At 43.9% G+C, this 1,153,433-nt stretch overlaps 1 protein-coding gene and 3 pseudogenes across 2 annotated transcripts; all 4 read left to right on the plus strand.

Moving 5' to 3' along the window:
* Positions 1-1,598: 1,598 nt before the first annotated feature.
* On the plus strand, positions 1,599-964,984 carry PCDH9 (protocadherin 9). 2 transcript variants are annotated; one of them, XM_066620738.1, is made up of 4 exons: positions 1,599-2,091; positions 3,479-6,641; positions 641,009-641,210; positions 964,611-964,984. In XM_066620738.1, the coding sequence occupies exons 2-4, from the start codon at positions 3,606-3,608 to the stop codon at positions 964,982-964,984; spliced, it is 3,612 nt and encodes a 1,203-aa protein (XP_066476835.1). In that variant the 5' UTR covers positions 1,599-2,091; positions 3,479-3,605. The 2 variants fall into 2 exon arrangements, with proteins under 2 accessions (XP_066476835.1, XP_066476836.1); XM_066620739.1 differs by lacking the exons at positions 641,009-641,210; positions 964,611-964,984 and adding an exon at positions 305,205-305,379.
* On the plus strand, positions 103,701-103,820 carry LOC136646219 (5S ribosomal RNA; annotated as a pseudogene).
* LOC136646828 (5S ribosomal RNA) lies at positions 126,733-126,852 on the plus strand (annotated as a pseudogene).
* Positions 964,985-1,028,462: 63,478 nt separating the features above from the next.
* LOC136646805 (5S ribosomal RNA) lies at positions 1,028,463-1,028,579 on the plus strand (annotated as a pseudogene).
* The last annotated feature ends 124,854 nt before the right edge of the window (positions 1,028,580-1,153,433 follow it).

The following is a 1,153,433-nucleotide window of genomic DNA, read 5'->3' on the forward strand; positions in this document are numbered from 1 at the left end:
AGGACCAAATATCCCTGCCACATGGGCCTGTAGTTCAGATTGGGAGCAGCAGATTCAAAGTCCTTGCTGCACTGCTCAGAAGGAGAGGGCAAATGTCTGAAGGCCAGACTGGTGAGCAGCGGAAACTGCTATAAGGAATAAGGTCTAATGCTCTGTGCCACTGAGGCACCAATGCTCTGTGCCACTATGAGTGTGTGTCACTCTGTGTGTCGCCGTGTGAGGCAGCAGCTGCTCACTTTCACCATCACTCATTCGCTCACTCCACAAGCCTACCCACTCTGTCTGGCAGTGCTGGACCCCGTTTCCATCGACACACAGGCAAATACAAGAGGAAGTGGCTGTGTGTTTGAGCTGCTTGTCTGCTGTGGGGAGGAGGTGTTGTTGCTACTACAACAACACAGAGAAGGGAGGCACACCCACTGAAGGGCTCCTCAGTCTTTTGGGGGGCCTTCATACAAGTAGCTATGGCTACTGTTCCTCAGTGGCAGGACTCAGCACTGCAGGATCTGGGGTGCCAACCTTTAATGCCAGGCTTGCATAGCTTACCTGAAGCCGACAGTTTACAGCCTCACCTGGAACATGGTGACATCAGTTGAAATCCCACCAAATTCAATGGGCTGCACATTCTGCTTGAGTTTAGGATGATACCTTAAGACCTCCCTTCTGGGTTGAGTCCTACTGGTTGGGTGGCACTCACGAATACGGTCAAAAATGCACAAGCGACCACCTAATTGCAAAGCAGCCATAGGTCATCATAACACTTGCCTGCAAGCACTCTCAGCTTGGTTTGTGTAATCAGAGGTTTGTCAGATCCAGGGATGTGTGGTGGGTGGGGAGGCAGGTGAGGCAGAGCCTCCCCACCGAAGTCCTTCAAAAAGCATTGCCACCATGTGAGGCACCCAAGTCCCACAACCTACATGCACGTGGCTTGTGGATGCTTGGGTGCCTCACACAGCAGTGGCAGTTTTCGAAGGACTCCCCTGGGGAGGCTCTGCCTCAACTGTCTCCCACCTTCTCAGAGTGGAGAAATACCTTCCCTTTTTGAAGGACACCGGTGGGGAGGCTCTGCCTCACCTGCCGCCCCACCGACCTCACGTCCCTGGTAAAATCAGTTCGGACTGCACTGGGGGAGGCAGAAACACAGCTGCTGGCACTCTGCACATGCTCAGAGGAACCGTTTCCACAGTTAAGAGTGAGTCTCAAGAACAAAACCTCAGCCGCAGCCCAACGTCTCCTCCTCCGCGGCCGCCTGCAGCCCTATTAACCATTCTGCACAGCAGCAGGCTGAGCGCTCCCGCGGCCCCGCCCCCGGGGCTGGAGCGACGCGACGGGCCGCCTATGGTGGCGCGGTGTGACTTTCGGCGCCCGCCTCCGTGGCTGGGGGCCAATGCGGTGCAGGCGGGGGTGTGGCCGGGCGTCGCCCCGCCCCCCCTCTGGGCTTATTGAGAGTTCTATCAAGAAATTGGGCTCAGAGAGAGAGAGGCGGGCGGGAGGAGGAGGAGAGGAGGGAGTCGCGGGGAGAGAGGCTCGCGCGGCTCCTCTCCAGAAGAGCAGGCAACCGGTTCGGATTTGTATGGTCTGCAGCCGTGGGGAGAGCAGAGACAGCGGCGTTGTCCGTTCCCAGCAGCCAGCCAGGTCCTTCCTCCAGAAGTTGCGGGGCTGCTCCGCTTGCAGACGCTGCTGGTGTTGAAGATGATGATGGTGACGATGATGGTGACGAAGATGATGAAGGAAGGAAGGGAACCCGCGCGCGGTGCAGAGCGTGGCGCGCCGCTGCTCTGAGCACGAAGTGCGCTGGGCTGGCTGGCTGGAGGCTTCCCTGGGTCTGTGCAGCCGGCGGTGCCTCCTGCGCCGCGCTCCAGGCGCCCGAGAGGGCTCGGCGGCACTTGGACACCTCCACACTTACTGGCACTCGCAGGGCAGCCACCGAGGGAGGGGGAGGAAGAGGATGCCCGGCCCGGACCGCGCCGGGCGGCTGTTCTCCGGAGTTGCGACCGAGCCGCCCCGAAGCAGCACCCCTCGGCTTCAGGAGGAGGCGCCCGCCCTGCCGCTCGCCGGCTGAGAGCCCAGCCTGTGCCCGCCTGCTCGGAAGTAAGTCCCACGCTCGTCGGCGGAGCCTGCCTGAGCTCCCGGGGAAGTGCGGGCAGGGGGGTCTGCCCCTTCCCGTCCCGAAGTGGGCGCCTGTGCCGGCGCCTCGGAAGACGGAGCCTGCCCTCCTCCCTCCGCAGCTGCTGCGGCTGGTAGAGCGGCGATGTAAGCGCGAAGTTGCCCACGCGGGCGGAGGGAGGGGGCAGTTGGGGGTTCTCCCCCGGGTTAATTGATTGCAGGACACCCCCGGAGGGAGGGAAGGACGGAAGGGAGATCTCGGCTGCTGCCTCGGGCTTGAGGCTGCTGTCTCTGCAGCCCTACCTGCCTGCATCAGTGTGATGGGAACGATCACAGGCATCGCCGCGCAGCTTTTAATGCAGATGTAAGATCAGTGCCTCCGACCCCCCCTCCCCGCCCCCCGATGGAGGAGGACGACGCCGGAGCCGTGTCTGCTCCCAGCTGAGCAGAAGTCTCTCTCGCCTTTTCTCGAGCAGCAGCACCGTTAGGCTGCAGTGTTTGTGCGTGGCAGCTGCTTGCTAATAACACATCCGGAGGGGCAGCTGAGTGTCGCTGACTGCATCCCCCCCCCCATCCCTTGTCAGGCACTGAAAAAACCTCCTGCATTTTCTTTGTAAACATCTGGCTGGCTGCTTCTGAGTTGCTTCTGGTGCCTCCTTCCAGACCCTTGTTTATTTGGAAGTTGAACATCGGCAGGCAGAAGCACGACCGACACACACTTGCATCTGGAGAAGGTGACATTTGGGGGGGCTCTGGGGAAGAAACTAGAAGTCCTGCTATGGTCTCTCTGTGCATCAAATGGGAAGTAGCCAGTGAGAGGCAAGCAGCAGCTTGCCTGGAGCCCTGGATGCATAGCTGAAACCATCTAGTCACACTGGCATGGGGTAAAACACACACACAGGAATCTGGCTAGTTAATTTAATTGAGAAAGGCCAGGATGCAGAACAGTTGAAATGGCCCTTATCGCACAGTCCAAGCAAAGGGATTTTTTTTCTTGAAGAAACCACACACCTTTCATTACATTGATGAGTGGAAGGAGCATTGTGTGATATGCCTGGTGCACTGAAGACCCATCTGGGTGAATGTGTATTTGGAAACTGCATCTTCCCCATAACTAGTTAATTTCATTCTCAATGTGTGCAAATGCTAGTAGCAGTCCACCACTGCATTCATGGAGATGAATTGCTTGCACACGCATGCCACATACTCACAAAACAAGCAAGAAAGAAAAGGAAGCAGGTGGTGGGTGTTGCTCATTTGCAAGCGTGTGTGTGTTGCAGAAATGTGGACCAAGACTTGCCAGTAACAGCTGATGTTGGTTGAAATGAGATAATAACATTTGTTTTTGTTGTTGTTGTGATTGTGTTGACAGTGGCTGTCTGGAAGTAAGAGCTCTGATGCAATGCATCCTGCAGTCCTTCTCTTGTGGGCCAGGCAGCACCCTTTCACGGAAACCTTGAAACTCTAAAATCCCAAGAAGGATCTATAAGCACATTATCATGGACCTGAGGGATTTTTACCTGTTGGCTGCCCTGATTGCCTGTTTAAGGCTGGATTCTACTGTAGCTCAAGAACTTATTTACACGATCCGAGAGGAGCTGCCAGAAAACGTCCCCATCGGGAACATACCAAAGGATTTGAACATTTCTCACATCAATGCTGCCACAGGAACCAGCGCAAGTCTTGTCTATAGACTGGTCTCCAAAGCAGGGGATGCCCCTTTGGTCAAAGTCTCCAGCACCACCGGGGAGATCTTTACCACTTCCAACCGAATTGACCGAGAGAGACTCTGTGCTGGAGCTGCCTACGCTGAAGAAAATGAGTGCTTCTTTGAACTGGAGGTAGTGATTCTCCCCAATGACTTTTTTCGGCTGATTAAGATCAAAATCATTGTGAAGGATACCAATGACAATGCTCCGATGTTTCCATCCCCTGTCATCAACATATCTATACCTGAAAATACTCTGATCAACAGCCGCTTTCCTATCCCATCAGCCACAGATCCGGACACTGGTTTCAACGGGGTGCAGCACTATGAACTTCTGAATGGGCAAAGCGTCTTTGGGCTGGATATTGTGGAAACTCCGGAAGGTGAGAAGTGGCCTCAGCTGATTGTGCAGCAGAACTTGGACAGGGAGCAGAAAGACACCTATGTGATGAAAATCAAAGTTGAGGATGGAGGAACCCCCCAGAAATCCAGCACAGCTATCCTCCAGGTCACAGTAAGTGATGTCAATGACAACAGACCAGTTTTCAAAGAGAGCCAGGTGGAGGTCCACATACCAGAGAATGCCCCTGTAGGTACCTCGGTCATTCAGCTTCATGCCACAGATGCAGATATAGGAAGCAATGCAGAAATCAGATATATTTTTGGTGCCCAGGTTCCTCCTGCAACTAAGAGACTATTTACTTTAAACAACGCAACTGGGCTAATTGCAGTTCAGAGGGCCTTAGACCGAGAGGAGACTGCTATTCACAAGGTGACAGTGCTGGCCAGTGATGGTAGCTCTACACCTGCCCGGGCAACTGTTACCATCAATGTGACTGATGTGAATGATAACCCTCCTAACATAGACCTCAGGTACATTATAAGTCCCATCAATGGCACAGTGTACTTATCTGAGAAAGACCCTGTCAATACCAAGATTGCCCTAATTACCGTCTCAGATAAGGACACTGACGTGAATGGCAAAGTGATCTGTTTCATTGAGAGAGAGGTGCCTTTTCATTTGAAGGCCGTTTACGACAACCAGTACTTGTTGGAGACCTCTTCCTTGCTGGACTATGAAGGCACCAAAGAATTCAGCTTTAAAATAGTCGCCTCCGATTCTGGCAAACCCAGTTTGAACCAGACTGCCCTGGTAAGAGTTAAACTGGAGGATGAAAATGACAACCCTCCCATTTTCAGCCAGCCTGTAATTGAGCTGTCTGTTTCCGAAAACAACCGCCGTGGTCTGTACTTAACAACTATTAGTGCCACGGACGAGGACAGTGGGAAAAATGCAGACATTGTTTATCAGCTTGGCCCCAATGCATCCTTTTTTGACCTGGATCGAAAAACAGGGGTTTTGTCAGCCTCCCGGGTCTTTGACAGAGAAGAGCAGGAGAAGTTCATTTTTACTGTCACGGCCCGAGACAATGGTACCCCACCACTGCAGAGTCAAGCTGCTGTCATTGTTACAGTCCTGGATGAGAACGACAACAGTCCCAAATTTACTCATAATCATTTTCAGTTTTTTGTGTCGGAGAACTTACCAAAGTATAGCACTGTTGGAGTAATCACAGTGACTGATGCAGATGCAGGTGAGAATAAAGCTGTGACCCTTTCCATCCTGAATGACAATGAAAACTTTGTTCTGGATCCTTACTCTGGAGTTATAAAGTCAAATGTTTCTTTTGATCGGGAGCAGCAGAGTTCCTACACCTTTGATGTCAAGGCCATTGATGGAGGGCAGCCACCCCGCTCTTCTACTGCAAAGGTTACTATTAATGTAATAGATGTTAATGACAATAGCCCTGTGGTCATCTACCCTCCTTCTAATACTTCTTTCAAACTGGTGCCTCTCTCAGCTATCCCTGGCTCCGTAGTCGCTGAAGTGTTTGCTGTTGACATTGATTCAGGAATGAATGCTGAACTTAAATATGCAATAGTCAGTGGAAACAACAAAGGTTTATTTCGTATTGATCCAGTGACGGGTAATATTACCCTGGAAGAGAAACCTACTCCTACTGATGTGGGGCTGCATCGGTTAGTGGTCAACATTAGTGACCTGGGCTTTCCTAAATCCCTGCATACCCTTGTCCTTGTGTTTTTGTATGTCAATGATACGGCTGGAAATGCATCTTATATTTATGACTTAATCCGTAGGACTATGGAAACACCTTTGGATAGGAACATTGGGGACAGCAGCCAGCCCTATCAAAATGAGGACTATCTTACAATCATGATTGCTATTGTGGCAGGCGCCATGGTTGTCATTGTGGTGATATTTGTCACTGTCCTGGTCCGCTGTCGCCACGCGTCCAGGTTCAAAGCTGCCCAGAGGAGCAAGCAAGGTGCTGAGTGGATGTCTCCCAATCAGGAGAACAAACAGAACAAGAAAAAGAAGCGGAAGAAAAGGAAGTCTCCTAAGAGTTCCCTGCTAAATTTTGTTACCATTGAGGAATCCAAACCTGAGGATGCAGTTCACGAACCTATCAACGGGACAATTAGCCTTCCAGCTGAGCTGGAGGAGCAAAGTATAGGAAGATTTGACTGGGGCACTGCACCACCAACCACCTTTAAGCCTAACAGCCCTGATCTTGCTAAGCATTACAAATCTGCCTCTCCACAGTCTGCTTTCCATCTTAAGCCTGACACTCCTGTCTCGGTGAAAAAACATCATGTGATTCAGGAACTCCCTTTGGACAACACCTTTGTTGGGGGTTGTGACACCCTTTCCAAACGCTCTTCCACTAGTTCAGATCACTTCAGTGCCTCAGAGTGCAGTTCCCAAGGAGGCTTCAAGACAAAGGGCCCCTTGCACACCAGACAGGTAAACGAGCACTTTTACTGGTCTATAAGTACTGCATACAAGTGCCCAATCAACCAGTATTAAAGTGCCAGGTTGTCTTTTCTTTCACTGTAATTTTAGCTTAGTTATAACATGAATAGAGATGGGAAAGATCCTTGTCCCCTTTACTGTCTTTCTGGGGCAGGACTGTGCATTTGTAGAATGAATATGATGGTCCAAAGCTGTACAAGTCACCAGTTTTTTTTAAAGTTTTATTTTAGGAAGGACGACATGCACATACTCATGCACAAATACACTGGCACACGTGCACACATTCACACAGCTACTTCCAGCTAAAAAGGGTTTGTGTAAAGTTTGTCAGGAACATCTCAGTAGAGACGTTTACTGAAGAAGACAAAATATTTCTCAGTCTGCCAAATTCAAGTCAAAAGAAAACAAATTATTGACTGTTCCATAAAAAATGTGTTATTTCTGATTTTTACAAAATGGATGTTTCAAATGAGGCTGGCTTAAATGCGCTTTTTGTTTTGTTTTGTCCGTTTGTTTTAAACTGATTTGGAACTTTTGTTAAGTAGTTGTTCAGAGGGTTCGTTTTTGTCCTCAGAAAGGCTTGAGGATTTCCAAGGCTTGTGTTGCACAGTGTTTGTTGGAAGGATATAACTAAGCGATCAGGAAGTCTTCCTCTGTTTTGAATTATGATGATTTTTGTTGTACTCTAGTAAAGTTGTGTGTCTATTAGAGAAGAGGGACTTTTTTCTTTGCGTGTCCTTTTAAAAAAAATGGCCAAAGTAGACTTTCAAAAGGATTGCATTTGCTTTGAATAAAAAATTAATTATGCAGAAAAAATTACCCCATTGTAAATATTTTTTCATATTAATAAGTGATCTGTCATAATTCATTTTAAAGCTGTGAAATATGCCATATGAAGAAGGATTAGGGAGTTGGAAAACTCATATTTCAACCAAATCCAGTATTAGTGTGGGTTTTTATTTTTTAGGTCAAATAATTCCTTGCTAATAAAGATTTAAATGTGGTGCTGTCTAATTCATTTCACTGGCGCTTGTCTTTTGCCACTAAATTAGAATGTCAGAATGAGCCTGTAGATGGCACTAAGGTACTGCGTGGCTTAGGCTGGCTGGCTGCCAATCCTGCAGTAGATAAGAAGTGGGGGAGGGAAGGTTCAAACTGGTACTACAGCCAAAGAAGCCTTTTATTTAATGACAGTCGCACTGAAGCGACCGGTAGTTAAGCTAGTGTGTTTTGCAGTAGCACCTTAGCACTGAGTTTTCATTGCATCAACTGTGTAAGACTTGAGCTGTTGGTTAACATATTACTGTTGGCATTCTGGAGTGATGGTTGTTTGGATTGATCATAAGGTCATAGCTAGGGAACAGGGCAAGACACGTTTTAATAGGCTTGTGTCACTAGAGATGGACGGTGACCATTCTCTACCTTGAGTCATCTCCCAAGCTGCATGTTATGTTTCAACAAATTGTATCTTGACTTCTGGACATACCTTTGATAACAAGTCTCTGTATTTAAAGACCACACTTAAGAGCTATCTTGTTGAAGTAACTATCCCCAGAACACTCAACAAACTTGTTAAAAGGCATTTGAAGGGAAACATCTTCATACACAGCTCTCCTTCATCAGTATTTTGAAGACGGTTAAGCTCTCAGAATAATAGTGATTCGTACACTTCTGACCAGACAATTAAAAAAAAAAAGGAAAACCTCAGTGACCACTACACCTCTGTTGAACCAACAGTGTGGTAGGTGAGATGATGTTCTTGCACTCTATCCCTTCTGTTTGTCTTACACAAATATCTAACATCCTTTTGATGTGCCGTGATTCTGTTCTCACGTTAGTTCTCAGTTCCTGGGCTCCGTTACAAGAATTAATCTTAACTTCTTTGAGGAGTCAAATGGGGATTAAAATCACAAATACAGAACAGTTTACCTGGCAGAGCATGAAAGCATCACTCAAGAGATTTGATGGTTGGAGGTGGGGAAAACATAAAGGCCACATTTTCCTTCTATCTTTTTCATTATTGTAAAAACAAACAAAAATTGATCTACTGCTTTTATAGCTTCACAATGTGTATGTTTTGTTTTTATGCATCATATTCAGAATATGTTGAAGCCAACTGAAGGATGGATAGGATAGGAGAGGCACAGAATTCTTGCCTCATTAATAAAGATGGTCCAAAATGAATATCATCTGAGCCATTGTGATCCTATATGGTTTTTGTAGATACCAAGAGGTTAGTTAACTTTATAACCAATGAAGAGAGTTTGGTTAGCACCTAATTTTAAATGCATTTAAAGAAACATGTATTCTATTGTCCATCAGCTACCAACAATTATTTAAGCAGAGATGCTGGTTTATATGACAAGGTTTAATTTTAAAAAAATTTCAGTTTTTTCTGCTTTTATTTTTTTTATACTTAAAATACTAAAGAAATGCAGATTAGATTTCTTTGTTTTATAAAGATTATGTTGTTTGTCAATATCACAGTTTCTGGTGTAATTAGTAGCAGGATGTGCGAGAAAGTGGTACACTTACATTATGTTCTTCCCTAAGAATTAAGGCAGGGTGATTAAAGCTGCAAACCTAAACATATTTACTTAGAAATACATTCTCTAGAAGGCAAAATTTGCAAGTAAAGTGTTTACGGTTAGAATCTAAAGATAATTGCATAGCTGGGTTAAAAAAATTACGGTGAGAACATCCATCCTCTAAAGGCTTAATTAAGATACAGAGAAAGAGCACAATCTACCAGGAAGTTCTCCTGCACAAGCTTCATTGAAATAGATCCAGATTCTCTTGCACAAATCTCATTTAGTTCAATTGCGCTTGTTCAGAAGAATTTGATGTGGAGCGTGCTCAGGGAAAAAAATAAGAAATGAACATCTCAGTATTTTGAGGAAGTTTCCTGATAATTAGTTTTAGATTCTATTTTGGCTAAATATCTCATAATCCTGTATTCATAAATATTCTTAATTATTACCCATCTTACTCTTGTGAAACATTCTTCCAGATAAGTCCTTTTGAAGTGAATGGAAGTTGCCCATTCATTTCACGGGGATGAATGCGGAAGAGCTTTCTATTGGATCGTACTCTACTTTTGCGTTCTGTTGGCTCTGCAACATATTTACAATCTATAAAATAGAACAGTGGCAAAATCAGATTTAAAAGTTAGTTCTTTAAGAATATATAGGAATCAACAACATGCTTTGGTTGGATAAGTTCAACAACACAGCCGTGAATATAATAACTAGAATCTGAGTACAGTGTTGTGACAATGCAATCTGTTTACTCCAAACACCTATTTTAACATGTTAAAATTTCAAGATTGTCTGTATTGTGTTTATGTCTGGTGAAGAGTGTGTTATATTTGACAGCAATGGGTATTATATTTAATATTCCTTTAAACCAGACTTGCCTTGCAGCAGCTGATGCTTAAGTTGTTCAGTGTTCCCCCCCCCCCCCAATGGCTTTTTTGGGTCCCTGGATTGTTGTTGTCAAGAAACAATAAACTTCTTAACAGACCTGCTCCACATGTCTTGCTAATATGAAATACTGTAATTCGGGCTAATGGATTTATCTGAAGATTTGCTAGGCAATACTAGCAATGCTTGGGATAAAGCATGACCCTTAGGATAAGGAATATTACTGCTGCAGTAATGCAACCTTACAAATTATTGTTTCATAACTGTTACTCTGAGGTTGCTAGCAAATCCACGAGCAAGTTTAGCACACTGATATACTTAAATGCAAATATTTATACTTAAAGGAGGTGTGTGGATTAGGATCTCAATGCCTGTAATATCTTAGATGCCAGACTTGCAAATCTTGGAAATGTCTAAGTGTACAAAATCCCATCAAATAGACCTGCATGGACATTGCCAACTATGCCTTTGTTGGGAAGCAGAAGATGGAACCTTTGATTAGAGCAAATACTGAAGGATAAAAATGACAAAGCTATACCAGCAGACACACTATTGCAGCATCAACGTTCTCAGGCGATAGGTGCCAAACCCTGCCCTCGCTCAGATAATAGGAGGGGATTCCTCCTCCTTCAGTGGTGAATTTTAATCTGATACTCAGGCTTAAGCAGTCTCCAGATGTCAGGCAGGTGATCGCAGATGTCGGAACGCAAAGAGACCTTCTAAAGTAGAACAAAGAGGGACAAGGAAGGAATGCTGTCCCTGAGCAGATCCACTGGACACCAGCAAATGCTCTCTTTTTGTTACTTATTTGTTGCAAAACAATGTTTAGAACTGAGGTTAAACATGGCTTCCAGCCATCTAGACTGGGAACTAGTCAGAGCTTGGGAGATCCTGCAACTACTTGGCAAGGAAAACTAGACCAATGGCCCAATCCCATCCAGCCTTCCAGTACTGATGCAGCCATGCCAACAGAGCATACACTTCAACCTGAGGTGGGAGGGGCAGATATAGAGATCTCCTTGTGGTAAGGGAACAAATGTTCCCATACCTGAGGGTGCATTGTGGTTGCATCAGTGTTGGAAAGATGGTTAGGATAAGGTCCTCTGTTTAGGTCTTGGGCTTCTTAAGAGTGGCCTGCTCTATAGATGAGAAAGGGAAATTCAAAGTTGCATCAAAGTCAAATTTTATTGAACCCAGTACATTTTGAGTTTGCAATTCTTCTGCAGGGACTCTCTAAAAATAAAATTGTATACAAACCATTGAATAAGTCAGTAAGGCTATATGCACTTACCTAGATATGGGTCTCATTGAGTTTAATGGGGCTTAGTTTTGAGTAGACGTGCATAGGATTGTGCTGAAGACTATTTTTAAAAAGTTTATTTAAAGATATAAATGTTTCATAAATAGCGTAACACTATATAGTAGGATAAACTAAACATGGAAATGGTTATATTTCTCCTAAAAGGATGTCAGCCTAATCATAGAACTAAAAGTTGTGACATATGCTCTGACATCACACAGCATAGTGTCACAACAATAGCTTACTATTGTCTCATTACTGCTGAAGTCTTAGCTGTACGAGACTTCAGGTGCAGTGAGCACCAGTGAGCTTTTGAGCAGCCTTGTGCACAAGGTGTTTACATATCAAGCTCTGTTGTGTGATGTCATATTTTGATACCATAGTTGGTGATAATGATTATATTGTGTTCTTTTAAGATAAATGATTGTAACCATTTTCAAGATCTGTTTTGTTCCATTATACAGGTTGTGTTCCAGTTTTGATGTTTTTGCATGATATTTTAGATACAATTTTTAAAATGATCTTACTGATTTATCAAATGGTTTGCCTACAGCACTATAGTGCCCCTTAAGAAGAGTCACTATTCAAACGTGCTGGGCTCAAAATGCCTCCCATGCTCCTTTGAAATGCCCTCTACCTGCATATAATGCCCTCCTTCCTTTATTTGCTCTGCTGGATAACACTTCTGCTTTAAACTTGAAGGACTCCTGTGGTAGTCCTGAGACAGCATCTAGGGTTTTGGGTGCGGAATTTTCCTTGCCTTTCTACGTGAGAAGTGTTGACTGAAAATGCAGGTGCTAGAACCCTACATCTGTTAGGTTGCAAGCTTTACTCCAGCACAGAGCTACAATTCCTGTGAACTGCATAATTTCCACATTCTTAATCACTGTTGCTGACACCTGGGCAACAGAACAGGCAAGGAGTGTAGCCTGCCATAAACTCTGATAGGGCACAATTTTAAATACACAGATAAGATAACTGTAAAATATAGAGTTAATCAGAACTCCTGTGAGTGGTGCAGAAAACCAGAAAGGTTTTCTGTTGCAAACAAATAAATTATAAAGCACTGTCCCATTGCAGGTGGCTTGTTGTCTGGGAATGTTTTCTTTATATTTACTATAAGAGGAGATAAAGAAAACACCACCAAAACATTTATGTAACAGTCTTATCTAGCTTAGTTTGTATGTAGAATCAACTGTTGTGGGGGATATGGCAAAATAGCACTGTATGAATGAATAAAACTACTTGAATTATACACTATATTGAGTAAAATGTTTTTGTTTTGTTATGATTTTGCCTGTCCATGAAAATCAGTGCTCAGTCGGGTTTTTAGTTATATATGTATATATGCATGATACAACAAGTAAAGGCTTAAAGTCTTAGAAATACTGTGAAAATACAGCACATTCCCTCACCCTTATGTATCTTTGGGGGGAGGGAGGGAGAGGTTAGCAAGTTTTGTTCAACTGTCTAAAGAAATTCATCTTTGCGCTGAGACCAAGCATGGAAAACTTCAGCTGAAAAGAAGATTGGGGGGGGGGGGGGAGAATCAAAAGCATGTGAAAACAGGGGCTTGTAATGGAAATTGGAATATATCCTCAAGCAATAATACAATTTTCTATAGCAGTAGTGGAAATGCTAGGGCGTATTTCTGTATACAGTACAGAGACATTCCATTAAAGCCCCAAGAATCTTCCCATTTCACATTTCTTTAATTCATGGGGGGGGCGGGTGCGCATTTGGGAGGTTTGTGTGTATGAATCATTAGGGTTTGTTTTCCCGCTTATGTGTGATGTATAACTTTCTTAAATCACACCACACAGGAGACAAAAAAGAAAATGCGAGGCATTTGGTGCTATCAGAGTTTTGTGATATCGTTCCTTTGTGTATAGGGACAAGGAAGGCTCTTCTAGTTACCATTTCAGATTTTCATTTTCAAAGGATGTATTTTTCTGGCACAGCAAAACCATATCAGCCACACTTTATTGACAGCAGTTTTATTGTAGCTAGCGGCTTTACAGTAAGCTGTTTATTGCTGTTCCCTAACTCAGTTGACAGCAATTGGGGAATTAATTTCCTTGCCCCCAGTGTGCTTTCTTGGGTATAAACAACAGATGTTTAAGATATGAAAACAGTGACCCATTTACATTTGACAACTTTTTAAGCACACAATACTGCTTCCCTTAAAATTAAGCTGAAATTTGGTTTGAGGCAGAAAAAGATGGACATACACAAGATCTCATGTGATGGACTGTCCTGCTGAATAGTACAATAGAATTCTAAGTTTTAATGTCTTTATGCAGAGTGATGTTTCTCTTTTTGGTGCTCAGATTTACTAGAAAAGAAAAATGGGCAGGTGCTACTTCTTTTCTCTCTCTGTTTTCCCTCCTGTCAATTTTAGATTATAAGCTCCTCAGTATCAGAGACTTGTCAATGTTTCCCTTACTCAGTAAGCAATTGGAAAGCACCATGTACACAGATGGTGCCATGTAATTAATAATTAATTATAATAATTAATAATAAGGCAGGGATGCCCTTACCCATCTTCCATTGTAGCAATGATGCCTAGATCACTGATAGCTATGTTTGTCAAATCTTAGCTTACATTCCTTCTGTATTAGTTACCATGCAGTCTGCACAAAGCAAACCCCCACAGGGTACATAGAGCTACCAGTCATCTGTATTTGATATAGCATCTATTATTCCCCAAGATCTTTCTGCACCTTAGTAGACATGACCTCAATCATCCTCCACAAGTGCGAAGATCCCTGTGCTCCTTTCTCCAGCATAGTTGTTGATTCAGTGAAGTCTCAAGGATAAAACTAAGGATCAGTTTATATGCGAGCATTTCCAACTTGGAAATACATCATGTAAGAGGAATCTGCATGTATAAAGCATGTTTATTTTTGTAATGCACAACACGTGGCGTCGGTTTTGTTCTTCCTGTTACAAATAAAAGGATCAGGCAGCTTAGAAGCACAATTACTCTTTGTGGTGTGTCAAATATATTGTATTGCCTTATACATTACCGTACTTGGCCCCAGTCCAGCTAGAGAAAGTCATGATTGTAATCCTAGGCACACTTACTTGGGAGTAACCTCCACTGAACTTAGTGGGACTTACTTCTAAGTAAATGTGAATAGAGTTGGGCTGCATGTCTCTTAACACCAGCAGGGCAAGTTAGTGGTAACTTAAGTACTAAGAGTCAAATTTCACGTTACATTGAATATGTTGCTTGGTCCTACATATTTTGTTTTTTTAATTTAAATAGCGGTCACAGGGCATCAGGGTTGGGATCATGACAACCCTTCCTCATTCACCAGAGTCTCAACAAATGTGAAATTCCTTTTCTGAGGAGATCTGACTGGCTCCAACAGGGTCTACTTTTAGGAGGGCAGTTAAAAACGTTTTTGTTTCAGTTAGCCTTCTGAACGCTTCTTAAGTTTGCTTGTTCCTTTGTGCATCATATGTTTTGTTGCTTGCTGTTCTGTTGTGATTATTTGGGTTGTTTTAAAATGGTTTATTGATATGTTGTAAGTTGCCTTGGTGTTCCCTTCAGAAAAAGTGGCCTGAAAATATTTTAAATAAATTAAAGTTAAACAAACAAAACTTGCATCCCCCAAAGCTGGTATTAGCCCTCGAAGGAAGCTTAATAGCAGGATGTAATTTTAATTGGAAATATGTGAGGGATTGAATCCCCTCCTCCCTGTACACCACAATCCCAGTCCTGATCACTAGAGGTTTTTGTTTTCAGTGAGTAAGATAGGATTACAGCCTGGGGGAATCAATCCTAACCAACATTCCAGTGCTGTTGCGACCCTGGGGTATGGCAATAAATATTCCCTTAGCTTAAGGAGGCCTCTGTGACTGCCTTTTCCATGTAGGAAAATGTCCCATTGGCATGGCTGCATCAGTGCTGGAAAGTCTTACTGAACAGAGTGGGCTTACTTTTGAGTAAAATAAGTAACACTCTTTTCAAACACCTCTACTGATCGCCCTTAATGGTGATATTTAGCTTGAAACAAAACAAAAAAAAAAACAAAGCATGTTGGGCCAAACTACAAGTTTCATACAATGTGCCGTTTGACCGTTGGTCATGACTAACTGTAGTTGGATTGGGGTTTTCAAGTGTTTTTGTAATCTGAGGGTAGCCTTAGCATAAGATAGGTCACAAATTGTGTAGGCTTATCATATCAAATGCATTCCAACAGGTATGTATGGTCATTTGCTGTATTTTCTCCCAAAGGCAGCAAAATGAATTAATTAACTGAGCCATCAGCAGGCCAGTACAGGTAGTGTTACACCTCTGACCTGGGCAGAGAGGCACTCTCTCAAGTGGGGTCCTCTTATATTTCATGGGGGGAGAGCAACTGTTCTCCCCCCCCCCCCCCGCATGGCGATTGCTCCTGGCTGTTTTGCTTTTTTTTTCTTTTTGAAGATTGTGAACCCTTGGGGCAGGGAACGATTTATTTTGCTGTGTTCATGTGTTGCTGGCATAGTGTCATGTTTCGTGATGTTGCAATGATGTCATGATCAGTATAGTCCACCCTGAACACAGTTTTACTTGTGAATAAGGCATCAGGGGGGGGGGGCTTAAAGCTGTTGTTTATAACCATCTGCACTCCTTAAACATAGAGTGCTTTATTTTTATAAGAAAAAGGATGCATTGAGTTGAAACAAAAAAGAAAAAACATCTCACACAATTGCTCCACTCTAGCAAGGAAGATGCATGCATGGAATCAGCATCCAGATGTACATCTACACTGCAATGCTCATTTAGATATGAGGCAGCAGATTGGCACATTTCATAGTGTGGACAGGAGCAAGCATTTTCATCTGTACTTACAATGTGGATTGGAATGTGTATCTTGCACATCTTCCAATGTGGATTGGAATGTGTTTGAGCTTGCACATCTTATTGTGCATGACGATATCTGAATCAGAGTTAACGTATGTCAGGAAAAATGGGGTCCATGGTTGTTTTCTTTCAATTGTAGTGATATACGAGCTTCTCGTATGTAGCTTCTCGTATATTGTAGAGCATCATCTTAAATTCAACCATCATGCCTCAGTTGATTGTTTTTAAGAATCAGGGTGTCTGAAAAGCTTGCTGTTCTTTTTATTGGAAATAGAATCTATGTTTTTAAAATGCATTCATATCATCTCCTTCAGTGTTACTCAACAGTAAAGTTTGCAGTAGCTTGAGTGTATCAGTGAATAAACTACCTTATCAAAACTGATTAATTAGCCAATCAAAAGAGATACTTTTCTTGATTAAATCATACCAACATATTATCATTTATTGTTTGGTCAGCCTCTTAGAGCTCTATCCTAACCTGCTTTCCGGCACCAACATAAGGGCAATGTAGCTCCTAGGTAAGGAAACAAACATTCCCTTACTTTGAGGAGGCCTCCATGAATGCCCCCCAACTGTAGGATGCAGCACACATCCCATTGGCACAGCTAGGCCAGTGCTGGAAAGTGGGTTAGGATTTTGGCCTTAGTCACTTTACCCACAAGGTTTTTCAGACTTGCCTTTTAGCACTCAGTATCTTGCAGACACTATGAAAGTGAAAGTTAATTAAGGGCTGATTTGGGCTGAACTCCGATTCCTCTTAAACACATGGGGGAGGCGTGTGGGCGCTTATGTCTGCCTCCCCAGTGCCCCATGCCAACATCCTCTAATTGCAGAGAGAGTCCAAACCACTCCTCAATGCACAATTTAAATACTAATTTAAAGTTGCATTTAAACTGCACATTGGGGAGTATTTAGGTGAACCTGTTACTGGGCATGCTTTTAAGACACGTATAACATGGGCACATGGGGGAAATCTGTTCTGTGTACAGAGACCACATGCAGTGGCCAATGGCACAACCCAGTGGAATGGCATAAAAGAGGAGGGAGACCAGGTTAAAGGTGCAACAATATGTAATTTTTATTGTGAGGATAATACAATAAGGGGAAAGGCAGGGAAGATCAATAATAAAGTGCAAGACAGTATATCCATTTATCCATCAACCGCTCATACAACTAAATCCAAAGAAGCTTCTAGATAGAAAACAGAAAGAAGAGGAAATCTTCACAAGGAGAAGTTGATTCATAACAGGCTGGCAAAAGAAAGGGGAAAGGAGGGGGAAGGAGGATGTAGGGAAATCAGCAGCGTTGACCAGGAGAATTGCAGCTGATGAACCAGGGATCTTGTGATAATGGACACAGAGAAAAGGGGTAAAGAAGCGGGGGAATTCTGAGATTCCAGTTGTAGTAAGAGACAATGACAAAGAGCTCAGTTCTATCCTCCCCCCACAGCCAATGCAGCCATGCCAAAAAAGTTCATGCTGGATCCAGTGTGTGTGTGTGTGGGGGGGGGGGGGTGGATCAGAAGGCTGAGAAGTGGATAGGGGAATTAATCCCCTTACCCCTCCATAAGCCTCCCGCTTACCTATGTGTCTTCTTGGACCTACACCATCTCATAGAGTGAGCCCCTTGGCAGGCTTTAGTAGGTTATGAAATCACTTTACTTGCCGTAGGAGGGCTGTCCAGTTCTTCTTAACCAGCACTACAGATACTCCGAGGGGCATTCTACTCCTATGTGGTTATGAAGACCAACTGAAATATTTTCCCAGCCCAACTCATCCTTGTGTGGTTAACTACCTTCCCATGTGACAGAGTACTGACTCTGGACATTTTTTTAAGATGCTTGGGGGTTGGGGTGGAATTTGATCAGATAAGTAACAGAGGATAGTTAATGCCATGTTTTCAATGTATGAGGGAAAAGGGGTAAAGAGGAGGGAGGAGGAGGGAGGAATACTTGGAGGAGGGAATTTGGAGCAGAGTAGTTGCAGGCACAGAAAGGGAAAAGCCTCCTTGCTGCTTCTTCACTCTAAATTCTATACAACAGTACAAACAAGGTGAACATCTGCCCTTTCTCCCTCCTCAGACATATGCCACCAGCATAGGCAGCTTGTAACTGAGGAGACCCATAGGCAGCTTACATACCACCCATTTGCCTTCTGGTTGTCGGTCTCCCCAACATAGGATGCAGCACACCCCTTTTTGGTGCACTGCATCAGTGCTGGTGGCGGGCGATAGAAAGGGGCCTTAAACTCTGAAGTGTGCCCTGCAATCATATTGTCTTTAAAGGAATTTATGCACACATTTTGCTGCACTGGGTCTTAGAGTTTCAAGGGACAGCCAGTGTCTATTTTAACACCCGACAACAGCAGCATTCTATAGCATCTTTACCTAGATAGAATCAGTCAATCAGTCAATGGTACTCTGAGCAAGGACTGCTCGTATTTTCAAGAGCAGTGTTCCAGCTATGGTCTTTTCTGTGCTTCAGCAGCAGCAACAAAAGGCAAAGTGTGTCATTGTTGATGAATCAGATCTGCAAGTGCTGCTGTGAAGTTTATCACATCTTTTTGGTTGTGCTTGAAATATCGTACAGTAGGTGTGGTCTTAGATTCAAAGATGAAGTACTGTACTGCTGTTTGTAATGTTGTTTCCATTGGCATGTGCCTGCAATATTTGCAGGGCAACTGAATAAATCTTGGTTAGGCTGCAGTGCATACAATAGTAATATAGAGGTTTTGAGGTCAGGACCTCAGCAGAGGAAAGAGCTGACCAGCTTTAGTTACCTCTCATGCAACTACTGTGGCCTATATTCTTCTCCCTGTGGTAAAACAATGCATTATTAAGGTGCACTGTTCAGATTTTCTGCCTGTCCAGCACTGAGTGAGGCTTTGCCTCACTGAAGTTAGTAGTGATGCAGAATGCAATCCTGCCAAACTGAAGCACTTGTAAGTCCCACTGATTTCAAAAGGTACCTTGACACATCTCCACAACTACAATCACTGAAATTTAGGCTACAGTCCTATACACACCTTCCTGGGAGTAAGTCCCACTGAATTCAATAGGACTTACTTCTAAATAGACCTAGGCCGCAATCTTTAACCCACTTTCCTGAGAGTAAGTGGCATTGAACAAGATAGGACTTAATTCTGAGTAGATCTGGTTAGGATTGTGCCCATGCCCTGTTATTTCTGTATTGCTCTGTTAATTCTTTTCTCCTGCTCTTTTGCCCCACATGAATCATTCCCCCCCCCCCACACACACACATACACTCTCAATTCACTGCTTCTTTTCCTCATCTTGTTTCCAACATACTGGTTTTTCCAATCCCACCTCCACATATTCATTGCTCTTCTTCCCTCTCAGAATTAATGACTCATTTCTCCAATTTTACCTTTTCCCCCCAAATTCACCTATTTTAATTGCATTTTCTGCAGATTCCTCCCCCCCCCCACAAATTAATCCCTAGTTCCTTCAATTGACTGATTTTCCCCCATTCCTCCATGCAATTAATTGCTCTTTTTTCCCTGGTTTGCTTTTCCCCAGGAGCTCATGGCTCTTTCTTCCTGCAGTCAATCTGCTCCAATATCGTTTTGCTTTAGAAAAACAGATTTTATTAATAAGATGTTGATTTTCTGCCTGTCCAGCACTGAGTGAGGCTTTGCCTCACTGAAGTTAGTAGTGATGCAGAATGCAATCCTGCCAAACTGAAGCACTTGTAAGTCCCACTGATTTCAAAAGGTACCTTGACACATCTCCACAACTACAATCACTGAAATTTAGGCTACAGTCCTATACACACCTTCCTGGGAGTAAGTCCCACTGAATTCAATAGGACTTACTTCTAAATAGACCTAGGCCGCAATCTTTAACCCACTTTCCTGAGAGTAAGTGGCATTGAACAAGATAGGACTTAATTCTGAGTAGATCTGGTTAGGATTGTGCCCATGCCCTGTTATTTCTGTATTGCTCTGTTAATTCTTTTCTCCTGCTCTTTTGCCCCACATGAATCATTCCCCCCCCCCCCCCACACACACACATACACTCTCAATTCACTGCTTCTTTTCCTCATCTTGTTTCCAACATACTGGTTTTTCCAATCCCACCTCCACATATTCATTGCTCTTCTTCCCTCTCAGAATTAATGACTCATTTCTCCAATTTTACCTTTTCCCCCCAAATTCACCTATTTTAATTGCATTTTCTGCAGATTCCTCCCCCCCCCACAAATTAATCCCTAGTTCCTTCAATTGACTGATTTTCCCCCATTCCTCCATGCAATTAATTGCTCTTTTTTCCCTGGTTTGCTTTTCCCCAGGAGCTCATGGCTCTTTCTTCCTGCAGTCAATCTGCTCCAATATCGTTTTGCTTTAGAAAAACAGATTTTATTAATAAGATGTTGATAAAAATCTGACAAACTCCTGACAATCAAAGCACAATTACATGACACGATCACAAGATTTTCTCCCTAGAACTGCTCGCCCATTGCCCTACTCCTGACTGGATCATTCAAAAGTGAGGCTATTCTTCTCTCAAAGACTAGGAATGCAGCACTGAAGAGGTTCCCAGAATGTCCCATCCCCACAACTGAGAGCTGCAATGTCTATTACAGACTTCAGTAATTTGTCAGCGTGCAGTGCTACTCATTTTTAAAATGATGGGCATTGTCAATTCCTGACAACTGCATGTTGGACATCTGGCTCAGCAAAAGGGAAAACAGTAAGAAATGAGCAAAAACACTCATGCACGGTCGAGCACATTTCCACTTATGCACAGTTGTGGCCAAATGCAAATAGCCGGCAGAAAGTGCACGGAAGGCTGGCTGGATCCGTATTATACATACAATAAATCGAACGGCTAGTACTTGCACTGAAGCTGCTATAACTATTTGTGTTGTTTTTTTTAAACCACAGTTTTAAAAGTTCTGTGAAAAACTGAGGAAGAAGCTGTGACAGATCAGTTCTTTTCCATAGTCCTGTGTCTGGAAGTATAATGTAAAGGGTGAATTGATATAACTAAGATGGGAAAATGCATGATTTCTCAGCAATTTTTCTTGCTTACTACAACCTGTACGCATAAACTGTCTCCTTTGCAAAATTCTGGTCTGGTTCAGAAACTTACAAAGCTTGGATGTAGAAGCATAGTGCAAACCCAGCACCCCTCCCCAGCACTATATATGTCAAGTAGCACAGAGAGACTTGCATTGTGCTATTCAGCTGCTTGGTTTGTGTTATCTTTTTTCAAAAGAGCAAGGAAAAAAGCTTTGCAAATCAGGCTTTTATGCACACAGACCTCTGACTGTGACATGCATTACATTAGGTATGGTGGAAAGTTAAAACTTGATTAAGCTCCTTTACCACACGCACAAAGACTGTTGCCACCAGTGGGCAGCCCAATCCAATGGAGGGCTTATGGTGATGGAACTTACAATCCACTGCCATAAGTCCTCTTACAGCATTGCAAAAGCCACTTACAGCATTGCAGTGTGCTACAGCGCCACAGGTACAAACGGCCAGAACACACGCTGGCAGCTTCCAGATGCCCCTGCTAGAGCAGGTAAAGGGATGGTTTGGAGGAAGATTGAGGCAGGGATCCAACTAAATTGGGAGAGGGAGCAGGTGGATTTCTATGGCAGCAGTGCATGCTGGGATGCTGTCCTCCTTTCCCTGCCCAGACCTGCCCCCAAAGCTTTTCAGACTTATGCCGGCTAAATAACTGGCATAGTTCTGAGGAGACCCATTGCCAATCAGGTTGCCTATGGTGGGGAGTATAAAATAGTTTTACTTGCCCCATGGTACATTTTTATAAATAATATTTTTATTTCAATATGTAATATATATTTTTACTTACCTCTCCCAGGCTCTCTGATTGCCCCCCCACCACCAAAGAATACAGTGAACGCATCAGCAGCACAGCTGCATCTCATAGGATAGTGGGAGATAGGATTAGGGCATAAGTTTCTGAACTGGGCCACATGAGTTCATGTGAGGTGATTATGGGTGGATTTCCAGACCTTACTTTGTTTTAAATGCTTCTGTTGGAGAAAGGCAAGTCAAGAAGCCAAGTGAAATGTGGGTGGAGAACTTTCCAGTAGCAGACTTTGAAGTTGCTTTTGGGTTGTGACAACTGTAGCCTGCAAACATGTCTCCTACTCACACCTTCAGCATCCAGAGCAGCAGGAGGGAGATGAGCTGTCAATAAAAAGCTGTAGCTGTAGTACCTCTGTGTGTGTGTCTATTGTTTTTTTAAGAAACACCAATGACAGAGAAATAAATAAATAAGTAAACCAGAATCTGCATCTGTCTAAGGATAGTAAACCTGGCATGTTGAAGTGTAATCTCTCTTGTACTGTGAAGATAGGCTTTTTTCTATTTGAGATTTCATCAGGATTTATTTCAAAAACTGTTAAGTCTGTCAAACATTTCAGTTTGAAAAGAACACTCCTTCCCCCCCCCCCTTGTCCTCTCACCATTTATATGCTGCAAAAGCAGCAGGCTGTCAGTCACCAGAAATGTAAATGAGGTGAGATGCATGATGCATTCAGGTATTTTCCTTATATGTTACAGCCGCCTCCCACCCCATTGTAGTAACTGGGATTAGTTTAAAACAATGTCATCTCTCCTTTCCGTCATCTGTATGAAGCTGTGGTGGTGGGGAGGAGAATGTGATTTCATGCACCTGAACATGACATGGTCATAGTAAGTTAGCAAAAGAACATTATGTATATAACCTTGTACATGTAGGGCTTTTGAGTGCAGTTGAAGATCCTGAACAAATAGAGGTTCGCAACATGCTTCTATACATAAGGGAGACTTTTTAAATCTTATTGTGCACATGGGATGGAATTTGGGTGTCCATGATCAGACTGTGTTCTAGACCTAGAGAACACTGTGTTTCCTTAGAAGCTTGTCAGGGTTGCTTCAGTCCAGTCATGGTGGATAAGGCAGTTTGCTTGCTACTGTCCATCTTCTTTTGCTCTGAACAGAACACTGTAAAAAAGGGTGACTTTACAGTTTATCTGGGGCAACGATGTTGCCCAATAGGCATAGCCACTGGTCTGCATGAATTGACTATGCACCCCAAAATATGCCTCAGGATTTTCTCCAACACACAAGTTCTGTGGCAGACTTGCAAGGCTAGCAAGTCATTATGAAATGATTGTATGGAGACAGAAAGTTTGAAAATCACCTTTCCTGTGCAATGGAAAGGAAAAGGTCTCCTATGCAAGCACTGAGTCATTACTGACCCTTGGTGCTGCCACTTCTGCAGCAGTTTCATAACAGACTATGAAGCGGAATGGTTTGCCATTGCCTTCCCTAGTCATGCTATTTTTCCCCCAGCAAGCTGGTTACTAATTTTACTGACCTTGGAAGGATGGAAGGCTGGGTTGACCTTGAACCGGCTACCTGAGATCCCAGCTTCCTCTGGGATCGAACTCATGTCATAGGGAGAGTTCTTGGCTGCAGTACTGCAACCACACAAGGCTCGGTTCCTGTACAATAGTTGTCTGCGAAGTTTGCAGTGGGTGCAAGATAGGTGTCAGAAATAATGTATTAAATAAATTGGTATAAAATCATGCAATATTTTAGGCCTGCTTCAAGCCTGTTTTTAAGCCTTTTTTAACAGTAGAGATCAAGAACATCAGTTTGCTCTGAGGCTTAGTAAGGGCAGCAGGCCAGACAGAGTGGCACTGTTGCAGTTTCTCATTGGCCATGTATTTGCAGCTTAACCTAATAAATCACATTAAGGCATTGGATACTGCTGGTGCTGGAGAAAATGGGAGACATATAACACTGGACAATAGTGGCCAGCCATTTTTTTCCACAGAAGCTGCTGAACAGATTTAGTTACCATAGAGAACTTCAGTGAGCATAGAGAACTTGGAATTTCAGCCACCAAAACTCTTAAAAGTCCACATCCATTGTTCCCTGTTAGCTGAGCATGACTGCTGCTGTGCAGCTGCATTAGAAGCCTTGTGCAGCAGAAAGAAGTTGCTGCACACACCATTCTCTGTGTTCTCTAATCTCCCTTATGCCTGTGGCACCTGCTGGAGAGAAGCCAGACAACACATGCAGATTGCTGATAGAAGTGATGCTTCGAAGCCAGATGCAAGTGCAGTTCACTGATAGAAGGATACTACAGGCTATGGTTCTTTTTCCAAAAAGAATATCAAAAAAGAATATCTTTTTTATCCAAAAAAGAATATCTCAAAAAGAATATCATGGGAGAAGATAAAAGGCACAAATAAGGACTATCAAAGTTATCAGGGTCTTTTTAATGGGGAAAGAAAGGGTGAGGAAGTTGGGGTGGGGAGGGGAAGAAGATAGAGGTTTATGAAATCAGACACGGTTTGGACAGGGAGGCAGGAACATCAAAAAGTGCCACCCAGAAAGAACATCTTAAGAAAGTTTAATAAGGATAAGGTCTCATTCCCATCTTCAGTCCCTGGCATGCCCAGGTAGGGTCCAGGTAGGGCAGAGTCTAGTAACAGACTCTGATTCAGAGTTTATGTTTTCAGTGGGTCTATTCCCATGTTAGCAGAATACCGAGCATTCAGTAGGTGGCGGATATTTTTAGTCGGTTTGTGTCATTCCTACATGTGCGGATTAAAAGAATGTAAGTAGTGGAGCCAAATGGTCATGAAATATTACATGTTAAATATATAAGATAAGCACGGAGCCAAGTCACAACAGCAATAGTTGCTAGTAACAAAAGCCTTCTAGAGTTACTAAAGTTGTTAATCCTGTAATGTTACAGGGTTAACGGTATAACACAAAAAGGATTTTCCTGTAAAAAAAAAAACCTATTACATGGCATGCTTGAAGTATGAGGTTTCTATCTGAATTCCTCCAAACATGAGTTCCTCAGTATATGGGCTATATACTATTTTTTCTGTTGCATAAGCACCTGCATATTGCAGGTATTACTAGAAATAATAATTGTTTCTAGTGAACATGTTCTTCATATATGGCTGAGGGCGCATATATGTCAGTGCTTTCCAGTACTGACATAAGGGCAATGCAGCTCTGAGGGAAGGGAACAAACATTCCCTTACTTCGAGGAGGCCTCCGTGAGTGACCCCCAACTGCAGGATGCAGCACATGTCCCATTGGCACCTCTATGCCAGTGCTGGAAAGCACTGTCATAAGGGGTTAGGATTGCACCCTATTTTTGGTATATATTGCAATGCCATGGGAGTAGGAAGTATTCATGGAGCTCTGATAAAGTTCAATTAAAAACCATACTGTGTACTGATTACATAGGGCCCAATCCCATCCAACTTTCCAGTGCCATGCTGCAGCAATGCAGCCCCCCCCCCAAAAGGGAATGAACACTCCCTTAACTTGAGGAGGCCTTTGTGATTGCCCCCCACCCCATTGTCGTGGCTGCACCAGTTGGATAGGATTTAGCCCTCAGTTCTTTACCATGCCTGATGGACATGCCGCCTACTCGTCCTAGTTGTGAGTTTTCAGCAGTGCCTCACTTACTGCCTAGTGGTCAGACTGGCCATTGCCCATGGTTACAGACTGCTCAGGTCATTGACTGTTCTGAACAGCAGGGGTGGGGGGTGGGAATTAGAGGGAACATTGTCCACAACCATTCTTAACCTAGGAGAGAAAGGGCATAGAACTGGGAGTCTGCTCTGAACACCGATATGAAAAATAGCAAAGGCATATGGAATGGCTTTGGAAAGGCTTCATAAATGCATTTCATAATAATATCCTTGATTCGTTGTACTCTGATCAGTCACAGGGAGAATGAAATGAAATAACTGTCCAGGTGTGTATAGACAGCCATATGTGAAATCCACTAGCAGATGCTAAAAACACAGTATTTTGTACCTGTGTTTCCCCAAAGATTTGGGCACAGAATTGCACAATTATACATTGCCTTGCTGTGGATGTTAACCATCAGTTTTCATTGATGAGATTGCAGGAAAAGCCAAGCCTCTACAAATTCCACTGTCACAAAGCTTTGCTAATATCTAGGATCTGGCCTTCCTTTCTGCTTTAGCAGTTGATTAAGATGCTTTAATCCCTTTCAGGGCTCTGAGAAACTAATGGCTTGTGGAGTATTCAGGTTTTTAAGCTTCCTCTGTGGATGGTATAAAAATGATGTCATTTGGCTGATGTTTAAATACATTTCTCCTTTAAATAGATGCTGCCACTTCCTCTACCCATCCCCCCACTTGCCTCTCTTGATAACCTCCCACTTCATTTCCTCCAGTGTATTTATTCTCAGTAAGAAGTGTGTGTGCCGCATATCGGAAATCTGGGATTTCCTCCCTAGTAAATATTATCACAGAGCAGAAAAGGACTGAGACGGCTTGTGTCGGATCTCGTATAGCACAGCTGAGCACTATAAACACACAGCATTGTCTGCAGCAGATCAGTATTAAAACAAGCCAAGTGATTTCTTTATATCTCAAACACTAGAGAGCAGTTGAACAAATGTTGCTGTACAAATTGTTGAGGAAAAAGGTTTTCTGTGGCCCACAATAACAAGCTCAAGTTACATTTTTAGGCACAGTAAATTCGGCTCAATAAAGATTATATCAAAGGCATGTGAAACAGGCATAAGGGCATGCAATACTTATTCTGACAAAACACACTTTGAATCAAAGGGGTTTGGGGGATGGGTCTAAGATAAGGGCTTTAGTTTAATAATGATCAAAACTGAAAAGACATATTTTGAAAATGGGGTACTGCTGGGCTCGCTTCGTATGTGGGAAGACAATGATTTTTAAGGTGTATGAATTTTCTTGTAATTGTGTCAGGAGATTTCCTCTATTTCTTTTCTCAACACTTAGCAGTTGATGGGTTCACACAATAAGAGTCAGGCATCATCACTGTCAGCTCTACTGCTGATTTAATTGGTAGAAATCCCCAAACAAGAAGCAAAAAAACAAAAACAAAAATCAGAACCCAAACCAGTTGAAATACTAACTGCTTTTGGCAGCAGTCCTAGTATACCTCAGAAGTTAAAATAATGAACTGTGAGCCAAAACAAAAAACAAAAAAACAACCCCCCCGCCTACTCTGGATCAAATCTTACATCAATGCTGAATTTACTACTTGTAAATGTGCAAACAGTTTTCCTCACGCTTATCCCCCGTCCTGTACTAAGGGGGTGTTCATAATATTGGCTAACCTTACATGGATGATTAAAAGATTATTGGGAAAACATATTGGTAGCTTTTTGAGTATTTAGGGCAAGTGCTATAAAATACAAGCAGCCCAATCCTAACCTGCCATGGAATAGGTAGGCCAAGTGGCCTGCGCCATATCCAGCGTAGGTTAGAAGGTGAAAGAACCACAACTTGGAGTTCTAGGAGTAAGAGGACTTATGCCTCCTTACCCGGAGTAATGCCCCAGTTACATCAAAGGGACAACTAAATCGCTGACACAGATCCAAGCAGCCCAGTGTAATGTCAGGCTGCTCAGGAGTTGCGGTGGGGCTTAGGATTTGGCCTAAGTACCCTCCAGAGTCCAATCTGCCCACCAGTTATCCAGCTTTCCAGTGCCAATGCAGACATGCCAGTGGAGCATGAGCTGCACCCTGCAGTGGGGGGCGGGAGGGCAGTCATGGAGACCTCCCCAAGGTAAGAAAAAGTTTGTTCCCTTACCTCAGGGCTGCATTATAGCTGCATTGGCATTCGAGAGTTGGATAGGAGTGGGCCCTCAGTGTGGTTGTCCAACTTGTATATTCTTCAGAGTGCGTGGCAGAGGAAAGTGATGACCATCTACTGCGCCGCTAGACAAAAGAGCACTGCCAGGGTCAATATATGAACTGGTTTTGTGTTCAGAACATGTAAACTTGATGAATTGTGCCTTTGCCAAGATGGCCGTTAGAATTAGGACTACTTACAGCACTTCTATAACGCTGCAAATAGGAGCCAAATCCTATCCTTCCCCCCACCACCACTGAGGCAGCCACTGCCAAAAAGGTGTGCACTGTATTCAGCAAGGGGGAAAGATTGGGAAACTTTGGAGGGGAAAGAGAAATAATTTCTCCTTATCCCTTTATATGCCTCCTGCTCCACAGTGGGTCCCCTCAGACCTGTGCCAACTCTGTAGCTGGTGCAGGTCTGAGGGAAAGAAAGGGGCAGGGAGTCTTGAAAAAGAAGACATTGCATTGGGGACACCACTGCCACCAGATCTGCCACCTCCCTACCCCCTTTCTACCCCCTCCTTGCCCAACCCCTGGTCCAGTGGGTGTGGCAGGGTCCAGTGTGTTTTGGAAGCACTCGCAAAATGGCTGCCATTTTACGACAGCAGAAGATTCTTCTGCTGTTGTAAAGCCCTGGATTGGATTGGGCTGTAAAGTTGCCAAGTGATCAGAAAGGAGAGGAAAAAGGTCTGGCCTATTCAACATCAGCTTGACCTGCCAAAACTATCAACAAGTGACATTTTCTCTAGAACTGAAATTAGTGTGTAGAGAATGGAGGAGTGGTTGGTAAAATAGTTAGCGAACAAGCCTGTAAATCACTGTAGAACGAGACTGCTTGGCAGACAAAGGAAAGAGCTCCTCACACAAGACATCTGATGCATGAACAGTACCACAAGGTGCTGTAGTACATACGTACAGATGGCCGCTAGCCTAGGTCCTAATTATACAAGATAATGGAGAGCCATCCTTTAAATTTTAGGATATCGTAACCATGGGGAGTACAGTCCTGATCAGATCATTAGGGTGTGGTTATCAATGCCCCCCCAGTGCCATTTCCCCAATGAGAATTGTATTCCCTCCGCAAGCTGCTATTAAAATAGAATAAAGCGAATTCATGGAGAACAGGTTTACACATGGCTATGAGCCATGGCAGCTAAATATCATGTTAATGCCTAGCTGCATTATACCTCAGAATATCAGGTGCCCAAAGGGATATGGCTGTTGTCCTCATGTCCTGCTTTTAAGCTTCCTAATGGCACCTGTCTTGTCACAGTGGAAACAGGATGCTGAACAAGATGGATCCTTGCAGATCTTATCTAGCAGGGTTCTTTCCATGTTCTCATATTTTTGCTAAGATCCATTTGTCATATTTATGAAAAGTCTACAAAAACATTACTGTGATGAGTTTTGAGAAATCATTCCTCATACCTTTCTGACAAAGGGCATAATCCATTGGCAATCCATAACAGGAGTGATGCCTTGCTGAGATTTATGATTGAGGATTGATTCCCTACAACCTGCAGACAAATCCCCACATAATGTCAAAGTAGAGCTTTTGAATTTACAGCTCGTTATACCATTGGCATTTTGCAAGGCAGATTAGGATAAAAAAGGGGGAAAAAACAAAAACAGGTCATCAGCTCAGCAGCACTGTAGTCACAATAAAGAAAAAAATGTCCAGGTCAGTGAACTTTCAGGGTATTGAAGGTGAACTCATCTGGTCTGTACATGCGATAAACTAGGAGGCAACTATTAATTTGTTGGAACAAGAGATCAGTCACAGCTCCTTCATCACTTTACTGACACATACGCTCACATCAGTTCACTGCCTAATGACAAGGGGCTGGTTGTTAGGTGCTACATGTGAACTATGACAGCAGATCTGTGATAACAAGTTTTCCAAAGTACACAGTTGTCTCATGGCTATAAAAAAGGGTTAAGCAGACTGGCAAAAGAGCACAGAGCTTCAACACAGTGGCAAACCACAAAGAAAAAGGCAGCACCCAAGTAGAAAACAGAGGTATAGCCAGTAAGTGCTGCATGTGAGCGTACACACTGTGGTTAGGCCAAAATCCAACTTACTGTAAAATAAGCTTCTTAAAAAGATAGTACTTCTGCACATTTAACTTTTTCTCTAATGTAGAGGGTTCTCCCTCAAAACATAGTGAACCCAACAATATTGTAAAGAACCTATTTCCAGTATATTTTACAGTAAATTGGATTTTAGAATTTGAAATACTGTGCACATTTCTTGTTATCCAGTATCAAAAAAGATGTCATAAAACTGGATAAAGTATAGAAATCAATAATGCAAATTACCAAATTAGAGAATTTTTGTATTTCATTCTTATTTTTTTACGATGTTTTAATGGTGCTCCGGGTAATAGACAGAAAATGGGATATAAATATCTTAAATAAATAAGTAAATTTTCCCTACAGGGAAAGGCTAAAGCATTTGGGGTCTTTTTGTGACAGTGTCTCAAATCTTAGCAGACCATTGTACATACAATCATTTCTGCAATTATTTACCATCTTATTAATATTTTTCAGTTGCAGAGGTAACTTTGTATTTCATTTGAAATGTTAATTGTTGCTCTGCTCAACCAAAGCATATGGAGCAAAGCATAATTACAATGCAATCCTATATATGTCTACTCAGATTGTGTTTGTTTTAATGGGACCTACTCCCAGGTAAGTGCTTATTGGATTGCAACTTTAGAGGCCAATCCTATAATCACCTTCCAACATTGGTTCTCCTATTCTCCACTGGTAAAGCAGTTGGTACCAGACATAAAAGGCATTCTAGCAGTGTACTCAACACATTGCCAGGAGTGCCGGCAGACAGAACCCTATGAAAGGGAGAGGGACAGAATACAGCCTCAAGCAAGTGCCACCAACCTTGCCTCTTCCCCAGTTCCATTTCCCTCTCTTCCCCCTTTCCTGTCCAGAAGCAGGCCATTCATACCTGCCCCTTTCACCTCCTGCCCTCACCACCAGCTTACTTTGTGCCAGACAGTGGTTTTGCCACCAGTCTGCTCGCACAGCTGTCAGCAATTATGCTAGTGGTCTCATTGCACTCACCAGCAGAGTCAGTGTGTTCAACAATGTTGCATAATCTGCACCTGATCCAGGCATTTCTACCTGGATCCTGATGCTCCAGCCAGTGTAACTCGTGTTCTGCCTCGTAATTCAGATCGGATCAGGTTATCATATCCATATTCCCTCTGAACTCTTGTTTAACTAATTGCAACTCAATCACAGAATTAACTTGCACTATATCAGATAATACAATTGATTACATTTTCTGTTTTAAGCTGCAACCTTTGTTAAGTACTACTGATACCCGCCTATAGTTGATCTCTCAGATAAGTCTAGGGCAGGTTTTTCAGTCCAAATCATGGAATTTTCTGTGACCCTCAGATAAGTTGTGGAGGGGGGAATTAAACTTAGGGGGGGGTGTCTGACTATAGTTTTGCCTGATTTTATCCAGGCCAGATCCTGGAAAATAACCTACCAGTAATTGTAACCTAAGAACTGCACAGTCTCGAATTTATTAAAAATATATTAAAAGATCATAAGATACATTTTTATTCTTTAACTTTTTAAATTCTGGTCTTCACATCCTTTTTGTAAACACTATCAGAGTAAGTGCACTGTAAACAACATACCAGTAGAACAGTGGTTCCCAACCTGGGGTACATGTACCCCCAGGAGCACTTGACAGGACCTTTAGGAGTGCTTGAAAAAGAATTGAATAATGGCAGAAAAAGGCAGGTAGTATTCCAGAATGCCTTGCAAGACCACAAGGCAGGTAGGGACATAGCTAGTTGGCTGTGAAAGCCCCACCAATAGCTATTTTTTGGTGATCAATTCATGTATGAATTGGTGATTGAAAACCAGCACAGTAGAAAAGCTGAAACATAATATGGAAAGTGATCAATCACCAATAATTTCTCAGGACACTTCTGGTGCAGAACAGTGAAAAGGCATAGTCTTATGTTCTTCAAACAGATAAAAAGAGAAAATACTGTGATAAATACATGAAGCATGGGTTTTCATATGGAGGAGTTGAGGGCTTATATTGTTCATATTAATTACAAGCATTTAGCTAATATGAGGAGTACAATTTATGGAATGGGCTGTGAAGGGGTATGCAAGTGAAAAAAGGTTGGGAACCACTGCAGGAGAACCAGTAATCAAATCCTTCTTTAAAGTACCTGGTGTGTTAAGCAGAGGCTCAACATATAACATACAACTTAGAACACATAATGAGGAGTGTGCAATTCAATTCACAGCAGAGAGACAAGCAACAAGGAATTACTGTAAGTGCAGCTGCACATAGTTGTAACCCTATTTACTCAGAAGCAGACCCATTGTTTTTCAGGGTGTTATTCTTAAGTAATGGTGCACTGAATTATAGCCTGGGTCTTTGATTCAAATGGAAAGGAGGATGACATCCTGGTGTTTAAAAAAAAAGACCTCTGCAAAATGCAGGCATTTGCAAAACTGAATGAGGCTCTGCTAAACTTGGAGAAGGAGTCTGGCTCCTGGAGTCTTGCTAAACTTGGAGGAGTCTGAAATCAATGGAATTCAATGGAAGTCTCAGCAGCAGTGAAAGGGTTAACTTTGGCTAGTGCTTTCCAGGGGTTGCCTTGGAATTGAATGACCCTCTAATGATCTCTGCATTGCTATGCCACCTGAAAAGCAACTTCTCTGGAGTTGAAAAGCTCTGTGCCCTGGGTGACCAAAGAGACAAGGTGAGGTGATTAGCTAAGCCTGATTTCTTGACAAAATTTTGTGCCCTGCAGGTGAGTATCTATAGGAGCTTGTTTCCACTACTTCTTAACAATCAATTTGATTTTAATAATAATAAATAATAATAATAAAACTTTATTTTTAACCCGCCCTTCTCCCCAAAGGGACCCAGGGCGGCTATGTCCATATGATTTTATATGTCCAATGTTAAAAAAGTCTTTCACTCATTATTCATATACCTTGGGGTAGGAACTCATGGAATTCCATTGATATTTTTCCCCACATTGTGACTGTAGCTATGCAACAAATGTATATTAGTTTTACACCAGTCTGAAGATCATGACTTCCTTCAAAGAATCCTGAAAACAATGGTTTGCTAATGCTGCTCAAAATTATCTATTAGATACACTGGGCCAGTGTTTCTCAACCAGTGTTACGGGCACTACCAGTGGTACTTGAAGTTGTGTTTGGTGGTACTTGTGGGACCCCTGGACAGCTGCTGCCTAGCAGTGAGACCAGGAACGCGACACAACAAACAAAGATAGGAGGCTTGCCTTGCCTTGGCAGGCAGAGCTCCAAAACATGCTTTTGTGCACTCAAGAAAAGTCCCTCCTATCCACCCTGAGCCTCTTATTGGTGCTTGTCACATCGCATCTGGCCTCCCATCCCAGAAGTAACTGGTGATGACATCATTGACAGTTACTTCCTGTGGTACTTTGAATAGGTGGACTGTGTGAAATGGTATGACGGGGGTCAAACATAGAGGAACACTGACCTAGGCAAAGTTCTCTAGAAAGAGGTGATGACTATTAAACAGTTTTAAATGTGGGTGAAGATAGGTTCATATGAACCTACCTTGTTTAGCAAAGTCATGTTCTCCGTTCCATTGAATGTAAGAGACTTACGTGGTCCTTGGACACAGAGCTAAGCTTCTTCAGAAGGTAGCCTTCTGCCTTAACAGTTCCAGCTTCAGTGTCAATATCAAAAAGACTCTTTGGCTTCACACTGTGAGCAAATAATAAGGCCATTTCCACAGTTATATGGTGAGAAAAGCAAGCAAGTTAGACACGTTAGTTGTTTTTCTACTTTGTGAAAAAGCTTTTTCTTTCATCTTCCTTTTTATCTCTTTGATAATTTCCTTTATAATACCCCCTCTTCACTTTTGATCTCTGTCACAGCCATTCTTAACACTGCTCTACTTTTCCAAATTAATTTGCCTGCCTCTTTATCTGCCACGGAAGCTCCATCCGGTTGAGGATCATCTCCTCTATAACATCTTCTTTTAAACAAAACTGCCTACAAGACAGCAAATCTGATTCGCAGTCAGTACTTACACAGCAGGAGTCATTTCCCTGTTATATTTGATGCTGTTGGGCTGCTGCTTCCAATTATGCCTTGTGCTGGAAGCACAAATGTTGAAGCAAAGGAGTCTTGTGACGAATCAGGCTAGTTGAGATGCTAACAGCATAGCTCAGTCTTGCTTCTTTCCTGACCAAACCGCAGTGGCTAAGTACAAGTCACCTTCCTGTTCACTGCCATGCCCCCAGAGGGCCCACGTCTATTTGCTTCCCTCAGCAATTGTATACTACATATATTTCTGTTTCTGAGGCCCTGGCCAAGCATGTAGCTATTCTGTGGGGAAAATACATCTGTGAGTCACACTGTGGGTTTCAACGCTCTTGTGGGATTTGCAACCATACATTCAGTGCAATCCAGTGCTTTCTTTGAGACACGCCAGTCCCTCCTCCCGCACCACCAACCATCCCTCAGCAGATTTCTGGGGTCTGAAATCCCAGCAGAACTTTCTCACTTAAAAGGGTTAGAGTTTCCTCCTGTAGCTTTTCCCATCTCAAGGCACGATACATCCTAGTTCAGGCATATAATGCACTGTTATTGCCCCTTCCCCCTACTTTCACAGGGGAATTTTTCTCCCCATGATTTCTGCAGTTCTGTTCTTCAAGCAAGGAAGTGGGTTTCAATCAAAGGGAAATTCCTTTTGGAAAAATGAGCTTCCCTCCCTGGTTCCAAGCAGGAAATTTCCACAGAATTAAATAAAATTCATTGGGGGGGGAGGGGACTAATTGGGCAGTTTCCTAAGGCAACATTCCCATTCAGAAAATGGAAAGAGACCTTTTGGGAATCCCCTGCAAGCTCAATCAGTGGTTTCCACCTAGCATAGAATGCTTCTGCCTCACTCCTTGTCACATCTCAGTGGGTGGCAGCCTCCTCCCAAGGGGGTAGGATGGCCTTGAACAGGTTAGGGTGGTGGTGATCTAGCAACCTTAACCCCCAGGATGAAGGATGATGCCCAGTGCCCAATCCTATCCAACTTTCCAGCACTGATGCAGCAGTGCCAATGGGGTGTGTGCCGCATCCCAGGGGAGCAGTCACAGAGGCCTCCTTGGGACTGCCTTGTATCTGCATCAATGCTGGAAAGTTTGATAGGATTGGGTTCAGTCTGCAATCCTATTCATACTTACCTGGGAGTAAGCCCTATTGAATACAGTGAAACTTACTTCTGAGTAAGCTTGCATAAATATTGTGCTGTCATGTGCTGCAGAGGAGGGGTTTATTTACAGACAGGTCTGGTCCAAAGGTTCATGAGCTAACAGTGAAACAGCTGTCAATCCCGAAAAGTTCATACAAAGGTCCAAGTGCAGTATTGTGGGGTATCGGACTGGGCTGGCACTATTTTGTCACAGTACCACAACCTCCTCTGGAAGTGGTCCAAGGCCAGCTGCTCTCATCAAAGGGGACTGTCAGAGGGAGTGCTTTCTGCCCCTTGGTGGGGTCAGGCCTTCTTTTTGATCAAAACCTCTTGACCATAATACCTTCTGAACAATTAGAAATTCCCAGCAGTTTGCTCTTAGCATACCTTGAGGTGTCAGTCAGGAATCTTTGTTTAGCAGGCTTCCCATTTTATGTGGGTTGGATGGCCAGCCTGTGTGCTCAGAGACCTCTCCCCTTCGTCTCTAGCATATAAGTGTTGTTGACTGACTTGTGGGGCCTTCCCTTGTCTTCCACCTTGCTCTCCTCCTTGCTCCCACTGTTGTCCCTTCTCCAGAATCCTGAAACTTCAACTATCTTGCCCTCTGGCATGCTGGAATACTCACCTAATCTGCCTATGCCTCTCTTACCCCCCTGTCTACTTTCCTTCCCAGGTGTGCCCCTTCCCTTTGTAAGGAGTTCTCTCCAGTCAGTCCAAACATTGACATAAATATAATCTCCAAAAATCTTTCCTTGGACATGTATTGATCAACCAGATGAGTGATATTCTCCCCAGTAATCAATGAGTCGTTGGTTGGAAAAGCTCTTCTTCTTTCCCTCCCTCTGCATTCCTCCAGCCAGGGCCCATGAGAGGGGAGTAAAGGGGCCAGGGACTGCATACATGACACTTTTAAACATAGTATCAAATCTGGGAGGAAACTGGCCTTCTAGAGTAGCTCTTTGGCTTGTGGATCTGGTTACCATGAAGGAGTAATTAGGAGCTCAGGGATATAGCTGCTGCAGGAAGTTTTAGTACGAGTACACACGGGACACTTTCCATTCTAGTGTGAGCCTGAATATGATGTTGCTAATTTTCAGAAATTATTTTCTATCTTTCAAACATTTTTAAAAATATGTTAAAATATCTTTATAATATTTAAAATATTATAAAAGATATAAAATATTTTAGAGAGGCTTCTGAGTATGGTTTTCTGTGTTACCATATCTAGCAGCCAATGCCGCATGGGTGGGTGGACCTGGGCTCTGCATCAAGAAGCCGGGTAGGTCAGGCTCCAAAGACTTTTGGCTGTTGCCACCCTCCCCCTGCCCTGTTTTGCTCTTTCCATACCTCTCTTCTGCCAATCTCTGTCACCACCCTCCTCCTGCTCTGTTTTGCCCCCCCCCTTGGGAGGTGGCCCAAAAGAAACTTTGTACCCCTGAATAAAATTCCTGTCAGAGACCCTGCCCCCAGCTTTTCAGTTCATGAACCCCCTTCCTCACTGCCTCCCATCCAAACTGTGCTGTCGAGGCAAAGTAAGCAAGAAGAATGCCAAAAGGCTCAGGTATACACCCTACAGCCACTTCAGGAGCTGAACTAGATAGTGACTCAGACAAAGACAAGGGTTTTGCTGGAACTTGCAAGGCTTTATCCTCACAAAACTGATACTGAAATACTGATGAGTAGTGGTTCACCACAGAATCCAAAGCATGCACTTCAGTGACATGCACTCCACATCAGTAACAGATATTATGTAAGAAGGACTGTAATGTGGCTAGTAGTCCCACAACCTCCTTGTGCTTCTCCCCACCTTGGGTTGGGGGAAATCCATCCTGGCAAGGAATCCTACCTCTGCAAGAAGGTGCTGAGTATTTGCTGCATGACATCCATAGTCCCAACCAGCCTCCCAAAGTTCTGCAACCTCCACCCTGGAGGATAGGTTTCTGAGGGCTCACTCCAGGCAGGCTGCTGCCCTCTCCAGTTGCACATCCTGGGACTCCGTGACACAGAGGTAGTTGAAGGAGGCTATGAATTTCTCACTCATCTCCCAGTTTGCCTGGAAAATTCTTGATCCCAGGAAAATTTCAAGCACTGCTGCACATTTCTGCCTGGACTACATCCTCCTGTCAAATGTCAGTAAAGGCTCTCTACCCCTATTCAGTTCACGAAGGGCTCTTTGGATGGCAAGGAAGTCTCTACTACTGAGATGAGTACATTGAGCAGCTTCTTGTTGGGCAAAATCTGTATTTTCAGATCCGTGGCTATGAGTGCTATCCTATCCAGCTGGGCCAACACAAGACTCCACCGGGAAGCTGCCATGGAGGCTGAATTCAGCCTCTGTGTGTTGGCGCACTGCTATGCACTGATGCAGCTTCCTCCCAAGGTGGCGCAAACGTGCCTTATGGCACATTTGCAGCACTCCTGGGCTGGTGCACGGGGCTTGCGCCGGCCAAAGTCCTTTCTAGGATTGCGCCCAAAAGCCAGTATTCTCAGATCTACAATTCAGATAGGTCCACTTTACAGCTTTCTCTCCTATTTGTCATGTGATGTAGAGGAGACACCTGGCTTTTAAAGCTGAGACCAATGAGAGTAAGAGATATACTGCGGAAGGGTTCTCCAGGAAGACAGTCTAAGATGCTCAGATAACGAACTCACAGATATCAAGAGCCTTGTGGGTTCTGCAACCATACATTGGAAAACTTACACGGAAGGCTGCAAAGAGTGGAAAAGGGATATCTTGTAGCAAGAAACCCATTGGATATGAAAACCCACATGAGAATTGCTTCCTAATATGTGCTTATTCCTTAGAAAATGCTCATAGCGCAGTCCATGTGCAACACACTACAAGTGTAACCTTATCTCACTCGTATAGGCTATGATTGTGTGTGCATATGGAGGTGGACCATCATTCCTTTCCTGGACCCCTCGCGGATACTGAATTCCATGTGAAACCAAGTCATGCAGATTTTGGGCACCACCAAGTTCCAATTGCTACCAGAGCCTTGCTCCGGTCACATCTAGAGCTGTTCTGAAGCCCGTGGAGGCCAAAAACTGGAAGTGCCCTTCTAGGATCTCCAGAGGCCTTTCTGAGGTCCGTGGAAGCTGCACGCTGCCTCCATGGGTCTCAGAAGAGCCTCCAAAGGTGAGCACAACTCCAGTTCCCTCCGGAGGCTTTAGGTTGAGCCAAATCTGTGGATAAGTAGGCTCAACCTGTATACCAACAGCAAGGTGTTCCTCCTTTACATCAGATTTGAAGCAGGTATGGTAGGTTGTAATGAGGGATCTAAGCTGAGAAACAAAGAAAGAAACCCTGCTGGAAGCATCTGGTTGGTCGCTGTTGGAGACAGAGCATTGGACTAGTTGAGCCTGTGGTCTAGTCCGGCAGGATGCTTCTTATACCCTGATGCCAGAAACTGGCTTCACTGGGATCACAGCATGCAGAGACATGGTAAGCTTAATCTTTTGAACTGTAGCACCAGACATTAAATAGTATCAGCAAAGAGACCTTTTATAATACCCCCCACCTTTTTGGATTAGGATAAGTTTTCTGAAACAGAGATACTATACCTTCAGATAAAGACAGAAGGGCACTCTTTCCTTGGGCAAATCTTTCCCTGATTTTAAAGAGAGATGCCAGAGGAAGAATAATAGTAATAGTTGATAATCTGTTAATTTTATGGGCAAGCGATTTTGAGTCTGACTCTGCTCCCATAAAGAACAGCAAGCTCCTTCAGCTGGAACATGAAATAAAAGCTGAGCTGGGAAAGGAAATACAGCATTTTTTCCAGGATATTTTGCTTGAGTCAGAAGATATTCTTTAAAGCTTAGGCTGTAGTAAGCATCATTCACAATACTGAGTTAAGAAAAAAGATCACACTGGGCACGAGATAAATGTGGTAAATAAGAATATGTACAGCTATATACCAAAATAAGAGTCTCTGCACTATGGACGTACACTATCCATGTCCCTGTCACATGAACTCAATCCTCTATAGAGTCAAGATTGGGGGAACTGGTTCTACCAGTTACAGCAAAAGATGGCTGTGGGGTGGGGGTAAGATTCTCAGCAAGATTTGGACATATTCAAGATTAAATTATATTTCTTGCACGTACTTTTTATATCTCCCAATAACTATGAAAGGATTATCAAATCCCTCCCCCCATTTTTTTGCATGCTGACTTGGGGACCAATCCTATCATGCCTCAGAGCCAGCACCAGTGCTGGGTGTTGCAGATGTGCTGTAAGGCACGTCCGTGACACCCAGAGAGCACCGGCACAGGCCCAGCGTCGATCATTGCTGGGTCCAGCACCAGACAGATGCCACCCAGAGCAACGGTAAGAGTGAGAGCCTTGGTGGGGGAGGCATTCCGAGATGGGGAGAGGGCGAGGCGGGATGGGAGAGGAACCGGAGGGGAGGGGGTAAGACCGGTAGAACCCTACTCCACTACATCCTATCTTCTGTGTCAGGCTGCAAAGCCCAAAATGGAGGCTCCCAAGAGTGTGCCGGCAAAATAGCCAGAGCAGACTTGAGAAGCCCCATTGTGGGGCTTGGGGCGTCCCCCAAGGAGAGTTCCAGTGGCCCTGGTGGTGCTGCTGGTAGCCGTTTTGGCACCACTGAACCCAGTGGTGCTGCCAGGGATAGGATTGGGCTGCCCAAATGGCTGTATAATTTCAAACCATAGCCACTTGTTCTGCAGAACCAGTGAGTTAGCTAGGAATTCAGTTGCTCTGAAGATGCTCCTACTTATTACCTAAAATTACCTCTCTGTGTGTATGTGTGGAGGGGGGGGGGGAGCTGTTGCAGTAGGTTCCTTGCACATACTCATGAAGTCTGTGATAAAACTTACGCCTGCTGTTTTCTGGTATGCCAAACCTTCAGTCTGATTTGTTTTTCGGATAAGGGTATAAAACCGAGAAAAATAATCTCAGGCTATATTGGAATCCTATTCACTGATGCTTGAAAGCAAATCCCTGTGAAATCTTTGGAACTTACTTCTGAGGAAACAAGCACAGGATCACACTTCAGGAGCTCTTGACATTTGTTTGATCTTGGACAGTTAACCACAAGGCCATTATCTAAGGTCTTTCCTCTTGGTTTGAAGAGAGCTGGAATTTTGGTGGCTTTTCCATCCATAATATGTGGCAGTGGTTGGCATGAGATTCTTCCACACTGCACAGCAAGTTTGTGTCAGCAGCTGGCCGCCAACATGGAAACTCTCCATGCCAGGTGGCAGGTGGTGGAGAAAGAAATCACGTGGAGGCCATTTACAGCTTTGTATGTGTGATAAAGCCTTGCCAAGCAACCTCTCTCATTGCTTTTAGACAGCTGGCTCAAACATTTTTATTTTGGACAGTGTTTGAAGCCCTGAGTAGTTTGTTAATCCTCCTACATTTTTAAGGACTTTTGTTTGATAGCTTCTATTGGTTATATTACAATTCATATAGGTGGTTTTTAATTTTATTATTATTTACATAATGTTTAAGCTGCCATGGTGTCAGCTATGGTGAGCCATAAAATGAAGGCAAACTGAAATGCTGCCCATTCGACCTGGCCCAGACATTTGACTGGCAGTGAAGAACAGCATCCCCGTGGCGAGTAGAATATACACTTAGAACATATAGCAATATATTCATGGTGTGAATCAGGACTGTCACTGACTCTGGCTGCAGTCCTAACCACACTTTCCTGAGAGTAAGCCCCATTGAACAGAATAGGACTTACTTCTGAATAAACCTGATTAGGCTTGTTCCCTCTGTCTGTACCTTCATTGATAGAGACTAGTGGAAGTGGGGAAATCTCTGGCAAAAGGAATATGCAGCCCAGGCTTAAGATAAGCAGAAATATGTGGCAAACACATTCATCAGTGCTGTTTATGTAATTTATCTTTGGACACAGATGTAGGGAGGGTGGAACTCCTGATGTGTGCCCACAACTTAATACAAATTGTGTAAGCACATGCATGATCCATCCAAAAATGTATGTAGTTTGTAAGGGTGTGTTGCTGCTGCTGCATTGCTCGTAGGTATTGTCCCCTACCTGCGGTACTGCAGCAAGAGGTCCATGCTACTGAGGGAGTGGATCTTCTTCAGACTGAGGGTGCAATCCTAGTCCCTTATGTCATTGCTTTCCAGCACTGGCATAGCGGTGCCAATGGGGCATGTGCTGCATCCTGCAGTTCAGTGTCGCTCACAGAGGCCTCCTCAAAGCAGGGGAATGTTTGTTCCCTTACCGCAGATGTAATTATGTGCATTCTCCCACTGTCCAAGCCATGATTTTGCCATTTGCTTTACTGCCTCATTGAGGGTGCTTTCACATACTTTGTAGCAAGAAACCTGTAATTGGGAGACAGGAGAAGGTTCATGGAAGCCACAGCAAATCCTGGTTCACTGATGAGTGTTCTTGCATGGGTTTGGGTTGTTTGTTCATGATATGTTTAAAAACAGTATACACAGTGCTTTTTTTGTAAATAAAAAGGTGCAGGAACTCACAACTTGTTAATCTTTTATTTATTTATTTATAAACCATTTTTTATTGGAGAAATAAAATATTTTTATGTGCTTCCCCCTAAAGATGAACTTACTTCTGAGTAGACATGCATAGGATTGGGCTGTCAATCTCCACATCCCCTTCCCCCTAGCTATTTTTTCTACACATGGGGAAAAATACTGTACAGGTGCACTTGTAGCGTGTAGTATGTAGTGTGGCACTACTTTGAGGAGAGGAAGCAGTGAATGGATTCCGAAAAATGGCTTACATGAGTTCCATGTAGTAAAATTACTCTAAGCAACTGTGGGAATAAGAACAAAAAAGGAATTCTTACACAAGAGTGGTCCTTAGGTGCACATAGAAACAGCTACGTTTGCAAACAAGTGATTAAATATGGTTTAATTCAGGTATCAGAATACTCTGTGTCTTTGGGAAGGCGCTTGGCATGCAATTGTATGTTCTCTGCTGCCCTGAGCAGCTGCTTTGCATTGCTGGAGAGGAGCTGCAAATGCTGGCTGGCAGAGGGCATGCTTGTGGGGGAAGGATGAGGAGGATCTCTGGCAAGTTGTACACACGTAGAATCCCTTTTCACCTGCCCTTAGCATGTGAAAACGGGTGCAGATATATATCTCTGCCAGGATTAAGAGCCCAATCCTAGGTATGTCTACTCTGAAGTAAATCTCTTTCTAGTCAATGGAGCTTACTCCCAAGAAAGTGCCTAGGATTGCAGCCTAAGAGCCCAATCCTATGCATGTCTACTCAGAAGTCCACTTTAGTGAATGGGGCTTACTGTGGATAGGATGGCAGCCTCAGGGTCCAATCCTGTGCCTGTCTACTCAGAAGTCAGTCCCATTAGAGGCAGTGGGGCTTCCTCCCAGGAAAGTGTGGAGAGGACTGCAGCCACAGAGCCACGCCTCTGCCTGGCTACTCAGGCTGCAAGGCTATGACACTTTCCCAGGAGTAAGCCCCATTGAACACAATGGAACTTACTTCTGAGTAGACATGCTTGGGCTCTCAGGCTGCAAGGCTATGCACCCTTTCCCAGGAGCAAGCCCCATTGAGCACAATGAGACATACTTCTGAGTAGACATGCCTAGGCTCGTGCTGCAGATTGGCACGGGACTGCACCAGCCAGCTTCCTTCTCCTCCACCAAGCCAGTACCTGGGCGTTCCGTGGGTGCTGCAGCCCATCTCCCTGGCTGGCTGTCCGTCCTCCTCCTCGGCATTGGCGCGTGTCCCCCACGCCCTCCACCGGCTTGGAAGCTGCGCTGGGAAGCAGAGCGCGGGGGGAGGGGAAGCGGGCTGGGCTCAGGCGAGAACTTGGAGATGCGGGCAGGAGGGGGTCGTTCTGTGGTTAGGCAGGGGCCAGGCGCCCGCCCACCCTGCACCCCCCAGCACCCACCCAGCGAATGCCTCTATTTTGCTCCCCCCCTCCTGGAATGCCTCCAAAGGGGAGGGGCCCCTGCAGAAAGGTGCCGGAACTCCGTCCCCCTGCGTTCCATTAGAAAAAAGCCCTGAGTATACATATACCTAAAACTGTAATGTGCAAGTGAAATGCGCAAGACTCCATAAAGGACACAGTGGTTACGATACTGTTTAAAAGCAAAAAGAATCAGTTCCCTTCCTGATTTCCATGAAAAACATGGTATGTGTTTTCCTCCTTGCACTGAGACTGATGATGAATCTCTTTACATTTGTGGCAATGCCAATTCTATGAATAAATGCTTCCAACTGTTCGGCAGTTCTTTAAGCAATTATCATGGAATACACATCATGGCTCAAAACACCATGAATATAAAGGAGCAGAGATAGCAAAATCTACTCAGACTGCAAACAAATAAGCAATGCAAAAGCTAATAGTACTCCTTAGTTAATGCATATTGATTGCAAACCACATTTCAGTAATCTGATACATGCTTTGGTTTTTATTCTGGTTAGGTAATAAATTATTACTGGTTGCATGAATGCAAAATGCTTGGAAACAGATCCAAATATGACTGAAAAATTATTTTTAAAGGTCTAACATACTGGTAATGTTTATAAAAATGGAATTGTTAATGTAATAGAGGAAGGCTATGGCTGATATCACACCAGAATTTTTGTATTTAGGTGGTTCCATGAATCATCAAATTAAAAAGATTATATAAAACAAGAAGAGGAAAACCATGTAATGCAATTTCATCTTTTTGTTATAGCAAAACTCATCACTGTTAAAACTGGCATTAGATATTTTGATAGAAAGTAGTTGTTTAACTTGAGCATTTATTATCTATATATCTAGTAGGCATCTATGGGCCCAGTCACATGTGACCATCAAGCATAATCTAGAACAGTGTTTCTCAGCGTTTGTCGTCCACCGTACCACTTTACATGGTCCACCTGTTTGAAGTATGATCAGATGTAACTGGTGATGACATCATTGTCCAGTTACTTCTGGGTTGGGAGGTCAGATGTGACATGACAAATGCCAGTAAGAGGCTCAGGAGCTTTTTTTGAGAATGGAAAAGCATACTTTGGAGCCTCCTACTGCTGTTTGCCATGTTCCTGGTCTCTGCCATGTTCCTGCTACTGGGTGGCAGGTATCCAGGGCTCCCACGAGAACCACCAGGCACCACCTCAAGTACCACTGGTGGTACCTGTACCACTGGTTGAGAAACACTGATCTAGGACAAAAAGACTATGTTGGGATATGCAGATAAGGAGAACCAGGATCCATGCTCGGTTACTCCAGTAGAATTGTATGGGGAAAAGTAAGTGGGCATCAATCTAGATCACAGATGAGAAACAAGCAAAGATGCCCTTCACCTTGTGACCACCAGGAGCATGGAAAATGTTTTGTCCCTATTTCAGTGGGGATGGGTGGGTTCAAAGTAGAGTACTTTACTTTTTTCCATAGATGGGAATGTTTCCCATTCTGTGTGGAAAAGTAAAGCACTGCACTTGGGAACACTATAATAGTGAGACCAAAATCTGCTTCTGTTCCTTACTCTGGGCACCTTCGTCTCCTGGGCATCTGACCTCCTGGGCACCCTGGGCATCTGACATAAGAATATATTTTGTGCTTGTGATACATAGGCTTTTCCTCCACATCTCCTCATTTACAATTTTAAGACTTCAGCCAAACAATTAGCTGACTAATTCAAATTAATGTGAAACACAGTTCTCCTTTCCCCTCATTGCTTTTTGATTCTTCTTATCCTTAAGAATCTTATCCTAATCAATGCTTCAGAAACTTGGTAAACGATACTACTGGCAGAATTCCCTTGTCAGGAAGTAGACTTGTACAGCTAGCACAGGTGGTGTCAGATTTGCCAGGCAGGGCCTGGGGTGGGGGGTAAAGCGGGTAATTTGTACCCGAGCCCAGGGTAAGAAAGGGGGCCCAGGAGCGAAAGGAGGGGACCCAGAAATTTCCCTAGATCTTCCATTTTCCAGTCTCGCCCAGTGTCACTACCCATGTGGTGGCAACTATTGCCACAAGCCATACACACCAGGCCCAGGAATGCATACATTTCTTAACAATGTCACATTTGGGAGGAAACGGGCCAGCTACAGTAGCTCTTTGGTGGGTGGATTCACTTCCCATGAAGCTCAGGGACATGGCTGTGGGACTACAGCTGCTGCTGTAGAAGTCGGTTTTAGTGTACACAGAACACTTTCCATTATAGTGTGAGCCTAAATATGATGATACTAATCTCTTGCAATGATTTCTATATTTGAAAGGTTTTAGGAGTGTGTTTGGTTTTCTGAATTACTGTATCTAGCTGTCAATGCCAAGCAGGCATGTAGCCCTGAACTCTGTATTGGGAAGACTGTTAGAACCAGGCTCCAAAGACTATTCTGGCTGTTGCCACTTTTCTCCTGCCTGTTTTTCCCCCATTCTGCAGACCCCCATTGCCATCTCCCACTCAGTTTCAACCCCTCCCTCTTTGGGAAAGGGCCCAAAAGAGACTTTGTACCCCCTGGTAAAATTCCTCTCAGTCGCCCTGTTGCCAGGTCATACTCTGGTCAACACTGATGCATTGATAAGGATAAGATCCTCATTCACCAACCTGGACAGGTTAACCACTGAACTTTCAATACTTGTAGCAGTATGTCACACCTAATTAGAAGGTGGACGGGATGCCATGGTGGGCAAAGCTTAGAGCTTTGCCTCAGGGCCTCCAGCAACCTGGTGCCTTCTACCATCAGCCACCTTGCCCATCCATTAACCATTTTCCCTTACACTCCTGTCACCTTCTCAAGCTTCATGGCATCAAGTCCCTTCTGACCTTAAATATAATTTCTTCAGAGTTCCTTCTCTAATTAGCCCTTTCTTGCCTTGGTTTCCTATCTCCTCTGGTCTCTCCTCAAACACCAACCAGGTGTTCATCAGCCATTTCCTACTCTTCACACTTCTTTCAATCTCTTTGCCTCAAGGCTTCCTGAGTAGGGTGTGGATACAATGGAGGACAGAGTGCCTACACTGTACCTTTAACTATTGTATAGAAGAGAGAATTTTGGTGGGTGCAGCTCAACATAGAGAGGTGCAGCTTCTGCTGTATCCCATGGGGTAATTTTGGGCACTCCTTGGAGTGCATTAGTTCCCTTGGCCCAGGATAACCACTAGCAGCTATCATGGATCAACTTGGACATGCACCAGCTCAGTTGCAGGCAGGCCCAGGAAGGGAGTCAGGATTTGGCGTGCACCATTACTGCTGAACCCCCCTCCTGGGCCTGATCTGCCCTCCTCCCCACCCCATCACAGCCTCATTCTTCCCACCCCTTCCCTGCCATTTTACACATCCCTTCATGGCCTTACCTGCTCTAGTGGATTTCCGGCCATCCGGTGGCAACATGGGAGGCTGCTTCAGCCTCCCCACCAGGAGCCCAACAGCACTTGCCATAGAGCAGTCTCTGACATCACAGTGTACAGAATGCTGGCACCCATCCAGCATAGGATTCGGCCATCAGTGTTAGAAGTTTCACTGACATAAGCATAATATAGATAGTACAGGGGATCCTCATTATCTGTGGGGGTTCCATTCCCTGATCCCCCATAGATATGGAATTCCATGACTATTCAAACTAGCAGTTCCCCCCCCCCCCAGTCAGGCCCAGAGGCTCCAGTCAGGCCCAGAGGCTTTTTGAGGCCCACAGAGGCTGCCACAACTGCCTGCAGCCATTGCAGGTCTCAGAGTGCCCGAAAATACAAAAAACCAGCTACTTCCAGTTTTACAATAAAACCGGAAGTGATGTTTTTAATGCCTTTTATCATAAAATTGGAAGTTGCAGTGTGCTGCTTTTTTTTTTTTTTTTAAATTTTTGAGCATTCCAAGGCCCACAGTGGCTGCATATGGCCTCTGTGGGCCTCAGAAAGCCTTCAGGCCCAACCAGAGCCACGCTTGATCAGGCTCAGAGGTTGGGAGGGGGGCATTCAGCAGCTGCAGATACTGGAGATCCACAGATACCAAACCTGTGGATGTTACGGGCCCCCCTATATTAGTATGGTCACAGATTACATCTGTTATCAAACAATAGAAGGCTTGCAATGACAGCTACTATTTGAGATATACATTAGTGGATATGCAGTCCATCAGTGAAAGGAAACGTAAAAGCAATGACCAAATCAAAACTGCTTTTTTCTGAATAAAGGCTGGGAGCTCTACATCTACATGTTGAATTATTTTGTGGTCTATCTTTATGTTATCCAGTCATTGCTATGCCATGTTTTTGTTTAACTGTACAGTATACAGATGACTTGGCAAAAGACAATATTGGAAATATATGTTATGAGTTTTTATGTGGTGAAGTGAGTAGGATCTGCATTTTTCATGTAGGAGATCCAGATTCAAACTTGCCAAGTGTAGGTGGTCTTGAAGAAAATTGGTGGGTAGGTTTAAGAGAAGAAAGTGTGGTAGAACACCTTTGAGGTGACAAATTGTGAGGTTCTTTCTATTCCAAAAGTGTGCTGTGCATTGACAGGAATGTCAATTTCCTTAAAAAGGAAAAGCTCTGTGACTGAGACATAGCCTCCTGAGTTTCCTGGGACAGAGTATGCTCAGGCCAGAGTGTGCTCCAGGCAGTGGAAGAAACAGAACCGTGCAACATAATATCTTGCATTTTGCAGGCATTATGAAGTTTCACCACATAGTTCAGGGGTGGCATATAATAATATAAGGAACCAGGCCTTCTTCATGTGCTTTGTCAACAAATCAGCATCTTCTGCCTGCTGTGCTTCAAGCTTCAGATTAGATCCCTGACGTGAGGGGACCATGAGCTGGAGAATACAGCATTCAGTTATAGATACAGATACAGTATCACATGGTGATATTGATAGTTACAGATACTGCACAACCCTGTGGGCTTATTCCTACACTACTTTCATGGCCAAATTTTGAGCATTAGCTGTAGTATGTTTTCGAATTATTTTTATTGAGCTCTAAAGGGTGTGTGTGTGTGTGAGTGAGAGAGAGAGAGAGAGAGAGAGAGAGAGAGAGAGAGAGAGACCCATCCAATGGGGGCTGGGTCCGCTTCTGAGAACTAGTGTTCTGCCAGCAGACAGCACTTTATGACATTATGACTGCAATTGCTGAAGCATGTGTACTTACTTGCTTCTGGGCCACCAGCAGAAATTGCCAACACACATTACAACTGACAGCAGCCGGGGGCGGGGGGGGGGAGGCATGATGGAGGTGGGAGGAGGTGACACTCAGTACAAGCGAATTGCACCAGATGCTGTTCCCTTCCCAACCTCCTGATGTGTCCCCCTTTGCAGTTCTGGCTGTAGGGCAACTGTGTTCATGCCAAGGTGCAGCAAAGAGAGTACTGTATCGGTCTTCCTGCCTGCCCTTGGTCCAAATGGCCTAAAATGGGCCTCCCAGAAGCAGTTGGGCTGCTTGGTGAGTGGGAGGCCTGCAAGGGTGGTGTTGCAAATGTTCTGCATTGGGCCCTACCACTCCCTATCCCTTTGTCTCCTTGGACTTGCTGCAGCTAAAGAGATGGCACAGGTCTGAGAAGAGCCATTGGAGAGTAGGAGGCTCATGGAGGGGTAAGGAAAAAGTATTTTCCCTTCCCACTCCCAATCTCCCCACCACCACCATCGCATACAGGACAGCCTATTTTGGTGTGGCTGCATGATGTGGCAGGGGAAGGGATAGGTTGGGCTTGGAGACACCCAATTTTAGAGGTTCTTAAACCAAAGCTATAAGCAATCACACAAGTAATTTTGGCACAAATTACCCAGAGCTTGTGTCAAATAAGCTTATTATCCTCCAGCTATCTTGACTCAATAAGGACAGCCACACTTCTTAAAACTAATTTCGTAAATACGGCTTTTTCTTTTTAGGCAGATGATGAGCAGTTTGGGGGAGGGCAGAAGGCAGACTGGGGAGGAAGGGTTGGTTCCCAGTGTGTGCAGGATTCTATTCCCATTCCCTCTCCCCTCCCTCCTCCCTTATTCTCCTCAGACTCTCCAGGGAAATTGCTGGCGCAGATCATAGGAGACCCATTGGGGAAGTGGACACTTACCTTGAGGAGACCTCCATAACTGCCCCCCCCACCATAGGATGCAGCACGTGCTCCATTGATGTGGCTGCATCAGCACAGTGGTTTAGTTAGGATTGGACCCTAAGTATTTTTTTTGTCCATTTTGCACAGAGTAACAAAGTGCATGAGTGTTTCACTGCACAGCCAACCCATTTTAGAGCCATGATCCCAATACAGATTTACATTAAAATACACACAGAGTTTGTGCATGGCATGCAGTATAGAATAATGGGTTGACTTGAATGTAAATTGATGTTTTCAGAGAGGTAAATTTAGCTAAGTAAGGCAGATGATCATGCTGATGTTGGCAGTTGCATCAGCAATGTTTGGATGGCATTGTCTGGGACTACCATTATGGAGAGAAATCAAAGCTGTTTGATTAATCAAATCAGTTCTGTATTGTAACAATGCAAGGCTGTTACCTCTGCTAGCAATCAGATTTGAAATCAAATGTTTATGGATTATTGAGTGCAAAATGATTGCTTCCAAAGCACTTTTCAAGCAGAATATTGGGTGGAGGGTATGTGTGTTTTGAAAATCTGGATTACTAGCTAGTTGTTTCTGGCAGTACAAATACTTCTATGATTTCAGATGGAATTCTTTATGACAATAATAATGTGAAACCCAACAAAAATGGTCTTGGGTGCATTCATTTTCAGTTTAAATCATAGTCCTGGAAATGCATGTAGTCAAAATTAAACCAGAAAATGAAATGGATCACATCCTGCATCAGTTTAAATCGGAGGAAATAGTGCCGTAATGCTGGATTATACCACTGCAGACATTAGTGGGAGCTGTATGTTTTAATGCACCCTTATTTTAAAAAAATGTACACATAGAAAATTGGTATAAAAGATATAGTTAAACATTTAGGTTTGCACCATTTTCTGTGCATAGAAAATAGTAATCTCCTATCTGTATCCCGGTACAATTCACTCAGAGCTTAGTAGTTCTGATAATGTAGCTCAGCTGAATCAAGATAGTCCATAATTATTATTTTGAAATCGCTACACTTAGGGCCCGATCCGATCCCCTGTAAGCCCATAGCATGCAGTACTGCGGATGGAGCACATGCTGAATGCTACTGGGAGGGGGGGGGACCAGATAGGAAATAAAACTTTTTCTTAATTACCTTTCTGTAGGTTGCCTTGCTTTCAGTGGGTGTCCTTGGACCTATGCCAGCTATTTTGCTGGTGCGAGACTCAGGGCGGTTCAGGGCAAGGAATGGAGGATAAGATCTCAGCATGTGCCACTGCCAGCGAGATCCTTCCTCACCCACTCCCTGCCAAGCCCAAACTGCCCATGATCACCCCCCAAAGTGCTCATGTCACCAACTGGTCTGCTATGGTGGGGCATCTGGTAGCTGCTGTTGCGCATACAGGACCTCTAGTCATTTGCACCAACAGTCCCAAAACACACTGTGAGCGCAATCTTAACTATGACTTGCGCCAGCCTAGGAAGGTCACAAACGTGCTGTAAAGCACACTTGCGCCTCCTTGGGAGCAAGCCGTGCCAGCACACAGAGGTGCACTGGCCCACAGAAGTTGCATCCAGCCTCCATCACAGCTTGCAGGGTGAGCCATGTGTCAGCCGAGCTCGTCCAATGCAAGGCTTTGGGGTGGGCAGGGAGGAGGTGGGAGGCAGGCATTCCAGGGTGGGGGAGGGCGGGTGGAGGGAGGTTCTGGGGATGGGTGGGCGGGCAGGCAGGGAATGGGAGGCAGGGTTGGTATCTGGCTGTAATGCCAGATCCCAACCCCTGTTCCTGAGCAGCGCAAGTCTGAGGAGGTGACGCAAGTCCTGAGGAGACGCTTGAGATGGCGCATTTCCAAGGAAAACCATAAGGGCTGTAGTGGCTTACGCAGGGATAAGGGGAAGAGTTTCTCCTTATCTCTGACTGAGTCACTTTGGTGCCCTATCTCACGCTGGTACAGCACAAGCCTCCTGGCTTGCCGTCCCAGTGCAAGATAGGATTGTGCTGCATGTTACTGCAGCTTTCATGCTGCTCGTCTGGGGCTTAGAGTGGCAGATCATAAGACCTGCCACCATAAACCTGGATAGGATCGGGCTGTTAGTTGTAATACATTGGAAAAAAAGATCAAACTTTATATTTTACATTTTGAGGTTAAGTGCTATGATACCTTTTAATGCACCAATCCATTTGCTTATTGAAAAATGAATCTCATAAACTACTGTAGCATAAAAGAGAGCTCATCTACTATTAGGGGAAGCTTCCTGGAATTAATTCAGGTACCATTCTGCATTCCCTTTGGTCCCTTTTCTTTCCTGAGAAGTCTGTTTGCTCTGGTTCAAAACTAAATTGGTGGTATATAAATGCCCCCTTTTGAGTTGAACAGTTAATTTTGCAGATTAGAAAGAAAAAAGAAAACCATGTTCGGATGTTTCATCTCATTCCCCATGGTGCTATAGACAAATAAGAAGCATATAGCTCTTACTGAATCAAGATTATAGTACAACTTCTCAGGAGAAAATTGGCTGGCTTTCACTCACTATATAAAAAATGGCCAATTAAACATGGAAGCAGCAAGAAGCCAAAGTCCTCCTGTTGTGAAATGTGAAAGTTAAATTGCTCTCTGCACTGGCTTGCCCCTTTTTCTGTCTAAGTTTAGCTCAATGCTATTTTCTAATGTTCATCTTAATGTGCTTAAGGCCAAATGATACCAAGACCTGATTTCGTAATTCTTATTCAGTCTGAATAACCTTGATTCATGGTATAGTCTCACTAGCTTCAATACAAATGGGATCTAATGTTCTTGGGGTCAGTTTATGCACTTACCAGAATCAAGTGGTAAAGCTTTCCCTAGACTGTACCACTTCAAGGCTTCAGGTGGAAGACTGTTCAAAGTGCAGATGTCACCGTTAGCAAGAGAGATAACATTCCTAACAAGATGCATGGTTCTGGAGCCCTCCAACTCCCTGAAGATCAAATTGTATAAGATATGGATATGTCTACAGATTCTATGCATTCTATATGTTTGCATAAACACTCTTATTTAAATACTAATACAACTAATACTAGTTGTTTCTATAAGAAGTACATGAAATTACTTGAAAAATGTATGTCTGTGTTTTTTGGTTTTGATGATGGGAGAAAAAATATGGGATTTTTTTGCGAAAGAGCAGAACAGATATCAAGCTATGCAAAGTTCAGATGAATCAGAAATAGAGAAATCTGTCCATTCCTAATTTGAATATCCCCCCCATGAAGAACAAAGCACATAAAAGAAAAAACAAAATCCAAGTTCCTGTGTATAAAAAAACTAGCCTGTGAGTGAATTTCGGATTCTCTCTGACAATGAGGAAGATTATGAGATGTGGTTTGACATTAACTTGCATTTTTGGTGTCTTCAAGTACACAAAGAAGACAAAGAAGTAGCTCAGAGTACTTATCTTAGAGCCCAATGCTATCAGGTCTACCTCTGGCACTCCAGCCCCACCACTGGCGCTAGATGTTGCAAAAGTGTCCTAAGGCATTTTCTGCCCAGCATTGGTGGAGGTTCTGTGCCAGACACAGAAGACACAGGACTGAAGCAATGGGCAGTGAGTATCCCCGCCAGTAAGTGGGGAGGCTTTTCAAGGCAGGGGAAGAGCTGGGAATGTGGGGAGTGGGTGAGACTGGGGGAGGGAGGGTGGTCTTGTGTGTGGGTCGGGCCTAGGAGGGGGTGGCAACGGTGGCAGAGGCTACTGCTGAATCCTGTGTCCCCTCCTGAGCTGAGCCGCCTGACACAAGCCTTCTTGGTTCTGCACCTGCTCAAGAACTGACTCATTGGGAACAAATATTCCCTTAACCTGAAGAGACTCTGGCAGCTGCTCTGGCCCCACAGAACACAGTGGCAGCCATTTCAGGAGTGTTGTACCACACAGCAGCAGTGGCACATAGGATTGGGCTGCCCGTGATGCTTGGAATCCAATTTCTAACAATAAAATAATTTCCTTATTCAGAAAACACTTTGGGAACTTTCACAGAAAATTTTAAGTTTACATGTTGGAAGTGGTGTACAGGTGGACCCTTGTTATACTCGGGATTCCATTCCTGGAACCCTCGTGGATACTGAATTCTGTGTGAAACCAAATCACGTGGGGTCCACTGAGCTCCGAATGTGACCGGAGCCTTGCTTCATGAGACTCATGGGGGCTGCATGCAGCTGCCACAGGCCACAGAGTGGCCTCCAGAGGTCCTAGATAGGTACTTCCAGAAAACCTAGTGCCTTACTAGGAGCTCTGGAGGCCTTTCTGAGGCCCATGTGTGCAGCCTTCATGGGCTCTACGCTGTGCGCTGCCTCCACAGGCCTCAGAAAGGTCCCTGAAAGCCTTGGAGGCTACTTCTCCAGAAGGGACTGGTGCTGTGGTCTAGTCACCTCCGGCGGCTTGAGGTTGGGCCGAATGTGGCTCAGTGGGGGGTTGGGAGGACCTCCCGTTGAGCCCATGGATAAATAGGCTCAACCTGTATTTACAGTCCAATTTCCTTGTCAGATTTCAAATAATGCCACTTTCAAGATGAATAACTTGACTTGTGATATCAACTACGACAGAATGCATGGCCCAGTCAAGAGACTAATCTCACCAGATTTGTGCTGCTGAAAATTATTCAGAATCTAACATCAGCCAGGGAGGGAAGTTGGAAGGATTCACAGGGAGGGGAAGGGGTGCTAAAAGAGGAAAGGAGGAAACAGTCTGTTTCTTTTCTGCTGTCGACCAAATTCTGGGCAGAGCGTGGCATGAACAGCGAAGGCACGTGGAAGCAAGCCCAGTAATTTGACCTCCATCTCCTACTGCCATGGCAGATCTCTTCAAATCTTTCGTCTAAGCCTGTTTCTCTTGGAAGCCATGCCTGCATTAATGTGGAAGCCCATTTTATCAGGATGTTATTTACACTAATTGCAAAACACAGTTTCTCTAAGGTAGCAAGTGTTCTGCCATGTTTGTAAATGTTGCAAACTGGCAGAATTCTTGTGTTGCACAGTATTGCCAATGACACCGCAGGGTTTACGGTTTTTTTCCCCTTGCAGTTGAAAATATTCTCTTCATGTTCTCACTAGATTTGGTGATCTATGCAGTGTTGAAACCGAGTTACTGCAAGCTGCTTAGAGTTTTGGCATAGCATTTAGCAGCAGCACAGAAATACTACCATGAAGTATTGTCTGTAAAAGTTGCAGTACATCCCATCTGTTGAGGTCCAAGCCTTCAGATCCCTCTTGCAGATATCTTTGTATCGCAGCTGTGGGCTACCTGTAGGGCGATTTCCCTGCACTAGTTCTCCATAGAGGAGATCCTTTGGGATCCAGCCATCTTCCATTCTGACGACATGACCAATTCAGATCTAGCCCTAAGCCTTGTACCTAAGAGGGCTTAAGATGGGCTTCAGTACCACACTTGTGTAACATCACAAAATACACTTATATGCAATTGTTGCAAGTAGGGATACAGCCGCATGACTGTTTTTGGGTGTATCTATGAAAAACAACTATTAGTTTAAAAATACATTAAAAATAATTCGTATAAAAGAACAAATAATGAAACAGTGTGACAGTTAGAGAGCTGACTGAGAAGAGTCAACCCAAATCACAAAGACAATTTTCAAACACCACCAAAGCCCATGTAAAGAGTGGACCAGTCTAATGTTGGAAGAGAGGGAATGCCACTTATGAGGTACCCCAATGGAGGAAGTCTTCCCCCATGTTGCCTTCAATTAAACATATGATAACAGCAGCACCTGGAGGAGGGCTCTCCAGCTGACCCTAGGGGAGACGCCACTTCATATGGGAAGAATATGACATGTACTCTGGCCCCTATGCCTTAAAGGACTTTAAAGGTCATCACTAGCACCTTGAATTGTGTCTGAAAATGAACTGGCAGCCAGAAAAACTAATACAACAATGACGTGTCTGAGATCTGCTAGCTACGAATGTAATTTGAACAATATAAACAAATACTTTCATTTATTTCTTCACCTCAGCAGTATCATAACCTACTGAACAAGAAAAATCCTCTTAAGTTAACCCCTCAGTGTAGAATGAATTGGATGGTGGTATGATTGTGGTGGAATCAAGCGGCTTGACCCATCTGTAGTCTCCATGCATTTATTAAAACCATTCCATGTGTGCATGTGTAGGTTCTATGTAGAACTTCTGAAGAATGCTTAGAGATTGGGAGTCTTGCCCATGGATGTGATCCTGACCTTCTCCTCTCTGTGTTCATTCTACACTGATATGTTGACTGAAATTGTTAAACTAAACAATCTTATCTGCTGCAATTTGTTGTTGCTCCCAAGGGATTTCTTTGCTACATTTTCCTTCCCATTCCTCAGTCTCATTTCATACCTATTTCCCGTACCTATTCCCCACTCTTAACCATGCTAGTCAACCATGTTCAGTATAGGCTGTGTACGTTTCAGTGTTGGACACATTAAAATTGCAATAAAGCATTTTAAAAAAATTGTTTTAACAATCACAGTTTCCCCAAAGAGCCGAGGTTGTTGATTCAAATATTCTCTTTTAGAGATCTCATGCTCTCCCCACATGACTTTAATTCTCATTGTTCCCTGAGAAGGACAGGGCACGACTGTCAAGCCAATTTATGCCGGTACTATAGACATGGTCTGATATTGAGGTGCAAGTATAGCAAAAAGCATGGAGGAAAATAGTTCTGTTGGTTTTACTTTTGGAGGGTTTTTGTTTTTTGTATACTAGTACATTTTCCCCTTGCATTTTCATTTATTTTGTTTGTTTTAGGACTGGAATTCCTACTGAGATCTGTGTCTAGGAAAAAAGCTTTTTTGCTTAATTGAAGAGCACTGTTGAGCACATCACTGACAGTAGACCTTAGTGTAGTTAATTAGCAAACAAGTGTTTTATTTTTAAAGAGTTCAGCAGATGATCAATCATAGATTTTAGATAGTTGCCTCAGCTGCAAATTCATCATACCACTGGAATAAAACTGGATTTGCAGGCTAAGTGCTAAGATTCCCCTACCCCCAGGGATGGAGAATAGGGATGACAGATGGGCTGTGTTTACAATTATTCAATTGCACATTATTCATATTAAGGATCAAAGAAGAATTTTTCACATGGCAGATAGTGTGGTTATCCTATGCAGATTTTTACCATTTTCTATCTTGTATGTGATTTGGTTTTATAAATTTGTTATTTGCCTACATAATCTGATGTGGTGTGCTTGATATCTCTTTTCAAGGCTTTACACTACGGTTCAGTGCTGGTAGCACATTGGTCTGGGAACAAAACCTGCACTGGGCACCCAGTGATGTGCACATTCTGCAAACATATTGGGTGCTACCACTGCCACAAGAGTTCAGAGGTTGGATGGTTGCATAGACCCTCTGATGGGTATAGGTCTTGGCCAGTACCCAGCCTGAATGACTTCTGACTCCCCTCCGATATGGTTAATAGTCTACATTTTGTCTTGTGGGATAATCTGTTAAAAATATTTGGATATGACATGTCTTATGCAAGTGTGATGTAGGGGATGAGCCAGGGGATGAATAGGGCACTGCCTTGAGGTCTCACGTCCATCAAAGGGCCCTGAATCTTCTGTAGTGGTGGCACCATCCAATGCACCACCAGGGTGACAGATCCATAGAGGTTCTAATGTAGAGCTTTGTCTGAGGACCCACAAAACCTTGTTCATCTTCACTGTGATGTTTAAAACAATTTATAATCATTTAGCATCACCCAAGACTGTTGAAAGTAAATTGCTTTAATGTAAAGTACCCAGAGTACAATGCAAACACTTGAAGTGCATGAAAGGAACCCTTCTGGAACCGCAGAAATACCAGCATCCTTGATGAGGATGAGATCTCAATGGGAGCCTTGCTTTGTGTCCAGGAAGTGCTGCCCCTTAAATCTAAATGCTTAGGAGAAGTCTGCGGTTGGGCTGCAATGAGGGAAAGGCACTCTGTTTATGGTTAGAGGCACTTTTAAGTCATGACACGATCCATGTCAGGCTTGTCAAATATTAACTAATATAACTCGTCAAATATGGAAGGTCTTTTCAAGTAGAAAAGAGCTACAGTTTAAGGCATGATAAAAATCCAGCATTAACACACCCTGTGATCCTAACTGCTAACACCGAATGTCACGGAAATAAACTAAGATTTACTAGTTTTATTTTGTCAAATTGTTCAAGTAGAAAATCCACATTCCGTGCTATGTTTGGTTTTGTTTTTGAGGGGAGGGGGCAATTGTGAAACAGAAAATGTGTTGGCTATAGAAGTACTGAGATGTAACAGAATGATATTGTTGTTTATTTAGTGTGACTGCATGTGTGTACGTGTTTTCCTGTGAGAGAGAGAAACTGAAAAAGATTTGGTACTTCACATGGGTTTAAAAATACTGACAACAGAAAATGAAGAATCCTTTTCTGAATGCTCTCATAGTCAGTCCTCAAAGGGAACAACCTAGTAATCCCCCTTGAACAGATTCAGGTGGAAGCATGCCAACAAGTTTAGTTGCTCAATAGGTTGCTATCATGTGATAGAGGTCCCCAGTGGGAGTTGAAAAACCGAAAACCTGACATGCATAAATGAATTAAGCCAGCCTTCACAATGTGTCGATTCAGTTTCCAAACATCCTTTTAAAAACACAGCTAGATTTCTGCCACCATCTGGGAATGAACCAACGAGGCTGTGGGAGGCACCAAATTAATTTTGCATTGGTGTTCTGGATGCTGGCGATAATTTGTTCTGACACTGTGGCTATGGGTTATGACTGCAACAGACAGGAATGAGCCGAGTGGACATTGTAGGAGCCAAATTTAATAGACTTACTATTGTAATTTTCCGCCTGGAGGACAATGGAGATTTTCCAATGTTCCCGCAGCACCACAGTCGGGGATTACTACGTAACAAGTCTGCAGGATTGGGGGAGGATTGAGAGGATTAATGGAGTATGACAAAATTGCACCTAAGGGGGAATTGTCTGTAGCAGTAGCTCTATGGTAATGTGGTAGAGCAGGCAAATTGGCAATTGATACTGATCTTTACACATGTGTGTCTTCAAATAAAGTGTCAAAGTTAAGTGGGATGCTACTGTGGAGCTGCCTGTCACAGCTGCTTATGTCATCAAATGCACAAATCACTTAATGCTATCATTTTAAGTATTTCACCAATCCTGTACATTAACCATCACTGGATTGTAGACACACAGGACTAAATAATCTTATGCTCTGTCTTGACCTCTTATTCAGGGGTGTCAAACATAAGGCCTGCAGAATGGATATGACCCTCGGAGGCTGTTTATCTGGCCCTTGTAATAATTGGGCTGTCCCAGCACCTCACCCCCGTTCAGCAGTGTTGCTTCTGCCGAAAATCTGGGAGAGAGAGATGGAAGGAGGCCTCAGAAGGCGCAGACCAAGAAGGGTGAGAGGGGGAGACACTGCTGAGGCCAATTATTACACAGACTACCCTTTTGGCAGTGCAGCTTCCGCCAGGGAGTCACTTCACAGTGTACCTCTCAGCTGCTGAGCTGTTAGGTGATGCTTTGGCAGAAGTGGCAACACATGTGGTGATTGGGTTCTCCCATATCTTGAAAATTATACTCCTATCATTTGACACTAATTCGTTCCTATGGGAGAACAAAGTGCTTATTTCTTGCAATCATCAACTTAATGATACCACTTCCAGGCAGCCCTCAGCAGGCACCATATGAAATTTGGCCCACTGTATGGAATGAGTTTGACACCCTTGCTCTAATGAGCCATGGAGCTGAGGGCTAGTTTTGTTCTCAGTCACTCCTAATGTGAGTTCTCTGGACAAAGGAAATAGTCCTCAGTCTGGGACACAGTAGAGATGGGGCAAACCCTGTCTGCATCAAGATGCTAGGATTACAGTCTACTTGACACCAGTGCTATCCAGGATTAGTCTGTCATGCATAGCCATTTATGACAGCAGAACAGAGTTGCAATGTAGTAAAATGGCCATTTTAGGAATATTGCTGCAAGAGCTGGGAAAGGGGCCCCCCATCATGTTATAGCATATAGCCATACCAACAGGTGCTGCATTGCATGCTATGTTGGGGGGGGGCAATTGGAGAGCCATCAGGAGGTAAGTAAAAATGTTTTTTTTATTTACCACCAGATAGGCTGTCCAACCCTCTGTGCAAGCCATTTTGGTGATTGTATGCCTAAGGTGAGATAAGGGACAGGGAAGTTTCAATAAGAGGAGATAAGATCCGATGGGTGCGACTGCCACTATATCCACTCCTCCCTCCCCCAACACCCCCTGGTTCCTCCTCCAAAACATCCTGTTACTGCTTCTCCCTGCTCACTTCCTGCCCCTGCTGCTAATTTCCTGGTGCTGGCAGAGCTTCCCAGGGCCATTGCCACATGCACTACAAACACCTATGTTTATGGCAGTGGCCTGGCAGCACACAATAGCAGCCCACCTTTTGTGCCTCCATAAAGGAGTTTGCGCTGACAGAATGTGAGCTCTGGCAGCACAAGGTCCCAATATGTTTGGGGCCTTAGGTGCCTTTGTAAGATGCTGGCATGCATGTACATCTCAGTGGGATCAGCCTTTGTGTGCTTTCTAAGAAAATGCTTGCAAATGGTCATGCTTCACAAAAGCTTAAGTGTTTTGTTAGTAATCCAGTTGCTCAAAAACGTCAAAGTGCAAAGCATCTGTTGTGGTAGTGCTGCACCTTCCAGTTCCCCTTTTTCCAAAGCAAAGTGCTTAATAATAATAATAATATACCGCTTAATTTACAAATCAGTTTACATAGTAAAATAAATCAATAAATGGTTTTCTGTCCTCAGAAGGCTCACTATCTAAAACTAAAACAAGCTAATGAAAAATAAAACCCCAAAATGAACACTTTTAAACATTAATTATGAAGCAGAGCCTATCCCTATCTACATTTAACTTCCTACTACTTTTATTGAGCAATAAAGTTGAAATCATCTTAAGTATTTTCTCTTAGTACAGCGCAGGACTTCTTTTAATCAAGACCTAATGTAAGACCCATCTTCCTTCTGCTCCACCTCCAAGCAAGGTAAGTATAGCCATGATAGCTTAAGTATATGGTAGTTTTTATTGGTAATTACATCTGCACTTCACAGCCTGTGGAGAGGATAGTTAATGGAATTAGTAAATTGCTTGCTGGCCAGCAAGGAAAAAGAAGCCTAAACAACAACATGACCTTCACTCAACACAGCACCAAAAACATTTCTCAAAGCGTAGTCTATAAAACTACAAACAGGGTGATCAATGTGCTTGTGATTGTTCTTTTCAGCTTTTTCTCCCTGGTGCTTGTTTTGATCTTAAAGAGTTTTTGCTCAAGCAAAATGCAATCCATTGATTTAGAAAGTAAAAGTGGTTGCATTATCTTTTAACTGAAGTACATCTGCCATCACCCCTAAATAGGCTTTGTGCATATGCCAGAACCACCTGGAGACAATGCAGGTGTGGAAAGGGTGGTTCATGGGAATTTCAGGGGAGGATTGGAGGGGAGTAGGCCAAACCAGGGAGATGGGAGGGGTGGATCATGGTGGTGGTCATGCACGCCAGATACTATTCTCACTTCCCAGCCCACACCCTGCCTTACACTAGCAAAATAACAGGCATATGTCTGAGGAGCCCCACTGGTGAATAAGTGGCCTACTGGGAGGTAAGTAAAAAATATTTTTACCTTCCTCTTGCTGGCCATCTGATTGCCCCCCCCCCCATTGCTTACAGCATGTGCTCTGTTAGTGCAGCTGCATTGGGGAAGATGGTGGAGGATAGGGATTGGGTTGTTAAGTCTTATGGGTAATTTGTCACCCATCCACCCACCCAGAAAACTGCAAAGAAAAAAATAAAACTTCTCAAACTGATTTAAGTTTTGCAAATGTAAGGACAAGCCTAGTACTCTAAAGCAGACTCAGTGGATACTTCACTTACTGTGTGAACTTGGTTTCACAATTTGTATTACAAACATATTTAGCAGAGAGTCAAATGCTGGATGCAGATTGCTTCCCAGCTTTTCCTCTCTGTCAAGCTGTTGATGTTTCCCTTCCCCTTGTGTATTAAGTGCACTGCAAGCTTTCTTTCTTTCTTAAATAGGTATGTATATTTTGGTACATTCATCCATACGCTTACAAGAAATACAAATATTCATAAAGGATTTTCGCTTAACGTCTTATCTTGTACTTGTGTTGGTCAGTCAACTCTTCTGAGGTAAATGGGTCCACTCTAGAATACTTAAATATTAACTGTGTCAGCTGCCATTGAAACTGCTGTGTTCACACTTCCGCTTAGACTCAAAGGCAGATCTTGTTACTCAGGTTGAAGTCACAAAGATGAATGACTGCACAAACCTTAGTCAAGAATAAAAGGAGGGACAGATTTACACATTCAGTAAAATCACTGAATCAGTGCTTCTTTGAAGTACTGATCAACAAGTTTTGTGACTGAATGTTACCCCATATAAATGCATTCCCCGCATGTTGAAATCTGTGACATCAGGGAGAGGCTAGAATCTTTGTTGATGAGCCAATTTTTCCATTCAGGGAGTTTTCTTTCCTATTATCTGCAAAGTGCAGAAAATTTTTAACGTGGGTGGTATTCTATTATGCAATTTCTCACTGAAGCATTTGGGTGCTTTCACAAGTGACTTCTCCTGGTCTGGAGTATTTAAATTCTAAATTTAAAGTAATTTTTAAACCAAATGTTCCTTCTGGTCAGTTTGCCCCTTTCATTCAGTATACAGATGTAAGAAAGTCTTACAATCTAGAAGCACTTGGGAACTCACACATAGACAGAGAATGGAGCCATGCTCTGAAACAAAGGGTGCATGTAAACAATTGGACTTGCCTTGTCCCAGAAGTGTGTTTCAAAATCTCAGATGAGAAGAAAAAGGCATATCAGAACAGAATCGTGTTACCCCAACTGGCATTCAGGCAGCACCACAAACAAACCTAATGACCCTGGTCCAGTTCTAGTCATATGTAACAGATTGTGGCAAAGGATAGGGATATGGACTCAAAAAGATACATCCAGCCAATTCTACAGAGCCCAGATCAGTATTGTGATTAGGATATGCAGATGAGGCATCATTCAACCTGTTTACCCAATCAAGAATTGAGACTGCAGAAATAGTTGGCAACCTTCAGTCTCGAAAGACTATGGTATAAGCCTACAGCACCTGGTATTCCGAAGCGGTCTCCCATCCAAGTACTAACCAGGTCTGACCCTGCTTAGCTTCTGAGATTGGGCGCGTGCAGGGTAACAGTAATGGTAGACTGCAGAAGGAACTTGTATCTCCTTTGATGGCTGCCCATGACTTGCATTTTTCATACCATGGTGTTATTTAGTGTTTAAAAAAAATCTCACAGTATTATCCACATGGTGTGAATGTTTCCAATACAATTATTACTCAGCAGTTAGTATTCCTCAGTAGTTAACAGGCACGGTAAAATTATATTATTCCTGTTATATGTGTATGAAGTTGACACTATGGATTAATAATATTGTTTCAAAATGTTACATAGATAGTAGCGAGCCGTGTGCGGAGATGTCCTCCTTGCGTGTAACAATATGGGTAGACAGTATTTTACTAAGCTATGTACATATTCATAGTTCTGGTTAAGGTATGCACTTTCTTGACATATCCTTATACAAGAAAAAGCTGCAAATTCAGGTATTTCAGTCCCTCTGCTAGGTATTCATCATCTAGTTTAGGTGCAAAGATTCTATGCATTTCTTGAGAGACATTTTCTGTGTTATATCAACTATGCTTTTGATTGGAAATTCACTAAATACATATATAGCAAAAAGCACATCAGTTGGACCAGTGCTGCTGATTGATGGAAACCAGACTGCAAAAACCCAGTTTCCTGGTAATATATGGCCATTGGGAAGAACAGTAGTACAAAAGTTGTTTGTTGTTGCCTTTTATGCCGCAAATGAGTATATGCTAACAGATGGGCGAGTGAAAAAACATCATGTGAACTAGTAATTTTTCTGGACTTATTTGCAAGGCTGGTGAAAGCTAAATTGATCTTTATATATGATAAGTACTGACTGCAAAAAAGAAAAGATATTAAAATGGCTGTATTTACAAACTGTGCAACATTCATTTTTTATTTTATTTTGTTAAACAGTTTAAATGTAAAGCAGAATGCCTTTCATGCCTGTCAAATCAAAACTCTTACTGTTTATTTACGAATATATATACCTAATGTAACTGCAAGTTTAATGCACTTATATAACTGTGTATATATTTATATTCTGTGACTTCAAAAGTCTGTACTGAAACTGAACTTTGCTTAAACAACTACTATGTGGACTTCTTTCAATTACGATTAAGTTTTTAATTGATGATTTTAAGAATATGGTCATTTACTATATGTACTTTGGTAAAAAAAATTCACAATAAAGTTTCAGAAGTTGTTTTGTACAATGTTGAGGCTTTGTCTTGAATTTTCTTGTGGAATTGAATTGAAGCAGTACACTGGAGAGATCTAGCAGCACTTCTTTTTTGAGCTGCTTGCATAAATAACCTCAATGTCAAAATGATATAAATCTGGTGTGTCGTATAATGAATGACTATTCAGTCAAGTGCTCTGTCTCAGTTTATGTATGGAAACCTGCCAGGCTGAACTAGACAACTCCTGACTCCTGTAGCACTTTAGAGAGTGGTAAAAGGTGGTAGCCTAGAATTTCTTGGAGTTCACTGTGCATAACTTGTGATACATGGAGTACTTAAAAGGATCGAAAAAGCTCTTCAATTAGTATAAGTCAGTTGTTGTCAATCATAAAGCATCTTCAGAATAAAGTCATGCTGGGCTTCTCATGTGGATCATAATGGGCACAACCCATGGAAATACACATTGAAAGGGTAGTTCACACACACCTCCATAGCACTTGATTTCCTAACACTTGAGAGCTGGTTCACATACTTTAAAATCCTCCATGTAAATTTAGATGCAGTCACATCCCAGTACAGTGTGCTTCTTATGATATGCCAGGGAGATTACCAAGCAACCAGGCACCTCTTCCCCACCTACATTTTCATGACACATAGAAGAAGGAGAGCATTCTTTTTACCTTTACAACAAACTATAGTTCTGAACTACATCTGAACCAGAAACTGTGATTTGCTATAACTCTAGAGTGTGTGTGTGTGTGTGTGTGTGTGTGTGTGTGTTTTAATGAACCAAGAGCAAACCAATTTATTGGAACTGAACAGAGGTTTATCACTAACATTCATGGTTCTTTATTGGGCTAGGAAAAGATGTGACCCACCAAGCAAATGTAACCTACTACATGTGAAGTGTTGCCTGCCAGGTACTTGACAATCCTCCTGTATTTGTAGTCCTAGTCAGGCAGCAAACCATGAAGCCATATGTAGCTTTGTGGATGACAGGTTGTGCAACCCTGCTAGTTATCAATCATACAAATGCACGGCAGGGATTTCAACGCAACTTACAGCCCAATTTGCTTCCATCAGCCCAAAGCTCAAGCCACGGACGTGGCAGCTACTGTAATGGTGTACAGGCCATGTCAATTGAGGACTGAACCCCCACTGGTGCAGAAGACGAGGTGCTCCAGGGAGAGGATTGGGGTAGGATCAGGACCACTAAGGTGGTCAGTGACATCAGTGGCACCAGTATCTATGCCCCCAGCCCGGGCTCAAAATGCCTTCTTGAAACCACTTGGATTTATGCTGGCCAAGTAGGCCCATTGAGGACAGGGCAGCAGCCTCTCTGTCACTGCTTGGTCCCCGGCTGGCCCATAGCATGCAGAGGAGGCTGCACCAGTACTGCTGCATACCCAGGCTGACCCAGGATAGGATTGGACTGTTAGAAATTGTATAACTGGAATGCTGATTGATTATGGACCATCTTTTCCAAGGGGTAATTTGCCATTGTGGGCATGGAATCATTTAGATTGGTAGACCTCTCATCTGAAACATCCTGCCAGATTGTGATGATAATTCTGTTGCTCTTCTCCTTCCTTAAATTTCGATCAGGTTCAGAACTGCGTTCAAGACTTTAGAAAGCATTCTGTGATGATGCCACACATAACACATGTCTGAAGTATGCATTGCGAGTATCCAAAAGGGACCAGAACAGAACTGAAAGGGAACATTTTGTTGTTCCCGCATAACTATAGAACAAATGAGGGTACCTTTTGTTTATAGAGCCAAATGTTGGACTTGGTTTTTCAGGTTATATAGAATTCATTCTGTAACTTAAGGATCGAAAGCAAATACAAAATGTAAAAATAAATGATAAAGGGTTCTAAGTTATTTGTGTCCTAGACAATTGTGTCGTAGTCAAATGCATCCTGGTCACTGGTGTCCCTGGACTTCATGTCTTTTGTATTTTTTTTTTTTTTTTGGTGTCCCGGCCATTTGCATCCCTCCTTAAATGGGCAACAAAAGAACTATAATACGGCAACAAACCCCATATATAAATATATGGGGATATGGTAGAAGACTTTATGTAGCGTTCAACTCTAACCCTACCTTTGAGTTTCTCAAATAAAAAGTGCATCTAAGTATACGTATATTGGGACACAAATGTCCAGGACACACAAAAAAAGGACGCAAATGTCCAACACTGGGATGCATTTGATTGGGACACAGTTGCCCAGGACACAATGGTCACTATAATAAAGTTGCATTTTTGAGTTGGCGTTAACCTAGTGAAGCAGAATGCCTCTCTAAACCAAAGAAACTGGATGAGATTTTAAACACTTAGAAAGCAAGAGGCAAAAATATCAAGAAAGGAGATTTCTGTCCTCAGGGATTCAATGTGATCTTCCTTGGAGTGTGAGATTATAGCTTAATGGCTGTGGGAATGTCAAGTTCATTCATGGGGGTAGCAGCTACCTGAATGGTAAGATAAATTTTACCAAAACTAAAGATTTTGGTATTAAAGCTGAACAAGAGTATATTCTCTCTCTCTCTCTCTCTCTCTCTCTCTCTCTCTCTCTCTCTCTCTCTCTCTCTGTGTGTGTGTTTGTGTGTGTGTGTGTGAGACAGAGACAGAGAGAGCAGTGGGGGTGGCATGTGTGTGTTAAAGATGCAGTGTCTTTGAGCACATTGAGAGTCAACTTATGATGCATGGGAAAGAGTAGATTGAGAAACTTCCAGAAACAAAGGCTGGTATGTACTGGGAGAACAATGTATTTCTTTGAGAAGGAAACTAAATGTCTGTGTATTGCTGACAATCATACATACTCAAAATTTCCAATAATTACTTTTCAAGGCTTTCAAACTCAAACCTATTGGAGTTATGGAGCTTATAATGGAAACATGCAGTGTATAATAGAAGAGCGTGGAATTATGGAAACTGTAAAGCTGTTTCCTGCGATTGTACTATTTCATCCACTCTTTTCATCTCTACTGAGCTTGGTATTGTCTTAACGCAGATTGGGCTTCATTTTTTGATTAAGTTGACAGAAGGAGTGAAAATCAGTATTGAAACATTACAGTCCTGTTCGTTCTCCTGTACAAACATGGAATTCATTCCACACACTTCCTCAATTTATGTGGCAAGAAAATGGCTAAGAAAGAGCAAGGAGAATAAAATCCAACCTTGTTAAGAGGAAGGCCCGTGAAATCAAGGGGGAAAAAATGATGTCTGTTTCCGGTTGGCACATGATCTTGAGTAACTGCATTTTACAGAAGCACAGAACTCTAAATCAAGCATTTCTCTGACCTTTTAAACAACAGCCATGTTGTTAAACTTGCAAGCTGTCGATGATGCACATTCTTCTGTGTTGGGAGACAGTTACCCATCCATCAAATGAGATGCCAACAAAATACTGAACTCTTCAGGCAGTTTTGTCTATATGCATGATTTGTATTATTTCTTTTAAAGGAAATAAAAGTCACACACATTCTTTTGCCCTTGAGAGTGCTTTTGCATCTGCACGCAGCAGCATGTGTGATAGAACACTCTGAAACTCAAGTGAACTTGCCAGTGATGGTTGCCTTGTCAGAAAGTGCTTCCTAAGAAGAGAAGTCAAAAGTTTTCATCTTTGAAAACAGCTTCTCTGAGAGTGAATACATGGAGAGGATTTGCAACAGGAAAATGATCCTCTTCGTTCTCGCTTGCTCACTTTGCATTTCATAGGAAAGAAAAGATTTTTTTTTTCTTGCATGCAACATGAAGCAGACTTTTGTCACAGTATGGCAGAAGGGAAAACAGAATGTGCCTTGGCAGCCCCTGACAAGATACATACATTAGAACTTTTAAATAGAAATTTACGTGGAAACTGGATGTCATATCATATTACAGAATTTCACAGCTATTCCTCTGTTCATTGCCACGGGTTCCCAGGAAACAGGTTTACCCTTGTATTCTCTCTTGTGCTTTGCGTATGTTCACCATTCTTATGTTTTGATTTAAAGATAAAAGGTTACGTCCGGCACTGAGTGGAATGGGTGCCACAGTTGTACATGGAAGCAAGAGCAAAGGCTCCTGTGGAATGAGTAGTTAATAAGAAAACTTGGTTCATGATGCCACGGCCTGCTTTTATCATTGTATGCATACACTTGGGTCTTGTGATAGATAGCTGGAACACAAAAACATGACAAAAGTCTATTTACTCCAGCATCAGCTAGTTGCTTCCAGAACACTGGCAGCCAAGTGGCTCCCACAGCAACTGTATCCAATTCCCAGTGACCCTTCCAAATTTTAAACAAGGTCTGACAGGATGAACATTTGCATATGGTTTGACTTGCAAGGAAAAGAAGCAATGCATGCATCACTTTCATAGTATTATCTCATAAATATTCTGGAAAGGCAAAGAACTACTGTCAATTTGCCTCTTGTAAGAAAACTTTCAGGAAGTACATTAATTTGTCAGCCCCTTGTTGTCATTCCCCCCCCCCCTCCGGATGATGAACTACAGTAGAGGTAGCCAACCCACATGCAGCCCTTTGACATAAATGTGTGGTGGTTGGCAACCTTCAGTCTCGAAAGACTATGGTATAAGCCTACAACACCTGGCATTCCCAAGCGGTCTCCCATCCAAGTACTAACCAGGCCTGACCCTGCTTAGCCATAAATGTGTAGTTCTCCAAAATGTGCTGGCTGAGCTCCTTTTTGCATCACAATTAACAGAAAAGGTAAATAAAATTTGTGAAGCTTATTGTTTACTAAGTATAAACTGATATTCCACTGGATTAAAACATAAGTTTAATGCTCAAGGTGAGTAGATATACAGGTAGATTAACCCTTATCCGGACTTCTGAAATCCAGACTATTCTGAAATCCAGACGTTTTTGTCCAAACTTCATTTCTGCAGTATGAACACCAGAAGGTCTTGAATTAATTCTCACTTATGGTGCAGATACAGACTGTAAATTCTATTCTGTGCTCAGTGGTCTGTACCTGTACAGATGTTGTTGAAAAATGTAAAAGAGGTCAGCAGACACCTGTATGGTAACAGTGAAAAGAGCAAGAGGCAGCATTTCTCATTATATTTATGCAGTTATTCTGAAATCCAGACAGATCTGAAATCCAGGCACCTATCTTTCCCAAGCAGTCCAGATAAGGAATACTCAACATGTATGCTTCTTAAATATTGTGGCTCTCAAACATCTGAAGTGTATTGTTCGTGGCTCTTATGTTAAATGAGTTTGGTCACTCCTGGATTATAGCATGGTCTTTGAGAAACAGGAAGTTGACAGTCTCTGCTTTAGAAGTACACAGGTAGGGTATGAAGGTACTGGCTATCACTCAGCATTTGTCCTGAGCATCTGGTCCTTAAAAATTTATAACTAAGGTTGCCAACCCTCAGGATTAGCCTGGAGTCTCCAGGAATCAGTCTCAGTCTCAGGTGACTACTGAAAGTCAACCAGGAGATATTGATAAAGGCCTCCTTCATGGTTTACTGTAATATATGTCACAGATTAATCAATCATAGATTAGTTTAGGGCAGGTTTTGAGCCAAAAATCATGGAATTTTCTATGACCTGACTATCTGGTATCTAATTTTCTAACTATCTAATTTTCTGGTATGTGACTATAATTTTGTCTGATTTTACCTGAGGCCAGATCCTGAAAAATAACCTACCTGTAATTTGACATAAATGTGACCAAAGAAATGTACAGTCTCTTATTTAAAATATAGTAAAAAGATCGTAAGATACATTTTTATTTTTAAATTCTGGTCTTTACAACCTTTTTGTAATCACCATCAGAGTAAGTGCACTGTAAACAACATACCAGTAAAACCATTAATCAAACCTTTCTTGGTGTGTTAAGCCAGAGGCTCTACATGTAACATACAATTTATAACACATAACTAGACATGTGCAATTCAATTAATAGCAGAGAGACAACCCACAAGGAATGAGCAAGCATAGCTACACATAGTTGCAACCTGATTTACTCTGAAGTACACCCATTGCTTCCATAGGTGTCATTCTTAAGTAATGTTGCACTGAATTGTAGGACTTCGTTTTGGATGGAAATGAGGATGACATCCTGGTGCCTGCCCAATGTTGCATATACGCAATAGGGCTCAAATGCGTACACCTGTGGGCAAAAATGGGTTAAAAAACCAGAGCTCTGCAAACATTTGCAAAATAGAACAAGGGTGCAGAAGAGTCAGGCACTTGTTTTAAATGGAAGCGTTGAACCCTTGCTTACTTTTTTCTCAAAAGGAGTGAAAATGTTAACTATGGCTGCATCTTGCCCTGGAGATTGTCCATCTTGCCCACTGATTGTCCTGGAGACTGACTGCTCTGTAGCCAGATTAAAAGGGGGGAAAGAATCTGAGCCTTGTCACTGATTTTGAAGAGATTAACAAAGTACTTATGCAGTACTGTGTGCCATTCCTCCCTTCTGTGCAATGGAATAGTCTGAAGGGAGGGAGGGGAGAACTTAGGGGTGGTCACATTCTCTCCATGTCCTCTTGCTCTCCTCTGGGCTTCTCCTGAGTGCTGCAACATGCTTGAACAGTCCTGACCCCTGAGTGACCCACAGATAAGGTGAGGAGATTATCTACACTGGATTTACTGGCAGAAATTTCTTGCCTTGCAGGTGAGTACATATGGTAATCACGTTAACGGCCCAATCTTATCCTCCGCCAGCCTTCAGGGCACATTGGCACTCATCCTGTGGGCCAGCCAGGGATCACAGCATGAGCAAGAGGTGGTTACACAATTCTTACATTCCTACTGTGCTGTGCCATGGTTCCCAATGGGTCTACTCAGATATGCATCAGCCCTTTGACTGGTGCAAGTGTGATTGGACCCAAGGGAGTGAGGCTAGCCAAGAGGCATAGGATATTGGCAAAGATATTGGCCACCAATAACTGTCGCTGCCCCCCCCTCGACATGCTGTCTGGCAGCCCAATCCTCTCTCCCCCCACCCACAGCCTTTCATTTCTACATTATGCACTGACTCGCCTCTTCTGGCAGTGGCTAGCTTCTCTGGTGTTGCGCACACAAAGTCACCAGGCTTCACTGCAGGCACTGCAGCTGTGGCACCAACGAAGTGGACCTCCCACTGACAGAATACTTGTTCCATCAGCAAAAGGAGCCCATAGGATTGGGCTGCTAGTCATACTGGGGGGAAAATCCCCAGGAACAGGCAGCAGATACAAACCCTAATACAGACACATATCTGTATTTATATACCGCCTCTCTCTGTTTTTTAGACAGCATTCAAGACAGTTTACATAGTCCCTCTAAACTTAGATATTCCATTCAGTAAGCAATGGTAAGAATCAATAATAGACCAATAATCCTTCCTGACTATGTTTAATGTAGAAATGTAGCAATCTTTTCCACAGTAGCAGTTTCCTATACAAGCCTAGTAGAAAATGTACAATTATCCTACTACTCCATCTCAAATACTGGCCTGGTGGAGATAGGTTCTGCACCCTCTCTGTAGGAATCCATGGATACACATGCCAGTTCTGATTTACAACTGTAACCTTGCTTTAGACATCCTCAGAAGGTTATTAGGTAGTTCACAAATTGGGAACCATTTATAGGAACCATTGTGACATGTCAATTGCATGTTTTGGTGTCTGTGTTATTTGTTCTTGTTTCAAGGAAACATTTTGAAAATACCAATCCATATCTATTAGATCAGAACCAGCCATTCAAACACAGTGGCTTTTTGTTTCCTTTTTGCAACATCCTTTGAGGAAGAAATATTTATGCTAATAAGCCACTTAAAGAAGTAACCAATGTCTAATATTTTCAGTGCTACATTTAAAATACAAGCATTTTCCATTATACTTTTTTACTACTAGATTTTTTTCCTCTTTTTTCCTAGATTTTTTTTCTTTTCTATAATTCACTGTCTTATCAAAAAGAGTAGGTGGATTAAAATTCAGTTGCCTGAGAAATGCTAAATGGAAACTTCTCTGTGCTGCTTTGACTGTGGCCAGAAATATGGTAATTAAAAATCGAGACGAACATAATCCTTTTTCTGAATCCAAATGGCTCTGCCAGCTTGTAGAATAAGTAAGTATGAGGTTGATTTTACTCAGTGACAAAGCAGTTTAGATGGATCAAAAAATATATTGGAGAAAGATTATGACAAATGTAGAATCCAATTCCAGACATGCCATATCATCCCTTCTGTAAAGTCAGACCAGTATTTTAATGATGTATTTCAATTCTTATGTTAGTTCTGAAACAAAATCCTTCATTCTGAATGTATGTTAATTGCAAATCAGTGTGAGAGTCCCTGCTGACTACAATCTCTAAAAATGCTGCAAATGCTGTAAATGTTAAATTGCCAAAAATGCTGTAGCAGAATTACCACTTTAGGGCACAATCCTAACCAACTTTCCATCACTAGCCTAACTGTGCAAGTGGGGCATGTGCTGCATCCTGAAATTTGTGGGGCAGTCACGGAGGCCTTCTCAAGGTAGGGCAATGTTTCTTCCCTTACCTCAGAGTTGCATTGCCCTTATGTCAGTGCTAGAAAATTGGTTAAGATTGCGGCCTTAAATATCCATATAGTGTGTTTGAATGTTCAAACATTTTACATACATGATCTCTGCAACCCCTACCACAATGTTGTAATGTATGTAAATTACTAGACCCACAAAACAATGGGTTGCTTAAGGCCATTTAGTGAATTTATAGCTGAAGGAAGATTTCCTTTGAGAAACTTTGGGTGCAATCCTGAGGTGCCCATGGGCCAGCTCAAGCTTGGCAACCTTCAGTCTCGAAAGACTATGGTATAAGCCTACAGCATCCGGTATTCCCAAGTGGTCTCCCATCCAAGTACTAACCAGGCCTGACCCTGCTTAGCTTCCGAGATCAGACGAGATCCTGACACAAGCCTCTGGGGTGGGCGGGAAGGAGGTGGGAGGGAGGCGTTCCTGGGCAGGGGGAGGGCAGGTGGTGGGAGGCCCCAAGGGCTGGCGGGGGGAGTGGGAGGCAGGGCTGGGATCCAGCACTTATGCTGGATCCCAATCCGGGGAGCTTGGAGCATGAAGCCATTCTGCTCTCCTCTGACTTGTGCCATCTCAGGAGGTGGTGCAAGTCCAAGGAAACCCATTGGCACCTTACCTGGAGGTAAGGGGAAAAGTTTCCCCTTGCTTCTGGCTGAGCTGCCTTGGGCCCCTATCCTGCTCTGGATACAACACAAGCCTCTTGGCTTGCCTGTTCCAGCGCAGGGTAGGATTGTGCCCTTCTTGGCTTACAGCCCACGCTGGGGCTGGGTCAGTTTGGATGACAATTCACCCCTGAACCAGCCCCATGCGACAACAGATGTGCACACTCGCAGTGCATACCTGTACTGCCCACTCCTGTTACTTCATGATTATTTTCCCTACTTGTGTGTAGGGGAGGTTGTTGGAACCTCCTGTCCTCCAAGATTAATAAAATTGAGCTGGAAGCCCGGGGAAGGGGCAGAATGTGTGCAGGGTATGAGCACAGCTTTCTGCTGCTGTGTGAGGCTGGTAATGTACTTAAAGTATAATCCAAACCTATTACTGGGCTGTACCACATTAAGCTACATGTGGAGACTGAAGATAGTTGAATAGGGAGAAGTAGAGCTGAGATGTTTCCGCAGGGTGCTTCAGAACTGCTTCCTCTACACCTCTACCTCTAATGCTGCCTGCATATCAAGGCATGACACAAAAAATAAAAAATTAAAATTAAAAAAGGTATGTCTTGGCTGCAGCAGCAACGGAGAATGAGATGGCAATAGACAAACTTCATCTGAACCAAAACCTGAAGCGAATTTAGAAGAATATGCACAAGCACACGTGTAGGGAAAGTTAGAAAGATTAACATTTCTAACAGCCCAATCCTAGGGCTGCCAGCAGTGGCGAAATGGTGACCACTGCTTCCATTGGGGCCAGGGAAGCAGCTGCAGGTCTGCTCGGGGAAAGGGAACAAATATACCCTTACCCTGTGTAGTGGCCAGGTGACCCCAATGGGTCTCCTAGAATCCGCTCCTGCTATTGAGCGGGTGCAGAATCAAGACCAGTGTTGGGTTTCTCAGGCCAGGAGAAGTGTCAGGATATGGCGGCAGAGCTGGTGCCTGCGCTGAACCAGCCGTGAGTGTCACGTGTGCGCCTTACGGCATGTTTGCGACACTCAGCGCCGACGGAGGGCCAGTGCTGACCTGATAGGCTAGGGCCCCAAGTGTGGCAAAGGGATTGAATCTCAAATCCTACAATGTTGCCTAAAGTGGCAACTGAGATAAACTTGTAGAGCATTTACCCAGATGAAACAGCTGTATTCAGCTTGGAAGAGGCAAAAAAAAAATGGACAAATCAGCAAGGTGGAAATATTATTGTCGATATATGTGCAGTGGAGCCGGTTCTTTGCATTGCTCTGTTCTCACAGAAATTCTTGATGGCTCTTGCAACTGAAAATCTTCCAACCTTGGTTCAAGTAGATCCCCCCCCCCCCGTCTGTTCCTTTATTCTTGTGTAAGTTTGCTCAGTTCTACATTCTACTGAATTCTGGTTAAATTAGGAGCAATTCTACAACAAATTGTGGAACGGGAGCATAGGAGGCTTGCCACAGCTTTCAGAGCTTTTAATTCCTTGGCATTGTTTTCTTTTTCTGTGTTATGTGTCAAAATGATAGGAGTGATAAAACACTCAGTATGTGTGTATGACCACATCCAGATTCTTTTTGAAGGGTGTAGTACTAGTTCACACACAGCATACAGAAAAAATACTCTTGCTGCAACAGTACATGCTATCACTTAAAGATTGCTTTTTGCAGTGTTGAATCAATGGACATGTATACATCAGTGAAGAAGAGTAGGATGAAAGACATGAATTAATTGAAAGAAATGAAAGCTCTGATAAACTATGCATATACAGCATTCTGTCCAAAACAGAAAATTGAATAATGAAGGATTCTTAATGCATTGGTTCCACTTTGAAAATAAGACTTGGTAATTCAGAACTCTGTAATTTGAGGAGAAATGCATTGCTGAGCAGGTGCATCCTGCCTTCCATACTCACGTAACCCCACTTTTCCCGTGACTCTGGGATAGCAAATTATCAGGTTCAACAGATGGGTAAATGTAGCACAAGCTCCTAGGTTAATGTACCATAGAATTGTTCCACCCCACCTTCTTCACAACTAGCTGAGTAACTTCTCCAACTTCTGCATTTAAATTGAAAGTTTGTCCTCAAGATGTTGTTTAGCATTTTGAAAACAATAATAGACATCATCCGCATCATCCATATTGCCAAATGGGTTTTGTAAGGCGTTAAATTATTCCTGTACCTGCAGGATCAATAGCGCACAGAGTACAAAACACATCCAAAGTGGGACTTGTAAGACTTTCCATAAGTTGTTTTATTATCTGTCTCAGAAACCTGCCACTTATGGTTCATTTAGGTACATGCTCCATCCAACCATGTGTGAACATTCTGCTCCCAAAGTCTTGTAATGGTGTTTCCAAAGATGTCCTGCAATTTGCAGTATAGGTAAACTTCCAAGTGGGGCAGCAGGACATTCCCCAATGCTTTTCTCAAAACACTGGCCCATTCCACAGACCCTGAAGGATTCTGAGAGGCTTCTGATGGAATATTTAACAACCCAGGCAGCTCTTCTGAGGATTTACAATAATTTACTAGGAAACGTTCCAATTTTTTATTTAAATATAACTCTATTGTTGACATTCATGCATGTACAAGTGCGCAAACACACCATATGAACTGAAAGGAGTATTCCAAAGACCCCACTATCTAGATGAGTCCCAATGTATCTAAATGAGACCCAACAAATGTTCCCCACTTGGGCTGTATCACTGGGAAAGCCCAATCCTATGCACGTCTAGAAGTAAATTCCATTATAGTCCAAGTGAGGCTAGGATTGCAGCCTGAGGGAGTTTGTATCAATATGTAACATTTCCCTTGCCTGCTGAAAGCCAGGACATATAAACTTCTACAGAGATGATCCTTCCAAGAGTTTACTAGGTAAAAGTAAAACTTGTTCAACTGCCATCTCCTCCTCCTATCTCACTTTCTCCCACTGGGGTCGGCCTGAGCTATAGGGGTCTGCAAAGGACATTAGCCTTTCCTTCTTGTATTAGTCACTAACTTGTCGCGGAATTGCTGTAGATTCTTTTACTCTTGCTTCCATAATGGTTTACAAGTGCTCAGGTGCAGCTTCATGATTTGGTGTCTCCCCTACCCTCAGCCCTTCTTGTTAATGCCTTTGCTTGTGTTCCTGCCTCACAAAGACTGTCTCTAACCTCTTCCCCTGCTTATTCCCACCTATCTTCCCATACCTCCTCCCATATTCACTGTCCTGCTTCCCAGTACCCCCTCTTGGCTCCAACTTGACTGGTTCTCCCATCTTGTTCCTGTAGCCTTTCTGGGCTTGGTCCACGCTCTCTGCTGCTTCTGTTTGCTGTTAGTTATCTCTTCACCTTTTTGATAAAATTGGTCCCAACCTCTCCATTCTCTCCCCCATCTCTTCCTTCTTTCTCTCTTCCTCACTCTGCCCTTCCTGACTGCCACCCAGAGCCTCTTATTATGCTGGCTATTCTTCCCAAGACCAGGGCCAATAGTGCAAATAGCTAGTGACCCTGCACTTGCACCAGTTGAGTGCCAAGCTCCCGCCAAAGTAGGTAGCTTAGTGGAGAGAGCATTTCTGGGGAGAATTGGGGCAGGGATCATGCTGGGCTGCAGGCATGTTGAGGGTGGGCTGGATAAGATATCAGTAGGGGTAGCAGTGCCTATATCCTATGCCCCTGGCCCGGGCTTAAAATGCCCCCTTGGACCCCTCAGATTTACCCCAGTCAAAGTGCTGGCACAGATCTGAATAGGACATTAGGGGCCAGGCAGTGGCAGAGGTTTTACTTACCTCTCCATTGCTGCCTGGTCCCTAACCAGCCCACAGCATGTATTAGAGGCTGTGCCAGGGCTGCTGTATGCTCTGGGCTAGCCCAGGATAGAATTGAGCTGTGAGTTTACAACATATTTAATCAAATGACTCACAGATTTCTTCCTGTATAAATATATAACATTCCCCCCCCCCCAAACAAATGTGATTTTTCAGCTGGGAATAACCAACCAACCAATTCAATTTTTAATGTAGCACTGAACTGAATTTTCGCAAGTTTTGATTTTGGAACCAAAATTTATATTGTCAGCATGAAGGATGTCACAGAGATATTCAAATCATGTGAAACTTCAGACTGTTTAGCTCCCCACCACCACCCAAGGCATGGGTTCAGTGCACCTCCTACAAGATGCTGTTCAAAAAGCATCCACTTAAAGAACCTATGCAAGCCCATGTGACTGTAGGTAGAGTGAGTTATCTGTAATCTGGGCTTGGGAGGGTTTACGCAGGGAGTTTCATGGAGTTTCCTTGTGGGTAAGCTCAGGCAGCCTTAAAACTTGGATGTAAAAGAGTCAAAAAATTGTGAAGGCCCTCAAAAACCCTATGAAAACAAAAAGTTTTTTTTTTTTTAAATAACGAAACTGAAACTGGATGACACTTTTGAGTCCACTATTTAAAAACTCTGTTCATGCAGGATCAGGAGATGCTGTGGGACCACAGGCATTCAGAGAATCCATCTCCACTTCCATTTATAGGCAATATCTGTTTCAAAGCATCATTTCTGCAGTGCTGTGTCCCATATTAGGGGAAGCCTCATGGCCTTATGAAGAATTAAGAGTGGCTCTGTGTGTTTGCATGACTCTTGGTAGATTCAGTGTTTTATTCATAATATTATTTCACCTCTTGCCTCTTTCTTATTTCGCTTATTTGTAAATTTGTAAACTGATGTGAGGTGGGCTCTGCAGAATCCCCAAGAAAGAGATTGTTGCATATTTTCTGTAATTAACATTCTCATATGGCCTCCCGAGACGTGCACTCTTTTTGCTTTTTTTTGTGGCATAACTGTCAGCTTCCCAGAAGGGAGAGAAAAAGTGACATCACCAAAAAGTGCAACTCTTAAGAAGATATATATTTTCATAATTCATACAGTAATGATCCAGAATGCTGGGTTGATTATGGCTTTTTGCAATGTGAAAGACAATTAAGTCAAGGATTGTGAAGGAGATGTGATGTGACAAGAAAGTGTATCTGGGATATATTAGGATGCATGGGGCTAGTGTTAATTTTCCCTTGGTTTGAGAAGCACAAGTTGGCAAGCAGCCAGAAAGTGGATGAAGGTGAGCCTTTATTGTTTAAAAGATTGGATGCAAGTAAAAGCCCTGTGTAGTCTGGTGAAATGCTAGAAGGCTCATAAAATGCAGAGTTTGTGTTTGTTTCTTTTGATATTTCTGATATGACAAATTGTCTCTAGTCCCTTCTCTGCCTGTGTTTTTAAAACACTAATCCCCTCTCCACTGCTGGGGGGGGGGGAAATAATGTACTAAAATGCACATGAAAATGAGCAGGTAGTTTTGGTTCAGTCCCAGTGGCGCAGCTAAGGGGGTGCAGGGGGTAGCAAAAGCACCCGGCTACAGGGTGGGGGGGGGGCTACAGCACGTGGGCTACAAATTGTAGTCCGCGCATTGTAGCCCCTCCCACCCTGTAGCCCAATGCCTGTGCGCGCCAGTCGGGCTGCTGCAGGCACACGGAGGAGCGAGGAGCTTCAGCAACAGTTGACTCCTGCACTCCTTGCTGCCACACCATACATTGGGCTGCAAGAGCACAGAGGAGTCGGCCTTGTAGTTGAGAGGGTGGTGACAGCAGCTGGGGATGGTGTGTGCTGCTGCTGCTTGCTCGCCGCGACCGCCCCAGCAGCGCTGCCAGCTGGGGGAGGAGGACAGAACAGTTCAGCCCATGCCACGCACACAGGAGACAGGCAAGACTAAAGTGTTGCCCCCACCCCCTCCCCCAGCTGGCAGCAGAAATGAAACTGCAGCACAGGCCTCCCCAGCTGTCGCCACTGCTGCCCCAGCGCCACCACCTCAGCTGCCTGCCCGAGGGCTGTGTGCTGCTGTGGTGGCTGCTGCTTGCCGCGGGTCCCAGCACTGTGTGCGTGCCTTGCTAGCACTGAGGCTGGGCTGCAGGCACCGCGGAGCGGAGGAGCAACAAGAAGCAGTCCCGTCGCCGTCCCATGCGCCCCCCCTCTCCTGCAGCCGAGCCGAAGTCTTTCCTCTCTGCTGTGTGCACGGCAAGGGGCTCACAGTTTGGCTGCCAGAGAGAGGGGCTTGCGGCAAAGGGACTGCTTCTTGTTGCTCCTCTGCTCTGCGGTGCCTGCAGCCCAGTCTCAGTTGCAGCCCCAGTGCTAGCAAAGTGGGCACACAATGCTGGGACTGCAACAAACAGCAGCAGCAGCACACAAACCTTCAGGGGGGGCAGTTTAGCCCCTCACTTGGCGCCTGCAACTCCCCGGAGCTGCAGTCCTAGCCACACTTTCCTGAGAGTAAGCCTATTGAATATAATGGGCTTTTAAACTCTCTCCCTCCCCTCTTCTCATACAGGCACCTAAGGCTGCAACCCTATACACCCTTTTCTGGGAGTAAGCCCCATTGACTATAATGGGACTTACTTCTGAGTAGATACATAGTGGGTTTGGTTGGTTGTGATGGGTTGCCTGCACAGGATCCTGAAGTAGGGAGCAGCAAGGCAAAGCAAGAGGTGCCTGGCTAGCAGGGAGCACCGAGTGGCACATGGCACCCAAAGCAGGCCTGACCTGGCCTGGCCGTTATCATCTCATCATTTCTTCAGAATTCATTGATCCCTGTTCTATTCCAGATCCTATAGGCAGTGGCGTAGCTAATGATCATGTATTCCGGTGCCAAGCTCAAAATGTTGCTCCGGAAGTGATGTCACAACTGGAAGTGACATCATACCTGGGCTTTTTTAAAAGTGAAAATTGGGAGGAACCCACCTCCTGCCCCCAGCAGCTTGCCACCTACTTGTTCTGCTGCCTCCCCCCAGTCAGTGGCATAGCTAAGGCATCTATCTGCTACCTGGAGTCAAAGAAGTTTTGTAGCCCCCCCCCCAGACAAAATCAAATTAATAAAGTAAATAAATAAAAAATGTGCCCTTGATAGGTTCGAGACACTGTGCTGGGGTGAAGAGGGATGGTTATTCTCCCCTTGCTAAATATAAGAGGGGCACCTCTTGAAAAAAATGCTTTTTACCCAGTTAGCAGGGGTAACTGTATTATGATACATAGAAATGAAAGCTGACTCATACCTTATTGGTTTCATGCTGTATCATGATAACATGTCATTGCAACATGTCAATTACATAATAATATGTCACTGGCTCTCAGAACAATCAGTCTCATAGGTCGGTTTTGAGTTAAGAAAATCCACTTTTTGTTCCATAAGGCAATTCTGTTTTCATTTTCTGGTTAATTGACCATAACTTTTGATAAAATACAAATATTCCAATGCAGTTTGTTTCATTGCATTCCGCATTAAATTACCTTTCCAATGATATATAACATGATGGTATTAATCACACATACCAAGATTTTTACAATTTTGGTCACTAGTGTCAAGCTTAGCTTGTTGCCCCCCTAAAGCTTGATGCCTGGTGCAACTGCTACCCCCTGCACCCCTTTAACTGTTCGACTGCCTATAGGTAAGCTGCTGGCTGGTATGATCATCTCAGCCCCCTGCACCTCTCAGCCTGGATATACACACTTTCTTGGAAATAAAGCCTCATTGAACACAGTGGGACTTACTTCTGAGAAGACAGGCATAGGAATGGGCTCTAAATTAGATATGCCTTTTAGATTTGTGGTCATTTACAGAAGTAAGTAAGGCTGAAATAATCTCCACATTTAGCTGAGAGTAGGTTCCATTGACTATAATGTGACTTACTTCTGAGTAGACATGCATAGGATTGGGCTCTGAGGGCCCAGCCTTGTCCAACTTTCCAGCTCCAATGTAGCCACAATGCAGCCCCGAGGCAATTTAATTAATTAAATTTGATGTCATTGCGGGGGAAGGGGGCTACTGAATCTTCTTCGTACCGGGTAGCAACTGGGCTAGCTATGCCACTGCTCAGTCTTAATCTGGAATAGTGTGTAGCCACCATGAAATCCACTCAGTAATATAAGCATGGGAATTTGCAGTGGTGAGTTTCTCAGAATTAGCATGAATGGTGTTCCCTGCACATGAATGTAGTTCTGAATGCTGGTAGAAGTTGCGAATTGGACAGAATGGTGGGTGATATTTTACATTTGTCTAGGAAGAAAACTCCACTGTGGGAATGATCTCCTGCAGTGTTCCAGGCAAGAATCCACTACTAAGGAATTCTGCTCCAGTTGGGGGGGGGGGGGGCTCATGAAAACAGAGAGAGAACATGAAAGACAGAGAACCAGGAGGAAAAAAAAAAATCTCAATTTTGATTTTGACTGAGGAGCCTGCACTTCCATTGCCACATGAGATGAACTGCCTTGTACGCCCTTTCCTTTTAAAAAGCTGTTCTATAGTTCTCCAACTATAGACGTACAAGGGAGTGACTTGGAAAGGAGAGGAGCAAAGAAATAAAAAATCAAAATCCAAAGACTCCCTTAGGAACCGATCAATGGGTAAAAAATTACATTCCTTCCACTGACAGCACGCACTAGGTGATCTCCTGGCACTCTTGCAGCATTGAAAAGATGTACAGAAATTTAATATACCCAGGAAGCCCCAGAGTTGCTTCACCATTTTCTCTTAGGCGAGTGGGCAGCTGTGCCATGAGGACCGTATGCTGAATTATAGCTTTGGTAGTATAATAAAGCCCGGAAGAAGAGAAACATATAAAACTACTTCCATTTCCATAGAATAGTAAAAGGTCATTTCCATGGAAACAAGAAGAAGTATCAAACTATAATTTTTGAAAAGAGCCTGCCTTTGAAAATGCCCTGCTCTTAAACAATGAAATTTGCTCTAAACTTGCAAATCAAATTGGTGTCCTTAAAGGAAAAACCAGAGAAAATGTGTTATTTTTAAACTAAAGATATCTTTTCCTGCAGGAAATGCGCAGTATATAATAATAAATCTGATATTTTGCTAAGTTTGCTGGTGATTAAGGTCTTTGGTATTTGCATGTTTCTGTTGCCCTCTCCATGTGCCATAGTCTTAATCCAGCTCATTAAAAAAAAGAAAAAGACGAAAAGAAAATGATATGTTTAGCATCGCATCACAATACAGTCTCAGAAGTATTTGAAGTGTAATAGGGTAGGGCGGATGCGGCTGGGATAGGTTAGGTGTGGGCGGGGAACGGTAAAACAGGAATTATAAAAGATATACAAAAAATATTGTCAAGATCAACTGTGACTTCTTTTTGTCCAAAGATGACTACATAACTCTTATTACATTTAAAAGAAAGAGGGTGAACCTCTCCATACTAGCATCAATAGATGTTTTATGCATTATTTTTGCACATTTTGTGCCACCTTTCCTTCAAGGAGCTCAGGGTAGTGTACATAGTTCCTTCCTTCCTTTTGTCCTCCCAGCAACCCTGTGAGGTAGGTGAGGCTGAGAGAAAGTGACTGGCCCAAGGTCACCCAGGAAGCTTCATGGCTGAGCAGAGATTTGAACCTGGATCTTCAAAAGCCAGTATGAACGTTATGACATTCCCCCCAAATCCAGGGAACTGAAATTATGTGAAGGTGTGAATTTCTTTTTATACATTCCCCCCCGCCCACAATTCTTCCCTGAAGATAAAGTAATTATTCCAGTTATATTAATTCATTAAGGCTGTAGATACAGAAAGAGAAAGGGAGAGAGAGCCCAAACATTGAGGTTGACATTTGGGCTGCAGTACCTTGCTTCCCAGAAGTCTCTGTTGCCCAGGTATACCCCCACAGAACACGTGACCACAGTTTAGAAGAAATTATGGGATATATTTTGAATGATTGTCTGACAGCAAGTGATACATACCATGAGTCCTGCCTACTCTGTGACCACCCTCAAGTGCAGGACCCAATTCAGGCAGGCAACTGCTCCAAGGACCCAGGTTCACCCCCTGTGAGAGGGGAGGATCAAGGAAGCTGAACTGGTCTGCTGGCCGTGAGCCAGACAGTCTCTAAAGCTGGCATTACAATTTGAGCCTGAGAGTTTTCCAGCCGGTATTCCCATGCCAGAAAGCTTCTGGAAACCAGTTGTGGTTGTTCCTTCACACCCCTTGCTTACCTAAGGGTAGTCACCATTTGCCTCATATTTTTTCTCCCAGGCCGCACTGATCTGCCACTGGCACTAGCCCACATTTCAGTCCATAGTAGGTGGAAAAAGCCCACTCTATGGGTCAATTAGGAATAAAGAATTCCCACCTACCCCCCACCCACCCACCCAACAGGCAACCAAAGTCTTATGACTTTGGACTGAGTACAATGAAAGGGTAGATTTGGTCTCCAAAACTCAGCGCCAAATGACTTTGAGGGGCAAGCAACTCTGATTAGACTCCTCTTGCTTCCCTCCCTAGTTGCTGTTCTGCATTCCATCCACGTGTTTGGGGGTGGAATCATGCAAGAGAAGCCCCTCCCCCATATGCATTGAGGAGGAGCTGCATTGTAGTTGTAGACAAAACAAAAAAAAAAGCATCAGTGGTGTTATGAGGTGTCCATTCCCTCCTGGCTATGCAGACCCCTGAAACCTCTGCCCTGCTGGTTGTGGTAGCACCCAATGCACCATCCAGGATAGGCAGAGGATGTAATGGAAGGCCAAGTGCACAGTTTCACCCCAAGGCTCCTAGCAACCTTAAAAGGCACCTAAGTGTACAAGTGAAGAAGAGGGTAGGCAACCAGCCCCTGAAAACTTAACACAGAAGCTTCAAAAAAGTCACTGAAACTGAATGAATGGGTCTATTTTGATCAAGGCTTTCTGGAATGACTTCTAAAGTAATAAGCCTACTCTCTGACAGTGTTTTGTGGCAAAATGGAAACTGCATGTGATGGCCAATTAGCAGGATGCACACAAATGTGTTTTTTTTTTTTTTTCCTTCTCTGACATCATCTTTGTGCCTCTCTTATAACCCTCATTTCCACTTCGGCATTTCAGAGCTTTGAGTCAAGCTGTTCTCTCTCCCCCCCCCCCCCGCCGAAAGAACAAAGCCAGGCTTCTATTCATGCTCCTTCTACCATATTCTGTCACAGAACAGATATGTTGTTGCTGAGCAACAGGAGCATCTAGAACTGTCCTCATGGATATATTCAGGTCACTAAAACTCTCCCTCCCTCTCTGAGAGAGAGAGAGAGAACTGACATACTCTATTACAGTATTTCTCTTTCAGTTTGAGTACTGTTAGTTTGGAAATATGACTTCATGAGTTAGGCAGAAGGGGTTTTACTCATTGCTCTTCAATGAGCACCTCTGACAGGATGAACCTTGGCCTTTTCCTGCTTTACCCCTTGTAGCATTCATAAATTGGGATCACGGTAGTTAAATTTATTCAAATTGCCTTCCCATCCCCTTCTTACATAGATGCTCAATGCTGCTAACCAGGCATATGTATATAACATAAAACCACTGAGACTACTAATAATAGTAGAAACTAGATTTTTAAAAAAAATCCACATCTGGTAAATCTCATTAGAACTGTGATTTGAGACCAGTAAAATTATTAGAACAGTATTCTGAATAAAGCTCATTGTCATTCTTTGGCATGAATACTCAGAGGAAGGAATGGACGAAGTGGCTTTTATAACTCATGTAAACCATGAGATTGTCTTTTTACTTTAAGTATGTTTGTTCCATCAGGCAGATTCTATAGCAATTAAATGGAAGGCTTTCACTTGTTATACATAAAAGCAGTGGATAGTACCATCCACTAGTACTACAGGTACTATTTATAAATAGTACCTGTAGTACCTATAAATGCGTCTTCTTCGCATTTATAAAGCCCATATTTAATAAGATGGGCTCTTTACAAATCACCCTGTTGCAAACTATATATAATCTATGTTCAGTTATCATGCAGGGTTATTGATTGTCTTACACTGCAATCCTATTCTTGCCTTGTGCCGACACAAGCCATTGTAAAAGCACCGTAAAGCACTAAACTACTTTTAATCTCTTTGGGGTGAAAAGCAGGATAAAAATACTGCAAATAAATAAATGACGACTTATGAGCAAACAACCTGCACCCACCCACCAGCTCTGCTTTCAGACCCTGGGCTGCTTGTGTAGACAGGTAAGGCGCTGAACTGCACAGGGCCTGGACGAAGGTGGCAAGAGGACATTCTGGGGTAGGGAGGGGTGTTTTGGAGTGGAGGGAACAGGGTGTGGAACAGGCCCAGGAGGAGATGAGAATGGTGGAGGCCTCCACCATATCCTGAATCTCCTGGCACGGCACCGGGCTTCCTGGATTTGTGCCAGCTATATTTCTGGTGCAGATCCAGGCAGCCCCACAGTGTAGGCTGGGGAATTACTTGGGTAAGGGGACATATATCACCCCGAGGAGACCTCCAACTGCCTCTTTACCTGCAAGTGGATACAGGTTTATTTATTTATTTATTTTTGCAACTTCTTTAAATTTAAATTATGGAGGTGTTTCATTGAAATGGATGCTAATTAAAAAAAAAACAAACACATGGGTAAATGTCATGACATCATAAATGCTACAATTCCCATGAGGATTGAGAAGATTAAACCAAAAAAACATTCTCAATTTTTCAAATTAGTCCAGATTTAACTCAGGTGATTGTTGGTAGGACAGATCATGGACAATGAAGCAGTTGTTTTGTTTTTAATTTTTTTTTCAAAGCAGGAAAGGAAAAAAAAAAAGGTTTATAAACAAAACCTTGGACACATTTTATGATTTCAATCTTGAATTCAGTGATGCCATTCTGTTGCTTTTAATGGTGTTAAAGACGCATAACTGATGAATCTATCCCTGGAAAGGCCAGATAAAAGGTTGTCTTTGATTGACATTTTTAGAAATGGATGTATGACAATAAAACATTTAGGGCATAGGAAAGCACCAAAAGAAAAATACTGTCATTTCACTTTGTGATGACAGGACTGAGTGTTAAAATGTCAATGGTACTGTAATCATGTCAATCATAACTTTATCAAGAAGGAATTATAAATGTATCCTGTACAGTTTATCACTTACTAGTAAAACCCCCATCATAATGACATGTAGGATGTGTGGAGAGGGGAGAAATTTTTGGTAGGGTTCCAGTCAGGGCAACCAGGATTGATGTATCCCAAACCCTGAGATTCTAAGGCAGGACCTCATGGTGTCACAAAGCTGGGTCTGGTGATGTTACAAGACTGCTAACTCTTGAAATCTGGGAGGAAAAAGATAGCTGGTAGGTATCTGGGAGGAAAAAGAAATCTGGGAGGAAAAAGATAGGGTGATAAAGAGGTGGAACCAGTGGCAGTCCAAAAATGAACTAAGATTAACCTTTTTAGTTGCCCACCTGAGAAAAAAGAAGGCAACCTGGAGAAACAGGGTCATGTTTTGCAAACTGGCAGCTGTAGTTCCAGGGTACCTCTGCACACAAAGACACATCAGCTCACCTAATATGGGTAGTGTAACAGGTTTGCTTCAATGAAGCGTTGGAGGTAGTGTTTTACCTTTTCCCATTGAATGGCAACAACTGTATTATTTAGGAAAACATAAAGGAGTACATTCCAAGACATCACTTGGATGAAGACATGCAACCCTATAATTTTTCTTGTAAGAGTTAGTGGCAATCCATTTAACTATATGAGGAAAAAGTAAAAAGATACACTTAGTGCAGTGGTAGTCAAAATTTTTAGCACCAGGACCCACTTTTTAGAATGACAATCTGTCCAGGACCCACTGGAAGTGATGTCATGACCTGAAGTGACATCATCAAACAGGAAAGTTTTTAACATCCCATATGACAAAATCGAATCAGTTCAAATAAGTAAATTAAAAGTTTACAATTTATTTAAAATAAAGAAGAACCTTCCTAACTCTCCCAAGCAGTTGCTGATCTGTTTTTTAAAAAAAATTTCCAAACATCCCTAAGACTACAATTCTATCCGCACTTACCCAGGAGGGAGCCACTATCACTGTTAAAAGCATATAATACATATACATAGTGGCTTGTTAAAACTACAGGTCTGTAACATTTCCCCAAATGCAGTCACATACCATGGTAGCATCAAGTCTAATATATTAAAAATAAAATGAACATTTGAAATGAATGGGGACCCACCTGAAATTGGCTCACAACCCACCTAGTGGGTCCAGACCCAGTTTGAGAAACACTGATTTAGTGACACCAGCACCTGCTCTGTGTCTCGAAGTAGGTTTAGCCTAATCTCAGCTTTATCCCAAATTGAAAATCCTATAGATGTCATCAGAGCCTGTCCTATAGATGTCATCAGAGCCTTTGAGAATGAACAGCCCTTAAGTCCCATCACCACACTGGCCATCTGCCAGAGCAAGCTAGAGAGGCATGAGGGGCTGGGCAGAACAAGGGCATGGAGGGGGCAAAGGAGAGGGCAGGGAGAGGGGAAGAATGGGGACAGGGAGGCTTCAGGAGTGGATGGTGCACATCAGAACGTACCTTCCTGACCTGTAGCCTCCCCACCCTTTTTTCTCCTCAGACTGCACCAGCGTCCCACTCCACCCCCCCCCCCATGGATATAGCACATGCCTTTTCGGCACAGCTGCACCGGGGAAGGGATTGGGCCAAAAGTCTGTTCCTGTTTGCATATCCCTGTCTCTTTAATTTGCATAGTGCCAGTCTTGGTTCCTGTTGGTGTGATGCTGGAGTGTAACATAAGGCAGGTTTAAACAAATATGGAGCTAAACTGACCCACAATATGCCTCAGGATTAGGCAGATTCCTGTATTCTGTTTTCACAGTTAATGGTTCAGTAATGTGACAAATGCAAGCATCAAATCGTATTAAAACATCCATCAAGAAGATGGAATGGGGAGCCAATAAATGGAATTAAGCTGCAATGGTGGTTTCTTCACCCTAATAGCCAACCACCAATATATAATCACTAATACTGTTTGTGTAAACTTAGAGATAAAGCTGTCATTTAATAGAACTCTGTGGTGCCACTTGAAGATTTAGCAGGACCCTGCACTTCACCTCACAACACCTAGTTCACTAGAAATTTACTTTGCATTCTCCCTCCATAGCCTGCTCAACTGCAGGCATCCTTACTTTCCATTAAACAATTCAAGGATAATACCTTGGTTTCAGGAATGGAGTGTCAGCCACTGAGAAAAAAAATTAACATGCACAGATAGGTCTCCAAGGCATTTGACAGCAAGTTTTAAACTAAAAGCCAGACAATTTATGTGTTATCATCTTCATGTTGCAAATGATTTAGTTGTTTTTTTTTTCTTTCCTCCTGCTGTTATCTGGAGGAAAGATTGGAGCATCTGGCTTCTGGAAGGAGGAGTCTCTGTCTTTGTTTAGACTAAAGTTACAATAGGAATTCTTAACAATGCAAATAAATGCAGGACTCAAATCAAACAAATCAAGGTAACTGGTTATATGAGGGAGTCCCCACAAGGGCTTTACAACTTTGTGGTTTTGCCTCCTGTCTCCCTGTCAAACACTTTATTCAACAGTCACTCACATATGTGTGACCTTAAGCCAAGTCTAAGTGGTTTCTAGGTAGAAGAAAGGAGGATGAATCCTTACAAGGAAAAAGGGACACATGAAAGCAGGGATGGGAACTCGACTCGTAAAGATGTGACTCAAGACATGAAAACACATTTGACACGACTCATATTAACTTGAGTCACAGTTGTCACTGACTCAGACCCACTCAAAACTCAGGGCCAGTGATTTGGAAAAGAGTCATGATTCGAATTGACTTAAGTCCCGACTTGCTTTTGTGTCTGCTTGCAACTCTGTTTTGCCTATATGCTTGCTTGCTTTCTGGGCTGTGTGTGTGCCTGACTCACGCCACAATTCATTTCTCTTAATGACTTGGACTTGGGTCAAAAATGGTTCTATAGTAAGCTCAGGATGCGTCACAACGGCTGCCCATTATTACTCATGAGTCGACTCAAGTCAGGGGGTGAGAGGCTCGTGACTTGACTTGCAACTTGGCAGAGGCGTAGCTAGGTCATTTGACACCCCGAGCCCATAAATTTTTGTCACCCCATATGACTTAATTAATTTATAATAATTATATTTATCTTTTAATTTATTATATTAATAAATTAAATAAATAATAAATTAATAAATAATAAATTAATAATTTATTAATTATTAATTTATTATTTATAAAATTATATAATAATAAATTAATAATTTATTAATAAACTAATAATTTATTAATAATTTATTAATGAATAAAATAAAATAATTATTATATAATTTATTTTATTAATTTATAATTATATTTATTATATATATAATTATAACAATAATTATATTGTTTAATTAATTAATTCACTTTTTATACCACCCTTCCTCTAAGCAGCTCAGGGTGGTGTACATGGTTCCTCCCTGTATTTTGTCCTCACAACAACCCTGTGAGGTAGGTGAGACAGAAATAGTAATAGTCATGACATGGAATGAATAATAATAATGTCCAGAAAAATAAATGCAGTGAATATTTCCCCACAAGCAATGGACATGATGGTATTATTCTTAAAAGCCACGACTTTATTCTTAAAAGCCACGATTTCCAGAGTTTTAGTCACTAGGATGTCATTCCCTCCCCCGATGTTTCATTGGCCTGTTTTGAGTTAAGGCAGTGGTTCTCAAACTTTTAACACTGGGACCCACTTTTTAGAATGGCAGTCTGTCCAGGACCCACCGGAAGTGATGTCATGGCTGGAAGTGACATCATCAAGCAAAATAAAATAATTATAAATAATTAAATCAAAGAAAAACAGATAAATAAGGGGAAGCCAGCCCTGTTTCACCAAGTGAATTTTCTCTGTAGCCTGCCTGCAATAACACCCCTCCCCACAAATCAATCAGTGAGATTTTCAGCCCTCCCCAGTGCCCACCTTACCAACTCAAGCCTCTGTTTTATTGGGGGGGGGGATTGCTGCCTGCAACAGCACCCCCCCCCAAATAATCAGTGAGGTTTTCAGCCTTCCCCAGTGCCCACCTTACCAACTCAAGCCTGTTTTATTCTTTGGGGTGGGTTGCTGCCTGCAATCACCCCCCTCCACAGATAAATCAGTGAGATTTTCAGCCCTTCCCAGTGCCCACCTTACCAGCTCAAGCCTCTGGTTTATTCTTGGGGGGGGGGGGCTGCCTTCTGGAGCATTTGTTGAGTTGCGCTTTCATTAGATGGGGACCATGAAGCTAGCCTTGCATTTCTCTTTGCCTGCCTTGACCAGGAGCCAAGGCACATTTGCTTACTCGTGAGTAAACGTGCCAATGTGGCTTACTTTCATTTTCCATAGGGTTCAATGCATTTGTCAGCTTGGAGGGAGGAACGTCCTTCTTGGTTGTTTTTGGGGGGCTGCTTTCATTGGATAGGAACCATTCTGGTGTCAATGGATTCCTCTCAGCCTGCCCTTTCCGACAAATTATGGTAAGTTTGCCTACTCATGAGTAAATGCGTGATATGGCTCAGTTTCATTTTCTATAGGTTTCCATGCATTTTTTGTTTCCTTTTTTTGGCCATAACGTTTGATGGAAAGGAGATATTTCAATCGTGTTTTTTGCATTGCGTTCCGCCAGAAATTCCACATCCAACGATATATAACATGATGGGATTACACATAACCTCCGCAATGTTAGCGATGTTGGGGCGTTTGTGGTGTTACACCTCCCCAAGGGTGGTACCCGGGGCGGACCACCCCCCATCTCCCGCTAGCTATGCCACTGCGACTTGGCACAGTGGCTCCAGCACAAACCTGCATGAAGGCACAAGTAAAAAGGGAAAAGACAAGGGGGCAGGGCATAGAGAAATCAGAAGAGTTCCATGAGAGAACTGAAGCTGAAAAACTAGGGGTTTTGTTGTAGTTGGAGGGCAGGGATAGAGGAGAGAAAGTGTGGGAGGAAAAGAGAAAGGAGCAGGGGAATACCAAGATTCCGACTACATCAGAAGACAGACCGAGGTAGAGTTCTCTGTAGCCTGAGTCAGGGCTACAGTCTAGGAGTAAGCCCATCAGTGGGCCATGAAATTTCACTCACACATCTAATTGCTTCTACCTGATGTCCCAAACTTTTGAGAGGAGGTCACTGAGGATCTTTCTTGTTCTGGAGTTGTTGATGGATTTGGCAGGAGAAATCTCAAGCTTTCCCCTAAAGCAGTTCAAAAATAGAGCAAGAGTCCTGGACTCACAAAACACTTGGCACTCACATTAAGAAGGAAAGGATAAAAACACTAAAAGCATGTCATCACCTTGACTGTACACAAGAGAAGGATATAGAATGGGGTCTATGGGTCAATTGCTAGTCTTCTCAAAGGTCAGGGTTACCTATTTGTATCTGCTAATTTGAGTTTGAGGCATTGCAGGAATTGCAGGGTTAGGTTGCCAGGTCTGAGCTAGTTCAAAACAAGACAAAAGGCTTGAAAAGCAAATGCAAGCCCTAGGCCAGACATTTTCAACCACTGTGCCACGGCCCACTGGTGTGCCACAAATGGTGTGCAAGTATGCTGCAGGAATTTGAGGGAGGGTAATTTATTAGTAGATCATTTGAGGACTGGAGCCCTTCACCAGCAGCGTGGTGTGCCTTGTCACTTGTCAAAACACTGATGGTGTGCCTTGTCAGTGTGCTGTGAGATGAAAAGGGCTGGAAGTCACTGCCCTAGGCAGTAGCTGTAGATAGTGCCAAAGAAAGGAGCAAAGCAAGGGAGTCAAGGCTGCTTTCTTGGGAGAAGGGGTGTACTGTGAGGCAGCTGATGAAACCATGGCTGCTCAGCAGCAGTTTCTTGGTTGCAGTCAGGGAAGGAAAGTGGGGAAGAAGGGGGAAAAGCTGGAAAGGAAGAGAGTGCTGTAATACCTGACCTGGCTGCTGACTGGCACAACAGTCCTTGGGTAGCAGAGGGAATGGAAGTGCTTAACACAGCACCAGTGCATCCATGAATGACAACAGCAGCAGCAGAAAGGCAGAAGGATAAGAACATAAGAACATAAGAACAGCCCCACTGGATCAGGCCATAGGCCCATCTAGTCCAGCTTCCTGTATCTCACAGCGGCCCACCAAATGCCCCAGGGAGCACACCAGATAACAAGAGACCTCATCCTGGTGCTCTCCCCTACATCTGGCATTCTGACTTAACCCATTCCTAAAATCAGGAGGTTGCGCATACACATCATGGCTTGTACCCCATAATGGATTTTTCCTCCAGAAACTCGTCCAATCCCCTTTTAAAGGCGTCTAGGCTAGACGCCAGCACCACATCCTGTGGCAAGGAGTTCCACAGACCGACCACGCGCTGAGTAAAGAAATATTTTCTTTTGTCTGTCCTAACCCGCCCAACACTCAATTTTAGTGGATGTCCCCTGGTTCTGGTATTATGTGAGAGTGTAAAGAGCATCTCCCTATCCACTCTGTCCATCCCCTGCATAATTTTGTATGTCTCAATCATGTCCCCCCTCAAGCGTCTCTTTTCTAGGCTGAAGAGGCCCAAACGCCGTAGCCTTTCCTCATAAGGAAGGTGCCCCAGCCCCGTAATCAGCTTAGTCGCTCTCTTTTGCACCTTTTCCATTTCCACTATGTCTTTTTTGAGATGCGGCGACCAGAACTGGACACAATACTCCAGGTGTGGCCTTACCATCGATTTGTACAACGGCATTATAATACTAACCGTTTTGTTCTCAATACCCTTCCTAATGATCCCAAGCATAGAATTGGCCTTCTTCACTGCCGCCGCACATTGGGTCGACACTTTCATCGACCTGTCCACCACCACCCCAAGATCTCTCTCCTGATCTGTCACAGACAGCTCAGAACCCATCAGCCTATATCTAAAGTTTTGATTTTTTGCCCCAATGTGCATGACTTTACACTTACCGACATTGAAGCGCATCTGCCATTTTGCTGCCCATTCTGCCAGTCTGGAGAGATCCTTCTGGAGCTCCTCACAATCACTTCTGGTCTTTACCACTCGGAAAAGTTTGGTGTCATCTGCAAACTTAGCCACTTCACTGCTCAACCCTGTCTCCAGGTCATTTATGAAGAGGTTGAAAAGCACCGGTCCCAGGACAGATCCTTGGGGCACACCGCTTTTCACCTCTCTCCATTGTGAAAATTGCCCATTGACACCCACTCTCTGCTTCCTGGCCTCCAACCAGTTCTCAATCCACGAGAGGACCTGTCCTCTAATTCCCTGACTGTGGAGTTTTTTCAGTAGCCTTTGGTGAGGGACCGTGTCAAACGCCTTCTGAAAGTCCAGATATATAATGTCCACGGGTTCTCCCGCATCCACATGCCTGTTGACCTTTTCAAAGAATTCTATAAGGTTTGTGAGGCAAGACTTACCCTTACAGAAGCCATGCTGACTCTCCCTCAGCAAGGCCTGTTCGTCTATGTGTTTTGAGATCCTATCTTTGATGAGGCATTCCACCATCTTACCCGGTATAGATGTTAGGCTGACCGGCCTATAGTTTCCCGGGTCCCCCCTCTTTCCCTTTTTAAAAATAGGCGTGACATTTGCTATCCTCCAATCTTCTGGTACCGTGGCCGTTTTGAGGGACAAGTTGCATACCTTAGTCAAGAGATCTGCAACTTCATTCTTCAATTCCTTAATAACCCTTGGGTGTATGCCATCAGGGCCCGGTGACTTATTGATCCTTAATTTATCAATGAGGTCTTAATTTATCAATGAGGTCTTAATTTATCAATGAAACATCTTCTCTTTTAACCTCTATCTGACTTAACTCCTCGGTTAGGAGCGGCCGTTCGGGCAGCGGTATCTGCCCAAGGTCTTCTGCCGTGAAGACAGATGCAAAGAACTCATTTAATTTCTCTGCCATCTCTAAGTCTCCTTTTATCTCCCCTTTCCCAGGATGAAAGAAGAACACAAGGGGTCTGTGATCTAATTTTTTTATACCTTCAATTCTCATAGGAATTGGGCTGCAATCCTATCCTCACTTTCCTGGGAGTAAGTTCCACTGAACACAATAGGATTTGCTTCTGAGTAGACCTTCTTAGGCTTGTGCCCTTAGATACATAGTACATGTCAAGGTAGGTCTAGAAGTAAATCCCACTTGGTAAGTAGGCATTCTCATAGGAATTGGGTTGCAATCCTACCTTCACTTTCTTGGGAGTAAGTATCAAAGACCTTCTATTTTCTTTTCCACTTAGTTGGTAGCTTTACTGCAAATGAGATTAAAAAAGTATTTTGCAATCTCTTACTGTATTTTGCTATAAAGATTAAACATTTCCTTTTTTGTCTTGAGTTGGGCTTTTTATCATATTCCTTAAGATCACAATTACACAATGGTTTCCATTGACATGGTGTATGCCTTTGCTGGTGGCTATATCTGTGCCTTACTAGAGATCTGGGTATAGGTTTTTGTTAAAGGATTTCTGGAACTCTTGCTTCTTGATACTTTTATCTGAATTATTTTTATCTATATTTATATCAATCACACTACTGTGGGTTTTGTATCCCATGACTCATTCTCATTTAAGGTACCTTGAGACCTGCTTTTGGAATGTATTATTCAAGTTGGATTTTGTGGTTGTTTGCTTCATAACAATAATGCTATTTGATTTTGTATTGTATTAAATGTATTGCTTTTGGATGAGAGGGAGGCATTTAGCACTGCCATAATTGAGACAGCATAGCTCTAATTAAAGTTGTTCATTATATTTTTATCACTGTTTATCCTGTAGGGTTTTTTTATTTAACTGTGGATTTTACAAGACATATGGTGATGCATGATGGTTTATCTTTGGAGTTGTACATATAATACCATATCATCTGTTTGAGGACACTTATTGAGGTGTTTTAGCATTTTGTATTCGTTTTAATGTCTATTTCCTATATGGGATTCAATTAGTATCCCTGAGGAGGATCCTTACTAAGGGCCCAATCCTATACAACTTTCCAATGCTAATGCAGCCATGCTACTGGGGCATGCCCTGCATTATGAGGTGGGGAGGCAGTCACAGAAGCTTTCTCAAGGTAAAGGAACATTTGTCCCCTTACTTCAGGACTACATTATGGTTACATCAGCACAGAAAAGTTGGATAGGATTGGGCTCCAAACTATACTGGGTAGCTTACATGTTACAGTAAATTATTACTTTTGAGCACCAGTTTTTGGTTCTTTTAAGCTTGTGCGTGTGTGTGTGTGTGTGTGTGTGTGTGTGTGTGTGTGTCAAATAATTGAGCCAATCAGTGGAGCCAGTGAGATTCAAGAGAACCCTGTTCACATGGTTTCAAATTCAGGAGGTAGTATTGAGATTAGGGGAAATGATACAAGAGACAGAGGAAGGTGAGGATAAAAGATGAATTAAAATGGGGAAAAGTCACCTATAGTTAACCTCCTGTTTGTCTGTATCCAGCATAAACTAGTGCATCTATCTTTATATTTTAGTAAAAATAGCAGCTGTAGAATGCCCAGGATTTGGACCTAAGTGAGCAGGGAGATATCTTGAGCTCCTTTCCTCCAGGTTGAGATTCCAAAGAAAATGATTCCCCATGAAGCTGCAATAAGTACTGGGAGAAAAGCTCCCTATGAAATTTTCCTTCTGAAGCTAGTAGCAGGTGGGGATGGTGGTACAGCAGTGCGGTTGAATGTGGTTAAGTCCTGCATGCTGTGGCCCCAATTGGGCCCCCTAGTGTGCATGTTTTCAAAAAGAGAGGAAAAAAAAAACAAACACTATTTACATCATGTGCAATTTGACCATAAATCACATTTACTTCTCAGTCTCAGGAAGTCACAAAGGTTGCACAAATTCCATGTTGTACTATCCAATGCAACTCATGAACAATTTTTTGCAAAATGTGATAGAACACCAACTTCTGAAACAATGTTGTAGTATATAATGATATAATAATATATGACTGATGTACAAGTCTACGAAAAGTCCTCAGATTTTCAAACTGTTTTCCAAAAAGTAGGTTCTGGAAACCATTTTCTTACATAGCTGGTCCAACCAAAATCACAGGTTGCATTGCAGTATTTGGGAGAGATGGAATGAGCCATGAAGATCTTAAAATATTTTAAGAGTTCAGTGGTTTCTACACCATTCCCAATTAGTCCAATAGGTCATAGCAGTGGTTCTCACACATTTAGCACCGGGACCCACTTTTTAGATTGAGAATCTGTCAGGACCCACTGGAAGTGATGTCATGACTGGAAGTGACATCATCAAGCAGGAACATTTTTAGCACTCCTAGGCTGCAATCCTACCCACACTTACCCAGGAGTAAATCCCATTTGCTATCATTGTTAAAAGAATATACATAGTAGCTTGTTAAAAGTTCAGGTCTGTAGCATTTCCCCAAATGCAGTCTCATACCATGGTAGCATCAAGTCTAATATATTGAAAATAAAATATCAATGGGGACCCACCTGAAATCAGCTCATGACCCACCAAGTGGGTCCTGACCCACAGTTTGAGAAACACTGCGTCATAGACTCATAGAATTGGAAGGGGCCTAGTAGGTCATCTAGTCCAGGGGTGTTCACATTTTTTAGCAGAAGGGCCAGATCATCTCTCTGACACTGAGTTAGGGGCCAGGAAAAAAAAAATTAATTTCCTTTTCAAATTTACATAAATTTACATAAATTTACATAAATGAATAAATCAGAGATCGAATGTATATGAATGAATGAAGGTCTTGCAATAGCTCAAGGCCTATAAAGGGCCTTGCACTTTGCTGCCGCTGCTGCATCACAGACATGAAACAGCAAGCAGCGGAGGGAACCATTATCCCACAGCTCACGTGAGCGGTTGAACAGTCGCCCTCATGCTGAGAGCAGTTGCGTGGGCCAGCATGGGCTCCAGCAAATTTGTGGTGGGCCAGAGTTTCATTGAAGACTGGGAGCTCCCCGCGGGCTGGATTAGGAGTCCTCAAGGGCCACAAGTGGCCCCCGGGCCGGGGTTTGGGCCCCCCTGATCTAGTCCAACACCCTGCCTTAGGCAGGAAATCCTCTGAGAGCAACTCCAACAGGTGCTTGTTGAGTTTCTGCTTGAATATCTCCGGTGAGGGAGAGTCCACCACCTCTCTTGACAATCTGCCTTTTTCCACTGCCGAATTGCTCTTATTGTTAGGAATTTTTCCATAGATAGATCCATAGATTTCATGTTTATGGCCGGAATGGATGGAATTTGTTGGAATTTTGTAGCTTATTATATCAATCCCCATTAAACCAATGGAAGTGTGTGTTCTCGCCCTTTTCCCAGCAAATCATTTATAGCCCACTACAGGTTCTGGAACCTGGAATTTTGTTTGGGGGGGGGGGTATGACTTGCTATATCAGTCCAAATTATTACAATGGGTCCTGTGATTTCTGTCGCCCTGCCTATGTTGGAAGTTAATGGTCCTGTCTCTTTTCCTGAAAACTGTTTATTTCCCAGATCACATACTCACTGTGGAATTTGGGGTTATTTGCAATCTCATTTTATCATTCCCATCTAATGTTGTATGTGAATCTTGCTTTGTTTTAAGTTGGGAAGGGGTTAATAAAAGCATGCCATTAGGATGTTTTCAGGTCTAAAATATGACTCTTGAGTGTCTCTAACACATCCTGATTTTTATTTTATGTTTTGCATTTATTTCATTTATCAATGGCTCATTCTGGCCCGTTTCATTCCGATTTTTACACTGACCCTCCTTCCAAAAGCGCATCTAGAGATGGCAGTTAGTTGTCCTTCCTAAATTGCCTATGATGCAATATATACAGTAGCAGTTAAAAAAGGAAATCCAGAGATCTCTGGATTCATGTTATTAAATGCATAAATTCAGATTACTATAAGAAGCTGAAGATTCATTCCTTTCCTCTTGCCATGTTCTTTTAAGTGAAGAGAGTGTACACGAATTCAAAAATAATATGTTCTGGTACACTTTCTGTAGGCATTTTGTAATCTTATTGCATCAGTAACTAAGGTTGTTACTATATTTTAGGTAATTTTGTGAACCACATATTTGACTCTCCCAACCCTCCTTCCCGCTCCACCTGCCTGTTTCGGTCAGCCTTTCTCTTTCCTGAATCATTAGATTTATTTTTATCAGTATATGCTGCCTTTATTATTCATGAGTACTAGAGTGAAACGAAACTACTGCACGAATGGAAAAAGCGTTAGCCCCTAACCAGCATTTCAGAGAAGAGTCTTTTGCTGTATGTCACAACCTACTAAATGCTTTGTTGGCTTGATAAGTAAGAGGCTTTCAGTATCGTTTTTATTTCAAGTATCAGCAACAGACATTTATTAAGAATACCACAGTAAAACCATTTCATCCAACACCTTAATTTATTTCTGTTACCTATTACGGAAAGTCTTACAGAATATAAATTTATTTCTCTTTTGTCCAAAGCGCTCATGCTGGTGAATATGCAGTAGTTGTATTTGATTTTATCATCACAACAACACTGTGAGGTAGGTTAGGCTGAGAGTTAATAGTAGGATCATAGTTACAAAGCTTCATGTCTGAGCAGCAATTCTGAAACTGCATCTTGCTGTCTTAACACACTATACTCTATGCTACCTCTAACACTGGACTAAGGGACCAATCCTAAAGAGGCCCTGAGCCAGCGCTAAGCCCTAGCGCTGGTGCAGGGTTCTGTAAATGTGCTGTAAAGTATGTTTATGGCACCTGGCGAATAAGGAGCACTGACATTGGGTCAACACCAGTCAGGTGATAGAACAGGCAAGCTAGGAGGCCTGCGCTGTATCCTGCACAAGATTGAGGGAAGATTGACTCTTCCCTTTACCCTGGGTAAGCCACCACAGTCCGGTGGGTCTCCTCAGACTTGCGCCACCTCAGGAGGTGACACAAGTCCAAGGAGAATGGAGTGGCATGGAGCTGCTCCAAGCTGCTCGGGGAACAGGGTTTAGATCCAGCATAACTGCCGGGTGCCAGCCCCACCTCCTGCTCCCTGCCCGCCCGCCCACTGGAACACCCTCTGCACACCCTCCCCCACCCCGGAATACTTCCCTTTCGCCTCCTCACCACCTCCTCCTTAGGCCCCTGCATCTGTTGGGCTCAGCCAACACAGCCTTACCTCTCTGCATCAGCATGGAGGCTGGATGTAACCTCCATGGGCCAGTGCGCATTCCTGTACTGGCCCAGCTGACACACGAGGAGGTGCAAACGTGCTTTACAGCACTTGCGCCAGCCTAACTATTAGTTAGGATTGCACCCTAAGGTAATGTTGCACCTCCTTTGGTCTGTGTTGAACCAATCTAATACAGACTCTGCTTTGGTGGTCTTTGTTTGATAGAATACTCAGACTTCCTGAGAATACTCTGTTTAGAAACTACTTTTTTGAGTAGGGATGAGTAGATCTCCGTTTCCATTTCACCCCAACCTCACACAATTTCCTTTACTTTCCATTTCGTTTTCTTCCACTATTTTTCCCCCAACTTTATTTTATTTTGTGCAAAAAACAAACATATGTAAATGTAATCATTATAAATAAACAAATAACGGTCTAAAATATTAAATAAGTGCATCTACATGCTTCATGCAGTTTTAAGTGCTTTGTCAAGGAATAGCCTCCAGGTAATTTCAAGTATGTCCATACAAAACTGATGTCTATAAGCCATTCACTCAATAACTGATAGGCACAGAAGATCATCCATCCATTGAACACAAGTTGGGGGGCTATGTTTCTTTCAATTAAGTACTATAAGGGTACAATCCAGAAAGCACCCTCTGCTGGTGCAAGTCCCTTGCGCCAGCCAATGACTTTTACAAAAGTGCCATAAAGCACTTTCGCACCAACTTAAGAGGAGGGAGGCTGGTGCGTGGATGTGCACCGGCCTCCAGACACTGACCCATGTCTGTTGGGCCGGTGTAACAATAAGCACATGCCAGCTAAGCTAGGCCAGCATGGGGATCTGCAGATATGCGGGGAGGGTGGCATTTTGGGGCGGGGGGCAGATGGCAGGTGAGTGGGAGTGGGGCCAGAACCCAGCACTGATGCTGGATCCTATTCCCGGTCCTGGGCAGCCTGGGTAGCTCCAGGCTTCTCAGATCTGTGCCAACTCTTTAGTTGGTGTATGAATAGCCCCGTTGGGGCTGCAACAGATTTACTCAGGGGAAGTGATTCCCCTTGCACCAGGCTGAGCCGCTTTTGGCCCCAGTCCTGCTCTGGATGTGTGGCAAGCCCACTGGCCTGCCTGATCCAGGACAGGTTAGGATTGGGCTGCCCAGCTGCTTTTGTTGACCCAATGTTAATCTCCAAATTGCAGGTAAATAGTTTAAAATTACATACATACCTGTAAATATCACTAGTTGCTGTAACACTGTTTGAATAATATTAAGAACCTCTCCAAAAGTTTACAGTAACTGAACATGACCATAACATATGTAAAAGAGAAGCATCCATACTCCTACACTGCCAACTTCTGGATTCATTGCTAAGTCCTTTTATATATTGTCTCTGGGATGTCCAATATACCCTAAAAATAATTTTTGTGCTGTATTAAACGTAATCAAAGATCCATAGATATTGCAGATACACTCTTGGGTACCACATCCCATTGATTAGGATAGGGCAATCCAGTTCCAAATTCTACTTATCTTGAAGCCCATGTATATCACACTTACTACATAATAAATATTTATAAATAAAAATTGCCATCTTTGTCCTTTCAGAAGACTGGATAAGTATATATTACTTATTACTGGATAAGTATATATTAGTACATATATATAAGTACTGGAGGCCAATAATGCAGAAGGAACAAAATCTGGAAACTAATAAGTGCTGCAATTGTATGTGTTGCCAGGATGTAGTCATTGGGAGATCATATAGCTCTCATAGTTTCTCAAAGGGAAAAAAACTCCTGATCCTGATCAATAAGTTGATCCAACATATAACTTGCTCTATCGTACCAGGTTCTCCATAGAAAAGGTTGCCTAGAGATATTTAATTTTGGATTAACCCATAGTGTAAGTCTAGAGTGTGACTAGGGATCAAAATCAAATTTTTGTGCCATCAGATTCCAAATATTCCTAACTAAGTTTCATGCCACTGGTAATTGCTGAGAATTGGCAAGTGTAAATCCCAGGGCGATCCATAAACAATGGGGCTAATAGGGACATTTCCAACCTAACCCAGGATGGCATTTTGATTTGCTGATTGTCCCATTTATTACTAGAAGTTAGCAAATATGCCCAATGATAAAGACTAAGATCAGGGAGTCCAAACCTTCCTCTTTATATGTCAGTTGCATCCTCTTCAAATATATCCTTGGCATATCAGAGCCCCATAAAAATTTCCTAAATAAGGTGTAAATTTTGTTGATATAACTTCGTGGCAAGGATGGAAACTCAGGTCAGGTGACTCAACTCAGAGTCATGAAAATCAGCATTTTTTAGTGCGCATGGGAGATTCAGTAAAACACTCAAGTCAAGGACCCCTGACTCAGCACTTGTCCCCAAGCGTGCAGACTCAAATCTGCCTGTATCTAGGTGTGCTTGCTCACTATTTTTGTGGCATGAAAAACCTTGTGAGGCCATCATTCAGATGGGCAAGCAGCAGGGAGGTTCCAGCTAGGAGGCAGGGAAGGGTTAATGTTTTCCTTTTGCATTGAGCGGGAGGAGGGGAGGCAGGAGTGAGCTCTTTTGCCCATCTCTGATAGGAAGGAACCAATGATCATTGGATGAAGGATGGGTGTTCTGATATTTTCTTTGGCTGAGATAGGGCAGAAGGAGGAGCCAAGGGGGTTCTTGCCTTACAATTGGCTGGAGAAGCCGAAGGAGGGGGAGGAGGTAGGGAAGGGGGGAGTCAGTTCATAGTGATCACGCTTTACGCCACATGGCTGCTCTGAGTTCCATTGTTACTTGGGGAGAGGAACCCTCATTGAATGACCAGCTACAATGGGACTAGTTCGGAATAGAGCTGCAAAGGATTGGGTCATCCTGGTAAGCCTTGCAGCTGCTGCATGTGACCCTCCTCCCTCTTGCTGTTTCTGTTCCACTCTCTTGCAGTCCATCCAACCCCCTCCTGCCCTGATTACAGATGGGATGGGAAAGTCAGGGGAGTATTAAAGGAGAACTCTGACACACATACATCCTAGTAGCAGCCCCATTTTTTTCCACGGCGGGCTTTTTACGAGGGTCAAGTCCTTTAGAGTCCTTTAGAGTCTACTCAAGTCCTTTAGAGTTGTGAAATGGCAACATGGCAACTTGGAAAGTGCCCCCATTATGACTTGTTTTCAAGTCGAGTCACAGGGGGCGGAGACTCGTGACTCGATTCAAGTCACACAGTACTGGGTTTTCCCATCCCTTCTTTGTGGCGTATATGAGAAAATAGCACACATTCATTTACTTCCACTATAATCCACAGATTTTTTTTTTCTGTCATCAGAAAAAAGATTTTTTCCCACGTGTTTATACGTAATTCCTAAATAAACAGTTTGTGTGATATATGCTCAAATGCATGGAATGCACAGTGTCCAAACATGTCTTTGCATGCTTAACATTCAGATCTGTGGAGGAGAAGGGAGTCCCAAAACCATACATTCCATTGCAAATTTTGTCAATAGAGGAATTTGGTAATAGCTCTGTCTTTCACTGCTTAAAGAGGAGACCGTATGGAACTACTGCCCTTGAAGATGTGTGGCTATGAGTGTTGGGAATTTTATTTATCTCAGTTAGTTCTTCATTTGGCACCAGATTGATTCACCTCCCTTTTTCTCCTTTCCTTTCTAGAACACTCAGCCGACCAGATTGCATCATCCAATCTCTTCTCATGTCAAAAGAGAGCAAAATGATTCTTGGAACACTCTAAATTTGAAGATGGGGGAAGCTTAGAGGATTAATTACAAAACCAAAATATGCTCAAATAATGCAGATTGATTCCAACAGCTTGGAAGTAAACTAGGTTACAGAATTTCACACATAGGTACCAGCACATTTTCTGCTTCAACAAGGAAATAATAGTGCTGATATTTCAACAGTAGTAGTCCTTTGAAATACAATAACCAGCAAAACCCTTTTCTCATGCAAATGCTTGCCAGGCATCACCTGGCCTCAGCAGAGCTTATAACACCTGGCAATATGTACATCAAATCTGTCCAATGACATCTTTGTGTGTGTGCCTGTTGAGTTCCACACTCTGCTGTTGCCCGACTCCCTGAGGGTTTCCGGAGAGACATAAAGAAAGCTGTTTGTTATTGGCTTCCTTCGCTGAAAAGAACAGCTTTTGTATTTAGTGGGAGGTTCACGGAGGCACAGTGAAACTCACACAGGTCCCCAAGCTCCTGTGTTTTAAATCTCTTCAGCTTGTTTGTTCTTTTGTTCGCCTGTCATTGTGCAGTGAACAGCATGGCCAGTGTCTGCCTTCGGCATCAGACAGAGATGCCAATTGGGGATAGGTGAAAACCAAAGGCCCAGGGCAGCCGTTGGGAGGAAACATGTTTACACTGATCAGCTGCGCTGCTGAATTCTGTGTGGAAAAGGCTGAGGCACTGTTGGGAGGACAGCAGTTCCATGTGGGTAGTTATGTCACCTCACAGTAGCTTTTGAAAGCTCCTGCTCAGTTCTATTTGATTCACAGAATGGTTAACTTTCAGGCTGACTGAGGCTCTTCCGGAATTTTCATTAGCTTCAGGGCAAGAAGATCAAGGTATCTGAAGCTGGTAAAGCCTTGAAATTAACCTGGACCAGTCACCAGTAGGCAGCATATATGTCTGAGGGCACAATCCTAACCAGGTCTGCTCAGAAGAAAGTCCTATTTTGTTCAATGGGGCTTACTCTCAGGAAAGTGCAGTTAGGATTGCAGCCACAGTTTTTGTGTGTGTGTGTGTGTGCACGTTTTTTTTTTTTTGTTGTTGTTGGTTCCTAATAGACAGCAGCAGCTCATCATCAGGCTGGTAAACATTTCTATTAACTAACATCACATCAGAATCTTTTTCATCAGAAGATTTGAAAATGTAATTTAAAAAAAATCAGTTAATTACTTTGATTCAGTATTTACAATGGAATGATTTTTTTTTTTCCTGGCCATACTGTATATAGGCATCTGGAGTCCACAAATTTTGACTGGCCTTGATAGTCAGAACGGTTTGTGGTTGCCACCAGTCCTGTATGTCATGTGACTAAATGTGGTTGGTTCATTGAGGTCTTGCTGGGATTGAGAGGCATTCAGACATCAGTCTAATATATTTACCTGTGAGTCAGTCCTGTAGCAACTGTTACCCTGCACATGCCCAATCTCATCTGATTTCGGAAGTTAAGCAGGGTCAGGCCTGGTTAGTACTTGGATGGGAGACCACCTTGGAATACTGGGTGCTGTAGGCTTATACCATAGTCTTTCGAGACTGAAGGTTGCCAACCAACCAACCTGTCCCGCTGCTGATTTTCTTCCAAGTAAAGGGCAGGGCAAGCTTTCCCATCTTTGGATAAGTAAGTGTGTGTGTGTGTGTGTGTGTGTGTGTGTGTGTGTGTGAGAGAGAGAGAGAGAGAGAGAGAGAAATATCTGGAAATCCATTATGAATTAAAGATGAATCCCTCTCCTTCTTCATTTTATGTGTATTAGATTGAAAGATCTGCTCATTGTGGATTACTGCACTTGTGGTTCCCTATCTAGTATAATAGCTAAAGGTGTGAACTTTGAACTGAGAGATCTCGGGGTGCCCAATCGTATCTGGGGCTTGTGGTGGCAGATCTTTGTCCTTGATTGACTGCTTTTGTGGCCAATGAGAGCAGCACATTCTGGTTCATCAGTGCCAGTTTTCTTCAATGACATCTATTATAGTGCTGTTTCAGAGTGCTCAGCATTCCTGGCATTATTGAAGATATTACTGTACTTGTACTGAAACTGCTTTTAGGGTCTCTTCTTAGATTTTGAGGCTGCAATCCTATGCACCCTTACCTGGGAGTAAGCCCCATTGAACAAAATGGGATGTACTTTTGAGTAGACATGCACAGGACTGGGCTGTGAGTGGCAGACCTCTTGCATGCCAGAAAATGACACTGATCACAAGCTCTGCCTGTTTTTGTCTTCTGTCTCAATTTGGTTGAAAATATTTTCCTTCCCTTCGGCAGCAAGGCAGTGAATATAGTAGGATCTTTCTTTACATGCTTGTATATTTCCTAAGCTAAGATTTGAATAATTGCTTATTTTTGTTTAAGGAATAATTTTTTCCTTTGTCTGTTTGCCTATCTTGGTGTGTGTGTGTGGGGGGGGGGGAATTCCCACACTTTCATCTCCATATGGCTTGGCTCAGTTACTTGAACCATCTGGATTGTTTTACTGAAACAATTTTTTTAAAAAGGCTATATATCACTAGCTAATAGATATCCTGCCTGTTCACTGTACATTCTGATGATGTTTATGCAAGAAAATTAATATGGGGAAAGAGTTGTTGCATGGTATTGATTTAGATCAATTTATGCAAGATCTTAAATTAAGCAGATAGTTGGATATTTTTATCTTCATATCACTTTCAGACCTTTGCTTAATTTTGATCTATTTCATTCTTTGATCTATTTTTACTGTGCAATTTTATGCATGTTTGCCTATTCTGAAGTTCTGCTTTATTCAACGGGGGCTTCATACCAAGCAAACTTACAGTTTGGTTGGTAGAGACTTACAGCTGTGTTATTTAAAATTACAATTTAATTAACTTGTCTATTAACTCGTATCAGCCACTTAAAGTTACAAAACTTTCATGGTTGGGATACAAAGGGCTATGTATGTCAGAACTTTCAGGACTTCAGATTCCCCACAGGTTAATCCTTTGTGCAACCCCAAATGCTGCTTTCCAAAGTTGGAGTGCCATCCAATATACTACAAAGGCTGCAATCCTAACCACACTTTCCTGAGAGTAAGCCCCATTGAACAAAATAGGACTTACTTCTGAGTAGACCTGGTTAGGATTGTGCCCAAAGAGTTACAGAACAGTGTTAGGATTGTTGGTCACCATATCAAAATTTAGACCAAGTGGAAAGAATGTTGTCTAGCTGAAGATCTCTGAACTCCAGCTGGAGGGCTATAGAAGCTGGAACATGAAATGCAGCATTCAGAAGTTATGATGATGATGATGATGATATACCGCTTTTCAGCAAAAGTTCACAAAGCGTTTTACAGAGAAAAATCAAATAACTGATGGCTCTCTGTCCCAAAAGGGCTCACAATCTAAAAAGATGCAAAGAACACCAGCAGACAGCCCCTAGAACAGACACTGCTGGGGTGAGGAGGGCCAGTTACTCTAACCCTGCTAAATAAAAGAAGAGCACCACTTAAAAAGTGCCTCTTACCCAGTTAGCAGGGGGAACTGGATGCAATACTCCACATGTGGCCTTACCATCAATTTGTACAATGGCATTATAATATTTGCTGTTTTATTTGGGCACTTGAATCCCAACCCATGGTAGAACAGGCAGGTCACATGGCCTGCCCCATATCCAGCACGGGGCTATGGCTGGCGGCAGCACAAGTTGGAGTAAGGGGAATGAACTCCCCATAACCCATGTGGCGCCACAGCCAGTCCTATGGGGCTACTAGGATTTGCACCAACAAAATCGCTGATGCAAATCCAAACAGCCTGAGTTGGGCTGGCCGGGCTGAGGACAGGGTTTCGGATCCAGCCTAAGTGCTGGAATTCGGTCCCACCCCCTCCCTGAGCCAGTCTGTGCCCCAGCCCTCCAGCCCTCTCTCACCCCGGAATGCCTTCATTCTAACCTTCTCCTGCCCTCCCCAACTCCCCTGCAATGGCCACCCTTGGCCAGCACATCCTGACCTTCTCTGGGTGGTGCAGAGGCTGAATCCAGCCTGTGCAGTCTGGTGTGCATCCTTGCGTCAGCCCAGCTGACGCCGGAGGAGTTGCAAGTGTGCCTTATTTCATGTTTGCAATAGTTCTGGGCTGGTGCAAAGGACTTGCACCAGCCCAAAGAGTGCTCAGGATTGTGCTCTCAATCCCTTTTTAAAATTATCCTAAGCATGGAATTGGCCTTTTTCACCACCAGTGCATACTGGGTAGATAATTTCATCAAGTCGCCCACCAGCACCCGAAGATTTCTTTCCTGAGCTGTCACAGACAACTGAGAACTCATTAGCCCCGTGGTTCTCACACATTTAGCATCAGGACCCACTTTTTAGAATGAGAATCTGTCAGGACCCACCGGAAGTGATGTCATGACCAGAAGTGACATCATCAAGCAGGAACATTTTTAACAATTCTAGGCTGCAATCCTACCCACACTTACCCAGGAGTAAGTCCCATTGACTATCATTGTTAAAAGAACATACATAGTAGCTTGTTGAAAGTACAGGTCTGTAACATTTCCCCAAATGCAGTCGCATACCATGGTCTACCATAGCATCAAGTCTAATCTATTAAAAATAAAATATTGAAAAGAATGGGACCCACCTAAAATTGACTCGTGGCCCATCTAGTGGGTCCCAACCCACGGTCTGAGAAACACTGCTTTAGCCTATATGTGAAATTATGTTTTTTTTGCCCCAATATTCATTATTTTACACTCACATTGAAATGCATCTGCCATTTTGCTGCCCATTCTCCCAGTTTGGAGAGATCCTTCTAGAGCTCTTCACAATCCCTTCTGGTCTTTTCCACTTTGAAAAGTTTAGTGTCATTCACAAATTTTGCCACATCGTCACTTTCCTCCAACTCTGGGTCATTTATGAACAAGTTGTAAAGCACCGGTCCCAGGACAGATCCCTGGTGCACACTGCTTTTCACTTCTCCCCACTGTGAAAATTGCCCATTGACACCCACTCGCTCAACCAGTTCCTAATCCATGAGAGGACCTACCCTCTTATTCCCTGACTGTGAAGTTTTCTCAGCAACCTTTGGTGAGGGACTGTGTCAAACGCCTTCTGAAAATTTAGATATATAATATTCACAGGTTCTCCTTCATCCACATGCCTGTTGATCTAGCCTCATGATAGGAGGTTCCTAGTTCGATTGGAGTCCCTGACAGTTGGAAGAGGGAAAAGTAGAAGCTGTAGTGTATGTGCAGAAGTTGCCTGAACCAGGGCCTAGAAGAGGGGGTAAAGGGGGTAATTTGTACCAGGGACCAAGGTCAAAAAGGGGGCCCATGAGCCAAAGGCGGGGGCCCAGAAATTTCCTGGGAACCTATCTAAGACTTGTTATTATTAACAGTATTATTATTAACAGTATTTATATACCGCTTTTCAACTAAAAGTTCACAAAGCAGTTTACAGGGAAAAATCAAATAACTAAATGGCTCCCTGTCCCAAAAGGGCTCACAATCTAAAAAAAACTTGTTGCCCACAAAGGATGCTGGAGAGTGTGACTGCAGCTACCGCAGCTGCTGGCAAGCCATATATGCTGGGTCAGGGAATGCATACATGACGCTCCTTAACACAGTGTCAAATCGGGGATGAAACTGGACTGTTACAGTAGGTCTTTGGCTTGTGGATCTGCCTACCATGAAAGAGTGTGTAGGAGCTCAGGGACACAGCTGCAGGACTACAGCTGCTGCAGAAGCAAGTTTTGGTATGCACAGGACACTTTCCATTCTAGTGTGAGCCTAAATATGATGGTGCTAATTTTCTGCATGATTTTCCATATTTAAAAGATTTTAGAGAGAGTTAGGAGTGTGTTTGGTTTTCTGAATTACTGTATCTACTGTATCTGCCAATGCCATATGGGTGGGTAGATATGGGCTCCAAAGACTTTTTCAGCTGTCTCCACCTAGGACCTCTGAGAGGAATTTTATCAGGGGGTACAAAGTTTCTTTGGGGACCCTTCCCAAAGGTGGGGAGGGCAAAACAGGAAGGAGGGTGGTGACTGCTAGAATAATCTTTGTAGCCCAGGTCTACTGGACTTCCTGATGCATAGCCCAGGTCTATTTGCCCACATGGCATCAGCAACTTGATACAGTAATATGGAAAACAAAACACACTCCTAAGTCGCTCTAAAAACTTTTAAATATATGAAATTGTTGCCAAAAAAATTTAGCATCATTGTATTTAGGCTCACACTAGAATGAAAAGTGTCCTGTGCATACCTAAATTTGCTTATGCAGTAGTTGTAGACCCACAGCTGTGACCCTGAGCTCCTATACACTCCTTCATAGTAAGCAGATCCACAAGCCAAAGAGTTACTGAGGCAGGCCAGTTTCCTCCCAGATTTGACACAGTGTTAAGGAGTGTCATGTATGCATTCCTTGGCCTAACATATATGGCTTGCCAACAGCTGCAGTAGCTGCAGTCGCAAGCTCGTGGTAGTGTCCCCAGCATCCTGTGCAGGCAACAAATCTGAGTAGATAGGAAAATGTAAGATCCCAGGAAATTTCTGGGCACCCTCCTTTGGTTCCTGGGGCCCCTTTTTGACCCTGGTCCTGGGTACAAATTACCCCCTTTACCCCCCTCTCCTAGGCCCTGTCTCCACCCTCCCCCATCCTGTTTTGCCCCTCCCTGCCCCCATTCTGCTTGCCCATCATCACCCTCCCCCACGCTGTTCACCCCTCACCCTTTGCAAAGGGGCCCAAAAGAAATTTTATACCCCCTGATAAAATTCCTCTTAGAGGCCCTGGCCTGAACAATCAGAGAGATGGTACCAACTCAAATATTCATTTTTGGAATATTTATGCTAAATACATTTGAGTCACTTAAGTGTAAAGCTCATAATTTGACCATATGCCTATAAAACGAGTAACCAGGATTCCTGTAATTTGTGAACAAGGAATGAAAGGCAAGACAATATTCCACTTATTTCAGGGCTCCTTTTTCATATGCCTTCAAGCAATGGCAAGATGATCATACGCTATATTTGTGGTAACCTAAAAAAAAACTATTGCAGAAGATTAAAGGCTTGTGTGAATAAACTGAAGCACTTCCATGGAACTGAGTCAAGCTATAACCATTAATGCCAAACAAGACAAGCAGTAGACACATTCACAATAATTTTGTGCTCAAGGCTAAGCATTATATTTTGGGTTTTTTGGGTTTTTTTTTAATCCAAGGAATACAAAAAGCATTTCTCCCAAGTGCAAATTCTCTGTGATTTCTCCTTGTGAGTGCTTAGTATTGCTCCGTGTTTATTTACTCTTCATACACCTCCAGTATCTTGGATTTGTGCTGGGCATCTGAGCCTCTTTTCTCTTTATATTGTCTTCCTCTTCTTTCCACCTAGTATCTGCTGCCTCTACTTGCTGCATGCTTTCTGGCAGATCTAAGCAGATATTTCTCAGCTGCAACTTGGAATGTGTAGGTTCTTTCCTGTTGTACTTTCCTTGACACCACTGGGCCTCAAATTACTTATTTGGGGAATTAATTAAAGGGTGCAGAGTTGGCTTCAAGAGGATTGGGGTAACTAAGCCTTTTCCTTCCCTGACAGAGCAGCCAATGAAACAAGGGCTCTTTCGGGCTAGGTGCAGTGTTAGTGTGAATCAATTCATGAGGCAGGCAAGGGAACATTTTCACAGCTGCAAGGTTTTTTATTAAAGGAGCATACTACTGCAAAGATACAGATCCCAAAAAAGTCTGGTATATTTGTGTGAAATATTTCTAGGTTGTGGTGTGAGCATTTCTCTTACAGTGTGTATGTGCTTGTAATTGATGCACAAGTAGAAAAGGAAAAAGAATATTTTCAGGTTAGGTTGTTTTAGGACAGGGGTTGGCAAACCCCAGCCTGGGGGCCATTTGCAGCCCTCAGGTTTCCCCAATCCAGCCCACAGGGAGCCCCCAATCTCCAATGAGCCTCTAGCAGTGGAGCCCGCGCTGGCCCATGACTGCCGGTCACTGCCAAATGCAAGCCGCAGGCTGAGTTAGAACAAGGCCTTTTATAGTCCCCGTGTGTTTTCTGCTTTTCCCTGGGCATTATTTTAACTCCCCCTCCCACTGCCTTTGAACAACTTATGTTTCCATGTGTTTCTGGCTTGGTCTGTGTGTTTTCACTGTACAAGAGGTGTGTGGCATACAGTTCGTGGTTCTCATGTGGTTCAAAATGCTTGTATTACAGTTCTCATGTGTATTATAAATAAGGTCGGTAAAATTCATTCATTCATATAAGTTGCGTCTCTAATGTATTCATTAGTGTAATGTAAATTTATTCAAATTTGATATGTAAATTCTTTTTTCCTCAGCCCTCAACACAGTGTCGGAGAGATGATGTGGCCCTCCTGCCAAAATGTTTGCCCACCCCTGCTTTAGGAGAACCCTACACTCTTGTTCCCATCCTTAAGCTTGAGGGGGAAAAAGGAGTAGTGAGGCAGAGGAAAGGGAAGTTATGAAGGATAAAGTTTCAAAGTGTGATTGTAGTGCAATTATAGGTACCTTCTTGAAGATGGCTTGCCAAGTATTGGTGCTAGGTTCTGTGCAACATTTTGGAGACCCAACAATGAGGCAAGATATGGGTCTTTGCCTCTCATTCATATCACAAAACCACTGGGTAGGCTGCCAATGTTTATGGAATTTTCAGGAAGTGTGAAAATGCTGGTCCAGGCATAGTCAATAGGAGTTTTACCTCACCAGATTATGTACTGTATTCCTACAACTGTGATCACTTGATTAGTTATCTAAAGATGTAGTCCTTTGTGTGGAGGATGTTTCTTCTCTGCTTGCTTTTCCAGACTCCCAAACTGATGAATATCCTTGATAAGGCCAGTCGGACAGACAGGATGACACCACAACAATTAAACTCTGACAGGAACAGCCTTGCACCAGCACATTGTTATTTATTTATTTACAGTATTTTTACCCTGTCTTTCTCCCCAGAGCCAGCCTTATCTCCAGAATATATGGCTTGCTTGAAAGCAGCAGAATACAGGAGTTCTGACCTGCGTGTTAGAAAGAGCATTCCATAGGTCATTTTATGGTCCACTGATACATAGAGGGACCTCAGGAAAATAGTCTAGAACAGCAGTTCTCAAACTGTGGGTCCGGAATCCACCATGACCAATTTTTGGTGGTTTGCGTAACTGACAGGGCAGATTAGGCTATGTACATCAAGGGTTAAACAAGATGCTACTGGGGGAGACACTGCTGCCCAATCACCATTATAGCCACACCCCTGATCAGGTAATCAGCCTCCAGGACTTTGAAAAAGTTTGCAAATCTCTGACCTAGAATGCAATGCAGGATAGGAATCAGCAGGTGGGTTTGGCTTGGGTAGTGCTGTGAGGCATGGAGGCCAGATGCAAGGGAGGTCACCAGGAAGCAGTTCTCCTGTTGTCTTGTGTGCTCCCTGAAGCATCTGGTGGGCCACCTTGAGATACAGGAAGCTGCACTAAGTATGCCTTTGGCCTAATCCAATGGGATTCTTCTTATGTTCTTAAGGCATATATAGTCCACGATTGCATATGTGCATATACTTCTAATGAAAATAAAATAATTCAAGAAAAATCAGCACAAGTAAGCACACATCTTTTTTGGTCTGAATCCCAAATATGTGTATTCTTAGAACACATGCAGTCTAGAAAATGGATAAAGATGCATACATCTGTACTATTCTGGTGGTCTGATAAGCTTTTGAAGATTGGTTCTCAGACTGGTTCTTGGCCCAGGAATATTAATAAATGATGGAACTGCCAGTATGCTGCACCCAGTGCATTGCAGGTTACGATGACATTGGCACTGCTTCTGTAAAGATATACGCATGTAGGTTGATTTGTATGAACATTCCCTACTATATGGAAGTGTTCATCTTGACTATTCTTCTATGATTGGCCTTCCCATGTGCCAGCATCTACTGAATCTCTGACTTGTTGATTGTCTGACATACAGCAGGGATGCATAAATAAAGAATAAAGTTGAGGAAGGATTGAGGGACTAGAGGTTTAAATCAAAGGTTCACTATCTGTATATTGTATTGGCAACCTTCAGTCCTGAAAGACTATGGTATCGCGCTCTGAAAGGTGGTTCTGGCACAGCGTCTAGTGTGGCTGAAAAGGCCAATCCGGGAGTGACAATCCCTTCCACACCAGGAGCAAGTGCAGTCTGTCCCTGGCCTGTCTCCCTGGCTATGGGCCTTCCTTCTTTGCCTCTTAGCCTCAGACTGTTGGCAAAGTGTCTCTTCAAACTGGGAAAGGCCATGCTGCACAGCCTGCCTCCAAGCAGGCCGCTCAGAGGCCAGGGTTTCCCACTTGTTGAGGTCCATCCCTAAGGCCTTCAGATCCCTCTTCCAGATGTCCTTGTATTGCAGCTGTGGTCTACCTGTAGGGCGCTTTCCTTGCACGAGTTCTTCATAGAGGAGATCCTTTGGGATCCGGCCATCATCCATTCTCACGACATGACCGAGCCAACGCAGGCGTCTCTGTTTCAGCAGTGAATACATGCTAGGGATTCCAGCACGTTCCAGGACTGTGTTGTTTGGAACTTTGTCCTGCCAGGTGATGCCGAGGATGCATAGGAGGCAGTGCATGTGGAAAGCGCTCAGTTTCCTCTCCTGTTGCGAGCGAAGAGTCCATGACCCGCTGCAGTACAGAAGTGTACTCAGGACGCAAGCTCTAGACCTGAATCTTGGTATGTTCCGTCAGCTTCTTGTTGGACCAGACTCTCTTTGTGAGTCTGGAAAACGTGGTAGCTGCTTTACCGATGTGCTTGTTTAGCTCAGTATCGAGAGAAAGAGTGTCGGAGATTGTTGAGCCAAGGTACACAAAGTCATGGACAACCTCCAGTTCACTATCTGACATCTCTGGATAAAGGATTTCAGGCTGTAGAGCTGGAAGAAGATCTCTGCCTTTGATCTGGAATAGCTGCTGTCATTTAACTGAAATAGTAGTGGGCCAGATGGACAATAGTCTGAGAGTGTAATCCTATCTGTGCCTTTGGCCAGCAGAGTGGCTGCTGTGCCAGCCAAAAGATGTTTCAAAAATGCCATAAAGCACTTTCACAATACTATGTGAGTAAGCAGTGCTGGCAGGGGGGCCTGCTCCACCCACACACTGTATTCAGAAGCCCTGCTGTTTGCAGAGGTAAGTACACCTCTGAGCAGTGCAAGGCCTGGGGCAGGATTCTGGGAGGGCATTTCTGACATGGTGGGGGCCCGTTTCAGGGTGAGGGAGGGTGGAACAGGGGGTAGATCAGACGTGGGAGAGGGTGGGATCGGCAAAGGCCTTTTCTGCCATATCCCAATCCCTTTCCCAGGCCAAGCAGCTACCCTTTCTCAGGCTTTCACTGAGCTACAGAGATGGCACAGATCCAAGTAGCCTCAAAGGGCTGGCAAGGCGCTACTCTGAATAAGGGGAAAAATATCCCCTTCCCCCAAGGAGACATCCAGCCGGCTCCCACCTAGTGCAGGCCATGAGGCCTGGTTGCACGAATGCTGGTTAGAATTGGGCTGCAACTCACAGCCCAACCTCATCTAGGACTGGGCTGCCAGGCAGAGCAAGTTGTGACAGCAGAAGAAACACTGCGAGCCATTGGCAATTATTCTCCACGAACTGCTGCAAGAGGCTGCAGCACTGCAGCTCCATTCATGTAACCAAAAGTGGTGGTGTAAGTCTGAGGAGACCACTGGCCAGTCCCAGGGCTTACTGGAGTAAGTATAAAACAATTTCCTTAACTTTCTGTTTTCCCTCAGGTTGCCCCCCCCCACCACCACCGGATGCTGCAAAGGCTTTTTTGTGTGCAGCTGTCAGGCCCTTAGTCTTTGTAATATGTTTCAACAATGAAATATATTTTACAAGTTGTTTAGCAGTGATGAATAAAACTTGTTTTTCCACATTAAAATAAATGCTCAGGATTTGAGCCTTTCATCTGGATTAGCTTTCAGAATGAGTCCTCAAGTTACCTTCTAGGTACAATGTATGGCTAGATTCAATAACGTTTGAAATAGGGAAACCACATGGATAATGTAGATGATGCGTTTTCTTTCCATACCAGCACCATCTCTCTTTGCAGGAAGGTGGTACTGGTGTTGAAGTAACTATTTTACCTGGCATTTATCCTTTGGGAACATCCCATTCCAAATATTACTTGTGTAACATGGGACCAAAGCAACAACCATATCAGAAAGGTGGTGTAGTATCCATCCCTTAGTTGCTCAGTGTGACCAAGCAATTGACCTTTTGTATTTTGAGTTTGACAGAAATTATGCTATCATTTACTTTATCACAAGGAAGCAATTTATTCTGATACATTTTCTAAGAGCAGCAAAATCATCAGGAACAGTGAGGTACCCCCCAAGCCCTCAATAAGTTGCCAGTGACTCCTCTCTGAGATAACAGAAGCTTAGAATAGTTATATCGGTAGAGGTGGCTTCAGTCTAGCTGCATTCCTGAAGAGATAAAAAGCAGTCCTTGAAATGATAGGTCATTAGCCCTGTTCAAAGAGAACAATATGCAATAAGCTGTAAAAGAATGGCAGTTGAGAAGCAGGAGTTCCTCTGGGTATTCTGTGGATTAGAAAGAAGTAGCTTTGCCCTTTTGCTTACAAACCAAAATGTGTTTAAACATTCTTTTACCAGCTTTTTGAATCAATGAACAGTTCTGAAGTTTTAGAGGCTTTGCCAAATGGCTGGAGTGGTTGAAGAAAAGAAATATTTTCATTCATATTCATATTTGGGACATTGTGACAACTCTCAGGTTCTGTACATGAATAAAATGTCAAGAGCACTTTGATCTTTTTGTGTATTTTGGCCCAATCCAGCACTCTGAGGCATTTATGACAGTAGAGCATCTGCATTGGTACAAGGGAAGTTAAGTTAGAGTTCCCCATTTCTTTCTTTCATATATACCCAACTGCTTTTCCTATGGCAGTTCTCAAGGAACCTTACAAGTACAGTAGAGACCCAATTATCTGACCTAAATGGGACCAAGAGGTGGGTGGATTACTGAAAATGTTGGACAATGTGAAAAGAGCTGGGGAGGGCATGAATTGCAAGTTAAGTGGAAGCGCAGCATAAGTATGAAATTAACATAATTGAGTATAGAACTTTTACTGTATTTGATGAAATAAATTGCAATTAAGTAAACTGAATAATGGATTTTAAATTAATTAAATGCAATAATTTGTATACAGTGTGGAAAAACCAGAAGTCATTGTTTAAAAAAAAATGAGTGATTGAAGTTTGTTTCCTAGCTTTGCTTCTCTTTCTTGCAGCAAAGCACACCAGCATCTCAATGACATGACATCAGTAGCAGTTGCATCCTTTTCTTGTTCAGTATAAACCAGTGCTGCCTTAGGAGCCTTGACCCCTTTTGCTATGACTCATTCTCTGTGTTCTGTTGGAGACAAAGCAGCAGTGGGAGTGGGCAAAATAATAAATAGCACATTGCATAGCTATGTCAAATAAAGAGAAATGTCGGATAACTGAAAGTTTGATAATGTTTTGTTTGAATCAATTACATGACTATCTGGGGAGATTTGACTTTTAGTGGAGCTATAGCATGGGAATTATCTAGATTAGTGATCTCCAAACCACAGTCCGCTGCATCATGAAAAAGCCATACAGGCATGGCACTTTCCATTCCATGCTACAGCCACTTTCCTTTGCGCCCAACTGTCCTGTAGGCTTGTGCTGGGCAGCCACTGCCATCAGGAAATCAGGGTGCAGAGGCATCTGGGGTGACAGGCGTAAGAATCATCTGTCCAGAATGAGGCTGTGGGATGATTTGGGTGTGAAGAAAGTGGCTGCAGCATGGAATGGAAAGTTCCACACAGCACCTGGAAGTCTTTTTCGTGGCACCAGATCCAGCACGCAGTCTGGTTTGGAGCCCCCTGACTAGATTCTTGGCAAAGGATGTGTGAAACACTTCCTGAAGAATTTAAGATAAGTCTTCTGGCTACACTCACAATTGCCCAGATGCTTTGTTCCAGGTGAAATGCGACAGCAACAGTAGCTCTCCTGGGACAATGTAGAAGATTTTACTAAAAAAAGGACTGGATCAGAGAATAAAAAGTAAATTTAAGGGGAAGCCATTTTTGAGAGGAATGAGGCTCCTGGAAAAAAAGAGAAACAAACTGAAATCACAATGGAAACTGAACATAAGGGTTCTTAGAAAGCAGTGGCGTCACTAGGATTCGTGTCACCCAGTGCGGGAGGCCAGCGTGTCACCCCCCTGCAGTGGGCGGGGCAACACTCCAAGTGGTGGGTGTGGTGATCTACCATTGCCCTGCCCCCACTGGTTTTTTGGCTGTACCTTTTGATAGAATAAAGATATGTCAATGCAGTTTGTTTCATTGCATTCTGCATGAAATTATACATTGATTGATATATAACATGATGGTATTAGTTTTGCAAACTGTGATTTTAGTGATTTTGGTCACTAGTGGTGTCACCTCCCCCCCGGGTGTCAACTTACTAACACCCTATTGGAGCAGTTCTCGAACTTTTAGCACTAGAACCCACTTTTTAGAATGACAATCTGTCCAGGACCCATTGTAAAGCAAGTTAAAATAAATAATTATAAATAAATTAAAGTAAAATAAATAAACAAGGGAAAGCCAGCCCTGTTCCACCAAGTGAATTTTCTCTGTAGCCTGCCTTCAATAACGCCCCCCGCCCAAAAAGCATCAGTAAGATTTTCACCCCTACCCAGTACCCAGTTCAATTTAAGTTCTTATATTTCAAGCATATCACTATCAGAACCCACCTGGCTTTACAAGTCTGAGAGCCCAATCCTACACCTGTCTACTCAGAAGTAAGTCCCATTATAGTCAGTGGGGCTTACACCCAGGAAAGTGTGGATAGGATTGCAGCCTAAAACAGAAAAAAAAAATTCACCGAACCCTGTCAAGCCTCTGTTTCATTCTTTTTATGGGGGGGGGGGGCTGCCTCCTGGAGCATTTGTTGAGCGCCAGTTGCATCAAATCAGGACCATTCTGGTGGCCTCACATTTCCCTTTGCCTGACCTGCCCAGGAACCAAGGCATGTTTGCTTACTCATGAGTAAACGCAACCATGTTGTTGCAGGTTCAGGCAAGGATGGAAGCGGACACCAGGAGGTTTCAAGGAAAACAAGCTTTTATTCTCAGCCGGCTACTGGTCACAGAGGAATAGCTTCCAAAGTCTGTGACACCGATTTTTTCGGGGTGTGAGTTGATATACAAACTTCCACTGTAAAGCATTGGCTGGACTTCTGATTGATAAAATGCAAATTGCAAAGCCTTGGATACATTTTTGATTGGCAAACAGCATATCACGTGAGGCTTTTGTCTCTGCCTACACATCTCACTACTCAAATTCCGCACTGCATGCTCTACTATATATGGCACTTAAAAAATATGTGAAATCTTTCTAGCTGCAAAAAAGTTCCATCTCTTTCGACCTCCTGCCCATTTGTGGTGAAGCTGGCTGTTTCCTGTTTTTGAGGTACTAGCTGCAACACAACTTGCAAAACAACTTTTTGCGGTCAAAGCTTGTGTCTGCAACACCACTTCCTCTTTAACACAGACACAAAGAGGCATTCAAGGGGCATCTTCCAAAATGTCCTGTTGACCCAAGCAGCTAAGTATAGGGCCTACTTTGGCCAAAGCACCCTGCTTATGCTCACAGCTAGGCCCAAACAGGGGCCTGAATGGGTTCAAACGCTCCAAATTCTGGGGGGTTTCCTCACAATGTGGCTTAGTTTCGCTTTCCATAGGGCTCAATACATTCGCCAGCTTGGAGGGATGGACCTTCTTCTCGGTTTTTTTGGGGGGCTACATTAATTGGATCAGGACCATTCTGGTGTTGTTGGATTCCTCTCAGCCTGCCCTTTCAGATGGATGAAGGCACGTTACCTACTCATGAGTAAACACGTGATATGGCTTCATTTCACTTTCCATTGGGCTCCATGCATTTTTTGTTTTCTGGTTTTTTGCCAATAACTTTTGATAGAAAGGTGATATTTCACTCCCATTTTTGCATTGCATTCAGCGCAAAATTTTGCTTCAAACGGTATATAACAGGATGGTATTACTCCTAACCACCGCGATTTTAGCGCGTCACCCCCCCTCTTGCGCGTCACCCAGTGTGGTCCACACCCCCCGCACCCCCTAGCGACGCCACTGTAAAACTTAACCTCCTCAAAGAGTGTAGAGACCCTGAAAACATGATGTAATTCAATCCCAAAGAACAAGACCAGAAGAGGAACCTTTGCACCAGTGGAGTAGTTCTGCAGGGCCTCATTTAAGCAAGCACCAAGGTTACTACTCAGCTGGACTTGCAAAAATCATTCTTCTTTTGACAGATACTAGCTGTGCTTGTGATATAGATGGTCTTCATTTCTTTGTTTTGAAGGATCTGGGATGAAATGAAAAAAAAAAAGAGGAAAAAAGGTAACATTTTTAATAGGGTCCATGCCAGGGGCAAAGACAGATCCCTCCAGTAATGAAATGATGATAAGAGAATCTGACAATTGCTATTTTACAGGAAAGCTGAGTACTAAGGTACAAAACTCCTAGGTGGATTCTAGCTATAGAATGCAAGGGTATTTCCAAAACATTTCTGTTTCTTAAGCGAGTTACATCTCAATTCTACTAGGCCTGTGCACCACCAGTACACATGTTCCAGCGATGCAGCACACTTTACAGCCATTGTAAACGGCAGCGTGCCATAGAGCACAGACTGGCCACTTCTGTAAAGAGGCAAGCATCTGTGCCTGTGCAGTGGTGGCTACCGTAGGAGCCCTGGCACCAGTTAAGTTGGAATAGTGGGTGGACTAAGGGTGTGATGAGCAGAAAAAGAAGGTGAGGGGGAAGAATGGTTAGGATACTGGGGTGGGGAGGGAGTTGTATTGTGGCTGGAGAGGAGGCGAAATTGTCAGCAGCACTGCCACTAATATCCTTTCGCCCTTCCCAGCCTCAGTCCTGGTAGGAACCCAGGTTCACTCAGACTTGCACCTGCAAGGTAGCTAGTTCTGGTTCAGGTAGACCAAGGGTGTGAAATACAAGGACCGAGAGCCAAATGCAGCCTCTGGAATTAATTTATCCACCCCGTTATAATTAGGCTGTCCCAGCTTGATAATTTGGCTCTCTCGTAACATTTTCTCTTCTGTTATTTGCAGCTGATGAGTTTCTGTGTGAGAACAAAGTGCTTATTTCTGCTCATCATCTGCCTACTGATCACTTTAAGTCACTTTCTACTTAATGATGTCACTTCTGGCCCTCAGTGGGAACCATGAAAGCTAACTTCCACCCTCTCTATGAAATGAGTTTGGAATCCCTGGAGTAGACCCATCAGTGCAATGGAGGTTTGTCCTGGGGCAAGGGAACAAATTATCCCTTTCCTTGCGAATGCCTCCAAGATCTAAGACTCCCACACAGGATGCCATGTGGGCCATGCTGGCACAACTACATCAGTTGGGCAAGAGTTACATTGGATCAGGCTGGCCACGTTGAGTTTCCATGTACAGCTGCTTTGATTGTTTTTATTGATAGGAGTGTTGTAGTTGTTGCTTGATCTTATTGAGCGATCTTATTAATTGATTTATATTTTTAATGTAAATGATTATTTTTAATATATTGTGATGAACCACCTTTGATGCCCTGATTTTTGAAGGAAAAGCAGTATAGAAATGTTCAAAAAAAATTTCTTTAAAAATGTTTTGAAAATAAACTCAATAGCAATTATATTTGCTGGTTGGCAACTAGTGTTACTAGAGGACCGCTTTGAGAAACCTCCAAATGGGCTGCTATCAACACCACTCATGAGAAATGCTGCAAATCCATCCCCTTAGCATCATGGAGGGTGGGGGGAACAGACAGATTGCCTTGTCCGAAGACTGGATATGGTACAGTGTCTGCCAATTGCGGAACCCTATCTTTATCACTTGAACTTACACATACACAAGTCATGCTATTGGGGCAGAATGAGAGCAGGAAGTGGTGCTGCTGGCAGCAAGGGCACTGCCAGTATTCTATCCTCCTTACTTGATCTGCCTTCCAGGTTCAATCAGTCATATGCCAGTGAAATCCCGGTGCAGATCTGAGTAGACCCATTGTGGTGCTGGAGGCTTACCCACAGATAAAGGAACAAATGTTCACTGAGCCCAGAGAAGACATCTGGGACTGCCTCCCCCCACCCCCCGCAGGGTGCAATGCGCACTCCTGTGGTGTGGCTGTATTGAAGAGGGAAAGAATATGACTGGGCCTTCGTATACATAAATTCTGATTTCTTCCTATTAAGGAAATTCTTATGGTTGTTCGGACAGCCTCATTGCTTCCTAAAATGTACTTAAATTCTTTCCATCTTAACCAGCATTCCCTCCAGCCTCTTTATGCATGTGTTTTCTTACCCTTACGTACTCTGCTTGGTCGTGGGCAGGGACGGCTGCTAGCCCTCTAGAATTGGCCTGAATCTCTAAGTTGCAGCTGAAAGCAATCCTGATTATTTTTGTACTGTCTCCAATAAATTTTAATATTACATCATGTTGGCAAATAAATCTCCAGGAATAGCTTCAGTCAGAGTTGGCAACCTCATGGGCAGGGCTTTTATCTGAAACTGACGGGAATCCTAGTCGTACTTACCTGGGAGATAGTCCCAATTTTCAAAGTGGGGTTCACTTCTGAGTAGGCTTGCTTAGGTTTGTTCTGTACTGTTAGGCATTGACACAATATAATTAGTTGTTGTGGAAGTAGTTGAGAAACCGAGCTATGAACCAGGAAATCCTGGTTGGCAACTCCTCCTTGAAAACTCTCATCAATAGTGGGTGGCCTTGGGGTCAGCCATGATCCCAGCGGCTGTTTCCTGCCCATAGCATAACAATACTGGCCAGATGCTATAACGTTGGTATTTGTTTCGTTGTTGAGAAAGCCTGTACGAGTTATTTTCAAATATTGGATATATGCTATAGTTCAGAAGTCCTAAGCATGTTTACTCAGAGGTAAGACTCATTTTGTTCAATGGGACTTGCTCCCAGGTAAATATGCATAGGATTACAGCATTAGTATGTCTACTGTATCTTGTTGACATTATTGTATAGCTAAATGGATCCCAACTTAGCAGACTGTGTGCTGGTCTCTTTGCTGCTCCTTGTGTAGTTCAAAAACACATCATTCTTGATTTTATACTGCATTACAGTCTTGTTCGTATAATTTTGTCATTGGATTATACACTTTATATTCCATTTGCAGCAGGAAACAATTTCCTGGAGAAAAATGCAAAACAAAATAGATACGTTCCAATGTTTAGAATTGCAATGGCATGTATTACTATTACATTTACTATGGTTTTACCTTTTGGATTTGCTCAACCCCAAATTGTTCATTAGATCTACTGGCTTTATTGATGCAACTTATTTATTTAAAAGTTTTTTATATTGCTTTTGTAAAAATTGAAAACAGTTTACAACAAAGCATAAATGCATCAAAGTGTCAGGATAAAGTACGTAAAAATCATTTACAACCATAAAACAATTTAAACAACAATAACATTAAAGGAGATAAAATAATAGTATAAAAGTTTAAGAGGTTAAGGGGTCCATAAGGAGTAGCTCCCTTCTCAAAGATCAGGCGAAACAGATGGGTCTTCAAACCCTGCTGGAAACCATGTACTGAGGAAGCTGCTCTCAGATCTTCTGCCAGCTGGTTCCAGAGGTGTGATGTTATAACTGAGAAGGCCCTACACCTTGCTGCCGACTGCCTGGCTTCAGATGGCAGAGGTATCTTTAGAAGGGCCCTCTTTGATGTCTGCAGGGGACGCGCAGGAATGAAGGGGGAAGGAAGTCCCTGAAGTATCCTGGTCCTATACCATATAGGACTTTAAAGGTTATCACCAACAGTTTGAATTGGGCTCAGAAAGGAATGGGCAGCCAGTGTAGCTGCCTGAGCAACAGCATAGCATTTTCTGCACACTGAGCCCCACTGATCAACCAAGCTGCTGCATTCTGAACTAACTGCAACTTCCAAACCGTTTTCAGGGGTAGCCCCATGTAGAGTGTGTTACAGTAGTCTAATCGAGATGTCACTAGGGCATGGACTAGTGTCACCAGATCCAGCTGACACAGGTATGGCTTCAGCCAGCACATCAGCCAAAGCTGGGCAAAAGGCCCTCCATGCCCACAGATGCTGCCTGAGCATCCAGGGACAGCTGTGGGTCCCGGACTCCCAGGCTGAAAATCTGCTCCTTCAAGGGGACTGCTACCTCATTCAGAGTAAGTTGTGGATCTAATACCTGCCTAGTCACCTTCCAGATGAGGAGGAACTCAGTCTTATCTGGATTTAATTTCAGTTTATTAGCCCTCATCCAGGCCTCAGCTGCTTCCAGACTGCATCCCAGAACTTCCACAGCCCCCTTTTAACATGGTGGAAAATATAGATAGAGCTGAGTGTCATCCACATATTGGTGGCACCCAACTCCAAGTTCCCGGATAACCTCTCCCAGTGGCTGCAGGTAGATGTTGAACGACATGGGAAACAAGATAGATCCCCGAGGCATCCCGCAAGTCAGTGACCAGGGAGCCAAACAGGTGTCCCCCAGTCTCACGATCTGGGTCCGATCTGTCAGGAAGGAGCAGAACCACTGCAAGACAGTGCCTCCAATCCCCAGCCCGGTCAGCAGGTCCAGAAGGACACCATGGTTGATCAGGTTGAAGGCTGCTGAGAAGTCCAGCAGGACCAACAAGAACACACTCCCCCTGTCCAGTCCCTGGTGCAGGTCATCAACCAAGGCAACCAAGGCTGTCTCCATCCCATAGCCTGGCTTGAAACCAGACTGAAAGGGGTCCAGATAATCAGTTTTTTGCCAGAATTCCCTGGAGCTGAGATGCCACCACCCTCTCAATCACCTGCCCAAAAATGGCCACCTGCCCAAAAATGGGAGGTTGGACACAGGTCAAAAACAGCCCCATTGGTCCATCTAGTCCAGCTTCCTGTATTTCACAGTGGCCCACCATTGTCCAGGACCATTGGGTCTAGGGAGGATTTCTTCAGAAGAGGGTGAACCATCACAGCCTTTAAGGGTTTTGGCAGCACCACCTCCTTGGGAGATAAATTTACTATCCTCTCCACCCAGTCCACCAAACCCCCTTGAGCAGAATATATTAATTATGCTGGGCAAGGGTCAAGAGGACAAACAGCAGGTCTCAGACTCCAGAGAATTCTGCCCACATCCTCAAGCTGTATAAACTGAAAAGAATCCCAAACTACTGAACAGACAGTTGCCCGAGGGACATCTACAGACTCTGTTGAAATTGAGTCCAAGTTGAGACGAATCTGAGCAACCTTATTCACAAAATGCTTTGTGAAGGCATCACAATGGGTCAGAGGAGAATCTCCCCAATTCTCCTGTGGTGTTATATACAACAAGCCCCAAACAATGCAGGACAGCTCCGCTGGACAACATACTGCTGCAGCAACAGTGGCAGAGAAGAAATCCTTCTTAGCAGCCATCACCTCCATAGAATAGGCATATATGTGTGGTCTATACAACTTGGGACCCACCAAGTTGAAGACAGCCCACCAGACTTGTATGGCATGCTGCCAGGTGCTTGACAACTCCATTTACCTTGGCAATCTCCAGTGGACAAGAGTGGAGAAAACGTGTGGTGGTCTACCTCCAGCTTCGTGGGTAACAGGTTGTGCAGGTCTGAGCAATATTGTACAACATAAATGTAAGGCTTCTAGCAGCACCTTCTTGCCATCAGAGAGAGAGAGAGAGAGAGAGAGAGAGAGAGAGAGAGAGAGAGAGAGATTCTTTGCTGAAGAATGAGAAATGCAGTTCAGTTCTTCCTTTCATCCTGATAGAAAAAGACTGCCTCTGGTTTTAGTTTTGTCTGGAACCCTGGGACTCCCAGGCAGTTTCCTCTCTAGATACTGATCAAGCTGACACCTGCTTAGCTTTAACAGTATTGTGTGCCCTTGAACTTTCCCCTTTGCTTTTGTACAGGCAAATCTGTATGCTGGAGATAGAGTTGCCCCTGAATTTTGCCTAATATGAACTTTGAAGTAGATTTGGAGGATCATACTGAGGAAAACAACCTAAGAGGTGTTTGGTCAAGTATTTTAATGACACTACTGACATTTTGGGAGGGGGGCATATCTGTGTATGAAAATTTCTCTCCCCAAACCACTAGCTTTGATCTTTATGGCTAGCACAGGATGATAATCATGCAACATGATGATCTTTGTTTCTCAGGTATCAAGTAACAATGGAAAGTGTACCTCCTCTAATTACCACCTGCACCTTGTTTGGGAGATCAGCTTCATCTTCAGACAATCTAATGAACAATTTAGCAATTATTTTATCATTTTGAATATATATTAAGAGTGGGGTTGGAGCGTTTTAATTGTGATCTATATTCTACAGAGTTTAATGCTGACTGCCTTCAGAACATGCTTGGAGTCAAAATGTATGTGTGTGTGCGCATGCGAACAATGACCTGTGTATGCCTTTCCCCCTTTTCTTTCCCCCACTTGCATGCCTAACTACAGATGGACCCCCATATCCGTAGTTTCACTTCCAAGGCCCACAACAGATGTGGACAGTCATGCACAGCCTCTGCAGGCCACAGAAAACGTCTGGGCCGAACCAGAGTCCAGCTTTGGAGGTGGGGGGGGGAGAACCACAAGTTTCAATAACTGCGGTTTTCCATATCTGTAGGGGTTCTGAGAATGGAACCCCCACAAGCTCTCTTTAGTTGCTTTATAAACTCTACCAAACTGTAAGTACAAACAGCATTTCTGAATTGTTCATTCCTTTGGGGCAGGGGTGCCCAAACCCCGGCCCTGGGGCCACTTGCGGCCCTCGAGGCCTCTTAATGCGGCCCTCAGGGAGCCCCCAGTCTCCAATGAGCCTCTGGCCCTCCAGAGATTTGTTGGAGCCCGCACTAGCCCGATGCAACTGCTGTCAGCGTGAGGGCAACTGTTTGACCTCTTGCATGAGCTGTGGGATGAGGGCTTCCTCCACTGCTTACTGTTTCACGTCTGTGATGCAGTAGCAGCAGCAAAGGAAAGGCCAGCCTTGCTTTGTGCAAGGCCTTTTATAGGCCTTGAGCTATTTCAAGACCTTCATTCATTCATATAAGTTCATCTTTAATATATTCATTTATGTAAACTTATGTAATTTATTCAAATTTTAAATGTAAATTAATTCTTTTTCCCCTGGCCGCCGACACAGTGTCAGAGAGATGATGTGGCCCTCCTGCCAAAAACTTTGGACACCCCTACTTTGGGGGAAGCCACATGAAACAGAACTGTATGAGACAATGCAATAGAAGAATAATGTATGTACAGGTGTGCCCCCTTATCTGTGAGGGGTTCTGTTCTGGAACCCCCCCCCCCCTTACAGATAGCTGACATCACAAATACAGGCGAATGTCAGAAAGGGGTTGCCTTCCAGAGGCATTTCCCCAGGCCTCCCAATGCCTTAGAATGCAAACATCACTTCTGGTTTCTCCGTGAAACTGGAAGTAGCCTGGCAGAGGCTACTCATGACCTCCTGAGAGTGTGTGTGCAGGGGTGCATGGACTTCGGAAGGCCTCGGACCCGATCCACAGATAAATGAATCCATGGATACGGGGGCTCCCCTGTATACAGGCATGCCCCGGTATCCGTGATTTCAGTTATCCTTCGTTCTGCAGATACCGAGGTCACCCTTTAAAAAGTTAAGGAAAGTGAAGAAAAAAAGACAGAAATCTCTTTTCCTATCACATATTGAAACCGATGCATTTTGAGAGCTGTAGGCAGTCTTCTGAGCTGCCTGCAGCCTCTTCCTAGTTGCGCAAAGTGGATTGTGATCCATTCTAGGTGAAAGGAGGAGCCTTCCATGACCAGGAAGAGGCTGCAGGCAGCTTGGAAGACTGCCTGCAGCCCTCAAAACACAGCAATTTTGCAGCATGCCTGTAGGAAAAGCTATTTCTGCCTTTTTCCCCCTTCATTTGCCCTACCTTTTGAAAGGGTACCCCTGGTATCAGCAGATTTATGGTATCTGTAAGGGGGTCCAGAATGGAATCCCCATGGATCTGGTGGTATGCCTGTGCAATCTTAGATCTATGTTATACCTTTTCATATAAAATACACATACATGTTCCTTTTAAGTGCAGAGTGCTTTGAGCTTCATTGAAAACTTAAATTGTGCTAAATTAAAATAAGAATCCAATTAGAAAAGCTTATAATACAGTAGAGTAAAAATTTCTTTTTCAATTCCTTTTTTGGGAACTTAGATTATATATAGAGAATGCTGTTAAATTACAGTAATTACTGCTAATTTCATGGATTTCTGAGGTCATTTTCCTCTTAAATGTTAACATTTTGCTTCACTTAATATTTATTACACAAATTAAATGTAATGTGTCTGCTTTATACATAGCACTATGCAAAAGTACTTGTAAAAGGCAGTGCATATTTAATGACAGGCTTGAACAGCAACTGTTACCCTGCACATGCCCAATCTCATCTGATCTTGGAAGCTAAGCAGGGTCAGGCCTGGTTAGTACTTGGATGGGAGACCGCCTGGGAATACCGGGTGCTGTAGGCTTATACCATAGTCTTTCGAGACTGAAGGTTGCCAACCATTTAATGACAACAGCAGCAACAAGAAATGTTGGTATATGATCCAGCCAAAGTTGAGTTGATCAAAATGATAATTCCACTGATGTCATTTGAACCCTCCCCCCTGCAGAGTCCCACCCTGAGGCTAGCTGAGGTGAGGAACAACTAGGGTGAGTACAAGGGATTTGCATCTGCTAACAGAGACAACAAGGGTGATCCCGTGAAGGGTTTAATGACCTGCATTGGTGACAGAGTACCATCTGAAAGAGAAACACACACGTAGCGTTGCCAACCATCTCCTCTCAGCAAGGCTGTTGTGCCATTGTTATCCAACAGACAGCCAAATAACAGATTCCAGTGAGATCTGGCTGCACCAGTAGATACACTGTCTGGCATGGAGTTTTCAAAACTGCAGGGACCTGACTGGAAGGTCAGCCATCTCACTAAACAGCAGCAGGGCTTTCACTAGTCACTTCAAGCAGGCTGTACACTTCTCTTGTGGGAAAACAAGGTAAATCGCACAGAGTAACAAGAACTTGCCAACCTGTTCTCTGGCTTGGGATAAAGACTCAGCTTTTGTGGGGCTGAGATTGTAATGACTGGGGATATCACCTTTCCTTCTCAGGTCAGCTGCTACAGTGGAACTCTGCAACTGTTCGACCCTGTGGCAGTGATGGATTCCTGAAAAAGAAAGGGGTTCCATGAGTGTTTCGTCTGCAGAAGCAATGATTGGAGTCCCTGTCATTTGCTAAAAGGGCCCAGACACTCCTTGCTCTTAGTTATTGCAAAAGGATGGTTCGGCAAAACAACTGATAGCAGAGACATGTGATACTCCTGAGGGGGCTTGAGATATGAAACAGAGATGCCGCATCAGTACATGGAATGCAACATGAAATTCCCTCCTCCCCTTTGCTTACCTCTGTGGGGTGCCTTGTGCTTTCTTCCCCTGTGCTTCTTCCTCTGGTGAGGTAGAGGCACTCAAGTGAAGTGTGTGTGGAGTCGTGCACAAAAAGTGCACTCGTTTGTGTGTGGAGTCCTCATGGGACAGAGTTCCTGCAATACGAATTCTGGGAAGTGTTAACCAAATGTTTTGCCATACTTGTTGTCAAGGAGAAGTGGTTGTTTGTACAAAGTGTTTCTTTGTGGATCAAGTGCCCTTTCACAGTGGTTCCCATCACCAAAGTTTCCCTTCGAGAGACCAGAGAGGTCTAATCCCATGCTGCATGTCTAATATTCTGAGTTGCATCTCCCTGGCAAGGGCATTAGTACTGGGGTAGGTGTGCTGTATTGACTGTCATATGTAGTTTGTAGCTCATGTTGCATGGTAGGAAAGTGGGCAGGCAGAGGGTAGCAGGAAGTGAGGTTTTCTGGTGTTTTTCTCCCTATGCAATGCGCACCAGCTCACCAATGGCATGCACCGTCGCAAATGTGCCATAAGGCACATTTGTGGCCCTCAGCACCGGTGGAGTGCCGCTGATATAGCGCCAGTGCAGCACCGGCAGTCGCGCAGACTGCTGGCAGCAGAGAGGTAGATGGGGACATGGGAGGAGGCAGGGAGGAGGTGTTATGGGACGGGGGAGGGAGGGAGAGGGCAGAGAGGCGGCGTGCCGGGGGAGGAAGGGAGCGGGATCAGTGGAAATTTGCTCTGTATCAGGCTGCCCACCCAACACAGAGGCTCTTAATTCTACGCTGACCTTTGGGTCACTGTAGAATCAAGGAACCCCATTGCAGGGCTACTTGCCTTACTTGGGGGAAGGGGACAAAAGTGAGCTGTGGGCTGTGAGTCATTTGATATAGATTTGACAAACTTTTCTCCTGTGCTGTCCATGTTACTTAATATCAGAATTTGTTTAGAGAAAGGACTACACCTTAATTTGCAAAGCTGTCGCAACTTGCTTGTGCTTGCAAAAGATTAGGAATTCTCATTTCCTTGCATTAATCTGTATTTAAGAAGCACATTTATACTTCAGGGATTTGATAATAAAAGGTACTTTCCTCAGCCAAAGTCATGAAACAACTGTCATAAAATTGTGGCACTTTTATTGATACTAAAAACCATATATAATTTGACTTTTACAGCAGGTAATAGATTCCTTCTGGTTTACTCTTTATGGTTTACAAGATCATCCCAAGGGACTCCTGCTGTGTCTCTTTAACAAAATAAGTTTGCTGCAATAATTATCCTTTGGGGGGAAGTTATGATAATGCTGCTTTTGTGAAATCTTCTTTCAACCAATATTAATTTCACAATTTCTAGGACCAAGTTTTTGCCATGAATGTGTCCTGAGTTCAGCCTTTCAGTCCAAGTAGGGTTAACTGAGTTGAAGAAGAATCAGGGTGGGAGCTTTAAGGTCAAAAGTAGAACCAAGCCAAAATCTGGTCTGCCAAGAGATAAATCCAATGGAGCCTTCAGGTTAACAGGTGGCATAATTTTATTGGCTTATTAGATCCCAGTGTTGGCTGATGTATTATGGTATTATTGGTTAGATCAACAAAATCCAACATAGGATTAGAGCCTAGTTTCATATCCTAAATTCTAAACCATAATAATTAAACCACATCTCCCAACTCACAGAGTTGTAAGTTAAATAAACGAGGATTTAATCACAGCTCCCCCTCAGAGCAGAGGGGTTTATTGGGTCATCTGAACAGATTCTGTTATCACAGTATTAAGGATGAATAGTCAATCTGAATTAAACTCGTTATAAACTTTTCAGTTTAATATCACTACTTTAATGTCACTACTTGAAAGCCCTACTATGCTGCTTTTTAGTTCGATGCCACTACTTAAGAATACAGTCATCACACACAGTCATAGTAACCGTGGACAAAATTTGCTATGTAATGTTATTTCAACATTAAGGCCCCAATCGTATCGTATCCTTTCCCTTACCTGCCAATGCATCCACACCACTGGAGTATGTGCTACATCCTGTAGGGTGGGTGCCCAGGAGGTTCCCTTACCCAGGGGTAAGCCTCTGGTACTGTAACACTGTAACTTGGACCTGTGCCAGCAAATTTGCTTGTGCAAGACTGAGTGAACCAGGAAGACAAATTGAGGCCTGGAAGGGGGAGTAGGATATTGGTGGTGCCACTGCTGCTAATATAGCCCCCTTCCAGACCTTGTTCTGCCCCGTTCACCCCATTTCCGTCCCATTCCTCCCCTGCCTCATTCTGCCCTGCCTCCTTCCCACCCTCAAACTGACTTGCTGGCACCAGGGATCCACTGATGGCCCAGCAGCTCCTGACAGTGTGTCAGCACCATGTAAAACACCACATAGGACTGCAGCAGCCATAAAGGACCTTAAGCTGCTGGAATGCTAGTTTCAGTGGCATAAGGCCCACATAGGATTCATGTTGGCAACCTTCAGTTTCAAAAGACTATGGTATCATGCTCTGAAAGGTGGTTCTGGAACAGCATCTAGTGTACGCGAAGCCTGGGTAAAGAAGGTATGGAGGATAGGCTGTTACCCATGCAGCAAATCCCCCCTCTCCACGTCGCTGGAATGGTCCAATGGAAAGGCAGAAGCCAATACGGTTGGTTCCAGCGGCGTCGCAGGAGTTGCCAGAGCGTGACTGTGCACAGCCACGAACTGCCTCAAGGACTTCGGCTCCGGATTTTGCCTCGAGGTTGACTCCTGAAGCCTTTTCCACAACTGGATGTAGCCACAAGGCAGTGGAGGTTTGGGATCAGAGTTTTCCTTCTCTTAGATGAGCTGCCTTCCCAGGCTGACGAGGCTCATCTATATAGGATTGGGCTGTAAATAATATAACCTAAAAATGCTGTCATGTCATGTTTCTTTCTCTAATCAGAATCAGTTTCTGAAAGATCAGTAGTTTCTGTGTCTGAACTTTAACCATGGTCTTGGGAAAGCTGAAGTTTTGGGTGGACTCCAACAAGCTTCTCTATTCTTTCATATACCAATTTGTTTCTTGGTATGTATATTTCCAAATATGGGCCTGTTTTGTTTTTTTTATGTGTTACAGAAGATAGCAGAATCTGAAGGAGGTGATATGAAAGTAGTACCTGTCTAAGTATACAGGTGTAATAATTTCCTAGGTAATTATCTACTTATCTAGAAAATTATCTAGACACTATTTTTAGGGAATTAAGGACAAGCTAAAACAATATTTTAAAACCTTGCCTTAATAATTCCTCTCATCATTCTAAAAGAGAAAATGTTTCATAAGAAGCCCTCCCAACTTTCAGGTTTTTCTGTTGGAGAATCTGGGGGGGGGGGGTGAGAGAGTTCACAATATGAAGCATGAAGGATGGTGCCTCTTCCCAATTCTTTAATTGGGAATTAATTCTTTAATTGCCCCTTCCCAATTCTTTAATTGGCTTTTGGCTTTAATTGGCTTTTGCATCTATAAATCCACAGAAGTGAGTGCAGCCCATCAACTATGTATTGTTACCTGGAAATATTTTATATCCTTCAGTTCTTACAGCTTCAGGCAAGTTGCAAGAACACAGTAGGTTTATCAAGTTTCTCCTAGGCCACCAGAAATAGCTGGTGAGTTGCACTCACTAGGTTGCTGACTGAGTAAAAGTTTTGCAGGTTTCTTTGAGCTTCTTTGCTGCTCAGTGCTTGTATTTTGTTCTGTGTAGGGTTGTGCTTATGTTGCTGTTGGTTTGAAGACAAGAAGGAATAAGGAATTGCAAGTTAGTATCTTGTCATTTGTTGAAGAAAGTTCTGTCTCTCTTTTGCAGTAGCAAAAAGTACTTGAGCATTTATTTGTGAACCACAGCATATCTGATGACAGGGTGTAAAGAAAAGAATCACAGCAGCCATAGACAAGGAAGAAACACACACAAGGCAAGCCTATGAAGGAAAGTCTGCCTTGGTTTGTCACAGAAGTGAAGAGGGACAAGCTGTATGTAGTACTGCTATTCTACAATTCTGTTCTATGCCAGTGGTTTTCACAGTTGGCGGTGTGTGCAGATCTTGCTGTTGAAACAATATAGGGGGAGAAATAGAGACAGTGCAATCCTGTCTCTGCTCCTTGGTGCTGCTGATAATGTCAGAAATAGCTTGCTTTTGCATTATGAGGAAGAAATGTATAATATGTGTAACATGCTTCCAGATGTGCAAGGGAAAAGAACGATTTACGAAGAGCCTAAGAAACCATCCATCAAAAAGAACCTGTTTCCTGAACTAGCACATTTTAAGAAAGAGGCATTACTTTCCCAGCAGGAGGAAAGGAGTTGCAGCCAGAACTCCCTGTGAGTGTCCCTGTCTTGTCCACAGGCTTTCACATGTATTTACTGTATTCACACTTTACATTTTTAGTTGTGATCTTAAAATGTCCTTAGTGTAGCCTACAAATACATGGTAGGCCCATGGTATCTGTGGAGGTTCCATTCCTGGTACCCCCTCAGATACAGACATCAGCAGATGTTCAAATCCACAGATTTGGGCACCTGAAATCCTCTGTGATCCTGTTGCCTCTGGAGGACCTTCTGAGGGCCAGGGATGCTTCCTCAGTCCTCAGAAGACCTTGTAAGGCCTCTGGAAGCCAAAAAAAGTTGTGACTTTGAAAATTGCGAAGGCCTTTGGAAGTCTGAAAACGCAGGCTGCCTGTATAATGCGTGAATGGGACTATTCTTCATTTCAGATTGAAGGTGGTAGTTCATATGATTGACTTCTCAATTTCTACATGGAAAATGAACACAGTTGATGACCTTTCACTTGAGAAGCTTGCTTGCTTGGAAGAAACATTCCATTATATGAGTCTGCACCATCAAGCAGTACAGACAAGATACAAGTTTACTAGTTCCGTAAGAACCAGATCTCTAACACGGGAGTCCAGGTGGGGCAGTGCCAAAACAATTTCCCTTCTCTAACAATACCATGCTTTTTGCATGATGCACTGGGGGTGGCATTTCAGTAAATTTCAAGGGGCTAACAAAAAGGGGTGAAGCCTGTTCCAAAAGGCAGTGCCCCAAAAGTTTCTGTGCTCAATAGAGCTACCATTTTTTGCCCCATCATGAAAAAGTTCTTTTAAAAAGCCAGAATTTGGGAGCTTGGGGTGGGAGGGAAGGAAGAACTCTCATCAGCTTTCATCCGATTCGCATGTGGTGGCTTGGAACATCGCAACACTGCATGAGGTGAGAGAGAAAGACCTGATTTCATGCTGCAAGCAGGCATGGTTGCAGGTTCTAACTCCAATTTCTCTGAACCTAAAACATGAGTTTGGTTATACGGCTAAGCCAAACATTATTTTAAAAGAGAGTTGGGACTGGTAGGAGGGAGTGTCAGTTTTTTTGAAACTTCCTCAGCTTCCCAGTTTGGTCTGGCTTTGTTGCCACCTTCTGCTTCAAAGTCTTGGAGAGTCATAGCTTCTGTTTTTGCTCCTGTCTTTCCCTAGAGTAGGGCAGAAATAATTCTGAGTGCAAGAAGTGCTTTTTGCCCTTACTCTAGGGAATGCCAGGAGAAAAATCCCAAGATGTGGTTTTGAATTCCTATCACGTCATGATGTCATCCGCATTTTCTGTGGTGCTATGATTGCAGTTGTATCTCACTTGTTATTTACACTTCTGCCTGTTCACTGCTTAGCTTTTGTGTCTGCTCTTTGTTTCGCCATAGATGAGATCAAGACTGTATCAGCTGTCTGAATCTCTGTTGTTGCACTTGAGCTGTGCCAGATACTGCTATCATTCAAAGGCTTAGCAAGGGGATTATGTATTGAAATGATTCCTAAGATACCTTAAAATAGAAGGAATCTGTAAGAATGAAGGATTTGCTCTGACTTGTCACAGATGGATTACTTTGTAGAATACCATAGGATGATAAAATGATATCCTGCAATGGTAATCCTCACATTGGTTTATCAGTTTGTATACTGTTAAGGCCCATCTAGTCCAGCTTCTTGTATCTCACAGTGGCCCACCCAATGCCCTAGGGCGCACACAAGGCAACAGACACATTATATGATTCATATAATCATAAGAAACTCCTAACCTTCCTGGTGATGAGCTCATTTTATAATAAATGATCCATAAACAGGCATCCATGATAACAGTCTTGTACAACATTTAGTCACCTGATAACTTCACTTTCACATGGGAACATGGAGATTTAGGGGAAAAAACCATAGACAGTGTAGCAGATCTTACCAAAATCCTCATTATTCCTACAGATGTTTGCTTGAGCAGGACTCCAAAATTGTTTCAAATTTTGCTTTGGGTGCATTTCAGTGGTAACTGTGTTAAGGTTAAACAAGTATATTAATTATGTGAATTCTCTTTTGGATGAGACCAGACCTGTATTGGTTTGTTGAAGATGGCAAATCAAGCCCAATGCCAAATTTCTTGACTTGTTTTCATGAAATATCAGATATCTAAGGAACAGCAGCTTCTTCATGTGTAGTTTTTGTTGTTGTTGTTGAATGCCCTAATGCTATCCCTGTGAATGGAGTATAAAGTGAAGGGGGGAGGGAAACCTTAACCAAAATGGATGAATGGCTATATTAGTCTTTGGTTTGTCATGTAAAGTGCACAAGTAAAACCCTTTGGTTTTTCTAACTCTCAAATGACTTGATGACAAGCATGCCAACTAAAGTCAAGAGGTGGGGGTGTTATTCTGTCACCTCAAATGATAGCTCACCACTTGAAGTGATAGTTGATGTGTTATTTGCTCACCATGTTATGCCAAAGTTGATTTTTGTGTACTGAGGAAGCTAAGTATAATGCAAATGCCTACTACATATTCATACATTTCTTCTTAGGCTAAAGTGCTTTGCTTGTAAAGTCATCTAGGCAGGAGATATTGTTGTGCTCACCCCAAAAGCAATTACTTCACTCCATCAGTTTGGACTAAAAAAGAATACCATTACACTCCAGGCTCAAAATTTATTGTTCTAACAGGGAACAAGAAGAACATTCTGTTGGGACACAAGTACAAGTATCCAAATCAGGAAGCTTTTATTCAATTATAATGCGACAATGTCAGACAGCTTTGTACAATCTGTAATTTGTTAAAATTTATGCACCTATCACATGCAATGTGCATATCTCTCTCCATTGATCACTTATAACTGGGTGTGGGGGGGAAGAGAAACATAGGAAAGATTGTTTTCCCCACTTAGTCTGATATGGCTCACGCATGCATATTTCAGTCATCAAATGATGAAAAAGAAGTGGTGACTTGCTTGGGTGAATGAGTCATCATAGATCTTAGAAAAGAGAGCTATGATTGCCAAGAACCAGCATGCTTTTCTTAAGAACAATTTTTGCTAGACAAACCATATTTCCCTCTATGATAGAGTGACTACTAGCTAGGTAGATAGGGGGATTCTGTGGACATAGTATATCTGAATTTTGTCAAACTTTTGACAAAGTTCCCCATGTTATCCTGGTGAACAATTTGGTGGGTGTGAGCTAGATGATGCTAGTAGAATCTGTGGCTGGCTAATAAACCAAACTCAAGTGTATTTGTCAACAGCTGGTTGAAGGGAAGTAACAGGTGCCTCAGGGCTCCTTCTTGGACCCTGTGTTGTTCTTTATACATGATCGTTATACATGATCTTTATACATGACTTGGATGAGGGAGTAGAAGGGATGCTTAGCAAATCTGCAGATAACGGAGAGGTATCCCTAGTACCCTATAGCTAATACCCTAGCTCTAGGGAGCTAATACCCTACAGGAACAGGATGGTTTTGACAGGATGGAAAACTGGGCAAGTGCAAACAAAATGCACTTCAACAGAAAAAAAAATGTACAGTTTTGCAATGGATAAGAAAAATTAGAAGCATACATTTAAGATTGGGGATACTTGCGTGAGCAGTTAGATGGCAACCTTCAGTCTCGAAAGACTATGGTATCATGCTCTGAATAGTGGTTCTGGAACAGCATCTAGTGTGGCTGAAAAGGCCGATTCGGGAGTGACAATCCCTTCCACACTGGGAGCAAGTGCAGTCTGTCCCTGGTCTGTCTCCCTGGCTGCGGGCCTTCCTTCTTTACCTCTTTGCCTCAGTCTGTTGGCCAAGTGTCTATTCAAACTGGAAGAGGCCATGCTGCACAGCCTGCCTCCAAGCGGGCCACTCAGAGGCCAGGGTTTCCCACCTGTTGAGGTCCACTCCTAAGGCCTTCAAATCCCTCTTGCAGATGTCCTTGTACTGCAGCTGTGGTCTACCTGTAGGGTGCTTTCCTGTGTGAAAAAGATCTGGGCATTTTAGTGGATGACAAGCTAAACGTGAGCCTGCAGTGTGATGTAGTGTGACATGGCAAGGAGAGCTAATGCAATTCTGGGCTGCGTCAACAAAAGTATAGTATAGAGATCAAGAGACGTAATGGTACCACTGTATTCTGCTTTAGTCAGACCCTATCTGGAAAAGTGTATTCCATGTTTTGGGCACCAAAGTTTAAGAGGAATATTGTCAAACTGGGTGGGCACAGGGAAGGGTGACTAGGATTGTGAGAGGGCTGGATATAATGTCTTATGAGCACAGATTGAAGGACATGGGCATGCTTGAAGAAAAGATGGTTAAGTTAGGACATGGTAACAATAGATAATGGATGGTCTGTCCTGCAGAAGATGGAGCAAATTTGGTTTCACCTGCTCCAGAAGGTCAGACCAGAACAAATGGGTTTAGATTATAGGAAGGTATATTTTGGTTAAATGTACTGTCAGGATCATCCTGATGGCAATACAAACTGTTCAGCATTGGAAGTGCCTCAAAAGGTGGTGGATGCTTCTTTGTTGGAGGTCTTTAAGCAGAGGCTGGATAGCCATCTATTGAGGATGTTGTAGCTGTGGACAGCCTGCACTAGTAGGGGGTTGGAATCAGTAGGTCCCTTCTAGCTGTATGATTTTTTTGATTCTACGATCCAACACCAGAATTTTCACTTTGCCTAATGCCACCTCAAACAGAATTTTTTTCAGTGAAGTCACTTTACTCATTCAGCTAAGTGACATGCTATGAGCTCTTGTGCCAGTGAGGCACAGCACAATGAAGCTTGCTGACCTTAAAGTGACCTGTGACATCACTGTCAAAACTTCCAGATCACAAACTTCCTTGTTTGTTTAAATCACATGACACAAATATGAAACAAACAAAAGCTTCTCTGTCGCCAAAGGGCTCTCAATATTGAAAATATGCAAAACAGAGTCCACTCACAGCAAAACATACCAAGATGAATATAAAGGAGATGGAAACACACCCCAGCAACAGCCACTGCAAAAGACATGAAGCTGGGGTGAAGAGGCTCTCCCCCCACTCAGTATAAGATGCTGGAACCACCTGAAGTCAATCTCTCTGTGCAAAATAACATCCCAAACCACAGATGTGCAAAGAGTCTCTCTGCCAGTCAACACACAATGCAGATCAGCACCTTTAAGTGCTCTCTCTCTCTCTCTCTCTCTCTCTGCCTGTACCCTGCACATGCTCAAATGTCCACACAGATCTTACTTCCCTTCTTGAAACACACACACACTCTCTCACACCCCCACCCTCCCTTTGGAGCCACCTCAGGTCAGACTCTTTCTGTGCCAAGCTACAATGCCCACAGCCGCAGATGTGCACAGATTCTCTCTGCCAGGCAGTACCTAGTGCCTTCACCTTCAAATGCTCTTTCTCATCTCCTCTTCCCTTGCACTCTGCACATGCTCAACGGATCTTACCTCCCTTCTTGAAACTCTCCCTCAATTTTCAGTGTTGCTCACCAACAAAAGCAGCCAGCAGCAGCATGTCAATGTTGTTGCCAAGAGATCAGCTGTCCAAATGCAGGCTCTGTGAGGCAACAGGTCAGGAAATAAATTCAAAACCTACCTTGCCTCTTTCAGCCAATCTGAGCTCTCTCCTGGGGTCACCCCTTCTCCGATCTGCCTTCCCTGCTGGTTGAATTCAGTGAACAGGAGCCATGTGTCTTATTACTTTCACAGGCCCAGTGAGGCTTTCTATAACAAACTAAGCAAGCACAGCAGCCATGAAACATGTTTTTCCTGTCCTCCTGAGCAGGATCCCTTCACACAGACATAGCAGCAATTGCTTTATTCTTCTACACACAAAGCTGAGGCACCTCTTCCTAATGCCTCCCCACTGATTGCTTATGTAGGTGCCCTACCTTTTTTTCATTGGATGCCATCCACCCTGTCTTTTTTTCCCCTGGAAACCAGCCATGATGCAGCCTAACCCACTGAAGCAACTTAGCTTACTGGCCTTTTGCTGCTGATGCAGACACCCTGCTTTTTTCCACTGGAAGCTGACTGCTCTGTTCTTCTTTGGAAGGCAGTCTTGATTGAAGCCTAACCCACTGAAGCAGCTTGGTAAGCTGCCTGCATGTATCATACTGGGTGGGTCGGTGGGTGCTGCTTAAGGGCCCAATCCTATCTAATTTTCAAGGGCTGGTGCAGCAGTGCCAACGGGTGTGCACTGCATCCTGTGGTAGGGAGGCAGTCACAGAGTCCTCCTCAAAGTATGGAAACATTTGTTCCCTTACTTCAGGACTGTATTGTGGCTGCACCAGTGCTGGAAAATTGGATAGGATTGGGGTCTCTGCAGGTGCTTGAAAGGCAGCATGGAAAGGCAAGGTGTTTTTGTTTTGTTTTTAAACTTGTTGGGTCCTTGTACTTTTTTTATTTTATTTGCTCGGTCAGGTGGGGCTCAATCTCACCTGCCTACCCTGACTGTATGTTACTGATTCAGCTGCCAGTCATAAGTGCTGGAAGACAAATAAACAAGGATGAGAAAACCCAGCAGGGGGTCACTGCCCCCCCAACTCAACTTGAAAAAGGGTCATAATGGGGATGCTTGCTGAGTCACCCTTTAGTGACTCTAAAAGACTAGTCAAGGCACCCCCCCCCTTAAAAGACCTGTCATGGGAAAAAAAATGGGACTGCTGCCAGTCTTTGTGTGTGGGAGTTCACTTTAAAGTCTCCCCTGCTGCCCCGTCCCATCTGTAAACAGGGGGTGGGAGGTTCTGCAAGAGAGCAGGGACAGAAAGAGCAAGAGGGAGGAGGGTCACATACAGCAGCTGTGAGGCTTACCAGGATGACTTGATCCTTTGCAGCTCTACTCAGAAGTAGTCCCACTTTAGCCAGTCATTCAATGAGGCTCCCTCCTCCCAAGTAACACAGAACTTACAGCAGCCACACCATGTGGTTGACAAGTGTGATTGCTACAAACTGCCCCTCCTGCCCCAAACTGTTCCTCCCCCTCCCTTGACTTCTGTAGCCAATCATAAGGCAAGAACCACCTTGAGCTCTTCCTCTTGCCCTTCCTCAGCCAAAAATCCAGTGATCATCAGTTCCTTCCTTCCTATCAGAGACCTGCTCCCACCTCTCCCCACCCTCTGCAAAAGCAAACATTAACCCTTCCCTACCTCGTGGCTGGAACTCCCTGCTGCTCACCCAGTCTGAATGCTGACCCCACAAGATTTTTCATGCTGTGAAAACTGTAAGCACAGCACACTCAAGTCTGCATGCGTGGGGATGAGTGCCAAGTCAGGGGGCCCCTGATTCAAGTGTTTTTTAGAATATTCCATGCTCACTACTCATGAGTCACCGAAAACACACATTTTCATGACTGGAGTCCAAGTCACTGACCCATGTTCCCACCCCTGCAAATTAACAATAATTAATAATGTGATGGAGATGTTGGCCAATATCAGTCAAGGTCATTGTTCTCAGCTTTCAATGAAATGTGGATCTTGGAAATGGAAGACCATTTGTTATATCAGGGCTTTTCAGACTGGGGCGTCGTGATGTCCCAGCCTGTGGGCCCCGGCCTGTTTCCCCTTAAGGGGCGGGGGCAGCCAGGAAGCAGCGGCAGGATCCTGGGGATCACGCTGGGGGGGGCTGCAGGGGCTTGAATACACTTATCAGACCCTCCTGCAGCCTCCCAGGGGTGTGGGGAGTCCTGTGCAGCTGTCCACAGGGCTCCCCAAAGATTCACAAGTGAAAGTGAAGTGATCATGCGCCGCTTCTGCTAAACTGGAAGTTCTGCTAAACTTTTGAAGTTTCGGGGCACCCTGTGGACAGCCGCGCAGGGCTCCCCGCACCCCCAGGAGGTTGTAGGAGGCTCTGATAAGTGTACCCAAGCCCCTGCAGCCCCCCTGAGTGGTGCCCTACTGCCTCCCCCCCCCGCCCCTGCAAGAACTTACTGCAGCAACAACACTAGCAGCAGCAGCAGCAGCAGCAATAACCAGCCCTACTACCCCAGCAGCCCAAAACCTGGGGCAGTGTGGGGTACATCTCCTAGGGCCACAGTAGCTGGGAGTTTGAAAACCACATTCTTATATTATACAAAGGCAAACTCAGTTTGCCACCAAGCAAACAGATAGCTATGGCCAGATGTGACTTCCTGTGTGGTGCATGTGTTTGTGGCACAGGGGGTTGCTTTGGGTGTATAAAGCATGTGTGCTTTGGACATACATATAAAATACCTTAGGCATACTTCAAAATATAATGTGTGGCCTCAAGTTCCACAGTGATGATGATGATGATGATGATAATAATAATAATAATAATAATAATAATAATAAACTTTATTTATACCCCACCCTATAAACGCAGTTGAACAAGTTAGGTGTAATTCTGTTAGACCCCTGATCAATAGGTATGCCTTTAGAAACCTTTAACCAGCTAGATAATACAATCCCAGAAATAATTTTGGACAATTCTGGACATCAGAATTATCTGGGCATTCCAGTAGCACTTTGAGGGGAAATAAGTGTGTTCACAATACCAACCATCTTCAGTCCTGTCCTCCTGTCCTACAAATACAGATCCCTCCTTTTCTGATTGGCTTCCTATGCTTGCCAGTTCTACATAATAGATAATGATGCATGGGATAATGAGAACCCATGCAGTCTGAACAGCTGAAGTTAGTCATCCTACAAGCTTAGTATTTGACTACTATTTTAACTGCTTGAGGTAAGTCTGAATGAAACTCACCTCTCTTTCACTGTCAATTCAAATGAATTTCAACGCCATAACATTTACCACTCTCAAGTGCCTGTTGGTAGAAGGATAAATTACCCAGTACTTGTAAGATGTTCTGTTGGCAGAATTACATGTTTGTTTTATTAAAACTTATCTGGAGGTTGAATGAGTATAGAAATAATTGATGGAATGATTCATACACTACAAGTGTTGAGTAATCATAGATAATAATTTTTAATAGACTTGAATTATAACCTGAGCATGGACAAGCAGATGTTTCTGTGATAGAGCAATTTGGGCTTCACGTTTTTCATGCATCTATATCTAGAAAATATTGTAATTTTTCATACAAGAATTTAAATCCACTTTGGTTATAAATTTTTGAAATAGTCAGGATTGGATTTATTTATTTATTTAGCGTATGGCATATAATACATGGACTTGTATATCAGTTAGGCTAGGTCAAATGTCAGTGTCCAGTTTGTCCAACCATTCAAGGACAGAGTTACCTACATTGAAAAAATCAGACCATGGGCTAGTGAACGCTCTCAGTTTGCAGCCAGACACAATGTGTTATATGATTTGGTGGGAGAACCCGCAGTCACACTGTGGGGTAGATACTAGCCCCATTGGATTACTTATGACTTGGTAATGACCTGCATGTTTACAGTATTATTCAATGACCTTTAAGGGAAATTGGCTTTTCAAGAGGATTGGGGAGTGTTGCCCAGGTACTTATCTGGACAGGCAAACAGCCCCGGGAGGAGAAGCAGCAAAGTGGACAGAGGAAGGAGCCCCACAGGCGGGGGGGGGGGGACCCAGGATGGCAGACTAGGCCAGGAGGCAGGATTTCTGACCCCGCGGGGCTCTGGAGTGGTGGCTGGATGCTGCCTTTTCCTCCATTGGGTGGGGTGCGGCTGCTGCTGTGTGCAACTGCGCTTGCATGTAGCAGTAATATCGGGAAGCCCAAGACCTCCCTGTGTGGGAGATCTTGGGCCCAACCTGAGACAGGAAGTGGTGGGGCCAGCCTGGGCTGCCAGACAGCCCATAAGGAGCCTGGCCACTGGCCAGGGAGGAGGCATCTCTCAGGGCTCCAGCTTAGGAAGGGCAGGAGCTAGTTTGCCAGGGTAGCCCTCCCTGGGCTGCCTTCCATGCTGCAGAGGCAGGGCAACAACCCCCCAAACAGCAGCGGCTGCAGCAACAACACTAGCAGCAGCAGCAGCAGCAGCAGCAGCAATAACCAGCCCTACTACCCCAGCAGCCCAAAACCTGGGGCAGTGTGGGGTACATCTCCTAGGGCCACAGTAGCTGGGTTAAACCCAGGGATGCCAGGGCATTCCCAGTGGTCATCTAGCCTGACCCCAAATCACTCGTTGGGAGCATCCTTGCCTGCAGATGGTCCTGACAACATTCTAGGCCCCGCAGCACCTGAATCCATCCTGCCTGCCTGTGCCCTGATCAGTGGAACCAACCCCAGACAACCCAGGGCCACTATCAGAGGTAACGAGGACTTCCCTCCTTATGACCCTGCTCCAAGACTGCAGCACAGTTCATGCCGGGAGACATTTCTGAGGGCTTCCTGTGGCACAACAGGACCCCTAATGAATGTAAAGGCAATCACTTGAATAAATTGCATCTGCAAGCCTGTCTTCACAGCTCCTCGTTGTTGTAAGCGCAGGGGTAAGTCCGCAGTTTTCTAACCCCTTGCTGGAAAAGTCCTACCCCTTGGCTCCACCCAAGGATGGAAGTCACAGGGAGATTAACTGATAAACTGTTCCATTTATAGTTGTTTTTTGGGGTGCTGGTGGTGGGGTGTGTGTGTGTTTTTACTGCTGTGTTAACTTCTGCTATCTTACATCTAACTGTTACATCCTGATAGTTATACTGTCTATTGTAGAAGTTTCATTCTTACAGTGGTGTCCCTGGGCAACACTGCGCCCAGGGCCATGACCACACAGTGCACCCCACAGGCTGGCACCCACCCACCCAAGACTGGCTCCTCCCTTTATCTGGGTGTTCTGGAGCCTCGCATGGCATCCCAGAGCGTTTGGAAAACCTTCTAAGCCTCCAAAAGGCCCTTAAATAGTACTTCTGGGAAACTGGAAGTACTGTTTAAAGGGCCCTCCAGAGGCTCAGAAGGTTTTCTGAGTGCTCTGGGACACTGTGCAAAGTCTCGCCTCCCAGTATGACATGACCCCCTGGCTCTAACACTAGGCATGCCACTGCATTTTTATGCCTTATTAGCATAAATAAGCATTTTCCTTTTCTTTTTTTGATGTAGTGATATGTGGATTTTACAGCCCATTCCTACATAATTCCCCACATGGTGAAGAAGTGGCACCAACATGGTTTCATCTGCACCCTGTGGGGGAGCTTTGGCCTCCAGAGGCCTCCTCAAGGCAAGGGAACATTTGCCTCAAAGTAGGTCCCTGCCAACCCAGTGGGTGTATTCAGACCTGTACCAGCTATGTAGCTGACTCACGTTTGAGTGGATCTGTGAAGGTGGATCAGGCCAAGGAAGGGGGTTAGGATACTGTGGATGTGGCTACCACCAAACGTGACCCCTTTCTGAGCCTGATCTGTCCTCCTCCCCATCACCCATTGCACATGCACCCCTGCCCTGCTTCACCACCTCCCTTCCGCCCCCTGCAGAATCCTACCCAAGACAGCGAGTATCTGGTGCCCATCATTGCACAGATCTGACTACTCAAAACGCTTCTGGTCAATCTGCATGCTCTGGTGTGTAGCCTTTCATGACAACCAAAAAGCATGTTATGCCACCAGAACACACCATCAGGATTGGGCTGTTAATTACTGATGGTAGTGGAATAACCCAGAGGTTCCCAAAGTGGGGTGTCACAATGCCCCAGCCAGGGAAGCTCTGTAGCTACCCTCTTAAGGGGTAGGGCCACAGCAATGGCAGCAATGCAATCAGGACTACTGTGCTGCTACCAGGGAGGGAAGGGTTTTGTTTCGCTTACCTGGGGGTCGCTAAGGTTCTCCAGAGGGTCTAAGGAGCCTGTGACCTCCCTCTGCAGCCCTCCCAGCAGCTTCAAACTCCTTTTAAAAGTGAAAAAACCCACTCCCTGTTTTTGTCACAAAACCGGAAGTGGTTCCCCCCCTTTTAAATGAGTTTAAAGCTGCCTTGAGTGCTGCAGAGGGGTCACAGGCTTCCCAGACCCGCCGGAGAGCCTTAGCAACCCCCAGATAAGCTAAACAAAACTATTTCCTCCCCAGCAGCAGCACAATCATCCTGATCATGTTGCTGCCCCTCTTACAGGTTCCCAAACTCTCTCTGGGAATCTCTAGAATAGCCCGTGTAAATTCACCTGAATGGTGGTTCCGATGCAATAAATACAGAGAGGAATGGATGACTCTGGGTTTCCATTCCATATGAGCTTCATGTTTCCTTTAATACCTATTCCATTCAAAATCCTTGTATTTTATTTTTCTGGGGAAAAAATTGCATTTAAATCTTTCTTTTTAGATATATATTTTTCCCCACATATGTTCACGTATTTCTTACACTATCAGCTGGTATGATTATATATTGCAAGGTATGCATTTATATATGTATTCTTTTCACAAATGTACAGATTACATAGAATCCATAAACATTTCACTGTCACATAAAATTTGATTTGCTGGAAAGCTGGAAGACTCCAGAACCATTGCAAATTTTGGCAGAATCTGATAACATCCTGGAACAGGACTCACCCAAAAATTGGAGATGAAAAGTTGAAGCATCAAGATAAAGTTTGTATAAAAATATTCTTGCATAGATTTTCTGGTTAATATTTCCAGACTTTGTTATTAAAATGTAATGGTACACTTAATGAAGATTTTCTTTCTCATTGGCCATAAATAGCAAAACTATTTTCTCTGCAAACAGGAGTCTTTTTTTATAATATGATATTTTCTCTTCCATCAAAAATATGTTATTATCAAAAAAACAGTATGACAAAGGAAACTGGGAAAAGTTTTCATTCCCGCTGTTCTGCAAAATACCTTAAGGTGTCAACAGCTCTATAGTATCTTCTTCATTCATTCTGGTGTGCAGTTTTTTAGTCAAGCACAATGCAGTAAGACAGATTTTTATGTTCTTATGTTGGCTCCTAAGGACTAGAATCTAGGTCAGGACCTTCCAACCTTATTCCCTGCATACACAGTAGCAATGATGACTGATTGCTGCAGTGTGTGCAGAAAATCTAGTATCTGTAGGAGACAAGAGGCTTAAGGTATTTGGCCACTGCAGTGAGAAGCACTGCTTTAAAATAAACTTTGATAAAGTTACATTTTCCAGAAACTGCAGTAGTAGAGGGGAGAGATTGGGAACTTAGGGCTCAATCCTATCCAATTTTCCAGTACCGGTGCAGCTGCAATGCAGCCCCAAGGTAAGGGAACAAATATTCCCATACCTTCAGGACTGCTGCCCACCACATGATGCAGCGCATGCCCCATTGGCACAGCTGCACTGGCACTGTACAACTGGATATGATTGGGCCCAAACCTTTTTTGGTTTATTCAGTCCAATTAATTTTTAAAAGAAACAGTCCAAAACTGACATGAGTAGCAAGACACATGAGGTGCTCTTCCGAACACAGATTTCCCACTTGTTCCAAAGCTAGGGACAGCTCTGCATGTGCAATAAGGACAGACGTATGTGTATGATACACGTATACATATCTATCTCTATACATAAAAATCAATGTCCTGACTGACTCATCAACACCTAGCCCAAACCCTGGACCTAGAAACATGAAATTAGGGAAGTATATTCCTTCCATGATGTAAGGACCTGCTGCGAAGGGGTTTTTAGCAATTCGACCTCTAAGGTGGTGAAAAGGAGTAAAATGTGTTTTCACGAATTCGTCAATATCTCTTAGGCCCAATGAGATATCGACTGGGTTTTTGCTTACAAAGATTACCTGTTCAAATGCTTAAAAATTCAGGATTTTGCCCTAAACAACCCCTAAAAGAGCAAATCTAAATTTGGGGACAAATTAGAGAACCCTTCCAATTACTTTGGCCTGGCTGGCTTTTGCCCATGTGCTACTCCCTGAGAGAGTCCTGTGGCCTACATGACAACTGAGGCCAGACCAGCCCTTTTAACTTAACCCTTTTTCAGTTAGTATGGCAAGGGATAGTAACAGAAAAATATTTTAGTGTTTACTCTGAACAGTAAAATGAAGTACATTTCTGGCTCAATGCATTCTGCTACCCCAAGATTTTGACAAGCCTTTCTCCTGAAAACTTGTGCTATCGCCAGCCCTTGCTCTGCTTATTCGTGTGTTCTAGTGAGAAGAGAGTTAGGAAGGGGCAGTGGCTCAAGAGTTGTGTGGCATAGGGCGCAATCCTAACCAACTTTCCAGTACTGGCATAGCTGTGCCAATGGGACATGTGCTGCATCCTGCAATAGGGGAGCAGTCACAGAGGCCTCCTCAATATTTGTTCCCTTACCTTGGATCTGCTTTGCCCTTACGTCAGTGCCGGAAAGTTGGTTAGGATTGCAGCCATATCTAGCTTCCTTCCATAGTCTAGCATTACTCTGCTTTTCCCTGTGTTTCAGTGAGAGTTAGGGGAGGCACTGGCTTGAGAGTTGTGAGGTGCAGTCTAGCTTCCCTTACAGGAGGCATTTTCTCTTGACTGTAGTTGCTGTAAATAACACCTGAGGGTTCCTCAATTTAAGTCAGTACTGCAATTGAGTATTTAGAGATGGTGCCTCACACTATTGTCCATTTCGCAGGAGATGGAGCCTGCTGATTCCAGTCCCTCTACTATCTCATGTATGACACTCAGCTAATGGCTAGGGAGGTGCATGAGCTCATTGGGAGGCATGTGGTGGACAACTGGGAGGAGTTCTCCATCATGTCCCATGACAGCGAGTGGAACAGCTCCACTGAGTACTTCGCTCACATGTCCCCACCTTTACTTATGCTGGTTTATGTGAGCTGGTGGCAGCTGGGCAACTGTTCGAGATCATCTTCGTGGTTTGCCACAATGGGGAGCTGTATGAGAGTCTTGGTGCTGAAGGTCTTCCCATGAGGTGACCTACGCAGGACCTTTCTAGGGGCAATTTTGATGCGTACCTGCCATGTGAACAGCGATGGACCTCCCCAGCCCCACACCAGGGGCAAAGGTCAGCAAGGCCGCCCCCCCATGGCTATCGCTCCCACAGTGCAAAAATCCGCCGTCCCCCCCCACTCACCTGAGGCTCTTGGAGCCTCACATGACCCAGAACTGGGTTGGGGAAGCCTCTCTAACTCTCCCTGATGCTATAAACTGTGCTTCTGGGAAACCCTAACCACAGTTTCCACTCCCGTCGGAGCTTCAGAGAGGCTTCTGCAAAGTCCCAGCGGCTCACGCCTACAGCGTTTGCCCCATTGGACCTAATGGTAGGTCTGCAACTGCATGTGAACCTGAAGAAGTTCATCACACATGCCCTCCTTCATCAGGTTCATCACACATGCCCTCCTTCAGCCCGACTGCGCCTCACACTTCTCACAGCCATCATCTCTTACTGTCCCCAAAAAGTCTCCTGGCAAACATCATGCCAGATACACCAACGTTGAAAGGAGGAACCAACATAAGGATATAGCAAGGAAATACATGCAGAATAATCCTGCAGTGCACTTTGCTGTGGTGGTCAAGTACCAACAAAATTACCCCGAGGTCCTCAGAGCAGCAGAGTCTTGATATGAGCACGGGAATTCTGGAATTCATGTAGAAAGGTGAGCACGTCTATGGAAGGCCTAGGCTCACTTAGGCATGGCTTGTGATCCTGATGTGTCTTATGAGGCAGACAGCATGGTAGCTCTGGGTACCGTGAGCCACAAGTACCAGTACTGCGTTGTCCTCAAGTGGAAGGAGGAAGCCCCCAGCATGTGCTGCAGCACTGGCAAGGTGCAGTTCCTGCCCTTTGAACCTCTGCCTGAGTCTCTCTACAGCCTGGTAATGGGCAGCCACCCTGAGCATGTCCACTTCATGGACCGTGCTTGGAAGTACAATGGCTGCTTCAACATATGACTTCATTCAAGGCCAGGCAGGTTCTACAAGACAGCTTCATACCAATCTGTCAGTACTGATGGGTTCAGGGGCAGGTGTTATCACTTGGTAGGACTTGAGGTGCAGCAGCTTTCCTGGTGTCAAAGAGGGATTGGTCAAACAACTGCAAAGGATGCTACACAATGTCAACAGTTACATAAAGGACCTGAAGACCGCCCTGTTCAAGGTACCTCCAACCTGCAAGAAATTCAAAGTCATCATCCATGTAGATAGAAAACCTGCTGATGAGTTAAATTTAAATTCGGTAGTGAAGCATGGGTATCACACTTCTGTAGATATATATGGTCAAGTGGGTTGAATGTCTAATGTAAATAAGCATTGGGTATTGAGCACATTCATCTCACCTCATGGAGAATGTGCATATCTGTCTATGTAAGCCTACTACATAGACCCCTAGACTTCAAGTCATTGTCGTGTATAACAGCTGCCTGTGCTTTTAGAGTGACTTTTCAGTTCCCCAGCAAAGGTATTCTTCTGGATCCTATTGCTGACATTTTCAGACAATTGGGTTGAGCTAGGATTGCCAACCTGATTAACCTGGAATATCCAGAAATCAGCATTGACCTCCAGGTGACTACTGGCAGTTGTTGTCCTTGGACTTTTTCTGCTCAGGGCCACAAGTGACTTTGCCAATCCCCCAACCTGTAAGTAACTGCAGTGACATCACCACTTCACTGCAGTTACTTCCATAACCGCGCCAGGAGTTGCAACCACTCCAGGCACAGTTCTGCGCTGCTCTGGGCTGTGTCTTCCCTCTCTCCAAAAGAGTGGAGCAAAATTGTGCCAGGAGTTGCTGCATTCCTGGCACAATGCCACTCTGGGCTGTGTCTTTCCTCTCTTCCCTGGAAAGGGGGTGACCCAGAGCAGTACCAAATCAAGCCCGGAGTGGCTGCAACTCACAACCACTCTTGACTTGATTCTGGGCTGCCCTGGGCAGCGGGGGGGGGGGGGGGGAGGGAGAGGCTGCCCTCACAGATGTGGTGCCCAGGGCATTTGTCCCCCTTGCCCCCAAGGTACACCACTGACTACTGGGAGAAAACCTGGAGATTTTAACAGAACCTCCTTGGTTTGATGGCATTGTGCCATGTTGGATCCAATTCAGTTGGAACTGGCAACTCTAAACTGAGCTAAACTGAGAGAGGATTTAGTGCCAGAGGTATTACATTTCATTTATTTGAGAGCCTATGAATGGAATGGAATGGAAATTCAATGTAAATGAATGGAATATAAATGTTAGCAGAGTTTATTAGCATTTGTTACATGTGTATCCCACCTTTTCCTTCAGAAAATTCAAGGTGTTACAAACCTTATAACTGGCAAATGGTTAAGGAATGTTTGGATTTTTTAAAAAATACTATTTTATGCGTTTTCAATGGATGAATTCTCAATAGTATATTATGGCGTGAGGGTTGGTGTATCTAGCTCTTATATCTGTGGTATTTCCAAATTATTCTCTAGACTGGTAAGGAATTGCTTGTTTGTATCTGCATATGAAGAGTTACAATTCTTCCGTGTACAGCTTGGACATTGCAACTTTAAGCAAAACATAATGAAACCAATTTTATCATAGGCTTATTGATGTGCAGAAGGCTGGGGAGCCCTGCGGACAGTTGTGCAGGGCTTCCCGCACCCCTGGGAGGCTGCATCAGGGACTGGTAAGTGCATGCCAGCCCCTGCAGCCCCCTTAGTGACGCGATCCTGGGAATCGCATCACTGCCTTCCCCCCCACCCACACTGCCCTCCTTCCACACAGGCACTTACCGCAGTCCTCAAACTCCCTGAGAGTTTGAGAACCACAGGCCTATACCTGTCCTCTCCTATAAGGATCCACAAGCTTCTGGATAACCATCAGTGTTGCTGCAGAGGTCCCCTGTGCAGCGGAAGGGCAAAGAGGGTCCGCTGACACCAGTAAGTCAGCAGAGTGGATGTAATGAGGATATCAGGGGCAAGGTAAACTGATGCATGCATGCACTTTCCAAAGCAGGGGAGGGGGAGTGTGCCATTTGGAGAGGTTTTGCTACAGGGTCCCCCAAATAATGGACCTTCCATCACATGTTGGCCCACTTGCACTAGGTCAGTTGTTTCAGCACAACTGTTCTTCCTCAGTTTCCTCCCATCACTGTTTTCTTTTTCTGCTTCTGATAAGAAAAGGGATCTTTCTCTTTCTGATCAGAAAACAAGGATGTGCTGTGAACTGCTGTAAAACTGGATGAATACACTTTGGCCCTGTTGATGTGGATGGCAAAGGCTGGGTGCAACACTGGATCCCTGCAAACCATGGTTTGCAAATTGGAAGGTGGGATCAGGAATGATGAGAGATCCTTGTCCACCAATCTCTCAAGGAGTTTCATTCATTGTTTGTGTTGTTGTTGTTGTTGTTATTTTTGATTTTAAATTTTAGTTGCTCTGGAAGGTTCCACCTGAAGAATGAAATAAAAATGCATGAATGAATGAATATTCTGAGAGAGGAGTTATCCTAGTACATGGTACCAAAAGGCAAATGTAGGGGGCAAGAACCAATCGCTAATCAGAAAGGCTATGATTATTGCCCCAGTCCAAAACATGCATATTTGAATGAAGTTTCCATGAAGTGTGATTTCAGTGGCTCTGAATTGTGTGTATGCCTCTCCTTCTCTCAAAATTATGTTCAGGAACATTGGCTGGTCATAAGCATCATTTTTTTCTTTAGTCTCTTATCTAGTTCATAGAAGGATTGATATGTCAGCTGGATATTTTACATCTGAATGCATCTGTTTTCGTTCTGATAGAATAGCACACCTTAATTGGTCTTGTCAGTATATTTATCAACTAAAGCTTTATTATTAAAGATTATCTTTTTCTTTTAGCAGTGATTGGTAGTGTTTTGTGTCTGAAATTTATAAATGATCTCTTACTTCTTTCGTCATTGTCAAAAGGGCATATGGAGGTTTTGGTGATATGTAAACGCATTTGCATTTCATCAGCTAGTTGGTTAAAAGGCAGATGATCAATCAACTAAGGGCCCAATCCTATCCAACTTTCCAGCACTGGTGCAGCTGCAGTGCAGCCTGTAGGTAAGGGAACAAATGTTCCCATACCTTGAGGAGACCTCTGTGATTGCCTCCCCATCCCAGGATGCAGTGCTCACCCCATTGGCATGACTGCACCGGCACTGGAACATTGGATAGGATTGGGCCCTAACAGTTTTATTAGGTGAATAGCTTTACTGCTGGAAGAGAAATGCAAAAGCATCCTTCAACTATTTTGTTTTATATAAGCCACAGCTCTGAAACTGTTCAGGGACTTGGAGTATTACTCTAAATCCCAAAGTGGCACATTAGTCACCAAAGGTCAACAGATGCAGCCAAAGATGCATGATAAATTAATTTTTCATGTGGCTTGGCAATTTGTCACATGCAAGTATTGTCCTTTTATACTGCTAAGCATACTTGGGGGGGGGCATTGGTTAAGTGTATTTCCAGTTGTCAAAAATTGGCTTCACGGATGTTAATTGGATTTTCAGACATATAGCAATGATTAACAAATCCACCTATCCCAGGCAATGCATAACTATCCTCATTAACTCTAATTGAGATTAATTCTAATTAACAGGGAGCCTTAAACGTACCCAATGGGGTTTTAAATCTAACCAGCCTTTTGGTGGCTAGTTTCCAGTGGGTATTCCCCTTTGCCTCTACACATACCTGCTAAAAACAATTGGGGAAGCCTTAATCCAACCAAATTCTTTGTGTTTGGGAAGCAAGAGCAGGGGCATTTATGGCCAGACTTTTGCTCTTGTTGTCCTGAAGCTTTGGATTCGATTCTCCAAAGAGTTGAATTTATGCATCTCCCTTCATGTTTTTGGACAAACGGTCCTAACACTGAAAATGTTGCTTTTTAAATGGGACAGTATGTGATTCATAGCTGTGACCATCCAATAAGTGCTTCTGACAATTGCATCAAAAATGGCAGCCTTTTACTTGCTTTCCTGGGCTAGGCTCAACATTCATGGGATAGTCTGAGTACCACAAAAAGAGTATCACTCGTCAGTGTTATGCTCATCAGTGTTATTGCATTTGCAACACCTGTTTGTGCCACTGGGACATAATGCTGTTTATACCACTGAGACCCTTTCTTTGGTGGTGTAAATGGCCCATAGGATTGGGCCATATAACTGCAGTTCTGTGCACATTTACCTGGGAGTGAGCCCCACAAACTATAATGCGACTTACTTCTGAATAGACTTGCCTAGGTGTGAGCTGTAATGCAGTAGTTGCTCAGCAAAATACAATTGCCTGATCTAATTGTGATGTTCCTCTTTTGATATATTTGATATTAGTGATGGAGTGAGCACCCTGTCATTCTTCCTTTCTCTGTGGAAGTTGTAACAATGTTAATAAAATCTATTGCTCATTATTCCTTTGCTATCTTGGTCAGAAAAGAGTAGTTTTATATTGCTATCTAACCTTGAAACAAACAACCCAAAGGTGAAAGTATTTAAAGAAGATTAATGCATATGTTTAAGGAATAATGTTTTCTCTTATTGTTTTTGTTTCCTTTCTTTTCTATTGTTCTTTCTTGGGTTAACACTACCTGCAAACTTCCTGCTTGTTCATTGCTTTCTCGTCTTCCCCATACAACAGGGACCATCAATCATTTTGAAGCTGGTGATATTTTTTCTGCAAGATGCTCAGGTCTTTTCATATTGAGGGAAGCTTGATTTAATCAGAGATTTGAAAAACACCCTTTTAGCTGAACCCAGAGGCCCTCTTTTTTTTTTTACTGATATTGTGTTGCCACTATAAAATTAAACCAGAAATATTGCAGATGTATGTTAGTGAAAAAAACACTCATGCTGATTGCTTTGTTTTATTGACAAAAGCAAATCTGAATTCTAGCAATGAAGTGTTTTTGCTGACCATGTGGCACAGGCTGACTTTGGATCATGGCAGTTTTTCCATCAGCAGTGGATTGCTAATTTTATAAATTTAAAGAGAATCAGATCAGACATGGAGCTCCGGAAGACACTAATTCATTAGTTCCCTGCTTGGCAGAGAGCTGTTTCCCATCAGGGGTGAGACAGACTGGCTTCCTGTGCAGGTGGAAGATTTCGCTGTTGGACTGTTTCTTATGTTTTCTTTATTGCTCATTACCATTAAAGTTAATAAAGTATGTTTATTCACCCTGCAGAATGACAAAATAAGAATCTGCTCTTAATTTTTATCTGCTATTGAGATTTTTTTGTAGTTAATTTTCTGTGGACAGATATATACGTTATCTCGATCATGAGTCAATATAATCTAAAGTTTCTCAGACCACGGTTCAAACACACAACGCTTTCTCTCCTGCTTGTTGCAAGCGAGGGGGAGGAGATGGCTGTGCTTTCAAGGTGAGATCAGCAAGAAGAGGAGCTGTGTTAATTTATTATTCTGTTGTGATATTATGTATTGGATTATTTTCCTAACTGCAGTGAGCTTTTTGAGAAAGTGCCATAATCATTAATTCATCAAATTAACTTGAAATTTTTGAGAGGGAGCATCCTGGAGAGAAAAATCTTGCAGCTCTATGACCCTGCTTAGGTTTTAAAGTTCAAAACTTCCCCCCCCCCTCTCAAATAGGGTCTGTTATGGAATTTTTACCTCTTCAGGGAATAAAATGCGTGCTTGCTCTTCCAAGGAAGGAATGTAGTGTTTCAGAAGTAGAGAATTCAAAGGTGTGACTGGACTCAGGTTGAGAATGGTAATCTTTACTTCCAGAGCTTGATGAGGTCTGACAAGGTCACACTTGTAGCATACAGTATATTGTTTCAGAGTCACAGTGGGAGGTAAGATTGCAACTTGTGGCTTCCACAAGAATGAATGCTCTCCCTATCAGTATGCTTGCTTGAGCTGAGGTAGAATGGAGATTGATTTAAGAAGGTCCTTTTCGATCACAAAGTTATAAAAGAAACCGTATTTGCAGGTCTGTTGACCTGTTAGCCTTTTACAATGAGAAAAATAAAAACTTTGGAAAAAAATCACTTTTGGTTAAAATGATGTAAACTGTAAACTTCACACAATAGGAAGATTTCCATTTGTTTACCTGGTGAGATTCAGTAATAGGTGTGATCCCAGGGTAATGTTGAGAAGGCTCAGACTCACCTCTGTGAATTTGTGCTTCTTCTTGCCCTCAGATCACTTTTAACCACATATACAGTACACTACTGTCATTCGTGTAACTGACAGATTCAAGCCACTGCCAGTAAGGCAGGGTCGGAGTCACTTTACCAGTTCTTCTCTTAACTGGGAGAGGGAAAATCTGTCAAAATGAAAGCCCTCACACTGAGTTACATGAGGAGGGAGGGTTTGAAAAGAAGCAAGCATCTGGGACTGACATCTCCTTGCTGCTTCTTTCTCTCCTACACACAGGTGCATGCACTCAATCTTTTTCTTTCATTGGGTAGCTCCGTGGCTTAGCAAGGTTGTACGAGGTAGGGAGACAAATTACTTTGAGGTAAAGAAGTTAACAAAAACAAATTAAAGTATTTATTGAGAATTAAAATGGGGCAAGGGAATGCTGCTTCTGCCCTCATTTGGTGGCAGGTCATTTGTGCCTGTCAGGTTTTTGGCAACCCAGGCTTGAGATTGTTATTAGCCTGGATGTGGCAGGAGGCCCTGATATCTGGGCCTGGTGTGCAACAAACTGTAAAGCAGCACAGCTGATGCAATCAACTGCACCTGTTGCAGGTGGGAATCATGTGACTTGGGGAAAAATGAGTGCTGAGTCATGTAGGCTATGGAGGAATGGTGCAATGCCCCACTGGATAGCCAATCAGAGTGGGTCACAAGACTGCCTTGTGACTATGAGGTCACCCTACTCTGATTGGCTGGCCCGGTATATATGGGGGCAAGCTCAGACTCCAGGTGTGGGTTGTTGTGTTGGAGTTTCTGTGTTTGTGTACTCATTTGGACTGCCTGCTCGTGATTGTGACCTGCTGTACCCCTGACTTCTGGAGCGTCTGACTGACTACTCTTCTGCCTGCTCCTTTTACCAATACATGCTTCTGCAACAAGCAAGCCTGTGTCTGCTTCTTTGGCTCTGTTTGGGATCGCCTGCTTCTTTTGCTATCTCCCTACGCTCCTGTGCCGCTCTGGTATTGGGAAAGCAAGGGCTATCCTCCCCTGCTGACCTGACATTGTTCATGACCTTCCCCATTGTTGCACAACACAAGGTGAGCCAGTCTCACACACTATTGGGTATGATGCATCAGCTCACCCTTTCCTTTCTTAAGTATGTCTCATGTTTTTGTCTCCACCCACCTCCCATTGGGCAGTCTGAGACTAGCTGGTTGTCTTTTGGAGCCAGGTAGGAATTTCTTGCTGTTCACCTGATTGGCCTTGGTGAGTGTGTTTTTTGATTGTTTTTTGTTTGCCTACTCCAAACTTTGATCTTTGGTTGTTTTCTTTAGCCAGTGTAGTCACATCTGGCAGGTATGGTGCTGGCCAAGGAGTAGGACTAGGTTTGGTGTTCACCCTGAGGTAAGCAGGATCAATTGCACCGGCTTGCCTTGTACTGATCCTCTCTGGCTCAGGGAAGCTGGTAATCCCTCAGTCTTTTATTAGGAAGTCTACCTCAAATGTGTTCTGAGTGGGGGGAAGCAGTGCGGTCTGGTTTCCCTGACCCCTCAGAGGTTGGCGTAGATAAGCTCAGGCTGTCAATGGACAGCCCACAGTTTGGAGTCAGGAAGGGAATGCTCCAAAAGGAAGAGGCACTGGTTTTAGATGCCCTCACTTAAGACGGGAGGAGTGTAAGACAGAACCTACTGCTGATTTGTTAAGATTTATGATTGGCTTTCTAAAATAAATGTGGCCAGATTTTATTCCAAATCACTTGATTTGGTATTTATTGAAGCATATAAGGGGAAAAACAGGTTCTCAAATTCTATACTTGAAATCAAGACACAAAGTTTGAAAGGAATTTAAATAAAACAGTTTTTAACTAAAATTTTCCCTGACTGAAATAAATCCACTTACAGTGGCAGCTTCCTCCTGCCACCAAAGAGAAAAAATATATTAGGATTTAACCCTACCCTGGATGGTCACCATTCCAGCTTCCATCATGGCTTGGCTGGCATCTCACAACCTAACACACCTGGTCAGCTCTGTTCGCGGATTTGAAATTAACAGACCTTCAGATTTCCCAGTGGACCAGTGGCCAAATGTGAGCCTAAACCTATCAGTGATCCAGGAAGTTTTCAGTGAAGACTATCATGTTCCTGACAATTCCAGACAGTCACAGAACTTCCATATGCATTTGAGGGGTGAATGCTATGTGCAATCTATGGCCTAAACTTCTGGACAGAATGGAGAGTGTGACAGGGTGATTCCTAGGGCAGCCTAAGTGTATACAAAGCACTGTCATTTGAGCAAAAGACGGATTCATTGGGGGTAGGGGTGCTTGTTCATTATAGGTGTCTAAGGGCTGCTTCCCAATTTATGCAGTAATGCAACCAAGTCTGACTCTGCAGTTACTGCATCTATATGATGTTCATGCTTTCAAATGCTTTCTTGTAACATTTGTACTTCAAGTGTATAGGTGAAACATTCTTTGAAGTGTACAGTATACTGGCAAAATATAATGTTTGAAGATCTGCCCAAAGGGGTGAATGAGAGAGAAGGGAAAGGACAAAAGATTGGAAAGGTTTCACAGGTTGGTATTTGAATTAATTAATATACATTGCTTGTGTATTTTGCTGAAATTTTTTAAAGAAAGGACAACTTTTATTTCACTGAGAAACATATAAAACAAAATATAAATTACGGGATTGCTTTTTAATACTACACAGATTCCTTGTACTGAGCTAGAATGGATACAAACAGTTTTGATTGCTGTGAGCCTACAATGAATGCATCCACAGCAGGGGCTTGTTATCTGGGACATTTCTGAGATAAGAGAGCACCTCAGCTGTAAAAATTCATAGGAGACAAGAAATTTCTCTAATTGGCCTTTAACTATCTGGGGAAAACAGATATATCACACATGGGAGATATTTTTGCTATTTGGCACCTCATGTAATTCACTATCCCCGTTTTCTGGTATTTGCCTCAGGTAACACAGTGTCCATATTTTATTTCTGTTTTGCTCTTTGTGGAGATGGTAGGAGATGCCTTTTAAAATTTGAGCTCAAGTGCACCCAGCACTCTTCCAGTCTCATCCCACTCTCCTGGCTCTTTAGGCATTAAATAACTTTGGCCGTATGCAACTGTGTACAGGCCTGTGCACCTTTACAACGTTCTGGCCAGTGATGGGTTTCATATACGATGGCCACCGCTGGTCACGTGGTCGGACCTGGGCACACCCCCAAAGCCTCCAAAAATGAGCGGAGCTCTGCTCCCCTTACCTCCGGAGGCTTTTCTGAGCCTCCTAGAAGCAGCACGCGTCTGTGTGCTGCTTCTGTGAGGCTCAGAATGCCCCAATGGTGTGAGAGGCAAAATTTCTGGTTTCCTCCAGGAAACTAGAACTTGTGCCTCTCGCTCAATTCCGGTGTTCTGAGCCTTGCAGAGGCTGCACATGGACTCATGCTGCCTCTAGGAAGCTCAGAAAAGCCTCTGGAGGTGAGGGGAACAGAGCAGCCCCTCGCCTCCGAAGGCTTCGCATTCCGTCAAACCCCACTTGACAACAGGGATGCTGGTCTGCATCCCTATTGTTTAGTAGCGCGCATCTGTGTATGGGCACAAAATGCCACAACAGTTCTTCCCTGCCATCTACATAAGAACACTGGATCAGGCCATAGGCCCATCTAGTCCAGCTTCCTGTATCTCACAGCGGCCCACCAAATGCCCCAGGGAGCACACCAGATAACAAGAGACCTCATCCTGGTGCCCTCCCTTGCATCTGGCATTCTGACATAACCCATTTCTAAAATCAGGAGGTTTTCATCTTCCACATAACTACCTATTGGAAAGTGAATGAAGGGTATATGTTCGTGTTTGTGTGTCTGAAGAGAAGAAAAGTGGAACTCCTTGGGTAGTGACTCATTATGTGAACTGATAGGCAGTATAAATTCATAGCTCTCTGTATTTTCTCATGTAAGAGCTGGGGAATAAGGTCGTTCCGATGAATGTGTTGGAGAGGAAAGTACTTCTGCTCCAAGGTGTTTAGCTGTGCAGTAAGGAATGGGCAGATGTTTAAGAAATTAGCTGTTAAAAATTAGTTTACAGTCCAATCCTGACCCATGCTGTCATGGGGAAGTTGGCTGGCCGGCCCCATATCCAACACAGGGTTGGGGCCAGAAGCAGAGCAGCCCAGGGCAAGGGGAATCATTTTCCTATAGCTGTAAAGCTACAGCAATCCCAATGAGGCTACTTGGATCTGCACCACCTAAAGAGGTGGTGCATATCTGAGCAGACTGGAGTTCCCTGGGCTGCCCGGGACAGGGGATAGGATCTGGCATAAGTGCTGGATCCTGGGCATGCCCTCTGCTCAGCTGCCACCTGCCCACAGGTCCACCCACCCTCCCTTATCCCAAAAACGCCTTCTCCCTGCTCTCCCATGCCCCCCCATGCCCCCACACCAGCCCGACTCAATGTGCGCAGGCTTACCTTTTCCACCAGCCCAATGGGGCTTGGGCTGGTTTCCGGAGGCTGGCCCACGTCTGTCTGCCAGCCTCCTTCCTCCTAGGTTGCCACAAAAGTGCTTTACATAACTTTCACGACTCTCATTGGCCGGCACAAAGGATTTGTGCTGGCTGAGGGCACTTTCTGGATTGCGCCCTTAATTATGTATTAAAAATAAAGGCAGGGATGTCATCAGATACTTGAAATGAAAAACTTGTAAGTTCTCATCATCCCTGTAAGCTTTGACTAACTGGTAGGTTTGCATGTGGGTGCTGATCTCAGCTTCTCACTGGGGACCACTAAAAAGTCTATCAGTAGAAAAAGCCACAGTGAGCAAAACCATGAAGTCATTATAGCTGTAAACTGAGTTTAGAAAAGTCATTTGTTTTAAGGTGATGCATGGCCTGAGAAGGAATGGGAAGAGTCGGACTTCTTCATAGTGGGGGTCAATGACGAAACCTGATTCAAAGGATGAATTGCACCAGGTTAAGGAATAAAAGCTTAGTTCTTCACAGCGCTCATGAAAGCAGCAAGTGCTCAGATGAGATTATTTTTCCCCTGATCTTCCTATATGCTGCGTTGAGGAGCAAGATTGTGCCTTCCACTAGGCATCCATGTATGGATGTAACATTTAGAGTGTAGACACATACAACCCAATGTGCATAAACCTACACAGGCCTAAGATTGGAAAATGTAAGATCCCAGGAAATTTTTGGGCCCCCTTCTTTGGCTCCTGGGCCCCCTCTTTGACCTGCCCTGCACCAACTTCTCATGGGCTCTGGTTCCCAACATGAGAACATGCATGCATACACCTACCATACTATTATACAAAAAACGTTTCTCATTCTACATAATGTCAGAGAGGTTTTTTATTGTAATTATGAAGCACAAAAATGGTTGTGCCTCAAAAGCAGAATAACGTCTGGCACCTATAAGTGAAATACAGAATATTCTGTTTATAGCTTGACTTCACTGCAGATCACTAGCATGTTAGCAAACACCTATTTAAGTAGTAGAATAGGTGATAATTTTGCTCTGTTGGCCTGTGTGACTTTCCCTTCTGGTTCTCCCCCCCTCCCCATTTTAAGTATTTAAAAACCTCACATAGTCAGCATGTTCTCAAGCTGAAATTAAATCTGGATAAAACAGAGGCTCTCCTGGTTCGGAAATCCTCGATGCAGGTGCTGGAATATCGGCTTGCCCTGAATGGGGTTGCACTCCCCCTGAAGGAGCAGGTCTGCAGCTTGGGGGTCCGCCTGGAATCGCAGCTGGACTTGCAGCTGCTCCTAGATTCCCAGGTGGCGGCTGTGGCTGGGGGGCCTTCGCTCAGCTTCGGCTGGTGCGCCAGCTGCGGCCGTACTTGGTCGTGCAGACCTGGCCACGGTGATCCATGCCATGGTGACATCGAGGATATATTATTGTAACGCGCTTTATGTGGGGCTGTCCCTGAAGACGGTTCGGAAACTGCAATTAGTGCAGAATGCGACAGCCCATGTGGTTACTGGAGGTAGGCGGTTTGACTCTGTCAGCCCGCTTCTCCAGGGGCTACATTGGCTGCCCATTTGTTTCCGGGCCCAATTCAAGGTGCTGGTTTTGACTTTTAAAGCTCTTTACTGCTCTGGGCCAGGGCATCTTAAGGACCGCCTACTTCCGTACAATCCGGCTCGTCCTCTTAGGTCATCAGAGAAGGCCTTTTTACAAGTGCCGCCGCCTAGGGAGGTACGTGGGGTGGCAGCAAGAAATAGGGCCTTCTCAGTAGTGGCACCAACTTTATGGAACTCCCTTCCCCTTGACTTAAGAATGGCTCCCTCTCTTGAGACTTTTTGGCGAGACCTGAAGACCCTTCTGTGTAAACAAGCCTTCTGAGTTCATGGCCTTTTAAACATCTTTTTAAACATCTTTTCTACATCTTTTAGTATTTTTTACAGGCCTGATTCCTATGATCTGCTGCTCAATGCTCCTTTTACCTGATTTTTTATCTGATTACTGTTTTTATGATATTTGTTAATATGTTAATGTTTTTATCTGTTTTTTAATATGTTTTAATTTGTTTTTAACCTGTTGTAAGCCGTCCTGGGTCCCTTTAGGAAGAAGGGCGGGGTATAAATAAAGTTTATTATTATTCTCAGCCTTGCTGGGTGGCATCAACTGGCATCAACAAATGCAATGGTAAGATATGATGTGAAAATGTGTAGCTACTATCTTCCTTTTATTTATTTTATTTATTTTAACTTCCAAAAACAAGTTCTTTTGGTGGTGGTGGTGGTTTAGGATACAGTGACGTTATACTTTCTTGAGGGTGTTTTGGTTTTGTCCTGTTTCTGATATTTTTATTGTTTATGCTGCTTATGCTTTGGCTATAATTTTTTTATTTTTCATTTTTTTGTGATTTTTATGTACTGTAAGCTGCCTTGAGCTCCTTCTGTGGGGGGCAGGATAAAAATATTACAGATAAATGTGAGGAGGCACATTCTCAAAGCGTATCACAAACTTCTTTTTCAAATTTCCCTCAGAGCCCAATCCTATCTATTTCCCCCCTCATCAGTGCACCAAAATGGCTCCTGTTGCATCTCAGAGCCCAATCCTATTTTCCCCCACCAATGTAGCAATGCCAAAACGGCTCCCGCTGCATCTCACAGGGGGTCAGTTGTGGAGGTCTCCTCTGGGAAAAGGAACATTTGTTCCCTTACCCAGGAGTAAGCCTCACTGCATGGAGGGGTCTATTCAGACCGGTGCTACCAAATTTGCTGGTACAGGTCTGTGTGGACCCACATCATAAGATTAGGTCTGGGAAGGGAACTTGAATTTGGCAGCCACTGCTGTTGCTGAACTCACCTCTTTCCTGGAGCTGATCCACAGGGCCTAGGAGAGGGGGGTAAAGGGGGTAATTTGTACCTGGGCCCAGGTTCAAAAAGGGGGTCCAGGAGGGAGCCCAGAAATTTCCTGGGATCTTACCTTTTCCTATCTATTCAAGTGTTGCCTGCATGGGATGCTGGGAACTGTACCACAAGTATGTAGCTGCAGCTACTGGCAAGCCATATATGCTTAGGAGTGTGTTTGATTTTCCATATTACTGTATCTGCCGATGCCACATGGGTGGGTAGACCAGGGCTCAAAAGACTTTTCTGGCTGTCTCCACCCTCCCCTCCCATCCTGTTTTGCCCCTTCCTGTCCCCGTTCTGCTTGCCCATCACTACCCTCCCCCTCTCTTTCACTCCTCCCCCTTTGCAAAGGGGCCCCAAATAAACTTTGTACCCCCTGATAAAATTCCTCTCAGAGGACCTGCTGATCCACGCTTTCCCCACCCCATCACCACCCCATTCTGCTGTCCCCCAGCCCCATTGCTGCTTCATTCTGACCTCCCTTGCCCCTGTTCCACCTCCCCACCCGCCTATAGTAAATATCCCCTCTTACTTGCCTCAGCGAGTGGCCAGTCATTCTCTGACATATGTGTGGGAAGCTTCTGGTCTTACTTCTGGTGCTCTTGTAGCACACTACTTTGCACACTGCCAGAAACACTTTTCATAAGGCAGGTAGCACAGGTGGAACATTTGTTCTGCCAGTGCTACAAGTCCACTGGGGAGAGATGTTCAACACAAGTCCAAATTTTCCTTTGGTGTACTGAACTAGTTGTGTGGCTGTTTGGATTTAGTCCGTTATCTTAAGATCTGCTACAGTAAACATTAAGTTGTGTGTGAAAAAAACGTAAAAAGCAAACTAGCTCTTTGACCAAACTCATGTTATATATTGACAGTTATATGTGGGTACAGATAAGTAAAGAAATGGGAAGAGTTTCTGTACCTTTGTTGTGTTCCAGTAATTAATCACAAAGCATATCCAAATGTCATCACTTGCTAATTAAGAGAAGAAATGTATGGAGAGAGAGAGAGACGACTTTTGTCTGAGTTTGAAATTACTTGTTACAGGAAATGTAGATTTTCACTAAAAGCAGCAGCCTTGTGTCTCATCATCCTCTTCTCTCCCTTGGTAACATCTTGAAGCAGTGATACAGCACTGCTCTGCATGTTTCCCACTCCCATAAGAACGGAAACTCCAATAAAGTGAAATGACATCCCACATCAAGTGTTTTGTATTAGTAGGTGTTACCAAAGAGAAACGGGAGAAGGAGACATGGGGCTACTGTTTTTGCAGAGTAGTGCTTAGTTCTGGCCTGATTGGCTATTTATATTCCACTTTTTATATTCCAGGTTTTAAAAAAAGATTTTATTTATTTGTTCACATTTTTATACCGCCCTTCTTCCAAAGAGCTCAGGGCGGTTTACACAGGCTGCTCCTCCCCTCTTTCTTGTCTTCACAGCAACCCTGTGAGGTAGGTGAGGCTGAGAGAAAGTGACTGGCCTAAGGTCACCCAGGAAGCTTTGTGGCTGAGGGGGGGGCTTGAACCTGGATCATCAAGTTCTAAGTCCACCTCCCAAACCACTACACCACCCTGGCTCTCTTTATAAAGATACTATATAGTACAGCAGTAGGTGTGTACGGGACAACCGTGAAAGGTCAATATACCTTGAAAGGAGAAAATACTCAAAATCTGTTTTTATAATGTGTTTATTGACAAACATATAGGTACAGCACATTATTTGCCTCCTATCCAGGTGGATGAGTGGCATGCTCAGAGGAAGCTGCCTTATACTCAGACCATTGGTCCATCCAGGTCAGTGTTGTCAACATGGAATAACTCTCCAAGGTTTCAAACAAAGATTATTTTCTCTGCCCTACTTGTAGAAATTGTACCTGGGGGCCTTCTTCGTGCAACACAGATGCTCTGCCACTGAGCTACTGCCCTTCCCAACTGGCCCCTTGTGATAACCTGTAAGGTACAGACCTGTAGTGATGTGATTTTATACGGAAAGGGCAATTCCCTGATAGGAGGAATGCCCCTTGGAATAATGGGGCTGGCCTCCTTAAAATACTCTACTTTTTAAAAGATTGAAGCAATAAAACTTCAAACCATTTGGGCCTTGAAAATAAGATGATACCTTCTAGCAGCCTAGATAATTAACTTTTCCCAGGAACTCCTTCCCAGTGGAGACAGACAGTCTCAAATGCATTGTTGAAATCTGAGTTAGGGGTTGGCATTTTTCTAAAACACATGCTTTAATCCAGCTGGGATGTGCTCCACTAAGGTTTCTGTTTACAGAAGCTCAACTATGCAAGCACAGAGATTTCTTCTGGTTATGTGATGTCCCAGGACTTGCACGCTTCTACATCAGAAGTTCTCAGGCAAACACCTTCTCTGCAGACCACCTTGGGAAGCAGCCATCAAAACACACACACCCTTGTGGAAATTTCCACAGATGAAGAGAAAGAAGGAGCCCTAAGGAACTGTGTTCCTTTCATCACCTGCTCCTGAGAATTGTGTAGCATCCTTGAATACTGAGAACTTCTATTCAGAAACTCACATGCAGTCCAATAAGATAATCACAACAGCAAACAGAGTTCTGCTGCCATAACTCTGGCCATATGGCAGTGTGTGTAGCTCGCCCCCTGCAGCAATTTTAGAACTGTTGCTACAAACAGTACTAGTCCACCTCTGCAGCCAATGACCTGCTCCGGATTTGGCATGGGGGCATATCATGGGTGGTGAGGAGGGAGAATTTGGCTTTCCAGGGGAGGGAGCGGAAGGAGGTAGGAGGGGTGAATCCAGGGGCAAAGTCCCATGCCAGATCTTATCCCTACTTTCAAAAACTTCCCTGCACCTTTTTCCTCCTCAGTTCACCAAAATAGGTGATGTATGTCTAAGGAGACCCATAGGCAGCCTCAGGGCTTGCACGGAGATAAGTAAACAAATTTTTTTACTTACCTCGCCTTTGCTTTTGGGTCATCCACCCACCATGGAATGCAGCATGCACCTTTTTGGCATGGCTGCATTGGAACTTGTGGTTGTGGTTAGGGCTTAGTTTTGGGGATCCTCCCTCTGTTACTACATTAGTTCAGGGGCAACAAAAGCCATACTAGCCTTGCTGGAGTACATGCCTCTCAAATAAGCATAACTAAGAGCTGATCTCCTCTATGGGGCAGGGCCTCAATAGGACAGCCTGTGAAGGAAGTAAAATTCCTTCCCTCTTACATTATTATCCCAGAATATGTGGAATGCACCATTCCATAAAGCCGGCTGTAGAAGCCCAGCTCAAATCACCATTTTCAGCTTGTTTATGTCCAGCTTAACATCTCTCCTTTGAGTGGGTTTTTCTGGCAGTCTGTTCAGGGTGGTCTGCCATGAGGCAAGGTAATAGGACTATTTTAACGAATGGGTAGCAAACCTGTGGGAGGTGCCCCATGCCTTTGCATCCCTGGCTGTGTCACCTGGCTGTCAACCTGAACCTCTTCTTACTAGCTCTCCTTTAAATGAAGGAGTGGAAAAAAGATCAGAGTGGCAGCAGCCTTCCTCTTCCTCTAGCCTTGCTGCTAAAATTTGCAACAGCAGTGCCGAAGGAGAAAAGGTAGGCGGATGCTGCAATCCTCCCTCAAATTGTTCTCCTTTAGGCTTTAGAAGAGCCTTTAGGAGAGCAATTGAAGAGTCATGGTCACACACCCCTTGCCACCACCTCTTTCACATCCTCTTCCTCCACCCACTTTATTCAAAATATACTGGGCAGGTGAAGGCTGGGAGTAGACATAATGTAATGGAAAAAAAACAGAACATTGTTTCCTTAGTTAGAAGTTTGGAATATCTGCATGACACCAACCTATGTATTTTGCTGTGTCCAACTCTGTCCTTTCACATACACAGTGATGCCTCTGCTCCTTGATTTTATGCAGCAAATAGGTATTTCATCCTGGGCAATGGTCGCCCCTAACTGAGATGTACTCGACAGATATCAACCCTATAAAGAATGTTCAAACCCCTTTCCAAACAGCCAATCCTATGATTTCCCTAACCATAACATGTAGCTGCGCCAAATGGGCTGTGCTGCATGCTATGGCAGGGATGGGTGGGGATATCGGAAGGTGAGAAAGGCGACAGTAAGTCATCTGCACTGGCTGCCACCCCTTGCTGCCACCGACATACCTCCTGTCCTCCCCCGTTCTGCCCCTGCCACCAACTCAGCAAAGTTGGCAGATACTCCTCTATCACCCATTAAACTATGTGTCTCTGTGGCCTATCCAGTGGAAGTCAAGAAGTGTGCAGCTATGCTAAAAAGCCATTGCTTTTTACGAGGGGTCGGAAAGTGCGTTCTGCCATCAGAGCACTAGTTTCGGCAGTGGAACCCATCAATTGGATTGAGCCATTAGAAATCTAAGCATTCCTCCAGGCAGCTTATTTTTGTATTTAATTAACCAGCAAGAGGATCCAGCTGAGGATATACAGATGATCCAGGTGAGGAATGTGTAGAAAACCCTGAACATTTGAACTAGATTTTGATAATTAATTCATTTATTTTAGGCTATTCATACCACCACTTTTCAAGCAAATCTTCCACAGTGGTTTACATGAAAAGAAGCATGTAATAAGCAATAAATCACGATTAAAAATCGAAACAATATTCTATAAACGAGCGGTTGTCAAACTTGTGACTGCTGCGCACCAAAAAAGCAGTCCCCGTTTGGACTGCAGTTTATCGTTTTGCCTCTGTGCTGCGTTCATGCCCAGTAGATCTGGGCAGCAGGACACTCTAGGCAGTTGCATCTGTTGTCCTGTGTCCCAGAAGGCTGTTGTCGTGTCCCAGAAGGATGTCTGGGCAGATGTGACTGCCCAGAGCGTTCTGGTGCCTAGATCTACTGGGCATGAATGTGGCACAGAGGCAGAACGGAAAGCTCCGATCATGGAGTGGAGGGCTTTCCCCAAACCCCAGATCAGACCACCAGGCCGGGGTTTGGAAAGTCCTGCTATAAATAAATTGCATTATTAAAAACCAGCAGAATAACAAAGCAGAATAAATCATACAATACTTTCCAGAATAAAAATGTCTTCAGACACTGTCTATAGAGAGGGTACTTGTCAAATCTCTCCAGGGAGCTAGTGGATATATCATGGGGTTACTGCTGAAAAAAGCCCTGTCCTTGGTAGCCACCCATCTGTCAAATCTGATTGTAATGGCAACTTTTCAATGGCTATTCAAATTAGCACAGAACTTGAAAGGTCCTCCTCAAGCAAAATATTGGTAAGGATTTTGCAAGGAGCATAGGGGAAAAATTACAATTAGTGTATATCTCAGGTTGGGGTTTTGCATTTTGCCAATCACAGACTTTCAAAGCAAATCAGATGTTTGTGGTTTCCCCTGTCTCCTTTTTAAATAATATTTGCCACAGATTCTCTTGTTTACGCCCATCCAGGAGGGAGGGGGCAGAGTGACAGAGCAATAAATATGTGCCCTGATCTACTGCATTGCTTTGAAATGTTGAAGGTGCGCATTTGCTGGGTGAGTAAGGTGCAAAATAATAGCACCATAGGCAAATTTGGGCACAATCCTAACTAGGTCTACTCAGAAGCAAGTTCTGTTTTGTTCAGTGGGGCTTACTCTCAGGAAAGTGTGGTTAGGTTTGCAGCCTTTGGCAATGAGTTCTGACTTTTCAGAGCACTGATAACCGAGGACTCTTACAGCTGTGATGAAACTGACGTAATGCTACGGCATTGTGCCATTGATTGTATTAGAGCCTCATGGTCAACACACTATGGATTTATGTCTCTACAATGTGCAGCAGAAATTTTTATTTGGGTTGTTAGAGAAGTCCAAGTCAAAGTCATTTGGAAGGTTGTTGGTGAGGCACCAGCTTCTATGCATCTGAGTCTCATTTGCATGAGAAAGTATGAGAGTCTGTTCTTATTAAGGATGACAGTTCATTGCTAGCTGTTAAGGTACTTAAAGTGTTTTGTCTTAATTAAAATTCTTCAGCTTTTACCACCTTAATTGATGAGTACTAAAATCCTTTATCATCCCCATCATGCTTGTGAACTCATAAAAGAACTCACAGCACTCCATCATTTTTTTTTTCTTTTTTGTTGTCATTAAAAAGAGGAAGGCAAGATAACATGAGGAATAACCTGTATTTATAACCTTCAGGAGCATCTGGTACAAAGTGGCTTCTGCACCTTATTTTTCATGCAAGGCATCCCAAGTACAATGGACAAAAAGAGAGAATTTATGCAATTTGTCTCCAAATAGTGGCTGGTACCTATCAGAGCATAGCGACCTGAGTAATTCATTTAGAGTGCAATCAAGTGTAAACTGCTTTGTGAACTTTTTGTTGAAAAGCGGTATATAAATACTGTTAATAATACTTTAGAGTGCAATCAAGAGCGCTCATTGTGTTGGTGCAGGCCCCCTGAGTTGGCTCAGGAGTGGTGTTGTGAACGTTCCATAAAGCATGCCACCTTGGTAGTCTGCCAGGTCAGCATGGAGGCCTGTGCCAGCTCCTGGAGGCCAGATCCAGCCTCCACTCCAGCTGAAGAGGGTGAGTTCTCACTGGCCCAGGCAGGCCAGCGCGAGGGGTAGGTGGGTGGTGGGAGAAAGGAATGGAGGTGGAGAGGAGGCATTTTGGGTAGGGTGGTCCAGGAAGCGGATGGTGCCTGGAAGGGGCTGGGATCAGCCGTGGCAGTGCAGGGCAACTCCTAACCTCCACTCACTGCCCAATCAGCCTTACATGGGCTGCTTCAAGTTGAAGAATCAAGTTGCTTGATTCTGCCAGCAAAATCATTGTCACAGATACATGTAGCCCCACAGAATTGCTCCATAGAAAAGCCGTGGCCTTTACTCGGGGTAAGAGGAAAAATATCTCCTTACCCTGAATTGCCCTCTGGCCACCTCTTAAGCTGCACAGGATATAGCACAGGCCAGTTGGCCTGCCTGTTCCAGGGCATGTTAGGATTGGGCTGACAGTGGCATGATCCAAATAAAAAATTACAGTGCAATCCTAGGCATGTCTACTTAGAAGTAAATCCCATTGCATCCAATGGGGCTTGCTCCCAGGGAAGTGTGTATAGGATTTGTAACCTCAGGGCCCAATCCTATCCAATTTTCCAGTGCTGGCGCAGCTGTGCCAATGGGTCATGCACTGCATCTTGTGGTGGGGGCACCAGTCACAGAGGCTTCCTTAAGGTATGGGAACATTTGTCCTTTCACCTTCGTGCTGCATTGCGACTGCACCGGTGCTGGAAAATTGGATAGGATTGGGCCCTTAAGCACTTTTGGATGGCAGAGTAAGTACAGAGGTTAGTACGTGTTTAAACTTCATCCCATTTAAATAAGTGAGGCTTCAAGGTACATGATGATGATGATATATATTAATTGCACATAGCCCACTCTTTCTCCAAGGAATTCAAGGCAGTATATTTTATACTCTCCTCATTTTTTTCTCACATCGATACTGCAATAGGTTAGGCTGAATCTGGTTCAGTGTCACCACAGTGAGCTTCTTGTCCAACACAGCTCATTGGTTTTGCATTGGAGCTGGAGTGGTTGTGCCTGCACAGTCAAGCATCCATGCAGAGGGAAACTTGAATCCTATGCCTTTGCTTTGTTCATTTTTTTTTTAAAGTATCTCCTGTCATAAAGATCTCCTCTCTTCAGGATTCTTCAGTGTGACTGAATGGCTCAGAACGGGCATTTTTATTTCCCAACTCTAGTTTCATCAGGTGTTGGTAGGCCAAGGCAAGGTCAGCGTGGCTCATATTCACGGCAGGCTGGAGGAAGATGGTGGCGGTGGCAACACAGACTCATCGCGTAGAGCACCACTGGCCTGAATCCACCACTCCAGCACATTCCGCTGCCACCCAGCCCACGTACGATTGGGCTGTAAAGCAATATAAGCAAGGGTGAGGCCTCCCTTGTTAGACAACAAGTTTCATTATAAAGAATTTAAGAAAGGAAAAAGTTCATCAAGTAAATTCATTGCTGAAGGATACAGAGATGGCTCCTGCTGTAAATTGCTTTTAAAAAAATTTAATTTTAATTATCCTTTTAAAAAACGTTACAAATTTAACTGTATTCTTTGTGTATATGATGTTTTAATAATAGGATCCATTTTTTAAAAAAGGATCTTGTTATTAAAGGTTCAAATATATAAAGAAAAAGGTTTGAGTCAAGTTGAGTCTCTTTTTGAGTCTCAAATGAATATATCTTAAATTGATTCAAGTTTTAGAGGAACCCATTTATTGCTATGTTTGGTAGGTGTTAGCTAGACTTATAGGGCGCAATCCTAACCCCTTATGTCAGTGCTTTCCAGCACTGGCATAGCGGTGCCAATGGGACATGTGCTGCATCCTGCCGTTGGGTGTCACTCACAGAGGCCTCCTCAAAGTAAGGGAATGTTTGTTCCCTTACCTCAGAGCTGCATTGCCCTTATGTCAGTGCTGGAAAGCACTGACATAAGGGGTTAGGATTGCGCCCTTAGGCATATAAATATGCCCGTGTGTGTGTGTGTGTATGTTACACAAAAAGTGTAGCACAGATGTATGGTGGGTAGTGGGATCACAGTTATTTGCCCAGCTCACAGACCACATCCAGGTGTGCTTCGCCTTCATAGGTTGACATACAAGCCCTGTTCATGTTTTATTGTCAGTGCATGTTTAAAGAGTGTATGGTATACGTATAATTGTCGTGTACTCAGAATTACTCACTTGATCCATGCAACAGTAAATATAATCTGTACTCTACATTTTTAGGGGTCTTGTCCATATCGTAACTTTTAGAGTGAACACATATAAAGTCATTCCCACTAAAACCTGAATGTGCATGCAATGTAACCTGTGAAGCCCTACTGGGTAAATGAGACATAACGGTGTGCTTTTTCTGGTTGAAGAAAAAAATAAAACACTTTATCCCTCAAAATTAAAGGGCATGTATATGCTCAAATTACATTAATGTGTTTAGTACTCACTCCTCAGCAATTAAATCCATATAGCACATCTGTGAGTGCACTTACCTGTGAGTGCAGGTAAGTGTAACTTACCTGGTAATACTAAATCTGTGTTTTGGCCTATTGCCGGGATAACTCAACTTTCATAAGTTTTCCCAAGTAGTAGACGTCTAGAAAGCTTTCATCTGTCAACCTTATTCAAGTCAACCTTGTTACTTTACAGAACAAAATCTATTGCATATTCCATTTATAGTAACTATTAGTAGTAGCAGGATTGTTCTCAGGGGGTACATGGGAAGGGAACTTACTTGCAGACTATGCTTAGAACTTTAGGGAAAATAGTACACAGTACAATTATTCCTTGATGACAATTTGCATTTGGTCTCTTCTCCCTAGATGTGCATTAGCTGCATTTTGGTTATTGTGTGTTTAAATTTAATGTACCTGCTAGACAGTTTGGAAAGAAAGAAATTAGAGTTCTCTGAAAATGCCTAGAGTATCGAAAGGGTGTATTCCATTCAAAAGCAAACATGCTACATGTATAGAACTCTTAATATACAATTAATTAATTGGGCAGAAGCCTCATTGATTATTCGTTTTACCAGATAAACTAGATGCTCATAAAATTTATCTTTAATTTATTTTTCACATTTTTATACTGCCCTTCCTCCAAGGAGCTCAGGGTGTTGTACATGGTTTCTCCTCTCATTTGACTTCACAGCAATCCTGTGAGGTAGGTGAAGCTGAGAGATAGAACCAGTTTGTATGTGTGATTTCCCCGTATTGCTAGGGGAAGGTGAATGGAAGTCCACTAGCAAAAGAACCTCTAGGTTGGAGCCCCTGAGTGAACTGGGACAAAAGGATTATTAAAGATATAGTTCCCTTATGTGTTTCATTGATATGGTAACTGCAGAAAGGAGTTCTTAAAATACAGTATTGGGAAGTCATTCCATCAAACACACAAAATCATAGATGTCACACACATGAAAAAAGGATATTCTATAGCAATATTGAAAGCATCAGGAAATTTCAAGTTTCTGAAACTAAATAAAAATGAGTAAGTATGTTATTCTTTGAAATGTTAATATACCCTTCTTAATACAGGTCCAGTCTTGTTATACACGGATTTTTTATACACAGATTTGACTCAACACAAATGGCCCCTGCAAATGAGAAGGAATGTGCTGATCCCTGGAGAAGGGGAAAAATGCACCCCTTTAAAATCACAGTTTAAAAAACTGCTTTTTACTGTTGCAGAGAGACAGTGATTACAGGTATAACCTAAGTATCCACAGATTTTTCTACCTCAAAGCTGATTAGAAGGGCTGTTTGAATTAAAGGAAAACAGTCATTTAATAATGCCAGAGAGGGCAGCCACCTGACAATCCATCAAACATTTTTCTGCAGGCTTCACTCATCCCTTCCCCCTGAGCAGGTGAAAGAAGGCTAAATGGCAGCGATTATCACCTTCTCCATTCTTTCCCCCTTGCCGGGGCTGCTGGTGAAGGGAAGGATTGTTGCCTCCTAGTGAAGCCTAAGCTCCTGGAGAAAGACTGATCCTCTCTGTGTGCATTACAAAGCTCAGCAAGGCTGTTTTTAAATCACCAGATCAAAGGGACTTTGTTCTTTAAATGGATTTGCTATAGAGCGTTTTTTGTCATTCGCGTGAGTTCTTGGAATGGAACCCTTGCAAATAATGAGAATCAACCTGTACTCATTCCACTGATAAAGAAGTTGTATCTAGTCTGTAACTAGTCTGGTTTTGTGTTTTGCTTCTTCTGAGTCTGCAAGAATGAATGCCAGTCTGTGGAGTGCGCCATGTGCTGTCAGCAACCATTTTGTGAGTGCTGCCTGTCCGTCATCAGACCATTCTGCAGCTGCCAAAGCAGGAAAGGGGACAGCAAGGTATAGCAGTTGGTGCAGGTTCTGCCAGCATAGGGTGCCCTTAGGATTGGGCCCTAAATCTTTCAATGCATTTTTTCCTTTCCTTTTTTTCTTGGAGGGGCCAAACCCATTTACCCCCTATGGATAAGCCCCCATTGGTCCCTTGTAACCTGGTGTTGTCTATTCTTGACAACAGCTCTAACAATTCTTGGATAACAATCCTTCCCAGCCCTACCATCTGAGTACTTAACTGCTGATACCACAAACTGAACTTGGAACTTTTTGTATAGAAAGCATGTACTCTGCCACAGAGGTGCAGCCCCTTATTGTAGTGCATGCAATCTCAGGTTCCTACAATGGACAACTTCAATTTTCCCTGGAACAGGGATTTTTTCTCCTTTAAAACAAATCTGTGTTCAAAATCTCTTGTGCAAAGGAAGTTTCTTTCTTTGGCTGTGCTGTATTGAAGTGACATGAGATTGATGGCTATGTAGATTGCGTTACTCATCAATAGAGGACTCAGAGCCCAATCCTGAGCTTGGCCTCCGGCTTTCCACCAGAGTGCACTGTTGCAAATGTGCTGTAAGGCACGACTGCAAGACTTACCGCCGGGCCAGCACCCATACTAGCCCAGTGCTGGCTGGTGCTGGGCTAGTGCTGGGTGGGCGCCCATCTTCCACTGGTCAGCGGTCTCATGGACCACCGAGCTGCGACATGGTAAGCGGGGGCGGGGAGGAGGTGTTCCGGTGAGGGATGAGGCAAATGGAGCGGGGAGAGAGGATTGGCGGGAGGCGTGCCGGGGGGAGGGAGGGAGGCGGATCCCGTGGAGCTCCACTCCACCGGATCCAAGGCGTTTGTATGGGGCTCGGCGCCCTACCTGAACACCTTTATCTTAGGTCAGCAGTAAAGTGAGCAGCCCCATTGAGGGGCTGCTTCTCTTACCTGGGAGAAGGGGATGAAAGTCCCCTTCTCCTGTGGTGCTGCTCACGGCAGGCTGAGGCGCGCAGGATGTGGCGGGAGCTGTTCTCAGCGCTGCTGCAGCCGTGCGCTCTGGGCAGCTCAGGATTTGGCTGTAAGGACGCAATCCTATCTTGCACTGGGACAGGCAAGCCAGGTGGCTTGCACTGTATTCAGCACAAGATAGGGCACCACAGTGGCTCAGCCACAGGTAAGGGGAAAGTCTTACCTTCGCCAGCCTACCTCATCCAGCAGTGCCACAGAAGTGACTTATGTCACTTTTGTGACAACTGGAGACTGGCGCAAAGGACCTGCACCAGCCTAGGATGTAGTTTGGATTGTGCTCTTACTTTCAGTACTGTTAGTAACTGCAAATGACATTGGAATGAACCTCTGCATGTAACAGCACAATCCTATATGTGTAGTCAGAAGTAAGCGCCATGGATTTTAATGGGGCTTACTCCCAGGTAAGTGCGACTAGTGACAGTTAGCAAAGAATATTTTGTTACAATTCTTTTACATGAATTATTTCTTGTTGAAAGTATTCTTCGATCAATGGCTTATCAGGCAAATAAAAAGGTACTGATGTATTTCTCATCCAATTTGGTCTTTTGGGGACAGTTATTAAGGCTTTAATTGAATACAGTTTAATTAAGATGCAGGGCTATCCATTTGAAGAATCTAGTAGGCTTCTCAGTACAGAAATAATCAATAATCACAGGAAACAATAAAATAAACCTCGATGCCTTTCTTATCTATTTCATTTTCATAATGTATATAAAAAACTTACTGCCAAATATATCCTTCTAAACTGTGGTATTCCAAAGAATTTAGATCAGCTGTAGTTTGTAATTGTGCTGTCTAATTAGACAAAAAATACAAAACTGAGATAGATGACCCAAAATTGGTTACACAAATGGAAGCAAATTCTTTTGCTTTTTACTTTAATAAGGACCAAGCTCAGCTTACTGACTTTTCTGGTGTCTAAATGATTGCTTAGTGTTCTGCTTTTCAGAGTGTATTATGTAAAAATTTGGAATTCCTTGGAAGTTGATCACATATTCTCAAAGAGAAGATCAGTATGGTGGACATACTTCTCTAAAAGCTTCCCCAACACATCTGATCTTCCCTACAGTTCACAACCATAGCAGAATAGCTGGCCATAGAGGGATAGAGGTGTGTTCTAGCTGGGGCACAGTCTTGGTTCAGGCAACACTAACCCAAAAAACCTGGTAAGCACTCTACAGGAACTGACCTGAGCATACACTCTAGAACTTTCAGCAATACACTGGGATTCTACAACAGACTTGTTTCCTAGACAGACAGTTCAATGTGGAAAAGATTCCTGGAAGGTAGAAGGTTTTGAAATTGATTGGCTCAGTGTAGAGACATAGCAGCACATCATTGCTACAGCTCTGGTTCATGTGTTTCTGTTGTTTTATTTATTTACTTACTGTATTTGAAAGCTGTAACTGAGCAAATTTAGCAGGAACACAAGGCACCCGACTCATATTCTTGCCTGTGGGAGGTGAAGAACGTCTAAATTTCCTTTCATGGGCAATAACGCCCAAGCCTTGCTAGGGTTTTCATTTTCTTTTTTATGGAAATTTTTGGTAATGATAATTTCCAAGCAAGGCAGCCCAATTTTCTAAATTGTATACATTTTCTTCAGTCTTGGAGAGTCTGTACAATAATGCAATTTTTGTTTTTTTTGTTAAATTCAGAATGATAATAGTGGTTTTAAACTGCATGTGTGTAATCCACCAGCTCCAATTACATATGCAGAGCTGTTTTCCCAACTCAGGGTTGGTATATGGTCTGAATCAGATGCTGTGCTGGGTTCCCAACATCTCAAGATGATTCTCTTTCTTATCCTGGGCATTTTGCCACCTGTATAATCTAGTATCTCTGAGATTCTGTGTTAATCTATACTTTCTTGGGTGGAGAAGTATATGTTTCACTGAATTCTTTCAAGTTCTCATGTTTTCACCTTAAAACTCACTTGTTTTCTTTATTTTAAATAGCCAATGTGACATTTTCCCAGCAGGCTGTTGGAAATGTTGTTTCCATGCTGAGCCTTCTTCACACTGCTCCCAACTCAGCCCCACTGCTGTATATCTATACAGCAGGCTTCAGTATATTTAACTCCCTTTTTCCTGGTCTGGCCTTAGGTCAATTTGACCAATTTGAGATTCCTTACAGTGACAGGTGCTATTCGTATGTGCTAGGTGGAGTCGCTTACCCACATGTTTCTGTATTGTCCATTTTATTCAGATGTCCGTATGAAGTTTTTATATCTGGTGTTATTGAAAAAGAACATACTTTTGGAGTGTGAGATATATTTTGTCAGTTGGTGACCCTGCATTCGTGGAAAAGGTAGCTGTATTTCTGAAACTAGTAGTGTAGAGTAGTAGATCAAGACATGGGGCGTTAGGGACTAGTTAAATGTTTCATTGTTGTAACTTGTATTTATTACTGTTTGTATATATAAGCCAATAAAGGTTCTGATGATAATTATGATGACGATGATGACAACCAGTTTGGTCAAATTGGGCCCTACACCTGGAGGGGCCCCACACAGGGGTGGTAAGCAGAGCACCGCAACTGGTACCTCTGTCTGTAGCTGACACTCATGGAATCTTCCATGCTGAGGTGTCGTGATAAGAGTGCAGTGAGCTGAGCACTGTAGCTGAACTGCCCTCCTTCACTCCATCCCAATTGGCTTGAAATGGACCCCCCAAAAAACAGTTCGCGTGACACCGTTGCTGGGTACTTTGTCATAGCCACTCATTCTGATGAGTAGGCGGTCCACAGGGGTGGTTGCCCCCCCCTGCAAAAATGTTTTGCATTGGGCCCCATAATTACTAATGTTGGCCCTGCTTTTCTCAAGTGAAGGCAAGAACTATAGAGTTTAAGCTATTTGTTATGTGAAGTTCTATTGTTAGGTTGTATATCACCACATTAGTAGTCCTGCTTGGTGCTGGATACAACAAAACTTAAGTTCTGATAATTTGATGAATTATTTCAGGTGGGAGAAAGATGAAATGAAAAAGATGGAATTATGTATTTATTTTCATATTTTATACTGCCCTTCCTCCAAAGAGCTCAGGGCAGTGTACACAGCTGCTCCCTTCCTTTTGTCCTCACAGCAACCCTGTTTTTCAAATTGATGAAAATTAATCAGCTGATATTGATTAAAAGTGGTCAACCTAAGATGGAGGCTTAAAGTGGGTCTTCTCTAGATTTGGGGTAACCTGGGAATAAATTCCCAGCCTGAAGTTATTTGAGTATGATGTATTCCGTTTTTGAATACTGAAATGTGCCTCTTGAGTTGGTACCTATATATGGTAAAGGAGCTAAAGTGGTCCAATCATCAGATTTCCTCCAGTCTTCAAAGTGAAAATGCCACATTCAGCAACTGTTTTGGATACTGTTCAACCTTGGTACCCACCGGGGTTCTGTTTCCAGGACCATTGCAAATGCCAACATTTGCAGTTAACGGGGGCTGGGTGGATATAGGACGGTCAGTTAAACTCCACAGTCAGTTAAATCTGCAGGTCTCCAATCTGCGGATAGGGAGGGTGGACCTGTACTCATCACTGTCTAAAGTAAAATTCATCAAAATATTTCTTTCTGTCTCCCCATATTGGTTCATATTGCATGTGACTTCATACCCTACCCAAACTACCTTTGAATGCAGTATAACTAGACTCAGAACATATTCTTTCCCTATTTACTTCTGCCTTTATAACTTCATTCCTTCTTCTTGTTATCTCACTTGTGTTAAACCATTTTTGCCCAACGTTGCATATATGCAACAGGAATCAAATGTGTACACCTGTGGACTGGGCAGAAATGGGTGATGTGTTGCTAGCATAAAGAACAATACTTTCTTTCATCAAAAGGTGTGTTGCCCTTTCTATTTAAGATAGGTTTCTATGGTCACAGTTCCTCAAGTATTTTCTTTTTCAGTTTTACTTGGTTTTCAGCAAATATTTGTCCCTTCCTTTAAAATACTTGGCAGTGTTATTCAGTCTTCAACACTGAAGTGCTGCTTCAATGAATTGTCAACAACAACAACAGTTCTGGCTTTGTTTTCTGAGTTCAGTTAATTTAATACACATGATTGTGTATGAGTGTTTCAAATTGTTCCAGCATACAATTATGCTGCACTTTTCCAAATTAAATTTCACCTGCATTTGCTCCTCTCGGTCACACAGATTATTTGTTCTGAGATTACTCTCTGCAGTCTTTCTGGTTTTGCATTTGAATCTTGCATGTGCTATAAAAACAAGACATATATTTATCTTTCCTTTTTTTTCCTTCCCTGATTTGGGCTTCCCTCAGTAGCACCAAACATCTTTGAAAATTATTTTATAACAGTGAAACTTTAGGTGGAAACTGAATAAAGGAAGCACACACCCCACTTCATAACAAGAGAATGTGAACTCAGAAACTTGGGGTTTTAATATTTAATTGTATGCATTATAAAATATACCCTTCTCTGCTTTTGCATAAATTCAGAAACTGACAGAATTTAACATAGTTCATCCATTAGGAAGGAAAAAAGGAAAGTAATTGCTGGTCATATGGGAGTTTATTGTACCTTAGCGGTATTCCTGTACAGATGACTCTTAGGGCATGATCCTAACCTGTTCCAGTACAGCCAGGCCAAAGTGGCCTGTGCTGAATCCAGTGCAGGTTACGAGGAGGTTGGAGGTCACCTTAAGATAGGGAGATATTTTTCCGTTTACCCCATGTCAAGGGGGCTGTTAATCCAGCCTGCCCTATGGGGCTACTCACATCTGCACTAGTTATTTAGGATACAGTGTGTGCTGCTGCTGCTGATTCCACCCCCTCCCGGGCCTGATTCTTCCCCCTGGTTCACCTTCCCCCTGACCCAAAATGCCCCCACTACACCCCTGGAATGCTCCGCTCTCTCCTATTTCCTGTGCCATATGATAAAAACAGACCTTCTGTGGCCAGTGCAAGGACTGGATTCAGTCAAATCCTCCATTCTAGGCCAATGCCGAGCCAGCCAAGCATACAGCCCAGCCAGCTCCTGAGCCAACTACTTATGGCGCATTTGCAACACTTGCTCTGGCTCAAGGCCCAGTTAGAATTGGAATGCCCATTAATGTTTCCGGAACAGGTACTAAAGGTCTGTCTGTCTGTCTGTCATCTACCCTGCCTTTCCTTGCCAAGGCAAATTCCCAAGGCAGCTTCAAGATCCTAAACATTTTCCAGTACTAGTTTGCCATATACTTGTATTCTTTTGGGTAGAAGACTTGTGGGTAGTGTTGGGTAACAAACATTCCCCTACCAGGCTTGGAACCTAACTTTAAAAAAAAACAAAAACACAACACTAAGGGCCCAATCCTAAACAGTGTGCGCTGGCTTACTACTGGTGTGCATTGTTGCAAACGTGCCGTAAAGCACGTTTGCAAGGCACTAGCCGGCTGGTGCTGGGCTAGTGCCAGTGGATCACCGTTGCTCTGCCACTTGGCGGTTGTGCAGACTGCTGGGCCACGGAGAGGTAAGTGGGGGCATGGGGGAAGTGGGGAGGGGATGTTCTGGGATGGGGGGAGGCTGGGGAGAAGGCAGGGAGGAGGCTTGCTGGGGGAGACAGCAGGATGGGAGGGAGCAGGACTGATGAAGCTCCACTGGATCCTGAGCCTCCATGTTGGGTCCGCCTCCCGACATGGAGGCTCTTGATTCTACACCAAGACCTAGGATACAATATGATTGAGTTGCCCCATTGTGGGGCTACTCGCCTTACCTGGGTGTAGAGTCCCCTTCTCTGGAGGTGCTGCTGGCACTGTCTGGTTAGTGCTCAGGATGCCGCAGCAGTCATTTTTGGCTCTGTGGCAGCATCTTGCTCCAGGCATCATAGGATTGGGCTGTAAGCTATTCACACAAACTAATAAAAAAGCTCAATTTTTTCTGAACCCAATTCCAAGTTTATTTTGAACACACTCATGCCACCAATGATGTAACTGGGACCACAACAGCCTCTGAATGTAAAATGACCAACCCCCATTGAATGCCCAGGCCCCTTTTGCCTGACCACCCGATTGTTTTTTCCCCTCAACACCATCACCCCACACTTTCCTCCACTGGCAGCAGGAGACAGGAGGGACAGGTCCCCTCCCCAAATATTTGACATGTGGTGTGGCTGCTTGTCAGCTGCAAGAATCATGGAAAATGTAATTGGGTCAGTATGGTTGACATGGGTCACTAGTGCTGGGAAAAATACCTTTCCCAGCACTTGCATTGGTATATTGTTGTAGCAGTACATCAGGCATCAGAGAGCGGAGTGAGAAGGCAACTGCCTTTTGTTCTTCTGCTGCCAGAGTTCCCAAGAACCTGGTCTTACTGGTCCAAGACCCACCATACTACATTGGCTCCATACTATGCTGTCTCTAGCGTACCTCCTTCAGCATGTGTGTGAGTGAGAGAGAACCGCACACATCATGTCCTCTATCTTTAGTGCTCACTTGCGGAACTATTTCTGGCAAATGTACACATTTTTCTCAAGCACTATTAGTGGTCATTTTGTATATACGTACATAAACTTGACCACCTTCTTTTTCTAAACTGTAGCTGAAGGACAACTTGACAACACACAATATGAGTGTGATGAGTGAATACCAGTGAAAGGAAGAAAAGAGCTCGTGGAGTGATGGGAATAAGAAAAATTCAATCTTAGGAAGATCTTAAACGCTCCCAACTGCAATAACTTTGATTAACCTTGCAGTTGCATGGGGTCACGCTATCCTGTTGACACCCGTCTTTTGAGATGTCAGTCACATTTCAATAACTTTTTGGCATGGGCTTGTAAGTCCTGTCTCTTCATTGACTTTGAATGAGGCAGTTGCTTATGAATGCAGCTTGAACTGTCACTCAAATATTCTTGTATTGTCTTCACTTTCAATGACATGTCTGGAGTTGGAGGGAGAATTTTCAGTGTATCCTACTGCCCCCTTTCTGATATTGAGGTTTCTTCCCTTATTGCTACCTTTTATCTTTGCAACTGTGCCTCCCCCATCCCTTTATGATGGTAATAATGTTCTGATACATCTTCATTTCGCTATTTAAAGAAGCAGCACTATAAAATCTTTCCATGGGCATAACATCTTTTGTTTCTTTGGAGCTGGGTAGGGAAGAGTTAAAACTTCTGCTAATAAATCCCATATATGTTACATGGTAAATGTGTACTGCGACCTAATTACTGAGAACAAAACTCCAATATTATCTGACTTCTCTGTTGCCAATATGTTGATTTAATATGGAATAGCTTGGCCCACAAGTACTAGATGAAGCTTTCAAAATAGCTCTGAATTACAAAACATGCTGAATCATGCAAGTATGACCATTTTGTGGATATTTTTAATGTGCAGCATTGCTGGATAACTTACTTGGAAAGGGAAGGTTTTGCTAATCTTTAGCTGTTTAGTAATCATAAAGGAGGTAGGTCATCTGGTTTCAAGGTCTTAAGACTTGTGAAAAGACTAACATTAGAAAAGAGGAAGTTCCGTTTCTCCTTTTAGAGGCTTTCGTTAGTTTTAGGAAGTGATACAAAAGTTATTAGCGGCTGGTTTTTGGAAAAAAAGTTCCATTATGTAATAAATATGATGCCCCAGAACAGTGATGCTTCTAAGTTGTATTACACAGTAAGCTGATTTCTAATGCAAGTGTTCCATATAAGAACATAAGAACAGCCCCACTGGATCAGGCCATAGGCCCATCCAGTCCAGCTTCCTGTATCTCACAGCGGCCCACCAAATGCCCCAGGGAGCACACCAGATAACAAGAGACCTGCATCCTGGTGCCCTCCCTTGCACTGGCATTCTGACATAGCCCATTTCTAAAATCAGGAGGTTGCACATACATATCACGGCTTGTAACCCGCAATGGATTTTTCCTCCAGAAACTTGTCCAATCCCCTTTTAAAGGCGTCCAGGCCAGACGCCATCACCACATCCTGTGGCAAGGAGTTCCACAGACCAACCACACGCTGAGTAAGTAAAAGGAATGTTGTAAAGAGGATATAAGTAAAAGGAATGTTGGCAAGAGGAGGGAGTCTCACTCCTCAGAGCCCACTTTCCCAGGATGGCGGCACAGAAATAAGACTGAGCTGAAAGGCAGAATTGCAAGGTAAACTGTTTATTCTTTGAAGTCAAAGAGGAGCCTTCAGTGACATTGGCTGTTACTGAGGAACCCTCCAGGGCATTACAAGCGGTTACAATTTATAGCATTTCAAAGGCATTCGAATATAAAAAGTCCCCTTCTTGTTTTGACATTTTGCGTATGTGGGTAACTTCCTCCGTAAGCAACTTTGAAGTTTGGCTGTTAGCTTGTTCTGTGATTTGACCTCTACTACCTTGCTCTGTGGTCAGACGGTTTAACTCCTACACCTGTTTTTGAGCAGTTTAGGAGACAATCTGAGCATGTACACATACAAAGGTCATCCTTTGGCTATCATGGAAGCTCTGAATCAAAATGGAGTAACTCTTGTCAATAGGAATACTGTCTCAGATAATTGAGCTTTATTGTTTCATTGTTCAGTAGTGTCCCAAATTTGCAGACAGGTTTCAGCAACACCAAATGTGACAGTAAATAAATTAAGAGTTGCATAGTGTACGAATACTTCCTACCATGCATAGGCGGTGGTGAAGAATAAATGAGAGCCATATGTATAGTCTATCTGAACTAAGCCCATTCAGATGGCAAATCACAGATATGGTAATAGTGACCTGACTCCATCACAGATACAGATAGATCTTTTGCTCACAAGAAAGTGGACTTTTTTAAGTTTTAAAAATGAAACTGCACGCAAACAGGGGCATGTATTGTTAAATATTGGTCTATGTATTGGTTTTCTGCTTTGTTATGCAAGGAGAAAGTGCAGTGGTAGGAGGAGCAGGTGGGACTGCCCGAGTGCCTATTTGTGCACTTACCCCCATTCGTCTCCTGCCAGCACAAGAGGCCAGCACCCACCCACACAAGCCTCAGCACTGAGGCCGAGCTTCAGTACTGCTGGGCCGTTGCGAAGTGCTTTATGGTACTGGCCATCTCCCAGGCAGTGAGCACAACACTGGGGCTACAGGAGTTCAGAATTGGGCCATAAGAAATTGTAAATATGTTTATGTTGGTTTCAGGCACTAAAGCTAAGATTTTGGTACTGCATCCATCTACGTGTACCTCATTCCTTTAGAAATAAACAAAAATTCAAGGGTAAGGATGGTTAGCTGGAAGCAAGCTGCACTCAGTTCAGTTCTTTTTAAGTGCACTTTGAAATACAGTGCGTAGAGAACACTGTGCATTGTACAATTTTACTGCATTATAAGGTACACTCCAAATCCACAAGCTGAAATTGCTATGGTAATTCAAGACTTCTTTTTTTTATCTTTCTTCTCTCCTGTCATATATTAGAACCATTTCACATGAGATGTGTCACCTTGAGGCCACTTGAAACAGCTGTGATGTAGTAGCTGGACTATGCGGTGGACTGTTTAATATGTTCCAGCTCAGCTTCCACACCACTAAACTTTTTTTCTTACTATGTCAGTTGTATTTTGCCTTCATAACACTCTTTTATAACACTTATAGTCCAGTTTGAGATTCACTTCATACTGAAATAGGTAGAAGGCTTCAGTCTTATGCATCCCCTCTACCACTAGTCTCAACACCAGTGAGTTTTATCTCACATGGTCAGAGGAATGTCACATTTATCATTCTCAAATTTTAACAGCAAAGGCACATATAGATGTATTCGTGTTGGGTTTCCCAAAACTGTGGAATTTCCTTTTCCTAAAAATTTGTCAGTCTGAGCATGACTATGACTTGCCATAAGAGCTTTAAACTTTCTCCTTTTTTGACTGGTATTTAAGGGCCAGGAATAAGAAGGGGTTGAATAGTTACACTTTAATTAGGTATTCAGGTTTCTTTTGTGTGTTTGTTCTTAACTGTTGCCCATTCCAAGCTATTGGAAAGGGGAAGAGAGAAACTGAAATATATAAACACTAGATTTTTCCAGTTCAGTAACTTGCTGATCCCGTGTTACAGAGATCAGCAGATGGGGGGGGGGGGTAGTTTCAGAAAACATATCAGCATATCAGTCTGAATACTCCCAATTTTATTGCAGGTAGAATATGAGGTGGGATGCCAGCCAGATCCTTAAAAGATAAAAAAGTTCAGTGAGCATTCTCAGCCACATGAAACAATCTCTCATAATATGTGTGCATAATTAGATCACATTAACAAATGTGTTCGCTTTCTCCAAATCATTGCCAGTGGTGGCCCATAGAATGGCTTGTTTATATTCCAATAAGATTTCCTGCTTGAAGTCCAGAGACTGAGATGCATTTATCAAGTGTAATTTTGTTGTATGCATGCTCAGACAACATTTTGTCTTGGTTTGCTTTCAACCCATTAAAATTATGCTTTCTTGTGCTGTTACTTTGCTGAATAACTTTAAATGTGTGTTCATTGATGCTTATTAAATTCAAAAGCTACTGCCAAAAAAGAGAGAGGAGAATTCAGACATGAGATTCCCCCTCCCTTCACCTCACTTTCACTTGGGTATGCAGCGTGATTTCACAATTAAGTTGGCAGAGAACCTGGAGGCGTAAAAGGGAAGCCTAGAGCAAGGACAATGGGGTCTTTTCTTTGGCAGTAGGAAAAGATGCAAGGAAACAAAATTAAGCTCCTTGTTTCATTGCTGAATGGTTTAATTCAACAAGGCTTGTTCACCGGTATTTCATTCCTATGCCTGTGATTGGCATGGAAAGGAATACAGGAAAATGAGCTCTTCTTTGCAAAGACAACTCACTTATCTATAACTTGTCAAATTTCCCACCAATTAGTGTCAGTATAATAAGCCTTCCACAAATGTTGTCCACTTGCTTTGCTCTTCAGATCTCTTCTGTTACCAGACTGCATTCTTTCTTAATGTGCCCTTGTGAGTGCATAATGTAAAGGAAGTCAGGTAATATGAGACTTGGGAACAACATTTTGGTCAAGCTTGTGTTGAGCTAGAATGTTGCTGAGAGGCAACATTAATAATGGGTTGGCATAACATGTTTGCTAGAGAGGGCATGATGCTTTGATTGCATTTCCTTGGTGCATTTGTTATTGCTTTGGGGGAAGTATGGATTATTGGGTTTAACAGACCATGGGATGTTGAATTAACCTCTTTTTCCCCATTATGAATGTAAGGGTTTTCATTATTGGCTATAGTTGTTGTTTTTTCCTCCATAGATGGGGAGAAAGAACTGGGTAACTAATTTCTCCAGAATATATGAAGCACCACAGTTCACTGCAGACCATGGTTTGCAAAACAGAAAGCAAACCAGAAGGTTTGCAAACTCCCCCGTCCTTTCTCTGGAGTGATCACCCCCTCAATTTGCTTCTTGCTGCTGGCTGTGCTTTCATGTAATACATGCACCAATGCAAACATGTTTTTGAGAGTCCCAAAAATCATGGTTTGCAAGCTCAGTTTTAACTATTGTAACAGTCTGTAATTTACATGGTTGGAATTAACCATAGTTTGCATTGGAGCATGTGTGATGTTAACATTATCCGTGGAGAGGAAGGGAGGAAGTCAGATAAGGAGGGAAGATGCAAATCCACGGCTCACTTCTAGTTTCTTAAACATAGTTAAGAAGTTGGCAATGTCTCATCCACACCAAGCCAAAGTTGTAAAGTTCCCACTTCATTATAATAATATATAGTCCTATAATCCACATGACCTTTCACACACCACAAGTGCAGAAACATTTTGAAGGACCATTTTTAGCAAGTAAACTGCTCTAGAAATGAACCTTTGAAAGTAGTAGTGAATGAGGTTGGGTGCAATATTTGTGGAGGAATCCCTCACAGCTATTTACTTATCCTGTCATAAATTTGCTGGGTATTCACTGCATGAGAATTGAATATACAAGACAGACAAAAAGAATGACATGATTTATTTTCCCCAAAGCATAGTAGGATACTAACACCAAAGCGGAGTAAGGAGAGGGACAGTTCGCATAGCAAAAGCAATGAAAAGATGTGCCCTGTCCGAAAAGGGCTCATAATCTAAAAAAGAGGCAAACAAGATCCCAGCAAAGAACAACTGGAAATGATGCCCAGCTGCAGTGAATTGGGTAAGTGCACCCAAGCCCCTCTGGGCGGTGCAATCCTGGGGATCGTGCCACTGCCTTCCCCCTGCCCCCGCTGCCTCCCCCACCACCACCACACAAGTACTTAGTGGTTCTCAAACTCTCCACTGCCCTATGGTGATAGCAAAGTACCTAAGTTAGGTGGTGGCATATTGTCTCTTCCAGTTTCATGGTTGGATGTGGCTGATCATGCCTTCGGAGTACCACCTGACCCACTCCAGAGTTTGAGAATAGTCCTGGGGACTGGCATCCTGCAATCCCTCTGGGCTCAGTTGTCTTGGCCCCTTTCCCTTCCAGGGCTCCTCTGAACCAGTCCAAGCCTTTCCCAAGGTCTGCCTCTATTCCTTGTCCTTTCAGCAATCTTTCCTCCTTTGGCTAACCTTTCATGGACTCTTCTAGCCTGGTTCTGTCCACCCCCTCCTTCCTGTTTTATGTTTCCTCCTCATTCTCCACACCCCTTTGATGCCCTTATAGCTTCTCTTGCTCCCTTCCCGCTTCTTTCACCTCCTCCTTTTCTCCTCCAGTTCCTCTGGAAAACACCAGCTGCTACAGACTGTCACAATATTCAAAATGAAAATTGTAAGCCATATATAGATGTATATCTCCAGGAAAGAGTCAAGGCTCAAACTGATATACCCAGTGGAACTCATAAACTTTAAAATTTTGGATTGTACAAACTCGATTACTGGATACAGGGTGGGTGCAGCACATATTAAAGGGTAAAAGTACAAATGTGCAAACTTGCATATTGCACATTAAATATGTTGTATGTGAGCTAATTGTCAAAGTGAAGGATTCCCCAACAGGTATATGTAGTATACAGCGACTGTTTCTTTAAGTGTGACACTGCTTGGGTTTGAAATGAGATGTTTGCTTATACAGGCGTGCACCACTTAACAATGGTTTGCTTAATGATGGGCCGCATATATGACAGTGGTCAAAGTACAATAAAGATGCTCTTAATGAGGCAATTGCGTCTCCCATAGCCTGCAGCAGAGGGTCTGTTTACACAACAGTGAGGCTCTTAATGCAAAGAAGAGGCAATCTCTCTCCAGTAGCCTGTGTAGCCAGCTGGTGTCTGGCAGGGAGTGTCTGTTTACACAACAAAGGCAATAGATTGGACTAAATATTCACTTAATGACCTAATCACATAACAGGAACTGGAGAACATTTCCCGTCATTAAGTGATGTGCACCTGTACTTAGCTCCCATACTGTGCATTATATTTCTCTACCCCCAGTATTTCTATACATGTAGCACAAAATCCTGTGTGTGATACTTGCAGCCTGATTAAAGGAACTTGCTAATCTAAATTTAGGTGGTTATGAGGCAATTTCAGCCATAAGATCATATCCTTAAGACATTTGATGGGAGCTGAACTTTTGATGGCCAGTTGAGAAAGAGAACTTCTATTTATAATTCAATGTTTTGTTTTTTTATGTTGACAAAGATAACAGGTTAGGTATCAGGAGATCAAACTATTTGGCTACGTGCAAACAAATACAAGGCACTTAGCTTGTCGCCATATGGAACAAAAAGTAATTACTGAGTCTGAAAGGCAAGGCAAGGCAATTAGAATGCTTGCTGTTTATCTGGAGTAACTTTCAATATTATAAAATGTTGCAGTTCAAGTTTCATGCTGACTGTTGTGGGAATATTGGAATCTGAAAGATCTATTATTTTTAATTTATTGTGGTGACAAATGCAATGGAAAACTGTTCATAGACTTGGTGCATACTCAATTGCTTCTTTTAGCGGAATCATTTTTCAGGTATCTGACTAGGGGGAACACAGCCCAGTGCTAGATTGATGTAAATCGGCTGCAAAACAGAATAAATTCATTTGCCAGCCTTGCACATGCAGGAAGTTCGACTGTCACTCTATTTCATGTAACGGGCATTAATTTGATGGGCTTTGGCACATGGGAGAACAGGTTTGGGTGACAAATGTGTTTTGTCATTATGCTCAAGCAATTTATAATGCTAAATGTAATGATAGTGTGATGCTGGAAGAGAGCAGCTAGTCTTAGTTTTGTGGGGTTTGCCTCATGGTTTGAGTTATCTTCCCAAGAGATTTCTCAAACCAGCAGAGCCTGTTTAGGATGAAAGCTATTGCACAAGATGTTTCTGCACTAGCTTCATTTAGCTATAGCTACTCTGAGAGCACCCTGGCTTCCCAGTGTAGGGATATATAACTAGTGCCCTCGGGATGTAATCTGTGCCTTCCCCTAAAAAGCACCTCTGCCATATTCTCCCATACAAATGGAGACCTGGACAGTTTGTTCCTGGAGACAAAGCCCCAGGTGACCCCTAAACTTAATGTCATGAGCACAAAGCAAAGCCATGGAGCTAGAGCTTAGCTATGGGATTCCGTGCGGGCAGGAGCTGTACCATCTCTGGCAGCAGGCCAAGGTGGGAAAAATGAATTAAGGGTCCCTATAAAAATAAGGAGTGGCTTGCTGCCTAGCCTGATAATAGGATCTAGAGGGTGGAAGCTGCGATGAGAAACTGGAGGCAGGAAGCTATCTGGATTGACAAGCCACTTGGGAAAATTTCAGAAAGGAGATAGCAAGACCTCCAAGAACATGCACAGAGACCAGTTGCTGAGACCTGAGGGTCTTGGGCCATTTGTGTGGGCAATCAAACTGCCTGCCCAGAAGAATCCTACTGCAAGTTCAGTGAGGTAAACTACAGTTCAGGAACATAGGCATTTCTAAGGGACCATGGGGGCAATCCTAACCAACTTTCCAGCACTGGCCTAGCTGTGCTATGTGCTGCATCCTGCAGTTTGGGGGCAGTCACAGAGGCCTTCTCAAGGTAAGGCAATGTTTGTTCCCTTACTTTGGAGTTGCATTGCGCTTATCTCGGTGCTGGAAAGTTGGTGAGGATTGTGCCCCATGTTACACTTTTCCCCAGTCATTTGCAGAGAACTCCCTGGTAGAAAGACAAATGTCCTTTTCTGCTGATATTGGAAACTTCTTGGGGGCAGGAATCTATGTTTGTTTGTTTTTGAGTTCTGTAAAATGTCATGTAGATTGATTGTGCTGTATAAATTAAGATATCAAAATGATAATGTAGCAGCCAAGTAGCTCACAAGGAGAGCTGAGGAATCTACAGAGTTTGCAATCTCTAGAGTGGGCCATTTCTCATAATAATTATTTATAATTAGTATTATCATCAAAACCATTTTTTATGAAAAACCTATAATTAGTTAGATGCTATACTAAAGAAATAAAATGCATTCTCTGCCCACAAGTGTATCATCTAAATGAGGCAAAACACACACACAGAGAGAGAGAGAGAGAGAGAGAGCGCTTCAGCAGCAGACACAAAAGAAGCTGTCTTGGTAGGAGGTGGAAGGTAGTGATAAGGGGTGGCAGAAAGAAAGGAATGCAGATCCCTGACAGAACTAGCAATGGTGGGTTTGGTGAGAAGCTTAATCCTGGAGATGTGAAAGAGTAGAAGGGAGGAGACTCATCAAAAGGAGTTCAGTAAGATGGTGCTAGTGGATAGGGCAAAAAAGAGGGAGGAAGCAATCAAAATGCTCACTGTGGAATACTAAATAGGAAACGGAGGCTGTGGAAGCAGAAGCCTGGCAAGGCCATTATTCAGAAGAGTGGTGTAGCAATTCCTTTTTGACAAATAGTGGGTGAATGAGCCATATTTTGTCCTGTGAGAGCATACCCGGTGTTTGTTGCCATCAAGGCGGCGGCGGTTTTACCTTACACTCTTTTCAGCGTAACGCAGTGAAAGAAAACTGCCATTCACTGTAGGGCTGCAGCAATCAATTAATTCATTAGATGAATCGATTCAAAAAATGTTTATCTGCTGAACAGGTGTCCCTGATTAATCAGTCAACATTTTTTTAAAATGCTAAAGCAACTCATATTAGTACTGACAAAAGCCACAGATGGCAGACACCATCACAGAGAAAGCATTTCTCCTTCAATCTCTCTAAGGGAGGGAATGTCTCTTCTACCACAGCACAGATACAGATAATCTAAAATGAAATATGCTATCACTTCCCCAAAGACTCTTCTTTTACCCATATACTAATTGACACCGTTTCAATCAATTAAGGGCCCAGTCCTATCCAATTTTCCAGCACTAATGCATCCATGCCAATGTGGTGTGCACTGCATCCTGACATGGGGGAGAGCAGTCATGGAGGCCTCCTCAAGGTAAGGGAACATTTGTTCCCTTACTTTGGGGCTGCATTGTGGCTGCATCAGTGCGGGAAGGTTGGATAGGATTGAACCCTAAAGCTCATACAATTATTCAACATGAGATTTTTTGATCCAGTAGAAGCCCTACTTCAGTGTAATCTGAAGTCTGATATGAAAGAACTGTCAAAGTCGTTACCTGTGGACTTGAAAAGCAATGGAGGCTTCTTCTGTCTTGTGCTATTCGCCAGAGGACTAAGGGCCTTTGGGAGTTACACCCCCTGCCTTCCCTGCCTCACACCATTGCAAGAGGAGGATCACTCTGAGTCCCACCATTGACCAGAAAGTGGAGCTGCTGCTGGGAGTTCTCCTCAATATGGTTGCTGGGCTGGTTCTCACACAGTGTGGAGCTTAGCTCATGGAGGCTCAGCATTCCGGAAGTTCAGGGGTAACATGATGATGATTGTCATGTCACTGCATCACCACCAACTGCTTCTGGAGTGACCCACTTTGGAGCCAAAAGGAGGCAAGGGTAGGCAGAAGAGCCCTTCCTCGTGCAGAAACAAGCAAGCATGGAGTTCTGTTCGCTACTCCAGACCTTGTTGCTGACAGTGTGGCGAAGGCCAAAGACTCAGGTGGTGATGTCTCTGCCCTTGGGCCATGATGGAGATATTTTTGATCAAAAGATAGGGTAGACATGTATAAATAAATAAAAACATTGTGAGCCACCTTGAATATCTCCCTTGCAGCAGGGGAAAGGTATTGTTTTAAATAAATAATTAAAAAAAACACACTTCACTATCAGACAAAGAATGTTTTGTGAAGCAGGGCACTGCTGTGGAACACCTACATCCCTGTTACCAAGTGGAAAGGAGAGACAGAGCAGGGTGCCAGCACCATAGTCTCTAAGATGAATGCTTCATATAGTTGTTCAATAGCAATTTTATGTTAAATGAAATTAAATTTTATGCTTGCGTGCAGCATAATCCTATGTGGGCTTGCTCAGAAGTTAATCCAACTGTGTCAGTTGTGCTTTTTCCAAAGTAAGTTTGCTGTAGGAATTACTGGCCCACTGAATAGTTTGGAGGGAGGAGCCTGGGTGTCTGGGGTTCCTACCTGGAGGGGTTGAGCCAGTTGGGGTGGGTCCCTGGTTCTTCCTGGCAGCTGCAAGCATCATGGTCGGGGGCAGTTTGGGGTGGGCCCCAGGTGGTGTGGAGCCTTGCAGAACCTTAGAAGGATGCATGGGGAGATGATTGCCACACTCATCTTCCTCCTCCACCTGTCTAAGGGTCTGTTCCAGAGTAAGGTGCAGGCAGACTTGGCCATTGGTCCGGCCAACCGTAGTAACCTCAGAAGCCTGGGCAGGTGCCTCCTCATCATGGACTTTTTGCCAGCTATAAACCCTTCCACCACCTCCTCCCCTTCCTGGGTCCCGTCACCTGAGCTGCCAAAACTTCTGCTCTGCCTGGCCATCCTCCTCTCCTTCAGCTGCCAACAGAGCCAGCTTCACCAGACCCTCTCCACGTTCCTCCTTGCCTCACTCGCTTGCCCTCGGGGTGGGTTCTCTTTGATTTGCATTGGTCTATGTCAGGGGTGTCAAACTCATTTCATGCAGAGGGCCAAAGTTAGCATTCAGGGCTCCAGCTGATGGCCGGAAGTGACGTCATTAAGCAGCTAATGGTCAGAAATCAGACCCTGTTCTCATATAAAAACTCATTGACTGCAAAAGACAGAAGCGAAAATACACAAATCTTGATCATATTTCAAGATTTGGGAAAGCCCCATTTTCATGTGGGCTGCCATTTCAGCTGTAACAGCAGCTGAGGGCCAGATAAAAAGCTTCCGGGGGCCGTATCCGGCCCCGGGCCTTATGTTTGACACCCCTGGTCTATGTGGTCTTGTTTTGGTGAGGTGCAAAGCTCTGGTGGGCAGCGACTCCATGTTGCTGCTCTGTGTTGGTGCCAAGGAGAACCTGCTCATCCAGCTTCTGGAGGTCAGAGGCAGGCAGGCCCCCCTGCTCTGCCATGGGTGGGGCTGCAGGAGGTAAGTACATTATCAGACATGCGCATAGGATTGCTGCCTCAATGCAAAAGGAAGGATTCAGTTTTCCATTTAACAGTGCCTATGGAGTAAAAAGTTACTGCCAGTAATTTTGAGTCACTTCTTAATTTTGATGTAATTCCATGAGAAGCACACAATTGCTTGGTCAGGTGCTGACAGAAGCCATCTTGCCAGAAGCAACAGAGTGAACTGAGTGCTCTTGCAACCCCAGGCAGCTGACAGTTGTTAGCTTCACATGGGTACATTTCATATGTATCTGATACTAATTCATCACAGCCCTGTATTTTGAAAGGCACTGTAACAAATCTCCCAAAGATTATGAGAGCAGTAGTGGACGAATGTGCAGCTACAATGGTTGTCTTTCAGATTTTGTCATATCTTCATCAAACAACATCAAATGGCTATATATTTATCTAATCAGTTCAGGAATTGAGTAATGGATTGAAGAAGCTAAAATATTGCCCAGATAACAGTCAGTACTCTGTAGGTATATGCAGTGCTTTTTTTGTGGAAAAAAAGGTGCAGGAACTCACAACTTGTTAATCTCTTATTTATTTATTTATTTATTTATTTATTTATTTATTTATTTATTTATTTATTTATTTTTAAACCATTTTTTATTGGAGAAATAAAATATTTTTTATGTGCTTCCCCCTAAAGATGAACTTACTTCTGAGTAGACATGCATAGGATTGGGCTGTCAGTCTCCACATCCCCTTCCCCCTAGCTTCTTTTTCTACACATGGGGGAAAATACTGTACAGGTGCACTTGTAGCGTGTAGTATGTAGTGTGGCACTACTTCGAGGAGAGGAAACTGAATGGATTCCGAAAAATGGCTTACATGAGTTCCATGTAGTAAAATTACTCTAAGTAACTGTGGGAGTAAGAACAAAAAGGAAATTCTTACACGAGAGGGGTCCTTAGGTGCACATAGAAATAGCTACTTTTGCAAACAAGCGATTAAATATGGTTTAATTCAGGTATCAGAATACTCTGTGTCTTTGGGAAGGTGCTTGGCATGCAATTGTATGTTCTCTGCTGCCCTGAGCAGCCGCTTTGCATTGCTGGAGAGGAGCTGCAAACGCTTGCTGGCGGAGGGCATGCTTGTGGGGGAAGGATGAGGAAGATCTCTGGCAAGGCTGGACAGCACATTGTACACACGTAGAATCCCTTTTCACCTGCCCTTAGCATGTGAAAACGGGTGCAGATATTTATCTCTGCCAGGATTAAGAGCCCAATCCTAGGTATGTCTACTCTGAAGTAAGTCTCGTTCTAGTGAATGGAGCTTACTCCCAGGAAAGTGCCTTGGATTGCAGCCTAAGATCCAATCCTATGCATGTCTACTCAGAAGTCCACTTTAGTGAATGGGGCTTACTGTGGATAGGATGGCAGCCTTAGAGTCCAATCCTGTGCCTGTCTACTCTGCCTCTGTTTTGCTCCCCCCTCCTGGAATGCCTCCAAAGGGGAGGGGCCCCTGCAAAAAGGTGCCGGAACTCCGTCCCCCCGCATTCCATTAGAAAAAAAGCCCTGGGTATATGCAAAATGTGCACAACACACATTAGTAGACTTACTAAGTGCCCAATCCTATCCGACTTTCCAGTGCTGGTGCAGCTGCAACGCATTCCCAAGGCATGGGAACAAATGTTCCCATACCTTGAGGAGGCCTCTGTGACTGCCTCCCCACCACAGGATAAAGGACCTAGGAGAGGGGAGTAAAGGGCGTAATTTGTACCTGGGCCCAGGGTCAAAAAGGGGGCCCAGGAGCCCAAGGAGAGGGCCCAGAAATTTCCTGGGATCTGACATTTTCCTATCTACTCAGACTTGTTGCCTGCATGGGATGCCGCAGACACTACCACAAGCATGCAACTGCAACTACAGGCAAGCCGTATGTACTTAGGAGCGTTTTTGGTTTTCCATATTGCTGTATTTAACTTCCAATGCCACATGGGTCGGTAGACCAGGGCTCAGAAGTCTTTTCCAGCTGTCTCCACCCTTCCCCCCTTCCTGTTTGGCCCCTCCCTGCCCCCATTCTGTTTGCCCATAATCACCCCCACTGTTTCACCCCTCCCCCTTTGCAAAGGGGCCCAAAAGAAACTTTGTACCCCCTGATAAAAATTCCTCTCAGAGGCTCTGACAGGATGCAGTGCATTTCCCATTGGCACAGCTGCACACTGGAAAACTGGATAGGATTGGGCCCTAAATCTTGTTTACTTTCTTGACATTTCTCAGAGGTTTTTCCAAAGCAGGACATTTCTTTAGATGAAATTTAGTGACAGATTTAGGGACATGTCAAACCTACCCGAGACCTTATCTTATTTAACTCCCTTCCGTGGTGTTTTGTCTGAAAGTTTCTCTTGAAGCAAAACGTAATGGCAACTCAACTCAGTGCTGGCTCACTCATGAGCTATGGTGAAGTTGCTGCTTTAGGCAGTGAACATAAGAATAGCCCCACTGCATCAGCCAAAGACCCACCTATTGCAGCTTCCTGTATCTCACAGTGGCCCACCAAATGCCCCAGGGAGCACACAAGACAACAAGAGACCTCCATCCTGGTGGCATCAGCCATCATTTGAGGGAAATTTGCCCGACGGAAGTCAAGGGTTTTTGTGTCAGATTTGCTTGGTACTCTTCTCCCGATGTGCATGTCGAAACAAATTGCAGCATGGTCACTGTTCCCCAATGGCTCAGTAACATTTACATCTCTACCCGAGTCCTGAGTACCACACAATATGTCCTCTGGTGGGCTCTATGACTAGCTGCTCTAAGGCACAGTCACTTAGCAAGTCAAGGAATTCGGTCTCTTTTTCATGACCAGAGCACAAACTGATGCAGTCAATATGGGGATAATTAAAGTCCCCCATGATTACAACCCTATCTCTCCTCAACACTTCCCTGATCTGTTTCCTTATTTCAATTCCCCTTCAAGTTTCTGGTCTGGAGGACAATAGCATGCCCCCAGTATTACATTGCTCCTCAAGCCTGGTAATTTAACCAACAGCTATTCTGTGGTGGAGTCAGACCAACCTTCAATCTCTACTTTGCTGGATCTACCCCTTCTTTAACACAGATGGCCACCCCACCTCCAACATGCCCCTCTCTGTCCCTCCTATAGAGTTTATAGCCTGGAATTACGGTCTCTCACTGATTCTCCGCATTCCACCAGGTTTCCGTTATGCCCGCTATATCAATGTTTTCCCTGGTCACCAAACATTCCAATTCTCCCATCTTTGCTTGGAGATGGGCATTTACATAAAAGCACGTACATGGAATCCCCCAAGATGGGCTGCTGATTAACTCCTTTATCCCTGCAATCTCGCATTGTACTGAACCGTCTATCGCATCCTACCACGCTTCCATCCCCAGTTCCTTCTCCCACTCTGTCATTACCTTGTTGTTCTCTAACCTCCCCATCCTCATGCCATAGGGATGAGGAGTTCTGAACCAGATGCCCCTCAGCTTCTGTGGACTTTCCCACAGGGGTCAGTTTTAAAGCTGCTCTGCCACCTTTTTAATATTTATCCCAGTGGATTATCCCAGGACAAGTGGCAAAAGCAACTGCTGCTGCCCCACCATACTTTTTTTTTGCTCCAGCCAGCTGGCAAAGCTCTGAGCACCTGGGCACCTTACTAGTGTTACCCCATGCAAATGAACTGAACTGAGCTTTAAGCACTTGTCAACATGTACATTGCCTGCAGGCAGACTGCACATGTGAAGGAAGTATGAGGCCTAATGAGAGTTCTCCTGGAAAGTCAGCCTATCTCACCAACAGTCTTTGCTTTGCTGCACTGAGCTCCATCCCTCATCTTGCCATGATTGCCACCTCCGACTCGTCCATCATGTGTCTATCCACTCTGTAGCACCCCTCTAGCACAAAGTAAATCCCACTGGGGTGGGGGCACCACTTTGTGTCAAATAGCAAAATGCCTTGGGCTCACCCTAGCTCAGCATTTTACTTTGGTTTTGCTAACAGCCTATTGAAAAAGTTACACTTTAGATTGTGAATGAGATTTTGGATAAATGATATATTTTACTACCTAGAATTTTACTGCCTTCCTTACAATCCTGCCCGTGCTCTTAGATCATCGGGGGGGGGGCCCTTTTGACTGTGCCACCACCAAGAGATGTGAGAGGGGCGGCGGCCAGGAAGAGGGCCTTCTCGGTGGTGGCCCCCGAACTTAGGAATACCCTCCCCTTAGAATTGAGAACTGCTCCTTTGTTAATATTTCGGCGTGGACTGAAGACCTTTTTATTTCAAAAAGCTTTTAATTGTTGACAGGCTGGCTGGCTTTCTTGCTTTTTTATATGAGAATCCACAGAGTTTGTTTTAGATATTTAATTATTTGTAAATTGTTTTAATTATTGTTTTTAATTGTTAATTTTTAATTTTGTATTTGTTGGAGCTAATTGTTGTAGGCCACATTGTGTGCCCATAGAGCAAAAAGGCGGGATATAAATAAACAGAATACGGTATTCATTTTGACTTTTTCCAAAAATATATATATATATATATATATGTATTTGCATGAAACAAGGAAAAAGATTGAATAAGGCTGCAATCCTATGCATACTTGCCAGGAAGTGAATTCTGTTGAACCCAGAGGAGTGGTGGACAGGACTTCTTTCCATACTTAGGATAATGATGTAAAATATCACCACTACTTTATGTATAGAATAGATTCACTATTGTTGGGTAGAAACTAATCCACAGTAACTGAATAGAACAAAGACAATTGAATAGTTAACTGCTTTCCTTCAGGAGCTGTGAAATTGAAGCCATTCATTTTGACTGAAACTGATTCAGTGTGCCAATTAAAACGTATGCCAAAGACTTTATCCTTCACCATTAAGTTCCATAGGCAGGTGGCCATTTATTAGAGTGGAAGCTGACCTTATAATGCACTTAATTGGTAATATCATCCCTCCCTGAGACACATTCACTGATTTTTTTTTTAATCATTAGAAAATGTATATTCAGAATCATGTGGAATCAGTGGAACAGAAATTGTGAGGCTGTATCCGAATGATGGGCAAGTAACAAAAAAACACTAAACAACTGCTGATACACAAGGATTTTTCTTTAATTTCAAGCTTTCACATCACAGTTTTGATAATATTAATCATCTGTAGTGTATGTCAATCACATACATCATAGTTCAATATTCAGTACATATCATTGAACGAGCAGAATGAAATGTTTAGTCACAGAGTTCTTGCTCTCATGACTGATTACAATCTTAAATCTTTCACTTAATACACATTTGAAAATTATCTAGTATTCTGCAATGTTCTTCATTTTATAGGACATCCTGCTCAAATCCAGCACAGGTTTTGGCACCACTGCAGCTGTGCTGGATAGGATTGGACTCTGAGTCTAATTCAACAGTTATTTTTTTCCTGATATCAGGCATACCTATCCCCCATCATATCATATTTGATTCTGGCAATCCTCATGGAGACCTACTTTGAATTATCTTTTCTGTTTAATTTTTGGAAACAGGAGACATTGTGTGAATAGAACCATTGTGCATAAGAGTACATCTGTGTCACAGTACAGGTGGACCCTCGTTATCCGCAAGGATTCTGTTCCTGGACCCCTTGTGGATTCCAAATTCTACTTGAAATCAAATCACGCAGATTTCGGGGTTCACTGATTGCCAAGGCGACCAGAGCCTTACTCTGGTTGCATCCAGAGTTGTTCTGAGGCCCATGGAACCTTGTGCAGCCTCCACAGGCCTCAGAAAGGCCCCCCCCCCCAAGTGTCGGAAGGTGAAAATGGAAGTTGCCTTCCGATGCTTTGCAGGGCCTTTCTGAGACACTGGAGGCTGTGCACAGCATCAGAAAGGTCCCCCCAAAGTGTTGAAGGCCCCCAAAAGAGTCAGAAGATGAAACTGGAAGTCACCTACCATTGCTTTGGGGGGGCCTTTCTGAGGCCCAAGGAGGCCACGTGCAGTCTCTACTGGCCTCAGAAGATCCTCAGGAGGCTTCAGGTTGTGTCAAATGTGATTCAATGGGGGTCTCCGTTGAGCCAAATATGTGGGTCAAAAATCTGAGAATAAGTGGATTCAACCTGTATGTGTACATCCTCCTCTGTAAATTGTTATGTGCATGGTGGAGGAAGTGTGTGCACAACATTATTTCTACCGCTGGAAAATTATTATTGGGTCAGATAAGCAAATGAACCAGCATAGGCATTCCAATCCTGAGCTGTCCAGAGTGCAGGGCTGCTGTGGCGCCAAAACGGCTACCATGGCATCCAACGTACAACTTGGCAGCCCGTGGCAGCTCCTCAGGGGAACGGGACATTTGTCCCCTTCCCCTGAGTAAAGGAAGTAGCCCCACAATGGGCTTCTTGATTCAGCAGCGGCTCTTGAGCTGGCGCAGAATCAACGAGTCCCATGTTGAACCGCACAGCCTGACATGGGGCTCAGGATCTGGTGAAGCTGAGCTCCACCAGTCCCGCCCTCATCTCCCCACACCCTGGAATGCCTCCTCCCTGCCTCCCCCCACACCCTCACTCACCTCCCCACCTCTTGGCGGTCCAGATGCCCGCAGGGCGGTGGAACACAGGTCTAGCACTGGAGCCAGCCCAACACAGGGTTTGCAAACATTTGCGACCTTATGGCACGCTTGTGGCAGTGTACGCTGGTGGTACGCCAGTGTGCATTGTTCAGGATGAGGCCCTTAATCTATTAAAACAAAATCAATGTGCCCTATAGCTCCTATTGGCTAATGATCCATAAAAAACCAACTGCTTCTTCAAAGACTTGCTGTAGTTTTGAGAAAATATATATTAGAAATCACACAACCAGTGCTTGGTCATCTTATGACTCCTTGGAACAAGAATGTGGTCAGTCCTTTATGCAATGTCAGTGGAATAATCTATGAATTAAGTTGAATAGTTGAAGTTCACTGAGTCCCTGCAGAGTGGAGGCTGGCCATGGATGACAGCGGATGGTCCCTCTTGCCTGCCCTTGTGTCCAAACAGCCACAAACAGTGCCCCCCAGAAGCAATTCATCAGTGTGTGATGACACACCAGCATCATCATGTCCCTGCCAAACCACTTCAAGGCGCTTGGCATGTGTACACTAGGTGCTAGCAGGCACGGACTGCCAGCAGTCAGCACAGTGAGTAAGGGGGTGTTGCACGGCAGGGGTGATATCTGCGCAGGGGGGCACAATATCTGCCTGGAATGGCCAAGCTCCCTGATCTGCCCCCCCATAGCATGCAGAAGAGCCCATTTTGGTGCAGCTGTATACTATGGCGGGTGATAGGATAGGGCTATTAATTAATGGGCACAACTTTAAAAAAAATTAAGTATCTCATAGGTTGCAGTGCCACTAACATAGCACATGTTGCATGCTATAGGGGGGACCACCAGATGGTCTAGGAGAAATAAATAAAATTCTTTTCTACTTACTTTCCCGTCAGCCACCTGGCCTCCAATGGAGTTGTTTTGCTGGCATAAGTCTGAGGAGACTTCTGGGAGTGGGTCCAGCTCAGGAAGGGGGGGGGGAGATAGGATCTTGGCATGCGCTACTGCCTCTGAGATCTCCCAAACCACATTTGGCCTAGTGTGCTCCCTGCTCTGAACCACTCATGATCCTCCACCAAACTGCCCCTGCCACCAACTTACCAGCACCAATGGAGGATGACAGAGGTTCAGCAGGTGTCTATCATCCATGATAAATGGTTGGCCTCTGGCTATTTGTGCTGGTGGCCCACCGAATAGTGGAGTGGTGCCACACCACCTGCCCAGTACATATGGTAACAGATCATGAGATCTGCCTCTGTAAACCCAGCATAGGATTGGACTCTGAGGTATACTGTACTTTAGAAGTTGCTACTTTCATCACTGAAGAGGAGTCACCTCAAGACTGGTGCCTTTCTCAATGCATGGTGGTCTGCTAAGAGCTAATATTTGCACACCTTGTAAATTAATGAATCAACCAGGAGTTACAAACATACTTTCTTGAGCAATATGTTAAATTATGCTTTCAACCAGGAGTGATTGCTAACTAGTGATTTATTAGGGTTGAGGTAAGGTGGGAGGTGGTGCTGATTACATGTTCTGATTTTCAGATGCTTGCTTTTTTCCCTATGTAATATTTATGTTTATGATTTATTTATTCAAATGCATACACTACCCAAAACCAAAGGCCCAAGATGGATAATAATGATAATATGCGTAAAGAAGTCAGCAAATTGCTATCTAGAATGTTCCTCATTTTAAAATTGAGCACAAAACGCATGAGGAAAACTACCCTGTATCTGTGCAAACAGATGTGTAAATCTGGGAGGATGGAACGAGGCAGCAGTGGAGTGGGGGAGGGCTGAATGGGGAGGTAATGGGGCAGAGGTGGTAGATCAAGTATGGGAAGGAGGGGTTGGCTTGGCAATAGTAGCCATCAAATCATAGTCCCCTTCCTGAATCTGATCCCTTAGCATGGGTCCATGTGGACTTCCAGCAGCAAATTTGCTTCTACAGCTCCTAGTAGACCCCTCTGCACTTCAGAAGATTACCCTGGGTAAGAGAAAGAATGCTCCCTTACCCCAGGGCTTTTCAAACGGGTGTCACGACACCCCAGTCTGTGGGCCCTGGCCTCTGTCTCCTTAAGGGGCAGGGGCAGAGAGGAGGCAGTGGCGTGATCCCCAGGATCTTGGGGTGCACTTTCCAGAGCCTCCTGCAGCCTCCCGGGGGTGCAGGGAGCCCTGCGCAAGTGTCTGCACTTCTCCCCAATGCTTTAGAAGTGAAAGTGAAGCGATCGAGCTCCACTTCTGCTAAACCAGAAGTGGAGCGTGATTGCTCCCCTTTCACTTTTGGAGCTTGGGGAGCCCTGCAGACAGTTGCACAGGGCTCCCCGCACCTTCCCCCCACCTCCACCGCCTCCCCCTGCCCCTGCAAGGACTTAACAGTGGTTTTCTGAGAGTTTGAAAACCACCGTCTTATCCAGATGTTCCCATGTCCGCAACTACCCCACCACAAGATACAGCGTTTTAGCATTGCTGCTTCGGTAGTAGGGGGAAAGAATATGATTCAGCTGTGAGATAAAATTATGCATGGTGTGGAGAGAGCAGAAAGAGAGTCGGGAGCATCCAGTGAAATTGATTGTCCAGAGCAACCACTTTCAACCACTATGCTGTGGCACACTGGTGTGCAGCGAGTGGTCCACAGGTGTGCACAGGAATTTGGGGAAGGTCATTTCTTAGTAGGGCTAATAGGGATGTGAGCCCCCCACTGGCAGCATGGTGTGCCTTGGCCATTGTAAAAAACTTGATGGTGTGTCTTGAAAGTTTTAGTACCTTGTAAGCGTGCCGTAAGATGAAAAAGGTTGAAAATCACTGGTCCAGAGTGTAAAATAGACAAAAAGATATGCTTCTTCACCTAAATAACACAGGCCAACACACATTTTGCTTCCTTAAATGTTACACCAATTCCTGGGTATATTTGGGGTGCTGATTCCAAAAATGGCATCCATTTTGCCCTATCATGTCTAGTTTTGGAGATACGGCATAGTTTCATTAGTGAATGGTTCAAGCAGCTTCCTCATGAGGAATCTGCTTGAACCATTCACTAATGAAACTATGCCGTATCTCTAAAACTAGACATGATAGGGTAAAACGGATGCCATTTTTGGAATCAGCGCCCCAAATTCATATCAAACCAGCATTAATTTTGGGAAAAACTTTTCTGACCTTTTTAGGCCTGTGTAATTTTGTAGGCCTGTGTAATTAGTCTGGAATTTGTAGCCACATGATGTGTTGATGACCGTTAGCTTAGATCAGTGGTCGCCAAACTTGCGACTGTTGTGTTGCAAAAAGGTCCATTTAGAGCAGCTCTTACCATTCTGTGGCGCTGCTCACAATCAGCCCACCCAGTCTCTACAGAGCAACGCTCTGGTCAGTCACATCTGTAGCCCACTGCCCCAGCAGGCTTAGCACCTGGATTTCTAGGCAGACCTGTTTGTGGAAAGGGTTGTGCTGTAGAGATCAGGTGTGCTGATTGAGAGCGGCACTGCAGAATGTAAGCACTGCTCTTGGTCGGGAGGGCTTCAGCATTGTGCTGGATCTGGCCTGCAGGCCGAAGTTTGGCAAACGCTAGCTTAGACAGTTTTTAAAAAGATATTGGACCAACAAATGGAGGACAGGTCTCTCAGTAGCTCTCAATGAGGTCTCTCATGATGGCTCTACACTACCTCCAGGGTCAGTGGCTGTGAGCTTCTGAAGACCAGTTCTGGGAAATTATGATGGAAGAGAAACAAGCCTTTCTCTGTTGCTTGAGGACTTTTCAGAGGTTACTGGTGGGGACTGTGGGAAACAGTATGCTAGAATAGATCCACCACAGTTTTCCTTATGTTCTTTTGTATACTCAAATCATTGCAATAAGGAAAGCCCTTTTTCCCCAAACTCTCTCAAGTGTTAGGATGTTTTGGGGCGGATATTCAGGGTCAGTATCACTAAGAGGGAAGAGTGATAGAGATTTGTGGCATTTGGGTAACATCAGTTTATTATCTGCTGGGAGTTGGTGGAAAGCCAGTAAGCACACAGACTGACAACTTCAGTCTCCTTAAATAATAGTAGACATGTACCCCAAGGTTGCTTCTTGTCAGCACACTGAACATTCAGTTGCTTTCTGTCTCTGCGCAAATTAAAAGCTTTGCAAACGGTTCCTTTCAGCTTTCACCCTTCAGGACACAAAAGCTTCAGGTAACCTTCTGTGTGTTTTGATAAAGATGAGAGCACTAGGAAGCATTTGAGGAGGCACTTATTGCTCTTCTTTAACAAGCAGTCTACCCAAGAATTCAGAAAGAGAGAGTTATCTCTTTGAGACATGAGGACTAAATCTGAGTCCTTTTTCCAGTTCGCAGATTCTGTGTCAGGATGAGTTTCTTATGGTCCAGTTCTATGGCAGCAGCTCTTACAATCTCCTGCAATAAGCCCTGTTCCAGCAGTGCAAAACCCGTGCTGCCATCATGTGCTTTGGAGCTCCTGGCACAAAGTCTGGAAGCTCTCTGTGTGCACCCAGTGGTTCCCAAATGCCTCACTGGAGAGAGTTATCTTTTTGAGACAAGAGAACTTAATCTGAACCTCTTTTTTTCCAGTTGGCAGATGCTGTATCCATGAGTTTCTTATGGCCCAATCCCCCTTTTCCTAGCCTGGCATGCCCCTTGAGTCCCCTCAGACAACACCAACTAAGTAAAAATGATTCATCCTCTCACCATTGCATGCAGCATGGTCTCCACTGGCGCTGAATTCCTGTTTTATGATTTCAGCCCTTAAAGGATGAGATTTATCTGATATTTTCCCAATGCTGTAGATAATTGGAGGTCTATGGGCTGGTTCATTGGACATGTTTGTTCTCTAACATTTCCTGGGGAACAATGCAAGGGACAAAAACTGGAACTAGGGAACTGGAAAGAAAAAAAAAAATGTGTTGGATTTATGTAGCCTTGCTGTACTGGCATGTAGTGGGTTTTTTCAGTCCAATAGGCATAGTTGGCATCCACAAATACCTTGGGATATAAAAAAGCATGGACTGAACTTTTTGGGCTATTTCAGGAGAACACTCAGTTTCTGAATGATGATTTTTCTTTCTCAACACTATTTTTGAATACAGCAGCATAATACTGTACATATGACCCCAAAAGATAAGACAACCTTTGACTGTTCTGCTTGTTAGCAATGTCCAGTGCACCCAAACATTTTTCCAGAGAAGTGCAGCTGTTGCCCAGCTAAACAGGTTTAGGGGAAGCTTAGAGCAATTTGTAGGCAACCAAGCAAAAAGAGAAATGCTCAAAGAAGCAGCTGATGTTAGCAACTTTTCAAAGGACAGCAAAAGAAGAATTGGGGGGGGGGAGGAGAAAGAGACAGACTGCAGAGAATATTAATAACAGTTTCTCCAAACCACAAAGAAATTGCTTATGTCATTTACATACAGTATACTTCATTCTGATTAGGATAACTTCTAGGCAGTATATATCACGTTAAAAGTTAGCAGGGGTTTTCTTCCCTATTTTATTTTTACCACATGTTTACAGCACACATATTTTAGTGCACATGTGAAAATGATCCATCTCCAAGGAATATGGGGTATAAAATGCCAGGTTAGCATTCTTGGTGTGTGTTTGTGTGTGCTCTGTCCAGGTCTTTAGCCTAAGTACAGATGATGGGTGTCAAAGGAGTACATACATCGGGCTATAGGAGGTGTCATGCTTGTCTTTTGCTGGCCTTTTTTTGTTTTGTTTTTAGCATTGTTTTTCGTTTTTAGAATTCATACTGTAAATGACATTGCTACAATGCCAATGGGTTTTGTAGTGCACTCTTTTTCCTGAGGCCTCATGAAGGAGCCAAATGTGAACAAATGGTGGAAAAAATTCTTAGCAGTAGTTATGTACTGCTTTTCAAGTAATTGAAGCATTTCACAAACATTATCTAGATAATCTATACAACAGCCCTGTAAGGCAGACATTAATTCCATATTGTAAATGTTGGGGTATGGCAGAGGCTGAGAGACGGTTGCCTGGCTGATCACAGCAATGTTGATGTGTGTTTATGGTGAGGGTGAGATTTGAATCAATGAAAATTTGGTAAAGGTAATGTAAGAATAACTTAATTTTTATTTATTTATTTTTGGGGAAATAGAGAAACGTGGTCTGCTTTCTATAAAGAATTGCTTTTGCTTTGATTGAGGTAAGTTAATATAAGAACAAGAAAAGCTCTGCTGGATCAGGCCAAAGGCCCCTCTAGTCTAGCAGCCTTTTTCTCATAGTGGCAAAACAGATGGCACCCTAGCAAGACTTTTGTTGATGATGCACTTTAAAATAAAGACAGAACCCATCCCCTTGCCAAATCTCTGAGCAATGCCAAATTTGGAAGTTCTGTGTGAGATGCTGACTCACACAGGAGTAGATTTCGATTAACAGTTTGATCCTGATGTTGCTGCTTTGGATCTCATATCTTCCATGAATTCATTAGGGTAGCTGTAGGCAAGCCATTGGCCATTCAGCCTCTGTCACCATCTATTGTATGAGGATAGTAATAATACTGATCTGTATTACAAGGTTCTTCTGAGAATTACTGAGATAATGTATGTGAAGTGCTCAGCATGCTCTAAAGTGCTAGCTAATGGTCAAGTATTATTGGTGGGACTTGTACCTGTTTGGCAAGGGAAAGGGTTTTGTCTGTTTGTTTTTTATTTTTATTTTTTTAAAAAGGTGCATTATCATCTGGGACTGCCACCTCTCAGGGGTGCTACAGCAGTTGCCTGCACTGAACAGGGACTTGGACTTGATGACCTCCAAGATATCTTCAAACACTAGCATTCTGCAATTCTATGACTAACAAATCTGTGATAATGACCAGTTTGGCTCTCTTGGCTTCATCACATTATAAGAATATTTTAATAGGAATGATAACAGATGATGTAGAAAGAACCAGAGAACAACATCATCTGAACAGTATCATACTCATTTTCTTCTACTATTTTTAGTCTTAAAAAGTTCTATCTATCTATCTAATTTGTAAGAAGTTATTGAAATGTATAAAATACAGAAGCTTACACAAAATCGGCCTTCATAAGTGTATTTCCTTATACTGCTTGAGGCTTGTCCCATTGTATTAAATATCTGTTCCTTTAAGAAGATTAGGATGTTTAAACCGTCAGCAGGTATTAATCTTTGGAAGATTCTCTGACACACAGCATAGATATAATGGATTCTAAACAGATTTATTTATATATCCCAGACATTACTCAGGTTTTTTAAATCATTTATCAGATAAACCTAGGGTAAAATCTGGGATACATGGTTTCAGCCTTAGACAAAGATACAATTGAAATATTTTGTGCCTGTTATATATGTATTTTGGATGTACCCAGGGACATGCAAGTAAAGACTTCAATCCTAATCATACTTCCCTGAACATAAATCTCATTGAAATGAATGAGACTTACTCCTGAGTAATAACAGAGTTCCTAGACTTTGATTACAAAATGATACACAAAACGCTCATTAAATGCCATAAGGCACGTTTGCCGGCCCTAACTCCGCCACTCAGCGGTCGCGTGGACTGCCAAGCAGCAGAGAGGTAGGTGGGTGCATGAGGGGCAGCATTCCGGGGTGGAAGGAGGCAGAGGCAGGGTGGAAAGAGGGTGGGGAGAAGGAAGCAGGTGGGAGGGAGGTGGGACCGGTGGAGCTTCACTGGCCACCCGACATGGAGACTCTTGATTCTACGCCGACCTTTGGGTTGCCATAGAATTGATTGTGGGGCTACTCAGTTTACCCAGGGGAAGGGGACGAAATCCCCTTCTCCCAAGGAGGAGGCAGTGGCTGTTGCCTGGAGTGTGTTGGATGCGGCGGCAGCCATTTTTGGCGCTGCTGCAGCTCAGGATTGCGCTGTTAATAATCATTTCTTCTGTTTCTGAGAGAAATCCCTGTTTTGGAGATGGGGTTGTGGCTCAGTGAGTAGAGCACATGCTTTGCACTGTGAAGGTCACAATGGGTTCAAAGCATCTACAGGTAGGGCTAGGAAAGACTGTTATCTGAAAACCTGGAAAGCCAGTTAGAGGATACCAATTTAGATGAACCAATGGCATGACTTAGCCTAAGACAGCTTCAGACATTTATGCATCGTCATATGATACCCTGGAAATTATAATACTCTGAGGAGTACAAGTCGTGCTATGATTCTTTGGCAGAAAGCTATACTAAATTATTTGATTATACAGGTTGAGCCTCATTATTCGCATGGGTTCCGTTCCAAGCACTCATGTGGATGGCAATAAATGCACTATAGCAAATCAATTTAAAAAATTTGCTCCAGTGATTTAAAAACAGCCTTGCTGACCTTTGTGATGTAAGATAAGAGTCATTAAGAAGACAATCCATCAGCCAGTCCTCCTCCAAGAGCTTAGAAAGCTTCACTCAGCCCCTCCCTTCACCAATGCAAAGCGATCACCTTTCTTTCACTGCAGGGGGGGAGGGAGGGGTCTGCTGGAGAGAGAAGGATTGATGGATTGTAACCAGCTACCCCCCCCTCTCTCTCTCTCTCATAAAGGAGGCTATTGTTAAAGGACTGTTCACTTTTTAAAAACTGACTTTAAAGGGGTGCATTTCCCCCTTCTCCAGAGATCAGCACATTCCTTCTCATTTGCAGGGGCCATTCCTGTTGAGTCAAATCCGTGTATAAAAAATCCATGTATAAATAGGCTGGACCTGTACTTGGATTATTTGGAAGAAATCATTGCAATATTCAGTTGTATAATATTATTATGTATTCATAAACCAAGAATCCAACAAGTGTTGCTGCAACTGGGCAAATTTCATAGGTTGCTTCTGTAGTCTGTAGTACTAATGTGGACTTCACTGAAAACTCTCCTCTATGCTAGCAAGACCAAGCTATGAGAAACATTGACACACACACACCATTTTTCCTGAATGATTTTCAGAGAAACCATATCAAGTGCAAACCAACCTCAAATGTTGATGAATCACATGATAAGGAAAAATGTTGTGAAGAGGCATGTGTGAACCACCCCTTGGTGCAGTAGGGCAGACTTTAGCCTATGGGTATCTAGGAAGACAGAAAGTTGCCTGTCCTACCTTATTTTGATGCAGGCCATTTGCCCATCCAGCTCAGTATATGTGTGCCCCGGTCTCCACAGGAGTTCTGTTCTGGACCCCTCATGGATATCAGGGGTTTGTGGATACCACAGATGCCTTCTCCGGTGGCTCCCCCCCCCATTACAGCATTTTAAATGCTTACTGGGGTGAAAATAGAGCTGATTTTCACCCCAGTCAAGTGTTTGAAATGATGTACTGGGTGCGAAGGGGAGCGCACAGGGGTGGAAGCAACCTCCCAGTCCCTGTGTAACCACCTGTGTGCCTATTAAACTATTTAAAAAACTTACTGGAGTGCTTTCTTGTTTAAACAGGCTGCCTTTGCAGCCTGGAAGGAACAGCAACGAGGTCTTCCTGTTGACCTCACTGGGGTTTTCTTTAACCATTTTGGCTGTTTAAGGAGAAGGAGGTGGTGTTCTCCTGAAGCAGCTGGAATGGTTAAAGAGACACCAGTGAGGTCAACAGAAGACCTCACTGCTGTTCCTTTCCGGCTGCAAAGGTAGCTTGTTTAAACAAGAAGCACCCTGCTAAGCTTTTAAAATAGTTTAATGGACTTGCGAGGGGGGGGGGACACGCACATAGGGAGTGGGGGGTTCCCCCCTGCACACCCATTAAATCATTTTTAAAAGTTACTGGGGTGAAAATTGGCTTGTTTAAGCAAGCCAATTTTTGCCCCGATAACGTTTTTTAATGATTTAATGGGTGCTTGGGGGGATGGGGTCCCCTCATTCGCGGATACCTGAAACTTTACCGCCTCCCAGAGCTCTTCACGTGTTCCGGGTGACGTCTGTCTAGCACTGGTCCTTGTGCCAACTGGGCTGGTGTTCCCTGCACAGAGGGTGCCGTAAACGTGATTTACAGTACATGCATACCACAGGGGCTGAAGAGCTCAGGATTGGCTCTGAGTCGCTTGTAAGTACACGCAAAAAGTATGCTTCTTCCGGATTTTCTCCCTGCCTCTTCAGCTGACCATTTTTCTTATAGCGTTGAATTTTTGGTTAATTCTGCAAGCATTTTAGGAGAAATGAACAAAGGTGCAGTGTTTTTAAGGGCACATTTACACACTTGTTTTCACCATTCAGCTGAATCATTGAGTAGTGACTTGGCTTGCATGCGTGAAGGATATATAGTTCACATATTTAGAGAAAAATGTGTGAGTCATCTGTTGCTGAGTAATCAAATTATGTACATGCATGTATGGAGCCAGCTTGCAGAGACCCTAGGCTGTATAAAAAAGATTGACAAAAATAGCAGTGATTTTTCAATCACTTCTTGTGTTGTGCAAGCTATATTGCATGAAAATCCTTTAAAGAATACTTGCACATTCATCAGGGGATGGGTTGCATGTGTGAATGAACCATCTCATAACAAATACAGACCACAGATGGAGTTTATCATCTCACTGTGCCTCAGGCACATAGCTTGGGGGGGGGAGTAGTTTACTCGTTCATCTGCAAGTCATTGTAGGATAACATGTAAGAAATGCTTTACCTTGACGGTGCAGATGACAGCATTGCTTGTAAATCATTCTATTTGCTGATAATGTACATGGAAATGGTTCCCTTTAGACTATGTTGGTTATACATAAGCCGGTTGTGCAATGCCTTGGTGAAGCTGCTGCTGTTGTTAAAGGCCATTAATTATGCATCCAGCTAAATAACTAGTTACAGAAGAGGAAATAAGAGCATTTTAATAATATATAAGTTATTAATCTGTATACTTGTCATTTGAATAAGATGCAGACATTTTTGTGTGTGCTGATGGCGGTGTGCTGAACAGTGAAATTTCATGGCCTAAAGAACAACTAATTTGGTTGTCAAAATTGCATTGCGTTGCATCCAGCCCAGTGGCTGCTGGCGCAGACAAGTAAAGGCCAAGCAGTGTTGGGGTTGATAAAGGATGGCATGAGGGTATGTCGTAGCCTGGGAGGGGCATTTCTGGGTGGGGGAGGGGGATCAGAGGCAGTTTGGGCCTGGGAGGGGGCAGGATTGGCAGAGGCCTCCCCCATCCTAACCTCCCTCCCAAGTCAACTGGCATTACACCACTGCTGTATCCGTTTTGGCAGTGAGGCAGCTCTTGCCGAGCCTCTTGCTCTGGTAGCTGCCACTGGGCCCAATCCTATCCAACCTTCCAGCTCCGGTGTAGCTACAATGCAGCCCCGTGGTAAGGGAACAAATGTTCCCGTACCTTAAGAAGGCCCCAATGACTGCCCCTCCACCACAGGATGCAGCGCACACCCCACTGGCACAACTGCACCAGCACTGGAAAATTGGATAGGACTGGGCCCTCAGTCATCCACTTCCTTGTGAGCAAGAGTATCAGCTCTCTGTTTGCTCTTTGGCTTTTTCACACTCCTTGTTATATAAAATATAGCAAAGGCATAGTTTGTCCCCATCAGGCTTTTGCAAGACATTGAGATCTTTGGGGGGGGGGGACAGCTGCATCCCTATCACTGGGACAGTCAGGGAAAAGCTTGCCTTGCCATGAATTATCCATGTCAGCCCATGGAGTGCTTCAACAGATGAGTTAGTGCAGTGGGTGCTCATTGGGTAGCTGGCCTACTTTCTCCCCAAGTGTAGTAGATGAGCAAGCTGGGACATCATTGTGCTAAGTGGGTGGGGGCCAACCTGACACTTTTTGTTCCATTTTATGATTATTCTTTTCTTATTGATTTTAGATGTTGTTCCTGCAATTTTACAAGCTGCCCTAGAGATATTTATATTGAAGGGTAGCATATAAATACTTGTAATGAATAAAAAAAAAATACTGTCTGAAGCTTGACAAAGTAAGGAGTGTATTATTAGCCAACATTTACAATGGAGAAAGGGTAGGAGCTGGTGTGATTGCATTGCTTTTGAAAAGCACTGATAAGCCTGGAAAAGGGACTAGTCTGGATGTAACAAAAAGATAAATGTAGGCTTCTTTTGATTTCCACACCCCAAAACACTCTGAAAAACATCCTGAATGGTGTTTTTAAACTGTGTGTTTGTGCACTAACAATCCAGACATGATAGAGGATGCATCATCTTTTTTTCTTGAAACTCAAAGATCAAGAAATGCATTAGAAACTACGGGCATGTGTAATTTGTTGTTTTAAAGATCACCAAATTGTTAGGTGGAAGTGTGGGCCCATTAAAAAAAAAATCCACAATCTAAATAGGGTAATGCCTTTATTAAGACCAGCCAAAAGGCAGCAAGGTACCAAACAGCTAGCTTTCTAATTTGATAGGATTCTTCATCAGGCCACCCAGGACAAGGATGTGTTTGCCAACAGAAAATGGAACTCTACATTTGAAGAGTGGAATGCCCTCCAATACTTGGTATCACTCCCAATTTGGCTGCAGTTGACTTCCAGTCTAGTGGAACCCTTTAAATTTGTTTCCTGCTCTGAGACTGTAAAGCCTGCCTTGTTGCTGTTTCTTTTTCTTGATCTCTGCCTTGGAAAGAACTAGTGTGTTGCAAGTTAGTAATGAAATCTGGGCTGAGTTAGAGACTTTAAAGCTCCAGAAAATGGGGGTGGAAGGGTCAGCGTTTATTTGCTTCCTGTGTCTAAGCAGCCCTTTGTGCATACTGAAATTGTCCTAGACCTCCAGAGGCTACTCACGTCTGCATGAAAACCTCCTGAAATCCGTCTTTTGCTTTATAAGATGCACACTGTTTGAAAAGCTACATGCCTCCACTTCTGCCTTTCCTTTTATTTACTGTGCAGAAGCCTATAAAATTTGAAAGCTTTCTGTTTGATAGCTTGTTACCGTTTGGTTGTTCCTAATAAAGTCATTAACCCATTTTCTGTGTAATCCTATGCATATCTACTCTAAAATAAGTGTCATTAAATTCAATGGGTCTTGTCCCCAGGTAGATGTGTATAGGATTGCAGCCAGGCTGCCCAATCCTAATCTGTGCTGGTGCAGCTATGCCGCACACCGTACACCAGTGCTTCTCACACATTTAGCACTGGGATCCACTTTTTAGAATGAAAATCTGTCGGGGCCCACCAGAAGTGATGTCATGACCGGAAGCAACATCATCAAGTAGGAAAATTCTTAACAATCCTAGGCTGCAATTCTACCCACACTTATCCAGGAGTAAGTCCCATTTACAATCATTGTTAAAAGAATATACATAGTAGCTTGTTAAAAGTATAGGTCTAAAGCATTTCCCCAGTCACATACCATGGTAGCATCAAGTCTAATGTATTAAAAATAAAATATTGAAAAGAATGGGGATCCACCTGAAATGGGTTCACGACCCACCTAGTGGGTCCTGACCCACAGTTTGAGAAACAATGCCCTACACTGTATCCAGCGTAGATTTAGAGCAACACTCCAGCCTGCCCAATGGGTCTACTTGGATCATAGCCAGCTAAATCACTGGTGCAAATCCGAGCAGCCCTGTGTAGGGCATGCTGGCCCAAGAGGGAGGGTGGGATCCAGCAGAAGCCTCCTCCACCAATCCTGCCCCCTCCTGGGCCTGGTCTGCCTGATCCCACTTGGCAGAGTACTCACCACTGCCAGTGGCTGTCGGTCAAGATGCAGGCACATTTGTGATACCTTAGGCAGGTGCAGCAGTTGCTGCACTGGGGTAATCACAGAATAGGATTGTGCTGTTAGAGTTGTAATGTTAGGCTTACTTGTCTCCTAAGGAGGCTGCAAAAGACATCATTACCTAACACTACAGGTTTAAATTGCAGATGAAGGAGTGGTCTGGACTGGGGTGCCCAAACCCCGGCCTTGGGGCCACTTGTGGCCCTCAAGGCCTCTCAATGCGGCCCTCAGTCTCCAATGAGCCTCTGGCCCTCCGGAGATTTGTTGGAGCCTGCACTGGCCTGACGCAATTGCTCTCAGCGTGAGGGCAACTGTTTGACCTCTCATGTGAGCTATGGGATAAGGGCTGCCTCCACTGCTTGCTGTTTCACTTCTGTGATGCAGTAGCGGCAGCAAAGGAAAGGCCAGCCTTGCTTTGTGCAAGACCTTTTATAGGCCTTGAGCTATTGCAAGACCTTCATTCATTCATATAAGTTCATCTTTAATATATTCATTTATGTAAACTTATGTAAATTTATTCAAATTTTAAATGTAAATTAATTCTTTTGTTCCCCGGCTCCCTACATAGAGTCAGAGAGCTGATGTGGCCCTCCTGCCAAAAGCTTTGGACACCCCTGGTCTGGGCAAACTAGGGGTAGGCCCCCCCATGTGGTGACAGAGCCTAGTGCAGCAGGTGGGGGCAGACAAGGCACATTTATAACTTTAATTGTAGAAAGGGGGTCAGTCAGACAAATAGCATGCATACTGGACATAAAACAAAATCTTCCCCAAATCCAGAGAGGGAGCTGCGCATGTAGAAGTCAGTGAGCTCTATGGTGAACCAATTCTGCTCCTTTGTGCACAGTGCTGCCTTGGAGTCATTTCTTGGTCTTCTACTACGTGATCAAGGCACAGAGGCAAAGAATTGGAGAGATACCCAATTCACCCTATCCAGCAGAATCAGAAGGAAAACAGCTGTTGCAGCTGTTCAATTTGTGAATCATTAAGGCTATTGTTGTACAGCTATGTTGCAAAATTTTATATTCATGGTTTGGTTTGTGGTATTAACCCTTGAAGATATTTCTGTAACAGAAAATAAAATAGTCTGGCTGGCTGCTGACTGCTTTGGTAAGTTTGGGGCACTTTGGTTAAAAAGTGGTGTTTTTTTTTTTTTTTCTATTTCAGTTCCCTCTTCTCTATCTATAAATAACAGCAGGAAGAAGATGGGATTCTGCTGTCCTTTTCTGAGGATTTGGGACTTTATTAACCCTACAGAGCAGTAGCACAATATTTTCATCATGAGTTAGACAGTGATGTTTCTGCAGAATTAAATGCAAAAGTCCTTGTGTAAAATCCCTAGTTATGTGTAACAACTCCAGTCCCTGAGTACTTTGCTCTGTAATCTGCAAAGCACAGATAATCATGTAGGTTTCTTTCTGTAATAGCAAAGGACCTACCTTTATAATTCTTGTGCTGTCTCATTGACTTTAGCATGCAAAATTGATTCAGTGTTTGCCCTCTCTTACTGGCTTTGGATGGGTTTGCAATTACAGAACTTCCTAGTTTGGTTCTTACCCAGATTATAGGCTAGCAGGAGGAACGTATGATTGTTAAATGTGTTAAATGTGGTTTCATGCAAGATGATAGAACATGCCAGCTTACAGGCTTTATGGCTCAATTCTGACTTTATATAGATGTGTCTGCCACTGTATTTATGCCAGCAGAACCATTTTCCATCTTTGAAAAAGGCTGTAGCTCCTTAGACTCATTTTGCCAGACATCGGGATTTCACTCTGAGCATCCTGGTTTGGGGCTGTTTGCCAAGCCATTAAACATTATGCGCTATATTAAAGTGACAGGTACCTAACAGTTATACAGCAAGCCCTCATTTAAAGTTGTCGATAGGTTCCAGGAAATTGCAACTTTAAGGGAAACGACTTTTAACGAAACCAATTTTACCTTTCAGTGGAATGGGGTTAGTCTCAGATATGGTCAGGAGAGGGGTTTCCCGCAAAACTGTTGTGGCACTGTGCCATTTCAGAGCTAGGTGGAGATACCATTGTTGAACCCTCTCCATGGAGGGGTAAAGACTATATATGGAAAACAAGTATGTCAGGGAGAAAGCTAGTCTAGAACCTATGCTCCATTATCTCCATATATATATATATATATATATATATATATATATATATATATATATATATATATATATATATATATATATATATATTGGAGATATATCTTCTTGATATAAAAGATATTAATTAATTAATTAAACAAACAAACAAACAAACACATTTTAATATCACTTTCCTCTAAGGCAGTGGTTCTCAAACTGGTGGGTCATGACCCACCAGTTCGTGTAAAGGTTCCCCCATCCCTTTAAGGGGTGGGGGAAGGGGAGAGGCAGGGAAGCAATCCCCAGGTTCGTGTCCATATGGAGGGACAACGGGGGTGCTTGTGACTTTATGAGGACAGGACTGCAGCAGGCTAAAGGAGGTGTGGGGAGACCTCACAGCCCTCCACAGTGCTCCCTGAGGCTAACTTTCACTGAAAGCAAGTGCAAAGCACTTCCATTTTGCAGGCCCGCTTTCAGTGAAAGTTCCAAGCCTTGGGGAGTGCTGCGGAGGGCTGCGCAGGGCTCCCCGCACCTCCTGCAGTCTGCTGCAGCCCTGTCTTCTTACAGTAAGTCACAAGTGCCCCCCTCGTCCCCCCTTAGAGACGCGATCCTGGGGATCGCATAGCTGCCCTAACCCCTCCCCCAGAAGAACTTACTGAGGGAGTAAAGCTCCCTCAAAGTTTGAGAACCACTGCTCTAAGGAGTTCAGGGTGGTGTGCATTGTTGTTTCCCTTTTTTTGTCTTCCCAATAACCCTGTGAGGCAGGTGAGACAGAGAGATAATAATAGTCATGACATGAAATGAATAATAATAATGGCCAGAAAATAAATGCAGTGAATATCTTCCCACAAGCAATGGATGAACTTCTGCATCAAATGGTATATAACACAATGGTATTATTCCTAAAAGCCACAATTTCCACAGATTTGGTCACTAGGATGTCACCCCTCCCCAAGGATGTCTCATTGAGTTAAGACAGTGGTTCTCAAAGTTTTAGCACCAGGACCCACTGTTTAGAATGACAGTCTGTCTGGGACCCACCAGAAGGGATGTCATGGCTGGAAGTGACATCATCAAGCAAACTAAAATAAATAATTAGATTAAAGAAAAACAATTAAATAGGGGGAAGCCAGCCTTGTTTCACCAAGTGAATTTTCTCTGCAATCTACCTGCAATAACATCCCCCCCCCCAAAAAAAAAAAAAAATCATTGATATTTTCAGCACTCCCCAGTGCCCAGTTCAGTGTAAATTCTTGTATTTCAAGCATTGCACTATCAGGACTTGCACTGGCTTTGCAAGTCTAAAAGCAAATAAAAATTTACCTTGCAGTTCAAGCCTCTGTTTTATTCTGGGGGGGGGGGGGTGCTGCCTTATGGAACATTGGTTGAGCTCCACTTACATCAGATTGCAACCATGCAGCTAGCCCTGCATTCCCCTTTGCCTGCCTTGACCAGGAGCCAAGGCAAATTTCCCTACTCACGAGTAAACACGACCATGTGGCTTGCTTTCGTTTTCCATAGGGCTCAATACATTACATTAAAGAAACAAATAACACCGGCCTACAAAATTGAGGATCAGAAACGTTTTTCCCAAACTTTATGGTGGTTTGATATGAATTTAGGGTGCCGATTCCAAAAATAGCATCCGTTTTGCCCTATCACGTCTAGTTTTGAAGATATAGTATAGCCTCATGGGTGAAGGGTTCAAGCAGCTTCCTCATGAGGAAGCCATGGTGTAGGCTTCCTCATGAGGAAGCTGCTTGAACCATTCAGTAAAGAGGCTATGCCTTGTCTCCAAAACTAGATGTGATAGGGCAGAACGGATGCCATTTTTGGAATCAGCACCCCAAATATACCCAGGAATTGGTGTAATGTTTAAGGAAGCAAAATGTGTGTTAGCCTGTGTAATTAAATAAGGGGAAGCCAGCCCTGTTTCACCAAATGAATTTTCTCTGTAGCCTGCCTGCAATAACAGCCCCACCCCCAAAAAAAATTATCAGTGAGATTTTCAGTGCCCACCTTACCAACTCAAGCCTCTGTTTTATTCTTTTGGGGGGGGGGGTGCCGCCTCCTGGAGCATTGGTTGAGCTCCACTTTCATCAGATTGGGACCAGGCAGCTAGCCCTGCATTCCCCTTTGCCTGCCTTGACTAGCAGCCAAGGCACGTTTGCCTGCTCACAAGTAAAAGTAGCCATGTGGCTTAGTTTCACTTTCCATAGAGCTCAGTACATTCGCCTGCTTGGACTTCCTTCTTCGGTGTTTTTTTTGGGCTGCATCCATTGGATAGGAACCATTCTGGTGTTGTTGGATTCCTCTCCGCCTGCCCATTCTGACGGATTAAGGCAAGTCCGCCTACTTGTGAGAAACACGCGATATGGCTCAGTTTCACTTTCCATAGGGCTCCATTTGCATTGCGTTCCGCTAGAAATTACACATCCAATGGTATATGGTATGATGGGGTTGCCCCTAACCTTCGCGATGTTCAAGATGTTTGTGTCATTTGTGGTGTCACCCCCCCCAAGGCTGGTATCCCGGAAGGACCACCCCCTGCCCCTCACTAGCTATGCCACTGCACAGGAGTGGGGGCCCTGCAAAAATGCTCTACAGTGGGCCCTGCTGCTCCAATAGCTGGCCCTGGATATCTGGCTCACAACCCATTTCCTTTTAACCACTACACTGCACCATTTCTCTCACCTTCTAACTTGAAAGTTTTTCGTTCATTATGAGTTGTTGAAGTATTTTGCTATACAGTTCCTTGAATCATTTTGATTTCTCCATTTTGATGTATGTTTTATTCCCTCCTACTTTCTTATCACCTGGCTTAATTTGGAAGGGGAGGGGTTAATGCAGCTGATTACTGGGAATAGCTTGACTTTGAGGCTAGACTAGGTGCCTTTTTGTGAGGCAGACTTTCAATTTGCTTCCTAGCTTTTCTGATGGATATTTGAAGGATGCATCACATGAACTTTGTGGTCTGAGGTCAAATGGACAAGGACAGATATAGAACATGATATTATAGAGAGTGCTGTGTTTCTGTTTGGTTTTTATTTTTCCCTTATTATTGACCAATTTTCTCTTTTAATCACATCTGTGGTCTTCTGGGTTTTATGTCTCCTGGAAAGCATTGGGTATTTTTGGCAGATAAAGCCTGACCATTGTACATTACCCCCCTCCCTGGTTCTCTCTCAGTCTCCCTAGCAACTACTGAATGGAATTCATCCAGTCTGTCTAACCATAAAATTAAAATTGCAATGCAAAGTGAAGTGTCCTGGAAGCTACTTCTGTTTGGTTTATCTGTACAAATGCATTGATGTTATGCCAAGACATTCCAGCTTGAGCCTGGAACATAAACCCAAGTCTGAGAGGAAGAAACTTAATGGATCATTAAACAGAATAGATGGGTCCCGGGTAGATGGGACTCATCAGCCTGGGAAGGCAGCTCATCTGAGAGAAGGAAAACTCTGATCCCAAACCTCCACTGCCTTGTGGCTACATCCAGTTATGGAAAAGGCTTCAGGAGTCAACCTCGAGGCAAAATCCGGAGCCGGAGTCCCTGAGGCAGTTCGTGGCTGAACGCAGTCACGTTCTGGCAACTCCTGCGACGCCGCTGGAACCAACCATATTGGCCTCTGCCTTTCCATTGGACCATTTCAGCGACTTGGAGAGGGGGGATTTGCTGCATGGGTAACAGTCTATCCTCCACACCTACTTTACCCAGGCTTCATGCACTGGAGAGGACACTGTTCCAAAACTACCATTCAGAGCGTGACACCATGGTCTTCCGAGACTGAAGGATGCCAACAAGAAAACAGAATAGAGCATTGAGCACTGGGGGCGGGGCGGAGAATGTCAGGTTATCTAATCTAAAACTTAAGAATAGCAACACATTTCCACAATGCCCACCTTACCTTTCATTTCTCCCACCCAGTAATTGGCTTTGCTCTTTGCTGTGCTACCTTCAGAAATCAAATTGTACTCCCATATGGAGATTGCGGCCTTTTGTCCTTCTATGTCCTTCTCCACAGTTGCTCATCATAACTGTGTTTTGTTCTTAGGTGACCAGTAGTTGCAAGGTGATAACCAGCAGTATATTTTCAAGTAAGAGAGGCAGCAGACATGCTTTATGTTGCCTGTTTTTTCTCACTGGCTTGTATGTTCCACCTCCTCTCTGTCCGCTGTGCAGCATTTATGGAGTTGTCTTTGCTGCATCAGATGGAGGAAGGAATGGCCAAAAGGACCAAGGAGGAAAACAAGTGGGAGAAGATGTGGCTGCTTTGTCTCCAATTTAATTGATGGCTCTAAAGATGCAGCTTGCAATTGATGAGGATGATGGTGATGAATATTTATATATCACTTTTCAACAAAATGTAGTTCACAAAGCACTTTACACAGTGAAATAAATCAATAAATGTTTCCCTGTCCCCAAAGGGCTCACAGTCTAAAATTTGACTGCCATCATGACAGACCTTTCCTTTTGGAATTTCAGGGGCATGGTATATGTTCTTCCCTCAGTTCCTTTAGCCAGATCAATGGGTTAAGGCAGAGGCTTTTGAACAGGGTTACCAAACAGTGGCTCACAAGCCACATGTGGTTCTTTGACATATAATATGCAATCCACTGAAATATGTTGCCTGAGCTCCTTTTTGCAATATAATTAATATAAAAGGTCAATAAAAATGTTTAAGTTTTATGATTATTTACCAAGTCTATAAACTGAGAGTTCACTGGATTTTATTTATTTTATCTTATTTGCAGATGCTCAAGGTGGCTTACAAAGCTCCATAATAAAGGTACAATGTATCACAACAAATAAAAAAAATAAAGTTTAATGTTCATGATGAGTAAATATATTTAAGAATTTAAATGCTTCTTAAATATTATGGCTCTTAAACACCTGGCGTTTATCGTATGTGGCTCTTAGGGCCCAATCCTATTCAACTGTCTAGCGCTGATGCAACCACAATGCAGTCCTGTGGCAAGGGAGCAAATGTTCCCTTACCTTGAGGAGGTCTGTGTGACTGCGACCCCACTGCAGAATGCAGCACGGACTCCGTTGGCATGGTTGCATTAGTGCTGCAAAGTTGGATAGAACTGGGCCCTTAGTTAAGCATGTTTGGCCACTCCTGATATGGAACAGTCCCTTCTTTCCTTCTCATGTTTCACAAGATTAAGCTTGGTTCACTGATTCCAGGCAGCAGTGAGTCAGCCCTCTCCTTTTTGTATGCCTATGATGTAATTTTCAAAACATGCCCCATCTTAGGAGAAAGATGCTACCTCTGTAATTTTGATAAGACCTATGAACCTAAGACTCTCATTTTTGATCAAGATGCAATTTTCTGAGAGGTCCATTCAGATTTTTGGCAACTAGCTCGGGGCCCAATCCTATCCCTTTTTCAAGTTCCAAGTGCTGCTGTGCTAATGGGGTATGCACTGCTTCGTTTGTTGGGAAGGCAGTCAGAGAGGCCTCCTCAAGGTATGGGAGCATTTGTTCTCTTACCTCGGGATTGCGTTGTGGCTCCCCGGTGCTGGAAAGATGGATAGAACTGGGCCCTTAATCTCCAGTGTTTCCCATTGTGAAATGTTATATCATTTTTACATTGTCCTTAGGTTCAGTTTGCCCGAAGGCCTCTCAATAAGACACCACAGTAGGAATTCACTCACTAGTGAATTCCTACTACACAACAGGAATTCCTGTGAATTCCTGTGGATTCCTACACTCACACAACAGAAAGTCATTTTGCAGTTGCCCAGTTCCTACATGGAAATATTTTTCTGCATTGGAAATTGCAGGAAACTCATGTATGGCAGTCTTACAAACCATTCCAGAAGGATACGTAGAATTGTTGTTCTTCTGGGGTTGGAATTCATAAATATTGGAGTCAGTGATCAACAGCAATTTGATTCTGGGTTTTCCCCACCAATTCCAGCAAACTATGCATCCAGCACAGCATAATATCAGACTGTTTGAGTTGGATCAAATCCTTATCTCTTCCCCCATTCACATTGCTTTCTGCATGCTAGTACCTACATTCCTTCCTTTTCTGCCTGTTTTTCCACTTGCAACTCAGTCATCCTCCAGACAATAACTGCTCCCAAGCATTTTGCTTACAGACAAGGCAGTTTCTTTGTATCAGATGCCAGCTCCACTCTATGAAAGTACCCATGACAACTGATTCATCCCCCATAGAGACCACACATGGTACCTACAAAATGCCTATGCTTTCAAAAAGCAAATTCTGCTTCTGAGTCAGGTTCACAGCTCAGGGCCAGAGCAGGTGCCAGGAGGATTCGCTTGGCTTGAGCTGTGTGAATAAACTAATGCACACTGAAGACCCCAGTCTGTTGGTCAACACAGCATTTCTGCATTTTCTCTCTTCTGTGCCAAGAGGAGTGTTCAGCCCACATGGCTATTTCTTCTATGGTGAATTAAATTCCTATGATTTATACTTGTGTACTGACTTCTGTTTCAATACCTGAAAACAGTAATTATCTAAGACTCCCAATTTCAACATGAGGAAGGCATTCTTAGACATTTCTTGCTAGTGTATAAATTAGAACTGAGAAGGCCAATGTTAAAATTATGAGGATCCAGTAGAAAGCAAGTTAAGGTGAGGGCAGAGGGTAGCTCAAGCTAGGTACATGCAGTTTTAGAGGATTCCCATCCCAACCCAGGCTCTTTTCCTACACAGGTATAAGCAGAGTCTTTGTGACAGCCTCCAAACTTTTGCTGTCCTCACAAGACCTTAACAACTACATGTGTCACCCTGTACCTGTGGGGGAATTCATTCCAGGGCCACCCCAAAGTTACAGAAACCATGGATATGGGGGAACCCTATTTCTACAGCCCCCCCCCACTCATTAGTGTTTAGATCAGGGGTGCTCAATAGGTGGATCGCGATCTACCGGTAGATCGCGAGGCAAAATGAGTAGATCGCGGAGTGCCGACCCCCCCTTCAGGTGCCTCTGGGAGGAAACGCCGGGAGTAAGGCCCATTGTACTCAATGGGGCTTACTCCCAGGTAAGTGTGGCTAGGATTGCAGCCTCACAGCCTAATCCTAGGCATGTCTACTCAGGAGTAAGTCCTGTTATACTCAGTGGGGCTCAAGGTACACCAACATACATTGTACACATAAATGTTATATGTTATGATGGCGCGAACATTGTAAAAAAAACTCTGGTAGATCTCTGGGCCTTGCTGGGTTTCAAAGTAGCTCTCGAGCCAAAAAAAGTGTAAGCACCCCTGGTTTAGATCTTTACCACTGTAAAAATGTCCTTCCTTTTACAGGTTACTATAAGCATACAAGCTTGAAGAAAAAAAAAACAAACCTAGATCAAATGCTAACAAGAAACAAGAAGTTAACTGATTCCTGTTAGGTTTTTTTAAGCATCCAGGTTGCCTGCAGCCTACCTCCACATCACTATAAGTATGTATGCTCATTATTTTTTTATTTTTGGCATCCTTCAGTCTCGGAAGACCATGGTGTCACGCTCTGAATGGTGGTTCTGGAACAGAGTGTCCTCTCCAGTGCGCGAAGCCTGGGTAAAGCAGGTATAGAGGATAGGCTGTTACCCATGCAGCAAATCCCCCCTCTCCACATCGCTGAAATGGTCCAATGGAAAGGCAGAGGCCAATACTCTTGGTTCCAGCTGCGTCGCAGGAGTTGCCAGAACGTGACTGTGTTCAGCCATGAACTGCCTCAGGGACTCCGGCTCCGGATTTTGCCTCGAGGTTGACTCCTGAAGCCTTTTCCATAACTGGATGTAGCCACAAGGCAGTGGAGGTTTGGGATCAGAGTTTTCCTTCTCTCAGATGAGCTGCCTTCCCAGGCTGACGAGTCCCATCTACCCGGTGGCTGTTTAGTCGCCTCTTACGACAAGTACAGCCAAACTGAGGGCCTATTCTTATCCCCAGCCCTCAGGGGAAACCTGTAAAATAGTAAAAACCTCATAGCAACCTGTAAAAAGAACTGCATTTTTGCTGTGGAAAAATGTAAACCAGTGGGTCGGAAGTCACCAGTGGGTGGCTCCAAACTGTGGGGTGGGAGCCACCAGTGGGTCGGGACCTGATTGTTGGTGGGTCTTGAACTGACAAGCTGATACCTGACAAGGAAAACGTATTGAGCCCTTTGGAAAGTGAAATTGAACCACATGTGTGTATTTACTCATGAGTAGGTGAGTGTGCCTTAGTCAGCTTCAAAGGGCAGGCTGAGACAAATGCAACACCACCAGTATGGTCCCAATCCGATGAATGCAGTTCCCCAAAAACACTTGAGAAAGAAGTCTTCCCCCTCACCAAGCTGACAAGGAAAAAATATTGATCCCTATGGAAAGTGAAACTCAGCTGCCAGTGTGTGTTTACTCATGATTAGGCAAAAGTGCCTTGGCTGTTAAGGTAAGGCCACCAAGAGTGGTCCTAATCCAATGAACGTGGAGCTTAACAAATGCTCCAGAATGTGGTCCCCCACAACCATAGTAAAAGAGAATAAAAACAGAGGCTTGAGCAGCTGGTAAGGTGAAACATTTGTGTGTGTGTGTGTGTGTGTGTGTGTTGTAAAGCTAGGTGGATCCTGATACAGTGTCATTTTAAAAAGTGAGTTTTGGTGCTAAAATGTTTGGGAATTGCTGATCTAAACACAGTGTGTTAATGAGTGTGGGGGGGACCAGGGGCCCAGAACTGCAGATAACTTAAAATTGCATTACCTCAGGTTAGTGTGCATGTACACACACACACACACACACACACACACACACACACACACACACAGAGTTTCATTTATTCAACCACTTTTTTTGGCTAATTCATGCATTCTGAGCTTTACAGGAATGGTGTTACAAAAGTGCAGTAAAGTGCTGTGCAACACCTAGGACTAAGGAGTGCCAGTGGGAGGCCTAGGACAGTCCCACAGGCACTGGATGCAGACAGAGTGCCCAACAGAGCAAGTAAGCTTCCACTGGATAGCACAGAGGCGGGGGACAGGGAGAGAGTGTAACAGGTATAGAAGGGTGGAGACAGGGCAGATCAGGCCCAGCAGGGGGAGGATCAGTGGCACAGATGCACACCGAATCCTATTCCCCCTACTCAGCTTGAAAACCTGCCAGTTCTTGGATTTGTGCTGGCCTTTTGGCAGGTACAGATCCGTGTAGCTCCATTGTACAGGCTGGGGCTTTACCCAGGATTAGGGGAGGAATGCCCCCAAATTACGGACCTGGCTCCTGTGCCACCCTGGGGTGCAGAACCACAACATGCTACCCCCCCCCCCCCCGGGGATACCTACCTAGCTGCATGGAGCCTCGCATGGCGTTCCTAACTGCTCCAAAATCCTTTGGAGGCTTCTGGATCACTTTTAAACAGTACAGGTCCAGCCTATTTATACATGGATTTTTTATATTCGGATTTGACCCAACATGAATGGCCCCTGCAAATGAGAAAGAATATGCTGATCCCTGGAGAAGGGGAAAAATGCATCCCTTTAAAATCAGTTTTAAAAACTGAACAGTCCTTTAACAACAGCCTCCTTAATGAGAGAGAGAGTGTGAGAGAGAGAGAGGGCAGCAGGCTAACAATCCCATCAATCCTTCTCTCTCTTTCGGACCCCTCCCTTCCCCCAGCATGTGAAAGGAAGGTGATCATTTTGCACTGGTGAAGGGAGGGGCTGAGCAAAGTGCTGATGGATTGTCTTCTTAACTACTCTTATCTTAGAGTCAAAAGGTCAGCAAGGCTGTTTTTCAATCACTGGAGCAAAGAAACTTTGTTTTTTAAATTGATTTGCTATAGTGCGTTTTTTTTTTATCCACATGAGTGCTTGGAACAGAACCCACACGGATAATTAGTCTCAACCTGTACTTTCAGTTTTCCAATGAAAATTAGAAGTACTGTTTAAGAGCACTCCAGAGGCCTCAGAAGGCTTTTGGAGCAGTTAGGAATGCCTCACCTGCCTGCAGAATGGCCCAGTGGTGTGGCAAGCGAAGGCAGGGTGGTGCCTTGGGCTTTTGCCCCCCTGCCCCTCCCCAGGACCACCACTGATGTCTCCTTACCTTGAGAAGATGAACAGCCTGCTCCTTCCCAGCACTGGACACAGCATGGGCTGAACAGCCTTGCCGCTCCAGCACTGATTAGGATTGGGCTGCCCATCTAAGAACTCATTGTTATCCCTGCACCATAGTAACTGCTCTAACAGTTCAATCCTATGCATTCTACTCAGAAGTGGAGCCCACTGACTTTAATGAGACTTTGGGCGCAATCCTAACCCCTTATGTCAGTGCTTTCCAGCACTCGCATAGCAGTACCAATGAGATGTGTGCTGCATCCTGCAGTTGGGTGTCACTCATGGAGGTCTCCTCAAAGTAAGGGAATATTTGTTCCCTTACCTCAGAGCTGCATTGCCCTTATGTCAGTGCTCGAATGCACTGACATAAGGGGTTAGGATTGTGCCCTTAGTGTATAGGATTGTGGCCTATAAGATTGTCCTCAGCCCAGTACGATGTTGGGGAAAAAAGACTTGTCAATTCCTACAGATATTTTTTCACCCTCCAAAGTTTATCTCCAATTTCTGCTTTAGCAAAAAAAGTAGCAGCAATTTAGAAGTGTTTAATGCTCTTGAAAGCTTTCACTAGCTTTCATTAGAATTCTTACAGATATTCATCTGTGTAGGAGTTTCTAAATTCATCTCAAATTCCACTTCAGTGGAATTCTGTGGCAATTCTACAGTTCTTGGATGAAAACTACAGTCTTTCCCCCCCCCCCTCCAAAAAAACCTCATATAAAGAATGAGTAGGATTTATCATACATTACAAATACTGGAAGCATGGTGGCTGAGTGATTAAAGACACTGAACTGTCAATTGGAAGGTCAGCAGCCCAGGAGTTCAAGATCCCAGTGCTGTGGAAAAGGGTGAGCTCCTGTTACTTGCCTCAGCTCCTGCCAGCCTAGCAGTTTGAAAGTGTATAAATGCAAGTAGATAAATAGGTACCATGTTAGATGGGAAGGTAACTGCATTCCGTGTGCTTCGGTGTTTAGTCATGCTGGCCACATGACCATGGAAAATGTCTTTGGACAACACTGACTTCCTCAGCTTGGAGACAGAGATGAGCACTGCCCCCTAGAATCAGACACAACTGTGCAGGGGAAACCTTTACCTTTTATCATATAAATACTGTAGAACCCATAGTCCAGCACTGTTAGAAACATGATGGTGCAACACTTGGGGGGGGGGGAGGAGATCCCTTTCAAGTCCCAGTCTTCCAGTATGAAATAACTTTCTCTGTTCCCCCCCCCCTGAGAAAACACCAGTGTACCAAGCTGAACTTTTCCTGAGGCACCAAGAAGTTGCTACTAAGATCAACAGAGAAGAGAAGGAGAGCATGAACTGATTCCAGTAAGAAAGGTGTTCACCATTAAAGGCTAGAAGAAAAGTAAATGCTGCCTCTTAAATCATAAGGTGAAGGCAGTTTGCAGCAGGAATGTATTTTGAAAATGTTGCTTATTCCCTCTCTCTTTCCCCTAACTGGTGTCTGTAATATCTGTTGTCTCTTTGAAATTACCAAAAAGGAAGGAAAACAAATGAATTGAAGGAGACATTTTTCTGCTATTAAAGTAGACAGCTTCTTGGGGTAGCAAATATGACAGAGGACGGACGGATGGACACACACACACACACACACACACACACACACACACACACACGTTGCTTTTTTGTTTTTATGGCTGAATAAAAATCCATTCCAGTGAGAAAGGGAGAGAAGTTTTCTTTTGTACCTCCAAAAACTGCATTCTTGGTGGCGTATTGTACACCACAAACAATGAAAGAGATCTATGACTGTCTAGTCCATGTCTGGTGGGTGGGAACAACAAGTTACATTACATGTGCCAGTAGTTGCTGGAGGCATTATGGTTGGCAAGGATAGCAACCACAAGGCCTTTAGGGATGCCACTGGGCACAGTGCTCTGAGATTGCCTGCTGTCCTTAATGCCGTGAGCAAGCTCCAATGCCTTATTGATCCACAGGAAGAACAATATTGGGTGCCTGCCCTAATCTAACCCAAGAAGATGCCACACCTTTGGGTTATTTTTATAGAGAGCACTGTGAGTGGTCATGGGAGAACAAACCACTTCTAGTTCCTAAATCTCATCTGGAAGATGTTTACCCCTGCTAATTGGGTAAGAGGCACTTTTTCCAGTGAGTGCTCCTTTTTTTTTTTTTTTTAGCAGGGGGAGAATAACTGGCCCATCTCACCCCAGCAGTGTCTGTTTTAGTGGTTGTCTGCTGGTATTCTTTTTGCATCTTTTTAGATTGTGAGCCCTTTTGGGACAGGGAGCCATTTAGTTATTTGATTTTTCTCTGTAACCGCTTTGTGAACTTTAGTTGAAAAGCAGTATATAAATACTGTTAATAATAATAATAATACATTGCTAGTGGTCAGAAAGCCAGCTGCAGCTTTGTAGTACTGCTTTAAAGGTAACAGTTCAGAGCCTTGGAAACTACTTGATTGTCAGGCTAGTTTAACACAGAAAGAAGTACCGGTATACCCTACCTGCAAAGCAAAGCCCAGGTTATAGGTTCCCTGTACAATTTAAGGCAGGGGTGCTCAATAGGTGGATCGTGATCTACCGGTAGATCGCGAGGCAAAATGAGTAGATCGTGGAGTGCTGACCACCCCCTTCAGGTGCCTCTGGGAGGAAACGCCGGGAGTAAGGCCCATTGTACTCAATGGGGCTTACTCCCAGGTAAGTGTGGCTAGGATTGCAGCCTCACAGCCTAATCCTAGGCATGTCTACTCAGGAGTAAGTCCTGTTATACTCAGTGGGGCTCAAGGTACACCAACATACATTGTACACATAAATGTTATATGTTATGATGGCGCAAACATTGTGAAAAAAACTCTGGTAGATCTCCGGGCCTTGCTGGGTTTCAAAGTAGCTCTCGAGCCAAAAAAGTGTGAGCACCCCTGATTTAAGGTATTTGTAGAATCTTTCAGTTTCCATTCTCTCTCGCTCTAGTATTGCCATATCTCTTAAAAGGATTCTTAGGAATTCAGTCTCTTCTTTGACATTCCTATTCAAAACAAATCTTCCATAAAGCCTGCTAGGGATGTGCCAGCCCCCCTGAGAAATTTCCCTTGTCTTATCAAAATTTGTCTGGTTTTCCTTAAAAATTATCAGATGTTTTCCACAGAACAGAAACCATGCAATTTGTTTTACATTTCACTTTTTTAAAATGTTGGCTCCAACCCTATTGTTCCCCTTCGCCTCCTGCAACATTCATACCTATGTGTGTGAGTTCATTGACTTGTATTCATTTTTTGGTACTCTTACCTATTTCCATTCTTCCATGTGCTTTTTCTCTCTCCAGTGTTGTACTATAACAGGGTGGTTTTTTCAGTGATAAACACATAACACCACTTTCTGTACTTCTCATTTTGGTTAAAAAAAACAAAAACACCCCCAAAATCTGCAAAATCTGTGAAAAAATAAAACCATTCTCTAACACCTCTATATATTTTCAACGTCCAGAAGCATGGGTTTGCTTGCTACCGTGGTGTAGCCTTGAAATCATTTATCAGATGTGAGATGTCTAATGCTGTTGTGTTGTGCTGCTTCTCCACTGTAGTGGTGTCTACCTTAGGCTGTTTTCTGTGGGAAACAGAGATGCTAGATTGGCCTTGCCCGGGCCTGTTTCGGTAGAGCTCGTTTCTATGCTCTCTTGTGAACGTCTCACACAGATTTGTGTGTGCCTTGCTGGCCATGCATGTAAAACTTTTGCTGGCCTTGTGGTTTTCAACATGCCCAGAAGCATGGGTTTGCTTGTTACAGTGGTGTAGCCTTGAAATCATTTATCAGTTGTGTTGTGCTGCTTCTCCAATGTAGTGATGTCTACCTTTCTGTAGTGGTGTCTGCTTTCTATTTTCTGTTAATTAATTAAATGGGGGGGGGGGGAATTTTAGTTTACCCCAGGTGACAAATGGCCTAGGTACACCACTGAGGATCTGTACTAAATGTGAACAAGGATAACAATTTGGGAAATACTACACTTGCAAAAACTGTGTGTCCCATTTTGCACATGAGTCCCAACATACAGTGCCACATTTTGATGAGAAATCTCTGCAGAAATACTAGAGGAGGTTTCTCACATTCCTATATGTGGTACTATGGTAACCAGGACTGCTCAAATGAATATCTTTTAGGAAATATAGTAATGTTCTAATGTACTCCCAGTTGAGCATCATGTGCTTTTTAATATCAGCTCTTACAAGCCTATCTCTAAATAGAAAAAGGTGGAAAGCTACCAATTAGTGCAGTTAACCTCCACCTGTTGCTAAGGGCTGCTGTGCATATAGCACTGCACATCAATTTAAGCAAGAAACCTACTCCACTTCAAAGGGAAGCATTCATGCTGCCAAAACCCATCTATTTGAATCAGCAGCTAACAGTTGTGATTAGGCTCTTGAAATTGTTAACCCTGCCACTGACAAAGTCATATAGCAGTAGCCTTTTACTTTTAAGGGGTGGAGGAGGCATTCGTTCATTGAATAATGGATGAAAAGCATCCTCTGAAGGCCTAGCTGTAACTCTTGTCAAAAAATGTTTCAGCAACTAAAAACTGGCTTTATTTTTACCACCTTCTACGAAAATGTATTCAGTCTTACCAAATCTACCAGAGAACATCTCTTGACACCTGAAGGGCTGCATTACAGATCATGTTTAGTTTTTACACAGTATATAGCTTGGTCCAGAGGCAACTTATGCACAAGGAGTGGGGCACTGAACGTGATGAATTGTTCTAGATATGCAGTGCCCCATAAAAGCAGGGCATCACATACTTTGAACTGAGGTAAAAGATTCCCACATTTCTTCCAAGTGATCATGTCAGAGCTCTTCATTTTTTACAGGCTACCAAAGTAAACACAGATCTCCACTGCATGAAGTTAGTTTCAAATTCTACCCAACAGTGGAAATCTGTTCCCTATTATCTTTTATGGTTCTGGTTATGATAACCTTCTGAGCCCCAAACTGCTGGGTTTAACGTACAAGAGACTGCTTCCACTGCTATGAACCATCCCAACCTAAATTAAAACTTTGCCTCTTAATGGCCCAGTGATGATCAGAACAAAGCACATAGAATTCTTCTCCATGACTATCTCAAAACCTGTGTAATATCCTGTTCATGGAGAGTTGCCAGAATTCAGTTCTGAGCATCTTCCACAAGCTATGTAAGTGGGATTCGGTTCCAAGGCCTCAAGTCATGTCCCAGTGTCAACCTCCTTCCTGGGGCCTGCAGGCAAAGGGCTAAAATCCTGGGATGAGGGACTATCTCTCAGGACAACCTACTTCACAGACACAGAGCAAGAACAGAATGGGATACTTCCATGTATGCTGCTTGACTTGAACAACTTGAAGATAGGGTGAGATACAGTAGAATAACTAAAATCAGCAGGACACTGTACCCAGTGGCTGGGTACAGTCCACAAGGAAATTCTCCTGCACAATCTCTCTTAATATGAGTTCCCATTACTTTCCCTGTTAACTTGTATAGAAGAATTGCCTAGTGAGCTGGTGCCCTTTGCCTTTATTTCCTTCAGACACTGCTTTTCATTTTCTTCCATTTCAATCCTGGTGAGCAGATTATACTATTAGACTGATCCCCTGAAGAACAAAGGAATTTGATCTTGATCTGACAGGGCTCTGACCAGCAAAAGCTAAGTTAATTGGAGATTTTGGAATTTGGGGGAAGGCACAGAAATCATATTTAGAGATAAAAACCTTCTGTTTTTGCTGTAACCGATTCCCCATAATGGATTCTGAATTGACTAAGGATTAAACAAACGACCTGTGAAAGACAGTTTGGGATTGGTGGTTGTTGCTGTATTGGTTCCAGAGTACAAGATACAAACTAGGTAAATTGATATCTTTTATTAAACCAACATCTGGCATAAGAATACGTAACATCAGCTCAGATTCCTGTGGTGTGCAGTCTATACCACCAGATAATCTAAATGTGTGCGTGTGGGGGGTGGTGGTGGTGATAAAAAGACTGTTTCTCTTTCTCTCCTCCCACCGGTGTGGTATAATGGACAGAATATTCAGTTTGGAATGGGGTGACCTATGATGGTGTTGCAAACTGGTGACCTGGTCAGTTGCTATCTTTAGCCTAACCTACCTCACAGGGCTGTTGTTGGGATATGAGGATTCAATTTATGGGCTAACACATACAATTTATTTAAATTCAAAGTCAGTATTGACTATGCTAACAATATTGGGCCTTTTGAACTGGATTTAAAGGTCTCCAACAATAAGTAATGAAATATATTTTTAGCGTTTAAAGCTCTTTGCATCTATTATTGTACTTCAGTTGAATGAGACACCAGATGTTCATAGAATACATACCTGTGCAAAGACACCTAGTGTCAGCTTGGCAGGTTTTGGGCTCTTGCACTAGTCTGAGCTGCAGATCTCTGGTGTGTGATCTTGGAGGTGAGATGCCTTGATGAAGATGGATTTTACTGTTTTTATGGCTGCTGCGCCTGTGACTTTTACTATTTTTATTATCAGTTTTATGTTTTTATGTTTTATTGTCATTTCATTTCAGATTGCATGCTACCTTGGGAGATTTACACTGAGGGGTGACTAATAAATTTCTTAAAGCAGGGGTGCTCACACTTTTTTGGCTCGAGAGCTACTTTGAAACCCAGCAAGGCCCGGAGATCTACCAGAGTTTTTTTTACAATGTTCGCGCCATCATAACATATAACATTTATGTGTACAATGTATGTTGGTGTACCTTGAGCCCCACTGAGTATAACAGGACTTACTCCTGAGTAGACATGCCTAGGATTAGGCTGTGAGGCTGCAATCCTAGCCACACTTACCTGGGAGTAAGCCCCATTGAGTACAATGGGCCTTACTCCCGGCGTTTCCTCCCAGAGGCACCTGAAGGGGGGGGTCGGCACTCCACGATCTACTCATTTTGCCTCGCGATCTACCGGTAGATTGCGATCCACCTATTGAGTACCCCTGTCTTAAACAGATGTTCAAAATCCTTCTGTATTTAAAGAGTTTTAGAGTTGAAGCTCTGGGGATGAGCTAATTAACTATGCTATTGGGAAGGAAGAATGGGGTCCGGAGTACCCTGTTTTAGTGTGCAGATATGAATCTTGGTGACTGAATGGGTTTGGGGTGAGGACTGATGTGCCTGTTCCTGGCCCCACAATTAAGCCGTTTCTGCCCAACATTGCATATACACAACAGGGATCAAATGTGTACACCTGTGGGGTGGGCAGAAAATGGGTTAAGGGAAATCTTTCAAATCAGAATGTGGAAGGTCAGAGGATGTTGCCCAAGGCTGGATCCTTTGACAACTAAAATGCAAATGCTCATATGTCACAGGGATGTATGAGACTAGGTTTGCATCATAGCAAAAGCAGGTACAAGCTGGAAATTACATTGTGAGGGTTAATCAGATAAAATGCAGGTGTTTGACAGTATGACAGACAAAATATGGTGATGGCATGGGGGGAGATGCAAATACAAACAGGAACAGAAACAGGAGGTGATACAGGGAAAGAAAGGAGGTTACATTCAGTGGGACACTGCAGGCAGGAGGTCACACAAATTGGATTGTCTTGGAACAGCATAGTCAGAGGGGCTTGGGGCTTGACCAGAGTTCTTCAGGAACTTAGCCTGTGGCTCAGCAAGGCAGTGTCCTGGTGTCTGTTTTATGTGTATGAGTTCTGGGTTAACTAGTTCATCAGTGCTATGCTGGCATCTGTATGTGTTGGCACATAAAGCTGGTACTTGTGTTACCTGGTAGCAACATCTATACTGGCATTTATAAGGGCATGGCATAGGCATAAGAGCATAAGAACAGCCCCACTGGATCAGGCCATAGGCCCATCTAGTCCAGCTTCCTGTATCTCACAGTGGCCCACCAAATGCCCCAGGGAGCACACCAGATAACAAGAGACCTCATCCTGGTGCCCTCCTTTGCATCTGGCATTCTGACATAACCCATTTCCAAAATCAGGAGGTTGCACATACACATCATGGCTTGTACTTAATTAAAGGCACCAATTAAAAAAGAAATAAGAATAAAAGGTTGATCCATAACAGAGGACCCAATGCATCACAGGCCATGTTCTACTCACACGTGGGGCTTTTCAACTCTTTCCTTCCAGCAGCAACTGCATGCATCCTGGAAATATCCCCATGAGATCTGAAGGTGTGTTAAAAAAATAAAAATAAAAAGATAAAAACGTCCCCATTTTCCAGGATTGGACCCACCAAGCAATCCTGGATGGCACACAGCCACTCTCAACTTGCCTGCGCAGCACCTGACTTGGGCTTTTGTGAGAGAATGGAAGGCATGCAGGGGCAACCCACATGATTCTTGGCATCACCCACTAGAACCTCTGTCGTCAGGTAAACAAACATACTTGCTGGGTATCAGGAAGAAGGGAGGGACAAAGAAGGCACTGGGAACATGTGCTATAGGCAGCAAGGTTTAAATGCCATGCCATCTGTGCATGATGAGGGGAGCAGCCAGAAGACAAGGGCCATTGCAGTCCCTTGAACACGCCCCTTCACAACCAGGAAGTACCTGAAGCCCCATTGTGGAAGAGGATAAGGGTGCAGCTTCAACCCCCTTCCTACAGATACTCTGAAGCTGAGGGGAGGCAAGGGAATGTTCCAACAGAGGTGGTGGATCTACAGCCATCAGAAAGATCCCTCTGTTTTGTCATCGGCGTTTTGACAAAGGGTGTATGGGAAAGGAACAGTGCTGCTCTTTCTAAAAATCAGTCTTTTTGTTTTGTTTAGCTTTGTTTTTCTCGCTTTGTAAACAACCGCAATATAAAAAGAAAAATATTGTCAAAATGATTAGCAGGACTTTGCAAATGCAACTGTAACAATCAAAATCAAATTAGCTGCCAGCTAATGGGATTATATGCCTTCCAAAGTGTGAAAGGAACAGCTTTATATCTATGCAGGATCATAAAGAACACAACATCAAAGAAGCTGAACTTGTAACATGCTAACAAAGGGTTGGGAAAATTAACTGCCGATTGTTACAGTCGGTGATCAGAGAGACGTCTTTCTGGAAATGTGCGTGAGACTATAGAAAATGTCAGGGCCAAAGATATCACCTTTCAAACAAGAGACATTTCGGAGTGCTTAGTATTATGTCCTACCAGCTGTCAGGTCTAGCCCTTGTGAAGGGGTAAAGCTGTACATGGACTACACCCAGGGTCAGTCCAACAGATAGCCCAGTCTTGAGCTGTCTGGAGTGCAGGGCTGCCGCAGTGCCAAAATGGCTATCGCAGCATCTTGCAGAATCAGAGAGTTCCATTGTCAAACCATGTGGTTCCACACGGGGCTCAGGATCCTGCCTTCCTCCCTCCCCACTTCCTCCCACTGCCACACCTCCTCCCCATCATCTTCCCGCCTTCCCCTGCCTCCCCTTACCCTGGAATGCCTCCTTCCCACCTCTCCCCACAACCCCACTCATTTCTGTGCCCCAGGCGGTGCAGGTGACAACTGGGTGGTGGAACGCAGGCCCAGTGCCAGAGCTGGCCCAGCACAGGCTTGTGCTGGGCTAGCTCCGGTGTGGGGCCCACAGTACTACTCACAAACATGGGCGCTGAATTGGGCCCTAGGTTGGCTGCCTGGTGTCACCCATGACCCATCAGTGCTGCCTCCAGTGCAGCATGTGCACAAGTACATGCATGCACGCACACACCTTCCCCCCCCCAAGCCCCTTACCTCTTCACTGCACTCCTTCCTCCTGTGGTTCTTTTCCAAAAACAGGAAACACAGGACTTCCTGTTTTATTTAAAGGGACTGCGTGATGAAGGAGCAAGGTTAGAGGATAGGGGAGTAACACTGCACTGCACTCATCTCATGCCTTCCTCGTGTGGTCCTTTTAAATAAAACAGGAAGTCCTGCACCTCCTATTTTTGGAAAAGAACTGTGGGAGAAAGGAGGTCAAAGGGCATTCTGAGACATCCACTTCCTCCACCACCTGCTGCTTTTCATGAGCCACATCATCTACTTCATGCATGGGCTGGCCCTAACTACACCGCTTCATGGGGCTGGTGGAAGATCACACCATTAAGTCAATTTTTTCTCAAATTGTGGGTTAGGATCCACTTGGTGGGTCATGACCCAATTTCTGGTGGGTTCCACAGAGCCTCCAAGGAAAACACACATGATGGAAAGATCAGATAACTAATTGCCTCAAACCCCAAGACTCTAAAAATCAGACAGCTGCTAACTGCCCTGCAAAGAGCTGAGCTCCTGCAGTTTGAAAGCTTTTGTAAATATAGGTAGATAAATGTTTGAGCATCTTTTTTTCTAGTGTGTTTTTTTCCAAGTCCATCAATGACGGGCAGTGGGAGCCGGTGAAGGATGGATCACATAACTAAGCCCATCAAGCCTTGATGCTATTCATTAGGAATGCCTCATTACGAGAAAAGGATCAAGTGTTTTTGCAAATAAATAGAATATTACTTGTAAATAAAAATATTTCTAGATCACCTTTTTTTTAAGTCTTGTAAAGCTAGGCAGGTCCCAAAAAGTGTCTTTTTAAGAAGTGGGTTTGGGTGCTAAAAGGTTTGAGAACCACTGAATTGATTCACCACTTTTTTTAAATTAAAGAACTGGATGGCACGTGAAAAAATGACTTTTCAAGACAAAGGCTTGTTTAGAAACTTGCTCCTGTAGTTTTCTATGTGGGAGAAGTTTTTTTTTTTTTTATAGAGAGGGGTTGCCTAATGTCCCTCCTGCTGTCTGAAATAGTATAGTCCAAAAACAGAATAACCATGTAATGTTCATGGGCAGGACCCCCCCCCCTTCTGCTGGTTCCAGTGGGAGTCCCCCAAGGCCCGTGCAGGTGTTATCCAACCTTTTGAAGGAACAAGGAGTCCTCAGTAGCTTTCAGGTGCAATTTAATTGAGTCAGTGATTTCACATTCATGGGGGCCTGTTACCCCACAGGCCCCCCCCATACAGTCCATCAACAGGACATTTCAGTAGCTCACTTGGTGGCGTTCTCAAAGGAGTGCTGGCAGTTGGCACCGGGTTGGCCCAAATGGGGCTGAATGCAGGGTTGGTGACCATCTGACTAGCCGGCGCCAACGGATGGCTGGGGGTGGCAGATGCAAACCTGGCAAGAGGCGCCTGGGTAGGGGGCACGGCCGCACATAGAGGGTTGGCTACAGGGACTCTTTCCTTCTCCCAAGGTGAGGGATCCTCTTAAAAGGCATTTGAGATGGGCTGCCTCTTGTCTCCACCAGCCCCGGGTCACAGGGCTCCAGGGATAGATCTCTCAGTCAGGGTCTCCCTCATGAACCCCTTCAGGTGAGGTCTAGGTTGAAGCAAGGCAGTCAGGAGGCTTGAGACTCTCTGGGATGTCACTGAGGCACTGCAGCTGACCTCGGGTGGCGACCACTTGCCTCAGTCACCTGGTCCCTTATGCGGCTGCCGGCCAGGTCGGGGAACCCTGCCCCTTCCAGCCACCAGGGAGGTCCCACACCTTCCAGGTGCCCAAGGTTTCATGAGATCTTGGGCAGCCCTGTCATTTGACCGGGCTCCACCAGGGGAGGCAGCCACACCAAGCCACGGCTCCTGACTGGCTGTCCTGCTGCCTCCATTGCATGGCTGTGGTTTGCCATGCTCGCTTGCCCCACTCACTTGCCTGCTTCTGCCAGGCCCAGCCACGGCCTCCTCCATTAAGGGGGCCGCTTGGGCTTGAAGGGAACCATGACTGCGTATCCTTTGGGGCGTGCAGAGCACTCCGGTGACATAATCTCATCTGATGTTTGTGAGAACTAGAGGGTCCAGCTAGCATTTAACAGTAACTTACCAGGTGCTGTTATTCCTGCAGAGCAATCTTAGGCATGTCTACTCGAGTCCCCCTGAAATCAGTAGGATTTACTCCAAGGTAAATAGGATTGGAGCCTAAAATTATGTGAGATGGTAAGGGCCTGAAATACTGATATATTTAAGATTTTTTAAAAAAACTCTGTTCTTTCTAGGAAACTTGTTTTTCTTTTTCAAGAACCAGCAATTTCTGTTTCTAAGGTGTTTGATTTACTTGTTGTTGAAGAAATGTGTGGATTTGCATTTTCAGCAGTTACAACAACAAGAAAACCCATTAACATGTTTATTTGAATTCTAGGGTGCAGACTCAGTGGCAGACGCTGCCCCTTTCTCTCTGTGGAAGCAAATATCTACAACCAGCATTAACAATGAACTTTCATCTCTGTGTTAGTTAAACATGCTACACATTCCACTGCCATTTTTCTTTCTTCTTTTGTGAGAGTAAACAGTTAGGCAGAGGGTGCTTAGCGTTCATAATGCATTTGTTAAGGCAGATGTGCTCGTAAAATTACCGAGACATTCAAAGTTAGAATGTAGTGCAAGTAAAGCTTGCTTCATCCATTGGAAAGAAACAGATTGGGCAGACGTGCTTCAGAGTGGAAAACAATTCTTTCCGCTTACCAATGGGATGGGCAGTTGTGTGTGGTTAATTGAGCCTTCCTATATGGGTCACTAAGTGGGGCCAGTTCACTCATGCATGTTTTGTATTTGATGAGTGCAACTTACATGAATCAGTGATCCACAACAGGCCTCATGCCACAGGAAGAACACTCATATAAGCCAGTCTCACATACACAGTGGAGGCAGGGCACACATTCAGTGGCTAGTCATCAGGGTGTGCATACTCAAGTGATGTAAGTTTTGTGTTAAACTCAGTTCCTCAAGGAGGCTGAGGGCCCAATCCCATCCAGTTTTCCAGTGCTGATTCAGCCATGCCAATGGGGTGTGCACGGCATCCTGTGGTGGTGGTGGGGGCAGTCCCAGAAGCCTCCTCAAGGCAAAGGAATGTTTGTTCCATTATCTCAGGGCTGCAATGCAGCTGCATCAGTGCTGGAAAGTTGGATAGGAATGGACCCTACAGTTACATTAGCATTGACACTAACATTTTGGTGGAAATTTGGAAATTTGAAGCAAATCTCACATTTCTTCCTAAAGAGAAAGATCTAAACATTTTCAAGGGAAGCCAAACAAGTGAGATTTCTCAGGAGATTTCTGTAAATTTGTACAGCTCTTTCTTTAGTGGGTTTGGGAGCTTCCCATATATGGCTTTTCCTATACGCTCCAGAACTACACAACTCCCTTGAGGTCAAGTTTCCCTGATTCCTGTCCACCCTCGATAATGTAGGATCAGGGACTACACACTGTCACCAGGTCCAGTGGAACAGATAGGTGCACAGCAACATTTAATTGCATGTTCTGATTGGAATAAATTTCAAACCCAGTGTTGAATTCTGTTTTAGGTAAAATTCTGACAGCTCCATCATGAACAGCATCTTCATGTTTTGTGAAGAACACTAAAAAATGGTATTTTCAGTTGCGATAACATACAGGACACTTGAAGTTTAGTGTAGTTCATACAACCAGGTCTGGCAGTCAGTTGGATGTGGGGAATCCAGGTTCAGCTACAAACCACAATATGTGACCTTGGGCAAATGACTTTCTTTCAACATGGGTCTGGGAGCAGGATGCATGACTGCATGATGTGGTGCTGGTGACCTGTGCTTTTCCTTTTGTCATGGTCTTTGTATCTTCCCCACTGCAGTGAAACGTTAAACGGTTTTGAGATTTTTCACTCTTCAGCAGGATGAAAACATGAATCATTAATGCTTGTTATCTCCCACCACTACCCCAATTAGGTAATGCCTGATGCAATTCTTGACCTAAACCAGTTTACAATGTTGCTATAAGGCAAATATGCTGCTCTGAAGTGTTGGAAGGGCAGGATACGGATGCAGTAAATTAATAGATTGTAAGAGTCCTCTGTTTCCCATGCAGTGTAATTATTAGTGTTAATGCTGATTTAGTACTCCCCCATACTGCTGCCTTCTGTGCCCTTTATATGAGACTTTGATTGAGGTCAGTAGGGATCAGTCACCCTTGATTGACTCTAGTCACACAAGAGCTTGGAATCAGTAGCATCTAGAACTTTGTTCCGAAGGTAATACAAAGTGGCTTTTGTTACAAATGTAATTACTCTTCCTAGTGCAGCCCTTCTCCTTAACCCAGCATGAATTTCAATTGTTCTTTAATCCTTAGGCAGCTCTAAACAGATCAAACCGTGGGTTAGTAAAGCCGCCATGGGGGGCTTCCTCAGTAGAAATTTCAGTGCATGAAGGAGTAGATTCCCCAGTCATTTGGAAGTGTCAGGGTGGGGCCACATGAATGAAATTCTCATAGTTGCCTGATCTGCCCTTATCTTTTACCCTCCACAGCTGGAGCATGGCCTTTAAGTCTTTGTGAAATACATAATATAGGGGATGTGTGGAACTATGCAAGTGACAGAGAAGAGGGAGGAATGCTGTCAATTTGCAACTGTGGGGGAAAATGATATGGTTGGGTGAAGGGGAAAAAGTGAAATATGTCTTTTATACTGCAAAATCTGTTACTACTACGATGGTAACTTCTATAACAAAGCAGGAGTTAGCTTAAGTTTCTTGCTCAGGTTTTTTTCTTTTTCTTTTTCCTTATCACTTTGCCAGGCATGATGATAGAATTGTCCTTTACCACACTGTGGTTTTTCACTTCATGACAAGTGGATTCATGTCTTTGAAAATGCTTAAACTGTACATGTTTGCCCTCTTAAAAGAGCTGTGTTTTTTCACCATGATATGGGAAAGAGGAGTGAAGAGCTGCTAGTTCCAGGCTTGAAGCCAAGAGTGATCAGGAGGATTAACCCTTAATCCAATAGGCCTTCTTTAATTCTTAAGAATGTGCAGTTCATTCTGTAACAATACTGTATGGAGAAGACTGTACTGGAGCTGAAAGTGATTCAATTGAATTCAATATGCTTTCTTCATTTTGTGTTTGGTCTCATGAGTGTCACGATGAGGTTTATCATTATTATTGTTTTCAATCGGTATTGACACTCATAGTGAACATATCCTCTTTGTTTTGATGCTGTTGTTCTCAGTGTTTCTCAAACTGTGGGTCAGGAACCACTAGGTGGGTCGCGAGCCAATTGCAGGTGGATCCCCATTCATTTCAATGTGTATTTTACTGTTAATATATTAGATTTGATGCTATCATTATATGTGACTAAATTTGGGGAGATCTTACAACTATGTACTTTTAGCAGGCTACTTACTTTGTATGTGCTTTTAACAATGCTAGTACTACTGGGGTGTTAAAAGTTTTCCCTGCTTGTTTATGTCACTTCCGGCCATGACAACATTTCCAGGTTAATGACATCACTTTTAGTGTGTCCCAACAGATTATAATTCTTTTTAGTGGGTCCCTGCTCTATGCTATTTTTCTTCTCCTTTTTTCCTCTCATTGATGATTCCCTCATTGTCATTTCACCTGGTTGACTGTTTCAATCCATGGGATACTTTTACAGGTTTGCCATTTTAGTATACTTCCAATAAGCCTGCAATATATCAGGAAAATTTTTAAACATAACCCTATCTTACACTTTTGGATGCGTTTAACATGTGTCATCATCATACCGAGGGAACAATTGGGAACCCATATCCTACTGCAGGCCACAAATCCACTAATCTTGCATCATATTCCAGAGATAATTCCAGCACACCAAAGTATTTCACTTTCAGCTGATTCAGGTTGCGCTCTCTCTCTCATTCCATCCTAAATTCAAATGGCAAATATATTTCATTAGTCTTTTTTATTAAATCCCTGTTCCCCACAATTAGGTAATAATTTAGCCAAAGCCATAATGGTAGACCCATTGACAGCGTAAGATCATAACTATACTCAGGTCTTTGAGTGACTTCTTTTTTCTTTCAGTTTTCCCTTTGTTGTTTTATACCTTTTGACATGTTTATAGTAAGCAATGATTGAATATGTGATTAACATTGTATAAGACTTCTTTTTGCCCAATTTATTTCCTGACGAGAGGACAAACCAGTCCAAATCCTCTGACTTCTATGCAGGAGGTAATCCCATGATCCAATGTCAACATAATCCCCCCCAAGACAGCTTAAATATTTGTAGTTCTTTCTTAAATCAAGAAATCCCTTGAGGTTTATACCAATCTCAATTTTAAAAACGACTTGACCTGAAAACCCCCAGAGGAATTTTTGAATAAGTTTGTCTCGCCTCCAGCTTTGTAGCAAAGTTTCTGTAATAAGATATAAGATACACACACACACACACACACACACACACACACACACACAAGGTCATAATTCATAACAGGATATGAAAATTAAGCATTCAACTAAAAAGCTAAAGACAAAAAGAAGTTTAAGAAAGGTGGGGGGGAGTGAGCTGATCAAGACTTTATCATGATTATTAGAAGGTAACCTCGGTAGGCTCAGATTATTGTACTTTAAGTGAAATTGATTTTGTACATGATTTGATTTTAATCTAGTATAGATTAATCACATTCTGCAAGGAGCAGATATTTTATTTAGTACGTTAGAATGAAAAAGACAACAGTTGAGAAGAGTTTAAGGTATTTGATGCAATAACAGCAATATCGGATTATGGAGGTGAGGTTTTCCTTGTACCTCTTTACGATGGGATAATTTTCCCCTGCTTGCCATTAAAAAAAAAAATTGAAGTACACAGCACAATCCTATGCATGTCTACTCAGTAGTAAGTCCCATTGTGTTCAATAGGGCTTATACCCAGGAAAGTGTGTATAGGATTGTAGCCACAGTCACTGTTTTCATTGTTGACTCTGAGAGGAAGATGGAATGACTTTGGAAAGAAGGCAGCAGGTGAGAGCAAGAGTGGATCTGTGTGATTGTTTCAGAATTTTTCTCTCTCTACAGATGTGTGGATAAGTAAGCAGGAGCTCTTCTTCCACTCCTAGCTTGGCGCTTGCCACAGGCAAGGCTAGTCATAGCTGTCTTGTTACAGGCTACTGCTGTAAACAGGGAGTCTATGGAAAGCAATCTCCTGCAATTTTCCACTCTACTGTTTTCTAATCTAGAGGAGTTAAAGCACTTTGCAATTTTGAAGAAGAGACGGTTGAAGGGAGGCTTCGGCGCATTTAACGGTCAGGACAAGATGGATCTGTTTTCTGAGGTTAACACTAGGCAGGGAATGCTAGGCATGCAGAGAAGAGAGACAAAGAGAAGTTGAGGATGTGTGTGCAGTTGTCTCTGGTTCTTTTAGGGGAAATATATATTAAAGCCTTTTTTTTTTTTTTGTATTTGGAGTTCTCCTGTGGGCAACAGAAAAAGCTGTCAATTTGCCCACTTCCCTGCAGCGTCCTACCCTTTTTAATGCTATTTTCTTGGTTATTGCAGATGAATCATAGGTGCCAGTTTCCTCTTTCACCAAGAGATGTTTTTGTTCATTTCGGTAAAAAATGGGAATGTATTTTTGCAGTGTCAAACCATTCTTCTATATGCATTTTCAGATAGTAAAATCTGCCTTGCTTCAGGTTGGTTCCTAATGTCCATGTGAAATCTACTGTGTGTTGACCAGAATGCCCATTTGCATTGCCTTCGTCTCCTGTTCTTTTTTTTCTCTTCTAACAATGCTTGGATGTTCACGTTAATAAGAGAGAGGTTATGAGTCCACTTTCAGGAAAGAAAATGCTGTAAGCTAAAAGCTGGTGATTGACCATAAGTCACTCTATACAGGGTTCCTAAGATTCTCGACTTTTTTACCAACCCTTCTGACTGAAGCAGCCTGAAGTGATGGAATTAGGCTAGTAAGGCTTTCCATGTCACTTTAGCTCCACCCAAAGAAAAGCGTCATTTGCCTAACTTCTGTATATCATCCTCCTTGTACCTAGCCAGAAACAACTGATAAACATAAGCACATCTGAAATGCTATATCTAGGGACAGACAGTCTAAAATGGTATTTGCAAAATAACATTGCCATAATGTGAAATTGGCCTTAAAAAAAACCCAAAAAACGCAATATCCTGCTCAATTAAGGAAATAACACCACCACGCACATATTAAAGTGGCTGCGGAGCATTTGTGGATCGTCCCGAGTGCTTCTGACTATGTTTTGAAGCCCCTGACTCCCTTGGAGCTCTGCTGCTTTCACTGGCTGTTGAGTCTTCTGAGCATGCTCCAGAGTTGCCAAGGAAAATGCATAGAGCCCTATGGAAAGTGAAACGGAGCTATAGTGTGCATTTACTAATGAGTTGGCAACCGTGCCCTTGGTCCAAGGGCAGGGTAAGAGGAATGCAATGCCACAAGAATGGTCCCAAGCCGTTGAACACAGGCCCCAAAAGCATTTGAGAAGGAAATTCCTCCCCCCAAGCTGATAAATGCATTGAACCCTATGGAAAGCAAAACCAAGCTACACATTCGTGTTTACTCACAAAGAAGCAATGTTTAATGGTTCCTTGCTGTGTTGGTGTATGTTTTTTTTTTCCCTTGCAATTTAAAACCAGTTTTTTTCCGTAGCAATTCAATGTTCAGTTCTGTTGGTTCAAGTTGCTACCTTCTCAATGTTTTAATTTGTGTTTGGCAGCATTAGGTTCATTGTGGTTCATACAAGCAGGCTGCAAATCTTAAATGGCTCCTGCAAGTTTAATTCCAGTAGTTGACTATGTAGTTGTGCTCTTCGGGTATGTGTGTGTGTGTGTTTTATGCCTGTTTTATTCTTGTGGCTATGCCTGCTGACAGCCACAGGCATGAAAACATATATACCACCTATATGACAGTGATTACACTCACTAAAGATGCTTTAAAATTGATTAAAATATTAATTTAGAATAAAAACATAAAACACCGCTATAACACCACTTTCAACCCTTTTTTAGGATGACACCACCATCCATGAAAAAACACATTTTAGACTGCCTCTAGTGATATCCTAACTTGTAGCTGTTCTTATATGTGTGTGTATTTAGAAAAAACATAGAAAAAGGTGCAATCGTCAGAAATGACTATCCTGAACTTCACATGAATCATAAGAAGCTAGGGAGTTGCACTGCCAGCCATCTCCACCTGTGGCTGCTGCTTATTAAGCTAGGACTGGCCCTACCTCTTCTCTCAGAGACCAGTAGACTCATCAACTAAGGTGGAGATGAAGCCATCTAGGTAGGGAGAGGGGAGCCATCCTTGATTGTTTTAGTGTTTGCTGTTTTTGTCAGTGTCTCTCTGGGAGCCTTGTCAGTTGAAGAGCAGAGTAAAAAGGCTTACAATAAAATGAAATAATTAATCTAGGTTTGAAAACTAGATGCCATAAGAGGACTAATCTGGATCAAGCAGCCTGTCATATGTGACTTATGAACTATGAACCAGGTAGCATTGGATTCATCTTGCCTCTCTTCCCCCCCCCCCCCCCGCCGCCGGCACCCTGTGTAGGTTGCAAAGCTCCATGCAATAGAAATGATCCAGCTCTATAAAAGACATACTGAAAAAGTTATTCCAAAATGTCATCCTCTGCAAAAGCTTACAAAACAGGCTCACTTTTGAAGTGGGAAAGAAGGTGTGACAGTGTTTCTTGGTCCAGAGGCTTTGCATGTGATTGGGCTAATCTATGTGAAATACCCCATCTATAAACTTTTGCAGCAGCCATATCGGAATTTCCCCACCCCATGGAATGGTAGCAATTTTCAGGAGCAGTGACACCAATGGCATGTGTGGAACAGACCTGAATTACTCAACAGAGATTACCTTGTCCCTTTGGACATAATCATCTGTTTGCTCATGTTTCTTGCTTTTCCTTTTGGAAGCTCAGAGTGACTTACATGGGGCTGAGATATTCTCATATCTAGGCACTAGCCAAGTTAGATTTAACAATGTATCAACAGCATCATGTATCCTCAGACATGGTCACATATCAGTCTTGCTTCGTTTCTTGTCACATGAGATTCAGAGCTTCAGTGTTAGGCAGAGCTGGGATTGTTAACAATAATGCCTTGTGTCGGTTCAAGCATTATTTGTACTTTCGGTGCCTAGCTTCTGTCTCCCCATACTCTCCTTCTTCCTTGAGATTACTGGATTTGTTAATTTTCCCATGCAAATTCTATGTGAAATGGCAGCAATTTGTTTTTTGGGACTTCACTGTCAGTGTGATTTCACGGCTGACATTGATTTGCAGTCTGTTTCCAGCAACTAGAAACATCAGCTACAGTGATGTTTTCTCTTTTCCTTTTCTCTTTTCTTGCTTACGTGCACTTACTAAAGCAGTATCTTCAACATTTTCATGCCACAATCCCAATTAATCGACTGTGGACCCATCACTGATCCTGCCCCCCATTCCCTTACGTCTTGTGTCTTTGCGAGAACCCTGTGAGGTAGCAGACTGAGCAGGCCTGGCCCTTTGGAGCTGTGGGGCAAGACAGTGAGAAGACACCATGCAGGATTATATCAAGAACTCAGTTCTGATAAGGCAGTCCCATTATTGGATTGGATCCAAGCCCTCTCTTGTACAAGCTTTGAAAGGTTGCCATGACCCCCCAAATGAGGCTGTTCTACCAGCTATTAAGGATGAAGGATCCATTCCACTTAAGAATGAATAAGTGCAGAAGATTCCTGATTCCTGTCCCTAGTGACTGCAGTCATTATGGTTTGAGCCTTCTCCTAACTGCACAGTGTTACCAACATTGCTCTCTTACACATGTATCTGTGTCTACCAAAGTCCATGCAAACACACACAATCAGGGTTTTCCCAGTTCAGAATTAACAATCCAATCCTACTGAAATCCCTGTATCCCATGGGGGATTTTTGCTGATTTTGTCTCCTCTGGGTAAGGGAACATTATTTCTAGCATATCTTTTTTGGGATGCCTTCACATATAACCTTGGCCACTATTTCCTGCTTCTTCATCCTCTGCATTAGAGTCCAAGGAGAAAAGGGGAAGTGTTGGGTCTGGGGGGGAAGGGGATAGCATACTGGCTCAGAATAGCATATTGGTGCAGGACACCACCCCAACATGCCTCCTCCCTAGTCTCTACCCCATTCCACCCACCCAATCAGCTTACCTACCCTCCTGTGCAGAGCCAGGAGCTGGAGTGGGCCACCACTGCTGGTGGTGTTTTGGATGGCAGATCCAAAATGGCAGCTAGCAGCCTGTTCTTTGCAGTGTCATAACATTATTGAGGCATTATTATAACATTGTTATAATAATAACATAGCATGATTGAGGCACGGTGACCAGGGCTGAAGCCACAGTAGCCACAGAAACAAGAGTCATGGGCTAGAATAGAGCCATGAGCTGCTGGGCTGCTTGATTTAGCTGAAGTCAAAAGGCCTTGCGAAAGGGGCCTCGGAATGTGTTTATGCTAGCTGCTTGTATCTGCTTAGTGTTGAATGTTGTAACACAGTGGTAGTCAAACTTTTCCGGCCAGTGGTTCCCTTGATCCCCGTGGCTGTTGGCCATGACTACCCATCATGTTCCTGAGCGCTGGAAGTGACATCATTAAACAGGAAGTGGCCAGAAATATTAACTATATTGAATATATTAAATAAGACATTATAATATATTTATTATAATATTAAAATTATTAATACACAGCAATATACATGCTTTATAAATGATCAGCTGTTGATCACTGTTGGAGACAGGATGCTGGAGTGGGTAGATTTTGTCTGGTCCAGGAAGTCTCATTTTTTTAACTTTGTAAGCATACCAATAGAATTGTTTTATCAAATGAACTTTGTGAACACCCAGTCTGACCAACATTACACACACACACACACACACCCCTCTGTGGACCCCAATCCAACTAGTCATTTCTCCCATTCTCCTTGGATAGGATTGAACCCTTTATTAATTTAATGAAATTAAATATTTCCAGCAGCTGGTGGGGAAAACAAAAATAGATCATGAAAATATATCTCCTATACTAGGAGATGCACAGCTCAAGACTATGCATGTCTACTCAGAAGTAAGTCCCATTAGATTCAATGGGGCTTACTCCCAGGAAGGTGTGGATAGGATTGGCCTGGCAATCACTTAATCAATGGCTGATCAGTATTTGCTTCAAATAGCAAGATTCATCACTTTAAAAATACAGCCTTTCCTCTTCAGTCAAACAACAAGATTAATAAATCACTTTCAAAACAGTACCTTTTTCTGCTCCTGGCCAAGTAAAGTGTGTGCTTTTCTCTTCCCCACCCCCTTTGCCAACTGCATGGAAGCAACCCTGGTGACTGGTAACATAGGAAGTGTTTTATTTGGGGAGGGGGAGGAAAGCAGGAAGGTTTGGAGATTGAAAGGGGGGAGTGGAAGAGGGAGGGGTTAAAAAGAGAGATTTCACAACCAGACAAGGATCTGTGAGGGTTAAGGACTGCAAGCTGAGCAAGCTTTGGAAACAACATGCAGTGAACACAGAAGGCGGCAGCCTGGGAGTGGAAGGAGAAGAGGGCGGGGCAGCAGCAGCCACTCTTGAAGTCCCTCTTGGAGCAACTCCCATTTCTTCTGCTTTAAAAAAAAGCGCAGACGGGCTCCTAATCTGCCCAGGGGTGTGACTGTATCGCTGGGAGAGGACATCCCGCACCTCCCTTTTGAGTTCCTGGTGCCTCCCTAAAAAGCCGCATCTCACAGTTTGAATAACACTGATTGTAACACAGTTTGAATAACACTGGTTGTAACAGGTAACAGTACCAGGCTAGATGGTATGGAATGTGCTTTGTTGGCTTATGTTACGACTTATGTTATGTTATGACTTCGCTGCTTTGATATGGCAATATGTTGTGTAATTCACCTGAATTCAGAAACTTTGTCACTTTCCATGCCTTGAGGGCAAGACCACACCTAGCTCAAAGCAATATGCCCCAAAGGTATAAAGGTGCACACCCAGAGTGCTCGGCGCACCCATTTGCTTTGAGACATGAGTCCCGTGGGTGCCTACTGCATGCGATTGAATAAACAAGCCTGCAAACTTCACTCCTGGTTCCGAGTGTTATTGAGTTGCACCCTTTGACCTTGCAACATTATGATGTCACATCTGGCCTAATAAGATTGGGCTGTAGGTAGCATAACATTTATGCTACTTTCTCTTCCCCCCCCCCCCCCCCCGCAATTCAAGCAGCCTGTGAAACTGCTCTTACACTTGGGGAATTTTGACAAGTGCACTTTGACATGCAAGGGGGGAACTATTAAAATATGCTAGCAATTGTTTGAAGTACAAGAGTTCTGTTCTGCTTCACCTCTAGTTACCCTCCTTGTATTATTCTAACTTCAGGCAGTTTTTTGAGCGCAAAAACACAATAGAACAGCACAGTGGTTCACCTACTGTGGCTCCCCAGGGACCCATAGAAACCAGCTAGGGAAGCTCCTGAATCCTTGCAAAAAACCTGCTACCCTATACAATGTATAGCAGTGGTTCTCAAAATGGTGGGTCGTGACCCACCAGTTCGTGTAAAGATTCCCCTGGCTCTTTAAGGGGTGGGGGAAAGGGAGAGGTAGGGAAGCAATCTCCAGGATTGCATCCCTATGGGGGGGGGATGAGGGGAGGTGCTTTCTATTAATGTAGGTATGGCTGCAGCAGGTGGCAGGAGATGCAGGGAGCCTTTCGCAGCCTTCCTCAGAGCTCCCTGAGGCTTGGAATCATTAGTAAAAGTGAGTACAAAGCACTTCCATTTTGCAGGAGGTGCTTTGTGCCTGCTTTTACTGACATTTCTCAGCCTCAGGGAACGCTGCGCAGGGCTCCCCACACATGCAGCCTGCTGCAGCCCTTTCTACATAAAGTAAGTAGAAAGCACTCCCCTTGCCACCCCCCTATAGAGACATGATCCTGGGAATTGTGTTGCTGCCTTAGCCTCACCTACAAAGACTTACTGAGGGAGTAAAGCTCCCTCAAAGTTTGAGAAACACTGTAGCCCTAATAGGGTGCCACAGCCAATGGCCCAGTAGGTCAAGAGAGCTGCCAGTCAAAAAAGTTGGGGAACCACTGGAACAGCATGAAAACATTTACTGTAACAGGTTAATTTTTCTAATTTGTGTCAAATATATGAAACTACAGTTTTGTAGACAATCACTATCTTCTTTTAAAACAGGGGTCTCCAAACTTTTTGGCCAGAGGGCTGCATGAAATATCTGGCACAGTGCTGAGGGCTGGAAAAAAGTTTAAGTATAAAACTTAAATAAATTAGAGATGGAACTTAGATGAGTGAATAAATGAATGAATGGGCTCATTCACTCAGCCTCTCCGGCGCTCAGAACACCCTCCAGATGCAATCAGAGCACAACTCTGGTCATGTTCAGTCGAGTGGGCCAGAGGCTTTCAGGGGACAAGAGGCTGGCCGCGGGCCGAATAGAGGCTCGCTGTGGGCCGCATCTGGCCCCCGGGCTGGGGTTTGGAGTCCCCTGTTTTAAAATTATGCTTATTTTGTTGAAATGCTGATTGGTTACAATGGTGTGACGCTAGACAGGGAGAAAAACGGAAGTTCTTTTCCAAGTACACAGTTTTCTCCTCATCCAGTTTTTTCCTGGTGTAAGCAGCTCAGTCAAGAATCCATTACCAGGCAGTAGAATAGAAACAGAGAACTAGATTTAATTTAAATGCACAGCTGAGATTTGAACATTTGGCACAGGTCATTGAGGGAAATCGGAGACTGTTCACTCCTGATTTGAATGTGCATGATCGAACCCAAGTTATGGCTAAGTTTATGATTACTTGGTTCTCTGAACACCAAAATGCCAATGAACTGCTTAACTACCTTGGCCTATTTTTCTATTTGGGAGATGTTAGAGGAGTAAGCAAACTCCTTAAAAGGGGAAAGAAAGACCCAACAATCTTATTGTTGAAGCATCAAGAAAGTCCTCTCAAACGGTGTTGCTTTAAATCCATATTTCTTTAAGAAGAATTAAAACATTCAAAGGCATAGTCTTGTAAGACTGCGCTAAACAATGGATCTTTATTCCATTAAAGATGATGCTCACGCTCTCTGAAACTGTGAAATTGAATTTTTTTAAACTGACCTTTCAAAGACAAGACACTTCTGTTCATGTGGAAGACCCCACTTATCTCACTTGGGATGTGTGTGTGCTTGTGGTTTGCTTTGGTCCCTGGCAAATTTTTTATCCCCCTTCTTTCAGATCCAATTTCCTACTAATTGCTCTCTCCCCACAAACCCACACAAGTGCTGTTTCCCAGCATTTGTAATATATTTAACAAGTTTCCCTCCCACTCCCCTTGTCCCTTTCTCTTTTCTGTTGTGCAATTTATTAAACCTACTTTGGAATAAATATCTGTAAATCATCATGCATATTAATACCCAATATTGGGCCTACTCTAACTATAATGAAGATCAAACATTTAAGGAAACATCTTTAAAGAAAAACAGGCAAGAAACCTATTTAGTACCTATTATTATTATTATTATTATTATTATTATTATTATTAAATTTATTTCACTTATGTGGGATATACAACAGAAACAATGGAAGTTAATCAGAATAAACAAAGCTATAGAGTGTGTATGTGTTCACTGTGCTGTACTGTTCTGATCTACTTTTGTTGTAGTTTCCCAACATACATGTGGCATTTCTGTGGTTGCTGTGTACCACTTCTTTATGGTGATTCAAATTTTTCATTTGTTCCTTCAAAAGAAGGCAGGTGGCAGGTATGCAGCTTTGCAGTGAAACAATAAAGTAGACTATTTTTGTAGGCTTCTTGTGCAAGGTTAATGATCTGCCAGAGTACTACCATCAGACAAAACTGTACACAGCTTGCCGAGTTGTGCAGATTTAGGAAAGGAACAATTACTTCCCATGATCTTTAACCATTACTCCATAAGCTCACTTACCTCTCCTTACAGCAGAATGGAACCTTACATGTTCAAGGGCACCATACCATAGAGGTCTTCAAACCCTGGCCTGGGGGGCAGATGCGGCCTGTGAAGAGCCTCTATCCAGCTCGTGGCCAGCCTCTGATCCTCTGAGAGCCTCTGACCCAGTTGACCAACACAGCCAGAGGTGGGGTGTGCTTGTGGGGTGGGGGAATGGGGGTCCATTTAAGTGTGTGCTTTATTTCTTGGGCTGTGTTGCTGCTTGGAGAAATCCTGGACATTTGAGCCCATTCATTTCAGTCATTCATCCAAGTTCCATCTCTAATGTATTTATTAAAATGTTATATTTAATTTTTTCCCCGGTCCTTGACACTGTACCAGGTATTTGATGCAGCCCTTTGGCCGAAAATTCTCTACCCTGCCATAGAGCACTGCTTCTCTAAGTATCTGTTGTGGTAGATCAGCAATTTATGCCAGGACTGGCACTGTGTAAACACAGTGCACACGTACACATACAGGGCAACTTGGGAAAGTGTTGTGCAGATAAAATGGACGATGGGGCCTTGGAGATAGTGGGCCTTGGTGGGATAGAAATGCAGTACAAGCGCATCCTTATTTTCATGTGTGAAATATTGGAGGAGAGAGAGAGAGAGAATATTGAATACTTGTGTAATCCCCTCCTTGAAAAAGTGCTCCCTTCTCATCTGTCATGGATTCTGGACTTCATGAGGAGACCATTTGCTCTCTGGAAGGAGACAACTTGCTGATTTCATTACTTCTGTGTCTTCCTGTAGATACAGCATTAAATGCCCATCATGAGCTTTCATTAAGTGTGAGCCAGAATGTCATCATTGCCTAGAAATGTTCTTTAAAATGATATGTAGCTACTTTTTGCTTACAAGAAAGCAAACTTGATAGTTTAACTCTGTTAAAGGTTCCCTCACTCTCCCTTTGTCTTTTCCCACACTTACCCTATCTTCATTTTATCTTTCTTTGGGGACAGAATATTAATTCTCAGCAGTTTATCACAGGCCTGACCAAGCATGCCTGCATGCATGGGCATACACACATGTGCATGCGGCGTGCACACACAACACACACACCCCTCATTCATGCCCAGTGGAGATTACAGCAAACAAAAAAAAGGAGTCTTTTTTCTGTGAAAGTTTGTACATGTTAAACGAAAGGCCCAGTTATGTGGGATAGATCAGCTGAGCCTCCATTGGAGGTGGCTTTATTCAAGAGGAAAAAAAATGGGCAAATTAGAACTAGACAAGTAATAAATTGCTTGCACATCTCTAATGAGTGGCTACAATTACCTGCTTTGGAATCTTGCTACAGCTGCCTAAGTTTGAATTAAGGCAGGCTTCTCTTGTGGGGAGGAACAATATGTTTACATTGCGAAACCTGGAAATTTCTTTGGACTGTGACAAGCAGAGTACACCTCATCGGGTTGGCAAATTAGAACTATATATACACCTAGCATTAAACATTCAATTTTTCTCTGCACCTACAAGGTCCAATACCTTAATTCAACCACACAAATCGAGATACGTACAAGTGATCTTGGTAGCAAAGCTAGGTTTTTGAGAGGGACATATCCACCAGACAACTGCCCACTTTCCAACATCCAGGATAGTGCTGATCACAAACAAGGTCTTCTGGTTCTTGAGCCTCAAGGTGGGAAGGTGTGGCTCTTTTCATCCACAAGCCCAACTTCGGAAGACCAGTGCATCCAGAGCCAGGCATTTCACTAGATGCCTTGAGTATACAGAGGAGTCTCATGTGAAAAAAAAGTGGTCCAATAAGATACCCCGCACCCAAACCATGTAGGGATTTAAATGTCAAAACCAGCACTTTGAATTTTGCCCAGAAACTGACTAGAAGTCAGTGGAAGTGTTTCAAAAGCTAGTATTGCTGTCTTGAATTCTGTTCTGATCATTTTATTTAATGTGCAAAAGATAAGAAGTATTCCACAGAGCACTGTCTTTCCTATCAGTCCTGACAAAGCATGGATTACTTTATGTTGGAGAATGGAGATTTTTATGGTAAAGATCTTACTTCATATCTCCACAATGGCTTGTGCATGGCAGCATGCTCTACTGTTAAGAGGAAGAGACATGAGAAGTAGTGATAATCTTTGAACCTGTCCTTCTCCGGCAGTATTAAGAGCAATTCGCTCAAGAGCCCTAGCTGTGTTCCAATATGCTTTCACACCCAGTTCATATGCAGATGCTAACTGCAGGTCTTTTGCCAACAGTATGCTCATATTAGGTAATAAGCTACCTTCCATTAGAAGGGTTATCATTATGCAGATGATTCTTTTTCAGTCTCTAGAGCACATTTCTACTGCTTCTACCCCTAGACCCTTCCCAGACACTAGCATGTTCATTTCTAAATGTTGGCAACTCAGTGGGCTGGGAAGTATTCCAGGGGTGTCCAAACTTTTTGGCAGAAAGGCCACACCATATCCCTGACACTATGTCAGGGCTGGGGGGAAAAAGAATTAATTTACATTTCAAATGTGAATAAATTTACATAAATTTACATAAATGAATATATTAGAGGTGGAACTTATATGAAGGTCTTGCAATAGCTCAAGGCCTATAAAAGGCCTTGCACAAAGCCAGGCTGGCCTTTCCTTCACTGCTGCTGCTGCATCACAGACATGAAACAGCAAGCAGTGGAGGGAGCCCTCATCCCACAGCTCACGCAATAAGTCAAACAGTTGCCCTCACACTGACAGCAGTTGTGTTGGGCCAGCACAGACTCCAGCAATTCTCAGAGGCTCATTGGAGACTGGGGGCTCCCCGCAGGCTAGATTGGGAGTCCCCAAGGGCCGCAAGCGGCTCCTGGGCCCAGGTTTGGGCACCTAGGCCTTGAGATGCTGACAAATGGCATGACCAGGATGGAACCCACTGTAGTTTCCAGGACTAGGAAAATAGGTCAGGCTTTAAAGCAGAACTTGAGCCAGTGGTTGAGTTCCAACTAGATGAAAAAGTTGGAACTCAACCACCGGCTCAAGTTCTACTTTAAAACCTGACTTCTAAAGCCTGAATAATTTTGACTGCTCCACACCCCAGTAACTGCCATCTCCTAAAAGTGTCCATCTTGAAGTAAATAGAAATGAACATGCACAGAGGTTGTTGCTGGCATTGACAACTTCCTTCATTCATTATCCAAAGAAGTGTAGTCTCTGTTTTTATGATATTGCCCAGCAGCTGTATTTGATGAGCCTCATCCTAAGTACTGAATTGGTAGTTCAGCAAGAGTTCTAACTGTGATGACTCTTTTGTTTGATATGTAATGATAGAGAGGTTTAGAAGTTAGGTTAACCCTTAAAATATCCATCAGTAACAGGCGCTTTCCTTTCTTTCATGGAACAATCAACGAATGAGGAACATGCATGTCCAAATCGGCACTGAAATTCTCTGTAACCCAAATTCTTCAGCCAATGCCTATGAATTTGCTGTGCATGAAATGAAAGAAGATAATAGACTTTCCAACTCTGCAAAAGACTGAATGCTACAAGTTAAATAATGACATGTGATGTTTTGCCTCTGCTTCTCAAAACTCTATTTTAATTTTTCATTACTATTGCTGAGGTAGAAACTGCTTATACAGGGGTACTTTGCAGTGTACACATTTCTAAGAGGGCCATGTAAGCAGACAAAAGGCTCTGACATTTTTTCTCTTGATCATAAACAACTCCTAAAGGTTAAAATATTCAGCTGCTACACTTACCTATAAGAATGACTCTTTGTCTTCACATCCCATTATGTTGTTGATCCTTGTGTCTTTTAATCCCACCCTGATTCTTCTGCCTACTGTTTGAAGTGGAAGAAAAGGCTGCAGCTCATTTGCATTTGCTGTTAGCTCTGCCAGCTGATGAGAGGCCTGGTGGAGGAGGAGGTGGCTGAACTGTAGGACAAATTGCTCCAGCAAAACCAGACAGGGCCTAAAAGCATTTCCAAAAGGCTTGTGCACGAAGGCATTTCCCATTTGAACAAGTGTCAGCATTCTACTTCCTAGGGTCAGACAAAATGTGAATAATGCTGGGGAGGAAAGAAAAAAAAATCTTGACTCACACAGTATGTCACAACTTTTCTGGATTGACAAAGCTGCAGCAGACAAAAATTAGGGCTCTTGCACAAGGTTGATGGGGCAAAAGTGAATGCTAATGGTTTTTCTTTTTTCATTGACTTGCTTTATTCTTCAGGAGGAGGTTCATTACATTTTTTCTTTATCTAATTTACAGCCCAATCCTATCCACTTTCCTGGGAGTAAGCCCCATTGACTCTAATAGGACTTTCTTCTGAGTAGAAATGCATAGGATTGGGCTGTCAGGCTACAATTCTTTACACACACACTTGGGAGTAACTCCCTTTAAGCTTAATTGGGCTTACTTCTGAGTAGATAAGTGTATGATTGTACTGTCACCCTCACAATGATCTTGCAAAGTACAAGACTCCTAATCCTGTTCTACAGACAGAAGCTGCAATCCTATCCACACTTTCCTGGCAGTAAGCTTCATTGACTATAATGAAACTTACTTCTGAGTAGACAAGCATAGGATTGAGCTCAGAGTCATGAGACAAGAGACACAATCCCATATGCATTTACCTAGGAGTAGGTTCCACTGAAGTCAGTGAGACTTTGGGTCCAATCCTATCTAACTTTCTAGCACTGATGCAGCTGCAATGCAACTCCATGGTAAGGGAACAAATTTTCCCTTACCTTGAGGAGGCCTCTGTGACTCTGCCCCTTCCATCATAGTCCCACTGGCATGGCTGCATCTGCACTGGAAATTTAGATAGGATTGGGCTCTTACCTCTAGGTAGATATGCATTGGCTTATGCTGTAGAAGTTATTACTATTCTTTATCTTTCTTGGTCGTCAGATTTCTCCTCAGACTTTATTCAAGGCGGTTTACAAAGGCAGGCTGTTCTAAATCCCTGTAGAGATTTTTACAATCGAAGGAAGGTTCTATCTTTCAAGAACCACAACATTTCAGATGGATCTTTCTGATCTGGTATCACATTCTGGCCTCCAGTTTTCTCCCGCACCAGCTGACAAGCAGCTCCTTCATCTCTCACATGGAGGGCAGCCAAGATGCTTCTTTGCTCACACCGAAGAGCAAGTGGAATAACTTGGCTCGGCTTGTCAGCTGCTTCAAGGTCTCACCATTCACGGTGCCGGTGGCCTCGAACTGGCAACCTGTGGATGTTATCTTCAGGCAAACCGAGGCTCTACCCTCTAGACCAGACCTCCTACCCACTAGATGGCCACTAATGGCCACTAGATTAGAAAGCTTTCAAAAGAATGAGACAAATTCATGGAGGAGAGGTCTATCCATGGCTATCAGAAACACAATCATATGCAGGATTGGGCTATTGTGTGCAGCCATTTACAACAGTGGAACTAAGTTCCACTGTTAAATGGCTGCTGATGGAGTACCCTGATGGGGAGATGCTGCACAAGGTGGTAGTGCTTTCCTTCTGATGCTGGACTTGCCTGGACTTCAGTGCTATCACTTTTACAGATTAAACTTTTCTGGTAGATGGCACATGGGTGTGTTGCCCGCATCCATGCACTACTCTCTTAATTGCTGGCAGGAGGTAGAGCCAGGTCAAGCCAGTGAATAACAAGAATGGAGTTAAAACAAAGCCGCTCATCACTGCTTGCACCAGGTTGTTGGGGGCCCTGGAATGAAGTCCTACACTGGGCCCCTCTGGTATCCCCTGCCTGCTTGCAGATGCACATTGAGCACCACCACTGCTACTGCTACTGAGGATTCAGGGGTTGACCTGACAAGGTAGACTTCTAATGAATGTGAACCCTTTACCTGACCTGACCTGGCTGATCGCTGATCCCATCTCCACAACTCACGTCACCCAAACAAATCTTGTTCTGGCTCCATGGCACATTGTGCCCAAAATTAAACCCCTCCCCCCACCCTTTCCATGATACCCCAATTCACTGCCTGATGTGGCACATTGAGGCTTCAATTCTGTGCACATAGAACGTGGCTGGAAGTAAGACACATGGGAGTATAGTACGAGTTACTTCTGAGTAAACATGCACAGCATTGTGCGAACAGTCTGCATAGTAAGAATGCCTTTCTGAGTTCTTTCATCAACTATAGGAGCTTGTTTTGAAGAGCAGCCCTCTAAATTCCTGAAATGTCACTTTAAATGTTGAACATATCTGAAAACAAATGCTGATTGAAATATTTAACTTTGCTCTCAAACTTTTGAACTCGTTTACAAACTTGAAATCTCAGTGTCAGCTGTGAAATTTTCAGTGAGCTGAGAAAATTCCGAACGGCCCCTCCTGACCGAGGAGTTAAGTCAGATAGAGGTTAAAAGAGAAGATGTTTCAGACCTCATTGATAAATTAAAGATCAATAAGTCACCGGGCCCTGATGGCATCCACCCAAGAGTTATTAAGGAATTGAAGAATGAAGTTGCAGATCTCTTGACTAAAATATGCAACTCGTCCCTCAAAACGGCCACAGTGCCAGAGGATAGCAAATGTCACGCCTATTTTTAAAAAGGGAAAGGGGGGGACCCGGGAAACTATAGGCCGGTCAGCCTAACATCCATACCGGGTAAGATGGTGGAATGCCTCATCAAAGATAGGATCTCAAAACACATAGACGAACAGGCCTTGCTGAAGGAGAGTCAGCATGGCTTCTGTAAGGGTAAGTCTTGCCTCACGAACCTTATAGAATTCTTTGAAAAGGTCAACAGGCATGTGGATGTGGGAGAACCCGTGGACATTATATATCTGGACTTTCAAAAGGCGTTTGACACGGTCCCTCACCAAAGGCTACTGAAAAAACTCCACAGTCAGGGAATTAGAGGACAGGTCCTCTCATGGATTGAGAACTGGTTGGAGGCCAGGAAGCAGAGAGTGGGTGTCAATGGGCAATTTTTACAATGGAGATAGGTGAAAAGCAGTGTGCCCCAAGGATCTGTCCTGGGACCGGTGCTTTTCAACCTCTTCATAAATGACCTGGAGACAGAGTTGAGCAGTGAAGTGGCTAAGTTTGCAGACGACACCAAACTTTTCCAAGTGGTAAAGACCAGAAGTGATTGTGAGGAGCTCCAGAAGGATCTCTCCAGTCTGGCAGAATGGGCAGCAAAATGGCAGATGCGCTTCAATGTCAGTAAGTGTAAAGTCATGCACATTGGGGCAAAAAATCAAAACTTTAGATATAGGCTGATGGGTTCTGAGCTGTCTGTGACAGATCAGGAGAGAGATCTTGGGGTGGTGGTGGACAGGTCAATGAAAGTGTCGACCCAATGTGCGGCGGCAGTGAAGAAGGCCAATTCTATGCTTGGGCTCATTAGGAAGGGTATTGAGAACAAAACGGTTAGTATTATAATGCCGTTGTACAAATCTATGGTAAGGCCACACCTGGAGTATTTTGTCCAGATCTGGTCGCCGCATCTCAAAAAAGACAAAGTGGAAATGGAAAAGGTGCAAAAGAGAGCAACTAAGATGATTTCGGGGCTGGGGCACCTTCCTTATGAGGAAAGGCTACAGCGTTTGGTCCTCTTCAGCCTAGAAAAGAGACACCTGAGGGGGGACATGATTGAGACATACAAAATTATGCAGGGGATGGACAGAGTGGATAGGGAGATGCTCTTTACACTCTCACATAATACCAGAACCAGGGGACATCCACTAAACTTGAGTGTTGGGCAGGTTAGGACAGACAAAAGAAAATATTTCTTTACTCAGCATGTGGTCGGTCTGTGGAACTCCTTGCCACAGGATGTGGTGCTGGCGTCTATCCTAGAAGCCTTTAAAAGGGGATTGGACAAGTTTCTGGAGGAAAAATCCATTATGGGGTACAAGCCATGATGTGTATGCGCAACCTCCTGATTTTAGAAATGGGTTATGTCAGAATGCCAGATGCAAGGGAGGGCACCAGGATGAGGTCTCTTGTTATCTGGTGTGCTCCCTGGGGCATTTGGTGGGCCGCTGTGAGATACAGGAAGCTGGACTAGATGGGCCTATGGCCTGATCCAGTGGGGCTGTTCTTATGTTCTTATGAGTTACTTCTGAGTAAACATGCACAGCATTGTGCCAACAGTCTGCATAGTAAGAATGCCTTTCTGAGTTCTTTCATCAACTATAGGAGCTTGTTTTGAAGAGCAGCCCTCTAAATTCCTGAAATGTTCAACATTAAATCTTGAACATATCTGAAAACAAATGCTGATTGAAATATTTAACTTTGCTCTCAAACTTTTGAACTCGTTTACAAACTTGAATTAATGAATAAACCTTTATTAGGCATAGATAGAGAAATCATAAAAGCAAACATAATTAGTCCTAATCCCGTTTATCAAAAACAGAGTTAAGATACTAAATTACTAATAAAACATTTACAATTCAACATAAAATATCAACATTTTTGACAAATTACATTAAGAAGGCTTAGAAATCACCAAAAGTAAAAATTTAGAAATTCCCTCTAGAAACTTGAAATCTCAGTGTCAGCTGTGAAATTTTCAGTGAGCTGAGAAAATTCTCTCTTGAACACAAAGGAGGAAAGTTCACCATCTGAAACACACCTAATGAAGAGCAAACTGAGCTGCAGATTTTTAAATCATGCAGATATCTACCATTTATTATTGATTTTATGCTAATACAAAAATATAATGTGCAACCTAAAAGCTGAGACATAGTTTTTACTGAAACAAGTTATTTCCAGTACAACCCACTGAACTGAAGTACATAGAACTTGTTCCCAAGTAAACCAACATAGTAAACTTGCACAACATATAGGCATTACAACTTTTGAAGAGGCATAATATAGTGGGGGGGGGGGAATGATTGGTGTGTGGAGTCAGGAAGACATAAACTGAAGGACATAAAAAAGAAATTGTAAAAGATCTCAAAATTGTAAAAGAAATGTAGATTGGCAACACCATCTATAACTACTGGCTATAACTGACACTTTCCTATGTATCTAAAACATCTCTGCATTTTTGACGAACCAAGTTTTAAAGCCTCCCCACCCCTGTAATAACTATCAGGACTAGAAGTTTGGGGTTGGCATTGTTTTAAAACATGAAACTCTTTCTTAACAAAAACTCCAAAATCTCTAATTCTGTACCAGAAATCAAGATTCTGACTTGGCTGAATAGCAATGATTGAATAACTTCATATTTTCCTAATTATTTATCTAAGTACAACTGGGCACGTAGTAGTCAGATTGCTAGTTGTATAAGTTCAGAGTACTGTGACCAATTTTTTGTCACTATTTTTTTTAATGATGTCTTGTGGGAAATATTTAGCTTGCATACATTTAAATAAATTAGCATATAGACATGCAATGTACATAGCAGACGAGTACATCAGCTGTTATCATCATGCATAGACCTAGTGTCATCACACTGAAACCATGGTTTGCTTTTTTACCTTTTTGCTTTTCTGAATGATGCCCCCAGGATTATTTCCCATGAGCACCTGGAGCTTTGTACATGCAGAGAGACATCAGAGATATGGCAGATGTAAAGAGAAATCACTGTTAAATGTCATTGAGGATTTGACAGAGAGAAGGAAAGGTTGTAGGATATATTTAAAATGAGAAAAACCAGCAGGGATGAAGAGAGACCATTGAACCATTTCCCTATCAAATGGCTCAAGCATCCTTCATTTATTCAGATGGTTTGAAAAAATATGTCTATCCACCTGTCAGCATCCCTTAATGTACCCTCTGGCGATCTTTATTGAAAGTAATGGAAAGATTCCCCTGTGCTTGCATATGGGGCAGCACAAATTGAATGTGCAACAGCTGGAGGGATGAAAGAAACAGGACCGCATCCTTGCCGTTACAGAGCCATCGTTTCATTTTGTTCTTGACCTGGGCAGCACATGGTGGAGATAAATCTGGCTGCACATTTTTAAAGTGTGATGGTAAGTAGGCATCACTGTGTGCCAAGGTGTACACAGTAATGACAACATTAAAAGGGGCTCACAAATAGTATTATTCAAACCAGATGAGGAGCTTTCAGATTTCTGAGGGCTTCCATTCTTAACTAATCTGTGCATTATAATTTCATAATGGAAATTATGAATGCATTAGAATTTCAATGCATTATAGTTAGTATAATATGTATAGAACACTTTTCAACAAAAAAATTCACAAAGTGGTTTACAGAGAACATCAAATAACTAAATGGCTCCCTGTCTCAAAGAGCTCACAATCTAAAAAGATGCAGAAGAAACACCAGCAATCAGCCAAAAGATAGTTACTCCCCCCCCCCCCCGCACTAAATATAGGAGGTGTATCACTTGGAAAAAGAGCCTCTTTGCCTAGTATGTTCCTGGCATGAACTGAGGATCAAGCTGATTGAAGCATTTATAGACATCATCATCATACCAGTATTTATATACTGCCTTTCTTTTGTCCTCAGATTTCTTATCTGATTTTAATTCAAGGCGGTTTTCACAGGCAGGCTTTTCTAAATCCTCGTAGGGATTTTAACAATACAATAAGTTCTACTATTTCATAGAATGTCTTTATTCCAGATGGATTCCTTTTCAGTCTGGGAACTCTCTGGCTTCATTTGCCTTCCGTGCTTAGCTGGCGACACTCCTTCTCGCTCACCAAAGGTAGTTATCTCTGCTCACCAGCTGGAATGTTGGACTGCAACTCCTCTCTATCACCAAGGGCATTCACCATATATAATATGTATACATTACAGTAAAAGCACAAAGTACAAGCCACCCACATTACCTGCGAATTAGAGAACCATGGATTTAATCATCCATGAGTCCCAATTTGACCCAATGGACCATTTGGAGGTTCTGAGGCCTGCAGCCTCCACTGGCCTCAAAACACCTTCGAAGGTTTTCGGGGGCCTTAGAATATCACTCCCAGCCCTCTGAAGGCCTTTAAATGTCACTTCTGGTTTTTCCAAAAAACTGGAAGTGATCTAAGGCCTCCCAAAGGCCTTAGAAGGCATTCTGAGGATGTCCTCCCTGGCCATCAGAACATCCCCCAGAGGCAATGGGAGCACAATTCCTATCACCTCTGGAAGATTAGTGGGTTCCCTGAAACCCACAGATTTCAACGTCTACAGGTTTTGGTATCCGCAGGGGTTTCTGGAGAGGAACCCCTGCGGATAATGCAGGCTCACCTATGCAGTTAAAACTAGTTCCAACTAATGAAAACTAGAAGCTCTGCAGCAACTTCAGAGATCTAGTTTTGTCTCGTAAAAATTAAATGCTCCTAATCACAGGCAATACTAGTTCTAACTAGGAAAAATGAGAAACTACTATACACAGTAATTAGTTTCTAGTTAGATCCTACACAGAACTAGAATCTCCAAAGACGCTTAGGCGTTTCTATAGTTTCATTAGTTAGAACTAGAATCTAAAACTCCAGATCAGTCCCTCCTTCACCATAGCATGCAACACATGCCTTCATGACACAGCATAATGGAGGGTGGGATTGGGCTGTAAATGATCAAACTAATACTTCATGAAATTGGGAAATCCTGCGTCATAAGAACATAAGAACATAAGAACAGCCCCACTGGATCAGGCCATAGGCCCATCTAGTCCAGCTTCCTGTATCTCACAGTGGCCCACCAAATGCCCCAGGGAGCACACCAGATAACAAGAGACCTCATCCTGGTGCTCTCCCCTACATCTGGCATTCTGACTTAACCCATTCCTAAAATCAGGAGGTTGCGCATACACATCATGGCTTGTACCCCATAATGGATTTTTCCTCCAGAAACTCGTCCAATCCCCTTTTAAAGGCGTCTAGGCTAGACGCCAGCACCACATCCTGTGGCAAGGAGTTCCACAGACCAACCACACGCTGAGTAAAGACATATTTTCTTTTGTCTGTCCTAACCCGCCCAACACTCAATTTTAGTGGATGTCCCCTGGTTCTGGTATTATGTGAAAGTGTAAAGAGCATCTCCCTATCCACTCTGTCCATCCCCTGCATAATTTTGTATGTCTCAATCATGTCCCCCCTCAAGCGTCTCTTTTCTAGGCTGAAGAGGCCCAAACGCCGTAGCCTTTCCTCATAAGGAAGGTGCCCCAGCCCCGTAATCATCTTAGTCACTCTCTTTTGCACCTTTTCCATTTCCACTATGTCTTTTTTGAGATGCGGCGACCAGAACTGGACACAATACTCCAGGTGTGGCCTTACCATCGATTTGTACAACGGCATTATAATACTAACCGTTTTGTTCTCAATACCCTTCCTAATGATCCCAAGCATAGAATTGGCCTTCTTCACTGCCGCCGCACATTGGGTCGACACTTTCATTGACCTGTCCACCACCACCCCAAGATCTCTCTCCTGATCTGTCACAGACAGCTCAGAACCCATCAGCCTATATCTAAAGTTTTGATTTTTTGCCCCAATGTGCATGACTTTACACTTACTGACATTGAAGCGCATCTGCCATTTTGCTGCCCATTCTGCCAGTCTGGAGAGATCCTTCTGGAGCTCCTCACAATCACTTCTGGTCTTTACCACTCGGAAAAGTTTGGTGTCGTCTGCAAACTTAGCCACTTCACTGCTCAACCCTGTCTCCAGGTCATTTATGAAGAGGTTGAAAAGCACCGGTCCCAGGACAGATCCTTGGGGCACACTGCTTTTCACCTCTCTTCATTGTGAAAATTGCCCATTGACACCCACTCTCTGCTTCCTGGCCTCCAACCAGTTCTCAATCCACGAGAGGACCTGTCCTCTAATTCCCTGACTGTGGAGTTTTTTCAGTAGCCTTTGGTGAGGGACCGTGTCAAACGCCTTCTGAAAGTCCAGATATATAATGTCCACGGGTTCTCCCGCATCCACATGCCTGTTGACCTTTTCAAAGAATTCTATAAGGTTTGTGAGGCAAGACTTAACCTTACAGAAGCCATGCTGACTCTCCCTCAGCAAGGCCTGTTCGTCTATGTGTTTTGAGATCCTATCTTTGATGAGGCATTCCACCATCTTACCCGGTATGGATGTTAGGCTGACCGGCCTATAGTTTCCCGGATCCCCCCTCTTTCCCTTTTTAAAAATAGGCGTGACATTTGCTATCCTCCAATCTTCTGGCACCGTGGCCGTTTTGAGGGACAAGTTGCATACCTTAGTCAAGAGATCTGCAACTTCATTCTTCAATTCCTTAATAACCCTTGGGTGTATGCCATCAGGGCCCGGTGACTTATTGATCTTTAATTTATCAATGAGGTCTGAAACATCTTCTCTTTTAACCTCTATCTGACTTAACTCCTCGGTCAGGAGGGGCCGTTCGGGCAGCGGTATCTGCCCGAGGTCTTCTGCCGTGAAGACAGATGCAAAGAACTAATTTAATTTCTCTGCCATCTCTAAGTCTCCTTTTATCTCCCCTTTCCCTCCCTCACCATCCAGAGAGCCAACCGCTTCTCTGGCGGGTTTCCTGCTTCTAACATATTTGAAGAAGCTTTTATTATTCCCCTTAATGTTGCTGGCCATGCGTTCCTCATAGTCTCGCTTGGCCTCCCCTATCACCTTCTTACATTTCTTTTGCCACAGTTTATGTTCCTTTTTATTCTCTTCATTAGGGCAAGACTTCCATTTACGGAAGGAAGCTTCCTTGCCCTTCACAGCCTCTCTAACTTGGCTGGTTAGCCATGCGGGCACTCTCCTGGATTTAGTGGAACCCTTCTTTCTTTGCGGTATACACCTCTGCTGGGCCTCTATTACTGTTGTTTTAAGCAGCCTCCATGCACTCTGGAGAGACTGGACTCTTTTTACCCTCCCTTTCAACCTCCTTCTAACCAGCCTCTTCATTTGAGGGAAGTCCGCCCGTCGGAAGTCAAGGGTTTTTGTTAGAGATTTGCCTGGTATTCTTCCCCCAACGTGCACGTCAAAACAGATCGCAGCATGATCACTGTTCCCCAATGGCTCAGTAACGTTTACATCTCTAACCAGGTCCTGCATACCGCACAAAATTAAATCCAGAGTCACCTGTCCTCTGGTGGGCTCCGTGACTAGCTGATCTAAGCCACAGTCATTTAGCACGTCAAGAAATCCGGTTTCCTTATCGTGACCAGAACACAAATTGACCCAGTCAATATGAGGATAATTGAAGTCCCCCATGATTACCACCCTGTCGCTCCTTGTCACCTCCCTGATCTGTTTCCTCATTTCAAGGTCCCCATCAGATTTCTGGTCTGGAGGACGATAGCACGCCCCCAGTATTACATCGCTGCACAAGCCTGGTAATTTAACCTACAGAGATTCTACGGTGGAGTCGGACCCACCTTCAATCTCTACTTTGCTGGATTCTATCCCTTCCTTAACATAAAGGGCCACCCCACCTCCAACACGCCCCTGCCTGTCCCTCCTGTAGAGTTTATAGCCCGGGATTGCGGTATCCCGCTGATTCTCCGCATTCCACCAGGTTTCCGTTATGCCCACTATGTCAATATTTTCCCTTGTCACCAGACATTCCAATTCTCCCACCTTTGCTCGTAGACTTCGGGCATTCGCATAAAAGCATTTATACACAGAATGCCCCAGGATGGGCTGCTTATTCGCTCCTTTGTCCCCGCATCCTCTCATTGTGCCAAACCGTCTATCACATCCCATCACCCTACCTTTCCCAATTTCTTCTCCTACCTTTCCCAATTTCTTCTCCTCTTCATTGCATAACATGATATGAGTGAATCTGCACAGGTTAGTAGTAGAGTCCAAGCGCAACCCCGGCATCTTCAGTTTAAGAATCTCAGGTAGCAAGAGTTCTTCAGGTAATACGCAAGCAGCTGGCTTTCAGATGTGTCCTTGGATCCAGCTCCAGCATTAAGATCTCACATTCCTAAACGTGATGTGCCAAACCCTCTTGAGAAATGCTGCTCATGTTATTCAAAACTTCTTTTACTTCGCTTACAGCACAATCCAAGGTATGTCTATTCAGAAGTAAGTGCACTGCATTCATGGGATTTACTCACAGTTAATTGATTGTTGCCTTAATATTCCTCAGATGTTTTGTCCTATCAGGAATGCCCAACTTTGCCTAGATATTTCAGTCATGGTAAAATGTGGTGATAACATGACAGGGATCTTGGAATGTAACCCATAAAACAAAATACAGAAATGTTCTTTCAAAGAGAGTTATTATTATTATTATTATTATTATTATTATTATTATTAACAGTATTTATATACCACTTTTCAACTAAAAGTTCACAAAGCTGTTTACAGAGAAAAATCAAATAACTAAATGGCTCCCTATCCCAAAAGGGCTCACAATCTAAAAAGATGCCAGGGAATACCAGCAGACAGCCCCCAGAACAGACACTGCTGGGGTGAGATGGGCCAGTTACTCTCCCCCTGCTAAAAAAAGGAGCACCCACTTGAAAAAGTATCTCTTAACCAATTAGTAGTTACTGATGTAGGCCCCAATTCTATCCAACTTTCCAGAGCCAAAAGTTCCCTTACTTAGCCTCCATGACTGCCCCCCCACCCCGGTCAGGATGCAGCGCACAGTCCTTTGGCACGACTAGAAAGTTGGATTTGATTAGGCCCATAGTTTGCTAAAAGGCAGTTCCATCAATCACACTTGCAGGAACTGGACTTTAGAAAATGTTCAAGGAATGACATAATGTGGTCAAACAGGTTTACATACAAGCACCGAAAAATATACAGACTAGAATATCATGGCTTCAAATTGCTATGCCACAACTGGCAATGCTTCAGCCTAATTCATGGACCTTACCCATCATGGCAATTAAATGTTTCTGCCTAATAGATGAAAGGATTTGCTTATTTCATAATTTAGGCAAAGGCATTGCTGCTTTTATAATTGGGCAAGAAAATTTGCTTAATCCATGAATTAGGCAGAGGTGTTGCCAATTTCATGAATTAGGTAAGCATTGTGCTTAATTTATAAATTAGGCAGAAGCATTGTGGATTTTATAAACAAAGTAATCACCTTTTCTTCTTTAATGAAGAAATTTCATGAGTATGGCACGAAATCTGCAGTGAGAATTCCTAAGTGAACATGTGCATGACTTTATGCCAGTGTAACTGTACATCAGCCATAAACTAATCTTGCCCAATGACTGTTCACTCATGTGTGCGAGATTTCGAGGCTAGCCAATTTAGAGATAATAAACTAGTATTGTGCATGTTAAATATTAACAGTGAATGAGTTACCTTGATTAGTTTGTCTGCATCTCTTTTTTCTCTTCCAAAGTTCTAATTATAGCCCAATTCTACCCTCCTCCAGCCCAGAGCATGCAGTGCCAACAACAGAGTACGTGCCTGCTACATGTGATGGGCCAGCAGGAGACCAGGCAGCCCAGGAGAGAGAAGTAAGGAACATTTTTACTTCCCAGGCAGCCTGGTCCCCAATGGTCTGGTCCCTCAATCTATGATTACTAAAGAGCTGGGGTAGGTCTGAGGAGATAGAGAGAGGTCCAGGCTGAGAAGGCGCAATAGGATCGGTCACGTATGGCTGCCTCCAAGATCTTCCCTCCTCTTGCCCTTCAACTGCCCTAAGCCTTCCCACCCTGACCTTTTCACACCTTCAACTCCTGCAGCAGTGGAGGTTCTGCTGGCCACCCACAGAACAATGGAGCTGCTGCTGCACCAGTGGCCTGCACCTTATGGTGGCAGATTATGAGATCTATGACCTCATAATCTATGAGATTTATGACCTATTGGTCTCAATAGGAATCTTATTGTGGTCATTAGTGAGATAAAGACACTATCTCACATGTTTATGAGTGTAGAAACTGATAGCAATATTGCTCCTAAAACACAAGCAAAGGAATGGAAGAAATTCCTGAAAAGCAAGATAGGGGGTTGTTGTGTGTGTTTCGGGGGGGGGGGGGATGTTCATAACGTGTATTTCATCAAACATCTGAAAGCAAAAACACACTTTTGTTCCACTATTAAAAGTTTCATAACTGGAGGTACACATTGCTCTCACCCCCCAAAAAGACTTGTAGAGCATGTGAGAGGCAACCAGTCTATGGTTTTACAAGTATAAATAATTGAAGTAAAACAAATATGATCTTCCACACCAGCCAAGGCATGGTTGCTTACTCGCATGTAAATGCAACCATGAGGCTTAACTTTGCTTTCCATAGGGCTCAATACATTCATCTGCTTGGAGGGAAGGACTTCCTTCTCAGGTGTTTTGGGGGCTGCATTCATTGGATCAGGACCATTCTAGTGTTGTTGGATTCCTCTCAGCCTGTCCTTTCTGATGGCCTAAGGCAAGTTCTCCTACTTGTGAGTAAACACACAATACAGCTCAGTCACTTTCCATAGGGATCCATGCATTTTTGTTCTCTGGATTTTGGGCCATAACTTTTGATAGAAAGGAGATATTTCACTCTGGCTTTTTGCTTTGCATTCCACTTGAAATTCTGCATCCAATAGTATATAATATGATGGGGTTACTCCTAACCACTGCAATTTTAGTGTGTCACACCCCCCCAGTGTGCATCACCCCCCATGCGCATCACCCAGTGCGGCCCGCACCCCCTGCACCCTCCTAGTGATGCCACTGGTCCAGAGCCATGAACAAAGCAGGAAGGCTCTGCTATGGTAATTACTTCAGGCACACAGGAGCCTTTTATGCAGCACACAAGCAGTTATCTTGTGGTACACTTGTGTGTCTTGCAACTAGTGTGTCCTAGTTTATGTATTTTACTTTCAGCACAATGTAAAATTTTCAGCACAATGTAAAAAAAACCAAACCAAGCCTAGTAATTGGCTTCAGCTAAATGAGCTTCTGTTTGTTTCCCAGCCAGCCAAAGCCGTGCAGCTTATGAACCTGCTAATCGGATAGTCTGACCCCTGATAAGTCAACTTTATAATCAATAGCCAGCTACCTTTTTGGTTCAGCTCTTAGTGGCACCTTCTGATTAATATCTGCCTTCCAGGAGACGGATATGAAAATGAAATCATGCGTAAACTGCCATGCTAATATGGGACACTGAACTACCTAGGGGGAAAAGGCAAAAATCAACTGTAGTAGAGAAACGTCAATTTCTTGTGTGAGCCTGTGTGTGTGAGTGTGCTTGCATGTGTGGGGCCCCCAAGGGCAGAAGGTTTCAACATTACACTGAAATTAAAAGGGAATGTTAGTTTGCTTCCTTTCCTTGTTCTGAACTTGCTTGGCCTCCCCCTCCCGCTGCAGAAGATTCTGATAAAATATGTGATCACTCTCTGCCAAGGCTCTCAATTCCTCTTCGGTGCAGACGGCAGGGTTTATATGATAAAATTTTAATGACCGTGGACCTGCATATCAATGCGAGGCACCAGAATATTTTCAATAATGCTCCCACGTCTGTGAAGACTGGCACCGGGTGATATTCCTATAACAGAATCCTACAAGTCCTGAGAGGCAAGCTTAGTGGAGATAGTGGCAGCTCCAGAGAAAGCTCCATTATCATGCAGCTGTTGTAAGGATGAAATGGAGATTTATGAATCTCCCTGCCAAGGAAACTATATTATAGGCTTTAAATTAAAAATAGGGGCTTAACTCATACCAAACTACATCTCAGAGAGGCCTGGTCCCAGCTTACCCCATTCTGCTTCAGAAGAGACTGCACTACAAGGCCGGCCCCCCCACCCCCCGATTAGAGACAGCTTTACACAGTCTCAGATTCAGACAACTTTCCTGAAATAAAAATACAAATGTAACTTAAGTTTAAATAAAAACCGACACATATAATCTAGACTGTCATGAACAGGTGAAGGCTACACCCACATTAAACTAGTTCATATAAAGTAACTCCCATATGCTTGGGAGTTTCCTATTCTTTTATACAATTATTCTAGTAAAAAACAGTTCCTGTAATTACAACAGTATAAATATGAGACACCCATACCCGCCCACCCACCCAATTGCCTTCATGGTTGTTAATTTGTTCATATACACGATCTCCGAAGTTCTGCTTAACCACTTTTATTGCCAGTGCTGGTGCGTATTTCCATTTTTCCCCCTAGTGTCCTAGCAGGAACCAGCAAATTATGGGCAAGTCCTTTATGGCTCTGATGGCACCCTTGAACTTGCAGCAACTATTTCACTGTTTCCACAGGTGAACACATTCTCTTTTTCCAAAGGGGAGATCAGAGCAGATATGTCATTTTGGGCGCAGTCCTAACCCCTTATGTCAGTGCTTCCCAGCACTGACGTAAGGGCAATGCAGCTCTGAGGGAAGGAAACAAACATTCCCTGACTTCGAGGAGGCCTCCGTGAGTGACACCCAATGGCAGGATGCAGCACATGTCCCGTTGGCACTGCTATGCCAGTGCTGGAAAGCACTGACTTAAGGGGTTAGGATTGCGCCCTTTAACTTCTCATGTATCCTATAATAGGTTCAACTGAGAGTGACAGCCAAGTCCACCTAGTGAGCTCCGAAAAGCAGCATAAAAATCTTCTAAATAAATAAGGGTGCAATCCTAACCCACTTTTCAGCACCAACTTAAGGGCAGTGCAGTTCCAAGGTAAGGGAACAAACATTCCCTGACTTTGAGGAGGCCTCTGTGAGTGACACCCAACTGCAGGATGCAGCACTTGTCCCATTGGCACCGCTATGCCAGTGCTGGGTTAGGATTTGGGCTTAAGTTACCTCAGAAGTCAGAGCAGTCAGAAGATGCCTTTGCCTAGAGAGAATCTGACTGGTTCCATATGGACCACTAAAGTGTAAATTTGTCTCATTTTTACATTGCAGTAGGCATGGGAGGCTAAGCAGCAGCTCATTTAGCGCTTTAGGCCCCTGAGTGTCATGCCTGAAAGGCATGCCACAGGCCTTACCTCATGAGCTGAGCCCACTATTTTCAATAGTGCGTTTAAAGCGGAGCATCATGCAGCAGAATATAGCTCAGGGTTTGGGGAGTAATACAGCTGTGACAGTAATTAAGAGGTTTAAATGGTCTGGAGGACACTGCTCAAATACAAATGAACATGATGGCAGTATCAGAGATGGCTATTTAACCAAATTTCTGAAAATGACATTCTGGGTTTTAATGAGCAAGATACATAAATAAGAGGAGCAATGCACTACTTGCATGTTGTTACGTTGTTGAAACTGTTATCTACCCGCCACTTCATATTACCAAAAAATTAGGTGTGTCAGCAAAGGCTAAGTAAGGGGTTGGAAACTTTATACTTTTTCAAGCATCGGTACTATAAATTTGTGCTAAAATATTTGGGCATGCTTCAGCCAAAGTTTTAAAGATAAAGCCTACAATCCTATCCACACTTACCTGGAAGTAGACCTGGAAAAGCCTGGAAGTAAGTCCCATTGACTATAAAGGGACTTACTTCTGAGTAGACATGCATAGCATTTGGCTCAAAGTGTGACTGGGTTATTGTCTGTTTTTAATTTTTTTAATCTTCCCCCATATCATTCCAAACACTCTGAAAGGGTAACAACAATACATTGCAAAAGATAGCAATCAAATACTGATACTAAATAAAATACACATTAACAACTTCAAAGTACTAAATAGCATTAAAATGAATCCTTACTAAATTAACTTCAGTGATTAATAGCTAGCCCATATTACAAGAATTCAAGAGCTCAGATTTTGGTAAATTGCTAAGTGCCAGCAATTATGCAGTTGCAAGGCTCCATTGTAGCGTTCCATTGTGCTACAAATTTTATGTACATATCACAGTTTCAATTGGTTATTTGCATTTGTTCTTAAAAGAACACAGTGCACCAGAAGGCAATGCTCCACTTTTTTCACAGCTTTTAGACATTCAACTTTCAAGGAACCTTTTACACCTCGACCTGTCTGCCAAGTGATCTCAGCACATCAGCTACACAATTCTTGCCCGTTACACAGGTCAATTCACATGGTTAATGGTCAGGTCTGTTGAGCCTCACTGACTCATCTTGTGAACTGGTTAGAACACACCTGCCACTCACCTGCACATTGGAGAAGGATATTACTAGCAAGCAAGATGTCTTTCTTGCCTTTTATTATCTTGTCACTGAGGAATGCTTGAGGAAACTCAGGATCAGCAGTTTGACACAAAGGTTGGGCACTGGCGAAGGGCCCAGCAAGCCAGGCTATTCAGGGCCACCAGTACTCAGTGAACTCTCAATACTGGTAGTAATGGTTAAATCTAATATGCCATCAAGGAGCAAGTGGGGGGATGTCATAGGAGGTCCACAGCAGGGCTTTGCCCCAGAGCCTCCAGCAACCTGGTACTGATGCTGCCCAGATTGCTCAAAAACAAATGTTAAATGTCAATGGCATAAAGGAAAGCACAGTCTATTGCAGCGGCATCAAACATAAGGCCTGTGGGCCAGATGCAGCCCACAGAAGCAATTTATCTGCCACTCATTATAAATTGGGCTCTCTCATATCTTGACATTTTGAGCAAGGTTTGTAGGTTTCAGTGGCAGACCTCCCATTCATGTGATGGGGTAAATACCCCAGGTGCGGAACCTCACACACCTTTAGGACATCCAGAAGCACAGTTTAAAGCTTCAGGAGGCTTTCCCAACATGTCCTGGAGTTGTGTGAGGCTCCGCGCGCTCCACGTAAGTGGGAGGGGCAGGTTTGTGTGCGGGGGAGGTAGAGACATCCCGTCGGGGGTCCTATTGTGGACTTTTGCCCTGGGTACCGGGCTGGGGAGGTCCGCCACTGGTAGATTTTCTCTTCTGTCATTTGCACCTAATGAGTTTCTATGCGAGAACAAAGTGCTTATTAATGGCCAGCTTCTGCTTAATTATGTCACTTCCTTGCTAATGATGTTGCTTCCAGCCCTCAGCCAGTGCCATGAATGCTGTTCGACCTACTATATGAAATGAGGTTGACACTGCTTTTCTAATGCATGCAGCAATCAGAAAGCTGTAACAAGTTTGCCCTACAAGTTTGTAACAAGAATGCTCATCTTTTTTGTTGTTTGCATTATTTTTGTCAGTGTAAGCCACCAGCTCTCTATCTAACATTCTCTTCCACTCACAGTCTTACTTGAGACTTGTTGGGCAGTTATCATTCTGCATTAGTACTGAGTGACCCTGGATTCTTATGTACAAGAACACGAAGCATCATATATTCATCTGAAAGCACACATTTTCTGAAGTTTACTATAGTCTGCCTATCCATCTATTTAGGTATATTACATATCAGTTATAGAGTGTGCCATCCAAATATTCCAACTCCCTTCTAATGCCCACTTTTTGGCTAATTAACACTTTCCTTTTCCAAGAACATCTGCAGTGTGCAAAGGAAACAAACAGAACTCCTTAGCAGTTTGTGCAAATAACAAGAATTTATTGCTACAAACACATACACTCGCTGCAAACCCTCTTGTCCTGAGGCTTTCCCTCCCCAAAACTCCACTTAACTCCACAGGTAAAGGTCTGAAACCTCCAGTCCAAGTCCAATCGCCAAAGCACAGTCCAGTCTTTTGAAGTAGAGTCCCTCCTCTCCAGCAGAGTGTCCTCTCCAGCAGGGTCCTGGCAGTCCTCTCTTCTGTGTCCTCCACCCAAGTCCTGGCAGTCCCCTTCTCCCGTAGGTATGGGTCAGGTAGCTCTGTTGGGTCAGGTTCCCTCTGGATCAGGTAGCTTTGTTCCTTCTGAAGCTGCTTTTTATCCTTGTATGTCCCATTAAGTCCAAATTAGGCTCAGGTGAGCCATCCCTTCAGTCCATGTCCATTCAAAGTCCCATCAAGGTCAAATGAAGCTCAGGTGCCCATCAGAGTCTCCATTGGCCTTGATTGATTACAGCTGTGGAGCCAGCCCTGCCCTTCCCAGAGCTGTCAAACAGCTGTCAAAACATGGAATCGCTGTCAACACCACATCATCCACCTGATGATCTTCTGATCTTCCATTACATAGGGTCAAGAGTAAGAGTCAATCAGTAAGAGTCAAGACACACATTATAGGAAGTCTGTACTTAACACTTCTTTTGTGTGTGTGTGTTTTAAACAGTAAATATCAACTGAATTGGACCATTCCATAGATTATGGCCATGGGGAGGATTTAGTGCCACTCTCCGTTTTGAGCCCAATTCAGATGGCATTTACCCACGTGGTTGCTATTTGGTGCTAATGAGAGCAAATATCAGCTTCAGGGGGTAGGCAATGTAGATAAAAAGTCTGGAAGATAGGGATTAGCCCCCTGCCCTGTGGGGCGACTCAGTACAGCGCCTGTTGACTTGGATATTTACCATACACTCCCACTTCCTGTAAAATGCATTTTGATCCTCAAGGAATTCAGACACAGCTGTGAAATGTTCCAAGTCATGATGACTACAGTTGCAGTGGTAGGAGCACAAATCTATGCATGTCTACATCAGCACAGCTCTTTGTGCTCTTTGCTGTTCGTATTAATCTCTTAAAGACTTAAAATTTGAAAGTGACATTTTTAAGAGAGATAGTGCAGTGTAGTGTAGTGGTTAGAGGCCCCAGAAGAAACCTAGGTTCAGTTCTTCACCCAGCAATGAAACACCCTGAGTGCCCCAGGGATGTAATGTGAATAAAAGTGTGGAAGAACAACATGTACCACCTTGAGTTCCTTAGAGCAGTGGTTCTCACACATTTAGCACTGGGACCCACTTTTTAGAATAAGAATCTGTCAGGACCCACCAGAAGTGATGTCATGATCGGAAATGACATCATCAAACAGGAAAAATTTAAAAAATCCTAGGCTGAATCCTACCCATACTTACCCAGGAGTAAGTCCTATTTACTGTCATTGTTAAAAGATTATACATAGTAGGTTGTTAAAAGTACAGATCTGTAACATTTCCCCAGATGCAGTCGCATACCATGGTAGCATCAAATCTATTAAAAATAAAATACTGAAATGAATGGGGACCCACTTGAAATTGCCTTGCAACCCACAGTTTGAGAAACACGGCCTTAGAGGAAGGGAAAGAGATATACAATGAATAAATTTAGCTCCACCATGTGGATGAAAGATAGAATGCAGGGCACATGGCATTTTGACAGCTATTGATTTTAATTGAAATATTGACAAATTACCAATGAAAAACGTGGGGAAGTAAAATAAACAGAATGAAGTAAATAAAAGCAGTTTTCACTATCACTATGTGCTTTAATTTCTATGGAGGGGAGAGTGACCTGTCTGTGGGCACCTCCATATGTGAGATTTAAAATAGTTTGTACTTAAATTGATATGTTGTATAAATGTTGAGACTATAAAGCTGATGTAGTGTTCTGGTTAGGAATGTGAAGTTTGATATTTCAAGCTTCTAATTCAAATTTTGCTCTAGCCATGTACTAGGCAGGGATCCTTGGGCAATCCACTTTTTGTTCAATCTTTGCCCCGCATCTGCAGTTTGGGAGTAACAGTGGCCCGCTTTATGGGGACATTGCCAGGATGACTGGGCTAAAATATGGAGGTGCTGGAGAACTTGAAATATGTCTAATCAATGCTAAGTATGATCTAGTCTTTAGGGTTGGGAACTCGAGTCAGGTGACTCTAGCTCGAGTCGTGAAAATGTACATTTTTTGCTGACTTACACTCAAGTCACAGGCATAGAAGACTTGGCAAAACACTTGAGTCAAAGGCCCCTTGACTAGGCATTCATACCCACACATGCAGATGTATGTCTTCCTGTGTCTGGGTGTGCTTGTTTATTGTTTTTGCAGTGCGAAAAACCTCATGGTGCCATCATTCTGACAGGGTGCACAGCAGGGAAGTTCCAGCCTGGATGTAAGGAAGGGTTAATGTTTTGCTTTTGCAACAAATAGGAGGCAGGAGGCAGGAGTGGGTTCTATTGCCCGTCTCTGATAGAACCGATTATCATTGGCCAAAGGGGGGAGGCCATATTTTCTTTGGCTGAGGTAGGGCAGAAGTAGGAGCCCCAGGGGTTCTTGCCTTGGGATTGGCTGGTGAAGCCCAGGGAGGGGGGGGGAGGCAGGAACAGGCTCTTTTACCCATCTATGAAAGAACCTATGATCATTGGATGAAGGATATTTTGATATCCTCTGATATTTTCTTTGCCTGAGATAGGGCAGAAAGAGGAACCCAAGGGGGTTCTTGCCTTAGGATTGGCTGGAGAAAACCATGGAGGGGGAAGAGGCAGGGAGGCAGGGAAGAACCGGTTTGTAGAGATCACACTTTCCAACCTCATTGCTCCTTGCGGGTCCATTGTTATTTGGGAGGAGGGAGCTTCATTGAACGACTGGAAAAAATGTGACTTCTTCTGTGTAGAGCTGCAGGGGATTGGGTCATCCTGGTAAGCCTCCCAGCTGCTGCACGTGACCCTCCTTCCTCTTGCCGCTTCTGTTCCCACTCTCACACAGTCCCTCGCACCCCCTCCCGCCTTGTTTACAGATGGATGGGGACATCAGGGGAGTGGTTAAAGAGAACACTGACACACAAACACACACCCCAGAAGCAGGTCCGTTTTTTTCAATGGCTTGGTTTTTAAAAGTAACAGCTCGAGGCTGAAGTTGCGAAAATGCTCCGGGCAACTTGGAAAGTGCCCCAGTTAGGACGTTTTTGAGTAGTGGGGAGGGCGGAGACTCGTGACTTGACTCGAGTCAAGCCTGGATTTGCCCATCCTTGCTAGTCTTCCTTGGTGTATATAAGCCAGCTGGCCTATATATTTACAGAATATATTTGCTGCCATCACTGGATTGAAGGTCATCAATTTTGTTGAATAAATTAAAACTAAATGTATTTTGAATAAATGTGTAATTAATTGTTACTGTTTTGAATTTTATTGTTATCTTCCTTAGTCATGGAAACTGCTATTCTAAATAATGTGGTTTATAGGATAGTGTAGGGGTCACTGGGGATGAGTTTGTGGAACTATAGAGTCCCTGGCTTGAGAAAGTTTGGGAACCACTGCTCTAAATATCACAATGGCATTGTATACATTTCCTTGTAGTCTGGATATCATACATTGTTTTTCTTGCAATATTGCATTTCTTTTATGAATGTACTTGGCATTTATAGCATGCTTCAAGTGCATAGAATGTCTCATATATATCATTTTAATATTTTTTACAATGTTCCTGTAAGACAGTCTGGTATTATAGTATCCATCAGGCACAGGTGGGGCTGGCTAAGGTGCAGCGAATCAAGGCTTGCCTAACGCCAACCAGACTTCACAACTGAGGTGGCTCCCTGACGATTCGTAGTCCGTATCCGACACTTGCTTTTTACTGTAGTATGCTTGTGGGCACCGGATGACCACTGTGATGTAAAACTCGTCTTATCAAAATGATTGTTGTTGCCTATCCAAATTATTTAAATTTTTTTTCTGAGACCACCTCTCTCAAAATTGCCTTAATGTTTCACTTTCAGTGAAACATTATGGCAGAGGAGGTGGCACCAGGTTGTTGGAGGTTCTGAGGTCAAGCCCCTACGGTGTGCACACACCACCGGATGGGCACTTTCACTGCCACTGCTACTGAGGATTTAGGGGTCTAGCCACATGTGCCAACCTTTGATGCCATCTCTCTTTGATGGCAAAGAATCTGTGCTATATACGCACTAACAAGTTAGCAGTATTTCTAAGAGCAGTGTCTAACTGCTTTATTTAAATAAAACCCTCTCTTCTGAGTTCTTGGACTGAATAGTAATTGTTCCACTGTGATGTGCAAAGCAATTTGAAAATTTTCAGAAATGCTGTGATTTATGAAGAGCATATTCCGGTATCCTTTAACTGCCTGTCTTTCCCGTCTCTCTTTTTATGCCTTTAAAAAGTGCCTGTACAACTATAACAAAGTACTCCCCAAAATAACCACAGCCAGATTGGAAATCAGAAAGCTGCAAAGAGACTCCGGGCTGCCTGACAGAAATGCACATGGGGCAAGGAGGGGGGAGAGTCACCATTTCAAGGAAGGCAGCAGTTTGGTGACCACCAAAAGGGAGAATTTTGAGGAGCTACTGTGGTGAGCCAATATACAGTGGTGGATTAATAGCTTGCCTTGTCAGGGATCAAGTATGAGGATGTTCATACTGGGCATCCCAAGCTGGCTGCTATTTGAGTTTGTTGCTATGGTTACTTTGGTATGGTGACAGGTAGACTGCAAGAAAATGATTTAAAGGGGGGGGATAAAGGTGGTTTAAAGTTTGTAAGGATGCATGTGACTTGATTCTCTAAGGGCTTTCAGTAAGGCAGCAGGAAAAGCAGCCAGCAAGCTGAATGACAATTCTATTAAATCCCAAGTATGTTATTAAAAAGCTACATGTATGATTTCTCTAATTGAAAGAAATGATTTTCTCACTGATGCAGCAGCTTTTACAGTGACTAAGCAATTTGAGCAAAACAATCAGCTCCTGAAAATTCCATGGCCTAAGTCATAGTTTTCTGCGTACAGGAAACCTGGAGGGACAAGTTTCACTTGCGTTAAATCATGAGTTTCTTTTTGCTTTAAATCAGGGGTGCCCAAACCCTGGCACTGGGGCCACATGCGGCCCTCGAGGCCTCCCAATGTGGCCCTCAGGGAGCACCCAGTCTCCAATGAGTCTCTCGCCCTCTAGAGGTTTGTTGGAGCCCTCACTGGCCCGATGCAACCGTTCTCAGTGTGAGGGCGACTGTTTGACCTATCACGTGAACTGTGAGATGAGGGCTTTCTCCACTGCTTGCTGTTTCACATCCGTGATGCAGTAGCGGCAGCAAAGGAAAGGCCAGCCTTGCTTTGTGCAAGGTCTTTTATAGGCTTTGAGCTATTGTAAGACCTTCATTCATTCATATAAGTTCATCTTTAATATATTCATTTATGTATACTTATGTAAATGTATTCAAATTTTAAATGTAAATTCTTTTTTTCCACGGCCCCCGACACAGTATCAGAGAGATGATATGGCCCTCCTGCCAAAAAACTTTGGACACCCCTGCTTTAAATCAACAAAGAACCAAAGGGCTAGCTTATACACTTGCCGAGAAAAGTAGTAAGGCTTTTCCTTAAGGGTATCAATTGGAACTACTTGGGAGGGGAGATTTAGGCCACAATATCCTGGGTCTGTCTGTGTCTGGGTGTGCTTGCTTATTTTTTTGTGATGTGGAAGGTCTCATAGGGCCATCATTCAGTCTGGGCGAGCAACAGAGAAGTTCCAGGCAGGAGACAGAGAAGGTTAATATTTTGGTTCTGCATCAAGCAGGAAGGAGGCAGGAGCAGGCCCTAGTGTCAATCTCTGAAGGAACTGATGATCATTAGGCAAAGTTTTTTCCCTGGAGTAGGTGGTTTCTTGTGATTGAAGAGAAACTCATGGCTCTGGGGGGGCTCATGAATGACCATCTGCAATGGACTACTGGGTAGAGCTAGTAAGCCTCCCAGCTGCTGTGTCCAACCCTCTTCCCACTTGCTGTTTTTGTCCCCACTCTTACACAGTCCGTCTTACACAGATCCTGCCTGGATCTGGAGCCCAGATCTACCGGCTGAGTAGACCTGGGCTCCCATTCCAACCAATGGCTCAGAGTTCAGGTGGGAACTCAGGTCTACCCAGCTGGTAGATCTGGGCTCCAAGTTCATCTGGGAGCCCAGGTCTACCCAACCAGCAAACCTTGGCCGTGGAGGCCATTAAATTGGGAGCCCTGGTCTACCCAGATGGGTAGACCAGGGCTCTGGAGTTGGGGGTGATCATGGTCCCCTCCAAATACAAACACTGGATCTGCCCCTGCAGAAACATGGCAAGAAGGGAGGGGAGGTCAACCTTTTCTCCATTGCAATCCCAATCTGGATTGGGTATTTTCATGGTTACTATTTTCACTTTGGAGAAAAAAGCACCCCCACACATTAATACTTCCATTTAATTGCTAATAATGATAGTCATTCTCTTTGTGGAACCAGTGAATTGGCTTGAAATGTTGATGTTGCTGAAGAATAGCCACATAAGAAAATCCCCCAACTGCCCTCTCCTGTCCTCTTCAAATGATTTCCTTTACTATATGGTTCCACAGTACATTGCTAGTGGGTGATGCTCCCTAAATCCTGTGGCATAGCTAGCGAGGGGCAGGGGGGCGGTCTGCCCTGCGTACCAGCCTTGGTGACACCCAAAGTGACCCAAATTGCTAAAATCACAGTGATTAGGAATAATATCATCATGACATATACAGAATGCAATGGAAAAACCCAGAGTGAAATGACATGGGTAAAAATTGCAAGAGTGGAGATTTCGATTAGACATCAGGAAAAAATTCCTGACGGTCAGAGCAGTTTGGCTGTGGAACAGATTTCCGAGAGAGGTGGTAGACTTTCCCTCACTAGAATTATTCAAGCAGAGGCTTGACAAGCACCTGTTGGAGAGGCTCTGAAAGCATTTCCTGCTTGAAGCAGGGGGTTGGACTAGATGACCTATTAGGTCCCTTCAAACTCTATGATTCTATGACTCCTTTCTATCAAAAGTTATGGCCAAAAAATACTTGGAGCCCTATGGAAAGTGAAACTGAGCCATATCGCACATTTACTTGGGAGTAGGTGAGACAGTGATATGGCTTAAATATAAGAACTTAAATTGAATTGGGCATTAGGGAGGGCTGAAAATCTCACTGATTTTTTTTTTGGGGGGGGGGTGTTATTGCAGGCAGGCTACATAGAAAATTCACCTTGTGGAACAGGACTGGCTTCCCCTTATTTATTTTTCTTTCATTTACTTATGAATTTGTTTGATGTCATTTCCAGCCATGACATCACTTCCAGTGGGTCCCAGACAGATTGTCATTCTAAAAAGTGTTCCTGGTGCTATAAATTTGAGAACCACTGCCTTAACTCAAAATGGACCAATGAGAGATCCTTGGGGAAAGTGATACCCTAGTGACCAAAATTGTGGCTTTTAGGAATAATACCATCATGTTATATACCATTTGATGCAGAATTTCATCCATTGCTTGTGGGGAAATATTCACTGCATTTATTTTCTGGCCATTATTATTATTTATTCCATGTCATGACTATTACTATCTCTGTCTCACCTACCTTACAGGGTTGTTGTGAGGACAAAATAAGGGGAGGAACCATGCACACCACTCTGAGTTCCTTAGAGGAAGAGTAGTATAAAAATGTGAAAAATTTGATTGGTTGATTGATTTATATGGGGGGGGCGACAAAAAAATTATGGGCCCGGGTGTCAAATGACCTAGCTATGCCACTGCTCCCATCTAATACATTTCCTGCACATGAACAAAGATGTTACATGGCATGTCAAGCAAAAAATTTCAGCCTTGCCTTCTGCCTCATGTGGCACCTGACCTCTTTTTTCAGGCACAGAAAATGTATTAGATTGGGAGAGGGTGCATACATATGTTTGATTACTTACCTGCAACCTGAAATAATACAATTGACCACAAGGTCAGTGGCATTGATCCTCTTCTGATTTGCAGTCAGGTCTTTAAAGGGTAGATTATTAGTTCTTTAGATGATACAGGTTTATATGCTCGGTTGAAAAATCAGCTTTTAAAATCTTTTTAAAAAAATTAGTGACAAAAATAATGATGCTCAAGAGCAAATGTGTGTTAAGAACTGAATGTTTGAATCTGTACTCTGTGTTTCAGACATCATTGTATCTACTCCCAACTGAGCAGTATGGCAAGGAATAAAGGACTTCCATGGCATTGTTCCCAAGAGATAGCAGGAGACATGGATGCAAGAGTAGGGATGTCTTCTCTGATTTTCCCTATCCTGCTGACTATGCCAATTTATCCTGTCCAAATATTCCAACTCCCTTCTAATGCCCACTTTTTGGCTAATTAACAACCTCTGTCTCTAGGATCAACAACTGTGGTGTGCAAAGAAATGAACAGAACTCCTTTATCAGTTGAGCAATTAACAAGAATTTATTGCTACAAACACATACACTCCCTGCAAGTCCTCTTATCCAGAGGCTTTCCCTCCCCAAAACTCCACTTAACTCAGTGGGTAAAGGTCTGAAGCCTCCAGTCCAAGTCCAATCCAGTCTCCAAAGCACAGTCCAGTCTTCCCAGTCCAATCTTCTGAAGCAGAGTCCCTCCTTTCCAGCAGAGTGTCTCCTCCAGCAGGATCCTGGCAGTGTTCTGTTCTGTTCTGTTCTGTTCTGTTCTGTTCTGTTCTGTTCTGTTCTGCCCAGCAGTATCCTGGCAGTCCCCTTCTCCCATAGGTATGGGTCAGCTAGCTCTTAGTCAGGTGGCCTCTCCCTCTGGGTTAGAATAGTTCTGTCTGGGTAGCTTTGTTCCTTCTGAAACTGCTTTTTATCCTTGTATGTCCCATTAAGTCCAAATGCAGCTCAGCTGTGAGCTATCTCCTTAGCTCAATCAAAGTCCCATCAAGGGCAAATGAAGCTCAGATGTCCATCCAGGTCTCCATTGGCCTTGATTGATTACAGCTGTGGAGCCAGCCCTGCCCTTCCCAGAGCTGTCAAAACATGGGATCATTGTCAACACCACATCATCCACCTGATGATCTTCTGATCTTCCATTACAAGGTGTGATTACTGCTCTTTACTTGCTTCACTATCAGAATGGAATGCTATGAAGTTCAGGTTTGTGTGTGTGTTTTAGGAATCAGTGTGTGTTCCATATGATCTTATCACAATGCCTCATCCTTTTTCCCCCTCGCACACTCTTGCTCGAGCACTGGCAGGAAAAGATAAAATTGAAAAACTATGCCTGATTGGGGGCAACGGGACACAGAAGTGCTGAACTGTATTTTTTCCTACAGTGTACTGCATATCTGAAGACAGCTATTTACTCTTCAAAAGGTACCACATGCTAGCATCAGCAACAGAAAATGGAGGAAGGGCAGTTGGGGGCCTGAAAACTGCCATGGAATTTCACAGTCAACACTACTACTTTACCCAGGCTTTGCACACTGGAGAGGACACTCTGTTCCAGAACCACCATTCAGAGCGCAATGGCAGAGTCTTCCGAGACTGAAGGATGCCAACTAACTACTGTTCAGTTAAAAAAGATAGTCACGTGCGTATTACTTGCTGAACCAGGAACTGAGGGCATAAATGAGATGGGTGTGCATCAGAATACTGAAACATGCGTCCTAATGTGTATGACATCTATGCAGATTGCACTGCATTGCATTCTGTGAAAGTCCTAAGGGATGGGGCAGTCTTGTGAGATAAGAGACCTGTGTAGCCTTGATCTAGCTGTGACTTATAGAAAACACCTTTTGGAAGTGGAGAATTGGGGAGCCAAATGCCCGTGTAAAGTATGCAAACTGACTCACCAGGAAAAAAGGGTAGCTTCCACCAGGGTCTCTGGTTTTAATGAGGTTTGGCGGAAAAAAGGTTGATAACCATAATTCTTTGTAAGGTATGAACAGTCTTTCTCTGAAGTATATTTGAGAACTTTCTTTTGCTTCCCCAGGGTTCCATCAGTATGACGTCTATCACATCAAGTGATTAAAATGGTTTGTTTACATTATTATCATCCTCAGGACAAACTGCTAGAGCTAAGTAATTCCACTTAGAATTGGCATAGCTGGCCTGACACACTATTTAAAGGGCAAAAGGCTGCAGGGTTTCATCTATCAATACAGGAGGAAAATGCAGCCACCGAAGCAAGTACAAAGGTCTCTAATTCATAAGAGAAGTCCAGCTTACAGATAGATCTTAAGCACATTCACACAACAGGTTTTGTCTTTACCCACTAGAACAGGGGTGTCCAAAGTTTTTGGCAGGAGGGCCACATCATCTCTCTGACACTGTGTTGGGGGCCAGGGGAAAAAAGAATTAATTTACATTTAAAATTTGAATAAATTTACATAAATTAATATACTAGAGTTGGAACTTATATGAATGAATGAAGGTCTTGCAATAGCTCAAGGCCTATAAAAGGCCTTGAACAAAGCAAGTCTGGCCTTTTCTTTGCTGCTGCTACTGCATCACAGATGTGAAACAGTAAGCAGTGGAGGGAGTCCTCATCCCAGAGGTCAAGCAGTTGCCCTCATGCTGAGAGCAGTTGTGTTGGGCCAGTGCGGGCTCCAGCAAGTTTCCTGAGGGCCAGAGGCTCATTGGAGACTGGGATCTCCCTGAGGGCTGCATTGGGAGTCCTTGAGGGTGATGTGTGGCCCCAGGGCTGGGGTTTGGGCACCCCTGCACTAGAATAATAGCATCTAAGCCAGCGATTTTCAACCTTTTTAATCTCAGGGCACACTGACAAGGTGCTAAAAGGCACACCATCAGTTTTGTGACCATTGTCAAAGCACAGCATGCTGCTGGTTATGGGGCTCAAATCCCCCAATTGCCCTACTAATAAATAACCCTCCCCAACGTCCTGTGGCACACCAGCAGACCATCTGTGGTGTGCCAGTGTGCCACAGCACAGTGGTTGAAAATCGCTGATCTAAGCAGTTGTGAGAACATTTGATAACAAAGAATTGTGAGCTTCAAAGCTGTTGATTTACAGGGGTGTGTGTATGACCCTAATTCTTGATAAGTAAATGAAAACACTGTTGGTGCCCTAACTACATTTCCATGACAGTTTTTGCATGCATTTCTTTTGAATACTTTCAGTTTTAAAGTCATAGAATAAATTTTGTTTTCATTATTCCTCACATTAATGTGGTGAATCGCTGTACGAAACCAGTGCTGCCTCCAAAATAGTCTAATATGTCGTTCAGACATATGCTTTATGCAGCATATCCAACTGGTCACAAAAAACTTGCAGATCATCATCTTGTCATCTTGTAACCTACATTTCATTCCTAGTTCAGACAAGCTTAGCAATTGGTATAGCATGTAAGCATGTATAGCATGTAAGCATGTATGGCTTACATGCTTGGCTTACATGGTATAGCATGTAAGCCAAGCATGTAAGCCAAGCCAAGCAATTGGTATAGCCAAGCAAACAGGGGGTGGGGTCAGTCAACCATGGGTACCAGCCCAGAAGGGGGAATTGTATGGCCACATCACAACCATGCATGCACTCCAGACTTTTAAAGAGCCTTCAGCAAGCAAGTCTCTTTAAAACTCTGGAGCACAGGTGTGACCGCACTGCTTGCTGGAAACTCTTTACAAAGCATCTGATGGCAAGCACTCCAGAGTTCTAAATAAATGAGAACTCAGACATTATATGATGACATCATATGACATGATGGAATTTTCTCTGTCTTGGTTGCTGCTGCCCCTAGCAAGGCAGTGACTATATTGTACTTGTGTGAACTGGGAATTGCAGTTCTGACATTGGGGTTATGGGTCTGCAACAAGGAATGTTCAGCATTCCCCCCTCGATCTATAATTCCCTGAATTTCACATGTAGGAAGCTGAGACTGGTATATATTCTTATTCAACTGACCAATGTAAAGTGTAGATATGCCCACTGTCACAGTCAGCAAAAAATGAATATACATGCAGAAGACAATCCTTGCATAATACTGTAGCTAACTTTGTGCACTTTAGTGCTGCAACGTCCATGCAAGTTGGATTTTTGTGCGAATGTATTTTCTTTCTTTCCTTTCTTGTGAAAAGCTTGCAGTCTATCCTGTTCTTCCAAGCACACCATCCTCCTCTCAGCAGCCCCGGTGGCAGCAGCCAACAAAAAATGTGCTGTAAAGCCAAAAGCAGCAGAGTGGTTAAGAACAGTGATCTGGGAAATGAGAGTTGAAAGGGGAAAACTGCAGTGCAGCGATTGGTTTGATTTGGTGAATAAATTGCTGTTTTCAGATTCAATTTGTATCAATAGGCAAAGCACTGTACACCTGCAGATTCTGTCACGCTCAGTATCTACAATCCTGATACAGCCAGTCTTAAGCAATATTTCTGTTATTGACAATAATTACACCACCAAAAAGTTTTTTAACATCCTTACAGTATTGCCTTAGTTCATTGTTATTATTGTTATTGACGATGATGATAAAGTGTGTGTGTGTGGGGGGGGGAGTTGAGGAGCTGTTGCTTACTTGCTTCCTGGATAGAGAATGCTGCAGCTGTTCTGTATTGGCTCTTTTGAAAGATTCCAGATCCTGCTTCTCATTCACCAAAAGAAGCTAACGTTTATTAAATATGGCTGGAAGTACAACGTGCTCTTTTTCCAGTGTGTTGTAAATCATACTCTGTTAATTCAAAACGTATGGAACAGGAGAACAGGCTGGATGCGTGATTACGATTGCATGGAATTAAAACTCCTGCTTAATGCCAAGGATGGACCAAGACTCAGATAACTTGGATGACTCATATGGACTCGAGTCACACATGTCAAAAACTTGGGCACCTTCAGTGCCCAGGACTTGGGGGTTTTACCCTAAAAATTAAAAGACTCTAATAGACTCTAATAGTCTAATAGACTCAAGTCCAAACTCACTTTTGTGTGTGCTTGTGACCAGTAGCAGAGTCAGAGGGGGACAGAGCTGTAAGTCCAGCATGGCTCTGAAATTTGCCTTGTAAGCAAAACCCCCCCTTACTCTTGGAGCCTGTCCAGGGGCAAAAGCAACATGGAGGAGATGCCTCCATGTTGATTTCTCCCTTAGAATGGCCACAAGATTGAGGGGGCCACAGCTTACATGGCAAGTTTCAGACCTGTGCAACACTTGTGATAATTAGGTGGTGCAGATCCGAGTGGCCCCATTGGGGCTGCTGCCATGTTACCTGGCATAAGGGGAATTAATTCCCCTTGTTCTGAGCTGACCCTCAGCCAGTCCCAACCCTGTGCTGGATACAGTGCAGGCCTACCGGCCTGCATATTCCAACACACTTAGAATTGGGCTATCAACTTGTTTCTCGAAAAGATTCAGACTTCAGTCAAAATGACTCAGAAAATGGCTCTGGATGAGATGCAACAGTCACCTGTTATGACTCATGGGCAACTCAAGTCAAGGGGGGTGGAAACTCAGAACTCAACTCAAGACTTGATGAAGTAGCTCAAGCGCATCCCTGCTTATTGCATTAATCTTTGCTATTTGTCAGGATGAACAACACTGGAGTTTTAGGTAAGCTCCCACCCCTTTTTTGAATATTTTTGTTTTGATTTGATAATTCAGGCAGAACCCTTCTTCTTTATTAGTAGCTTGACAGAAACTCAGTGTATACAGGTGTGTTGGCAATTTTAAGTCCACATTCTTGCAATGAAGCAAAACTGGAGCTTGTTGGAGAACATTTGGGCAACCCCACCCACTAAAGATACATGACACAGATCTTGGAAGATAATCAGGGCCATGATTTATTGGAAATTATAATGTTGGGGTACAAATATCAGAATGATTTGAAATCGATAAAAAGTTATATGGATTTGAAAGGAGGAGTCAATTTTGGAAAAACAATTAAAATCAGGCGATCAGATAATCTCTAAGATCTATAAGTTGTTGAAATTTGAAAAGGAAGATGAGTAGGTTAAAGAATGTATGGATCATTGGGCTAAAAATGTGGGACATGAGCTTTCAATGGAAAAATGTGAAAAATTATGGACAAAGAATACGAAATTCACTCTAAATGTCAGCATCAAGGAAAATATGTATAAGATTATTTATAGATGCAAAATTAGCAAAGATGTATGAAAATATGTCAAATAAGTGTTGGAAATATAGAAAACACGAGGGATCTTTTTACCACCTATGTGGTGAACACATATTAAAGCAAAAAAGTACTAGATACAGATATACGCACAGATGCAGTTGATTTTAAGAACAAATGTGCAAATGAAACCTGAAGTCTTTTTTCTGGGTATGATAGATATGGAAAAAAGATTTGAAATTTTATTTTTATATATGATGTGCAACTACAGGCACTTGGTGAATAGAAGAATAGTGGAAGAAAGTTATGGACTTTGCAGAAATGGACAAATTGATTATCTTACTTAAAGAGAAATCAACAGAAATTTTATGAAGAACTGGAAGCCAATTATCGAATTTTGCATGAGAGAGCGAATAATGAGTTAATGAGTTCTGGATTTGAAGACGAGATTGTAAGGGATAGGGAATATTATTCCAAAATAACAATTTGAAATGGGCTGTCGGAGATATAACATATATATGGGTGGAAATTTAGATCATTAAGATATAAAGCTGTAAGTAATTAGAATATTTAACTTTGCTCGTACAACATTATTAGAGGCCTTTTAACCCGTACTTTTAATGTATTTTTAATGTTTTTGTTTTTATTTTACTGTTTTCTTTTTCTTTTCTCTTTTATTATAATAAAGAGTATTTTAAAAAAAGAAAAAGAAAATTACAATGCTAGGCAGCAATTGGTATAATGCAGCAGGTCCTGACTAAACTCCATGCCCATTTAGTGTAGTCAGCTAACTAGGAAGAGACAGCTAACCTGTCCAAACCCTCTGCTGGGTGAACCACTTTGGCTCAGAATCTGGGGTTGCTTCACAGCTCACCTGGTTTCCTCACCACCAACCCATGTAAAGGCAATCAAGGATGCTGAATTACTCTGCCCACTTTGAGCCAGATAACTTCTAAGGTAGGTGTCTCAATTCAAGCTTGCAGACCCAACCTGCAGACCCAATCCAGGCAGCCTCTGGGAACTAATTCTGGTTTTGCCCCCAGCTCTTTCTTGACATCTGAACCCTAGTTCTCTCTCTGCCCTATGCTATGCAGCTGCATGAGGAGCAGGGCTAGCCTAGAACTTAGCATCTCCCTGCCCTACAATCAATTCATTCAGGGCCTGTTGCATATCTGCCAGGAAGATGTTACTGCCCAACTCAGACAGATGAACTCATCACCTGTGTACAAAGAGAGCAAAGAGTGAACAGTTTTGGGGTGATGCACTACCACTCCACCTGCCACCAGTGCAGTTCTCCTAAGGTGCACAGTCACTTTCTTCCATGCCTTAACTGCACACAGGTACACAGGTGATGAGTTCATCTGTCTGAGTATTAACCTTCTTAATATGGTTAAGTCCCTGCAGGCCTGATGTCACAGCCAAGTACAGAATAGTTACAGGAAGCAGCCTGATGAGGCCCTTCCCTTCTGGCCTGCCTGATAGCAGCCCGACCTGTCACACACAGGGAGGAACCATCCAATGAAGACTCCTTCCACAGACATGGATGGAGCTCCTTACTGTAACAGAAATATTGCTCCATTGTGTCAAGTGAAGAGATTTCCATCTGTTGTATACAGATGGTGCTTCGGTATCTGCAAGGGATCCATTCTCAGATACCCATGGATACAGAAAACTGCAGCTAACCAAAACTACGGTTTTGATACCTTTAAACCTTCTGAAGGCTCCCAGAGATGAGCAGATGAGCAGCTTCTGTGGACTTCAGAAAGCCCTCTGGAGGCTTCGGGTTGAGCCAAGTCTGGTTAACATGGGTCCAGCGGACTCTCATTGAGCTAGATCCTCTGATGCAAAATTCATGGATAAACAGGCTCAATGTGTTTATCAGGCACACTGATTTTTTACTAATGGGCACTGATGGTCAGTGATGCTTCTAGAATGAGATGAAAGGGGTTGTCTGGTGGCCTTTAGATGGTAATGACTACGAGGTCATGACTGGTCATGACTACTACTATGAGGTAATGACTACAAGGTTAAGACACAGTCCACATGGTGGGGTTGGCTGAAGAGAAACAGTTATATGGTTGTAATATGGTAGTGAAAGAGAAATGAATCTGAGGCTTTTGATAGATGTAGTATGAAAAGAGTAGTATGAAAAGATCTAGTATGAAAACACTGCAATCTTCAGTGTTGTGAATCTGTTTTCACAACTGAACTGTCAGCCAGGCATACTAGCAAATTGAGTGCTGGTTTAAACATGTCAGTCTTTCTATCACTGATTCCTCAGGGACAGTGGACAAATTACCCTGTGGTTGGTTGCCTGAGATGAAGTATCCTCCTTCCATTCACTTTAGTAACTTTCCCCAGTGATAAGAAAGAGGGAGAGATGGTGCGAGTAGTCGATGAGCAAGCAAGTCGGAAAGGCAAGTCTAATGTGCTTGAACCGGCATTCAACTTGCTTGAATGCCTGTCTGGCACTTTGGTTTTGAAGGTATACTTGTAGCATGCCTGAAGGTTGTCTTTGGTCTGAGTTCTGCAGCTGGCTTACAAGAATGAGCCATCGTAATGCAAAGCTTCAAGGACATGCTGTCCGCTTTGGGGAACCGATGCTACTTGTGCTATCTGGCTGGGTGCCTGCCTGCTCTTCCATTCTCAGCTGGTATATTTTTAAATAAATAGATTACTCAGAGATTCTGTAATAAGCCTGCAGCACGCACTCCTTTGAAATAAATGAATCCTGTAGCAACTTCCAACTACTGGAAGTCCCTGGAACACCAACTACTTGGGGATGTGGGAAGCCACACACAAAGATATTTTTAAAGAGTATTTCATAGGTTTCAGCAGGTTTGTAACATTATAGTAATGTTATAAATAATATAGTAATATATTAGTAATATAAAAACCTTTTGAATAGAAAACTTGGCAAAAATAGCCAACAATGTAAACCACATAAACCAGTAGTTGGGAATTATTGTAAGAAAGAGGTTTTCATCTGCCAGTGGAAGGAATGCAAAGGTGTCTCCTGGTGGATTTCCCTGGGCAGAATATTCCATAAGGTGTGTGCCCCTGAAGGAAAGAGGGAAAAAAAGTTTGAATCTCTCCCCACTCCCACTGCCCCATCTTACTTCTGCAAATAGGAGAATGAGACACAAGGCAGCATCTCAAGGATTTATTCATTATAAAACCTATTTTATCACCTTTCTGTTCAAGGACTCTGAAGGTGATTTAAAATAGGCATAAAATATAGAAACAACAGTATAAAACAAACAGCAACAGAGAAATAAAGCAGCAGTGCTAGCTTCTTAAAGGGGATAAAACAGCTACTGGCAATTATAGAACCAAAACTGCATTACAGATGCACTCTGTTAAGACTGATGACAAACTTTTGTTTTGCCGGCTGTCTTTGGGAATTGTCTCTTGGTTTCTCAACACAGTACATTTCTTGAAACATCATGGATAAGCGTCTTTCACTAGAGAGAGGCTCTTTGTAGCCTCCTCTTGAATCAATGCGTTTTTATAGAAATCTATAAGATACTTACCCTGTTAGGAGGGTTTTGATTATTCTGTGCTGGCTTTATATGCTGGTTAGGGTCTTTAATGTTCTAGTTAACAGTTTGTTCTGAATGTTCTTTTGGGGGGTGTCTTTGGGCTGCTTGTAATTGTTTTATTAATAATAAAAATGGATTCCTACTTCATTGCTTGATAGGCATACAACTTCTCCCTGCTATTTGACGGATTTTTTTTAAGTTGCTAACTTGCTGATAGAAGAAACTGTCAAAGCATTTTCTAGAAAAGATCATTTTCTTTGGCGATGCCACAAACAGGGGTAGGTAATCAACTTTTGAAATTACCTTTGTAGCTATTCTTTTAATAGCTGTTTGATCTTCACAATTAACAGATAATCATGCTTAGTTAAATGCCATTAGAAACTTCACCAGCTGATTGCTGCATATCAAACTTCTGTTAAAGGCACTAAATCAGATCAAGTTCTTTTCTTTTCTGGCCAGCTGGTATAGTGGGAGGAGGTGATGAATCTTCCTCTTAAATCAGAATCACCCCAATTTCTATTCCCAGTGTCAGTTCTACCAGGTCCTACCAACATGTGACCTACCAAGCAGAATGCAGTTCATTGACCACATTTGTAGCCTGCCAGATGCTGTGGGCAATCCCAGAGTGGGCAATCCCACTGTTTCGCACTCCTAGGAAGACAACAGGAGGCTTGTCTTGGCCTTGGTGTGCCACCAGACATGGCTAGCTGACAGCATTCAGCAAGGTGGGTCACACATTTTTGCAGACTTCCCCAATGCGCATCATGTTCATTTAACACTCCAGAATTTGGATCTAGAAAGACCAGGCCTAAGGAATAGATCCACTGTAAAACAAAAAGGATCCTTGTTCAGTTAAACCAGGGGTGGGCAAACTTTCAACTTTAGGGATCTTGGACTTTTAACAATTGTATAGAACAGGGGTGTCCAAAGTTTTTGGCAAGAGGACCACATCATCTCTCTGACACTGTCAGTGGCGGGGGGGGGGGGGAGGAATTAATTTACATTTAAAATTTGAATATATCTACATAAGTAAACATAAATGAAGATATTAAAGATGAACTTATATGAATGAATGAAGGTCTTGCAATAGCTCAAGGCCTATAAAAGACCTTGCACAAAGCAAGGTCAGCCTTTCCTTTGCTACCGCTGCTGCATCACAGTTGTGAAACAGCAAGCATTGGAGGGAGCCCTCATCCCACAGCTCACGTGAGAGGCCTTCATGCTGAGAGCAGTTGCGTTGGGCCAGTGTGGGCTCCAACAAATCTCCAGAGGGCCAGAGGCTCATTGGAGACTGGGGGCTCCCTGAGGGCCGCATTGAGAGGCCTCAAGGGCTGCATGTGACCCCAGGGCCAGGGTTTGGGCACCCCTGGTATAGAAGAAGGAATTTCAGCAGCTGCAGCTGGTCATCTCACAAATGACAAGTTACACCTGTGGAAATTTTCTCTCCTACACAACTGTTAAAGATCCAGGATCCCTAAGATTAAAAGTTTGTCCACTTCTGAGTTAAACCTTGTAACTAGAGCCAAAGCAAGTGGGAGGAATGTGTTAGAGAACAGGGCAGGGGAGGTGTTGAGGCTAGGAAGAGAGTGGTATTAGCAGCCACAGTGCTGTCAATATCCTATCCCCTTTCCCAGGATGACCAGATGTCTCAACTGCAAAAGAGGACAAAGCACCCCAAAATGTAGACTATCCAAGAAAATGTTGTGGTTGTTTTTGTTCAGTTGTTAAGTCATGTCTGACTCTTCGTGACGCTATGGACCAGAGCACGCCAAGTCTCCCTGTCTACCACTAACTTCTAGCGTTTGTCCAAATTCGTGTAACCATCTCATCTTCTGCTGTCCTCTTAGCCTTCAATGACAAAAGAAAGGCTAATAGCACTCGCATATTGATTTTATGTGGTTAAAAACTATTACTTATTAAATTTAAAACTATATTACATATAATTTATTAATTACAAGAAGGCTATATCTGCCTGCCAGGGCCCATTCACAGGAACAAGAAGGACATTTTAGTTCCTTTCCAGGACACAAGGCTAAAAAATAGGACATGTTCTGGAAAAAGAGGACATCTGGTCACCCTGCCCCTTTCTTAATACCTATCTGTCTTCCTCAGTCCACTCAGACTTGCACCTGCAAAATTGCTGGCAGAGTAACTAGTAGACCCAGCAGGGCAGTGAAAGCTTACCCTCAGACAAGGGTTAAAAATGAAGCAGTTGCAAGGCACTGCAACTAAGAAGGTCCTGTTTCTTGTTGTTGTCATGCATCTTAGTTCATGTGGGCATAGTAGGTCCTTCAGCTAGGACATTAATGATAGAAACAAATGCTTTGAATTATGCCCAGAAATTAACTGTTAGGCAGTATAATTCTGCAGGAACTGGCAAGATATGTTCTCCATTGCTTGAGTCAATCAGCAACATAGCTAATGCAGTTTGCGTAAGTTGTACTTTCTTATCGATTTTCAAGAATAGCCCTATGCAGAACAAATTGCAGTAGTCCTGGCTAGCAGCTGGTGAATCGGTCCAATCTGATTGTTTATACCCACAACAGAAAAAGCTATACCTGCTACAATTTTGCATGTGAAGTTGCTATTTATGACACAGAAGGAGAACCACTAAAAAAGTTGGCAGCCCTATATGAGGAAGAGACACAGGGTGCAATCCTAACCAATTTTTCAGAGCTAGCATAGCTGTGCCATTGGGAGATGTGCTGCATCCTGCAGTTGGGGTCAGTCACGGAGGCCTCTTCGAGGTACGGCAGTGTTTGTTTCCTTACCTCAGAGTTGCATTGCCCTTAGGTCAGTGCTGGAAAGTGGGTTAGGATTGCCCCCTAAGAATCCTTTCTGAAAGCTAACCCTCTTCCATACACAGATACACTTGGTAAAGGGGCTTCTCCCAATCATATCCCCCCAGTGCTGACCATCACAAAAGTACCATAAAGGACGTTGTGAGGGTGTGCCTGTTTGCAGCATTAGCAGGAAGGCCAGAGCCTTCCCACCTGTCTCTGGTAAGGAGTGTCATCCGCCAGAGTGTGGAAATGCTGTGCTGAGCAGCACAGAGGTGGGGGATGTAATGGGATAAGGGAGAGTGGTTGGTGATTCAGAGGCTGCATTGGGTCGTGGGTGGGATCAGTGGTACCTCTATCCCATCCCCCTTCCCAGACTTGTCCTGTCCTAGCCTCCTTCCCATCCCCAATGAGGACTTGCTGGCGCAGGTCCGAGTTGACCCATTGCACAGCCTGAGGCTTACACCAGGGCAAGGGGACAACTGCCCTTACCTTGAGGAGTCTTTTCATTTGCTAAACTTCCCTGTGGGATGCAGCATAGTCTGTGCCGGTGCCACTGCGTCAACACAGGGAAGTTTAGATGGGATTGAGCAGTTAGTTAAAATCTCATAGTTATGCTATTCTGGGTCCAGAAAATTATATGCTAATTTTTTTTTTTTAAATAGTATTTTCAAAACTTTGAAATCTTAGGAGTGCATCTACAAAGTCTCAAGGCATTGTGAATCTACACTGCAGAAATGGTTACAACTCTTTGGAGCTTTTTCCGCTATTTTCCCTGAAAACTTAGTTATGCTTCTGAAAGGAAACAGACCTTGCAGGGGAGGGGGCAGCTGTTGTAACCAAAGTAACGTAGGAGGAAAGCAGATGCACTGTGTACTTATGCCCAAGAGTCATGAAGTGCCTTTAAGAAGGATAGAGAAATGCGTAACCCGAAGATACAAGGTTCTTCTATATATTATAGTGTGGTTCTTCTGACAACAATCCACAAGGTAGGTCAATGTTATTATTCATATATGAGGGATGTGATGTAAGGCTGAGAAGTACTGGCTTCACTAAGGTAAAAAAGCAAATTGTGTGTAGGATTGGAGATAGGAGAATGAATGTAGGAGGTAAGTAGAAGAATGCTTTAATTCTTGAAACATTTTGACTGAGAACAGACTTTTCAAGTTAATGTAAAAAAAAACTTTTGAAAAGGTTCTACAGAATCACCATGACCCCCTTGGGATGACTTGTGGTTCTGTTGTTTTTTTTAAGTTCTGCTGAACCTGTTTGAATGTTTTTACTTTCCCTTAAAAAAGATGATGCACAATTGAAATGCATTGGGAAGTAGAGCATACTTCTATCCTCCAAGCCTACCCAAGGTTCTGCGTTTGTTTTCTGGAAGTGCAGGTATACAGCTGCTGTTAATCCTTTTTTTCTCCCCTGTGCTTATGTAAGGTCATTTAACAAGTTCACAGAGACAACATTTGAATTAGGAACTTCCCAGATCACACTATGTAAGTTATTAACCAAGCAAATTATGGATAGTCCAGCCACTTTTGGCATCAGGGCCAAGTCAGACATGATGTTAATCACCTGTGTGTGTTGATTCTTTAGTAAAAAATATTTTTTAGTAAAACATTTTTTTTATTAAAAATAGCAACCAAAGGGCTGTTGGGCTTGGGATCAGGTTCAGTGGAAGAATTATGTAACAATTTCCCTGTGCACTGTGGCTCCTGATGAAAAAGTCTTTCCTGGGACTGCTATATGCCTTAGGACTGTAGATGCTGATTTCCTTCCAAGGCACGTGGTAGCCATGAGCAGGAGGTGGGTGGATGCATTTTCATCAGGTCCTATAGTACAGAGGAGAGAGTTAAATATACCATTTTCCCACCATCATGGTCTCAGTCCTGATTCCCCTCTCCCATGGCTGCTCTTTTCACTTGACAAACAGAATGCACAGGGACTACATGATTAGTATCGTATCTAATTTGGCCCCCAATAGTCAAAACAGCTCCATGTTGGCTTGTTATTGCCAGGTAAAATTGTGATATCCAGGGGTGTGTCCAAGTCACGACTTGAGTTGTGAGCCACTGACTCCGCAACTTGACTCACAACTCATAGCATGTGAATGCCACAACTTGACTTGAAAAAATTTCAAGTGCTTTGAGTTGTGAGTCTGAGTCATTTCAAGTCATGAGTCACAAGTCCTTGAGCAAAAATACACAGAAAAAAGGAAGGTAGTGGTGCTGAGGTATGTAAGTAAGCAAGAACACAGATACATTAAAGAGACAGGAGGGCCCAATCCTATCCAATTTTCCAGCACCGGTGCAGCCGCAATGCAACCCCAAGGTAAGGGAACAAATGTTCCCATACCCAAGGAAGGCCTCTGTGACTACCTCCCCATCACACGATGTAGTGCATGCCCTCATTGGCACGGCTGCACCGGCACTGGAAAATGGATAGGATTGGGCTGTAAGTCATTTCAAGTTCCGACTCTTTTTCTGAGTCACTGGCCTTGAGTCAAGTTGAAGTCAGTGACATCCGTGACTTGAGTCAACTTGAATCATCAAAAACAGCTGCTTAGCAAATGCTCATACCTGGTAATAACTCATCAAATATGTCTCATCAATGCCTTGTAGTCCTCATATCCTACTTGCATTTACATCTTACATTTCTGTAGTCCTACTCAGAAACATAAGTTTCAAAACTCAGACTGACAAAATAATGCTATGCAAAGTTTCTAGAAATATTTTGCAATATTGCTACAAAATGACAGTCTTTTCTTTTGAGACATCCTTGCTGTCATTCTTTTTTAGGATGAAACTGAATTGCAGCACCTGGATTCTAATTTTATTTATCCCAGTTTCATTTATATCATTCATTTCGGGCGCAGTCCTAACCAACTTTCCAGCACTGAGATAAAGGCAATGCAGCTCCTGTTGGAGGAAATTACTAAATAGTTTCCTATTTGGGGGGGAAGCAGAGTAGCTTAAGCAGCGAACCCCCCTTTGGGTATCACCCCAGGGAACCTCCCTCACCCGGCTGACTGCTAATTGATAAAAAAGACAAAGGCTTGTTAAAGTTGCAAAAAGAAGTTATTTACTTACAGTTCCATTGAGTGTATATTTACAGCATCTGATTAGGATCAGAGGTTCAGCTATTACTTAGAGATAGCAAGGCCCTGGAGCTGCCTCGCCCTGTATGCCTTGTGCTCAAGATGGCCTGGGCATCAGAGCCCTGGTGTGCACATCTTAACAGGTCGGTGGTCAGAGGACAAGACCTCAGAGGAGAAGGGAAGGGTAAAGGGTTAGGGCCACGCCGCACAAGGATCACAGAGAGAATAGGTAGAAAGGTCAGATTCACTGGGCCATAGCTTGACCCCTTCTGGACAGCATCCTGTGCCCTCTGGACAGCAGACGGAGTTGCACCAACTCCAACAGCTCCAAGGTAAGGGAACAAACATTCCCTTACTTTGAGGAGACCTCCATGACTGCCCCCCAACTGCTGGATGCAGCACATTGGCACAGCTGTGTCAGTGCTGGAAAACTGGTTAGGATTTGGGCCTTCATTAATTTATCTATATCTTTTTCATTTATAGTCACCCTACTACTGTATTAAACAAAAAAAATTGGCAGAAGACTCTAAGTGACTAAAATTAAGTTTGAGAATTAAGGCAAGGAGGTTCTAGGGAATTTGGTTCATCACATTCATCACATAAACATAAAAACAACAAAATCAACTAGTGGAAGGTACACATTTTTCATTTCAACAAGGAGTGATGGATGAAATGCCAAGTTCCATCCCCAGTATCAGCTACTGCTCTCCCTTCTTCATGCTGCCTAAAAGTGGGGAGACAAGAGAGGCATTGAATGAAAATCTGAGTGTATTCTTACATGCCAAACTATCTATGAGTATTGAGTCTATAATTGGCAACATCCATTGTCAGCACTTGACATCCAAGGCATAAGTACATTTTGATGTCAAATAGTGTACATGCATACCTGTGATCACCTTATAGTGTTCATCACCTAGGAGATGAGAGTAGCATACTGGAGTGGCTAAGAGAGTGAACTGTGAACAAGAAATCGCTCGTTCAAATCCACCTCAGCCTTGAATTCAGAAGATAGCCTTACAAAAATTGTTATCTCTGAGCCTCAGACCTCATTGAAGCAATTGGAGGGTACTTCAAAATGCATTTAATCTGTAATGCATGTCATTTGGCCCTTTCTCTCTACTGCAAATAGTCTGCTTTGCCTGGCAACCTGTTAGCAGAAACTTGTCTGTCTGCTGCTTTTATTTTATTTTATTGTACAGTACCTAGCACAACATTAAGCACTTTATGGAAAATATTGTTGCTTTTCAGGTTATTTAAATACATATTTTGAATTTAAAATTTTTGTTTTATAATTATGAGCAAAACATTGAGTAAATTCTCTCAGAAAGGAAAACAGTAATATTAGTAGTACTGCTCTTCTGACTACTTCTTTTCTTTTATCTTCATGGATAAAATTGCCCACATCCATTGCAGCGTGGATTCCACAGCACTAAGTTCAGCTGAGGTTCCCAAGACATCTGTTGGCCTTGTTATTTTGGGTTACTTTCATCGTGTATAACCTGAGGATATAACCTGAGGATGTGGCAGGATCCTTTGCAGCATGAAACCACCCACCTACCTGCGTGGCCCTTACCCAGCTTGGCTTATTGGAACTGTCTGGGGAAATCTGACCAAGTGAACAAGGAGGGTTAAATTCATTTGTGACAGAGGGTGGGTTGCTACCAGTACTGCAACTGTCTGTGGTTCCCTCCCCCTGAAGAAGCCATCCCTGGACTCCTCTGGGCTGAGTGCCAGCCAACTTAAAATCTGTGTTTTTTGAACCAAGCGTTACCAATATGTGGATGACACCAAGCAGTGTCACCTAATTCCAGGGAGTCAGTCCAAATCCTGGAGTGCTGTCCGAAGGCGGTTAGGGACTGGATGAGATGAATGAATATGCTGACAGATCACGGAGGTGTCAAGGAGGGATAGGGTTGTAATCATGGGGGACTTCAATTATCCTCACATCGACTGGGTCAATTTGTGTTCTGGTCACAAAAAAGAGACCAGATTTCTTGACATGCTAAATGACTGTGCCTTAGAGCAGCTAGTCATGGAGCCCATCAGAGGTGACTCTGGATTTAATATTGTGCGGTGCTCAGGACTTGGTTAGAGATGTTAATGTTACTGAGCCTTTGGGGAACAGTAACCATGCTGCGATCCGTTTCGACATGCACATCGGGGAAGAATACCAGGCAAATCTCTCACAAAAACTCTTAACCTCCGATGGACGGACTTCCCTCAGATGAGGAGGCTGGTTAGAAGGAGGTTGAAAGGGAGGGTAAAAAGAGTCCAATCTCTCCAGAGTGCATGGGGGCTGCTTAAAACTACAGTAATAGAGGTCCAGCAGAGGTGTATACCACAAAGGAAGAAGGGCTTGACTAAGTCCAGGAGGGTGACTGCATGGCTAACAAACCAAGTTAGAGAGGCCGTAAAGGGCAAGGAAGCTTCCTTTCGTAAATGGAAGCCTTGCCCGAATGAGGAGAATAAAAAGGAACTTAAGCCGTGGCAAAAGAAATGTAAAAAGGTGATATGGAAGGTGATAGAGATGGCAGAGAAATTAAATGAGTTATTTGCATCTGTCTTCACGGCAGAAGACCTTGGGCAGATACCACTGCCTGAACGGCCCCTCCTGACTAAGGAATTAAGGGCGCAATCCTAACCCCTTATGTCAGTGCGTTCCAGCACTGACTTAAGGGCAATGCAGCTCCGAGGGAAGGGAACAAACATTCCCTTCCTTTGAGGAGGCCTCCGTGAGTGACACCCAACTGCAGGATGCAGCACACATCCCATTGGTACAGATATGCCAGTGCAGTAAAGCACTGACATAAGGGGTTAGGATTGCACCCCAAGTCAGACAGAGGTTAAAAGAGAAGTTGTTTCAGACCTAATTGACAAATTAAAGATCAATAAGTCACCGGGCCCAGATGGCATCCACCCAAGTCAGTAAGGAACTGAAGAATGAAGTTGCTGATCTCTTGACTAAAATATACTACTTGTCCCTTAAAACGGCCACGGTGCCAGAAGACTGGAGGATAGCAAATGTCACACAGATTTTTCAAAAGGGAAGGGGACCCGGGAAACTATAGGCCAGTCAGCCTAACAGCTATTCCAGGTAAGATGGTGGAATGCCTCATCAAAGATAGAATCTCAAAACACATAGACGAACAAGCCTTGCTGAGAGAGAATCAGCATGGCTTCTGTAAGGGTAAGTCTTGCCTCACGAACTTTTTAGAATTCTTTGAAAAGGTCAACAGGCATGTGGATGTGGGAGAACCCATGGACATTATATATCTGAAGGTGTTCGACACAGTCCTTCACCAAAGGCTGCAGAGAAAACTCCATAGTCAGGGAACTAGAGGGCAGGTCCTCTCATGGATTGGAAACTGGTTGAACACCAGGAAACAGAGAGTGGGTGTCAATGGACAATTTTCACAATGGAGAGAGGTGAAAAGCGGTGTGCCCCAAGGATCTGTCCTGGGACCAGTGCTTTTCAACGTCTTCATAAATGACCTGGAGACAGGGTTGAGCAGCGAGGTGGCTAAGTTTGCAGACGACACCAAATTTTTCTGTGTGGTGAAGACCAGAAGTGATTGTGAGGAGCTCCAGAAGGATCTCTTCAAACTAGCAGAATGGGCAGCAGAATGGCAGATATGTTTCAATGTAAGTAAGTCATGCACATTGGGGCAAAAAATCAAAACTTCACATATAGGCTGCTGGGTTCCAAGCTTTCTGTGACAGATCAGGAGAGAGATCTTGGGGGTGGTGGTGGACAGGTTGATGAAAGTGTCGACCCAGTGTGCGGCGGCAGTGAAGAAGGCCAATTCTATGCTTGGGAGCATTAGAAAATGTATTGAGAACAAAACGGCTAATATTATAATGCCGTTGTACAAATCGATGGTAAGGCCACACCTGGAGTATTGTGTCCAGTTCTGGTCACCACATCTCAAAAAGGATATAGGAAAAGCTGCAAAAGAGAGCAACTAAGATGATTACTGGGCTGGGGCACCTTCCTTCCGAGGAAAGGCTATAGCGTCTGGGGCTCTTCAGCCTAGAAAAAAGGCACCTGAGAGGAGACATGATTGAGACATACAAAATTATGCACAGGAAGGACAGAGTGGATAGAGTGATGCTCTTTACACTCTGATGTAACACCAGAACCAGGGGACATCCACTGAAATTGAGTGTTGGGAGCATTAGGACAGACAAAATAAAATATTTCTTCACTCAGCATGTGGTTGGTCTGTGGAACTCCTTGCCGCAGAATGTGGTGATGGCATCTGGCCTGGATGCCTTTAAAAGGGGATTGGACAAATTTCTGGAGGAAAAATGCATTATGGGTTACAAGCCATGATGTGTATGTGCAACCTCCTGATTTTAGAAATGGGCTATATCAGATGCAAGGGAGGGCACCAGTATGAGGTGTCTTGTTATCAGGCGTGCTCCCTGGGGCATTTGGTAGGCCGCTGTGAGATACAGGAAGCTGGACTAGATGGGCCTATGGCCTGATCCAGCTGGGCTGTTCTCATCTTAAATCTAGGCAAACCTCTTGGTTTGGAAATTCACAATGCAGGTACTGGATCATCAACCTGAATGTAGTTTCACCCTCTCTGCAAGAGCAGATCCACAGTCTGGTGATTCTCCTGGACTGTCTTTCTGGATCACCAGGTGGCAAGATTGGGAAGCCTTTTGCACAGATAAGGTTGGTGCACTGGCTGTAGTCATATTTAAATCAATTGGACCTAACCATGGCAGTCCAGGCTTTGTTTATATCAAGAGCTGACTATTGCAGCGATTCCCAAACTCTCCGGGAGTTTGGGAGCTGCAGTAAGTCTTTGCGGGGGAAGGAGGAATACAGCAACACGATCCCCAGGATCCCTGCACCCCCTGGGAGGCCGCTACTGCTGCTGGTGAGTAAAATGAAGCTTCTGTCACCCCTGGCAGTGGTGCATTCCTGGGGAATATGTTGCTGCGTTCCTCATCCCCACCCCTTAAAGGGGCAAAGACAGAGCTCCTCAGGCTGGAACATCATGAGAGCCTAGTTTGAGAACTTCTGGACTACTGTAAGCTGCACTGGCTACCAGTTCATTCCCAGCATAATTCAAGGAGGTGGTTTGGACCTTTAAAGCCTTTCATGGTTTGGAACCAAAGAATCTAAAGGACCACCTTCTTTCAATATCACTGGCTGAACTGATGACCTGCATGATAATTGGGCCCTCCCATATTATGATCATAAAATGATCAAAATTTGCATATTTTCTCTCCTGTCATTTGCAGCTAATGAGAAAGAAGTGCCTACATGAGAACAAAATGCTTACTTCTAGCCTTCATCTGCTTAATGACATAATTTCCTACTTAATGATGTCACTTCTGACCCTCAGCAGGCATCATGCGTGTTATTCAGCCCACAGTATGAAATGAGTTTGACACCCCTGTCTTAAAAAGTGATGCCATAGGTCTGCTGTTCAATTTCTTGGCCATTGGCTGTGGGATCCTGCAGGGTTTCATCTTGCCCTCCATACTATTGATTGTCCACATGAAGCTTCTGGGTTGGCAGTGTCTGGAGATTTGGGGCATGGTGTCATCACTATGCTGATAACACCCAGCTCTGTGTCTCATTTTCAGGGAAGCTATAGAAACTAAACCAATTGCTGGGAGCTTTGAAGGACTGAATTTGGGCGAATAACTGAAACTGAATCCAGACAAGACAGATCAGTAAGAAAGCCAATTTGAAATGGGTTTACAACCTGTTCTGGATGAGGCTATAGCTCTTGGGGGCTGTCCTGGATCCAATTTTTTGCATGGAGTTCCAGGTGGCAGCTGTGGCCAGGATTGGCTTCAGCTGGTGTGCCAGCTGCAGCCCTTCCTGAAAAAAGCATATCTGGCAGCAGTGATTATGCTTTAGTTGCATCACAACTGGACTACTGCAATGTATTCTGCCTGAAGCTCTCCATGAAGGAGATTTAGGGCCCAGTCCTTACTGCCAGTGCGCACTGTCACAAACATGCTGTAAGGCATGTTGTGGCCCTCAGCGCTGGTGCTAGCTCAGTGCTGGCTGGCACTGATCTAGCACCGGTGAACTGCCGTTGCTTTGCCACTCTGCAGTTGTGCAGACCGCCAGGTGGTGGAGAGCATGGGGGGAGGCAGGGAGGAGGTGTTCTGGGGCAGAGGGAATGGCGGGGGGAAGGCAGGAAGGAGGCGTGCGGGAGGAGGGAGGGAAGTGGGACTGGTGGAGCTTCACTCCACTGGATCCTGAGTCTGTGTGTTTCGCCACCAGCCTGACATGGAGGTTTTTGATTCTACAGTGACCCTTCGGTTGCCATGGAATCAAGTTGCCTCATTGCAAGGCCACTCACCTTACCCGGGGAAAGGGGACGAAAGTCCCCTTCTCCCGAGGAACCGCCGGCGCTGCCTTGGTTGCGCTCAGGATGTAGCAGCAGCCATTTTCAGTACCACTGCAGCCCTGCACACCGGGCAGCTCAGGATTGGGCTGATAGAAGCTATAACTAGTGTAGAACGCAGTGACTGGGGCCTCTTAGGTCAGAGTCAGGTCAGACTGGGGCCTCTTAGGGCATATTAGGCCAGTGCTTTTTGATCTGTGTTGGCTTGCAGCTTGCCTTTGGTGCCCAACTCAAGGTGCTCAAGGTTTCTATGATCCAGAAAGCCTCATATGGCTTGATGCCTGGATACTTAAAGGACCACATCCTCACACATGAACCTGTTTGCATGTTGCTTTCATAATTGGAGGCCCCTTTGCTTGCTGAGAAACAGCTACTGGGGATGCCAGAGAGGGCCTTTTCAGTAGTGGCATCAAGTTGTGGAATACCTCCCCCGGGAGGCCCAGTTGACCCTGATGCTGGCAATGTTAAAGATGTTTGTTCAAATCTACTTCTTTTCTTTAGCTTTTTGTTAGTTTGTCTGCTCTTTGTTTTTCTCCCTTCATCTTAGTTATTGCTTCTCTCTGCTCTTAGATTTGCTTTGAAGTGTTTGTTGTTTTGAATTTTTTTTGTTTGTATATTGTAAGCTCCCTTGAGTGGAACTGTAAGATGGTGAATAAATCTTTCAAATAAGTAAAAAATAAATAGGACTGGCCAGCTCTTTTCAAATGAAAAAACCGATAACAACAACAGACTACAAACAAATACTGGTGTGAAGAGGAACAGTTGCTTCCCCCCTGGTAAATATAAGAGGGCACCACTTTAAAAGATGTTCCTTTGCCCAGTTAGCAGAGGTAAAACAAAATTACATGTGGGATATGTGGGGGGGGGGGTGTATGCACATACACATGTGCATTCACACATATACACAGATTTCCAAAGGCCTGACACCTCTGGGATTTGCGTTTCCTGATGTATGTGTTTCATTAGCTTTTTTAATGCTTAAAAGTTTTTTTTCCTCCCAAGCATTTTTGTAGAGCCTTTAGAAGTTGTGTTGGTTAATTTGTCCTTCCTAGTATGCTAAGGGGAATCCTTAAGGTAATAAATAGAGGCATAAAGCTCTTCAGGCTATGAAGCACATGGTGGAAGGCAAGAGAATGAAATGTGGAAAGACAAACCCTAAGGAAAGGATGCTGTTAGTTTACACCTAGCAAGGGGATTATTTTTTTTCCATATGAAGTCAGCACTTATGATCACATCAGTGGACTGCTGATATATGAGAAAGTCCTGGCTCCTTGGGAGCAACTTCGGTGCAAAATTAAATGGGGATGTGCAGTCAGGAAGCACTGCTGGTTTTCCTGTTTATTCCTTAGCATAGCCTTGCTGTTTGATAACAGTGACTGTGGTGATAGGGACTGGTGAGGTAGTAGAATCCAGGACATGCTGGGCGCTCAGATGGAGGAGTTTGTGATTACCAAAATATTTTCATGGACCTGCAGCTACATCTGGTCTGTGGATTTCTGTTTATACCCCAGATTTCCTAACATAAACCTATCAAATAAAATTTTACAAAAATATGTCAGCAAAACTTTATTAATATTATTGTCTACAACTGTAGTTTATCAACATAAGTAGCTATGCAGGGATTTAAAAGAAAAAGTATTTCTCTGAAAAGCTTGCAAAGTCAGGCTTTGGTTGGTCTCCTTGTGGCAGGAACATCATAAGTCTCAGCCAATGGGCAGAATTTTATACTTCTAAGTACATCTTAAGTGGAGATTTCTACATGTTTATCCTTGATTTTTCACATGAAATGCAGCGATGCCAAAATAGCTGTGGCTGCATCCTGCGGTGGGGGGGGGGTGTTAAGCCTCCAGCACACAGAGGTGTCTACTTGAACTTGCTGGCACAGGTCTGCATTAACATGAGGCCGTGGAATCAGTTCCAGAAATGCTAGGATTTGGCAGCTGCTGCCGCCGCTAAAACCACCCCCTTCCTGAAGTTGATCTGCCCATCCGACTTGTGACCTCCCCATGTTGCCTCAGCCTTCCTACCTGCACTCCTGCAGCAAGCAGAGGCACATGGTGTTGGAGTGTTTTTTGTGACTGTCATAAGGAACGTCTGTTCCACCAGTGTTAATGTGCAATAGGATTGGGCTCTTAGGTCTGCATTATATTGCTTAGAACACTATCTGTACATCTGAAAAGGGAGCATGATATACACTAGTCATTTAGGGATAATAATACACATGATGTGGACACAGAAAAAAAAACCACATATGTTTTAGGACAAGTGTCCTGAATATCCACACAACAGAGAGACATTGGTTTCCTCATAATGTATTCCGGATTGGGTTACAGAATTACTTTGACATGTGCTGTAATATATTATGTGCCTATACACAAGAGCAACATTATGTGCTTCTGGACCTTTGGGATGTGATTTTCATCAGGACCATGGCACGGAGGAAAGGATTACATTCTCCCTCCTGTTTCACAGCCTGATCCTGATCACAAAAATACCCTGTAGTTGCTATTAAACACAGGGTCAAACTGGATGTGTTTCTGATTGCACAACATGGACCAATGGGAGGGATTTGTTTTATTTAAAAGTAGTGCATAGGAGGAAGGCAAAACATGGTAGAAACACAGTGGGGAGTAGTGGGGCTTTGGTACTTTCGTCCCACTGCAGTTTTGATTTGGGTCATGTCCGAATGCACTTTTTTTAGCTGAGAAAAAAAAAATTAATTTAAACCAATAGATGCTTTTCCCCCCACTAAAGCTAGCATGCAGGATAGTTGCAATCAGAACCAGAACCAGGTTCAGTTATGGATGATGACTAGGATGCTTCAGTGGTGGTGTCACATCTTTGGACTCCCTCCCTAAAGAGGCCCACCAAGTGTGCTAGCGCAGTGATAGATGAGGAAGCTGGTGAAAGTTTTTATTTATCTCAGAGAGGACGCATGTGCTACTTAATCAGCTGTATTGTTCAGTTGTATGCCTGCGCTAGAGTCATCTTAGATGCATGATTATAGCATGTGTAATTTTATTCTATACTATTAGTTTCAGTTCATATTTGGCTCTCATACAATTGTTGAGAAAGGCAGAATATAAATATTGCAAATAATCTGGAAACATTAGGGAGGGATTTTAACCTTGCTTGGTACCATGGGTTTGTATTAACATAGTTTAAGTATCATTTTTTAAAATGATTCGTAGCATAATATAGTGTAAACAGACTATTCTGCTGATTGTTTTAGAAATGTTGTAACCTATCCTGAACATCTGGAATATCAATTTAAATATACAGATACTTTTATAGCTGAAAGGCCTACCCAGTTTGTAACCCACCAAACTAAACTTAGCCAACCAGCCATGCCCTGTGACTTGCCAGGTACTTCATAATCCCTCAGTTTTAGCAGTCTCATGAGGGAACACAAAAGCTGGAGGTTTCTTTAGTCCCTGGTAGGCCACCATATGCGACTGAGGGCTGAGTTTAGCTTAGTAGGTCACATATTGTTTGGGCTTGACATGTGATGTTTATATATGTAGTCAGTTATGTAGCCAGAAAATTTAAAAAACAGCCTATATTTAGGATGTTAATGTCCTAAAGTCCCCCAGGTGGTCTTATCTCTTTGGTCTCTCTCTCTCTCTCTCTCTCTCTCTCTCCTCTCTCTCTCTCTCTCAAGTGCACCCCACCCTCTCCCTGAGAGAATCAATGCCTGCTTCAGCATTCCTGGCTCCCTGGAGGCTACATCCAAAATGGCACAGCACCACTTTCCTTGAAGACCTACCTTCCTTCTCTGCTGAGAAGGGTGCGAGCATCCAAGAAGATGTCTTGGGATGCAGAACCAAAGACCATACCCAGAAACATGCTACATTTCCTTTCTTTGAATTGGTCTTCCTTATTATGAAGAGACTTGGATATAATGGAAGAGATGGCACTTCACGTCCTGCTAGCCAGGCTTTTGCCCTTCCACATTTGTAAGAGAGAAAAGTGGGCCCAAAACAAGGTTTCCTTGGCTGTCATTTTAGAAAGGCAATCTTCCTCTCACCTTCCAACACATTACTAGTAGAGTGCCCTGAATCAACATCTCAAGCCAAATGCCCTTTGTATACCTGATAGCAAAACACTCCTTCCTTATTACACATTTTATTGAGAAAATAGCACTTTTGTTTGTGACTATTACACTCCCTTCAGACAGGGATTTTCCCCTCAAAATATGTAAACATTTGTGCCAATGAATGCATGTTTTGCTGCCTTTTAAATGATTGGAGAATGCATATATTCGTTCTGCAATATCAAGTTTGCAAGTTTGAAAATAGACTTCCATGAGTGCTTCACAATACAGATCACATCTGTTTTACTAGTGGTAGAGCTTATAAAGGCAAATAACTGTCCTCACCCAGTGGAAAAGATTGATATTACTTGATCAATATTAGTTACCTTGCTTTACATTCACTTTTAGTAGGCGCATAAAAAACAATATACAGATTCTTTGTAAGAACATAGGAAAAGCTCTGCTGGATCAGGTGAAGGGACCATTTAGTCCAGTTTTCTGTTTCCCACAGTAGCTCACCAGATGCCTCTGGGAAGCCACAAGCTGGAGAGAAAGGCATATTTTTCAGCCACTGTTGTTCCTCTGCAACTGGTATTCATACTGCTGCTTTCTCCAAAGTATATCTGAATTGTGTTTGGGAACTTTAAAAGCTGTCTCCTATGGAGTCAAACCATTGGTTCATCTAGCTCAGTATTTTCAGCACTGACTGGCAGCAGCTCTCCAAGGTTGAAGGCAGGAGTTTTTCTCTACCCTATCCGGGGATTGGACCTGCATGGGGCAGGGGGAGGCTGAAGGGGTGCATCCCAGGGCTGTGGCTTCCAGGAAAGGTAATACCAGGCGAGACCACCCTCAAATGGAAGGGGGAGTTTGCAGATTTCTTTGTACTTATCAGTCTCCTCTTTTGGACCTGGGAGAGTGGAGGAAAAGCTGCCCAGATGGGCATGTTCTGGCTATCCTTGATCTATCCATAATAGGTTCTGCAGCTGTGATTGCTTTGCTAGGATGGAGTGTTCTAATAGTCCTCCCCTTTCCATTATAATGCTCAGACCCAGGCTGGTAAGTTCATGGGACCTAGGATGGAGTTTTGAGATCCCACTAGCTGGAATGGCAACAGCACGGTGTGAGTTCTCTATACATTGCACATTTCTAGGTCATGGGGACTGGATGTGGATGGACACATATTTGCCCTCCCCCCCCCCAACACACACACATGCACACCATGACTCCTTGTGCATGCAGACAGGAAGCTAGATCATGCCCCAAGCTCTTAGGTAACACATTTGGTGAAAGTCAGTTTATCTGTAAGAGACCAAACATTTCACAGCATAACTTAAATGGTTTGGCACATAGTTTCCGGATATCTACTGGCAGTAAAGAGCAAAGCAACAGGAAGAAGAAAGATTATCAACAGGCATTTGTCAAATGAACAAATTCATTTTAAAATATTTCTACTTGATTCATAATAACTTGTCCAGCTGTACCTGGGAAAAAGAAAATAATTCATAGCCAAATGACAGCTTAATTTTGCAGCCACTTTTCACTTGGGAACCTACCCAAAGGATCAATGGTAGAACTTTGCCTGGAGTTCTTGCTGGCTTAAACTGAAAATTGGTATCTACCTGTGGCTTGCATAGATCTTGAGAGAAGCATTTGTAATAAAGTGGCACAGAGAATGAATATGTTTCATGTAGTGTGTTGTTTGGAGGGGGGGAGGGAAATCACCAAGTTCCGTATTTATCAGCATTTCTAGATATCTGTCAACCATTGAGTGGTGTCTGTAATCCATGTTTTTAAAAATGTAAATCACTGTGGTGTAATATATGAAAGAAATAAAACTTAGAATGTTGTCTAAGGCTGATTCTCATTCCTGGAATAAATCCACTCTCTTATACCACAATAGTACAGAAATTGGTGCATTTTTTCTCTTCTCCATTGCACAATGAGCTTTCATCAGAACCAGTATAAGATTTATTAACCAGTATAAGATTCAGAGATTTATTGGAGCCTCTCGGGCAGATTTCAGTAGTTCTCCCTTGGACTTCATATAGTGATCATCTGTTGGTCTATCTCAGGGGTGCCCAAACCCCGGCCCTGGGGCCACTTGTGGCCCTCAAGGCCTCTCAATGCGGCCCTCAGGGAGCCTCCAGTCTCCAATGAGCCTCTGGCCCTCCGGAGATTTGTTGAAGCCCACACTGGCCCAATGCAACTTCTCTCTGCGTGAGGGCGACTGTTTGACCTCTTACGTGAGCTGTGGAATGAGGGCTCCCTCCACTGCTTGCTCTTTCACATCTGTGATGCAGCAGTGACAGCAAAGGAAAGGACAGCCTTGCTTTGTGCAAGGCCTTTTATAGGCCTTGAGCTATTGCAAGACCTTCATTCGTTCATATAAGTTCATCTTTAATATATTCATTTATGTAAACTTATGTAAATTTATTCAAATTTTAAATGTAAATTAATTATTTTTTCTCCCTGGCCCCCGACACAGTGTCAGAGCGATGATGTGGCCCTCCTGCCAAAAACTTTGGACACCCCTGGTCTATCTGCTAGATTAGCAGTATATTGGAATCTGTGATTCAGATTGTTACATTGACGGTATTATTTAACTGGTTGCATTATTTTCATGGGTTGAGTTAATTACAATATATGTGAAGCACTTGAACACACAAAAAGCATGATATAAATGATTAGCATTATTGCTAGTACCCTGAATGATGTAATTGAATGGAATGGGAAGGTAGACATGAATTTTCCCTCCACACTCAGAATCCTACTCTTGTGGTCATTTAGTGAAAATGACAGCCAGTAGTGTCAGGCAGAAAAATGTAAATATTTCTTCATACAGAGCTTTGATATTTTGTATGAGTATTCACTGTTACATAATTGGTGATCATGCAATTGTCCAAAAGAGGACTAGCAAATTAATGGAGTACAGTCTTATCCACAGATATGAGCCATGGAAACTGAATGGCACTTCCATGTTCAGAACAGTGCACTTCTAGGTGCAGAAAACACATACAAGGGCTGTTGCCTGATTCACTGCTTGTAAACTTTCCAGAAACATCTGAGCAGTGGCTGTTCGAAAAAGGATCTCAACTACATGGACTTTTCAACCGGAACAACAATCCTTTTCCTGCCTGCAGGGCATCTCAAAGGCAACACTGTTGTTGCCTTTACAGTAGTACATCTGGATCAGTGCTCACTTCAGGCTGCTGTGGGCAAGTTTCAGTCAAGCTGAAGTGGTACCTGAATCAATGCCCAAATGTTCTGCCACCTCCTTTTAAAACAGAAAATTGTTCATGCATCCTGACACCCTCTCCACTTTGAATTACTTTGTTTGGGGTAGGAGTGCTGGGAGAAAAGGTGGGCCACTGGTGCTCTGATCCTCTTTTTGCTTGCACTTGGTGAGCAAGAAGAGAATTGGAGCACAGGGTAGAGTGGATGGTAGGTCAGGGGAAGCAGTGGGCGGACCACGTCCAGGAGGGGAGTGGAGCCAGGATCCGGCATTTAGGCCGGATCCCAACCCCCTCCCAGGTCCTGCCTAGTGCCTGGTTGCTCAGACCTTTACCACCACTTTAGGTGGTGCAGATCTGAGTATCACCATTTGGGCCACTGCCGTGTTGCCCAGGGTAAGGAGAACTGATTCCCCTTGCCCTGAGTTGTGCTGCAGCCAACCCCAACCCTTTGCTGGGTACAGCATAGGCCAGCTGGCCGGGATGTTCCAGTGCAGGATAGGATTAGGCTGCCTGATGGTTTGCCTGAGGAAGAAATTCTAGACCTGATGTGAAGAAACCTCTCTGGGAATTTTTTGTAAGTACTATTGAAATGTTTGGCTTCCCTTGAAATTCTTCAGAATTTCTTCTGAAGGAAGAACCCATAAATTTTCTCTGAATTTTGCTGTTAGTAACATTTCTATGACAACTGTAATCAAAATAGGCCCTAAGATTTGGCCAAAGATAGAATTTGTAAGTAATTGATAGTTCGTTAATTTATAACCAAATAAAACAACTGTCCTCTAGAAAAAGAAATACAGGGGTCCCGTATCTGTGGATCCCATGCAGACCACGCTGCCAGGTGAGCACCAGTGGTAGCAGGAGGAGTGAGTGCCGGTGGTAGCAGGAGGCGGGGAAAGGGCAGGGGGAGGAGAGCCGGGGAGACGGAGCAGGGAGGGAGGGATGGGATTGGTGGAACTTTGCTCCGCTGGATCCGAAGCCTCCATGTTGGGCTCACCGACCTTTGGATTGGTGGTGAATTGAGTAGCCGCACTGTGGGGCTACTGAGCTTACCCGGAGGAAGGGGACGAAAGTCTCCTTCTCCCGAGGTGCCACCAGCGGCCACATTGGGTGTGCAGGATGCGGTGGCAACCATTTTCCGTGCCACCGCAGCAACGCGCCCGGGGCAGTTCAGGATTGGGCTGTCTGTTATCTGTAGATTGTCCATAGGTGACACCACACCTCAGAGAGTCCTCTGAGCCCAGAGGGCTTCCTTGGGCCTCCTAATGCTTTATAAGGCATTTAAATGTCAGCTCTGGCTTCACAGAGTAACTGGATGTTGTGTTATTTTAGCGGCCAGGCTCAATCTGAGCCCAGCATAGGCTGGGCTGGGCTCAAAGGACCCTCCGGAGACAAGGGGAGAAGAGCTCCCCTTGGCTTCGGAGGGTGGGGGCAGGCGTTTGCCCGTATCTGCAGTTTCAAGTAACTGTGAGGGGAGGGTTCTGGAAAAGAACCCCACAAATTTGAGGGGCATGCCTTTATGCTTTCACACAGGAGTTTTTTGGAGGCAGGATTTGCAAAGTGCTCAGTCATGAATTTCATCTGAACCAAGACGCATTTAATTATGCCATTTTGTAGTAGTGAATTAAGCCCTTCTGTTTGAGTTCAGCAGCTATTTGATAATTGCTGTAAATGAAGAACAGAATTTGCCCTGTAGTTTCTATGGGATAAATTGTTGTTTGTCAAATATGCCAGTAAGCCCTAGGTTATTTTCCAATTAAAATTGCTCATCACTCTAGCAATGGTAGCATATGGTTATACAAAAATCTCCTTCCAAAATCATTAATTTAAAATACACAACTGAAGTGTGTGTATGTACCTATAACCCCTACTTGAAATGTGGTCATTCAAGTACCCACTCCAAATGAATGCATTGTGCTCCCTTTTGAAATTCACAGGTGCAAATTGGGCATACCCAATCTTCTAAGGAAGAATGCTGACAAAGCATTCACAGTTTGGATTTTTCCTTTCAATTCATTTGAAGCATTAAATAGAACTGCATTGGATACTCTACCATCATTTGGATATTTGACATTCTCCTCTATATGTGACTGATGACCTCAAACGTGCATATGTAGTTTTGTGGGGAAAATTTGTTTTGCCAAAACATTGAAACTAAAAAATAAATCAACACCCTACTGCCTGCATGTGACAACTGAAACATTCGAGATGATTATTCAGGTTTCCAGTAGCTAACCATTCACAGTTAGCCTGCCATGGGAAAGAAAAGAAGGTGCACGCAACACATTGGCTCTGGGGTCTTCACAGCAAGGTTCGCTCTCAGCCCTGGCTTCTGCTTTCATGCAAACACCTTGGAAAACACATGTGGTCCACTCACGCACTCACTCACTCCTATCTACCACTGCACATATGCAATACATATTCTCAGGTTCAGGTCTGCCCAGCCCAGAATTAAAACAAAATTGGGAAAATTTATAATTATGGAGAGGCCAAAATGCAGTGAATGGCTGTTTGGGGCCATTGACTAGATAGTGAGTAAACAACCTCAAAGGATCACAGTAACCATGAGACTGGTAGTTTTCCAAAATAATATTGATGTTATCAAAAGATATAGAAAATCTGAAAAAGGCATGAGTTGCATGTAAGACTGGTTGTACAGTGGTTTAAGTGATTGTGAATGGAAAAAAAATACATGTAAATATCTCAGTTTGGGCAGGCATAGGTTAAAGTGAAGGCAGGGGAGAGAGAGTAGCTCTGGGCTGTGTTTCCTCAGCCAGAGAAGATCCAATGAGAAAGAAGATTAGTTTAAAACAGGCACTGGGGAATGAAGGGCTTCCAGAGGGATGGGGAGTTGTCACAAGGGTTAGAGAGAGGAGAGAGAAAAGGAATTACCTATCCTTGGTTTGCTGGGTAGACTGGGACATGATGTCCTGTGAAGCAATATAGAGCTACATAGCCTCAGAGCAACTATTTTCAACCATTGTGCTGGGGCACATTGATGTACCACGAATGATCTGCAGGTGTGCTATGGGAGCTTTGGGGAGGTCATTGATTAGGGCCATTGGGGGAATGTGAGCCCCTCACCAGCAGCATGGTGTGCCTTGACAATTTTAGTGCCTTGTCAGTGTGCCGTGAGATGAAAAAGACTGAAAATGCTGGGCTAGAGGGTATGTTGGTGAAAGGAACAGATACCCTGTACAATGAAAACATTAAAAATTATCTGTGAAATTTGGTTTGTTTCCATTTGTTTGAATGAAACAGCTCTTTGGAATAGTAGCAAATGCTTATCCCTTACTTGCAGACACACTTGTCCACACACGCATGCCGAGAAAAGAGAAAGATGACCTTAATATATGATTTGGGGTGGGGGAAAAACTCCATAACAGAGCTTTTTCCTATTTCCTATTGTCATCCTGCCATTTCAGTGTCTATCGCTGAATCAAGAGTTAGTTGGACATAGAAGACTGAAGAGCCTTTTTTCCCTTGGTAAAATGACTGTGAGAGATTAAATACTACTCTTCAGATGTAATGCAGATATCCTCTTGAGATATCAAACTAGGTGATGCCTCCTAGTCAATGGAGTGGCTGAGGTACAAAGGACGACTCTTATTTATGGATAATAGCAGCTATAGAGGGCACAATGTGAGAAAACAATGGTAAGAAGAGTGCTAGACAATTGGAGAGAAGAAGAAGAGGAGGAAAACAAAATTAAAACCTATTAAGAAGGCTGAGTAGGAAGGAAGGAAGGAAGGAAGGAATGTTGATCTCCTCATGAAATGAACAGCAAGTTGCCTCCACTGGTAACTGCCTATTTAACAAGGTACCTAACTGAATTATATGTTTTAGTTTAGCTACCTTTGGTCTAATATTTTCATACCGAGATGCCTGTGCATGTATTATAATTGGTCTTGAAGGCCCCATTAGGTGAACTATTCTATGAATAATACATAGTGAGATGAACTCTGCCTAGCAGGTCTTCCAAGAGATGAGGAACAAAGGCATAAAAGAAATAAATACAGAGGCAGCTTGAGTGGTCTGTCCAAAGTCAAATAGTGTGCAATGTTTCATTTCATATGAGGTCTGATTTTTTTTTTAACTTAAAAAAGACTTTTTAACTTAAGGTAGGAAAGGAAGGCATCTCAGTATTTTGGCTGCTCAAGAGTAGAGATGTGGCTAAGAGACTGAGGTGACATTCCCAATTCAAATCTCATTTCAGCCATGACATTTGACACCCCCCTTACAGCAATATGGAGATAATAACCATCTACCTTGCAGGGTTATTGGGAGAATCAGTGATAGAATGAATGTGATCGTCTTTAAAGTTCAGTACAAAGGCGATCCTCACCTGGAAATAATACCTTCCCACACACCCTTTAGTCTGAATAGCTTCAAATAGGAGCCAGCAACCCATTTTACTGGCCTCCATGGGCCTCAGAATGGCCTGCAGAAGCCTCCAAAAGCCACTTCCCATTTTTGGAGAAAACATCCAGTTTACCATTGAAAACCAGAAGCCGTGGCATACCTAGGCCATCTGCCACCTGGGGTGAGTCCCTAACATTTTGGTGCCCCCCATGACAATTTAATTAATTAATTGAGGCTGCAATCCTATACACACTTTCCTGGGAGTAAGCACCATTGGATACAATGACTTCTGAGTAGACATGCATAAGATTGTGCTCTAAATTTATTATTTGCAAAACGATGTGATTTTGAAAAGTGATTTTACAAATATCACATAAGTATCTAGAAGGCACCAGCTGGATCATGCATCTTATAGTGGCCCACACCACTGTACCAAACCCCATATTTGCAGCATTAGAAAGCATCAAGAAATCACAAGGCCAGATTTGCAGCATGAGATAGCACACTGAAAGCACCATAGATCTGTAAATGCTAGAGGCAGTCTAAAGTGGTTTTATTGGGGGGGGGGGGTGTGTGTTTGAGTGTTATCCAAAATTAAAAAGAGTTGCAAGTAGTGTTGTGTTTTTATTCCAAGTTAGCATTTTAAATATATTTTACTTGCTGTTAAGTGCTCAATATAGTACAAGTACTCTAGGAAGGTGATATAGTGAAAACTGATGCAGCCACAGGCATTCCAGATCTCCTGGTAGGATTTCAAATCTGATGAAGTCAAATGGGAAAAACTGTGTTTTGTAAATTATCAAATGTATTGGAAAGGGTGTTCCAGACACCACAGAAGAGAGTACAAACCACGAAAGAAAAGCTATTTCAATGGGGGGGGGGGGGATATGCAGAATAGCAAAAAACAACAATGCAGAGAGCAACTGCTTAACAGCGCAAGGAGTGCATGTTTGCAACTCAGTGGAAATACTTGCAGATACATGGCAAAGACAAGCTTATGTTAGATGCTTGTGTCGGAAGATTTATGCTGCTAAAGTGTCTCCAAAGATTTCTGTGGCTCCCAACTTTCACCAGCTGTCCTTTGGCTGCAAATTCAGCAGCATTATGGATATGGTCAGTTGGACTGAGAAGTGTGTGTGAGAGACTGAGGGGGGATTTGAAAGGTGGAAGAACAGAAACTGAGGTGTTCCAAGATAAAAAATTTTTCTACTCGTTTTGGGGAGGGAGAGGGTAATCTCAGAGGTTGGAAGGTAGTGGTGGGGAGAGTTGGTGTGTGTGTGGGGGGGGGGAACCTGTCTTGGATTAAATCCTGGAGGTCCTTAACTAGAGGAAAGCAGCGTGGAAGAGACATATGGCATCACTAACAATGAAGACTGCAATCCTATCCAGTCTAACCTGGGAGTAAGCCGCATTGACTTTAATGGGCTTTACTTTTGAGCAGACATGCATTTACTTGGGCTGTAAATAAAGCAGAAAGGGGGGGGGAGCAAGCAAGGCAATGCTTGAGCCCCTGCAGCAGAGTTTAGCTCCATTCCCCTCCCAGGCAGGATGCCATTATGTTAGAAGCCCTGGAAGGGGAGGAAGGAGAACAAAGTGTGTCCATCTTCCACCACCTCCACCACCACCACCTTCCTCCACCCCTTTTTTCCCCACCACCTAAAACCTCCCTGCAGCAGCTTATTGCACAGTAGCTTGGGCAGCCCTGACATGGGGAGGGGAAGTTGGAGCATCACAGATCTCCTTCTGGTCACCAGGGCTAATGGGGGGGGGGAGGCTTCAGCAGGAGGTGGACTAAGGGGGTGGGAGCAAGCAAGCTTGCCCCTACAGACATGCTGCAGCTCAAAAGAAAATGCTGCAAAGATTTTGCACAGTGTAGCACCTGCTTGATCGATTAAAAAAACAAAACAGATCTGTGTGGGTGGGTCACAGCAGTGTCCCCTCCAGGAAGCCTAGCCACGTGCCTGGGGCATTTGCCCTGTCTGCCCCCCTCTAGGTCCATCACTGACCAGACGTGGCTTTCAGAGCCTTCTGCAGGCCATTCTGAAGCCTGTGGAGGCCAATGAAATGGATTGCCAGCTTAGTGCAACCAAGTAGAGGCCTGACCAGCACTACCACAGAGGACTAGGTTGTTTGCGGCGCTGATGAGACTGGAAACTGGTGCACTGGACTGTTAGAACTAATTAAAGATCAGTTTTTTTTAAAAAAGTACTTGCTAATCATTCCTAATCTGTATCCTGTAAGACGCTGCTCCTTATATATATTATGCATATATACTATGCATTCTTAAACTGAAACAAGACATAAATGATACACAAACAAAATATCGTGGGCAAGTGTTTCAGAATCCTGGTTTGGGGGGGGAATTGGTTTGCTGGATCAGATGAATTCAATCTCTTATAGGTAAGATTAAAAAAAATGGATGGTTATACCACCTTACCTTTACTGCTGTATTAATAGTAACAATGAGTTATCACCATATTGGGGCCATTTAGATACCCCTTGGAGACCATTAAATTTAATTGGGGTCTAACCCAAACAGCATTTTGATGAATCTCTCAAATTAAACACACACACACTCACACACACACACATACATGCCATGCCATGCCCATTACACACACCCTGGGGTATGGTGTATGTGAGTGTTAAAGCACCATAGGATGATCATGTAGCCTGTCTTGGACTACTTTTCAAGCAGATGTGTGGTGAAGCAGTTCAGATTGTCCCTCATGCAATTAAAGAAGCTAAGTGGGTAGTGAGAGAAGGGCCAGTGTAAGTGCTCATAGTCACCACCAGCAGTCAGTAGGTCAGTTAAAATGTCAATGAAACTGGCTCATAGTTGGAACAAACATATATGAAATCCTATTTGAACCCACGTTTTATAAGTTGGTTTCTATCCTTGTGCTAGGCAGAAACAGAGAGGAACCCATGCCACATTAAGCCCAGTCACATAGCACTAAAACATGGTTTAACATCATATCTGAACTGGGTGTCTGAGTCTCAAGTAGACCAAGTAGGAAGAAAATTTTTCTACACGTGTTATGCCACTCAGGTCAGTTAAGGATCCTTCCAGAAGCATAGGAGGGTTAATGTGTGACATTACTGAACACACCAATTGCCATAAAAACCTTTGCCTTCATACTGAAAAGCTTTAGTAACAAGGGTCAAGGGATATGCAAGTCTGACCTTTTCCTATTTATGGCCATCTCAGATAACTCTGCGTTATACTGTGGCTACATCCTCTGTTGGTGTGGGACTCTTAGGAATGCAATCGGTGTCCATGATTATGTTGCACAGGTTACAAGATGTTGTGAAATAAAGCCATTTGGACAGAAAGGGAAGAATGTTTCATTTTACTTTGAAGAGGGAACACAGTAAGCACTACTAGTTGGGGTGGATTAATGAACATTAGCCAGCTAGTAACCGTGCTTTCAGTTAGAAACCATGCATAATCAAAACAGGTCTCTGTTGCTTTTAAATGGGGAACAAAACACATTGCTTTGCTGTGTAAAGTGAACAAATGTGCAAAATAGCATTTCAGAAAATACTACCTGTGTGAAAACTTGATAGCATCTTGTCAGGGACCCCCAACCCAACCAGGGCCCTGACTTATTTTGCCAACTCATGTACACTCAAGTCACCTGTGTCAATGACTCGAGTCTTAGGCCACTGATTCGAAAATGAGTCATGAATGTGAACAACTTGAGTCGGAGTGTGCTTGCTTCCTTTTTTCAGCATGTAAAAGACCTCACGGGGCCTTCATTCAGACCAGGTGAGCAGCAGGGAAGTTTCAGCTAGCAGGCAGGGAAGGGTTAATGTTTTGGTTTTGCATCGAGCAGGGGGGAGGGAGGGGGGGAGGGAGGGAGGCGAGAGTGGGCTCTCTTGCCCATCTGTTAAGGAACCAATGATCATTGGATGAAGGGTGGGTGGAAGTAGGAGCCCAAGGGATGGGAGTGGGGTTCTTGCCTTAGGAGTAGCCGGAGAAGCCCAAGGAAGGAGAAAAGGAGGAGGTGGGGAAGCTGGGGGGAAGGCGGTTCCTAATGATTGAAGAGAAACTCATGGCTCTGGTGGTCTCAGACCAGCCACAATGGGATTACTTTTGATTAGAGCTGCAGAGGGTTGGGCCATTTTGGTAAGCCTCCCAGATGGTGCGTGTGACCCTTTTCCCACTTGCCGCTTCTGTCCCCGCTCTCACGCAGTCTGTTCCACTCCCTTCCACATTGCTGAGCTCAGACACCTCCAGTGTCTGTCTGAAGGCAGAATTCGGAAGTCAGAATATGAATGGGAGGAGGTGTTTTGTCACTGGGGTTCATATGGAACTGATTGTTTTCCTGCACTCACTGCAGTGCTACACTCATAGAACAACAACAGCACAGCTTTTGTTTAGTGAAAAGGTAGTTGATTCTTCCATGGAGTCGCACCTGATCTGTGCTGCAGCTTGCGTCATAAGAGACTCTGATTCTAGTCAAAATGACTCAGTAAGTTCTGAGGGTGAGTTGCATGCACTGTGACTTGTGCACGAGTCAAGTCAAAGGGGGCGGGGGGGGGGCTACACTTGCTGTGGTGACTCCAGCCCATCCCTGAATGCCACATACTACAAAATAAGCATGCATAGGATTGCAGCCTTAATTTTATTTCTTGGTGGATTGAATATAACCTATTCAGGACTTCATTGCATCACTTTCTCCACTTACTTCCTTTTATACCTTATTCATGATAAGGATTTATAGCTTTCAATCTTACTCTTGCCAGTCAAAAAAAATTCATCCTCTTTGCCATTGCTTTAAAAATGAAAATTCACTAAGATATTGGGGAAACCAATAATGAAAATGAAGGAATTGCAATCTCTTAATAATAATAGCAACAACAACAACAACAACAACAACAGCTAATGTAATAGGAATATGCCAATTATTTGTTGGAAACCTTGTCTCACACACACACACACAATTTCCTGGTAGGATAGATTCTTGTTCCTGAAGTTCTTGGAATTTTAAGAACTTCACTGGACATCACTGTGGTGGTGGGGTATCTGCATGTTTTCACTAAATCATGTACAGATATTGGCAACTATTCTCTAGGGAACATAAGAGAAGGCCTAGCAGATCCTGGAAGAAAACACAGAGGACGGAGACAGTGTTGCAGTGTTGTCTGTCTGGCTCTGGCACTGGAAAATTAAAGCGCAAGAGTGAAATAAATTATTTACAGTGTTCATGAATTGTTAAGCAGACAAACACATCCTGAAATATAGTAGCAGCAGGGTGATAAACCTACTAGTCCCTTTGCTGGCTTTCTCAGTAGTGGCCACTTTTCATGCAACAGCACTCAAGCACAGCCTCTTACGGCAGCTACGATTCCCAGTTTGGGAGTTCGCTGCTCTTGTTTTGTTAGCCTCAGCATTTAGAAAGTGTCGGCTCACCCAATGAATATATCATTGTCCAATGCCACCTCTTGCTTTTTGTATTTACTGGTGTCTTATACTTCAAGGTTTCTGATGCCCTTGAGAAGCTCCAACCATTATTTACATGCAAGAGAGCACCAATTATTTATTGAAACTGAGTCTGAAGGGTTTGGGAGGGTCTGAAGGGAGGGAAGGAAAGTAGAAGGGAGTATTTTGGCTCATGTATAACAAAACATTAAAGTGGATGTAAATTATTCCACAACATGTTTAGTGTCACCCTTTGAAGGTATAAAATTGAGAGCTGCAGTCCTCCTCTTTGTACAGATGTTGGATATGAATGACAAATCCTCCCAAAGGTGTTTTCCTGAATTAACTTTTGTTTTTACCCATTGTTGGCATGTTTAACAAATAAATTGATATTTAAGCCTAATCTTAGATATTTTATTTATTAGAAAACATATATCCATAATGGGTCTCCTTGGATCTGCCCCAACTCTTTAGCTGGCATAAGTCCGAGGAGAGAAAGAGGGTGGGGAGGCTCGAGAAATAGGGGACAGATCCGGTATGGGCCATTGCCACCAGCTCCACCTCCTCCTGCAGCGTCTCCAACCCCATTCCTCCCTCCTCCCTGCCTAGTTTCACTTCACCTCAGGCACTATCCAACTTTCCAGCACCAGTGCAGCCATAATGCAGCCCCGAGGTAAGGGAACAAATGCTCCCATACTTTGAGGAGGCCTCTGTGACTGCCTCCCCACTACAGGATGCAGGATGCAGTGCATGCCCCATTGGCACGACTGCACCGGCACTAGAAAATTGGGTAGGATTGGGTCCTGTCTTACCTACTCCAGCAGGTCCAGGGAGGTCTGCCAGTGGACAGGGATCACTGCTGACTCTTCTGACCATCAACAGAGTGCTGTCTATTCCACTGTCATAAGTGGCAGCGCAGAACAACGCAGTCCCTAACAGGATTGGACTGTCTGTCATATTGTTACATCCATATTCAGGGCACCCCCCTCCCCCCTGGTGGCGAGCGTGCCCTTCTCCACTGGAAGAGACTGAAGTCGAAAACAACAGCTTACTGGTGCAATTTAATCTGATCAGCAACTTGATGCTCATAAGGCCTGTTCCGTCACAGTCTATCGACAAGAGCACCGCTTCCTTGACCACCTCAGCCACTTACCTCAGGGGGTGGGTATCCTCCTTGAGTCCAACTGGGTCAACAGGGGTTTGGCTTGGCCACTCGGCGTCTGGCATGGAGATCGCAGGTGCTTGGTGCCGGGTTGGGTGAGGGTTAAGGGTGCTGAGCACTAGTTGGAATGGAATTGGGGAGCAGGCTGCTGGGCCCTGCATGTTTCCTCCTTCCACCCTACCTCCTGGGGTGTGGGATCTCTCTAAAGGGGATTTGAGATGGGCCCCAATGGGTACCCACCAGTCCCTATTGTCAGGGTTCCAAGGGGTAGTCCCCCTGGTCTAGGTCCCCCAAGGGGACCCCTTAAGGCAGGCAACGGGTGGCAGTAAGACCAAAAGGAGTCAAAAGGCTTTCTGGGTCCCCACTGAGGAGCTGCATCCACCTTCAGCCTGGTGACCACTCACCTCGGCCACCCAGCCCTGTCTGGTCTGAGATCTCGCAAGATCTTGGGTGAGCCTTGCCATGACCTGGTTGCTTCCATGGGAGTTGGCCAGGCTGCACTGTGGCTCCCAGCCATGTGTCCTGCTGCCTCAGGAGCACAGCACAGGAGAGCTGCTTGCGCTTGCCTCACCCCACTGCTGTCCTGTGGGGTTGGAGTCCCCCCCCCCATAAGGGTGCTGCCTGGGCTTAACCATGCCACCCGCAGTATGTCCTGGTGACATATATATGGGAGGGGGTCACATGTTCAAAAAGTGTCCTGTGTTAAAAATCTCCCTGCATGTAAAAAGCTAGCTGTCAAGAAGAAGCTGCAGTTTTCTCTCTATTGCAATGGTTCTCATACACCGGGACCATGTGGCTGAGTGTGCTTGCAGTTGCGAAAGTCAGGGAAAAGCTGAGGAACTATGATGCCTCAACTTTTAGGGCTTCATGCTGTGTCTACAAGCTCCAAGCATGTCATGGTTCTCTATGGCATGAACTCATTATAAAGAAAAAGTTGAGTATGGCTCAGTTTCACATGTTACGAGGAATACCATGGGAAAACAGGATACAGGTGCAGCCTATTTATCCACGGATTTTTTATCTGAGGATTTGTCTCAACTAGAATGGGGTGGGGGTACTGAAAGTCACACACACCTCTGCGATGTCTTGCTCCAGGCAGCCCAAAACACTGCAAAAAAGCTCCGCCTCACCCAGGCAGGGAATAGCCCTGGAGCCATGGAAGAGGCTCCCCTTTCCAAGGAACAGTAACATTCTTGGAGCCCCTGAGCCAGCCGAGGCTGAAGAGGGGGGCGGAAAACCCTGTGTAACCAGAACACTTGCAGCGAGGTGGAGCACGCTCTCTCTCACACACTCACACACACACAGGGGCAGTGTGGTAGCAACAGAGCGGATTGCTTTAAAAAACCCAGGGAGTGTTTGCCGAATTCCCCCCACCCCCATGGTGCAGGCAATCACCACATAAGCAAGTCTTCCCACCAAGCGAAGCATGAGATTTAGCCTACAATCCTCTCCACACTTTCCTGGGAGTAAGCCCCATTGACTGGAATGGGGCTTACTTCTGAGTAGAAACGCATATTGAGGGTATTGAGTATTGAGCATATTGAGTATTGAGGGCATATTGAGGGTATTGAGAACAAAACGGCTAATATTATAATGCCGTTGTACAAATCGATGGTAAGGCCACACCTGGAGTATTGTGTCCAGTTCTGGTCGCCACATCTCAAAAAAGACATAGTGGAAATGGAAAAGGTACAAAAGAGAGCAACTAAGATGATTACGGGGCTGCGGCACCTTCCTTATGAGGAAAGGCTACGGCGTTTGAGCCTCTTCAGCCTAGAAAAGAGACGCCTGAGGGGGGACATGATTGAGACATACAAAATTATGCAGGGGATGGACAGAGTGGATAGGGAGATGCTCTTTACACTCTCACATAACACCAGAACCAGGGGACATCCACTAAAATTGAGTGTTGAGAGAGTTAGAACAGACAAAAAAAATATTTCTTTACTCAGCGTGTGGTTGGTCTGTGGAACTCCTTGCCACAGGATGTGGTGATGGCGTCTAGCCTAGACGCCTTTAAAAGGGGATTGGACAAGTTTCTGGAGGAAAAATCCATTACGGGTTACAAGCCATGATGTGTATGCGCAACCTCCTGATTTTAGAAATGGGTTATGTCAGAATGCCAGATGCAAGGGAGGGCACCAGGATGAGGTCTCTTGTTATCTGATGTGCTCCCTGGGGCATTTGGTGAGCTGCTGTGAGATACAGGAAGCTGGACTAGATGGGCCTATGGCCTGAGCCAGTGGGGCTGTTCTTATGTTCTTATGCATAGGGCTGGACTCTTTTAAGTTCAGCATTCCAACTGTGAAAGAAGCTGGGCAGCTGGCAGCAGGAGGGCTGAGTATGGAGGGGAGGGTATTGAGAACACCTGCCTTAGTTTCCTTCCATCCGGAAGTGTCAGGCTGCAGTGTATTTGTGTAACTCTATGGAGTTTGGAGTTTAGCACAACGCGTTCTTTGTTAATCGCTCCGAGTCACAGAATAGAACTAACACGGATAAATAGGCTCCACCTGTACATTATTTCTGAAGTCTGGTTGAGTCTGGTTATTTGTGAGGGTTCCGTTCCCAGAACTCATGTGGATGGCAAAAATCACAATAAAGCAAATCCATTTAAAAAACAATATCCTTTTCCTCAGTGATTTAAAAACAGCCTTGCTGACCTTTTGAAATGCACACAGAGGCAATCAGTCTCTCTCCAGGTGCTTAGAAAGGCTTCACTCAGAGGCAGCAATCCCTCCCTTCACCAGGAGCTGCACACGGGGAAGAATGGAGGAGGTGATAATCACTGCCAGTTAGCATTCTTTCACATGCTCAGGGGGAAGGGAGGGGTTGCTTGCCTTGGAGTGAAGCAGTCCTAAGTGCCTGGAGAGAGAATGATTGATGGATTGTCTGCTGGCTTCCCTCTCCTGCATTAACATGGCTATTGTTAAACAACTTTTTTTCTTTAATTTAAAGGGCCCCTCTCATGAGATAAAACTACAGATGAAAAATCCATGGATAATTAGGTGATACCTGTATGTACGTGCTATACCTGTGACATGTGAAACAATGTTCACAGTGTCATCCTATGCAGGTTTACTTGAAAGTAATTCTTATTTTTGTTCAATGAGTCAAAGTGTCCTTGGGACTGTACCCTGAATTTTTTTTTTTAAAGAGCAGATACACTCCTATTTCATTCACATTACTGGCATTGAACTAGAATCATGTAGATGCTTGCCTGCATCTGTATGTATACATTGCACTAAATAATCATGGAGCAATCTTTTATATAACCTTTCCCAGAAATACCAGTGTGGTTGCAGAATACTTCCAATAAGAGAGTGGCCACTATAGGTGCCATATTACATTTCATCTTTGACATGCAGAAAATGACAACACTAACAGCCCAATCCTGAGCTGCCCTGAGCTGCAGGCCCCGGCGGCTCCACAGAGGGCTCCCACCGGATCCAGCGCCTCCTGCGCTACCGCGGGAGGCTCCTCGGGCGAAGGAGACGTTCGTCCCCTTCCCCTGAGTAAGGGAAGCAGCCCAGCAATGGGGCTACTCACTTTAGCGGCAACTGTTTGGTCACCACTAAAGTGAGGGCACTCGTGTAGGGCGAGCAGCCCTGCCCAAGCGCCCTGGATCCTGCAAAGCTCGGCTCCACGGATCTGCCTCTCCCCCACCCCTGACACGCCTCCCCGATGTCCCTGACCACGCCTCCCCCCTCCCCGGAACGCCTCCCCCATGCCCCCGACCACGCCCCCATTTCCCGTTCCACAGCCCGGCAGTCACAGAGACCACAGAACCCTCAGCCTTATGGCACGTTTGCAACTGTGGTCCGCAGCACGGACCACAGGATCGGGCTCTCAACCTTTTAACCTTCTGCTATTTAACTGTAAATAAGAGCATTCAACAACTACTCCCTCTGCCTGCTACTAGGACAACTTTAATAAAAGTTGGATCCCGCAATGACAAGATGACATCAAGATAAATGAGAATGCATACAAATGTGGTTTGTTTCCTTCTTTATTTTTATATACTGGTGAATCTTAAGAATGAGCACAGTTACACAGACTGGGGCAGAGTGTGTGAGTCTGCCCTTTACATGTTTTTTTCCTAGTCTTTTTGTATTTTTAGTTTAATGAGTAACTTGTTACTCAATATAGGGCAGGAGATCTCATTCAGGCTAAGGATACCTATAAAGATTATAGAAGGAAAAAGGAAGATAATTAGCTACTGGGCTTTTTGAAAAGAAAAAAAAAAAAACAGGAATCCTAATTTTTTTTTTCCAAAGTGCATTTTAAAAGTATCATTAAGATTAAAACTTTGAATGGAACTGATGAATCCAAATGATGAAACACCCACACACAGATAATGCTATTAGTAGCACCCTGTTCTTTCTTTTTCCTTTCTCATCTACTGCAGCCACTTAATGCAGAATCCTGAACTCTAGAGTCATCACAAAGTGACAGCTAATCTAATTTCTCTTTCTCTGCTCATTCTGGTTAAATCTGAATATGGATAAACTTTGAGCTAATGTATGAAAACGCTTGTATTTGGTACTCCCTCAACAGCTGGAACCAATGACCCAACACTACCCCTCTCCCAAAATGAGGGCTGCTTCATCATGGTGGGAGGGGCAGTTGTAGATGTCTTCTCTAGGCAGATGTCTCCTCTAGGCATACCTAGGGGGGTCAAATGCCCTGGGGCTCTACGGCTGCAGGAGCAGTGGCACCTTCTTCACCCCCCTGCCATGTTCCTTACTCCTGTCTGGAGGCCTTCAGAGGGCTTTTAAACCTCATTTCCAGTTTTTGTCCAAAAACGGAAAGTGACGTTTTAAGGCCCTTAGAAGGCCTTTTGAGAGCAGGGGAGGTTGTATGCAACATTATCTGACCCTCAGAAGGCCCCCAGACCAGACAGAGGGTGGTGTTCTCCTCTGTGTGTGTGTGTGGGGGGAGTAGATTCTGTGGTTCTGGCCCTAGGTGACATAGGGGCCAGGATTGCCAGTGCCTCTAGGTAAGAGAAAAATTGTTCCCTTACCTGGGGGTAAGCCTCAGAGGCACGTGGGGGTCCACTTGGATCTGTGCTACTCAAATAGATGGTGCAGGTTCAGGAAGGGGGATAAGATTGAGTCCGGGAAGGGGGATAGAATTTGGCAGACATAGCCGACGCCAGCAAACCCCCTTCCCAGACCAAATCCTCCCATCCCCGCTTCCTGGTCACCCCATTTCACTCCCTCCCCACCAGCATTCCATCTTCCCTCCACCCCTCCCACCTCTCCCACTGACTTGCCTGCTCTGGAAGACAGGAAGCTACAAGCCTTCTCACTAGCACTCCTGACATTGCTCTAAATAGCACACTGTCAAAGCACCTTTTACAACTGGTGCTGACTGTTTTATGGCAGTCTGCACTAGCTGAAGTCCCATCACAATGACGGCTGGTAAGTATATGATTGGGTTCTAAGTGGCTTTCGGACAGCATAATAATAATAGCAGTTGTGAGGGTAGTTAAAGCTTTCCTCCTTTTTTGGTTTAGCATAGTGGAATTAAGTGGCAGAATTCTGAACTGTAATCCTGAACTAAAGACTGTAGACAGGACATGGCACAATATTTTTCAGCGCTACCCCATGTCACAAGCATCCTGCACTTGGCAACCAAGTAGTATCAGGGAGAGGCCTATGCAACAGCTGTCTCCCTACATGCAGGGAAGTGTTTGGTTTTTTTCCTCAAAGGAGGGGATTCAAAAATATGCCCATTCTCTTGACTATAGTTTAGCATGGTCCTGACCAGAATGTGACGGAGAACACAAAATGTGAGAACAGTAGTTATTGCCATTACTCTCAGATTAATCTCAAATTCCCTTACAACACTAACAAATGCCATACAAAACCAGTCCTTGTTTGTAGCTTTAACACTGTGACAGATTATTATGATGTTTCTGGCTGTAAATATAGGACTGCTAATATTTCTTCATATGTAAGAAAGATCGTGGCCTAAAAATCTCTGTAGGGCGTTAATGAAGATCTGCATGTTCAAGGGACTTGTCTCTCACATTTTTCCACTGCATTTAGGGAGGATTCCTGACACTGAAAATAAAGGAGTAGATTGCTTAGGTAGGACTCTGTGTACACAACAAAACCAATTACTCTTTCAGAGCAACAAGCAAGGGATAGGAACACCTGCACATGTATCAGTGGGGAGGAGTGGAACCAAAATGCCAGGTTGTATCCTTGAGTATTTGTTCAAGAGTATTTGTTCAAGATCCATTGTGTGTAAGAATGTACACATAGGCAGTTGTAATGAATGTCCTTGTTTTTCCCTGATGTTTTGCATGTCTTATCACCCATTTTGAATACTTCTAACCCCCACAAAGTCCTTTGGGATGCTATGGCCTCCTAGGAAGATTGCCTGGCATCCTCGATGCATAAGCCATTATTCTCGGATGCTCCTTTGAGATTCTCTGTTTGAAACAACATTTTCAAAAAGCCATGTATGCAGGATGTGGATTGCCCTCTCTTCATGCCTGGAGAAAGCTGAAGGCGACAGCTCCAAGCTAACTCTCCTCATAAGCTGTATGGCTATCCAGCTGCTCATTGGACATCATCCACCTACCTGACCAGATCAGCTAAGGGTAGCCAGGTGGTTGTAAATTCTCCAGTCAAGGAACCCCATAACCTAATCAAACCTAGATGATGGAAGCTCCTGCATGAAACTAGACAGATGTGTTTTGTCAAGTCTGCTGCTGAAACCAGCTGCTAGTTCACTTGGTAAGTGCAGAAGATAAAATCATGGAACAATGTAAGCAGCTAGCAATAGAGACTGTATCCATAGCTGGACATGTTTTGGTAATTAATTTCATATTCAATCAATTTGCTAGAAATGATCTGCAAAACTTCTCCTGTGTAGCAACTTGTTTTTTCTTCAGTAGCTATCTGGCTCCTCCTGTTAGAAAATACACATCACTACAAGCAAGTTTGTCCTGCTATCTCTTCATGGCTGTCCAGCCACGTCCAGGCATTGTTCTCTAGTCTGGGATGGTGACAGCAGATATCAACCAATCTCACCACCACCGCCACCCACATGCACTCAGCCTCTGGCCCAGTAAAACAAAGAACCAGAGAGCAAGAGGAGGTGCCCTGAGCACTAAGCACAAACAGTGCACCAAGGCACTCCCAGCCTCCAGCTTCATTAACAGCAGCTCTCCACACAACGTGGAATCTCAAGCAAGTAGGTTTCTGAGTTGTGCAGAAGGGTAAACATAGGATCTATTTAGGTCCGTTCAAGGAAACTAGAAATGTTACAGCAATGAGCTATGCTGCTGAGCTATGAGCTCATTGCTGTAACATTTCCAGTTTCCTCCTCTGACATATGTTCAAACCCCTGGAAGGGAGGGGGTCCTACAGAGCAAGATGCCACAGCTGAGTGCTTTTGTGTACAGAAGGCCCCAGGTTTAATCTCTGCATCTCTAGGCAGACCTAGAAATAAGCCCTGCCTGAAATCCCGGAGAGCCCATGTCAGTCAGTGTAGTTGTAGGTAACACAGGTTCAGTATAAGCCAGTTCCATGCCACAAGGCTGTGTAAGGCATTCATACATTCATCACAGTTTGGAATGCTTTATTATTTATTTCAGCTCAGTGGTTGTGCATTTTGGTCTTGCAGTGTTTATCTTGGGCTTAATTTTAACCAAAGTCCCGCCTCCCTCTCTCTCTGTGTGTGTGAGAGGGAGAGCATGCTTTCTACAAATATGGTGCTTATTCTGCAGCTCTGTGTGAAAGCTTAATTTTGAGGAGAGGTGAGAGTTTGAGGAACAGAGAGAAAAACACAGAGAAGGTGATAGTCTTCATTGCAGGGGTCTGTTGGTAAGCACTCATCTTCATTCAGCTGCAAATGGGACCATCATTACCAACACATTTTGGTGCTGACAGAAGTGATCGAATACTTTCCTGCGACAAGAGAACTGTTCCTTGTCCTCTGGAATGGGAAAAATGGGCTCTATCCTCTTGGCTCCATTAATAGTGTTCAGATACTAATGGATCCGTCTTGCAATATTGAATTTACACCTGCTGATAGCTACCAGCTCAGGCTTGATTCAAGTCAGATATATAGCTCATTTAGAGGCCAGGGACAGATTCAGGGCAATGGCTTTTTTGGGAAATGAGTAAGAAAGCATGACACTAGTCCATATTCAAAATAGATGGATAGGTGACAGGATAGGCTTGCATTTAAAAGACTGATGCAGATTATTACTTTGCATATGAGTGGAAAATGGTAGAAGCCATTGTGTTAGGAAAAAATCATTATCTATAATCCTTTAAAAATAGTTAAGGCCACAGAAAAGCTAGTGATTTGCAGTATTTGTCTTATTTTTTGACAAATATATTGAAAATGAAGTGATCAAACTGGTCTCTGGGGTTTGTTTAAGTCAGGTTCCCACTGATGGGATATTAATATTAATTATAATCCTCATCATACAAAGGGAATAGATATGCCCATTGCACTGCTATAGGGCGCAATGCTAACCCTTTATGTCGGTGCTTTCCAGCACTGACATAAGGGCAATGCAGCTCTGAGCTAAGGGAACAAACATTCCCTGACTTTGAAGAGGCCTCCATTAGTGACACCCAACTGCAGGATGCAGCAAATGTCCCATTGAAAGCACTCACATAAGGGGTTAGGATTGCACCCATAGTGAACAATTTAAAACATTTTTTTAATGGCCAAATTGTATTACTGGGTGTGCTCTAAAACATGTGGAATATGCCTACAGAGGGGAAATCTATTGTGTGTGCAGAGAACAAGTGCAGTGGCTGATGGCACAGCTCAACAGATTGGCATGAAATGAGGAGAGAAGGACAATAGACATCTTTTATTGTGGGGATAGGCACAAGAACTGTAAGAGGAATCAAAATGACATGTTGCAAGTGGTCTGTGGGGGTGAAATGTGAGAATTATTTGGAATCTTGAGGGCTGGGCTGAAGAGGTAAAGTTGGACAGTTGGACAAAAACAAATTTCAGCACAAAAATCTGGTATTTAAAATGCTGCCTGAACGTAGCAGGCTTTTAGCTCATTATTCCTGAGGACTGTGGCTTAGAGTGGCAAGTGAAGAGATGAAAATACTCATGAAGTGGCAGCATGAATGAGGCTTCACAGATACACAAGGTGTTTTTCTAAAGTGCTCTTTCTAGGCTATCAGAAGGTTGCATTCAAGTACTAGCTAAAATTGGTTTGAAGGGGAAGGTTGGATACATTATATGTAATTCTCATTCATATAATTCCCATTTATCTCAATGGCTGGGGGTGGCTCAAATGTGTGGATAATCAGAAAAATAGACTATTACTGTGCAATTCACATACCACTTTTAATTTCTGCAAAGTATGTTGCAGGCCTCATCTTCTGATAGTGGGGCAAGGTAGTTTACATGAGGTTATGCTAATATGGAGCTTGTTGCTGGACCAGGCTGGGGCCTGACTTAGGATAACTAATGGCTGCATCTTATGTTACAGACTGGAGACATGGAATAACTTGAAAGGAAAGGGCAGATATCTTGTCAAAATGTATAGTGTAAACATCTGGCTCCCAGACAGTCTGTTGAGCTTCCAAATTCCATTAAAGCGTTTGGCAGTTCATAGATCTGGCCAGGACCCAATGTGTATTAGCCATACCAACAAAACAGTTGCAGTCTTATCCAAAGATCTTCAGTCTTTAGAATGCAATATGAGAAGGAATCCTAAGTGTCCCTGATTACAGCAGTTGGACTGAAGGTGCCTTCCTGTTTCCTTGATCAACCACATGGTATATTATCACATTTTAGAACAATGTTGGTGAAATAATCATTTAAAACAAATTATGTTGTTAATAGGCTGTTTGAAATGTCTTTGTCATAATCACTGCAAAGTCATGAAGGTCTATAAGCTAATGATTAGCTTGAAATAATGATATTGAAATAATGATAAGCTCATTATTTCATAGTGAGGATTCTAGATGAGAGTTTACGGTGTTTTAATCGTCATGATGCATTCTCACACACTGCCACCAGGAAGTTCCTGTGACTGAATTCATCAAAATGTCTAGTTTTGAAATTGAGAAAAGCAAAATATGAGATGGAAAAGTTATATAATGCTCAAGATTATAGTAGAATTCTGTGGAATATAGTGGAACTTTGTGTCACCTGAAGCTTAAGTCTTCAGTCCTCAAAAGACCCGTGGAAATATGCCTCTGCATGTCTTAAAGAAGCCATTTGAGAAAAAGTTGAGTTACTGAACTAGCTTGAACTAGTCCCATGCTTGTTTTGAATGTCCAGTGTTATGCTTGTACAACAGTACATGCATCTCTTGTTATAGTATAGTTGGCCCTCAGCATAAATGAGGTATCTGTTTCCAGACCCCCTGCTGATACCAATATCCACAGATAAAGGAGTCTGCAGGGAAGGCCTTAAAGGCCTCCCAGACATGACCGGAAATGCCTTCTGGTTGCACCCAGGAGGTGTTCTGAGGCATGGGGAGGCCACACTCTGCCTCCCCAGGCCTCAGGAAAACCTCCTGGAGGTGCCCATAAGTCACTTTTGGTTTTCAGTAAAACTGGATGTACTTTTTGGATGCCTCCGGGATACCTTCTGAGTTGCAGGAGTTGAGTCAAATCCATCAGTGCCAAACCCACATTTATATATATATTTACTGTATATGTAAATCACTTGATGGCTTAGCATCATTTGTTCCAAATAAACATGGGAAGAGGAAGTACAAGTAATTGATAATGTCACTGGGTTTCTCATAATTTGGACTGTGGATCTTTGAACCTGCCTTTGTCCCTCTGAGAAATTTTTTCTAGTTTGTGCTTGACTTCCTGTACATTGTTACAAAGAACAATCCAGGGTAGTGGACATAGGGAATATGTCCTCTGATCAGTATTTGACACTGCAGACAAACACAGATCATGGGGAGGATGGTAAGCAAGGCTTTATGTGTGCCTCTTCAGTGGGTCAGGGCTTGCTGTTATGCTCTTCCTGTCTCTCACATGTACAGGAACACGTGGGGGGATAATGTATGAATAGGTTTACTAACATTGACTTTCAGTAGGTTTGGGGCAAACAAAAAAAGTATGCCCCTCCCAAAGAAATATCACCTTTACCAGTTACCTGAGAGTGATTGCAACTATATTGCATGGTAGCAGGATGTAGTCTTTCCCTTTGGACAATTAAATGCTTATTGGAAAATTCTCAGGCACCTATCTTTTAAGTCAAGTGAAGATTTCCATTGCCAGAAAACGGCATTCTCTGTGGCACACGTCTTGCTAGCTTCTCCCTCTCCTTAGTAATCTTAAGAGCTTCAAGTATCATTAACAAGCCAGGGAGGCTTTTGTCCAGGAACAGAGGCATTACAAATAAGTACCTTAACACTCTACGCACGTGAATGCAGCAGAACAAGGCTGAGCACCAATTTGCGGGCACTAAAATCCTTTAGAACGCTGCTCTCCTACCACAGGGCAAATCGCTTGAAAACACACTAATTGTCAGCCACACTTTTCTGAAAGATTGTGGGTCGATGCCAAGCGTTAATACGCTTTTCAGTGAGTTTGGACTGAAAAATCCAACTAGAAGTCATATTGTATTCTATTTTTTTCTCTTGAGTGTTAACTTCCAAAGATATACAGATGCATCAGTGTGCATTTGAACATTCACATATCTTATTTTAGGTGTGGTTATTATGAAGCTATAGTGCTATTATCCCTGAAAATACTCATGACAAAGTAACTTGGAAATATTTGCAGGAAAAAATAAATAACTCGTTCATATCAAGTAAACATTCAGAATACTTAACATTTGCATAGTGTTTTTAGAGTGTTCCAAGCACTTCACATATATCACCTTAGTAATCCTTTCAATAACCTTGTGTTCAGAGTCAGCATTATTTGCATCTGCAAATTCCATATTGCAGATGGAGGACTGAGGCTAACAGCCAAATCCTACACTGAAGCTGCTCTGACCATGCGGCAGTGATAGTGCAATGTTACCAGGACAAATGTCATAGCCAAAGCCCATCCAAGAGAAAGGAGGAGGAGAAACATCAGAGCTCAGGCAACACTATGCTGATGTAGTCCTCCCAATAATGCTGGCAAGGTCCATGGAAATCCTAACCACCTGTCATGAAAATGGGACAGATTCAAACCCAGCAAAGGGTTTGCCATACCCAACAAGGTATTCACCTTTGGCATGACTAGCCAGAAACACTCAATGAAGGAACAAAAGAAGAAGTGAAGACATGTCTAGAAGAGTGGCCACAAAGTTGCTGACTAACCTCTCATGCACAGCAGGAGACAGAACACCTCATGGGAAATATAGCATCCTCCATTGCTGTAAGCAGGCAAACAGGGAGGCTATAATGCATGAACCTGTCAGTACATGGGCCAATTATTGTGCTTGCATATGACACAGGGTGCGTACTGTGGCAGCACATCTAGCTAGCCACATTCACATGTATCTCATGCCCTTTGTATAAAATGCTGGCACTTGCTGGCATGGCTATCAGAATGCTGTACTCATTGTCTCTCATGCTGTACTCTTTGTCTCTCTGAGACTGCCGTATACACCATTGCAGTAGAGAACTGATTGTCACCCCACCATTGCAGCACAAGGAATTTGAAAGTGAAGATACTGCAGACCCTGACAGCAGAAAGCCCCCCCCCTGGCAGGGTCCCACACTGAGGCCAGCAGTTCTTACTCTTGTAGCCCTTCTCACTCCCCCATGCAGAGCTTACACTGCTCCTTCACAGTGCACAGTGCTCCTTCCACACAGGGGAGAGAGAGCCTTGACACTTCTTGCTTCAAAAGGTGGGCACCGAGTGGCAGGGATAAGTTGAATTGGGTCAAGCCTGTGCTCCTGTGTTCATTTTCTAGGTCAGATGCCTCTTTGGATGCTCTCAGAAAGAGGGGGTGTTGCCAGAAGAGGAGCTGGATGAACAGGAATTGTTGATGGATTGCTTGATTTCTTTCCTAAGCTTCTGGTCCAGGCTTCACACACCTTTCACCAAGCACCGGAGGCAAATGTAGAAACACTCCGTCTTGGGCTTCTAGAGCAGTTTTCCCCAAGCTTCCTCAAAGCCCATGTTGTGATACCATTGGAAGCAGAGTGGATCACTCCAGCCAAGCCTAAACAGAATGAGTAACACAGCAGAAACACTTGGAGGAGGGCTGCAACTGGTAATGATTCTTTTGCTGGGGGCAGGAGAAGCAGAAAAAAGTGATCCAGGTTTGGGTTTGGAAACCACTTCTTGCATTGTAGTCTATACAGTGAACCCTTGATTTAACAGACTATCAGGGAGAAGGAAGGACCATTAATGCTGAAAGTCCATTAAATCCAGACATCCTCTCACCCCATTAGTTTGTTAAGCCCCTACCTTAGAAAATGCCATGGTGCAGCTCAGCTCCCCTCTCAACCAGGGTGGTCTAGTAAAGGAAGAATGTCTCACAATCGTTCCCTTACCCGGAGGTAAGCTTCCATGGCGTGGAGGGGTCTATTCAGACCTGCAACAGCTATTTTGCCGTCACAAATCCATGTTGACCCACACCAGGGTCGGGCCTGGGATGAGGATTGGAATACCAGTGGTGCCAGCACCACCAATCCCAGCCCCTCCCAGGACCCAATTCACCCATTCCCTCCCCTTCCCATCCCTGTTCTGCCCCTCCCCTCCCACCTCCCCTACCATCTTTCCCTGTCCAACAAGTCACAGATGACAATGAGGATGGGAAGTTGTTGGACTGTCCTGTTGGCACTCCTAGCAGCATGCCAAGTGGCACTCTGATGGAGTGCCTTTTGCAACTGATGTTGACTGCTTTACAGTAATCAGCACCAGCAGAAGTCCCAATGTGATGACACCCAGTAAGTTTAAGATTGGGTTCAAACTCTGTTAAAGCTGGATACCTCTAACTTCATTATTTTATTAAACCAAGAGAGCTCTCTAAGATAGGATTTAACAGACTTGTGAGCACACTGGTAATTGTCCATTATTTCCCAAGTTCATTGAATTGAGGTCCATTAAATTGAGGAGTCACTCTATTTCCATATAGCACTGTGGTTCCCAAACGTTTTTGACTGGCAGCTCCCTTGACTATTGGGCCATTGGCTACGGTTCCCCATTGGGGCTATAATCCTATTACATTGTATAGGGTGGCAGATTTTTCACAAGGATTCCATGGCTCCCTGACTGGTATTTGTGGGTCCCCGGGAAGCCACAGTTCACAGTGGAGAACTACTGATATAGCAGTTTCCTCGGGTTTGAACTTCTCCTCTTGGCTTTCAGTGGCCAGAGTTTGGGTCACTAAAAGTATTTATTCTGCCAGCATTTTGGAGAGCTCTGTTTTCATTGCATTTGTTTCTGCAAGACTAGAAACAGCACTTGCAGGTAGTAAGAGTTGCGTAAATGTTTGTGCTACTGTCATGGAAAGTGCACTGTGGCCTGTCTCTGGGGGAGCTTGCCCTTAAAAAATGGGCCACAGGTGAATTTACTTCTCTGTTGAATCACATTTACAGCTAAGGCAGTGGGTACAGTGGTTATCGACCACTTGAGAATTTATTGCTAGGTTGGACTATCATTGCTCTGTACAATGGATTTTTTCTCACACACATAAATAATGTGCAGCATTTCACTCAAACTGATGAGCACAAGCAAAAGAAAAGTTAGGGGGTTTCCTAACATAGGAAACATCTTGTCATTTGATGCATTTTCTCAAGGAGAAAAGGTAGTGTGAGCGTTGACAGTGTTCTTGTCATCTCCTGTATATTTGCTTGGTGAAGTACTGGTGCTTGGTTTGTATAGTCCCAAAAGTAGATCTGTCAGTCTTTCCTTCTACGAACTCCTAAGATCTTTTGCTTTTGTTGGGGGGTTGTTCTTGTTTTTTTTTTACTAACTTACAAAACTGTTTTATACCAAATTGGTACAGTAGTACTGTACTTCTCCTAATGTGGGCAGTCTGTTCCAGAAAGTTGAGTGCTATGTGAAATCAAGAATACACAGGCAGGAAACAGAAGCTAATGGGCCCAGAATGCTCTGCTTGCATTGGCTTGAATAGGTGTTAATTATGCCAGGACCAAAAGCTGTAGCAATGCTGTAACAAATCTGCTGTAACAAAAATGCTGTAACAAATCAGCATTAAAAGAAATAGTGCTATGGGGAGGTATTGTTGAAAAGCGGTGTATAAATACTGTTAATAATACTAATACTAATAATAATACTGTACTAGTATATATGTGTCCACCCTGCGCTGGCATGACCCAGGACACCACCCAATGCTGTCATGGGTTCACTGCCTCTAAACAATTACAAAAACAAGTAAAAAGCAGCCTCACTCCTTACATAGTTTCTTTAGGGCACGATCCTGCCCTTCACTTGGGCTAGTTGAAGCCCCTTGCTCTGGTCCAGGAGGTTTGCACGTCCTCTGGAGTCAGCTAGACCGGCGCACAGAGGTGCGCCAGCCTGCGGAGGCTGGAACAAGCCTCCGTACTGACGGAGGCACTGAGCCTTGTGTCGGCCTGGATGAGCAGACACCCAGTGTCGGCCAGTGTAAGTTACATATATAAATAACCCAATGTAAGTTACATACATAAAATTGCAATTTTTAAAAAGGCAAGTACTGTCTAGCCCAATACTGTCTACTTCAATTAGCAGTAGAGTCTTTTGTAGCTCTCTCACATCAGCTCCTTATACGTAGATTCCAGGGATTGAATTTTAGACTTTTTGCATGAAAAACTGAGCTATGGTTCCGTACTAAAGGGGATGCACCAAGGAGGTTTTGTATTTTTGGTCACTCACTAATCTTGCCCTTTGAACTATAAAAATACTCACCCTTCACTAACAGCCAGTGGACAAAGAAGGGGAGGCTCTGAGAGCAATGCCAAGAGAAAGGAATGTTAGACCCAGTTTTGCACACCCATTGCAGCTCATGAAGGTTGCAATCAAGAGCAAAGCGTATATGATTGACATTTGTAAATTACCAAATTGTAACAGGCAGCTCAATCCTAACTTGCGCTGGAATGGGCAGACTGAGTGGCCTGTACTGTATCCAGCCCCTCCCCTCTGAAAAACAGATTTTCAAAAAATGGTTTTTTCCACACTCCCAAATTGACCCAAGGAAATTTGTTCATCAGTAATAAAAGCATATTCGGGCACAAGAACAGTAGACACTCAAGTATAAGATGATATCACAGTCAAGGGTACGTTTTGAGCCAAAGTTATGGAATTTTCTATGATCCTTGGATAAGTTGGGCTTTAGACTTGGGGGTGTGTCTGACCATAATTTTGTCTAGTTTTACCCCAGGCCAGATTCTGAAAAAAAAAACAAACCTACCAGTAATTGTTACCTAAGATCTGTGTAGTTTCTAATTTATTAAAAATTTAGTAAAAGATCATAAAATACATTTTTATTCATTAACTTTTTAAATTCTGCTCTTCACTATCTTTTTGGAAACACTATCAGAGTAAGTGCACTGTAAACAACATTCCAGTAGAACCATTAATCAAATCCTTCTTTAAGGTGCCTGGTGTGTTAAGCCAGAGGCTCAACATATAACATACAAGTTATAACACATAACTGGGAGTGTGCAATTCCATTCACAGCAGAGAGACAAGCAACAAGGAATTAGCATGAGCAAGTGCAGCTACCCATAGTTGCAACCCAATTTACTTAGAAGTAGGCCCATTGCTTTCCATGGGTGTTATTCTTAAGTAGTGGCGCACTGAATTGTAACTTGGGACTTTGTTTCAGATGGAAATGAGGATTACATCCCTGTGTTTTAAAAACCAGACCTCTGACAAACATTTGCAAAATGGGAGTGAAAAACTAATAATACTAATACTAATACAGGTATTTCTATACTGCCTTTCTTGGTCCTCAGATTTCTCCTTAGACTTTATTCAAGGCGGTTTACACAGGCAGGCAATTTAAATCCCCGTAGGGACTTTTACAATTTGAAAGAAGGTTTCTATCTTTCAAGAAACCACAACATTCAAGATGTTTCTTTCATGATCTGGCCGCACATTCTGGCCTCCATCCTCCCACGCTCAGAGCAGATGGAATAGCTCGGCTCAGCTTGACAGCTGCTTCAAGGTCGCACGGTGCCCGTGGCCTTGAACAGGCGACCTTCGGATGTTATCTTCAGGCAAATGGAGGCTCAACCCTCTAGACCAGACCTCCTACCCAGACCAGACCTCCTGCCCGGTCTGGGTTGGGTGTAATCCTGCCAAAGAGAACTAGGCTTACTTCTTTCTCAGGAGGACTGGAAAAGTTAACTGCAGCTTGCACCCTTGTTGCCCTGGAGACTAATAGCCCTGTAATAATCTTTGCATTGTCCTCTTGCTCTCTTCTGGGCTTCTCCTGGCTGCTGCAATGTGCCTGAACAGCCCTGACCCCCTAAGTGACCCGCAGATAAGGTGAGGAGATGATTTACACTTGATTTATTGGCAGGAATTTCTTGCCTTATAGGCAAGTGTCTAGGGGGAGTACAATACTAGCATAGCTAAAAAATATATTAAAAAGAATATATTTTGGGTTGTCTGCCAGGTGTGTTTTAAAATTCCAAGTGGTTTATTGTTTTTTGAATAGCAAAAGAAAGAACTTGTAAGGAACATCTAGTAATACTTGACATTCATGGTCTTGAAATGGTTGATTGAGAGAGTGTATGGTATTCAGTAACATTTACTTTTTTGCCCTTTAAATAATGACATAAAAACTGAGAGGTCTTTCTTTGAAATGCATCCTTTCCATATATCACTTGCTTTATGTAATACCAACTATAACTTAGCACAATTTTGTTTTTATTTAATAGAATTTTCTTGACAATTACAAAAATGATCGCTTGATTTGTAGTTAGAAAACAAAAACACAGAAAAGTCTTGTCAAGCATCAAGACTCCTCCAGGATTTTCTGTGTTTTTGTTTTCTAACTGCAAATGTTTCACCACATTCCATTTTAAAACACAATGAAGTAGGGATCAGGGATGACTAAGAGCCTGCTGGTATTTTAAAGTGGAATAGTGGAATATACTCTCTTGGTTTGTGCCTTCCCCCATAGTGTTCCTTGTGCTTTATGACAACCAGAAAACATCTTGCACCAGCAGAACACTGATTCTGGAGGTGCTGGGGGCCAATAGGATTGGGCCATAAGTAAGCGATCAAGTTAAGGGAGAATAGCAAATTTCCAGAAATGTTTTGTCAGTGGAAGGTGGATTTCTACCAGGAATGCTGTTTCTGCTGCTAAGATCTGAGATTATCTGTGAGGGAAACCTTCAGTTCAGCTGAAGTTGATACTGGGGCCTGTTCTGAGAATCGTCAAAGGTGGCCTTTCTCCCACTTGTACTCCATTTAGAGGCAACATTTCCAAAATACTTGCTGAGGAAATCAGAGACAAGTCACTGTGGGGTCCTGGCAGGCAGATGGCATCAAAAGCATCCTTCCTTCACTTCTGAGTAATAATTCAGTGAAATCTTGAAGACTCTGTTATTGAAGTAGTCACTTGCCATGTTTTCCGTGAAAAAGGCAGGTGTAGGGCCTTCGCAACTCAGATTCATGTTGCATGCAAGCTGTGATCTGGGCACAGTTTCCTCATCCTGCTGGTTTAGTTTCCTTCATTCATATGCTGCAGTAAAACGCATGGTCTGTAACACAGGCTGATGGATATTTTAGAGCTGGCAAATAGCCTGACAACTCCCCAAATGACGTTTCCTTTCAACTCTGAAAATAAGAGAGATGTTAGAAGACATTAAATCTAAACATCTGTGCAGTTCTTGAGGAGGAGACGTACATTATTGCTGAAGTATTACCCACAGGGAGATGTGAGAATTTCAGACTGGTTTATAGGATGGCAGATGAGAGAGGGAGGAGTAGTTTGTGTGCATTCACTTAGATTCTTGCCTACAGAGTCAGGCTCTTGCCTGCAGATGGCCTGAATTAAGTAGCCTTCTTGCAAAGATTGCAAACCGGACCAAGTTGAGAATACAAAGGAAGCAGATGCTTCCCTTGCATCCAAACACGAAACAAATTACTTCTTTAGAGAGGAACATAGCAATTGCCTTGCTAGATCAGACAAAGGGTCATCTAGTCCGGCTCTCTCTTTTCCCCTCACTTGCCATCCAGAAGCATCTTGCTCCCTGCTCCACAGCCACAGCTGCTATTTAACAAACACAGGGTCCACAGTGCAATTAATATCACATCTACTCTTGCTCTTAACAGTCTGCAGGAACTCTAATGATTATGCATTAATTATGTATTTTAGACATTACTGCTGTCACTTTTCCAAAGCTCAAAGTGATTTAGATTAAACATGAAACAATTCTTAAAATCACATAAAAGGTTACAGTAGTTGGGAGCTGATGATATAAAGTCCGTCACCTGTGTTTCTCCTCTCACCTTCTCAGGGCACACAGGTCTTTAAGTAGTCCTAGGAAAGTGCAGGAGAGGGTGTCACAACTGTTGTACTCAGTCTCTTCAGATGGTATGAGCTCCCTGGTTTGGCCATCTCTCTAATTAGCCCTTGGGGGGCTGCAGGTGGGGCTTTTTCAGCTCAGTTCTCTCAGGGGACTCTTGGTGGTCTGTTCAGTCTGAACACCCTGGCCTGGGCTTCTCCTTTTCATTTTTGTTTGGGAACCAAAGAGTGTTACCTTTGGCCCTGAACACAACTAAAAGATAGGTCCCCCTGCCAAGGGGATTCAGTCGAAGGGAACATCTGCTGATCTGTTCATTTGATTGTGGATGAAATGCAGAGCTTTGTAATAAATCTTAAGCTCAGACACTGAGACTTTATGATCCAATACTTTTTCTTGAACCTCCTGGGTAATATAGGATATTTCCTCCTGATTTCAGAATCACTCACAGCCTGAGGTGCGCAGCATGCAGGGCTGCAACAGTGCAAAAATGGCTGCTGCGGCATCTTGAGTACATCGGGCAGCCCGCAGTGGCTCCTGGGGGGGGGAAGGGACATTCATCACCTTCCGCCACATAAGGAAAGTAGCCCCACAATGACTCTGCGTTGGCTGTTTAGCTTCCCAACATGGTGTGCTGCAACCTGCAATGGGGGTGCAGTCATGGAGGCCTCCTCAAAGTAAGGGAATGTTGTTTTCTTATTTCAGGGCTGCATTGCAGCTGCATTGGCACTAAAAAGTTGGATAGGATTGGGCCCTTAGTAAGTACTAGACTACCATCAAGCAACAGAATCTACTTCACAGGGTTGTTTTGAAGAAAAAATAATATAGCTTCGTATATGCTACCCTTAGCTCCTGGGAAGAAAGACAGGATAGGATGCAAATGTTGATTATATGTTTAATTCATTGCTGTTAGTGATCTTTCATCATCTTTAATTTACCTATTTATGAATTTAACCATTTAACATAACACAGGTAATAATATAACATTAATTATTTTGTGTTGATGTTGAGTTGCTTTCTGCTGTTGCATAATCATGTAATGATCTGTAAATCAGCACATTTGTGGTCAAACTGGATTAATTAGGGTCTGCTCCTAGTCTGTAGTTATTATTAAGTGCCAAGTGAGATTAATTGTGAAATTTCAACATGGGCTATATCTGTCCACTATTAATGGCAGGTTTTGTCAGGGCATTGGTGTCAACTGAGAGGCAAACTGTTCATGTCAGATTATTATTGGTGATGATGTATATGATTAAATGCTAGAAAGCAGAATATTGGATTACAGAAACACCTTCAGTTTACATATGACAGAAAAGGAAACAGTTTAGGTTTAGCATTTGTTGTTTCAGTTGTTTTCAATGGGATGTTATTGTCTGACTATTTAAGAAAGCACACTGATGTACATTAATACCATTACATGTGGGATCATATGTATAATGATACCATTATTCCACTGAATTTTCTGGCCTTGTTATGATTTCCTAGTCAACCAAAAATGCTCTCACAACAATCCTGGAAGGCACACTGAAAGGTAACCCTTGGTTACCATTGACCAGTCACTTTTCTGGTCTCACTGCCCAAAAGTAATTACAAGTTACAAGTAATTTTCAACATTTTGCCTGTATGTTTTTTCCATGGAGGATGATAGCCCTTTATCCCTTGCTACTGGCCCAACTGGGGTCTCTGGGAAATTTGTCGTCCTTTCACTGTCACCACCCAAGACTAGGAAGCTCAGACACAGAGAGGCCACCTTGTTAAAGACCACCTTCTATGTTAACCAAGGGCTGATAAACTTTATGGAGCTATTCTTAAAGTCAAGCAGTAGCAGAACTGAAGCTATCTGAGGGGGAATGACAAGTCCACTCTCTTGAGTGAACTTGGATCAGGCATGCAAAACAGTAAAAATATGAGAGGTTCATTAAAAGATAGCAGAATCAAAGCAATGTGGATAGATGCATACGATGAAAGCAAGGCATGTATCAAAAGCAAATAGACCTGATGAAAGGTATGTTGTTGGCTAGAAGATTAAAATGCAAGTGGCAAAATAAAATAGGGTCCCTGATGTGGCTAACTGAATATTCTTATTCTAATTATTCACACTCTTCCAGAATCCTAGTTTTTACTCACAATACACCAAGGTATATGAGCAAGGGCAGTTGTTCTCCAGCAACAGATTGGGCAGAACATATGGGCATCTTTGTGTGTTATCTTAAAGCATCTAAAGTTTATTACAAGGGTGGGGCAGCCCAGTCCTGAGCTGAAAATGGCTGCCACTGCATCCAGTGCACCCCATGCAGCTGTTGCTGCCTGCTCAGGAGGAGGGGACTTTCGTCCCTTTCCCCCAGGTAAAGTGAGTAGTCCTGCAGTGGGGCTAATCGATTCTATGACGACCCAAGGGTCGGCATAGAATTCAGAGCCTCCGTGTTGGACTGTCCGACACAGAGGCTCAGCATCCTGCCTCCCCCCACCCTGCTCCCTCCAGCCAGCACACCGCCTCCCCACCCTCTTCCCACTGTCCCTCTGTCTCCCCCTACCCTGGAACACCTCCTCCCCACCTTCCCCCACACCCCCACCTACTTTGCTGCCAGTGGTTCATGTGACCACCAAGCGGCAAAGCTTTGGTGCTCTGCCGGCCCTAGCCCAGAACCGGCCAGTGCTGGGCTAGCACTGGTGCTCCACTGGTGCTAGGGCCCACAAACATGCCTTACAGCGTGCACTGAGTAGGATTTGGCCCTCAATCATTAGGCTCAAGACCTGGATACAACCCGTGGAAACCCTTTATTCTATCAATGTAATAACTGGGCTTTCCAAGAGCCATCCTTTCAGCCACTTCTGCCAAGGTTCTCAGAGGGAGAGAAGGAAGAAGGCAAAGATTGCTGTGGGGGAAGGCACAGGCTAAGAGGGTTTGAGCACCTTTCAGTTGCTGAGCTGAAAGTGACACCTCAGCATAGTGAGCATAGTGACACCTCAACAGAAGCAGCACTGTTAAAAGAATGACCACTGTGATATTGGGCTCTCCCAGCACGAGAACTGGGTTCTCATATTTCTTGAAAATACGATCAAGATTTGCATATTTTCTCATCTGTCATTTGCAGCTCATGAATTCCTAGGTGAAAACAAGGTGCTTATTTTTGGTCATCGCCTGCTTAATGTTGTTACTTCTGCCCTTAAGCAGGAACCATGAAACGAGTTTTACACTCTTGGTGTATTATGTCATAGATCCCTTTAATTAGACTGTTTATTAGAACCTGCACATTTCTACAAGCTCCTTAATCTGGTCAGATGACCTTGGTTGCCCAATCAGCTGTTGCATGCCAATAACAACAAGAGGACTGGCCAAGGTCTGTTATTTGAGCTGGACCCTGACAGTAAAGATAAGCAACTCACAACATGATTGGTCTCCTCTGCTACGTAGCCTTTCTGCAATGGTGCAGAATTCACTGAGGCTGCAATCCTATGCACACTTTCTTGGGAGTAAGCTCTATTGAACACAGTGTAACTTACTTCTGAGTAGACATGCATAAGATTGTGCCCTGGTATTAGAGAAACATCTCAAATGGTTCTTTGTTAGCAGCCTTTTTTAGGATGCTGTGGCACCACAGAAGCCGGGGGGTGGGGATTAGAAATAGGGGGAAAATTCATGACAGAGGTGAAAAGAAAAGGGACTGGGTCTGGAACTATGCACTTTGTGAGATTAAAAAATGCTCCTTGAAGGAAGGGCATATACAAAAGGAAGTAAATAAACAACATGTTCAATGCCACTGTTATAAAGTACTGCTGCAGAGCTTAGCTCATACATCCAAAATCTCAGACATGGGAAGTTCATACATAGGGATCAAATATATGCACTTAATGCGTTATACTAGAACTACAACTTTGATTTTGCCCTAAGGCGAGATTTTGCAATGCAGATGCAGGCATGCTGTCATGAAAACAGGATAAAGATAAGGGCAGAAGGATTCTTGGGAGATTTGATATTCAGCCCCGTCTGTTTTTATTCATTCTTGTGGTGATGACCCTATTCATCAGAAGAAACCAATTGTTCAAGATCTGTGTGTGTGTGTGTGTGTGTGTGTGTGTGTGTGTGTGTGTGTGTTTCAGACCCTTCTGGATTAGTTCAGACAATTAAACAGTTATCACATTAGTCTAAGTGCACCAGAACACAGTAATGCCCATTTGGTGCTGTAGATCGAATAATACGTCTACCTCTAAAAGGCCACAATTTGAAAAGGAAATAAAGAGAGACATTTGGTTCACCAAGACATTCAAATCACATTTTTCAACCTAATAGATGCGTATGCAAGAACAAGGGGAAAACCTCTTTACACAGTGGTTATATAAGGCATTAGATCTAAGCTGCTAAAAGAAGCTGATATTATGCTGGTGTCAGTGCATTACTTTGCATAATGTAGAATGTTAGCATCAATAAGGATGCGGTTATTTTAAGATTCTCCGCGGATGGTTACACACATCAGGCAACTACATCTTTTTTAGGTTGCTTTGTCTGGGTGTTTCTGATTACCCTGACAGCCACCTGTTTGTGTGTATACAACAAAGTGGTTGAGAGCCTCTGAGTGCCCCATGGGGATAATGTTCAGAACAGGGTGGGTGTATGGTGGGTGTATTTCAAGCTCAGCAGAATGGGAGCTGCTATTCCCTGATGTGATTCTACGTAGCTGGGGACAGTGTGTGAATGATATAACCAAGTGGATGGTGCAAATTATGTGGATCTTTCCTAAGGTTCTGCCTCCTTTATAATTGCTGTTATCCATGTGTTTCAATAATTATTATCCTTAGGGCCCAATCCTATCCAACTTTCCAGGACCAATGCAACCACAATGTACCCCCGAGGTAAGGGGACGAACATTCCCCTAACTTGAGGAGACTTTTGTGAAAGCCCCATTGGCAAGGCTGCATCAGTGCTGGAAAGCTGTATAGGATTGGGCCCTTTGTGTTTATATTAGTCTTTATCATGTTAGAGGACTTCATGTGCATTAGCTCAGTAATCCTTACAACTGAACTGTAAGATAAACCAGTAATTTTACTGGAAGTTTTGAAACAAAAACTTGCCTAAGAGGCATCACATGTGGTCATGGCTAGGCAAGAACTGAGGCATTTGTCTTCAAGCAAGGATATTTCATTGTACAATTTGCAGGCTTATCCACTACGCCAACCACACAATTTGCTTGAGTAACATCACAGATCAAACTCTAGCTCCTGGCCCAGCGTCCCTGATGCACACCTTGAGAAAGTACTAATTTTCATTTCTAATGTTTATACTGTAGTTTGTGCAAGTTTTGCCCTGGTTTCTGTTGACATGCTGTCACTCAACAGCAATTTATATTGTTCTCTTCCACCTTTTGCTATTTCTTATTGGTCTTGTGTGTATGTGTGGATATGAGTGCTCTTTTGTTAATTCTCAAGATAACTTTAACTTCATCCACCAAGCAAATACCCAACACACATACACACCAACAACAACCACCACCTTACAGGAGGGGATCTAGACCTATAGGGACACATTCAGTGTGTCAGCGAATGAGGAAAGCCAGGTCTAGTTTTGTCAATGGCCTGGTGAAGGAGGAGGTGTAGAGGCTCAGTCCACTAAAAATGAACCAAGAGGAATGTTAGGATATCGAAAGGAAGATTACACGTTTTGATGAAAGTGAGGGAATTGGGATGGTTAGCACTGAGATGTGCCAAATTTTCTATGACTTCCCCAACTCTGATATTAAGAAAATCATGTTCCATAGCACTTGTAATAACCCGAAACAACCCTTAGGTTTATCACTTATGACTTTTAACATTGATGAACAAGAGTCAACTTATCATTGTTCTCACTGGCAGCTGTACTGGGCTAGGTGCCAGCACTGTCATCCCTTTCACTGAAATCTAGGGAACGGAGGCTTTCGGAGTTCCATAACAATCAGATGGAGTATTTTGGCTGTAGATATATGACTGACTGCTCCCAGTTATAATCAGACTGATTTAGTAAATTAGAAGTCAAGAAGACAGATTCTGGCCTAGTCATTTACCTGTCATTCTAACTTTCTCTTTGCAAGGATTCCCTCATCACCTCTCCCCAGGTAAGTTAGTTCTCAACCTTCCGCACAATGTGGTAGAGTTCAGGAACAAGTTTAGCCTGTGATGAATTGTCTGTACTGGGCTTTCTGAACATTGTAGTATTGATAAGCTAAAACATACATAAAGATACATATGCATTTATACATTACCCATGTCAGGTAACACTGGACCCCCATTGTGCCCTGACATCCTCATCCTTGATGGTTAATCAACCATCAAGTGGTTTATCAAGTGGTTTATCAAGTGCACTACCACTACAGCCACTACCGTGTATTCAGGTGTGTGTCTTTGGCCACATGGGTCCTCAGCAAGTGCTTAACACCATGCTTGGTTGTATACAAAATTATGAATTGCAGACACTATGAGGAACCAGTGCAAGCTGTTTCCTGAATTAAAATGTTTAGTGCAGTTTCCAAGTCTGTCTATTCAGGCACCAACAGAAGGCTGGTCACACAAAATGCTTCACCTTTCCAATTTTGCATCTCTGAATAGAAGTTAACCCTCTTTGCCTGTCTTCAACTAGGCAGGCGATGTGCTGCAAGAGAAATATAGGCAGGAAAGAGGTGCTTGAAATTAAATTGAGACTTCAGGAGGGGGAAGAAACTTAAAGTAAAATGAAAGTTTCACCAAGTTCCATTGAGCTGCTACTTGTACCACTGTAGCAATTTCCCCTCTAGATTTCTCTAATGAAATTACAGTATATTCTCTTCTCAATATACTGAGACATTTTGTTGAGAAATAGTCAATTGAGAAATACTTTGCTCTCTCTCTCTCTCTCTCTCTCTCTCTCTCTCTCTCTCTCTCTCTCTCTCAAATTAATATCCAGAAATCTCTTGGATATTTAAACAGTAGTTAGAGACAAACTGTGCAGCGTTCTTCAGTGATACACAGAGTAGTCCACAGGGATTGTACATTCCAGAGCAGGCAGGTGCATTTCAGCTCAATAGTCAATATTTAGAGTAGATGCCTATTCCATAACTGGTGGATTATATTTTATTGCAGTGTGCAGAGCTGTGATCAGCAGGAAAATATAGCACTGATGGATACAGCTGAGGAAAGCATCGATATTTACATGTGTTGCTCTATAAAACACACTCTCCTCATACTCCATTCATCTCCTTTTTTTCTAAAATTGCTTTCAGAGAAAAATACACACACACACACACACACACACACACACACACACACACACAGAGTGTGCTGACAGCATTGTTTCATGCAATTAGTGCTATTCATCAAATCTGTTTGGCACTTAAAGAAGATTAGGACATAGGCCTCCCAGATCAGTATACTGTATTCTTCCAGCTGATAGGAAATTGACATAGCTAGGTTGGTTGTGGGGGAGTGAATAAGAAACATGGTGATTAAAAAAATGCTTCCTTTCATCTTCTGGTCTTTTTCTCTTTCTTGGTAATAAGAGATGTATTTATCCTATGCAAGACAGGATCATTTTTTCTATATCCACATTGTATGTGGTTTTAGTGGTGTCAGCTCCTGTATCTATGGCTTCACAGTATTTGTCTTAATGGCAAATAAAGGAAAAGGAAACAAAAATCATGTGTGGTGTGGTGAGCCAAACAGTGGGCAGAGTTACATGAGCAATTTTGCATCCCTTGAAAGACAGCTCTAATTTCTGGCAATTTTCTGGGGGCACCTGAAAAGCTGTGAAAATACACATTGGAGGGAGGGCAATTTTCCAGTTTTGGTTTTTTGTTTTTGTAATGCAGGCATTTATGCACTTCAGTGCACAGTCTTTTAAAATCTAGGTTTGTATTTGCAGTCTGTGCACAACAAAAGAACTGAAAAATGAATGCAGGCGAATGCACATTGATGTCACCATGTCACTAAAACTGGCTGCATGGGTTTGTGATGTCATCAGGCTCACTACATGATTCCTAAATGATGGAGACCACATTGTGAAGAAACTCCTTCCAGTAAAGTAAAAATAGCATCAAAGTAGCTGCAGATCAGGGACTGCTTGACTGATTAAATTTATACCATGCTTTTCAGATATGATTGTCTCCTGGAGCAGCTTATATTTTAAAACCCATCAGAAGGTGAGTTAGAGTTTGTGTTGTTGATGATAATGGGAGAGAAACATCTTAGGTGTTAAGTGTATTGTAGTTACCCACCTTTCAAATTGCTGCTGGCTGCTTGGCCGTATAATGGCCCTGCCCAGAAATAAAGGCTTCTCTTCCAGAAATGTACCTTACCAGACACATAAATAAACCAGGCAGCATGACTGGCCTTCCTCAGAAGTGATTTGGTTGCTGCTGAGGCCTGCTGACACACCAGCTGCCGCAAACAATCCTGACAAGTGCAGCAAGGAAGGAATTTTTCCTTTGGCCTTTTCGCATACTTTTTATATTTAAAAGTGACCATTAAGCACAGCACTAATAGGAACATGCTTGCTGGATGAAATGAATGATCATTCTGCTTTCAGCAGCAACCAGACGTATGTACCTCGATGCTCAAAGGTTGGCCATAAATGTATGCCAGTGTGTGTGCGTGCTCTCTGATAAATCAATAGCAGTTTTTGCGTGTGTTTTGTTTAATAAATCAATAGCAGCTTGTGTGTGTGTGTGTGTGTGTGTGTGTGTGTGTGTGTGTGTGCGTGTGTGTGTGTGTATGCACGAAAAAGAGTAGACGGGGACAGGGGGTTGGGGTGGAGCTTTAAGACTTTGGCCCAGCCATTCCTTCACTACCAATCATGTGCACACCCAGAGTACTATTTTAAAGAGGAAGAAAAACTCAAAATGGAGGACAGTTTCTTATTTGTTGGTTTTCTGTCTATTTATTTACGGCATTTATATACTGCATTTTGCTGAATGCACGACAGATACCTAAATATGCCGATCTCACAGATAAGTCGAGGGGCAGCATTTGAGCCAAAAATCATGGAATTTTCTATGACCCTCTAAGTTGGGTGTGGGGGATAAAACTTTGGGGTATGTGAAATTCTTTGAAAATATCTTACCAGGGTTTGTTCTGAGGCAGCAGCAAAAAGTGAAAAAGGAACCATTTAAGCTTCTTCTCCAAACAAGAAGGGAGATGAAGGTGCTTATCGTATCTGTAGGCTTTGTGAGGAGTAAGTGATGCACTTCCATAGCACCATAGCAGTATCCCTCATACAGACTACAGTTCCAGTAAGCACCTTCACTTCTCTCCCTGTCTGGAGATGAAGCTACAGTGGCTACTTTTTTGTTTGCTTTCTGTTGCTTACCTCTGAACAATTCCTGGTAAGTAAAATGGCTCCTTCCCCCTCTTCCTGCTTCTTGCTTCTCAACCCAGGTCCACACCCACCCACCTCACTAAGCAGCCGCTCCCAGAAGAGTCACCCACCATATTGACCTGTGTATAAGTCGACCCATGTTTTCAGGGCCAATTTGGAGGCATAATTTTTGACTTATACACAAATGTATATGGTAGCAAAAGATCTATCTAATCCAGTGATTCCAGCATACATTGTTTTCCTCTTGATTATCTGTTTTTTTAAGGTTCATACACTAGCATACCTGGTTCTTCTGCTGCCCAAGGGACATGCCTAAAAAAGTCGACCCTCCTTCTTTACCCAGAAATAATTGCAGTATGACGTCACCGCAATTACTTCCAGGTTTATGGCTTACTCAAAGTGGTTGTGAAGCCACTCTTGGCAAGCCTTTGGTTTTTTGGCTCTTTTTTCCCCGAGGAAAAGAAAAGTGAAAAACCATTGGCGACTGCAAGCAGCTCACAACCTCTCCAAGCGATCAACAGTGAAGGGGAAAGGGTGCCCGCAAGGGGAGAGAGGCAGAGAAGGTACTGTGGCATTGAGGAGGGCTCCTTGCCACCACAGTACTTTCTCCAGTTGGCAACCTCCTCCCCTTGTGGGCGCTTGGTTGCGGAACACAGCAGCGGCGTGGGATCAACGCAGGGGCAGGGGATGGAGGTGGTACCTTCCCAAGTGTGCGAGTGGGTTCATATGAATTTTATTGCAGTATTTTAAGAATTGTTTGTAGATCACCTTGGCCGTTTTCTAAAATTGCAGTCACCGTTCAGAATATTCCAAAAGATTTGGAAATATTTCAAATATGCAAGTATGGCGAAAATGGTATACTCTTGGAACCATCCTAGTACAATTGTTCATTTGTTGTACAAAATTAGAGAAAATGATGCTGATTCAAAATATTTTGTGCACATATGTGACTGCAAATTATAATAATGCCTTATAACCTCCTGATTTTAGAAATGGGTTATGTCAGAATGCCAGATGCAAGGGAGGGCACCAGAATGAGGTCTCTTGTTATCTGGTGTGCTCCCTGGGGCATTTGGTGGGCCGCTGTGAGATACAGGAAGCTGGACTAGATGGGCCTATGGCCTGATCCAGTGGGGCTGTTCTTATTAGAAACTACGTCTAAATAGATGAGCAGCATTTATGAACATTCCCCTGACTCCCCCTCCCTATTATCTTTGCCCATTTTTCAGTTCCCTCTATTAACTTCCCTTCTGTTTAAATTTTGATTGTAACCTTCTCAGGGCAGGGACTTATCTTTTGTTTCTGTAGAATCCTATGCCTATCAATTACATTACATAATGTAACTAATATCTAGATCAGTGATTTTCAACCTTTTTCATCTCATGGCACACTGACAAGGCACTAAAATGGTCAAGGCACACCACCAGGTTTTTGACAATTGACAAGGCACACCATGCTGCCAGTGGGGGCTCACATCTCCCATTGGCTGTATGACCTTCCCCCAAATTCCTGTGGCACACCTGTGGACCACTCACGGCACACCAGTGTGCCATGGCACAGTGGTTGAAAATGGCTGATCTAGATCATCATCATCACATCTCTTCTTGCCTGGGGTGTAGCCTTTTGTTGAAGTGTATCTTTTTGGCTGTAGTCTACAACTGCTTTTTTTTGTGTTGGGTAATACATAAATAAGGAACTACATGTTCTGCATTGCTGTACCTTGTTTTCAATCGTCATCATGAGGCAGTCTCCAGACAGTGAGGTCACCAAGTGTGTGTATTGAATGGGTCTGACAAAAAGCAGTCAGATGAATTAGGGACACAATAAGGAGATGCATATTATAAAAGAGAAAGATTGCATTGTGAATAATATCTGCAACATTTTTGCAGTTTTTTTGCAGAGTTTCCTACTCATAAAGACATACCATTCTTCACTAAGTAGCAAGCAGAAACAATCCAGTTTCTTTGTTATTTCCTGTGAGGCAATGAACATTTTACATAACCTCATATCCTGGGTTAGGTTCTGCATCCAGTATTATGGCAAAGAAGTGGAAAAGCAAAGGAAGTGATCAGCACTTTGTAAAATTTGTTATGTTTTCTGCTAGGGATGTTGTCAATATAGATTTTAATTGTAAACCAAGGCTAGATACTCAAGTGTAAACAGTGTTGTATTGCCTCACTCAATCTGTTGACTGGTTGATGCTGGGTGATACAAATAAAGTGAAATTTCTCAAGATTTGAAGCCAAATTGTTCTTGGAATGTGAAGTCAGGAGTGAGTGGATGTCAGGTTAACACACTTTCTTCCTTACTCCCTCTAGTAATTCCATGGCTCTTCTTATTTCAGAGAGAGAGAAACAGTTTATTTAGATATGGAGCTCTCATGACTCGTGAAGATAAAACCTTTATTAAAGGATTTGGCTGTCCACTTCTGTCCATAGTGTACAGAGAAGGGGAACAGAGGCGTAGGTGAAGGAGAATGTTCGTGAGACCTACCTCAAATGGATGGATGTGGAACTGTCTGGGAAGTCTAGCTACACTGCCTTGAGTTCTACCCTAGAAGAAAGGCAAGATATGAATGAATGAATGAATGAATGAAAGGAACAGGATAACAGACCCAAGGGCTTACTGTTACCTGTTTTGGCAGTGGTAACTCCTAGTCCAGTCCTCCTAGTCCTAGTCCAGTCCTAGTCCAGTCCTAGTCTGGTCAGGGAAGTCACTTATCCAGTTGTTTGCACATAACGGTGGGAAGAGGATATATGGGAATGGGTCTGTAGATTGGTGGTAGAGTCCTCGCTTTCTATGCAAGAGGTCCAAGTTCCCTATGCATCTCCTGTTGGGATTCAAAAGATTCTTGAAATACTGCAGTGGTTTTCAAACTCTCAGGGAGTTTGAAAACTGTCTTTGCAGGAGCGGCGGGGAAGCAGTGGGGGTGGGGGAGGCAGCAGTGTGATCTCCAGGATCATACCACTCTGGGGCTGCAGGGGCTTGGGTGCACTTACCAGAGCCTCCTGCAGCCTCCCGGGTGTGTGGGAGCCCTGTGCGACTGTCTGCAGGGTTCCCTGAAGCTGCAAAAGTGAAAGTGGAGTGATTGCGCTAAACTTCTGCTAAACAGGAAGTGGAGCGCGATTGTTCCACTTTCACTTCTAAAGCATCAGGGAGCCCTGCAGATGATTGCGCTGGGCTCCCCACACCCCTGAGAGGCTGCAGAAGGCTCTGGTAAGTGCACCCAAGCCCCTGCAGCCCCCTGAGCAGCACGATCCTCGGGATCGCGCCGCTGCCTCCTCCCTGCCTCCTGGTTGACCCTGCCCCTTAAGGACATTGCAACACCCAGTTTGAAAAGCCCTGAAATACTGGTTTGTTGTTGGGAGAAGCTCAGCACTTTTGTTTCAGCTTTTGCTTCTTTGGGAAGGTTTGCTTTTCTCTTTGAGAACCACAGATCTACAGTAATTATGTATATGATGCATTGAGAACATCTGACAGTGAGATAGCCAAAATAAAATAAGGAATTGTTTGATCATGCATTTGCATAGATTGTTTAGGTGGATAGATAGGTAGATATAGGAACTGATATGTTAAGCACCATGCAACAAATTTTATTAGCATTGACATTAGACTAAGTTTTTCTTAAACAGCAACATACAGAGCAAACTGCTTTTGAAAAGAAGGTGTGCTTCAGAAAACAGGCTCTGATGTGAAGTAATTCACTAGTTCTGTAGAATCTCTTCAGGTGGCCTCAAGTAACTCTTTGATTCCAAACAGAGATTATTGGTACACGGGGCCCCCATATCTGCAGATCCCGTATCTGTGGTTCGGGTCTGTGTGCCCTCCCCTGCACACCCCTCCAAAGGTGAGGGGAGTAGAGATCCCCCTCACTTCCAGAGGGTCCTCTGAGCCCTGTAGAGGCTGTGAACGAACGTGGCCTCTGGGGCTTCCCCAGGCCTCCCAACGCCTTATGAGGCATTAAAAATATCACTTCTCATTTCATGGAGAAACTGAAAATAGTGTTTTTTACACTACTGGGCTCAGAGGACCCTCCAAAGGCGAGGGCAGCAGAGCTCCCCTTGGCTCTGGATGGTGGAGGGAGGTGTTCGCCCATATCTGTAGTTTCACTTAATTGCGGGGGCTCTGGAAAGGAACCCCTTCGGATAAAGGAGCACGCCTGTATTTGCTATACTGTAGTAGTCTCTGCACATACATTTTGCACTGTTGGAAGAAAGTAAGAAAACTATATCAACAAAAGTTCCAGAAAGGTTATGTTAGAGGCCTTTGATAATAGGCTGCATTACATTATAATGTTAAACTACTACTGCTTTGCACATAAAGGTAAATCTTAAGGAGCCTCATGCCTGCAGTTAAGTAGGTCCGTAATTGACTTTTGGCCTTTTGGTGACACCAATTTCTTTATAAAACTGTGTGGGAACTGAGCACTCACATTTCAAAGCATCCCATGTGTTTAAGTTCCACTTGTAAAAGCAAAGAAAACTGATGCAAGTGTTTGATCTTTTGACTGTAAATTATTAGAAAACTTGGCAGAAGGCTTTTATTTTAAAACATAGCAATTCTCTTCAGTAATTATGGAAACACTCATAATAATCTCCTTGTACATTATTATGACACTAGAAGGACCTTTGATGCATATTATACGTTGACATTATTACAACTATGACAAACAACCCAATAGTAACTCCCTGCATGGCGATGCAGCAGTTCCAACCTCATGCCCGCTGCAACCTTGCGGGGGACTTTGGTGGCCTCTTCAGGATAAGGGAACATTTGTTCTTTTGACCTGAAGTAAGCCTTGGTAAACATCCTTGTTTTGCGCCCTTTGTGGTACTCCAGAAACAAAATAGCATTGGGGGGGGCATAGAAGGATGTTGTCAAGCCCCTAGCAGATCACATACATGGCTGGTAGGCTGCATTTGACTTGGGAGGTCACAGTTTTTGCTCAGTGGCTCATGCAGTTTGCTAGAGGTGAGAATAGGTCTTGAAACTGCGCTCTGTCACAAGCTCATTCAATTGGTGGTGCTTTCTTTGTCATGGGTGAGGCCACTCTGAGACTCGAGCAAGTGGAATTTCATTGCAACAGGTTTTTGTTTTTCTTTTCTTTTTTTTAAACACAAACCTTTGCAGGTTCATATTTAACTGAACATGATAAAATAGTGAATCGGTCAGTGCATGAAGTGTTAAGGCAATCTGTTCTTCCTTTCATACATGAGCAAAGCCTTGGAGGGATATTACTATGAGTGATAAGGCACAGCAACAGTGCAGAACGCTGGGAAAATGTCACTGTTCAGTTTTGATTACACGCTGTAATCTATTTTGCAAGTTTCAGGACAGTAAAACTCAAAGTACTTTTATTTCACACTGACATGAAGGCCTGGTCAAACTGAATCATCATTAGCAGGAGTTTCATGCAGCTAGCTGATGAGTAAGCACATCAGAGTGTAGCAAAATACTAAACTGCAACATTTCGTTTAGTCAGGAGAAAATGCCTTTAAAGTTCTAGGATTCTCAAACAAGAGAAACCGGAGGCATCTTTAACAACATATGTGCAATGCCATTTCCTCTTGGGCAGCCCAATCCAACAGAGGCCTGCGCCGGATCCTGATCCTGCACCAGCCTGAGCAGGTAGGTTTTGCTGGGTAGCGCAGGGGGTGGGAGCAGGGACAGGAGGACATTCCAGGGGTGGGGAAGGGAGATTTCTGGACAGGGGAGAACAGGGACCATCAGGCTCAGGTTGGGGGTAGAATTGGCGACGCAGCGCACACCATATCCTAACCTGCACTCCCAGGCCCTACATGGGCTGCTTCGATTCGCGCCAGCTAAATTGCTGATGCAGATCTAAGTAGCCCCATAGGGCAAACTGGGCTGTTACATGGGATAAGGGGAAAAATATCCCCTTGTCCCAAGGTGACCTCCAGCAGCCTCCCAAAATGCGTAGCATACAGCACAAGCCACTGCGGCCTGGCTGTACTGGTGTAAGTTAGGATTGTGCCCTTAGCCTTATATGTGCATTATGGGCTTCCGTTTAGAGAAGAAAGAAGATGCATATATTTAAAAACTTAACAACATGTATTTATGTAATAAAATTTTTCTTCTACATTTTCTCCACTTACATGCGCACCCAAGGCAGCTAACAAAAACAAATATTTAAATCTGAAACATCATTAAAACAATTTTTAAAATTTAAAATTTAAGAAATCAATACATAAAACAAAGCCATCAGTGCACATAATGGGAGGATGATAAAAAGCAGCACATTAAGAGCAGCATTAAAAATAATCAAAAGGGGACACATAAATGCTCAATAAAACTAGCAATCAATGATAGTAAAATGACAGTAAAGGCAGCAATTTGAACAATAAATTTTAAAACATTCAGACAATAAGCAGCAGCAAGGTCAGGCTTCCAGACCCCCCTAAATCATAATGACAAAAAAAAAAGTGTTCAGTTCTTGCTGGAGCACATCAAGAGGGGGAGCCATTCTTGGATCATGTAGGAGGGAGTTCCATAACTCCACAGTTCCATTACAGAGAAGTCCCTGCTTCTTGCCACTGCCCCCCCATCTCCATTGGGAGCAGCGTATCCAAAAGGGCCCCCTCAAAGGTCAAAACCAGCATCTTGAATTGGGCCTGGAAATGAACCAGCAACTAATGCAGCTGCTAAAGCAGCAGTCTGATGGAGTTGAATCAGTAGGCACACGGGCAGCAGCATTCTGCACTAACTGCAGTTTCTGGACTGTTTTCAAGGGCTTACACTCATTGCATTGTAGCCTATGGAAGAGTATTGCTATGCTGCCATACATTTTCTCCCATTGGCATAGGACTGTGCTTCAACTGGTGCAAGGGGGTAGTGGAGCCACTCTAACTTGCCCAGCATGTGTAACTTGAAGATAGGATTACTATGTAAATAACAGCACAATACTTACTTGTACAGGAATGGGGAGTCCAGCTGGCCTCCCCGTATCTAGTGCGAGTTTGGGGCTGAAAGCAGCTCAGCAGCTCAATTGCTTCCCCTTGCCCTGGGGACAGCTGCTGCAGCCCCAATGGGTCTACTACTCCTGCTTGGATCTGCACCACCTAAAGCAGCCTAGAGCTACCCCAGGCTGCCTAGGAATAGGGTCAGGATCTGGCAGGCCTGCCACCACCCCCACTCTGGAACACCTCCTCCCCACTCCCCCTCAGACCTCCACGCTGGCCAAGCTGGTCCGACACAGATTTGCCTCCATTTTTCATTGTGGAGGCAGGATGCATCCTCCACAGGCTGGTGATCTCCTTGTGCTGGTCTGGCTGACATTCGAGGAGGTGCTAACATGCTTTATGGCATGTTTGTGACCCTCCCAAGGGACTTGCGCTGGCTCAGCACAATCTTAGGGTTGCTCTCTTAATGTGTTTTTGTTTTCATATTGGTATGCAAACTTTGAAAACCCTCTTGACGTTTAAGAAAATAGTTGCAAGGTACATATGAGACTTGATGCTGTGAAGTAAACATATTTTGATGACAGATTTAGATTGCGGTACTGGGCTTATCAAGGCAGACAGGTGGTAGGGAGGCACAGCATACTAAAGGAATACTGCTGTTCAGAATAGCATGTTGATGTAGGTTGCAGAGATAAGGACTCTGTATTCATTTTAATCACATTCCTCTGAGGATTGGTGGCCTACAAATAGCTGCGATTTGTTTGGAAAGTCAGAAGAGGGTCAGGGTTAATCAGTGTTCGGACAGAACATCACTGAAAACCTTGCAGAGCTGACACTGTTGTTCATCTTTGAATGAATATTTGAATATGAATCTTTGAATGAATATTCCAGCATGGTGTTAAGTAGGAAGATCACACAAGGTTTCTATTGCATTGTGCCACTGTCAGGTTGGGTGTTTCAAAAGTACTAAAATATAAAATGGTTGACTTGTGTTTAGAGTGGCCAAACCTTGTTGACTTCATTAGGAAATGTAAGCATGCCCAGTGTACTGTATGATGAGTAGAGGTGGGAGACAACTTGATAATGAATGAAAACATATAACATTGCTTTCTGCACTTTGTATTTTTGTAAAAAAGAAGAAGAAAGAAAACCCTGAATTCTACAAAAAAAACCACAACTGTTTTATATGGTTTTTATTTATTATTTAATGGGGAGTGCATGGGTAATGACTGTGGCATCATCTGCTGACACTATACACCAGTGTTGGGAAAACCCAGCATGCCATGACTTGAATTGAATCGCCAAGTTGTCACCCCCACAACTCGACTCGAAAAAGAGTCATAAGGGTGGCACTTTCCAAGTTGCTGAGTCACTCTTTAGTGACTCTAATGGACTCGAGTCACCCCTCCCCTTTAAAAGGCCCCCCTTTAAAAAGTGGAAGAAAAAGGTTTTTGCAGGGGAGTGTGTGCATATCGGAGCTCTCTGTGAACACTCCCCTGCTGTCCCCACCAATCTGTAAAGAGGGCAGAAGGGGTGGAAGGGATGGTGAGAGAGCCAGGACAGAAGCAGGAAGAGGGTCATGAGCAGCAGCTGTGAGGCTTACCAGGATCTAATCCTTTCAGCTCTGTTCAGAAGTAGATCCTCTTTAGCCACTCATTCAGTTAGGGTCCCCCTCCCAAGTAACAACAGATCCATGCCTGCAATGCTCCTGCTTGCATTAACTCTTTCCTGCCTCTCATCTGGAACTCCTTACTGCTTGCCATTGGGATGCTTGCCCCACAAGGTTTTCCATGCAGTGAAAACAATAAGCAAGCACCCCAATTCACAGGTAGACTCAAGTCAACATGCAAGGGGATAAGTACCAAGTCAGGGGGGGTGGACTCGAGTCTTTTTCAGAGTCTTCCATATGTGCGACTCACGAGTCACCGAGTCAGCAAAAATCACACATTTTCGCAACTTGAGTCCGAGTCACTGATTCAAGTTCCCAACACTGCTATACACTTATATCACCTACCTACTACACTTTTAAAGCAATTATAATTCATAATTATAATGTAGATGTTGAATTAAAACACATAATACTGCTTTCTGCACTTCTACCATTTGAAAGCACCAAAATCCATGGGAAATATAAAACTCTTTCTCCCTCCTCTATTGATGAGTACGCTGTCCTCTTAGTTTGTGTAAAATTGCTGGTGTGTCTGCTGCCGGATCTAATTTGTCTGGTGCCATAGTGGGAGTGGGATCTCACAGCTATTAATACAGTATGTGCTAACTTTAAAAATCTTTAAACATTAAGCATTGTGAGAGTGCAAAGCTGTAATCACTGTAAAAACAGCCAAATAGTGACATTTTAAGACCTAACTAGATGAGATGTAAATGATCAGATCTCCTCTTTGAATTTTAGCCATTCTCTGTGATTTAGAGAGAAACTATAGTGTGGGAACAAGGGTTTAACCCTTTTCCCCAGCACCATTTTACCCAATCAGAATCCCCTCCCCCCTGAAGCTGATTGATATACTCATATGCCATGTGTGTAGGAAAATAAATATTTTAAGGCTACATTTTCAAAAATTCTGAAATAAATGTGCTGTAGCCCAATCCTCAGCTGCCTGGCATATGGGGCTGCTATGGTACCAAAAATAGCTTCCACGGTATCCTAAGTGCACCAGGCAGCCACCAGTTGCTCCTTAGGTTGCCGCAGAATCAAGAGCTTCTGCATCTGGCTAGCAGCCCTACACAGAGGCTCTGGATGTGAAGGAGCAGAGCTCCTCCTGTCTCCTTCCTCCCCACCCTCTCCCCACCTCCCCTCACCCTGGAAGCTTCTTCCCCACCTCCCTCCACACCCCCACTTACCTCTGCTACCTGGCTTTTTGGGTGACTGCAGAGCAGCAGAGCAGTGGTAGTCCACTGGCGCTAGCCCAGCACTGGCCGGTACTGAACTAGCACTGGTGCTGAAGGCGGAAGATGTGCCTTACGGCACATTTGCAACGCTCAATGACAGCAGTGGACCGTCGCTAGAAGCTCAGAATTGGGCTCTCGGTCTCTAAGGTGCAAGAGGACTCTGTTCCTTTTGCTGCTACAGACTAACTTGGCCACCATGCTAAAAAAAAACTGTTTTGTTGAGCATGCTGCCAGATCCCATGAGAGTAGTCATTTTATGGCCTTTACTCATGATCAGGTAGGCAAGAAGAATGATAAGGAAATGGTGTGGTAGAGAGGTCAGGAACAAATATTGAGGACTGCCACTTTATCCTCACTCATTGGAGCAGGGAATGTTGAAGTTCTGACAATGACTTAGCTAGTGGTTAATTCCTTAAGTCAACATTGTTTCCAGTTATCAGTTCATTGCAAACAGCTGGCAGTTTGTGCAGCAGGACAGCCTCTGATGTATACAGGGTCTTTGCGGCTGCGTTACAACCACCAGCTGGCTGTCAAACTTCCGTACTGCCAGCTTCCAATTTTTTTGTGCCTTTGGGCTCTGCATTCTTGTTCTCAAGCTTTCTCCCTGCAAATATGAGGTTTAAAAACTTGTTTCAAAAAAAGAGTTGAAATTGGCATGATTTCATCTGAGTCTCCAGCCCAAGTAAATTGCTTAGGGGCGTGGATGAAGTCTAAATGTTGCTAGCTGCCCACTCTTGCCCTAAGTTATATATTTGGGACCTGATTACCTGGCGTTCTTGCAAAAAGCCTTGATCCTTCTGGCAAAATTGCTAGTGATTTAATGGAAAATCAAATTGAATGTCCCTCTTAAATGAAAATTCCCATTGACCTTGCTTTGATTCTTCAAGGCCTGCTGGAGTGGAAGTCAAGAGAAGCGGAAGTTTCATTAAAGTGCCAAGCTGGAGAATGGGACCTGAAAGCTGGCTAAATAATTAGTCAAGAACAGACCGTAAATTGGTGGTAATATTCTCAGAGGTCACAGTGATGCACTAGAATAGTTCTGTAAGCCATAAACCTGATCCATAAGCAAGTTAGGCCAGAGTGCTTCAATCGTGCCCGTCACATTCATGGCAGCATCCCACCTTCTGCCCAGGTGGTTGGGAGCTACAGGATAAGGGGCACGGGGTGCGACGGACTTACCCCTGAGGGATAGACCACAGATACCTTTTTCCAGCCTTACAGAAGTGATTTATTCGAGTGAGCAATTTTACATTCATTGGGCTCCCCTCAGTCAGCTTCCACTGTCCAATATTTAACAGGAGTTCCGGCACAGCTGTGGTTCACAACCCTGTCGTGATGCTAAGGGTTGGGTTGTAGTGCTTGTTAGCCACCGGACCCCCTCCTGAGGGTTGGTCAGCCTATCCAGTAACTGCCCATTCTGCTACTGCCTGCTTCCTCCTGGACACCCTTCCTGGATGGGCGAGGGGTTGCTGGAGTGTTGCACCACTCTCCCCAGTGCCACCAGCAGCTCGCCCAGGGTCTGGCCCCTTCCTGCCCCCATCTGATTCTGTGGGGCAATGTTCCAACCAGAGGAGCTGATTCCACCCCTCCACAGTCACAGACAGGCTGGGTAAAGTTACTGGGGATGCCATGGTTTCCCCCAGCTGCCCTCCCAGAGCCTAAAACCCAGGCAGAGCCTCCCCTCCTGCTGGCTGCTGGGCTCCTTATGAACCCAGCAGCCAGCCCAGCTGGTGCCACCCCTTCTGGCCATGTGACTGGCCTGAGCTCTTGTGAGAACTCAGGCCCTCCTCCCCAGGAGACCTCCTGACTGGGGGCTGGATCCCAGAGGTACTTATAGCTCTCCTTCTCCTGAGTAACCCCTTTCTCCTATGTAGCCCCATGCTCCTGAGGAGGGGCTGAGCCCTGGCGACAGTGCCCCAGTTTGATTGAATGATATTAGAGAGCCTTTTGATATCTGCTGAATTAAGTCTGTGTACCAAAACAAGCGTTATTGTTTATTAAGCTTAATCTACCTTGTGGATATCTATCTCAGTTGCCTTATCTACCTCCGTTGCCCTATATGTATGCATTTTACTTTTGCTCAATATTCCACTTTGTACATATTTGAACCAATGTACTCATTACATGCTTAACATTTTTTCTATGTTGCTCAAAATCACCCTCTAACCTGCTATTTCCCCAGAAGTGGAGGATATGGGATTTATACCTTTTTCCCTTCAGAACTTTACACTAGTGCAGGTGAGTCAATGCAGGGATAGGGTTAATAAGCATGAGAGTTCATCCAAAGAAAATTGGACAAGAATACTAGGCAGAGAGAAGAAAAAAGACTGAGTGGGATCAGGAGACATGCATGGCTAGAGCAACTCAACCAGCAAGACCAGAAGCTAACTGCTGCCTAGGCTACCAGCCCTGACCTGGTGGTTTTCCTAGTAGGAACCTGTTTCCTTAAGTTACGTGGGGTCCAGACACCTAGGTCTTAAACAGAATCATTTCATAGAATCATAGAATCCTAGAGTTTGACCTAAAAGATCATCTAGTCCAACCCCCTGCACGTAGTAGGAAATCCTCCTAGAGCAGGGGGTCTCCAAATCGTTTGGCCAGAGGGCCATGTCAAATATCTGGGAAGGCATCAAGGGCTGGAAAATTACATAAATTTTAAATATAAAATGTAAATAAAGACATTAGAAAGCCTCAGAAAGCCTAATGCAGTGGTTTTCAACTGCTGTGCTGCAGCACACTGGTGTGCCACGAGGCAGCCTCAGGTGTGCCGCGGGGCCAGAGGAGGCAGGCAGCAGCTGCGCAAAGGAGAAGCAGCTGCTTTGACCCTCAAGCAGCAGCAGCTGCAGCCGCTTTGCATCTCCTGCTGCTGAGCAAGAGGAAGGCTGCAACCCAATCCTCATTTACCTGGAAATAAGCCCATTGACTATTATGGGGCTTACTTCTGAGTAGACACACCTAAGATTGAGTATTAAGTCCATAGTCTGCCCTTCGTGCTGATTGGGCAACCAGAAAAGCCTGGAGGAGGTCTGGGCGAAGTGAGAACAAGGGAGCCAGGGGCAGACAAGCAGGTAGGAAGCCATGGAGTCGGCTGAGGCCACCGGCTTAGAATGGGCTGGCTGAGGGTCCTTCTAAGTCCCTTTTCCTTGCAGCTCTACAAAGCAACCCTCCTTGCCTTGCCTTTGTCTTTCAGAGGAGGGGTGTTGGGCCACCATCCTATCCACACTTTCCTGAGAGTAAGTTCCATTGACTATAATGGAACTTACTTCTGAGTAGACATGCCTGGGCTGGGCTCTCAAGTTCCTCTCCTAGCCCCACTTTCCTGGGAATAAGTCCCATTGACTATAATGGGGCTTACTTCTGAGTAGACATGCCTAGGATTGGGCTTTTGATCACACTTTTTTCTGAAATACAGGAACAGGCAGTTGGGGGGAGAATGTGAGGCAAGTGATTCTGGACCTTTGGAAGGTGGGGGAGGGACAGTAGGAGAGGTGCTAACTACTATTATGAGATGAGGGGGGAATGTGCCTGTGGGGTGGGGTGGGGGAGAGGAGGAGAGAGAGAAGTGCCAATTGCCTGCTCCTGTATTTGAGGAAAAAAGGGTGCAACCAAAAGCCCAATCCTAGGCATGTCTACTCAGAAGTCAGTCCCAAGGCACATTCCCTCCCCCCCCCCCAGTCTTTGGCTGCAATCCTAACCACACTTTCCTGAGAGTAAACCCCATTGAACAAAATAGGACTTACTTCTGAGTAGACCTGGTTAGGATTGTGCCCTTTGTCATGTAATGGTTTAATTGTACTAATTATATTAAATAAAAATTAATTATAATGTAGTAATTTAATGTAAGTAAAAAACTGGGAGTTTGCCTTGACAATTTTAGTGCCTTGACAGTGTGCCGTGAGCTGAAAAAGGTTGAAAATGGTTGGCCTAGGGCCTTCAGACAGCCCAAAAAGTCACTTCTGGTTTTTCAGGAAAACCAGGAAGTGATGCTTTTAGGCCTTTGGAAGGCATTCTGAGGGGAGGCACATGGCCTCTCCGGCCCTCAGAACACCCTCCAGATGCAACTGGAGCACAGCTCTGGTCACATTCAGTTGAGCAGACCAGAGGCTTGCAGGGGATCAGAGGCTTGCTGTGGGCTAAACAGAAGCTTGCCGCGGGTCACATCTGGCTCCTGGGCTGGGTTTGGAGACCCCTGTCCTAGAGCATCTCCAGCAGATGCTAGTCAAGCCTCTGCTTGACAATCTCCAGTGAGGGAGAATTCACCACCCCCCTTGTCAATCTGTCCCACTGCCAAACAACGCTGTCAGGAATTTTTTCCTGATGTTCAACTGGATTCTCTTCTCTTGCAGTTTGTTCCTGTTGAATCTAGTTCTACTTTCAGAGGCAGTCGAAAACAATTTAACAAATTTTATTTATTCTAAAATTCTTTAAACAACTTTTCATATAGCAGTACGTGGTGTAAAACATAAAAAAAGAACTAACAACCCAATCCTATGCAACTCCCCACATGGAGATTCAGTTGTGCCAGTGTGGCTTCCATTGTATCCTATGCGGGAGTTTTGGCATGTTGAGACCTCCTCAGGGTAAGGGAATATTTGTTCCCTTGACCCATGTTAAGCCCCAACAGCCACCATGGGTCATCGTGGACCTCCACCAGCTCAATCGCTGGCACAAGTTCAAGTTGATCTGTGAAGGAGGTTCAGGCCCAGGAAGAGGATTAGGATTTGGCAGGTGCTGCTGCCGCCGAACCCCTCCTGCACAGGCCCAATCCATTCTCTCCACTCCCATTGTCTCCCTGTTCTGCCAGTGAACTACCAGTGACAGCCTGCATCTGCTCCCCATCATCACTTGGTCCTTGCCACTCACTGCTTGTGGTGGCAGCCAGGCCACATTCTGGTGCTGCTGTACTTGTGAAAGGCGTAAAGTAGTATACACCACTGGGACTGTCGTTCAACAGCGTAAACAGCACTTAGGGCAACAAACTAGCCAACAGCAGATAAAACCCTAGCAGCAGCGCTGAAAGGGCAGCTCACTTGACAATTGGGCACTTCCAGCACCACACTTTCAGCAGCACTGCTTTTGCCAAAGCATCATTTCACAGCTCAGCAACCGAGAGCTACAGCAGCAACTGTTACCCTGCGCATGCCCGATCTTGTCTGATCTCGAAAGCTAAGCAGGGTCAGGCCTGGTTAGTACTTGGATGGGAGACCACCTAGGAATACTAGGTGCTATAGGCTTATACCATAGTCTTTTGAGACTGAAGGTTGTCAGCCAACCAACTGAGAGCTGTTGATATCACCACTGGAAGAGCCCACAGGGAGCTTCTGTGGTCTGTGTCCAGCCTTATGTTTGACATTCCTGCCCTAACCAACATCACTACTACCTTAACCACTGTTGGAGAGCTTAAGTTTGAGGCAGTTGTAATGATGGTTACAGATGTACCCTTACTTGGATGCCTGGGTCTGTGCCTGTGCTCCGGCTTCTCTTAAAACAGTTCAAAAATTGAGTGAACTCTCTCAGTCAGAGACATATATACAGCACTCATAGAAAGGAGGACGATCACAAGCCCTAAGCATTGGTTTGACTGCATGTGAGACAAATGAGAGGTGAGGTGCAAAAGAGAGCGACTAAGATGATTACGGGGCTGGGGCACCTTCCTTATGAGGAAAGGCTACAGCGTTTGGGCCTCTTCAGCCTAGAAAAGAGACGCTTGAGGGGGGACATGATTGAGACATACAAAATTATGCAGGGAATGGACAGAGTGGATAGGGAGATGCTCTTTACACTCTCACATAATACCAGAACCAGGGGACATCCACTAAAATTGAGTGTTGGGAGAGTTAGAACAGACAAAAGAAAATATTTCTTTACTCAGCGTGTGGTCGGTCTGTGGAACTCCTTGCCACAGGATGTGGTGCTGGCGTCTAGCCTAGACGCCTTTAAAAGGGGATTGGACGAGTTTCTGGAGGAAAAATCTATTATGGGGTACAAGCCATGATGTGTATGCGCAACCTTCTGATTTTAGAAATGGGTTAAGTCAGAATGCCAGATGTAGGGGAGGGCACCAGGATGAGGTCTCTTGTTATCTGGTGTGCTCCCTGGGGCATTTGGTGGGCCGCTGTGAGATACAGGAAGCTGGACTAGATGGGCCTATGGCCTGATCCAGTGGGGCTGTTCTTATAATGAGAATAGTGAGGAGTTTGTAGATCAATGATGAGCCTTTGCCAAAGATCACTGTTACCGGTTAGTATTCGCTGGATTGAATGTAATGCTATTCTGGAGCTGCAGGACAAGGTTGAAAGAGAGCTTTGATGTTAACACCAACATCTAGGCCATAGCCTAATGTTGAGGGAGGGAAGCAGAGCAAGAGAACCAAAGCTGTTTGCTTGGAGAACAGAGAACATGTTGCAAGATGGCCCACAAAGGTTGGCTGTCCCACCCACATTGGCACAGAGGCTTCAGCTGAGCTCAGGAGAAAAGTGGAGAGAGAGACTGGAAAATAGAGGGAAGTGATTGCTGGCCTAAACTGGTGGAATGGGGGTTGCTTGGATAGGACCTTGAAATGGAGATGAAAGGGGTTGGCTTCACACAGCACTAGCAGCTCAAATGCACAGCAAACAAAGCAATGAGGAAAAACATGAGGGTCTATTAACTCAGATTTTATAGGTCTGACTCCCATAAGATCTTATGCGATCCTTTGTGGGGTGAACTCATCACGTGACCAATTATAATGGTCCTATTGTTAATTAATGGTCCTTTACATGTGACTGAGGGTGCAGCAGCTAGCTCAGGAGGTCTGTTGATCCATTAACATGCTTTCTTGATTGTGTTTACTCATGGAGTTGGTGAGAACAGTTGGAACTGGAGATTGTGTTTTTGTTTTGTTTACAACTTGCTGTTCCTAAGTCAGGAAGCTCCTAGCAGGTGGTTTTTGTCATAAGTTCAAACTTGCTGCACCAGCAAGGTACAGTTGCCTCATTAGAATTTTAGAGCAAGTAAAGTTCCATCTGAGCCAGCCTGATAGAGATTGGGCAGTGGGTGGGGGATGTGATAGCTTGGATAATAAAAAGTGTGGCTTTCTTCTTGGACTGTGGAACTGAGGCCTTTTGCTATCAGTTCGGGAACTCGCAACACATTACTGGCCTGTACAAACATGTGTCCTTTACATGCCTCAAAAGAAATATAAACTATCAGGCAACTGTATCTTAAAATGAAAATAAGAATAAATGCAAGCAGTGGCTTAGCTAGCGAGGGGCAGGGGGGCGGTCCAGCCTGGGAGGGGGTGACACTACAAGTGATCAAAATCGCTAAAATTGCAGTGTTAGGAATAATACCATCAGGCTATATACCGTTTGATGCAGAATTTCCAGCAGAATGTAATGAAAAAACCAGAGTGAAATATCTGCATTCTACCAAAAGTTATGGTCAAAAAACCATAAAACAAAAAATGCATGGAGCCCTATGGAAAGTGAAACTGAGTCATATCGTGCATTTACTCATGAGCAGGTGAACTTACCTTAGTCCTTTGGAACGGGCAGGCTGAGAGGAATCCAACGACACCAGAGTAGTCCCAATCCAATGAGCGCAGCCTCCCAAAAAGGAAGTTCCTCCCTCCAAGCTGAAAAATGTATTGAGTCATATGGAAAACGAAACTAAGCATTTACTCGTGAGTAAGCAAACATGCCTTGGCTCATGGTCAGGTCAGGCAAAGGGGAATGTGAGGCCACCAGAATGACCCTGATCTGATGGAATTGGAGCTCAACAAATGTTCCAGGAGGCAGCCCCCCCCCTCCCCAAAGAGAATAAAACAGGGGCTTGAGCTGGTAAGGTTAATTTTTTATATTTTAGACTTGTAAAGCTAGGTGTGTCCTGATAGTGATATGCTTGAAATATAAGAAATTAAATTGAACTTGGCATTGGGTGGGGCTGAAAATTCACATTTGGGGGGGGGGTATTATTGCAGGCTACAGAGAAAATTCACTTGGTGAATCAGGGCTGGCTTCCCCTTATTTATTTGTTTTTCTTTAATTTAATTATTTATAATTATTTATTTTAATTTGCTTGATGATGACACTTCCAGCCATGACATCACTTGAAAAATTAATTAATTATGTCATATGGGGTGTCAAAAATTTATGAGCCTCGGGTGTCAAATGACCTAGCCATGCCACTGATTACAAGCCCTGTATGCTACCTTTTCTAAAGAGTTCAACTTCTGTAACAAGGCCTGATTCTAATTTACCCAGCATGTGGCTCTGCTGTTAAAGATACAGAGTTGCCTGCCTGTATCTCAACATGCTTGACAATCTCACTTTTCAGCCTGATGGGAGAAATCAGTTAAACCAGAACACAACAACCCTGTAAAGTAGTTTTACATGAGTGTTCCATATATATCTGTAGGTCTGAGACAGAGATACTGATTTAGAGGTCTTCAGCAGATGGATCAGGAATTAGAATTGGATCATGACCTGATCACAGGCAGGTGGTGCTGCTGCTGCCATTTTGTTTAGAGGCTCAGGCCTGAATAGTTTGAATAGTAGCCAGGGCTAAGAATCCCCAATGCGGTAAATCAGAGACATTTGTTTTGGATGTGTTCTTATGATTGGCCAAGCACCCAAATCCTCAATGAGCCTTCACAGTCTGCCACCTGCTATCTGTCATGCATTCCCTCTGCTGTGCTCTGCCTTACCCTGCTAACTCTTTCTCTCCCTCTGTCATTCAAAATTGAATGCATGTGGTTGCCATGCCTAGCCCCATACCAACTTACTGGCACTGGGGTTGCCATGATGGCCACTGTTGCCTGTCCACTGTCACGCACAGAACGCACATTCTGGTGGTGCAGCTGTCCAGAAGGATTGGGCTGCTAATGAATTTATGATTGAGGTGAGATGAAAACCATGAACTTCCTAGTTCACATTTTCAGCCACTACATTATACCACACTAGCTATGTGGTGTACACCACAGATAAGTTTTCAAATAAATAAATCAAGGAACAGATCACTGAATATTAAAACACTACTAAAATTCCATGTCTCTAAGCAGAAGTACAAAGCATCTCTCTTGTTTGCTATGTGCTGAATGTCTCTGGATGACATTGGTGCTCCAATACCTTTTATAAGCCTTGGGAGTTAGAAGTGTTGCATAACTTTAAATTCCTCCACTCCATACTTTAATAAGTAGTGGTCAGGGACTTTTTTATTGTATCCTGAAAGGTGAAAAGTGACAGGTCACTTGAACTGAACTGAACTTGAACTGACAGGTCACCCTCCTGAACTAAAATATTTAATTAATACAAGAGTAAATTTTTTTAAAATGGATTGAATGCCTGAAGGCCTAATGTCATTTTCTTTAAATTGCTATACAGTTCTTAGTATTTTGGGGGTGGGGTGGTTGGGGAAGATTTACAGCACATTTCTTAAAAGTAAATTCCAATGAGTTCAATGGGACTTAGGGTCCAATCCTATCCAATTTTCCAGCGCTGATGCAGCTGTGCCATAGGGGCATGTGCTGCATCCTGCAGTGAGGTGACAGTCACGGATGCCTCCTCAAGATCAGGGAATGTTTGTTCACTTACCTTGGGGCTTCATTTGGGGTCGCATCAGTGCTGGAAAGTTGGATAGGATTGGGCTCTTATTTCCTAATATACATGTTTAGGATTAAAGCTTGAAAATATGATAAATATGATCTTAAGGATCATAGGGTATGATTTGGATAAAAAAACAAAAAAACCCATGGAATTGGCAAGCCCATGTGATCTGGTATTATTAGAATTAGTATTAGTATTAACATACCGCTTTTCTACAAAAGTTCACAAAGTAGTTTACAGAGAAAAATCAAATAACTAAATGGCTCCCTGCCCCAAAAGGGCTCACAATCTAAAACGATGCAAAAGAACACCAGCAGGCAGTCACTAGAAAAGACACTGCTGGGGTGAGGAGGGTCAGTTACTTTCCCCCTGCTAAATAAAAGAGAAGCACCCACTTGAAAAAGTGCCTCTTACCCAGTTAGCAGGGATACATACCCAGCAGGGGTACTTACCCAGTGTGCAGTATTGACACAGTTATTATTAGTTTTCCCCATTCAAAAACAAGTTAGTCTATTTCGCTGGATCAGGGCAAAAGCAAATGTATTGCAAGATGAACCTTAAGTGAATTTTCAGCTTCAGAGTTCTGTGGATGTTGTACAAAAAGCAAACTTTAAAATCCCTATTTTCTTTCTTTTTCCCCACTCGTTTTCACTTTTTGATGAATGTAACTGAACTTGAACTAGTCTCAAGCAAGATGTGTGATTCTTGGAACAAACAGAAATCTGTTTTCCATCAACACATTTGGAAAGGGTAATTTTAGTTGTCATAATATGAATGACTTGTCTGGGAATGTCATGTTTTCACTGCTGTGTGGAGTTACTCATTTGAAGTGTGCATGCTGGTGGGTGGAAATTTTTGGTTAAAAATCTATTGCTTTGCTTGCTGACATTCAATTATATTTATATCAATAATATGTTTGACCCATTATGGCCATCTAGTTTCACCTTGGGGACTCAATATTGTTTCTTAAAATTTGGTTATAATACATTATTCTTCATCATGTTACAATTTATTGAATGTTAATAAGATAATTTAGCTTGCAATGTAATTCCTTTGAAAATAGGAACTTTAAACAGGAGGAAATATTTAATATTTTCCTATTATTTAATTTTTGGCCTAACTCTATTGAGGGCCAGTGAGTTCTGTTGCAAAGTGCTGTTAAGTGCTTTGTGTCAGCATGAGGCCAAGGGGTGCTGGCAGAAGACTAAAGCCTTCCTGCTGATTCAAGTGGTTGTTAGGTAGTCTGCCAGACCAGGCAAATCTGGCACAGAGGTGAGGGTAGGGAGGGGTTAATGGGGCAGGCGGAGGGTAAAATGGGGAGGCAACAGGGTTGGGGGTGGACAGATTGGGCCTGGGAGAGGCGAAATCAGTGGCACTGGTGTGTGCCATATCCAAACCCCCTTCATGGACCTGATCCACCTGCATGGATCAATGTGAACTTGTGCCAGCTGTATTGCAGCTGTTAGGGCTTACCCTGAGGAGACCTCCAGCAACAAAAAATCCCTCCAACAGGATGCAGTGTAGCCCATGCCAGCACTGCTTCATCACTGTGTGAGGACTTAGGTAGGATTGGGCGGTTGGACTTGATCTAAAATGTTTCTTAAGCTGGTAGGCTACTTACCTTCCTTTGCTTTTGTAGCACCCTGGGGTTGTTCCCTGACAGGGTTGCTGGGCTCTGAGGGGTCCATGAGGGATAGCTGCAAACCTCCACTGAGGTCAGCCTCTACCTGGTAGACTCAGCCCATAGGCCTCAGCTAAGTTTCAGAGGAAGGTAAGTTTTTCTCAGAAGTTTTACTCCCGAGGTTAGTCTTTGTGGGTGAGGGGGTGAAGGCAGCCAAGCGACCCCCAGGGTTGTGTACTAACAAGGTTGTAAGGGGGTGCTTATACTCACAGAGGATTGCTGCAAGCTGCAGGAGATGCGGGGAGCCTTCCTCTGTAGAGCTCCCTGAGACTTAGAATATTCAAATGCACGAATTGCAAAGCACTTCCTAGTTGTGTTCACATACAGGAAGTGATTTGCAATCTTAAGGAGTCTTAAGGAGGCGGCGCAGGGCTCCCCACACCTCCTGGAGCTTGCAGCAGCCTTCCTTGAGTATAAGCACCCCCCTTAAACCTTCATTAGCTATGCGATCCTGAGGATTGCTTAGCTGCCTCTCCCCTTCCCCCGTCCCTTAAAGAGACCAGGGGACTTTTGCACAAGCTGATAGGTGCAAAAGTCCCCTGGAAACCCACCAGTTTGAGTACCACTGTATAAAAGTATTCTGTTTGTTCTATATCTCATTAACACGTTACTCTTTTTGCTGAATAATTTTTGGCCTTTTTAAGGAAGTGGGGCACTGTTTGATGTTTCTTTTGCTAACCCAATTTCCTCTTCCATCCTAGATGGAATTCCATCTCTTTCTGATTTAAAGTTAGATTTGCCCCACCTTTTGAATTTGAGTGTATAATCCTTTCAAAGCAGACATAGTACTATTTTTTAAAAATTGACTTCTTTGCTCCTGACTTCTAGTACAGCATCTCCATTCATTATCTGTGGAATGCAATCTGTGTGAAAGCTCATCGGTTGGGCTACATTCTACCATGCTGATGACTATGTTGGAGACAATGTAGGTTAGTAGACCAGCCTCCACAGATAAGAATGTGCACACCAGCTTTATAGTTCCTAGTGCAATAATGAAAAGGCTGGAACTGAGCTTCGGCAGAAGATGTTTCATGATGATAGAAGGTAGTCAAGGTTAATAGGTAACAAGCTATTACACATCATCCCCTTGGATATCGGGAGGTCATAGAGACCATTTTAATGGCTTGTGGAGTTGATGCTTTTTAATGTATGATCTTAGAGTTCAGCATGGCTTTGATTTTCATTCTCCTGATGCATTGTGTTTTGATAAGTATCCCTTTTTCCTTCCTAACAAAGGACTTGCTGACATGACATGGAGGAGTCATGCAGATAGAGAACCACAGGATGCTTCTTTCTTAGAAATTGCTTGAATTTCTGAACTCTTAAACTGGTTCCACATTCCTGCAGCCCTGAGTCCTGACCGTACTGTCTGAGATGGTAAACAAAGCATCACCAACTGAAAAATACAAGCATTCAGTAGATTAATGGACACTCTAGTTGATTAATCAGTGGAGCCAATTTTATCTGATGGTGCATAAATTAAGGGTGCACTCAGGGCCAGCCTATCCATGAAGTTGACTGAAGTGGTCTCCTCAGGCAGCAGATTGGTGGCCGGAGGGGGGGGGTGCTCATCTCTGCCTACTTGCCTCCACTGCTTCTTCTCCTTCCATTTGAATCCATGGATTGGAAAAGGAAGAAGGACAGAAAGACATAGGAAATGTAGAGGGGAGGATTGTGCTGCGCTAGCATCCTCAAGGATGGGAGGAGTGGAGACCAGCAAGCACATCATTGGGTAAGGGGGGGCAGCATTTGGCATGATGCCTAAGGCATCAGGATGTCCAGGGTAAGTCCTGGGTGAGTCCGCTTTGGCTCTGTTGTAATAAGATTACTCAAGATTACCTTTCTTCCTCACCATTGGTAACTTTCATTCATCACTTTGTTCATTACATCCTATGCTTTCTATAAGAGTGGTTTCCAAACTTTGTAATACTGGGACCCTCTTTCTAAAATGACACTCTGTTGGGACCCACCTAGTTTTATGAGACTTTAAAAAAAGTTTCACTTTACCAGCTGCTCAAGCTTCTGTTTTTATCCTTTTTATTTGGGGAGGGCACCTTCTGGAGCATTTGAGCTCCATATTCATCAGCTTGGGACCATTCTGGTGGCCTTGTGTTCCCCTTTGCCAGTCCTTCAATACTGGCCAAGATACATTAGCCTACTAGCAAGTAAATGCATGTGTGGCTTGTTTCACTTTCCATAGAGCTCAGTACATTTTCCTTGTCAGCTTGGAAGTGGGAGACTTCCTTCTCAGGTGCTTTTGGGAGCCTGCATTCATCACATCAAGACCATTCTGGTGGCATTGTGTTCCTCTTGGCCTGCCCTTTGATGTGAACTGAAGCACATTCACCTACTCATGAGCAAACTTGCATGTGTGGCTCAGTTTCACTTTCCATAGTTCAATACATTTTCCTTGTTAGCTTGTCAATTTCACAGTCCACCAACAATCAGATAACAACCCACTGGTGGGTCATGACCCACATTTTAGGAAACACTGTCCTATAGTATTTCAAAAAGAAAATACCTCTGAGTTCCTTACAGTAGTGAAGGGGCATATCTCATGGCCGAAAGCATCCTTTTTCTGTGAATTGCAAGTGCCCTTCTGCCTGGCACTTACTATAGGGACTGAATGGGAATGGACTGTCCTCATTTTCCATTCAAGTAACCACTCCCAGTGGATCCAGGGCTAGTGGGTGTGTACACTTCCTTATATTGCAGGGACTATTTATTAGCTGCTGATGGAAATATACAAGCTCAACCCATGTCTGAGTCCAGTTTGCTGATTTGAGAGGGAAGGCAAAGGTCATCCTGCCCCGTCACTATTTTTCTGGAAGTGTAGAGAGCTTCTATTGCTTGTTGATATCTTACCCTTTGCCAAAATTAGGTTCTGTGGTTATCCACATTCAGGCTTGGATACAAACATCAACCAGTGCAATCTTTACACCAGCTTATTAGGACAGAATTGAATAGTGAGGAGTAGGCAGAGCCATGTGAAATCCTAGGAAATCTGCTGAACTGATATTTGGGCTATGGGTACAGCCATTTGAAACATTCTCTATGGCGAAAATGTGGCAGAAGAAACCAAGGAATGCTCTAATTGGTTGTATTGCCATTGGCAACCTTGTTCTATTCTGTATATTTAAAATATTGGGCAGCTTTTTATTTGTTTCCTTTGAGTGTTTCCTTTAAACCAGAGCAGTAGTTTCCCAATATTAAAAAAAGAAGAGTTTTGCCTGCAGCTGACTATGACTGAGAATAAAGCTGACTCCCTGTCTCATCTGTCACGCCAAATTCTAGAACTGGCTGTTAAGAAGACTTTTGAATGAGTAGCTTCAAATTGATCCAGTTTGTTGAAGAAGTTGGGACCCAATGAATTGAAAAATAACACTGAGATTAACTCTCTCGCTCTCTTCCCCCCTCTCATTATATATATCTATATATAGACATATGAGAAAGCGGAAAAACATTGAAGCATGTATACTGTATAAGTTTGAGATTCGGTTTGACTGTAGTGACATTTCTGCTGTGTACTATATTTGTTTCATAATTGTCTTATTTTTTGAATGCCTTTTAGAAAGTATACACAGGTATATAATTTTTGTGATATATGAAATAGAATGGATGGAAGTTGGAATCTTGATGAATAGTGGTATTTATAATAACTCTTAAAATTTTATGAGATCAGAAGAAAAAAAACAGTATAATGTAATTCTGGCAGTAAATCTGAAAGTCTAGGTTGAGTGTCTTCAAGAAATGACTGAATTCCATCTTCATTCTCATCATCTATATGGGAATGCCATAAGGCACATTTGTGCCAGTTCTAGAGTTGGCGGGGCCAACACAGAGGTCTGTGCTGGCTCACCCAGGCTAGATCCTGATCCTGCACCAGCTGGAGCAGGTAGGTATGCGCTGGGTGGAGTAGGGGGGTGGGGGAGGGTAGTGGGAGAGTATTCTGGGGATGGTGAGGGTGCATTTCTGGGTGGGAAGAGGCAGAAGGAATAGCAGGCCTGGGGGGGGGCAGGATCAGCAGTGGCAGACACCGTATCCTAACCCCCACTCCTGAGCCTTGGAGCCTTACATAAGCTGCTTGGATTTGCACCAGCTAAATAGCTGGCACAGATCCAAGTAGCCCCATAGTTTAGGTTGGGGTTAACTATGCCCAGTTGCCCTGTAAGGGGCAAAGGGGGGAAATATCCCCTTACCCTGTGACCTCCGGCCTGCTCCTAACCTGTGTAGGAGATGGTGCAGGCCACTGCAGTCTGGCTGTACTGGTGCAGGTTAGGATTGCGCCTTTAATTTTCTTCTCAGTTTTTACCAGTGTCTATCAGCTGTAGCAACAGCACAGGAAGCTGAACAGGAAGCTCATCAAATAAGAGGTGTGACTTAGTGCAGAGGTTTGGCATCCAGTGACTACTTTGGTGCTCCCATTACTGTCTTGATCTTGCCAGTTTGTTTATCTCAGTGACCCAGTGGCTTGGGGACATTGGACATGTCAGGTCTTTTCATGTTCAACAGAGTTTACAAGTATCTATCTGGAAGGACCATAGCATTAGCAATTGGAATGTACAATATGGTCAGGTTTAGAAGGTTCAATCAAGCCACAATATTGCTTCATACTATTGCTACTTGTTTTCAAAACAATGATATGCTAAAGGGCACAGGAAGCTATATTTATTCATCCCATTTCATTCTTCTATTATGAATTTCTGTGGTCCTTTTTGTTCTCAGTCAATTGATTATGCTGATCAATATTATTGTAAAGAAATACCCATTTCACCCAAAAAGAATTAACAAAGAAGTATTGTTATGCCCTAAGCAAAGTGTCCTGTAGTGGTGAGTGCATATAATGGAAGTGTATTTGATGCATTTGAGGTAGGTAGGAAAAGGGAATTGCTCAGGGAAAATTGCTTCCAGAAGTCCCTGCACTTCCACCCCAGCTGATATGCATCTAGAAATGGAGAGAACAAGGGAGAGACAGAGGGAAGGGATGGAAGAAAAGGAAAGCTAAAAAATTCAAAGTGCCATTATATCTATGCTACCCCCAGGAGGAGATGGTAGCCCCCCACTGAGATCACAATAGAGCAGGGGTCCTCAAACTTCTTGGGAGTAAAATTCCTGAGGTACATTCTTGTGAGGCAGGGGGCAATGCAGTGACGTGATCTCCAGGATTGCACTGCTGTCGGGAGGGGAGGGGCAGGGGCTTTCTCTTACTTCCAGGAACTAGCAGCAGTGTCCCGGGGTTGTAGCGAGCTCTGTGGAACCTCTTCAGGGCTTTCCAATGCCTGGAAAATGAAAATAGATCTATCATGTCCACTTCCGGTTTGCGATCACAAAACTGGAAGTGGGTCATGGTCATTCTATTTTCATTATCTGTGCATTGGGGAGCCCTATGGAGGCATCCATGGGTCTCCCCATACCCCCAGGATGCTGCTGCTTGTTCCTGTAAGTAAGAGAGAGCCCTTGTAAGTAAGAGAAAGCAACAGAGTACGGGCTGCTGAGGGAAAAGAGAGGGGTTCAGCATGCCTCTCTCGCCGAGAAGTCAAATACCCAAATCACTACCTTGTACATCAATAGCAAAGATGGAGTTGGGAATTGTGTGGTTCTTCTGAACGATCACAGTTGGCCTGTTCTAGCTACAGGCTGCAGTTTTGTACTATTTGGATCTGGACCTTTCTGAATAAGCATGCATTGGAGATCAGAGTGCAAGTTCTATCCCATTGCTTCAAGAGTAAATTAGTCACAATTGTCTTTTGTTGCATATTTCCTCATTCTCCAATGAGCTGATGCATTCCAGAATCCTCAGATGTGTTAATTTCAAGTTGGTATACTCAGGGTTCCATTACTGTGATCACATAAATGTTCCCTCCCCCCACCCCCCCAAAACAGAGGGCTAAAAAATTAGAGAAAGAGAGAATGGTATCTGTCACTTTTGGAAAACATCTTGAGAGGAGTTACTATACCTATATGTCTGCATCTCCCCTGTTCAAGCTTCTGCAAGAATAAACTAGCATGTGGATCCACTGCCCAATGTTTGTTTATCTATACAGCTACCCCATATAACATTGTTAATGAGTACTTCTGCTATACTAACAAAGAATCTGGACTTAAAACTGTTGAAAGAAATTCCTCCCTCCCCCCCCCCCCGCAGTCTCACTTGTACATTATCCTGCTGGGAAATATTCCTGAGTTGTTCTTTGGATCTGTGTGTATTCCATTCTGTGAATATTTTTAAAAATGTTGATACTGATGACATGCAGTGATTTTTCAGGAACAGTCCACATTTGACAGTATTGGGCAGCTGATATATAACAGCAGTCAATATCTGACATTATCTGACAGCTGACAGAGGCAATAGTAGTCAGTTTTGACAATATCTGATAGTGTTTAGTAAAAGGTGAGCTTTCATTTGCTTATAAACAATCAGGAACTATTCTCTTGAACCGATGGCTCTATCAGTTGAAACCTTAAATTGCCTTTTAAAAACGAGTAAATTTTAATTTTTAAACATACAAATCCAGATGGCTAAAGGCTGCCTATTGAAGTCATGGCCAAATGAGGGTTTTAATTCAGATTTTTAGTTCTATTTACTGGCCTGCGCTAGCTTCTTAGTACATCTATACATTTATGGTTGTTGTTGTGCAAAAAGCTTCTCATTTATCCTTGAGGACTGGAATTGGACAGTCTCCTATAAAGACAATGAATTCAAGTAAATGATAAAAAGATGCTTTGGAAAATAAAAAGAGAAATCAAATGCACTAAACTCACCACTGCAATACAAATATTCCTTGTTATATCCTTCTCTTCACCTCAAAGTTTGCATCTTGCGGAACTTTCCTATTTGCTATCTTTCAGATTGTCATGCCTTGTTGTATAATAACCAACTTCTTATAGAACGCAGCAAATACCAGCCTGCCAATCATTTGTCCATCACACTAACAGGTGCACTGCCATTGTCACTGTCAAGCTGAATGTTAGGGATCAGTGAGACAGGTGGAGTAATTTGCTCATCTTGTGGTGGCAGAAGGGGACAGCTTTTCAAAAGTGAAATTGTGGCTTCGTTCGGCATGTTTGGTGCTTGATTGTATAGCCTGAAGTCTGAAGAATCTTTGTAGAAACTGAACAAGACCTGATATTGTTGTATGGATCCCAATGCATACTCTTTTCATCTGTTCTGAAATCAGTATCTTCTGCACTTTCTCTGCATCTGTTTCCAGCTTCTTGCTATCTGCTAACTTGTTTTTCCTGTGACAAACCTATAGTAGTACACAGTGGCCTGCAGAGTTCTCACAATGCTTCAGTACTTTTGCAACCTACTTGCTGCAGAGCAATACCATTAAAATGAATGGAACCGCTGTGGAGTAAGTAGGTGGCGCACTGTTGCCTCTTTGACATAGAAAAACACACACAGGTAAAAACTCCCTGCAACATTTAGGGATTGAAAACTAGATTGAAAACTACAGAAGTGTTGCAAGTATATATGTCTGCTTCAATAGATTCTCTGTGGCTGCATGTCACATAGTTGCTCATTTAGACAGTGTGGTTTTAGGAGTAACCCAATCCTGTGGATCCATCTAAAATGGATTCTGGGCATGCTTCTGTTTGCTTCAGTGTAAGCAAACCAAATTGCCTATGCTCAATCAGCACTCAAACATCAATACCACTATGAATCAATATCCAATTGTAGAAACTGACCCTTGATATAGAGTCCATTGCTACGCCACAGCCACCAACCGTGTTGTAGTCACACAATTGTTCTCACAACTAAATAGGCAAAGCATTGAATGGGCAAAGCCAGACATATTTCCACCTTTTCTATCCTCTTAACCTCCTGTGAGTCCCCTTCTGGAGCCTACCCCAGGGCAAGGGGACAAATGTCTCCTTACCCTGAGGAGACTTTTAGCAACAGAAAATCACCCATGGGACACAAAGGAAACTGTCAGTTCTACTGCATCACAGTGTGGGATGTTCTGAAGGCCAGAGAGGCTGGGCGTGGCCCTTTGAAGGCTTTTAAACATCACTTCCAGTTTTCCTCCTGTGTATGGCTTTCCTGGACCTCAGAAACTCTCTGGAAGGTCCACATGGGGACAACCCCACGAGTTTGGGACCTGGAATGTCCACCTGGAATGAAGCCTGTAAGCCTCTAAATGCAACTTCCAGGCAGCCCATGGCCTCAGAAAACCGACCAGACCCATTTAAACATGACTTCTGGTTTTCAAAGGAAACTGGAAGTCACGTTTAAAGACCTCTGGGCTTATCTATTAATTTTATCTAGAATATGAACCTCCTTTGATCTCTGTGATCTTCTCATTAGGAATTTGGTTCTGGCACATCTATTTAATCACCCTGTTGAAATAGACTTTTTCCCCCATAGTGAGTGCCATATGAAAGCACATAAAAAGCCATAAGATGATAATATATACTGTTGACAGTGTGTTTTTATTCATTCCTGTCAAGTTTAAAGTGCCATAGCTTTGCCTCCTGCCTGGAAGCCTGATAATCCAGTTTTTCTGTGTCTGGCCTATTATTTCAATGTTGCTGCATAATAATTTTGAAAAAAGGTACAATTGGTACTCATGATAAATGCACACAGTTTTCCAGGGGAATTTAGATTATATAGAACTAAAAAAATATTTTCAAGTGTCATCAAATGGAAAAATTCACCTTGCCACATGGAATTAGACATCAAGCAATGAATCTGAGACCCGCTTCCTGTGTATTTCCGTAGTGATATGGGACCTGTCATAAAGCAGTGGGTGCTGGATCCATTCTGGAAATGCATCTTCCCTGATTGGAACCGATGTACCAGCTGGGATCCCCAGCTGGAGTGCAGTTCTGACCCCTGTCTAAAGATGAACAAAAGCTTCCAAGCAAAAGCTTGTGAAGGATACTGCCAGGATGCTCTAGAACAGCGGTCGCCAAACACACCCCTGCAGTGCAAAGGAAAAGCATTCCCTATTTAGACCTCTTCTTTCCATTCCACTTCGGTGCCTCATGATGACCCCCTCATTCAGGGGACAGGGACGTTGTGGGTAGTTGTGTGCACTCCAAAAGGCCGTGTAACAGGACATCCAGGCACACACAACTGCCCAGAGCATCCCTATTCTCCAAAAAAGGTGGACATCATGCGGTGCTGAAGTGGAACAGAAAGGTCCGCTCACAGTGTGGATGGATTCAGCTGAACCCCGGATCCAGCCCTCGGGCTGGGTTTCAACCAGCCCTTGCTCTAGGCGACAGAGCACTTTAATAACAACATTTTCCAGATCCTTTCCAGAATCACATATACTTTCCTCTCTTGTGAGTCTTTGGCTGCAATCCTAACCACACTTTCCTGAGAGTAAGCCTCATTGAACAAAATAGGACTTACTTCTGAGTAGATCTGGTTAGGATTGTGCCCTTTGTCATGTAATGATTTAATTGTATTAATTATATTAATTAAAAATTAATTGTAATGTAGTAATTTAATGTAAGTAAAAAACTGGTAGTGTGCCTTGACAATTTTAGTGCCTTGTCAGTGTGCTGTGAGCTGAAAAAGATTGAAAATGGCTGTTCTAGAGTCAAACTAGACATGGAGGTTTTGAGGCATTCACTACTTCAGGGAGAAATTGTTTCTCCATAGGGGTGGTATCCAGGTCCCAAATGATACGCAGGAGAAGAATGAACCTCTCCCATGTATACCAGTTCCAACTGGGCTTGCTCTCCTTTGCAACTGTTTTTAATAAATAAAAAGCACTTTTGGTTTGAAGCACACCTGCATAGTATATATTTGTGTGCATGTCTAGTTTTATTCTTAGATAAGCAATGCATGAATATGGCCTTAATTATTCCAAGTATATTAGAGTGGGATAAAAAGAATAAGTTGTTTGCAACATGCATATATTCTTAGGACTGGGTGCTTTGTTTTACTACTTTCTTGTGCTGTGGAAATGAAGGTCAGTCTTATTCCAAGGGCAAGGATCCTACATATAGCCTCTGTAATATAGCAGTATAATACTTTCGAGGGAAGTCATAATCTCCCCTCTCTCTAATTCCACCACAAGTTGTTGAGAATGCCTGTTCTCATCATTCTGTACTTTGGTTACTTATCTCTGGTAGTTACCTTGGTATCTGAAGCATGCAAAAGAATTAAGACAAAGAAACCAATTCATAATGCAGACTTTCTATTTTAACATAAAGGCAGTGCATCTAGTGAATGGTTTCACGACAGGCTTAATGGCTGCACAGATTTTTGCAGACAGGCACAAGAGTTTTTAGCTGTGAATTTTATGGCTGTTATAGTCCTCTGCAATTTGCTTCCTACTCACATGCATTTGCTTCTAATAGAATCCATATCTGTGAAGAAAGCAAAGTATCCAGGTATCCAAAATCAATCTATCACTATACATTAGAGAGTTTGAGCAAATCAATACAAATTTTGCATTTGCTTTGAATAACCCTTATAAATAGGATTCTCTGGTGGCCTAGTGTGCTTTCATATCAATAGGAATGCTGGGTGATTTTTTTTCTTATTTTTCTCTTAAAAAGTAACCATTATGCTGACTTCAGTAACTTATCTGCAGGCTGTTCTTTATATCGGGAGCATTCAGCCTTTCATTCCCCCCTCCCCACCTGCCATCTGAAGTAGTACAGTCAGGCAAGAGCTACTCCATGTGATTCTGCTGATCAGGTGGCTTGCCTCTGTGTCGCTCACTTGTTAACATTTATTTCAGCCTCAGTGTTTCAAATGGCTTTCACATCTACTTTGGCTATCCTTTTAAGGCAGTGATCAGCACCATGGGTGTGCAACTCAGGACCGAGGCATTACTTTTCAGTGCTAACCACTGAAAAAAAAAAAGTATGGCCTGCATTTATGAAATATGTAGCTTATCCCTCCTGGAAGAGTTCAGGGGCCCTCTTCCTTGCATCTAAAAGTTTAAAAGGGTCACACAGAAAATTAGATAAGCAGAAAATTGTTGAAACACATGCTGGTTTAAATATGTGCTGGTTATTGCTGATAACTTGGTTTGTTTCTGCCATCACCATCACTGCCCACTGTTTTGTTTATGAGCAGAGTTGCATTTTATAGCTTGCCTAATCTGCTGAAACCTGTTCAAGGTAATCCTTACTCTAAAAATGGTTCCCACTGAGAGAAGTAAGCTGTCAGTGATAGTGGCATCCCATCCTTAAAAATAAAGCATCAGCAGAGGTTACTCTTTTTCAGACGCTTTAGGAGAGGAGAAAGCCGAGAGCCACAAAACCCGAGTTTTTGTTCATGCAACTGTCAAGGCAGCACCTGTTGTTCACCACAGGCACAACCCTTGTGTTGAAGTGATAATATTGAAGTGGCAAGTTGTGAAAGTGAAACTTTGCATGTGCAACATGAGGTGTCCAGTCTTTGAGGCCCCCACTGTGGCTTCAGGATTGTAATCATTTTTGTCAAGTACATGCAAGTACCTTTTTGGCTCTAGCAGTGAAATCTTATGCATGGTTTATTCAGAAGTAAGTTCCCCATGTTCAATGGGACTTACTCTCAGGAAAGTAGGATTTCTGCTTCTAGGATTGCTGCCTAAATATTGCACAACTCAAGAGAAAGATTCTGGGTTTTAACCTATTTATTTATATTTCATTAAAGTCAAATGTTGGCTATCAATATCTGAGTTGTGCATTAAAACAAGACATTTTTGCTGTTTCCATGAGTATATAACCCTGGCCTCTGAGCGGCCCGCTTGGAGGCAGGCTGTGCAGCATGGCCTTTCCCAGTTTGAAGAGACACTTGGCCAACAGTTTGAGGCAAAGAGGCAAAGAAGGAAGGCCCATAGCCAGGGAGACAGACCAGGGACAGACTGCACTTGCTCCCGGTGTGGAAGGGATTGTCACTCCCTTATCGGCCTTTTCAGCCACACTAGACGCTGTTCCAGAACCACCATTCAGAGCACAATACCATAGTCTCTTGAGACTGAAGGTTGCCAACATCATATGAAGTTATATTTCTCTCTGGATTCTTACTTAGGAGGAATGAGGTAGATAAGATGTTCCTTACATTTCAATTTACCACAAACATCACTGATTTGTTAGGTTCCAGTGTGCCTCCACTGATTGCTGCCAAAGCCAGTGTGCTAAAATTAAAACCAGGAACTCGCATTTAACACTGAAATATGGAGTTGGGTTCAGTTCAAGTAGGAATCCATTTAAGAACTAAGAGCATAATCCTATGCATGTCTACTCAGAAGTAAGCCTCATTGTTCTTACAGGACAGTGTACAGTCATGCCTCAGATAATCAGATCCACAGGTCTTGGCACTCAACCCTCCAAACAGGACTGGAGCTGTGCTCTGTTTATGCCTGGAGGATGTTCTGAGGGCCAGGGAGGCTGACAAGCAGAAGTGTTTATTTTCTGCCCACAGAACACCCTCCAGATGAGACCGGAGCTCTGCTCTGCTCTGTTCCAGTGGTGTTTTGAGGGGACCTGCATTGAGTCAGATCTGTGGATGAAAAATCAGTGGATGATCAGGCAACACATGCAGCTTTAACCAAAAACTTTACTTAATCCAGGTCCCTCACTGCAAGACCTGTCTACTTTTATGTGCTTCCCCCCTCTTCTGCAACCCGAATTTTCTATCCAATTTGTTTAAATTCAGCTATTTTACTTCTCAAAATGCACTTCTGATTGTCTCTTTCAGAAGATGGCAGTTGAACTAATAATAATAAAATCCCGTCGCCAATGCTTTTTTCTACTGATGACATTGAACAGGAATGTCTGTCAGCATTTTCTGTTACCCCATTTTTGGGGGAGAGGGAGAATCTGGGTACAAAATAATGGCAAATAGCTTTTATTTGTCCCATTAACCTAAATGAAAGCCCAACTGGAAAATTGAGAGTGATTGTCAAGTTCATAATATCTAATACAATAGAAGCAAATTAGACTTATCTCCAGCAGCAGACGTAGCGGCAGATTGCTTTATAAATCATCATATCACTGACAGTCAATTACATTCAAAACTTTTCAAGCATGATGCTGCTGCTGTCGTGTTTATCTACCAACAAATTTGTCCACCCCAGAAAATGCAGTAAGTTTGGGTGGCTCAGAGAATTGGTTTCTTTTGAGAATATGGAATATTCCTCCATATTTTCTAGCAGTTTATTTTGTTCTGTTTGTTTTTTTGTTTTTCTGATATTTTTGGAGATATTTAATGAGAATCACCTTGAGAATTTTTTTTTTTTCTGTAGAGAAGCAAGCAGTAAATACTGCTGTGGCTACTACTAAATATGCTCAGCTTATTTCCACTTTTTAGCCATAATATTTCACATTGTAAGGAAAAAGTTTCAAAGCTGGATTTGCATAACATATATTCATATACTTTGCAAGATGGCAGTCCTAATAAAGTGTGCAATATGAAGGGCTGATAGTTTGCAGTAAAATAAATCCTGTTATATACAGACACTGCTGCAATATGGGATTATATTAGAGCATGGGTGCCCAAACTCAGGCCCTGGGGCCACCTGCGGCCTTCGGCGACTTCCAATTCGACCCGCGGGGAGTGCCCAGTCTCCAATGAGCCTGTGGTCCTCTGGAGCCATGCTGGTGCAATGCAACTGCTCTCAACATAAGGGCAACTGTTCAACCTCTCGTGTGAGCTGTTGGATAAGTACACTGTTTGCTGTTTCACATCTGTGATGCAGCAGCGGCAGCAAAGGAAAGGCCAGCCTTGAGTTATTGCAAGACTATAAGTTGATTCTATAAGACCTTAAGACTCATTCATATAAATTCCATCTCTAATATATTCATTTTATGTAAATTTGAAATGTAAATTAATTCTTTTTTTCCCGGCCCCCAACACAGTGTCAGAGAGATGATGTGGCCCTCCTGCCAAGAACTTTGTACATCCCTGTATTAGAGTATGCAAAGAATGAACATATGATTTTTTGTATAACTTGTATGTAGTGAACATTTAGGGGAAAAAAAGCCTTGCTGAGTAAGAATCAGCATGGCCTCAGCAAATGAGACAGGAATCATCTTTTGATTGGCATTTTGAGAGTGTCAGGAAACAATATAGCCAGATGATCTGTTATAAATACATTAGCTTCTGAAAAGGTTTTGACACAGTCACACAGTCCCCCACCAAAGGTTCCTGAATAAATTTAACAAATGCACACTGAGATGACAGTTCTTGTTACAAATTGGTACATATGAAGTTGCCTTATGCAGAGTTAGACATTTGACCCATTACGTCAGAATTGTGTCTCTCCAGAGTTTCAGACAGGGATATCAAGTCCATCCTGAAGATGCAATGGCATTCTCTATAGATTTGTATTGGACAGCTTTGGTGCATGTAATTGACAGTCTGCCCTCACTTGGAGCCCAATCCTGAGCTCAGTGTGCTGCCTCAGTGCTGGCATGGACTGTGGCAAACATGCCATAAGGCACGTTTGCAGACCCTAGTGTTGGGCGAGCACTGGTAGTATGCCGGGGGGAGGGAGCAGGGAGGGAGGGAGGGTGGGATTGGTGGAGCAACACTTCACCGGATCAGAAGCCTCCATGCTGGGCTCACACCCTGACACTGAGACTTTTACTTCACCTTTTTGTTGGTGGTGATTCGCGTAGCCCCATTGTGGGGCTACTCTCTTTACCTTATCTCGGGGAGCCGGTGGCAGCTGCCCAAAGTGCACAGGATGCGGTGGCAGCCATTTTCAGCACTGCCACAGCCCCACACCCCAGGCAGCTCAGGATTGGGCTGTTGTTCTGTCAGCATGGATTGAACTGCTACCTGATGAAGCAGTCAATTGAGTGATCTGCCATATGCCCAAATCCAACTGCATCACTACACATCCCTTAGTATTTGGATATAAGGGAATGTAATAAGGCGATATAAGGAAGCTATGAAATTGGTTTGAATTGTATTGGTTTATTTTGAGTGCCATAGAGCAGCAGAGGGCTGGCAAAGCGTTATTACTTCAAAGGGTATCTCCAAGTAAAATTGAGTTTAAAAGCAACAACTACAGGGAAGTTACATTGCTAGATAGAAAGTGAGATGTAGTGGAAGATCCAGGTTCAAATCCACCCTCAGCCATGAAGCTTCCTGGGTGACCTTGGGCCAGTCACTTTCTCTCAGCCTCACCTACCTCACAGGCTTGTTGTGAGGACAAGAAGGAGGGGAGCAGCTGTGTACACACAAAGAGGGGAGCTCTTTTGAGGAAGGGAGGTATAAAAATGTTAAATAAATAAATAAATATTTTCTAAAACTGTTGGGCTATAAGGAAAATTCTGACCCCAGGCAGGGCAATCACGTTCTCTTCTGCACTTGCCTTGATTTTTGGTTAAATGTGTCCAGCTGTAGCCAAAAGTGTCTTACATTTAGAAAGTGAAAGTGTTTGCTGCCTGTGTTACTGTTTGTTTCGTTTCACATCCTCTGCGTTCACTTTTTAAAATTTTATCTGGAGCCCAAAGAATTTCCCCAAGAATTTTATACTGTTAGCATTCACCTTGCTTCTCCCAGCCTTGCTCTCTACCATTTCGAGGCACAAGGTCATATTCTTACCAATTGCTAGCAAACAGTACAAAGCCACAGTTCCCATGGGACTTGAACTCAACTTGCAAGCCGATTGCCTTCAAAATAAAAAACAGAACAGAATGCGAACTATGTCTAGTTATTAGATACTTTGTCCTGTGGGTAGGATAGCGCCACAAATTTATTCTAGGTATGTATTTGGGTGGTCAGTGGGTAATAAGAATGCATTTTTAAAAAGACTATTCAAATGGCACTTACACTGGCATAGTGGAAGTATTGCTGAATAAGTGCTGAAGTTTTAAATTCTGGCATAGCTTTCATAACCGAAAAATAGCTAACCAAGGAAAATATTCTTTGGCTTGACAGTTACAAATCAATGGCACATAGAACTCGAGAGCAACCAATGACATCTGTGGCCTCTTGTGTTCTAATTATGCTGCTACAGAGTGGCCTAGGAAACTGATTTTTGTAGCTTTGCAGAGGGAAGCCGGCAATGTCGCTTCTTCATCTGCAGACCGTTTGGGAACATGACAGTTAATGCTTCTGAGAAGATTTGCATATTTCCAATCATCTGCTTCTGGCAGGTATGGGGAAAAGTTTTCAGCTGCCAGCTTTGACAGTTGCAAAGTCTGGCAGCTGCTGGTAATGGGAAAGTAAAGCAAAACAAGAGAGAGAATGGGGAGTAGGAGTAGGATCCCCCCCCCCCTGATACGCTGCTATTGATGTTTGTATAGCACTCTGGTGACATCTGCTCTCACCATCCTCAATAAATACATGTATCCAAAAAGAATGGTGTGTGGTGAGGAGTGATTACCCCACATTCTAACAGGTCAGAGTAATCGGTAATTTTAAAGCAAAATTTGTGGCTTCTCAACACTTTGAGCACACTTGAAAATTGCATCTGGCTCAATTGAAAATAGAAGTGAGAAATTATAAACTTGGGCATTGATAGCATGGGGAAAAAACATCTGTAGGTGTTGACAAAACTGTAACCTCTTGGGAAACAGCAATTGTGCTGAAATGGTATCTTTTTTAATGCTCGAGGGAGATATCAATTACTACATAATTCACAGAATGAAGGCTGCTATCATGTGGTAATATTAATGATAAGTCTTAGTGTTTCATGTCTTTAATCACTTTACAAGAAGTTTGCTTTTATAGAGTGTCACTGTTTATAAAAGCAAACTCTAAGATGATCTTGGTGTTTTGTCAACTCTTCTAAAAATGATAATTGTGATAATACTTAGCATTTATATAGCTCTTTAAAGTATAATTACCAGAATTATCCTTGCAACAACCCTATAAAGTAGATCAGCATTATTGTCACTTTACTGCAGCTAGGGAACTAGTAGCCCAATCTTAATCAACTTTCCAGCGCTGATACAGCCACAATGCAGCCCAGAGGTAAGGGGACAAACGTTCCCTGAACTTGAGGAGGCCTCTGTAACTGCCCCACATCACAGGATGCCGTGCACACCCCATTGGCACAGCTGTATCAGCACTGGAAAGTTAATTAGGATTGGGCTATAAGGGTGATGGGATAATTGCTGAAAGCTTCTCTAGTGATTTCATGGCAGAGCTGACATTTGAACCTGAGACTTCCTGACTCACAGCTCAATCTCTGTGCAGATAGATTGATTATAGTTATATGAATGTTGACTTGTCTTGGTTATTTTGGACATCTGCCACGGATAGTTTACGTTTAGTGAACTTACACCATTTACTGGAGGTTGCTATAGATGGAAACACTTCTCATATAGATTGCCTCTCAGCACTGGTAGCCCCTCCTCCCTGGGTGCCATAGACATGCCTTGTGGCATATTTGCAATACCCATAGTTGGAGCTCATTGCTGGTACTAAGGCTGGTTAGGTTAGAAGGGCCCAAGCCCATAGTGCTAGCGGTACACGTGTACCACCGACACTAATTGTCATAAACGTTCCATAAGGTACTCTTATAGCACTGGGGGAGGAGCAAGCACTGGCACTGAGCCTCAGCTCTGCTTGGATGGCTGACTGGAGTTCTTCCAGCACCGGCCAGCAGGAAGACTTCTTGGGGCTGGGGGAGGTGGGGAGTGGGTGGAATGGGGCAAAGGGAGGAGAGGTTTGGGTCCAGGAGAGGGGTGGAGATGGTGGCTGCCACATCCTATCCCCCCTCCCAAGCTGGGCAACCCAACATTGTTCCCTTCAGCTCTGCACCTGCTCAAATGTGGGCGCAGAGCCAAGGAGACCCATTGGCGCCATTGTAGAGTTACCTGGAGTAAGGGAGTAAATGCTCCCTTATCCCGAGGGAACCAAAGCAGTAGCTTCAGTGCCCATAAGATGCATCAGTTGCCATTTTGGTGCCGCTGCAGCTCTGGGTACTAAGGCCTTCAGGATTGGGCTGCCCATGCTTCTGATGATCTGTGATGGAAGAAGTCAACTTCCTATATCCTGGATCATCACTATTTCCTTTACTACAATCTACCTAGCAATTTCTGGTTTGTGAGCAACTCTCTTGCAGCCCAACTGCTGCATCCTATGGGTGCCAAGGTTATCACCAGGTTTTCCTGGGGGTAAGGGTTCTTACCCAGGATAACACTGCTGCAGCTCAAATGGTCTTCTCAGCTTTGCATCCACATTTGAGCAGGTTTATATTTAGAATACCCTTTCAACTTTCCCCTGGGGGCTGGGGCTGGGGATAAGAATAGGCCCTCAGTTTGGCTGTACTTGTCGTAAGAGGCGACTAAACAGCCACCGGGTAGATTGGACTCTAGCCTGGGAAGGCAGCTCATCTGAGATAAGGAAAACTCTGATCCTAAACCTCCACTGCCTTGTGGCTACATCCAGTTATGGAAAAGGCTTCAGGAGTCAACCTTGAGGCAAAATCCAGAGCCAGAGTCCCTGAGTCACGTTCTGGCAACTTCTGGGACGCCACTGGAACCAACCGTATTGGCCTCTGCCTTTCCACTGGACCATTTCAGCGACATGGAGAGGCGGGATTTGCTGAATAGGTAACAGTCTATCCTCCATATCTACCTTACCTAGGCTTTGCGCACTGGAGAGGACACTCTGTTCCAGAACCACCATTCGGAGCGCGACACCATAGTCTTCAGAGACTGAAGGATGCCAACATACCCTTTCAACTTGGCTTATTGTATTTTCAAAAATATAAATGGTCTTTATCTATTGTGCTGGAAAGTTACAAGTAATAGAAGCGTTTTGAAAACTGTATTATTTACTCAGAAGTAAGCCCATTGTGTTTAGGAAGACCTAGGAATCCCATTGGGTTTAGGAATCCTGACTCACTCACTGGAAACTAACACCTCTAGTGATAGGGCAAGATTCTTGCTGCATTATTCTCTTGCAGGACCCAGAAATTGCAATGGATATGTTTTGTCATTGGGAAAATCTGCAGTTTAAAACTGTTCATATTCTAGGGTAGAACATCATATTTTCTTTGGCAGTGTTCCCCAGGAAGATCATTAGAAGAATAGTTTTGCTTCAGAGTGGGGGTCATTGAGGCTCTTTTTTAAGTTGAAAAGTCAGGTATCAAATTTGGCAATGTTGGTCTACCTTTGTTGTTTTTTCCACCCAGCATGAGGATGCATCACCAGGGCCTGGGGGGGTAAAGGGGTAAGTTGTGCCTGGGCCCACAATCAAAAAGGGGGCCCAGGAGCCAAAGGAGAGGGGCCCAGAAATTTTCTGGGATCTTACATTTTCCTATCTACTCAGATTTGTTGCCCTTACAGCAGTGGCATAGCTAAGAGGGTGCAGGGGGTAGCGGTTTCACCGGGCATCAAGCTTTAGGGGGGCAACAAGCTGAGCTTGACACTAGTGACCAAAATTATGAAAATCTTGGTATGTACAAATAATACCATCAAGATATATATCATTGGAAAGGTAATTTAACGCAGAGTGCAATGAAACAAATTGCTCTGGAATATCTGTATTCTATCAAGGGTTATGCCCAATTAACCAGAAAATGAAAACACAACTGCCTTATGGAACAAAAAGTGGATTTGCTTAACTCCAAACTGACCTATGAGACTGTTCTGAGTGCCAATGAGATGTTATTATGAACCATAACTTTTTATTTATTTCCTTAACTAAATTTGATTTTATCATGTAGTGGGGGCTACAAAATCTTCTTTGACCCAGAGTAGCAGATAGATTCCTTAGCTATGCCACTGACTGGGGGAAAGCAGCAGAGCAAGTGGGTGGTGAGCTGTTGGGGGGAGGAGGTGGGCTCCTCCCAACTTTTTAAAAAGCCTGGGCGTGATGTCACTTCCGGTTGTGACATCACTTCCAGGGCAACATTTTGAACTTGGCACCGGGCTACACAATCATTAGCTACGCCACTGCCTTGCAGAATGCTGGGGCCACTATCATGAGCATGCGGCTGCAGCTACTAGCAAACCATATATACTGGGCCAAAGAATGCATGCATGACACTCCTTAACACAAGATCAAATCTGCAAGACTGCAGCTGCTGTAGAAGCAAGTTTTGGTACGCACAGGACACTTTCCATTCTAGTGTGAGTCTAAATATGATGATATGATTTTTTCTGTTTAAAAGATGTTCTGTGCAATCCTGTCTTACTCTGGAACAGGCAGGCAAGGAGGCCTGCACTGTACCCAGCGGAAGCTAGGGGCCAGAATCGGTTCAGACGGAGGCAAGGGGAAATTCTTCCCCTTACCCCTGGTTAAGCCACTGCAGCCCCAATGGGTCTTCCTAGACTTGCGCCACCTCCAGAGTTGGCATAAGTCTGACGAGAGTGGAGCGATTTAAATTGCTCCATGCTCCTCAGGAATGGGGGCTAGGATCTAGCATAAGAGGTGGGTCACAGCCCCGCCTCCCATTCCCTGTCTGCCCGTTTGCGGGACTGCCCTCCACCTGCCCTCCCCCTGCTATGAAATGCCTCCCTCCCGCCTCCTCCCTGCCTACCCCAGAGCCTTGCTTCAGCCAGGGTCGGCTGACAAAGGCTTCATCCCTGAGTTGGCACAGAGACTGGATTCAACCTCTGTGGCTGGTGCACATCCCTGCACTGGCCCAGGCAACTCTAGAGGAGGTGTAAATGTGCTTTATGGCACTTTCGCAACCCTCTTGGGCCGATGCAAGGGACTTGCGCCGGCCCATGGGCAACTCTGGATTGTGCCCTTAGAGAGACTTAGGAGTGTGTTTGGTATTTCTGTATTATTGTATCTAGCTGCCTGTGCCACATGGGTGGGTAGACCTGGGTTCCAAAGTCTTTTCCAGCTGTCTTCACCCTCTCCCACCCTATTTTGCTCCTCCCTGCCCCCATTCTGCTTGCCTGTCACCACCCTCCCCTGTTCTGTTTCACCCCTTCCCTCTTTGCAAAGGGGCCCAAAAGAAACTTTGTACCCCGTGATAAAATTCCTCTAAGAGGTCCTGTGCATCACCATCATCATAATAAATAGCCTGTCAACACATTTACTGGACCAGAGCCCTCTTGGGATAATCACTGAATTTTCATCAAGACTGCAGTAATTAGATTTTCTGATTATCATAATCAAATAACTAATTAACTATCAAGTTTCAGAAAAGACATTATAAAGTTTCCAGAATGCTTTGTGTCTTTCTCTGAGGAACATGGTGGCTTTGCAGACAAGTCAAACTTCCACAGCAGTATTGGTCTACAATGTCCTCCTTTGGCCACTTCTAGGTTTCACGTACTCTTCCTTGAGGCAGAGGAACCTTGTGGATTGTCATTTCTTCTAGACACTTATGCATTAACTGTGACTCAGATTTTTCAAATTTTCGCACACTCCTTCTCAGACCTTCACCTGCAAATAGTGAAGCAGTGAAATAGTGAATAGTGAATCAATTCAAGCACCTCAGGTGTTCAGCGTGTTTCTTGCTTCTTCTCCTTAGCTGGCTTTTCATTCACTTATTCTGTAGATAGACCGATCTTGTAGAGACTGAACAGATTTTCTATGTTTCTGTTTACTTTGCCTTTTCCTTTGGGATGAGATGCTTGTTCTGTGGTCTATTTAGGAGTTTTGAATTTCGAAATGCCTCCAGATGCTAGAAGAGCTCTTGCTATGCCAGGTTTTTTTTTTTTTCTCCTCCTTTCTCAAACTCTGCTCAATCTGCACTGATTTACTAATGTCTCTTAATTAATTAGGCCAGATTTGCTCCAAGCAGTTTGTGATATTGGTCAGGATGGAATCCAAAGAACTTCTTTAGTAGAGCCCAGTGGTTCTCAAACCACTCTGAGAGCCACTAAGCTCTTGCGTGGGTGGGAGGGGGGGACAGCAGGGGTGGGGGAAGGCAGCAGCGCGATCCCCAGGATTGCACCGCTCAGGGGGGCTGCAGGGGCTTGGGTCCACGTACCCAAGCCCCTGCAGCCTCCCAGGGGTGCAGGTAGCCCAGCACAACCTGCAGCAGGGCTCCCTGCAGCAGTGAAAGTAGATGTGGAGCGATCGCGCCCTGCCTCCGCTAAAGGCTCCAGGCTCGCCGCACCCCCAGGAGGCTGCAGGGGCTTGGATACATGTACCCATGTCCCTGCAGCCCCCCTGAGTGGCACAATCCTGGTGATCGTGCTGCTGCCTCCTCCCTGACTCCAGGCTGCCCCCGTCCCTTAAGGAGGCAGGGGCCAGGGCCCGCAGGCTGGGGCGTCGCAGCGCCCCAGTTTGAAAAGCCCTGGCATAGCCCTAGAGCTTACAACTGGGCTTTCTTTTTCCTGTGAGCAGTGGGCAGCAATCCCCCTTGCATGCCATGTCACAAACTACATTTACAACTCTGTACCAGGTAGCATGGGGCCTACTGTTCAAGAAACACAGCTCTAGATCCCTCTTTTTTGGAGATTGGCCATTATGTACATGATATTTGTAGTTTCTACATATGAATTATAGCTAGATTGAAATGGAATGCACAGACACAGTGCATAACTCCTTTTGCATAATGGGGCTTAGCAGGAAAGAATGGTTTTGTAGTATGACTTTAATATGACCTTGTCAGATGTATATACCTCTGTAATGGAAGATCAGGTGATCACCAGGCACATAATAATAATAATAATAATAATAATAATAATAATAATAATAATTAATAAGGTATTTATATACTGCCTTTCTGGTTGTCAGATTACTCCTCTGACTTTATTCAAGGCGGTTTACCTAGGCAGGCGTTTCTAAATCCCTCAAGGGGATTTTTACAATCATAGAGGTTCTCTCTTTCAAGAACCAACAACATTTCAGAATGGATCTTCCTGGTTTGGTCTCACTTCTGGCCTCCAGTTCTCCCACGCAGGCTGACAAGCAGCTCCATTTCTCACATGGAGGGCAGCCAAGACGCTTCTTGCTCACACCAAGAGCAGGTGGAATCACTCAGCTGGGCTTGTCAGCTGCTTCAAGGTCTCACCATTCTCAGCCATTCAGAGATGTGGTGTTGACAGAGATTCCCATGTTTTGACAGCTCTGGGAAGGGTAGGGCTACTGACCACAGCTGTAATCAGTTAAGGCCAATGGAGACTTTGATGGACATGGACTGAAGGAGTAACTCACAGCTGCACCCTTTTATGATAATGGAACTCTGGAAGAATAAAAGTCGCCCCAGAAGGAGCATGAAGAAAACAGACATTGAGACTGCCTGATAGGTCTGTGTTGGACCCATCCAAAGACAGACATGGGGACTCTGCTGGATTACCACTGGACTGGGAAGATTCTGTTAGACTGTGCTTTGAAGCAGCTGTGAACTTGTACTAAGCTAAGTGAAGTTTTGGGGGAAGGGAAAGCCTCTGGACAAGAGGAATTGCCAGAGAGTGTTTGTATAGCAATAAATTTTCTTAATTGCTCTCAAACTGATAAGGGTGTTCTGTAGTTCCTTTGCAAACAGCGGCTGCTGTTTCTGGAGAAGGGTAGGTGTTAATTAGCCAGAAAGTGGGCATTGGAAGGAAGATGGAATATTTTGAACCGGACACCATCTAAGATGAAGGTAGAGGCACCTTTGCCCCATCCCTCCTTTCATGATGCTAGGTAGAAAATCGCTAACATTCTTGGAGTGGTTAGGGGAAATAGTTATTGCAGTAGGGTGGAGTGAGTGGGGCATCTGCCCTGGGTGCAAAAATTACAGTGGTGCAAAAAGGGTTGGGTTGGGATGATTGTCTGAGATCCAGAGAGTCAATTCCCACTCTTTACAATTGCCTCAACTTATTTTTAAGCATATATTTTTTTGCACTCAATGAGTTGCACCTGGTTGTCCAGATATGCACCAAATAATTCAAGATGTTAAGGCCTGCCCACCGCTTGACACTGGGAGAAAGCGGTTTCAGCTTTAATTACATTACAGTTTATTTCCCCTTACCCTAGATGTCTATACCCTATAATTTCCCTTGTTATAGCACAGAAGGGGAAGGGTGTGGAGCCAGCATGACTGGGTTGGCTGCTCATCTTCCCAGGCTCAGTGTGGCTGAGCCTGTCGATAATCCCTTCCCACCCTTTCATTGGAATAGTCTGAAGCTAGCTGGTTGCCATTGTGAACCAGGTAGGATTTATTTGATCCTCACCTGTTTGGTGAGGAGCTTTTTTACTTATCCTTACAGTTCTAAGAGTATGATGTGATTAACCAGGTTGGGTACAGCTGGCAGATACAGTGCAGGACAGGGAATAGGTGTGCATGCTGAGATAAACAAGAGTCATGGCGGGAGGGGAGACGAAACAATTTCAGCAGGCAGTCTGGCTTGGAGATGCTGGTTGATAACCCCGCAGGACTGCAAAGTCAACCGCTGGCTGTCTGGCTTGGGGGAGACGGTGCAATTCAACTTCCTCCCCCCACCAGTGGCGGTTGGCATAGAGAAGTGTAGGTCAGCAGCAGCTGATCTACAGTTTTGAGTCAGAATGGGAACATTCAAGGGGTGTCATCTCCTTCAGGATAGGTGCCTGCACAAAAAGGAGGAGAAGAGTCTGGAGATAGGACTCCCTGCAGAATTTACGCAGTCTGTTGATTGGCATTGATTTCAAGGAATGTGGCCCAGGCAAACTTTATCTCATATCTTACTGGGGCTATGCAGGCAAAGCAAAACAACACAATGCACTACAACGGCCCAAACTCAGATATAAATGTCATAAAACTATGTATTTTGCTATAACATAAAGCTATATCTATGTATTTTGATTAGTGGCGAAGTTTACTATGTATATCTAGATTTGGAATTTTTTGCAAGGAGTGACATATGGGCAGGAGGAGAGTTGAACATTTCTATAGGATGGTGTACTTGCTGGAAATCTGTATGCCATACAAAGCAATAAGTTTGATGAGCCAGTGAAATTTAAGTAAATTATAGTATCTGACTTTAGGGCTTTAAGTATATATTTTGAAATTTCCCACTGAAATTAATGACACTCTCAAGTGCTTAACTTCAGCTGAATTGCGTACAGAGCTAAATACCCATACTCACAAATTTGATTCCCTTGAACTTTGAAGCCTTTTTATAGGTATTGTTTGCATGAAGGTAGGCGTTCTTTGCTTGAGGACTAAAAACCTTTTTCAAAAATTGAAAGCTAAAACTCTAAGTAAACCATGTCCTGTGCAAGTGACTAGATCCAGTGTGCAGTGGAAAATCACAGGCATTTATCAACTAAGACTGACATTAGTGAAACCTACTTTGTTGGGAAGAAGGGAAAGCAATTTCATTCCTTTTGAAAATGAACTAAGTTCTAGGCCTGTGTAACTTGGGATTTCAAGGATAAGCTGTGAGGTAGCTGTACAGAGCTTTCTGTTCTACCAACAAAGCAATAAGTTTGAAATATTTTTCTTAATCCGTAGGTGCCTTTTCAAACATTCTTTGACTTTCAAAGTTTCCGTAGCCATTGATAAGAAGATCAGATTATTTCAGTGGTTTTGAAAAGACAGGTCCCTCACATGTGTTTAGGATCCACTGTACCTTCAGAGATACAGAGTTGTTAAAAGGAGATTATATTCAAAGACTTTCTAAGCATCCTCCTTAAATAAGAGTTTATTTGCGGTCAAAGATGGCCCCTCTTTGACACTAGATAAGGATCTTGCCTCAAAGATCAGGCTGACTTGTTTCTCTTGCAGACTTAAAATACAACTTATTGAACTCCTTTCTACAAAAAGATTGGGGGTAAGGTCTAAGCACACTTATAATGAACATACTTCTGGCAGGAACATGAAAGGCTTAGTTGAACCCATTAGTGCTCTTTTGAAGAAGATCTGGTTACATGGGTGGAGGCTGTGAAGGGAGACTTCCAGTTCACCTTTATATACACAAAACACCACACTTCTGGCCTTAATGGCATTTTGAAGAACATGAATAAATAGCTGGAAGCTGAACCTTTACTCAGAATCATGCTTTTCTTTTGTTGTTTTAGTTACAATTACATACAGTAGTCCCTCAGAATCTGTGGGGGTTCGATTCTGACCCCCTCCCCCACGGATACCAATATCTATGGATACTAGAATCCCCTTTTAAAAACATTTAAAATAGTAAAAATCAGTATGAAAATAGCCTCCTCTACTTTCATGCCACAAAACTGTGCTATCTGCAGGGCTGATGAATTGTCTTCTGTGATCCCAGAAGCCATTCTGGGACTAGCCAGGGTCAAGGGAGGGGTTTGCACAACCCAGAAGTGGCTTCCAGGAGTGTACAAAATTGCCCTGCAGCCCTGCAAAAGGTGCAATTTTATGATGCAAATGTAAGAAAGGCTTTCTTCTTACTGTTTAAAGCATTTTTTAAAAGGGAGCCTGACATCTGTGGCATCCATGGATAGTGAAATCTGTGGATACTGGACTCATGGATAAGGTAGGTCCACTGTGTTCACAATTTGGTAAGATACTAAAGCTGCCCCTGAAACTGTTCACAGATTGAAATGGAAGATTCATTCCCCTCCACTTCTTCCCCCTTGAGGCATTTGTCAAGTTATTTCCCTTAGGTTCCAGAATAAAAGACAAACCCACTGGCTACAATATTATTCATTTTACATTGCACTCATACACATATGCAGAGTGTCAATACACCTTGTGTTCTGCAGTATTTTGGGCTGCTGCTTCCATTGTCTCTCCCTTCCCCAAAATGAGACGGGTTCATGTATGAACATCAAACTCATATTTGACTCAGGTTGCTTAGTGTAGTACTGTTGATGTTCCACTGTTGTACTATAAAGATCTTCCACTTTGTTGTAAGGAAAGTGTGCAGACTTGCAAATGTACCAAATTTTATTTTCCTGTGTGTTGGGGAAGTGTTGTCATAAATGATGAGTGAATAAAGGTGCAATCCTAACCCCTTATGCCAGTGCTTTCCAGCACTGGCATAGCGGTGCCTATGGGACATGTGCTGTATCCTGCAGTTGGGTGTCCCTCACTGAGGCCTCCTCAAAGTAAGGGAATGTTTTTCCCTTACAGAGCTACATTGCCCTTATGTCAATGCTGGAAAGCACTGACATAAGGGGTTAGGATTGCGTTTAAAGTCGAACATTTCTACACAGCTGTGGATTTTGCTTTCTTCAGCAGATAATGTGGCATCACCAGTTATGGGCATCTGCAGAAAGACACAGTGGAGACTGGAGGAAACTTTCAGTGGTCTAGAACAGTAGCCCCCAAACCACAGGACAGGTCTGACAAGCCAAAATTAGCCATTCGGGCACGGCAGTGGTGGAGGCTTTCCATTCTGCACTGCAACCCCAACGGTTTGCTGCCAATCTTCTTAGAAATTTGCATCGGTTAGCCACTTCTGCCTGGAAATTGGGGTACAGAGCCTGGTGGACAAGGGCAGCAGAAGTGGCTGCCTGGCACAAGTTTCTGAGAAATGTGAGGACTGCATCACAGAATGGAAAGCCTCCGCCTAAGTTTTTTCCTTTTTCCTGTTGTTGTTGACAATTTCAACCCCTCCCAAGTAGACGTAATAAATACATTCTCTTGCGAGAATATTTCTAGTTGTCATACTGTATGAACATCCACCTTACCCTGGCAAAAACTCCATCAGTGTTCTTTTTTCCTATTTTATGCAGTAACCTACATATTACATCTGTTGTCTAGCTGTCTATACAGATCCAATGTGACATCTTACCAGTCTTCTTAAGGTTGTGTCACAATGAATAAACATTTTAAAATCAACAATCAATGAAGACTTGGACAAAATAATTGATAGTTTTGTTTGTTATAACATCATTGTATTCTTGAGAATGAGTCTCATCTTTGATCGTAGTTAGGGGAAGGAGAAGGTGTTGGAACTTCTGTCTACAGCCTGGTTAACCAGACATGGAGATCAGATGAAAATAACAGGAAACAGACTTAAGACTTAATCAATAAAGCTTTAAGAGACAAGAATGTAATTAATATCAGCCTCAGCACAATATTATGGGGAAAATGTCATGTCAAATTTATCTCATTTTTGTTATAAGCTAAATTGAAAAAAAAAATGTAATTTTGATGGGTTTATTTCCCTATTGGAAACTAGGAGGTGGCCTAGATGTTCCCTGTGTGCAGCCAATCCATTTCTTCTCAGAACATTTCCACCTCTGTTCCAGAATGTCTCTACAAACACTTACAGCTCAATCCTAACTAGCACTGGTGCAGCAGGGCCGAGTGGTCTCTGCTCTATCCAGAGCTCATTAGGAGCAGGCTGGAGGTCTCCTTGGGGTGAGGGGATAGTTTCCTCTTTAACCCAAATAATGCCCCAGCCTGTCCAATGGAGCTACTTGGATCTGCACCAATTATTCAGCTGGCACGAATCCAGGAAGGCCTGTGTACAACTGACATGCCTGGAAGGGAGGATAGGATACAGCAGAGTCCTGCTGCACTGATCCTGCCCCCTCCTGGGCCTGATCTGCCTGCATTCTGCCCACCCCACCCAGAAACATCCCTCCCTGCCTCAGTTCCATCCTTCCACTGCTTGGTGCTTCTCTTATCTCCACTGGTATCTGGTCATTAGGATGCAGCATTGGTGGGGCAGTGCAGGCCTCTCCACCAGGGCTGCCTACTTACTGATGCCACAAACATGCTTGTTTGCTACACATAGTGCTGACATTGGGACCACTGCACCAGTGGAGAGTAAGTAGGATTGCTCTGTGAATCATATAAGGAGGCCTTATCATATTTCCCTATCCCTGCTTGTGTCAATGGCAGGCAACAAAAGGGGTTGGGAAACTTGCAGTATGCTAATACTGCATGACATTTTGAACTTTTGTCAGTGTCCCAGTGGAAAATCGCAGTGAGAAAGATCCCGGGCTGCAGATAAGGGCATCTACTGTGCCATCTGGGAACATTCAATACTATCATATTACTAAAGCTATGCAAATGTAGTCCCCATAACTCCTTGGATCACAGGGAGCACAATGTAAGCTTTTCTGTCCTTGTTGTAGAAACAAATATATTCTTAAAAATAAATAGCAGGGCATAACATAAAGCATATTATAGATTATTTAAAGCTGGTAGTATATACCAGCAGGTTATTTTACTTATTCACTTTCTGTCAAGGATAGGCTACCCAAAGGAAGTGATTCCAGGCCTGCCACAATACAGTGTTTTCACTGACAATACACTTGCATTGTGGATTCACCATGTAAACGTTGAATGTGGCAAGAGAAAGAGAAAGCGCAACAATCTCACTTTGAAACAAAGTCAAGAAACACATTTTAAACTAGTTGAATGTTTAGCATGACAGTTCAACATTTTGCAGGATTTTTCCTCCAGAAAGATAAAACATAGCGAGAAGTTTGAGTGTGAGAGGCCACCGAGCTCCAAGGAGATTCTTTGCAATTCTTCCTCACAAAGAGCTGCTTCAGAAAAGTGGCAGGGGTGGGTCACTGACATTGTGGTGGGTTCCCCCCCCCCATTATGCACTAGGATTGACTGAGCAGAAATGTTTAATGACACATTTTATTCTTCTGTTGACTATAAGTGGCCTTGAGTTGTCCATTGGCATGAAACATTTTAAAGAATAAACAAATCGGTGATTGACTGAGAGAATTCCCACAGGGAGAAGAACCTCAAAAAAATTGTGCTGCTTTATCAGCAGCCAAAGGCAACCCTGACTGCAAACAGCTGTGCACAGTAGCAAAGGAAGAGCACAGTAAGATTTTTTTTCAGGACATATTTTGGCCACCCCAAGGGTACTATGCACATTGAAGCACTTTCATTTCCTCTTGAAATTTGTCCAAGAAGGACCCACTTAATTTGTCTCAAATTTTGCTTGTTTCAACCTTGTTGACCAGTATAGTTTGAAAGGTTCAAACTGTAAGGGATCAATGCAGCCACGTTGAAGAAAGAGTTCCAAATCATAAAATAAAAGGGTAGTAATATAAGCACTACTTACGGTACTTGAATTCTTTTGCAGAGGCAGTCAAGCTAGTGCCAAATGAATTCCTTTATCTTCTATAAATGAAAATGTCTTATGTATTATTCCTTGGGCAGTTTCTGGTCCAAAATGGCATTTGTATTCAGCGGGTTGTGGAGTTACAAATACTTACATTTCCTGCATCAATTTATTTAAGCATAATGTTAATGTGCTGTCTAGAAAATCACAGTGACCTATGATGCAGATTCAGAGAGCCTCTTCAACATGTTCTCCGTTCTGTAATTTAAAACCCTTCAGTGTTTTTATTCCTTTTTCTGTTTGTGGCTTGTGAAATGGCTTTTCAGCAAGACGGTATCAGTGGGGAACCAGGCAATAGGACAAACGGGTGAATAGCACAGTATTTCCCATTGTTAAAAGGATACTTTGATATGAGTTTTGTTATAATACAATTAGGTTAGCATTAGCCCAGGTGAATAAAATTCAAATGCAACAACCAAGAACCATTTAGGCCCAGCATGAGTAATGTGCTCCAAACTGCTAAAAATGTGTGGTTCTCCCCCATCAGAAATAGGTTCCCAGCTTTCTTACTGTGAATAATGACTTGAAATTGCATCTAGCATGAATATATTAGGCTAGAATAGGGCCAGGAATTGAATATGAATGGACTGAGTAGCTGGACTTGGGAAACAAATGGTGAGTCCTTTTAAGAGGAAGGGTGCTGTTTTGTTTTGTTTTGTTTTGGCCAGCTTCATCTGCTCCTCCCTCAGACTTCTTTGGCTCCCTTCATGCTTTGTTGCAGTGTAACCAGCAAAATTCACTTGTACATTACAGCACATCCAGAGGAAGCCTGCTGTGTGAGTTTCACACAGGGGGGCTGTTGTTCAATTCTTAATTAAATTATCAAGAATTCCATTCTTCAGTGTTTCAAAAGCAACTAACAAAACTGTGCTAGATTCCTGAATGTCGACTTTGCTTCAGGAATGAAAAACTGCTAGTAAACACGTTTCTAACACTGCAAATCCAGGATGTCCAACTGGCAGTCTGTTCTGCTGAATCAGCTCCCCAAAGCAACTTTATCTCTCCCTTTTAGTCCTGGTAAATGTTAATCACGGTGGAGTTTAAACAAATTATTTTTAATTGCTTATATTTTCACTTCTGATGAAAAGAAACAGTGAGTCTCTGGATAGTTCATATGTTTCTGTCATAGTCCTATCTAGTGCGTATCATGGGAAGGCAAATGACCACTAACAATCAGTCCATTTGGGGGGGGGGGTCCTTCAGGAAACACATTAATTCCTCACAGCCCAATTCTATGGGCTTGTAGCGCTGGTGGAACTAGCATTGGCAGAACAGGGGTGGGTGAAGGTAGAACAAGGCAACAGTGGTTCTGGGGAAAGCAGAACAGAGAGGCCGTGGGGCTGGGGAGGATTATCAGGTCTTCCTGAAGGGGACAGGTTTGGTGGCAGTGGATGGTCACATACTATTCACATACCAGCGTTTCTCAACATTTGTCCCCACTCTGAATGGGCCACCTATTGGAAGTACCACCGGAAGGAACTGGCAATGATGTCATTGCCAGTTATTTCTGGATTGGGAAGCAAGACATGATGCACTAAACACCAGTAAGAGCCTCAGGATGCCATAAAGTCTTTTGCATGGCTTTTAACCCTATTGTGTCCTTGCATTTTCATATCCAGAGAAACCAAAAGGACTAAGGGCCCAATCCTATCCAACTTTCCAGAGCTGGTGCAGCCACACTGCAGCCCGGATGAAAGAGAGAAAACATTCCCTTACCTGGAGGAGCCTCCGTGACTGCCCCCTTACTGCAGGATGCAGTGCATGCCCAGTTGGCACAGCTGCACCAGTGCTGGAAAATTGAATGGGATTTGGCCCCAAGTTACCTGGAGGTTTGTTAAATTTTCTGGCTAGAAAAGGTATTTTGAACGTGTGGTTATTTGCAGAAAGTCTATGGCTATTTGCAGAAAAGTTTACTCCAAGATTCAAGCTACAGAGTGAAGCCATTAGTTTAATATCCTCTACTTCAAATATATTAGATCAATGTTTCTCAACCTGTGGTCCAGATTGTGTTTCTTTGTAAGCGGAATTTTTTTTCTTTTGCTGTTTTTTCCACATGGTGCTGAAATTCATGAAACTATGGCATTCTTTGCTGCAGTACCCTGCATAGATCTTTCACGACTTTTTTTTGTTAGTTTCCAGCTTCCAACTAAATAGACCACAATCCCCAGGCATTCCGCATAGCTGATTTATATAGCCATTCTTGCAGGATGATTCTTTCGAATAAACCCTACTGCGGTAATATTTTCATCTGACAACAGAATTGTTAAAACACACAAGGGACTGAAATCAGGCTGCAAAGCAACCTAAAGAGATTAGAGTTGTGAGGGCTACATGCAACACTGATAGATTTGATATTAATAAATGTAAAATCCCAGAGTCACAGGGAAAGGAAATATAAACAGCATAGATACAATATAGTTGAAAGAAGTAACCCAGCAGCCACCACTGCTGCTTGATTGTAATTTTCCTCTTCTTTTATACAGTCCAAATGTCCCTTTATAGTTCCATAGCTGCACCAGAAATGCTTTATCTCAGAACAGAGATGGGGTGCATGTCCTCAGATAGTCTCAGCTCTGAGGAATTATGATGGAATTAGACAGAATTACAAGAGACTGTGCCTGTTTGAAAAGAGAGATCATTGGCAATGCAACTGAGTTCAATGCAATTTCCTCCCAGATAATTGAGCATAGGTGCCAATGCTATGGGCTGGCAGGGGATAAGATTGGGTCCTATGTTGCTCTTACAGTGCAATCCTATGCACGCCTACTCAGAAATAAGTTCCATTTTGTTCAAAGGGGCTTACTTCCCAGACAGTATGCATAGGATTGCAGCATTAGGCTATGTTTTGATTGAGAATGAAGACTAAAGAGCTAAACCAAAAGCTTCACAGGAAAGGTGATTTTTTGAGAAGGAATTTGAAAGGCAAGAGATATGGCAGGTTATATGTAGGTTTCTGGGAGACTCTTTTAGAATAGAGGTGTGGCAAGAGAAGATGGATGAAATGGTTTCAGAAGAGTTTTGATGGCTGAGGAAAGGGTAGTAGTAACAGGTTGGAAAATAAGGGCTACAAAATAAGTGGCATAAATCTTAAGAGTGATTTCTTGCATCTGTTTGTTGTTATATCCTTGAAAACCAGGCCTGGAAAGTACTTGTCTCGTCATTTCACTGCCTTCATCATGAGAATCAGAGGGTGATATGAAACTTAATAGTCTGTGTGTGTAACAGCCCAGTCCTACCTAACTCTTCCCCCTGATGAAGCTGCTTCACAGGAGCACTTGCTGCATCCTGTGGATGGGGGCAATCCTGGAGGAATTCTTCTAGTAACTGAACATTCCTTCCATTGCCCAAGGATAAACCTCCATTGCCCAAATGGGTCTACACAGGCCTGCACCAGTGATTTTGGTGACGCAAGTCCAAGTAAACCCAAGAAGGCAGATTTGAGGCAAGGTGGCGGATAGGATATAGGTGGTGGTGCTGTTGCCTATACCGCTCCTTCTCGGCCTCTCACAGCCCACCCCAGTCTCCCCACCCTGTTCTGCCCACCCCCTGTGCTGACTTACCAAAACCAAAGCTGTACTTGGCTCCGCTGGTGCACAGCCATGCACAGCCTATGGCCTGGACTAAAAGACATGTATCTGGTACCTCAGTGAGAATGGGAATTTTGCAATAAGCCATACAACAAACATGCCTCAGAATTATGAAAAAGTGGCAGCTAGTTGAGAGCAAATCATATCAGTACATACCCATACATACGTAGGTATTTACACCACAATTCTCTGTTTACACAGCATCCATGGCAGTTTACATAGGCAGGCTAATCTAAACCACCATTTTTCAATGGGGTTTTTACCATATGTCTTGTGGAAAGACTCACAGAACCCTCAGTCAGCAGATGTTGCCTTCACACTGTGGTTATCTATTCTGGCTGTGTGTCATCAAACTTCAGCAAGCAGTGGTAAATCAAGCCTGGACAGGTCCTCAAGGTCCTTCTTTGTTCTTTGCCTGCTGACCTTCACACACTCCCCTGCTCTCTCACTGTGGTAGTGGCTAATCAACTCAGCAGTGGCAGTTCTGCAACAACAGGAAAAGCAACTTGTCACAACCTGGCATTCTGTCTTCCATTCAGAGGCTATGGATTCTCCTACTTAGCTCTTCACACAGTACGGCAGCTCAGCCATCAGACCACACCTCCTGCGCTCATGTACTTCTGCTGCGTACTGGTCGTACCAATATACTGTCCCTCTAGCTTGGTATTGTCTGATCTCCACAGTATCAGGCAGAAATATTTCCCAACCTTTTTTCAGTGTCCTTTTAACTAACGATGCTGAGGATTGAACTTGGAGATGCTTCAGTTCATGAGAACCAATTATGAGACTATCTTGAAGATTTGGCCGAAGTCCCAAGCAAAATATGTGCCCTGTTTTATGTCATAGAATCCTGTACAATGCACAGGAGTTACATGGAGACTATCAAGTACATCCATAAGCTGAAGATACAAAGTGTGAAAACCACTGTGGTGTAGTTTTACATTGTTTTGAGGAGAGCAAAAATTACAATTTGTGCTGCTAATTTCCAATTTAAATTTTGGCTGCGGGTACTGCAAAATATTTGACCTATTTCCTCTCAGCCCTTTTGTGTTCTGTTTTATTATATAATAGCAAGATAATACATGAAGCTAACATATGTAAACCTTTCACTTGGAAATCCAGTGTTAACCTAAGTATGTATTTAGTGAAATGATCAAGAAATTGTTTAATGTTCAAGAAATTTGAATTTTTCTCAGCTGTGGTATTCATTCAGCCTGCCATGCTGTCTTTTGTAGTGTTTTCTTTCAGTAATTGAATGCTTAGTTAAATTTGGCTTGGATGTGTTCCATGTAGATTCAACATGAGCGAAACCTGAATGAGCATACATAAATCATAATTAATGCCCATCCTGCAAAGCGGCTTTATCTTAAATATCCTGAAATCTCATTATTAACTTGGTATCATTTTCGGCAATGAAGTGCTAAATAAAATCAAAGCCCTTAACTTGAACAGTTTTAAATCTAAGGATGATTCCAAAGCAAAATATACCCACAAGTAACTATTTGTGAATGACCCAAAGCATACAGAAGAAAGCATTATAATCACTTGGGTTACATAATCTGTATTCAGCTTGCTTTTTACATGTACAAGTAAGTGCCAGAAACTTTGGAACAGATACTTTTAGGTACACACTAGAGTATTTAAATCAGCCACCTAACAGTGTAAACACAGCAAAATTTTGCAAGCATGGGTATCATCCAGGCATGTTCATCTGGAAGCCAGAGTTTATTAGTCTCTGGAGTTGATCATGACTATTAATTGACACAGGACATTTTAAAAAATCAAATGAAAGTCATTCCTGAAATAATAAATAGATCTATAACATTGAACTATCAATTCTGTTTAAGTACTGGAATCTTTTTAATCAGCAGATTTGTGGTTTTTTTAAATTTAGGTGAGCTTCTCTTAGCAACACTCCGGCCGGAAATGGCCTGTGTATGTGATGGCCACCAGTGGTCCCTGTTCACCCTCCCCCCCAGGTGATCCCATCAACTTTCAGAGGTCCACATCCCTGTCACTAAGCAATACATGACTCTGTGTGCGGGGAGGTGGGGGGGAAGGAAAGGAGAATGAGGGGGGGGGAAACAAACAGGAGAGGTAGGTCAAGTGAGAACTAATGGCTCTACATGAACTTCAGTACTAAAACAAATGGCGTTCGGTAGAGTTTCTAGAATGCTAATCAATTCTGATGGTAGGTTCATATTTTTACATTGCTAGCAGTATAAAATAAACCTTGATTATGGCAAACACATTTTATAATGGTCCCATTGATTCACTGAAAACAATGTTAATTATGTTGGCGGGAGGAGGATGAAGTAAGTAGCAAAAACAGCAACAACTTACTTTTACATTTCCAGTAAAGAAGCAGCCTTAAAGAAGTGCTTTCATCACAAGAATCTGCTAGGTATTTATTACCCACTGATAATAGAATATATTTTCAATATTGACTTCATGGCTTAGACATCTTATCAGCATCTATAATTCACAGGAAATTTTGTCCAGAAAAAAAAAAAAAAACACTCCATAGATAACACAGCTGATTTTGGAAGCTGGTGAGATGAGGTAATGCTGTGTATGCAGGACAGATTGTCCCTGGAATACTGATGAGAACATTTGGAGGAACTTCAGCCAAACATTAAAAATAGTGGCACCATGTTACAAGAACAGAAAATTCTTGATAAGCTGAGCTAGAGTTTTAGGAATGGGTATAAAAATCCTATCAGTTATATCTAACCAGAGCCAAACTTGACATTTGAGTGCAGCAGAATTGGGTCTGGGAACCTGGATCACTGCTGACCAATTACCAAGAGGCAGGGGAGGGCACAATTTGCAACAGACTGGCTGGATGAGATGTTTGATCTTCTGCCTATCTGGCTGCTTTTTCTTACAATTTGACATGCATCGAAAACTGGAAGCCTGCGGGGGGGGGGGGGGGGAGGTTACAGGGGAAAACATTTAATTGCTTTATTTGTACTGTAGGGTATATTTTTAGCTGGTGATTTTTCTGGTGTGTTTTATATTTAATTTGTATTACATATTAGCAGTGCTTTTTTGTAGAAAAAAAGGTGCAGGAACTCACAACTTGTTAATCTTTTATTTATTTATTTACTTATTTATTTATAAACCATTTTTTACTGGAGAAATAAAATATTTTTTATGTGCTTCCCCTTAAAGATGAACTTACTTCTGAGTAGACATGCATAGGATTGGGCTGTCAATCTCCACATCCCCTTCTCCGTAGCTACTTTTTCTAAGCATGGGGGAAAATACATTAGAGTCAATGGGGCTTCCTCCCAGGAAAGTGTAGAGAGGACTGCAGCCTCAGAGCCAAAGCCTATGGCTGTCTCCTCAGAAGTCAGTCCCGTTAGAGGCAGTGGGGCTTCCTCCCAGGAAAGTGTAGACAGGACTGCAGCCTCAGAGCCCCTCCTGTGCCTGTCTGCTCAGAAGTCAGTCCCACTAGAGGCAGTGGGGCTTCCTCCCAGGAAGGTGTGGAGAGGACTGCAGCCTCAGAGCCAAAGCCTATGGCTGTCTACTCAGAAGTCAGTCCCGTTAGAGGCAGTGGGGCTTCCTCCCAGGAAAGTGTAGACAGGACTGCTGCCTCAGAGCCCCTCCTCTGCCTGTCTCCTCAGAAGTCAGTCCCACTAGAGGCAGTGGGGCTTCCTCCCAGGAAGGTGTGGAGAGGACTGCAGCCTCAGAGCCAAAGCCTATGGCTGTCTACTCAGAAGTCAGTCCCACTAGAGGCAGTGGGGCTTCCTCCCAGGAAGGTGTGGAGAGGACTGCAGCCTCAGAGCCCTTCCTCTGCCTGTCTACTCAGGCTGCAAGCCTATGACACTTTCCCAGGAGCAAGCCCCATTGAGCACAATGAGACTTACTTCTGAGTAGACACGCCTAGGCTCGTGCTGCAGATTGGCATGGGGACTGCACCAGTCAGCTTCCTTCCCCTCCTCCTCCGCCAAGCCAGTACCTGGGCGTTCCGTGGGTGCCTCAGCCCGTCTCCCTGGCTGGCTGGCTGGCTGTCCGTGCTCCTCCTCGGCGTCGGCCTGTGTCCCCCACACTCTCCACTGGCTTGGAAGCGGGGAAGCAGAGCGTGGGGGGAGGGGAGGCAGGCTGGGCTCAGGCAAGAGCTTGGGGATGGGGGCAGGAGGGGGTCGTTGTGCAGTTAGGCAGGGGCCAGGCGCCTGCCCACCCTGCACCCCCCAGCACCCACCCAGCAAATGCCTCTGTTTTGTTCCCCCCCAGAATGCCTCCGAAGGGGAGGGGCCCCTGCAAAAAGGTGCCGGAACTCCGTCCCCCCATGTTCCATTAGAAAAAAAGCCCTGCATATTAGTATTGTGCTCGATAGTATTGTGCTTGCCTCTTTTTAGCTGCTGTAAGCCATCTTGTACTAAATTTGAAGTGGGAAAGGCAGGATATGTAAATCACTAAAATAAATACATAAAGCGCAGCCCAATCCTATCTTGTGCTGGAACAGGCAGGCCAACTGTATCCAGCGCATGGTTGGAGCTGGTTGCAGCACAACCCAGGGCAAGGGGAATTGATTCCCCTTACCCCAGGTAACGCAGTCGTGGCCTGAATGGGTCTTCTCGGATCTGCACAACCTAAAGTGTATCTGACTCCCTTTACTTTCAACAGCTAGCTCATTGATTTGCATGAGAACAGTTCCTTTGTGTAACATAACTAGGTTTGACTGAGTTTAATATGTTGCAAAAATTGCCTTGTGCAGACTTCACAATGTGCAGTGAAATATGTACTAGGTAATATCTATCATAAGGGAGCAAAAACCATGTAGAAACTGACAAATTAAAGAAAATTTGGCATTTTTACTGTATATTTTATTGTGACTTTTCAGTTACACCATTTGTTAGCATTTAGCAGCTCCTTCAGATGAAAGTGTATGCTTTTCAAGAAAAGAACTCATTGCATCAAATTGATGTTCACGTGTACCACTCTCGCCTGTGAATTCCTAATTTTTTGTAGCAGGAGGTTATAAAAATGCACTTTACAAATGCAAGACAATTGTGAGGGGAAAATAGAAAGGAAATTCTTAGATACAATGGAAAAATGTCATGCAAGAAGAAGAATATTTGGCACTTCTTGGGTGTTTTGTGTGCATTATCTTGATACAATCCTTACAATTATCTTTAGTTAATATGTCCACGTTGCAGCTGGAAAGCTGAGGCTGAGGAGCAGTGGTTTGCATAACGCCACCTAATGAGTTCATGGAAGAGGTGACAGTTGCAGTGGGGAGGTCCTGATTTGCATTTTACAGCCCAGTCCCATGTAATGATATTGTACTGTGCCAGAGGCTGCTGCCATCCTCCCCTCATTCTGCCCTCCCTCTGCCCCATTCTGCCCTCCCTCTGCCCCATTCTGCCCGCTCTCTGCCTTCTCCCCCACCCTGAAAACATAGCTGGCTGGTGCTGCAGGAGCGCTGGTTGCTCGTCGTCCCCTGGGCTGAGATGCAGTGTCTACTGCTGCTGGTGCACCACTGGTGCTCAATACTCCCTGGGTGCCATAAATGTGGTTTACACATTTACTCCCCAGGTGCCGTAAATGAGCAACTGGTGCAGAGTCAAGTAGCCCCATTGTGGGGCTGCTTACCTTACTCAGAAAAGGGGACAAATGTTCCCTTCCCCCAAGGAGGCTCTGGGAGCTGCCAGTGTCTGTCCAGCATGCTCAGGATGCCATTTTGGTGCTGCTGCAGCCCTCGTCGCCACTGAGTTCAAGATTGGGTTGTCAGTCACTTAGGCCCAAATCCTAACCAACTTTCCAATGCTGGCATAGCAGTGCCAATGGGACAAGTGCTGCATCCTGCCGTTGGGTGTCACTCACAGAAGCCTCCTCAAAGTAAGGGAATGTTTGTTCCCTTACCTCAGAGCTGCATTGCCCTGTTGTCAGTGCTGGAAAGTGGGTTAGGATTGCACCCTTAAACTGCAATCTTACACAGACTTACCGTATATTTCGCTTCATAAGACGCACCTGACCATAAGACGCACCTAGTTTTTAGAGGAGGAAAACTTACTTTTAAAGTAAGCCTGCGCTCCCCCTGTGGCGCAAATGAGGACTTGCCCCCGGTGCGGACCTTGCCCCCTTTGTTCTCCGCCTGCCCTCCCCCTGTGGCGCCTGTGCTAATGAGGACCTTGCCCCCGGTGAGGACCTTGCCCCCAGTATTCGCTCCATAAGACGCACACACTTCCCCCCCCCACTTTTTTGGGGGGGAAAAGTGCGTCTTATGGAGCGAAAAATACGGTATTTGAGAATAAACATCTCTTACTTCTGAGTAACTCTGTGCTTACTTCCGTGTAAAAGTGTATACGGTTGCACCATTCTGCGTATATGGCTGCACCATTAGCCCCAGTGTTACACCAATTCATGTACACATGCAAAAAGAAAACAATTGATAGGTGTTCATAGTAACCAGTTCTGGTGGCTTACAAAAACATTCTTTTGGTAGCTCATGGAAAATCCCTTGCTTACTAGAAGATGGCAGCTAGTCTAGGGCAATGTTTTTCAAATGGTCCCCAGGTATGCTGTGGGTGTTTGGAGCACAGCAGTTGAAAATAGCTGAAAATCCCTTCCGGGTTCTGCAGCTGTTTCTAGGGCAAATGTCTGCAGCTTGCAAAGGAAGAAGGACAATTTGTAACTATAGACAGTTGCCCTAGAAACTGAGCCACAGAACCCAGACCAGTCTCCTGAAAGCCAGAAGTGACATCACAAAAGGCAAGACCTTGGAGAAAACCATAGAGGTCAGTGTGCTGTGAGGAAAAAAATGTTGAAAGTTGCTGGTCTAGAGCAGTCATTCTCAACATTTTCTGGGTTACAGCCCCTTAGGGCATAATCCTAAGGTACCCTTGGGCCGGCATAAGTCCCTTATGGTGGCCCAGGAAGGCCTTCTTGAGAGGCGACTGGGCCCGTGCTTGGACGCATGCCAGCTCACAGAGGCTGACTCCAGCCTTAGCGCCAACCTTGAAGGGGAGGCTTGCGCTGGTCAAGCTCAGCTGACGTTAGGGTCTTTGGAGGGTGGGGAGGAGACAGGGAAGAGGCTAGAGGGAGGTGTTCTGGGGTGAGGGGAGGGCGGGCAGAGGGCACTCCTGGGGCAGGCGAACAGGCAGGGAATAGGGGGCGAGGCTAGGATCCAGCGGATATGCCGAATCCTAGCCCCCATTCCCAAGCAGCACGGAGCGGCTGCAAGCTGCTCCACTCTCCTCAGATTTATGCCACCTCCTGAAGTGGCACAAGTCCGAGGAGACCTATTGGGGCTGTAGTGGCTTACCTGGGGGTAAGTGGAAGAGTTTCCCCTCTGGATGAGCTACTTTGGGCTTCTATCTTGCTCTGGATACAACGCTGGCCTCCTGGCCTGCCTGTTCTAGTGCAAGATAGGATTGCATTGCACGGAGCTCTTCTCAGGTTCCAGGGCCCCCCTGTCATGCAAGGGTGTAACCAAACATGAATAAAGCATAATATATATTATTGAACACCAAGAAAACTTGGACATTCCGACATACTACACAAAACTTTAAAAAAGACTATATGAAGTCACCTCTTGTTGCAATATCAATTCTGTTCCTGGATTTTGTCAAGGAAACTACCTTGCTGAATCGACACTCAAATATGTTGAGGGAAAGGAAATAAAAAACTTTTGGACTTTTCCCCAGTGTTGGAAATTTATTCGGCAAATCGCTCTTGATCCAAAAATATTTTTGAAACTGACTGAACCAATGACATCCAGTTATATCACTCTGAAGATCAGTCAAGCTCTTTTGAATTTCTGCCCCAACTTGGGTGAGTTGTACTTCAAATGGATACAAAATTCAATCCGGGGGATTCAAAATCCAGTACTGAACTTTACTTGGTCATTACATCTTTCTGGCATATCTTTGTGTATCTGCTTGAGATGTTTTGCATAAGTGGTAAGGTCATTGTCCTTCATTGCCTCTGATCATCTTCTGGTTTCGAAATTGTAAAAATAAAGTCCCATATTGTGCCAATAGACATTTTTTTCTAGCTATGCTGAAGCAGGATTTATTTTTGTCATAATCACCTGACTTTGTCCGTCACTAGCTAGTTTTTCCTGATTGTTTGCAGATCTGTGATGCTGTTCGGCAACCAAGGTGAGATTATTTAGTGTCCACTCTGCAATGTCTCTAAGCATTTTGACAAATATTCTTAAGGAGATTTTACAGTTGTCTTAGTGCTCATCCATGGACCTCTTTCATGAATAATATAGCTTATCTGTCTTTAAGTTGTGTTCATGGATGGGCAGTGCAATCCTAACTTGCACTGGAACAGGCAGGCCAGTGGGCCTGAAGATTGGGATGTCTGAGGCAAGTGGCACAAATCTGAACCCCCTGGGACTGCTCTGGGCCAACCGGGAACAGGGCTAGGATAAGGCATAACTGCTGGACCCTGGCCCCACCTCCCCCTCCCCACCCACCCACGTCTGGAAATGCTTGCCACCTGCCCTCCCCACCCCAAAACACCTCCCTCCTGCCTCTTCCCTGCCCTCCCCATGCCCCCCCCATCTCTGCACTGGCTGAACTTGGCCGGCGTGAACTCACCTCTTCCTGGGGCCCGCATCGGCACAGGGAGAACAATGCATGTCTGTGCAGTAGCCTATCTTGCCTCGGAATGGTGCTTTACAGCACTTTCACAACACTCTTCAGCCTGCACTAGGGACTTGCACTGGACAAACAAGGGGTTGGGATTGCATCCTTAGTGGGATAAATAGACACATTTTCCATTACTGGAAAGTCGCAGTATAATGTGCAGTGAAATTCATGGAAGTTCAAAGAATGAGGTGCTCTGCACTACAGCAAACCAACTTTGACTTTCTATTACTGTGACATGACATAGGTGATTCTACTATTTTAAAGACAACACAAACTACAGGAAAGGACTTTTCTCCTGCCTTCTGCTCCCACTTGCCATGGCCAACCAACAAAAAAGCTGTGGAAGATGGAATGCTCATTTGTCTGCACAGTGAAAGCCTTATGTCTGCCATAAATGTTTAGTTCCAGAATCATTACTCTGGGAAAGAGCTGAGGATATGCTTCTCCTAAGGGTGTGTGCGTTGCAACGGCTTATTGGAGTTTACAAGAGCTCCTCAAAGCCTGACTCTAGATCTGGCAATTTCTTCTTGATGGACCATATAGAGCAGTGGTTCTCAAACCTTTAGCACTGAGACCTACTTTTTAGTATGACAATCTGTTGGGACCCACCAGAAGTGATGTCATTAACTTGGAAGTGATGTCAAGGCTGGAAGTGACATCATCAAGCAGGAAAATTAACACCCCCGTACGACAAAATAAAATCAAATAAACAGTAGGTAGAAGTTATAAATAATAATAATAATTTATTTAAAATAAAAAGAACCCTCCTAACCTTCACAACCTGAGGCTGATCTGTTTAAAAAAAAAAAAATTCCCCAAGTATCCTAAAGGCTGCAATCCTATCCATATTTACCTGGGAGTAAGCCCCATTGGCTATCACTTTTAAAGGCTTATACATAGCCTGTTCAAAGTACAGATCTGTAACATTTCCCCAGATGCAATCAAATACCATGATAGCAACAAGTATAATATATTAAATATAAAATATACATTGTAATGAATGGGGACCCACCTGAAATTGGCTCCCGACCCACCTAGTGGGTCCTGACCTACAGTTTGAGGAAACACTGAGTTTGGACGCAATCCTAACCAACTTTCTGGCACCAACATAGCTGTGCGATCATGGCATGCACTGCATCCTGCAGTGGGGAGGCAGTCAAGGGGCCTTCTCAAGGTAAGGGCATATTTGTTACCTTAACTTGGGGCTGCATAGTGGCTAAGTCAGTGCTGGAAAGTTGGTTAGGATTGTGCCCATAAAGTGTTAAATCCATTGAAAGGTAATTGCAACTTACATGTTGTACAAGTCTCCTAGGTCCCAATCCTATCTAACTTTCCAGCATCGGTGCAGCTGCAATGCAGCTTCAAGGTAAGGGAGCAAATGCTCCTATAACTTGAAGAGGCACCTGTGACTGCCTCCTCATCACAGGATGCAGTCTGCACCCCATTGGCACAGTTGCGCCAGCAATGGAAAATTGGATAGGATTGGGCGCCTAGTCACCTTAGCTCTATACCTCTTTCGTGCCACAACCCCAGCAAACAAACAAAGAAATGAGACTGGTGTCCCACCGCCAATCTCACCCCCCCTCCTAGGACCTGATCTGCCCACCCTGCTCCCCTCCTGCCTCATTTCCCCCTACTTCCTGGGTCTTCACAACAACCCTGTGAGGTAGCAGCCTGGGCAGGGGCTGCCTTAGGAACTGCAGGGCAAGACAGTGAAAAGAGGCTGTGCAGGATTATTCCAAGAACAGTTTTGATAGGGCAGTACCATCGTTAGAATGGACCCAAGCTCTTTGTTGCACAGGCTTTGACAGGTTGCTGCAACCCCTCCCCCCCCCCCCAATGAGGCTTTGCAACCCACAGGTAAACTGGGATCTCCAGCCACCAAAGACAGTGGGTGAAGATTCCAGTTAACCAAATTTTCTGCTTTTACTGGATTAATTGGCTTTTGCTGTATTTATAGTTATCAGTACTCCGTGCATTAATTTGCAGTATTTTTTACTTAACTACTACTATTTTCCATCATAGCATCTTTCTAACTGTATTTGGGGGACAAATATTAGGGAGTCTTTCCAAACCTGTTTACATGGTTGTGGATTTGAATCCACAGTTGTAAGATATTTTGAAATACTTCCTAGATAAAAATCAGTGGACAAATTCCAGCAACTGGTTTTTGATTTATGAGGACATAGGAGAGCTGTTCTCATAAGTGATGGCAGCTGTCATGGTACCGCTGTTCTCTTGTTGTTCATTGTACCCAGTGCTGTTGTCCTTGTGTCTCTCTTTGTCATGGAGAATAAAGAAAGGCTCATGGAGCTGAGAAATAATTGAAGTATTTGTGATTTGAATAGACAAAGGACCACTTATTAAAGCATCAGAAGTCATATTCACAGAATCCCATTATCCACACGTATACATTGCTTCCATGTAGAGAATTCTATTGCTGTTGGATTTAAAAAGGAATGTGAAGTAGGTAGGCTTTAATAGTGAATGACCTAAAGCATTGTTCATGTGGAAAATTAATTCTGTCTGGATTATTCCAATATCACTTTATAATTTTTCAGGGTTGATTTCCTCATCCTTCAAAAAATGATAAAACCTGGCCCCATTTGATACATTTATTCTTAATAAGTCATAACAAGGAAGGAAATCTCCCATTGGCAGCAGTGTGACTGATTCCAAAAGCAGTTACTGTCTCAGGTCAATTTCCTTCTTGCTACAATGAGCAGTAAGGTTTTGTGCTGCCAGGAGTTAGTGGTGGAAGTCCTTTCCTTGCCCAAAGAATGGGATGAAAAGAGAGCTGGAAGGGAGATCTCAAATGCATTTGCATTGGTAGTTGTCTGTCAAGACCTACACGCCAACAGGAGATTCACTGCTGACTGGAATTCTAAATTCTAAAACGCACCTGCAGCTGCTGGACCTGACAGTATCAACCAATGATGAGTTTTAATGTAGGCTACTAGTGGCCAGAATGCCAAGCAGGCAATGCTCCTGAGCCAAGTCTAGATAAACACTGCTACCTTATTTTTGGTTAATGTGAGCTACCATCCAACTTGGATTATTCTTGGTCATCACAAATTCAGCTGTGGTGGCTGAATAGGCAACTTGTTGTAGAGGTTCCCAAACTGTGTGTTGCAATGTCACAGGGCATGGCAAGGCACTTCACGGGGCAGTGAAACTGAAGTGTGATACTGCAAAGGCTGGTGGGAGTCTCAACTTGATCAGGCATGCTCCTGTGTGTGGTTTTTGTGTGCTGGGAAAGACCCACCCACCCTAAGCCGCTTACTGGTCCTTAAAGTCTGAACCCAGTAGTAACCAGCAATGATGTCTTTGCCAGTTATTTCCAGGAGCTGCACACTGCATTTGCAGCATGGGGGGGATGTCGTGGGCCCCGGAAGATTAGGAAGTGTTGGCATATTGTAGAGTCAACAGGTAGTGGTGAAAAAGAGAAACCGTGGCAGCCACCAGCAACCCAGTATGTATGAGGCAGGCCTACAAATGGTCTCTTACCCATGGCCCACAAATAACCTGGATCCAGCCTTAGAGGTTTTAAGGCATACATGTCTGTAGCTGTTTAGCAGCCCAATCCTGAGCTGCCAGTTGCACTGGGAGTACCACGGTGCCAAAACAGCTGCTGCGGCATCCTGTGCACAACAGGGCAGCCACCGCTGGCTCCTTGGGGGAAGGGGACTTCCAGCCCCTTCCCCCAGGTAAGGAAAGTAGACCCACAATGGGGCTACTCTATTCTGCAGCAGCCCTTGGGCTGTCATAGGATCAAGAGCCTCCATGTTGGGCCTCACAGCCTAACACGAAGCTCATGATTTGGTAGAGCTGAGCTCCACTGGTCCTGCCTCCCTCCTGCCCTGAGAGGAGGAAAGGGGAGGGTTGATCAAGGCCTTCCATTTTTCCCAAAAGAAGAATCTTATTCACTTGGGGAGTGGGGTAGGAGTAACCTCTAACCAATAATATCAATTATTCTGTGGTGGTGATGGTGGTGGGGCAGTCACAGAGACCCCCTTATGCATTGGTGCTGGAAAGTTGGATACAATTGGGCCCTCATATTGTCCCCCCGCCCCCCGCCTGACCACACACAGACCAGATCCACAAGTTATACAGTAAAACTGGGCTGAAAAAGCACAGTGATGGAGGTCTTTTTCATCTAGTCATTATTATTATTATTATTATTATTATTATTATTATTATTAACAACAGTATTTATATACCGCTTTTCAACTAAAAGTTCACAAAGCGGTTTACAGAGAAAAATCAAATAACTAAATGGCTCCCTGTCCCAAAAGGGCTCACAATCTAAAAAGATGCAAATGAATACCAGTAGACAGCCACTAGAACAGACAGTGCTGGGGTGAGGTGGGCCAGTTACTCTCCCCCTGCTAAAAAAAAGGAGCACCCACTTGAAAAAGTGCCTCTTACCCAATTAGCAGGGGTAAAAATCCATTGAAGGACATTACCCAGTTCATACTGGGAAAAGGAATGAATGGCAAAGTCTTCTGCCTCTGCTCCCTTGGCTTCATCTCTCCTTGAAATAGAGAGTTTCAGCCTCTGGAGGCCTCTTCAATGTAAGCCAGGGCAATGGCTTAAGTCTATGTGGACCTAGGTCAAAGGATTGAGGCCAGGAAGGTGGTTAGAATTCAGCAGACACCACTGCTGCCAAACCCACCCCTTTCCTGGCCCCAATCAGCCAGGGATGGCCCTTGTTGCCATCCCATTCAGTCCACCTGCCTCCCTTACTCCTTCCTTACCTGGGCATGCAGAGCTGGCCACTTGTGGTGGCAACCAGGCCATGTACTCTGTCATATCACCCTTTATTACAGCCAGAAAGCAGCTAGTGCCATTGGAACACTGTGAGACAACATGAAACATGCTGTTATTGTACCATCTCCTTTTTGTATCAAATATATCTATTCAGCTTCTATCAGGAGTGGTGTGTCCTTTTCCATATTGCATCTTTGAAAGAAAGAGAGAGAAAGAGAGAAAGAAAATACATGCCATTCTAATAGTTAGAAGGTGTACAGGTGTTCTTGGAATGGAGGGTTACCTGCTGCTCTTCTGTAATATTTTTCTTTTATACTTGGGTACCACCATCTTTGCATAGCTCCCCCAAAATTTCACCCATTTCTTCAAGTGAGGACAAAATAAGACAGTTCAGCTGATGGTGTTGGTGTTAGCAGCCAACTTGAAGGACAGCAATGAACCTTGTAGTGGCCTACCTAGTGCTAATTAGCTGTTCGGAGGAACTCTCAGTGCCACAGGCATAGTCTTATCCATAAAGGACATCTTTGCCATTCACACTGACAGCTGAGATACAACTGCTCATGAAGAGAATGGCATATTGAGAGGGAGAATGGGGAAGGCGGAGGAGGATTTAGAACAAGTGACAGTTCCAGTGTCTTGAATTGAAGCAGTCCTGAGAGATCATAAACAACAGTGTGGAAAATAGAAAAGGTAGGAATCCGAATGTATGGAATTAGAATGTAGACATAAAACGAGTCTGAAGGAGAGAGCTGCAGAAATGGGAGCAAGCCTTGCCTCACGAGTATTTTCTACAAAAGCTAGGGCTGTATGCTCTTGTGATTAATGCAGGCCCAGTGATTTCCTTTCGATGCAGTGCAGAAATAGACATGTTTTTCAGTAGGTTGTCTGTAAGCCAACCTATTTTTAAAAAAGGAACCATGCCAGAAACGAGACTCATATTTGAAAAAGATATGATGTGAAACATACCTGAATAATGTAAGATCCAGTAGACTAATGTCTTTGGAGACTGACTGAGAAGAGGATTTTCATGCTATGATGGAAAGAAGGGAAAGGACCCACTTGGGAAACATGTGAAGTGATTATGGTCTTGGAGGTAGAGATTGTGCTTCAGAAAGTAGATGCTTGTTTCTATCAGAGAAAATTCTAAATTTCTGTTTCATGCCAAAATTTCTACTTTCAGGTTTTTTTGCTGTTATTAGTGCACACCTGCATAGTCTCCTAGTGACAGTTTTTCTAATAAGCAAATTTAAAGAGAATCTGCAAAGATTTTTTTTTTTTAAAAACCCTCAAGCTTTCGCCAGAATGAACGGTAGGTTAACTATAAATAAATTGGTGGATGACAATTTTAATCTACTGGGCATATTTTAATTGGTGGGGTTGTGAGTTTCAGGAACTCTTCATCAGCAGCAGCAGCAGCGTCCCACCTTTTCTTCAAGGAACCCAAAGGGGCTAAACCATTTAAGCACACTTTCAGGTAGGCAATGTGAAACCATTGTTTATATTAACCATAGTCAAAAACCACACTTGAGCTGCCAGCAGTACCAGAAAACCATGATATTCCAGCAGCTTTTTAGACTGGTGAATCTGCACATGTGTTTCCAGAGAGTTAGAAGTGTCAAAAAATTAGGAAAATAGGCAAAAAGTGGGAGGAGGGACACACTTCATCACAGGCACCACTGAAGTGGTGGACCTTTACTGGTCTCGGGTCCAGATGAATGTCAGGTCTTGTCACCCCTTTAGAGCTGTCTCAACACTGGGTGAAAATTCCACATTTTCTTCTTATGCCTTCTTCACACATATTGCAGATGGTACTGTAGGAAAAAAAAAACACCTTTAAAAACTGTCACCTATTGTCTTTTAAAATCCAAGTACATTTAAACAGAATCATTTGACCCTTTTTTAAAACTTAAAAACACTTAATTCCAGGGGTAGTGATGGAAGCATATGCTGCATCCTCATGAGTACTATCCATTTGACATCAAGAATCTACTCCAACTCTGTTTTCTTCCCTGAGGCTTTGTTTTGTTTTAATCTATGATCTTTTATTGAAGATAATATGATAGTCCACAACTCATTGGCATTGGCTGCAGCCAGCAGCTATCGGATCTATCCTTTCTGCAAAATTAAAAGACTGCCTCTGGCTGTAAGAGATGCAATCTGTTTGTTTGGCATACTTATCTGTTTATTGAGTCTGTTAACAGATGAATAAAAAGTTGTTTGGAACAGCATAATTTTTAATCTAATGGATCTGAATGATGCTTTGATCAAACCACTGACTTCAGAGCAGGCCTGCACAACTTGTGATTTATCAGTCCAAACACAGCTCATCAGCCACATGCTGTGGCTTGCCAGGTGATTGACAAGCTCCAGCTTTTGCCATTCCAGTCAGGAAGTAGCAAGAAGAGGTTTCTGCTGGCTGCTATATTTGGGTGGTGGGCTGTGTTTGGGTTGGTGGTTCCCACATTGTGCAGCTCTGCTGTAAATAGACCCACTGAAGTAAATTAGTAAATATTAACAATCATTGATGGTGGCTACAGACAGTGAGGCCTGTGAGCTACATGTCCAAGTGATCTAAGAGTACCTGATGGAATAACTAAATAAATCCCTTCCACTGTGAGCAGCATACGTATGTGGAGTTTTCGGTCTTATGGAAATTTCTGTTATTTTTTAAAGAGGCAGGTTCATACGTCAGGATGATACAGAACAACCTTTTACTGCAGCATTGCTCTCTTGAGGAGATCTCCTTGGGATAAATTCCCCTGACTTCAGTGGAATTGGATCACAAGTGAGTGTGGCTAAGACTAGAGGCATGCAGCAACTCCTGAGCTTTGTATTCAGGATTAGGTCAACAAGGTCAGATTTGTGGATTTAGACTTGTCCAATTTAGCTGCTTTGTCTGGAATGAATGCACTTGTGAATGTTTTTGAAAACTCTCTTATGGAAGACAAGAACTTTTACACAGAATATCCAGTTTGAGAAGATGAAGTGCTCCCTGAGTGCTGCTTTCAATGATGCATCTCTCAATGAAGCATGTAGAGGACTGCAGCACTGAAGTCTTTGGAGAGGGTGTTTCTCCCATGCATTCATTCACCTCTTCAGAGTATCTGTGGAACAAATGTGTCTCTTAGCATCCAGATGAAATCACTATAAGAGATAGTATGCGCATCTTGCATCCTAGACATGCAGATGATGAACAGAAAGACCACTTAAAAAAAAGAAAAAAAAGAACAAATATTGTTGCACCATTCTTTAATTGACCAATAAGGCCAAAATTTACAAAATTTTCAAGGACTGTCTTCAGGCACATGCACTAGAAAGATATATTTAACATAGTACATACTTCCAATGTATTTCCCTAACCATGCTGATAGCTGTTGTGTCATACATCACAGAATCACATTTGCCTTCTTTGAGGCATCATCAAGTTGCTGACTTGTATTTACTTTATGACTAATCAAAATTTGCATATTTTTTCTCTGTCATTTGAAGTTAATGAATTACTAGGTGAAAACAAAATGCTTATTATGCCCTTCCTGCTTAATGATATCACTTCTGGCCCTCAGCAGGCACCATGAATGCTATTTGGCCCACTACATGAATTGAGTTTGATACCCCCGGTCTAGACCAATGTCAAAAACCAAAGTAAACCTATGGCACCAAAGGAACAACATGATTAGTATGCATGCAGAAACTTGATATACATATACAGTGTGAAAGTTGTATAACTTCAGAATAACAAGATGCTAAGAACAGAGAGGTACAGAAACAAACAGAAGATGGAATTTGGGAGTCAGGCAAGAAACAGGATTAGGATAGGCAGGGCAATAAGGCAGATATAGTAAGCAGGCTCTTGAACTACCCACAGCACTGTCTAAGCCTAATTTTCCAGATCATATGCAGAATAAGAAACATCAGAGGAAACCCACAAGATAGAGAAATGAACTGAGATGGGTGATCTATACGGTGGGAAGCACTGAGCCTACTGTCTAAGACATACCTAACAAATATGTGAGTTCCAATACAAATAGGCTCATATTAAAAAGCTGGATATGCTCGTTTCAATACTTTCTATTCAAGTAGTTTTCATTCAAGTGAATAGTTTCTATTCAAGAGAGTTTTATTCCCTAAGTAAACCTTTGCGGGGGTGGGGCTAGGGCCACAACACAATCCCCAGGATCGCTTCACTAATCCTTTTAGGTTCTGTAAAAGGGGACTCTTTTTATTTACTTGAGGCTGCTGGCAGCTGTAGGAGTTGCGGGGAGCCCCAAGCAGCCCTCCACAGGGCTCCCCAATGCTTAGAATGTTGACATAGGGTGTTGGAATGTTGAGAAAAGCGGTTGCTAAGCACTTCCTGGTTGCTTGGCAAGGTGTTTTTTCTCAACATTCTATGTCACTGGCCCAATGCATTGGGCCAGTGTGGGCTCCAACAAATCTCTGCAGGGCCAGAAGCTCATTGGAGACTGGGGGTTACCTGAGGGCCGCATTGAGAGGCTTCGAGGGCCGCAAGTGGCCCCAGGGCCAGGACTTGGGCACCCCTGTTCTATGTCAACATTCTAAGCATTGGGGAGCCCTGCAGAGCGCTGCTTGGGGCTCCCTGCAACTCTTGCAGCTGCCAGAAGCCCTAGTAAGTAAAAATAGCATCCTTTCACTCCCGTTAGTGACGCAATCCTGGGGATTGCATCTCTACCCGCCTCCTTCTCCTTCCCTTAAAGGAACTGGAGAAGCTTTACACAAGCTGGTGGGTCACAACCCACCAGTTTAAGAACCACTGTTCTATTCTGTTGATCTTGGACTCACAATTATCAACATAATTACAGGCCAAACTGATGGAGTCCATATATCCTTTTTCCTCCTGAGAAAAAGGCAGCTTGGTGAGAAAGGTTTAGATAAAAAAGGTTAAGCACCCCCTCTTGCTTAACACCCATCATTGCTCCAACCACATTCTGGGACTCTTGCAGCTAATTTCAGTTAAAACCAAAATGGGAAACTATGGGAGACTGTCCATGAGTTTCTCACATCATGTCTAATTTAGCCAATGAGTATTTGTTTTGGACTGTAAGGAATACCGAAATAATACATGAAAATTGCTTTGAACTATCTAAAGTACTGTTAAGAAATACTAAGAATTTATGTTAGGCATGGCAGATCCTGGAATATTATCATCCACAGGCCCTTATTTCCAGTACTAAATTTCTGTGACATTTATGAGCCTTGGTAACAGGATTCACAGTACTGGTTTCTGCTCACCTCTACCTTCTCCCACCATCACTTCATTGCTTAAAAAAAGCAAAAAAAGCAAAAAAAAAAAAAAAGGCTGAGGCATGTGTAGCTATCAAGGCAGCAGCCATAAGCATAGGAGAAGTAATCGGTCAGTACTAATATGTTCAAACTATGCCTCCCTTGTGACCTTGAAGAGCTTGACAAATGACTTGGAATATGGAACAGACAGAAGTTTGGTAATAAACCCCCTGAAATTGTGGGCTGCCCAATAAAGAAAAATAAAATGGAAGAGTGAGGAGATATATGTTTGGTTTAAACAAGATTCAATAAATCCTGCAACTAACTTGTGCTGTGTTGGCCCATGATTGGAGCTGCTCAGCTTCATGAAAATCAAGACTTTCTCAATAAGGCTCAGCACTGTATTTACTGTACTTGCATGCCTGATGCTTCTGTGCTTTATGACGATCAACACTCGATTATGGCTGGGGGCTATGGTAGTTAATGAAAAATATTCTAGACTCAGTGTAGCTCATCAAATGAAGTGGAGGGAAAGCCATAAGCAACATGAATCACTTAGCCTGAATTTCCTTGACACAGCTTTCAGTCCTTCTCCTGATCGTTCATTTTTGGCATGTGGGTAATTTGCCATCAGCATGGGAGATTTTGGTAAATGGATATACAGTCGTGCATTGCTTAACAACAGGGATTCAGACCAGCACCCCATTGTCAAGTGAAGCTTGACGTTAAATGAAGCCTCCAAAGCCAAAGGGAGCTGTGATCCCCTCACCTCCAGAGGCTCAGAATGGCTGAAGCAGCTGAGAAAACACAACTTCCAGTTTCTGTTGGGAAACTGGAAGTGATTTTTTTTTTTTTGCCTTATAAGTCATTCAGAGGCCTGGGGAAACCCTCTTCCCCAGGCCTCTGAATGCCTTATAAGGCAAAAAAGTCAGTTCCAGAGGAAACAGGAAGTCACATCTTTTCAGCTGTTTCTGCTATTCTCAGTCTTGCAGAGGCAGTGCGGGGATCTGTGCAGACCTCCCCTTGGCTTTGGAATCTTGGGGAGAGGGGAGAGGGACCAGCAGTGGCCATCGCATATTGCGGGCCGTTGCTGGTCGTAACATTGCTGAGCGACGTTCACTTGTATTGAAAAACTGAGTGGAAGAAAGTCTTTATGCAGCCCAGTCCTACATATATTTACTCAGAAGTAAATCAGCATGTTCACTGAGGCTTACTTCCATCTAAGAGAAAAGATAGCATGACTTGAAACACATCTAGGGATTTAAAACATATGCACATGAACTGCAACTTTCTTTAAAAGGATCAAATTAATTAAAGGCATTAATATATATCTTGAGTGTTGCTGCTGGTATACCACATCGGTTTTCGGTGCACCTGTGATCATGTGCTGAGAGGAAGACCTGAGCATGATATTTCCATTTTTACCTAAAGTATGGATGCTTTTTGCATTGTACCATCATCGACATGTACCCCCTGCACAGGATACAGCATCTGGTGTTGCTATTTGTGCATAAGTCCAATTTGTATGATTCCCCTCCAAAAAGTAGGTAATTAATTACAGGAGTGCCCCTTATCCGTGTAGGGGCACTCTGAACCCCCCTCCTTCAGATACCTGAAACCACAGATACATCCATCCCCATGGTCTTGGGGAGCCACCCCCTCCAGAGGTGAGGGGAGCTCAGCAGAGGCTGAGGATGTCTGTCCCTGGCCTCTGCTGAGCTCAGACTGAGCTCTAAAGCTAAAAAACGCAACTTCTGGTTTCATGGAGAAACAGGAAGTGACAATGCCTTTTTCCTGGATGCTCCTTGTGGAGCAAAGATCTTTCTTATCAACTTGTTCCTGGTGAAGGTGAGGAGTGAACGTGGCATCACCTTGGCTGTCGCATCCTCTGTCATTACTGCTACACTGTTGGAGGGAAGCAAGACGGCCCACCTGCCTTCCAGCTGCCCCTCAACCTCATCCATGCAAAAACACCCCTGTGCAGCATCTCAAAACAAAGCAACATGGCACAAGTGCTGCAGGACTATAAGCTCCTTGTTTGGGATAAGAGCACCATGGCATCCAAGGGGGGTTTTGAGGCACTGAGCAGGACCCTCAAAGATATTAGGGTCTATAGGGCCTGTGAAGGAGTGATAGGGGGGAGTCCCTGTGCTGCTGGCTGGAGACTTCCAGCAGACTCTGCCGGTACTGCCAAGGGGAAGTCGAACTGATGAGGTTAAGGCATGTGTCAAGGTGTTGTACCTATGGCCCCACATCTGGAAACTCTCTCTCAGGAAGAACATGAGGGTCCTCTTGAGAAGCGATGTCTCTGCTGAGAAATTCTCTAAACTCCTACTCAAAGTAGGGGATTGAGAGTCTGAGGAAAATATTACCATCCCTGCATGTCTGGGCCCAATAGTGATGACCCTAGCAGATCTTGCAGCCAGGATATACCCTGATATTGCCAATATCAAGGAGAAGTCCATGAATTGGCTGTGTTAGCGTGCTATTCTGACACCCAGGAACAACAGGCTGCCATCATTAATCACACTCAACTTGCTTGAAGGGGCAGAAATTGAGTACAGGTCTGTGAACTCGGTGGTGCAAATGGATGACACCGTTCACTACTCTGTGGAGTTCCTCAACACCCTGAACCCTCCTGGCTTCCTAGCCCACAAGCTTCTCCTCAAAGTGGGGGCTCCAGTGATGTTGCTGCAGAACCTTAACCGGTCCAAACTCTGCAATAGCACCAGGCTACAAGTGAAGGCCTTCCACAGGAACATCATCGAGGCCACATTATTTAGTGTCTGTACTGTGTGTGTGTGTGTGTGTGTGTGTGTGTGTCAGTGTTCATATCACACATACCACTCATACTATCAGAGTACCCATTTCTGCATACCCAAGGCCGCAGTTCTGCCTTAAAGTCTGTTTTGCTATGACCATTAACAAATCCCAGGGGCAGTTACTAAAGTTGGCAGGGATTGACTTGAAGTCTAAAAACTATAATGTGAAGTTTTAAATTAAGGGGAATTTCAACCTGTACATGAATGTGGTGTTGGTCATGTCTTTGAATGGAACCATGACTTTGAATAACTACAGAGTGTTGCCTGACATGGGGTAGTTGTGCTGTATTTAAATTGTTAATTGCTATCAAAGGAAAGTTTATTGGAGTCAAAATGGATTTAAAGTAGTTAAATACCTTTGCAAAGCACAGGTATCCAACTAGTTATACATATGAACAGCACTTTGTAACTGGTGCATGCTGCTTGTATCTTGCATTTGAGCTTTTTTTTTTAAAGTTAATTTCTGTTTGTGAGAAGCAGCACCAAGTCTCGTGTAGAATTAATTATAGGAATAGAAAAGCAGAGTGTTATAGAGTTGCTTTAATTCTTGTCAGAACCTAAGTTTGTTGCCTCAAAAGACCGTTGGGATTTTCTGCAAGGTTTCTGTTAAATTTACCAACAAGGGATGTGCTATCACAGGGCAGCAGATGCATACTGGGAAAAGGTTCCCAGAGTTGTTTGCCACTGGGGTTTTTAATGAGGTCACTAACCCTGTCCTGTAGAACAATTAATTTCCACAACACCTTTTGCTGAATGTGTTTCTATTTTTGAAAGTGTTAAGGCTTTTTCCTACCTTTCTGCCACCCCACAAATAATTCCACCGTGCTTTGCATTCATGCAAAGCCAAATTGGCAGTGTGCAACTTTTTGCCTTCTTCACTCCTGCATTTAATCTAATGAGAACCTCTTAGAGTGGATCTGACTTGAAAAAATGACAGGCAGAGGGAACTGGAGAGGTGCAGGCTAAAAGGAAATGATTTATTAAACTTATTAACATGATTCTACTTCTGCATTAACTCTTTTACTTCTTGTTTCTTCTGCATACCAGAAGCACTGATGCTACTACTACATATTATTACTATACAACAGATGCTATTCAAAACAGTTTTGTTAATAGAAACAGTAGTCTTGATAACAGCATGATACAGTAAGCATCATGTCCCCCAAACTGCAGATTAGGGATGGGCAAGAAGTGCTGAGGTGATAAGGCATGGCTTGCCTAAAGCCATTTTGGGCTGGTTCACATAATATTTTGAAATATCAGTACTAGTGCAAGTACTTCAAGTATTAGTATTGATATTACAGGGGGCCCAATCCTATCCAACTTTCCAGCACCAATGCAGCCCCAAGGGCTGTTCCCTTACCTCCCCTCCACAGGGTACAGCACATACCCTGTTAGCACAGCTATATCAGCATTGGAAAGTTGGATAAGAACATAAGAAGAGCCCTGCAGGTTCAGGCCCAAGGCCCATCTAGTCCAGCTTCCTTATCTCACAGCGGCCCACTAGATGCCTCAGAGAGCACACAAGGCCACAAGATACTTGCATCTCGCCGCCACTCCCCTGAATCATGCTGTTTAACCTTGCACCCCACCCCCCAACGAAGACACCAGTGTGGCTTGGGTTTAACTTGGGCCTCTTCATTAAACACAAGTGACCAATTTTTAAAGCATGGAAACTACTGAACACATTGTCCCTCCCTCATCAGTCTGTGGTAGGCGAAAAAACTGCTATCCATGGCCAATTTGAATGACATAAACAAATTCCTACCCAGCCTTCATGAGTGTCAATTTAATCTCAGACTGTACATACTCATCATGGCTTGTAATCTGTGATGGAGTTTTCCTCCAGAAATTGGTCCAATTCCCTTTTAAAGGCATCTAGGCCAGGCACCATCACCACATCCTGTGGCAAAGAGTTCCACAGACTAATTACACGATGGGTAAATAAATATTTTTTGTCTGTTCTAACTCTTCCTACACTCAATTTTAGTGGATGTCCCCTAGTTCTGGTGTTGCATGAGAGGAAAAAGAATATCCCTCTATCCACTCTATCCATTTCCTGCATAATTTTGTATGTCTTTTCTAGACTGAAAAGCCTCAAATGCCATAGCCTTTCCCCATAAGACGGGGGGGGGGGTGCCCCTGCCCAATAATCGTTTTGGTCGCTCTCCTCTGAACCTTTTCTCGTTCCACTATGACCTTTTTAAGATGTTGTGACCAGAACTGAACACAATATTCCAGAGGTGGTAATACCATTCATTCGTACAAAGCATTATATTAGCAGTTTTATTCTCAATCCCCTTTTTAATGATCCCTAGCATGGAATTGGCCTTTTTCACCACCGCTGCACATTGGGTTGACACTTTCATTGAGTTGTCCACCAGCACCCCAAGATCCCTCTCCTGATCCGTCACAGACAGCTCAGACCTTATTAGCCTGTATGTGAAGTTTTGATTTTTTTTTGCCCTAATATGCATTAATTTACACTTACTTACATTGAAATGCATCTGCCATTTTGCTGCCCATTCTCCCAGTTTGGAGAGATCCTTTTGAAGTTCTTCACAATCCCTTCACCACCTGGAAAAGTTTAGTGTCATCTGCAAACTTGGCCACCTCACTACTTATCCCTGTCTCCAGGTCATTTATTCAGTGCAAGGACAAATCAGTTTTAAGAAATGGAGTAGGCTTTGGGGACACCCAAAGGAATCTGAGGGCCCAATCCTATCCAACTTTCCAGCGCTGATGCCGCCAAAGTAATCGCTGATGCGATTCCAAAGTAAGGGAACAAATGTTCCTTTTGAGTAGGCCTCTGTGAGTATCGCCCCACTGCAGGATGCAGCCATGCTCCATTGGCATAGCTGTATCAGCACTGGAAATTTGGATAGGATTGCGCCCTAAATGGAGCACCACTTAGATTCCAAGGAAGAAAATGGATGAGGATCATGGCACATGGAGGCCTTGAGATAAAGCTTAATGGCAGGGTTAGATGGAAAAGTCCACGGAGCCAGACACAGCCCCTTGACGGACACCTGCCTATTTATCTTCTATATGCTCCCTTGTTGTACTAGATTATCCCTTTGTGTGACACTGAATATTAGAGCTTTAAAAAAACTAAAGAATTCTGCAGAAACTGATGATCTTTCTGTCTGCAGGCCTTGTCTCTAATAATGAAAGAGAGAAAGGGACAAAGAAAAACCTTGAACGATAATGGAATGAATTTTATTTTTCAGGCAGTGAGCCCAAACTATTTCAATTCATTACCAGGGACACACTGAGCAGGCTGGGATCAGTATGTACCCCAGGCAATGCAGGGACATTGTGGTCCTAATCCTATTAAATTTTAAGCTCTAAAGTTTATCAGTATAGCATCTCTCTCTGTGTGTGTGTATGTGATGAGACTACCAGGAAAGTGTATATAGGATTGGCAGCCGTAGTATTAAAAAAAAAATTAACTATCCATTAGGCTGTTATTTGATGTTCTGAAAGAAAATGGGAAGTGAATATTCCAACATGAGAAATGGCAACAATAGAAAAAGAAATCCATTAGGCTCAAAGTGTTCCTTCCCCCCACTTTTTGCTTTAAGGTACTCTCTCTTTTTTTTGGTACCTTTAATGGAAACTCTTTTATCCTGAAACACTACTCAGTTAAGTTAAAAGTACTTAGATTTCAACTACAATGATATGCGTACGTACTGGGAATGCAGCTTAACAGACAATAAATTTGGTTGTCTTCAATCGTTCGTTCCCCCCCCCCCCCGTTTTACTATAATCCTTAATAGTTCTTCCAGCTTGCATCAGTTTAAATGTGGAAATCCTCCACCACTAAAGCATTTCCACATGAAAAAATACACTGCAGTTGACTGTGACTAGCTTTCCATCTTCCAGCTGGCTGGTTTGGATTTCTTCAAAATCAGAAAAAAAACAACACTTTTCATTAGGGCCAATTAAAAAAAATGCCCTTCTTTAACTGCTGTGCTTGTAGGAGAGCTATATGCATGTTGGACACAGACTGGATCAATGCCTGAAGTGAAATTGGGGTCGGATACCTCACTGGGATTCAACAAGCTACAGGTTTAGATATGGTAAGTGTAAAGCACACAGTATATACAGGGCCCAATCCTATCCAACTTTCCAGCACTGGTGCAGCTGCAGTGCAGCCTGGAGATAAGGGAACAAATGTTCCCTTACCTTGAGGAGGCTTCTGTGACAGCCTCTCCACCAAAGGATACAGCTCACATCTCACTGTCACCACTGCCCCAGCCCTGGAAAATTGGATAGGATTGGGCCCTAAGTTGCTAGTGTTCTAAGGCAGTGGTTCTCAAACTTCGAGGGAGCTTTACTCCCTCAGAAAGTCTTTGTGGGGGAGGGGCTAGGGCAGTGACACAGCCCCCAGAATTGCGTCCCTATGGGGTGAGGGGGTGCTTTCTACTTACTTTATGTAGGTAGGGCTGCAGCAGGCTGCAGAAGGTGCAGGAAGCCCTGCGCAGCCCTCCACAGCGCTCCCTGAGCCTTGGAACTGTCAGTAAAAGCGGGCACAAAGCACCTCCTGCAAAACTGAAGTGCTTTGTGCCTGCTTTTATTAACGATTGCAAGCCTCAGGGAGTGCTGCAGAGGGCTGCGCAGGGCTCCCCACACCTCCTGCAGCCTGCTGTAGCCCTACCTACATAAAGTAAGTGGAAAGCACTCCCCTTGCCCCCCCATAGGGATGTGATCCTGGAGATCGCTTCCCTGCCTCTCCCCTTCCCCCACCTCTTAAAGCAGGGGTGCCCAAACCCCGGCTTTGGGGCCACTTGCGGCCCTTGAGGACTCCCAATGTGGCCCTCAAGGAGGCCGCAGTCTCCAATGAGGCTCTGGCCCCCTGGAAACATGCTGGAGCCCACACTGGCCTGCCACACGCAACTGCTCTCAGCGTGAGGTTTGCCCTCTCACGTGAGCTGTGGGACGAGGGCTCCCTCCAGGAAAGGCCAGCCTTGAGCGACTGCAAGACCTTCATTCATTCATATCGGTTCATCTTTAATATATATATATATATATATATATATATATATATATAATATTCATTATTATCTTTAATGGATATTCATTATTATCTTTAATGGATATTCATTAATATTAATAATATCTTTAATATATTCATTTATGTAAATGTATGCAAATTTATTCAAATTTAAAATGTAAATTAATTCTTTTTTTCCCCTGGCCCCCGACACAGTGTTAGAGAGATGATGTGGCCCTCCTGCCAAAAACCTTGGACACCCCTGCCTTAAAGCAATGGGGAAACCTTTACACGAACTGGTGGGTCCCAACCCACCAGTTTGAGAACTACTGTTCTAAGGATTTATGAGTATTATCACTTATATATTTCCCAAGTATTATCACTCAATCGTGTGTACACCAGAAAAGTCAAAATAGATTAAGAATAGTTACCCCTGCTAATTACCCCTGCTAATTGGGTAAGAGGCACTTTTTCAAGTGGGTGCTCCTTTTTTTTTTTTTAGCAGGGGGAGAGTAACTGGCCCACCTCACCCCAGCACTGTCTGTCCTAGTGGCTGTCTGCTGGTATTCATTTGCATCTTTTTAGATTGTGAGCCCTTTTGGGACAGGGAGCCATTTAGTTATTTGATTTTTCTCTGTAAACCGCTTTGTGAACTTTTAGTTGAAAAGCGGTATATAAATACTGTTAATAATAATAATAATAGTTTGATCCTGGAAGAGTTGCATTGTAACAAAACAATGTGGAAGTGATGGTAAAGGATTTATTTATATATCTATGGGTGCAATCCTATCCTGCTTGCACTGTATCCAGCGCAGGATCCAGCACTGTATCCAGTGCAGGATATGTGCCCAAAGCGGCTCAGCCAGAGGTAAGGGGAAACTTTTCTGCATATCTCCAGGTAAGCCACCCTGGCCCCTATGGGTCTCCTTGGATTTGCGCCACCTCCTGAGGTGGCACAATTCGAAGGAGAGTTGAGTGACTTCAAGCCGCTCCAAACTCCCCAGAAACAGGGGTTGAGATCCGGCATAACTGCCAGGTCCCAGCCCTGCCTCCTGCTTCCTGCCCGCCCACCTCCAGGGCTGCCCACTGTTTGCCTTCCCCTCACCCCAGAACATCCGCCTCCTTCCCACCTGCTCCCTGCCCACCCCAGAGTCTTGTGTTGGCTGAGCTCGGCTGATGCAGGACGCAGAGCCTCCATCGCTGTGGAGGCTTAAATCAGCCTCTGCAGGCCAGCTCGCCTCTGCGTGCCGGCCTAGCCGACTCACGAGGAGGCGCAAACGTGCCTTATGGCATGTTTATGACCCTCCTGGGCTGGCGCAGCTTAGTTATTTTCACTGTAAAAATTTTTCTGTATGAGAGCTCTACTAGCAAAAGCTGCTGTTTCTAAAATAAAATTGTTTTGCCCATATGTTGTGTTATTGTCATCCAATAAAACAATAAAGGATCTCAATAAATAGGAAAGTCTGCCTTTTGTCATCTTCTTCCCATTTCAAATGCAAGGATAGGGAATTCTTTCTGATGTAGTTGTGTTTATGAGGGAAGATACCTTTTGGGCAGATAGAAAAAATAGATGAAATTCATGAAGTTGATGCAACTGTTCTTGGAAATCCCCAAGGAGTTTTGTTCACTTTATTATTATTTTTTCTGCATGCATATAGTACATGGTGGCAGATAGCATCAGGAGCTAAAAGGTGCTTTTTTAATATGCTGGAAAATGAAGATTTATGAAGCACAAAAAGATGAAACAAGTCAAGCAAGCCTGTATTTTTAACAGCCCAATTCTATCCACTGTATTGTTATAGTATGCAGCCATGCCAAAAAGGTGTGCACTACATGCTGCAGTGGGAGGGTGACATGAAGGCAAACTAGAAGTGAGTAAAAAGCTTATTTACTTCTTTGGAAGCCTACAGGCCACCTATGCGTCTCTTTGAGCATATGCCAGCCATTTTGGAGGCATATCTTGTAGGAGAAAAAGGACTGGGAAAGTTTTAAAAAGAGATCAGGTGTGTGCCTGCTGTCAAATCTAACCTCTCCCTCCTCTGATATGCCCCTGGTTCCTCCCCAACATGCCCTGTTACTACCCCTCCCCAGTAATGCTGGCCCCCTGCACTTACCAGCTTACCAGCTCCTATGTAGGTTGCTAGACACTGCAGTGGGCCTCCAACACTGCTGTGTTGCTGTGGCAGCTGAGAAATGGTTCTGGTTGTATTTTCTAGTCAATTGACAGCAGTGAGACACTGGCCCACTGCTGCAAATCTGATGATAGGATAATGTCATCAAGGCCCAATCCTACTCATGTGCGCTGGCTCACTGCTGGCATGCACTGTCATGAATGTGTCATAAGGCACATTTGCAGGCCCTAGTGCTGGTGGTCTGCCGATGTTAGCCCAGCGCTGGCCGGAGCTGGGCTAGCACTGGTGGAGCACTGGAGTTCTGCCACTCAGTGGTCATGGGGACTGCCAAGCAGCAGAGAGGTAGATGGGGGCATGGGGGATGATGGGGAGGAGGCATTCCAGGACAGTGGAGGGAGGGTGGGGAGGAGGCGTGATGGGAGAGGGAGCGGGGGGGAGGGAGGTGAGACGGGGCAGAAGGAAACAAAGGTCCACTGGACCCAGAGCCTCCATGTTGAGCGGGCCACTTATTTATAATAAATAAATTTATTATAAATTTATAGGATTTGGTACATGAAAGTATTATTTACATACACAATATGCATGTGTAAGGTTGTAACACAAAATAGCTTAACAGGATATGTGAAGCCTCCTGAGAAGTTCCACTAGTCATGTTGAAATTCTTTTATCCTTCCTTGAATTTCTTTGAATGTTTACTTGGGGTGGTGAACCTCTAAATTCATTTGAATTTCACTCTGGACAAAATCTGGTGCCAGTGCAAAAATGTGTGAGAGTCCCTCCTTCCAAAAAAAAATATCTACTGCTAGATCAAGATACCCCTTATTTCTGCAATTATTTTTGCCTTGCCTGTCACTGTATATTTGAACATTTATCTGCAAAAGCAGATACAAAATTTTTCAATGCAAATCCAAATCATTGTTTTGCACATGTAATATTTTTCCCTTAAGCCAATTCATGTATTATCTTCCTAATTCAAATCTCTTTGGTATAAGAAAGATTTGAATCATTGTTGCACATCACAGACCTGTTACTGTCTATAACGAACTTCATTGTGCAATTGCTTTTTTTCTTCCAATGAGACTAACAATAAATATTGTTTATTTATTGTACTTTTACGGCTGCCGCCAGATCCTGCGCACCCCAGGCTACTATGGGAGGTGCCTCGGGAGAAGGGGACTTTTGTCCCCTTCTCTCGGGTAAAGTAAGCAGTCCCGCAATGGAGCTACTCACTTTACTGCCAAAAAGTAAAGGCAGTCGTGTAGGGCACCGAGCCCTCCACAAGCACCTTGGATCCTGTGGAGTGGAGCTTCACGGACCCGCCTCCCTCCCTCCCCTGGCACGTCTCCCACCTGCCCGCATCATGCCTCCACATCACGCCTCTCCTGCCCTCTCTCTGCCCCCCGCCAGCCACCCCCCCTCCCTGGAACTCCTTCTCCCCGCCCCTGCTTACTGTGCCACAGCTCAGTGGTCCATGAGACTGCCCAAGCCGCGGAGGCTGGGCGACTGCCCCATGCTAGCCCAGCACCGGCTTTACAGCACGTTTGCTACAGTGCATAGTGACACGGAGCCCAGGATTGGGCTCTAAATTGCTGCTTGTTTAGGACATTTACCTGCAACAGCATATATGCCCTCTTTTCTCATTGTGAGTGGACTGTCACCAATATTAACATCATTTTTTTAAACAAATAAACAGTGCCTAGCAATTTTACTATGCACATGCCAAAGCTTACTGGTGAATATGTAATTAATTAATTATGTAATTAATTAATTATGTAATCAATCAATTAATTAAAATATTTCTATAATGCCTTTCCTCTGCTGAAAGCAGATGCCAAAGGAGACTTACAATTTATAGATTTTTTTAAAAAGTACACTATACAGTAGCGTAAAAAATAGGAAATTCAATACAACAAAAGAGAAAGGAAATACAATGGGGCGGGGGGAAATACCAAGTGGAGGAGGGCAAAAATAACTCAAGGAACTGCTATATAGACACAGGAGGCAGACAGCCCAAAAGCAAAACGAAACCAAAATGTTTTAAGCCCTCGCTGAAATGCCATGAGGGAGTAGGTAGATCTTAATTCCCTCAGAAGGGAGTTCTATAACTGTGGCACCTCTACTGCGAAGGCTTGCTCCCGTGCCACCATTCCTCTAACTTGGATGAAAGGTGGCCCTTGTAGGAAAACCCCTTTGAATGACCTAAGAAGGCGGGCCAGAATTTATGGGAGAAAGCGGTCCCTCAGATAACCTGGCCCCAAACCATGAAGGGTTAAAACCAGCACCTTGAATTGGGCCTGGGAACAAATGGGCAGGCCAATGCAGTCGCTGAAGCAGCGGTTCAACAGGATCAAACCGCCTAGCTCCAGTAACCACCATGGCTGCCGCATTCTGCACTAGTTGCAGCTTCCTAACTGTCCTCAAGAGCACATTACAGTAATCCAATCTTGAAGTCACTAGGGCATGGACCACTGTGGTTAGGTTCAATCAACACAAGTATGATTGCAGCTGGCGCACCAGCTGAAGCTGAGCAAATGCACCCCTGGCCACCACTGTCACCTGGCTCTCCAGGAAAAGCTGTGAATTCAGGAGCACACCCAAACTGCTCACCCGCTCCCGCAGGGGGACTGCAACCCCATTCAGAGCAAGCAGATGATTCAGTACCTGCATCAAAGATTTTCTGATCAAAAGGACCTCTGTCTTTTCTGGATTCAATCTCAACCTATTGGCCGTCATCCCGACCCCAACTGCCTCCAGACATTGCTCCAGGACTTCCACAGCCTCCCTGGAATGAGATCATAAGGAAAGATAGAACTGGTTGTTATCAGCATATTGGTGACACCCATTCCAAATCCCCGGATGATCTCTCCCAGTGGTTTCATGTAGATGTTAAAAAGCATGGGGGGATAGAATAGAACCCTGTGCACCCCCACATTGTAAAGGCCAAGGTGCTGAATAGGAGTCCCCCAGCATCTCATCTGGGACCTGCCAGCCAAGAAGGAGTGGAACCACTGCAAAGCAGTGCCCCCAATCCCCAGCTCGGCCAGACGACTTGGCCAGATAAATATATAAATATATTTATATTTATATTTTGCATATAAAATATCCCAGGTTCAGTTCCTGGTATCTTCAGCTAAAAGGATCTCAGTGCTGTGACAGACCCGTCTCACATCCTGCAGAACTGAGCCACTGTTAATCAAAGCAGGCAGCCTTGGGCTAGATGCACCAATGGTCTGATTCAGTATAAGACAACTTCATATGCTCATGAGGAACTTGCTACATATGCTGTTTTTGAGTGCAGTCTACCAGAGTTAACCACTTTAACAGATCAATCCCATCCCCAGTCTGTGCTGCTGGAACTTGCATTCTAGCAGTGCAGTGTGGTTTGCAGTGTTGCAAAATGTGATGCATTCTTGCATGCCACTGAGCCACTGCTACAAATGGTGAGTGGTGAGCAAAAAGTGGTGCTGGCTACACAACAGCAGCTCATCTGGTATCCCCAGTGCCAGTAATTTGGCACAGGGGCCCCCAAGAGGCATGTTGGGGCAGGAAGGGGGAGGTTATTGGCAGCAAAGGGACAACTAATAACCTATGCCCCCAACCAGCTTTGCTCCGCCCACTTGGGTCCACTCAGACTTGTGCTAGCTAAAGAGATGGTTTAAATTAGACCATAGGGAAACTGTAGGTTTACCTGGAGGTAAGAGAACAAAAGTTCCCTGACCTTGAGAAGGCTTCCTGATCACCCACCACCACCACAGGATGCAGTGCATGCTTCCATGGCATGGCAGCATCAATGCAAGTGATGGGTGATAGGTATCGTGGTATAAGTTACATTTATTTTAGTGGGAGTGCCAACAGAATTAAATTTTTGACTCTTTCCTATGGAAGTGCTTAACTCTGGCTACATCATGTCCTCCTTTGGTGTCCTCGTTTGAAATAAATTCTGCATTTTAAGAGGTGAAAAGCTCAATCAGAATCCAGGCTTGTCCCAGCAAGTATGTTTTACATTTTAGGATGCAAGTAATAATGATTTTGCCCAAATAATAGACCCCCCCCCCCAAAAAAAGATCTACCTCCAAAATTGCTACTTAGCCACTGTAGTTCTGTTTTGCCCATAACAAAATTTAAATGTCCAAGAATTTGCTGTGTAAGCATTTCTGCAGCTTATCTCCCATGCAGCAATTTATTCTAAAAGTTGATTTTTTCACATACACAAAGGAAAGCCAGTAAAACTAGACTTCTGTCAAGATATTTAAACAGCTTGGGGGATAAACTTTCAAGGGCTTTTCTCCTGAAAGTAAGGATTAGGGTTGTGAATTCACCTGCTATTCTTGAGCCTTAAAGCTTTGCAAATTCTTCTCTTCTGTGGTAAGAGGTATGTGAAAGGATGGGTTTCTGGCATTGTTTATATACTAATATTTTATTTCTCGGTTCTGTTGTGATAGCTTAAACTTCAAGTTAGGTCTGAGACAAATTTTTTGTGGCTGTTGATTTCACAATGAAAGTTGCTCTTTTGATGAGGTAAAACATTTTGGTAATAGGGCAGCTGATGTGAAAAATTAGTGTTTCCAAGCCTACTAAAAAGTTTGGTTTCCTATTCATGAAGCTGTGAAGTTCCCAGGCTATCCTAAATGTGCATATAAACTTCCAAGCCTTGCTGAAAAACAGAACTGTTTTCCTGTATGAAAAAGAAATACGTGGATATTTTCAGAGGAACCCACTTCAAGATGAGTGGCAACAGTTGGAAATGTGCAAACCTTCCAAAAAGTGTTGCTAATTTGTATTGTTAATATTTTGACTTCCTGTGAAATTCCTCAAATTTTTCGCCTGATGAAGAATCTACAAATGGGTGTGCGCCTATGGATGTGCAAAACCCTTCTGGAAAAATGTGCTACTCTTATGCCCATATCAAAATATCTCAGATGATTCTCCCAAGGGCAAACCTCAAATTTGTTCCAAATTTTAGTTTAGGTTTAAAACAAATCAATAGCTCCAACAACAATAGCTGAATCTTAAAATCTGCTGATCCAACTGGTTTATATGCAGTATAAACCAGTTTACCTGGAGATCATTTTACGTTGAACTATGTGGCAAAACGATGGCCTATGTAGTTACACAGAATGCTGCATCTGCATGAATTGTGTTGTGTATTGCAATAATCCTGACTCAGTGAAATTATATAACAGAATATTCTGTTCTGTTTACAGAGTGTTCTGTAGACAAACATTATGATCCTAGGATAGTAGTTTGCATATGGGAAAACACTGGAGTTCCTTGAAAGTTTCTCAGATCTTCTTCATTGAGAAGATGAATAATAGAAGACAATGTTCTCTAAAGACCGTTTGTCCATCACTATCCATTTTCCCTTACAGTGTGCAGCCGCAAGGGAGAGTTAAGTGCAACACAGGGAGCACTTTTGGTTCACATAGAAAATTGGTAAGGCCTCTTGCATGAACAGAATGTGCTCCTTACAATATGACCCAGATCACCGGCATTTCTTCTACAAAGAAACTGATTTGGAAAATGTCCCTTGCAGATAGAATGTTTAATGCTGCAATCCTAACCACACTTTCCTGGGAGTAAACACCATTGAACAAAATAGGACTTACTTCTGAGTAGACCTGGTTAGGATTGTGCCCTTAAGGGCACAACCCTAAAAAATGGCAAGTGAATCCTACAAGAATGAACCTTCCACAAGATGGAAATATACAAAAAATTCTCACTTTATGAAAGGTTCAAAATGCAATCAGATCATTCTACGATGGACTATGTGGCAAAATGAGGCTCAAGATACAACAGGCTGTGACCCACCAGCCTAGAAGCCCTGTTTCTGCTCTCTGAAGGGGCGGGGCAGGGCAGGGGGATGGCGGCAACACAATCCCCAGGATTGTGCTGTCTTTGGGGACAATGGGGCTTTTCCCCCCACTGTTGGGGTGTGTGTGTGGGAAACTCTGCAGAGTCCAGAATATCTAAAAATAGTGATTATGACCCACTTCTGTCTTGTGATCACAAAACCAGGAGAGGATCGCGATAGCTATATTGAAACATTCTGAAGTGCAGGAAGCCCTGCAGAGGGCTTTGTTGGGCTCCCCCCCCCAGAAGCTGGCAGTAGCAGAGGTGAAAAAAAAGGAAACCCCTTTGTCCCCGGCAGCAGCATGATCCTGGGGATTGCATTGCCATCACCCTCCTACCCCCACAACCACTTAGATAGGCTCAAACTCTACACAAGAGTTTGCACAAGGACTGCAATAGGTAATTTGCTGCAAGATGGGCTTATCATCTCATGGGTGATAAAGCCAATCAGTGACTGCCTTTGGAAGGGTCTCAGCCAATAGCTGCATTTTTAGCATTGTCCAGGGGAGGGAAGTGGAAACTGTTTAAACTGGTTAGCTCCTACCAGCATGTTTAACATAATGGCTCTGCATGTTTGAGGGAAGGAGAGACAGAAGGCAAAGTCTTTGAAGTAGCATCTCAGCCCCATAGGAACATTTTTAAAACACAACAATGTTCTCTAAAATGCCTGCAAGGCTCTCAGCCTATAGGATCATTTTTAACATAACAATAATTCCTAATGAGCACAGTGGGCACCTTTTAAAATCCATTTTTAGAGTGGGAAATCACTTAGTTCTGTAGCAGAAGTGGAGGACTTAGAATGAACTACCAAAAAGTAAAGCATTATTGGATTCACATCACATTATTTTCACAATACAGTGGTGTCTCTCGAATGGATTACCATTGTAAAGTGAGGGTCTGCTGTGTAACCTGAAGACTCCAAACAGCTCTTCCAGTCCAGTAACATGGTGAAGGTGAGAAATATAAACAATGAATCCTTTGTTATGGCTCACTTTATGTTCACAAACCCTGAAATTCTTTAATTGCTACAATATGCTTGCTCTTGGATTCTGAGAGTTGCTGAGACAGATTTAATGCATAGAGCTTTATAGAGCTAAAAGTACCCATATAAATAAAACATGTTGCCTGACTCACAATTGGAAAAGAACTTCGAAAAAGTAATGCCAAGTATTTTCTCATAGCTAGACTCTCAGGTACCCATACCTACTTTTGAGATTTGGCATCCCATATTCTCAGGGGAAAAAATCTATCTTTGCATAATGAGTTCAGATATAAGGAGGACTCATTCCATCAGTTCCAAGACTGTGTTTAAGTAAGTGCTATAGATATAATAGCCTGTATTTTTTCAGACTTGTCAGTGAATTTTCCTGCCAACGTGATTATAATCATCACACTCACTATAAAGTACCCTGAATTGCTGGAATATATAAAAGTATGCAAATTGAAAATATTGTATTGGGATATTTGAAGGCTAGAATCATTGCTAAAGGGGAAAAGGGAAAATATAATATACATTATTACTGATGATGGTGGAAGTGCTGGAAGTGGTTGTTCTTTTTCTCCCTCATTTTTCCTCCTTTATTTGGAGATCCAGGTAATAATAATAGTCTACAATCTAGGACTATCCTGCAGTGAGCAGAAGATTACTCTAGAGCTACTGATAGCTCTGATAGTGATTTAAAATTAATCCCAAACCTCTTGTTGCCTCCAGCTTCAGTGGTTTGAATGTTCTTGTTGTGTTCTCCCTAGCTATTCTCTTCCCTCCCTATGTAATTTGATCCTAAAAATGGTTCTTATAGCAAAAATAAGAATGAGTACATTTATTACATTAACTTCAATGAGGAAAATTCTAAGTTGCTCCCAAACCATTCCACGTTCACCCCAAAATCACCCTGTCTATCCCGTAAGGAAAAAGTTGTGTGGCATGAAAAAAAAGAATAACAACCATGAATAACAATATGCATCATCAATACAGTGTTAAAGTTGATGATGAAAATGTTTCAGAAGTTCTTCTTGCTGGGCTTTATATCAAAAATAAAAATATTTTTAAATATATATAAAAATATTTTAAATATTTTAAATATATTAAATTAAATATATTAAATATATTAAATATTTTAAATATATTAAATATTTTAAAAATATATCAAAATATATCAAAAATAAAAATAAAAAGTTGTGTGGCATGAAAAAAAAGAATAACAACCATGAATAACAATATGCATCATCAATACAGTGTTAAAGTTGATGATGAAAATGTTTCAGAAGTTCTTCTTGCTGGGCTTTATATCAAAAATATTCCTGGGCTTTATATCAAAAATAATATCAGTATGAATTAAGAGGAATGGTCTTAATGAGGGTAGTATTGATAATTCTTATAGTGAACATTCTGGAAAGGGGATGTTAAGGAACTCGGGTTCAGATCCCAGCCCAGCATTTTTTTGCTTGTCCCAGCAAAGTGCATTAATGGAGAGAGAGAGAGAGAGAGAGAGTAAACAGCCAAAAATGTAAATTATTGGACAAGCTAACACATTGTCACTGGCTTTGCCTTCCCAAGCCACCATTGTGCAACATGCTTCCTTTCAGATCATGCTGGCCTTTGAATGTAAGGGAACTGAGCCAAATCAGGTCACCACAGGAACACTGTCTAGCTTCCCAGTTGACAGTCTAGGGATGAAAAAAGGGATATGTGTGTGTGTGGGGGGGTGTCATAAGTCACTTTGTCCTGCCAGCCATGAAAACCTTCTCAGGATGGCCCTCCAACAAAACTAATTGCAGGCTAAGGTAAAAGAGGTTGCAGTGGGATACATAAGTGAAAAATTATTATTGGCACAGCAATACCTGTGGGTGCTGGTGGAAGGATAGGATTGGACTGCTATAATTTCATACCACAGATCAGAGCCAGCACCTTGATTTATACGCTGTTGGGAACAGGCAGCTTGTTCAATGATATTAAGTGTGTCTCAATAATCATGTCATGTAGAAATATTGGCCAAATAGAGCTTTCTCAAAGATTTTGGAGGGTGTGTGTCCTTCTGCAATAAATACAAAGAGTCATTTTGCCACAGAATTGTATTTCTGTTTTAGAGAAATGTGCAGGGCAAGGTTTGTAACCTCATATAAACTTGCAAGTGCACAAAGTGCACAGATGTTTTCTCGGCTAGTTCCCAGAACTTGGGTTCAGACTGCCCCTTGAGCTAATGAACTTCTGACACCATATTTTCTAAAGAATACCTTTACATGAGGAAAAGTTCTTAGACAAGCACAATGTCTCCTTTTCTGGGAGGCTGTCAAGAGTCCACGCTGATGTATGAAGCCATATTAGCATCATGCCTGCTAGACTAATGTAAAGGCAGCACAGCAAAGCTGTTCGTACCATTTGTGACAACATTGCCATTACTAATTGCCGAAGGCCCCAATCCTATCCCCCACCACCAGCGCTGATGCAACTGCACCAAAAAAGCCATGCACTGCATCCTGTCATTGGGGAGGGCAATCGGATAACCCTGCAGGAGGTAAGTAAAAACATTTCATACCTCCTGGTAGGCTGCCTGATTACCAATGGGTCTTCTTGGATGTGTGCCATATATTCTGTCCAAGGAGAGGAAGCGGGCTGGGAAGTTTTAAAAGTACACCATTGCTGACAGATCCACTCCCACTTGCCCCTCCCTGCTTCTGGTCCCTCTCCTCTCCCCAGATAGAAATGGCCCCATACCGCCCACTCCCTCCCCATCTTTCCTACTGTCTGCCAAGGTGTGACAGCAAAGGTAGCTGACTTTTCAATTCTTCATTTTTAATTCAACTATGTTGTATCTTATTTGAAGATGAAAGTATCTTAGCCAGTGGCTTTTCATCCAGTGGTACAAGTCAGTGCCATAGCTAGAGCAACTGGCATCCAGGGCCATGTTGTTGGGCATTACTGCGCAGAAATGCCTGACCCAGAAGTAATTGCAGTGACATGAGGACGCCTTCCAATTACTTCCAGCTTTACCGTGCACTCAAAGCAGTTGTGAGCTGCTTTGAGCAACTGGCAGGTTTTTTGTTTTTATGCCAGGAAAAAAGTGAAAAAAGCTGTTGGCCTCTCAGAGCAGCTTGCAACTGCTCCTTGCCACTACACTCCTTGCCTTCTCCTGCACTCCTACCTCTGCATGGGCTAGGAGACAAAATGGACAGGCCCAGCTCTACTTCAGGATACACATCAGGGGTATGGGTTGGCATGGTACTCAGGTCAATGTACCCCCCTGCCAGTGGGAGGGGTCAGGGGGCACCTGTGGGCCCTGTGGGGGTGGCAGTATCTCTGCCCGCCACACCACCGCTGCCATCTGCTCTCCAGAGTCGTTCCAGTGGCAGGCAAAGCCTGGCACTGTGTCTCAAACTCAAACTCAAACAGACCTTTATTGGCATATAAAGGCACTGTGTCTATGGCCCTCCGAAATCCTTCTGAGGGCCTCCAGAGTACATCCCTTAAACAGTACATCCGGTTTCCATTGGAAAATCTGAAGAATTTTTTAATGGTGCTTCAGAGCCCTTAGAAGGGCTTTCAGAGCGCCAAGGAATTGACATTCCAATTCCAATTCACCTCCATATGGAGCTGGCTAAGTACCCCTGGGACGGCTGTGTGTTGTGGGAGATGGCATATTGTGGTACTGTGCCCCAGGGCGGCCCAGGGGCCAGATCAGCAACTGCCTGATGCCCCGCTTAGCTACGCCACTGGTACAAGTACCATTGGTGGTACTTCACAGTATGACTGGTGGTACTTGACCCCACTGTCATGGAGACTGCATGACTCTGCGATGCCTAGCCTGACCCTGCCAGAAATGGAGAGGACTGAGTAGCACTGCAGTGGATGCAAGTCAAGTTGTGGTGTGAGCAGTCCAGCCTTTCAAAACTGATTGATTGATTTAAAAAATTATCTAATCAATTGGCAGGGGAAAAGTGCCCGTCTTCTCCCAGGCATGATGCTTAAAATATCAGTAGCAAAACCAGTATGAGAAGGAACAGCTATGATGTTTATACTGTGGTGGTGTGTAAATGTGAATCTATGTAGGTGTGTGGGAGATAAAGAGCCTTTCTATGGGACTGGGGTTGGGAGGAGGTATAGACAGAGGAAGAGGTCTCTGAAAATAGCATGGAATGGGTCCCAACTATGTCCTGAAAACACTATTCAGTCAATAGTGCATTTAAGGTAATGCAGTCTAGAAGGTGTTAGCTTCATCTTCTACACAGGGTCAGAAATAATGGGTAGATCTAGTTTAATGGGGTCTGTGTAGCTGACCTGAGGCACTTTAGCATCCATTGTGAAGAAGCATTTGACTGATTAAGTGGGCCAGCCGTATTGACTGCATTATTAAATATGAGGCCTGTAAAACTCAAGTGCTCCCCCCCCAATCCTTCTTGTCAAGCATTACCATCATTACAAGTGCCAGGGCCGAATGTGTGGCATTTAGATAGAACAGAATAATTCAATAAGATTTACCAGGAAAAAAGAATGCAGATGAATTATTGATGAGGACAGTCTGTAGCAAATACAGCTCCTTTAAATAAAACTCTAAATGGGGAGGGGGGGAATCCCCTGCTATGTTGTAAGGAAAACTGCAAAGAAAAGATTTAAGAATTTTGAAGTGCTCTCTAGTCTCCAGTAGGAAAATGTGAAACCCACTTGGGAAATGTTGCTAGGTCTTACTGAAATTCTTTCTTTCAACGTTTTCAGATGTTTTCACACCTTCGCATCAAAATGTTTTCACATTTTCACAACCTGTTGAGCAACCTCCAAATTTTCTACAATTTGTCACAGACAAAATCCAGTGAAAATCTAAGTATGAGAGGAAACCCATCTGAGGAATTTTGTGAGTCTTGTCAAAAGTTTCCTGGCCTCCCTTAACATTCCTCTGATGTTTCACACTAGCTGGAACTTCAAATTTCCTTTGAATTAAATTTCAATCAGAACAATATCTGGTACATATGAATTCTCATTATCAGAGGTGCACACATTTGATTTCACTATGTTATGGGTCATTTGTTTCCAGGTTTAGAAATTTTTCTCCATTTGTTTCACCATAGTTGAAGTGACCTAATAATAGTCACTGGGGCCATAAGCCTAATCATGGGCCTAATCATGACATTACTATTATCAATGGGCCTAATCATGACATTACTATTATCAAAAAGCCACCTGTCCTATAAAAATTACAGAAGTTTGCATCAGGCACAATATGCATCAGAGAGTCAGAGCAAAAGAGCTGCCCTGATAGCAAAAGGTTCAATATTCTGTCCCCAACAGTGACCAGGCTGTGGGACTATCACAAGCATTGAATGAAGAAATAGGCTTTCCCCCTCATTGTTATCCCAGCGACTGATATTCAGAGTTATATTATGAAAAGTTCATTGCATTGTCATGGTTATTAGCTGTTTATAGAACTACGTATTTACCAATAATTTGTTAGGTTTGGAACTTCACAAGATCTTTTGGCAGTAGGTTCCATAAATTCATTATGAGTTATTTGCACTAGCACTTCCTTTTCCCTGGCCTTAACCCACTGCCAATCAGTTTTGTTTGATATGGACCTAAACACTTTCATATTTAGGGCCATACAAAATACGTTGTACATTGTGTAATTGTGTAATTACATTGTGTAATTGTGTGTGTGCACGCACGCGCATATTGTGTTTATTTTATCAGAGAAATACAGTACATAACTATCTGTTCATGATGGATGGGTTGTACATTAAGGGTGCAATCCTGACTGCCATAAGGCATGCTTCCACCTCCTCAAGAGTTGGCTGGGCCAGTTGCAATGATGTACATTGGCCCACGGAGGCTGAATCCAGCTTCTGCACCGATCCAGGCAGGTTTGGGGAGGAGGCAGGGAGGAGGCAGGAGGGAGGTATTCTAGGGCAGGGAGAAGGCGGGTGGAGGGTGATACCAGGGGTGGGTGGGCGGGGAACGGGAGGAGGGGCTGGGACTGGCTGTTATGCCAGATCCCAACCCTGTTCCCTGAGCAGTGCGGAGCGGCTGCAAGCTGCTCCGCTCTCCTCAGGCTTATACCACTTCCTGAGGTGGTGCAAGTCCAAGGAGACACACTGGGGCTGTGGTGGCTTACCCAGGTATAAGGGGAAGAGTTTCCCCTTGCCTCCAGTTGAGTCACTTCGGTCCCCTATCTTGCGCTGGCCTCCTGGCCTGCTTGTTCCAGCGCAAGATAGGATTGTGCTGTAAGTGAACAATAAAATGACACAATTAGAAGATCAATCTTTATGATAAAAACTTATGGAGTTGTATCCTGATCTCAATTTGCATGACCAGAAGGAACTTCCGTCCATGCAAGATGGGAGGACAACAACTTTCAGTGATTTTCCCTCCTCTGGTAGACTCCCCTTCTACACCCCATATTTCCTGGTCTGCAGCCTCTGCTGGCTTCAGACAACCCAGAAGCAAGGGGAGCAGAGCTCCCTTCACCTCTGGAGGGTGGGACAGCCTTCACCCATATCCACGGTTTCACTTAACCATGGATGGGTTCTGGAATGGAACCTCCACAGATATGGGGACACGCCTGTATATAGCTGACCTTTTCTCCACATTGTGGCAATTTTCTTTCATAATGCATGTGTGCACAGGTGGTAAGTTTTTGAAAAAAAATTAAGTTGCCTACATTTTTGAAGAGTGAGCTCTTTTTTTGATTCACAAGCAAAATACTCATGGAGGTTGAGAGGAATTTTTAGGATTTTGAAGGTATGTCCCCTTTGAAGCCCTCAGGGTTTGTTTGAAACTTACCATAGCTTTTTCCTCAATAAAGGTACGTATATCTTTAATTGTTCAAAGCCCTCTGTGTCTTCCATTACTTCTGTCTTAAAATGAGTTTTCTGTTAGTGAAAATTGATAGATGGTCAAGATTAGTGGCTGAACTTCGCTGATCATAGAAGTAATATAAGGTAACAGGGGTGGGCAAGCTTCTTATCAGGGAGCTGATCACAGGGTGCTGAACAGAAGCAGAGGTACTTGCTGATTTTTGACTACTTGTGTTGGCAAGCTCAGTTCATCCTTTTGCAAATTCTAACTATTTGTACATGGAGTGCATCACCCTGGAATTTGATTGAGCTACCCACTTGCTTTAACTTGGAGGTATAGCGTCTTGTGCAAAATTCCATTTTATCTTTCTTCATCAGGACAAGCATATGATACCTTCTTTAATCATCAGTAGAATTACTTGCTGATCTAAACTTATCTCAAGCTTATAAAATTATCAAAGACCACCTTTTTCTAGCTGAATTCAATACTTTAAAAAATTCTCTTAATTTGACCTGTTCCCCCCTTTCCCTAGGTCTTTTTCCGCAACATGTTGTTGCCACTTCAAACTGTTTTTTTCACCTCACTAATCCTAGACTGAAGAGAGCCTTCATGCTCGCTAGACTCAACATATTTCCCTCAGCTGTTCATTATGGTCGTTTCATGCGAGTTCCTCGCGAGAAACGATTATGTTTATTCTGTGGGGAGACCCCGGATACTCTTTTACACATTTTGCTTTTTTGTCCCTCTCATGATTCTCATCGTAGGATTTATCTAGAATCCTGGATTTCTAATTTTCCCCCTCAGGTATCACCCCTTCCCCAGTTGTTGGAAGACTCTATTGCTCCCTTGACGTATTCAGTGGCTAGTTTCCTGGCCTATACATTACAAAAAACGCCGGACTTTAGTTCTATAAAATCTTCTTTAAAATTTTTGTAGTCACCTTTTTCCATCTAACACCTGTTTTATTGAAAGGATAAGGTTGTCCCTTCTGGCTCCTTTTCTTTCTAGATCCTATTTCTTTTTTCTCTATTTAGTTTTCCTGAACTAGTCTAGTGGATAACGGTTGTATTGTTCCACTTTGTTGTCAGTTGTTTGCTGTAATATTTATAATGCCAATAAAGGTTAACTAACTAACTAACCTTCTTTAATTATGGAGCTCTGAAGCCATGTATTTGTGGTTATATGGCTCTTTGGCTATATTCAGCTTGTTGGATTGCAAAACATGCAAGTCTGCACTAATACACAGTTCTCAACAATTTTTCACAATAAAACATATGTTAGCTGTAATTTTAATTTGAAACTTGTAATGTTTTTAATGACATTTGGAACTTCTGCACTTGGAACTTGGAATAAGCTTTATCTTTAGTAGGCGACTTCCATTTTGTTTTCCAGTTCTATTCAGCTCTTAACCATGCCAGAAATAAAGACAAGCTGGAGTCAAGAGCATTGTGAAAACAAAAGAGGCTGTGCCAGGTAGTAGAGATAGAGTAGAAGAAATTGGCAAATCTTATCTGGTGCTTTTTCCTGAATTAAGAGTTTGTTATGCTAGTATTTTTGTGTATGCATACATGAAAATGTCAGTGGGAAACAAAATTCAGCTCTCTCAGTTTACTATTATTTATTCTTGCTGCTATCACTTAGATCTTTAGTCCTTAAAATCAGCAAGGGTTTCTTTCTAAATATAATGTTTTGGTGTCTTTACACAAGCGTTGCTCTAGTTTTTAAATACAGCACTCAGATAAAAGATGCTGCACTTCAGCATTAGCCTTTTCAAGATTATGGACCTTGAACTGTAACCCTCACAGCCTGAGACTATCAGTTAGCCCAATGAGATACCAGGACTGTGTGTGCATGTAGGCCTTGGAACCCTGAGGACAGTCATAGGGAACATCATCACCTATGATTGGCAGGCAACACAAAGCCTCTGGATTCGTCAAGTTTGGTGTAAAAAATAATACCTAACCTTCTGCCTCTTGCCATGTCATCAGAACTGTACCTTTTGCTTCCTGGACATTTGGACCCACCTCCCAAATCAAATCACCCTTCAGTTCAAGATTGAGTCGGACTCCTGGGAAACTATCAGCAAATTCAGTTTTGTTATCACAATAATCAGTTCCATATGCACCTAAAAAAGTGTGGCATAGTAGCTTCTCTTCCAACATTCTGTCATTTCTCCAGCCATGAGTATGTACAGTGAGTGGCTCAACTATTGGGGGGGGCAGGGCAGACTGCCTTGGGTGCCACCTTCAGGGGGATGACACCACTAGTGACTAAAATTGCAAAAAAGCCCACACAAGAATTACCCACAGGAAAAAAAAATGCTCAAACCATGTGGACTTTTTTCCATGTGGGTTTTTCTTCTGGTTTCCCCTTCTACACACAAACTTCTAAGTTGGATCCTTCTTATTTGTTTGCCGCCTTTCCTTCTCCTCACTACCCTTCGGATATGGTTCAAGGCTGTTTACATAGGCAGGCTTTCTCGACCCAATAAGAGTCTTTGCAATGTTTTTCTACTCGTATCTATAGAATGCTTCAAACTTCAGCTGTTATCCTTCAGTGTAACCAGCTTCGTCTTAGCTGCAGGCTGAGTGTGACACTGGGTGGATGCAAACCCAGTTTCATATCTGCAAAAGTTATGGCCCCAATTCATGCTACACAGTATTCATGAGGGTATGCATTTTCATCTGCATTGGCATCACCTATTCTCTAGCCACTGTCTTGGGTTGTGCATATAACACATTATATTTTATCTGTAGCAAAATTGCTACAACACAGTGGTTATATATGAATTAAGACTCCTAGAAGTGTGAACATGAAGTTTGAAATGTGACTTATACTATTCTAGAAAAAAAAATCCTGAAAATATGTATTTCCACCCCCCCCCCCACACCCCATTGTTACAGAACCTTGTAACATGTAGGATTTGCACAGGGACTCTCACTACATTGCTTCAGTAGATATCCTACAAAGAGCTGCTATTTTGTGGTTTGTAATCTTGTGTTAGGTTGCTTTTTCTTTTTACATCTATTGCTTGCATATTTTCAGGGGTGTGAATATCATCAGTGGGCTTTTTCATTGGAAACGATAACTTTAATCAGTGCCTAGTTTTGTACTTTTGTGCAGGGCTATTATGCAGCATCCAACCTTGATTTGGGACTTACAGCCCAATCCTAACCACACTTTCCTGGAAGTAAGCCCCACTGACTCTGATGAGACTTACTTCTGAGTAGATATGCATAGGATTGGGCTGATAGTATGCACTTGATGGGGGGAAGGGAGGCTGATGACGGTTTTGCTCTCTAATTAGTGTTCCTGTATGGTACATGTTTCCAAACATACATTTCTCTCATTCACACATTATATGTTTAAGTGCGTATGTAAAAAATGTAGACGTGCACTTAAAAATGTGATGTGTGAATTTGGACCAAAGTTTACCACATTTTCACACAGTGAATGAATATTTCAGATTCTGTAGAGTCTGGGGGATTTTTTGTTTTGGAATGTGTGTGAAATCTCCATTGCTCTCATTATTTTGCTAGTTTCGGAAGTATCAGGTTTTTCATGCCCATTGAAGAATACAGGTTTATTAGTAATTTATTAGTGTATTAGCTAAAGAAAGCCATTGTAAGGGTTGCAGACTGGCCTGCCTTTTACTTTTCTCCACAATCTGACAACACTGTAGACCATTTCCATTACTGTGTGCGGGTCAGTAGTTCAATCTGCTTTTATTTTATTGGGGAAGAGAGCAATCGCCTGAGCTCCCAGTTGTTATCTTCCCTTGCTGCTGGATTGCAATATATCACCCAGCCTTCTGATTTTATGTGACTCTTTCTCTCTCCTTCCCAAGTGTTATTCTGTTGAGGAATTCTCACACGGCCCCTTCTGCTTCTAGATTGAGAGTGCTAGATGAAATGAATTGCCCAGCTGTATTTCTGTTGAAATGTTTTGCTGGTGTCAACGCCTGAAACAGAAACCAAAGCTCAGGTGGACAGAAGGATTAGAACTCTAGTTTAGAGGCATGCTGGCTTAACAATATCTTAAATTATGTTGACTTTTAGACCCTTGCTTGGAAAGAAAGGAAATATTTGACTCTTTTGTCAGTTGCTAGCCCTGTAAGTGACATCTTTGGGGTGGCTATCATCTCCTTTTAATTTCAGGTGTTAGAAAGAAGCATTAATAAGCAAACCTTTTCTAAGGATGATTTGTAGAATTGTCACCAGATTTTGATTAAGGCAAAATGTTGAGTTTAATTTGAAATTTCTTGCTTGCGCAAAACCTCATCACCATCCTAGGCCTGCTTCTGTGGCCAGCAGCCTGAACCACGGCAGGTAAACTGGTTAGGGGCGGTTCATGGGTGGGAAGAGGCATGTTGGGGGAAGAACTGGAGGCATTTGAGTGAGGGAGATGATGGATCCAGTTGAAGTCACGCATGTAAGAACTTATCCCTTTTTAAAAAATTGCCTTGCCCCCTTTTCTCTCCTAGGACATGTACCACAAAAATGGCTGGCATATTTTTGAGGAGACCCATAGATCAATGTTGCTTAAATTGTGGGTCGAGACCGACTAGGTGAGTTGCAAGCCAATTTCGAGTGGGTCCCCATTCCAATGAGCATTTTATTTTTAATTAGACTTGATGCTACCATGGTATATGGCTGCATTTGGGAAAATGTTACAGACCTACACTTTTTAACAAGCTACTATGTATATGCTTTTAACAATAATAGTCAATGGGGCCTAGTCCTGGTATGTGCTGAAAGGGCTGTAGCCTTTGGGATTGGGAAATTTTTTTAAAACAGATCAGGAACTACTTTGGAGGGTTCTTGTATTTTTTAAAAACTTTTTAAACATACTTATTGTAAACTTTGAAATTACTTACTTAATTTAATTTATTTGACTGGGTCTTATGGGGGTGTTAAACATTTTCCTCCTTGGATGAAGTCACTTCTGGCATAACATCACTTCCAGGTTAATGACATCATATCCGGTGGTTGTCATTCTAAAAAGTGGGTTCCAGTGCTAAAATGTTTGAGAACCACTGCCATAGATGATCTAGCAGCCTATAGGGAGAAGCAAAAGAAAATTTTATTTATCTCTTGCAGGCTGACTGATTGCCCCCGCTTCCACCATAGTATACAGCATACTCTCCATTAACATGGCCGCATGCTGTTGTTTCAGGGGACAGGACTGGGGCCTGTTAACAGGAGTAGGAGCTTTAGTGTGAGCTTAGTATGGAACATGATAACACGATAACATGCAGACTTTAATACAGTCAGTACCTATCTGAAGCTGCTCTTTGAGAAGAGAAAAGAGGAAAATTGGGATTTTTAAAAATTTCATTAATTAGTTTCTCGGTTGCATCCACAGTGCTCTTTTACCAGGTGACAGATTGAGCCTTGATTATATGTTATCAAGAAATTCTGCCTCCATTCATGGTATCATCAGCAGCCATTCTCAGACTAATTATTTGTGTGCCTTCAGCTGTTTGGTTGACACAGGCCCTTTGTATGTAGGGTGTACATATGACGAGGTATGGGAGAAAGCTTCAGGCCTGTGTACCCTCTCCATATCACATATAGATGAACTTTCCATGCAAAATAGGATGACTGGAGCATGGAAGTGGACCTCCTTGCATAGGCCCTAATTCAAGACTCTGCTAATAGCAGAGCTAGCTTCAAAAAATGACAAGACCAGGAATTTGCTGTGACTCCAAGACAAACAAAGGGCCCATTGCCTCAACAACATTGCCATTCTCACTTGATTAGGGAATATCTGGTTTACTTACCAGATAACCTCTTTCAGTGGTTATGGTGGAGGACTCTGAGAGTGTATTGCCTGGGGTCCAATGGTATTTTGGCGCTAGCATGGTGGAATAGAGTTAACATTCATGTTCAAGATTTGCTCTTGTTCACCCCTGCATGTATAATATATGCAAATGGACCATAAGTAGAGGTGGTTTTGTTTTTAGACCAAATTGTTAGCTAAGCAAAAATCAGCATTTTCTATAGTTTAGCTGATAAGATTAAAACACTGAGGAATTTATTGGGTCTTGGACCGCCCCTCTGTTCCTCTGCTTGTACATCAATACTACAAGATTTGTAAGATGCATGTAAAACTTGACTTAAGAGAGTTGACTGTTCTCAGTGCCTTCTTGGGTCAAGCTCACTTTATTCTTATTGAATTGTATTTGCTAATGTCCTTGGAGGTTTGATTCAAAAGCACTTGAAGAATCAAATATCAGGTGCCTGCTGTTTTTAGGTGTGCTTCTCTTTGAAATAAGATTCTGCTTGGCAAATAAAGGAATTCTTACAGGTTAGTAAGGCACTTTGACTTGATATTAGAGGAGAATGCTTTCAGTAAAAATAAATATATTGGTCTTTAAAGTTTCTTTATCCTTGGTCTGTGATGTAACTGCAACAAAGAACTGTGATGTAACTCTACAATAATACAGGAGATGTGTAAGATGCTGTAGGTATCTGATGGGAGAACTTTGGAACAAACATGTGATTAACAACACAATTTGATTTGAAAGTTTCTGATGTTTCTGCCTTTGCTCACCAAATAGTGATAAAAGGAGCAGGTAAATAATTCTGAACTGAATGCTAATTTCTCCCCACTACACAGAAATAAGAACCACTTAACCAGGAAAAACAAAACAAGAACCCCAAGCAAACCAGAAAAGTTTGAAAAGTTTAATTTCAAAAATATCAGCCCTTGGGACTGGGCATGGGGCACAGGTGGAGCCTAATGGGACAAGGTTGGAGTCTGGCAAGTGACAGCAGGAGATAGGGAACATTCCTGTAGGTTGCAGTGGAATCTGGTGAGTTATGGAAGGCACTTGAGAGAATCTGACACATCATGACTGGAGCCTTTCAAAATCTCATCTATTGGCCTTCCAGATCTCCATCATGTATATCTGAATTTGTGGAATTTTAACCGGCCAAGTAAATAAAATACTGACTGGCTGACAACCCAGTTCTTTTTCTGGTCTGTCCATCTTTTGGGTCTCATTTGTCATTTTAATGAGATGTGGGATGCATCTTCCACCTAACTTTGACAGTTCTATAGAATCCATTTTAGGATGTAAATTATTCTCTGTCATCTTGTAGATACTAGAGAACTAGTATAGGCTCTCTTCACAAACAATTTCCTTGTGTTCACAGAATGAGGGAAGAAAGGGTGTAGGAGCACACCAACTAACCACACCTTCATGCCAACATGCACACCAGCCAAAATCCCCCAAATGCCCCTGCGCTCATTTCTTATTTGCAGTAGCCATCATTGAAGGCAGAAGGAGTTCCTTCCCAACACTCAGAACCTAATCAACATTTATTGACATCATAGTATAGGACGAGGTAGGATTACAGAGGTTAGAAATCTTGTTCTGATGCATCCTACTTTGTATTTTTTTTTCTTTTCTCCATTAATGTTTGTATGGCACTAAATCAGCCTAGCAAAAGTTATTACCTTGGATTGTTTCTCCCACGTGCTGCTGGTTGTTCACCATTGTTGGAGAACAGAAATAAAATTCTATTGGTAGAAGAATAAGTAGCAAGAATACTTTGTTAATGCAGCCATTAGTCCCCATAGCAAGGGTACTTTGTGAATGCAGCCATTAGTCCCAAGAGCAACCTTGCCAAAGCTAATCAGTCCCAAGATGGAAGACTGCCTGGGAGACTGCCCATATATGGAACTACCTTAAGTTCCATGATGAAATAAAAGGTGGAATAAAATTCCATTTATACTAAATGGAACGGCCAATTTACCTCTGAATACCAAATATTGGAGACAAACTGGGAAGGACTATTACCTTCATTATGCCTCTGCAGGCATCCTGGAAACATCTGTCCAGCCTTTATGGGAAATAAAATGCCAAAGTAGAGGGAACATGTTCAGTTCAGCAGGACCCCTCCTAAGGTAGTTGAAATTCTGAATCATGTTATCTACTTGCATATTCAACTGTAGCTCATAGCAGGGTTGCATCTTAATGTTTTCTTTAATGGCAGTCTGTTTGAGGTGCCTCATACAACTGTGACATCCCAATCAGTCTCCACAAAAATTGCTGGATTATCTTCAGAGCTAGTAGTGTGCTGGCGCGCCAGCTCACTGCCAGTGCGCACTGTTGCAAACATGCCGTAAGGCATGTTTGTGGGCCCTAATGCCAGGTGAGCACCGGTGGTAGCCCAACCAGGCTACCGCCAGGCGGGCACCCAACCTCCACCACTCGGCAGTCGTGTGGACTGCTGGGCAGAGAAGAGGTAAGCGGGGGCGTGGGGGGAGGCAGGGAGAAGGCATTCTGGGGGGAGGGGGGAGGCGTTCTGGGAAGACAGAAGGTGGGGGGAGGTGTGCCCGGGGAAGGGAGCGGGGAGGGAGGGAGGCAGGACTGGTGGAGTAATGCCAAACACGGAGGCACTTGATTCACTGCCAACCTTTTAGTTGGTGGCGACTCAAGTAGCCTCATTGCGGGACTACACCTTTTACCCACTGGAGGGGGACGAAAATCCCCTTCTCCGGAGGTGCTGCCTGTGGCTGCTCGAAGCACACAGAATGTGGTGGCAGGCATTTTCAGCTCTGCCGCAGCCCTGCACCCCAGGCAGCTTAGGATTGGGCTGCCAGTTAGCACTCCATTTGTTAGTATCAGCCATTCCTTCTATTCCTTATTAAATTAGCAAAACAAAGATGGAGAGTGTGAAGAATAAAGATACTGTCTAGAACAAAGCAGGCTCATTTTATTGCTAGTCCATATTGGCAGACAAAATGAAGGATAAAGAATGTGTTGTGGCTACCTTTAGCTAGTGAGGGAAGGAGGCTTGAATGACTGGAAAGTTTAGGCTGACATAATTTAAGAGGAACTAATTTGGCAGATGACATGGAGAACAGAGCTTAGGTGATAGAGCTCAGCCCTCAGGGGATTAGCAGTGGGGCACAGCAGTGGTACTAGTGAAAGCTGTTGCCAACACTGTCCATTCACATGCACTCATTTCTGTTCCTACACCTGTCATGTAAACACACAACAACTCAAATTAACTCAAATTGGGGGTATCAGCAATACTGTCAAATTTAGCAGTTACTGTCAGTTTGGGGATTGTTGACGTGGATGAACAGTGCGAACAACCTCAAAGTGCCCCAGAATTAGGCTACCAGTAACCACGAGACTGAGTTTTTCAAAAGAAGATAGAGATAATTAAAGAATATAGGCAAATATGGAAAAGTCATGTTTACTTTCCATTACATTGCTTAGAAGATTCATTACAGTGCTTTAAATAGTTGCAAGTGGAAAAGAAAAATACTTGCACATAGTTGTGTTTGGACAAGCTGGAGTCAAGTATAAAGAGACAGGAGAGAAAGCAATGGAATGAGGCTGTGCTGAACTGGGTTACCTCCCAAGTCAGCCAGTGGAAGAAGGTCATTTACAGCCCAGTCCTACCCTTGGCAGGGCTGCTGGGTGCAGCCTGACATGAAGGATAGGATTCGGCAAAGCAGGGCTCCGTAAGTCCCACCCCTCTCCCAGACTGGTTCCTACCCTGCCTTGCCCTCCCCCTACCCCAAATACCTCCCCCTGCACCACTTTACCAACTTACCATTCGATGCTTGACCCCCACCCAACTTACTATCAGGTGCTTCCACGGTTTCCCCAATCCAGCGCTGGCCCCAGCACAGACAGGCACTGGCCCAGCGATCCCTAATCAGAGGGTGCCATAAATGTGCTTTATGGCACGTTTACAACACCCAGCACCAGTGCTGGAGCTTAGATAAAATTAGACCCTTAGTGGATTTGCGTGACCTGGTCTGGGAGGCCTGCGCGTCACCCCATACAGTGGGCTGGGCAACACCTCAGGTGGTGGGTGTGGGGATGTACCATCGCCCCGCCCCCACTGGTTTTTTGGTTGTACCTTTTGATAGAACACAGATATTTCAATGTGGTTTGTTTCATTGCATTCCTCATGAAATTACGCATTGATTGTTATATAACATGATGATATTATTCCTCCAAACTCTGATTTTAGTGATTTTGAAAACTTGTAGAGTCTCTCTCTCTCTCTCTCTCTCTCTCTCTCTCTCTCTCTCTCACACACACACACACACACACACACATGTCAACTTACTAACACCTTACTGCAGCAGTTCTCCTACTTTTATCACTGGGACCCACTTTTTAGAATGACAATCTGTTCAGGACCCATTAGAAGTGATGTCATGGGCAGAAGTAACATCATCAAGCAAATTAAAATAAATTAATTACATTAAAATAAAAGAAGTAATTAAATAAGGGGGAGCCAGTCCTGTTCCCCCAAGTGAATTTTCTTGGTAGCCTGCCTGCAGTAACACCCCCCAAAAAGAATCAGTGAGATCTTCAGCCCTCCAGAGTGCCCAGTTTAAAGTTCTTCTATTTCAGGCATATCAAGATAAAGACCCTCCTGACTTTACAAGTGCAAAATAGAAAATTCCCGTTACCAGTTGAAGCCTCTCTTTTTTGTCCTTTTTAGTGGGGGGGGGGGGCTGCCTTCTGGAGCATTTGTTGTGCTCCAGTTCCATCCGATCGGGACCATTCTGGTGTCCTCACATTCCCCTTTGCCTGGCCTGATCGCAAGTAAACTCGCAAGTAAACACAACTGTGAGGCTTAGTTTTGCTTTCAATAGGGCTCAATACATTCGCAGCCAGGAGGGAGGGACCTCCTTCTTGGGTGTTTTTGGGGGGCTGCATTCATTGGAACAGGACCATTCTGATGTTGTTGGATTCCTCTCGGCCTGCCATTTCCGATGGACTAAGGCAAGTCCGTTTACTCACGAGTAAATGTGGCCACGTGGCTTAGTTTTGCTTTCCATAGGTTTCAATACACTCACAGCTGGGAGGGAGGGACTTCCTTCTTGGGTATTTTGGGGGACTGCATTCATTGGATAGGGACCATTCTAGTGTTGTTGGATTCCTCTCAGCCTGCCTTTCCCCGACGCACTAAGGCAAGTTCTCCCCTGGGGGCTGGGGATAAGAATAGTACAATAAGAACAAGTACAATTTGGCTGTACTTGTTGTAAGAGGCAACTAAACAGCTACCAGGTAGATGGGACTTATTAGCCTGGGAAGGCAGCTCATCTGAGAGAAGGAAAACTCTGATCCCAAACCTCCACTGCCTTGTGGCTACATCCAGTTATGGAAAAGGCTTCAGGAGTTAACCTCGAGGCAAAATCCAGAGCCGGAGTCCCTGAGGCAGTTCATGGCTGAACACAGTCACGTTCTGGCAACTCCTGCGACGCCGCTGGAACCAACCGTATTGGCTTCTGCCTTTCCATTCAGCGACGTGGAGAGGGGGGATTTGCTGCATGGGTAACAGCCTATCCTCCATGCCTACTTTACCCAGGCTTTGCGCACTAGAGAGGATACTCTGTTCCAGAACACTATTCAGAGTGCAATACCATAGTCTTCTGAGACTAAAGGATGTCAACATGAAGGCAATTTCACCTACTCACAAGTAAACGCGCAGTATGGCTCGGTTTCACTTTCCATAGGGCTCCATGGATTTTTTGGTTTCCAGTTTTTTGGCTGTAACTTTTGAAGGAAAAGAGTTATTTCACTCTGGTTTTTTGCATTGCATTTTGCTGGAAATTCCACATCCGATTGTATATGGCATGACGGGGTTGCTTCTAAAACCGCAATTTTAGTGCATCATCCCCCCAGTGTGCGTCACCCACCTTGCGCGTCACCTGGTGTGGCCCGCACCCCCCTAGCGACGCCACTGCCCTTAGTTAAAATACACACAGGCAAAAATGAAGGCTTTTGAAGTCAAAGTGAAGGGGGCAGTTACAAAGATTAGAAGAAGGCGGGGAGAAGAGACTACCAATCCTAGTCTACTGGGCAGGTTCTGAGCATGAATTCTGTCTAAGCAGCAAGGGCAGGGATGCACAATTCCAGTTTCAATGGGGAGGAAAATGCAGCAAAACTGTGTTCTTTGAGCTAGGAAGGTAGCTTCTCCAAAGGTGACGGCAGGTACCAGAGCAAGAGGGGTCAGCAGGAGGCTTCCTTACTACAGGACAGAATTGCCAAGGAGAAAATGTGGAAGCTTTTAGCAGAGAAGAAATCACCACAAAATGGAGAGGGTGTCTATGGAGAAGAGACCTTCAAAAGTCTCAGCAGCATGGACACCTTGTCTCAGAGGATGGTGTCAAGGTGACAAAAGCTCTAAGGAACTGAGAAGTGACAAAGTTCTGCTTCCAGGAGCAGTTATAGGACTTTGCACAAAGGAAACAAAAGCACCTCTGGGTGGACAAAGGAATTTGTAGCTTCTATTTGGGTTTCCTGGACTTGAGTGAGTCCTTCCAGAAGCACAAAAAGGCTAGATTGCACCCTCATGGAAGGTATTCCTGAGGGACAAAAGACATGGTAGGCTGTGTGCTATATCTACTCAGGTCATTAATGGGAGAGGCTTCTTGGCCTAGAAATCTGAAGATTGTCCAGGTGGTCTGGCCAAAGTGTGTGGGTGTTACTTCCTCATGGTTGCAACCACTATGGGAATGTATGAAATACAAGCTGGGGTGAGTGTTCCTTTGTGATTCACCACTTGTGTAATTACCTCATTTCATACCTTACCGTGGCAACATAGAAAACAACCACAAGGAAGTGGCTTTTGCAGTAATCACTGATTAGTAATCAGGCAGCATCTGAATTGGGCTTTAACTCATGCTTCACTGTAAATATTCAGAAAACAACCAACTTGTATGAATTCGAAGAAATCAGTGTTTTGACTTGGGCCTCATTATACTTTCTCCTCCAACATGAATGAAAGTAAAGCAAATTAAGCATTTTAGACTGCAGACTACCTTTTTATATGGAATCTCCACTGGTCTCATCCATACATTGCTGGGCTGTCTAGTCCCTGCCCATGGTAAAGGAGCATGGGTATGTCTCTTCTCTCCACTGCATACTTCCTGTAATGAAACCCTTATGCCATGTGTTACTGAAGCACCTGCTGCAACTGTTTCAAGTGAATAGTTGCATGCTCAGTGGTTCATGCAATTTCTCACTTTGGGGAGAAAAAGAATGAAACTGTTGGCACCAGGTTCAGGACAGGCAAAATGAAGTATTTTTCACCACATAATTAATAATGGACTTCCTGTCATAAGATGTGGGGGCCACTAGTCTAGGTGGCTTTAAAAGGCAATTAGAGAAATTCATGGGGAACAAGTCTACCAATAGCTACTAGTCATGGTGGCTATATAGAACTCCCAGTTTCAGAGATGTTATGCCACTGACAGCACCATCCTACTTATCCACTCTGCCAATGCAGCGGTTCCTGTGCCAGTGCTAAGTGTTGCAAATAGGGTATAAAGCACATTTGTGGCACTGCATGAGTTTGCAGTGTCTGCACCATCCTGCTAACACTGCATCCAGAAGAACTGATGGAGCTAAGTGAAGTGCCTGATGGTGGAAGGGTGGCAGGAGGGTGGAACAGAGGTGGGGAGGGGGCATTTCTGGGCAGAGAGAGAGAGAGCAGAATGGGGGGCAGATCAGGCCTGGGAGGGGAGAAGGGTCAGTGGAGCAGGCCTCCATCATATATTATCCTCCTTCCCAAACCTGGACATCCTACTTGGGGTTGCTCGGACTTGTGCCAGCTAAATATCTGGCACACAACTGAGTAACACCATTGGGTAGGATGGGGTATTACTCAGGGTAAGGGAAAAAAAATATCTCCTTACCTTGAGGAGACCTCCAGCCTGTTCCTAACTAGTGCTGGATACAGTGGAGGCCATGCAGCCCATTGCGCCAGTGCTAGCTAGTATTGGGCTGTGAATTTCAGATTCTGGGAAGCAACAGAGGGAGAGGCTATTTGTCTTCATCTCCTGCGTCTCCCAGAGGCATCACATCAATACAGGCCATGATATGTTTTAGGATGTGGATTATGAAGGGAAGGGACTCAAGGCTGCTTACACAATTCAAGACAGAGTTTAGAAGTCTGAGAAGTATGGATTAAACTTTAATCTGGATGGTGCCAATGCTGGGGGTGGGGAGATTTATCTTAAGGAACAGTAAAAGTGACAAATCTTTTTATTCAAATATTACTTGCTTTTTAGGCACTGAATTTTGGAGATATGCCGAAGTACTTGTGGGAGATTTGGGTACCTGAGAAACCATGGGTGGTAAGATATCAGATCTGTTTAAAAACACACACACACACCCCAGTTGTTTGTCTTTAAGTCAAACATTGTAGGCCCAGTTTCCCATTGAAATCAATGCACATGCTCACCACTGTGCTTCACCAACATAAATTTTTCATAGATTTTTCATAGAATTTAAAGCATTATTGTGTTCATGTAACAGGAACTGTATGTGTTCACCCAATCAATTCTATATATGACCTTCAAATAAAAATTGGTGTAGGCTTAAAAAAGAGGCTCCATGTGCACATCATAAGTGACTAGCATCTGCTTGGCACTGCGACACTCTGTGCATGAGCCAGCAGTCTGAGGCTCTCCAAGGCTCCATACATGCACTGGTGGGGCTCCCCAAGACTCTGTTTAGGAGTGTAAAAAGCTTTGGAGACCAGAAAGTTTGAGAACAACTGTACTAGACAGAGGTAGAAGGCCAGGCTCCTGGTACAGGTTGGGCATCCCTTATCCAAAGTGCTTGGCACCAGAAACATTTTAGATATCAGATTTTTCCTTATTTCAGAATATTTGCATATTCCTAATGAGATGTCTTGGGGTTGGGGCCCAAGTCTAAACACAAAATTCATGTATGCTTCATATGAACCTTATACACATAGCCTGAAGGTAATTTGGTGCAATATTTTTAATAATGGTGTGCATGAAACACAGTTTGTGATTTTATTTCTTTAGGCAAAAAAGTAAAAATAAAGCCATGCTGGCACTCAAAAAAGTTCAGTAGTTCGGAATACTCTGTATTTCAGATTTCCAGATAAGTGATGCCCAACCAGTATTTATACAAAGCACCAGAGACTCCATATTGTCCACCAATCACAGTGTTTTGCATCTGTCATTCCCTTCTGTGACTGAAAAGGGCTCTGAGGCTTAAAGACACACCGTCCTAGATATCTCATGAGACTAGCACATTCTAGTCAGGTGTTGCAATTTAATATTCAACTACTAGAATACCTAGCAACCTTGTGGAGTAAACTGTTTTCAGAATGAGTGAGTGAGTGAGTGATTTGTACAAGGATGTCTTACAATTCCTCAGGATTTAGAATGTGACTTACACTGCAGTACAGGTTACTTATAATTGCTTAAGAGTCAGGATTATGGAAGACATATAACCTTCCATTAAAAACATTCTACAAGTCATCACATGCAAGTTTACTCAAAGTACTCATTTGTAAGCTCATTTTTAACAAAAGCAAATACCTGAAGACCCACGGAGCAATCCAGTGAAAGTGAAGTACTCTTAAATTCCACTAATTGCAGTGAGAGCAATTTACAGCCCAATCCTATGCTTCCCAATTCCCAGAGCTGCGGTGGTGCCAAAATGGTGACCGCTGCATCCAATGGGGATGGAAAGCAGCATTAGGTCTACTTGGGGTAAAGGAACTTACGCTCTCTTACCACGTGTAGTGGCCAGGCAGCCCCCATGGGTCTCCTTGGATCTGCACCCGCTATTGAATGGGCGCAGAATTGAGGAGAACCGTTTTGGGTTTCCCAGGCCAGGAGGGGGGTTGGGATATGGCAGCAGAACCTGACACCTTCACCCTGCCCCAACCCACTCCCATCCCCTACCCTGCCTTCCCCACCACCTCGTCCCAGAATGCCTCCCCTGCCCCAATGTACTGCTCCAACACCTGGTGCTTGCCCGAAGCTCCAAGTGGCATGCAACCAGCCTCTGCTGGCGCTGTCTCAGTGTGGGCGCTGACCCAGTGGTAAGTGTTGCAGGTGTGCCTTATGAGACATTTGTGACACTCAGCACTGGCACTGCGACCACAAGATTGGGCCCTTAAGCCCTCTTTTCGCATTTTGTCAGTGCATTTATTTGGTGTTTTGTGTGGCAGCCTGATCACATCATTTGGTCCCATCCAGTCCAACTTCTGTGCATTCATTAGAAGGAGGTAATGGGCAGAATGCATATACAATGTATAAGCACCATTTGGAATCTGGTTGCACCACATACAGATCTACAAGGGCACAGTTCTCGCCTTCTGTTGAATGGGAAAAGGGTAGGGTAGGACCAGAAGATGAACGGAGATCAGGATGGAGGCAGGAGCTGTGGTCCAGCTGTCCATCCATGTGTTCTATCAGCAGGTGAACTGATCATGAGAAGAAGGCCTTAAGCTTAGCTCTTCCATTGACATCAGTGGGACTTAGGATTAAGTAGACATGACACTAAGCATATAACTTAAGATTCTGAGTGTGTTTCTTTTTTTAGTAAATAGTGTGTGGGGGAGGGGGAAAAGGGACAAAACCAAGGCAGGAGGTAGGGGAGGTTTTAGTTTTTTGATTCCACTGTGGTTCCAATTCTGATCATGCAGTCCCCTCTCTGAGTGCTATTTTTAATGGAAATTACAAAAAATTCAATTGAAATCCAAAAGAAGTTTTTAAAATTAAAAATAATGTGTGTGTGTCGGGGGGGGGGGGCAGGATCTCAGTGGGTGAAAATCCTTCCTTATCTTCACTGTGGTTTCAACCTGTTTTGTCCCTGTGTGTTACTTATTAAAAGGGATGAAAATTTAATGTTTTAAGCGTCATATCCATTTTGACCATTAAACTGCTTAACTTTGGTTGAATAGTGCTTTTTTTATTATCTTTCTAGAGAATTGTCTCCACCCTGATTTTGTTCCCAGGAAAGTAAGCATGCAGAAGGTGCTTTGAATTATATCTCATTTGATGTTTGCCTTGAAATCACACAAGAATTTACAAAAATAATTTTGTTTTATTATATCTTGCTTGATTTTGAAATTATGCTGTTATAGCTCAGAGCTTTGTGGATTGCATTTTGCATACAGGTGTGCATCACTTAATGACAGGAATATGTTCTCTGATCCCCCTCATTAAGCGATACTATAGTTATATGGACATTCAGCATACTCTATTACATTCTAGTCATTTCATTTTGTCCCCTTCCCTGGGGGAAAGCCCCAAGCCCTGGAGTGGGGCTTCTCAAGTCTGCAGCAGCTATTTTCCCACTCACCCCTCACACTACCTGCCCTAGTTCTGCCTTCCTCCACCCTCAGAGGCCGTACCACTGCCCAGTGCCTGCAGCAGCACGTTCTCCTGCTGGAGCTGGGCCTGGGTGCTGAGCTGAGCTGAGCAGGGGTGTCAAACTCATTTCATATGGAGGGCCAAATGGTATTCATGATACCTGCTGAGGGCTGGAAGTGATGTCGTTAGGCAGGAAGTGATGTCATTAAACAACTCAAAACCAAAAATTAGCACTTTTTCTCACTTAGGAATTCATTAACTTCAAATGACAGAAGAGAAAACATGAAAATCTTTATCATATTTCAAGATATGGAAGAGCCCAATTTTCGTGGGGTTGCCCTTTTAGCAGTAACACCTCAGCACTGCTCAGCAGCTGAGAGCGTGAGGGCCGGATAAAAAGCTTCCGCGGGCCACATCCAGCCCCCAGGCCTTATGTTTGACACCCCTGCTCTAGAGGGTGTGTGTGTGTGTGTGTGTGTGTGTGTGTGTGTGTGTGTGTGTGTGTGTGTGTACAAATTGCCTATAAATGTTTACACAATGCTCTGTAGTGACTTAAAAAGAAATGTGAAAATCTATAGAATAAATAACACGGGCCTACAAAATTGAGGATCAGAAATGTTTTTTCCAAACTTTATGGTGGTTTGATATGAATTTGGGGTGATGATTCAAAATATGGCATCTGTTTTGTCCTATCACGTCTAGTTTTGGAGATATAGTATAGCCTCATTAGTGAATGGTTCAAACAACTTCCTCATGAGGAAGCCATGGTGTAGGCTTCCTCATGAGGAAGCTGCTTGAACCATTCACTAAAGAGGTTATGACATGTCTCCAAAACTAGACGTGATAGGGCAAAATGGATGCCATTTTTGGAATTGGCACCCCAAGTATATCCAAGAATTGGTGTAATTTTTAAGGAAGCAAAATGTGTGTTGACCTGTGTAATCTATGCCTTCAAGAACAAGAGTTCTCAAATGTAGCAGAGAGAGTTTATGGCCACTTAGAATTGCCAAAATGGTAATCAACATTCACAGTCCAATTCTATTCTTTTCAGTTTGGGGGAGGGGATTGATGCAGCAGTTCCAAAACGGCCTCCTGTGTTAGGAGGATGCAAGTTGTTGCATCCTCCTGTGTTGTAAGGTCTGGTGCAAGTTGGCGGAAACCCATAGGAACTGAAGTGGTTTACGCGAGGGTAAGTGGGAGAGTTTCCCCTTACCTTTGGCTGAGTCACTTTGGAGCCTATCTTGTGCTGGATACAGCGCAGGCCTCCTGGCTTGCCTGTTCCAGCGCTAGATAGGATTGCACTGCAAATGAGTAACATTTTTCAAAGAAATTCACAGAGGTATTCTGGAAATTTTCTCTTAACTTAAACTCTGCAGACTCAAGCCACATCATTAGCTATAAAATAATTTCCCCCCAAATTATTTTACGTTGGCTCTTGACTTCCTGAATCTTTTTGGCCTGAGAGCATTTCATTTGAATGCAGCTTATGCTACAATCTTATGCACACTTTTCTGGCAGTGAGCCCCATTGAATTAAATGGAACTTACTTCTGAATAGCTATGCATATGATTGGACTGTTGGGCAGCAAGAAATGTACTAAGTTCCTTTGCTGTTACTTTTAAAAAGTTTAGGCCTGTTGTTAAATCTACAAATGAGGCAGCAGTTATATGGAAATTCAGATGGGTTCAGTCCAAGTAGGTGCTATTCATTTTGTCCTGAAACTATCTTAGTGAAGCAGAGCAACAAGATGTGTTTTATATCTTGAGTTCATCTCTCCCTAATTAGTAGTGCTTAATGAACCATTCAACCCCATGGTTCCCGCATCTCCCCTTGGGGATTTCCCAGCTGTTTTGCTCTCCTGTTGTAATTGAAATCAGACTTGTTCCAACCTGTAATTGATAGTGAATTCAACCATTTTATGTTTGCCGTGAGACAGCTGTGTGCCGTATGAATGCAGAACAGTGTATGTACAAAAGGATATCCTAATACCATGAAAAGAAATGTGATTTTGTGTCTCCATTTGAATATTGGATAAACTTGAATGAGTATCCAAGTAACTGATACACAGATAAGATGAGATGCAGCTGCACATGTATATAGTAATCATGATGTTGGCATCCTTCAGTCTTGGAAGACTATGGTATCACGCTCTGAGTAGTGGTTCTGGAACAGTGTCCTCTCCAGTGCACGAAGCCTGGGTAAGGTAGATACGGAGGATAGACTGTTAGCCATGCAGCAAATCCCCCTTCTCCACGTCACTGAAATGGTCCAATGGAAAGGCAGAAGTCAATACGGTTGGTTCCAGCAGCGTCACAGGAGTTGCCAGAACGTGACTGTGTTCAGCCATGAACTGCCTCAGGGACTCCGGATCCGGATTTTGCCTCGAGGTTGACTCCTGAAGCCTTTTCCATAACTGGATGTAGCCACAAGGCAGTGGAGGTTTGGGATCAGAGTTTTCCTTCTCTCAGATGAGCTGCCTTCCCAGGCTGACAAGTCCCATCTACCCAGTGGCTGTTTAGTCGCCTCTTATGACAAGTACAGCCAAAGTGAGGGCCTATTCTTATCCCCAGCCCCCAGGGGACATAGTCATCATACAAAACTGATATTAGTAAAGGCATAAGGCAACCTTTTTCTCTGATATGGAGGCTGTAGACCTGAAGAAGGGAAGAAATGAAAGAGAACAGTTAGGAGAAGATAGTATGTCTTGCTTGTCTCCTTCAGCAGTGACAGCCAGCAGTTATATCTCTTGGAAGGCAAACCTGCTGCAATACAGCATCAAAATGCAAAATGGCTGCCATATGTCCGAAGAGACTGATAGGTGATTGGGTATTCTACCACATGATAATACCAGGAGATATTTTTACTTATCTCCTGGTGGCTATCCGCACACGCTACCATTGGATGCAGCATGCTCTCTGTCAGTTCTCAAATGTTTTAACACTGCGAGCCACTTTTTAAAATAAGAGTATTATTTTTTAAAGTGGCTTGCAGTGCTGAAACTTTTGGAACCACTGGTCTAGGCATTTCAGGACCCTCCTCGCTTTATGAGACTTTGAAAAAAGTCTCATTAGTAATATTTATTTATTTACAAAAAAAACCCTCCTTCATTCATTTCTTGTAATGAATAGCCTCAAGGCTTGAAGGGCTTAGTTGTGTGACCCAGCCTTCACCTGCCCCCATTACCTTGGTGGCCCCTTGACAGACTTGGGGGGGAAAACACACAAGAAAAAAATGCTCAAACATTGATTTCCTTATATTTACAAAAGCTTGCAAAGTGCAGCAGCTCAGCTCTTTGCAGGGCAGTTAGCAGTTATCTGATTGTTGAATAGCCTCAGGGCTTGAGGCCATTACATATCTGATCTTTCTGTCACATGTGTTTTCATTGGAGACTCTGCAGGACCCACCAGAAGTTGGGTCGTGACCCACCAAGTGGATCCCAACCCACAGTTTGAGAAATGCTGGTCTAGAAAACGAATGCACAACCCAACATTTCATTATTCATATTAAGGTTTTGGGGATTTTGTCATTTATTACATATTCAAAATCTTATCTTCAGTCATTGAAGCGTAATCCGTTTGCATCTGTTCAGCTGCCCAAACAGGATGAATGTAAAACAGTGTATCTGTTTAAAAGTTGGAATCAGTTCTTCCAAAGGAAAAAGTCTCTGGTCACTCCCCCAAACTAAAATTAACAGTTTTACTGCCCAATCCTAACTGATCTTTGCGGCAGCATGAAGGCATGTATGGCAGTATATGACATTGCAAACAGCACAATACTGGTGACTGTTTCAGGAATGCTGCTGCAAATGGTGGCGGTGGCACTCGCATACTACAACAGAGGGCGAGCTGTGCTGAGGCAGATAAGTCATCGTGGGAGAGAAGGTGGAACAGGGAGTTTCTGGGCAGGGAGGGGGAGGGTGGGAAGTGGAAGGGAGGAAGGATACAGGCAACAGCGACTCATGCCAGATCCTAACCCATTCCCTCTCTTCTGCCTTACTCTTCTTCAAGCTGTCCCTACAAAATGGCTGGCAAAGACCTAAGGAAACCCACTGGGGCAGCAGAGGCTTGTTCCAAATTAAGAGAGCAAAACTTCCCTTACCTCGATGAAGCATCACAATTGCCCACCACAGGATGCAGTGCACGCTCTGTTGGCACAGCTGAATTGGCAGGAGTTTTTAGTCAGGATTGGGCTGTTATTCTATTCACTTGGTATTTTGATTGATATCAGCTTAATATGTGTCATCTTAGCTTTAGAGCATTCACTAGCAGAGGAAAAGTCAATGTTCTGGGAAAACTTTTTTCTCTTTGATTCCTATCAGCAATAAAATATGTACATATTTAATACTTTCTTATATTCTTAAAGGCCTAGATTATTTGTAGTCTTAATCCTTTAAAAAAGGGCAGAAGATACAGATCAGAGATGTCAGACTGTCAGTGTCACATCTCTAAAAAGTGTTGAATGCTCTTACATTTGTGGTTGAAAGGAACTCTGTGCACTGATCCCTTCCAAATCAGCTTGTCAGATACTGACAAGAGCTCAGGGTGGTAAATCCAAACTTTTTGCTTCTTAGGCCCCTGAGGCATAATTCAGGATATTAACTGCCATTAAAAGGCATATTTCTTTTGCTTTTTATTGTCTCCAGAGAAAGAGAACTGGAAGACCTATCAAAACTGCACATGTATGCTGTGTTTGCAGAGTTCCCAAAGGTAAAAGTCTCCGATAGATAGATAAATAGATAGATAGAAAGAGAAAACACCATTAAATATTGCATGCACTTCCACAAGAGAAATTGATTAGAGGACTATTAATATGAGTCAACTTGTTGAGCTCTTGAAGAAGCTGCAAATAGCAAAAATTATAACCTACTTACTGACATAATCAGCTAACAACCCAGTCCTATTAAGGATTGGGCTGCTGGCTATAGTATATTGCAGCAGTGGAGGGCACTTCCTCTGTCGCAAAGTGGCTGCCAATAGCATGCAGAGTTCTCTGTTGGTGGCCATTTTACACACACTGCTGCAAAATGCCACCACTGGTTCTCACCGTGCCTATCTGAGCTGGTAAGATAATAGTGAGGGGAAGGGGTGAAATTGGGAAGAGAAGGGGAGAAATGGAGTGGGGAGGTGATAGAAAGGGGTGGATCCAGTTACAATGGTGTATGCTGGATCCTTTTTCTTTTTCCAAGCCTTCCCACTTCTTTCTTGTCCTTGGACTTGCACCAGCTATATAACCTGCACAGGTATGAGAAGTCCCATTGTGGAGTGGGAAGCTTAAGAGGTATAAGGGGATATAATTCCCCTTTCCCCTCCAAAGGCTCTCCTTGCTAGATACAGCATGTGCCTTTTGGCATGGCTGCATTGGTGGGGGGAGGATTGGGTTCAAAGAGTCTCATTTAACTCAACTAAATTCTGAATAGACATATATAAAATTGTGTCGCAAAAGACATATCTTAAGGTGGAAATTCCAAGCTGCATTTTGCATCCTGTATAAATTATAATTTCATTAAATAACCATTTGCTGTCTCTAAGGATGTCCCAGATCTCTGATCTGAGCTGCATACCTCAGTGTTTTTTGTTTTTTAAATGATAAGACTAGCTAGGGATATAGTCCAAGGTTAAAAGCCTAAGATATGTCCATATTCTTAATTTTGTAGTTCAGATACCCTTGAATTGTAGGGCAGGTACAACAAATGAGGTTATTTCCATAATACGAGTTATTGGGTTGTTATTGGGTTGTATAACCCAACATAGAATCATAGAGTTGGACGGGGCTAATAGGTCATCTAGATCAACCCCCTGCTTTAGGCAGGAAATCCTCTTAAAGCAGCCATTTTCAACCACTGTGCCATGGGACACTGATGTGCCGCAAATGGTCCCCAGGTGTGCTGCTGGAATTTGGGAGAGGGTCATTTATCAATAGGACCATTGGACAGCACCGTGTGCCTTGTTAATTGTCATAAAGCTGGTGGTGTGCCTTGACCATTTTAGTGCCTTGCCAGTGTGCCACAAGATGAAAAAGGTTGAAAATCACTGTCTTAGAGCATCTCCAACAGCTACTTGTCGAGCCTCTGCTTGAATATATCCAGTGATGGAGAGTCCACTACTTCTCTTGGCAATCTGTTCCATGGCCGAACTGCCCTGACCATCAGGAATTTTTTATCCTGAATCTCCTGAATGTTTTGTATGCTACCATTTCCTCTTATTAGGTCTTTAAGAAAAGAGAACAGCTGTTTTCCAATGTAGGGGGAAATAAATGCTCATGGTGGGAGTAGAATTGCAATGCAGACTCTGCCACAGAACCATGTGTATTCATGGACATCTATACCCATGTGATTTGTGTTTGTCTTAGTATTAGTCAGGGGAAGGCAGAAGCTCAGTCATGTGATAGAAGCAATGAAGGACGCGCTCTCTCTTTCTCTCTCTCTCTCTCGCTGTGTGTGTGTGTGTGTGTGTGTGTGTGTGTGTGTGTGAGGGAGAGAGAGGGAGGGAGAGATGTGAAAATTAAGAATTAAGTAAAGATTCTGTGTCTCAACAGTTACTAAACAAGTTACCACACAATTTGATGATTCCTGGAAACAGTTCAGAGTAAACAGCCAATTTTGCCGAATCTCCTGAGGTCTAGAATTCCTAGGTCATATCATTCCTTAGTACCACTTGTTAAAAGTGATGCATTCATTATAGCAAAATTATATTCATCCCAATACACATACCACAATTAGTGCACTTCTGTCTATTCCTGTGTGTGTGCATCCAGTTTTCCTACACAGAAGTGAAATCTGTATAGGATGTGAGATTAGTGTAGGAAATCATTACATGTGAAGCTGTCCCTAGAGGAGTGCAATTAATCTGATCATATAATTTACCACCATTAGTCATAAAATATAGGAAAATCAAAAATGCTTATTTTTCAGAGTGGTATAAACATTGAAACAAAGCCCAATGTATTAAAATTAATGGTACTTTAATAATTCAAAGTAAATGAAATGTCACGAAGAAACCCTGATGCTGATGTATTGTAGGTACTTGGCTAGGCTTAGAAAATTGTGCTATTATCCACTCAATTTTAATGAGGTAGACCCCTCCCCCCCAAAAAACCCAGAAAAGTAAAATGTATTGAGTATATTAAGGCTAAGTAGTTCTAATAATTGCAAGGCATGTTTCTACAACCAGCAATGATGAACTTTGTTTTTACATGTATATAATTATGAATTATTCATATATATTTTACTCTGCTTTACAATGGTAATCCATTCTGGAGACACCATTGTATTGTAAAACTATTGTAATGCGAACACGACAACACATTTTTTGGGTAATTCATTCCAAGACTTGAGAAATTGGAGCTTCTGCCACAGACTTAAGTTATTTCCCTCTATAAAAGGTGATTTTAAAAGTGTCAGTTGCGCTCTTTAGGAGCCATAGTTATAAGTTTACACAAAGTTGTAACTATAAAACACAAATAACAAGGTTGTATCTTTCCCATTGTCACTTTGACAGCATGCACCTCCAAGCACAGCTGTAGGAAGGTTTGCGACTGCCATAAGGCAGTCTGTACTGATGGAACTAGCACTGGCAGAACTAGCAATAGGATGGGGCTTCCCCTTTCTTAAAAGTGTACACAGTAGCATTACTCATCTCTCAATTTCAGCTATATAAGATGTATTAGAGAAGTGGCGTTTGAGCTGACGTATGACATAACACTATATAGTGCAGCCAAGAAAGAAGAAAGATTTTAGAAAGGGTGGGGAATGGGGGTGGGGTCAGAAATGAATTCGCAAGACTGAGCTGAGCCTAACCCCCTGTCAAACATCACCTTGGTTCAAGATGCCTGGTGCCAGTTCCCCACTGCCCTACCATACCTGTCACCAGATCTTCGCAGCTGTTTACGGTGCGCTCAGATTTTTGGATTTATAAGTGCTATTGGAACCGTCATGTCTTGAGCAGTCAGAACACTTTGGAGCAAACATTTTGAAGTATATTTATTTGACATTATATTTTATTATCTTCTCGCAATACGGGATAGTCTCAGTTTGATAATACGTATTAGGGTATTAAATTTAGGCTGCAATCCTAACCACACTTTCCTAAGAGTAAGCCCCACTGAACAAAATAGGAGTTACTTCTGAGTAGACCTGGTTAGGATTGTGCCCTTATTTATCTAATAGATTATATATACAGGCAGGGCCCCATATCCACAGGGTTTCGGTTCCCCCACCCCAGGATATGGAAACCATGGATACAGAGAATGCCTGCATGGATAGCGGCTCTCACACCCCCATCCCTCATCACATTGAGCCCATTACATTATCTTGTTTTGTTGTAGAAGCCCTTGCAGCTTGCAAGAGAGACTAACAGGAAACAGGAACGCTTGCTTCCTGTCAGTCACCCTCTAATGTGCAGGCTGGTTGCTTTCACGTTTGGCTCTTCAGTTAAGCAAGACTCAAACAAGAAACACCCACGCTGCAAGCACTTCTACAATAAAAAAAGATAATGTAATGGGCATGTGAGGTGGTGAAGGCCCCCCCCCCCCAATCCGTGGATAACTGAATCTGTGGATACAGGAGCCTGCCTGTACCATGTTTTGCCAGGTCCAGACCCTCAAAGTGGTTCACAAGCTAAAACATTATAGAATTGCAATGAAAACAAGATGCTAAAGAACAAACAAAATTGCTTTGAGAAGAATCCTATGAATATTGACTCAGAAGTAGGTCTCATTATTTCATTAAGTCCTAAGCTTACACAGATGCTCATTTCCTTCAAGATTTGTATCTCTCAATAAGCAACCAGCTTTCTTCTTGCCAAACATATCAGCTCCACATGTATGAATCAGTGCCATCTCACACCACTCATTACTGCAGCAAAGAATCAACATTTTTGCATATCATCCTTAACGAAATATTAATGTCAAGCATCTATCCAATTTAACATCCAAATAATTTCAAACTATAAGGATAAACAAGCCATTCACCACCTGCCACCTCACCTCAGCATCTTTCAGTGATGCAGAGCTTTCCACTAGTCATGGAGTTTAGAATTAAAAGAAACATGATCTGTATCTTTATGGATAGTTGTCACTGTCAACGTAACCCTGTCCTATAATCAGCAGTGGGCCTGCCCTCATGTTATCCCAGGACAGGTCCTCAACATGCCGTCCCCCCCTCCAGCACAACGAGGCCTCCTCCCCAGGATACTCGCAGAGGCTCACGCGATGTTCTGCAGTGGTTGAGGAGTCTTCTGAGGATTCTCCCACTGTTTTAAACAACACTTCTGGCTTCCCAACAAAATCAGAAGTATTGCTGAAAACAGTGGGAGAAGCCTCAGAAGGCTTCTTGCCCGCTGCCAATTGCCGCACAGAGCCTCACCTGCCCATGGAATGGCTTGGACAAGCAGGTGCGGCAGCATAGAGGTGGCAGCGGCGGGGGTGCAGTAAGCACATAGCTAGTGCAGCGCCCAGGACATTTGCCCCTTCTGCCCCGCCCATGTCTGCCACTGCCTATAATTGCATGAGAGACCTAAAGCAACAGTCCAGGCCAACTAATGATTGTACAGTTTGTGTAACTGATAAATTAATCCAACTTTGCTAATATAAGAGTATGATTCAGGCCTATATTGGATGATGGGTCATGCAGCTTTTGGGAACAGTAGAATTGCCAGGCCCTTGTTGCTGACAGACAAGGGAGGGAGGGGGAGAAGGCCTGTAGCCTTTCCAGAAGCCCACGGGATTTAGAGCTTGAGTGGATAAACTTGCAGAATTTCCAGAATCCAGAGAAGCTCAATATTATTGGTTCATAATCACACTAAGGGCGCAATCCTAACTTGCGCTGGAACAGGCAAGCCAGGAGGCTTGCGCTATATCCAGTGCAGGATTGTGACCAAAAGCGGCTTAGCCAGAGGCAAGGAGAAACTCTTCCCCTTACCCCTGGGTAAGGGCTGGTGGCACCTATGGGTCTCCTCGGACTTGCGCCACCTCCCGCTCCCCGCCCACCCTTGTCCAGGGCCACCCAGGAACGCCTCCCTCCCTCCTGCTCCCCCCCCTCGCCTACCGTTCATCCTGGCGCCGGCTCATTTGAGTCGACACAGGGAGCTGCAGGGAAGCTGGCACAGAGGCTTCTGTCAGGCCAGTGCTTCTCGGAGCACCAGCCTGCTTCCTCCTGAGGAGGCGCAAATGTTTGCGACCCTCCCAGGCCAGCCCAAGGGCCTTGGGCCAGCATAGGGCACAGTTTGGATTGCACCCTAAATCTTGGGGAACCTTTAATCCAATCCATATTTTAAAGGAATGGTGTATAAACTATTTCCCATCCCTCACAGCTCTGGTAATGTCTAACTGGATGCACCTCATTCACAGGGTGATGGCATTGTTCCTTCCCTCGTGACTGTGACTCTAAGTAGTGTCTAAGTAGTGTCTAAGTAGTGATCTCTGACATAGCATTCTTTTTCTGATCTGCCTTCTGTCAGAGGAGTCCTCTTTTTAACTCATTAACCTTCTGGAGAAGCAACAGCATGTGAGCAGAGCCACCCAATGTACTGTCAGCCCATATCTTACGCACATTTTACTTGAGCGAATTCAACTACATACACTCTGCGTGCCTAAATAAATAAACAAATAACAAGAGAGAAAAAAAACAATTCAATAGTACCATTCCATTTACTAAATACATTTTATTTATCTACTTATTTGAAAAATTTATATCTCGCCTTTCCCATGCCAAAGCAAATGTCCAAGGTGGCTTATAAAGCTCCATAATAATAGTACAACACATCACAACAGTGATGTTAAAAAAACATCAGTACTGAGCATTAAAACGTTAATTTTAACAGTAAACTCAAAAACTTTAAAAACATTAAAATGAAGCAAAACAAAGCAAAGTCCTCTCATTTGACTTCTTTTTACTGTGTTGCTGTGTTCTGCTTGTATAGCTGCAGTTCTCTCTTTGTTCCAATAAAGCTCTTAACAAAAGTCAGTTTGATGTGCACTACTTTCATCTCTCAGCTCTGCTAAAAATGCCGTGACTTATCTGTCAAATGCAACAGGGGAATAACCCCTTTCCTATACTGGCATTCCTGGAGGGTGGTGGTGGTGGTGGAATGCTAAGTTTTGCAGTCCCCCCAAAACTGGTGAAAAGCAGCCTCTCCCCCTCGCCTTCAGAGGTAGTCGCGGCTGCGAAAGCAAAGGCTGTGAAAGCTAAGGCTCTGCAGGTGAGGGGAAGAGGCCACTTTACACTGGCATTTGGGCAACTGCAAAACTTAGCACTTTGCCCCCCTCCAGGAACACAGTGCTTTCCTGCTCTGTTTTAAATGTACGGATGTACCAAACAATCAAAATGTACCAAACAAGCAAAATGCAAGAGTAGATCTATTTTGCTGTGCATGCATATAATGTATAAGGGCCCAATTCTATCCAACTTTCCAGAGCCAGGGTCCTAACACTGTAGTCCTAACCTCACTTTCCTGGGAGTATGTCCCATTGAACACAGTAGGACTTACTTCTGAGTAGACCTGATTAGGCTTGTGCCCTAAGTTTCTTATCAGCCTCTAGAAGCCATGTGGTGATTTATGGGTACAGGGAACAGTCACAGCAAGGACTGGCAGTCAGTGAACTTGAAAGGGGGGGAAGAGGGGAGAAAGATTTATGCCCTGAAATGTTTCATCAGTGCCCCATTAACACAATCAATCTTTTGTCAGCAGCTGCACTTACTACCCTATTTGTGCCAAGCTTCAATATTTGTTTCAAAGAGTTGCCTTGTTAAGACTTGCACTAGTTCATTCCCTCTTTAACTCCTTAAGAAGCTGAGAACATACATTATCCATGCATACATAAGGCCAAACATGAGAGGTCCAAAGATTAATTTACTGCAGCAGCCTTACTTAGTGTTAGTGTATTCCAGAGGAAAAGGAGTTGACTCTCATTCAGCTGCCTGACACTGATTTGGGGCCAAATCCTATCCAAAACCCTGATGTAGCTGTGCCAATGGGGCGTGCACTGCATCCTGTGGTGGGAGAGTAGTTATGGAGGCTTTCTCAAAGTAAGGGAACATTTGTTCCCTTACCTCCGGGCTGCATTGCAGCTGTCCTAGCTCTGGAAAGTTGGATAGGATTGGGCCCTTAGGACATTGACTCATCTGGATCAGTATTATATATTTTGAAATGTATTGGCTTTCCACAGTTTCAGATAGGAGTCTTTTCCAGCCCCACTTGGACATATCAGGGATTGAAGCTGGGACTGTGTACATGCAAAAGCACCTGCTCAATCACTGAGCTATAATTCAGTGGGCATTCCTGAACAGGGCACTCCTGTCATACCCCCCTGTGGGTGACAAAAACCATAGAACATAGTCCTCCCTGAACATGTGTGCATACCAAGATAGTCATGGACACATCCTGATGATGCAGTGCTTAATTTATAAGAAAAGCAAAGTTGGGTATCGCATTTGCTAGGTAACAAATTCCCAATTTACAATTTCCACCATGGTATGTGAAAAGTTAATATATTCTGTGCTGAGAAACATGCACTCTGCACTGATTTTAGGGGATCTTAATTTAGCCTTTATACATTCAAGACTGAGCTCCAGAATTAGAAACAGATGCCAGGCATAGTGTAAATGTGTGATGGTGCCAAACAAATGAATCAAGCAAGCACACATTGAGAAAGGACCTTGCATCATCTCACAGGAACACGCTTAGATACTTACAGCTCAATAGGGCCCCCTGTCTGGTTTAGAATGCTGTGTGACCTGGACCCACTCTCTGTGACAATTGCCGCATCTTATTTATTCGACATCTGTCTTGCTGAGGACCAGTAACCACCATAGCCATGCTTCTCCAACAATGCTGGTGTGAAATGGTTCTGAAAGCGCGCGCGCGCACACACACACACACACACACACTCAGAATTTTTTCCCACTAAAAAACCTCCCGCCTTCCCCTACTCCAATCTAGTACTAGGGATTCACATAATTTGATTAAAACTGCTGAAAGTTGCCAGTAGCATACACCAGCAATTCATTTTTACACTTTTCAATTTAAGAACCAGCTCTCAGTCTTGTTTCTTTTCTTTCTTTTTTTTAATTTGGTGCTTTAGATGAAATCCTATTTGGGAAGATCAATGAGAGGTTAACCAAAGCCTAGACAGCTGCATTGGTAAAAAGTTGACAGCTTTGATTTGATGCCAAATTGACATCCATTTCTGTGCCTTTTTTTTTTTTTTTGTAATTTTGTTTTCTGTTGCTCTTGTTTCCCTGCCTGTAGTCAGATCACATGGAACCAAGGTACTCAATACAGGCTGAAAAGATTATTAGCATGCGTATCATGGCATCAGAAATTACCATACATTATCATTTTACAATCCCACAAATATCAGACAAGGAGAAGGGGGAGCTCTGAAAAGGATATTAAGAACAGAATTTCTGAAAACACTATGACTTTCTCAATAAGGTGCCCATTCCTCTGATACCCTTTACTGACCCCAATTTAAATTGAATAAATGATTAAATCATGCCATTGTTGGAACGTAGAAGGCCGCAGATGTATTTATATAACACAAAGCAACAAAAACAAACAAAAATTGATCAGAGCACTTCCTGCATATGAAATGAATCCATGCTGAATGAGGATGTTTGCTCAGCCATTTTAAGTGTCTGAGGTATTGTTTGCCACTCCTGCTCAATAACTAATAAACCACCAAAATTAAAGGATGCCACCACAGAAAACAAAGTTTTTGCATGGCATAATCTTTACACTTTTTCATCACCAAAAAATTTTCAGGTCTCATTCCTAAGAAAAGAAGATTTTTTAGCGTGTAATGTTGCTTGCTTGCCATTGTAACTTGTAGTTTAAACTCTATTGCAACTGGCAGGAAGTTGCTCTTCTTAGCATTATTATAAGTCTCCCTCATAGCACACAGTGTAAGTGGCAATGTATGCTATGGGCTAGCAGGGGGTAGAATTGGGCTAGCAGGGGGTAGAATTATTAAAAGCACGCAAAAACAAAGATGGCAAATATGTGCTCAACTTGATTTGTGTTTCATAGCTTCAGTGTTTCTTGAAATCTTACCCCTCCTCACACTGGTTTCATAAGAACATAAGAACAGCCCCACTGGATCAGGCCATAGGCCCATCTAGTCCAGCTTCCCGTATCTCACAGCGGCCCACCAAATGCCCCAGGGAGCACACCGGATAACAAGAGACCTCATCCTGGTGCCCTCCCCTGCATCTGGCATTCTGACATAACCCATTTCTAAAATCAGGAGGTTGCGCATACACATCATGGCTTGTACCCCATAATGGATTTTTCCTCCAGAAACTTGTCCAATCCCCTTTTAAAGGCGTCTAGGCTAGACGCCATCACCACATCCTGTGGCAAGGAGTTCCACAGACCGACCACACGCTGAGTAAAGAAATATTTTCTTTTGTCTGTCCTAACCCGCCCAACACTCAATTTTAGTGGATGTCCCCTGGTTCTGGTATTATGTGAGAGTGTAAAGAGCATCTCCCTATCCACTCTGTCCATCCCCTGCATAATTTTGTATGTCTCAATCATGTCCCCCCTCAGGCGTCTCTTTTCTAGGCTGAAGAGGCCCAAACACCGCAGCCTTTCCTCATAAGGAAGGTGCCCCAGTCCCGTAATCATCTTAGTCGCTCTCTTTTGCACCTTTTCCATTTCCACTATGTCCATTTTAAAACACCCAATTTACATAATCTGATGCAGATCTGGACTATGCTATATTCATTATCTTTGCATGGTTATTTCACATACGTGATCCAGAAAGCTTCCATAAGAGCTTCTGGAACACTCTTGTAGATTTAGTAAGAACTGAGTAATCTGCAGGTACTTCCATGTTACCTATGCAGAGCTCTGCTGGTCCCATCCCCACTCCTGCCCTGATTCCTCCCGCCACCCCTGGTTCCTCCCCCAGCCCTGTTCTGCTTACTCCCCCACCCTGAAAATACCGCCAGCCATGCTGCTCGAGCGCCAGCTGGCCCTCCACATGACACTGGCCCAGCACCAGCAGCCCCTTCTCTCCAGGTGCTGCAGATGTGCCTTTTGGCATGTTTGCAACACCCAGCACCAGTGCTGGAGCTTAGCGCTGACACTGAGGAAGGTTAGGATTGGGCCCTAAGGCCTCAATTCTACCCCCTGCTAGCCCATAGCATACATTGTCACACCGCATGCTATGGGGAGACAACCAGGTAACCCATCAGAGGAAAGTACAAATATTTGTTACCTTCCCTTCCCTTCCCGGTCTCCAGCTGGGTATCATCTATCTATTTATTTATTTATTTATTCATTCATTCATTCATTCACACACTCACTCATTTTTATAATGCTTTATTCATCAGTCAAAGCAGTGTACAACAATAAAATTACAAAACCATGTAATTAATAAAAATCATTAAATAAAACAAAGCGATATTAAACAAATAGATCACATTAAACAAATAGGTCTATTTAGCAGGTGTGAATACAAGGAGACTTGGGAAAGGGAGTCAGGGATGGGAAAAGGAGATAAGATCTCGGTGTGCACAGTTGCTGCTCCCACTCCCAAATCATCCGTTGCCTGGCCCGTTCCCTGCCCCAAACTGCCCCCAATCGTCTCCCACTGCCCCACTGTTCCAGCGCGGTGTCTGCAAGCCACTGTCATGCATGTGGGCTTCCAGCCATTTGGACCAGCAACCCTGATACACATGGCAGTGGTATGGCTTTTGCACTATTAGCCTGGAACTTACGGTGGCAATCTCAAGATCCTTCAATATAAGCTCTGGATAAAATTGGGCAGCCCATAGAACTCCATTGGTCACTTATACCACCTGACCCTGCTGAGTTGGTATTTGTAATACTATTTTCCAACCCCCTTCCAGAACACAGCAGGGAGCAGACCAGAAATTCTTGTCCTTGCAACTGTTTAAACAACAGATGGCAAGATCTGTTGTATAAGCTCCAGTGAAGACACATGGTGCCCTACACATCCCTTGCAAACAACCAAACTTGATTTGGAATCTTCTTGAGAATAGGTGTTATAAAATAAATTACAAACATCATAATTCATGAGAGAAGGGTGAATGCCAGACCTTTTTATATCCATTACAGTTTCTTTGGTCTATTAATGTCAGTAAAGTTGGAATGGAATGAGAAGCACTCTTCATTTGAGCCAGAATCCAGTTAAGCATTTTGTGTATCCAAATGGAGAATTAAGCATATGCATAACTTTCTCCTTGTGAAATAAATGGAACCTAAAATTGTTTAACCTTTTGCTCATTCATGTCTCTGAGACCCAAATCCTAACCAGCTTTCCAGCACTGACATAGCAGTGCCAATGTGGCATGTGCTGCATCCTGCGGTTGGGTAGCACTCCTCAAAGTAAGGGAGTGTTTATTCCCTTACCTCGGAGCTGCACTGCCGTTATGTTGGTGCTGGAAAGTGGGTTAGGATTGCGTCCTAAATCTGTTTTTTGTAGCCAAAAGTCTCTCAGAATGGATCATAATATGCTAAAAAATAAAATACCCTGTAGGAGAAAAGAAAATCAAAAACCTTTAATCACCATAAAATACTAAAAGCAATCAGAAGCAAAGTTGGTAATTCAATATAGTTTGTCAAGTTTTAAAATAAGGTTTAAGATCCCTCGAGCCAAATATATGATTAAAAGGGAAGATGTTAATATGTCTACTAAATGTCAGGAAAGGATCTGCTAAGCAGCAAGGCTCTCTTGACAGAAAGTTCCAGATAAGGGCACTAATACTAAGAAGGCTACACTTGAAAACCATCTGCATTCTTCAGTCCCACTAAGCAGGGCATTACCTGAGGAAAACTGTCTGGGAGAAGGCATACCTTGAAGTACCCTGGGCCCAGACTATACGGCTTTAAAGGTCAATGAGTAGATAACTGAATTAAATCTGGAAGGAAACTGGAAGCCTCAATTCTTCCTCAAGAATCCAAAATTTTGCCTGGATCATCCCTGCCTTTATTACATACTAGAAACATATACCCAGCTTGTCATTAGTTTGTGGAACTCTTTGCCACAAGAAGTAGTGATGGCATCTTGCCTGGATGCCTTCAAGAGGGGATTGGACAACAAATTTCTGGAGGAAAAGTTCATTACGGGTTACAAGTCATTGTAGGTATGTGCAAGCTCTTGATTTTAGAGGCAGGCTGCCTCTGATTGTCAGATGCAGGGGAGGGCACTGGGACGCAGGTTGTGTCTGTTGTCTTGTGTTCTCCCTCGGACATTTGGTGGGCCACTGTGAGATACAGGAAGCTGGACTAGATGGAATTTGGCCTGATCCAGCCGGGCTTGTCTTATTTACATACTATAAAATTAAAATACTATAACATACTATAAAATTAAAAAAAACAACACTATAAGATTTATTATGAAGTGAGGGCATAAACTTGATGTTTGCACATAATGTTTTTCTTAGTCATACGTGACCATTTTTTTCTTTGATCAGATACATGTATACTGTTTAAGTATGACCTGGAGATGGGGAGAGGGAAGAGAAAGTCCTCCAGCCATTCTTCTGTCCCTGTGAAGGGAAATATTAAACTGTGAATACTGGCATAAAATCTATTGAAGTTTTACAGGGATTTTTGTGAAATGTCAGATTATGCCTGAAGAAAGACAGACAGCTGTAACTCATAAGCACTGCAGGCACAGATGAATGGCAAGGTCAAGTTTCAATCTGGAGGACAGCAACTGAATTTAAGATTGATTTTGTTTTTATCGCTACCTGCAGAAAGAAATATAATTAGTTCCAAATGCTTCTGTGTCTGTGTGGGGAGGAAATACTGTTTAGAATATATAGTTTATGTGTGACAACATGAACTGAGCTCATTGTTTCCTGAGGAGCAAAGGAAAAAAATGTTAAGTAGCAATTTTTTCACTGCATTTTAGCAGGTGAAGTGAAGATTAAGGGCCCAATCCTATGCTGTCCTGGCACCACATGGTACAGTGGTGCAGAAGCAAAATCTCTGGTGCAGATTCAAGGAGCCCACTTTGGGCTTTCAGGTGCAAGAGAGGGGATAGTGTCTGGCGGCAGCCTCTGCCACCGTCCCTGCCTCCCTCCTAGGCCTGAACAGCCCTGTGGGTCGCCCTCTCCCCACCCAGAAACACCTCCTCCCTGCCTTCCTTTACCCCCAAACACTTTCCCAACGCTCGGTGGGCATCTTACTCCTGCTTCTCTTGCTGGCATGAAGGCACTACAGTGACTCCCTGCTGGCGCCTTCCCCCTTTCAGCCACTGCAGCATGTCATGACCAGAAGTGACATCATCAAGCAGGAAAAATTTTAACTATCCTAGGCTGCAATCCTACCCACAGTTACCCAGGAGTAAGGTTCCTTTACTATCATTGTTAAAAAAAATATACAGAGTAGTTTGTTAAAAGTACAGGTCTATAACATTTCCCCAAATGCAGTTACATATCATGGTAGCATCAAGTCTAATACATTAAAAATAAAATATTGAAATGAATGGGGACACACCTGAAATTGTCTCGCGACCCACCTAGTGGGTCCCAACCCACAGTGTGAGAAACGCTGGCCTGGACCAATCAAGAGGTTTTTTTGTTTGGTTTTTTTCCATTTCACAAAGGTCAAGTGCTTTCACAAGCAGTAAATACCAGCTTGAACAGTGGTTCTCAAACTGGTGGGTCACAACCCACCAGTTCGTGCAACATTTCCCCCATTCCTTTAAGGGGTGGGGGGAGAGGCAGGGAAGTGATCTCCAGGATCGTCCCTATGGGGGAGCGAAGGGGGGGGTGTTTTCACTTTCTTTATGTAGGTAGGGCTGCAGCAGGCTCCAGGAGGTGTGGGGACCCCTCCGCAGCCCTCTGCAGTGCTCCCCAAGGCTTGGAATCATCAGTAGTAGAGGGCACAAAGCACTTCCTTTTGCAGGAGGTGCTTTGCACCCGCTTTTAGTGAAGCCTCGGGGAGCGCTGTGGAGGGCTACACAGGGCTCCCAGCACCTCTTGCAACCTGCTGCAGCCCTACCTAGATAGAGTGAAAGCATCCCCTTTCGCCCCCCCCCTTAGTGACATGGGGATCGTGTTGCTGCCCTAGCCCCTCCTCCTCAAAGACTTACTGAGAGAGTAAAGCTCCCTCAAAGTTTGAGAAACACTAAGCTAGAGGAGCTCGGTGTTTAAGGAGTTGCTAATACGGACAATGTTTTGACATCTGGCCATCTCTGCTGGAACTTGTAAAATTTACTCTCCCCCACCCCCCATATGTGTGTGTGGTTTATATATAACAAGAAAAAGATTTGATAGAGAGCCTAGAGATACCAATATCATCTTGCTAATAGATGTGAGTTCTGTGATAGAATACTTATGCATTGTGAAATACAATGAATGTAATACTTAAGGTAAAATGAGTATAATACTCACCCAAATCAATGAAGAAATAAAAGCCTTGTAAGTATTTTCCCAAATTATAACAATTTGATATTGTGTGAGAAAGAAACTAACATATGTAGTAAGTAATGGTCCTTCTTGAAGCTCTGCTACAGGTGCTTCATTAGTAGATATTGTTTTTACCCCATGGCTGTCACTTCAGCCAACGCAGAAAAGGTACCTCTAGGAGCTGATAAGAGGAATACCTTTCTTAATTTGTCCCTTGTTTAAAATATGAGGCATATGAGTACTAGTAAGTTATAATTGAAATCAGAATTATTGTTACTGTAAATTTAAGATGTGCCTGTAGGCTATATTGCTGACCTTTGTAAACTTACGGATGATCTTTCATATATATATATATATATATATATATATATATATATATATATATATATATATATATAATGTCTAGGCTTTTTTTTTTAAACAGTACATTCAATTGTAATTATTTTAGAAACGTAAGGACTATTTTAAAATCAGAACCTATTGGAAATTGCAGTATATTTTCAATTAAACTGTAATCAGTCTTCCTTGAACTCAGCAAACACTACCTGCTCCTTAAAGAACCTATCCAGCTCAATAAAACTGGATGATTATTATCTGTCTGTCTATTTATCCATCATCTGCCAGCTTTCAACATTCTTTAACAACATTCTTTCTAGTAAAGAGAATTCAGGGTGAGGCTTTGCAAGTGAAGGGGCAGCATTATACAGCTAGAACTGAGCTTGATTTTCAACAGCTAGGGTCACTACGGACCAGGGGTAGCCCACCCAATCATGTTGTATCCTACAAATGAGTTGAATAACCAATACAGTCCTATAAGGAAAAATAAAATGCTAATGGGAACGGCTGTCTGTTGATATCCTAGACATGGTCAAGAAACAGAACCCAGGATGGGACTAAACACACAAAGTGGTGGATTATGGGGGTAGTAAGAGGCTTAATTCTGAATAATTTAGAATAGGGGTATCCAAAGTTTTTTGCAGGAGGGCCACATCATCTTATTGACACTGTGTTGGGGGCGGGGGGGAAGAATTAATTTACATTTAAAATTTGAATAAATTTACATATGTAAATGAATATATTAAAGATGAACTTATATGAATGAATGAAGGTCTTGCAATAGCTCAAGGCCTATAAAAGGCTTTGCACAAAGCATAGCCAGCCTTTCCTGGAGGGAGCCCTCGTCCAACAGCTCATGTGAGAGAGCAAACCATCACCCTCACACTGAGAGCAGTTGTGTCGGGCCAGTGTGGGCTCCGGCAAGTTTCCAGAGGGCCAGAGGCTTATTGGAGACTGGGGTCTTCCTAACGGTCGCATTGGGAGTCCTCAAGGGCCGCAAGTGGCCCCAGGGCCAGGGTTTGGGCAGGGGGAGGTGTAGCCCCAATGCAATAGTATTATCAGTGCATCTCTTTATTTATCAATGGTTTCCCCAGAGAACGAATGGCCAAGTAAAGTGTGATTATTGTTATAGGGGGTGAGGGGGGGCAAAATCAGTGACTTTCAGTAACTGAGCAGGTACCTCAAGCGGAGAGTACAAACTATATCTGGACAGATTGCAAGGAATGCATCCCATCCCTATTTCCCAGTAATCCTTGCAAGCCCTCTCTCGATACACCTCACCAATCTTATGGCTGGCAAATTTCCTCATTCCACATAGTGGCTGCTGACAAGTTTGATAAAACCTGCTCATTTTTCTCAGCTTGAAGGATAATGAGCAACTCTTTCAATGCCACCAGTGATGATGAGGATGAATCTGATTTTATTTACCACAGATACACTCCTACAGGTCGAGAAATTTTTGCAAATAAATCAAGTTTAGATAATCACCTCAGAGCATTTCAACTCCGGAGTTGTTTTTCAAGCAATCACCACCAGCAATCCAGCAATTGCACCAGCAATCCAGTGATAATTAGAAGGCTGTTTATTGCTAAGGCAACCCCTGGAAAGCTGCAGCCAAAGTTAACCTTTTCACTGCTCTTGAGACTTCCATTGAATTCCATTGAATTAAAGCTAGCCTCTTTCTCTTTAGAAGACTGCTGCAACCTCCTTCCATTTTGCAAATGCTTGCATTGGGCAGAGGTCTTTTTTAATTAAACACCAGGATGTCATCCTCATTTCCATTTGAAGCAAAGTCCCAGGCTACATTTCAGTGCACCGTTACTTAAGAATAACACCCATGGAAAGCAATGGGTCTGCATCTGAGCAAATAGGGTTGAAGCTAGGTGCAGCTGCACTTACAGTAATTCTTTGTGCTTGTCTCTCTGCTGTGAATTGAATTGCACACTCCCAGATATGTGTTCTAAGTTGTACGTTATATGTAGAGCCTAAAACATCAGGCACCTTAAAGAAGAATTTGATTAATGGTTCTCCTTCAGTGGTTCCCAACTCTTTTTCACTTGCATACCCCTTGGCAGCCCATTTCCATAAACTAAATGTTTGTAATTAATATGAATAAGCCCTCATCCCCTCCATAAGAAAATCCATACTTCACAAATTCATCACAGTATTTCCTCTTTTTATCTGTTTGAAGAACTGAAGACTCTGCCTTTGCACTGTTTTGCACCAGAAGTGTCCTGAGAAATTCTTGGTGATTAGTCACTTTCCATATTATGCTTCAGCTTTTTTACTGTGCTGGTTTTCAATCACTGATTCATAAATGAATTGATGACCAAAAATTAACTATTGGTGGGGCTTTCACAGCCAACTAGCTACCTCCCTTCCTGCCTTGCTGGCCCAGTGGCCCTGCAAGGCATGCTGATGCACTACTTGCCTTTTTCTGCCATTATTTGATTTTTTTTCAAGTACCCGTAAAGGTCCTGTTGAGTGCCCTTCGACTGGGAACTACTGGGAACCCCAGGCTGGGAACTACTGTTCTATTGGTATGTTGTTTACAGTGCACTGAGTGTTTACAAAAAAAGGTGTGAAGACCAGAATTTAAAAAGTTAAAGAATGAAGATGTATCTTAAGAAATTTTACTATTTTTTTTTTAATAAACTAGAAAACAGTTCTTAGGTAACAATTACTGGTAGGTTATTTTTCAGGATCTGGCCTTGGGTAAAATCAGACAGACAACCCCCTATGTTTAACCTCCAACTTATCTGAGGGTCACAGAAAATCTCGTGATTTCTGTTCAAGAGCCTGCCCTCGACTTATCTGTGAGGTCAACATGGGCTGCTGTCTGCAGTGCTCAATAAAAAGATTTTTATTTCAGCTTTCCTCTGCTGGAGCAGATGCCCAAGGCAGCTTACAATTTTGATTTAGTGTTATTGTGATTTGCAAAGTAAAGTTAGGAAAGAAAGACAGGTCTGTACCCTAAGGAACTTATAGTCTACATTTAATTAGTGTGAGGAGAAGCAACAAAAGGAAGGAAGCGTAAATGTTATGTAAACAGAAGGCCCATGTAAATAAATCATTGTAGTATCCTAAGAGCTGTGTGTTAGCCTGGCAGCTGAGAAGAGGTTTTTGAAGACATCAAGAAGAGCCCTCTTGTACACACTTGACTTCCCATTATTCCTCTTCATTCATCCACTATGATTTCTTTGCTTGGCTTGCTGTCATGTTGTTTTGAAACCTGAGTATTAGAACACAGAGAAGTGATATTTGGGATAAGTGAAATGGGAAGGATTCATGTTCTAAAATATATTTCATAACTTTATGCATGCTGGAATATCTTCATTTCCATTTGAAAGTAGTTATGATTACACACTGTGGATTCTATTATTTATGTTCAGCCTAGGCTGGCCTACTTTTTGAATTAAAAATAAATAAATGTATATGCTTCACACTTAAAGTAGCTTCACACTTAAATATCCAAGTGGAGCTCGAATATTTAACTTCATTTGATAGACTATATTCCCCTTAGATGGCTGTGCATTGACTCAGTGCCATTTTTTGATGCACAGTGATGATGTCACACATCATTGTTGAACTTTCAGTAATGATGAGCTCCGAGCTACGTGGAGCTCAGCTTCCCAGGGCAGCAGTGGACCTTCTCAGTTCATGTCCAGCGCAAAGGTCCACAATGGCGCCCCCCACAGGCTGTCGCCATCCCCCCACATGCAAATCTGCCCCCACCTCACAGAGCCTTGAGCAACCTAAGCCCATGTTGGGGAAGCCTCTCTGAGGTTCCCCAACACTATAAACTGTTCTTCCGGAAGACAGGGAGCACACTTTCTGATCCCATTCGGAGCCTCAGAGAGGCTTCCGTGGGGTCCTAGAGGCTTTGGCCTGGGGCATTTGCCCCATAGAACCCAATGGAAGATCCAGAACTGTCCCAGGGCTTCAAGTTGCATGGCTGCATGGAGGAAACAGTGTTGATAGATGGATAGACAGAGTGTGTTATTATTTTGGTCTTTCAATAATGCTGAAGATTCATATTTATTCACTGACTCCTACAGGAAAAAGCAACTGTCTGTTTATCTTGCTAAGGGCCAGTTCTGACATGAGGCACCTCCTTGGCAAACCTATAAGCAGTAGTTTTCACACATTTAGCACCAGAACCCACTTTTTAGAATGCTAAGACCCACCGGAAGTGATGTCATGACTGGATGTGACATCATCATGCAGGAAAACGTTTTAGTAATCCTAGGCTGCAATTCTACCCACACTTACCCAGGAGTAAGTCCCATTTACTATTGTTCAAAGAATATATATAGTAGCTTGTTAAAAGTACAGGTCTGGAATATTTCCCCAGATGCAGTCACATACCATGGCAGCATCAAGTCTAATATATTAAAAATAAAATATTGAAATGAATGGGGACCCACCTGAAATTGACTCACAACCTACCTAGTGGGTCCTGACCCACAGTTTGAGAAACACTGTATAAGAGGCACATAGGGCCATTAGCTGTAGTCATGTGGACATGCTGCATGAACCAGTGCTTCCAAGGGTGGGTGAATATAGGAACACAATTATGTCTGAAATTATTGCAGTACTGTTTGGGACACTAATTAAACTCAGTTGTCACACAGGACTGTCCCTTTGAACAAGCACATAATGTGTCCATAAGGTGAGTGGCAGCCCAGCATGCTCTAAGTTCCTAGTAAGGGGGCAGCATCAAGTGTGAACCAGCCCTCTGGTTTTGTTCCTATATTATAAGATTGCATCCAGTGCTAACTGCAGGTTGCTGGGGACTCCGAGGCGAAGAGGTACACTGCTGTCCTCTCCCAATATGGCACTTCCATCCAAATCCCGAAAGGATCATTAAGAACATAAGAACGGCCCCGCTGGATCAGGCCATAGGCCCATCTAGTCCAGCTTCCTGTATCTCACAGTGGCCCACCAAATACCCCAGGGAGCACACAAGACAACAAGAGACCTGCATCCTGGTGCCCTCCCTTGCATCTGGCATTCTGTCGTAGCCCATTTCTAAAATCCAGAGGTTGCACATGCACATTCCCATTATAGCTTGTAACCCGTAATGGATTTTTCCTGCAGAAACCTGTCCAATTCCCTTTTAAAGGCATCTAGGCAAGATGCCATTACCATATGCTGTGGCAAGGAGTTCCACAGACCAACTACATGCTGAGTAAAGAAATATTTTCTTTTGTCTGTCCTAACTCTCCCAACACTCAATTTTAGTGGATGTCCCCTGGTTCTGGTGTTGTGTGAGAGGGTAAAGAACATCTATCTATCCACTCTGTCCAACCCCTGCATAATTTTGTATGTCTCAATCGTGTCCCCCCTCAGGCGCCTCTTTTCTAGGCTGAAGTGGCCCAAACATTGTAGGGCTTGGGCCTCATAAGGAAGGTGCTGCAGCCCAGTAATCATTTTAGTCACTTTCTTTTGCACCTTTTCCATTTCCACTATGTCCTTTTTGAGATGTGGCAACCAGAACTGGATGCAATACTCCAGGTGTGGCCTTACCATCAATTTGTACAACGGCATTATAATATTAGCCGTTTTGTTCTCAATACCTTTTCTAATGATCCCAAGCATAGAATTGGCTCTCTTCACTTGCCGCCGCACATTGGGTCAACACTTTCATCGACCTGTCCACCACCACCCCAAGATCCCTCTCCTGATCTGTCACAGATAGCTCAGAACCCATTAGCCTATAATAATCATTGAATACTATCTCTGCCAGTGATATTAAGAGTTCACAGGTTGGCCTCACCAGCTAGACCTCCAACAGGCATGGGTGACAACCTTGCTAGCCTTTGACTACTTCTGGGGCATTATGGGAAAAAAATGGCATTTGCCAAGAAGCAGTTGTGCAGAGGGTCTCTACTACCAGCTGCAGTGGCAAACATTGTAACAGCATTGTCTACAAGGCAACTAAGGCCCAAAAGCAAAATGGATTAATGAAAAAAACAAGCAAAATGAATAACCAAAAAAAAATAATAGAATCAATGAATTAGTACCAAAAAGAATTGATCTTTTAATAATGAAACAAATGAAGTAACAAAATGTTTTCTTTTCTTTGCACACCCCTGTGGAAAAGGAACTACATAATTCATCCATTCCCCCTCACTTTCTCATTATGTGACAGAAAGCTTGCAGAAACGGAGCATTTTACAAACCACTTACTATGCTGTAAATTCAGTTCCCAATGAAGAAATGAAATTGTTTTAGGGACCAAAAGCTGAAGCAAGCCTTTATAATGTAAATAAATGTGAGAATAAAACATTTTTGGCACCAATAATAATATGATAATTGATCCATCTCTCTTCTCTCAAAGACTCTATCCTGCAAACCATGCCTTCCTATATGGAGTAGGAAAGGAAGGCAAGAAGGAGGGCTCTGCTGAACTCTGTGCAGTGCCCCCCCCATGGGAGGATGGATTGTGCCTATTGTATTATTTTCTCTTCAAATTTATTCATCATTTTTAAAATTCTGTTTTCAAGTTGTAATCTTCCTTGAGCATTTGGCATAGGGTACATTAAGAATGTAAACAGCTGAAGAATAGTATTACCTAAAATTCCTTCTAAAACGTTGATGAATAAACTGGTTTTGTGAGTAACATTAAAAATAGCCTCTTAAGGTCTTTTGAATTATGAATGAATGCTGACCATTTTTTTTAAAATTATCTGCTTCACATTCAAGGGTGCGAAATCAAATCCCTCATTCCAAAAGTATATTCTCTTAATGTAGACATTGTAATTCATATCTCAAGTAGATTGGCCAGACAGTGTTATATGCAGAGATTTCACACATTAATATTTCCTATCCACGAGATTGCATTTGGATAAGGGTTGAAACAATTTTCAAGCAGGACAGAAAATTAGGCCAGAGGAAACAGCTTCTGCCAATCTGCTTATCTACTGACTGTTTTCCTGTTATCTTTTCTTTATTCCACAAATATTTTCATGTTGCACATTCATTAAAAAAAAATGAATAATGAACACTATACAATATTTATGTATTTTGGTGTTAGACTGCTACATGAGAGCTGGTGTAGTGTAATATTGCTGAGAGATGGGCAGCCCAATCCTAACCTGTGTTGCCACAGCTGGACCAAGTGGCTTACACTGTATCAAGCACAGGTTAGGCGCAAGCCAAAGGTCTCGTCGGGGTAAGGGGATATTTGTCCCGTTACCCCAAGTAATGCTCCAGTCTGCAGAATGCAGCATGTGCCCAGTTGGCATGGCTGCATCAGTGCTAGAAAAATGGTTAGAATTGAGCTGCTAATGTTCAGGAGAATGGGGAGAAATAATCAAATGGGGCACTATTCCAAAAAAAAAAAAAGTAAACAGGAAAGAGGAAAAGCTTGCTCAGGTTGTTGACACAAAGCAATTGAAAGTGGGGCTGTTTCAATCATTTGAGCAGATAGGATTAGTATCAAGTTAATTTAATAGATTGGAGAATTACCTGGAAGCAGTAAAGTTTTATAAAAGACAGAGGTAAAGTGCTATATGAATGAAAAAAGGATGAAGAAAATAAAGAGGGAGTGACACTAAATTAAAATAACAAAGAAACAAACAAAAACTTAAGAGACAGCTACAATGTGACACCGTTTTTAAAATGAGGCAGGTTGCCTTTGGAGGTGAGAAGTTGAGAATTCAGACTCTGGAGGGCTGAATGGTCAGCAAGGCCATGTCAGCCTGAGCAGTTGTCAAATATTTGACCCTCCTACAGAAACACAGCCCTGTGGGACCAAGATCAAAATCTCTCCCTTAAGGAGGCAGTAAGGATTGGACAGGTGTGGGACATGAGGACAAGATCCATTTACATGGACCTGTGGATGCTAAACATCTGCTGAGAGTGAAGTACTTTCCACCTTTGACTTATCTGTGAGTGTTGTCAATAAAAAGTCACAAATAGGAAGCAGTTTACCTGAGTGAGCACCACAGATTATGAAGATGGTGATCCAACTTCAGTCACACACATCATCATCATCATCATCATCATCATCATAACAGGTATTTATATACCGCCTTTCTTCGTCTTTATTCAAGACTTTATTCAAGGCGGTTTACATAGGCAGGCTTTATTTAAATCCCTTATTAAATAGGGATTTTTTACAATTTGAAAGAAGGTTCTTTCTTTCAAGAACCACTACATTCAGGTGTTTCATTCCGATCTGGCTTCACATTCTAGCCTCCATCCTCCCACGCTCAGAGCAGATGGAATAGCTCAGCTTCAGCTTGTCAGCTGCTTCAAGGTCGCACGGTGCTGGTGGCCTCGAACTGGCGACCTTGTGGATGTTATCTTCGGGCAGACGGAGGCTCTACCCTCTAGACCAGACCTCCTGCACATCCCATCCTGCAGATCATAACTACTATCACTGCAGTATGAATGGGAGAGGCCCTAGTAGTCCACACTGTTTCCCCATCATACATAAGGGGCATTCAGGAAGACCTTGACAGAATAGAATACTGGGCTGAAACAAACAAGATGAAGTTCAGCAGGGACAAATGCAAAGTTTTGTACTTAGACAAAACAACCAGATGCAGATATAGAATGGGAGATAACTGGCTTGGCAGCACATCATGTCACAGGGATCTTGGAGCTGCAGTGGATCAAAAGATGAACACGAGTCAGCAGTGCAATGCAGCTGCAAAGAAGGTGAACACAATTTAGCCTGCATTAGAAGAATCATAGCTTCCAAGTCACGAGAAGTTGTGGTTCTGTGTTGGTCAGACTTCACCTTGAATACTGTGTCCAATTCTGGACACACTTTAGGTAAAATGCAGCCAAACAGAAGTAGGTTCAGGGAGGAATGACATGGATGATCAGAGAACTGGAGAACAAGTCATACCAGGAAAGGGTGAAGGAACTCGTTATGTTTAGCCTGGAGAAGAGATGGTTGAGAGGAGATATGATAGTGATCTTCAAATACCTGAAGGGTTGTCATGTTGAAGAAGGGACAAATTTGCTCAACTGTGTCTGAGAGTAAAACTAGAACCAATGGGATCAAATTGCAAGAGAGGAGATTTTTTCTATCCCCCAGAGACTGAGGAGACACCCAGAGACTTGGGTCTGCACAACCCAAGTCCGATTGGAGGCCCAGGTCTACTCAGCATTCTAAAGTCCGTTAGGGAATGTTTGGGGAGGGAAAGTTGCGACATCCATACCAGAGCATTGCTGAGGCATTGCTTACCACAATTCACTACCAAAAGAGTTAAAATGGAAACACTGTTTAAAATAAAACCTTCTACGTTTAAGTTGCCTTTCTGGCAGGTAGATCTGAGCTCTGGGGTGGACTTTGGAGCCTAGGTCCACTGGAAGAGTAACCTGTGCTCCCTAACTCGCCGCCTTGAGTCCCTTCGGGGAGAAAGGTGGGGTAAAAATAAAGTTATTATTATTTTTTTAACTGACTGGAATACTGAACCCGGGTCTTGCCTTTCTGGAGTGGCACAGAGGCTGGATTGGGTCCTTGCACTGGCCCAGCCAACTCCTGAGAGGTGCAAACTTGCTTTATGGCTTGTTTGCAACACTCCCGGGATAGCGCAAGGGACTTGCACCAGCCCAACACAGGGTTGGCATTGTACCCTTAATGTTTCAGCGGTGTCGGGGCTGGTCACATTGAGCACTGGCTAAGAACTGAAACCCATCAGAGGGTTGATTCAGGCAAATCAATGTATCATATGCATTTCCATCATAAGCAGATTCAAATGTGGCAGAGCAGTGACTATGTGATCAAAAATAAATGGTGGAAACACAATCATAGCTATAAACACCTAGGTCTTTCCAGTGATTTGATATAGTGCAGGAATTATTGACTGGTCTCAGCCAGAATTATATGACAGCCAAACATGCCCTTAATCCTCACAGCAACATTGACCAACTGTACCTACCAAGGAACATTGGTGACCGAAGACTATTACAACTAAAACAAACTCTGGAAGAAGAAAGGAGGGCACTTAAGGATTACATCAAGAACAGTAAAGAGAATGTAATACAAGTTAATGAAACAAAAGAAACTAATAGGGAGCAAATGGTGAAAAATCAATTAGGGCGCAATCCTAACCCCTTATGTCAGTGCTTTCCAGCACTGGCATAGCAGTGCCAATGGGACATGTGCTACATCCTGCAGTTGGGTGTCACTCATGGAGGCCTCCTCAAAGTCCGGGAATGTTTGTTCCCTTCCCTCAGAGCTGCATTGCCCTTATGTCAGTGCTGGAAAGCACTGGAAAGCACTGGAAAGCACAGTGCTTTCCAGCTGGAAAGTGCTGGAAAGCACTGACATAAGGGGTTAAGATTGCACCCTTAGATGCATGGCATAATAAGCTGCAGCATGGACAATACATCAAGAAAGCAGAAGACAAGTTAGACAAGGGCTCCAGCTGGAAGTGGTTGCAGCTAGGAAGACTGAAGAAAGAAACAGGGACTGATACTTGCTGCAAAGACCAGGCATTATAGAAAATGTTATTACGGATAAACTGGAAGAGATCTCAAATGATGCCAAATGTAAGTTCTGTAAAGAAAAAAAAAATGAAACAATTGATCACAAGCAAGTGGATGCAGCAGAATCGTACAGTGCTTACAAAAATAAGCACAATAAGGTTGCTCATTTGTTCGAACTGGTGAGCAACAAAATATCCAAGTCCAAACATCTGGTGATAATGCATTGATAATGATAATAAAGTTAATTTAAGTTCACAAATTGAAATAAATTCAAATAGGCCCCATGCAGAGACAAGGAAAACCACAATGTGTTTTGAACATCTTTTGCCAAAATAGGTACACAGCTGACAGTTTCTGCAAGCATTAAGACTACCTGGGTCAAAAAGTCTGTTTATATATTTAGGGCTGAACTGACACTTCTTGCCTCATTTTACATTTTTTTTAATGGGTGTTGAAAAGTGCTTCACATTATCAGTGATTTGCAACACTTGTTGCAAACATTCATCTTATTTCACTACTGTTTTTCTCAGCATCATTTTCTTTTCTCTTTGTCAGTAGTGTCATTTGCCCACACTGCCATTGAATCCAGCTAGCTGTGGCAACTCATGTATTTCTGTTGACATCTCGGCATTATGATGTTACAGACACCTGTAACAAAAATGTCAGAGGCCGTTGCCACTATCAGTTGGACTTAACCTCAGAATAAGGAAATGGAGCTTTGCACTGGTGCAATCATGCCTAAAGTTGCATGCCATATCAGGGGGAGGGGCGAGATTGGGAAGCTTCAGAGGAGAAAGAAGGTTTAAATTCCTTTACCCCTCCATAAGCCTCCACAATGATCTCTTCAGATCTGCATCAGCTCTGTAGCTGGTACAACTCAGAGGAGATAATAACAACAACAACAACAAGGTATTTATATACTGCCTTTCTGGTTATTGGATTACTCCTCTGATTTTATTCAAGGCGGTTTACATAGGCAGGCGTTTCTAAATCCCTCAAGGGGATTTTTACAATCATAGAAGTTCTCTCTTTCAAGAACCAACAATATTTCAGAATGGATCTTCCTGGTTTGGTCTCACTTCTGGTCTCCAGTTCTCCCCGCAGGCTGACAAGCAGCTCCATCTCTCACATGGAGGGCAGCCAAGACGCTTCTTGCTCACACCAAGAGCAGGTGGAATCACTCAGCTGGGCTTGTCAGCTGCTTCAATGTCTCACCATTCTCAGCCGTTCAGGGAGCTGCCGGTGTCCTCAAACTGGCGACCTTCTGATGTTATCTTTTGGCTAACGGAGGCTCTACCCTCTAGACCAGACCTCCTGCCCAGGGGGCAGGGAGGCTGCTGATCAAGAGGATAGGATCCAGCACGCACCATCGCCGCCAGATACACCCCCTTCCTCAGCATCCCTGCCTCTCAATCCTCCTCCCTTTCCACCCACATCCTGCCATTGCTTTACCTGCTCTGGCAGGTGTGATGAGGTTGGGCATCATCCAGGAAGTGCCCCTGCCTCTTGTGGCAGTGCTACTAAAATGGCCACTGACAGAGCACTCCTTGCTCCATTGACAGCCATTTTGCAACAGCGGAAGTGTCTTCCACTGTCTCAAAGCATTCCATAGTACAGCCCAGTCCATACAGTAGTATAGCTCTGCATATAGGACTGAGCTGTGTATGTACCAATTTTGAGGTGAATATTAAAACTGAGAGGAAAATTTGACACAACCTAATTAAAATCATCATCTCTAGATTACAAGAGTACTATTGCCAAAAGATTCTATTTTAGCATCAGTCTGTTGATTTAAACTGGGCAAAACTTGTGGTCTTGTGAAATATTTTTGTGGCTCCTCAGCTGACTGTGTCAGGCCAACAGGCATAGTTTTTGAAGTAATAAGTTCCTGGCACCCAGTGAGCCAGAGACATCTGGTTACTATAGCAGGCAAATTGCTGAAATCACTGAACAGCATGCCCACCCCAGTCAGATGAAAAGTGAATTTACATTTGTGTGGAATTATACTGCAAGCAGACACAACAAAAAGATTAGACATCACAATTTCCAGGTAGTGTTTAAAAAAACATCTTTGTCCATCCTTCCCCAGCTGGCATTAGGAAATAGTCCCCGAGCCAAATTAATCTGTAGCATTATCTGCATTGAGCAGTTCCCTCAGCCCTTTGTGATATGCACATGAAGAAACCATTGCAGTAATCAAATTTTAAATACTTGGGGATGGAGTCAGGCAGCAAAGGAAGCTTAAAATAAAACCTTTTCTTGCTGTGTTGGTTTCAAAAAATTGACAATGAATCTGAAAATGTTCTACATCTATCCTATGACTATGGTGGATTCTTTAATTTAGACCGTGTTGGACCTCTTTGTCACCAGAACACATTGTGATGGCACAGTGTGCTTTACGGCAGTTGCAAAACATGAGCTACCATTGTGCCCCACTGGGCTGCTAATGTAAGCAGTCAGTGGCCGAAGCTGCACACCAGCATCCACTGGAGAAGCCCCAGCTCTGGAAGTCAGCACAAAGGGTGGGTGGTGGGCAGAACAGGAACAGGGTGGAGACCAGGGTGTGGAAGGGTGTGTGCTGAGTCTGGAAAAGGGGTGGTATTGACAGCAGCAGCTTCACCAATATCCTGTCCCCCTTCCTGGCCTCTGTCCCTCGACCCAGGAACACTTGGACATGCACCAGCGTAGCTGGTACAGATCCAAGTAGACCCATCAGGGCAACAAAGGTTTGCCCTGGGGCAAGGGAAAAAATGTTCCCTTATGTCGAGGAGGCCTGAAACTCCCCCATGGATGCAGCATGCACCCTGTTGGTGCTGCTGCATTGGTACCAGGGGAGTTAGGTAGGAGTGAGCTGCCATCTAATTAGGTTTAAATTTGTATCTTGCTTGCAGCAATCAAGCCCTCAAAGCAGCTAATGACATGTTCAAAAACAATTGCATTCCATTTTATTACATTAATTGTATTAAAACAGCAATAAAACTAACAAATCAAACCTAACACCAGGAATTAGTCTGAAATAATTTTATTTTATTATACATTGTTATAAAGAATGAGTGGAAGAGATCTGACTAATCTCCTTCAAGAAGAATTCCACGAACAGGTCTCCAGAACCTTATTTCTGGTGGACACTAGCCTTACCTCTGATATTTGCGGAACTTGTGCAAAAGGGTCTCACTGCTAGATCTCCAATTCTCTTGGTGGGGAAGGGGCATTTGGGAGTTCATTTATTAGAAGCAAAAATATTGATCAGTCAGTAAATGTCTAGTGACTGCAGGTCCAATCCTATCCAACTTTCTAGTGCTGGTGCAGCTCCAAGTTAAGGAAACAAAAGTTCTCTTACCTTGAGGAGGCCTCCATAACTATCCTCCCACCACAGGATGCAGCACAAACCCCGTTTACACAGCTACACCAGAGCTGGAAATTTGGATAGGATTTGGCCCTGCGTCATCACTGAATTAAAAATTATGTGCCAAGATAATCCAAAGAAATCTAAAAAAATTGATTTCATTTGTGTAAACAAATGAAACACTTCCCTTTATTTTTGAATATTTTATTTTTGCTATTTACAAGGAGGGGAAATGGTTATACAAAGCACTGAAACCCTCCACTTGTTCCCCCAAATGTTTCCATCCTTCCAACTTGTGAAATATCACAAGGCGTTCCCAACACAGCCTTAGTGACCTAAAAACTTCCTTTTTAAAAATCTCATATGAACTTTGAATTGTCAAGTTTGCTAAATTCTGCAGCCAGTCCTAACTTCCACACTTACATAGTAACATTGGGAAATTTTAGCACAAGTATGACACAGACAATGATTTCCATGCTCACTCTATTCATTTGAAAGAGGCTTGCTTGCACACATGTACACACACGTGCACGCACAAATCTCCAAAATGTTCAAAATCTCCAAAATCTCCAATTATGTTCAGAAATAACATATCTTGATCCAAATTTCAGGTACAGGATTAACAGAAGAGGAGAACAGTTTCTACTTCTGTGTGCATATGTGAGTACAGAGGAGAGTACAGGCTAGATATTCTTACTCCTCCTAGAAGATGCTGGTTTGATGGGAAAATTTCCTGTGATTGGCCTTGTCAAAAAATCACTATATTTTGTGTATATCTCTATATATTTTTGTTTCTCTGTCTTTTTTGTTTATTTCCCTGTGTTGGGAGCAGGTTCAAACACAGTAGCACCAGCCTGTGTCATTCAGGGTTGGATTGTAAATTACAGGCAGCATCCATTTGTTGTGTACAATAAATGCCATTAGACTGAAGGTTTCTTTCTCTTCCCTTGAGTCAGGAATGAGCCAGCTGATTGGCCCATGTTCCTGCCAGTCCCCCTTCCAAAAGCGGGGGGGGGAGGGGGGGTAAAGATCAGGAAACACAATGATGTCATTGCAGCTGAATGACAAAAGTCCCAGATGCTTCTTGTTCCAAGTCAGAGAAACTCACTCTGTGAGCTTCTCACTGGTTCAAGTGTAAAGAGTTGATGATTCCATCATCCCTGTAAGATCAGATAAGGAGTGTGCATGTAGAAAATCATTAGTATTGTATGTTGTTTTGGGGTTCATCTCTGTTAAGCCATGCTAAAGCATTTCCAAAACTTGTTCAAAAATTCCCAGTTAGCCACTAAGCTAAAGCACATGCATGAGATTCCACAGGGCCTCACTGCTATTTGAATGATTGCATTAACCCAGTTTCTGCCAAATTCCATTCTCCTTACTCCTTTATGTTGTTCATTTGATTTTGTTATCCCCTTTTTGTTTTATTAGACTTTTAATAAACCTGTTACAGTTTAACCGCAAGTCTGCCTGGTCCCTGGTATGGAAAGTACAGATTGTCAAGTCTCACTCTGCAAGCACTACTGTGAGAATGATTTTGTTAGAAAACCCTGAGATTCATCATTTTTCCTTGGAGGGGTGTTCAGGGCTAACCTGATCTCCTGAGCTAGTGGGAGTGGATTCAGGGCCCAATCCAGAGTTGCCAGCACTGGTGCTGAGCTTCACAAACGTGCCATAAAACATATAGGGATGCTCACCACTGGCTCAGCAGGGGCAAGGCAGGGAGAAGGGAGCGGGAGGGAGGGAGTGGGGCAGGGGGGCAGAGATGGCAGAAGACCCTGCTGCCATATCCTAATCCCCCTCCCGGCCCAGGAGACTGACATGGGTCTCCTTGAATCTGCACCTGCTCAATAGCAGGCACATATCTGAGGAGACCCATTGTGTTCACCTGGGGATGACACCAAGTAAGGGGAGCGTAAGCTCCCTTAACCCTGAGTAGACCCCACGCTGCTTCCCAGCCCCATGAGATGCAGCAGTTGCCATTTTGGTGCCACTGCAGCCCTGGGTGCTGGGAAGCACAGGATTGGGCTGAGTCTACAAGGCTTTTCCCCACTCAGCTGCATGCCCAAACTGGAGAGAGAAGGGAGCAGGAAAGGAGAGTAGCACCCACTTAGTGCTACTGCTACAACCTGTGTGGTTACTGACAGCCCCTCTCTTGACCTTGACAGGCCCTGCCTACGTTGTTGCAATATACACACACCTGCACCTCTACAACACTGCACTGCAACATGTTCACGTGGCTTCTATTCTGCTCTGTGTGTATGTGTGGGTGTGGGTGTGTTTGTGCTTGCTTGTGGTCACCTTATAATCTGAAATGACATAGTGCTGATTTGCATGATTTTTTTTTTCTCAAACTGCCCCCACACTCATGCTGTGTGTACTCATCTCAAAGCACTCATGCTGTGCACATCTCAAAGCTCCTTCTCATCCATCCTGGTTACTTTTCCCAATTGGGTAAGCAGGTAGTTAATTCAAGACACCCTACGCGTACACTGCTAAACCGACTTTCAAAGTAGGTTTAGTAGCATACGTCGAGGGCTAGTTTGAACAACGGTTCTTCCCATGATTAGAGGAAGTAAGCAGGAAAGGAAGGGAGGAGCCTGGATGTATGTGCAGTTTGAGGATACACTCCTGTTATCACATGGGGACAATTCTGAAGAGAAAACATTGTCCAGACTAGCCCTCTAGTATGAAAAAGCATAAAAAATAATCAATGGTAAACTTTGCATGGGAAAAAATATCTTAGCGATGAGATTTGGTGGAATGAGTGTACAACGCCACCTTCAGCATCTAATTTTTTAGGAGGATAATATGGAGTATACATTTCTTAAATAAAATATTTTATATACATTTAATAAAGTTTGCATTAATTTCATAGTGGGAAATTAATTAGGGAAAGGGCATTTAGTTAAATGGTGAAGCATATGCTTTGCATACAGAGGAGCCCCCAAGGCCAGCTTCTCCAGCTAAAAAGAATCATTAGTAGCAGAACTAGAAAACGTCTGGGACCACTACTGCTAGTCGGAGGACAGGGTTAGATGGACGCACGGTCTGATTCAGTGTAAAGCCACTTGCTGTGGAAATGATTTGGTTTATGTGCGTTGATTTTGATGACTTTTTAAACAAGCTATTAAAAAAAAAAATTTTGCTGTTGGTTATACAGGTCACCACACACTTACATGAAAGGTGAGAATCTAAAAGGAAACCAATTTCAGTTATGATTGTAAATAAGAGAGAAACAACTCATTGTGCACCTGTTCCTCTGCTGGCATTGTACTCTGTTCTAAAGAGGTTGACACCATAATTAATTATATCTATTTGTTTAGTAGAAGTGAAATTCCATCTTGGCTGTGCTATGTGCTCAGAGTTGATCCCATTTGTAAAACTACGTAACCCACCTTAATAATACCCGAATGCTAGAAGCATAACATGAGATTAGTAACTGACTCTCTACTTCATGACTGTCTTGTTACATTAAAGAATTCTTCGTGTCCCTGAACACAAAAGTGATTTTAAAGAGATGAATTTTGATCTGCATGTGTTTCTGTCGGATTCCTGTGGAAAGGGTTTAAGAGACTACCTGTGTAGGTCTAGCAGCCCAATTCTATGGTGCCCCCCCCCCGCAGGCGAATGCAGGAGAGGCCATCATGGACATCTCCTCTGGGTAAGCTTCTGCAGTATGGAGGGGTCTGCTTGGACCTGTGCTAGTGAAACTGCTGGCGTAAGTCTCCTTGGACCCAGGCTGTGAGAAGGGCTAGGATTTGGTGGCTGCTACTGAACTCGCCCCCTTCTCGGAGTCAATCTGCCAATCCTGTTGCTGCCTCATTCCACTCACGGCACCCCCATTCTGCCTTCCCAGCTGTCCTACATGTTTGGGCAACTCTGGAAGGATCCCCTGGTATGTGGGGAGAGGCTCTGCCCTTTCTACTGGTGTTCTGGCAGCATGTGACTCCACAGTTGGGCTGTAAGATACCACTCAGAGCACCTGCCGACCTGTTATAGGAGAAGGCCTTCTTGTGAATCCAGTCAGAAGAATCTTCATCAGGTCTAAAGGGGCTAAAGGGCCAACAACTGATATTCAAAAATGGGGATCTGACAAGACAAAATGCCGTTTAGTCATGTGTGATGATGACCCAAAAGGGCCTCAATAAAGCTTCTTTGTCAGCTCCATGGCTGGAAGTTTACAGTAAATTTGAAAGGGGAGCATACAAGCAGCTAGAAGGTTGAAAGTTGTACTGCTTGTACCTTTCTAACTGGGCAAAGAGACACCTTTTCGAGTGATGTTCTGCTTACACTTAGCAGGGGAAGAGTAACTATTCATCTTTACTTCAAAAAACAGTACAGTTTTTTCTGGTGACTGTTGCTGGAGCTCTTTTGCATCTTTTTTTAGATTATGACCTCCTTTAGGACAGGGAGACATTTAATTATTTGATTTAGTCTGTAAACAGCTTTGTGAACCGTTTTGTTGAAAAGCGGGATATAAATATGCTTAATTAATGATGATGATAAGTGACCAATATATGTTTAATTCAACTTGGTGGAGTTATCAACTTGAGCATGCTTGGTGGTGCAGGACCTCCATGTTCATTGGTAGCTCTACTCCAGCTATTTTCAACCTTTTTCATCTCACGGCACACTGACAAGGCACACTGACAAGGTACACCATCAGTTTTTTGACAATTGACAAGTCACACCCATTGACAGTAGGGGCTCACATCCCCCAGTGGCCCTTCTAACAGATGACCCTTCCCCAAACTCTCATGGCACACCTGCAGACCATCCGCAGCATACCAGTGTGTCACGGCACAGTGGTTGAAAATGGCTGCTCTACTCTCATCATGGCTCCACGCCTTTCCTGGGACCCTCACTATGCTGTTAAACTCCAGTGGCGCTCAAAACTAGAAATATCTGGTGTTATCTGGTGTGCTCCCTGGGGCATTTGGTGGGCCGCTGTGAGATACAGGAAGCTGGACTAGATGGGCCTATGGCCTGATCCAGTGGGGCTGTTCTTATGTTCTTATGTTCTTAAATAGACTAATCTGTCTGTTGTTCACCTGCAAGCATGCAGTTGTTTCCATTTTTGCTCTTGACCCGCACAGCCTTGCAGAGCTTTTAAGTCCCATGGTGGACACAGTCAGCCTTGTCTGCTGGCGGTTGCATGCAGAATTACTCTTCCTCATGTGTAGTAGGGTTGTTACCCTTTTGGAATGGCCCGAAGTCTCCAGGAATCATAATCAATCCCCAGGTGACCACTGAAAGCAATACTGGTGGTGATTTTAACAGAGCTCCAGTAATATTCAACACTACAGCACTTTGGAAGCACAAATCCCACAAATAGCTTCAGCCAAAATTATAAACCCTGCTCACACAGCCCATGTTGTATTACCTAATGCAGTACATTTTCCTTTGCCATCATTTTGAGTGCTTGATCATCTAATCCTTAATGCAGTTAGACTGAATTGCTTTGGTATAAGTTTCTATAGGTTCTATTGAAATCAGTGAGAAATCATTTCTAAGTTCTTGACTCAACTGAAGGTTGGTTTTAAACAACTATTGCTAGTGCCCTTATAAACGTGCAGCACTGCGGTTGCATTTGCATAAACAGCTATCATCTGTAGCATCCACTCATGACTTTTGGCAGGTGTTATGGTGTTTTCTAAACCATTTATTTGGATATTTGGATATCTAAGGTTAACAGGTGTATGATAGCACATCTCACTCCATGTGCTAAAGATGATGAACAGTACAAGGTTACAGCTACTGGTAAGGTAATTAAACACCACCATGACACAAATGGGCTTCTGAAAGTTTCCTTGGATGTGAATATATAGAGCAGTCTTGTGCAGCGTATGGCCTACCAAGCTGAGCACAGTCCACTAGTCACATATTATGGCCTGCTAGGTCCTCAACCCCTGTCCAGTTTTTACAATCCCAAGCAGACATCAAAGCCAAGAGGCAGTGTCATAGCTAGGTCATTTGACATCAAGGGCCCAGGTGTCTAACTGTCCAGAAAATCTTGGCCACAGAGGTGAAAAGTTCAACTAGGAGCCCAGGTCTACCAGCCTGGTTGACCTGGGCTCTGGAGTTAAGGCAGTGCTCATTCACCCGCCCCCCCCATACAAACACTGAATCCATCTCTGGTGTCACGCCCAGGGTGTCACCTTGCTAACACCTTATTGGTTCCAAGCTGTGTCATAATAACATCTCCTTGGCTCTTTGAACAATCAGTCTCATTGGTCCATTTTGAGTTAAGGAAATTGTACTTTTTCTTAAGGTAAGAAATTGCATTTTTGTTTTTTGGTTCTTTGGCCATAACTTTTGATAGAACTGAGATATTTCAAGTCAGTTTTTTCATTACATTCTGCTGTAAATTATATATCAAATGATATATAACATGATGGTATTATTCCTAACAACCGCAATTTTAGCGATTTTGGTCACTAGTGGTGTCACCCCCCCAAAGGGTGATAACCAGGCAGACCGCCCTTCCGCCCCCACTAGCTACACCATTGCCAAGATGTGTAAGTTCCCATACAGAGGTGGTGGGCTATGTTTTACTTGGTGAAGCAGAAATGGAGCAGGTCTTAATTAGAGGGCCAGTTCTGAATTATAAAGTCAATTAGAAAAAAATACAGGTTTACAATTTCCTCTGAAGTGTTAAAATCCTTTAAAGTATTCTATCTCTCTTGGCTAGCTGATGTGTTTAAAGACACATATTGAAAGAGATTGCTGAGCCAAGTTAAGAGGCAAAGCGCACTTTTTATTCCAGCAAGATGCATTAACCAGGAGTGACACTTCATGTAACAACACTTCCACTTTGATGAAAATGATCAGCACTGCCCTGAGAAATGTAGTCATTTACTTACCTAATCCGAGAGATCAAATTTTAACCATATCAGGCTGTTTGTTGTTGTAACAACAAATTTTGTTGTTACAGATTTTAAAAGTTAGATCTTGGTTTCAATAATTCAGCCAGCCACGTAGGACAGGTTTCCTGCCAGGCTTGCCTGGGAACAGTGTATTCCAGGCAACAGTTTGCAAACTGAGCATGGTTTTTGTTATTGTTGTTTGTGGTGTTTGTGCTGTTAATTTTAAAGAGGGAAAAAATGAATTCCATCTAGGCATCGATGAGTACCCCAATTTTTGGCTCAAAATGGAATCAAATTGTTGTGCATATTCCAAACAAATGCTAACAAAAATTCAAGCCTTTGCCAGCAGTTAATATGAATGTGTGCAAAGGATGGAAAGTGTTTGCTAAAGCTTGAGCCTTTCGTGAGAGATCAACAGCTGAATCCATCCAGTGTGGGATTAGAGGCTCCTGGAGGTCCCTGTCATCCCCTTACCCCAGATCCCCTTACATTCATCAGCTTACCCCAGGTAAAACACCAGCAGCCTCTGTGGGGCAACTTGGATCTGTACCAGTGATAGCACTGGTGCAAATTTGATTCACCCCATGTTAGGAAAAAAAGGAGGGGGAATGAAATACAGTGGATGCCTTCTCCACCATTCCTGCCTCCACCTGGGCCTGATCTGCCCCCTCCCTGCACTGTCCCGCCCTGTAACCCCTTCTCCCGCCCCATTCTGCCCTCCCCATCCCCTGGCAACTAGCAGGGCATCTGCCTGCTCCAGTAGGTGGTGGCCTCTCTGACTGGTGCCAACAGACTGGCACAGGCCTTTCCGCTGCACCTGGGTCCACTACACTGCCGAATGTTTGTGAAAATGTGTGCACTTTTCTGGCCAGCGGAGGCCGGCATAGGACTGGGCCTCAAATCACTCATAAAGACTCAAATTCAAAGCACCCGTTGCCACAGGGATTGCCACTTTCCAGTTTTCCCAAAAGCAAAGTTCTTACCTTTAGGAGTAGAGAAGGTAGAAACAGACACTCCAGAGCCCTAGCAGCATCTTTGCTGGGAAACTGAATCCTAATCCAAGAATGCCCTCATCCAAGAAATCCTAATCCAAGAATGCCTCATCCAAGAAATGAATGTTATTTCTGTTATTTTCACCCAGAAGAAAGGTCTTCAAGGATCCTTTCCTAGGTTTGCCTGGTGGTATTGATTTTTAGCATAGATGGCATCAATTTTTTTGCCGTGGAATTAGTAGTTCCAGTTCGGGCCAGCCCAAGCCCTCCTGACATCTGTGGTGGCTTGCCAAACGTGGCTCCCCTTACCCAGTGATATGCCAGCCTCTGCGACGAGGCCTGCAGGTGCTGGAATGGATAGGGACATGCACAGTAAGTCTGACATGAGGCATCTGGTTTTCATGCAGCAACATGAATCTGGCTGAGAATATACAGATTGACATGGCAGTGACAGATGCCATATATGTCCCTACTTGATGCAATGGTTAAATGTGGATTTTTGAAATTTTACATCTCAGCTTTTCATGTCCTAATTATAAAAACAAAACAAGTTTAGAAATAATTTTTTAAAAATCAAACATTTTAAAAGTCAGTAGCAGTATTCATAGGTATTTGGTAAAAAAAAAAATCCATATTATTATTGAGAACTTTTCCTGAAGGAATAATAGGAACATTTTTCCTTGGTGAAAATCAAAGTATGTTAGGAACTTATCAACAAGATTCCCTCTAAGAAGTCCACACTGCTGTGCAGATGCCTTCAACTGCTATGCGGCTGTCAGGGGGACATTTCTGGTGATGATGTCATATGTTACAGCCAGACTTCCAGGAATGCCAAGCTTCCACAGAAGTCGCACGCGGAGCTCAGCTTTCCAGGCTTCAAACCATGCAGCCTTAAAGGGAAAATGCTTATCAATCCTTGCAGCTCTCTCTCTCTGTGTTTATGTTTTACATTTTTAAAAAATCCTCCTCTCTCTTTTTATGTTTGCTTGAGCCTTAAAATTATTTGGAACTGTTTCCTTAGCTCTGCCAGAACAGAAATTAGTGTCTAAGATTTGAACTAAAATAGACTTAAATTGAAAGCATACTCTGTGCATGTGCAGAACTATATTTTACGTTCCATGGTGTAGAAGCGCTTCTGAGAGAAACATCCAAGCTAGACCAATTCATAATTTTGTATTCTGAATCAAGTAATTATGATGTTCTGTGCAATCACTACCTTAACCATGCCACAACACTGTACAACAGCACAATGAATGAGCTTAATACTGATGTTCTAGACATGGTGAAGCTCGACCAGGTCATTCATTTTCATCAGAGACCCTCCCACATACCACTGTTGACCAGTGGCGGATTGCGCTAGCCCCGCATCGGGAGCAAAGGTCCGCAATGGTGCCCCACATGGGCTGTCACTGCCCCCCCACAAAAAGCAGCCCCCCCACTCACCTGAGGCTCACAGAGCCTCACGCGACCTTTGCCCACATCGAGGAAACCTTTCTGAGGTTCCCCGACGCTATAAGCTGGGCTTCTGGGAAACTTATACACAGTTTCCTCCCCTGTCAAAAGCCTCAGAGAGGCTTCTGCAGGGTCCTAGCAGCTCACGCCCGGGGCTTTTGCACCATCAGACCTAATGGCAGGTCTGCAACTGCTGTTGACACTGTCTCTACTACTTCCAGTAGAAGAGAGCTTGGAGAAAAGTGAGCACTTGACGCTCAAAAGTGACGTGCAGGACAGCCTCGGCTAGGGATAGTCCAAGACCTCCTGAAGCAGCATGCCAAATGCTGCCCCCCCTTACTCCATGATATACCAGCTTCTGCTGCTCCTACTCTCCAATGTTCTAACTCGGCACTCTCCAGCCCTTCACATTTTCCCTTCCTCCCTCTCTCCCATGCCTTTTTTCAATCTGGGGAGTGAAAGGAGGAGGAGTAGCAGTGGAAGGGATAGTCAGAAATGTATGCTTCCCCCCAGTCTGCTGCCTGACAGCCCAATCCTAAACAGTGCACGCTGTCTCATTGCCGGTGCGTACGGTCACAAACATGCCTAAAGCATGTTTGCTAGCCCTCAGCACCAGCCTAGCACTGGAACTAGCCCAGCACCAGCTGGGGCTAGGCCAGCACTGGTGGAAAGCGGATGTTCCATTGCTCGGTGATCACTCTCACCACTGGGTGGCGGAGAAGTAGGTGGGGGCAGGTGGGGTGCCAGAGTGGGGGGAGGGAGCAGGGCAGGAGGAAGGCGGGACCAGTGGATCTGAGCTACACCAGATCTAATTCTACACCTGAGTCCCACGGCCCAACATGGAGCTCTTCAATTCTGCAGCAGCTCCAGAACTGCCATAGAATCAAGTAGCCCTATTGCAGGGCTATTTCCTTTACTCAGGGGAAGGGGATGAATGTCCCCTTCTTCTGCAGAGGTGGCAGCAGCTGCCCAGGGCGTGTTGGATGCCATGGCAGCCGTTTTTGCCACCGTGGCAGCCCCATGCTCTGGCCTTGGCTGAAAGTAAATGTCCTGGCAATTGTGCACCAGGCACAAAGGCAGCATGGTGCAGGTAGGTTGTGTGAGAGCTTTACAGGACCTGCTTTGCACGGAAGTCTCCATGCGTGTAGTCATCAAAATAAGCTTGTCAGAATTCCCAGGAAACACTCTCCAAAGAGTGTGTAGGGGACTTAGTGCTATCATGATGTGTTCTCATTCTGTATTAATGTAATGCACAGAGAAGTTAGCAGGTTTTAATGAGAAATTGATTTGTGCTGATTAGATACACATGAGCATTTTTGTCCAAATTTAAAAATTAAAGAAGCAGATGGGATCTATAATGTGAAAGTGGCAGGAATCCCTATACTTTTAAAAAAATTCCTTTTCTTTCGTTTTGTTATTAAGGCTATAAATATCAGAGTCTCACTGTGCAAATTCAGAATGGAAATAACTAATTTAATAATTGTAAACTGTGTGCTCAACTCCCGTTGATTAATTCACTCTGTTGTGAAAGTTTTATTTTGTTTTTCATTTTAAATGTTCATGTATTTTATCTTCAGCTAAATATTATTATAAATTCTGACACAAGAGCAATTTGCATAACAATTGGTCATAAGGAGTAATTCATTAATATGCAACAAAGTGCTAATCTGCACAGTGCCTGGAGCTATTGTAAACTTCATTTTGCTTTCAGATGGAAATTTGTTACAGAGCTAATGTAACTATGTAGAATTGTACTAATCAGTCCCAAAGCGTTTTTAAGCTAAACATCTATAACATTCTTTTCTTTCTGGCCTGTAGCCTCACCTCAATTGTCCAGCATAAAAGAGTTTAGTACTACCTTTAATCACACTTGTAATCACTTTCTCTTTGTAAGGTTAGAACAGCGGTTCTTGAACTTTCAGCACTGGGACCCACTTTCAGAACCCACTGGAAGTTATGTCATGACCAGAAGTGACATCATCAAGTAGGAAAATTTTTAACAATCCTAGGCTGCAATCCTATTCACACTTACCCAGGTGTAAGTCCTATTGACTATCTTTGTTAAAAGCATATATATAGTAGCCTGTTAAAAGTACAGATCTGTAACTTTTCCCCAAATGCAGTCACATACCATGGTAGCATCAATCTAAGATATTAAAAATGAAATATTGAAATGAATGGGGAACCACCTGAAATTGGCTCTTGACCCACTTAGTGACTTCTGACCCACAGTTTGAGAAACACTGGGTTAGAAGATTCTGAACAATATGCGGTGAGGCTGTGATTCTAAGCATTCTAAGCATTTGTGAGTAAATCTGGCTAGAGTATGAATTTTGGAAAGATTAATTGGGTTCTTCTGAGTGGGGTGCATTACATTGAGTCCACTGAAGGATGTGTCCTTTATCTTTGCCATCCTGTGTTCTATTTCTGTGATCTGGAGCTCATTTCTGTGGCTGCCATTACTTTTTGAACAGCAAAGAACAACAGCTTCAATTGCAGGGTCCTAATAATTTGTAAAGTCTTAAGTCTGCAGGAATTCAGTCTGTTTGCCAGCACACATTGAGTATCCCTTATCTGGAATGTGAGAGATGGAAGTGTTGCCGATTTTGGATTTTTCTGGATTTTGGAATATTTGCATAAATATAATGAGATAACTTGGGGATGGCACCCAAGTCTAAATACGAAATTCATTTATATTTCATATATACCTTATTCACGTATTGTATTGGCAACCTTCAGTCTCGAAAGACTATGGTATCGCACAGCGTCTAGTGTGGCTGAAAAGGCCAATCCGGGAGTGACAATCCCTTCCACACCGGGAGCAAGTGCAGTCTGTCCCTGGTCTGTCTCCCTGGCTATGGGCCTTCCTTCTTTGCCTCTTAGCCTCAGACTGTTGGCAAAGTGTCTCTTCAAACTGGGAAAGGCCATGCTGCACAGCCTGCCTCCAAGCGGGCCGCTCAGAGGCCAGGGTTTCCCACTTGTTGAGGTCCATCCCTAAGGCCTTCAGATCCCTCTTGCAGATGTCCTTGTATCGCAGCTGTGGTCTACCTGTAGGGCGCTTTCCTTGCACGAGTTCTCCATAGAGGAGATCCTTTGGGATCCGGCCATCATCCATTCTCACGACATGACGTAAGGTACGGTAATTCCATACAATATTAAACATAGGCATAATGAGACTTGAAAGGGTTTGGGTGTAATGCAGGCCATCTGCTCCATGCAAGTTTTCTCTTTCGGTGGTTGGTAACCTTCAGTCTCGAAAGACTATGGTATAAGCCTACAGCACCCGGTATTCCCAGGCGGTCTCCCATCCAAGTACTAACCAGGCCTGACCCTACTTAGATTCCAAGATCAGACCAGATCAGGCATCTGCAGGGTAACAGTTGCTGCTTTACTCCCTGCCCTTTCCTCCAACCGCAGCTTCACACACAACTCTCCCACCAGCTGTGCTGCCTATTCAAAAACAGGAGCATCCAGGCACGCTGCTCCTCTTCTTTTGATGAGATAAATCATAGAAATGGGGGGAGGGAGATCAGGAGACTGGGGAGCAAAGCTTAAATGCACAGCCTCCTCTGTGGGGGCTGAGGAACAAGCAGGCTTTCCTTGGAGGAGCAGGAGCAGCTCCAGCACCCCTCAGCCTGCTTGTCACTGCACACAGAGAAATTGAGCAAACAGAAAACCTGGTGACTGTACACACAGCAGCCACTACCACTCTGATTTCTTGGGGTTGGAAGATTTCCCAAAGTGGGGGGGGGGGGGTAAAGGAGAAGGAGGAGAGGATGTAGGGGGGAGGGGTTAAGAGAAGGAAAAAGAGAGAACACAAAGAGATATCTGAAGCAAGGAAGAACTTCTTTACTTTTAATTGTTGCATGGAAACTTTTTGCTACCTTTCTTATGCCAAACTGATTCTGCTAAAATTTCCAGTTCTGCTTTTGTTTTTACAAAATATTAATGTTCAAGAGTGCTGTTTGCGTTACAGAAGATGGAAGATCTTCTTCCACTACAAATTAAAAAGATCTACACTACAAAGTAAAAAGTGGGTCCTGTGTTAACAGATTGGCATTAAGGTGCATCCCAAGGTCTAAAATGGTTGAAGACCATTTTGAAGATTGTGAAGATTTTCTAAACCAGGGGTCTCTAAACTCTTTGACCAAAGGGCCGCATCAAATATCTGGCACGGTGTTGAGGGCTGGAAAAAAAAAATTAAATATGAAATTTAAATAAATACATTAGTGATGGAACTTGGATGAATGACTGAAATGAATGGGCTCAGATGTCCAGGATTTCTCCAAGCACCAACACAGCCCAAGAAATAAAGCACACACACTAAAATGGACCCCCATTCCCCCACCCCACAAGCACAACTCTGGTGTGTTTGGTCAACTGGGCCAGAGGCATTCAGGGAATCAGAGGCTGGCCACGGGCTGGATAGAGTCTCTCCAAGGGCCACATCTTGCCCCCGGACTGGGGTTTGGAAACCCCTGTTCTAAACGGTTGAAGATTTTATGCAGCTGTGAAAGGTTCAGCCGTCTTTTACATGTGGCCGTTTTAGGCATTTTGCAAAGGGATCATTTAGAACCTCAGCATCTAAAAAAATCAGACTTTGAGGGCAAATAGAATGCCTGAACTGTACATAACTGCGAGATGTTACTATAGCAAAGCTACATGGCTGGCAGAACTGTCAGCAAAGATGAATCAAAACTAAGTGACTGAAAATATCAGGTTGTCAGACTCCCTGCTACAGGACCATGCTGGGCAATTTGAGTGCAGGAGAAAAAAGGCTTCAATTTATTTCAACTGGGGTGTGTGTTTTGAATGACACTTTCCAAGGGGAGGTGGTATTTTCCCTTGATTATCCCCCCCACAAGCAAGAAGCCTCCGATTAATGAGCTGACATGAGCCAATGAGGGGGAAGAGGGAGATTAAGAAACAGCAGATGCACTACATATGTGGCTCAATTGTCCATCCTCACCAAGCAACTACTTGGGAAGTCAGCAAACAGTGAGGCCTGCAGTTCTCAGCAGGTCCTCCTGAAAGATTACTATCTAATGAGGGAAGGAAATGCTTGCTTCCCCATAGGTGGACATGGCCAAAGTAGGTCAGATGCCCACAGGTGGTCTTGAAAGTTGCAGAGTTTGTTAATACCTGCATGGCTGTAATGTGTTGTTTTTCAAAGCACCTCCAGCCATGAACTCCCTATGACAACCATCTGTCATTTAGCAAAGTTTCAGGCTGAAGGCTTCTTGCCATGTGCTGACCACTTTCATTAACAATTCAGTTGGCACACAATTACTAGTCTCTGTTGAGAAAAAATAGCTACATGAACCATGCAGCAAAAACACAACTCATACAAATCTTGTGAGAAAATTAACTGTGATATTTTGAAGGAGCAATAACGTTCAAGCAGCCTGCTTTCCTCTTTGGTAAGAAAAGAATTTTGAAAAGGTCATGCTTCCAGTATTCACTGAGATTTTACAAATTGGCGTTATTTTGTAATTTACACAAATCTTGGCTTGGGGGTCAATGGTACTTCATAAAGAGAATGAAGGGAAAACCTAATGGTGGTGAATCTGTAAGCAGGTATTTACAGCACTAACTGCTGCATGGTTAGTCAGAAGTCCCATGTTTGTTCAGTGGACTTACTTCCAAGTAAGTTTGCATAAGACCAGCCTTGCTTTTACAGACAGAGTGGAAAGTTTGATTTTGTGTCTAGGCTTCATATTTTTGTCTCATGTAAAGGTTACTTCATGCACTGAGGTGTTTGAAAATGGTGTTATTTATTTTACTCAGAAGTAAGCCAGAGTGTTCAGAGGTAAGCCCACTGTGTATGACTTGGGGCGCAATCCTAACCCCTTATGTCAGTGCTTTCCAGCACTGGCATAGCAGTGCCAATGGGACATGTGCTGCATCCTGCAGTTGGGTGTCACTCACAGAGGCCTCCTCAAAGTAAGGGAATGTTTGTTCCCTTACGTTGGAACTGCATTGCCCTTATGTAGGTGCTGGAAAGTGGGTTAGGATTGCACCCTTATTTATTTAAAAGATTTTTTATACAGCTTTTCGAAGCTCACTAGGTGGACTTGGCTGTCACTGTCAGTTGAACCTATTATAGGATACTTGAGAAGATAAAGGGCGCAAATGTCAGTGATTTCCAGCACTGGCAAAGCAGTGCTACTGGGGCTAATGTGCAGAGGCGTCACTAGGATTTGTGTCACCTGATGCAAGAGCTCATTGCATCACCCATGATGGACCTTCTCCTGTACCAGGCCATACAGAATATATTACAATATTATATGCGTAGTCTAAATTCAATGGCATCACTAGGGTTGTTGCAATCCCCATTAACTTTATTTATTTATTTAAATATAGAACAGTACAGATCACCCAACAAATCAGTAACCAGCAAAGAACCAATGGCTAACTTGATGACACTCACACAATTGAACTAGGGCCCAATCCTAAACTGGCAAAATAGCCTGTGCAGACTGGTGGAGACCCACTGCAAAGTCTGTGCCCTTACCCAGGGAAAGGGAACGAATGTCCCCTTCCCCCAAGTATTCTCCGGCAGCTGCCTCAGTGCCCATAAGCTGCAGCAGTAGCCATTTTGGTGCCGCTGCTCCTCTAGGCGCCAGGCAGCTTAGGATTGGGCTGTCTGAGTTCTTGTATTAGCTCTGATACATGAAAATGAGAACTGACTCATGCTAACACCTTATTGGTTCCCTGTGATGTCACCATAACACAGCAACTCATTGGCTCTTGAAACAATCAGTTTCATTGGTCAGTTTTGAATAAAGGACATTCACTTTGTTACATAACACAGTTGTTTTCTTTTATTGGTGAATTGGCAAAAACATTTGATAGAATACAGAAAAATCATCATCATTTGCTTCATTACATTCTGCATGAAACTACCATTCCAAAGATATATAACATGTTGGTATTTATTCATAAATACCTATTTTCCAAACATTTTCCAAAATTTTAGCCACTAGAAGTATCATCTTCCCAAGGGTGTCACTCAGTGCAGTCCACGTCCCCTACACCTCCTAGTGATGCTACTGATGATGTGTGTTTTATATTCATTTTGATAAAGTGGGATATAAACCTTAAAGGGCCAATTTGGAAATACCCCTTGAACCAGCCCAGCAAAATTACATATATGTACATTCATCATGCATGCATGCCCTGGCCTTTCCCCTTTCTTCTGTAATAGTTTTCTAATCACATAGGGAAGGGTGTTTCGTCCAAAATTAAGCAGGAAGTGGAGGAAGAATACAGAATGTATGCATGTATCTGTTATTGCAGAAGTCCTGGAAGACAGGGGAGGCGCCGCTAGACTAGTGGTGGACTAACGTAGTCCCAATCTTTAAAAAGGGAGGAAAAGTAGACCCAGGAAATTACAGACTCATCAGTCTGACTTCAGTACCAGGGAAGAAATTAGAACAAATTATAAAACACATCCAACACATCTGGATAACAACTTGGTGATTAATAGATTAATCTCATCTCCTTCTTCCATCCGGTTACAGCTTACTTGACAGTGGAAATGCTGTGGATGTAATTTATCTCAACTTCAGTAAAGCATTGGACAAGTTTCCCCCTGACATCATAGTAGGCAAGTTGGTAAATATAGGCTATATCAGGAAAATATAGACGATATATTGGTATATATAGACTATATCAGGGGTTCTGAAACTGGTGGGTCACGACCCACCAGCCTAGGAATCCTTGACTCTGGCCCTTTAAGAGGGGAAGACAGTAATACAGGGAAGGGGAAGATTGTGCTGCTGCCAAAGACAAGAAACAGTTTTTTACACTTATGTACAGCCAGATCCAGCCTCTTAGGGGTCCAGGGAGCCTGCAGACCCATCTGCAGTGCTCTGCAGGCCTCCAGACTTCTGAAAAAAGTGGAAAAACCCACGTCCATGGCAACTGCAAAGTTCTGCACTTAGGCAAAAATAACCAAAGACAGAGAAATTGAATGGGAGATACCTGGTCTGGAAGCACAACATGTGAGAGAGATCTTGGAGTTGCAGTAGATCACAAGATGAACATGAGTTAGCAGTGTGATGTATCTATGTGATAAAACAGTTGTCATTATTGTGGATAATTTTCCCTCCAATTCTGAGGTTCTTCAGGTTCCAGGAGGAACCATCAATCAGAGAGCCAGGTTGGGCCGGGAAAAAGATCACCAGGCCTAAAGAGATTTTCACTCTCTCTTTCTTCTGTGTTTTTCTTTATTGGGCAAGACAGGGAGAGCCCACTGTCTGGACAGCAGAGTGGAAGGCTCTTGGGGAGATCCCCGGGTAGAGAAAGGGACCAAGTATCAGCCAGGAGTGCCAGGTTCCGTTTATATTGATCTGTCCTCCCCCTTCAGACATTGGAGCTCTTGGTTCCCTTAGCTCAGGCTAGACTGAGTTGGGATCCAGGCTCTTAGCTAGTCCAGCAGGGCCTGCACATGTGAGGCACCCCTGCAGCATCATTCAGGGGACATTAACCTGTGAGAAACCAAGCCTGTTCACATTGGGTCCTCCCCCATTTCTTAATTAAACCTTTTTGCTTAAAACGTCTGCTGTGTTCTGGAATCAGTGGATTTATCAGCCTCCCCCACTCTGCAGGTGCTACTTTCAGAGTAAGGGCATTTCATCAACCTTGAATAGCATTCTTACGGAGGGGTTTTGCCCAGAGAACCCCTCTGGGAACCGGATCTCTTGGCAGCGGACTAGATCTACTGCGTCTTGTCCAACCAAGCTGCATATCTAAACTAATTGGAGGAGTGGGAGATGGGAAGGGAATGAGCGCTTGGTACTAGGCATCACTGCCCTGGATCAGTGGGTGGTCACTAGAAGTTCCCCCCTTTCATGACAATTTGTGAAGGTCAATGCAGTTTTATGCCTGCATTAGTAGAACTGTAGCTTCCAAGTTGTGAGAAGTGGTTCCACTTTACTCCATGTTGGTCACACCTCACCTGAGTTCTGTGTCCAATTCTGGGTACCACATTTTAAGAAAGATGCAGTCAAACTGGAGCGGGTACAGAGAGTAGCAATGAGGATGATCAGAGAGCTGGAGAACAAACCCTGCAAGGAAAGGTTATAAGAGAACTTGTTATGTTTAGACCCCGGAGAACAGAAGACTGAAAGGGGAAGACTGAAATAGCACTCTTGAAATACTTGAAGGGCTGTCATATGGAAGAAGGAACAACTTTGTTCTTAACTGCCTCTGCTAGTAGAACTAGATCAAATGGGTCAAAAGTGCAAGAGAGGATTCCTGGTTGGACATCAGGAAGAAATTCTTGATGGTAAGAACGATTTGGCAGTGGAACAGATTGTCGAAGGAGGAGGATTCCTCCTCACTAGCGATCTTCAAGCAGAGGTTCAACAGGCACTTGCTGGAGATGCTGTAGGAGGATTTCCTGCTACAGGCAGGGGGTTGGACTAGATGACCTTTTATGTCCCTTCCAGCTCTTTGATTCTGTGGGGCTGGTTCAGGAAGTGAAGAATAATCTGACCAGCTCCCTCTCCCAATAATGCAAAGCAAGAATATAGCAAGCACATTTGCAAATATGTATTGTACAGGTATGCTTGTTGGAAAGCTGTGATTTGCGGCAGCGTTCTCTGCGGGGTCAGGATTACTAAATTTTGAACTGTCCATTGCAGCTGTACCTTGAATGGTAGCTTGCTCCTGCATTCATTGACATTTATATCCATGCAGTGAAACACTTCAAATTTCTGATTTCTTCAGATCAAGTTGCTGTTAAGTTGTAAGAGCAGACTGGTCTGTTTTGTTTTTGTTTTTTAAGATTAGTTGGCAATCCTATTTAAGTGTTCACTCAGCAACAAACCAGATGTATTTCTGCTTTTTCATGAGTTATAGAGTGCAATCCTAACCAACTTTCCAGCACTGACATAGCTGTGTCAATGTGGGATGCACTGCATCCTGCAGTGGGGAGGCAGTCAAGGGCCTTATCCTCAAGATAAGGGCTTGTTTGTTACCTTACCTTGGGGCTGCATTGCAGCTAGGTCAGTGCTGGAAAGTTGGTTAGAATTGCACCCATAGTCTCTGAACAGGCATTTCCTTTCTTGTGTTATAAAATAAACATTAGTGGTCATTTGTAAACTGTTTGATGGAGTTCATGTAGTTAGGAAATGGAAGCTAGTTTTCTAAGGGTGCAATCCTAACTTCTGCTGGAAGCAGGTGGGCCAGTGGGCCTGCCCTGCAGCCAGTGCAAGTTTGGGGCCAAAAGCAGCACAGCCCAAGGTAAGGAGAAGCCTTTCCCCTTACCCTGTGTTGCGCTGCAGCAACCCAATGGGTCACCTCATCAGGTGGCACAGATCCAAGCAGCCCAGAGCTGTGCTGTGCTGCCTGGGAACGGGGGACAGGATCCAGCATAACCGCCAGATCCTGGCCCCGCATTCCACCCCCTGTCCACCCCCCGCCCACCTGTCCCTGGGAATACCCGCCACCCGCCCACCTGCCCTGAAACGCCTGCCTCCTCCCTGCCCTTCCCAAACACCCCGCAGACCTCCATGTCGGCCAAGCTTGGCCAACACAACTCACCCTTCCTTCGAGACTTGCCTTGGAGTGGGTAGACCAGTGCACAGACGTGCACCTGCCTCTCTCCCCAGAGAGTGGTACAAAAGTGCTTTATGGCATTTTTACGAAACTTTCAGCGGGCACAAGGGACTTGCATCGGTCCAAGTGGTGTTTAGGATTGCGCCCTTAGTCATCTACACAGTACAGGGTTATTTATTTAGTTAGTGAGTGAGTGAGTGAGTTAGTTAGTGAGTTAGTTATTAGATTTATACTCTGCTTTTCTCCCCGAAGGGCACCCAAAGGTGGCTTATTCCTTTAACTTGTTTATGTGCTTTTGGATGTGCTTTCTTAGTTGTCTTGAATGTAATAGCCTTACTATCCCCGTGCTGATGCAGCCGTGCCAAAATGGCTTGTGCTGCATCCTGCTTGGGGGGAGGGATCAGTCACAGAGGTCTCCTCTGTGTACGAAAATGTTTGTGGAGGAGTCCACTTGGATTGGCATTAGCAAAATTACTGGTGCAGATCCATGTGAACCCAGGCTTTAGGATCAGGTCTAGGAAGGGGGTATGGATTTGTCGGCCACCAATCCTCCTCCTTCCTGATCCATCCTACTCTCATCCCATCTTGCCTCTCTCACCATCCTCCCTGTGTCAGTAGGTCCACTAAGATCCTCTGCATGCTGCCAGAAGGCAGTTAACACTAGTGGATCAACTGTTCTGCAGGTGTGGATTGGGCTGTTAGACAGGCAGAGGATGGCAGGAGAGGCGTCGCTAGAGGGGGGGCGGTGCACTAAGTTTTGCAGAGAGCCTCCCTGCAGCATGCAAGCAGCCCCTCCCCCTCCTCTTGGGACCCATTTGAATCCGTTTTCCCCTCCCCCTGCCCACATGGCTCAAAAGGGGAGGGGAGGAGCAGCTTGCATGCTGTGGTGAGGGTAAATGGAGGTGAATGACTCCCAATGGGAGGGGGAGGAGCCACTTGCACGCTGCAGGGAGGCTCTTTGCAAAACTTAGTGCACTGCCCCCCCCCCCAGCAACACCTCTGAATGGCAGTATGTCTTAGGGTGCAATCCTAACCAACTTTCCAGCGCCAAGGTAAGGCCAATGCAACAAACATTTCCTTACCTTGAGGAGGCCTCTGAGACTGCCCCCTAACTGCAGGATGCAGCACATGCCCCACTGGCACAGCTTATGCAAGTGCTGGAAAGTTGGTTAGGATTGTGCCCTTAGTCATAACCCTTGTTTATGTTTTTAGCAGGTGCCAAGTTGCTTTCTGGGCATAGTATCTAAATTATAAAGAGTGGCATGATTCATCTGACTGTTCCACAGATGTGTAGAAGTTTGGGACCTTGAAATGCACCAGAAGGCTAAGAGAAGGCAACACAGTTTTTAAAAATGAAGACAAAATGGGCTTTTCTTCTGGGGTCTCTTTTTAAATGTATACATGTCTACAACTGCTGTTGTGTTTTTGTTTTCATTAAACACAAAAGATTGTGAATGGATGGGATGTTTTTGTGAATGCATCCTTGTGAAAATATTGCTAGTAGATTTTTACTCATACAAGAATGATTCCTTTTATGTGAATATGGGATATGTCAATCCACAGTTGTAGTTCAAAATAGTGTCTTTGTCCTGATGTTCATCTGTTTCAACTTTTGACTTTTCAAAGCGTGCCCTTAAAATATTTCAGCATATTTTGCAGTCTTCCTTTCATTTTGGAATATCCCCAATTAAATTTCCCAAATACAGTTCGGGCAGATTTTGTGATTGAACATCTCAAGTTATAAAACCCAGGTCTTCTGGTCGCCTGTCACCTCACCTCGCATTGTCTATCACCTCACCTCCCACATTCTCCTGGATTGTGCTACAATCTCTGTGTATATTAAATATTGTGTCAGACGTATCAAAACTACCACGCCCTTTTTAAAGCCAGATAACTAATGGCTATTTCTGTTGATAATTGTACAAATTGAGAATACAGTGTGTCAACTAAATTGATATATTAGGTATCCTAATATTTATTAAATTCAAAGGCATCCTAATGAAGATTACCTATACTGTGTTCTATAATGGACTTACTCCTCCAGTATATATTGGCACTGGTGAAGTATAATCTGGGGAAATCTAAACTCAGAAATGCACAATTAATAGCATTTTTTTTTAAATTTGGGACTAGTTCACATTATGAAATCCTACCATACAGCTGTGTGCACTAGTACCTGAAAGCATGGAGAAAAGCAAGTATGAACAACATGGGGAACTATCAGTCTCACATGGGGAACTGACAGTCATGTTTGTGACTGCTCTGTTCCGAACAACTACAATCACAGAAATGGCTACAGGCTCCCTACAAGTACAGCCCTGTTCCCATTAGTTTTCTTCTGTGTGGCTGTGAACCCATGTACATGATTGCATGGAGTCTGATGATATGAAATGACTCTTGGTGTTCATAAAATTAGGATATTGATTTGTACACAAGGCCACACGTTGATCCCTAAATGACTCAATCATATCAAGCAGCATGCTTGTGCTAGTTTCAGCTTCCTACGTTGCCAAAAAGCTCCAAATTATAAAGTTGCCAGTTGTCTATGCATCCTTCTTAAGTGAGTGCCACTAATTGTAGAGAGTAAAGTGATGCCTCAAGGTATTATTTCTCCTGTAATGAGAGCATTGCGTTGATATTACCTCTCTGCAATGTGACAGACTGACACATTTGACAGAAACGGAACAGCAGCTTCATTTTCTCTTTTCCTCACTCAAAACAGCACAAATGCTTTAGTGATGTATACAGGCTGACTTGGCAGAGGTACTGGAGTATCCTTCTATGCCTATTTAAACTGGGAGTGATTGGGACAGGTGGGACATTGCTGGCTAACTGCAGCTGGAAGTGCTGCTGGAACAAGTTGCCTTAGGGTGCAATCCTAATGTACCCTTGCATAAGGCATGTTTGTACCAACTTGGGAGTGGGGGTGGCCAGCACAGGGTAAGGGGCATTATTTTCCCTTGCTTCAGGCCAAGCCACAGCCTGCCCCAAACTTGCGCTGGATACAAGTTTGCCTACCTGTTTCAGCGCAAGTTTGAATTTTGCTGTTAATTAACTGCACGCCTTCATATATAGGCAATACAGATTGCAGTGTAATGGGCAGATGCTACAAGAATTTGCCTCTGCAAACATATCTGTGATCCTGGTGAGGGGTAACAGCCCAATCCTGAGCTGCCCAGAATGCGGATAAATTCCAAAGCGCCGAAAATGGCTACCACAGCATGCAGTGCGCCCCAGGTAACTGCTGCCACCTCCTTGAGAGAAGGGAACTTTCATCCCCTTCCCCCCGAATAAAGGACGTAGCCCCTCAATGGGGCTACTCTATTCTACGACAGCTCTGGGCTGCCCCAGAATCAAAGAGTTCTATGTTGGATTGTGTGACCCGACACGGAGCTCAGGATCTGTTGGAGCTGAGCCTCTCTCCCCATAATGGGTCTTCTCTCAGTGGGTCTCCTTGGGTCTCACTGGCGCAAGTCCTTACCACCTTACCTGTAGCGGCAGAGCATCTGGACAGTTCTGGTGTGCTCATGGAGCTCCGGCTGATGGTGGCTGCAGCTCCATAGTATGCAGTGGCGCTGCAACATTTGCATTGCCCTAAGTCCCCCATAGGATCAGGGAAAAAGGCTGCAGTCTTATGCACACGTACCTGGGAGTGAGTCCTATTGAACTTAGTGGGACTTACTTCTGAGTAGACATACTTAGACTTGTACTGAAAATCACTTGCATTTAAGGATTGATCTGAAGGAACTACTGTGTTAAAAAAAAACGTATGCAGAATACTCATGTGAAAAATACAGTCCACTGACTGTATGGCGTATCTCACTTCAGTCCCTTTAGCAATATGAAGGTTTACAAATGTTTTGAAAATGCTATTGCTGACTGACTTGGAAAGCTTTCATTTGATAGTTGGAGGCAAGTGGCCTCCAATATATATAGTGAATTTGATATAATGATACTACATTTTGCCATACGATTAAAAAAATAAAAATCTGGGGGCCTAAAAAAGTAAGTGAGGAAGCAACTCAGGACCCAATCCAGAGCAGGGCCCAATCCAGCAGCTCTCTAAGAGCCCAATCCAGAGCAGTGCGTGCTGGCTTACCACCAGTGCACTCGTCATAAACAAGCTGTAAGGTACATTTGCAGGCATTGGTGCCAACCCAGTGCTGGAGCTGGCCCAGCGTGAGCCTGCGCTGGGACAGTGCCAGTTAGAGGCTGGGAGTCTGCCACCTAGGATTCGCTCGGAGAGCCAGGTGGCAAAGAGGGGAGGTAGGGAGGAGGTGTTCTGGGGTGAGTGGAGGGCAGGGAAGGGCATGGCAGGGGAGGGAGCAGGGCGGGAGGGGTCAGGACTGGTAGAACTCAGGTCTGCCAGATCTGGAGCCCCATATTGGGCCTCGTGGTCCAACACAAAGCGTCCTTACTCTGCACTGGCTAAATAGCTGACACAGAGTCGAGTAGCCCCATTGTGGAAGGGGAATGTCTCCTTCTTCCAAGGGGCCACCGCTGGCAGCCCAGTGCACTCAGGATGCCACAGCAGCCATTTTAGTGCCACGGCAGCCCCGCATGCCAGGCAGCTCAGGTTTGGGCTGTTAGGCTGCAATCTAATCACCCTTTCCTGGGAGTAAACCCTATTGACTGTGATGAGGCTCACTTCTGAGTAGACGTGCATAGGATTGGGCTCTCACTTTTGAAATCCAGTCTGCTTCAGCCTGGATGTTAGCAAGGGAGATATCTCTGCCTGGGAGGAGCGGCAGCAGTAGAGTGGTGGCATCTCGCTCTCTGGCAGTCAAGCTTCCCAACACCACAAGCTATGCATGGTTGCCGTGGGTCGGGCATCTTCACTCCCCTGGTGGCTGCCGCCCATCCCTTTGTGGATGGAAGTCTGAGGGCCTCCAGCAGGTAAGTCAAGGGGTCCCTGACAATGCTGATTCAAGCATCTTCATTGAGGAAGCTGCTTGAATCAGCATATAAACTGGCTATGCTGTACCCCCAAAACTAGAGCCAATCAGGCAAAACCAAAGCCATTTTTGGATTTAACACTCTCAGAATTTCCTAAATTCATTCAAACATTCTTGGCAACTGAAAAAGTTGGGTTTTGTTTGTTTGCTTTTTTCTTTTGTAGTCCTGTGTTATAGATCCTCTCACCCATCCAACCTATTTGTTATAAAAACAATATCCTTCACCTGTGGTTCAGATGTGAATTGGTGGTTGCCTTTGTTCTTCCCAGTTTGACACTAAACCGATGTCAGTGAAACCCTTTTGATTGTAAATAGGCAAAAAAAGTTTTCATTTTCAATGGAGAGTAAACCCATTTGCAAGACTATATAATTAACAGCCAGCCTTAGCAGTGAAATCAAAATTAAATTAATGGCTGGCTTGCTCCTTGTCTGCTAAAGGTATTGTTCCCAGCAGCTGGTGTTGTAGAGTTTAAACTGGAGCAGATGTTATGTGTAAAATAATACTTTATAAAATATAAGGCTGCACTGACAGCCTTAACGGTTTAACCTGCTTAATGGCAGGCCTCAGCTGATGGATTTTGAAAGTATATGGAATAACTAATATATTAGAAATAAAGTCAGATTGCCCTTGAATTTACCTAGAAAAGGTGGAATGCTCTTAGCCTCTTTCTTCTCATAGTTTTAACCATAATCCATGACATTTGTTTGCACCTGGTGGGAAGCATATAAAATATGCTTCTCTAATGGAACATATTCATGTTTAGTGAGTGATAACTGTACCTGACACCAGATGTGGCACCAGCTTTGGAGGACCCTGGAGAGACCCCAATGGTGTGGTTCCCTTTGCCTTGGTCAATATGTGTGCATGTCAGCTACTCTCCCAATGTGCTCACAGAACAGGTAGCATACAGACATGAAATGGAACATAACTATGAAGGAGAACTTGGCTATACCGATGCTGCCTCCTCTCCATTGCCTCCTGGTAAGCCTCCCCATTGACCCTGAGCTGGCTTATTTTGCATGGTACTTGTACATTGGTAGTAGCAAGCCATCCTTTTTCTTCTGGTGATGTTTTACACACCTACAGCCAGGGGTGGAATCAGTGTTGGTGTTAACTCCAGAGCCCATGTCAACCAGGTAGGTAGACCAGGGCTCCCAGTTGAACTTTGGCCTCCTTGGCCAAGGTTTACTGGCTGGGTAGACCTGGGCTCCAGCCTGAACTTGGAGCCCAGATCTACCTACCAATTCGAACTCTGCCTTCTGGAGTCACCTCTTCCAGGTGGGTAGACCTGGGCTCCCAACCATGCTTGGGCTGCACACATGCAGGGTTCTGAGGCCCAGGCCTACCTACAGAGGGGAGTGATAAGTTCACTTGACCTCGGGCCAGCCAGAGTGTCAGCTGGATGCAATCTCGCCGCCAATGCCCCACCTAGTGGTGTTCACCTGGCTCCCCATCCCAGCAGGTGCCCTTCCCCATTGGTGTGACAGTTTGGGGGGTGTGACAATTGTCACAATTGGTGTGACAATTTTGTGTGACTGCTATTAGAACTGAAATGAGAGCAGCATTTCAACATACCTGGGGGGACTGTGCAGCCTCCTGGAGGGTCCTGGAAGCTTGCAGCCCCCTCCGCGAGCCTCCCCCCTGCTGCAATGGGCTCTGATCTGCAGTTGGAGCCCACTTCCGGTTAGCGGTCAGAGCTCAGGAGTGCAAAGTTTCCAAAACCAGAAGTGGCTCCAACTGCAGATTGGAGGGGAGGCTTGCGGAGGGGGCTGTGAGCCTCCAGGACCCTCCAGGTTCCCCCAGGTATGTTGAAATGCTGTTGGATGCCCATGGCACCACAATTGCTGTAGCGCCATTGGGACATCCCCCCCATCCCATTCCCTGCCCCTGCAAGCACTTACCCCTGGTTCTCAGAATCCCAGACAACCACTGCAATAGGACACACCCCCAGGAAACTGTGCATAGGATTACAGCCTCACTTAAAGATTGTGGCTGCAAAATAGCAAGACACAGTAATTGGGAGGGGCCATACCTCAGTGGTAGAGAACATACTTTACATGCAAAAGGATCCAGATTCAAGCTTAGCAAATACATGTAGAGCTGGGATAGACTTCTGCGTGAAACAAGCAAGAGCCACTGCCAGCCACTGCAAACAGTAGACCAGCGGACCTACTCTAGACCTAGGGTAGACCAGTGATTTTGGCAGTACAAAGCAGTGTCATATACCATCAACAGTCTGAAATTTGGCAGTTCCAAATGAATTTTTGTGATGGTCAATATCCATATATATGACATAAAAATTCTTTACTAACACCCATTGCATTTGATCATAGATGCATGCTACCTTAAGCATGGCGTGGAATTAATCAGGCATTCATCCAATGCACATTACACGTGCAATTAGCAATGTCAGGTTTAGAGATTCATAGGGCTCAACAGAGAAACCACGATAGTGTAAAAACCAATTTAATGAGTATACTTACTTTAAAATCCATTACTGTTTCCAACAGATTACTTTGCTTAAAACAGTATTAAAGCTGATAGCATTTAATCTACTTGTTTGACCATTGTAGCATTTTAAGAAGCCTGTGAAAGTAGAACTTCAGTATTTGGACATTGCTGGATGGTAAACATTTTGCTGTGCAATTTTTTTCCAGAAGAAATTGAAAGACATTAAAGGCTTGTTGCTGTTTTTGCCTGCTTTCCAATTATGAAATATCTATATGTTTGTTTGAAAAGTTGGAAGCAAGTTATGAAGCCATAAAGACTATTTCTTATTATCCATCAAAATATCTAAAATAAAATACACACTCACCGATAAAGACAATGAAAAAAGACAATGAAAAATTGAAGAAGAAAAATTGAAGTTAGAATTGCTCTGAAATGCAGATATGCCCCAGATATTGTTAGTTTGCGTAACCGATAACCAATTTTGTCAAGACAGCATAAATGTTGGAGAGAGAGGCCATGAGATTGTCAGTGAAACATTTCCCTGCCAGACAAAGTTATCTATGTATACATTCACAGATAATAATCTATGATTTCTTTTATGTGACTGTAGTAAAATGCTGGTCATATCTGGACCACTTGGATCTGTGGTGATGACGTTTACAGAGCAGAACAAAATCTCATGCAGCTGACACCCAGGGATGGGAACTGGAGTCAGGTGACTTGTCTGAGGGTGCAGTCCTAACCTCTTATGTCAGTGCTTTCCAGCACTGGCATAGTGGTGCCAATGGGACGTGTGCTGCATCCTGCAGTGGGGGGGGGGAGCACACACAGAGGCCTCCTCAAAGTCAGGGAATGTTTGTTCCCTTACCTCAGAGCTGCATTGCCCTTAGGTTGGTGCTGGAAAGCACTGACAGAAGGGGTTAGGATTGCACCCTGTGTCGCAAAAACGCTTTTTGCTGACTTGTGTACTTGAGTCAGGCATGTTTCTAACTCTGGCACTAACTCAAGTTTAGTGAAACCCACTCCCAGGGAAACCCCCCCAGCCAGCCAGCGATGCCTTTGGGAGCCTGCTCCTTCTGCTCCTCTTCATTACTCCCATTCCTCCCCCCCAGGCCCCACCCGTCCACCCACAAAACGGGCTTCCCAGGCTGGCTGGAGTCCTGATCTGACTCCTGAAAAACCAGGCTGCCAGGGCTCACCTGAAGGCACAGGGTCAAGGAATGGAGGCAGTGGGCTGGAGGCAGTGGGTGGTGTCAGGTCTGTGTTCTGAATAAGGCAGAAACACAGCCAACAAGGTGGTTCAGGAACAGGTGCAGATTGCTGGAGTCAGCTGGATCAGCAAACACCTGTGACTGCCTCACCCTGGGTGTGGCTTAGCCTACACTGATTGACCACTCCAACTACTTAATGTTTGGTCTGTTGAGCTTCCAGTGCAGCAGTAGGAGACTGCTGAATGGCTACCAGTAACTTGGGAGACTGGATGTGAGTATATATATATATATATATATATATATATATATATATATATATATATGTTGTTACTGACCATGGAATGAACTTTGACTGTGTATCTTGGAAAACTGATTTGGATTTGTTGTTTATGGACTGACTGCTCATTGTGCTGACTAGGACTGTTTACTGATTACTCTACCTGTGATAACCCTTGCTCTGAAATATAATCACTGCACTCAAAGAACTCTGCTGGTGTATGCTGTTTTGTGTGCCTGCTCATCCAAGGTTCCATACAACTCTTTACCAGACAAAGAGTTGCAACTCTAACAGGTGGCAGGGCACCTCTCCTCTGCATGCAGCTGAGCCACAAGGCTGCACCTTACAAGGCACCTGTGCTTCACTTTTTTGCTTGTCTGGGCACTCACAAGGAGTGAGTGGAGACAAGGAGAGGTGGAGGGGGAAGCAGGAGACGGAGAGGCTATACTCTGGTCAGCTCTGAGTGGCTGCTGGCAATGCAGAGACTTTTTTTCTTCCTGGAAGGGCATTTTTTTCTTTTTTCACCAGAGATGTCACGGACCATCGGAGGGGGTGCTGTGGACCACCAGTGATCTGTGGACCACAGGTTGGGAACCCTAGTTTTAAACAAATCAGGACATGTGGAAAATGCTAGGAGCACTCCCCACTCTCCCATACTTCCTGTTTGTTTAAACAGAGGCCACATGAGGTAGGAGTAAGGTCAGGGGTGGATGGTTGGATCATTGCCTTTTTTTCCAGGGGAATTGTGGTGATGGCAGTGACAGATCTGAGCCTGCTTCCAACAGTGCTTGGGCATGGGCTGGGCCTGTAGCAGCCCGAAATGTCTGAATTACTGCAGACCCAAATGTCTGAAATGGTGTTTTGATAGGTGTGTGTATGAGGGGATGGAAATGATTGTGCCTTTCCCTCTCCCTCACAACTTCACTTTCTCTCTTGCTCCTCAGTATCCCAGCCCTAGTGGCGTTCCTGTGGATCCCAGTGCCCGGGGCAACCCCCATTTTCCACCCCCACACCCTTTTCCGCCCCCCTGCAGGCCTGGACCCAGAGGTAATTGCAGTGATGTCATTGTCACCACAATTACTTCCATGCAGCTACCTCTTCTGTTCCCCCTTTGAAAAAAGGGGGCAGGCAGCCAAGCACGACAGGACTCATGACTCCCATCACATTGTCTCTCTAGGGCGCTCTGCCCCCTCCTCTGGAGGATAGAAGACAGGCGCCCTAGAGCGTTAGCATGACAGAAGTCGCATCTCGCGGTGCACTGTCTCTCTAGGGTGCCCTCCCCCTTCTCCGGAGGATAGAAAATGGGTGCCCTAGAGCGTTAGCGTGACAGGAGTCGCATCTCCTGATGCACTGCCTTTCTAGGTCACCTCTTTCCTCTCCTCCTGTAAAGGAGGAGGGGAGGAGGGCGGCCCAATCCAGCACTGAAGCGCTGCTGGAGAGGCAGCTTCTCAGTGCCTCTCCACAGTGCTCCTGGGCGCTCCTCCTCGGGCAGGAGGATGCCAGTGCTCCAGGTATGCCAGTGCCCAGCCCTACATCATCTTAGGGCAAAACGAAACTTGATGTTAAAACACATCCTCATCTAGTTCGGGGACTCCTTTCTCTTCCAAACAGCAGTCATATGGGAGACTGAACCACATTGCAGACCACAGTGCAGAGATAGAGGATGTTTTGCCCTCTAATTCTGTGACATTTTTTTCAATGAAAAGCATCTTTGAAGCTAGGGTGATTGAGTATGGAGGCCTAAAGGTGCCATTTGCTGAAATAGCACTTTCATGGAATCATATCAACAGTGATTTTTGATGAGAAAACGAAACAGAATTGAAGGGTTAAAAACCTTTGGCCTCTGCACCATGGTCTCTGATGCAGATCAAGGCCCCATGCAGTTGCAATCAGAAAACGAAATTGAAATGGAAAGATACACTTTCATTTGACATTATCGGAAGATTTGGTTTGACCTTTAGTTCCTCCTCCAAGAATTTCTGAGGCCAGTTTCCCACATTCAGCTTCTGCAGGAATGCCCACAGCCACTGTACAATGTAATCACAAGACATTAAAGCCTTTGGAGCTACTCTTCTAGAATGTACATATGAAAAGGAAAAGCAGCAAGTACTTGCATTATGTGGATTGGCCCGTCTACAACATACCTATGCATGTATGCTTTCCATGCTATCAATAACATTGGATGCTCAGGAGAGTCTTGACACTTGCAAAGAACTCAAAGTGATATTCCTGTCCAGTGTGATATCATAAACTTGATTATATAAAACATAAGACTATAGCATTGCTTCCCAGACTTTTTTGACCCGCGGCTCCCTTGACCTACTGGCCATTGGCCACGGCTCCCCATTACGTTACTGAGGGCTAGAAGACATTATGCAGGAAGTGATGTCATTACACAAGAAGTGACCAGAAATATGTTCTCATCTTGGAATTCATTAGCTGCAAATGACAGAGGAGGAAATATGCAAATGTTGAGTGTGTGAATCAGGCTCTCCCAGTACCAGCATCTGCACTGGGGTGGGGATTCCCACATACACACACCCCCTAAAATAAAAGTGATCAGCCTTTCTAGGGGGAGGTTCTCTAGGGGCATCAACTTCTAGGGGGAGGTACCTGAAGCAAGAGAATAAGACTGCAGGCCTAGACACTTACGCGGGAGTAAGTGCCACTGAACTCAGTTGGGCTTAATTCTGAGTAGGCATACATAGGATTGCACTGTGAGGCCCAGAGGTACTCCTCTCCCCTTGATTTCAGACAGGATGAGAGAGAAAGTTGTCTCACATGAGCCAGGGCTTTGGCCCATCTACAGAGTGGCCCACCTTTCCCAGACCTGTAGGCCTTTTTCATGGCAAGAAACCCCTGGACAATCCCCGGGAGAGCTTGGCATGGGGTTTCCCCCTCCCTTCCTTGCTAAGGCAGTGAGGAGCCCATACATCCAGTCTTTTTCCAGGGCTGCAACTCATATGCCAGTTTAGAAACTGCACGTGCTACAAAAAGAGGAGAGGGTCTCTCTCACACACACAGGGAGGGAGAGGCAGCGTGCTCTAATAAGACCAGTGAGCAGGGGACAGATAATGTACTTTGCAGAAATGACTCTCTCCTTTGCCAAGCGAAGTGCACATTGCCAAGCGAAGTCTTGACTCTCCTCCTATAGCTTGCTCTTCTGCTTGTCTCTTTCCCCGCTGCATGGAGTGGCTGCAGCCAACAAAGTGGTAATTTCACACCCCCACCCCCAAGAGTGAGAGGAGGTGAGAAAGAGGAATGGAGAACTTTTTTTCCTTTGGGCAAACCTGGGAAAGTGTCAGGTGGTAATCCTGCTGTGCTTATTGCTCTCCGGGGAGATCCAGCTTGCTGGCCAGGCCCTCTCCAGCATTGGACTATCCTTGTAGGAGCCTTCCACAGCCACATGCTGAGTGTGCTCACTGGCAGGCCCTCTCTGGCAATCGGCTCCCCTTGTGCTTTGGAGAGAGCCAACCAGCATGTACATTCAGTATGGGGCTTTCCGAGGTGTGTGCGCATACCACCTGAGCCCTCTCTGTCTTCAAACTTCACTCACAGTCCAGAGACAACCAGCTGGTGATCACACTAAGCATGGGGCTGCAGGAAGCTGGCATGCATGCCATTGGGTCCCTCTCCAGACCGGGAGGGAAGCCTACACAGCGCTTTGTCTGGTCCCCATCCAGCCCTCTCTGGTGAAGGGCTTCCCGTGTGCTTTGGAGCGGCCATCAAGTACACTCAGCATGGGACTTCCCGCAGCCCCGGGCTGAGTGAACTTACTTTTTGGGCCCTCTCCAGTGAAGGGCTTATCTTGCAGTTCTGGAGATGACCTGGCTGGTGACCACACTCAGTCTGGGGCTACAGGAGGCTGGTGTGCACAGGAGGCTGCTGCTCTGTAAACTGCTGCTCAGAGGAGGTAAGGAGCTCTGCTTAGTAAAGGCAGCAACTATAAATAGGGAGTCCACTACGCAGAGCTGACCTGTTCTGGGAGAGTGGCCACTTCTGGCCACTCCCCAGGCAGCTTCATGACTTCCCTGGGGGTTTTCCCCACCTCCTCAAAAGCGGACAACTCACAGATTGAGAACCCCTGGTCTGTAGTATGGTATTAGAATGAACTTATTGCCATAACCAATTAATTATAATTTTGAAAAGCCAGAAGAAGATTGTGCAATACACCAGGATGATCTTTTCTTTAGCCACAAATGTTTGGGAGTTCTAGTTGCAGTTTCTGGAAACTGATATATAGAAGGTTATCAGTTTTAGGCTGACCCCTGAGATCGTAGACCATGCTTTTAATGAGCACCTTCAGTATTTATTCCTGTAAATTAACCTCAGTTAATTCTTCCTTTTCAAATCCCCTTAGAAAATGCTGCAATTTGCTCTGTGATTGGATGGCTGCATTGATTGTATCATGCTTTTGGCAGGTTTCAGGGGGAATTATATCAAGTATCATAATGAGTTGGATACTTGCAAGATTGCGTATGCTCTTAAGGGACTCCCAACCAGTTTTCATACTCAATCTGATATGTGTTTTTCTTTCCTTTCCTTTGCATACTGTTTTGTGCACACCAAGGACAAAATTTAAGTTCTGAACTAATAAACCCTTAAGAGATTGGGTCCTTAGTATTTATAATTTTCCACCGCTTCCTTTTTGTTCCTTTGTAATCTCAGTAATAGTTTTTACACCTTGTCACGCATTCAGGAACCTCCATCTGTGCAGTCTACTGCATTTGTGAAATAAACCCATCTGTACAGCTGATTAAAAACTGGATGTAATCCATGTTTTGCATGTGCCTTGAAAGAAACAGAAAAACGGCATCAGTTGTTCATCTAAGGATTGAATATGGAATGGAATGGTGAAGCTTATGTTTACGGTATCATTTTTAATGTATTCATTTAAATTTAATAATAAAAATTAAGTGTGACAAGCGGGACCAATTAAAAAGGTTTCACATTCATGTTTATGGTAGTTTTTCCTGCTGCAGCTTCTGTGTTGATACCATCATATATGAGTGCAACAGCAAGATTAATACAATTCTGACAGCCTTTTAATATCTTATTGTTGTTTTGCAGACTTTCAGTGCCTATAACCATCAAAACAACAACAAAAATAGATATTTGAAGAAACTTTTTCACTTCATGTGATTCTGTTTTCCCCTTACTTTTTGACCATATAATATGCACACATGCTTGTTTACTCCTTGTTGACCCTAGGGATGAACTGCATGTGTGAATAAACCATCAAAGATCAATCATTGTAGACAAAACTTTCATATAGCAGTAGTAAACCCACAGCATCCCCCTCCCCGTGAAGCCAGTCAAGACTTTCACTTGTGAGTCATCAAGGGAAAAGACCAAGAGGAAGACCAAAGTAAAGATTGCTTAAAAACATCCTGGAGGATTTGAAATATGCAGAATGTGGTTTGCCAACTGCCATGCAACATTGTCAGTATTGCACAGGATGGCTTAACCCATTTTTGTCCTGCCTGCAGGTGTCCCTGTTGAGTATATGCAGCGTTGGGCAGAAATGACTTACAGCCCAATCCTGAGCTGCCCAGGGTGTAGGGCTGTAGCAGTGCCGAAAATGGTTGCTGCCACATCCTTTGCGCTCCAGGTAGCTGCCGGTGGCTCCTCAGGAGAAAGGGGACTGTCATCCCTTCCCCTGGTAAAGAGACTAGCCCCACAATGGGGCTACTCGATTCAATGCCAGCCAAAAGGTCAGCGGTGAATCAAGAGCCTCTGTGTAAGACAATGAGCCCAACACAGAGGCTCAAGATCTGGTGGAGCTTTGGCCTTGGTCCGGGTTTTGAAATTTAACCCCCAATCCTAAACCGGCTTGCACTGCCACAACAATTGTTCCAGCAGCACTAAGCACTTCCCAGTAGTCACATGCCAGAGCATGTGGGCTGTCTGCTGCTATAAGAGACGAGCGGCCAGCTCCACACATCAGAGGCCTCCAGTCACCCACTGTCCCTGGTAAGTAAGTCTATGGGGTGGGAAGCAAGCGGGAAGAGGATGGAAGGGTGAGGGTAGACAGAATGGGGCAGCAATGAGGTGGAGAGGAGGAGGATTGGGACTTGGAAGGGGGGGTTTGTTGGCAACAACATCCACTTAATCCAAACCATTTTTCCAGACTCAATCCACCTTCATATTTATACTTAGATTTGCACCAATGATATCGCTGGCAAAGATTCAATTAGACACAGAGGGCTGCCCATGGGCTTACTCTGGGGCAAAGGAACAAATGTTCACTTACCAAGAGGAGGCCTCTGGAGGCCGAAACTCCCCCGTGGGATACAGCAGGCACCACACACTGGCGCAGCTGCATTGCTGCATGGGGAGTTAGGATTGGGCTGTAAATCAGTGGTCTCTAAATTGGAGACTGCTGTGTTCAGGAAAAGCCCTCCCTGTCCTGATCGGTGCTTGCCATTCCACCATGGTGTTGCTTATTTTCCAACTCGATTGCTGCACAGGGATGCTCTGGGCAATCGTGTCTATTGCTCAGCATGCCAGCAGTCTGTGCAGCAGGATGTCTGGACAGACATGACAGCCTGTGCAGTGATCGAGTTGGAAAAGAAGCTGTGCCTGTGGCATAGCTAAGGGGGTGCAGACGGTGGCAACTGCACCAGGCAACGAGCTGAGCTTGACACTCGTAGCCAAAATTGTGAAAACCTTGATATGTACGAATAATACCATCGTGTCATATATCATTGAAAAGGTAATTTAATGATGAATGCAGTGAAAGAAACCATGTTGGAATATCTGTATTCTACCAAAAGGTATGACCAATTAACAAGAAAAGTTTTTATTTATTTACTGAATAAACTAAATTTGATTCGGTCCTGGGAGGGGCTACAAAATCTTTCTTGACCTCAGGTACAGGTGCTTTAGCTATGCCACTGAGTGGCACCATGGCAGAATAGTAAGCACTGCTCACGGAGGGGATGGCTTTTTCCAAACCCCAGATCCAGCCCATGTGTTGGGGTTTGGAGAGCCCTGCTATAAATCATAAATATAAGAAACTAAATAGGCAGCAACTTGGGATGCAGCCATATGGAATCAGCTCACTATGAGGAACACAATATGGGCATTGCAAACATCAGCATATGGTGGGGGATATACTTTGTCTGAATCAATGATAGTAGTGTACATTGTTCAGTATCGGAACCAGATTGCTGGAGGCCTTGAGGCAAAGCCCTACACCATGGCACCCCATTTTTTCCCCAACTGCCTTTTGAAAGATATCACTGGCAGTAAGGATTCAGAGATCAGTTTGATCAGGTAGCTCCTCTGACGGGCTTGATTGCTTGGCCAGTTCCCAATTTGACCACCCTTGACATTGTTGAAACATAAAGACTTTTGAAGGAGGGTCTTCTGCCAGCAAGAGCGAAGTAGGTGTTTGCAGGTCTGATTAATTTGTGCCTCTTACCACCTGAGATATACACACGAGGCCACTTTTTACCCAGAAGTCACAAATAAGAGAATAAAGGTGCACTCCTGAAAACCTGTCTCATGTGAGATTGATAAACTGGACCAATATAGAAACAGAATAGTTGTGTAGCTATGGAAACCGTGTTCAACCTTTACCAAAGCCGTGTGCAGTGATATAGCATGGAAATGAACATGTGGAGAGAGGAGATCCCCTCAGGTTTGGGATGCCATTTGCACAGGAGTATGAACCATCCACACTTGCAGTGTTTGAAGGGTACATATAATGCGTAGGGGGTCCACATGCATTTTGAGTGTATATCATTATCTCTTGAGCAAATGGAAATTTGAACATGGGGAGGTTGAGAGTTGGACTGGCAGGTGCTGTCCCAGTTCTACCCCCTTGACCAAAAAGGGGTTTATTTCTATATGGCCATGGTTCTACTATGGGTCTTGGACCACCCCCCCCCCCAGGAATGTCAGCACTCTTGCTAAAACTCTTTAAAATTTCTTTTAAAATCTCTTATCAGACAGGAACTTCATAATTTGCCTCAGATTTCATTTTACGTAAAACTTGGTAGCAAGACTAGTTCCAACCTATCAATACAGAAGAACAAACTCTAAGATCCATCATCTTATGAAAGGGAAAAGGAAAAGGACTTTATTTTCTTGGTGTCAAATTAAGGTTCAGCTGCAAATGTATCTCTGTGTTGTTAAACAAAGTGCTGTAGAAGAGATTTGTAAATATGAACACAGTATTAGAACTGGAAAGACATTGCTAATTATACACAACAGAATTTGGGCCCACTGAGTATGGTACAACTGAATATGGTTCATTTTTAAGTGCTTATAGCGATAACAACAGTGCGTCACTTGGTGTATTGGTGCATCCCCTCAAGGGATTTGTGCTGTAACCCCAGAGCTGAGCAATGCCCAAGTGGTTGGTGCTTGGATTAACATGATAAATACAGCTGTTTCCTATATTAAGCATGTGACTCAAAATATGAAATTATAATTGCATTATCTATGTCTAGTTATACTCCGTCTAGTTCTTGGGATATTTTGTCTAGAGCATAACTTGCCACTGATTTTCTTCTCCCAATATAAGGGGTTTCAGTTCCATGTACTAGATGTATTGTTCAGTCCTACTTCTAATACAGGGCCATCAAATCATGGTCCGCAGGCTGGAGCTGGTGTGCCTGCAAAATTATCTTGGGCACAGCATGGTGGTGGTGAAGCCTCACTGTTCCACATGGCAACAAAGAATGCAAAGAATTCCAAAGAATGGCAGCCTCCATTCTTTGTGCCCACTCTTGGAAGAGAGTTGTGCCAGGCAACCACTTCCCCCTGGAAATCCGGGTGCAGAGCCTTCTGGGGTGATGTGCTGTGGAAGAGGCTGCCTGGTGTGACTCTCTGCCATGCTTGGGCATGAAAAACGGAGGCTGTAGCACAGAACAGTAAGGCTTTGCCACTTCCATGCTCCACCTGAGATCATTTTGCAGGTGCATCATGGGCCACAGTTTGGAGGCTGCAGTTCTAACAATGTCACTAACCATTTGCTTAAAGGAATGCCACCTTCATCTTGTCACAGTCACAGATAAGAGAGTCATACAGGGATAGCCCAGGTAAATGTGATTCATTATGATTCATATGCTGGCTTCTATAATAGACTAAATATACAGAGAGCTTTCATTCCATGAGAGGCAGATGACTCAAGTACTCTAGGGAAGAGCTATACAGAAAACAATAGGAAGGATTAATTTCCAGCAATTTTGCACATAAATCCCTATTGCTTCTTTGTTTCCATATTATAATTCCGGTTATTTTGGTGGTGTATGACCCTTTTATTGGAGTCTGTCACCATTTCAACAGGAGATGTAAAAATGCACAATAGGAGGGATGACAGATGCTGGTTTTGAGTTGCATTGACATAAAATGGTTGGGACAAATGTTGTCATCATTTGCAGTACAATCTAATGACGTCAATAGCATTGCATGGCTAGAACTGAAAAGAGAAATACAAGCTAACTTTTTTTTCTATGGAGAAAGGAAAGCAAGACAGTTCTAACATTTCAAATTGAATGGAATGACTGGAATGACAAACATTAACAGAAGAATATTTTACTTTCTTCCACCTTTAAAAAAAAAAAAAAATCAGGCAGATGTCTCTGTTAGCTGAACTAGTTTGTGTGTCTGATCCATGCTCATTAATGTAGCAGTGTATCAGCAAATGTCCTGCTGATAGGTATTGATTTATCAGTTACTGTCTCCAGAATATATCCACAAGTGCATACAAACTTCTGACAATCCTAGCTTCTAATGCAAGTTACTGATAGTTTAGCATTTTTGTTTTTGTTTGGTTTTTTAGTTACCTTTCTGTTAATTTTCCACTAACAAACAAACTAGGTCTTCCAATAAAGGTAGTCTGTGAAGTTTTACTGCCAGGCAGCTCAGTCCTTTTAGGTGGCTGTGCTATCAGAACTCATGTTCTAGGGGCACAGCAGCCTTTCCAGCATCATAAACCATGACATGCTTTTGGGTGCAAATGGACCACTGCCAGGAATGGTGAGTAGTGGCAGCTGCATGACATCCACCCATGAAGGCTCTAGCAAGTTGGTGCCAGGACAGGCAGAATGAGTTGGAGAGAGGGATGAATGGGGTGGGGACCAGGGTGAGGATGGGGGGGAGTGTTGAGGGATGGATTGTTATCAGTGACAGCAGCTCTATCAGTATCCTATCCCTGTTCTGGGCCTTGATCCACCTTCCTGTGTCCACTTGGAATTGGGTGAGCAAAAGAGATAGCACAGTTCTGAGTAGACCTATTGGCGAAGCAGTGGTCTACAAATGTTCCTTTACTTCAAGAAAGTGCCCAGGACTTAACCCCTCCATCGCAGGATATAGCATGTGTTCCATTGGCATGGCTGATTGCAGCAACGTGGAGTTGGGTAGGATTGGGCTGCCCATCAGGGGTGTGTGTGTGTGTGTGTTTTCAGGGAAGTTCACTGGTATAATTTGCCTTTAAAGTACTATTGTCAAGAATATACCTGAAAACCATTCTTCCATGAATATTTCTTATCAAGTTGTCACTGAATTTTGCCTAAAGTAAAATGTAAACGTGGGTTTGTAGATTACAGATGGAACCTTGGTATTCCCGGAGGATCCATTCTCGGACCCCCTGTGGATACCGAAAATAGTGGATAAGCGAATTCACGATCTTCGGCCCTTTATGCCCTCTGAAGGGGACTGGAGCTGTGCCTTCGGTTTGCTCTGGAGGGCTTTCTGAAGTCCGCAGAGACAGCACGCATCTACCTGCTGCCTCTGTGGGCTTCATAGCCAGTGGAGGCAAAAAATGCCATTTCCGGCTTCCTTGGGGAAGTCTCCAGAAGGATTCCCCGGATCTCAGAATGCCTTATGTGGCATTAAAGTGTCACTTGAGATTTCCTGAGGCAAACCGGAAGTGACCTTTTTTGCCTCCATGGGCCATTCTGAAACCCACAGAGGCAGTGAGCGGATGCATGCTGCCTTTACAGACTTCAGAAAGCCCTCCAAAGGCGACCAGAGCACAGTTCCACTTGCTTTTGTAGGGTTCAGGTGGGGCTGAGTCTGGCCCAACTCGGTTTGGGGGACCTGTGTTGGGCCAGATCCGTGGATACAAAATCTGCGGATAAACAGGCTCCACTTATACTGCTTAGGGAAAACATTTAAGAAATTTTGAGGGAAGTTTAAAGAGACTTCGTGACTTCAAAACTTATTCAGGGATGTGGTGGGATGGAGTTATAGTTTCTTTGGCCAAACGTACATTTAGGGAGCTCAGCAAATAGTTAGATGCATTTAAAGCATGATTTAAGCAATGGGGCTACCGGTTTCTGTGACAGAGTAAGGGCCCAATCCTATCCAAATTTCCAGCACTGGTGCAGCCACAATGCAGCACTGAGGTAAGGGAACAAATGTTCCCTTACCTTGAGGAGCCCTCTGTGACTGCCTCCCCACCACAGGATGTAGCGTATGCCTCAGTGGCATGGTTGCACCAGCACTGGAAAATTGGATAGGATTGAACCCTAAGATATCAGATCAGAATATAGTTGGTTCATTGTATTTCTTGTTTTAATTTTGCATGACATTCTGGAGTTTCTGAATTAAAAATATAAATAGCATTGTAAGTATTTTCTGAACATGCATGTTACAAATACAATATTTATCACTAGTTAAATCCACTTTTTAAAAATGTCAGGAACTTGCCAAATCAAATCCCCCCCCCTTTTTTGGGTAAATTGTTCCTCTGCTTACAGTTGTGTTCCAGAATCAAAGCATTAAGCACATAACCTGTACTTGAGAATAAAAGTGGTTTGTGTTGGGTGTAATCTTACTCCCAAAGGTCTAATTTTCTCAGCTGGTTCCCAATTAATCTATGGAGTTAAGTCCTGTTTTAATTAGGCCTCTTCCTCTAGAAGAAGAAGCTTATTCTTCATATTTCACTTTATTATTTCCTTTACTGGAACCCTGCAGGTTGGGGAATGGGGTTTTAAGATGTTCTTGTTTGTTTGATTGCCAATTGACGCTTAATGAAGATGGTGCTCATTATCCAGCACAATGCAGTAAAAATTCAGAGTGAAAAGGGAGGCTTGCAAGCCCTCCAAGTATGAAGATTAAATGTAAATATAGAGTTGCTGATGAATTTGACCCAAAGAAGAAGCTGACAATTTTGAGGGTTCTTCTTAGAACATGCAGTGCTGTATTTCATGATATTTCATCTGTTTGAACAGCATATAGGGAAAACTCAAGACTAGGGAGCTTCTTGGAGAACAAAGGGTCAAGGAATCATGTGTAATGAATATGTATTAACAGAGTGTTTGAGGGCAATGCAGTTAATAGTTATAAACCCATTTCTGCCCAGCCCACGGGTGTACACATTTGATCCCTGTTGCATACATGCAATGTTGGGCAGAAATGGCTTAAGACGGGAAAGGAGAAGAGCTTCTGGATGTAGTTTATGAGTGTTGGGCAGAGGACAGATAGTGTTAAAAGTCCCTGTGGTCAGGAATAGGCCCTGAAGAGTAGGAATACCTCTTTTGATAGAGGACCTCCTTTTTGTGGGCAGAAGAACTAGGCTATCCAAAATGGCCAAGAATAACTTCAAGAAGTTTGATATGGTGACGGGCTTTGCGGCCAACTCTTATCTGGATGCCATGCAATTCACTGTCAGGGCAATCGCTTCCAACATGGTAGCCAGGCAAAATATCTGGCTGTGGCACTGGGAGGGTGATCTTAGTTTACAGGCTTGGCTGATAGGCATACCGTTCACAGGTTTCAAGCTCTTTGGGCAAGCCTTTCAAGCCTTCTGGTTGAAAACAAGGATAAGTGCAGGGTTCTCCCCACAGAGCGAAAGGAAGGAAGCAAGGGAAAGCTTCTACTGTCCTTTCAGGCCTCCCAAAAATCAGCCCAATCCAGGAACCAGTGAAATCCCAGTCTAAATGGAACAAGAACAGGGGTTGTTTTTTTTTCTCCCCAAAGTACAAGTTCCCTGGGAGAGTCTCCACTCACACAGCCAAACCCAGTAAGGAACTTCATAGTACAGGTGCGCAACGCCAGGTGCACTGACACTCCAGACCATTTAGTGCTTTGAAGGTACCAGCACTGTGAGTTGGATCCAAAAGGTAACAGGCAATAGTGCTATTGAGTCATAATAGGAGTAATGTGCTCCCTGCAGCTCATCCCTGTGGGAGGTGAGCTGCAGCATTCCACATGAGCTATGAATGACACCATTGATTAAAGCTAGAAGAATAGCAAAAACTTAGAAGTCTCATGTAGACAATAATTCTAGTCCACTGGTTTGTTTGCCTTCCTAGTCTCTTTACTCATGAATGGAATACTGCATGCGTATTTGCTAGTAAATGGTACAGCCGTTACTCTTCTCATCCGGTAAATGAAGGTAGAAAATCAGTTAAATTCAACCCCAGAGAGGTGATCCATGAAAGTTAAGTACACTTAGGGGAACATATGAGTAGCTGAGTCTGCAGCTGCTTGTGCCTAAATTAAGAAAGAAAACACAACTCATTCAAAACCAGTAAAAGCAGTATATTTCTATTTTACACATACGCTCCTGTGCACGCACTGCACAAAGTTGTAGAGTTTTTGTTGAATTAAATGTAAAGAGAATTGCTAATGATGGAGCCTAACCTCTGAAATTGCTCTGTCAGACCTTTGTACATTATGCAGTAATTAGAAAGAGACCATTAGCATGTATGCTGTGAACTTTTCAGTGTAGTTCTGGACATAGGGTAGCATAACCAATTAAAAAAAAAGCCATTTAAGTGGGTAAGAGAACCATTAAAGCCAATTCATTAGACCTGCATCTTTTGGAGTTGTTGGCACAGAGCATGCACATCAAAGCAAAAAGAATGAGCTGCTGATCTGTGCCCCCAAAGCACTGAAAGGAGCAGTCGCATGTGGACTGTGAATCTTCAATCGCAGGGCAGCCTGAGGGTACTGATTATACTGATGAGGATACAGTAATGACTTAAGCAGATGTTGAGCATCAAATTAACTAGGATATGAAGGGAAGGAACCCAATCCTTTGAGGACTGCCTAGATCAGTATTTCTCAAACTATGTGATGTGGTGGACTGGCAGTTTTTTCCCCCAGTATGCCAGGGACCAGTAACATTTTTGTGCCATATTATTATTATTGAATTCGCTTAGGCATGTACCACATCAGTTTATGATTGCTTGCATTCTCAGGTCACTACATTTGGATGGGGTCTCTGATGACAAATGGACAGAAATTCTATGGCACTCTTCATTCAACTTCAATTCAAAATCATAACAGTAGGTTCATACATAGGTATGTAGACACTGTAGTACTATGGCAACCACACACACCTATAAGTGAATTTCACAGATAAGCCAAGGGCAGGTTTTGAGCCAAGAACCACTGAATTTTCTATTCAGTGAATTATTTCTTATCTCGAATAAGTCGGAGGTTAAACTTAGGGGGTTGCCTTAGTATTGTTTTGTCTGATTTTACCCGTGGCCAGATCCTGAAAAATAACCTACCAGTAATTGTTACCTAAGAACTGTAGTCTCTAATTTATTAAAAACATAGTAAAAGATCATAACATACATTTTTATTCATTAACTTTTAAATTCTGGTCTTCACAACCTTTCTGTAAACACTCTCAGAGTAAGTGCACTGTAAACATTCCAGTAGAACCATTAATGAAATCCGTCTTTAAGGTGCCTGGTATGTTTGCCTGGTGCGTTAAACCAGAGGTGCAACATATAACATACAACTTATAGTACATAACTGGGAGTTTGCAGTTCAATTCACAGCAGAAAGACTAGCAACAATGAATGACTGTGACCAAGTGCAGCTACACATAGTTGTAACCCTATTTACTCAGAAGTAGACCCATTGTTTTCCATTGGTGTTATTAAGTAATGGTGCACTGAATTGTAGCTTCTGAAACACTTAATGGAACTGTTTCCACTTTCAGGGAAGGTGAATCACAGTATTGGAACAAGCCCACCCTAATCTGGTCTGAGGGCTGTTTCCTGACCATGTTCCTGTTGATCCACAGCAGCGTCAAGGGGGGTTTCTGGTATGATTTTTAAATATCATAGACTGAGTCCCAGTCTCAGCTCTACCGCCTTCTCCAGTCTGCCTCCTGGATCCTTCAGTTTCTGTTGTGTCCACCTCTGTTCTCCATTGTCTATAGCTTTCCTTTACACCAATAGGGTCTTCCTCTTCTCCACATCTCTAGCCCTCTTCCAGCCTTCTGATTTACTTTCCCCTTCTCCCTCTTGGTATCTTTCTCCTCATTTTATCCCCAGCCCCTGTCAAGCTGTCCCTTTCTGGCCAGCTTTGTTGTATTCTTGCTTGTCCTCGTGGGTTCCCCTTATCTCTCCTGATTCTATTCCCTTGTATTCCCAGGCTCCCTTATATCAGTATCCCTCCCCCCATGTCATTTTTGCCCTACTCCTGATTGTTTCACTTCCCTAGCCTCCAACTCTTCTTGTATTTTACCCTGAATCTATTTACCGCCATCTCCTCTTCCTGTAAGTTCTCCCCCTCCTGCACCTTGTTTGTCTGTTCCCTACACCTCTGCTACTAAGCCTCCAGCTTCCTTCTTCTTTTCTGTTTTCCTTTCCCTCACGGTTCTGACATTCTCTCTGCTCCTTCTTCTTCCACCCTGGCCTTTCCTCATCCCCAGTTCATCCCCCTTAAATCCTCCCAGTTCACCCTGTCTTCCCAGTGGCTCCCACTCTTGTAGCCTTTTGAGAAGCTTGGAATGCCAACCCTGAGAGGCAATGTCCAAATCCATTGACGAGCCTCAGGAGACTTCACCATACCACTCTCACCTTCAACCTGCCAGAAAAGCTAGAAGCTGCAGAAGTTATGCCTTGGACTGGACTAGAAGCCACACTTTTAGTAGCACTTTCCTAGATATCTTGGAGCCCATTTCTATCCTTTTCCCTGCCATAGCATGCAGCCATTCCAAACGGGCTACACTGTATGCTGAGGTGGAGGGGCGGACAGATTGGGAGGCTTGAGAGGGAAAAGGGAAAATAATTTATTTTAACTCTGTGTAAGCCTCCCAGCCACCAGTGGGTCTCCTCAGACCTGCACCAGCTCTTTAGGTGGCACAGGTCTGAGACAAAGAGGGCATGTCGGCTGATTCCAGAGGGAGAGAACATCCAATACAAGTTTCCCGCACTGGGTGTCACCCCTCCTGCCTCTGACACACTTCCCACTCTGCCATATTTGGCCCTCCCTGCTGACTCATTTTTGTTGAAAGGCACTTCTTTCCCTGCTGTTGTGCACAGGGCCTCTATGATAGCGGTCTGGAAGCACACAGCTCTGCATGGTTCCAGAGTGCCATCTGTGACTGTCATAAAGCATCTAACACTGCCAGAACACTAGTTCCAGCAGCAGCCGTACCATTGACTGCAGTATTGATGAGATGACCCCTTTCGGTACTTTACAGTAGGCTACTATGACTGCACTTATTAAATGTCAGCATTACTTGGGTGTCAGAATTCTGAGCTATGTACTTGCAGCAAAATTAACACTTGTATTGTACTTCACTACTACCATGATATACATGTTTTTTTCCAATTCAGAATAAAATGTCACTTTAATCTGGTTCATGCAGAGGTCTGTGAACCAACCATCACATTCAGGAGCCTCCAGGTAGCAACAGTAACAACTATCAGAACTGATAGCTGTCAACATGTTTGGAGTGCTCTTTTGCTGCTACCTGCTTTTGCCCCCACTCAACTTAGCATCAGAAAAATTTGACTTCTTCCAACAGCAGAGAGGTACTAAATATATTTAAATACCCTCTCTGCTCTCAGAAGAAGGAAAGTGTTGATGGGAGGTCAATGACTGAGCAAGTCAACAGCGACAGAGAGTGGTATGTGTATATGGGTGCAGAGTAGATGGTGTCTTAATGGATTTCCTGTAGCAATCTATTCTGACAGCTGTTGCTACAGGGCCCAGTCTTAAGCTTTGTGTGCCTGCTCACTGCCAGCGCGCACTGTCACAAACGTGCCATAAGGCATGTTTGTGAGCCCTAGCGCTGGTGCTCCTCCAGTGCTAGCCCAGCATTAGCTGAAGCTGGGCTGGTGCCAGAGGACCGCGGAGCAGCAGGGATGTAGGTGGAGGCATGGGGGGAGGTGGGGAGGAGGCATTCCAGGGAATGAAGAGGTGGAGGGAGAGTGAAGAGGCTTGCTAGGGGAAGGGAGAGGGGTGGGAGGGAGGTGGGACCAGTGGAGCTTTGTTCCACCAGATCCAGAGCCTCCGTTTCATGCTAGCTTCGGGTTGCCGTAGAATCGAATGGCCCCATTGTGGAGCTACTTGCTTTACCAGGGTGAAGGGGACGAAAGTCCCCTTCTCCTGAGGAGCCACCAGCACACAGGATGAAGTGCACAGGATGTGGCGGCAGCCATTTTTGGCACCACTGCAGCCCCACATGCCGGGCAGCTCAGGATTGGGCTGACAGTCACCTGCAGGCCTCTAAACCTGCATGTTAATGGTTCACATGTTCTTTTTTTTAATTCAGTGTGATTTGTTTCAAGACTGCAGGATTCCACTGTGGGCCTCACACCTGATCTAAAAGACCTTGGGCTTAACTCTAACTACAAAGCTTAATAGATCTTGTCTTAATAGCCATTTTCTTCCTTTACTTTCTTAAAAATGTGTTTGATGACTTCCCTGACTCTTGACTCTGCTAAACAAATTCATTTTCTTCTCTGTTTTCAGAAACTTGCCTTCACAAAAATGCATGCATATTTGGGGAACTGAACAGTTGACTGCTATTTATCAATATAATTAATCATTGTTAATGGAAAGCTGGAGTACTGTAGACAGAATGTCTGTGTGAACTACTTGATCTGACTGCATCTTTCTGGGAAGCGGTAGCAGAGTGTCTTTGTTCTAGGTTGAAAGAACCCTGCTGGTCCCAGCAGCTGCTGAAATCAAGCCTGTTTCATTCCTGTTAATTCAACATAAAATAGTGAGCACTGCACTAAGCTAGTGGACACATGTCATTCCTCCATGGCTGTGTCCTAAAGTCAAAGTTGAAAGCCTCTTGCATGCTGACACTATGAAGTTTTTATTGAGTGAATGGCATTGTCCCAGGCACAGTTTTTGGCTCCTTGTTGACCTTGTAACCTAATACAGTAAGATGTCACAGCAGAGGGATAAATGCTGCAAGCTTAGAATGCTGGTCTGTCCATCCCCCACTTCATTGTGTGTGAATTACATATAGGCACTTAGGCTGCAATCCTAACCACACTTTCCTGAGAGTAAGCCCCATTGAACAAAATAGGACTTACTTCTGAGTAGACCTGGTTAGGACTGTGTCCTTAGACTATCACTTCCTTTGCTATACTTAAATTCTACTCTTATCTGGAAGTTGAGTAACATGTGGTTCCCAGGCACTATCCAGACCATAAAAAGTTGAGAAACTGAGCTAGCTATAACATTGTAAAAGCATCACATTCCAGTCAGTTGTTGGTGGGAGGAATGTGATGGGTAGAAGGCTGTCCTCTTGCTGAAGTGGAAAATCTGGGACTAGCCAGAACCACTTTTGACTTCAGGCGGGAGTTCATGTTGTCATCATGGTCAGGAGAAAGAAAAAAAAAAGGTTTTTATTATGAGAAATTCAGCTCTAATTCCACTCACCCTCTTGCTTTTGATTCACCTTTTTGTCTTACAGTCACTCCCTGCTTGAAAACAAAGTCTTAAATTCACTCCTTCGGAAAACAGACTAACTTGTTCCCCTGTATCTTACTGCGATTAAATAGGAAGGTTTACTGTTGAAGATACTCTGGCAAAGAATACTTTTGCCTAACAATAGTGACTGGAATATATAGAGATCAAAGAGGTTAACAATAAACCTGATTTTAGCTCCAAGGAAAGGATGCAAACATGACCTTTGATCCTGAAAATTTTTGGACTGTTGCTAAGATGTATTTTAATTTTGCCTACTCTTAAGGAAAAAAGTATAAATGCACATTAGGTAGGCTTCTGTAGACATATTGGAATGTGACCCCTCATCCCTTGTCTTTTAGTGGAAATCGTGGAAATCACCACTCCTCCTCCTGTGATTCGTGCAGCATACAAAAAAATGAGCCTGCCAGAAAAAAAGAGGGTGTTTTTAAAGGATTGACGGCCCAATTTGAGACTGGTTCTTGTGACTTGTGCCAATGTCCTGAGTTGCCCAGTTTCTTCAGGGTGTCCTCCTTTCTTGACTCAGGGCCCAATCCTATCCAACTTTCCAGCTTCAGTGTAGCTACAGTGCAGTCCTGTGGTAAGGAAACATATGTTCCCATACCTTGAGAAGGCCTCAGTGACTGCCCCTCCGCCACAAAGATGCAGTGCACACCCCACTGGCACAACTGCACTAGCACTGAAAAATTGGATGGGATTGGCCCTGAGACAGCTGAAGAATTTGAAGTATGTTCACTCACCTCTACATTATTAGGATGTGAGACCTCTAAAAAGACAATCAGACAACTATGCTCCAGAGTGAGGAGTCTACCACCTGGACTTGGACCACAATTAGTACTGGTATGTTCAAACTAAGGGCCCAATCCAGGGCCAGTGCAGCCATGCCAATGGGGTGTGTGCTGCATCCTTTGGTGGGGAGGCAGTCACAGAGACCTCCTCAGTGTTAGGGAACATTTGTTCCCTTACCTCCTGGCTGCATTGTGGCTGCACTGCTGCTGGAAAGTTGAATAGGATTGGGCCCTGAGTCAAGAAAGGAGGGCACCCTGGGCAACTCAGGACATTGGCACAAGTCACAAGAACCAGTCTCAAAAGAGGCAAGACAGGTGCAAGTAGAAACTCTCCTTCCAAGGAATATGTGGCAGCTGGAAAAAATAAATCAGAGAAGGGTGAAGAAAGCATACTCTTTCTTCAAGAGGAATCATGAGTATGGATTTTTATATTGAAGTAATTAATGCTAGGGCTAAATAGAGTTGTTTAAGAGAATAATGACAGAAGAACTGCCATTGGGACTGTGTTACATTTTCCCTTACCTTACCATGTCAAGAGCACTGATTAAATTGATTACAATTTGAAGAGAAATTATCAGAATTGCATAAAGATGTACTATAATATTTAGATTTTTTTAGAATATAAGGAAGAGAATTCATTACATAAAAATTGTAAGTCAGTAATTATTTCACACAAGGACTGATTAACAGGGCTCTGATAGGCAAGTTTTATGTGTATCTACAATACTGTAGTCTGAGAACCATAAAACACTGGTGGCCCAATCCTAACCCTCCTCTGCGCTTGTAGCTGCCAAGTGGTACATAAGTGAAAAAGGTTGGAAACCATGGTTCTAGACAATCAAGGATCAATCAAATAGTGAGCATGCTGTGTGGCAGTTGCAAAACCTGACCTGCCATTCCATGCAGCCGGGCCACATGTCAGTAGCCTCCTACCAGGTGCTGGTAGGTTAGTTTCGGTGTGGGCAGGCAGGTGGAACAGGAAGGAGAGGAACAGGGTGAAGGAGGGGCTGTGTCAAGGCCAGGAAGGGGGGAACAGTATGGTTGGCAACTTCCTTTCCAGCCTATACCCACCTTCCCAGGTACACTCAAACTTGTGCCAGAAAAATTGCTGTAGCAGGTCCAAGAAGACCCATCACAGCAGCAGAAGCTCATCCCAGGCAAGGGAACTAATGTTCCCTTATGTGGAGGAGACCTCCAGGACTGCATCCCTGCTGGATGCAGTGCATGCTCTGGTGGCACAGCTGCATAAGCAGGGGGATTTAGATAGGATTGGCCTGCAAGTCATTTTAAGAGTGAAGGCAGTGTTTTTTGGTGAACCTACCCAGTCGGAAGTCACTTTGGGCAAATGAAGCGTCTTCAGAGTGAGAGCAATGTCTCATCCATAAAGCTGCCAAAAAGGGTGGGTACCTTTCAGCACTAATGAAAATGTTCACAAAAACCAACATTTCTTTTTCAGCTCAGTCAAAACTAAAAACAAAGCAAAACAAAAAAAAATCTCTGTCCAAACTATTCATGATGCCCGTTATGCCATTCCCCACCTAGCTGTTTGCTTTCCAAACTTAAAAAAACCCCAAATAAGTGCTTATCCTTCACAGGGCAGCTGTCCCAACCCCTTGAGCATTTTAGTTGCCGTTTTCTATACCTTATTCAGGCTCCGTATGCAATGTGGAGCCAGTACCCAGGTTTAGTATGCTGCATTAAAGGATGACAGGAAAGCAGGAGAAATAATCTGTGGCTGTGAAGCAGACTGGAATGTTGAAAAAGGTGAACAAAATGGAGACTGCTGTTCTTTGCATTTTAAAAGGCAATTTAAGCTGTGTTTTAGAGGAAGGAAAATAGAGCAAAGCCTCTGGCCATAATGTCCTTTTAACTCCTGGAGTGCCTCTAGCCAGAAAGTGTAGAGAGGGAGGCTGTACTTGTCATAGTTTCAGCTGTTCTGTCAGGAAATAAAGTATAGCATTAGGAGTACCCAGGAACATTTGTACACACTTCATGATTTATATTTGTTGACCTAATTTAACAGTGCTCTAATTTCCAGTGGCACACCAATATTTTTATCATATGAGAAAGGAAAGAATTTTTTTTTTAACAAATGCTAGTAAAAGATGTAGGAAGTGTACTTTAAGCTACTTCTTACTGTTAAGAAGTTTGTCAGAAAGTATATGCGGCACACTTTGTATGAATGCCTTGAAGGGTTTCCCAGTTCCCTGGCTGGCTGATATGATTCACTTGATGTGATGTGTTTGCTTTACCTCACAAACTCTAGGATTTGTTTTGCTTTCCAGTCTACAATGCTGTAGAATGCAAATATACTGAAGGCCTCACTCTCTTCCTTTGGAACCTTGTGAAGTAATGTTAAACCCTAAAAGCAGAACAGATATCAAGCCACTGATTCAATCCCATCAGCCAGGAGTAATTTCCTTTAGGCTTAGCAAGAACCCTAAAATGAAATGAATGGTGCAATAATGGAATTATACTGAAAATTAAGAATAACGCTGGAACACAGTGTTACTGTTCTCAAAAAAGGTGAGATTTCTGTGAAGAACTGGAAATATGCAGTTCTAGTTGGATCAAATCAGAAAACTGAATATTTAGCAGTATCACTAATTTCAATTCAAAGATAAGAATTGCAGAATAGAGTTTGTTTATTTATTTAAAGCATTTATCCCCTGCCTTTCCCCTGCACTCAAGGCGGCTTACAGAATAAAACACCAATACACATATAAACTTAAAACAATACTAAAACATTAACACACAAAAAACTATTAAAGCAGTAAAACAGAGCAGACTCCCAAAGGATCAGATAAAATGGTTAAAATGGCGTTTCATTAAAAGTGCTAGCCCATAATGTCAGCAAACAAACATGTTCCTAAATAAAAGGCCCTGCCAAAAGGTCTCCAAAGAAGGAGCTGTTCTTAATTCCGGGGGCGGGGGAGGAAGAATTCCACAAATGAGGCACCACCGCAGAGAAGGCCCTATTTCTTGCCACCATCCTCCTCTCCTCTGTCAATGGCAGCACAGTTTGAAGGGCCCTCTCTGATGACCTAAGAAGATGGGTAGGCTTAGATGGAAGGCGACAGTTCCTCAAATACCCTGGTCCCAAGTAGTGAAGGGCTTGGGACCAAGAAGAGCTTTGGAAGGGCTTGTGAATGGCTTTAAAAGACAAGTCATGAAGGGCTTTAAGAGTCAAAACTAGCACTGTGCCCAGAAATGAACCGGCAGCCTGTGTAGCCACTGAAGCAGCAGTTTGACTGAGTCAAACCAATAAGACCCAGCAACCACACAGAGAGCCGCATTCTGCACTAATGGCAGCTTCTGAACAGACTTCAAAGGCAGTCTCACGTAGAGCGCATTGCAGTAATCTAATATCGATGTCACTAGGGCATGGGTCACCATGACCAGGTCGGAGCGACTCAGGGATGGTCGCAGCTGTCGAATCAGCCAAAGCTGAGCAAAGGCTCCCCTACCCAGAGCCGCCACCTTGGAATCCAGGAGCAGCTGCGTATCCAGGAGAACCCCTAAGAGTTGCCATTGAATTTCACCTAAAGAGGTACTTGAACAATCCTGCTCAAGCAATAAAATAAACAGAAAAATTCAAAGTAATTTTGAGGAAAGATTCACAACAATATTAGAATAACTGCTCATGGGAATCAGTGGTATACCAAGGGGGCAAGAGAGGTAAATGCCCTGGGTGTACCTAGGAGCCAAGGGAGGCAAATGCCCAGGGCGCCACACCTGCAGGGGTGGTACTTTCAGCCTCGGTCCCACCACCACCAGGTTTGCCAGCTTCTTTCCTTTAAAAAAACCCTCCTGATGAAGGAGGGGGCGGCCCAGGGGCGACTCAATATGATTCTGTGCCACTCTGGGCTGCGTTTCCTTCCTCCTTTATAGAAGGGCATGATTCTGGGCTGTGTCTTTTGTGATTCTGTGCTGCTCTGGGCCGCATCTTTCGTCTCCTCCAAGGAGAGAAAAAATGTGGCCCAGAGCAGCATCGCATCAGGAGTTGCAGCCACTCTGGGCTGTGTGTTTCCTCTCCTTGGAGGAGTGGAAGGGAACAGCATAGAATTGCGCCGGGTGAGACCGCAACTCCCAGCGTAGTTCTGGAAGTGATGGCAGTGACATGATGACGTCACCGCAATTACTTCCAGGTCAGGCAAAGTGGGAGGCAGCCCTGGGCAGAAAAAAGCCCAGGACCACGTCTGAGGGGAGGTGTTTTTCAGGCCTCTAGTCACTCCCACATCTGTAGGACTCCCTGCACCTCTCTAATGCTGGCACTCCCCTAGGTAAATTTTTTCTAAAAAAACCATTGCCCCAGCAGCAGCGCGATCCTGGGGATCGCGTTGCTGCCTTCCCCTCTCCCCACCCCTTAAATGGGCAAGGACAAGTGCTTCCCTGGCTGGTGGGTTGCGACCCACCAGTTTGGGAACCACTGGTGTAATCCTCTTTTAATACAATTTAAGCTAGTAACTATCACCACATCCTGCAGTTGTGAATTTCATAAATTATGTGGTGTTTAAAATATATATTTGTCTTATACCTGCTGATCAATCTGTAGTCCTATGAAAAAGGAAGAGAGAAATCTCCACTTCCTCTCTCCATACAATTCATACATTTCTGTGCAATCTGTTCCCCAATTGTCTTTTTTTTCCTAGACCAGTTTTCCAGTCCAGTTGCACACTATATAGCATCGCATTCTGAGGTGCCATAGGTAGATCATAGGATTAACTTGTCGGGAAGAGTCAGATAATCTTCATCCTATTATGGCATTCTCTTACGTGTTCTAAACTAGGGGTTCTCAAACTTCCCCCTGCTGCGACCCACCTGTTCTGTGGTGGAGACTGCCGCGACTCACCTCTTTCTTCAGTGCCAGGCCTCTGGAAGCAACCAGAACTCACTTTCATGAACCTGGAAGTAAACCAGAAGTGACTTTCTGGCTGCTTCTGATGCTTGTGGAGGCCTGCTGCAGTCTCTAATTGCATCCGGAGGGCTCCAATTTGGAGCCAACCAGATAAAGGGTCAGGTGAGAGGGCCCACCCCAGAACTCGCCAGACATCGAATTGCGACCTACAGTTTGAGAAACTCTGTTCTAAACGATGTTCTCATCTAATCAATGCGTCAATGAATTGTTTTCCTCCTTCTGACATTACCTTGTGATGAAATAGCCAACTGCCTTGTTGTGTGCTCCAGCCAACCTCCTGCCATCATGTTCAGGATTCTACCACACTCTGCTTTCAGAATGGCCATCTCTCGAGCTCTACTAGAATCAGTTGCTGGCTCCTGACAGCCTTTGTGGCAGCACTGAGTCTCTGGGAAGATGGCAGAAGCAACACCAGATAACTAGTCACCTCAAGAGAACATACCATACAAAAATATGAGTATGGTGAAGTGGCAGCTCTTTATACTGTGTGAAGACTAGAAGGAGGTCAGACTTGCCATCTCCATTGTTCTGTTAATAGTTTATGTTGAAGTGAAAGGAAAAAATTTTTTTTTAAGAGCTGTTTTCTAATTAAAGTTTTGGCAGGTTATTATTTTCATACAGCTGCTTCTTTGGCAGAAGGTCACAATTTATGAAAATCTGTTGCTATAAATGGAAGGAAGTGGGCATGGCAAAAGTCACCCTCCCCCTAAGTATATTTTGCCTCATTATATGAGACTTCAGTGTGTATTAATTAAGTGCACCCCTGGGGTAGCAAGAGACATGAAGTGAAAACATAGGAGGCTGTTTTTACACTGCAATGACACACCCTGTTGTTTTATTGCTAATTTTGCATTTTTACTACAGATCCCTGCTTGCTCCAGTTGAGTGTAGAATTATTCTCTATTCCAATAAAAATACTATGTTGTAGCTAGTTAAATTAGTGCACTTTGCATAGATTTGACTCCAAAAGCATTGATTTTCTTTTTGTTTTCCTAAATATATGAATTTCATTCTGCAAACAATAAAAGTGCAAATAGCAGGCAATATAGGATTGTTTACTGTTGTACTGAAGTGTTGCTGAGCCATTCACTGCTAAATTCTTAATAGGAAGACAGTCTGCCCATTAGGCTACCTGTGTGAAAAGACGATATGAACACCAGTACGTGTTTGGCTTAGGTTCCAAATGGGTGTAGTTCTCAGAACTAGCTAATGTTTAAAATATAGGCCAAAGAATAGTTAAATGGCCAGTTTCTCCAGCATTTGAAAAATTTTAGGAGACCTCAGTACTTGTCTAAAGGCCCAACCCTATAATAAAACTATAATAAAACTTTATTTCTATCCCGCCCTTCTCCCCAAAGGGACCCAGTGCTTTCCAACTTTCCAGTGCTGATGCAGCCGCAGTGCAGCCCTGAGGAAGGGAACAAATGCTCCCTTACTTTGAGGAGTCTTCCATGACTGCCCCTCCACTGCAGAATACAGTACACATTCCACTGGCACGGCTACATCAGAGCTGGAAATTTGGATAGGATTGGGCTTTTAGGGCCCAATCCTATCCAATTTTCCAGTGCTGGTGCAGTTGTGCCAGTGGGATGTGCGCTGCATCCTGTGGTGGTGGGGGCAGTCACTGGGGCCTTCTTAAGGTATGGGAACATGTGTTCCCTATCCATAGGGCTGCATTGTGGCTACACCGGAGCTGGAAAGTTAGATAGGATTGGACCCTTACTCAGTAGGATGAGGGTATCTATTTTTTTATAATATTGTAGGAGTGTACAGTATCTGCAAGCATTCAAGCTGAGAAGTACAGAACAGGCAATAAAAATAAGTTCAGGATTTCTTCAAGGGCAGAATTCTTATGAGCACTTTTGACACTATTTCTGCACAAGAAGAAAAACCCAAATATTTCTTTATTGTTTTTTGAGTTCTAACTTTCAGAATTTAGGAAGATCAGAGAGCAAGAAAAATGATGGGAAATGGGATCACATGTTCCCTCCTTGAGTTCAGTTTATCTTATTATTCAGTGTAAAATGAATGTACTGCATAAGTACATGACTGACTGACTGACTGTTGGCAACCTTCAGTCTTGAAAGACTATGGTATCGCGCTCTGAATGGTTCTGAATGCGTTCTGGCACAGTGTCTAGTGTGGCTGAAAAGGCCAATTCGGGAGTGACAATCCCTTCCACACTGGGAGCAAGTGCAGTCTGTCCCTGGTCTGTCTCCCTGGCTATGGGCCTTCCTTCTTTGCCTCTTTTCCTCAGTCTGTATAAGTACATAGTTCATTGTTTATTTATCACATTTTTATACTGCCCTTCCTTCAAGGAGCTCAGGGTGGTGTAGATAGTTCCTTTCTTCCTTTTGTCCTCACAACAATCCTAAGAGGTAGGTAGTGGGGCGGTAGGTAGTAGATGAGGCTGAGAAATAATGACTGGCCCAAAGTCATGCAGGAAGCTTCATGGCTGAGCAGCGATTTGTATCAAGATCTTCCAGGCCTAAGTCCAACTCCTGAATCACCATACCATCCTGGCCCCAGTTTATTGTAGTCATGATCCTTACCTAGCAAAAGCAAAGAATAAAGATAATGCATGAGTTATGCATGAAACAAAGTCTTCAACCTGACTTCTGTGACTGCCATTTCAGCAGCAGACCTCACAGGTGCAGAAGCATGCAGGCTCATGTTCTCCAGGGTTTCCCCAGCTCAGCCTGAGGAACAACAGACCAAGGGCTACATTTTCTCCTTCCCTTCACAAGAATCTCCACTCTGGTTCCTCGCTGGGCCTTCCCTAGATGGCATCCTTCAGTCTCGGAAGACGATGGTTTCGCGCTCTGAATAGTGGTTCCGGAACAGTGTCCTCTCCAGGGCGCGAAGCCTGGGTAAGCTAGTTATGGAGCATAGACCCATATGGTCTATGCTGGGTAAGCCTGGGTAAGCTAGATATGAGCATAGACCCATGTTACCCATGCAGCAAATTCCCCCTCTCCACGTCGCTGAAATGGTCCAATGGAAAGGCAGAAGCCAGTACGGTTGGTTCCAGTGGCGTTGCAGGAGTTGCCAGAACGTGACTGTGTTCAGCCATGAACTGCCTTAGGGACTCCGGCTCCGGATTTTGCCTTCTGGGACTTCCCAGACCTCCACAAACCTACTCTTAGACTTAACCTACTCTCTCTCTCCCTCCTTCAGATTCCCTCCTTTTTCTAACATCCTTTCCTCCCTGCAGCAGTCTCCCTTACCTTTTCCAGGTAACAGCAGGGGCTGTTCGGAATTGTAGTCCCATCACACTTATTTGATCTGATCATTTCTTTTTACAGTAAAGGAAAGTCATGTTTTCGTTCAGATTTGTAGTTGTATGAAAGTGAGGTTAAACTAAGTTCAAATTTATCTATGCTATAACCCTTCCTGCTATCATGTGTGCTGTTAACATTCACAGTGCTATGCCCTGGAGATACCAATCTTTTTCTAGCTGGCTTTTGTCAAGATTCTAACGCAAGTAATAAGATGATTAGGTCTGTTAATAATATCATTAGAGATAAAGACTTAGAGAGGATTTAGACTTCGATGGCATAGAAAACCTTTAAATCTGGAAAAGTTTCCACATGTTTGCAAGGCCATGCAATTAAGGCATTTGATTGTGTGATTCAACCCTAATCCTTACAGGAGGATAAATTGGATTTAAATAGTGATAATTGGAGATGTTCTTGGCTCTTTCTCCACCAATTTCATGATCTGTTAAAATATTTTTTGTTCAGCTGAATAACCGATGTGGAACAGGAAGAGATGTGGAACAGGACACGGATGTTTATAAATATATGCCCCTTTCTTGCTTAACCATCTTTTTGAAACTGAACTGAACTTTAGCTACGAGTTAGAAGAGTTTCTGTATTCTTACCTCCTGTTAAAGACATAGGAGGAGTGATGATAAAGACACTGAGATACTTTTTTGGAATTATAAGCAGACACAATGAACACACAACACAGTTCAGTTCTAGGGTTGCCACTGCTTTTTTTTTTTTTTTTTTTTTTTTACTGGTCTCACTCCTGTGACTTCATCAATTGCCTGGCATGCAGAAATGAAGAAAGTGAACTTTGGCTTAACATGCAAGTCAAAGGGAAATCTCAGCCTAAGCATGTGGTGGAATGGAAGGGGGTAGAAAATAGGAAAGGCTAAAACCGAAGGGAATTCTTATGCAAACTGGCAGTTCAATCCTATGTATTACTCAGAAGCAAGTCCCAATTAGTTCAAGGGGCCTTCTCCCAATCAGGGATGTATAGGATTGTAACCTTTTTTTTACCTGCCATTGTGTATCTATATCAGACCTCTAGATCTTATAAAATCTTGCAAGATTAACTGGAGATAATTACAGAAAACATTCAGTAAAAGTCTAGTCTGTGTCCTATTTTAGAAGAGAGACAATGAATTTAGGGGCAGAAACTACAAGTCCCAGTGAAACTACAAGTTCTTCAGTGATTGTCAGCATTTCCTGGCACAAGCTGGAGGAGCCAATAGGGCAGTGTTTCTCAAACTGTAGGTCGGAAACCACTAGGTGGGTCGCGAGCCAATTTCAGGTGGGTCCCCATTCATTTCAATATTTCATTTTTTAATATATTAGACTTGATGCTACCATGGTATGTGACTGCATTTGGGGAAATGTTACAGACCTGTACTTTAATAATAATAATAATAATAATAACAATAATAATAACAATAATAATAACAATAATACTACAGATATTTCTATACCGCCTTTCTTGGTCCTCAGATTTCTCCTTAGACTTTATTCAAGGTGGTTTACATAGGCAGGCAATTTAAATCCCCTAGGGATTTTTACAATTTGAAAGAAGGTTTCTATCTTTCAAGAAACCACAACATTCAGATGTTTCTTTCTTGATCTGGTCACACATTCTGGCCTCCATCCTCCCATGCTCAGAGCAGATGGAATAGCTCAGCTTGACAGCTGCTTCAAGGTCGCACGGTGCCGGTGGCCTCGAACTGGTGACCTTCGGATGTTATCTTCAGGCAAATGGAGGCTCAACCCTCTAGACCAGACCTCCTACTTTTAACAAGCTACTATGTATATTCTTTTAACAATGACAGTCAATGGGACTTACTCCTGGGAAAGTGTGGGTAGGATTGCAGCCTAGGATTGTTAAAAATTTTCCCGCTTGATGATGTCACTGCTGGTCATGACATCACTTCTAGTGGGTCCTGACAGATTCTCATTCTAAAAGTGGGTCCCGTTGCTAAATGTGTGAGAACCACTGGCATAGGGTATAGCTGCCAACTAGAAGCATACAAAGAAGACAAGATTCATGTAAAGGTGATAGGGATAGTGTGGTTCTGCTGTTAGGATTTACAGGCTGCAGAATATATGTGAGTACAGTAAATTAGCTCCAACAGAGTGCCTGTTGGAACTGGATTCCCAGGACATGTATATAAAGGACACTTATTGGTGTGTAATGAATATGCATACATGTGCTGTTGCTATATCTGACATAAGTATAAATCAGATATCTACAGTGCCTAATCCTATAATCATTTGGCCTGTTGGATAGAACCTTTGGACCTATCTCTGAATTATGAAAAGCAACTGCAATATATTTGTTCTGAATTATCACCTCAACCCAAAGAAAAGTTATCTTTGTGTAATAAAGACTTGGAATGGAGAAGAAAAATACTGCATGTGGGTTTAGATATATTATAATTAGGTGCAGATTACACTGTAGGTAGATCAAACCTTTTAACATTTTAGGCTATAATTATCAGAACAATAAAATTTCAATTCACGAGTGAGGTTTAAAAAAAAAAAAAGTACCATGGCTTATTCTCTGTAACCATTGATGGAGGTTGTAATGCGAAAAACAGGGATTTGATGAGCTGAAAAGGGATAATGAAACTCAGTGAAGCTGGGAGCTAGAAGGAAATCATAAATTGAAAGGAGAAGATGTTTCTTTGTTAGTTGAAATCAAGTCTCAGCTGTATGGTCAGAAGCCAAATACCAATTCAAAACTCTCTCCTAATCAATAGTAAACATGGCAGTCAGCTTTGCTTAATTCTAGCCCATTGAATATCATACCTGTTTGGGTATTGTAAAAAAATTGTTAATTGGACACCTGCATTGTAACTGCAATTGTAGATGAATTAGAAACAAACAACTTGAAACTGTGACTTGACATTTCAAGTACTTTTACTGACAGGTGGAAAATATTTTTTGCTTCTGTTGTAGTGCTTGTTCTCCAACAGTGATGACCATCTTTTATATTCTCCAGAGAGTGGCTTAGGAGCCAGATGTGTACTCAAACAAAGCAATCTCCTGGTGGATGACTAGGCTGTATAAATAAAATTGTGCCATCTAGCAGTAAGGGTTTTGCAGTTATGGAACAAGTTGTGTTCATTATTGGTGAAGCAATACAATACATCAATTTCTTTTTATATTTTGTAACTCTAAAGTGTGGACGATCTTTCTTGGCACTTAAGAAAATGAACTGTTTTTTCTTTGAGTCAAACTGTGCAAACTTTTTATAATAGCACCTTGATTAAAAATTGGTAGATTCTCCATAGGCTAGATCAGTGTGCTCCAAACAGCAGCCTGCAGTCTGGATCCGGCACCCCACCTTTTCCCTCTGCATTTACTGTTTTGTGGGGGAGGCTGCCATTATTTCAGCTGATCCCCACCCCCGTTCACTGCACCCTGCCACTTCCATGTTCTGTGCCCCAGTCGGCTCTTCACCAGGATTTCCTGCAGACATGGTGGGGCAGAGCAAACATGGAAGGAGACTGGGAGAGACAATGGCAGCCTTTCCCACAAAACAGTAAGCTCCAGGAGTGCCAGGGAAGCTGTTTGCAACGCACAGCAGTCTCCAATTTGGGAATCGCTGGGCTAGATGATTAGAGAGTGCATTGGGATCACCAAGTGAGGTCACCTAAATTCTGTGCTCATTCTACAGATTTTAATTTGAAGTAATCAGAGTGATAATTTGATGTCTGTTACATAAAGCCTGGTGAGCATTGTGTGTGGTTTGATCCTGGATTGGCTGCTATGCTGAGCTCATAATTTAATCCAGTACTGGCAGAAGAAATTGTTCATTTCACTTCAGTTTCATTTCACTTTCAGTTCCTACTCCTGTATTTGGGGAGCAGCAAGGCCTGTGTTGTGTTCACTTGTGTTCATTCTAATGTCTGAATACATGCCTCTTACTGTCGTTGTTGTTATGAAGGATACTTATATACCGCTTTTCAACAAGAGAATGTAACAAAGTGGTTTTACATAGTACTGTACAATCAATCAATGGTTCCCTGACCTCAAAGGCTCACAGTCCAAAAAAAGAAAATACAGAAGAGACACCAGCAACAACCATTGGGAAAAGACACCATGCTGGGGCATGCTGAGGGATAGTTGTTCTCCCCCTGCTAAATATAAGAGGACACCACTTTAAAAGGTCTCTCATGTTCAAATGAATGCGTGTGGGTCATGGTCAGATCCAATAAGCCTACCCTACCCCACCCCACCCCCATTTAATTTCCCCAGATACTGAATGACCAAAAGAGATTTACAGCCCAATCCTGAGCTGCCCAGAGCACAGCGATGCTGAAAATGGCTGCTGCTGCATCCAGCATGCCCCAGGCAGCTGCTAACACCTCCCCAGGAGAAGGGGACTTTCGTCCCCTTCCCCTGGGTAAAGCAAGTAGCACTGCAATGGGGCTACTTGATTCTATGATGACCCAAGAGTCAGCGTAGGATTCATAGCCTCCATGTCAGGTTGATGGCCTGACACGGGGGCTCAGGATCCCGCCTCTCTCCCGCCTCACTCCCTCTCGCTAGCATGCCTCCTCCCTGCCATCTCCATGCCCTCCCTCCTCCTCCCCCTGCCCTGGAATGCTGCCTCCCCCACACTCCCACCTACTTTTCCACTACCCTTTGGTCTGGATGACTGCTGAGTGGCAGAGCTCCAGTGTTCTGCCAGTGCTAGCCCAGCGCTGGCCAGCATTGGGCTAGCACTATGCTCCACTGGCACTAGAGCCCGCAAACGTGCCCTATGGTATGTTTGTGACAATGTGCACTGGTGGTGAGCTGGTGCGTGCTGAGTAGGACTGGGTCCTTAATCTGTTACAGAAGGGATTAGCTGGCAAGCTTTCTCATAAGTAGTGATATTTACAGTGGGTAGTCCGCTAAACTGCTATTTGCTCGGTCATTTATTGTGAGAATTTATGCATTGAGAAACACACCTCACCATTTTGAATGCTGAGTACATTATGGTGAATGGTGAATACATTATGTATGTCATACATGATAGTGTGAAAGTACCTGTGTTCTACAAAGTTGACATGATATCTGTCATTTATCTCCTTATAATTTATTTTATGATACGAATTTCATTGGCAATTTTTAATATAATAAACGACTTCAGATTGCATCTTTCTTTCACACAAACAAGTATGCAAAGAGCATTTCAATACCATCTCTAATTTGATTTTGTATATCGGGTTCCAATATAAATGTGTTTCCGCTCAGCAGCGACAACTTATGTTGTGAAGTATTTTTTCTAAGTTGTAGCATGGTACGTCGTCTTAACCAAATCTCATTATGTCATTGTGTTTATATTTGTAGACTGGCTTTGCCCCTTGCTGCTATTTTATCACCTTCTAATTTGAGTGTCATCTGTGAATTTCATTAGCACACCACTAAGTTCCTGTGAGCAGGTGGCATTCACACCTGCTCTTAACAGAGGAGCCACATGATAAATTTAGTCCAAACTTACTCTTTCATGTGTATCCTTTGTGAATGTCAATATTACCACAACATACACATCTGTTTTGATTTTCATACTTGACAATTATTAACTACTTCTAAATAAAACTCCTTCTGTCCATCCAGTTAGCACTAACTGTCATGAGAACCCTGCTGATGTTTCCTGCAGTGGTGTGGGAGGTGCTGTAACCTTGTTCCTTCCCATACCTTTATTGATCCAGTTTCTAGGACGAGCAATGCCTGTATAGGAAGAAGTTCCGGTGTGGATGTTTTTCAAATGATTGACCTAAGATCTCTTAGGTTACCAAGTAGTGTGAGAAGGAGTATCATCAGAAGAAGCCCTGGATTACCTTCCAGCCTTTTCAGTAAAGGACCTTGCACTGCCGGAACACTAGTTCTGGCAGAGCAAGGCCCCCATATGATTGGGCCATTGGTCAAGTAAGATTTTTTGTGGGGGCAGCTGTACATGTAGCATTGCAGATATCTGAAATCTGTCTATAATCAGGGTGATGTTTGCCTTTTTGTAACTTGCAACAGAAATTCTGTGGCATGTCCTTCAGCCTTGATAAAGATTGCATGATGTTTATGTACCCTCTGTGCAGTATTTTGTCGTTATGGTTTAGCTGCCAGGCAGACTTTTCCATTTGCAGGAGAAAGTCTGCATTAATTCCACTGGATGGATATCATGCCTAAAGCTTAAATCTAATTTGATCTTGTCACCCTAAGAGCAATGCTTGCAGGTATAACCACATATTTGTATTTTAAACATATTTATCTATTCTCTCCATATCACTGAGTGAATTCTGTGTCTGACAGGTAGCATATAATAGGCACAATCCACCTGAAAGTCCTTTTGTACAAACTGCAGTAAAATGAATAGGAATGATCCAGCACGTGGTCTTTTTCTTTTAATAAGGAAAATGTGTGACTGTATCTTAACTTGGTTCCATCCATTTAGCAGAGCGTACTGAAAGTGCAAATGCAATATGTGTCCTGTTTTCCTTTTTATGGTTCTTCACCATAATGTCATCAGTAGAGACTTGCTTCCGTATCGGGAACTTGCACTGTGGAAGGTGATGTAAAAGTTTCTCTTGGGCTGTAACAGAGGGGTTAGCGAAAGAGCCCTCTTCTGATATTTTTGCAAGGTAAGATCCAATGTGAGAGGGGAGGCATTTAGGCACGCAGTGTGCTCCTGGTCATACCCCTCTATGTCTGCAAAGGAAACATGGAAGGATTTCCTTCCATGAAATAGAACAGTGGTTGCCTAGGTCTCTAAATCATAGGAAGGATCCCTCCCACATTCAGTGCTATTCCCTGCAGGCAAATGCTGAAAGTGAGACCTGAAACCGGTGCACTCCTGATTGGCTATCTCATGTGTTTGCCAATGGCACCAATGGCAGAGGTCTAGATAAGGCTAATATTTGCATTTCCTTTTCCTCTGCATCTCTGTCTAAATCTTTTTAGAGGAAAGCAAACAAATGTTTAGTGTATCTTAGCAACAGGATTACTTAAATAGATAGAAAAGTGTTGAGTGAATTCTGGGACACAGAAGCTCAATGTAGGCTTAACCACAGAGGGTTAATTTAGAAATAGCTAGTCTTATTTTAGTGGAGTTGAAGTGGGGGCTATTTTCTTTACTTGCCCTTTTCAGATAATAATGGTCTAGATCAAAGGTTTGCATGAAACTACATAAGAAAAGTAAAGAGCAAACTTCAGGGAACACATTTAATATGTAAAAGGCAGATATTTGTCAGCAAGGTGACAAATTTAGAAGGTTCAGCAGCTTTAACAAAAGGCATAACAACTAAGAGCTGCATGCATTAAGCAAAACAAGAAGTACTGGAAAATGCTGCATTTAAGAATAGTTGTATACTGTATGACTTCTTTAATATTTGAAATTAGGAGCTAACATGCACACTTCTGTAATAACAAATTTATCTTACAGTGCAATCCTATGCATGTCTAGTCAGAAGTAAGTCCATTGTGTTCAGTGGGCATACTTCCAGGAAAGTGTACAAATTGCACACTTCATTCAGGAAAGAAATTGCAGGCTTACAATACTTATGGTCAGTTCTCATTAACTGCAGGGGTTATGTTCCTTGAAAACTCTGCTGTAACGGAAACAGTGGTTACAGAATCATTCATCCTATGGGGAAAATGGGGTCACGTTCCTGTGGAGATTTAAAAGTGGGTCAACTCCTTTAAGGGGGGATTTGGGCTTCCTGGTTGACAGGTCACTGGTGTCCTAAAATGGCATCCATCCTCCTAGATACTTTATTTGAATTGCAAGGGCAGGCCCCTGCTCCTAGGAAAGACTTTTACTAGGTTGTTGTCACTTGGAAGGCTGCACAGCCCTTGTGAGATTTTTCTGTTTTATCATTGGGAATTTGAGGCCCGAAGGCAAAGCCCCATGAGTGTGAAGAGACAACATGTGCGGCAAAATGGGCTATACTTTTATAGAAGCAGATAAGCGAATCCGCAGGATCAGAGTTGGTGGATAAAGATTTACTGTATTTGTTAAGAACAAGGTTTGTAATCCTCTCTACTGTCTGGATGTCCTTTGCCTGCTTGGAATTCTGAGAAGGGGGGATGGACTCCCATACCTCTTAAGCCTTGTTTGGTGGACCAATCAAGTTAAAGTTTACTTAGTTGAGTAGCCCATAGGCCATGCATCATCCTTTAAGCATTTAAAAATACATTGTAACAGAAGTTTGCCACATCTACAATACAGTTTTTACAGAGACTGCTCAAAAATAGTTTTAGCCTTGCAGCATCAGGGAGGGTTGAATATTTTGACAGCCATTTCTTTAGAAACCGTTCTCGTGTCATTTCATGTTTTGAGCAATGAAAGAAAACGTGAGATGGTGTTTCAAGTTTGGGGCAAGGAGCATCCACAACGTTCATCCAGGGGGTACTCCTCTGGGCAGTATGAGGCACATTGCGACGTGTGATCATGTATCGCCTTAGTTTTGGACCTGCCAAAACTGTTGGGTCAATTATTTTAGAGTGCTGGTGGGTGAGAGCTTCTCCATCCACACTTCTCAGAATTCCGAACAAGCAGAGGAGGGGTCACATCCAAACTGTGAAAAGGTGTATGGTCCATATTTCATTTTTCTAGCATTTCTTTATTAAAATACACAAATGGTGTAGAGCTCTTTGTGCAACTTGCTGCTAGATTATTGTGAAGACGCAAGCCCTGATTCATGATACATTCAGGGAAAATACATGTGTGTGTAAGGGGAATTGGTGCATGCAGAGATGAATTTTTGCATGGTGTGTGCAGTTTTTACAGCTGTCTGCATGTAAGGCTCTTTCTCAGCAATTGGAAACCATGCTTTTCCAGGGTTTCTGACGGTGTAAAGAGAGCCCTGCGTTCATGCCCTTCTGCCTGTGTGCCCACCTTGCGGACTGAATGCATGTCAATTGAGGGTGGAGCCTGCTACCATCTCTATTAATTATGTTAGAAGAACTGCAAGAATAAGGAAAGGAGACAAGACTTTGTGGGACCTTTTGTCTGGCTCTCTCTCTCATTATGTTAACAATCTGTGGAGAGAGCAGTGTCAGATGTGGAGCGTTGACTAGATTGAATTTCTTTTGAAGGCCTTTCTACCCAGGCTAATTATTGCATTACAAATGGTGATTCTTTCACCCTTCTGAAGGAGTGCTTTGATGAGCGTCTGCGGAGCACATGCCAGGCCCTGATATGGTAAGTGTATGTCAAATAGCTTCCCTCATCACAGAGTCACTGCATCAAAGAGCCATTGCTTAGGCAGAGATATGCACTTTTTATACCAATCATAAGTGCTTACCATTGGTTCCCGAAGAACAATGGTGGGTGTAATCATTCTTTTTTCTTTTAAAACATCTTTATTTTCTGTCACAGTAAATGTAGAATTAAATGTGAAACAAGAATAAAATTGTTTTCAAGCAAGTGTGTATTCTGACATGATGGAAATGTAACATTCTGATTGAATATCATCTTTTCTGTACAAGGCACCATATTCAGAAGCAATGGACAGATGCTGGGAATGAAAAGGGTATGAACGTCTCCTTTTGTAAGCTTTCGTCTCCACTTGTAAGCATTGCCAACAGGTCAGACACTGTTGGCAATGAAATACTAGACTAGGGGTGTCACGCTTATTCCATATGAACCAACAGCATTCATGGAACCTGCTGAGGGCCAGAAGTGACATCCTTAAGCAGGAAGTGATGTCATTAAGCAGATGATGGCCAGAAATAAGCACTTTGTTTTCACAAAGAAATTCATTAGCTACAAATGACAGAAGAGAAATTTTGATCATATTTTCGAGATATGGGAGACCCCAGTTATCATGCAGACTGGCCTTTCAGCAATGCCACTTCTGCCACAGCATCACTTTGCAGCTCAGCAGCTGAGAGGAGGTTTGTGAAGTAAGACTTCGGCAGAAGGGGCATTGCTGAAAGGGCAGTCTGTGTGATAATTGTGCTCTCCCACCACCTCAGCAGCATTTCCCTCTCTCAGCCCTCTTGATCTGCCCCTTATGCCATAGCATTCCTTGTCTTCTGAGGACTCCTATCTCTTCCTCCCAGAGCCTTGGCAGAAGCAGAGCTGCTGAAAGGGCAGTGCTGGGACAGCCCAATTTATCATGGGGACAGAATAAAGAGCTTTTGGAGGCCATATCTGGCCCACAGGCCTTGTGTTTGAAACCCGTGTGCTAGACTAAGTGACTCTGGCTAATCTTATGTGTTTTTATGGCCAAAGGCCCAATCCTATCCAACTTTCCAGCATCGATGCAGCTGCAATGCAGCCACAAGATAAGGGAACAAATGTTCCCTTGCCTTGAGAAGTTCTCTATGACTGCCCCCCCCCGAACTGCAGAATGCAGTGTGCGCCCCATTAACACGGCTACATCAGTGCTGAAAATTTGGTTAGGATTTGGCCCTGAATCATTCTACTTTCATTTCAAGGTGCAGCTTCTACTGATTTAACCTTTCTGCCATATTTATAGCACTCATATCACAATGGTGGCCTTAGAAGCAAAAAAAGGCAAGAGCTTTTGTATAACTTGTTGAATGCCTTCTGAATTGCCATTGGTGAAAAGCTGATGTTGCTAGAAACTGAAATATTTTGAAATATTTTTCATACTGTATTTCCTGCCCAAACAGCTGGGGTGATTATAATATTGCAAAGCATGCATTTAAATATTTTTCCACAAATGTACAGGTATGCATAGATTCCATACTCATTTCCGTATCCAAACTGCTGGGGAGTGAGAGGGAATTGGAACCATTGATCTGTCACAATTTTTGGCAAGAGAGAAATTCAGTGATATCTCTATTGAAATAATAAATGTTCACTTTGATAAACTGATCATAGCAATAGCTTTCATTCTACTCAACACTGAGAACCATCAAACAAAAGGAATTGGTGGTAGTTCAAGGTAAATGTCTTGGCCTACGGGATGAAATTAAGCAAAGACAGGCTCCTGTCTGTATGAGGGCAAACTTCCTAATGGCAAAATCTATTGAAATGTGGATTAGCCTGCTGTGAGAAGTAGCAGAAATCACAGAACTTAACACATTAAAATAGACTAGGCATATTACTGGAAAATCTTTGTTGGAAAAAAAAATTTCTGGATTTTTAGAAAATAAAAAAGTACCAGTGGGGGGCTTACGGCAGTCGATCTAGCAATCATCTTGCGATGATACAAATGCCACATGGCCATTATGTGCTGTGGCAATGGCTGAATGCTCCATGTGCACACTGGAACTGCCCCAATGCTTCTCAGGTGCAGGTAAGGTAGTGGAGGGAATGATTCTGGGTCCCCTACCTGTGATAATAATTAGAATAAAGAAGATGTGCAGCAACATTGGGGTAAGTGTCTTTATTAATCCTCTGTGGGAACCAGCTAAGGGCCCATGAGCTAGTCTAACTCTTTCGATGTGGAGGTCCCACACTGGGACAAGGTGGGACTCTTGGGTCCCTGCTATACCTCATAATAAAAAATGCTTATTTCTGCAACCAAAGATAAGAAATTTTGATTGTGATTTATACTATGTGCTATTTATACTATGTACTTAAGTACTATAATGTACACAATCGTGTGAATTTGAACTGTGCTTGATGATAGGTTGCACCATTTCTTAAGAAAGTTCATTATAATGCTAATTTATACAGCACTTTAAATAAATAATCATGCTGCATTTTGAAGGACTCAGGAAAGAGGGGAAAGGAATAGGAGGAAAGGAATGGGAATGGAGGAAGGAAATATCTTGCTGGGACCAGTATGTTAAGTGCTTTGAGGTAAAACCCTGCACTGATTCCATAATTGCACCTGTTGATGACACATGGGGCACTAGCTTGGCATGTACTCAGCGTGGCTGGTCTTTGATTCAACCCTGATGAGACGATGGGGAAGACCTCAATGGGAAGCCAGATTGTGGAAATCTCTGCAATCCCAGGAAGCTGGACATACCAAAGAAAGGGGGGAAAGGCTGCGTTCAGGAAATTGCTGATGGAATCTTTTGTTTAGAAAGGAAATTTCTGATTTAAATGGCGAGAATATGAAAGAGTATCAGGAGAGGCTACAGCTTGGTGGTGGAACACATGGCATGGGTTGTCCCCTGAGATGTCCAGTTAAACAGATCTCAGGTGAGTAAGAATGCTTAAAATTTTGGAGAACTAGGCAAGATGGACCAATGATCTGACAACGCAATCCTGTGTATATTTGTTCAGAAGTAAATTTTAGTATGTTCAATGGAACTTAGTCCCAGCCAAGCGTAACTGTGTGAGGAAGGTTCATGTTCCAGAAAGGAATACTAAGGGTCAAGATAATTAAACCCATAACAAACAAAATAAGAAACATCCACATTGTTTTAGCTTATACTTTATAGGGTGTTTCCTCTTGTTGATAAAGAGTTGATTGTTTTGGAATGATTTCATTGATATCATGTATCAGTGGAATTGTGATTCAGCAGAGGCATTGATTGATTTTAAACAGCCAGATGTTTCTTAGATCCATGTTTCTCAACGTTTGTCCTCCACCATAGCACTTCATATGGTCCACCTATTCAAAGTACCACTGGAAGTAACTGGTGATTACATCATCGCCAGTTACTTCTGGGTAGGAAGTTGCTGAATGCAACTGAAAAACACCAGGAAGAGGCTTAGAGTGGATGGGAGGGCTTTTTTAAGTGTGGAAAAACATGCTTTGGAGATTCCTACTGCTGTTGGTTGCGTCACATTCCTGGTCTCACTGCCAGGTTGCAGGTGTCCAGGAGTCCCACAAGTACCACCAGACACCAGCTTTAAGTACCACTGGTTGAGAAACACTGTATTAGATACATTCTGATCTCTTGTGGCCCAGTCCTTATGATCACAAATGCTTAAGCAAGTCAGCTTAGCAATGCTCCTGCATTCTCTGATTACTTCATCCAGGACACAGAATTCTTATTCATTTATGTTTTGATGTTTCTGTGAGCTCCTAAACAATAAACTCTTTCTATACCATTGATGTCATTCTGTGAACACAACAGGCAGTTGTTCAAGTTGATGCCTTTGTGTACATCTGAATAGATAACTGTGAAGTGTTCATTTGAGATAGCTGTGTTTTTCTTTTTCTTTTTCTCTATGAGGTTTCTTAATCTTTCAAACTGTTGCACATATATTCATTCCAACAAATTCTGTCTTATTAACACAATTTCTTACAACAGTCTGTAGCAAAAGCAATAAATACTATAGATATTGTATCATATATTGACAAGTGCTCACATGTTTCTCAAATTCTCCAGCCTGTAATGGACAGGGATCTAGAATAATAGCCATCAGTGTCATGGTTTGACAATCTGGCAATCATTTTGCATTAACATTTAGGTCTTTATTATAGCAACTGAATATTATCATAGAATGAATGGATCACTGCCACTTCTACAGATCTGACTACCTATTGTGTTCAATATTAATTGTATTTCAATTATACTGTCTCTAATTTAATGGGACAAATAATAAGGAATTGATGGTTTTTTTCTATTCTAATCTAAGCAGCAGAGTACCACATCATTACTATATTTTTGGAAAAGAGAAGAGGAACTGTGTGTGCACATGCTTGAATAGTCATGCATGTGCAACACTGATCATGTACACACAATCATGTTCCAGGGTCTGAAAAGAAAAAGAAATCCTGAAACTGTTTGTAACTGGGACACTTCTTTGTGCAGGTACTGTGCTAGGGATTGATAGACAAATGTGCTGGTATCTTAGTGCTGCATAGCTAGCTATTGAAGCCTTGGTTTCATTTAGTTGATGCTCATGATGACCCATGTGCTTGTTGGCTATTATTTTAAGTTTCTGGCTATCATATCCAGGCAGGAGAATTTGGGAAATATGCTAACACATTTCAATATGATATTATCTGTGGGAAGCCAGAGGGCAAAATGGGCACAGTTTTTCAAATCAATAAGATGTGAGGTTGTATCTGTGTTACTTCACCTGTGCTGACTTAAGCACCTGCTTTAGCATGCATTTGTCAAGAGATGAACAAGCACATGTGAATTTCTCCCTATCCCTCCTTTCTGGATAGTGCAGAAAAGCAATTAGCAGAAGGTGCTAATTACACCATTGAAATAATGAGCACCTTTTCCCTGGCCCTGATTGTCAATGAAACTAATTGTCATGAAACTAATGACAATGGTCCAACTGTATAAATTGCCAAATAAAGCTAATAGTCTTCAATTACACTGGTACAATTTGTTGGTGTATGAGGACCTAAAGCCTAACACCACAATCCTACATATGTTCATGTGTGAGTGAAATTGGGCCCAAACCTAACTAACTTTCTAGCACGGATCCAACCATACCAATAGGATGTGCACTGCATCCTGCAGTGGAGGGACAGTCGCGGAGGCCTCCTCAAGGTAACATTTGTTCCCTTACTTCGGGACTGCATTGCTGTTGCACTGGTGCAGGAAAGTTGAATAGGATTAAGCCCATTGTTGTACAAGGAATGACAAGTTAATTCCCTATACCAGTGTTTCTCAAACTGTGGGTTGGGACCCACTAAGTGAATCGCAAGCCAATTTCAGGTGGGTCCCCATTCATTTCAATATTTTATTTTTAATATATTAGACTTGATGCTCCCATGGTATGTGACTGCATTTGGGGAAATGTTACAGACCTGTACTTTTAACAAGCTACTATGTATATTCTTTTAACAATTGTAGTCAATGGGACTTGCTGGCACAGATCCAAGTAGCCCCATAGGGGTGGCTGGGGTGCTGGGGTAAGGGAAAAATATCCCATTACTCCAAGTTGCCCTCCAGCCACCTCCTAACTTGCACTGCACATAGCACAAGCCACACGGCCTGCCTGTTCCAACGCAGGTTAGGACTGGGCTGTTAGATCCGGACTCGTAAAGCTCCTTCCAAAACCCACCTCCTTTCTTGTCTCCCTTTGTATTTTTTCTAATACTGATTCCTTTGTAGCATCTAAAACACACAACATTGTCGTCTTTCCTGTTATCCTCAAATCAAACCCTCTTAGCATTTTTTCTTGTTCAACATACTGAATAACTCCTTCTCTGTACAAAAATCTTGCACCAATTCATAGTTACCTTTGACCATATTTTTAATTTGTTCAATTTAATTTGTTCAATTTGTTCTTCCGAGATGTGATGTCTCTATCTTCTCTCCTGGACTTCTTTTCCGCAGTTGTGCTGCTGGTTTTCTGTGGAGAAATGGCAAACACACTTCTCTCTGAGGATGCTTAAGGGGAAGGCAACGAGTCCTTAAATCTCAGAGATATTAACCTTTAGGGAACAACTAGCAATGGGCAACTGCCCTTTGTCCCACTTCCCGTAGCAGCTTAATTTGAATTTGACTTGGCATTTACAAGTATTCTCAGAGGACTCTCAGAAATGGCTCATCTGTTTTCCAGCAGTTTTTTTTTACAGCATTGCTATACTGGTGCAATCCTTTTCTTTCTGCATTTGTTTTTTTTATTATTTTTTTCAAGTAGCCCCATTTTCTAGTGAGCGTTCAACTCTTTTCATAGAGTCCTCTATTTTTTGTCCAAGTCTCAGGACCCAATCCTATCCAACTTTTCAGCACTGGTGCAACTGCAATCCAGCCTCAAATGTTCCTGTACCTTGAGGAGACCTCTGTAACTGCCTCCCTATCACAGGATATAGTGCACGCCCCATTGGCACGGCTGCAGTGGCATTGGAAGATTGGATAGGATTGGGCCCTCAGTCTTTAGAAGCACGTAAGCATGGCTGCAGAAAGCCATAGAGAAGAGCTAGGGGACAGATTAGAGAATACAGCAAATAAAGAAATTCGGCTAAACTTCAGCTCATTTGGATAGGGCAGCTTCTCTGAGCTTGGTCCGACAAGCACTGACATGCTCCCAAGGCCTGGAAACTTCCCTGATTCTGTAACCTTGGCTTATAGCTTGAATTTAGCACAGTTCCCTTAAAGCCTTAAAAATTAACCTTTAAGAATTTTGCACCACTCTTGCTAAGCTGTGATTAGTATCCAGTTCCTGGACAGAAAAAAAGCTATGAAAGTTTGCAAGAGAGTTGAAAATCACCTATTGTACAAGTGTCTCATTTTACATTCTGAGCTGGAATTGAATTTTGCCAAGCATTGGGAGCTGGACAAATTTGTATTAAGATTGAACCAGGTGTTGACAAGTTTTGTTAAGTGTTAAAGTCTATTACAGGTATAACCTAATTATCCACAGATTTTTTTTATCTGTGGTTTTATCTCAATGCGATGAGAAGGGCCCTTTAAATTAAAGGAAAAAAGTTGTTTTACAATAACCTTGATAATTAAAATAAGTTAGCAGTTACCCCTGCTAACTGGGTAACAGGCACTTTTTCAAGTGGGTCCTCCTCTTTTTAGCAGGGAGAGAGTAATTGGCCCACCTCACCCCAGCAGTGTCTTTTCTAGTGGCTGCCTGCTGGCGTTCTTTTGCATCTTTTTAGATTGTGAACCCTTTTGGGACAGGGAGCCATCACTTATTTGAGTTTTCTCTGTAAACCACTTGTGAACTTTTAGTTGAAAAGTGGTATATAAATACTGTTATTAATAATAATAATAATAATAATAATAATAATAATAATAATAATATTTATATAATATATTTATATAATAAATATATAATAAATATATTTATATAATAAATTTATATAATAAATATTTATTATTATTATTATTTATTATATTTATAATAATAATAATATTATGGCGGTGGCCAGGGGAGCCTTTGCTCAGCTTCGGCTGATTCGCCAGCTGCGACCGTACCTGAACTGTGCGGACCTGGCCACAGTAACCCATGCCCTAGTGACATCTAGATTAGATTATTGCAATGCGCTCTACGTGGGGCTGCCTTTGAAGACGGTCCGGAAATTACAACTAGTACAGAACACGGCTGCTCGTGTGGTTGCCGGGGCACGTCGGTTTGACTCTGTCGAGCTGTTGCTCCGGCGGCTACACTGGTTGCCAGTTCTGTTCCGGGCCCAATTCAAGGTGCTAGTTTTGACTTTAAAAGCCCTTTACGGCTCAGGTCCGGGGTATTTGAGGGACCGCCTCCTTCCCTACAATCCGGCCCATGCTCTTAGATCTTCTGGGGGGCCCTTTTGACTGTGCCACCACTAAGAGATGTGAGAGCGGTGGCGGCCAGGAAGAGGGCCTTCTCGGTGGTGGCCCCATAACTGTGGAATACCCTCCCCTTAGAACTGAGAACTGCTCCCTCGTTGCTAACGTTTCGGCGTGGACTGAAGATCTTTTTATTTCAAAAAGCTTTTAATTGTTGACAGGCTGGCTGGCGTTCTTGCTTTTTATATGAAAATCCACGGGGTTTGTTTTGTTTTTAGCTTTTTAATCATTGTAAATTGTTTTTAACTGTTTTTCATGTTGTATTTTTAAATTGTTTGTTAGCCGCCTTGTGTGCCCTTTGGGCAAAAAGGCAGGGTAGAAATTAATAATAATAATAATAAAGTGAGAGAGGGCAGCCTGCTGACAATCCAGGACACAGTGGATGTCACTGCCGTTGATCCCACCCCCTCCTGGACCCATTCTGCCTCCTCTTCCACTCTCTTCCACCTCTCATCACCCTCTCCCACTCCCTGCACTACCCAGCACAACCCTACCTGCTTTGACCGAATGAATGGTGGTCTCAGCATGAGAGGAAGGACACATGCCACCACCATGAATATATTTTCCTTCTTCCATATGATTCAGTTTGACAGTTCTATAAATGTAGTCAGGGTTGTAGCAGCTGTGTTGCCTGCTTTGTTGAAGCCTCAAAGAAAATGGTGATTTGGGGAGGGGTGTGATGGGGAGACACAGAAAAATGAGCTGAAGTACAATTTGTTGAAAGGGTTCCATAGTTTTCCCTGCTTAGGTTCAAATGTCTTATGTTGTATGCCAAATATATATTAGAAAACCTAATTTACAGTTATTAAATTGATTGTTTTGGCCCCAATCCAGAGAGTTGCATTTATGTTCATTGAAATTAATGGGAAAATATTAGTTGTGACTATTGACTAATCTGAATTTCTTCAATTTCAGTGGAGCTTAAATATGGCTGTATTCTGACATTTAATTACCGGTGCACACAACCAAATAAATGCACCAGACTGCAGTTTGGGTTAAAACTGGGCCACTTTATTGATCTTAAATTGCAGCAGTGTGACTGGCGGTAGTTAACTAAACTCCCAGTTTAGGCATGCAGTGTCATTAATAGGGGGAAATGAACCTAGCCCTCTACCTCCCCAAGGTCAAAGGGCGAAACCGTCCGACATGAGGTTGTCACCAGACCAGTGGCCTAGCACAACCTGTCAATGTCGCCCAAATGCTGAAGACAGCAGGACTACTGGCCTGCAGGTCAAGCCTTGCCAAGCATGCCAATCCAGTCAAAGGGGTTTGCCAGCCAGCCTCTTCGAGCCAGGAAGGCATCATGTGAGCGATACTGGCTCACCCCTTGACCTTACTGTCTTAGATGGACACCGAGGTGTGCCTTTTACCCTGACCCCGCATGCTTCACACCACAGGGGAGGGCAGCCTATTGCTTGTCCTTCCCAGCCCCACTAACAATGGATTGCTTGAAACCCTGCTGTAAATCGGTGAAAAAGATACCATAGCCCAATGGTGAAAGATGGACCTCAACGCTGCGGAAATGGGCGGGGCTGTTCCACACGATATTAAGATGGTGGATAATGGACCCGCCTATGGCCACCATGACCCTCCCCAGATAATAATTCACACAGGTCCTGGTTGCATCAACACGGTGGATGCTATGGGCACCCTTCCATACCCTCCTAGGAAGAAGGTTAGACCACAGGATCGAAATCCCAGGAAACCGACTACAGATGGTGACAAAGTCCTTGCAGGCCTGGAGCCTCAAGGACAATGATGTCCTCTGGCCCAGGTCATTTTCACCCAGATGAATGATGATTACCTGGGGTGGTGGGTGAGTAGAAACATAATCATATACCATGGGCAGGAATTGCCCCCACCCACCACATTCCTCTTCAGGCCAGCAAGGCAACATTGGCATAACCAGCTAACCCCAACTGCGACCTGAAGCTGGTGGACATCTCATGCTTCCTGGCCCAAAAAACGATAGAGTGCCCGATGACCAGAGTCTGAACAAGCTGTGGCCACTGTGGATCTTCCAAGGCAAAAAGAACAGTAAGAAACAGAAAATAGTGCGCTAAAGCCCAACTGGGCGATGCAAGGATGCACGAAATCCCAAAAACATGACCACGTGGCCAGCTTGGCAACGGCCCAGAGAGCCCCCAGAAACTGGGGGGTCCCCACTAACTAAGCACTAGCAGCACTAGAGAAACAGGAAAGGCCCAATGTCCCCTCAAGGCCACACAGGGAAACTGACTGGAGTCCCCAAAACTGAGCCACAAGGCCCAAAGGCAGATGCCTCAGAAATACCCCCTGAAGGGAGGGGGGAGTCCCCACAACTGAGAGCCAGTCAGCACAGGCCTCCCATTGGAAACTTGCCAAAAGGGAAGATGTGTCATGAACAGTAAAGCCCATGCACATCTGAGGCTGATGGGCAGGCATCCCAAACAAGGGTCACTGGGGAGGCCAACAAGGCGCTAGACCCAGCATAGGCTTCCCGCCCCCGCAGCGGCAGGCGGGCCAATGGGAAGCAAGCCTCAGCCTGTCTGCATCAGGCGGGGGTGGGGAAACAACCGTTAGCGCCAAAGGTCATATATTCATTACCACAGCATACTAGCTAGTTGTGTCTTTGTATTAATTTGACATTGGAATTATAAATTCCAAACTACATGGGACTTGGGAAATGCAGAAGCTCAGTGTTTTATAGGTGCACCAACACAGAGCCCTGCAGTAATTGCTTTTTATTCTCATCATGGTAATAACACCCACTCATTTTTTTCTGTCCTAGAACTTACAGTCAAGTCTCTTAGGGTCTGTGACATTGGCTTGGGTGTTATTTGCCAAGTGACTAGCATGCCCTTGGGTACCATAAAAAAAAAAAATTGATAATACCCATAAACTGCTAGTGCTATTCTGATTTATGCCAAGAATTATACCAATTTGCTTTGTGTTTTAAGATTTAGACAACCTTTGAAGAATCTTAATAGTCAACAATAAAAACTTAATAGGCCAGTTTCTACTCTCTCTAAGCTGAAGTGAAAGATTTCAAGTCTGTAAACATTAATTTATGGAAAATTAAGCCATGGACAATATCCCCAGTGGATTTTGACTTTAAGAGCTCTCTCTCTCTCTCTCCCCCTCCCCCATCTAAAGTAGCAGCATTTCCATTAATGTTTTCATGGTGGGAAGAGTGTCTCCATCTTAGACATCCCTCTTCAACATGGTAACTTGTAGACACAGATGTGATTTTTTTTTTGTGACAATGAAATAAAAACACACGACACCGCTTTCTGCATTTCTCATTTTTTTTGTTTTTGATAAAGGGCAAGCGAAAACAAACCCCTCCCCCCCAAAAAAAAATCAGCCAAAAACAAACAAACTTCTACCTATTGGTGTCTGTAGGCTGATTGGGCAAGACTGGGGTGTGTGTGCATGGGTAATAACTATGGCTGCATCTGCTGACACTATACCACCTATATCACCTACCTAGTACACTTTAAAAGCAATTATAATTTGTAATTATATTTTATAAAAATGTGCCCTTTCAATTAAAACACCGAATACCACTTTCTGTACTTTTCCTCCTTGGGGAAAAACAAAATATGTGAAAAAATAAAAATGTTTAAGGACAGCTCTACGCATGGAACAACCTAAAGAATAATAATAATAATAATGCAGCAGCCTTCTGAGATAGTGATAATATATAAACTGTGACCCTAAACACCATCTTCCATGTGCCTGTCACATGCATGTGCATATTGCCTCATGCTTTTGTTGCTTTCCTTGCCTGGCTTTTGAATTTTAACTTGGTAACTTAAACTGAATTGTCCAGAGAAAGCCTAACGAATCTCCTCACTAGTAAATATAACAGCTGGCCTTCTGTTAGCTCCCTGTAGAGATCCCCAGGCAACAGTTATCAGAAATTTCAAGTGCAAAATAAACTGTTGTGCTTCAGCAGTCAGACTACACAGCAATAGGTCTGCTGCTGCACAAAGTGGTAATGTATACGGTACACAAAGTGAGCCTTCAATCCTGGTGTAATGCAGCTAATCTGAGTTTTATGAAATGCCAAAGATTCTGGTGAACAGCTGTCTATTAGTGTTATATTTTCCTCAAGTTCCTTTGTAAATTATTAGGACTGAGGGCAAACAGTGCATTATCTGGAACCATGTGTAACATGCTGCTGCTCATCCCTTCCTCTTTGTACAGAGGGTTTGGATGGCGTGATTTGCCTAGGAGAAGGAAGGGAAGAAAGGAAGCGCTTTATCTTTCCTGTGCCAGCACACTCCCCCCTATACACACACCAGATAGTTTTTAGTCTTGCCTGAGTCCCAGACTCATATTTATGTGAGTCTGAAATCCTGCAGGGGTAAAATAAGTTGTGAGTGTGGGGAGGAAGAGAAGAAAATAGGCCAGTATGCAAAAGGTTAAACTCTCCCTCTCATTCAGTTTCTGATGCAGCTTATCCTGTCCCAAGGGAATTTTGCATTGGAGAAAGTGGCTGTGAAGGCTTTGTTAAATATGATTGCCATGTAATGTACTGTTTGCCCCGAATGCCCCAAAATATATTATTGCCCGAAAGCTGAAATTTGTTGCTATCACAGTGTTTGTGCACTTTTGGTGTAGATTGCAAAATTTGATCTTCATTTATTTTGATTTTCATTGTTTTACATTCATTGCACTATGTGAACTATGACAATCTCAGATGAATGTTATGATTGCATGAAGACAGATTTTCATTGGAATACAGGTGCCCCCCATATCTGCTGAGATGGGTTCCAGCTGCCGTAGCAGATACCCAAAATCATGGAGAACCCTAGCAGTGAACCCTACAAAAAACGATTCACAAATTCTCCCATTGCACAAGTGATTTATCTGTCTCTGATTGCAGCCCTCTTGTCACTGTCTCCTGTGTCTTGCTGTCTGTGCTAACAGGAATGGAAATGGAAAGTGAGTTGGAGGGCTAAGTGTCATGTTGTTTTCAGCCTTCCAACCCGTATCCCGTGAGTGCTTCCTATTAGCGTTTGCAGATAGCACAGAGACAGCGAGACACAGGAGACAGTGGCAGGAGGGCTGCAATCAGAGGCAGACAACAGTCCAATCCTATCCACACTTTCCTGGGAGTAAGCCCCTTTGACTCTAATGGGACTTACTTCTGAGTAGACCTGGTTAGGATTGGGCTGTGCGTCATTTATGTGATGGGGGAATTTGTGAACTGCGGATACCTGAAACTGTGGAAATTGTTTCAAATGCAGCTGCTCATGGAATTTTCTAAGAAGCAAAAATAAGGCCGGGCTTCTCCTAAACTAGTCCTAAACTAGCTTCTCCTAAACTGAATTGGGATGGTGGTGGTAGCAGTGGTGTTTACTTTGATGAGCTGAAGTTTCTGACTTCTTTGCAGCTTGTGGTACTTGAGGCCCCTTGTTATTGGCTTAATCAAATGTCACAAAACTGACCTGAGTTGTGATCTCCTGACATGGAACCACTTCCTTGTATATGCGTAAACAAATGTACCTCTATAAAACACAAATTAAAATGTGTCAAGCAACAGATGAGGTAGTTATAATTGTGTTTGGAGACCTGAAATTAATCCAAATAAAATATTCAGTGGACGGTTTAATGGAATAAACAGCAAAGTATTTCTTTGAGATCTGGAGAAAATAAGATCAAGTTTATTTTGCATGTATGTAACGTATTTCAAAGATAATTCCCTATACTGGCATTATTTTGCCACTTGGGATCATTTCTTTACATGCGTTCTAGGGTAAGCAAGGCAATGTATAGTATCCCCAAGAAAATGAAATCTATTAATAATGCATCCAACTTGCTTTCCTACTCAGTAGCATTCTGGGGGGCAGGCAAAGTACTAAGTTTTGCAGGGCACCTCAATGCCCTCTCCCTCACTGTCAGAGCCATTCTGGGTGGCTAGAGCAACACAGAGACATCTCCTTCACCTTGCGCTTGCTGCCCAGAATGGCCTGATGGCAAGTGGCAGCTTACAGGGTGCACTGAGGTGCCCTACAGAACTTTGTCCCTCCCAGGAACACTACTGTTCCTACTGGTGAGTGCTCCAGGGAAACCTGGTGTTTGGGGTGTGCTAACACACCGACAAAAAAAGTCCATTTTTTTTGCTCCCTGCAGAGCAAAGAACCTCTGAGTTAAACTCAAAACTAATTCTGAGTAAAACTCTGTGACAAGCTCATAAATGTGTACAGAACCATCCTGACCAATTTCACTAGTTTTTCCCATGCTCTTGTTTTGCTTTTCTCCCAAAACGTTTTCCCTGAGCAGGAACCTTCAGACTTGCTTCCAACATTTTGCTTTAATCAAAATTCACTGGTAATTCAACCTGGAATAGATGGGAAGCAATTGTGTACCAGATGCATCCATCCAGAAAGACGAATCGCTTGTAGCAGTTAGGCACTGATAGGCAAATATAACTTCTCTATCAACAGAGTGTTTCTTTCTGCCTACCAAAGCTGCCCTTTAGTTAGTTATCATTGTCAGGTGTGCTTATCTAGGATGAAGGCATGGCACAAGGGGCAGGAGACGAGCAGCACAGAACGACATTGGTTTCAGGATGTTTTCTGTCGGGGCCTATCCTTTTAGAACACTAGAGGGCTGTAGAAGTCTGTCATAGAGCAAGGGTTTATTTTCCTGGCAGAAATTCGTTCAGTGAACATAATCAATAAGGCTAGCTCTCTACAAATGCACATTGTGGCGCAGAATAGTTTTGTCATTGGTTGTGTGTATCATTCACATCTCTTCCCTTGCCTTGTACAATTTGTATTGCAAATTGCTTGGGCGTTTAAGAAATGCTAGAATGCTTAGCCCCTTCTACCAGTGACAGCTTTTCCAGTGGGCTGTCAGTGTCTTCATAATATTTGCTATATTTATGAAAGCAGATTATAGAAGAAGCAAGCAGATTGGTAAGAAACCAGTAGCAGGTCTGCTTAAACCTGCATCAGATTCCCAGAAACAATCTCCACACTGAGGTCCTTCACACCTTAAGCCACCTCATCTCTCTCTTAGAGTCAAACTGAGTGTTATGCATTATGTGACCATATGTTTTCCTTTTCATTTCTCTAAACAATGCATTGGGGGAGGGGTACAAAACAGGGTGAAATTGTGATGGGGGTAGGGAGAAGGGGAAATAAGACTTTGCCCCAGCACAGTTCTGATCCTGATCACATACTTGCCATGCTGTTTTAACTGAAAAATACCTTCCATTGGAAGGTAGTAGTTGCAATGTGTAGTTTGACCACCAGAAACCCCATCAAGCTGCCTCCATTCAAATTACTAACTTGACAACAAACTATTTCTCTACCCCATCCCATAAGAACATAAGAAGAGCCCTGCTGGATCAGGCCAAAGGCCATCTATTCCAGCTTCCTGTATCTCATATGCTCTTCCCTGTCCCTCCTGTAGAGTTTATAGTCTGGGATTGCGGTATCCCACCGATTCTCCGCATTCCACCAGGTTTCCATTATGCCCACTATATGAATGTTTTCTCTCGTCACTAAACATTCTAGTTCTTCCATCTTTGCTCGGAGACTTTGGGCATTTGCATAAAAGCACTTGTACGTGGAATCCCCCAAGATGGGATGCTGATTAGCTCCTTTATCCCTGCAACCTCTCATTGTGCCACATCCCATCACGCTTCCATTCCTAATTCCTTCTCCTACTCCCTCACTACCTTATTATTCTCTAACCTCCCCATCCTCATCCCATAGGGATGAGGAGTCCTGAACCAGATGCCCTTTGGCTCCTTTGGGCTTTCTCCCAGGGATCAGTTTAAAAGCTGCTCTGCCACCTTTTTAATGTTATGCGCCAGCAGTCTGGTTCCATTCTGGTTCAAGTGAAGCCTATCCCTCTTGTACAGGCCTTGCTTGAACCAAAACATTCCCCAGCACCTAACAAATCTAAACCTCTCCTCCCTCAACCACCATCTCATTCACGCATTGAGACCCTTGAGCTCCACCATCTCCACCTTGAGCTCTACCACCTTGAGCTCCACCTTCACATGGAACAGGCAGCACTTCTAAGAACACTACCTTTGGGGTTCTGGCTTTAAGTTTCCTACCTAGCAGTCTAAATTTGGCCTCCAAGACCTCCTGGCTACATTTCCCCACATCGTTGGTGCTGACATGCACCACAACAGCTACCTCCTCCCCAGCACTCTCTACAAGTCACCATGCTGTCCTCACATTGGTTTCAACCCCCCTGCATTGTCCCTGATAATTGAATCACCCACTACAAGATGCCCCTGAGCCCCCCACCTGCCGAGGAGTATCCGTAGTGTGACTGGATACGGGCCCAACCCCTGAAGAAGGGAACCCCCTAGGGGATCATTTCCCTCGTCTGCAGAATGATGTCCTCCGGCCCTGAGACTTCCTACCCCAGCAGCTGAGGAGCTACCCACCTGAAGGAGGGGTGAAACCTGTTCATCCCCAGAAGTCTCCCCATGGTCCCTCTCTGCCTGCCTCTGCTTCTCCAGCTTGGCAACCAAGGCTTCAAGGTAGCAGACCTGTTCCCTGAGTCTGCAGGGAACCCCCAGGAGACTGCAGGAGCTCCTTGTACTGAAAACACACCCATAACTTATGCCCCAAAGGCATATAGCAGGACTTTTCAGACTGGGGCATTGCGACGTTGCCTTTGCCCCCTTAAGGGGCAGGAGTAGCCAGGAGGCAGCGGCGCAGTCCCCAGGATCACACCACTCAGGGGGCTGTAGGGGCTTGGGTCCACTTCAGCCTCGCGGGGGTGTGGAGAGCCTTGTGTGACCTTCTGTAGGGCTTCCCACAGCTTTGAAAGCGAAAGCGAAGCGATTGCACCCCGCCTCTGCTAAAGTGGAAGTGGAGCTTGATCGCTCCACTTTCACTTCTGAAGCTGCGGGGAGTCCTGCAGAAGGTTGTGCAGGGCTCCCCGCACACCTGGGAGACTGCAGGAGGCTTGGGTAAGTGGACCCAAGCCCCTGCAGCCCCCCTGAGCGGCGCAATCCTGAGGATCACACCACTGCCTTCTCCCTGCTCCCGCTGCCTTCCCCCCCGCAAGAACTTAGAGCAACTCAAGCACTCCCCGAGAGTTTGAAAACCACTGGCATTTAGTCGTACATGTGACACTTGATGCAAAACACTGGATAGCCCCCACCCTGCTGCTGGCTTCCTGACTGTATAGCTTTGTGTTTTTGTTTAGGAATTTAAGAAAAGTTGCACTGGTTTGCTGCCCGCCTTCTCAAGGGGCCTTGGTGTCCTTGCCCTGCTCCTGAGCTCGTACAGACGCTAAACTTGCTCTGTTGTACCTTGGCACATTGTTCCAGGAAGCACTTCGTTTGAGGAGGACATCAGCCACTTCGTGCCCTCCTTCATGCATTCTGAGATTGCATCTGGCATTCTGAGAATCCCACCGGCATTCTAAGAATTCCACGAGCTAGAGGCCATCTCCCAAATTCTGTGGGTATTATATTCTAAGGAGAGGGATTTCCACCTTGGGAAGGCATCTCCTATTGTTAGGTACCATTTTTGAGACATATGCTTATCATCCTGGATGTATAGTATGATCATTTGGAGGGTCAACTCAACCTCCTGTAGTTGTCTTTCATGGCTACTAACATCTGCTCAGGTCAAACATTTCCCTAATGCCAGTGGCAGACCTCCCCAGCCCCCCCCCCCCGGACAAAGGTCCGTGATGGCGCCCCCACAAGTTGTTGCAGCCCTCCCCAGTGCAAAAATCCACCCCCTCCTACTCACCTGAGGCTCAAGGAGCCTCACACAACCCAAAACTGTGTCTGGGAAGCCTCTCTGACGTTCCCTGAGGCTATAAACTGTGCTTCTGGAAAACATAGAGGTCCTAGAGGCTCGTGCCTGGGGCATTTCCCCCATTGGACTTAATCGTAGGTCTGCAACTGCCTAATGCAGGGGTGCCCAAACCCCGGCCCTGGGGCCACTTGCGGCCCCTGAGGGCTCCCAATGCAGCCCTCAGGGACACCCCAGTCTCTAATGAGCCTCTGGCCCTCCGGAAACTTGCTGGAGCCCGCACTGGCCCAACACAACTGCTCTCAGTGTGAGGGTGACTGTTTGACCTCTCACGTTAGCTGTGGGATGAGGCCTACCTCCACTGCTTGCTGTTTCACGTCTGTGGTGCAGTAGTGGCAGCAAAGAAAAGGCCAGCCTTTTATAGGCCTTGAGCTATTGCAAGACCTTTGTTCATTCATATAAGTTCCACCTCTAGTATATTAATTTATGTAAACTTATGTAAATTTATTCAAATTTTAAATGTAAATTAATTATTTTAGTCCCCGGCCCCCGACACAGTGTCAGAGAGATGATGTGGCCCTCCTGCTGAAAACTTTGGACACCCCTGCCCTAATGGAGTTAGGAGTTAGCTCCATAGTTCTGCACTATGGAGTTCAGCACTAATTACCTTGGGGAATGTGAACATACTTAAGATTGGGAGTCCTGCATACTTTTTACAAAACAACACAATTCTTAATTCTGCAGAAATGCAACCTGCATAAAATTGCTCCATTTGGGTATCTTCTCTGAACTTAAACATTCGTGTTAGCTTTGTCTTGAAATACGAAATATTTTCAGGAGGGGTAAAGATGACATCATTTGGTGCAGAGTGGATGCTTGTGACGCTGGAGAGCTCAAGATTTTATTTCGTCTTCAAGGCTTCAATAGATGGTGCCCAAACTTTTTTCTTTTCAGTTTTAGCATGGCAAACATGAAGGTGGATGTCCTTCCTTTTTAAAAATGGATCTCCCCATACTTGATTCCCCTCTTGTGCATCATCAGTGCTGAAGCATGGATAATTTAGCTTTGTTGTGGGTATCATGACTATGTGGCCATCTGCTGTCTATCAGCCTAATCATTCTGTGATTATCACAGCCGTGAAGTCATCTTGTAAAATTATGATTGCCAAACAATTAACAATGCAATTGCAAAATCATGCCCAATGAAATCAGCAGTTCTTGATATTCTCTTCCTCTCCCACTACAGCTTATTTATTAGGTGTGGTTACATATATCTTTCCAAATGTCAGTCATTTACTCCAACATTAACTTCAACTGTAAAGTACTGTAATTCTTTTCAACCTATCAATTCAGTAGAAATTGGGTTCTACTTTTTCTCTTTGGTTAGCCCCTTTGCTAAAAGCAGAGACATCCCACAATTGCCCATGTACCTCACCAAAGAAGATTGGAGACAAGGTGACTTTGTAATGAAATTGGGCCATGCTGATTAACACAAATCAATTAACAACTGCAGCAGCTCCTGTCCAGGACACTCCAGCTGCATTCCATCTAAAGGGGTCCACAGCAGGTGCTTGGACCCTTCCATAGCTGTGCAGCACTGCACAATCAATCAGCATTGCAATGTTGTCTCTGTCATCACATCATCACCAAACTTCTTGGGTGCCAAGTTCCATAGACCTGCTTCTATGCACTTTAGAGAAATAGTTCTCAAAGTCCTCCATGAGAGGAGGGAACAACTTAAGTCTTTGAGGGTGCCACTGCCAGGACAGAAGGGGATTTCTTCCTTACTAGCAGGTAATATCAGCCTCTGGAGCATGCAGGAAGCCCCACAGAGCCCTCCGCAGGGCTCCCCAAATGTCCAGTTCACTAAAAATCAAGATCAGGAAAACAATTCCAGTTTTCAATAGCAAAACTGGAAGTGGTTTCCTATCATGATTTTTAGTGAATAGGACACTTGGGGAGCCCTGTGGAAGGTTCCATAGGGCTCCCTGCTCCCCCCAGAGGCTGGTGCTATCTGTTGGTAAGGAAAAACCCCCCTTCTGTCCCAGCAGCAGCACCGTGATCCTGGGGATCACATAACTGCCTTCCCCTCTCCCCGCCCCTTCAAGGAGCATAGGCCAGTGCTTCCCAAGCTGGTGGGTGGTGACCCACCAATTTGGGAACCACTGCCTTACAGGAAACACAGCACTCCACCTTCCAAAGAGCAGTCACCTATTTTGGAGGTCACAGCTAATCTGTCAACACCTCCTTGGGTGAAATTACCCTGGCTCCAATCCCAGGATCACATCTCAGCAGCCCAAGCTTTTTCACCACCAACCCCTGGAAAGGGAGACAAGAAAGCGAAGTTCTGCTTCCTGCAAACCAGGCAGACTTTAAGGTAGATGTCCAAACCCAATATATCACTAGTCTGCATCCTTGAGCCAGACAGCGTCTCGAAACCTAGTTTTTTCTCTGACCCTTTCTGCCCAAGGATCCCTACTCCTAATTCATGTCCCACACAATACCTGCCACATGGAGATTAGCCTTGACATACCCCATATGCTCTCAATAAGGAACCCAGGGCCTGCTACAGGTCCCTCAAATATCAGCTATCGCCAGCCTCAGAAAGGTGGACTCCATCTCTCCGAGGAGGTGGGCTGTGAATAGACAATGGGCACCAAGGGATGTCCCTGGGGGTCCCTCCTACCTGCTCCACCATATTGGATCTCTCAAAATGTTGCGAAATTTAGGCACCACCATCTTGGATCTCACAAGATTTCATGAGATCTAAGATGGCTGTACCCAGCTGAGCCAGGAAGAAGCAGCTGTGGGTGCACTGTGACCAAGAAATTTTGAAGCATTTCTGTAAACCTTAGTTCTCACTCCTGTGCACTGGTCTCGCTTCTGAAATATCCAGCCATTCACTGTATTGCAAGAGATCCAACCAGATAATTCAACTCCTGAGATCTAACTGCCAATACTGGCAAGGTCCCTACATGTCCATCATCTTGAGAAAGAACAAGGCAGTGTCAGCAGCCACCAGATCCTGAACCCTGGGGCTGGACACGCCCCCTGCAGGCTCTTCAGAGGTATGCCAGCAACAGAGCTGGCACAGATCCAGCAGCCTACACTAAGGTAGATATTTCCCCTTACCAGCCCTTTCTACTAGTCTCTTCCTCAGGATGGCGTTTAAGCTGCAATGGACAGTGTGCTGACTGCCCTGAATCCCTTGCACCATCCTTCGAATAGGACTGGGCTGTTAAAATCCCAGTTCTTTATTTTGTGTTTTCCCAATTTATCTCTTGCCCTTATAATAGCACTGCCATCTTTGCTGCTTCCTTTCATCTTTTCTCTTTGCCATCTCCCTCATGTCAGATTTATACTGAAAAATGTTCAGGGCAGTGTCCTGTCTCTGGTTGCTTTTGTTACCCTGAAACATACCATCATATTCATTGATGGTAATTGCAGTATATAATAACACAAGCCAACACACATTTTGCTTCCTTAAATGTTACACCAATACCTGGGTATATTTGGGGTGCCAATTCCAAAAATGGCATCCGTTTTGCCCTATCATGTCTAGTTTTGGAGATACGGCATAGCCTCTTTAGTGAATGGTCAAGCATCTTCCTCTTGAGGCAGCCTACACAATGGCTTCCTCATGAGAAAGCTACTTGAACCATTCACTAATGAGGCTATACTGTTGTTGGCATCCTTCAGTCTCAGAAGACTATGGTGTCATGCTCTGAATGGTGGTTCTGGAACAGAGTGTCCTCTCCAGTGTGCGAAGCCTGGGTAAAGTAGGTATGGAGGATAGGCTGTTACCCATGCAGCAAATCCCCCCTCTCAACGTTGCTGAAATGGTCCAATGGAAAGGCAGAAGCCAATATGGTTGGTTCCAGCGGTGTCGCAGGAGTTGCCAGAACGTGACTGTGTTCAGCCATGAACTGCCTCAGGGACTCCGGATCCAGATTTTGCCTCAAGGTTGACTCCTGAAGCCTTTTCCATAACTGGATGTAGCCACAAGGCAGTGGAGGTTTGGGATCAGAGTTTTCCTTCTTTCAGATGAGCTGCCTTCCCACGCTAATGAGTCCCATCTACCCGGAGGCTTTTTAGTCGCCTCTTACAATAAGTACAGCCAAACTGAGGGCCTATTCTTATCCCCCAGCCCCCAGGGGTTGAGGCTATACTATATCTCCAAAACTAGATGTGATAGGGCAAAACGGATGCCATTTTTGGAATCGGCACTCCAAATTCATATCAAACCACCATAGAGTTTGGGAAAAACTTTTCTGACCCTCAATTTTGTAAGCCTGTGTAATCAGAAACATAAAAAGGGTCTGATGCCGAATAATAAAGAAAACAATGGGAAGGCAGACTCCAGCAGGGGCTCATATATGGGTACATTTTTGTAATACATCTTAATCTACACTCTTTGGATCATGATTCCCTCTTTTTTACCCCTCTTCTTTACTGTTAATAAAGGGAAACCTCAAATTAACAGGGTATGTAGTAAAAATAAAGGACAGAGCCACACAATTCTGTTATTGGTTCTTTCTGCTCAGAACTCGGAGAAATGTAGACATTGTATATTTGCGGATAGCTCTGGTAACCTTTTGGGTGGTATCATGATTCTGATTCTCTTCCTCTTGCACCTACAAGGAGCTGCTTCATCTGGAGCAATGGCCCCTGGGGTAGCCAATGGCAGTCCAAATGAAGCCACACTGCAGCCTGAAGTAGAAGGTGAAAGTAGTTCAAAGATGCAAGGAGGAAGCATTTCAGAAACACAAAGCTTCCCTTTGATCTCCCTGGCCTTTGATAGGGATCCTGTGATTCTTACAAAATTTTGATGGAAGTACCTGTTCATTTATTTATGTGCTCCTTTTGTGGTCAAAAGGCTTATCTTCAATACATCTGAGCAAAATACTGTGACCTTACAGGAGGGCTCCGTAGAGCAGAACTATATATATGTCCTACATATTTTTGAGCACACTATTTAAAGTGGAGTGTTCAGTGCCTTGAAGAGTTCCTCCTTCAATAAGCCCTTTATTGCTAGGGCTAGATTTTGTCTGAACTCTGGCTTTAATTCTGTGTAGTTCTAGAATAGCCTGTTGCGAATACACTAGTAATGTACATAATAGGCTTGTGTTATTGCAAAGGGGACAGTGTACCCCTATTTATTAATAATTGGCAATGTCTGGTACCAGTTTAGTAGTGCCCCCTTATGGTGAAAGAGCACCTTGAACATACAGAATAATCTTGAAACAATATACAAGAACAAATGTTGCTGAGGAACAATTAGCATATTTTGATTTTTTGATTTTGTAAGGATAAGTCTTGCTTCACAAAATCTTTTAGAATTCTTTGAAAAGGTCAACAGGCATGTGGATATGGGCAAATCCATTGATATTATATATATGGACTTTCAGAAGGCATTTGACACGGTCCTTCATTGTCCTTCATTGTCCTGATAAAGGCTTCTGAGAAAACTCAACAGTTAGGTCCTCTTATAGATTAGGAACTGGTTGAAGAACATAGAACGGGGTGTCTAAACCCCGGCCCGGGGGGCTACTTGTGGCCTTCAGGGGCTCCCAATTCAGCACACGGAGAGCCCCTAGTCTCCAATGAGCCTCTGGCCCTCTGGAGATTTGCTGGAGCCCATGCTGGCCTGATGCAACTGCTCTCAGCGCGAGGGTGACTGTCCGACCTCTCATGTGAGCTGTGTGACAAGGGCTGCTTGCTGTTTGACATCTGTGATGCAGTAGCAGCAGCGAAGGAAACACCTGCCTTGCTTTGTGCAAGGTCTTTTATATGCCTTGAGCTATTGCAAGACCTTCATTCATTCATATAAGTTCCATCTCTAATATATTCATTTATGTAAATTTATTCGAATTTTATTCCCGGCCCTGCTACAGTGTCAGAGAGATGGTGTGGCCCTCCTGCCAAAAAGTTTGGACGGCCCTGACATAGAGTGAATGTAGGTGGACAGTCTTCACAAAAGAGAGAAATAAAAAGCAGTGTGTCCCAAGGATCGGTCTTGGGACCTGTGCTTTTCAGCTTATTCATAAATTATCTGCAGTTGGACATAAACAGCAAGGTGGCCAAGTTTGCGGATGACACTAAACTTTTCTGGGTGGTGAAGTCCAGAAAGGATTGTGAAGAGTTCCAAAAATGTCTCTTTAAACTGGGGGAATGGGCAGCAAAATGGAGATGTAAGTATACGTAAAGTGATGCACATTGGGGCAAAAAAAAAAATCAAAATTTCACATGATGGGTTCTGAGCTGTCTGTGATGGATCAGGAGAGATCTTGGGGTGATCGTGGACAGTTTGATGAAAGGGTTGGCCAAGTGTGCGGCAACTGTGAAGAAGGCTATGGGCAGAAGGTGCCCCAAGACAGAAACAACTGTAAATATCCCTACACATTTTACTTATGTGTAAAACCAGTAGACTTCTGTGTACATTAATCATTGCAGCACATAGAGGTAATACAAGATTTGCTTTCTGTATCTATAAATAGATAGATAAGGACACATTATGGATAAAGAGAGATAAATGTGGTATTGTACTTAAGCACATACGTTTGCAGTTTATCAAATTATATCAAAAAATGGATTAAATCAGAAGAGAAAAAATATCTGTAGTAAACAAAGGCTGCGGTTTTTGAAACTTCCTGGGTGCTGTCAATGGGAGCTCTGAACTCAGTACTACATCTCTGACTGTTAGCCAAGTTGCTGAGGAATGATGGAATGTTTAGGTTAACTGTTAAAATACTGTATGATTGTTGTAAGTTATGAGTATGTGAGAATAGTATGTGAGTACTATGTGTATGAGTAGTGTGTGTAAACAGTGTCGATGGAAAAGTATGTGAGAGTGGAGCCAGGTAGAATAATGCCCAGTAAAAAATGGTATATCCCATGTTGTTCTCACAATACTGTCCGAGAAAGGAAAGAGAGATTTCAGTACATGCTAAACTAAACCGCCTTTCAAACATGCTAGTTTTGCAGGTACAAGGAAGTTTTTCTATACTGAGCAGCAAACATGTGATGCGATTTCCCCACCGGCAAAGCAAAATGTTACAGCCCAGTAAACCCTGTTTTGATTATGTATTTCAGTTCTAGGAGGAGAAGAGCAAAGATAAAAAGAAGAACTCCCAGAGAAGGAATATGATTTCCAACAGGTCTTTGGTTTTCGGGTGTCAGCAATGATAGTGCAGAGCATAAAACCAACATTTTATAATAATAATAAAAAAAAGAAATATGCAAAGGAGCTTGTCTTTTTACTGACACCAAGTTATGTGAAGGAGACACAGTAAAAAGACCGGTTAAAATTTGACAAACCTGTGCTGCCATGAGAAATAAAGAAAAACAAAACAGTACTGCAAAGTAAGCTGAAAATGAGAAACAACAGTATCTTTCCAGAATGTAGGTCACATTTGCAAATTTGATGGTACTGCAATTACAATAATATCTAGTAGGATGTAACATAATTGGGAAACTTTTTTCTTTCTTTTCTTTTTGATTAATTATTCAGATTTATCTAAATGGGAAGAATTCCCTGTTCCTATTAGATCTTTCCTTGGTAGAGCACTGGTGCTGCAATGATCTGCTCCAGGGAGATTTCCATGGCAAAGCCAACAAGACTCTTTATCCACTCCTTATCCAAGATGGGGGAGGAAAGGGGGTCTAATCAAGAACAAATACCATTAAGGATTAAGGCCTGCTGTTGCTAAAGTACTGAAGCTTGGCAGGAGCCAAACAATAACTCTGTTGCCTGCTAACCTGCCAGAATCAGTCTCAAGGAAGAGAGAGAGAGAGTCTATCCCCTTGATGTCTTTAGATCACATGACCCTTCCTGCTACCCAGAGAAGCTTCCCACATACTAAGACCAAGCCACACTGGAACCACTGGAGAACCAATATTCACCCCTCTCATTGTGCAGGCATAATTGTTTCCCTCCCTGCAGCTACTTCAGACCTATTTTTCTACTGGCTGCTCCTTCCTTCTTTCTGGACTAATCATTTGGATGATCCTACCAAATCAGAAAACACTTAGTTAATAGGATGATGTCACAATTCTATACAGCCAATTAGATCTGATTAAAATGATGACATCATTGAAAGGAATTGACAATAAAAACAATTTAAATGAATAGCAAAACTGTTGCAAGGAGTGCCAAAAAATAAATGAATATGGGTTGATGTCATCGCACTGCCAGAAATGATTGCACAAAGGAGGGAATAGTTGTGGCTTAGCCTTGTTTTGTAGATACATATCTTGATGTTTGCTTAAAATAATTTTTTATTTTACTATATTTTTAAAACCGTCTTTTTCCCCCTAAGGGAATCCATCTTCTTTCTAGGGACTTGCATACTGACCAACTGGCAAATATCAATATGAATTATGTCTATAAGAGTAGCTGAATGTTGTCGTATTTTTCACATGATGTTAGTCAATCTTGATATGCTGCAATAGTGAGAGTGTCTCACTTTACCCACCCCCAGAGCTATGTATGTACGTCAGACAGCGTTTATCAAGGTCTTAAGCAGGGGTCACAAATTGTGCCTCTTTTGCAGAGAATCATAAAGTAGAATTGCCCCCCAATTTTGCAATTGAAAATTTGCATATGCAGAATTTAAGGGGAAAATGGAAGCAACTGGTCAGAAAAGAAGTCCAACAGATTTTTTTTAAAAGAAGAAGTGAAAATAAATTTATGATGGTTAGCAAATGTATCTGTAAGGAGGAGACACATGACTTGGACATCTCCAATTTTATTGGGAAGTGCTGAGGGATACTTAAGAAAAATAGCACAGAATTTGCCAAATAGGCATGAGAGTGGGCAAGTGCTTTGAAACAGCCTCACCTAACCTAACCACTTATGTCAGTGCTTTCCAGCACTGGCATAGCAGTGCCAATGGGACAAGCGCTGCATCTTGCAGTTGGGTGTCACTCACGGAGGCTTCCTCAAAGTCAGGGAATATTTGTTCCCTTATCTCAGAGCTGCATTGCCCTTATGTCAGTGCTGGAAAGCACTGACATAAGGGGTTAGGACTGCGCCCTCTGTTAATCTAGGAATCATCCTTGGACATAGTCATCTAGTTCTGCCTGAGAGCACTAATTGAACAGATTTTCAATTTTGTACTTGCCATGAATTCTGTTATTTTTCATAGTCAATAGGCATGTTTTCAATAGACTCTAGCACTATGGCTTGATCCAACAGGGTTCTACATTAAAAACAAAATTGTTCTATACAACAACATAATGGAAATCTCCTGAAATCAACTGCTATGCCGCTTGAAATTGATTTGAGGCCACTGAATAGCATATAAAAGTAGCATTTCATAAATTGTTCAGATTTCCCACTGCTTTGCACTTTGCAGTGTTTAAATGAATATACAAAGTCGGCAGAAATAATTCAGAATGATGCGGTATGTCACTTGCTTTCCTTTCAAAAGGCAATGGAGGACATTCTTTCTCCTGCATTTTGTCATTGGGAGACTATAATTATGAATGATGTTCAGCTTTCAACACTGAAAGTGTATATTTTCAAATACATTAAAGCAAGTTTCTGGTTTCTTTGCCTTGTGCTAGCATCATGTTCTAGCACAGGTCTGCACAGCCAGTGATCTGGGACACCAACTGTCATCCACTAATGTGTGTGTATTGTGGTTTGCCAGATGCTTGACAACCCTCTTGCAGTCACTGGTTGGCAGCAAAATCAGAACGTTTATTAAACTCTGTTAAGCTGCCATACAGCGAATGAGCCTGTTTGGTTTGATGGACCACAAGTTGTGCAGGCCTGTCCTAGCATAGGTTGGCAACCTTCAGTCTCGAAAGACTATGGTATAAGCCTACAGCACCCGGTATTCCCAGGCGTTCTCCCATCCAAGTACTAACCAGGCCTGACCCTGCTTAGCTTCCAAGATCAGACAAGATCAGGGATGTGCAGGGAAACAGTTGCTGCAACATGTCCAAGAAGTAAAGCTCATGTTGATCTTGGGCAGATAGGAGCTCTCTTGGTGGCTCTCATGGAGTTCTGTGGAACAACATAAGCAGGTACCAATGGGTGTGATGCTTGAGGAAAGACAAATTGGGTTCATCAAGAACCTGAGGACAGATTTTGTAGGTGTTGCTAAGTACAGTATGGTATTTAATATTCTCCCATGTAAGCAATTTACTATCACTTGCTATTAAGGAAAATGTGCTGTACAGGATGAACCATGGAGGTGAGAAGGGTAAAAATGATACTGGCTAGTCCAGTGTCCTCTTGGAGAAGCTCCACATGTGTGGCTTTGTGTGCAGTTTAAATTGCTTTGTGATGTATTTTCTATTCTCCCTGTCTTTTTGTTCTCTGGAATATGCATCTGTGCCGCTCTTCCACTTATCTGCTCTGTGTATCCAAGGGGGTATTGTATAGTGCCATGAAGAGCAGGAGCTAATGATTGGTGACAAGCCTGACTTGTCAGTTTAGCCATGTAAATTGACATTGTGTCTGGACTAAACTGGTTTCAGGCTGGTAGATTGCATGTGCCTAGTGGGCCAGAGTTCCCAAACAAATTGGAAGTGTCTTATAGAGTCATCATCACTGGTGATTCAATTCCTCTGGAAGTGTGTTGGGTACTGGGCCACCCCCCCCCCATAATATATTATTACTGAAGCTTCAATCCTATCCAGTTTTCTAATGTAGATGCAGCTATGCCAACAGGGTGTGCGCTACATCCTGTGAGGGGCAGTCGCAGAGGCCTCCTCAAAGTAAGAGAACAAATGTTCCCTTACCTCAGGGCTGCATTGCACCTGCATCATTGCTGGAAAATTGGATAGGATTAGGCCTGTACAGCACAATTCTTAGCTGAACTTGGGCCGGTGCAAGTCCCTTGTGCCGGCTCAGGAGGTTTGCAAACATGCCATAAGGCATGTTTGTGCCTCTTTGTGAGTCATCTAGGCTGGTGTGCAGAGGCTCACTAGCCTGTGGAGGCTGGAATAAGCCTCTGTGCCAACAGAGGCTCTGAGTCTTGTGTCAGCCAAGCTGGGCAGATGCAAGTCTCTGGGGTGGGTGGGGAGGAAGCAAGAGGTAGGCATTCAGGGGTGGGGGGGGCGGGCAGAGGGTGGCCCCAGTGGCGGGCAGGTGGGGAGACGGAGGAGGGGCTAGGACCCACCAGATCCAGTTATGCCAGATCCAACCCATGTTCCCTAAGAGCTTGGAATGGCTTCAAGCCGCTCTGCTCTCCTCAGACTTGTGCCACCTCAAGAAGTGGCGCAAGTCCGAGGAGGCCCATAGGTGCAAGGGTGACTTATCTGGAGGTAAGAGGAAAATTTTCCCCTTACCTCTACTGAACTGCTTTGGGTACCTATCCTGCACTGGATACAACCCAAGTCTCTTAGCTTGCCTGTTCCAGTGCAGGCTAATATTGTGACTTAGTTGTAGGCACTTAAACTGATTTTTGTGCTAGAAAAGACATTCACCATCTGCTTTTTTACACTGTAGTGTTCAATGACAGCACTCGTATATAATGGTCCAATCCTACTGCGTCGCTGTACATCCAGAACTAGTATTCTGGTGATGCAGCATGTTTTATGGAAGTCGCAAACAGCAAGACATGATTCAGTGTGGCCAAGCCCCCACTCCAAGCTGCGAGCAGCTGCACACCCAATCCATGGCCTGACAACAAGCCCCACTGTGGTAAGTCAGCACAGGGGGTGCGTAGGAGATAGAGATGGGCAGAACATTGTGGGTAGGGTAAAGAATGAAGGAAGAGACCAGGAAGGGTAGGGGTGGATAGAGGCCAGGAAGGGGCCAGCAAAATTGCTGGTGCAGATCTGAGTAGATCCATTGGGCAGCATCCCCTGGGTGTGAGAACAAATGTTCCTTTACCTGGAAGAGACCTCTGGGATTGCCCTCCGCCCAGAATGCAGTGCATGTTCCAGTAGCATAGTTGTATGGCTGGGTGGGATTTATATCCCAATCCTGAGCTGCCAGGCGTGTGATACTGCCACAGTGCAAAAATAACTATCATGGCATCCAACATACACCGGGCAGCCCACAGTGGTTCATCAGGTGAAGGGGACATTTGTGCCCTTGCCCCAGGTAAGGGAAGTAGCCTCCCAATGGGACTACTTGATTTTGCAGCCTGCTCTAGAGCCAGCACAGAACCAAGGAATCCCATATCAGGCTGCTAGGCCCCACATGGGGCACAGGAACTGGTGGAGCTGTGCTCCCCTGGTCACAACCTGTTCCCTCCCCCGCCCTGCCTCCCCCCCACCCTGTTCCATCTCCCCCTGCCCCGGAATGCCTCCGCTCCCCCACATCCCCACTAACCTCTCTGCCACCTATGTTCTGCTGCCTGGGCAAGCACCGGGCAGCGGAACATAGGCCCAGCACTGGAGCTGACCCAGCGTGGGCTTACGCTGGGCTAGCTCCAACACTGGTGCCACGGTAAGACTCACAAACATGCCTTACGGCACATTTGAACAGTGTGCACTGGTGATAAACTGGAGCGCCGGGCTCTGGATTGGGCCCTTAGTTAGGATTATGCTGCTGGAGTAGCTCATGTATTCTTTCTTGACTGTATCTGCAGATTATAATTTGGTGCTCCATTTCATATTATAAACTTTAAATGCAAGAATGTGAAGGCAGGCTGATTGTCCCCTAATCTCTGTTGCTGTTCCAGGCAGTGGCTAATTTTTACAGCATCAGGTAATGAAAGACACAAGGCAACTGGCTGGTGGGAAATTTAGGAAGGACAAAGGGAAGTATGGGTGGGCTCTCAGTATCCGTGGGGGTTCCTCCCCTCCCTTGGCACAAGTCTCAACTCTTGTAAAGACTTCTTCCTCCTCCCCTCTCCCCAATTGCAAAAAGAGCTTGCTGCTAGGGCTGGCTTCCTACACGCTCTGCAGACGCGTGTGGCCTCTGGGACACCAAGTGCCTCTGGGAACTAAGTGCCAGGTAAGGCACAAGAGTTTAGCATCTGGGCGAGGAGAAGGCAAGGAGACCTCTGAGTTTTGGAGAAGGAGAGGAGGAGGAGCAGGAGGAGGAGGTAAGTGTACTCATTCTAACGCTTTGTCTTTCTAACTCCCTCTCTTCTAACCTTAATCTTACCTTTAAAGCAACCTTAAATCAAAATTGAAAGTTAGCACCTAAGGGAGGTACATAGGGCTACTCGTGAGCAGGAGCAGAGTCCTACTCGTGAGTAAGTGCCCAAGGGTCAGGCATTTAAATCAAAATTGAAAGTTAGCTGCACCTAAGGTAGCACTTAATCGAAGGAAGGGAGGAGGATAAAGTGAAAAGCAGGTTTTCTACTTGTTTAAATTAAACCTATACTTAACCCAGGTTAAACCTAATCTAAGTTAGAACATAACCTAAACAGGTCAGTAAATTGGGACACAGGATCTAGTGAGCAATAAATAATTAAACAAACCCAAATAATTAAACAATAATTAATAAATAAGCAATAAATAATTAAACAAACTCTGGGACACCAAGTGCCTCTGGGAACTAAGTGCCAGGTAAGGCACAAGAGTTTAGCATCTGGGCGAGTTCAGCAGCAGGGCGAGGAGGCCAGGGCCCCATACGCTGCCCTTCCTCTTCCCTTGAGAAGCGGGCTGCTATCCAGTGTACGGTTTTTAAAAGGACCCATAAATAAAACAACAACAACAACAACAAAAAAGCTATGCAGTCAGACAGCCAGCAGCAGGGTGGGGACTATCCAGTGTTCTGCATTGAGTGCCACATGTATGATTATATGCCTCTGGGGCATAAGTCATGGGTGTGTCCTCGGTGCAAGGAGCTCCAGGCTCTCAGGGAACACCTCCGCTCCCTTGAAGCCTTGGTGGCCGACCTGGAGAAGCGCAGGCAGCCAGAGGAGGACCGTGGGGAGACTTCCGGGGACGATCAGGCTTCGTCCCAACCTCAGGCGTGCAGCTCCTCGGCTGCCCGGGTGGGAAGTCTCGGGACTGGAGGACGTCATCCTGGAGAGGAGGGAAACAATCCCCTAGGGGGGATCCCTTCTCCAGGGGATGGGCCCGTATCCGAGCGCACTCGGGATACTCCTCGGCGGGAGGGGGGTCGGGGGCTTCTTGTAGTGGGGGATTCGATTATTAGAAACATAGAGAGGGGGGTTTGCGACGGATGTGAGGACCGCATGGTGACTTGCCTGCCTGGTGCGAAGGTTGCGGACATCACTTCTCGTCTAGACAGGCTAGTAGACAGTGCTGGGGGAGAGGTAGCGGCTGTGGTGCATGTCGGCACCAACGACGTGGGCAAGTGTAGCTGGGAGGTCCTGGAGGCCAAATTTAGGCTTTTAGGCAGGAAGCTGAAAGCCAGGACCTCAAAGGTAGCGTTCTCTGAAGTGCTACCTGTTCCACGCGCAGGGCCAGCTAGGCAGGCGGAGATCAGGGGTCTCAATGTGTGGATGAGACGGTGGTGTAGGGAGGAGGGGTTTAGATTCGTTAGGCACTGGGGAACGTTTTGGGACAAGCGGGGCCTGTACAAGAGGGACGGGCTCCATTTGAACCAGAATGGAACCAGACTGCTGGCGCATAACATTAAAAAGGTGGCAGAGCAGCTTTTAAACTGATCCCTGGGGGAAGGCCGACAGGAGCCGAGGGGCATCCGGTTCGGGACTCCTCATCCCTATGGGATGAGGATGGGGAGGTTAGAGAACAACAAGACAAAGGCAGGGTAGGAGAAGAAATTGGGAAAGGTAGGGTGATGGGATGTGATAGACGGTTTGGCACAATGAGAGGATGCGGGGACAAAGGAGCGAATAAGCAGCCCATCCTGGGGCATTCCGTGTATAAATGCTTTTATGCGAATGCCCGAAGTCTACGAGCAAAGGTGGGAGAACTGGAATGTCTGGTGACAAGGGAAAATATTGACATAGTGGGCATAACGGAAACCTGGTGGAATGCGGAGAATCAGTGGGATACCGCAATCCCGGGCTATAAACTCTACAGGAGGGACAGGCAGGGGCATGTTGGAGGTGGGGTGGCCCTTTATGTTAAGGAAGGGATAGAATCCAGCAAAGTAGAGATTGAAGGTGGGTCCGACTCCACCGTAGAATCTCTGTGGGTTAAATTACCAGGCTTGTGCAGCAATGTAATACTGGGGGTGTGCTATCGTCCTCCAGACCAGAAATCTGATGGGGACCTTGAAATGAGGAAACAGATCAGGGAGGTGACAAGGAAGGACAGGGTTGTAATCATGGGGGACTTCAATTATCCTCATATTGACTGGGTCAATTTGGGTTCTGGTCATGATAAGGAAACCGGATTTCTTGACGTGCTAAATGACTGTGGCTTAGATCAGCTAGTCAAGGAGCCCACCAGAGGACAGGTGACTCTGGATTTAATTTTGTGCGGTACGCAGGACCTGGTTAGAGATGTAAACGTTACTGAGCCATTGGGGAACAGTGATCATGCTGCGATACGTTTTGACGTGCACGTTGGGGGAAGAATACCAGGCAAATCTCTAACAAAAACCCTTGACTTCCGACGGGCGGACTTCCCTCAAATGAGGAGGCTGGTTAGAAGGAGGTTGAAAGGGAGGGTAAAAAGAGTCCAGTCTCTCCAGAGTGCATGGAGGCTGCTTAAAACAACAGTAATAGAGGCCCAGCAGAGGTGTATACCGCAAAGAAAGAAGGGTTCCACTAAATCCAGGAGAGTGCCCGCATGGCTAACCAGCCAAGTTAGAGAGGCTGTGAAAGGCAAGGAAGCTTCCTTCCGTAAATGGAAGTCTTGCCCTGATGAAGAGAATAAAAAGGAACATAAACTGTGGCAAAAGAAATGTAAGAAGGTGATAGGGGAGGCCAAGCGAGACTATGAGGAACGCATGGCCAGCAACATTAAGGGGAATAATAAAAGCTTCTTCAAATATGTTAGAAGCAGGAAACCCGCCAGAGAAGCGGTTGGCCCTCTGGATGGTGAGGGAGGGAAAGGGGAGATAAAAGGAGACTTAGAGATGGCAGAGAAATTAAATGAGTTCTTTGCATCTGTCTTCACGGCAGAAGACCTCGGGCAGATACCGCTGCCCGAACGGCCCCTCCTGACCGAGGAGTTAAGTCAGATAGAGGTTAAAAGAGAAGATGTTTCAGACCTCATTGATAAATTAAAGATCAATAAGTCACCGGGCCCTGATGGCATACACCCAAGGGTTATTAAGGAATTGAAGAATGAAGTTGCAGATCTCTTGACTAAGGTATGCAACTTGTCCCTCAAAACGGCCACGGTACCAGAAGATTGGAGGATAGCAAATGTCACGCCTATTTTTAAAAAGGGAAAGAGGGGGGACCCGGGAAACTATAGGCCGGTCAGCCTAACATCCATACCGGGTAAGATGGTGGAATGCCTCATCAAAGATAGGATCTCAAAACACATAGATGAACAGGCCTTGCTGAGGGAGAGTCAGCATGGCTTCTGTAAGGGTAAGTCTTGCCTCACAAACCTTATAGAATTCTTTGAAAAGGTCAACAGGCATGTGGATGCGGGAGAACCCGTGGACATTATATATCTGGACTTTCAGAAGGCATTTGACACGGTCCCTCACCAAAGGCTACTGAAAAAACTCCACAGTCAGGGAATTAGAGGACAGGTCCTCTCGTGGATTGAGAACTGGTTGGAGGCCAGGAAGCAGAGAGTGGGTGTCAATGGGCAATTTTCACAATGGAGAGAGGTGAAAAGCGGTGTGCCCCAAGGATCTGTCCTGGGACCGGTGCTTTTCAACCTCTTCATAAATGACCTGGAGACAGGGCTGAGCAGTGAAGTGGCTAAGTTTGCAGACGACACCAAACTTTTCCGAGTGGTGAAGACCAGAAGTGATTGTGAGGAGCTCCAGAAGGATCTCTCCAGACTGGCAGAATGGGCAGCAAAATGGCAGATGCGCTTCAATGTCAGTAAGTGTAAAGTCATGCACATTGGGGCAAAAAATCAAAACTTTAGATATAGGCTGATGGGTTCTGAGCTGTCTGTGACAGATCAGGAGAGAGATCTTGGGGTGGTGGTGGACAGGTCGATGAAAGTATCGACCCAATGTGCGGCGGCAGTGAAGAAGGCCAATTCTATGCTTGGGATCATTAGGAAGGGTATTGAGAACAAAACGGCTAATATTATAATGCCGTTGTACAAATCGATGGTAAGGCCACACCTGGAGTATTGTGTCCAGTTCTGGTCGCCGCATCTCAAAAAAGACATAGTGGAAATGGAAAAGGTGCAAAAGAGAGCGACTAAGCTGATTACGGGGCTGGGGCACCTTCCTTATGAGGAAAGGCTACGGCGTTTGGGCCTCTTCAGCCTAGAAAAGAGACGCTTGAGGGGGGACATGATTGAGACATAGAAAATTATGCAGGGGATGGACAGAGTAGATAGGGAGATGCTCTTTACACTCTCACATAATACCAGAACCAGGGGACATCCACTAAAATTGAGTGTTGGGCGGGTTAGGACAGACAAAAGAAAATATTTCTTTACTCAGCGCGTGGTCGGTCTGTGGAACTCCTTGCCACAGGATGTGGTGCTGGCGTCTAGCCTAGACGCCTTTAAAAGGGGATTGGACGAGTTTCTGGAGGAAAAATCCATTATGGGGTACAAGCCATGATGTGTATGCGCAACCTCCTGATTTTAGGAATGGGTTAAGTCAGAATGCCAGATGTAGGGGAGAGCACCAGGACGAGGTCTCTTGTTATCTGGTGTGCTCCCTGGGGCATTTGGTGGGCCGCTGTGAGATACAGGAAGCTGGACTAGATGGGCCTATGGCCTGATCCAGTGGGGCTGTTCTTATGTTCTTATGTTCTTATTATTGTTGAGGGAGGAGCTGGGAGCAAGTTTTTTGGCTGCCAAGTGAACAGAAAAAGAGCCTTGCTGGATTAGTCCAGCTAGTCTAATATCCTATTTCCCCCAGTGGCCAGAGAGAAAGAGGGGAAAAAACCCTTCTCTATATTCATGTTCTCAACAACAGGCATAATTTTCTATTCCCTGCAATAATTTTTAAATGTAAAAAACATGTTTTAAAGCTCCTTGAACTGTAACCCTGATTTTAGATCAGTGTAACCTTATTCTGTCCTGCTACAATCTTAGATGTGCACTTACTTGAGAGTAATCTACACTGAAATCAGTGGGACTTTCTTGCAAGTAGGCATGTGCCTAACCTGGAATCCGCTTTTCTCTGCAAGCAAGGCAACTTGTGAATGGGACCTTCAGTGAACTGTGCTGCTGCAGCTTACTATTTATTACTTTGTCTAGCCTGGGGAGTATCTTTTGCATGCCACGAGATCAATTGTCTTCAGCCACTCAGTATGCCACATGACTGTAGGGATGAAAAAGTAGAAAATGGCCAAAAAAAATCCCAGAACATGCAAGATGTGTGGAGAAAAGCTTTTGGAGTCATTCAGGGGTAATTTTTATTTGAAAATGTACGTGGAAAAAAGATGTTCTTGGCCAGGTGTAAATGGAAATAATGCATCAGCATGTGTATTCATTTGATTCCATGTACAACAAAATGGACAATCTTTTGTCCATCAAAAAATCAAAACAAAGTACAAATTATTGTGATGGCGATCATGACAAGAACATTTGCAGTCTCTTCTCCCCTCCCTTCAGTGTTTTAGAGCAGGGCTGCCCAAACCCCTGCCCCTGGGCCACTTGTGGCCTGTCGGGGGCCCCAATTCGGCCCCCCAGGGAACCCCCCATCTCCAATGGGCACTTGGCCCGCTGGAGACCCGCTGGAGCCCTCGCTGGGCTGAGGCAATGGACGGTCTTCGCAGCGACAGCGAGGAAAAGGCTAAGCACTCACAGCAGGGCAGGAGCCCTGCCCATCCACAACCCTCCCATTAGGTTGGGAGGCTTAGGCTGGATTAGGTTGGGGAGGCTGCAACTGAGTCCAGGCATCGGATGGGGGTAAGAAGTCCTGGTTCAGTTTGCCCTGTTGTTTGGGTTGGGGGGGCAGGGGTAGGCACTGAGGAAGGATGGGAAACTGTGGGTCTATTTGTGCTGCTAGCATGTGCTGGGGGGAGGATGCTGCAAGGGAGAAATCACAGGATGTTTAAATGCTGCTGGAGAGCACGTCTACTCAGCAGTAAATCCTATCAGACTCAATGGGGTTTACTTCCAGGAAAGTGTGGATCCAATTGGGCTGAGAGTGTGCTTGGGGTTGGGGGCTGGCACTGCAGGGGAGAAGTCCCGGGGATGCTTGAATGCAGCTGGAGAGCATGTCTACCTGACAGTAAGTCCCATAGAGTCAGGGGGGCTTACTCCCAGGAAAGTGTGGATCTGATTGGGCTGTGAGTGCTCAGTGTTGGAGGTGGGCTCTGCAGGGGAGAACTTATGGGATGTTTGAATGGGGAGGAAACCTACTGCTTTTGCTGGTTGGGGTTGCTGGCAGAGAGGGAGGAAGATGGGGGGTCGGTTTGTGAAGGGGGAAATACACACATAACTCTGCCTGCTTCTGAGTTGGTTTGGTGCTGGGTGCAGGCTGGGGGAGGGGGGACTGAGACAGGCAGCTCCCTTCTCTGTGAGAATGAGGAGAAACAAACTCCTGTCCTGAGGGGACAGGTGCCCACCAGCTCCCTGACTGATAGTGTTCCTTTGCTGCTGCTTGTTGCCAGGATTGGGGGGGGGGGGGAGAGTGAGAGTAAAAACATGCTCCTGCATTGGGGGGGGGAAGGAGCCCATGCTGACTCCTCTTGTTTGTTCTGTACTTTTCCCAGGGAAGAGGTGTGTTATATGTGTCAGGAATTATTTTGACAACCTTCCTTTTCTGGATCTCATGTGTATTATAGATAAGCTCAGTAAAATTCATTCATTCATATAAGTTCTGTCTCTAATATATTCATTTATGTAAATTTATTCAAATTTGAAATGTAAATTTTCCCCAGCCCCGGCCACAGTGTCAGAGAGATGATGTGGCCCTCCTGCCAAAAATTTTGGACACCCCTGTTTTAGAGTAACAATAAGAACTGCTGCTCCAATTGCAGCTTTCACTCTTTGGGGGAGGGGAAGCAATCCGCTATTCTAAAGTAATATTATACCTATGGTCCTTTTTAAAAAAAAGTAGAACATGATTCCAAAGTATTATTATATATAACTATAATATATGTGCGTGCATAATTAGGAAGCAATAAACTGCTAAAAGGCTTTAGGTAAACGACTTGCCTTTTAATTCTTCACACACCCTATAGTTTCTCCATTATAAACCACAGTAATTAAATTCCGTATCAGCCCATTTCATGTGGTGTCACTTCTGTTGTTTGAGCTCTGGGGAGATGTGTGAATTTGTGGTACTGTTATAAGCACCACCTCTGTTTCTGTTTGCTTCCTTTGTTGATTGACACTTGCCCAGAAAAGTCTTTAAGAAACAATGTAATTAGGGTATTTGCATTGCCTGGGATTAGGTGACCTTTGGTGTGCCAGTAATTAGAGTCTCCCTCCAATACACTGTTAGTTCCTGGTAAGCACCACCCAAGTAGAAAAGGTGATGGAGTGAGTCATTCAGTAAGTTTCAAAAAGCTTTTCAGTTGGTGTTACAATTAACAGGAAAATTATTTTTTAGCTTACAGATTCCCATTTTTATTGATTATTATTGTGAGTTAATTATTTAGCTCACAGATAAAATACCACATATTAATGACTTACCTTGTTTCACCATAAACAAAGAGTTGGACACTTAACTTTGGAGGTCCCATTTGCAAGACAAAAAATGTATACTGTACCTGATACATTTCTGTATAATGAAGATTTTTTAAAAAAATGGTATGTGTGTGTTATAGATATTGTGTGTGTGTGTGTGTGTTCCACACCCACACAATGTGTGTAATCCACCAAGCCCTTCAGACAATGATTGTGGCCTGCCAGGTGGTGTTTTGCCAGATTCCAAGGCCAAGCTCTGCCTGGAGAATTATGCCCACTTTGAGCTAATTAGCTCCCCTTCTTTTCCCCAGCAAATGACCCTGGTTCTGCCCTGCAGTCCTGCTGGACCCGACCTCCAGGGTAGCTGGCCTGTTCAACCTGCAGAGGTCCTCTCTCCTGCCAGCAGCCCCTTGGTCCTCAGCAGGTCTTGTGCACACCAGTGTCTCCAAAGTCCATTCACTAATTTCTCCAGTCTCTCCTCAAGCTTTTCCTCCTTCTGCTACCCACACCAAACTCTCCCTTCAGCAGGTGCTTTTATGCCTAAGAGCCTTATTGCCTTCAGTGGCTGCAGCTGTGCAGCACACCCTTTGCTGAAAGGCCAGGCCTTAATAGTTAAAGGGGCCACTGCAGACACCACATTCTACCTCCTTGCCAGATATTCCACTACAGGTGGCTTGATAACTCTCTTGTTTTTGCAGGCCCATGTACACTGGGGGAAAAAAGGAAACTTATGGAATTCCCTAATTGCTCCTTACATTGTAGTTGATTTTGGCATTATTATTATTATTATTATTATTATTATTATTATTATTATTATCCTTTCTTCTACATTTTCAAACTCTAAACTTTACAATTTCTTCCACATATTGATTTCTGCAATTCTTTAAAAGAAAGAGAATATGAACTCATACGTCCAGAAAGATGGGGATAGCAAGTTTTTATTTATGGCCTTCTTAAATGTGTGTTGGCATCCTTCAGTCTCGGAAGACTATGGTGTCACGCTCTGAATGGTGGTTCTGGAACAGAGTGTCCTCTCCAGTGCGCGAAGCCTGGGTAAAGTAGGTATGGAGGATAGGCTGTTACCCATGCAGCAAATCCCACCTCTCCACGTCGCTGAAATGGTCCAATGGAAAGGCAGAGGCCAATACGGTTGGTTCCAGCGGCGTCGCAGGAGTTGCCAGAACGTGACTGTGTTCAGCCATGAACTGCCTCAGGGACTCCGGCTCCAGATTTTGCCTCGAGGTTGATTCCTGAAGCCTTTTCCATAACTGGATGTAGCCATAAGGCAGTGGAGGTTTGGGATCAGAGTTTTCCTTCTCTCAGATGAGCTGCCTTCCCAGGCTATCGAGTCCCATCTACCCGGTGGCTGTTTAGTCGCCTCTTATGACAGGTACAGCCAAACTGAAGGCCTATTCTTATCCCCAGCCCCCTTCTTAAATATAATCATCATAATTGACTGAAAAAAATGGATGGTACAGGCTATACTACTATAAAGACAGTAGGTTGTAAGCCACCTTGGGACAGTAGGTTGTAAGCCACCTTGGGCACCTTGGGAAAGGTGGGGTACAAATCTTTCAAATAAATAAATAGTAAATAGGGTGCAAACCAGATAAGCAGGATCCAGGGATTGCCTTCTGCTGCAACACTCCTCATAGAGTTCATAGAGCTCAACATCATGTTATTTTTCAGCCCTCCATCTCGCTTCTTGTTAGCTCTTCCTGCTGCTTGTTAACATTTACAGACAGGAAACAGCTAGTAAGACATGAGAACAGTGACAGGAAGGCAGAAATCACAGGCAGATAAGTAATATGTGTGATGGGGTGGGAGGGAATTTTTGAGCTGCAGCTAATTGAAACTGCAGATTTGGGGTCTGCGGATACAGGGGGATGCCTGTACTTGGTTTCCTGGTTTGTCAATAAATCCAACAGCTTCACAAGTTTATACTGAGCTTAGAAATTCTGAAAATCATATTTATTAATTCTCATCAGTTTTTTATAAACCACTTTGATCTCTTGGAAAACCAGTAAGAAGTAATAAAATTCTGAATGTTGTGATTTTTTCCTTAGCCTTTATATGCCTAGAGCATGAGGTCACCAATGATTATTGGCTGTAGGATTAGAATCAACTATAGTGTAATATTCGTGTACTGTAATATTTAATTGTAATTCATAGAAGTACAACTGATACTCTGCGGGCACAATCCTAACCAGGTCTTCTCAGAAGTCCTATTTTGTTCAGTGGGGTTTAATGTCAGGAAAGTGTAGTTAGGATTGCAGCCTGTGTATATATATATGTATGTAATGAATATGCATATTTGATGTCAGGACTTATTTATTAAATTTATATCCTGCCTTTTCCATGCTGAAGCACATGTCTAAGGCGGCTTACAAAGCTTTATAATCAAGTACAGTGTAAAACATCAAACAAGGCATTTGATTTGAAATATCAGAGATTTATAGCCCAATCCTGAGCTACTCATTCTACCAGGACTGCAGGGGCACCAAAACAGCTGCTGTGGCATCTTGTGTGCAACAGGCCAACTACCGTTGGCTCCTCGGGGGAAGGGGACTTTTGTCCCCTTCCCTCAGGTAAGGGAAGCAGCTCTGCAATGAGGCTACTTGATTCTGTGGCACCCCTTGGCTGCCATAGAATCAAGAGCCTCTGTGTCGGGCCGCACAACCTGACATGGAGTTCAGGAATCAGTCCTGCCTCCCTTCCTTCTCACTCCTCCCCGCACACCTCTGTCCCCCTCTCCCTGCCCTCTGCCTGCCTCCCCCTGTCCTGAAACAACACCTCTGCGCCTTCCCCACACTCCCACCTACCTCTCTGCTGTTCGGTGGTTTAGGCAACCACTGAGTGGCGGAGTACGGTGGTCCAACAGCACTAGCCTAGCGCCTGCTGGCACTAGTTAGTTCCGGTGCTTGGTCGGCATTAAGCCTTGCAGATGTGCCTTATGGCACGTTTACAACAGTGTGCGACGGTGGTAAGCTCTCAGCCTTCTGCCCCAGGTTTCTAGAAGAAATAAAACCTCAGATGGGGGGCTAGAGTCAAAGCGATTTGCTTTTTTCCCCTGGTTTAAGAGCCTCCACTATGACCACCAGAATCTACCCCTGAACAATCAGGTACAGCCAGGTTCTTCGCTCTTACTCCGAGCACTGCTCCTTGTTTAACACACTCCTTTCTGCTTTTCAGACTTTGGAGATCTTTTATACAATCTCAGGACCAAAGTACCTATGAGCTACCAAGCCTTGCTGTGTCTGGTGATCTTCCTTACATTTGACAGTCCTTCAATTTCTGCAGTTTCAGAAAAGTTTGACTAAAAACATGAAATTTATCTAGTCCCTGGTGGACTGTGTCCAGCTTAGTTGTGTAGGCCTGGGATAAGGCCAGTGGTGTCATTTCATATGTTGCACATTTACAAAAAAAAAAAAAAAAAAAAATAGAGTTTCTATTTTGACTGTTCTATTGTGGTAAAGCTATTGGTGAGGTTTCAAAATAAAGTTATGAAATTCTTGTTCTATATAATAAGAAGCTTGATTATTGCTCCTCCCACCCCCGGAGCCGACATGCATAAGGAAACGTAGCTGTATTCTGCCTTCCACTTTAGGATTAATGGTCTTGAATGCATTTTACCTATTCACAAAAACATAAATTGTATTCACTGGTGGGTAAAAGTGCTGGGGACTAATTTTGCCAGTTCACTTCAAACCTTTTCATTAAAACTGGCAGAAGGGAATTATGGCGCTATAGTTTATTCATCCATAATTTCACACTCCCGCACCCTTGGAAACAGGAGGTAAATCTCAAGAGATTTCTCTGTGGTAAAACAGTTTTAATTAGTAAATAATCCTGGAGCTTTGGATTCAGAGCACATTCTACTTAAGTACACCACAGTAGAACTTTCATTCACAGGGCTTTCTGATTTCTCAATGACTGGGTTAAGATATTTCCTCACCAGAAGGGTTTTGTCTTTTCCAAAAAGCATGACTAGCAGCCCAATTCTATACTTAGCACTGCTGGCAGGACTCTTCTTCCACTGGTGCTGACTGCTGTAAAGCAGACAGTGCCAGTTGTAAAAGGAGCTCCAGCAGCGCGCTCAGTAGCATGCTGCCGAGAACGCTGAAGGAAAGGCTGGAACCTTCCTGCTGGTGCCACTAGACCTGGAGCTGCCCATTCCCAAAGGTAAGGTGGGAGAGATGGGGAGGGCTATTTAGCTAGTGCAGGTCCAAGTTGAAACACCCTTCCAGGCTTATCCCAGGAAAGGCAATGATTGTTACCTAGGGGAAATCTCTGCAATTGCCCCCTCGGATGCTGTGGCAGCCATTTTGGTATTGTCGCATTGGTGGGGGAAAAGAATAGGATTGAGCTCTAGAACATGCCTGTACAAATTATGACTCACCAAACTAATGGTAGCCACACGCTGTGACTTGCCAGGTGTGTGGTATCCACATCACTGCTTATTTTGGCAGTCCTAAGCAGATAGTAAAGTCCTTCATGGAGGCCAGGTGGACCACACTACATGGGTGATGGGACACAAATTGTGCAGATAAGCAATAGCTTTCCATTGTAACATGCTTCTTGCATAATAGCAGCTGTGCTTTGAATAAATTTATTCATCTTGTAAACTCAAACTGGGAGATGAACTGCAGCTATTAGGGTGTAATAAGTTAATAGCTGACAGAAACATCAGGCTGTAGCCTCCAAAATTCCTCCAAAAACAATGTTTAATATATCTCTGTGTTTTGTTTGTGTCCCCTGAAGTGGGAAAGGTAGATTGGTTTCTTTGGTCATATAAAGATGATTAAACATGGTCCAAATTGTGCTATTAGTGCTTTTGCACTGGGGCATACCGGTCATCTTTTCAGCCAGCTTCACTGGAAGGTGAAGAAACACACAGCTGGCATCTCAGGCTTGGTAAAATTCTGACATTGCAAAACACAATGCATAGGGAATGGCTTTTAGATTCCTGTTAAATGGGTCAAGGAACATGTTTGTTTAACCTGGCAAAAGCCACTTCAGTTGTGTTAGTCTGCTTCCAAGACAATTCTTAGCTGTCAGCCTAGTCATTGTGCTCCCTTTGGACCTTATGCCTGCATGTGTGTTGCTTTCACATCAGAGAGATATAGAAATCCCATATGGATAAACTATGTGTGCCTGTGTGTGCATGTTCAACTTGTGCCACTCCACATTCCTGAAGTTGTGTAAGGTCCCATTGCTTATCTCTATGTGTCAAATGATGGGAATGGATTGGCTGAGGCAAGAGAGACAATTGGAACAATGAGCTGCCACTGGAGACGTGATGGGCAGGTGCACTGGAATTGGACTGTTCCTTGTTGCTGTTCTCCAGCTGTCATCAGTTGTCACCTCTTCTATCCATTTGGTTTTAAGAAAGGTGTGAAAACCTTAGGTGGCCCAGGCAGACGGCCTTAATTGAATTCTTGCAGTCACAGCAAATCAAGAATTCGCTTATGATGTCATTAACATTCTGCATGGTCAGAGCTACTTTTTTAAATTGCTTTGCCCCTTCCTTATCTGGCATTTTTTTTTTTTTTACATGATGTGAATTGTTTTGCAATCATGAAAAAGTAGCAGGAGAAAACCAGTAACTAACCTTAATACAAACTGTCACTCTAGACTGTCTTTCCAGACAATTCTAGGAAACACTAGTTGGAGACCTCAGTTTTCAGAATCTTAAACTAGCATGTTCACACTTCATTGTCTGAAATTAGACATATGCAACTCAACAACTGCGTCAGAGCCCAATCCTCTGCTTGGCGGCACAGCTCCATGCCGCCGAGCATTGTTGCAAACGTGCTGTAAGGCACGTTTGCCGGCCTCACTGCTGGGCTCCTGCTGGTGCTAGCCCCATGCTGGCCAGTGCTGGGCTAGCGCAGGGCGGTTGCCCAGCTTCCGCGACTCGGCGGTCTCCTGGACCACCAAGCTGCGGAACTGTAGGTGGGGGCAGGGATGGGGACAGGAAGGAGGTGTTCTGGGGATGGGGGAGGCCGGTGGGGAGCGGAGAGAGGACAGGAAGGAGGTGTGACGGGGAGGTGTGACTCGGGGAGGGGGTGGGCTAGAGGCATGCCTGGGGGAGGGCCCATGGGAGGGCCCATGGGAAGCGGGCCCATGGAGCTCTGCTCCGCAGGATCCAAGGCCCTTGTATAGGGCTACGCACCACACACGAGCGCCTTTACCTTACCGCCAAACGGTAAAGTGAGTAGCCTCATTGCGGGGCTGCTTACCTTACTTGGGGGAAGGGGACAAAAGTCCCTTTCCCCTAAGGTGCCTCCCGCAGTAGATCAGGATGTGCAGGATCCAGCAGCAGCCCTTCTTGGTGCTGCCGAGCCTGGGTGCCCCGGGCAGCTCAGGATTGAGCTGTCAGTTGTAAACTGGCCCAGGTGAAATGGCTGATACTGAATCAACCCCTAGTATAGGCCCTTTTCTAATCTGAACAAGTGTTTCCCACTCTGCTGATCTTATTTAATCCAACACAGAGAAATTTTTTACCTTTTCTTCTTTTAATTAACTTGAATTGCTCATGTTTTTTGTGCTTCTCAAGTGTCTGGCTCTTCTGGCTTGTCTGGCTCTTCTGTTATAGTTATTTGGAAAATATTTTGGCCTGATGTGCTATAAACAGGGCTCTGGAGGCACTGAGTGAAATGGAGATTAGTTTCTGGGCCAAGGAAAGCTGAATTATTTGACCTGAATAAATTATACAAATTTTATATACTGGCATATATTTCTTCAATTCTGGTTCTCTGAGCTACTGGACATGGTAAAGAACTGGACAAGCACTGAGAAGTGTCTTGTTCCGTCTTTCATTTAAGCTTTTGTTAAGAGTTGTGTACGTGCAGGCACCTCTCAATTTACACAGACTTGACTGATCTGCATGTTTTGGAATTAGTGCAATTTGCAAATTAATTTCAAGAAGTCTGATTCGCGCATGCTAATTTTTGAAATAGCTTCCCGTGCTTCCACCTCCTTGGCCACCAGCATAGACCTGTGTGGTATTTGGCATCTTTTTCAGTGTGCAGTAATGTCTGGAAACTTCCATCTGCCTTGTCTGGGGAGCCTAGAGCAAAAAAAGGCGCAAAAATCAATCACAATGGATGTTAAGCTAGATGTAATTAGCTGGCTTCAAAGATGGGAATGTGTATCAGATGTTGGCCGAATATTTTGTTTAAGCGAGAGCACTGTTTATGCCATTCAGTACAGTACTAATAAGATTAAAAAAGGAGCTTGATTCGGGACATCTGCAAATGCCAAAGATCTCTTATGCTATAATGAAGCTCATGGAGTGGATGCTCCATCAGGCACCTTAAAGAAGGATTTGATTCATGGTTCTCCTGCAGTGGTTCCCAACCTTTTTCCACTTGCATACACCTTGGCAGCCCATTCCATAAATTCTACCCGTCACATTACCTACATGTTTGTAATTAATATGAATAATATAAGTCCCCTCTATAGGAAAATTCATACTTCATGTATTCATCGCAGTATTTTCTTTTTATCTGTTTGAAGAACTGAAGACTATACCTTTACACTGTTTTCCACCAGAAGCATCCTGAGAAATTCTGGGTGATTGATCACTTTCCATATTATGTTTCAACTTTTTTACTGTGCTGGTTTTCAGTCACTGATTCATATATGAATTGATGACCAAAAACTACCTATTGGTGGGGCTTTCACAGCCAACTAGCTACTTCCCTTCCTGCCTTGCTGGCCCTGCAAGGTATTCTGGAGCACTTCCTCCTTTTTCTGCTATTATTCAATTCTTTTTCAAGTACTCCTAAAGATCCTGTCAAGTGCCCCTGGGGGTACATGAACCCCAGGTTGGGAACCACTGTTCTACTAATATGTTGTTTACAGTGTTGTTTACTCTAATAGTGTTTACAAAAAGGTTGTGAAGACCGGAATTTAAAAAGTTAAAGAATGCATCTTATGATCTTTTACTATATTTTTAATAAATTAGAGACTGTACTGCTCTTAGGTAACAATTACTGGTAGGTTATTTTTCAGGATCTGGCCTCGGGTAAAATCAGACATAATTATATTCAGACACCCCCTAAGCTTAACACACACACACACACCCACTTATCTGAAGATCACAGAACATTCCATGGTTTTTGGCTCTAAACCTGCCCTTGACCTATCTATGAGATCGACTTACAAGTGAGTGTCTGTGGTGCATCTTTTGTGAGGAGAGAATGGCACCCAGCTTCAAGGCCTCTAAAGATGGCTACACTTTACTGTTTGAGGGTAATGCCAAAGGAGACTGTAAATTTAAATCAGCACTTGTATATCACTGCATACTCCTGTGCTCTCAAAGGCTGAATGAAAAATCTTTTACTGGTCCATTTCTTCTCCAACACCAAGGGGTGGGTCATATTTTTCGCAACTGTCAAAGCTGGAAAGATGAATTGCATTGGTATGGTGAAGGTGAAAATCTTTCCTTTAAAAACTTACTCCTAGTGGATAATGCCCGTTGGCATCCCAGCCCCATTCAAGATCTTTATGAAAATATCCAAGTTGTCTTATCTTCCTCCCAACACCACCTCCCTTATCCAGCTGATGGATCAGGATGTGATGTGCTGTGATGTAATGCACATTTAAGGCATATTATCTGAAGTAACTTTTGATGCTGACATGAAGGCTGCTGACAATGGGAGAATGAGAGTTCATTTCTGCCCAGCCTTGCATATACACATCAGGGACTAACTGTGTACACCTGAAGGCTGGGCAAAAATGGATATTAAAGTATGTCTGAAATCCTTTAATGTTAGCAACACTATGATGCTTGTTCATGAGGTGTGGGAGACAGTTTATGAATGATGTTTGGAAAAGACTGCCCGGGTCTAGCATGTGATTTTAGAGGCTTCAGTATTGGAAGTAACCTAAAACATAATGAGCTTGGCTAAGAAAGCAGATCTTGATGAAGTCTTGATGAGGTTGAGTTAGAAGATTTGCAGAAGTTATTAGACTCCCATAAAGAAGAACTTTTGCCCCAAGAGTTGCTTGAGCTTGGAAAGGAAAAAGAATGTAACGAGACAGAAAACAAAAAGGAGGTTGATGTCATTCGAACTCTGACAGCTAAGCAGTTAACAGAGGCATTCAATTTAATTGAGAGTGCTTTGGCGAATTTAGACAGACAATCCAAACAGTGAATGTAGTCCAAAAGTGAGCAGGAATGTATGTTCCGCCACAGAGTGTTACCAAGAAATTTTGCACGGAAAAAAATGAAAGCTACTCAAACGGTTAGCCTACTTCTCGAAAACATCATGAGATCTGATGTCTGACAACAAATCACTTCAGCCGTTGATATTGGCAGTCTCACTGCCCTAATCTCAGTTGCCTTCCTTCTTAAGCTGCCAATTGTCAGTATGAATATTCAATGACTTTTCCCCGATTGGTTTAAATCAATTACATTGGTTCCTATGGGAAAAGTAGTTTATGCATTTTCAATATACAGGTGTTTATCCATGGGGAATACTTTCCATGCAGCCCTTGTGGATACGGAAACCATGGATATGGTGGATGCCTGTCTCTGTGCTCCCCTTTAGCAAACCCACACCCATTAATGTGTTTTTGAAACACAAAATGGCACAAAATGGCACCAGCACAAAATGGTCTTTCTTAACAGGCTTGCTAAAAGCACATAAGCTTATAGCAATGATCAGGCTGCTTCCTGGCAGCCTGGACACTTGAAACAAAACTAGATTGAGGTTAACAGGAAGCGGAAGGTAACTGTTTCCTGTTAACCTCAATCTAGTCGTCGTCGTCCCCCCCCGAAGTGTCCAGACTGCCAGGAGGCAGCCAGAATGTAGCTTGTATGTTTGTGTGCTTATTCTGGCCCTGTTAAAAGTAAGACCATTTTCACTGGGGTAAGTCTCAAAAACATGTTAATGTGTGTGGGCCCCCCCCCCACATCCGTGGATAATTGAAACTGCAGGTATAGGATTTGCAGATACGGAGGCCCGCTGTACACTCCAATGTCTGAGAATGTAATCCCCATGTAAACTGAGAGGTCGCTGTATTTTCAAGCCTATGTCCACAATTTCCAGTAAGTCAAACCCAGTCCACCAGTCATGTCATTTAGCCTGCCAGGAACTTGACAACACCCTCTTCCTGTTTGTTTGTTTTTTTAAATTCTCTGGTAGAAAGTAAACATAGGAGGCTGATCAGTTCTGCATGGATCATTATACATGTTTCATGAACTGTTTTTACCTTGGCAATTCTAGGTTTGTGCTGACTTGCCCTCAGAATGAGAAACTTCTTTCTTTCTTTCTTTCTTTCTTTCTTTCTTTCTTTCTTTCTTTCTTTCTTTCTTTCTTAATGAAAGATGAGATTTTTAGTCTGCTGATTTTTCAGTGCACAATATAGATTTGCACCTTTGTTTGCTCAGTCTCACAATATACAATAGCCCTGGCTACAAATTGGTTTTAATCAGCAGCACTCAGAGTTTAAGCAGTGGATTCCTAATGAGAATGTTCCTTTGGTTTCTGCTTCTTTTCCCCCTTTAAAGTCTTAATTTGTTTTGCCAACATGTCTGCTTTCCTGGCACACCTGCCTTCCTCCTCCAAGTCTGTAAGTTCCTCTCTGAGAATCAGTCGTGAGCAGCTTGCAACCAAATGCCTGATTACAAAGTTAGCAGAGCTTGAGCGCAATTACTTCAGCTCTATAGCCCTTGCACAGTAAACTCCGTGTTAATTGTTTCCCATTTTTGCAACAATCCTTATAATAGGATAAAAACTGAAGCAATCATTTCTTGTAGTTAAAACACCAGAAAATAAAGACATGTGCTCTGATTAATCACTACAATATAAAACTGAAGGCGATCACAAGGAAACACTGTCTGGATGCCTGATGCCAGCAAAACTTACCATTTATACAGTGTTGTGGAATTTTTATCAGAGAGATGGCTCACCATAAATATTTGTCACATCTGCTTTTCCTAGTGACAAGGATCCAATGAGACAGTTTTCTTGCTGGAGGACGGAATGTTGGCTCCGCATGTCTTCAGTTTGATCTTCTCTGTATTTATTGCTTTTTAGAAGATGCAAAAGTATGGTCCGGATTCTTCAATGACTGATTTTGAGAACTTGTTTGCTCTCTGCAGATGTTCAAAGTATAGACAGCTGAACATGTGTACATATGTTGTGGTGAAGATCACATCTGCTGACTCTGCCCTTGCTTGACTGCAAAAGGAAGTATGTGCATATATCCTAATGAATAATTAATATTGCATGTGCTTATTTGAGCTCTCTAAAATAGAAAGAGTGTACAGAGCCCAATGCACTGATGTACACATAGGCTATGCAATCTTAAATGCATGAAGTCTTGCAATCATCTGTGTGTGCTTTGAACATCTGCTCGAAAGTTTTAGTTCATAAAACACACTTCAAATTTTCATTTTGTTTAAAGTTGTATATAACCAGAAAGCATGGGTAACAATGTAGGGTATACTGTGTTACAAATTCATTTGAAAATAGAAGGACTGTTTTTTTTTCTTCTGAAAACAACTTACATTTCTGATTTGATGTTCTGCAGTAATTTCCCAGACAATTTTGATGTATGGCAGGTTGGGGGAGAGCAGAAGAAGGGAAGAGAGAGAAAATAGGAAAGTTACAATATTATCACTAATGTACTTTAGGGTGAATTGTCCGCACTCCTTTTCTCTTGTTGGATGTACATTTCTGCTACGCATAGGCTGAAATTGCATGTGCATTTTAAGTACTTGGGAATCTTCAGTGCATTAGGTAATACACATCATCACTGTTTACATTGTTAGCAGACTGTGGAAAAAACAAAGTAATTCACAGCAGAGCTAAGTTAGAGTTTTCATATGCTGCAAAACGAAACAAGAAAAGTAGTTGCATAGGCTAGGAGGCATAGCAAGATGGGAAAAGATACTAATGAGAAGTCTAATCAAAGTAGGTGAGAGCACCTCGTAAACCTTTAAACTAGGAACTGAATAGTTATCAGATCCCCCTACTGTTGGGGATTAGCATATATACCCACACCCAGTGGTGTCACTAGGGTTTGCTTCACCTGGTGTGAGGGAGGCCAATATGTCACCCCCATGATGGACCTCTTCCCATATAGTGGGCGGAGCAACACCTCAGGCGGTGGGTGTGGCTTGCACTGTCAGAGTGATACTGGGAAGGATAGAGCCTTCTTGCACACATTGTTGCCACACTGACCACCTGCTAGAGCAGGTAAGCCAGCATGGGAGATGGGTGGGGTGGGGGAGGGCAGAACAAGGGGCAGGAGGGGACAAACCTGGGAGGGGAGGAATGGGGTGGCATAGCTGCCGGAGGGGTGGATCCACCTTATACATTTTCTCCGTCCCTTTTCTCTCTTCGGACTTGTGCCACTGACACAGGTTCAAGGAGACCCACTGCAGAATGGGAGACTTACAGTGGGAGACTTACAGACTTACTTCCCTTTCCTATCCAAAGCCTCCCACTCACCCCCACCCCAATGAATACCATGTACGCCTTTTTGGCACTGCTACACCTGTGCGGGGGGGAAGGATAGGAATGAGCCTTCAGTTTGCCTTCTGCATTGTCTGCCAGAGTGTGGTTTACTCTGATTATGGTTTGCTCTCACTTAATAGGCAAAGGCAGGTGCCTTCAGAATTAAAAGACAATTCAGTAGGTTTCTAAAACTCTCAGTTATAAGTCAGCTGGCTAGGACTCAGCTGTCTTGTGCCAAATTGAGATTATCTCATCAGGAGCAATTCACCATTTGGGGGTGGGTGTATTTCAGGATGAAAACCATACACAAGGAGAATTAATCCTGCTCCCTCACATATCCCTGTTTTAATCAGATTGTTTCCAGAGCAGCTGTTATTAAGAAAAAAAAGACACACTTCTGTTTGGTAGCATACCTTGTATGTATGTGTATATTTTGGCCCTCAGAGAAGAGGTACTAACCAGTGTAAGACAATAGTGTTAGGAAAACAAGTCTCAACAAGAACACTGCTAATTAAGGGGAATTTTCATATTATAATAAAACCTATTATTGGCTTCCAGTGTTATCCATGTAAAGCAGATGTTAACGGGTATGGTGATCCAAAATTCATCGATGATTTCTCCTTTCTCCTCAGGGGAACAGAACATTTGTTCTGATATAAACCCCACTTACCCCAAGATAAGACCCCACCGCTGCTATGGGTCAACTCGGACCTGCAGCAGTGATATCACTGGTGCAAGTCTGCATTGAACCATGAAGGTGGATCAGGGCAGGAAAGGGGATTATGATTTGGTGGGTGCTGCTGAACCCACCCCCTTCTTGGGCCTGATCTCCCCACATCACACCATTCCAACCCCACCCCATTCCTGACTCCTGTGAGGGCTTACCTGCACTGGCAGTCATCCTTGGTCTATCTTGTGTGGATTTGACCACTTGCAGCTTGTGGTATTGGCCAGGCTTGTGCCCTGGTGCTGTCGTGTTTTCATCAGCTGCAAAGTGTGTTATGTTGGCAAAATGCGTGTTCTGATGGCATAACATGTCCATAGGAATGGGCCTTTATCCTCCAGCACTTTTTTAAAAAAAAGCTAGGGTTGTAACCTCAGGTTCTCCATTCCATGGCTCATACTTGCATCACACAACCACCTTTACCTCTGCCCAGGGAAAGGAACTGGGCAGATTTTATGCTTCCATTTTATGTTATCCATCTGTCATTTTCAGTTTAGCTTAGAAACTCAGCATCATAAATTTTTGAAAAGTGCTGTTTGTCTGACCTGGCCCTTGATTTCCATTGTTAAGATTCAGGCTAGCATTCCCATATGGTCCTGCTTAGTTCAAGGAATGTACATGCTGGACCAGGCTGGTGTTCCAGTCTTCCCTAGCAGGCTGCCAGCTGTTGGGTGTTTTACTTGTTGCAGAGTTCTATGTCAGACTGCACCAGCAAGTAAATTTCTGAGTGGGAGAATAAAAATCTGCATTATTGCTGTGGTGTATAACTTCAGACAGTGATGCTAAGCAAGCAGTTTAATCTCTATATGCTAGTCATCTCTCAAAAAATCCAGAAATTGGAGCACATCTGTCTTCCTCTCTTCTTCCATCTGTCAATTCAGGGCATAGACTAGATCACTTTTTTTTTCTATTACATGTAAGCAAGTGTTTTCTTCATTCTTCAAATTAACTGTGTGATCTTTCTTTTTGAAGTGGTGATTTTTTTTCCTTTTATAACCTTGCAGCATAAAAGGAAAACTTGCATTCCTTGTACGAATGTCAATTTTTCCTTTTTTCAATGCAATTCAGAAGTACATCTCATTGTATTCAATGAGGTTTATGAGGCTTACTCCCAGGAAAGTGTGGATAGGATTTCAGCCTTAACTGTAGCAGGAGGCAGCCAGAACTCACTGATAAAACACATATTTTGCATTCAGAAAGTCCCCAATTCCATTCTTGTCATCTTCAAGCTAAACGCATCCTAGGGTTAAAAATTATGAATGGGTGGCAATCCTGCTATGTTGTAACTTCAGTGAAGTTTGATTAGGCTTCAATGACACCTTTTGTTTCTGTTTACAGACAGTCTCCTTTGTTCTGTCCTAAGAAGCGATTGGAAGGCAACAGAGTTCCTATTGTCTTAACAACAAATAAGAAATGTTAAGATCAGCAGCATGTCATGTTGTTAAAGACTCATATGCCTGATTTGGGCTGTGGTTTGTTAGTGTGTATACACAGGTGTTTAAGGACAAACGCCTATCCTTTGCATTTGCACTTGCCACTTTACAGCAGGAACCCTGGCATAGACTGATGGGAAACACCATTTGCCCAGGTATCCCCCCACAAACATGCATGACACAAAAGACTTGGTTGAAACAGGGCTATGATTTATTCCATTACAAGGGCAGCGATTGGTGCAATGCAATGGGTCCTGACTATACTCCACCCCCCATTAGTTCAGGCACCTAACTAGGAGGAGACAGTTCCTGTCTGATCCCTCCTTTGGGCGAACCACCTTGACTCAGAACCTGAGCTCGCCCAAGGCTCCCCCAGGTTCTTCATCACCAACCCCTGGAAACGGGGTCCAGCCAGTTGAATTGTTCTGCCTACCCTGAGCTGGCGAACCACGAAGGTGAGCATCCCAATTCCATTCTGGGGTCAAACCAGGCCGCCCCCGATCTGGGTAGCCTCGGGGCTCAGCACTGACCTTAACCCGGCCTGTTGCTTGCCTGAAGGTAGACACTGGTACCCTATTTCTCCTCCAGTTTCCGCACTACCCTGCCACATGGGGGGGGGGCTAGCCTTGCGCTTAGCTTCCCCCCACCCCATCTAAGAGTCCTTACAGGACCTGTTGCAAGTCTGACAGAAAGATACGGTTCCCGACCTCTGAGAGATGCACGCCGTCTCCCCTGCAGAGAGCTCACTATATCGGGGCGGCGAAGCACCGGGCCGCTAGCTGCCAACACTTCCCTCCCCAGGTGCGCATTCACCTTCCTTCTGGCTCTATCAACTCCAGCCGGGCTTGTAGTACACCTCCAAAACTGGTGCAGAAGCACATCCGACTTCTTGGTGAGGCAAGGTCTTCTGCTGCCTACTGCCTCAGGGACAGCCCTGTCCTCAGGGAAAGGTCATTACCTCCAAGGTGTATGAGAAGCACCCGGGGAGGAGGAGCTCCTTGTATATACTCATACGCAAGGAGCAGCAACTGCCCCGACTTCACACCTCCTCTGGCGGCCCACTGCACTGAAAGCTGTGCTCCCAGGCCCAGCTGAGATCCGAATTCACTCTTGAGAGCTTGCTTGTGAGCCCAGAAGACAGTGGAGTGGCCATAAATCAGTGCCCTCGCTGGCAGGGAAAGGCCCAAACCTAACAATTAAAGAAGGAAAAACAAAACAATGTAAGTAAACATGGAATCAGGTGATAACTAAGATGACCCACCTGCCTTGGGGCGCACGTAGCCCTTAAATGTGAGATATCCACCTACCTATTCTTTTGATCTCCCCGCTATCCCAACCCATGCCAGTAGCAGCCGTTGCTGTCCCTATCTTAAATGAATGAAGGCCACACTTGGCTGAGTCCTGGTCATCCCAACACTTCCTCACCGCAGCCAGGAATTGGAACTTGGTAAGGGGCCCCAGCCTCCTCTGCCCCACTGGGGAACCATCATTGACATCATGGGATCCACTCACTTTGTGCGTGGTCATGGTCCATCGGTCCGTGGTCCATCGGTCATGCCTCTTTGAGCCACATAGTCATGCAGCCAGGAGCTGGAACCTGGTGAGGGGCTCCAGCCTCATTAACATCCTGGGATCTGCTCACTTTGTGCGCCTCCTGCGTCACGTCAGCCCCACTCTCAGCACAATGGTGCTCCTTCCACCTGTGCACAAAGAGGGGCTCCAGCCTCCTCTGCCCCATTGGGGGGCATCATTAACATCCTGGGATCCGCTCACTTTCTAGTAGTAGTAACTTTATCGTCATTGTGCTACAGCACAACGAAATTTATGCACCTTAGAGATACAAGCATAAATATACACTACAGTTCCAACAATCACACTCTACATACTCACCCGCACATTCTATACAACATGCATTGTATATTGTCCCTTTTATTTTTCTGCATAGAATAATAAGTTCCAGCTCCTCTATCTTGTTTGAGAGGGATCTAACACTTGACACAAAGAGACTAGGCAGTGCCGGCTTAAATCTCACCCAGATCCCAGCTCTGCGGCCTCGTTTCTGTTATCTCTCTCTACACCGTCTTCGTTGCTTCTCAGCTGATAAGATGACCCACTCAGGCCTCAGCAGTCTTGGCTGGAATGCTGTAACCCAAGACTCCCAGTCTCAGAATGCAGTCTTTTTGGCTCACACTGATAGCAAATAGCTCTTGTCGACTGTATATCTGGGCATGTATGGCACTCAGCAATAAATAACTAAACAATAAACTAATTAAAAAATACCAATTTCCAGAGTGCAAAGCCGCTGCATACACATGCGCCGCCATCTTGGAAAAAAAGAGGCGCCATCTTGTGCGCTTCCTGCATCATGTCAGCCCCACTCTCAGTACAACGGTGCGCCTTCCACCTGTGCACAAAGAGCAGCCATTGGACACTCCTCTTTGAGCCACATATTCACGCAGCCCTGCAGCTGGGCAAAGTGGGGCGTTCCCTGCCCCATTCAGTTGGACCCTCTGTCCAAGACCAACCTGGTCTGTCTTCGACTGTCTCAGCCTCAGCCTCACGCCAGTCTGGGTCCAGTGCACATCCGTGACCTGTAGGGCATGCTCAGAGCCATCCCACCTACTTTGTGCCAAAAACTTCACCAGAGCAGAAGGCCCAAAAAAGAGAACAAGGGCGGCAGCCCTAACAACAGTGCTTCAAATGGAGTGGAACAGACTGCACTGAATGACTCACATAGTGAGGCCAGGAGGTCAAACGTAATAGGCTGCCTACTGTCCCCTCCCTTAGGGGCTTCTCGTGACCACCCTGATAACACTGTCCAAATGCGAAAATCCGCAGTGCAGTCAGACAGCCCTCGCGCCTTGGCCTCGAAAGCCAGGGCTGCCAAGTAGCCTCCAAGTGGGGCTTCGGATCACAGCCTTAGAGCCCGAGGTCCTGCATACCTACGCGGAAGCAAGACCCATTCTAGTCCATGGGGCTTACTCCCAGAAAGTGCAGCTGGGGTTGCAGCCCCAGAGCCCCAGCCTCTGCCTGGCTCCTCAGATGTAAGCCCCATTTCAGTCCCTGGGGCTTACTCCCCTGAAAGTGGGTGACCCTCTGCAGGCCCGACAGGGGCGCTGAGCTGGTGCCCGCCTCCCAGGCTGCATTCACGCTGCGAGGATCCGGAGGTCGCCCGCTCACCGGGACACCTCCTGTAGCCTGGGCTCGCCTGCCTACCAAGTGCAGGGAGCCACAGCAGAGCTACAGCGCGTGCTGTGGGGCACCTGCGCCTTTTGCAGGCTCCAAGTGGCTTTTGCACGTGGCCCACTCCCACGTGGAGCACGCTGCAACCTGCCACCTTGGGCAGGCGGGGAGAGCCCGGGATCAGCGATCAGCCCTGCGCTTGTGGAGCCCCTTGCCAGCAACCCTGGGTGGCTCCGCAGCAGACCTGTCATGCCCTCCTGGGAAGCAGCAGCAGGAGCTGCGAGCACCACGTGCACTGAGGCCAGCAGGGAGACCTGGCTCCGAGTTGGAAGGTGGCATTCCATTCCCTCCACTCATGGGGCAAGGGACTGAGCACACCCTCCAGGAACGTCTGCTCAGAAGCAGGTCCCCTGTGCTCCACAGGGCCCACTTCTGATCATTCCCTTGTTCAGAGCCCATCCAAACCCCCATCCCCACCTTACAGACCAAATACAGCTGGCACATGGGATCCAGCACAGAAGAGGCTTCCTCTGAAGTCGCACTGAGACCGAGGTGGCTGGATGGAGTCAGGTCAGTACTGTGCCCACTGCTGCCGAGGAACAAAGAGGCTGGGAAAGCATGGGCGCCAGCCTTTAAACTACATGCTCCAGCTTGCCCCCACCCCTGACCAATAACTGCTCACCACATCATGCAGGTGGGGAACTGGACAAGTTTCCCTCCACCTGCATTAACAGCTGGAGGGCTTTTCCATGCACAATATGGTGCTGCTGTTAGAGAAGGAAGTAATTAACATGGACAAGAGATATGTGAGATTTCAGACAGCAGTTTACAACAGAGACTTCAGATTAACCACTTTGGTCTGTTGTTCTTCAATCACTTCACTCACCCATAGACAACACCCTAAAAGCAAAAAGAGTACATCTGTACCTTGTGGTATAAGTATTTTAAAATATTTAACTTTCTAGCTGTGTATGCATCTGTCCCTGCCTTTAAAATAGAAACCGGTAAACATGCAGTTCTAGCTCTTTTTTCATACCCATAGCAAAATTAAAAATAGTTGTCTAAATCTTGATTGTGTAGTTCCATCTTGGAAGATATGAGCAGCATCTGCCTTTGCCTCCAGTACAGAAAAGGAGCTCGTACTCCTTGGGCGTCCTCTGAAGCAGGTTACGGATACCTGCTCCTTTTCATCATCAGTTATCATCCTTCCTACAGGCCCCATGGAAAATCGCTCCGATTTTCATATCTGTGATCTGTCAAAGATCAAACCAGGAGCCTGACTACCTTCTCTGTGTACTTTGTCAACCTGTGAAGCCTGAGATAAGATGACTTCTACAAACATTAAGTTCTATGATATATATTCCATGGAGAGATAACACCTTAAATCCCAAAGTACCATCATTTTTATTTGCTTCCATCTGTCAGACTAAAACATGTCACAGATTAGAAATCTTTGTGATATCAGAAATATTTGATTTCATCATATTGAAGTTAAGTTGGTGCAGTCTGCTGTAAAATATCTCAGGAGGTGTTTTTTTTTAAACCCCACAAACAGGCTAAAGATAAACTTTATTTTGGTGTTGTTGTTTTTTAAAAAAAGAAATATACGGTACACATTCTCTCTTTCTTAAAAGAGTCACACATGATGATTAGTTCTGAACAATCCACAGTTATGATTATAACCTGTTTATATGTGGCAGTACCAGGCACTCAGAGGTAATGGTGGGAAAGTAACTTGGGAGGACAGGCTAAAGTGCAACAGAAGTCAGGCAAACCCATCATCAGTAGTCTGGTGACACAAAGGGAGAAGCCAGTGCCATGCATAACAACAGATTGCCCAGCTGGGGGAAAGCAACAAAGCTGGAAGCTTTGTATCAGCCATTGGTCAATTTTTTGGCTCTCTTATGACACTTGACTCTCACAGTCTTACAGGAGGGAGAGTCTCACTCCTGACTCTCCAAATCTGGGCTGTTGCATATGCATCCCAGCTGAAATTGCCTCCAGCACTCTTCTCGGAGCAGCAGCACTGGTTCTGCTGCCTCATGTGCTGGCTTCTTCCTTGAGCTCGGTAGTGCCTAACAAGCAATGTTCAGACGTGCAAGGAAAATGCAGCACTTTAAAGTTTTCCATATAAGGGGAATGGCTGCTCTTAACTGCTGTGGTGATAAGTAAAGGGGAGCAGATCACATGAAGAAGCCATGTTCTTACCTGCATAGGCCCATCCTGGGTTCTTCTTATTGTTTGTTTTGTGGAGGGATGGATTATTGAAAGCTGGCTTTTATATAGTTCACTGTTTCTCAAACTGTGGATCGGGACCCACTAGGTGGATCATGAGCCAATTTCAGGTAGGTCCCCATTCATTTCAATATTTTATTTTTAATATATTACACTTGATACTGCCATGGTATGTGACTGCATTTGGGGAAATGTTACAGATCTGTACTTTGAACAGGCTACTATGTATATGCTTTTAACAATGATAGTCAATGGGACTTACTCCTAGGTAAGTGTGGGCAGGATTACAGCCTAGGATTATTAAAAATGTATCTGCTTGATGATGTCACTTCCGGTCATGACATCACTTCCGGTGGGTTCTGACAGATTCTCATTCTTAAAATGAGAATGAAAAAAATTGAATAAAAATTGGGTTCCGGCACAAAAAGTGTGAGAACCAGTTTTTGTTCAGCCCTCCTGAGACAAAAATCCATTACATGAATGCCACCATGAAAAGGGTTTTGTTTATTGCTGGGATAAGACATTTTCTGAGAATATCTGTCTCCAGATAATCACATTTTCTCTTTAACTTCACACCATTCACTGAGCAGTAGAATAAAACCACTCTCATGGTTCAGTCCTCAAGCCAACTTAAATAGCTTCATTGGAATATCCTTGAAACCATTGGTTTCAGGTCTGGAGTCAATGGTTTGAGGTGGTTTGGAGTAATGGACTTAAATTATTTGCATTAACTGGGTAAGTCATATGTAGTACATGATGTACTAAGTTAACCATATTATCTTTGACAATCCATGTCCACTTTCTGCTTTTCCATGTTGGCTCCATTTATCTAAGCTGACAGCTGTGGTGTCTGTGGTATTAGTAGATGTATGGCTGCCTTCTAGAATCATAGCATGTTACAAAAGCTTATCCTCAAAGGGCAGTGCTGCTGCTGCTGCTACTTTTTTGTGCTCTCAGGAGAAGGCATGACTGATGATTCAGAATTAATTGTAACCCAGTGAGGTGTCAGTGACAGATATCCATTACACGCGCTAGTACTTGTGTGCAGGAGGCAATTTTCTCATGTGCAATTCTCCCTCCAGCAGCCTTCAGCTGAGACTTTACTTTTACAAAAATAAAAAAAATGAATCCCTGGTACATAGGATGAAGTGTGTGGTATTTAGAATATTTATTTTTGAGCTTTTTACAAGGCTTTGTATTTATGTGTTTGTCTTTTGTGTATGTTTGTATTCTTGTTCCCACTTGTTCCACACAAATTCACCTATTATATAGGAAACACAAGGGAAAAGCTTACCTGGAAGTTTGAGTGTCAACACCTTCCAGTGTTATGAAGGGACTGAGGATGTGAGAACTAGGAGAATGACAGCAAGAATGTTGTGTATATGCACATTGGGCAGAAATGGCTTAACAAGTCAGCTGTTAACACTGCAATGTAATCTCAAACTTCCTCTAATGTCTTTCCCTTAAACCCGCCGGTTAACACTGTGAATCCTAACACTACTTATAATAAAGTGGTCAAAGCAACGTCTGCTTTAAATTTTTTCTTCCTTCAGTATTAAATAATCTAAAAAAAAAGTTCTACTGAAGATCCAATATGAATAAAGGGAAACAAAAGTCATCCTAAAAGTCAGCCTCTCACCAATTGCTTTTCTTGTTATAAGCGTGAAGCGATAGGCCTTAACCAATGTCTCTTAGTGGCTCAGGAGGAAAATCTGGCTGTAAACAGTAATTGAACTGGAGAGTTATGTATCAGGTTTGCCCCAGAACATTTGTTATATTTTTAAACTACACCCCTGCAGTTTGACCCATATATTATGTAGGATGTTTATTTGAACCAGACTATTCAGTTTTGAGCTGAAAATCAGCCTCACTCCTAGTATTTTCTGCACTCAACTTTAAATAAAGAAATGGTCCTGCCATAAGAGAACAGAAAGGACTGCTGGTTGGAATATTCTACAAGGCTTGCACAGTGCATGGTTTAGGTCAGGGGTCTCCAAACTTTTTGGCAGGAGGGCCGTGTCAAATATCTGGCATGGTGTCAAGGGCCAGAAAAAAATAAAATTTAAATTTAAATAAATTTATATAACATATCAATTTGAATAAATGTCAATACCCATGAATTAGGAAAAAATCTCTGAAAGGCCAGAAGCTCCACAGACCTGTTTCTCTTTCTCCCTTCCTCCTCCCTCCCAACAACAAGCAGCAGCTAAGGAACTTAAAGAGGCTGCCTCCAACCTCTGTGTTTTTACTCATTCTCACACACACATGCTCTCTTTCTTCCTCCCCCCTCCAGACAACAAGCACCAGATCACCTCCTTAACTTAAAACAAAATTAAAAGGATCGCCTCCCCTCTCAGTGCAGGAGCGTGTTTTCACAGATCTCATCAAACTTCACCTCTGCTACAAAAGACACGCTCTCAAGATCTTATAGCCCTGGCAACAAATAGGTAGCAGCAGTAGACTGAAAGTAGCCAGCCAAGGAGCACGTGACATTAAGCATTCCTGGGCCCTCTCCTCGCTTCCGTGTGAGAAAAATTTTAGAAAGCTGGGAAACAACTTGCACTCACCCCCAATCTGATGCCTGGCTTCGGCAGCAGCCTTCCTAAACCTAACAGGCATCTGTAACTGGCCCTGCTGGGCTCTGTAGAACTCTCGCGCCAGAGCTGTTGGAGTCTACAGGGCTGTTGTGCGACCTCTATAAGCCTTGGCCTTCTCAAGGTTGGGTTTGTTGGCTCATGCCTGCATCTACCAGATCGGACTGAGGTCTGCCATGGGCTGCTGGTCTCCTGCGGCTGGATATAGGGTCTCCGCAGGCTGCTTATGGCCCACAGGGCATATTTTGGAGACCCATGGTTTAGGTTATACAAGGGCAGAGCATGAGAAACTTCCTAAGAAGTGATGGTGAGAACAATTATGACTAGTCCTATGTATTCTGCTCTGAGAATCTTGGATGAAAGGTAGAAAACAAATGTGATAGACAGATAATACTTAGGATTGTAGTAGCACTAAAGCACTTCACATGCATTTTTCCTGTGATGTACAAAATTTACACAACTTTGAAGGCTAGTTCACTGCTATATTGACTGTGTATTGTAAATGGAGGCAATGAAGTGAAAACTTGCCTAAGGCTGCCGAATGAGGTAAGGCTGAGGTAAGGATATGCCTTATAATGTTCGTGATTCACTATTCAATCTCTTAGCCATTGCAATATCCATAGTACTTATTATCCAGGGTAATCTGGATCTAGAAAATACTGGGTCAGTGGCATGAGTTCTTAATTTAAAATTAAGGCCCAGAACTAAGCTATTTTGTTTAGTCAATGAGCCTGTATTTTGCTGGTAGTGTAATGTGGTTTTTTCCTAGCTGGCTCTGATCTTGCTCTGTTGAGCAAGCCTGTTTCAAAGTTCCCCACACTTCTTTTAAATGGTCTTTAAGTGAATAATTTTGTAAGTCAAGTGTCAGAAGTGGAGGTTAATCATAAGGTACAAGGAGGGCCCGCATTAGACAAAAGCCTGATACTTTTACACAAGGGCCAGGACCTCCTAGATTGCCAAGGTCATGTGCTCTGTTAAAGAAAAACAGAACTGAATACTAAAGGGGTTTTCACTGCCTGCTTCATTTTATGATTTTGCCTCAAAAATTAATGGTAAGTTTCCAGCCGCCTTATCCCACATGAATCTTCTTCTCATTTGGAGTGAGTGACACTAAGCAAAGCGTATGCACTACCTGTTTTCTAAGAGAATAATTATCAGAACACAAAGGAGGCCATATCAAGCCCTATTCTGAATATTAAGTACAGATGATCTGTGTGTCCTCTGTACGTAAAAGCCAGTTCCCAACATCCTGTCACAGTTTTATGTGACCAAGGCTGCAATCCTAGCCACACTTTCCTGAGAGTAAACTCCATTGAACAAAATACAACTTACTTCTGAGTAGACCTGGTTAGGATTGTGCCCCAAGAAACATAACCCACGACTGCTGTTGTGTCAGTAGAGTTGGCAGAGATAAAGCACCAAAAGGTGCATTGTGCAGGAAAGTCCAGATAGCAAGCTTTGTGTGAAGCTTGTGTTTAAAAGTGAAAGATAACATAGAAAAGGATAGATGTGGATCCTATAGCTAGTATTCATGGATATGTTTGTGTGTGTGTGTGTGTGTAAGAGAGAGAGGGGGGTATGACTGAAGCATCTTGCATTTGATGAAAGCAAGAAAAATAACATGAGCAGCAAAAGAAAGAAATGAGACAGAGGTGGAAATATGCATGTTATGTCATGTCTGTTTTGACCCAAAGGTAGACAGATAAATGTTTCTATGAGAGAGGAGGGGAATAGGAGAGCTCATGTGAAGGAATGGAGTGGAAATGGAAAGCGGAAAAGGCTGAATTGATCCCTTCCCTTCAGACCACTTCTGCTTGTGAAACTTCATGAGCCTCTAGCTAGCATTCAATGTAATTGGTAAATGTCCACTGGCAGGATTTCTAATTTTGCTCTGTGACTAATTAAAGTGCTGTAATAGCAACAGTTTGCATTTATAAATTTGACTCTCATTACAAACAGCACTGCAACCCACATTTCCCCCATATTGTGACATTTAGAGAAAAATAATAATTTGTTTGTAAAATAACATCCAGTTCATGCATATCCTTCAGCTGGCAAGAAGTAGTTACTCTTTATCTGTTCCTTTTGTCCTGCAAATACTCATTGAGGAGAAACGGATCCATCCTCTCTTTCTTTGAAAAGTTTCCTACTAACATTTAATCATAGCAGAACAGCTGATTTTTTTAACTGCCCAGTTAAGTCAAAGTATTAAAACAATTGCTACAGATGTTTATTTAGCATATGAGCTATAATTAGCAATCAGCAAGAATGGAAGATGGTGTGGAATGGATTTGTTTCATATTATAGACTTCAAACTTTCTGTTGTGAAATTCCTGGCTTGCTTTATACATCCTAGTTTATTGTAAAAGAATATGAAAAGCCAAGCAGATGTAGTCCAGTCAAAGTTGGATGAGTTTCAATATCATTGATAGTTTAAGTACAGCCTTAATTCTTTTCCACTGAAACCAATAGGACTGGAAAGTCTATAACATTACCTGGACTGTAGTCATTATGGACAACTCCAGTGAGGTCAGTGAGCGAACACAGCACCATAGACCAATATGTTGTTTGCAAGGATACTTGGAAACAGTTACTAAAATGTCAGATATAAATAAATAGATAAAGAAATGAGGCTTATACAGAAGAGGCTGACTCACTTCTCAATGGCTTGCATTGGCTGGAGCAAAATAAATAGGGTCCAAAACAACCTTAGCTACTCCGGCCCCCACACACAAGCAGCAGTTTTAGCCTCTCCCACAATGGTTTTCCCAGAGCTGCACCTCTTTTTGTCTCCCATATAAATGAATGGCTGTAGAATGGCCTCTGCCTGCTACATCTCATCTCAGAGAGTAGCTTCACGTCCTGGGAGTTGGGAAAGGACATCTGGGTTGAGTTCCCTGGAGGGGAACAGGAAGAATTGACTCAGAGGCTGAGGGCTCAATCCTATGCATGTCTACTCTGAAGTCGACCCCATTATAACCAGTGGGGTTTGCCTCCAAGTAAGTGTGGGTAGGATTGCAGCCTGGGAAATGCTTACCAGTCTTGCCAGCACTGCTCATTCACACATAACTATTTGTTTCTTCCTATCGTATGTCATGCACACAAGCAATAATTCAAATTGACACAAATTGGGGGAATTAGCAATACTTCTAAAGGAAAGAAAAAGAGGCAGTGGTGCAGCTATGCATTGCAGTGCCAGGGGAAGGGGTTGGGCAATGGCATGCTAAGGTTGAGCCACACCCAGGCAGTAGAGAGGTATCTTGCTCCAGCTCTCCGGAGCTCAGCTGCTTTCTTGCTGCCTCTCTGTCCCCTGTTCCTGCCCCCTTTTCCTCTTTTAGTCTCTTCGCCTCCTTGCCACTGACTTTTGCCCTGCTCTGTTTTTCCTGCTGGTTTTTCACACCTCGAGGTTCTCCCAGGTCACTTCCTCTCTGCTTTCCTTGTCTCTCCCTGTTTGCTCCCCCCGTCTTTTCACCTTCTCTCCTGCCTCCTCTCTCCTACACAACCTCTTTCTCTCTGCTCCACTGTCTTCCTTGCCTGCTTCTTCTTCCCCTCTTAACCTCCTCCCCTTTTCAGGCCCCGCCTCCTCCTGTGACAGAAGCCGGTTCGGGCTCTCTCTCTCAATCCCCATTCTCCTTTTCACCTAGTGGTGACATCATTATAGGACAATCAAAGTTGAAGCAGCAGTCACTCTAGGGCCATCCCTGCCATGCTGGGCTGCTGCAGCATCACAGGGTATCAAAGAATGCCATCTATGTATGGTCTAAACCAGAGGTGGGCAAACTTGCTTTAACGCAAGAGCCACATACAATAAATATACAATGTTTGAGAGCCACAATATTTAAGAAGCATTTAAATTATTAAATATATTTTCTCACCATGAACATTAACCGTACGTTTTAATCCAGTGGGCTCTCAGTTTATACCTAGTAAATAAAACTTGAAAATTTCTTATTTACTTTTATATTAATTGTCATGCTTAAAGGAGTTCAGTCAACATTTCCAAGAGCTGTACATTGTATGTCAAAGAGCTGCATGTGGCTCACAAGCTGCAGTTTGGCCACCCCATTCCAGAGGAGGACATGTAATAATAATAATAATATTGTATATTGGCAACCTTCAGTCTCGAAAGACTATGGTATCGCGCTCTGAAAGGTGGTTCTGGCACAGCGTCTAGTGTGGCTGAAAAGGCCAATCCGGGAGTGACAATCCCTTCCACACCGGGAGCAAGTGCAGTCTGTCCCTGGTCTGTCTCCCTGGCTATGGGCCCTCCTTCTTTGCCTCTTAGCCTCAGACTGTTGGCAAAGTGTCTCTTCAAACTGGGAAAGGCCATGCTGCACAGCCTGCCTCCAAGCGGGCCGCTCAGAGGCCAGGGTTTCCCACTTGTTGAGGTCCATCCCTAAGGCCTTCAGATCCCTCTTGCAGATGTCCTTGTATCGCAGCTGTGGTCTACCTATAGGGCGCTTTCCTTGCATGAGTTCTCCATAGAGGAGATCCTTTGGGATCCGGCCATCATCCATTCTCACGACATGACCAAGCCAACGCAGGCATCTCTGTTTCAGCAGTGAATACATGCTAGGGATTCCAGCACGTTCCAGGACTGTGTTGTTTGGAACTTTGTCCTGCCAGGTGATGCCGAGGATGCGTCGGAGGCAGCGCATGTGGAAAGCGCTCAGTTTCCTCTCCTGTTGTGAGCAAAGAGTCCATGACTCGCTGCAGTACAGAAGTGTACTCAGGACGCAAGCTCTGTAGACCTGGATCTTGGTATGTTCCGTCAGCTTCTTGTTGGACCAGACTCTCTTTGTGAGTCTGGAAAACATGGTAGCTGCTTTACCGATGCGCTTGTTTAGCTCGGTATCAAGAGAAAGAGTGTCAGAGATCGTTGAGCCAAGGTACACAAAGTCATGGACAACCTCCAGTTCATGCTCAGAGATTGTAATGCAGGGAGGTGAGTCCACATCCTGAACCATGACCTGTGTTTTCTTCAGGCTGATTGTCAGTCCAAAATCTTGGCAGGCCTTGCTAAAACCATCCATGAGCTGCTGGAGATCTTTGGCAGAGTGGGTAGTGACAGCTGCATCGTTGGCAAAGAGGAAGTCACGCAGACATTTCAGCTGGACTTTGGATTTTGCTCTCAGTCTGGAGAGCTTGAAGAGCTTTCCGTCTGATCTGGTCCGGAGATAGTTGCCTTCTGTTGCAGTTCCAAAGGCCTGCTTCAGCAGGACAGCGAAGAAAATCCCAAACAAGGTTGGTGCAAGAACACAGCCCTGCTTCACTCCGCTTCGGATGGCAAAAGGGTCTGATGTGGAGCCATCGAAGACAACAGTGCCCTTCATGTCCTTGTGGAAAGATCTGATAATGCTGAGGAGCCTGGGTGGACATCCAGTCTTGGGGAGAATCTTGAAGAGGCTGTCTCTGCTGACCAGGTCGAAAGCCTTTGTGAGATCTATGAAGGCTATAAAGAGTGGCTGTCGTTGTTCCCTGCATTTCTCCTGCAGTTGTCTAGGGAGAATACCATATCAGTGGTGGACCTGTTGGCTCGGAATCCACACTGCGATTCTGGATAGACGCTCTCTGCAAGTACCTGGAGCCTCTTTAGTACAACTCGGGCAAACAGCTTTCCTACAACGCTAAGGAGAGAGATGCCGCGGTAGTTGTTGCAGTCACCCCTGTCACCTTTGTTCTTGTACAGCGTGATGATGTTTGCATCCCTCATGTCTTGAGGTACTCCACCTTCTCTCCAGCAGAGACAGAGGATTTCATGCAGCTCAGTGACGATGATCTCTTTGCAGCATTTTAGGACTTCAGCAGGGATGCTGTCTTTTCCAGGTGCCTTGCCAAAGGCCAGGGAGTCCAGGGCCACGTGAAGTTCTTCTAGGGTTGGTTCACTGTCAAGCTCTTCCAGCTCTTCAAGCTCTGGACTTTGCTGCGAGCAGTTCGGAGGACCTGCAGGTTGCGCTCACTGGGACAGGCCTTGTATGCTGCTATAATAATAATAATAATAATAATAATAATAATAATAATACAGGTATTTATATACCGCCTTTCTTGGTCTTTATTCAAGACTTTATTCAAGGCGGTTTACATAGGCAGGCTGATTAAATCCCCGTAGGGATTTTTACAATTGAAAGAAGGTTCTATCTTTCAAGAACCACAACAGTCCAGATGTTTCACTCTGATCTGATATCACATTCTGGCCTCCATCCTCCCACGCTCAGAGCAGATGGAATAGCTCGGCTTCAGCTTGTCAGCTGCTTCGAGGTCGCACGGTGCCGGTGGCCTCAAACTGGTGACCTTGTGGATGTTATCTTCAGGCAAATGGAGGCTCTACCCTCTAGACCAGACCTCCTGCCCAGATGTAGTGCAACAATCTTGATGAAGATAAGCAGATATCAGTCTGGCCAGTGTCAAGATAGAGGAGTGCCTGGGAACCATATGTACACTGCCTTGAGACCTAGTGATAGAAGGTCTCACTTCTATAAATGTAATACATAAATATAGGTGTAATAGAAGTCAGCTGTGATGCAAGAGATCTATGATTAGGAGCCCCCTTTTTAGCTGATTAAAAATCCCACATTGTGATGTTAAAGGTCAGGGAAGAGTTGCTCTGGGACAGGGTGAAAAATAACTGTAGAATAACTTTGGATTCCTTGCACCATGTCTAATCGGATATTCAGGCGCTGCATGAAGATGACATTGCAGTGAGGACAAAAACTGACCACCATTGTCCTAACAGTGGATGGTCCATTCTCTGCCAGGCAGGACTCATTTATGTTATGTCCCTCATGTGCAAAGCATCCAAGAGACAGTGCCCCTCAGGAGTCTCTGCAATATACAGGTTCTCAATCCATTTGCATTCTATCTGTTGTTGTGTGGGAATTTTGAATGCATTTTTAATGGATGTGTTATCTCCAAGCATCCTTGCTTGTCTTAAGAGTTTTCATATTTGGGATTTTTATTTTAAAATACAAAATAGCAAAATTTTGATAGAGTGGGCCTGAGTCAAGCATCAGAGATAGGAGATGGGATTTTTGCGCTTGATACTGTATTGTGCTGCCATAGCTCAGTGGGGCATGCAGAAGGTCCCAGGTTCTGTCTTTGGCATTTCTGGGAAGACCTCTCTGAGAAAGACCTTGCCCTAAAACTGTGGAGAGCTGTTGCCAGTACATAGGGTAGGTACTAATGAATCAGATGGAACAATGATCTGAATATAAGGCAACTTCCTACACAGCTTATCCAGGTTAATTTTGTTATATACGATATCAGCATTTTAGCTGACAATTCTGAAGGATTCTTTTAACATAATCACTTAAACAACTCTCAAATGATCTGAATCCAAGTGTTCTATTACATTGCCAGCTTTCTTTTATGTGTGCAAAAGGAAGGGATCTTGTCCACAGTGATCCAATGCTATTTCAACTGAGCATATGTCTGGAATTGATTTCCTAAGCTTCAGACACATTAATTCTTGTTTTAAAAGGCTAAAGTGTGGAAATTATTAGCATTAGCTGCCTCCTTAGTTGAGTAAGATAAAGCAACAAGTTAGATTAGATTAAATTGTACCACTTTATTTGCTTGTTAGGGGAAAATTTATTTTACTTTGCAGTCAAGAAATGTAGCTAGATACTGGATGCTTTATTAGAAAGGAAAAATGATGACTTCCTGCTAATTGATTAACTGGAGTAAAATAATATCTTACCCACCTGTTGTCAAAGTGTCACCTTCCATTTTGAATTTTGATACCTAATGTGCTAAAATAACTCACAATTTCCAGAACAAAGTGTGTTCTTTGAATATGAATACTCTTAAGAGTTCAGTGATGCCATTTGTTGCTTTTACTTTCGGCCGATTTGCTAATCATAGTGTTTGGTGAAGAACACTTGTGGTGCAGTCCTAACCCCTTATGTCAGTGCTTTCCAGCACTGGCATAGTGGTGCCAATGGGACATGTGCTGCATCCTATAGTTGGGTGTCACTCACAGAGGCCTCCTCAAAGTAAGGGAATGTTCCCTTACCTCCGAGTTGCATTGCCCTTATGTCAGTGCTGGAAAGCACTGACATAAGGGGTTAGGATTGAGCCCTTGGTTGGACTTTTGAAAGGACTGCATTGCATAAAGGTGGGGGAAACTTTGTGGGCAATATAGAAAGGATAGGGAAGATGCTGAGATGAAAGACCAACTCTTACCTTGTGTAAGCCATTCAGTGGAGTTGGTTAGGTTGGCTATTTAAAAAGAAATAGACCGACTTCAAAACACAGTGGCTGCCTACCTTATCACCCCTCCTCCCAACCCTTCAATATAGTGTAGAATCAGCTGGTTGTTGTTTCAGAGACTGAGTAGGAGTTTTTTTCCCCCTTGTCCTAAATTGGCCATAGCAAGGAGAATTCCCCCCCCCCACACACACACTATTCTGCACTGTTAAGTGGATCTCCATTTGTGAAAAAGTGTACATGAGGCAAATTTAACTAGGAAACAAATAGTGAACATGACCACTGCAGGTTATGGCTTAGACAAGATAAAAACAGATACACTGGTGAGGATCCTGAGGCATCCGTTGGAGGGTGAAGGAATTTGTTCAGCCTCTCAGGGCATTATTGATTCAAGAAAATATCGAAACAGAAGCATTTTGAGACCTATCTGCCTCATCTAACAAAACCCATTGGTGCTCATGTTCTCTCTCTCTCTCTCTCTCTCTCTCTCTCTCTCTCTCTCAGAGGTGGAGAGAGAGACCCTGGAACTGTACAATAAATGGCCTCGGGCACTTACCACCTTCAGCATAGGAGAATAGTTACTCATGCTAGCGGGATAAGATAGAGACCTATTTTTCCCGGCATATGTATACATTTATTGCTAAGTTAGAAAATTTATATCCACCTTTCCCTTTTCATTAGAGAGCTGCTTGAGGTGGCTCACAACATAGTAATAGCTAAAGTGGTACAATGAAATTATAGAAAAATCTTCAGTAAACAAAAAATAGTATTAAACGATACACAGTGCCAACTAAAGTAACCAGAATATCAAAGCAGTAAACTAGAAGATGACAAACAGAGCTGATCAATATAAACTCCGGCCCCAAAAGCTAAGCAGAACAAAAACATTTTCAGTTGCCACCAGAACAGTGGAAGTGATGCAGCCAGCCTTGTGTCCAGAGACACGGAGTTCCATTAATTGGATGTCACTGTGAAGAATCCAAGTGTCATCACTAAGTATATCTCTGCGAATGAGTGGACTTGCAAGAAGGCCCTCTCAGAAGGCAGTTTCATACAGAGGGGAGGAAGTGCTCCAAGTGCTCTGGTCTCAAACCATCTAGCACTTGAATGACCAAGATCAGCACCTGGAATTGGACCCAGAAATAGACAACTGACCAATGCAGAAGCAGAGGCATGATGTGCTTCCTGCCAGGGCCTAGGAGAGGGGGCTAAAGGGGGTAATTTGTACCTGGGCCCAGGTTCAGAAAGGGGACCCAGGAGCCAAAGGAGGGGGCCCAGAAAGTTCCTGGGATTTGACATTTTCCTATCTTACCTGAACTAACTGCCAGCGCATAATGCTGGGGCACAACCATGTGCATGCAGTGTTAACTGCTGCTGCAAGCCATACACACCAGCAAAGTGTCCATGATCCTCCTTAACAGAGTGTCAAATCTGGGAAGAAACTGGCCTGCTATAGTAGCTTTTTGCTTGTGGATCTCACAGCCATGGAGGAATGTATAGAAGCTCAGGGACCCAGCTGTGAGTTTACAGCTGCTGCAGAAGTTCATTTTCATCCATTCTAGTGTGAGCCTAAATACAATAATGCTAATATTCTGCAATCCATTTTTTATATTTCAAAAATTTTAGAGAGACTTAAGAATGTGTTTGGTTTTCCATATGACTTTATCCGGCTGCTGATGTTGCATGGTCGAGTAGACCTGGACTCTGCATCAAGAAGCCTAGTAGACCTGAGCTCCAAAGACTATTGTGGCTATCAGCACCCTCCCCTGCCCTATTCCCCTCCCTGTTTTGCCTGCCCCCATTGCCCCCCTTCTTCTTTGGGAAGGGGCCCAGAAGAAACTTTGTACCCTCCCCCACTAAAATTCCTCTTATAGGCCCTGCTCCCTGCACCTCATACTAGTCAACAATCATGCAGCAGCATTTTTCTGTAAGTAAAGTTTTGAAGTAGTCTGCAAGGGTAGCCCTGCATTAAGTTCATTGCAGTAATGTAAATGTGATGTATCCCAGTGTGTAGGAAGCCATACCTATTCAATTTGACTGACCTATTGCTTTTATCCTTCTGTCATCTCTGATCAAGGAGGTACTGCAACTTTTAAAGTACTGTGAGGAAATGCAAAGATATTCAGCAGAGGGTCATTTCACATCAAACCTCAATGAACATTTAACAGATTTAGGCCCAAATCCTAACCAACTTTTCCACGCTGACACAGCTGTGCCAATGGAGCATATGCTGCATCCTGCAGTTGGGGTGCAGTCATGGAGGCCTCCTCAAAATAAGGGAATGTTTGTTCCCTTACCTTGGAGCTACATTGCCCTTACCTTGCTGGTAAATTGGTTGGGATTGCATCCTTTGGCTGCTAATCGTGACTCCCTAATTAATCTGACTATATGATACACATACACATGTTTGCAAGTGTTAATTTCAAATCCTGTGAGGGAGATTTTACAATGATTTTTTAAGTTATGTATGTTATCTTTATGCAGAGAGTGACACAACCCTAAGAAAATGGCATGTGTTGAAAACGGCATGTGATTTTAAAGTACCCTTTAAAATATTCATAATATTCAATAGTGAAAACCAGTATTTTCATGCAATTTATTGTTCTGTGACAAGCAAGTCATAATGGCTGTCTACCTCTACAATAAGGTTAGAAATATTTTACAAAAAGAATAGCTATTGTTGTTGTTTTTTGACATGTTCTAAAAAGATGTACGTGTTATTTTTATCTAGCATTTTCATAATAGTTTCTTGGGAAAAGACACACAAAACACCCAACATCTGCTCTCTTTTTTCTGGGCTCTAAAGTTAAATCAGCTGAATTTCCTTGATGAATATGAATTTAGTGAGTTTTGATTTAAGATTTGGAAACTTGAGAAAATTTGTAATTTAGTAGCTTCATATGTATAGTAGCTAATTCAGACTTTTTATTATTCATTATTGGCTGATCTGAAATGCCTCCCTCTACTCTTTTTTTCACTTCATTTGCAGATGGTGAAAATGGGGGGGGGGTGACTGAGAATTTTTGGAAGTTGGGTAGAGGTACAAAACTCAGTTGTGGCAGTTGCCTGACTACAGACTATCAGCCCAATCCTGAGCTGCCCAGGGTGCACAGCTTTGGCGGCACCAGAAATGGCTGCCACCAGATTATGCGTGCCTTGGGCTACCGTAGGCGGCACCTTGGGAGAAGGGGACATTCATCCCCTTCTCCGGGTAAGGAAAGTAGCCCTGCAATGAGGCTACTCAAGTTACCACTGACCAAAAGGTCGGCAGTAGGGTAAAGGCGTTCGTGTAGGGCGCCAAGCGCCACACAAATGCACAGGATCCAGTGGAACAGAGCTCCACCGGACCCGCCTCCTTCCCTTACCTCGACATGCCTCCCACCCACCCTCTCCCTGCCTCCTGCCTCCCCGTCACGCCTCCTCCCTGCCCGCTCTTCACCCTCCGTCTGCCTCCTGGGAACGCCTCCTCCCCACCCCCTCCCCGTCCCTGCTTACCATGCTGCAGCTCGGCAGTCCATGTGACTGTGAGTGGTGGAGAACAGGCACCTGCCCAGCGCTAGCCTGTTCTAGCACTGCGCTAGCATGGGTGCTGGCCTGGCAGTAAACCTCGCAAACATGCCTTATGGAATGTCTGCAACAGTGCACGCCAGCGGGAAGCCAGCACGCTGAGGTCAGGATTGGGCTCTAAAGGCCCAATCCTATCTAACTTTCCAGTGCTGATGCAGCTGCAATGCAACCCTGAGGTAAGGGAACTAACATTTCCTTACCTTGAGGAGGCCTCCGTGATTGTCCCCCAACTGCAGGTGCAGCATATACTCCATTAGCATGTCTCCTTTCACACTCTGAGCACCTCAAGTTTAAGTACAATGTTTTCAATGAAGAACTTTGGTCTCAGCACTAATACGTGATACTTATTGTTCCATCCTATGAGCCTTAACTGGGTAATATAAAGATAAAAATTTTTTTAACAATTTAAAATGAATTAAACTATCTTCATCTCATTTTATTCTTCCTTACTTCTGGGCACTACAAGCCATTTTTTCAAAGTGCCTTAACAACGCTTCCAAAAGAACATAAGAACAGCCCCACTGGATCAGGCCATAGGCCCATCTAGTCCAGCTTCCTGTATCTCACAGCGGCCCACCAAATGCATAGTCTCTACTTTGTTGAGTCTCCAGTAGTCTAATCACAGAGAATATCTCTCTATGCATCTTTTCAGTCTTGACATTTTCTAAAGATCAGAGGTTCTCAAACTGTGGGTCGTGACCCACCAAGTGGGTCGCAAAAGGATTTCAGGTGGGTCCCCAGAAGCTGGCTGCCATCTTGGAAAAAGGCAAAAGACCCGGGCGGCGCTATTTTGAAAGAGGGCAAAGCCTGGGCGCTGCCATTTTAGGCTTTCTACAGGCACAGGGTAAGAGAAATAGTGACTTGCACAGGCGCAGATTAGCAGCGTGCAGTTTTTCCTGTGCTGCTGCCTGGTCCATTCCTAGGAGAGGTTACCTACAGCAGCGGTGGCAGCGTCCACCCTTCCCCCAGTACACTTTCCAATCCCATCCACACTTTCCTGGGAGTAAGCCCCATTGACTCTAATTCTGAGTAGACCTGATCAGGCTGGCAGGCGAGAGGGAGCCTGCAGCGGAGAGGAGGGAGGGAGAGGGGTGGGCTGGGGGGCTCCGAGGATGATCACCACCAGCAGCAGCAGCAGGAGAGAGGCACCTGCTAATGGAGGCACCTGCTAATGGAGCAGGGGCGCACCCCTCCAGCATCCTCGCCTGCCTGTGCCTGCCGCCGCCCGTGGAGCCCATGGGAGGCGAGAGGAAGCCTGGAGTGGCACCCTGGAGCGGAGCCTGCGGGCGGCAGTGGCAGCATTCACACCTCCCACTGGCACCTCTCCCTGCTTGGGGAAAGGTGTGGACGCCGACGCCGCCTTCCACGGGGTCCACTCCAGGGTGCCCCTCCAGTCTCCTTCTCGCCTGCCTGTGTCAGGGAAAGGTGCGGACGCTGCCACTGCTGCCTTCTTCCACGCACCTATCCCTGGCACAGGCAGGCGAGAAGGAGGCTGGAGGGGCACCCTGGAGTGGATCCTGTGGAAGGTGGTGGCGGCAGCGTCCGCACCTTTCCCTGACCAGGGAGAGGTGTGAACGCTGCCGCCGCCGCCGCCGCCTCCCGTGGGCTCCGCTCCAGGGTGCCACTCCAGGCTTCCTCTCGCCTCCCATGGGCTCCATGGGGGGCGGCAGGCACAGGCAGGTGAGGAGGCTCGGGGGACGCTCCCCTGCTCCATTAGCAGGTGCCAGGGTGCCTCTCGCCTGCTGCTGCTGGTGGTGATAGTCTTCGCAGCCCCCAGCCCACCGCTGTCCCTCCCTCCTCTGCCAAGTCGACCCCACTGCAGCACCGCCCCCCACATGGCAGGTTTGCTCCCCTGCCCTCTCCTTCCTCTCTTCAGCCCTCTTTTCAGCTTGGAGCTGCTGAGGTAAGCCTGGGATGGGAATGGGTGACGCCCCCTCCCCCGGGTGCTTGTAACTTGCTAGCCAGGCAGTCATGGAGGCCACCTCACCCTGGCAAAGGTGAAGGAGAGCACTGTCACCATTACCATCTTGCCACCTCTCACAGCCACAACAAGTGAGCGCTCCCTTCCAATGAAGCTACCCCACTGTTTGGCTTCTTTTCGCAGCTGGGAGGGGAACAGTGGGGCAAGCCTACCTTCTTCCTTCAGTAGTGAGGGGGATGCTCCACCACTCCCTGACATTTCTCTGATGCACACCATTAGAAGTAGTCAAACAGATATGATGCATCTCTCCAAGTGCCTTGGCCTTCTCTGCTGCACTGAGAATATGTCTGAGAAGCTGCAGACAGGGAGTTGGACTAGATGACCTTTTACGTAGCTTCCAGTTCCATCATTCTGGTGATCTTTGGGGTCAGAGCATGTGGCTGAGAGCATTTTAATGATCTTCTCCAGGGTTGTATGTGAAATGGGGGTTGGTCTAGATGACCTTTTCCATGATTTTGGTGATCTTCAGGGTTGTACGTGAAATGGGCTGAAAGTAAGTACTGAGCATATGTCACAAATATTTTGTTTCCATATGTTTTTGCTTGATAGCAATGGTAGCAGGGGAGGAGAATTGTAAGAAGCTTCTGAGCTGGAATATTTTCTCTTGTCATTTCCAGTTTGAGTTCCTAGGTAAGAACAGTGATGTCACTTCCTGCTTGATGACGTCACTTCTGGTTCTGGCATCACAGTGATGTCACTTCCGGCTTGATGATGTCACTTCCGGCCATGACATCACTTCCAGGTTGATGACATCACTTTTGGTGGGTCCCAGACAGATTGTCATTCTCAGAAGTGGGCTGAAAAGGGTGAGAACCACTGCTATAGATAGTAAACTTAAGATGTTACTTTTATTTCTTCTCATGTAAGAACTTTTTGAGAGTTCAGAGCACTTCACATATGTTATCTCAGTAATCCTTACAATCAGCTCTGTAAGGTTAGCCAGCATTAATGCCCTGCTATCACAGATGGGATGGTGAAGCCGAAAGAATAGTGGTTTGCCTGAAGCCGCCTAGGAAGCATACCTGAGGTGAGATTTGTTGTGAGGCATTTCTCAACCCATGCCCTTAACCATGCCATTACATTTATGCCTTGCCATTTGTTTTTTTAAAAAGCATGTGTCCAAAAGAGATAGAAAGTTACTGAGCCACCAACCAACCACCCAGCATATGATAAGAAATGACCTCCCTGAGATCTGGTGTGCCAATATTCATATGGGGCAGAATGTCTGAAGCATTTCCAGTCTCAAATAACTGTACTATGTGAAAGGGTTGTGGGGGAGAGGCCTTGCTCCTCCCAAGTCTGGCTTTAGAAACTGCAGGGCCCATCTAGAAACATTTTTGGAGGCCTCAAGTTCACAGCCAAGTTCTATAGGCTGCTGGTTGGCAACCTTCAGTCTTGAAAGACTATGGTATAAGCCTACAGCACCCAGTATTCCCAGGCGGTCTCCCATCCAAGTACTAACCAGGCCTGACCCTGCTTAGCTTCCGAGATCAGACAAGATCGGGCATGGACCTTAGAGATATAAAAATTTTTTTATAGATTTTAAATCTGTGTGGTAGAATGGAAAGCAATCAAATTGTGTGCTTAAAAAGTGCACGTGAGTTAATAGAGCAAATAGATCTAAGCACATTTTAATATAAAATTACATACCTATACGCCTACAAGTAAACAAGCTATGTATTGTTATGTGTACTTGACAAAACTAGAGTAGATTCCCCTAGCGCAGGCCCCCTCAAGCTCAGGGCCCAATTGGGAGCAGCTGGTCCAATTGGCTTAAAGCTGGCCCTGGCTCCTTCTTGTGTGCTGCTTGGTTGGTGAGACAACATCAACTGAACCAACTCACTACAGTTCACCCTTCATATAAGCTCTCTATTTCCTTTAGCAAGCCCTGGGTACAAGTCACAGTTAACTTGGAGAAGTGCTGGGTTGAGGAGGAAGTGGGATTGTGTGTGCTGGCTGTGCTACCAGCCATTTGTTCACTTGAATGCCAGCACAGATTTTGCTTGTATAGAACTGAGAACAATCAGAAACTTCTGACTATTTTTTTTAGTGTCGTTCAGCACATGTACTCAAAATGCTGTCTGGGTACACATGGGACATGAAATCAGTAACAAAATTGGGATCATGCATTTAAATGATTTTGAAAGTCAAATATGTGAAATAAGTTGCTGTTCTCATACCATTCGTATTGACACTGTGTAGAAAGAATCAGCTGAAGCTTACCTGTTAATTGTGTTTGTGCTCTTTCTTCGCCCCTTATGGTGTCAAATTTGTTGCTTTAATAACCTTTATAAATAGTGAGCTTGTCTTCAAATAAGTCTGAAATCCTTGGCATTAGTGCTTTCTGGGAGTTTCTCTCGCATACACACACACTCACACGTACACATTCTTAATGAAATTGATCTGAAATGCTAGAATATATCCAAAGCATTGATACAATTTACTCTGCATATCCTTTAATCTTGCTCATATTACTGGGGGGTGGGCGGGCTTTAATTTCCATTTATTCTTAAAAAACCTATATAATAGTGAAACTACAGCATAGCAGAGAATGATGACCCAATCCTAATTGGGCCTTACAGTGCCACAACTAGCATTCCAGTAGCATAAGATCCTTTATGGCTCTTGCAAATCACAACACACCATTCAGCGTGGCCTGGCCACCACCGCAAGCAGTGAACAGCTGAGTCCGTGCACCGGCAGCACATCTTCCAGTACCAGAAAGTCAGTGGGGGGGGGGGGGAGGCAGGCAGGCAGGCATGGAAGGGAAGGAATGGGGCAGAGATCAGGGCACTGAGGAGGGTGGATTAAGGCTAGGAAGGGGTCAGCATTGGCAGCAGTGGTGCCACCGATATCCTATACCCCTTTCCAACATCAATCTGGGAATACTCGAATTTGCACCAATTTTCTGGGTATGCTCGAATTTGCACCAACTGTATTACTGGCACAGATCTGAATAGACCAATTCAGGCAGTGGAGACTTACGTGGAGTAGACCTCCACAACCTGGACTTCTCCAAGTGATATGTTGGATGCCCATTGGCACTGCTACTGCACCACTGCACTATAGGATTGTTACATAGTAAAATAGGTTTTGGCTATAAGGGCATTTTATTTATTTATTCAAGTACATCAAGTCTCGTGTGAATATTTAATATATTCTGGTACTGCAAATATTACATAAACACAAGGGTTGTAATATGGTAACACCTGGTCTAGATTAGTCTGCTACTAAATAATTTTTGAAGTTAATTTTTTTTGAAAGATTAACTACAAAACAGTCATTCCCTGAAGGACATATCTGAAATTCCCTGAAGCTCATATCCTAAATCCATACTTCATGTGTTGCCATGTTGTGTAACAGCTTGCTAGTCCAAATAACTAACACTCTGCAAACTTTAAAACCCAACAAAGTTGTGAGATTCTGTACTCTAATAAGATGGACTAAGTTTATACCAGTAAGTCTTATGTTAAATCTAGAAATGTGGAATATTATTAAGTATATTTGTACACTGCTTTTCGACCAGAAAAAAAGTTCATAAAGTGACTTACAGAGAAAATGAAAACTAAATGGTTCTTTGACTCAAAGAACTCACAATATAAAAAGATGCAGAAGAAACACCAGAAACAACTTATGGCCCTCAGTCACATCTCTTGGTAGCCATCACATTGTAACTTTTTCCACTCTACCAGAAGCCACCAAAAGTGTAAAAGTAGGAAAAATTCATTACATGAAGGCCCTGAAGCACAGGGCAACTGCTTCGAAGCAGTATGACTGGAGACAGTGAGAAATTTGCTGTGGGAATGCCATGGAGACTTGCACATCTAAACCAGGGGTGTCCAAACTTTTTGGCAGGAGGGCCACATCATCTCTCTGACACTGTCAGGAGCCAGGAAAAAAAGAGTTAATTTACATTTCAAATTTGAATGAATTTACATAAATGAATACATTAGACATGGAACTTATATGAATGAATGAAGGTCTTGCAATAGCTCAAGGCCTAGGAAAGGCCTTGCACAAAGCAAGCCGGCCTTTCCTTTGCTGCCACTGCTGCATCACAGACGTGAAACAGCAAGCAGTGGAGGGAGCCCTTGCTCCACAGTTCACATGAGAGATTGAACAGTTGGCTGTCACAGAGAGAGCAGTTGCGTCGGGCCAGCACGGGCTCCAGCAAGTCTCCGGAGGGCCAGAGCTCATTGGAGACTGCGAGCTCTCAGAGGGCCGGATTGGGAGTCCTTAAGGGCCACAAGTGGCCCCAGGGCCAGGGTTTGGGCACCCCTGATCTAAATTATAGAGGTACTGATGGAAGATAAAGTAGTATTGGTTCACACTCAGCACACACTAGCAACCCTCTACCCCACTGGTTCCGAACCTGTAGTCTGTGGACCACAGATGATCTGCAAGATCGTGAGAAGGGGTCCGTGGGGGTCTCAGGAAAAATAGGAGTAAAAGATAGCTTATGATCATTTGCTGTATCTCACTGAATGAGCACTCCCCCACAGACCACCAGAGAGGGTGGAGCACAGACCACCCGCAGCCACAGCTGGCAACTAAAGCAGGAACCCACAAATAACTCTATAAGTAATAAACCTAATATATCTTTAATAAATCTTCTAATTATTACAAATTTAATTGTATTTTTTGTGTGGGTGGTGGGTGGAAGGGAGTGGGTTGCATGTGGTCCGTGATGATGCCAAGTTTTGCTTTAATGGTTTATGGGCTCCTGAAGGTTGGGAACCACTGCTGTACACAAAGGAAGAAAAACATATTATGCCTATTAAACAGATATTAATATCAATATTATTTTCAATATTAGTTACACCTGAAGAGGTTAAAGTGCTTCCCTTGATGGCCTGCTTGCCTTCTTTCTTGGTTTGTGAGAAATATGTATATATAATATACATATTAATAATATTAAAAGAGAGTGAAAATAGACAAAAGAAGAGCACTAATCAGCATGTCCTGTGCTCTTCTTTGTAGTCCCAGCGCCGTGTTACGTTTCACCTCCCTGATGGCTCCCAGGAAAGCTGCAGTGACAGTGGTCTAGGAGATCATGAGCCTGTGGGTAGTGGAACCCTGATCTCACACCCTCTCCCTCTGGTTCAGCCACAGGACGAATTCTACGACCAGGCCTCCCCGGACAAGAGGACCGAAGCTGATGGCAACTCTGATCCCAACTCTGGTGAGTTGCATTATCAAGCCCTTATCACCCAATCCCTGTCCGTGATGTAGTGGTTAGTTTGTGTTTGTTTTTCTTTTTCTTTTCTTTTAGCTAGGGAGATAGACTTGTCTTCCTCCTTGTGTAAAAAATACTCCCATATATTTAGCAGCGTGTGACATGGCATGAAATATCAGGTGTCATATCAGCTGAAATACCAGCAAGACAGGCAGACATATAGAAAAGGCAGGAGGAAAATATCATTACTTTGTCAGTGGTGTAGCACATTTATCCACATTGTATTCAAAGTTAAACATTTTATGCAGTGTAATTACTAAAGCTACTTTCACAAGTGATAATAAGAATGAAGTTTTTCCATAAGATTTCTTTTTTCAGAGCATGAAATTGGCTCATGTGATGCTAAATATGGACTTCTTTAAAAATGCAGATAGTTCCCCTGACTGTGTTTTAAAACTCTACTCATATGTGAGAGGTATACAAAATTTAAGTAATTGAAGGACAATTGCACAATGATAGTATACTGTAGGTATTTGACGTATAGCACAGAAGGAAAACTTTAGAAAATCCAAAAGTGTTTCTGGGCATATCCAGCTCTCACTGTGATTTCCAGATTTCCTTCTTTCAGCATTAGGAACTGCTTTTAAATATTCTGTCGGAGTTTCTGGAGTAGCTTGTTGGCTGAAGTGAGGAGAATGGGACTCTGGTTGGAAGGAGGTTCTGTTGTTCATGTAGAAGTTCCTCCGATAGTGCTATGGATCCAATCTCTATAAATTGGGCTATTGGGTTCAAATGTTCTGATGGACACAGAGGTCCTGTACAGGTAAGGTCTTTGATACAAGCAAGCATATATCAACTGGATGTGTGATGTACCTATGGGAAATTAAAATGAATAGAGTAAATATCAATTTAAAGCATACTTAGTGAATAAGGCTCAATCCTACCTGCTCTGGCGGTTGTTGCAGCACCTTTTCCACTGGTGCTGACTGCCACAAAGCAGGCCTTTAAAGAAGATTTAAGTTACTAAAAGCAATCTTTTGGTGGTGTTATCTGTGTATGGAATTACCATTGGCCATTTACTATTGGCATAGAGTTGACTATTATCTTGAACTCTGTGAGAATTCAGGGAAGTATTAAAGTTCTAAGCAAGCAATTGTCTCCCCATTTATGGTACTCATTTCTCAGAGAAACTGCAAGTGCTTCTGTAAGGATATCAGATGTACCATGTAAAAGAATTAGAACATGTAATATTAATCACAAATTATGGTTTTTTTGCTAATGTAGACTCGGCTAAGAGACTAATCTGAGCAGGCAGTTGCTTCTGAATCATATAAGATTAGATATAACTTAGGGAGTGAGAACTTTATATGTTCCAGGTTTGGTATCTTAGTACACATCCTGAAATGTGAGATGAAGTACTAGAGAAAATAGAAAAGTATGACGACAAATGGGTTTTGGACACTTGTTCTGTCATATAGATTCTGCAACCTTTGCTATCCCCACTGTTTTTCCAATCTGCCTTGCAACTACCTGGAAATTAATATTGTGTCTGTTTGCATGGATTGTAAGACTCGCATATACTGAATCAGTACATCCATCCAAAATGTCTCAGTAAATCCCTGTGACACCAAACGCCAAGCTCTTAGTGTAAGGTTAACAAATATGTAATGAACTGTACTGACTTGGATGGAAATGTCAGCAGCAAGAAAGTGGAAGTCAATAAGCTGAAACAAATTTGAAACTGGGATGAATTCTGGAAAGCTGAATATTCATTTCTGAAATTTCTAATCACTACTTACATTGAGGGCAGGTGCTCTTGAGGCAGGGCCTCCAAAAAAGCACTGGACAGTGTTTATGGACATGCAAAAGAGAGTGAAGTTTTTAAGGCTAAAGTGCTGTGTTACAATCACTGAAATGGCTGCAGACATTCCTTTCTGGGCAGCTGGGTCTCAGTAAGGTTTCTCCATATTATAATTAGGTTGCAAATGCTGACTGAAGCTACTCCTGGCAATTGTTGCCCCCAGCATGATGTAATTTTGGATATTTCTGGAGGCCCTGTTAAAATCTCGCATATTGCTTTCAGTAGTCACCTCAGATTGATGCTTTTTCTTGGAGAATCCAGACCAATCATGTAGGGTTAGCAATCCTGGTTTCAATGAACCAAACAATATTGGCAAAAACAGAACTGCTTGTTTATGTGAACTGATCCTTACAGTTCCTTATGTAAACTTTGTTCTTTTAAATGTGTGTTAAATTTGAAAGCCAAATACATTGTACCATTGCTTCTGTTGTGTGTCTGCATTAAGTTGTAAGATACTAAAGTTTAGCTAATGGGTCCTTGAATCTGACATAGTGGGTTCTAGTCCATGAACATTTGTGTCTTTTGGGGATCTAATACTCTAGTCCAGTGGATCTCAAACTTTTTAGCACCAGCCCAATTTTTAGAATGACAATCTGTCAGGACCCACTGGAAGTGATGTCATGACCAGAAGTGACATAATCAGGCAGGAACATTTTTAAGTCTCATACCATGGTAGCAACCAAGTCTTTAAAATATATTAAAAAATAAAATAATTGTATTATATTATGTTTAAAATAAAATATTGAAATGAATGGGGACACACCTCAAATTGGCCCATGACCCACTTAGTGGGTCCCAATCCAGAAATTCTGCTCTAGTCTATTATTTTTACTGTAGCAGAGTAACTGCCCAATCCTCAGATGCCCAGGGTGTGTGGCTGCAGCGGCGCCAAGAACAGCTGTTGCCGCATCCTGCACGTCTCAGCCTGCCGCGGGTGGTGCCTCGGGAGAAGGAGACTTTTGTCCCCTTCCCCCAGGTAAGGGTAGCAGCCCTGCAATGGGACTACTCACTTTACCGCCAACCAAAAGGTTGGTGGTAAAGTAAAGGCGTTTGTGCAGGGTGCCGAGCCACCTCCTGCCTCCCCGCTCCCTCCCCCTGCATGCCTCCTGCCCGCCCTCTCTCTGCCCTCCCCACGCCTCCCCCCTCCCTGCCCCTGCTTACCATGCCGTGGCTCGGTGGTCCGTGAGACTGGCCAGCACTGGGCTAGCATGGGGTTGGCCTTATGGCATGTTTGCGCCAGTGCGCTCTGGTGGAAAGCTGGAGTGCCAAGCTCAGGATTTGTCTCCAATGTAGCTGCCTCTCTGGAATAGGGTCCATTGGACAGAGACAGCTTTCCACCCTTTCTTTGGTTTCTACTACACTCTAAACATTAGCAATGATCATCACCATATAATTTGATTTATTTTTTGGTATGTGTCAAAATATTTTGAAATGAGAGACTTTTGGTGCAAATGTGTCCAAATGCCACCTTTCATTTTTATGTTTGTCTCTTGGATGTTCATGTTTTTGTTAAGATTTGTTTGTTATAGAGAATTTCTTTTCAGCTTGTCTGCCTTACAAACAAGCACTCTGTACATTTTTGTGGCAAAAGCTTCTGGGTTCCTATGTACCTGCATAGATGTGTTTTAAATTGAGATGAAAAGAGTGTTTTCATTTCCGAAGCAAAGAATAGAAACAGTCTTTTAAAGAAAAAAAATCTAATGTAATATCGTATAGTTGCAAACATTAAATGTGCAGCCAAACTACCCTGGCTGTCTGCCTTTTAAATGCCCATTTTGATGCAACCTCACTTTCAAGTATTGTGTTGATGATGTTCTTCTTGATTTGCGTATTTTGCCCCATAGCGAGAACAATTTGGGTAGTTTGTTTTCAGGTTCATGAAAAAAAAATTTTGGTATGTGGTTTGCTAGCTGGTGCTTCCTGACATTGGTGTTTTGTTGCTAAAATTAAGTTTAACACTCAGGTTTTAGAAGCCTACTGTGTTCTAGAATGAGTTGAATGCTCTCCATGCTTAATGAACCAGCACACCAGAGATGCATTGTTATATTTTTCCAAGTGTTGCTAGCCGACAAAGAAACAAGAGAGTTATACAATTACCCTGGCCTAATGAAAAGTATACACAGTGACAGAAAATTTATCCAGCTAATCTTAAAGCCAACAGTCATTCACACTGGGAGAGAGAGAGAGAGTGAGAGAGATTTTCATCATTAGGTTTATTATCCACACTCGTGTCTGTTATCCTGCTTATTAAGATATGGTTCATACTTATCTCTGTTTCTGGAGTAGTTACAAATGACTCCATCTTTTTTTAACATTCATGACTAATTACTTGGCTTGGTATTTACATCGAACATACCTGTATTTAATCCTAATGTTACTGATGCTCTGATAACTATGATGAGATTGTAGCTTGTACGCTTAATGATGGAAGCCTCAACCTTCCACCTACACCTAACATCATGTGTGATGTGGGTGTTCCCACAGTGGCCTGGCCTATATGCAGATTGGCCTAATTTGTGTGATCTCCTTTTACTAAGGGAGCAGAGATTGTATTATTTAGGCAATCACATGTGCAACCCACTGCATTGCCTTAACAGGAGAGAGCCAGAATGGTGTTGTGGTTTGGGAGTTGGACTTAGACCTGGAAGATCCAGGTTCAAATCCCTGCACAGTCAGCTTTCTGGGTGACCTTGGGCCAGTTACTTCCTCTCAGTTTCACTTGCCTCACAGAGTTGTTGTGAAGATAAAAGAAGGGAAGGAACTACAGTTGTGTGCCGCTTAACGACAGGGATCGGAACTGCGATCCCCATTGCCAAGCACGATTTGATTCAATCCAGTCCCTCTGCAGGGAAGGGGATACTCCGCTCCCTCCCCTTCTCTCTGGAGGGTCATCTGAGCTTCCCAGAGGCAGCATGCATCTGCTTGCTGCCTCTGCAGATCTCAGACTGAGGGAAATCACATTCTTGCATGCATTCTGGTTTCACAGAGGAAACTGGAAATCACGCAAGAGACGCGATATCCCTCAGTCTGAGCCTTGCAGAGGCAGCATGCAGATGTGTGCTGCCTCTGGGAGGCTCAGACAACCCTCCAGAGGGGGACCAGAGCTCCCCTCGCTTTTGGAGGGTTGGGGTGTGCGCTCCTGACAACCATGTGACCACACATGGTCATCGGTTATGTAATCCCGGCATAAGCTGGAATGTCGCAAAGTGGTGCACACCTGTATATACATCACACTGAGCTCCTTGGTTGTATGAAGCTGGTTGCTTGGTATTGGAGTCCGTATCATCCTTTATTACAATGCGAGGAAGAGATTGACCAAAATGATTAGTGCCTGTTTTGAGTACAGAAGTTCTGGGAAAACAGTTCATCTTGAACACTGGCATTCATTGATGCTACAATATGAAGCTGGTAGTAAGGTTGCTTGGTATCAGAGTCCAGAGGGGCAGGAGGTCTGGTCTAGAGGGTAGAGCCTCCATTTGCCTGAAGATAACATCCGCAGGTCGCCAGTTCGAGGCCACCGGCACTGTGAACGGCGAGACCTTGAAGCAGCTGACAAGCCGAGCCAAGTTATGCCGAGTTATTCCACCTGCTCTTTGGCCGCTGTCAGCTTCTGTGGGAGGAAAATGGAGGCCAGAATGTGATACCAGATCATAAAAGATCCATCTGAAATGTTGTGGTTCTTGAAAGACAGAACCTTCTTAAATTGTAAAAATCCCTATTGGGATTTAGTATAGCCTGCCTATGTAAACCACCTTGAATTAAAGTCTGAGGAGAAATCTGACGACCATGAAAGGCGGTATATAAATACCTGTATTTACTACTACTACTACTACTACTACTACTACTACTACTACTATTATTATTATTATTATTATTATTATTATTATTATTATTATTATATTGTCCTTTATTATAATGTGAGAACATACCATAACGAGGAATGGAAAGAAAAATAAAGAAGGAAAAAGAGAGGAGCATAATGTGCCTAATAAAAGGCGGGGAGGCCCATCCGTAACAGTCCAGTCCAGACACAGGCCTATCACTTTGTCTAGGGTTTCTGAATATTTGTTGCCAGAGAGTCCATGGCTGAGATGTGGTTTGAACTAGGAATGTCCTGCTTCCAGCTCATCATTTTTAAAATCACTTTGCCCATCAGCACGGCTTCTTTTGTGAACTGTCTTTAAGAGTGTCTTCAGACATGTGGAGCTGCTGTTTAGTGCTTTGTTACTTTGAAGCTACAATCCTGCCTGCTTATCTGTAAGTAAGCCTCATTGAACACAATGTGACTTATTTATGAGTAAACAAGTATCGCACTGTATATATGTTATAGAATTGTGTTTTTGGGTCCCTTTGGGGAGAAAGGCGAGATACAAATGTAGTAAGTAAGCAAATAGAAAGAAATTTGCACATGGACTTGTTTGTGATGATGGAAGCACTTTTCATACTAAGAGCTGTTTCAGCTTTGGAAGAGCACACATAAACCCAGTGGCTAGGAGGGCTTCAGCTTTTGGAGGGCCCTGAGATTTACTCAAGCACTCCCCCTATATTTTGTAAGCTGCATGCTCATGCCATCTCCTCTCACAAGTGCCCTGAGGACAGGCAGTGAAAGGGCAACAGTCCTACACTCTGTCCACACTCCTCCACATTCCTTCACCGAGCTCCATTAGCAGCTTCCAGTCACCCATCCAACAATGTGAGACCAAAGCTGTTCCTGCTTAGCTGCTTAGCTTAGGTAAGGTAACAGTTCAATCTCCAGACCATACTCCCTGCCCTCCAGACCACACCTTCTGGTTCCAGGTTATGGCTCACAAAAGGACTTGTGTCTGCTGCTGCCACCTGCTTCCCACTTTCTCCTGGTAAGCCTCCATATTGGACCCTGGCTGACTTGCCAGGCGATAGTGGGGATTAGTAACAGCAGGATTATAAAATGGTGCTGGGGAAAAAATAGGATGATCTGTAGCCGCTACTGCTACCCACTGTATCCTAGTAAGCAAGTCAGATGTCCAAGGCCCAATGGAGAAGCTTCCCAGGAGACAGTGGGATCACACACCAGCAGTAGCCTATTATCTCTCATTCTCTGACAATTCTTAAACAATTATTAGATGTCCCAGCCCCAGCTAGAGGTGGGTCACAGGACACCTGGTAATTGTGAAATGGCACTGGAAGAAGAAGGACTTACTGCCTGGGGGTGGCAAGCAGATCTTCATAGCCTCAGGCAGGGCCTAGGAGAGGTGGGTAAAGGGGCTAATTTGTACCTGGGCCCAGAGTCTGAAAGGGGGCCCAGGAACCAAAGGAGGGGGCCCAGAAAGTTCCTGGGGTCCTAGATTTTCCAATCTCACCCAAACATGCTGCTTGTGCATGATGCTGGGGGCTCAACCACAGGCATGAAGTGGCAACTGCTGCTGCAAGCTAAAAAAAATGGGTCCAGGAATGCATCCATGACCCTTCTTAACACGGTGTCAAAGCTGGGAGGAAACTGGCCTGCTACAGTAGCTCTTTGGCTTGTGAATCCAATAACCACGAAGAAGTGTATAGGAGCTAGGGGACTCAGCTGCGGGGCTACAGCTGCTGCAGAAGTTCATTTTGGTGCACACAGGACATTGTTTTAGCGTGAGCCTAACTACGATGATGCTATTTTTATGCAATTGATTTTCTGTATTTCAAAGGATTTAGAGAGACTTAGGTGTGTGTTTGGTTTCCCATATTACTTTATCTAGCTGCCAATGCCACATGGGTAGACCTGGGCTCTGTATCAAGATGTCAGTTAGACTGGGTTCCAAAGACTATTCTGGGTGTCAGCACCATCCCCCTGTCCTATTTTGCCCCAATTCCGCTTGCTCCCATTGCCCTCTCCCCTTTGGGAAGAGGCCCAAAAGAAACTTTGTACCCCCTGATAAAATTACTCTCAGAGGCCTTTGTGTGAGAGGCCTCTCAGAGGCCTCCCGTTTCAGGGATGGCCTTTGTGTGATCATGGGCCCCTGGCTGTTTTTCTAGCTATGAAGCAACTCCTGCCCTCCTTCCAAAGATGTATTCTTATTGAAGTTCTTCAGTTTAACTGAGTAACAGAACAGATTTCAGAGATGTTTTTTCTGATAATATTGCCATTAAACTCCTAAAAGGGATAATGTTCAGAAACGTTTGATTAATTTCATGCATTGCCTCTCCCTATCTCAAATTTGCATGCCCCAAATTGCATTAAATATTAACCGCCTTAGCAAATGTGATGACACCCCATGATTAATTGCTTACCAACAACACAACTTTATTGCATCTGTTCTACATTGTGGCTTCACATTGTGTTTATGAGCTAACATGCAGAAGACAGTTACTCTGTTTTACTGCCAAAGGGTATTATAGATATAAATATATGCATTTACTTTGATTAAGGATATTCTTTTTACATTTGTATCATAAGGAAGTCTGCCAGTTAGTGGTGTTTGTTATCATATTTGCATAGCTCAGTTATCAAGAAAACTATATTTTTGAATTAAAAACAGTCATTTTCAGGATAACAACAATAAACATATCATTGGAGCTGTAGATATATATGTATGCTGTCTGCTCATACTCCATTTTGAATTAAACTGTCCTAGTGTGAAATAGGAGATAGTAGGCTACTTTAGATGAACTTTTTCATGGATAGAGATTACACATAGTGGAGGAGTGAGATTGCACTTGCCCATCCTGCTCACTGCAGGCAACTAACCAATCTCCAGGCCTGTTGGGTGAATGAATACACATGGGACATAGGTCCATGAACTCTTTTCAGGTTGTTCAGCCCAAACCCAAGCAGAAAAGGAATGGGAGTGTGAAAGCTAGTGCCTCCTCCCGCCATATCACCATGGCCCCTGCTCTCCCAGCATTTGATACTTGTTTGCAAAGACAAGTGTTGACTGCATGAAGAGTTTCTCCATTCAGAAGGTCCCTACAGCCTCTGGAATGTCACTGTAGCATGCAGAGATCTTTTGGCACTTCCTGCTGCATTTTGCTGGCTTTCTAAGGGTCTCTGCTGGATTAAGAACAGCCCCACTGGATCAGGCCATAGGCTCATCTAGTCCAGCTTCCTGTATCTCACAGCGGCCCACCAAATGCCCCAGGGAACACACCAGATAACAAGAGACCGGCATCCTGGTGCCCTCCCTTGCATCTGGCATTCTGACATAGCCCATTTCTAAAATCAGGAGGTTGCACATACACATCATGGCTTGTAACCCGTAATGGATTTTCCTCCAGAAACTTGTCCAATCCCCTTTTAAAGGCATCCAGGCCAGAAGCCGTCACCACATCCTGCGGCAAGGAGTTCCACAGACCGACCACACGCTGTGTAAAGAAATATTTTCTTTTGTCTGTCCTAACTCTCCCAACACTCAGGTGGCAGGTAAGGGTACCCCTTCCCTCCCTAGGGTATCCCTTGCCTCTAACCTCATTGATCCAATAGGATCAGTGGTTTGTTATCTGCAAGTTCACTATCCACTAGGGTTTAGAGGAACCTAACCCTAGCAGATAACAAGAACTGACTGTATATTCTTAAGGTTTCAGCACAATTTAAGCAGCCTGTAATAGGATTTCTGCCTTTTTCTGTTCCTACTGTTGTGTATGGGCAGTTGTCTGAAAATGATGTTAAGTTGGAAAATATATTTTGGTTTCATCCAGTTCAGCTACAGAACAGTAGACTGGAATGTGGGAAAAACTTGCCTCCGAGTGCAGAACTGTGGAAATGTGAACATTCCTGAGCCTCTTTGATGAAATTACATTTTGATAGCTGCAAGCGGCAGATGTGATTCATTCTTCTTCAATGAGATAAAGAGGAATAGCATATATTTAAAGGAGTGTAGGAAGTGCTTTAGGCAGAGAGTCTGGTATCCATTGCAGATGAATATATGTAATAATTCTACTGATGTAAGACCCAGAAGGGGGAGTGGAATTATATTTATGTCCATCAGTATTTGTATATGAAGCTAAGTAAATGTGTGTCTAATTTCCATGGAGAATTAATAAGTGGCACAAATGTACACCCATAGTGGTGAAGCACAGTAATTGCCCTCATAGTGAAGATCAATCTTGGATGAGAAACAGAGTTGTGATTTGAAGGTCATCTGTGGACATAATGTTAAGAAAATGGTTTTATAATTCCTTAGGGTATTTTTTAAAAAATTGAAGCAATTCTCTGTTCTTGGATGTAAAAGGATTGTCTAAAATAGCCATATCCAAACTACATTTTCCCTCTCAGTACATTAACAATTATTAATACAAGTGTGGCTGATAAATACCCTGAATTTTAATAAACCTAATGCTACAGTGGTTTAGTGAAATGGTGTCAGGGGAGTTAAATCATAATATAATTTCCAGTAATAAGCAGGAATATCTCTCTGGCAGTAGTTTAATTATGATTAAAGTTCAAGAATGTCTCATATCACACTTGGTCATATGACATATTCCCAATGGGAAAGGCTAATCCTTCCATGCAAAGAAGGATATGGTTTATATGGTTTACATGGTTACTATTGCTAGGCCCAGTGGGGCTGGTGCTTTAACCTTGCTGATTCTCCCCACATTGTGATCTCCTCCCCCCCCATTTGCTGTTTAGGAAATCCGTGTGTGACTCAAAGCCAATTCAGAGGGGTGCTGTAAGTAAAGCACAAATAAAAGCTTTTTTTTGGTTTTTTTTTTGAGATCCCTAAAGTGGAATGTGTGCTTTTCACAGAGTTTAAGAGGGTATTGGAGTTTAAGCAATCTTGCTATGACTTGCTAAAAGAGGAGTCAGAAAAGCAGAAATGTGAATTTTTTCTGGAAAGGTAAACGTAGACATATTACCTGAACATGGTCCCACCCATGCCACTCTAGTAATAAACGTAGAAGCTTTTATTTTAAAGTGTTTCTATTTTAACTCTTTTGGTAGTGAATTGTGGGAAGCAATGCCACAGCAATGCTAAACAGCTCCGCTTTGGAAATAACACCTTTCTCTCCCCAACCATTCCTTCTTAACTCAATCTATTGTACATTACCTGCTTCATTGTCAGCTTTATCAAAAGCCTAGGGTAAGATTTTTGGAGCCTATTTTGGCTACCCTTCAAGGGGAGAACACATTTATGAAATTGTATTGGTTACTTTCCGATTGTGACCCATCAGTCACCTATAGTGTGGCGTTGTTTGCTAAAGCTGCCAGAACTATTCGTGCCAACTACCTGGGGGAAATAGCGGTAGATTGTAAAGGAGATTCCTTAATATGATGGGTGCAGGTGCCTTTTGTGCCTGATTTTGACCTCATTTTATCATTGTTTGTATCTTGATGTATTTTTGGATTTACATGTTTTATCTTATTGTGATGGCTATTAGCTAATACAATAAACAATCTTTTGAACAGTCTTTTGAACTCAATCTATTGTCCAGAGAGATCTCTTTTATAGTATAAACCTCTCTGGATCAAAATAGTATTTTGATCTATTAACTTGATCTAGTATTTGATATAGTATAGTATTAATCTGATCTAGTATTTTGATCTATATAAAATAGTATTTCGATAAAATCTATTGTCCAGAGAGATCTCTTTTATAGTATAAGCTTCTCTGGATCAAAACAGTAACATGGAGTCACTTCATGCTACAGTGTGGACTGTAAGTTTTGTGGTCATATCTAAATATGAGTATGAATTCTATTGAATATATATAGAATATATATAGAAATATGAATCCTATTGAATAAATGAAGATGAGACTGAAAATTTTAGTTTTGACAGAAATCCAATTTTGAATACATACACTGATGGAAAATGCACCACATCTATTTTTTCCTTTTGTGTCACATTGGAATGTCACTGGTTGCCTCTTATAGTTATTGGGGCCTGCTAGATCTTTTATTTTTGTCCAGATCAGTTCTAAAAGACATTCTAGTGTTACAAATTTTGTCGAATAAGCACTTAGAGACTATGATGAATATTGCAAGGAAGGTAAACTAAAGAGAATGTGTGTTTCATTTTGACACATGTTTTCTAAACCACAATTTGTTCTTGAATACTTTTCCTTAGATCCTTTGAAATTTTTCAGTGCTCTTTATGACCACACGAAGTGGGATGAGTATGAGAATACATTGAAGGACACAGAGTAAGCATGTCAACATAGCAATAATATAGAAGGGTGCCATGCCTATATGCTTTCCCACTCCCATATGGGAAAAGAAGTCAATGTGGATAAGCGTTCCAATCAGGTTTGAGGGCAGGAGGTCTGGTCTAGAGGGTAGAGCCTCCATTTGCCTGAAGATTAACATCCACAAGGTCGCCTGTTCGAGGCCACCGGCACCGTGCGACCTTGAAGCAGCTGGCAAGCTGCAGCTGAGCTGTTCCATCTGCTCGGAGCGTGGGAGGATGGAGGCCAGAATGTTAAACCAGATCGGAGTGTAACAGCTTGAATGTGGTGGTTCTTGAAAGAGAGAACCTTCTTTCAATTTGTAAAAATCCCTTCGTGGATTTAATAAGCCTGCCTGTGTAAACCGCCTTGAATAAAGTCTTGAATAAAGACCAAGAAAGGCGGTATATAAATACTGTATATTATATATTATTATTATATTATTATTATCGAATCTGTTTAAGAAAGCAACAACTTTTTGGTGCAAGAAATTTTGCAATTAAACCAAATGGGAGTGTAGTGCATAACAGTTATTTTGATCTGCTTTTGATGCACATTGCAACCTTCTTGCATATACAGGTGGCCTGCTTTATCCGTGGGTGTTCCATTCTTGGAACCCTCGCAGATAAGGAAACCTGCAGGTGTTGAAATCTGTGCATTTCTGGGGCCCCTTGAAGCTTCCAGAGGCAAGGGGAGTTGTGCTTCCTTTGTCTCTGGAGTCTCTTCCATACCCCACAGAGGCTATGCACATTCACTTGCAGCTGCTGTGAGCCACAGAATGGCAGTTTAGGCCAAAAACAGCTACTTCTGGTTTTTCCATAAAACAGAAAGTGACATTTTTATGCATTAAAAGGCATTCTGTGGCCCAGAGAGGGCTTCCCCAGGCCTCAGAATGCCTTATTCTGAAAAATACCATAGCTACTCATCTATATGGCGAGAAATTTGTGCTGCAGAATCCTGGGTGAATTGCCCCCTCACCTTATCTCCACAGCCACCAGGCAGATGGAGGGGGCGAAGTGGCCATATACACTCTGGTGGGGGTAGATTCTGCATGAGGACAGGCAGCGTTCCTGGCAGCTGCACCTCCTGCCCGCCCATACCTAGCCAGTCCCCCCATCATACCTGGAACTGGAGGAGCCCTGGAGGAGGCAGGGCATGTGGGGAAGCCTACCAGCCAGCACTCTCCCACACTGTCTCAGAACCCACCGTGCATACTCCCTGACGCAGTCCTGTCGCTTGCAGGGGAAGGGAGCAGAGTGAGGGTGTCCTGGCTGCTGCCACCGCTGCCAAACTGACAGAATGCAGAGAGTGTCCTGAGCTGCCCACTTCCAAGTGTGCAGCTGCAATGGGCAGGAAGGGAGGCACGCTGCTCCCGTGCTGGGGAGGGCCTGGCAGGGAGTGGGCAGCACAAGACGCTCCCCACACGTTCCCTGCCCTCTGTTGGTCTAGTGGTGGAGGCAGTGGTGGCAGCAGCCAGGATGCCCCCGTTCCACTTCCTGCCCCTGCAGGTGGCCAGGACTGCTATGAGTGCATACAGCGGGCTCCAGGAGAGATGGGGGGGGAGTGCTGACTGGCAGGCTGCCCCGGAACGCCCTGCCTCCTCCTGGGCTCCTCCAGTTCCAGGTGCGATTGGGGGACCAGCTGGGCGCAGGTGGGCGGGAGGTGCTGCTGCCAGGAACCCCACAGGATGCCCAGAGGAAGTGCTGCTGCCTGAACTCCTGCAAAGGGTCTACTTCAGAGTAAAGCGGGTGCAACTATGTACAGCTGCACTTACTCAGTCACTCCTTGTTACTTGTCTTTCTGATGTAAATTGAACTGCGCACTCCCAGTTATGTGTTATGTGTTGTGTATTCTATGTATAGAGCTTCTGACTTAGCACACCAGGCACATTAAAGGAGGATTTGATTAATGGTTCTACTGGTATGCTCTTTACAGTGCACTTAGAGTCCAATCCTAGGCTTGTCTACTCAGAAGTAAGTCCCATTAAAGTCAGTGGTACTTACTCCCAGGAAAGTGTGGATAGAATTGTGGCCTTACTCCGACAGTGTTTGCAAAAAGGGTGTGAAGAATACAATTTTAAAAGTTAATGAATAAAAATGTGTCTTATGATCTATGAGATAAATAATCATTTTTAATAAATTAGAGACTTTTTAATAGTGTTTTTGCTATGCTATGTATACATACTATGTACATATACAGTCATGTATGTATATGTATCATATATACATACTATGTACATATGCTGTGTTTTTAATACTATGTTTTTAATAAATTGGAGACTGTACAGTTCTTAGGTAAGAATTACTGGTAGGTTACTTTTCAGGATCTGGCCTTGGATAAAATTAGACAAAATTAATCAGACTCAGACACCCCCCCCCCAAGTTTAACCCCTGATTTATCAGAGGGTCATGGAAAATTCCTTGATTTTTGGCTCAAAACCTGCTCTTGGCTTACCTATGAGATCAACTTATAGACGAGTATCTGTGGTATGTTTTTGAGTTTCAGGCCCTGAATTCTGCTTGGGGTAAGAGAACATTTGTTAGTAGTATAAGGGACCCACCTTCTGTCAAAATACCGGAACCACGTGACCGGATGCGGAAACCCCTCCCCCCGCCCCGCCCCCGGAAGCACGTGACCGGATGCGGAAATACGTCAGCGGAAACCACGCCCCGGAAGGGGTGGAGGGTGGGCATGTGACCCCTCTAGGAACTCCTCACGAGACCCCTGACCACGTGGTGGAGGTTTCAGAACGGCAGGACCAGGGGGGAGGGTGGCGCCCAAAGGGCGCCATTTTCTGCGCCGCCCCCCCCCCGGAAATGGGGTGCCATGTGACCCTTGTAGGAACGCCCCTCGGGACCCCGGACCAATAGGAGGGGGTTTTAGGGACCACGGGACCGCTGCGTGGTGTGGAGGGTGGTCCCGAGGATATGCCAGGGCATGTCTGGACGAGGGGGGAAATTTAAACCGCCGGGGAGAGGGGAGAAACCCTCTTTCTTTTGCAACCAGTAGAGACTTACCACAACAAACAAGCAAAAATAAATAAAAATAAAAAAATGGAGAGACCCGTGGAACTTGACATGCCAGAGTGTTTAGGGACGACAATCAATTTTTATAATCTGGAGCCAGAGCAAGGTGTTGCAACAATAGACTGGGCTGCATATTTGAATCACGGTGAACAACTGAGTGAGAATGCGACAGCCACAGTCACAGCCACTGTGGAAAATGCACCGGTCTCTTCCCTAGAGACACCCAAGAGGCCTACAGAGCCAAGCAACCATGCAGCAGCCCCACAGCGAAAAAAGCAGAGGAAGCGTTATCACAGTACCAGCTCAGACGATTATGAAAAACCCTCTCTACACCTTATGTACAAGCTTGCCTTAAATGAAGAAAGCCGCTGTTACCCATCTGTCCCATGCAGGTGTGATAAAAACGAGAACAATGTTGGACAGCATGACGCTGTGGAATCTTTGAAAGCCAAGAATGCACAGGTAAGATTCTTTTGGAGTTGTGAACAAAAAAAAAAAAAAAAAAAAAAAATGTTTTAGGATGTGTGAATAGTTCTGAAAGAGGGGTCTAATCAATTTTAAATTATTTTAAGGAACCACCTGTGGAGAAAGAGGGCCCCAGCTTGCCTGAGAACAGACAATATTTGGTAGGTGACCTTCTGGGGGTGGGGTGTGGAGGGGGGGGGGTTTGGTTATATTTTAAAGAAAATTTAATATTTGGCTAAAAATATTTTGCAGGATCTTTTAGAAAAACAAGAATCTTTCGTTACACTGAGACATCTGTTAGGACTGCAATTAACAGAAGCGGATAATGTCCTACCAAGAAACTTCCCAAGTGCAACACGTGGAATAGCCAGAGCAGTTGTTCACAGCGTGCTGAAATTGTGCTTACAGAACTACTTACATGAGCTGTGTCAAGGCTGCCAGGTGAATGCCCCTGGGCAGCTAGCACATGAGTGTGTCAACTGGAGACAGTCTGATATTGACACAATGCTGAGAGAACTGTGCTGGTTTTCCACACCCTGTGACCAGCCAGCCTGTTTTGAAACAAAACTTTTTTTTTATTCCTGCTTTTTACACATAGAACATAAAAAAATACTATAGTAACTACAGAATGCTAAATTGAAATAAATCTTTTTATTCCTGCTTTTACACATACAACATAAAAAAATGTACAGTGGCTACAAAAATCTAAAACACAGCAATATTTAAAAGTCAATCATTTCACAAGGAATCTATGATAATTCATTCTCCCCGTGATATGCTGCATGTGCTGTACAAACCTCTGATCTGATAATTTTAAAATCTTGTATAACATTTTTTGGGGTTCTGGCGCCTTGTGCACTGTTTCAATGAGGGACAGTGTGTATTGGATTGTTTCACAATCCACATCTAGACAGTGCATTGTAAAACCAAGCATTAAAATAAGATGCAGTATGGCGGGTACATTCAAATTCCAACACAGTTCTCTCAGCATTGTGTCAATATCAGACTGTCTCCAGTTGACACACTCATGTGCTAGCTGCCCAGGGGCATTCACCTGGCAGCCTTGACACAGCTCATGTAAGTAGTTCTGTAAGCACAATTTCAGCACGCTGTGAACAACTGCTCTGGCTATTCCACGTGTTGCACTTGGGAAGTTTCTTGGTAGGACATTATCCGCTTCTGTTAATTGCAGTCCTAACAGATGTCTCAGTGTAACGAAAGATTCTTGTTTTTCTAAAAGATCCTGCAAAATATTTTTAGCCAAATATTAAATTTTCTTTAAAATATAACCAAACCCCCCCCCCTCCACACCCCACCCCCAGAAGGTCACCTACCAAATATTGTCTGTTCTCAGGCAAGCTGGGGCCCTCTTTCTCCACAGGTGGTTCCTTAAAATAATTTAAAATTGATTAGACCCCTCTTTCAGAACTATTCACACATCCTAAAACATTTTTTTTTTTTTTTTTTTTTTTGTTCACAACTCCAAAAGAATCTTACCTGTGCATTCTTGGCTTTCAAAGATTCCACAGCGTCATGCTGTCCAACATTGTTCTCGTTTTTATCACACCTGCATGGGACAGATGGGTAACAGCGGCTTTCTTCATTTAAGGCAAGCTTGTACATAAGGTGTAGAGAGGGTTTTTCATAATCGTCTGAGCTGGTACTGTGATAACGCTTCCTCTGCTTTTTTCGCTGTGGGGCTGCTGCATGGTTGCTTGGCTCTGTAGGCCTCTTGGGTGTCTCTAGGGAAGAGACCGGTGCATTTTCCACAGTGGCTGTGACTGTGGCTGTCGCATTCTCACTCAGTTGTTCACCGTGATTCAAATATGCAGCCCAGTCTATTGTTGCAACACCTTGCTCTGGCTCCAGATTATAAAAATTGATTGTCGTCCCTAAACACTCTGGCATGTCAAGTTCCACGGGTCTCTCCATTTTTTTATTTTTATTTATTTTTGCTTGTTTGTTGTGGTAAGTCTCTACTGGTTGCAAAAGAAAGAGGGTTTCTCCCCTCTCCCCGGCGGTTTAAATTTCCCCCCTCGTCCAGACATGCCCTGGCATATCCTCGGGACCACCCTCCACACCACGCAGCGGTCCCGTGGTCCCTAAAACCCCCTCCTATTGGTCCGGGGTCCCGAGGGGCGTTCCTACAAGGGTCACATGGCACCCCATTTCCGGGGGGGGGGCGGCGCAGAAAATGGCGCCCTTTGGGCGCCACCCTCCCCCCTGGTCCTGCCGTTCTGAAACCTCCACCACGTGGTCAGGGGTCTCGTGAGGAGTTCCTAGAGGGGTCACATGCCCACCCTCCACCCCTTCCGGGGCGTGGTTTACGCTGACGTATTTCCGCATCCGGTCACGTGCTTCCGGGGGCGGGGCGGGGGGAGGGGTTTCCGCATCCGGTCACGTGGTTCCGGTATTTTGACAGAAGGTGGGTCCCTTATACTACTTTTGTTTCCTTGGCCCAGGGTCAACCTGCCAGGTCTACTTGGACCAGCTGTTCAGTAAACACTCAATTTAGCTGGCAAGTCTGAATGAACCTGGGTTTGGGGAATCAAGGCCAGGGAGGAGGAGAGGATATCCTCCCCACCCATATCTCCACCCGATTCTTCTTCTTCCCTGCCCCATTCCACCTACCATCTGCCTCCCTCCCATTATTATTATTATTATTATTATTATTATTATTATTATTATTATTTTAAACATATTTTTATACTGCCTTTCCTCCAAGGGGCTCAGGGTGGTGTACATAGTCCCTCCCCTCCTACTCTCTTCAGAACTGTGAGGGACGTGAAACTGAGAAGGAATGACTTGCCCAAAGTCACTCAGGAAGCTTCCCATCCCTGCACTGTCTTGCCAGCACTAGTGTGGGTCTTTTAACTGCTCTCATGCAGACCCGACCACTCACCACTTGGGGCCTTGGCCAGACCATGCAGAATGACACATTTTGTGACAGCTGTAAAAGAGCTTGCACAACCAGAATGCTTGTTCTGGCAGCGTAAGGCCCTAATAGTTAATCTTCTAGACCAACAAGACGGCAGACTGGTTTGAAGCCCACTCTGAGGAGTTGACACCAGTCATTGAGGAAAAGAGGAGAGCTCAAGCAGCATACAAGGCCTGTCCCAGTGAGCGCAACCTGCAGGTCCTCCAAGCTGCTCGCAGCAAAGTCCAGCAGGCTGCCAGGAGATGTGCTAACGACTACTGGCGCCAGCTCTGTTCCCAGATACAGATAGCAGCTGACACGGGCAACATCAAGGGGATGTATGACAGTATCAAGCAGGCCCTAGGTCCAACACAGAAGAAAATTGCCCCTCTGAAGTCTGCAGCAGGCGAGGTCATCCAGGATCGGGCGCAGCAGATGGAACGCTGGGTGCAGCACTACTCTGAGCTATATTCCAGAGAAAATGTAGTCACCGAAGAAGCGCTGAACAACATTGAGTGTCTGCCTGTGTTGGAGGAGCTTGACAGTGAACCAACCCTAGAAGAACTTCACGTGGCCCTGGACTCCCTTGCCTTTGGCAAGGCACCTGGAAAAGACAGCATCCCTGCTGAAGTCCTAAAGTGCTGCAAAGAGATCATCGTCACTGAGCTGCATGAAATCCTCTGTCTCTGCTGGAGAGAAGGTGGAGTACCTCAAGACATGAGGGATGCAAACATCATCACGCTGTACAAGAACAAAGGTGACAGGGGTGACTGCAACAACTACCGTGGTATCTCTCTCCTTAGCGTTTGCCCGAGTTGCACTAAAGAGGCTCCAGGTACTTGCAGAGAGCGTCTATCCAGAATCGCAGTGCGGATTCCGAGCCAACAGGTCCACCACTGATATTGTATTCTCCCTTAGACAACTGCAGGAGAAATGCAGGGAACAACGACAGCCACTCTTTATAGCCTTCATAGATCTCACGAAGGCTTTCGACCTGGTCAGCAGGGACGGCCTCTTCAAGATTCTCCCCAAGATCGGATGTCCACCCAGGCTCCTCAGCATCATCAGATCCTTCCACAAGGACATGAAGGGCACTGTTGTCTTCGATGGCTCCACATCAGACCCCTTTGACATCCGAAGTGGCGTGAAGCAGGGCTGTGTTCTTGCACCAACCTTGTTTGGGATTTTCTTCGCTGTCATGCTGAAGCAGGCCTTTGGAATTGCAACAGAAGGCATCTATCTCCGGACCAGATCTGACGGAAAGCTCTTCAACCTCTCCAGACTGAGAGCAAAGTCCAAAGTCCAGCTGAAATGTCTGCATGACTTCCTCTTTGCCAACGATGCAGCTGTCACTGCCCACTCTGCCAAAGATCTCCAGCAGCTCATGGATCATTTTAGCAAGGACTGCCAAGATTTTGGACTGACGATCAGCTTAAAGAAAACACAGGTCATGGTTCAGGATGTGGACTCACCTCCCTGCATTACAATCTCTGCGCATGAACTGGAGGTTGTCCATGACTTTGTGTACCTTGGCTCAACGATCTCCGACACTCTTTCTCTTGATACCGAGCTAAACAAACGCGTCAGTAAAGCAGCTACTACGTTTTCCAGACTCACAAAGAGAGTCTGGTCCAACAAGAAGCTGACGGAACATACCAAGATCCAGGTCTACAGAGCTTGCGTCCTGAGTACACTGCTGTACTGCAGCGAGTCATGGACTCTCCGCTCACAACAGGAGACGAAACTGAATGCTTTCCACATGCGCTGCCTCCGACACATTCTCGGCATCACCTGGCAGGACAATGTTCCTAACAACACAGTCCTGGAACGTGCTGGAATCCCTAGCATGTATGCACTGCTGAAACAGAGACGCCTGCGTTGGCTCGGTCATGTCGTGAGAATGGATGATGGCCGGATCCCAAAGGATCTCCTCTATGGAGAACTCGTGCAAGGAAAGCGCCCTACAGGTAGACCACAGCTGCGATACAAGGACATCTGCAAGAGGGATCTGAAGGCCTTAGGGATGGACCTCAACAAGTGGAAAACCCTGGCCTCTGAGCGGCCCGCTTGGAGGCAGGCTGTGCAACATGGCCTTTCCCAGTTTGAAGAGACACTTGGCCAACAGTCTGAGGCAAAGAGGCAAAGAAGGAAGGCCCATAGCCAGGGAGCCAGACCAAGGACAGACTGCACTTGCTCCTGGTGTAGAAGGGATTGTCACTCCCGGATTGGCCTTTTCAGCCACACTAGACGCTGTGCCAGAACCACCTTTCAGAGTGCGATACCATAGTCTTTCGAGACTGAAGGTTGCCAATATATTATATATATGTATACAATATATAATATAGTCCTGTGAGTGTCATCTCCTATATACTAAGCAATTTCTCAGTTGAGAATGTCAGTCAGGTGGTAGGTGACTATACTATAGTATAGGTAGGTGTCTGACTATAGTTTTGTCTGATTTTACCTGAGGCCAGATCCTGAAAAATGATCCACCAGTAATTGTAACCTAAGAATTGTAGTCTCTAATTTATTAAAAAATATATTAAGAGATCATATTTAAATTCATTTAAATTCATTAACTTTTAAATTCTGGACTTCAGAACCTTTTTGTAAACACTGTCAGAATCAGTGCACTGTAAACAACATTCCAATAGAACCATTAATCAAATCCTTCTTTTTACCTGGTGTGCCTTTGTACCTTAGTACCTGGTGTGCTAAGCCAAAGGCTCAACATGTAACATACAACTTATAACACATAACTGGGAATGTGCGATTCAATTCATAGCAGAGTTTTGCAACCTGATTTACTCAGAAGTAGACCTATTGCTTTCCATGGGTGTTAGTCTCAAGAAATTGTGCGCTGAATTGTAGCTTCTGAAACAGTTGATGGGAGTATTTCCACTTTCAGGGAAGGTGAATCACAATGCTGGAACAAGCCCACCCTAATCTGGTCTGATGGCTGTTTCTTGACCATGTTCCTCTTGATCCATAGCAATGTCAAGGCTGTCAGGTGGGGTTTCATTATTAAAAGAAGTGGGATGATTCTGTGGGGCCGGTTCATCTCTTGCTCTCTGTCTGGGGGGATGCACATATTAACTAAGGCCGAAATCCTAACCAATTTTCCAGCACTGACATAAGGGCAATGCAACTTTGAGGTATGGGAACAAGCATTGCCATACCTTGAGGAGGCCTCCATGACTGCCCCCCAACTGCAGGATGCAGCACATGCCTCACTGGCACAGCTGTGCCAGTGCTGGAAAGTTGGTTAGGATTGCACCCTAAAACTCTTTCCTGATTTGCTGATAGTGTGACTTGTAAATAACGGTGGAGAAGGCAAAGGCAGACAGAGCAGTTGAGAAGGAAGGGGGGGAAACAAAACAGTTAAACAGAGTGATAGTGGCAGGAAGTGAAAAAAGAGTCCCACTGCTTGGGCTGAAGAGCAGAGAGAGAAGCAGGCAGTTCAGGAGTGGGGTGGGTGGGAGGGAGGGTGGCTGTTGGGGGGTTCCCTCCTCCCTTGCGCTCCAACATTCTTGGAAGAAGCAGATGCAGAGCTGCAGACTCTGCATAAAGAAGCAACCCTCTTGTCCCTCTCACTGTCTTCAAGAGACAATCCAAACCACATTTTCCTGGGGGTAAGCTCCATTGATGATAATGGAAGTTACTTCTGAGTAGAAAGGCATGGGAAGGGACTCTCCTGCTTCTTCCCTTCATTGCCCTTTTCCTGCCCTTGCAAAGACTAGCGGGGGAAGGAGGAAGAGTAAGTGGCAACTGCGGAGACTAATAGTAGGAGACCTTGAGTGGGCTGCACAGGTATGCTGAGGGGGCAGGACTTTACTGACAGCCAACGGAGTGACTGCAATGCCAGGAGCAGCAAGGAGGAAGAAGTGGCAGGAGAACACTTCCGTCAGGTTCTTGACTTGAGATTCAAGTGGCATCGTGCCCTTGCTAAGTGTGCCATGGGGGGGTGCATCTCCTGCCCCACTGCTGCCACTGCTGCCACACAATGTGCCTGATACAATCTGACCCTGAGTGACCTCGCAGATGAGGCGAGGAGGTGATTTATTGGAAGAAATTTCTTGCCTTATAGACGAGTATCTGCGGTATCTTTGATGTTGTCTCTCCATCGTCCTCTGGGTCTGCCTCGTGGTCTTTGCCCATCTCCTCTCTTAATGCCTTATATGGTATAGAATCCCAAGACATTCTCTCTAGGTGAGCAAACTACTTTATTTGCTGTCTTTGTATATAGTATAGAATTGGTTCTGTTCCAATTCTTTCCCTTATTATCTCGTTCCTGATTTTATCGCTTCTGTTTACTCTGACAGCTTTCCTCATCTCATTTCCGCAGTAGCTAACTTTCTCTTATGTTTTATTGTAGGTGTCCATGTTTATGTAACATAAAGTGGAGATGAATATACTTTGTATGAAGTTCTTCTCTGTACTAATCAGTACCTTGCCTTATTATATCATAAATTGATCTCATCCATTTTACCATCTTCAGTAAATGTTGTTCCTAAATATTTAAACTCTGACGCTTGTTTTATACTTGTTTCTCTATTGCAATATGTTTTGTATGCTTTTCTTTTCCAATTTCCATTACTTCGGCCTTTTCTTTACTAATTCTCATATTATTTATCTTACATTCTTGATTCATGGACCAAAGGTGTTGCTGTAGTTCTTTAGCTGTACCTGCTTCCAATGCTTGATCATCTGCAAAGAGTAATTCGTTAATGTCATTTCCATTCTTGGGCTTGGCTTTTTGCTTATATTGTCTAATAGGTAATAAATAACAATGACTATAATACACATCCCTGCCTTACTCCAGATGTTACTGTGAAAGGTTCCAATGTTCCCAAGTTTGTTCTAACTACACTTCTACAGTTACTGTATAAGCTTTTGCATAATCTGTCAAGGTGATCACTTACTCCATATTGGGTCAAAGTTTGCCATAACAGTTTCCTATCAACTCTATCAAATGCTTTCTTTTGGTCTACAAATGCAACAAAAAAGATGAAAAAAAAAGGCAGGTAGGTGCTAAATAAATCCTATGATGGATCATATTTAAAAGCATTAGAATCTGCCTGACTCACTACGCTATGCTGGCAAAGTTTTTTACACAGGTCAGGGATGTCAAACTCATTTCATACAGATGGCCAAAGTTAGCATTCATGGTGCCTGCTGAGAGCAAGAAGTGACATGATTAAACAGATGATGGCCAGAAATAAACACTTTGTTCTCACATAGAAACTCATTAGCTGCAAATGTCAGAAGAGAAAACGTACACATCATATTCAACATCTTTCATATTTTCAAGATATGAGAAAGCCTATCTCCTATCAAGCTAGGAGAGCCCAATTATAATGGGGGGGGGGGAGAGAAATTGCTTCTGGGGGCTGAATTCATTTTGTGGGTCTTATGTTTGACACTCCTGTAGTAGGTGGCCTGTCCCTTCCATAGCAGCCTTATAAAATATTTGCCAGCTCTTATACAACTGCATCTTTGTGAGCAGATATTTTTAAGTATAAAAAATATCAGCAAAGCTGCATTATTTTTAAATAGTCTGACACATTCTTATGTGATCTTCCTTGAAGAAGGCTGTAGAATAAAGTAGGCATTAAAAATAGTTCCTGCTGAGATCAAGATTCAATTGTATCAATGCTAAATGAAATAGTGCTGAAATATTAAATACCCCTTGAAAAGATCCCTTAGGTTCCTTAGCCAGAAAAACAATCAGAAGTTCATTTCTTTGCAACACTGAATTATAGAATCATAGAGTTGGAAGGTGCTCATAAGGACATCTAGTCCAACCCTCTGCCTCTAGCAGGAAATCTTTCTAGAGCAGCCATTTTCAACCTTTTTCAGCTCACGGCACACTGACAAGGCACTAAAATTGTCAAGGCACACTACCAGTTTTTTATTTACATTAAATTGAGATGGGGGGGAGGTAATATGCCTAGGGAAGGGGTTGGGGTGGGGGAGAAGAGGAGAGAGAAGTGCCAATTGCCTGCTTGTGTATTTGAGAAAAAAGAGTGCAACCAAAAGCCCAATCCTATGCATGCCTGCTCAGAAGTAAGCCCCATTATAGTCAATTGGGCTTACTCCCAGGTAAGTGTGGATGGGATAGAACCCCCAGAGCCCAATCCTATACATGCCTGCTCAGAAGTAAGCCCCATTATAGTCAATTGGGCTTACTCCCAGGTAAGTGTGGATGGGATAGCACCCCTAGAGCCCAATCCTATGCATGCCTGCTCAGAAGTAAGCCCCATTACAGTCAATGGGCTTACTCCCAGGTAAGTGCAGATAGGATTGTGGCCCAGCACCCTTCCTCTAAAAGTGCAGGGAGGGTTGCTTTGGGGAGTTGCAGGCAAACTGGCAAGGAAAAGGGACTTTCAGAGACACTTTTCAGCCAGCCAGTTGTTAGGTCGGGGGCCTCAGCAAACTTGCTCCCTATGTACCTGCATGCCCGATTCTGGCCCCCTCTTCTCACTCACTCTGCTGCTCCCACCACCTGGCTCCTCCAGGCTTCTCTGGTTGGGCAATCAGCACACAGGCAGGCAACAACCGCCTTAACAGCCAATGGGGCTTACTGCCAGGAAAGTGAGGATCAGGTTGGAGCCTGAGTTGTGCTCAGTAGCAGAAGCAAGCTCCAAGCGGACTCTTCAGCTGCTGTGTGGGATGCAAAGCAGCCCCCACCAGCCCCTTCCCTGGCTTCTCCCTTGCTTGTGCTGCCTGCCACAGGAGGCTCAAAGCAGCCGCTTCTCTGGCACGTGGGTGCGCAGCTGCTGCCTGCCTCCTCTGATCCCTCTCCTCTGATCTCAGGCACACCTGAGACAATCTCATGGCACACCAGTGTGTCCCATCACAGCGGTTGAAAACCGCTGTTCTAGAGCATCTCTAGCAGGTGCCTGTTGAGCCTTGGCTTGAAGATCTCCAGTGAGAGAGAATCTTTCACCTCCATTGATAATTGGTTCCATTGCTGAATTGAGGTCTTCGTTCACAGCTGTCTCCTCCTGTTGTCCCCTTTGGAGAAGTTTGGTGTGTATTGTGTCCAGGAGCTCTTCAGCTGTTTTGATTTGATAGGACTTGAAATGGGACTGATTTGAAAGGATCTGTTCTTTTGGACAGAGAATTAGAGCTCTATTCTCAAGGAAATTCTCTTGCATGAGCCATATTGAAATAAGCTGAAAGCATGGTAGTGCCTTCTCATTAGAACTGACTGATGGATTGGTGTACTGTGAGACTGAGAAATTGGCACATTTGTGAGCTTCATATCAGACACTGTCAGTAGATTAGCCCTTTAATGACACCTGACCACTTGGGGTAGGAGCAGTCTGAGATGGGTATGAGTGCTCCAGCTGGAACTACATGCTTTTCTCTGACCAGCAACCCTGTTAAAAGAAGAAGCAACCCTGTTGCTGTCTACTCAGCTGGTTTTCCAATCTGCGCCCATGAATATTGCTCAAGGAGCTAGCATTTAAAGACCATTTCTGTTGCTTCTCCCCCCCCCCCCAAGTAATCTTCCTGCCTCTGTCTTGACTATGGCTTCAGTTCATAGGGGAACATTTTGGACATTAGTGAGAATAGCAGGGAACCATGAAATTTTTCCAAGTAATGCAAAAAGACAAAGGGAACTCTCCAGAGGTGTATTATTTTAATACAACTGCAAATATGTGAAGGTTATACTCTTCATGTTAATGACCTTTAAAAAAATCAGTGTAGTCAGAGTTCTTTGAATAGTGTTGGACCGCTACTTTGGTGACTGCACTGGCTGCCAGTTTGTTTCCAGGCCCAATTTAAGGTGCTGGTATTGATTTTTAAAGTTCTTTATGGCTTGGGACCAGCAAATCTGAAAGACCACCTTCTTCTATATAGTCCGGTCTGTTCTCTTCAGTCTTCAGATAGGGACCTGCTGGTTGTGCCACCATCAAGGGGATGGTTTGGGGGATGGTGGCCAGAAACAGAGCCGCCTTAGTGGTGGCGACTGTATTATAGAATGCTACACTGTTAACCTTCCGGTGGAGCCTGAAGATTTTTATTTTGGAAAGCTTTTGATGCTCAGTAGAGGGTGTGATGGCTGCTTTTTTAATAATTAATTGTTTTTATCCAAATGTTTAACCAAAAGTTTACTACAGGCTATGGCCATAGAAGATAAGGCAGGAAGTGACCATCCCACATCATCTGTCCAAACAAAGCTAGTTTTTATTGCTGCTGCTGTTTCATTTTTATTCCTGATTTTATAATTTTATTTGTATTTTATAGTTTTTAGTGTATATTTTATGTATTTTAATTACTGTTGGGTGCTTTTTGGGTTACAAATCAAATTATTATTATTATTATTATTATTATTATTATTATTATGAGATTTTTACACAGTCAAGTATATGTTATTGACTGGTTTGCTTTACTGAGACATTGCGTCTTTCCCAAGGACCTGGGTTTCCTGGTTTTTGTCCTAGTTTGCTGTTATTAATATTGTTGCAAGGATAAGCTTGCGATGAGTATATCTTGTGATGATGATGATGATGATGATAAGGCGATTTTATGACCTGTTAAAACTGTCTAGAATTCAGACTCAAGGGCTGCAATCCAAACCACACTTTCCCCATTGAACAAAATATTTACTTCTGGGTAGACCTGGTTAGGATTGTGCCCAAGGTGAGTTAAAGCATCAAAGTATTCCTTCTCTGTTGCTTTGCTATTCAGATACAATAAGGCTACGTTTGTCTTCTTTTTTAAATAAATCATTAAAAAATTTGTAAATACAAGCGTCTGCTGCTTAACAATCTTCCACTTAATGGCAGACCGCATATATGATGGGGGTCAAAGCAAAACCAAAAGGCTCTTAATGAGGCAGTCAGGACTCCCATAGCCTGTAGCTTTGTGTCTGTTTACACAGCAAAGAAGCTCTTAATGCAAAGAGGAGGCAATCTGTCTTCAGTAGCCTGCACAGCCAGGGAGTGTCTGGCAGGAAGTGTCTGTTTACACAACAAAGGCAAGAGTGCAGCTCAGCAATTTTCAACCTTTTTCATCTCATGGCACACTGACAAATTGTCAAGGCACACCATCAGATTTTTGATAATTGACAAGGCACACCATGCTATTGGTGGGGGGCTCAATCCCCCAAAGGCCCTAGTAATAAATGACTCTCCCTCAAATTCCTGAGGCATACCTGCAGACCATTCATGGCACACCAGTGCGCCATGGCACATTGGTTGAAAATTGCTGGTAAAGCTGTTAGAGGTACATTTTGGTCCACACAGGACACTTTCCATTCTAGTGAGCCTAAATACGATAATACTAATTTTCTTCAATGACTTTCTATATTTGAAAAATTTATAGAGAGGAGTGTTTGGTTTTCCATATCTAGCTGCTAATCCTGCACAGGTGAACAGACCTGGGTTCTGCCTCAGGAAGCCCAGTAGACTTTTCAGGCTGTAACTGCCATCCTCTGTTCTGTTTTGCCCTCCCCCTGCCCTGCCAATCCCTATCACTAACCTCTCCCACTCTGTTTTACCCCTCCCCCCCTTGGGAGGGGGCTCAAAAGAAACTTTGCTGGAATTGCAGTTTTGCTCCAATGTGTCTATGGAGAAGATAAAGCAATCTGCTTGAGTTCCAAGCATTATTTCATATGTTTTGCAGCAGTTCACAAAAAGGGTTGCTATGGTGACAAACAGTTTTGTTCGCATTAAACATTAGTTCCAGTCTGTAGTCAACGTGTATTCCTGCCTGTGTTTTTTTTTTTTTGGGGGGGGGGGGATGTTTTGTTTTTGAAGGTCTGGCTGTAGAAGTTTGCAGGACCAGTCTATACCGAGGCTGCTGTACCCCCTTAGTTCTCCGATTACCAGACTGTGTGGGGGGAGGGCAGTGGCATTTTGAAGTTTTGCTCAGGCTGTGTTGGCTCCATGCATGCTTTCAAGCATTTGCTGCTTTCCTTTGTCTCTGTCTCCATCGCCTTCCCCACCATCATGCTTCTCCTTGAAAGTGTCCCTTGCCGGAGAGCCACACTTCTGACCGAGCCCTCTTCCCACCCCAGTAGGAAAAAAATCAAAACAGAATTAAACAAACAAAAAACCTCCAGATTTTTAAAAAACCAAATCTCAGCTTCAGCATTCACCTCTCAAAGCTAATTAAAAATGGGGGGGGGGGGTGTTTCTCCAGGAGTTGTTTTGAGAAGCACAGATTAGCACAAAAATCTGGAATTTTATTTTTTTTGGGGGCGGGGGCAGAAACTGTTGTCTCCTACTAACCTTTTTACCACTGATGTTGGAAACAGATTCCTCCTGTATTGTGAGCAGACATAAATGAACCCCTTGTCCAGATGGGTCCAAAAAACAGAGAGCCCTGCCTTTTACCACTGGCTAGGATTAGAGGAAACAAAAACAGAGCTGGAGTTTTGGAATATGGATCTGTGTTTTCTATTTATATATGATATCCTATGTAGGTGGGTAGATAGGTAGATCAGAGCAGGGACTCCAAGCGCAGGGATTTGGGCTTGTAGGAGAGAAAATCCATCTCTACTATATTATACACAATATAGTATACTATAGTACTGTTACACACACACACACACACACACACACACACAATACATATAGAAGCATTCTTTCTTAGGGGTTTACCGCCCAATCCTATTCTTCCCCCACCCCACTGGTGCAGCTGCCTCCAAAACCATCATGCAGTAAACAGCATTGGTGGGTGGATTAGGAGGCTCTGGAGGGAAAAGGAGATTTAAATCCCCTTTACACCTCCTTAAGCCACCTGCTTTCCAGTGATTCTCCTCAGTACTGAGCCAGAGATCTGAGAAAGGGGCAGAGAGGCTGCTGCCAAAGGGGATAGGATCCAGTGCACATCATCTTTGCTGGATCCATTCCCTCCTGTAGCCTCCCTGCCCCGTTCAGCCCTCCTCATCTCCTCCCCCACTGTCTTACTTCCTCTGGCTGGTGGCCAGAGATCCTGCGATGTACATGGGAAGTCTCTGGCCTTTCTGCCAGCGCTCAGGCATCATGCTGCTCTGTGCAGAGAACCCTTAATGCCTGCTTTGCAACAGTTGCTGCCGGTAGAACATACGTTTAGCTGGCAGCTAAGCCCTATAGGATTGGACTGTTAGTTTATTATAATATTTCTCTGAAATCATGATGGTGTCACTTAGACGTTCCATACCAGACACTGAAAAGTCCTGGCCATGGTATTGATCCATGTGAGCTTTTTTTTTTTTTTTTTTTTGGGGGGGGGGGATTGTAGCTGTGTGTGGCCCTGATCCAGGTTTGGAGTATGGTAAGACCTGCAGGCCCAGTCTGGGGAGCTCTAATCTGGTTGCTTTTGACAAGAAGAATGATGCCCCTTAGTGTTAATAGAACATTAAGCAGTGGCGTTACTAGTGTTTGCATCATCCAGTGCAGGTGGCCAGAAGGTCACCCCTTTGATGGACCTCCTCTCATGCCGTGGGTGGGGCAATGACCCTGTTGGTGGGCATGGTGATGTATCATTGCTCCACTCCACTGGTTTTTTGGCTATTCCTTTTGATGGAGTACAGATATTTCAATGTGGTTTTTTCATTGTATTTTTCTGTAAATTACACATTGAATGGTATATAACATGATGGTATTATACAAACCATGATTTTAGGAATTTTGGTCCCTAGGGTGCATCACCCAGTGTGGCCCGCACACCCCCATAGTGACACCACTAACGTTAAGCTTTGCATGGAGTTTGGCCCAAGATTGAAGAACAGTGAAAGAAGTCATGAAAAAGAATGCCAGTCAGCCCTTTTTACCTGTCTTTTGATAAAACTACAATAGTTAGCTAGAGATAAGCAATTAAAGAGACACGTGACAGTGTGATTTAGACTTCCCTGCAGTGACTTGGAATAATTGACTAGTTTTGACATTTAGGCTTTAACTGAGTAATAGTTGTTTCTGCCAAGAAGCCAAGGTGATAAATCTACTGTTGGTATGCTCTTAATTGATTTTTATCTTGAACAAATTCTTAAGTTAGCTGAGCTACTGAAGTTGAAGCCTTGTTTGACGTGGGTGAATTGAATGTAATATGCACAATACTATTCAGCAAGAGAAAATGCCTTTACTGTGACAAAACAATGGCCTTAGAAGATAGGTCTTGCATTTTCAATAGGGAAGCCAATAAAATGCAAGTGTCTTTCAGGCATATTGGTTTTGCAAACATGGAACAAAAGGAGGCTGGTTTGATCATTATGGACTGCAAAGCCTTGAAACCCGGCCACTGTCCAATTGCTGGAAACATGAATGTGATCTGGCAAGTACAACTTAGTCATTAACTAATGGATTTTAGCTGCAGTCTTTCAGTGAAACTGTGTAAATGGCTTATAGGATTTCAGTGTTACCAACAATTTCAAAGATGTTTGAAGGTTAGCTTGTGAAATTAAGCATTTGGGAGTGAAGTCTTTTTTTTTCATTATGCTGTGGTCTTGCCTTAGCACTCATCCAAATATATCCTTAACAAAACAAGACAAAAAAAATTCAAAAGGATGAATCTAATACTTCTAAAACAATGCTCAGGTTAGGAAAATTAACATTTGGAGCTTAGGATTTGTCAGTTGCTTCCTTGAATGTCTTTCATTGACAAGGATCTTGGCACTAGCAAAAGCTATTTTAGCACAACTGTGGAGAGCCTGAGCAGGACTGGGACACAGTCTCCTGGTATATGAAGTGGTACACCAGATGCCTCCTCATTTGCCTGGTGGTCGTCTAGTCCAGTGGTCTTCAACCTTTTTCAATCCCATAAGTTGCCATGACCCCACAACTGAGGCTTCACGCCCCCATTGAGGTCCCGACCTCAGCGTTGAAGGACACTTGTTTACTTCAAGGTTAAGAACACTTTAGAGAACATGCATCCATTTTACAGATGAGAAACACTGACCCTAAGAGTCTCTAGTCCAAATGATAGTGAAGCCATAGAGAGAAATCAAAATGCAAAGCAGAACACTGAAGGAGGTGAACCAAGTAATAGCCTAATCCTATTGGTTTCCCACCCCACCAGTGCAGTCACATTACTAGAGTGTGCTGCACCCTGCAGGGCAGGCAGTCCAGGAGGTCTCTTCTGGAACATTTGTTCCCTTACTAAATGGCTCAAACTGGTCTGCTTTGATCTGTTCCAGTGATTTAGCTGGCACAAGTCTGAGTGGACCCAGGAAAGCAGTATGAGAGCAGGGAAGGGGATAGGATATTGGCAACATCTTTGCCACAGATTCTACCCCCTTCCTAGCTTCAATCCACCGCATTCTATCCTGTTCTCTTCCCCATTCCTCCCCCTCCCCACCTTGTTTCATCTTCTCTCTGCCTCCCTCCCATCCCTCGCTCTGAATTACAGACACTAGGGATATGGATAATCCACTGGTGTGCCACTGCAGTGGCTCACTGCTTGTAACTGTGGCTGGGCTCCACAAAATGTCATATTGCCTTTTGCGATCGCTGTAAGGCCACAGTCCTAACCCACTTTCCAGTACTGACATAAGGGCAATGCAACTCCAAGGTAAGGGAACAAACATTGCATTATCTTGAGGAGGCCTGCAAGACTACCCCCCAACTGCAGGATGCAGCACATGCCCCACTGGCACAGCTAGGCCAGTGCTGGAAAGTTGGTTGGGATTGCTCCCTAAAGGACCTTTTGCTGCCAGAACACTGGTTCTGGCACCATAAGACCCAAATAGGACTGAACCATTAATGAATCTACACCAGATAACTCAAAGAACATTCATAACATATCACTCGAGAGTGAGCCAATGTAGCTGCCTATTATAGGTCAAGTTACAATATTTTGTTACATGGTCAGAAAATTAAACATTCAGAAAACATATCAGTTGCACGCTCCATTTTGGCCCCTGCTGTTCTCACACACCCTGTTATACACATTAACATTCTCCCCTTGTGGACAGCTTGCCTCGTGGAGAATGAGGGGAAGGGGTTGCCTTATGGCACATTGTCATTGAAGCTGTTACTGTGGATGACATCCGTGATTTGCGTACCTGAACAGGCCTAAAGTCTCAATTCCCCCCCCCCCCCCTTTACAAATCATTGTTCTCTTTCCTCCTATAGCTTTAGCTCTTTCCATGCAGAAAGACCCAGGTTTGATCCCTGGCATTTTTAGGCAGGACTGGGAAAGATCACCAGTCCTCAAGTTGAGGTTTTCTAACTCATGAAAAAGAAGGAGAAATCTTGCATATATCTGAAATTTCTAAATTATTGGATTAGTAGAATACTCACAGGGCCCATCCTATCCAACTTTCCAGTGCCAGCTGCAATACAAGGTAAGGGAACAAAGGTTCTCTTATCTTGACTATGCCTTCATGTCTACTGCCCACCACCACTGGATGTGGTATCCACCCTGTTGACATGACTGCATTGGCCATAGAAATTTGGATAGAATTGAACCCACAGCTGTTCCCCCTCTGTAATTGATAGAACTTCTAAGGGCTACACTTACAGGACTACACATAGAAAACAGTGTCTGTGATTCATGAATCTCAGACTGTTGCACTCTAGCAGTACAATGACTTATGGCCCAATCCTGTCCTTCCAGAGTAATATGACAAATCCCATGATCCATCATTGCTTGAGCTGTTCCAATGGGGGATGGCTTGCTACCAATAGCATGGAAGCTGATAAACCCTGCTCTGGCAGTGGCAGCCAGCAGAGTGGTCACCAAAAACAGATAGGTGGTGGTGGTGGGTGAACTGGGGCTGGAATGGGGCTGGGCTGGAGGTGATTTCAATGGTAGCAGTGGCAGCAAGATCCTGAGACCCTGTCCTGGGCCTAACATGCTTCTGTGGACCTAATAGATTTATGCCAGCAAAATAGGTGGCATAGTAGTAGGCTCCTTGGGGACCAAGGAGCAACTGATGAAGTAAAAATTTCTTTACTCGCCTCTCCTAGGCTGCCTGGTCCCCTGCCAGCCCATAGTATGCAGTGGACCAGCTCTAGATAGGATTGTACCGTTAGTCTTTCAGTCAAGAAAGATTACAAGTCTATATTTATATTTATTCATTAATATCTATATGCTAGGACTAGTTGGAAGAATATTAGATAATGTATCTCAGTTTTGTTTTCGTGTATGACATTTTGTTAATAACAGTTCTTTAGATGACTGAGAAACATTTTCCTGTATGGAAAATCAAGTTAGCTAAGTAATGAAAGTCTTCAATAAATAATAAGGGGCACTGTAACTGCCAAAGTGGGTTACTATTATTATGTTTTATTTACTCTTTGGCTGAAGGGCAAGCAGCTGGTTGTACAATAACTTACATAAATAAATTAAACCTGTTTATTAAGGCAAGTCACAACATAATACTTACTAGTCCATATTTGTGACTCATTTTTGGAGAAGCTTTTTGTTTTTAGCCAGCAACACCCTCATGTTGTATAATTTCCTCTATCCAAGTTTTTGCATTTCTCTAAGCTCAACCAGCGTGGTGATTCTCAAGCTAAAATGCTAAATGCATCTCTTCTAATGCTGACGATTCATCCATACATTTGAGAAAGTGGACCCACCAGTAGGAAGTCATTATTTTTCAGAACTTGTTAGTGAGAAGTCCCCTGAAAATTTCACTCTTTTCACTGAAACTTTGCTTGAAATCCTTCGGATATTTCACTCAAGCAGTAATCCCCATCCCACGAGAAAAACACTTGCGGCAGATTACATATCAGGTGAAGTTTCAGTGGCCACTCTCTTTTTTTAAAATGTCAATCTGCAAACAGTTTTTTCATTTGTTAGCTTTTTCTGCTGTATTGTGCCCAATATTTTGAAAGGGTTTTGGTGGTGGTGGTGATGAATATATTTATATACCTCTTTTCAACAAAGAGTACCTCACAGGCAGTTTAAATAGCTAAAATAACTAATTGTTCCCTGTCTCCTTTTCCCTCCACCTCCTGTACATTCCTCATGTGACCCATCCATCAACAATAAACAAAACAGGTTTGTTTGGATGATGCTTTACTTTAAGTAAAATAATCTGCATTCACAGAGGGGTAATTATAGGAAAATTCTCCCAGACACAGTGGCGCAATATATATTTACAACAAAGTATATTTGCAAGTAAATAAGTAAACAAATAAAGTATTTGGGGACATCTGGCCATTGAGTTATAGGGTGACTGACCCCCATTTAACAATACTGACCCCCATTTATTTAACATCTACATGAAGCTGCTGGTTGAGGTCATTAGGGGATTTGGAGTGGGGTGCCATTAGTATACTGACACTACTCAGCTCTATCTCTCCTTTCCGCCAGATTCCAGGATGGCTGTTGAGACCCTGGAGCACTGCCTGAAGGTGGTTTGGATCTGGATGTGCTAACAAGCTGAAAATTAATTGAACAAGACAGAGGTCCTCCTAGTTCAGAAATCCAAAACATGGGTACTGGACTATCACCCTATTCTGAAGGGGATTGCACTCCCCTTCTGCAGCTTGGGTGATGGTGGTTCTCCTGAATTCACTGCTGATCCTGGATGCCCAGATGTGACTTTAGTAAGGGGTGCCTTTGCCAGCTGTGACAATCTGTCACAGTTAGATCTGGCTATAGTGGCCCATGTCATGGAAATATCTGGATTAGATTATTGCAGTGTTTCTCAACTAGTGGTACTTGAGGCTGTGGCAGTCCTGGCCCCAGTGCCACCAGGGCCACAACTGCAGATTGCCCCGCTACCAGGGAGCTGCCCATCACTGGTCACACCCGCTGCCTCCCATCCTGAGGCCTGGGGGGGGGGGGGCTAAAAACATTACTTCCAGATTCCATGGGGAAAGTGGAAGTGATGTTTTTATGCCCTTTGAAGGCCTTCTGAAGGCATAATAACATCGCTTCTGGTTTTCAGCCCTCTGAAGGCCTTACAAGGCCTTCAGAGGGTTGGGGAGACCGTGTGTGGCCTTTCCAGCTCTCCATAGGCCTCAGGATGGGAAGGAGCGGTACTACCAGTGGGGGGCAGCATGGCGGGGTAGTGGCAAACTCCAGACATGCTGTTCAGGGTCAATTGACCCTGTGAAACACCCCAGCTATTGAAGTGGTGTCTTGTGGTACACGCAGAACCCCCAAGCCCCCATTGCCTGGCAGTGAGAACAGTAATGCAACACAACAAGCAGCAGTAGGAGGCTCAGCTCGGTGGGAAGAGCTCCAGTATGTGCTTTTTGCACACTTGAAAAAGCCCTGCCATCTCCCCTGAGCCTCTTACCAGTGTTTGTCACATTGCATCTGGCCTCCGAATCTGGAAGTAACTGGTGATGACATCATCACCAATTATTTCCAGTGGTACTTCCAATAGGTGGATCATGTGAACAGATATGGTGGGGGGAAAATGTTGAGATATGCTGGACTATTGTGATTTTATTTATTTAAAAAATTTATACTCTGCCTTTCCTCTGGCAGAGCAGAACTTGAAGACGGTTTGGAAGTTGCAGTTAGTGCAGAATGTGGGGGCTTGTGCGATGGCTGGAGGTTGGCGGTTTGACTAGGCTCGACCACTGCTTCAGCAGCTTCACTGGCTCCAAGTCCAATTCATGGTGCTGGTTTTGGTCTGTAAAGCCCTTTAAGACGTGGGACCAGCATATTTGAGAGACCACCTCCTTCTGTTTAATCTGGTCCATTCTTTTTGGTCATTTGAGAGGGCCCTTCTGGAAGTGCTGCCATTGAGAGAGGTTAAATGGACAGTGGCCAGGAATGCGGCTTTCTCAGTAGTGGTGCCTGTCATGGAGTTCTCTCCCGTTTGAGCTGAGAACTGTTCCTTCTTCAAAAGCCTTCTGGCAAGGCCACAAGACCTTCTTATTCCAAGAAACCTTTTGAATCCAGTAGGGTTTTTAAGGGTACCTTTCCTGGTGCTTGGTGGTTTTTATTTATTTATTTATTTATTTATTTAATGTTTTAAAACCGATGGTTTTTACAGCAGCTGCTGGATTTGTTTTGGTGTTATTGCGTGTTATGTTACATTGTGTTATAAATGTATATTTTTTATGCATTTTATAATTTACATACTATGTTTTTAATATACTGTATTTTTAATGTGATGTAAGCCAGCTTGGGTCCCCTTTGGGGAGAAAGACAGGATATAAATCAAATAAATAAATAAATAACATTGGTGTTTTAGGTAGACTAATGATTTTATTCCACTACTAAAAACGCCTATTTTTAAAAAGGGAAAGAGGGGGGACCCGGGAAACTATAGGCCGGTCAGCCTAACATCCATACCGGGTAAGATGGTGGAATGCCTCATCAAAGATAGGATCTCAAAACACATAGACGAACAGGCCTTGCTGAGGGAGAGTCAGCATGGCTTCTGTAAGGGTAAGTCTTGCCTCACAAACCTTATAGAATTCTTTGAAAAGGTCAACAGGCATGTGGATGCGGGAGAACCCGTGGACATTATATATCTGGACTTTCAGAAGGCGTTTGACACGGTCCCTCACCAAAGGCTACTGAAAAAACTCCACAGTCAGGGAATTAGAGGACAGGTCCTCTCCTGGATTGAGAACTGGTTGGAGGCCAGGAAGCAGAGAGTGGGTGTCAATGGGCAATTTTCACAATGGAGAGAGGTGAAAAGCGATGTGCCCCAAGGATCTGTCCTGGGACCGGTGCTTTTCAACCTCTTCATAAATGACCTGGAGACAGGATTGAGCAGTGAAGTGGCTAAGTTTGCAGATGACACCAAACTTTTCCGAGTGGTAAAGACCAGAAGTGCTTGTGAGGAGCTCCAGAAGGATCTCTCCAGACTGGCAGAATGGGCAGCAAAATGGCAGATGCGCTTCAATGTCAGTAAGTGTAAAGTCATGCACATTGGGGCAAAAAATCAAAACTTTAGATATAGGCTGATGGGTTCTGAGCTGTCTGTGACAGATCAGGAGAGAGATCTTGGGGTGGTGGTGGACAGGTCGATGAAAGTGTCGACCCAATGTGCGGCAGCAGTGAAGAAGGCCAATTCTATGCTTGGGATCATTAGGAAGGGTATTGAGAACAAAACGGTTAGTATTATAATGCTGTTGTACAAATCTATGGTAAGGCCACACCTGGAGTATTGTGTCCAGTTCTGGTCGCCGCATCTCAAAAAAGACATAGTGGAAATGGAAAAGGTGCAAAAGAGAGCGACTAAGATGATTACGGGGCTGGGGCACCTTCCTTATGAGGAAAGGCTACGGCGTTTGGGCCTCTTCAGCCTAGAAAAGCGACGCTTGAGGGGGGACATGATTGAGACATACAAAATTATGCAGGGGATGGACAGAGTGGATAGGGAGATGCTCTTTACACTCTCACATAATACCAGAACCAGGGGACATCCACTAAAATTGAGTGTTGGGCGGGTTAGGACAGACAAAAGAAAATATTTCTTTACTCAGCGCGTGGTCGGTCTGTGGAACTCCTTGCCACAGGATGTGGTGCTGGCGTCTAGCCTAGACGCCTTTAAAAGGGGATTGGACGAGTTTCTGGAGGAAAAATCCATTATGGGGTACAAGCCATGATGTGTATGCGCAACCTCCTGATTTTAGGAATGGGTTAAGTCAGAATGCCAGATGTAGGGGAGAGCACCAGGATGAGGTCTCTTGTTATCTGGTGTGCTCCCTGGGGCATTTGGTGGGCCGCTGTGAGATACAGGAAGCTGGACTAGATGGGCCTATGGCCTGATCCAGTGGGGCTGTTCTTATGTTCTTATGTTCTTATGTACTCACGTATAATTCCATCACACATTCCTAAAATGGTGGGCTGGAAGTTACATACAGGAACATTAATTGGTACATACAGGTTGAGACTAATTATTCGCATGGGTTCCGTTCCAAGTACTCACTTGTATAAAAAGAAACGCACTATAGCAAATCAATTTAAAAAACAAAGTTTCTTTGTTCCAGTGATTAAAAAACAGCCTTGCTGACCTTTTGACTCTAAGATAAGAGTCATTAAGAAGACAATCCATCAGCACTTCACTCAGCCCCTCCCTTCACCAATGCGTTTCTTTCAGGTGCTGGAGGAAGGGAGGGGTCTGAAGAAGAGAGAAGGATTGATGGATTGTTAGCCTGCTGCCCCCCTTCTCATTAAGAAGGCTGTTGTTAAAGGACTGTTCAGTTTTTTTTAAACTGATTTTAAAAGGATGCATTTTTCTCCTTCTCCAAGGATCAGCACATTCCTTCTCATTTGCAGGGGCCATTCGTGTTGAGTCAAATCCGTGTATAAAAAAATCAGTATATAAATAGGCTGGACCTGTATTTACTTTTTTATCTTTTTATTTATTGAATTCATTTGTATTCCATTGTTATATAAAACTGGGAATCAAAAACAGGGAGTTGAGTTGTTTAAAATGTGGGTTCCCTTCTAATTTAGGTTTATCGGTATTTATCAGAGGTATAATTGCCTCTTATTCATTGTCAGTCTTTAATAATAACATTTATATACTGCTTGTACGCAGTCAGAGCATTTCATGTACATTATCTCTGCAATTTTTACATCGACTTTTAGGTACAAATAAGAGAGATCAGTGTTCTGATCCCTGTATTGCTGACAGGGACCACTTTGAGACAAAGGGCTTTGCAAGCCACTTTGAGTGGCTTGCCCAAGGCCATGGCCCACTCCCAAACACAAACTCAAACTCAAACAGTTGTCTTCTGCATTCATGGCTTAGGGGAAATTTTAACAGGAGACTTCCTTGCTCACATGCACCAGGTAATAATCTGCATGTGTGATGTGATGTGGATACAGATATCCTCTCAAAAGTGTCCCATTTGGTGAGAGATTTTGCTTTTGAGACATAAATCTATTATGACTTTATTTGAAAACAAAAGAGGGTTTGTTCTTTTCTTCAAGTGTGAAACCCATAGAAGGAATGGGTTAACCAGAGAAGCTGCGTCTTCAAGGGATTTGGCAGCTGTCTGGGCAATTCTTGCTTCTCCAGTGAAAAATTGTAGTGCAGCTTGGAAGTCAGAAAGTTATTTTATTTATGGCTCAATTAGTGGCAGCTGGTGAGGTTTGGAGTTGGTGGGGCCAATTTCTTTTGCTCATGCATAGTATGGTCACTACAACTATTGTTGTGATTCATTTGTACAATACACATATATGGTTTTATTATGTGTATTTACACTTTTGGATAATCACTGTATGTCAGATAAAAGCCCTTCATTGACACTTCTTCTGTAATGTATTTTTCAAAAGCATCCATCTGCCGCTCTAGCAAATGACAACTGATGGTCACTTCTTCCTCTATCACACTAGAAATGATCCTTATCCCCTATTTACATTTTCTTAAATTAGGTTAGGCACCCTGAAATTAATATTATACCACTGAGTGAAATATTCTGAGCACACAGAAACATTATATAAATATTAATAATAATAATAACAACAACAACTAGGTATTTATATACCGCCTTTCTGGTCATCGGATTACTCCTCTGACTTTATTCAAGGCGGTTTACATAGGCAGGCATTTCTAAATCCCTCAAGGGGATTTTTAGAGGTTCTCTCTTTCAAGAACCAACAACATTTCAGAATGGATCTTCCTGGTTTGGTCTCACTTCTGGCCTCCAGTTCTCCCATGCAGGCTGACAAGCAGCTCCATCCCTCATATGGAGGGCAGCCAAGATGCTTCTTGCTCACACCAAGAGCAGGTAGAATCACTCAGCTGGGCTTGTCAGCTGCTTCAAGGTCTCGCCATTCTCAGCCATTCAGGGAGCTGCTGGTGTCCTCGAACTGGAGACCTTCTGATGTTGTCTTTGGGCTAACGGAGGCTCTACCCTCTAGACCAGACCTCCTGCCCTATTATTAGTAGTAAATATTACTATTACTCTCTATACAATACTAATTTACATAGTTCTCATAGATTATCTTTCCTAGAAAATAAATGCAGGCAAATATGGACATAGAATAATCTCTGAAGATTAATGCTGGTTCCTGGAGATTTATTTATTTATTTATACAGGTATTTATATACCGCCTTTCTTTGGTCGTCAGATTTCTCCTCAGACTTTAATCCAAGGCAGTTTACATAGGCAGGCTGCTCTAAACCCCCCTAGAGAATTGAATAGTTTTCTTCTTTCATAGAACTCCTTGTTCCAGCTGGATTCCTTCCCAGTCTGGCCTCTCTCTGGCCCTTCGCCTTGTGTTTATGCCAGTTCTGGAAGGGTGGCAACTGCACAAATTTATACTTTAAGAACATTCATGTGTTTTAATCTATTAAGAAAGAATTAATATTAAACCCTTCAGATGTAGCTAGATCACATAGGTCAATCACTTCTCACAGCTTAACCACAGTGTTTTTGTGAGGATAAAAGAGGGATGAGGGAATGATATGACTGACACTTAGAGCTTCATGGAGGGAAGGGACTCAAATTTGAACATAATTCCTTGGTAGGAGGAAGGGGACACTGAAAACAAATTTGGAAATAAGAACCTTTTAGGCCAGGCCTACGTTTCTATACCAACTATGCCTGCTAGAAACCTGCTCTTCAGAATTGTTCCTTTTCTTCCTAATATGGTAACTAGTTCCTATAGCAGCCCTCTTCAAACCAAAGCCGGCCGGCCAAATCCGGTGCAGCACTACATCCCTCCCCCATGCGAGCAGCACTTACTGTTCCACCTCACTGCTCACACAAAGCCTACCCAAGTGCTGCAACATGATGCTCCAGGCCAACGATTTTCAATCTTTTTTCATCTCACGGCGCACTGACAAGGCACTAAAATTATCAAGCTACACCATCAGTCTTTTGACAGTTGACAAGGCACACCATGCTGCTAATGGTGGGTTCACATCCCTCAGTGGCCCCATTAATAAATGAAATTTATTTAATAAATAAATAAATTTGCCAAACTCCCATGGCACACCTGTGGACCACACGCAGCACACCAGTGTGCCTGTGCTGTGGCACACTGGTTGAAAGTCGCTGCTCTAGGCAGTCAGTCAAAGCCTGCTTGGGCAGTGGGCTACAGATGCAACTGCCTAGAGCATAGTGTTGCAGCACTCAGCTGGACTTCTTCCCAGCGGCGCGGCAGAACGGTAAGAGTGGGTCTGGAAGGCACCGCTTTTACCAGTGGTCACGAATTTGGCAGCCACTGCTTTGTAGAGTTAGCCAGTTGGAAGGAAGTGGTATCCAAGAGGTATCTTGCATAGGACTGGCCCTACTCATGCCTTGCTGGATTTACATGGTTGGGTGAAAGTTGCCTCAGGGCTGCTGACAGCCTCTGCAACAGTTGGCTGACAGTTTTGGAATTATCAAAACTTTCAGCTAATTGCTGCTGAGAAGGGTCAAAAAGTGGGGCAAAGTGAATTGGCCCTTCCTGTAGTACTCTACTGAGAAGACTGTTGTAAAGGTGTCTTGCCATGTACGTTTCTAGCCTGCATGCCCCTCCCTCTTGCCTTGATTGCCTCAGAAAGGCCTGAGTGAAAAGCCAGCTTGAAACTAGAGACTCAGGCATGAGAGAGAAGTAATGGGATTTGACAACCTGAAGAAAACCAGGATTAATTAGTCAGTGACTTAGCCTAGGTCACACAGACATCTTTAATTGATTCATTTAATGCAATTATATCTTTAAATGCATTTTCCTTTCCTTTTTTCTTGGAGAGAGCAAGCCCCAATTGCCCCCGTAGAGGAGCCTCCACTGACTCAAATATGTCCATGAATCTTTCTGTAGCTGTTTGAGTTTGAAGGGACAGTTGGCTTTAGAAGGTTTCAGAATCCCCATGTATGCTAGGGAAGACCTTGACTGGGAAAAGAAGTTGCTCAAGAAGGGTAATGCTATATTGCTAATGGCAATTCCCTTCCATTATGATTTTGTCAGACTTTTACCTATTAAAAGGTACCTGCATGTTTAATGTATTCTTTTGTGATTAGCATGTCTTTTGGCTTTTAGGCTTGTCCGTTCATCGATTGCTCCACTCCAGTAATTCTGTCCTAATGTAAGAGCATTACTGAAATGTAACAGTGCTTCAGTATTGCTTTGCCCATAAGCTCTCTGCAACTCAGCTCTGAAGCTATAAACCTGATTTTTCCTTTTGTAAGTAGAGAACCTTCATATGACTTATATAGGACTCTTGATCTCACGTGAGTTGGCAGCTAAATGTTCCCCTGAGCAGATGTCCAGCACACATAAGAACAGAGGAAGAACCTTCCCAGATCAAAGTTTAATTTTGTCACGCATCCTGTTTTCTACAGTAGCCAACTGATGCCTCCTATGAAGTCCACACATAGGAGATGAGGGCATATCCCTTTTCCTCTGCTGCTCCCTTGCAATGGTTATTCATTCTTCCACTGAACCTAGATAAAGCCATCATAACTAGTAGTAATTGATAGATTTGTTCTGCATGAATTTATCTAATCCCCTTTTAAAGCCATTAGTGACCATCACATCTTGTGGTGACCAATACCATGAGATGGACCAATAAAACATGAACCACACTTCAGTGAAAATAGCTCATTTTAATGGAGAAGAGACAAGTAGGCCAATGTTTTTCTCATGTATTTCTAATACATGCCACTCCTCATCCTCTTGCCTGCCAAAATCACTTTGCCAGTGCTATTCCCATTCACTCGCTTTTGATACCTGGGCCAGTTCCTCACATGCAATTCTTTCCTGAAAAATCTTTTCCAATCAAACCTTCTCATTTTCTCTCTGCTGTCCAGAGAAGGCAGGTACTGTCAAGGAGAGTGACAGCCCAATCCTATGTAATGCTGGTGCAGCAGAGCCACCAGACCTATACTGTATCTTGTGCTGCAACTGAGCAGGCAGGTCATCTCCTCAAGTTAAGGAAATACCCCGTGCAAAGACCCAACCTGCTTAGTGGAGCTACTCAGAACTGTGCCAGCTAAATCAGTGATGCAGAACCCAGAAGTCCTGTATAGGGCTTTTATGCCCGGAATGTGGGTTAGAATGCTGCAGAGGCCTCTTCCACCATCCCCGCTCAGTCCCAGGTCTTGAACCACCCCCTCCCTGCCCTGAAACACCAGTCCATTCCGATGTTCCACCCTCCACTGTCCAGCGCAACACTTACCTGCCTCAGCAGCCATCGGGCAAGATGAGGCATCTGTAGGACAGCACAGGCCTTCTTGTCAGAACTGCTTACATGCACTATGTTGAAAAAATGCTTTATAGCATTTAGCGACACACAGTGTCGGCACTGCCTGGCAGTTGGATTGGGCTGTGAGTTGTTGCGGCAGCGATGCTGTTAGGGGTTTGATGTGGTTTGCAGAAAGAAGAAACTAGCATATTAGAAATTTAGGCCATTTTAACTAAGCACATAAACAAGCAAGTTCTAGCTAAGCAAGTTCACTAATTTATTTCATTTCTGTCCTGCCATTTTTCCAGTGAAACCGAAGGCGGTAGGTGTGTAGATCCTGAGCAATATTCCAGGTGGACACTGGCCATACTCATTAGCTTTACAGCCCAATCCTAGCCTGTGATGGAACAGGCCGACCAGCTGGTGGTATCCAGCACAGGTTTGAGGTGGATCCTGCACAACTCAGAGTAAGGGGATTTATTTCCCCTTATCCCATGTCATGTGGCAGCCAACTCAATGGGGCTACTTGAATCTGCGCCAACTAAATAACTGGTGCAGATTCAGGCAGCACGCTGTAGCGCCAGGCTGCTTGGGAGAGGGCTTAGGATCCAGTCTAAAGGCTAGAGGCTGATCCCACCCCCTGGCCTGCTCACCACCCTCCCACCCCGCACCCTGAAATGCCCTACCCACCCTCCCTAACCTCCTGTGCTGGTCTCCTTCAGAAGGCGCAAACTCACCAGGTCTAGGTGACACAGAGGCAGGATGTGGCCTCTGCAGACCAGCACATGTCCTTGCACCAACCCAGCCGACTGTTAAGGAGGCACAGATGTGCCTTGCAGCATATTTGTGACACTTTCCGGCTGATGCAAGGGAGTTAATGAGTCAAGTAGTTAATGAGGTAGCTGCATCATCGCTTTAAGGCCATTGGAATTATTGTCTTTCTGTATCTGCTGGTAATTTTATTAAGTAATCTTCATTTGATATAGCTTGTTTCCTAAAAGGCAAGTTCATGACCCATGGGACATTCCTGTAACTCAGGGCCTCTGAGAGGAATTTTATCAGGAGGTACAAAGTTTCTTTTGGGCCCCTTTTCAAAGGGGGAGGGGTGAAACAGAATAGGGAAGGGTGGTGATGGGCGAACAGAGCAGGGGCAGGGAGGGGCGAAGCAGGGGGAGGGGAAGGTAGAGACAGTTGGAAAAGTCTTTGAAGCCCAGGTCTACCCACCCATGTGGCATCAGTAGTGTCTCCAACATCCCCAGTCATTGTAGTATCCCCAGCATCCTATACTGGTAACAAGTCTGAGTAGATAGTAAAATGTCAGATCGCAGGAAATTTCTGGGCCCCCTCCTTGGGCTCCTGGGCCCCCCTTTTGACCCTGGGCCTGGGTACAAATTACCCCCTTTACCTCCCTCTCCTAGGCCCTACTGTCACCCAAAAGCAATTTAATCCGTTTCTTGGTTACCAAATGTTAACAAAATTGTTTCTTTTACCAGATTTAATCCAGATAAAGCAAAAACTTTGATCATAGTTTCACTCATCAGGAAAGCAACAACCATTTTTTGGTTTTAGGAAATAGAGCTGTTCCATACTTCAATGTAATACCTCTGGGATGCTGTATGTAGTGCCCTATTAATACCAAAGCTCATGGGCTTAATACTGGTCAAGCCTATCTTGTTAGAAATACTCAGATAAATACATCATTTTGGAGCCTGACCATCATGAGGGGTTCAGTTTGTGCAGCAAAATACATTTCCACCTCTTGGTTCGCGGTCTGGAGACTAATTCTATGTGGCTGTACCACCACCAGAACATAGTTTTATGACTCTCTCCTTGCAGATTTTAAAAGATTGGTACATTCTCCACATTTTGAGAAAGATAGTCAGAGGTAGAAATGTCTACTTGATCCATTCCTTTGGGTTATTTATCACAAGCCATACTTTTAAAAATATATTTTCTAGGATTTCTTCCAGTTCTTGTCAAACAACATTTTTAGAGGGGGAAAAAGTCTGCTTTATGGTCATAAAATGAAATGAAAATATTAGCATGTCAAAAGCTACATGAAGAGTGTGGCAGCATGTAATTTTCCAGCTTGCTGGGGTGGCACTTGACAGTGGCATTATTTTAAGTGCGTAACTGTAGAAGACGACTTACTATCTGCTTATTTCAGACAAGGAGTGGATGAGGGATTGAATTAAATATCCTTCTTTGTTGATGGAAAGGCGGGGAAATGTGTAGATTTACCATGTACATCTATAATAAATTACCATTCTAAGCAGTTTATCTGAAAAAGTATATGTATACATAAATTCATTCTGAATATTAAGTGGTTTATTTCTAAACCTGCAAAGTGCATTTGAACAAAATTCAGTGTAAGTTTTCATGAAATTATATTGAGCATAGATTTTTAACAAAACAACTTACAATGGAACTTTAATATATTTTTCAAAGGAGCATAATATTTTCTTCTGAAATCCTGTATGGGAAACAGCTTCAGGAAAGCAATAAAATAAAGATGCATTACCACCCTGAAATGCAGCTGTGTGCATCTTCTAAGGAAAAGCTCTAAACAGCTGTTGCTGAGTAGTTTAATGTTTCGTTAGTCTTTGCTTGCATGCAATCATTTTCCATAAGTACCATAGGAAATGTTGCTTCTGTTGCCTTTTATGCAGAACCTCATTCTTTGCAAAATAGCATGTGGAACTGTTGTCCCTGGAGTTTTATTATTTCATCCGCTGCATCTATTTTTCGCTTCACTGAATAGTCAACTATTTAACATGCTTTCAGATAACCTTTGAAAGTAGCTTTTCCTTCTATTTACTATGCAACATGTGTGTTCAGATGCAAACTCTGGCACCCCTGAGGATGTTATTCATTCCTTTCCCTTTTGCTCATTCTTATGAAGAGAGGAGGAAGCCCAGAGAATGGTCTGGGGGCACAAGATATTCTTATGTTGCACAGCTACAGTAGCATAGTGGCTACTGTATATAAATACTGTATATAAAAATGGTATATAAATACTGTTAATAACATAGTGGCTAAGGGCCATAGTGGCTAAGGGCCAAATGGCTAAGGGCATGTCTTTGGTTTTGGATTGTGTGCATTCTTTAATGAAAAGCAGATTTAATGGGCTGTGATCAAGAGTGAAGCAGTGACATGGGAGGGAAACTGCTGACTTTCCCATCCTGTCATTTGTCTGCTTAAAATTGCCTCCCACAACTGCTTTCTGCAATCCCCCCCCCCCAGTGTTTCCCCACTCATGGGAAGAAGGGCAGCAGTAGGACCCAATTTGAATGGACAGAGAGCAAGAACAGCCCAATCCTATCCTCAAGATACACCGGTGTATCTCCATGTATGCTGGCGCAACTACAGCCCGACTGACATAGTGGCAGAGGGATCAAAATGGGATGGAGATCAAGAAGTGATGTGGGACATGGGAGTTACAAGAAGTTGATGTACCTAATATCCTAAACCCTCCTTCAGATGACGGGCACACCTCTAATGTTGGAAAAATGCTACACTAGGAGAAGGGTCTGCTCCTTTTTGGTGAATATCTGGAATGCCAACCATAGCTATTGCTGGCAAAACACTTATCTGAATCCCTGTTGTTTTGCAGGTCTGCACTGTAGCCACAGAGGGTTAAACAGTTGTCCTCTGCAGAGTTTCCCAGGAGAGGGAAACACAATGTCCCAAACCATCATGCTCTTGCCCCCAATAGGGCAACGCTGCATGTACTCTCTGGTAGCACCACTCTCTCTCATACTGAGTATATCTCAATCCAAAGAACAGGTATGACTGATGCTGTTGTCAGTTCCTTTTGCACTGTTTTTCTCCTTGCTCTCCACAAAGTGCTGTCCCACAGGGAAAGACAGACCTCAAAGGAAGCCTATAGCCTGCCTCAGGGCTTCTGAGAGGAATTTTATCAGGGAGTAAAAAGTTTCTTTGGAAAGGGGGAGGGGTGAAACCAAGCAGGGGAGGGTGGAGAGGGATGAGCAGAATGGAGGCAGGGAGGGGCAAAACAGGGTGGGGGAACACTCCTTCATGGCAAGCAGATCCACAAGCCAAAGAGCTACTGGAGGAGGACAGTTTCCTCCCAGATCTGACACTGTGTTAAGGAGTGTCATGTATGCATTCTTAGGCAAGCATATATGGCTTACCAGTACCTGCAGCCCTATACTTGCGGTAGTGTTCACAGCATCGTGTGCAAGCAACAAATCTGAATAGATAGGAAAATGTCAGATCCCAGGAAATTTCTGGGCCCCCTCCTTTGGCTCCTGGGCCGGAGTACAAATTACCCCTTTACTCCCCTCTCCTAGGCCCTGGACTGCCTACCTGCCTGCCTGTTGAGTCCAGAGTGAGCCCAGCTGCTGCTCAGCAAGGTTACTGATCAGATCTTTCCAGTCAGGCCCCTATGGCTTTGCAGACTCCACGGCAGCCAGTGAACCAACTAGTGTAGCCAAAATGCACTGACATCTGTGACTAGTCTGTTAGATTGTCTGTCTGTTGGATCACTTACAATGGAACAGCAGTCCTGCTGGGAGAAGATAGTTGGCAACCCCACCTGTGTGTTTCTTTTTCAAGTGCTGTTCCATCATTACAGTTAAATAAAAAAATTTTGAACTGTACATTTTGAACAATACAATTCTATAAAATTTTGACCTGATCACGCTTTATTAGCAGATAGGGACTCCTTCCCACACTGGTTTCTTGCCTCAGTTGGCCTCAGTGTTGGGACTCTTGTGGGGAGAGGGGCCTCTTTGCTGTCAGGGTCTGTGATGCTGCAGATTGTGGTTGGGGGCAGGAAGGGCAGAATGCTGATAGCCACATTGCAATGAAGCAAAGGGTTGGGGGTGTATGAGGGTGTGGCTAGAAAGGCAGGCTACTGCAGTAGGCATCCCGTGTCACATACCAGCCCAGTGCTTGGTCTAGGCAGCTCTCTCCTTGATAGGTCTCTATGCTGCGATCTCCCAGCCAGGTGTGCCTGTTTGCAGTGTGTTACATCCTCAAAGTGGGTGCTCCTCTTTATAGCAGGGGGAGAGTAACTAGCCCACCTCACCCCAGCAGTGTCTTTTCTAGTGACTGTCTGCTGGTGTTCTTTTGCATCATTTTAGATTGTGAGTCCTTTTGGGACAGGGAGCCATTAGATATTTGATTTTTCTCTGTAAACCGCTTTGTGAACTTTTAGTTGAAAAGCGGTATATAAATACTGTTAATAATTAATAATTAATAATAATAATGCCAGATGAGTTACTCTTGGCCTGTCTTCTGTTGCGGCTGAATAACTAGAGAACAGCTTTGAGGAATAGCTGGTGTTGGTTCTGGACGTGCCCCCCTTTTGTTCCTGCCATGGGTGTTTCTGTCATGCAAGGAGCAAGTACCTTGCTGGTTAGAACAAATACTTTGGCTGGGTTCAAACTTGCTTTGCCTGGGCCGCAAGCCTTTGTAAGCTACCAGGACCCTGCTTTGGCCAAGTGCTGTTGAAGCTTATTAATAATTAGTAGACACTCTGGACCTTGGAACATGATTAAACATGAATATATTTACATACATATTTCATGATATATATGAGAACAGAGTGGTTCATGCTTATAGACGTTGTAGCTATCACCATATATAATATTCCTCTGCTTTTGGAGCTCAATTTTAAGTCTAATATTAACTTTCTGCTTTAATATGTGTCCTGTAAGCACAAGGAAAAAATTTAAAACAGTGTTGGGGTTCTGGGAGTCCCTGTGGGGCTGTCCCCTTGGTCCTTGCCTCTTTGCCAGGGCCGGGCCAGAGGTAAGGGCTTCAGGAAGATGGGGACAGGGTGCCCCCTCTGTGCTCTGTAAGGATACCTTCCATGCCTCAGATATGGCCAGCAGAGGTGGTTACTTCATCCTTTCTCCTCCTCCTCCCAGACTTTAGCTATATTATGAGTCACTATTGGCCAACCAGCATGGACCAGCACCTGCTAGATACGAAGCCTCTTTATCAACCAAGAGTACAAAGCATGCCCAGATGTGTTCCTGCTTCTTCCCCCTCCATGCCCACTCAAATTGTGCCCTCCACTGGGGCTCCGGTTCACTCCTCTCACATTCTTGCCCATGGTGTCTCCTCAATGGCTTAGAGGTTGACCTCTCCCACTACCTAGCTGTCTTGCCAGTATGAGAGGAACACCCCCAGGCTCTGTCTCCTGAGCCAGCCTAGCTGGACCTAGCAGAAGAGATGGGTGGTTCCATTGTCGTCGTCCTCTCCTCTTGATGAACCTAGAAGTGTCGCCATGTTCAGTGTTGTTTATTGTGCTAGCTGATGTTCACCCTGGCAGACTATGTGGTGGCCAAAGTTGTTTCAGGTGGGCCGCAGGGGTCGCCCACTGTGCTGAAGGGCTGAGCAGCTCCTGCCCTTCAAGTAAGGAGGAAAGCATCAGAGACAGCACAGGATGTGGCTCCCAGAGGCCCCAGGTATGGGTCTCCCTGGATGATGTGGATGTACAATGCTGTACAATGTGGATGGTGGAGGCTTAACAGCCCTGGTTTTCTTGGCTGTGTGTCACTTAATGACTGGGCCATTATGCGATTAGGTCATCATGTGAACATTCAGCTCCATCGAATGCCTTTGTTGTGTAAACAGACAGGGGGGTCTAATTCCCAGGCACTGCACTCACCACACCCCTGCCTGTCTGTTCCACGGGCGGAGACACAGCACTCACCTTCTGAGGCTTCTCCCGCTGTTTTAAATAGTACTTCCGGTTTGGTTGTATTGCCTCTGAACCGCCCAAAGGCAGCATGAGAATCAGCTGTGAGATACTTGCACGTGAGATACAGCGTGCAAGTATCCCAAAGGAACACTCAGAGGGAAGGTATAGCAGAAAACAGCTGTTTATTGCTGGTACCAAAGCAAGACACACAGAGGAGATATCCTCAGATCATGTGCAGAGAGCAAACTGGATGCAACCAGCTTTTTATATGCAGTTTAGCATATAGGTGAGGCTAGCAGAGCAATGAAGACAAGGGTCCAGTAACTTTCCACCTTCACTGCTCAGTCCCCCTACCCATGGCCACCGCCTCCACCCTTTACCTTAGTAAGCTGGATTGTACTGAAAAGATAAAGAAACCACAGGCCTTCAGACACAGGTTGCCCTTGCTCTGAAGTACTGTTTGTGCAGACTACCTCCTTGAGGTCCCTTTATCTCTAGGACAAAGACACCTGGTGGGGGGTGGCTTGCAGCTTTTAACCTACAACATTAGGAAGCCCAAAAGCAGGGACAATGAGCTGATGTTAAGATGGTGTTGCTTTGGTTATGTAAAACTCTTAGCACAGGCATCAGTTGGGAAACCGGAACTGTTGTTTAAAACAGCGGGAGAAACCTCAGAAGGCTTCTCTTCCGCTGCTGAGTGTCATGCAAGGTTCTGTTATGCCTCAGTGAGTATCCTGGGGAGGTAGGGTGGCATGCTGGGGGGGGGGCGGTATGTTGGGGGGATGGCATGTTGAAGACCTCGTAAAGAGGAAAGGTCTGCTACTGATGTCAGACACTTATTGAATAGGCTACTGGAGACCTATTGCCTCATTAAGAGCCTATGGGTGTCTTCTTACATACACTTGCTGTGCAGGCTACTGGAGACTTGATTGCCTCATTAAGAGTGCAATCCTAATCCACTTTCCAGCACAAACATAAGGGAAATGCAGCTCCAAGATAAGGGAACAAACATTGCCTTACCTTGAGGAGGTGTCCGTGACTGCCATCCAACTGCAGGATGCAGCACACGCCCCATTGACACAGCTATGCCAGTGCTGGAAAGTTGGTTAGGATTTGGGCCTAAGAGTCTTATATGTGGTCATTGTTAGGTGGAAGGTTGTTAAGCGACGCACGCCTGTAGCAGTGACTCCTAAGAATGCACCCACATCTTTCAGATATAACTTTGAAAAATAGCCTTGCTTTTACCCTTCTATTCATAGTGTTTTGCAAAACCTATAGCTGTCTTGAGCATTTGGAAAGGTGGGGTAGAAATGTTTTAAATAAATAAACTGCAAAGGTTAGCTCTTTAAAGCTATTAATTTTCTTATGAAAATTCATTTTCTTATGGCAAAACCTTGTAATAAAGTTGTAGACATTTTAAAAAAAATACAATACACACCAAACAAACCAACTAGTTGTTTGACTGAAAAGGTTACAAATCTCCATGTTCTGGAAACCATCCCTTTAAAAAACTTCATTTTCTTATGAAAATTTTCATTTTCATTATGAAAATGAAACTCTTTAAAGGGATGGTTTCCAGAACATGGAGATTTGTAACCTTTTCAGTCAAACAACTAGTTGGTTTGTTTGGTGTGTACGTGTGTTTTTTTTTAGTTTTCTACAACTTTATTACAAGGTTTTGCCAGCTGCCAAGTCATCTCCATTCAAACCAAATTGTCCCTAAAGATAGATGGAGATGTCAGCTGGATTGTGTTGTTTGAATTACAGATAAGGAAAGCAACCTTTTTTTCTTTTCTTTTTTTAAGCAACTGCAAGCGTGATGTAAAAACATGGTACATGGCATTGCAAATAAATTACACATTTTCATGACCAAGGTGAAATGTTGATGATAAAAGAGGAATGCTGCTGATGAGGAAGAGAGATTGTAATGAACAGTACAGATTTCGCAGGATGTTGGATATTGCGTAGAAAAATGGATCACTGATTTCCTTCTGCCCAAGTTTCAAGTTTGACATCTTGTGGGTTTTTTCAGCATATATTTTCCTGAGGTTTGGCCCTTTGAGTGTAAAATAAAATAAAAAGTAATAACGCTGAAAAGCCGATGGGCAAAAATTGATTCATAAATGAGAAGGTGGCATTCATCTCAACACTCTTATTGGAAACCTAAATCTCAGTAAATTTGTAGCCCAAGGATACAATGGGCTTAAAGGATTTCTGTCTCTGAAGAAAAATTAGAAGGCCTTAGAGGTACAGTAAATGGAAAAAGGTTGTTTGGACAAACGTGGTGCTCCAGCACTCTTAAATGTTAAGCACTGTCAGGGGGTACCTCCATCATTAAGGAGACTGGCATGTTAGAGATTGTTTCAAGCAGGAGAAGAGTTATGAATGTCTTTGTGGAGGTGGCACAATGCCACAGGGAAATTATGTCAAGCATGAAAACAATTTTTTTGTTTTGTTCTTACTTATTTGGTTTGGGGATGGTGGCATGTGTGGATATGACTGTGTGGGCAGGACATAAACAACTCTTCTCTGCCTATGTGGGGGCATCTTCTCACCTTCTTCTGGCATTTCACTGTAACCCCTTATTATCCTTCCAACATATGAGGACCATAAATTCAACTTTGGAGTCCAGTGAACTGAATCTATCTGGGTGGCGTGCTAGCTGTTGCTTAGCAGTGTAGCAACAAGCATGCTTTCTTCAAATCTATGTCATTCCCATTCTTCGTTGTCTTGATAGTGGTTTATAAGCCCTCTGTGTTCGTTTTATAAATAATTAAAAGGGCTCTCTAGGGTTCTGTTAGGAGCCTACAAGTTAAGCTACCCAGTGTCAATGTAATGAGTTGCTGTCTTCAGTGGAGGAAATTTAGACACCAACATGGAATTTTCATTTCCAGTCACTAGTGCCTGACAACAGATAGAATGTAAAATATTGCATCTTTCGTCTCTGCTTACTGCTTGCTTATTACACAATCACGTCCTTCTGGCTCCTGTACCAAACAAGCCTGGGATGAAGAGCTACAAAAGTCATATATGCATGATCACTGTTGGAAATAAGTTTCTTTGCCGACAGCAGTTGCATGCAAATGGGAATATTTGCCTTCTGCATTGCAAATGTTCGGTTGCTGTATCTTATCACTTCTAGCAAAGAGCAGTGAGGGTGATTCATACTCTAATTACAGTTTTGGACTTTTCAGTTAGGGGTGGTGCACAGGCTTGGTATATACTGTTCTGAGATTTTATTACTAAATTAGTGTGGGCCCTGATTGTTTCTGGGGAACAAGCTCCTTTTTCTATCGAAGAGATGGGATGCTCCAGTGCTAGAGGCGTTTCCATTAAGCTCCTGTTCATGTGGGAACACTTACAGTGAACAACAGTTCCAAAGGCCTCTTTCACTGGACAAAGTTAATTTTTTACACCAATGTGTTTGGAATAAGAGCACTGAACTTGATTTATATGAAAGTCAAAACACTTTGCTGCAATCTTGTTTCAAGTTATAGTTACAAATTTCCAGAGGCTAGTCATGTCAGTCTTATGTAGCAAAACCACCTCAGGTTCCCTAAACACATATTGGCAAATATGTATCGGCACAGTAAATGTGTTACCTTTTGAGCTACTGCAAGACTCTTTGTGGTGTTTGCTGCGCTATAGTTATTCATATTTATGGATTTCATGGTGTGCATTTTGCACAAGTTATTTAAAAACTACTCTAGCTATGTAGGAGCTGCTTTTCCAAAAGTCTCTCCCAGGAAACCAGGGACTTATCAATGACTTATCAACCAAACCTATTGGGCTTTAGCTGTAGCAGAACACACAGTCTGTCAGCGTTAACTGCCTTACGATGGTCACAGAAAACATTCTGACAGCAGACAGAATCATGTGCTGCTGGAGCATCAGTAGGAAGGTCGCAGCTATGCCACACATGGCAGCGGACATGTCAGGACCCACTGAGGCATATGAGTTGAGGAGGCAGAACAGGGGGAGGGCAGAGTGAGGTGGCCATGGGGTTGGAGGGAGAGCATAACGGGAAGCAGTGGTATGGGAGATGGGCAGATTAGCTCTGGGAAGGGAATGGGTTCCATGACAGCAACAGCCACCTAATCCTAGCCTAGCCATCTTATCTCTCAGCCCAGATTCGTATGGAGATGTGTCATTAATTTCACTAGCGCAGGGTCCAAGTAGACCCCTCCTTGTTGCAAATGTTCCCTTATCCAGAGGAGACCTCTGCTACACCTCCCGTGCGATTCAGTTATAGCCATTTTGGCATTGTTGCATCGGTGGGGGGGGGGGAGAGGAACCATAGAATTGGCTGTCAGCCACATAAGCAGGAATCAACACCCTGTTCCAGCCAGATGCCAGTTATGTAGTCCAATGGGTTCAAACTGCAAGAGAGGAGATTCTGACTGGATATCAGGAAGAAATTCTTTATGGTCAGGTTCAGCAGTGGAAGATTGCCGAGGGAGGTAGTTGATTCTCCATCACTGGAGATCTTCAGCATCTACTGGAGACAGGAGGATTTCCTGCTACAGGCAGGGGGTGGACCTTCCAACTCTATAATGCTATGATAGTCATGACATATGTGATTGGCTCCCAGCCATGCGGTTGGATAATTTTAAACATTTTTTTAAAATGATATCTTCATTTTGCAAGAAACAATAGCAAAGGAAATACCAATATAAAGATACATACAACAAACTGGTTTTAAATTTTATCCTGGCTTGCAGAATTATGCACAGTGAAGTGCTTCACATGTAATGATTGGGTGAAATAAAGTGTTGCTCTGAGTGCCCAATGCTTTCTCATTTTGCTTTGACGTATGATCTCCCAAAACTAGAGTTAATTTCTGCTCACTTTTTCTTTAATGTTACTACATCTGATCAGTGTTTCAGTGGTAGCTAATGTGGTTCTATTAACATTAGCATGCTGTGTTATATCTGATAGAATTGCTCCCACTTGCATTTCTTCCCTTACTGCCATTCAGGAAATAACTATCTTGTGCTCCTTTGCAGTGGATAATAGAGTATGGAAGATGCCGTATTTGCTAAGATTGCGGTAGCTAGCCAACTGTAACAGGGTATGGAGGATGCCCTATTTGCTAAGATTGCAGTAGCTAGCCAACTGTTTCTGTATGGGAATAACAGAAACAATTCTCCCATTTCATGGGACCATCTGTACCGCCTGTTCAGTGATAATTTCTCAGGGATTCTTGAAACTTCTGCTGTATTTTTTAAAAATGATAATTAAATACAATTTAGCACTGATTTGGGGAAGTGCAAATGTGTGAATTTAGAGAAACCTGCATCAATAGCTTCACAAGAAGAAACAAATGAGAATGTATCAGATAGACAAGATACCCAGTGTGTCAGAACTAGAACCAAATGCCTCTGGTATTATTGGAAGAGCAATGCTTGCGTGAAAAATCATATCTTTGATATACACATCTAATAAATAATTGTTTATGATGTTAACCACTTAGTGCATACAATCAGTGAGCTGATCAGCAATATAGGTACACCTAATTACCAAATCATGTTTAAGCACAAGGGGGTAACTGACCTTCTCATAATTTTGAAATTGCACTTCTGCAGTCTGTGTTCCCTGTTTCCTTCTGCAATCACCAGACTATTTAATGTCTTGTTTTCCAAACCCATTTATTATTGCTTCATTTTTAAGATGAAAAATAATTGTTCAAGGATTACAGAGCAAGTTGGGTGGGGAAACCTGAGGGACCTCTTGTAAGAAAATAGGGTAACTTGGCAAACCCCTAAGATCTTTCCAGGTGGTGTGCATTCAGGGAAATATCTGCTCTTAAGCAGTAATTTAGCAAGAAGAATGAAAGATAAAGGAATAGATGAAGGCTTCATTGGTACGAATGCAGTTTCTCACTCCAGATGTAATTTGTAGCTTCGGAAAATGTTTAACATCAAACATATTAAGGCTACTTAATTTTGATTGAACTGTGGGAGTTCTGGAGGCTTGCCACGAACAAAGTAAAACTAGAGAGGTGACCCTTCCCTTGCTATTAAGAGGAGGAATCACTCAGAATGATATCAGCCTAACATGAAAGCCATTCATTGAAGGCTAACATCCTGTACTAGGCTTGTGCTGCTGTGAAACTTTGCATTAAACCTGAGGTACATTATCCCATTAATCTGGATAGCAGCAAGCTAAATATCATCCAGAGGCACTTCTGCGCTGACATTAAAATAACTGAAAGTGTTTGACATCAGCATTAGTAGGGAAAAAATGTCACTACGTTGCAGTTATTGAAAATAAATAACGATATAAATGCTACACTAATAATAATGATGCACGACCAAGTTTAATCTGTGGTTTTCCCCCCAAGCAAAATGTCTTCTATTGATTTAAAACTAATTGCTTTAGAACATTCCTTCATTTACAGTATTTACTACACATGTCAGTATATAAATTGTGATTAATTACTCTATGGCTACATTCTTTCCATCCATTTTTTCCCCATATCCTTATTTTTAGGTTCTGCCACTACTATGAAATTCAGAGGAGATATGCATGCTTTGTAACCATGGCAAAATTTAGCCTATAATTATGAAACATTGAGCAGTGTTTGGTAGATGTACTTTTTGGAATAGTCAAACACATTAGGAATATGTGTGCAGGGGTATATCTGTAAAAAGATACTCGGCTGGTGCAGTTGATCTTGTCTCCCACACCTCCTCCAACAACCTTGCTCTTTTCAACATCGTCTCTCTGTTCTGTAATGTTGCTCCTTATTCAAAGAAAGGTATCAAATAATACTGCAGAATAAAGAAAAGTATTTCTGATTGCATACATCAGGATTCAGCAACTAGCAGCCTGAAAGCCAAATGTAATCCTTCAAGCATGCACTCTTACCCCTCAGGCTGCGATCCTAAGTACACTTTCCAGGGAGTAAGCTGTATTAAACAAAATGGGACTTACCTCTCAGTAAACATGTATATGATTGTGCTATCATGTGCCTTCATTGTGTGCCACCACTACTATTAACACCTCCCTCCACAAGTGCTGGTACGTAGCACTATAGAAGAGGGAAATCAAAGGTTACCAGGAGGGATCAGGCACACAGAATGGAATGCACCTCAGTGTCTTTTGCACACTTTGCATAAGGCTGTAGTTTTGTACTGACAGAGGCAGGCTGCTCTCACACTTTTTATGTGGCTTATGCCACTGCTGTGCATAAACTAGAGTCCATCCTGAGAGGGATCTTTCTCTTTTGCATGCTGCTTTTTGCCTGACCTGAACAGCTGATTTATAGAATGTTGCAGTCTGTCCAGGGTAAACTCCAATTTTGTGTGAGGCATAACATGAGCCAGACAAAAAAGCAGAGTTTATAGCCCAATCCTATCCTTGCTCCTTCACAGCATGCATCTGAGCAAAAAACTATCTTCACTGCATGCTGTTGTGGGAGGGGGCGATTGAGAGGCTTAGGAGAGATAAAAGAAAATATTTTCCCCTCCAGAAGCCCCTTGATTACCAGTGGGTCTCCTTGGACCTTTGCCAGGTCTTCAGATGGTACACCAAGAGGGCATGTTGGGAGGCTCCAGTGGGGATAACATCTGGCACAAGCCATTCATGCTAGGATAACTCCCTGCCTTTGATACAGCCCCACCCCCTGATGCACCCCGATCCTCCCACCCCCCTGAATTATTGAAGTTGGTGGAGTCTCTCTTCACTGCTGTGAACTCAATCACAAAACTCAAGTGAAACCGTCAAATGCAATAAAATACAAAGGTAATTACCTCTTCTTTGAAGCAAGTGGTTTCTGTTTCAGTTGCTATGGAAAACAACTTGTAGACAGTAACTGTTACATATTTCCTTGTAGGTTCTATAGGTAGATATGGTGAAACACAAAACAGTGAAGCATGGCCAAGATGTTTTTTCCCTGTTGTATCACTCTAGAAATCTAAAAAAAGAAGCCACTATTAAAGTGTATGCCACCTTGAAATTGCATACTAGTAATGAATTGCAAGTGTCAATACATGAAATAAGAGTTGGTGCTGATCATGGAAATTCTGTGAAAGTGTATCAGGGAGGGAATGAGCCTTGGTTGCTGCTGAAATGCATATGCAAAGAGTAGTGACTGTCATTCTGCTCAGCTATTCACATTTAAGTTGTAATTAGTTTCAGTACATTTTACATACAGGTAACAGTGGCTGGAATTGTAAACCAAACCATTATATTTCCTTCAGGATGTTACAGAAGTGTGCAAAACCTGTTTCTTTATTTCTGTGTGTGTATTTCTTGCTGTACACACACAACACACTTATCCCCAAAAGCTAGTATGTAATTGTCAGAGTCAAAGGAGGGGCTGTGAACAGTGGCAGGTCGATCAAGGGCAACAGCACCTATTGATTAGCATGTTCATTCCCTTCCTGCTCCTTTCTCTCCCCTATTTGGACACAGAGCTTAATGGGGGAAAGCCTTGGTAGAATGAATGCACTGCCACCAGCCTAAGAGATCAGGCTAACCAGAGCAGCTCCCTGGGCAGAACCCCCCTCTTAGAACAATACTGAGCCTTAGGGGTTCCTATCAAAATAATTCTCATAGTAACGCCTACAGAGCAAGGAGACGTGACTATCCACTGTACTTCCTGTAACAGGGACTTGGCAAACTCAGGATTAAAATGTTTATTAAAAGTCTAAAAGAAAACACAAAAGGAAGACTTGGAAGAAAGGTTCTCCCCCCTCCCCCACATGATTACATGGAATCATGGAATCATTCCAGCTGCCAGCAGATGGTGCTGAGACTCTGTGTGATCTTGCACATGTGGGTTTTAATGCAGAGCTCCTGCTGCAGATTTCACACAAGTTTTGAACAATTTGCACACTGTTGGATTTAAACACTAAAATAACACAAAACTAACCATTTTTTGACTGAACAAGTTCCTATCTGATCTTACCAGGGCTATGAAACCACCAACCTTGTCTCTCAAATTTTTTGCAAGTGGAGCTCTGGGAAGCTGGAGAAAGAGGGAGAGGGCTTCTTGCTGGGAAGTTGTTTTCTTCCTTGGCTAGAATGATGTCACCTGTCCCTCTGATTGGGACAGCTGATGAGTGTCAGCTGCCTGGTCACTCAGTCCCATCTCCTCACAAGTGGCTAAACTGGTTTGGCTGGTCCTAGCTACTGTGAATCTAATCTGCATTTCCTCCCCTCTTCCATCTTTCTGTAATGCTTTCTGTAATTTGCATCCCAGCATCTGAATGACACAAAAATGGCTGAGATGGCCAGACACAGAGGAATAAGCCACACACACGAAGGAATAGAAAAAACACATAAAATATAGGGATGTTATGACAGTACTTTCCGCAATTCTGATCCGAAGCATAGTTGTACATTATGTTGTACATATTATGTGCATGTGAGATGCAGCAGCAAAGAACTAGTCTATTCAGAAAATTTAGTATCTCTGTTATGCTATATTTGTATATTTGTATATGCAAGTCATCTATAGAAACAAAAAAGTAGAGAGTCAATGCACAACTATATTTATCTATGCTGCTATGTCTCATGTGACAGATGATCCTTAGCAGTGATGTGCAGTCAGGGTAGGCAGAGCCTCGCCTGATCCAGCAAGGAAAAAGTAAATGACCCAACAAGTTAAAAAAGACAAAAAACACCCTTTTTCCTTTCATAAGCTGCTTCTCTCTGCTGCAGCAAACAATCACACATGGAGGGAACAAGGAGAGCTGCCAATCAGCTCAGTTGCTATGGTGGCTTGCAAGGAACAAAACAGACAGGGATGCCTGTGCAACCAAGGAGAGCCACTCTCTTTGCCTAATAATAATAAAAAAGACAGCACTTGTGTCATCAATCTCTGGGGAGGCATCAGGAAGACTTGCCTCCAGCAGATTGGGCTATATTCATAGCTAGCTACCAAAAAAAAAAAAAAAAAAAAAAAAGCCAGTGTGGCTGGCTAGCCAATCGAAAAATAGCAGGATGCCTGCATCAGCAAACTCTGGGGATGCAGCTGGAAGAGTTGCTTCTCTTCTGTTCTAAATAAATAAATAAAGCAGGGAGGAATCTTGGAATGCCAAATTGTTCCTTGGAGTCCTTTGCAGTACCATAAGGAACTCCTGATCAAAACCAGGGTGGCCAGCAGCAGATCCTCGTCTTCCATCCTCTGAATATGGGAGGAGGAGGAACTGCTTTCATCAGGTCACCTGCCCATCCTAGCTCAAGCCTAAGCTTAATAAACTGGCAGGGAAAGAAAGGAAACTGTGGGGAATTGGTGGAAAGAAGACAAGCAGTGGGGTTGGAAGAGAAGGCAGGAGAGTGGGGAATCTGCAGTGGGGCAAAAGGAGAAACGAAAGTCATGCCATGGAGAGAGGAGACATTGGAGCCCTTAATCCTTCATTTGGGATCTTTCATTTGATTCACATCATTGTGCCTCTTTCCAGATGAAATTTAAATCTTCCAGTTTCTTCAGAGAAATGACTTCTTTCATAGGGGAACTTTGGGGAGAAAACAAGTAGAAATGAGAAATGAGAAAATGAGAAATGAGAACAATAAGTAGAAATGTTCCATTTAAATGTTCCAATGAAGTTATGTGTGGCTTTTTAAAGAAAGAACCATCAGCAAGCATGCCTGGGATCCCATATCCTGCTCAGATATGCTTTCTAAAAAAAATGTGAATTTTCCATTTCATTGCAACATTTTAAACCCCTGTATGCCAACAACAAAAATTATTGGAGAAGCATTTGCCTGGAAGAAAATGTTGCATCAGAGCCGATCCTCAGTGACAGCTGAACCATGTTAAATTGATTCATTAAGAAAGATCCTATTGCACCGTGTATGCTTGCGGAAATGGATGTATGATGACCTATTATTTGCAAGCAATTTCTCAAGTCAATCATTTTGTGCTATTTGCTCTTATCTTTGGCTGCAGTTCTAGCCGCTCTTACATACGGGAAGATCTTACAGACATTGGTGGGTTTTACCCATATTTAACTCTGTGCAGGATTGCACTTACTACATAGGACAAATCATACTCTAAACTTATCAAAGTCTTGAAGTAACAAGAAAGGCAAGTTGTGGTTTTTTTAATTGATCTATAGCTTTCTGTTTAATCTGATTGGGACCAATGGATATTGGATACAGCAGGAGCAAGTAGCTGAGCAGTAGACCATAGACAGTGAACAGGATGACATGTGCTAGATCTCGAACAGCTCCAAGGAGAAGCAGACAGATTGCTATAATGAACAACAAAATACTCTTAAAGCCTTGTGTCTACCAGACCTTGGCCTAGCTGCAAGGCAAGCTGCAGCTGGATAAGTCTGTGGAAAAGGTAGATGAATGTCAAAGTTGCTAGAGGCAGAACACGAGGTAGATCACAACATTGGAGGATCAAAGGGGACAGAAGCAAAAGACGTGGCCACTGGCAGATAAATTGGCAAGTATCATTTTATGCAGGCAAGGTCACAAAAGGCAAGTCTGTGTTAAATGGGGCTAACTAGGCCTTTGTTTGTTTGTCCAGTCACCTGGCCTGAAGTACTGCAGTACAGTTCTGGCCATTATATGGTTGGCATTGCACTGAAGCATGGGACAAACACAGCCCTAACGCTTTCTGCCCGGGAGCTAGTATGGTGGTTCAGGGAGTAAGGTATCTGAACGATGTTGCCAGAATTGTTGGCTTGAAACCACTCTGATCCTTAGAGCAGTGGTTCCCAAACTTATCTGCATCACAACGCTCCTGCAGCCTCTTCGTCCCATCTCAGCTGGGCACCACAATCTTGGATCTCACAAAATCTTTGTGAGATCCAAGATGGCAGCGCCCAAATCGTGCAGGATTTCATGATATCCAGAATGGTGGCATCCAGGTAGGAGGGGCCACCAGGAACATCCAGCAGGCACACAGTTTGGATACCTCTACCTTAGAGTATCAGAGAGAAGCCACACTTCTGAATGGAGAGTGGCTGCAGTCTGTCCTGGAACCTTGTACTGTTATGTCATTCTGTAGCTTCCTAACAGATCTCTTGGTACCACTGACAAGAAGTTAGAGGGGAGTGTGAAATTTTGAGCATTGGTATGAGGATTTTTCTGTGACTTGAGCAGTTCACTTGGTTTGCATTCTTATGGGCTGGGTACGGGTCCTGCAGCAAGTGTTCTTCTATTCGAAAGAACATAATCTGCTCCTGTTTGCAGAAATATACCCATCTACTTACAACTTGTTTGATCCTGACACTGCCTCTCTAGGATGCATATCTGAGATGCTACTCAGGTCTATGGACATGACATTTAGTTAACATTTTCTCTTTGGAAGCATATCTGCTTTTATTTAATCAGTCACCAGCATGGCCATCCATCCTGCAAGGTTGCACCAGTTGTGGATCTTAGCGGGCAAGAGTAGCATATTTGGGGTACCCTTCACCTGAGTCAGCGGCTACCTCTCTCCAGCCCACCTTGGATGTGGGCCGCATTCATCTCCTTTCCACTTGCTAAAAGATAGTAGAAAGTTGATCTTCTGCTTCTTTACCTCACTCTTCACATGGTTTTGATAAATATGAGCATGAAGTACTTCATATGGTCCATGTGAATAAAACCTTCATATATAGCCCAGAGCCCTATACAGAGCCCACCTTCATGTATATGGCCCAGAGCCCTATACTGCTCTGGGCCAGGGTATCTTAGAGATCACCTACTTCCGCACAATCCGGCTCGTCCTCTTAGGTCATCAGAGAAGGCCTTTTTACAAGTGCCGCTGCCTAGGGAGGTACGTGGGGTGGCGGCAAGAAATAGGGCCTTCTCTGTAGTGGCACCAACATTATGGAACTCCCTTCCCCTTGACTTGAGAATGGCTCCCTCTCTTGAGACTTTTCGGCGAGGCCTGAAGACCCTTCTGTTTAAACAAGCCTTCTGAGATCATGGCCTTTTTAACATCTTTTTTACATCTTTTAGTATTTTCTACAGGCCTGATTCCTCTATGATCTGCTGCTTTATGCTCTTTTTATCTGACTTTTTATCTGACTACTGCTTTATGGTATCTGTTAATGTGTTTTTATCTGTTTGTTAAATTATGTTTTTAATCTGTTTTTAACATGTTGTAAGCTGCCCTGGGTCCCTTTAGGGAGAAGGGTAGGGTACAAATAAAGTTGATGATGATGATGATGATGATGTGTGGTCCCTGTAGACAAAACCAGAATAATGTACTTCCACATTTGAAGAAACCATGCAAGGAGCACAGTTAGGGCCTGGGTTTTTATTTGTTTTGTATAGTGCAAAGATGGCATTGGGTAACATTCTGGGTTGCCCTGCCCCTATTACTCATATTGATTCTTGAATTTTTAGGGTCCTGCCATGAACTTCTGCTTCTACCCAAGAGGCTCTATTGAGCAAATGCAATTTTTGCATGACCAAGATTTGGAAGATTGTGCTCCTATACAACATAATGATGCACTTTGTATTTTGAAGTGGCTTTTCTCCCAGGATATTGTGTCACAAAATAATGGGAAATTGAAAAGTAGTGTGGATAAAATAATGGATGTCTCTTCAGCTTCCCCCCTCCCCCAGGGAATACTCACCCTATAGCCTAAATCCTTCTGATTTCAGTTTCACTGCTTAACTTGTCAATATGTAATTATGATTTCAAAACAGAACAGATTACTTTGCAGTTTTGGTCTAGCTGCTGCCATGCAGACATGTATGATGGAAAGCAAGAGCCTATTAGTGTTTTCAGTTAATGAGTTGCAGATGCTCTGACTGTAACTGTGAATTCCATTCTAATTCTAAATGAGATTTCCATGGTGTTTCTGTAAACAATAGTAATTTGGATTGTCATTGCCCTGTGCATAGCATCATACCAATCTCCAATGGTAAATTGATCTTATTATTTGTCTTTCTTTCTCTGACTCTTCTAAGGTTGAGAGTAAATAATCATTTCCATATGACATCTTTCCCCTCTTCAGTTTAACTTAATTTTATAGTTGATACCACTGCTACACAATTCCTTAATAGAAATACATGCTGAGGCATTCTCTATTCCACCATGCCTCTCTGTCATTCTACTACAACCAGTGCATAACTTTTAATTCGTAAAGTCTTCATCCCACCATGTATATATACTCAAACCATCCTAAAGAGCATTAGTTTCAAAGCTTTTTCCTTTGGAGATGTCATATCTACTTATCTTCTGGAATACCCCCTGTATATTGCAGAGTATTGTGAGGTGAATTCTAGGGTACATACTCAATTTATATGGAGACAAGTAGCTCTCCCCCCCCCCCCCCACTGCTAGACATCCCTCCTATAGTTCATGGAAAGATACTTGTTACATACTCAAAAGACTTTTCTCTGTTATTGACTATTAATATATACTGTATAAAGCAGTACTTCCCAAACTCCTACAAGTGAATTGGGAGCACTCTAAGTGTGTGCGGGACAGGGGCTATGGCAGCAACATGATCCCAGGATCACGCTGCTGTTGGGCATGGAGGGGGGTTTCACTTACTGCCAGCCAGCACTGGCGTTTTGGTGGGTCCAGGGGGTCCGGGTTGCCCTCTGAAGTGCTCCTTCACCTCTGCACCTCCAAACATGTAAAAAAAAGAAGGAAAAAAAATGGGCATTTACGTTTTTACGATGCAAACTTTTCATGTTTGGAAGTTCAGCGAGCACTGCAGAGGGCTTCCTGGACTTCCCAGGACACTGGTGCTGGCTGCCAGTAAGTGAAATTCCCCCTCCCATTCCCTGCAGCAGTGCAAACCTGGGAATTGCTTTGCTACCTCCCCCCCCCCCCCACTTAAAGAGTCAGGGACAAGTGATTCCCTGGCTGGTGGGTCACAACTCATCAGTTTAGTATAAAGAGTGCCAGTATAGATAGAGTACTTTCAACTGGGCTCACTTCCATTTATATTTATGATGAGAGTGATAATGTGAAATGGAGTGTGTTTTTTCATTTACCTTTCAGGACATACATTTTGTTTTTCTGACATTGGTCAATAATCCCAAAACTATTAATGTTCTTTACATATTTTTATACAGAGCCAATTTAGTCCATCCTCTTTCTAAATAATCAAAGTTAAAACATCAGTAACCGAAGATCATTGATTAAAATAACCTTGAAATGAGGTGCACAATCTTTCATTAATAACTTCTTATACTCAGTAAGGTCTAGGATCTTTTAAAAACCCTTCTTCTGGTTAAATAGCATCATTTAATTACTGCTGTTCATGTGGCAGCATGCTGGCTACTTTGCTCAAGTAGAAGCAAGTTAGTCAAAGTGTTTCTGAAAACATTACATTTTGGAAGATTGAGGATGCTATCTTTTACTTAGCCTATGTAAGGAAGATGTGTTCCCTTATGAATATTCTATAAGCATACATCTCTCTTTTGCAAGATAGTTAAGTCTTTTTTTATCTTCTTACAACAGGGAAGCAAATACTAAATTTAAAGTTGTTGTTTGGAGTCAGTTAAGGGTTTGTTTTTTTCTCCTCCCTTAAATGCTACATCAAATAATAACTACTGAATTTGTCCTTTTAGCAAATACTCAAGTTTGATAACTGGAGTACCCTAAACACAACATTTACTGTGGTTGCCTTGGCAATAACTTGGTTTCTGTAGATACTGGAAGATGCACTGTAGTTGTTCAGATCTGCACTATTTTGTAGGAGGTAAAATATGTAGTTACAAAGTTGGTCTTGACATATTAACAATGTACTATACAGGAATATTTTTTTTACCCATGGTTTGCCATGCCATCATCTTTTAACATTATCCCGATTGTCCAATTAAAGGGTGATCGGAGTTTGTTTAGCCTGGCCTGGAACACAAGAGTCTCCTCCCAGTTGAGGAGTGGAAGAGGGCTGGAACTGGTGGCTACAGAGGCCTTTTAAAGGGCACAATGCCAGGCCTCTTCCTCCTTTACAGGTGGGCACTGTGTGGACATCCACCTGCCCGCCCTAAAGGCAGTCTGAGTTTTGCTGGTTGCCGTTTGGGGCCGGGTAGGAATTTTTTGCTGCCTGCCAAGATTGGCCAAGGGTCAGAAAGTTTTTTCGCCTACCCCAGACTGTCTGGGGCCAGGGGTTTCTCCCCTTCCAGCTGCCATTGGGCACTTTATGAGGGCAGGTAGTGTGGGTTAGGAGGTGTGAAATGGACTTCAGGCATGCACCTTCAGGCGGCATAGGCAGGGCAGAACCCAATTGCAGTCCTCAGGGGCTCGGTGGCACGAGGACATAGACGGGGCCCTGGCTGGGACCGCGGGGTCCGCCTCAGAGGCTCAGCGGCTTGAGGCAGCACAGCCCACGGTCCGGCTGCCTTCCCCTTAAGTGACAGACCTGGATGAGCTGCGCTGCCTAACAGCGGGGTGCAGTTTGGAGTTGGGTGCATGCCCGCCTGGGGCAGATGTGTTCTGGTGCTACCCGGTGGTCCTGCCTCCGCACCACAGGGGGCTTCGCTGCCTCGGCTGCTGCAGGTCTCAGCCTCCTCTTCTGTTGTAACTGCTAATAAAGTGGCCCTTTCTCCCATATCTGTTGTCTCGAGTGTTCATTGGACGGTGCGAAAACAAAGTGACATTTTCTGTTCCAAGAAGTGTATTTCCCTTCCCCCTCCCACAGAAGTTCTTTAGTAAAGTAGAATTCTGTGGGCTAGATCAGAGGTTTACTAGGGTTGAAAATCCCATTCACACAGTGGGGCAGCAAATGCACGCACTTTCTCCATATTACACTCATAATGTTCATTGTGGAATTAAATCTCAGGCTGCTGTGAAATTAATTCTTTCATGTTCAACAAACTAGTTGTCACTCTCTTGATGAGGCTGTTTTTGCTTTCAAAAGTAGTTTTTTTGTCAGTCTTGAAACTTTCATCTGGTTTCTCATTCTTTCTAATTGTGACCATGCTTATTTGGTATGTTTAAGCTTGTTACTAGGTTCTGCTACTATCTGCTGTCTGAGACTCCTGGTTTCAGGTGTCTATATCTTTTCCTTGATACCTGTATGTGACTAACACTCACCCTTATTTATGGGAACAGAGAGTGTGATTTGCCTATCTGCAGCCATTCTGATGCTATTCAAGCTATTATGACACTATCCGGGCCATTCTGACCTGATCCCAGCATCCACTGGGAATGTGGACATTTGGAATCTCTCAATGGTCATTTAAATATCGCAGTGGCCATTTTAAAGCTATCTGGGCCATTCTGAAGCCATCTGCAGTCCTTCGGAAGCCATCTGCACCATTCTGAAAGTATCTGTGCCAATTTGATTTCCCTCCAATTTAATTGATCCCATCAGTGATTCCATATCTGCAGGTTCTGTATCTGCTGGGTTTTTCCAGTACCTAACCCCTGCAGATACCAAGAATTGTTTGTTTTCAGGTCAGTCCAGTCTCCCCCATAGCATGCAGCATGTACCCATCCAGTGCGGGGATGGAACAGGGCTGTGATTATAGTTTGAGGAGCTGGATGGGAAGCAGGACACTGAAATGTTTGTCCATGCACTTGCTTATGTAAATGTGTACAAAAGTCCACGTACAAAATGGATATGGCCTCCATTGCTTTTTTAAAGACTCTTACGATGGAACTGCATCATGAAGGACTCTTGTGTACTTGTGTACACACTAACAACATGTCAGAAAGACAATATCTCCAAAGGCAAGACAGGGACATAATGGAAGCAGTGATTTATCACCAGACAGGCACCAGAGTATATGAACAGTCTTTGGGAAGTAGGGACAGTTGGAGTGTCCCTATAGGAGCTTTTTCTGACTCAGGGCCCAATCCTACTCAGTGCGAACAGGCCAGTACGCACTGTTGCAAACGTGCCAGACCGCTGGGCGGCGGAGAGGTAGGTGGGGGCATGGGGAAGGCGGGGAAGAGGCGTTCTGGGGCGGGAAGAGGGTGGGGAGGAGGCATGCCGGAGTGGAGTGGGAGGGAGTTGGGACTGGTGGAGCAAGCTCCCTCGGGTCGTCATAGAATTTTGTAGCCCCATTGCAGGGCTACTTGCTTTACCTAGGGGAAGAACGAAAGTCCCCTTTTCCTGAGGAGGTGGCGGCAGCTACCTGGGGCACGCTGGATGCAGCAGCAGCCATTCTTGGCGCCACTTCTGTACAACTGGCAGCTCAGGAATGGGCTGTTACTCTGTAAAACTGATACATTTGAAATTATATTAAGTGCTGTTTGGTTTGATAACTGAGCAAGCTAAAGAGTATGCATTTATAAGCAAGGGACACCACGTCTTGTTAGCAATTAGAACATACTCACCCTGGTTCTAAAACATTTTTCTTGCTGGTAACATCTCTGTGATTCTGATATATTATAATGAATTATGAAATGACACTGGCAGATAATTTGGGTATGCTACTAATTTACTGGCACCATAAGTTTTAGGATTGTGCCATAAGGCTGCCTGCCCTGCTTTCTCTAGTTATAGGTCTACTGTGGAATTTTGTAAGACTGTCATATGTATTCTACGAGCTTTGGTCAATTGGAAATATCTTCCAGTTTTATGTCACAGTCTTGATTCCAATTTCCCAGGCTGTGTAATCGCTATCATAGGTATGTTTGAATTTAGCTCTGTCAAAATTTGAAGGAGGAGTAGATTTACATTCCAGAAGCATTCATTCTTAAAAGATTACCTTATATTCAGGGTTACTACTCAGATTTTAAAACCAAAAATAGGTAATAAAATGACTTTTTAAAAAAATCATATAAATGTACCTCCCGTCCGTCTGCAGCTTTAGAAAGGTTCATGTGAATAAAATGTTCTTGCATTATTTTTAGAAGAAATTTTGACATGATGCACATAGCTGCAACAAAGTTTTACAAAGCAATTTTGAATGGTTAAAGTGCTTTGCATATTTTATCTCAGCAGTCCTTACATCAATCCTGTAAGTATTGCTATAGCAACTTTGCTGAAGTAGGTCTGAAATTGAAAGACAGCAAGTACACCTGTTTACTTGTGGTAAAGCTGCTTCTGTATGACCAGATTGTATGACTTCAGATTGCTGAGGGGGGGTTTATGTGGCAGTGGAGTCACTAGGACAGTGCAGGGGTTGCAGGCCATACCAGGTGACACACAAAGGGGGGGTGACCTTACTAGTGAATCGCTAAAATTGCAATTTTAGGAATAATACCATAATGCAGTGGTTCTCTAACTTTTAGCACTGGGACCTACTTTTTAGAATGAGAATCTGTCAGGACCCACCGAAAGTGATGTCATGACCAGAAGTGACATCATCAAGCAGGAAAATTTTTAACAATCCTAGGCAGTAATCCTACCCACACTTACCGAGGAGTTAGTTCCATTTAAATATACAGAGAATACCACTATTGACCAAAATTGCTAAAATCACGGTTTATAGGAATAATACCATCACGTTATATATAAATCAATGTGCAATTTCAGGCAGAATGCAGTGAAACAAACCAAACTGAAATATCTTTTCTATCAAAAGGTATAGCCAAAACACCAGCTGGGGGGAGGGCGATGGTACATCACCACGTCCACCACCTGGGTCATTTCCCTGCCCACTGCATAGGAGGAGGTCCATCGTGGGGATGACATACTGGTCTCCCACACCGTGTGACACAAACCCTAGTGATGCCACTGTTATGTGGCTCAGTGCTTCTCCACATGCACACAAATCTGGGCACATAGGAAAGAAGGCTAGGGTAGAACTCTTCTCCTTGATGTCTACTTTTCTATGTGGATGAAATTAATCATGTGATCCAAGAGTCCCCATGATTGTCCCTTTTGTAGGTTAAGTGTGGAACTTGGAACCCCAATATCTCAGAAGTGGTGTATGTTTATTTTCTTGCAGCAACCATTTTGTCATGGGAACACACAAACTGGGCCACAGGATCCTGTTCTGGTTCAGAACTCTGGGCAAAGGAAGTTTCACACCTAGAACTGATAAATGAAATAATGCACCCTTCCTGAAATAATGCCTGAAATAATGCATCCTTCCTGTTAAAAAGTTTCCAAACAGAAGGCACCTCCCCAGCATGCCACTCTCTGACATGGCTGCAAGCTGTGTTGGAGACAAAATTCCTACCTCCATCTCTACCATGAACATAAATAGCAATAATGCAAGAGCAAACATTGAGTTCATATTTTTTGTAATAAGGATAGTCCTGAAATCTTAGTATCTCACCCTAGGGTGGAATTTTACAACAAAGCATCTCAGTTACAACTTGCTATCACTGACTTCTCTCTTCCCCACTCTCTTCAGTAATGTTTGGTAAAAGAAATGTTATTTTTAACACCATCTTGGTCTGTGCATTTCATTATCCCCACAATAAATTCACTGACTGCATCTTGCAAGTAGCACGGAAATGCTGAACTAGATGACCTGTCTCACATTGATTTTACTAGCCATTATTGGGAAGGCATGTGAAGGCCAATGGTAGCCAGTTATCCTATGTACAGGTGGGACCTCAGTATCCACTGATTTGTCTCATTACTGATACCAAGGTCTACCTGTAAATGCCTTGTAACAAGGAAAAAAGCACCAAAATCCAATTTCCTACCTTGGCGATGTTAAATAATTATAATTTCATTCCCTTACTCACCCCATCTAGTGGCTGAATGCAATATAGTGTCTATACCAATGCATTCTGAGGTGACAATGGAGGAGCAAGAAACCTGGATGTGGGTATTTAAAGCTATTTTTCCACTGATTTGGTATCCACTGATTTTTGTTTTTAATCCACTGGAGGTTCTGGAACAGAGGCCCAACCTGTAGAGTATAGGGATACGCGAAGCCCCCCCACTCACCCATTAAGAAAATTTTATAATACTAATGAAATTCTAACATCTCTGGAATCTACTTTAAACTCAGTGATATCCAGCTATCATACTTTTTTTTATTTTAACAAGAGGAAAGTATAGGTCATGAAGTTCCTAGAGCTGTCACAGATGAGCCAAATCCAAATGGCCTGTGGCCTAATGACATTATTATTATTAACAGTATTTATATACCGCTTTTCAACTAAAAGTTCACAAAGCGGTTTACAGAGAAAAATCAAATAACTAAATGGCTCCCTGTCCCAAAAGGGCTCACAATCTAAAAAGATGCCAGGGAATACCAGCAGGCAGCCACTAGAACAGACAGTGCTGGGGTGAGGTGGGCCAGTTACTCTCCCCCTGCTAAAAAAGGAGCACCCACTTGAAAAAGTGGCTCTTACCCAATTAGCAGGGGTTTATCATCATTCTTGTGCAGTTGGATGGTGTTTTTATACAACTGTAACAAGAGCTGTAGTAACTATAACAGTGCCCCCCCTTTCTGGGAGAATCACCATTTGGGGATTTTAAAAAATTACTGCAGGAGGCACCTCAGGAGAAGGGAACGTTTGTCCCCTTCCGCCAAGCAAGGGCAGCAGCCCCGCAATGGGGCTACTCACTTTAGCGCCGACCGCAAGGTCGGCACTAAAGCAAAGGCGCCCATGTAGGGCATGCAGCCCTCCACGAGCGCCTTGAATCCTGTGGATCCACCTCTCCTCCTCCCCCTGACATGCTTCCCGCCCATCCCCTGGCACGCCTCCTGCTGGCCTCCCCCTCCCTGGAACACCTCCCCCATGCCCATGCCTCCTCTTCCACAGACCGGCGGTCTGGGCAACTACCGAGTCACGGAACCCAGGCACCGCTGCGCCAGCTGGGTGTGGAGCCGTGCCGCGGACCTCAGGATTGGGCTCTCAGGAAATTGTAAACAGAGTACAGGCTTAATAATCTCTTTCCCCTTCTTATAATTAAAGGTGTCCCCCAGTATCTGTGGGAGATAGGTTCCTGCTGCTACCACGGATATCTGAAACTGAAGATAGTGGCGAGCCCTACTCAAATCCCTCTCATTGTGCTCATTACTCACCTCTCTTCATTTGCAGAAGTTTTGCAAAAGGAAGTTTTTTTTTCCTTTTGCTTTGAAACAGCTGGGCGACAGGAGGTGACAGTGAGAACGCTAACAGGAATTGGACAGCAGAGAACTTCTTGTTAGCGTTCTCACTATTGCCTCCTGTAGTGTTTCTCTAGCAGCTATGAATCTAGGTGCTTGCTGTCTGCTCCTGTTCCAAAGTGGAAGGAAGATAAAGCTCCGTTTTGCAAGCAAAGAGAGGTGAGCCATGAGCACAATGGGGAAGGGATTTGAGAACCACAGATGAGTGAAAGCGTGGATAAGGGAGCTGTGGTTACAGGGCAATACCTGTTTAGGCTTCCATGCCTGTATTTTATTTTTGGAAATATTGAGACTGTTCACATGCCTCCTGTGCAATGACTAATTTGACCCACAGGCATAAAGAAAAGTGGGTAATCAAAAGTATAAATTTTATGCAAGATACTACTGACGACAGCAGTTCATCACAGTTTTTATGAATTGCTTTTTTATTTCTTATTCTAAAATTCTTCTTTCTACTGTCTTCCATTAATTCCATGCAAATAGTCTTTACTATTCTTCCCCTCCTGAATACTGCGTAACAAAAAATCTCACTGAAATCAAGGTGATCATAAACTTTGTCTTTTCAACGTGATCTCTTTCCATTCAATATATTTCAACATCAGATGTTTAAATTTAATAAAATTGTGGGTTCCCCCCCCCCCTTTGGACAAATATCCTGATATACCAGGGATGGCCAAACTGTGGCTCTTTGACATGTAAAGTGTGACTATTGGAAATGTGTTGGCTGAGTTCCTTCTTGCATCACAATTGATATTAATATGATATCAAGATTTATAATTATGCACTGGGTATACACTGAGAGTGCACTGGATTAAAATATAAGTCTAATGTTCATAGTGAGCAAATGTATAAGAATTGAACTGTTTCCTAAACATTGTGGCTCTCAAAAATCTCTATTGCAGCTCTCAAAAATCTGAAGTTTTTTGTATGTGGTTCTTATGTTAGCAAGTTTGGCCACCTTGTACTATACCATCCAGCTTAACCTTTGATGCAGCAATTTTCAACCACTGTGCCATGGCATGCTGGTGTGCCACAGATGTGCTGTGGAAGTTTGGGTAGGGTCATTTATTAGTTGGGGAATTGGGAGATTTGAGCCCCTACCAGCAGCATGGTGTGCCTTGTCAATGGTCAAAACAGATGATTTGCCTAGACAATTTTAGTTCCTCGTCAGTGTGCCTTGAGATGAAAAAGGTTGAAAACTGCTGTTTGATGTCTTTGTAACTGGTGCTAATGGTGAAATATCAAGGCTTAATAATGGTGAAATTTTAGGGCTTAACCTATATTTTCCATGATATCATTAACTGTTCAACCAAAGGTTTGTAATTATCCATGGATGGAAGAATATACAGAGGAATAGAGAGAGAGAGAGAGAGAGAGAGAGAGAGAGAGAGAGAGAGAGAGAGAGAGAGAGTGTGTGTGTGTGTGTGTGTGAGAGAGAGAGAGAGAGAGAGAGAGAGAGAGAGAGAGAGAAAAGATAATGGTCTGCTGTCATTACAGAATTCCCATCCTAATTTGTATCTTGGAGGTTATTATAAAGTTGTATAATTTATTTGATCAAAAGTGGCTTTGTAAAATCATATTCCAGCTTCTGTTGTTTGAATGTTCCTATTTCATAACTATCATCATTACCATCATTTTGAAATATTTTATTCTGAGTTCTCGTGTTCCAAACAGAGTCTCATTATGTTTTATTTTCTTCCATCAATTTAATACATCTTGTTCTTTAATTTATTCCCATATGGTGACATATTGCTATAAATGACAAATGAAAAAAATTTCTGCAAGTCTCTAGAAGATCATTCTACATTTTAAAATATATTTAATTTCAGTGTGATAAATTAGACAACAGACTTCCAAGCACCATTCTTGTTACTTGGTATTTTAACCATCCAGCATGTTCTGGCATGCCAACATTGCTTCAAATAAGCCCTCTCTTTAGGGTCTCCCCACCCTAGCAGGTGATCAGGGTTTCAAAATGCATAGAAACTTTCTGTATATTCAGTTTTGCCAATTGATAAGTGCATAACTTCTATGGCATGTCGCCCGAAAGCATGCTGATGTAAATGGCACGGCCAGCAGACAGTCTTGCTTTCCCTCTCCATGTTCAGTGAACGTGGGATGACTAACATAAAAAGAGGTCTCTAATGATGCTGGAGTTAGATTGCCTGTAAATATTGTCAAACAGCTTTGGTGTCAATTGATCATTGATTTGGTCTTTACACACCACATCTAAACATTTAAGCTGACCTGTTTACTGATGCACCGTAAACTGTGTGGCATTGAAGCATGGCCACACGTGTGTGGCATGGAAGCATGGCCTCTGCAATACCAGCATAGATTATAACACTTCTGCTCTAGTAGCAGTACATTCTCCCAATCTAATCACTAATTTGCTGGTGTTACTGGTGTCGTGCAGAGGTTGTTGTATTAGAAACACAAGTTCACCGACAGTGTAATTTAGACTGAAACAACAAGGCGTTGGAGGGAAATAGTGAAATAATGCTTAAATTGGGTTTTATAAAACTGAGCTAAAACTACTTGACATTTCCCACGAACATTTTTGGCACAAGCAAAACTGCATTCCCTTTTGGGGGACTTTTCAGTACTTTTTTGTGAAAAACACTCTCCTTAATTATCTTTGGTTTCATTTCCAGTGTACCTTACTTGCTCTCAATTAGATCAGTACAATGCTGCATTCAGATTTTGGGAAACGGCAGTATGATGCTGTCCATTGACCCTAGTGGCAGTGTGGCCCAGTCCTGAGAAAGTCAATTGTACTGCTGCCCAGATTTGGTGTGGGGGGTATGCAGTGTTGGCAGCTGCTGTGCAACTGGTTAGTGGTTGGTGGTGGGCAGTTCTGGCAGTTGCCTGAAGATGCTAACTTCTGACAGCCTTTTGGAAGCACATTGCCACTAACCACTGACCTGATGTGGCACAGCACCCACCACCACACTAACTAGTACTATTGCTTCTCAGAATTGTGATCTTATCCTGTTACAGCCTGATTGGGTATGTCTATTCCATCATTAAACCAGGAATGATAAAATAGCAATGGCCTAGGCAAGATGTCCCCAAATCTGCAACAGCCAAAATAGACAATCATGGTTGAAAAGAAAAGGAAGTTGAGAAACTTCAAGCTTTGAGGACGGTGAGGAATTCTGCCTCACTGAATTTGCTGATGAACACAGACTGAAGGATTCTTTGCTTAGCTTTACGTTTTGCATTTTCTTCGTAGGTGATTTGAAAGTGCAGGCACTCCCTGAGAAAATTCACTTCTTTAATGGAAACTTGTTTCCATCAGAATTCTCAAGTGCTTCTCTTTAGAAGAAATCCTGAAATCTGATTCAAATTTCACTTTTTTGAATTTCCAGTGGCAACCCTAGTTTGGGGCCTGAGGACTTGCTTTCTCTCTCTGTGCAGTTGTGTTTGGGGGCAGATTGGAATGCATCATGAAATTTGATTGCCCACCATCTAACTGTCCTGTCTGAGCAAAACTTGAAAAGTATGTGGAGAGACTTGCCTGTATTATGGCTTGTGTCATGCCCTTGTGAAGGACTGCAAGTTATTTTTTATTTTTTTTAACAGCATGCTCTGTTCCAGAATGATAATACACTCAAGGGGTTAACTAAATCTTGTTCCTATGGTGAAGGAAATAATTGCTATTGATTAGCAGTTAGTGCAACATCACTAGAAAGGTTATTAAGGCCCTAAAGTACACTTCAATATGGGAACAAACGTATTGTGCACTTTCTCCCCTGTCCTAGGCTAACTGCTCTTGAGCTAAAAACGTCCTCTTGACTGTTTACCACTAATCTCTGGAGCTTTGTTGCACTTAGTAAGTTGAAAGCCTAAAACTTCTTTAGCTAGTTAAAACTTGGGGCAGAGAGAAGGGGGGTTACCCAGAAGCGGAGCGTTCTTCCTCTATAATTTAGTAGCACTTCAAAGATAATTTCTTTTTAAAAAATCATTCTTAAAGATCTACATTTATCTTTTACACTATTTTACTATGTGTTAGTGGTTCCCAAACCACTTCGGCATGGGGACTTATTTTTTAAAATGAAATTCTATTGGGACCCGTCTAGGTTTACAAGATTTTAAAAAAATATAGAAAGAAATAATATTTTTATTTACAAGTGATAATAATAAGCAGAAAAAAGATACTCAAACACTTACCCCCATATATTTATACAGGCCTGCAAACTGCAGGAGTTGAGCTCTTTGCAGGGCAATTAGCAACTATCTGATTTTTGAATAGCCTCAGTGCTTGAGACAGTTGGTTATTTGATCTTTCCATCACTCATGTTTTCACTGGAGACTCTGTTCTGCAACACACCAAAAATTGGGTTGCAGCCCTCCAGTGGGTCCTAACCCACAGTTCGGGAACCACTGCTATATGTGATTGCTAAAGGTTGGGAAGAAGTCTGCGTGATTTTGCTTTCCTTTCTGTGTCACTCAGAAAATGTTTTCAGTCTGCTGTCCCATGGCTAGTTCATGTCGATGAAAATATGACTAGAAAAGACAAATGCCAGGCAGTAAGGGTGCAATCCAGACCCAACTTTGGGCTGGCCCTTGTGCCAGCCTAGGACTGTCACAAAAGTGCCATAAAGCACTTTCACACCACTCTGAAGGGAGTTAGGCCGGCACACAGACTTGCGCCGGCCTCCCTGCGCCGCTGCAGGCCCTGGGGACAGGTAGGTTTGCATCGGTCAAGCTCGGCTGACACAGGGATCTGGAGGGCTTGAGGAGGGTGGGGAGGAGGTGGGAGGAAGGTGTTTTGGGGAGAGGAGTTGTGTGGCAGGCATTCCCGAGGGCAGGCGGGTTGCGAAAGGGGGGCCAGGATCCAGCAGTTATGTTGCACCCTAACTCTGTTCCCAGGCAGCCTGCACCAGTCCTGGGCTGCTTGGATTTGCACCATCTCCGGAGGCGGCACGGATCTGAGTAGTCCCATTGGGATTGCAGTGGCTCTCTCCGCCCCTGGCTGAGCCACTTGCAGCGCGTACCTTGAACTGGATACAACACAGACCTGCTGGCCTGCCTGTTTGAGCACATGTTTGTATTCTGCTGTTAATCTACCAGTCCATTTCTAAGCTGTTTACATACAATAAGCAATTATGAAGATAGAAATGATGACAGAGATCTACAAATGCGTCCTCCAGGCTTTAAGCTTTTTGCTTATAACAGCCCCAGGATGAGGATGGGGGTCCATATCTGAATCAGGTTGAGGTTAATCCTTTCCCTATGCACTATTTTCCTGATTAAAATCATGTGTGCACACACACATGCAAATGAACACATGCATTTTCCAGGCTGTCTTCTGATCCCTGCCAGTGAAAGAGGGCATCTATGATTAAATGTGGCCATTGCCTGAGATAGTTCTCCATTCCTGAGGACAACAAGGGCTTCATAAGGGCTACTAACCATGTCAATAGGAGATCCTTTGTGAGCTATTAGGAACCATCTGGATCTATTAGCCTTGGGGTGAGACTGGCAACCTTACCAAGTAGTGCTCTATCCCTGACAAGGAAACTAACTGCCCAGTTTAGACACCACACAAAACACATACCAAAAAAACAAAAGGGTTTTGGGAAGATTTTTGTAATCAAGGTGAATGTCCTTCTGAAAATGTTTTTATTCCAAACAATATTGGTTATATTACATGATGCCCCATTGGCAGATAAACATTTAAAATATATATGGCAAAGGAAAAAACCAAGAGTGAAATGTAAGATTCTGCAGAACGCAAAGGAGAGAGGAGAATTAGGTGTACCAGACCTGAAACTATATTATGCAGCATGTGCCTTTATTTGATTAAAAGAATGGTGGTTGTTATGAAATAAGAGACTGTTGGATATAGAAGGTTTGGATATAAGGTTTGGATGTCATGGATTTCTGTGGTATGATAAATTAAAAGCAAATTCAGAATTTAAAAATCATGGTTAGACATGCTTTATTGAGAGTTTGGAATAAATATAAAAAGAGGTTTTATAAAATAATATAACTATAACTCTCCACAAGAAGCTTTTTTCAGTCATTGTTGAGTACACAGAAGCGCCGCTGCTCCAGAGACCCAAAGTCAGGCAATTGCTCCCGGGAAATAACGAGGCACAGACACGGCAGGGCACCACCATCAGATGCCCTTTTACTGAAGTATGTACAGTTTGTACAGTGCCAAGGCAGCACAGCAAAGCAGAACAGCAACAATCTCCGATCTTGCCACAATCTTGCCACAATCTCCGATCACCAACTCCACCGACGTAGCTTCCCGCAGACACTCCACTTAACATTTCCCACACAGCAGCTTGTACAGGCCCAAATATATGCTGGCACTGGCCAATGGGAAGCGGGGTATGATCTGGTGACACTATGACTCATAGTCTTGTGACATAGTATTGCAGGCTAGTGCATCATCCATACTATGCCCTGTTGCATCAGCCAATCCCATGATGCAATAGGGCTACACTGTATGCACTCGGGCCAAGACATCAGAGCCTAGCCTTGCCCTATCCAGCCTGTAAATTCATATAGGCCTGGGGCATATATCACAACATCCCTCCTAATTTCAGGTTGGATAGAGCTTACATTCTACCATTATATCACCTCACAGTTGCATACACATACAGTTACATGCAATGCATTTCATTCCCAGTGTGTTAACCATGTCACAGTGTTTGATAGTTCCTAAAGGTTTGGTCATTACACCTGCCGCCATCAATTCTGAAGTCCTTTTAATTCTACCAGTCCTCCCTTCACTGCATTCGTCACATTGGCGTAGCGTATGCCAACATGTTTTGTTCTGGCTTTAACCTTATCTGATGTGGCCATGGTGATGCATGTCTGGTTATCGTCATTTACAGTGACTGGCTGTTCACTGTCTAAGCCTGGGGGCCCAATCCTATCCAATGTTCCAGTGCTGGTGTAGTTGTGCCAGTGGGGTGTGCGTTGTATCCTGTGGTGGAGGGGCAATCACTGGAACCTTCTGGAACATGGGTTCCCTTACCATGAGGTTGCATTGTGGCTATACCAGAGTTGGATAGGATTGGGCCCTAAGTCTTTTATCAATAGCTTGTGTCAGACTAACTGTGCACAGTTCAGATAGGGCACCACATAGGTTCCACAGAAACTTGGTCATTATACAGAAATTTAATAATTTTTACACAAACTGAATATAGAATGAAGACAAGAGAGGAGGTATTAGAGGAAGGATTTTGTGATTTCAATATATACAGCTTTTGGAGATTCAAAACAGATAAGAAAAAAAAATATGGTTTTGAAGATTATATGTCTTTATTAGAGAGTCAACTCTGTTTAGAAGAAGAACAAGCTATTCCTAAAATATATAAATTATTGTTAAAATATGAGACAGAAGAGGAACAGGAATTTTTATAAAATGATGTATAGATGGTATATGACACCAGCTAGATTAGCAAAAATGTTTGAAAATATACCTAATAGGTGTTGGAAATGTAAACAACAAGAGGGATCATTTTATCAGCGAGAAAATATGGGACTTTGATACATTAGCAAATGCAATTGATACTTAAGATAAACCTGAAAATGAAACCAGAAGTTTTTCTGTTGGGAATATTCAATGCCTGGATTCAGAAAGACTTTGAGACTTTTTTATATATGGCAACTGCAGCAAAAATATTGTATGCTAAATATTGGAAGGTTCCAGAAATAACTTCAGTTGAAGAGTGGTGGATAAAGATATTGGACTTAGCTGAAATGGACAAACTTATGATTTCTCTTAAAGAGAAGTCAGTAAAGACTTTTATGGGCAATTGGAAACTATTCATGGACTTCCTCTGTGTGAAGGGTAAAATGGGTTTAATGAATTATGGATTTGATGAGTAGATAATTGATAGAGATAATTTGTTTGGTTTTTGTTGAAAAATGTATCTTAGAAATAATCAATAGATTCTTTAAGATATGGTATCTAATTCTGCACTTGCCACACAACTTTCAATATTTGCTCTTTTATTTCTATTCTTATTGTTATTTTTATTTCTAATTCTATGAGTTTGTTTTTTTGTTTTTTGCTGGTTTAAAATAATTAAAAAATAGATTAAGCTATTAGATGGAGCTAGATGGATAAACAAAAGGATTTTGGATGAGTGTTTGAGGCCCAAATCCTAACCAACTTTCCAGCACTGGCATAGCTGTGCCAATGAGGCATGTGCTGTATCCTGCAGTTGGGTGACACTCCTGGAGGCCTCCTCAAAGTAAGGGAATGTTTGTTCCCTTACCTCAGGGCTGCATTGCCCTTGGTGCTGGAAAGTGGGTTAGGTTTGCGCCCTGACTGTAGCAGTGCTTGGGGTCTCTCACATTCACCAAGAGAGAGCAGACACTTCTGCTGATGGCTGATGGAAAAGAAAGGGATGGTTAGGCAACACTGTTTATAGCAAAAACATGTTGACAACCCTGAAGAGTCAGTATTGGGGGGGGGGGGGCAGAGACATGAGACATAGATGTGGCATCAGTGTATTGTGGCATGGGATTTTATTTATGTTATTTTTATCTTGCCTTTCTCCCGCTGACATTGGCAGCCAAGTAGGCTAACATAAAATATACTAGTAAGACAATAATGACACACAACAATAAAATTATGCATCAAATAGCCAATTAGGAGCAGCAGACAATTAAAAAAGAAAAAAATTAATAAAAACTGCAGTAATAAATAGTCATAAAACAGTACACAGCATTAACTTCAGTCAAAAAGGATGAGTTATAAAATAATAAAATGGGAGCAGAAATATTTAAACATGGGAAGAACAGCGGTAAACAGTATAAACAGCAGTAAACAGAGCTGAGGATTGGGCTCCCATCCAGCTGGTAAACTGAAATTTTTTTAAAATGTCTTGTAAAGCTAAGTGGATCCCAACAGACTGTCATTTTAAAAAGTGGATCCTGGTACTAAAAAGTTTTTGAATCACTGAATTAAGCAATTGGTAGTGATGACTAATAACCAGATTGAGTGTGTGAAATATCTGGTAATATATATGAACAGAATCTAAGGAATATAGGCAAGTTCTAAGAATTGTCATGTGTTACTGATGACCCAACCAAACCATGGCACAGACATTTCCAAGGTCATCTAATATATGGATAGTCTCAGTTGAATGATTGAGGTGCTTTTTTTTAAATTTCTGGCATTTTCTGGAGTTGATTTTGATGAAATGAGCATATATTTATGAGGACAGAATGAAACACAATCTGTTTTCAGAATTTTCTTCACTTTTTTTTCTTTAAGCACCTGCTGAAAACAAAATCAATGAATAGGTTTTATAAATGTGTATGAGTTGGGAGAAAACGGGGAGTTGAACATTATGAAAAAATGTAGGATCACATTAGTTATACTTAACTTTATATTGTGTGTATGCTAAGTGTGTAAGCAAAATGTGGGTTATACAGCCTTTGCATCAATTATGCAGAATTGAAGTAAATGTGCTAATCATGCAATTATTATTTTGAGACTTGAGGAAAAAAATAGGACTTCTAATGTTAATTTATAAGTTCTTTTATAAGTTTATACTTTATAAGAACTTTATAAGTTCCTTTTGAGCTATGCCAAACTCTCTAGGAGAGTTTGGGACCTCATGTTTGCTGGAGAAGGGATGGGGCAGTGCCAGCACTCCTGCAATTGTGCTGGCGCTGGGGGAAAAAGGGCTTTTTAAACACTTAAAAAGTGACACTGGGAGTCACCCTTGCCATCAGAAGATTGCGAGGAGTCCACGGACCCCTCTGCAGGCCTCCTGGCAGCTCAGAAATGCTGTATGGTGCAATCCTGAGAATGTGTTGGAGGAGGGTCGCAAATGTGAGATGGGTCACAAATGTGCCGTAAAGCGTGTTTGTGCCTCCCCAGGAGTAAGCGTGTCGGCAACCTCCATGGCGGCTGGGCTGACGCGAGGCTCTGGGGTGAGTGGGAGTGAGGTGTTCCTGGCCGGGGGGGAGGGCAGGCAGTGGACGGCCTTGGGGGCAGGCAGCTGGGGAGCGGGAGGCAGGGCTGGGATCCGGCAGTTATGCCGGATCCCAACCCCCATTCCCAAGGAGATTGGAGTGGCTTCAAGCCGCTCCACTCTCCTTGGACTTGTGCCACCTCAGGAGGTGGTGCAAGTCCGAGGAGACCCATTGGGGCAAGAGCACATTACCCGGGGTAAGGGGAAAAGTTCCTCTTCCCGCCTTGGGCCCCTATCCTGCGCTGAATACAGCACAAGCCTCTTGGCTTGCCTGTTCCAGCACAGGGAAGGATTGTGCCCGTAGATTGCTATTTTTACCTACTTCTAGTTTTTGGTTGAAAAAGTCAGTCGAAAACTGGAAGTGATATTTAAAGGTCCTCCAGAGGTCTTAGAAAGGGGCAGCACCCCCAGACGTACCCCCAGGTGCTGCAGTGGCTAGGACTACCACTGGATTTAGTTTGTTTTGGATGAGAGAGCACAGGAGACTTCTGCTGTCTTTGCTTTATTCACAAATAGACAAGCAAAAGCATTCTGGAAGCAAGTAGCAAATCCCCCAGGGAGCTACTTGTACGGCCAATATGTGAAGTGTGTGCATTTTAAATGTATGAAGCAGGGGTTAAGTTTGCATCTGCTGCTCCAGCCTACACCCTCCATGCTTTGACTGTGCCTTTGTGTGCAGAGTTTATGCATGTGCAGTTGTAAGTGCATAACATCTGTTTACTTAGCACCAATGAACATGTGGAAGTGCCATTTAACATGTGGAAACCAGCATAGTAGGTATGATTCCCCTTCCCCTCCACATATTTTGAGTGTCTCATTCTCAGCAGACCGAACTCTACTCATGCTGCATAGACTATTTATTTGGCAAAGTATTTCACCAATACAATGACAACTCGGTGATAAATAAATAAACCTGATACTCAAGCATCGAATATATTTTGAGCCTGACGTTGCAATGACTTGTCCATATTCCAGCTATTCCTGGCACATATGCCTTTGTCCTTCACTTTCAGAAAGATGACAGATATGGTTATTTACTGTGTGATTATTGTCTCCCAGCTGTCTGTCCCCTCTGTCCTCTGGCATATGGTATAGTGGCTATTTTCAGTTCAAAATGATTACTGTTCACCCTACTGAACAATAAATAACCTCCTTAATAATACCATAGAATTATAATTTGGATGTGTGTGTGTGTGTGTGTGTGTGTGCATGTGTGGTGGGAATGCAAATGAATGACTTGCATGATCTACTCAATACTCACATTTAGTACAGAGACAAATGGACATTATCCATGGTCACAGCTGTGTGCTGTCTAGACTCTGTTTCCTGAAGCAAATGTTTTGTGTAGCTTCAAGTTCTCGTCAGCCTTGCAATGAGGATGTAAAGAGGGAGACTTCCGATGAGTCTAGAACAAATATTTGCTAAATTTTCAACTTTTCCAGGATGGTGGTGTTGTTGAACCAAAACAGGCGGAACACTGGAGTTTGAAGACATGGACAGCAGCTGACCTGTAAAAGTTCCAGAATTGTTTCAGGTAGCTGAGCTATGGAGAGTAGCTAAGAACTGTTGAAAGCTGAGTCTCTCCTGTCTATATACAGTGAAGACTCTGGTGCATTCTCAGGTGGAGTTCTGACTCATCACCTTTCTGAGCACTTAGACTAAGCAGCAAAAAAACACTTCTCTGAGGGCTCCTCTGCTAGCAGACTAGCAGAAATGCAGGTTTTGCTAGATATGCGCCCACACAGCCAGTGAGATATTGGGCTTCTTCTTCCTCAGTAATTTAGAAGTCTTCAAAGATTTGCCCAAGTTATTTGTTTTTTGAAGTAATTTCAGTCTGTTGGCAAGTGCGGAAAATTATTCTGGGAGTGCTCAAGCCAGAATTCATTTCAGTTGTGTTTGATCCATACTACTCCTGCCAGTGCTGCAGTGGGGTTGGCTAAGTGTGTGTGTGTGTGTGTGTGTGTGTGTGTGTGTGTGTGTGTGTGTGTCTTAAAAGGGGGGGAAGACTACCAGCCACCAACCACCACTCCAGGGCAATGATGCCTAGTACCAAGGACTCATTCCCTTCTCGTCTCCCACTCGGTTTACCCAGCAGCTTGGTGAGACAAGACCTGGTAGAACTGTCCGCTGCCACCAGCTCAAGAAATCCAGTTCCCAGAGGGGTTCCTAGGGCAAAACCCCTCCCCAAGAATGTTATGTGAGCTTCTTAAATGCTCTCACTCTGCCAATAATACCTGCAGAGTGGACAAATCCACTGATTCCAGAACAGGCAGAGGTTTTGAACAAAAAAGTTTTATTTACAGGTGAGGAAAAAATAATTTAAGCAGGCTTGGGTTGCAACAAATTAAACATCCCCTGAATGGGGCTGGGTGTGCAGGCTCAGACTAGACTGAGGCTGGATCCCTACTTGTCCTAACCTGAAATGAGGCCACTAAGAGCTCCCAGCTCCTGCATCGGGAAGGGCAATCTAAAACAAACAAAACATAATGCGACCAGCTTCTTTTTGGTCCCTGCTCATTTACCCTGGGGCTCTATTTTCCCAGCAGTTTTCCTTCTGTTTATCGGAGAGGCATTCCCTATCCTGCCCAGTCTGGAGCATGCAGCAGAAGAGAGAGTCTCACTCATGCCTGGGGAGCTTCTCTGGCCCCAACCCCCCCAGCCCTCTAATTGGCTGGCCCCCATTTTTCAGTGTGAGGCACCACAACCATTGGAGGGAATCAGAGGGAAAATCCTAAACAGAAATCACACTGTTAGTCCTTTCATCTCAGGGTGCATGTATTTTTCCCCGCTTCACCCACGTAGTGAGAGGTGTAATCAAGGCTGCAGGACAGTCAGTCCCCTGGGCTTTGATGTTTTCTTCTTGGCTATACAGCCCCTTGGATAGGACTATAAATGTGTCCATGTCACTCTGCCTCGTTGCAATTCCTGGTTCCTGGTGCCTCTCCTGGTGGCTGCATAAAACATAACACTGATACAGGACACTTTTAGAATGGACTTCCAAGACAGAAAGAACATGCTCTAGTTCCACATGAAGTTCACAAAGAGTGCAACTTCATCCCATGTTTGTTTGTTTTACACATTTGTATACCACCATCGTGACTGACGTGGTCTGCCTATAATGCACAGTTAGTACACTATGGATTCTTTAAAAGTCCTATATTTGCCAGTTTTATTTTGCCTTTCTCTCTCCTAGCTAAATGTTCTTTAATGAATTATTGACAATTATCTTCTAGCAAACCCACAGTTTTAGCCTGGCAATTGTGGCATGCTGAAACTAGTTCACTCAGTGTTGTTTATGGGTATTATTAAGATTAGGGAATGGCTAGAAAATATAGGAAGAACTTGGCAGTAACTTTAGTGCAAGGAGTTGCCCGCTTCTCATTACAGGTGACAAATGAAGAGTCACACAGGCGAAGTTAATGATAAAGTAATCAAATACATGTGAACCTGATTGTCATTCAGACTGCTTTAACAATGGAAGAGCTGTCAAATGAACCAACATTATTAGTGGCGTGTCAGAAAAGATCTAAGGAAATAGCTCAGCACAATATGTACAAATTATACCCTGATAGCTTTGCCAACAATTTCCTTCTCCTGGCAAGACATAGGAAGATGTGTATTAAATCAGACAGGTATCAATCTTGACCTTACAGATTTTGATAAGTATTCCTGATGAACGTGAAGAACAAAAAAAAAAAAAGTTCTACTGAATATGATGAAACATCCATCCACTTCCCATAGTGGCCAACTAGATGTGTTTGACAAAGCCTATAAGGACTTGAAGATATTAGCACTTTCATTTTGCTGGAGTTCTATATAGTTATTAAGACTATTAGCCAGTAATAGACTTCTCCATAAATTTGTCTAATCTTTTTGTAGTACTTGTGTGTCTTCAGAAGGCCAAAGTCTGCTGCATGTGCGTCATCTAGGTAGGATGCTCCAAAGTTATCCAGTTACAGAAACTGGGGAGACTGAAATGACACCCAGACAAAGCCTGTACGACTGTCAGCTTGCAGTAGCCTGAGAGGAAGTTTTGGTTGTAGTAGGATGGAGGGGAGAGGATTGACACTCAGTTCCTCCTTCTCCTGGCAGCTGCCTTATGAAACTAATGATGGTCTTCCTTCAGATCAAGGGGCAACTGGAAGCTCTTGGCCTCTTGCTCTCTGCCTGTTTGCTCATTATGGGTTGGGCTTTTGAAGCCCTTACTGCAGTTTACATAGGCTCTGCCTGTCCTCCTCTCCCCATTCCCTTGCATACCTGGGATGTAGCATTCCAGTCATTGTGACAACAAAAGTGGTTCCAGACCACTCTGTTGCCTCAGAAAATGATGCTACTTCACCCCATCAAGAACAGGTTGTTCTAAGTTTGCAGGAAGCCCCAGACACCCCTTTGAAAGCTTCATGGCTTCCTCATGAGGAAGCTGCTTGAACCATTCACTAATGAGGCTATACTATATCTCCAAAACTAGACGTGAAAGGGCAAAATGGATGCCATTTTTGGAATCTGCACCCCAAATTCACCATAAAGTTTGGGAAAAACTTTTCTGACCCTCAATTTTGTAGGCCTGTGTAATTGACTAGGCACACCATGCTATTGGTGGGGGGGGGGGGGCTAGCATTCGCCAATGGTTCTACTAAAAAAATTCCTGGCTCTACCTCCCAAATTCCTGAGGCATACCTGCAGACCATTTGCGGCACACCAATATGCCACAGCACACTGGTTTTGGGCAGGCAAAAATGCATTCTAAGATTGCACCCTTAGTTTCACATTGGTCCTAGGGAAGGTAAGTTTGTGTCAGCCAAGGTTGGCCAATGCAGGGGTCTGGGGAAGGCATGAGGAAGCAGGAGGGAGGTGTTTCAGGCGGGTCAAGGGCAGGCAGTGGGTATTCCTGGGGGTGGGGAGCAGGAGGCAGGGCCAGGATGCAGTGGTTATGTTGGATCCTGACCCCTGTTTCCAAGCAGCGTGGAGTAGCTTCTGGCTGCTCTGGTCTATTTTGGATCTGCACCACCTCCAGAGGTGGCTCAGATCCAAGTAGACTCATTGGGGTCCGTGCAGTGCAACATGGGATAAGGGGAGAGTTCTCCCCTTGCCTTGAGTTGTGCCGATTCAGGCCCCAAACTTGCACTGGATGCAGTGCAGGCCTACCGACCTGCCTGCTCCAGTACAAGTTAGGATTGTGCTGTAAACTGCACATTTGTATTTACTCTTGAGTAAGCAAACGTGCCTTGGCTCATGGTCAGGTCAGGCAAAGAGGATTGCAAGGCCGCCAGAATGGTCCTGATCTGATGAAAGTGGAGCTCAACAAATGCTCCAGAAGGCAAACCCTAATAAAAAAAAATAAAAATCTTGTATTGGGCTAGAGAATCTTGGTTATTTCTTAAAAGTTGAAAAGATAATTTTCAGGATAAATCTAATAAATTTGTTACATGTACTCCACCTGTGCTGTTTCTTTGTCAAGTTTTTTTATTTTTAATTTTAATTCAGAGAGAGCCTGAAAAGTATGTTCAGCATTATGTTGCACTCTGTTGAAAGCCAAATGCATAAAACACTTACTTTAAAAGAGAGAGACAGCTGGTAGAGACTCAAACTTGCAGTCCATTGAGACTTGGCATGTACAATATCTTTGGGTGAACCCTGATATAATTGGGAGCCAACACTGATAATTATAGAAAATAATGAGCTTAACCAACAGCAAATTTGAGATAAGACCTGGCACCAGGTGTTTTAAGATCATTTAAGAATGAACTTAATTCATTTTCCCCTACTTAGATTACAAGATCTTGTATGAAAGGACAAAGTGCTGTGTTTCAAATCTGTTCTCGAGGGGATGTGCTGAGCTAATTGTACTGGATTATATGGGTGTTAATGAAAGGTAATAATGGATGAGCCTTTGCAAAAATGCCACCTAAGATTCATGGGTATAATAATGCTATTTCCCTACTGTGATGCTTGAATAGACACAAACCACCAACAAGATGAAAAGGGGGGAAAAAAGCTAGGGGAAGATTAAGGAAAGTCACATAACAAATTAGGTCTTTATCCTTTTTAAGCAATATGAATAATAAAAGTATCAATTAATAAAATCAGATAGGTTTTTTTCCCCCCCCAAAGACAGGATTACATTTTTGCATGCAAATAAGTCATACACAGTAATTGAAAATAAGATCCTTTTTTGTTGTTACAAAGACATAAAGATTTGTTCCAGGTTCAGCAATATCAGGTGTGCATCCTCCCTGTCTTCATTTAGAATTAATGTCATGGTGATCCAGTGGGAAGTATTAGACTTCCATACTGGAGGCCTGGCTTTCCATGCAACCTCACACAACCTGTGTGCAATGTGTACAGATTGTTGATCTGTAAAAATGACTGAGTACAGTCATTCACATGAAAATGTGTACTTGTGTGCAAACAGTCATATCTGGGTACGAACACTACTTGGATATAGGATATCAGGTGGACAGCCCTACTGTGTACTGTTAGTGACATGGGGAGTAAGCAGACAATGGACTTGGGGAGGTACAGGGAGGTATGGAGTGAGGGTGGGTGGAAGTGAGATTCCTAAATATATGGACTTATTATATGCCAAATGTGATGCTGTTCTACTAGATAGAATGTGTATTATATAGCCACATCACAGCATATAATATGAATATAAAACAAATCCTGGATTTTTTGGTGATTGTTTTTATGAAAAATGCATGCTAGCAACCAAGGCAACACATAAGAAAAGTGCACCATTGTATTGCATAACTATTAGAAGAACATCTCATCAAGGTTTTTGGTCAGCATGTGGTTATCAATTAAAAAAGCATCAGAAGCAAATAAGGGACGGTTCCAGTGCTGTGGGGGAATGAGCCATAGAATTTCCATTACTGCAAATAGAAGCTTAGTGGTGAATTCCCAGAACGGTAGGATTCAAATTCTGTACATATTTGCGGTGGGTTTTTGCTTGCCTAGGGCAAAAGATGGAAACCAGAACAAATGGCTATATCGCATGGTCCCTTGTATTAATAAGTTATATAAGTTTGCATTTTGAATGGGGATATTACAGACAGGTTGAGCCTAAGCGTAATAACTTTGGTTACAGTCCTGCAAAATGCATGGCCTTAATTGGATGCTTAAACCATATACTTCCCTTCCTCAAAAGGGCAAAAACGGAGTAGTTTCATAGTTGTTGTTCCTAAGAAGTTTCTAACCTCATGAATGTGTAACGATGTTCTGCAATTCTGACTATAATAAAATGGGAATTGTTTGATATTTTTTATTTGAACTCATGACTTTAACTTTAATAAGCTGGTTTTCAAAACAGTGTTAAAAGCACTGAGAAATACTGACAAGCCAAGGCACTGATATTTTGATTCTGAGATGTCAGTGTGAGATAAACTGCTGTATAATGCATTACTTATATATTATACATCAAGTGCGATATATCTATATTTTAATAAAAGAAATGACATGAGTTGCTTGTCACCAGCAATATTTTAAAGGGAGGCAAATGTTTTAAAAAATGAAATAACCAAGAATGAGACCTATGACCCAATCCGATGGGCCTCTTACAAAACAGCAGGACTTAGCATACTGCAGGCATAAAAGGTCCTGTGACAGCACAGAGATTGTTGCCAGGACATTTGAGGCTGCTGCTACAAGGCAACTACAGCAATGGATTCCCAATGCCATGGGCCCCCGATGGCACCACAGTGGGTAGGCTGGTGCAGGTGGCTGTTCGTGTGCGGGAGGGGGAGTATGGGCAGAGAAGGGAAGGAATGGGGGAATGTGTCAAGGGTGGAAGCAACAACTTGCACCAGATCCTATCCCCCACTTTGTAACCCAGCATGCCCCCGGCTTTCCTCAGACTTGCATCAGTGAAATGACTGGCACAAATCCGAGAAGACACATAGATGACTGGCCAGTCTATCAGGAAGTAAATAAAAAATATTTACCTAGCCTCTGCTGTTTGATCACACACCCCCCCCCCCAAATGGCATAAAATACGTGCTTTGTTGGTGCAGTTGCATGCTATAACATTGGGCTGTGAAGGAGTTTTCACAGTGAGGAGAAACCAACAAAAACTAAAGATCCAGTTTATACTAATGACCCAGGCTTCAGTTCTAGTAGTGCTTTGTTGCTTCCTATACTGACATGTTTGTAAAATGCTCCATGTCAACCTGGTGAGAATTATCAAGCAGAGTGCCACACACTCTCTTGTGGGCCTTATGCTGTTCAGAACTTTTATAAATGACCTAGACAGATGGGAAGACGGGATGCTCATCAAATTGGCAGATGACATGGGGTGGGGTAGAGTAGAGTAGAGATAGGTAACATCCTGGTAGACCAGATCAGACATCAAAGCTAATTTGGCAGGCTTGATCATTGGGCCCATATAAACAAAATAAATTTCTCTGCAACAAATGTAAAGTCCTGCATGCAGATGCAAAAAATCATAGGCACAAGTACAGGATGTAGGAGATTTGGCAGCAGCACATGTGTTTTGGGCTAATCAAGACTGACAGGTGTCCTAACCCAGGGCAACAGAAGCCAGAAGTAGTTGGAGAATCACTCTTGGCAGCACTGAATACAGATAGGTATATGCAGACAGCGCGTCTTGTGAGTGTAAGGTAGGCCAATTCTCTGTTGCTCATATTGAAGGAGAATAGTTTGAAGTATCTAGTCTGAAAGACAATTGACTAACTAATGCCCCAATCCTATCCCTCGCCACCAGTGCCAGTGCAGCCATGCCAAAAAGGCATGCACTGCATCCAATGATGGGGGATTGATCTGTGAGGCCTCCCTGTGGGGGGAGGGGAGGGCTCACCCAGCCTTTCCGAGAGGGACCCCCTTGTGGAGGCCTCAGACTAGTTTACCAGAAGAAAGGGGGGTTGTGTCACCCAGTTCCCCCTCTTTGGGTTGGCAGCATTTGCCAGTCAGGAGCAGGGGCTGCTGTCAGCAGATCCTCCTGCCTGCTCTTCTAACTCCCAACTGCCTTGTCATCCCTGACCTCCAGGTTTATGTAGGGCAGACCCCTCCCCTTTGACCCCTTCCCTTCCCTCACAGGGATGCTACAAAAAGGGCTTGTCTCTGGGACTGCCCTCCTTGGGATGACCACAGCTCCTCCCCTTCCTCTCTCTGTTTCCCTACCACCTCCTCTCACCTGGAGCTACCAGGGTTGTTCCTGAGATGGCTGGGAAGGCTGCTGCCTCTGCTCTGGTCTCTGCCTTTGGGGGGGTGGGCTGGCCCTGCCCACCTGGGTCCTGTAGTTCTGCAGATGATGTCGGGAGGTCCAGCTGTGGGCTCCTGATGTCACAGCCAGGTGCCCTGCCTGGCAAGGCAGGTCCTGGCTGGCTGGGTGAGGGAGTGCTCCCCTTCACCCCTGAGGTGGGGGAGGGGCGGCTGCCCAGCGGCCGAATGGCCTACGTCCTGTCTCCCCCCTCCCTCCTTCAAGGCAGAGGGAGAAGTGGGTGATTCGGCGTGCAGTGTTCCTCTGCTGCGCTTTGCTTCCCACAGGAGTGCCTAGGCAGCGTATGGGGACGTGGCCCTATGTTCCACCGGCTTCCTCCCTGATCCTCTAGCCCAGAAGCCTTCTCCCTGGGTAAGTTGGGGACCTGTGGGAGGAGGGAAACCCCGACATGATCCAAGGGCAAAAGGGTGGTAAGTAAAAGTTATTTTTTCTTAACTCTGCATTTGTCTTGGATCTCCTCAGAAATAAGCCACCTATTTTGGTGGCCTATGTCCAAGGAGAGAAAAGGGGCATGAAGGTTGAAAATGGTCAGGATAAGATCTGGCATGCACCATTGCTACTAGATCCACCTGCCTCCTCCCCACCGCTGGTTCCTCCTCCTTCCCCACCCAGTTTTAACCCAGTTCTCCCACTTGCTCCTGCACCCTGCCCACAGTCCATCCCCACCACTGATTTGCCAATGCCAAGTGCTCCAGGCTGCTACTCTGCAACCGCCACCACTTGCTGTTTCCAGAAGCAGCCTGGTTGCCTGCTATACGGCATGGTGTTTTGCGATTCCATAAGTTGAACTGCTACCAGAATGCTAGTCCTAGCTGCGCAACCTGATAATAGGATTGGGCTGTAAATCCACCAGTGGATCATGGGTTTTATAAATGGGATAAGAGAGCCATGGGGCTGTAGGATCCTGAATTATCTTGCATGTATTTTGAAAGAACATAGTTGCATCAATCTATTCCTGAAACTTGTTTTGGGACAACACTTCCATTCTGTACATCAGTTGCTCTCTCCATTACTATTCCTTGTTTGCGTTTTCTATTTTTTCTTTAGTCCAAACACACAAATTTAATAATTTAATAGGAATATTGTTCATGGAACAAAACTTGGACAATGAGCACGTTAGTTACTATTCCAGTGACCCAGACATCAATAACCAAAGACTCATTAAGCTAAGCTAATTAAATAAAAACAATAAGCGAAACAATTAAGGCTAAAGTCATGACCCTTAATGATCCCTAGTCCTGTCTTTTGACAAAGAATTAATCTTTAATCACACCTAATGGCCTTTTGCATAGTTAATGCACACTGTTATTTCGCCCCCACCCTCAAAGGGAGTCATGGGCTCTTTTTTCTCTTTCTAGTTGTTCCTTTGGGAATAGAGATTAATTGCTCTTACCAAGGTGAAAAGTAGTTAAAGTTTTCAGACTCTCTAGCCACCTCTTTTAATAACTGTTATCTATGCAACTGTACATATAGGTTTAGGCTATGTCCTTAGTGACTTTCCACTAAGATTAAGATTTGCCTCAAGAGTTTTCTGAAAGCACTTTATGGCCCAATCTTATCAGAGCCTTCTAATAGATCTCAGGATCTATCAGTGTAAGGATGAGCCCGCTGTCCCATGAGCCACTCTGACAGTAGGCAGCTCAGTACCAAAAGTGCAAGAGCTGGAAAGACCTGTGCCAGCTATGACAGGCTGCCAAACCATCACCAGAGCCAGGTAGTTTAGCAGCGGGGGGTGTTTCAAGGTGGGGAGCAGGCCAATTCAGGGATGGGAGGAGGAGGATCTCAGCAGAAGTGGTGCATGCTGAGATCATGTCCCTCCTTCCCAGTCCAAACTCACTCCCAGAAGTCTCCTTGAACTTATGCCAGTAAAAGAGCTGGTGTTGGTCTGAGGAGACCCATTGGAGGCTTGAGTGGCCTACAGGGATGTAAGTAAAAAATATTTTTACTTGTGTCTCCTGGGCCATCTGGTTCCCCCCCCCCTCCCCATAGCATGTCCTGATTTGGGCTGGTGGGAGATAGAATTTGGCTGTTAGTTACTGGGTAAGAAATGTCTAACTAATTTGCTGATTTTCATTGTTCAGGCAGCACAAGTTACATTTAATTTAGGTGAATGGAATTGACAGCTTGATTTGTAGTTCAGGTCAAATTTAATTTCAAGCTGAAATTACCAACTTTGCAAAAACAGCCCTGCCAGGAATTTTGCCCTAACCTGCCAGTGTTCTTGACAAGTGTTAGACTGTTTATTTTACTGTTTTTAAATTCTTCATGATATCTGTTTCTTCTGTTTACAAGAACAGGAGCTTGGCCTCATTTGCAGCCTTGTTTTCAAATTGTATTTCCTCTTATATAAGAATATAATTGCCTTGCTGGATTAGACCAAAGATCCGTATACAAATGGGACCTTGGTATCAGCGGGGATCCATTCTCAGACCGAAAACTGTGCATAATGAAATCCCCAGTTTTGGCCCCTTTACACCTTCTGGAGGTGACCATGCGTGTCTGCCTGCAAGCCCCTGCAGGTTTCTGAATGGCCGTTTTGGCCCAAAAAAGAAATTTCAGTTTCCAGAGGGAAACCAGAAGTGATGCTTTTTACCCCTTTAAGACATTCTGAGGCCCAGAGAAGCCCTGTAGGGTCGCTTTTGAAGGGCAACCAAGTATGGCTCAATGCAGGTCTGGGGGTTGAGCCAGATCTGCAGATATACCATCTGTTGATACAGAGGCTCCACCTGTAGTACAATGCTGTATTTTCAGCATAATCAGCCAGTCATCATTAGCAACCAATGAACATAACCAAAGGATCTTATGTTTGTCCACAGCACATCTTGGACATGGAGCTTCCACTTCTCTATCATGGTAGCAAACATTTATACTATTTTCTATTAATTTATCTTACTCTTTTGTTAAAACCTTTATAAGCTACTGTCAGTGACAACATTCCAATTAAGTTCCTTCTTCAACAGTTCAAGGGGAGAAAGTAGTGTGTTCTGATGTCCATGAAAGAGTACATTCTAGGCCAATAAATCAGCCCATGATTCATGCAGAAGCCCCAAAGCTTGGTTTTTCTAATGTATGACAGAAATAAGGGCAGATCAATGTCTCATAGTTCAATATGATGTAAATCCCACATGTCGAATCAGCGGTGCTGGCGCTGGCTACACTACACCCCGCAGGGGATTTTTGGCTGCTTGGGGTAAGAGAACTGGTCAACTCAGATCTGCACCAGTGATATGCATTGATCTGTGCAGGTGGATCAGGTCTAGAAAGGGGATTTGGATATGGTGCGTGCCAGCACTGCCAGTTTTGCTCCCCTCCTGGAACCAATCTGCCCATTGCTACCCCCATTTTGCCCTGTCCCACCCTTATGCTGGACTTATCTGCTCTAGCAGGACCTCCAAATATTACTGGCACCAGCAGAAAGGCTCTGATCTTCTCACTGGTCTGCCTGGCTCTTGCAAAGCACTTTATGGTACTTTTGTGACACTGTGCGCCTGCAGAACACATGTTGTGACTGTGGAATGCACTTTGTGAGTGTGACAGTAATTGTATGGCCACATGCACCCCTGATTTTAATTTCCTGTATTCAGTCACCTGCTTATTTTGTTATCATGCAATTTCCTTGTATCTACAATGTTTATACATCATGAAATTAGCCCCTCAAGTTTCTGTGATGGCCCAATCCTGAGTCACAGGGCATGTTTTGAAGGCATTTGAGGCAGTAACCTTGCTGATGCCAATCAGGACTGAGGCTGCAATCCTATACATGTTTACCTGTGAGTAAGTCATAGTCAACTGAATGGAATTTACTTTAGAGTAGACATGAATAGGATTTCTCTGTGAGTCTGGTCAATGCCTAGATAGAACACCAACTGGAAATACATTACAGCACATCCTATTGATATCTACTCAAAAGTAAGTCCCAGTGAGTTTAGTGGGATTTACTTCCAGATAAGTGTGTATAAGTGCCACATGCTATTGGAGGGGGTGACCAGAATGCCAATGACAGTTGCATAAAACTGTGTTGTTGTTTTTTACTTAGTCCAGGTAAGCATTCAGGCCACCTCTGCGTCTTCTTGGAGGCACACCAGCTGTGTAGCTGACATAAATCTAAGGAGAGGAAGGGGCAGGACAGGTTGTAAAATAAGGGTGAGGCGCTTTTGCAGGTGAAATCCACCCCTTCCAACCTGCTCCCTGCCCTGATTCCTCTCCCAAACTACCCTAATCCTCCCCTGAACCACCCATCTCTCCCCCCCCCACAGGTGGCTCCAGTGTATTTTATGCTTCTGAAAATGGAAGTTCCATTTAAGTAACAAGTTGTTAATACACCAATCTTCCATGAATTTATCTAATCCTTTTTAAAAGCCACCAACATATTCTGTGACATAGAGATTCATCAGTGTTCTATTTTCTGAAGAATTATCCTGTTTTGTCTGTCTTGAATCTGTTGCAAAACAATTTTTCTTGGTAAATTTATATTCTTTTAATATATTTTTTCTCCCTTTCTCTCTTTAATCTACACATTTCATTAATTTATGAACCTGCTTTACTCTCTACTCCTTACTTGTCTTGTTTTCCAAAGTAAACAGCTGTTAACTAAGGTAAGTGCCTTTGGGAGCAATCCTACCTATGCTGGAACAGGCAAGCCAAGAGGCTTGCTCTGTATCCAGCTCAGGATAGGGGCCCAAAGTGGCTCAGCCAGAGGCAAGGGGAAACTTTCCCCCTTACCTCTAGGAAAGGCGCCTTTGCCTCAGTGGGTCTCCTCAGACTTGTGCCACCTTCTGAGGTGGCACAAGTCCAAGGAGAGCAGAGCGGCTTCAAGCCACTCAGAACTCTCTGGGAATGGGGGTTGGGATCCAGCATAAGTGCTGGATCCCAGCCCCGCCTCCCGCTCCCCACCCACCCACTCCTGGGGCTGCCCACCACTCTCCCTCCCCCCGCCCAGGAACGCCTCCCTCTCGCCTCCTCCCTGTCTACTCCAGAGCCTTGTGTTGACCCAGGTGGGCTGACGCAAGGCTCGCTGAGGAAGCCAGCACAGAGGCTTGTGTCAGCCTCCACAGGCCAGCGCACCTCTGTGCGCTGGCCCAACTTACTCCTCAGAAGGCACAAACGTGCTTTACGACCTTTGCGACCGAGAAGGCAGAAACGTGTTTTACAACATGCTTTAGGCAAACCTGCTTTATGGGCACATTTGCGACCCTCCTGGGCCAACATAAGGTACTTGCACCAGCCCAAGTGAAGGACAGGATTGTGCCCTTAACTGATCAGAAACCTCTACTGTTCATATATCTGCATTTAACTGAAAACACAGCTCACTAACTTCCATCTGAAAAAGAATTTCACAAAGCAATTGTTTTCTGATCTCAAAATATTTGCTATAAAATGTAAGCATCCAAAAAAATGGAGATCACTCAGTAAAAGAAACTTTCCAAAATGCCACATTTACTAGTTGGTTCCATTTGCCTCTGTCATGTTTCATCCAACCTTTCTTTTTAAGAAGGAGCAGGAAGTGAGTGGTGAAGCAGATAAAAAGCACTTTTCTCTAGATTGTTCTTGAGCTGTTTGTGTGGAAAGCCTCCTATTTGCACACCTTTGTCTCCTACGTAAAGCTTGGAAAATCTAAGGAGCAAGAGCAACCAGATTGTTTTGTTCCATCATTTGTCTCACTATGTGGACTTGTCCCCTTTGTCAGGCAGAAAAAAAATAATGACAAAAGTGGAAAAAGATTAGCCTTTGATAGTAGCTATTCACTACAAAGGATTTTAAAAGCTATTGATAGTGTTTAATGTAAAACTGTGCTGGATAGCATTTACACTAAGATAAATCAGAATTAAAAAACAAAGCAAAATAGCATTGGATTACTGTCTCTTCAGCTCTAGGTCGGACATTTACTAGCTGCACATTTGCTAACAGGTCTTGCATTTCAAAAGCCTTCATTGCTGTTCAGTTTGATAAGATAATAATCAAAGGGATCCAGGGATAAACATTGATTTATTTTAATTGTCTGGACTCTTACAGATTGATCTTTACAATATGAATATCTAGTAAGAGGCAATCATAAAATGTAAGCAAGGAAGATGTAGTACATTTGGGCAGCAATCAGACACTCAGAGGACATTTCCAAATAAACGTGTATAGCAGAGGGTCCCAAACTGTGAGTTGTGGCTTCCTGGGGAGCTGTGAAAACCAGTCAGGGGAGCCGTGGAATCCTCGCGAAAAACCTGTCGCCCTATACAATGTATAGGGTTGTAGCCCTAATGGGGAGCTGTGGCCAAAGGCCCTATAGTTCAAAAGAGCTGCCAGCAGAAAAAGTTTGGGAAACTCTGATGTATAGGATTGTGCTGATGTATAGGATTGCGCACCTATACATGCTCTGATGTATAGGATTGTTCACCTCTTTAGGTGGTGCAGATCCTAGTAGACCAGTGGTTCTCAAGCGTTCTCTTCTCAACTTTTGAAGAACTTTGAGTTCATATCCTTATAGTTTAGATCAGTGGTTCTCACACTTTTAGCACCAGGACCCACTTTTTAGAATGAGAATCTGTCAGGACCCACCGGAAGTGATATCATGACCGAAAGTGACATCATCAAGCAGGAAAATTCTTAACAATTCTAGGCTGGAATCCTACCCACACTTACCTAGAAGTGACTATCATTGTTAAAAGCATATATATAGTAGCCTGTTAAAAGTACAGATCCGTAATATTTCCCCAAATGTAGTCACATACCAGTCTAATATATTAAAAATAAAATATTGAATAAATGGGGACCCACCTGAAATTGGCTTGCAACCCACCTGGTGGGTCCCGACCCACAGTTTGAGAAACACTGTAGAAAATCCATTGGGGCTACTGCGACTCTCCCCAGGGTAAGGGGATCTTTTTCCCCTTGCCCTGGGCCAAGCCTCAGTCAGTTCCAAACTTGTGCTGGATACAGCGCAGGCCTACTGGCCTGTCTGTTCCAGCGCAAGTTAGGATTGTGCTGTAATGAAATTAGGGTGCAATCCTAACTTGCGCTGGAACAGGCATGCCAAGAGGCTTGCATTGTATCCAGTGCAGGATTGTGGCCAGCAGCGGCTTAGCCACAGGCAAGGGGAAACTCTTCCCCTTACCCCTGGGTTAGGGGATGCTGGCCCCAATGGGTCTCCTCTGACTTGTGCCACCTCCTGAGGTGCCAGATTCCAGCCCCGCCTCCCTCTCCTTGCCCACCCGCGCCCCAGGCCGACCATCGCCCTCCCTCCCCCTGCCCACGAACGCCTCCCTCCTTCCCACCCTCACAATGCCTACCTTTCGTCCTTGCATTGGCTCATCTGAGCCAATGCAAGGAGCTGGGGGGAAGATGGCGCGGAGGCTTCCGTCAGCCTCCGCAGGCCAGGGCTTCTCGGAGCGCCGGCCTGGCTTTCTCCCAAGGAGGTGCAAACGTGATTTACTTGATATCATTTTGCAGTGTTTTATTTGCTGCAATATAAGCTTCTTGTCACCTCTTCCAACCTCTGTCACCTCTGGAACGTCCCACAACTGTTGGGATGTGGCTGATTCTCACAATTAAGCGTTCTTATAGTGAAGAGTTCTCTAGCGAATGATTTCTATTCAGTGTTCTTTCCTTTTCTTATGAAAGGACAAGTAGATACAGACAGTACCTCAGGGGGTTAGATTTTTTGATTTAAAGCTTATTTTTATTGACCATAATGTTGGAATGCTGGCTCAGATGCCCTAAAACTGGCATATTCTCAAGGTCACAAGCATATGGAGCAAGGGACATCTGACTCCCATATAATCCCTATGATATGAAACTTCTCAGTGACCATTTTTTATAAGCCCAGCATTCCATTTTTTTCCACTCTATCACATGCAATACTACCAGGATGTGGACCTATTACTTCCTTTACATCAGTGGTTCCCAAACATTTGAGTACCTGGATCCACTTTTTAAAAATGACACTCTACTGGGACCCGCCTAGCTTTATGAGACTTAAAAAAAAAAAAAAGCTTCACTGTACCAGCCACTCAAGCCACTGCTTTTATCTTTAAAAAAAAAAAAAAAAAATACTGCTATGGGAGGGCTCCTTCTGGAGCATTTGAAGGATTTCAGCCCTTCATTGGATTGCAACCAATCCAACTTTCATTGGATTGGGACCATTCTGGTCGCCTTCCTTTAGAGCCAAGGCACGTTCACCTACTTGTGAGTAAACGTGCATGTGTGGCTCAGTTTCACTTACTGTAGGGCTCAATACTTTTTCCTTGTCAACTTGGAGGAGAGGAAGTCCTTCTCAAGTGTTTTTTGGGGCCTCTGTTCATCAGAACCATTCTGGTGACATTGCATTCCGCTTAGCCTGCCCTTCGAAGTAGACAGAGGCACAGTTGCCTATTCCTGAGTAAACAAACACACGCTGCTCCTTTCAGTTTTCATAGGGCTCACCATATTTTTCCTGTCAGTTTCGTGACCCACCAAAAATTATGTTGCAATCCACTGGTGAGTCCTGTCCTACAGTTTGAGAAACACTGCTAAAAAATTTGCATCAATGGGATGCATTGTTTGGAAGAGCATCTGAGCCCACTCAAAGTGGCAGGAATTTCAACGAGCCTATTCTTAAAATCCTCAGTCAGATGCCACATTAAACAACTCCTGGGTTCAGAAACAATGCCCTTTGTTTCCAGGGGTGGGCAAACCCTGGCCTGGGGGCCATTTGCGGCCCTCAGTAACCCCCAATCTGGCCCACAGGGAGCCCCCAGTCTCCAATGAGCCTCTGGCCAGTCTGAGGGTATTGGAGCCTGCATTGGCCCATGACTGCTGGTTGCGACCACCAGATGAGAGCTGCAGGTCAAGTTAGAAAAAGGCCTTTAAAGACTCCATTTCTGCTTTTTTCTGAGCATTATTTTAAAGCCCCCCCACCACAATTACCTCTGAACAACTTATGTCTTTGTGTGTTCCTGGCTTGGTCTGGCTTTTCATTGTGCAAGAGGTGTATGGCAAACAGTTCATAGTTTTCATGTGGTTTTACAGGCCTGTATGATATTTCTCATGTGTATTATAAATAAACTCAGCAAATTTCATTCATCAATATAAGTTTTGTCTCTAATATATTCATTTATGTAAATATATGTAAATTTATTCAAATTTGAAATGTAAATTAATTCTTTTTTATCCTGGCCCCCGACACATTGTCAGAGAGATGATGTGGCCCTCCTGCCAAAATGTTTGCCCATGTAGTTGAGGCAAACTAACAACCATTCCTAGATTCAAATTAAGCCAGTTTTAGCTGGCCTGAAATCAAACACAAATTTTGTAACTAAGGTCATGTAAGTAAAACATGGTATTTATGGGGGCAACATAAAACTGTGCAAACTAAGAACATAAGAAGAGCCCTGCTGGATCAGGACAAAGGCCCATCTAGTCCAACTTCCTGTATCTCACAGTGCCCACCAGGTGGCTTAAGGAACACACAAGACAACAAGAGACGTGCATCCTGGTGACACTCCCTTGCATCTGGCATTCTGAGGCAGCCTACTTCTAAAACCAGGAGATTGTACGTACCCATCATGGCTTGTAACTTGTGATAGACTTTTCCTCCAGCAATCTGTCCAATCCTGTTTTAAAGGCATCTAAGACAGATGCTATCACCACATCCTGTGGCAAGGAGTTCTACCGACTGGGTAAAGAAATATTTTCTTTTGTCTGTTCTAACTCTCCTAACTCATCTAACTGATTTTGAATACTGATCCATGTATTCCAGTCCTTACATGCCTTGGGTTTTATGAACAAGTATATTGAACAGCAGTAGCTCCTTTTTATTTACCTGGTCCCTGGGGCAACAGGAGTAGGGGGAACTTTGTTTCAATGGGATTAGGGGGCCCAAGAGACTGCAAATTTCTCTGTGTTCCTGATGGTAAGAACTGGTGGGGTTTTGGGGGGAGGAAGAAAACAAACAAACATGTACTTACCTGTCTTATGGGCAATGACATTTCTGGATTGTAAATAGTTCATTGTACTTGCTGGTCATGATCCACAGTCATAACATTTTGGACAAACTGTGGAGCTTGCCCATTTGCTAATTATGGAGCTCTATCTTTAGTACCCAGTAAAGAAAATTCTGTAGGCCAGTGGTTCTCACATATTTAGCATTGGGACCCACTTTTCAGAATGAGAATCTGTCAGGACCCATTGGAAGTGACATCATCAAGCAGGAAAATTTTTAATAATCCTAGGCTGCAATCCTACCCACACTTACCCTGGAGTAAGTCCCATTTACTATCATTGTTAAAAGCATATACATAATAGCTTCTTAAAAGTACAGATCTGTAACATTTTTCCAAATGCAGTCACAAACTATGGTAGTATTAAGTCTAATATATTAAAAATAAAATGCTGAAATGAATGGGAACCCACCTGAAATTGGCTCGCAACCCACCTGGTGGGTCCCAACCCACAGTTTGAAAAACACAGCTGTAGGCAAATGGAGCTCTAGAATGTGGCCACTGGTGAGAAGCTAGTAAAATCAGAAACAATCTTTGGATTAAACTTACCTGGAAGGACTGAATAGAGTGTTTAAAGCCACATTGATATGTTGTCAGTCTTCATGTGTTTAGAACTTTTAACCTAAAAGTAAACAGTCGCTTAGAAGTCAAATATCTTCCTGGAGCATGTTTCGTCACCTCATCAGCAAAGGCCAAGCAAAGTTAATACATAATAAAAATGCACAGCAAAACCTATTGCTCCAGAAAACACTGATTAATTATTGATCTAACGTATATTTTTTTTCAAAGCTATCCAATAGCTTGGAGCCAGTACTTAGAATATCAGACTCCTCCTAAAGGATTAATAAAATGAACTCTTCAGCAGTTTGCAGAAAGGATTTTCTTACCAGTAGGTTAAATAAAACTGACAATGTGTCGAGCATATTAAGTCTTCTGCAGAAAAATACGAATAAATGGTCGGTCTGTCACCTGCTGGGGGAAGTGCTTTATTCTAAGTCAGGCCATTGATCTAACTAACATTTACCATCTCCTTGACTGACAGTGACTCTGCAGGGTCTGAGGCCGAAGTCCTATAACTCTGCTTTCTGAGATCTGTTCAACTGGATATATCAGGGACTGATTTCAACAGAATTGGTGTGTAAAGCAGTGCTCTACTAGTAAGCTACGACTCCTACCCAGCATGCTGTTCATGTTAAAAAAAAATAATGAACATTGTGTTGCAGACACCCAATTGTGATCCTGGCCAATTGTGATCACCCAATTGTGATTCTGTGCCACCCAGGGCCAGGAGCCCAAAAGTCAGCCCCCCCCTCCCCAGGATGAAAAATGTCACTTCTGGTTTTTGGAGAAAACTGTGATGTTTTTAGGCCTTCTGAAGGTTGAAGAGACTCTGAACCATCTTCCCAGTCCTCAATAGGCCTTCTGAGGCCTCCGGAAAGCCTTAAAAGTCACGTATGATTTTTACCAAAAACCAAAAGTGACTTTTTAAGGCCTTTGGGAGACCTCAGAATGCCTACTGGGGGCTACTGAGGCTGCATGTGGACTCCACAGCACTCCAAAGGTCTCCTAAGGCCCTTTAAAGGGGACTTAAATTTTTTTTTTAAAGTGGGTGGAGGAGGAGAGGGGATCACAACAGGGCATTTGTTGCTCCAGGTATGCCAGTGCAAACACCACAGTTTAAGTATTTAGAAGCTGAGGCAGTGTGCATGTGTTTGCGAAAGACAGAGAAAGTGATTGCATACCTTCAAATGCTGAGGAGTTTTGTACCACGAGATTTTTCACTTCTGTAATAGTAAACCACAACCCTTTATGGGTGGCAGTGGCAAAATACCTTTGGTTCATACACAAACAGGCATTGATTAAAATACAACAGTGGACTTAGAATTGGAAAAGATTGATTTATGTTCCAGTCCCAAAGAACGGCAATGCCTAAGAATGTTCAAACTATTGCACAATTCCACTTATTTCACATGCTAGAAAGATTATGCTCAAAATCCTACAAGCTAGGCTTCAGCAACATGTGAATTGAGAATTATCAGAAGTAAAAGCTGGTTTTTGAAGAGGCAGAGGAACTAGAGATCAAATTGCCAACATTCACTGGATTAGGGAGAAAGCAAGGGAGTTCCAGAAAAAACATCTACTTCTGCTTCATCAACTATGCTAAAGCCTTTGACTGTGTGGATCACAATGATTGTATCAAGTTCTTAAAGAGATGGGAACATCAAACCACCTTATCTGTCTCCTGAGAAATCTGTATGGGGGTCAAGAAGCAACCCTTAGAACCAGATATGGAATTACTGATTGGTTTAAAATTGGGAAAGGGGTATGACAAGGCTGTATATTGTCACCCTGCTTATTTAACTTATATGCAGAATGTATCATGCGAAAGGCAGGGCTGGATGAATCACAAGCCGGAATTAAAATCGCTGGGAAAAATATCAAGAACCTCAGGTATGCAGAGGATACCACTCTAATGGCAGAAAGTGAGGAGGATCTGAAGTACCTCTTGATGAGGGTGAAAGAGGAAAGTGCAAAATGTGGCTTGAAACTTAACATTAAAAAACAATAAGATCATTGCATCCCCTCATGGCAAATAGAATGGAAAGAAATGGAAACCATGACAGTGTACTCTTGGACTCCAAGATCACTGCAGGCAGAGATTGCAGCCATGAAATTAAAAGATGCTTCTTGGGAGGAAAGCTAGACAATGAAAAGCTAAGACATCACCTTGTTGACGAAGGTCCATGTAGTCAAAGCTATGGTTTTCCCGTAGTAATGTATGGCTGTGAGAGCTGGACCATAAGGAGGACTGAGCACCGAAGAGTAGATGCTTCTGAATTATGATGTTGGATAAGAGTTTTGAGAGTCCCTTGGACTGCAAAGAGATCAAATCAGTCAATCCTACAAGAAATCAAGCCTGACTGTTCATTGGAAGGACAGATACTGAAGCTGAAGCTTAAATACATCTCATGAGAAGGGAGCACCCTTTAGAAAAGACCCCGATGCTGGGAAAAAATTGAAGGCAAAAGGAGAAGGGGATGGCAGAGGATGAGATGGTTAGATAGTGTCACCGAGGCAATGAACATGAATTTAGACAAACTCTGGAAGCTAGTAGTTGATAGGGAGGCCAGGCATGCTATGGTCCAGGGTTGTTTTCTCTGTTCAGCTGCAAAGGGAAAGCAGAGAGCAGTATGGGATACAGAGTACTAACCACTAGGTGCTACTCCCCTTGGTCAGCCTGCCTTCTACCAGACATCCATTTCCCTAACAGAACCAAATTGAATGTCACCAAGTAGTAAGCAAAAGGGGGGAGGGGAAGCTAAGCATAATGGGAAAACCCTAAAATCTGCAGTTTGTCTTAAAATGGCTGGTGCCCTTTAGCCGCTAAGAGCCCAATCCTATCCAATTTTCTAGTGCCTGGTGTAGCTGTGCCAATGGGGTGTGCACTGCTTCCTGTGTTGGGGAGGCAGTCACAGAGGCCTCCTTAAGGCATGGGAACATAAGGCATGGGGCTGCATTGCAGTTGCACTGGAGCTGGAAAGCTGGATAGGATTGGGCTGTATGTAACACCACTGACTGTCATTAACTCTAAGTAATGCTTCAGTTAAAATTAATTTTCAGCTTTACTTATGTAAGTTATTATTAAGTCTACAATATATATCTTTACTTCTGGTCCCTACTTTATAAAGGAGCTCTGTGCTCTCTTTAGTCTTGGAAACAAGTTCATGTAAACTGCTGGCTTTATATTTCCAAAGGAAGACACCCATTGTTGTTTCTTGCCTCTTCAGCTCTTAGTATAACCCGAAATTGTTTTGCATCTAGCACCATCTCTAATCTGATTAACATTGCAGTCCTACACATGTTTACCCAGAAGTAAATGCCTCTGTGTTCAGTAGAGGTTACTCCCAGGATTGTAGCCTTACAACACAATCCTATTGTGCGTTTTCACTGGTGGAGCCAGGTCTATGTTGTAACCGATGCTTGTTCTTCTGCAAATAGAACTTCCCATCTGATTGTCTCTTCCTATGCTGAAAGCATTCAGACCTGCAGATAGATTATCTGGTAGGGAATTAGGTGCGTTGCTGAATTTAATGAAATGAGAATAGAGTCATTGAGCTTGTTTCTGTGTTAGTACAATTGGTCCACTTCATGATGTATGCACAAAAGAACAGCTGTTTCCTTATGCTGTGTTAACCATACATGACTACATATGCTTCACTTAAACAAGTTTTCATTGTCTCATCCAGTAGTTAAAAACAGATTGGGCAGCCCAATCCTGTCTAACTCCCTATGCAGCCATGCAACAGTCCCAGTGAAACATCACTGAATCCTGTGGCTTCAGGAAGCCTTTTCAGGATAAGGGAACATTTGTTCCCTCCCTGCAGGGTAACCCTCTGCCAGCCCAGTGGGTCAGCTTCGACCTGCACCAACATTATTACTGGCACAAGTCCACGTTGACCTGTGAAGGTAGATCATGTCTAGGAAGAAGATTAGTATTTAGTGGGTGATGCCCCTGCTGAACCCGCCCTTCCTCAGACCTGAACTGCCCATCTCCTTGCCCCATCTTTCTGTTCTGCCCAACTTCATCCTGTTTTACTCACTCCCCAACTCCATCTTGGCCCCAGTGTGGCTTCACCTGAGGTGGCAGGCCTCTGTGGTCCTTCACAGGCTGATCAAGCTGCTTGCCATTTCTAGCAGCGGCCAGGCTACACTCTCCAGAGTTGTTGCATTTGTGACAGTTGGAAAGCATGTTACACTGCTTGAACGCATGTTCTGGTTGTGTAATGGCCAGTTAGTGGTATTGGCAACCTTCAGTCTCGAAAGACTATGGTATCGCGCTCTGAAAGTGGTTCTGGCACAGTGTCTAGTGTGGCTGAAAAGGCCAATCCGGGAGTGACAATTCCTTCCACACCAGGAGCAAGTGCAGTCTGTCCCTGGTCTGTCTCCCTGGCTATGGGCCTTCCTTCTTTGCCTCTTTGCCTCAGACTGTTGGCCAAGTGTCTCTTCAAACTGGGAAAGGCCATGCTGCACAGCCTGCCTCCAAGCGGGCCGCTCAGAGGCCAAGGTTTCCCACTCGTTGAGGTCCATCCCTAAGGCCTTCAGATCCCTCTTGCAGATGTCCTTGTATCGCAGCTGTGGTCTACCTGTAGGGCGCTTTCCTTGCACGAGTTCTCCATAGAGGAGATCCTTTGGGATCCGGCCATCATCCATTCTCACAACATGACCGAGCCAACGCAGGCGTCTCTGTTTCAGCAGTGCATACATGCTAGGGATTCCAGCACGTTCCAGGACTGTGTTGTTAGGAACTTTGTCCTGCCAGGTGGTGCCAAGAATGTGCCGGAGGCAGCGCATGTGGAAAGCGTTCAGTTTCCTCTCCGCACTGTGATTCTGGATAAACGCTCTCTGCAAGTACCTGGAGCCTCTTTAGTGCAACTCAGGCAAACAACTCGGCCAGTTAGTATTGGACTGTAAATTAAGTACAGTCATGTATCGCTTAGTGACAGGGATGCAGACTGGCATCCCCATCGCCAAGCAAGGCTTGACGTTATGCAAAGCCTCCAAAAGCAAGGGGAGCTGGCTCCTTGTAGAGTCTGAGTCCATTGCATATGTGAACTGTCCCTGGTCAGAACATTGCTAGGTGATGCTCACCTGTACTATGGTTTTCTTTTCATCATATGGAGATAAGTGTTCTGGATTTTTTATGGTGCTACTGCATTACTTGGGGCTTTAGAGGCTTGCTAACTAATTTGTAGATGTGTTCATTTTCTAAAGTGATAAAAAGAATAAAAGAGTGAGATTGTGAATAGAAATTTATTATTATATAACCATAGGTCATTACAATATATGAGAGCACATATTACAATATATACATATAAAAGCACACAATAGCATTACAACCTACAAAACATGTAAAATAAGGCAAGAGATTTTAGTACTTAACGTAGGTCAGAACCGTAAAATAGAGGATATTTTTGGAATAGTTCAAAGTGAAAAAAGCTTAAACAATTGTCGGGATCTTGCAAACTAATGAAGAGGACAGAGAAATTTGAGTTTAAGACAACAAAAATTTGGCTCGTATAAAAGAGTGAGATTAACAATTGTTGGTCGGAGGGAATCAGCATGTATGTAAAGGCAATTGAAAAATGGTTGCTTGGGAGGATTTCATCATATGATCGATTCTGGGATCATATGATGTAAGCATTTGATTCTGGGAGCACAATGTAAGCATTAACCTCATTGTAACTGTCACTTTTGAAGAACTTTGAGTTCATATCGTGATACTTTAGATCAGTGGTTCTCACACTTTTAGCACCAGGACCCACTTTTTAGAATGAGAATATGTCAGGACCCACCAGAAGTGATGTCATGACCGGAAATGGCATCATTGAGCAGGAAAATTTTTAACAATCCTAGGCTGCAATCCTACCTACACTTACCCAGGAGTAAGTCCCATTGACTATCATTGCTAAAAGCATATACAGAGTAGCCTGTTCAAAGTACAGATCTGTAACATTTACCCAAATGCAGTCTCATAGCATCAAGTCTAATATATTAAAAATAAAATACTAAAATGAATGGGGACCCACCTGAAATTGGTTTGCGACCCACCTAGTTGACCCACAGTTTGAGAAACACTGCTTTAGATGGTCACTTTCTTCAACTTATTATATTATTCAAAAACACATATGATGGTGGTTGTAACAGTTTCATTCTTCAGGGAAACTTTTCTATATCTACTAATCATGCCAAGGAATTCTTGCATATTCTGGAACCAGTTTGTAGTCCACAGGGACAGACTGAAATTTCACTGGACTGAATTATCAGCAAATGCCCCCCCCCCCGCTGGTTCCAGTGTTGGAAGCAAAGTGCAAAAGTACTCATTTCTTATCAGATTGCTTTGTTTTCCTTGATGTGTTTTTTTGTGATTGTGGCAGCAGTAAAATGGATCCTCAGTTTACTATCGTAATCTGTTCTGGAGATACCACTGTACCGTGAAAATATTGTATAATATGAATCCAATAATGTTTTACTTTGGAAATTCATTTCAGGACCTCAACTTCTACCACAGAATTAAGGTATTTCCCTCTGTAAAATGTAATTTAAAAGGTGCATACTGTGCTCATTAGGGACCATTGTTATGTTAAAACTGCTCCAACCAGCTGAGAGCTTGCAGGCTTTTACTTCACCCAAATCCTTCCCTCCACAGATACAACCACAATGCTGCTACTTGGCTGAGATGCTAAGAAGCCTTACTGTTTTATACAATTTTTGAATTTTCAAACATTTTTGCAATGCAAAACATGGGGCAATCAAATCAAAACGAGAACAGCAGCATTCATATAACAAAACAATGTAAACTAATAAAAAGGCATCCCAAAAGTGCCAAAATCCACAATTGAAAAACACAATATCACCACCACTAGTGTACTGGGGGAGGGGGGGTCAGTGGGGACAAGTGCCCCTGGCCACCATCCACCTCCTCATGGCGCCCCCTATGGCAAGCACTCGATCTCCACTTTTTTCTGCTTTGATTCCAAAAAAGAGTGACCTCCCCTGCAGTGCCGCCCATCTTTTCTGGTTATTTTCAAAGGGTTAAAAGCAGGCGGCTGCTCTGAGCTCCACCTGCCTCTGGGCCCAATCCTATCCAACTTTCCTGCACAGGTGCAGCTGCAATGCAACCCTTTGTTCCTTTACCTTGAGGAGGTGTCTGTGACTGCCTCCCCACCACAAGATGGTATAACTGCAACACCCCTTTGGCACAGCTGCACCAGCACTGGAAAATTGGATAGCATTCAGCCCTCTATTTCTTTAAAAAAAAGTGGAAAAAGCTATGTTGTTTTTAAAGGGATAGAGCCCTGCTTCTGCTCCTTTTTTTAAAAAAAGTGGAGTGTGGCGCCTTGGGGGGGGCTCACTTGCCATTTTTTATGCTTTTTCATAATAAAAGTAACAATAGTGGTAGCCAAGTGCACGCCTCAGGAGTTGTTGTCATGCTGCCATTCCACTCCCCCCACAGTGCGAACTTGCCACGCACTACAGAGGGGGAGTGGCGCTTGGACTCCTGTCTCTTGGGAGGCAGGGGAGCTGGATCGCTGGTGATTGCTAACTGCCAGACATCATACCGGAACAAACAAACAAACAAAAAAGACAGATTTTTTGTTCTTCTGGAAGGTAGGTTCAACTGTACATCTGTAGCAAGAACCCTCCACTTAAACTTGCTTTGTGCTATTTAATATATTTGATATATTTATATTCCTAAATGGCTTCTCTATGAAGTTGCTGATCTCTTGACTAAAATATACAACTTGTCCCTCAAAACGGCCATGATGCCAGAAGACTAGAGGATAGCAAACATCATGCCTATCTTTAAAAAGGGAAAGAGAGGGGACCCGGGAAACTATAGGCCAGTCAGCCTAGCATCTATTCCAGGTAAGATGGTGGAATGCCTCATCAAAGATAGAATCTCAAAACACATAGATGAACAGGCCTTGCTGAGGGAGAATCAGCATGGCTTCCGTAAGGGTAAGTCTTACCTTACGAACCTTATAGAATTCTTTGAAAAGGTCAACAGGCATGTGGATGCGGGAGAACCCATGGACATTATATATCTGGACTTTCAGAAGGCGTTCGACATGGTCCCTCACCAAAGGCTACTGTAAAAAAACTCCACAGTCAGGGAATTAGAGGGAAGGTCATGGATTGAGAACTAGTTGAAGGCCAGGAAACAGAGAGTGGGTGTCAATGGGCAATTTCACAATGGAGAGAAGTGAAAAGCGGTGTGCCCCAAGGATCTGACCTGAGACCGGTACTTTTCAACCTCTTCATAAATGACCTGGAGACATGGTTGAGCAGTGAGGTTGCAAAGTTTGCCGATGACACCAAACTTTTCTGAGTGGTGAAGACCAGAAGTGATTGTGAGGAGCTCCAGAAGGATCTCTCCGGACTGGCAGAAGGGGCAGCAAAATGGCAGATGCGCTTCAATGTCAGTAAGTGTAAAGTCATGCACATTGGGGAAAAAAATCAAAACTTTAGATATAGGCTGATGGGTTCTGAGCTCTCTGTGACAGATCAGGAGAGAGATCTTGGGGTGGTGGTGGACAGGTTGATGAAAGTGTCGACCCAATGTGCGGCAGCAGTGAAGAAGGCCAATTCTATGCTTGGGATCATTAGGAAGGGTATTGAGAACAAAATGGCTAATATTATAATGCCGTTGTACAAATCTATGGTAAGGCCACACCTGGAGTATTGTGTCCAGTTCTGGTCGCCACATCTCAAAAAAGACATAGTGGAAATGGAAAAGGTGCAAAAGAGAGTGACTAAGATGATTACGGGGCTGGGGCACCTTCGTTATGAGGAAAGGCTACGGCGTATGGGCCTCTTCAACCTAGAAAAGAGGCGCCTGAGGAGGGACATGATTGAGACATACAAAATTATGCAGGGGATGGACAGAGTGGACAGGGAGATGCTCTTTATACTCTCACATAACACCAGAACCAGGGGACATCCACTAAAATTGAGTGTTGGGAGAGTTAGAACAGACAAGAGAAAATATTTCTTTACTCAGCATGTGGTTGGTCTGTGGAACTCCTTGCCACAGGATATGGTGATGGCGTCTGGCCTGGATGCCTTTAAAAGGGGATTGGACAAGTTTCTGGAGGAAAAATCCATTACGGGGTACAAGCCATGATGTGTATGCGCAACCTCCTGATTTTAGAAATGGGTTATGTCAGAATATCAGATGCAAGGCAGGGCACCAGGATGCAGGTCTCTTTTTATCAGGCGTGTTCCCTGGGGCATTTGGTGGGCTGCTGTGAGATAAAGGAAGCTGGACTAGATGGGCCTATGGCCTGATCCAGTGGGGCTGTTCTTATGTTCTTATGTTCTCTACTATTCCTCCTTGCTCTCTTTGCTACTATTACAATTTTTGATATGATTTTGTATACATTAAGTATTTCTTAGGTTTCTGTGTATTGCTGTACAGTATTTTCTGTACAGTATGTTCTGTATATTTTACAGTATTTTCATATTTTCCAAAACCAATTGGTGTTTAAAAATGGTTCATACATTATATATTCAAAATAACTCAATCGTGCTGCATTCTCCCAAATTTTGATGAGTTGTAATTAAACACTTTGATTAGTTATGGGACAGCGTTGGAAATTGGTGGGCAGGGGATATTTTAAAACATTCTGTAGTAGTTCTTTAAAGTATTCATAACATTCTAGTTGGATTGTACCTGGAACTGCATCGTTCAAAGAGGGTGCTAATGAAATTGTAAACAATTGATATGCATCTTTTAATAGGAGCAATCCATCAAGAGGACTTTTCAGCTATAAATAAATTGTCTTTGTAATCTAGTTGAGAGAAATTGTATAGTTCCTTAATTCATCAATAAAGGAATTAACATTGAGATATTAAACTGGCTGGAGAGAAAAAAAAAAAGCAACAATATTGAATTAATGTACAGTATAGGCCAGAATATAGAAGTCCACACAACTCATTCCCTGTACTCAAGGTTTGCTTTGGACTTTGTTTCCCCATCATATACTTCCCTGCTACCTGGCAATGCATAGTAGAAATTGAGGGGAGTAACAAAAACAGTTTGTGATGTGTCCTGAGAGGTCTTTTTTTTAAAGTCAAAAATTTCTTCAAATAAGCACAAACCATTGACTCCTTTAAAGCAGCTCTTTCAGTCTAAGCCGGGGGAGCCCAAACACCGGCCCTGGGGACACTTGCAGCTCTCAAGGACTCCTAATCCGGCCCCCTGGGAGCCCCCAGTCTCCAATGAGTTCTGAGCCTCTGGAGACTTGCTGGAGCCCGTGCTGGCTCGATGCAACTGCTCTCAGTGTGACGGCCAACTGTTCGACCTCTCGTGTGAACTGTGGAATGAGGGCTCCCTCCGCTGCTTGTTGTTTTACGTCTGTGATACAGCAGTGGCAGCAAAGGAAAGGCTGGCCTTGCTTTGTGCAAGGTCTTTTATAGGCCATGAGCAATTGCAAGACCTTTATTCATTCATATAAGTTCCATCTCTAATGTATTCATTTATGTAAATTAATTCAAATTTGAAATTTAAATTAACTCTTTTTTACCCTGGTCCCTGACACAGTGTCAGAGAGAGGATGTGGCCCTCCTGCCAAAAAGTTTGGACACCCCGGTCTAAGCCAACATTTTAAAAATATCCAACCACAACCAGGTACCTGTATTCACCAAGTGTTCTATAATTTCAGAGGTTTATCTATACTGCCTTGATTTTTATGTTTGCAATTTCTGAATTGACAGAAAAGTGATGCATTGCCATGTATAAACAGAGGAAATTCCAAATGACTAACTAGTATGGTATACAGAAGCTAACCTACTTATAGGCTTTCAAGTTATGAATGTCCAACTTGTGAATGTGCTTGGTTGGGGCTTTGAAGCAGGTGCAACAGTGAAGAGAACAGTAAAATAAACAATGAAAGCTGCTTGGCGACAACCCAGGTAGCTCAGTAACTTTGAAAACTGAGTTTTAACCCTCTCCTCCCTCCTTTCCTAATTAGTAGTTGTAAAGGGTTGCTGTGTTTTGTTATTCTGTTGTTGGAGTTGCTTCCATTCAGGGCCTACGTATACAGGATGAATGTTCCAATGTGCCTTGCAATATCTCAGCTATCCTTGTGCCCAAACAGCCTTGGCCATGTTGACTGCTTCCTTTGTCCTTTTCCTCTCTTCTACCCTCAGGAATCCTCAGATTTTCAATGTTATCCAATGCCATTGAGCTGTTTTTCCCCACTGCCACAGCAAAAGGTCACTATTTTCTATCAAGCCCCCTCCAGCTGCCATGTAAATAGCAAACAGAGAAAATCTTGCAGTCTGAACCAGCTGCTCTCAAACTTCTGTCCTCTGGAAACCTTTACACTCCTAAATGGATTCTTGAGGGACACACCACGTATGTGTGGAGTCTGGGGGAGCCCCGGAATGCTGGCTTATGTGCAGAGTGGTGTCACCAAACAGATGACAACCACTTATGATGTGATAAGCTCTCAGGTGCCTGGTGAAGTGGGGGTGGGACTGGGCTGGGAAGCAGGATATAGGGGTGGAGAGGAAAAGGACTAACTTTACTTGCCAATAATGACGGTATTCAGAGGCCGCCATTTTAGCTTTTACTCCAGACAGGAAGAGAAATGAAGATCCTTATGGAAATTGTAGTCTGTATGAGGGCTGCTACTATGGAAGTGCAGCACTTACTCCTTGCAAAGCCTCCTCACAATTCCCACAAGCTCCTTCCTCTCCCTTCCAGTTTGGAGAAGAAGCTACAATGCCTCCTTTTTTTTCTTTTTGCTGCTGCCTCAGAGCATTCCTGGCAAGTAATTTTCAAAGCATTTTACGCCCCCTTCAGTTTAAACCCCACCCTGGTAAAAAGCTTGCCAGGGCTCAGTACTTCCATTGAAATCAAGCAAGCCTCCTTCTACTTAGCAGACCCTGCTGCAGCCCCGTTCCATTTTGCTTGGCAGAGGTCTGTCACCAGGATGTCATCCTCATTTCCATTTGAAACAAAGTCCCAGGCTACAGTTAGTGCACCATTACTTAACAACAACACCCATGGAAACCAATGGGTCTACTTCTGAGTAAATAGGGTTGCAACTATGTGTAGCTGCCCTTGCTCACAGTCATTCCTTGTTACTTGTCTCTCCACTGTGCACATTCCCAGTTATGTGTTGTAAGTTGTATGTTAAATATAGAGTCTCTGGCTTAACACATCAGGCACATTAAAGAAGGATTTGATTAATGACTCTACTGGTATGTTGTTTACAGTGTTGTTTATTCTGATAGTATTTACAGAAAGGTTGTGAGTTTAAAAAGACCAGAATTTAAAAAGTTAAAGAATAAAAATGTATCTTATGATCTTTTACTAAAATTTTATTAAATTAAATTCTTGGGTAACAATTACTGGTAGGTTATATTTCAAGAATACAATTAGACAAAACTATAATCAGACAGCTCTCTAAGTTTAACCCCCAACTTATCTGAGGGTCACAGAAAATTCATGATTTTTGGCTCAGAACCTGCCTTCGACTTACCTGTGAGGTTGACTTATAGGCGAGTGCCTGCAGTATTTTGCGTTTGCGAGCAATAATAGCAGTGTTGGACCAAAGTACAAAATGACTTAACTGCACACCCTATACTTACATAGGGGAGCTGGTATATGTTTGTGAGGGTATATCTGAATATGTGTGAGTGTCTAGGCATTTCTTGACCTTTGCTTGATCAGAATTTGATTTCAAAACTTACAGCTGTCTATCATTCATTTCCTTTTCCTTTTATTCTTGGTGATGTTTCAGCCTTATTATGGACTTTGCTGATATCTGGTTGCAAACAACTAATCAGCTTATTTCAGGTTTTCCATATATAACTTTCAAAGAGCTTAAGAAGATAACCCACTGAGATTAAATAGAGGATAAGACCTTTTGTTTTCCAGTGTCTGACAGTGAGATGGAAAGGCACCCTCCACCCCTCTCATTGGATGTAGAAGAGTAGCAGCCCTCTATCAGCAATTTCAATTTGTCCTTTTGGTTCAGACTCTGTGCCTTATCGTATCTTGAACTCAGTTTCTTATCGCCAGCTGAGCTTAATACCAGCAATATTCTGGGAATTTAAGGCAAAGGAGGTTCAAAAGGTGCAGAGCTCAGCTTAAGACAAGGTTGAATTTTTCATTTCAGGTGTCCTTCATAAGGGAGTACAGGACACAGCTCATGTGTTAATAAGCAGAGATGCAGCAAATTAAAAAGTAGTAGTATTATAAGGCCTTGAAGGGCAAAGTAAAAGACAGCTATTCTAAACCTTACAGCCCAATCCTACCAAACTCCCCAAATGGAGCTGCAACAATACTACCACAGCATCCACTGCATCCTGCAGCAGAGTTTTGACCACAGGAGGCTTCCTCAGGATAAGGGAACACAAATCCACATGAACCAGTGAAGGCAGATTGGGCCTGAGAAGGGACAGGTTTTGACAGGTGCTTCTACCTCCAAACCTGCCCTCTTCCCAGGCGTGATTCATCCTCCTCCCTGCCCCATTGCATCCCTAGTCCTCCCTCCCCCGCCCCATACCACTGCCTTCCTCCCACCCCAGTGCTATCTTAGCTCGGATGCCAGATATCCTGTCTGTTGTTGTGTGGACCTGACCATTTGCCACTTGCGGCAGCAGCCAGTTGCAACGTTGCGGCATTTCTGATGGGTTCCGGAATGCATGTTATTTTCACACAAATGTTTCAAAATGCAACCAGTTAGTGTTCTCTTTTATAATGTTGTGTTTCATAGTTGCTGCAGCTGATAATCTCCTCAGGATGACAATGCAGCTAAATTGTTGTTGTAATTATGATACTCTGCTCAGTACACTAAAGCACATATGTTTTCAGGCATAGAAATAGAAAGAAAGAAGCAAAACAACCACACACACACATATGTACACACATAAGATGCTGTTATTATGATCAGGCTCTCATTTTATTACCTGCAGAATTTACAACATGGTATGGAAAAGGTATGCAATACAAGGACTTTTTATACCACAAGCAAGGACTTTTTATACCACAAGCAAGATAATGTAAAGAAGGTTCTTGCAGGTGTCTATAATAAATTTTATTTTTTTCAAAGTCCAAGGCATTGTGAGCCCCACAGAGTCTTCCTCTGAGAATTCTAAAACTGCCCTGAAATGTATTCAGAGGATTCAGAAAAAAAGAAAGAAAACTGATTCTCCTTGTAGCAGTTTTAGAATTCCCTGAGGAAGAGCCTGTAAAATCTAAATGAGTTGAACATTTTGAAGACAAATTGCATTATAGATTTACAAGCAGCGTGGTCACATTTTATTGTCAGCAACTACAAATTAAAAGAAGTTTCAAATGCTTTGTGTAAAACTCACGAATTCATTCTTTAATGATAAAATTTCAGAAGGAGTGGACAAGAAGGAGTGGACAATGTTAACCACTCTAACAACCTCAGTGCATAATTATAGTCGAGAAGCGCTAGAATTTGTATTCAGGTTTTAAGTATTTATGCTTCCATACATCGTGTTGTCTTACTGCAGAGAGAGTATTGCTATAGTAAGGTCCAGGTTTATTTCTCCCCATAGGAATGAAGGCTAACCACTTACTTTTATGAGACAAAATGAACTTGTGCATTTGAGAGCACCATAGGCAGTGGCTTCACTAGGATTCGCATCACCCGGTGCGGGATGCCAGCGCGTCACCCCCCCCATGCAGTGGGCGGGGCAACACCCCAGGTGGTGGGCGTGGTGATGTACCATTACTCAGCCCCCACAGGTTTTTTGGCTGTACCTTTTGATAGAACAAAGATAGAACACATTCTGCATGAAAATACGCATTAATTGATATATAACATGATGGTATTATTCTTCCAAATTATGTTTTTAGTGATTTTGGTCACTAGTATTGTCACACACACCCTGGGTGTCAACTTACTAACACCTTATTACAGCAGTTCTCAAACTTTTAGCACTGGGACCCACTTTTTAGAATGACAATCTGTCCAAGTTCCACCAGAAGTGATGTCATGGCGGAAGTGACATCATCAGGCAAATTAAAATAAATATAAATAATTAAAGTAAAACAAATAAATAAGCAGAAGCCAGCCCTTTTCCTCCAAGTGAATTTCCCTTGTAGCCTGCCTGCAATAACACCCCACCCTCCAAAATCAGTAAGGTTTTCAGCCCTACCCAGTGCCCAGTTCAATTTAAGAACTTCTTTTTAAACCAGATCGCTGTCAGGATCCACCTGGCTTTGCAAGTCTCAAAAAGGTTCACCTTATCAGCTGAAGCCTCTGTTTTGATCCTTTTTAGTGTGTGGGGGGGAGGCTGCCTTCTGGAGCACTTGTTTAGCTGCAGGTGCATAGGATCAGGACCTTTCTGGTAGCCTTGCACTCTCCTTCACCTGATCTTTCACACCACCCAAGGCACGTTTGCTTACTCACTAGTAAATGTGACCATGAGGCTTAGTTTCGCTTTCCATAGGGCTCAATACATTCATCTGCTTGGAGGGAAGGACTTCCTTCTCAGGTGTTTTTGGGGGCTGCTTTAATTGGATCAGGACCATTCTGATGTTGTTGGATTCCTCTCAGCCTTCCCTTTCTGATGGACTAAGGCAAGTTCACCTACTCACAAGTAAACGCGCAATACGGCTCACTTTCACTTTCCATAGGGATCCATGCATTTTTTGTTCTCTGGTGTTTTGGCCATAACTTTTGATAGAAAGGGGATATTTCACTCTGGTTTTTTGCATTGCATTCCACTTGAAATTCCACATCCAATGGGATATAATATGATGGGGTTACCGCTAACCACCGCGATTTTAGCGTGTCACCCCCCAGTGCGTGTCACCCCTCTGTACGCGTCACCCGGTGCTGCCCACACCCCCTGCACCCCTCTAGCAATGCCACTGACCATAGGGACAGAGGTCACACACCAATGTCCCTAGTGCTCTCACAGCCTGATCCTACCTAGGTCTTCCCCCATTGATGCAGTCTTGTCAGTGGGGCACATGCTGCATCCCGTGGGGGCATTTCCAGTCATGGAGGCCTTCTCAAGGTAAGGGAACATTTATTCTCTTGCCCTAGCGCAAGCCTTCACTGCTTTGATGGGTCTACTTGAATCTATGTCAGTTGTGCCAGGTGCTTTGCTGGCACAAGTCCAAGTGGCCCCAGGTAGGTGGTTCAAACCTGGGAAGGGGATAGGATATTGATGCTGCCCTGGCCGATACCACCCCGTTCCTGGCTTTGACTCTCCTCCCTGTACCAGCCTCTGCTCCATTTTTCCACCTCCCCTCCTCATTCCTCCTGCCCACTGTTCCTCCCAACTTACTGGCAATGGGGCTTCTCCAGAGGCCAGTGGCATGCAATTGTGGCTACTTGCCATTTGAGGAAGCAGCCCAGATACTCAAAATAGTGTGTCACACTTTGTGACTGCCATAAAGCACCCTGTACTGCCAGAACATGTGTTAAAATGGTGCAGAGGCCCAATAGGATTTGGCCGTTAGGCACTGAAGTAAATGAGGTGAGTTCCTATCTGCATAATTCCTCCTGTGTCTGCTCCTGTTCTGATGACATATTTCCACTATCTTTCATGCTGTGAATGATGTGTACCAGCAGAATGTGGTGGTAAAAGTATATGCCGCTTCAAACTGTCACCATTTGAAGGCATTAGTAACTTCATCATTTCCTTTTCTGCTGTTTTCAAATCTAACACAGATTTATCCCATATGTCCCTGAGGTTTTTGAGTGCAATTAGCCACTGGACTCACTGAATAATTACTTCATTTTTCATATTTAAAAAGTTCTTGATTTCTTATATACTTGGGAGTTGATGACAGCAATAGGTCAACAGCAGTTAGAGGAGATTAGCTGAAGAATTCCAGCTTCTGTGGTGGCAGGCATTCACCACAGGAACTTGATTTAGCTGAAGCAAGAATGATGTCGCTCAAGCCTTCGTAGTTCCATGCCTGCTGAGTTTGCCTTTCGTCTGTGGAATGAATATGAGAGACTACAGGGTAGCTTTGAATCCCTTGCCTTGCTGAGAGAACTAGGAGATTGTGGAATTGATGGAACTGCCAGAAGAAATTCTCTCAAAAGAAAGAGCCCCTTTCAGGATACTCAAGAGAAGCTGATGATGTGTATGATGATGTGTACAAGCCATGATGTGTATGTGCAACCTCAGGGATTTTTAGAAATGGGCTATGCCAGATGCAAGGGAGGGCACCAGGATGCATGTCTCTTGTTATCTGGTGTGCTCCCTGGGGCATTTGGTGGGCCGCTATGAGATACAGGAGGCTGGACTAGATGGGCCTATGGCCTGATTCAGCAGGGCTGTTCTTATGTTCTTAAACTGCAAACGCTTGACGCAGATAAATTAAAGTGTTAGAGGGAGGGGAGCAGGGAGACAGAAGGAAACAGACTGTAATGGGTGTTTGGGGGACAGCCTGCATCTGCAATTACTGCTTCTGGTTAATGAGTTTCTAAATGTCTCATTCTGAATGAGACACTAAATAAATATTTAGAAACTAATCTCACGTGCGCGTCCACATACACATTTATTGTACAGAACAGTAATCAAAATAGTCAGACATACATGAGGGTAAATTATCTTGTTACCGTGAGAGCATAAATGTAAAACTTCAGTCTCTTGACTAGGAGCATTAATGCAAGGAGGTGCTTCTACTACTGTTTCTGCTTCTTACTATTTTCATGTATTGGGAGGGCACCAGGATATGGTCTCTTGTTATCTTGTTGTGCTCCCTGGGGCATTTGGTGGGCCGCTGTGTTAGAAAGGAAGCTGGATTAGATGGGCCTATGGCCTGATCCAGTGGGGCTGTTCTCATGTTCCTGTATTGTGTTCATTTAGGGTGGAACTGCACATTCCACAGAAAAACATAAGATTCCCAATGCCATGTTTTCTGGCATTGCTTCTCCAGTGTAATCCATTTCCCTCGTTGTGTTTCAAGAAAATACAAGTATTGCATGGAAACATAAAAATTGGTTTGCATCTGTAATGGCTTCTGATGGGCCCAGGATGCAACTTGTAAAACTGGCAGTAATTGGTCCTTCACCACCTATTTCTGCTGCTTCTATTTCCCTGATCTTCCTTTTGCAATGGAAACTGTAGAAATCCTCTCTAAGTTTAGCTTTCCTCTGTTTGAAGAGTCCCATCAAGCTCACAACTGTGACTTTGGAATTACTGCCTGTATCACATTTTGCTTTTCTCAGTTCCATGATGTATGTATGTATTTTTTTTCCTATGTAGTTCTGATGTTTGTTCTTGTTATAATACTGTTTGCAGGCCTCTTTGTGCTATTTGTTAGGAAGTTTTTATATGTATTTTGAAAACAAAACAAATAAACTTTTGTTTCCAAATTCTACAGCCAAAATTAGAGGACTTCTTTTGCAATTTGCCTTTTTCCCCATTCCAATGTACACATTGTAATGCTACAGCATTACAAAGTGGCAGGCATTCTTACTCACTTTAGAAATAGGTTCATATCTGACTCGCCAGGTTTTCTCCAGCTCTAAGTCTCCTGTTTGTAATTATTTATTACAGTATTTATACCGCTTTTCTCATAGACTCAAGGCAGTTTATGTAGGCAGACTGAACATAAGCACCATTTTTCAGTGAGATTTTTACAAGTATGGGAAAACCTCAGGGAACCTCTATTTCTCCAGATGTTTCCTTTCATAGTGCAGTCATCATCCTGGCTGACCCTTGTGCCCTCCAAGCTTTCACAGGCAACTACAAATCAAGCTTCAATTTGTTTTTTAAGATGTAATCCATGTTTGTTTTGTTTTGTTTCTTTGCCAGCTGAATCCTCTTCCCCATTCCTCCACAGAGAGGAATGTGGCTTCTTACAGTCTGCCTTCCAAACAGCTGATCCTGCTTAGCTTTTTCAGGCAAGGTGACAACTAAACTTCCAGACCATACCTTCTGTCTAAATTACATTATTTAGTCAATGGGAATGGGGAAGTCCCATCGGATTGAACATGGGAACGGCAATTGGGGAAAGGAGATGTGTTCAGATTAGTTTTGAAAGCATGAATTGTCTGGGCTGCACTTTGGAAATGCAAAAATAAAAGCGATTGTGGGGGTATGTTCTCAGTTTCCTTTAAAGTTTTAATCCTGCTACATTTCCTTCATCTCTTTTTATTGCTCAAAAATTTAGCCTTCTGGGATGGCATACACACATACACACAAAAGGAATGGCGCACTGATTAGAGCCTCATGTCTTAGTGTGTCCCCAGACAATTTTTGTCTAAGCAACAAGACTCAAGACGGCCATTTTATAGCCCTTGAACAGCTCCAGCTGAAATGAGTTTAATGTGGTTAATGGGGATGGCAGGGAGGAAACATGCTAAGCAGTCTACACTCTCACTCTCTCTTCTATTTTTAAGAGGTTTTTATCTCTTGATTTAATCATTCTGATTGCCTATATATTTCCCAATTTCCACAGATTCCTTTGGATCAAAGTCCCAGTCTACATTAATATGCAAGTATAACTTCATTTTCAACCCCTAAATGATCAAATGCCCTAGTAATGGGTGAAGCATGTGTCATAAGATTACTTAAAAGGGACAGTTGATCACACAGTTGACTTTAAAACAGTCTGCTAAGCACTCTGGTCTCCATGTGCATGCAAATGTATTGCAGGTATATGGTGGTGGGAGTGCAATATGACTATAAGGCAAGCCTGCACAACTTATAACCCAGCAAGCCAAATGTACCTCACAAGGCTTGTATGGCAGCCCACCAGGGATTCACTAAGGGCCCAATTCTATCCAACTTTCCAGTGCCAGTGTAGCTGCAATGCAGCCTTGAGGAACCCCATTGACACAGCTGCAGCAATGCTGGAAAGTTGGATAGGATTGGGCCTTAAATCTCCTAGTTTTGCTATCTGTCCTGGACTGCAGAAATCAGACGGTTGTCAAACTTCTGTCAGTGACTAGAGGGCTACATCTGACGGGCTAAGAGTGCAATCCTAAGTGTATCCTGGACCAGTGCAAGTCCCTTGCACCAGCCAGGAGGGTCGCAAACATACTGTAAAGAATGTTTGCGCCTCCCTTGGAACACAGAGGTGCGCTGGTCCACAGAGGCCAGATCCAGTCTCTGCGGTGGCCATGACAGGTGAGTTTGTACCGGCTGAGCTTGGCTGGTACAGAGGTCTGGAGGGGACATGGGGAGGACAGTGAGGAGGTGTTTCAGGGTGGGTGAGGGCAGGCGGTTCCATGGGTGGGCAGGTGGGTGGCAAGCGAGAGGCGGTGCCAAGACCCAGCAATTATGCTGGATCCTAGCCCCTTTCCTGGTCATCACGGAGCAGCTTCTGTTCTGCTCAGATCAGTTCTGCTCCATTCTGCTTGGATCTGTGACACCTGTTTTGGTGGCACAGATCCAAACAGACCCATTGGGGCTGCTGCAGCGTCACACAAGAAGCAATTCCCCTTGCCCCAGGCTGCGCCCCTTTTGGCCCCAAACCCTGCTCTGTATGCGGGGCAGGCCCGCTGGCCTGCCTGCTCCATGCCAGGTTAGGATTTCATCCCAAGTTACTTGCTATAAAGGAGATAGCTTTTTTTTAAAGTGCCTATTCCACTCTATAGTTCTTCATTGTTTACTATTGCTCTCCTATGTTCTCTTTTTTTTTTTTTTTACTTTGGGTACTTTCATTTTTGACACTTGCTTTGTCCAGGTTTCCCATCAGAAAAGATACACAGTGACTTTAGAATGAAATTGGGCCACATCTATTGATTAACACTAAATAATCAATTAATAACTGCAGTGGTCCCTGTCTAGGACAGTTCTAAGTGCAGTGTCTAAGTCTCCCCTAAGTGCAGACATCTTCACTGGAGGAGATAGCTAATCTGCTAAGATCCCCTTGGGTGAAACCACTTTGGCTCCAAACCCAGGACCACCTCTCATGACCCATGTTTCTCACCATCAACTCCTGAAAGAGATTAAGGAAGCCAAATTGTTCCACCGACCCAAAGGCAGGAAGCCGTTAAGATAGACATCACAATTCAAACCTATTAATAGACATCACAATTAAAACCTATAATAGGATTATAGTCTAAGACTTACTGAACACAGTGGGCTTACTTCTGAATAAACGAAATAACGCCATTTTTAAACACGTCTACCTATGAATCACCAGCCTGCAAGAAGCAGACAGCCTCTTGCAACCAGTTTCGGTTTTCCCTTTTACTCTTGCTTGCCTAAGAACAGACACAGAATCCCTATTCTTAATTCCTGTCCTGCACTAAGGCATTTGATCCTGTCCTGTACTATACTGGGAAGGGGGCTTCCTCCTACTCCATATATTTCCAATAGGGAGTCCAGTGCCCATTTCAGTTCCCTCAAATGTACATTGTTGCCAATCTAAGAAAGATGGACACCATCTCCTCAAAGAGAGAGTTGTGAATAGACACTGGATGGATGGCTAATAACCAACCTCCCTACTACTACCACCAATCTCCCCAAGTCCCCATACACCTAACAAATCGTTCTTCCCAATGGATCTGCTTCTGAACACCTTGCCATTCCCTAACCCAGTGGTGCTCAAACTTTTCCGGCCTGTGGCTCCCTTGACCCCCTTGGCTGTTGGCCATCACTCCCCATCATGTTCCTGAGGGCTGGAAGTGACATCATTAAGCTGCCTTGGGATATTGGTTGTCCAAAAAAGAAGAAGAAAATGCTCCTGATGTCTCATGTTGGGCAACCTTTCCAGCTTATAAAGATCTATAGCAGAAGGAGTCTTCCTGAGAAGGAACACAAGATGCTGCCTGGCCTTCCATTTGGAGGACCAGTCTATATGTCTCCCCCAGAAAGGGGAGATATTAATAACGAAACTGTTTATATCCAACTTAAGGGCAACAGAATCTTTCTCAAAGGTTGTCTGTTTAGAATGAGCGCCAGGCTGTGTCATAGGGGTAGCTCTTCTATTTATAAATCCAGTCTCCCAACTACTTGTCTGGGCATTCACCTGATTTTCTGGCTGTAAATTTTTGTCCCTGTCCTGAAGCAGATTGGTGATGCAGTCAAGCTGGGTAGATATTGCTTGAAGTATCTCAGCCATGAGTAAATTCTGGTTGATTAAGAATTCAATATCCGTATTTCCCTTCAGATTATTAGCATTTCTCACACATAATAAGCAGCTACCCTCCTGCATAACTTTAGGAGAGGGTTGCCTTAAAAGGCGCTCATTTGCACACGCAGCCTCCAAATAATCTGGATTGCTCTGTTCCTTTAATGGCGTCCTTGTTAATGCAAAGAAATCTTCAATCTTGGATTGCTTAGTTGCCAGAGATAACTTTTCTCCCTCCACACCTTCAAGGGAGTGAGACCTTTTCTGTCCCATAATAATTTTTCTCTTTGTTTCCAATTGGAGAAATAACTTACTGGAATCTGATGTACGCCACAAGGGCTATAAATAATTAAATCTAAAGTCCATAGTCTGTAGCATGTAAAGGTCAATTAAAGCAGCAGAACCTTGATAAGGAATGCTTGTCAAAAAAGGATGTAAAAATTGTGGAGACCCACGTCCTAACGATTGCAAACTGGGGGAGCGTTAAGACACTTTTCTATTGTGGAAATGTTAGCTGGCAGTCATCTTCCTCCAGAGCCTTGGATGCGAAGTGATGAGGGAAACTCAGGAGACAGCTGTTGACCATCTTGGGAGCCTTGTCAGAGACTCGGAAGAGTGGCACGAGCCCCTGGGCTAAGAGCCACGGGCAAAGAGTCCTTGCCCTTCGGCTCACGCCAATGGCTCGCGCTTCTGGCAAGCTCTGCGGTGAAAAAGTACACACCTGCCAACAAGGAGGAGGAGAACAATCAGTCAATCAGTCCCCAGCAGGGCAGCAGGTCAGCAGGCTTGCAGGCTCCACCCCAGCAGGCTAGTCCGTGAGCTGAGCTTAATGGGCCCTTCCAGACACTGACTCACCGGAGCTAGTGGGTGGGGAGCGGGAGGCGGGGCTGGGACCCGGCTCTTATGCTGGTTCTCAATTCCTGTTTCCGATGTGCACAGAGCGGCTTCAAGCAGCTCCACTCTCCTCAGACTTACCTCAGGAGGTGGCGCAAGTTCAAAGAGACCCATTGGGGCTGCAGTGGCTTACCTGGGATAAGGGGAACAGTTTCCCCTTACTTCTGACCGAGCCACTTCGGGGCCCTATCTTGCACTGCATATAGCCTCCTGACCTGCCTGTTCCAGCACAAGTAGAATTGTGCTATTAATTGTTTTTGTTGCTCTCTTAGATACACATGAAATTTGTATCTTGGGGCATGAAATTTGCCATGGGGCAAAAAGGCAGGATATAAATTAATAAAATAATAATAATAATAATAATAATAATAATAATAATAATAATAATAATGAAATGAAGAGTGTAAGTATGTCCTCCATCTGATGCATGCCACTGAAAACTTTCTCAGATCCAAATAAGAAAATGACTAAACAATATGCAGCATCAGCATGTATTAAACTCCTAGATGTCATGGGTGTTCCATCTCCTTTTTTCATTTTCAATTACTTTTCAGGTATTTGAATTTAACAGACTAATTTCACTAACAAGATGGTGATAAAATAAGATGAGCAAAAGCAGTGAGAACTCATTTATGATGTGCTCCTCATTTCCACTTCATTTTTCTTCTTTATGTACCCAAGTGCTGAATTATAATGGAGTAAATTATTTGCTGGTATCACTTCACAAAGGGAATCTTGACTTGTAATAACAAAATATGTCATTAGGACAACCATTATTCATTCTGTCCTGAAAGTGACTGTAGTAGTTTTTTGAACAGAACATTGCGGCTCAATTCAAATCTCTGGGAGACCTCAATTCAAATCTCTTTGTAGACCTAGTTCTCACTGATGAGGTAATCTATATCTGGGCTATACCACTTCACATTGCAAATAGTAGAGTACCTGATTAAATGTTGAAAAGCATTCCTTGTACATCGAGAACTAGTCTCATAGACAGAAAATTAAGATAGAACTTTTGTCTCTGATAAACTGGGTTTCTTTGTGCAGTTTTGTTTTCTGTCCAGGAACCTTCAGTCATCTGAGTCCCTGTTTGTAGTCTATGTCCAAACATAGGTTTACCACTATGTCTCAGGATGATCCCACTGAATGGCCTCGGGTTGAGTCACTGTTTTTCCTCTATAAAATGTAGATTAAAAAACAATTCTGCATTGTAACAATTCAGGAGACATAAAAGTACTGTTATTTAACTTGGATGCTAAAGATAGGGCTGGTTTTGAATCTGGATAAATAGAATAACTAAGAGGAGACTGGTATTTGTAATGGAAACAGTAGAGATCCCCGATGAGAAGGTTGCTATGTGATTAACAACCCCATCCTTCCTAACCCCGCCAGCCATAACACTGGAACCAGTGCTGGGGAGTGGGCGAGTTTGGTTCCAGATGGTGAGGGAACATTTGCTTCCTTGCTTGGGGTTAAGCTCTCACTGCCCCACTGAGGGCACAATCCTAACCAGGTCTACTCAGAAGTAAGTCCTATTTTGTTCAGTGGGGCTTACTCAGGAAAGTGTGGTTAGGATTGCAGCCTGAGTCTACTCAGACCTGTGCCAGTCCTATTGGTCCTGTGAAGGCAGATCAAGGCTGGGAAGAGGGATAGGATATCAGTAACACAGCTATTGCCAATACCACTTCCTTCTTGGACCACCTCCTCTTCATTTGGTCTAAACCCTGTTCCTCCCCCTCTCCGTTCTGCCCACCTCAGCTGCCTCTACACTGATTTTTCTGGTGCCAGAGGTTGTTGCGAGGCTGATGGGTTGTGACCATTCGTGGCAGGGGTGCAGATGCGCAAAACAGATTGATTTTAGCAATGCAAAAGTTTTTAGCAGTGCTAAAGAGAAGTAGTTGCAACCAACAAATTGAGAAAAATGTGATAACTGAAAGTATCCCAAATAGTAGCATTTATACATATTGTTACCAGAAATGCATGGACTCTGCCCTGCTTGCCTCAGATTAATTTGAAAATGATCCTATTTCTTTCTTTTTAAAAATGGGAGGAAATAGATCACTTTTTGAGCCAAACCAAGGAGGTTCAGAAAATGACCCATCTTCTCTTTACCACCCTGCTCATCAGTTACCCATCTCCCTGAATGCACTCTTTAACTCCTTGCAAGTCCCAGTGGTGATGGTGGGTACAACAGCAAAAAGAGCACAGCATTGATGTGTGGGAAGGGCCTTAGAGGGGGGAGAGAAAAAGTCCTCCTTGTGACCTGCTGTTTCTCCTGTTGCTAGGTCCTTTAAGTACAGTTGAGTGTGTTTGAAAGGTCGATGGACAAGGTGGTATGGAAGTAGAAATAGAGAAGGGCTAACTGGCACACTTTTCTGAGCTCAGGCTCACCAAAGACCTTTGAAGGCTGTTGAAGTTTGCTGTTCATTTAGAGTGGATATTATAGCCCCCCCCCCATTTTTTCTCTGTATCCAGGCATGGTGAGAAGTCTGAGAAATAATCCAGCATTTGATTTCCTGTGGATGATAGATAGTACTGGAGGTGCTAGTGCTATCTGTGCATTACATTCACAATTAAGCAGTGGTGGGCCTGTGGGGCGGGGGGGGGCAAAAGCCCGAGGTACAGCACCTGTGGGCCCTGTGGGCTGCCATTCTGGGGGCACACTGCGTCCGTGGGCACTCAGAAAGCCCTCTGAGTTTCCAGAGCACCTTTAAGTGTACTTCCGGTTTCATTGGAAAACCGGAAGTACAGGTAAGGGTGCTGCGGAAGCCTCAGAAGGATGTCTAAGAGCACAGAATTGTTGTGCAAGACTCTGTAGAGGAGGAAAGTATCCCAGTGGTGGTGTGTTGGGGGGGTGGCATGTTGTGGTCCTGTGCCCCGGAACAGCATGGGAACAGGACCGCAACTGCAAGTAAGTGCATGTGTATAAGTTCTTGGGTGTATCACACACATGGTCATTTTAAAACTGAACTTAGAGATCTCCCAAGTGTAGGGTACAGATTATGTGCACTTTTGTACATGTGTTGAACATAACATGTAAATAACTGTGCACATATACAAATCAACATTCTGTATATACAAATACGCTGGCAGCTGATCTGTGTTTAAACAATTAGAACCACTCCCATCACACTTACTTTGGCCTTGACAAGTCTAAATACATCAGATATTTAAAAAGGATAGTGGAGTATCTGTATGAAGAACCAGCAGATACATTCTGCATCTTGTCTTAGAAACTGCAGTGCTCATCATGACCCATTTCCTTTCCAATTGCTCAAGAAAACAAATGATGGAAAAAATGTGAAGAAAACATTTCAGAAGCAATTTTTCTCATTTCTAATAGCATTCCTCAGCACGTGGAAAAGTCTACTACTGTGCTTCATCCCTGTGTAGTGTAACTCATATCCAGTCTACCAAAGTCAGTTCAGAGTGAAAAGAGATTTAGAACTGGTTGCTTATTAATCTCTGGAATCATTACCGAAGCTGCCTTCCAGATACAGAGAAGGTAATTGGCTACAAACCTTAAACCTTGTTGTGCTCCTCTATATTCTCTTCATACAATATTTAGACTTTGGTTCAGTGTTTACACACACAGTATTCGTGGGAAGGATATTTCTTAGCTTGAAATTGTAAGATGCAAGTGTGGAACATGATTCAGATCTAGACATAATTAGATGTTTAGATGGCATATTGAAACCATGGGGATTGGGGCCACAGCTCTGTTGCAGAGCACATACTTTATATAAAGAAGAACCCAGGTTCTCTACTCAAAAGGGATCTTGGGTAGCAGGGCTGGAAAACCCTTCTGCCTGAGATCTTGGAGACAAGCACTGCTAGCCAGACCAGACAGTAACGGGCTAGCTGGACTCATACAGTATAGCAACTTCCTCTAAAAATATGATCAAAAACTATGGCTAATTACATTCTGGTAGGTGTCAAAGCATACTGGTAGAGTACAAGTGTTGAATGAAGAAGTTCCTATCACCCTTACTCACTCAAAAGTGAGCAAGGTAGGAAGGTTGAGAAAGGTTTCTGTCTATGGGCTTGGAGGGTCACTGCCAACTGTAATAGACAGTTGTGAGATAGCTGGACAAAGGATCTGACTTAGGGCCCAATCTTCTACTGGGGCAACACCGGCTGCCTGCACATTGCCCTGGCAACAGCTGTTGCAAATGTTTCGTAAGGCATGTTGCAGCAGCCAGAAAGAGAGAGTTGCTGGTGGAGAGGCCATTGCCACTGGGTGCTGGGACGCCACACAAGTGGGACATGCAAGCGGAGCGCACACTAGTGAATTCCCCACCAGGTGGTCAGGAGGGACGATGGGGAAAGGTGGAGAGGGGAAAAACTGGTCAGGGAAGCGTGGTCTGGGGTGGTCAGTCTTGGGAGGGGGGTAGGGAAGATGGCAGAGGCCACCCCTAGATTCTGTCTCCCCTCTTGCACCTGCAAGCCCTACATGGGCTACTCAGAACTGCACCAGTGATTTCACCAGTGATTTCAGTGGTGCAGTTCTGAGTAAAGCCCTAGGGACTGCAGGAGTGCTACACAGGGTAAGGGAACAGATGTTCCCTTACTTTGAGGTGACCTCTGGCTGCTTCTCCTGCTCCACAGGATACAGCGGCGACCATTTGGCACCACTGTACTGCGGGACAGTTTAGGATTGGGCTGCCCATGTCAGACAATGTGAAATGTTCCATAAAACTTTTTTTTTTTCGTTTTACCAGTTTCCATTTTGCAAAACAAAAACACCAGTTTCCGTGCAACTGTGATATTTCAGCCTGACAATTTGCTTGAAAACTATTGCAGTGCAAAATGGAAGGGGCACTGCAAATCTCTTTGTGTCTTATGTTTGACAAACTGTTCAGACATTTTGGGTTCTGAATAATAAGATGATTAAAGGATGGACTGGAGCAAAAAAGAGTGACTTGTTCAGTGCTAAGCAGTCAACTGATATTATGATGTAGTAAGAGATTTGAATGTGGTAATGAAGCATCTGGCAGTGATTGACTGAGCTGTCATAATGTTGCAGAGAGAAGACAGTCTTTGGGTACGAGGAAGAGGCCAAAGGGAGACAAATTGGGTGGAAAGAGGTGCAGAGATGGGAAAAGCTGAAGTTTACATGTTTGTCTGATATAACCAGTCAAACTTTGAGTGGCTGGTTTCCATTTTTTTTCCCATTTTTCCCCCCCATTTTTCCAATCTATATCAAACCTGTTATAAGCTTTTGAACATATTCCTTTTCTTGTATGACCCTGTCTGCAAAATTAGCTTATAAGTGATTTATCTATAATATAACTATCAAATATTTGAGTTCATTTTTGTGTTGCCATGTACTCTGATTGGCGACTGGAACTCACTGAAGCCATGCAGAAGCTCTAAAAGGGACTGTGAGCCTCCAGGATTCTCCAGGAGGCTTCAGGATGCCCCTAGGGACTGAAAAATGCCCTGGGTCCCCTTGGCACCACAGTCACTGCAGTGCCATTGGAGCACCCATTCCAGGGCCACTCCCTTTAAGGGGGAATGGCTCATTTGCGATCCACCAGTTTGGGAACAGCTGCTCTAGAGGCTCTAAAATACTGGAGGCTAGAATTTGTGTCTCAAGTACAGCAGCAGTACTCCTAATATTAACTGCATCTATCTTATCAGTTTGGACGAGTGTAACTCTGGTTACTGCGTGAGGAAGGACAAGCTAAATCATGAACACTCCAAAGTTTCAGGAACAACAAAGTGATAAAGTATGCCTACATATCCTGGAGGAGCCTGGAGACAAAAGGCTTCCTTCCTAATCTGTCTCTGTTTGTATTACTGTTTTGGCAGCAAAGGACAAACTGAGTAATAGGAAACTCATGTCAGTCAAAAGCATTTTATTTAATGTAATCCCTTGTCAGGATAATGTGAAAGCATATCTCTTGTTTTAATGGGGCTGTCACAGATCAGTTACATTACAAAAAGTTATTTCTGTCTTACAAAAGACACCTTAATACATATGGCTAAGACTCTTTGAAGCCAGATCAGCAAAGTGTCCCATGGAATTTACATAAATTGAAATAGGTGATGTATTGGGCAGTCAGCCTGTTTTAGATGGATCTTTGCTGATTAAGATCTCCAACAGTAGCAAATGCCAGAGAGAAGAGAAGGCAGTGGCAGCATAAGTGCAGATCTGCATAATTTATATGCTCTAGAGTTGACACCAAATGTTGTGTCAAGTGACATTGGAAATGAATTTTGGAGGTTCCTGGTGAGGCAAAACACCTGAGGCATTTCCAGGAAAGCTGAAGGAGTTTCAGGAAGCTTTGCCAAACTTCTGGGTAGTGTGGGGTGCATGTGACACGCATCCTTAGTTGAGGCAAATTTGAAGATGTTTGCTCAAGGCATAGTCGTCCAACATGCGTCCTGTGGGTGGTATGTGACTCCACAAAGCCCTTTTTGGTGCCCCTTGAAAGCCTGTTGCAGCTCCTCACTGCTTCATCCTGCTTCAGAAGCTTTGTGGTCTCCCTGCCACACTACTCCAGCTTCTTCCTTTGGAGAAGCTGGAAGGTGAGGCAGGGAGATGGAAAAGCCAGGCAGCAGCTTCGCTCCTTGTGTTCAGAGCCTCAGAACATGGAAGTAATTGGCGGTGATGTTATCATGTCACCGCCAATTACTTCCAGGTTAGCACCCAACAGCTAGGGTCATGCAAGGGTCATGTGCCCCCCCCCCCAGCTGACAATAGTTGAACTGCCCTGGCTTAAGCAATCACCAGAGAAACACCAAAGGACTGTAGACTAGTGAAATGTCTTGGGCTGTGGAGACAGATTGCATTTCTCTATTGCTTTCAGACTTTTTTTACATACAAAGTCTTAAGTGGTGGATATTTGCATGTGGAATCCTGAAGCCAAGTGCCATAAGTAACATGAGAACACAAATGTTATTCTTCTGCCTTGCCTAGATTCCTTATTTAGCATTGGCTGTTCTTTTTTATGCAAAATTATCTCTGTGCAAAGTGTATTTCTAACCTGGTTCCCACTTGTGTGCCAGTAGTTGTGTGGAAACAGGATCAGTGCGAAGTAGGCTGCAATCCTAACCTCACTTTCCTGGAAGTAAGTCCCAGAACACAGTAGGATTTATTTCTGATTAGACCTGGTTAGGATTGTGCCTGTAACACCATACTGTGGATCTTGATATCATTTCTTTCTTTTTGAAGAATGTAAAGCATTATGTTTTCTATAAATGCATAAATATGAACAGTGTCCCTATGCTGGGGCTTATATGCCTGTGGGCCTCTGTGGCCAAGAGGCTTACGCTGTATCCAATGCAGGATAGGGGCCATAAGTGACTCAGTCAGAAGCAAGGGGAAGCATTTCCCCTTAGCTCTGGGAAAGGGCCGCTGGCCCCTATGGGTCTCCTCGAACTTGCGCCACTTCTTGAGGTAGCGCAAGTCTGAGGATTGCGGAGCGGCTTAAAGCCGCTCCGTTCTCCCCAGGAATGGGAGTTGGGATCTGGCATAATTGCCGGATCCCAGCCCTGCCTCCTGCTCCCCGCCCACCCATCCCTGGGTCCTCCCACCACCCACCCTCCCCCTGCCCAGGAACGCCTCCTTCTTGCCTCCTCCCGGCTTCCCTTCCACCTATCTGTGCTCCTTGTGTCGGCCCAGCCAGGCCAACGCAAGCTTCCGTGAGGAAGCCGGCATGAAGGCTTATGTCAGCTTCCACAGGCTGGCACTGTTCTGAGCACCAACCCAGCTTCCTCCTGAGGAGGCGCAAACGTGCCTTACAGCCCTCCTGGGCAAGGGACTTGTGCTGGCCCATGGGCGCCTCCTGATTGTGTCCTGTGCAATATAAGCCCCAGCACAGGCCTGTGCAATGTATCTGTAGAGGCCATGGGGTGAGGAACAGTCTCCTGAGCTGATGATGAGGAACAGTCACCTGAGCTGTGGAAACCAGTGGAATGATTGTTATGCATGCCACCTATTTTATAGGAATAACATTCAACCATTGTCTGTGATCTGAGCAAACAGGAAATTCTGACTGAATTCCTTCTGTCTCTATTGTGCTTTCAACTCCAGACAATTAACCTGAGTAATGGCATATCATGACAGCGTATCAGTTGGCAGCACAGTTCCACCAGTAAATGGTATATGTTACTATATTGGAATAAACTTGTTATGCCAGTATAAGATTTTGTTCAGCTCTCATCCAGCTGATAAAACCCAGGGATCAGCTCAGGCTGTAAAACACATAATATGGAAAAGGCCCTCAACTCTCCTTAAGGCAGTGGTTCTCAAACTCTTTGGGAGAGTTTGAGAGCCACTAAGTGCTTGCGGGGGTGGGAGGAAGGCAGCGGGGCCGGGGGGAAGGCAGTGGTGTGATCCTGAGGATTGCGCCACTCAGGGGGACTGCAGGGGCTTGGGTGCACTTACCCAAGCCTCCTGCAGCCTCCCAGGGGTGCAAGGAGCCCTGTGCAACCTTCTGCAGGGCTCCCCGCAGCAGTGAAAGTAAAAGCGGAGCAATTATACTCCACTTACGCTTTAGCGGAGGTGGGACGTGATCACTCCGCTTTTACTGCTGCTACTGCTGCTGTGGGGAGCCCTACAGAAGGTTGCACAGGGATTCCCGTACCCCTGGGAGGTTGCAGGAGGCTTGGGTAAGTGCACCCAAGCCCCTGCAGCCCACAATCCCACAATTTCATCAATAATTTCCCATATGTGGAGTAATTTTTTTTAATTCCCTATCATGAAAAACTGTAGATTTCTTGGTCATTTATTCTTTTTTCTTTAATGAAAACAATAGAATTATTGTTTCTAAAAAATACAGTGTTTTATGTTTGTAAATTTTATGTTTCTAAAAATGCAAATGATGACATCCTTTTGTCTTAAAAATTTTCTGCAAAAGGAAGATTAACACTTCACATTGCCTTGAAACAAGGTGATGACATGATTTTCCTTTCCTTCTCTCCAATACAGAATAGTCCAAAGACCCAGGGATGGGAAAATCTAGCAGGGCTTGACTCAAGCCTAGACCAGTGGTTCTCAAACTTTGAGGGAGCTTTACTCCCTCAGTAAGTTCTTGTGGGGGAGGGGCTAGGGCAGCGATGCAAGGGGGCGAGGGGGGTGCTTGTGACTTACTTGTGCTTGTAAAGGCAGAGCTGCTGCAGGAGGTGCTGGGAGCCCTGCACAGCCCTCTGCAGCGCTCCTCGAGGCTTGGAACTTTCCCTAAAAGCGGGCACAAAACCCTCCTGCAAAACGAAGTGCTTTGCGACCACTTTCAGGGAAAGTTCCAAGGCTCAGGGAGTGCTGCGGAGTGCTGCGCAGGGCTCCCAGCACCTCCTGCAGCCTGCTGCAGCCCTGCCTTCACAAGCACCCCCCTCGCCCCCCCCATACGGACGCGATCCTGGGGATTGCTTCCCTGCCTCTCCCCTTCCCCTGCCCATTAAAGGGATGGGGGAACCTTTGCACGAACTGGTGGGTCGCGACCCACCAGTTTGAGAACCACCGCTCTAATATTTTATATTTCTAATATAAAAACTGTGGATTGCAGTCCCAATTTATGTAAAAGGCAAAGAGATTTAAGAAGAGGTAGACTAGGAAGGGGAATGGCAGTAAAGATGGTGTGTTATTGCTGTTTAATGTATGCATTTGAATTCAAGTGAAAACTTTTGTCAAGCTTTGTGATCTCGTTCTAACGGAGAAATATTTGCTTATTTATAGAGTCAATTAGCATAAAATACTTAGTTTAACTCCATCTGTACATCTGTTACTGCGAACCAAAAAAAATTATGAAAAATACAATAATGGATGTGTTTTCTCATATGAACATATGCATTTATCTTAATTGATATTGTTGTGTATATATATCTGTTGCCAGGCTACAAAATATATTCTCCCATTTAACACACAGAAGACCTCTTAATCGAGTGGATGGCAATCTTGTATTAATGGATTTTGGATGTACAGTTTCAGTGGTTCCCTAACTGTGGGTCAGGACTCACTGGTGGGTTGCAAACTGATTTTTAGATGGTCTTTTTCATGTTACTATTACTTATAAATAAATAAATACAATATTATTTCTTTCTATATTTCCTTTTTAAAAGTCTGGCAAGCCTAGGTGTGTTCAAATAGAGTGCCATTTTAAAAAGTGGGTCCTGGCACTAAAAAGTTTGGGAACCGCTAGCATATTCCATTAGGGATATTCATAGAAAAGGCATTTCAAAACAATGAGATATCCGTGTCATGCTTACATTTGTCTGATCAGAAATAACTCCCTGAGCTGTCCCTTTAACAAAACAGGAAGTGCAGGATATGAGTGTGCACTTAGTGAATGGGAAGCAGGGTGAAAGGAGGCCTTGACCGACTCAGAGTGAAGGGCATACTGTTGTTGTTTGCCACAATTTGATGTGAGCTGCATTGTCTGCTTTATGGATGGAGCAGCTGTGGGCCCAATTCTGTGCTTGCCTGGTGCCACACAATGCGAAAACAGTGCTGCTGTATCCTGAGGAGATAGGGCAGCAGCTGGAGGTCTTCTCAAGGTAAGATAACGTAGGTTCACTTACTCTTGTATAGAGCTCCAGCAGCTTTGATGGGTCTGTACGGATCTGCACCAGCTATTTAGCTGGTGCAGAACCAAGAAGATCTGTGTCAGGCTTGGGAGGGGGTGTAGGATTTGGCAGCAGCCTCTGAAGTCGTCCCTGCCCCTTTCTGGGCCTGAACCACCCTCCGGCTCACACTCCTGTGCCCCGAAACACCTCCCCATCAAGTGGGAGAGCACTCACCACAGCACACTCCTCTTTGGCATCCCACCAATACAGAGGCCCTGCACCAACTGGAGCTGGCCTCTCTGCCCGTGCTGCTCGTTGCCCACTGGCAGCAAAGTGCCTTGTGCCATTTTCACAACAGCCATTGCCAGAGCAGCACACGGGCCGCTAGTGCAGCCCCAGTGTTGGATTGGGCTGCCCATCTCACACATACTACTTATGCTCTCAATCTATGTACAACGCACACTCTCTCACTCACATGCATTCACATCCATTTACCATGCTCATTTGTCCACCACATCTATTCACATATATTCCATTGATATAGGATACTTGTTCATGCATGCCTATCCATTTATATTACCTGCTTTGTTGACGATGATTGTGATTGTGCTGTCTCCACCTTGTCTTTCCTTAGTTATGACCTTTCCGGTAACCCTGCTCATGAAAACCCCAAGAATTAAAATTCAAAGTAGCTGAACAACTAGTTTTATACACCCAAAGGAAATGTGGAGTTGTGTTGCTCAGACAGCAGCCTCCCCCCCCCCCCGCCATGTGGCAAACTCTTTCAAAACTGAACACCATTTCATAAATTGTGTTGTGGAGGGTGTCTAGTTTTGAAAGGAAAAGAAGTCTGAAAAAATCCACTGGACATAGTCATGACAATGATAACAGGTCTTTGGATCCTTTTAATTCATGTCCAAGATCTAAAGACCTACTTCAGACATGTGTATCTGGTGAAATTTTCAACTCTCTTCTGCATGATGGAGACGCATGCCATATCATAAATTGCTTCTATGGCAGATCACCAATGATTGTATTACAGACTTGTCCATCAGTTTCAAGTGAGTTTGGAACTGCCCATTTCAGAAGTACAAGTTCAGGTAGCTCTTGAATGCACAGAACAACATAACTAGTCATGTCAGTCTTTGGATTCAGGACAGCGGGCTAAGACATGGCAAATTCTACAGAGAATTTGGCTGTAACTTTTCCAATTTATCACAACAGGACTTACGGCCCAATCCTAACCAGGCCTTGCGCTGCCGTAACACTCATTCTGGTAGATCTTTATGGCTGTTGCAAAACATGACAAGCCATTCAGTGCAGCCTGGCTAATGTGCAAGCGGTGAGTGGCAAGGTCCACATGCCCACTGGCACTGGTAAATTCACACAAAGCATTGGAGGGAGATGGGGAGGGGGAAGAACAGGCTGAGAAGGAACAAGGAGGTGATGGGGTAGGAAGGAGGATAGATCGGTGCCAGGAAGGGGGTGTTATTAGTGGCATCAGCACACACCAAAATCCTAACCCCCTTCCTGGCCTTGATCCCCTGACCTGGGTCTACGTGAACTTGCACCATCTATAGAGCCAGCTGGCCATCCAGCTGGCGCAGGTTTATCCTGGAGCAAGGGAGCAAATGTTCCCTTACCCCGAAGAGGTCTCCTGAGGCCAGAACTCCCTTGCAGGATTCAGAGGGTTTCATGCTGGCTCTGCTGCATCGCTGTGCAGGGAGTCAAGTTGGATTGGGCTGTCCAGCTTGGACAACATCTCCAGGCTAGGAACAGGGTAAATAACACTGACTTGCCTTACAGAGGAGTTGAAAGGGTTACTGAGATAATGAATGTGATGCTCTGTGTAAATACTAAGCATTGTTGTTTATATAATTAACATACATAATTAACATCTGTATATTTCAAGCATATTTACTTTTCTGCCATGAATTTCTTTGAAATGAACTAAATAACTTCCTAAATATATTCTTTTGAGATGAATGAAATAGGTTTCAGATTTTTTAAGAATGCAAGATAATTTCTATTGTTTGGCAAATTGGCAATAAAATAATGTGATTGGCAGTAATGGGGCCATTGGGTGCAACATCTTGAAAATGACCCTTTTTTATTTCAAAATTTACATGTGTTTCTAAATTGAAATGCTGAATTTTGAAAGAGAACAGACATTATAGCAACAGTCAAAATTTGTTATATACATGCATCTTGAATTTAGTAATCTAGCAGTTAAAAGTCTAAGATGTTTTTAATCACAGGGCTTGTTGGCCACAGTCCAGAACAGACCTAGGCATGTTTAAGCCAATGAAAATAAATGGCTCTGATCCAACTAGAAACATGCATATGTGGAAGCAGACTTTGAGTCCAGTCCTATCCTTTCCCTTCTGGCAATGCAGCCAACCCAAAAAGCCAACCCAAATGCTATATCCAGCAGAGGGGAGGGAATCAAGAGGCTTGGGAATGGAAAGGGGAATTATTTCCCCTTACTCCTCCATAAGCCTCCCACTCACCAATGGTTCTACCTAGACCTGCACCAGCTCTGTAACTGGTGCAAATCCAAGCAGAAGAACATGGCAGCAGCCTCTAAAATAAGGGGATAGGTTCTAGCACACGCCATTGCTGATGGATTCACCCCCTCCTGCCACCTCCCCACTCCTGTTCTTCTCTCTCTCTGCTCTCGTTGCTGCCTTGCCTGTGCTAGTGAGTGTTGTGCCAAATTCCAAGCTTTGTCTATGGGACCTATGCCCACTTTAAGCTAATTAGTTCCCCTACTTTCCCCAGTACTGACCTTAGTTCTGCACTGAAGCACTGCCAGATCCCAGCCCGCAAAAGTCCTCCTTCCTCTCCTCTCCCGCCAGCAGCTTCTCCAGCCACCTCAGCAACACCTTGGTTCTCAGCAGTTCATCTGTCCATCTGTCAACCAGTCAGTCTGTTGGTCAGTCAGCAGGTCCACTAGTCCATCAGCCAGTCCATTATTCCCTCAGTTCGCCAGTCAGCTAGTCCTTTTTCCTCCTGCTACCCCAATCTCTCGAAGCAAAATGACTGTTGCCAGAGCAGAAGTAACTTCCACTGTTGTAATGGGTTCCACAGTACTGTCCAATCCTGGATAGGATTTCTGGTTCCTATCCAGCAGCTTGGGTTTGGACACAAGATCACCAGTTAGTTAGCACTGCTATTCCCTCCTTTTCCCAAAAACTGATTCACAAATAGCAGCAATCATCTGAGTTCACTTACACACAAATCTGTGTGCTTATGTGTGTAGTTCAAATCAGAACAATAGCACTTAAGAGAATATACAGTAATAGTGCACTGGATTGTGACCATTTTCCTTCAAAATTGTATTTGCCTGAAAAAGCTAAGCAGGATCAGCTCAGGTTTTGCCTTGGATGGGTGACTGGAAGCCGTTGACTAGAGACAAAGGAATGTGGACTGCCAAGAAATGGATAACATTTCTAAGGTTAGAAATGTAAGATAACGGTTCTAAGAACCGGCCTAAGGTGTGTTTTGTAGCTGCTTGTAGAAGCTAGGAAAAGTGCAAGAGCTGTGCATCCATGACAATAATAGCACCAAGCAGGGAAATATCTGGAGAAATGGAGGATTGTATGAGTTTCTCTCTTGTAAAAACACCATTTGAAAAAAATAATTGGGTTTATGGTCAACCTACCTATGTAAACCACCTTGAGTATTTGAGTCTTCAAGAAAAGTGGTGTATAAATACTATAATAAATAAATATGGTTATCTCTGCTAATTGAGCAAAGAGGCACTTTTTCAAGTGGGGCTCCTCTTATATTTAGCAGGGGGAGAATAACTGTACCTCTTGACCCCAGCACAGTATCTTTCCTAGTGGCTGTTGCTGGTGTCTCTTCTGCATCTTTTTACATTGTGAGCCATTTTGAGACAGGGAGCCAGGCGCAGTCCAAACTGCACCTTGGGCCGATGCACCTCCTTATGAGGTAACCGTGTTGGTGCAAGGAGATGCGCTGACACACGGAGGCTAAATCCAGCCTTTATGGTGATTTCCCCACTGAGTCTTGCATTGGCCTGGCTGGGCTAACACAAGAGGATAAGGTAGGCGAGGGAGAGGTGGGGAAGAGGCTGGAGGGAGGCGTTCCTGGGCAGGGGGAGGGTGGGTGGTGGGCGGCCCCAGGGTCGGGTGGGCAGGGAGTGGGAGGCGGGTCTGGGATCCGGCAGTTATGCCAGATCCCAATCCCCGTTCCCAGTGAGAATGGAGTGGCTTTAAGCCCCTCTGCTCTCTTCAGTCTTGTGCCACCTCAAGAGGTGGCACAAGTCCAAGGAGACCCATAGGGGCCATCAGCCCTTACCCAGGGGTAAGGAGAAGAGTTTGCCCTTGCCTCTGGGTAAACTGCTTCTGGCCACTATCCTGCACTGGGTACAGTGCAAGCCTCCTGGTTTGCCTGTTCCAGGGCAAGATAGGATTGCGCCCTTTCTCTGTAAACCGCTTTTTGAAATTTTGTTGAAAAGATTGTTGCTTTTGATGATGATGATGATGATGATGTCGCTGATGATAATTCTGAATTGTTTGCAACTCAGAAGTGTCAACAAGAGGACAAAAGCATAGGTGGCCACTTAGAAGTACTCTCCCTCCCCAGTTCTAGGGCAGACAGATAAAAGGAAACATGAAAAGGTGGCAGACGGCAAGAATAATAAAGAGGAAACCTTGGGGAGCCATATGAAAAATAAAAGGTTGCAGTGTTTGTTCCCAGAATCATCAGTCACTACAAGGGAGATTACAGAGCATGCAGCCAACCAAAATTTTACTGATCAAAGGGAGGTGAAAGGAGAAAATTCTGCACACAAAACTCCGCCAGGAAGATAATGACGGAACTTATTCCTCTTCTACCAACTGCCTGATTTCCTGAGAGAGCCGTTCCTGCCTCATATATTGAGCATCTTGGTCTCTGAGAGACTGAGAGTCTTGACAGAGCACCACGGTCTAATGCTGTCTGGTCGGATTATTTGTCATGGTTTGATCTGCTTATTTGTCAGTTTATACAAAAAACATTGTTTCTGACAGTAGCTTTTTATTTTTACAAACCACAGAATATTGTTTCCATAAAACCAACTGAAATTTCTCCGCCTAGCAGTTTAGGGCAGTATTATTTTCAAAGTTGTACAATCAATCCTAATAAATACTCAAGAAACAATTGCAAAACTCCAGACATCTTGAAATGTGCATAGCCATCTCTGTGGAGTCAGATGCTGTTGAATCTTGGGAATGTGAGCTTCCTTTGCTGAGGAAAATCCTCAACAAACAGCTATTGCCAAACTATGGTAAACACAGGACTTTGGATAAGCCTCACAGCTCTGAAAATATGGAAATTTGCTCCAAAAATTATGGCAGTCATTTTAAAATGACATGCTCACTTCACAGTATTCCTGCAGTATTTTCACACTTTCATGCCAAGCTATTGTGCTCTTTTCTATTTCTATTTCATAATAATAGAAATATTTATCTGTGGTATCTGATGCCACACATCTGCAGTGGCATGCCCACATAGCAGTGGTGTGTGACTTAAAGTAATCTCTGCACGCAGTTATTATCACTTGGCATATACAAAGCTGGGAGTATATTTAAAAGCTGCATTCAGATTTCCCTGGCTTCCCAGACTCCAATTCACTTTAATCCTGCAGTATGATTGCAGTAATCAATCTTAATTTATAGAATTTACTGCCTCACAGCGCAATCCTATGCATTCCCATTATAGGCAATGGGGATTACTCCCAAGTAAGTGTGGATAGGATTGCAGCCTTAATTGATAGTGCAATTCTGTGCATGTCTACTCAGAAGTAAGTCCCATTGCATCCAGTGGGGCTTACTCCCAGGAAAATGTGGATAGGATTGTAGTCTGACAGCAAAATCCTATCTTGCGCTGGCATAGGCAAGCCAGGAGGCTTTTGCTGTATCCAGCGCAAGATAGGGCTGCAAAGTGGCTCAGCTGAAGGTAAGGGTAAACTCTTCCCCTTACTCCTAGGTAAGCCACTGCAGCCCCTATGAATGTCCTCAGACTTGTGCCACCTCTTGCTCACGCTCCATGCTGCTCAGGTATAGAGGCTAGGATCCAGCATAACAGCCAGATCCCAGCCCTGCCTTGCACGCCTCGCCTGCCCCTAGGACCGCCCTCTGCCCGCCCTCCCCCTGCCCCAGAATGCCTCCCTCCCGCCTCCTCCCTGTCCTCCACAGAGCCTTGCATCAGCCTAGCTCAGCTGATGCAAGGCTTGCTCCCTCCATCAGCACAGAGGCTGAATTCAGCCTCCGCAGGCTGGTGCGCCTCTGCATGCTGGCCAAGCTGGCACTCGAGGAGGCGCAAATTTGCCTTATGGCATGTTTGCGACCCTCCTGGGCCGGTGCAAGGGACTTGTGCTGGCCCAAGGACAAGTCAGGATTATGCCCTGAATTGCATAACTTTTTAAAACCCTCAGCAAGCACCCTGATTGCTTGTACAAATGGCTCTTTTAAGAGTTTATCACCGGTCAGGTTTTACATGAAAATTCAATTGGCAGGAATATTCATCTTGTAGAAGATGCTATGAAGTTTTCTTAGCCTCCCTGCTCCTTTCACCTAACCCTCCGAGTTACCCTCATATACTGAGAAGTCTGTTGATTGTGCGTACTGAGAAGACAGCAGTATGCACAATCTGTTTCAAAATGTTCCTACACTTTAACTTTACAATGAAAGGTTTTTGTGGTCGGTTCTGAGGGAAGGGAAGAATGAACATTAAGGCTATTAGGTAATCACCAAGCTTTACCACTTCTAGGATTAAGCAGTTTATCTTGGGTCCCATAAGTCATGTGGGTATAGCTGTTTCCTTTGAATAAAAAAGAAGTTAATCATGACCACTTCATCTAGTTGAATTCAATGATGCTTTCTGCCCAATCCTATCATTAGATTTAGAGCAGTGGGACACTGTCCAGCTGTTGTAATTTGGCTACCAACAAAACATAGAACTTGCCATCTGCAACCATTTCTAAGCTGCTGCCAAAAAGCAGCAGCAGCAGCACCTTTGGAGCCCTTCTGCCACAGCTAGTAACCTGCACTGCAGCAGGTAAGCCAGAATGGAGGGTGGGGAGGTTTGTGAGCAGGAAAGGGAAGTAATGGGTTGTGTTGATGAAGAACCAGGGAGGGAGAGGGTGGATTTTTTTCTTCCAATATTTCTAAAATCTGAAGAGGGCCACAGGCCTAAGATGTCTCCTGGCTTCCCTTCCTTATGCAGCCCTCTGGACTACTATAAGGAGCCACCTCAGGAAGCTATCCTGCCTGGTGATAATGTCATCACGGAGCAGTGAAGTATTATGGGACTAGGTCAGCAGTGCAGTTGGCCCAAATCCCATTGATTGAGCAGTAGCAGCAGAGTGGGAGCTTCAAAAGAGACAGAGAGCCAGATTGGGTGGTGATGGGTGAAATATGAAAGGCAAGGATGGAGACAGGATCCCCACAATAAACCCTCCTTAGCAGCAGTCTTTTCCTCCCTGTCTTTTATGATTCCGACCCTCCACTTCATGTCATTCTCATCCCCCTAATAGACCAGCTGTCTATTAGACCAGCACCCATTGGACAGGATGGAGGGAAAAGGTCTGTCCACACATGTTCTGCAATTTACCTCATATTTGCATGTCATTACATAGATATTATTCTACTCTGGCTGGTGTTTGCCATTGATGTGGAGTGGGGACAAGAAAATAGAGATGGGCCAAAATGCCTCTTCCTTGCTATCCTTCTTTGTAAAGTACAAATTTGGCGGCAGGCAGTTAAAAAAAAAAGTCAGATTGGCTGGACTAGTATTCCCCACAGCATTTAGTTACCTTTAAAAAAATGCCTCCCAGGACTTCCTATATTAGCTTCACTCTTCATGGTGACATATGATGATGTAATTTAGAGATACAGGAATGTTTCCTAAGAACCTTAATGCAGCTAGCTTCAGTGAAAAGGGTAAGGCAGGGATGGTTGGGAAACCTTCTTCCCCCAAGTTCTCAAATATCATCCAAAAGATGTCACTCATATCTGGCTCCCAATATGGTTTCCTTAAACACTGCAATGTGGCACTTTCGGTTTGATTTGCACCAAACTGTACCAGGAGCGAGATAAGGTTGTCCCGTCCCGTCCCCCCCGCCAGTAGAGGTGGCTGCCAAGGGAGCATCAGGCAGCATTCTGGGTTGTGCTCCTGTGGGCTGTGGCAGAGAATTCCTAGATCCCTCAAGAGACCTGTGCCTCAAGTGCCATACAGCTCTTGACTGAGTTATAATGAAGTTAGTGAGGAAAACCAAAACAGAAGGCACTTATTTAGTGTCACTATCGACTTTGGAGTAAGCAAATTCAGGAATCTCCCATAATGTGGCTTGTTTATAGGTTTCCATTTTATGTTCTTATGTACTTATCTGCTGACCAAGCAAGGTGCAGCTAGTGATGTGACTTCCCAGAAAGAAAGGAAATTTTTCTGCTAAGCCAGCCAACCTAAGGGTGGGAGGATTACTCTGAAGAACCAAAGTTTTGCCTGTTTCCTAACACCTGTGGAACCCAATGCAAAATGCCACGAGACTTGTCATGCTTGCCTGGCTTGCACCCAGCACCAAGTTTATGTGTAAACCAAGATGTCAGGCAACCATTCAAAATATGTCTATCAATAATTTGATAAAGAGTAAAAAACAATAACAACAACTGGTTGTAAATTTGCTGTTTTAAAATATGCCCGATATGTTCAAAGCCCTAGTTAGGTCAAGAAAATCAATAAAAATCTTGCTGAAAAGCCAAAAGGAAATGTTTCATTCTCTTGTTCCAAAAATATGCATCTTGAGACTGTTTGTCCAATCCCAATAAATAGACATAGTGAATTTTTTAAATTCCTTCCTTAGGGGGAAAAAAATTCTGCTGCAACTTAAAAACATTTTTGCCTTAAGGAGCGTCAGGCAGTTTGAACTTGAAATGCAGTCCTTGAATGAATATTTAATTTCACTTTCCTTATAAGTGTAGCTGAATCACTTCTTCGAGGGGTGACAGTTTTAAATTTCAGCTCAGGCAAGCGATCAACAGAGAATACTATTACAGCAAGGCAAAAAGTTGGGGACTCAGTAATGACATTTTAATATTACAGAGCAGTGGCAAGGAGACTTGCAGGCCCAAATGATAACTTTCTGTTAACTTAGGGTCAAAGGCATAATTTAGCCTTGCATTTTTCTTTTTAAATTAAATCAGAACCACTGGGGGGGATCTGTTCTGGGCCCATGGCACATGGAAACACCTTTCCCACCCAGCTGTGGCTTCAACAAAAATTGCCCAATCCTTTCCCCCACTATTTACGACAATGCAGCCGAACCAACGGGTACGCATCCAATGGTGCACTGCATCCAATGGTGGGGGCAGTCAGGAAGCCTGCCAGAAGTAAATAAAATAAAAAGTAAATAAAAATATTTTTTTTTAATACTTTACTTTTAAAAGTAAATATTTTTTACTTTCCTCAGCATAGACTTCCTGGTGGTCAATGGGTCTCCTTGAACGTATGCCAGCTTTTGTAGCTGACATAAGTCTGAGAAGATAAAAGGGTGGGAAGGTTTGGAAAGAGGAGATAGGATCCATGTGTGTGCTGGTGCTGCTGAGATCCATCCCTCTCTGCTCCAAAACTCTCCTTGCCCTCCCTCTCCCCACCCATGACACACCCCTGCTGCTGTCTTACCCGATTCAGGTCAGAGTGGGTTCCATGACAGCGGGGCTGCGACTGGGTTTGCAGCAGCACAATCGCTGCACCACCACTGAGCCTTCTACAACATGAACGAAGATTCCTCTGTCACAAATTAACTACATGATTGGGCCACAAAAGTTGCAGACATAATCCAAATGTAGATCTGTGCCATTTCTGTTCATGGAACAAATGGATTTGATTTCTGATATGAGGCGGAATTATGTCAGTGTTTTGAACAGTTAAGGGATCTCTCACTCAGCATCAGGTGAGATCTCTAATTAGGATACTGTGTACATGTGACAGTTTCAGCAAAATTCTTCTTGCACATTTTACAAGGTGGATAAAGTCATCTAATCCAAAAAGAAAACAGACAGCAGAGCTGGTGAATAAAGCAAGAATTAATGTTGATACGTTTTAATAACCTTTGAGGAAAGTAATCTCTAGCATGTAGGAAGGATGGATTTTTCCTTCTGTTGAGGAAAAAAAACGGCTTCAGTACAGCTTTAGAGGTAATCCATTTAGCTGAATTTATATAATGCATTTTAGATGGGTTTTAAACAGTGTCATCAAATTGATGTACTTTTTGGTGCAATTTTTATAGTAACTTCCTATTCCCGTATCAGACTTTGAGACAAGATTTTTTTTTTTAATGTAGAGTGTTGAGATTCTGCACTAAATCAAAGTATCATATATACCTAAGGAAGGATAGAAGAATGGTAATTTCGAAATAGGATGTCAGGGTACACTAACATGTCACATGAAATAACTGTCAGTGCATTGCGAAAAAATAACTTAATCAAACTATTAGATGTACCAGTGAGCCCAAAGCTCCCACCCGTAAAGGAGGCTTCCTGCTATGTTTAAACGTGAATTATTGCTCTGGCCTTGTCTCAATCCAGTTTCCACATAGAAAGGGTAATTTTGCACTAGTTTTTGCACTGGATGTGTTTGGTTCCTTTGCAGCCCAATCCTACTAGGACTGCCTGTACAGCAGTGCGGAAAAGGCCACCACTGTATCTGCAGGACCAGGAAAGCAGCCAGAGGTATCCTCAGGGTAAGGGTATATTTGTGTTGCACGCTAGCAGCTTCTATGGTTCTACTTGGATCTGGACCAGCTCAATCACTGGCTAAGACCCAAGTAGCCCTGTGTAGGGCTTCCTGGCCCGGAATGGGGGATGGATCCAAGAGCAGCATCTGCCAACATCCCTGCCTCCTTCCTCTCCTCCCCTGCCCAATTTCATCTCCTCTCCACCCTCTACCCACCATCCTGCCGTGAAACACCCCTGCACCACTTGGCAGCATACTTACGACTGACAACTCCCAACCAGGGCTTCTCCAACCAGCACAGAGGCCCAGCGCTCACCCACAGTGTCATTCACTTTGGCGCCTCCCTCCTTCTGGCTGCCACAAAGTGCCTTATGGCACTTTTGCAACAGCTGTCTCCCAAGCAGGGCCCATTATGGAGGAAATACAGGGTATAAATGTATTAAATAAATATGTAGAAGAATTACCTGCCTTCAGAGAAGCTGCCTGCAGTGCCTCTGCACGAGTCACTGCTCTCTTCTTACCACTATTCAGCCAGGAATCTGATGAAGGTTAGCAGGTCTGCTGCATCTCTGCATTTCATGTGATGGGATCTTTCACATCTGCTGATGCAAACGTTCATAAACATCACCAGCCATCAGAGGAGACTGCGTATTGCAGCATCGTATGACTTTTGACTTCCAATGGGGTGGCATGCCAAGAACAGTGACGGATATATACACACAAAGGATGGGTTCCTCTGTTGATGGGTAACTTTTAGTCTCACATGTTTTCAAAGTAAACTTTTTGGGGGTGCAAGAATAAGATTTTAAAAACATGTCTCTCAACCAGGGTGGCCCATCCACGACATAGACTAGAAGTGAGTTGGGAGTACTAACAAATTCACGAAGAGTGACCTACATCCTACATCTGTTTGCTGGCTCCCACTAGCCCACCACTCACTTCCTGCCAAACTTCTTCCTGCTCTCTAAAAGCAAGCAGAAAATATGTTTCAGGGAAGCAGCAGGCCATATCTCCCCCAGAAGTGCTGGCAGGGGGAACAGTTGCTGTTGCTGCTGCCCTGCTTCTTCTTCCACTCCTGGTTATGCAACTGGGTGAGCCAAGAGAGTGGGAGTGCACCCCAACCCCCTTACCTGCAGCTCCAGCACAGCTTTCTTCCTCCTTTCTCTGCTCTGTCTGGTTTCTTGGAATCAGGACTTGCATAGACAAGGACTTGCACATATGAACAAAATATGTATATTTATATTAGATGTACTTTTTATTTTTAAAACACAAAGGTAGGATTAGGGTTAAGGTTAGAGCTGGAATAAGTAGCTTAGGATATATTAACATGGGGTTTGTTTTATAGTTATACTTTGTAACCCAGTTATAGTGGGATGCACCTGTATAGGGCCCCATACTTGCTAGTAGCTCAGGTCCCAGTGATTCCTGCCTCCGAGCTTGACATATAGCCCCAGTTGTACATACTGTTGGAAATCAGCCAAGACTTTTAAAGCGAAAAAACCAGTTGCTCAACTCTTTCCCACTGAAATCATGAAACAAAAAAACTGACTGAATCATGTCCAGTGTTTTTTTAATCGATAATTTATGCAAAACAGAACGAGGACACAAATACCCCTGTGAGCTAAACTTGATACACTTTTAGTGCAGTATGTTGCAATCAGGTATATGGGTTGCAAAAAGAAAGCCCTCAAAACATTCTGCTAACAAATTGAGTCAATTTAAATTTTTTAAAAATACTTCTACTTCTTTATCAGCATGTACCCTGGAGGTGTAGCTAGCAATTTCTATGTTTTCTTCCTGAAATTTTGTATCCCCACAAGCAGTACCCAAATTCCCTATGGTAGGCATACCATTATGTTGTATATGATCACTAACCCAGCATGTCTATATTCAGCTAACAAGTGGTGCATTAATAAAAAAAAAATGCTTTAATGAAAATAAATGTTCGCTCCAGGATATGCAAAAGTCTATTTCCTGACATGCTTTCCCATATCAAAACAGTATGTCTCAAATACTACCAGAATTTTTTCCCCCAAAAATAAAATTAGACTATATTTCTCTTATTGTAAAGTTCAAAATGAAAAGAAAATCATAATAAAAGGTACTGTCAAATGGCAGGTGCTTGTTCTTGAGTATAATATTGTGAGATTGGATTAAATATTATGTGTAAAACTGTTAGAAGAAAACAGTGACTTGAAGGGCTAGTTAATTGCTTGCATATTGTTGAGTAGCTTGCACACAGTTTCAAAGAATGGTGATGGAACTCATATCTTGCCACTTGCTAATGCCCAATATTCTGAATTATGTATGGCAAAAATCTGTTATTCTACAGCCCTCATCACTGCATGTATCACAAATCATGTTCACCGCTGGTCTTGAACTGCCTTCTTGCAGGGGCTACGTCAGGCTTACATTGCCATGTTTACAGTCTACAGGATTACCAGGCTGCTAACCCTGTAGACTGTAAATGTTGTAGAGTAGAGCAGGGTGTTGGATGTGGATCAGGGAGCAGGGGTGTACTGTCCCTGTGGAAGAACATGGCGCAGGCCCTGGGCACCGTTGGGGGTGCCAGAGCATGCACTCTAACTGCCTCCCCATCAGGAAGCAGTTGCAGCGCGAGCACCCTCTTGGCAGCCGGTAGGCAAAATCGCCTGGTCGGCTGTCAAGTGTACCCTTGCATTCCAACTGCTTCTCCACTGGCGAAGTGGAGCGCATGCAGTGGAGCCCTGTTGGCAGCCATGTGGTGTCATGACATCAGGTGTTGTCCCGGACGCCAGAAGCCCTGATCTTGCCACTTCCAGGGAGGCTTGTGTCAAATCCCTGCTCAATCTACAAAGTTTATAGACCAATCCTTATGGTGCCAAGCACCTTCAGAATGAATGTTCTGGAGGCACAAGGTGCATTCCCACAGTTGCAAAGTGTGACACACTATCCGCCACCAGAAACAATGAACAGCCAACTCCACGTAGCAGTGGACTGGGGATGCCCACCATCCCAGGTAAGATTGTGAAGAAATGAGAGGAGGTGGGGTGGGCAGAACAGGAAGTGGGTGGGCAGAATAGGATGGTGACGGGTTGGGAGGAGGGTGGATTGGAACTAGCAAGGATGCAGGTTTGGCAGCAGCACTGCCTGCCAAATTCAAGCCCCCTTCCTGGGCTTTATCTGCCTTCATGGGTCCATGCTGATATGTGCCAGCAATATCACTGGCACAGGTCCAAGTAGACCCACTGATCTAGCAGGGGCTTTCCCCAGAGCAAGGAAACAAATGTTCCTTTGGCCCGAGGAGGCCTCTGGAGGCTGAAACTCACACAATGCAGCAGACACCCTGTTGACACTGCTGCATTGCCACTCAAAGACATGTGTTGGATTGAGCTGCCCGTGAGTGGCCTTGAATAAGTCACCATCCTACTCATGACCTGCCTCATGAAGTGGTTATGAGCTCCCTGAAATCGATATAAGGAACAAATATTATGAATTAATAGCAATTGTATTTCTGTACCGTAGCATTAGCTATACCTTGTGTTGAAATAGTGCTCTAATCATAGCACGTGCTGTTCCTGTTCTTGTACAAGTCAAGCAAACTGTAATCACCCATTGGCTGAGAGAGTTAGCTTTCTTGTTTTCTTCCTACCACTTTTACAGTCCAGTCCTTACCAAAGGAAATGCCAGTGGGACACGTGTTCCAGTGGTGCTGGCTCCTGCAAAAGTGCTACAAAGCACTTTGCAGCAGCACAGGGAGCCAGTGCACTGCCAGGAAGGCCAGCACCTTCCTGCATGCACCAGCAAAGCAACGGAGACCCGCCTGATTGGGTAAGTTCAACACAGGAGGCAGAATGGGTGGGAGAGAGCAGAACAAGGAGGAGATAGGGCAAGAATGGGTGGATCAGACTCAGAAGGGGGCGGGTTTGGCAGTAGTGGCACACACTGAATCCCAGCTCTCTTGGGCCTGATCTGCCTGCACCGATCAACACAGACTTGTGCCAGTGATATTGCTGGTGCAGGTCTGAGTTGACCCATAGCAACTGCTGGGGCTTACAAATTTTTCCCTACCCTGAGGAGCCCTCCAGCAACCAAAAATCCCTGTGGGATGCAGCATAGCCCATGCCACTGCCACTGCATCGTCACAAGGGGATTTAGGTAGATTTGGGCTGCTAATCTGTGTCAACTTACATATGAGTTGAGTTGGCATCCTTCAGTCTCGGAAGACTATGGTGTCACGCTCTGAATGGTGGCTCTGGAGCAGAGTGTCCTCTCCAGTGCGCGAAGCCTGGGTAAAGTAGGTATGGAGGATAGGCTGTTACCCATGCAGCAAATCCCCCCTCTCCACGTCACTGAAATGGTCCAATGGAAAGGCAGAGGCCAATACGGTCGGTTCCAGTGGCGTCGCAGGAGTTGCCAGAACGTGACTGTGTTCAGTCATGAACTACCTCAGGGACTCCGGCTCCGGATTTTGCCTCGAGGTTGTCTCCTGAAGCCTTTTCCACAACTGGATGTAGCCACAAGGCAGTGGAGGTTTGGAATCAGAGTTTTCCTTCTCTCAGATGAGCTGCCTTCCCAGGCTGACGAGTCCCATCTACCCGGTGGCTGTTTAGTCGCCTCTTACACAAGTACAGCCAAACTGAGGGCCTATTCTTATCCCCAGCTCCCAGGGGAACTTACATATCATTACTTACATGAACTTACATGTCAACTTACATATCCTGCTACTTTCCACAGTATGGAAATGGATGATTTCCAGCTTTCCCTCTTCTAACAAGATTTACTCTTAGCCAGATTAAAACACTTGGATTTTTTGGTTGTGATCGGAAGCTAGTCCTAGGCTTCTCACGGAAAATGCTGTGCTGGAGCTTCTTATGTCAACAAACCTTTCCACGTGTAAGGTGGTACAGAATTCTTTCAGTACTGCAGTGCTATAATTCAGTTTACTGTGACTCTCAGTTATGAATGAGCTCAATCCCATCTTCTTGGTATTGTGTTAGTATGGCAAAAGTAACCACTGCTAGCAGGCACCTTTCTTGTAGAAAAGAATTACAAAATGTCAAAGCTCTTTTCCATAGAAAATATCAGTTAAGGACAAAATTAGATGTGTACCTAAGGATTTTTTTTTTAATTAAAAGTAGGTGCCTCATCCTCCTGTGAGCCTGCTGCCCCCACTCCTGGTTTGAGGTGCTTGTACTTTAAAAGTTCTTACCTAGGTGAAATATAGGAATTTCAAGGGAGAAGGAATCATTTTGATAAGTCTAAGGCGGCAATCCTAACCAATTTTCCAGTGCTGACAAGGGCAATGCAACTCCGAGATAGGGGAACAAATATTGCCTTACCTTGAGGAGGCCTCCATGATTGCCTCCCAACTGCAAGATGCAGCTCATGCCCCACTGGCACAGCTATGCCAGTGCTGGAAAGTTGGTTAGGATTGCACCCCAAATTTCTCAGAAAAGAAATGAGACACATCCCTAGTTTTGACTAAATAATTTAATTCCTATGTACTTTAGAACCTCTGTGCCTTGTTTGTTATATTCCTTTACATTTTCCAAGTTCAGCCCTCTTTGCCATCCATGCGCTATTGGCAAACAGCACGAACATGCTATCCTGTCTGATGAGAGCATATAGCATGTTATTGTCAGCTGCTTCACAACTGTGGCACTTCCTTCCCTTCCTTTGGAAATCTCTCAAAGCCTAAGCCTGAGCATTTTCCCATAGTGACATAAAGACTATACTGTCTGGCCTCAGTATTAACAGACTGAACAAAAATTTGGCAAGCAGCAAATGTGTCACCTACTATCATGGTAGTTTCTCACAAGTTTAAAATAACTTCATGGATGAGAGAGATGGCAGAGAAGAAATCTGATCTTCTGCTCAGCTGGAGGTGGACAGCTCATTTGCATAATCCCTGCATTTTGAAACCAGCTATGCAAGTTTTGGCCTCATAGCTGCTATTTAAGAGAAAATAAGCTTCCATAGTTGAGCTCCTGTGGAGACGGAATCTACCAATTGTATGGGTGCTTTCAGTAGGATTGAGTCCTAATGCTGACAGCAATTGGTGACTTTATGATGGAAAAATATTTACATAGTTAAAACTAATAAGAAGTATTGGCATATATCCTGTAGTTCACTTAGCATCTGACAGTGCGGTAATCATGGAATGAAGTGTTAACTTATACTGAGGTCAGCCTAGGCTTCAGTGGCTGTGGGTGGGAGAAGACAGATTGGTTGGTGGCCTATCTTCTGCTAAATGTTAAAATGGGCATAAAGATTGCTGAGCTGACAGCTTCCTGGTGGTATTTCTCTGTAATTGCTGTTAAATATCCAGCCTGACGATTTAATATTAGTTGCTGGAGGAGAGCTTGGCTGATTTCTTGAAAAATTCATTGTGAAGATTCACACTTTATACTCCTGTTAAAGAAAGTGAATATAAACGGACAGTACTCTGTATTTCTCATGCTCTTGGAAGACTGTTGAATTTTTCTTTTGTGAGGGACATGGCCACTTTCCAGCCATGAGCAAACGTGTGATGTTCAGAGGAGGTGTGTTGTCAGTGGCAGTCTTAGAGGGGTGCAAGGGCGGAAAAAGCACCAGGCACCACCCCTCCGGGGGCAGCACCACCAGACTTTCCACCCCTACCATCTGTTTATCTTTTTTTTAGTGAGAGTTCTGCCAGCTTCTTTCACTTAAAAAAACAAACAAACCAAAAAAACCCTCCTCCTGACAAAGGAAGGGGTGGCCCAGAATCTAGGGCAGAGAGGCTGCTATCTCTCTGGCCATGATTTAGCGTTGGAATGGGCTGCCCCCCTCTCCTCTTTTATAGGAAGAGAGGAAAGGGGAAGCCTAGAGAGGCAGCACGCCAGTAGTTGCAACTCCCGGCGCACTGCTACTCAACTCAGAAAGGAGGAGAGGGGCAGCCCAGTCTGGCACTGGATCGCAGCCGGAGAGGCAACAGCTCACTGTCTCTCCAACTGTGATTTTGGGCCGCATCTTTCGTCTCCTAAGAGGAAATGAATGGTGCAATTCTGGAAGCAATTGCAATGACGTCACTGCAATTACTTTCAGGGCAGGGGGCAGCAAATAAAGTGGCACCTTGGGCCTGAAGAAGCCCAGGATCACCACTGTGTGTTGTTGCTGGATCTCCGGAATAATTGGTATTTAGCCTCCAGCACACACTCAGAGAAAAATGTTCACATCCCTAACTAGCATGAATAGGCAGCTAAAGCAGGAGTGTCAAATTCATTTCATACAGCAGGCCAGATAGCATTCATGGCCCCTGCTGAGGGCCAGAAGTGATGTCATTAAGTAGATGATGGTGCTAAACACATTGTTCTCACTTAGGAACTCCATAGCTGCAAATGACAGAAAAGAAAATATGCAAACCTTGATCATATTTTCCAGATATGGGAGAGCCCAACTATCACAAAGGCTGCCCTTTCAGCAGTGATATCTCAACACAAGTCAGCAGCTGAAAGCAGCTGATGATGGTGCTGGGAGAGCCTGAGGGTCACATAAAGAGCTTCTGTGGGCTGCATTTGGCACATGGGCCTTGTGTTTGACATCCCTGCCCTAGAGGCTGCTGCCTAATTTATAAATGCCAAGGCTTGTGGCTATAATGGTGATTGGACAGCAGTACTACCCCCCCACCAGTAGCAGCCTGTTTAACCCTTGATGCAGATAGTCTAATTTGCCCTGTCAGTTTCATGACCCAACAAAAATTGGGTCACAACCCAGACCTACAGTTTGGAAACTGCTGTATCCTACTTATTTTGAAACCACTCTTGAGTGTTGAGAGGTTTGTTTGATGGCATAGTGGACTGTTGTTGGAGAGACATCAGATTATAGCTGGGTATATAGGTGTGCGTGTGGTCTAGTATACAAGTGTGTCCCGGTAGCCATGGGGGTTCTATTCTGCTCCCTTCGCCTCCAAAAGGTGCGTAGGGACTGGGGACCCCACATGTGTGGTTAATTGAAACCACAAGTACAGAATTCGTGGTTACAGGGGGGCTTCCCTTTACTTGTTTTGCATGGTGTTGTGGACTCTGGCCTTTGTTTCAATGCCAAAGTTACTTTTTTAAATGAATGCATGTGTAAGCAGCTTAAGGTAATTTGTCAGAATATACAGCAGGCCTACCCAAGTTGGGGGCCACCAAACTGAGTAATTCAGTATTGTTTTCACTGACTGGCAGCAGCTCTCAAGGATTTCAGGCCAGTCTCTTTCCCAGACCTACGCAGAGGTAGCTAATTGAACCTGGGGCCTTCTGAATCCAAAGCACATGCTGTGCAACTGAGCCAGAACCCCTTCAGAAGTGTTGTTCCTCCCGCCTTGCATAGGAAAGAAGACAAAGCAGTAGGGTTTTGCCAGGGTTTTTTGTTTTAAAAAAGGGGGAAACTATCTGATAATACCAAGCTAGCCCTTCAACACTTCTTTAATTAAAACATACCCTTTCAACTCAAAACTCAGTGTGTGAGGCATAACCTTTTATCCTTAAGGAATGTCATCAAAGGTTGTTTCTGAGCTGTGTGTCCGACCAATGACTGTCATCCAGACTGAGGATTCCATACTCTGTAAATAGTTACTAATGGTAATGCAGAGCAGCATCTTGCCTCCTTTTCTGTCTTGAGAGACATGGCGTAGTCATTCCCAATCTGCAACCATCGTTCTGTCTTACAACTGTTACCGACCTCACGTGCCAAGTGGCGCATTCCTAAAATCAAAACCAATAGTACACGTTTCAGTTTGTGTGAAGACAGCTGGCATTCCACTGGAGACTGGGTTTGGCTTGCATGTGCACCCCATGGACTTCTATCATGGCTCTACCCTAAGGGAAGGCTTTCTTGTTTTATACAAGTGAGCAGTTTTGCCTCTGACTTTGGGGATAGTGAAGCAAAACTGAATGGTCCTGTCGCATATGAACCATAAAAGATGCAACCTTTTATGAGAAAATAGCAACTCAGCAGTCACCATAAACCTTCCATTGTAAGCGCTGCCAGGAACACCTTACCAGACATTATCTTTTAACACAATAAAATATATTTCATGCTTGATAAATATGTACATGTTTTAAAGTTCAGGATATTTTCTCTAACTCTGAGTGTTTTGTTTTTTTAACTTTATAAATTTTTAAAAAGATAACATTTCATTTTGAAACCCTGTTACAGTACCTGCAATCCAAGGAATATGTCATCAGTATCTTTCCATGGTGTGAGACAATGTTGTCATGCAAAACTGAGCGGTGACAGGAAATGCTTTCAAGTTGTAATCATTCCAGTTACTTTTCCTGTCAGGTATCAGTCTGGAATAAGTTAAATAAACTCAAATTAATATTTGAAATCATCAGAGGCCCCTCTTGTGACAAAGAATCACTATCATGAATAAGTAAATATTTAGCAACAAGGAAATCTGGTCTCAAGAGCAAAAATCACTTGACACTTAAGGCTGAAGCAGCATATTACCAAAACCAGCATTGGTGTCTTTCATTTTCCCTCCTTTCCAACATTTAGTGCAACTTACCTCATGTTCTAATACTATAATATTGAGAATTTTGCAGCCCCTGCCAGAGACAGTCAGAGATGGAAGGGGTAGGCAAACAGATAGTATTATATAAAGTACTGTAGTGCTAAACATTACAGAGGAGAGAGGGAGAATGAGACACACCATATATTTTACTAGCCCAGTCTAGTTCCAGTTTTGCAATTTTATACTGAACATTTTGTCCAGTCTTCTTGGGGTTTTTACAGGACTCTTCAGCAGGTGGCCTCCCTTGTTATCCTGCTCATGGAATACCTGTACCTGTGCTGGCCAGTTGGCGTAAATTTGTGTCAGGCAGCTCAGGGCATGGGAGAGGCAGGCAGGAGATATGTTCTGTTTTTATAGTACAGTTTTATCACACAGGAAGCTTCAAGTTCTATGACAATTGTGTGCATCAAAAGTTTTGTGTGAGGGAATATTTTATAGGAGGAAAACCTCCGGTGATCTAGCATAGCACAAATCCCTTTTATACACGAATCTATTGTCTGTCTGTCTGTCTGTCTGTCTGTCTGTCTGTCTGTCAATCACATTTTTATACCATCCTTCCTCCAAATTGCTCAAGGTGGTGTAAATAGTTTCTTCCCTCCTATTGTCCTCACAACAACTGTACTGTTGGTACTGTTAGGTAGGTGAGGCTGAAAGATAGTGATTGGCCCAAGGTCACCCAGGAAGCTTTATGACTAAGCAGAGATTTGAACCTGGATCTTCCAGGTCTAAATCTGACTCCTGAACCTACTACACCATGGTTTCTCAAACTCTCTGCGTCTGCGTTTCCTAAGTCTGCGTAGGAATTCCTAAGTCTGCGTAGGAATGGGGAAGGCAGCGGGGATGGTGGAAAGGCAGCAACGTGATCCCCAGGATTGCATCTCTAAAGAGGCTGCAGGGACTGGCACGCATTTACCAGTCCCTGCTGCAGCCTCCTTGGGGTGCAAGGAGCCCAGCACAACCAGAAGTGGAGCACGATCGCTCTGCTTTCACTTTCTGAAGGCTGGGGAGCCCTGTGGAAAGTCGCGCAGGGCTCCCCACACCCCCAGGAGGCTGCTGCAGAGACTGGTAAGTATATGCCAGTCCCTGCAGCCCCCTTAGCGACACAATCCTGGGGATTGTGCCTCCTCCTTGTCCCTGTCCTTTAAGGGGCAGAGGCCAGGGCCCTCTGGCTGCGGCATCGCGACACCCTAGTTTGAGAAGCCCTGTACTAAACCATCCTGGCTCTTTCACCCTTTCATTATCCAGATTGTAGATTGGCTTTGGCTTGGCATGAGGAAGTTATGCATTCAGTATTCATACATATAGTCAGTGCTCAAAATGTGGATTCACAGATCTCCACCAAGGGAGAAACCCCTGAGCTGGCTTCTCACCATCACCAGTGAAAGGTTATGTATTTATACCTTTAATTTCTGTTCCATAAAGGTGGCTCCCACAGTAAATAACATGCAATAAAATCAACATGTTCATTCATGTGAAAAAAATATTTGAACAATTAAAACAGCTAATAAAATATTTACAAAATCAACATTAAAGCCACTGTAAAATCAGCACTAAAGCTGTGGGGAAAAAATCCAGCCTTCATCAGAGCTCACTGAGAGACCTTTTGAAATGAAAAGTCTTCATCACACATTAAAAACCTTGAGAGTGAGTTCCACCATTGCTTCATAGGATGAAAGGGGAGTCTCCTACTCACCACTTTGGATCAGCACCAGAAGAGATCTACATATATATATACTTTGCATATATACAGGGTGAACCAAAAGTAGGTGGACAGTAAATAACATTTATTTTGAGATTACATATACAGTTATCTTTTGAAATTACATATACAGTTATATTTACTAATACAATTAAATATAATTTAATATAATATAAAACACACGCCATAGTTATAATGAACACCATCGTTATAGTATAACCCTAACACAAACCCTATTCCACCTACTGTCCACCTGTTCACCCTGTATATAAGAATCACAAAGTCCTTTTTGATTCTTATATATATGCAATTATTATCTGAAACCACTTAATGTTCTGCAAGAACATCCTAGAGCAGTGTTTCTCAAACAGTGGGTCAGGATCCACTTGGTGGGTCATGAGCCAATTTCAGGTGGCTTCCCATTCATTTCAATGTTTTACAGGGTGACCCAAAAAAACCAGAACCCATAAAAATTTTATTAAATCCTATAAAGGTCCAGTAAATTTCAAAATGTCTTTTCCTTGGTTGACCAAGACATATTGGGGAAGATTATTGTTCCAGTATTTCATGCACAAAGTCAACTTGTATACCCTGAAAGAAAAAAGAAGAAAAATTTAAATTAACAGTTTTATTCAAAGATTTGTGGGTTCTGTTTTTTTTTTTTGGGTCACCCTGTATTTTTAATATATCAGACTTAATGCTACCTTGGTATGTGTCTGCATTTGGGGAAATGTTACAGATCTGTACTTTTAACAGGCTACTATGTACAGTATATGCTTTTAAAAATGATAACACAGGCCTGGAAAATTGCGGGTCAGAGAAGTTTTTCCCGAACTTTATGGTGGTTTGATATGAATTTGGGGTGCCGATTCCAAAAATGGCATCCGTTTTGCCCTCTCATGTCTAGTTTTGGAGATATAGTATAGCCTCATTAGTGAAGGGTTCAAACAACTTCCTCATGAGGAAGCCATGGTGTAGCCTTCCTCATGAGCAAGCTGCTTGAACCGTTCACTAAAGAGGCTATGCCGTGTCTCTAAAACTAGATGTGATAGGGCAGAATGGATGCCATTTTTTGAATCAGCACCCCAAATATCCCCAGGAATTGGTGTAACGTTTAAGGAAGCAAAATGTTTGTTGGCCTGTGTAATCAATGGGACTCCTGGGTAAGTGTGGATAGGATTACAGCTTAAAATTGTTAAAAATTTTCCTGCTTGATGATGTCACTTCTGGTCACATCACTTCCGGTGGGTCCTGACAGATTCTCATTCTAAAAAGTAGGTCCCGGTGCAAAACGTTTTAGAACCACTACGCTAGAGAGTTTAAAATCCAGTTTGGAGGAACATATGAAGGCAGCTGATAAGAGGGGAACTTCAGATAAGCTAAATTCCTTCTGACCTGCCTGTTTCTAAACATGACATAGGTGCAACTAAAAAAAGACATCAGCAACTGGAGGCGAAATCCATCACCTGTCCCTATAAACCATCTAGAGAACAGATTCCCAGTGTGGGTCAGTTGCGAGCCCATACCTGATGGGTTGTGACCTGGGCTCTCTTGCATGCTCTTGCTTTCAGATTGCTCCAAATCAGAACAATTCCAGAAGCATAAGGAGGCCCCAGAGGTCTCTTCCGGGCTGGTGACATACCCTACTGGCCTCCGCCATCCCCAGAATGGCCTGCAGAAACCTACATAAAAACATAAGAAGAGCTCCACTGGATCAAGCCAAAGGCCCATCTAGTTCAGCTTCCTGTATCTCACATGGTCCACCAAATGCTTCAGGGAACACACTAGACAACAAACACAACCTGCATCCTGGCGCCTGCGAAAGTCACTTCTGGTAAAACCAGAAGTGACTTTCAAAAACCAGAAGTGATGTTCCGAGGCTCCTGCAGAACCTTCAGAGGCCCACGGAGGCCAATAGGGTGGGTCACTGGTCTGGAAGTGGCCTTTGGGACCTCAGGGCAGCACATCACAGGCAGATCAGCACATCACAACCTGCCAGGGAGAACAAGATGGGTCATGGGGCCGAAAGGTTTGGGAACTGCTGAACAAGAGGCAAAAGACAGGAAAAGAAAGTGGTGCTGGCAACAGATCTTGCGAGCAGCCCATTTTAGTGGATGTTAAGGCCCACAGTTCCTCATTCCTTAGGGTCAAACTACACATGCTGCTAGACGATTCAGCATGTAGTTACAAGCTTATGTTTACTCTTGTGTGGCAGTCATTCAGGGCTGCAGTTTGCATCAGGACCACAGCCCTGAGGTATGAGTCTGGGACTCTTTTTGCATTGTTTCTCCACTGAAGATCTCTTCTCTGAATCAGCTAAGGGCAACCCAATCCTAACAGGGCATTTACCACAGTTCTGCTGTCATAAGTGGCCATATGGCAATCATATAGGAACTGCTGCCTGACAAACAGCAGAGGTTCACTGCCAGAACCAGCCACATCCTTTACCAAATGTCAACCAGTAGGGATAGGTGGAATGGGGCAGTGACAGACACAACAGGGTGGGGATCAGGACCTCTGGGAGGCCTGGCAGGGACAGACAAAGGGCAGATATTGCCAGCAACAGCTCTGCTGATATCCCCCACTCTGCTTTAACCCCTACACACTCTCTTGTCTCCTGCTTGGACTTTTGCCAGCTAAAGAGCTGGTGCAGGTCTGAGCAGACTCAGGAGGGCTCATGAAGGAGCAAAGTTAAGTAAATGAAAAGTTTGCTTACCTCACCGCCCCATAGGGTCTCTGGCTGCCCTCAGGATGCAATGGAGCCAGTGTCAGTACTGCTGTGTCCTGTGGGCAGGCGCTAATTAGGGTTGGACCCTAAATCCTATTGCACCATTGTAGCTAATGCACATGCAGGGTTTGGGTTTGGCTGATGACCACCTGAGAAAGACAATGTTCAGCAGGGGAAAAGTGCAGAGGCAAAGGGTTAAATGAGCCCCACTGTTGCACAGTGGTTTGAATCCAAATTGTGGCCCCCATGTACCACAGCGTGATAAATTGTGTTCAAAAAATGCAGAACGGCATAATTACAAAGTTAATGGAAAACAATGTTGTTGTTTTTTCTCAGTGACTGGAGAAAATAATATTAATAATTGGCCAATTATTACCAACAGAATGTGCTCACGACAAATACAACAATATACTGTTGCAGGATTGGCTTTAAGACAATTGGACCCATTGCTCCCAATTGGCCCCTGTGCCTAAGAGGGCCCTGTGCCACGGTAATTTGCTATGGTCTTGTTAAATACATGCAGCAACACATTGCTATCTAAGACCACACTGCAGGTTTTCTAGAGAACAGCAATGATTTTAATATTCCTCTGAATTCTTAAAAAGTCAGTGGTGTTGGTTTATACTGTTTATATTTTGAAATTGGCTTTGAACCCCGGGGCGCTGAAAAAATGTCTCCAGTTGGACCCCACAGCACCTAAAGCTAGCCCTGTACTGTAGTATCACTTCTTAAAGAACTTGTCTGCTTCTTGGCCATCCTCTGTTGAGTCCTTGCGAAGTCAAGAATGCTCTGCAGCTGAAGTTTTTTTTAACATTGTCCACATCCTGTCAGTGATTTTCCCACATTGAGGTTTTCATCTGTAGCTATCTTTTTTTTTTTTTTTTTAATCAATTTGTGGTGTTAACTTTGCTTGAAGGCAAAGATCATGCCTTGGCTCAGTGGCTGTATTTCTGCAGCTCTGTTGTTTGGGAGAAAAGACACTGTGATATTGCCATTATTACTCACAAGATCTGGAGATTGGGGGCTTTCTTTCAGAATCAGACCAGAAACAGAACATCCTTGAGAATAAGCTTGAACAAACCATTGATAAAGAGCGGGCAGCCCAATCCTGAGCTGCTTGCCTGAGCGGCTCCGAGAACGGCTCCTGTCGCATCCTGCGCACCTCAGCCTGCCACGGGCGGCACCTCGGGAGAAGGAAACTTTTGTCCCCTTCTCCCAGGTAAGGGAAGCATCCTCGCAATGGGGCTACTCACTTTACCGCCGACCAAAAGGTCGGTGGTAAGGTAAAGGTGTTCGTGTAGGGCGCCAAGCCCCACACGAACCCTTGGATCTGGTGGAGCAGAGCTCCACAGGACCCACCTTCCTGCCTTCCCCCAGCACACCTCCCTTTCTCCACCTCCTGCCTCCCCGTCATGCCTCCTCCCCACCTTCTCCCCACCCTCCACCTGCCTCCCCCCTCTCTGGAACGCCTCCCCCCATCTCTGCTTACCGTGCCACAGCTCAGCAGTCCATGAGACCACTGACTGCTAGCCTGCGCTGGGCTAGCACGGTTGCTGGCCTGGTGGTAAGCCTTGTAGATGTACCTTATGAACATTTGCGATAGTGCGTCCCAGTGGAAAGCCAGAGCGCCGAGCTCAGGATTGTGCTCTGAATCTAAGTCTTTATCCTTATCAAACTTTATTTCGCTATCTTCGAAAACTCAAGGTAAACCATGCAACTTTTCTTCTTTTTTCCACCCTCTTAGAGTAGACTCACTAAGTAGACTCACTAGAGTAGACTCACTAAGACTGAGATCTTTGGCCAGCTGGGTGTGCTGTTTTCCATTCTTTAACTAATCCAGAGCATTTAATTTTTTTGGATAGTAACTACCTTCAATTTGTGAGTTGATTTATCCATAGTTAGGTACAGCACTGCAATACTATGTTAGAGGTCAGAAGTGGGGGCATTATGGAGGACAGGAGTCAATCACCAACCAGGTTTTATCCAAATTTGCATTATTGTGAGGGACATTATGGTGGGGTTTCTTGTACAAGTATTTGGTTCTCAGGGTTCTCCAGGAAAACTAGTTCCTGATTTAACAGGAGTTGCTGTAGTGCTGGGCCATTAACACTACCTTATATGAGATCCAGGGCACAATCCAAAAGCGCCCTTGGGCTGACACAAGCCCCTTGCGCCGGCCCAGGAGGGTTGAAAACATGACGTAAGGCACGTTTGCGCCTCCTCGAGAGGAACCTGGTCCAGCGCTCTGAAAAGCACCGGCCTGCGGAAGCTGATGCAAGACTCCTTGTCAGCTTCCTCTTTGAGTTTTGAGTCAGCCTAACTGGGCAGACGCAGGGAGAAAAGGTAGGCTGGGGGGAGGTGGGGGGGGAGGTGGGGAGGAGATGGGAGGGAGATGTTCCTGGGCGGGTGGTGGGCAGCCCAGGAGCGGGCGGGGAACTGGAGGCGGGGCTGAAATCCGGCAGTATGCCAGATCCCAACCCCCGTTCCTGGAGAGAACGGAGTGGCTTCAAGCCGCTCCACTCTCCTCAGACTTGCACCACCTCAAGAGGTGGCACAAGTCCAAGGAGACCCATAGGGGCCAGCAGCCCTTACCCAGGGGTAAGGGGAAAAGTTTCCCCTTGCCTCTGGCTGAGCCACTTCTAGCCCCTATCCTGCGCTCGATACAGTGCAAGCCTCTTGGCTTGCCTGTTCCAGCGCAAGATAGGATTGTGTCCCCAGTCTCTTAACTTACATTAACATTTTGTTGTTGGCATCCTTCAGTCTCGGAAGACTATGGTATCGCGCTCTGAATGGTGGTTCTGGAACAGAGTGTCCTCTCCAGTGCACAAAGCCTGGGTAAAGTAGATACGGAGGATAGACTGTTACCCATGCAGCAAATCCCCCTCTCCACATTGCTGAAATGGTCCAATGGAAAGGCAGAAGCCAATATGGTTGGTTCCAGCGGCGTCGCAGGAGTTGCCAGAACGTGACTGTGTTCAGCCATGAACTGCCTCTGGGACTCCGGCTCCAGATTTTGCCTCGAGGTTGACTCCTGAAGCCTTTTCCAAAACTGGATGTAGCCACAAGGCAGTGGAGGTTTGGGATCAGAGTTTTCCTTCTCTCAGATGAGCTGCCTTCCCAGGCTGACGAGTCGCATCTACCCGGTGGCTGTTTAGTCACCTCTTATGACAAGTACAGCCAAACTGAGGGCCTATTCCTATCCCCAGTCCCCAGGGGGCATTAACATTTACCATCAAATCAATTATAGAAATCTCTAGCCCCAAGGACTGTATGTGCTGGAACAACATTCTTTGTGGTGCTTTAGTGTGATTGTGCTCTTTAAATGCACATTTGTAGTATGATTTTTTTGTCTTTTTTGTGACCTGCCCCTGGTACTACAGTTGTAATATTAAAGGAAATCAAATATAGATCTTTGCAAAAGGGAAAAAAAAAAGAGCACCAAAGTCTTGTCTTTGTGGATAATATATGAATCAAAGTTTGCTTTTCTTTTGGCAGCTCTGTGCAAAGGAGCATTAGCATTACTATTCTCAAGGGAAAAGTCGAGATCTGCATTTTAGTAAAGATTTTTTAATAACAGCAGCTAGGACTTCTTTTTATGAGGATATTACACATTGTAAGTTATTTTGTGTAGGACTGTATATGCAGTGAATTCCTAATGATCCCAGAAAGCATCTGAAGAACTTGTCATTTGTCATTTAGCACAGCTTAAGCCCTAATCTAAAAGATACATTGTAGCATGAAGACCAAAACCTGAAGTTATTCAGGAACCATTGGTTGCATTCTAATAGACCAATTCTCAGTTTTAACACTGAAATAGATTTGCTGGTTTTTGTGTGTGTGTGTGTTTTGGTGTAATGAAGTACATTACACGTCTTTGTTGCCACAATTTGTTAGCAACACATGAAAATCAAAAGTGATATTTATGGATATTATCATGCTTACAGTAGACTCTGGGGTTCCATCAAAGCTTATCAGGGGTTCCTCAATGAAAAGATTGGTGACTGTGAACAACCTTTGCTGAGAGTCCGCTGGCAAATTGTGACAGATCATGTTTTGCAGCCACATAAAAATGTCGGGCACATTAGCAGTTCATACAGGATGATCATGAAACCAAGAGGCCTAGCAGCTCTGAGTATTCTCCCATTGTGTTGCCTCATAATCCTCTGCAGTGTCCACGTATTTCATGGCAGATGTGCAGGGCTTGCTCTTGCCATACTCCTGTGCCACTTCTGGTAATGTCTGTCAGTTTTACCCATACATATAGAGTGCATTGCATCGCTACACACAACAAACTAGTGCTGCTTATCCCATAAGCCAGCGGTTTTCAAACTCTCTTGGGGAGTTTGCACCGCTGTCAGTCCTTGCAGGGGCAGGGGGAAGGCAGCAACAGGATCCCCAGGATTGCGCCGCTCAGGAGGGCTACAGGGACTGGGATGCATTCACCAGTCTCTGCAGCAGCCTGTCAGGGGTGCAGGGAGCCCTACACCAGCACCCGCAGGGCTCCCCAGCTCTTTAGAAGTGAAAGTGGAGTGATCGCGCTCCACTTCCGGTTTTGTGGAAGTGGAGCACAGTCGCTCCACTTTCTGTTTCTGCAGGCTGGGGAGCCCTGCAGGCACTCATGCAGGGCCCCCCCCACCCTCAACAGGCTGCTGCAGGGATGCCCCAGTCTGAAAACCACTGCCATAAGCAAAGATAAATAAAGGTATACTTGCTGTTTTAGAATTGGATTGTTATAGTGAAATTGGAATTTAGTGTTCGACTTTGGATTTTAGTTCTGGACTTTAACTTTGGCCTGGCAGTTTTAATTGTTCACATGGTGTGTTTTATGCTTTGTTTTATTATGCTTTGTTGTTTATCCTGAACAGTTGAAGAAGAGGGCACAAATATTCTAAATATTCTAAAAATATTCTAAAGAATTAAAAACTTTTGGGCTTCAGATAACCATCAGAGCAGGCAACAGTTATGGGTCTGGGAAGAACATTGAAAGAAAGAACCAGAACTGTAAGACTTACATAAAGTATGACAGGAAAGTGGAGGAAAATTGTTGAGAACAGCTGAGAAGAAATGGGTTCCACTGGCCCCACTGAAAATATATAATCGATACCATCCTTTTGCTGGATTAATTGCTCTGCTATAATAACCTCTCCCTTGATTCTGAACTCTAACCATTAGTTCAAATTACAACTGCACAGTTTAAGATGAATTGAAGGACTGAAAAAGTCATTCTTAAATACCTTGAATGGTAATTAAACTGTGTCATGGGAATGTTAAAGGCCAAACACAGAGTTAGACAAGTCTAATCCCACTGGGTTGTAGCCTAAAGTTTTCTTACTCTAGAGAAGAAGCTTCCACTGGAGAAAGGACTTTTGGCTGAGAACGGGGTGACCAGATGTCATATCTGCAAAAGAGGACAAGGTACCCCAAAATGTACCCCAAAATCCAAGAAAAATGTAGGACATGACAAAATAAAAGCTAAAAATTTCCTATATTGATTTCATGTTGTTAATTTAAACACTATACTACTTATTATTAAATAAGTATTATTACCACATATATTACATATAATTTATTAATTTCAAGAAGGCTATGTGCTGCCTGCAGAAGCCCACTCACAGGGAAAAGGAGGACACTTACGTGAGTTCTTTTCCAGGACGTGATGCTAAAAGAGAGAACGTATCCTGGAAAAAAGGAGGACGTCTGGTTGAGAAGTAAGAAGTCTTCCTTCAGATGAAGAACCCTTTCCCATCCATTGATTCTCATAGGTTTAAACATGCTTATGGGCCCAATCCTATCCAACTTTCCATCACCAGTGCAACCACAATGCAGCCTAGAGGTAAGGAACAAATGTTTTCTAACATTGAGGAGGCCTCTATGACTGCCTCCCCACCAAAGTATGCAGCACACAGTATGCAGCTGCAGTGGCCCTGGAGAATTGGATAGGATTGGGCCCTAACTCATTTTGATTCTGGCCACGGTGTGTTAAGTGATGTTGAATATAATTCCTGTACATAATGCAATCCTGCATAGATATGGGCTGTTTGACTTAACTTCATGATCTAAAACTATTTAAAACTATGTGCAGAATTTCAGCCGATATTTGCATTTCTTAGCCAAGACCTGCCATGTTTTCTGTATATAGACCCTGAAGTAGTAGAAGTAATAATAGTAACAATATTTCAGTTTCTGCTTAGTTTCTTTTATCAAACCAGAGCTAAAAGAATTCATAGTGCAAAAACAATAAAATCAATCAAGCTGTAGCAATTGCATTATAGTAAAACCTCACCTTAAATTAATCAAATTTTCAATAGCCAGAGATTAAAATGGCGATCAGTATGTGTCATGCATGACCAGCTGAAACCTAAGAGTTGCAGAAAGAAAACACAGAGGTAAATTGACTCTTTCTTAGGACAGACATTGGAGATAGCAACTTTTACCTAGCTCACCGCTTTCTGTTTCCAACAGTTTTTTCTTTCTTTTTTGTGGCTGATTTGTTTATTTTGGTGGATTTAGTTTAGTGATTGATCAGTTTACTTTAGTGATGAATAAAGGCCTCCAAGGGAAAAAAATGCCTTATTTGAAAACTGAAAAAGGTGACTTCTGCACAAATCCATAGTTTCTTGCTGTTAAAATTTTTCAGCTTCTACTCATAAACCGAATAGATTTAAAATAAAATTATTAATTGATGATGTGGTTGTAAAAGATTGTATTTTTTGTTTGTTTGTTTTTGCTTCATTTTTGCAGTGTCTGAAGGCTCGCCAGCTCCTGAATTCTGATACCTGGGGAATATCAGTGGGAGAGACTGTGTGGTTCCAGGAATGGAACCAGGAGACAGAGCCAAGCACTTTTTCAGTGGGTCAAGGGCAAAGGTCTCTGTTCTTTTGGAGGGGTCCAATGCTGTCAGGAGGGAGCAGGTGGTATTGGAAGAGCTGAGGTTGGAGCCTAACAGTTGTTGGTCTGTGTGGTTTAGATAGTTAAAAAAATTAGCCTTGCTTTCCCCTCATCCTGCTCCAGAGCAAACAAAAAAAATTAGTCATTTTTATTTATTTATGCTTGATTAGCTAAACAGTAACGAGGTCTGTTCAGAGTCAAGTACAGCCATGCCAAAATTTAGGCAAGTTGGTCCCCAGCTTGGAATTCTTAAGAGGAATTCCTGAAGCTGCAGACCTGAACTTATTCTGGGAACTGACAAACCTGGAACTGCTGTATTGACTAAGTTTCCTCTTACCTCTGGCTGAGCCACTTTGGGCCCCTATCCCATGCTGGATACACATGCTCTTGGCTTGCCTGTTCCAGCACAGGGTAGGATTGCATAGGATTGCACTCTCATACAGTTAGGAACTCCTTCCTCATGTCTTGCCTAAGTCTACTTCCCTGTAATTTCAACTCATTGTTTCTGGTCCTGTCCTCAAGAGCCACAGAGAGCAAGTTATCCCCTTTTTATTTCAGATACTTGAAGACAACTTTCATATCTTCCTTTATTCTTCTCTTCCAGCAGAATATGCTAAACTCTTTTAACTGCTTCTCATAGGACTTGATTTTCAGTCCCTTCACCATCTTAGTTTGCACCTTATCAATGTAATGCCCTCATTAAAATGTGGTACCCAGGACATAGTATTCAAGTCAAATCTGAGCTGGCAGAATAATTTGGAAACATTGCTTCTCATGATCTGGTTACTGTGCCTCAACGCACAATATTGAATTTGGGTTTGTTTGGTTTTGTTTGTTTTGCAGCTACATTACACTGCTCATTCATGTTCAGTTTGTGGTTTACTAAGACACCTCGATTGCATATTTTGCTGCCAAACCAGGTCTCTTCCATCCTGCCTCTAATTTTTTAATACAAATGTGCAAAACTTTACATCTGTCTCCACTGAACTTCATCTTGTTGGTATATGCCCAGTGATATACAACCTAATCCAGTGGAAATTTCCATGCAGTGGTGCCAACATGGCCAGCACTGCATCCTATATAGGAATTCAAGCTGATTGAGAAGTAGGTGGTTAGGTGAGTTTTTCAATATGCAAATAACTATATTTTGAATGTTTTGATAAAGCTGTGTGATGTTCATTCATTGTAATTTTCTCAGTTTTTTCATGATTATTTGGTTGCATCATTCTCTTCTATTCCTACTCTGCCAATAGTTGTGTAATATATATTTTTAAAAGGCAACATGTCAGCATTAGCAAATCAAAACATGTATTTTTGTATCACTGGGTTCAGGCTTCAACTAATTATCACTAGCTGCTTCTGGAAAGCTTTTTGCAATTCAAAGAGTGTTTTTGTCAAGATATGTCTTCCTTGATAGGCAGCTCATGAACAAAAAACAAGCCTCTCTCTGATTCAGCCTCTTCAGTAACCTTCCATTACTGTCACTGTACAATATTCAGTGAAGTTTGTGGCTGTGGCTCCTGAATCACACCTGCCATATTTCCTCATGATAGTGTTATATAAGCATGTGCAGTATCATTAAGTATATTGTGACCTGAAAGGGGTGTTGGCAGCCATCATAAGCAGCTTCTTCACAAAAGAGATGATTACTTTTAGGGGTGTGGCATCAGGAATTAGCCAGGGCCACCTGGCAGAACTCACACCTGAACCCTTGGTACCAGTGGCAGTACCCAGTGCACAATCAGGGGGTGATGAGGAGTTCTAGGGAGGGGTCAGTGTGGGTCTTTGTTCCACAGGAACTCCAAGAACCTTCTGGTACCAGCATTGATTCCTTTAGCAAGGTTATATGACTTACAACCCCTTCAGCTAAATGCTGTAGCTAAACTGGGGACAGAAGACTACATTGCCCCAGTGATGGTGGAGTAGCTGCTTTCTGCCATCTCTGCTGGGGGGTGACTTTGCTCACCTTGGCTGCATTGGAAATGTCATGAAATTGACTCCCCCGCCTGCTCTCATCTCCATACTGCTCCAAATGGAGTTGCTTTTGGAGGCAAGTGCTACACATACACTGGGGATGAAATGGCGGGGCGGGGGGTTGCCATGCTACTTAGTGATGTTGCCCGGCCCTGGGAGCCACTGGGCCTGGTGACGCAACTGTCCCTTCTCCAAGCCAAGTCTAGGAGCTTAGGGTCTATTCCAAGTCTATTCCAGCTCAGAGGCTTCTTACAATTCTCCTCCCCTGCTACCATTGCTATCAAGCAAAAAGATTAAAAATAAAACATATGGAACAAAATATTTGTGACATATGCTCAGTACTTACTTTCAGCCCATTTCACGTACAACCCTGAAGATCACCAAAATCATGGAAAAGGTCATCTAGTCCAACCCCCATTTCACATACAACCCTGGAGAAGATCATTAAAATGCTCTCAGCCACATGCTCTGACCCCAAAGATCACCAGAATCATGGAACTGGAAGCTACGTAAAAGGTCATCTAGTCCAACCCCCTGTCTGCAGCTTCTCAGACATATTCTCGGTCTGAGAATGCAGAGATGGCCAAGGTACTTGGAGAGATGCATCATAACTGTTTGACTACTTCTAATGGTGTGCATCAGAGAAATGTCAGGGAGTGGTGGAGCATCCCCCTCACTACTGAAGGAGGAAGATAGGCATGCCCCACCGTTCCCCTCCCAGCTGCTAAAAGAAGCTAAACAGTGGGGTAGCTTCATTAGAAGGGAGCGCTCACTTGTTGTGGCTGTGAGAGGTGGCAAGGTGGCAATAGTGTCAGCGCTCTCCTTCACCTTTGCCAGGGTGAGGTGGCCTCCATGACTGCCTAGCTGGCAAGTTACAAGCACACGGGGGAGGGGGCGCCACCCATTCCCATCCCAGGCTTACCTCAGCAGCTCCACGCTGAAAAGAGGGCTGAAGAGAGGAAGGAGGAGGCAGGGGAGCAAACCTGCCATGTGGGGGGGCAGCGCTGCAGTGGGGTCGACTTGGCAGACGAGGGAGGGACAGGGGGGGGCTGCGAATACTATCACCACCAGCAGCAGCAGCAGGCGAGAGGCACCCTGGCACCTGGTAATGGAGCAGGGTAGTGTCCCCCGAGCCTCCTCACCTGCCTTTGCCTGCCGCCCCCCATGGATTCCCATGGGAGGCGAGAGGAAGCCTGGAGGGGAGCCCTGGAGTGGAGCCCACGGGAGGCAGCATTAGTGTCCACACCTTTCCCCGAGCAGGGAGAGGTGCCAGTGGGAGGTGTGAATGCTGCCACTGCTGCCCGTAGGCTCCGCTCCAGGGTGCCACTCCAGGCTTCCTCTCGCCTCCCATGGGCTCCACGGGTGTCAGCAGGCACAGGCAGGCGAGGATGCTGGAGGGGTGCGCCCCTGCTCCATTAGCAGGTGCCAGGGTGCCTCTCTCCTGCTGCTGCTGCTGGTGGTGATCATCCTCGGAGCCCCCCAGCCCACCCCTCTCCCTCCCTCCTCCCCGATGCAGACCCCGCTGCAGGCTCCCTCTCGCCTGCCAGCCTGATCAGGTCTACTCAGAATTAGAGTCAATGCGGCTTACTCCCAGGAAAGTGTGGATGGGATTGGGAAGTGTACTGGGGGAAGGGTGGACGCTGCCGCCGCCGCTGTAGGTAACCTCTCCTAGGAATGGGCCGGGCAGCAGCACAGGAAAAACTGCATGCTGCTGCTCTGCGCCTGTGTGAGTCGCTTTTTCGCTTACCTTGTGCCTGTAGAAAGCCTAAAATGGCAACGCCCAGGCTTTGCCCTCTTTCAAAATGGTGCCGCCCGGGTCTTTTGCCCTTTTCCAAGATGGCAGCCAGCTTCTGGGGACCCACCTGAAATCCTTTTTCGACCCACTTGGTGGGTCGCGACCCACAGTTTGAAAACCTCTGCCTTAGAGGCACTGTTTCAGCATCTTCTGAGTACACCCAATCTGACTAATCCTTTAGGTCAAATTTTGCCCCAGCTTATACTCTCTGCATTAACTGTGCAAATTTTGAACTCTGCCAAATTTGACTTTACATAGGTTGCCTAGGCAACCATCACAGATAATGCGGAAACAAACCACAGACAGCAATTTACACCCTTCTGCTGTTTGCAACTAGTAAAACTGTTACAAAATATGTTTTGTTGTTTTTTTTTTAAGTACTACTGTTTATGCAGTCAGAATAATAGCTAGAAAAGGATTAGGTCTTCATTCTTCACACATTAGAGGAAGAAAAAGCAGAACATTTGAAGACTTTTTTTCTCTCCCTTCCACATTATGATAATTCCTTTCTTTGTGAACTGGTAACAATGAATGTGTTGTGCCCCCAGCAGCCTCTTCTGCGTAATGCAAATAAATATAATTCCAGTTGAAAATGATCTTTGCCATGTTTTCAGTTTCTATTGTTATTCTTTCAGTGATTGTCCTTTCTTCTTTTTCTTTGTGAGACAACATTATGTGGGTTTTTGTCAAAGCACAATGTTCCATTGTGTGAAAACAGGTATATTACTGTCCTCATTACAACAAATTAAACTGTCAGCCACAAGTGTATATCTAATTATTTAATTTGCCAGCATTTTTCTAAAGAGTGGTAGCGGATGGAATGTTATTTCCAAAGTATTAGTGGGATATAGATCATGTGGTGTGCCTCTGACTGTCTTACTCAGAAAGGAGGGTGGGTGGGGAGAAGAAGGGGATGAATTCTCTTCCCCTAGTTTTTGTTAAACAGCCAGTTTCGAGAGAGAGTTGGATAAATCTATTTTAGAATCATTTAGATCAGGGATGTCGAACATTAGGCCTGTGGGCCAAATGCAGCCTATGGAAGCAATTTATTTGGCCCCTGTCATAATTGGGCTCTCCCAGCTTGACAAGTGGGCTATCTCATATCTTGAAAATATGAACAAGATTCGTACATTTCCTTTCTCATTTGCAGATAATGAGATTCTATGTGAGAACAAAGTGCTTTTTTCTGGCCATCATGAAGTCTGGCTTAATTATGTCACTTTCTGCTTAATGATGTCACTTCCGGCCCACAGCAGGCAGCATGAATACTAACTTTGGCCTGCAGTGTGAAACGAGTTTGACATCCCTGATTTAGATCATCTCTCATAGGTATGCGCATATGCAGAGCAAATTGCTGTGTGCATGGCTGAGGAGTGTGGAGCCTTTCCATTGATTCCATCCCTCAGTATGCCTGACCTAACCTACACACATTGGAGGTCCCGTCTACATAAATGTCTATGCAGATTTGTCCCCTAGAAAAATGGCCAGTATGAATTGCAGGTGTGTCGCCTGTCTCCCTGTAGAGACAGGAACCCCAGTGCATGGAGACTGCTCATGCTGTTGGGGTTGGGCACATGGACATAATCCTGGTCCCTGCACACATACACTGCACATATACACATATACACTGTGTGGCTGTGAATATAGTCTGCCAGCTAGCACCTTCCCAGTCCAACAATCAAATGATATTCTGCCTGGTAAATTTCAGCATTTAGGCCTGAGAAGCCAGATTCTTCCAAGTGCTATAGTCCACATGCAAATATGAGTTGGAGCTGGAGATCAAGCATATTCAAACCTTCTCATCCACCATGTGTAAGTGATATGCCATTTGAAACTATAGCTCTAGCCTTAAATATAGTTTTTTTTTTATGACACGGCTTGGCTCGTCTATGTTTTTATATGTGTTTCTGCTGATACGTAGCAAAAAATATTGTAAGCCACTTTGGGCACCTCTTGGTAGGAAAGAGAAAGGTGAGATATAAATATTTTGAATAAATATATGCACAGTTACTTAGACAATATAGTATGATACCAAAGGTCCACCACAATCTTGGAACTCTGTGATAGCTGCAGTCTCTTACATGTCAGAGTGAGATATGGCTGAATCCTGTGAAACAACGTTCTTCTGGGTGCAAGATTAAAAAACTCCCCTTGCTCTCTTGCGCTATTACATAGTACTTTCTTTCAAATGCAAATTGCTTCTCATCACATTATTTTCTGTAGCTTGTTTTCTTCTGATGTTCCACATGTTTATTTATAAACAGATTACTGCATATGTTAACAATTACAATGACAATATGAATAATAATGCGAGAAAACTAAAGCATATCTTTGTAAGCAAGAAGGCTGAAGAAGGTTCAAAATTAGTATAAAAATGTACAGCTAGACAGACTATGGCAAACAAACATAGTCATTCTGATATAATGTGTGTGGCAAAAGCAAATTATTTGGCTTCCTAAAGCAGCAAGTGGTTGCATTCAAATAGGCACAAGCACAACTGAGGAGAAGGATGAATGTCAGATGCTTATTCCTTGTCAGTGTTAACAAGCCCTGCCGTAAGACAGTGGTTTTCAACTGGTGTGCCGCAAATGGGCCTCAGGTGCCACAGGGCCAGAGGAGATGGACAGCAGCTGTGCGGGAGAGCGGCTGCTTTAAGCCTCACATGGCAAGATGCTTGGAAGAAGCAGCCAAAAACTGCTGTTTTGAAGATCCTGCGTGGGGCAGAAAGCTAACTCCCTCGATTCGGCTTCAGATGGGGAAAGCGGATTGATTACAGCTCCCAAGTTCCTCCTCTCTTCCTCTGCTCTCTGTGCTAGGTTGCTGTGACTGGCTACAATCCTGTTTCATCCAGAGCCTCATCCCTGGGCTCGTTTCACTCTGCCAGCCACTAAAGGAGAGCTTTCCCTTGCCCAGTCCCCCGTCCCGCCTTCCCAGTCAGTTGTGGTCCCTCAGATCTCTGTCCATTACTTGCCGTCATTGCTCACCTCCGGCAGCTGCCACCAATAAGAGTCTGTGGACCCCACAGCGTTCACTCTCAAGCCCTGCCCATGCAGGTTCAATGGTGCAGGGACCAGGATGGCTGTGGGTGGGGCCGGCAGCTCTGGCTGCTAGTAAGGAGCAGCCACAGCTGGTGCAACAGAAGGCCAGGGCTCGCCTCCCAGCCGATGCCCATAACCAACCTCTTGGGGGGGCTCTCATCTGCAACATACTGACTGGGCAGCTGGAGAAAGTCAGAGGACTCTGGGTGGGAATTGCTCTGTGGATGAGAGCGAGCAAGTGTGCCAGCCGGGTAAGAAGCAAATGAGCAGAAAGAGTCCACCAGGGGCCGCCTACTGAAGGACTGGCTGATTGAAAAAGGATCCTTGAGAGTCCCATTTCTTTGCCACCTTTTGTCTGCCTGCAATGCCCCAGAAGCGACCCTCTCTGCATTGCCTCCACTTAAGACACTTTTTGTCTCACATACAGCAGTAGACAGTTGGCATATCCCTCTCCTCTTCTACCCCACCTCAGTCCCTCCACACAGACCCTCCACACACGCAGCTCATTCCTCCCCCCCATCCTAATATCTTACATATGCAGTTAACACCTCCCTTCCTAGCTTGTCCCCACTTTCCAAAGGTCTTGGAATCCTTTGCCTTGCATTCTCTCCTCCCCCCACCGCCCCCAGTTGGATCCCAGACCTTGTTTTGATCATGCCACCTCATTGCCTCTCACTCCACATTTCTCCATTACACCATGTGCTCTGACCTCTTTGCCAACATGTTCTGACACTTCTGATAAAAATTTGACCACCTTACTTCCAAAGATATTTTCCTCCTTTCCAGAGACCACATACAATTCTCTCTTCCCTTTCCAAGGGATGTTTGGTCCAAGGTAACTTTATAAGAAAGATCTAGTCAAGTTTGGAGAAGTTTGATTTCAGCTTGTAGTGAATTTCTTTAATTGTAATGTAATGGTTTAATTAATTAATTGTACTTATTAATTGTAATGTAGTAATTTAATGTAATGAACAAAACCGGTGGTGTGCCTTGACAATTTTAGCATCTGCCAGTGTGCTGTGAGCTGAAAAAAAGTTGAAAACCTCAGTTGTCAGATATGAAACAGAGTGTGGAAGAGAAAATTAGTGGTGATTGGGTTCAAAGGCAGATGATTCCCCCCTGTCACAACCATCACCCTTGGGGTCAGTCAAAGATTAGAGGGGATTCCCAAAGCCAGGCAGGATGTAACCCACACCCTCTTCCACCAACCTAATCCACCAACCCCCCCAAGGATAAGGTGATTTGCTTACCATAAGCACCCAGGTTCTTTTAAAATACATTCCCTTGATCAATAAATATTGCACTTAATCTTCATATAGAAGGATTTTATTATAAACTTTAAGGGAGCTGTAATTACTCCAGAGACATTAATACATGCATCTCAGTAGCAGAATAAAACAAGAAAGGTTAACTAAATTAACAACTAAAAGTTTCCAACATTATAAGCAGGTCAGCCATATAACATTCCTTTCAGCACAAAGACTGCTAGCCCCAGCTTCCTTCCTCCTGCTGCTCCTGTCTTCTCTGAGGACCCACACCCAGGTTTCATCCTCTAAATGGTCAATGAACTACAGCTGGACAATCTCAGGTCTTCTGCCCAGCACCCAGCTTAAAACCTCTTAAAGGAAAAGGCACTGCCCCACCCCGTGACACCCCCACCCCCCCACGGTTTCAAGCCACTTATGGTCAGGATTCAGGAGTGCCCTTGACCAAGCCATATGGTCAGTGGGTGTGGAACAAAGAACCCAGATCTCTGCAGGACAGCTGCTAAGTACAGCTGCAGAACAGCTGCAAAAATCAATGTTCAGCAGAGAAGCAATGAACACGCGGGAATAATTCGTCCTTTGTCCACCCACCATTTTCTCCCTGTGTCCTTTTCAGTTTTTTCTTTGGCCTCAACCAGAATTCCAGATACAGGCCAGGATTCTGCAAAATGTTGTCTCCACTGAAGTTCTTTACAGAATTGACTTTCCCGTCAGTTTTGTCTGGCCAATGGGATGGACCTACAAGTGATGGTTTTTCCCTATTTCTCCCCCATTGGTATTTTTCTTTCCTAAGTTATTGATGAGAATACTTATTTGCATACTTCTTTTCAAACTCTTGTAGTTTTGTTGGCCAAGCACTGACCATTGCTTTCTGCCCAACTGCAGCATTACTCTGCCAGAACTAATGTTCTAGCAGTGCACTGTGCCTTCCGGCTGTCACCAACAGTGACACACCAGAGTACATGGACTGGCTACTGCTGGAAGCAGCAAGTGGCCAGTTCCACACAGAGCAGACATAGGATGCCCATCATCCAAGGTAGGCTCATGCAAGGGGATTGTAGGGAGACAGGGAGGGGTGGCACAGGGAGGTGATGGTGCAGGGAGAAGGGCAGATTGAGCCCGAGAAAGGGGCAGGTTCAGCAGCAGCAGCATCCACTAAATCCTAACCCCTTCCTGGGCCTGATTCATCTTCACGGGTCCACTATATAGCCGGCACAGGTATGAGTAGTAGACCCACAGGGCCAGCAGGGACCTTCCCTGGGGCAAGGGAACAAATGTTCCTTTGCCCCAAGGAGACCTCTGGAGGCCAAAACTTCCCTACAGGATGCAGCAGATGCCACACTGTTTGCATTGCTGTGTGAGGAGTTAGTTAGGATTGGGCTATGTATTAGGCAGATTGCTAACTAATGTCCCATCGTGGTTGGCTGATGGGCATTAGGAGCCCATCAGAAGAAGCTTCCTGCCTTATGAAATTCTTGTTTCCTTCCAGTATGGCCAGTGCTTCATCAATCAGTCACATACAGAAGGTGCTTCTCTTCCAAAGTTGTTGGGATGTTTTTGGTGTTGCTGCTGCTGTCGTGGTGGGGTCAGTCTGTGCTAGCTGCCTCTCTCACTGTGTAGTAAAGTGGAGTCTCATACTGGAGCAGGTGACCACTATTCTTCATCTGAATTCAAAACTAAAACATACTTTAGCAACCTCATTATTTCATCTGCACATGCTGACATACCTACAGTTGCCATGTATGGTACAGTAGCCACTGCAAAAACAATTGGCCCACACATACATACTAAACAAGACAACATTTACATGGTTTTCTTGCTTTGTCTTTTGTTTGGATGTAGGTATTTAAACTCTGCAGTTGCATGCGTTCATATTACATTGTGCAAACCATTGGTTTGGGCAGAAAAGCACTCATATATGCATCACTTCCTAGCATCGTTTCTTCTTATACCCCCATATCTCCTATCTGAAAATGACAGAGTTTTGTATAACCTGAAGGCTATCATTTGCCATACGGTAGCAGGGGCTTTCAGAGGGTTATCTGAACCATATTGTTAAATTGCTGCATGAATATTGGTTTTGTGTCACCTTACCTATTTACATAAATTTAGCATTGTGCGAGACTTTGGTGATGGTGGTGTTCTGCAGCATACGTGCATTTATGTGTGGGATGTATGCATGAATGTGTGTGAGAAAGAAAAAGAAGAGAAAGAACACTATTCCAGTGTGTATCTTTCCATGCTGCATCTGTTGGTCCACAGAATCTCCCCTGCAGAAGCATTCTATTAGTGTGCATTAAAGCATCTCCCAATCCTACACTTTTCCTGGGATTTCTAGGACACTGCCATCCCTATTCAGACACAGAAAAGAAGGTGCCCTAGATAAATGCACCCCCCACCAGTACAGTCCCAAAATTCTCATTTTGGATGGCAAAAAAGGCCAAGTTTTCCCAATGTGATGAGTTCTGTTTTTGTCTCTCTCCATTAACAGCAACTTTATCACCACACACTCGGAAGGCCAAATACAATTTCTCCAGTCACTGCAGAAGCTAAACTACTGGTAAATAGCCTGTCACTAGGTCTGGTAATTATGCAAATTGTACGCTATGCAACTTGGCAGTGCCTACACAGGTTCTAGATCACACGTGGATAGTGTTAACGTGTAGAGCCCAAAAGACCTGGCAAGTGCCCCACACAATTGTATGCCCTCAAACGTGATACAGCACTTCAGTGTTCATGGTATTTTGCAGGGTGTCATGGGCGAAGTTATAGTACATGAGTCTGGATGTTCTGCAGCACATGGCAGTTCCATGGATTTGAAGGAGTTCCTCAGCAGGCACATTGTTGCAGAAAGAAGTCTTTTAGAACATTCCAGGGCTACTGTTGTGAAGTAATGTTTATATCTAAAAATCAGCATATGGGGAAAATGTGGCTTTTTCAGCATGGCAGAAGGCTGCATAAGACACAATTTGGATCTTGTAAACCAACAATACAGGTTAGCATTGCTTAATAACAGGGATACGTCCCCCAAAGCTCATTGGTAACCAACACTGTTGTTAAATGACAAATAAGCTCAAATAAGACTTTTAGCGTCACTCTCAAAAAATGGCAGCGGGCACTGCTTTACAGCAGCACTTTCAGGGGCAGCACGACTTCAAGAATCGAAATCTGCAGGACTCTTTTGGACCTTTGCAAGATTAGACAGAGGGGATGATGCAGAAAATGAACCATCATATATACAATTGGTTGTTGTTCAAACAGTTGCGAAGCGACACATACCTATATGTATTTTTACTTATAATTTGCTATGATATATTTTATATTACTTTCTTAGGGAAAGATTGACCATCCATGCAGTTTTTGTTTCAGAGGAGTAATGAATAATAAGAGGTGGTGCGTTTACTCTTAAATATGCTTCCTTGTTACCACATGTAGTGTGTGAAATTACTAGTTTCAAAACAATTCAAAGTTAGTATTCAGGTCACTTTGAAATTATCAGCTTGGCAGCATTTTTAATGCAAGGGAACCTATGAAAAACTGTTCTAATAATTTAATTCCAATTCAAAAAAGGGAGACCCATGGCTAGTGCAGAGCTAAAGGCACAGCCTACAGAGATGGTTTCTACCGCGGAATCTTCACTGGGGCTTGTTTAGGAGAACTTTCCAGTTAATTGGGCCCAGGAACTTCATTTTTCTTCTTGTTTGAGGTTGCTCTAATCATCGACGAGAGGGAAATATAACACTTGCCCTTTTCTTTCTGTACACATCTCCTCCTACCTACATAGTTTTAATTATGTGTTTGTGAGCTTTACTTACAAAAGTAGATAAGCAGGTTTTGCAATGCAAGTCCAAATAATTGTTGCATATCTACAGTTGCCTTAACTGTGCATCATGTTTCTTATTCTTGGACAGTGTTTCTCAACCAGTGGTATAGGTACCACCAGTGGTACTTGAGGTGGTGTCTGGTGGTACTCACAGAACCCTTGAACACCTGCCACCTGGCAGCAAATAGAGGTAGGAGGCTTGGCTAGCAGGTGAAGAGCTCCAAAGCATTATTTCTGTGCTCGAAATATTAAGCCTTCCTGTTCACCCTGGGCCTCTTACTGGTGTTTATTGTGCTGCATCTGGCCTTCCAAAACAGAAGTAACTGGCGATGATGCCATCGCAAGTTACTTCCAGTGGTATTTCAAATAGGTGGACCAAGTGAAGTGGTACAGCAGAGGACAAACCTTGAGAAACATTGTTTTAGCACATACACAGCATATTCCAGAATGGCATTATTGTGTTTAAGTGTACTGTATAACCAGTGGTTTTTTTGTTATTAAAAAAAAAAAAAAAAAAAAAAAAAGGTGCAGGAACTCACAACTTGTTAATCTTTTATTTATTTATTTATTTATTTATTTATTTATTTATTTATAAACTGAACTTTGAGGAGTTTTGCAACCTCAACTGGCCCCCCTTTTGGCAACTGGCAAGCAACCTTTATATTTTGCAGCTATGGAGCACCTCCCCTCCTAAAAAGAAATAATAAAAATTTCTTCCTCATAGGGATTTGCCTATTTAAGCTATAGGAACTCTTAGACCCAAAGTGTTTGGAACTAATACTTGAGGCGCTGATGGCCACCAGCTGGGCTCAAGACCTTATATATTAGTTCTGAGCACTTTGACTACAGGCTTTCCTATAGCCCAATGGAGAGAGTGCTGGACTGTGGAGCACGAAGTCAGAGGTTCGAATCCCTCCCTAACCCGCAGTTTAAAAAAAAAGATGGAGCACAAGGTCAGAGCTGGGGGTGCCAAAAAAAAAGGTGGAGCACAAGGTCAGAGGTTTGAATCCCTCCCTCAGTGAAAGGGAAAAAAAGGTGCCGGAACGCCGTTCCGGTGCATTCTATTACAAAATGCCCTGTGTATAACAACTATCTCATCCAACTGATAATTGTCTGATTTTGTGTATGAGTGGGTCATACCTGCTTTATACCTGCTGCCTGTTATACCTTTATACCTGCTATTATACCTACTGCCTGTTGGCCACTTTTCTGCAATGGGGGGGCAGGGGAGAGAGAGAGAGAGCCTGAACCCACGGTGGCTGTGCTGCAAGATGCCGGGCAGCTCCTTCAGTGGGGTAGCTTCCGCAGTGGAGGGGGGGGCTCGGTGCAATCCAAAAATAGCTTCCTGGGAGGGCCTTAGACTGCCCACCAGTTTGCTGCACAAGGTAAGGGACGCTCCCCCCCTTTTTTCTGTTTAAGTGTTTATAAAGGGACATTTTAACAGCTGATTCATGTCACTGCTGGAAAAACATCATTTCTAGTTTGGTTATTTGCAAATTTTTGCATCTGCGGACTATTTGGGGAAGCAAACCCCCATGGATAATGAGGTCTGACCTGTAAATCTAAAACTATGATGTTGTTAAGAGAATAATTAGAATGATCTGGGAACAGCAATGGACTCAGTGGAGTTTCTGTATCTTTCTCTGTAGTGGAGAGGGGAGAGTTTCAAAATGCCTTTTATAATAGAGCAGGGCTCTCCAAACCCCTGCCCACGGGCTGGATCCAGGGTTTGGAAAAAGCCCTCCCACCCCTGTGAGTGGTGCTTACTGCTCTCCATCCCTGTGTCCAGATCAGCTTGAAGGAAATGTGGCACTGAGGCAGAATGGTAAGCACTGCTTGGGACAGGGAGGGCTTTTTTGGGACACAGCCGTTTCCAGTTTGGAGAGCTCTGTCATAGAGGAACAGTGTCAAGAAAGTTAAGAATCACTACTAAACTGAATGTATCATCCCTTGTTACTGTCAAAACATCTGTTCTTAATGGAGAGTGGGGCTGCAACATCACTATCCAACTGATGAAGAACTATAGATGTCAGATTTTGGTCACCATCCTTTGCTGTTTATTGTATTTCTATTCTGCCTTTGTCTCCCGGAAGGGACCCAATGAGATGAATAAGGACTCTCTGCAACATCTTTTCCTGCAATACCATTTTATGATGTCAGAGTATGCTACTTCATGCTAGGTGTCAAGAGGAAGGAGCATCTAGGAATAGAATTGCTACTGAATTTTGTATAAAGCAGATGTTCAAGTAAATGTGGCAGTTCCTACTGGGACAAATGAGTTTGGAAATACCTTTAAGGCAGAGGTGTGCCTTTTCCCAGTGAATAAGATAGAATTACAGTCTAACAGCCCAATCCTATCCACACTTTCCTGGGAGTAAGCCCCACTGACTCTAATGAGACTTACTTCTGAGTAGACATGCATAGGCTTGGACTCTTAAGTCTTACTGAATGTAATGGGCTTATTTCTGAATAAAATAAATGACACCACAAATTTGGAGGTTCCTGCTTTGGTAACAAATCTGAACAATTTCTGTGGGTAGTTTCCAGACTTAGTAAAAGTCTAACGAAATATGTCACAAGAAGATGGTATTTTGAGTAGGACCTTCCACAAAGACCCCAGCATGGTGAAAGGTAGGATTTCATATAGGGAAGTTTGAAGTTATCATATTCAAATTTCAAATTCATAATGCTTGCATAAATTGCATACCTGGTATTTTCCTTCTCATTTCCTTCTCCAAAGAAATTTTGTTAATTTCAATTGGTGATTTCAAATCCAATTGAACTGATAATTCTGCTACAAAAAATTGAGTTGAACTTGCAGTGTATTGGCTGATTAAAGTGTACAGTGTTCCCTTTCTGCTTATCACAGAAACATTATTCTAGGTTCCATTATCCCAATCCTACTTCACTCCCCATACAGCAATGCCAGTGCACCAACATGGCACCAGCTGAATCCTGTACAGGAGTTTTGGTGCCCTTGGGTTAAGGGAAAAGTTGTTCTCTTTCCCCAGGGTAAGCCTGTGCCAGTCTAATGAGGGCGCAATCCTGACCCGGATTGTCCCTTGCACTGGCCCAGGAAGGTCACAAATATGGGTGGGCAGTGAGTGGCCCAGGGGGCTAGGATCCAGCAGTTATGCCAGATCCCAACCCCCATTCCCAGGGAGATTGGAGTGGCTTCAAGCTGCTCCACTCACCTCGGACTTGTGCCACCTCAAGAGGTGGCGCACGTTCGAGGAGACCCATAGGGGAGAAGGCGCCTTACTCAGAGGTAAGGGGAAAAATTCCCCCTTGCCTCTGGTTGAGCCACTTTTGGTCCCTATCCTGCACTGGACACAGCGCAAGCCTCTTGGCTTGCCTGTTCCAGCACAGGATAGGATTGTGCACTCAGACCTGTGTCAGCTCTTTAGCTGGCACAAATCCATGTGGACCTGGATTGGGAAACTGAGGCCAGGGAGGGGATTTGGATATTGGAATGTGCTGCTCTCAGAGATACTGCCCCCTTCCTAGACCTGATTCATCCTCCTCCCTGCCCTGATCAACACCTTGGTTCTCTTCCTCCCTGCCTCCCTCCAAACTCTTGCACCAACTTGCTACCACTGCTGAGTGTCCCTGAACTGCTGGCCTCTGAACCCAGACACTTACCACCTGTGGCAGAGGCTAGGTTGCACTGAATTGTTTGTTGCCTTTTGCAACAGTTGTAAAGGGCCTTGCACTGCCTGAATGAGCTTATAGTGAATTGCTTTAATTGTAGTTGCTTTAATCTGCTAGTGTTAAGCAATGGCAATCTAATTGGTAAGGCTGTTGTTTGGAATTAATTTGCATCTCAGAATATTGTATCTCAGAGTATTCTTATCCAAAATTTGCATTCCTCTTTTTTCTCTTCTCCCATCATCGTCTTTAATTATTTACATTTCTGTCCTACCCATCTGAGGAGCTTTGGAAAGTGTGCAAAGTTCTCCCCAATTGCGCACCCGGTTCCTGCACCACTGCAAAATGTGTCCCCCCACCTGGAGACTTACTGGTGTTACAGAGTCTTGCACAGCACTCTCTTGCCCTCTGAAAGCCTTCTGAGGCCTCTGGAGTGCTGTTAAACAATACACCACACAGGGCCTCCCCAGTCCTCGAAAGGGCTCTAGAGGGCTGGCAACGGCACAGCAGGCACTGGCGGTGCCACCCCCTTAGGCATGGTGCCATGGACCTTTTATTCCCTTGACTCTGCCCCCAGGACTGCCAGCAGGTCTCCTTCCTCTCATTTTATCCTCTCAAAAATCATGTGAAATAGGTTAGGTTGAGTGAAGGTGACTAGCTTAAGATCATTCTGTGAGCTTCATGGATAAAGGAGAATTAAACTTGACTTTAATATCAGGCAACCCAATCCGAAGTGCTGGATCCCAGCCCCGCCTCCCGCTCCCCACCCGCCCACCACCCACACTCCCTCCACCCAGGAATGCCTCCCTCCTGCCCACCCACCCCAGAACCTTGTGTCAGCCCAGCTAGGCCGTTGCAAGGCTTGCCACAGAAGCCGCCACAGAGGCTAGATTCAGCCTCCGTGCACTGGCACGGCTTACTCCCAAGGTGGCGCAAACGTGCTTTATGGCACATTTGCAACCTTCCTGGGCCAATGCAAGGAACTTGTACCCTAAGTCATTTCACAGAATGCTGTGTGTACACCATGCTATAAAAGAATCAAAATCTTGTGTCACCCAACATGGCATATTAATGTGAGGAGCACTGCTAACTTTAACACGTTGCTACACTACATAGGCCCTATATACATATACCCTGTTTTTACAAAGTAATTCACTTTTCTTATGCTGGACACAGAGTAGCAATGCTATAACTGGAGCTACATTTCCAGTCATGGATGGCATCAAGTTGCTGAGGGTTCAAGTTGCTGCGGCAAAGCCCTGCACTGCACCTGTGATGTTCCCACCGGCCCTCTGAGGGCACTTTGGGCATTACTGCTGCCACCAGTATTGAGTTCAAAGTTGGACTAAGCTGTGTGGGTTTTCTGATGAGCATGTTTCTATCAACATCTGGTTTGGCTGATCTCTGGCACCGTCCCTGTCTCTGGTGATCATTTGAACAAGGGCACTAGGGATGGCTGCCTCCTGTCTCCAATCTTCTTCACCCTGAGTGGCATTCTGTTTTTTGTTTTTGTTGGTGTGTTTTTTTTAGCAAGACTCTCCTGAATAAGGAATTCTTGTTCCGGAAGAAGGTAAATGCTGTCTGCAGCCCTTTCTCTATAGGGCATTTGGCAAAACTTCAGATGGAACTGTTGTTTACTGGTCTTCAGATTCAGTGTAAAACATAAAATTATCTTATATGCCATGTCAGTGATATAATCATGTATATTTAAACCAGAAACGTCTTTGCCAGCAATAATTTCAGAACTGAAAAATTTTGGCGGCATCCTTTTCTTTGCAGTAATATTATTAACAGAAATTTGATTTATGTGCAGCTGACTTTCATCTCTGACCTGACAGTTCTAGTCACATTTTCTGTGCATTTTCTGTGGATCCTGCTTCTTTTTATAAGGGCAATATTTCACTCCTACCTTGATGTAGGTGAGAAAGAAATATGTATTTGGCGTTTTGAATCAACATGCTTTCTAAACAATCCTATTTTGTTGGCTTCAAAATTGTGTGATTGGACATTTTCAGTCACCATGAATCAATGTTGGTGGGGGTTGAGGCTACAATATTTTTTCTAGGTAATATTATTCAGACTTCTACACCTTGAGGCATCTTATTTCTTTAATGGGAATCTTAAGAGAGTCATGATATATACAGCTGTTGAAACTGAAGGCCTCTGTCTTCTAAAAAAGGTAGTGGAAACTCACTTTTGTCCAGCATGCCGAGCTAGTATGCAACAATATTCTGCTAGAAATGACGCACAGCTTTTAGTTTATTGGTCAAGTAAAGCGAGGCCTTTGGTTTAAGTTGGCTATTTGGGAAAATCCACCTCCATGACACTGCCTTAGTTGTGCTCAGCAGGAATGTCTGTTACCAGTGGGTAGGTAAGAAAAAAACTCTTTAAATGACTTTTGAAGCTTTCCATTTTGGAGGTTAGACAGCGTTTTATAAAAGAAGAAGCAGTGAATGCCACTGATCACACTCTGAAACTACAGCAGGTGCTCTTTCCCTTCTTTTCCTTGAAATTGCTTTGCTTCATAACACTGTGACTACCTGAGTCTTAATGGGTTGATTTGCATTGTAAAGCAAGAGACACCATGGCTTAAACATTTTGAATATGCTTACTGGCTTGTGCAAACGTGTCCCAGTAACTAGGAGGCTCAGTTCATATTTACAGCGGAAATATTAAAGTATAAAGTGGATAATTGCTGTCATCTGATTAAACCGGTCACTATCTAACACAAAGAGCAGTGTGTAGAACACAGTAGTGTTCTCTGCATTTCTGAAACAAGTAGAGTTTCCATCTTTACACATGGAAAGAGTTTCCCATATATTCAGTAACCTTCTTAAGTCCAGCAACCAGAATTGAACACATTATTCAAAGTTATAGTTGTGTTATTGGATTCTGTAGAGCCATTATTTAGGCTGCGCATTGTAATTTGTCCATTCTATTTGCCTTATAAACCGGTCTGCAGCATTGAGCTGAAATTTCTAGGGGACTCATAATACCTAAACTCTTAACATTCTGCTTCTTAACTGGTCAAACCTAATTTAAAATTAAGAATGGATCTACAGGGAAGAATTTTCAAATAGGCTCTTTCCTTTTGGGAGTCTTGTTCTTCACAATATAAAAGTTGTGTGAATACTACCAAAGTATTATACATACTGTATGTATGTAGTTTGAATATGTACACATTCATATATGTAAAACAATACATATGCAGTATTCAATAGTTTAGATTTCTCTTCTGAACAAAAGAGAATGAAGAGTGGTAGAAAATTTTTCCATATATCCCATCCAGAGGGCTCAGTGTGAGCTTCAGCATATCTTCTTTTTTTAAAAAAATGTTTATTTATTTATTACAGATACAGGGCAGGGAAATGGGCTAGACTTAGGGATGGGTCTACATGGGTTACACATCAGGATATTGGCCTTGTATTACAACATGACTTCTTAAAAAAAACCTAGAAAAAAAGAAATTTTCAATGCAGATGTTACCACATTTATCATTATATTTACTAATTTATCTAAACAGTCAATATTATTTATCTAAAATTACCTATCTAGTCATAAAAAGGCTTCCAATATCTTCTTAAGCTTCGGCATATCTTCACGTGAATTTATTCTCAGGCAAAACAAACTTTATCAGATGGTCTCTAGACCAGTGCTTCCCAGCCTGGGGTATGTGCCAGGACCTTTAAGGGTACTTAAAAAAGAATTGAATAATGGTGAGAAAAGGCAGGTAGCACCCCAGAATGCCTTGCAGGGCCAGAAAGGCAGGAAGGAAGGCAGCTAATTGCCTGTGAAAGTCCCACCAACAGCTAGGTTTGGTCATCAATTCATGTATTATCGGATGTGGATCAGTGGTTGAAAACCAGTGCAATAAAAAAGCTGAAACATAATGTGAAAAGTGATCAATCACCACAAATCGCCACAAATGTAACACTTTAGTGCAATTCAGTGCAAAGGCATAGTCTTCAATTCCTCAAACACATAAAAAGAGAAAATACTGTGATGAATACATGAAGTTTTCATGTATATAGGATATGAGGACTGTCCTAAGTTCCAGTGCTTGGTGCATGGAGAAGTATTATAAGTATTTATGGCTGCATAAAACCTTCTTTACTCTTGTGGCATTTACAAACAAAACACGGCCAGCTATACAAACAGGGACATAGAACTGGTGGAGAGGGCTTTCTCTTCTTCTGCCTCTATAAAAAATAAATACTTGTAGCTAGCTGAATGCAGTTCTAGATTTGAGATTGTATCCTACATCAGTTGAATCTGATTTCAAAAAACTATGTGCCTCACAACAAGAAGCCCACCTGATTGCTGCAGTGTGACACTCTAGACAGTCACATGAGTAGCCCCACTACCCCAGAGGGCTTTGCACCTGCATTTCCAGGCAGACGCTACTGTGCAAAGGGTCTTGCTGCAGCAATTGGGTGGGCTTCTTGTGAGCATTGCACCGGAACAGTAAGTGCTGCTCACAGTGACATCACTTCACAGTGTGAGGATTTCAGCATTGCGCCAGATGCGGCTTTTGGGCCATAGTTTGGCAAACACTGGTCAATTTGCCCGAGGCCATCTTGTAATTTTCCTGGCTAAGCAATTATAAGGACTGGTCTCTCACCTGAACAGCAGCAGTCTTCTGTCCTTTGCACGCTCTTCAAATGAGTAAATTAGCTGAGGTAGACAAGGTCTCTGATCTAGGTAAATAGAACCATCTTTGACATTAAAAGGAAGAACAAAGGACATCTAAGGCCCCAATCCTATCCCCTGCTGCCACTATCACTGATAGGCATGCACGGCATCCAGTGATGAGGGGAGTGTCTAAAGGGCAACTAAGAGGTAAGTTAAAATAATTTTTACTTATCTCTGTGTAAGCCCTGTAAGCCCTATGAGGAGCCCTATGTCCACAGAGACCCATTTCCAGTTGAGGGGGTTGGGGGAGAGTGATGTCCTCTTTTGGTGGCATATGTCCAAGATGAGGAGGTTAAAAATGAAGGGAATAAGATCTGGCATGCACCATTGCCACCAGATCCACCCTTCCCACCTCCTCTCATCCCAGTTTCACCCCCAATTCTCTCACTCCCTCTCTCTCCCCACCCACAGCCTGTCCCTGCTGCTGACTTACTGGCACCAGGTGTTCCAGGCGGGCTGCTGCTGCATAGATGGTTTCACTTGTCATTTCTGTGAACATTAAAATGTACATTGACTATAACTATTTTAGGGCGCAAGTTTGGGGCCAGAATCACCGCAAACCGAGGCAAGGGGAAAACTCTCCCCTTATCCTGTTTCATGCTGCACTGGCCCCAATGGTTCTACTTGGATCTGAGCCACCTCAGGAGGTGGCGCAAATCCAAGTAGACCAGAGCAGTCAGAGGCTGCTCCGTGCAGTCAGGAACAGGGTTAGGATCTGGCATAACTGAAGGATCCTGGTCTCGCCATCCACTCCCCTTCCTCTTGCCCCCGGGAACGCCTGCCGCCTGCCCTCCACCCTCCCCCCACCCCAAAATGCCTCCTCCCTGCCCTCCCCAAACCCCCACCCCAACCCCTGTGTCGGTTGAGCTTGGCTGATGTAAACTTACCCCACCGGGCATGGATCCGTTGCGGGGAGGCCAGTGTAACTTCTTGCGCTGGTCTCCCCAGCTCCTGAGTCAACACCCCCAGTTTGGCACAATTGACTTGTACAGGCCTAGCCCAGGGGTTAGGATTGTGCTGTTAAGCCATTTACATTTTGAGTATCCAGTAGTTCTGGTGGTTTGTGAATATTTATGTGTCTATTGCATTAGTTTCTTAGCACTAATTAAAAACTTGTTGTAGTAATTGCCTTCCAAGAATAAGTGAAACCAAGTAAAAAAAATGTCTGAACCTTGCATTAAATACTGTACATTAATCACATTTGCTTTCGTTAGAATTGGCTCTGGATCAATGAAACGGCACGTGGCACTTCTCATGAAACTGCGAGGTGCCAGTTGAAGTCCTGGTTCTATACATCTATCTTCAGATGACTACTGAGTGCAGTTCTGGAGCTGTTAAAAAGGACTTCAGGAATTTCTGAAGTGGTATCAAGTTGGGGAAAAAGTCCCCCAAGGAAAGCTTCAGTCAGAGTTAGCAACCCTATTTTGAATACGGAGCTCCATTTGGCTTCCATGCCTAAAATACTATTGCATTCATCTGAAGAAAAGCAAAGGTTCAAAAACCGAAGTGAAGACTTCCTGGTATGAATATCTTGCTTTATCCAGTAGCAAAATCTGGGGAAAGCACGAAGTTGACTGAATTCCCTTGTCATATAGCAGTCAGAACTTTATCCTTTTCATCTTTGTTTGCCCATGTCTGTTGCAGGTGATAATATTGAAGGGGGGGGGGGGAGTCATGTAAGGCCCTGGGATTTTCCTAGAGACACTTTTCAGGGGGTAGGGTGTTGGTGTTCCTTTAAGTGACCAATATGATTGGGAATTGCTTCATTTTCTTGAGGAGTGAAGTACTAGAATCTGATTTCCTTCTTGTGAACTCTGACTCAACTTCTGTCATGGCAATTTCCTTTCCTAATAGCCAGAGTTGTTTTGGTATCCCTGTTAACCATCACAGTTGACACCGATGTGTCACTGCTTTTAAAGAGGTCCCTTGGCCTTGCAATTCTTACTGGAAAGAACTGTAGATTAGAGTTCTCTTCTCTGTGACTTGCTTCTGCTAGAATTGCTGCAGGCTGACAAACCTCTCAGCTGTTTTCCAGAAATTAGAAAATGCACTTCTGCAATGGTCTCTTGCTATTAATTTCTATAAGTTATAAGACAGTTCACCTCTCTCTGGCTCTCTCCATCTTCCCCTCACCTCTCATATTTAAGTTTATAGTTGATTCTGATGTTATTAAACTCAGATACTGAGTTTAAAAAAAATGTATATGTGTGACTCTCCATAAAATACAGTGCTTAAAAAAATATATGCAATGTTCGTAATTTTAGATCACTGCTTGCAGTGTATATTTCACTATGTGGGAATATAAAATTGTAGAGTGGAAATATATATTTAAAAAGTGCAGTGAGTTAGATTTAAGAGTTATTTAAGAGTTTGTGCCAGCCTTTCCCTCGCTGTCGCTGATGCTTCACATGTATGTATCAGTAAGCAGCAGAGGAAGTCCTGTATGGCGCCACCACCAGCACGCTTTCAGCCGTGGTTTCCTGTCCACCGAGTAGAGGAGATGAGCAGGAATGCCAGAGCAGTGGGGGTGAGCCCTCCACTGCAGCCACTAGGGGGTGAAGGGGGTGCGGGCTGCACCAGGTGACATGCATGGGGGGTTATGTGCATGGGGGGTTGAATCGCTAAAATCGCGGTGGATAGGAACAATCCCTCATGTCATATACCATTGGATGTGGAATTTAGAGAAGAATGCAATGAAAAAAACTGGAGCAAAATATCTTCTTTCTATCAAAAGTTATGGGCAAAAAAATTATAAAACAAAAAAATTCATGGAGCCCTATGGAAAGTGAAACTGAGCCATATTGCATGGTTACTCACGAGTAGGTAAACTTGCTTTAGTCATTCGGAAAGGGCAGGTTGAGAGGAATCCAACAATACCAGAATGGTCCTGATCCAACCAACGCAGCCCCCCAAAACGCAGCCCACCAGGCAGGTATTGAGCCCTGTGGAAAGTGAAACTAATGGAAAGTGAAACTAAGGGCGCAATCCTAACCCCTTATGTCAGTATTTTCCAGCACTGGCCAGTGGGGACGTGTGCTGCGTCCTGCAGTTGGGTGTCACTCACGGGGGCCTCCTCAAAGTAAGGGAATGTTTGTTCTTTTCCCTCAGAGCTGCATTGCCCTTATGTCAGTGTTAGAAAACACTGACATAAGGGGTTAGGACTGCACTCTAAGCCACACAGTCACATTTACTTGCGAGTAAGCAAATGTGCCTTGGCTTGTGGTCAGGTCAGGCAAAGGGGAAAGCGAGGCCAGCAGGATGGTCCCGATCTGTTGATCATGGAGTTCAACAAATGGTCCAGAAGGCACCCCCCTCCCTGTAAAAAGAATAAAAACAGAGTCTTTAGCTGATAAGGTGAACTTTTTTCTTTTTTAGATTTGCAAAGCCAGGTGGATTTGATGATGTCACTTCCAGCCATGACATCACTTCTGGTGGGACATGGACAGATTGTCTTTCTAAAAAATGGGTCCAAGTGCGAAACAGTTGAAAACTGCTGCAATAAGGTGTTAGTAAGTTGACACCTGGTGGTAACATCACTAGTGACCAAAATCACTAAAATCACAGTTTGGAGGAATACTACCATCATGGTATATATCAATCAATGCATAATTTCATGCGGAATGCAGTGAAACAAACAGCGTTGAAATATCTGTGTTCTATCAAAAAGTACAGCCAAAAAACCAGTGAGGCACCAAAAACCAATGGCACATTGCCATGCCCACCATCTGGGGTGTTGCCCCCCCAATGCAAGAGGGTGATGCATTGGCCTCCCGCACTGGGTGATGTGAACCCTAGTGATGCCACTGACTGCAGCCACTGCTTTCTGCAGCTCTCCAGGACCACCCGCATGCTTGCCACTTCACCACTGAGAATGGTGAATCTGTGCTGTCTTGGTTTCTGTGTTGCGCTGCCTGCAACTTCCTTTGCCCAAGTGCTGATTTTTGGAATCCCATGTGCATCATTGCCTCTGACCACTTTATGTGTTTTGTGCTTTTCCTGGGTGTTATTTCCACCCCCCTACCCACTTCTGGCTTGGTCTGTATGTCTGTAGTTCTGATGTGTTTTTATCAAAGAGTGCCTGTATTAAAATTCTCATGTGTATTATAAATAAGCTCAGTAAAATTCATTCATTCATATCAGTTCTGTCTCTAATGTATTCATTTATGTAAATTTATTCAACTTTTAAGGGTAAATTAATTTTTTCCCCCTGACACAGTGTCAGAGAGATGACATGGCCCTCTTGCCAAAAAATTTGGACACACCTGGTATAGCACCTAAAGAATCCACTTTTATCGGTATAATTTTTTTATTTTTGGCCAGAATTATTCTATCTCAGTCTGAAGATCTTTATACTTGGTAACTTCTTCGTGTTCCGTCTCTTCAGTTTGTATATTTCAGCTATTGCTACATCTATAAACCAAACCTTTTTCTTCTCCATGACTCCTACTACTATTAAAAGCCTTAGATTATCAGATTCCAAGTTTAAATACAGACTAGCACATTAGTAGTTTTTAAAGTTTTTTGCCCACATGGTACTTTATTTGACTGAGGAGTTCACAAACTAGATCTCCAAATGTACGCAACCACAGAGATGTCACCTTGTGCCATGCCACATATTAATGATTTTGCCCACCCTGTCCCTTCCTTTCTTGCCATTATGCCTTTATGTATTTGCTGACAGCTATGGTTAGTGGCATGATGCAGAACCATTCCCAGAGCTGAGCCCTGAGAGCATGCACATTATTGTGGTATGCAGCTGGATGGAATACATTGCTCCAGGTCAGTCTTGTAAAGGCAGCCACTTAGAAGAAAATCCTCTTCTATATGACGCACAGAATTTCAGAAGTTTCTGCTGTGTTGCTGCACATAGGTGTTTTTATTTGTTTTGAAGGGGAGCATTATACAGCAAAATGAGGAGGTTTGACCTTAAGTATGGCTACAGTTTGGAGCATAGCAAGTTGAAACACTGGATTTTTTAATTTCTAAAATATATTTTCATTCCTGGGATAAAAAAGGATATATTTTCATTCCTAGGATAAAAAGGGAGACTCATTAGTGTTTCAAAATTAGCCTCTGAATTCCTCCAGTGGGCTCTCTCATTATTAAAAAGTGCATTGTCTCACTGACAGTCTCCTTACTATGGAACACTGACATTTGCTGTAAATAAATACAATGTCTGTCACTATACTGGGCAGAGAATATGTGGAAAGAGGGCTTGTGTCAGGGTTGGCATCACACATCAGTTTCAACTGGACACAGTTCAAAGGACCATGCTGCCGCTGCAGGGCAATAAAAAATGAAAAGCAGTCAGTATATTCAGCAATCACTCTAGTAGTTCACAAATAGCAGCCCTAACTCCCCTGGCACTGATGCAGTCACAGCAGTGTGGTTCATGCTGCATCCCGTGGGAGAGTTTCCAGCTGTAAAGGCCTCTTTGAGGTAAGGCTTTGCTGTGCCATTAAGTCTACTTGGACCTGTGCCAGCAATTTTGCTGGTGCAAATCTGAATGGACCCCAGAAGGTGGATCAAGGCCAAAAAGGGGAATAAGTTAGCAGAGCTGCTGTTGCTGCCAATGCTGCTCTCTTCCTGGTCTCAATCTACTCTCCTCCCCACTCCAGCCTCCATCCTGTTTCACCCCCTCCCCTATCCTGGGTTCAATTCCTCAGGTCATGATACTGGCCTGAGTCATGCTTTCCTGGGAGGCAGACATCACATACATATTTGCTTCATGTCACACATAAAACACCAACAAAAGGCAGCAATCAGGCAGCCAGGAACTCAAGGTCTGCCACAACTACAACCAACTTTAATTATTATTAATTATTAACAGTATTTATTTATTAATGAACTTCCTAATACTGTGTGTACTCAAACTTCAGAATTCTCTTCATGTGCTGAAGGGAATATATATGTACAGTATCAACCTCTGTGATTGGAAGGCAGAATGAAGCCCCTGAACTGGCTGGGTTTGGTATAAACAGTGGCGTAGCTAAGGAGGTGCAGGGGGTAGCAGTTGCACCGGGCATCAAGCTTTAGGGGGGCAACAAGCTGAGCTTGACACTCGTGACCAAAATTGTGAAACTCTTGCTATGTATGAATAATACCATCATGTTATATATCATTGGAAAGGTAATTTAATTCAGCATGCAATAAAATATACTGCATTGGAATAACTTTAGTCTATCAAATGTTATGGCAAATTAACCATAAAAGGAAAGCACAACTGCCTTATAGAACAAAAAGTGGATTTTCTTAACTCAAAACTGACCTCTGTAACTGATTGTTCTGAGAGGCAATGACATGTTATTATGTTATTGACATGCTGCAATGTTATCATGATACAGCATGAAACCAATAAGGTGTTAATATGAGTCAGTTATTTCCACGTATCATAATACAGTTACCCCTGCTAATTGGGTAAAAAGGAACTTTTTCAAGTGGTGCTCCTCTTATATTGAGCAGGGGGAGAATAAATTTTCCTCTTTACCCCAGCATAGTGGGCACAATAAGGGGCACACTTTTTATTTATTTACTTAATTAAATTTGATTTTGTAATGGGGCCTACAAATCTGCTTTGACTGCAGGTAGTAGATAGATGCCTTAGCTATGCCACTGACTGAGGAGAGGCAGCAGAGCAAGTGGGTGGCGAGTTGCTGGGGGAGGCGGTGGGTTCCTTCCAGTTTTCACTTTTTAAAAAGCCCATGTGTGACGTCACTTCCTGTTGTGACATAACTTCCGGGGCAACATTTTGAGCTTGGCTCTGGACTACATGATCATTAGCTACACTACTGGGTATAAATATTAGCAGCCAGGCTTCCTGTCTTTGCCTGATTAACCTGAGTACCTGCTGCATGCCACTCTCCTCCAGCTTTGATTTGCATGTGATTGCCTATTGCCCTGGACTCCTTATGACAGTTGTTTGTCACATTTGTGCCCCAAGTGCTTACCTTTACTTTCCCATGTACAGTAATTGGCAGCTGTTTGTCATGGGAAAAAAAAATGCAGAGATACACAAATGGTCTTCATTGCAAAAGGGGTTCATTGATAAAAGTAGGAGTGGAGTCTTTGGCTGGCAGCTGTGGTTTAAAAACCAGGAAGGTGAGACATTGTGAAATGTGGCCTGGGTCACACAAGCTCAATGGCCTGACTCACATAAGCATTTACAACACTTGATTGCAGTGCTCTTGATTGGTGTGAGCTTGGTGAAAGACGACTCCTCATACTTATCTGGGAGTAAATCCCATTAAACTCAATAGGGCTTGTTTGACATGAATAGAGTTGTCTGTGAATGTATGAACGGAGGCAATTGAAAAGCATTTTGTGTGATGTGAAATGAATGTTCGTGCATTTCTGAGAGCTCATTGACATATGCAAACTACCCCTTCTGTACCAAGTGATGAATTTACATTTGTGAATTGGGCACAAGAAATCACAAGACACAATATATGTTTCTTGTTGAATTGTGGGAGATACCTGCATTTGAGATCTGAGAAAATTTGTTTCATCCCCAGCTACAGCCAGTAAAAGAGATGGCATTAGTTTCATCCTTGTTGTAATGCTCCCTGCATAGAATCTTTGCCAGTTATGGTATATTTTAGATGACAGGAAACATAACTACCATTAATGTAACATTAGATCACCCAAGGGTTCTTCACTATTAATTTTTTGCATTTGATGCTGTTTAAACCACTGGTTAGTTAATTGATCAGTCATTTTCATTACTGTGATCCAAGAGATACTGTCAGTTTGGAAGGTGTGGGCTGCAGAGCAGTGCTAAAAAGGTTGAGCCAGCTGTGTTCACCTAAGCTAGGCCTTTGTAATATACTTCTTGAATGTTGCAGCTCATCTTATGTACAGTTCAGAATAACAATTTAGATAGGATCAAAGTCATGTTCCATCCTCTTGCTGATGTGGTTATGCAGTGATGTATTGAATTTTCAATTAAATTAAAAAGTATACAGCACTTGTGCCATCTGGTTGAAAGGAAAAGGAAAAGAGGAACAGAAACCGTTAACAAATCATAACAAATAAATGGTTGAAGCAGCTTTTGTGAGCTAACAGAAACCATTTAAGATTACAAATAATACCAGTAATACCATCATCATTATATTTTGATCATCAAGCAATAAAAATCTACTGCAGTTGGGGGAATTTTAGAAGAAACAGAGTCAGTTCTGTTGCCTCTCTTCTCCTTGGTCCACCCCCCACCCCCCACTAAACCCTAGTTCAATCATTGCCCATGACACTTGACTGGTGTGTAGATGCTCATGTCATGTTAGCAGGTTCCTATGATGCTTTCATAGGGAGTGTTCACATGGTCCAGTCTGCATGAATGATGGAATGTGGGAAGCAGCTTTGGGAATTTCAGATTTTAAGAATGAATTTGCAGTTCATTCACACATGTAAGATACGAATCATTCCTCCTATATATGGAATTGTGTCATGAGGATATCCAGTACTTTTTTTGTTAAAAAAAAAAAAAAAAAAAAGGTGCAGGAACTCACAACTTGTTAATATTTTATTTATTTATCCCATGCATGTCTACTCAGAAGTAAGTCCCGTTATAGCCAATGGGGCTTACTCGCAGGAAAGTGTGGATAGGATTGTAGCCTGAGAGCCCAAGCCTATGCATGCCTACTCAGAAGGAAGTCCCATTATATTAAATGATGACTAAATATATTAAATTAAATTACACTTTCCTGGGAGTAAGCCCCATTGACTATAATGGGCCTTACTTCTGAGTAGACATGCATAGGGTTGGGCTCTGAGGCTGCAATCCTACCCACACTTTCCTGGGAGTAAGCCCCATTGACTAATGGGACTTACTTCTGAGTAGACATGCCCAGGACTTGGCTGGCAACTGATGCAGGAGGCAGAGACACTGATGGGAGGGGCTGAGCTGGCAGGATGAGTCACTCTGAAGCCTGCCCCCCTCCACCCTCCTCTCACCTGCTCGCTGCTCATGGCTGCGCGGCAGCTGCTGGTTCCTACGCTGAGTATAATGGAAAGGGGGGTGAAAGCGGCATGGGGTTGGCGAGCGGGATGTACGATGTCCTGCTGTCCCACTGTGGGACTGTTCCAGGAGCAGCTGTGTTGAGGGAAGTCCTGTGGCCCTGCAACCATTTCTGACTCATAAAGCGCCGTGATTGGCTCACCCCGCCCTGCCTCCCTCAACCCAGAGCTGAATCTCAACCGCCCAGCCACCCGCAAGCCCCAGGGCTCTGATTGGCTGAGAGAGGAAATGGGCGTGTCCATGAGAAGCACCGCCCTCCATGGAATTGTGAGTACCTTGTGGGGAGAGCATTGCAGGGCAGCTCACGTGCCTCTTCTCTCTCCTTGTAGTCCTGCCTGGTCTTGATTGCTGCAGGCAGTAGATTGTAGTCCTATCTAAAAGATGCCGGAACGCCGTTCCGGTGCGTTCCATTAGAAAAAAAGCCCTGAGGATATCTATATCAGATGTTTCTTTCCTCTTGGAAAGTTTCACTGTGTCCTGGAAGCCAGGGCAACAAGCAGAAAGGCTATCCCCTGTCTCATCAAACTAGAAAGCCCATACGATAAATCCTTTGCCTGTACAGAGCTGTGCCAGGCCACAAAACAAACTTGGTAGCTGCAAACTTGGTAGGTCACAAATTATGCAGCCTAACACGCTGAGAACTGCAAGTACAGTCACTAACGTCATCCCAGGAGATGTTCTTGCTCATCCATTTACTGTTTTGGAGAAACTACTTTGCAACGAACATTATACAACAAGAGGTTGCCACTTGAAGTATTGAGCTGGGATTATAAGAACATAGAGTTGGAAGGGACCCACAAGGTTATCTAGTCCAACCTCCTGCCCATAGCAGGAAATCCTCCTAGAGACTCCATCATATAGCTGTTGAGCCTTTGCTTGAAAAACTCCAGTAAGGGAAAATCCACCAACTCCTCTGTTCCACTGCCAAACTGCGTTAAGAAATTCTTCCTGATATTCAACCTGAATCTTTTCTCTTGTACTTTGTACCCGTTTGATCTAGTTCTGCTCTCAAAGGCAAATTTCTTTCTTCTTCCATATAAAAAGCCCTTTAAGGAGAGGAATCATATCCCCTCTCAGCCTTCTCTTCTCCAGGCTAAACATACCACGTTCCCTCAAGCTTACTTGTTGGGCTCATTCTCCAGCCCTCTGATCATCCTTGCCACTCTTCTCTGAACCTGCTCCAGTTTAGCTGCATCTTTCTTAAAGTTGGGTGCCCAGAATTAGTCACAGTACTTCAGGCGAGGTCTGTCAAAGTGGAACCACTACTTAAGTATTGAATCTTACTCAAGATTAGATATTCTCCGATGCTTCTATCTGCTTTTCCAATATGGGGTTTTAATAAGTGCTTGCAGGGGGATTGCAGCAGCGCAATCACACTGCAGCTGGGGAAAGAGGAAGGGTGTTTCCGGCTTACTTGAAGTTAGCAATGGTGTGTGGTGAGCCCCATGGACAGCTCCGCAGGGCTCCTGAAGCCTGGAAAATAAAGAAAATTGCGATTGGAAGTCACTTCCTGTTTCATGATCGAAATCAGAAATGACTTTTGATTGCAATTTTTTTTTTTTAATTTTCCAGGCTTGGGGAGACCTGCAGAGGTGTCCAAGGGGCTTCCCAGACCCCTGCCCCCAGACTCCTTCACTGGCTTCAGGTAAGCCAGAAACTCCCTTCTTTCTCCAGTAGCAGCACAATCCTGGGGATCACATTGCTGCAATCCTCCTCCCCACCCCCCCGTTAAGGGGCCAGATCTAAGTGCTTCCCTGGCTGGTGGGTCATGACCTATCAGTTTGAGAACCACTACTCTAAGTGATTCTTAGGTGATTGGTGAGTACCAGTTCCCTTCTGAGGTCTAAGGAGTCAGAGCCAGTTTTAAAATTTAGTCAGTAAATGCAACCCAACAAAGATGGTGTCCACTACCAATTCTTTCACTGTAAAACACCACATGGGTGAGAATCTTTGTAGTTTAGTGTTCTGTGCGAAGTACTGCACACTTCATTAATTGGGATGAGTGACTCCAGCTCTCTATAGAATCTACAAAAGTCCTTCCATACTATGGGAGTTACAGCTATGTAACTATGGGACAGTTACAGCTTGGAAACTGAATATCTCCCTTTCACTGAATCAGGACAATTATACTTTTGGGTAGTACAGGAATCAATAGGTGATAAAGCCCTTTCTTCAAATAATGTTGTTACTGAAAGTTATGGAACTTATTTGGGAGAGAGTTTTGAGTTCTCAATGTTTTTGCTGTTGAGTTGGCATGACAGCCATGTAGAGCTCAGTATTGTATGCTAATGGGATATTCTGTGCTGTACTAAATACTGGGACTGGGCCATGAAAACAAGGAAGAAGGCATCTGGCCTTATTCTAATCCATGATACATATAAGACTTGCGGCTCAATCACAAAGCAGCCAGGTTTACAATTTTGGATGGAAGCCTGCAGAGTCCCCTTAACATTAAAAATCCAGGTATTCTCGTTTGTTGTTTGTGCACCACTGCCAAAGTAACAGAGAGTAATACATTTCAATGACTGATATGTATGGTTACAAACTTCCCTTTTCTCAAGACATTTATAATGAAAAATAAGAAAATCCCACATAAGCTTGTTTCTGGCCTTGTGTACCTTTAGACGATCAAGATACATTACATTGTAAATCCTTAACTTCCCAGGCTCGATAATTGCTAAAATATTTTCTTGATCTACTGTTATGAAGTTAAAGTGAAAACAGTTTTTCCCATCAATTTCCTGACGAGAAAACAAACAACAAAAATGGCATCTGTTTCCCTGTCTAATACAATCTATATTTGCAGCAGGTATGTCAAATGAATTGACAGGGTTGTCTTGGCTTTCTACTGCCCTTACTGTGTTTAAAAAAGTCAATGCTTGAACTTCTAAACATATTCAGTTAGTTGAGACTGGCTATCTTGACTTTCTGCATTTCCCAGTTTGCATTGGCTTTAGATCTCCTTGAAGCACAGGAAAGTGGTTTTGCTGGAACAGCGGTACAGTTCGCAAGGAACTACCTTGAAAATCTCTATGGCTGTTTCTCACACTTGCCAAAAACCTGCTGCTTTGCCTAAGTGGGAACATCTGGACAGAATGTTCCCCCAGACGGATACCTAAACCACACCTACAGTATGCATCATAGTCCACTTAGTCCATCATAGTCCACTTAGCTGCCAAGAGGCACTTGAGGACATTTAAAACCAGTGCACATTAGCAGGTGCAGAAAGTCAAGAAAGCCAGCCTCAGAGGACCAAGCACAACTGGGGAAGAGGCGCCCTTCATGTGCATTCATGTGAGATGCACTGCCTGGTGGTAAGAGCATCTCCATAATTTCAAGGCTAATGCAGTGCACACTACCTTTTAGAGTGTAACTGTTTTTGTGCGCTTTCTACAAATTATTGTGCGAATGGGTTCTAAAGAAGATGGAAAAACTCCTGGGAAAATAGAAAAAAAGTGAACTGTAAGGGAGTTGCTCCTAGTTTGCAACTAAACCTTGGGGTGCTAAACCTCATTATCAGTTCAGTTCAGTAAGACCTTTATTGGCATAAAATACAGAGAAAGAACAGAACAAGACAGGAATGTACAAAGTCAACACGACATAAGCAAAAACATCAGTCACTGCCCAGAGTCCCAGGGCTCTGCCTGGCTATTACCCCAGATTAAAAGGAAGCAACATTATCCAGAGTCTCAGGATCAGGAGTGGACAGGAGAGACTGAAGCATGGTTGAATCCTCCCAGCCCTGCATCCTAGCTAGCAATGGACCTAGAAATTTCTTGCGTGACACAACATGTAGCGGGCAATAAAAAAAGGTATGCATTAAAGTCTCAACGCAATCCCTACCACACTTGCATTTCCTCTCTAAGTAGGGGATACCGCTGAACCTGCCCGTTAACAAGGCTGATGGAAGAGCGTTACACCTTGCCAGTGTAAACGCTCTCCGGGCCTGTGGGCACACCAGGTGGTAAAAGAAGGAGGCCGGTTTCCCAAAACTGACTGGAATATGAAGATGGAGTGGAGAACATGTGGTTCTGGCGGCACTAAACAGCTCTTGTTGTTCAATATCTAGAATTCTTCCTTTGACAATTCTGTAAGCTGCATCACAACCAATCATACCTAACTCTTCAGTGTCCAGCCCTATTGACTTAATTTTAGTTAGAAGATCAGTGATCTCAATAGGCAGGACTGGATCCAATAATAATTGTTGCATTAGATCAGAAGAGGTGGGGTTAAATAAAATCCTAAACCAAAATTTCAAAAGTCTTAACCATACAGTAGTCCTTAGTCGAATTAACCCCACCTCGAGACACAGGACCAAGTACGGAACGCACCTGGGTAAGCCCAAAATCTTCCGTAAAAAGGAGGCTTGGATGCGTTCTAGTGATTGGTTAATAACCTTATACCAGACAGGAGAACCATAAAGAACCTGGGAAAGAACCTTTCCCTTAAACGCCTCCAGAGCAGCCGGAACATAACCATTTCCGCAGGTGAAAAAGAAACGGGAAATGGCTGAAGAAGCTAGTTTGGATGCGTTCTGCACTGCCCTGCGATGAAAAGCCCAAGTGAGTCTGTAATGGAAGGTGATACCCAGGTACTTAAAATGCTTAACCTGTTCCATTTTGTTACCATTACAAGACCACTTAAAAGCTTTCCATCTGTTGGCAAATACCATTATCTTAGATTTAGCATAATTGATCTGCAATTTGTTGGTCAAAAAATACTCTGTGGCACGACTGAGCAGACGTTTCAGGCCAGTCCTAGTACGAGATATCAGTACTGCATCATCCGCGTACAGAAGTAGCGGCACTTGGCTTGCGCCAAGCTTTGGACAATGGCCATCTACTTCCTTCAGGGAAGGGGCAAGATCATTTAGAAATAGGTTGAAAAGCATGGGGGCCAAGACACAGCCCTGTTTGACCCCTTTGTTAGTGATGATGGAGTGATTTAGATTCCCCCTACAGGAGCATCTAACCCTACACGAGGTATTTAGATGGAGGGACCTAATCAGCAGCAGTAATCTTTTATCAATCCCCATGTCTTCCAACTTGGCCCAAAGAAGCTCCCTATCCACAGAATCAAAGGCACCTTTCAAATCAAGGAAGGCTACATAAAGACGGGCCTTACATATCCTGACCTGCTTATAGGCCAAATGAGACAGGATCAGGCAATTATCCAAAGTTGATTTGCCCCGACAGAAGCCAGATTGCTCGGGGCCTAAGATGCCTTGCGAAGTAACCCAGAGAGTGAGTTTATTGCAAAGATATTTAGCATAGATCTTACCTAGTACAGAAAGCAAACTAACAGGCCGAAAGTTTCCTGGTATGGTAGGGTCACCCTTTTTATGAATAGGCACGACTTTTGCTGTAAGCCAGGCATTGGGTAATAGGCCAGAGCTGTCGATCATTGTAAAAAAGTGGGCAAGTAACTGGGCCCACCATTCTGTGTCACCTTTTAAAAGCTCGGGTGGTATTTCATCTGGCCCTGCAGCCTTCCCTGGCTTCAATTGCATAATTAGCTCTTTAATTTCATCAGGGGTCACAGGAGGCCAGATAGGCAGATCCACAGAGGTAAAGTCTGGGTTGGTGTCCGGGGATTTGCTCTTATCATAAAAAAGATCTGTAAAGTGTTGAACCCATGTGGACGAAGGGATAATTACAGGGTCGTATGTTTCTGATCTACATGAACCCGCTACAACTGCCCAAAATTGTTTATTATTTTTGTGTTGAATCGCTTGATGCAGCTTGTTCCATTGAGTTAAAACAAACTTTTTCTTTTTCTCTGTCAATAAAACTCTGAGTTGTTTTTTGAGAATGGAGAGTTTAACTAAACAACTGGGGTCGTTGTACTTTCTAAAATCTAAATAAGAAGCCCTGATACACATCTTAAGATCCCTACATTCACTGTCAAACCAATCCTTTTTGTCAAAAGCACTGCATGTCTTAACTGACATGGGCCTGGTACTCAGGGCCTTAAAAATGTATCCAATAAAACCTTCAAAGGATTTGATTTGAATAAAGGGATCAGAGTCCTGTCGAATGGCCGATAAAAAATCTCTGCTTGCTGGTTCCGTACATAAACGATGGAAGTTTGAAGAAAGAGCACTGTTAGCCACAATTTTATACCTACACTCTAGATCTGGCTCTACCTCAGCTTGTGATGGAACACTCCCAGAATGGAGGTCAAGGACCAAGATTAAAGGTAAATGGTCACTATAGGTTACATCCCCAATGGTAAAATCCTTCACATGGTGCTTCATTTTAGTGGATACCAAAATGTAATCCACAATACTGGCGCCACGAGAGGATACAAAAGTAAATTCATCAGCATTGGGGAATTCTTTCAGACCATTAAGCCAAATCATGTTAGTGGTAATGGAAAACTTAGCAAGGGCCATACCGTTGGCATTATAGTGTGCATCTTTGGACCACCTGCTTAGTGCACAAAACGGGGGGAGGGAGCTGTCATCATCCACATCCCAGGCTCTGCGGAAGATTTCCGCTGAGTTCCCTACCCTCGAATTTAAATCGCCCAGCAAAAGAATTTCAGCATGGGGATGGGCCCTTTTAAGCTCATTCATACAAGTCAATAGATCATTCTAGAGCTGGCTCCTTTGTAAGCTACTAAGCAAAGGAGGAATATAGGTGTTGACGCAGATTAAGTCAATGTCTGCAAAAGACGCCCTCAGTGCTTGTATCTTACAACAACCTGGAAGGATGTCTAAAGGGCATGACTTAAACCGCTTCAGTATAAGGCTGGCTAAACCCACCGAAGGACGACCATTAGAGGTGGGTTTAGTTGCAGGTACTGCAAAAGCCTTGTAGCCAGGGATGTACAGATGGTCCACAACCCATGTCTCCTGCAACAGAATAATATCAAACGTTCTGAGATAGTTTAAGAAACTGCTGTCATTTTTCTTATTCTTCCACCCTGCAATGTTCCAGGAAAGAATTCTTAGTTGGGAAGAAGTAGCAGGGGCTGGAGAAGCATTAATTAGTCAATCTTTGCTCCCTGATGGACACTCAGCACCAGAAGGATGATGAGACATGCATCTACTCAGGGCTAAGTTGGTCACATGAGATGGTGTAAAATCCCCGGAATAAGGGACGGGAATTGCCTCAGTGGCTACTTCTGAAGCAGATTGATGAGCAGATGCTGGCACTGGAAGGGTCAGAGAATGTACTTCATAGGTCAAAGTTTCCGTATTATAATTGAGAAGTTCTGCTTTAACCCTGCCCAGGGATCTGATGATATTTAATTGTTCTGGTCTTGTGAGTTCCTTGAAGGCGCTGATGGCACCCTCCACAATGTCATCCCCCTCCAGCTGTAATTCCATTATCAGATCTTTAGCCACCAGTGCCGGAGGATCTGCCCTAGGGCCTTGTTCTATTGACAAGGGGCCTTTGGGGGCTGGGAGCGCCCTTGGAATGAGTGAATGGTCATCAGTAGGTAAATGCATTGGGAGGTCAGTAGTAATTGAGTTAGCTGAACCTGAATTTTGGCCATTCACTTCTGTGTCCCCAAGGAACCTGGAGGGTAGGTGGGAGCCAGGAATCTCTGGCAGAGCTTTACAGGACTCACGAGCTGATTCCAATTCCTCATCGCAGGGAACAGCAGACGTTGCCCCTGATGGTACCCCATCCAGGGCTTTAGATAAGAGGTTCATATTAGGCTGTGATGAACTTGGGGAAGATGACAAGACCTGGGCTGAGTCCCTAGGCAATTGTTGGATAGCCACAACATGATGCAAGACCTCCTCCGAGTTAGTTGAATGGCACAGCAAACCCACTCCATTGAGATAGTCCACCTCACTGGCCGATTCATTCATCAGCGCAGGCTTAAAGGCTTCAGAAGGAGAGCTATCCATAGGCTCAGCTGCTCCAGTTAGGGGGGGTATGCAGACGGAGGGTGACTGAGCTCCCACCATCTCAGATATCAACGAAGAATGTGCCTGATCTGGTGCTTGAGGTTCGGTGCCAACGCCAGAAGGCTGGACTTGCCATTCGCTATTAGAAGATGAAGATTTCAAGTGAAGCAAAGCATTTCCCAAAGATTTAGTGGCAGTCTTTAACTCATTAACACTCGGCAGCACCAAGGGGCTTGAATCAGGAGAAAAGCAATTGGCAACTCCCACGCTCTGGGTGCGATTATCTCTCCTCCAGTGACTGGGAACAGAGCCAGCCTGCGCAAGGCTCGATGGAAGGAGAGGAGGGGGAGGCTGCATTTTTGGGAGCAGAGGTTTAATAATCATGTCGGCAAATACCCTCCGCAAGAAAATGCCAAAGGACCGAAGAAACAAACTCTTCCCACGCAGCTGGCCTGGGATCCGAGAGGTGCCAAACTTCAAAAGAAGCTGGGTCCAAATTGGAGACTGAGGAATCCAAGGGAGTTTTATGATTTCCTGCAGATCAACACAGTCAGCCTGAGATGGATCAAGGTGTAATAATCTGCATAGAGAGTCTTTTGCCCTCAGTTTATTGGCCCAGCGCCCCTTATGAATGGGAGAGTCCTGGAATTCCAGCAGTATCTGATTTTTCAACAAACAGTAAGCAGCTTCTCCACAATCCAGATTCTCACGCAGCCCCAGCTGTTCAGCATCCCGTGGTTTGTTAAAGTTCAAACCCAGAGCTTGAGCAGAGAGGGAAGGTAAAGGTGGTTGAACAGCCTTGTGAAGTGAGTCCAGCTGGGCAAGAATAGTATTAAGCTGTTTGCATACAAAAAGAAGCGTGTTTCCAATGATAATATTGTAATCGCCCAACAAGGTCAAGAAGCAGTTACTGGGACCGTTCTGCTGAGATAATGACTGCTTGTCCTGTGGAGAGGGAGCTGAAAGGGTGGGTGAGGGAGGGCAGGCTGACGCCGTGCCAGTATGACTGAAGGGAGACTGGTAATTCCTCTCTGCCTCTGATTTGGAAACATGAAGAGCTTCATATCTGTTGGGAGAAGCGAGATTCATGAGCTCACCTACTGTGTCTGACCATGCTGGGAGATCCTCCAGGCGTAGCTGCTTGGCTGACTTGATAGGAGAGTTGCCCTGTCCAGGGGAGTGTTTATGGCTTCTCCTCTTCCCCATTGAAGCAGCTTTTTAGAATCCACTGCAATCCAAAGACAAGGGTGCAGACTGGAAACAGCTGGTAGTGTTGCTTTGCTCTAGCAGGACTCAGGAAGCATCCAGAGGAGGAAAAAGAGTCAAAGGATCCAACTAAAGAGAAATATCAGGGCATAAAGCAGGAGCACAGTAGCAGGGATCCTACCAGGTGGCCATCTTGGAATCGGTCCTAAACCTCATTATGTGATACTGGAACTTCTGAAACATTGTCGCTGTAATACAGCATCAATAAAATATTAATGTTGTTATTAATTGTTTATTCTATTTTATCATGCCACACAATTTTGTCCTTATAGTCCTAAGCATTTAGACTGATTTTGGTGTGAATTTGGAATGACATTGGGATAAGTTAGGACACCCATTTTCAACCACTGTGCCATGGCACACTGGTGTGCCGTGAGTGGTCCACAGGTGTGCCACAGGAATTTGGTGGAAGGTTATTTATTCATAGGGCCAATGGGAGATGTGAGCCCCCACTGATAGCATGGTGTGTCTTGTCAATTGTCAAAAACCTGGTGGTGTGCCTTGAACATTTTTAGTGCCTTGTCAGTGTGAGATGAAAAAGGTTGAAAATCACTCAGTTAGAATTTTTCCCATTGAAATTAATGTAATAATTGTTATCTGGATTTTTGCTATAAGGTCTGTTTTTCAAAACAAATTTGGTATGGATAATGAGGGGAGAATGTATTTACAAACAACAGATTGAACAAATGTTGTATGACCTGATGATATAGGCTTTGAAGCATGAGGCCATCTATATGCTCCCTCAAGCCTGACCCAGCATGGTTTATTAGATTGGCCTGGCACAAACTGGCTAAGTGGACAGAGAGGAATTGGAGGATCATGATTCTGGCTTTGCCACTGGCTTTTACTGTACATGGGAAAGTAAAATGTAAGCACTTGGGGTACAAATGTGATACAGGTGACAACTGGCACAACGACCCAGGGCCATAGGCAGCCACATTTAAATCCAAGATGGGGAAGGTGGAGTACAGCAGGTACTGCACTGTTAATCAGATGAAGGGCAAAGTCCAGAGCACCCTTGGACCGACACAAGTCCCTTGTAAGGCACGTTTGCACCTCCTTGAGAGGAAGTCAGGCCGGTGCTCCAAGAAGCATGGGTCTGCAGAGGCTGATGCAAGTCTCTGTGCCAGCTTCCTCTCTCAGATTTGCGTTGGCCTGGCCGGGCTGATGCAAGAAGAAAATGCAGGCAGGGGGAAGCGGGGAGGAGGCGGGAGGGAGATGTTACCGGGTGGGGGGAGGGTGGGCGGGGGTGGCCCTGGGGGCAGGCGGGCAGGGAGCGGGAGGCAGGGCAGTTATCCGGCAGTTATGCCAGATCCTAACCCCCATTCCCAGGGAGAACTAAGCAACTCCAAGCCACTCTGCTCTCCTTGGACTTGTGGACTCCTTGGACCTCAGGAGGCGGCGCAAGTCCAAAGGGACCCATAGGGGCCAGTGGCCCTTACCCAGGGCTAAGAGGAAAAGTTTCCCCTTGCCTCTGGCTGAGCTGCTTCTGGCCCCTATTCTGAGTTGGATACAGCGCAAGCCTCTTGCCTTACCTGTTCCAGTGCAGGATAGGATTCTGCCCAAAAGCAGAAAGCCTGGCTACTGGTATTTGTATCAGCAAATAACACAGGTAGTAGTAATTCCACAGAAGTATCTAGTGTTCCTGTCCCAGTCAGCTCTATGAGCAGTATGAAGGTTCAATTATTTTAAATTATTTAACTAGTATAACAGCCCTAGGTTTATCTTGAGGAATTGAAATATTGCTTCTGTCATTTGGCCCACTAATTCCAGGGCGCAATCCTTTTCAGCACTGGCATAGCAGTGCCAATGGGACATGTGCTGCACCCTGCCATTGGGTGTCACTCATGGAGGCCTCCTCAAAGTCAGGGAATGATTGTTCAGAGCTGCATTGCCCTTATGTCAGTGCTTTGGAAAGCAGTCACATAAGGGGTTTGGATTGTGCCCTCAGTCTGTTTTATTTTGTGTTATTTCATTTGGGAAGAAAGGAAGACAGTAGATTAAATAGTTTAATGTTCACATTAACCGTAATTATGAGATGAGTGTTAAAAAGTGTTTGTCACAGTTGACTCTAGGCTTAGATAATATTTGAGTGTCACATGTGTATATGTGTTTATGTGGCTGGGTATAGACTGTGGGTAATGGAAGAAAAGTATACACTGAAGCCTTTAGGAGTGCCAAATGTATGCTGGCAAGCCGTGTCATTCCGCAACACATTCCATAATTTAGCTTCCACTTTTCCAATGAACAGTGTTGTCCATTGAGAAGATGCAAATGCTCCCCATGGGCAAGTCCATGGGGAGACATCATTCCCATGATTTGATTACTGGATTAATTCCCCCTCCCCCTTTTTAATGGAGGGACAGTCACACCTCAGTCCTTACTTGACGATGCAGGGGTGCAGCATGGACTACACTGCATCCCACGAGGGGTTTTTGGCTGCTAGTCTCCCCAGGCTGAGGGGACATTTGTCCCCATGCCCCGAGGTAAGCTCTAGCAGTTGCAACAGGTCAACTTGGACCTGCACCAGCAATATCGCTGGCACAACTCGCGTTGATCTATGCAGGCAGATCAGGCCTGGGAAGGGGGTTTGGATACAGTGTGCACTAGCACTGCCAATTCCGTTCCTCTCCTAGTCCCTATCCACCCACCTCCACCCCATCACCACTCCTTTCTGCTCTCCCCCACCCTTTTCAATCCCCTCCCCTGCCTCTATGCTGGATTTACCTGTTCTGGCAGGCCTCCTGATGACCACCAGTGCCAGTGGGTGGTACGCCAGGGCTTTATAGCACTTTTGCAACAGCGTGCAATAGTGCATGGTAGTGGAATGAGTATTAGGCAAGCGCAGGTCCTTGTTAGGACTGGGCCATCAGTCATGTGCATTCTCATGTGAATTGTTACAACAAAGACACAGGTTTACCACCTCAACCATTGCTTGTGAGAACTTGATCATAATGTAATCAAGCAAAGGTGAAGTCAGAGAATGCATTTTAATGTTTTATTATAATTGCAATTATTTATCTTATAGTCCCGATAGCTTCCATGCTGGTATTTAATGAGAGCTGCCTTCCCAGTCCTACAATTGCTTTTAAGTAGGCTTTTAATCTAGTTTCTGTATTTTGCTGTTATGCTATTATGTATCATCAGCTTACCGTCTTATGCAAGTATATGTTATAGAAATTAATACTACAGTGATACCCGGTGACACTAATTAGCTTACATTATTTTCAGTGATAAACTGTGGTGTTGAAAATCTGTTTTAGAGGCCGCCTGGGAGAAGTTACCATTGTGCTTTCAAATCTTATTAAACTTTCTCTCTCAGGCCCTGTTCCTACTGGAGAAAAGGATCTTAATTGGATCCTTCAACTCTTGATACTTCTTTTTTGTATGACTATGTCACAGCTTATGTGGCTTGAACTAGGAACTTTATGATGACAGCCCAATCCTAATCTGCCCTGGAGCAGGCAGGCCAGCTGGCCTGCACTGCATTCAGGGCAGGGCTGGGCCAGATTGCAGGTCGGAGTAAGGAGAATTCATTCCCCTTAACCCATGTTGTGGGGCAGCTGCCCCACCCTAAAGAGGTGGCGCAAATCCAAGCAGCCTGGTGTAAGGCCAGGCTGCCTGGGAGGGGGCTTAGGATCTGGCCTGAGTGCCGGATCCTGGCACCATCCCCCTCCCAGGCCTGACCCAGCCACTGGCCACCCTCTCCCCACCCCAGAATGCCTCCAGAACACCCTCCACCTGCCTCCCCAAAGCCCCATGCTGGTGGCCCACTACCAGCATAAACATACCTCCAGCTGGTGTGGATCCAGCGCTGGGAGGCTGACTCACACCAGCCTACCTGACTCCTGAGTCATCATGAATGTGCTTCATGGCATAATTGTGACACTCGTAGGCCAGCACAGGGGACTTGCGCCAGCCTAACACAAGTTTAGGATTGCACTCTGAGGCTCAGAGCTGGACTGATTAGTTATTATGAGCAATGTTTGCTCAGTCCCAGAAGAGTATGGGGAGGTACATCATGAGCCCCTGCATTTGTCAGACAGTATGGAACTTGTGAATTGGCCTGTCTGACTTGTGTAAGGACTAGGAGCCTATCTAGCTTGATCCTGAGCTAGAGCTAGAGAAGATTCTGAGCTAGAGAAAAGAACCTCCTGAACGGAATTCAACTTTCAGTTACCCACACCTTTGCCCTGTGACATGCTCTGGCTGAAATCACTATGGAAATATTGGAGTAGGTTAGGAACTTGGTGTATGCTTTCCTCAGTTGTACTTCCTAGAATCAGGTAGAAATTCAAGGACAACACGGAAAAGACAGAGAAGTGAGAGCAATGGGCAGAGGCTGCAATGCTCCCCATCCACACTAAATAATTTTGGGAGAAGTAGAAGCAGAAATCTCTCTGCCCCCCTGTGTGTGTGTGTGTGTGTGTGTGTGTGTGTGTGTGTGTGTGAGAGAGAGAGAGAGAGAGAGAGAGAGAGAGAGAGAGAGAGAGTTTATGTAAATTTAAAGAATTTAAATACAAAACAACAATTGACAGTGTGATTAGATAGGCATGAAGAAAAATGTTCCACTTTGACAAGAAGATGAATCCCTTGGAGAGAACCAGTTTTCAAACTGGAATACGTCAGTTTGATAGACGCTTTACTTAAAAACAACTTTTTGTATTGTAATTATCATCGTTAGGGGGCTTGCCAATTTTCAGGAGATTTACAAGTTATATCTAAATTTATCTTTCTTCTGTTTACACAAAGCAAGGAACATGTGTTACAATAATTATGCTGCTACTTCTAGCCTCTCTGATATTTTGCCAGCAGGTGATTATAATGAATTATGGATTATTTTCAAGATATCTGGAGGCAGTGGGCCAGAATTGTGACCAGGGTTGCTGCTAAGTTGTGCAACCACACACCTCGAAGCCAAACTCTGCACAGCATGGAGCTTGGCAACCCTGAATGGTAAAACAAGCTTCTACTGGAGGGGGAGCACTGTAGCCCAATCACCATTATAGCCACACCTCTTGTCACTAATAAATTAGGCAGCAGCCTCTAGGACCTCTAAAAAGTTTGAGAACCACTGAACTACATGATCAGGCTTCAGTGTACTGGTTGTTATATATCGGGGTGGCCAGACTTGTTTAACATACAATCAACTTCAAATGTTTGAGAGCCCAAAGAGATGTTGAAAGCTGCAATATTTAAGATGCATTTAAATTCTTAAATACATTTACTGATCATAAACTTTAAACTTTTAAATCCATTGGACTCTCAGTTTGTACCTGGTAAATAATTATAAAGCTTGAAAAAAAATTATTTACCTTTTATATTAATTGTGATCCACAAAAGAACTAAGCCAACATATTTCCACAAGCCACACAAAGAGCAGCATGTGGTTCACAAGCTGCGGTTAAGCCACCCCTGTTATATACGCACAACTTTAAACAGTGGCATACCTGGAGGTGGGCAAATGGGGCAAATGCCCCGGGTGCTGACCATCTGGGTGTGTCTCCTCAAGACTCCCCCCCCTGCCGCCCATTCGCCTCTTTCTTTAAAGGGAGAGAAGCCGGCAACTCCTCTGGCTTCTGTCCCTTGTTCAATCGCTGCTGGAGAAGCAGCTTCTCACTGCCTCTTCAGGAATCCTCCTGGGTGCCCCTCCTCCGCGTCTGAGGGCGTCCCTCAGAGGTGGAGGGGAAGCAGCACGCACCTTCTCTGATTTCATGTGCTGCTTCCCGGGCCCAGATGGAGCCTTCTGTGCTGCTTGTAAGTGGCGCAGAGGTCTCCTTTGGAGCAGTCTGGGGCTGCTGGAAGCGGCACCCAAGACAGGCGAGCTTCCAGTGGCCTCAAACCACTCCAAAGGAGACCTCTGCACAGCTTACAAGTGACACGGAAGGTTCCGTCGGGGCCTTGGCTGCCTCCTTCATTTCTCCTTTTTTTCAAAGGGGGAATGGAGGAGGTATCTGCACGCAAGTAACTGTGGTGACGATGATGTCACAGCAATTACATCCAGGTCAGGGGCAGGGAGGGCAGAAAAGGGGGTTTGTGGGGGCGAAAACGATGTGTGGGGGACATAAAACGGGGAGTTGCCCTGGGTGCCGGGACCCCCAAGTACACCACTGAGTCTTTAAAAACATTAGATTCACATGTGAGCATCCCATGAAATGGAAGGCAAGGGAAGGTGTGCTGGGTAAACAGGGTGGGGAAGGTGCACTCTTTCCTCTTATGGATAGATGTTGGCAGCCTTCAGTCTCGGAAGACTATGGTATCACACTCTGAATGGTGGTTCTGGAACAGCGTCTAGGGTGGCTGAAAAGGCCAATTCGGGAGTGACAATCCCTTCCACGCTGGGAGCAAGTGTAGTCTGTCCCTGGTCTGTCTCCCTGGCTATGGGCCTTCCTTCTTTGCCTCCTTGCCTCGTTCTGTTGGCCAAGTGTCTCTTCAAACTGGGAGAGGCCATGCTGCACAGCCTGCCTCCAAGCAGAATGATCAGACGCCAAGGTTTCCCATCTGTTGAGGTCCATTCCTAAGGCCTTCAGATCCCTCTTGCAGATATCCTTCTATTGCAGCTGTGGTCTACCTGTAGGGCGCTTTCCCTGCATGAGTTCTCCATAGAGGAGATCCTTTGGGATCTGGCCATCGTCCATTCTGACGACATGACCAAGCTATAACATAACCTGTTATGGATAGGGTCTGAGTATATTGTTTAATTCCGCCCAAAGATGTGAATGGAAGTATTGAAAATGTGGAAGTTGGAAATATTGAAATGGCTGCTGTCTGCCATGCAGTATTTTTTTGCAAACTCATGACAGGAGTACAAGAGGCCATGAAAGAAATTAGGGATCGTATTAATTTCCCAACTTTCAGGGAACAATTTCCACATACGCTTGTGTGCTAACGAATTCATATTATGAATATACTACAAAAGCCACTGTGCATTGTGAATTAGAATAATCTAATCTAAAATAGTCAAGTGTTGTTTTGTTTTTTTGCTCCCCCAGGAGCTCTTTTCAGATTCCAGGTCACCCTTTTTAACAAGGATACAACACAAACAGATAAACATAAAATAAGAACATAAGAACAGCCCCACTGGATCAGGCCATAGGCCCATCTAGTCCAGCTTCCTGTATCTCACAGCGGCCCACCAAGTGCCCCAGAGAGCACACCAGATAACAAGAGACCTCATCCTGGTGCCCTCCCTTGCATCTGGCATTCTGACAACCCATTTCTAAAATCAGGAGGTTGCACATACACATCATGGCTTGTACCCCATAATGGATTTTTCCTCCAGAAACTTGTCCAATCCCCTTTTAAAGGCGTCTAGGTTAGACGCCAGCACCACATCCTGTGGCAAGGAGTTCCACAGACCGACCACACGCTGAGTAAAGAAATATTTTCTTTTGTCTGTCCTAACCCGCCCAACACTCAATTTTAGTGGATGTCCCCTGGTTCTGGTATTATGTGAGAGTGTAAAGAGCATCTCCCTATCCACTCTGTCCATTCCCTGCATAATTTTGTATGTCTCAATCATGTCCCCCCTCAGGCGTCTCTTTTCTAGGCTGAAGAGGCCCAAATGCCGTAGCCTTTCCTCATAAGGAAGGTGCCCCAGCCCCGAAATCATCTTAGTCGCTCTCTTTTGCATCTTTTCCATTTCCACTATGTCTTTTTTGAGATGCGGCGACCAGAACTGGACACAATACTCCAGGTGTGGCCTTACCATCGATTTGTACAACGGCATTATAATACTAACCGTTTTGTTCTCAATACCCTTCCTAATGATCCCAAGCATAGAATTGGCCTTCTTTACTGCCGCCGCACATTGGGTCGACACTTTCATCGACCTGTCCACCACCACCCCAAGATCTCTCTCCTGATCTGTCACAGACAGCTCAGAACCCATCAGCCTATATCTAAAGTTTTGATTTTTTGCCCCAATGTGCATGACTTTACACTTACTGACATTGAAGCGCATCTGCCATTTTGCTGCCCATTATGCCAGTCTGGAGAGATCCTTCTGGAGCTCCTCACAATCACTTCTAGTCTTCACCACTCGGAAAAGTTTGGTGTCGTCTGCAAACTTAGCCACTTCACTGCTCAACCCTGTCTCCAGGTCATTTATGAAGAGGTTGAAAAGCACCGGTCCCAGGACAGATCCTTGGCACACTGCTTTTCACCTCTCTCCATTGTGAAAATTGCCCATTGACACCCACTCTCTGCTTCCTGGCCTCCAACCAGTTCTCAATCCATGAGAAAACCTGTCCTCTAATTCCCTGAGTGTGGAGTTTTTTTCAGTAGCCTTTGGTGAGGGACCGTGTCAAACGCCTTCTGAAAGTCCAGATATATAATGTCCATGGGTTCTCCCACATCCACATGCCTGTTGACCTTTTCAAAGAATTCTAAAAGGTTCGTGAGGCAAGACTTACCCTTACAGAAGCCATGCTGACTCTCCCTCAGCAAGGCCTGTTCGTCTATGTGTTTTGAGATCCTATCTTTGATGAGGCATTCCACCATCTTACCCGGTATGGATGTTAGGCTGACTGGCCTATAGTTTCCCGGGTCCCCCCTCTTTCCCTTTTTAAAAATAGGCATGACATTTGCTATCCTCCAATCTTCTGGCACCGTGGCCGTTTTGAGGGACAAGTTGCATATCTTAGTCAAGAGATCTGCAACTTCATTCTTCAATTCCTTAATAACACTTGGGTGGATGCCATCAGGGCCCGGTGACTTATTGATCTTTAATTTATCAATGAGGTCTGAAACATCTTTTCTTTTAACCTCTATCTGACTTAACTCCTCGGTCATTCGGGGCAGCGGTATCTGCTCGAGGTCTTCTGCCGTGAAGACAGATGCAAAGAACTCATTTAATTTCTCTGCCATCTCTAAGTCTCCTTTTATCTCCCCTTTCCCTCCCTCACCATCCAGAGGGCCAACCGCTTCTCTGGCGGGTTTCCTGCTTCTAACATATTTGAAGAAGCTTTTATTATTCCCCTTAATGTTGCTGGCCATGCGTTCCTCATAGTCTCGCTTGGCCTCCCGTATCACCTTCTTACATTTCTTTTGCCACAGTTTATGTTCCTTTTTATTCTCCTCATTAGGGCAAGACTTCCATTTACGGAAGGAAGCTTCCTTGCCCTTCACAGCCTCTCTAACTTGGCTGGTTAGCCATGCGGGCACCCTCCTGGATTTAGTGGAACCCTTCTTTCTTTGCGGTATACACCTCTGCTGGGCCTCTATTACTGTTGTTTTAAGCAGCCTCCATGCACTCTGGAGAGATTGGACTCTTTTTACCCTCCCTTTCAACCTCCTTCTAACCAGCCTCCTCATTTGGGGGTAGTCTGCCCGTCGGAAGTCAAGGGTTTTTGTTAGAGATTTGCCTGGTATTCTTCCCCCAACGTGCATGTCAAAACGGATCGCAGCATGATCACTGTTCCCCAATGGCTCAGTAACGTTTACATCTCTAACCAGGTCTTGCATACCGCACAATATTAAATCCAGAGTCACCTGTCCTCTGGTGGGCTCCGTGACTAGCTGCTCTAAGCCACAGTCATTTAGCACGTCAAGAAATCCGGTTTCCTTATCATGACCAGAACACAAATTGACCCAGTCAATATGACGATAATTGAAGTCCCCCATGATTACAACCCTGTCCCTCCTTGTCATCTCCCTGATCTGTTTCCTCATTTCAAGGTCCCCATCCGATTTCTGGTCTGGACGATAGCACGCCCCCAGTATTACATCGCTGCTCTAAGCCACAGTCATTTAACCCACAGAGATTCTATGGTGGAGTCGGACCCACCTTCAATCTCTACTTTGCTGGATTCTATCCCTTCCTTAACATAAACGGCCACCCCACCTCCAACACGCTCCTGCCTGTCCCTCCTGTAGAGTTTATAGCCCGGGATTGCGGTATCCCACTGATTCTCCGCATTCCACCAGGTTTCCGTTATGCCCACTATGTCAATGTTTTCCCTTGTCACCAGACATTCCAGTTCTCCCACCTTTGCTCGTAGACTTCGGGCATTCGCATAAAAGCATTTGTACATGGAATGCCCTAGGATGGGCTGCTTATGCGCTCCTTTGTCCCCGCATCCTCTCATTGTGCCAAACCGTCTATCACATCCCATCACGCTACCTTTCCCAATTTCTTCTCCTACTCTGCCTTTGTCTTGTTGTTCTCTAACCTCCCCATCCTCATCCCTATCCCATAGGGATGAGGAGTTCCGAACCGGATGCCCCTCGGCTCCTGTCGGCCTTCCCCCAGGGATCAGTTTAAAAGCTGCTCTGCCACCTTTTTAATGTTATGCGCCAGCAGTCTGGTTCCATTCTGGTTCAAGTGGAGCCCGTCCCTCTTGTACAGGCCCTGCTTGTCCCAAAACGTTCCCCAGTGCCTAATGAATCTAAACCCCTCCTCCCTACACCACCATCTCAATAAAATCATTTATTATTGTCAGTTTTCAGTCTGTGGTCCCCTTCAATTGTGCCAGGGCATTCCCAATGAGATGGCGGTTATAGAGCACAAAAAATGTGGCTGCTCATGTATAATCCATATTGAATGGGATCTATCCTCCACCTGTTTTATGCCCTGCTGGAGCTCATGGAGCGGAACATGAGGTCCAAGGTCATAGACCCTCTGTAGGATTGAGCCATGAATTGGTTAAAAAGAAAAGGGGGGAGATACGTTGGTAGATATATATTTATGCATTGTTCTATCTGAGAGGCCTTTTCCAGGACACTAGTTCTGCTTTCTTCTCTACTGAAGCTTCAATAATGTTGAAAGTGAAGGGTGGATGGAAGCGAAACAGAAATGAAGCCCCCCCTTTTTTCTTTTTCTAAAAAGCTTTTTTTTCCCCTGAAGCTTAGTTCTTTCAGGTAACAAATATTCTGCACTCATGTCCTGCTCTACTCCGATTACTTGGAAATAGTAAATATTTGCTACAGTACAATTCAATTTCATGTTTAAGTCTTTATGACCCAACTGCATTCCTTTATTATCAGGTACAGCAACAGAAGCAGTGGCCAGAGCTCATTCTGCTTCAGGTTTATGCCTGAGCCCCAAAGAGACGATTGCTTGCTCCTGTGTCCACTCCACTGCACAGCCTTTAGGAAATCTTTACGAGAATAAAAATACATGGGCTTTTGAGTAAACCAGAAATCACAAAACCAGATTAACCTCCTGTGACTCCTGAGCCTCAGGGGACAGGGTCACAAAAGAGGCATATCTATTAGAATCCAATAGAATTGCATAGTATTTATGGTAGAGTTATAAACAGAGACATGACTCGACCCTTGCAGGAAAATATACTTATACTAGACTTTATAGTAGCAAAAAAGTAATATTCCCAGTAAATTTATGTTTATTTTCCTATGTAAGGGCACAGCAATTAGAGCTGCTCAAGTCATGATAGCAAGAATATTTCACACTTTATAGGATCTCTGAATCCTTGTTCGGTTCAATACTTTCCTTCTTTATGTGCGACATAGGATGCAAATTCCAGCTGCTTTTTTTTATTCCCTCTCTAAATGTCACTACTACTCTAGTCTGAAAATACCAATACAATATATGTCCCCAAATCAGTAGCCTTAAGTATCCTCTGTACAGTAGAAGAAATGAAAAGAAAGCACCCTGGGAAGCTATTGTAATGTGCCACAGGGGTAGTGCCATAGAGCATTACTTAGAAAAACAAAATCAATTGTGTGACAGAATTTGAACATATCAGCTTTCTGTCAATAAGCACGCATCCCATGGTTTTGGAGATGCTGTTAATGTAAATTCAAGTTCTTATCAGAACTGAAAAGAGATGACATTCTTTTGTCCTTTAAAAATGCTTGTCTTTTATATTATGATTTTCATGGTGGGAGCATGAATGTGGGCCTTTGTGCCAACCAGCGGACAAACCGTTTTCTGCATAAATATTCTGTGTAAAAAAATTTTAAGTCCAGTTTGGGAAGTGACACCCCAAACTTATTAAAATTCCCTCCTCCCTCACAGATGCAGCTATGCCAACAGAGCACATGCTACATCTTTTGTGGGGGGCAGTCACAAAGGTCTCCTCAGGGTAAAGGAGCATTTGTTCCCTTATTCTGGGGAAAAAACTCTGCTTCTGCTTGGATCTCCTTGGTTCTGCATCAGTCATTTTGCATTGGCCAGCTCATTGTAAGGAAGAGGGAAGGAGCTTAGGATACTGGCTCATGGAAGTGCCACGGATTACCACCCCATTCTGCCTCCTGCCCTCCCCTGCCCCACCCCAACACTCCTCCCATTCCTACCCTGCCCTGTTCCTCTCATAACCCACTACCAACTCATCAGTGCCAGCGGTTTGTGGCCAGTCCACATGTGCAGCTGCCAGCCATAGTGCTGGTAGCTCATTGGTGAAAACATTGGGGCATATTTAATGGGATGTGTGGTTATTATGAATTTTTTCTGAAATCATTTTGGGCTGATTATAAGATCAAAATACTGGCAACTCACTGCTATCGATGTGATTCATTGTCTTTAAGGCTAGATGAACTTCAGTTCTGTCCATCTCTTTCCATCAGCTAAATACACCTGCTCTTATCTGTGGGCTCTGAGTGCAGTTTGCTCCATCTACCTCCTGCCTCCTTGATGTGTCTTTGGCTCCATCACCATCAGATCCCCCTCCCATAAAAAATCATATAGCACATGGTTGCACTGGTCTGTGATTTTCCCATTAGTAAAACAGATTTTGTTTTACTAACATTACTTAGTTTTATTACTATAGTCAGTGGCATAACCTCCCTAGGTCAAGGGTGCCCAAACCCTGGCCCGGGAGCCATCTGTGGCCATTGGGGGCCCCAATCCAGCCTGCAAGGAGCTCCCAGTCTCCAATGAGCCTCTGGCCTGCCAAACACTTGCTGGAGTCCACACTATTAGCTTTGTGTTCTGAGGGAAGCAGAACCACAGCTTACAAGTTGGTTCAGGGAGCAGGTGTAGATTGCTGAGTCAGCAGAATCAGCAGGCACCTGGGACTGACACACCCTGGGTGTGACCAAGCCAGCACTGATTGGCTAAGCTAGCTACATGAGGTTAGTCTGCTGGCGCTTCCAGTGCAGCAGTAGGGGAGTTGTTGGAGATAACCGTGGAACTGCAGCCAGTGACTGAGGAGGCTGGATACTGTATGTATATGTTATTACTGACTTATGGACTGAACCTTTGACTGTGTATTGTTGGAAACTGATTTGGATTTGTTATACTTGGACTGACTGCTCTTCGTGCTGACTCTTGGACTGTTTACTGACTACTCTACTTGTGATATCCCTTGCTCAATACATCTGCTGAAAGTACTCTGCTGTATTTGCTGTTTTTCTTGCAACCTGCTCACATTGGGACAAAACAGGGATCCTACACCATTTATCCCACAAAAATAACCTTAACACACACTGGCCCAATGTGACTGCTCTTGGTGCAAGGGCTGACTGTTAGACCTCTTGCACAAGCTGCCGGCCTGGGGCTCCCTCCACTTCTTGCTGTTTCATGTGTGAGAAGCAGCAGCAGCAGCGAACGAAAAGTCGGCTTTGCTTTACGCAAGGCCTTTTATAGACCTTGTGCTATTGCCAGACTTTCAATCATTTATATAAGTTCTACCTCTTATATTCATTTATGTAAATTCATGTGCATTTGTTCAAATTTGAAATGTACATTCATTCTATTTTCTCAGTCCCCAACACAGTGTCAGAAAGTCAATGTGACCCTCCTGCTGAAAAGTTTGGACATCCCTGCACTTGATCATAGATGATAGTAGTTCCTTGTCTTATTTAAGGTCAAGAATTGAAGAAATTGAATGCCTAGGTATTTTGTCTATTAACACTTAGTAATGTCTGAAATTCAGAGCCATTTGACAACACTATTATTTTGAGTGTTCAAAATTATTTATGATGTTATTCATCCACAGATAGCCATAACCCCCTTTGTTTTTTAATATAAAATGAAACATGTACACATTTTTTTTCCTTTAGGCCTCTCACCTCTTTTGTCCAGTTAGCTGAAAATATGAGAGAGAGAGAGAGAGAGAGAGAGAGAGAGAGAGAGAGAGAGAGAGAGAGAGAGAGAACTTGTCATAGTGGCAGAAAAAGAAATCTGTGGCTGGTTGAAAGATATATTCTTTTGAATACACCTGAAAAAATAAACACATGAGCAGTGTCTTCCTCAAGCTGAGGTGTATTAACTCATATGAGATATTTGCAATGAATGAGTTATTTTAAAACAAAGTCACATTGGAATTTGTACTTTGTAGTATCTTTTCTGCTTCCAAAAATAGGATGTCTTGTATACCAATTTCTTTTTTAAATAACTTCATATCTTTCATAACAATACTATTGCCAAAAATTTATTTCCCCTTTGGCTAAAAAACTAGATATGTGTCTTTAAATTTAGTCCAATTTATAATTCCTCTGGATAATGGATAAAAGTCAGATCCCTCACAATTTTTTTTTTGTTTTTACCTTTGGGTTTTTTAACTTGTCATCTTAACTCATTCTTCTTAATCTCTGGACAAATGCAGGTGTAGTTCAATATTGCAGTGTCTGTTCATGCTAGGTTATGAAAAAACTGTGGCTTTAAAACTTCAGGTTTTACACTTTCAGGAATTCAAAAGAAATTATGCTCTTTCTCTCTCTCTTCATAGTGTCCTGTTTTTACCAATAACATCTATATTTCTGGGCATTCCATCTGGTACTCTTATTACATCAGTGAATAGAAAGCTGGAGACTAGGTAAACTGAAGCAACTCTGCATGACTGACTAAATATTTTCTGAGGTTTCAGGTATGAGAAGGACTTTATACACTTGAGTGAACTTTTACTAGATACTTTCTTCTAGACTCTCAAGTTCTGAGACCTTTCATTAGACCTTCTTTCCATCAGAAATGTTTAAGGCCCTTGTCCTGAATTACATACAGAAGAAGAGCCTTGCTGGTTTTGATTCTTGGTCCATCTAATTCAGCATTGGCCATCCAAATGCTGTGAAAGCTGACCCACTGATCTGAATCACATGGTGCACTGTACTACTTCAGACTGGAGGTAGTACATCTGGAATCCTTTGTGTGCACTCCAGAAGCAACTCTAGAAAGAACAGTGAAAAAGTAAACTGCAAGAGTTTCAAATTGAACTTACCGTAGATACTCACCTATAAGGTGAGAAATTTCTGTCAATAAATCAAGCCTAGATCATGTCATCACTATATCTGCGAGGTCACTCAGAGGTCAGGGTTGTTCAGGCAGCCAGGAGAAACTCAGAGGAAAGCAAGAGGACAATGCACAGAATAATTAGAGGGCTATTAGTCTCCAAGGCAACCAGACTCAGGCCAATCTGCAGCCAAAGTTGACCTTTCCATTCCTCCTGAGAAAAAGTTAATCAACTCAACAAACTATTTGTTAGAGTTTTACAGATAACTCCAGACAGTCCAATATATAGATATATGTTAGAAATAAAAAAATAAAAGTTAAAAAACAGCAATTTGCTTGCAAAATTGTAGAAAAGCATTCTCAGGAAAACCTGAAAAAGGTAATCCTGGGCTCAACACTTCCATTTAAATGAAGCAAGCCTCTTTCTCTTTCCCAGGATCATCCTTCTGTCATTCCATTTTGCAAATGTCTGGCAGAGGTTTTTAAAACACCAGGACATAATCCTCATTTCCATCTGAAACAGAGGCTAAATTTCAGTGCATTATTACTTAAGAATAACACCCATCCAAAGCAATAGGTTTGCTTCTGAGTAAATTGGGTTGCAACTATTGTATAGCTGCACTTGCTCATGCTCATTCCTTATTGCTTGTCTCTCCGCTGTGAATTGATTGAACACTCCCAGTTCAAGGATTTAAATCAAAGAAGGATTTGATTAATGGCTCTACCGGTATGTTGTCTAGAGTGCACTTACTCTGATAGTGCACTCTATCAGTGCACTACAAAAAGGTTGTAAAGACCAGAATTTAAAAAGTTAGTGAATAAAAATGTATCTTATGATCTTTTATTATTTTTTAAAATAAATTAGAGACTGTACAGTTCTTAGGTTACAGTTACTGGTAGGTTATTTTTCAGGATCTGGCCTGAAAATCAAACACCCCTCTAAGTTTACCCCCATCCTGACTTTTCTGAGGGTCATAGAAAATTCCATGATTTTTGGCACAAAGCTTGCCCTTGATTTATCTGTGAGATTGGTTTATATTCAAGTATCTGCAGTGCTGTTTTCTTGGCTCAGCATCTAAACAGTCTACATTTCAGACAGATTTTCATCATCAGTTAGATATGTTTAAATTGTGTCAATTATTCCTTCTCCAATGACCGTATCTTGTGATAGTCAACATTAATAATGATTTTGCCACTGACATAATGGGTTCAAAGCTGAATCTTTAGTTTCCATTCTGTAATGAAATTATAATTGTGTAGCACTTTCATCTGTCTTTGCTGCTTTCCTTTGCAGCATTAAATGTAATTTGTTAATTATGTAGCTTTTAAAAATTGCAAGGCAAGTCTGGAATTTGTTTCCTGTGCAGCTTCCTGTCTGTTAAACAGATGGAATTGAAAAGAATCGTCATTAGGCCCCTTCTCTGAATACTGAGCTTTCACAAAAACAGAATGGAGTGGTTAGGCCCATACTGTGCATGCAGAGGGTTCCAGATTCAGGCTGCAATCCTATGCTTACTTCCCTGGGAGTAAGCCCCACTGAATACAATGGGACTTACTTCCAAGTAGACATGCCTAGGATTGTGCTATTTATCTTTGTCATGTCCAGGTAGGCTTGGGGAAAATCCATCTGAATATGGAGAACTGGAGAACTTCTGCCAGTCAGTGTAGGCAATACTGAGCTAGATGTGCCAATAGTCTGATTAAGGTTTAAGTAGCTTCCTATGCCTACACTTTTTGGATATAAGGAAAACATACAGGCAGTATACTATACTGTTTGCCAAATAAGAAGGAAACCTGCACCAGCCTTCTAATGTGTTGTGACCATTGAGTGCAAAAACACTGAAATGATTGACAAAGACGTTGGTAATGGTGTCTAAGGACCCAATCCTATGCAAGGCATGCTGGTGCAAGTTTGGCACGTAAGGCATGTTTGCGGCCCTCAGTACCAGTGGAGGGCTGGTGCTAGCCCAGCGTGGGCTGGCACTGGGCTAGTGCCAGTGGAGCACTGCCACTTGGCAGTCACATGGGCCGCTGGACAGTGGACAGGTAGTTTAGGGTGTGGGGTTGAGAAGGGGGCATTCTGGGCTAGGTGAGGCAGAGGGAGGGAAGGGAGAGGGCGGGAAGGTGGCATGCTGGGGGAGGGAGCAGAGCAGGAAGGAGGTGGGACTGGTGGGATCTTTGCTCCACCAGATCCTAAGCCTCTGTGTTGGGCCACCCACCGAAATGAAGGCTCTAAATTCTACACTAACCCTCAGGTTACTGTAGAATTGATTAACCCCATTGCGGGGCTACTCGACTTACCTGACAAAAGTTCCCTTCTCTTGAGGAGGGAGTGGTGGCTGCCTAGGGTGCACTGGATAGAGGCAGCCATTTTCGGCAATGCTGCAGCTCCACATGGCAGGCAGTTCAAAATTGGGCGGTAAAGCAGTAGAGGATTCAGGAATTTTTTTTATTCCCCCCCCCCCAGTTCCATGTCAGGTATACCAGTAATCTTATTACACTGGAAAGTAAGCACATTATTTTACTGACTGTCATTTTATGTTTTCCAAAATTATCAAGCAGGCCTTGGTTTTTTATGGCTGAGCTGAAGGGAGGGGAAAAATGTCCTCTCACTGCAAAATTCACAGACACCATTTGCAAAGAGTGCTCAGAGATCTTTTTGCTGACCTGTATGGAGTGGGGATAGACGTGCCGCTTCAAAGATAAAGTGGATCACCCTACACATTCAGGTTATCCCTGCCTAGCATAGTGGCAGTAGTAAGGGTACTTTACTGCAAGCATGTCTTAGCTACAGTTTCAGTTTTCAAAAGAAGAAAAGCCTTTCTTCCTACCTTCACAAAGCCAATCAGATTTGGCCATAGATGGTCAATGAAACTACTGAGAGCAGTCCAAAAAGCACTGTCCCCTCTCTGAACTATCTTTGTGTGCCTTCTGTATCACATTGTCACTTAGCCAAATATAGCTGCATGACACTGGATTGATTGGACAATATCTATTCCATACAACCACCCCATGCAGATTAACATGCGCACTTAGCATTGTGCAAACACCCTGGCCTGGCAACTCCTATAGGCATATTTTTATCTGAAATAGTGAGAGTGGGCTGGTTTCAGACCATACTTACGCATCTGACACAAATGCAGACATGCACACTCAAGGAACAGGCAGGTTCTGGTCCCTCCTCTCACTTCCCAGTTAGTTTATTTACTTGCAGGGAGGCAGGATTATGGTTGGCAGTATGTGCAGGGGGAGTGGTTCAGATGAATTAAAGTCATACAGTTAAAATAAAATTTTAACCAACTAAGCAGGAAGTGGGGAGAGGAGCCAGAAAGTCCCTGCAACATGAGGGTGCATGTCCATAATTGTGTGTGAGTGGTCTGTTCCAGGCCATTGCAACTGTTACTAGGATCAAAGTCTAGTTGTCAAATAAAAAATGCTGTCGACCCGGCAGCTGTGACCTAACTGTGAAAATAGCTAACAGGTGTGAAAGTTACATGATTTGGGGGGGGGGGAGTGGTCTCTTAGAAAGCTTTTCTGCATCTCTGAAGGCCTTATTTATTGTGCCTAAAGCAGGTGTTAGAAAAGCTTTTAGAGTCAAGCATTGTTGTTGTTTTTTTTGCTTGAAAAAAATTTGGTGAATATTTGGCATTTATTTTTTATAGTTAACACTTTATTTTAAAAAAAAAAAATTGTTTAATATAAATAGCTTTAAGCACATTAGATTAATTGTACAGGCATCCTGTATCCGTGGGTCCCATAGTTCACTTACCTACAGTTCACAAATTCCCCCTCTGCGCTCATGACTCACCTCTTTTCATTTGCAAACACTTCGCAAAAGGCAGCTTTTTTCTTTCTTTTGCTTTGGAACAGCTTTGGAAAAGCAAGCAAACAGTGAGAACCTAGATTTGTTTATGCTAGAGGAACATAAGGAGGCAATGGCGATAACACTAACAGGAAGCTGAGTCTAGCATTCTCAGAGTCTGCTTCCTCTACTGTTCACCTGCTGTTTCCTTTGGGAGAGAATTTGAGGAGTCCGCTACTATCCATAGTTTTTTGTGTGCGGGGTAGCAGCAGGAATGTATCCCCTATGAATACAGGGGGACATCCGTATTTATATTTTTTTTGCTGTTTTGCATTCTCTTACAATGCCATCCTTTCCAATGCATTTCTTGATCCCCTAACACAGGGCTTTTCAAACTGGGGCATCATGACACCCCAGCCTGTGGGCCCTGGCCTGTTTCCCCTTCAGGGGTGGGGGAAGCCTGGAGGCAGGGAGGAGGCAGCGGTGCAATCCCCAGGATCGTGCCTCTGGAGGGGGGCGGCTGCAAGGGCTTGAGTGCACTTACCCAAGCCTCCTGCAGCCTCCCTGTGGTACGGGAAGGCCTGTGCAACCTTCTGCAGGGCTCCCCGCAGCTTAGAAAGCGAAAGCGGAGCAATCATGCCGTGCCTCCACTAAAGTGAAAGTGGAGTGCGATTGTTCCACTTTCACTTCTGAAGCTGCAGGGAGCCCTGCAGAAGGTCGCACAGGGCTCCCTGCACCCCCGGGAGGCTGCAGGAGGCTTGGGTAAGTGGACTCAAGCCCCTGCAACCCCCCAAGCAATGTGATCCTGGGGATCGCGTCACTGCCTTCTCCCTGCCCCCGCAAGAACTTAGAGCGGCTCAAACTCTCAAAGAGAGTTTGAAAACCGCTGCCCTAACACCACAAAATTCCAGGCTATGGAATATAGCTGAATATAGCATCTTTATATCAGCAATTGGAATTGTGCATCTAACTACCTTTTGAAAAACTACAGATCTCCAGATTAACTTCATTCCTAATGTTGCAGGTGTTGCCAGTACCATATGAAATTGATGATGCTGGCAAAAACTGATAGTTCTCTTGGAGGAGCTGAACAGAAACTACAAAATCAATGTATTCATATCTCTAACCAGCTATCAGATTGGTATGACTTTCGATTGCTAATGAATTGGGCTTCAGAAGATTAATAGTGCATTACAGATGGGCAAGTACTTATTACCCTTGATAGATTTCTCCTCTGTGTGTGTGTATTTAAATCTCATATTAGAGATTTTCTTTTAAGGTTTGGTTCTCTTATTTTAAGGCACTCACATATCTGATGAAGCCATGTTTCACTATCACAATTTTTTTTCATATGCAAAAAGTGCTTCCCTCCCTCCCTCCCTCCTCTAAATGACTCTAGGCCAGTGGTTCTCAAATGTTTAGCACTGGGACCTTTTAAAATGAGAATCTGTCAGGACCCACTGGAAGTGATGTCATGATTGGAAGTGACATCATCAAGCAGGAAAATTTTTTAACAATCCTAGCCTGCAATCCTACCCACACTTACCAAGGAGTTAGTCCCATTGATTATCATTGTTAAAAGTATATACATAGTAGCATGTTATATAGATCTGTAACATTTCCCCAATGCAGTCACATGCCATGGTAGCATCAAGACTAAATATTGTCGTGAATGAGAACCCACCTAGTGGGTCCTGACCCACAGTTTGAGAAACACTGCCCTAGGCAATAAACAGATCATACACGGAACAGCAAAGTCTGAGCAAGCCAAAATCTTTGCCAAACTTAGGAATAAAGGATCATATGGTTGTTATGAGCAGTGCAGATTCCCCCACTTTGATGCAGCAAAGCCCATACAGGCTGCACTTCATCCCATGGGAGAATTTAGCAGGTGGGAGGTCTTCTCGGGGTAAAAGGGGATTCTTCCCCTTGTCTTTGGGGAAAGTTCCAGACACCATAACAGGTCTATTCAGACCTACATGCACTAGCATCGCACGTGAGGTGCGGGCCGCACCGGGTGACGCACCGGGGGGGTTATGCACCCTGGGGGGGACGCGCTAACTTTGCAGCATTAGGAGCTACCGTATCATGCCATACACTGTTGGATGCGGAATGGCCAGAGGAAATTGCACTGATTTGAAATCGCTCCTTTCGTTCAAAAGTTATGGCCAAAAAACCAGAAGGAAAAAATGGAGCCCTATGGAAAGTGAAAGTGAGCCGTAGCGCGTGTTTACTTGTGAGTAGGCGTACTTTCCATAGTACATCGGAAAGGGTAGGCTGAGAGGAATCCAACAACACCAGAATGGTCCTGATCCAATGAAGGCAGCCTCCCAGAAACACCCGAGAAGCTTCCCCCTCCCGGCTGCGAGTCTGAGCCTGAAACGAAGCCACGTGGTCGCATTTACATGCAAGTAGGTGGACTTGTCTTAGTCAAGGCAGGCTGAGAGGCAGGCTGAGAGGCTCCAAGGAGGTCGGCATGGTCCTGATCCAATGAATGCAGCCCCCAAAAACATGGAGAAGGAGGCTCCCCATCCCAGCTGCAAGTGTATGGAGCTCTATGAAGCTCCATAACAAAAACGTCGTGTTTACTTGTGAGTAGGCAGACGTGCTTTGCCTGGTGGTCAGGCCAGGCAAAGGGGAATGTGAGGAAACTGGAATGGTCCCAATCCATGTAGCTGGAGTGCAACAAATGCTCCAGACGGCAGCTCCCCCCCCCCACACTAAAAAGGACAAAAAAGTGGCTTGAACTGGTAAGGGGAAGTTTTCTATTTTGCACTTGCAAAGCCAGGTGGGTCTTTATCTTGATGTGCTTGAAACAGAAGAGCTTTAAACTGGGCACTGGGGAGGGTTGGAAATCTCACTGATTCTTTTTTTTTTGAGGGGGGGTTATTGCAGGCAGACTACAGAGTAAGCTCCATTGACCACTGTGGGACTTACTTCTGAATAGACATGCCTAGGCTTGGGCTCACAGGCTGCAGTCCTACCCACACTTTCCGAGAGTAAGCCCCATTGACCACTATGGGACTTACTTCAGAGTAGATCCACTTGGTGGAACAGGACTGGCTCCCCCTTATGTAATTATTTTATTTTAATTTAATTATTTATAATTTATTTTAATTTGCTTGATGATGTCACTTCTGGCCATGACATCACTTCCAATGCGTCATGGACAGATTGTCATTCTAAAAAGTGGGTCCCAGTGCTAAAAGTTTGAGAACTGCTGCAATAAGGTGTTAGTAAGTTGACACGGGGGTGTGTGTGAGACTCTAGGCAGGAGGTCTGGTCTAGAGGGTAGAGCCTCCATTTGCCTGAAGATAACATCCACAAGGTCGCCAGTTCGAGGCCACCAGCACCGTGCGACCTTGAAGCAGCTGACAAGCTGAGCCGAGCTATTTCCATCTGCTCTGAGCGTGGGAGGATGGAGGCCAGGATGGAGGCCAGATCAGAACAAAACTTCTGCATTGTTGTGGCTCTTGAAAGATAGAGCCTTCTTTCAATTGTAAAAATCCCTATGGGGATTTAAATTAGCCTGTCTATGTAAACTGTCTTGAATAAAGACCAAGAAAGACAGTATATAAATACTTGTATTATTATTATTACAATAATAATAATAATTTTTCAAAATCACTAAAATCAGAGTTTGGAGGACTAATACCATCATGTTATATATCAATCAATGTGTAATTTCATGCAGAATGCAATGAAGTAAACCACATTGAAATATCTGTGGTCTAACAAAAGGTACAGCCAAAAAACTGGTGGGGATGGGGCAATGGTACATCACCATGCCCACCTGGGGCGTTGCCCAACCCACTACATGGGGTGACGCGCAGGCCTCCCGCACCGGGTGACTCGAATTCTAGTGACACCACTGCGTGCTGGCATATATGGCTGGCATAAGTCTATGCAGTGGCGTAGCTAGCAAGGGACGGGGGCGGTTTGCCCCGGGTACCACCCTTGGGGGGGGTGTAACACCACAAATGCCCCAACAGTGCTAACGTTGTGAAGGTTAGATGTAACCCCCTCATGCCATATACTGTTGGATTTGGAATTTCCAGTGGAATGCAATGCAAAAAACCGAATTGAAATATTTCAATTTCATGAAACGTTATAGCCAAAAAACCGGAAACAAAAAAGTGCATGGAACCCTATGGAAAATGAAACGGAGCCATATTGTGCAATTACTCGTGAGTAGGCGAACTTGCCATAGTTCATTGGAAAGGGCAGGCTGAGAGGAATCCAGTGACACCAGATTGGTTCCTATCCAATGAAAGTAGCCCCCCAAAAAACACCCAAGAAAGAAATCCCTCCCTCCAAGCTGACGAATGTATTGAGACCTATGGAAAGCAAAAGCAAGCCACACTGCCGTGTTTACTCATGAGTAAGCAAATGTGCCTTGGCTCCTGGTCAAGTGAGACAAAGAGGAATGCAAGGCTAGCTGCTAGCATGGGCTAGCTCCCCATCTAATGAAAGTGGAGCTCAGCAAATGCTCCAGAAGGTAGCCCCCCCCCCCAAAGAATAAACCAGAGGCTTGAGCTGGTAAGGTGGGCACTGGGAAGGGCTGAAAATCTCACTGATTTTTTGTGTGGGGGGGAGTTGTTATTGCAGGCAGGCTACAGAGAAAATTCACTTGGTGAAACAAGTCTGGCTTCCCCTTATTTATCTGTTTTTCTTTAATTATTTATAATTTTATTTTGCTTGATGATGTCACTTCCAGGCGTGACATCACTTCCGGTGGTTCCTGGACAGATTGTCATTCCAAAAAGTGGGTCCCAGTGTTAAAAGTTTGAGAACCACTGCCTTAACTCAAAACAGGCCAATGAGACATCTGGAGGGGTGACACCCTTGTGACCAAAATTCTGGAAATCATGGCTTTTAGGAATAATACCATCATGTTATAAACCATTTGATGCAGAATTTCATCCATTGGTTGTGGGGAAATATTCACTGCATTTATTTTTCTGGCCATTATTATTATTCTTTCCATGTCATGACTATTACTATCTGTATCTCACCTACCCCACTGGGTTGTTGTGAGGACAAAATAATGAGCTGCTTAGAGGAAGGAATATAATATAATTATATTAATTATATTAGTTAATTAATTAAGTCATATGGGGTGACAAAAATTTATGGGTCCCGGGTGTCAAATGACCTAGCTATGCTTCTGAGTATGTGTACCTGTGTTGGTGGTTCAGGCCTAGGAGGAGGGATAGGATGATACTGTGCTGGCACCAACAATCTTATCTCCCTTCCAGCCCTGATCCATCCACTCCACTCCATCATCGCCCTCCCCCTGCCCTGTTCAACCCTTTCCTGCTCTCCTCTGCCCCATCGCTGCTCAGCACAGAACTTATTGAGTCTGGTGCACGCTGCCCCTTCAGATGGGATGCATGAGCCAGCATGGGCCTCCTGCTGCCACTGGCAATTGCTATGCTGTGACAAAGTGCCACTTTTGCAATGGCTAACACTGGTACAGTACACACTGTGCCAATACACATGCTGCTCAGGATTGTGCCATAAGACTAGGATTTCTTCGCAATTTAAGCATTTTATGTTTGAGTTCCTTAAAAATCCTGGACTCTCTGATTTTTTTCAGACCCTCTATTTGACCCAGTTCTTCGGAGACCCTTTCTGCCTTTCCGGCAGTCCAGGCATGGGGATTTCTCCTCTGTCTTCTGTAGTGAAGACAGAAATGATTCATTCACCTTCTCTGCATGTCACCCTCTTCTCTTCAAGCTTATTTTTTTCCCTGTCTTTAATCATCAAACCATATCCCTTGCAATTTTGTGGTTTAAATGTATTTTAAAATGTTTGTATGGTTTGCTTTAAGTTTTAGTCACACACTCCTCTTGTTCTTTTTTTCAACTCCCTTATTGTCAGAATTTTGCCAGAGTTTCTGTTCTTTTCTTCTCCCTTTTGCCAGAGTTTCTTTTTTTGTTCCCCTCTGGACAAAATGCATTCTTGCCTGATATAGCTTCCTCTGCTCCACTTGTGAGCCATATCAACCTCCTCCTGGATCTGATCATGATTACTTCATGGTATATATCCTAGTTGAACCCCTGTTGTTTTTATACAAATCAGTTCTCTTGGAACCCTGAACCCCCTTGCACAAGATTTGTCTTTGGCTGGTCTCTCCCATTGGTGGCCTTTCCCATTGGCTTTGAGGGAGGGGAGGCACTTGGGGCTTACCTGGCATGATGCTCCTCCTCCTATTGTCATTTTGTAGGCAACTCCTAACCCTGAAAGATGCTGATTACTGGTGCTAGAGTTGGTACCACTCACAAAAACAAAAAACAAAAAACAAAACCCCCAGAAAACCATATATCTTGCTCTTTCCCACATGGTCTTTTTGGAAAAACAGCAAGTGCAAGTTATGCTAGGAACTCCCAGGGTGTCTGCAATTTCTGTTTTAGCAAAAGGGGCTGCAAGGAAAGAATGACACATGTGGCTGCTTCTTCCTCGTGCTTCCTCTTACTTCTTCCTTCCTTTGAGTTCAAAAGGATTGTTCAAGGAAGGAGTGAAGTGTATCACTGATGCCCACATCAGAAAAAAAAAATGGAGGTTTGTGATCTAGAGGTTGAGCTGTCACCATGCCTAAAGAAGATAAGCAGGATCTGTTTCAGTCTCACCTTGGAAGCCGCTGATGAAGCTCTGTAAAGGAATGTGGAGGGCTGTGAACAGCAGTCAACTGGGTCATTCAATGTCATGTGGTCTAGGGCTCCCCGCACAACCATCACAGATTTTAATGAAATTTTTTGTGTAGAGTCCCACATACTGAACTGAACACGTACTGAACATGGTTGCAGTATGGAGTCAAACAAATGGCTATATCTCCACAAGTATTCCACCGGCGAACCTAAAACTTTACCAAAGTTCGTTTGAGATATGTGGGACTCTACACACAAAATTTCATTAAAATTCATGGTGGTCGCGTGAGGCACTTTCAAAAACTAGACCACTTGACATGGAATGATCCAACTGCAAAGGAATCAATAACATCTTGAGAATCAGTCTGAGGCTTGATTTGCAGATGCCAGGCAGCCCAATCCTATGCTGCCTGGTGCCCGGAGGAACAGCAACACCAAAATGATTACCATTGTATCCTGCGGGCGCAGGGAAGCCACTGGATGTCTCCTCAGGGGAAGGGGACTTTCATTCCCTTCCCCTGAGGAAAACCTCAAGTTCTGCAATGCTCTTCTCAAATCTGTACTAGCTTTTTTGCTGGTACAGACTTGAGAACCTCCATGTCAAACTTTTCAGCCTGACAAGGAAGATAGGATCTGGCGGAGGAGGCAACCATGTCAGTCCCACCCCCTCCTGGGCTAGTTCCTTCCCCCACCCTGTCCTCCCCCACCCCAAAAGGCCATACCACTGCCCAGAAGTCTTTCTTACCTCCACTGGCTGTGCAGTGTCCTCCTCCTGATGCTGGGCCCAGAACTCACACTCCCTTCTCCCGCAGTGCCATAAATGTGCTTTATGGCATGTTTACGACACCTAGAGCCGGTGCTTGAGCTCAGCACCAGTGCTAATGGCCCATAGGATTGGGCCCTTAAAAACTAGAGCTGTGCAACCAGGATGATGACTACACTATAAAGGGAAACATCTTGACAACTGGAGAGTTCTATGAGTTTTTCATAATAGAATAACACTTGTAAAAACCCCATTTGGAAAAAAAATGGGGCTTATTGTCTGTCTGTCTGTGTAAACCACCTTGAACCTATGAGAAGGGCAGTATAGAAATATAGTAATAAATAAATTGCATGGGCAGCAGCGATCCACTTCCCTACCTCTTCACCTCACTCCTTTTAAACTTTAAAGGGACCATGTAAACTAAGAGCAAGGTGAATGAAATGGGTCATCCCTGACCACTCAATTTTTCAGGCATAGGTAACAGCAATTCCCTTCCCTCCATTCTTGAGTGGGTGATTAGGATGATTTTTTTTTCAATGATTAAGGAATTTTTTGTTTCTGAAGCTTACTGATCTCCATAATATCCAACTCAAATGACTGGAATGTCAAGCAAGACAACTGTAAACCTAGAACTGACTGTGCTACCAGGTGTTTACACTGTTATTTTTTTCAGCCATTGATTCATTACACAAATTTTGGAAAAGTAGCCATTACAAACTCTCATGAACAGCCTCCTGGAAACATGCAGGTAACAATATACAGCAGCAAATGCACAAATCTGTTGGAAAATGAGGTTGAATTTAGCCAACTGCTTGGCTCCTGTTTTGGATTGCTACCAAATCTCTATTAACTCTTTTTTATTTATATTTGTTTTCTGAATTAAAAAGAACTTCAGCTCTAAATATCTTGGCTCTTTCCCCCATATTTTTTGTTTTGTTTCTCCCTGAGAGAAAAAAAGAATAGTTTAGATTGCTTCTTGTTAATACATCACCATCTCTGAAGTACAGCATGTCTCAGTAAAATGCCTTTTATATCATTATGTCCAGCTGCTTTCTTTTTTCGTAAGTATAATTTGTGTTCTAAACAGGCAACAACAACCACTCGAAATTGCCATTGAAATAAGTATGAAGTGCTGATTTGGCATGCTTGTCATATATTGGCCACTGCTTGGGAACCAGCTGGGCATTGTGATGAAGCTCTCTTAATGGATGCTCCTGAGCATTTTCCCCCAAGAAAATAAGAAGCATTTGAGATAGTTACAGTGCTCATTTGCAAAAGTGGTTCCTGCTGCTGTTGAATCACCTATTAGCTCTTTGAAACTCTTAAAAGTTGGTACACAGCACTGAAGTTGCCACTAAATTTCACTTAAATTTCTTCCTATTTGTATGTTAGGGAAGTTATAGTTTAGGATAGTTTAGGAACACATTTTACAATTAAGTACCTTTTTTTACTAGGTCTCATGAGATATGTAACCTAAGAATCGAGAGATTCACATGAGACAGAGATGAATCTGCAAAAGTAGTGCCATGAACCAGGCAATACAAGTATCTCCCTATATCCACAGATCTGGTATCCACAGATCCAGTTCTCTGTGACACCCCTGCACCAATTATCTTTCTTTAGCTTCTTTACTCTGCCACCAAGCAAATGTCTTCTTTTTACTGAACACTAAATCAGGAACGCAAAAGACAGGCAGACAGCATAAGGGGGACACAGTCGGAATGTTAATAGCAGGACAGTTTCTGCTTCCTGTTAATGTCTCTCTCTCTCGTGCAGTGATTTTCAACTTTTTTTTGTCTCATGGCACACTGACAAGGTACTAAAATTATCAAGGCACACTATCAGTCATTTGATAATTGTCAAGGCACACTGTACTGCCAGCAGAGGGCTCTCATCCCCCAATGACCCTACTAATAAATGACCCTCCCCCATATTCCCATGGCACACCATTCACAGCACACCAGTATGCCACAGCACAGTGGTTGAAAATGGCTGCTCTAGTGTGCAGGCTGCTTGTCGGCCTGTCTGCCTTTCATGTTCCTCTTTTAGCATTCAGTAAAAGAAAGACACAGGCTTGTTTGGTGCTAGAGGGGTGCATGGAAGTATTGTATTTCTCTGTATAGGATTCCCTTTTATTTTTCCATATCCATGGGGGGCAGGAGAACGCATCCCCCCCCAGATATGGGAAGATGTTTGTAAGATGTCTAAGGGCACAATCCTAACCCACTTTCCAGCACTGTCATAAGGGCAATGCAACTCCAAGATAAGGGAACAAATATTGCAAAATTGAATTCAATACAGAGAGTCCTCATCAAGGTGAAATGCCTGATGATTTTTAAGGAAAGCCAAAAGAAGTTCAAGAAGGCTAGCACAGTTTCTCATGGCTCCAGGCATCTCTAATATAAATATATCTTCCATCATACCCTAGTGGGAGGAGGTGGAGTTTTGGATGATTAAGGTATGGATGAATAGGATAGGGTAGTGTTTCTCAAACTGTTTAGAGTTTGGCAAAAAGTCGGGCAAAAAGGCGGGGTATAAATTAATATAATAATAATAATAATAATAATAATAATAGAGGCCCCAGAGGCTGCTGCCTGATTTATAAATGTCACAAAGTGTGACTGTAATGGTGATTGGGCAGCAGTGCTCCTTACCAATTAGCAGCTTATTTAACCCTTGATGCACATAGCCTAATATGCCCTGCCCTGAACAACCAAAAATTGGGTAACAACCCACTGGTGGGTCCTAGACCCACAGTTTGAGAACTTCTGGATAGGGATAGGAGGACAACTAACATTGTCTGGACAAATGCACGGGATTGTGATATTGCTTGAAAGTATTAAAACTTAACCTTTACAAAATAAGAATATTTTAAATACATAACATGCTATGATGACTGCACCAGAGGTCTATTTGTTTCATAGCAACTTTCAATTAGCTCCAGTCTATGTAAAAGCCCTCTACAATAACCCAAGTTCTCAATATACTTGGCTTGGGGAAAACAAATACAGCCTGATTAGAAGAGGGATAAGCTAATTTCTGGAGAAAGCTTTCCTGCTTTAGGCTGCTTCTTTGTGCACCTCTGAGCTATAGTATGTAAAAGCCAACCCTACAAGTCATAATTAGAAGTGTAGGACAATTCTAATGATGTCTTACAACAGATGAAATCTGCTTTTCCACCTGATTACCATGGAAACCACAGTTAGCCCACTGAATTCATTCTTATCAAACTGAATTATTGTGAATCTTTCCAGGCAAGGACACCTGGGGATTTGGACTGTTTTTGTTAAAGTTTCTACTATGAAACCAAAAGGTGCAGAAAGGGTAAATATTAATTCTTAATGCGTGGGTAAGTTAGAATGTCTTATTTTCCATGGGATTCAAGTAGTTGTCATAAAATCAATTGGCAGTTTAAAGGAATATTCCGCACCAACTTTGGATGGAAGAGAAATCACAGAAATGTTGGGGTTAGGGCAAAGTTGTGACTGAAGCTTTTCCTGAAGAGCTCTCTCTCCCATGAAAACTAATGCAATGAAACCAACAAGACTCTGTTAAAATTTCCACGATTGTTTTTTTTATTCACCTGGTAATACATACTGATTTCCGGATGCTCCAGATCAGGGCGGTCCAGCTGTGGGCCACTTGCCTTGTTTGGGGGCCCTTGCAATATACAAGAAAAAGTATCTTAAAGCAGTATTTCTCTGCAGCAGGACACAGGAGGGATTTTTGCCACATTTTTTGAAGTCGGTGCCAAATGCTCGCAAGGACAAGGCGCAGTGACTGCTTCAAAGACTTGACCACTGCAGTGAGGCTTACCACTGGGCAGCTGCTTGACTTTGCCCAGTCGCTGCAGTAAACAGATTTCCAGCACAGTTTCATCCATCAAAACATCTGTCCCTCTTTTTTTCCAGATTTGACTGAGTTTCTACCTGACACTGAGCTGATTTCAGATAGAGAATATATATATATAATGTATTATTTGTGTATTTATATGATACTATATTATATAATTTATATATAATTTATATATATAATCATAAGTTATTATGATTATGATTGTTAACAGTATTTATATACTGCTTTTCAACAAAAAGTTCACAAAGCGGTTTACAGAGAAAAAACTAATGGCTCCCTGTCCCAAAAGGGCTCACAATCTGAAAAGATGCAAAAGAACACCAGCAGGCAGCCACTAGAAAAGACAGTGCTGGGGTGAGGAGAACCAGTTATTCTCCCCCTGCTAAATAAAAGAGGAGCATCCACTTGAAAAAGTGCCTCTTACCCAGTTAGCAGGGGTTAATTGTGTATATTAAATAATATTAAATATATTGTGGACACTTTTCAATATGGAAATTTATATCATCGATGGCCTGCGGATTCTGTGTTGAATTACAGTCAGTTCTCTTTATATACGAATTCACTTATCCACGAGGGGCAAAATTGCTAACTACCTCTCATTATCTTTGCCTCTATTCTCTTTATCCACTATGCAGAGACCTTCCAGAGGTTGCAGGGATCTTCAGAATGGCACCCTTTAAAATGACAGGTGGAAGCTTCGACTGTGGCCATTTTAATGGGGTCAGCACTGGCCACTGGTGCCATTCTAAAGGTCCCTGCAGCCTCCAGAAGGTCTCTGAAGCATTCAGAGGTCTTTAGGCACTTCCTGCTATATTCTGCTGATTTCCCGAGGGTTTCTGCTGGATTCTTCTGATGGCAGATAAGTTACCCCTTTCCCCCGGGTATGCCTTGCACCAGAGGATCAATGGTTCATTTTCTGCAATCTGCTAGAGTTTCCAGGAACCTAACCCTAGCGGATAACTAGAACTGACTGAGAACCTGGGTTGACTTATACATGGATCAAAACAGTAAACAAAGCAGAAGCTTATTGGAGCTTCTGCAGCCTATTTGGTATGAAATGTTGGACTGTCCTTCTCCAGGCCAATCCTGGATGTTGGCAACCCTATATTAGGAAGAAGCAAGTATGTAATACTGATATACAGTTTCCTGTATTGAGTTCATTTTGGGCATTGAACCTTGTAGTGTCACATGCTTATTAAATATTCTTGAAAGAGGCAGGTGATGAATCCTCATTGTGAGTCTGTTGGATATTTGCAATCATAATGTGCAAACTATAATTGTATCTATAATAAATGTTGAGTCATAGTTTTCAATACTTAGTTCAAAGACTACAAATTTTGCTCAGTTTGGAGCTTATCCGGATGATATAGTCACCAAAAAGATGGGTGCATTTCTTGCAACTATATCTCGTAGTAGATAGATCATGTAAATTGAAGCCACCACATAATGAGTTTTGCCATTTCAGATCCATTACAATGATATTTACTGGTTGGGCTGATGAAACTCACTACATCAGTGGTCTTCAACCTTTTTCATGCCATGACCTGAATAAATAAATAAATAAATAATGAGACTGAGGATGTCACCATATATCCTGGCCCCATCCCAAGGACCCTATCCGTCTTCCCCATCCCCATCACTGCCCACTCCCCACCCCGCTACACCCTCCCAGCACTGTTCACTGTAACCAGATATTCTTATTAGAGAGAGCAGAAAAAGTTCCCATGAAGTCTGGCACTAGTGAAAGCTATTTTAGCACAACTGCTAAGAACCTGAGCAGGATTGAGACATACCATAGATATGTGCCTACAAGTTGATAAGTTGAGGGCAGGTTTTGAGTCAAAATCATGGAATTTTCCATGACCCTCAGATAAGTGGGGGGAGGGGGTTAAATACTGAGTGGTGTGTGAAATTCTTTGAAAATGACTTACCAGAAATTGTTTTGAGGCAGCAGCAAAAATAAAAAAGCAGGCATTTTACCTTCTTCACTAGATAGGAAGGGAATTGGTGGGAAAAGTGAGGAGGCTTTGTGAAGAGTAAGTGCTGCACTTCCATAGCAGCAGCCCTCATACAGACTGCAATTCTCATAAGTGCCTTCACTTCTCTTGCTGTTTGGAGAAGCTAAAAGTACTGTTTATACCGGTAAGTAAAATTACTCCTTTTTCCTCTACCCCTGTGTCCTGCTTCTCAGCCCAGTCTCTCTTTCCACTTCACCAGACAACTGCTAAGCTTCCCAGAAGCTTCCTCTTCATCCACTGTATTGATCAGTGTATAAGTCCACCCAGGTTTTCAGGGTCATTTTGGGCATAGATTTTTTTTGACTTATACACAAACGTACACAGTAATCTCCTGGTGCCTGAATAGGTACACAAAATGCCCTCCCCTTTATCTGGTGGTGCTGTAGTCCAACCGTCTTCAACTTTCTCCATTTCTGTAAGTTGCCATGACCCCACAACTGATGCTTCCTGACCCCAAGACTGAAGAACACTGCACTACATGGTGATATGTGATATAACAGTGTGGCCAGGCAGCAGGAAATTAACCACAGTAATGCAACCTGATGTTGGCAACCTTCAGTCTTGAAAGACTATGGTATCGCGCTCTGAATGGTCGTTCTGAAACAGCGTCTAGTATGGCTGAAAAGGTCGATTCGGGAGTGACAATCCCTTCCACACTGGGAGCAAGTGTACCTGATGATTTGCATGGGAATGTGTGATCTTTCTTCCTTCCTCTTTAAATGAGCCTCTGGTGTTGATCTGTGATGGCTTATTTACACATTCAAGCCAACCATTGTTGTTATAGCCACCAAGTAATAACCATGTATGTGTTACCCAAGTGTGTTTTACACTCTAGTCTAGATACAACCCCCACATTCATCCTGAACAACACAGGGAAAATGGAAGTGGGAATGTGTCAGTTAGCCACACCCTCCATGCCAATTCACTGCCTCACCACACCTGCACATTCCGTGCTTGTACACAAAGGCAAACTGAGAACATGGGGCCTTCTGGCAGGGCATGACCTGGGAGCATATTGGTGCAGGGGGTAATCTAATTAGTAGAGACCTGTTCTCTAACTCTGCATGTTCACAAAAAATGTCTCAACAAGGATTACAGTCAGTTCTCTTTATATGCGAATTCACTTATCAGTGAGAAGCGAAATTGACACCTACTTCTTGTTACCTTTTATCTATTATCTTATCTGCTAATATATGCTGTTGCACTCAGGGCATGGTGGGGGCTCAGTGCAGTTTCAAGCAGGCAGGCAGGGGCAAGAGAGGTTGCAGGTGGATCAGGAGAAGAGACAGTGGCCTCCTCATGAGCAAAAAGCAGTGCCTTTTGTGCAGTGCAGGGGGGAGAGGAAGAAACATCTGTTCAGTATACAACTAATGGAGATGGGGTTGCAATGATCCTGTCAAGCCTTGTTTTTTAGAAAGTTGTCTGGATTGGATCAATTTTTCGCACCAAACAGGCATTCGTATTGGCAGGTGAATTGTTAGACACATTTGTTTCCACTTCCAGACTTGAGCAAACATCATGGACACCATCTTGGGGTCTCCAGCTGAATCTTCACAACTCTTGCAATGATGAGATGCTGATGATGGGAGGTCTCTGGAAGGATACCTGAGGGATGCTCTGGGGCTGGGGCAAGCCCAGGGAAGGAGCCAAGAGAGAGCTGGAGAAGGAGAATGGTTGACGCAACCCAGTCCCCACTGCTGAACTCATTGTTAAGTCATCAATCTTCAATAAGTAGAGGGATAGCCAGCATGTAGAAATTGTTATTGCCACAATCTTCAATGCCTTGAGGGATATCCAGCATGGAGGAGGAAGCATCAGATGTTGAGATGTTGATAAGCCCTCTTTATCATCCAGCACCACAGACTTCAAGTTAAGATTCAGGTTCATAAATTTCATAGAGTATATGGTGGTCCCCTGGAACCCCATTTTTCTCACAGGCTCAATGATTCAGTATCTGCTATTTCAGTATTCACTAGGTTTTCCAGGAACCTAATTCTGGTGGATAATGAGAACTGACTGTTTATGTTATCCACAGCTTGACCTCTGTGCCTCCCCAGTATGAGAACTAGAAGTGCCTTTCATTTCCAGGGAGCTTTTTGAGGCCTCAGAAAGGGCTCGGAGATGCAGCCTCTCCACTTTTGGCCTCTCTGGACCTTAGAAAGCCTCCTGGACACAACCAGAATACACTTCCGGTCGCACCTGGGAGGAAAGATGGGACCCTCCACCGTGGTTTCAGAATCCGTAGTGATTCAAATCTATTGTTTCTGAACCCACTGATAAAAAAGGCTCACCTGCATAGGATTAGGGACAGCAGTTTTGTTTTGTTTCTGTTGAAGGCAGCATTGCTGTGGATGAGTCAGAATGGTTCAGCTGACTATCACTGAGAGGTAAATTCCCTCCTGCATTTTCTTTCTTGCAAGAAAATTATAATCAAAGGAAAAAAAGCATACTTTGTTATGGTGAAGCCTGTGATTTTAGAAACTGCTTACAGGATGAGACTCTTTGTACCCTATTTGGATCTGCCTTTTGTCTTAATACATTTTGTGTTACCTAATATGAGATGAAATACCTAATATGATTTGACCACATATAGTTTGTAAACATGTTTATCCCTCTCGAAGGGCAGGAGGAACATGACCTTACTGATCCCTTGAAGGTTGCAAATAAGCCTTTAAACACTTTATCATATTATGGGCCTTCACATGGTATTAGTAAGAAGGGAGTTGGTTAATATGATAAAGAGGCAATTAATGTAATTCAAAAGCATGTAATATGATAAGACCTTTGTACTGCATTGCCAGCTCTGAGGAAACCCAGTGGCACAATCTTATTCAATGGCTTTCTGAATGGCTCTGTACACTTAATGGAGATTACTTGAAATGCATCACATTATGGCCCAGGATTCTCAACTTGTCCTCATAAATGAGGTAAGTAAATCCATTTGAGATGCCGTTGCATGCCATATTTCCAGTTTTGTTCAGAGAGACCCACATGTTCGGAGAAGAATTTAGTTAAAAAATGTTTTCACTAGGACCTTGAGACAGTCAGTACAATCCTGAGCTGCCCAGAGCGTGGGGCTGTCAGGCGCAGAAAATGGCTACTGTGGCATCCAGCACACCCCAAGCAGCTGCTGCTGCCTCCTCAGGAGAAGGGAACGTTTGTCCCATTTCCTCGAGTAAAGGAAGTAGCCCCACAATGAGGCTACTCGATTCTACAGCAGCTCTGGAGTTGCCACAGAATCAGAGAGTCGTGTCTTGGGTTGCATGGTCCAACACGGAGCTCAGGATCCGGTAGAGCTAAGCTTTACCAGTCCCACCCTCCTCCCAGCCCACTCCCTCCCCATGGCATGTCTCCTCCCTGCCCTCCCCTACCTCCCCTGCCTCAGACCGCCTCTTCCCTGCCTTCCCCCATGCTCCCACCTACCTCTTCACCGCCCTGCAGTTTGGGCAACCACAGAGCGGTGAAGCACCATGTTTCTATCAGTGTAGCCCAGCGCCAACTGGTACAGGCTAGCTCTGGCTGTGGGCTGGTGCTAAGCCTCAGTAACATGCCTTACGGCACCTTTGCAACAGAACATGTATACAGTATTCTGCTGTCATAAAATGGCTGCCAACAGAGTGCACAGTGTTCTGTTGGTGACCATTTTCTGAGTGGTGGTAGAGGAGGGGCAGCACTCCATCGCAGCTGATGGACCCCACTGCACGAACAGATAAGGTATGTGTTGGTGGGGAGAGAGGTGAAACTGGGCAGGGAGGGGGGAGGAACAGGGGTGGGGAGGCTGTGGGAGTAGGTGGATCTGGCAGCAACTGTGCACACCAGATCCCCTTTGCCTGCAAAGCCTCCCAATCCACCACCCCCCACTGGCTACAGAATGCCAGTTTTCAGTAAGGTTGAACCAGTGGGGTGGAGGAGGGATTGAGCTCTAAGCTCCTATCAGATGTGACTCACAAATTCTTCATTGCCTAACTTTTGTCTGTCTGTTTGCTTTGTTTTGTGGCCCTGCAAATCCACCTAGTTCATCATTCTTGCTAGTCCTCTTCCTTGCTTCCCTCCCTGCACTTGCCTCATCTGCTGGCATTGCCTTTCAGGAATTAACTTCAACTTGTCTCTTAGATCCCTGTTACGTCTAACGGTGTGAGGTCAAGCAGGGAGTTAGCTTATGAGCAGCTCAGCCTGCACCTGAGCATCAGACATAGGAGCAGGTTTATAAAAAACAGATGTGATGTGACTGTAATGGTGCCTTGTGTCACCTCATCCCTGCCGGACCACTACTATAGGAGCACATGCAAGGAGTAACATGCCTGGTCTTTGCTGCCTGAGATGTGCCCCTAAGTTCCTGGGTCCAAGACCCCCCAGGTGATTTAGGGCCTGATCCTGAACAGTGCATGCCAGCTCACCACCGGCATGCACTGTTGCAAACGTGGCAGAAGACATGTTTGCAAGCCTTTACCATAGGCCCAGCACCAGAGCTAGCCCAGCGCAACACTGCACTTGGGCAGCTCTGATGCTGTGCCTGCATTCTGCCACCTGGCAGTCACCCAGACCACCTGGTGGTGCGGAGGTGAGTGAGGGTGTGGGGGGGAAGTGGGAAGGAGGTATTCCAGGGCAGGGGGAGGTGGGGGGAAGGTGGGCAGAGGGCAGGGAGAATGCATGGCGGGGGGGAGAGGGAGGAGCAGTGCAGTTCATCTCCACTGGATCCTGAGCCCCATGTCAGACCGCATGGCTCAACATGAGACTCTCCGATTTTGCAGTGTCTCTTGTGCCACTGCAGAATTGAGTACCCCATTGGGGTAAGTAAGTAAGTAAGTACCCTTACTTGGGGGAAGGGGACAAAGTGCCCTTCTTTCAAGGAGGTGGTGGTGACTGCCTGGAGCACATTGGATGCCGCAGTAGCCTTTTGGTGCCAAGACAGCCCTGTGCTCCAGGCAGCTCAAGGTTGGACTATTATAATCATATAATATATAATAGTAATATAATATAATCATATAATAATATAATCAGATGCTGTGACCAAAATCATTAGGACAGTCACGTTTACAAGATCCAGGTTTTTCTCTCTCTGTGAGAGACCCTTCCTTGTGGTGGGATATGGCATTTCTTCAGTGGGTGACAGTCGGATTATCACGCATGGAAATAGCTGTTTGTTACATTCCGAAGAGTAAGGAAAAGAATGTACAAGTGACATGTGCTGCCCTCTCCAGGGTCTCATCCAAAGAGGTAAGGATGTGCATGTACCTTCCAGGAAGAACTACACTCTCCCAATGTGAGGATAAAGCACAAATTGTCTCATGGCAACGTATCTTACCACTTCAGATATGATCTGGGAGTGTGAACAGAAAAAGCAGACCTCTTTCTTCTGTTGTCGCTTCTTTGAAATGACTGGAGCCGTTCTCTGACAATCCAGTTTGGTTTGTTTCAGCTCTGTATAAAAAGTTAAGGAACAAATAAAAAAATCACTTAATATATGTGGTTGTCTTGTTTTGTATATGTATGTACACGCAAAATGCAATTATAGAACAATTTCAAGACATCATATTCTAAATTACTTCTTGATTGTTAATTGTTCTTGGCAGAAAACCCTGGAATAAAGAATAGGTGGTAGAATGAACTGCTGCCCATCCATAAGGCACTTAATAACGTTTTTTAACTACTTAAAATATGATATAGAGTGTTATATTGCAGATGGAATCTCTTTGATAATTAGAATGCCAATGATGCCATCATACTGAACATAAGGAACATGGGGACAAGTTAATTTGAGAGGAATCTTTTTGTCTAGCTCTCACAGCACCTCTTAGTCCATAAATCTATTGATGCCTGATTATTCTACAGCTCCTGGAAGACAGATAAATTATATCTATCTTCTAATTTCACATGAATGTACTGTGCTAATGCTCTTATAAATGTCAAAAAAGAAGAGATATTCATAGTAGCCTCCCAAATTCTCCCAGAGCATTTTCTGCCTTCCTTTTCTAGCTTAATGTCATGTAATTGATAAATCATCATTCATCCTCATTAGCATAAGCAGGTACTTTATTTATTTATTTTTTGGTAGAAGGTTGGCACCATTGTAAAATAGAGCATTGATTCTTTTTTTTCCCCCTTATACAAGAAAAGCCCAGTTAGATCAGATCAAAGGTCCATCTAGTCCAGCATCCTCTTTCCTATAATATATACATAAACACATACAGGCAATCATCTTTCATACTTCCTCTGAAGATGTAGACACTATTTGGCTATCATTTTATTCAGTTCAATCTTCCTCCTATACTATACTCCTATACTATACTATACTATAACTCAAGATAGTATATAGGTTCTCTTCCCCCCCCCAACTCCCACTTGTATTTTATGCTCACAGCAACCCTGTAAGGGAACATGTGCAGACCCCTTCTTTTGCTGTGTTAGGGCACAATCCTGACTCGTCCTTGGGCCGGCGCTAGTCCCTTTTGTGCCTTCTCGAGAGTTGGCTGGGCCAGTGCACGGAGGCATGCAGGGCGGAGGGCTGGGGAGGTCCACTGCTACCCACCAACCCCCATTAAATTGCTGGGGAGAATAAAATTGGAGCAAAGGCAGAAAAACAATTTTAAAGAAAAAAATAATTTACTCACAGTTCACTAAAATTTTGGTGGCTGCACAGGTTCTAACCTTTGGAACAGGAAATCCTAGAGCTTTTCCCTTTACATAGATGCATAAAACGTGGCATGGTAGACTCCAAGTGGTTGGCCTCATTAACAGAAGGCTGAATGTTTGGAGAACCAGGAGGGGAGGGTGTTAAGAGAGGAATGGAGCCAGGTAGCGACACACTCCCAGAGGTCAAAGTGGAACAAAGTAAAGGTCTGGGACAGGTGACCTCTTAATCCTCTGGACAATACACTGCCCCTGGTGTCCTGTAGGTGATATTGTATCTATTTTCCAATAGCTTTGAGGCAACAGAAATGGGGGGGGGGGCTCCAGGTAGGTGTTCTGGAAATGGTTCTAATCACACAAGGCAGCAAAGGAGAATGGGTGGGGCCATTCTAGAGAGCAGGAAACCAGGTATATAGGGAAAGCAGAAAGATAGGGAGATTCTGTTACTTTCACTCATCATGTCCTAGATGTCTGTATGATGGAAATGTGACTAGCAGTTGTCTATTAAGATGGTACCCTCGGCCAGCCATGGCATCCTGATAAGTCCTGTGGGCAATAGTAGTTCACAAATGATCCATACAACATTTTTTGTATATCTTCAAAGACAGGCTCCTTTAACAGTTCCTTAAGAAGTCTCAAAAGAGACCAACCAATTGATCTTACTTTGAAGACCCTTTTTCTCACTAACTACCCTTGCTTTGCTTTAGGCCACTTACCATTCTGAGACTGTGAATAAATCCCTTCTTTCATTTATATTGTTACCTTGAAAGTGCTCCTAGGCAGTCATTATGTCCCTTGAGTTTTCACTTTTTCTAGATGCTATTACTGTATCACTTTGACTCATCTTCATATGACTTACTTTATAATCCTCTATTATTTTAGTTGGCCTTCCTTGTAGTTCCACTAATATTCAGTAGTCACACTAATTTGTCTATAAGATACATTATCCTTGATGGTTAGGACAGTGTGTGATGGGCCAAATCCACAAGCTCAGACTGTAAGAGTTCGCAGGCTCTTATTCAAAGGAAAATGTTTGCCGAATTTGTGCCTGTAGAACAGAGGCAAGCAGCTAATCTCTGGATGTTTCAGAATAATGGATGAAATGCAACCCTCAGGCAGAGAGCCATCACAAGGCCAATGTACCATTTAATCTTCAAGTGGGACATTGGCCTTGTGATGGTCTACTCCACAGAGAAGATTTTTTTTTCCTTATCCTACTGCATTGGAAAAAGTGACAGTATATTAAAACCGATAGCTACAACTCATGCTGAAGGAAACCAGGGGAGGAAATCTTTGTTTCCATCTGACCAAAGCAATGTGTTTGATTTATATCCCATATTTCATTTGAATAGGCAAATGCAGTTAGTGATTAAGGGCGAAATTCTAAAAGCACCTTGGACTGACGCAAGTCCCTTGTGCCAGCCCAGGAGGGTCGCAAACGTGCCTTAAAGCACGTTTGCGCTTCCGCTAGAGTTGGCTGAGCTGGCGCAGAAACGCGTGCCGGCTCGTGGAGGCTGAATACAGCCTCCATGCTGACTTGGGCAGGGAGGCTTGTGTTGGCCAAGCTTGGCTGACACAAGGGTCTAGGGTGGGCAGGGAGGAGCAGGAGGGAGTCGTTCTGGGGCAGGGGAAGGGAGAGGGGATGGCAGTTCCAAGGATGGACGGGTGGGGAACAAGAGGCGGGGCTGGGGCCTAGCAGATATGCCGGATCCTAGCCCCGTGCAGAGGTGGTGCAAGTCTGAAGAGACCCATTGGGCTGTGGTGGCTTACCTGGGGGTAAGGGGAAGAGTTTCCCCTTACCTCTGGCTGAGTCACTTTGGGCCCCTATCTTGCACAGGATACAGCACAGGCCTCCTGGCCTGCCTATTCCAGCACAAGGCAGGATTGCGCTGCACCCATGCTAACTTGGTAAAGCGGCCCCTTTCAAAGTGGTGCCCTCTTATATTTAGCAGGGGGAGAGCAGCTGTCCCTCTTCACCCCAGCATGGTGTATTTTCCAGTGGCTGTTATTGCTGGTGTCTCTTCTGCATTTTTTAATTTATTATTAATATTTTTGTGAGCCCTTTGGGACAGGGAACCATTTGATTTATTTTACTATGTAAACTGCTTTGTGAACTACTCTTGTTGAAAAGCAGTATATAAATTTTATAATTATTAATAATAATTTGTGTAGTTAGTTTGAGTACTGTTTCTGTTAGGATTAAGGAGTTTCAACTAGTTCTTATGAGGCATGTTAGCAGTTATGTAAATAGATTTGCGCTCAAGCCTCACAATGTCATGCAAAGTAGAAATGAAGGGCCAAAGTAGTTATCTTAGTAATGCCCTTGATTGTTATTGTTCCTGCCATGGGCCCAGTCAGGTTTGGGGACCCTGTAGCTCTTTCCCCAAGAAAAAAAGCCCTTACTGACATTAACTGGAACTTTTGTCTTGAGGGAAATACCAGCTGGAGGTATTGGGACCAAGGTGGGGGTCAAAGACTAATGCCATATTCCTTTCCATGCCCTATTCCTGATTTGGGTTTGCTATTTAGAGAACAGAAATTAAGCAGATCAGGCTCAAGCATCTGTTTGCATTAAGCATACTTTGGTGAACAGAGTACATGATCCAAGTGAATATAAGCACCATGAAACTCCTTGAATTCCAATGGCAAAGAAAAATATGTGCTTAATGCTAATCAGTGGGCTTTCAGATGCCTTCATTTTGGCTGGATCATACCCAAGATTAGAAAGAAGGTCCCAAATGGGCAAAATATATTCTATTTTAGAAGCATTTGCTGCTGTGGTGCTTTTGTAAAGCCAAGCAAGTACCTCAGCCACCCCCCCAACCCCCCCCCCCACACACACACACATGCACAAAATAATGTGTCATGTTTGTACTTTGTAGAACAAAGAAAAGTGCAGGGCAACATGTCAGCTGAAGAAAAGAAAAAGGTCCTTTTGAATGAAGACCAGCTCCATTATTTACATTAAATACATGATTCTTTCCCAAGCTATGCTAAGTTATACCAATTAGGCTTGGGTACAGAACATTAACGTTTGCATACAGATCATTAACTGTGGGTACTGAAGATTAACTGCTCATGTCAAGATCACTGAGGTTTCTTTTTGAAAACAGGGTCTCGGTGTTTGGTATTTTATTTCCTGTAGGTTTATGGAATGTTCATTTTTCTCCATTCATTTTTTTTCTTTTAGATTTTTTTTTTAATTGTAAGCTTTCTATGCCCTGACTGATGCTAATGGAATACACATTGATTTCAGTTGGCCCAACGTCTATCAAATGCCCCATCTTCCAACAGGGATTAAGCACTGTTCTCTATCAGTAGATACATACACAAAATCCTCCACTGTAAAGTAATTGTGAATACCTCCTCTCTGAAACTCATAGACAGAACATATGCAATACATAGCAAAAATAACTACTGTACTTGTTCCTCTTAGAATCATCTTAATAGTAGGTTTCCTGTATTTCTTACTATTCCTGCTCATGTATCTTTTAACAGCAGCTAGGCACACAGAAATTAAGCAGGCAAAGCTTTCTCCAGCACTCTGTCTCACTGCCAGGAAAAGTTTCACCTGCCACATTTCTTATTATCACCATAACATCCATAAAGACATTACTTTCTTGAAAGGAAAGGCATACCTCCAGTGAGGTATGCTTTTATGTACCATGTTTAGGATCAGAGTTCCAGATATCCAATCCACCAATGATGTATCACTGAGCTACCTCTGTTCCCTTCAATTTCTTCTGACAAATTCATTTGTAAACAAGCTTGAACCTAAGATTTGCAGCTGTTATGTTTGCAATGCCTTGAATTAAGTAGCTCAGTTTAGCTACTGACTGAGTAGCTAAGTAGCTACTGAGTAACTGAGTAGCTATTTAACTGTAATAGGCTGTAATACAGCTCTTGTAATCATACTGCATATTTGCCTTGGAGGACAGAGTTTGCAAAACAGAAGATATAATTACCATCAATTTAATGTTTGTTTTATTCTGTGGATAAAGGTGAAGAACTTAACTCTAAAACAGTGATTTTCAAACAAAGCTTGGACTAGACTGTTCTGGAATGGCTGTTTAGAGACTGGGCGGGAGGTAACTGGTAGTTCTCTGGGATTTGCCCATTGGTCAACTTGAAAATCATAATCAATGCTATTCCGCCATTGCCCCAGAATATCACCCATCCCTGGAATGGTGATTTATTTATTTAGAAATAAGAATGATTTGTGCTTTGAAGTAAGTGAAATTGTTGAAAGAGCACCCAAGACCGATCTTCATTGGCTGTTCAGCTTGGAGATGCTGATTAGAACTCTGTTGAAAAATGAATGCAGAGTCAACTTCAAAGAGTCAACAATGCACTTCAGAATTTTCTAGATGCCTTTAAATGGTTAGTGGCAATAATCTGGATTTGGCATGCATCAATCTGCAGGAAGGGCTGTATTATCCATCAGGCTGACAAGGCTGAAGCCCAGGGGCCCTGCAGGCACTAAGCGCCCATCAATTTACCTGCCCCAACGTTGGGGGACAGGGCCTGAGCCGGGCCCTGTTGCTCACAGCAGATGGCCATTAGCAGTCCACAGGGCGCCAAGCCATGGCAACACAAAGCACCCTTGAGGACCTGGTACAGTTTGCAGTGCTGGGGGCAGTCAGTTAGCTGGGGCTGAGCAGCGCCTGCCTGGCTGGATATCACAAGCCCAGGTGCATTCAGTGTGTAAGGACTGAGCAGTGCCTGTGCACTTGGCCACCTGCCAGCCCAGCTCTTGGAGGCAGATTGCATAACCTCCTCAGCTGACCAGGGCTCTCTGCAGCACCTGCGGCACGAGCTGCCTGCCAGTACACCCCTTCCTCCTCAGCCAACCAGGGCTCCCCACAATGCAGGAGTTGCTAAATGTATGTCCAGTTGAGAAGAAAATGGATTTATGAAATTTTCATCTCTGCTAGTGGGAGCTGACAAACCCAGGGTGCTGCCAAGCTTTAACTAAGAGTGTCACACAAGTCCTGAGGCCTGGCAAAGCTTTGGCAGCTTTGGGCTTGGACAGATGTTTATGAAAATATGTATAATAAAAATATAGCAGGCAGCATCTGAGAACCATGTGTATGTAGAGTACACATTCTGGAAACCTTCTTAGTGAAATTCAGTTAAACAATTCTAGTTCCAGGTTGGTTCTCCTGATGTGGTTTAGGATAAGATTGTGAGCTGGGAAGGAAGGTAATCTGGTCAATTCTCATTTCTGCCACAAACTAGGCAAGCCACTATTCCCTTAGCCTCTCATTTGCTATATCAGGATTATAGCAGTGGCCTACCTTACCTTCTTTTTCTACCCTCAAATGTGTGAAAAACTATTTACATGCTACGCTGAAAGATGAAAAACTAAACAGTCCAAGGGCGCAATCCTAATGCAGCTTTAGGCTGACGCAAGTCCCTTTGCCAGCCAGGAGGGTCGCAAACATGCCATAAAACACATTTGTACCTCTTCTATAGTTGGCTTGGCCGGCGCAGGGAAGTGCGCCGGCCTACAGAGGCTGCATCCAGCCTCTGTACGAACTCTGACAGGGAGGATTGCGTCGGCTGACCTCAACTGACCCAATGGTCTAGGGTGGGCAGGAAGGAGGTAAGGAGGAGACAGGAGGGAGGCATTCCAGGTTGGGGAGGAGCACAGGTGGAGAGTGGTCCAAGGGCAGGTGGGGAGTGGGAGACGGGGCTGGGACCTGGCTGATATGCCAGATCCCAACCCCATTCCCTGAGCAGCGTGGAGTAGCTGCAAGCTGCTCTGCATTCCTCAGACTTAAGCCACCTCTGGAGGTGGCTCAAGTCCAAGGAGACCTATTGGGGCTGCAGTGGCTTACCTGAGGGTAAGGGGAAGAGTTTCCCCTTGCCTCCGTCTGAGCCACTTTGGGCCCCTATCTTGCACTGGATACAGTGCAAGCCTCCTGGCCTGCCTGTTCCAGCGCAAGATAGGATTGCGCTGCAAGTCTGGTGCATGTGGAATTGTCTGTGCTTAGGAAAGTCAGTTTCATTCCTGTTTTTGTTCAGTTTGTTGACCGAATTATGAGGGAAGTTTTTAATTGAAGGTTGTTTTTGGTATACTTTCAAAATATTACAGTATTGAACAATCATACTCCCCAAGATGTGCTTTCTTGAAGAGTTTCTGAAGGGGCTCAAAATACCAGAAAGCCTAGGGGCCTGGTCATGGGTTAATACGGCTCTGTCTGCAGGTTGGAACCAGGATGGTAACACCAACACGAGAAGAAAAATTTATGATAGCAGTGTTCAGCAGTCGACTCCAAGGTAAGAGCCCACCTTAAATGGGGGGGGGGGGAGGAGTGAGTTATTGCAGTTTATGGATATTTCAATAAAGTTTTGACCCATTTAATTCCAAACACCTTGTCTCATGTCTTGTTGGAGCTATTCAGGCAATGCTCCAAAGTGCTGAGGTTATTCCTGGTAGAAATGCAGGGGTTCCTTTCCAGGTGAATCAATGTGGAAAGAGTATTTGGAAGGTAAATGTTTTGAAAATCCTGGCCTAACTGATTGATAGTAATGACAGATGAAGAAAAAAAGTTTGGTTTTATTTCTTTATCTGAATATCCTGCCTTCCCCCTTCCCATCAGTTAGTGCCCAATATGGTACAGCATATTTTTTTTTCTACATATTAGCAAAATGCCATACTGTAGTAAAGGGAGGGCTGTTGTCTTCTCAGAGGGCAGTTGGTGTTTGTGTGGGAGGAATGGGCACAGTTCAGTTTAAATACGATAAGGCAAACTGAAAGAAAGACATGGTTTCTCCACATGGTAAAAACGTTTTTGTTCTGTTTGGCCTGCCCTTCAGTTGTATCTCTTACTTTGTCCACTGCACTTGTTTGTTGGTTAAGTTTTTGATATTTTTAACTGGTTTGTTTTTCTGTTTGGGGTGATTGTAAGCCACCTTGATGACTCCATAACGCGATAGGAAGATGACCTATAAGTATTTAAATAAATGAAATGAGATCAAGGGTGAGATGCTTGAATTATAGATATCCATTGTACTATTGCATGATCCTCATAGCAGTCATACAGAGGGAGCTCTGTGGAAGCCTTTCAGTCTTGTTCATTTAATAGTTGGCTGAGCAAAAATCAATTAAGGTTTCATTCTGTTAGTAATGCATTAAGAAGCTAAGTAGGTAATCCTCACCACTTCAATATCAATCAATCGGTGACCTAGGAAACTCCTGCAAGGTAGTGGTCTAATACTGAAAAATGTCTGGGATCTCTTGTTACCCTGGCAGTCAATGGCATATAACTGTCATATTTTCCTATGAATTTGGCAGATAAAAGTGGCAGACATTTTTATTACTATCAGAATAATCAAGTGAATGGGATCTATAAGGTTTCTTATTTATATGTTATCCTTCAAATTCATATAAAACTAAGGTTGGTCCATACTACATCATGATTAACAGCAACCTATTACAATGGGAAAGTTAACCTTAATAAGATGCTAAATCATGCTCTTCACTGGCAAAATAACAATTAAAGATTATCAGGTTCTGACTATGTAATAGGAGATAATTGCCAAAATGAAAGGTTATGAGTCTCTATTAATTATGCCAATGTTCTTCAGATTGAATCTTCTGATGAGACCTTATCTCAATATGTTAGTAAGTAAGTACAATCTATTAAAAGAGAGATCCCTGACCCAGCTATAATACCAAAATAAACCAGGCAAGGAGAAAACAAAGCTGCTAAGTATGGTGAGGCAAGGGAAAATTTTTCTCTCTTCCCTCTAGCACCATTCTTTTATGTAAAAAGTAGATCCCTCACTTCTACTCTATACAAGCTGAGTTAAGCACACCATTGAACCAAGCATGTATTTTGACCCATAGAAGTATAAGCTGTAAACAATTTTATAATGCAATCCTTGTGCTCAGCTAGCACAGCAGCTGCAGCCTAGAGTGTCGCAAATGTGCAGTAAAGCATTTTTGCAACAAGTCAGGAATAAGCTGCACTGTAAGGAAGGCTTGCTGGTGCCAGATCTGGACCTGTGGTCACCAGAGCAGGTAGGTGCTGCTACAGGGTGGTGGGGGTGGTGGGGAGGGTTACTGAGCGGGGAAAGGGCAAAACACAGTGACAATCAGGCCTAAGAGGGGGTGGAATTGGTGTATCCTATGTCCCCCTTCCTAAGTCTTTTCCCCCAGCACAGAGTTCTCAGACTTGCATCAGCTATTTAGCTGGTGCAGATCCAAGGAGACCCATTGGGCAGGCTGGGACTTTACATGGGCTAAGGGGACAAATGCCCCTTACCCCAAGTAGACCTCCATCCTGCTCCTAACAAGCACAGGAAATGGTGTAAGCCACTTGGCCACACTGTACCAGCACTGGTTAGGATTGGGCTGCCCATCTCTAAATAGCTAGAATGTTTGTGAACATTCTGGAGGCTGGGGATAAGAATAGGCCCTCAGTTTGGCTGTAGTTGTCATAAGAGGCGACTAAACAGCCATCGGGTAGATGGGACTTGTCAGCCTGGGAAGGCAGCTCATCTGAGAAAACTCAGGGATCAGGAAAACTCTGATCCCAAACCTCCACTGCCTTGTGGCTACATCCAGTTATGGAAAAGGCTTCAGGAATCAACCTCAAGGCAAAATCCGGAGCCGGAATCCCTGAGACAGTTCATGGCTGAACACAGTCATGTTCTGGCAACTCCTGCAACGCCACTGGAATCAACCATATTGTCTTCTGCCTTTCCATTGGACCATTTCAGCGACCATTCAGTGGAGAGGGGGGATTTGCTGCATGGGTAACAGTTTATCCTCCATATCTACTTTACCCAGGCACTGGAGAGGACACTCTGTTCCAGAACCACTATTCAGAGTGCGATACCATAGTCTTCTGAGACTGAAGGATGCCAACATTGTGAACATTCTTAAAGACTTATGGTCTCAGTCAGTTTGGCTTAAATCTCACAAGCACAATCCAATATTACATTGTGAAATTGGCTAGACCAAATTTCAAGGAACATCTGGTCTAGTCAATTTCACTTACAGGAAAATTTTTGCACTTTTTTCTTATAAAAATGATATATTAGCATATTTATGCAGAAGCTTCCCTATTTGTGAATATTCAACTTTCAAACAACTTTTTCAGCCCTGACTTCTAATTTGCAACCCATGCTGCTGAGTACAGAAATTGCTCAGGAGCATTCCCAGCAGCTCCCCAGTGAACCAATATTCCATGTGAACCTGACAACAATGTTGGAGTGAATCTGACAACTGGAGGAGTGAAACTGACACTGACAACTTTGACAGCTTCCCTAGTGCAATGGACAATGTTGAGTGCAAAACTGATGACAGTGTCTGAGTGAATCTGACAAGTTGAAAGTGACACTGACAGCATCCCAAGTGAAACTGACAGCTGTAGTAACTGAGATGGGATATTTATGAACAAAACAACTGACAAACAGACCCCTGGAACTTTATGTGTTTGTAAATAGGGGGCCTTCTGTATATGCAGCCATGACACCAGATACAAAAACCATGTGGAGAATCATTAAAGTCAGTTTCAAGAATTGTTTGGGTATTTGTGTGGCAGTGTGTTCATCATGAGCTCTATCCAAGAATTGCACCAAAATGTACACGTCAGTTACAGCAGTGCTGATTATTATGCTGTGTGCTCCATGTAGGATCTGTACTTCAGAACTGTTTTGTGGATAATGCTGTGTATCTTTTAAAACAATCTCGCAATAATTTGTTTACATGGTGATAGAATTTTGAGGCTGTAGTAGTAAACCACAGCATTCGTTTTTCACGCTGACAATAGATTTCCCCTGGAATTATGTGCTTGCATTACATGATTTCATGAAGATACTGCTTCTTCAGTTTCTGTTGTTATGCACAAAAACATGGGTGCATGCACGCACTTGCCTTATTAGTGACTCCTGCCTGTCTCATTTCTACTGGGAAGATACAACTAGAAGTGTTTGCTTATAATTTAATAATATGAGCAATTGTGAACATGAACAGCAAAATGATAACTCTTTTCTAAACATCATTTTCCCCTTCTGTATTTATTTTATGCCTTGTAACTACCCGTATGCAATCTTACAGCTATGCCTGAGTTGCAGCAGCACATTTTCATGGACTTATGTAGCCAGAGGAAGAACTGGTGACTGGAATAGAGGGCAATCAGTTCAGTTCTATCATAATTCCCAGATTACTTAGAAGAGCAAACATATTGTTCATCAAATATGGGGGGGGGCTGTATCTGTGGTTTCAGTTAACTGCGGGTTGGAACCACTGCCCCCCCTGTGTGCCCCTTCTGGAGGCAAAGGGAGCTGTGCTCTCCTTGCCTCTGGAGGGTCTATTTTCACAAAGGTTGAGCCTTAGAACATCACTTCCAATAAAAAGTCACTTTCAGTTTTACGATAAAACCAGGCGTCACTTTTTAAAACTCTAACTGGCATTTTGAGGCCTGCATAGGCCACAGGGAAACATGTGCAGCATCTGTGGGATTTAGAAGACCTCCAGAGGCAAAGGGAGCACAGCTCCCTTATCTCTGGAGAATGGTGGGGCGTCCCCTCATATCCTTGGATTCAGCTATCTGTGGGGGAACAGAACCCCCCACAGATAAGGGGGCACACTTGTAGTTCTGCAGGTGGTTAAGCAAGCAGTCCACCAACTCAGTCCTTTTCTTACCTACTCAGACTTAGCCTGAGAAGCCAGACCAGAGTCAACGGCTATCTTTGGCCCAAAAATATCCTATTGGCCCCTCATTTGCCAGTGTCCAGTGTCACCTGACTGGTTTGCAAGACTGGAAACTGTGGTAGTAACATCATCCATGCCTTTGAAGTGATGGTGCTGCAGCTTAGCTAGCAGTGTCCACTGTTCAAGCCTCTCCTGCTGATGTAAGACATTTGGGCCCTACTGCTAGGTTCTGTGATTGGACTTGGTGCTCTACACTAGTCTAAAGCAATCATTCTTCAGTGTTCAGTTAAATCTATAGCACCAGCATGTAACAGACTTCCAACATAAAGGGCGCAATCCTAACCCTTTATGTCAGTGCTTTTCAGCACTGGTAGAGTGGTGCCAATGGGATGTGTGCTGCATCCTGCAGTTGGGTATCACTCACGGAGGCCTTCTCAAAGTAAGGGAATGTTTGTTCCCTTACCTCAGAGCTACATTGCCCTTATGTCAGTGCTGGAAAGCACTGGGTTAGGATTGCGCCCAAAGAGATTTGCAAAGCATTAACAACATACTAAAGGGTATATCCATATTTGCTCTTCCAAGAAATTATAATCTGACTCCATAAAAATAGTCAGATTATATACAGGTGGGATCTTTTTATCCACAAGTTTCGCACCCACGGATTTGACTCGGCCTGGGTGCCAGACCCATTCTGGAGGCCCTCACCTGACCTCCTGGAAGCAAGAGGATGCACCTTCTGGTTGAGTCTGGGAAGCTTTCTGAGGCCTGGAAAGGCTGTGCATGGCCTCTCATCACTCCATCAGGAGCCTTTTGGGGGCATTGCCACAACAGGCAGAAGTACTGCAAATCCACCACTGGATCCTGCTGCGCCTGACGAACCCAGTAAGTCAGTGGTGGGAGAGAGCAGAACAAGGAGGGTGAGTGACATAGTGGTATGTACTGGCACCAGCAACCTGTGCCAGTATGCTACCCCCTTCCTTGCCTCCCAGCATGGCTCCCTCGCCTCCCTAGCTTCATTCTGGGGTTTTTCTAGGTTTAAAAAAAATGACATTGCTGGGAGAGATATACTGGCTGATGAGTCATCCCCCCCCTGAAAAACGTTCATAGTAGTTTTGTCCCCCTTTTCACCCCCAGTAATGTGTGACTTTGAGGCAGATATTCACCTATGAGAACTTTCATTGTATCCATAGATACAGTACCAATGTATTCCAATGCAATCTAATTTTTCTTCCACCTATTTTTGCTTGGGATAGTTTCTAATGCAGTGGTGTACCTGGAGGGGGCAAGGGGAAGCAGTGCCCCAGGCACCTTGCCTGTGGGGGTGGTGCTGCCAGCCTCCACCCCCCGATCCACTTTTTATCATTTTTTAAAATTGAAAGAAGCCAAGCAGCTCCACAACTTCCTTAAAAAAATAAAAAAAAAAACTCCTCCTGAAGAAAGAGGGGATGACCCAGAATTGAGCCAAGAGTAGTTGCGAGTTGTAGCCACTCCAGGTGCGATTCCACGCCATCCTGGGCTGCCCCCTCCTTCTTTCGTGGCCCAGAGTAGCATCACGGCAGGAGTTGCAGCCACTCGTGGTACGATTCTTTGCCGCTCTGGGTTGTGTCTTTCCTTTCCTCCTTTAAAAAAAGGGAGCCCAGAGCAGAATGTAATCGCACCTGGAGTGACTGCAACTCCTGGCATGGTTCCAGAAGTAATTGCAGTGATGTGATGATGTCACTGCAATTACTTCTGGGTCAGGGGGTGGGGGTGGCAAAGTGTTAGAGGAGACCTCCACCATGCTCAAATCCAGCACTGGCTACAGCATGGGTCATGTTGCCCCACTGCTCCAGCACTGGATAGGATTGGGCTGCCCAGCTGAAATCCTATACAAATTTTCTTGGAAATAAGCTCCATTGAATACAATGGGATGTACTTCTGAGTAAACCTGTGCAAGATTGAGTTTAAAGGAGGAAGCTGACGGTCAAATGAAAAAGACTTGGCAGTCCTACTGATGAACTTGGGCATGTAATTGGGAACTAATGCAGGCCACTCCATATGTATTGGTAGCATATGTATATGTACCAATTGGTAGCAAAAGCATATGTATTGGTAGAATTGCATACACTTTCTCCCTACTCCATACTGCATCTAAAGATGCTATGCCAGCAAATTTTAAGGATCCATAGCTTGAGACATATGGAAGAAACTTTCTTTCTCTTCTACTGTTAAAGTCTTTTGTTTTAGCAGTATGTTTAATGTGCAAATAATTCAAGATTTCTCTTCCTCCTCTCTTGTTTCACACTGCTGTTTGGCCCTATTTGCTCAGCAAGATGAACAGCGAAGTGCAGTTTTATGTATTTCCTTAGGCTGTCCATTTACATTAAGTTTTTTTTCCCTTTAAAAGAAGTAGAAACACAATCTTTTCAAAAAAGGTTCTACTGTGTAGAACAGTGTTATCTCTGTTTCTATGGAAGCAAGCCAAGTCATGGAGCACAATGATGTATCTGAGGATTCAGTGTGCATGTAATATCCAGGAGAACACATCCTCATCAGTATGAAAGAAAATATGAAGATCAAAAATATGCAGAGATAGAAACTTAATATTGAGCGGAAGGAGAAGATGAATCCTGTTTGCTGACATAAGGATTATTTAATTCCAAATTATTTGTCCATTCGTTATTCAGGGCAAATCTACACTAGAGGGCTGAATTGTTTTAATCATTTCCATCTTCCCAGGGAATTTGGTGTGTGTGTTTGAGGATGCTTGGGGATCAGTAAAAGAATTTTCAGCACCTCACCAAACTAAAATTCTCAGGATTTATGAAATGGTGACAGTTAATTGAGGGCCCATTCCTATCCAACTTGCCAGCACCCATGCAGCCCTGAGGTAAGGGAACAAATGTTCCCATGCTTTGAGGAGGCCCCCATGATTGCACCCCTATCACAGGATGCAGTGCACACCTCATTGGCATGGCTGCATCAGTGCTGGAAAGTTGAATAGGATTGGGCCCTAAAAATTGTAGAGAACCAAAATATACTATATTTTCACTGTTTCTGAACACGGAGAGATGCATACAGATAACATTCTGCTTTTCAAAATGTATAAATGGCTTTATTAATAGAATTCATGGATAACTAACAAGCTTATCAAAATCAAGGTGAGGGACATTATTGTAAAATATTCAAAACATTTCTAGAAAATAGTACGTTTAAAACTAAAATCATTTTCCCTTATCTCCAGCCAAATAAACTTGTCTAAGGTATGATGGAGCTTCCGAAATATGACTAGACTCTGACACCACCGAAGTGCTGGGGAGAAACCAAGAATGCCTCTCTAAGATCAATCAGAGGGAGAAGCCACGAAGGCCATTTGGCCTGGGCCTCAAACTCAAAGGCGATTTCAGATTTAAACTGTTAATTTTTTTTCACTTCCCTATCGTGAAGTGAATTCCCTACATTCCCTTCCACACACAAATCATAAATAACGTATCACAAATAACATATCATAACAATAACAAAAATATGTTATAACATAGAATATAATAAAAAATATGTTATTTTTATTATTCCAGCCTCAGAAACCGGAAGCACATTGTGGAATTTCAGCTGTTTACAGCCCTGGGTGTTGCTAATGTGTCATAAAGCACCTTCGTGACACCCAGGATGCAAGGAGCACTGGTGCTGGGCCAGCACCAGTCAGTGCTGAATCTCAACTCCAGAAAGACGTCTCCAGTGGTGTGTATCACCACCACTTGGTGGTGAGGCTTTTTGGGATGGGGGAGGGCAGGAAAGGCAGAACTGGGCAGGAAAGGGGAGGATCAGACCTGGGAAGGGGGAGAACCAGCAGCAGCCTCTGCCGCCATATCCTGTGCTCTCTCCCTGTCCAGAAAACCCAACATGGGCCACCTCTGTTCTGCGCCCACTCCAAAGCAGGTGCAGATCTGGAGAGACTCATTGTTGCCGGCTGCTTTCTACCCAGGGTAAGGAAGCAAATGCTACCTTAACCTGAGGAGACTCTGGTTGCTGCCTTGGCACCCACAGGATACAGTGGCAGCTATTTCGGTGCTGCTATTCCTCTGGATGCTGGGGCAGATACATTTGGGCTGTTAGTTAAATATTGTTAAGTATTCTATCTTGCCATCAGCTACATTGAGAACCTGACCGAGGGCCCAATCCTATCTAATTTTCCAGTGCCGGTGCAGTCGTACCAATGGAACGTGTGCTGCATCCTGTGGTGGTGGTGGTGGGGCAGTCACAGAGGCCTCCTCAAGGTATGGGAACATTTGTTTCCTTACCTGGGGGCTGCATTGGTGCTGGAAAGTTGGACAGGATATGGCCCTGGGTCAGTTAACAGGAATTACTATGACATTTTTGCTTTCCTCTTGTAGTCACTGTAGATACCTGCTTATAAGGCGACAAATTTCTGCCAATAAAGCAAGCTTAGATCATCACCTTGCCTTATCTGTGAGGTTGCTCAGTGGTCAGGGCTTTTCAGCACTGGAGAAGCAATGTAGAGATATGTAGAGGGCTGTTAATCTCCACAGTAACCTCACTGGCAAGCTGCAGCCAAAAGTTAATCTTTTATTTCCCTCCTGAGAAAAGGGCTCAAGGCTTCCATTTAAATCAAGCAAGGCTTGTTCTTTTTAGCAGACCAGGCTGCAGCCTCATTCCATTTTACAATTGTTTGGAGAGCATTTTTTTTTAAACACCAGGATGTAATCCTCATTTCCATTTGAAACAAAGTTCCAGGCTACAATTCAGTGCACCATTACTTAAGAACAGCACCCATGGAAAGCAATGGATTTAAATCTGAGTAAATGGGGTTGCAGCTATGTGCAGCTGCACTTGCTCATAGTCATTCCTTTTTGCTTGTCTCTCTGTGAATTGAATTGCATACGCCAAGTTGTATGTTGAATGTTATATGTTGAACCTCTGACCTAACATACCAGGGACATTAAAGAAGGATTTGATTACTGGTTCTCCTGCAGTGGTTCCCAACCTTTTTTCACGTGCATACACCTTGGCAGCTCATTTCCATAAATTGTACCCCTCATATTAGCTACATGTTTGTAATTAATATTAATATAAGCCCTAATCTCCTCTGTATGAAAATCCATACTTCATGTATTCAACACAGTATTTTCTTTTTTTATCTGTTTAAAGAACAGAAGACTATACCTTTTCACTGTTTTGCAGCAGAACTGCCCTGAGAAATTCCTGGTGATTGATCACTTTCCGTATTATGTTTCAGCTTTTTTACTGTACTGGTTTTCAATTGCTGATTCATACTTGAATTGATGGCCAAAAACTAGCTATTGGTGGGGCTTTCAAAGCTAACCAGCTACCTCCCTTCCTGCCTTGCTGGCTCTGCAAAGCATGCTGGAGCACTACCTGCCTTTTTCTGCCATTATTCAATTATTTTTCAAGTAACCCTAAAGGTCCTGTCGAGTGCCCCTGGGGGTACATGTACCCCAGATTGGGAACCACTGTTCTACTGATTTGTTGTTTACAGTGCACTTACTCTGATAGTAAGTTTACAAAAAACTTGTGAAGATCAGGGTTTAATAAGCTAAAGAATAAAAATGATCTTTTACTATATTTTTAATAGAGACTGTACAGTTCTTAGGTAACAATTACAGGTAGGTTATTTTTCAGAATCCCCCTATCCCCCCCCCCCGGCCTATCCAAGTGTCATAGAACATTCCATGAGTCTTTGGTTCAAACCTTGCCCTCGAATTATCTCTGAGATTGATTTTTAGGTGAGTATCTATGGTGCTTTTTGGAAGTGCTATTTCAAAATGCACTTCAGCAGGGCAGTTCCTCAGAAATAGCACAGAATGTGATGTTGGGTGCCAAACTTAAATTCCCATGAGTTTCAGATTTCATTTAAAGAAAATATTGGGTCCTCATGGCTGCAAGGTATGATTGAACAGATGTGGGCAGTGCCTGCTGAAGTCCCAAGAGCCAGAGGTCCAAGCAGAGTGGTGGGGGCATAAAAATAATTTTCCTCCATACAAACTAGCAGAATTAGTATAAAACATCAAAAATAGTAAAAAAGGTAAAGTATGTAAAATAAGGTACAGAACTGCTATTAATGATCACAGTTAATACAGGCTGCAGAATACTGCTTTTCGTGTTGAAATTTGGCTAGTGCAGAATTTTAACTTTTGTTTTCTAAGACAAAGTACACATGGGTGACATTTCAGAGGAAGTTGCTCAGTGAACATTTTTTTTCACAAACACGATGCAATAATTACTTTACTTGAATATCATTCTTAAAGTTTTGTGTACTTAGAAAACACAACCTTGAAAGAGTTTTTAAATTTGGAATGTGTGGGTGCGTATGAGAGATAGCTGAAATGTTTATCAATGATGTCAGAGAAAAAAATGAAGGTAAAGGGAGAAATTACTTTTTTTCCTTAGGCTTTGCTGTTGCAGTTTATTTTCTGAGGCCTGAGTGGAAATCTAAAACTGATTTCCCATGTGTGCAGAGTTTAACCAGCCATCTGTTAAAGGAAGAGAATGTAGCGCAGAAAACCTATTCTTTACTGCTTCTGCATTACACTGCTGAATTCCCAAATAGCACCAGTCCGTTGCCTTTAGGGAACCACTAGCTCCAGTGGCAATAATGTATGTGGATTCATTCTTTAAAAAAAAAAAAATGAAAAGAAACTTCTTCATTTGAGATCACAGACAGTTGTCTACATAAAATACAGACACCTCCTTGCTTTTGAGACATGTTGTACAAAAAGTAGATATGTCATGACTCCAGTTTTAAAACAAAAATTACCTCAGGAGTCTCTCATATTTCATCCTATCAGCGTTAAGCCAGCTAGCCATTGTGTGGTAAACATGACATGTGCTGCTTGACCATGGATTCAAATAGTGAGTTCGTGCATTCTAGGCAGAAATGCTGGGTTTCTGACTCAACAAACATTCCATCTTTCTGCTCATAGCAGAACACACAAGGCAGCTTACAATTTATCTATATCTATCTATACTTATTTTTCCAAAAAAAAAAACCAAATAATATTAACATGATTCAAAATTTGTAAGACTTGGCACTGGAAACAACTTAAAATGTAACAACAATATATGTAACATTAAATAAATACCAAAATTAAATATAAATTACTACTACGGGGTTCCCAAACGTTGCAGTACCACGACCTACCATGTCCTCTGCAGTGGGTCGCAACACTGCTGGTGGTGCTGGAGGCCCTCTGCAGGCCTCAGAATGGCCCTGAGATGCCTCCAGAAGTCACTTCCAGTTTTTCAGGCAAACAAGAAGTATTTCAGAAACCGAAAGTGGCTTGCAGAAGCTTCTGAGGCCTGTCCAGTGGGTCACAGGGCCAGGAGAAGCCTCCATAGGCTCTGGTAAGAGGGCTTCCGGAGTGGCTCTTGTTTGGTCTTAAACCAGCCCAAGGGTAGACAGGAGGGTCCAGATTGCAACCCACTGTGCTTGGGCTCATGACCCACCTGGACGTGACCCACACTTTGGGAAGTGCTGCACTAGCACATTTCAAAACAACAAGCTTTTAACTGACGAATGAAGGAATATGGGATTGGCAAGTGTTGATTAGGAGAGAGTTCCACAGATGAGGTGCCACCACGTAGAAAGCTCTGCTGCTCATAACTGCTTAATAAGCCACATTAATAAGAATGCACACACTTCTACCTGGGCTTGTAAAAGTCAAGGCAGATGACCTTTTCCTGACACACAGCACAAAACAGATTGACTTCAAACAAAGGAAAAGCTTCCTTTCTGGGGTTTTTTTTTTTTCCAGGACAGCAAACTGCTTTAGAGCCCAATCCTAAGCTTGGTACACCAGCATGCACTGTTGCAAACATGCTGCAAGGCACAATTGCATGCCCTAGCGCCGGTGCTCCCCCATTACCAGCCCAGCACTGGCCGGTGCTGGGCTAGTGCCAGGCGAGCACTGGAGCTCCACCACTCGGTGGTCGCATGGACCACCGAGCAGCGTAGAGGTAGGTGGAGGCATGGAGGGAGGCAGGGAGAAGGCATTCAGGGAAAGGGGGAGGTGGAGGGAGCGGGGCAGGAGAGAGGTGGGGCCAGTGGAGCTTTGCTCCACCAGATCCAGAGCCTCCATGTTGGGCTCACCACCCGACACGGAAGCTCTTGATTCTACACCAACCTTTGGTTCGCTGTAGAATTGAGTAGCCCTGTTGCAGGGCTACTCGCTTTACCTGGGATAAGGGGATGATAGTCTGCCTGGAGTGAGCTGGATGCGGCAGCAGCCATTTTCAGCGCCGCTGCAGCCCTGCACACTGGGCAGCTCAGGATTGGGCTGCCAATCATTGGTTGGGCAGAAATAGTTGTAACCTATTCAGGATGTCTGCCTCAACAGTCAGAGACAAATATCAGAACTTCTAGGCCTTCAACATATGGGCAAGTTGATTGGCCACATTTTAAAATGCACCTAATTTATCACACCAAGACATTCAGAATTACCTTTTGATAGGCATCAGCCATCCAGTGAGAACATGCCAAGTTGTGCTTAATTAGGGTACTTTGAAAACCGGAGTCTCCCTGCATGTGTGATGGCATGGAAGAATCTGGTATGGCCAAATTTGACAGCTAATTGTTATGTTGACAGGACCAACAATCTTTTACTTGTCAGGTTCATGCATATTGCCTTTGGGAAGTGGCAGATGTCATTGTGTTCATGCTGGGTCATTGTTTGCTTTTTCCATAGAGCGGCATTTATGGGATCATTTAGCACAAACACTTACAGCAGAATTGGGCCACACCTGGGGTAGATGTTTAGGCTGCAGAAATTCCTCATAACAAATGTAGAGCTATGCTTGAGGAGTTCAAGCAAATGCATCTATCTATCTATCTATCTATCTATCTATCTATCTATCTATCTATCTATCTATCTATCTATCTATCTATCTATCTTTTTCATTTCTTTGTTTTAATGAATGCAGATGCAAAATGATTTTTTTTTTTAAATATTCTGCTGAAAAAAGCCCTCTAATTTATTTTGGGGTTGGGGGGGGGTGTACTAAAAATGACTGCAGTTAAGAATTGCTCTTCTTGTTTTTTTTCAGTGCAGATGGTATATGAAGATAGTCTTTTCTGTAGCTTAATAAAAAGACAAGTTTAGCTTTATGACTGGCTCTTTTTCCCCTTAAAGATGGTATTGTGAGCAATATCCGTTCTATCGAAAAATGTTGCAGACTGTGTTATCATTTTTCTGTTTTACACTCTTATCTATGTTTCACTCTTCCTCTCTTGTTCAATGTGCTGCATTTTATGAATATTGGGTGCTTTTCAGGGCATGGCAGGATGATTTTTTACAGTAGTACATTAAAATTAATTGGTGGAAAATAATGCAGTCCGCTGAGCCAGCTAATTAAATTAACCACGGCCTTAATAAGTGATAAATGTCAGGGATTCCTAAACATTTCACCTTCTTTTTAAAGAATTTGTGTTAGTTTTGTGACATTGTTAAACAAAACTGTTTGCCAAAAAGACTGAAGTTGTTTTATGTTGGAAATCGGTTATAACTACAGGTAGGTCTATTTGGAACTCTAAACTCAGAAGTGTTAAAGTTAACACTTTTTTTTTTCTTTTTATGAAATATTTAAGTGTCATAGACTGGGAGAACCATAAACTGGTTGTGGCTGTGATGGCAAAACCCTGAATTATGTTTCCCCTAGATTGGGGTGATAAGCATAGAAGCAAATGCAGAGACAGGTTTCTCTTGGGCTGTTTGCATTAGATGAATATCACCCAAGGGCATGGTAGTATGATGGGCTTCCATCTCTTTTAGAGTTACAGAAGCAATCTGAAAAGAAGCCAGATGTTTCACACTTAGTAAATGCAAGGAGAATGTCCTCCACTGAATCTACTGCTTAACATGCAAGGGAGAATTTAGTAAGGGGGAGAGAAGGTAGTAACAGATTGAGAAAAGGGTAGCAAATTGTTCCTACTAAAGCTGCATTGAAGTTCTGCAATTTTCAGTATACACATTTTGAAGGGATGAGAAAGCTCCATGTGCAGAAAATTACCCAACTCTGCCTTCTACTCTTTTGCATATTTGTTCACATAATCCCCAACATTGTTTCCTAATCTGCTGCTTTGATGCTATTTTTCTATATTGCAAGTTGATTCTAGCCAGTTATTCCATATTGAAAATGATGACATCATGAAATTCCCTAACCCAGTGGTTCTCAAACTTTTTAGCCCAGGACCCACTTTTTAGAATGGTAATCTGTCAGGGCCCACTGGAAGTGGTCATGGGTAGAAGTGACATCATCAAGCAGGAACATTTTTAACAATCCTAGGCTGCAATCCTATCCATACTTATCCAGGAGGGGCAGCCCAATCCTGAGCTGCCCGGAGCTCCCAGACCCAGCGGCTCCAAGGAGGTCTGCCGCCGGATCCTGCGCCTCCCCCACTACCGCAGGAGGCTCCTCTGGCGGGAGCCCGGCGGTAAGCCCCACAAGTGCCTTATGGCATGTTTGTGACTGAAGTTCACAGTGCGGAGCCATGCCGCGGACCTCAGGATTGGGCTCAAAGTTCCATTGACTATCGTTAAAAGCATATATATTGTAGCCTGCTAAAAGTACAGATCTCCCCAAATGCAGTCATATGCCATGTTGGAATCAAGTCTAATATACTAAAAATAAAATGTTGAAATGAATGATCTAGTGGGGCCTGACCCACAAGATTTGATTAAATGAAAACATTAATAGCAATACTGTAGAAGGTAAACTCTTCTATTACTCTCTCAGTCGGCAATGGGGGAAAGAAAACAAGTATCCTTGTTGCCCTGACAACCGAGGTCAGCCCTTGTCACAGTCAGCCCCTAGCCAGACAGTGATCTGTATCATTGATATTGCAATCCTCGAAGTTACGAACATTTGAAAAAGTTACTATTACAAATCTAACTCTAATTCAAGAGGACCAATGCAAAGCTGCCAGAGCTGCATATATGTAACCTTTGCAAAAGTGCTAAAATTCCACTGAGGAGCTGTTTGGTAGGAGAATGTGAGGGATCTGGGAACCGGATCCATCCACCATGGCAAAGCATGGATCCGGTTCCCAGTTCCCTCATGCTCTCCATCCAAACAGCTCCTTTGAATATAGAATTAGAATTGTACATGTATGGCCTTGGCTGCTGAAACCTCTAGGGCAGCGGTTCCCAAATAGGTGGGTTGCAACCCACCAGAGAAACTGGAAATGGGCCTTTCCCCCTTAAGGGGAGTGACCCAGGAATGGCTCCCCGAAGGCGCCACAGCGATCGCAGCACCATGTGGACCCAGGAATATTGTAATGTATGTGGGGATGTCCTACAGCCTTCTGAAGGGTCCTGGAGGCTTCTAGAGGGTCCTGCGATACTGCTTGCAGCAGCACTGAGCTCCAATCTGCTATCAGAGCTCACTTCCAGTTTGCGCAATCACAAACTGGAAGTGAGCTTCAATAGAAGATTGGAGCTCAGGACAGCCTCGCGGAGGGTCACAGAGGGGGCTGCAAGTCTCCAAGACCCTCCAGGAGGCTGCAGGACACCCCTAGATATGTTATAATGTCCCTGGGTCCCCGGGTCCTTGTGGCACCAAAATTACTGCAGCACCATTGGGGTCACGCCACCCCTACAACAGCTTAGTGTAGCCTCAAAGTTTGAGTATGGCTTTGGGAAGCACTGGTCTAGGTTATTGTGTGTAGTATTTGTCAGTGCATGCTATTCCCCATTAAGCTAGAAGTGCACACATGTTGAAGTCTGCTGCTTTGGCACACCAACAGCTGATGTTAGATAAATCTCAGCATTTGTGTATGTGCTTAAAATAATAATTGACAAGTAGTTAACACCAGCAAATATTTGTTTATTTGATGTCATATTATGCAGTTTAAAATGTTAGGGAGCAAAACACTGTGGGACAAGTAAATTTGAACTTGCTCCATGTTACACAGTATGTCGTTATTAATAAGGACCCTAACTTATAACAGTATTCATAGTGACATCTGTGCTTCATCCATTAACTAGATTTAATAAATCAAAAATTCAGGTCAACCAAAGCAATTTTGCACATTATTGTGACTCTCAAATTCCTAAATTGCAAGGATGAATATTAATTATAAATTTAAATGACACTAGCTTGCCTGTCATTTCCACCTAAATCAGTATATGAGCATACAGTTATCAAAACTTAAACAATACGAATTTTAGAGAACATTTCTTGCTTCAAGTTTTCTTTATCAGTGGAGTGCAGGCACAGTTGTTGGAGGAGCCCCAACAAGCTCAGCAAAAGCCTCTTGTGCTCCCTCTTCCCAAGCATAAACAGCAACAGACTCTGTCATGGTTTAGTCTTATGCATCACAGAGTGCAATCCGGACCTTACTATGTACTGGCACAGACCTGCTGCACCGAATCCTGAGTGCTGCGAACTTGCAACTCAGAAGTTGGCCAGGCCAGTGCAGGTACCTGTGCTGGTTCCCAGGGGCCAGAGCCACCCCCAGATGGGGTATGTTTGCGCTGGCCCACATAGGCTGGCACAGGGGTTGGGAATGGGTGGCAGGAGGGCAAAATGGAGGTGGGGAGGTGGTGTTTTGGGCAGGGAGAGCAGATCAGAATGGATTGGGCCCAGGAGGGGGTGGAATTGGCCATGGCAGCGCAGGCCAAATCCTTGCCCCCATTCTTGGGTCCAGCAGTCTTACATAGGCTGTTCAGATTTGCACCAGCAGAATCACTGGTGCAGATCCAAGTAGCTCCATAGGGGTGAAAATATCCCCTTACCCCAAGTTGATCTCCACCCTGCACCTAACATGCATAGGATACAGCGCAGGCCAGTTGGCCTGCCTGTTCCAGTGCAGGTTAGGATCGGGCTGACCACTGACTCCTCCTTAACAACTGTTCACATGTTAAACTGTACCCAGATACCTCTCTGTTTCTGGTACAATCAGTTTGTATCTTGGTAAAGTTGTTCACATGGTCCATTCAATGCAAGTACAATCTGTGTACAGTATACATGGATTGTTGATCTTTTAAAATAAATTCAGGTACAGCTGGTCATACAGATGTTCTGTTTTTGGGTTCAGCAAAAGGTCTGAATAGTTCTTAAGGAGAGCTCCTTTTGCTGTACACCCTGCTAAGTAACCCTGTCTCTGTCTCTTGGAGTGAGGGGGTGAGCGAGCTGATGTTGCTGCAGTCCTTCAGCTATTATTCAGTTAGACCATATGGCTCTGCTCACAATGGCCTCTGCTGCATCCTGCAAGGGATTTTTGTATGCTCAGGGTCTCCTTCAGGTAAGGGAACACTTGTCCCCGTTCCTTGGGGTAAGCTACTGCAGCCACAAGGGGTCAACTTGGACCTACGCTACCAATATTGCTGGCACAAGTCTGCGTTGATCCATGCTAGTTGATTAGGCCCTTAAAGGGGATTGGGTTTTGGGTTTTGGCATGCACTGGCACTAATGAACCCAACACCCTCCTGGGCCTGATCTGTTCACCCCACCCTATCTCCTCCTCCATTCTGCCCTGCCCCATTCAACACCCTCCCTGCCTTCCCCCTGCCCTATACCATCCCCTGAACCAGACTAACCTGCTCCAGCAGGCTTCATTGCTTGCACAAAGGAAGGCTCCAACCTTCCCAGCAGCATGTTGGCTCCCCACACTACCGCAAAGCGTTTTACTATGCTTTTGCAGCAGTCAGTGCTGGCAGAACATGTTTTCCACTGGCGCTTCCTTTTGTTAGGATTGGGTCAACTATTAAGTAAGATAAATTCTATATAAGCCCCTCTGTCTTAATAAATTATAATAAATTCCAGACCAGAATTTTCTATGTTTTGAGAACATTTTGAGGAAGTGGGAAATTTGAAAGGTTGGGGTTTTTTTTTAAAAAAAAGGTTTTAAAATGGTTCTTTGTATTCACATCACACATACAGGCATTAATGGCTAATTTGACCTTGTAAATAAATCCTAATTGTGAATGTTCTTGTTGCTCTAAGTGTTTCCGTTATATTGCTAAACTGAATGGGCTTTGTCTAGTGGATGATTTTAATGCAATTGCCCAACAGTTGTGCTGGTGGTGGTTTCATTAAAATGACAATTAACTTTTTTCATCAGTATAATTATGAATTAATTAATTCTCCAACACTTTCTCTAAAACAACATAAAACTGAATAGAGAATTCTATTTGCATGCAAAAATTAAGAGAGCAATACTGGCAGTTATGTTTCTTATGCCAAATGCAGGCAGTTTATATGTACAGATCAAAGATGCAGCCATTTTTAAAATAAGTGTTCATGTCTGTGTGTATGCATTATATTATTTATGCCAATTAACACCCTCTTCCAAATACAAACAAAAATAAAAGCATGTACCTGTTTTGCCCACCCCACCAGATCAGGTGGCAATGGGTTCTCTATCTATCCAGCAGACTTCGTGGCATGGAGCAGTGATCCTGGCTGGCCTGTGGTTGACAGAGGATGGCTGAGTAGTGATGTAATAGGCCACCAGAGCCACTTAGACAAGCCAGAGGAGGGTCAAGCCTGCTGCCCACTCTGATTGGATCCTGAGGGCCAGTGAAAGGAAACAAGAAGGCCTAGAAAGGGCCAAGGACCCTTTGATTGACTGGTCAGGGACCAGAACAGTCCTTTAAATATCATAATGGGAAGCAATGTGGGGTGGCGGTGAAGAACCAGCCCGCAGCTACAGAGAAGATGCAGAGAGGGCTGCCCAAAGTCCAACAAGCAGCAGAGGAGTCTAGTCCATCTGGCATTAGGGCTAGGAGAAGTAGTTCCACCTGAGGGGGCAGTGGCCACCTGCAGAGCCACCCACAAGAGGGTCCTAGGGATTAGACATCCTGATCCTCCTGCACCAATGAACTAGTGTGGAGAATGAATTCCCCCAACACTTAACTGGAACACAGGGAGGAGAGGACACAGGCCAACCGGCATAGCTGAAGCAGGGAATCCCCACGCTCCATAACATCTCCTGTTGCAAGGTGTTGCAAGGTTCAAAAGCAAGACTCAGTAGTCAAGGGTGATCGTCTGCAAGTTTTTATTATGTTGCCAGCAACGGGCATCTCAAGGGACTCCTGCCCAAAGCATTGAGAGTGAGTATCAATCTTATCGAGACCCTTTATATTATAACATTTTGGGTCCTTTGTTTGAAGATCTGAACTTCCCATTGGCTGAAGTTTGACATCATAGATGGGGCTAACTCTTAACAGGCTGTAGATAACCTTAGAGACACTTGATAGGTGAGCTTCAAGTTATAGGTTTCCAAATAAGGTAAAATTATACAATTAAACATAAGAACATAAGAACAGCCCCACTAGTCCAGCTTCCTGTATCTCACAGCGGCCCACCAAATGCCCCAGGGAGCACACCAGATAACAAGAGACCTTATCCTGGTGCCCTCCCTTGCATCTGGCATTCTGACATAACCCATTTCTAAAATCAGGAGGTTGTGCATACACATCATGGCTTGTACCCCATAATGGATTTTTCCTCCAGAAACTTGTCCAATCCCCTTTTAAAGGCATCTAGGCTAGACACCATCACCACATCCTGTGGCAAGGAGTTCCACAGACCGACCACACGCTGAGTAAAGAAATATTTTCTTTTGTCTGTCCTAACCCGCCCAACACTCAATTTTAGTGGATGTCCCCTGGTTCTGGTATTATGTGAGAGTGTAAAGAGCATCTCCCTATCCACTCTGTCCATCCCCTGCATAATTTTGTATGTCTCAATCATGTCCCCCCTCAGGCGTCTCTTTTCTAGGCTGAAGAGGCCCAAACGCCGTAGCCTTTCCTCATAAGGAAGGTGCCCCAGCCCCGAAATCATCTTAGTCGCTCTCTTTTGCACCTTTTCCATTTCCACTATGTCTTTTTTGAGATGCGGCGACCAGAACTGGACACAATACTCCAGGTGTGGCCTTACCATAGATTTGTACAACGGCATTATAATACTAGCCGTTTTGTTCTCAATACCCTTCCTAATGATCCCAAGCATAGAATTATTCAACATATTCAACATATTGAATACAAAGTTTTCAAGAACCAGTAGAGTGTGCTATAACCTTATTTTATTCAGAACTGGCCTTTTTGGCAAGACTTCAGACCTATTTCTTGCATACATCTCCTTTCCTGATTAGGATGGCCTTGCTTGAGCCACCTGTCTTATCTCTCCTACATTCCTTCTCCTGTTCTCAGCAAAACACTGTGGGGCTCTCTGCCAACCTTTGTTAAGCAAGGTGCTTTGAACTATCCTTTGTTTTACTCTATGTACTTTGAGTACATTTAAGGGGTCTATAGTGGTATACTTTTTATATATTTTAACATAAAACAAGCCCAACTTTCTCTCCATATGTGATTTATCTTAAGAAATCCTTTTCTCATTTACCTTTAAACACATTACGTGTTCTCCAATTCAGTTGCAACTCAAACAGAGGCTTTCTCAAGAATGTTCTTGCTTATCTAATTAAATGTATTCTTTTCTAAACTCGTCTCTGCAGGTGTCTGTGTCCTGCTAGCTAAGACCCTATTTCAGCCTGCCAACTGATAAGCTTTCCCTGTAATACTAAGGCTTCTTACTACAATGTTATGTGTGTTTTCCCTGCTTGTAACATCTTTGGCTGGCTGTATATTTCTGCCAAGAAGGAGTTTATCTAGTTTGAGATACAACTCACTTTTCCAAATTCCAAAGTCCGTGAACCTAGCAAAACAGCCTTCTAAGCAGTTTCTCTGTGAGACTAACTATGATTTTTAGCTGGACATAGTTTTCACTATTTTATATGCCTTTATGCTTTAATCAGACCTTTAATAAAATCAGGCAGTTAAAACTTACTTCTAATAGCTACTATATGTTGGCTACACTTTAAGGACAAAGACTATTTTAAAGCTTGGAAGAATAACTGACAGGCAAACATGGTGATATCCTTGGCACGTCTGTGAGACTTCTGTGAAAATAGCAAACAGCTTCTAAAATAATTCTTCCAGTGTTTTAATGTAAGCCTTCTAGCTAAGACATTGTCCTTTGCTCTAAAAAGTATGAAAGAATTACAAATTTAAAACTGTAAACTGTCTTTGCTAAGATGGGTATTCTTCTGCCAAATAATGCCCATCTGCTTGTTATCTGTTTTAGTTTGCTATTCAAACAGAGAGCCTCAAAGGCAGGAGTTTCCCTAGTATTTCTATTTCTTCCTCTTATTCTTGCCTCTTTATCTAACTAAAATATGTGTTGTTCTTCTACAGTTTTATCTCTTGCTAGTGTCTAGCTAGATGCCTTGTCATTTTGCCAAGAAGCAACCTTGACATTTAGCCAATTCAGCAGAGCAGCCAGTTTTCAATTTTTAAGCTTTCCCCTAAATGAAAATGGGGTGGCTTTTAAGCTTTTGCCCTAAGGGCATATTACCCTGGTCATTCTGTCACCTTCTGTCACTCCCTCCTGCCTCCTCTCTGCCCTCCCCAGATCCCTGTGTCAGCTGAGCTCGGCCAATGCAACCTTCCCTCCCCACGTTGGCACAGAGGCTAGATGCAGCCACTGTGGGCCGGTGCGTGTCCCTGTACCAGCCCAGCCAACTCATGAGGAGATGCAAACGTGCTTTAGAGCATGTTTGTGACCCTCCTGGGCATGTTTGTGGCCCTCCTACTGATAGGTAGGATTGCACCTGAAGTTAAACAAAAAAGTCAGCAATTATTTGGCAATAGAACTAAAAACAAGTGGTAAACTTAGACAAGAAATCATGTAATGACTTTTTTGTAACTGCTTATTGCAAGATAGAAATCGGATATTTCAACAATCATATTTCAGCATCAGTGACCTTTATTGTTTAACTGGTCATCCAGGTGAATAGCTGTCCTCTGAGATCTCACACTTGTTTTAATTTATGTTACATATGAAAATGTTAATTTGCAACAATAGATTGTGCCAGAACAAGACAGCATTCAGCAAGCATATTAAATATTTTGTATTTCCTTTTATAAATAATTCATTATTATTTTCCTTAACTATAAGAGGCATACAGTTGTATTTAACATGTTGCAGTTCTTTCCCTAAGAAGCTGTTAGATCTATCACATGAGTCATTGGGTTGTTACCAGTTCTCCTATTACTGAGTTACCAATGACAGGAAAGAATACATAAAAGTTACTTAAAAAACAAAAACAAACCCTGAGTTTGGCATTATTTCATGAAGGGGAAGGTATTTGTGAACAAACATACTAAAGGTCACATCTGATACCCCAAAAGGCCACCCCTAATCATAAAATATCACAAGGGCTGGCTGATTGGGGTGGATACCAGGCACAAGGAGCATAAAACTGGGCCTTGACTGGAGGCAACAGTATTAAAACTTTTTTTTTTTCATATTTCACAACATGCATGCTACATGTTCACTACCAATAATACTGATGCTGGATTTAAGAACAAAGTGATTCAAGAACAGATCCCTGGAATTTAAATTATTCATAAATAAAAAGTCCATGGATACAATTTTCTTAAAGAAACACAGCTTTAATTGGTGTGATATGGAGTAGAATCATAGAATTGGAAGGACTGCTGAATACAGTTCCCTGCCAATGTAGGCTATCCACAGCTACAACATCTCTGAAAGAGCCAACCTCTTGCTTAAGACCTCCAGCAATGGAGAGACTATCACGTTCCAAGGCAGAGTCTTCCCTTACCGACCACTTTGTACTGTCAGAAGGTTCTTCCCCATGTTTAATTGAAATCTATCTTGTTGTAATTAAACCTATTTATCTTGGTTTAAATTGGGTTCTCCAGAGCAAAGAGAAACAAAAAGCGCTCTATCTTCTGCATTACATTCCCTCATTTATAGATAGTCATTGTGTCCGTTCTTAACTACCTCTTCTTCAAATTAAGTTGTCCAGCTCCTTCAACCTGTTGTTACAGGAAACTGTCTCCAGCCCCCTCACCATCCTAGTTCCTGTCCTGTAGACCTGTTACAGTTTGTCAATATCCTTCTTAAACTGTGGAGTCCACAACCAGTCACCAGATGGTGTCTGACTAAAGAAGAATAAAGCAGTAACACTCTATGAACATTCTAAAGTACTGCTGCAATCCTACACATACTTTTCTGGGCGTAAGTACCAACAGCCCAGTCCTAACCAGCTTGCCAGCACGGATGCAACCCTGCCAACAGGGCACAAGCTGTACCCTCCAGTGGTGGTGGGGGCAGTCACAGAAGCCTCCTCAAGGGACTAGGGGCTACACTGCAGCTGCATCAGTGCTGGAAAGTTGGTTAGAACTTGACTGCAACAGCCCAATCCTGAGCTGCTTGTTGTGCTGGAACTGCCGCGGCACCGAAACAGCTGCAGTGGCATCCTGCACACAATATTGCAGCCAGCAGCAGCTCCTCAGGGTAAGGCAGATTCCATCCACCAGTGCAGAGTGTGTGGCAGTGGGGGTGAGCAATTGAAAGAACAGAGTGGGGGGGGGAGGAAACGGGGAGTTTCTGGATGGGGAAGGGGCAGAGAGAAAGGCAGAATGAGGAGGATCTTCTCCCTATATGCCCTCGTCTACAGTCCTTGGTATCCAGTGAAAAAGCTGGCACAGGATTAAGGAGACCCTTAGGGAAAGTGGAGGCTTTCCCCAGGGTAAGGAAACGTTTGTTCCCTTGCCCTGAAGAAGCTTCTGCAACTGCTTCCTCACCCTAGAATACAGCGCACACTCTGCCGGCAGGGGGAGGGTGGGGTAGGTGGGTTGCCTGATTTCCACTTATAGCTGTACTCTCTTCTTAACTGTATAGTTAGTAAAGCTGGGAGATCATGAGGGAAATGAGTGTTGTCTGTAAGTCTTTTGATATAGTCCAGGGGTGTCAAACATAAGGCCCATGGGACAAATGTGGCCCCCAGAAGCAATTTCTCTGGCTGTCGTTATAATTGGCTCTGCCAGCTTAATAATTGGACTCTCTCATGTCTTGAAAATATGAACAAGATTTGCACAATTTCTCTTCTGTAATTTTTAGCTAATTGTTTCTATGTGACAACAAAATGCTTTTTTCTGGCCATCATCTGCTTAATAATGTCACTTCTGCCCTCAGCAGGCACCGTAAATGCTAACTTCAGTCCTCTGTATGAAACAAGTTTGACATTCCTGATATAGTCCCTCTCATCACCAGAGTTGTTCTACATGTATGATCAGTGTGTAAACTGGTGCATCACCTCTTAGAAATGACACCATTAGAAGGAAAACGCACAGTTCTAACAGCAGGCTATTTCTAATTAATGCTTGAGACACATAGTTTAAAATGCTGTCCACTAAAGTCTGTTGCTTGACATAATTCCCTCGCAGAAGGTTGACATCTTATTCCCCACTGTACAAAAGTATGATTGCTGTAAAACCTGGTAGGTGGATAGCATTACATTTGAAAATGTTGTTTGAACTAAAATGTAATTGGACTCATTTAAAGGCTTTTTACAATGGAATTTGACTTCTCCTTGTAAATTAACTTACAGACATCTCTCAGAAAGCATTACCTTTCTGCTATCGGCTGCAAATTTAAATTCTTCTCTAGGTAGGCATAATGAAAGGAGAAAGTTCTGACAAGGCCAGAGATCATATCAGATGGAGCCCGATTAATTATTTCCACAAGATCAATCAACACTTTATTTAGATAACCAGAGGCATTCACTACTTAATTTGCTAGCAAAGAACCTATGAGGACAAGCATTTATGTGGTTGGTCAATAGACAGATTAGCACTAGAAAGTCAAATGCCAGGTCTGAAAACTGCTGGTAAAGGGGGAAAAGGCTTCTAAATACAAGTTCCAAACTGAGACTAATAAAATGTCAACCAGGCAGCTTCTGGTTTAGTCTTATGTCAGGGGGAAAAAAAATGTCCTTATTGATTTGATTGCAGCAGGTCTCAGAAGTGGAAACCTATTCTGATAACTATTATTAAAAAAACTAGAACCTGAATCTTAGTGCTGATCTAAGATTAGTATTGAAGATCAAGAAGCGAGAGGAAGGATTATACACACTGCTATTATCCATCTGTGGCAGAGAGAAGGAGGGTATGCAGATTCTTTGGTAATGTGGGAGATCTTAATAATTCTCTTAGGTGCTTTTAATTACGGTACCTTTGTTATTTCCTGCAGAACTAGACAAGGGGAGTTATACTGCCGGGGACTGGACATAGGTCAGTAGTGTTGGTCTAATAGTGTAAAGGTGACTGGGGGACTGAAGTGGAGAACTGTGCCTTGTCTAAGGCCATGTAATAGGTTCATTGCAGAGGATACTTTCATTCCTTCCTGGGAGCTTTAATCAAAGAATTCTCTGAATATGAACCTCTATTTTGAATCTACAAAGATATACAGAGCCAGAAGACTAAGGCCTCACAACAAATCTCATACGACTGTAATTAAAATATGGGGAGAGAGAGAGAGAGAGAGAGAGAATCACAGTGAATCATCACACTTTTTCAAAGTGCATCACATCTTTTTCAAAGAGTTGCTTGAATTTTTAGTCATTTAAGTCTTGCTGGGTTGGGAAGCCAGAAATTTCACAGCTAGTAAACCTCTCTAATCTAGATACATTGGTTGACAGGGTGCTAGTTAAAACATCTTTCCAAACCCTTTGACAAGTATCTGAAGGGAGAGAGCCAACTGTTTCAAATAAGCTAAGATGACTGAGGATTTTTTTCCTTCCTTCCAGAGGTGGCACATCAATCAGCCAGACTATGTCTGGCACTAAGTTGAGTATTGCTGTGGGGGAACCTGCAGTGATTCCAACTTTGGCAATAGAAACTGCCAGTCATACTGCCATTGATTAGTCGGAATGCAGCCACTATCCATGTTAAAGGAAAGAGGAAGCTTATATGCCATTCTTTTGTACTGCAAGAGGAAGAAAATTGGTCTGACTTCCCTTGCACATTCCGAGAAGGCTGTAAAACATAGTGATAAAACAAAAGAATAAACTCTGTTAATGAGAACCAGTTGTGCATTTTTCCTCTGTGTTATTTCAAAAATATATCTAGGATCCAGGGGTTTAACAGTCATTTGTAGGGCTGAGCGAATGCTGTTCAGATTTCTTAACAGTGTCGGTAACTGTCTCCTCTTTTCAATGTGTTTTGGACTTTTTGCAAAACGGATTTACTGATTTATTTACATTGCCCTCTTTCTTTTACTTTCAACTGACTTCTATCACCTTACAGACAAAATTTGATTTTGTTATATGGCAACATGATGTTATGTCATTCTGCATGTGACCCTCACTGAATGGGATCACCATGTGACAATCTAGGAAAGGAAAGGACGACTCCAAAGCAGCAGTTGCCGGAGGAAGCAGTGGCACTAATAGAAGTGAAAATTCAGTCTCTGAAGGAATGCTTCTTTTCAAGGAATACTTGCGTACCAGGAAAATTGCCATTTTGTACTTGAATATCAAATTTTTGGTGGAGGCCTAGTCATAGGCAAATCATGTACCCACATTTCAGTCTGGCTATAGACCTGGCTAGCAGACTGACATAGCTTTTGGGGGGATAGTGAGAGAGTGGTGAGTGTTTTTCTCTCCCCCATACAGTCCTTAAAGTGTGTATGGCTGAGGGCCAGTCTCCCTGGAGCAGGACCAGGCAGGACTATCTTTCTTATGCTTGTAGATCCTCCTTGCCTACACCCAGAAGGCATGTTGTCAGGCCTCCTAGGAGTGACAGACTGAAGCCAGCCAATTCACCAAGGGACTCAGTTTCTGGTAAATCTGGGGCCAGGCATTCCCTAGTTTGCGGAGGCTTCAATGGAGCTAGTGCAGACATGAGGTTGTCAGCATTGCAATGAGTGGAACCATTCCATTATTGAATGGAAAACCTGTGTGGAGGAGGGAGAGGTACCATCCTAAGATCCAATCATTGTGGTCTTTTGTGTGATAAACCCACAGTAGCAATGCATGGTCTCTCAGCAGGTTGAAGGGATTGCCAGCTAGGAAGTATTGCAAGACTGTGATAGCCATGCTCTGCAATCACTAGTTTACAGAGCATGGTCTTCAAGATTCGATTAAAATATTCAACTAAACTAACTATCTGTAAGTGATATGTGGATATGTGGAGACTCAGAAAGCCTTAGGACAGGTCTCATTGGAGACAGGTCTCCCTGAGGGCCAGATTGGGAGTCCTCGAGGGTCACTAGTGGCCCCAGGGCCGGGGTTTGGGCACCCTTGCTCTATATCCCTTGCACCCTTGCACCCTTGCATCCCACAGATGACAAGCTGCACCTGCTGAAATTCTCTCTTCTATATACTTGTTAAAGGTCCAGCATCCCTAAAGTTGAAAGTTTGAGCACCCCTGCTCTATATGAACCACTGCAACTGTTACTGTGCATGAGCAAAAAAAAATTGGCCCCACCAACTCCAAACCTCACCAACACTGTTCCCTGTAAGTTGCATGGGTGCTCAAGCACACAGCTGTAATAAAAGCCCAGCACAGCTGAAAGAAGTTGCTGCACACTTATCTCTTCCCTTATCATTCTCCCTATGTGGAGCCTGCAAAAGGAGAACCAGGCATTGAGTGTAGATCACTGACAGAATGATGGTTCATTGGCTTTTATCTCCACCCTCCTAAGATTGGTAGCTTGGATGCATGTTGTACAGAAAGAGAACAGGGTACAGTTCTGTTTGTGCCATCTTAAAAAGGATATTGTGGGAGAAGTTACAGAGACAGGCTACCAAAATGATCGGAGACTTTTTAGTTTGGGAAAAAGGGGTGGAGTAAACTAAGGTTTCCACACCGGGGGGGGGGAGGGAATTCGAATCTACATTGCTCAGCAGCCACCACTTCTTGAGTAGTATGAGACATTTTGAATTCTCTGGGAGATTTGCTGAGTCCCCATTGCCAAGGGCTCTTCCCCACGCTTGACATATTAGCTGGCTTACTTGTTACTGCTACAGACCCAGAGTTTTCAGCTACTCCTGCTTCTCTTCCTCTAGCCCTGGGTGCAATGTCCTGCTCAATGGCAGGACTGCTCCCAAATTCAAGCTGTGACAGACCCAGACAAGAAGCATCAGAAACTACCTGCACAGTACCTACCTTCAGCTAAGGACATGTGCAAGGAAGCCTACTTTCATGGAGTATTAACAAAACTGGAGAATTGGGACATCTGTGCAATGAGTTTCATTAATAATCTTATTTTTAAAAAAAAAACAAAACACACATGCTTTGCATAGCTACTCCTTGGTTTAAAATGCGTTAAAATGAAGCTGATGTTTGACCTAAGCCCTCAACACATTGTGGAAGATGTACAGTTACATTCTCCAGATATTGAGAGTGGGGAGAGAATTCCAAGAAGGAGGAAGTCGTTTGAGAAGCAAATCAAATTCTCTCGTATAACATTAATTATTAACTTCTACAATAAAGTTCTAACAAGGAAGCAAGCCCTGAGATTTTGTAATCAGCAAGGTCTTTGCTCTCCCCTACACCTTGCCAGGGAAAACTCAATAGGCTTATCCTGAATCAATCATCAAGCTAGATGATAAGAGCTCTACGGTTGAAGTATAGTTTAATCAAATGAGATAGTCCAAAAATTGTACCCCATGGAGCAAATTATGGCACATGTTCACATTGTAGCCCTGCAGGGAGATCCTGATGATGCATGATTTTTATTCTACATTTTACCATGTATTAACAGAATGAAATTTATACAGATTTTTTTGTTCTGTGATGTTAATATCTAGTATTGCTTTACTGATGGTCATTAGCAGGCTTGGGAACTTGAGTCAGGTGACTCAGACTCGAGGTGCAAAAATGCACGTTTTTCACTGACTCAAGGACTCGTGAATCATGCATGTGGAAGGCTCAGAAAAACACCTGACTCAGCATTCTCACACGTGCCAATTCGGGTTTGCCTGTGGCTGGGGCTGCTTGCTTACTGTTTTCACGACGTGAGAAACCTTGTGGGTCTAGCATTCAGACCAGACAAGAAGCAGGGAGGTTCCAGCTGGGAGGCAGGGAAGGGTTAATGTTTGCTTTTGCAGAGGATGGGAGGGAGGAGGCAGGAGCAACTCTCTTTTCCTTCCGTGATCATTGGATGAAGGATGGGAAGTCTGGTATTTTCTTTGGCTGAGGTAGGGCAGAAGGAGGTGCCAAGGGCATTCTTGCCTTATGATTGGCTGGAGAAGCTCAGGGAGGGGGAGGGAAGCAGGAGAAATCTTCTTTGCCTGTCTCTGATAGGAAGGAAGGAACCGATGATCATTGGATGCAGGATAGGAGGTTTGGTATTTTCTTTGGCTGAGATAGGGCAGAAGGAGGAGCCCAAGGGGGTTCTTGCCTTGGGATTGGCTGGAGAACCTCAGGGAGGGGAAGCAGGCAGGGAAGCAGAGGGGAGGCACTTCATAGTGATCACACTTTTCACCACATTGTTGCTGTGAGGTGCTCTGTTGTTACTTGGGTGGAGGAAGCCTCATGGAATGATCAGCTGAAGTGGGACTACTGAGTAGAGTTGCCAAGGATTGGTTCATCCTGATAAGCCTCACAGCTGCCACACGTGACCATCCTCCTTCTTGCTGCTTCTCTCCTGTCCTGTATACAGATGGGATAGGTGGACAACAAGGGAGTGTTTAAAGAGAACTCCAACACACACACACACACACACACACACACACACACACACACACACACACACGCACACCCTGGCAGCAACCCCAATTTTTTCCCACACCTGGCTTTTTAAAGGGGGGAGCAACTTGACTTGAGTCCTTTAAAGTAGCAAAAGGGTGATTCTGGGACTCAGAAATTGCCCCCCCCCCATTATGACTCATTTTCAAGTTGAGTCACTGGGGGCAGAAATTCTAGACTCAATTTGAGTCAAGTCGCGCTAGACCTTCCCATCCCTGCCATTAGCACTATAGTCCTAGTTCCAGACATTTTCACACAGTTAGAGGAGTGAGTGTGTATATCTCTCCCATCTGCCATATACATCACAAGTGACTAAGGGTCCAATCCTGCCTTTTTAAAGGGGGGGGAGCAACTTGGCTTGAGTCCTTTAGAGTAGCAAAAGGGTGATTCTGTGACTCGGAAAGTGCCCCCCATTATGACTTGCTTTCAAGTTGAGTCACTGGGGGCAGAAACTCTAGACTCGATTTGAGTCAAGTCGTGCTAGACCTTCCCATCCCTGCCATTAGCACTATAGTCCTAGTTCCAGATATCTTCAAACAGTTAGAGGAGTGAGTGTGTATATCTCTCCCATCTGCCATACACATCACAAGTGACTAAGGGTCCAATCCTGAATAGTGCGCACCGACTTACCACCGGTGTGCACTGTCACAAACATGCTGTAAGGGAGCACCAGTGGTAGGGCTGGGTTACCACCAGGCGGCCACCAGAGTTCTGCAACTTGGCAGTTGCGTGGACCACCGAGCAGTGGAGGTGTGGGGGGAGACAGGGAGGCATTTCGGGGAAGGGGGAGGTGGGCGGAAGGCATCATATATCTAAAATCACAAACAGAACTTTCTGACGAGAAAGTCATCTGCTGTTATGTCACACTCCGTGTTTTATAATGGAATCAATTCACACATGCAGCTTGTGTTATCTTGTGTTATCAAGTGATGTTATCAAGTGATATATTTGAATCAGACCTCAGCAGTGCTGTCATGGTTAATGCTCAAGCACAGACGCATAGCAAACCCACACCTCATTAAGGCTTTAATAAAAATCAGATTTAAATATTTTCATTAGAGTACTTTTTCTTAGGTCATTTCTTTGTATTTCAAGACCTATTATACTCCATATAAAGATCTATCTCATTTCATCCCAAACTCTTCAAGTGGGTTGCAGTAGTTTGAAACAAAAAATACAAAAATTGGAAAACAGAATTAAAAGATATCTCAAATAAATATAAAAAGTATATTATAATGCTAACTTATGCATGTTTTGCCAGAAGTAAGTGCCACTATATTCAAAAGAACTTACTCCCAGATAAATTTGCATAGGATTGTAGCTTTAATGTAGCATGAGTTATAATCTCTCAGGCTGCCTTTCAGAAGACTATGGCCTGCAAATTAACATTTACCCCTAAGCAATTTCTCAGCTTGCCTGCTGCTGAGCCTGATCCTTTTTTCTTTGCAAAGCTCCTTTGTAAAAAGTTTCAAAGATAGCACCTGAGAGCTTCTGGTGAGAACATCACTGTTCCTTTGTGAGAGAAGTCTTAAAACTTCACTCCCTCTCAGCTACAACCCTAGACCTCAGAGGGACCACACTTGGAGCTAGGGTAGCTTGACATTCAAAATGATGTCCTTACTGCACAATACTGTGCACCGTCAGAACGTGTATTCCACTGGCACAGGCTACCGCAAAACAGCCATAAAGTGTTTTGAGGCAGCACAAGCTGCTGGCCTGCTGGCAGGAAGGCCAGAGCTTTCCCACATACATTAGCAGATGTTGGGAGGCCTGCCTGAGCAGATAAGCCCAGCACAGATGGTGGAACAGAGTGGGGGGTGGGCGGGACGAGGAGGAGAATGAACAGGAATGGGCAGATTGGGCCCAGGAGGGGGTGGGTTCAGTAGCAGCACCTGCCAAATCCAAACCCCCTTCCTGAGCATGATCCACCTACATGGGCCAACACAAAATTGTGCCAGTGATAATCATTGGTGCAGGTCCGAGTTGACCCATTGCAGTTGTCTTTATCTTGAGGAGATCTCCAGCGGCCAAACCTCCTCCACAGAATAAAGTAAAGGCTGTGCCATTGTCACTGCTCACCATGTGGGGTTTCAGTTGTATCGGGCTGTTAGTGCACACTGCAATCCTAACCTCACTTTCCTGGGAGTAAGTCCCATTGAACACAATAGGACGTACTTCTGAGTAGACCAGGTTAGGATTGTGCCCTAAATATTGTAAGAAGGAAGGACCTTGCTAACATTCATTGTGTGCTTAAAGCCCTGAAAGACTTTGGAAATCCTATTTATAAACTTTTTACTTAAGGGAGAATTCATATTCTTTTTCTCTCATAGTCTGAACTAGAAGCTCTGAAGGGTAAGAAAGTTAGAGCCAAGCCAAAACTAACTGGCAACATATCTTATGTTATGTAATTATTATTAAAAAGTTACGTTTGGGAAAGCCCTACTGACCTTGCCATCTTTAGGTAATGTGCATTTGCTACTCACTGAAGTTTTGTCTTTTAATGGCTTTACCATTTGGAGATCAAACTAATTCACTGATGCAAGTTTAATAGGCAGTCCCTGTAGAGCATGTGTAAGGTTTTTCAAGCTCTTAATGAATATCTCTCCAGAACAGGTGCTGTGTATGTGTCAGGTTTTTTTTATCTCAAAAAGAAAATCACTCCTTCTTATTACTGAGAAGTCATTTTATTCAACCTTATCCACCTATTAAAAGCAAGCAATTACAGCCTGATGCACTGTGTATCATTTTAATACAGAAGAAAAAAGTGCTTAGCATTGGGCATATTTTACTGCTAAGAAGCAAAATATGGAATGAATGGAGGAGTCTAGTAATATTATTAGTCTAGTAATAGCATTATTGCTCAAGACTTTTATGCCAAAAGCAGAAAGCCATTGCAGACTTCTAGTTTTCGTCCCCATGCAATGTGGCGCTGTTTTCCTACTGAATCAGTACTCCATTGACTTAACAGAAACACACAATGGGGACTTGTTATTATGTAAATTATACTGCCAGGTTAGGAGAGAAGAGATCTTAATGGGAAATGGAGTGGAGGTACCATCAGGAGGAGTGTGTTCCAGCTCTTGATATTGAGAATGAGTTTCTATCAATGACATTTCATGGCAGATTTAGCCCAGTCAGGAAGGTTTTGTCCAACCATGAAAATTTAAAAGCAGATAAATTGTGGAAACTTCATAACTGGCAGGGAATCTTTTAGCTGCTGTGTGGTATCAAGCAACTATATAGGAGACTTTTTTTTTAATGTTATGGCAAGAGTGGACTCTTACATAACTTTACATTATTGATGTAATAATTGAAGGTTATCACTTGACATCTACCATACGCATCAGCATCTGTAATTATGCCAGGAAATTACCCATCAACAAGAACCAAGCTGGGACTTGTTGGCATCCTTCAGTCTTGGAAGACTATGGTATCGCGCTCTGAATGGTGGTTCTGGAAAAGAGTGTCCTCTCCAGTGCGCGAAGCCTGTGTAATGTAGATATGGAGGATAGACTGCTACCCATGCAGCAAATCCCCCCTGTCCACTGAATGGTTGCTGAAATGGTCCAATGGAAAGGCAGAAGCCAATACGGTTGGTTCCAGCTGCGTCGCAGGAGTTGCAAGAACGTGACTGTGTTCAGCCATGAACTGCCTCAGGGACTCCGGCTCCGGATTTTGCCTCGAGGTTGACTCCTGAAGCCTTTTCCATAACTGGATGTAGCCACAAGGCAGTGGAGGTTTGGGATCAGAGTTTTTCTTCTCTCAGATGAGCTGCCTTCCCAGGCTAAGGAGTCCCACCTACTTGGTGGCTGTTTCCCCTGGGGGCTGGGGATAAGAATAGGCCTTCAGTTTGGCTGTACTTGTCATAAGAGGTGACTAAACAAGCTGGGAGGTCATCAAGCTATTGTTTATTTTGTACAGGCTAACACTTCTGTGATTCTTAGTGCAAGGAAGAAGTCTGATAAATTGTTCTCAATGAATTTATTGAAAATGTGCAAACAGACTAAAAAGAAAATTAATAAAACCATAATGTACCTTGGTTCTTGTACTGGGAAAGATTCAAGATACCCTTGGATATATGAATGTTCCTGCTGGATTGGACCGAAAGTCCGATTTGCATGCTTTCTCTCACAGGGGCCAACCAGGAGGAGATGATGATACAGCCTCTCCTACTATTGCTACAAAAGGAAATTCCTACAAAATTCCTACAAAAGGCAATTTGTCCTTCCAGTGAGAGAGAGAGAGAGAGAGAGAGAGAGTATTTTTGTGATGGGCATGAATTTGCCTTACATAAACATAAGAACAGCCCCGCTGGATCAGGTCATAGGCCCATCTAGTCCAGCTTCCTGTATCTCACAGCGGCCCACCAAATGCCCCAGGGAGCACACCAGATAACAAGAGACCTCATCCTGGTGCCCTCCCTTGCATCTGACATAACCCATTCCTAAAATCAGGAGGTTGCGCATACACATCATGGCTTGTACCCCATAATGGATTTTTCCTCCAGAAACTTGTCCAATCCCCTTTTAAAGGCGTCTAGGCTAGACGCCAGCACCACATCCTGTGGCAAGAAGTTCCACAGACTGACCACACGCTGAGTAAAGAAATATTTTCTTTTGTCTGTCCTAACCCGCCCAACACTCAATTTTAGTGGATGTCCCCAGTTCTGGTGTTATGTGAGAGTGTAAAGAGCATCTCTCTATCCACTCCATCCTTCCCGTGCATAATTTTGTATGTCTCAATCATGTTCCCCTCAGGCACCTCTTTTCTATTCTGAAGAGGCCCTGCTGTAGCCTGCTGTAGCCTTTCCTCATAAGGAAGGTGCCCAGCCCAGTAATCATCTTAGGGCGCAATTCTAACCAGTGCTGGAGCAAATGGGATTGCAGCGAGCAGTGGCTCAGCCAAGGGCAAGGGGAAGCTCTTCCCCTTCCCCTTGGGTAAGGGCTGAGTGCCCCTATGGGTCTCCTTGGACCTGCGCCACCTCCAAAGGTGGCACAAGTCCGAGGAGAGCCAAGCGGCTAGAAGCCGCTCCGCTCGCCCTGGGGATGGGGGTTGGGATCTGGCATAACCGCCATGCGCCCGCCCCTGGGCCTGTCCTCCTCCTGCCCAGTAACACCCCCTTCCGCCCCCTCCCCATGCCCCCCATGCCTACCTTTGCCACTTATGTTGGAGCGCTCGCACTGACACAAGCGGTGGCACGGGAGCCGCGGTGGAGGCTTCTGCCTCCGTCCATGCATCAGCACATCTGAATGCGCCGATGCAGCTCCTGCCTAAGGAGGCACAAACATGCTTTTCGGCACATTTGCGACCCTCCAGGGCCACCTATACTGGCATAACTGCCAGTTAGGATTGTGCCCTTAGTCACTCTCTTTTGCACCTTCTTCATTTCCACTATGTCCTTTTTTGCCTTACATGATACAAAAACCATACTCTGCCTTCTATCACCATAATCTATTGTTGGAAGCTAGTCCAAAGAACTGGCCCTTTCACATTTCAAATTCCCAACTGTTTTGAACTGTGCTAATGTTTCAATTGTATAATATTTGTCCTCTTTGCAGCAAGCTGCCAATTTGAAATATATTGATAAATGCACAGTTTGGGCATATATAAACACAATCCACCAAAATTTGAGGGCTAGAAATAAGCCTGCCAAATCAGTAATAGATGTTACTATAATACATATTTAAAAAGTTTTGCAAGTTGAATGCAATGTTATGCCATTGAAGTATTTTGACAGACCACCTGAAGGCAATAAGTCACTCCCGCCAATCTGTATTTCTGGCTTAATAAACACTCTAGCATCTGGAGTGAGAGATCCATTTTGCATATGATGACCTTGGTGAAGATAGCCCATAAGAAGTGTAGTTTTGAATTAACAACTTGCCATTAAAATCACCTTTCTACAAAACATCCCCTTCCAGCTCTTCAGCCCTTTGTTCCCATATCAATATTACTTGACTGCTCCTGCACCTAAAGCAAGGACGTATGTAAAATACCAGTCTCTGACCTTTGATGTCAGCTCTTTTTTGTATACTTGCATAAGGCAGATGATGGCACACACAGATTCTTCCTGATGACTGCCTTTTGAAAAAAACTCTTGTACACTTCCCACAGTTAGAAAGCCTGTGTTTGATGATGTTCACTGACAGTGGGGTATACTGTATCTATACTATAGGTATACTGGTGTATACTGTATCTATAAAATAAACCAGTCTTATAACACTTTTACTGGTCTAGCAGAAGGTTCTCAGAATTTCTGTCCTCAGAATTCTGCCTTGCCAATGAATTTATCTGTTGGAAAAAAAAAAAAATCTTTGGTGAGCCGGAAGGTTTGAAGCATATTTCTGAGTGAACTGCACACTGTTCATACATGGTACCAGCCAGACCTGTTGAATGTAATTGTAACCTCATGAAAAATGTAAATATACATTTGAATGTGCCCAAGTTACCCTTGGATATATGATATCCCTGCTGGATTGAACTGAAGGTCCAATTTGCATGCTGTTTTTCACAGGGGCCAACCAGATATCACTAGGAAGTCCACAAGCAGGAGATGACAACATATATCATCTCCTACTAATGCTTCCTAGAAACTGGTGTTCAGTGGCATATCAACTCTGAAAGTTCTGTACAGCTATGATGACTAATACTTATTGACAGACTTCTCTTACATGAATGTGTCTATTCCCCTTTAAAGGTATCTACATTAACAACCATCACCATGGCATTGGATAGGGGGGGACACCCTGTGCCCATGGATCCCATATCCATGGTTTCACTTAGGATGAAACCTAAGGATGGGCAGTCTGATATCCATGGATTGGGTCCATAGGCCCCTCACGCACAACACATTCAGTGGTTCTGGAGGGTCTTCTGAGCCCAGCAGTGGCCATAAACCCTTAATGATTTCTGGCTGAAAAACACAACTTCCAGCTGAAAACCTGAAGTGACGAAAGAAAATATTTCTTTACTCAGCGTGTGGTCGGTCTGTGGAACTCCTTGCCACAGGATGTGGTGATGGCATCTGGCCTGGATACCTTTAAAAGGGGATTGGACAAGTTTCTGGAGGAAAAATCCATTATGGGTTACAAGCCATGATGTGTATGTGCAATTTCCTGATTTTAGAAATGGGCTATGTCAGAATGCCAGTGCAAGGGAGGGCACCAGGATGCAGTTATCTGGTGTGCTCCCTGGGGCATTTGGTGTGCCACTGTGAGATACAGGAAGCTGGACTAGATGGGCCTATGGCCTGATCCAGTGGGGCTGTTCTTATGTTCTTATGATGATTTTCAGTCAGAAATTGTCATTCTGAGCCCAGCAGAGGCTCTGGGCTGTTAGAGGGCAGTAGAGGACATTCCCTCATATCCACAGTTTCACTTAACTATGGGGGGGTTCCAGAATGGAACCCCCAGGGATATGGGGGCCTACCTGTATATACATTATGTTAAAATGTTTTTCCTTTGTTCTATCCTGAATTTTCTGCCAATCAGCAGGTATGGGAACTCGAGTCAGGTGACACATGTTTTTGCTGACCTGAGTCACCTGTGTGGATGACTCAGGCATTTACTCGAGTCTGAGGCCACTGACTTGGCATTCGGACTCATGCATGCAGACTTGTGTCTGGATGTGCTTGCTTACTTTGTTCATAGTATGAAAGACCTTGTGGGGCCATCATTCAGACTGGGCAAACAGCAGGAAAGTTCCAGCCAGAAAGCAGGGAAGGGTTAATGTTTTGTTTTTGCATTGAACAGGAGGGGGGGGTGACAGCAGTCTCTCTTTTTGGTCTCTGAAGGAAACAGTGATCATTGGATGAAGGATGGGCAGTCCATCCTTTTTTCCTTCGGATGAGGGAGGACAGAAGGAGGAGCCCAAGGGGGTTATTGCCTTAGAATTGGCTGGAGAAGCCCAGGGAAGGTGAGGAGGCAGGGAAGTTTGGGGGGGGAGGTGGTTTGTAGCAATCATGCTTTCCAAACACATGGATCCTTTGGGCTCTGTTGTTACTTGGGAGGAGGAAGATTCATTGAACAATCAGCGCAAATGGGTCTACTTCTGAGTAGAGGTGCAAAGGATTGGGTCATACTGGTAAGCCTCCCAGCTGCTGCCCATGACTCTCCTCCCTCTTGCAGCTTCTGCCCCTGCTCTCATACAGTCTGTCCCACCCCCTCCTGCCTTGTTTACAGATGGGATGGGAATAGCAGGGGAGTATTTAAAGAGCTCTCACACACACACACACCCCGGCAGCAGCCCCGTTTCTATCTGCCCTTTAGGACTCATTTTCGAGTTGAATTGTGGGGGTGGAGACTTGTGACTCGACTCAAGTCAAGCTGCGCTGGACTTGCCCATCCCTGCCAATCAGTTTCATTTTAAATCCTGTCAATCAATCAATCAATTCCATTCAATGGCCCCTGAGTTCTATTAAAAGCCAGGAAGAAAAACTCTGCAGGCTTCTGCAAGGTGCCCCACACCCCCCTGGAGGCAGGAGCTGGCTCAGGTAAGTGAAAATCACCCCCTGATCAGCCCCTGCAGTGGCTGGGGATCATGCTGCTGCATTACTCTGCCCCTTAAGGGGATGGAAGCAGAGCTTCTCAGGCTGGGGCATCACAACACACCAGTTGAGAACCTCTGGCCTAGATTGCCGACTGTCCATTGCCCATTTTAAGATGACGGTGGTTATGTGCTGCTGCTCAGGTCATTAACCTCTCTGCACAGTAGGGAAAATATTAGAGGGAACACTGCTTGGCAGAAGTGGTGTTGCTAAAGGGGTGGTCTATGTGATAATTGGGCTGACCCATATCTTGAAAATATGATCAAGATTTGTATATCTCTTCTGTATTGTATATTCATTTGCAGCTAATGAATTCCTAGGTGAGAACAAAGTGCTTAGTTAGGTCATCACTTAGTGACCTAATGACATCATTTCAGGCTCTTAATGCTTAATGACATCAGGCTCTTTGCAGGTGCTATGAATGCTATATTTGATCTGCTGTATGAAATGAGTTTGACATCCCTGCTCTATCCAGTACAGTGTATCGAGTTACTGAATGTCTGAACTGGGCTCTAATCTCTTTGCATATTGACACTAGGGGGAGGGGATGTTCACTCTATCACACACATAAAGTGTTGTGTGATGTGAGGGATTGCAATGTATAACCCCTTACCCTGAGGAGACTTCCAGCCTGATCTTAAACTGCACTGGAAACAGTGGAGGCCATGCAGCTCCACTGAGCCAGCTCAGTTTAGGATTGGGCTGCCCGTCATTGATTTACACTCAAATGCTTTCTTATATTAGGAGCAGTTTCTCTCTTTTTTATTATTAGTATTATCATCAGGAGGCTATGAAGAGAGAAACTGCTGCTAATTTTTCATATTTCATTTACTTTCTGAGCTGATACAGAGACTGCACAAGTTTAGTTGGTAGAAGCAAAATGCTTGCTTCTTGGGAGTGCCACCAATGTGTCGCTTCTGCAAGGCTTCTGGATATATCTCTTTGAATGTAATTCATCTTCATTCCTTCTGAGCTGACAGAACAGAACCCTCTTACAAATTTTACAGCAAGCAATATTTTTATTGTTGTTCAGGAAAGACACCTAAGGGGGTTTCTATTTTATTTTTAGGGACATTTCTGGATGTTTTCACTGTTATGAATGATGACCTCTCTATCCCAGGAAAAAAAAGTGTAGCTGTCATGTGTTTGTATGGATTGCTCAAATAGTTTGATTTATTATAGCACCATCCAACCATACAATGGTCCAACTGCTCTTCCTAAAGAATGAAATGTTATCCCGCTCCCTGTGTTCCTACTTGGAATATATCCCATTCCAAATTCATTGTAATTGAACAGGTTGCAGGATCCTGTGTTTCCTTGCACAAGATTTGGTTAGCTCTGGTACAGAGACCGAGGGCCCAATCCTATCCAATTTTCCAGTGCCAATGCAGCCATGCCAATGGGGTGTGTGCTGCACCCTTTGGTGGGGAGGTAGTCACAAAGGCCACTTCAAGATAAGGGAACATTTGTTCCCTTACCTTGGAGTTGCGCTGCATCTTCACTGGTGCTGGAAAGTTGAATAGGATTGGGACCTTAATTATTTTGTTTTTTAATGTCGAGAATAAACTCCCCAGTCATAGTATTGCACTATTACATATGCTGACACATTAAACCAGTTGTTTCCAAACTTTTTAGAGTCCCTAGAGCCTGCTGTCTGATTTATAAATGCCAGGGAGTGTGGCTGTAATGGTGACTGGGCAGCAGTGTGTGTGTGCGTGTGTCCCCCAGTAGAAGCCTGTTTAACGCTTCACACACACAGCCTAATCTGTCCTGTCATTTTTGCAATCCAACAAAAATTGCGTTACCACCCACTGGTGAGTCCCAGACTAGTTTGGGAACCGCTCATTAAACTGTTAATTTGATTACAGTTTAATTCACTATCTGCAGTTTTATCATAAGAAGAGCCCTGCTGGATCAGTCCAAAGATCCACCTAGTCCAGCTTCCTATATCTCACGGTGGCCCACCAAACAGTGGCCCACTGTTTTATATTTAACAGTTTGGCCTGCTGCTGTTAAAACCATAGAGAAAAATAGACTAGAATCATAGACAATTTTGGGTCACACGGGCACCAAGGGATGTTGATGACAGGCTCATTGCAGCTTTCTGTTTTTACAGACATTTAGGCTGTATGCCACTCTAGTTTTTCCTCTATCTATGGTTTAAAACCAGTAAAATTAATTGCTGTTTGAAATCCATTTAATTCTATCTTCATTTCACATTGTGAAAGGATAGGGTGATTATTACACAAATCATATTGCTGTGCTTGACTAGACATAACAGTAGATATGAGTAACCTTACATACAAGTAATTCAAGCTTCATGTGCACCAGTGAAGTAAGAAATAACTGCTGGATTCAATTAAATGAGAGCAGAATTTGACATTTACTTTTATTTCTGGTTTTAGGTGTTTGCAGATTTTCTTTTATAATATGGACAGTTGTTGCAATTTATATTCTGGGCACAATCTGGCACACAGTTAAGCATGCTAAATGCCAACAAAACCCACAGGACTTTAAAGCATTTATAATGCAATCCTATGCATGTTTATGCTAAAAACACAATCCTAATGGTGCACTTGGCCAGTGCAAGTCCCTTTCACCAGGAGTGTTGCAAATGTGCCATAAAACCTATTTGCACCTCCTTGTGAGTCAGAGAGGCCAGCATGAGGGCACCAGCCCCCGCCCCCATCCCAGATCCTGGCTGGTAAAGAGTGAGTTCACACAGCCTAGGGAGGCCAGGTTGGGGAAGTGGGGCAGAATGAGGGTATTTTGGAGTGGGGTGGACCAGGCCTGGGAGGGTGGTGGGACCTGGTTTACCAACCTACACCATATCCTAACTCCTCTCCCGAGCACCCTGGCATTACATCAGGCTGTGCGAATCTGCGCCAGCGGTTTCGCTGGTGCAAATCCAAGTAGCCTCATTGGCCTTACCCCTTACATGGGGTAAGGGGAAATAAATCCCCTTACGATGACTTGTGCATCAGCCGCCTCCAACTTGTGCATCATCAGTTGACCTGCCTGTTCTGTCGCAGGATAGGATTGGACTGCCTGTCTCACTGTCTTCAGTAGGGCTTATTCCCAGGAAATTGTGCGTAAGATTACTGTCCCAGTTGTTCACAGGATTGTAACACTTTCAGCTAGATTCAAAGCATAGCTTTTGTGCTGCATATTAAAATATGGGCAGTGATTACAACTTTTCCAATTAATTTAAACAGTGTTTTCCTTTAATCAGCAGTTTGCCCACATGAATGTTCTTAACATTACTGTTAAGAACGTTCCTGAATACTGTAGTGCTGTAGAAAATTAACATCCTCTATCGTCACTCTTTAATGTTAAAATTAAACTTTTAATTTTTATAACCAGTTTAATTATGTTGCCTACATTAAGTTGCATTTTAATTTTAATTAGAATGACAATTAATTATGTACTACTTCCAGCACACTGCTGATTAATGTGGGTTTTTTCAGTTTTTTTTTTTTTTTTTTTGCATAGGTTATGCAACCAGTAGGGTTCCCTTCATCCCCATAAGACAATATAATTACAGACCTCTTGAACTCTCCCATTCAAGTATTCCGGTACAGACTATCTGGTGAAAATAAAATTTGCATGTACTATAAAAGTGTGAAATGTACTTCAGCTGAAGCACTGAGATATTTATATGTTGGTCAAGTACATCATTTGGAGCTTACCTGCATTGAGCAAAACAAATAGCATTTTGAAAGGGGGGACAAGGCACTAAGTTTTGCAGGGCACCTCAATGCGCTAGCCCTCCCCCTTGCTGTAGGAGCCATTCCAGACAGCAAGAGCAACACAGAGGAGACACTCCATGTTACCCTCACCACTCGGAATGGCTCCCATGGTGAGGAGGAGGGGTGGCTTACGCAGCACATAGAGGCACCCTGCAAAATGTATTGATCCCTTCCCCCACCCCGTCCAGGACACTACTGAGGAGAGGCAAACTCCCAAATCTTCAGGCTACAATCCTATTCACACTTTCCTGGGGATAAGCCTCAATGTAGTGTTTGTGTGCTTGGCAATTTTCATACCAGTAGCAGCTCTTGTAAAAAGTACAGTACAATCCATTTGGGGCTTTGCCCTTATTTCTTCTGGTTTGAAGGGGGAAAAGGCCCTGTGCTGCACAGTTTAACTTACTGCTTCCTCTGCCAATGAGTGAGGAAGAAAGGAGTTTCTGAATGCCAGCAGGGAATGTATAAGCAAAGAATGTGTTGGGGGAGTGGAAGGCAGATGGGGAGGGTTCTTGAGGTATGAAAAAACTGGCAAAAGCATATACGTACCAAGCTTTGACATGAGTTGGTAAATGATCCACTTTTTCAGTTTTTCTCGATTTAAAAAAAACAAAACAGTTTGGCATCTAGATCATTTAGCAGCAAACCTCAGTCATCTTGTTCACCTCTAGTTGCAACTAAATCTCTTTGCTCAGTTATTTAAATGAATGTCTGTATAGTCAAAGATACACGGGAAGATATTAAAAATATTAGTTGAATAATTGTTTGCCTTTTGATTAATTAAATATGATCAATTACAGTTGGGATCTGTATCTACTGGTTTGGCATCCACTGATCTGACTCACCACGGATCCCAGGGTCTACCTTTAAATGCTTGTAACAAGGAAAAAAAGCACCAAAATCCAATTTCCAACCTTCATGCTCCACTAGATTCCATTATTCACCCCATATAGTGGCTGAATGCGGATAGTGTCTATACCAATGTATTCTGAGGCAACAATAGAGGAGCAAGAAACCTGGAACTGAGTCTTTAAAGCTGTTTTCCACTGATTTGGTATCCACTGTTTTTTTGTTTTTTTTTTTAAATTCACTAGCAGAGCAGAACCCTAGTGGATAACAACGCACATGACCTGTACATTTAGCGTCTTTCCAAACCTCAGCATAACCTCTTTTGATATATTTTGAGAAATTGCTGAAGTCTTACTAGGAAATTTTACTACTGCTATGGATTTCACTGTTGGAGATTTAATATGTCACCTGTGCTAATGGCCATACAGACACATTCACATACTAATGTATATTTGTGATGGTATACATGTTAATAAAGTATCCGCTTCAGTATATGCCCAGGTATTTTATCCATGTCACTGTGAGGCCGAGACATCAAGGAAGGTAAAAATGCATCTCCCTACAGAGGGAAAACTTTGCAAGTGTTCCTTCATTTGTCAGCCCATGATTTATAAATGCCTTGGTAAAATGTTTAAACAATTTGTTTGCCTGGCTGTGAGCTTGGTACAAGGACAAGGGCAGAATTGGTTGGCCGCTCTTTGTGTTTCTAACAGCTGTAACTATATTTCATGAAAATTTTTCAATGGGTATTTGGCAAGAAAAGCAATGCTTTTGTAGGTCCTGCAATGACGATACTAATGTTGGTATCAAAACAGGAGGAACTGTTTGTGCAACTGCAGAATTTGTTTTAATATACATGTGATTATAGTGATATTCCATCAATAGTGAAATAAATCAGAATTCCCTCCATCACATGATTTTTATTCCTGCCATATACCACTTGCTTTACTCATCTTATCATATAGTTTGGTGTGCACAGGGTGTTGAGTAAAAAGGAGATTTGTCATAGAATCTGATGCATTTCTACTCAAAAGTAAATATCACTGATTTCAGTGGGGTTTACTATCAGGCAATTGTGTGCAACCACAGGCAATTTGGGTGATGAGTGAGACTGAAGTACAGATGTATAAAAGCATTTCCACCTTCCCCTCAAACTGGCTTCATTAACAGGTGTGTTATGGCTTGAGTCCCCAAGCAGAATCAGATTGTGCTTGTGCATGTGTGTTTTGAGAGAGATTTTTTAAGGATCTGCAAGTGGATGAGCAAACATGGGAGCATGTTGCTATTGCTTTAAAAACATCATGTTCCCACCTGGGGAGCAGTGTAAAGCCTGATTGGGGCAGGGAGAAGCATGAAGTCCTCATTATGGCTTGAAATTTAGAGTTGGCAGGACTTATGACAGGACTTGTTCTTTACTGTTGTACATGAGCTGGTTTTCCTGTCAGAACCTGCCATGTGCCATGATGCTTGTCCACAAAATGACTATGTAGTATTCCTACTGCAATATCTAGAGCCATCCTTGTTGTGAAAATGTGGGATAGTTTTCTTGTTTGTTATCTTATTGAGACCCAAATCCTAACCCACTTTCCAGCACTGGCAAAGCTGTGTCAATGGGACATGAGCAGCATCCTGCAGTTGGGGGGCACTCATGGAGACCTCCTCAAAGTAAGGGAATTTTTGTTCCCTTTCCTCAGAGCTGCATTGCTCTTATGTCGGTGCTGGAAAGTGGGTTAGGATTTTGCCCGTACATGAAAATGACACTGTTCTGTATGCATATTTGTATGCACTTCAGTGCCTCCTAAGAGTTACAAACCCTTTTTCAAACACAGCAGTTTAACCATAAATGCATCTATTTTTTTCCCTTTATTTTCTGGCTCCAAGGTTTTATAGTTTTATTGATTCTCATGTCAATGAATCATTTTGTTGTTCAACCACTCATATTCTATTGCTCCACAGCCTTTGGAAATTTTTGTTTTTAGTGTTTTAAGGAAAATCATATTCCAATTACAAGAGGTTAAAAATAAAAAAAGCAATACAAGAATTTGATTCTATAATCAATAAAATTGGATTGTACCCCTATTTAATTGCTTAGTTCTTTCGGACTGTAAAATGGTGGATTATCCTCCCACCATAGGTTTTGCAGCACCTATGCATTGATCTGGCCTGGATATTAGGTCATGATTATTTAACGAATAGTCAATCACTGAAGGGTCTACTCAGATCTCCGCCTGCTCTTGAGAAGACCCATGAAGGGCTCAGGAGGGTTCTGCCACCATCCCACTCAAGAGCCTGATCCTCCCCTCAGACCACCCTCCCTCTGCCTAGTTCTGCCTTCCCGCCATCCCAAAATGCCTTGCTGCCTATTGGCGCAAAACCTACTGCCTGGAGCTCCTGCAGTGGAAGTTCCCAGTGTCGTGGCCCAGTGCCATAGTTGGGCAGCACAGTCCTAACCTGTGCTGGCACAGCTAAGCCACGCAGCCTATGTTGTATCCAGCAGGATGGCGGTCTCCTCAGGATAAGGGAATTTCCCCCCCCTTACCCTGAGAAATGCCCCAGCCTGTCCAATGGGGCTACTCGAGTCTGAGCCAGGCAGTACATACTCCCTTTTTGATGGTGTGGAAGAGGAGAGAAAGGGCAGAAAGGAAATTAGTATTAAGGACCACACTTCCTTCCAGGATCACAGAAGGAAGGTAAAAGGTTTCAGGTGTCCGGACAGTACACATCCCTCCAGAGTCCTGCAGGTGGTGTTGCATCCAAATTCTAACAAGAATAGTGTAAGGGAGTTAAAACAAAGGCTTTCATGGAAAAGAAATTTGGAAGAATTTGAAGAAAAAAGGGGGGCATCACCTGTGGGAGGAGTTCTAGTCATTAGGGCCTGCAAGCGCCCTCATTTAAAAGTGCAGGAGACTTTGCTACAACTGAGGATGTCCTCTCTGTGTTTGTAGTGAATGCTGTGTATCAGTGGGATAGCTAATGAATGTGTAGCCCAGTGTGGAGCTCAAAATGATGCCCCAGAAGTGATGTCACAACCGGGAGTGACATCACACCTAGGCTTTTTAAAAAGTGCAAATTGGGGGGAAGCCTGCCTCCTCCATATTAATACCTTATTGGTTTCATGCTGTATCATAATAACATCTCATTGGCTTTCAGAACTATCAGTCTCATAGGTCGGTTTTGAGTTAAAGAAATCCACTTTTTGTTTCTTAAGATAGTTGTATTTTCACTTTTTGGTTAATTGACTATAACTTTTGATAGAATACAGATATTCTGGTGTGGCTTGTTTTATTGCATTCCGCATTAAATTACCTTTCCAATGATATATAACATGATGGTATTATTCGTACATACCAAGATTTTCACAATTTTGGCCACTAGTGTCAAGCTCAGCTTGTTGCCCCCGTAAATCTTGTTGCCCGGTGCAGCTACTACCCCCTACACCCCCTTAGCTATGCCACCACTGTGTATACTAAACCAGCTAACTAAACACAAACTAAACACAAACTCGTAATAGGGGAAACTAATTTCCTAATTTCCACTAATTTTCCTCTCTAATCATCCATGGCCTGCTGTTTTTATAAAAAAATAAACATTGATGAGTTGAAAATGAACCACACATGCATAATGTACCTTCTGGAAGAAGTCTTTCTGTCTCTCTTCTCTTAAGTCCACTAGGTGTATTTACCTAGACCAATAGAATCTTTTAAGTTACATCTAATTTTTTAAATCCTTGCATTTTTATTTCATTATGGTTTAGGATGTGTTTGACCTTTGAACAACTCTGGCAAAGAAAATAATTATTTGAACATCTTTTTAATTCATCTCCATGCACAGTTCGTTCAAATATCTTCTTTGGAATAAGATACTAATCCCTCAACGCAATCCTCCAAAGTAATTCTCTCACAGTATATTCAGTGCATATTACCACAAACCTGCCTTTGTGGCAGATGGCAACCTTATACTCTCAAAGCAGAGTCTAGAAGTAACAGGGCACCTTTCAACAAAATTATCTTTAATAGCTCATAATCTGTGGAATCCTGATGAGCCGCTAGGGAAGCAGAGAAAGAGGAATATAGAGTGCATGCCACAAAGGTGAATTTAAAAAAGAGACAAGAACAAAGGAAATTTCAAAGCACAGCCTAAATCTGTATGACTAGATTTTCGGAGCTAATAAATTAACATGTTACATGTCCCAATCCTCAAAAGACGCTGCTTTTGCAAGCCCCACTGTAATAATAACAAACCAGTTCTTTTGTAGACCAGAACGTTTACTGCATGAGTGTGATTTAACTCAAAACAGTTTGACTGTATGTAGCAGAAGGTGGAAATGACTGGATGTTTAATGCTCAAATATGTCATTTTAAGACTAATCGAACCTTATGAACAAAAATCTTTTTTCTTCCCTTCAGTGTAAGTAACAGGTTGTAAGTAACAGGCAACCAGTAAACCATCCTCAGGATACCACTTTGAGACTGTAGTTGTAGAATGATTTCTACCAATAACAGAAATGGGGGTAAAATAAAATCAATTATATTGCTATCTTAAGGAGCAATTTCTGCAGGGAAAAGAGAGTCACATTTTTGGAGGAGCAATATATTAATGGCTTCCCTGGGCCACTGGTGTCTTTGTCAATCAGTGTGATAACCAATAGTAAAACATCCCCATGGAACAAATGACTGGAGGTTGTGCCAAGAGCAGAGTTGTTCTCCTGTGCAACTCCCATTTATTTCAACAACAGAACGTCCTTGGTAGAAGTTCTCATGTAGGCAGAAGCAATTGCCTTGACATGAACCAACGGTGATGTAGGTGGTATAGTGTAAACAGATGTAGCCACAGTCATTATCTGTACACCCCTGCAACCATCCCATTATTATTTTTTTCGCAGATTCCCCCCTTTTTTGCAGATTTTGGTCTCCCCCCCCAAAAAAAAAACAACACAAAGAAGTGCAGAAAGTGGTGTTATGTGTTTTTGTTTTGTTAGCACCAAAAACTCACACCTCTATCAATGAGGTATAAGGATGTATCTCATCCTTCGCTTCAGACAGCATAATGGCTAAGGCCAGCCCAGATGCCTATGGTAAATGTTATAGCCATCCATAAATTAGTATTAGCTTTTATGCTTAGTATTAAGCACCAAACAACCTTGAAGATGGCCCTGGAGCCTTTCACCTAAATTTCTGTGGTGACATATGTTTATATGAATATGAAGTAATATTTTGTTCAGCAAATTCTGATGCACTTGAAAGCAAAATAGCAAATTTATCTGAAACTAGACAGTTGTAATTCAGGGAAAGCAGAAGCATCTCCTGAGAATCTCTATGATTCCAGAAGAGTCTTATCTACAGAAGAGCTATATAAATTTGACCATAACCATAGTAGCAATAATTTAGAAAGTATAAACCATACAGTGTGTATCTATTTTGCGTGTAATTGCTATATTGTGATGGATTACTTTTTAGAATAGCATCAGAAACTTACATTGATTCATGAAGGTTAAGCTGCTTTCTGAATAACCAACTTCTATCATACTTTCAAAGTGGGGAAAATTGTTTGTTGTAGATTTGTTTTATTTATATAAAATAACTGTCTGTGTCTGTGCGCGCGCACGCATGTGTATGCGTGCATGTGTGCGTGCACTCACCACACACACACAGGCATATACATACACATAAAAATTTGGCAGTGGTATTTGGGGAATGAATGGATATTTCCAAAAGCACATTTTTTTGTGTTATTCTTAGCCATATAATATACGCAATGCCAGTATGCATGATTTACAACTGGGGGGATTCAGCTTGCCTACACCCGTTGTCTAGAATAAATATTTGAGTGGCTGTATGCACCTAATGGAAGATAACCCAAGGTGAATAATGACCAGCTGAGTGTGAGGCAAGTTATGTGGGGAAGCCATTGTTTCTTGCTTGTTGGTTTCCTTTTGTAACTGACATCCTTTTTGAAGCACAAACTCCACTATAACTGCTTTACTTGTGAATTTTAAGTGGCTGTATTTTTGTTGTTTTTCCTTGAAGAAAAGGAGAAATGCTGTTTTTCAATATTAATTGAATATTGTTGGCTGCAGCTATCTAAGTGTGACGAATGGAGATGTGCCAAAAATAATTCCATGGCTGCCAGTTTGCAGACAATTTCCGGTCCTTTTCAGTCTGTCATGTCTCACTTACACTTGCTGTTTACCATCTGAACGGAGTGCTGCTAACCTGAGTCATAAATTAAAGGAGCTTGTATTTGAATGAGAGAAGTTCCTGTGAGGGGACTTGTGTTACACTGCACCATGCATCGTAAACTAACTTGAACCTTCTGTAAAAGAATAAATTGCAAACAGACTATCTGAGAAAAGAAAAGTGTTCAAAGTACTGCTGGATGCCTTAAGATGCTATTAATAAGCAGACTACTTTCTGTATTTTCTTCTCAATTTTAATTGATGCTTAACTCATTTTATGTGTGCTCCTCAGGATACCTGAGAAGCTTATTTATAACTGTACACACAACATTTTCTCTGTAGGTGCAACAGCAGAAGGCTCTGTAAATGGGGTCCAAGGCAACCTGTCACCCCTTCACATGAAATCTAGGACAAATCATTTATTTGGAAACTGAACACACTCCAAGGATGAGAAAGAGCTGATTGCTCTGGATGGAGCTTTCACCTTGCAGGTCTATTCAGTGCAACTCAGAGCTACTACGTAAAACTGGGTGGTGCTGCCAAGGATGAAGACAAAGCTCTTTCTCCTTCTTCTGCAAGCTCAGGACAAAGAAGTTTGGGGATTATTATAAGGTGCTCCTTATAAGGAGGTGCAGAAAGGGGCTGGCTCTTAATGATGCCCCTAATGAAAGGGGCCTCAATAATCAGAGCTCTTTTGATTTCTTGGCAAAAGGTGAGGCTCGATGAGAAAAAAAATCAAGCTTGTTATTTGTTTCATTTTAATCCTGCATTTTCTCCAGTTTTTTTCTTTTATCACAACCCTATGAATTCAGTTAGGTCCAGAGATTGTCCAAAGTAACTCAGAGTGCAATCTGTCTACTTGGAAGTAAGCCCCATTGAATTTAATGGAAATTGCTCCCAGATAAGTGTGTGTAGGATTGCAGCCTTAATTACATTCACGGTGGAGATTTAACTTCAGATCCCTACAACCCTAGTCAAGTACTCTTGACCATTCCAGTACACTGGATCTCTTGGTATCTTGTTTGATGGTGTTGCTTTTTAACTTGAGAGATAGCCAAAGTTTGCTTTTATATTTCTTCTGGTCAAATTTGTTTTTGCAGAAATTCCAGTGCCTATAAAGTCTCAGCAGAAGTATAATGGTACTCCTCTGAGAGGCAGAGCTTTTTCTCATAAGTCTGTATTTGCTTTGTGAGAAATTCTAGTGTTTATCAGTTATGAGATTGAATGTAGTTTTTGAAAAAATGCATTCCTGAATAGGCTTGGGAAATCCTGGCATCTGCGAAGGAGACACAGATTGGGAAGAGTGCCCTTAAATTATGCAGCTGTTCATTACCAGAATTATATGTCTCACGCTGCCCTTTTGCAAGGAAAGGAACAGTGCATGGAGTGAACAATCACTGAATTATAGTACAATAAGACCGACCTCCTAAAGTGTCACATGCATGCAGAGGAAGATAAGAGAGAGCAGCTTAAGTTCTTGGCATTTTAAAGAAGGCAATCAAGAGCCCTTTTGAATTCTCTGCTTCACTTCTCAGTGCTTCATCTACATTTTGTGCCAGGCTGACAAAGCATCCCATTCATGTGTCAGCAGTCTCCTCTGTAAATGCAGGAGTGTTAATAGCAAGCTGACTCTGCAGATGCTACCATTTGAAAACACAAATGCAGTGAGCCTTGCACAGCCTTAATATTTATATAAGTGACCATTTGATGCTTTTCTAAGCTCAGTCTCTCTTAGTAAGCAAGTGGATCACAGTGCTGTTTGCGGTTGCCAGAGCTGAGATCATTTGGATTGTTTGTCTGGGCTTTCCTTTTCTGGTGCTTCTCAGAGTAACAAAAACATAAAGATGTAAACAAGTGTAGTAGCTGCTTTGAAGCTATGTCAAGATGAACTAAATATAGGGCAGGAAAACAGTGACCAATATGGGGCTTGCGTTTTTTTTTGTGGTGGAATTGCCCAAAAAATAGGGCCATGTTGCACGCCCTCTTTCTATGGAAAGACAAGCATACGTCTTGGAGGAGGAGGAGGAGGAGAGAGGAGCCTGAGTAGCTGTCAGATTTTCTGCCTTATGTCCTTAGCTCTGGTATCCCTCTCCTTTAATAGATTGTGGCAAACCACAAATGCCCTCTGAGGCTCAGTGTCTTAGAAGGCCTCATCCCCTTTGTGAACGACGTCCAACTATCATGGCACTCTCATGCCAATGGGATGGTTGTCCTTGCTCTGACTGCTGTATTATATGGTTTGGGGGGCATTGAGTGTCTCTCTGCTGCAAAGTCTCCAAATTTCAAATTGGATGCAAATTGGATGCATTTCAATTGGCAACCCTAAATGCCCAGACTCTGAGGATGAGAACTAGAAGGTCACTCCTGCAGCAGCAGCTCTTTCACATTGCTAGTTCTCTCCCTACCTTTGCAAGTTAGTTTTGTGGCAGTCCTAAATTGTGTGGGAAGGAAGTTTGCTATTGCTAATTTTAACCGGAATATCAGCAGTTTTCAGAGCAACATAACATGCTCAGCCTTCAGCTACAGTCCTAAATACACTTATGAAGATATGAGGTTGTTGATCACATTTTTACCTGTGTGGTGTGTGGAAATCAGTATTGGGACAGCTGGGAGTGGTGGTGGGGAGAGGCCAGAGGTATCCATACCCCTCAGGGTATGCAAACCAAATGATGGAGGTTTGGGGCTTGATCTCTGAACAATTAAAAATATGTTCTGTGATTAGATTATTAACTATTACCATTAACAAAACGGATTGAGGTGTTCAGAAGCATTCTAGCTATCCATATGTAAATTAAATCCAAGATATTTACATCTTTTGATGTCATGCTTATATCTAATAGGACTGGTGATGATGATAAAGAAAAGCAAATATGTTCAAGGCCATGCCACACAATATATTTACTGGATAATAGCCTGCCCCCATCATTTCCTTCCCAGTTTCTGCCCCTTCCCCTTGTAAGGAGTTCTTCTCCAGTTAGTCCAAACACTAACATCAATATAATTTCCTTAAATCCCTGATTGGACAAGTACCCAGATAAGTAATGTAACTGGTGTGCGGTTGTTTGGAAGATCTCCTCTTGTCTTCTTCCACAGCATTCCCTCAGCAGCTCAGTTTGTAAGCCTCTCCAGCTGCTGCCTCCACCCAGACCACACTTTAGACTAGAGACAGGCAGCGCAATTCTATCTTGCTCTGGAACAGGCAGGCCATGAGCCTGAGCTGTATCCAGCATAAGATAGGATTCTCAGCCAAAGGCAAGGGGAAACTCTTCCCCTTACCCCTGGGTAAACCACTGCAGCCCCAATGGGTCTCCTTGGACTTGCGCCACATCTGAGCCCCGGTCTCCTTGGACTTGCGCCACATCCGAGCCCCGCCTCCCACTCCCCGCCCTCCCACCCCTGGGACCGCCCTCTGCTTGCCCTTCGCCCAGCCTGGAACACCTCCCTCCCCGCCCTCCCCAGACCCCTGCGTCAGCCAAGCTTGGCTGACGCAACCTACCTGGGGCAAGCCACCAGGGAGGCTGGATGCAGCCTCCATGCTCCAGCGCACCTCCGTGCACTGGCACACCTTGCTCCTGAGGAGGCACGAATGTGCTTTATGGCACGTTTGCGACCCTCCTGGGCCGGTGCAAGGACGCTTTAGGATTACGCCCAGAATGTATGAAGCAGCTGCTAAAGGCTTCGGTACGCACTCAGGAACTGGATTAGACAGTGCTTCAAATGAACACAAGGTGTTTTTTGTTTTTTTACAATAAAACTGCACTGAATAGCAATGTTTCAAAACAGAGTCCAGAACAATTTTCAACAGTTCTCCACACTAGCAATCAGCTCTCCACACTTCTAAAACATAGGAAGGAGTGTCATGTGACCACTACTGATGCACCCTCTTTGTGATGCTCCCCCCCCTTTGGGTTGGGGAGATAAATCCTAGCCAAGAAGACTTCCATCACAGCAACCTGCCTCTCCAGGAAGGTGGTCAGCATTCACTGTGTGATCTCCACAGCTCCAACCAGCCTTCCAGTGTCCTGCAACCTTGTTGTGCAAGGCCCTTCAGTGTGGATAAGTTGTTGAGAACTTGTTCCTAGTAGGCTGCAGTGCATCATCAGTCCTGGGACTCCCTGTCCTAGAGGGTGAGGTTCTCGCTCATCTCCCAGTTCACGCGGAGGAGCTCCCAGAGAATTCCAGGCACTGCCAAGTCTGTTGGCTCTTCAGGTGCTGCATCCTCTCCACCAGTTATCTGAGTTTTCCCCTGATTGACTTCTGCAAAGGAGAAAATGGCTTTGAATGGCGGATTGTGCAATCCCTGCTGCAATCAGTGCCAAGGTTGGGAAAGACTTCTTTTCCACGCTCCTTGGTGGCACTTGTCAGATGCCCAAAAGGCAGTCTCCCGCCCTACTGGCCATTCCCAATCTTTCCAAAACTGTCCTCCGATGGAGTTGGAGCGTTCACCTGTATCTTCAGATGCCTATTGGAAAGGCTTCAGGTGCCTGTTGGAAATGCCCCAGGGCATTTAACGATTCACCTGATGTAAACATTCTTTGCAGCAGGGGATGAACTTGAAGTTGATGGGCAGCAGGTTGAGAACCACTTCTTCCTCACCATCTGGTTCTTCCTCCACATCCTTTGGTGCAGCACTGCACCACCCTTGCTCCACCTGCTTGGCTACTGCTTCCAAGCATGTTCTCGTTCTGTGGGAAATGCTCTTTGCCACTTGGGTTTTTGCACATTTGGCCTAGGCCTCACTCATTGAGGAGTTCAAGAAAGGACAAAACAGAGTATGTTAGCTGTGTTAACTCTGATAACAAAAGCATGGTGCTTCGGAAATTTCTAACCTCTTATCTCTGTATTTGCTTGTGTGGCATAGAATGAGTCAAAGTCAGGTCTGTGTGCTACAGATAACTCCTTTTTAAATACCAGAGAAGAAAAACTTCTGATTTGGCCTCGAATTGTCAACTGCAAATAGAAAGCTATGTTTATATCTCCTCTTGTTGGAGAACAGCTCACTTGGTCTGATTGTATATCTACTCCTCACTTCATAGCACAGTCCTATGCATGTCTACTCAGAAGTAGGTCTCATTTTATTTTATATTGAGTGAGGACTATTCCAAGGAAAGTATGCATCCGATTGCAATCTCGGGGCCCAATCTCATCTAACTTTCCATTGCCGGTGCAGCCACAATGCAGCCCTGAGGAAAGGGAACAAACATTCCCTTATTTGGAGGCGGCCTCCTTGAGAGCCCCCCTACGGCAGGATGCAGCACATGCCCTGTTGGCATGGCTGCTCCAGCACAGGAAAACTGGATAGGATTTGGCCCACAGTCTGAAAACTCCAGCTTCAGCATTGCCTTAAATGGCACCACCTGAAGTGGTTTGTTTTTGTTAAAATTACCCAGCTTTTTTAAAAACAATAGCAACCTTGCTTTTGAAAAAAAAAAAAAAAATCTGTATTTCTTTGACATTTGGTGCACATTGATGCAAGGTGTTATCAGTAGAAGTTATGGTATAGAATGCTTACCTGAAATGTAAAAACAGCATGGTTTTTGATCTCTCTCTCTGAATGTCCAAGCAAGTTCAACTTGAGTCTCACAAGCATTTGGCTGGGATTGGGCAGCCTGCCACAATCTGTTCTCTTAGAACAATATTGATACATTTGAATGAAGTCTTTGTCTTCAGAGCACAGAAAAAGAAATCTAGCAGTTTGAAATTCGGCTTGAAGTTTTAACATTGCTTTAACGTTCAGTTTGAAGACTTTTAGAGCACTAAGCTGTGCACACACATGCTAGAAAGCACATATTCACACCAGCTCTCATAGAAGAACACTAGTAAGCTTAGCTTTTATATTTCTTTGTTTTTCATTTTGAAATCAGTTTTGGGGTACACATAAGTGTGACTAACAAATAGTAATGTTTTAACTGAGTTTTAGTGGACTAACTGCATTCTAGAGTTTAAAGAGACATGATATCAAAGCACTTCCGGATTAACACATTGCAAAGGTCAGATTCCCAGAGAAAATCATTTCACAGCAGTTTTTAGATGAACACACACACCGTGACGTCAATAGCAAGTATGTTGCATTTCACAGGTTGCCTTACGAAGGCCACAGAACATCATCCGATGGTTATGGATGAGGTCAGGTTTGTGTGCAGTGCCATTGGCTAACTGCTGGGGGTATATTGTATATGATGGATGTATGAGATGGCCTATTATAAAACAACGGATGTTTTGAACCCACCAATGAATTGTCTCCAAATGTGTTTCAAGGAGGGAACCCCAGATTGTAATAAAAGTCAGCTAAAGGAGGCGTTACACGCTTCTCTTCTTCCCACTTCTGGTGCAAGCAGTTTCCTTTGGGGCTTCTCTTTTCCCCACTTCTGGTGCAAGCAGTTTCCTTTGGGGCTTCTCTTCTTCACACTTCCTATGCTCACAGTCTCCTTTGGGGACGTGGATGGATTTACAATCTTTTGCTGATGGATTTACAATAAAAGCCTAGATTTGATCACTGTTGTCTACTGAGTTTGCTTTGGTACCTGGGATTACAGTGCAACATCTGAGATCTCTTGTAACATCTAGGATCCCTTGTAACATCTTGGTTTTTGCACCTTGCAACACACATGAGGTTTCGTATGTGTTTCAGTAACCATTTTGCCCTCTGCCAAAAGTTCCTCCTTTATAAGGAATTGTTAATATCCCTTAAAAAAATGTATTTGAGGGGTGGGTGTCAAAGAAAGAGGGAATGAGTCCACACTCCCAACAAAATTTGGCCACAGCTCTCTGTTGCTCATAGTCAGGGGTGTAGTTGAGAGGAAGCAGGGCAGAGCAGAGCTCCAGGATTTCTTTTACAGCAGGAGCATTGATGTCATAACCAGGAGTCTCCAGATGCTGCCTTTAAATTTTTTTTTTTCTTCAAAGGACCATAATTGAGAAAAAAATATTGGGCTCAGCAGTTGAAAACTGGAGAATTTACCTAGAAGCATTTGTTAATGTCTAGATCTTGATCCCATTGGCAGTTTGGGTAGCTATCCTATTTTATGTTAAGGCTACAATCTTATGCATAGGTAGTAAGCCAGGTACTTAGTAGGACTTAGTTCTGAGTAAACATGCAGAGGCTAGAACTCTAATATACTTTCATATTTATCTGGGTTTTTTTTTTAAATTTGAGCCTGATGCAAAACAAAACAAAACAAAACTGATGCCTCCAGCTCACTTATGGCCCGATCCCATCGGGCCCACACCAGTCCAGCACTGGCGCTGAGTGTCACAAACATGCCATAAGGCATGCCTGTGACACTCATTGCTGGTCTGGTGCCAGCTCAGTGCATGCTCAAACTGAAGGAGGTTGGTTGCACACTGCCTGGAGCTCTGGGTGAACGCCGGTAGAGGAGCAATAAGTCAGGATGGGGGGAGCAGTTACAGAGAGGGCAGGAGGAAGGCAGAATGGGGGTGGGAGCAGGTGGGAAGGGGGTGGAGATGGCGGCAGGCTCTGCTGCTGTATCCTAACCCCCCCTTCCCAGCCCAGAAGACCCAACATGGGTCTCTTTGATTCTTGGCCCACTCAATAGCAAGTGCAGATCCAAGGAGACCCATTGGGGCTGCCTGGGTCTTACAGGGTAAGGAAGAATGAGTTACCTCACCCTGAGGAGACCTGGCTCTGCATCCCAGCCCCACTGGATGCAGCAGTTGCCATTTCCCACTACAGCCCTGGGCACTGGGAAGCATTGGATTGGGCTGTTAACCAGTTAAGGCATTTGATCAACATGAAGCCATAAGATCTTGCCACATCCCTCTTCCCCCTCCCTGCCCCATCAGAAATCTCACAAATGGCAGGAGTTATTTCATAAACCATATCAGCATCTTTGAAATGTTGCCATTTGTATTATATGGAATTTGTTGTTAGTTATATATAAATATTGAAGCTAAGAATTTATGTAAGAAGATGTTTATATAAGGAAGATTCCTGGGAAAGCTCTATCTTCCAATCATTATTTAAAATTATTTAGCTGGTTTTAGATGGATTATATGCCCACAAAACAGTAGGAATAATTTGAGAGCATAGTTATGGTGCTGTCTGAGTTTCCAAAGCATATCACATACTACCCAATTACTGCCCAATCCTGTCTGGGCCTTGAACTGATGGAACTCATTCTTTGTCAGAATAAGGCCCTGGCTGCTGGTGCAGCTGCTGCTGCGATGGCTCACAGGGGGTCCCAGGCACATGTCAATAGAGGGCTGAGCCCCACTGAAGCAGGTAGGTCGGCAGAGGGGGTGTTCTGGGGAGAATTTGGGCAGGAATCAGGACTAGCCGGGGTTATGTCGAAGGCAGGCCGGAGATGGATATCTGTGTCAGCAGCGGCACTGATACTCTATGACCCCGGCCAATTGGACCTATTTACATTTACACCAGCCACAGAGTTGGGACAAATTCAAGTTGGCCCACTGGGGACCAGGCAGCAGCAGGGTAGGTAAGTAAAACAGTTTTTTACTTACCTCCCCAGCCAGCCCAAAGCATGCAGAGGATGCTGTGCCAGCACCGCTGCACACTCTGGGCCGACCCAAGATAGAATTGGGCTGTTACATATCTTACAACGAAGTATTACTATCCCTGCATTGAACAAGGGGGCAAGGATGAGGCTGTAATAACAATTATGTTCGTGGCCTGCCTATGTAAGATTTATTAAGTAAGATTTCAATTGAAAGCCCCTGGTTGACAACGGGCAGCCCAATCCCAAACTGCCCAGCGCACAGGCTGCAGCGGCACTAGAAATGGCTGCCGCTGCATCCAGTGCGCTCCAGGCAGCCGCTGCCTCCTCCTTGGGAGAACGGGACTTGCATCCCCTTGCCCCAGGTAAACTGAGTAGCCCCGCAATGGGGTTACTCAATTCCATGGCGACCTGAAGGTCAGCATAGAATCAAGAGCCTCCGTGTTGGGCGGCCAACACAACACAGAGGCTCTGGATCTGGCGGACCAAAGCTTCACCAGTCCTGCCTCCCTCCTGCCTTGCTCCCTCCCTTGGCACGCCTCTTCCTCGCCCTCCCTCCACCTCCCCTTGCCGTTTAATGCCTCCTCTCCACCTCCCCCCAAGCCCCCACCTTGCTTCTCGGCGGTCCGCGCAACCACCAAATGGCAGAGCTCTGGCACTCCACCAGCACTAGGGCCTACAAACGTGCCTTATGGCATGTTTGGGACAGTGCATGCCGGTGGTGAGCCAGCACGTGAAGCTTAGGATTGGGCCCTGAGAGGTTCCACTCCTATCCAATTTTCCAATGCCAGTGCAACCGGTGCGTGTGCTGCATCCTGTGGTGGTGAGGCAGTCACAGAGGCATTCTCAAGGTAAGGGAACATTTGTTCACTTACCTTGGGGCTGCATTGTAGCTGTACTTGTGCTGGAAAGGTGGATAGGATTGGGCCCTCAGTCTCTTAGCTGCTGCTGTCAGGTGGGTTGATGTTGAGTACAAAGGTAAGCACCAGGCTCTGTTTCCTTGTTCCCAGCTGCATTTGCCCTGCCTTTCTTTTTCTGGTTGTCTAGAGATGTTTTAATAATATGAGAAATGATAGACTGCAGATTTTTTTTGACATTCTAGCTTGTGAGTTCTTATTAAATGTATTGTTCTTAATTGTTTCAGAATCAGTTAATTAGCATTGAACAAAATACACATGTAATATATGGGAATAAATTATGTGCTCACAAGTTTATATTTCAAGCTGTGACTGCTTTTAGGACCATTTAAAGACCTTTCTGCTGCCCTCTACTTGCTTGAAGTAACTTTTCCCTTTGATATCAACAGAGAGAAACATCGAGAACATGGCTGTTGTTTTTTTACCATTGTGGAGGGCAAACATTGATATTTCTGTCCAGCACATGCATCATTGTACTTCAGCAGAAGCTGAAAATATAAAAGTTACTTATTGATCACAACATTCAGGGGAACCAAAAGATGGCTATCTAAAGGGAATTTGACTATAGAGCCTCATCTCCACCCCCATTTTAAAGTTTCAAGGTTGAAATTTCATTCCAGAATTCTGAAACGTTAACTATTGCTAACCTTCAAATGAAACCTTAAATGGTATATTGACTGGGAGTAGAGCAGGATAGCCTGATAGCATTGTTCAATTGCACCGTGTTTCCATTCTGAACTGTGTAAAAAATGTAACTCCAGGATAGGCTCACAGTAGGGGGTTCTAAACCTACTTGGAACACTTTGCCTTTTATCAACCTGGACAAGAGATTCCACTTCCCCGCCCATGTCCTGGCTGTCCCCACCTTCTTCTGTTCCCTCCTCCAGCCTCATGCAGCCTCCCACCTCCCCTCCATCCCCAGCCCCTCCTCCTGGAGCCTAACTGCCCTCCTCCCACAAGTCTGCTCCTCATGTTGGTTTGGATGCCAGCTTCTGGATTGCCACAAAGTATTTTGCAGCAACACAGAAGCAGCCTAAAAAAAAAAAAAATAGTCAGCAAGCACGCACACACACAAAGGCAAGTTGCAGCTCAAAATGATGAGTCTTCATGATTTGTGTTTGTATGAGAGTCCTGAGTCAGAGCCCCAAGTTGCCTGAGTCAGGAAAGCACATGATTCAAGTTCCCACAAGTCTGGGAAAATGTGTATTTTCGTGACTCGAGTCTGCGAGTCCTGAGTGCCTACCCCTGCTCTTCATGTCTGCCAATGTCTAAACTGCAGTAGGTGGCCACATGAATTGGAACCTTTTCTGAGATCAAACTGTAGAACTTGTCGGCCTTTTCACTGCTGAGGTTCAGATGTCAAGCTAAAATGCTGGTGTTTCAGAGGGCAACTGATTGTTTGTGAGCATGCGTTTCAGTAAAAAACATTTGAAAGTGGCCAGTTGTTGTCCTGGATAATTCTTTCTTTGTATTGTTGCATCTGATGTTGATTGGGTTTTTTGTTATGCTTTACCTTTTGTTTACTTAGCACCTTGTCAGGCTGGAAAATCAGGGCATAAATATTGTAATAAATAAATGCATAAATATGTGGAACGGAATCTTCAACTTTCTTGTGCAGGTAGAACAATGCATTGACCTGGGGACCTATGTCCATTCATGCATATTCATATACTACCCTGCCTGTAAGAACTAGTAATCTCTTTTTTGCTGACTGAATCTCACATAAATGACATATCATAAATGTACCAGATGCCTAATTTGAGTAAGAAAAAAAGTGAGATATTGACGTGATTGTTCAATGGAAGAGGCATTTATCTATTCAGAGAATGTAATGGTGCAGAAATGTAGTGCATCATCTTAAAAAAAGAAGAAATGGAATAAACCTGTCAGATAGTGAGTGAGTGAGTGAGTGAGTGAGAAATGTTCAAAGGAAAGATTTTGGCACATTTCTGTGGCACAGAAAGGTTCCTTCAAGTCATAAAAAAAGCATCTGAAGAACAATTTCATCTTATTGGTACTTATTGGTAACTATTGTATTTACTACCCCTAAGCACACTTACCTGGAGGCAAGCCCCAAAGAAATACATGGAAACATGCTTAAAAGCAGAGCACTTGTTTGCAGTAGGCACACATGAGTACTTACATGAACTTATACATCAAATTCGTTACTGAGTTCTTAATGTGCAATATAGATGAATGCTCAAGAGCCGCTCGAAAGTTGCACAGAACCCATAGTGTACTATATTCACTGACCTAATAAAAAATGTGAAGGGTGAGAAATAAAGATAGACAGAGAACATCAAAGGAAGTTATAACATTTCATGGATGGGAAAATAGAGAGTTCAACCAGAAGATCCATGGTTCCCTGCACATTAGCAGCTGGGAGGATGGAAAATATGAAGATAAGAGTGTGCCTTCTGAGCAGCAGTATGGGTTTATTAGTTCCCAAGGGGAGAAAATATGTATATTAATATAGAAGTTACATAAGTACACAGTCAAGTAACTTTTTTAAGGTATGAGTAGTACTGTTCCACTCAGTGGAACCATACATAACCATAAAAGCACTCATGTGCATACATATTCTACAGAATTTTAGCCGCTGATAAACTCAATGGAGATAGTGCTTTCTTGACATTGATGTAATGTCATCCATTCAGCAGAACTTGATTTTAACTCCCTTGAAGCATGGTAAAATAGAAAATAACTGAAGTATATCCAATGTCTCAATAAAATACTTGAATTGCAATTCTGGCAGATACAGGCATTTTAAGACAGTTGAAAATGGTATAACAGAAGCATTGTTCTACATATGCGTATCTTTTGTTGCATTGTCATCTCTGGTCAAATAGGTTCTGCATGTTTTTGATACATTACAAAAGATTGTACTACTGTAACTTGGACAACTGCAAATGTGGGCCTTTATGTGGATTGTTTGCATTACGCACTAGTGAAAGGGAAGGGTACTCGCCTACTCGCCCTGCAAGCACAATTGCTACAGGAGATAATAATGGGTCAATTATGTCTGGAACTGAATACAGGTGGAGCCTGTTTATCTATGGATTTTTCATCCACGGATCTGGCTCAGCACAGGTGCCCTGGCATTCCAGGGTGGGGGGAGGGGGTGGGGGTGTTCCCGGGGGCAGGTGGGTGGGGAGTGGGAAGCAGGGCTGGGTTCAGGACCCAGCAGTTATGTAGGAACCTAGCCCCATTCCCAGGTGGCATGGAGCAGCTCCAAGCTGTTCCATTCTGCTCAGATCCGCACCAGCTTCTGAGGTGGCACAGATCCAAGTAGCCCCATTGGGGCTGCTGCAGCATTCCCAGGGGTAAGGGGAAAAGTTTCCCATTGTCCCAGGCTGAGCCACAATCAGCCCCAACTTTGCACTGGATACAGAGCATGACCTGCCTGTTCTAGCGCAAGTTAGGATTGTGCTCAGTCTATTAAATTAGCAGATGCCAGATCCACGGATACTGAGGTAGCATATGTATCTGGAGAGCAGGCAGAGCAATGTCCATAGAACCAGCAGCAAAGAGACCTGCCATGTTGGTACTGAGGTTTTTTCCCCTTAAATTTTGGAACATTGCTTTGCATTCTAGAAACCACAGTATGAACATAGAAAGGTTCAACACCATGACAAACACACCATCATTTCTTTAAAATGTTGGCAGACATCCATAATATTTTAATCTACAGAGGATTAGGATGAACAGATAAAGGTAACCACAGAAAAGTTTAAATGACTTATTTAGTTCCTGTGTTTGCGGTGTTTTTTGTTTTGTGCTGGAACTTGACAATGTATTTTGAGTGACATGTGGAAATCTGTTTTAATCTATTCCTATGGAGATGTGCATGGGCACATCTAATAAAATGATTGGGCGTGCCTACATGGGCATACAGAACAGAAGGCAAAGTTCCCTAGTACTCCAGTGCTACTTAACGAGTAGAATATTCAAGAATATTCAAGTATTATTATTATTATTATTATTTATATACCACTTTTCAACAAAAGTTCACAAAAGTACATCTCTCAGGTACCACCTGTGAATATTATTATTATATTATTTTATAATTATTATTATTATTATTATTTATATACCGCTTTTCAACAAAAGTTCACAAAAGTACATCTCTCAGGTACCACCTGTGAATATTATTATAATATTATTTTATAATTATTATAATATTATTTTATTATTATTATTATTAATAATAATAATAATAGGATTTGTAATCCACCTTTCTCCCCAAAGGGCATCCGACCTAATTCTAGCTAGGCACCTACCAACTGAGGCCCTTGCACACAGAACATGTGGACCAGGGGTGTGCAAGTGATTCTTGGTTCAAAATTAAGCTAGTGATGGTCCCCAGTGAAGGAGACTGTTCACTTTAATTCTCCACAGTTGCATGGCTTAATTTTAAACCATGACCAACTTGTATGCCATGACAGCTTCTAGAGGCACTGAAGACTTAACCCCCTCCCTGGTGCCTCCAGTAAGTTAACAGCTCTCACTTGCAGCCATGTTGGAGGCCTTAGATCAGTGGTTCCCAATTTATGGTCCATGGATCACAGGTGGTCCGAGAGACCCTGAGAAGTGGTCTACGAGGTCTCGGTGGGAATAAAAAAGATAGCCTTAGATCATTTTCAACCAGGAAATGAGAAGGTGGAAGAACTAGCTGCAGCTAGTCCATTCTCCACCCTCTCTGGTGTTCTATGGGGAAGCATCTTGCCAAGCAAGTGTTCCCCCACAGACCACCAGAGAATGGACTGTCCACAGCTGGCACTGAAGTGTCAGCTGCAGCTGTGGGCAGTCCACTCTCTGCTCTCTCTGGTAGTCCATGGAAAGGGGCATTCACTTAGCAAGACACTTTCCCACAGACCATCAGAGAGGATGGAGAATGGACCAGACACAGCCAGTACTTCCAGCATCTCACCAAACAATAATCCTTGGACGACGACGACTACTACTACTACTACTACTACTACTATTATTATTATTATTATTATTTATTTACTACATTTACATCCTGCCTTTCTTCCCAAAGGGACCCAAGCCGACTTACAACAATAAGTAAAGAATACAAAAAACAAAACACAAAGTTAAAAACACAATTAAAAACATGTTTACTAAAAACATCTTAAAAACAGCAATAAGACATTAAAAAGTGTCAAAAAGCAACAGCAGCAAACTTTATAAAAGCCCCAAGCCTGTAACCAGATGTTTAAAAAGATGTTAAAAGATATTATAAAGGACAAGAACTCAGAAGGCTTGTCTAAAAAGAAATGTCTTCAGGCCTCACTGGAAAGTTTCAAGAGAGGGAGCAGTTCATAAATCAAGGGGGAGGGAATTCCACAGTGTTGGTGCCAGTACTAAGAAGGCCCGATTTCTTGCTGCCACCCCATGTACCTCCCTGGGCAGCTGCACTTGTAAAAGGACCTTCTCTAATGACCTAAGGCAGCAGTTTTCAAACTCTCTGTGAGAGTCTGAGCCACTCCAAGTCTTTGCGGGGGGCGTGGAGAAGGCAACGATGCGATCCCCAGGATCGCGTCACTCAGGGGTCTGCAGGGGCTTGGCTATACTTACCAGAGCCTCCTGCAGCCTCCCGGGGGCAGAGCCCTGCGTGACCATCTGTAGGGCTCCCCACAGCTTCAAAAGTGAAAGTGGTGCAATTGCGTCCCACCCCTGCAAAACCCGAAGTGGAGCGTGATCACTCCACTTTCATCTCTTAAGCTTCGGGGAGCCCTGCAGATGGTCGCACAGGGCTCCCCACACCCCTGGGAGGCTGCAGGAGGCTCTGGTAAGTACAGCCAAACCCCTAGAGGCCCCTGAGTGACGTGATCCTGGGGATCGCGTTGCTGCGTCCTCCCTGCCCCCGCCCCTTAAGGGGGCAGAGGCCAGGGCCCTCAGGCTGCAGCATCACGACGCCCCAGTTTGAAAAGCCCTGACCTAAGGGGATGAGTCGAATTGTATGGGAGTAGGCAGTCTCTAAGATACCCTGGCCCTGAGCAGTATAGGGCTTTAAAGGACCAGCACCTTGAATTCAGCCCAGAAATGAATGGGCAGCCAATGCAGCTGCTGGAGAAGTGGCCGACAGAGTCAAACTGTCTACCTCCAGTAACTACATGGGCCGCCGCATTGTGCACTAATTGCAGTTTCCATACCACCTTCAAGGGCAGCCCCACATAGAACGTGTTATAATAATCCAACCTTGATGTCTCCTTGGCATGGATCACCATGGCCAGGTCTGCACAATCCAAATACAGCTGCAGCTAGCGCACCAGCCGAAGCTGAACAAGGGCCCCCCCCCCCGGCTGCAGCTACCACCTGGGAATCCAAAACCACCTGTGAGTCCAGGTGGACCCCCAAGCTGCGAACCTGCTCCTTCAGGGAGAGGGCAACCCCATTCAGTGCAGGACGGTACTCCAGAATGTGCATCGAGAATTTCTGAACCAGGAGAACCTCTGTCTTGTTCAAATTTCAGCTTTTTAGCCCTCATCCAGATCCCCACCGCCTCCAGGCAGTGTTCCTGGACCCCAAATACAACCCTAGAATCTGGAGGAAAGGAGAGGTAGAGCTGGGTGGACTACCAAATTTGATTGTATTTTTTTGTGTGCAGGGGGGTGGGGGGGTTGCATGTGGTCTATGACAATTCCAATTTTTACCTCAGTGTTCCACGGGCTCATAAAGGTTGGGAACCACTGCATTAAATCATTCTAGAAAGTTCAGCATTTCTGTCAGCTGACCAGATAGTTCTGAGCATTTAGTATAACTGGCTTTGCATTTTTAACACTGTGAAAACTATTGGAAAGCCTAATAAATTTTTATTCATTTTGTCTGTCTAGCAGCAGGATAAAGCATTTCAATGAAATAGAGCAAAATATGTGTTAATAAAGTGAATATTAATCCAGCTCTGTGGGTGCTGAGATTTTATTAGCAAATATTTCAAATGTAGAAGGTTCATTTCAATCCCCCGAATAAATTTTTAAAAAATTTATTTGGGAAAGATGGAGAATGCAGCCAAAATGCTAATTTGTAAGAGGCAAAATTAGTTGTGGTAATGTTGCCCTCAGCAGTAGCTTCAGCAGTTAAAAAGATGGATGTGGTCCATTCTATGAAATAGAAGGTGCGGATTTATAAAGATGTGCTGCTATCTGTTCTCTCGGAGCTATAAAGTCTGTCTAAATAACTGTATTCTCCCAGGGAGAGAATCTGCTGCTTTGGCTGCCATTGTGTTGTTGTGTTTGGACCATCTCCATCTCCAAATGTTGACTTTCTGTCTGTGACCAAAGAACAGAATCTGTGGGAGATATGTGTAAAAATGTAATCCCTATTTATTTGCTAAGAAAAGGTTTTGTGGAATCCTGCTTGGTTTCTCCTCTGTCATTTTTTTCAAGGTGACTGCTGGCATCTAGAATGTGACAACGATATTCAGTCCAAAAACAAAGTTGTTTTATATATATATATATATATATATATATATATATATATAAGCGATAGTTTCTTGTTTGGAAAGGTGGACCCTCCTACTCTTCATGCATATTAATCCAGATGATTACTTGTATAGTATGTGAATCAAGTTTAATAAACAACAATGGAATATTGAGAAAGTAAAAGAAAGGGAATATAGACAGGAGGATTAAAATCAAAGTCCTAGCAGATTAGTATATACCAGGACCCCACTTTTCTCTCCTGTGGTGCTCTGCTTAGATCCAGCCCCATATTATGACATATAGCAGTGATTTTCAACCTTTTTCATCTCACGGCACACTGACAAGGCATTAAAATGGTCGAGACACACCACCAGGTTTTTGACAATTGACAAGGCACAGCATGCTGCCAGTGGGGACTCACATCTCCCACTGGTCCTATTAATAAATGACCTTCCCCCAAATTCCTATGGCACACCTGTGGACCACTTGCAGCACACCAGTGTGCCACAGTACAGTGGTTGAAAATGACTGACATATAGCTCAATTTTAAAACCCAGGCAAATAGCAAAAACAGGATAGTCATTGAGTATTTGGTGTGTCATTGTCGCTGGCTAGCAAACTTCATTTTGCTTCACCAAATGGTAAAGTTGTGCGTTCTTGGTTTTAGAAAAGAAAAATTGAAAAACCAGAATGCGATGAGGAAATATAGAAGAGAGAAGGATTATGCACTTCCTGTAGGGTGTTTTTGTGGGGGGTGTATGGGTAGGGGCTTATGGGTAGGGGCTAAAATGGGAAAAACAAATTAACACCGCTATAACACATCCATGAAAAAATAAAACTGTTTTAGCCTGCCACCATTTATGCGTACAAAGTGAGCATGAAGAATTATTGCTGTCCAAATCGTCAGAGAGCCTGTGACTTAAACATGATTTGAGGACATCAGCTTAGGTACTGTGCCATCTATAGGATCAGGTTCTGACAGTTTTCTGAGCCCATCTCAAGCTATCCCCAAAGGGCACAGAAGATCCCATATTTCTGTGAGAGCCTTGATCAATCCAGTTTAGTTTTATCTGATTGTCAGCATCTCTTCAGGATTTTAGAGAGGACTCATTTCCAGCCCTACTTGGAGATACCAAGGTATTCAAGGTAGCACTGAGCTATGCCGCATTCCATATTTAGGCTAAGGCTTGATCCCCAGGTGATTGTTCAGTTGTCTGATTCATCCTGACAAATACCTTTACATATGTCCCAGAAGTGGTAAAATGTCTACACTGGGCTTCTCTTCACAAGTGGCAATGAAAACATCTTTGAATAAGATTTTTCTTTAATGTTGAAGTCCTGACTCTCCTCTAGTCGGGATAATTCCCCACCCTTTGAGTGACAGGCATTTGAAGCAGCCGGTTGAAAAGCAGTTGCTCAGTTTGCCAGAAGCTACTTGCTAATTGCAGCAGTGAGTAAACTCAACACAAGAAGAGTTTAGCTTCTGGGTAATATAATTAGATAAAAGACCACTAGAATCACCACCATTAGGAGACGGCTAGCACTTGACTGGCACTTGCCTTCCACCTGTCTATTTTGGAGACAATACAAATATGTGGCTGCCTGACAGGTATTAACAGAATAAAAACACGCAACAAAAGGCATTTTTTTTTAGTAAGTCAGATATAAATATTTACAAAGGCAATTTTAAGGAATTCTTGCTTAGGTACTACTGTGTTTGCCTTCGAAATATTTAAATTTGGAGACAGATGGCTTGTACGGTTTTATCAACACTTGCGTCATTATGTATTCAAGCAGCCAAGACTGATAACCAGATTTATTCTGGATTGTTTGGAGAACAAATACTTTCGGTGGGAGGAAGGGAGGGAGAATACGTCATAGGGGAAAAACTTGATACAGAGATCCTAGTGACATTTTTATGAAGAGAAGGGCAACAAATTAATGCAATTATGAAATTAAAGCAGCAGGAGCAGCTTTTGAAGTGGTGTCATCATTGTATACAGTGATGAAACAACTTCAAAAAATTGAGAGAATGCTATTGTTCGGTGATGGTGGGGGAAAGAGATAATTACCAGTAAGTCAACATGATGCTTTCTTTCTGTGCCGGCAAATTAAAAGAAAAGAAATTTTAAAAGGGGAGAGAAAGAACCAGGCTGTATGTATTCTACAAAGGATCCTTCTTACTTAAGCCCATTCATGATAGTAATTCTTTATTTCAGTGGTTCTCGAACTTTTTGGCTCGGGACCCACTTTTTGGAATGACAATCTGTCTGGGACCCACTGGAACTGATGTCATGGCTAGAAATGACATCATCAGGCAATTAAAATAAATACTTGTGAATTAAATAAATAAAAATTAAAATAAATACATAATTGTGAATAATTAAACAAACAATTAAATAAGGGGTGATGAATTGGGGAAGCCAGCCCTGTTCCACCAAGTGAATTCTCTCTGTAGGCTACCTGCAATAATCTCGCCCCCCCCCCCACAAAAATCAGTAAGGGGCAGGGGCAGCCTGGAGGCAGGGAGGAAGCAGTGGCGCGATCCCCAGGATCAAGCTTCCGGGGGTGCGGCGAACCCAGTGCGACCTGCAGTAGGTCTCCCCGCAGCAGTGAAAGGCGCTGCTGCCTTCCCCCGCCCCTGCTGCCTCCCCCCTCCTGCCCATGCAAGAACTTAGTGGCTCTCAAACTCTCCCAGAGAGTTTGAGAACCACTGGACTATGCAATGCCCAGTTCAGTTTAAGTTTTTATATTTAGTGATTTGGGATGAAATCAGTTTTAAATTCAGCATGCTTTTTTGTTTGGACTAGATTGATCTTTTCTCTAAAAAGTATTAAAACCCCAGAGAGACGAGGAGAGGAAATTAGGCTCCTCTGGAGGGGGGGAGGCAAAAGTTTGGACCATCAGGACCCACCCAACTTAACAAGTCTAAAAATGAAAAAAAATTCACCTTACCAGCTGAAGCCTCTGTTTTTATCCTTTTTGGGGGGGGGGGGCTGCCTTCTAGAGCATTTGTGGAGCTCCACTTTCATTAGATCGGGACCAATCTGGTGGCCATGCATTCTCTTTTGCCTGAACTGCAACATTTGCAAAGACATATTTGTTTACTTGTGAGTAAACACAAATGTCAAGCGGGCAGCGCAATCCTAACTTCTGCTGGAACAGGCAGGCCAGTGGGCCTGCACTGTACCCAGAGCAAGTTTGGGACTGACTGTGATTCAGCCATGGGAAAGGGGAAACTTTTCCCCTTACTCTAGAGAGAGCTGCAGTGGCCCCAATGGGTCTACTCAGATCTGCACCACCTGACAAGGTGGTGCAGATTCAAGCAGAATGGAACAGCCAGGAACTGCTCTGTGCTGCCCGGGAATGGGGGCTAGGATCCTGGCCCCGCCTCCCATCTCCTGCCTCCTGCTCCCTGCTCGCCCACCCACTGGCCCGCCTGCCATCTGCCCTCCCCCAGCTCTGAAATGCCTCCTCCCCACACCTCTGCCCACACCCCTAAGACCCCTGTGCCAGCCAAGCTTAGCCAGCATGAACCTAATGTCTTCTGCTGCTGCAGAGGCTGGATTTGGCCTCTGCAGGCCAGTGCACCTCTGCACTGGCGTGGCTTACTTCCACAGAGGCGGAAAAGCGCTTTATGGTACGTTTGTGACCCTCCTGGGCTGGCGCAAGGGACTTGTACTGGCCCAGGGTGCAGTTAGGATTGCGTCCTTAGTTTCACTTTCCATAGGGCTCATTTGTCAGCTTGGAGGGAGGGATTTCCTGCTGGGATTTTTTGGGTGGGCTCCGTTCACTGAATCGGGACCATTCTGCTGGTGTTGGATTCCACTCAGCCTGCCCTTCTCAACGAATCAAACCTCACTAAGCTTGAGGCAAAGCACCTTGTTTAAGGTAACATTGGGGGACAGGAAAGTTTGACTGTGTGACTTGCATATGCCAGTTATCACTTGATAGGTGATTTCATGCCAGACTTCCTTTCTGCATCCTAAATTTATTTCTTTTTTAATTAAGATGTTACTTTGTATTCTTAGTGACAATGAACTAGTGCCAGCACAATGTTAGCAAAGTGGAGACCCAATCCTATCTTGTAATCTGACAACATAAGGTTGGGCCCACCATCACACTGCCATCACACAAGCTGTGAGGGCTCACTACAAACAGCCCCTGCCTTCAACCTGTGGAATCAACTAGTATAGATTAAAAGAAATAAAATTAAAATACCACCACAGGTATACAAGCAGTTTGGACCAGACATTTCATTCAGAGAGTGCTGCAAATCCTGAACTTAAAATTTGAGTCCTAGTGGAAGCAAAAGTTTCTTTATTGCATGATTCAGCAGATGCCTGGCCTTTCTGCATGTCCTTAGATTCTTTAATCAAAGTGATGCAGGTATTTCATGGAAGAGAAAAAACAGCTAGCAAAGGGAGTATTTCCAGCATATTGTTAACATTTCCAAAGGTTAATCTATAGGTTAAATGCTGGTTATTTTCTTTTCTGCTGACAACAGCAGTGTACTTTTAATTGGGTTCTCTCATTTTTTCACACAATAATACAATCCTAGAGGCTGCACACGGCCTACATGGGCCTCATAGGAGCCTCCAGAGTGACGGGAGCGCAGCTCCTGTCACCTCCGGAGAACTGGCCTCTGAGGCATTTAGAAACCTTTCTGAGGCCCGTGGAGGCTGCACGCGGCCTCCACGGGCCTCAGAACAGCTCCGGACGAGACCAGAGAAAGACTCTGGTCATGTTCATAGGTGGGTGGAGCCCAAATTTCATGTGATTTGGTTCCACGCAAAATTTGGTATTCATGTGGGCTCCAGGAATGGAACCCTCACAAATAGTGAGGCTCCACCTGTATCGGACTTGATGCTACCCTGGTATACAACTGCATTTGGGGAAATGTTACAGACCTGTACTTTTAACAAGCTACTATGTATATTCTTTCAACAATGATAGTCAATGGGACTTACTCCTGGGTAAGTGTGAGTAAGATTGTAGCCTAAGAGTGTTAAAAATGTTCCTGCTTGATGATGTCACTTCCAGTCATGACATCACTTCCGGTGGGTCCTGACAGATTCTCATTCTAAAAAGTTGGTCTCAGTGCTAAATATGTGAGAACCACTGCTCCAGCGGACTTTCTGAAGCCTGCAGAGGCGACGCAAGTCTGCCCACGGTCTCTGCGGGCTTCAGAAAGGTTGTTTCAGGCTGAAAAATGTGACTTCCAGTTTCCCTCAGGAAACCAGGAGTGATGTTTTAATGCCTTTTAAAGCATTCTGAGACCATCTGAATGCAAACGTCATTTTGCATTTTGAAGTTGTGTTATTCAGCCTTAAATGGCCATTCTGAAGCTCACAAAGAGCATATGCATGCAGGGTGGATGTGCACAGCCTCTGTTGGCTTCAGAAAACCTTCTGGAGACCAGCAGAGTGCAACGCCAGTTGCCTTCAGAGAGTGTAGGTTGAGTCAAGTCTGGCTCAACATGGATCCAGGGGATCACTGGCTTTCCCACTAGCTTTTCCCAATGGCTTTGGAGCCGGTGCTCCGCTGCTTGGCGGTTGCCCAAACCACTGGGCAGCAGAGAGGTAGGTGGGGGGAGGCAGGGAGGAGGCATTCCAGGGCAGGGGAAATGGGGAGAGGGTGGTGAGGAGGCATGCTGGGGGCAGAAAGCGGGGCGTGAGGAGGGCAGAACTAGTGGAGCTCAGCTGTACTAGATCCTGAGCTCCATGTCGGGCTCCGCAGAACTACCTCTGCTGTTGGAACTTTACCAACATAAATAATCATATATTTAGAGTTTCAGGTATAAATTTATTGATAGAATTGAAAAACTTTGAGACAATGCCCTATCTTGAATGTCTTTGTCTTCCCACTGCACCTATGATCATCTGATCAATAACTCTTGTGCAGCTTTGCTCTATTGAAAATTATGTAGAGAAAAGGCTACATTTCCTGCTATGTGTCAAAACTGCTCACAAAAATTTGATGGCTGGCCATCCCCTTTGAGTTGGTGAAAATATAAAAAGGCTGTTGTCTATTGTGATTGTGATTTTGTTTTGTGCTGTAAAAATATGACTTTTTAAAATTTGTTTTAGCAAATACCAGGAAGCAATTCTCTAATTTACTGAAGGCTGTTTAGCTAACGTTTTGTTAACCCTATAGTTCTTGTGCATTTGTCCAAGCTAAGTTCAGACCACATATCCATGGTTGGGATTCTCCACAATGGTTTGACCCCTGCTTCCATACATTCATCCAACCTTCTGCGCAGAACCTGTACTCCTCTGATCATGCAGAGGTAGCTTATGAGCATGTAACTTGTACTGTACATTGTGTGCAGAAAGCTGAATGATTTGATATGGAGACCAGAAAACTTCTGTCATTTACACACCCAACAGTAAATTAAGGGCACAATCCTAACCAGCTTTCCAGCACTGACATAGCTGTGCCAATGTGGTGTGCACTGCATTATGCAGTGGGGAGGCAGTCAAGGAGCCCTCCTCAAGGTATGGACATGTTTGTTATCTTACCTTGGGGCTCCATTGCGGCTAGGTCAGTAAATTCCACTAAGTTAATGGGGGTTACTCCCAGGTAAGTGCATATATGATTGCACCCTTAGTGGCAAACCTCTGAAACAGCTCATTGCACCAAGCAACCAAGTTTCATGTGGATTTTTCCTGTTTGGGGGATGATACAGAGTTGAATAGTGTAAGAACATAAGAACAGCCCCACTGGATCAGGCCATAGGCCCATCTAGTCCAGCTTCCTATATCTCACAGCGGCCACCAAATGTCCCAGGGAGCACACCAGATAACAAGAGACCAGTATTCTGGTGCCCTCCCTTGCATCTGGCATTCTGACATAGCCCATTTCTAAAATCAGGAGGCTGCGCATACGCATCATGGCTTGTAACTTGTAATGGATTTTTCCTCCAGAAACTTGTCCAATTCCCTTTTAAAGGCATCTAGGCCAGATGCCATCACCACATCCTGTGGCAAGGAGTTCCACAGACCAACCACACGTTGAGTAAAGAAATGTATAAGAACAATATAGTCATGTGAGATATAAATTTATAAATTATTTAATAATGCTAACTATCTCTTTTTTTTTTCCCTCCACCATGTTTTCCTTGTTGCCTGAACCCACTCCTCACTGCAGATGGACCTCTTGGCCCTCGAGGATTAGCTGAAGCCACTGAGATGTGTACTCAAGAATGCTTGGTTCTAGGTCACTCAGACAACTGTTGGATGCCTCCCACATTGGGTCCGTATCAGCAGCAAAAGTCTCCACTCTCCACTTTTGCACCCCAGAAAGAATGGGTAAAGAAAGACAAACTGGTGAATGGTCACACATTGACAAGAACCTGGAAAGAAGATAGCAACAGAAACCAGTTCAGTGACCGAAAGCAGTTTGGCTCGGGTGAAGGCCAATTCAACTCTGGCAATCACATGACTGACATTCCTTTGGCTAACTTGAAGTCCTATAAACAGGCCTCAGGAGCAGTGGAGAGTCCAAAGGAGAACCAGCTATAAGGAACAGCTTCTTTGGAACAGTGACTTTAGCCTAGTTAGACTTGCTAATAGTGTGTGCGTGTGTGCGTGTGTGTCAGAGCTTTATGTACTGAGTAGACCTCTAGAACTATGCGTCACATAGCAGAGATATGCATAACTTTTGGTAGTGCCATGGAACTGCGACTCAAAAGAGCATTTCTACTAGTTGTATGGTTTTGTTAAATAGACATAAACTCTTGCAGAGATTATCTCCAGTTTGCAAATATCTTAATTTTTTTCTTTTTATTGAGGGGAGGGGTGGTTTTGTTTTTTTAAAATTTTTGTTTTTTGACCCTGGACTGCTGCAGCGAACAGTGGAAGATACATTTGAAGAGTGAGAGAAAAGGTGGATTGGAATTCTTAAAAAAGCATATCCAATTATAAAATTGTATTCTTGTTGCCATTGATCTTGTGCTGGAACTGCTATACTTGACATCTTTACCGAAAACTAAAATTACAAACATTAAACCTACTATGCTATTAACAATGTTAGTGGACACGTTATAAGTCAATCAGTGTTCAAGTACTTTGTAAATAGATCAATTATTATTAACTTTTGTGTATTTATAACGTTCACTTAAAAAAATACTATAGCATAATTCTGTGTATCACAGGTTTTATTCCCTACTTTATATTTCATTTGCTTCCTGTTTTTGTTTTAATTTCTTTTCTTTTGGTGATAGTGTTTCTGTGTTGGTAGTCTGTCTGACACACAGTGTTCCAAGATACTCAAAACACTTGTGTTTAAAACTGAGGAAAAGAAGGGAAAGTATTTTATTTTGCTCTTGTTCTGGTAAATTCTGGAAAAAAAAGAAGAAGAAAAAAGGTCAGGGCTTTGAAAATTTAGCAACTTTTCTCAGAGTTGCAAAGAGGACCAGTAGTGAAAGCAGCTGAATGAATAGCTTCTACTATCAAATGTGGAAATGTTAGCTGCATTCACTCCACAGAATGTGATATTAATTAAAATTGCTTTAAGTGGAGGAAAATTTCCCAAGAATGCAAGCCAAGAAGTTCCCTGTATGAGCTCCATTGAGATGAATGGCTGCCCAAATACCCATTCATTTCAATGTGTTTTGTGCAGGAGAAGTATCTGGTGCATTGCACCCAATCTAATGATTGCTTTCTTTATAATTGGGCCTTGTGTGTCTATACCTAAGACAGTTTGTATTGCTCAAAGGGCAGCGGTTGTGCTGATCTTCATCTGCATTGATGTTGTAGTAACACAAGTGTTTTTAGATCATAGCCACAGAATATTTAATGTGTTGTGCCTTCATGATGTAACCAAGCATTCTCCTGGTAGGCTAGTTGGGGGAAACGAAAGGGTTCAGTCTCTTGCTGTTTAACTGTTTGTTCTCATAGTTGGTCAATGCCTGGCAGGTACCAGTGTCACGTCACTCAAATCAAACTGGCGAAGTGACTCCTAATGTTAGCAAAATCTCAGTTGCACGTCTAATAAATCCTAATCTGAACATTCTTAGGCGTTTTTTTCTTAAGGCATGACAGATTTAAACAAATAGCATGCAATATAGGGAAAAAAAGTCCTTAAAGAAAAAAGCAAAGTTATCTTATGCCACAGTTAAACATCCATCTTAAAAATAAATGCAAAATATAAAGGTAGTTAATATTGATGGTTAATTTGTTCTTACCAAAAAAAAAAGAAGAGAAAAATCTAACTGAAGTTATTTTGTATATAGCAGTTCACATTTTCTTTCCTCCACAATATATGAGCATAAAATGGGCTAGGGGTGCATTGCTTATTGCAGTACTTATGTCAGTTTGTGAGGGGTGTTTGATGACCTTGACTGAATAATCTAAACAGTTATCCTTGTTACTGCTTTGCCAGTTCAACGTTATTTACAGTTATTCAGCTCTTGCAATAAATGTTCTGAATTCGTGTTTGTCTTGTGGGAGTTCTTGGTCTAATAACTTTCTAAGTCCTTCCTTAGTAAGCATTTTTTTAAAAACAAAGAGTAAAGTGATTGTGACGCAGCCAAAGGAAACCAGCAGGTTGTTAACACCTAGTTATTGGTCATGTGTAACCAACAGGATAATTCTAGATGTTACATTAAATGCAACATAATTTCAGAGAACATGAGAATTCTTACAGCGAAGCACTCATACTCAAACAAGATAAATCATGTTCCAACCTCAAGAACAGCAGCCGGAAAGAATGGGTAGATGAAGAGATAGGGAAGGAAATATTTAAAAGAAGTAGGAAACAAAACAAAATGGAAAGGCAAAGGATGCACTGAGCCTCCGTGGAACTGTGACAGAGTGTGCTTGATGTCACAAGGGAGTGACCGTGCTGTGACTCTCTTCTGAAGATCCATTTCTATTAATATCCTTCTGTGTGAGCTTTTGCACTGCTCGGCTCATGTGGGACTAAAGAAATAGTTACAGACAACCTATGAGTGTTGGTGAATGAGGTCTGTTACTTGACTGTGGTTCAGAACAGCCTTGCATGCAGAAGGGCCTGAGTTCAATTAAACACGAGTTCAATTAAAATTGAATTGAGTTAATTAATCTTATAACAGAATAAAATACCCAATTTTATCAATCCTAACATATTATTGGATATTATTTATGTCCAATTTTCAATGTGGTCTTTAACACCCAAGAATTCTGATCCATGCAGGATTAGCCTTGTCTGGCCACCCCATAACAGGAGACGTGATGGGCTTGGACCTCATTGTTCTGGGCCATTAAGGAGGAAGAGTCTTGCCAGCACTCAGCTGGAGAGCAACACTCACCCAGCAGTTGCTTCTGACTGGGATCTTGTCCACCCTCCAATGATTAGAGTCTGGGATTAATTGACTGTCTCTGAGGCTGGGTAGAAAATTTTTCCTGCTCACCTGCTTGGCTCTTGGCAGGCAATTTTTTGCCTACTTCACACTATACTTGGGGGTTGAGTACCTCTCCCTTATGTACCTTGCAGTGCAATCCGATCTTGCGCTGGAACAGGCAGGCCAGGAGGCCTGCACTGTATCCAGCGCAAGATTGAGGCCTGAAGTGGCTCAGCTGGAAACAAGGGGAAACTTTTTCCCTTACCCCTTGGTAAACCACTACGGCCCCAATGGGTCTCCTTGGACTTGTGTCACCTCCAGAGGAGGTATAAGTCAGAGGAGAGCAGAGTGGCTTGCAGGGTTGGGATCTGGCATAACAGCTGGGTCCCAGCCCCACCTCCTGCCTCCCACCCCAGAAGCCTCCTACCCACCCTCCCCAGACACTTGCATCAGCCGAGCACAGCTGACACAACCCTCCCTGCCTGAGTCAGCACGGAGGCTGGATTCAGCCTCCGCTGGCCGGCACAAATCCCTATGCTGGCCCAGCAGACTCTCAAGGAGGTGCAAATGTGCTTTGTGGCATGTTTGTGACCCTCCTGGGCTGGAGCAAGGGACTTGTGCAGTCAGGATTGTGCAAGGTGCAGTCAGGATTGTGCCCTTGGTCACTTTGTTTTGCAGGTTAGTGTGGGCCACCAAGGCTGGAGTAGGTTATTCGGTAAGCACCTTGCAGCCAGCAAAGGCAAGAAGAGAACCCAGCCCTGCCCCTTCAGTGGTTAACTCAACTGAACATGACCAGAACTGTGCTCTGATTGTGTCTGGAGGGTGTTCTGAGGGCCAGAGAGGTTGAATGAATGAGCCTATTCATTCGTTTATTCACTCATCTAATTTCCATCTCTTATAAATTTTATATTTAATTTTTTTTCTGGCCCTCCACACCACACCAGATATTTGATGTGGCTCCCTGGCCAAAAAGTTTGGAGACCTCTGACCTCTACATCTGCCTAGTGTAGGATAGGGGTGACAACATAGAAATTTACACTTCTGGGTTAAACCAACAATGGAACCTTCACACCCACCCATGCTGTGGCATCCTCCCTTGCTTGGGCAGAATCAAGCACCCGAAAATGTATTTTGCCTGCTCAAACAAGTCTGTTCAACCATTACACTTCTGGACATGTCTGATATGGCACACGTTCTGAACTAAGTCTTTTGCAACATTTTGGTTTCCTTATTTCCCATAGTTCTCCCTTTTCAGCCTTAGCCAGTGAAGCTAAATGCAATTTGAAGCAAAAATCCATTCCTTCTAACAGCATAATGATTATGATATGGCATGCATACTAACAAATATAAATTTGCACAGCATATTTTTTTCCATTCTGACAACACCTCTATAGCAGTGCACAAATTTTTAAAGTTGATTTCTGTATTTCTTAAAACCCATGCCCAAATAAAATATAACAATTTTACTGTATGTATTATACTTTTTCAGAATAGTTGTTCCTGCTTATTCAACTGTGAATTGCATGTATCCTTTGATGTTCACTGGTCTTTAAATACAGAATCCTTTCATACAAATCTTTCAGAAGGTCTGTAGTCATGCAGAGACACTTTCCAGGCAAACTTCTGGAGTTTCTTCAGTCACTGCTACATGTGGAAAAAACTTTCTACAAAAGTATTTTGTACACAAATAGTCTGGAGAAATAGGTTCCTTGACCAACTAGAGTGTAGCTAATTTTAAAATGTCTGTTTACTATAACAGCTAAGAAATAAGAGAATCATAAATTAGAGATGAGGCAAAAATATTCATACGTTGGATGCAACTTCTAACAGCAATGTTACAGATGGTAACAAGCACACACATTCGTCTTTTTAGTTCTGTGGGCATCCCTGCCCCATGATTAAAATTAAAGATGAATGATGGTTTCCAGGTTGTGATTCTTTTAAAAGGCCATGAAACAATTACTAAGAACAAGCCCATACAACAATTGTTACTTTGTTTTAAAACCCTGAAAGGTTAATACTAATAGTTTGATTGTTCTGCAGTTGACAGGAAGTTAAAAACAAACAGTGCTAATTTTTGGGAACTAGAAAAGAACCTGAACTCAAAGTTGGACCTTTTAAATGCTGATCTTAAACACATTGTACTACTGCTTTACAAGAGTAGTTTCATTAAAGGAAAAACATATTTGGCCTCAGCCAGAATGCAAATTTGCAGAATGCAAACTTTTTGTTCCAGCCAAACACTTGCAACAATTACAACCTTTTATTTTCACTGTGCTCTCTGATGCCCCCACTGTTTGTTTTCTATTATTCTTTGTATGCAAATATGTTGATTTAATGCACTTATAATACAGATGTAGAACACAATGCGAAGCAGTTAGCTATTCATTCAAACTTTAAGCTTCATGGTTGCTTTTCTCTTTTTTTGATGACATCTTAGTTTAAAGAAAGTTTAAACTAGTTAGTTAAAGGAGATCGTTTAAAGAGAAGTAGTTCTTGTTCTTCCCATATTCCCCTTTGCTCTGTAGTGTCTGGTTTGAGATTTTAAAAAATAAGAATTAAAACAATAAAACATTAAAAACAATTAATTAAGTAAAACACCCTGTGGATTGCATAAAATTAAGCAATTAAAATTACAATAAATTAAAATGCCGGTCCATCACTTCAGCCATCAAAAGCTATCCTAAACAGAATATATCCTGAAAGCCATCCATAAGACACCACAGTCTCCAAAGAGGGAGCAGAGCAGGCTGTATTCCTTGTCACCATCCTCTCACCTCCTTCAATGGCAGCATAGTTAAAACGTCATCTCGGAGGATGGATTGAATTATATGGAAGGAGGCTGTTCCTCAAATACCCTGGTCCCAAGCCATTAAAGGCCTTAAAAGTCAAAACTAGCACCTTGAAAGAGTCTGGAAAGGAACAAGGAGCCAGTGTAGCTGCTGAAGTAGCGACCCAACTGAGTTGAAAAGAAAAGCCCATGGACAGTTGTGTTCTGCGCTAGTTACAGTTTCCAAACAGTCTTGAGGCAGCCCCACACACTTGCAGTAACACAATATGCAATTAATATAATCTGCAGCACTTGCAGTAATATAATCTGGGCCTCATTAAGGCATAGGTCACCAAGGCCAGACCTGAGTAATTCAGGTACGGTTGCAGCTGGTGGATGAGCCAAACCTGAGGAAAGGGTCCCCTCGCTACAGCTCTGGGAATCCAGGAGCAGCTGCACATCTAGGAGAGCCCCTAAACTGTGCACTTGGCTCCTAAAGAGAGAGTGCAACCCCATTCAGAGCAGGGAGATAGTTCAAAACCTGCACCAAGAATTTCTGGACCAGAAAAACACCTGTCTTATCAGGTTTTGATTTCAGCTTGTTCTCCCACATCTAGTTCCCAACAGCCTCCAGGCCACAATCGAGGACCTCGACCGCACCTTGGAATCAGGTGGAAAGAAGAGTAACAGCTGAGTGTCCGCAGTATACTGATGATTCCCTACTGCAGATCCCTAGATGATCTCTCCCAGTGGTGTCATATGGATGTTAAACAGCATGGAGCAGTGTTTCTCTAACTGTGGGTTAGAGACCCACTAGGTGGGTCATAAGCCAATTTCAGGTGGGTCTCCATTCATTTCAATATTTTATTTTTAATATATTAGACTTGATGACCATGGTAAGTGACTGCATTTGGGGAAATGCTACAGACCTGTACAAGCTATTATGTATATTCTTTTAACAATGATAGTAAATGGGACTTACTCCTGGGTAAGCGTGGGTAGGATTGCAGCCTAGGATTGTTGAAAATTTTCCTGCTTGATGATGTCACTTCCTGTTATGCCATCACTTCCGATGGGTTGTGACAAATTCTCATTCTTAAAAAGTGGGTTCCGGTGCTATATGTGTGAGAAACACTGACATGGAGGAATGACTTGAATCTTCTTTGAACTGAATTGAATCCACACCTCAAAGACCAGGATGCTGATCAGCTTTCCCTCAGCACCACCTTCTGGGTTCTGTCAACCAGGAGAGAATAGAACCATCCCAAAATGATGCCTCTAAGCCCCAATCTCAGCAAAACTGGAGCCAAATCCATATTGTCTGCTGAAGCCAGTTTAATGACTGAAACATCAATTACAACAATTGGTGGTGTTACTGACAGAAGAAATAGATCTGTGAAATCACCACTACCAATGGAATCAGGGACATGTTCACTCTTTCCTTGCCATTTATGCCTGTAAATACTGTAGAAAAAGAAATAAATTCATAAAATGACAGCACTTGCATGTAATGCAAGAATATAGAATAGAATGGCTTTTGTATGCCATCAAACAGTGTACTAGCTATTTTTATAGTAGAAAAGATCTAAAGGACACTTTGTTTTGTAAGATATGTTCTCAGACAGACTACGCATAAGAATTTTAAAAAAACATTTATTGCAATTGTTGTGACAGTTGCATTTTGTGTCTCAGACAGCTTTTATGGACCATCTAGGAAGGCAATGTCAGGAGGGTGATGTCTACTAATATGAATAACCTGCATCAGTTGCAAACCTCACTATCCTCCTCCTCCTGCTCCAGTTCATTATTGTTTTTGGTTAACTGTCTCAGTGGCCGATGAATTCCTGAGGCAAGGAGTTCAACCGGTAATGGCTGAAACAACCCTGATAGCAGACTCCTTTTTTGCCACAACTACACCTCCTCTTCTTGTTTTTGGGTTGAAGGGCAGCCATCTTGGCTCCCTTGCTGAGGACGAATAGGAAAGAAAGGCATGTTTGAACTGGATTTGATGAAAGGAAGCAATACTGTCACCACACAAACAGCTCCTCTAAGCAGCGGTGAGGGAGGTCCCTCATTCCCCAAGGAATCCTTTGTGGAGTTGAGATCCTTCATTGACATTAGGTAGGAGGATGCAGTTCAGGTGGCTCTCACCGAAACTACCACAACATGGAGTAGTTTGACTACATTTTGGAAAAGCAACTTACTAGAGGACCTTTCTGCATGCAAGAGCAAAGCCAAGGAACTGAGGAAGAACCACAATCTGGTTCAGGAAGGAAACATTTTTATCCTTTACTATTTCTTTACTCTCTAAATCTATTACTCTGTATACTGCGATGGTTGTACCACATGAGTAGCACAGGCATAAACCAGCAGGGGAGGTGAACTGCCATGCTGATGTGGAGAAAGAAGTTGGTGTGAGGAAGCCGCTCTGTGCTGCTCGGGAACGGGGGTTGGGATCCGGCATAATTGCTCGGTCCTAACCCCGCCTCTCACTCCCCATCCACCCCTGGGGACACTTACTTCCCGCCCTCCCCACCCCAGAACACCTCCCTCATGCCTCCCTGCCTCCTCCTCACCCACCCCAGAGCCTTGCATCAGCCGAGCTTGGCCAATGCAATGCTTGGTCCCTCTGTCGGCGCAGAGGCTGAATTCCACCTCCACGGGCCAGTGTACATTATTTCCAGGACTTGAGGCTTAAAAAGAGGACATGTCCTGGCAAAAGAGGACATCTGGTCACCCTGCTTAGACCTGGATAGTCCAGGTTCAAATTCCTGCTGAGCCACAAAGCTTCCTGGGTGACCTTAGGTCAGTCACTCCCTCTTAGCCTCGTGTACCTCTCAGGGTTGTTATGAGGGCAAAAGAAGGGAAGAAGCCATGTAAACCACCCTGAGCTCCTTGGAGAAGAGCAGTATAAAAATGTGAAAAATAAATAAAATAAACGTATGTGGCTTTTGCCTTGGATTTGCTACTAGTGGCCAGATGGGTATAAATCCACATGGATGGACACTCACAGATATAACTGCTTGGCTCATTTTTTCCACAGAATACATGCACACTTGGTTTGAGCATCAATCACTTACATACTACACTAGGAATGGTGGGACTGTTGTAGAAATCCCATGAGAAAACTTTCCTTGGTTTTCCAGGGAAGTTTCTGCTGATCTTGTGCTTGAATAAGGAATAGAATGCTTCCAATATTCCCTGGATTTCATTTTATGTAACATCATTTTGCTTTGGAGCCCCTTCTGCTAAAAATTTTCCTGCTCTTTTTGACCTTCTGTTTAGATCTCATCTGAAGGGTCTACAGGTGTTTCAGCAGAACAAGACTATCACCATACACTTGAAATTATGTTTCAGGGAAAATTCAATGCCACATGTACAACCTCCAAGGACAAATACAGGAGAAAAACAACAACTTATTTGTAGCATGTTATTTTTCCAGTTACATCTTGTAAGACAACTAAAAATATTTAATTCTGCTCTGTTGCTAGAAAAAGGTAGCAAAATGTTGTGCTCTGGACTAGGAAGGAAACACCAATAGTTCATGGTGACAGCCATTCTTCCTGCTATTTTTGGTAAAGGCCATCTTTTCTAAGAACACAATGCTTAATTTGTTGTACAAAAGAATGTGTTTTCTGTATAAATTACTAATCTAAAAGATTTTCTGTAGCATGTATTGCATTTAGTAAATTAATTTGATAGAATGCTTTTTTAATACTGGCATTTTAATAGCTTGCATTTTGATGGTGGTGATGATGACATAGCACAACCTTTCAATTATACAGAAAGATGAGTATCTTGTGTTACTAGAAGAATAATTCCATTGTATAACTACAAAGGGTCATTGTTTGTAGATGAAATATGCTCTTTTTTGCAGTAAATCTGTTGAAATCATCTGATACATCTGTAGGAACAAGTAGAAAAATGCATACAGTTTGGCCCTTGTTATCCATGTGGTTTCCAGTCCTGGAACCCCTGCGGATGTCAAAATCTGCAGATGTGGAAATCTGCAGATTTGGGCCCCCTGAAATCTTCAAATATGACCAGAGCTGCTGAGGACTTCCCCTGCCCTCAGAGTTTCCTGGGGAAACCAGAAGTCACATTTTTAAGCCCAAAACAGGCACTCAGGTTCACAGAAAACTCTGCAGGCCTCAGAACACCTCCAGACGCGATCGGAGCACAGGTTTGGAACCCATGTATGTTGAAATCAAAATGTTGTACCAAATCCACATATAAGGAGAGGCACCTGTATATTTAAATGGAAAAAATTACTCTTGTTTCATTATGACTGTTTGAACTTAATTAGCCAATACAATAGTGTTTGAGATGTGCAATGTCACAAAATAAAATGAAGACAAATAAAAAGGGAAGTGTTGTCTGGCTCAGATGACAGATATTGTAGAAAGAGGTTTCCAAAGGAGGTTGCATAATAATTTAACTGAAACTACTTGCAGACTCGTTGCAATGATCATAACATTAGTGTCAAATAATAACTCCCCTTTTCCCCATGATTTTGCAGCACTCTTTGTTCATATGTTTACTGATCTTCCCTTGCTGCCATTCTCAACTGACATCTCTTACTTTCCCTGATGTAACTGCAAAATCAAATCTTGCCAGCTTCAAAGTAATGCTACATCTTCCTGTTTAATACATAACTAAACAGGACTCATGTAGTAACCTAGGAAATAGACACTGGCAGCCATGAGGGTAAAACTAGTCGCTGGGGGAACTAATCATGCTGAAGGAGAAAGGTCAATATTTACTAGGTGAAGATATTCTCTCTCTCTCTCTCTCTCTCTCTCTCACACACACACACACACACACACACACACACAAAATTAGAGCTAGTGGTTACTAACCATGGTTAGTAAGCTAACAGACACTTTTTTTTTTTGCCACAGCTTAACGTTTTGCCATTTGGAGACCAGGAGGCAAGATAGCATGGTTGGTATTTTGCCACACCACATTTCTGTAACCCTCATGTTCAACCAAGCTGAACATTCAGCCAAGGAGCTGCTGAGGCAATGTTCCTCTGTCATAAATAATCAAAAAACCTGCACAATGTGCTCTCCTTGGAGCAGTAAACTATGGCGGTATAGGCTGCTTTGCTATCCACAGGACTACAGAAAAGCTGGCATGGTGGGGGGGCAGGTAGGAAGAAGAGCTTCATGCAAAAGAGGGGACAGGGTAGGCGGTGGAAAGGGAGAGGATAGATTCTTGTGGCAGTGACTTGTTTTGGGTTCCTATCCCTATTTCTCTTCCCTCCCCCTTATTTTTCTATTCTCATAGATCTAAGAAGACTAACTGGGAAAGTAAAAGCTTACCCTGAGTTCAGGGAACAAGTTCTTCATGGCTGCCCATCCCACATGCCTGCAGGATGCAGGGCATGTTGTATTGGTTTGATAGTATCAGCACTGCGGATTGCACCCACAAAATTTACACTCAATCTGCATAAGGAAGGAGCCCTATGCAGCTGTAGCTGTGATTTATTATTTTGTTTTCTTGACAAAGCTAAATAGGATGGATGGAGAATCACTTCTTTTGTTTTTTGTTTTATATGTAAAAATCAAATCCCTTACCAATATAGTTTGGCAAACCAGCACAGATTTTTTAACAAGGGGTCTTACCTAGATTGTCGCTTGGCTATTTTTCTCATTGTTTAACCCCATCCTGATGTTTGCTGGGATTGGTAGCCTTTGGATTTATAATAATACCAGCATTTTATATACCATTTTTCTTGTCATTGAATTTCTCTTCTGACTTTATTCAAGGCAGTTTATATAGGCAGGCTTTCTAAATCCCCATAGGGATTTTTACAATTACAAGTTCTGTCTTCCAAGAACACCTTCATTCCAGGTGTAGCCCTTCACAGTCTGATCTCTTTCTGACTTCATTCGCTTCCCTCCGCATAGCTGATGGCACTCCACTCCACTCTCACTGGGGGTGGTCATCCTTCTCTCACCAGCTGGGATGACTCATCTTGTCAACACTTTCTGCAACTCTCGAATACATCCGGCTATTTCGAACTGCGTTCCCAGCTGTTCATTGGCTTTGTAGACTGCAGCTCTACCACTCAACCAGACCTCCTGTCCAGAACCAGATTTGTGATTCCTTTATTATTTTTAAGGTTATACAAGCAAATAGACAACAAAGAGCCCAGTGCCAGGGCTCAGCACCAGCGCTGGGCAAGTTTAGGATTGGGTTCTAAGAGTTCTAGCATTAGCTCTGATACATGGAAATGAGAGCTGACTCATACTAACACCTCATACTGACCTATACTAACACCCCACTAATATACCACCTATTTGGCTCTTGAAACCATCAGTCTCATTGGTCAGTTTTGGGTTAAGGAAATCCACTTTTTGTTACATAAGGTGCCTTTTTCTGGATAATTGGTCATAACATTTGATAGACTCCAGATAATTCAACAGGGTTTGTTTCATTACTTTCTGCATGAAATGACCTTTCCAATGATACATAACATGATGGTATTATTCATAAATACAAATTTTCCAAAAGATTTCCAAAATTTTGGCCGCTAATGGTGTCACCCCCCCCAAGGGTGTCGCCCAGTGCAGTCCACATCCCTAGTGATGCCACTAATGGAGATTTAAAGAAAGGCTGGGGTGTTGTTAGAGGGTAAAAGCAGAATAAATTACTTATTCTTGGTCTGCTGGGTACACTTGTCTGCTGGGTACACTGCTGTGAAGCAAGGCTGAGCTGCACAACCTCAGACTCAGGAGAAAAAGAAAAACAGGAAAAGTAGCTCCTCTGACTCAAAGTGCATGCATGACATTCCCTACTTCCATCAATCTGGGGCTCAATGGCTGCTTTGCCTGCCTTCATTTCAATAGCAACTCTCACATAGTAGCTTTTAAAATATTCTGTGGTGCTGGTTTACAATGCTGCAATTCACCCTCAACCAGCCTCAAGTGATGCAGCATCAAACTGATTTGGTTCATAAGTGTGCTTAATTATGGGCATCATTTTTGTGTTGTAAAAAATATGGAAGCAATGTCCCTATTGTTAACATCTTCTCATGTTAATAGCCAGCCCATGTGCTTTAAATTTACCTTTCTTAATAAAATTGTCCTACGAATGAATTGGGTTATAAAATTGAAAGTCAGAATGCTTGGTGATCACTGAGTAATTTGTGACTTTTGGGTATGTTTCTAGATTTCATTATCTTTTGGGTGCTGAACTGAATCTTACAGTGAAATCACATTAGCCTTTATAAAATAATTGCCTCACTATAAATTTTTATTAGAAATGAAAAGTAAGAAAATGCAATATATAACATAGCTTTATTCGGGTGAGAAGACCATGGTTGTGTCAAAGAATTAGAATCCATGTTGATAAAAAGTCCAAAGTTTCGGTCTGTAATTTTTTCAGAACGTCATCAGGGAAACATGCCTAGACAGGACACATTGCTAGAGAGTAAGCCAGGAACCACAGTCTTCTCACCCAAATAAAGATATGTTAGATTGTTGGATTATTGCTGGTCATGAAAGCCTACACTTATAAAATGCAATATGTTATGCAGCATGTGTAAAATCCAATCTGTTGTAGATTAGATTTGCACTAAAGCCACCATGTCAACCTTAACGTGCATTATTTATTTTGGGGACAATCCTGCCAAAATGAAGCTTTTTTATTGTCATTGATTTCAGAGAGGAAAGGTTAAGCACATGCTTCACCCTTGCAGTAAAATCAATGGGTCTCGTAAGTGCTTAACTTTGATCATACTGTGCTCTTCATTTCTATGTATTTATTAGCTGTATTAAGGCTCATTCCTATCCACAAGAAACATACTGCTATGGACACAGGATGAATGACAGTCCTACTGCTAGAAAAAACAGTCTTTTAAAGAGGTTAGTGATGACAATGCACGCAAATAATCTCACAATATTTCACATGGCTAGAAGGTCCATTCACACTTGTCTACTATGATGAACTCTCATTGCAGGCAGCCCACCTCAGAAAGTCTCACAGACAGGCACACAACTCAGCAGCCATTCCAACAGGGGAAGCAAGCACAAGGCATCTCAAACAGGTTATCCCAAACTGGCGCATTGGGAACCTCTGTGGCTGCCCCCTTAAGGGGAGAGGTGACAGCAAGAGCGATTTTACAGCAGTTCGGAGGTGGGGGGAGGACTAAAGAGGGGAGCTGCAGGCTCTCTGGACCCTTTGGAAATCCATAGCAACCCCCAGGTAAGTTAAGAAAAAACCTTTTGTCCTCGGCAACGGCACGATCATGGTGATCACGTCACTTCCCCTTCCGCACAGGGGAAAATCCTTGAGAGTTTAGGAACCTCTGAAGTAAGCAAATGGGGGACAGAATGCAATGCCCTCACACAGGAGCCATCCCACACTCTCCTGCAACACAGACTCCCCAGCAGCACTAATGGCCCCCCCACTACAAGCACTGCAGACCCCTTCCCCCCAGGACTTCAGGCACCCCTAAGAATCACAAATTGTAACCAAACACTCATCTGGACCTGAGTTCAGGGGTGCAGCATTGACACAGGAGGCTGAGTGGTCCTCTGCACAGGACCACTGCAGCTCCCAGGAAGGAAAAGTTAGGGACTGGAGAGAGCCAGATTTTGGACGGCCTGCGCTCAGCCTGCTCGGCCATGGATGTTGCTTGTGGTGGGCTGCTGAGGGTGGTGGAGATGGAGACTTTGCACTGACCTAGATTGAAGATTTGGCACTGGATCCCTTGGTCCTTGCCAAGATATTGGCCAGGATTTGACTCCTCAGGGGACAGTGGGCATGGCCCTGGGCCACCACCAGGTTGTGGTCAATGGTCTCATCCTGGAGAACCAAACTCTTGCCCCAACAGGAGACCATGAGGCATAGTGGCAGAGGTGGGAACTGTCCTGGCCTTGATGGCAGCAACCCAGGTTAGTGTTAAGGTCATAACATCATTCTGCAGACTTCCCCTGGATCTTCCCCACACCACCACACTCTCCTTACACTAAAGCACCATTTTGCCACACACCCCCCCCAACCACTTCCCACTTGCTCCTATTATTTATGTGGAAGTTTTATAACAAAAACTTTTATATCTAGTTTTTAAACCCAGGTCTTCCCTGGGAAGGGGGTAGGTAGGTCACCCAGCACTAGGGACTCACAGACAGAGAGACATGTCCAAGGAAAGGCGTTTTTCATTCAGGAAAAAAGAAGACTGGGGTTTGTAAGATGAAAGAGGTTTGCATTATTTGTTTATAGAGTGAATAGAAACAAAATTTTCACCCTCTTATCGCATTGGAATCACCTAGTTTGCAGTAAGTGCAGGACAGTAAAAAAACTTCACACAACTTGGAAATATAAATTAATTGCCACAGGAGCTGAGGATTAAAAAAAAAATACAAAGGACTTTAACAACAACATCAAAGAACTATATCATACGTATTGTTGAATGGGCTTCTGCTGAACCTGATTATTTCTGGACCATCTATAGAGGATTATCTTCTAGCAACTTGTTTCTCTCTGATTTGGAGTAACCAGGGTCAATTGGATCCTGTTTCAAGCTTTTTACTCTATTTCATTTTTATCCTGCTCTCCCCTTAAGGAGCTCAGGACAGTATACTTGTCCAATCTCCCTCCCCCTTTAATTCACACAAAAACTTTGTGTGCATTCTGCTCTGTATAGGAGTGTATAGAATTCTGTATAGAATAGGAGTGACTAATGTAGGTGTGTTTCATGGCTCACAATGCTTTGCTGCTGACTGGGGATTTGAACTCAGGTCCCCCTACACTCAGGTTGCAATCCTATCCACTCTTTCCTGAGATTAAACTCCATCAAACACAATAGGACTTACTTCTAAGTAGACATGCATAGGATTGTGTCTTCCATGTAACACACTGTAGTACACCCTACTGCATCTCCATTACTTTGTTCTGGTTTTGGATTTCCCATCAGGGTTCAGTCTATGCCTCCTCTTGAATCTTCTCCATATCACCAACCATTTGACTACCAAATTACTTCAGTATAGTCTTTTCCTACCTGATGGAATTTGTTTTTAAAGTGACATTTGCTTCTAAAGGGATATTCTGTTCCAGTCATGAGTGGCATGCTCTGTAAATGTTTGGCAAAGTTTTGCTGAACTGATAAAAAAGAAACGTCAGTATGATACGGAGGTTGATTTTCCTAGTTGCTGTGTTGGTTGCTTTCACCGGCTGACATTGTTTAATGGGAAATTTAGAGCATTGCATCTTTTTGGCAGCAATAGCAAAAAACCTCCCCAAATTCAAAGGACACCCACGCACAGTGTTATAGCATGCATGTGCTGACTTCATTAAATTTCCTCTGCACACCTCTAGTGAAGGAGGCTGTGTGTCAACTCTGACAAGACACAGAACCACTGCAAGCAATGAAGCCATTAAAGGCGGTAATGCATCCATCACAGACCCAAAAATTCTACTTTGTGTCTTATACAAAAACTTGTCCTTTCACTCTAGAGACTTCATGTCACTGGAAAAATGTCCACTGGCATTTCCGACCATTAGTTATTATTTTCTGTTTAGTAGCCACTATTCATTATGCTGGCATGGGTTGTGTAAATAGCAGTTATGGGAAAAATGCTGGTTAATGAACCACGTGTTTCATAACTGTGCTGCTTTTCCATTGAGATGGAGACAAATATAACATTTTAAGGATGGTGTTAGTGGTTCATTAGCTCTTTCAGTTTGCTCCATGCACAATTTTCTGGTCCAAGGCGCATCTTTAAAAAGGGGACTCCTCCCCTCCCCCCAAAAAAACCTCTTCTCCAGAATTTCAGTTTGATTCTTTATGCTTCCCCAAATCCCAACTGGCTATTGCTGACTATCACACATACACAAAAGATAAATTGGGAGTGTATGTAAACAAATCATTAGTAATTTTTAAAGGTAATTCAGAATTTAGGCCTGGGTAAATATATTCCCTTTATTTCAATTGATATTTCTACTTTTTCCCATTTGACTGTGGATATCTATGAACGCTGGTATTATTGACTGCATCCCTGCAGACCAAATATTAATTGTACATGTATAATGGAAATGCATTCATAAAAGCAGTGGTTCTCAAACTGGGGCATCACAACGCCCCAGCCTGATGGCTCTGGATTCTGCCCCATTAAGGGGCAGGGACGGGGGGAGGCAGCGATGTGATCCCCAGGATCGCGTCACTAAGGATCATGATTGCAAACTGGAGGCAGGGCGCAATCATGCCACTTTCACTTTCTGAAGGTTGGGGAGCCCTGCAGAGAGTCATGCAAGGCTCCCCGCACTCCCGGGAGGCTGCTGCAGGGACTGGTAAGTGCATGCCAGTCCCTGTGCCCCCCCCCTTAGCAATGCGATCCTGGGGATCGCTTCACTGCCTTCCCCTGCCCCCGCAAGAACTTATAATGGTTCAAACTCTCCCTGAGAGCTTGAGAACCACTGCAAAAAAGAAAAGAAAAAAAGCATAAAACTGAAGTCTACACACATATGCCAAGTATCCATGACTGGGTTAAGTGTCCCATTGGGAACCCTGTTTCTAAGCAGAATACTCCCCTTTGGATGCAGGTTACTCTTTGAAATTATTTAAATTAAATCAACATCATGTTCTCCATTGGGAAGCTCAGCTCAAAGCAGCATAAACCCCTTGGTCCAAGCAGCTGTAGTGACAGAGCTTTCAGAGCCCAGCTCAGACATGCCCCCATATCCATGGGGGATACATTCCATGGACTCTCCCCGCCCCCCCCCCCCGCCCGTGGATATGGAAACTGTGGGTAAGGTGGGACGCTATAAAAATAGAAAATCCCACACAGCCATTAATATTGTTAAGAAGTTTACCAGATGAAGTTTTCTTGTTTAAACAGGTCACTATAAGTACTTAAGCTTATAGTGCTACAGAGCAGGCTGCTGAAAGCCTGACTGCTTGATGAAACTATCTGTAACACTAAACAGGAAGCGGTTAACTTCATTGCAAGGTTTTGCCTCAGGGCCTCTAATATCAGTACTGTCTATGTGAAGATGGGTTTGTGGTGTCCACAAGAACCAATTGTTGGTGAGAAAAAGGGGTGTTTCAATAATATTTTCAACTGCAAAATGTTGAAGTGTTTGAAAACTTGGAATAAAAATCCAACTGTGAAAGGAATTAGCAACAGGGTCCAAGTTAGAAAGGGAGTTTGATGAGCAGACAACACTGATTACACAGGCCTACAAAATTGAGGGTCAGAAAAGTTTTCCCCAAACTTTTTGGTTGTTTGATATGAATTTGGGGTGCTGATTCCAAAAATGGCATCCGTTTTGCCCTATCACGTCTAGTTTTGGAGATGTAGTATACCTCATTAGTGAATGGTTCAAGCAGCTTCCTCATGAGGAAGCCATGGTGTAGGCTTCCTCATGAGGAAGCTGCTTGAACCATTCACTAAAGAGGCTATGATGTGTCTCCAAAACTAGACGTGAGATGGCAAAACAGATGCCATTTTTGGAATCAGCACCCCAAATATACCCAGGAATTGGTGTAACATTTAAGGAAGCAAAATGTGTGTTGGCCTGTGTTATCTGTGTCACAACTACTGTACATAATCAGGAGCACCCTGGAGGATTTGTTTGAAATGCAAGTCAGTCACCTGAGGCATGACTAATATCAAACAGAATGTTTGAACAGAAAATGTATAGATTCACAATCTTCAAATATTAAAAATAAGAAGCATTTTCAGTATGTGAACTGTCCACTTCTTCTAATCCCTGAAGGTCTAAAATTTATTTGAATGTATTGTCTGTGAAGTCCTCACTCGTGAATATGTTGAAAGCCAAGCAGTGATTGAGCCGATAGCTGGCAGCAAAGATATTTTATAAAGGGTGTCCTTGACATCAGGTGATATAATGAATAAAAAGGAGTTATTAAAATATAACAACCCAAAAGAACGTTGCAGACCATCAAAGTCAAATATTGGATACAGCACAAGAGAGAGTCTAGGTGTGTGCATAGGTATGTGTGCAAGAGACTGAGAAAAGAGAGGGGACAAGGGGTCCGTAGTAATAACAAGAATTTCTTACATGAGAATTTCTGTACTGGGGAGAGGAAAGGGGACATTCCTGACCCTTCAGGTTATGGGTGGACTGGGCGAGGTAAAAGTCGTTTAGGGCCTCACCACTTTCTGCAAAATTTGCCTACTGAGGCGGCCTCAGCCAAGGCAACCAAATGCTGACTAGAGAAGGTATAGATGGGAGACCAGATGGACACCTTGCAAATGACTGTCTGTGAAGAACAACCCTCAGAGGTGGCTGAAGTACACCCCCCCCCGAAGTGTATGGGGGGGCTGTGCTCCCTGTGGGTGGTTCTGTCTCAATAAGCCTTCTCTATGCACACACAGATCGAATGAGACAGAATACTCACTGACACCTTCTTTCCCATGGTGAGCCCACTAAAGGCCACAAACAGGGACTTTGTGCTTCTAAACTGATGGGTGCTCTCCATATAAAAACATGGGGCTCACTGCACATCTAGACTGGGGCAGTTTTGGTTTGTTTTCTTCTTTTGGGATATGTGGGATTTGGGACAGAATGAAGGGAAGACCTCTACATGATGGAAAACTGAGTTTGTCCTTGTACTTGTGGAACTTATGCACTTATGAAAAAAGCCCAACTCTGAACTGAGGAGAGAGCACCCAATTCTGACACCTGCATCATGGATATGATGGCAATGAGAAAGAGCATGTTAGAAGTCAGGTCTTTCATGAGTACCTTTGGGAGGAGTTCAAAAAGGTGGGCCTGTGAGGGCCAACAAAACATGGAAACAAAACATGGGGGAGGCGGATTCCACGGTACTACTCTCTTATGGAACGCTTGACATGGAGATGGCAAAAAAGATTACTGCTGTATCCAACCCCAAGGATGCTCTTAAATACTGCTACCTGTCTATCTAGGGTACTGTAACTGATGGCACAATACTATGGTCTCCCTGTGCCAGCGGAGTGCACACACACACTCCACCAACACAGGCTGCCACGAAAGCACCCTAAAGCACTTTGCAACAGTGTAGGAGTTATTGGCGCCAGTGGGAAGGCCTGTGCTGTCCTGCTGGTGCCTGTGCAGGCCTCCTACATACACTGTAGCACGTAAGCAGTGGCGTAACTAAGGGAGTGCAGGGAGTAGCAACTGCACCAGGCAACCACAGTTGCACCAGGTGACAACTAACATGTGTCAGCTCTCATTTCCATGTATGATTTCGCAGTCACCCCTGATAACTGGGTAATGAGGATCTTGTCAAGTGGTGCTCCTCTTATATTTAGCAGGGGGAGAACAACTGACCCTCTTTACCCCAGCACAGCATCTCTAACCAATAAGGGGCACACTTTCTATTTATTTTCTTAATTAAATTTGATTTTGTCATGGAAGGGAAGCTATAAAATCTTCTTTGATCCCAGGTAGCAGATAGATGCTTTAGCTATGCCACTGGCTGGGGGGAGATGGCAGAGCAAGTGGGTGGTGAGCTGCTGGGGGGGAGGAGGCTGTTGGGGGCAATGAGAATGACATCTGCCTTTTTACTTTGGATCCTCCTGAGAACTCTTGGGATTATCATGGTGGAAGAAAATGAGGGTGCCTAATCCTTCTGCATTACCTTCTTATATTGTGGAGAAGAACATGTTCTCACTAGACGCAAAAGGATCCACCAGGGGAGTCCTGAACCTCCATGCTACTAACCTGAAGGGATCCGGGTTCAGGTTACAATCATGTCCACACTTTCCTGGGAGTAAGTCCCAATGACTATAATGGGACTTACTTCTGAGTAGACATGCACAGGATTGGACTCTCAGTTTCCACTAAGACTGTATGAGCTCATGACAGCTCAGCCAACCAGCCCCAGAACGTGAGGACCTCGCCAAGTGTTCGGCCTCCAGGGATGCAAGATGCTGCACTGCCCTCCCTGCGCAGTTTGTTGGAATTACTACTGCCCTGGCAATTGATGTATGCTATGCCATTGTCTGTCCTGATGAGAACATGCTTGCCCTGGACCCAATCCCCAAAAGCTAAAAGGGCAAGGCATATTGCCTTGCATTCTGGCCAATCAATGCTTTCCTTGGACTCTTTGTTGACCAGAGACCATGCATGTAAGAGCTCTTCATGTGGGTCCCCATCCAAGGTGGCTGGCATATGTGTGATCCTGATTCTGTTAGGAATCAATCAATCAACAATCAACAGTATTTATATACCGCTTTTCAACTAAGCAGTTTACAGAGAAAAGCAACTAAGCAGTTTCACAAAGCAGTTTACAGAGAAAAATCAAATAACTAAATGGTTCCCTGCCCCAAAAGGGCTCACAGTCTAAAAAGATGCAAATGAATACCAGCAGACAGCCACTAGAACAGACACTGCTGGGGTGAGGTGGGCCAGTTACTCTCCCCCTGCTATCTCCAGGATTATCCCCTGCAAGAGACACCCAGTGACTGACTGGCACCCAAGTTCCTTCTTGTTGCACAGGGAGATGGGAATGACGTTGTCAGTACACCTCCCAATCCTGAAAAATCTTAAAATATTATCCCTGCTGGAAATTTTAGAATTCTGCAGGTACAATCCTTCTACTGTCATGTATTCTATGGAATTTTTTTTTGTTTTGCTGTAATTCATCAAGCATCCTTGTGAAATGAGGCACAAGTTCTAAAAAGACTACACATTTTTCAGCTTTGTCACATTTTATTAATTCCAGTTGTGCTTTTAGCCAGTTGCTAGTCAACAGTTGATTCTTGCCTAAAATAGTGCAACTGTAACAGGTTCTTTGATGTGGGGACAAGTGGTTACAATAGTGTCTACAGGCTCTGACTATCCACTTGTTAAGTCATTAGTGGGATGTACAGCAGCATCACAGGATGATCTTTTGGCTACGTGCAGATATTTTAAATATCTGGTAGACTCTTTTTATTTAAGTTTTATTCTCTTTTTCCTATTTTCCTCAAAATTTTCCTATTTTTCTCTGTAGCCACCTGCTTCAGCATTCAAATGCATGCATTCACCCATTTGAAAGAACCTTGATAGAAGTCTGTCTTCAGACAACAAGGCTAACCCCTTTATTACATGGGGACAGAGAGATTTCTGATTACTGCTTTCATTGCTGATTACTGGATAATTGCCGATTACAGTGCTCACAGAAGCCACTTGCTCAGTTTATACACACTTCCCAAACAAAGAATGGGAACCCTTTTCTGCTTGTTTGGAAATTCTGATGAAAGATGAATAGCTTCCAACTACTAGTGCTCTGAAATTTCAGGAATTTTCAGATTTACTCTACCATTTGCTCTCAGGGAAGGAGGAGCTGCCAGCACTTCCCTCCATCAACCTATCCTCAGCAGTTGTGGGTATCCTTGAAAGAATCAATTCCTTTTACCTACTGAGACAAGCACAGCTGCTGGAGTAATTATGGATTCTATAACATCCAGCTGAGGAAGACAAAATCTAATGCAACAAGGGAGCTTCCTTCTCTTTCTTTATAGAAAGAAAAAGGAACAATAATGTTAGTTCTTGATGCTTCTTCTGCCTTGTTTAGAGAACAGGTGGAGCCTCATTATTCGAGTGGGTTCCCTTCCAAGCACTCACAAAAAAATGCACTATATGGCAAAAAGCGCACTGTAGCAAATGCATTTAAAACACAAAGTTTCATTGCTAGGGTGATTTAAAAACAGCCTTGCTGACCTTTGTGATGCAAGATAAGAATCATTAAGAAAACAATCCATCCATCAGTCCACCTTCAAGCGCTTACAAAGGCACTTCACTCAGTCCCTTCCTTCACCAATGCAAAATGATCAACTTTCTTTCACATGCTCAGGAGGAAGGGAGGGGTCACCTGGAGAGAGAAGGATTGATGGATTGTCAGCCAGCTGCCCTCTCTCTCTCTCATTAAGGAGGCTATTGTTAAAGGACTGTTCAGTTTTTAAAACTGATTTTAAAGGAATGCATTTTTTCCCTTCTCCAGGGATCAGCACATTCCTTCTCATTTGTAGTGGCCATTCATGTTGAGTCAAATCCATGTATAAAAAATCAGTGTGTAACAAGGCTGGACCTGTATTTTTTGAGGGAAGTCTCAAAAAAGACTCCCACCATGTCCTATCCCAATTTTCAAATCCTGCCGACTACACCAATTTGTCCCGTCCAATTATCTCAACTCCCTTCAAATGCCCACTTTTTGGCTAATTAACACCCTCTTTATCTCTAGAACAACCGCTGTGGTGTGCAGAGGAATGAACACAGAACTCCTTATCTATAGCAACTACACAAATTTATTGCTATGAATACAGACACTCCCTGCAAGTCCTCTTGTCCAGAGGCTTTCCCTCCCCAAAACTCCACTTAACTCAGTGGGTAAAGGTCTGAAGCCTCCAATTCAAGTCCAATCTGGTCTCCAAAGCACAGTCCAGTCTTCCCAGTCTTCTGTGTCCTCCAGCAGAGTCCTGGCAGTCCCCTTCTCCTGTAGGTCTGGGTCAGGTAGCCCTCTTGGTCTGGTTCCCTCCGGGTCAGGTAGCATCTGCCTCTGGGTCATGGTCGGGTTTCCCTCTGGGTCAGCGTCCCACATCCGGCTCTCCCTCTGGGTCAGCGTCTGGCTCCTTTGGTCCTTCTGAAGCTGCCTTTTATCCTTTGTGTCCCATTAAGTGCAAATGCAGCTCAGCTGTGAGCTACCTCCTTAGCTCCTTCAGAGTCCCATCAAGGTCAAATGAAGCTCAGGTGTCCAACCAGGTCTCCATTGGCCTTGATTGATTACAGCTGTGGAGCCAGCCCTGCCCTTCCCAGAGCTATCAAACAGCTGTCAAAACATGGGATCACTGTCAATACCACATCATCCACCTGATGATCTTCTGATCTTCCATTACACACTAGTCTTCAGAATTTTAAACAACAGTGCACAAGCACTAGGAGCAGTAGGCACATTTCAGACAATACTTTAGTGTCCAAACTGACCCCACACAATATGCACACTCACACTGCCTCCCCCCCCCCCCAACAAGATCAGAAAAACTAACATGGAAGGTTGGTGAGGAACCAGGATCTGTCAGTAGCGTAAGCCCTCACATCACTAATTACGTAGGGCTGGTTCGTCCACTGTATTGTTCAATCTGGTCCACTGGTCCACTCTTAATGAAAAAGAAACATCACTGAAAACAGCATGCTAGAAGGTAAGACCTCCATTCTTCACAAGGCATGTCTAAGTTCAATTGCTTTATAATTATCCAATTTTGCCGGTGCCAGACAGTCTCCTGTCTTTTCAAATGATTTTGGATGAATGTGCACATATTCCAACGTAACATTAACCACATATGTTGTTAGTAAGTTAGTAAGAAGAAAGTAGTAAGTTGAGAGCAAAACATGGAAATATTTGTATTTCTGAATTTTTTATCTAAAGGAAATACAATCACAAAGAAGTTCAACTATCATGGGTGACACAACTAGCTCATAGTCAGCAGTAAGTTACATAATATGGAGCAAACAACTGGCATGTGGAATTCATAAGGTATGCCCCCAAATAGCAAGCTGACTCAGAGTGCCTGGGAGGGTTGCAAATGTGCCATAAAGCACACTTGTGCCTCTGTGGGAGTAAGCTGCACCGGCACATGGAGGTTTGCTGACCCACGGGGGCTGCATCCAGCCACCCTGCCTGCTCCAGCACAAGTTAGGATTGCACTGCCCATCTAATAGGCTGACTCATTTGGCTCAAATTTAATTCTCTTCCAGCTAAGCAGTTGCAGAGAATTCAGCCTCTAAATACTTGGTGGGTAGTTTCCTGCTACGCACTCCACAAAGATGGAATCCATTATATTCCTACTGTCAGGGATGAAAGAGAACACAGGGAGTGTGATGATTCCCTCTGAGCTGGATTTTCTGTTTCATCTGGTTCTATTTAACTCTGAGGCCAAAGACGTAGGTAGGTAGTCTATGAAGGAGATTTCATTTAAACACTGACAGACCTTAACAGAACCCACGAGGTTATCATGGGGAGAGTCTCTGTCACCATTTCTTTTTCTACTTCTAGACTCAAATAGCTTTTTAGCATATTTTGTTTCCTAAGAGAAAGATGTCTTAGTATGGAAATGGAAAAACATGTGTTATCTCAGCAAGTGCAACTTCCCATTCCTGCCCTCTGAGGGCATCTTGAATACAGAATTGGCATAAGTGGCTACTTCATCCTTCCTGTGCCAGTTTATTGTTCCATACAATGTCCTGCATGTCTTGTTTTCCCTGGACATGGCATATTCTTGGTCTTGCATTCAGACTGGGGATAAAGAAGGTTAAAAACAACTGATGGGGAGTATTTTCAGGGATGCAGTAGTGGGTGGGAGAAGGAGAAAGCACACCTCCAACCGATTCTTTCTTGCAAATGTCTTTTGCACTGTACCTTGCATTAGCAATGTAAAGCATCTGGGAATTAGCAATGTAAAGCATCTGGGAGTATGGAGTTCCATTCTTTAAGCAGTAAACTGTAGGCTGTTTTTACAAACTACAAGTGATTCTATTTGTTCAGAAACTGTAGTCCTGATCAAAGGCTAACAGCTGTGAAAGTTTGTGGCTGTAAAACGATCCTTCAACACTCAAAGCTCTCCTTTGCCATTTCTTGAGAAAGGAAAATTAGATTCCAAGGGCACAATGCTATGTTGTGCAGCCCAATTCTTGCTGTTATTATGAGGGGCATTTTTAACTTTGTGGTGCACTGGTGCACTCCATGACACAAAGACATGCAGTGCTGGCTTCTGAGTGTCATAAACATACCGTAAGGCACATTTGCAGCTACTTGGGAGCAGGCTGGGCCAGCACACAGAGCCGGAGTGGTACTGAGACAGGGTGTTTGCGCTGGCCCAGGCAGGCCAGCACAGGTGGTGGGAGAGGGAAGAGGGAAGGAAAAATAGAGGCAGGGAGGGGGCATTTCAGGGTGGAGGAGGGTTTGCCTGGGGGGAGGATTGATCCTGGGAGGGTGCTGGAGATGGCCATGGCGGCACAGGGCAGTTTCCAACCCCTGCCCCAGCCTGAGCAGCGTTACTCAGGCTGCTTGAATTTGCACCCGTGAAATCGCGGGTGCAGATCTGAGTAGCCCCACAGAGCTGCCTGTGGTATTGCTTGGGGTCAGGGGACTAAAATCGCCTTTCCCTGAGTTGTGCACCAAACCTATGAGGGATACAACCAAGCCAGTCTGCCTGCCTGTTTCAGCGCAGGTAAGGCTTGCGCCCTTAAACTTTTTTTTACTATATAGCAGATAAGTTTCACTTTTCAATATTCAGTTTTCAGAACTTGAATTTCTTTCTTCGCCCTTCTTCTCAAATTAATGCATACAACTTTAAAAACATTTTTCAACAGCGCAGGCTGCAATTTGTTATTATTCCTCTAAAAGGACTTCCATAGAGTTTATGCAAATCTGTCAGCTTTTCATTGAATTACATCTTTATGTTTTTGCCACATGTTATGTTTTATCAGTGTTGCAGAAGTAGTAGACACTTTTGGATCAATCATGTGCTTAAGATTGCACTCAGTGGAATTTTTAAAAGCCGGGGGGGGGGGGGTTTGGGGGGGTATTGCCTCAAATCTGCGGTGGGGAAGTGGTTAGTCAATTTTTCAGTCAGCTTTGTTGTGCTGTAATAAATGCCTTTGTTTACAAAAGATACTTTGTGGTTAGATAAACTAAGACTTGTGGCAGAGAAAGACGGAAGGTCAAAAGGTTAATTCCACTTACTGCAATCTGGAAGTGACTCATGGCTGTTACAATAAGTTTTCTTCAGAAGAAGACCATGGAATGAAAGAAAAGCAGGCTTTTTGTTGTGAGGATCCAAGCCTTTGAGAAAAACTCCAGGAACAAAGAGAATAAAGAAAAAAAAGGAAATATTGCCATATATATTTAACATAAGAACATAAGAACAGCCCCACTGGATCAGGCCATAGGCCCATCTAGTCCAGCTTCCTGTATCTCACAGCGGCCCACCAAATGCCCCAGGGAGCACACCAGATAACAAGAGACCTCATCCTGGTGCTCTCCCCTACATCTGGCATTCTGACTTAACCCATTCCTAAAATCAGGAGGTTGCGCATACACATCATGGCTTGTACCCCATAATGGATTTTTCCTCCAGAAACTCGTCCAATCCCCTTTTAAAGGCGTCTAGGTTAGACACCATCACCACATCCTGTGGCAAGGAGTTCCACAGACCGACCACACGCTGAGTAAAGAAATATTTCCTTTTGTCTGTCCTAACCCGCCCAACACTCAATTTGAGTGGATGTCCCCTGGTTCTGGTATTATGTGAGAGTGTAAAGAGCATCTCCCTAGCCACTCTGTCCATCCCCTGCATAATTTTGTATGTCTCAATCATGTCCCCCCTCAGGCATCTCTTTTCTAGGCTGAAGAGGCCCAAACGCCGTAGCCTTTCCTCATAAGGAAGGTGCCCCAGCCCCGTAATCATCTTAGTCGCTCTCTTTTGCACCTTTTCCATTTCCACTATGTCTTTTTTGAGATGCGGCAACCAGAACTGGACACAATACTCCAGGTGTGGCCTTACCATCGATTTGTACAACGGCATTATAATACTAGCCGTTTTGTTCTCAATACCCTTCCTAATGATCCCAAGCATAGAATTGGCCTTCTTCACTGCCGCCGCACATTGGGTCGACACTTTCATCGACCTGTCCACCACCACCCCAAGATCTCTCTCCTGATCTGTCACAGACAGCTCAGAACCCATCAGCCTATATCTAAAGTTTTGATTTTTTGCCCCAATGTGCATGACTTTACACTTACTGACATTGAAGCGCATCTGCCATTTTGCTGCCCATTCTGCCAGTCTGGAGAGATCCTTCTGGAGCTCCTCACAATCACTTCTGGTCTTCACCACTCGGAAAAGTTTGGTGTCATCTGCAAACTTAGCCACTTCACTGCTCAACCCTGTCTCCAGGTCATTTATGAAGAGGTTGAAAAGCACCGGTCCCAGGACAGATCCTTGGGGCACACCGCTTTTCACCTCTCTCCATTGTGAAAATTGCCCATTGACACCCACTCTCTGCTTCCTGGCCTCCAACCAGTTCTCAATCCACGAGAGGACCTGTCCTCTAATTCCCTGACTGTGGAGTTTTTTTCAGTAGCCTTTGCTGAGGGACCGTGTCAAACGCCTTCTGAAAGTCCAGATATATAATGTCCACGGGTTCTCCCGCATCCACATGCCTGTTGACCTTTTCAAAGAATTCTATAAGGTTCGTGAGGCAAGACTTACCCTTACAGAAGCCATGCTGACTCTCCCTCAGCAAGGCCTGTTCATCTATGTGTTTTGAGATCCTATCTTTGATGAGGCATTCCACCATCTTACCCGGTATGGATGTTAGGCTGACCGGCCTATAGTTTCCCAGGTCCCCCCTCTTTCCCTTTTTAAAAATAGGCGTGACATTTGCTATCCTCCAATCTTCTGGCACCATGGCCGTTTTGAGGGACAAGTTGCATACCTTAGTCAAGAGGTCTGCAACTTCATTCTTCAATTCCTTAATAACTCTTGGGTGGATGCCATCAGGGCCCGGTGACTTATTGATCTTTAATTTATCAATGAGGTCTGAAACATCTTCTCTTTTAACCTCTATCTGACTTAACTCCTCGGTCAGGAGGGGCCGTTTGGGCAGCGGTATCTGCCTGAGGTCTTCTGCCGTGAAGACAGATGCAAAGAACTCATTTAATTTCTCTGCCATCTCTAAGTCTCCTTTTATCTCCCCTTTCCCTCCCTCACCATCCAGAGGACCAACCGCTTCTCTGGCGGGTTTCCTGCTTCTAACATATTTGAAGAAGCTTTTATTATTCCCTTTAATGTTGCTGGCCATGCGTTCCTCATAGTCTTGCTTGGCCTCCCATATCACCTTCTTACATTTCTTTTGCCACAGTTTATGTTCCTTTTTATTCTCCTCATTAGGGCAAGACTTCCATTTACGGAAGGAAGCTTCCTTGCCCTTCACAGCCTCTCTAACTTGGCTGGTTAGCCATGCGGGCACCCTCCTGGATTTAGTGGAACCCTTCTTTCTTTGCGGTATACACCTCTGCTGGGCTTCTATTACTGTTGTTTTAAGCAGCCTCCATGCACTCTGGAGAGATTGGACTCTTTTTACCCTCCCTTTCAACCTCCTTCTAACCAGCCTCCTCATTTGAGGGAAGTCCGCCTGTCAGAAGTCATTTGAACAGGACCTGTACCCTACATGGTGTTAGTCAGGACTCAATGTTTAAACAGGGGCTAGTATCTACCCCACAGTGTGATTGTAGGTTCTCCCGCCAAACCATATACCACATTGTGTCTGACTGCAAACTGAGACCGTATACTGGCCCATGGTCTGACTTTTTCAATGTAGGTAACTCTGTCCTTGAATGGCTGGACATTGACATTTGATCTAGCCTAATTGATATATAAGTTCATGTATTATATGCCATGCGCTAAATAAATAAATAAATAAATGCCATACATTTTCCCGGGTTAGTTCGTTACCTTTCCATGCACGCAGCGTAACATGATGCATGTCAAAACATTTCTTTCAGTAATTCTATGTGCCAGGGAGGCAAAAGCAGACAGGGATCGGGCATAAGGGCTCCAGGCCACTTTTCCACAAGGATCCTACTAATCCACATGTAGCATCTTCACACAAACTGTGTCCACATTCTGACAGGCACTTCAGGGCTCAAATAGGGCACCCCTGCTTCTTACACCAGGTCCATTGGGCAACATGAGTAGGACTTTGCGGTTGTCATAGAATCATCAAGTTGAAAGGGATCCACAAGATCATCTATTCCTGCCCCCTGCAGGAAATCCTAGAGCATCTCCTGTAGGTGCCTGTTGAGCCTCTGCTTGGAGATCTCCAGTGACGGAGAGTCCACTTCCTCCCTCAGCAGTCTGTTTCACTGCTGAACTAACTGCCTTTACTGTCAAGGATTTCTTCACAACATCCAAGCAGAATCTCCTCTCTTGTAGTTGCTACACATTGGATCTGGTTTTCTACTCAGAGGCAGCTGAGAATGAATTTGTTTCTTTTTCCATATGCATGCCCAATCTCGTCTGATCTCAGAAGGTAAGCAGGGTCAGGCCTGGTTAGTACTTGGATGGGAGGCCGCCTGGGAATACTGGGTGCTGTAGGCTTATACCATAGTCTTTCAAGACTGAAGGTTGCCAACCAGCCCTTCAGGTGTTTGAAGAGCGCCATCATGTCCGCCTTCTCTTCTCCAGGGTAAACATACCAAGTTCTCTCAACCAGTGCAGCTTACTATGCCTCCCATGGACACCCCAGTGTTCCACCCCACCCCACATAACATATGCACTCTCTGCCCCATATACCCAAATGTTGTGGCTCTGGGACCAAGTGGGGCAACCTGTATTTCAGGAACACCATCACACAGGTAAGCTGCTTCAGGTGGGCTGGGTGGAGGAGGAGGAGCAGAGGAGGTAGAGGAGGAAGAACCGCCCCTGCAGCCTGAGGGCAACAAGGAGCTGCTATTGCCCCAGCAGCCTGAAGAGGAGCTGCCCTTGAGTGGGAGAGGAAGGTGCAGCAGCAATGGAGGAAGCAGCGACTAGCAACAGTGTTTCTACATGCAGCCAGCTGGTGACACCCCTGAAAAATTCCTCATGCAGGCAGCATAGATGTGCCTCAGCAGTGGGGAATGTGATGAAGTCAAATAGGTGCAGGAGCATCGCATCCAGAAACACAAGGGAGCACTGACTGGTGGGGGATTGGGTGGCGGCATGTGCCTGTGCAGCAACCCCCTGAAAGCTCCCAGTCCCCAGGTGCTGTAGGGACATGAGGACTTGCTGGAGGTTATAACACAGGACTGGAGCCTGGGGACCATGTATAGATAGAGCTCCTCCACAGCCCACTCCCCCTGACCAGTATGCTTGGGTGCAGGCCCCATCCATCAGGGAGGCCTCACAGATGTAGGACTGGGTCCTCTTGGGATGGTGCTGTGCAGGGCACACCTGCTGCTCCACCAGAAGGAGCATACCGGAAGGAGGGGCACGTACAGGAGGGCCTGACATGGGAGAGGGGCACCCATGTAGGTAGCAGGCCCAGCTGGAACATTTGCTCTGTGACCTGTGGGGTGGGATAGTTTACTCTGACCAGGTCCCCCCAGCCCCTCAACCCAGTCACCATGCACAGTGGGTGCTGCCATGGCATGCTGCTCCATGGCATGCTGCTGCCATGGCATGGCGTCCTGTCCTGGCACCAACAGCACCCTCCTCCACTCCAGAGTAAGCCCCATTGTGCTCTCTGAGCCTCTCAGGTAGGTATGTGTGGGGCTGCAGATCAAGGGTCCCATCTAACTCCTGCTTAACTATGCCCAAGTTGACCACCTGCCACATCTGCTCACAGGTGCTGTTCGCAGGTGCTGTTCCTGCTACTGCTGTTGCTGCACCATCATAGCCATGGTGGTGTACCCTTACATGTGGGACTGAACGATATGGACCTTAGTTGTGGGGCCCACTGACCACTTCTCATTTCCTTACCTGGAGAAGACTTCTGCTGCCCCATTAGGAAGCAGCTCCCTCTCTGGAGGTATGGATGCATTGGCGGGTTTTGATAGTATTGGGTTATAAGAGGATTATAATTTACAATTCATTCATCATATATATTCCAAACTAAGAATATAGCTCACGTTTCAGAGTAAACCCTTATTTTTTTAATTTTTTTTTAACAACCTATATTTTATTACTATTCTAATTACCCAGATATGCAAGGATCCCCAATGCAAACACATCGTTATCTTTGCCCTCTGGCAGGAAAATGATACAGTGTTTCTTTCTTACCTAGAAGAAATTCCTTTCACTCCATTTAAAATAACAACCTGGTTTTCAGTACACCATTGCAAAACTTGCATAACTAATATCTTGCATCACTAATATCTTCAATCATCCATGGTGAGAAATGCATATTCCAAATGGCCTCCAACCTGAATCCCATTTTTTTCTAGGCAAAACAGATGTCTAGATGATCTGGTAGAATTCAAGATGAGAGTGCCCTTTCCACTTGAAATGATGGAACTTTTAGGAGCTTCAGCAGTACAGACACAAAAAAATTGATATTGTAGGGTGGGCTGCATTTCCAGAACCTGTGTTCTAGCAGCGAAGCAGCCTGATGGGAGGATTGAGCTCTTATGGGTTAAAAATCATGCAAGTTAGACCCAAAGCCCAACCAACTTTCCAGCACTGGCATAGCTGTGCCAATGGGGATGTGCTGCATCCTGCAGTTGGCTGGCACTCACAGAGAATCCTCAAAGTAAGAGAACGTTTGTTCCCTTACCTTGGAGTTGCATTGCCCTTATGTCAGTGCTTGAAAGTGGGTTAGGACCATGCCCTTAAGCACCATCCAGACAAATCAGTTGTCAAATTGGTAGGAATCTCTGCAAGGAATGCACTTGTTTACTGAAGTTATTCCGTTATTTTCTTCCTTTGTTGCAGCCTTCCTGTGTAAATGCCTGCTGGTTATCAGCTTCAGACCATTCATTCCAGAGTATTGCCACTGAAGACCATTTAAGAGGCAGCAAACAAGTTTGAGCTCATGATCACATGATTTCATTTAACTGTTACACAACTGGCTACACAAAGGGTATGAGAGCAATGCAAGGACTCTCTCTCTCTCTCTCTCTCTCTCTCTCTCTCTCTCTCTCTCCTGGCAATGACGAAGAGATGAATATTCCAATCCTAACTGAACACCCCCTGCCAATGCAGTCATGCCAAAGGAGTGTGTAAGCACCCACTGCGTCGATGGGTCTCCTTAGATCTGTGCTAGCCATTTTGCAGAACCAAGAAGAGTAAAGGAGAGGGAACAGGAAAGGAATGAGGATAGCATCCTGATTGTGGACCTCCCATAAGGTCTGATGGGGCAAAAGCCCAGGTGTGAGGCGATAGGACCCCGTGGAAGCCTCTCTGAGGCTCCTGACAGACGGAAACGGTGCTTCTGGTTTTCCTGGGAGCACAGTTTAAAGCGATGGGAAACCTCACAGAGGTTTTCCTGACGTGTTCCTGGGTCACACGAATCTCTGTGAGCTTCATATGAGGGGGGGGCATATTTCTGCATGGGGGGCGGCGATAGCCCATGGTGGGGGTGCCATCTCAGACCTTTGCCCTGGGCGCAGGGCTGGGGAGATCCGCTGCTGTCCTAACTCACACCAGTGCTGCCAGGATACACTTCATCCTTCCCTCCTCCTCACCTGAGTGCTTCCCTGTTCCTCCCCTTTCCTTCCCTCCTTTGCATTATCCACCTCCTGCAATGGCTTTGACAAGTGTGTGTGTGTGTGTGTGTGTGGGGGGGGGTGTCTTAGCCTTCCAGTATTTTAGTATAAATCTGTTAGCTATCATGAGGGCACAGATAGTCTATTTCCTTCATTCCACTGTTAACTTCCATTATACAGGTAAATAGTTCCAAAGGACATATCTATAAATAAGTGATTGTTGCAATGTTACATTAATGCAATTAATAATTTCTCCCACCCACCCATTTATTTAAAAAAAAACAACAAAAACCATTTATTTCAGAACGGGAAATGATCATATGTGGAGCATCTGGCGTATCACAACGCCAACATTTAGACTGGCAGGCACTCGCTTATAAGCCAATCGCACAGATAAGTCAAGGGCAGGTTTTGAGCCCCAAATCATGGAATTTTCTATGACCCTCGGATAAGTTGGGGGTTAAACTTGGGGGGGGGGGGTCTGACTATAATTTTGTCTGATTTTACCTGAAGCCAGATCCTGAAAAATAACCTTCCAGTAATTGTTACCTAAAAACTGTACACTTTCTAATTTATTAAAAATTCAATAAAAGATCATAAGATGCATTTTTGTTCATAAACTTTTAAAATTCTGGTCTTCACAACATCTGTGTAAACGCTGTCAGAGTAAGTGTTGTGCCTGTAAACAGCATACCAGTGGAACCATCAATCAAATCTTTCTTTAAGGTGCCTGGTGTGTGAAGCCAGAGGCTCTACATATAACAGGCAACATAAAACATGCAATTGGGAGTGTGCAGTTCAGTTCACAGCAGGGAGATGAGCAACAAGGACTGAGCTGCGCACAGCTGCAACCCTCTTTACTCAGAAGCAGAGCCACTGCTTTCCATGGGTGTTACTCTTAAGTACTGGTGCATTGCAGCCTGGGACCTTGTTTCAGATGGAAATGAGGATCACATCCTGGGGTTTTAAAAACCAGACCCCTAAACTTGGGGGTGAAATTCTTTGCAAATGACTTGCCAGGAATGTTCAGAGGCAGCAGCAAAAGAAGGAGGCATTTCTCTTCTTCTTCTCCAAACCGGAAGGGAGAGAAAGGGGCTACAGGGAATTGTGGGGAGGCATTGTGGGAGTATGTGCTGCATTCCATAGCAACAGCCCACACAGACTACAGTACCCAGAAGTGCCTTCACTTCTCTTCCTGTCTGGAGAAGAGGCTAAAGTGGTTGCCTCTGAATACCGTAATTACTGGTAAAAATTCTCCTTTTTCTCCACCTGCTTCCTGCTTCTCAGCCCATTTCCAGCCCCCCCCCCTTCACCAGACAGCTGCTGAGCCTCCATAAGCTTCCCTAAAGCTCCCAGAGGACGCTGCTTCACTCACTGCATTGACCTGGGTATATGTCAACTCAGGATCTCAGGCTCCATTTTTAGGCATAATTTTTTTGACCTATAGGCGAGTATATATGGTGAATACATTCTGTGAAATACTGTTTCCCAGTGGCATCACTTCTGATCTAGATCAATTAATCAGATAGAACTCCAAGAATAGTCATTAACACCATCATACACACATTTATGATATCACAAAACCTGGTTAGGACTGGGCTCCAAGTCCCCTACATAAGTACAAATTAGGTTCCAGGTGTCTGTATAAGTCGAAACATACTTAAGTTGAAACATTTGGTTTTTGTTGGTCCAGTACTATTGTGCTTACACAAAAGCACCCCTGAAGAGCTACTGTGTCTGTGCGAAAACACCAGTACAGCTGTCCATAACTTGGGGAGGCAGACTTGCCTGCAAAGACTTGCCTGCGGGCAAAAGTATAACTCTTGGGTATTCAGCTTAAAGTCTACCCTTCCTGCTCAGTAGCAATAAAAGGTAGCTATGCTTTGTTATTCCGCTGTTGAATTTACCTCCTTTTAGGGTCCACTTTTTCCTCATATGGGTCCCCATGTACCTTGCAATATCTCAACTATCAGCCACACTGAGTGCTTCCTTCTTTCATCCTCTCTAGCCCTTCTACCCCCAGGAATCCCTAAATGTTCAGTGTCATCTAAGTGTCACTTAGCTGTTCAGCTTGTTCAAATCCAATGCAGGGTATAGTATGGGCTCAAGGTCCCACTAAGCCAGCATTTGATTGGGTTGGGTTGTCACTGTAAATTATATAAATAAGGTTCAGTTGTTCAAATACAGCAAGACAGATGCATTAGCAAACTTAAGCAGGTGTTGCTCATGAGGGGATCTGGCACCTTCGATCACAGCTTCATCATTAAATATGGTGTTTTCGGAGTTTCTGACCCAAGACCTGAGATGTCCAATGCCAGCCTGTCTGATCATTCTTCCACTGCCATCGCCCCATTCTTGCCAGGGCCAAACTCTCCACGCAGTCTCGAGGGATTAGGAACATTCTGTTCCAGGTTCTTCATCCGAAAGTGCCATTTACCAGTTGACCAGGTGCTCCTACAGAGGCAGGATTGAAAGCAGAATCAGTGCAGCTGTTTCAACGAAATTGGGTTTATTTCAGTGTTGGGAACTTGAGTCAGGTGACTTGGACTTGATTCGTGAAAATGCATGTTTTTCAGTGACTTGGCAACTTGTGAGTTGCACGCATGGAAGACTCTGAAAAAGATTCTAGTCAGGGCCACCTGACTCGGCACTTCTCCCCACATCTGCTGACTCAAGTCTGCATGTGTCTGGGGATGCTTGCTTACTATTTTCGCTGTGTGGAAAACCTTGTGGGGCAAGCATTCTGACTGTGAGCAGCAGGGAGTTCTAGCCAGGTGGCAGGAAAGGGTTAATTAATCAGGTGGGAGCAGGAGTGAGCTCTTTTTCCTCATTTCTGATAAGAAAGAAGGGAGGGAGGGAGGGAGGGAGGAATGTATTATCATTGGACAAAGGATGGGCATTTGGAAATTTTTATTGTCTGAAGGAGAGCAGGAGGAGGAGCCCAAAGGGTTTCTTGCCAGAAGCCCAGGGAGGTGGGAGAAAACTTTTTTGCCCGATTCTGCTTTCCATCTCATGGCGGCTTCTTGACTCTGTTGTTACTTGTGGGAGGGAACCTCAGTGAATGACCAGCTAGAGTGGGACTACTTCTGAGTAGGGCTGCCAAAGATCGGGTGGTCCTGGGAAGCCTCCCAGCTGCCGCTCGTGACCCTCCTCTTCCCTCTTGCTGCTTCTGTCCCCACTCTCTTGCCATCCCTCCCACCCCTCCTGCTCACAGATGGGTGAGCAGGGGAGTGAGTAAAGAGAGCTCTGACACACACATACTCCCCAGCAGCAGCCCTGTTTTCTTCACAGCAGGCTTTTTAAGGGGGAGGGCAACTCGATTCATTAAAGTCACTAAAGTCACTAAAGTGACTTGGAAAGTGCCCCTGTCAGGACTCTTTTTTGAGTCGAGTTGTGGGGAGCAGTGACTCTGCAGCTTGACTTGAGTCAAGCCCTGCTGGGTTTTCCCAATACTGGTTTATTTGCAAAGAACACTTAGGTAGCGATCTTTCTTGCAAGTAGTTCAGCAATGCTGAGACAGCTCAATGATTCAGTTTGGTGTTTCAGCTCCTACCCTGAATGGTTAGGAGCTTACCCTTATATACACATTGGGGTTCCTTAGCTTCTCACCCTTTTGTGGAGGGCATTTGAGAGCAGGGACGTACAGTGTGGGTACGGCAGGTGAGGCGGAACCAGAAGGCTCTCCTTACACCAGCTTTCTCAGGTGTAAGGATAGCCTTGGGTGTAAGCAGGCAGGGCAACTGTGATAGGGTCGTTCTGCCTCACCTGCTACACTGATAGAAAGGGAATTTCAAACTAAACTTCCCTTTTAGCACTTTTTAGAAACTTAAATGGTTTTGCAAATGACAAGAAAACAGGTACAGGTTGAGCCTACATTTCTGTGTATTTTATATCTGCAGGGTATGAGACATGGGTCTTACGCTGAGCCAGATTTGGCCCAACCTGAGCCCTCTGAAGGCGACCAGAGCTGTGCTCTGGAGTGCTGAGCTCTGGAGGGCTTTCTGAAGCCCACAGAGGCCACAATTGTCTGCCTGTTGCCTCTGTGGGCTTCAGAATGGCCCTATAGTGTGAAAAAAGCTACAGGAAACGGGAAGTGATGTTTTTATGCCTTTAAGGCTGTGCTCCGGTTGCCTTCAGGGGGTTTAAAGGGACTGAAATGTGGATTTCCTTATCTGTGATTTTTGGTGTCTGCAGGGCTCTGAAAATGGATCCCCTCCAGATACCAAGGCCCCACCTGTACTTTGAATTCTGACTTCACACAGACAGAGAAGAAAACAGTTTTTGACTTCTGCACATGATAATTACGGTGATCATGTGAACTCTCTTGAACTAGCTGAAGATGTCATTAAGTATGAATGTGCATTTGCTTCAAGAGTTACTGGTTGGGGCCAGTCTGTCAGTTGTTTACTCAGAGTATCTTCCATGCTCATGGCTCAGAAGGGGTTTGTACACAAATATGAAAGAGGAATCTGAGGGCCCAATTCTATTCAACTTTCTAGCACCAGTGCAGCCACAATACAGCCCCGAGATAAGGGAACAAATGTTCCCATACCTTGAGGAGGCCTCTGTGACTGCCTCTCCACCAAAAGATGCAGTGCACACCCTATTGGCTTGGCTGCACTGGCACTCGAAAATTGGATAGGATTGGGCCCTGAGACTTCACTTAGGTACTACTACCAGATCTGAAGTTATTCTTCAAATTTTCCTAGCTACCAGACTGTGCAAGACAGGTTGCATTGCATGTTAACTGGGGCAAAATGTATGCATGGAAAGAAAAATTCAAATGAATTCCCTCTTGGCAAGCTATGCAAATTATGCAAAATGGGAATTGAATAACTTTTGATGTGGAGTATATAGAATGCATGTCTTGGAATAAAACAACAATGTTCTATCACTCAAAAAATGTGAGAATGCATTGTAATCAAATTAAGACTTGCCATAGGCAAGAGAAGAAACAAACGAAGAGATTATTTGCTAATGACGCATGCTGGTAATAGGCATGCCAGAGCTCAGTATCATGGGATGGGACAGAGAACAGTACCATTTTGGTGCTACCTACTGGTTGCAAGAATACCATTGCATGAGTTTCATTTTGAGACAAATGGATAGTATAATCCTGTACCCAACCCCATTTTCCCCTCCAAAAGTTTTTTCCACATCCCCCCTTATTTAATTCATTTATTTATATTAAAAAAAAAAACAACTCTTTCTAATCAGCCAGTTCTAGCTGTTGTGGCAACTTTTTGCAGTTCCCTACCTGCAGTCCTCCAACCAGGCTTCTTCTTCTTTTTTCTGTTGTTCGACCAATACCTATTCTGTTTCCTTCCCACCCTCTGCCTTCCCAGCACTCTTCCCTTTCTCTTCTTCCAGTGGCACATAGCCCTTCCTGCCCTGAACAGATGGAGGTCCATTGAAAGGATTTCCCTGGATAGCCAGGTTGAGACCCCAGGCCCAAGGATCCCCAGCTCAGGTTCATCAAGTTGAATGGTAGCATAGATTAGTTTGGCTTAGGCAAAACACAACATGTGTAAAAACAGCTAGTGACAAAGAGAGGAATCACTGTTGGCTCCAAGTACAACAGTAGAACAGCACAGTTGTTCAGCAGAGCAGGACTTGTATGAAAGAGACTGCTTCAGAGAGCACACAGAAATGGATACTATTATCTGATCTGAAAACAATATCCTGTCCTAACCAGAGGTTATCTGGCAGACAAAATGCATCAGCAGGAGCTGTGAAGTCCAGCAAGATGACTGGTAGTGAAATATTCATTGCTTAGAAGCCGCAAGCTGTGAGCTTCCTGCTAAGGACACTATGGTAGCTTTGACCTTGCCTTCAGGTATCCAGATTTTGACATGGGTTTTTGTTTCTCTTGTTCACAACTAACTTCAGCAACAGTCAGTGTTCTGCTGCTGAGCCTTCGTGTCTTTCCAACAGCATTCTTTTCTTTAAAGATATAGTCACATAGTACTGCTCTGAGCAACTTGCTTAGACCAGAGGGCCAGATCCATCTTCTGTACCAATGCTCCATTTCTTTGAGACACAGTGCATTTATCTGCCAACCAACTCCTGCTGAATCACGTGATTAGGGAGTGAGCAGCTATTGGAAAGCTCAGAAGGATGAGAAGATAACAGGTAACATTGGGGAAACTTGTTCACCTGGGAGAGAGCCTCTCAGACTCTCCTCCCCACAGAATAGCAAGAGCAAACAGAACTGGTTTCCCCTGGCTTAAAGGAAAACCTGGGATTTTATGACATCAGCAGCCATTACTAGTCACCAGTTTAGATTTGTTCCCATGCCTAGCTTTGTGCATTACTGTGAACCAAAAAGAAAGATCCCCAGGAGTGTGAGTTGTAGTCTTTTGACCCAATCCCATTATGAGTGTTCTGGCAGTATAAGGCTCTTTATGACTGTGGCAAAACATGGCTTTCAGCATGGTCTGGCCGCTAATGCAAGTGGGCAACAGCTGGATGATACCTGCTGGTGCTGGTAAGTCAGTACAGGGGATTGTGAGGAAAGAAGGGAAGGATGGATATGTCATGATGCCAATAGAAATGTTCCAGGGTAGTCTTAGAACATGAAGGAAATGTGTTTGAATGGAGAAACATTTGGTCATATGAGCTCCACCACCTGCAACCTGAAGCGATATCCTATTTAGTACCTGATTTATCAACATTCTATCATGTCTTCTACCACTAACCAATGGTTTTTGCCATTTCAAAGATTCATTTGTGCATTTGCATAATTTGCAAAAGTAGTTTATGTATATCTTGATGAAGCCAATAAAAGAACGTGTGACATTACCACATTGTACAATATGTGAAACTGAGTCATTAGTAAAACTGAGTCAATATGTAAAAATAACACCTCAGCCACACCATCTGGATGTCCTATTAATTAAATATAACCTTAATTCAACTTAGTTTATTTTCATCATCCAGTAATTCTCTATTTAAAATAGGTATCTTGCAATGTTTTCAGCTTGAACATTTCTGTGTGTCCTTTGGAATACTTAAATCAGATAGTTGCCATATTCTTAATGTTTACATTTTGAAAATCCAACTTTGAGCACTTTATGTGACATAAATTCTCCCTGATGCTTTCCCTCATGTCTGAATGCTCTGCTATGACAGCAGAGGATGACTACAGTCTAGTGCAAAAGTACGTGAACCTGCAGCACAATGCCCTGCAAGATGATCAGTATTTCATTTCTGCTACTTCTGTTTGATTCAAGGCATGCAGAAGATGCACAGCCGGTACTTGGTGCTACGTGCCTGCCTTGAAGTAAAGGGCCAGACGAATAACATGACCAACAACAGGACTGATGGCAGGAAGCAACAGATTCAAAGAACAGGAAGGCCACACTTCTCATTTTGAGCCATGTAATTGCCCCTCCTTAATTAATCCATGGAATTCAACGCTCAATCAAGCCCAGGAGGCTCAGAATGCATAGCTATAGAAGCTTCCCAAACTCCTTTGTCCTGTCAAAAATTCCTTTATTTGTAAAAGGTTCTATAACTTCCCTAGCTCTAGCAAGCAGATGAGGGCCAGCTTTCTCTCCAGCAAGACGTCTTGAGGTTTCTCCAAGTAGGAACCTCCATTTTTGAGGAGGGTCAGCTCTCTCGCTCTACTAAGGTGTGCTTCGAGGTTTCTCCTCCACTTTTGGTCACTTTAGAAACTAGGGGTGTCCATTTTGTGCTTGGAGGTTTCCTTTCCCAGAAGGAAGCCTCCTCCATTTTTGGTATTTTCTCCTCTGGAACCTGGAAACTTTGCAGCCCTGCCTTTGCTGCTTGGAAAGACTTAGCTTAGAAGAACCCAAACTTCACAGGACTAGGACAGGTGATCTTCTCTCCCCTTTTGATCTTCATAGCAGTTCTCTCTCTCTCTCTCTCTCTCTCTCTCTCTCTCTCTCTCTTTCTTCCAAAAGATTCACAGCCCAGTTCTGAGCTGCCTGATGCACAGGGCTACAGTGGCACCAAAAAAGATTGACGCTGCATCCAGTGCGCCCCAGGCAGCCGCTGCCACCTCCAGCCTGACACGGAGCCAGCCCAACATGAAGGCTCAGGATCTGGTGAAGCTTTGCTCCACTAGTCCTGCCTCTGTCCCCCCACTCCCTCCCCCAGCAAGCCTCCTCCCTGCCCTCTCCCCGGTCTCCCTCTGCCTCCCCCTACCCCAGAACAACTCGTACCCACCTCCCTCCATGCCCTCACCTACCTCTCCGCTACCCGGTGGTCCATGCGACTGCCAAGCAATGGAGGTCTGGTGTTAGCACCAGCATTCCACCAGTGCTACTGCCCACAAATGTGCCTTATGGCATGTTCGCAACAGTGCACGCAGGCAGTGAGCACTCTTTAGGATTGGTTGTACAGCTCATCCACATCAGTGATCCAACCCTTTGTCACACAGCTGGATTTGACCTCTTGCTTGCTAATTTCCCCAGTTTTAGTTATTTCTGTGTGTGTGTGCACATGACACGTGCAGGATATTTTATTTATTTATTTTATTTATTTAAGAGATTTATATCCTGCCTTTCTATCCAATGAGATCACTCAAGGCGGCTCACAATTAAAAACATATTAAAAGCATAATGTACATATATAAAGACATTAAAAACAATAAAACACAATAAAAGCCTGGATCCCAAATTAAAATCCATTCAAAAAGTGCCATGTCCCCTAGTGTCAGCATAAAAGGCCTCCCTAAATAAAAAAGTCTTAAGTCCCCACCAAAAGGACTCTAAAGAGGGAGCTGTTCTCAATTCCAGGGGGAGGGAGTTCCACAAATGGGGAGCCACCATCGAGAAGGCCCTCTTTCTTGCTGCCACCCCCCTCACCTCCACTAGTGGTGGCACAGTCAGAAAGGCCCCCTCTGATGACCTGAGAGGATGGGTTGGATTATATGGAAGGAGGTGATACCTCAAATACCCTGGACCCAAGCTGTATTGGGCTTTAAAAGTCAAAACTAGCACTTTGAATTCAGCCCAGAAATGAACTGGCAGCCAGTGCAACTGCCGAAGTAGCAGCCGGACTGAGTTGAACTGACGAGCCCCAGCAACCACACAGGCTGCCGCGTTCTGCACTAGTTGCAGTTTCCGAACCATCCTCAGAGACAGCCCCACATAGAGCACGTTGCAGTAATCTAATCTGGATGTCACTAGGGCATGGGTCACTGTGGCCAGGTCTGAGCGACCCAGGTATGGTCGCAGCTGGCGAATCAGCCGAAGCTGAGCAAAGGCTCCCCTGGCCACCACCACTACCTGGGAATCCAGGAGCAGCTGTGGATCCAGGATCACCCCCAAGCTGCGGACCTGCTGCTTCAGAGGGAGTGCAACCCCATTCAGAGCAGGACCTGAGCCTTGGACTTCTGGACCAGGAGAACCTCTGTATTATCAGGATTTAATTTTAGCTTGTTCGCCCACATCCAGCTCCCAACAGCCTCCAGACAATGGTCCAGAACTTTGACTGCCTCCTTGGAATCAGGAGGAAAGGAGATAAAGAGCTGGGTGTCATCAGCATATTGATGGCACCCTATCCCGAACCTCTGGATGACCTCTCCCAGTGGTTTCATATAGATGTTGAACAGTATGGAGGACAGAATGGAACCCTGCAGCACCCCACACCTAAGAGGCCAGGATGCCGAACAAGCATCCCCCAGCACCATATTCTGGGATCTGTAAGCCAGGAAGGAGCGGAAACACTGCAGGACAGTGCCTCCAAGCCCCAACTCAGCCAACTGACCCAGAAGGACACCATGGTCGATGGTGTCGAAGGCCACTGAGAGGTCCTGCAGGACTAACAGGAATGCACTTCCCCAGTCTGTTCCCCAGCGTAGGTCATCTACCAAGGCGACTAAGGCAGTCTCTGTCCCAAACCCCGGCCTGAAGCCAAGCTGAAAAGGATCCAGATAATCGTCCAGGACCCTCTAGAGCTGGGACACCACCACCCGCTCAATCACCTTGCCCAGAAATGGAATATTTCAGACTGGCTGGAAGTAGTTCAAATTAGTAGGATCCAGGGAGGGGTTTTTTAGGAGAGGGCGAACCACCTGCTTCAAGGTTGGTGGCAGCACCCCGTCCCTCAGAGAAGAATTCACCACCCTCCCTGTCCACTCAGTTAGCCCCCTTTGGGCAGATCTAATTAGTCACACCAGGCAAGGGTCGAACAGGCAAAAAGATGGCCTCACACTCCAGAGAATTCTGTCCACATCCTCAGGTTCTACAAGCTGGAAAGAATCCCACAAGACAGGATAGACAAATGTGCCAGGGATATCACTAGGTACTGCTAATGTGGTGTCCACGTTGTGCCAGATCTGATCGACTTTGTCCGCAAAGTGCTTAGCAAGTTCGTCACAGCGAACCTCTGTGTGCTCTTCCCCATCAGTGGGGGGGGGGGGGCGAGATGGAGCAGGCCACAAACCACACGGAAGAACTCAGCCAGACATGATGGCAGTGGAGAAGCAAGATCTTTTTGCTGCAGCCACCGCCATAGAGTAGGCTCTAAAATGGGCTTTGGCCTCTCTGTTGTCAGACTCGGCACAAGTCTTCCACCACCGTAGCTCTAGATGTCTGCCCCTCTGCTTCATCGTTAGCAGCTCCCCAGAGAACCAAGGAGCTGCTCTTACTCTGCAGTTGACCAGAGGTTGCTCAGGAGTGATCTCATCCAGGGTCCTGGTCATCTCCCCATTCCATGGATCAACCAGGGCGCCAGGTGAGTCGCCCTCTCTGACAACAGGAAAGTCCCCCAGAGCCCTCAGGAATCTATCCGGAACCATCAGCCTCTGGAGGCGGACCATATAATGTGGCCCCCCACCGCTGCGGAGGCAGGAAGCTGCAATTAGCCTCAATCCTACCAGGAAATGATCATGACAAAGGAGTGATCTTAATCTCCTCCACACCCAGATGACCATCAACCTGCCCAGCAGTAAACACCAGGTCCAACAGAGCAGATATTCTCTGAGACAGACCCATGGTTGCCATGGTGGCCATGAAGTTCCGAACTGCAGCTGTCCCGGGGGCCTCAGTGTGGACGTTGAAGTTCCCCAGCACTAATAGGCAAGGGCACTCCAACACCGTGTTCGAGATCCCCTCAGGCAGGGAGACTGTTGGGCAGCACGGCGGGCAGTACACCAACATAATCCCTATTGTGTCTTGCCCCTCCAACATGATACAAAGGCACTCAAATCTCATGGACTGCTGGATAGGGTACCCAGTAAGATTGATGGTATCACAATAGACAATTGCAACCCTACCTCCCCGCCCATATAGTCTTGGCTGCTGCAGTACCTGGAAACCTGGGGGACAAATCTGGGATAGGCCTACACCTCCCATCTCATCCAGTCAGGTCTCTGTAATACATGCCAGGTCAGCGCCCTCATCCAGGATTAAGTCATGGACCAGGCAGGCCTTGTTATTCACTGACCTGACATTCAAAAGCAGCAGTTTCAGACTCAGGGAATCATTGCCTAGAGTGCCAAGTGTCAGAGGGATGAGAGAAGGGCCAGAAAGAGGCACAGTCTGTCTTTGACTGACTCTTGTTCTCCTGTAATGGCCAGCAAGACCCCCATCGCCATATCTTCCGTAACCTGTCACTCTACCAATGGTGGCAGCGCTCCCATCCCCCGGGCTCCCTTGAGATGTCAGACACATTGCCCTTCGGCAGGGATTGACCCACAAACCACACAACCTAGGCCACACACTCCACTCAACCCTCAACTACTCACTTCACTATAGAATTATTTCTGCATACAGTCCAATTTGCTTGACCTTCTCTCACCCGCTGTCCCCCTCTCACAGAGCCAGAGGTCCCCACTTACTCCCCTGTCCCGCTCTCACCGAGCCAGAGTACACTACTTTCTCCTTGAGTTCCTTAATACAAGGCCAAGGTTGACACTCCCAGTCACCACCAAAACTTACTCACTTCACCCCTCCTCAACTACCCACTCACAATCCCGCTTTCAGTCCCACACGTGCCCTTAATGCTGACACAATGCCACTTGCCATTCCAGATGTCCAATCATACACAGCAAGACACTGCATAAAAAGGAGAGGTGTTGGGCTGGCAGGAATCCAGGATGATGAGCAGCTCAGTGGGAAGGGCCTCAGCAAAGAATCATACTGCCTCCTAATCCATGGTCTTGATCCACTGGCGAAGAGCCATGTGGCTGTTGCCCTTCGGCTCATGCCACATGCTCATGCCTCCAGCAAGCCAGAGGTGTAAATAGGATACCTGGAAGGAAGGGAATTCAGTCACGGCTTGCACAGGTCACAGGTGTTGGTCATCAGGTCCCCTCAGTCCACTCTCCCTTCACTGCCACCTCCCAGCAAGATGGTTCCTAGCTGACTCATGTGTACATGAGCAGGATACATGTGTACATGTGAATGAGCAGTGCTGGCAACAACTTAGTTAGCATATAGCATATAATATCAAATAATTTGATTATAATCAAGGTCAAAAAACTTTTCTAAAAAGTTGGGAGGGTTTTGTTCTTTTTAAAAGCTAGGAGAAAGTCATCAAGGTGAATCTTTTGAGAAAAGAGTTTCAAAGACCTTTCAATAAAACAGAGAACCTCTCAGAGCTTTGTCCTCTAGGCATATGCATTTGTTTTTTAAATGACTAAAACCAGATAGGAATGGGCCCATTGTACTCCTGGCTCAATTTGTTTAAAACAAATGCATCAGTTTCCTGGCTCCGCAGACTCTATGGAGAGCCATAGTAACTCCCCAGGTAAGTTTATAAAACCCCTGCCCCCCCGCCCACCCTCCCCCCCCCCGGCAGCAGTGCAATTGTGACGATTTCTTTGCTGCCTTTGCTGTTGCCCCGCCTGTTAAGGGGGCTATGACAGAGCTTCCCTAGCTGAGGCATTGTGACACTTCAGTTTGGAAACCTTTGCTCTAAAGCAGGGATGTCCAAACTTTTTGGCACGAGGGCCACATCATCAATCTGACACTGTATCGGGGGCTGGAAAAAAATAATAATTTACATTTCAAATTTGAATAAATTTACATAAATTTGCATAAATGAATCTATTAGAGATGGAACTTATATGAATGAATGAATGAATGAAGGTCTTGCAATAGCTCAAGGTCTATAAAAGGCCTTGCACAAAGCAAGGCTGGACTTTCATTAACTGCTGCTGCTGCATCACAGACGTGAAGTAGCAAGCAGTGGAGGGAGCCCTTGTCCCACAACTCACATGAGAGATCGTACAGTCACCGCCATGCTGAAAGCAGTTGCATCGGGCCTGTGCAGGCTCCAGCTAATCTCCAGAAGGCCAGAGGCTCATGGGAGATCCCCGTGGGCTGGATTGGGAGGGACACCCCTGTTCTTTAGGGAAGTATTGTTGTTGTGAATGTGGTTTATGTGCAAGCAAGCTGAATTCATTATCCAGGCCAGAGTCACAAGTGCCTTTAACAGGACTGGTGACAGGAGAATACCAGGCCCACAGGTCTTTGGATAAAAGGTATCCTTTGGTTCTTTCGAGCCCCTCCCTGCACTCTCTGGCTTGGAGAAGCTTCCTTGTTACATTCAGTGTCTGGCTGCACCTCTCCCTTCCTTTAATTGCAGACCTACAAGAAAGGTCACAATTCTGTGAAGTTCTTGGACTTCAGGGCCATTTGTAGTCACAAAAGAAAAGCTTCTGGCCCCTCGTTTCCCCTCACCATCTTCACTGCTAATCACAGCATCACACTAATGAAGACAAAAGCCTCTTCAACATAAAGAGGTATCTAGTCACACTCTTCCCAAGGAATGGCAGTAGGTCTGATCATGGACTCCCCTCCCCCCGCAAAAAGTGTGTGCACTTTTTTCATAATTATCTTGGTCACCCACTGGTGTTGCATCAAGCAGTCCCACCCCCTTGACAACCCAAGAAACCCTGTGCCACCAAGCACCCCACCCACCTGCTCCTTTTGATTCCCGTGTGTGCAACGTGACACATGTCCAACAGCACAGCCAGTAATATATGCATTGGGATAGTTGCGTCTACAGTCTGCACGCAGCAGATGTAAAGCTGAACCATTTCTCTATTTTGTTCCTGATTTTTTTCTAATAACACCCTTGTTGGTTGGCAGTTGCTCTGAAGAGCAATTAGAACTGAGGGAATGAAATGTGTTGAGGTTGTACTTGGTACTGTACAATTTGTATGAAATTAAATATGACCTTTGGGGTACTGTGAGTTCATCTGTGCAACTGGATAAACATGCTTTGAAACATGCTTTGAGTTACTGAAATATTTTGTTTTGATGAAGCCTCCCTTATATTTTCAACCGAAAAATAAAGGAATTATGTGTGTATGGGTGCAGTCCTATCTTGCCAGGAGGCTTGCACTGTATCCAGTGAGAGATAAGGCTGCAAAGTGGCTCAGCCAAAGGTAAGGGGAAACTCTTCCCCTTACCCCCAGGTAAACCACTGCAGCCCCATGGGTCTCCTTGGAGTAGCCCAAGGCTTTTCAAACTGGGGCATCACGACGCCCCAGCCTGTGGGCCCTAGCCTCTGCCCCCTTAATGGGTGGGGGCAGCCTGGAGGCAGGGAGGAGGCAGCAGCATGATCCCCAGGATCATGCCACTCAGGGGCTACAGGGGCTTACCCACTTAGCCCCTGCAGCCTCCCGGGGGTGCAGGGAGCCCAACGTGACCTTCGGCAGGTCTCCCCGCAGCAGTGAAAGTGAAAGTGAGGTGATCACGCTCCGCCTCCGCTAAAGCGGAAGTGGAGCGCGATCACTCCGCTTTCACTTTCACTGCTGCAGGGAGCCCTGCCGAAGGTTGCACCGGGCTCCCCGCACCCCCAGGAGTCTGCAGGAAGCTTGGGTAAGTGATCCTGGGGATCGCGTTGTTGCCTTCCCCCCGCCCCCGCTGTCTCCTTCCCCCCCATCCCCACAAGCACTTACAGTGGCTCAAACTCTCCAAGAAAGTTTGAAAACCACTGGACTAGCCCCACCTCAGGAGGTGTCACAAGTCTGACGAGAGTGGGGCAGCTTGGAGCAACTCTGTGCTGCTCAGAAAGGGGGATTGGGATAGAGCATAGCAGCTGGATCCCAGCCCTGCCTCCTGCTCCCCGCCTGCCTGCCCTCCCCCAGGACCACCCTCCCCCCCCGCCCTGAACGCCTCCCTCCTGCCTTCTCCCCACCCACCCCAGAACCTTGTGTCAGCCAAGCTTGGCCAACATAGGACTTGCCCTGCAAGCCGCCGCAGATGCTGGATTCAACCTCCATGTGCCAGTTGCTGGTGTGACTTGCTCCCAAGGAGGAGCAAATGTCCTTTACCGCAAGTTTGCAACCCTCCTAGGTCCCTTGCACACATGTAACTCGTTGTTAGGATTTCACTGCATGTAGGTTAAAAACTACTCTAGCAGAAAAAAAGATAGAAGAGTAGAACCCCAGTCAGTATATTTGACCTAAAAGAATCAAGGGCCTACCCATCAACTTGGGCTGACAGTAAAGTTATTTTTCTGCTTTAGTTTAGAACCCAAAGTGTCAGCTCAGCTTCTGAGAACACACTGGCTCCATTAGCAAGGGCTGCAACTACAACAAAGCTTACTTTCACAGTGAGGATTTGATGCTACATATGCACTTTGCTTTCTCGGCATGTTAAGCTGCCAACCTTTGATCAGAAATGCTTCCCATTTTTGTTGCCATCGTCATTGTTTGCAGGAAAAGTATCTTTAGAAACACAACAGAACCGCTGCAGGTTATGTGTATTTTTAACCTAATTCAATTTTGAAGCCAACAGATCAAAAGAGACAAGCACATTTTTTTTTTTATTAGACTCCTGTTTTTCGAGATGCTATCTGGACGTTCGCATGTTCAGAGACATTTATAATGAATGTAAGAGATGTTGTTCAAAGTAGGTTTTTCACAGCTGTTTTCATTTTTATAAAAAAGATGGAGAGAACAAGTATAGTGTATAAATATTAATGAGACACACACACATGCACTACAAAGAGCTGAAAGCCATTTTGTGGTGCTTTTCTGCCATTAAGGAGTATACAGCCTAAATTCGAGAGCAAGATGATTATTTTGCAGTTTGAAGATGATTGTTTTTCTTCTGCGTATTGAAGGAGAAGTGTTTCAGCTTCTTTTTACATTAGAGAATTATTAGGCAAAAAAAGGTTAGGCAATATTAAATAAAAATGTCCTATACTTCTGTATTATTATTATTATTATTATTAACAGTATTTTTATACTGCTTTTCAACTAAAAGTTCACAAAGCGGTTTACAGAGAAAAATCAAATAACTAAATGGCTCCCTGTCCCAAAAGGGCTCACAATCTAAAAAGATGCAAATGAATACCAGCAGACAGCCACTAGAACAGACAGTGCTGGGGTGAGGTGGGCCAGTTACTCTCCCCCTGCTAAAAAAAGGAGCACCCACTTGAAAAAGTGCCTCTTACCCAATTAGCAGGTACAGCCTTCAATGAATGGTTTAAATGTATTAACCATACAGCCTTTATCCTGCAGGGAAGTTTCCGACCCCAAGGTTCTCTAGGTATGGGAACATTTGTTTCCCTTGCCTGGGGGTAAGCCCTCACTGCCTGAATTGGCCTAACTGCACCAACTATATAAATGAGCCGTATAGCTCATGGTGCAAGTCCGAACAGACCTAGGAAGACAGATTGAGGCTAAGAGGGGGGATAGGATATCACCAGCACTTGCTGCAGCCAATGCCACCCCCTTCCCAGCCTCAATTCACTTCTTGCAGTGGGGAAGCTTGACTCTGTTGTTTGTGTGTGTGCACATGTGTGAAGAGAGAGAGACAGAGTAGCAAACAGTAAGAGTAACTTCTGTCTGACTCTCAACTCCCCACCCTTTGTAAATCTGAGGGAAGGACTTCCAGATACATTCAATACCCTGATCAGACTGCTGGCTAACCAGTTCCATCTATCCAACACATACTGAAAGCGTGTTTTCTATTTACAAATTAATTTCTCACAATTTCTCCCAACTTTACTTATTAGTCAGTTGTTCCCCAACTCTTTATCCCTTCAAATAATTTCCCTTCAAAATGTTCCCCCCCCCAAAAAATATTGATTTTCTATCATATTCCTCCTTTCAAAAATTCATTCTCCCAAAATTAGCCTTTTCAAAATCCTTTCCCACTTCTGTGAAAATTAATTTTGCCTTCTGTTCCCCAATCCTATTTTTTTCAAAATTCATTCCCCTCTTCCATCTTTCTTTCATTCATTCATTCATTTTCTGGCCCTCAACACCATGTCAGACACATGATACGGGCCTTGTGCCAAAAGGTTTGGAGACCCCTGCACTAGTGGAAACAGTCCTGAACAAGCAGAAGGACATTGTGCAATGTTATTATACAGAGAAGGCTATCGCAGTTCCAAAGTATTCTTCCACTAATGGAGACATTGGGCAACACATTGTTCTACCTTTGCAGAAGTGCTTTGCACCACCTCTAGCAAAAGATGAAAAATTCCTCTTCTACTAATGGTTGGACAACATTGTGCAACACTGCTATTACTGACTGCCCAATCTTATCCCATACAATGGCATGCAGGCATGCCAGCAGAGCGTGTGCTGCATGCAATGGTGGGGGGAACAACCAGATGGCCAGTGAGAGGTAAGTAAAAAAACTTAGCCCTCAGTACACCTTCTGGCTGCCTATGACCCATGCTATCTTGCTGCCAAGCTCTACCAGCTCCAGCCTGCTCCCCACCCTGAACCTTCCCTGAACTGCCCATGGTCCTCCCACAGTTCGCCCCTGCTGCTGCCACAATTCTTCCAATATGGCCTGGAGGTTCAAGGTGTTTCACTGTCAAGAGCTGTGAGCTGCCACTTGCTCTCACTGCTGGCTCCCTTACACTTAGCAATGGTGCACTATTTATGGAGGCATGACACAATTTCTGACAGTGAAAGGTGGCCTCCACTGCTGAAAGCGGAGGGGAGGATTGGTCTATGAAACTCCCTTCACAAGATTGCTGTCGACGCTACCCCAAATCTGGGCCATATGTCCTTCTAATAGATGAAAGTGGAGTGTAGGATTGGTCTTGGAATGGGTATCACCAGTGGTACCTGAGGTGGTTCTGATGGTACTCGTGGAACCCCTGGACCCCTGCTGCCTGGTAGCAAGACTAGGAATGCAACACAACAAACAGCGGTAGGAAGCTCCAAAGCATACTTTTCCAAGCTCAAAAAAGCCATCCCATTCAACATGTAATAATGTCATCACCAGTTACTTCTGGTGGTACTCAAATAGGTGGGCCACATGAAATAGTATGGCTGAGGACAAACATTGAAATACATTGGTCTGTAAAATTCCCTTCACAAGATCGCTGTGGATGCTAATCCAAATCTGGGCCGTATGTCTTTCCAGTAGATAACATTTCAATGTCTCATCAAATTGTCAGGAAAACTTTTCCATTACTTACAGCGTTTTAAAGGTATTTTGCTTGTGTAATCGTTTAAGTATGCAGAGATCTAACACTTTACAAAAATTGCACTGAATGACTCAGAATGTTAATTAGCACAAGAAAGTCAGTGGATTGTCATTTTCAACAATATTATCAGTATGGAGTGAATTCAGGAAGAGGAATAACAGAATGAGCAAGTAAATGTTACAGCTCAATAATTAACGGTTTAGTTTTTGTTATTTTTCTTCTGTGGCACTTTATCTTCAATTAAAGTTTTCCTGAGCACTGAAAATAATTTTGGGATTTTTTTTTTTTACAGAAACTCCTGTGAACTTGAAGATAATTATAACCATCTTTTTTTGGAAAGATTTTTAACTTGCATGCATTAAATGTGTTTTAGTTGAAAAATACCTTATGTTCAGTTTAGAACTCACTTAAGCACAAATCAGGGCAGGGCAGCATTAACATGAAGCATTAACATTCATTAATAACAACATTAACATTAATGTGAAGCAAATTCACCTGAGGAAGAGGTATGGTCTGGTATATCGTGTCTCTAGCCTTCACATCAGAGCCACTTTACACACTCCAAAGAAGCAGCTGATAAAGAAATATGAGTGACATGTGCTTCCTTTCCTGTGGCATCAGCGTCTTGAATGAAAGGGGGAAATCAGATATTCTTGTGAAGAATATATCCCCCAAGGTGATATGCAAATTTTGTTTCCACATATCGTAGAAGTTACTTTTTGCTTCAGGTATGAAAGCATCTAAGGTTAGATTCTGCGGGGGGGGGGGGCTCCTTGGGACCAGTCAAAAAATTGGGGTGGGGGAAGGAGAAGAAAAAAAAACCTATGAGAAAGAGTTGTTTCCTCAGCCTAATTCCCTGTAATCCTGCATTCAGATTCCTTGGACACCTCGTTTGGCCCATACATAGTTATGCTCTGATCCCAAGGAGTTGAGACACTGGTCCATAAGCCTCAGAGCCGGTGTGGTGGTGGTGGTGATGATGATGATGATGATGATAATAATAATAATAATAATAATACAGGCATTTATATACCGCCTTTCTTGGTCGTCAGATTTCTCCTCAGACTTTATTCAAGGCAGTTTACATAGGCAGGCTGATTAAATCCCTGTAGGGATTTTTACAATTGAAAGAAGGTTCTATCTTTCAAGAACCACAGCAGTCCAGATGTTTCACTCTGATCTGGTTTCACATTCTGGCCTCCATCCTCCCACGCTTGGAGCAGATGGAATAACTCGGCTTCAGCTTGTCAGCTGCTTCAAGGTCTCGCGGTGCCGGTGGCCTCGAACTGGCGACCTTCAGATGTTATCTTCAGGCAAATGAAGGCTCTACCCTCTAGACCAGACCTCCTGCCCCTGATTATGGAGGACATCTGGCCCCAGGGCCTAGGAGAGGGGGGTAAAGGGGGTAATTTGGCCCATGGTCAGAAAGGGGGCCCAGGAGCCAAAGGAGGGGGCCCAGAAAGTTCCTGGGGCCAGACTTTTTCCTATTTTACCTGAGTTAACTGCTAGCAAATAATGCTGGGGCACAACCATGTGCATGCAGTGTTAACTAAGTTCAGCTTGACTTGGATGGGGTGCTGCCTCACTCACATTCGAGTAATCAGAAACTCTGCTTGAACAAGAAGAGATCCCACAAGCGGCAAGGTAGAATTTAAGCAGGGTTGCTCCAAAGGGTGGCCAGTTTGGGATGCCACAGTTGTCCGGGAGAGGCAAGTTTCCTGTGCTTACTATGGGTTGCTACTATCACAAAGGGAGGCCTCACAACCTTAAAACATAGAACCAATCATCATAACAAAACTCCTCCATAGCGAGCAACGTGAAGCAACACAGAACAGCACAAAGCCAATCTGCTGTGGAACCGAGCTGCCATCTCTCTGGGTGCCTTCATAATTGCAGAAAACTATTGAACTCTGGCTGACCCAAAATGAACCTAAAGCCACTATCATTAGAAAAAGCTCTGTAACATATTCTTGAAGTTTTGTGTAAATAGTTCCTCAGCACTTAGCATGCCAGTTTGATATATGAATGTGACCTTTGCAGCATCTGGGCAGCTTGATCCTCAGTTTGTTCAACCAATGTGAAGCCCAAATGAAGATCAGTGATTAGGGAGAGAGTTAAAAGAAATATCTGAGGAAAAAAATGCTGTCTTCTTACTGGATCCTCTGAATAGAAACATTGCTCACAATCCTAGCTATACATCCAAGAAAAATTCCAGAAGTTCCAGGTCTGTTTTCTTTGTCTAAAGTCCTATAACTACCCCAGCTCTTCTCTCCTGAAAGTAGCCATGTCCAGGTTCCATTAAGGCTTGTCCTGCTTGGAAAACTTCTTCCCATGGTAGCTGCCCTCACCTCTGGAAGTGCTACTTTCCCTGGCCATCAAGGGTTGTGTTTTAACTCTTTCCCTGGAACCTGAAGCCATGCACCCCAGTTTTGCTGAGCAGAAGGATATTGCACCCCATTCTACTCAGCAGATTAAGCATGGGCAATTTATCTTCTCTCTTTCTCAAATCCTCATAATAATTCTTACTACCTTCTATTCCTCAGTGCTTGTTTTAAATGTCCTGCTAATTTTCTCCTTCTCCCATTGAGCTATCCCTGGCAGAGAAACTTCAGCCCAGTTGGCAGCCTGACTCCCACTCTCATTTTCCCCTCCTTCACTTAACACATGCCTGTGCAAACCGAACTATTTACAAAGATCTTCTCACCCACAACCACTTAAATTTCAGTGTAATTGATCTTTCAAGTAAACGTGTCTTTTTCTATACCACTTAATAAAATCTATCTTCTTTGGAAAACTCTGTCCCATGACAGCCTAATTAGAGGCACTTTGAGGTTACCTGCAGTCAACAATCCCCAAACTGTCAGACACTGCAATTTTGACCCCCTTGCTCTATATTGCTAATTCCCCCAATTTAGTTTAATTCTGGCCTGGATAGATCCAGACTCAATTTGTATACAAGGAAACACATGTACATGTGAATGAGCAGTGTCAACAACAAAGACAACCTTGAAACGATTTGGCAGAAGAAACTGTGGGAAAGAAAGATTGGCTTCTCAACTTTCAATTTAATATCTGCAGGTTCTATTAAGGCAGAAAAACAGAAAGGCAGTAGCAATAGGGATGTCACAAAAACAAAAAAAAATACAATTTTAAACCCATGTTGAAACAATCAGCCTAAAATTGCATAGGCAGGAAGGAAAGGAGGGAAAAATCTTTCTTTGACATCCTCAAATGAAATTAACTTGTTGCACAAATAAAAATGCTGGGTCATTTGTATTTTATATTTCACTAGCAGGTAACATTCCATGAATAAAAATCAACATTCCTGAAGGAGGTAGATCTCAGTGGCAAATGTGCATGCCAGATCCTATCCCCAGTTTTGCAACCTGCCTTGCCTCCTTCCTCTCTTCAGACTTACTCCAGCTGGTGTGAGTCTAAGGAGACCCATAGGTGACTAGAAGACAAGTTTCGTTTTTTACTTACTGCTTGTTGGTTTTCTGGTCACCCACCCCACCATAGTATTTGGAGCATGGGATGAGATTGGGCTGCTAATGTAAGAGGTGGATTGTATAAGGCAGATGGGGGCATCTGGGGGGAACCTCTCCAGGAGTTTCTACAGCCTCGCCAGTTCTTATCAAGTTGCTTTTGCCAGCTTACAATAAACTTACATAAAGTGCGGCAAGCAGGTTATGAAAAAAAAATTCTAAAAAGTAATGGCCATGCTCTGACTAGGTAAATCAAGGACTCAGTTTTATGTCTTGACCATTTGAGATGTGCAATCACTTAAAAAAAATATTTCAGGGTAAAAAAAAAATTGAGCACTAATTGAGCCTAGGCCAGTCGTGAACACAGTCACCCCTTCTGCCTTTGGGTGTTGCAGTGCAACATATGAACTCAGATAGGTTTTAAAAATTAAAATTCAGGAGAATACATGTATCAACTTATTTTCATTTTACACTTCAAAATATCCCCAAAAGAACTGCTTACAATTTGAGCAATTATAATAAGCAGCAAGCAGTATATGTTGTTGCAAACACACAAATATTCGTTTTTCAAAAACAAGAGGAAAGGTCACATTAGATTTTGATGGGTCACAGACCTAGTGAACCTGGATCAGTCCTCCCTTGTCATTAAAAAAATTATCACTGAACTCTGTTGTCAGTTCACATACATTGTTCATATGCAAATTAAAATCACTCAGAAATTGATGCTTTATTTATCTGACCATAACAAATGTTGCTTGCTTCCCCTTGTATCACCTTTTGCATCCATTTGCACAATTTTCCAATGTGCAGTGTCATCACATCTGATAATCATACTTCCGATGCTGATATTCCAATGCAAAGGTGTATGGAGAGCCATCCAACAAATACAAGTTGAACTCCATTGGTGAACTGCACAAGTTCTTCTGGCCCTTTGTTTCACCTCTTTAAAGCAGTGTTTCTCAAACTGTGGGTCGCAAGCCAATTTCAGGTGGGTCCCCATTCATTTCAATGTTTTATTTTTTAATATGCTAGACTTGATGGTCTGTGACTGCATTTGGGGAAGAGTCACAGATTTGTACTTTCAATAGGCTATTACGAAGATGCTTTTCACAATAGTCAATGGAACTTATTCCTGGGTAAGTGTGGGCAGAATTGCAGCCTGGGATTGCAAAAAATTTTCCTGTTTGATGATGTCACTTCCGGTCATGACATCACGTCCGGTGGGTCCCAACAGATTCTCATTCTAAAAAGTGGGTCCCGGTGCTAAACATGTGAGAACCACTGCTTTAAAGCTAGTGACATTCTCCTTTTTGAAACAAAGGCTTCAATCTTATCCCCACCACTAGTGCTGATGCAGCTGTGCTAAAAACGCATGTGCTGTGTACTATGATGGGGGAACCCAAAAGCAAATGGGAGGCAAGTCAAAATACATTTTACTTATCCCCGCATAAGCCCTAGGGCTTCCTATGGGTCTCTTTGTACATACACTATGTATTTTGGTGGCATGTGTCCAAGAAGAGAAAAGAGGTGGGGAGATTGCAGATTTTTGAAAGAGGGGGTAAGGTGTGGCATGCAGCATTGCCACCAGACCCATCCGCTCCTGCCCTTGGTCCCTCCCCTGGAACTCCTGGTTCCACCCCCCTTCTAGCCCACGATCCACCCCCTGCACCAGCTTATGTGCTCTGAAGCAGGTTGCCAGTTGCGGCAGTAGCTCCAAAATGGCTGCCAGTGGTGCACTATGTGCACAGCCATGTGATCTGTTATGACAGTGGAATTCTGTCTGCAGCTGTAATGCAGTGGCTAGGATTAGGCTGAAAGTGTCTGTTTATTCTTTTTCATCCAGTACGCCAAAATTGCGAGACTTGAATGGCCGAGGTAGCAAATGCAGAAGAGATCACATCTCTTGTAGCACTAACCTGAATGAGATTTGAGGCAGTGAAAAGTGTTGGAGCAATAAATGAATTAATTAAAGTAGTGAACTCATAAAAGGTTATAGCACCTTCTCTGCATGTTGAGAAACAATGTTACTGGTCATGGAAATGAGTTTTTGCTCCCTCTCCTTTTTTTCTGTCTCGCTGTCTGTGCCGTAAAAATACCACCTGCCAAGTTCCAGATTATTTACAGATCTACAATAAATACAGCCTCTTTCTCTAAATTTGTTAGCAGATGCTGAACTATTCTGGAATAAACTGATTCTTTGTGCTCACTTTAAGCAATTAAATGTGTGGCAGTTTTCTGAAGTGTTGAAAGATCTAATTTTTCTTTTGCATAATTGTTTCTTCTAGTTAGACAGCAGTTTAAAATCAAATGCAGCAAGAAAAAAACATGTAGCAAAATGGGAGAGTAATAAATAAATGAGTAGCTTCTAAATGAAAAGTGACTAGCTACAGCTACTGTATTTACATACAGCCTGAAATTCAAAAGAAATTCACAGAGACTGCAAACAGAGTCAAAGTTTGTTATCTTAGATTTCTCTTGGCTTCAGCAGCCTCCAGATTTTCAAAAGAAAACACTACAGTACGACACCGAAAAACAAAAATAGTTAAACCTATATTGCCATTGTACCTAGAAATAATCAAGCTATCAAACTGTTGGTTTTGAAAATTATAGCAATTCTAAAATGATGGATCAGGAATAAATAACACTAGTTCAGGGGTGTCCAAACTCTGGCCCGGGGGCCATTTGTGGCCCTCTTGGACTCCCAATCTGGCCTGCGGGGAGCCCCCAGTCTCCAATGAGCCTCTGGCCCAGAGACTTGCTGGAGCCCACGCTGGTCCAATGCAACTGCTTTCAGTGCAAGGGCTGACTTTTCGACCTCCTGTGCAAGCTGGGGGCTAAGGGCTCCCTCCACCGCTTGCTCCACTGCTTGCTGTTTCATGTCTGTGAAGTTCATGTCTGTGAAGCAGCAGTGGCAGCAAAGGAAAGGCCAGCTATCGCAAGACCTTAATTCATTCATATAAGTACCACCTCTAATATATTCATTTATTTAAATTTATGTAAATTTATTCCAATTTTAAAGGTAAACTAATTCCTTTTTTCCAGGCCCCTGACACCAGAGAGACAATGTGGCCCTCCTGCCAAAAAGTTTGGACAACCCTGCGCTAGTATAATGGCAAATTTTGTAGTTCAACATAGCATTTCCTCCTTAGCCACACCCCCAGAGTCTTTACTACCCCCAGAGGCCTTACTCCCAAGTAAATTTGACTAGGATTGTAGCATTAGTGTAACGTGAACTTGTCATCTTCCCTTGGGGAAGCTGATTAACCAAGGGTTCTCAAACGTCATGAATTTGTGGACAAACAGTTGAGGCCAACTGACAGTGGCATATGAAGGTCATTTGGCAGCCGGGGCCCATATGTTTTTTGGAATCCTCCCCATGACAAAGATATTTTCAGCAAGGCTTTCCAGAGTGACCCAATCCTTTGGAGCTGTACTGAGAAGTAGTCCCACTGCAGCTAGTCATTCCATGCACGGTTGGAGCCATGTCATGAATTTCTCTGGGATGGCTAGGAACAGCCTCCCCCTGCATTCTCCCCTCATTCACCCAAGGCAGTGTTTCTTAAACTGTGGGTTGGGACCCACTAGGTGGGTTGCGAGCCAATTTCAGGTGGGTTGCAATTCATTGCAGTACTTTATTTTTAATATAGTAGACTTGATGCTATTATGGTATGTGACTGCATTTGGGGAAATGTTACAGAGCTGTACTTTTAACAAGCGACTGTATATATTCTTTTAACAATGATAGTAAATGGGACTTATTCCTGGGTAAGTGTGGGTAGGATTGCAGCCTAGGATTGTGAAAAATTTTCCTGCTTGATGACATCACTTCCAGTCATGACATCACTTCCGGGGAGTCCTGACAGATTCTTATTCTAAAAAGTGGGTCCTGGTGCTAAATGTGTGAGAACCACTGATCCAGGGAAAAAAGCCCCCCCCCCCCGCCCCAGGCTTCTGCAGCCAATTATAAGGCAAGAACACCCTTGGCTCCTTGCATCCAATGACCATCTGTTCCTTCCTTCCTTCCTATCACAGTTGGGCAAAAAGCCTACTCCTGCCTCCTGTTTTCCTGTTCATTGCAAGAAGAAAACATTAACTCTTCCATGCCTTGTGGCTGGAACTCCCTGCTGCTCACCTGGTCTGAATGATGGCCCCATGAGGTCTTTCACACCACAAAAAAGTAAGCAAGCAGACTCTAGTGAGCATGCATGGGGATAATTTTTGTGACTCGAGTCTGAGTCACCTGACTTGAGTTTCCATTCCTGGTAACAAATAACAAGATGTAAATGAGGATGCCACAGAAAGTAACGCAGAACAAGTGGATAGGATTCACAATGGAATCCTATCCATCGTTTACTCTCACAAGAGGTAGGAGCAGCACCATGAATAAGTAGAGTAGATATTAGGATGGTGTTGATGGTATTGATTAGCTGTAGATAAATACTAGTGATACTAATGTTTGTGTGAACAAAAACAAAATGTTTTATTTACCTGACTGAACTATAGACTGTCCTCTCCAGTTTAAAAATCAATAAGCAGGATTGGGTTTGATAGGGGCAACTTCAGCATCTCTCTACGACTGCAATTGACTTGCCACACAACAGCAAGATGAGATATGACCCAAGTTTCTGCAGGCCTCAGAGGGCCATTTTATAGTACAGTATTCAGCAGAAAAGAGCTAAAGCTATTCCTGGACTGTACTACTTTAGGCTGGGTGTGTGTGTACTTGTCCATTCCTTCATCTAAAAGATTGTTTCTTCGCTTATTAAAGAAACCCCCCCCCCCAACATGTCAACAACACAGTTTAGCTTGACTTTCTTCTTCAAATTCTGTATCTCGGCGTGATTTTTTCATTCCCCCTGCAGCTTGAAATGGCGCAATCCAAATACACATGCACAGACACACACAAACACACGCACACCTTTTTTTCTAGTCCAGAAAAATCTTACCATTTAATTCTGTTGCATTTATAAAATTACCTTCCAGTGCTTTGTATTTTCATCTCTTTTTGAAGGGATATCATAGGTATCTGGAAATGTGTATTTTAAAATGTTACACAACAATTATTTTATTTTACCTAAACTTTTTTGATCCAATTCCATGAACACAAGCATGGTTTGTCTAGTTGTCCCACATAACAGTTTTGTAATTAGGCTTTCATGGGAGAACTTCAAAACATCAACTCATAAGACAGCAAAACAGTACATTTGTAGTCACCGGCATTACTAGTTTTGGTGTCACCCCAGTAAGGTATGGTGTCACTCCCCATGGACACCATAACGGTAATCAAGCCCCCCATGTGGGACGCTCAATGGCACTCCCCAAGGCAGCACAACACTGGCCATTGAAAAGGCAGCCCCAGCATCCTCTGGGACAGGCAGGCTGGGAGCAAGCCATCCAAGACAAGCAGATCCCTGCTGTGACCAGCACCAGGGTGTGTTGGTGAAAGGCTTTCTGGAGTCTACCAATGCAGGCATCACGCCACTTGTGGAAATCAAAAGTAACCAAGTTGTACCATGCTGTGGCAGCAGGAGAAAATGGACTAAGGTAACACAGAAAGCAGTGCTCAAATGCCCAAACAAAACAGGGAAGGGCATGACTACCACGCCCTCGGCATTACCAGAAAAGTGCTTGTGACTTGAAAGCCTTCAGGAGATCCCAATCAAAGGACAATCCTCAGGAGATGTATGTTGTCAACCCCCCCCCCATAGTGTCACCTGGTGTGGTCTACACCTCCTAGGGACACCACTGTTTGTAAGTACTACTATTGGTTTGGAAAATATCTGTTCAGCATTCTTGGACTTGATGCAACTCCGTCTGCTGTCCAGAGGGGGTAGGATGCTGTCCATAAGGGGTCAAGCTATGGCCCAGAGAATCTGACCTTTCTACCTGTTCTCTCTGTGATCCTTGTGGGGGTGTGGCCTTAACCCTTTATCCTTCCCTTCTCCTCTGAGCACTTCCTCTCTTGTCCTCTGACCACTGACCTGTTAAGATGGCACACAGCAGGGCTCTGATGCCCATGCCATCTTGAGCACATGGCATGCAGGGTGAGGCAGCTCCAGGGCCTTGCTATCTCTAAGTAATAGCTGAAACTCTGGTCCTAATCAGATGCTGTAAATATACACTCAGTGGAACTGTAAGTAAATAACTTCTTTTTTGCAACCTTAACAAGCCATTGCCTCTTTGTCTTTTTTCATTGAATAGCAGTCAGCCGGGTGAGGGAGGTTCCCTGGGGTAATACCCAAAGGGGGGGGGGGTCTGCTGCTTAAGCTACTCTGCTTCCCCCCAAAGAGGAAACTACTTTTAATTTCTTCCAACAAACATTACATTACTGACAAACATTACATTCCAACAAACATTACTGACAACTTGAAGTCACAGATTTGCTTTGCTTCTATCTATCCCAAAAGCACTGAGCCATGAGCGACATGAGTTTTCCATACTGAATGTACCTCATAGAGTTGTCAATGGAAATTGAATGCAAAGCTAAATTGAGAGTGTCCAGGGTATCTGCTCTGAGGAACATCTAAGGAACTCAAAAGAGTGGAGATAAGATGAGCATAAATTCTCCCAGGGGCTTCACACATTCCTTAGGTTGTCACTGAATTCCTGCCCTGTAAAATCCATCCAAAATTTGGAAGTTCTTTCTCAGATGGAATATCTTAATTCATTAATTTCTAGGGATGGGAGCTTGTTATATAGTGGGTCCATGCAAATAAAGGAAGGCATAGCGATAACAGCTCAATACGTTTATTCCATCTTCAGAACAGGACCTGGCAATGAATCTGACACAACGCAAACACCTCTGGCTTTTATACCCTTTAGCTCCGCCCAGACTCCTCATGATTGGTGCAATTGAAACATTAACTAGAGGGCCAATCGAATGGTAGGATTTCAATCCATCACCTGATTGGCCCGCCATAAGTCTGGGCCAATCAGTTATGCAGGATTTCAATCCTGCATAACTTGCATACATAACAGAGCTCCAGTTAGTAACTCATACCTGAGTTGTGAAATGCACAAGTTTTGCTGACTCATTGACTCATGAGTTGCGCGGGTGGAAGACTCTGAAAAACACTCAACTCAGGGGCCCCCTGACTCATGACTCGCATTCCACTCCGACGACTCAAATCGTGTACCAACTGACACAGGTTGCACTGCATCCCTCTTGCAAGAAAAAACCTCTTGTGTTCATTCAGAAAGCCCTTTCTGGTGTGTGTGAACTCCAGCATCAACAGCTATGTTCAAAGATGCGTTGGGGGGTGGAGCAAAAGGGTTAACTTTTTTTTGTTTGCGCTCCAAAAAATTGGCAGGGTCTTGTGATGCTGCACCTGCTGTACTTTCTAAAAAACATAACAATTTTATTTGAATGTGGTACAAGAAAGGGAAGGGGTCGGGTGGCTGCGTTTCACACTGCTGCCTGCCTGAAAGGTGGGGTGGAGGTGGGCACAGCAGGACAGTGACTTCTGTGTCCCACACATTTGTTGAAGCCTCTCTCAGCAGAGTTTTCCTGTTGTCTTGCTGGTTTTCTAGCTGCATGTTCTGTTGCAGAAGGGACGGGCACATTTTGCACTGCTGCCTGACGGGGGGCGGAGGGGGAACAGCAGGGGAACGCTGAGACATGCCTACAGCGCAGCGCAACCCCGTTTCCCTCCATGGAGCCATGGCGGGCTTTTCCTTGCTTGCTCGCTTGGCTCGTGCTACCCCCATCCCGCACCCTCCCATTTGACTGAGCTGGGATGCACCCTCACCCTGCCATGATAGTGGAGTGAAAGGGGGGTTCACTTTGTCACCGCCTGGGCAGGATTGCATGAGGGAACAGTAGGAAAGGGAAGAGGTGGGCACATTCCATGCTGCTGCTGGGCATTGGGGTGGACGGGGATGGTGGGGGAGAATTGAAAGGGAACCTCGAAGTGCACACGCTGCCTAGCAACCGCCCTGTTTCCCTCCACAGAGCTGCAGCAGCCTTTTTAAGGGGGGGGCAACTTAATTCGAGTCCTATCAAGTCGCAAAGGGGTGACTCAGATATTCGAAAAGTGCCCCCATCATTTTCAGTTGAATCACGGGGGGGGGGGGGGTTTGACTTGGTGACTCAACTTGAGTCAAGGCCCGTTGGGTTTTCTCATCCCTGTTAATTTCAGTAAGATGAGCAAAATATCAACTTCTTGCTAATTTGAACTTTTCCTTTTGTTCCTTTCTCTGCCTTTCAACATTTCAAGCATGTGCCTGCTCAGTTTCCTGCAGTTCTGTTCAAGGGTTTGTGCAATCATTGTCACCTATCCAAGGTCTTGCTTTAACTACAAGGAGCTTCTGCTATCTTTTTCTTAGATATCCCTTCTTGAAGAAGCCTTGCTTCTCAGTTAGCAGCAGCAATTTCTGCTTACAATGAAATAGAACACTTTCCTGCTCCTTTTTTTTAAGTGCCTGCCTGGGGCATGGCTCCAAATGACTATTCCCCTTTGCAGTATGGCCCTAATGACTTTACAGAGTCCAGCAGCTAAAAGGTCCCTTACTGAGAAATTAACCTTTTCCCTTCCTAACAAGGAGCAAACAAACCTAGTCACTAAATTAAAAATACGTTGTGGTTTGTATAGAACAGCATAATATTGTCCACAGTAGATTTGCTGATTTCAGTGGGCCACCCAAAATACAATTGCTGCTGCCGCTTTCACTACTATCACTGAGGGGCAACAGACACAGGGTCAAATCCTAACTAATTCCCCCATCTCTGATGTGTACTCTGCATCCTGTGGTGCAGGGGCAGTCACAGAAGCCCCCTCAAGCCTCCACTCGGGTTTTCTTGAATCTACACCAGCTTTTTTGTCTGAGCAGAATAAGAAAGGAACAGGGATAGGATCCCAGTGACAGCAACTGTTACCCTGCACATGCCCGATCTCATCTGATCTTGGAAGCTAAGCAGGGTCAGGCCTGGTTAGTACTTGGATGGGAGACCGCCTGGGAATACCAGGTGCTGTAGGCTTATACCATAGTCTTTCGAGACTGAAGGTTGCCAACCAGGATCCCAGTGCAAGTTGCTGCCTCTGGGATCCACCCCCTCCCATTCCACCTCTTGCCCTCCCCCATTCCCACCCAGAAACTCCCATTCCTCTCTCTCTCCTCCCCATTCCCCCCACTGCCTATCCCCACTCCAACTTAGCTAGTAGTTGTAGCTTAGCTGGCACCAGCTTAGCTGACACGCTGTTCACCACGCCATATGGCCATTTACAGCAGCAGAGCTATGTTCCACTGTTGTAAACCCAGTGTTCAGACTGGCATAGCTGACAGAGGCATACATTTCCAGCTGGCTTACAACTAGTTAATATTGTATTGGAGAAGAGAAAATAAGCAGAATCAGAGAAGTGGGGTGGGCTGCTGGACAATCTCTTTAGTGCCTTCTATGGCTTCTGGATTAAGCAGAATGAAATGCTTCTAAAATGATGGAGTAGCTGCCAAAATAAATAACAAGATTATTACAACTGATAATATATTATAATGTACAAGTTAAAATCTATTCTCAGTATTGAAAATATGGAAGCTAGAAGTTGCAGTTTACTATCACTAGTGAACACTGATCTCCATCTCTGACAGCCCAGAGCATCTCCCCTTCCTTCTGAAGCCACACAACTTTGCTGAGCTATTGAGCACCTTCCTATTAACATATTTACATTTGTCAAAGTAATGACCATTCCACGAATTTTAAAAGGCAGCTTGTGAGAACAGAAACAAAATCGAAGCATTCTCCCCAGCTATACTTCCCATTCTTCCATTCATACCATGTCCCTCATTTAAATGTGACAGCATTTCACATGCCACCTCAGGTGTCTGGTCGTCTTGTGACAGTCCTCACCCATTCCCCTCTCTGGTATAAATATACATATGGAAGTTTGCGCTTATGCATTGCTCCACACAAAGCATTGACTGGAGTTTGCCTAAAATGCTTATTATGAAAGAGCTCATACCTAAGTTTACATTATAGGCAAATGTAAATTAATTTGCACTTAAAAATAACACTTATTTTTAAAAAGAAAAGCAGGTTCAGAAGTGAAAATTTGGGAGGTAGAAAAGTGACAGAAGAGAAACTTAATCCTTTCCCTAACCACAATTTCCCTGCTCCAGACAACAAACATAACCTGCAGGGGAACAAACAACTGAAGAGTTGGATTGAAATGGGGACATGGTGCCCCACACTTTTGAAACTGCCTATCTTCTCCTTCCTTTCATTTACTCTCTCTCTCTCTCTCTCTCTCTCTCTCTCTCTCTCTCTCCTCTCTCTCTCTGTGTGTGTGTGTGTGTGTGTGTGTGTGTGTGTGTGTGTGTTTGAGCAGGCACGCATGTGAGCATTTCAGCTGTCAAATCTCAGTTTGCATTTTAAACTTCAAAAAGCCAGCATCAAGGCTGCCATTTCTATTAATCTTCATTACATGGCTTCTGGTCAAAACTGGGTCTTACAATTCCAGTAATCAGGTTGCTATTTCAGCACAAGAATATTAATTTAGACTTATTTCATTATGTCGTATCTTTGTACTGTGGCCTTACCAGTCATTCATTGCTATTAAGCTGGAGCACAGCATTTCAAAGTGTTTTGATGTTTTATCAGTTATTTACAGGTTACAGTTTAATTTTTGATACCCACAGGTCTGCCAAGTGCCACACAGTGTTTCTAATATTCACACAGTTTGACAAAAGCAGGAAAGACGTACCCTACTTATCTGATGCGAATTAGATGAAAACCTGAAAAAGATGACAAAGAGTTGATCTGATTCTGTCTTATAAACTGTATACCTTTGACTATATATCTTTAAAAAGATTATTTCTGGGTACAGTTCTGAGGCTTAAAATGAGATTTCACACAAATGCACACAGAGAGAGATTCAGCTCGTGTTCTGATAAACATTTTGGGCTACTGCTACAGACCTTCAAGTATCTGAACAGGGCCCTTTCCCATATGTGGTTCTTCTTTGTTGGAGTGCGGCCTTATACTGTGAGATTAAAAATGTTCTGTAAGTTAAGAGAGAGATATACAATCAGATCTTCTTAATAATGTGACAATGATTTGTAATGTGTTGTCAGGGTAGAAGGAGGGGCTGTTAGTGACTGCATGCTGATCCACGGGAGTAGCTTCTATTGGTTAGGATGCTCACTTCCTTCCTGCTTCCCTCTCTTCCCTGTTTGGACATGCAGCTGAATGGGGGAACATTTGGTAGAATGGCAGCACAATCCTATGCTTCCCAGTGCCCAGGGCTGCACTGGTGCTGAAATGGCAAAATCTCTGCAATTGTGCAGGGAAGCAGTACCAGTTTCCCTTATCCCGTGTAATGGCCAGATGACCTCAATGGGTCCCTTGGAGCTCAGCCTGCTATTGAGTGGGTGCAGAATCAAGGAAACCCGTGCTGGGTTTCCCGGGCTGAGGGGGGGGGTTGGGATATGGTGGCAGAGCCTGCTGCCATCACCGCTCTCCTCCCGCCCCACTCCCACACCTCTACCCTGCTTGCCTTAGGGCCAGACTGGCTGGGTTGGAAATTCAAGTCAGTGACTCAGACTCGAGTAATGAAAATACATGATCTGTGAGTTGCATGCGTGGAAGACTCTGCAAGAGACTTGAGTCAGGGCCCCCTGACTTGGCACTCATCTCCACGTGTGCTGACTAGATTGCCTGTGTCTGGGTGTACTGGCCTACTGTTTTCACTGCCTGAAAAACCTCATGGGGCCAGCATTCCAACTGGGCGAGCAGGAGGGAGGTTTCAGCCACAAGGCAGGGAATGGTTAATGCTTTCCTCTTGCAATGAATGGGGGAAGGCCGTACTGGGCTCTCTTTTCCCATCTCTGATAGGAAGAAAGGAACCAATGATCATTGGAAAAAAGATGGGCATTCTGATATTTTCATTGGCTGAGGGAGGGCAGGAGGAGGAGCCAAAGGGGTTCTTGCTTTATGATTGGCTGTTGAAGGCAGGGAAGGGGGAGGCAGTTCATAGCAATCATGCTTTCCTCCTCATGGCTCCATTGTTACCTGGAGGAAGGGGAGGAAGCCTCATTGAATGACCAGCTAGAGTGGGACTTCTGTGTAGAGCTTCTTCAGACCAGCTTCTGTGTAGAGCTGCAAAGGTTTGAGTTGTCCTGCTAAGCCTCACAGCTGCTGCATATGACCCTCCTCCCTCTTACTGCTTCTGTCCCTGCTGTCTCACAGTCCCTCCCATCCTTCTCACCCTGTTTGACAGATGGGCAGGGATAGCAAGGGCTGGTTAAAGAGAGCTCCTACACATACACACAGCCCAGCAGCAGCCCTGTTTTCTTCCACGACTGGCTTTTTAAAAGGGGGGGGGGGAATCGACTTGAGTATGTTAGAGTCACTAAAGAGTGACTCAGAGACTCATAAAGTGCCCCCATTATGACTCTTTTTCAAGTTGAGTCACAGGGAGTGGTGACTTGGTAACTTGATTCAAGCCCCACTGGGTTTTTCCATCCCTGAAAACTGGATGTTTAACAGCAGACCCAGGGCTGTGAATAACTAAAAAGTGCTGGAAAGGGAGTACAACTAAATGGGAGAAGTGACAGACTGGGGAAAATCCCTGACCCTTCCTCCATCTGGCATTTTCCCCTGTTCTCCCCTAACCTAGTTGCTAGCTAAGGTTCTCCCTGGGGGAAGGGAGTCCTGAGAGTTGTCAGACCTCTAGTCTTCAAGTCCAACTCTTGGCTTAGACTGTGCAAGACCTAACTTTTGGGGAAGCACCTCAACAATTTTAATATCCATGTCAGTCAGTTGGTGAGTCAGCTATACAGTGAGGAGAACTTGGCCTCTGCTCCAATTTTGTTCACATTAAAATCAAAGTGTCCAGGTATGAATTAGTTGTGACTTAAACTAAAAGGACAATACTGAATTTAAAATTAAGGGTAAGTGTACTATTGGGGGAGAAACTATTTGTGTTTTATTGAACATTTTTCAACTTTATGGTTTCATGTTATTCTTTTAATTATGCGATCCAATGTGTATGATAATCAAAACTTTCTGAAAGATCTCTGCTTTATTCCTAATTGCATTTTTTAATCTTGTGCTATAAAAATACACATTAGCTTTCATCTTTGATGAGTCAGAAAGAAAGATTAATGGCTCTTCTGTTCTCATGAAATATCTTTTTAAACATAATGCTTCTATTAAACATTGTATAACATTGTTAATTACCCCGTCTCGATGCACATTAGGCTGAAAGAGGATTAAGTACTAGTTAGGAATATTTTACACTGTAGCAGTCCGGATCAGGCCTATTGACTGATTTTATTTTATAACTATTTCATCTTATACAAATGCAATGCAATGAGGCAAAACTTGTTTTATCAAATGAGCAAAAAAAGTGAGAAAATTAGAGCTTAAAAATGTTAGTATGATCATTAGTTGCATTCTCTTCATCAAATGGTGGTCAATGTGTGTGTGTGTTTGTTTTTTCATTTTATCCCCAGGATTACAAATATTATAGTCTATATTCATAGATTTGGGCATGGGCAATTAGAAGAAGCCTGAACAGCTGATCACCCACTAAGACAGTAGCTTTGTATTCTGGACTGCCATATGTTTGACAATCCCCTTAGTTCTGCAGCCCAGGAAAGGGCACCCATGGGAAGGCAGCCATGGAAGCTTCACGGAACCCATGATGGTAAACAACATCAACAATAATGTTTATTATTAAGAATATTTATATACCACCTTCCAACAAGATTTGGAGTTCATGAAGTGGTTTACATGGTAAATTAAATCATTAAAGGGCTCACAATCTAAAACTCAAATATATCACTAGAATGCTGTGGTCAATAAGCAGCTCAACACTGCCCGAAGACCAGAGCAGGACAGCACCAAATGGCAACTACTGCATCCTGAGTGTGCTGGGCAGCTGCCGCCGGCTCGTCAGGGGAACTCCCAGGTAAGGGAGTAGGCCCCACGATGGGTCTACTCAGGTCTGCACCAGCTATTTAGCCAACACAGAGTTGAGAGGCCCCATGTTGGACCAAGAGCAGAGCTCTACTGGTTCGGCCCCCTTCCGCCGCACACCCTCCCCCCACCCAGGAACCCCTGCCCCAACTCACCTCTCTGCTGCCCAGAGCTCATCCCTTGGGTGGTGTGCGGCAGGCTTCCAGCTTTTGCTGGCTCAGCACTAACCTGGTGCTGAGTCCCATGGACCTGCCTTGTGGCACGTTTGCTACACTCAGCACCAGAGGAGGGCTGCTGCTGGGACTTCAGGATCAGGCCCTTGGTGGGTCACAATTTGTACAGGGTTGAACTACAAGCAGACCCATATTTTGTTTGTGTATTTGTTTAAAAGGCATATATATCCCACCCTTTCCTCTTTCATCAGAGTGGAAAGCAGGGACTGATAATTTAAAAACAAAACAATAATAAATAGCGTACAAACACCTAAAGTAAAACTGAGTTTTATTCAGAATACAGTAAAACCTCAATAACTCTGGTAACTATGAACCAGTGATTGAAAACCAGCGCAGTAAAAAAGCTGAAACATAATATGGAAAGTGATCAATCACCCAGAATTTCTCAGCACACTTCTGGTGCAAAACAGTGCAAAGGCAGAGTCTTCTGTTCTTCAAACAGATAAAAAGAGAAAACACTGTGATAAATACATGAAGTCTGGGCTTTCATATAGAGGAGATGAGGGCTTGAATTATTAATTACAAACATTTTGCTAATATGAAGGATTCTGTTCTGTTCAGGTCCAAGTACTCCTGAAACCTGAAATGAATGAAATTCTATGACACAGCTATGAAGGTTTGGGTATAACTAAAAACAATTTTTAAAAGGGGATACATTTGCAGCATAGCTTGCAGCATAATGATTGCTAGCTAAGCTATGTGTGGATGTTTCGTGATATTTTTCTCTAAGTTGTTCATAAGATCTTGCCTCGAGGACATGACATACAGTTATGGCAGGTGATGTGGATTGTCACATCATGCTGAGCATTCAATCAACTCTCCCTTATTTGTGTGCCAAGTACCTCCTAGTCATAGCACAAACTGCACTTCTTTGCTCGCATTAGTCACAGTTAGAAGCCAGAGAGGTTACTACATCGCCACTGAGGATTTCCTTTTTTGCCTTTGAAACTATTAATACAGCATGGCATTCTCATTTGGTGTCTCAGCCAGTACTAATCTCCTCTCATTTTTTTTTTTTTTTAAAAAAACCAAAATCCTTATTTGTAAGCAATCCAGCACTGAGGGTCATGTCTTCCCATATGATTTTATTTCTCACTGTGTGCTAAGTTAGTTAAATAACTCCCTTTTAATATTCTGCCGGGGAAAAAAATAAATCATTTCAAATAGATGCATGAATGATATTGATCTGTTTCTGTGAGAACTCGGATGAGACTCTTAAAAACTGAGATCCATATATTACTTAGCATTGCAGCACTTGGCAAAAATAGACTGAATGGCTTATGCTGTCCTTAGGCAACAGGAGTTTCTCCATCTGGGTCTAAGGAGAATTCAACAGCAGTAGCCCAGACACACAGTCTGCAGAACAGAAAGAAAGCCAAGGGCATGAAGGGAAGGCACACCCAAGGAAGAACAAATGTTGGAAGAAAAAAAACATTTGTTTTGTGTTCTGGCAAGTGTACCTAAATGAGACTAAGCAGGTTCCTTCCCCCCTCCCCTGCACAAAGAACAAAGTAATGAACTCCCAAGCCAGAACTTGAGGTATCTCAGTCTTTCCAGTCTCCACACCAGCTGTCCCCCATTCCCAAACACATACTTTACTTACTCCAGCAGAAGTGGGACTACTTCTTCCTCCCTTGCTGCTCTGCACATAGCACAGCAAAATTAAAGGCTGTGTTCTTTTTTTAGATAGGAGAATTGGTGGAAGTGATGCTGCTAGCAGGGGTCCAGCTCTGTTCATTTAAAAATAGAAAAATGGCATCTTTTCATTGAGAGAGACATGGAAGTTGCCATGTTGTTTCCACACTGTACACTGTGGGGGCTGCTGTGTTTTTGATAGGTTCCTCCTTTAGATAGGAAAATAGGAGGCAGTGACCTAAGCATAGAGGCAGCCACCTTTTCTAGCTCCAAGCTAGCTTGGAGAAATTCTAGTGTGGTTAGCGCTCTGCAATCTAAAACAAATGAACGGCTCACTTCTAGCACTAGAAGGTGAAAAAAGAACTCAGCCAAAGTGTGCTGCATGAAGTTTTTGTTCCCCTTCTCACCAAACAGGAAGAAAGGCAAAGGGGCTGATTGGGACTGTAGTCTTTGCAAGGGCCACTTGAGGGCTGGTGGGGAAGAGTGAGGAATGGGAGAACTAGCAAAGGCTTGAAATGACTTGATAAACAATCCAATGTTTCCTCTTTTTTTCTGTTGGTGTATGCATGTGTGTGTGTGTGTGGGGGGGGGGGGAAATATACAGCTTTGAACCTCTCCCTGCCTTCCCTACTCAGTTCTCCCCCCCACCCCCCCCAAACACTTATGACCAGCCCCACTGGCACCTTACCTGCTCATACAGTATTTGGTTTCATCTGACAGGTGCACAGAGATTCTAATGCACACAATGGCATGATAACATTTACAATGCTATAAGAGGACTTATAGTAGCTCATCCAGAGATTCCCTGCAGTAGGTTCTCTAGAATTGGTCCACCCATTTGTTTTAGTAATTTCAGATTGTTCTTGTAGGTGGGAGAGATGACAAAAAGTGATGCAAGCTAAATTCAGAAATTATTAATTACCGTAGGTAAAATTTTTGCCAAGTAATCAAGCTCCAATTATCACTTCGCCTTATCTCCGGGTCAATCAGAGGGCAAAGCCTTTTAACTCTGAAAAGTTTCTTTTCTTGCTCAAGCCAGTCATTAGAAGCAATGCAGAGATTAGTTTCTATAGTAACTAATGACCAAGAAAGGCGGTATATAAATACCTGTATTATTATTATTATTATTATTATTATTATTATTATTATTATTATTATTATTATTATTATTAACTTTGCTGGGAAATTCCAGCCAAAGTTAACCTTTTCTACCTAACCAAAGTTAGGTAATGAAACCTAACTTCTGTTCCATTTTGCAAATGCTGCTGCAGCCTGGTTCTGTTTTGCATTTAGCAGAGATCTGTTTTTTTCAACACCAGGATGGAATCCTCCTTTCCATTTGAAGCAAAGTCCCAGGCTACAATTCAATGCACCATTACTTAAGAATAACACCCATGGAAAGCAGTGGGTCTACTTCTGAGTAAAAAGGGTTGCAAATATATGCAGCTGCATCTCTCTGCTGTGAATTGAATTGCACACTCTCAGTTATCTGTCATGGGTTGTATGTTGTATGTAGAGCTTCTGGTTTAACAGACCAGACACCTTAAATGTGGATTTGATTTCTGGTTCTCCTGCAGTGGTTCCCAACATTTTTCGCTTGCATATCCCTTGGCAGCCCATTTCCATAAATTGTACCCTTCATATTAGCAAAATGTTTGTAATTAATAATTCAGGCCCTCATCTCCTCTATATGAAAGCCCAGACTTCAAGTATTCGTCACATATTTTCTCTTTTCATCTGTTTGAAGAACAGAAGACCCTGCATTTGCACTGTTTTGCACCAGAAGTGTACTGAGAAATTCTGGGTGATTGATCACTTTCCATATTATGTTTCAGCTTTTTTATTGTGCTAGTTTTCAATCACTGGTTCATACATGAATTGATGACCAAAAACTAGCTATTGGTGGGGCTTTCACAGCCAACGAGCTACCTTCCTTCCTGCCTTGCTGGTCCTTGCAAGGCATTCTGGACCATGACCTGCCTTTTTCTGCCATTATTCCATTCTTTTTCAAGTACCCCTAAAGGTCCTGTTGAGCGTCCCTAGAAGTACATGAATACCAGCTTGGGAAATACTGTTTTACTGGTATGTTGTTTACAGTGCACTTACTCTGATAGTGTTTACAAAAAGGTGGTGAAAACCAGAATTTAAAAAGAATAAAAATGTATCTTATGATCTTTTACTATGTAAAAGATCTTTTACTATCTTTTACTACTATAAATACAGCTCTTAGGTAACAATTAGTGGTAGGTTATTTTTCAGGATCTGGCCTCGGGTAAAATCAGACAGAACTATAGTCAGACACCCCCCTAAGTTTAACCCCCAGTGTATTTGAGGGTCATAGAAAATTCCATGATTTTTGACTCAAAACCTGCCCTCAACTTATCTGTGAGATTGACTTACTTGTGAGTGCCTGCAGTAGTTGTCTACAAGATTTGCAATGAGTTATGTAGCACTTACATGAGTTCAATGTTTTGTTCTTTGTAATACTTCATTTGGCATTTTTTGTTTTCATTTTGTAATGTGTGCATTGTGACATTTTGTTGTGTGTCATGTTTCTCAATACTTTCTTCAGGTTGTGTTGCCTCATGACTGAAGTGGAAGATATGGCATACATTAAATGGTGAATTACAGGAGGTAGCAAAGAGGTGCCAAGTGCCCTTTACTGAATCTGCCATTGGCTCTCTAGCTAGCCATGGATGGATGGATGGAGCCACTCCAATCTACTTCCAGCTCACTGAAAGTAAGTATGAAGTGGATCAAATGGTGATGTAACTAACACTATCCTACCCCCTTACTCCACTCTTTCCTTGTATGAACTGTTTAAACAAACTAGGGATACTTCCAGTTCAGTTCTTTGCAATGTCCAGCACAGCAAAGCAGCTGTGTCAACACAGTGCCAATTCAACACAGATGAATCCCATGGCAGAGTTTTAGCCTTGGGAGGTTTTCTTGGGGTAAGGGAACATTTGTTTCCTTGCCCTGGGGTAAGCCGATGGAACAGGACCAAAGGAACAAGCAACAGAAAGATTCATCACAGGAATATAAACCATGTATGTTTATCGTAACCTAATTTCCCAGGTCTGTTGTTCCCCCCAAAACTCCTGTCACTCCTGACTATTGGAAAGAACTCAGTATGAGATGCCAGTGATTTCCTATATAGAAGGATGCTGGACCCCTCCTATGAATATACCAGCTATATTTATGAAAATACATTTGATCCTGATAAGGCCATTCAGACACCACATGGCAATTGGAACATGGGTTGCCCCCCCCCCATCCTAAATGTGGCAAATATATTTTGTGAAGTTCTAGCACTGTAGAACTTCCCAGTAGCAATTGCACCAAGGGCATAAATATGCAAGCATTTAACTATAAAGGAAGCACTGTGCCATCCATAAATGGTTGGCAACCTTCAGTCTCGAAAGACTATGGTATAAGCCTACAGCACCCAGTATTCCCAGGCGGTCTCCCATCCAAGTACTAACCAGGCCTGACTTTGCTTAGCTTCCAAGATCAGACAAGATTGGGCATATGCAGGGTAACATTTGCTGCCATCCATAAATATCCTGTATGTAACATAGGGCACAATCCTAACCAGGTCTACTCATAAGTAAGTACTATTGTGTTCAATGGGGCTTACTCCCAGGAAAGTGAGGTTAGGATTGCAGCCATATGTACATAAGTACAAATCAGCTTTTCTTCTTTTAAGACTCCCACAAAGGAAAGGGAATACCAAATGTCTGGTTCAGAAGTTTCATTTAACTTACAGTGGATTGGATTTAATAATCATTCACATCTCCCTTTTTTATGAGTGGAAAAGTAATAGAGAAGCTTCCAGTCATTCAGCATTGCTAAGCATGCAGGTGACCTCTGCATTTCAAGCATTAATGTCTAATTGACAAAGATATGGCTTGCACTAAATCTAAGTGGTGGAAAATGAATTCAAAATGTCTGCTGCTGTTTTCTCTGGCAATCAGCAAACTACAGTTTTGCTTAGTAATACTTTAATGATAATATGCAACCTGCATCCAAATGTTGAACAAATATTGCTCCATTTGCTGCTGAGATTGATGTAATTAGATTACAGAGATCATCACCAAATTAAGTGTAGTAGATTGACCTTTCCAGAAATTCTCTCATTATTCAGGCAAATCAGGCTATATGGTAATTTTCATTCTTGATATCTAAATTAAAATATGATTAGTTAGTGTCAAGTAAATTTTGTTTTTGTAGTGGCTAGCACTAAATCAAGTTAATTTTGAATTTCTGCTTTCCTTTTTCTGTTTATTTAAGGGAAGAGGAAGTGGACTGTTTAATTTTTTGTCTAGTCTTACACATTAAATACAAGTGCTTTGGCTAATGGATGGTTAGTCATTGCCCATTTTCCATCGTATGTCACTAGAATTTGGGAGTCGTATATATCACACGATATACAGTATATATTCAGTATTCATGAAGAGAAAATATCCTATTATATTAAGATGAACCCTATTTCCATCACACCACCTTGTGGGTAGGAGTGTGTTTACCACCCAACCCATCTTGTATGAGGCAAGATAGGAGAAAGAAGTCAGCTGATTGGTTGGGAGGCCAGTGCAGGGGGGACATTCCTTCCACGGCTGCTCTTCCCCAAACAGAGTATCCTTTCTGCTCCATGGGTCAAAAGTGGAGGATGTCTGCAGGCAGCACTCTGCGGACAGCGTGGGACAAAAGAGATATTTGTATAGATAGATAAATACAGAGCATGGATCTCCAAACTATCCAGTCCACCACAAAATTTTATCTGGCCTGCAGCTACTTGGTCTTTTTGTCAGAGCATTTGCTAATGTTTGACATTTTTACTCATTATATATTATTTCTCAGTTTAAGTAGAGCGTTTCTTTGTAATTGTCAAATTTCTCTTTTGTTCTGAATCAATCATGCTAATTACAAAAAAGATCCAAGTAAAACTTATTAATTTGTTAAAATTTTGTTCATTCATTTATAAAACTGACTTTTCACTCTGTAAAAATGAGTGAAATATATGAAGTGGCCCTTGTACTGGAAAGTTTGGAGACTCCTGACATAGAGCATGAAAGTGAGAGGCAACAAATAGACCCCACAGGATATTGAAGACAGCTTGTAGGTTGGGACAAGAAGGAGCATGGAATGCTGGGTCTCCCCTGAGTGGGTGGCAGACCAAGGGACCAAGCTACTGAGCTTCTTCTTCAAAGAGGAGCATATCCAGGCACTAAGGGTTTTGGTGCTACAGTTCAAATACAGGGGTTGATCATACAACATTGGGTCAGAGAAAACAGCTTTGTACTACTTTTATCAGGAAGGGACACAACCAGCAGCGAACCCCCTTCAGGTGGATGTCCTGGGACCAGGCTGCTTGAGATGGGCTGCTACCAATCTCCTGGGACCTTGCACTTCAACCTCCTGCAGCAACTTGGTGTCAGGGTATTTACTAACCTGGCACATCCTAGTCCTATCACCTTCCCCCTTACCTGTTTCTCTACTCTCCAGTCCCTCTTCCAACTGCTGGTTCTTCTGCCTTGTTTCTTGCCTCTTCATTTCTCCATTCCCTCTGTAGTCTTTCCTTCTACTCTTTTCCCCTCTGCCTCTCTTCCCCTTTCTGTACCTCTATTCAGCTTGCTCCTTCCTTCCTTCCTTCCTTTACTCGCTTTGGTTTATCTTTCCTTTCTCTCCCTTGTCTCCACAGCCATCTTCCCCTCTTGTTCTCCCTTCCCTTCTTGCCATTGCTGCTTTTGAGAATTGCTGCCTCAGTTGGCCACACCCCCTCCTGGACAACAATACATGACAGGTCAGTTGCATTTGGTGTGGTTGGTCACAAGTTGAACAGGACTGCATTTAGACCAACCTGTGGCACTTCTTAAGTGTCACATGAAAAGTTGCCTGTCATGGTTGTGCTGGCTAACATGGCCATGAGTGCAAGGTGCTTCTCCTGGCACGACATCCAGAAAGGGAGTGACAAGGCCCAGGGTGGGGTGAAGCTGGCCAAGCAGAGGTTCAGCTGGTGACAGTACCTGAGCATGTGAGCTGGTGACAGTACCTGAGCATATCTGTTCAAAATAAGTTGGGAGTGGCATGTTCAGGATTCTGTATTTAAAAATGGCACATAGTGTGCTGTGGGTGGGTCACCCTTGGTTTAGGTCAATCATTTATCCCACCGACCACAACACATTTTTTTTTACTAGGAAGTACATAAGTGTAGGTACAGCAACCTCTTTTAAAATTCCAATTACTGACATAGTGCCAAGGATAAAGCTGAACCAAGTGGTTTAGCACATCCTGAGGTAGAAATTAATTTGTTTTTTCCACCATTATTTTACTCACAACCATTCAATAAAAGGCATTACTTTCTACCAATTATCATAGATACCCACAGCTTTATTAAAGGCAACCCTTAATCAGCTGTGAACATGAGCCACAATCATTACCTGTTAAGGCAATAAGGAAGAGTTGGAGATGCCACCTAATAAAAGCATATAAACAAGACAAAAAGTATCAATAATATCTTATATGTGCACCTCAGATTCTGTCTTAAAGACAAACTGGTACAAAAATAATTGAGGATACTTTTATCTTTCATAAAGTCTACATTAGGCACAAGAGACAAATAGTTCCTCAAGTGTTATTCCTTAGTACGCATGGTCTCTCCTCATTCTGACACATCTGGGGCATGCAATTATTCACAAAGGTCACTTTCCACAGAAGGAAAGGACAGTGACCAAAAGGCAGCACTTAGGCTACAAATACACTATGACAATTTAATCAATGAGAAAGCCCTAGTGTCAAGAACCATCTCACTCCTGGGTTGACGAAGACTGGCACCTCATCAGACCTTTGGAAAATTGTCTATGGACACAGGAGACCAGCTGAATCCCAGTGCAGCTGTTAAAGCACGGAGAAATTCCACTGTATTACAGATATAAATGTTGAACGAGAGCTTCTCTTGATGTTAGACTTGTAATTAGCTTGGGGAACAAAGAGGATCATCTGTTGATAACAGTGGCTGCTCAACTGTGGCTGATGTCAGAAAGAGTTTTCCATGCTCAAAGGCACTGTGACCTCTACTTGCTTCTTGCAAGTAACGTGTGAAAATCCCCCCTTATTTATTATTTATATGACACAGCAATTACATGGCACATTACAGAGTTTCATAAGCAAATAAGGTGTTCCTTCCCCCCAAGAAACTTACAGTCTAATTTTAAGAAGGGGAAGCTTTAAGAAAGTCACCAACAATGCAAACCTAACTGCCTCTCCCAGCTGTGTCAATGGGGCATACAGAGTAGATCCATTGGGGCTGCTGTGGTTCTATCCGGAGTAAGGGGGATTATTTCCCCTTGCCTCAGGCCGAGCCTCAGCCAGCCCCAAACTTGTACTGGATACTGTGCAGGCCTACTGACCTGCCTGTTCCAGCGCAAGTTAGGTTTGCACTGTCTGAAGATTAAGTATATAGAAGTCTGACAAACTGCCCATAAATTGACAAATAGGATTTAACCATTATGCTAACATTACCTGAAAAACGATGAAGAACTACAGTAAGGGAGACAAGACGACAGAGGAGAAGAAGGTCACTCCCTGGATAGATTCCCCCTTTCCTTCACCATGGACTGTTTGACTTCTCCCCAGATTCTGAAACAGACAAGAGAATAAGAAGACATCTTGTGTTCTCATTTCCATGGTGAGGTGTATTGGTGATGGAAAAAAAATATAGGAACAGTGACTTCAAGGTTGGCAGGAAAGCCCATTAATTTGTTCACAATACTAACCAGGTCTACTCAGAAGTAAATCCTATTTTGTTCTATGGGGCTTACTCTCAGGTAAGTGTCGATAGGATTGTAGCCTTGATTTCTCAGCACTTGATGAGTCACAATTGAATGTGTGGACTGACCAGATTGAGAAGAATTGTGATTAGGTGATTTGCTGAGCTTTATGTTTGGGTGGGAATTCCAGCCAGCTCTCTCTGATTTATGATGTGTAGCATCAGATAAATCCATCTCTGGTGTTAGAACTAGGACGAGCCTTTTATACATGTAAGTCATCACCTGAAGTAATTGAAGATGAAGATGTATATGTTTCACTTTTGGGGCAGGTAGGCTTGCATAGGGATCTTAGCTATCATGAGTCCTAAACGGTTACAAGCATGCCACAGTAAAGTGTTCTAAATCTGAAGTTCTCACTACAACTATTGTTGGGAAAGAGTTCCATTAGAGAGGAATGTTGGTTGCTGCTAGTAACAAAAAAAATTAGAGATGGAGGATTGGGGTGACTGTCTCATTTCAGCTAATTTTATAAACAGATGTTCATCCTTATGGGGTCAAGCTAATTCACAAGTTAGGTATCCCTTTCAGGAGTAAAACGTAAGGCAATTAAAATCTATTAGTGTATATGCGCAGTTGCAGGATAGTTAAAGTAGAAATATAGCTTAAAGCAATTGTGACTAATTTCCGTTTCATTAAACGTCCAGACTACTAATCAGTTCTTATTCTCTTCAATGCCCGAAGAACTAAGTTCTATGTACAGTTTTCAGAAAAACATGTATACAAAAATAGTGCTATTCTTAATTTTTTAAAAAGGTATGTTTCATGAGACTTTTTAAGCCTGGAGGAGATGAAATAATAAAATTCTTCAACATGAAATCAAAAACTTGAAATTGGAAATCCCGAACCCAGCATCTGCCTTCTTCTCCCCCAACTCACTCTTATTCTATGGCAAAACAGTCGCAATCACTGCCACCATCAAGGTTATGTCCACACCAAAGGTGGTTGCTTTAGTTATTCTTCCCATGGCTAGCAGAAGCTCCCTGTTCCCAGATGGTCCAGAAAATGGATGCAGTAGTAGCATCAGCATGCTTTCTACTGAGTCAATTCAGCCAGAAGGTTAAAGGTAGAAAGGAGAAGAAAAGTTATTAAAAGAAGCAGACAAAGGAGTGTAAAAGGTAACCAGAAGCAGGCATGTGCTTAGGCAATGGAGGGACCTATGCTCAGTTCTTGCAGAGGCAGGTAAGGCAAGCACTAAAATAAACATAAATCTAACATGACTTTCTATAGCTGGTCCCTAATCTTACTTACCAGAGATGTATCTTGAGTGACTCAGGAGGGGCAGGTGCTCCAGGCACTAGTTGAGGAGGGGTGCCAGGCACGTCTTACAGATGGAGCAGCAGGGGTGGCAAAGACAATGGAGAAAAGGAAGCTGCAAAAGCGGAGGAAGGGTAGGCCCTCCCTTGTGTCTGTTTGGCTCTGAAATGGAGCAATTCCAGATGCTGGGGGATGTGGTAGGGCAACACAGAGGGAGGCGTTCTGATGCAGGGGACAACATCATTGTATTGCCCTGCCCTTGGTGCAGTTAGGACCCATTACAACTCTGTTGCTTACCGAAGGCCATTGTTCCTATAGCAGTTTATATAATCCCTGTTTGAGGAAGTTACAGCTTCAGCTCCTTGGCCAGGTCACCTGAGCATCCTTACCCAGCTTCTGACTTCAGTGAGATGGTGTGGAAGAAAAGAGAGCGAGGGGACAAAATGTGCACAGCTGCTAGCAGTTGGTGGTGGCCCTTTCTCCCTTACCCTCATCTCTCTTCTCCTACTGGTCAGCCTCTGGTCCTGGGGAAAACCTCACTCCAAAACAACTTGTTTTGAAACCCTAGAAGTTGCTTCCAGTCTGTATAGACAATATTGAGCTGAATAGACCAAGGATTTATCTTGGTAATTATATATTCAAAGCAATTTTCATAGGCTTATAACTTCCCTTTGGAGAATATTTTCTTTGGAGGACTTTAACTTCCCTCTTCTGTTGATCTGTCAGTCATATTTTGACTTTTATTTTTCATTTTATTGAAATCTGTAATTATAATCTGCTGCCAACCATTTAACTGGTTTGACAGGTGAAGTGCCAGGCAATGGAATGCATCTGAAAAGCTAGCAAATTCCAGAGCCTAATCTTTACTGACAGTCGTGTTTAGGTGGCTTTCACTGTGACCATATGCTTCTCTTGATATTATTCCTAGAAGAAAGCTCTAAAAGCTACACTTAATCAGCCTATCCACCACACTTCCTGCCTTGCAGATGCAAGTTACATTAGTGTAAGCAAGTACCTTGCCAGTTCATCAGAATATACCACTGCTTTACTTGTTCCCAGTGTTGGGAAAACTCAGCGTGTCTTGACTCGAGTTGAGTCACATAGAGCGCAATCCTAACCAAATTTCCAGCACTGGCATAGCTGTGCCAGTGGGGCATGTGCTGCATTCTGCAGTTGGGGGGCAGTCATAGAAGCCTCCTCAAGGTTAGGCAATGTTTGTTCCTCTACCTCAGAGTTGCATTGCCCTTATGTCAGTGCTGGAAACTGGGTTAGGATTGCACCTTGAGTCACCTCCCTCCGCAACTTGACTTGAAAAAAAGTCACAACAAGGGCACTTTCTGAGTCTCCAATTCACCCTTTAGTGACTCTAATGGACTCAAGTTGAGTTGCCCCCCCCTTGAAAAAGTCCGCTGTGGAAAAAATGGGCCTGCTGTCGGGGTGCCTGTGTGTTGGAGCTCTCTTTGAACACTTCCCTGCTGTCCCCATCCATCTATAAATAGGGTGGGAGGGACTGTGTGAGTGCCGGGACAGAAGCAGCAAGAGGGAGGAGGGTCATGAGCATTAGCTGGGAGGCTTGCCAGGACGACCCGATCCTTGGCAGCCCTACTCAGAAGTAGTCCCAATGCAGCGGGTCATTCAAAGAGGATCCCTCCTCCAAGCAATAACGGAGCCAAGAAGCCATGTGGTTGGAAAGCAGAATAGGGAAAAGAGTTTTCTCCCACCTCCCTGGGATTCTGCAGCCAACTGTAAGGCAAGAACCCCCTTGGGCTCCTCCTCCTGCCCTTCCTCAACCAATGAAAATATAAGAACATCTCCTTCCTCCAATGAATGTTGGTTCTTTCACAGATGTAGAAGACAGTCTGGTCCCTCCTGGGCTTCTGCAGCCAAATGTAAGGCAAGAAACCCCTTGGGCGTCTCCTCCTGCCTTAGCCAATGAAAATATCCATATGCCCATAGTTTGTCCAATGATCATTGGTTCCTTCCTTCCTATCAGAGAAGGGGATAAAGAGCTCATTCCTGCCTCCCCCTCCCGCCCAATTCATTAACGCTTTCCTGCCTTCCAGCTGGAACTCCCTGCTGCTCACTAAGTCAGAATGCTGGCCCCACAAGGTTTTCCACACTGCGGAAACAGTAAGCAAACTCCCCCCACAGGCAGACTTGAAACAGCACATGTGGGGACAAGTGCAGAGTCAGGGGGCCCTGACTTGAGTCTTTTTCAGAGTCTTCTACGAATGCAATGCATGTGACTCACTCGACTTGTGAAAATGCTCATTTTTCGATGACTCACGAGTCGCGGAGTCACAAAAAATGCGCATTTTTGCAACTTGAGTCCGAGTCATTTGACTAAAGTTCCCAACACTGCCTGTTCCTACATTTCATCCATTTAATATGCTGATATTTTGTCATCCATGGTGCATGCTAAAGACCACAGTGAACACAAAAATGTTCTTCAGTCTTTAAATTACTGTTATTTTTCAATGTGAAACTGGAACACATCAATTTTGTGAACAAAAGAAGTAATATGCTACCAGCTACAGCCACAGACTCATTATTTGGGTCTATGGAGTAAAATTCTTTATTTTCCTGAGCACCTTCCAATATTTCTGTGTTTTCTCCTTATAGCCCTCCAAGTCTACACTTAATCCAGTCTTCTGCAGACAAGAGATCTGATTATTTTGTGGCTTGAACATATGGATTCAGAATGCAGTGTGTACATAATAAAAAGGAAAGACAAGGTTTTCCATTAAACTTGCGTGGGTGGAATGGTTTTTCTGTTTATTTTTGTTTCGACATTTTTCTCAACAGTATTTAAAAGAGTGTTAATGGATTTGCTGTACATAAACACATCGCAGAAACCGCTCCTGCTATCCAATGTAAGTTGTTTCAAACATCCTTTCCAAATCTTGACTACACAGTGAGCATAACCACACACTAGTGTGTAAATGTCCCCAATTATTTCCAGAAATATTTAGATTTTGATTTAGATATATGTGACATTTACCTGCAAAAATGGATATGTAGTTTTCACAAGAACAGGGTTTCCCAAATTGCTATTTTGCATGCTAATTCCATTCCTAGCTTAAGCAGCTTGGCTTGTTTTTCCACTTACTGTTTGCACAGTTGGGGGACTTGCTGTTTCACCAAGTGGAAGGCTATATCACACAGTGCACAGTGTCTCTGTTCAACCAGTTGATTGCTATTTCACATAGTACCAAGCTAATACTCATCACCATTACCCAATTATTTATACAGATGACAAACTTGCAATTTTGCAAAATGATGGGCTGTTGTGCACCTTTCCCCATTCTATGCAGTTGGGTACATTTCAAGTAATCTCAAACAATCCTGTTCTGACCCTCCACATGCAACTGGAGTGTTTCGTGGCAGTTGGAAAGAAGGCACAGCAAGTGCCTTCTGGCAGCCCAATCCTGAGCTGCCTGGGGCACGCATCTGCAGCGGCACTGAGAACGGCTCCCGCTGCATCCTGCACTCCTCAACCTGCCGTGGGTGGCGCCTTGGGAGAAGGGGACTTTTGTGAATCGCTTCCCCTTACCCCTGGATAAACCACTACAGCCCCTATGGGTCTCCTCAGACTCCTGAGGTGGCACAAGTCCGAGGAGAATGGAGCGACTTAAAACCACTCCACGCTACTCGGGGAGTGGGGTTGGGATCCGGCAAACCATCGGGTCCCAGCCCTGCTCCCTGCCTACCCGCCCCCGGGGTCACCCACTGCCTGTCCGTCCCCTGCCCCAAAACACTTCCATCCTGCCTCCTCCCTGCCCACCTAGAGTCTTGTGTTAGGTAAGCTCGGCAGATGCAAGACTTGGTCTGTCTGTCGGCAAGGAGGCTGAATTCAGCCTCTGTGTGCCAGCCTAACTGACTCATGAAGAGGCGCAAACATGCCTTACAGCATGTTTGTGACCCTCCTGGGCTGGCACAAGGGTGCCTCAGGATTGCACCCTTTGGGTCTTAAAGAACCAAAAATGATTTTTAAAAAGTAGAAAAAGGTGAAATGTAAGGAAGCTGCTCATAGTTTGCAACTAAAATTTGAGGTGCTCAACCTCATTATGTGACTCTAGAACAGCTGGAACATTTTTATCATTAATTAACACTTTATTGATGCTGTATAATGCTATTAATTGTTTTTTCCCCCTAGTTCATCATGCCACACAACTTGTAGTATTAGGCATGTGCAGTGCAATTCTAAGAATGACTTAGGCTGGTGCAAGTCCCTTGCCTAGGAAGGTCACAAACATGCCTTAAAGTGCATTTGCACCTCCTCATGAGCAAGCTGTGCCAGCACATGGAAGTTCACTGGTATAAGGAGGCTGCATCCAGCCTCTGTGATGGCTTGCGGGGCGAGTCTTGTGTTGGCTGAGCTCAGCTGATGCAAGGCTCTGGGATGGGCAGGGAGGAGGTGGTGGGAGAGAGGGCAGGCACCGAGTGCCAGGAAGCTCAGGATTTGGTTCCTGAGTTACATGCACAGGGGATGGGCATTGGAGTTAAATAGCTTAAGCATTCTGTTGTAAATCAAATGCTTGCAATTAATGAAGTTGTGGAACATATTTAACACTACTTAAATGTATTGCTAATTAGTTCCTGAAGAAATCCATGAAGCAGTTGCTGCTTTTCCCCCTCTTTTTTTTATTTGCAGGTTGACAACAACTTGTTCATTCCCCCAAAACATAAAGCATGGATATTTACTAAGATTCCTATCTCACAAAATGCTTATGCGAGGGTAATTCGAATGCCACTACTTTTAATCTACTCACCCACAGGGGCTTCACAGTGTGTTGTGACTTCCGTATGGTGGGTTTTAGATTTTGGCACCAAAGTACACTAAAGGCTGGCGCTCTCATGAGCTTGGCAAAATGAAGAAGCATCAACAGATGGGCACCTCAGGTAACATACTGAAATCGATGTGGTTGATTAAAATACAAGTGCTCAGATATGCTATAGATGAATGTCAGGCCTTCAACATCGGTGCTGTGGTGACTTGACAGGTTTTATTTGCACTGGGGAAAAATGCTAAACAATGGAGTTAATACACTGATTTTTTTCCTTGAAGATCTATTTCAAAGAAAACTTTGCAAAGGTTTATTTGCCATGTGCTACTCAATTCCTTTGTCTTTTCAGCCAAAGAAACAAAGTCCAGTCTTCCCATCTAAAAGAGCCCAGACTGAATAATGATATACTCCAATTGTTCTCCATCTGCTGCTAGTTTGAGCTACAAATGCCTTTTCTTGTACCAGAAAAACAAATAGCAGATACTCAGCTGTTGTCTTTCCATCTGGTAAAGTAAAATTTACTAATGTCTAATAGTGGAGGTTCTATCAGCATTGAGCAAAATGTAGACAGAAAAGCTTATCTATATTCAGCTAAGGGTCTATCTACCCATTCAGTTCAGAGTATGTCCCTATTGCATTTTAGCCTTTGTGGGATACTCCTGAAAAGAAGTGTTATCCCATGCATATGTAACTGTATGTGGGGGGAACCCTTGCTTAGAGCTAGCCCATTAGTCAGTGAGGAACAATTGAAGGAATAAATTTTACACTTTCCCTATAATCCCAGTGCAAACCACACTGTTGCTGCTTTGGTCCTGTGGTGCTGGCAGTATTAGGGTTCAACATAGCAGCTCAGAGGGCCCAGGTATATTAGAAGGAGCCACTGCCAAAACCATACACCAGTATTGCACCCTTCGTTCAGCAGCAATAGAGAATTCTCTCAGCTAAGAGTCATTCAGCATCACCTCCTCTCTCCCATTCCATTTGGAAATATGAAGTTCAGGCAAAGAGACAGTGACTGGCCCAAATCACCCAGAAAGCTTTGTGGCTGAATAGGAATTTGAACCTGTATCTTCCAGGTCTGAGGGCCCAATCCAGTCTTGCAGCAGCAAGGCAGGCTTACCTCAGTAAGCGAACAAATGTTCCTTTTCCTTGAGGAGGCCTCCACAACTGCACCCCCCACCACAGGATGCAGGTGTGCCCTATTGGCATGGCTGCATCAGTGCTGGAAAGTTGGATAGGCATTTAAACAACAAGAAGGATCATTTTATCATATGTGGTGGACTTGTACCAAAGTGAAAAAATATTGGACTTTGATACACCAGTAAATGCAACCGATACAAGGTAAATTTGCAAATGAAATGAGAATATTTTTGTTGGGAATACTCAATGATTGGATTCAGAAAGATTTTGAAACTATATTTCTATATATGACAACGGGAGCAAGAATATTGTATGCTAAGTATTGGAAGGTTTCAGAGATACCCTCTATTGAAGAATGGTGGGTAATGGTATTGGACAGTTGAAATAGACCAACACAATTTTTCTTAAGGAATAGTCAGTAAAGACTTTTATTAACAATTGGAAACCATTCATGGACTTCCTGCATGTGAAGGGGAAAATGGGTCTAATAAATTATGAATTCAATGAGTAAATAATTGATATATAGATATACTTTTTCTTTTTTCCTTTCTCTTTCCTGTGGTTGAAAATGTATTTTAGAAATAACCAGCAGACTGTTTAAGATATGATACCTAATAAGTTATATGATTTTGTAGAAGAAGAAAAAAGTCAGTTCAGAACTCCTCACTTGCCACACAACATTCAATACCTGTTTTGTATTTTGTTTCTATTTTTAGTTTGTACTTGTTAATTTTTGGTGTTTTAAAAATAAAATTATTTTAAAAAAGGAAAGTTGGATAGGATTGGATCCTAAGTACAACACCAGAAACACTAAACTATCCTGGTCCTCCAGGATGCTAAGTGCTGCTTTGGATCATACAGAGGCATGACCATGGTGGAGAAGTGTGAACATTTTTTTAATTTGCCACATTTTAATCCCACCTTTCAGGGTGCTCTGTTTTTTCTCATTTAACAAGTCTGTTCTTCATATTAAAAATCTGTGAGTCAAGTTAGGCTGAAAAATAGCAGTTGGCCCAAGATCAATGCAATGAGCTTTATGTTTCTAGTTTTGGGGTCCAATCTTATCCAAATTTCCAGCACTGATGCTGCTGCAATGCAACTCCTTTACCTTGTGAAGGCATCCATGACCACATCCCCAGGCAGGATGCAGAGCAAGCCCCATCGGCACAGCTGCATCAGTGATGGAAAGTTTGATAGGTTTGGGCCCCTAGTCCAACTTTCTAACATCATATCAATTCTTTAATCAGCTAGAGGTTTATGGAAGGGACCCGGCAGTTATGCCTGATCCCAATCCCCGTTCCTGAGCAGTGTGGAGCAGCTTCAAGCTGCTCTGCTCTCCTCGTACTTATGCCAACTCAGGAGGTGGCACAAGTCTGAGGAGATCCATTGGGGCTGCAGTGGCTTACCTGGGGGTAAGGGGAAGAATTTGGGGGTAAGGGGAAGAGTTTCTCGTTACCTCTGGCTAGCCACTTTGGGGCCCTATCTTGTGCTGGATACATTGCAGGCCTCCTGGCCTGCCTGTTCCAGTGCAAAATAGGATTGCGCTGTTAATCTCTTGCCCCTCTCCCTCCTACAAATATCTAAACTAAGCTCAAGGGTGTGGGGTAGGGAATGGATTTGTTGTTTAGGAACAGTTAAAGGTGACTGATTAGAAACTGATTTAGCACAAAGATAAAATACAGCCCAAGAGGGAGGAACCTTGAAATGTTCAGACCAAAGAGAAAGAAGTCACCAAAAAAGCAAGAAAAACAAAACGAAAAAACCCAAACCCCAAACCCCAACGACTTTGGGTCTTTCACAGATTTTGTGGTTCTGCAACACAACATGATTTATCATAATGTTGGACACTTTTGCAAATACTTGTTTGAGTTGAAGATTGGATAGATGAATATAAATCTCACTTTCCTTGCTTTCCTCCTCCATAACCCCCATTAGACCTTTTCTGGCTGCAAGGGGAGAATGAAAATGAATCTGTAATTAATGCAACACATTGTATTTGGGCCTCTTTTGGACCTTTAACATTCATTTATTTAATAATGAATTGAACAAATGACCCGTCATTTCCAGTTCTCATTTCTTATCAAACAAACGTACATTATATGCCTCCTCCTTGTGGTAATCTAGCAGCTGTAATGAATTCTTGCAAAACTTGTTCTGCTATGTTGTGATTTATAAATACTACTTGAGCACAGGCCTGGTTTACGAAGTCCTGATCAGGATGTTGCGAGGTGTTGCTGTTTGTGTTTATGAAAATGCTTCCCTTTTTCTCCTTGAATTTGCATGTAGAGTTCTCTAAGACCGGCAAATTTCTCTCAAGTGAAAACAAGAAAAATCAGCTTTGATTAAGATGCGTCATGTGAGGTATTGGCACATGGTGAAAAAATACTAAATATGGTAATTAAAGTGTTCTTATTAAACTGCCTGCCATTGCTCTGCTTCACAGCTTAGCAGAGAAAATGATTGCTACAGGTACTCCAAATGCAAGAAAGGAAGACACCAAAGGATGAAGGATGTAAATCCTTCTAGGAATGTGTTATATTTTAGTTTACTCTCCACTTAGTGAAAATTTCCATAGTTATATTTGCTTGTCTCACTTGATCCCCTTGCCAATTTATTGAAATATGTTCTTTCTAGAAAGGCTTTTTCTCATCAGTGATTTTCAACGAGTGTGTCAGGGCATATTGGTGTGCCGCAAATGGTTCACAGATGTGCTGCAGGAGTTTGGGGGAGGGACATTTATTAATAGGGATGTTGGGAGATATGAGCACTGCACTGGCTGTGTGCCTTGTCAGTTATCAAAAACTCATTATGTGCCTTGACAATTTGAATGCCTTGTTAGTGGGCTGTGAGAGGAAAAAGGTTGAAAATCACTGAAATAGAGCCATTTCAGTTCATAGCAATTATACCACCACTTTCTCTGATGTGGAAATTCTTCATACTAACAGCAGACGTGTGGACATGTTTTCATTATTTATGACATATTCTTCCATTTTTGTTCATTCGTAATTTTCAGCATTGAGATTTCATACTGAAAACCAGCTATGGGAAATTATATTCCCATAGATTAGCTCTGGTTTAAAACTGTTGTTTTAAAGATAGATCAAAATAACTGCAGAATGCAATGTTTTAGAAGGGCTCAGAATGAATCTGGTCTGCCCAAATTCAGCAGTGAGTTGAAGAATTTGGTAGATTCTGTACCCTATGTATATATTTGGTATATTCTCCTACCCTATGTAGGACGGGGTGGTGGAAGTTGAGGTTTTTGAGTGTTTTTCCCCTTCCCATTTTTCCATGACCCTGTTCATTCCTACACCGGCCTCAATGTGCAGAACATTTGGGGCATGTTTGCCATCTGAAGGAGGGTTTGAAATACGGTGTAAATCAATTCCTCCCGATTCTACTTTCATCCTACCCGTGTCTCCATTCTGCTTTGGGGTTTGCACTAGCTGTATTTGCACTGGTGTGGAAAGTACAATGGCATAATTGTACACCTGTACCCATGGTGCATCTGCTAGCAGAACTTAGGTCATGATGGCGGGACTTCATCACAGCTGGCATAGCAGTAGTTGTGCAGGCATATGAGGAAATAAACAATATACTGTAATGCTCAGAACAGCTTTTCTGAGATTCAGGATGAGCTGCCTTGTGCATTATTTTGCCATTCATAATGTAATTAAGACTGTAACCCTAACCACACTTTCCTGAGAGTAAGCCCCATTGAACAAAATAGGGCTTACTTCTGAGTAGACCTGGTTAGGATAGTGCCCTTTGACAATCCAAATACCTACATCCTGTCAGCAAAGGAATCACTGGTGGCTTCCCATCTTTACCTGATTCAGAGCTCAATCCTGAGCTCAGCGCATCAGCTTAGCTTCGGCACGCACTGTCACAAACTTGCCACTTGTTTGTGGGGCTTAGTGCTGGCCCAGCATCAGAAATAGCCCCGTGTGAGTCCATGCTGGGCAAGTGCGGTGGGAGGCGTTGCCTAGATGAATGAATCTAGGTGAATGAATCAGAGGTGAATGCGGGTGTGGGGGGAGACAGGGAGGAGGTGTTCCAGGGTGGGGGAAGGCGGGCGAAGGGCAGGCAGAGGCAGCGAGGAGACATGGCAGGAGAGGGAGCAGTGAGGGAGGGGGCAGGACCAGTGAAGCTCAGCTCCACCAGATCCAGAGCCTCTCAGCTTGACATGGAACTCTGTTACTCTGCACCCACTTGAAAGCGGGCATAGAATTGAGTCCCACTGTGGGACTACTTTCCTTATGTGGGGGAAGGTGGCAAAAGTCCCATTCTCCTGAGGAGGAGGTGGCAGTTGCCTGGGGCACGTTGGATGCCGCAGCCACCATTTTGGCACCACAGCAGCCCTGCGCTTTGGGCAGCCCAGGAATGGGCTGTCATACACTTCCTCCCATATCTCCTACTCTGTATCCTTCTTAAACTTAATTGTAATTTATTGGTCCAATACAGGCACCTGATGTAATCCGAATTATGGTGACCTAAGTTTAGTGTGTTAATTCTATGCAGAGGCTGATGTCTGGTGCATAAACAATTTTCCTCATACCTGCCACTGTATTTGCATACTTGTTTATTGCTAGGGTGAGGACTGCTAATTAAATTTACTTTCTCAGAATGCTTTCTATATAACACATGAATAGCAGGTAAAGTCAATTTGTGAACCCATTGTCCTTGATGCTGCGTTGAAGGGTTCCCAGCTGGAACTGATTATGCTTAATCTTCTTTGTGTTATCAAGGTAAAAATAATTCAAAGGCAAATGTAAATACTTGCTGCTCTCCAATAATTGCTGCTCTCCCAACTGGCAGTGTTATCAAACAAATGGCAGTGAAGAGTTGAAGATTGGCCTCATTGTCTAAAGTGAAGTTTTTCACCAGTAAGAATAGTCACATTGATGATGCAGAATTGGTTGCAATATTTCTGTTTCCAAAGTGATATCTGAGGAAATTTCAGACGATTTTGCTCTGGCAAAACATTTGCCGAATTTCATGGGCAGCCCAATCGTCCCTGTGCCAATGCAAGGATGCTGACACTGGCTACGCCTGCATCCTGTAGAGGAGTTCAGCAGAGGGAATGTCTCCTCAGGGTATATGAAATAATTAAATAATCTGAAATAATGAAGTCATGTTTCTTTTAGAACTCTATGGGCACAATCCTACCCTGAACTGGAACAGGCAAGCCAAGAGGCTTGCACTATATTCAGAGCAGGATAGGGGCCCAAGACTGAGCCGCCTTTCCCCCTTACCCCTGGGTAAGGTGCCCTGGCCCCAATGGTTCTCCTCAGACTTGCGCTATCTCCTGAGGTGACACAAGTCCGAGGAGAGTGGAGCGGCTTGAAGCCGCTCCAATCTCCCCTGGAACAGGGGTTGGGATCTGGCATAACTGCAGGATCCCAGTCCCACCTCCTGCTCCTCACCCACCTGCCCCCCAGGGCTGCCCACTGCCCACCCTCCTCCTGCCCCCATAGGAACGCCTCCCTCCCACCTACCCCAGAGCCTTGTGTTGGCCCAGCTGGGCCGACACAAAGCTCACGGAGTAAGCTGCCATGGAGGCTGGATTCAGCCTCCATGTATCAGCACACCTCTGTGTGCCGACGTGGCTTACTCCCGAGGAGGCGCAAACGTGCTTTACAGCACGTTTGCGACCCTCCTGGGCCGGTGCAAAGGACTTGCGTCGGCCCAACTCATTCTTAGGATTGTACCCTATGTATGACAAAAGTTGATTCTCACCACAAATGTACTTTGCGCCTTCTGGGCCTCACAATTTTTTTTCTGTATCACCACTGTTTTACAATTTGATAGCACTTTGCTACCAAGTGTCATCTAAAAACTGTCCATAAACTTACTTATGTACAATAAATACAGTTTATAAATGTTTAAAAATCTTTCAGCCCAATCCTACCTAACTCCCCACATGGTGATGCAGCTGTGCCAAAGCCCTCTTTGAGGTAAGGAAACAGCCCTGTTGGATCAGGCCATAGGCCCATCTAGTCCAGCTTCCTGTATCTCACAGTGGCCCACCAAATGCATCAGGGAGCACTCAAGACAACAAGAGACCTGCACCCCTGTGCCATCCCTTGCATCTGGCATTCTGAGGGAACCCAATTCTAAAATCAGGAGGTTGCACATACACATCATGGCTTGTAACCTGTGATGAACTTTTCCTCCAGAAATTTGTCCAATCCCCTTTTAAAGGCATCTAGGTCAGATGCCATCACCACATACTGTCGCAAGGAATTCCACAGGCTAACTACACACTGAGTAAAGAAATATTTTCTTTTGTCTGTCCTAACTCTCCCAACATTCAGTTTTAGCGGATATCCCCAGGTTCTGGTGTTATGTGAGACGGAAAAGAGCATTTCTCTACCCACTCTATCCATCCCCTGCATAATTTTGTATGTCTCAATCATGTCTCCCCTCAGGCGCCTCTTTTCTAGACTGAAGAGCCCCAAACACTAGCCTTTCTTCATAAGGGAGGTGCCCCTGCCTAGCAATCATTTCTGATTCTCCCTCAGCAAGTCTTGTTAGTCTAAGGGCACAGTCCTAACCCGGGCTGGAGCAGGCAAGTCAGGAGGCTTGCGCTGCATCCAACGCGGGATTGCAGTGAGCAGCGGCTCAGCCTCAGGCAAGGGGAAGCTCTTCCCCTTACCTGTGGGTAAGGGCTGCGCACCCCTATGGGTCTCCTCGGACCTGCACCACCTCCAGAGATGGTGCCAGTCTGAGGAGAGCGGAACGACTTGAAGCCGCTCTGCTCGCCCCAGGGACGGGGGTTGGGATCCAGCATAATCGCTGGGTCCCAGCCCCGCCCCCGGCTCCCTGTGCACCCACCACCAGGCCCGCCCTCTCCCACCCTCCCTCCGCCCAGTAACACCCCCTCCCCATGCCCCCAGCCTACCTTTGCAGCTTATGTCTGCGCGCTCTCGCCAATACAAGCAGCGGCGCGGGAGCCGTGTTGGAGGCTTCTGCCTCCGTCCGCACATCGGCGCATCTGAAAGTGCCGACGCTGCTCCCGCCTAAGAAGGCGCAAATGTGCTTTATGGCACATTTGCGACCCTCCAGGGCCACCTATACTGGCATAACTGCCGGTTAGGATTGCGCCCTATGTGTTTTAAGATTCTATCTTTGCTGAGGCATTCCACCATCTTATCCGGGACTGACCAGACTGTAGTTCCCTGGATCCCCTCTTTCCCTTTTTAAAGATTGGTGTGACATTTGCTATCCTCCAATCCTCTCGTACTGTGGCTGTTTTAAGGGACAAGTTGCATATTTTAGTCAAGAGATCAACCACTTCATTCTCAGCTCCTTAATAACTCTTGGTGAATGCCATCTGGACCCAATGTCTTATTGATCTTTAATATGTCAATTAGGTCTGAAACATCATCTCTCTTAACTTCTCTCTGACTTATGGCACAGTCCTTACCACTTTCCAGCACCAAAATAAGGGCAATGCAGCTCTTAGGCAAGGAAACAAACATTTCCTTATTTTGAGGAGGCCTCAGTGAGTGGCCTTCAACTGCAGGATGCAGCTCATGCCCTATTGGCACAGCTATGCCAGTACTAGAAAATGGGTCAGGATTTAGGCCTTAATTCCTCAGTCAGGAGAGGCCATTTAGGCATCGGTATCTGCCCTAGGTCTTCTGCCGTGAAGTCAGATGCAAAGAACTCATTTCATTTCTCTGTCATCTCCAAGTCTCCTTTTATCTCCCTTCTTTCCCTCACCATCCAGAGGGCCAACTGTTTCTCTGGTGGGTTTCCTGCTTCTAACATACTTGAATAAGCTTTTATTATTCCTCTTAATGTTGCTGGCCATGTGTTCCTCATAGTCTCATTTGGCCTCTTGTATCACCTTCTTACATTTCTTTTGCCTCAGTTTATGTTCCTTTTTATTCTCCTCATTAGGGCAAGACTTTCATTTATGACAGGAAGCTTCCTTGCCCTTTATAGCCTCTCTAACTTGGATCGTTAGCCATTGGGCACCCTCTTGGACTTAATCAAGCCCTTCTTCCTTTGCTGTTTACACTTCCGCAGGGTCTCTATTACCATTGTTTTAAACAGCCTCCTTGCACTCTGGAGAGATTGTTCCCTTGCACAGGGCTAAGCTCTCACCACCCTGCTGGGTTAATTCAGACCTGCATCCACTATATTTTGCTATGCAGCTGGCACAAGTCTAAGTGAACCCAGGAAGGCAGATCAAGGCTGGGAAGATATTGGTGGAGCTGCTGCTGCTGCTATCAACCATTTCCCAGTCTTGATCCACCCTCCTTCTCACACCAATTTCCACCCTATACCTCCACTCACTAGCATACCTAAGGAGAACAGGGTGTACAGGGCCGTTGGTGGTCTGCCTGGGGGCTGCATCAACCACCCTACCATGTGAAGGTAGCGTCTCATACACACATACACCCACACACCCGTCATGGGCACTTGGAATGGCCACCCACTTTTCTTGCTTTTTTCTGTTTAAGAACTTCGCCTGCCCCCCCCCCACAGCCTCTCAGAGCAGTTGCAGACCACTCTGAGTAGTTGCCCACTGCCAAGCAAAAAAACTGGGCAGCCACTCAGAGCAGGGCACAACCGCTCCAAGCATGCAGGACGTAATTGCAGTGTCATCGTGGCACAGCAGTTACTTCCTTGTCAGGCATGGGGGTACGGCATCTTATGGCATGACCCCAGGCACAAGAAGATCAGGTATGCCAGTGCCTCCCCTCCCTTTTCTGCCCACCCCTGCCTCCCTCTCACCCCTGCACTAGCCACAGCTCCTTCCTCTGTCCTCTGTCCACTGGCACCCAGACCTGGCTGCTTGCCATGCTGAATGGTGTGTGTTGCTTTATGACAGTCATACAGGAACTTGTACTGCCAGAATGCAAGGTCCAGCAGAGGATTGGGCCAATAGTTAATCAATAAAAGAACGTAATTATTTTAAAATCTAATTTCTTTAGCATCTTTCATCATTTTATAATAAGAAGTGTCCAAACACATAACAAGTTCGTTTTGTCCTCATCGCTGAACTACCTCTGTCAACAATTCCTCCAAATATATTTGGGATTAGGAGCAGGGGGCAATTCAGAAAAGCTGGCTTCTTGCTAGGCTTGACCCAAGGAACCACCTTTCTAGAAAACAGCTTGACCTTAAAAAAAGATGAATGAAAAACTGGTGTTTCTCTTTTTATTCCCCAATCAAGCTCATGAACTTGATTTATCTGACACACACAGTTGTGTATGTTGTCTCTGACTAAGCATGGTGAAATGGTCTCAATAAGAATACTTGGCTGTCCTTCAGATCTTGGAAATCTAGAGCTGTGAAGGACACCAGTGAACATACACAAGGGCATGCAGACTTGTTATAGAAGGCAACGTACGAAGAAATTGGTATCAAAAACATGACAGTCCTTGAGGACAGTCAAGGGATCATAATAACAGAAATAGCACTGTTCTTGACAATATTTCTTTTCCTGTGCCTTGAGCTGAATAATTTTGTTGCTGATGTGCTCTGTGAAGAAGACAATAAGATTTTCAAGAGTTTTCATTTGGTGCTAGTTCATTCCTTCCAGAGGTACACAATACTATGACCAAATACTGTAGATACTTGCCTATAAGGTGAGAAGTGTGTACCTAAAAATCATGGGTGAATTGGCCCCTCACCTTATCTCCACAGTCACCCAGGTAGATGGAGGGGGCGAGGGGCCATCTGCACCCAGGTCGGGGGGGGGGGGGAACTCGGCAGGATGACAGACAGTGGTGCCTTCACCAGGCATTGTGAGGGGTTCCTGGCAGCTGTGCCTCCTGCCCGCCTGTGCCCAGCTGCCTGTTTTTAATACTGTTCTTGCTATGCTGTGTATACAATGTATGTATACTGTGTTTTTAATACTTACTATGTTTTTAATAAATTAGTAACAAATACATATTTAACATAAAATAGCAAGCTGCTGGGGGGAGGGGTTGGGTCTTCCCCCAGTTTTCACTTTTTAAAAATCCTGGGCATGATGGCACTTCCTGTTCTGACCACTTCTGGGGCATCATTTTTGAGCTCAGCACCAGGCTACATGATCATTAGCTATGCCACTGCCTCAAACCACTTGCTGATGTTGGCAAGAGAGATATTCTCTGAAATATGAGGGCCAGTCTCCACATTATGTGGTATTTCTGCAATTCCCTACTTATTTTTTTCCCCCCAAAAAAAGCAGCAGCAGGAAGCAATTCAGATTGGGACCCTGATGCAAGGAGTGAATTAACATGTTTATGATATTGATTATCCAATGCAGATCCCCCTTGAAGCTCTGAGACAAAGGCATACTGTTTTGTTGCTTCTGTTGCTACTTTTATACATATGGGTGCCAGCATGATTATGCTCAGAGCAAACAGCAGCTTTTGGAAAAGGATTTGTATCAGGGAAAGGACATGGGAGGCAAAACCTCCTCCCACTGTACCACAATCTCATTCCAAATTAAGCCCTTTTCATGGCTACTTTTTGAAAAGAAAAAGATGTAGGCAGCCCCAGTCAGAAAACTTCCATATAACATCTAATCTGGTCCTTCAGGGGAAGCAGGAATTCAAAGGTCTTTGGTGAACCTGTGAGTCTGAGACACTTAAAATGCCTATTATAGGAACTGCGTATTTGAATAATACTATTTTTGCTTTAAAGAGGCATAAAGGAATATTTTATTGAAAGACATATGACAGAGAGGGCTGATTCATGTATAGTCTGAACTGGCCTTTTGTCTGTCTTTATAGCCACATTTCCATTCACCACACTCCCCACTATTTGGTATCAGCTTTCTAGTATTTCAATATAACTGGCAGATACTTCCCCCCACCCGCATTTCGCTGGGTGTTTTGGACCCTTTTGCTACCCTCGTCACACAGAATCAGAAATAATCAAGAGAGGCCTATTATCTAGAACAGGGGTTTCCAAACCATGGCCTGGGGGGGCCATATTTGGCCCCCACAAGATTTTACCTGGCCCTCAGTAAATATTTTTAATTGCTAATGTTTGACATTTTAACTCATTATGGCATAATCCTGTCCTGTGCTGGAACAGGCAAGCCAGGAGGCTTATGCTGTATCCAACGCAGGATAGTGGCCATAAGCAGCTCAGCCAGAGGCAAGGGGAAACATTTCTCCTTACCTCTGGGTAAGGGACGCTGGCCCCTACGGGTCTCCTCAGACTTGTGCCACCTCTTAAGGTGGCGCAAGTCCGAGGAGAGCAGAGCGGCTTCAAGCAGCTCCATTTTCTCCGGGAGTGGGGGTTAGGATCTGGCATAACTGCCACCTCCACCTGCCCTCCCTCCGCCCAGAAACACCTCCCTCCCGCCTCCTCCCCGCCTCCCCCCTGCCTCCCTTTGGTCCTTGCGGTGGCACATCAGACGCAAGCCCCTCTATTTTCTGTGTGTCATATGCAATCAAATTGATGACGTGATTAATATTTGTACTCTCTCTCTCTCTCTCTCTCTCTCTCTCTCTCTCTCTCTCTCTCTCTCGGGGGGGGGGAAGTCCAGGACTCTTTCGTCTAGACCAGGGGTGTCCAAACTTTTTGAATTTGAATAAATTTACATAAATGAATATATTAGAGATGGAAATTATCTGAATGAATGAAGGTCTTGCGATTGCTCTAAGCCTATAAAAGACCTTGTGCAAACAAGGCTGGCCTTTCCTTTGCTGCCACAGCTGCTTCACAGACGTGAAATAGTAAGCAGCGGAGGGAGCCCTTGGCCCGCAGCTTGTGCAAGAGGTCAAACAGTTCGCCCTTGTGTTGAGAGTACTCACGCTGGGCCAGCATGGGCTCCAGCAAGTCTCCAGAGGACCAGAGACCAGAGGCTCACTGGAGACTGGGGGCTCCCTGCAGGCTGGATTGGGGGTCCCCAAGGACCTCAAATGGCCCCCAGGCTGGGGTTTGGACACCCCTGGTCTAGATAATAAGGTACACGTAAAAGTTACAACATGTAAGCAAATCTGTCAACAGAATGTTGACCATTTTCTTTTACTCATACTTATTCTTTACATATGTTCTCTGTACAAGAAGAAAAAAAAAATTATCTGCCATTTAAAAAATGCTCCATCTGCCATAGTGAGCCACCCTTTCTCAAACGCATTATAATCACTGCAGTAACCTTGTTGGTTCTGGACAAGTCACTGTTCATGTCAGGGCATTAACAGACCCAAGTTAATCTACACATTGCTATGGTTGCCCTTAACTACACGGACAAATTTATTAGTTGCAGATGATGATGGCTGATGCCAATCAGTCAAACTAAATTAGTGCTGGAAAACAGCTTAACACCTGCTGGGGATGTAATGGCAAAAAGCTGAATTCAGCACCAGTGCAGTAGAAAGTATTTCTCAAAGAAGTCCTTCTTTGTGTATCCTTGGAAAATTACCTTTGCTGAAAATAGCCCTGAGAAAAATAACCCCTTGAACAGGAGCCAGAAGAGGACAAACCCCTATGAGCAACTTTAATGAAAGTTCTCTTGAAATAGGTTTTATCAGATTTGGAAGATGCTTTCAGTTCTCTGATGTGGACAACATGTTTAAAATCTATAAGATTTGCTCACTATGATGAATTCTAACACATTTTAGTGGTAACTTAAGACTAATAGGACCTTTGCCACAGAATTATGAAAGTCCAGTCCAACCCCACAAGTGGAGTAGCAGGCTAACAGCGATCACAGAATTTCTTAGTTTTGCTACCTGGCTATTCAAAACAGAGGGATGTTTTCTGACACACCACATGTCTAGCGGTCAGCAGTTGTGTTGGAAGATCACAAGTTGCTTGTGTCTGATCAAAGAGATATTTGTAGTGTCATGATGATATAAAAAATGAAGGACACCAAAAGGCAGACTCCCCTGCAGAAAAACCTGTACAATCTATTTTGAGCCAACCCTGACCTATGTGTCTTGAAATAGATTACAATCCGTTTCCCTCCCTTCATGGATAGAAAAAAAGGCTACTATTGTGAAGAGAAGGAAACAGTGGCATGAAGTAAATCAGTTTACAGGGTGGAACAATATATTCCTTTCTCAAATTTTGAATTATTTCTGACATTTCTGAACATGCTCAGGAAATTATGATCCGAATTATGGGATGAATATGAACAAAACAAACCTTAATTTTAAGTATTTTTGTGAACCATCTGCATGGTAGCAGTACACACTTCCCATGTTTAAGGCCTTCAACTTTTCCACTTTTTCTAAATGGAAAAAAACATAGTGTTTTGCTTTTATATCACTTTTTAAAATGGAATCATCTTTCTTGTTTGAGGATTCTCTTTGTCCTCTCTTTAAATATTTGATCTCTTCTTCTTTCCCACTGGCTAACAAAGTGCATGCATAATGGCTAGTGCAAAAAGAAAACAGAAAAATTTAGGAAGTGCAAACATTTCCCATTGCCTAGGTACTCCACCGCAAATCATAATAGACAAGGAAACTTGAAGTAAAAATGGGCCACATTTATCAAATTATAACAACTGTATCTTCCTGGGCTAACCCAGAGTGTGCAGCTGAAATGCCGCAGCCTCCACTGTATAGTGTGGGCCAGCAGGGGACCAGACAGTGACAGAGAAATAAAGAAAAAACTTTTTTACTTACCTACTCCTGGTAAATAAAACTCCTGCTGCCTGACCCTCAGTGAGCCTACTTGGATCTGTGCCAGCTCTGTTACTGGTAAATCTAAGTGAGTCCAAGGGGGCATGTTGAGCCCGAGCTAGGGGCATAGGATATCACTGCCCCCAGTCTGCCCTCAACATGACCTATACCTGCCATGATTCTCCTCCAGAACACCCCCTCCAACAACTTATCTGCATTTCAGAGATCACTGGTGCATGCCCAGGGCCACCAGCCCTTTGCAGTGAAACCCCCAAGTCCACACATTGTTTCACCAGTGGCCTGGGTCTTGCACTGATGGAGCACATTCCATCTGTGCAAAACCTAGATAGGATTGAACCATTTATTACATGGTTATTACAACTTCAGCTGATCCCATCTACACAAAACCCTCCCCCTTTAGTATGGGCACTTATCCTGGAGGAGACAGCCAACCTGTCCAGACCTTCTTGGACCAAACCACCTTGGCTCTAACCTGAAGTTACCAAATAAATCTACTAAGGGCGCAATCCTAACAGTGCCATAGGCTGGCGCAAGCATGTTTGCGCCTCCTCTGGAGTCAGCTGGGCCAGCGAAGGGATGTGCACCAGCCCACAGAGGCTGCATCCAACCTCCACAGAGACTTGGGGAAGGAGGGTTGTGCTGGCCAAGTTCAACTGATGCAGGGGTCTGGGGAGGGCAGGGAGGAGGAAAGAGGGAGGCATTCTGAGGTGGGGGAGGGCTGGCAGAGGGTGGTCCTGGGGGCAGGCAGGCGGGGAGTGGGAGGTAGGGCTGGGACTCAGCTGTTATGCCAGATCTCAACCCCATTTCCCTGAATCGTGCAGAGCAGCTTGAAGCTGCTTCATTCTCCTTGGACTTGTGTTACCTCCTGAGGTGGAGGTGAAGTCCAAGGAGACCCATGGTGACTTACCTGGGGTTCCCCTTGCCTCTGGTTGAGCCACTTTTGGGTCCCAGTCTTGCTCTGGATGCAGTGCAGGTCTCCTGGCCTGCCTGTTCCAACATAAGATAGGATCGTGCTGTAATTCCCCTAAATTGCCTGGAATTTCCACTGCCCCCCTCCCCTCTTAAAAATAATGGGCTCAGAATTGCCTCAGCTTGGCCAGATGCATTTCAAGAACTTTCTTGCCATAAAATTCTAACTGTATTAGGAATACGAAGAAAGATTATTATGAATTTATGTGCTGACTTTTGTCTGCATTCCTCAGTTACTCAAAGCTGGCAGACTAGTGACCAAGTGTTGCAGCAGAGAGCTGTAGTAGCAAGAAAACAGCAGGAAGCAGGAGTTCTCACAGTGACGTCAGTAGAATTTGCGACACCCAGTGCAGGAGGCTAGCGCATCACCCCCATAATGGATCTCTTCCCATGCAGTAGACAGGGTAAATGACCCAGGTTGTGGGTATGTGTGTGTGTGCTGACGAACCATTCCCCACCCGCTGGTTTTTTGGCTATATCTTTTGAAAGAACACAGATATTTCAATGTAGTTTTTTTCAATACATTATGATGTAAATTGCACATTGAATGGTATATAACATGATGATATTATTCTTACTAATCACTATTTTAGCAATTTTGGTCACTAGTGGTGTCACTGCAGCCCCCGGGGGGCCATCTTACTAACACCTTATTGGTTCCATGTTGTATCATAATAGCATCTCATTCACTCTTCGAACAATCAGTCTCATTGGTCCGTTTTGAATTAAGGAAATGTACTTTTTTGTTACATAAGACAGTTGCATTTTTGTTTTCTGGTTTTTTGGCCGTAACGTTAGATAGAACGAACATATTTCACTTTTTTTTTCATTGCATTCTGCTGTAAATTACACATCGAATGGTATATAACAGGGGTGCCCAAACCCCGGCCCAGGGGCCACTTGCGGCCCTCGGGGGTTCTCAATCAGGCCCTCTGGGAGCCTCCAGTCTCTAATGAGCCTCTGGCCCTCCAGAGACTTGTTGGAGCCGGTGCTGGCCTGACACAACTGCTGTCAGCAAGAGGACGACTGTTTGACTTCTCACCTGAGCTGTGGGACAAGGGCTCCCTCCACTACTTGCTGTTTCACATCTGTGATGCAGCAGTGGCAGCGAAGGAAAGACTGGCCTTGCTTTGTGCAAGGCCTTTTATCGGCCTTGAGCTACCGCAAGACCTTCATTCATTCATATAAATTCCATCTCTAATATATTCATTTATGTAAATTTATTCAAATTTTAAATTGTAAATTTACAATTTACAACTCCCAGAGAGTTTGAGAGCCACTGCTCTAAGGGGTTTGAGCTGGTGTGTGAATCCCTTCAGTAGTTGTGTGGTGTCACAATGAGTTACGATGCAGCCTTTAGATGTTCTGGGTTATTGAGCTTCATTCTTTAAGGAGCTCCGTTGGGAGGTGCTTGTTTGCACCATTGCGCATCTTAGAGGGAACACAGATTGTAATGTACCTTTTGTATTCATTTGAGATACAACTTTCACATTTTTATACATTTGTTCTAAAACAAAAGTTTACACTTTCTCTGCAGACTGGACCTAGCAATTCAGAAATTAAATCTTCTGATGGACTTCATTCTACATTTTTCAGTTTGCATTGGACCTGTTTCAATAAACTATTTTTCTTTGCACAGGCCTTCCTTTCTGAATCTTTCTCACACCATAAAATATATTACCCTTTACATAAATACGTACACAGGCTATAACCTACGGTTATAGGAACTTCAGTAGGGATTAATTTTCACCAAACTCAGAGTGCAATCCAAACTGGTTGTTCCACCTGCGCAGCAGCCACTGTGCCAGCTGAGGGTGTCGCAAACATGCCATAAAGCACATTTACAGACCCTGAGAGCAAGCAGCACTGGCAGGGAGGCCTGCTCTGCCCTGCTGATGCTACATCCTGAAGAACAGCCACTGGCATAGATAAGAAATGTGCTGGGCAATGGACGGCTGTGGGAGGCTGGAGCAGAGATGGGGGGCATTTTGGGGCAGGGAGGGCAGATCAGGGGGCAAATCAGGCCCAGGAGGAATTTGGTGAAGCAGGCCATAGTCATATCCTAACCCGTTCCAGGCCTTTGACATTACACAGGGCTGCTTGGACTTGTGCCTGCTGTTTAGCAGGTGCAGATCCAAGTAGCCCCATAGAGCAGGCTGGAATGTAACTCAGCATAAGAGGTAAGTTATCCCCTTACCCTGAGAAGACCTCCAGCCTGCTCCTGATGAGCACTGGTGCAGTAGAGACCTTGCAGTCCCACTGCACCAGTGCTAGTCAGGATCTGGCTGCCCATGGAGTTACTTCTGCATAAACATGCATAAACATGCATTGGCTTGGACTGGTAGCCGATTTCACACACTCACACATATTGCTCTCTTTCTTGAGTTGTGCTATGCACCAGCAAGATGACAAGACATCAATATTAAATGAGAATGGTTTTTATTTCTTCCTTTACTCAATTCCTAATCCAGAGTAATTTCAGTAAGTGCCATAATACTAGTTTAAGTGCTGTCATATGACATTGAGTGTTCTCCTTAGATTTTTGAACTCTGCTCTCTCATTAGTTTTGAAGTGCAAAGAGCTTCACTTGTTTGCCCATAAGAAGAAGGCTTAGCATATAATTATTTTAAGAAATAAAAACTATACTAGAAGGAGCAATTTATCCAAATGCTACACAGATAACATGCAAAAATATGCAAAGTGAGTGGCATACCTTCGGAATTGGGATCTGGCAACCCAAATTGTTAGAGATGAATACAATCTCTGCCAACCTACTCACTATGCTGATGCCATCTGGATAGCCAGTTGGATATTTATTTTTCCTAGTTCAGTCTCTGTTTTAGACAAAGGGCAATTTTATTATTACACAAATTTGAATGAATTACCATATACAAATAGACACTGTCTTTTTCCTCCAGCACAGGTGGCAATCATCACTATTATCTTTAGTAATTGTACAATATGGCACTGTGTTGGTGGTGAAGGGTAATATTTGGGAATTAAATACTATTTTAGATGAGATTGAAGAAGTGTGGATGAATTGAAGAGAATGCTGGGGAAATGGGAACAACATCACATATGTTTTGATCTAAACATCAGGAAACAGTACAGTCTTGAAATGACTATGTTACATCATTGCCTGTGTAACTCTAACAGCTTATGGCTAAGCAGAGCTCTTGTCTCTGTGATGTGTAAACACTAGAGAAGAGTTAAACTTGTAACTTTGTGTAAAAAGACAGAGCAGGTGTGTGAAATAGCTGCAGTCACGCCAGCCTTGGGAAAGTAAATGACAATGGAGTGGAAAGCATATTCCCAGGTGCATCCAAGTTGGTGGAGAGCCAGCTTTGTGTAGTACATGTCATGGAGATTATTGGGTGCTAAGAAGTGGGGTGGCAGGAGTCAGCAAATTTGGTAAGAACTTGAATTGGTCCAGATCCCTTGTGAGGTCCAAGAGAGAATGACTATAAAAATTGGCTAGCCCTCTCTGAGGTGTACTTCTGCATTGGGTGAATGCAACCAGAGGCTCGGTTTCTCTGACACCAAACTGGATTGACTGAAGATCTTGGTAATGTAGGTTAGAACTTGAGTAGACCAGATAGGTTTATTATGTTTTTGCTGCGGTGACCCTTACAGTTTCCCTGAGCATGCCCTTGGATAGCTCTCTGCTTGGCAGGGAATGCCACTGCTCCTGATGTATTAACATCTTCTTTTAAATAAAAAAATTTTTCTCCTAAATGGGGCATCTGTGCTTACTGGCTGGTTCCGGAAAGGTTGCTCCTGGGACTCAACTGATTGAAAGGAACATTGGTGGAATTGCTTGGCACTCACGGTTGTGAGTGGACATGCGAGGAAACACAGGCATTCCCTCTCCGGCAGGCAGAGCTAGTTGGGACCCTGGCTCACTTCCATCATAGGCACATGTTGAAATGATCTGGGAACAGTTTTGAAATGCAAAAAATACATTAACACAAGTCTTCTAGGGTTTGTGTATCATCGATATTTAAGATATCACTCTATATTTTAAATCAAGTGTTTGAGTAAGAACGACCAGTGTTCAGGACATTTTTCAGTTCATTTCATTTATCTTCACAGAAGTCTCACCCTTTATTTCAGAGGGTGTTTCTCATTGGATAGTGCTCTATGATGAATTAAAATGCAAGGTATGGTATCTTTAGCCACTAAAATGTGAGTGATGAACCCTGATCTACAGGTATAAGTAAGAGCCCACTCCTTTCCTTCCCCCTTCATTGCTGGTGCAGCTGCGCCAAAAATGGGCACACCATATTCATTGGGGGTTGATGGAGAGGCTTCAGAGGTGAAGGGGGATTTAAATTCCTTTAGCCATCTGTAAGCCTTCTGATACATCTCCTTAGGCCTGTGCTAGTGATTTGGCTAGCACCAGTCTGAGGAGAGAAAGGCAGCACTATTGCCATTGAATCCTCACCTCCTGCAACCTCCCTGCCCCCTTTATACCTTCCCCACCCAGTTTTGCTGCCTTCCTGTTACGCTCTCCCCCACCTGCTCCCACCACTCCTGCTGACTTACCTGATTTGACAGACAGTGAGAAAGCTGACAACATAGATGGGAAGGTATCAGCCTTCCTACCAGTGCCCTACTCAGCATGCTCACGGAGTGCATTTTATGATAGTCCTGACTGGTTTATGGCAATCAGCACCAGTGGAAGAGACACTAGGTCATTTGCCAGTAAGTATAGGATGGGGCTTGATGTCTTCAAGAATTCTTCTGATCAGAAGCTGTCTCATACAGTCCTAGAGTTGCCCATGCACTCCCCAATAAGCATGCAAGACAGGGATATGGGTGAATGGGCCACTTTTATTAAACAGTTAGGTACAAAGAGGGAAAAATGAGACCTGCTGCAAGGAAAATGATTGTCTGTAGTGTGGCAGCTGATTTAATGGAAGGGGCAGCAGCTAATTGCTTCCCCTTACCCAGGATAACATTGGAGCAGCACCAATGGGGCTCCTTGGATCTGTGCCACCTCAACAGGCAAGCAGCCCGGAGCTGCCCTGGGTTACCTGGGAATGGGGATAGGATCTGGCATGAGGACTGCGATCAGAGAGACATAAAATCCTGGCAAAATAAATGCCCATTGACAAAAGGTAGCTTTTGCCTGCTTGCTGAAAAGTAGACAAAGGTGGATAAATGAATTTTACTGGGCAAAGGAGTCTGTCATTGGTCCTTGACCAATTTAATTGTATTTTTTGCAGAGGTGAGCATGGGGGGGTTATATGTCGTCCACAACAATACCAATTTTTGCCTTAGTGGTCTGTGAGCTCTTAAAGGTTGGGAACCACTGCTCTAGAGCTTGTAATTGGTCTTTAGATTGGTGCGCTGTCCTTGGAGTAATGGAAATGCGCATGATCCCTCGAGGAGATAGGGTGTGGTGTCAACAGTGGCGCCTTGCTCTGGCAGACAAGCATAGGGTTAACCCCAGGGTATTAACTAACAGTGGGTATGCTGCATGGCTGCAGCCACTTGAGGCAACCAGTCATTAAGGGATAAAAACAGCACCTGAAGAAGGGAGAGTTTTGGTGGGTGTTAAAGGAAGGAGTTTGGAGATATTGAGAAAGCAGAAAGAAGGAGCTTAATGGAGAGAGAACTAAACAGATGGATTAATGGACTGAGGAACTAATGGACTGGCTGATGGACTGCTGGACCTGCTGACTGACCAATGGACTGACTAATGGACAAATGCATGAATGGACTTCTGAGATTGCTGGAACAGAGACTGCCGGAGACACTGGAGATTGGTGTTTGGCTGCCACTTCCAAGGCCTGCTGAGGACCAAGTTGTTGTGGTGGTGACTGGAGAAGCTTCTGGCAGGAGAGGGGAGGAAGGAGGACCTCTGCAGGTTGAACGGGTGAGCTACCCTTGTGGTGGGGTCCAGCATTACTACAGTGCAGAACTAGGGTCATTGTTGGGGAAAGAAGGGGAACTAATTAACTTAAAGTGGGCATAGGTTCTCTAGGCAAAGCTTGGACTGGGAATTGGGCAAAACACTTGGCTGCCATTAAACATAAGAATATAAGAACATAAGAAGAGTTCCACTGGATCAGACCAAGGCCTATCTAGTCCAGCTTCCAGTGGCCCACCAAGTGCTTCAGGAAACACATGAGACAACAAGATGCAACCTGCATCCTGGTGCCTTCCCCTGCATCTGGCATTCTGAAGTAACCCACTTCTAAAATCAGGAGGTTGTACATACCTATCATGACTTGTAACCTGTGATGGACTTATAACCCATGTTGGACTTAAAGTTCATTATTTGGAACCTTTGCAGTTATAATGGAGATGATGCCAGAAAGGCCTTCTCTGAAGTGGAGCATTCATGCCCTTCCTATAATGTTTGAGTACTTACTGGGTGCATGGGAGCATGACGCTATGTGTTTTTACCCACCCCATTCCACATTTATGGTAGCACCTAGGAGGGAGTGAAGCCTCACAAAATGATAATCCCATTCTGTATAGTGATGACTCCTATATTTGATGGCTAGGACAATAATGGTTCGCCATAGGGAGGCCATTTCCTGTGGCTAGCCCAGGACAACCATGTCTTGTGCACCAGCTGTTATTCACATCCTTATGGGCCACTCTTCATGTTCACTGACCTTGCGAAACAAGTGGAAATGTGCTCACTAACCTAGAGAGGCTTGTTGTTTGTTCTCCATATTAAGCAATAGTGCCCTTACAATGCCAGTAACAACATTCTCCTCCCAGTGAAACAGTATGTGCAGGCTGAATTTACCGAGAGGTCCTAATTATTGTTTATTTCCCAATCACTAAAAATGTATGCACATTTTGTAGACAACTTCACTACATCCTTTTTTGAAAGAAAAGAGCTGAGCATAGAATACACCTGAGTAATGCTGTCCTTCATTGAAAATAATTTAAAAAACCCAGAATCTATTTTCTATAATATACACGTACAAGGCTATGTATAACATGGTCTACATAGCTGACAAGAACCCCAGAGGTTGGTAATTTTTATTCAGCAGCTACTGCTTCAGTGATACATCCATATTAATTTCAACATGTTGTTGTGGGGTTTTAGAAATTAAGTGTAAATTGCCAGCTAGAAAATGTATGCTAGGTAAGCCTTAGATTTCTAGGAAAACTTGATGAATAGGGTTTTAGGAAATTAGTAATAAAATATGCCCTCAAAACATTATTGCAAATTATTGTAGATTCTAAAAAACAAGGGTTGCCACCCAGAGAGAACGTTACTGGCCTAACCTGAATTATTTTCTCTTGGCCAATTGCCAGAATTGGTAGATAGAAAGCCAGGTAATATTCCAGCCATTAGTGCCATCATACTATCATAATGTAATTTGTACCCTAGGACATCACATGTCATTGATGACTGAATTTTTATAGCTCTGTGCTCAGAAGGCTGTGCATTGCCAATATAAGCCTGCCTATAGTGTTGCTTTATGGACCTCTATCCTTTAACAATATCATGAACTTGGCTGATACTATCTTGCAAAGTGCATTCAATGAGATTGTATGCATTAGGGCTGGCATCCAACCTGTTGAACAACAGGCTAACTAGTGGAAAGTTGCACAGTTGTTGCATTCATTGGAACGGAGGTACTAGAAATAGCCAGCACCCCTGTCTGAATGAGTTTGGAATAGAGTCAAACCAAGCATGGCCTGCCCATAATTTCCCTTACCTTGGGACTGCATTGTGTTGGCATTGGTGCCGGAAAGTTGGATTGGATTGGACCCTGAACCTTGGAATTAATAAAGTGGCTAAATATTTATGTGATTTATGTGATCACACAAATGTGATTTGTGTGGAGTGCTTGGGTATGGGATTACAAGTCATGTACAATTGTATCATTTACATAACATGATTTATGTACATGATACAAATGATGGAATCCTAAAGAAGCAAGATTAACTAATGAACCAAAATATTAGTTCATTACTTGTAAAGTTCCTGCAAGTTTTCAGGATACACGGACTACTTCTTCAGTTATTATGAGGAAAATATAAATTAAACAAAGCAGTGATCACTGTATGAGAAATATCAAAATTCTGTAGCACGAAGGTGATAGTAACAGACCCAGGGAGGTGTTCTGGGTCATGCCACCCTGATGGAAGAGGCATGATTTCAACCAGGGAAGTCCTGACTTGTAGCTCTGTTTCTTAGCTACTATGTTAGACTTAGCTGATCATTGCTATAAAGCAGTGTTTCCCAACCTGGGGGTTGCAACCCCCCAGGTTGCAGGCATTTGCATTCATGTTTGGGATGCTACCCCCTTAAGGAGGGTAGCAACATGACTGGGGACTTATAGTGCTGCACTAACGTCTGGATTTTGCTGCTACCACTGCTGAACACCAGTAAATATAAAATAGATTTTTTTACTTGTGCTTGGTGATGGTGGTGGCAGCAAAACCTGGAAGTGCCATATTAACGGCACTACGGGTCCCCGCTCAAACCTCCTTAAGGGGGCAGCGCCTGACCAAATGTTGGGAACTGCTGCTATAAAACTATCACCACTACCCTCTGTTCATGGCTCCCAACAAAGATGATCAACTTCACTGTGACATGAGCATTCCTAGGCAACAGTACACTTCTTTAGATGTGATTCTAGTGGTTTTCGATTACAATTCAGCATCTTCACTGGCTGCTTCATAGATGAAGGAAGAAGAATTTTGGTTAGAAATTCTTCTAACCAAGAATTCTTCTTGGTTAGAAGAAGAAAGCTTCTTCTAAGCTAAGAATCTTGCTTAGAAGAGCTCATACCAAAATTAGGACTCCTTGAAGTTTGGGCAAAATTCACGATGTATTTGGAGGCTACTATTTGGAAGAATAGTACTGAAATGTTTCAAGGGCACTACAGAATTTTGATATGAAAGCACAATTTCTCTGTGGGATTTCACACATTCCTAGCTGCAACCAAAAGTGTTTGTGAATGTGGCAGTATTTGGGAAGTTGTCTTTTTGCAGCTGTTGCTGCTATTTTTTAATTCATTTGCTGAGAAAATAATTTGACCTCTGAGAAAGTGTTTAGAGTATTCTTAGCTTTTCCAGACTGTGTTTATGCCAAGATCAATCTCAGATTTTAATTGAACCGAAACAGGAGTCCTCATCTCATGTGTCGTATTGCCAGATTTTGTATCACTGAATTTCAACTGGTTTCATCGGGACCTGCCAAATATCTTCTCTTTGTAACTCTTCTATCAGCAGCAGCTTTGTTTGCATTTTTTTAGGGCTTCTCTGATTAAATTGACATCATTTTACCTTTTGTGATTCCATGTCATTTTCTGTTGACAGCATCAGGTAATGGTAACGAACCAGTGTCCTTGTGGAAGGGACAGCTTGCATTGATTGGCTGGCTGTATTAATGCAAGCCCTTTAAATGTCATGCAAGCATGGCTTTGTACTAAGTGGCAGCTGAATGGGTGCCAGTAAGAGATGTTATAAATCACAGATAACAGGTAGCACCCTTTGTGAACTGCCAATGTCACTTTGCGCCATCTGAGGAGCACTGGGGGGAAGAAGAATCCTTTAAGCAATTAGTTTCCACTCTGTCACAGAGGTTGTTTAATGCACAGCAATTGAAGCCTAATGTTCAGTATCCTACTGGATGCAAAAGGTCCTCACAGCTTCAAGGAAGCTCTGCATTTCTTCACTTCTGCACAATGCAGCTGAAGTCTTTGTGGGACTATTGGAGAGATTTCTCAGTGGCACACATGGTTAAATTCTATTTATAATTCACAGGGGTTTTATATTTTCCTCTCCCAAAGAAAACAGATGATTAAAACTGGTCATAACAAGCATCAGGATTTACAGCTCTAATATCTGTCACTAGCAGAAGAGGAGGCATATATTAAATTTACTACAGCAGTGCAAACTGGAGTGGCAAATGCTGACACATCCTACAGCTAAAGTTTTAAGGTCACATCACTGCCTGTTGACCGACATTATGAGGAAGTTGTAATGTGGGCTTGGCAGACCCCAGCAACCATCTCTTCCTGAGGAATCAGTGTTGTTTCCATCCAAAACAGGTGCAGTGATTGATGTGTGTGTGATTAGTTCTTGTGCTTTCCTAGGTTCCCTGCTTCTGTGCAATTTCTGACCGTCTTCCTGTATTTTGGTCAAGTTTAACACAGCAGCAGCTTCTGTGCAATTTAGCTGCTATGGCACCACAGGCAGCTTTGTTGTTCCTTGTGTAGGGACGCGATCCTAACCCCTTATGTCAGTACTTTCCAGCACTGGTGTAGCGGTGCCAATGGGACATGTGCTACATCCTGCAGTTGGGTGTCACTCAGAGGCCTCCTCAAAGTCAGGGAATGTTTGTTCCTTTACCTCAGCTGCATTGCCCTTATGTCAGTACTGGAAAGCACTGACATAAGGGGATAGGATTGCGCCCTAAATGCCATAAGCCTCCTCTCCTCTGTTGAGTCAAAGTTCCATTAGTGTGCTGCATTCATGGTTATTATCAATAATACTTCCATTGTAGCTTTTCCAGAAGGCACAGAGTGGCTTACATACGGATTTCTCATTTCAACAGCACACAATTAGTCTGTTTAGCTTCATCAGTGGAAATGCATGATATGCTTTCCAGAAAGTCTCTGGGTCAGTCCATTCTTTCTGGTAGATGTGGGATTTCCTGGATTCCCTTGTTCATGGAATGTTCCTGTAGGAACACGAACAACGTGTTATTTCTCACATCTAAATTTTGCATTTGTACATTGAAAGCGCTTTTTGTGGCATTAGTGAAAAATATATTCTTTTGAAGTATTATATTCAGAATCAATATCATTGATAGCTATTGTGACCCTGGTTCTAGTGACCCTAGATGCCAATGTAGCTGCTCAGTTGCATTACTTAACACAGTGCAACACTGCTGAGCATCTGTTTTGTCCGATTTTGCGACTCCCTTCTAATGCCCACTTTTTGGCTAATTAACACCCTCCTTTTCTCTAGAAACAACAGCTGTGGTGTACAAAGGAATGAACACAGAACTCCTTATCTATAGCAATTAACCAACCAACTTTATTGCTACAAACACTGACACTCCCTGCAAGTCCTCTTGTCCAGAGGCTTTCCCTCCCCAAAACGCCACTTATCTCAGTGGGTAAAGGTCAAAAGCCTCCAGTTCAAGTCCACGGTCTCATCTCCAAAGCAGAACTGGTTCGTTCCACTGCAGCAGAGTTCCTTCCTCTGTGTCCTCTCCAGTAGAGTGCGTCCTTCAGCAGGGTCCTGGCAGTCCTCTCTTCTATGTCCTCCAGCAGAGTCCTGGCAGTCTTCTTCTCCTGTAGGTCTGGGTCAGGCAGCTTCTGAAGCTGCCTTTTATCCTTGGATGTCCCATTATCCAAAATGCAGCTCATCTGTGAGCTACCTTGTAAGCCCCTTGTTAACTCCAAATTAGGCTCAGGTGAGCCATTTCTTCAGTCCATGTCCATTCAAAGTCCCATTAAGTTCAAATGAAGCTCAGGTGTCCATCAGAGTCTCCATTGGCCTTGATTGATTACAGCTGTGGAGCCATCCCTGCCTTTCCCAGAGCTGTCAACCAGCTGTCAAAACATGGGATCACTGTCAACACCACATCATCTCCCTGATAAACTTCTGATCTTCCATTACAGCATCACAATACAGAGGTTTATCTGCATCTATGTATATTGTACATGCAACTCTCTTGCTGGGAAGGACACTGAACTTGTTCATTTATAGCAAATCCAACATCCATCAAATATCTGAAAACGGCACATTGTACACCCATTCTAACAAATACAATGAATGTGTATAGGAGTGGGGGAAGGATATATTGCACCCAAGGTGTAATGGCCAGTACATATGGTTACTCTCTCTATCCCTGCATTGACAGATAGCACAATCCAATATACGTTTACTCAGAAGTAAGTCCCACAATGTTAAAGGGGCTCCTTAGTAACTGTGTATATAGGACTGCAGCCTGAATGCTGGGAGAATTAGTTGAGAATAAGATTTCATAGTTTGCTTGTAGGTTTTGAAATTACACTGAACATGCACAGGAAAGAAATGGGTCTGCTCCCTCTCTTGTACATTCAGTGTATGCAATTAGAATGTGTAAAAAATCTTATGAAATCTAAAATATCTAAACATAGACCAGTTCAGTATTAGAGAAAGCAGTTGACTGCCAGGAATTCAAATGGGAGCCTTATTTCAGACGCAACTGTAACCCACTTCCCAGCACTGACATAAGGGCAATGCAGCTCTAAGATAAGGGAACAAACATTCCCTTATTTTGAGGAGACCTCCGTGAGTGGCACCTAATTGCAGGATACAGCACATGCCCCATTGGCACAGCTATGCTAGTGCTGGAAAGTTGGTTGGGACTTGGAACTTCATTGATCTTATTTTTGCTGTGACACTGTATAAAAATTCAACGCCTGTATAAAAACGCCTGTATAAAAACTCAACGCCTGCTAGAGTTTTGCTGTCATCACGGTCTCTGTGTCAGCAACACGTTCTTCAACACGAAGCCCCAACATAGAGTCTCTTGGAGACACCCAAGATCAAAGCACTGGCACCAGCTCGACCTGATTCTCACCAGACGCTCCAGCCTTCCCAGCATCAAGATCACACGCAGCTATCAGGGTGCTGCCTGTGACACCGACCACTCGCTGGTGTGCAGCAGAGTGAAACTGCAAACAAAGCGACTGTATCACATGAAAAGGGAAGGAAGACCTCGCATTGATACGAGCAAGACCAGGGATCAGAGAAAAGTGGAGGAATTTGCACGAGCACTTGAGGAATCTCTTCCAGGCCCGGTCGATGCAAACGCATCCAACAGATGGGAACATTTCAAGAATGCCGTTTACAACAACGCCTTGTCCATATTTGGCAAGAAGACCAACAAGACGGCAGACTGGTTTGAAGCCCACTCTGAGGAGTTGACACCAGTCATTGAGGAAAAGAGGAGAGCTCAAGCAGCATACAAGGCCTGTCCCAGTGAGCGCAACCTGCAGGTCCTCCGAGGTGCTCGCAGCAAAGTCCAGCAGACTGCCAGGAGATGTGCTAACGACTACTGGCTCCAGCTCTGTTCCCAGATACAGATAGCAGCTGATACGGGCAACATCAAGGGGATTTATGATGGTATCAAGCAGGCCCTAGGTCCAACACAGAAGAAAATTGCCCCTCTGAAGTCTGCAACAGGCGAGGTCATCCAGGATCGGGCGCAGCAGATGGAACGCTGGGTGCAGCACTACTCTGAGCTATATTTCAGAGAAAATGTAGTCACCGAAGAAGCGCTGAACAACATTGAGTGCCTGCCTGTGCTGGAGGAGCTTGACAGTGAACCAACCCTAGAAGAACTTCATGTGGCCCTGGACTCCCTTGCCTTTGGCAAGGCACCTGGAAAAGACAGCATCCCTGCTGAAGTCCTAAAGTGCTGCAAAGAGATCATCATCACTGAGCTGCATGAAATCCTTTGTCTCTGCTGGAGAGAAGGTGGAGTACCTCAACACATGAGGGATGCAAACATCATCACGCTGTACAAGAACAAAGGTGGCAGGGGTGACTGCAACAACTACCGTGGCATCTCTCTCCTTAGCGTTGTAGGAAAGTTGTTTGCCCGAGTTGCACTAAAGAGGCTCCAGGTACTTGCAGAGAGCATTTATCCAGAATCACAGTGTGGATTCCGAGTCAACAGGTCCACCACTGATATGGTATTCTCCCTTAGACAACTGCAGGAGAAATGCAGGGAACAACGACAGCCACTCTTTATAGCCTTCATAGATCTCACGAAGGCTTTCGATCTGGTCAGCAGGGATGGCCTCTTCAAGATTCTCCCCAAGATTGGATGTCCACCCAGGCTCCTCAGCATCATCAGATCCTTCCACAAGGACATGAAGGGTACTGTTATCTTTGATGGCTCCACATCAGACCCCTTTGAAATCCGAAGCGGCGTGAAGCAGGGCTGTGTTCTTGCACCAACCTTGTTTGGGATCTTCTTCGCTGTCCTGCTGAAGCAGGCCTTTGGAACTACAACAGAAGGCATCTATCTCTGGACCAGATCAGATGGAAAGCTCTTCAACCTCTCCAGACTGAGAGCAAAGTCCAAAGTCCAGCTGAAATGTCTGCGTGACTTCCTCTTTGCCGACGATGCAGCTATCACTACCCACTCTGCCAAAGATCTCCAGCAGCTCATGGATCGTTTTAGCAAGGCCTGCCAAGATTTTGGACTGACAATCAGCCTGAAGAAAACACAGGTCATGGTTCAGGATGTGGACTCACCTCCCTGCATTACAATCTCTGCGCATGAACTGGAGGTTGTCCATGACTTTGTGTACCTTGGCTCAACGATCTCCGACACTCTTTCTCTCGATACCGAGCTAAACAAACGCATCGGTAAAGCAGCTACCACGTTTTCCAGACTCACAAAGAGGGTCTGGTCCAACAAGAAGCTGACGGAACATACCAAGATCCAGGTCTACAGAGCTTGCGTCCTGAGTACACTTCTGTACTGCAGCGAGTCATGGACTCTTCACTCACAACAGGAGAGGAAACTGAATGCTTTCCACATGCGCTGCCTCCGACGTATTCTCGGCATCACCTGGCAGGACAAAGTTCCAAACAACACAGTCCTGGAACATGCTGGAATCCCTAGCATGTATGCACTACTGAAACAGAGACGCCTGCGTTGGCTCGGTCATGTCGTGAGAATGGATGATGGCCGGATCCCAAAGGATCTCCTCTATGGAGAACTCGTGCAAGGAAAGCGCCCTACAGGTAGACCACAGTTGCGATACAAGGACATCTGCAAGAGGGATCTGAAGGCCTTAGGGATGAACCTCAACAAGTGGGAAACCCTGGCCTCTGAGCGGCCCGCTTGGAGGCAGGCTGTGCAGCATGGCATTTCCCAGTTTGAAGAGACACTTGGCCAACAGTCTGAGGCAAAGAGGCAAAGAAGGAAGGCCCATAGCCAGGGAGACAGGCCAGGGACAGACTGCACTTGCTCCCAGTGTGGAAGGGATTGTCACTCCCGAATTGGCCTTTTCAGCCACACTAGACGCTGTTCCAGAACCACCTTTCAGAGCGCGATACCATAGTCTTTCGAGACTGAAGGTTGCCAACGAACCAGTTCTGTATAAAAATTATGGAGAAGCCCTGCTGGGAGCAGCAGTGACTGACAGTGATGAATGTAAACAAAACCATGTGGCCACATGAAGGAAGCCCTACAAGTCCTAGGAGGAAAGCACCTGGCTCTGACACAGGACCAGAAACAGGAGGAGAAAGTGAGCTGCTGGTAGAAAGACTGATGGTGGTGCTGTGGACTGATGGTTGAGCTGCCAGGACTGCCTAAAGACTTAAGAAGGAGGTCTGGTCTAGAGGGTAGAGCCTCCATTTGCCTGAAGATTAACATCCACAAGGTCGGCAGTTCGAGGCCACCGGCACCGTGCGACCTTGAAGCAGCTGGCAAGCTGCAGCTGAGCTGTTCCATCTGCTCGGAGCGTGGGAGGATGGAGGCCAGAATGTTAAACCAGATCGGAGCGTAACATCTTGAATGTGGTGGTTCTTGAAAGAGAGAACCTTCTTTCAATTTGTAAAAATCCCTGCGTGGATTTAATAAGCCTGCCTGTGTAAACCGCCTTGAATAAAGTCTTGAATAAAGACCAAGAAAGGCGGTATATAAATACTGTATATTATTATTATATTATTATTAAGAAGGAGAATCTGTGGTTGTGTTTTGGGATGGGAAATGGATGCCAGGCTATGCGAAGCTGCAGTACCTGTTGTGGCAGGATGGAGTCACTGTTGAGCTGATTAGCCATGCAGTTAGGGAAGTGTGGGAGTGTGAGAGCGCCAGCCGGCAAAGGAAAACGGAGGCTTGATTTATGGTTGCTACTGAAGTTTGATGGCATGCAGCCAGAGGAGATAACCACACTGTCAAGGTGACACCTGGTGACTGAGAATTCCGTGATTTACAGAACATATCTGTAAAAACCCCACTGAAAAATGGTGGTTTATACTAGCCTTCCCATGTAAACCACCTTGAATGCTGTCTAAACAACAGAGAAAGGCAGTATATAAATAATGAAATAAATAAATAAAATAAATTTAATGAGGAAAGGTCAGTGTGGAAGGAGGAAGAAAAGGAAAGAGGATGGGGTGGAAGAATGTCCTGGTGCACTTGCAACAATGGGGGCTGGAGTAACCACAGTCAGGAAAGGGGGGGAGAGAGAGGGAGAGAGAGGCAAACCAGAGGAAAGGAACCAGAAAGCCTGAAAGATGGGTGAGGTATATTGACAGGGACCCCTTGCCTTCCCTGGTTCAGTCCCTACCAGGAGAAACAACTTACCTCAGCCAAGATCCCAGAAACCCTTAGTCCCTATACCACAAGATGGGTGTCAAATTCAAGCTATACGTGAATCTATTGCTGGGCTCTGGGGATAGAAACGGGTGCTGGGCATAGCCCAAATGTCTCAGGGAGGTCTTTCTGATGTGGCCTTGCTGCTGGATATGGCCATTGGAGGGGGTACAGGCGTCATAACTGTTTCCTAATAAATATTTTGGTTGCAATTGTTCCAGATGGGAGAGATGTCAAATAACCTGTGCATGATGCATTTTGATGCAGTAATTAAACTTGCAAGCCATCTGTGCCCTGGACTGCAGACATTTCTTTAAGATTGTGCAAAATTTGGCTCATTTAATTTTGCCTTATTAAAGGACTGAGGTTTTTCAAACTTGTAAGACAAAAGTTATCTAGAAAATTACTTACCGGAATGAAAAACATTGATGTGGCTTAACGCAACAAATGTCCTACCGTTTGCTTTATCAGCTTTGTGCTGTGATCTAGCTACTAGCCATTAAATGAAAAGAAAAAACTGATGTCATTTAAACCGCTTTTGTTAATATGGTTGCTAGATGTCCACAGTTAGACTGGACGGTACAGGAATTGGCTGTATCCATGGCAACCAGCATACAGGAAGTATACATTCCTACCTTTTGGATGGAAACATCAGGGGTCCTGCTCATAGTCCACAGGGTTAAGAGAATGTCCTGTCCTTCACCCCTTCCCTACTGACTTTCCTTCTTTTCTTGTTTTCCCATGCTCTGTTGGATCCTTGGCTTTGGCATTAAAGGGCTCTGTAGGCAATACATCTTCAGCATGCTTTGGTAGAAAAGCATGATCAATAATAGATCAGAGAGAGGCTCTGGACATTACAAACAACTGCTGGCACCTTTTGTGCCATCTCCTTCACAAAGAGCAAGCTAAACTTGCTTGCAATGTTAACAAAAAAAAAATATTGTGTAGGAAAGTTGTACAGCTACACTGTTTGGCTGAGTGTGAATGGCCCATGGGCACTGAGTTGTTCAGTAGTAGATTGCATGCCTTCCAAGTAGATAGTTCATAGTTGTGTTCACTTCCCTCCATTGTCATTTATAAGGATCCCAGGAACTTTGAACTGAAGGACCTATGCCTGAGGAACTGCCAGTCCAAAGTTTACATGAACCAATAGCCTGATTCGCAGTTCAGTTTTATGGACTATAACACTGAGGGAACTAGTGTAGATGTTTTACGGTTGTAGCAAATGGGACTCAGGAAGTGTGTGGAGTCATGTGCTTCCAGATCACCAATGGAGAGGCTGAAGCGGCCCTATGTGCTGTGGTGGGGAAGGGAACATCGCCAATAAAGGTGAATCAGTGAGGAGGAGATGGTGAGGAGGTGGGGGGTGTAAAGTGGTAGGGTGGGAGGATGTTGGTGGTGAGAAGTGGTGGCACCCAGCACAGGTGACTTACGCTAGATGCTATCTGGGAGCAGCTCTCCCGTTGCCTTTGTCTCCTTGGCCCTGAGACAGCTGATGCAGGTTATGAGGAAACCCACTGGCAATCACAAGGTTTATGGACAAGTAAGAGAAAATATTTTCCCTTTCCTCTCCCAAGTCTTCCAATCTGCCCCACCCCACTATAGCAAAGAGCAGGTGTTCCCAAAGTGTGTGTTGCAATGCCTTCGAGTGTCACTACACAGTCACAGGTCACAGTCACTGCAGGATGTTCCCGGTAGCTCCTCCTGCCTGTTCCCCCAGGTGCTGCCACATTGGATCTTGCAAAACCTTGTGAGATCCAAGATGGTGCCCCCAAATCTTGTGAGTTTTTGTCACTGTCATCTTGGTTCTTGCGAAATTTTGTGAGATCCTAGGTGGGGAATGCAGAGCGCTGCTACAGGTCTCAAAGAGGGCTTCCTGGAGCTAAGGCCCTAATTTGTGCCCCCTAATGTGTCCTTTAGCTGGACAAGCAGTGGGTACTGTAAGGGGATTTGGACAGCACAAAGTGTGCCATAGGTTCAAGGGTGCATCCTGAAGCTGAGCTGCTTGTGGGGAATTGTGGGAGGTGCAAAGCATGCGCCTAACCCTACAACAGGGTCCCAAATGTGCTGCCTTCCCCCTTCCCCTTGCCTGGCCTGGCCTGCTCTTCACCTCAAAAGCCTTCTGCACTGTTCAGTTTGCCACATGCAAGTCCTCAAATTCAGAAACGGAATGGCACCTGCCTTCCTCCCTCCTGTAGAAAAAGATCTGCAGCTGATCACTTGCTGACTAATTATTGCCCAGCAATCCACTCCATGTGTTTTGGGAGGGAAACCAGGCAAGTCAGCCCTACTCCCATAGTTATGAGGGCAAAGTGGCAAGTTCACCATCTGTGTATGCACTTCAGGGTCCAGTGATTCATCCAAATTAGGGTGGTCCAACACACAGCCTGTGGGCTGCATGTGGCCCATAAGGCCTCTTTGGCAGCCCTTGAGAACCCTGCCACACCCACCACCTCCCTCCCTGCTTCAGCACCATTGGAGAAGCTGGAACAGCACAGTAAGGAGATTGAAAAGTCCTGCCACATCTACCACTTCCATCTGCTTTTCATGCTGCCTCCTTCAGAACCTGAAAGCAATTGGTGGTGACATCATCACATCACTGCCAATTCCGCATTTGCACCCTCAGGGGGTGGTGCAGTGTATAGTGACCTCTTTAGCACTAAAAGTTAGACCACCTTGATCCAAACCATTTTCTGTCATATGATGATGGCATCAGAGGTCAACCAGTTGGGGCATTAGCCACGAACTCATGCCCCTCAGAGGCTGCACCTGGCTCAACTAATCCCTGAAGCATCAGCACTCCTAGCAGCAGAACTGCCTGATGTGCCTGCCATAAAGGGGCAGGCGTGGTCACCATGGGGGGTCCAGTGCATTACTGTCCAAGAACCTGAGCAATCTTTTGCCATTTCTGCATGATGATGATACTAGTTTAAACAAGATACAATACATCCTCAGTAGGTGTCAGTGCAAGTGACTATGTACGTCTCTAGAGGAATGTAAGCATTCATTTAAAAGGTAGCTAGATCACTGACTTTTTTTTAAGTGTCCAGCTGTGAGTGTCACACAGGGTTCTTTTTTTAATTCCTCAGCAGAAGCTGACATTCCTGGAGAGGCTTCTCCAGAATGCGGGGGGTAAGGGGCTTATTTGCACAGAGACCAGAAAAATGGTCTTGCATATAGGTTTCACATGTAAAACAAGAGCTACAAGCAATAAGGTTAGCCTAGAACAGGTTGTTCGGGTGTTGCAGTGGAGGAGCTAGTCTGTCCCACCAAATAAACTCTCTGGATGGATGCTTCAAGCTTCTGAAAGGAGATTACACTGGCAAGTGCAGTTCTCCTTGTCCAATCTGTCAAGGAGTTTGCTTTGGAAAGGAGGCCTGAGGTTGATCTCAGGCTTCTGACAAAAAATACAAAAAGCAAAAAAAAAAAAAAAAAGCTTTCACGCACTCACACACACCACATAATACTCACAGAAAGTCAAGTCCAAGATAATAGCTCATTTCAGTTCAGTAAGACCTTTATTGGCATAAAAAAGATAATAGCTAAGCATGCAGTCAATTTGACCGCATAAGATACGGAAAGATATTGGGGATTTGGTGGGTCTTTGGCAAGGCTGCACTAAGGAACAAGGTAACCTATGCTGTTTCTGTGAGGCTTGAGAACACGGCAGTTGCAACCACTGAGCAAAAGGCTGACCATGTGATTCTCCCTAGGCAAAAAGAGAGCTATGAAGCACAGGGTGCAATCCGGATCCTGAGCTGACCCAGCAGGGTCACACATGTGCCATACTGCATGTTTGCACCTCCTCGTGAGTTGGTTAGGCCGGCGTACAGAGGCTGAATCAGCCTCTGCGCCAACAGAGGGACCGAGTCTTGCGTTGGCCGAGCTCAGAGGAGGTGTGTTGGCCCACCTCAGGAGGTGGCACAAATCCAAGGTGACCCATGGAACTGCAGTGGTTTACCCAAGGGTAAGGGGAAGAGCTTCCCCTTGCTTTTTGCTGAGCCACTGTGGTGCTCTATCTCACGCTGGATACAGCACAAGATAGGATTGCACCCACAGTGCATAGCAATGGTGGGACGAGAGGTGCAGTCTGCTCCAGGTACCAGGCATAAGAGGGTGCTAAGGGGGTGCTTAAGGGGATACCAGTGTCTCTAATATCAGACATACTGCAGCCAAAAAGCAGTAAGCAGGAGAGCCAGTGGCGCTTGCCAGAGCCAGAAACTGACATTGGGGGGGGGGAGAGAAAAGGCAGTGCATAATTTTGCCAATATACACTCAAAAACTCTGTGCCGCCTCAGCCTGTTCTGCCTCTACTTTATAGTGCTCCTCGCAGCCGGCCGACAAGCACGTGCGGCCTGCTCCCCCAATGTGGGGTTTGGAATGGCCAACTTCTGCAGTGTGCACTGGAGTTACCACAGCCACCCCTGGCTCTCTCCTTCTTCAGTGGCCCTCAGAACCAGGTTGTGCAAGGACAGCTTCTGCAACCAGCCCCACCCCATCTGGGGGTTAGCAGCACACGCAATTGGCATCTAAACAGGAAGACGGCAGGAAGGAGTGTGCAAGGCAGCTGCTGCTCTTGCTACCACTGCTGGTGTCTCTGTGGCAGCTGCCTCCATCATTGCTGCTAGTGGTGAATCATTTTATTTATTTAAAATAAAAGAATTATAATTGGATTGTGCCCGGCAGAGCTCGCGGCCCGACACAGGACTCTTTGATTCTGCACCTGCTGAAGAGCCGCTCCAGAATCAAGTAGCTCCTTTGCAGGGCTACTTCCCTTATGTGGGGGAAGGGGACAAGTGTCCCCCTCCCCTGAGGAGCTGCTACAGGCTGCCCGGCACGTGTTGGATGCCACAGTAGCCATTTTGGTGCTATGGCAGCCTCTCACTCTAGGCAGCTCACGACTGGGCTGCCCATTAGGAGATTCTGCTAGTCAAGGACCACTTCTGGGTTGTGCCTTTGTATTCTCACTCAATTTAGGGTGCAGTACCTAGTCAGGCCATTGGCAGCCCAATCCTATGCATGCCTACTCAGAAGTAAGTCCCATTAGAGTCAGTGGGGCTTACTCCCAGGAAAGTGTGGATAGGATTGGGCTGTCAGTTGTTTTCAGTTTGGAGCTCATAGGATGATGAGTTGTGAAACAGTTCACTGGAGTTGTGAAACAGTTTCTTTGATTTACAAAAGTTGTCTTTCCCAGGCTCAGGAGACCAGGGAGATGGCTATGGTCACAAGTCACCAAATATGTGTTACAGCAGAATTTGGAGCTACAAAGCTTCAGCTACATTTTGGAGGTGTGAAAATTCCATTGGCATTTAAGGAGTACATAGGTCTCTATTTAATTTTGGATTATTAGGCTCCATGGAGGGGGCCTGTGGATTTGTGACATCCTGACATCAGTCCTATAACATTACTGGTCTGACCCTCTACTCTCCACCCAGACACCTAGTGTCAAGTAAATTAAACCAAATTAAATAAAACTGAAATAATTAAACCAAAATAAAAGGTTGACTTTAACAAAGGAGTCTGTGAGAAGAGGGAATGACTATGAAACCAATTTAAAATTGTGGTTTTTGTTATCTGTTAATTATATACTGGCTTCCAAAATAATTCTAATAGAATACTACACTAAAAGTCAATATTGGTTTTATACCAGTTTTGTTGTTTTAACTGCCCACTAGGAATTCAGGGAACTGTAGCTTAGCTGAAAATCCTGTTAGAGAAATCCCTAATCTTCCCTCTTGGAACTACAACCCCAAGTATACCCCAAGGAGAATGACTGAGGGACCAATCCTATGGGTAGAAGTGTTCTTAAACGTTTTAACTTTTTTCGCAGATTTCATTTTTTCCCCAAGAAGGAAAGGTGCAGAAAGCAGTGTTGTTTGTTTTTATTCTAAGGGCACATTTTTTATAATTATAATGACTTTAAAAGTGTATAGGTCATATAGGTGATATAGTGTCAGCAGATGCAGCCACAGTCATTACCCATGCACCCCCTCCAGTTCAGTCTATTATTATTATTATTATTATTATTATTATTATTATTATTTTACATATATCCCAGTTTGTTTTATTTTATTTTTTGCAGATTTGGGTTTTTTTTTTTGTTTTTGTTTACAGAAATGAGAATTGCAGAAAGCAGTGTTATGTGTTTTTATTTCGTTATCATCAAAAAATCACACCTGTACCTATAGATGACTTACAGCAGTGGAACTCCTGGTCCACTGTAAGTTCTGCTGCACCATTGTAAAAGGAGTGCTTCTTCTGCGCACTTTTGGGCTGCTGGCACAAATGGCTGGAGGCTCTGCACACAGCAGTGACTGCAGGTAAGGTGGTGAGGGAGGTGTTTCAAGGGCAGGAGGGAGAGAATCAGGGGAAGAATGGGACAGGCAGGAGGCATTTTGAGGTGGGTGTTGCAACAGTGGCAACACACCTCAGGATCCTTCTTATTCCCATTTTCAAGTATGTGCAACCTCCTGATTTTGGAGGTGGGCTATGTCAGAATGCCAGATGCAAGGGACGGCACCAGGATGAGGTCTCTTGTTATCTGGTGTGCTCCCTGGGGCATTTGGTGGGCTGCTGTAAGATACAGGAAACTGGACTAGATGGGCCTATGGCCTGATCCAGTGGGGCTCTTCTTATGTTCTTATGTTATGTTCTTACCTCTTCCTGGATGTAGGACAACAAAATAGGTGGCTTGGTTCCAAGAATACCCATAGGTGGCTAGCAGCCCAATCCTATCCACACTTTCCTGAGAGTAAGCCCCATTGACTCTAATGGGACTTACTTCTTACAAATAGGATTGGGCTGCCAGTGGCCTACCAGGAGGTAAGTTAAAAATATTTTACTTACCTCTCCTATCTGGTCAACCCTCCCCCCCCCCCCATAGTGTATAGCATGCACTCCAGTGGTGCTGCAAGCTATGGACTGGTGGGGGATAGGATTGAGCTATGACTGTTACACCAGTTTAAGTCTATAGTGTAGATATGCCTTAAATTTCTTTTAACTTTTCTGAACTAGAAATATTTTTCTCACAAACTGGTTCCCATTTCTTTCTACTTGAGTCCAGATCTCTCACTCATCTGTTGCTTTTTTATTGCTCTCTCCTTCTGGGATTCTCCACTCAGTTCCCATCTTTCTACTTTCCTCCACTCATAAATCCATATGATCACCGAGATCATCTGGGTGCGTCAGGAAGTCTGATAGTGCATAAATTGGTTTAGACTGCTTTACCTAGGGTGTTATAAAATTGATGTGCAGCCTGCTGAAGTCTATCATGAGATAATTCCTAGCAGTTTCAATATCCTTAGCTTGCAATTGGTTAGCCAGTTTAAAGGCTGCTGTTAAAAACATTCGTAGGATTCAATTTTTTTTATCCAATAACTTCATTCATATGTGTTCACATTTCAAGCTTGTCAGGAGAACTTAGTGAAATATGGTGGTTTGAAATGGGCTAGCTTGCAGCCAACTATCAAATTATTACACTCAAATTGAAAGTGCAAGATGGCATTTTCATAGATAAGGGAGGCTGGGCCAATATCCAGGCTACACTTTGGTACCACATAATGATTAAAATGTGTGTTAAGAGGAACTGAGTGCTGCTCATCACACTGTCAGCTTCAGAGTTCATGCTGTTATGTTAAGATAGAGATTCCCAAATCTCACTACTAAAATATCACTGTCAACCTTCATATTTTGCATGGACAACCACCTGTTTCCTGACAATCAATGTATCCAACTGATTTGGGCTCTAAAACAACACAAGCAATCTGCCCCCTGTATTAGTTCTCTGTGTGTTCTGAGGAAACTGCATCCCCTGTGGCAAATTTGACAGCTTAGCTGAGCAAGTGACAACAGTGGCCCTGATCACATTTCTTCCTTCAGATGCAGAAAGCTGACTCTGGGTACTAGCAGGAATGTTGGGCCTCTTGAAGCTTTCTGGGTATGCTTGCATAGCGTTCTTGATAATACTTGCATTGTGCCAATTAATCTATATAAAAGGACAGAGCAGAAACACCCCAAAATGTTTTGCACCCTGAGGCAGAATATCCACATTATACCTGCTATGGTGGTAAATCATCATCATCATCTATGACCCCATCCTCCAGGGTAGGGGTGCTCAAACTTTCAACTTTAGGGATGCTGGACCTTTAACAAGTGTATAGAAGAGAGAATTTCAGCAGGTGCAACTTGTCATCCCACAGATGACAAGCTGCACCTGCTGAAATTATCTCTCCTTCACAATTTTAAAGGTCCAGGATCCCTAAAGTTGAAAGTTTGAGCACCCCTGCTCCAGGGTATGCAAATACACACAGACAAAGCCTTTCCCACACATTATTGCCCAGCCCAAGGCACTGCTGGGGTGGGCAATCTAGCCCCATCGTTCACTCACGAGACCAAGCAGGAGGGAGGTAGCCCATTGGAGTTACCATTGTGGCAGGGGAGAAGCTTGTGCAACCAACTGGTCACTCATTGTCTGTTCAGCTTTTGAGTGCACACAAGGATTGGTGACCTAGAAGCAAAGCACAGATTGTGAGTTATGATAGCTTTTGAGAGAGAGCAAGGGATTGATTTTTTTTTTTTAAAGAACAAACATTTTGCTGACAGTCAGGGGACAGGAGACATTGGTATGAGATTCAGCACCACAGCCTAGCCCACAGCATAGCCACCTGTCAGGCTGAAGACTCTTCACAGTTTTCTGACTGAATATAAGCCCCATTTTACCCCCTATTTAAGCAGGGGTTGTGTCTGGGATTGTTAGACCCATTTGCCCATTTTTCCCCTGGTTTGGGAGCCTGGGCATTGGGTTTGGGGTTTGTGAGGTGTTTCAGGGCTAGGCTACGGCTAATCTGAGTTGACAGGGGTTATCAGGCCTGCAGGGCACCTCCCTCCGGTATTATATACACAAAGAGAAATAAATAGCTATATTGCAAATGCATGCCTGATCTCATCTGATCTCGGAAGCTAAGCAGGTTCAGGCCTGGTTAGTACTTGGATGGGAGACTGCCTGGGAATACCGGGTGCTATAGGCTTATACCATAGTCTTTCGAGACTGAAGGTTGCCAACCATGATGTAGGTCAGGGGTGTCCAAACTTTTTGGCAGGAGGGCCACGTCATCTCTCTGACACTGTGTCGGGGGCCGGGGGAAAAAAGAATTAATTTAACATTTCGAATTTGAATAAATTTACATAAATGAGTATATTAGAGATGGAACTTGTATGAATGCATAAAGGTCTTGCAATAACTCAAGGACTATAAAAAAACCTCACGCAAAGCACGGCCAGCCTTTCCTTTGCTGCCACTGCTGCATCACAGACGTGAAACAGCAAGCAGTGGAGGGGAGCCCTCATCCACAGCTCACGCAAGAGGCCAAAAAGTTGGCCATTGCACTGAGAGCAGTTGCGGCAGGCCAGTGCGGGCTCCAACAAGTCTCCGGAGGGCCAGAGGCTCATTGGAGATCGGGGGTCCCCAAGGGCCTGATTAGGAGTCCTTGAGGGCCGCATGTGGCCCCAGGGCTGGGGTTTGGGCACCCCTGATGTAGGTGGTGACTTTTGCTTTTGCCCTTATTGGAACAGTTCTTGAGTTTCGGAAGAAGGGGAGCTGGGCATCCAAGTTCACTCCCCAAGAAATTTCCTTCACAAATTTGTTTCTCTGATTAGACAGAGGACATTGAGGAAGCTCAGGGCTATGGTGGCTTCGCTCAAGGCCTTGGGAAAGAGGTCAAGAAGGGCAAAGGTAATGGGGTAAGCATTCTGGGGTATCTAGATCAACCAGGGGAATCTGTAAGTCTGCTAAAGGAATGTATGTGAAGTTACTGTATCCCAGGCTTGCAAAGCTGGAGAAACAGCAAAAGAAGGGTCCTCAGTGAGAGGCTGCAGGCAACAGGTCTCATGAAGAGATAATAACTGAAGAGGGGTAACTCCCTGGCAAAGTGGGTCTCCTCAGAAGCAAGGGGCTCCTTGGGAGAAGGGGAGCTGAACAAGTACTGCCCAGATCTGGCCCCCAGGCAGGGGTTTCCCTGAGAGTAGGGCCTGCGATCTCATGAGATCACAGGCTGATCACATGGCTGGAAGGGGTGGGGCCAGTTGGACTGGCTGCTGGGTTCATAAGGAACCTGACAGCTGTAAAAAGAGGTTGTTGTTGCTGGAGCTCAGGCTCCTTGATAATGGCTGGGAAATGCAGCAGCAGACCCCTTGCCTTAGAGAGGTGGGAATCGCCCCTCCATCCAGAGAGGCAACCAGCCACCAGCAAGGGGTAGAGGATGACCAGGGACAAGGTGGGAAGGCCCCAGGACTAGGCAGGACTGGAGCAGCATACAGGACTGGGGGCCTGGTCACCCAGCCCCGAACTCTCCAGGTTGCCCTCCAAGCTAACCACTCCAGAGGGGGCAAGCAAGGCCCTGAGAGACCTGATGCCAGAGGTGCTCTGCCCAGCGTCATCAGAATTTATGCTAACACAAGGACTTCAAGCCCAAGTTCTTGTTAAGTAACAGGGACCAATTAATGTCAAAGCCTTGACCCAAAGAAACCACCTGTATCAAGCCAGCCAACAGTCTCTGTGGTCTCTTCCAAGGCAGCTGCACCTCCAGACTAGCCCCCCTCCCCCCCCATGTGGCAGGTTCATAGTGGAACTGGGATTAAGAATAGCTGAGTTTTTGCTGTGCATCTCAACAAGAGAATTGAGCAAGAAGGGTCCAAATCCAATCTCCACAGGTTGCTCAGTAGAGAATGCTGCATGGGACTCTTCTGTCCAAGGATAGTAAAATCAGAGGTGGTAAATACAGTCAAAACCTTTGGGGAGGTTAGACAATCCCAATCTCTATATTTTAGCATGAACGGATCATTGCTGGTGGTCTCCTACAAGACTGGGAACACTTACTAAATGAGTGGTGGAGTGTTGTGAAATTTAGGACCCGCTGCAAGAATTTTGTCATTAATAAAATGTGACCCATTTTAATTCCACCTTTTTTGTCTTTTGTCTTGGGGATGTACCTTTATCGGGGTATGTGAGCAAACATTATCCTGTCATCATTTTGCAAATCTGGGCCAGTTCAGACAATACTATTCCCCCAAATTGGCCCAAAAAATTAAATATACTCATGGCACATTGTTACATTGTCAATATTTGATTTGTTTATTTCTGCTTGATAGTACACCTGCCTGGAAAGCAAAGGACCAGACCAGTACAGGGACTATTGGAAAGACTGCTGGCAAGAGACCACAGATCCACCAGCCATGAAGGCCACATTTGTGATCATTCATTGGAATGATGTAATGATAACCCCATGCACTTCTTAATTGATCTCTGGAATTCAGCACTCCAGATTTGAACAGAGCTTGTTTACTACTTACATGTTAATGTGGTTTTTGTATCTTCAAAATGGAAAGGAAACTTTCCAGCCTGCACTCTGCTGGAACAGCATATTTAATGCTTTATGACCCTAGCCATGCCTCTGAACTCCTGGGTTGGGAAAACCAGCTTTTGAAAGTTGGATGAAAGTTTCACACTTCCAATGGTCCTCACCAACCTCTTGATGAAGCTCAATCTTGGAAATGTTTAAGAAGTGTGTATGTGAGTCCCAGTTCAAACCCCCCCATTTTGGTTCTTTAGGACTCTTCAGTAAAATAGAATCATAGAGTTGGAAAGGACCTAATAGGTCATCTAGTCCAACCTCCTACCTGTAGCAGGAAATCCTCCTAGAGCATCTCCAACAGGTGCTTGTCGAGCCTCTGCTTGAAGATCTCTAGTGAGGGAGAATCACTAGTTCCCTTGGCAATCTGTTCCACTGCTGAACCGCCCTGACTGTCAGGAAAATGAATTTTATCCTGATGCCCAATCAGAATCTCTTCTCTTGCAGTTTGCACCCATTGGTTCTAGTTCTACTTTCAGAGGCAGCTGAGAACAAATTTGTCCCTTCTTCCATATGACAGACCTTCAGGTACTTGAAGAATGCTATCATATCCCCTCTCAGCCTTCTCCAGGCTGAACATACCAAGTTTCCTCAACCATTCTTAGCAGGGCTTGTCCCCTAGTCCTCTGATCATCCTCGTCACTCTCCTCTGAACCCGCTCCAGTTTGGCTGCATCTTTCTAAAAGTGAGGTGTCCAGAATTGGACACAATACTCCAGGTGAGATCTAACCAGTGCAGAGTAAAGCGGAACCACAACGTCTGGTGACTTGGAAGCTATGGTTCTGTTAAGGCAGGCTAAAATTGCATTCGCCTTCTTTGTAGCCGCATCAAACTGCTGACGCATGTTCATCCTGTGATCCACCGCAACTCCAAGATCCCTCTCATATGCTGTGCTGCCAAGCCAGGCATCTCCCATTTTATACCTGCATCTGGTTATTTTTGCCTAAGTGCAGAACCTTGCGTTTGTCCCTGTTGAACTTTGCTCCACCAGATCCTGATCCTCCATGTCGACTGTCTGTCCAACACGGATGTTCTGAATTCTATGCCAACTCTTGGGGGAAGGAGACTAAAGTCCCCTTCTCCTGAGGAAGCGGCAGCAGCTGCCTGGAGTGTGCTGGATACAGTGGCAGCCATTTTTGGCATCACTGCAGCCCTGCGCACAGGGTAGCTCAGAATTGGACTGTAAATCAAGAAAGTTGTGTTTTTTCCCCCCCTTCCCCAAGCAGGGCAAGAGTAGAGACTCGATTTTGCTGTCGTTTTCTTCTTCCTGAGTTATTAGTTAAACTCTTAACAATTGCTTCCAAGGAAGATGCGGGAGTCAATGCGTCTAAAAAGAAAAACCAGAACATTATTGCCTACAAATAAGCATCTGGCTCCCTATAGCATACTATAACGTTTAATGATGAATTAGAACATCAAGTTGCTTTTGAAGTGAAGTAGTACTTTGGACAAGCATGCGGTTCATTCCCAACACATTTCAAATTCATGCCATTTCTTTTGAAGAACAAAAAAGAAACAGATAAAAGATGTAAGCACCACTACCATTATATGATTCTATTTTTCAGAGATTTTTTTTTTGATCAAAAATGCACTTATGAAAGAATGATCTGACAATAAGATCAGAATTCAGGTTTGCTGAATTTTATATCCAAGGCCACATTTAGAACAATAGTACAAAACCTCTGACTTCTGAGACTAATGGGAGTGGTTTTTTTAAATAGATTTTTCCAGAAAGAATAAAAGGGGGGTATGTCTGAGCAAGTTGGATATAGTCCAGGTGTTTCCAAACTTTTTAGCACCAGGACCCAATTTTTAAAGTGAAATTTTATCAGAACCAGCCTAGGTTTACTAGACTCTTAAAAAAAAGGAGATTTAGAAAGAAATATTTTATTTTATTTATAAGTAATAATAACCAGAAAAAAGACCCTAAAACATTTCTCTCCCTATATTTACACAAGGTTGCAAACTGCAGGAGTTCAGCTCCTCGCAGGGCAGTTAGCAGCTATCTTGCAAACTGCAGGAGGGGATTAGCAGCTCCTTTGCATGCTAATTAGTAGCTACAGTATATGATCTTTGAATAGTCTCAAGGCTTGAGGCAATTAGGTATCTGATCTTTCCATCACCCTTTGGCAACCCACCAGTGTGTCCCAACCCATAGTTTGAGAACCACTGAATCCAAGATTTTTGTCACAAGGCACAATTTTAGGCCAAAGGTAGGCTTGGGACTTTGTATTCTATATACTTTATCCATGTACAACTAGAGTAACTGCAGAATTTCTTCAGAATAAAATTTCTCAATTGAGAAATTTCATCAATTGATTCTACAGTTCATCAGTTCAATTGATGCATCAATTCGAATCAATTTCTTCTTGCAGTCAGCAAAGAGAAAATTCAAGGCAAATGCGGCACCTGCACAGGATAAACATTCAATGACATTGACAGCCCAATCCTAACTAAACCCTCATGCAGATATGTATTGGTGCCAGCATGGCTTTCACTGTATCCTGCAAGAGATTTTTGCTTGCTGGTGGTCTCCTCAGGGTTGGGAAGCCCTTGCCCCAAGCCCAAGCAACATTATGAGTGAACCTGCCCCAGCTAAAAATACCACTAGCCAAGATCCATAGCAATCTACACCACTAGGAGTAGATACTATGGAGATGTATAAAGCCACTTGAGAAATGTTCTCAAAGCTTGCAAAGCTTGTTTTGACTTCCTTTGAAATAGTTACGTGTAAGCCACATTGGGCTCCTGCAAGGGTTGAAGGGTTAAAATTGTTCTTAAATAAATGGTGTATGTACTGCGAGAGGAGACAAAGCAAACTTTGTGAGATATGGGTGGTGAACCGTGTAGTATCAACGACAGAAGGTAGATTTTGTCCACGTTCTAATGGTGGTCTCAAGTGCAGTCTAGCTTTACGCAACAGATGCAGTACAGGTGCAGTGCAGTTATGTTCTACTTCTGACCGCATTTAAGATAGCAGTCCCCTAACAATTACCTACTGCAGAGTTCCCAAACTGGGGTGTCACAATGCCCAAGCCAGGGAAGCTCTGCCTCTGCTGTTGCTCCGCCCCTTAAGGAGACAATGGCAGCAACACGATGAGAACTATAGTGCTGCTCCCAGGGAGGGAAGGGTATTCTACACTTATCTTGAGGTTGCTATGGCTCTCCAGAGGGTCTGGGGAGCCTGCAATCTCCTCTGCAGCCCCCCAGCAGCTCCATACTTCTGTGAAAAAGAAAAAAAAAAACACTTCGAGTTTTGCGATGAAAACAGGAAGTGGTTTATTTTCTTTTTCTCAGATGTTTGGAGCTGCCAGGAGGGCTGCAGAGGGGGTCACAAGCCCCCTGGACCTTCTGGAGAGCCATAGCGACCCCCAGGTAAGTGTAAAAAAACCCTCCTCTCACCAGCAGCAGCAGGATCGTCCTGATCGTGTTGGTGCTCCTCCCCCTGCAAATACCTGTCAGTTCCCAGCCCTCTCTCCCTGACAGTTTAGGAACCACTGACCTGCTGTGGTACATGCTACTGTGTTACATGTTACCTACTGTGTTACATGCTAGTCAATTTCAGCTCACATTACATAGACCAGTGGTTCTCACACTTTTCGCACCAGGACCCACTTTTTAGAACAAAAATCTGTCAGGACCCACCGGAAGTAATGTCATGACCCGAAGTGACATCGTCAAGCCGGAAAATTTTTCACAATCTTAGGCTGCAATCCTACCCACACTTACCCAGGAGTAAGTCCCATTTACTATCATATACACAATAGCCTGTTAAAAGAACAGATCTGTAACATTTCTCCAAATGTAGTCACATACCATGGTAGCATCAAGTCTAGTACATTAAAAATTAAAATATTAAAATGAGTGGGGACCCACCTGAAATTGGTTCGCAACCCACCTAGTGGGTCCCAACCCACAGTTTGAGAAACACATAGACACTATAGACGCTATACCACATTCAGCCAGTAGATGGAGTTGGATGGAATGGAATGACATTCCATTCCATTACAATTAGCCTCATTTAGTGGCTGAATGTGGTATGGTGTCTATAGCATCTATGTCATGTCATGGAGTGCAATTGACTAGTATGTAATAACAGTAGATTAAATGTCCTCATAACGATGGAATTGCTTAATGACGGGAGATAGGAGAACATATTTCCATCAAGTGATGCACACATGTAGTGGGTTGGAAGCTTGTCCTGATCACTCACCCCAGTGATTTCTGCCTTGAATAGTTGTCTATATCTTCATAAACCCCATCCTTAATTTGCATAACATCACCCAGAATTCTGTTTAATGGCTATGCAAGAGTGTGATGGAATGTTGGGAACTGGCTTTTAGTATAGGGAGTTATATATCTGAAAATTATTGCAATAACCTCAAGTGGCTTTCCACATTTCTTCTGCTTGGTATGTAAATGTGTCTCAATTAAAACACAGATTGGTGGTTATAAGCAAAATTATCAACCCATATTTGCTATTGTCAAAGTTTATATTGTTGTATTGCTCCTAATGTCTACAACCATAAGAACATAAGCCCCACTGGATCAGGCCATAGGCCCATCTAGTCCAGCTTCCTGTATCTCACAGCGGCCCACCAAATGCCCCAGGGAGCACCCAAGACAACAAGAGACCTGCATCCTGGTGCCCTCCCTTGCATCTGGCATTCTGACATACCTCGCCCCCCCCCCCCAGTTTCTAGATTTTAAAACAAGATAATTTCTTCCTGTTGGGCTTGTCCAATCTGTCTACCCTTCTTCCCAGCCAGCTACCTCTTTGGATTTATATGTTATGTACTTGACTCTTGATCCATTTAAACATGTTCTGAGCAAGCTAGTCAAACCACCCATTTCAATTTTCTTGGACTGCAAGGTTATTAATCAAAGTTACTTTTCGTTACAAAGTCAGTACGTAGTTCTTTGACATTTCAAAGGAATACAAATGCCCCACATTCATGGGGAACACATGCAGCATAAATGAATTTTGCAGCATCTCTTCTTGGTATAAAAATACCATTTTACATCAAATCATGAAAATAGTGCTGCAATGGAGAAAGCTCCACCAGTCCTGCCTTCCCCTCCTTCCCCCGGAACACATACTCCCCACCCTCTCCCTGCCCTCTGCCCGCCTCCCCCCTCCTCTCCCCATGACCCCACTTAACTCACCACTGCTTGGCGGTCTGTGCAAGCGCTAGGCTCCCACCAGTGCTCCGCTGGCAGTAGGGTCTGCAAACATGACATGGCATGTTTGCGACAGTGTGCGCCGGCGATAAGCCAGCACACACTTTTTGGGATTGGGTAGTCAGCCCCTGCTGATGTAGTACTGCTTTGTATTACTTTTGGTCACAGGTCATTACCACTCATGCATTATCAACTATTAAGGCTGGATGGCTTTACAATAGTTGTATGCTCAGAAGACTGCTTCCACAAACAGCGCTCCCTTGCTATATGTGTGTTAGCTCTTACTTGTGTGAGATCTGACATAATGTCATCATGAGATATCACCACAGGTAAGTATGGAGTCCTGATTCTCAGTGATTGTCCTACAACCTTGGCATGTCCTGATAAGAAATGCCAGGAGATACAAAAGCTACAATAGATCCATATATAAGAGTTACTTTTTTCTTTCTTTCAGGATTTGAAATGGATAGAGGTGTGAGAAAATGGTTTTATTTTTACCACAGATTTCAGTTTTTTCCAAAAGTTAGAAGTGCAGAAAGCAGTATTATAATCATAAATTATAATCACTTTAAAAGTGTTCTAGGTAGGTGATATAGGTGGGATACTTAGATAGTAAATAAAAACCAAATAAGTTTTATTTTTTCCACAGCTTTTGTGTTGTTTTTTTTTAAAACCTATCCCAGTGGTCCTTCAGTGCAACAGTCCCCGTACTGGCAGAAAGTTTTGCAAGCATGCCATAAGCGTTGCAACACCGGCAAGTAAGCAGTGCTGGAGGAGCAACCAGTGCTGCATTCAGTCCCATGGCTTTCAGCAGCAGTGAGTTTCATGCAAAGCAGTGCAGGGAATGGAAGAGGCTGGCAGGAGGCGTTCTGGAGGCAAGGAGGAGGCATTTTGGGATGGGAAGGGCAGAATAAGGCACAGCCCTGGGGGCAGGATCAGCAGAGACCTCCGCTGTATCCCTTTCCTGCGCTTTCTGGTGTTACATCAGGCCGCTCAGACTATATAGCTGGCAGAAGTCTCAGTAGCCCCATATGGGAGGCTGGGGCATTACTTGGAGTAAGGGGAAAAATGTCCCTTTACTCTGAGCAGACCTCCAACCACTCCTAACCTGCACTGGATAAAGCACAGGCCATGTGGCCCGGCTGCACCAATGCATGTTAGGATTGGGCCACCTGCCAGTTAAGTATATTTAATTGTAACACATAATAAACAACGATTTAGATCTGCATCACAAAAACTGCATAACTTCCATTGAGGATAACTCCTGAACATAAACAGAATGCTAGAGTGTGGAATGGTGGAGGTATCCACAGAAGTGGAGGAAGAGTCTGCATTTCCCTAGCTGTACCTTTCCCAAAGTGAGAAAAGTAGCAAGTCCAAACCATGCACTGAGGTGTCCATCTCCTTCAAAAGAAAATATCTTTATCTCTATTTCAATATGTCAAGAATAGCATTGCCAATCTACTTTGACAGATTGTAGATTATTTTTCCAACAGACTTTTCACTCACATCTTTACCAGTGCACCATTCAACATTATGAGAAGTCTTCTACAGACAACTCGCCTGAGGGTATAAATTAAAAACGGAAACCTGCAAAAATATCAATAAAGCTGTCAAAAAAGTATGTTTCTCCTAGGAATATATACATATATGTATTGAAAAAATCACGGCTTGGGGCAATAGCCTTTGCTGAAAGGCTGGCTGATACTATCACCATTCATTATACCGTCATATTATGATTTCTCTGTACCTATTGACAGGGAATCTCTGGGACTTTACACAGGTTTTAACTATTAAGGTGGCTCAAATTTAGCAAGTGTGAATAGTGTGACTTGTAGTTCCAAGCCAAAACAGTGACATTCTCTTTTTGCTCCCATTTATATTGGCTCCTGTGAGTGTCGAATCAGCTGTCTCGACCAAGCTGATGAGAATGCTAATTAAAAGGGCAGGATGTGTTCCAGTTGTTCCAATCAAAGGGAACATAATCCTTTCATAAGCTGTTTGGCTTTGTTGGAGGAAAGTCTGAACAACCTTGTTACTTTTGATAACTGTAAGCCACTGACTCATGGCCCCCTGACAGCTAGCTGAGCATGTAATAACAGTCCTCAGTATTTGGGGACTGGCTTAGCTGGCTTTACAACAGATTACTGGAGATGTTAGAGTGAAATGTTAGTCTCTTTTTAAAGCCCTGTATTTTCCTTACTAATTAAGGTGCTTTACCATATTGATGTACTGTGTGCATGCACACACACGTGTACGTACAGAGAGTGCACCCAACACAGTAGAGTGGCAAGGTCATTCAGTGTAAACATAAGAATCTTCACCTTGTGTAAAGAACCCAATCCTATCCTTTCCCCCTCCCTTGCTGGTGCAGCTGCATGCTGTATTCAGCGGTGGGGGGTAGTTTGGGAGGGTGCAGCAGGGAAAGGAGATATAAATCCGCTTATCCCTGCATAAGGCTCCTGAACCACAATGGGTCTCCTCTGACCTTCACCAATTATTTTGCTGGTGCATGTCTGAGAAGAGACAGGGGACGGCGAGGTTCAAAAATAGGGGATAGGATCTAGGAGCACCACTGCCAATGGATCCACCACCTTCTGCAGCCATTCTGCCTTGCCATACCCCCGCTGTGCCCCATTTTACCCCCCGCCTTACCTGCTCCAGTGGGTATAGGCAGCTCTGCCGATGCTTCTGGAGTGCTTTAGCCTCATGTGACAGCGCTCCTAAAATGGCCACAGAGCACTATGCACAACGTCAGCAGCCATTTTGCAACAGCAGAAGTGCTTCCCACTGTCACAATGGTCTCCATGTGCTGGGGGAATGATTAATAGAATTGGACCACAAGGTAAATAAAGTACTCTCTTTGTTGTAGGCTTGTTTTGCAACGTTAATGAAATTTCACAGAACATTAATTTTTAAAGAACAAACAAGTACCTTTCATTTTTAGCATGGCTGCTAAACAAAAGAAAAGGTGTAATTATTTAAGAGAAGAAACTGAGAAACTGAGAGGGAAGGACGAAACATCTTTCATAAGTGTTAATCTGATTCATGCAGCACCTCTAACCCTTCCTCTACAGATATAGGTTCTGATAGGCCCTACAACTGAGAGCCTTGTTCTAGCTCATCTTGCAGTATTATTATTATTATTATTATTATTATTATTATTATTATTATTATTATTATTATTATTATTATTATTATTATTAACAGTATTTATATACCGCTTTTCAACTAAAAGTTCACAAAGCGGTTTACAGAGAAAAAACAAATAACTAAATGGCTCCCTGTCCCAAAAGGGCTCACAATCTAAAAAGATGCAAATGAATACCAGCAGGCAGCCACTAGAACAGACAGTGCTGGGGTGAGGTGGGCCAGTTACTCTCCCCCTGCTAAAAAAAGGAGCACCCACTTGAAAAAGTGCCTCTTACCACTTTAGCAGGGGTTACCACTCTTTGCCTGCCTACTCACCTTCCAGTGGTACAAAAAGAAACAAGGAAGTCACAGCATTCACTTCTGCTTCTGGAAGACAAACCCCTGAGCAGTTAGAGCATGAGGCAGTGAGCCAATGATGGAGGTTGAAGTGGAGGTTTCTGGTTGACATGTGGGTGTCAGCCTCCTTTTACTAATGTAGGTGCCAGTTCATAAGTGATAGCCTAATCCTGAGCTCCCCAGGGTGCGGGACTGCAGCGGTGCCGAAAATGGTTGCCACCGCATCCTGCATGCTCCAGGCAGCCACTGCCGGCACCTCGGGATAAGGGGACTTTTGTCCCCCGCAATGGAGCTACTCAATTCTCCGCCGACACAAAGGTTGGCAGAGAATCAAGAGCCTCTGTGTCAGGTGGTGAGTCCAAAACGGAGACTCTGGGTCCGATACGCACGGTTCAGGTTTGGATTCACTGTTAGGATTCACTCACATATTTTATCTTGTTGTTTTTCAATGTTATGCAAATCCATTGCTTGTGTGGTACATAAACTATGGTATGTGTGCAATATAGTATGATAGGTCAGCATGAATCACATGGGTGGAAATATTTCTTCCAAGTCAGATTAGCCTGGAACAGGCTAGAGACAGAGGCACTCATGCCTGCAAAGCTATATGCAAAGCTATATGTAAAGAGGCCCTTAATTCTGATAGCTACATTGGCCCTTTATTTTGCTATTGTTTGTTCTAGTGTTGCCATGCATAAACAGAGCAACCAATGCCCCACCTCTCAAAGAAAAACAATAAGTTCATAGATAAGGACTTCCATGTTTGGGAAGTCTCCTTTTTTGCTTGATCAGGACTTTCTGTTTGGGACTCCAAAGGAATAAAACAAACAAACAAACAAACAAACAAAAACCAATCCCAATGAAATACTTTCACATCTTATTGAGAAAATACTGAATGCTTATTCTCATTGCACATGGAAACCTGTTTTCTTAAAAACAAATAACTGCATCATATATACACAAAAAGCTCAAGATAAGCACTTTTAAGTTCCATTGACTGCAAGGAGATTATTAATCATGAAATCAATGGGACTTCAATGCATTAGATTTAGATCTAAATTACGCTAAACTCTGAGCAGTTGCAATGCAAATTTTTTAGCCTTTTGATATTCCATTTGGAATAAAAGCAATAAATCTGATTTACTAATAAAACACATTTGTTGAGATAACATAATGTTCACTCCAAGGAGTTAATGGAGAATTAAATGAACCACTTCTCAGCTAATAGTTAAGTATAAAAACCCATATCTTACATTTATGACTGAAGTATTCATATTAGCAGGTTAATAATGACATTTTTTAACCACAAAGATTTTACCAAGGAAGAAAGCATACAGGGAAATGGCTCCAAAAGATGGGGTGAATTTTAGTATTCCAGAAGTCTAAAATAATAAGAACCCAATCCTAATACTTAATCTCCGACGTCATCAGGAATCTTCCAGTGGCACTTACTGCCATAAAGGAGTCAGCACCAGCCATAAAAGGTGCTCTGATAGTGCAGCACTTAGCACAATGCTGGGAGCGTTGCAGGAAGATGTTCCTGCCAGCATCATGAGATCTTCAGAAGCCAACTGATCCAGATAAGATGGTGGGGGAAGTGGGAGGGAGGGCAGAATGGGGAAGGAGACAGAGTGCTGTGGGCATATTGGATCTGGGGAGGGGCGGGTTCTGCAGCTGCAGTGGCTGGCAAATTCTACCCCCCCCCCCTTCCTGGACCTTCCTGGATCCCACAGCATACGTCCATGCACACCTGCACCAGCTATCTGTCTAGATAGCTAACACAGGCCCAAAGGCTCATCCCTGGGTAGGGGTAACAATTGTTCTCTGGGTTCTCTGATGGATTAATGGACTGTGGAACTGCTGGGGACTGCTGGCCTGCTGACTGACTAATGGACAAATGGACAAATAGACTTCTGAGATTGCTGGAACAGAGATTGCTGGAGACACTGAAGATTGGTGTGTGGCTGCCACTCCCAAGAACTTCTGAGGAGCAAGTTGTTGCTGTGGTGGCTAGAGAAACTTCTGGCAGGAAAGGGGAGGAAGGAGTGCTCACTTTTGCACTTTTTCCATTTCCACTTTGTCCTTTTTGAGATGTGTTGACCACAACTGGGTGGAATACGCCAGGTGCGGCCTTATCATCAATTTGTACAATAGCATCTTAGCAACTTAGCCTTCTTATTTTCAATACCTTTTCTAATAATCCCTAGCATTAAATTAGCCTTCTTCGCTGCCACAGCACATTGGGTTGACAGTTTCATTGAGCTGTCCACCAGCACCCCAAGTTCCCTCTCCGGATCCATCACAGACAGCTCAGAGTCCCACTAGCCTATATGTGAAGTGTTGATTCTTTGCCCCAGTGTGCATGCCTTTACATTTACTTACGTTGAAATGCATTTTGCTGCCCATTCTACCAGTTTGGAGAAATCCTTCTGGAGCTCTTCACAATCTCTTCTGGTCTTCACCATTTGGAAAAGTTTGGTGTTGTCCACAAACATGCTCAACCCTGTCTCCAGGTCATTTATGAATAAGTTGAAAAGCACTGGTCCAAGGACAGATTCTTTGGGGCACACTGCTTTTCACCCCTGTCCATTGTGAAAATTGCCTTTATCTTTAGGTATATTTTTTCTTCTGCCTGCTCATACATTAGTTTGTGTACAGTCATGTATGTCCATTATTGCCTTCTTAGGTGGAAGCCACTGAATCCTGTAGGAGAGTGTCAGCCTCCTGAGGTCTCTTTGGGGTATGGGAACACATGTGCCCATGCCCTGGGATAAACCCATGTCAGTATGCTGGGTCTACTTGGACCTGCAACAGCTCTATAGCTGGTACAAGTCTATGTGAACCAGGCTTGGGGAATCAAGGCTGGGAAGGGGGCTAGGATTCAGCAAATGCCACTGAAGCTGCCCCCTTCCTGGTCCTGAGCAGTCCTCCTCCCTGCTCCTGTTGCCGCCTGTTCCAGTCACCTACTCCCTCCTTCCCACACTTCAGGCATACTTACCAGTGCTGGCTGGGGTGGATCCAAGGGGGGGCCATGGGTGTGTGCCCCCAACTGTTGCGCCCATGGGGAAGGGCTCCCACTGGGATGGGAAGTGAAGTTGGGCTCCAGGGGAATGCCCACTGGGCAGGGCGTTGGTGGCGAGATTTCGCCTGGCTGACACTCTGGCTGGCTTGAGGTCTTGCAAGATCTTAGGCAGACCATGTGGCTGGAAGGGGCAAAGCTTCCAGACCTGGTGGCTGTTACAAGCAAGACGACTCTCCCCTGAGGGCTGTGTAATCTATTTATTGCCCTTAGGGTGATCAAGTGGCCATAAACCCATAAGCCCACTTGACACCCCACAGGTCTCTCCAAATCCAGTTACCAATAGCTCTTTAACCGTAGAGTTTCCAATCCTGGTAGCCAGGCCAAATTTGGGGAACCCTTCCCCTGAGCCGTGCTCCAGCCTGAACCCCACCCCCCTTGGGTTCGGCTTGAACCTTGGAGCAGGCCCCCAATACTGGGTCTCCAGGGCCACCCCAGACACATTGGACTGACTCCCACAACCAGTCCCCTCAGCTTCACCAGCTCCAATAATCTAGTCAGTTGTAATAGATAGGATTTATTGAATATAGGTTTAAAGAATAAACTGGGTCTTTAAAGAATAAAGAATAAAGAGCTGGGTCACTCTTGCCAGAATGGTCAAAGTTCAGGCCTCCTTAGCCAGAAGCCACAAGCCTTCTTACTCATGGTGGAATCCCCCCTCCCAACCTGAGAAGTTCACAGCTGTACCCAGTTGTTAATCAAGTTGGCCTTGGAGCCCACTTGGTAGCTTGGTACAGTATCTGAGGGCCCTGTGAAGTGGCCTCCTCCACAGTTCTCTCTGACCTGGTATGCACTAATTAGAAGTTGGTTACAGCTGGAGCCTTGTACTTGGGCCTACCGACATGGCTACAAGCAGAAACTTTTCTTGTTCAGATGTTACCTGGTTGCTGATTTTCACTTTTCTGTCACAGTGGCCAGGCTCATAAGGAGCCAGGCCACCGACAAGGGAGTTAGCTTCTTTGGGAGCTCCAAGGAAGCGACCTGGGGAAGCCTGCCTGCTGCCCTTCTTCAGCCTGCCCTGATGGGCTCATGGCCCTCCCCAAACACAAGCAATGGGTTTGCCCCTGATGCTGGCAGGTGTTCAGAGTCCTCTGGAATGTGGAGATGATTGGTCATACATGTTGCATTTTACAACAGCTGGAAAACTCCTTGTGCCGCTGGAATACTCATTCCAGCAGCATACGGCACCAATTGGACTGGGCCTGCTCCTGCACGAACTTACTGCAACTTTCAAACTCCCTGGGAATTTGAAAATCGCAGGTGTAGGGGATGGGAGGAAGGTGGGGAGGGGTGGAATGGGTAGGGAGGAGAAGAACGGGAGGAGATGGAGTGGAACAGGGAGCAAAACAAGATCTGGAAGGTGGTGGTAGCAATGGCAGTAGCACTACTGATCTGAACCCTTCCAGGTCTCTGTCTGCCTTCCCAGGTTGGAGCAAACCTGTTCCAGCATTGGAGGCTTACCCAGTGGTGTTGCTAGGGGGTGCGGGCTTCACCAGGTGACACGCACAGGAGGGGTGACGTGCACGGGGGGGGGTCATGTACTAAAATTATGGTCATTATGAATAATATCATCATGTTATATTTCATTTGATGCAGAATTTACAGAAGAATGCAATGAAAAACCAGAGTGAAATATCTCCACTGTATCAAAAGTTATGACCAAAAAACCTGAAAACAAAAATGCAACTCTTTTATGTAACAAAAAAGTACATTATCTTAATTCAAATGCCACTGAAGCTGCCCCCTTCCTGGTCCTGAGCAGTCCTAATGAGACTGATTGTTCGAAGAGCCAATGAAATTTTATTTTGACAAAGCATGGAACCAATAAGGTGTTAGTTACATGATGGGTGGGGGGGATGACACCACTAGTGACCACAATTGCTAAAATCATGGTTTGTAAGAATAATGCAATCATGTTATATATCATTCAATGCGTAATTTATGGTAGAATGCAATGAAACAAACCGCTTTGAAATGTCTCTATTCTATCAAGAGGTATAGCCAAAAAACCAGTGGACGCAGGATGATGGTACATCACCACCTGGGTTGTTGCGCCGCCCACTGCATGGCAGGTGGTCCATCATGGGGGTGACATGCTGGCCTCCCATACCAGGTGACCGAAACCTTAGTGATGTCACTGGGCTTACACCCAGGTAAAGGATGTTCCTTTACCCAGAGGAGACCTCTGGACTGCTCCCTCCAATGCAGTGCTGTCTGGTGGTGTGACTGCATTAGTGGTGGGGGAAAGGATAGGACTGGGCACTAAAACTGTTTCAATAAAACTAGAAAACTATCTTGGGGCATTTCATATATTTGTAGATGCCAGTTACGTTCTCTTAGTAAACTTTGGTGGGGAGTCTGGACTAAGGTTCCTGAGTTCAAGTTCAAAATCATTTGAAGAATTTCCAGGGAAGCTAAAATTGACTGAGATGGGGGGGGGGGGAATCTATGTATTTTTTCCCTTCATCGTAGAGGATGTATCAGAGAGTATTTTTTCTCTTCATCAGTAATTGTACTCATACTTGAGTGTGCTGGTTCTGTAGATTCATCAAAAAGAAAAGGAAGAGTGTCTATGTTAAAACTCATTTCTTTTCCAATAATATGATTGAAAAGAGTGTCATTATTAACATAATTTTAGAATGGAGCTCTTGAGCTGAGAGGAGCAATCAGTAACAAAGAGCAGTAATAAGATAACAATCATGTTATCGTCAGATGATGACTCCTTGATTGTGATGGATTAAACAATTGCAACATTTTATTACTTCACTTCCCTCCTACAGAAATATCACAGCGGCAATCATGTCAAATTTTTCCCATATAAAGTTGGCTTCCACTGACTGCCGATCATTTATACAGTGTTGTTAAACAGGCATCTTATTGCAGGTGTTCTTTTGCCATTAACATCTTTAATGACCGCAAAAGGAATATAGAGCTGGCTCAATTAAAAGATGGGGTTATACCACCCACTGCTTGCAATCATATGTGGGCTACCACAAATGAAATGGAGTTCTCCAGGGCCCTTATTCTGAAGATCAAATATGCCACTTAATCAATTGAGATAGATATCAATTGGAGTTTGCACTCAGCTGGTTTTCACTACATCAGTCTTCCTTGAAAAGGCAAAGAAGAAGTGGCACATTCAACAGCAGGAAGGGTAAAAAGAACCCAGCATCAGCAGTAATTAAGGTTATTTCTTTATTATTTGCATAACTTTTGAATTGGCTACATTGATTGCTCAACAAATGCAAACAAAAGTATGGTTGGGGGAAAAAGAAATTCTCTTTGTGCTCCCTGGGTTTACACAAATGCATTGTGGAATTTGTGGAATAGTTGCACCATTATCTGGTCCAGCTGAAACAATCCAGAGCAATGTTCCTAAAGTCAGGCCTAGACCATGTGGAACCTACTGGTATGGCAAAGTATGACACTGGTATGACAGGAGAGAAGCAAGCTAACATCTAGACCAGGGGTCTCCAAACCTTTTGACCAGAGGGCCGCATCAAATATCTGGCATGTTGTAGAGGGCTGGAAAAAAATTTAAATATAAAATTTAAATAAATAAATTAGAGGTGGAACTTAGATGAGTGAGTGAATGGGCTCATTCATTCAACCTCTCTGGCCCTCAGAACACCCTCCCGACACAATCAGAGCACAGTTCTGGTCATATTCAGTTGAGTGGGCCAGGGGCTTTCAGGGGACAAGAGGTTGGCTGTGGGCCGGAAAGAGGCTTGCTGCGAGCTGCATCTGGCCCCAAGGCTGGGATTTGGAGACCCCTGATCTAGACAATGTACAAGCTGACTCATGGCCAATCCATGGAAAATGCTGGCACAAAATGTGATCGCTTCTGCCAATGGACTCAAATCAAAGACTCCCCCCCCCCCAACTAACCGCCAGCATGACTCCATCAGTGTTGGGGGCATTCTTTAAGCATGTCATGGATGTTTTGTGGGAGGAGCAAAACAGCCATAGCAGCACCAAATCCTGTCCTCCTACTGCAGGGCAGACCCCACTCCCATATGCAGAAAACCTTTTCGCCAGGCACATTCTAGGTACTGAGCCCCATAGGGGACCGTACATATGTTACAAGCTCCCCCCAAACCCAAAACCCTCCAACCTCCCAAACCATCCCCACCTGATGTTGCATAGGAAACAGCATAACTTCATACAGGTATGTCAAGGAATGCCAAACACTAACCCCAATTCCTTGCTGCACAGCATGGGGGTCCCCTGCTGCAGCTCCCCAGGAAGGTCAGGTTAGGACTCTGGCATGTATGCCCACAAAAAAAACCCAAGCACCACTGCTGGCACACTTCTGTAGCACCACCCTCCTTCACAGACAGCAAGGAGGCAGCCTCTACCTGGAAACAGGTGTCTCCCATTCCTCATCAGTGCCTTATTACACTCTCCCAGACTGCAATCTTTTCCTGAGGGTAAGTCCCATTGAAGACAATGGGCCTTACATCTAAGTGGACAAGCATAGGAGGCTGCTCCCAAGCCGGAAGAGAGAGGTAAGAATGCTGCTGCCAGTGCCTTGCTACCTCTGCTGTGTCTCCCCATTGTTCTCTGTAGGCTGCTGTGAGGACCTCCAAGCTAGGAAGGAAGCCCGTCATGCTGTCAGTGAAACCCTCAGGCCCTAAGTGATGGTGCTGATGCCCCCCTTCTGGCCAGGACCCCATGGCATTGCAAACCCCATTGGCAGACAGCTAACCAACAGGTGGTGCCATACTGCACCAGCATCCATGCTCCAGCTGTCAGCTGGAGCAAGCACAAAGAGACAAGAGCTCTGCTGGGGGGGCATTGGCAATTCAACCTGTGTGTGTGTGTGGCTGCAATCCTATCCACAATACCCTGCGAGTAAGCTCCTTTGAGCACAAGCTCAGAGGAAGTAAGCCTCTCTGAGCTACCTAGGAACCAGCCCCTTCCTTTGGGCCTTGTGGCCAGGATGGCTCAGACAGCAGAGCCCTTGAAGACCTGTGTATCGTGGACGCTGCCAGAGTACTTTGCTGTCCTGCTGGTGAAGAGGCCTTGTGCATCGCAGGTTACCTGGCCATTCAGGGATTATTGGTGGTGGCTGTTCCCGAACATATCAGACATCTCTGATGAAGTGAGGATCCTGATGTGCATGGCATCCACTGTGACCCAGTCACTGCATAGAAGCCCTCCTCAGCCGGCACAGCTATGCCTCGGTGCTGGGGGTGGTGGTGAATCTGGGGATGTGGGGAAGCAGGGAGTTCAGGAAGGCATCCACGCACTGGCTGGCAGATGACTGCAATATTGGCATGTTGGCATGTGACTTCCCCCTGGAAGCAACCCATGCCCAGGTAGTTCAAGGCTATCAGGACTTTGTGGAGGACAGATATGCTTCCTCAGGAGGTGACACGGGGCTGCAGCCAGGGACCCAGGAGCAGGTAAAACTCCTTCACTGCTCCCCTGTCCAGGCGGTAGTCCTTGATGCATGGCACATTGACCACTAGCAGCTCGTGGATCCGGGGCTAGCTGATCTGGGCAGTGGGGTGCTCTCCCGTTCATCACATATATGGCCAGGAGGGGAAGGTACATGAGGTGGACATGCAGGAGTGGGGTAGGGCTATCCATAGGAGGGTGGCTGTGCCAGGCAGAGGGCCATGACATGGACTTGGGAGGGGGGAGAGGTCAGCCGACTGGACTGGCTCATCCATAGCAGCCACACTACCTCCCCCTCCACAGGCATCCATGCCCAATGCCTGGTCACCCCTTCCAAGGCGACACACCCACACTAGCCAGGCCCCCCCCCCCCGGATGCCACATCTACTGGCCCCACCATGGGGTGCCTGCTGCAAGGGCCTGCCTGGGGGGGGGCACCTGTGGAGTGCCCTGGATGCATGTGCAGCCCTCTCTGTCCCAATGCTGACCATCAGCTGCTGCCTGGTCTTGTGGGTGCTGCTGGAGCTGCTAATCCCCATGGCTCTCCATGGTCTCCCTGTGTACCAATCACTGCCCAGGAATGTGGAGGGGTGACACGCTGCTGATGCATGCACCCAACGCCAGAAGCCATGACCCCTCATGCAGGTGATGCACGCACCCAATGCCAGAAGCTGCAATGCCTCTGGCGATGCCCATCGTATGCTGGTGGCACACGTACCTGACGCCAGAAACCGCGACCCCTCTGGTGATGCCCACTTCACGCCAGTGGCACTCGCACCAGTTGCTGGATGCTGTCACACCCGCAGCACCATTCTTGCTTGCAGGGGGCACAACGGCAGTGCCAGCCCTGTGGTGATTGCAGGGTGTGCATAACTGGAATTCCAGGGGGCTGGCCTCCTCACTGCTGCATGGACGGTGTGACTGGCTGCTTGCCCTCCTTGCTGGCTGGCTCGTGGCCAGCTCGACTGCACAGGGGTTTCCCCCCACCTGGTCCACATGGCCTCCCAGGGCAGCCAGGAGGGAGGGGCACAGCTCTCCCATGCCACAGGTAGGGCTCTGTGGAGGGGAATGGGGAAGGGGAATGTATGAGCTGGCAGCAGGGAATGCAGCTGTGGCAATGGGTTAGGGCAAGTGGGGGTCATAAGCCTCCATAAGGCAGAAGCATTCTTTGCAGGTGTGGCCAAGGCCATCTGTGATCTGGGTGTGAACCCACGCACTTGCCAGGCCAATTGACCAGAAAATGATAAGGCCAATTGACCAGAAAATGATTGCACAATGCCTTGAGGAACAAAAGGTGGACTTCTTTAGCTTGAAATTGTGAGTCAATGAGATGTTTTAGGAATACAGCCTGGAAACAATATGGTGTACAGATGTGTCGGCTTGCATGGGTGTAGAACATGTGCGCTAACTGGCTGTCTTCTTCCCTTTCCTTACAGGTTAGCACATTGTTTCCTTTGTTTCAGTCTCTCCTTGTCGCCATGCTTAGGCCTCAGTGAAGGGCTGGCTGCAGGGCTCCCGCTGCCGCAGTACCTGCAGAGTGTGTTGGAGGAATCCGGTGGTGCTGAGTGGCATTTCGGAGAGGGTCTCAGTTTTGAAGGGGGGGATGCTGCCTCAGATAGGTGCTCCCTGCGTAGGGGGCACTGCCCCACCCGAGAAGCATGCATGCCCTTCGCAGGCTGATATGCTGCAAGCAATCTTGCATAAGCTGATAGCGTTGGAGAATGGCGGGCCTTTGGAAAGAGCGGTGCCAGCTACTCCTGCACAGCAATATACAGGCATGACTTTGACCTTGGCACAGGAACCTACAGAGGCATCTTTGGACAATACCTCAGCAGCTGCTCTGGTCACGTCGGTAGGCACGCCAGTGCCCCCACTTGGTGTCCAGGCCGCCTTGGGTGAGTATGGAGGCAGTGGCTTGGCTGGGGTGGTGGGGGTTTGGGGTGGCAACGACATCCCGCACAACCAGCAAGGGCCCCTTGGTGTTGGAGCAGGGGGACAGGTGGGTTTGGGGCAACCCTTGCCTGACGAGGGAGTAGGTGATATACGGCAGGCCACCCCCTTTAATCTCGGCCAGTCAGTTCCTTCAGGGGTGCTCCCTCCTCCAGTCGGTGGGCAGCTCTTGGCCCAGTCAGTGGCCATGCAGGTAGATGGCAGGTACATGGCCTCCCCGCAGGGCTGGGTCGGGACGTCTCAGGTGGAACCCCCCCCCCATTGTATCCAGCATCACTCAGCAGGCAGCCACATCAGCTGGGCATTCTTCTCTGGCAGCCACCATCCAGCATACCTCACTGATGGCTGCTTGGCAGGGCGAGGCTGTGGCTCAGCACGGCGACATGCCGCAAGTGGCACTTCCCCCACAGGCGGCTGCAGCTCTGCGATTGGGCCCCTCTCAAGGGTCCTTGGCTGCCATGTCTGGAATGCAGGTGAGGGTGCCTCAGGCGGGCCTGCAGCTTGCTGCAGGTGCGCCTGGGCTGGGGGTGGAGGCGCAGCACGCCACTTTGGCCCCCGCCTGGCCTGCGAGATTGCCTGCGCAGGTGGGGACTGGACCGGCAGTGGGGGCATGGCCCCTGTCATCACCGGCTTCCCAGGCAGGGTTCAGGGGACTCCCCCGCTCCCCCCATGCCGTATGGGGAGGAAACCCTCCTGCTTGGGGATCACTTGGCCCCTGCGGTTAAGGAGAAGATATGGAAAGTTGAGTATGTGGATCTCTTCAGCACTTTTGCATAGGGAGCCAGAGCCGGAGAGCAAGGTGGGAGAGTACACTTGGGAGCAGCAGACTGTGCGTAAGCCCAAGATCGATCGTAATTGGACCAATTGGTTGACAGGGTTCACAATTTACATGGGTGTTGTTCTGCAAAAGGCTATGTCCAAGGGCCTAGCGTTAGCAAAGTATCTGGACCTGATCCACTGGGTGTTTAGGGGGTACTCAAGTTCCGATTGCTTGGGGTATGATGAACAGTTCTGCATGCGCGTGGGAACTAACCCACACCTTTCCTGGGAAGAACTCGGAGCTGTGGATTCAGTTCGTGATTCCGGGCAGTGCTGCTGGGGGCGAGAGGTCTGACAGTGGACATTTGATTGCCTAAAGCTGCAGCCCTCGCTTTACAGGGCTGGCACAGATGGGGGCGCCGGGCCGGCAGGTTCAATCCCCATGGGTTTGCTATGAGTATGTCTCATCTGGGCATTGTTCCAGAGCGAGTTGTGCGCTCCAGCACACTTGCGGCCTGTGTGGCGCAAGCCACCCAATCACCTCCTGTTCCAAGGGAGAGGGGGGCAAGTGATGGAGAGCCCAAAGCTCAGGTCAAAGGAAGGGAGAGGGTTCAAGCAACACAACCGTTTCCAAAGGGGCCAAGTCCCTAGCAGACTAGCAGAGCCCAACTAGCGGAGTTGGCCAGGCTGCTGGTCAACTACACTGATTGCTCTGCAGCAGCATTACTCTGGGATGAATTTGCTCAGGGTTTTCATATTCACTCCCTGCACCCCAACGGCGTGCTTTAGCTCGGAACCTGAGGTCGGTCACGGGCATGGAAGACATTGTCCAAAGGATAATTGCCAATGAGGTCGGTTTGGGGTGAGTTTTAGGCCCCTTCCCTACTCCCCCCCTGGCCCAACCTCAAGGTTTTCTCCACTTGGGATGGTGCCCAAAAAGGACCCCGGGGGAGTGATGCCTCATTCACCATTTGTCCTACCCTGCTTATGAGGGCAGATAGGGCCATCTTGCTCCGATTCCTGGAAGATTTCAACGGGATTCAGGAGGAACGCTTTCGGGAACTTGCCCCTGGGGCAGCGCCGTCCCCGGACTGCATGCCTCCCTGGCTCTGGGACCTTGGTTTGCAGAAATAAATGAAGTCATTTGCGCCTCATTGGCTCCCAGCACACAGTGGGGCTACTCCCGTAAAGTGACAGAGTTTGTAGAGTTTAGGCAGGCAGCCGCATTACCCAGTCTCTGGCCAGCACAGGCTGAACACCTGCTGCTCCTCTTGCTCCACCTGCATAGGTTCAGGAGGGCGGTTAGCTCCCTACCAGGCTTCATGTCTGCTATAGCCTTTGTTTCCAAAGCTGCAGTACCCTGACTCCACAGGATTTCTGGGTGTGGAGGCTGTTGGAGGGCTTATCCAGGAGGGCACCCCCTGTCATGGATCGCAGGCGTCCTATTACCCCAGAGTTGCTTGGGGGCATTGCAGGGGCCTTTGGAGCCCTCTGTTCATCACCATGTGAGGTTCAGCTTTTCAGGACAGCCCTGTTTACAGCCTTCTTTGCTGCCTTTCGACGCAGTGAGTTATTGGCAAGAAGCAAGGCAGATAGGTCCACCTGGGCCCTGCAGAGGTCAGACCTCACGTGGGGCCCGGAGGTGTTTCACTTACCCTCAGGAGGTCTAAGACAGACCAAAGGGGCCTGGGTTTTGCCGTCTTTCTTAAGGAGGCAGTAGGGATGCCTTTGTGCCCGGTTAGGGCTTTGCAGGAATACTTAGCAATCTCCGGGGCGCTGGTCGGAGTCCTGTTCCAACATGTGGATGGCTCTCCTCTGACCTTATTCCAGTTTAAGGTGATTTTTTCCTGTGCCCTGGTGGCACTAGGGGTGCAGCTGAAGGAGTTCACCCACACTTCCTCTGGATTGGGGCAGCCTCTGTGGCTGCGGTGTTGGGTTTGTCCAGGGAAGACATTCAAGGAATAGGCCATTGGCATTTGTTGACTTATAAGCACTACGTGCATGCTTAATAAGGGCTGACTCACGCAGGGCATCCCCTAGGTTGGGGGGGGGAGCAGCATCAAACGGGGCTTTATTGCAATAACTTCTCTTTTTTCACCCTGCAGGGTGTGGTGGTAGCCCAGTCCATGTGTTAACCTGTGGCCACTCCATTGTCTTTTGAGCCTGCAAGAGGGCGGCCACGAGCTCTCTTGGATCACACCTGGGCCTCAGTCCCGCAGTGCAAGTTGCCTGGTTGGCCAGGCAGGGGATGTAGTGGGGCCAGCTGCTGCCTGTAATGGTCAAGTTCCTGAATTAGAACCCCCTGCCTGATGTGTTTGTGCTTCACCTGAGCAAAAATGACCTGTGCAGGATGTCCAGTCTGTCTCTAAAAATCAGAACATGTGAGGACATAGCCATCCTTTGGGATTGGCTGCCCGGCATCACTCTGGTCTGGTGGGACTTACTGCAACATCGGGTATGGCGTGGGGCCAGCTGCTGTGCTAAGGTTGAGAGGATGCACAGGAAGGTCACCAGGGAGATTGGCCTGTTGTGTCCTGCACTGGCGGCTGGGTTGTATTGCATCCTGCTGTAGTCTTTTCACTACCTGACCTGTATAGGGGCGATGGTGTGCACTTGTCAGAAGAAGGGGTGGACATCTTTCTGAGGGACCTGCAGGATGGCCTTAAGGTGCTTCTGCCCCTGGTTGGGAGTGGGGGGGGTCAAGCGCTAGGCTGACCCCTCCTGGTGGCAGGTGGTGTGGGTTAGGAGGTGTGAAATGGACTTTGGCATGCACCTTCAGGCGGCATAGGCAGGGCAGAACCCAATTGCAGTCCTCAGGGGCTCAGCAGCATGAGGACAGAGATGGGGCCCTGGTCGGGGCTACGGGGTCCGCCTCAAAGGCTCAGTGGCTCAGTCTGGCTGTCTTCCCCTTAAGGGACAGACCTGGATGAACCTGCGCTGCCTACGAATGGGGCGTGGCTTGGAGTCGGGTGCATGCCAGCCTGGGGACAGATGTGGTCTGGTACCACCCAGTGGTCCCGCCTCCGTACCACAGGGGCCTTCGCTGCCTTGGATGCTGCAGGTCTCAGCCTCTCCTTCTGTTGTAACTGCTAATATAGTGGCCCTTTCTCCCATATCTGTTGTCTCGAGTGTTCATTGGATGGTGCGAAAACAATGCATGTACCAGGGTTCATTTTTTTACCGATCAACAATCTATGTGAACTGTACACAGTTTGTCCCTGCAGTGAATGGAAAGTGTAAATAACTGTACCTTGTAACATATTGACAATTGTTGTACCCAGATGTTTTGTACATTATAAGGTATAGTACTGTACATTGTATTGTACTGAGGTTCAGTTTAACATGTAACCAGCTCTATTGTTTTAGATTCACTTTGCGTAAATTGTACATCTGTTTTCTCTGAGTAAGTGTCCATTACATGTGGGAAGATGGAACCAAACCCATGACAGTAAAGGGATGGGTCATCCCTGCCTGGGCTGAGCACGAATAATTGTTTACTTTGAAAGTTTTTCATTTGACTTTTCCACAGGAAGTCTTCCTCTGGCATTCAACTCACGTTCCTCCTTCATGCTCCTTCTTTGTATTGGCTTAACCTAATTAGCGTTCACAGTTAATGCAATAGCCATTGGTGGTGATGGGCTGTGAGCCCCCTCGAAAGACCTCTTGCCATCTAATCTCATCAGTGTCCGCTATCAATCCAGCTGTGTATGGCAATCATTGCTGGAAAGGTCACAGAAACCCTTCCCTGCAGTTTGCCCGTTTTGTGAAGACCTTCTTTTCTAATCATCTTCCCCGACTAGCATCTCCTGAAATCTAAACCTGCATGCAGAGCATGAGAGGCTGAGATAGGAACCAGAGGCAGTTTATTTTTAAAACAGTATTATTGCATGACGATGGGAGTAAATCATCTGATAAGAGTTACAAACACTCTGCCAACACGATTTCTTTCCTGCTCCTCTAGCCTGCAATTGAAAGAGGGAGCCCAGCATATACAACTGATTGCATTCTCTCCACCAGTCATTTGAAGGTCACAGACAACATAATGAAGAAGAGATGCCTAACAGGTGCCAACTGGAGAGCAATGATTAAGAAAGGACAAGGTTTTCAAATGAAGGCAACACATTGGCAAATATTTCTCCTGTTAAAAAAAAAAAAAAAAAAATTATTAACAGCCCAATTCTCCCTAAATTCCTGAACGATGTTGCAGTGGTGCTGGCCAGGGTCCATGAGAGTGGGGTACAGGGGGTAATTTGTACCTGGGCCCCGGGTCAAAAAGGGGCCGAGGAGCCAAAAAAAAAGGGATGCCAGATAGAATGTCAGATGCAAGGGAGGGAACCAGGATGCAGGTCTCTTGCTGTCTTGTGTGCTCCCTGGGCATTTGGTGGGCCGCTGTGAGATACAGGAAGCTGGACTAGATGGGCCTTTGGCCTGATCCAGTGGGGCTGTTCTTATGTTAAGGGGACCCAGAAATTTTCTGGGATCTTACATTTTCCTGTCTCAGCTGGACTCACTGCCTGTGCGAGATGCTGGATGAGCGGCTGCGGTTGCTACCGCAAGTCATATGTGCTGGGCCCAGGAATGCATACGTGTCTCTCCTTAACACAGAGCACAGTCCTAACCAACTTTCCAGCACCAAGGTAAGGGCAATACAGCTGTGAGGTAAGGGAGTCAACATTCTCTTATTCAACAGCAGAATGCAGCATATGCCCCATTGGCACAGCTGTGTCAGTGCATGAAAGTTGGTTAGGATTTGGGCCATAGTGTCAGATCTGGGAGGAAACTGGTCTGCCACAGGAGCTCTTTGGCTTCTGGATCTGCTAACCATGAAGGAGTGTATAGGAGCTCAGGGACACAGCTGCAGGACTACAACTGCTGCAGAAGTATGTTATGGTTCAAACAGGAAATTTTCCATTCTAGTGTGAGCCTAAATACAATGATGCTAATTTTCTGAAATGATTTTCTATATTTAAAAGATTTTAGAGAGAGTTAGGAGTGTGTTTTGGGTTACCATATTACTGTTATCTAACTGTTGACGTGGCAAGAGCAGGTAGACCTGGGCTCTGCGTTGGGAAGCCCAGTAGACCTGGGAGTCAAAGACTTTTCTAGTTGTTGCCACCATCCCCTGCCTTGTTTTGCCCCATCCCCATCCCTTTTCTGCCCACCCTTGTCACCACCATCCCCTGCTCTGTTTCATGCCCTCCCCCTTTGGGAAGCGGCCCAAAAGAAACTTTATATTCCCTGATAAAATTCCTCTTGGAGGCCCTGGGGCTGGTGCAGCTTCTGCTGCATTCCACAGGGGGTCGGGTAGGGTGACTGCTGGAGGTCTTCTCAAGGTAAGGGGACATTTGTTCCATTGCCTTTGGGTAAACCCCAACAGCCGCTATGGGACAACATGGACCTGTGCCAGCAGTACTGTTGGTGCAAGTCCATGTTGATCTGTCCAGCCAGATCAGGTCCAGGAAGGAAGTTTGCATGTGGCATGTGTTGCCACCCCCCTCCCAGGCCCAATTGACCCATCCCCTGCCTCCATCTCCTCCCCGTTCCACCCCCTCCCTGCTCTGTAGGGCCTTCCGACATCCAGTAGTGCATGTAAGAAGTCTTCCCACCAGTGCACTGGCTGCTAGCATTGCCACAGAGAGTTCTATGGCTTCTTTGTAGCAGCCTGCGCGAGCAGAAAATATGATCCACCAGTGCAAGCGCTAGGTTGGATTGGGCAGTAAGTATTTTAAATTAGCTGAAATTACAGTGATGAGGTACTGCTCCATATTGGTGGAGCTCCACATTCAAAGAAATTTGGAACACTCATTTATGTATGAGTGGCTACTCACCCTCTCTGGTTGGCAACCTTCAGTCTCGAAAGACTATGGTAAGCCTACAGCACCCCGTATTCCCAGGCGGTCTCCCATCCAAGTACTAACCAGGCCTGACCCTGCTTAGCTTCCGAGATCAGACAAGATCAGGCATGGGCAGGGTAACAGTTGAAGTGATTAAATGGGGATCATCATATACTAAAGTAGGGATTCCCAACTTTTAGGACCAGGACCCACTTTTTAAAATGACTCTCTATCGGGACCCACCAAAGTTTACCAGACTTTAAGAAAAAGAGATCTAGAAAGAAATATTTATTTATTTATTTATTTATTTATTTATTTATTTATAAGTAATAATAACCAGAAAGAAAGACCCACAAATGTTTATCTCCCTATATTTACGCATGCTTGCAAACTGCAGAAACTCAGCTCCTTGCAGGGCAGTTAGCAGCTACAGTATCTGATTTTTGAACAGTTTCAGGGCTTGAAGCAATTAGTTATCTGATCTTTCCATCACCCTTTGGCGACCCACCAGTGGGTTCCAATCCAGTTTGGGAACCACTGCACTAAACAGATGCAATTAACTACTAATGAACGCTGCAGTTTTAACACATATAGTGCTATTTTTAAAAAAAATGGCGAGTAATGATAGTAATTCAAAAGTTCTTGCATGTGGTATCGCCATAGTCCAACATTAGTGAAACATTAGCAGGAAACGATAAATCAGTGATTTCCAGATGTTGTTTTACCAGAACGGCTGTTTGTTCATTCATTACGCAGATGCCTGACATCATGTGGGCAAAGGGCAGGCTTTTATATCACAAGGACATCTAGGAGAATGGAGTGCCTCTACATGATGTGCTCAAACATACATTGGTTTTTCTGAAATTTCTGTCAAGGAAGGTTTCTAATGGCCTTTGAGAGCTGTAGGGTGGTAACAAAACAAGGCATGGAGATGCACTAACAATTGGAAGGTAGCTTTTGAAGGCTTTTTGTGATTGCTGCCTGCTTGTCCTATTCCTGAGTGGGTCCTTCGTCAAGTCAAGTAACACTGTGGGAGTGGAGACCTTGGATAGACATTGGTGCTTTGTCATCAGTTCAAACCCTCTCCCATCATTGATGCTCCACCTCGAATGACGTTGGTTACAGGTGAGGGGCTGGACTGGGAGTCTAGACAGGGGTGTTGGATCCCCTGATATGCACTGTGTGCAAAATGAGGCTATGTGTCATGAATATAATAGTCTATGAGTTGTTTGATGAGAATTACTGTAATCTATGAGTAAAAACAGGGTCTAAACTGAAACCACTAAGCCAGCCTTTCCTGAAGTGTGGGTTGCAGACTGTGCCCTCCTACCCACACATGCAACCTGGAAACCCATGGGATTCCAGGAGGAGCATCCAAATAGGAGTCATTCCTGAGGTGCTGGGCTGCCCCAGAGGCTTCTTCTATCTTGTGCCAGGCTGGCGACCCATGCTACTGGACACTACGGACCTCAGAATGGCCCGCAGAAGCCTCCTAATGGCACTTTCAATTTTCAGAGACAATTCCAGTTTGCCTCCAAAAACTGGCAGTGCCTGTCAGAAGATTCTGCAGGCAATTCTGAGGCTTGCAGGGTCATTGGCCTGGCACAACCCAGGCCAGCCACCACCAGGAACGTTGCATCTCAGCATGAAGGAAGAACTGGGTCATGGTGCCAATAAGATTGGGATCTGCTGCACTAAGATTTTTTTTTTTTGCCAGTGTTTTGAGTAGTGATAATAGCTACCTTCCCTTCCCAGTGATTTTTGGCATTTCAAAGAAATCTGGTTAACATCTAGTTGGCATCCTTCAGTCTCGGAAGACTATGGTACCGCGCTCTGAATAGTGGTTCCAGAACAGTGTCCTCTCCAGTACGCAAAGCCTGGGTAAGGTAGATATGGAGGACAGACTGTGACCCATGCAGCAAATCCTCCACATCGCTGAAATGGTCCAATGGAAAGGCAGAAGCCAATACGGTTGGTTCCAGCGGCATCGCAGTAGTTGCCAGAACGTGACTGTGTTCAGCCATGAACTGCCTCAGGGACTCCGGCTCCGGATTTTGCCTCGAGGTTGATTCCTGAAGCCTTTTCCATAACTGGATGTAGCCACAAGGCAGTGGAGGTTGGGGATCAGAGTTTTCCTGATCCCTGAGTTTTCTCAGATGAGCTACCTTCCCAGGCTGACGAGTCCCATCTACCCTGTGGCTGTTTAGTTGCCTCTCACGACAAGTACAGCCAAACCGGGGGCCTATTCTTATCCCCCAGCCCCCAGGGGAACTGGTTAACATGGGCTCATAAAATTGCTATATTTAATGTGTGCTTCCATTCCAGTCTACATATTTTTGGTTCTGTGTAATCTTGTGGTTTGGGGCATTGTTACCCATCCCTCTCCAGTGTTTCTGTTAAAACTTACAGGAAGCTGCCAGGCAGGAATGGAGAGGAAATGCAAATTCAATTCCAAGCAGCCAAGACCAGCCAACTGGTTCAACCAGTTTCAAGGGGGTGGGACTCCTCCAATCAGAGAGACAGATGACATCATTCCAGCCAAGAAAGAAAAACAGTTTCCCTGTTGGAAGTTTGTCCTCTTTGTCCAGCTTCAAGTCAGATTGCTCAGCAGCCTTACTACATGCTAGAAAAAGAGCCAGTGGTTCCATCATCCAGGTAAGTTCAGATAAGGAACCATGTAGATAGATAATCATTAGCATTTAATGCTGATTTCAGGTTTGTCTCCTTCTAGCCATGTCATCAAGCTTGAACATGTTGTAAAGCTTAAGCTAAAATTCACAGGCTGCAGCACCTCAATGCCACCTGCTAGCAGCTTGAATGATTGCAGCAATTCTTTTTCTGCCAAATACAATTCTCCTTATCTCCTCCCCCCCCCCCCGTTCATTTGATTTTGTTATTCCCTTTTTCTTTTATTGAACTTTTAATAAAACTTTTACAGTTTAATCTTGTGTCTGCCTGGTTCCTGGTGTGGGAAGTACAGTGAATTGTCATATCTCCTCACTCTGCAGGTGCTGCTGTGAAATTGATAGGAACTATTGAGGTTCAATATTGTTCTAGGAGAGGAGTTTTACCCAAGGAGCCCCCCTGGCTTTCCTGGACTCCTGGGCTGGTGGCAGCAGATGGGCACCCCAATCCTAACCTACTCTGGAACATAAAGACCATAAAGACCTGCACTCTATCCAGCACAGATTAGGAGGCAGATGGAGGTCACCTCAGGGTAAGGGGATATTTTCCCCCTTACCTTGTGTCAAGCCCAAGCCACCCATATGAGGCTACTCAGATCTGCACCTGCTAAACATCAGGCAGAAATCAGAGCAGCCTGTGTAAGGAGGGAAGTGATGGATTTCCCCTCCCTGGAGATCTTTAAGCAGTCCTGCGCTGCAGTCCTGATGGTCAGGGGATGCAAGGAGCCCTCTGGAGGCTCCTTGTGCCTGCAAAACTGTAACAAAAAGAAAAGAAAGGAACTTCCGGTTTTGTCATGAAAACTGGAAGTTTCTTTTTTTTAAATACAATTCTGCAGACACAAGAAGCCCTGCACCCCCAGACCCCCCAGGAGTGCAGCACTGCCTTCAGGTAAGTAGTATAAACCCTCCTCCCGTCCCAGGCAGCAGCATGATCCTAGGGATCATGTTGCTGCCTTCCCCCCTCCCCTGCAACAACTTACAGTGATCCTAATCCCTTGTAGGAGTTTGGGAGGCACTGCTCTAGGATGATTTCCTGCTACAGGCAGGGAGTTGGACTAGATGACCTTATAGGTCATTTCCAATGCTGTGATTTTAATAAAAGGATTTGGTGCTGCTGTAGTTGCTCTGTTTTCCCCCACAGAATGTCCACAACATGCCTATGGAAGACTCCCAGTGCTGATGGAGTAACGCTGGTGGGTGGTCTGTGGTGTGTTTGCATTGCTACAGGGTCTTGAGCACAGCTTTCCGTCCCTCAGCAGAAGTTGCCTCCTGCTGGTGGACCTCTATTTGTGCTGGAGGATTGTGTTCTACACCAGTGTTTCTTGTGGATAGGATTGGACTGTTGGGGCACAATCCTCACCTATTTTCCAGCACTGCCATGAGGGCAATGCAACTCTGAGGTAAGGGAACAAACATTGCCTTACCTTGAGGAGGCCTCCATGACTGCCTCCCAAATGCAGGATGTAGCACATGCCCCACAGCTATGCCAGTGCTGGAAAGGTGGTTAGGATTGCGCTCTTCTGACCTAGTCCAATACGTTATATTGCAATAATACGGGGAAAGTGGAATTACATCTCTTGGAATAGACATTTTGTTTCCTGTGCATATGAGACAGGTGTTACAAATCTTCTATCCACTCAAATTATTGCTTCTCTAAAAAATAGAATCCACATCAATAGGATATTTTTTTTTTCTTACAGAAAAAAAAATCAATGACTTTAAGTTATTCTAGTCTCTGTCATGTCTTCCTGTGTACTAATGTATCCCCTCAGGCACCATGCTTCTTCAAGATCATCAAAGAAAGGAAAAATGTCCACTCAAAGGAAACTGACAGATGTGCGGCAGCAGCGCAGTAGCCGCTTTGCTCTTTGTCAAATAGAGCTGGCCAATACAACTTCTGTGATCCACCAAGTCAAACAGAACTTACAAGCCACATGTGACTTCTGACAAATCTTGCACAGGCCTTGCTTTAACAGGAGACCTCTTTGGAACTGTGCACTCTGCAAAAAATGTACCTTGATGTTCCTTTTAAAATTTTAGGTGTATCATTACTGAACTATTGTACAACAAAAGCTAGTTCAGATAGTCACAGTCTAAACATCCAGAGAGCCAGGATGATGTAGTGATTTGAGAGCTGAACCTAGACCTGGAAGACCCAGGGTCAAATACCTGCTCAGGGTGGTGCACATAGTTCCTTCCTCCTTTTGTCCTAACAACGTGAGGTAGATTAGGACGAGAGGTAGTGACTGGCCCAAGGTCTCCCAGGAATCTTCATGGCTAAGCAAGGTTTTGAACCTAGATCTTCCAGGTCTCAGTCCAACTCTAGAACCATTGCCCCATACTGGCTTTCCAGGATGCTGATAAAATTTAATATGAGACCTTGTAATATCCATTTTATACCTCTTAAAAAGTTATTATTTACAGGGTAGGCATTAATTTATTTTCATCAGGTACCAGTAGTCCATACAGAATCATAGAACCATAGAGTTGGAAGAAGCCTAATAGGTTATCTAGTCCAACCTCCTGCCTATAGCAGGAAATCCTCCTAGAGCAACAGGTGCTTGTCAAGCCTCTGCTTGAATATCTCTAGTGAGGGATTGTCCACCACCTCTCTCGGCAATCTGTTCCACCGTCAAACCACCCTTACAATCAGGAAAAGGAATTTTATCCTGATGTCCAATTGCAATCTCTTCTCTTGCAGTTTGTACCTGTTGGTTCTAGTTCTACTTTCAGAGGCAGTTGAGAACAAATTTGTCCCTTCTTCCATATGACAGCCCTTCACGTATTTGAAGAGCGCTATCATATCCCATCTCAGCCTTAGATGGGATCATTAGATGAGATCATTAGATGGGATCATTAGAAAAGGTATTGAGAATAAAACAGCTAATAATGCTGTTGTACAAATCTATGGTAAGGCCACACCTGGAGTATTGTGTCCAGTTCTGGTCACCACATCTCAAAAAGGACATAGTGGAAATGGAAAAGGTGCAAAAGAGAGCTACTAAGATGATTACAGGGCTGGGGCACCTTCCTTATGAGGAAAGGCAACAGCATTTGGGCCTCTTCAGCCTAGAAAAGATACACCTGAGGGGGGACATGTTTGAGACATATAAAATTATGCATGGGAAGGATAAAGTGGACAGAGAGATGCTCTTTACACTCTCACATAACACCAGAACCAGGGGACATCCACTCAAATTGAGTGTTGGGAGAGTTAGGACAGACAAAAGAAAATATTTCTTTATTCAGTGCGTGGTTTGTCTGTGGAACTCCTTGCCACAGGATGTGGTGATGGCATCTGGCCTAGATGCCTTTAAAAAGGGGATTGGACACGTTTCTGGAGGAAAAATCCATTACGGGTTACAAGCCATGATGTGTATGTGCAACCTCCTGATTTTAGAAATGGGCTATGTCAGAATGCCAGTGCAAGGGAGGGCACCAGGATGCAGGTCTCTTGTTATCTGGTGTGCTCCCTGGGGCATTTAGTGGGTCACTGTGAGATACAGGAAGCTGGACTAGATGGGCCTATGGCCTGATCCAGTGGGGCTGTTCTTATGTACTTATGGCCCCTCTCCTACTTTCTAGAAGATGAAGGTATCCTCCAGCCACAACAGGAATTTATTGGAGTTCCAATGCTTGGTCGAATTAGGACACAATCCTAACCAGGTCTACTCAGAAGTAAGTCCTTCTTTGTTCAATGGGGCTTAATCTCAGGAAAGTTTAACCCAATCCTGAGCTCCCATGGCACACAGCTTTGGTGGCACCGAAAACAGCTGCCGTTGCATCCTGCATGCCACGGGCTACAGCGGGCAGAACCTTTGGCAGCACCTCGGGAGAAGGATAAGGGAATGGGGCTTATTCAATTTACAATGGGGTTACTCAATTTAACTCGGCGGTAAAGTAAACGCATTCGTGTAGGGTGCTGAGCCCCACACGAGCGAACAGGATCTGGTGGAGCAGAGCAGAGCTCCACCAGACCAGCCTCCCTCCCCGCTCCCTCCCCCTGGCACGCCTCCCGCCTACCCTTTCTCTGCCCTCTGCCTGCCTCCTCCCTCCCCAGAAAGTCTCCTCCCTATTTCCCACCCCATTTATCGTGCTGTGGCTTGGCAGCCTGTGCGACTGCTGAGTGGTGGAGGCTGGGCTCCTGCCTGGCGCTAGCCCAGCACCAGCCAGCGCTGGGCTAACACAGGCGCTTGCCTGGCAGTAAGGCTCGCAAACGTACCTTATTGCATGTTTGCAACAGTGCACGCTGGTGGTAAGTCGGCGTGTCAAACCCAGGATTGGGCTCTTAGTCTCCCAACAGATATCTGGATACTTAAAGTCCCCCATTACAACTACCTTATGTTTCCTTGCAATGTCTGCCAGTTGTTTCAAGAAAACACCTTCCACTTCCTCTCCTTTGCTGGGTGGTTTATAGTAGATGCCCACCACAATGTTATGCTTGTTGTTTTCCCCCTAACGTTCACCCAGATGCTCTCCATGGGGATACCTAGATCATTTTGTTGGATTTCTGAGCAGGTATATAAATTTTTGACTTATAATGCCACCCCCCTTCCCTTCTACCACTTCTGTTCCTCCTGAACAACTGGTAGCTTTATAGCCTTCCATTAGTGCATTCCAATCATGGGAGTCATTCCACCAGGTTTCCGTTATTCCTATCAAGTCAAATTAACCTTCGCTTGCTAGAAGTTCAAGCTCATCTTATTTCCCATACTCCATGCATTCGTATATGTGCAACGTAATATATGCAACCCAGAGGTTGCGACTCACTGTCCCTTCCCCTTCTTTAGTTAGGCTGGGCCTCTCCAAATATTCCCTAGTTACAGAGGTGTCCCAAGGGTTCCCATCTGGAGCGCTTAACTGTGTAATAAGCTTCTGGTTGATGTCTCCAACTCCCTCCTCATTCAGTTTAAAGCCCTCCTGGTCAGTTTTGCCATGCTTCTGCTGAAAACATTCTTCCCCCTCCTTGTGAGGTGCAGTTCATCTTGATCTAGCAGCCCCTCATCTAGGAAGCTCAGTTCATGGTCCCAGAAGCCAAATCTCCCCCGACAACACCATTGACGTAGCCAGTCATTCACCTGGAGTATTCTTCTCTTCCTCAGAAATCCTCTGCCTGTTACTGGGAGAACATAAGAGAATACCACCTGGGCCCCCAGGTCATTCACCCTCCTGCCCAGAGCCTCATAGCCTGAAATTATCTGTTCATAGCTATGCCCAGCAGTATCATTCGTTCCTACATCAATGAGCAAGAAGGGATAGTGATCTGTGGTTTTGACCAGCCTTGGCAAATTCTCCCTCACATCCCAGATCCTGACACCAGGGAGACAGTACACCTCATGAATGAGAAGATCAGGTTGGCACACAGCAACTTCAACACCCCTTAGTATGGGAAACTGGGACATAATCCAGCCACTCTGAATACTTTGTAAGTCCCATTGATTTTTAAAGGGAGAGAACTGAACACATGTTTTTCTTTTTCAGTCACATCAATGTGACTTAAAATTGCTTATCCTGGGTGACTTTCAATTACACTTTAATTCAATAACAATATAAAACATATGTTTAATATTACTTGGTGAAATTTTTTTTTTCCAAAACCCTTTTCCCTGTTGTCTTTTTAATGAAATCATGTACATTGTAAAATTTTAAACATGAACCAACATAAAAAAACCAAAAACCTAGACAGCTGTTGAATTGGAAAACACACTGTGGAACTGAAAACAAAGCATATCTGTGTCAGATTGTACTGGCACTTCATTATTTCAATTTTTAGAAATCTAGGTGTAACTTTGTTGTGTTTTTTAAATATTTTTTAATCCTCAGCAAAGTCTGAGGATTATAGTTTAAAAATATCTGTCGATTCATGTTTCACACCAAGCTGCTCACAATTTGACTTTATCATTAATTCAATGTTATGTTTACAGTTAAATTAGCACACTCTGGAATGGCCTGAGCAGAACTCATGCCAAATCTAACCATGCAAAGAATTCACTGACCTCTGGCAGTTCTGATGATTTTCAATGTACATATACAGTTACTAAAGAGAAATTGCCATATTTTCACTTGTAAGGAATGTCTTCACATTGCAAAAGAGATTCCTTCATCAATATCATGCTATTAACCAAATATGCATGACCAGACAACATTTAAACTTTTAATGTTAAACATTTCAGTTTCTGCCTCATTCAGTAACCCGATTTAGATTTAAATACAAGACAATGCGGTGACAAATATATACATTAATATGCCAATGTTTGTGGTCCAGCTCTGGCCTCTGGACCACTGCCTGAAGTAGAGTGGCACCTGAAAGCACAGAACATGAACCTTATATTAGTGGAAAACAAGAGTAGCAAAGTGTGAGTCTTATTTTTAACAACACCCTTTTTTTCTTCCACGATTCCTCTAGGAACACACCTTTGCCTCTTTCACTTTGCTTCATGCCCTTCGCTTTCAAGGCAGCCCAAAACACTGCAAAAAGGCTCCGCCTGGCACAGGCAGGGAAATAGCCCTGGAAGAGGTTCCTCTTGCAAAGGAACAGTAAGACTCCTGGAGCCCCTGAGCCAGCTGAGACTGAAGAGGGGAAGGGGGGTGGAAAACCTCTGTAGCCAGACCACGTGGAGCGCTCTCACTCTCACACACGCAGGGGCAGGTGCAGTAGCAACAGAGGTGCTTTAAAAAACCCAGGAAGTGTTTACCCAATCACCCTTCTTCAGACTGAGATGGTGCAGGCTGTCCATGCTCCAGCTTACGGAAACAAAACAGCCAGGCAAGCAAGTCTTCCCAGCAAGCCAAAGCATGAGATTTAGGCTACAATCCGATCCACACTTTCCTGGGAGTAAGCCCCATTGACTAGAATGGAACTTACTTCTGAGTAGGTAGGCATAGGACTGGGCTCTCAGGCTACAATCCACACTTTCCTGGGAGTAAGCCCCATTGACTACAATGGGGCTTACTTCTGAGTAGAAATGCATAAGACTGAACTGTTAAAAGCTCAGCATCCCACTTGTGATTGAAGTGGGGACAGCTGGCAACCAGGTGGGCTGATTACGGAGTGGAGTGGGGGAGGTGGGAAGGGGAGGCAACTGAGAACCTCTGCCTTAGTTTCCTTCCAGCCCCAAGTGTCAGGTTGCAGTGTATTTGTGTAACTCTATGGAATTTAGCACAATAAGTTTTTTCTTAATCATACTTGTCACAGAACAGAACTCGTGCACATAAATAGGCTCCACCTGTACATAGCAGCTTCTTAAAAATACAGGTCTGTAACATTTTCCAAAATGCAGTCACATACCATGATAGTATCAAGTCTAACATACTAAAAATAAAAAATTGAAATGAACCGGGACCCACCTGAAGTTGGCTTGCCACCCACCTAGTGGGTCCTGACCCACAGTTTGAGAAACACTGCTCTAGGAAGCCCAGCTAATCTCCCTACCTTCCTTCTCCCCCTTTTGTTCTTTCCCTTCTCCTCAGGAGTTCCACTCTCTTATAACCACTTGCCTTGCAACTAGGGCTCCATTGTGTGTGATTGTTAGCTGTAGAATTATCTCTGTATAGACTAAATGTATGTGAGCCAATGGACAGCCCAATCCAAACCTGCAGATAAGCTGGCGCAGGCCCTCTGCACCCGCTCTCAAGGACTGCAAATGTGTCATAAAGCACTTTTCAGCTGTCTTGGAGTTGGCTGGGCCAGGCAGAGGCCCATGCCAATTCACCTGGGCCACATCCAGCCCCTGTACCAACTGGAGGAGGTAGGTTTGCACTGAGTGGCACAGGGGGTGGGAGAGGGTGGCAGGAGGGTGTTCCTTGGGTGGGAAGGGGGTGATCCAGATGGGTTTTGGGTGGGGGGAGGGCAGAATGGGGGCAGATTGACCTGGGAGGGGGGTGAGATAGGTGGCCACATGTTGTATCCTAACTCTCCTCCTGGGCTGGGCAAACTTACTCAGGTTGCTTGGATTTGAACCATCTAAATATCTGGTAAAAATCCAAGTAGCCCCATAGGGTAGGCTGGGGCTCAATATAGGGTAAAGGGAAAAATATCCCTTACCCCCTTCCACAGCTCATCCCTTACCCCCTTGGACACAGCTCATTCCACTGAGGTTAGATTAGTATTGCAATAGGATTGGATAGGATTGGCAGGTTAGGACTGTACCCTCAGTCAGATCCAGTTTGAACCCCCCTCTTTTTTGGGGGGGGGGGAGTTTCCTCCTTAGTAAACTTTTGTGCATCTTCACCTTCATCTCCATTTTTTTTTTCACTGTGGACTTATGCATTCATATCACTGGCCATTAGTTATTTGATTTTTCTCTGTAAACCGCTTTGTGAACTTTTAGTTGAAAAGCGGTATATAAATACTGTTAATAATAATAATAATAATTACATTGGATCTATGTTCATGCTTGCTTTCCCCCCCATGTGTGCATGTTACATGTGTTTTTTAAAAATGCTGCTGATAATAAAAGGGGGGATTTGCTGCATAGGAAACAGTCTCTCCTCCATATCTACTTTACCCAGGCTTCGCGCACTGGAGAGAACACTCTGTTCCAGAACCACCATTCAGAGCGCGATACCGTGGTCTTCCAAGACTGAAGGATGACAACAAAAAAAGAATGTATATTTTTTACAGTCAACCAAAAAATGTTTGTGAAAAATGAAATGATTCAGCCTTTTCGTTTAACGTGCATAAAAGAGATTTCATTAGTTTTTATACAATGCATAATTAGAGTTTATAATTCATTACCTTCAAATGAAAGGGAAAGAATAGCAGGTTTCCTCAATGAAATAGTTATTATAAAGATAATGAAAACATCCAAGATATATATACTGTGCACATTAAACACAGCAGCCAAAAGAATGTGATGTGCCATTCTTCAACGCTCTGTAATATTTTTCTTTGAAAACCAGATTAAGCAAAACAAAAGCTACACTTTATTTAATTATTTTGACTTGTCCTAATGGGATTCCAAATCCTTTTCAAGGCACATATTGCAGGGTGTTTAATTCAATATGCAAGATGCAATAGTAGGCACACAAAGAGAACCAAATTTTTTGACAAGGTTTTTCAAGCTTGTGAGGCAAGAGGGACAGAGACTTAGGGCCAGGCTACCCAGTGATGCTGCTCTAGATGCAGGGCTGCTGGTGCAACATTCACTGCATCATCCAGTGTGTCATCTGGGAACTAGGCTGATTGGGAGAGATAAGAAGTGAAATACTTGCCTTTCCAGCCGCCACATGGTTCCCAATGGGACTCATCAAATCTATGCCAGCTCTTTTCTGGGGCATGTCTGACCTGGGACAGGGGATCAAGATGCAGTGGATGCCACTGCTGCTGCAGTCTGCCCTGTCCTGATCCCTGCCCCTCCACTGACAGAACCCCACCAGTAAATGTTCTGCATTGGCAACGTGTGCCTTTCCAGCTGCTGCACAGGGCAACAGTGCTGCACAGACTAGCAGAAAGGCTGCCATCCTGGCAGGGCCCACTGAAGCTCTTTTTGTGTCCAAATGATAATTGGGCTCTCCCAGCACTGCCATCAACATCAGCTGCTCAAGAGACACCTCATCAGCATCAGCAAAGGGACACCTCTGCAGAAGCCAAGCTGCTGAAAGGAAAGTGCTAGGAGAGCTCAAATCATGCAGGTTCTCCTGGAACCTCCACCAGCTGCTGTCAGCTTCTATGGCTTCATGGCTGAAAGGGCAACTGATAATTGGGCTCTCCCATTGTTCTAATTGGGCTCTCCAATTATCCTTTAAGTACCACTGCTTTTGCCAAGACACTGGGAAGGAGAGATGGAAAGAAGCTTCAGAAGACAAGGAACAGTAGAGCTGGCTTGCCTGTTCCAGCACAAGTTAGGATTGCGCCCTTAGTCCCTTATGCTAAAAATAAAATAAAACGACAATTCATTTTTAATTACAGTGAGGGCCATGGAATGTGCATAATTAAATGGTTCAGTGGCCCTAAAACAGTGATACTTGCCCTTCTGGTGTGTAAAATAGGGTGATCTTAAAAATCTGAAAATTAATGAGTTTCATCTCTTTATTGTCCACAGTACCAATTGGATGGCACCTCCATTTTTTTTTTTTTTGGCACCTTCATTGGTTAATTGCGCATAAATACACCTTACATTCATGATCAGCTTTAGGGTGCAATCCTAACCCCTTATGTCAATGCTTTCCAGCACTGACATAAGGGAAATGCAGCTCTGAGGGAAGGGAACAAACATTCCCTGACTTTGAGAAGGTCTTTGTGACCGCCACCCAACTGCAGGATGCAGCACACATCCTATTGGCAAAGTGCTGGAAAGCACTGACATAAGGGGTTAGGATTGCACCCTTAGTAGTTTAGTCTTTGGAGATTTTCTTCATATATAAACTCACAAACACACACACACACACACTCAAGATAAGATATTTGTATAAACTACTGCTTGGGTGTATTATAACTTTTCTGACACTTTGAGAACAGCATAAGACTGAGTAAAGCAGTGGTTCTCACACATTTAGCACCAGGACACACTTTTTAGAATGAGAATCTGTCAGGGCCCACTGGAAGTGATGTCATGACAGGAAGTGACATTATCAAGCAGGAAAATTTTTAACAATCCTAGGCTGCACTCCTACCCACACTTACCCAGGAGTAAATCCCATTCACTATCATATACATAGTAGCTTGTTAAAAATACAGGTCTGTAACACTGCCCCAAATGCAGTCACATACCATGGTAGCATGAAGTTTAATATATTAAAAATAAAACATTGAAATGAACGGGAACCCTCCTGAAATTGGCCCATGACTCACCTAGTGGGTCCTGACCCACAGTTTGAGAAACACTGCAGTAAAGAATAGTTCAGTTTTTAGTATTTAGAATACCTCAGCCATTAGTATTTTGGGTTAAGATAAACTCTGGTTTAAAATAAAGAAGGTTTCTCTGACTATAGCAGGAGTTACACCTACACAAAGGAGAGGAGAATCAACATCAATTTCATAGCCCTAATATGATAATGTAGGGGAGAAACCAATCAAACACAATGAGAATCTGCATTGACCTGAATCTGATCTGAATCTGCATTTCAGGGTTACAATAATGATGCTGATGAAATTTATACTAATGGGCTCATAATGCCCTTTTTCTCTGCTTATAAAACTTATTTTTATTTAGAGATGGTCACCTTTATGCTGAAACTCCTAATCTGCAATTAATAATAGGATATATTGTGAGGAAACATAATTTCTTCCCTATAATGTGTTTGGTAGCCCAATCTGAGCTGCCAGGCGAGTGGGGCTGCTGCGGTGTCAAAATGGCTACCATGGCAGCTGCCGCCATCTCCTTGGGGGAAGGGGACGTTTGTCCCTTTCCCCCGGGTAAGGGAAGTAGCCTCACTATGGGGCTACTCAATTCTGTGATGGCTCTTTAGCCAGCACAGAATCAAGGAGTCCCATGTCAGGCGTTGCGACTGAGCTCCGCTGGTCTCAACCCCTCCCACCTCGATCCCTCCTCTGCTGTCTTCCTCCTGCCCTCCACCCACCCCGGAACACCTTGTCCCTGGCTCCTCCCACTCTCTCTTACTTCTCCACCATCCAGCATGCGCATGGAGTGCCAGGCAGCGGACTAGGGGCCCAGTTCCGGCACTGGGCCTGTGGTAAAGTTCACAAATGTGACTTACAGCACATTTGCAACAGTGTGCACTGGTGGTAAGCTGGCACACATGGGTCTGGATTGGGCCCTTAGTCAATTTTAATATCTCCACTGCAAGTGGAGTATGTGTACAAAACAATTGTTTTGTTTCCCAATGGTTCTGTGTGTGTGCTTTCCCAGTTCGAATAATAGGAAGGAAGGAATTATGGGAGTTTATATCAAATTTTTTATTTCTCCTCCTGGTGAGGTCCAGAAGGGTCCCCTTTCTCCGATTTGCCCCTGAGGGCTTTGGTGAAGTGCTGTTTAGGAAAATGAGCATGTCTGAGGACTGAGCATGTCTCAGGAAGAAGCTATCTTCTTCATTGATTTTAATACTTTATTGATGGTGTATAATTTTATGATTAGATATTTAATTTACTGTGGACACAATCCTATTGTGCTTCTGTGCAGGTGGAGCGAATGCTCCACCAGTTCAGACTGTCGCAAATCGCTGTAAAGCACATTGCGACCATGTAGGAATTAGTGCCAGCAGGAAGACCCCTTGGACTGGCCTATGTGACCTAGCTACATCTGAAGTGTTTACTATTAATACTTTCTTAATAGATTAAAAATGCATAAATTTCTTAAAGTAAAAATCTGCTCAGTTTGCATCCTACAGTTGCCACCCCTCCCAGATGGGCCTGAATGTCTCCAGGAATCATCATTAATCTTCAAGAGATTGTTCTATGTGTCTGTATGTTCTTATATTTATTTTTCAGGAAAGACCATTTATGAGAACTATGGAATTGGTATTGAGCATAGAGAAAAATAGTATCTATATAATGTTTCTGCGTGCTCAAAGTACTTCATTCAAGAGTGTTGTGAAAACCCTTAAGGGTGTCTCAGAGGACCTGTTTTTTCTCTTGCTGTAAGAAAGAAATATAGACACAGTGTAAAGCGAACTGCAGTTTTATTTTGCAAGCAAACGACTGCGTCCATTCTGAGTCCGGAATGTCCCAATCTGATGAGTGTGGAGCTCAACAAAGGCCAGTTACCTTACTCCCTTCCCCTGAGGAGACCTCCGGATGCTTCCTGGCACCTGCAGGATACAGCTGTTGCCATTGTGATACCAGCTGCCTTATTTACAGTTAAGAGCATTCTTACACTTGCAGGATTCTTAATTTTTTATTTAAAAAAAGATGACTAATGAGACATATGATACTAAGAGGGCTTGTTTGGATGATTCTTGCCCAACCAAGCTGGTACCTGGTGATTACAGAACTTATGAAGGGGGTATATTGTGGTCCCTATACTCACTTCCAGGTTCTTAATACTGTCCTAACTCCATCTTGATACCTTAGCAAAAATTCCAGATGGTAAGGCAAGGATTCACCCTCAAGATCATCCTAAATAAGGGCCAATGATCAGAACAGAAGGCTGCAGCACAGCAGGGCATGTGTATGTCTCTCTAAGGTCTGGCAAATTTGGGCTCCCCACCTTGGCATAATCTTGTTTGCAAGCACACGCTGTCCAGATTACTAAATTAAGTTTAACTTCCCAGTGTCCAGAGTACCTGAACAGTCTTTTCAGACTCCTCTCTGCAATGTTTCTGCTACCAATGACTCATGCATGGGTGATGCACACACGCTGGTGGGGAGTGGTCAAACTTACCTATTTTCATTCATCGATTTATTCATGAGCATCAGAACATAAACCCAACACTATGTACAAGCAGCTGTAAAGTAATGAGGTAGTTTTTCTTGCTGACAGTACCTTTCATTGAAAGTTAGTACACTAATTTTTCCAATCATAGCTCCTGTAATAAGCTTCAGGATAAATCTGCAGCAGCAATGTGCTCATTGAAGAGTGGGAATGTGTGAGTAGATATTGCTCATCTTCTGTATGCCGATATTCATTCTTGACCCTATGTTTCCAGGCTGTTAAGTATGACAGTCTTTGCCCTTATCCATAGTCCAAGATGTGTTGGTGAGTTAGGCTTGCAAGGGTAGAAATTGGTATAAAAACTGGCAATGTCATAAAGACACTGATGGCATCCATAGTGTAATGGTTTGGGAATTGACCTGGAAGATCCAGGTTCAAATCCTCACTGAGCCATGAAGCTTCCTGGGTGATCTTGGGCCAGTAACTAACTCTCAGCCTCACCTATCTCACAGGGTTGTTGTGAGGACAAAAGGGGGGAAGAACTATATACACCACCATGAGCTCCTTGGAAGAAGGAGCTCATAAAAATGTGAACAATAAACTCATAAGGCACAACAGACAAGATTTGCAATATTCTCCATAAAGCTAACTTTAGTACCATATTCACACCAACTATCAAAGACCAGCAACTTCTTAGAAATCCCAAGGATAGGAGACAAGAGCTAGACACCCTTGGCATGTATAGGATACCATGTGAGTGTAATCGTGTCTATATAGGACCACTAAACATTCTATAAAAACTAGACTTGCAGAACATAAGATGCATTGCCGTCTGCTGCACCAGAATCAATCAGCAATAGCACAGCATGCAACAGAAAAATGTCATCAAATAAATTTCAAAGCAACACAGTTTCTTTCTAATAATAGATTTTATTTCCCAAGACTTTACAGAGAAGTAATAGAAATACATCCCCAAAATATTAACAGAAAAGAAGAGGCTCTACATATTAGCAATACCTGGTTTCCAGTCCTAGAAAGAACAGACATTAAGGAGCTTTATAAGGAAGAAGTTCCCAACAGAGATGGAACACTGTGACTGGGCTGAGGTTGCTTTAAGAATGCAGTCAGCAAAATGGAACTCAACAGCTATGCCATCAACTCCTCATTAAGCACCTAGAGAGTGCTGCTTTTTAACTGCTGTTTCTGGCTTTCTCTCTAGCAATCCAGGCTTGTTTCCCTGCCAAAGTTCTGAAAAAGTTACAGAATGAAACATTGGACTTTTTTAACAACATGGATTTTAATCTTTTGACACAACCACAGTCTTCCCACCTGGATATGTTAAATTGTTGGAATAAAATTATAATTTTAATTTTAAGAAAAATAAATAATAAAGCAACTGAAAGTAATGCCATTTCTTTAAGCACCTTCTAGGTGCTTAAGAGGAACAACATTTGGGAAATGTGATTCCAGATACAAATTTGCAGCTCCCCAATCTAACAGCAAAATCCTATGCAGGTCTACTCAGAAGTAAGATGTCCTCAGGTCTTATGTGTATAGGATTGCACTCATAATCTATTACTGTATCCTCATCCTCACTTTACAATGGTATCACTTCGCATCAAGAAGGCAATTCAGCAGAAAGAAGCAGACAGAGAGATAGACTTACAAGCTGTAGGCTTATCAGAGACATAGTTATGTGATACTATTAAAAATTCCTTCTATATGTTGATTCAAAGTCAAAATAATTTTTTTTAACGGATTAGTGTCTACGGTTAAGTTCCTTTGACCAGTTACTTCATGTTCCCTTATCTGATTTAAACTGGAGCCGATGCTGTTGGTAGACTGCTTTATGCATCAGTGATTGGGACGGGTTCCGTGAACCATTGACAGGCAGATAATAAATGGAATTACCTATCCCTGTCTTCTGTGTGCTTCTGGCTTAACCTTCGACCACATCAGTGATAGCAATCTGTTTCCCCTGGAAAGAATTTTGCTAGCCAGCATGCTAGTGAAATATAGCAGAAGAGCTCACTGTAGGGCTCATGCTGATACTTAATTTAACTTGCATTGCCTCTGGGAACTGAAAGCAGAGTCATTCTGGCCCATTCTTTCCTCTGTGGTTTCCTCTGTTTCATTATATTGAGAGAATTGCATTGACCTCTTGCTTTTATTTAAGTTTCATTTTATATGGCTGAGGGCTTGAGAATGAGACTTCAGTGGGATACAGAACATACACTAATATGTTGATGAACTATATGATATAGTGGCTGTATTTCTACCTTGAAGTGGTCTCAAAAAGAAAGCTTCAGATGAAGAAGCAAATACGTATCAAGTGTTTCTATCTATAAACAGCTGGTATATCTCTATATTGGTGAGTGTGCAAAATATCTTAGTATACCACTCAGTTTCAGAGTCATGAGGAATGAAACTGAGTTTCACATTTGCATGTGATCAGTACTCAATATTTCTCATAGTGTCTGATTGTGTGGAAAGCCTACTAGGGACAGAGTAGAGACAGAGATAAGTTGGAGAAAATGGCATCCTCTCAACTTCCTGGCTTTCCCAGGCCAAAAAGGACAGATGCATGAAATTTCATTGTGAAAAGTTGCTTGCTGTCTTCCATACTGAATTTGAATTTCACTAAAATTGGGAATACTACGACAACTTAAGGGTATGTTAAACTATCCTTAACAATATTGCTATTCATTGAAACTAAGAAGATTACTAATTTCTTCCCTTGCCAACATTTATGATGGACATTATGTATGACCTCCGAAAATGGATATTCTACACTGTCCTTGTCACTCTATTATTCTGCAACATTGGTAAAGCAAATACATATAAAGCATTGATGCACTGGTGAACTGGAGCTTGATCATCCATCACCTTACATGAACTGACTACATATTGCAGGCATCAGAAGTTTGACAGACTTCAGAAATGTAGAGGTGGCTAGCTTATATAGATATGTTTGCCTGAGAGCGCAATCCTAAGCGCTTGTTGGGCAGGCACAAGTCCCTTGTGCTGGTCTGGGAGTGTTACAAATATGTCGTGAGGCATGTTTGTGCCTACATAGGAGTTGAGGAGGCCAGCACAAGAACACATGCTGGCCTCCCTGTGCCAGATCCCCACTGGGCAGGGGTAAGTTTGCGCTGGTCTGAGAAGGCTGGTGTGAGGGGTTGGGGAATTTGGGGGAATGGCGGAACAAGGGTGTTTCGGGGCAGAGGGAGGGTGGTCAGCAGCAGGCTGATGAGTGGATTGGGCCCAGGAAGGGGGTGCCACCAGCCTCTGGCACTTAGGCTAGATCCTAACCCCCCTCCTGAACACCCTGGTGTTACACTGTTTGGATCTGCACCAGTGATTTTGCTGGTGCAGATCTGAGAAGCCCCATTGAGGTGGTTGCTGTGAAACTTGGGGTAAGGGGAAAGAAATACCCTTACTCCGAGTTGTGCGGGATCCACCTCTTATCCTGCACTGGATACAGCACAGGCCAGTGGCCTGCCTTCTAGCGCAGGATAGGATTGGGCTGCCTGCTACTCATTTGGCTTGACCTAAACTCCTCTCTTGCAAGACAGAGTGGTCTCTCCTATTGATGTTTCTGTGACAGCTTACCCATCTGTTCTTCCTTTCCTTCTCCCTCACCCTTTTTTACACCCCTCCTTGCTTTTCTTCTGTTTTGTAAATTTGATAAAAAAGAGGAAATCTTAATGAAAACTATAAATATAAGAATTGCAACAGAATGTGTTTGGTTCCAGACTCTCTCCACTCCCCAGTTAATTTGATTTTGCAAAATGTGGAGTTGTCTTTGGATTCTGCAAATAAAAATGCATATTTAAATATGTACTTCACAATTACACCAGGTGTTTGGGTAGGAAATCAATCAAAACACTTGAAAAATAATATTCTTTGAATTTGTAGAGGCAGTCTAAAACAATTTTATTTTTCATGGATGGCAGTGTTATCCTAAAAAAGGGAGGCTGAAAGCAGTGTTATGTGTTTTTATTCCAAATTAATATTTTAAACAATTTTAAAGCATTTTTATCAAGTGCATTCATTGTCATATAGGTGGTTTACATGTGTTTTATTAGTGGTTATGTCTGCTGACTGCCACAGGAATGAAATAGGCATAAAACACATCATACACACACACATACCCAAAGAGCACAAACGCATAGTCAACTACTTGAATTAAACTTACAGGAGCCATTTAAGATTTGCAGGCTACTTGTATGAACAAATACAATGAATCTAATGCTGCCAAAACACTGCCAAATTAAAACATTGAGAAGGTAGCAACTTGAAGCAACAGAATTGAAGTTTCTGGTTTTAAACAACTGGTTTTAAAGTGCAGGAAAAAAACACACCAGCACAGCAAGAAACCATTAAGCAGTTGCTGACTTGTTTCCATTACATCACTGTTTTGTTTTTAAGTATCCATCCAAACAAAAATGTTCTCCTCAAGAATCCTTGAGCAGCCTTAGCAAAATGTATGCCAGCCACAGCATTCATTGTCATCTCCATCATATCTAATCCTCATCTCACACAGATCTATTCTTCCTTTCTATTGGAACTGACATTTTCAGGGGGCTGAGGTGAATGATGACAAACAGCAGCAGACAGCATAGCCCCTGTAGTGTATGAGCATGTTGTCAATTGAAAGTGACATCCTTGGTCAGTGAGGGGAACATGTGGAGACAGATGTATGATGCAGGTATACTCTCCCCAAATGAAGCAAATTCAGGGGACGCTCTGGAAATGGAACTTGGGGCTGATTCACACATTATGCAAAGTGTCTGCCACGTATACACTAGTGAACACTGTACCATGTGAAGGAAAGAAAGACTCCAGCACACATAATCTCACCTGCAGTCTAAAATGGCACCATCTACTCTACCACTGTAGGATCCAACTACTTCCTTCTGCTGCATTGGTCTGCTGCAGACCAATAGAAGTATTCTATTGACATCAGTGTGTCTTGCTTCCAAGTAAACCCTCTTAGGATCAGACTGCAGTGATTATGCTTCACAGGCATATAATACAGTACAATTCTAAATTACTTTCAGCTGAATTGCATAATTGTAAATGTTGTCAGTCCAAACTTCTATTGCCCTGGTAAATCAATATTAGCACAGTGAATTCTGCACAGTTCTAATTGTACTGCCTCTTCCCTGTCACTTGATCATTGGCCATTCTGTGTGGAGACTTTGTTTCTATGGCTTCTTATGTCAAAGATACATTTGTATACATTACACAGACTAATGCTGGTGTTAGTTCTGTTGGAATATGGGTACAACTCAGCCTTGTGCAAGTCTTCCTTTCTCCCATATGTTCCTTCCTTTCCTAACCTCCAAAGCAGCAACAGCAAGGGTGCTGCATTCTGTTCCCAGCTAGTAGGTAGCCATTACTAAGAAGCAACCCCTCCTTCTTCATCCACACTAAGACAACAGCTGTAAGATTCTCTGTTTCCTAAGTCTTAGATACCTCTGATACCTCCCCCTTTTCCAACAAGTGAGCAGAGTCTCAAGGAGTAGGCAGAGAATTGTTAGGAAGTTGGATGGCTGAGGACCCATGCCCATCAGAGGACCCCTGAAACACAGATACTGTGGCAGTGGTGACTCCCTACTTGTGCCCTGATAGTGCACTGGGAGTCACCACTGCCACAGTATCTGTGCAGGGGCCCACTAATACAGGACTTTGCCACAGGGTTCCCAGCAGTCTGGTGCTGTTATGGAGTACTGGCCTTATCCTGCAGTGTTGCTTCATCCTGTAGACCCTCACACAAGCCTTTGACACTGTATCTCACAAATCTGGCTCTCCAGAGAAGATAATTACTATTACTCATTTCATGATAGCATAATGGCTAAGGTAATGAAGAGTGATGATTTCTCCACAGAGTTTCTTCACTGTAATGTACCAACTGATGTTATGCTACAACTCCAATAAATTGTAATCAGGACACCAGCACAATAGGCAATTGTAACCCAGCCCAATAGGCAGTCCAGATGTCTGTCGAGGGTGTCAGAAATCAAGAACTATAAAACTATTCTTGAGGGAGGAAGACCACCACTGCCCTTCCTGTTTTCAGGCTCTTGTAAAAAAGAATAATGTCTTCATTCACTTCGGGAGCAGGAGAAAGGATGGATAACAAGTTACTGGGAGGAAGGGGCAAAACAGTAACATTTTGCCTAGTGCAGCAACACAACTTGAGGACTTCCTGTTCTAATTCAACAGCAATGTATATGCCTTCAGTATTAAATGACCACAAGCACAAACAATGTAAAATTTCTGAGGAAGTGAAGAATTTAACCTTCAGGTAATAAACATCACATTTTTTTTTCATATTCTTCTCGATAAATCTACCATTTTAAAGAAGCCTTATGGTTTACTGACCTATAGCTCTGGTAGATGGTTTGATAGAAAATAAAAGTGAAATCTCACTTCAATGCCCTTAAAGTAGATTACAAACATTTATTTTTCCTGAGAATTACTGGGATTTTCCCTTCTCAAAACTACTTGAACTTTAAAGGAAATGAAAGTCAGAGAGGCAATGCAACATTTGGTATGTAAATAACCAACGGTAACATTTCTATTGATACAATCCAGGGATCATGCAAAGTAGTATCTTATTTCCAGCTGGAAGTCTTTTTTTAAAGGGGAAATTGCAAAACAACATCTCTCCCACCCATCTCAATATACGAGATGTATATTCTCAATATCTTCTCTGTAATAAGCATCTTTCTAAACTGTATTAATCTAGCTGGTGTGGAGGAGGCTTAAAACAGCAGAGCTGCAACTAACTTCTATCTTCACTGCAATCTGGATCCACTATTATGGGGTGCCATTGCAGGCAGATCCAGTTTGAGGGCAATCCTGGAGATCTCCAGGAGATCCTGGAGATTGCAGGGCAGATCCAGTTTGAGGGCAGCCTTTCTGGAAGTGGTCTGGAAGCACATGGCTCTGTGAGCATCCAGAGTGTCTTTTTGTGAAACCAGAAAGTGTGTTCCACTGTTAGAACAGTGGTTCTGGTGTCAGAGCTCAGCTATATGATTTGGCCATAAACCTAACTGCCTAGTGGCTAGGTCACCTGGACAGTCTTTTCAGATTCCTTTTCTAGAAAGCCACTCTCATTGACAAGCATGGGTGCACCCTACATCTGCCATACTGTTTCTCCCTTTAGAAACCTCTCCAACTGGGGTGAAACCTCTCCAACTGGGGTAAGCCTTTATGCCCTCCTGGAAAGATAAGCCTTAACTCAGTCAAGCCTAGGAAAGTCCTAGCTGCCTGCCTAGGAGATGTTCTAGATACAATTATTCACCCAGGAATGTCTGTATTTTTTGTTAAAAAACTATCCCTGTTCTGAGAGCAAAATTTTGGTATTTTCTTCCCCACTAAAGGAGTTCACATTTTGGTAGTCACTCCATAGGGACTTCTACTCCATCCTTTTCTCATGAGGTTTATTCTGCTTGGAGAGCGTTTTGCCTTGGTAACCGCCCTCATCTCTGGAGGAGATTCTTCCCCGCCCACCGAGGGACACCTTTATGACTGCATTTTTCCTTTTCCTCCCAGATCCGAGCTGGCCTAAAAGGACATCATACCCCACTCTACCCAGCATATTAAGGACTGGTAACACTGTTCAACAAATTTCACTTTTTTTTTTTTTTTTTTTTTACATAAACAAAGTTAGCTGTTGTTTTATAGATTTTTGATCACTGAACATGAAATTCACAGTTAAAATACTCTCCTAGCTCAAATTTTCGAGTAAATCAACCATTTCTGTTCCACATATATTTCACTGGGATGTTATAATAGCGACACTCATAAGTCAATGTGGCAAACGTTTAATTCTAGTCCGGGTGAGATGGATCATGTGCCTTTGCCTTGTGAATCACATGATCATAGCGAAGAAGCTGTTGGAATTAGATCCATCCAGTTTGGACATCCCATTGAAATGGTTGGCAACCTTCAGTCTTGAAAGACTATCCCATTCAAGTACTAACCAGGCAATATATGTGATATATATACAAAATATAAATGGTCAAATTAATCCAGGACTGTAGCTAATAGAGGATTTTTACTGTTATTTTCGTGTTCAGTGCCCAAAAATCTATAAAGAAAAATGATTTCCATTCTTGTAAAAATTTACTTGTTGAACAGTGATAATTTCTCTTTTCCTCTTAACAACAACTCCTCTGTTCTAACAACCCAATCCTATGCATGTCTACTCACGGTCAATGGGGCTTACTTCTAGGTAAGTGTGGATAGGATTGGGCTGTAAAATCCTCCATCCCCCAGTGACTGTTTTAAACCTTCTAGTAATATTCTCTTTTTCTCTCATTGGGTCATCTTTGACAGAAGAAACTCAGGTCAGCTGGTAACCTGACTCACACTCTTGCTTTTCCTTCATTTACCTAACCTGTGCCTCTCCAAATGGCATTTTTTTTACCCAAAACCAGTTAAATCTTTGTGCAACTGATCTTACAAGTAAAGATTGCCTTTTCCTTGTTTCTCTATATCAATAAAATCTGTATTCTTTTGGAAAACTCCATTGCATGGTCACCGTTATCCTGATTGGAGACACTTAGTGGTTATTTGCTCCACTATTCAGTCAACAATCCAAAAACAGTCACACATTGCATTTTGACAGCATCTAAATTCCACATTTATGTTAATTTTGGACTGGGTAAACCCTGAACCAAGCTTCTATATGTGTGTGTGCATGTATACTGGTATACATGTGCGTATGAGTATGACAGCAGTGTCAAGAACACATTAGTTTTTACCTAAACTTACAGCCCAATCCATTCACTGCTGGAGCAGTGGCCAGAGTGCTGGAGTTTCATGATGAAAACCAGAAGTGGCTGCTTTTTTTTTTTTTTTTTTAACTATTTTCAGTAATTTGGAGGCTTGGGGATCCCTGCAAAAGGGTCCCCAGGCTCCCTGAACCCTCCAGGAGGCTGGCACTGCTTCAGGTAAGTAAAAGAAAAAAAACAACTATTTGCCCCCGGCAGTGGCACAATCATAGCAATCACATCGCTGCCTTAACCATCACCCTGCCCCTTAAGGGGCCAGAGACAGGGCTTCCCTGGATGGGGCGTCATGACGATCCAACTAGGGAACTGCTGCATAAATGGAAATCTTGTCCTAATGAACAGAATAAAAAACAACACAACCTCTTGCAAAAGAAATGTAAAAAGATAGTACAATGCAATGTAAAAGGCCATGAAAGATTTAGAGGAGCATATGGCCCAGCAATATTAAGGGAGATACCAAAACCTTTTTTCAAATATGTTAAAAGCAGGAAACCTGCTAGAGAAGCAGTTGGCCTGCTGGATGGAAGGGGGGAGGGCAGATAAAAGGGAACCCAGGGACTGCACAGAAATTAAATGAGTTCTTTTGCATCTTCATGGCAGAAGAACTTGGGCAGATACTGCTACCTGAACACCCCCCGCCCCATGGTGACCAAAATATTAAGTCACATAGAGGTTAAAAGACAGGACGTTTCAAAACATATTGACATATTAAAGATTAACAACTCACTGGGCCCAGATGGCAACAACCCAAGAATTCTTAAGGAACTCAAGTGTGAAATTACTTAGCTTTGGACTAAAATATGTAACTTGTTCCTTAAAATGGTCAATGTGACAGAGGACTGGAGGACAGCTCCCTCCATCACACCAAACAAGGAGGGAGAGGGGACTTGGGAAACTACAGGTCCAATCAGCCTAACACCTGTTTCAGGTAAGATGGTGGAAAGCCTGATCAAGGATAACATCTTGGAGCATATAGGAAAAGGGAAAAAAAAAGAATAGCGAGAATCAGCATGACTTGGGTAAAGGTAAATTTTACATCACAAATTTTTCAACATTCTTTTAAAAGGTCAACAGGTATGTGGATGTGGGTGAACCCTTTAATATTATATATCTGGACTTTTAGAAGGTGTTTAGTACAGTACCTCACCTGAGAAACCCCTGAGAAAACTCAACAGTCAGGGAATAAAAGACCAGGTCCTCTTATGGATTAGGAACTGACTGAAGAACAGAAAATGGAAAGTGGATGTAGATGGGCAATTTTCACAACAGAGAGAGGTGAAAAGTGATATGCTCCAAGGATTGGTCTTGGGATCAGGGCTTTTCATTGTGTTCATGAATGACCTGAAGTTGGGGATAAGCAGTGAAATGGCCAAATTGTGGATGACACTCAACTTTTACGAGTGGTGAAATACAGAATGGATTGTGAAGGATGTCTTCAAATTGGGGGTAGGGCTGCAAAATGGCAAATGCACGTCAATGTAAATAAGTTCAAAGTGATGCACATTGGGGCAAGAAATCATAATTTCACATATATGCTTATGGATTCTGAGCTGACTGTGATGGTTTAGGAAAGAGATCCTGTAGTGGTGGTGGACAGCTCAATAAAAGTGTCGGCCTACTGTGCGGCAGCTGTGAAGAAAGCCAATTTCATGTTTGGGATTTTTTAAAAAGAGATTGAGAGTGAAATTGTCAATATTATTTATTTACCCAAAGTACAATTAAGCTGTGGAGCTCCTTTTCACAGGATATTATGATGGCATCTGGCCTAGATGACTTTAAAGGGGATTGGACAGACTTATGGAGGAAAAGTCCATCACAAGTCACAAGTCATGATAACTGTATGCAACCTCCAGGTTTTGGAGGTAAACATTTCCGAATGCCAGGTGCAAGGGAGTGGCAACAGGATGATGGTATCTTGTTGTCTTGTGTCATCCCAGAGGCATTTGGTGGACCAGGAAGATGGGCTAGTTGGACCCTTGGCCTGATCCAGCCAGTCTCTACTTATGTTCGTATGTTTAAGGTGAGGTGTGGATAAGAGGTGGGCAGCATTTGCCATGCTGTCTCATGCACCTGGAGGTCTTGCTGATCCTGCAACTGCAAGGCAGGGTGGTCATGGTGCATATAGAATTCTATGAACATTCAGTTTCAGCAAGGCCATGGAATGTAACCAGTAGTAGCTACCAAACTGGGAGGTGGTAACTAAAACAAGCCCTTAGAATCATAAGAACATAAGAACAGCCCTACTGGATAAGGCCATAGTCCAGCTTCCTATATCTCTCAGCGGCCCCACCAAATGCCCCAGGGAGCACACCTGATAACAAGAGACTTGCATCCTGGTGCCCTCCCTTGCATCTGACATAGCCCATTTCTAAAATCAGGAGGTTGGACATACACATCATGGCTTGTAACCCGTAATGGATTTTTCCTCCAGAAACTTGTCCAATTCCCTTTTAAAGGTATCTAGGCCAGTCACCATCACCACATCCTTTGGCAAGGAGTTCCTAAGACCAACCACATGCTGGGTACAGAAATATTTTCTTTTGTCTGTCCTAACCCTTCCAACACTCTGTTTTAGTGAATGTAAAATACATTTTAATTCCCATGAGATTCCTACAGATATTTTATCTGAAAATGCAGTATTCCATGTATGCCTTTCACTCAATGTGAAAGTCAGTGGAGGATTCTGTCATTAGTTCCAGTTTCGTTCAGTTTTAATTTAAAAAAAAAATTGTTTGTACCAATAGCCACCAGGATTGAACAATGAACTCTAAAATTGCTGGTGGATGAACAAATGCAATGAGTCCTGTTTTCTTTGTTAAAAGGGTCAGCATAACTACAATAGTGTTACAATAAAGCCAATGAAAAGCAGCAAGTGTTAAGCAGACTTTTCCCTAGTTTCTTTGTGCTTCTATGAATATGCCTCATATCTCTGCTCAAATGTAGGGAAACCTTAAATGCTGCTTTTTGGTCAGAAGCTAAACTATTTTGGAGACTATTACTTCACTGAAAGGGAAACAGTTTTGTTATACAGACTAAATGACTCAAGTGTTTTTCTAACCTCTGCACAAGTGGACTGAATTTCTCTGCTTAAAAGCCAAAGATTTGGGCTGGTGGGCAGATTTGTTTGAGCAAAGGTTAGCAGCAATGTTTCACCTGAGTATGTGTGCACTTGTTTGTTGCATATGTGTGCACTAAGATGCCAAGTCATCAAGCTCAGTTCCCATGTGAAAGAGCATTTCACATACTGTGTGTGGAACTGTGGTACATGTGTTCTTTGTTCCAGGACAGCCAATTTCCCATAAGTTCTGTTGAACTGAAAGAAGGAAGGTGGTCAAATACCCAGGTTGAGGGGAGAGAGAGATTACTTTCATACTCAATCCTCCACACAGCTCTTCCATCCCATGCTAGAACCCAAGCTCAGCGCACACACCATTCCTGCCAGCACTGCCATAATGCTATTAGCTGTGTTCTTATTCACTGGAGTCCGTTGAGATCCACCTTGGATCCACTTCATCACATTTTTGACCCTCTCCAGATACCAGGACTTTTTGAAATGAAAAGTTGGTAACTGATCAACACAACACTCTCTTCTCATTTGCTTGGGACAAATATTTTTCTTCAAAAGTCAAAATGACTCTCAGTTTAACTGGACATGGCTTCCAGTGAGGACAGGAAAAGCTATTTACGAGGGTCACCCAGAAAGTAATGCACCACATTTTTTTTCTTCCACAATTATTTATTGAACACAATGAAACTTACACACAAGAAAGAATGATGTTTCTTCTACACTCCCTATTTTTCCACGTAATCTCCATCCAGTTCTATGGCCTTCCTCCAGCGAGACACAAGGGCATGTATGCCCTGTCGGTACGACTCCTTGTTCTGGTCACGAAGCCATTTCTGCACTATGCGAATCACCTCTTTGTCATCCTCAAAATGTCTTCCGCGAATGGCATCCTTTAATGGCCCAAACAAGTGGAAGTCTGATGGAGCTAGGTCAGGGCTGTAGGGTGGATGGGGTAACACAGTCCAACCCTGTTTAGTGATGTGTTCCGAAGCCCTCAAACTTGTGTGAGGCCGAGTGTTATCATGTTGATTCAAACATTCAACTGGGTTGTTATGGTGCCGAAGTCGCTGGAAGCGCTTCTTGAGTTTGGTTAATGTCTTCACATAAGCTTCAGAATTAATGGTATCACATCAATGAGTATGACGCCCTCACAGTCCCAAAACACAGTGATCATGACCTTACCGGCGGAAGCAGTTGCTTTGAATTTTTTCTTCTGTGGAGATTGAGGATGACGCCATTCCATCGACTGTCGTTTTGTTTCAGGCTCAAAATGGTGAACCCAGGTTTCATCACCTGTCACAATCCTGGACAAGAACGCTTCCCCCTCATCTTCAAAATGTTTCAGCAACTCAGAAGAAATGTTTTTTTCTGAGAGATTTGTGGTCCACCGTAAGACAGCGCAGAACCCATTGTGCACACACTTTTGAGTAATCAAGAGCACGGATGATTGCATCCACACTTCCTTTGCTGATTGACAGCTTCAGCGCCAACTGCCTAGTCGTTATGCGTCAGTCCTTGCGAATGAGCACATCAGCAAGCTGTGTCTTGTCAGGTGTGACAGCCATGGATGGCCGCCCCGAACGCTGCAAATCTTGGAGCTCTGCCGAACCGCCTTCTAATGGCCTCACCCTCTGTGCGCAGCGACTAACCGTACTTCTGTCGACTGCAGATTCTCCATAAACTGTACACAAACATTTGTGAATGTTCCCAACAGTTTCTTCCTCTGCAGTGAGAAATTCAATGATGACACGCTGCTTGTAATATACATCACTTACAGACGCCATTTCGAAACACTGCTGCAGCTACGCTATCTGTCTGAAGAAACCAAAAATTTGTGTGCGCACTCCTGAAAATTCAAATAATGTATATCTAAAGTTTCGCATTCGTACCATTACTGTAGGCTGAGAAAAATAATGTGGTGCATTACTTTCTGGGCAACCCTCGTATCTTGTGTGAAATTTGGCACATAGTTTTTTGTTTGTTTGTTTGTTTGTTTGTTTTAAATAGAATTTGAACACTCAGAAATCTCAGCTTTCATTTCTTTAATAATTGTCTCAAAAACAAGTTTCTAGCCTTTGGGGCTATGGTGTGTTTGAGAATGTGCTGAAAACATTCATGAAAATTTGCAGCATTCCAGAATGTTGCTCTCCCCACAGTGCAGCTGCTAAAGATGCTTAAGCCAGGCCAAACACTCCTTGCTGCCACCATCTCTGTGCTTTCTCCCTAGTGGCATCATTGTCAGCAAGAAGAATGCTCTAAGTCAGTGGTTCTCAAACTGGTGGGTCACAACCCACCAGCAAGGGAAGCACTTATCTCTGTTCCTTTAAGGGGTGGGGTTGGGCACCAGCAACATGATCCCCAGAATCATCCTGGTGCCGGGGATGGGAGGGTTGTTGTTTTTTACTTACCTCCAGCCAGCACTGGAGTCCTGGGAGTTCCAGGGGAGTCTGGGGAACCCTGCTAGGGATTCCCAAGCCTCTGTAATTTTGAAAAAAAAAAAAAAAAAACAAAAACCAAAATGGGCAAAACCATAAGTGCCCATTTTTTTCTCCCAGATCCCCAAGACTTCCCAGGACTCTAGCGCTGGCTGGAGGTAAGTAAAAAACTCCCCTCCCATCCCTGGCAGCAGCACAATCCTGGGGATTGCATTGCTGGAATCTCCCCTTCCCAGCAAATATTTACGTGGTTCCCTCCTCCTAACGAGGACTTTGGGGACCACTGCTCTAAGTTATGAGCGTCTGCTTCTAGCAATCCAAAGTGCATTGTCTATCACAGGGGTGCTCAATAGGTGGATCGCGATCTACCGGTAGATCGCGAGGCAAAATGAGTAGATTGCAGAGCCCTGTCTCTCCAAACTGTTAATATGTCAGTTTCGTCTAGTGACTAGACGAAACTGACATATTTAGCTGACACTAAACTGACACTGAAACTGACACTTTAGCTGCTCTTCAGGCATGCAGCAACAAAACTGACGAAACTGACTAGACTCCAGCAGGGGCTCCATACATTAAATGGGGTGTCTGTCAGATGCTTCCTTCCCCCCTGGTAGATCTCCGGGCCTTGCTGGGTTTCAAAGTAGCTCTCGAGCCAAAAAAGTGTGAGCACCCCTGGTCTATCATATTCTTAAGTAAATGAAGAAAAAGGAAGGAAAAAATGTTGTGTGAAAGTAAGCAGGAAAAAGAAGTTGGCTTGCCATTCAGGGGATGGAAAAGGAAATAGCAGGAGACGGTTGCAGCAATGGCACTAGGAAGTACAATTTTTCCACTATTTACGCATTGCCCCAAAAGACCTCATGGGCAATCCAAAAGCCGGCATCCAAACCAGCATGAGTGGCAGACTTGGTGGGAGGAGAATAGGTTGGCTCCAGGAGGTAATGGCTGAGAGGGTGAAGGGGAGGAAGAAGGCTGCACAGGGCTGGGGGGAGGAGCCAGAAGAAGATGGGGCAGCCAAGACACAGGGAAGCAGGCACTCTTGCCCATCTTGGAAGGAATTGATTGGTTGGTCAAATGGATGGCCTTTTTTTTGTTGTTGTTGGACAAGAGAGGGAAGAAGGAGGACCACAATGGAGGTGAAGGGTGTCCAGCAGTAAGCAGTACGAAAAACATGCCTAGAGAGCCCAGGGACAGGGCTAAGGAGATGGGCAAAGGAGGGGGAGGTGTTTCCTTCCAATTGAAGTGGGATGCCTTTCAAACTTGTGGCTCATTTGCAGTGAAGGACTTCAACACATCGTTGATAGCAGATGGGATGGGATGGAAACACCTGGACAGTGTTAAATAAGAACTCCCCCTTCCCCCCCCCACACACATACCAGTGCTTCTGGTTTTTTTGTGGATCCATTCCTGACTTGCAGCTTGACTTGCTTTTTGAATGACTTGAACTTATGTCAAAATGTCTCTTGGACAAGTTGCAATGTCCACCCGTTATAACTCGTTTGCGACTTGAGTCAAGAGCGGTGGAAGCTTATGATTCAACTTGTGACTCGGCACTGTGATTCTGGCCTTCATAGCACTAGTGCCCTAAACTATTTAAAAATGTAAACATTTTGTTATTGTATTGTTATGGTAAACCATTGACAGCCCTTGTAGGACTGATATAGATTTTAAAATAAACAATAAATGCAGAAAGGTGGGAAAAGCAGGACTGTGCTGGTCCTCCCTTCTGCAAAAAAAACTCAACCCTGACCAAGCTTGCCAAAGTGATTGGCATTTGTTAGAAACCAAGCAGTGTTGGATCGCCTCAATAGTTGTAGTTTTGGGGCCAAACTGTACATGACACACACATTTGAGCTATCATAGCCGACTGTCTTTGTGTGTACTGTGTGTACTGTGTGTGTGTTGGAAAAGCAGATGAGTAATATGAAGTGAGGAAACAGCTGGCAGGAAGAGGGCTCAGGAGGGTTTGCCTCCTGCTGGTTCTTCTCCACTTTTCATTGAGCCCCCCAAGTAGCTTTTTCAAACACCCAGAGGCATTGTTGGTCTGCTGTTACATGAGTTTGCACATTTGGGTAGTTTGGCCATTCATATCCATGAGATGGAGGCGTAAGGAATAAGAAAAAAGAAGTATGCTCTTTAATTCCATTTGTGGGTTAAAGCAATTCAAAGAGTAGTAACAGCTGTGGCTTTAATCACTCAAGAAATAAACCCTCATTATTTCCTGCCGTATAGAGAGAGAGACAGAATGTGATAACTACACACCAAAAGGAAAGAGGCAATCAGTGGGGTATTTATTTCCTTTTATAGTTATGTGTTCTTCTATTTTCTTGTAGAGTAATGTGCACTTTTAAAATTTATTGTCAACTTAGAGACACAGCTAAATATTCATCAGCAAAATTATAATTATTCTTTTTAGAACTTAACAAAGGTTAATGTAGTATTCTTCAATAGCTTTATAAAAGCTCTTTTGCGATATTAATGCTTTGTACATTAATTTAATCATTTTACATAGCTGTGTTTGTGATCTGCCAGTGAAAATAAGTGAAGAGAGAAAATAGTTGGTAAATGAGGTAGCATAAATCCTTCATAGTGAAGAAAAAAACCTTTCCTGGGCAGGGTTGGCCACTTCAGGTGGAAACATAAAAGGAACCCATTATGGTGTATGTGTTTCTGTATATGAATCAGTGGGCCAAATCCTATCCCACTCTCCAGTGCTGATGCAACCATGCCAACAGGGCATGCACTGCATCTGGGGGGTACGGGCAGGGGCTGATCTAGTGTTTGTATTTGGGGGGACCATGGGCACTACCAACTCCAGAGCTCAGGTCAACCAGATGGGTAGACCTGGGCTCCAGATTGAACTTCTGGCCTCTGTGGCCAAGGTTGGCTGCGTGGGTAGACCTAGGCTCCCACCTGAAGCTCCGTTCTACCGGCTGGGTAGATCTGGGCTCCAGGTTGAACTTCTGGCCTCTGTGGCCAAGGTTTGCTGGGCAGGTAGACCTGGGCTTCCACTCAGACTAAGAACCCAGATCTACCTGCCAGGTAGACCTGGGTTCTTGGTTGAACTGGCATCCATGACTGGTTTACTGGGTGGGTAGATCTGGGCTCTTGCCCAGACTTGGAGCCCAGATCTACCTGTGGAGTAGACCTAGGTTCCTAATCTGTCTCTTCCAGGTGGATAGACCTGGCTCCAGGCTGTGCTTGGGTTGTTTCCTGTCCTGGTAGGTGCCCTTCCCCTCTGGCATCAGTTTGGGAGGCGGCCATGCATTCAATGCCCCCCATGGGTGGGGGGGGCAGTCACATAGCCTTCTCAGTGTAAGGGAATGTTTGTTCCCTTACCGTAGGACTGCATTGCAGCTGCATCAATGCTGGAAAGTTGGATAGGATTGGGCCCTGTGTGAAACTGAGGGCGCAATCCTAACCCCTTATGTCAGTGCTTTCCAGCACTGACATAAGGGCAATGCAGCTCTGAGGTAAGGGAACAAACATTTCCTTACTTTGAGGAGGCCTCCATGAGTGACACCCAACTGCAGGATGCAGCACATGTCCCATTGGCACTGCTATGCCAGTGCTGGAAAGTACTGACATAAGGAGTTAGGATTGCACCCTGAGTGTGCCTGGAACCGCAGTAGGGATGAAGGTTGAGTGATGAAGCACTAAAGCCATGCTGATCCAACTGCTGGCAAAGACCAGGACCCTCAGCTAGATTGGTAGTAAATACTTGGCGTACTGGAAGCAGCAGGTATGATGCATGATACATTGCTTTTGCACTCATGTATGTGGTGCTGGGTTCATGCCAGGAGAGCATGACGCATGTGAATCTAGTTGTATTTTACAATTAGGCTGATGACAGCAAACCTGAAGTTCCACAGGCAAAAGGCCAAACTTTGTTGTTTTTCAAAAAGGCCATCTCCCCCAGCTGGCTAGCTTAAGGAAGAGTTGCCTTCCTTTTGCATTTTGGAAAATTCCACGACTAGCTGCACCTTGCTTTGCTCACCAAATTTGAAACTGTAAACAAGCAAAATTCTGAGAGCTTCCTGACTCTGAAGTAAACAAAGTAATTAGTGACACAAGAGAGGTGCCTTCAAGCTCAGCTTCCTTCACGACCATATTGTAAATGGAATTTAGCAGTTGTATTGTAATTGAGCAACAGGCCTTCTGAGCAATCAAGGAGACTGTTGCTGTGCCTTGGCAGGGTACCGAACAATAGAGGCACCCATCTTGAGCTAGGGATGGACCATTCATTTGAAGAATTTATATCCCACCTTTCTCCCACATTCAAGGGCACTCAAGGTGGATTACAACATAAAGCCAATACCAATTACAGATGGAGCCTGTTTATTCATGGAATTTTTATCTGCAGATCTGGCTCAATGCGGGTCCCCTGGACCTGTGTGGAGCCAGACTTGGCCCCACCTAAGCCCTCTGGAGGGGACCGGAGATGTGCTCCACATATTCTGCTCTGGAGATATGCTCCGGAGATGTGCCTCCACAAGCCTCAGAAAGGTCTCCGGAGGTCCTAGAAAGGCACTTCTGGTTTTGGGCGAATTTTGCTTAGAAGGCCTGATGCTCATACAACTGTTGCACCAGCAGGGAAGGACATCTGCCAGGATGGGGAGCAGCCCGAGCATGACCAGGAGCCCAGGTCTACCCCCTGGAAGAGGCAGCTCCACCAGCAGGTAGATCTGGGTTCCAAGTTCAGACAGGAGCCCAGGTCTACCTGCCTGATTGACCTGGGCTCTGGAGTTAAGGTAGTGCTCATGGGCCCCTCGAA

This window comes from Tiliqua scincoides, chromosome 3 (genome assembly GCF_035046505.1).
Source record: "Tiliqua scincoides isolate rTilSci1 chromosome 3, rTilSci1.hap2, whole genome shotgun sequence".
Taxonomy (NCBI): domain Eukaryota; kingdom Metazoa; phylum Chordata; class Lepidosauria; order Squamata; family Scincidae; genus Tiliqua; species Tiliqua scincoides.

Coding starts and splice junctions, on each gene's coding strand:
- PCDH9 (XM_066620738.1), top strand. CDS start 3,606: ATGGACCTGAGGGATTTTTACCTGTTGGCTGCCCTGATTGCCTGTTTA. Junction 6,642..641,008: donor GCCCCTTGCACACCAGACAG/GTAAACGAGCAC, acceptor TCTTCTTTGTAG/TCCCAGCGCCGTGTTACGTT. Junction 641,211..964,610: donor CAACTCTGATCCCAACTCTG/GTGAGTTGCATT, acceptor TCCTCACTGCAG/ATGGACCTCTTGGCCCTCGA.